We start from the raw sequence: 1,153,433 nt of genomic DNA, 5'->3' as shown, positions 1-1,153,433 counted from the left end.
GTTGTCAGTTGATTCATTCATTATAACTTCTCCAACTGCCCTTTATCTAATGGTTTTAGCAAACATTGATGATTAATGCCTAAATTCAAGATTTCATTAGGGTTTCAAAAAGGTTATACTCTAATTGTGATGCCGGGGTTCTTGTTATTGGAGTTGAAGAATGAACTTTGCAAACACTCAAAGTAGGAGAGCAAGGCAGAGGCTTTTATTTAGAGACAGAGCGAGAGGACAGAGCTCCTGGCTTAGACCAGGAGGGGACAAAAGAGCCCCAGGGGTGGTGTGTTGTCTAGGGGTTTTATAGGCAGTTGAGAGACCAAGGGCTAGGGATGTACACCTGCTAAGTGGTCACAAAATGTTTATCTTTGAAGAGACATTAAGTTTCTTATCAGTCTTCTGGGTTATTTACAAGAAATTTACTGCTCTGATTTCCTCCCAGCACCACTGGGAGCATATCACGTAAGACTGCCTGCTTTGCTCCCAAGGTGGGCTGAGTTATTGTCTGCTTGTTAAAGAGTATGTTGAGAAATGTACTTTTTAACTAATTGGGTTTTAAACTACAATCTTATTTTCAAGATGTAATTCTTCCTGTTTTTACTACATTGTTTTGGGCTTTGCTTGCTACATTGCCCAGGTTGCAAATCATTTATTTAGGGCTGGAGGAAGAAAAGCCACACCTGGGTGAAGTCAGAAAAATAAGCTGGACCCCCCAGCAGGCCAAAGCAAACCACCCCACAATGGATTATTTTGCTTTGTTTTTTCCAGAGGCCCTAGCCCTACTCTGTGTAAGCCCATGGTCCCTGTCTCAATTCTATTATTCCATCTGTATTTATTAGCTGAAATTTATCCACAAAAGAATAACATATTGTTGGTATTCACCATTAGATGAAATTCTATGAGAGCAGGACCCATTTCTGTTTTAGGTGGCATATCCGTAGAAGTTAGCACAGAAAATACCACAAGAAGAGCTAAGTAAGAACTCATGAGGACAAATGAATGTAAGAACATTCATGTTATTCTTATGATGTTATTAGTCATTCATTCTGACTATACATCATAAGAATTGAGATAGCGACCATGGGCTTAGACAGAGTAGGGCGAGGGCCTCTGGAAAAAACAAAGCAAGATAATACACTGTGGGATTTGCTTCGACCTGCTGGGGTTCCAGCTTATTTTTCTGACTTTACCCAGGTGCTGCTTTTCTTCCTATAAAAACTATAATAACATTCTTTTGTGGATAAATTTGAGAATCTGGAAAATGGTTTGTAAAGCAAAGGTAAGGCAACTATTTGCTTTTTTCTTTCTTTTTTCATTTATTGATTCATTATCATATTGAGGCAATTATTAGTCATTCATTCTAACTATACATCATAAGGTACACACAAACCACAGAAGTGGCATAATGCAATGGGAAAATTGGAGATCTAGACACATAACTAAGGGGCCTCATCTTGCCATTGTATGGTGTGCACATTTGGTATGTACGTATGACATTGATGATACAAGCAACTCCTTTGTAGGCTAAAGAAATGTCTTTAATTATAAAGTTAAAATTCTACAGAGAAATCTAATTTTCTTATTCCCATGATTTCTGGGATCATCAGGAACTTTGCTGCCATTATTCATACATACATTCTTAGTTCTGATAAATATATTTGTAATCCCACTTGCTGCTCATTCTAAATCCTGTCAGTTCTGTTGTTCATCATGGCAGAATTTACTGAGTATCTGGTTCCATTTTTTGTAAATAAATCTATTTTTTTTGTCTTTTATCTTGCTCTACAATTTAACCAACTAGTGAAACTATCGTCATTCAGTTTCCAAGCTTAGTCCTGGCAGAATAAATTATGTATTTATTAAGTTTTTCACTTTGATTCTGCTTCCTATTAATTATGAGAACTTGGGCAACTCATCTTATTCCACTAGCCTCAGTTCCCTCGTTAGTAAAATTGACATAAATAAATCTAACTCCCGGGGTGTTCTGTAGATTAACAAAGGTAATTTATGTGAAAGCATCACTCATAGACCCATTCTTACATTCATTTGTCCCCATGAGTACTTACTTAGCTCTTCTTGTGGTTTTTTTCTGTGCTAACTTCTAAGGATATGCCACCTAAAACAGAAATGGGTTTTGGTCTCATAGAGTTTCATCTAATGGTGAATACCAACATTCAGTGATAAAAACTATAATAGCATTTAGTCCATGGATGTTCTGCAAATGATTGCTAAATTTGACTATTTTGTTCAATTGTCAATTTATTTCTTATTTCCTCCAAGTTATTAGAAACTCTTTAGTTTTGGCTCACTGCTATTTTCACGGTACCTGTGTTATCTTGGTTTTCTTTACTGGGCTGGCTCCAAAAGATAGTGTAATACTGAGTCTTACTATAGACATTTCCAAGTATTAAATATATAAATGAAACCATTGTGGGAAGCATAGAATTTTCATTTCATTCATTCACTCACCCATTTATCAAACATTCAGTGAAACTAAAATATACAAGATAATTTCAGAAAATATAGAGATGCTCAGGCCAATTGTTTTTTAAGGCAACAGAGATGAGTTAATCAGATTTAGACAATGTCTCATCAGTGTTTGACCGGCCATTATTCACTGAAAATTGGATTAAATATTTGGGATGAAAGATTTGGATCAATATGCCTGATTTAATACACAAATAAGACAATAATAATTTGAGAAGACTGATCATACTTTTAAAAAGTAATTTTCTTGCAAAAATAGGCATGAGGTAAGGAAATGAATAGGGAATGTCACCTGCCAGAACTGAACCAAGACTTCCTGGTCTATGACTTGATGAGCAAAGTTGTGTAGTGTTTTTCTTTATCATTGTCCCAACCCTCACTATTCTATTTCTTTTTCTTTTCACTTCTATTAATTGGCAAGTATATCTTGGCTTTCTTGTTTTGTGCACTCAGTGATATATTCTGTGTTGACCTGAGTTATTCTGTAACCTATGGTTTAAAATACCTATGTGTGCTTTTGTCTAAGATACCCGTTGAGATGATTCAGAAATCTAACTTCTGTTCAAGTGTGCAAGTTGGATTTAGGTCATATCTTTTAGATTCTTAGTTTCATTACATTTTTTTTGCAGTGACCAAAGAAAGTGTATTATCTCATTGATATTTTGATTCTTTTTCTCTTTTTACAACTTGGTAACAATTTATTTTCTTTTAACTTTGTCATAACTTTCTCATAACACTTAACTTTCAGTTTTTAAGAATGAGGGTATGGTGGAATATATTCTTTTTCTCATTTACTTTTTCCCCTTTCTGTTTGAGTGTTATACTTCTTGACCTCATTGATACCATATTTGGGCAGTTTACTTGCTGAGGAATTGGACTGTGAGTGGAAGTAATAGTTAAGAGTCATCATGGAGTTCTATGATTATTCTTTTTCGTCTGCTGTGAGAGCGAAGTAAGAGCTGCCTCTTCAGCTTGGGTACAGGATGAAGGCACTCAGTGGTGACTGAGGCTAAGGCAGACAAAAATGACATCATTTTTGTAAAAAAGCTCAGGTTTGTTACTGTAGCATGTAACTCGGCTAATACATAGGAAAATAGTAATTTCATTAGTGTTAAGAGGCATGTAAATGGACTGTTAGTGTGACATAGAAGAAAGGGTATAAGTTTTGGAGTTAGATATGTTTGACCCAAGTTTGAGCTTTATTAGTTTTGAGTACTTGGACTAGTTATTTAACTATCTGAAACTTAATTCTTTCATCTATAAGATGGGTATAAATCTGTTTAAATTTACTAATTTTGCTGTGAAGATTAAATAACTATGTATTATTTAACTAAATGTTTCATTGAATGCCTAACTGAATAAATATGCCTCTCTTGATTTTATAAAATATTATGACTGAGTAAGTGCTGTACCCTTTTGTAAGGCATATGGTAAAATACGAGAAAGATTAACTACATTAATGTAATGCTTACTGCTGTAACCAATAATCAAAGGGAAACTGCATGAGGACTCAAAATTTATAGAGCTTATTTCTCACATAAACTGCAAAATGGATGATCCTGATTGTCAGATGTTCTTTCCCCAAGCGATGATGGTTCAGTGATCTAGTCTCCTTACTTCCATTTTGTAGCTCTGATATCTGCAATACATGGTGTCCAAGGCTGGCTAGGAACCATATCTATTCCAGTTATCAGAAGGGTAGAGGAACATGGAGGAATCTCATGGGCTAGGCAGGGAAGTGGTACATACTGCCTCTGCTCACGTCCCAATGGTTAGAGTCCAGTTGCATGCTCATACCCAAGTACATTGTAGGCTGGAAATGTGGTCCACTCTGCTTAAGAAAAGGAAATAGGTTTGAAGAACAGTTAGCAGTTGGAGAGTCAGTGACATACATGGGGGGCATAGACTACTAAGGAGAACCTGGCATATACTTAAACATTCTTTCCTGTTTGCTTCTCTAGGTTCCTTTAAGCCTTATGTAAATATTAAAAGGAGTTTTTTTCCTACTGGGGATCAGGTATATGACATTTAAAATGGAATATATAATCTTGCTACCACAAAAAACTTCTTAGTTCAGGGGTCTTTCTTGCCTGATAATCTTGATATTAACACAACTTGCTTTGCACAAAGATCCTGTTCACTGACTTTCAGAACTAAACGTAGTGTTAGAGACATTGACTAAATGTTTCATTGAATGCCTAACTGAATAAATATGCTTCTTGATTTTATAAAATATCATTACTGAGCAAGTGTTGTACCCTTTTGTAAGGCATATGGTAAAATATGAGGAATGAAATTTGCCTTCTAGACATTATTGCTTTGCCATGCAAGAACTGGTATTTCACTTTTATTTACAATGGAAAATGTTTGTTTTTCTACCATGAGCTTAAAAGAAGTCACACAGATTTTCAGTTTTATTTTAATTGTTATTGAATAATTTTTATGGATTTTCACTTTTTATGAGACTGGACACATGTAAAAGCTACTGATAATTTCTGTTGTTTGAATCAGGATTTTAAGAGTCTTGGCAAACATATTAAGATGGACTTGAATCTCAATCTTTTCTTTACCTCTTCTGAGATGGTTGACCTTGTCCAACTTAACATTACATATATATGCCTCAATTATTTGATCCATAACACAGAATGAGGGTAAACCTAGGTTATAGAGTCTTAAATGAGGTCCAATATGTAAAACAATGAATACGTTTTCTGGTATATAGTAAATGCTCAGTAAATGGCAACTTTTCTATTCATATTAATAATGATGATGATACTAGTAATAACAGGAATAATAATTGTAGTAGAATAATAAACTATTACCTTTGAAGGGTATATTTTTCTCAGAGGTACACCATACCTCTGTGAGGTAGGAATGATCTTTAAACATTTTTTCCCTTTAAAAGTCATCATCCCTAGAGAAAATGTAGAGTGAGTTTGCAATACATTTCCTGTAATGCCCAGAGGAAGCTTTTGTTCTCACCTGAGTTTTTGACATTGCGTAATTGCATAGTAAACAAATTATGTCACATGCTTGGCTTGTACTTCTTAATAATTTTGAAAAACCACTAGAGGGTGCTACTTTGTTAGGAAAAATAAAAGTACCTCCCAGCAGTAGCATTCAGTCGACAGCGGCGACGTCTGATGTTAGGGGCCAGAACTGAGCTCTCTGCTGTGAGTATCGGGATACAATTTATTCATTTGTTGTTTATGTGGGAAGTAAATAGCAATAGTTCAGGTAAGCCACAAAAGTTGACTCAAATAAAATCCTAGTCTTCTGTTTAAGCAAAGGTTTATACCAGTTTTGTTATGGAAAAGCTGTAATCCTTACCAAACAAAATTGTGAGGCTATTTGACTTTCTTAGGAGAGATAAGCTGGCTTTAATATGTGTGTTGTGTTTCAACCAGATATCTGTTGCTTTAAGTTTGATGTAGTGATTTCTGTCTTTGGTATTTTTACTGTAAAGATTGGAGGAAATGACGCTCTTCTTGTATTATTTTTGCCCTCTGAAAAAATAGCATTTCAGTGATCCAAAGGTCACAAATACATTCAGGTGGGTGAGGTGCAGATAAACTAAGTATGTGACCTTCATTTATGTTACTCTGGGTTTAAAGTTAATGTTACGTTGGTGAGAGGTTGTATGAAGTGTCAACCTCAATTATGAATAGCAGCCTTTAGTCTGTAGTTCATATTCAGTGGCAATTTTTGCATCTTTGTGGAGCCAATCATCTAAGGACAAAACACAGCATGAGGTTTGTCAAAAGATTTGTGTAGGTAACTATTGTCTTTTCAACCGACCATGGGCAATGATAGGGATAGAAGAAGACTGTCAGTAGTTGGATGAAAAGTAGAAATAAGTGGGGAGACCCAAAAGAATCCTTATTCTTTAGTAGATGTAAGCTACACAAAAATTGGGGGTTGCCAGTGGGTATATTTTTGATTCCGCGATAGAGCAGTTAGCTTCCTGAGGGAGTTTTTCCTACTATGTATTACTTCTGAAATATGAGTGGGGGAGAGGGTTTTTTATTTGACTTGGGTAAGTGAAAGAAACAACTGAAAAGTTTCAGACAAAATTATCTGGAGGAGTCTAGCTCCTTGAGTCTTCTGAGATCCCCATAGCCAGTGTAACTAATCAGTAGCCCAGGTTGAATTTGATGATTAAACACAGGGGACTGGCTCTGGTTCATGGGGTGTGTGTGTGTGTGTGTGTGTGTGTGTGTGTGTGTGTGTGCGCGCTTCACACAGTCACGTACTCTTGATTACAACCTTAAGAAGTCTTGTCAGTCAAGAGCTTAGTCTTACCCTGTTTGAATCTTTAGTGTTAATCCAGCTTCTTTAGCTTGTTTAGTTTTTGGAACAGTTTTCGGGAGTTGGGCAGTTATTGGTGGTAGGAGGGGCAGAAGAGTTAGGAGGCTCTGACTATTATCCACTGTTAAGATGTTTTCAATCCCCTACTTCAAATCCTGCACAGAGAGTTTGATGGAGACTGGCAGCAATTGGTAGTACTAAAATATGAAAAAAATTCTCTCTCTTTTTAACTAAAATATGAAAAAAAAATTTTCTCTCTCTTTTTAATTATAGATCATGTCTTTCTTTTTACTTAAGTTCATTTGAAGATAAGAATAAAATAGTGGGGTTATCTTACTGTCTACGTTAGGTGAATAAAGAAACTCTAATTTACCTTCTCTGGATGATCAGAAAGAGAATTCCCAAGTCTGAGATTTTACTGAGTAAAACATCTCAGTTTTAATTTGCCAGTTGTAGGAATGCATGGATTATAGAAAATAATAGTGAATTAGAAGGAAGCTGGGAGGGGTTTAAACCCTCTGGTTCTGATGAGGGAGGTAGAAAAGGGTAGTTTATCTTCTCATGTAATATACAGTGTCACTGCCAACACCCTACAGCTGGGCTTTTGTTCTTGTTTTCTTTGTAACTTTTGTATGACCCAACTTCTGCTTTAAGGCATTGTGTTCTCATCCTCTTACACTTAGATGCTCACACAATTCCATGGGATGCCCTTCATAGACTCAAAACGTGTGTGGATGTGAAATTGGAAATACTGCACTTGACAGACTTATTTTTTCCTCAGATTTTCTCATTTGGGAACTTGAGGGGAGCAAGGTTTTCAGTCGCTTCCTTTTGTACAGCTCCATGGCTTTCAAACGCTGGATGTAGGCTTCCCTTTATTACCTCACTGACTGAATGCTGTTAATGAGTCCTCTTATTTTGCTTTACACATCCTTAAACAAGCCCAGTGAGTGACAGTGGTGGTTTCCCTTAGTTAATAACATACACACACACACACACACACACACACACACACACACACACATTTGTGTACTTCAGTCTGACCCATATGTATGGGGTACGATAGATGGAGATCAAGGAGATAAAAATATCACTTTTATCCTTTCTAGTTGGTAAAATTAATACTAGAGCATGTAACTTGGAGAAGTAGAAACAATAAGATCTCATTACCAAACTCCAGACTCAGCCAGGGTCAGGCAGCTTGGGATACCCTGGGTGGAGGCCTGCCCCTGTTCCTAAGGGCAGTGTGGGGAGTGTGTACTCTCTCAGAGCATCTGGCTCTGCTGGGGGTGCTAGGAAAAGGGCTGAAGCCATGCCTTGCTTGTTCCTCTCCCAAACTCATTGATCAGCCAAGTGACTCTAACTTTTTGGGCTGAGAAACCTTGGAAAACCTCATTACAGAAGCATGAGGAGAGGAAAGAATGTCCCCACCCTTCACACCTCAGAATTCTCCAGGGTCTTGTTTTCTTACTTTTTGGAGCAAAGGATTACTGCTGTTGTCTTAGAGGAGAAAATCTGCAGTCTATCAAGACAGCCTGTTCCCATGATCATGAGAATTTTGTCCCGACACAGATCTCTGACTTTTTGTGGATCTTCCCAAGACAGTGGTGAGAGGGACATCTTATTCCTCCAGGATTCAAAAGGGTCAGTCTGTATTAAAGCTGAACATCCTTCCTCTTCTTTTCCCAACCCAAATTATTACCTAGCTACATTGTCCAAGCTTATTAAAGGTTTTGCAATGATATCAAATGGTCACATGGGAGTTATTCCAATAATAACATATCAAAAAACTAGATATCCTAAATTTAAATATGTCTGCCCATTATTAAAGTCAACAAAAATTAAAGTACAAATTTAAGCTCCCTTGAATGTTACAGTTCAAATGAATTAAAACTCAGAATCAAATTGTTTTACCTTTGTGACTTCAAAGAAATTAGTGCGAGAAATCATCCTTGCCAATTCCTTCTCTGATTAGCCTTACCAGAAGGTTCCTGATGGCTGGAGAGGCTGTTTCCTTCAACAGCTGCAGTATGGAGTCCTTCTCATGGAATGCATACAGTTCTTCACAACTTCAGAAGTTGCATTAATTCATTGCCAAGTTTCTGGTGTACCTAATTTTAAAAAAATGATTTTTTTATTACAGCATCAGCCCCATGCTCTCCAGATTTAGAAAAAAATTAATCCCCAGCCCCTAGAGCAGTTTTTCCAGGAACAACTGAATTCTCCAAGCTCAGTATTTAGTGATGTTAAGGATTCTAGAAGATACTCAGTGGGGTCTGAGAACAGGATAGACAGTCTTGATTTTAGTCTAATCAAGATGCCACTTCATCTATACCAGTTTTTCAGAATCTGTGACTTGGGTGTTGGGTCTGTGCAATTGACCTCCAAATAACCAGGAGATGCATGGATGCAAAAGCAAGAGCATTTATTGGGTAGCCAGCATGCTGGGGTCTCACACTCGCAGGTGGAGACCCCAAAGTACAAATTCATTCTCCTTTTATACACAGGAATGGGATCATGTGCAGAGCGGGCTGTGCGCAGAGTGGGCCTAGATATGACCTGACCTTTACTGAATCTTGACTGCCGGGTGGGCGAGTTGTCTTCTTTCTATTGGCTGGAAGCATCTGGCCAGTTTTAGGAACTGTGTTGGTTAAATTTTTGTAACTCTTGTAACTTCCTCTTGATGTGACCTCTCTTTTACAAAATGAAGTCACATAAAATGGAGTAGCTTATGTCAAGACTCTTTAGTCAGGACTCTTCATTGGGAATTTGCATTCAGTTGGGAGAAATCATCTATAAATATATACTACTTTTGGCCACAGAGAATTATCAGATCTTGAGAAAATCCATCTATGAATTGGTTTTTCTCTTAGAAAGGGATATTTGAGACATGCTGGCCAAGCTGAGGAGTTTTCAGGTTTCTACCTTCTAATTTGGCATGTCTTTTGTTTGGGGCATCCAGATGGTGGGTAATTTAGTGTGGATTCTATTTAGTGACAAGTCCCCCAGCTCCCTCGTGGGCCATGATGGGTGATTCCACTGCTCTGCTATGAAATGACGTAGCCCTGAGAACTCTTTCTCTTAAGAGAAAGTTTTTTCTCCTCTTCCTTATTCCAGCTGGAGAAACATCTTCGGTAGATTTCTGAACTCACACTGTCACTGATATTTCTTGAAGCTTGTAGCCTTAGGAGGGTTTAGTGAGAACAGGTATCTTCCTGTGTTAAGAAAATGTTTTCTGGCACAAAAAATTTAAAGCAAGGACCTCACACATGTGTGCTTCAAAGGCACTTAAAGAACTTAGACATTTGTGCACTTAAAGATAGTGCCTATGAGCATGGTTGAGAGACACAGTAAAATCAACAAAAATTGTTTCACCTGTTGTCCACACACAATAGGTAGTTCAAAGTCATGCTGTAGCAGCCAGCTTCTGAAGGTCTCTGTGGCCCACGCGACTTTATTCAAAGCATGGGAAGCCCTGCCTCTGTAAAAACAGCCATACACTTGTGGACAAGCCATCATAAGCAGCAATTCCCTACCAAATGCGAAGTTCCACAGTAACATATCCTTTTAAAGTCTAAGATTTAAAGCTCCTTAGACTGTGAAAACCAGTTGCAGGTGCAAAATAAGCCCTTGCAAACTACCAAACTCAACAACTGATGCAGGCTGACCTCATCCGGTGCCTCAAGATTCTACGTTGTTTTTGCACTCTGAATTACACTCCATGTCTATTTCTCAGTATTCCTGGCTCAAGACACCATATTCTAACAATCCCTTGAATTGAACTTCCGTATGGAGGGCAGAAGCAGTTTGCCCTCTAAACCACAGGATTTAGAATAAAGTGAATGCTTCTATACCCTATACTTAGCTGGAGCAATAGGCAGAAGCTGTGCTATTCATGTCCAGTTCTTTTCTGAAACTCACCATTCAGGTAGCTCACTCTGTCTTTGTGCACAGAAGCTGGAAGTATTTAGGACGAATCTCTCCTCAAGGAAAGCTGAGGAGTGGAGAAGTTCTATTCCCCCTTAACGGAACTTGATTGGATTTTCTCTCTGTGACTGCCTTTGATAGCCTGTTCTTGAAACCATTTCCACTCAAACCAAACCAAATCAACACAAGATTTATGTGTTCCAAGTAACTGAGAAACTCAAGAGTGGAATGGCTCAATGGCTGCATCATCAATTTCAAATCTGCTGCAGGAGGTTTCCCCAGGTGTTTTACATATGTTAGCTGTAACTGACCTCTTCAAACAGTAAACGTAACACATTTTTGCAAATGGTTGGTTAGGTCTCATTTTCCAAAAGTGGGTTTGGAAGGATTTCAAGTAATGTGAATCGGAAAAAAAAAAAACAAAAACGAATAGGAAAATGATTCACAGTGAGCATTGATACAGGGAGATGTAATTACTTTAAGTCAAATGAGGTAATAGTTATGAAAGCACTTGGCAACTATGTAAAGTACCATATGAAGGCAAAATTTTAGCTGTTCCATTCTGTGCAAATGAATTGGAATTTGAAGCCTACAGTTCTTTGCATAAGAATTTTGGTAGGAACTTTAAAGTCTAGTTCCATTATCTCTTAAAGAAACTGGGGACTTGAAGTGGGAAATAATTTATCTAAGCCTTACAGTCTGTGGTCACTCACTTGATAATTGACCAAGTGGAACCAGGGACAGTTTGGTTTTCTCCATGATTGGTGCCAGAAGCTGGTGCTCACCTCGGTCCATGTGAAATGCAAGCTGCCAGGGCATGAGGCCCTCACAAAGATGAAAACTTGATGAGAGACAACTGTTAGTGACACCAGCTCTAGATATGAAAGAAAAGAGACAGAAAGAAAAAAGAGGGGATAAATAAAAGAAAAAAGAGTGAATGTGAATTCAACAGTCCAAGCAGGTTTATTACTAAACCTGAGAGGGACCCCTCTGTTCTGGCCAGCAGAACAAAGGAAAAAAGGGGTCTCTAACAGGCCAAGAGGCTTTTTATGGCCAGGGTTTTTGGTGGGTTCTTTGAGGGGAGAGGTCAGGAAAAGGTGGGCTTGTGGCTTGCTGACATGTCCTCTGGAGGATGCTTGTAGCCCAGGTAAGATGACACCTAGGTCTCTATGAGATGGTGGGTGGGCTTATTCAAAAGGTGGTACTCAGGTCTGGATTCTATCATTCCTGGCTCTAAAAGGTATAGGAAGACCCATCGTCATTCTTTTCTTGGCTACTTCCTGCTGAGCAGGGGTGATGAAGGGGGTTTTCTGATATTTCGTAGTGGGAAGGCCATTTGGAGGTGTTCTTGAGTGGTTGCCCGGGAGATGGCTCCCGTTCGATCCTGTAAAAATCTTTGAAATAGGTTACTTAAGCAGGGAAGGAAAAGAAGGAGGAATTGTGATAAAGATGAATGGGGCTAGGAGAGGTAGAAGGTAACTGAGGGTTGTACTTGGGCCGGGGAGAGGAGGCTTAGAGCCCACTGGCTGGGAAGGTCGGAGAGGTTGTGTGAGGAGTGTGCCTATAGGGGCTGATGGAGGGCAATTTTTTTGGGCTTCAGGGATAAGGAGTGCAGCTGACGCCAGGACCTGTAAGCAGAGAGGCCAGGCTTTTATCGCAAGGTTGAGTTGTTTGGATAAATTAGGCAACAGGCGGGAGGGAGTCCCCAGATGATTGTGTTAGTAGTTGTACCACTTGTCCCTTATTGCTGGTTAAGAAAAGAAATGTTTGTTAGGGTTAGGTAGGGTCAAAGCAGGTACTTTGAGGCGTGCTCGCTTAATGGCCCAGAAAGAAGCAGGAATTAAATCTGTCTCTGGCACCCTTTCTTGGGGATTCCCAGGGGAGGCCTCATAAAGGGGTTTTGCAATGAGTGAAAAATTTTGGATCCAGAGTTTAAAATAGCTAAGAAATCCTAGGAAGGAAAGAAGATCTCACTTTGTGGTGGGGAAAGGGAGATTATTAATAGCTTGTTTTCAGAAGGTGGGTTTGCAGCGAGTGGTAGGGGTGAGGTCAAGACCAAGGTAAACGACCTTTTGCTGTATTGGTTGAGCTTAGTCTTCTGAGACATGGTATCCCTTTTCCCTCAGGAATCTAAGGAGGGAGATAGTGTGGGATATAGAGTCATTTTTTGAGGGGCTGCAAAGCAAGAGGTCATCGTCATACTGGAGCAGGCGGCTAGGGTGAGGTCGAGAGACTGGAGGTCCTTTTGCAGTGCTTGGCCCAAGAAGTGGGGACACAAGGGTTAAGACTGCCTGCCCTGCCTAAAGATAGGCTGTTGGGCTACTGTGTGATTACCAGAGAATATGCTAGGAATTTTACTTCTCAATTCTCTGCTTTTTAAAATGGAATCTTAGCCTTAGGATGGAGTCCCTCCTGTTCTTACTGTACTGTTTATATCTCAGCATTTTTCACCATAGACAGGAAAAGCTAATCATGATGCTTGTCCCATGTCTCTGTGTCACCTCCTTCACTGCTCAAGGAATGTGGACCCTTGAAATCTTTTAAGGAAAGTGGGTGTCAGTCACTCTTCTGTAACTGCTTCCTGCTGAGTAGGGGCCTTGGCCCTGCCTGGGTCCAGCAGTTCCTTTCTGTCTGTTCTGAATTTTTTGTTCTGGAGGAAACAAACTTGACAAGGAGATTAAGAATGAATGGTTGAATGTGAGGACTAGAAATAGTAAACCTCTAATTGAAATGATGGAAGAAAATTGATACATTTGGAGAGTCATAGCCAGATATTTTGAGGAAGCTGGAATCCAGGATCTAGTCTATTTTACCATGAATAGTATTAGAATCTAATAGTGATAAGGCTGAACTATTGAAACACAATTCTTTCTCTCTAAAATTACCCTCATTTTTATGAATATAAAATAAGTTTAGCTTTAAAATGGTTGGCTTGATTATTTACATAAGTGCAGCAAGAACAGCCATTGACGGCACAGGCTCTTTTAAATGTGCTTTGCTGGAACTTTTTATAAGGAACTTCAGATTGATCTTTTAAAGGCCTTTCAAGGCCAGAGAGCCAAGCCAGACTTGCCATCAGGTTTTGACTGCAGTACCTGTAGATTTGAGTAGTTCCTCTGTTCTTGAGGTCCCCACCTTTTGAGGTTCCTACACCTCAGGAAATGGCCTTCCTTACTCACCTGGTAAGGCTGCTGGGAACCCTGTAAGCAAGGTACCAGGCCAGGTCTTCCAAGGGGCTTTGTTGGCTCCATAAAGTCAACCTTAGTTCCTTAAAGCTGTCTGTTCATGTCTGAGTCTATGCATGTGTCTCAAATATGACATTCCAGTCAAAGCTTTGGTAACATAACCAGTGTTTTCAACTGGTCCTGTCACAAGGAGGGTAGATTCTTACTGAACTTATGCAAATAAAATTATTGCCATAAAATATGAAAATAGTCACTGAGAGTTTCTAAATTCTGGAGGGTTGGGGTAGAGAGAGGAAGATAAATGTTTCAATTATGCTTTAAAGGTATAATTTACTAAACTGTTGTAAGCTAGCTTAAGAGAAAAAGGTTAAAATAGACACTTGTTTTTTTGTTTAAGAGATTAGCAACATTCACATAAAAATTAAAATCATCTTCCTCAGTTAACTTAATTTTATGTAACTAATTTTTGCTCTGCTTGAATCTAGTTCTTTACTGGTTCCGGGAGTAAAATAGTAACTATAAATGACAAAAGACTTAGAAATGGCAATGGTTAAAGATTTGATATTATAAGACAGTTGATATAAAAGGATGTTTGGGTATTTCTATAACATATCAAGTTAGCTTTTAGCTCTCTTAATATTAAGATCTCATTTTCTTAAATACTTAGACAACTCATTGAGCCCTTAAGCATGAGAAATCATTTTGATAGAACAATTAGAAAAACCCTTTACAACTTTTCAATATTAAGAGCAGACTAATAGTTCAAGAAAACTTTGTCCTTTTAACAAACAGAAAACAAAATTCCAATTTTGTGGTGTACTTCATATCGAGACTCATTTGCTTTAATCTCACATAGCATGACCATGTCAAATTCTTCCACAAACTTTCTACAACTTTCTTTTTTACATTCAGTTCTCCCTCTATTTAAACAGCTGTACTTTAGAACAATTACCTTCTTTTACCCTCAATAAAATGAATTTCCATTCCTTACCCTTTCTCTTATCAAAACACACATCTTTTCTATCATGCAGAGATGTTTTCTTTATTACTTTAAGTAGTTTTAATTAGGACTTAAAACCATTAGGAACTTTAATTTTTAGTGAACACTGAGAAGTAAGCTATTGTAAACTGTCACACTAGCATTCTTAGGTTGGCAATCAGTAATTAATGTTTCATTATTTTATCTTACTTGGGAGTGACTTAATTCGTTAATTTGACTTATTACTTAACTTAGAAAAACTTTAAGGTTTCAGGTTACCACAAAGATTCTTAAGCTGTTTTTAGGAATAAATACTGTATTAAGAAGTTTACTTGCTACACTTATTTAGTTCACTTGTTCCTCCTAACAACCATGCTAGATTACTCACAAAACCTTTACAACTTTAGACAAAGTCAAGCCTCTCTTTAAGCATTTTTTTGAAAGATTTAAAAGATAACATCAACTTCAATGACTAGGTAAACCTAGGCAGCTGATAACCATATGTTTTTGTTAAATGTAAATTAACATTAATGCTGAGTAACTTTTATCAGAATTTCTGGAAGTTTTGGAATGCTCAATTTTTACAAGTGCTTGTCTTTGAATCAATTAATTTTTAGCAGTACAATCCAGATGTAGAAAAATATCTTCCATTTACACATTTAAACATACAAACATATAGATAGAGACACAATGACTACAGTTATTCTAGGCTGTAACGCCCATGATTGCTGGCAGCAGTTTGGTAGGACCCAGCTTGCAAGTGGAGGTTTAACTTACATTTCTCTCCAGCCATGTTTGGCCGCAAATGGAGTGTAACCCACATTTCTGGTCATAGGGTCTCCAGCCTGATGGTCATTAAGGCAAATTCACAGGACACAAAACAAGCTTAGGTTTTAGGCTACGCACTTAGAAAGTGCAGGCAACCTCAGAGAGAGAGATGCATGCTGAAAGATTGGGGTTCCCCCTGTTAAGGATTTTTCAGGTATGTGACAAAGGGCTAGGGATGCAGACTTGTTAAGAGGTCTCTCTTATCTTTCCAGAGACATTAAGTTTTTTTATTAGTCCTCTGGGTAATTCTGCAAAATTGACATAAGAAATTTACTGCTCTGGTCCCCTCCCAGGATAGCAGCTTTCTTCTGGGAGCATATCAGTCAAGACCGCCCACCCTGCCCCCATGCGGTGGAGGATGTCTCTTCCCAGAGGGGTGTGGGCAATGGAGGATCACCAGAGAGGAGTGAGGGAAAGTAATATGGCCTAAGGAACAGTATAAAGGAGGAGTTTGGGCTGGTGTTTCTATTAAGCCTTTCATTCCAACAACCGAGATAGAGGAAGGGAGCAAAGGTCCTGAATATTCAGTAAGCACACAGAGGCTGGCTCCTGTGTCCACCAGGAAAGAAACCTGACTTCCTGCCCCCGCAATTGTTACCCGGGGATCCGCTGCTGTCGTTGTGGAGGGGGCCTTGGGATCCAGGCCCTGTCATTCAGTCTCTGAAGACATGGCCATGAGGGCTGCCAGGTCCTCTCTAGATGTGTCTGGTTGCCTGGAGGGGAGAGAACTCTAGGGAGGGGCTGACTTCCCTAGAGGGCAAGGCATTTTCCAGTGGCCCCACTGTGTGCACTGCGGACACAGCTTTGTAGGAGGCTTGGAATTAGGGCAAGCTCTTGCCTAGTGGCCTGGACTGCCACAGCAGAAACAGTTGCTGGGCAGGTGTGGGGTGGACCTTTTTGCAGGGTTGTAAGCAGGAGGTTGAACTAGGGAGGCCAGAATCTGATATTTGGCTTTAGACTGTTTTTCTTTCTGAGTTTTTTGTTCCTTATTCTGGTTGTTGAAAACTTTAAAGGCAAGGTCTACAAGCTCTTTCTGGGGTGTTTGGGGTCCATTTTCTAATTTTTGGAGCTTTTTACGAATATCTGGGTAAGACTGGTAAATGAAGTGGAGGTGTAGGAGAATAAGGCCCTCAGGGGAGTTAGGGCTGGTGTTTGTGTATTTGATCAAGGCCTCTGAAAGGTGGTTCATAAAGAGGGCTGGGTTTTCATCTTCCCCCCTGGGTAATTTCCCTGAGGTGCTCGTAGCTGACCTGTTCGGTACAACCAATCAGCATGATTTTCAGCTGCATGCCAAATGCGTTCCCTCTCATCATCCATGAGAGCGGATGAGAGGATGAGGTAAATGTCCCCCAAGTGAGGTCGTGCATCTGAGTAATATGAGGAATTCTTTCCTGATGTTTTATCAGTACGCTCCATATCATTAATTGAAATGGAGACATGGACATGAACAGGCCCTTCAATGCCTGCTACCTCACGGAGGGGCAGGATAGGGCGAGAAGTGGTCTGGGGAGGTACTGGGTGGGAAGGAGAGTGCGAGAGCATGTTTGAGGCTGGGGCGGGGGAGGGGGTATTGGGTTAGAAGAGGCAGGCGTGCTGGCACTCATCAGAGAGGAGGAGGAGAAGGGTGTTCAGAGGAAAAGAGGCAGATGCTCAGGCAGAAAGGAGGAGGGGGAAGGGCGTTCAGGGGAGGCCGACTGTGGGGAGGGGTTTGGATTTTGCTGAGGCTGTTGGGGAGGAGGATGATAAAGTGGAGGGTTTCAGAGGAGGGAAGAGGGGGGTAAAGGCGCGATGTTGTCAGGGTAGGGGTAGGGGATTTTTGTTTGGCGAGGAGAACTTTAGAGGGTTTTTGTTCAGCTCTCACCTGGGCTCTTAGTCAGCAAAAGGCTTAGAGAGTGCAAAAGGCATAAAGGAGTGTTTTGGCCAGGCAAACCTCCCAGAGATCTGGGAGCCTTGTCCGGGGACACTGGGAAGTTAAGGTACCTGGGGAGACTACCAAACAAGTTAGGAAAGTTGCTTGGGCTGAGGCAGGCAGCTGTGGGAAAAAAGAAGAAAAAAAAAGTGCTGAGAAAGAGGTTTTGCCCTAGGCTATGTTTCTCCTGCAGGCTGCAGGGTAGGCCAGAGAGGTGGGTTCTCATTGGAAGGTCAGACTTAAATGGAGAACAAAGGGAGGTTGCTCAGGGAACCTCTGACCTGTTGCCAATCCTCTGCAGGAAGTTACTAAGATCTCGGAGAGTTTGGAAATAGAAATTGCTCTCAGCTGGCCACTGTGACCCATTGTCAGTGTATATTGAGGCTACATGGAAGTAGAGTAAAAGACCAATTTTTTTGGTTTAATGTCTCCTTTTAATCCTAACTGGGAGAGATTACATGGGAGACAGCTGAGGGAGAACTGCCCATCGTGGAAGGGTGAGAAAGGGTGGCCAGGGTTTGGGAATCAGGCCTCCAGGACGTCTCCCTGATATCGCTTTCCCACCCGGAGGCTTCTGGAGCCGAATTTTCCTGCACACCGAAAGGAAAGGTACCCCCAGTAAGAGTGTAGGAGGTTCCCTAATGGTGTTATCAACCAGAGAGCAGAGAGGAACGGGAAGGAAGGAAAAGGGGACCCGGACCAACTTTCTCTTGGCGCCCAGAGAAAGCTGATGAGAGGCCAAATTCTTACCCTTCTGGGAATTGTGGCCGGTGGTGGATTGAAGTCTGGCAAGATGGTCCCTGGATGTAGTTCGTGAGGAGGTGTTGGGTGAGCGAGGGAAGGGAAACGGGGCGAGACACAGGAGGCTCTCAGGATCTAGGATGAGCTGCCTCGTAGGCTGCAAAAGAGACCCTGCTCTTAGCTTCCCACTCCTGGGTTTCGGCACCAAGTCAAAGAAAAAAGAGGGGATAGATGAAAGGTAAAAAAAAGGGATGCAAACTCAACAGTCCAAGCATGTTTATCGCTAAACCTGAGAGGGACCGCCTCTGTCCTGGCCAGCAGAACAAAGGAAAAGGGGCCTCTAACACATCAAGAGGCTTTTTATGGCCAGGGTTTTCAGCAGGCTTTTTGAAGGGAGGGATCAGGGGAAAGGTAGACTTATGGCTTGCTGACGTGTCCTCTGGAGGATGCTTGTAGCCTAGGTAAGATGACACCTAGGTCTCTCTCAGATGGTGGGTGGGCTTATTCGAAAGGTGGTACTCAGGGCTGGATTCTATCAGAGATGTGTATATTTCAGAAGGTAAAATTAATTCCCCTTTTGTTTTCTTTAATTATGTCAGGAAATTTATCAGTAATATCTTAAAAAAAGAAATGATAAAACAGTATACTACAAATGGGCCCACTCTATGTCCTTCACTTCTCTATTAATTTAGCGTACATAAAGATTTTATCCAGAGGACTAGTTAGTAACTTCTTATTTTGCCATTTTGTTTAAATGCTTAGTTCAGTGATGCATTCTTTTATGTCTTAATGAGACATCCCCTTTCAATGGAAAAAAAGTTCCTTATGGGACTACAATGTATAGCAAGTTCTGCTACAGCAACAAGAAATTGTTCCAACACAATTTGTATTATAAGGGAACGTTGAGCATGACACTTTGAGCATGACACAAATGTTGTCTTTGCTTCTGCAGTTTTGTTTTTGAGAAACTCTAAGTGAACGCAGCAAACTGCAGCCAGCTGAACAGCTACATAGGAATCCACAAAACGCGTGCAAACATACCTCAAATATCTATCATCTAATTCACCGTGTGTAGTATCAGCCTCACCCACCTACATCCATTTTAGAGCTTTCAGTATCTATTTCAGGTAATCCTTGGCCACATTGCTCAGTAACTTACAAGTTGCAACCCTTCTGCAAACCTCAGGTCTTTTTCAAGATAAAGAGCTGTGTTTATGGTAATATTTATGTATTTTGTAATTATATGTATAAAACTGCTAACCAGTTTATTGGTCCTATCTTTAAAAAATGTGTCACTGTTGAAATTTCAGTGTTGCATCCTGTAACTCTGGGGGGTCGGGGGGAGGGGAAATTCTGAAGTAAAGTAACTTTGAAACTGGAATCAGTCAAAGGGAGAAATAAAGTGGGAGAAACTCATTTATTTCTTACAAGCAGTTGTCCCGTGTCTCTTGGGACTGGGCTCAGAAGAGGCTCCACCCAACCTCTCCCATCCAAATGCGCCCTTGCTTGCCCTTGTAATTACCTATAGATATGGAGATCACTACTTCTTTCCACCCCTTGGAAACACCTATTGATATGGAGATGCACTAAGGCCAGGTGAGAGATTCTGGAAATACTGCGATTTTACCCACCTGTTCCTAAACCCATTTTCTCTTAAGCCCTGTAGTTGATGTGTTTGATTTTGCACAGCAGGGTAATTTTAAGGAATGCGGATTCCATGTTCTAGCAGAGCTGATTGGGTTTGAAATCAGGTTTTCACTTTTATTTATCATTTGGACCAACTAGTAATACAATTCTCTCTTTCTCCTATCCCTTCCTCCTTTTTTGATAGTGCTGTTAGTTTATTTCAAGATCCCTGCAAAGTGTCTGCTAACTAGTTTCCATGGGAAGCAGGCCTGTCTGGTGTACATGGGCTGTGAACAATTTTTTGCAATTCTCATCTTTGAAATGAGGCAGAAACCTGCAGGAGTCTGTCTTTAGGCTCAGAGATATTTACAGCAGTCATGCATCCTTGTTTTTCCATGCTCTGAATTTGAGAGTTTTGACAATCAAAACTTCCATATGTGATATTTAATATACATAAGGAAAAAATATTTTCCCCAGGATTTTATTTTGATTTTGTGCATCTGTCTCAGGCCAGGTGAATAATATGACATATATAGTATATGCCTTTACTATGATATTTGTTATTGTATTGTCTTTAGAATCGCTTTTTTTCTAAACTTTATTGAGGTATAATTGACAAAATTGTAAAATATTTAGAGTGTACAGCATGGAGATTTGCTATATGTATACATTATAAAAGGATTCCTTCCATTTAGTTAATTAACACATCCATCATCTACATATTTATCCTTTTTTTTTAGAAACTGCTCTGCTTTTCTACATCCCTTATCCCATTCATCATGTGCTGTACCCTATGCACAGCCACAGTGCATAAAATATAAGTTATAGAAAAAAATATTCAATGATGTGAGGGAAATCCAATTGTTCATAAAACTGAAAAGAGCTATTAATATTTATTAACTTCTATGTTCTCAGAAGTTGGCTACTTGTTCACTGATAATATGTCTCATTCAATCTTCATGAGACCCCTTATAGTTTTTACTCTCTGGTTTAACAGATGAGAAAATGGAGCTCATGGAAGGTCATTTCTTAGCTGTCCCCAAATCAAGTGTTGTTAGGATCATGTGTCAATTTGGATCCTCTGATAAGTGAACACAAAGATGAAATGAGATTTGCAAGAGATTTATTGAAGGAAAAGCTGTGATCAAAGATGGATCAGGAGCATCTTCAGACCATGCTGCAGGTCTGGCAACCTGGGAAAGGAGAGACTAGGAAGGAGGTCTTGGTAGGCAAAACCTCAAACTGCAGGGAGTTCTGAGAAAGTCTAGGCCAGGCCAGTGCCTCAGGGAATCCCTGAGCAAAAAAAAAAAATTGTCCGTGAGAGGAGTCCTGCATTGAGTAGAGAAAGCCCAGTTCTCATACTCCTGCCCTACTTTTGTCATTGATTGGGAGCAGCCCACAGGAAGTGTGGTCCCTATGAGCTCCAAGTTGAATCCAAAGGTGTGGACAGCAGGAGGCTGTCAGTTAACTGTGAACCAATGAGCAGATTCCCCTGGAGGGAGATCTGAGCAGCATGCCTCTCTAGGCCCCCTCAGTCATATTACAAGACAAGATCTTCCCGAGCCCAAAGTTCCTCTCTATGTGGGTAATATCAAGATTAATGGCAGGGATCATTTCTCACCAACCAAAATAACACCCTTAGTCACCTCCAAATAATAAAAGCTTAGTAAAATTTGTGAGTTTGATATGTGGACACAACTTCAGGACATGTTCCTAAGTCTCCTAGCTTTCACCAGCTTGCTTCATCTAAGTCTGTCCTAAAGAGAAATTCTGTAGCTGCCACTTAAGAGCTATGGGCAGAGAAGCAATTTTCTAAAGCAGTGGTTTTTAATATTGGCAGCACATTAGAGTCAGGGCAAGGGGATGGTTAACATTCTAAGACACCTATGGCTGGTCTGCACCTCCAACCAATTAAATCAGAATCTCTTGACGTAGAGCTTAGCCATTAGTATTTTTTAAAGGTTGCCAGGTGATTTCAATGTTTCAATGTGCATCCAAAGTTGAGAGCTGCTGTTGTAAAGGATATCTGCCTGAAATAAAAGAACAGACATGTCTTTGGACATTCTTCTAAGTACCTAATCTCCCTACCAGTCCCACTCATCCACCCCAGGGAGTTACCTAATTAGTTAAGGAATATTCCCAGAAAACATCAAGCTTAAAATAATTTTTTTGGTCTTTGTGACAGGAATCCTTTACCAGACTTTCCTATACTGAATTTAAATTTGCATTCACATTTCTGTTTTCACCATACCTTAATTTGAGCACTTTTGTATATTTCCAGTGAAAGAAAGTTACGATATAAATTATAGCAGGAGTCCTGGTGTTCTGGCTCTAGTCAGCAATGTGGCTTTCTGAGGTGCTGCCTAGTGAATCCTAGGGAATCCTGGGGGCAGAGGCAGAGAGAAGCCTTCTATCTTTAAGTGGAAAGGATCAGTGCCATATTTTTCCAAAATGTGAAAGGAAAACGGAAAGAGAGATTGTGGACTGAACTGAATAGAGAGTTTGTACTGGGTCTGTTTTATTTATTGTGGAGAAGTTGGGGTTCCTATGGCTAGGATCCTCACTGAACTAAAACCACCTGATGATGTAACTGGCCTGTTGCTAGGCTACCACTTCCACACCTTTAGGCAATAACCTATTATTGTGTTACATAGAGAGCTCAGCCCAGTGTTCTGGGCGGAGGCAGAGACACTACTGCTTGACCTGCTGCTGGGAGAACAAGCCAGGTAATAAACTCTTTCACCCCAGAGAACATTTTGCTGTCAATTTCATTGGTCACATTGAATCCATAGCGAACTTGCCTGGGGCTGAAACCCATTGGTAAGACATTTATAATCTTATTTTTATCTTAAATAGCAATGGATATTTAAGTAATATTCATTGATACCAATGAAAGTGATATTTTCACCACAAAACTTTGGAAAAAGACGTAGTAGAAGGGTGAAAATAATATAATTAATATTGGTTATTTGCTCAGTGTCTTGCCAATGGGTTTCAGCCCTGGGCAAGTTTGCTATGGATTCACTGTGACCAAAGAAATCAACAGCAAAACATTCTTGGGATGAAAGAGTTTATTACCTCGCTTGTTCTCCGGCAGTAGGTCGAGCACTAGCGTCTCTGTCTCTGCACAGAGCACTGGGCTGAGCTCTGTATATAGCACAATAGCTTATTGCCTACAGGTGTGGAAGCGGCAGCCCAGCAACAGGCCAGTTACATCAGGCGGCTTAAGTTCTGTGAGGATCCTGGCCATAGGAACCCCAACTTCCCCACACTCCACCCCTCCAGGATTCTCGCCTTACAATCTACATGCTCTCAATCTTCCGCAATGGTCCCTGTGCGAGAAAGCTGGAGCACTGTAACCAGATTCCACAATAGCAACAGAGGATAACAACAACTTAGAGATAATAAAAATTAAGATAGAGCAAGATTTTGATACAAAAATTATAATAATCCTCAAGCCAGAGGAAGTTCCCAATCCATAAAGACCTTAGGGGCGATAAGACACATGTTTTAATGCCACCAACATAGGCAAATTTTGTCCATCAGGTGGGATGCATGCAAGAGAGTGGTCCTGTGATAGGACTGTAGCAGGAAGGGGGTCCCTTCCAGGTCTAGTATACCATACTTTTACTCCTTTCCCCATGGGGGTTACTGAGGGGTCTATATATTTTGCTACTGGAGGTGGATGCACTGGCCACAATGATAAAACTCCTCTATAAGATGCTCTTACCTTCTGGCCGTTCAGGATATACTACTGTGACCTTTGGCGGCCGCTCTACTGTTATTCCAGGAATACACAGGAGGCCAGCTTCCAGGCCTTGTCTCCACAGTGCCAAGAGAGCCAGTCATTGTTGGTCCATGTGTCAAAAGGTCCAAGGCCACGTCCACTCAATGGAGTCTCTGGGGTTCAGTGCCGTTGGTGCTGGCAGCAAGATGTTATTCTGGTGGCCAAACCTTGGCTTCAGTGATTCTTCCTTGGTTTTTACTTGCAGTTGTATAGGGGAGGCAGCCATATGTGTTAACATGTCTACGGGGCTCAAAGCTCCCTTTCGGGGTCTCACTTTCAAACGCCATAGTATGCTCCATAAGCAGACTGACCATCCCTGCAGACTATTGGTATCTGACTGTAGTCCTGATTTTAACAAACCATTGTGCCTCTCTATCATGCCTGCTATGGTAGGATTATATGGCACATGAAACGTCCACTTGATTCCCAGCTGTTGTACCCATTCTTGCAGTGTATGTCCAGTAAAATGGGTGCCCTGATCACTCTCAATCACCTGTGGTTGGCCATAGGCAGCAAAGAGATGCTCCAGGCCTCTTTTGGCCACCTGACAGTTTGCACACCAGGTAGGAAAAACAACCAGAAGTCCAGTAGCTGTGTCCACACAAGTCATCGCATACCGATATCCTTCTGACACAGGTAGAGGCCCAATATAGTCTATCTGCCACCTGATGAGGGTTATAGGTCCCTTAGCTATTGTTCCATGTTGCTGTGGAACTTGGTGTAAGTCCCATTTGGAGCACACGACACACTCCTGCCGGGCTCTACTAACTTCTTTGAAGGTCAAAGGCAAGCCCCACAGATGGACTACAGCCCACATTGTCTTTTGCCCTGCATGCAACAAACACTGATGTAGCCATTGGGCTACATTAGAGGCAGGCTTTCTTTCTAACCAACATATCTGGGCTAATTTATCTGCCTCATCATTTCCTGGAGATGCCAGTGGCAAATGACCTGTCATATGGTATACTGTAATTATTTTGGACTGACCACGGGCCCATAAGTCTTGCCATAATTCTTGCCCCCAAAGGGGTTGGTGACCAACTAGCCAGTTGGCATTGTACTAGGTTGGTAGCCACAGGGTCAAGCCCCGATAGACAGCCCAGCTGTCAGTGCAGACAGCTATAGGGGAGGGCTCCTGGCTGATCACAAGCCACACAGCCCACAGCTCTGCCCATTGACTGCTCTTCCCCTCACCATCTTCTATCCATATTGTCTCAGTCTTAGGATGGAAAGCTATGGCCCTCCATTTTGGGGACTGCCCATGGCTGGAGCTATTTGTATACCATGCATCTTCGAGTATAGGGGCTCTTCCCTCCCGATAGGGACTCTCTGCTACTAATGGTTCAAAAGCAAGTTCTTCCTACTTTTCACTAGTTATGTCACCAGCCCCAACAAGCATTGGAGTTCTTCACTCAAGGGGCTACTAGAGAGGGCACTATGCTTCTGTAGGTAAGCACCACACTTGGCTATTGTGGGTGTTTGTGCTACACTACTCCTTGGCTTTTGGGTGCAGTCTCCTACCAACCCCAGGATGGGATAGGTGGTTATTACCTTTATTGGGGCCATTCCAGTGATGGATTCTGTAGCCAACAAGGCATGATACATGGCAGCCAGTTGTTTTTCTATCAAAGTGTATCATACCTCTGCTCCCTTCCAGAGTTGTGACTAGAATCCAACAGGTTGGCAAGTTCATTCAAGCCACTGCCAGAGACCCCAGCCATAACCATCTTCAGTGGCATAAACATCCAACTCACAGGGCCTTGATGGGTCTATCACACTCAAGGCCTGCATAGTCTTGATTGCCCATTTTGCTGTAGTAAAAGCAGATGCACATGTCTCATCCCAGTCCCTCCTGATGCCCTTTCGTACCAACCGGTATAAGGGCGTCAGAATTTGCACCAAGTGCAGTATAAACACTCTCCAGTAGCCTAGAAGACCCAGAAATTCCTGTAGCAATGCTACAGTTGTGGGGGTAGGAAAGGCCTGGACTTTGTCTATAACTGCTTCTGGTATAACTCTGGTCTTACCCGACCAGACGACCCCCAAGAATTTAACAGACAATCCAGGTTCCTGAACCTTGGTGCTGTTCACAGCCCATCCTCTGCCTCCTCTGTAACTGTTGCAGCAGTGTAGGTGCTGCACATTCTAGATCTGAAACAGAATCGGACATGAGCATGACATCATCAATATAATGGTACAGCCACACCATTGGCAGTGTCTCCCATGTAGCTAAGTCCTGGGCTACAAGTCCATGGCAGATGGTGGGGCTGTGGAGGTGTCCCTGTGGGAGGATGGTGAAAGTGCATTGCTGTCCTTCTCACGTGAAGGCAAATTGTTCCTGACTTTCCTGCTCAATGTCAATGGAAAAGAAGGCATTAGCACGATCTACCACATAATGGTATGTTCCTAGTTCATGGCTGAGGGTATCCGTCAGGGCTGTAATAGAGGGGACAGCAGCATGCATGGGGGTATGACTTTATTCAGTTCTCTGTAATTCACAGTCATACTCCAGGAGCCATCTGGCTTTTTTACAGGCCACACTGGGTAATTGAAAGGACTATGGGTGGGCTTTACAATACCCACCTTTTCCAGCTCCTGGAGAGTTTCTCCAGTCTCTTTATGTCCTCCAGGCAGTTTGTATTGTTTGGTATTAGTCACCCACCGAGGCACAGGCAAAGGTATGTGTGGGTGCCTAACATGTCCCCTCAGAACTGCCTTCACCACATGTACTCTCAGTCTGAACTCACCTGCAGTGGTCTGCAACCATAGACCCTGCAGAATATCAATCCCTAAAATATACTCAGGAATAGGAGATATATACACAGTATACTCTTTTGGGGGAAGATGCCCTATTCCCAAAGGGATTTGGGCTTTTTTCACCCTGATAGCCTTCTCCCCCATATCCATCTATGATAGTGGGGTTCCTGGGGACCCACTCAGGGTTACCATGAATCAGTGAACATTCAGCCCCTGTATCCACCAGAGCCAGGACACGTTGTATGTTCACTGGGGACCAATGGATAGCTATTTCAACATGTGGCCTCTAGTCCCCCCCCTAGTCCCTCAGGGCAGATACCTTGACCTTCCCCTCAGTCAAACTGTATTCCCCAATCACCTTCCTTCGTGGCCTCAAGTGAGGTTGGCTTGTTCTCCAGCAGGAAGTCTTGCAAACACATAGGCTGGACTCGTGGCTCTGTCTCTGACCTCTGCCTCTTTGGCCTTAATGGCTGGAACTGCTGCTCTGGTTTCAGCTATTGCCATAGCTCTAGTAAGATCCTATTTGGCTTCCCATCTAATTTCCTTGCTTCTGCTCCTGCCCGTATTAAATCAACCCACATCTGGGTCCTTGTAACCTTCATAGGGCCCTGTAAATTCTTCTTGTGAGTAACAGGTCTTATTTCTTTCTGGATTCTTGTTGCTTCTGCCCCTCCTAAGTCTGCTACTGTAGTGTCACCTCGCTTATGGGCTGCCCTTAGTGAGGGGAAAGAATGGCCACTTGAGACCCAATGAGGGATGTGGGAGCCATTTGAAGTACAGTATTTTTCATTCCAGTAGTGAAAATCTCTTCATCTGTGTTAATGATTCTCTGGACTATAGATGGCATTTCTTATGCGTAGCTCTCAAAGCACCTGTTGGAGCTCAGCATATGTCTGCCATCTAACAGCAGAGGATGGCAGATCACCCGGATTGGGCCACACAGCACAAAGTGTAGCCATAAGCCAATCGAGGAGGGGGTGACTCCCTGGGGTCTGATGTGCATTTTTTTTTTTTTTTTTTTTTTTTTTTTTTTTTTGAGAGGGCATCTCTCATATTTATTGATCAAATGGTTGTTAACAACAATAAAATTCAGTATAGGGGGGTCAATGCTCAATGTACAATCATTAATCCATCTCAAGCCTAATTCTCGTCAGTCTCCAATCTTCTGAAGCATAACGAACAAGTTCTTACATGGTGAACGAATTCTTACAGAGTGAATAAATTCTTACATGGTGAACAGTACAAGGGCAGTCATCACAGAAACTTTCGGTTTTGATCATGCAATATGACCTATAAACCATCAGGTCAAATATGAATATTCATTTGATTTTTGTACTTGATTTATATGTTGATCCCCCATTTCTCCTATTATTATTATTATTTTTATTTTTAATAAAATGCTGAAGTGGTAGGTAGATGCAAGATAAAGGTAGAAAACATAGTTTAGTGCTGTAAGAAGGCAAATGTAGATGATCAGATGATCAGGTGTGTGCCTATGGACTAAGTATTAATCCAGGCTAGACAAGGGCAGCAAGACATCCACGGATGCAGAAGATTTCTCTCAAAGCAGGGGGGGTGAGGTTCTGAGCCTCACCTCTGTTGATCCCCAAATTCTCACCTGATGGCCCCCCTGCGACTGTGCCTGTCTTAGGTTGTTCCTCCCTTGAGGAATCTTACCCGTCTCTGGCTAACCAGTCATCTTCCGGGGCCATACAGGGAAATGTAAAGTTGGTAAGTGAGAGAGAAGCCATATTGTTTGCAAAGGTTAGCTTTTTACTTCTTTGCAGATTTATGCCCTGTGGCTTCTATGCCCAGCACTTGTCTCGAGGTATCTTTACCACCTGGAGGAATTATGATACTCGGTAAATTCGATATGAGGCACGAATTCTATTTAAAGTTTGTAATTAGGAAGGAAGAAGAAAAGCTATAGATGTAGCATATGAAGGAAACTTGGGAGGATTGATTATTTCTTTGACATATCTTCTTGTATAGTACCTTAAGTATGTATAGGTTTTAAACTACTAACTAATTTGCACACACATATTGACATAATAGGAATACGGTGACATAAACAAAGCAAATCTATAATTACCAGCCATCTCCAGTGAAGCCAAGAAAACCATTTAGGCACCCTAGGCATTTGTGAAAATTTATCTATGATATGATGGATATTTTCCAACTGTACTTGAACCATCAGACAAATTAAAGCAGCCCATTTCTGGGATCTGTTCACATCCCATATGTTCTTTTAACCATAGATAGTCTATAGTCATGAGATTTTGGGGTGCTACAACTTGCACCCCTCCCAACTCCTGGTTGAGTTCCAACAGTACAGATCCAGTCAAATTCGTTGTCTCACTGTATGCACATGCCAGCCTAGACATCTCCCTCCTCCTTCTTATGGCAAGTCCAGGAGATGGTGGGCTGGATGCAGCCACAACCGCAGCATCGTCCGGATCCCTGTGGAGGCTTTTTGATGATCATCCCCCGGCACGAGTCCTCCAGAGAGTGCTGATGCCGGAAGCTCCTCCTCATATCGTATCTTAGTTCATTTTCTGGGTATCCAAGCTAGGCCTTGATCTTCTGCGTAGAAACAAACAGACCCTTTGCCCACACTTTGACATGCCCTCTATACCACTGTGCAGAACTCATTGGAGGTCAGCACACAGTAACTGCTTTTTTTTTTTTTTTTTTTTAATTAAGAGAAAGGAATATTATCAGAAAAGAGTACCTCCATAGCTGATCATCTGACACCCTTTAAGTGATCAACATTAAGGATATTTAAAGCATGCGTTGATCTTTGATTTACCAATAGTTTTATCCTGTTAAGGAGTAATCCCCCTTTTCTTTCTTTCTTTCTTTTTTTTTTTTTAAATTTTTAATCTACACTTACCTGAAGAATACTATGTTTACTATGCTCTCCCCTATATCAGGTCCCCCCTAACAACCACATTACGGTTACTGTCCATCAGCTTAGCAAAATGTTGTAGAGTCACTACTTGTCCTCTCTGTGTTGTGCAGCCCACCCTCCCCTTTCTCCCTCCCCCCCATGCATGCTAATCTTAATACCCCCCTTCTTCTTCCCCCCCCTTATCCCTCCCTGCCCACCCATCCTCCCCAGTTCCTTTCCCTTTGGTACCTGTTAGTCCATTTTTGGGTTCTGTAATTCTGCTGCTGTTTTGTTCCTTCAGTTTTTCCTTTGTTCCTATACTCCTCAGATGAGTGAAATCATTTGGTATTTCTCTTTCTCCGCTTGGCTTATTTCACTGAGCATAATACTCTCCAGCTCCATCCATGTTGCTGCAAATGGTTGGATTTTTCCACTTCTTATGGCTGAGTAGTATTCCATTGTGTATATGTACCACATCTTCTTTATCCATTCATCTACAGATGGACATTTAGGTTGCTTCCAATTCTTGGCTATTGTAAATAGTGCTGCGATAAACATAGGAGTGCATCTGTCTTTCTCAAACTTGATTGCTGCGTTCTTAGGGTAAATTCCTATGAGTGGAATTCCTGGGTCAAATGGTAGGTCTGTTTTGAGCATTTTGATGCACCTCCATACTGCTTTCCACAATGGTTGAACTAATTTACATTCCCACCAGCAGTGTAGGAGGGTTCCCCTTTCTCCACAGCCTCGCCAACATTTGTTGTTGTTTGTCTTTTGGATGGCAGCTATCCTTACTGGTGTGAGGTGATACCTCATTGTAGTTTTAATTTGCATTTCTCTGATAATTAGCGATGTGGAGCATCTTTTCATGTGTCTCTTGGCCATCTGTATTTCTTTTTTGGAGAACTGTCTGTTCAGTTCCTCTGCCCATTTTTTAATTGGGTTATTTGTTTTTTGTTTGTTGAGGCGTGTGAGCTCTTTATATATTCTGGACGTCAAGCCTTTATCAGATCTGTCATTTTCAAATATATTCTCCCATACTGTAGGGTTCCTTTTTGTTCTATTGATGGTGTCTTTCGCTGTACAGAAGCTTTTCAGCTTAATGTAGTCCCACTTGCTCATTTTTGCTGTTGTTTTCCTTGCCCGGGGAGATATGTTCAAGAAGAGATCACTCATGTTTATGTCTAAGAGGTTTTTGCCTATGTTTTTTTCCAAGAGTTTAGTGGTTTCGTGACTTACATTCAGGTCTTTGATCCATTTTGAGTTTACCTTTGTATATGGGGTTAGACAATGGTCCAGTTTCATTCTCCTACATGTAGCTGTCCAGTTTTGCCAGCACCATCTGTTGAAGAGACTGTCATTTTGCCATTGTATGTCCATGGCTCCTTTATCAAATATTAATTGACCATATATGTTTGGGTTAATTTCTGGGGTCTCTAATCTGTTCCACTGGTCTGTGGCTCTGTTCTTGTGCCAGTACCAAATTGTCTTGATTACTATGGCTTTGTAGTAGAGCTTGAAGTTGGGGAGTGAGATCCCCCCTACTTTATTCTTCTTTTTCAGGATTGCTTTGGCTATTCGGGGTCTTTGGTGTTTCCATATGAATTTTTGAATTATTTGTTCCAATTCATTGAAGAATGTTGCTGGTAATTTGAGAGGGATTGCATCAAATTTGTATATTGCTTTCGGCAGGATGGCCATTTTGACGATATTAATTCTTCCTAGCCATGAGCATGGGATGAGTTTCCATTTATTAGTGTCCCCTTTAATTTCTCTTAAGAGTGACTTGTAGTTTTCAGAGTATAAGTCTTTCACTTCCTTGGTTAGGTTTATTCCTAGGTATTTTATTCTTTTTGATGCAATGGTGAATGGAATTGTTTTCCTGATTTCTCTTTCTATTGATTCGTTGTTAGTGTATAGGAAAGCTACAGATTTCTGTGTGTTGATTTTGTATCCTGCAACTTTGCTGTATTCCGATATCAGTTCTAGTAGTTTTGGAGTGGAGTCTTTAGGGTTTTTTATGTACAGTATCATATCATCTGCAAATAGTGACAGTTTAACTTCTTCTTTACCAATCTGGATTCCTTGTATTTCTTTGTTTTGTCTGATTGCCGTGGCTAGGACCTCCAGTACTATGTTAAATAACAGTGGGGAGAGTGGGCATCCCTGTCTGGTTCCCGATCTCAGTGGAAATGCTTTCAGCTTCTCGCTGTTCAGTATAATGCTGGCTGTGGGTTTATCATATATGGCCTTTATTATGTTGAGGTACTTGCCCTCTATTCCCATTTTGCTGAGAGTTTTTATCATGAATGGATGTTGAATTTTGTCAAATGCTTTTTCAGCATCTATGGAGATGATCATGTGGTTTTTGTCTTTCTTTTTGTTGATGTGGTGGATGATGTTGATGGATTTTCGAATGTTGTACCATCCTTGCATCCCTGGGATGAACCCCACTTGGTCATGGTGTATGATCCTTTTGATATACTGTTGAATTCTGTTTGCTAATATTTTATTGAGTATTTTTGCATCTACGTTCATCAGGGATATTGGTCTGTAATTTTCTTTTTTGGTGGGGTCTTTGCCTGGTTTTGGTATTAGGGTGATGTTGGCTTCATAGAATGAGTTTGGGAGTATTCCCTCTTCTTCTATTTTGTGGAACACTTTAAGGAGAATGGGTATTATGTCTTCTCTGTGTGTCTGATAAAATTCCGAGGTAAATCCGTCCGGCCCCGGGGTTTTGTTCTTGGGTAGTTTTTTGATTACTGTTTCAATTTCTTTGCTTGTAATTGGTTTGTTTAACTTTTGTGTTTCTTCCTTGGTCAGTCTTGGGAGGTTGTATTTTTCTAGGAAGTTGTCCATTTCTTCTAGGTTTTCCAGCTTGTTGGCATATAGGTTTTCATAGTAGTCTTTAATAATTCTTTGTATTTCTGTGGAGTCTGTCGTGATTTTTCCATTCTCATTTCTGATTATGTTGATTTGTGTTGACTCTCTTTTTCTCTTAATAAGTTGGGCTAGAGGCTTATCTATTTTGTTTATTTTCTCAAAGAACCAGCTCTTGGTTTCGTTGATTTTTGCTATTGTTTTATTCTTCTCAATTTTGTTTATTTCTTCTCTGATCTTTATTATGTCCCTCCTTCTGCTGACTTTAGGCCTCATTTGTTCTTCTTTTTCCAGTTTTAATAATTGTGATGTTAGACTATTCATTTGGGATTGTTCTTCCTTCTTCAAGTGTGCCTGGATTGCTATATACTTTCCTCTTAAGACTGCTTTCGCTGCATCCCACAGAAGTTGGGGCTTAGTGTTGTTGTTGTCATTTGTTTCTATATATTCCTTGATCTCTATTTTGATTTGTTCATTGATCCATTGATTATTTAGTAGCATGTTGTTAAGCCTCCATGTGTTTGTGAGCCTTTTTGTTTTCTTTGTAGAATTTATTTCTACTTTCATACCTTTGTGGTCTGAAAAATTGGTTGGTAGAATTTCAATATTGTGGAATTTACTGAGGCTCTTTTTGTGAGCTAGTATGTGGTCTATTCTGGAGAATGTTCCATGTGCACTTGAGAAGAATGTATATCCTGTTGCTTTTGGATGTAAAGTTCTATAGATGTCTATTAGGTCCATCTGTTCTAGTGTGTTGTTCAGTGCCTGTGTGTCTTTACTTATTTTCTGCCCGGTGGATCTATCCTTTGGGGTGAGTGGTGTGTTGAAGTCTCCTACAATGAATGCATTGCAGTCTATTTCCCTCTTTAGTTCTGTTAGTATTTGCTTCACATATGCTGGTGCTCCTGTATTGGGTGCATATATATTTAGAATGGTTATATCCTCTTGTTGGACTAAGCCCTTTATCATTATGTAGTGGCCTTCTTTATCTCTTGTTACTTTCTTTGTTTTGAAGTCTATTTTGTCTGATATTAGTACTGCAACCCCTGCTTTCTTCTCACTGTTGTTTGCCTGAAATATGTTTTTCCATCCCTTGACTTTTAGTCTATGCTTATCTTTGGGTTTAAGGTGAGTTTCTTGTAAGCAGCATATAGATGGGTCTTGCTTTTTTATCCATTCTATTACTCTATGTCTTTTGATTGGTGCATTAAGTCCATTTACATTTAGGGTGACTATTGAAAGATATGTACTTATTGCCATTGCAGGCTTTAGATTCGTGGTTACCAAAGGTTCAAGGTTAGCTTCTTTAGTATCTTACTGCCTAACTTAGCTCGCTTATTGAGCTGTTATATACACTGTCTGGAGAGTCTTTTCTTCTCTCCCTTCTTATTCCTCCTCCTCCCTTCTTCATATGTTGTGTGTTTTGTTCTGTGCTCTTTTTAGGGGTGCTCCCATCTAGAGCAGTCCCTGTAGGATGCCCTGTAGAGGTGGTTTGTGGGAAGCAAATTCCCTCAGCTTTTGCTTGTCTGGGAATTGTTTGATCCCACCATCATATTTAAATGATAGTCGTGCTGGATACAGTATCCTTGGTTCAAGGCCCTTCTGTTTCATTGCATTAAGTATATCATGCCATTCTCTTCTGGCCTGTAGGGTTTCTGTTGAGAAGTCTGATGTTAGCCTGATTGGTTTTCCTTTATAGGTGACCTTTTTCTCTCTAGCTGCCTTTAAAACTCTTTCCTTGTCCTTGATCCTTGCCATTTTAATTATTATGTGTCTTGGTGTTGTCCTCCTTGGATCCTTTCTGTTGGGGGTTCTGTATAATTCCATGGTCTGTTCGATTATTTCCTCCCCCAGTTTGGGGAAGTTTTCAGCAATTATTTCTTCAAAGACACTTTCTATCCCTTTTCCTCTTTCTTCCTCTTCTGGTATCCCTATAATACGAATGTTTTTCCTTTTGTATTGGTCACATATTTCTCTTAGTGTTGTTTCATTCCTGGAGATCCTTTTATCTCTCTCTATGTCAGCTTCTATACGTTCCTGTTCTCTGGCTTCTATTCCTTCAATGGCCTCTTGCATCTTATCCATTCTGCTTATAAATCCTTCCAGGGATTGTTTCACTTCTGTGATCTCTTTCCTGACATCTGTGATCTCCTTCCGGACTTCATCCCACTGCTCTTGCATTTTTCTCTGCATCTCATCCCACTGCTCTTGCATTTTTCTCTGCATCTCATCCCATTGCTCTTGCATTTTTTTCTGCATCTCTGTCAGCATGTTCATGATTTTTATTTTGAATTCTTTTTCAGGAGGACTAGTTAGGTCTGTCTCCTTCTCAGGTGTTGTCTCTGTGATCTTTGTCTGCCTGTAGTTTTGCCTTTTCATGGTGATAGAGATAGTCTGCAGAGCTGGTACAAGTGACCGCTGGAAGAGCTTCCCTTCTTGTTGGTTTGTAGCCTTTTCCTGGGAGAATAGCGACCTCTAGTGGCTTGTGCTGGGCAGCTGTGCGCAGACAGGGCTTCTGCTTCCTGCCCAGTTGCTTTGGGGTTTATCTCCACTGTTGCTGTGGGCTTGGCCTGGCTGGGGCTGTTCCTCCAAAATGGTGGAGCCCCGTTAGAGGGGGAGCAGCCAGGAGACTATTTATCTCCGTAAGGGGCCTCTGTGCTCCCTGCTGCCCAGGGGGTTAGAGTGCCCAGAGATCCCCAGATTCCCTGCTTCTGGTCTAAGTGACCTGTCCTGCCCCTTTAAGATTTCCAAAAAGCACTCTCCAAACCAAAACAACAACAGCAACAATGAGAGAGGGAACAGAAAGGAAAAAAAAAAGAAAAAACACGCGATTTTTTTTTTTTTTCCTCAGGTGCCGGTCCCAGGCACCCGCGCACTGGTCCTGCTGCCCTGTCTCCCTAGCACCAGGGTCCCTGTCCTTTCAAGGCTTCCAAAAAGCACCCACCCACCGGTCCCGCAGGGAAGGAACGCTCAATATTCTTGGTCCTCAGGCACTGGTCCCACGCACCCGCTCACCAGTCCCGCCGCCCTGCCTCCCTAGCACCGGGGTCCCTGTCCCTTCAAGGCTTCCAAAAAGCACTTGGCAAAAAGAGAGAAAAAAAAGGGGAAAAACGCGCAATTTCTTCCGTCCTCAGGTGCTGGTCTCAGGCACCCACCCACCGGTCCCACAGGGAAAAATGCGGGATATTCTTTGTCCTCAGGTGCCGGTCCCAGGCACCCGCTCACCAGTCCCGCCGCCCTGCCTCCCTAGCACCGGGGTCCCTGTCCCTTTTAGGCTTCCAAAAAGCACTCGCAGAAAAGAGAAAAAAAAAAGGGGAAAAACGCGCGATTTCCTCTGTCCTCAAGTGCCGGTCTCAGGCACCCGCCCACCGGTCCCGCAGGGAAAAACGGGGGATATTCTTTGTCCTCAGGCGCCGGTCCCAGCCACCCGCTCACCAGTCCCGCCACCGTGCCTCCCTAGCACTGGGGTCCCCGTCCCTTCAAGGCTTCCAAAAAGCGCTTGCCAAAAAGAGAAAAAAAAAAAGGGGAAAAACGCGCGACCTCCTCCGTCCTCAGGCACCGGTCTCAGGCACCCGCCCCCAGGTCTCGCAGGGAGAAACGCGGGATATTGTTTGTCCTCCGGCGCCGTTCCCAGGCACCTCCTCACCGGTACCGCCACCCTGCCTCCCCAGCAACGGGGGCCCGTCCCTCTAAGGCTTCCAAAAAGCGCTCGCCAAAAAAAAAAACTGCTCCGGTTTCTCTCCACCCGCCGGGAGCCGGGGGGAGGGGCGCTCGGGTCCCGCCGGGCTGGGGCTTGTATCTTACCCCCTTCACAAGGCGCTGGGTTCTTGCAGGTGTGGATGTGGTCTGGATGTTGTCCTGTGTCCTGTGGTCTCTATTTTAGGAAGATTTTTCTTTGTTATATTTTCATAGCTCTATGTGTTTTTGGGAGGAGATTTCCACTGCTCTACTCACGCCGCCATCTTGGCTCCCCTCTCTTGATGTGCATTTTGTAATCGCTGCCTCAAGGTGGGCTGCACTGTCAGGGAAGACAGCTTTCCCATCTCTGATCTCCACAAAACAATCCCATCCACCCCTAAGTCCCACAGATGCAGGAGCCAAGCTGTTATTGACTCTGAGGGATTCTGCCTAAACCAGGAGCCCAAATCCACTGGCTCAGCCTGAGTATAGGGGCAGAGCATAGAGCACTCCATGACCTGGAGAGGGGGCTGCTCCTCTCCTTGGGGAACTTTCAGCTACTGAGTCTTTATTTTCTTTACAACCACTTGGTGTGCTTTCAATACAGGAGGTGCCAGTGCCTCTGGCACCACCCCTTCATCCTTCCCCAGCTCCTCCATTTCTGGGGCTGGTGGCAACTTTCTCTCCTCTCCCCTGAGTGCCTCCTCTGCTACAGCCTTTACCTTTTCTACTGTGCCTCACAGCAATGCTAGCTCAGTCTTCAGAAGCTCACTTACCTTCAGCTCATTGCTTCGCACCTGATGTTCTCGTGCCATCTCTGCCTGTGCTTCCCTCAGGAGTTCATCCTTTTCCTTGATGACCTCTTCCTCCCTCCTTCAGAACAACTGGCAGCACTGCTGTCTCATCTCCAATGGCACCTTCTGCTGGTGCACTCATGCTGCCTCCTCCCACATCAAGGCCATCTCCTTCCTCAGGGAATCTACAGAGGTTTGCACCTCGTGCTCTCATGCTGCCTTCTCCTGCATCAATACCATTTCCCTCCTCAGGGCATCCACGAAGTCTGCAGCTCACGTTCTCATGCCACCATTTCTTGGGTCTCCTCTGTAGACCTTTTTAAGACTGTGAGAAGCAGCCAACCCGCAGTCCCCGCTGCCTCACGGGCACTCTGCTTCTCAAAGGATCTGCTTACTATATACCAAGAGCCACCCCTACTGCCTCAGGTGTCACCTCCACTTGCCTCCAGTCCTAGAGTGGGGCCCAGTCCTTTAGGAGGCAAGCCATCTCAGACCATATATCCATTGGGGGACAATCCACTGTTTCCCCATTCACAGGGGCAGCCCGCTGAAGCACCCCTCCCATAAGGGCAGCCTGTCTTTTCCCTTGGTCAACAGTGAATCCTGCTGACTATGCCAATTGTCTTGCCAATGGGTTTCAGCCCCAGGCATGTTTGCTGTGGATTCACTGTGACCAAAGAAATCGACAGCAAAATGTTCTTGGGGTGAAAGGGTTTATTACCTGGCTGTTCTCCGGCAGTAGGTCGAGCACTAGTGTCTCTCCTTCCCTGCAGAGCACTGGGCTGAGCTCTGTATATAGTGTAATAGCTTATTGCCTACAGGTGTGGATGTGGCAGCCCAGCAATAGGACAGTTACATCAGGTGGTTTAAGTTCAGTGAGGATCCTGGCCATAGGAACCCCAACTTCCTCACACTCAGAAATCTAAACTGGTCAATATGTTTGCCACCAGTGAACTTGAACCTTGTTAGATTAGGATGGATTGGTCAAGGTGCAGCCATTGGTATTTGATCTCCTTTGCAGTATTAAATTTTTTCTGTTATCAAGAAAAAACAAAACTAAAGCCCAAAAAACCCACCAGAATATCTACTCATCTGCAATGGCAGACCAAGAATGTAGGCAGAACAGTAGAAACTACTGGAAACAGACAATAAGGAGATGTATGGTCTGTAGAAAAGTTACACACAATAATAAAGTGAACTGAGAAATTGATTTTTAAAAATTATCACCATGCATTGGTAAATCTAAATGATATCAGTGATAAAAATGCTTCTCCATAAAAAAATACATTTTCTCAGTCTAAGTTCCAAATCTCAAATGATCACCTTTTAAAAACCTATCTTTTAATAAACATAGTAGTCTGCACTGTATTGTCCTTGGAATATTCCCATTTTTACAGTTAGCCTCTCATATATGTGACCTCTGCCATATACCCTGTCTCCAGAATTTGTTTGTAAAGGCTTGGCCTCCTTCCATCTTGGCTAGGGCATAACTTGTCTCTAACGGATAATACATATTCCTGAATTTAAAGAATAGATTAAATAGAGACAATGATGGTACAGCAGGGGTAAAGATGAACTAGCCCTAGAGTTACTTGAATTTTGTCATTCTCTGGGATGATTTGTAGTTTTCATTTGTATTTAAACAGTGAAATAGTGCCAGTGGAGAGATGTAAGTGCAAAGTTTAGTTCTTATATGAAATATTTTGAATTCAAATGTCTTTAAAGTTGAAACTTACTCTGCTTTTTATATTGTGAATTGCTTGAAAACTAAAGAACTAATCAAGGAAATAAAACATGGCAACAATGTGATTAAGTATATCTAGACATTTTGGTTTTATTAAAATTCATTTTATATAGGTAAAGGGGATTAAGAGGTACAAACATCCAGCTATACAGTAAAGAAGTCATGGGATGAGGAGTACAGCATAGGGAATGCCACCAATAATATTGTAATGACTTTGTGTGGTGACAGACAGATGGTAGCCACACTTACTGTGGTAGTTCATGCTACATACGAATGTTGAATCACTACATTGTACACTTAAAACAGAATATTGTATGCCAATTATATTTTAATTAAGTAAATAAGCAAGTCAGTACATACATAAATAGGCTCTCAATTTGGAGGAAAAACCTGGCATGATTATATTGCTAAAAAATTTTATAAAAGGAGAAGTTCACTGTCTTTGTATCTTTTTGGCTGTTACTTGTTCCATTTCATGATTATGACCAAAGAATAATATTGCTGTATGGGGTAGGGAGATGTTGAAAAATGCTCTCCTTTCAGTGCCCAATAGTCAAGGTATGATACTGCTTTAGCAAAGAGCTTGAAAATCACAGTAATGGGCCTCACACTTTTCCCTTTATTGTGTCAGTTTTCCCCTTTTCTCCATTTCTCCCTCCTCCTTAGCTTTCTCTTGGCATTGAGTCTCTGAGGGCAGAAAATGTCTCCCGGCAAATGTAGAAAGAAGTCACTAATTATATTTACAGTTCTGCTTTTCCTGTGTTGTCAAAGGGGCTTAAAGCAATTCTGTCTCAGACCTGGTCAAGGATTAGTTGACAGTCTGAAGAAATCAGTGAGATTTATTTGTCCAAGGGCAAGGGCAGTGTGATGAATATTGTACTGAGAACAATAATCTGATTTGGGCTGTCCAAGGGAGATTGATCAAATTAAATGGTCACTACATACTGTGAGTTCTGTTCAGCAGAAATGTTCAAACAATTAATTGCTCTTTGGTTTGTAAGCACAGCTGACAACTTCTTTTTGAAGTGCATGGTTGATAGTAGAAGGAAAAAAATGGGTCTTCATAGATTTAGGGAACTAAAGCCTGGAAGTGAAGAAGTATAAGATTGGAGGAATCATTTCACACCTGTACTCCTGCTTCCAGATAGAATATCATCAAAGCACTCTTGGAGAGATACGAAGGGAGAGTGTATTAATGAAAAGACTTAGGTTTGGTATTCCAGGTTTTCATTTCATTTCTGGACTAAGTAATTGCAGGAATAGGACAAACTACATACAATATAGGTAAAAATGGAGGGACTGGGTAATAGGATCTATACAAGCCACACTTTCAAACTACTTTTATTGGTGTCTTAAAAATTGACTTGACCTAGAAGTGTACTACCAAAAGATATTCTGTTTTCTTTGGTGTTTGTCAACAAGAAGTAATTCTTGAAATTGTACTTTTTTCACAAAAGTAAACTAGAGGGAAATACCTTTAACTAAAACATATGGCTTTACATTGCAATACTTATAACACATTCTAAATGCAAATAATTAGTACTGTTAAGATGTTCAGTATTACTTTACTTTTTAAGGTTTTTTTCAATTAAAGTATAGTTGATATACAGTATTATATTGGTTTCAAGTATACAGCGTAGTGATTTGACAGTTACCTACATTATTAGATGCTCACTGCAACTAGTGTAGTTACTGTCTGTCAACAAAGAAAAAAGTTATAGAATTACTGACTATATTCTCTGTGCTGTACTTTCATTTCATGTGACTAATTTATATTATGATTGAGATTTTGTGTCTCTTTCTCTCCTTCACCTATTTCACCCACTCACCACCGCAACCCCTTCCCATGGTAACCACCAGTCACTTCTCAGTGTCTACCAGTCTACTGCTGTTTAGTTCATTTCATTTTGTTTTTTGGTTCCACTTGTAAGTGAAACCGTGACCAATATTACTTTAATGATCATATATGTCTTAATCTCATGAATTTTATTTATTAAGCTATCCTTCAGACATGCAGAAAAGTTAAGAGAATATAGGAAGTAGCTGTGTAACCAACACTCAGTTTTACAAAGTTTATTATTTTACCATTTTCCTCTAAGAGCTTTTTTAAAGAAATAAAATATGATGATGACTGTTGAATCTCTTCCACCTTCTTCCTGATCCTGTTTCCTTTTCTCTCTTTTCCCTAGGGTGAAATGCCATCCTACATTTTGTGATTATCATTGTCATGTATGATGGAGGTCACTGTCTGCTTCCAGATCCAAACCTAGTAGATCATGGCTTTAGGTCTGCTTGCTATCTTGCATTTCAAGTCCATAGAAGTTATAATCAGACACCTGTTAGGCATTTCAGGGACTTCAGATTGTCTTGTCATATCTTGTCTTTGGGACCCTGGGTCACTTATTTTAGCCACAGACACTGCTGCATTGACCAGCTTTCTCTGGAGATACCAAACAACCTTCAACGCAGGTGCAACTAAATAGAATTCACTTTCTCACCTCCTGCCTCCTGGCTCCCTGTTAAAGATGGGCAGGTGATGCTATGGTCCCAAGCATGTACAACCTGCAAGTGTGTGTGTGAGAGCAGTGGGTGGGGAGAGTTAGAGACCTTGTTTAGTAAAGCTTTAGCCAATAGGAAATGGGCTTGAAAATAAATTCATCCTTTCTTTCATGGAGTAGGAAGTCATTCATATAGCCTCTCAGAATATAGTTTTAGTAGATTATCAATCAGTCATTCTTAATACCTTGAACCTTTTTTTTTTTTCCTTCCTTGTCTCATTCCTCTTTTCCTTCATTTCTGCTCCATGGAATTGTACTGCCTAATAAAGCAGTAAGCCTTTGCCCAAGGCTATGCATTCTGGGGAGGCCAGGTTAAAACAGATATTTACCTTCTTCTATCTCTGTCTTGTTGGCTTTATCTTTCCATAGTTCATATATTTATTGCTATGTGTTTGGAGCAGTGTAGTATATGTTACTATTTCATTTGACTAGAAGTCATTGATTCTCTCTCTGCAGTTTTTCTTGCTGAAAGGCATCAACATTGCTTTCATATTCACCAAGAAATCTTTAGCATTAGTTATTCATACATTTCCCATTATGTATAAACCAATACAAACCAATTTTTAGCAGAGAGTCCGACATAGAAGAGGAACATGATGAATATTAATTCCAATCCTGTATCTTTTTCTAAAATGTTATTCCTTAAGGGCCCAGAATTTGGACAGCCTTTCTTATGCTTTGTACCTATTTATGCCTTTATAGAAATCTAATGATGGATTTTTCTCCCCGACATTTGTTTTTCTCCCAAGACTGTGAACTTTAGGGCAAAGAACTTATTTTTGTAAAGAATGTAGTGCTTGGCCCAAATGGCTCTCAGTTAATGGATGTGGAATAGACCTGATGCTTGGTGTGTACATAAATAAACAGGCATAAACATTTTGGATATATATGCAATTCTCTTGATTTCTTCCTTGGACATAGGAAAAAGCTGTCAGTAGATTGTTGGCAGTTCATTGTTGTGATGGCACGTGTGTTTCTTGCTGCTAAGTGTAGCTGTTTGAACATGTGCACTCTCCGATATGATAGTTTGTGTGGTAAAAGGAATATTCTGCAAATAGTATACTTCCAGAAAGTCAAGACATAAGTCATAATGAGGATTCTATATTATGAGACAAGTGTCTCATTAGCAATAAAAGCTATTAATGTCACTGTTCTTAATGAAGGACTAAAATAGCACTCCTCCTTTAGGATAGAAAGGGCAAGAGTGAGGCAATCAGCCTTGTGGATGGAGAATTGATGGACAAACCATTGGATGGTGGGCATGTAAAAAAAGGCTGCAATCCAAAATGACTCCAAGGCTTAACATTTGGATAATATGAAAAAATAGTTATGCCATTTTAGGAAACATTGAAATAGGAAAAAGGATGTTTAAGGAGATGAGTTTGGTTTTTAACTGACTTTTACATTAAAGAATATCCATTCTTTCAAGAATTAATTCACTCACTTTGTTTTGAGTACCTGTTATTGCCAGATATTGTGTAGGCTCTGAGCACACAAATGATATAGTCTGTCATGTGGTCCCTTAAGAACTTTGTGTAAACAAATTTTCAGGTGACACAAGTGCAAGTGGAATAACAATTATATTAGTTGAAGTAATAGGAATTAAGAATTCATACTGTTCAATTGGCAGTGATGGTACAAATTTAAAGAGATTAAATTTAATCAAAATAAATTTATGTGAAAAAAACCTTGGTGTTTGTTAATAGTATGACATGGGAACCTCCTGGTATTAAGTACATTTTATGCTGTATTACTACAGATGTATAATACAATAAGGGATATAGTGCATGTTTATTAAATAGATGCATAAATGATAAAAAAAAATCATCTACTGTATGGTGTTTAATTCCATGTGCTGCATTTTAAGCACTAGTCAACCAGATGAACTCAATTTTATGTCATGTGAAGTGGTACAGAACGTAGGAGAAAAATTGCTTTGAAGTGTTTGGTCTACTACCTAATGCCAATGTCAAAACTGAGGCAGTTTATATAGAAATACTAGGGGTATACTAGGGAGGAAGACTTGACACAGTATAAATTTTAACAGTCTAGTAACTGGAGCTGCCTTCTGTGAGTGAGAGCTGTTTACACCAAGGCTGGTTGAAGGGCACGTGGCAGGAGGCACTCCTGTTAACAGCAGTGGCCTTTATTTCTTGCTTGCATAAGGTTTGTGGGTATGTATTAACTTTCTAGTAGCCAGTCATCTTTCATTCAAAATCAGAAGGATAAAGAAAGGAACATAGTGTTTAATATTTATAATTATATATTTTACCAACTTAATATATTTTTACCAACTTAAAGATTAAGACAGGAGGAAATAGATCCATAAAATGACTGTTTTCTAATGACTGGCATTTTTTTGTCAGTTATGCTGTGGGGTGACATTCTCATAGAAGAGAATATAAAGAGAATGTTCATTTACAAAGTTGTTTGGAGAGCAGGTTATTAAGGTTGCATACAGATTAAAAGGTCACATTTAGAGATTCTTCTATCCTGGGAATGTTAAAAAAATGTCTAATTCCTTTAATAAGAGAGAGAACACAGTATGCATATTTTAATTCCTTGTAGTCCAGTTGAATTGGCAAAATTAAATAAACATTTGTGGGTAGATACCGCTGATGTTGCAGTTGTTTATAATTATTCATTCACTTATTCATCTGCCAAAATTTATTTATGAAACATTTACTAAGGGGCTTCTAAATACCAGAAAATAAGGAAAAAAAGCAAATGGTTATGTCTGCAAAATAACTGAAATTGCAATATGGTAGACAGGAAGTAAGCAAATGATTGTTATGCAATGTGATAGGTCATATTAGAGTCAGTTGTAGACATGATGAGGATGATCAACTCTACATGTGTCTGAGGTTGATGTAGAATTACTCTTGAAGAATGACATTCAGATGGAGGATGGAGGAAAGGACGTTTCTGTATAAGAGATGTGTGCAAGATACAGTATATTACAATCTAAGTGATTTCATGGTTCTATATGTAATTCTGTATAACAATGATACCTAACAATTGTTTTGTGCTAGTATGTCTAAGGTACCAGGCTAAACATGTTGTATATATTAACTATTCAAAGCGTCATAGCAATCTGGAGTAGTCTGGCTCCAAAATCTTTACCTTTAACTCCCATGTCTACATACTTTCTTAAAGTGATGGCTTGAGTGTTGATTGACCATTGTTTTTAACAGTGTGAAAGCTTAGATACCTTAAAATGAAGTGAAAGTAGGAACCCAGGAGCATACCTGGAATATTTACATGCTGCTTCTGGGAGGTTACAAATACTTTGTAAAAGAGTTTGCTCTTATCTTGTAAAATTGCATTGGTTCAACCCTAGTTTAGACAACATTTCATTCCTGAATATATTCCCTACAGAAACTCCCAAACATGTGCTCCAGAAGACAAGTTCAAGGGTGTTCATGACAATATGTTTGTAATGGCACACACACAAATAGCAAACACCCAAATGTTATTATCAACATGTCAGCAATAACAGTAGGATAGCAACATTGTAAATGTACATAGAATACAGCAGTAAAAATGATTTAGTTATAGTGCCAACATGGATGACCTCAGGAGGATTATAATGAACAAAAAAGGAACATTTCATAATACTTAAAAAACATATTTGTGTAAAGTTCAAAATATGCTAAAATAAACAACATATTACTTAAAGATAAAAAACATATGTGGTAAAATGATAAAAGCAGGAGATGATTTTAAAAATTGAAAATAGTGTTCCCTCTGAAGGAAGGATAGGAGAATGAAATAGGTAGAAAAGTGCAGGTAGATGTCACAGTAAGGCCCAATTCACAATATTATTCCTCATATTTAACACATATTTTATGAATATTATTTTGTACCCACTCAACAATTACATTTCATTAATTTTTTGGCCATTATTTCATATTTTAGTATTTCTGAAACTAAGCTGTGTCTTAAAACTGATACTATTGTATAAGTATAATGGCCAGCATTTTCTTTTCTTAATTTTTATAGAAAATACTATGGTAATTGAGCGCATCTTAAATCTGAAGAAATACAGTAAGAAAAACAGTATTCTGGGAATAATTCTGATAAATGTCCTTGAGAATATATAGAGTATGTAGGAAAATGGCAGGATGTGGGACGCTGGTGGAATATAGAGCAGGACCCTATATATATCCCAATTTTATACACACACACACACACACACACACACACATACACACACACACACCACCACCACCACCACCACCACCACCATTCAAGAGGTTGTATGCCACAACTGAAGTTACACATCCTAAAAGAAATGGGAAGTTGTTACAGGTTTTTATAAAGGAAAATAACATGATAGATTTATGTGATTTTAAAACTTAATTATGACATTATCTTGAACTGACCTTTTCTTTCATGTTTCAGTTTTCTAACAATAAGTATTATCCTTATCTTATTAAGAAAAACCACTTAACTTGGGTGACAATGAATGTAACATATGGTTTTTAATCCATAGCATTATGGATCCTATGTGAGGAGGCTGAACTTTCACTGCCGTCTGACAACACATAGATGCCCCTTCCCTCCCCTCTGGGGTTATATCAGAGGAGGCTTAGTGAAGGATCAGGACTTGGATCATTGCCCAGTGGTAATGAGGCCACCACTATCACAGTGCCAATGTACACCACACGAGGTGCTTGAACTCCCTTTCTATTTAGCAGTAATGAGAAACCCTTCTCCTCCTACTTGATGTCAACAAAGGCTGAGTAAGGAACTTGGACTTTTGCTTCCACTTCGCAGTAAGGAGGCAATCTTTCCCCCATTCCTCCCATAGAATGGCATTATAGAAAACCACCTAAAATAGGCTTAAATAAGATTCAGTTTCATAACATGAAAGTATTCATATTTTCAATTTAAAAAATTCATCATATTGAGAACCAAGTAGATATCAAACCAAATCAAAGAAGATGCTAATTATAATACATACTAATACTGAAATGACAGGTTGTAGAATTCTCTGCCACAATAATAAGAAAGCTCCAACAAGCAATTACAAACATACTTGAAATAAACAAACAAAAAACCCAGAAAACCTAAGCAAAGAAATAGAAGATATAAAGAAGAAGCAAATGAAAACTTTAGAATTTTCTAGACACAGAATGAAAAACACAATAACTAAAAAAAAATACCCTCAATGGATGGGCTAACATCAGAAAGGAGGGGACAGATGAAAAATCAGTGAACTAGAAAATAGAAAAATAGAAGTAATCTAATCTGGAAGAAATAAAATAGACTGGGCAAAAAAGCAGTCAGTCAATCAATCAAACAAATAAACAGAGCCTTAGGTAGCTGCAGATTGCTAACAAGTTCTAACATTCATACCTCTGGGATCACAGGAAAGTAAAAAGAGGATGGGGTTGAAAAAGAAATGAAGTAAATAATGGCTGAAGCTTTTCAGATTTGGCAAGAGACATAAACCTACAGATTCAAGAAGCTGAGTGAATCCCTAACATCATAAAGTCAAATCCACTGAAAGACATCATAATCATTCTTTTGAAAATTAAAGATGATAAAATATCTTGAAAGTGGTCAAAGTAAAATGACACCTTATCTATAGGAAAAAAAGCAATTCAAATGATAGTGGATTTTTTGTCAAAACCAACTGAGGCCAAAAGGAAGAATTTTATACCCAGCAAAGATTGAAGAGGAAATCAAGACATTCTCAAATGAAGGAAAAATAACAGAACTGGTCACCAGAAGACTTACCTTAAAAGAATAACTTAATGAAGTTCTTTAAATAGAAAGGAAATGGTAAAAGAAGGAAATACGAAAAGTCATAAAGGAATAAAGAACATGATAAGCGAGAACATTGCTAACCACAATAGGCTTTCCTTCTCTTGTTTCCTAAATTATGTTTTATAATTGAAGAAAAAATATAACACTGTCTGACGTGATTTTACATCTATGTAGAAGAAATATTTAAAATAATTATAGGGAGGGAGAATAAGGAATGTAAACATAGATAAATTTTCTGTACTTAATTTGAACTGACAAAATGGCAACATCTGTAGACTGTGATAAGTAATGCACAAATAGCACAATTTTCTGGAGAATGAGTAAGAAAGCTACATAAAAATATATACTCAAAATTACTGTATAAATAAGAATAGGATTCTAAAAATTGTTGATCAACAGAAATCTATGAAAAAGGAAGCAAATGAAAAACAGGGAGAACAGTTAGCAAAAAATGGTAGACTTAATCCCTAAGATACTAATAATTACATTAAGTTTCAATAAACTAAATGTACTGATTAAAAGATAGAGGTTAGCAGAATGGGTTAAAAAATGACAAAACTATATGCTGTTTTATTTCAACTATGTATGATATAGGAAGGTTAAAAGTAAATGGATGGGAAAAGATATATCATAAAAGCATTGATCAAAGGAAAGCAGGAATGACTGCATTATATCAGTTAAAATAGACTTTAAAGCATAGAAAATAATTATAAACATAAGGCTGATTCACCAAAAGACATAAAAATGCTAAATGTGCATGTACCAAAATAAAGCTGCAAATTAGGGAGAGGAAGAACTGATAGACTAAAAGGAGAAATAGACAACTTCACTATTGCAGTAACTTCAAGACCCCTCTCCCTAATTGATAAACAAGATGATACAGAAAGTCAGTGAAAATATGAAAGAACCCACTACCACCATCATCTAATAGGATCTAATTAACATTTATAGAGCGCTCCGTCTAATATCAGAATATACGTTCTTTTCCATATATACCCATGGAATATATATTAAGGTGGACCATATCTTGGGCCATAAAACAGACTTCAACAAATTTTAAAGAATTGATATACTGATGCATGTGTTCCGTAACCACAATGAAACCAAATTAGAAATCAATAACAAAAAGATAACAGGAAAATCTCTAAACACTTGGAAACTAAATAGCACACTTCTAAATAACCCGTGGATCAAAAAGGACTCTTTCTATGTTGACAGATAGTAACTACACTTATTGGGGTGAGCATTTAATAATGTAGATAACTGTCCACTATGTTATGTACTTGAAACCCATATAATATTGTATATTAACTATACTTCAATTAAAAAAAGAAAAAAAGCAATTCTCAAGGAAAGTAAGAAATACACTGAAGTAAAAGAAAATGAAAATGGTGCATATCAAAATTTTTGGGACAGCTAAGACAGTGCTAAAAGAGAAATTTATAAGACAAATCTGTAGGGGAAAATTTTCAAATCAATAATTTAAGGTTTCCTCTTAAGAAGTTAGAAAGAGAAGACCAAAGTAAACCAAAGGCAAGCAGAAGCAGGGGGCAGAGGGGTCAGGATTTGAGCAAATATCTTTGAAATTAAAAATGGAAAAACTATAGAGAAAATCAATGAAAATTAAAGCTGATTCAATAAAAATGGTAACTATTTAGCAAAACTGACAAAGAAAAAGAAAAGCAACAAAATGACCATTATCAGGAATAGGAGGGGAAAAGCCAGGTTATGGTGGCATCTTTTTATGAACTCAGAGACACAAGAGAATACAAAGGAACTGCAGTCCATGTCCACTGACATCCAAATGCTGTAGCCCCATTTGTTAAAATGGCAGTATGTCCTCCACTGAATTTCTTTTGCATCTTTGTCAAAAATCAATTAGGTATGTTTGTATGCATCTACTTTTGGTTCTCTGTTCTTTGACCCTCAGTCCTCTTCTGATTGTCGCTTTATATTCACTATCCTGGAATTAAATTAACCTCTTACAGTTAGGAATGGTTATAAAGATAAACACACAGTATTGTAAAGGAAAATATCTACCTTTGGAAAAGATACGTGATTTATTTTTAATGCATTGTTTTCTGTTCCCCTTGCTAAGACTTACACAAAATGCTTTGTAGATGCAGAGGATCTTGCACTCCTTGTTTAAAACAGAACAGGAATTCTATGGTAAGTTTTGGATGTTGATCGTAGGGCCGTTACATATCAACGAACACATCATTCTTCCTTGAGAAGCATCTAATGGGTTAAAATAGTGAATCTTCAAGAGCCATAAATCAGATGACCTCTAAGGAACAGGAGAAGCAGAGATAATTTACCCTCCATCTGAAGTTGGGAGGCCTGAAACTTCTCTGGGACACTCAACTCACATCTTCAGTGGAGTGCTATTTGAACTATGTTCAATGAATGTGCAAAAATAATCTGTGTGTGAAGGCATTCTGGAGCCCTACATTCAACTCAGAATTTCTTCTCTCATTCATTCACGAAGAATGACTCTTTTCTCTTCCTGGATCTAAAAAACATCAGTATTTTTCTAAATCAGTTGTGTTGGAAAGCTATTTTCAAATATTTTTCTTGGTTCTAAGTCATTTTGTAAATAAGCAAGATAAAAAACATGTTCGGACTGGATTGATGGATGCATTAGATTTCCTGAGGGATTCATGTTTATCTTTGTCAGCTACCAGTTAAGTTACCTGAACCTTTCAGCCAAGGGATTTCATGCCCTGACTTTTATTGTTTTCTAGTGCATTATAGACCATGACCAGAGATTCCTTTGCTGTTTTCCCTCGTAGTAAGTGCCTACACAAGAAAGAGGAATCCTGTGGATTAACCCTTGTCTCTTTCTGGATAGACAAACAGATAGATGGCACTGTCATTTGTACTTAAGTTCCTTTTACTTGTCTACGTGACAAGGAGATACATATGACAGCTACCGTAGTAAAGAGAAACAAATCTAGTACAATCTGTTTTATGTCCTTTAATAAAAAACAATCTAGTTGAGCTGAAAAGGGGTCTTCAAAATGAACACATATCATTAATTCATCATCTCAATCTTCCTTTGTATGTTTAAGAGACTTTACTTCTTAGTCTTGTCCTGCTCTGATATCGGTATTGTTTCAACCATTGCCTTTTGAGAGGCCCACACAAATAGCCACAGCTTGTCTGAGTGCTGACAGACAGTAGTACACATATTAAATGGTATTGATTTTATGTCCCCAGGGTACATAATCACAGAGTGCTTTATCCTAAATTACATGGACAGTTGTAAATATAAACTATTGGCTAAAGGGGAGTCCAGCTGAGAGTGAATGGATAACTTTGCACAAATTTGTTACCACTGCCAGAAAAACAACTGAAGATATATACTTAATAGCCATATGGGGCAGTAGTGTCACTTATGTCATAAAACAAATGATTATCTTCTATGTTCCAAAAATCAGTGTTTAGTTTTTCTTCACCCAAAGTTAAAGACAAATGTGTCATTGAATTGTGGGTATGTATACTGCTTTTAGCATTTCAGAGTATAAAGTCATTTCTAACAAAAGAAGTAAAAAAACCTGAATTCTTAAAGATAAAGTTAATTTAGTTTTAAATTTCTTATATTAACATTTTGTTGTTGTTATTTTTGTTTCTCTGCTTAGCTTGGGCTTGAATAAAGACTGTTTGGGTTTTTATGGTGCAACATAAGTCAATCAATACAGTGATTTGTTTTGTTCCTTACGTATAGATCCTTTCATAAAACACTCACAAACTTTTATTGAGTTTCTACTTGAGTTAAAAACAGTGTTTATTGGTGGTGTGGGGAGGGGGAAGGATGTTAGAGCAGCCCTCCCTTGACAGTTATGTGCAGGAGTGGCAGAATTGTGAGGTTTTTAAGCTTTGTCCACGGTTCCTGTCATTCTGTTATCTCTTGGTCACCTGGGCACTGGGCCTCTTGGTGTGCCTAGACTCTAGGGGTTTCCGTTCACTTGCTCTCATTATCTTAGCCAGTGCCCCATGCCCTCTTTAACTGGGTGCTTGCCACACTATCCCAAATGGCAGTCTGCTGCTCTGATCAAAGATGGTGTGTACACAGGCCTTTCTATGCCTCTCCTGTGTGTCTGTATTTTACAAGTCACTTTTGGGGAGCAAAACAAACCCAGGGATTGATGGCCACATAGGAATTTCAGGTGTTATGGAAGACAAATAGGTTGGTGATTCCATGGGGCTCTCCTGGTGTCACACTGTATGGACAGCTGCCTGCATTTTCATAGGGTCTAGTTGATATATGATAAATAAATATATTTTTCCCACTAGGTTTTTATTGCAACAATTAAGGTCACAATCCTTGTTGAAAAATAATGAGAATTGTTAATTTTTTTTTTGTTCTAAGTGGGGTAAATATATTGTAGGAGAAGTGCATTTATGGTAAGATTGTGCTTTACAGTTAGGCCCTCAGTTTTGTGGAATATTCATTAGTACACTGACAATTCTTTCTTTTTTAAAAATTGGAATAGAAAAATTTGGAATAGTTCAGTTATTATTCCTAAATGTTCCCAAATGTTTTTGAGCATCTATTCATTTATAAATTCATGCATATTCCTTGAATTCTTATTGTGTTGCAAACTCTGAGTTAGTCCAGAGAGCATGAAAATTTTTACAGAAAGAAAGAAAAGCTAACTGATCATTTGGGATTTATGAGTGGTTAACTAGACCTTATACAAACCTCACCCCAATTTACATACTGTAGAAATGGAAACAGGGAAAAAACAAGCCCACACCCAAACAAACAACAACAAAACAAACATTATCAAAAATTTAACTCAGAATATAGTCATCAGCTTTCCAGACTCCCATTCCCGAGCTGATCCCTGTGCAGATGCCTGCCTTTGGTGCATTGCTTCCTCAGTTACAAGATCACCTCACGTGCCTTTTTGAACAAGGTTTTCTCAGTATGTTCAGCCTTACTGCTCACCAACTCTGAAGGCAGATGGCAAATTTGCATTTAAGCACAATATGGAAAGACTTTTTTTTTTTTGGTATCCAGTCAATGCTCTCATCTCATTAGTGAAACAGCAGGAAGTGCCTCTTAACTACAAGGAAGTGTTTACCCAGTTTTAATTATGTTACCAATTTAGAAAGTAGATTCTATAGTTTTAACCTGCAGCATTCTGAAGAGTTCGGTTTAGTGGATGTTTGCAACCCTAATATATAAATTCCTTATTTTCCAAGCCATGTTGTGTATAATGTAAGTCTCCAAGGAATCCCAAGCCTTTAATTGAATCATATTTGCTTCTCTGTCTGATTAAAATTAAAGCTAAATAGGGAAATTTGACCATGGAAATATACATGTCCAGGCAAAGATATTATACAATTTAGAATAAAATTAGACTAAGAAATATAAAAACCACCCCGTTTCTGCAGTTACCAACAGTTTTTTTTAAGCTTTTTTTCCTTGTGGTAATAAAGATATTACAATGATCCTTTTTATTTCTAGTCAGTTTAGAACTTTCATAGATACGAACTGAGCTGTGATCCAGAGCAGACTGTTTTCATTTCGCTCCCCATCAACACTGTTAATAGTGGCCCATAGTCATTTGAGTGTTGGCTATATATTGGTGGTTACTATGAGGCATTAGTCATACATTGGTAGCTTTTGGATTGCAAACTCTTATTTTGCCTACTGAGTGTTTTTATTTATTTTTTATTCAGTTTGTGTACTTTTAGGTGAATATGCACTTTTCAGTTTTGTTATACATCCCAGCAATCCCTTTTATATATATATCCTATTCATTTTAAATGATTATACCTGGCTGACATTTAATGACATTTAAGTTTGTCACATTGGCTGTGTAAGTGCTCATGAGAAGAGGGATAAATAGTACAAACAAAGTGGCAAAAAAAAAAAAAAAAGGCAAGTGTTGCATGTCAATATAGCATATAGGGTGAACCATTTCACAGTAGAAGCAATTAGAAACAGGAAGTGATCATCTATTCTTTGTGAAAAGTGCTGGGCCCATGCAATTGATGATAGGGAAAGTGATTGACAAAACAGAGAATCTTTGATTGTGAAGCTAGAGGATCAGCATCAGAGTTGAATGTTTATTAGCTTATAATACATTTAGAAGACAGCTAGGAGTTTGTTAATAGAACTAAAAGCCAAGCATAGTGACGACAAGATTGATGAGATTTTTGTTGCAAGTCCTACAGGTTACAGACCTATGAATCTGCACAACATTGACGTGAAGAGAGAGGCTCTAAGTGCTGATAATGTAATTTCTTAGAAGAAGGAGTGTTCTTTGCACAATAAAGATGAAACTTATGTTTTGGGGAAAGGATGACAAGAGTATGTATGTAGTGAGGTGATAAACAGTAAGTAAGTGTTTAAAAGTTTGAAGGACCAATACAAACTTCCACTGGGAAAATGCATCCTGAGATTGCAAATTTAAACATCTTTTATTTCAAACAGCTTTTCAGATTAGGAGTAATTCATAGTGTGCAGAGTTTATATACTAGAAGATAGAGGAATAAATTTGTCCATTGCTATAACCCTCCATATGTGAAAGCAAAAATGAACATTCATCACTTAAATCTTAAGAATGCTGCAGTTATGTTTTTGGTATGGTTTAAAAATTTATATTCACTTTTAAAGTTGTAGTTAGAGATATATAACATAAAATTTACCATTTTAACTGTGTTTAAGTGTACAATTTTGTGGCATGAAGTACATTCACACTGTCAAGCAACATTTACCACCACCCATTTCCATAACTTGTTCATCTTCTTCAGCTGAAAATGAACCTCTTATATACTAACTCCCCATTCTTCCCTCCCCCAAGTCCCTGACAACCTCCATTCTACCTCCTATCTCCATAAATTTGATTATTCCAGGTACCTCATGTAAATGGAATATTTGTTCTTTTATGACTGGTTTATTGCACATAGCATAACGTCTTCTAGGTGCATCCATGTTGTAGCATTTGTCAGAACTCCTTCCTTTTTAAGGCTGAATAATAATTCCATTGCATGTATGTAGCACATTTTGTTTATCCATCCATTTGCTGATGGACATTTGGGTTGCTCCCTCCTCTTGGCTATTGTTAATAGTTTACCATGAACATGGGTACAAATGTTTATTTGAGTCTCTGCTTTATTTTTTGTTTTCTTTTTTCATAATTTTAAAATTCAAGTATTGTTGATATACAATCTTATACTGGTTCCAAATAAACAACACAGTGGTTCAGCAGTTCCCTTTATTATTAAATCCTCACCCCAACTAGTGGAGTTACTATCTCCTATATAGGAAGCTGTTACAGAATCATTGTATTCTCCATGCTTTACTACCATCCCTATGACCAATTTATACTTTGATTGAGAATTTTTGTGCCCCTTTATCCTCCTCAACCTACTCACCCCAACCCCTCCCCCATGGTAACCAGCAGTCCCTCCTCAGTGTCTGAGTCTACCGCTGTTTTGTCCATTTTGTTTTGTTTTGTTTCTAGATTTCACAAATAAATGAAATCATATGCTATTTGTCTTTCTTTGGCTGGCTTATTTCACTTAGCATAATACCCTCTAGATCCATCCATGTCACAAATGGTAGGGTTTTTCTTTTTATGGCTGAATAATATTCCATTATGTATATGTGCCACATATTCTTTATCCATTCGTCTACTGATGGACACTTAGGTTGCTTCCATATCTTCGTTACTGTGTATAATGCAGCAATAAACATCGGGGTGTATATGTCTTTTTGAACCAGGGATTTTGTTTTCTTTGGGTAAATTCCTGTAAGTGGAATTACCAGGCTGAATGGTATTTATATTTTTAGTTTTTTGAGGAACCTCATACTGCTTTCCACAGCAGTTGTACCAATTTACATTCCCACCAACAGTGTAGCAGGGTTCTCATTTCTCCACATTCCCACCAACACTTGCTACTTCTTGTCTTTTGGATAGTGGCCATTCTAACTGGTATTAGGTGGTAACTCATTGTGGTTTTGACTTACATTTCCCTGATGATTAGCGATGTGGCGCATCTTTTCATGTGCCTGTTGGGCATCTGTATGTTTTCTTTGGAGAAATGTCTGTTCAGGTCCTCTGTCCATTTTCTAATTTGTTTTTAGTGTTGAGGCATATGAATTCTTTATATATTTTGGATGTTAACACCTTACTGGATGGATCATTTACAAATGTATTCTCCCTTACTCTGGGTTGCCTTTTTGTTTTGCTGATGGTGTCCTTTGCTGAATAGAAGCTTTTCAGTTTGATGCAGTCTGACTTGTTCATTTTTGATTTTTTTCCCTTGCCTGAGGAGATGTATTTAGGAAAAAATTGCTCATAATTATGTTCAAGAGATTTTTGCCCATATTTTCTTTTAAGAGTTTTATAGTTCCATGTGTCACATTCTGGTCCTTGATCATTTTGAGTTTACTTTTGTATATGGAGTTAGACAATAATCCAGTTTAATTCTCTTACATGTAGCTATCCAATTTTCCCAACACCAGTGGTTGAAGAGACTGTCTTTTCCTTATTTTATATTCATGGCTCCTTTATTGTATATTAATTGGCCATATATGTGTGGGTTTATATCTGGGTTCTCTATTCTGTTCCTTTGATCTATGGGTCTGATTTTGTGTCAGCACCAAACTGTTTTGATTGCCATAGCTTTGTAGTATAGCTTGAAGTCAGGGAATATAATCCCCCTAGCTTTGTTCTTCTTTCTCAGTATGGCTTAGGCTATTTGGGGTCTTTTGTGGTTCCATATGAAGTTTAGAATTATTTGTTCTAGTTCATTGAAAAATGACATTGGTATTTTGATAGGGATTGCATTAAAATCTATAAATTGCTTTTGGCAGGATGGTCACTTTGACAATATTAATTCTTCCTATCAAGAGCATGGGATAGATTTCCATTTATTCATGTCTTCTGTAATTTCTCTCATAAGTGTCTTATACTTTTCAGAGTATAGGTCTTTCACCTTGGTTCAGTTGCTTTTAAAAAGAATAATACTTTGTATTTGCCAAGTTTCAGTCATGTTTTTTTTATTATTTCTCAGTATATTCAACCATGTTTATTTAAGGTTTAGATATTTTTGTTCTTCCTACAACAAAGGTTGATTGAATATAAAAGTTTCTAATCAAAGTTTTAAGCTCATAAATAAATGCAGAAATGAAACTCTTCATTAAGTTATGAACCATCACTAAACTATGTCTAGCATATACAATTAAGTTGTGAAACACCTATATGATGGACATTGGTCCTTGGTATATCATAGTGAGAAACTTGGAATTTAAGAGATATAGAAAAGAAAACAGGTGATTCAAATATATTGTAGCATTTTATTAAAGTTTAAAAAAAGTTTTGGGGATGTCTCACAAATTTCTTAATGTTTGACCCAAATCATACCCTATTTTTACATGTACAGGATGGCAAAGAAAAATTTTTGACTCTAAAAAATTAAAGTCAAAGTTTGTAAGGGAAAATTTATTTAATTTTTAAATGGGATTGCATGTCTGTCCTTGATAAGTGATTTCTTCTAGAGCTGTGTTGGTCTATTTGTAAATAGGTCAGAATTAGGTTATTTATTTTGTACTGTGGTAGGCTTTTAAAAATTCTTTAGGACACAGTTTTAAAGTTTCTCTTGTGTACCTTTTAGGAGTATAAAGAAAAATAAAACAGAGTGCTGAAATTCCTTGAACATCCTGGTAATTACATATCCAATCTGGGTTCAGAATTTATGGAAAGAATTGAAGAATAAAAGAATAAATAAAGGGTCAACTTGTTCTATTTTCTTTAGAACATGGAAGTTTTTACTAGATTAACTATGAACTCCAGGATAACTCTAGTAAAACTAGAAAGTTTTACTAGATTAACTTCATGTAAAAAGTTAAACCCAGACATTACAACAAAACAAATATTTAACAAAAAACTTTTGGAATCCTAGAAGGAATCCAATTATTTGAAATAGAAAATATATTTTAAATTTAAGTATTCAGAGCAATGAAAGAATGAACCAGTGTTTTTAGATCTTATAATTGAGGCTGTACAACAAAGCAGAAATCTGGGTTATAAATTTATAGATTATGAAGTCTGACTTAGAGATTATGAAGTTTCTGGTGGTTATGCTACAGGAAAATGGTGTGATCTTGTTATATAACTCAGTTGAGTCATTTGTAAACTAAGGGTTACAATACCAGCAGTGGCTGTTAAGAAATGAAAGTAAATAGTACAGTCAGTTCTTGATCAGTAAGTCGTTACCTACTTTGGGGAATTTTCTTGTTCTTTTGTTTCATTTTCATTTAAGTTACATTATGTATCTTTTGAGTATTTTGCCATTTGTTTTTTTATTATATTAGGGTGGTCATTAATGAGGAGAAGTAGATTGTTAAAAAGATTTTTTCTCTTTTTTTAAAATCTCCTTTTGTATAGGTTTTCAAAAAGCTTTGAGCTTGTTGGTTGACTGCAGCAGTGTAGGGCTGCTGTCAAAGGCCATACAATGGGCAATGTCACAGGGGAGTGACCTAGGTTAGTGGCAGAACCCAGGTTAGATGCTGCCTGCATTTTCTGCAGGAGAAGCCTTTTTCCTGGCTTATTGGCTTGGAAATTTATACTTTCAGTTTATTTTATTTTAGTGATTATTCTTACTTTATGTCATATGCATTTAACAAATTAAAAAGTCAAGATCTCCACCCTTCTCCCAAACAATATGGAAATTAAATGTTTTAACTCTGACCTTCCATCTTTCAACTTCAGTGTTATTGTTGAATATTTAGTTCCATCCTGTTTTTTGACTCTCTTATAATCAGTGATAATTATTACTATTTTATTTATTTAAATTTCCATTATATTTAGCAATTTCTTTGTTTGCTTTTGGTTCTTGCATCCCAAGCCTGCCTTCATGGTTCAGTTTTCTTATTGTTGAGTTACATGCTTCATAGTTATTTCAGCAAAGGTCTGTGAGTGGTGAAATTTCAGGCTTATTGCAGGAAAATATTTTACACTCACTTCTATCTGTGAATAATAGTTTAGCTGAATACAGGTCAATAGTTATTTTTCCTCAGCACTTTGAAATTGTCTGCTGGCAAGTAGTATTGCTTAAGCTTTGCTGTGAATATAGCTGCTCCCTTGTAGATAATTTGCAATTTCTCTAAGGTATTTTTTAAGATGTTTATTTGTCTTTGATGTTCTACATTTCACTAGATGTAGATCTAGGTTTAGATATATCCTACTTGGGACTTGCAGTGCCCCTTCAGTTGGAGAATGAATCTTGTCTTTCTTTAACACAGGCAAAATTCAGTTTTTTCCCTGAATATATATATTTTTGCCATTTTTCACATTGCCTGCAGTGCGAACTCCTAAAATACATATCTTGGAGCTATTTGTTCTATCACCCATGCCACTCAGATCATCTTTCATATTTCCCATCTGTTTGTCTCTCAGTTTTGTATTCTGGGTCTTTACTTTAAATCCATCCCAGTTCACTTTTTTCCCCCACTTGTACCCAGTCAACTCTTCAACTTATCCATTGAATTATTTATTTCAATGACTCTAATTTTCACTTCTAGCATGAAATGTTTTTCAAACTTACTGTTTTCCCCACCCTTCTGTTCTCATCTCATGGCTTCTATCTGTTACAGACTGTTGCACTCTATTTTGCCATGGGGGAATGGGGACGATATAGTCATTCCCCCATTGCTTTAGGTGACCTTTCTGAATTTTATTTTCTTGTGTGGTTTATAATCTTGTGAGCTCGTCTTCATGAGTAGTTGTGTTTCATGGGAATCAAGAGCATTCTGCGCTGGGGAAGTGTGCCATCGGGTGTTTCAGTCTGGCCTCTGAAGGGGCCCCAATGCATGTGGACAAGCGCACCCTGATGTCTCACAGACACTTAAAAGTCTCTCCAAGAAGATGTCCCATCTCCTCCACTCCACACTTGCTGCCTCTCCTGTGTGTTCCTTTTCTCAATGAAGGCTACCATTTCTTTTACTAGGGTGCCCAAGACAAAGCATTGCAGACTGCGTTAATCACCAGGAATTTATTTTCTCCTAGATGGGAATGCTGGAAGTCTGAGAGCAAGGGGACAGAAAGGCTGGTGCTTCTGAGGTTCCTCTCATGCACTCGATGGCTGCCATCTCCCTTGTCTGCATGATCTTCCTTCTGTGGGTGTCTGTGCCCTCGGCTCTTTTTTTTCATGAGCACACTAGTCAGATTAGAGCACACACTAATGACCTCTTTTTTACTTAATTACCTCTGTGAAGACCCTATTTCCAAATACAATCACATTATGAGGTACTGGGGGTCAGCACTTCACATTTGAATTTTGGGAAGACATTATTCAGGCCATAATATGCCAGAGATCTGGACATTGTCCTTCACTCCTTTCTATTTGCCCTCTCAATTCAAGTGTCACCATGGATTCTATTTCCTAAATATCTCTCAAATTTTCACTTTCATGAATTTTCACAGCCACTTCCCACATTTTAGCCATCATTATTTTTTCACCTAGATCATAGCAATGATCTCCTTACTGGTTCCTTTCCCTCCAATATTGCATTCCACACGACAGCCAGAGTAATTTTTTAAAAAGAATAATTCTTATGTTTATGTCCTTGTCTGTCCCTGCTGAAAACCTTTCAGAAAGCCAAAATCCTGTCCATAGTTTCTGGGGCCTGCTTTTCTCTCCAATCTAACTTTTTGTTGGATTTTACTAAATCATTTTCAGTTCTCTGTACAGGATATAGTCTCTCTAGGCTCTGACCATTTGCATCTTGTTCTTTATATTTGGAATAGTCTCCTTTCTCCCTTTCACCTCACTTTGGATAACTTGTCCTTTAGATTTTGCCATAAAAGTTTTTCTAGGAGGAAGAATTTCATCATCCTTTAAGCCAGGTAAGTCGCTCCTTAACCAGTCCCCTCCCCCATAGCACGTGACACCCCACACTGCAGTTGCCTGTAGAGACCTCTGTCTGGAAGATCTACTGGAAGAGGATTATTTGCACATTGTTCACAGCTGGGTCAGTAGTGCTTAACCCACAGTATGTACTGAATTAACACTGACACTCAGCATACTCCATATCATTGTTATGGAGCAGTGGGTCAAATGGTACTTCATTTTCCTAATCATCGTGTTTAAAAGTTGCCCTACTCTCTTGCTTTCTTTATTTCTTTATAGAAATATCTTCACCTGATTTTATACCTATAGATTTGTTTATTTATTTATTATCTCTCTTCTTTCTCTCTACAAATGTAGAGCTTGTGCTCTAGACTAAGCACAGATGAGAACTGAAGGGTCTACTAAAGTTTTACATGTCTGATCATCAAAGAAATTTTATACAAACTAACTTCTGTTTGTGTAAATTTCAAACTTTGGTGCCTTCCATAGAACATATTCACATCGCTAGAGCATCTTTGGCCCTACACCTTTCTGTCATGATCCTGGGTGAGTTGGGGCAGTGAGTGAGGAGAGCATTCCTGGAAGCCATTCCTGCCCTGTGGTAGCGAGCAGCCCCTCAGCCGTACACAGGCATGGCTGTGAAGCTCAGACATACATCCTGATACACCTAAACAAAATGTGTTCCCAGATTCTTCCTTAACTTCATCCCCCCAAATGCCTGCAGCCACTCCAGTGCCACTTAATACCAGGGAAGAATGGAAGAAGACAGTGGCCTTAACTAATTGCGGTTAATTTTTTTTTATTCGCACAAATTTTGCAAAACATATGATCAAGTGAATGTATAGCTAGGAGTTTTGGAAGTATTTGTGCAAGTGAGGTTCCTTGATGCTTAGCTCTATTGATTTCAAGATAAATATGTGGCTGAAGGCAGAGCTGCTCTGGCTGAAGTGGGGATGTGGGCAGAGTTGGGGGCTGGAGCCAGGCCTAGTGAAATCCATTAGTCCCTCCCTTCACCTTCCTAGGAAGACCCCCAAGAAATCCCTAAAGTATCTCTGATCAGATGAAAACAACTACTCTATACCACCCTACTTTCCAGTATCCTTTCCTTTAATATATAGTTTAAGAACTAGATTTGTAGTAAGGAACATTAACTTTTCAAATATGGAGAGGAAGTACAATTCTTTTCCCCTGAAAAGCTCTTTCATATTTTTAAGACTGGTCCTGTCATTTATTATCAAAATGGTAACTCAAAACTCTATTCCTGATCTGGTGGAAAATAGCCAGACTTTCAAGATCCTATCAAAACAAAGCAGCTGAGACGGTCTTTTGAAAAGGAAATGATAAATTGGTGCAAAATGCTGCTGTGAATGCAGTAGGGTAGTGCGATCAGGCTGTGATTAGAGACCTATTACCTCTGTCTGCAGAGCCATCAGACCAGCAGTAATGATTAGGTTGCACAATATAAATGCCTGCCCATATGAACACAATTTGGTAAGTAGTGTGTGAAAGTTTCCAGCCATAACCAAGTAATATTATTCAAAAAGAGATGATTTTAAGACTCTCCATGCATGCTCTAGGACCCTTAACATGGAAACTGTTTTCAGATTCAGTGACAGCTGAATCTATCAGCCTTCTGCCATGACCTCGCAGGCACACGGGGAAAGGCTTCAGATACAGCTATCAGCCAAGAATGAAGGTTCTTTGGTAACCAAACTGTGGCAGATGGTATGTAGTTTGATCCCGGAAAGGAGAATCTCTGACTTTTAAAAAAATGGAATCTGTAGTCTAACATTTGTGAAGATTGATAGCAATAATGACAAAATAAACCCAAACCTCTGGTTACTTTATATGGTGTAAAGAGGTGAACTTTGTTCTTGGTGACAGAATATGGGGAACCCAATGAAGTATCTTCTAGGAACTTAGAATTTTAGATGGTCTTTTGAGTGTTAAACTAATCAAGTCTAAATATATATGTATGATTGTCTATAAGGGCAAATGTGTGACTGAATAGGGAACAACTAAAACACCAATAAAAGTGAACTGGATGGAGTCATTTACAGGAGAAAGGACAAGAACGGGATGGGAATGTAATTGGGGGAAGGAAAGGGCACAGTGACTTCATGCTCATTGTGGAGCACGAGTGGGAGAGGTGGGCATTAAATGCACCAAGGAAGGACATTCGGAAGAGCCAGTGTGATCCAGTGGGAGGAATGATTTGGCCAAGTAGATACGTGTCTTCCAAGATAGGCTTCATAGGTACAGAAAATCTGCATTTCTTGTTTACTGGCACATAGTGGACACCAAATACATACTGAATTAATTCATGAAGAAATAGTGGTGGTGAATCTATCCTACACTTAAAGAGAGCTGAATCTTACCAACTAATTCATCTGAGCCTGTGCTTACTAAGCAAATGTATGATCATTTTTATCGTTATGTAGCTTGTTTGTAGGGAAAAAGGTTCAGACTTGGTCAAATTGTCATTTTGGTATCTGAGATCTGAGTTAATTTGGTCTGCTCCTGAGAAATTACTATTCTCACTTGTGGTCACAAACTGAGGTATCTCTCTCCTGCTCAGTTGATGTGTGCAATGACTTTAGCATGGAAAACAACCAGCGTGGGATTCTCTTGTTGGCAGTTGCTCATCTTCTCAGGTGACATTCCACTTCATTAGGCACCTTCTCTGAGTGTACAATATTACTTATTAAAATTAGCTTTTTGGAGACCTTTTCTTATTTTTGAAGATGCAGGATTTAGAACAACAGAGAATAGTTTTGTTTTGTGTTCATTAGACATCAAGCATTTCCTAAGTAACGTCAATAATGTTATTGCAGCAGGACCATGGGGGAGGAGCTCGAGGAGCTGTGTTCTACAACACAGATAGCTTATGCATTTCAAAAGTTGTGGTAGAGCCTATTTGTTATTCCTCTGCTTATTAAAAAAATACATAATTCATCATTACTTTATGTTAAGGATGTGGTACAAGTTTTAGCAAACCAATAAAATACACAGCCTAGCAAAATGTCCAAGGTAGGAAAGTATTGCTGTTGGAAAGGAAACCACTACTTCTGATCATGATTTACAACGATAGACAGAGAGATTGTATTTCTGCTTCCACCAGTCACATTCAGCAAGATGCTCACGACAGAATTCCCGAGCCCTGTGGTGCTGGGAAAACTAGTAGTGGCACAAGAGGAGAATATTAATGCCTCTTGTAATTAGGGAATATGCAAGGTGACACATTGTCTTGGTAGACATCAAAGGTTATTGTATAATTGCTGTAGGGCAAAAACATTGTTAAGATTGCTGTCATGATTTTATTTTTTGTCATTGCATATTAAATAACCTGTGGCTAAGGGACAATTCATCTTCTAACATTATGGATATTTAGGACTGAGTATTATTTTATTTGTAGTGGGTTATAAGAGCCACTTTTCTAGTTTGTCTTCAGTCAATGTTCATATACATAGATTCTTATGCTATAGTTTACTGATGTGGCTAAAAATTGACTTGAGAATTTTGACTATGTTTGAATTTATTCATATAATTTAGAACAAAAGTAGCACTTAGTGATTTGGACTGGAAAAAGCAAATGTAGTTGAACTCTGGGATAGGTAAAATACCTCCAAATCAAAAAATTACATAATCACAGGCATTTAATAATCATTTGTTCCTGAGTTCAGCATGGCCCACTTAAACTTCTAAGTGGCAGTTATAAATGTACTAAACTTTTAAAGTTATTTTTATTATCAGTTATATTTTATTTTAAAAATGAGTTTACTTTCATTGAAATGCACATTATAAGTTCAATCAATTTGACAAATACAAACTCCATTGTAACTACATTCTTATCAAGATACAGAACATTTAAGGTTTGTACCAATATGAATAAAACCACTGAGAACAATCTTACACAAGTCTTTTTGCGGCCATATGTTTTTATTCTGTTGGTAGTACTTAGAAATAGAGGTACTGGATAGTAGGGTGGGAATATGCTTAATTTATCAAGAAATCACTAAACAGCTTTCCAAAATTATTGTCCATTTTATATTCCCGCCAGCAATGTGTGAGAGGTCTGGGTGCTCCACATGCTGGGCAATATTTATCACTGTAAATCTTTAATTTTTCTCTGTATTTTGGTGGGTGTGTAGGGACATCTCACTGTGCTTTCACTTTGCAGTTCCCCGAGTACTCATGCTGTTGAACATATTTTCATGTGCCTATTGTCTATTAATACTTCTTTTGTGGAGTATCTGAACAAATCTTTTGCCTGTCTTTCTTGGGATAAATGGTAATTTTTCATTGAAGTTTTATTTCACTTTACAGGAAGAGACATTAGGGTTGTGGTAAGGTAAAAATTAACATTGGAATTTTAAAGCAACCAACTAGTAGCAAAGAAGTAAAGCTAAAAAACCAATAGGAAATAGAATAATAAACTATACTTTCTTAGTCCAAAACAGGAAAAGAAGGAAAAAAAGGAACAAAAAACAGGGAAAAATGGAAAAAAAATAGCTAGATAATGGATTTCAGTCCATCCATATCAAACAATTGAATCACTCGTTATTTATTTTGTCCTATATTCTCTCTCTGAAAGTAAAATTACATGTATATTACTCAGCCTGATATTTTCCCACATGTTAGTCTATGTTTAATTTTTTAAATCCCTTTTTCTTGGTTTTCTAATACCTCCCACTTCCACGTGTCCTGCAGAATATCATTGGAGCTCAAAACATCCCACTAGCCTTTCTCCGCCAAACCTTACACTTCCCTGCCTACGCATAGCGTGAGCCACAGCTACAGACCCAAGATGGCCATGCCCTTGCCTGTATCTCCTTCCCATAGGCTTAACCACTTTCTTTTTAATATCTTTAAAAATATTATTTTGAGGGAAGGCAAGAAATAGAATAGGGAATCTTACATATATAAGGAGAAACAAAGCAGTCATGCAATCACCGAGATTGCTGCAGAAAACATTGCAGAGAAAAAGAAGCACTTCAATATTTGTTTGTTATAATTTAATTAATTAATTAATTTATTTATTTATTTTTATTTTATTTATTTTTTATTTTGTTATCATTAATCTACAATTACATGAAGAACATTATGTTTACTAGGCTCTCCCCTACCCCAAGTCCCCCCCACAAACCCCATTACAGTCACTGTCTATCAGCATAGTAAGATGTTGTAGAATCACTACTTGTCTTCTCTGTGTTGCAAAGCCCTCCCTTTTCCCCCACCCCCCACATTATACATGCTAATCATAATACCCCCTTTCTTCTTCCCCACCCTTATCCCTCCTTACCCTCCCATTCTCCCCTGTTATAATTTATTTTTGTTATCCAGCCTCAATTCTTACACAAGTGGAATTTACTAATCCTGCATACTGAAATTCACACACGGGTGCAGTGATAATGGTTGTTAAAACATTGAACACTTCCATGCAGGGTAGATACAGCCGCTGTCTCCCGACTCTCTGAGACCCTACCTGCTGCCCCAGCTGCCCTTGTCATCGAGACCCTCATCCGAGAGCTCTTTATACCTACCTATAATTGAAGGGGGCTTTGTAGGGGGCTACTGGGCCTTATTCCACACTGTGTTGGTATTTTATGCCATACCATTAGTTGGTTAATATTTCTAAGACCACCACAAATGTATTCGATTAAGCTTCACTGATCAACAGAATGAAGTTAAGCTTTCAGGAAAAATACTATAGCTGCAGTCTAGGTATTTGTCAGAGAGTACTACCTTGATTTTATCTCCATGTAATGCTTTTTGGAAGTTGAGGCTAGCCATCTTCCCAACCTCATGATTACATGAGTGATACGCAATGCATCCATTTCTCATTTTAGACATGAGAGTTTATTCCTGAATTTAGTGATTGTCAGAGAGAGGTGTATTTTAGGGTGAGTTGTTTTATCCCCTTCTTGAGTTGCTATTACTAAATTGTAGTTGGTTGTGTATTCTTAGTCTGCTCTGAAAGATGTTTTAAGAAATCACATTCAGAATTCACTTTCTACCAGGATGTGTTCTTTATCAGAACTCAGGGGAGAAGCTTTTCTCAGGGCTTACCCCCCTTTCCAGGGGATACATTTGCTTCTTGGCAGTAACTGTTTGGTTTTATATAAGGACAACAGGGTACTGAATAATGTGTTCCCCTTATTGGATCAACCTTTAATAATCTCACAGCCAAATATCTTTGCCATTTTAACAAGTCTTCATTTTATCTTTATCTTTCAATTTTTAAAAATTCTTATATGGTATATATATATATTTTTATAAACTCCCTGAGATCATTTTTAAACAAGGTGAGCACAATTAAATGAGTAAAATATACAAATGAAACATAATAGCCTTTCCATAAACATTTTTCTCCTTATGTCTTTGAAGCTAGACTCTTAACAGGTAGATTGCAAGAGCAGGGGGTGCCTGTGTTTCTGTGGCGTGTCATTGTTAACACATGCCTGCATGTTTTATGTCATTCATTCAAAGATGCACAGCTTTTCCACACCTTATAGTAAGAAATCTAGATGTACTTTATAATTGATAGGGTCTTAAATTAGAGGGAACATGGTATTATATGTGTTTGTAGATGGTAAGGAAAAGGGAGACATTGTCTTTATTTTCTCTGTTTAAACTAACTGAAGCCTTGCTTTTTCCACTGTGCATCACATGTGCCCCTCTTCCCTTGTGCTCTGTCTGGTATAGCTGATGCACTTTTCAAGGCAAAATGCAGCAGTCATGTTCTCCAGGAGGCCTTCCTTGATGCCTCCGTTCAGCTTAGGGTATATTTTTATGCTCTCAAGCATCCAATGCTGCTTCCATTTCACTTACCATACATACTCTTTTGTAATTATTTCTTCAGTGTTTGAGAAGCTGTACACAGAGAAACTGCTGGTTCAGCTCCAGACTACTGCATTGAAGTGAACATCACTATCAAGTCAGCAAAATGAAGTTTTTGGTTTCTCAGTGCATATAAAAGTTATATTTACACTACTTTGTAGTCTATTGACTAGGCAATAGCAGTAAATCAATGTAGTCTATTTGGGGTGCAATAACAATAAATATAAAATAAACAGATATACCTTAATTAAAAAATACATGATTGCTGAGAAATGCTAGTCATCATGTGAGTTTTCAATAAATCATGATCTTTTTGCTGGTGAGGGTCTGTGCTGATGGCTGCTGACAGATCAAGGTAGTGGTTGTTGAAGGTGGGGTGGCTGTGGCAAGTTCTTGAAGTAAGATGACAATGAAGTCTGCTGCATTGATTGAGTTTCCACCAAAGTTTCTCTGTAGCAAGTGATATTGTTTGATAGCATTTTACTCACAGTGAACAACTTTCAAAATTGGAGGTAATTCTCTCACACCCTGCTGCTGCTCTATCAACTAAGTTTACATAATACTTTAAATCCTTTGTTGTCCTTTCAACAGTCCTCACATCTTCATCAGTAGATTCCATTTCAAGATACCACTTTCTTTGCTCATCCCTAAGAAGCAACTCCTCATCCAATTGAGTTTCATCATGAGATTCAGTCCCATCTTCAGGCTCCACCTCTAACTCTAGTTCTTTTCTGATTTCACAATATCTACAGTTACTTCCTTCACTGAAGTGTTGAACTCCTCGAAGTCATCCACAAGGGTTGGAATCAACTTCTTCCAAACTCCCATTAATGTTGATATTTTGACCTCTTCCCATGAATTGTAAATATTCTTAATGACACTAAACTGATGAATCCTTCGCAGAAGCTTTTCAATTTACTTTGTCCAGATCCATCAGAGGAATCACTATCTATGGCAGCTATGATCTTACAAAACTTTTTTCTTAAATGAGACTTGGAAGTGAAAATGATTCATTGATCTTTGGGCTGCAAAATGCATACTGTCTTTGTAGGCATGAAAATCACATTAATCTCATTGTCCATCTCCATCAGAGCTCTTGGGTGACCAGGTGCAATGTCAGTGGGAAGTAATATTTTGAACAGAATCTTTATTTTTTAGCAGCAAGTTCTCAGCAGTGGGCTTACACTGTTCAGTAAAGCTTGTGGAAAACAGATGTATAGTCATCCAGTCTTTGCTTTTCCATTTATAGAGGATAGGCAGAGTAGATTTAGCATGATCCTTAAGGGCCTTAGGATTTGGGGAATGGTAATGGCTTCCACTGAAAGTCACCAGCTGCATTAGCCCCAGTGAGAGGGTCAGCCTGTCCTTTGGAGCTTTGAAGCCAGGCATTGACTTCTCCCTAGCTGTGAAAATCCTAGATGGCACCTTCCAGTAGAAGGCTGTTCGCCTACACTGGGATCTGCGAGTGCAGCCGCGTCCACTACCTCAGCTCCATCTTCTGGATCACTTGCTGCAGCTTCTCCATCAGCACTTGCTGCTTCACCTGCCCTTTTACAATACGGACATGGCTTCTTTCTTTAACCCTCATGAATCAGCCTCTGCTACCTTCAAGCTTCTCTTCCACAGCTTCCTCACCTCTCTCAGCCTTCAAAGAATTGAAGAAAGTTAGGGCCTTGCTCTGGATTAGGCTTTGGTTTACAGGAATGTTATAACTGGTTTAATAGTCTATCCAATATGCTAAATTTTTCTCCGTATCAGCAATAAGGTTTCACTTTCTCACCATTCATGTATTCACTGGAGTGAATAAAAAGTTTTATTTCTTTTCAAGAACTTTTCCTTTGAATTCACAACTTGACTAACTGTTTGGTGCAAGAGGCCTAGCTTTTGGCCTGTTTCAGCTTTTGACATGCTTTCCTCACTAAATTTAATTATTTGTAACTTTTTGTTTAAAGTGAGGGATGTGCGACTCTTCCTTCCACTTGAGCACCAAGAGGCCACTGAAGGGTCACTAACTGGCCTGATTTCAGTATTGTTGTGTCAGGGAATGAGAGGCCTGAGGAGAGGGAGGGGGAGGGGGAACAGCTGGCCAGTGGAGCAGTCAGATCTTAGTATTTGTCAATTAGGTGTGCTGTCTTATGTGGCTGTGGTTCATGGTGCCCCAAAACAATGACAACAGTGACATCAAAGACCACTGATCACATATCACCATAACCAATATAACAATAATGAAAAAAAGTTTAAAGTATTGTGAGAAATAGCGAAACATGACCCAGAGACACAAAGTGAATAAATGCTGTTGGAAAATGGCTCTGATATACTTGCTTGACACAAGTTTACCCGAACCTTCAATTTGTAAAAAAAATGCAATATCTGCAATGTGCAATAAAGTGAAGTCTAATGAATAGGTGTGTTCCTGTAGAGAAGTATGATTAAGCAGTTGGCCTCTGGAGGTAGACATCTTTGGATTTAGTTTTGTTATTACTACCTCTTGGCTGAACTGCTTCAGTGTGTCCCTCAGTTTGTTCACCTGTAAAATAGAATTATCATGGTAATCTGTCTCAGGGGAGTATTTCAAAGATTAAATGAGTTCACACATTGAAAACAGTGCTTGGAATAGGAAATGTTTTTCCTTCTTCTTGATATTACTGTTGTCTACTCTAGAAGGTGAGCTCTAGAAGCAGAACTGCCTAAATCCCATCTTATTCTTTCATTTCTAAATTCTTAGAACCTGCAAGAGGGCTTGACATAAGGAAGTCCTCATTAGATGTTTACAAAATGGAGTGCTGTATTAGATATGAATTTTGGGTGACATGTCATATTTTAGTGAAAATTGAACTCTGTTCTTGAAAATGCTTTATGAAATAGAGCTAGTGTGCTTTCATATATCTTTCTAGATGATATAAAATCAAATATTTATTAAACATTAATTGAATGGAGAGGTGAAAAGGAACCTCTGCCTGTAAAGAACTTATTTTGTACTATAAAGTCAGAGCTCATGGTTTTTTCAACTGGACATTTGGTTTGTTATAAAATTACCTAAATCTATTTGTGATAGTATATGTAAAAAAAAGAAAAAATTTATTATTACATAAATTTGTTATGTTTCTGAGTTTGTAGAGGATAATGAAAATATTAAGTTCTTCCAAAAAGCTTTACAAAATAATCTATATCCTTATCTATTCTCTGATACATTAAAAAATTGGAACTGAGTGATGAGCTGTTGATTGGCACTTTCTTAGATTGTCTGAAAACTGTACATGGTATTGCATATTGCCTTTGAAAAACCTCTTGTGTTTCTTGGCTTCTTTTAGTAAATTATGTTTGATTTTACTAGACCCTTTATAAGTTGTTACATTGAAATTTGGGTCCTCAGTCTCAGGTTTTTCCATTGGCATCCATTTAAATCAGTTGGCATATGTACAAAAAGGTAGTCCATTAAGATAAACCCAGGGATCTTATTGTCTGTGTTGTCCTTCCAAAACAGCAGTAGCTATGAATTCTTTTTTTTAAAGAAAAGTCCTTGACACCATCGACTTGTATAGAGGAAATGTTTTCTTGAGAGAAATTCTTACAGTTTTCCTTTCAGGAGGATTTCCTTTTTAAACTTACTTATTTCATTTGCTTTAGGGCTTGCTTCCAAGTTTTAGCTGATGTTATTTCTCCTATGATACATATCTTAGGAGACAATTCCTCCAAAATGTTATGAGTGCCCTATACCAGTCCTAATTCTGGGACAAGATTCTTTCTCTTGAGTACAATTATCATTTATGGTCTTGCCACTTTTGCTTCTTTCCACTTATTTATCCATCTGGTATTATACTACCAAGCCTTTACCATTTATGAATCACTGGCAATATTCATACCCAACTGCCTATGACTCACTAGGAATCTTTGCCAGATTTCTAAGCATTTAAAGGATATTCTCCTATTTTTATGTTCTTTCATTTTAACAAGGACAGTTAGCACATATGCTTCTATGTAATGTAATTTCAAAAATGGATGCCAGGTTAAAAGGGGTTCCCATATTTAAATCATTTACACATGTAGCCTCTTGAACTAAAAACTCACAAATTAAGACATTTTGGGGGGCTGCTTATAACAAGCATGGACATCAAATTTAAACAATGTGAACTTCTCTAGAGGAGACATTAGAGTGAATAACAAAGTTTTTCAGTTCTGTAGAAAGTTTGGGAATATTCACTCTCTTTAGGTAAGTATAATTTCTAAGGATTTCTTCCTTGTTTCCAATGGTAATATAAGTATAGCTCTGTTACTAATTAGCTATGTGATCTTAGAGAAGATATTAAAACTTTACACATTTCCTCTTTTGTAAATATTTATATCTATGCTATTCTGTCTTCAGTTCTATAAGGGATTCTTTACATGGAATTTGTTCTCTGGAAAATATATTTATTGATTAGAAGTAGCTTAGAAGATACTTACATAAAAGATGAACACATGGAACAAAGAATTGTGACTAACATTTTTTCAGATATAGGAATACTTGTATATAATCATCTCACATTGTTTTTTGGGGGTCATTGAACAAAGCGTAATTATTCTAAGTATGTGAAGAGAGCCTATAATTTAATAAAGAATAATACCCTAATAGTATCAAAATGCTAAAGATATGAATAAACAATTCATGCACACACAAACACATAAAAAATTACAAGTTGATTAAAAAGTTGGATAAAAATGTTCAATCTCCATAGTGATTGAAGAAACACAAAATAAACAATAAAATTTTATTTTATATCCATTAATTGATGAAGAAAATAATAATGGGTAGTGTGGCATGGTTTTAGAAAATGGACATTCTTATACATTGCTGGTAGATGTTTTGGAATTTTTCTAGAAGTCAGTTTGGAATCATGTTTCCAAAGCCTTAATATATTTCTAATACACTATAAGCCTACAATTGATTTATAAAAATTTATTCTTTGTAACCACAAAAACCCACATATATATATATATAATATATGTGCATATACATACTAATGAAATATTGTCATTAACAGTGGGAAATAAAAATAATATAAATCTCCATCAGTAACACCAATATATTTATCATATTACCAACAAAAGTACGCTCCCCCTGTGACTTCCCCCATCAGTTACAGGGAACTTACTCAGATAAAAAACTGGGGGTTATTTGCTGTTTCTCCTTCCCTCACCCTCCACACAGGGTAAATCCCCAAGTTCACCACTTGAGATCCCAGGCTGAGATCTGTTCTTTTATAACATGGTTTAGGGATACATTGTAATTTAATTAAGAGAACGCCATTAAATTTGTTGTGAGGTCAACTGAATTCACTAATTACTAGCTATCCATAGTTGAGCAAACTGCTAGAAGCCTTACTCTTTTCATGTGTAAAATGGGGATGTGATGTACAACCTAGTGACTTCGTAGGGCTGCTTTGCTGAAATAAGGTAATGACTATGCAAGTGGCTTATATGGTTGTGTGTGAGGGGCCCTTGCTTACCTCGCCTATGCTGCGCCCTCTGCACGCGAGAGGGGGCGGTGACGATCAGGGTGGGGGGCGGGTGTCCTGACACAACAGCTGACTGCTTTGTGCATCTGTGAGGACTGACGTTCACCCCCACAGTAGGAATTTTACAGGAGCAAGGAGGAAAGATTAAATAGAATAAACAAAGGGAGTAATGTATGACCTCATTTAAAACGCATCAGATCAGAAAAATTGAAGCAGCACGCACTTCTGTACACGCGTGAACGTGGGAGTCAGACATCGGCGTGGGAGAGAGACGGAGAGGCTGGGTAGAACAACTTACTTGATTTTGGATGTTCAGTATTGTATCAGAGACTTTTCTATAAAGGCCTATAAGAAAGATGGAACTTGATCTAGTATACTTAGTTACTGAAATAGTTACAATGATCACCTCCCATTGTTTTCATTATTTTGCTATTGTTATTGTATTTGGATTTGCACATGTTTTGAGCCATATAAGATCTGCTCTTTAAAAGCAATTGAAAGCCATGTGTCTCCTTTCTTTCTTTTGATATATGCTATTTTTATAAAGATTCCTTCCAGATGTTTTGGAATTTTTCTTAAGCAGAACTTTCAATTCTTGTGAAATATCTCATACTAGTGTTTCTTATCTGTATTTTTCAAACTGGGAAGATTGGTCCAATGTGGTTAAGTGAGTGGGTTGGCTAAGTCAATTTAGCAAGAGATATAAATAAAAATAGACCAGATCTACTGAATATATAGTGGTATTTGTCCACTGGTTTTCCCCTAACTCTGTATTCCTATTTTCACTGATCTCACACAGAATGGAGGCTTCAAGCAGAAAACACAGTGCTGTCTAAATGTAGCTGTCATTGCAGCCTAACAAGTTTGATTAGCTCCATTAGCAGGGATGCTCTGTGGGGAACTTTAGATAAAAAAACATTAAAAACTTGGATTATTAACAAACTCTTGGTCCTAGCTGGGCCTGGTAGCCAATGTAGAAATTGATTGTCTCATGTAATTGGATTTACTGGGGTTACTATATCAGTATCATATCAGAACTCTGCTTCTTTGTTTTTGGTACGTGTAATAGACTTCTACTGCCTATCACTGTCCCTTTTTGATGGAATAATCTGAATTCCCACTGAAAGCTTTGTTTGGCAATGTGAAAAAGCATTATGAGGCACTGGATATAGTCAATGGGATTCTTTTTAATTTTTGTTATTAGCTGAATTCATGAAAAGTTCACAGGAAAAGGGAGTATCTCTCTCATAGTTAGTGACATATTCTGATTCTTATATTGGTCATATTTTTAAAAAGCCAATGCTTTACAGGTTAATGTTCTTTATATAGAAGTCAAAAAGAAGCAGATGGAATTTGGAGATGTAACATTGCCTTCTATGTACCATTCTCTGGTAAAAACATTCCAGAGATTTTATAGGCCATAATTTCAGATCTACAAATGCTCATTAAAAATTACTTTCCTATAAAAGTTGTATTTGATGTATAAAGTTAATGTGATCCTCCCCAGATTCAATCAGAGGTTTTTCTCCTGGTCTTCAACATTCAGATTTTTCATCACACTCATGGCAAATAAAACATGTCTTCCATGGGGTTCTTGGGTGGAGTAAATTAAGTGAATGTAGATTGATTACCTGGAACAGAACAGGTGCCCAATACTTAAAAAAAAACACTATCCCTTTTCTCCTGACATCGAGCCAATTCTCCATTCATGACAAAATGTCTTTTGCACCACAAATCCATATTAGTTTAGATTTTGAAAGCATTCTTCATTAATTAATGCTGCCAAAGGCTTCTAAGTAATCCAAATAAATTAAACTACAGTTATTATTTTTTCCACATGTTTATTTATTCACTTGTTTGTTCCTCCTTCCCTCCCTCTTTCCCTTCCTCTCTCCTTTCCTTTCTGCCTTCCAAGAATAATGGCAGATTAGCTGGGTATGAGCATTTTTTAAAAGCCTTACCAGCTTTTCCTGTTAGTAGCTTGTTCTTGCTAAGTCTGCACTGATGTCCTTCCTTTAGTAGACATCATCAACTGCCTGAGAGGAAAGAGACTTGCCCTAATTTAAGGGGAGGGAGAGGCAAATTGTAGTCACCCTGCCATATGTATTCATGTAGCATGCCCTAATCCACAGGAAAGAAGTTGGGTTCCGTATTTCTTTTTGAGTGTTTTGTACATTCTGAATATGTCTGTTCCTGAAAGTCTGATTTTAGCTAATTTCCACTCTTTTTCTTAGTACCATAGTCTCCACCTTTTGTGTGATAGCAATTCCACAACATGTGGCTTCTCTGGCTTGTGTGACTTAGCTCATTTCATTCCCCTTCATTTAATGTTCTCAACCCTTCTGTCTATTGGCCTCTTCCCTGATTTTAGAGGTCCAAGACAAATCTCTGTTCCTTCCTAGGAAATGTCTGCCCACTGAAGACTCAAGGAATCTGCCTTCCCTCTGAACCTTTGTGGCACTGGGGACTGGGCCATTTCTTAGCCACATCATTTACTCCCACATACTGCCAGTGTTCTTCTCATAGTTTGAATTCATCATCTTTTATACCAGACTGGTTCTTCTTCCCGTGTTTCTATCATGGTCAATGATAGAACACCATCCAAATAAGTTCTCAAGCACACACTGGGCATCATCTGTGCTTCTCCCACCATCTGCCTCAACCTGTAAACATGAAGTTTCGTGCCATCTCAGTATCTTTGTCCTCATCCCTTAGCTCGAGGTATGATCATCTGTGGCCTGCATTACTGCAGTGGCTTTCTATAACTCATCAGATTCCAAATTATTCATTTACTCTGTTCTCCCTCCTGCAGCCAGAATGATATTTGCTAAAATGCAAATGTGACCTTTTCAATTCTCTGCTTAAACATTTTCAATGGTACTGAAATGCTTTTAAAATAAAGTCCAAATTTCCTAGCATGGGCATAGAAAACCCTTTACAAGCTAGCCCCTACTTAGCTATGCAGCTTTATATCTTTCCACTTTCTGCACTAAGCTTCTGCATACTGAGATGATTGCCCATGTTGGTGAATGTAGAATGGGGCATTTCCTGTTGTCTCAGAACTTCTACTAAAGCTTCAAAGTTGAGGGTAGTAGGCGGTAAGTATTCTATAATTTCTTAAGAGAACTACGAAGCATTTCTGTAGAGCTTTCTAAAAGATAAGAATGTGATTTTGTGGCTATCATTTTCCATAACCCACCTCCAGCCCATACAAGAGAAAATTAGAAGTTCAAAAGACAGTTCATTGGAAAGTAGGAGAATGACTAGTGGTAGACGGTGCTGTGCTATTTCCCTCATCTCTCCATGGAAGTCAGAGGAACTACATCCTCTTCCCCTGGATGCACAAGAAGTCATCACGACTATCACTGACAGAGGATGGAGGTGTCTGAAAGAGGGGGCCTGTGGGGAAGTTGGGGTTCCTATGGCCAGGATCCTCACTGAACTTAAACCACCTGATGATGTAACTGTCCTGTTGCTACGCTGTCGCTTCCACATCTTTAGGCAATAAGCTATTATTATGCTACATAGAGAGCTCAGCCCAGTGCTCTGAGCAGAGACAGAGACGCTAGTGCTTGACGACCATCGGAGAACGAGCTGGGTAATAAACCCTTTCACCGCAAAAAACGTTTTATGGTCAGTTTCTTTGGTCACTTTGAATCCATAGAGAACTTGCCTGGGGCTGAAACCCATTGGCAAGACAGGGCCTCACCTCCCACAACGTTGCTCTATGTGTACTGTTGCATAGCATCACTAGCTCGGGCTCCAGTATCTCCTGGAGCAGAGAGTTGAGGTAGCTCTTGGGTGAATCCTCCCATGGGGATTGGAAACAGGTGAATGTGGGGCCTGATAATTGCCTTCCCCTGGTGATCTGAAGGGCAGGTGGCTTATGGAAGTACCAACGTGAAGGACACCAGGCAGCATTTGGTAGAGGAAGCATTTCTCAGGGCAAGGAGAGGGGAGTTCCCCACGCACTCAGTGGATGTTGTTGCGGCAGCCGCCAAGTGCTGCAGGGGCGAGGAGAACCCGGCTGCACACCCTGCCTGAAAGTGCGTCTCCAGGGGCAGGAGCCCGACGACGTCTGCCCAAGATCAGAGAATGTTGGCTGTCTGGAACAAATGCAGTGTAGACATCCCTGCAGCAGCCAGGGACAGCCTTAGGGGACGCCCAAGCATCTCCTGAAACAACCAGTGAATGAAAACCCTCCAGAATGGAGGAGAGTGTAGGGGGGGCAAAGGGGAGAGAGGAGGGTGTTGGGGGAGAGGGTGTAGGGGCTGGTGATGGGGCGGAAGCGGTTAAAGAGTGGAAGAGATGAGACAGATTTGCCAGCCAATAAAGTCAATTGAATTTGCTGAGAGTTGGAGGAGGAGTGTGAAAGGGCAGACTAGCATGGTTTTTGGCCTGAGCAACTAGGTGAAACTCATTAACTGAGAAGGGCTTCTGGTAAGAGGAGCAGAGGGCAGGCTAATTTTGAGATGTCCATTAGACATCCAAGGGCAGAGGTCATGTAGGCAGCTGGAGTTCAAGGGAGAGATTGGTCTTATTAGGGCATCTGTCTTATTAACGCTTCTGTCTCCAGTTCTACTGCAGGACCCACGCAGGGTCGATGTCCAATGAGTCACTGGACTCACTAAATGCAAGCAAGCAGGTTAGGGGCAGAGGCTGTGCTCTAAATATTGTACTGTTTTCTATGGTGCAAGAGAAAGATATTGATGAGGTCAGTGTGTGGATGTTCTTTAATGCTATGAGACACAGGTTTTGATTTATATGGCTATGGAATTTTTATGAAAATGACTGAAAAGCTTTAGGACTGGCTGGGATGGCTCAGGATTAAGGGACTGGGTGCAGGAAGATCCAAAGAAACACTTTAAACCAGGTGATGGGGAACAATAATTCTTCCCATTTGCATCACATCAAATGCTGCTCATTCAGCAGACTAGCTGCATCTGGCTCTATCTTCCTGACTTTACACACAATTTTCCCTGCCTGTGTATTTGCTACACTACCTCTACTTATCTTTGCCTGGAAAGCTAATATGAATTTTTCTAATGTGCATTTTTCTAGTGCTTTATGAGTGGCATTTTCTTACTCTCTTGTGCTTGGATTTCCTTACTATGAGGCTAAGACCCTTCCCTTTCATGATGCTATTTGCGTGTTCTTTGTCCTTTTCTAAGTTGTAAGTTCCCTGAGGGTAGGGCATCTGTCTTATTAACGCTTCTGTCTCCAGTTCTAGTGTAGGACCCATGCAGGGTAGATGTCCAATGAGTCACTGGACTCACTAAATGCAAGCAAGCAGGTTAGGGGCAGAGGCCGTGCTCTAAATATTGTACTGTTTTCTGTGGTACTAGGGACTCGCATCACACTTAGGAGTAAGTCTGTAAATGTCAGCAGCATGGAAGGAGGGCTGCGGCCCTGTTTTCTCACTTTGGCTGCAGACGCTTGATAGTATCAGACAGAGTCCCTGTTCCTGTAAATACTGGTGAGTTTATCTCCAAATTTTATGAAGATGACGAGAAGGTCTTTTGAGAATAACTGAATTTATATTCTGAAATGAAAACTGTATACAATTTGCCATACATTTATTTGTGTATATGTGTACAATAGCTCTGCATGCTGTACTTGAATATTTCTCAGTAACAACAGTCCATACCCAAGTTAACATCTTTCTTTGTGGTCTATCCTCTTCTTTCCAATGATGCTGGTGTTCCCTTCTGGCATTACTCTCCTTCAGGCTCTAAGTGATAGAACCTATAGGTTCTGTGCTGGGATTGTTATCATTTAGGATTAGGTGTAGCTGACTATTATAGAACACCTAAAATAACAGTTTTTGACGTAATATAATTGCTTGTTTTTCTCTACTGCAAAATAAATCCATGGATAGATAGTACAGGGTGGATTTAATGTCCCCATAGTCACAAGAGACTCAGGCTTTTTCTCAATTTCTGCTCATCCATGTGCCTAGTATGTGCCTTCCACTTCAACGTCACCTCATAGGCTAAGAAGGTTTTTGATGCCCCAGCCATCATGTTCAAATTACAGACCGTGAGAAAGAAGGAAGAAAGGAATGATAGCAGGGATTTCTTTCCAACGGAGGAAGCTATCCATTTTCCTAGGAGTTCCACTCCACACCACTGTCTGCGTGTATTAGTCTCAGAATTAGTCACATGGCAATTGATAGGCAATGCTGTCTCTTACATGAAACTGGGGTTCTATTATTTACAAAAAAGGAAATTGGTAGCATGTGGAGCAACCAGTCTCCTGGGGATACGTGACTGCATTCTTGCTTCAGGGTTTACTATTTACCACTTTATCCCTTATTTGACTCATGTTCCCCTTACATACAAAATCTTTACTTATTGATTTCCACAAAATGCCCTGCTTCTCTCTAATCTGCTCTGAAAATCCTGGCTGACTGCTTTGTTCACAGAGGATATAGCTTGCCTGACCTTGCTGCTCTTTCTACCCTCTGCTCTGTCTGCATCTGTGTTCTCAGAGCCCACAGTGTTCTCCTTGGAGGGCAGGGCAAAGGGCATGATTTTATTTTGCTCCTTTACACTTATTATAGTCATGTTCTTGTCAGAACCTGAGCTGGAAATTGCACCATGGCTTTGCAGTATTTTGATACTTCCTGTGGCCAAAGGATGGGTGGGTGGAGGGTCGCATGTGTCCTGTAGCAGCAGACTTGCTCACTGGTTATCAAGTCCTCTTCCTTGCTGCTTCTGATTCCTAAGTGGGCTGCCTCTTCCTTCCCGGCTGGTCCCCTGCTGGTCCCCAGCTGGCATGTCTAGACACAGTTCTTTCAGTAGTTGCTGCTGACGCCCTGAAGGTTCCCTTAGGAAGATAAGCCCCTGATGCTGTACACCAATATCACAGAAAACTCCATGTGTTTATAAGACTTTACTTAAAGATTTGGGTAACAATATTGAATTCCAATGTTGATGGTAGAAAATGGAAACTCTGTTATAAACAGGACCTTTCCGTGGTCAAGGGAGGATCATCCAAGGCATTCGATCTTCAGAGTGCCCTTGTCTATGGTCTTTGGTATTAAGTACTTTCTGTGTGACAGTATCTTTTCTCTGAACACATTTGAAGAAACCTATTCTCCTCACTGTGGGGAATGGTTTCACTCCAGAACCTATTCCCATCCTGATTCCCCCCGCCAATCATTTCTCCTTGTCGATTTACTTGGAAAATAGTAACATCCAAGAGAGTTCATAGTCACCTATGCATTCCAAGTCCACAGAATGATCCAAGGTAGACATCTGAGGTTTTATGCTGATTATCTGGTAGATAACTGTACCCATTCTTACTTACACACACACACACACACACACACACACACACACACACCCTCTCTCTCTCTCTACCAAAGACAAACTGTATGAGGTTTTATGCTGATTATCTGGTAGATAACTGTACCCATTCTTACTTACACACACACACACACACACACACACACACACACCTCTCTACCAAAGACAAACTGTGTGAGTCCACCCATAAAATGGTAAGCCAATTACCTGAGATTTTCCTGCTCCAGCAAGATTTACTGATGAGGCCTTTGGGGAGCTTTACCACTGTGGGCACCTTCCCAGTTTTCATTTTGGTACAGGGTTGCCATATGTTCCAATAGTGAGCATCACTGGAAGATCTCTAGGTATGTATTGCCTCGGTGGCCCAGCCATTTGTTTCTTTTGTTGATTTTGAGGTGGGTGCTCTTGCTTGGTAACAAGGAGAACTGATCTAGAAATAGGAAAACTTGACTACTCTTGAAAGAGGCAGTTTTGGAAGCTTTTGTTTTTCTTGATAGCTTAGAAACAGAATGTAAGCATCTAAAGACCTCAAATGGGAAAGATAGCATTAAATTATTATAATTTAGGTATCCTATGGATTTATTTGCATTATTGGAGAACATTTTAGTCACTGCACAAAGTAACATCTTGATGAAGTAAAAACTTGTACATAGTTAACTTTTATTTTATTTTTAAAGAAAATAGACTTCAGTTTTAGAGCAGTTGTAGGTTCAAAGCAAAATTGAGCAGAAAGTACAAGGTTCTCATATGCCCCCTGCATGGTTAACTTTAAAGGTGAAATATTAGTTCCTGTGTCTGCCACCAAATTATAATGAAATTCCCTTCACTGTTGGACTGTAGTACTCCTTAATTTAACTTACTAGTACCCATTGGGGATAAGCTTTAACATCTGGGTCATAGAATGACTTCAATATAACAGTATTCACTTGCCCAACATGTGTATTATTTGGTAGCTCATGCTGCTGCTCTTGTATTGAAACAGTGCACTTGTAATTTATATGGAAATGCTTCTCTCAAATGCAATTTCTTTTTCTTGAGTAAATATTTTCAAGTAAAGTAATTTAGTTATCTATAAATTGTTACACCTCAATTAAAATAATTGGATATGCAATGAATGAATGGGAAACTTATGCTCTGATATTGTGGAAGACACCTGCTGCCTGGGTCACTACTGAAGTAGTAACTATAATCTGGGTACTTCCTTATCTACCTAAGTAAAGGCTAATGGAGGAACTAGCTCTGCTACTGCAAAAATCGCTTATGCTAATGATTTCTCAGGAGGTGTCGTAGGGGGACATTTATCCCTAGGAAGTTAGTGGTGTTAGTACCAGTGCTCCATAGTGAGTTCAAGGCTGTACCGAGAGCTCAGAAAACTTCCATTCCACCATGTTATCAGGCATGGGTTGATGAGTTCTCTTTAGGGATTGTTTTTTTTTAATCCAGTAATGTAGCGATTTACATTTTTCATACTTTTCCCCCTGAAGTTTCTAATTCTTTTAAGTCTTGTGTTTGTGTGACTGAGGAGAGAAATATACAAAAAGATTATTTTAAAACTATTCTGCCTTGTTATTTTTGTGTGTGTGTGCTCATTTTTTCCTTGTGAGCTATTATATTAATTTTCTGGACTTCATTTATGTAAGGAAATACTCTAATTTATTTCTCTACCTTTTCTAAAATCTTGATAAAGTTTCTTCCCACATACCTTAAATGTGTTATCTTTTTAAGAGAAAGGAAACCGGCCTAAACTGTCACATAAACTTTTCATAAATGTTTGCTTGGAGTGCAGAATGCTTTGCAAAATCTGATAATTTTGCTGAATGTGGCATATGCTTTGTATTTTTTCTTTGAATAATTCATTTATCAGTTCTGTGTTAAAGAATGAGCTTGCCAGGCACTGTTCTAGGCGCTGGTAAGATGAAATGAGACAGATATGGTTGAAGCCTGAAGGAGCTTATAGTCTAATGGGGGAGATAGATTAGTGAATCCACTGTTCTAGTCCTGTGGGATAGAGGCTATCAAAGAGGCAAGCTCAACAAGAAGACAGATCAGTTGGGAGCAAGAAGCATTCTGGACTGATTCCAGAAGTAGGATGACTTTGATTTGAGTTTTGTAAAGGTAAGTAAGAATTATGTTGAAAACAGGAAGTGAAAAGGCATTTGAGTGGAGGAGAGTCTGGAACAATGTATCTGTTTAAGAGATTATAAATTCATTGATATGAGCCTATGGAGAAGTCTGTGGGAGAATGATAGTAGAAGTTAGAGCAGGTAGGTGCCTTGTCATAAACAACTTTGGGTGTAAGTGAGGAATTTTGAACTCTAATGTGAAAATTACAGGGATTTATAAAAGGATTTTTAAGCAGAGGAGAGAACTGATATTTACATTTCAGGAACAACCTTCTGGCAGTGATTAGGAGAAGCAGTGGAAGCAATCCAGACTGAAGGAAGGCCATCTAATTATGATGCTACCACAATATTCAGGGAAAAAGAGATGAGGCCTTTAATTTAAGGCGGTGACTATGGGAGTAGAGAAGTAATTGATTAAAGAGACATTAATGAGATGTCTCTGGTATATCTTATCTTGTGGGTCCCTGGATGAACAAGTAGGTTGGTGATACTTGTCCACAAGATAGGAAATGCATAAAAGAACCCATGTGTTTCGGAGGAAAGATGATATTTTGTTTTGGACATGTTCAGGTAAAAGTGATAATGACATGCCCACAGTGGAGACATCTACTCTAAATTAAATATCTCTGTCTGAAGCTGGTAGAGGGTTCTGAGCTACAGATATGAATTTGGAAGCCATCAATCTATTTGTAGATACTAAAGCTTAGGTGTCAATGAGGAAACAAGACTTTTGGGAGATCCTGATAGATATTTATGAGAGCTGTGGAGATGATCTCTTGCAAGATATTGAAAACAAATGGCTCATAGCACATTTTCTTATATATCCACAGTATCTTTGTACTGTTATCTTATAAATGGTAACCTCTCAAGAGAGTTTTCAGGGAAAATGGGGAGGGGAGAGGAGGGAGAGTGGAAGGAAGAATGGTTGGGTTAAGAAAGGGATCTTTAGAATACTTTGCGAAGCTATGGCACCAAAGAGACAGCAGGATAACATTCTAGATCCTTCTGTAAACCTTAGGATCAAGTCTGGTTTACTTTAGGAATGTTCAAAGGTATTCAAATCATCTCTATTATATATTTTGAAGACAATTTTTTCTAGAGTTTCTATCAAAGTCTTTTTCAGGCCTCTGCAGGGGGAGACTTCTTTTTGTGGGCTACACCTGAATAGGTCCAGGTGCTCAGGGGCCTTTGGGAATCACTTTGAATTTTCAGAATTATTTGCCTCTATTAATTCTGTTGGGCATACACATGTATGCCCATGAGGAACTGAATCTGACCCTAAGAAGCAAAAGGAGAGGGTGGTAGTAGTGCCATAATGCTCGCATTGACCCTACCAGGCCTCTGGTGATTCATCTGGGGCTGTACACTCATTGAGGAAGAGTACATGGAAGAATCCAAGATGTGTGAGAATGTGAAGAACCTTATAGTTCCAGCCTCGGTATATACCACCTGACCCTCCCTTGGACAAGAGAAGCCATCTTCTTTTGGATTTCTGAGTTTAGCTCAAATAGCCCATTTGAGCTGGGCTCAAAGTCCATGGCCTCTCCCTAGCCCCTTTTAATTTGCATGGGTATATTCAGATCTCAGCCGACTCTCTTACTTTGCTTGTATGTCCCTCTTACTACTTTTCCTTATGTCTATAAAGATATGCAGTCTGTCTGTAATTAATACTTTCTTATGAATGGGAAATGCTTATCATGTTTATAAATTGGGCCATATTGGGCATAATCTAGAACCCTTCCAAATGCCATGTAGATCTAACTGTTGCCTTTACTCACTGGGTTTATTAATTTTTTTAGTTGTTGCTAACATTTATAAATAAACTTGTAAAACTTTCTAGCACTTTCTCTTAGCAAAATTATGAGAAGGGATGATTAATCTTGCGCCGCTAAGATAGGTTGTGTTAATAAGAAATAGAAAAAAAATGAGCTAATTAAAGCAATGGTTGTATCTTTAGATAAGACCATTGAGAGAAGACGTGCTGGAGGTGGAAATGGTTCAGTGAAGACAAAAGCTCAGGCTACTAATTAGAAAGTGGCATTTACTTTTGCTTCTGAATTTAATCCCATCTGACAGTCTCTTGTGCAGAACTGTCCAGTAAGCTGTCACCACCAACTTCATATTTTTTCTCTCACTAGGTTAGTCTTGCCTTCCTTTTTATGATCAGCAGATGGAATGGTCAATTAACAGAAGAGCTAATATTATGGGGAAAAAAAAGTCCAAAGGCTAGAGGACTCCCCTGAGCCCTCATAAAAAAGCAGTGGTGAATGAGTAGGCAAGAGACACATCTCAAATTCTTTGGCACAATGTTGATTGAAAGACAATCATTAAATAGGAGTAATAGTAGGGATATGCAAACCTGTTCCTGTTGCACTTTGGGGCAACAAACAGATCTAGCTGCACCAAACATCAGACTCCAGAAGAGGGAGCCTGGTTGTGAGTTTATAAACAGCTGGTTTAGAAAAAAATGAGTCCTTGCCCTTTTGTAATCAGGGGCACAATAAAGGATCACATGGTAGATTTCTGACCCCTGGCCCTGTTTTACCACCTCAATACCAGGTTGGGAGAGTGCCAGCCTTTCCTAGGGCTGATCAAGGGCTGGGACCCCAGTCTTGTGGTGGCAGCTCTGCAGTGTGGGGACTCATGTCCCTGATCCACCAAGTCAGCATTCTGTGGGGACTGCCTTTAGCACCTGGCTCTGGCTCTTTCCTTGGTGAGGAAAGAGGCTCTTTCCTCTTTACTCAAGGTAACATAGCTAGTATGCATGTCAAGTTGAGATGCAAGACCAAGTAGGTATTCCTGGATCCAAAGCTTACTAAACCCATGGCTTGTGAAAATACAAAGGCCTATACCTAAGTTTATGCTAATTTTCAGGAGTCTGACATTGCAATGGGTTTTTTTTAAACCTCCACTTAATTCCTAAAGCACTTTATCTCATGTTGACACATGAAATTTTCATCTCTTTGAATTAACCCCAACTCAGCCCCACAAACCATTAATTAGTTAACGGGATTTACTAAGGATTCCATGGAAGAATCAGAGAAGGGGTTTTCATTACTTTGACACAAATGACTTTAGTTGTCAATTTAGGTGTCTTCATTTAAAAAATATCTACCCTTTGCCTTGCCATTGCGGAGAACTTTTATTCATTCCAGCCTTTCTTGATCTACTGGCCTCTCCTTTCTGCAACTTCCTTTTAGGATTAAGCAAGCAAGCAATAAAAACAACTAATCCAAGAACATTTCTGTCTTAAAAAAAATTTTGTTTTTAAAGAAAATAACGGTCCTCTTCCTCTGAAGTTTTGGTGTCAGCAAAAGCCAAGACCCTCAGTGTATTACCTCTAACCCAAGTAATTATGGATGTACTCCCCTCTCCCTGAAGACATCCACACTGTAAGATAAATGCAGACTTTCTAGTTTCATCACCAGTAGATGGAACCTTCCCTGCACTGTAGAGTTTGAGTTCTTACAGCCTATACACCACGCCTCTCTGCTTGACCATCTACATTGCTGTGCCCATCTCAAAACCTTCTAGAGGAAAAAGTTCAGGAAGGAAAACAGAAAAAGGAAAGGGGAAGGAATGGAAGGTGGAATGGATGCAGAAAGGGTCTTTTTTTAAACGTATTTTGGAACACTGCCTGTGGACTTCTGAAGTACAAGTTAAAGGTTTCTTCCTAAAAATGCCTGTCCTCATTCACTACCTTTAAGCTCTTTATCTTTATATGTTTTTCTTTCACTTTAACTCAGTTAATGGCATTGTAAAATAAAAAAGCAAAGATATGGTGCAGAGGTAGGAGATTTTGGGGTAGGGGAGCAGCATTAAATGCTTTGCTTTAATACTTTCCTTATTTGCTTATATGCTACAAATTATAGAAGTAGAAAAGAACAGTTTTCTTCAATCTTTTTTGAGCAAAGAGGAGAAAGACATAGTTGAAACATCCGGCATTCACATGCTGCCAGTTTTTTTCCTTAAAAAGTGTTTTTTTTAAGTACTAGGAAAAACAATCTCAGATTATTAATCTATAAAACAAGGACATTATTTTGTAGGATTGTAGGGTAACTTTCTTGTTCATTACTGATTGTGGGCAATGATCCCACACTGTCACTATCTACAGATACACTGGGTGGTAATTGTGAAATTAGCCGTTTTCACTCTTTTCAGTAAGTTTATTTTACTTCATAAATGAATGAATTCTGGTTTGATTGTGTCTGTTCCATTTAGAGTGAATTATTAGTGAATATGCTAAAACTCTTTGAGCACCCTGTATCACTCTGTTATTCAGCATAATTAGGTAATGAGGAATTTGTAGCTCATCAAATATTTTAAGTAATTGTTGCCATATATAATACATAGTTTTATATATAAATCAGATTACTGATTTTCCAAGAAATTCAGTAAATGCTTTTAAAGCTAAATTACAACTAATTTAACTTCCATAATAACAAATTGAGCACTCATTATGCTATCTACTGTAGATTCTTAAATAAATGCAAAATGGATCAGATACAACTCTTGCTAGCAGACACTCACAGCTGGAGAGAAGAACACAGTGTATCTCATCTGTATGTACTGGTGCACAAAGATGTTCTTAGAGCCCTGAGGGCTCACGGGTTCATTTGGCTTGAATGAGTTTGAGGGGTGATGACTTTAACCTGGGAGGAAGAGTAAGGTCAGGTTGGCAGAGAGAACAAAACAGGCATAGCAGGTAGAATGGTGCAGTAGGCAGGTAGGAAAGTGGAGGCTGGAGTGTAGTTATACTTGAACTGGTGGTGGGAGGTAAGGCAGGATCTAAGCCCAGTTGCAAGGTGAGGCTCTGAATTCAATGCTAAATGGTGGGCACTTTATTGTAAGACTAGTGTTTTGCTAAATGCTAATGTTTGTTAAATGTTGAAGGTTTTCCTTAAAATAGCATGGACTAACAAGTTTGGGAAATGCTGCTTATATTTTTCCTCTCAGGCATTTACAATTCATAGTGGCACATTAATGGCTTAGAAAACTCCTGCACTAAAGACCTATTTTGTCTTGTTTAACATGTTTCCCAACTTACTTAACCACAGAAACTGCTTTCAGAATCTTTTTTAATACATGCAGAGATACCTTTATTTCATGGAACACAGTTCGGGGAAACTTCCGTCATTGTTATAAACAATGGATCAGAGAAAAAAAATGTGTGGTTAGGACAATAGCATGATCAGATCTATATTTTAGGAAGGAATAAAACATAACATTCCTTTGACTGAGATTATTCATGTATTTCAAGATATTATAGCACCTTGGAGCTGTTATTTTTACAATAATTATCAATGTTTTGGATATGTTCAGAAATATAAATTAATAAATCTTTCTGGTTAATAGTATGAAGGATATGGAATCAAGTATCCCAGTACTTGGGATTTCTCTGGAAATCCCACATTCTATGTGTGACAAAATTAAATTCCTATCTATCATTCCAAGCTGGTATTTAAAAAAACGCTGATCCTCAGGTACTCTGACACAACTATTAACCATAGACAAGGGAACTACAAAATTAGCTAAAGAAATGCAAATGGATCCCATGTTCTTAAGAGAGAAAACAAGACAGAAAAAGGAGGGCATTTTGGTACTTTTTAGACAGATGTTCCATTTTCTGTGCAGGAAAATATCTTTTTTCAGTAAATTGCACTGAGGTATCTATTTTGCTTAAGTCTTACTTTAGTGGTATATGTGGTTTAGTACTGATCAAAGTGAAGATACTTCTTAAAATCTTACTAGAAGTCTATACAAATCTTCTTTTTAAAAATAACCTTTTATAAAAAGGCAAATCAATGTAGTGTGATGCCTTGCATTCTAATAATTATTGTTTAAAGTAATTAAAGTAGGATACTCCTGCTAAGTAGTCCTTTGTTATTGTAAATCTTATTGAGAAGACAAGCATTAGTCAGGGAGCAGGGAGCACTGTGTACAGTTCTGTGTCTGTCAAGGGAAAACGGGGGAAAAATGATTTGAATTGTAGAAGGATCACTTATAGTGTGGAAGATTGATGATGGGGGAGGGTGAGTAAGACTGGAAGAAGGGGTGATTGTGAACAGACTATAGTGATGTTATGAAGAAGAGATTTTAGGGAACTACATCATGACAATGAAAGTGGAGAAAGTGCTGTGGGGTGACAGATGAAACAGGTACAAGTAATTTCACTGAGTTAAGTTGACAGGGGATGAAAATGAGTGTTAGTGGGAAAAAGTAGAAGGCAAAGAGACTCTTTTCTAGTGTTATTTCTGGTGTTATTTTTAGACTTTACTCATTGCAGATTTGCAATTTGTGGATTGTGGTGTAATTATTTTAACTGAGAACTGCTAGAGGGTTATAGAATTTTAGGGGGAGGATTTTCAATCAAGATATGCACAATGTGAGTTTGAGGTGCTATGAAAAATTGAGGCAGATCTGTGATTTTCAAAACATGGTCTATTGATGTCTAGAGTCTTTAACACCTTTTTAAAAGGTCAGTAGTCAAAATCATTTTTATAATAATACTAAGACATTATTGCCTTTTAAACTGTGTTGACATTTGTATTGGTAGAGGAAAAGTAATTGCGGGTAAAATTACTGGTGCCTTAGCATGAATAAGGCAGTGGTTCCAAATTATAGGACTGTTGCCATTTTCATCTTTACTGTCATGTGCTTGCATTTTTAAAAATGTCCATTTCACTTAAGAATGTCCTTGATGAAGCATTAAAATGATTAATTTTACTAATTTTGACCCTTTAGTACATGCCTTTTCTTCAGAGTAATGCATATTTTATTTATTTTCTTATAAAGTTCAACTGAATAACAATTAAGAAATAGTTCTATTGTGATAGAGATTATGGTCATAGAAAAATATAATGGCAGTACAATGGTGGGGAGTTTAGTTCAAATTACTCAATAGGGAAATAGCATGTATAAGTCTGTGCATTTCTAACTCTAGAAATTTTGTGTAAACCTAATTGCTAAAATATTTATTTTTCCTCAGAATGTTCTTTTTAGGAATATGTAAGGTATCCTTTATAGTCCAGTTGATGAAATGGGAAATATGCAGAGTTATGTGCTGAACTAGCCCACTTTTTATTTCATGGACCATCATTTTTACTAGAAAGTAAAACTGACCATAAAACTATGATTATTCAGAATTAAATCTTTGGCAGTTATCTTCTTGATAATGAATAAACTGAGCTGTCCCTTTGAGAAAAAAGACTGATATTATTCATTGCTAATGATAAAGTTTGAACTTTCAAGCAAAACTTGGAATTTTAGAAAACTTGTACTTATCACCATAAATTTGATGGCTTCCCAAAGCCACAGTAATCAAGTCAATTTGGTATTGGCACAAGAACAGAGCCACACACCAATGGAACAGAATAGAGACTCCAGACATTAACCCAAACATATATGGTCAATTAATATATGACAAAGGAGCCATGGACATACAATGGGGAAATGTCAGTCTCTTAACAGATGGTGCTGGCAAAACTGGACAGCTACATGTAAGAGAATGAAACTGGATCACTGTCTAACTCCATACACAAAAGTAAATTAGAAATGGATCAAAGACCTGAAGGTAAGTCATGAAACCATAAAACTCTTAGAAAAAACATAGGCAAAAATCTCTTGGACACAAACATGAGTGACTTCTTCATGAACATATCTCCCTGGGCAAGGGAAACAAAAGCAAAAATGAACAAGTGGGACTATATCAAGCCAAAAAGCTTCTGTACAGCAAAGGACACCATCAATAGAACAAAAAGGTACCCTACAGTATGGGAGAATATATTCATAAATGACAGATCTGATAAAGGGTTGACATCCAAAATATATAGAGAGCTCACACACCTCAACAAACAAAAAGCAAATAATCCAATTAAAAAATGGGCAGAGGAGGTGAACAGACAGTTCTCCAAAGAAGAAATTCAGATGGCCAACAGACACATGAAAAGATGCTCCACATCGCTTGTCATCAGAGAAATGCAAATTAAAACCACAATGAGATATCACCTCACACCAGTAAGGATGGCTACCATCCAAAAGACAAACAACAACAAATGTTGGCGAGGTTGTAGAGAAAGGGGAACCCTCCTACACTGCTGGTGGGAATGTAAATTAGTTCAACCATTGTGGAAAGCAGTATGGAGGTTCCTCAAAATGCTCAAAATAGAAATACCATTTGACCCAGGAATTCCACTTCTAGGAATTTACCCTAAAAATGCAGCACTCCAGTTTGAAAAAGACAGATGCACCCCTGTTTATCGCAGCACTATTACAATAGTCAAGAAATCAAAGCTTAAAGGCTTTTTAAATAAAATCGGTGCCAACTTTAAAAATGCTGTTTAAAAAACATTGTGTAATAAAATGTGCTAGTACTTGGAAGATCTGTATAACTAAGTGAACCAATATTTTTGAAAGACCAATCTATAATGCTACAAACCATACAAGATAGACTAATAGCTTTTTCAGTTCACCGATTATTTTATTAGCTCTGTCAAGTCTACTGATAAGAGTTTCTATGAAATTCTTTATCACTGTTATTGTGTTTTTTATAAATTCAAATTGCCATTTGATTCTCACCGTTTTCATCTCTATGCTTAAGTTCATGTATTCATGCTTTTTACTTGATCCTTTAAGATATTTGCCATAGTTATTTGAAGGTCTCTTGTCTGATAGTTCCAATACCTGGGTTAGGAGATTCTGGTTCTGTTAATTGTTTTAAACTTTCAAAAATGAATTATTTTTCTTCAATCTTTTGAAAATGAATTGCTTTATCTTTTTGTGTATCCTGTGATATTTTTGCTTTAAATGCTGGACATTAGATTTAGAATAGTAGAGACCAAGACAAATAGTATTTTTGACAGAAAATAAGCATGCAGTATGTTTTTTCCCCAGGACCCTTCATGTGGGGGCTAGAGACAATTTAGTAAGGAGTTGATCTGGGTTTGGTGTTTGGCATTGCTATTGTTATCTTACATGCAGCACCATCTTCAAACATGACTGGTGTGGAGTTGCTTTTATATATTCAGGGAAATGTGAGGGCTGGGGTGCCAACAGATTTTTCTGTTTGTACCCCGTCTTCAGCTTGAAGATGCTGCATGCTTGCACCTAGAAGGGATCTCTCCATGTTTTGCTGGTCACTCAGTTCTAGGCTGGTGGTGGTAAGGTTCTGTGCTGTCCTGGCCCAGCCTCAGTCTTATGAAAGGATTGTACACCTGGATCTCAGAGGTGAGGGTGTCTTAGCATTGCTGTCTGTCTTCTCTGTGGCAGCTAAACTCAGTCTTATATCTGTAGCTTGTTGCAGGGTAAATGGAAGTTTTCACTCAGAGTTTCCAGAATCTTTTGCCTGGCCTTAGTCCATTTACATACCAGTGGATGTTTATTGCAGTCCTGGGCAAGGGGTGGAGAGAAAACGGAGATTCTCTTCTCCCCTTCCTTCCTGGTACCTAGTTGGTCTGGTGCTGTCAGTCACCACAGACTAGCCCAGGGTTTTCCTGCTGGAAGAGGCAGGCAGGAAGGTGTGCACATGGCAGCCAGAGGAGATGGTTGGGAGCAAGCTGTGAGAAATAAAATCTCTTAACCCAACTGTCATTCCCCTTGTCTTACTCCAGTTTCACTGGATTCACAGGAACTTGTCCCAGGAGGGGAACCCTCTTACTGCCAGAGCTACACTCATCTTGGGTAGGAGTCTCTCCCCTGACCCTAGCAACGGTAGCCTTCCATATTCTGTATATGCATAGGTTCTTGGAACCAGGAACCCTGGGCAGAGAGCTTTTCCTTTTACCTACCTCCCAGATGCAATGGGTAATTGCCTATGTTCTGGGAGCTGCAATAATTGCTGCCCCATCCCTAGCAGCTTAAGGCTTTTGATTCTTAGGAAAAAACGTTCCTGGGAAACAAGCAGGAATTCATGTGTTTTCCCCCGACAGCTGCTGACCACTTTCTACAGTCCTGCACTATTGAGGCTGGTTTTTCCTGGTCCTGCCTTGCTCCATTCTTTGATGTGAGCAGTCAGAGGAAGTCCAAGAAAGAGAATTCGCAAGTGAGTGCAAACTGCCCTTATGTTGGAGGCCTACATATTATAGACTGACTGACTGACCCACACCTTTAACAATTAACTAAAATTTATTTGATTTCTTCTTATCCATTTGTTTAGTGGCTACCTCTTCTCATGATCTGCCACAGGCAAGACATTTTGTGTATTCCATCTTAGAGAAGCTAGTCTCAACTTAGAATTCAGGTTACTCAGTTGCCTTGTGAATCTAGCTATTTAATTGGATCAAAAAAGTTCTGATTTTCTACTTTACCTGATTTAGCACCTCATTGTCAAGATGGGGGTGACTTTTTCTCTAGCTTTTTATACTCTCAGGCCAGTAGATTTTAATGTATGTTAAAACTGAAAAGTTATGATATGATTTAAGATTTCACATCAGAGCTTACCTTTAAGAACCTACTATTTGTTGAGTTTTGGTGTAGTATAAAGAATATCCACAATTATTTAAAAGAACTGTTAAAATATTCCTCCCTTTTCGAACTAGTTGTCTGTGTGAAGCTAATTTTTTTCACATAGTTCAATCAAAACAATAAACACAGCAAATTGAGTGAAGCAAATATGAGAATCTAGCTGTCTTCTATTCAGACATATATTAAAGAAAGTACAAAAAGATTTTTTTTACTATTTTTATTCTGAAATATATAGTTCAAAAAAAGTAAAACCATTTATGCTAGCTTACAATGTATTTATTATTTTCATGAGTTGGTATTTTATTTAGCATTTAATAAAATAAACTGATCTTTAAAATAATAAATATTTCAGAAATTTTCTCATTTTTAACCTCTGCTATAGTAAATATCTATAGATATAACCCTCAGAAACAATATTTCTTTGGTATTCTTAATGATTTTTGAGAATGTAAAGGGTTTAGTTCCTACGATAAAAGCATCTGAGAGCCACAGGAATAGATAAATTTAATAGAAGCAGATATATGGGTCTGGAGTTAGGAGAATTCTGAGGCAGAAACACTGTGAGTCAGTAGTGCATGGTTTGTAGAGAAGACTATGGGAATGGATAATATTATCCACAGAGAGGGTATAGAGTGAGAAAAAAACAGAACAAAGAATAGGCCTGGGGAAACACCAATAATAATTATGGTGAAGGAAAGAGAATAACCATGGGGTACTGCGGAGGATTAATCAGGAGAATACAGTGTCACAGTGGTCAAAAGAGCAGAGTTTGAGAAGAAAGGGATGGCTTAACTGGGCTTATCAATGTCTTAGTGAACGAAATGTCCTTTTGGTTCTTACTGTGCCATATTTAGGGGGTGTGAGATCGTAAGTAATGAGTCCCCTCCAAGATCTGCTAAGCCATTGGATTCCTTCCTGAATACTATAGAAAGAAGTTCTAGCATCTTAATTTCATTTATTGTAGGCTAATTACCAGCAAACTAAGTGAGTTGGTGGAAACACTGCTAGCCACTAACGCTAAAACATTGACTCCAGAATTAGTATTTATTCAGGGTGCCCATATCAATATGTTTGTTTCCCTGAAACTTTGAGATTTTTAAGCACTTGATTCCAGGCAATGAGACTTGATATGCTCTGTAACCTTAGTTACTATGTGCCATGAATTATCATGATTCCATTTTTTACTGGCCATGAGCTCACTACTGCCTTCAAATCTAATCAGCCTGTGGGTTTGATTCTACATTCCTATCTTTTGAAGTTTTATTTTTGGGTATCAAATATGAAAGCCACTCTCTGTGGCACAGATTTGAAGTGCTTTGGCATAAGTAACTTGAAGCTCCTACAAGAGATTGAAAGCAAAATCCAAGAAGCTGTTACTAGCAGGAGGCATGGAAATCAATCCATCTCAAGAGCTTACCTGCCTATGAATCTCTCAGCATGTGGCTCAACCTGCCTTTGAGGAATGATGGCCTCCCCTTTCTCCAAGCCTCAATGAGTGACACAGGATAATTGGGAAACATGGAGGGAAGAAGCTTCTAGGAAATACAGTTTCCAGCTTTCCCTCTACTATCAAGAAAATTTTTAAAGAGAGAGGTGATGGTGCTGAGTGGACCACAAGTAATTTAGCACAAGGCATGAAATGATGGGTCATATGGGGCGATCTGATAAGATTCAGAGGCTGAGAAGATGCACTGGACTCAACAGAGTTTGAAAACAAGCAAAAAGACATGGTGGGGAATAGTATAGCCTAAAGACATGACTGCATGTTGAAGTTCAAGCCAGGAGGAAGGAAAAGAACAAGCAATTATTGGCCATGCCAGGGTCTCCATGATACATTCCAGAGCTACCTTTCCATTCTTAGCTCCATGACCTACCCTAGTACTCTCTGTTCAGTGCTTTCTTTTGTTCTTCCAAAAGTTATGCTTGATACTCCTTTTACATGGGACGCTTTCCCCTCATGTCTTCATAGTGTAGCTTGTAGTTTAGATCTTAGCTCAGAAGCCTTTCCCTCAGAGACATTCTCATACAGCTATAACTAAAGTGTCCCTATACCCTCTCACAACTCTTTGATTACTTCTTTCTGAACTTCTAGAACAATAAACAATTGCTTTGTTTCAGTGATTTCCTTACATGAGTTTGTCCTTAAACATAAGATGATCAAAAAGGCCCTCAAGGAAGAAATTTACTAGTGATTAGGGGGCCGGTAGGGGAGTTGTTTGAGTCATGAGACTTTCTAGGATCCAGCAAATCATAACATTTTGGTAGCTGCTATTCTGCTTATGAAACACAGATATCCATATGGATAAACATAATCTTCCAATCATTCATATGTATATTATTATTGTGTCCTTAGTTTGAAGTTTCAGTTAGTTGTCATAAAATTCGGTACATTTGGATATGTCAGTGAACATATGGTCAAATTCTTAAATTGCTGACTTGTTTATTAGTTCATATCTCAAATATTTTATGTATATCCAGCAGCTCTCCAAATTTTCAAGCTCTCAAGCCTCTTTGGTATTGAATTCACATGGCATTTAGATAATGGCTACCATCCCCCTTTGATACCCCTGCCCACCAGCCTACATTGGCTAAGATTATAGCTATGATAAGATTTCATTTTACTCACTCTCCATTTTAGGGAAACAAGCACTAATAAAACCACAGAAGAAAACTGTTAACCTATAGATTTCTTTAAGAAGCAGTTCCCTCTCTGTCAGCACATGTATCATTTAGGTTGGTGGGAACTTGGTTTACAATACTATTGATGAAGAGGGTAGAACTATCTATGTTACAGAGTAAGAGTGTAGCAGACCTTTATTATATGTATTTATTTCCAGAGATAATAAATACAGTAAAATAAATACAGCAAAACTGAATCCAGAGTAAAGATTCTTCTTCTGTAAAGACTAGGTTCCATTTCTTTCCTTATTAAATGACATTCTGTTGATATGTTTATGTACAGAATCATGTGTTTGTGTGAGTGTATAAGCACATGAATACACAGTACAGTATGATTTGATAATGTTGACCTTGTATGGTTATTATTTCTTCTTTGTTTCCCTTCTTAATTCCTTCATCTAACCAGTCACCAAGAACTATCCATTCTACCTCTCAACTCTCCCAGACAGACCTTCAGATTTGCATATCTACAATATTCATTTAAGCCCACTCCAGTAATCTCTCTCTTGGATGGTTGCAACAGATTTAAAACTCTTTTCCTTGATTTGTTTGTTTTCATGAATATGTTGTTGAGCTGAGTCCTTACTAGGTGGATTATTTGGGGCAAGTTACCTAGTCTCTGAGGTTAGGTTTGCACTTTGCAAAATGGGCACAATTGTACCAGCTTCTTTTGTTTGTTGTGAAGAGTAAATGAACTAATGTATGTAAGTGCTTAGCATTTAATAAGTTCTCATTAAGTAGAAGGGGAAGGGAATCTTCACCATAATGTGATCTATCTTTCCAACTTCATCTGATTCCACTTTCCCAAATATAGATTTCTTTAAGAAATGAATAAAATTGATTATGATTATGAGTCACTTTGAAGATCTTCATTGTGAATACAATGGGATTCTTTCCTTTGTTGCTGTTCTTTCATCTACTATTTTCCTGGTTAAAAGACACTTGATTTTGACCTAGAGATTTTCAGTATCCATACACACATTCTCAGAGCTGAGAGAAATTGCCATGTGCCTTGTTCTTCATGCATCAGATAGCAACCATCCATACCTGGAACAGTCCTTTCCCTTCTCCTCCCTTACATGCTAATACTGAGGCAGGTGGTGACAGGCTGCCCTGGAAAGGTCACTGGGGGCTACAAGACAGTGACATAGAGGAAATGTCAGGGGACTTACAGAGTAATCTTCAAAGGAATCCTTGCTGCTGGCCACACGCAGTGCAGATATTGCCTGTCCTTCCCCTTGCCCCAGTCAAGCTGTATGTACTCATTCTGGTAATTTTGAGTAGTTCTCTGGAGAGACTAACAATGGCAGTTTGTCAGGTTTCATAATAAAAATGCCTGAAACTCATGCTGATTTTAACCTGCTTTGTAGCTCAACAGTGATATCTATAAATTAAGTGGAGTAGTGGTAAATTAAGTGGAATAGAGAGGAGATTATAGCCAAAAGGTGGTAATAACAATAAAGAAAATAAAGTGACTAAGCAATTTAATGTTTACAAGTCCTTACATAAGGAAGGAAACAATTTTTTTATATTGTCAAATGTATAAGATGAAATTATGGGCTAGAGCATATTTGTTTTCATAATTTGGTTTTGTTTTCTTTTTCAAACTCCTTTACTTCTATGTGTGTGTGTGTGTGTGTGTGTGTGTGTGTGTGTGTGCACGCGCGCGCACATGTACTTATTGCTCTTGCTAAGAGCTTTTTGAGGAATTAGGGCTTAGATTCTTTTGAATCATATTATTGCATAAAAGTTAGGAATTGCATTCTTGGCAGATGTAAGTTAGTGCAAAACTAGATTATGTTCCTTTCAATATACTATTAAAGCCTTTTGTGTACTGTGTTCACAAGCCCCAGTTAGAATCTGTGGGTGTTGTGTGCATATATCCAAGTAAGGGGCAACCTAAAAACCTTTAAAAAAGAAAAGACTTAGTTGGAATCACAATAACATAAATACTCTAAATGAAGAGAAGGTTTTAAAATGCCAAAGTAGTACAATATATCATATGCTTTAGTTTGCAGAGTGTGCAGTTGAGAGGAGCATACAAAGGCTACCCAGAAAAGACTGCTTTCAAAAGAGACCGAGGTCTGTCTGGGGACGGCAGGGTTTCAAGTTTTGATGTTGCTTTCACCAGAGTAAAATCTTCATAATTTTCACATTTGGGGTAGCCCACATTAGTATGTCTCCTCACAAATCTTATATCATGAAGTGAATTTTCCAGTTGAATCTCACGAATTAGAGAATAAAGTCAACTTTCCATTTTATCAGGGAGCTATGTTTGAAAAAATAAATGTGCACCAAAGCAGAAGAAATTTACCTACCTCTATTAAGTAATATAGTCTTTTATTTTAAAAAGTGAACCCATACCTAAGAATCACTCAATATTCAATAAATGCAAAAACACAAAAGAGGATGACCAAGATGAAAAACAGAAAAATGAAGCCAGAAGGACACAGTGGTAATGCAGACCTAAGAACCAGCCAACCAACCAACGGAGCACCGTGAATGGTGATTTATATCAGAGAAATCTGTGAATCCAATATACCTGTAAGTAGAACCAGCTTTTATTAAAAGTGATCATTGGAGATTAACACAGTGTTCTCGGATACTTAAAAAATGTAATTATCAAAATAAGAGAAGTTAATAGAAAGTCTGGAAAATAAAATCGTTGAATTTTTCAGAAGGTGAATAATAGAAAATATGGTGGCACATTTAGAAACAAGAACTATTACTCTAAAAAGTCTAGTATGCATCTAAAAGGAGAAAGAGTAGAAGAAAAATAAATATGAGAACACATCTTTGATCTAAAGAAAGATATGTCTTCAGATTGAAAATGTCTGTTAGAGTTAATCAGACTGAATATGTTTTTAAGAAACACACTTAGGTAAAATATCTCAATAATAAGGATAAACAAAATTTCCTTATGATGTCCAGAAATGTTTAAAAAATATGTACAAAGGAACAATAATTGGACTAACACAAGATTTCTTGTTTTTGAGAGCATAATGTACTGAGAGCTCCTATAGAATGTAATTTTGCACATAGAATTTCATACCAAGCCAAACTACCGAAGATAAGGAAACAATAAAAATGTGCTGCAGCGTGCAAGAATTCAGAAACTCTATCACTATCACTAACTTTTCCTCAGGGGTGCAGAAAGCGAGAACTACTTGAGTGTGATTCCAGGAGGAGAATTTTTTTTTAAAGTTCCAGAAAAAAGAAGAGTATATGCCAGGAAACAAGAATTACTCAAGAGAATAATAAAAATAAATTCCAGGATGACAGATACACAGCAGTTCTAGAAAGTAATCTGTCCAAATTAGAACAGGAAGTCAGAAAGTTCCTTTAAAACTGTCTTTAAGAATAGGATATCGTTTGCTCAATGGAGTGTTTTAATGTATTTTAATGTGATTAAAAATTCATAGAAATATTAATTACAATAAGAGAAGAAGACCAAATTGAAATTAAAATAAAAGAAACAAATCCACAAAAATGTTGTGGTCCAAATATGTAGCAAGTAAGAACTGTGGGTGATTTTGAGAACTTGGAGGAGAAAAAGGAAAGAGAATACATTTGATCTTAATGTGTGTAAATTCAAATAGCAGCAAAGGTTTAGTGAGTTTTCCTTTTTCTATGGGTCTATTCAATTAATTAGTTTTAGAATTAATAGTAATTACATAATCATGTTATAAATTCTGTTACTTTAGGTTCTGATTTTATAAATGAACAACTGAGATTTTAATTATATTTACAGAATGGGATGCAAATGTAAACCTTGGCAATATGCATGTGATGATAAAGCTGACAGGAGGTGGAGAGAGTACTAGTGTAGAGCCCTGCTTAGTAAAACATTAAGAAACAGTAGCAAAGTTGAAAAAGCAAGAAATTTAAGTATTTAACTTTATAATGCTATTCAGTGGAAGAACTAAAAACTAGAAACATAACCAATACACCTAGATGGTGAGGAGTGGGTGCAGGAGGAGGAACAATGGATATGATTTTTGGAAACTAGTTCTTAGCAGAGTCAGTTGATACCATACCCAATCCATAGAGAAAGTGAATGGATAAACCAGGTGTGATGGGTAATTTTATGTGTCAACTTGACTGGCCACAAAGTTCCCACATACTTGGTCAAACATTATTCTGGGTGTTTCTGGATGACATTACCACGTAACTGGTAGATGGAGTAAAGCAGGCTGCCCTCTTTAGTGTGGTGGGCTTCATCCTACCTTTGAAGGCCTGATTAGAACAAAAAGGCTGACTCTTCTCAGAGTTAAGAGAATTCCTCCTGCTTGACTACTTTTGAAATGGGGCGTTGGCTTTTTCCTGCCTTTGGACTCACATGAAGACAGTTCGTCGTGGGTCTTGTGCCTGCTGGCATCAGACTGATGCTGAACCTCAGCTCTCCTGGGTCCCTTGACTGTTGCTGCAAATGTTGGGACCTGTCAGCTTCCATTATCATGGGAACTGATTTCTTATAGTAAACCTATCTGTCTATCTGTCTTTCTATCTGTCCATCCACCATCCATCCATCCATCCATCCAGCCTTTTGGTTCTGTTTCATTTGAGAACACCAGCATACCAAGAAATAGAGATTTATATACATCCTTTTGAATTATGGTGATACTACCAGAAGATCTAAAAACCAAAATGAGAACTTCTAAAGAATAAGACTCAGAGCAAGGCATCTGGATGGGGAGACAAGACTCTTGTGCCACTCTAATTTTACTTGCTTGTATGCATGCATTACTTTACAAAAAAGAAATAAAGAAATATTTACTTTGAAATTATGAATTTTATTCCCAACATTTTGAAACATTGTCTTTTGATATTTAATATTTATTTGATCTTTAGTATTTAATAAAAATATCATATGATATTCATGGTGTTTGAATTCCAAATTTGTCATTTTGTAAAAGCATATCCATTGCAAGACTAAGATAACATTACAATTCAAAGTGGTGGACTTGAATTGATAAGGCACTGCAAAAAGCCTAGGGAAGTAAGCACCTCTGAATGTGTTAATTGGTCATTTCTCCTAGGTACTGTTGCCTATTCTGCAGGTAGAGTCTGATATTGAATAAGTTGCTTTTCTTATTAAGCCACATTATATCTAAGTGCTTATTAAGCAATGATTATATGAGTCTGGAGTATGTATGGTAAGAGAGTTGAACTGAGAGAATCGATTTCAGGGTGTTTTTGCTGTGTCAGTAAGTGCCATACATCATATTTAGCATAGCAATAAGGCAGATTTGACTAAAAAGCTCAGTATGAAACTGTCAGGGAAAACATGAGTTAGCAATATATCAATAAGTGTTAGGCCAGGATGCATCAGTGGAAACTGAAATGCTATAAAAATGGGCAGTGGACTGTCAATACATGTATTTCTGATGTGTGCTTCTGTATTGAAGTGTAGAATGATTGCCCTCCCAAAGGTCATGGAAAAGCTGGGGCAACTAGCTCCCTTGCAAATCTGGAAATGTCAAAGTGAAGGATTCCTGGTACTACCTGTGTCAAACCTGAATATATGGAGAATATATAGAGAATATACCTGAATAGTGGAGATGTGGATATGCCAGGGGACCTCTTATCCATGTTAGGTACTGATGAAACACATGCTTTTAGTAAAACAAACACATTTTGTTAGACTGAATTACTGATTTCAGTAAAAACAAATAAACAAAGCCTCAGGGAAATCTCAGTGCTGCACCAGCCCTAGGAACTTGAATATATAAAGCATATACATGACCAGGTCTTCTAATGTGCCCGAAGAAGAAAACTCTGAAGGAATTACAGGTTCATTCCTCTTAATGAAATGGACTATTCCGTAGTTAGAGATAAGTTAGATCTGTAGTTAGAGTTTTGAATAAGTTGCTACTCCTGCTCAGTCATATTGTATCCAAGTGCTGTAAAGCAAAGGTTATATGGGGCTGGGGGAGGTGTGATAATAACTGTCATTGTGAGGAGATATCAGGAATGTCCCACCTTAACCCCAGAACTTGCTGGTCAGGAACATGCTAAGCTGCACATGGATTTATTATGACCTTATCTTGTACTCCTGATTCTACATGCCTCATTCTACAGCTCTGACAAATGTCTAGTTTTCTTGTATCCAACCACCATTCCATTAGCCACGATCCCAGAGATTCAGGCACTAGAAAATCCAAGTGAGTTTAAACCCTGAGATTTGGAGTGCAGAAATCATTACAAATATGGATAATAAAAACTGAATTTTTACTATAAAAGTAGAGTACTGAATAGCCTCCCTGGACACACACAACAGTTATGTGTGTAGATGTTACTGTTCATGGTGTTAATTCCTTAAGATACCAATTACTCTCCTCCTAAGTTTCTTCTGACAATGACTTCCACTCCCATAGCTAAATTTTTGTGCCCTTTCTTATTTTAGAGGAAGTCTTATTTTAAAAAGAAGTCTGTTTGAATAGGCAAGCATGGCAGCACTGATTTTGCTTCATGGTGATGTACCTGTTCTAGGTAGAATGGTCACATGATCTAGTAAAACTTTACGCTGCATGAAAGATCTTTGAGAATTCAAGAACTGTTGTAAAGGAAAATGTTGCTCTGCAAACATCAGTTGCCGTTCACTATTTCTTTCACATGTTGGAAAAAATGATATTTAAGAACTAGGGTGAATTAGTGTGAGATTTTGCCAAGTAAATCCTATTTGAACAGCTAAGGTCTTTTTCCTTTGGTACTAGAATGATTGTCTAAAATCCCTGCCCCCTCCTATTCACCTTGCCTTCTCATTTAGACACAGGACATCTATGACTGTTGTCTCCAGTGTAGGAGCCCAGTCTCTTTGATATATTCTGCATTTCTTCTTATTCACTAATCTTTCTTTTTCTTCACCATTTTATCCTCTTTTCCCCCATAAGCCTGTCTTACTTCATTCATCGTGATGATATCCAGACCTGAAGACAAAAATATTTAGTTGATATCAATTAATTAACAAACTTACATTAATTGAGTAAGTACTGGCAATCTGTTGGTGCCTGTCCCTAAAGCACTGATTCCCAAACTTGAGTCCTGGGTTTTAGGTAACTATACAAATAACATTGTGCACTGAGCAGCTGTTTATAATTTAGTGTTTATCTGAAACAGCACACTTTCCTATTATACACAGGCTAACTAAAGCATAATTTATTTTTGGCTGGAGATACATTATTTCCTTGTGGTAACACAAAGGATCTCATATGGATCACAAGCTCTAATTGTATGCATTTGGGAATGCCTTATTGCATATTTCACTGATTATGTAGCTGCATAATAAAAATGGGAGAATACATTAATTATTACTTAGTGTTTGATTTGGTACACGCTATGTTTTGATGATTATAGTTTGCTGTGGAAGGGATAATAAAAAATAAAAATGTGATTGAAATATTAGTACATATTAGTTTTCAGACTTTGTTCTTTGGAGACTGAAGTCGGGATATTGAGCACACGTCTGTAGGATCTCTTGTCCTTATTTCAAGCAAAGCAACTCCAAATTGATCATTCATACATACACAGAATATCCATATATGTTTGGAAACTTTTTTAAAACAAATTTGCGATGTCCTTGGTGACACTATATTCATCTCTGCTTCCAGACTTTATGAACACTTGTAGCATTAGGCTTCCGAGTAAGTGTGGACTAAAAAGCATTCCGAGGCCATGGAATGTTGGAATCTAGTGTCCTAGAGAGCTCTTATTTGCTTTAGGCTCCCAGAGGTGGAGCAGTGCCTTTTGATGTTGGCTGTACTGAGGGCACTGGTATTCTCCCACGGTACCTTACTCAGGTGGTTTTCCAAAATGTAGTTCTCAAAATCACTCTGGTATATCCTATTTTTCAAAATGTAAGGAAAAGGTGTAAGGACGATGTGACTTATTCTTTTGAAGAATGGCCATCTTTTCAAAGAGGCCTGCTTCCAAATAAAGTATGACTGTGGTTCATTAGACATTGACCGAGGGAACTGTTGCCACTTGTTGAGAGCTACCCAGGAAAGGATGGACAGCTCTGCTCCCATTTTGTTTGGAACATGGGCTGGGACATAAAAATATTAAAAAATTCCTTCCGTTCATTGAACTTATTGTACCTTCATGCAGTCTTACATGCTTGCTAAGACATTTCTATTGTGTCTTCTTTTCATTAATAAAGAGGGATCACCTATTAATATAAAAAATTTTGGAAAAATCACATTTCTTTATACATTGTAAGATACTGTGGTAAGAATTCCAAAGCTGAGTTTCCTTTTCTACCTGTTTTCCTTCAGCAGGGCTCTTTGAAACAGTAGCTGTCTTATTTAAATTTAACTCTTAAGTTTACCTAAAAATTAGGAAATACTGCTTAAAAAGAAAGTAATAATGGAAACAAAAAAGCCTTAAACTATATTAATTTAATTCCTAAACACATGATCATCACCCTATTTACCACCTAAGTTAAGATGTCAAAGTGTCCTTTGTCTCCTGTGTAAAAGTAAAATTGTCATGTAAGTTGGTCATGGGGATGGTAGTGTAGCATGGAGAACATAGCCAATGAGTCTGTGACATCTTTCTGTGTTGACAGATAGAAACTGCACTAGAGGGGGTGAGGATTTAATATTATGGGTAACTGTTGAACCACTGTGTTGTAAATTTGAAACCAATGTAAGATTTCATATCAATGATACTTCAAAAAAAATAAAAGAAATAAACTTGTTGATAGTTTTATGTTTTAGTTTATAAGCTTTTTATTTGTGGATAATTATATATTTACAGAGAATTTGCAAATATAGTAGTGAAACTTTCTGTATACCCTTTGCCCAACTTCCTCTAATGTTAATATTTTACAAAGCTATGGTACATTTGTCAAGACTGAGAGGTTAACATTGGTCCATTACTATTAGCTAAACTCCAGAGTTATTTGCATGTCTTGGTTTTTCCACTAATGTTTCTTTTTTCCCCAGGAGCCGCTCAGGGATGCCACACTGCGGTAGTCCTTATGTCTGTGACACTTTCATAGTCTTGTTTTCATAACCTTAAATCTGTAGTGAAATTTATCATATGCAATATTTAGTTGACCTACAAGCCTTTTATTTACCAAATATTCAAAGAAGATTTTTTTCATTTTCAGATCTTTCTTTCTCTCCCTGTATAGATCTAAATTCCTTTGTACTCACTCAGATAAATGTAGTTTTTTTTTTTTTTTTTGCTATGTTCATTATTTCATTCTCACCATGCTAATACCTCCCCAATCCCTGCCAGGAATGTTTAATTCTTTGCTCAACTAAGAAATAGTGGGAGAGTGTCATCTGCTTAAAGTTGTGGATGAAAAGAAATTCTCATAGAGAAAAAAGCCCTCTCCTGAAAAAATTTTAAAAATGTGATATTTGTTAGTCTAATCCAGAAAATAGTGAACAAAAAGTATTATAAAGGGCTGACAAAAAGAATTTGAGTGTGGAGATAAGTTACAATTCCCAATGAAAGGCTGGTGTTAATCAGTTTGAAATTATCCAGAGATCTACTCAGGCATTACCTGATTCCAGTTAGTACACCAATAAGGGAACATGCGGTGATATTTATACACAGAATGCTGGTATTTTTATAAATGGCTTTGACAGACTCCTTTGTGTTGGCTTGTATTTGGCATATTGTAAGCCAGTCATCACAGCCCACATGTGATATGAGCTTGAGCCAGTGGTTCTTTGTCTTTCATGAGTGTCTTTAAAGGGTTTTGAGACTATCACTCCCACTATTACTTCATCTGCAGTTTCCAAAATGTGTGATGTTTTGCATGAAGTTGAGCAGCAGTCAAGCAGTTCTCCTGCCTGATGCTGTGTCAGGTGGACAATATTTTTGTTGACATGAAAACCAGGCATTGATTCACCAACACTACACTGGTGATAATGTGGCATTTTCCCCCGTGCAAAGGCACCACTGATTTCCTTAACAGGACCGAGGACTGGATGAAATAGAGTCCTGGATCAGAATCAGTCAATATACCATGTTTTGTTCACAAGCAAGATTCAGTTAAGTTTAGCAATAACCAAGTAACAGAGTGTAAAGCTATCCAATATTTTATAAGAAGTGAATACCTATTTCCTTTGATTTTAATAATTGTTCTGTGATGAGTAAATCTAAACTTTACATTTACACACAAAAAATAAGAAGAAACCTAGGAAGTCCCATCTTTAAATATGGTATACTTCACAACCATTACATAATTTTGCTTTCAATTCAATGAGCATACATGTCCAATAACTGGTTTCTTCCTCATACCAGTTTCCTTCTAAGGAGGTATATTCATCTCCTCTGTGCTATTCATTGTTTATTTTTTTATGTGTTTTATATTCAGCCAATGAATATCTCATTTAAGAATTTTAACTCAAGACCTACTGTCATATCCTGGGATTTGGTAAGATAATGTGTGTAGAGCAGGATTTGGAACTACTAGATCTACTCACCGAGGTTGAACAAGCTCTGAGGTCATTGATAACCTACAGAGGGGATCAATCTGGTAATCAGGTAGAATATCCAAGTGTTTCTGCAACCTCTGGTCACAATCTGATTAGCATGGGGAAATTACACAGAGTAGTGTATTGTTGCAATAAGATGATCCAGTTCAACCAGAGGGAATTTTGTGGAAAGGGAGCTACACTTAGTTTGAAGATGAGTTCAGCAAACAGTTGTGACTGAAAAGTCTGTTCCTGGACATAAAAGCCTGGATATTATTGTCACACTGAGGAGTACATTATCACTGGGAACTCACAACAGCGGGCTAAGGCAGAACAAGTTCAAGAGTAAGAACTGAGGTTTGTGGGACTATGTACAAGAGGAAATTAGGACTTGAAGAAAGGTAGGAATCCGTTTATCACATCTATTGCACATGTGCTCGTTCAAGACTTATGAGGAAAATGTCAAGGCAGAATTAAAAATTTAAAAATTTTATTAGAAGAAATGGCTGTGTGAGGGAAAATGGGAGCAGCAAAAGTCTGGGACAACTGTGAGATCAGTGGCAGATCTGACCCTTAAGTGGAAAGGGAGAGAAGGTGGAGTGGGAGAGCCTCAGTCTGCCTTGCAGAGGCTCTTCAAGGTTGTTTGGGAGTCCTCAAGCTGGCGTATAGGGCCTTCTCTTCCTCACAAGAGGGCACTGCCCCAGGACGCCTGCAGTGCTCTGTCACTGGTTCACAGGAGCCTATGGGAAAGTGGGGCTTTGGTGCCACTGTGGCAGTGGCTTTTAGAGCAGGCAACTAAGGCTCTTGGTCTCTCTGCAGTTGGAGGGCTGAGGAATGTATCCTGAAGACCATCCCAGTGTATTTCTTCAAGAGCAATTAGATGCTCTTCTCAAAACAGAGAACTGTGACTCTGACTTGACTCAGTTTTAGACACTGGGGACAAAATTAATTCTATAAGGGAAAATTAAGACATCCTTATTGGGAAGAGGAGAATGGCTTTGGAGGTTAGGAATCAGTTTGAGTTTGGCAGCTACTTAGTGTTGCCGAGTTTCTTAGCTTTAGTGTTCTGTAGGTACTTAGGCAGTTCTTAAGTGGTTTCCATTTGCAACTCATTATCCAGTATTGTATAAGAAGTAATGAAACCTCCCCTCCTTCTTCTTTTCCAACAGTTTTCACCTCAATACCAAGATATTCTGCATAACATTTTTGTACACACCCACTTCTTTCCATGTAGCCCCCTCATAAGATGGATTTGCTGGGCTTACCTTTCCTGTAAAAGTTGACTCAGACTTATTAAAATACACAGTGAGGGGAGACCACTATTGTCTGCAACTGACTTTTATCACAAAGATTTCATGATCAATGTATAACTTGGTTGTGTCAATTAATTCTCACATATCATTTTTATGGCTGTTGTAATAAAATATTTATGGAAATAACTTAAATATGAATAAATAAAGCCACAATGTCAAAAGAGAAGGTTCCAATATGATTTACTTTAAAATTTATCAGCTTTCTTGGTCCATCTCCCTTTGTTACAATACGTAAGAAGAAAAATAGGAAAGTTCACTTTCTCAAATGTGAAGAAATAGTCAAACTGGCCCAGAAATACCCCAAATTACCTTGAGTGCTACTGAGAGCAAATGGGTGTCTACTGATGTTTTGTTTATAGACTCCAATGCTGTAATGTGAAAAGCCTGAAACTGTATACAGATAAAGACTTGTAAGGCTCTGAGGTCAGGAAGACATGTCATTCTTGTTTTCATGGTCCCCACCGACACTCATATTGCACAACTTTTTTTCTTAATGAATTTTTCTGTTTAAAACCTTCTCTTTGGTCCTTTCAGTTGGCGTAGATTATTCTGTAATTCTTTTTTAAACTAATATAATCCAGATTCAGTCAACCAGTAATGAAGTTTTAAAAAGACCTACTTTGTCCTCAGAATGCTTAAGATCAAGTTTTCTTGGTGAAGTAGCTTCAGAAAGAAAAGTTGGTGAGAGATGGCAGGAGCACTGGGGGTGGTAAATTTTGGTTAATGCAGACTCCTTCCTGAAGTTTCTTTCTAAGACAGAGGCCAACTATCCACATTCTTTTCTTTACTCATAGTTATGAAGCAGAAGAATGCTAAGAGGGAGGACCAGAGCAGAAGATGATGAATGAATCTAGTTATTTCTGGGTAGTGATCTCTTCTGCTACCTACACCTACTTGTCCTCACATAGAGATACACCAAAGATACACATCTATATTTATATATTTATTTTAATATTTAATATTTATATTTATATAGTATTAAATGCATTTTTATATATTATTTACTTATATTTTTGTGTTTCTATATTTTTTACTTTTAGTCAATTTGAAGAACAGGCAAAGTATGCCAAAATAGCATATATTGGAAGGTTTACATGTTTCAAAACCATGGAGAGTTCTATAAGTCATAGTTGGATTCTTTCTGATTTAGTATTCATTAGGCCTGGGGCTTTTGGCTCCTTTAGATTCTCTTCGGGGGGCAGCTGAGCAACCACCCACATTCTTTCTGACTGTGCCTGTAATAAAGACAGTATCTTTGTTAATACAAACCTATCCTGTGTTGGTGTTGCCTCCTAAGCTGAAAATACAGTCAGGCTTTTCCTAATATTTCATGCCAAATAATTGGTGTTGCTTTCACTTAAATGAAGTTTGCATTCCTAAGGACTTGTGAAGTGGCTGATCCTCAGTTCACTAGAGTTTGCTCAATTTGCTGAAACACTCCATGGTAGATTGTTACAGTAATGGCCACAATAAATAACAATTCTTAGAATCCAGGCACCTTTGCATTGTGACTTGGCTGTTTCTTTAAGCAAGAGAAGGAATCTATTTCTACACACTTTAAATCTGGGCTGGTCTGGTGGTTTACTTTGACTAATAGTGTGTGGCACAAGTGCCATTGTACAAGTTCTAGAGCTTAGGCCTCAAGGTGGCTTGTAGCTTTTATTCCTACCTTCTTGGAACCTTGAAACCACCATCCTGTGAAGATGCCAGACTGTAGCCTATTGAGGATGAGAAGTCAAATACAGAAGAACCAAGGCTTCCCAGTGGGTAGCCAGCACCAACACATGAGGGAGGCCAGGTTAGGCGCTCCGGCTCCAGGCAAGCTGTCCAATGCCTGCAGCTCTGTGGGTGAGCCCAGTGGGACTCAAAGAAGTGCTCAGATTGACAATGCATAGAATTTTGAGAAGTAATAAGTCATTATTGTTTTACACTGCTAAGTGTTGGAGTGGTTTTTATACAGCAGTAGATAACTGAAACAATCCAAGATGAAGAACTATAAGGATTATATTCCTCACCTCTAGGGAGTCTAGGACTGTGATATAATCACACTGCCCCTCCGTAATCGCAAAATTCCTTTGGCTCACTTCACCTTAAAAATTTGTATGATTTTGGATTCTGTTCAATGATATAGCTATGTTTATTTTGACCCAGAAATAAATTTAAGAATTTTCCTGACACTAAATATAATGGACACTTAAGAAAGATATGTTTTATTTATCCTGTGGAAATACAACCCCTGGCATGCCACTCTATATTCCACTTTGAGTAGCATAATATTTCTAACATATAGCTATGGAAATGCAGCATTTTAGAATAGAAGGTGATTTTAACTATCCATCCCTTGTAGTTTTTTTAATTATCAAATAAGATAAGTTTATTATTCTTCTGTAATGTAAGTTTCATTATCTTAAGCAATATTTTCTGCATTCAATTATTCATCCCATTTATAATCACATGTTGACCTCACATCAATTACACTTTTAAATTATATTCATTTGTTATATATAGATATTTTACACTGAACAGTATTTTTCACATACAGTATTTTTGGTATGCTAAATTTAATTTGAGGTATGACTTCAGAAAAAAATAAAATGAGATTGTGTTTCTGTACAATATGTTGGTTAAATATGTAATACAGAGATATAGCCAAAATTACATTGTGTCTGATTTTAGCATACAGTTACACCAGATACATGCTATCTATTTTTTTTCATATTGTTAATGGACAATTACTTGAACAACATTATGGTTACTAGACTCCCCCTATTACCAAGCCCCCGCCACATACCCCATTACAGTCACTGTCCATCAGCATAGTAAGATGCTATAGAATCATTACTTGTCTTCTCAGTATATACTGTCTTCCCCATGTCCCCACCTCCCTACATTATATGTGCTAATCTTAATGCCTGTTTTCCCCCTTATCCCTCCTTTCTCACCCATCCTCCCCAGTCCCTTTCCCTTTAGTAACTGTTAGTCCATTCATGGGTTCTGTGATTCTGCTACTGTTCTGTTCCTTCAGTTTTCCTTTGTTCTTATACTCCACATATGAGTGAAATCATTTGCTACTTGTCTTTCTCCGCCTGGTTTATTTCACTGAGCATGATACCCTTTAGCTCCATCCATGTTGTTGCAAATGGTAGGATTTGTTTCCTTCTTGTGGCTGAATAATATTCCATTGTGTATATGTACCACATCTTCTTTATCCATTCATCTACTGATGGACACTTAGGTTGCTTCCATTTCTTGGCTATTGTAAATAATGCTGCAATAAACATAGGGGTGCATATGTCTTTTTCAAACTGGGCTGCTGTATTCTTAGGATAAATTCCTAGGAGTGGAATTCCTGGGTCAAATGGTATTTCTATTTTGAGGAACCTCCATACTGCTTTCCACAATGGTTGAACTAATTTACATTCCCACCAGCAGTGTAGGAGGGTTGTCCTTTCTCCACATCCTCGCCAACATTTGTTTTTGTTTGTCTTTTGGATGTTGGCCATCCTAACTGGTATGAGGTGGTACCTCATTGTGTTTTTAATTTGCATTTCCCTGATGATTAGCGATGTGGAGCATCTTTTCATGTGCCTGTTGGCCATCTGAATTTCTCCTTTGCCATCCCTTATAGTTTTGCCTGAATGTTGTTTATCTCCTCAGTTTTGATGTGATAAGAGATCCTGGAGTTTCTCTTTTGCATCCTTGAATAAGAATGAGTCTTAGTTATTTAATTATGAGCAGTGTTCACAAGTGACCCCACTGAGAGCCTCCTATCTGGTTTGGTCAGTTCTCTACAGACTGAAGGCTTTGTTTTTTTGTTTGGGGGGGGGTGGGAGGTAAAAAAAAAGGTGACCTGTTCATTTTTGTTGTCACTAGAGTAAAGAAGTTGTTGCCTAGCAAAATCCTAGAGCAGCAGGAGTTGCTAGGTAAATTGCTTTACAGTTATTCAGAAGAGATTGAATTTATCCCAATATATTCTGGGGTTTGGAAAATTATCCTGGAAGCATCAGGGACACAAAGAAAAAGTTAGGGAAAGACCTGATCTTATATTAAACCAGTTTACCCTAGTTCTGCTATTATAATGTTGAAAACAAACAAACAAACAAGCTGGTTGGTAAATAGCTACTGCTCTATGTAGATGGTTTTCTCCACTCCCAGCTATCTCATTGCCTCCTCTGAGCTCACCACTACCCTCTATATCCAAAGGGTTAAGATCTGGAACCATAGGCTGTCCTCCAGAACCCTGCTCTAGCCATTCTTGTTGTTAGACATTTTTAGTATAATCTTGGAAATGATCAGGGTTCAACTGATATTTATCAGAGTACCTGGGAAAGCAGGCAAAAGAAAGTGTGAAATAATAAGAAGAGCATGAGACTATTAGTAAAGGAGCTTGTTGTGTTAGGATTTTAGGAATAACTAGCTGGATAACACTAACCTGGTCTCTTATGTCCACATCTGGATCATGAAGGAATTGATTTATATAATCTCTAAAGCTATAATCTGTACAAATATTTTATGATTCTATGTAACAGTCTCCATCTTTCATCAAAATGAATTCCACCCTAATTTAGAAAATAAATAGTATTTAATTAAAATAAAGTCCAACTTATAGCACTGGTGGGTGACATAAAAGGCAACCAAATAAAGAATTCTGCTAGAAGAGGCTAATTATAAACCTTTGAGAAAAAATCAGGAAGCTTCTATAGGCAGCAGAATAAAGGAAAAGGAGTAAGGGTGTTAGTTTTTGTACATTGGTTCTATTTTTTAGGCATATGACTTTGAAATCATTTTATACTTGAATTTATTAAGAATTATAAAATTATAAACCTTATTAATAAGCTTTTAATCTAGTGATAGTAAATGAGTCTCTTCCAGAACAATGAGATCATGTATTTAATAGCTACCATATCCTGGCAAAAGATTTAGAAACAAAACAGTATATCTTGCTTATTATGAATATTTAATTTAGAGAATATCTTTTGATTCGTCTGCATAAGGTAATAGTGATCACTAAATAAAGTTCTGTTGGAAAAATTTGAGACTGGATGTCAACAGAATGACAGGCAGGGAAATACCTGGGCCTTGTGTCCCATGGAAACATCAGTAAACAATTAGAAATTGGCTGAACTAACAGAAACTTGAAAAACAAAGCTCTACAGAAACCAAATGTCCACTCAAGAGAAAGCCACCTACAAAATGACAGGAAATTTGATGACATTTTTACTCAACCTTATCCCACCCCATTTCTGGAATGTATGGTTTTGGTTTGGAGGAGGTATCACCCTGCTTCCCAGTTCTCTGCTGCATTAATCTCCTCAGTTTGCTGTAACAAACTATCATATACCGAGTGTCTTAAACAACAGAAGCTTATTTTCTCAGAAAGCTAGAAGTCTGAGATCAGGGTGCCAGCAAGATCAAGTTCTGGCAATGACTCTTTCTAGTTTGCAGACAGCTGCTTTCTTCTCTCTGTCCTCACATGAAAGAGAGAAAGGGAGCAAGTTCTCTGGCATATTTCTTATAAGGCCACTAATCCCATTATGAGAGCCCTATCTCTATGATTTCATCTAACTCTAATTACTTCCTAAAGTCTCCCCTCCAAATACCATCACATGGGCTCCAACATATAAATTTTTGGGAAGACAAACATTTAATCCATAGAAGATGCCAACTCCTTGAAGGGAAAGACTGTTTTTAATTACATTGTTCTAGTTCTTAGCAGAGTGTCTTGTATGAAGTAGGCTTTAATCAGTGTTGGAATGAATGAATGAATAAACAAATGAACTAATTAACTCTTTCTGGAATCTTAGTCTATTGGTAATGTTAGGTCCTCTATTTTAAAAAGTATCCAGTTACCTCAATATTGTTGTTATTATAGTGAGAAAATATTTAAATAATTTTCAGCAAGGCATTTTGTTTATAGAGTTAAATACATTCTAAAGAAGCAAATTTAAAATACTCTAGAAATTATAAATATTCATAATTCTAAATCATAGTACTGTGTCTGTGTAAATCTTTGTAAACCATTATTTGATAAAATAGAGTACTCTTCTTACAATATATTTGTTATAAGCTTGACTATTTTTTTGGTTGGAGAGATAACTCTTAATTATATTTTTCTTTACAATGACATTTAATATTTTTGCCTACTGAATATGTATAATTGAGTAGTTTAGGGTTTTGTAAATCAATATACTTTGCATAAAATTATAAATCAAGATTGATAAAACAGTGAAATGTCTAGTTTTACACATTGTTTATGGATAATAAAGGAGAATTGGCTCATTTGTGTACATTCAGTTTGGAAAGTATCAGCCAAAATGTCACACAAGTTGTACCTCTGAACAGATACCAGGCTTCTGAGCTTTACTGAATTCCCTCACGGGAAGTTTTCATAGTATGCAAACACATGCCTAATTTGCTCTTCTATCACAAGAAAAAAGAAAACCATGTTTATGAGGTGGTGAATTTCCCTCTCCTGTTTTACTGTTTTTGAAATACTGAAAATAAATAAGAAAGAAGCAAAAACCTACTGTTTTGTGAAATTTTGAAGATATGAAGAATTTTGAAGAGAAATTTTAACAGTTATATTTCTTAAAATTTCTGTTTAAAAAATTATTTCCCGATCAAGGCCACAAAAGTTACAAAAATGGTAAATATCTTAATTTCTCCTGAGATTATTAGTCTTGTTACTTTTAATATATTTGTGTCTTTGTATGGACAGTGGTTTCTGTATTTTTCTTTGCAAGCGTGGTAGTTTTCATCTCTGGAAGTTTGATTTGAGAGTATTTTTATATCCTCCACACCTCTAAGTACAATGCTTAGTTCTTCTAACTTGTTGAGCATTTGGAATGTTTTATTGTCCTTGTCTGCTAATCCTATCATCTGTGTAATTTTTAGGTAAATCCCAACTAATTGATTTTATTCTACTTATATGGGTAAAATTTTCTTGTTTTTTTTAAACATGTTTTGCTAGTCAATTTTTTATTTGATGCCATACATTGTGAATTTTAGCTTGTTGGCTGCTGGATATTTTTGTATTCATCAAATTACTGGGATATTATTCTGGGACAGAGTTTAATTATTTGGAAACCATTTGACGTTGCAAGCTTTGTTAGGTAGAATTAGAGCTGCACTGAGTTCTCTGGCTGCTTTTCCTCTTATTGAGGCAAAAAAACCCTTTGAATTCTATAATCAGTGTCTGGCTGGTGGGACCAGGAACTGGTTCTGTCGCTGTCTGAACTCTGGCATTTCCTCTTCTAATCTCTTTGGATGTCTTTTCCCTTGGCCTTGGGTAGATTCCTCAGCCTTATGCTCCAGTCAGAACTCAGCTGGAGATGTGAGGGGGATGCCCCTCATACCTGAGTATTCTCTTTTTGCAACCCTCTCCTCTTCTCCTCGCTGTGAACCCTAGCTATCTTGGCTTCCCTTATCTGTCAGTGTCATTTATCTTATGACTCTATCAGGCTTAGGTTCTCCCTCCCTGAATCATTGATTGTCTGTAAAACTCTCTAGGTGCTCAGTTGAGGCAATTGTAGGGCTTACTTTGTTTCCTGTCCCTGAAGATCACTGGTGTTCATTGTCTCATGAGCAGTATCTTGAGGATTGTCATTTTGTATATTTTGTCCATTTAAAGTTATTTTCAGAGAAAAGATAAATCTATCCTCTGTTATTTCATCTTTCCTGGAAGAGGAAATTTCTCCTAATGTTATTGAAAATACTAGATTCATGTAATTTTGGGTAAAGCATCTTGAAGAAACCAAATAGTAAGAAGACCCCAATATTTGGAAGGAGAAGATATGGGCTTTGTGGATGAGGGTCTTGTCTCCCTAAAATCTTTGGCAAATGTGCTCATGGAACAATAAGACCACTGAAGAGAGGTATTGCATTAAACCTACTTTGAAACTAAGTATCCCTTATGAAACATAAATCTGTTCATGCTATTTCTCTCTTTAAACTTTTCAAATGACTCTACCCTATAAAGGAACTTAGACCTGAGAGGGTGGAGAAAGGTTGAAAGTCTCTAATTCATAACGTATGACTGAGAATAGGCTGTGTTGTATAATTGTGGGTGATGCTTAGAAAAGGGTGACAATAAATGAAGCAAGAGATACGTGTAAGGGATACTTCCTCAGACTTGTCTGAAATCCCAGATTACAAATATTTCTCAAGTTCAAGGATGACATGCTTCAAACAGCTACTATTCAGATCTCAGCAGTCAGAAAATCTGCCATAGTTTCAAAAATGTGTACTTTAGAAAAATGACCAATCAGTGTCTCATGGACCTTCAGGCTACCCACATAAGCCCTGGGTGAGAAGATTAAATCCATAAACGTCCACATTCTATTATTTACTTAACAGAGATATGAGTGTCAAGGTGAACTTCTGGAAGGGTGACTAGGGTAACTCTTAAATAACTCTTCTTGGAGCATGTTGGATCCCTGACAGGCATTTGACACTTCATGAGATTGATTATGGTTTTTAATTCTGTTAGAAAAATTTAGCCAACAAATGATTAATGATTATGGATCATTTGCTCTAATTGCCAAACATTGTACCTGGTGCTGTGGGGCATTACATAAAAAAGAAATCATGACATATTACTTGAAGATATAAGGCAGCAAAGTGAATACTCCTAAATAAGATGAATGGAAATATTTTATCTAGTTCTATCACAATCAGAAACACATTTTTCCTTCTCACATAAGGACTTTATCATGAACAGTTTTGTTCCTAGACATGAGGGCACAACATGATTTGTAGAGATCTTTGGATAGTAAATTCTGAGCTTCATAGAATGTCAGGCTATAAGGAACATACTTTTCCCTATTAAGCCTGTGGACAGCATTTAGCTCAAAGGTTAATTTTTTCACTATATGCCTAACCTTGCCACGAAAATTTTCTTTTGTTTATGACATATTCTTTAACACAGGCCATTGTGAACATAAATTATTTTTATAATGCTTTAGACAATTAATATGCAATCATTTGGGGGCAATAAAATTAAAACAATATTGTATTTTATGGTTAAAATTTTTCCTACATGGTGGCAAATAATGGTTGCTTTTATGCTGAAGAAAAATATACAAATTTGACATGGCAAGGCATGCTCAGAATATGCATTATAAAATACAATGAGGTGACTGCAGGATCTGTTCATCGATCTGGTTGTCTAAAAGAAAATGACCATTTTAAAGAGTCATTTTTAGGCAAAGAGGACTCCCCCAATATTTACTGATAATTGGGAGTACTGCACAACAATATATATTTCCCTTTGTGATTGAAATTTGTTAGTAAGTGCTAGTGATAATTTCTTGGGGATGTGGGAAAACCTGAGATTTTACCCTAACAACATGGTTCTTTAATAAGAATGATGTCTATGCCTATGGGATGTTAAAACATCTGGATTGATTTGGTCATTAATGAGGGTTGAGGCTCTGAGTATAAAACACATCCAGTACATAAAATATATAAGACCCGATTTAGGGAATGTAAAGAACAGTATTAACCTGGGCCTGCTTTAACTGGAAAACTTCCATTAGGGAAGTATTATTCTTTTAAATGAAGCCATACTGGCTGATGTGTTTTTGGAATGTTTTGAGGCAATATTCTTGTGCTTTTTACTGCTTGTCCAGCCTGCTTCTTTTGTGATTTACATTTCAATAGGCTCTTCATTTCTTAGTAGTAATCTAGCAGCTGCTGGGTTCTTGGTAATGAGTCCATTTGGATGCATACTCTCTGTCGTTAGCACACACCGAGCTTTCTGTTCGTGAAGTAAATCTTCTAATTCTGCTTGGCTATATTAGTTGTTGGTGGTTGCTGATACAACTTCTTGAAATATGCTACCTGACAATTTTGGACTAATAAAGATTGAACTGCATGTGGTGACATTTTCAATCAATGCTGCAGTGACTCATATTTACAATTTTAAGATGTTAAGGGAATAGCCTGTCTGACTCCAAAGAAATCATTTTAAGGCTTCCTTACTAATATCCACAAGGCAGATTTTCAAATAAATCATTAGCATTTCATCTAGAAGCCAGCTCTTAGCTTCCTAGGGGTATCTGCCTAGATGGCTGTTTTCTTGCGTCTGGTTTAGCCAACTTCTACTCATCCTTTAGGATGTGATCCAGGCACTATCACGTCCCTAAAGACTTCCTCGCGCCATGCTGAGGGCCAGGCGCCTCTCTTGTACCACCCTCCAGTTTTGTCTCCGCACGTTACGTGTTACCACGGTGACCTCTTGACAGGTCTGACAGCTTTAGCACTAGAAAATGGATTCTTTTGGGGACAACGGTGTGTCTCTAACCTGGGATTTTCAGAGCGTGGCACCTAGTAAACAAGGTTTGTTAAACGGAGAATGGTCGGTCTGATGACAGTTGTTTAAGACTGGTGAATATCCATGCTGTTTTTTGGTTTGTGGAGTATTTATGAAGCATGGTTTTGATTACTAGGTATGTTTTAGTAGAGTTGGTTGGAGAAAGTCTTTAAAAAGGAGTTTTTCTGGTTGTCGGTCAATTACTTTGGGTCTTTTCTCACCAAGATACTAAAATCTCTGGTGATCAGGCTGCCATTTCTTAGCCTGTATCTAAAAATACTCCTGTAGTGTTTCCATGTGCTCAAATGACTGTGAATGGTTTCCTGGGTCTTAAAAGTTTTATGATACTGAAGTGACAACTTATAACTTAAATAAGTTTTTGAACATATAAAAATCACATAATATAGCTAATATGGAACCACTCCTTCTCAGGAAGTTCTATATATTTATGCAATTGATGTTCTGAAACTATGTTTCCAGTGAAAGAATTTATAAGACCCAAGTTACTGAATGCATAAGACCAAAGTTACTGAATGCAAAAACTATGTAGTAAACACCAAACTCATTTGGTAAGATTGAACTGTTAACAGAAAGGGGGAAGTTTCAGTTCTTTCATTTCTGAAAGTTACTAGCTGAGCTGGCTGGGTCTCCTTCCAACTCTGAAGAGTAAGGTGAGAAAATGGGTTGGATATCTATCCTATTCCAAGTATCTTACATATATCATCCATAAAACCTGTGATGCATGGAGTACTGTCCTAATTTTATAGATGAGAAATTGAGCATCACAAAGATTATATTTCTTGTTCAAAGTGGCAGAGCTAGTCGGTGATAAAGTCTGGTTTTGAAACCAGATATGTCTGAGAATAATTGTCAATAGATTTAACATAATGATTGCTCTTGGAACTTTATCCATTGACCAGTTGAATTTGCATACCATGGCCCCTTTTGATAATCTTGTAAAGAAAATAATACATGGTTGTTAAAAAATACATTATTGTTAAAAAGAGTTCACAGGTACTGTGAAGGAGATTATACCATTATTGTGGATAACCTGGGTTTATGCAGATTTGTAAAGAATAAGTTAACATATTTCTTTTAAATTATTTTCATTTCTCTCCTTTTTTTTTAAAAGTAAATGAATAACTTAAGCATAGATGCTGTTTTTCCTGTGGGTACTTGTCGAAGAATAAACTAAAGCCTCTAATTAGGTTTTCTTGAATATAAGCTGTGTTTTTTTATTTTTTTATTTTTTTTATTTTTTTATTTTTATTTTTTTATTTATTTATTTTTTTATTTATTTATTTTTTTTTTTGTTTTTCTGCAGTAGAATTTATCAAGAGCTCATATACAAAGAACAATTCTTACATAGTGAATAAATTCTTACGAGGTATCTTTACCACCTAGAGGAATTATGATACTCGGTAAATTCGATCTGAGGCACGAATTCTATTTAAGGGTTGTAATTAGGAAGGAAGAAGAAAAGCTATAGATGTAGCATATGAAGGAAACTTGGGAGGATTGATTATTTCTTTGACATATCTTCTTGTATAATAGGAATACGGTGACATAGACAAAGCAAATCTATAATTACCAGCCATCTCCAGTGAAGCCAAGAAAACCATTTAGGCACCCTAGGCATTTGTGAAAATTTATCTATGATATGATGGATATTGTCCAACTGTACTTGAACCATCAGACAAATTAAAGCAGCCCATTTCTGGGATCTGTTCACATCCCATATGTTCTTTTAACCATAGATAGTCTATAGTCATGAGATTTTGGGGTGCTACAACTTGCACCCCTCCCAACTCCTGGTTGAGTTCCAACAGTACAGATCCAGTCAAATTCGTTGTCTCACTGTATGCACATGCCAGCCTAGACATCCATTCAGTTACATATGAAAAATTAAATGTAAGAAGTATCTGATCTGATAATGGATACTTGCTAACATTTTGGAAGCTTTTCTAATAGGATTCAAAGTCACTAAATGGTAGAGAAAAATATCTTTCAGTGACATGTCTGAGGACAGATGACAGTGCACATTTTGTTTCTCTGTGGAAAGCAGTGAGCATTAATGTTGAATATAGTGAATACTTTCAAAAGATGCCAAGTAAATGTAAGTCAGCCACAACTGCATAAAAGGTTAAAGAGAGCCCTCAAGTTGTAGATGAAAAAAGAATCTATTGGATTAACCTATGCTTCCACAACTATTATAGCCAGTGGGAGGGGGTCACACTAAGCATTAATAATTTACATCTCACCCTCGGTTGTAATCACAAGGGTAGCAGCCGCCACCCCCCAATTATCTCCTCCAATTTGTGCACCACGTTAGTATGTCAAACAGAATTGTAGAAGCAGTAGTAAATAAAAAGCAATAAAACTTTAGGTTTAAATTTAAATTTAAGAAAGAGAACAATTTGAACAGAAGAGGGGAGCCCTAGTAGCCTACCCACCCTCAGGACTGACGCAGGGGCAGCAGCTGCGGGGGCACAGCCATGCTACTTTGAAAATGTTCCTTACTGACTTTTATCTTGAAAATGTAAGCTACACACGTGACATGGACTTCCAAGCATTTACATGGAAAGCCATACCAATGAGTAAACCTGTCTTCTGTTCTCGTGTCTTTACTCCCCAGAGGCAGCACCATTACAGTTTTTCTGAGTGTCTTCGCAGATTATGTATTTATTTTAAACAAGGGACTGTCCGGGATGCTCTGTAAGGTGTATTTCCCCCTAGAATACATTAGCTGCACTTTCTTTTTCTGTCCTGCCCCTTTGGAGTACATGTGGAATGAAAAATTAAGTTGCCCAGCAATTCTGTCATCACATGCTTAATAAGATATTTAGATTGTTGGCACCTTTGCCCTGTGTGGCCTCAGCTGCCTGAGAACTCCCGTAAGAGCAGCAGAATGAGTGACAGGCCAGATCCAGGAGCGTGTTTTTAATTTTCAGTGAGTTAACGTGAGAAAAAAAGAATACATCTTTGCACTTAATGAAGGCTCAGTATACTTATCCCAGCATTATATTACCTTTCTGGCAGGTAGGTGATCCAAAAAGAAAACTTTATTTGTGTGTCTCCTCACCTAGTTGTCATGTATGCAGAATGACTGAGGGCCTCTGTCAGGAATGGGGCAAAATTCTTCTATTTAGGCTCCCTGGGAAGTGCAAGTCCGTCTCTCTTTGTGCCTTTCTAAGTCATCTTCATAGTACTCTAAATTCTTATTTCCTTAAACAGCTTTGTTGAGGTGACATTGACATGCAATAAACTCCACATAGGTAAAGTGTACCATCTGATAAGTTTTGACATGGGGAAAACAGTGAAACCATCACTACAATCAAGATAATGAACATGTCTGTCATCTCCCAAAGTTTTCTAATGCCTCTTTATAATCACTCCTTCCTGCCCTCCCCAGCCTGTACCCCATTGTTAGTCTGTTTTCTGGCACTATAAATTAGCTACCACTTTCAAGAATTATACATAAATGGAATTACACAGTATGTATTGTTTTTATCTGGTTTCTTTCTCTCAGCATAATTATTCTGAGATTCTTCCCTGTTTTTGCATGTATCTGTAGTTCATAGATGTACCACAGTTTATTTATCTGCTCACTTGTTAAGAGACATTTGAGTTGGTTCTAGTTTTTAGCTCCTACAGATAAAGCTTCTATGAATTTCATGTTCAACTCTTTATATGGATGTCTTCTTTCATTTCTCTTGGGTAAATACCAAGAAATAGGATGGGTGAGTCATATGCTAAGTGTATATTTAATTTAATTTTTTAGGAGACTGACAAACTGTTTCTCAAAACAATGGTACCATTTTACATTCCTGTCAACAGTGTATGAAAGTTCTAGTTGCTACCTTAAAAAAAAAATGTGTGTGTGTGTGTGTGTGTGTAAAGAATAGATCATAATTTGGCCATAAAAAGAGCCTCAGTAAATTCAAAAAGATTGAAATTGTACCAACCAGCTTCTCAGATCATAAAGGTATGAAACTAGAAATAAATTATGCAAAGAAAATGAAAAAGCCCACAAACATTAAAAAAAAAAAAAAAGTGAGCTTTCTCCCTCCTCCCTCTTAAAACCCAGAGGACCAGCTGAGACATTTTGAGGAAGGAGGAGGAACAAGCCTGGAAGAGGAGAAGCTTGGCGAGAGAAGAGAGGAGGCAATGAAGGCGGAAAGGGAGGATAAGCAAGGGGAGAAGGGGCGAGGGTATGGACGGCGGCCCCGAGGGCCTAGGCTCTCTGCCCTCTTCGGCAGGGGCTCAAAATGCCAGGCATGTGGTGTTCACATTCACAGGTCTCTGCAGAGTCACGTGCTGCCTCCTGTATGTACTTATTTCATGGTTTTAAAAGCTGACTCACTTTTAAGCTTCAATTACTCTTGAAAACAAAGTTCCTATCTTCTGTGTGCTTGTTTTTTTTTTTTCCAATACACATTAAAATAGAAAAAAAAAAAAGAAAATTCTAGTTGCACCACATCTTGCCAACCTTTGATATGGTCAGTATTTTAATTTCAATAATTTTAGTAATATTTCATTGTGTTTTCATTTGTACTTCTCCACTGACACATGATATTATTGAACATACTTTCATATACTTAAGTTCCACTTGTATCTCTTCCTTATTATTTTTGTTTTGTTTTGTATCTCTTTTACAGATTGATTTTGTACCTGTATGAAGTGTTGGTTCAAACTATTGCTTTAATTAATTAGTTAAGACTGTTTTCTTATTATTAGGTTTTGAGAAGTCTTTGTGCTAAATTACAAGTCTTTAATCAGACATATGATTAACAGATATTTTCTCAGTGCAAATATTTTCTCAGTTTGTAGGTGTGTTTTCATTGTCTTTATAGTATCTTTCCACAAGCAGACATTCTTAATTTTGATGAAGTCCAATTTATCAATGTTTTACAAACCTTATGGGTTGCGCTGCTGGTGTTAGAACTTAGAACTCCATGCCTAATCAAGGCCATAGTATTATCTCCTTTGTTTCCTGTCAGAGGTTTTATAATTTGAGGTTTTCCATTTAGGTCTATAAACCTTTTTGAGGTAATTTTTATTCATAGGGTGAGATTTTGAGCAAATTTCATTGTTTTGCCTTTAATACTACTCTACCTTGATTACTGTGGCTTTATAATAATTACTGAAATCCCCACATCTATGTCCCCTAACTTAGTTTTCTTTTTCAAAGTTGTTTTAGCTATTAAAGTCCTTTCCATTTGTGCATGAACTTTAGAATCAGTATATCAAGCTCTGTGCAAAGGTATGCTATGATTATGATTGGGATTACTTTGAAACTATAGAGTCAATTTGGAAAGACTTGACACCTTATCAATATTGAGTGTTTCATTCCATGAACATGGTAAATTCCCTCATTTGTATATGTGTTCTTTATTCTCTCAGCAATATTTTCTGATTTTCAATATGCAGTCTTATGCATCTTCTGACAGATTTATCCCTAATTATTTCTTATTTTTTAATGTTATTGTAAATGGCATTAAAATTTAATATCTGATTGCTCTTTGCTAGTATATAGAAATATAATTGACATTTGTATTTTTTCTTATATCATTCAACATTGTTAAACTCATCAGTTAGTTCTAGTAGTTTTCTTTAGATTCCATAGAATTTTCCATAGTTATTATATAATCTGCAAGTAAGGGCAGCTTGCTTCTCCCTTTTTAATCTGAATGCCTTTATTTGTTTTTCTTGCCCCACTACCCAGTCTGGCACACCTAATGGAAATTTCAACAGAAGTAGTGACAGTGATCATGCTTGCCTGTTCCTGATTTGAGGGAAAAAGCATGTGTTTTATTTTACCTTCAGTTTTAAAGACACTTTCATTCTAGTTTGACAGTCCTTCCTTTATGGATGTCATTCCACTGTCTTCTAATTTGTATTGTAACAAGAAACCTATCATCATTCTTAACTTCTTCCTTTGTACATATTGTGTCATTTGTCTCTGTTTTTAAGATTTTGTCTTTATCACTGTTTTAAGCAAGTTGATTTTGATGTGCTGCAGTAGCAGTTTTTTTGTTGCTGTTTCTTGTGTTGGGGGTTAATAGATCTCCTTGGATCTGGATTTTCATCAAATTTGGGCATTTCTCCAGTTATTATTGTTAAAACATTTTTTCTGTCTCCACTCTTCTCAAGGACTTTAATTACAATTACATACAGATACTTCATAAATTGCCTCTTAGCTCACCGATGCACTATTTGTTCTGAGTCTTTTTCTTCCTTATTCATTTTCGATGGTTTCTATTGCTATGTCTTCAAGTTCACTAATCTTTTCTTCTGTAATGTCCAGTTCATTGTTTATCCCAATCCACTGCATTTCTCCCTCAGACATAGAGTTTTTTTTTCATCACCAGAGGTTTGATTTGCATCTTTTAAATATTTTCCATGCCATTACATTTTACAGATGAGGAAACTGAGGCACACAGAAGAGAAGAAATTTGCCCACAACTTTAGAGCTGTAAGAAATGGATGCCAGAGTACAAATCCAGGCAGCCTGATCCTAGAGACTTCACTTTTAAATGATACTTGTATTCTCACTTTAAATGGTATCACTATCCCTTACTATTCTTTCCTAAGCATTTAGAACAATGCTTCTCCCAAAAATATGTGAAAATTTTTAGTCATTGTGATTGTTATAGTAATGAGCTGATAATCTGCAAAACCTCCTAAAAATTGAAAACTGAACTCAGATGACAATTCTTAAAAGTTTCCTTGATCCTTCATCACCAAGTAAAGTTTTAAGGCATAGACGGCCTGTTTGGTGGTCATGGGTGAGGTGTTGCTGGCAGTCATCAAGGGAAAACGTCACTAGACACCAGCAGGAAAGAGAGATAAAATGACTTCTCAGTGCAGGCCATGCGCCATGGATGAAGTCATCCCTGCTTTGACTCCATAAGGCTTCTAGGGTTGTCGCATATGATGACACAGTCCTGGGGGAGCAGTCATATCAGCATCTGTGTGCGTAGTAACCCTGTAGAACTGTAAGGCCCACAACCATTATAGTGGCATGCAGCTGCCCTGTGAGGCTACCAGGTAGATCACAGGAAAAGATGATTTAAATTGGAACTCAGCTGGAGACAGGGTGGCCTCCAAGTACTAATTCTTCTTGCAGGAGGGTCCTTTGAGGACTGGTTACACTATCCTAAGCTCTACTAATGTATCATCTTTTATAATCACGTCCTTCTTGTTTATTCAATTTCTCCTCCTTCCACCCTGGGGAATTTTCATTTTGTCTGGGAGGCAGGGAATTTAGCTTTAACTCATTGGGTTTCTTCTTTGCCCTGAGTTCTCTCAAAGACTAAGCTTTTAAAACTTAAAAATATTTATATATTTTTTGGCAACCAATCCTCTTGATCAAATTACAAGATCAGATTATTGCACAAATGGGAGAGTCAGAAATATTGGAAAAGGGGAAAAGTGTCAGTTGTTATTTTAAATATATTTGTCTCCTCAATTAGACTTGAACTTCTCAAGGAGTTTACTATCAAGGGTAAGGAAGATGTTTTCATAATCAAAGGGAATGGATTTGGGTGACATACAGGTTTGCTCAAACTAAATTGTTAGGTATTTACATTTCTCATTAGTTGCTACTACAGAGGAAATTTTGTTCAATTAGTACATCTGCACAATTTCACCCTTGAAAATGTGTTGTGTACTTGCCTAATTCACTTCTGTGTTATGTAGCACTTCTGTGCTATAAACTATTGGGGACAATGTTAGTTTCTCTAGTTTTGGTAACTGTGAGACTGATGTTTCCCTTTAGCCCTGATTATAGCTTATACCTATTTATATTGCGTTTCACCATGCAAACTTCTTAGAATCCTATCTCTGAATTCTGAAAATATGCCTCATTCTTTCTGATTAAACACCAAGATTTATGTGAAACTTAACACTTGGGTTAAAATGATCTACTCCATATTTTCAGAGATGTGTAGGCAATTGCATTTAAAACACTAAGGGAGAAGACTGAATGAGTAGGTATTTTATTTTGTATACTTGGGTTTACAGTTCATATAATTAGTAGCCATCACCTGCTGGTGTCAGATACAAATCAACACTAAAAAAAAAAAATCTCATTTGAGCTTATTTTTCAGTAGTACAAAGTGTGGATTCACATTCTGGAAACTTGCTTTCCAATTTCAGTTGTACAGGTACCTTCTGTGGCTTTGAGAAACATATAACTCCTGGTATCTGTGTTCTTGTCTTTATGATGGGGGCACTGGGTACAGTCAGTTGTAAGCTCACTACTCCGCATGAAGATCCATTCAGGAAAAGTTGTCCTCTGAAAAAAATGAACACAAATTTTCTTAATTATATATTTTAGCAGGAAATGAAATATTTGCAACTATACATAAAATTTCTTTTATTATTTCTCCATGAATAGAGAGTATCTTTTTGAATTAAATTTTGGGAAATACAATAAAACATCTGCCATGATGAAATGTTGAGACTGAATTAGAATTGTTTTTGAAATTGGTGTATTTTGCTTTCCTACTAGTCTTCTAGAACACTTAGTTGAAAATGTGGTTTATCACATATGGACTCTTGATACTGTATTCTTCAAAACAAGATTTTCCCATTGCAAAGCAAAAAATATCAGTAGTGTTTTTAATTTAAAAACTATTATTCCCCAGGTCCCTTGTGTTGCAACATATGATTTTCATTAGCCACTTTTCTCTTCTTGGCAGTGGCCATAGAAATATTTTATGTTTTATTTGGAAAACAGCCTGTCACACACATATTGCCACCTGCTGTTTTTTTCCTCCTGTATTCCACACTGAGCAGATCATTTCTTACATTACTTTCCCATAATTTCAATCAATTTATTCTTCCCTAATAGCCTGAACCCCAAGAGACAGAGACACAAAACGTTGATCAACAAGTGATTTTTAAGGGCTGGAATGTAGTAAGCTGCATTTGGCCCTCTGTAAGCCTCATTCCTAAGCCTCACCAAGGAGTCAGAAGGGCCAGATGTGGTCTGTGGATTCCAGAATGCATATCAGCACACTTTATCGTCTCTGGATTCCTTCCATCTTGAAAATATATTATTTCATTAAGGAAGGAATATTAAAAGCAGAGTTTTTATTGTTGTTGTTTTGTTTTTTAGATGTAGGCCCTTCATTTCCACCAGAATCCTGTGAAATAAACTCATGGGAATCATCTTGCTTTGAAATTCACTCTTGTTAGGCACCATCTTGGTTTTTCTGAAAAATTCTAAGTGATTTTTGATGAAATTGGGAAACAATATTTTGAGACCTCCAAGAAGTCTATTACTAGTTGACATGCTTACTAGCCCCAGAAATACAATATCAAACCAGACTCCCAATCCTAATTGAATTTGGAGGCCCACGTTGACCTAGAAAGGGTACAGATTCCTTGAACTTACATCTATGCTTATATAGGGCTATACATTTCAGTGCACTCATAAAGGAAAATCAACATAAATAGACATGAACACAAATATCATGTGCAAACACATAAAAAAACTGCAAATAATTTTCTAATAAAAACTTTTGGTTCAAATAATAATAGTATTTTCATAACTGTGGTCAGTCTTACATAGCTTTAGCAGTATTTAGAGGTGCTTGTCATTAACACCAAATTTAAAGTATTAATAAGTGGCTGGTGCTATAAGCTGATAATTATTCATTGGTCATAAATTAAGTTCAAAATGCATCACCATCTTACACTGCTTGAGGCTGATGCGGTAAAGATATGCTGTATAGTCCCCAAACCTCATTTCATTCTCTCTTAGGCACATAACCAATTGTACTTCCCAGCCTCCTTTGTGGTTGGGGAACATGGTCATATGATTCAATTCTGACCAGTGGAATGTGGGCAAAAATAAACCATGTCACTAATAGTCCTGACCCATAAAGTCCTCTTACCATCCGTCACACTGTTTATTCCCCACTCACATGGCTCCTGAAGGAGGATTCAGTGGAAGACTTCAAGGCTACAAGGAAGATAAAGCCAAACACTGTGCAGCCTGTTAGTAGATTTCCCATTCTTCCTAAATATGCCTGCCATTCAGAAATGACCTGTGGGTTTTGAAGTCCAGGCTCAATCAAAAATGGCAATAGGGTTCACCTCATTAGCCAATTATAGGACTGACTGGAAAGCTGAAGGGTTAACCTTAGCAGAATTTGGAGGCTATATTTAAATTTAGTGGAAAAAATTACCCAAATTCACTAGTGATTTTTGTCTTGGGCAACAGAGAGAAGAACAGTGGTACAGATATCAAATATTTGAAAGCAGACAAGCCCAGGTTGTAAAGGTACTTTTCTTATAATAATGACATAATTTATAACCACAACTGTTTAATTATAGCTTCAACTCTAAATCCCAGCATCGTGCTAGGATCTTTAAAGTTATTTGGTAAAATTTTGTAGATGAATTGGTGAATAAATAGAAATGAAAGGTATTTGCCTATTGAGAGAAAATTCTTTTAAAATAAGTTGTAAAGAAAGATTCCATATTCTTATATGGTGTCCACTTCCTGATTATCTTTTGTGCAATCAGTTATTAGAATGTGAGCTTTGTGAGGACAGCAGTACCGCTGACCCTGGAAGAGTACTTGATACTCTGGAGTTACTTGATTAAACAGTTGTTGAACAAATCAAATATGGTTTAGATGAATCTTACTCAGGCTTTGATTTATTTTCTAGAGGGAAAGTTTCCTCTGCTGTGCTTCTAGCTGGCAGTACTTCTATACTTGATGCCACAGGGCTTGTGAGCAGGCCATTTACTTTGCTCTTTATCCATGTCAGAGAAAGGTGGTATTCTTAATGGGGAATGTGTCCTGGAATCAGATTACAGAGGCTACCACTTGTGCTTCTTAATTGCTGAAGTATTCAGTTCTGTAAGCAGACCAATAAAGTATTTGAATAACAACATTATGAAAATATATTACTGGCCTGTCCTGGAACTTGTGCTTCTGAAGTCAATAAATAAAGAAATGTGTGAAAAAATACAAATATACATACTGCCAGTGAGGGGCTTGGTTGTTCCATCCTATTATTTTGTAGATTTTGAAGCATTCTAAATACACATTAATTGTGAATTTTTTTCACACGGGGAAGAGTAAAGAAGGCTCCATGTCATACTCACTCATGGACTGGCTTCGTGGGCGTGCAGTCTGTGCCGTTGCCTTCCCTGGTGATAGCTCCTAATTCTTGATACACTTTGTGTAAAGGACCTCACATTCTCAACTTGGGCTGCACCCACAAATTATGTACTCACCCTGATCACATGGCATCTTTTAAACTACACCTTGAAGATAGCAGGGCATTTCCTGTCACAGAACAGATGTCCCATAACACAAATGTTTTTCTGTTTTTTTGAAGGAATATAACTCTGGGGTGGAGGAGGGAGGTTGAGGGGGATCTGTCTCCCAGCCCGGGGCAAATTACCTTTGAAACCAAAATCAGCCAAAGGGAGAACTAAAGTGGGAAAAACCTGTTTATTGCTTATAGGCAGTTGTCTACTTCTGCTCATCCGTGTTTCTTGCCACCCAGCTGCCAAAAGGGGCCCTACCTAACCTCAGAGCTTCCCCTTGTAATCACCTATTGATATGGATGTGGACTACTTCTTTCCACCCCTTGGAAACACCTATTGATATGGAGATGCACTAAGGCCAGGTGAGAGATTCTGGAAATATTGTAGTTTTACCCACAGACACAGAGAATTAAAATTGGTGAATTAAAATGCTTCAGTAGAATTTAATAAAAATAAAACTACTAGCATTTCACACTTAAAATGAAAAGTTTCTTACTTGAACTAGGAAATGGAGGTGTAAAGAGTCAAGAGTGAGAAAAAGACAATCAGAAGTTCTTTTTTTTCCCAAATCCACAGAGTAAAAATGTCAGAGTACTGCCTCTGAAGCCAAGTAAAATAAAACAAATCATTACTTGTAAGAGTAGATTATTATCTTTTAACTTTTGGTATGTTTATGGAGTATTGATTGCAATATAGTCAGAAACATTCAAGGGTTTATTAGATAATCCATTGAAAACCATTTTCTGTTGTCAAATTTGGACAGGCTCCTTTTAATTTTAATGAAAATTATTTCTCTTGTGTTATGGTACATTATAAGTAGTAATACTGTTACTTGGAATTTGTATAGAACTTTTTCTTTACAAAGCACATGTTTGAAAAATATCTTCTTAACCTGCCCAAAATTTGGCAACGTGTCAGAAGAAAATAAACTTGAAACTCAGGGTAGTTGACGTTAGATCAATAACAAGAATGGAAAGAAACCTTAAGCTTTTCAGTTCAACCTCAGAAATTTAGATTAACCATGTAGTTGTGCTGTTTTCAACATAGTATCATACTTTGTTTTATGCAAATTATAGTTTATACCAAATAGGTTACAGATGGACAAAGTCATTATCAAACACTTTTTGCACAACAATTGAGTGTAGCATTGACTTAAAGATCATGGATTTGCTTAGCTTGAGATGTGTGTGGTCTATTTGATGCTTATCCAGTCCCGCTGAGAGACTGATGGTTCTGCCATTGCAGCTTTGCTGCTGCGGTCCTGGCCACCTGTTGAGGTGACTTAGGTAATGCTTTTGGTCACATTTCAGACCTATTGTTTCTGTCTAGCATAGAAACACATTTCTACAGAAGCAACAGTTGTGTGCTTTTGTTTAAACACTAAATTGAGGTTTTATATTTAACTTCTCAGTAATGTAAAGCCAAGAAGGATGTATCTGATTACTTTTGTTAGATGCTAGTTAATAAATATGTTTTCACTAGAGAGGTATAAATTCTTCTGGAAGAAATAAAAGATCTTCAATCTCTGACTTGATAACTGACCTAATATAAAGCTCCCAGTCCATTCTGCTGCTAGTGACAGACATTCTATTTATAGAAAGTAACACTTTCAGATTAAGTTGAAATAGTGGCAGGCTGGCTGACCCTTGCTACTAATTTCATTTTTAATGGTAAAAATTTAACTAAAATTGGATATTGATTTAATTTTGAAACTATCTCCTTAGAAGAGGTTTGTGTCATTTATTACAAATGAGAAGTTATTTGTTTGGCTGCTATACCTATCAATTTCCTCTCTAGTGTTTCAAAGGAATTAATGAAATAAATATGTATTGCAACTTTGTTATCCACTTTAATATAGTCATTAAATATAGGTCTTTTATTTTGGGTTTCACTATGGTAATAAATAAATAAAAATATAAAAACTCAGCTAAAAATTTTAACATGTTAATATAATACAATTTTTAATATTTTAAAATATGCATAAGTAGTCTTCCTTATTTTCCCCTTATTTATCATTTGTCCTAATACTCAATATTGCTTCAAAAATGTGAATTATGCAAAAAGAATTATGTAACTTTATTCTTACCTGAATCTACATTTATTGCTTTGTAGATATATTAGGACTTTTTTTCAAGAGGTAATAGGAGTCATGTTTTTATGTTACCAATTCTATAAAATAGGCAGAACAGGAAAAAAAAAAAAGACTAAGAATCAGAAAAGAGAGCAGTATGGTGTTATATGAGATTTTGGAAAACTCCCACCATGGATTGAACCTTCAGGCTCTGTGTGATGATGGAATGACATTTCTTTTATTGGAAGAAAGGATAATAATAAAATAGGACAATTATTCTTAAACATGGTAGGTCAATATAACTCCTCCCTTTCCTATATCTCCAAATATATTAAGGCTAACAAATAAAAAGTTAATCCTTTTATAAATCTCCTTTTTTAGGAATCCTACTGCCTTACTATTTTGATAAATATGCTCCTCCAATTTGTTAGGGAGAGATTAGGTCCTTTGCAAAAACATTTCAAAAGACATATGTAATGTTATCTTACCATGGGGTCAAGGTTTAGTAGGATTTTATCATGGTGGAGTACATAATACATTTTACCAAGGGCCAGAAATCATACACCAAATTATTTAACATGCTCTTTTGTTCCCAGGCAGGAACTCTGGATTAAACATTCCCCACAGTAGCTCAGTTATATTCAAGAAATTCCCTTTCTGTCATCTATTCCTTACTGAGCTAGAAGCATCAGCTTTGGAATCCAGGACCATTTACATCATTAACATTTCCCGTATATGTGCAGAAAGTTTAAGGGGTGTATATGGTAACTATTGTTTGAACTTTATGTTTCACAGGAAAGTCAGCATCTGTGAAACGCTTTACCAGTTCTGTCTCTTGATTAGCCTGAAATTTCCATCTAATTATTATTTTACAAATTGGAGTAGGAAATCTTCTTTCCCATACTGAGTTCAGGGGTGGAGGTAACCAGAGCTTGAGGCTGTAGGGCGGGAGATGGTGGAGGAGCCAGGGGCTGAGCAGCAGAGGCTGTGATTAGGTGGAGGGATGTGATGAACAAACAACATGAACCATGTCACAGCACTCATCAATCCGGTAGCTGGCACAGTGTGATCCCTCAGTGAAATGGTGGGCTTTTACTGGGATCTGTGCAAAGGTGTTCAGTAAATAGCACCCTTTACTCCCACCAGGATTCTGAAAGAGCTGAGAAATAAAAAGAAAGAAATGTAGCAAATGGAGACATAATATCTTTTTTTATGATAGAGGCTAGGTTGAGCAAGTGGCTTTAGGTTTGGTAGCCCAATAAGTTCAATAATTCTGAGCTCCTGATGGACTAGATTTCCTGGCTCAATCAGAAACGCAACAGTCGAGGAAAGACAGACTTAGTGGAGGAGCAGAAGTCACACTCCCCTTGAATAGTTCAAGTCCTAGAGGAAAAACGATGATGCTCACCATGAACATTTTATATTGTTCTTCTAAAATTTACCATCTAAAGGTAGAAATTGAGCAAAAGGTGGAGAAATGCCAGTGCTGTGTTTAAGAAAAAAAAAAATCCCTCCTCAGACCTAGCCATGGCAATCAGACAAGATAAAGAGATAAAAGGCATCCGGATTGGTTAAGGAAGAAGTGAAACTGTCAATATTTGTAGGAAACATGATATTATATATAGAAAACCCTAAAGAATTCACCAAAAACCTATTAGAACTAATAACTGGATTCAGCAAAGTTACAGGATACAAAATTAATGTGCAGAAATCTGTTGCATTCTTATACACTATCAATGAACTAGCAGAAAAGGAAATCAGGAAGACATTCCATTTACAATTGCATTAAAGGAATAAAATACCCAGGAATAAACGTAGCCAGGGAGTGAAAGATCTGTACTCTGAAAACTGTAAGATGCTTATGACAGAAATTAATGAAGATGCAAATAGGTGAAAATCTATCCCAAGCTCATAAATAGGAAGAATTAATATTGTTGAAATGGCCAGCCTGCCCAAAGCAATATACAGAGTCAATGAAATCCCTATCAAAATACCAATGACACATTTCAATGAACTAGAAAAAATAATCCCAAAATTCATATGCAACCACAATATTCATATGACCCTGAATAGCCAAAGCAATGCTGAGAAAGAAGAACAACATTGAAGAAAGTGTGCTCCCTGACTTCAAGCTATACTACAAAGCTACAGTAATCAAAACCATATGGTACTGGCACAAGAACAGATCCATAGATCAGTGGAACAGAATAGATAGCCCAGAAATAAACCCACACACATATGGTCAATTAATATATAATAAAGGAGCTGTGAATATAAAATGGGGAAAAGACAGTCTCTTCAATAAGTGGTGTCGGGAAAACTGAACAGCCATATGCAAGACAATGAAACCAGATTATTCCCTAACACTGTACACAAAATTATACATGAAATGGCTTAAAGACTTAAACATAAGACATGAAACCATAAAACTCTTAGAAGAAAAGAAGTCAAAAATCTCTTGAGCATAAGCATGATTTATTTATTTATTTATAATAATTTCTTTCTGGTCACATTTCCCCAGACAAGGGAAAGAAAAGCAAAAATAAACAAATGGGACTACATCAAAATAAAAAGCTTCTGTACAGCAAAGGGCACCATCAACAAAAGAAAAAGGCAGCCCACAGTATGGGAGAATATATTTGTAAATGATATATCTGATAAGGAGTTAACATCTAAAATATGTAAGAACTCCTGTGACTCAACACCGAGAACACAAATTACCCAACTAAAAAATGGGCAGAGCATCTAAGTAGCCAAAGAAGATATACAGACGGCCAACAGGCACATGAAAAGATGCTCCACATCACTAATCATCAGGGAAATGCAAATCAAAACCATTATGAATTACCACCTTACCCAAGTCAGAATGCCCACTATCCAAAAGATAAGAAATAACAAGTGTTGGAGAGGATGTGGAGAAAAGGGAACCCTCATACAATGTTATTGGTGCTGCCACTATGAAAAGCAGTATGGAGAGTCCTGAAAAATCTAAAAATAGAAATACCATATGGCCCAGTAACCGCACTTCTAGGAATTTACCTGAAGAAAACAAAATCCCTGATTCTAGAAGATATATGCACCCCTATGTTTACTGCTTTATTATTTGTAATAGCCAAGGTATGGAAGCAATCTAAGTGTCCATAAAGAGATAAATGGATAAAGAAGATGTGGTACATATATACAGTGGAATATTATTCAGCCATAAAAAGAAAAGAAACCCTGCTATTTACAACAACATGGATGGACCTTGAGGATCTTATGCTCAGTGAAATAAACCAGATGGAGAAAGACAAATACCATATGATTTTACTTACATGTGGAATCTAAAAATAAAACAAGATGAATAGAAGAGCTATAAACTCAGAGACACTGAGTAGTGACTGGTGGTTACCATGGGGGAGGGGTTGGTGTAGGTGGGTGGAGTGGGTAAAGTGGGTGAGGGAGAATAAAAGGCACAAAATCTCAGTCATAATATGAGTTGGTCATGGGGATGGACATTCTGCTTGCAGAATATAGTCAATATTTCTGTGACATCTTTCTTTGTTGACAGATAGTGACCACTGTTTGGAGTGAGGATTTACTGATACATGTAACTGTTGAGTCACTATGTTGTATACTTGAAACCAATATAATATTGTGTCTCAGTTATACTTCAATAAAAGAAAAAGAAAAAAAGTTACTCCTCTAGAAAACTTGGAGTGGGGAGACATTCTTCCCCTCTGAAACTTATTTATTAAGGGAGGCTTGAGTAAAGTAATATTGGACCTTCTGTGACATAATGGTTTGGAAATATGATGGGTATTTATTAAAGAACTTCAATAGTAGATGTAAGAGAAGCAGACTTGATTTTTAGAAAGATCATTCTGGAAGTGCAGATACAATAGAGGAGGAATGGGGACAGGGTTTGGGGAAAAGATCAGAGATTAAAGATAAGAAGTTCATTTTAGAAGGCTTTCCCCAATCTTAGCTAGAATTGTGAGGGTCTCAACTGAGAAAGTTACAAAAAGATTAAGAAAAGTATGCCTATTTGGGTATCTGCAATGTAATTATAAGATAACAGCATTCATCAAAAATAAACTCACATAATTAATTGTGATTTTTTACCCTATATTCTTGTTGGATTCTCCCAGAGGAGGATGCCGCCCCAAATCACTCACGAAAGGTGTCTCTTGATGCAACAAGCAAGAGGAATTTATTCAGGAACCAGCTAGCTGGGGTTCAAGCATCAGCCCGACACAGCGGGTCTCAACAAGGACCCTGAGCACACAAAGCCAGAAGGTTTTATAGCATTTTCAAAGGGGGCAACATTTTCCACAATCACAATACAGTGTTTTTTCATAGACACATAAATCTTTGGCTGGGGCCACATCCTGGGGTCTGGTTAGATAAGATTACCTTCGGAATGTTTAGGGTGGTTCTAGCAAGATAAGCTTGGTGTGTATGATTAACTGATTTGAGGTCAGCTAACTAAAGGTCACTACATTTAACACTGGCTGACTAACTTGTTTTTCAAGATTCTAATAATTTTCCTCCTTCTAGGTTAGGGGGTGGTATTTAAGCCTTTAAGATGGCTGTACTTATGCTAACTTTTGATTTTTCAGATCCTACATTTCCCCACTTCTCTTTAGGGGCATTCCAATCATGGAATGTTTGTGTCTCCTTGTTGGGTGAGTGAATGATATTGTTGCCTCAACATTAGTACATGAACAGCACTCACTCTTTCTCTAACAAAAGTTATCAGCCGATTTAATATGCAGGGTCCTAAAGTGAGGAGTAACACAAGGATGAGTAAGGGCCCAGCCAGCATGGATATCAGGGTTGTAAACCATGGGGATCTAGTGAACCAAGATTCAAATAGCCCATGGCCGGCTTCCCGTTCTTTCTTTCTCTGGTCTAGCCTTTCCCTAAGCTTTGACATTGAATCTCTTACTATTCCGGAATGGTCTGCATAAAAGCAGCATTCTTCTTTTAAAGCTGCACACAGTCCTCCTTCTTTTAGGAACAGCAGATCCAGCCCTCGTCTATTCTGCAAGACTACTTCAGAGAGGGAAGTCAGAGATTCTTCAAGTTTTGTAATGGATTGCTCTATGGTCTTTAAGTCTTCATCAATAGCTGCCCTTAGTCCCTCATAGTGTTGGTTTCCTTGAATAATGGCGGCTGTCCCTGTTCTTACTCTAGCTGCAACTCCTACTCCCAGCAACTCGGCCACGGTTAGCGAGACTGGCTCTCTTCTAAACCTCTGGTTGGACTCAAATGCTGTTATGAATGATGAATTATCATGGTACATCAGTCTAGGTACTAGTTGGACCATAATGCAGAAGTCACGGGAGGAGTTGAAGGCGGAAGTGGAGACACATGGGGTTAGTCCAGTATTACAAGCCCACCATCCCTTGGGAGGAGGGATTAAATACCTGTTTTTACCAGGGAAGGCTATGGGTATGGTCTCATTCTTTCTTCTACAGATAGAGACTCTAGCTGCTGCTAGGGAAAAGGGGCGATGACTGCTCTGGCTGCTTCGTGCTGAGAAGGGGGCGCAGTAAAGGGTGCAGCTAGGTCTCCATCACTGGTCAGTTGAGGGGGCCTCAGAAGGCTGGCGCTTCTATTCTGAGTTTCATTTCTATTACTATTTGCAGTTTCGTGGCTTCTAGGCAAGATAAAACAAATTGTGTTATTAGGTTATGTAGCAACATCTGGAGTTGGATTTTTTTATTCTGGAAGGAGGCTGCATTATTGAAACAATACTTCTCTCTAAAATCACTCTCATTTTTACTAGAAGTAACTAGGTTAAGAAAATAATTAACAGCTGGCTTGATTATTTGCACAGGTGCAGCAAGAAGAGCAATTGATTACACAGGCTCTTTTAAATATGCTTTGCTGGAACTTTTTGTAAGGAATTTCAGATTGAACTTTTAAAGGCCTCTTGAGGCCAGACAGCCAAGCCAGACTTGCCATCAGGCTTTGCCTGCAGTACCTGTAGATTTGGATGAATTCTTCTCTTCTCGAGGTCTCTGCACCTGCCAGGAAGTGACCTTCTTTACTCACCTGGTAAGGCTGCTGGGAACTCTGTAAGCAAGGTACCAGGCCAGTTCTTCCAAGGGGCTTTGTTGGCTTTATAAAGTCAATCTTAGTTCCTAAAAGTTGTTCACATCTGAGTCTATACACATGTCTCTCAGGTATGACATTCCAGTCAAAGCCCTGGTAGTATAACCAGTGTTCTTAAGTAGTCTTCTCACAAGGAAAGCAGATTCTTATTGAACTCGTGCAAATAAACATACTGCCATGGAATACAAAAACAGTCACTGAAAATTTTTAAACTCTGGAGGGATCAAGTAGAGAGAAGGACGTTTCAATTCTGCTCATAAAGATAGTCATTTACTAAACTATTGTCAGTTTAAGAGAACAAGGTTAAAACACTTTATCAGCAACATTTGAAACAAAAAGACACAAAATCATTTTCTTTAGTTTATGTAAACTTATGTAACTAATACCTGTTCTGCTCAAATCTAGTTCTTTATTAGTTTAGGAATAAAACTGACTATAAATGACAAAACACTTACAAATGACAATGGCTAAAGATCTGATGAGAGCTTACTGTATGACAGTTGACATAAGGAAATTCTGATATTTCTGTAATACAAAACATTTACTAACAAAATTTAGCATCATTCTCTTTGACAGTGCTTTTCTGGTATATATCAGATAAACAAGCCAAACCAGTCAAATACTTTCTCCAATGAGAAAAAATCTTCTGACATGTTCCAGGGGCCCTCTGGAAAATATCAGAGTTTACTAGAGGTAAAAGCACCTTTTTGCATTTAATTTTTTTAGAACTATCATTACACATTTATTGTCTATATACTCAGCACAGTAAACGAGATATCTTAAAAAGGTGGGGCAGCAGGGGAGACTGCTGCTGTCAATTTTTAAAGACAATATACAGAAAGTCAAAATAATTCTAGGTTACTAAGCATTCTTGAGAGAATGGTAGCAGATGGTAGATTCTTCTGCTTTCATCTTCAGGAGGGGAAAAAAGCTACAATAAGAATTCATATTTAGCTGAAAGAACTGTCTAAACTCAAGGCAGAGTATAATATCACCAGGCATACAAAAGACCTGTTAGAGATACATACAAAGAATGAATATGGCTATAGTCAAATTCAACTTAAAAGTTTAAGCAGAGTCTCAAATTTAAATGTCTCTTTCTTTCACACAGATATTCAGATCTGACCAGAAATATGCTTTGAGATGAAAGAGATCAGGCATTTTACCTCTTCATTTAGGGATTGAGAAATGATGACTTTTGGCTTTCTAACCAGCCATTTTATTCATGGCGTCAATAGTGGGTTGTGGTGACATGGAAATGTATGCTGGATATTTGGATGGTTTAAAGATTATATACAATCAATAGCTTACAAACAGTGAAAATAATAACATAACTCAGCATAAGTGTCCAAGACCAGATACAAAAAAGCAGAGAACATGCTTAAGTCTACAGGTCTTCCCTGAAAGCTTCAAGAATGTTTTACCCTTTAATAGTAGATATAAGCTGCTATGCAAATTCTATTAAAAGCTCTAAGATCATTTGCATTAAAAAATATGGAGAGTCCCCCATGTTTTTTTTTTAAAACATACAGCATATAAATTAAACAAGAAGACCTGGTGGTTGTCAAAAAAATCTATTACAACCTTTCTCAAAAGTGGTCACACGTTTGTCCATCTAAACTTTTACAGTGAAACCTGTTTTTCTGGGAGAAACATAATCTTGTCCAGATTCTACAGTTTAATTTTTAAGAATAAATTTTGGTTTGTTAACTAAGTGCATTTAATCAGCTGAAAAAAGCTTTGTTACCATTCTGCTTAGGATAAATTAAGAAAACAAATAATCAGTAACAACTTTAATCATTTGTTGGTTAGAGATTTTTCCACTTATAAAAATATATGGAATAAATAATTCAATTTCTCAGGCCATGCAATCATTTTCAATAACAAAATATTTCAAAGGCAAATAAAGGTTATACAGTTGTTAACAAACTTTAGCTTTTAGTCTTTTTAATATTACGATTTCATGGCAACTCACTGAGACTTTAAGCATGAGAAACTGCTTTGATCTTTCAACATTAAGAGCAGACTAACAGTTAAAGAAAACTGTTTAACTGGAAACGAGATTCTAATTTTGCTGTGCATTTGATATCAAGAGTCACTTGCTTTAATTTCACTAGGCACGACTATATCTGTAGGAATATAGTAATTTATTCTTCATTTGTCCCATGGTCCCAAGCACATAAGCCGGTGAGAATTATGCCTGGGCTTGCCTGAGGCTTGACTGGGTTTATCTCACCTTATCTCTGAACATCCTGACCCTCCCCCCAAAGCAACAGGCTGAGCGGATCTTCTACAACAAAAGGCACCACGCTGTTTTCTCTCTTTAAATGAATAGCTGTACTTTAGAACAAAGTTACTTTCTTTTATCACAAAACATTCTTTAGCATGCAGAAGAGTTTTCATTCTTTATACTTTTTCTTATTAAAACATACATCTTTTAGCATAGAGAAATGTTTTCTTTATTACTTTAAGTAGTTTTAATTAGAACTTAAAACCATTAGAAACTTTAACTTCTAGTGAACACTGAGAAGCAGGACACTGCAAACTGTCAAACTAACATTCTCTAGACCGACAAACTTACGAACACATTCTACAATTTCTGCAACCATGAGCTTCACAGCACAATCTCCCAGCAAACACAGAGCACATCTTTTCAACTTAACAAAACTCTAAGGCTTTAAGTTACTACAAAGATTCTCAGGCTGCAGGTAGGCATACACACTGCAACACACAATTAAAAAGGTGTTCACTTGCCACACTTATCCAGCTCACCTACCTGCAACAACTATGCTATCCTACTCACAAGCCCCCCACTGAACACTAGACAAAGCCAAGCTTCTAAGCATTCTATTCTTAAAAGATTTAGCAGATAACATGACTCTAATGACTCTAGGTAAACTCAGGCAGCCGACAACTACCAAGACATGCCCGCCTTAGGCAAACTCAAATTAGCATTAATGCTTAACACTTTTTTATCAGGTTTTCTGGAAGTTTTAGAATACTCAATTTTCACAAGCGCCTGTCTTTAAATCAGTTTCATTAATACCATCTGGAGGTAGAAAGATATATTCATTTACACACTTAGGGGGTTGTCTGAGTCTGTCTCATTGTCAGTATAACAATTATTAGGCACGTGAAAGACACAAAAAACAGAGACACACAGATTAGACACACGGCGGCCGCTTTTTGTTTTCTTCAGGTTTTTGACTAAAAACCGAAAAGAATCGGTGGGTTGATACTCTTGGTGCCCTAAAATCAACCCTATCTCATCAGATTCACCTTGCCGGAAAAACAGGTGAGAGGCCACCAGGCGTCCCTGGCCCTCCAATCTCCCCGAGGCGTCCCCCAGGGTTGCAGCCTGCGGTGCTCCAAGTACGTCTACCAACCGCGGTCTCGACCCCTTTACGGGATCGGGACGACTGCCAGACAGTGGGTACCCCCTTTCAGTATTCCGACCGGTCTCGCTGAAAAACAGAAGACAGAACACAGACAACTCAAGGCGCCACTAATCTTACCTCTTCCTCCAAGAGCGACTTCGGGAGTGAGGCGGGGTGAGCGCATGATCCCGGATGAGCCCCCAAATGTTGGATTCTCCCAGAGGAGGACGCTGCCCCAAATCACTCACGAAAGGCGTCTCTTGATGCAACAAGCAAGAGGAATTTATTCAGGAACCAGCTAGCTGGGGTCCAAGCATCAGCCCGACACAGCGGGTCTCAACAAGGACCCTGAGCACACAAAGCCAGAAGGTTTTATAGCATTTTCAAAGGGGGCAACATTTTCCACAATCACAATACAGTGTTTTTTCATAGACACATAAATCTTTGGCTGGGGCCACATCCTGGGGTCTGGTTAGATAAGATTACCTTTGGAATGTTTAGGGTGGTTCTAGTAAGATAAGCTTGGTGTGTATGATTAACTGATTTGAGGTCAGCTAACTAAAGGTCACTACATTTAACACTGGCTGACTAACTTGTTTTTCAAGATTCTAATAATTTTCCTCCTTCTAGGTTAGGGGGTGGTATTTAAGTCTTTAAGATGGCTGTACTTATGCTAACTTTTGATTTTTCAGATCCTACATTCTGAGTATTTTGTTATACATAAAGGTTAATGTCAAACTGTGACCATTTCTAGGGCAGCTTCAGTTCCCTGAATAAAAATGGCTAAAGAAAGAAAAGTCATTCGATGTACCTTAGAGTACTTATTAAAAAGGGTCAAAGTAAAAAGCACTGATGAAGCAAACATTTTTAATCTTGCTCTGACAGGTGTAGAGTGCTGATACCTGACTTTCCTGTGCTGTCTTTCATCTGATGTGACTCTCAGAGTGTTCTTTCTATAGTGCCCTCAGTTTAGTTATTGCCTCTGATCTTGACACCAATCAGCAGGCACTGATGGGGTTCTCATGCTGGACATATCACATACACACAAATTGTCCTAGAGAAAGCATTTCAAATTATTATTTGTTGATACATAATTGCTATCTTCTTAAAAATATTCTATTTAAAAATTAAAGCAGTATAGAAAAGTATAAACAAGAAAGTAAAAAAGTACTCAAATTTCACAACCAAAAACTAACAAAAATTTGATATCATTTCAAACTTCTTCCTAGCCATATGTATAGATAGATTTTTTTTTCCATTTGTATCAATTTATTTATTCTGGACATTTCCTATCAATAGAATCATACAATGTGTGGCCTTTTGTGTCTGGCTTCTTTCACTTGTTTTCTAAAAAAGCTTACTGTCACTTAGAAATGATCAGTATTAATGTTTGTCTTATTTCTACCTAAATAATTGCAAAAAAGTCAAGAAATAAGACTGTCTAATTTGGTTCATTGTCTTGCAGGAGAGTCTTACCATCGGTGTGTTGCCAAGGATTTTCTATTGGTGTCCTTCCTATTCGCTCTGTTCCTGAAGTACTTGTACTCCAGGATGTGCATATCTGGAATATAGACCATAGACTTTTTGTTCCCTGGTTCATTGTGGTAGGTGGTATCAAGTGGCTGACCCTTGAAATTAATATGATTTGCCCTGATTTACCAGACAGATCCAATGTCCCCCCAATTCTCCAGCCAAATAGAATGAATGGGCAAAATAAATGAAAACAGACTTGGAGTTAGGGAGATATTCCACCATGTTCTCCTGCTGTCTGTGAAAGTGTAGTGGGTCCATGATTCAAGTCAAGTAGCTTGGCCAAATAACTTGCTTTGTGTATCTCCATATGAATAGGTGTTTCAAATGGTGGAGAGAAGTAGCCATCTCCATATCAATAGGTAATTACAAGGGTGACCTGGGGCACAGCTGGAGACACTGGGAGGGGGCATTCTTTGCAGCCACATGTGAGACATGGGAGGACAGAGATGGATGACTGCTCTACAGATAGATTTTTAAAAGGTAATTTAGAAAAATAAATGGGATTATACTATACATTCAATTTTTATGTATTAAATTTAATTTAAGTTACATTTAACAAAAGTCCAATCCTCTGAACTAAAAAAAAAATTGCTGAATTATATGAAGCAAAAAGCTTCAGAAAAATGTTTCTTTACAAGAGAGAGATTGATTGGATCTTTAAGTATCTCCCAGAGGTAAAGATAAATAAAAGTTAAAGCACTCACTTTTTAAAAAATTTAATTATGTAATTCTACTTTAGATAGCAACATAAAAGTGGAGAAATTAATTGGCAAATTCACACTTTCTCCAGTTCCTTGCTTAGGCTTATATGTACCTTGCCTTTTCTTCCTGAATCACTTATGATTTGTTTTTTAATCCTCAGATTTTGTAATTTTCCCTTAATATATCTTGATGTTGCTCATTTTGCATCAAATTTCCTAGGGACCTATCCTAATTTTAATAACCGTCTACTTTCTCTTTCTTGGTACCTGGTGAGCCATTTCAATCTTCAGTGTCAATTTCAATTTCAAGGTTTTCTTCTATGATATTTTGCAATATTTTCCCTGTTCCACTTGTTTTGTTCTCTGAATTGTGAACACAGATTATATATCAGAACTCTTTATCTCTCTAGCAAATATTTTTCTTCTTATTTAATTACTATTTAATGACTATTTTATTTTATGCTTAGTTTTTTGTCCTTAGCCTTATTATTATTATTGTTTAATTTTTTTATTAAGGTATGATTGATGTACATTCCTATGAAGGTTTCACATGAAAAAACAATGTGGTTAGTACATTTACCCATATTATCAAGTCCCATACCCCAATGCAGTCACTGTTCATCAGTGCAGCAAGTTGCCAGAGATCCACTATGTCCCTTCTCTGTGATACACTGTTCTCCCCGCGATCCCCGACACCATGTGTACTAAACATAATACCCCTCAGTCCCCTTCTCCATCCCTCCCCACCCGTCCTCCCACACCCCTTCCCTTTGGTAACCACTAGTCCATTCTTGGAGTCTGCGCGTCTGCTGCCATTTTGTTCCTTCAGTTTTGCTTCATTGTTATGCTTCACAAATGAGGGAAATCATTTGGCATTTGTCTTTCTCTGCCTGGCTTATTTCACTGAGCATAATGTCCTCCAGCTCCATCCATGTTGTTGCAAATGGTAGGATTTGTTTTTTTCTTATGGCTGAATAGTATTCCATTGCATATATGTACCACATCTTCTTTATCCATTCATCTACTGATGGACACTTAGGTTGCTTCCATATCTTGGCTATTGTAAAAAGTGCTGTGATAAACATAGGGGTGCATATATCTTTTTGAATCTGAGAAGTTGTATTCTTTGGGTAAATTCCAAGGAGTGGGATTCCAGGGTCAAATGGTATTTCTATTTTTAGTTTTTTGAGGAACCTCCATATTGCTTTCCACAATTGTTGAAATAGCTTACATTCTCACCAGCAGTGCAGGAGGGTTCCCCTTTCTCCGCATCCCCACCAGCATTTGTTGTTATTCTTTTCGATGTGGGCCATCCTTACTGATGTGAGGTGGTATCTCATTGTGGTTTTAATTTGCATTTCCCTGATGATTAATGATGTGGAGCATCTTTTCATGTGTCTGTTGGCCATCTGAATTTCTTCTTTGGAGAACTCTCTTCACATTCTCTGCCCATTTGTTAATCAGGTTATTTGCTTTTTGGGTGTTGAGGTGTGTAAGTTCTTTATATATTTTGGATGTTAACCCCTTGTCAGATATGTCATTTACAAATATATTCTATACTGTAGGATGCTTTTTGTTTTGTTGATGATGTCCTTTGCCATAAAAAGCCTTTTTAGTTTGTTGTAGTCCCATGAGTTCATTTTTGCTTTTGTTTCCCTTGCTCGAGGAGACACTTTCAGGAAGAAGTTGCTCATGCTTATATTTAGGAGATGTTTGCCTGTGTTGTCTTCTAAGAGTTTTATGGTTTCATGACTTACACTCAAGTCTTTAATCCATTTTGAGTTTACTTTTGTGTATGGGGTTAAACAATAATCCAGTTTCATTCTGTTGCATGTATCTGTCCAGTATCGCCAACACTACTGTTGAAGATGCTGTCATTTCCCCATTGTATGTCCATGGCTCCTTTATCATATATTAATTGATCATATATGGTTGGGTTTATATCAGGGCTCTCTAGTCTGTTCCATTGGTCTATGGGTCTGTTCTTGTGCCAGTAGCAAATTGTCTTGATTACTGTGGCTTTGTACTAGGGCTTGAAGTTGGGGAGCATAACTCCCCCTGCTTTATTCTTCCTTCTCAGGATTACTTTAGCTATTAGAGGTTCTAGCTTTTTTCCCTTTTTTTTTTTTTTGAGCACTGTCAGCTCTGTATTTCATCTTGAGATATTATGCATTTTAAAATTCTGTTAAAAGTTATCTAAAAAATTACTGAATGATTTATCTAATCTCTTTATCCCTGTGTGGATTTTTCATGTCTCTCACCCTGAGTCATTTTTGAGACTTTTGTGTATATGTCCTACATGAATTCCTTTCTGTTTCTTATTCATTTTTGATGAGACCAGCTAAGTGCTGAAAAAATAATGAAAAAAGGTGTGGAAGAAGGAGCTGCTGGAGGAACATATGCCTTGAGAAATGAGAATTTTGTGCTGTTCTTTGATGACCAGAAGAGGAATTTGTTTCTCTCCCAAACTGTTGAGTGTGACCATGGTTCATATATTTCTTCTGTCTCCTGGGTTCCACCTAGTATGCAGTGTTGTCCACAAGTATTTTTTGAAATGAACATTTTTTTTGAAACTGGTGAAGCCATACAAGATAAGATTTTATATAAATTGTTTTTAACCCTTAATTTGAAACACACACACACTCACACAAATATATTGTAGTTCTGGGAAGGTTGGATGGAAGAAACAGTAATATTTGGGGGAGACCTCAACATATTTCCTAATTGTTGCACTACTTATATATGCATAATTATCCAAATTGCTGCATAGAAGCCTTTTTCCTTCCCCTCAGCTTTGGGGAAAAAATAACCTTTAATGCTAACTGAAGAGAAATTGTGATTTGGATGGCTATCATCTTTTCCAGGGCTTGATTTCTAGACTTGTGTAACTTATAGTTAATGAAGTCATACATCTGAGACTAGCAGTGCCTAGCAACCACATTGTTCTTAATTCCCAGAGAGCCTCACATTCCCAGAGCTGGCAAGACAAACTAATAATGGTCTGCTTTAGATTCAGTTCTATTAAGTTTATCAGACACTTGATTGACAACTGGAAGGAGGTGAGAGGAAGCCAGACATCCCAAGAGGTAAAGATTGGGATTGCCTTTCACTGCTCTGGGGGGCAAGTTTCTCCTCCTGAATGGCCAAGTTGTCATGACAATCAGAACTCCTGTGGAAGAAAGGTTTTGGAGAAGGTCACATTCTCCTGTTTAACTTTCTTCTTTCTCATTTCAGTGATTACCAACTAAATTTTGGGAAAATATCATTGCAGAAGCAACACTGTATAAAAAGCCTAGAAAGTGACTTCTCCAGGAAACAGTTATTGACAGTTTTATAAGGAAGAGAAATTTATTTTTGTTTCTTGCTAATAAAGTAATATGTGTCAATTTTGGGAAATCTTGTTGATACCAGAATGTATAAAGAAGAAAATAACATTCATGCATTATTCCATTCTTTAGAAATAAATACTTTAACATTTGGGTATGCTTTTGCTTAGCCTTTTTCTATCTGTGGGCATATATTGAGACTATGCTGTCTGTACAGTTTTGGATTCTGCTGGCTTTTTTACCAAACATTGTATCGTAAACATCTTCCCACATTATGTATTTTTAGGAAACAACATTTTTCATCATAAGTAATATTCTGAATAAATGGGTATATCCTGATTTATTTCATTCCCCTATTGTTGGATATTTATGTAGCTTCTAGCTGGTTTTTTTTTGAATTATAAATAATACTGCAGTAAAAAATTGGGAGGGAGCATAAATATTTGCCTGAATTTTGTAGGCAGATTTCTGACTTACTGGCTCAAGAAGTATGAATATTTTGTCATCTTGACAAATATTTATTATTCAGACTTGACATGTATTTATTCCAACTTTCTACCTTGTCTTTATGATTTAGCGTTTGTTACTAGAAGGATTTGTGTGCTCCTGAAATGTCATTAGACTCTCATATATTAGGCAGTTCCTTGGTATTATCTGGAGATGTGTGTATGTGTGTATGTGTGCATGCATGTAATGATTAAACCAGTTTTGTCAAACTGCTTTTCATGAGGCATAATTCTGTGAAGTATTAAAGCATGTGCTGAGGGACAGAAGTGGTTAATGTTCAACTAAATGTAGGAAACACTGGCCCAAGTGCTATTCATATTTATTGTTCCTAATTACTCATCCATGGCTAATAGCAGCCCCTAGTGAGTATTAGTGAGTTGTACAACTGAACAGCAAGGTTTAATACCTGCGAATGACTGTGCCTTAGGGCTGGTAATCTGAAATATCAGTTTTCCAAATAGAGAATCTTTTTCAGAGTCATTGCAAAGTCAGATGGCATGCAAAAATTTTGATGCTTTCTGACTCATAGTGTGTGGACGAGATATGGGCTAAAAGATTAATACATTTGAAGGCTACTGTAAGTCAGGTCAAAGAAGGGAAAGTGGCCAGTGAGATGAACTGTATCAATTCTCAGGGGCCTGGGGCTCATACTGAGACACACAGACTCAGTGTGTCTTCTCCATATTTCTTCTCATACATTGATTTGGAAAGAACTGCAGTTCCACCCAAAAATAGATGCTAATCAGTTTTTTCATTATGTTTTCCCATGTGGTAGAAAGGATTTGTGTCCTAAGCAGACAGGAGAGATGATCCAGGATGCTTTCTGTGGCTTGGAGAAGTTTTTTTTGTCATTTGGTAATATTTTTACTTCTTTTTGGTCTTCTGTAATGATGTTGTTATGTATATTTGTATGTAAGCATATCTATTTCTCTATCACAGTTCAGTGGTTAGAAAAGGTACCTGAGTTGGATGCCATGATATTCTTATTTTTTTCCTCAGGGGACCAGCTGGAGACATTATTATTGGTTATTTGCAAAAATCTTATATTGATGGTGGTTGCCAAAAACAAAAGGTATCATCATTTATCAAGAAAATCTATTAAGTGTTTGTGACACATATTGTTTTATACTTCCTCACAGGAAAAGATAGCTATTCATTAAATAATTTAATACCCATTATGAAAAAACACCATAAAAATCATTAGACCTTTGTTTTAACCAGTGACAGTTCTTACTTATTTATAGTACATTTACATTAGCTATAGAAACTGAGGAAAAAAATTTTTTTTGCTTTGCCAAATTAGTGTCTAGGAAGTTCAAGCATTAGGAAATAACAAAAATGTTAATAGATGTGCCATAAAAAGAACAAGTATAATAAAGATGATGGAAAGTTCTGGAAAGTTCTCAGAGATAACTTATATGAAAGGGAATTATGCTCAATATTTTAGAAGATTTTCTTCTCTTCACAAGAGTGAAATTTCTTTCCTTGTAATTCCCACTCTTTGATCTTAGCTCTGCTCTTGAAACTACATGGAATAAGTCCAATTCTTATCCCAATAATAGCCCTCCATCTATTTGAGAATAGCCATCATTATTTTTGAGTGTATCGTGTCACATTCACATTCACACATTTTTTTTCTAATATGTGCATAAAAATTTGTCATGTATATTTGTATTTATAAGACTTTTCAGCACTGCACTGCATGCTATTAGATAAATGATAACATTTTAGATAGTTATTCTTGGAAATAATTTTTATGCCTTGGTTAAGCCTTCCCTTTTCCCTTTCATCCCTTCTCAGTAATTAGAAGGTCATAGATGTACTTACACATTTCTACCCATTTCTGCAAGTCAGGATGCAATTATAAGAGTCAGGAATAGCAATTCTCTTAAAGGCCCTTCTTTCTCTGCTGGCTTCGCAGACCCCAAACTGTTAGCCCTCCTTCCCAGGTCTGAGTGTCAAACTTCTTGATTCATGACATCTTTTGGAATTTGAAGTCTAGTAGGACCCAACACCAATACTGCCTTACTTCAGTTTACCTATTTTCAGAAGTGTCTGACTACCCAGTTTAGAGATAAATTGCAAGGCAGGATTCTTTACAAATCCTCCTACAGATGCGGGTTGTTCAGGTCCTGGAGACTCAGACATAACTACTGATTATTTTGGGGAAGCCCAGCCCAATCAAACTGGTTCGACTCTTCTCTCATCCACCCACTGCTCTCATTCTGTTGTACTAAACCCATTAAAAAATTTCAGACATCTCTGGATTTTAGGACTGCAACTGGTATTTTTTAGGACAGGTAGTTATTAAATAAAATTTTAGTGCCTAATAACTCTTTGAAGTTAAATAATACATGTAAGGCACAGGGACTGTTTATGAATTATTTATGTGGTAATGTTCAAAAGAAGGAAGGTCATTTGCATCAGATGTAGAGGTCAGTGATAGTTCAAAACATCTGTGAATTTAAAAATTATTAAGAAATTGCTGAGGAAAGACACGTTTATGTTCTTAGAAAATGGACCTTAGAAAATCAGAGGTGTTTGAGTCTGTTGTGACTGTAATCTTACAAATTACTCTTGTGTACAAAAATTGAGAAGGCTGAATATGTGTCCTAATCTAGAAGAAAAAAGATCTTACATAAAGATACAGCAACCTTATCAGCATCAATGGTGACTTTTTACCAGCTCTTGGATAGATGGTCATTAGTAGTAAGCTAATTCTTCCTCATGGAAACGGATGGGACTTCTCAAGATATCTTAGCCTTCCCCCAAAGAGTCTGGGAACCTTGGAGAGGTAGCGTTGAAAGAGGTGAAGACTGTAGACTATAGATCCTGACTGCTTGGAATCAAATCCTGGTTCAATCACTTATGAGCTGCCAAGTGTTTGGCCAAGTGACGTAGCCTCACATTCACATGTGGCATAGCACTAAGAGAGTTCTGTTTCACAGGGTTGTTTGTGAGTAGATGAGTTAAAATTTATTACTTGAAGTTAGTGCTATATAAACATTTATTAAGTAAGATAAAATAAAAAATAAAAAAGACAATGATGAGAATCTTTTCTGTCTGAAAAAGACTGGAGTGTGGTGACCTGAAGCTTCCACTTGCTATAATAAACACTTTTTGTTTAGTTTTGTAAGTAAGTTGCCATATGTGTGTGTGGACGAGATACAGGCTGAATTTTTGTATTATAACTTAGCTCTCTCTCACAAGGTTATATCCCCTGGGATTAAGTTCTCTGGGTCTTGTTACATCTAGGAAGAAACTGATGCAGAAGGAAATTCAGTGGACAGTGCTCAAGCTTTCCATTTTTACAGTCTTGGAGAACTAAGGTTTGGCCTAGATACACTAGTATATGTGTTTGAGAATTAACAAATAATGTCTATTGAATGTCTTCAGCAGCAGAATACTTTACAGTGCTAATACCCAATGTGATTATTCTTTAAACTGATTATTTGATTACATTGAAGTAACTAAATTGACTTATTATTTGGGTACTATGTACACAACTAGTCTCAAAATGAGTTTTAATCAGTCCAATAACAGTGTTAGAAATAGATTTAAGAAATTCTGAAATCAAAACCTGTCCTGAGTTTCTAGAGGAGTGGTTTCCACTTCAGGGTTTTAGAAATTATCATTATTTAGATCTATAACAAAAACATAAGATAAACTTTCAGGAAGATACGGATAGAATCTGAGGAAATGTATGCTCTAAGTCTGAGGAAAAAGCTATTAGGAAAAGCTATTGGACCTACCAACAGGGTAGGAGGTTCCCTTTTCTTCACATCCTCTCCAACACTTGTTATTTCTTGTCCTTTAGACAGTGGCCATTCTGACTGGTGCAAGATGAGAGCTCATTGTGGTTCTGATTTGCATTTCCCTGATGATTAGCAATGTGGAGCATCTTTTCATGTGCCTTTTGGCCATCTCTATTTCTTCTTTGGAAAAAATGTCTGTTCAAGTCCTCCATCCATTTTTTAATGAGGTTGTTTGTTTTTCTTTTGGTGTTGAGTTGTATGAGTCCTTTATATATTTTGTATGATAACCCCTTATTGGATAAATTATTTACAAATATATTCCCGCATACTGTAGGCTGCCTTTTTGTTCTGTTGATGGTGTCCTTTGCTGTACAGAAGCATTTTAGTTTGATGTAGTTCCACTTGTTCAATTTTGATTTTGTCTCCCTTGCCTGAGGAGATGTGTCCAGGAAAAAGTTGCCCTATGTTTATTGCCACATTATTTACAGTAGCCAAGATATGGAAGCAACAAAAGTGTCCATCAATAGATGAATGCATAAAGAAGATGTGGTACATATACACAATGGAACATTATTCAACCATAAAAGAGAAAGAAATCCTGCCATTTGCAACAACATGGATGGACCTAGAGGGTATTATGCTCAGTGAAATAAGCCAGGTGGAGAAAGACAAACATCATATGATTTCACTTATTTTTAGAATCTAAAAACAAAACAAAACAAAATGATAAGAAGAGCAGTAGACTCAGAAACATTGAAAAGTAACTGGTGGTTATCATGGGGGAGGTGTCGGGGTGGGTGAATAAGGAGGGTGAGGGGCATAATGAGTCACAAAAATTCTCAGTCATAATATAAATTGGTCATGGGGATGGTAGTGCAGCATGGAGAATATAGCCAGTGATTCTGTAACATCTTCCTATGTTGACAGATAGAACTGCAGCAATAGGGGGTGAATATTTAATAATATGATTATATGTTGAACCATGTCGTATCCTTGAAACCAATATAATATTGTATATGAACTATACAAGAATAAATAAAGAAAAGCTATTAAAGATTTTGTATACTTACATATTCCAAATAATACATTGCCTTTAAATTATATTGACCTTCTCTCAAAAGGTACATGCACTTGAGAAGTTTCTATAGTAAGGATGATCTAAGGCTCTTTTACACTACTTTGCAAGTATCCTACAATTTTTTTCTTCCTCAGAAAGTCTAAATAGCCTCACCAAGAATCAAGCATATTTGATCAGCTTTGAAATACATCACACTGAAGAGAAATGAGTGACATAAGAGAGGACAAAGAAAAAAACCCCACAAAATAAGTTCACTTACATCAAAAATAAAACAAACACAAGTTAAACACCAATAAAATCCAGTTAATTGCACATTATTGTATTCACAATGATTATAGAAGGAATGGGATGTAATAAGAAACAAAGTAACTTAAATTAGACTGTTAGATAGTAAGGGAATTACCCTTGAAAATTTGGTAACCATGAATCTAAAGCCTGCAATGGCAATAAGCACATAACTATCGATACTCACCCTAAATGTAAATGGTCTGAATGTACCAATCAAAACACATAGAGTCACTGAATGGATAAAAAACAAGACCCATCTATATGCTGCCTACAAGAGACTCACTTCAAACCCAAAGACATACATAGACTGAATGTAAAGGGATGGAAAAAGATATTTCATACAAGTAATAGAAAAAAGCAGGAGTTGGCAGTACTTGTATAAGAAAAAATAGACTTCAAAACAAAGAAAGTAACAAGAGACAAAAAAGGACGTACATAATGATAAAAGGGTCAGTCCATCAAGAGAATATAACTATTATAAATATCTATGCACCCAACAGATGATCACCTCCATATGTGAAACAAATACTAACAGAATTAAAGGGGAAAATAGAATGCAATGCATTCATTTTAGGAGACTTCAACACACCACTCATTCCAAAGGACAGATCAACCAAACAGAAAGGAAGTAAAGAGACAGAGGCACTGAACAACATATTAGAACAGATGGACCTAATGGACATCTACAGAACACTCCATCCAAAAGCAACAGGGTAAACATTCTTCTCAAGTTCACATGGAACATTTTAAAGAATAGATCAAATACAAGGCCACAAAAAGAACCTCAGTATATTCAAAAAGATTGAAATGGCACCAACCAGTTTCTCAGATCACAAAGGTATGAAACTACAAATAAATTACACAAAGAAAATAAAAAATCACACAAACACGTGGAGGCTTAATAACATGCTCCTAAATAATCAATGGATCAATGAGCAAATGAAAACAGAGATCAAGCAATATATGGAGACAAATGACAACAATAACTCAACAACACAAAATCTGTGGGATACACTGAAGGCCATGCAAAGAGGGAAATATATTGCTATACAGGCCTACCTCAGGAAATGTAATAATTAAGGGAGTAAGAATAATTTGGGATTAAGAACAATCCCAAATGAACAGCCTAAACTCACAATTGATGAAACTAGAAAAGGAAGAACAAGCGAGGCCCAAGTCAGTAGGAGGGACATAATGAAGATTAAAACAGAAATAAATAAAATTGGAAAGAAAAAAAACAATAGAAAGATTCAATGAAAGCAGGAGCTGGTTTGTTGAGAAAATAAACAAAATAGATAACCCCCTAGCCAGACTTATCAAGAAAAAAGAGAGCCTACATACATAAACAGAATCAGAAATGAGAAAGGAAAAATCACTACAGATACCACAGAAATACAAATAATTATTAGAGAATACTATGAAAAATTCTATGGTAGAAACTGGATAACCTAGAAGAAATGGAAAACTTTCTAGAAAAATACAATCTTCCAAGGCTGACCAAGGAAGAAGCAGAAAATCTGAATAGACCAATTACCAGCAAAGAAATTGAACTGGTAAACAAAAAACTACCTAAAAACAAAACCCCTGGATTAGATGGTTTCACTGCTGTATTTTATCAAACATTTAGTGAAGACCTAATACCCATCCTCCTTTAAATTTTCCAAAAAGTAGAAGAGGAGGGAATACTTCCATACTCATTCTATGAGGTGAACATCACTCTAATACCAAAACCAGGCAAAGACACCACAAAAAAAGAAAATTACAGACCAATATCCCTGAACAACATAGATGCAAAAATACTGAGCAAAATATTATGGAACTGAATTCAAAAATATATCAAAAAGATCATCCATCATGATCAAGTGGGATTCATCCCAGGGATGCAAGGATAGTACAACATTCGAAAATCTATCAACATCATCCACCACATTAACAAAAAGAAGGACAAAAACCACATGATCATCTCCATAGATGCTGAAAAAGCATTTGACAAAATTCAACATCCATTCATGATAACAACTCTCAACAAAATGGGTATAGAGGGCAAGTACCTCAACATAATAAAGGCCATATATGACCAACCCACAGCCAACATCATACTTAACAGTGAGAAGGTGAAAGCTTTTACTCTAAGATTGGGAACAAGACAAGTATGTCCACTCTCCCCACTTCTATTGAACATAGTTCTGGAGGTCCTAGCCACAGCAATCAGACAACACAAAGAAATAAAAGTCATCCAGATTGGCAAGGAAGATGTCAAACTGTCCCTGTTAGCAGATGACATGATATTGTACACAAAAAACCCTAAAGAATCCACTCCAAAACTACTAGATCTAATACCTGAATTCAGCAATGTTGCGGGAAACAAAATTAACACACAGAAATCTGTTGCATTCCTATACACTAATGATGAACTAGCAGAAAGAGAAATCAGGAAAACAATTTGATTCACAGTTGGATCGAAAAGAATAAAATACCTAGGAATAAACCTAACCAAGTAACTGAAAGACCTATACTCTGAAAACTACAAGACACTCATGAGATAAGCTAAAGAAGAAACCAATAAATGGAAACACATCCCATACTCATGGATAGGAAGAATTAATATCATCAAAATGACCATCCTGCCTAAAGCAATCTACAGATTCAATGCAATCCCTATCAAAATACCAACAGCATTCTTCAATGAACTAGAGAAAATTGTTCTAAAATTCATATGGAGCCAAAAAAGACCTCGAATAGCCAAAGCAATCCTGAGAAGGAAGAATTAAGCAGGGGGAATTACACTCCCTGACTTCAAGCTCTACTACAAAGCCACAGTAATCAACACAATATGGTACTGGCAAAAGAACAGACCCATAGATCAGTGGAACAGAATAGAGGGCCCATATATAAACCCAAGCATATATGGTCAATTGATATACGATAAAGGAGCCATGGATATACAATGGGGAAATGACAGCCCCTTCAACAGCTGGTGTTGGTAAAAGTGGACAGCTACATGTAAGGAATGAAACTGGATCATTGTCTAACCCCATACACAAAAGTAAACTCAAAATGGATCAAAGACCTGAACGTAAGTCATGAAACCATAAAACTCTTAGGAAAAAACATAGGCAAAAATCTGTTGGACATAATCATGAGCGACTTCTTCATGAACATATCTCCTGGGTAAGAGAATCAAAAGCAAAAATGACAAGTGGGACTATATCAAACTACAAAGCTTCTGTACAGGAAAGGACACCATCAGTAGAACAAAAAGACATCTTGCAGTATGGGAGAATATATTCAGAAATGACATATCCGATAAGGGGTTGACATCCAAATTATATGAAGAGCTCATGCACCTCAACAAACAAAAAGCAAATAATCCAATTAAAAAATGGGCAGAGGAGCTGAACAGACACTTCTCCAAAGAAGAAATTCAGATGGCCAACAGGCACATGAAAAGATGCTCCACATCACTAATCATCAGAGAAATGCAAATTAAAACCACAATGAGATATCATCATCTCACATCAGTAAGGATGGCCACCATCCAAAAGACAAACAACAACAAATGTTGGTGAGGATGTGGAGAAAGGACAACCCTCCTACACTGCTGGTGGGAATGAAAATTAGTTTAACCATTGTGGAAAGCAGTATGGAGGTTCCTCAAAAAACTAAAAAAAGAAATACCGTTTGACCCAGGAATTCCACTCTTAGGAATTTACCCTAAGAATGCAGTAGACCAGTTTGAGAAAGACATTTGCACCCCTATGTTTATTGCAGAACTATTTACAATATCCAAGTAATGGAAGCAACCTAAGTGTCCACCAGTAGATGAATGGATAAAGAAGATGTGGTACATATACACAATGGAATATTATTCAGCCATAAGAAGAAACAAATCCTACCATTTGCAATAACATGGATGGAGTTAGAGGGTATTATGCTCAGGCAGAAAAGACAAGTATCAAATGATTTCACTCGTATGTGGTGTATAAGAACAAAGAAAAAAACTGAAGGAACAAAACAGCAGCAGACTCACAGAACCCAAGAATGGACTAACAGTTACCAAAGGGAAAGGGACTGGGGAGGATGGTTGGGAAGAGAGGGATAAGAGGGGGAAAGGGGCATTATGATTAGCACACATAATGTAGCAGTTGGGGACACAGGAAAGGCAGTAAATACAGAGAACACAAGTAATGATTTTATAGCATGTTACTGCACTGAAGGACAGTGACTGTAATGGGGGTATTTAGGGGGGACTTGATAATAGGGGGAGTTTTTAAGTAATTGTATATTAGTGATGCCAAAAAAAAAGAAGTATATTAGTTGTTTAAGTAATTGTATATTAGTGATGCCAAAAAAAAAAAAAAAGAAACCGTGTAACAAGAATAAATAGAATATCGTTCTGACCTTGGAAAAAATATTTTCTAATGCAATCAAGGGAGACTGGCAGAGAAAAGTAACAATGTTATGTCTTGTGGTACATGTTGTAATAGGACTACATGCCAGGGATCAGGAGAACAGGAAACTAAGCAAGGCTTTGCAGGAGACATCATATATAAAATTGGAACTTATAGAATGATGTACCTCAAGAATAGGTACTGAAAGGGAAGGTATATATATATATATAAAGGATAGAGATGAAAACAACACTGGATATTTGGGAAATGAGGATTGGCTCAGCTTTTAAGGTAGGGAATACTTGGGTGGGTTGACAAAGTACAATGGAATTAGATTATAAATGGCTATATATTGCCATACCAAGGAATTTGGAACTTACAGGCAGTGGGAAAGCTGCAGGTTTCTTACCACATAACAATTTATGTGTAGAAAGAAAACTATAGCTGTAGAGAAATAAATGGTATTTTCCCTATAATGTCTTTAAGTCATTTAGGCTATCTATGCTTGTTTTAGTAAATATTTTTCATGTTTATACTGCCAAGAGAATGGTAGGGTATTTTTTTGCAGGCTGAATTTTAAAAAGATCATTTAAGATTATTTTACACATTTGAAAATATTGATATTTTTCTCTTTGATATTAAGTAAAATATTGGTAGGTTTTTAATTTAATAAGGTATGTTAATTAAATGCAGGCATACCTCTCAGATATTGTGGGTTCAGTTCCATATTATCAATATAAAGTACATATTGCAATAAATTGAGTCAGTTGAGTTTTTTGATTTCCCACTGCATATAAAAATTATGCTTACACTATATAGACAGTGACTTACATTTATTGCTAAAAAATGCTAACTATCATCTGAGCTTCTAGCAAGTCACAGTCTTTTTGCTGATGGAGCGTCTTGCTTTGATGTTGATGGATGGTGATTGATCAGGACGGTGGTTGCTGAAGGTTGGGATGGCTGTGGCAATTTGTTAATATAAAACATTCTTAATGTAAGAAGTTTGCTGCACCAGTTAACTCTTCCTTTCACAATTTCAATGCAGCATGCAATTTTATTTATAGCATTTTAGCCACAGTAGAACTTCTTTCAAATTTGGAGTTAAGCCTTTCAAACCCTAATGCTGCTTTATAAACTAAGTTTATATAACACTCTAAATACTTTGTTGTCCTTTCAACAATCTTCATAGCATCTTCACCAGGAGTAGATTCCATTTCAAGATGCCACTTCTTTTGCTCATCCCTAAGAAGGAACTCCTTATCCTTTCAAGTTTCATGAGATTGCAGCAATTCAGTCACATCTTCAGGCTCCACATCTGACTCTAGTTCTCTTCCTATTGCCACCACTTCTACAGTTACTTCCACCACTGACGTCTTGAACCCCTCAAAGAAATCCATGAAGGTTGGAAACGACTTCTTCCAAACCCCTTAATAATGTTGGTATTTTGACCTCTTCCTCTGAATCACAAACATTCTTAATGAGATCCAGAATGGTGAATCGTTCCCAGAAGGTTTTCAACTTGCTTTTCCCAGACCCATCAGAGGAATTCACTATGTATGGTGGCTATAACATTTTGAATGAATTTCTTTTTTTTTATTAATTTTATTTTGGTATCATTAATCTACAATTAAATGAAGGACAATATGTTTACTAGGTTCCCCCCTTCACCAAGTCCCCCACACATACCCGTTCACAGCCACTGTCCATCAACATAGTAAGATGCTGTAAAATCACTACTTATCTTCTCTGTGTTGCACAGCCCTCCCCGTGCCCCCCTCCACACTATACATGTTAATTGTAATGCCCCCTTTCTTTTTTCCCGCCCTTATCCCTCCTTTCCCACCCATCCTCCCCAGTCCCTTTCCCTTTGGTAACTGTTAGTCCATTCTTGGGTTGTGATTCTGCTGCTGTTTTGTTCATTCAGTTTTCTTTTGTTCTTATACTCCACATATGAGTGAAATCATTTGGTACTTGTCTTTCTCTGCCTGGCTTATTTCACTGAGCATAATACCCCCTAGCTCCATCCATGTTGTTGCAAATGGCAGGATCTGTTTTTTTCTTAATGCTGAGTAATATTCCATTGTGTATATGTACCACATCTTCTTTATCCATTCATCTACTGATGGACATTTAGGTTGCTTCCATATCTTGGCTATTGTAAATAGTGCAGCGATAAAATAGGGGTGCATCTGTCTATTTCAAACTGGAGTGCTGCATTCTTAGGGTAAATTCCTAGAAGTGAAATTCCTGGGTCAAATGGTATTTCTATTTTGAGCATTTTGAGGAACCTCCATACTGCTTTCCACAATGGTTGAACTAATTTACATTCCCACCAGCAGTGTAGGAGGGTTCCCCTTTCTCCACAACCTCATCAACATTTGCTGTTTGTCTTTTGGATGGTAGCCATCCTTACTGGTGTGAGATCATATCTCATTGTGGTTTTAATTTGCATTTCGCTGATGACAAGCAATGTGGAGCATCTTTTCATGTGTCTGTTGGCCATCTGAATTTCTTCTTTAGAGAACTGTCTATTCAGCCTCTCTGCCCATTTTTTAATTGGATTATTTGCTTTTTGTTTGTTGAGGTGTGTGAGCTCTTTATATATTTTGGATGTCAACCCTTTATCGGATCTGTCATTTATGAATATATTCTCCCATACTGTAGGATACCTTTTTGTTCTATTGATGGTGTATTTTGCTGTACAGAAGCTTTTCAGCTTGATATAGTCCCACTTGTTCATTTTTGCTTTTGTTTCCCTTGCCCAGGGAGCTATGTCCAAGGAAAGGTCACTCATGTTTATGTCTAAGAGGTTTTTGCCTATGTTTTTTTCCAAGAGTTTAATAGTTTCATGACTTACATTCAGGTCTTTGATCCATTTTGAATTTACTTTTGTGTATGGGGTTAGACAGTGATCCAGTTTCATTCTCTTACATGTAGCTGTCCAGTTTTGCCAGCACCATCTGTTGAAGAGACTTTCTTTTCCCCATTGTATGTCCATGGCCCCTTTATCAAATCTTAGTTGACCATATATGTTTGGGATAATGTTTGGAGTCTCTATTCTGTTCCATTGGTCTGTGGCTCTGTTCTTGTGCCAGTACCAAATTGTCTTGATTACTGTGGCTTTGTAGTAGAGCTTGAAGTAGGGGAGTGAGATCCCCCCCCACGTTATTCTTCCTTCTCAGGATTGCTTTAGCTATTCGGGGTCTTTGGTGTTTCCATATGAATTTTTGAACTATTTGTTCCAGTTCATTGAAGAATGCTGTTGGTAATTTAATAGGGATTGCATCAAATCTTTATATTGCTTTGGGCACGATGGCCATTTTGACGATATTAATTCTTCCTAGCCAGGTGCATGGGATGAGTTTCCAGTTGTTAGTGACCTCTTTAATTTCTCTTAAGAGTGTCTTATAGTTTTCAGGGTATAGGTCTTTCACTTCCTTGGTTAGGTTTATTCCTAGGTATTTTATTCTTTTTGATGCTATTGTGAATGGAATTGTCTTCCTGATTTCTCTTTCTATTAATTTATTGTTAGTGTATAGGAAAGCCACAGATTTTTGTGTGTTAATTTTGTATCCTGCAACTTTGCTGAATTCTGATATTAGCTATAGTAGTTTTGGAGTGGAGTCTTTAGGGATTTTTATGTACAATATCATGTCATCTGCAAATAGTGACAGTTTAACTTCTTCTTTACCAATCTGGATTCCTTGTATTTCTTTGTTTTGTCTAATTGCCATGGCTAGGAACTCCAGTACTATGTTGAATAACAGTGGGGAGAGTGGGCATCCCTGTCTTGTTCCCAATCTCAGAGGAAATGCTTTCAGCTTCTCACTGTTCAGTATAATGCTGGCTGTGGGTTTATCATAAATGGCCTTTATTATGTTGAGGTACTTGCCCTCTATTCCCATTTTTCTGAGAGTTTTTATCATGAATGGATGTTGAATTTTGTCAAATGCTTTTTCAGCATCTATGGAGATGATCATGTGGTTTTTGTCTTTCTTTTTGTTGATGTGGTGGATGATGTTGATGGATTTTCGAATGTTGTACCATCCTTGCATCCCTGGGATGAATCCCACTTGGTCATGGTGTACGATCCTTTTGATGTATTTTTGAATTCAGTTTGCTAATATTTTGTTGAGTATTTTTGCATCTACATTCATCTGGGATATTGGTCTGTAGTTTTCTATTTTGGTGGGGTCTTTGCCTGGTTTTGGTATTAGGGTGATGTTGGCTTCATAGAATGAGTTTGGGAGTATTCCCTCTTCTTCTATTTTGTGGAACACTTTAAGGAGAATGGGTATTATGTCTTCTCTGTGTGTCTGATAAAATTCCGAGGTAAATCTATCCGGCCCCGGGGTTTTGTTCTTGGGTAGTTTTTTGATTACCGTTTCAATTTCTTTGCTCGTAATTGGTTTGTTTAACTTTTGTGTTTCTTCCTTGGTCAGTCTTGGGAGATTGTATTTTTCTAGGAAGTTGTCCATTTCTTCTAGGTTTTCCAGCTTGTTGGCATATAGGTTTTCATAGTAGTCTTTAATAATTCTTTGTATTTCTGTGGAGTCTGTCGTGATTTTTCCATTCTCATTTCTGATTATGTTGATTTGTATTGATTCTCTTTTTCTCTTAATAAGTTTGGCTAGAGGCTTATCTATTTTGTTTATTTTCTCAAAGAACCAGCTCTTGGTTTTGTTGATGTTTGCTATTGTTTTATTCTTCTCAATTTTGTTTATTTCTTCTCTGATCTTTATTATGTCCCTCCTTCTGCTGACTTTAGGCCTCATTTGTTCTTCTTTTTCCAGTTTCGATAATTGTGATGGTAGACTATTCATTTGGGATTGTTCTTCCTTCTTCAAGTGTGCCTGGATTGCTATATACTTTCCTCTTAAGACTGCTTTCTCTGTGTCCCACAGAAGTTGGTGCTTTGTGTTGTTGTTGTCATTTGTTTCTATATATTCCTTGATCTCTATTTTGATTTGTTCATTGATCCATTGATTAGTAGCATGTTGTTAAGCCTCCATTGTGTTTGTGAGCCTTTTTGTTTTCTTTGTAGAATTTATTTCTACTTTTATACCTTTGTGGTCTGAAAAATTGGTTGGTAGAATTTCAATATTTTGGAATTTACTGAGGCTCTTTTTGTGAGCTAGTATGTGGTCTATTCTGGAGAATGTTCCATGTGCACTTGAGAAGAATGTATATCCTGTTGCTTTTGGATGTAGAGTTCTATAGATGTATATTAGGTCCATCTGTTCTAGTGTGTTGTTCAATGCCTGTGTGTCCTTACTTATTTTCTGCCCAGTGGATCTATCCTTTGGGGTGAGTGGTGTGTTGAAATCTCCTAAAATGAATGCATTGCAGTCTATTTCCCTCTTTAGTTCTGTTAGTATTTGCTTCACATATGCTGGTGCTCCTGTATTGGGTGCATATATATTTAGAATGGTTATATCCTCTTGTTGGACTGAGCCCTTTATCATTATGTAGTGTCCTTCTTTATCTCTTGTTACTTTCTTTGTTTTGAAGTCTATTTTGTCTGATATTAGTACTGCAACCCCTGCTTTCTTCTCACTGTTGTTTGCCTGAAATGTGTTTTTCCATCCCTTGACTTTTAGTCTGTGCTTGTCTTTGGGTTTAAGGTGAGTTTCTTGTAAGCAGCATATAGATGGGTCTTGCTTTTTTATCCATTCTATTACTCTGTGTGTCTTTTGATTGGTGGATTAAGTCCGTTTATATTTAGGGTGACTATTGAGAGATATGTACTTATTGCCATTGCAGGCTTTAGATTCATGGTTACCAAAGGTTCAAGGTTAGCTTCTTTAGTACCTTACTGCCTAACTTAGCTCGCTTATTGAGCTGTTATATACACTGTCTGGAGATTCTTTTCTTCTCTCCCTTCTTATTTCTCCTCCTCCATTCTTCATATGTTGTGTGTTTTGTTCTGTGCTCTTTTTACGAGTGCTCCCATCTAGAGCAGTCCCTGTAGGATGCCCTGTAGAGGTGGTTTGTGGGAAGCAAAATCCCTCAGCTTTTGCTTGTCTGGGAATTGTTTAATCCCACCATCATATTTAAATGATAGTCGTGCTGGATACAGTATCCTTTGTTCAAGGCCCTTCTGTTTCATTGCATTAAGTATATCATGCCATTCTCTTCTGGCCTGTAGGGTTTCTGTCGAGAAGTCTGATGTTAGCCTGATGGGTTTTCCTTTAGAGGTGACCTTTTTCTCTCTAGCTGCCTTTAAAACTCTTTCCTTGTCCTTGATCTTTGCCATTTTAATTATTATGTGTCTTGGTGTTGTCCTCCTTGGATCCTTTCTGTTGGGGGTTCTGTGTAATTCCATGGTCTGTTTGATTATTTCCTCCCCCAGTTTGGGGAAGTTTTCAGCAATTATTTCTTCAAAGAGACTTTCTACCCCTTTTCCTCTTTCTTCTTCTTCTGGTACCCCTATAATATGAATATTATTCCTTTTGGCTTGGTCACATAGTTCTCTTAGTGTTGTTTCATTCCTGGAGATCCTTTTATCTCTCTCTATGTCATCTTCTATACGTTCCTGTTCTCTCTCTTCTCTTCCTTCAATGGCCTCTTGCATCTTATCCATTCTGCTTATAAATCCTTCCAGGGATTGTTTCACTTCTGTGATCTCCTTCCTGACATCTGTGATCTCCCTCCGGACTTCATCCCATTGCTCTTGCATTTTTCTGTGCATCTCTGTCAGCATGTTCATGATTTTTATTTTGAATTCTTTTTCAGGAGGACTGGTTAGGTCTGTCTCCTTCTCAGGTGTTGTCTCTGTGATCTTTGTCTGCCTGTAGTTTTGCCTTTTCATGGTGATAGAGATAGTTTGCAGAGCTGGTACGAGTGACCGCTGGAAGAGCTTCCCTTCTTGTTGGTTTGTGGCCTTCCTCTCCTGGGAGAATAGCGACCTCTAGTGCCTTATGCTTGTCAGCTGTGTGCAGACAGGGCTTCTGCTACCTTCCCATTTGCTGTGGAGTTTATCTCCGCTGTTGCTGTGGGCTTAGCCTGGCTGGGGTTGCTCCTCCAAAATGGTGGAGCCCCGTTGGAGGGGGAGCGGCCGGGAGGCTATTTATCTCCGTAAGGGGCCTCTGTGCTCCTTGCTGCCCCGGGGTTAGAGTGCCCAGTGATCCCCAGATTCCCTGACTCTTGTCTAAGTGTCCTGTCCTGCCCCTTTAAGACTTCCAAAAAGCACTCTCCAAACCAAAACAACAACGGCAACAATGAAAGAGGAAACAGAAAAAAAAAAAAAAAGGAGAAAACACGCGATTTTTTTGGTCCTCAGGCGCTGGTCCCAGGCACCCACCCACTGGTTCCGCCGCCCTGCCTCCCTAGTATTGGGAAAAATGCGCGATTTTCTTCGTCCCCAGACGCTGGTCTCAGGCACCCGCTCACCAGTCTTGCTGTCCTGTTTCGCTGGTATTGGGGTCCCTGTCCCTTTAAGACTTCCAAAAAGTACTCCCCAAAAAGAAAAAAAAAAGGGGGAAAACACCTGATTTCCTCCGTCCTCAGGCCGCTGGTCTCAGGCACCCACCCACCAGTCCCCCAGGGAAAAATGCGCGATATACTTTGTCCTCAGGCGCCGGTCCCAGGCTCCCGCTCACTGGTCCTGCTGCCCTGCCTCCCTAGTACCAGGGTCCCTGTCCCTTTAAGGCTTCCAAAAAGCACTCGCCAAAAAAAAAAACCGCTCCGGTTTCTTTCCACCTGCTGGGAGCCGGGGGGAGGGGCGCTTGGGTCCCACCGGGCCGGGGCTTGTATCTTACCCCCTTTGCAAGGCGCTGGGTTCTTGCAGATGTGGATGTTGTCTGGATGTTGTCCTGTGTCCTTTGGTCTCTATTTTAGAAAGAGTTTTCTTTGTTATATTTTCATACATCTATGTGTTTTTGGGAGGAGATTTCCACTGCTCTACTCACACCGCCATCCTGGCTCTGCCCCTGGATGTTGAATTTTATCGAATGCTTTTCAGCATCTATGGAGATGATCATGTGGTTTTTGTCTTTCTTTTTGTTGATGTGGTGGATGATGTTGATGGATTTTCGAATGTTGTACCATCCTTGCTTCCCTGGGATGAATCCCACTTGGTCATGGTGTACGATCCTTTTGATGTATTTTTGAATTTGGTTTGCTAATATTTTGTTGAGTATTTTTGCATCTACATTCATCTGGGATACTGTTCTGTAGTTTTCTTTTTTGGTGGGGTCTTTGCCTGGTTTTGGTATTAGGGTGATGTTGGCTTCATAGAATGAGTTTAGGAGTATTCCCTGCTCTTCTATTTTTTGGAAAACTTTAAGGAGAATGGGTATTATGTCTTCTTTGTATGTCTGATAAAATTCCGAGGTAAATCCATCTGGCCCGGGGGTTTTATTCTTTTGTAGTTTTTTGATTACCACTTCAATTTTGTTACTGGTAATTGGTCTGTTTAGATTTTCTGTTTCTTTCTGGGTTGGTCTTGGAAGGTTGTATTTTTCTAGGAAGTTGTCCATTTCTCCTAGGTTTTCTAGGTTGTTGGCATATAGGTTTTCATAGTGCTCTGTAATAATTCTTTGTATTTCTGTGGGGTCCATTGTGATTTTTCCTTTCTTGTTTCTTATTCTGTTGATGTGTGTTGACTCTCTTTTCCTCTTAATAAGTCTGTCTAGAGGCTTATCTATTCTGTTTATTTTCTCAAAGAACCAGCTCTTGGTTTCATTGATTTTTGCTATTGTTTTATTCTTCTCAATTTTATTTATTTCTTCTCTGATCTTTATTATGTCCTTCCTTCTGCTGACTTGAAGCCTCATTTGTTCTTCTTTTTCTAATTTCGATAATTGTGACATTCAACCATTCATTTGGGATTGTTCTTCCTTCTTTAAATATGCCTGGATTGCTATATACTTTCCTCTTAAGACTGCTTTTGCTGTATCCTACAGTAGTTGGGGCTTTGTGTTGTTGTTGTTGTTTGTTTCCATATATTGCTGGATCTCCATTCTAATTTGGTCATTGGTCCATTGATTATTTAGGAGCATGTTGTGAAGCCTCCATGTGTTTGTGAGCCTTCTTCCTTTCATTGTACAATTTATTTCTAGTTTTATGCCTTTGTGGTATGAAAAGTTGGTTGGTAGTATTGCAATGTTTTGGAATTTACTGAGGCTCTTTTTGTGGCCTAGTATGTGGTCTATTCTGGAGAATGTTCCATGTGCACTTGAGAAGAATATGTATCCTGTTGCTTTTGGATGTAGAGTTCTATAGATGTCTATTAGGTCCATCTGTTCTAGTGTGTTGTTCAGTGCCTCTGTGTCCTTACTTATTTTCTGTCTGGTGGATCTGTCCTTTGGAGTGAGTGGTGTGTTGAAGTCTCCCAAAATGAATGCATTGCATTCTATTTCCTCCTTAATTTTGTTAGTATTTGTTTCACATATGTTGGTGCTCCTGTATTGGGTGCATATATATTTATAATGGTTATATCCTCTTGTTGGACTGAGCCCTTCATTATTATGTAATGTCCTTCATAATCTTTTGTTACTTTCTTTATTTTGTAGTCTATTTTGTCTGACACTCATATTGCAACACCTGCTTTTTTCTCTCTGTTGTTTGCATGAAATATCTTTTTCCATCCCTTGACTTTAAGTCTGTGCATGTCTTTGGGTTTGAGGTGAGTCTCTTGTAAGCAGCATATGGATGGGTCTTGCTTTTTTATCCATTCTGTTACTCTGTGTCTTTTGATTGGTGCATTAAGTCCATTTACATTTAGGGTGACTATTGAAAGGTATGTACTTATTGCCAATTCAGGCTTTAAGTTTGTGGTTACCAAATGTTCTAGGTTAGCTTCTTTACTATCTTACTGTCTAACTCAACTCGCTAATTGAGCTATTATAAACACGGTCTGATGATTCTTTATTTCTCTCCCTTCTTATTCCTCCTCCTCCCTTCATATGTTGGGTGTTTTGTTCTGTGCTCTTTTTAGGAGTGTTCCCATCTGGAGCAATCCCTGTAAGATACCCTGTAGATGTGGTTTGTGGGAGGCAAATTCCCTCAACTTTGCTTGTCTGGGAATTGTTTAATCCCTCCTTCATATTTAAATGATAATCGTGCTGGATACAGTATTCTCGGTTTGAGGCCCTTCTGTTTCATTGCATTAAGTATATCATATCATTCTCTTCTGGCCTGTAAGGTTTCTGTTGAGAAGTCTGATGATAGCCTGATGGGTTTTCCTTTGTAGGTGACCGTTTTTTTTCTCCCTGGCTGCCTTTAATATTTTGTCGTCATCTTTGATCTTTGCCATTTTAATTATTATGTGTCTTGGTGTTGCCCTCCTTGGATCCCTTGTCATGGGAGTTCTGTGTACCTCTGTGGTCTGAGAGGCCATTTTCTCCCCTAGTTTGCAGAAGTTTTCAGCATTATTTCTTCAAAGACACTTTCTATCCCTTTTTTCTATCTCTTCTTCTTCTGGTACCCCTATAATGCGGATATTGTTCCATTTCAATTGGTCACACAGTTCTCTTAAAATTCTTTCATTCCTGAAGATCCTTTTATCTCTCTCTGCATTAGCTTTTCTGTGTTCCTGTTCTCTGTTTTGTAGTCCATTAGTGGTCTCTTGCATCTCGTTCATTCTGCTTTGACGTCCTTCCATAGATTGTTTTATTTCTGTATTCTCCCTCCTTAGTTTTTGCATTTTTCTCTGCAAGTCCATCAGCATGGTTATGACTTTTGTTTTGAATTCTTTTTCAGGAAGATTGGTTAAATCTATCTCCCCAGGTTCCTTCTCAGGGGAAGATGTAGAAGATGTCGAAGCTGTCTGGGTTAGTCTTGTCTGGATCAAATTTTTTTGCCTTTTCATGTTGATAGGTGCATTGGTATGCTATTGACTCATCTGTCAGCTGGGAGAGTCAAGACTCTTTCCACTTGCTCCTGTCCTTTCTTTACTGGGACAACTGCGACCCCTAGTGGTTTGTGTTGGGCAATTGCATGTAGATTGGGTCTCTATATCTTGCACAGCCAGTATTGAAGAAGCTCCCTTGCTGTGGGCGTGGCCAGCCTCAGGCTGATGCTCTGCTATGGCAGGGCCTCGGAGGGGTAATGGACGGGGGGCTGTTTGGCTGTTTACCTCTGTGAGGGGTCTCAGAGCTGTTGCCCAGTAGGGTAGTGTGCCCGGAGTTCCCTGGAATTTCCAGCTGCTGGACTGTGACCTGGGATGCTTCTGTCCAGCTGTGGGATCCCTGTCCCTTTAAGACTTTCAAAAAGTACTCACTTTTCTTTGTCCCAGGGGTGCCAGCTGCAGGACCCACTCACAGGTCTTACTGTCCTGCTTCCCTAGTTTTCAACACCCCACGCATGCACTGTGTGTCTGCGCTCTGGTTCGGATGGCTAGGGCTGGATGTTTAGCAGTCCTGGGCTCCTTCTCCTTCCCGGCTCTGACTCCTCTCCTCCCACAGGGGTCTTGGGTGAGAGGCCTCAGGTCCCGCCGGGCTGCAGCTTGTATCTTACCACTTTCACCAGGTGCTGGGTTCTCGCAGGTGTGGATGTAGTCTGGCTGTTGTCCTGTGTCTTCTGGTCTCTCTTTTAGAGATAGTTGTATTTGTTGTATTTTGAAAATTATATATGTTTTTGGGAGGAGATTCCCACTGTCCTACTCATGCTGCCATCTTGGCTCCACCTGTTGAAATGAATTTCTTAAATAAAAAGACTTGAAAGTCAAAATGACTCCTTGATCGATGGGCTACAACATGGATGTTGTGTTAGTAGGCATGAAAATCACATTAATCTCATTGTCCATATCCATCAGAGCTCTTGGGTGGCCAGGTGCAGTCAATGGGAAGTAGTATTTTGAAAGGAATCCTTTTACCTGAGCAGTAGGTATCATCAATGGCCTTAAAGTTTTCAGGAAACTTGGTTGCAAACAGCTGTGCTGTCCATCCAGGCTTTGTTGTTCCATTTACAGAGCACAGGTGGAGTAGATTTAGCATAAATCTTAAAAGCCCTAGGATTTTCAGAATGGTAAATGAGCATCAGCTTCAATGTAATCCATTGGCTCCATTAGCCACTAGCAAGAGTCAGCGTGTCCTTTGCACCTTTGAAACCAGGCTTTGACTTCTCTTTAGCTGTGAAAATCCTAGATGGAATTTTCTTCCAAAAGAAAGCTGCTTCATCCACACTGTAATCTGTTTAGTGGAGCCCCCTTCATGAGTGACCTGAGCTAGATTTTCTCACTGGATAATGCTGACACTTCTACACCTAGCTGCTTCACCTTGCACTTATCTGCTGTGGAGACGGCTTCCTTCCTTAAACCTCATGAACTAACTTTTGCTGGCTTCAAACTCTTCTTCTGCAGTTTCCTCAGCTCTCTCAGCCTTCACAGAGCTGAAGAGACTTAGGGCCTTGCTCTGGATTGAGCTTTGGTTTAAGGAAATGTTGAGGCTGGTTTGACCTTCTACCCAGACCACTAAAACTTTCTTCATACCACCAATAAAGCTGTTTTGAATTCTTATTATTCTCGTTATTCGCATGTTTACTGGAATACCACTTTTCATTTACTTCAAGAACTTTTCCTTTACATTCACAACTTGGCACAACATTCCTAGCTTTCTGCCTGTCTCAGCTTTCAAGATTCTATCCTCACTAAACTTAATCACTTCTAATTTTTGTTTTAAAGTTAGAGATGTGAGATTCTTCCTTTCATTTGAACACTTTAGAGGCTGCTGAAGGGTTATTAATTGGCCTAATTTCAGTATTGTTGTGTGCCAGGGAATGGGAGGCCTGAGGAGAGGGAGAGAGACGGGGGAACAGCTGGCCAGTGGAGTAGTCAGAACACACACATTTATCAATAAAGTTCACTGTCTTGTATCGGGGCAGTTCATGGCACCCCAAAACAATTACAATAATAACATCAAAGATCACTGATTACAGTCACCATAAAAAGTATAATGATAATGATAAAATTTGAAGTATTGGGATAATTAGCAAAATGTGATACAGAGGCAGAAAGTGAGCAAATGCTGTTGGAAAAATGTTACTGACAGACTTGTTGCATGCAAAGTTGACTCAGACCTTCAATTTGTACAAAGCACAGTATCTGTGAAGTGCAGTAAAGTGAAGCCCAATAAAACGAGGAATGTCTGTAAGTTCAGATACATTCAAAGGAAATTTTCTACTGTTTAACTTAAAAATACTGCTTTTTTTTCCCTTGAAGAAGAAAGTACTGTTTATCTACCTTGGCTGAATCTCTTAGAACTCTTAACACAAGAAAGATGATAAGACATCTCCTTCATCCTGACTGTTGTGCTAAAACCCCGACATTCCTGCTTCATCATTTGGTTCTAGCAACCCATGGTCAGTAAGAATCCTGCAAACTTCTTTACCGAGATGAAGCTGTCAGTTTTGGTCCATTTGATGAGTAAGCAGGTAGGAAGTTAGACTTATGTTTTTATCCTGTCTCTGCTTTTCTGAGTTTTATTTATGGCAAATCACTGTCCTTGTATTCTAAGTAACTCTATCTCCACAGCTATGCAAGAGAACTTACAGTTATAGTTCAGGTCTTTTTCTGATTTAACATTGTCTCTCATTCGATGCATATGTCATTATTTTAAGGCAGTTCCAGAGTAATCTAGAAGCTGGTAATCCTATTGGAAGAAATCACCTGAATACCTAGAGTTCACAGAGCAAAGACCTGAAAGAATAGTAGTGCCATGTGTAGACTTCTGTTAATTTTAGAATATTACAGTATCATATTCAAGGTTGAGCATATGTCTTATTATCTGAAGGCAGAATATAGCTCAGAAAAATGCAAAAGAGAAGGTAATTAGTGAATTACTTTTTCGTCCCAAATTTTGATCAACTTTTTCAAGATACAGTTTACATGTGTAATATAATCCACTAATTTTCAATTCATGGTTAGGTAAGTTGAAAAATGTAACCACCTATGTAACCACCACAAAAATCAGCCTAGAGAATGTTTCTAGCATTCTCTCATGCATCTTTTCAATCATCCTCCTACCTTCAGCTCTAGTCAACCACTGGTAAGTAAACACTACAGATTAGACTTGCCTTGTCTAGAAATCCCTTTAAATAGGATTTAAATATTATGCTTACTCTTTTGTGTCTAGCTTCACTTATTTAGCATGTTTTTGAGATTCATTTGTGTGTAAATCAGTAATCTGTTCCTATTTATTGTTGGGTAGTATTCAGTTTTAAAGATATACCAAATATGTTTACCCATTCACCTGTTGATGGATATTTAGGTTATTTCAAGCTTATTGTTACAAATAAACTTGCTATGAATAAGCATATGCAATTCTTCCTGTTGGGCACAAGGTTTCATTTCTCTTGGGCAAATACCTAGGAGTGGAGTTGCTGTTATCATCTGGTAGGTGTTTGTTCAATTTTGTAAGAAACTGCCAAGTTTGAAGTTTGTAAGAAAACTTTGTTTCTTAAAGTGGTTTCATGTCTAGAAATATGTGAGTTCTGGTTCCTCCACATCCTTCATAATATTTGCAATTGTCAAGGTTTCTAATGTTAGTCACTCTTATATGTAGTGGTATCTTATTGTGCTTTTAATTTGCATTTTTCTGATGGCAAACAATATTGAGCATATTTTCAGATGCTTATTGGTCATTTATATTTGCTTCTTAGCTAGGTTGTTTGTATCTCTCTCTCTCCATATATATATATATGTTACATGTAATACACATATATTACATATCTATATAGGTATTTTCTGCTAATATACTGAATTATACCAGTTGATTTTCTAATATTAACCTAAATTTACATTCCTAGGATTAACCCCATTTAGTCATGATTTTATCCTTTTTACTATTCTAATTGCATATATTTGTAAAAGAAATTTTCATCTGTGTTCATGTGAAGTAATCTTAAGTTTTCTTTCTCATGTCTTTTTCTGATATTGTAACTATTGTAACAATGGCGTTTGAATTTACTCTAGCTTCTAATATATGCCAGTTTAGACCTTTTGCTATAGCATTTTCCTTCTGGAGCTTCTCAGAATCTCCACATGTTCAAGAAGGACTCTACTTTTTGGCTAGTCAAAACTCAAATGTCTCCCAGTCCCATATGACCTCTTGTCCAGATCTCAGCTCCTGGTTGGTATGTGTCCTGGGAGCATTCTACCCTATGCATCATGGCTTTATATTCAGCCAAGGTTGGGGATGGGCATGTGTATTTCTGGAGCTCAAGCTCCCTAGTTCTTTATACTCTGGAACTCTGTCCTTCAATTTCCAGCCACCCAGCCTGCCTGCACTCAGAGCTCTGTCTTAACTCAGAGGCATCTATGCTTTGCTTGGAATCCCCCCTCCCTGTGCCAGGGGCCAGATAGTGTGCCGCAAGGTAGAAAGTTAGGAATACTGCAGGAACTACCTCATTTGTTTTCTTTTCTTCAAGCATCAGCATTTTATGCTGCTTATTTTTTAATATCTGAACATAGTTTATGAATGTATTTTGTCCAGTTTTCTAGATGTTTACTATAGAGGGGAGGCCCATTTCCTTTGCTCTATCATGGTCAGAGGCAGAATTCAGTGTGCCCTGCTCTTTGTTGTTTAAAATCATTTGGGTTAAGCAACAGTGTCTGATCCTGCACTCTTTGGATGGAGTGAATAAAACACTGGATGGAAGCCCTGGGTATTTTTTCTAATTAAGCAACAATATATGTTTTCTTATTTGAAATAGACCATAAATAGCCATCCATGCATTAACTGGACAGTCACTGAACCTAAAACCAGTTTGGCCAAATGACAGGGCTTAGAAACATGACTAAGATTCCTTAAGAGCTGGCTATTTGTTTACTTAAAAATCAAGTTATTGTTTAAAAAATGATAAAAGAATTTATGGCTCACCTTTAAAAATCTAGTTAGGTTTACTTGACCACCATTTTTCACATGTTCAGAAATAGTGTATGAACAAAAAGCCAGAAAAACTCTTAATTTATTTGGCTTATGCAACACAATTTTACATGGTTTTAACAGTACACCTAAGTTAGAAGTGGGGAAGAGAACTAAGTTCAATATGCTGTAAAAGAGAAATACTGCTATATTTATGGCTCAGAATATCAAAATTTAAATTGATTCAATAAAATATTACAAAGATGATACTAATGATCAACATTATGAGGGCATATATTTTACAATCGTGGTTTTGAATTATGATGAGAATTTGAATTACTTACCAATATGTCTATTCCCTTTCATGACTATTAATAAGCAATTATAGAATGATTGCTTGAAGGTAGACTTAGCTTGTACCCATAAACTACTGAAGCAAACTGGTCTCACAGGGAATCAGACTATTGAATTTGGCCTCTGATCAACAGAGTATACCAAACACTAGTTATTTTGTGTTTTACTAACATTGAGGCATAATGAGAATGCAATTTGAAAATTATTAATGTGCTTCTCTTTTTTTTTTTTTTTGAGAGGGCATCTCTCATATTTATTGATCAAATGGTTGTTAACAACAATAAAATTAAGTATAGGGGGGTCAATGCTCAATGTACAATCATTAATAGATCTCAAGCCTAATTCTCGTCAGTCTCCAATCTTCTGAAGCATAACGAACAAGTTCTTACATGGTGAACGAATTCTTACATAGTGAATAAATTCTTGCATGGTGAACAGTACAAGGGCATTCATCACAGAAACATTCGGTTTTGATCACGCATTATGAACTATAAACAATCAGGTCAAATATGAATATTCGTTTGATTTTTATACTTGATTTATATGTTGATCCCACATTTCTCCCTTTATTATTATTATTATTTTTATTTTTAATAAAATTCTGAAGTGGTAGGTAGATGCAAGATAAAGGTAGAAAACATAGTTTAGTGCTGTAAGAGGGCAAATGTAGATGATCAGGTGTGTGCCTATGGACTAAGTATTAATCCAAGCTAGACAAGGGCAGCAAAACATCCACGGATGCAGAAGATTTCTCTCAAAGCAGGGGGGATGAGGTTCTGAGCCTCACCTCTGTTGATCCCCAATTTCTCACCTGATGGCCCACCTGCGACTGTGCCTGTCTTAGGTTGTTCCTCCCTTGAGGAATCTTACCCATCTCTGGCTAACCAGTCATCTTCCGGGGCCATACAGGGAAATGTAAAGTTGGTAAGTGAGAGAGAAGCCATATTGTTTGAAAAGGTTAGCTTTTTACTTCTTTGCAGATTTATGCCCTGTGGCTTCTATGCCCAGCACTTGTCTTGAGGTATCTTTACCACCTGGAGGAATTATGATACTCGGTAAATTCGATATGAGGCACGAATTCTATTTAAGGGTTGTAATTAGGAAGGAAGAAGAAAAGCTATAGAGGTAGTATATGGAAGAAAACATGGGAGGATTGATTATTTCTTTGACATTTCTTCTTGTAGAGTACCTTAAGTATGTATAGGTTTTAAACTACTAACTAATTTGCACACACATATTAACATAATAGGAATACGGTGACATAAACAAAGCAAATCTATAATTACCATCCATCTCCAGTGAAGCCAAGAAAACCATTTAGGCACCCTAGGCATTTGTGAAAATTTGTCTATGATATGATGGATATTGTCCTACTGTACTTGAACAGTCTGAGAAAAATCAGACAAATTAAAGCAGCCCATTTCTGGGATCTGTTCACATCCCATATGTTCTTTTAACTGTAGATAGTCTATAGTCATAAGATTTTGGAGTGCTACAACTTGCACCTTTCCCAACTCCTGGTTGAGTTCCAAGAGTACAGATCTGGTCAAATTCATTGTCTCACTGTATGCACATGCCAGCCTAGACATCTCCCTCCTCATTCCAATGGCAAGTCCAGGAAACGGTGGGGTGGACGCAGCCACAACCGCAGCATCGCCCGGATCCCTGTGGAGGCTTTTTGATGATCATCCCCCGGCACGAGTCCTCCAGAGAGTGCTGATGCCGGAAGCTCCTCCTCATATCGTATCTTAGTTCATTTTCTGGGTATCCAAGCTAGGCCTTGATCTTCTGCATAGAAACAAACAGACTCTTTGCCCACACTTTGACATGCCCTCTATACCACTGTGCAGAACTCATTGGAGGTCAGCACACAGGGACTGCCTTTTTTTCTTCTTTTTATAAAGAGAAAGGAATATTATCAGAAAAGAGTACCTCCATAGCTGATCATCTGACACCCTTTAAGTGATCAACATTAAGGATATTTAAAGCATGCGTTGATCTTTGATTTACCAATAGTTTTATCCTATCAAGGAGTAATCCCACCTTTCTTTCTTTCTTTCTTTCTTTCTTTCTTTCTTTCTTTCTTTCTTTCTTTCTTTCTTTCTTTCTTTCTTTCTTTCTTTCTTTCTTTCTTTCTTTCTTCTTTCTTTCTTTCTTTCTTTCTTTCTTTCTTTTTTTCTTGTTTCTTTCTTTCTTTCTTTCTTTCTTTCTTCTTTCTTTTTCTTTCTTTTCTTTCTTTCTTTCTTTCTTTCATCTTTAATCTACACTTACATGAAGAGTACTATGTTTACTATGCTCTCCCCTATATCAGGTCCCCCCTAACAACCACATTACGGTTACTGTCCATCAGCTTAGCAAAATATTGTAGAATCCCTACTTGTCCTCTCTGTGTTGTGCAGCCCCCCCCCCCCTTTCTCCCTCCCCCCCATGCATGTTAATCTTAATACCCCCTTCTTCTTCCCCCCCCTTTATCCCTCCCTGCCCACCCATCTTCCCCAGTTCCTTTCCCTTTGGCACCTGTTAGTCCATTTTTGGGTTCTGTAATTCCGCTGCTGTTTTGTTCCTTCAGTTTTTCCTTTGTTCTTATACTCCTCAGATGAGTGAAATCATTTGGTATTTCTCTTTCTCCGCTTGGCTTATTTCACTGAGCATAATACTTTCCAGCTCCATCCATGTTGCTGCAAATAGTTGGATTTTTCCACTTCTTATGGCTGAATAGTATTCCATTGTGTATATGTACCACATATTCTTTATCCATTCATCTACCGATGGACATTTAGGTTGCTTCCAATTCTTGGCTATTGTAAATAGTGCTGCGATAAACATAGGGGTGCATCTGTCTTTCTCAAAATTGATTGCTGTGTTCTTAGGGTAAATTCCTAGGAGTGGAATTCCTGGGTCAAATGGTAGGTCTGTTTTGAGCATTTTGATGAACCTCCAAACTGCTTTCCACAATGGTTGAACTAATTTACATTCCCTCCAGCAGTGTAGGAGGGTTCCCCTTTCTCCACAGCCTTGCCAACATTTGTTGTTGTTTGTCTTTTGGATGGCAGCTATCCTTACTGGTGTGAGGTGATACCTCATTGTAGTTTTAATTTGCATTTCTCTGATAATTAGCGATGTGGAGCATCTTTTCATGTGTCTGTTGGCCATCTGTATTTCTTTTTTTAGAGAACTGCCTGTTCAGTTCCTCTGCCCATTTTTTAATTGGGTTATTTGTTTTTTGTTTGTTGAGGCATGTGAGCTCTTTATATATTCTGGATGTCAAGCCTTTATCGGATCTGTCATTTTCAAATATATTCTCCCATACTGTAGGGTTCCTTTTTGTTCTATTGATGGTGTCTTTCGGTGTACAGAAGCTTTTCAGCTTAATGTAGTCCCACTTGCTCATTTTTGCTGTTGTTTTCCTTGCCCAGGGAGATATGTTCAAGAAGAGGTCACTGATGTTTATGTCTAAGAGGTTTTTGCCTATGTTTTTTTCCAAGAGTTCAATGGTTTCATGACTTACATTCAGGTCTTTGATCCATTTTGAGTTTACCTTTGTATATGGGGTTAGACAATGGACCGGTTTCATTCTCCTACATGTAGCTGTCCAGTTTTGCCAGCACCATCTGTTGAAGAGACTGTCATTTTGCCATTGTATGTCCATGGCTCCTTTATCAAATATTAATTGACCATATATGTTTGGGTTAATTTCTGGAGTCTCTAATCTGTTCCACTGGTCTGTGGCTCTGTTCTTGTGCCAGTACCAAATTGTCTTGATTACTATGGCTTTGTAGTAGAGCTTGAAGTTGGGGAGTGAGATCCCCCCTACTTTATTCTTCTTTTTCAGGATTGCTTTGGCTATTCGGGGTCTTTGGTGTTTCCATATGAATTTTTGAATTATTTGTTCCAATTCATTGAAGAATGTTGCTGGTAATTTGAGAGGGATTGCATCAAATCTGTATATTGCTTTGGGCAGGATGGCCATTTTGACGATATTAATTCTTCCTAGCCATGAGCATGGGATGAGTTTCCATTTATTAGTGTCCCCTTTAATTTCTCTTAAGAGTGACTTGTAGTTTTCAGGGTATACGTCTTTCACTTCCTTGGTTAAGTTTATTCCTAGGTATTTTATTCTTTTTGATGCAATGGTAAATGGAATTGTTTTCCTGATTTCTCTTTCTATTGATTCATTGTTAGTGTATAGGAAAGCTACAGATTTCTGTGTGTTAATTTTGTATCCTGCAACTTTGCTGTATTCTGATATCAGTTCTAGTAGTTTTTGAGTGGAGTCTTTAGGGTTTTTTATGTATAGTATCATATCATCTGCAAATAGTGACAGTTTAACTTCTTCTTTACCAATCTGGATTTCTTGTATTTCTTTGTTTTGTCTGATTGCCGTGGCTAGGACCTCCAGTACTATGTTGAATAACAGTGGGGATAGAGGGCATCCCTGTCTTGTTCCCGATCTCAGAGGAAATGCTTTCAGCTTCTCGCTGTTCAGTATAATGCTGGCTGTGGGTTTATCATATATGGCCTTTATTATGTTGAGGTACTTGCCCTCTATTCCCATTTTTCTGAGAGTTTTTATCATGAATGGATGTTGAATTTTGTCAAATGCTTTTTCAGCATCTATGGAGATGATCATGTGGTTTTTGTCTTTCTTTTTGTTGATGTGGAGGATGATGTTGATAGATTTTCAAATGTTGTACCATCCCTGCATCCCTGGGATGAACCCCACTTGGTCATGGTGTATGACCCTTTTGATGGTGTTGAATTCTGTTTGCTAATATTTTATTGAGTATTTTTGCATCTACATTCATCAGGGATATTGGTCTGTAGTTTTCTTTTTTGGTGGGGTCTTTGCCTGGTTTTGGTATTAGGGTGATGTTGGCTTCATAGAATGAGTTTGGGAGTATTCCCTCTTCTTCTATTTTTTGGAACACTTTAAGGAGAATGGGTATTATGTCTTCTCTGTGTGTCTGATAAAATTCCGAGGTAAATCCGTCCAGCCCCAGGGTTTTGTTCTTGGGTAGTTTTTTGATTACCGTTTCAATTTCTTTGCTCGTAATTGGTTTGTTTAACTTTTGTGTTTCTTCCTTGGTCAGTCTTGGGAGGTTGTATTTTTCTAGGAAGTTGTCCATTTCTTCTAGGTTTTCCAGCTTGTTGGCATATAGGTTTTCATAGTAGTCTTTAATAATTCTTTGTATTTCTGTGGAGTCTGTCGTGATTTTTCCATTCTTATTTCTGATTATGTTGATTTGTGTTGATTCTCTTTTTCTCTTAATAAGTTTGGCTAGAGGCTTATCTATTTTGTTTATTTTCTCAAAGAACCAGCTCTTGGTTTCGTTGATGTTTGCTATTGTTTTATTCTTCTCAATTTTGTTTATTTCTTCTCTGATCTTTATTATGTCCCTCCTTCTGCTGACTTTAGGCCTCATTTGTTCTTCTTTTTCCAGTTTCGATAATTGTGATGTTAGACTATTCATTTGGGATTGTTCTTCCTTCTTCAAGTGTGCCTGGATTGCTATATACTTTCCTCTTAAGACTGCTTTCGCTGCGTCCCACAAAAGTTGGGGCTTAGTGTTGTTGTTGTCATTTGTTTCTATATATTCCTTGATCTCTATTTTGATTTGTTCATTGATCCATTGATTATTTCGTAGCGTGTTGTTAAGTCTCCATGTGTTTGTGAGCCTTTTTATTTTCTTTGTAGAATTTATTTCTACTTTTATACCTTTGTGGTCTGAAAAGTTGGTTGGTAGAATTTCAATATTTTGGAATTTACTGAGGCTCTTTTTGTGAGCTAGTATGTGGTCTATTCTGGAGAATGTTCCATGTGCACTTGAGAAGAATGTATATCCTGTTGCTTTTGGATGTAGAGTTCTATAGATGTCTATTAGGTCCATCTGTTCTAGTGTGTTGTTCAGTGCCTGTGTGTCCTTACTTATTTTCTGCCCAGTGGATCTATCCTTTGGGGTGAGTGGTGTGTTGAAGTCTCCTACAATGAATGCATTGCAGTCTATTTCCCTCTTTAGTTCTGTTAGTATTTGCTTCACATATGCTGGTGCTCCTGTATTGGGTGCATATATATTTAGAATGGTTATATCCTCTTGTTGGACTGAGCCCTTTATCATTATGTAGTATCCTTCTTTATCTCTTGTTACTTTCTTTGTTTTGAAGTCTATTTTGTCTGATATTAGTACTGCAACCCCTGCTTTCTTCTCACTGTTGTTTGCCTGAAATATGTTTTTCCATCGTTGACTTTTAGTCCATGCTTGTCTTTGGGTTTAAGGTGAGTTTCTTGTAAGCAGCATATTGATGGGTCTTGCTTTTTTATCTATTCTATTACTCTGTGTCTTTTGATTGGTGCATTAAGTCCATTTACATTTAGGGTGACTATTGAGAGATATGTACTTATCGCCATTGCAGGCTTTAGATTCGTGGTTACCAAAGGTTCAAGGTTAGCTTCTTTAGTATCTTACTGCCTAACTTAGCTTGCTTATTGAGCTGTTATATACACTGTCTGGAGATTCTTTTCTTCTCTCCCTTCTTATTCCTTCTCCTCCCTTCTTCATATGTTGTGTTTTGTTCTGTGCTCTTTTTAGCAGTGCTCCCATCTAGAGCAGTCCCTGTAGGATGCCCTGTAGGGGTGGTTTGTGGGAATCAAAATCCCTCAGCTTTTGCTTGTCTGCAATTGTTTAATCCCACCATCATATTTAAATGATAGTCGTGCTGGATACCGTATCCTTTGTTCAAGGCCCTTCTGTTTCATTGCATTAAGTATATCATGCCATTCTCTTCTGGCCTGTAGGGTTTCTGTCAAGAAGTCTGATGTTAGCCTGATGGGTTTTCCTTTAGAGGTGACCTTTTTCTCTCTAGGTGCCTTTAAAACTCTTTCCTTGTCCTTGATCCTTGCCATTTTAATTATTATGTATCTTGGTGTTGTCCTCCTTGGATCCTTTCTGTTGGGGGTTCTGTGTAATTCCATGGTCTGTTTGATTATTTCCTCCCCCAGTTTGGGGAAGTTTTCAGCAATTATTTCTTCAAAGAGACTTTCTACCCCTTTTCCTCTTTCTTCTTCTTCTGGTACCCCTATAATATGAATATTATTCCTTTTGGCTTGGTCACATAGTTCTCTTAGTGTTGTTTCATTCCTGGAGATCCTTTTATCTCTCTCTATGTCAGCTTCTTTATGTTCCTGTTCTCTCTCTTCTATTCCTTCAACGGCCTCTTGCATCTTATCCATTCTGCTTATAAATCCTTCCAGGGATTGTTTCACTTCTGTGATCTCCTTCCTGACATTTGTGATCTCCCTCCGAACTTCCTCCCATTGCTCTTGCATTTTTCTCTGCATCTCTGTCAGCATGTTCATGATTTTTATTTTGAATTCTTTTTCAGGAGGACTGGTTAGGTCTGTCTCCTTCTCAGGTGTTGTCTCTGTGATCTTTGTCTGCCTGTAGTTTTACCTTTTCATGGTGATAGAGATATTTTGCAGAGCTGGTACGAGTGACCGCTGGAAGAGCTTCCGTTCTTGTTGGTTTGTGGCCTTCCTCTCCTGGGAGAATAGCGACCTCTAGTGCCTTATGCTTGTCAGCTGTGTGCAGACAGGGCTTCTGCTACCTGCCCATTTGCTATGGAGTTTATCTCCGCTGTTGCTGTGGGCGTGGCCTGGCTGGGGCTGTTCCTCCAAAGTGGTGGAGCCCCGTTGGAGGGGGAGCGGCTTGGAGGCTATTTATCTCTGTAAGGGGCCTCTGTGCTCCCTGTTGCCCAGGGGGTTCGAGTGCCCAGAGATCCCCAGATTCCCTGCCTCTGGTCTAAGTGTCCTGTCCTGCCCCTTTAAGACTTCCAAAAAGCACTCTCCAAACCAAAACAACAACAGGAACAATGAGAAAGGGAAGAGAAAAAAAAAAAAAGGAAAAAATACGCGATATATTTTTTTTTTCTTCAGGTACCGGTCCCAGGCACTCGCCCACTGGTCCTGCTGCCCTGCCTCCCTAGTACTGGGGTCCCTGTCCCTTCAAGGCTTCCAAAAAGCACCCACCCACCGGTCCTGCAGGGAAAAACACACGATATTCCTTGTCTTCAGGCGCCGGTCCCAGGCACCTGCTCACCGGTCCCGCCACCCTGCCTCCCTAGCAACGGGGTCCCTGTCCCTTTAAGGCTTCCAAAAAGCACTCGCCAAAAAAAAAAACTGCTCCGGTTTCTATCCACCCGCTGGGAGCCGGGGGGAGGGGCACTTGGGTCCTGCTGGGCTGCGCCTTGTATCTTACCCCTTTTGCAAGGCGCTGGTTTCTTGCAGGTGTGGATGTGGTCTGGATGTTGTCCTGTGTCCTCTGGTCTCTATTTTAGGAAGAGTTTTCTTTGTTATATTTTCAAAGCTCTATATGTTTTTGGGAGGAGATTTCCACTGCTCTGCTCATGCCGCCATCCTGGCTCCACCTCTGCTTCTCTGTTTTTTGCCTTTTAGAATATAAGACCTTTGCCTTAGTTTCCCAGGGGTAGATTCTGCCTGGGACTATATTAGGAACTGACAGCATAGAATACAAAGAGAAAGACCACATCTACTCATGCAGATTCCTTAGAGAGGAAGTTGGAGGAGGAAGGAGGAGAATATTAGAGACACAAAGAAATTTTATCCAGAGAAATGAACCCTATATGGATTTAATCCTAAATTTGTAGCCTTAATCTGGATTGGAGAGTTAATTAGTTATTCCCCTTATTCACTAGGGATCAACCACAGGGATTATTTGTAGATAAGAGTTTGTTAGGACAAATGGAAAAAGCTTTATATTTCCTCAGTATGTTTAATTGGAATTTACAAATCACTTTAATTAGTGGCTTATCATTTTGATGTAAATTTTATACAAATTATTTTCATTTATTCCACTTATGTTCATTGAAAATAGAAATCTAAAATGAACCAAGTTCTATGCAAAGTACTATGGCAGGCACAGCAAACATATCTGAGTACCGTCATTTTCCACCCCTCCTCTACCTGCTGTCTTCCCGTTCCCCAGTCATACTCCTGACACCATCACTAATCAACAGATCTTTTTACTGAGACAGGAAACTGACTGTACAAGTTTTCAACATCACACAATGTGGCACTCTAAACAGACCACCAACTACTCAAAGTTGATAGGGGTGAAGAAATTTATTTTACATCCATGTACAATGAGGACCCAAGATCTTTAAAATATTGTCTTGACCTCAAGTGAGTAATTTAATCAAGATAAGTCATATGTAAAGGTTGACTAGTAAACCAGGTAGCATATGATGAAAGATGTGTAAGTGTTAGAGCAAATGAATGCTATAGGATTTCACCCAAGAAAGACAGAACTGGAGTCTAGAGCATCAGTGAAATGTTCATCAAAGATCTGGTCCCTTCTGTGCACCCATGAAAGCAATTTCAAGAGTTGGAGAGGACAGAGAAGGAAAGTCACTAATATTGTGAGTAGCCCTCAAATTCCTAAGTACACCGGAGTAAATCAAATATGCATTGTAAAAATGTGAATTTAAAACCCTACTCTACCACTTAACCAACCTTGTGAACTTGGACAAGTGACCTCGGTTCTTTGAGTCCATTTCCTTATCTGTGGCAATGTGGGTGATAATAGTGAAATTGTAGTATTTTTGAGGATTACATGAAATAGCTTAGACTGCATTGAGTTCAGTGCCTGTGCATAGCTCAACAATGTAATTTAACTCTATTTTTCTGTTCATCATTGCCTTTCATCTATTTTGACTGAGCAAGTTTCTCTTATAGAAAATTTTGTTCCATCTAGAGTCTTCCCTTTCCATTATTACTTTGTATGACACCCTTCCAATTCCTATTATGTTAAAAATTCAGAAATGGTCATTTAAAATAAATGCTTCTAAAAGACACCTCCAAACCAAAAATACTTAATTCAGCTGCCACATATTTAAATAAATGTAACATTTCACATTTTGCAAGGTCTCCCTTAAACCCCAAATACAATATGCTTTCTTCTGAGTAGAATAGTTAAAATGATTGCATATACTAGAGACTTCATGTCAAGGACATTGCATTTCTTATATATTGCAAATACGGTTATTTTATTATGTTGGCTATTTTCTGTTCAAACTGCATAGCATACAGGAGTTTAGATCCAAGGTAATTTAGTCTTATGGCTCTTGTCATTGCACTGTCAGGTTAGAGAGACCTGAGCTCAGCTATTCCAGTGTTTACTTTACTTCTCCCTAGCCCTCAGGTTGAAGTGAAAGTAAGGAGCTACACACATGTGGGGTTAATGAATTTGTTGAGATCAGATTTTAATTAATTGGATGATGTAATTCCACATTATTAAATTTGCTGCTGGAAATAAGAATCCACCTACATTCTGAACACCTGTGGGGTGATCTACAAATGGTAAAAATCCACATTTTCTCTGTGTTTTGGAGAATGGTCGCAGAACTTGGTGGCTTGCCAACAAGTGTAACAGTTTATAGCTAAATAGGTGCTATGTGCAGTGTAGCTGATTGGGTTATGGAGTGGCAAGGAGAGACCTCTCTCTCTCTCTCTAAACCCTGCCAAGGGTATAGAACCTAAAGGAGGTGAGATAGCTACACAGAACAGACACAAGTGGAGTATTCAGTAAAGTTTTTCTTTTGCCCCTAGATTCTTTATGCTTGTGAAATTCTTGGCTGTTAAGATCCTGCTAGAATTGGGAAAGAGGCTGAATTCTTGCTACTTCCCTGCTTTTTTCCACTACATTTACATCTCAGTATTGACACAGTAACCTATGTGATTCTGTTTGAGGGAATGTCTAAGTATTTCAGGTTCTCCTAGTTCATGAACCAGACTCAGAATTAGCAATGCAAACCGCGGTGGAAGATGGAGTCGGTGTCTGATTGTCTCTTGAAAATATCTCTGCATGTGGCTTTCAAATGTCCCAGAATATCTGTTTTCCAGACTATTATTGGATACTTATCTCCTTTATCAATATGTCTGGAGCTTCCTGGGAATGGAAAGATGAGAGCAGGCTGCTGAGAGGCAGGCATAAGTTGTGAGAACCACTGAGAATTTGCAGTTTGTCAATTGGTTAATGTTAGCTGTCTTTTGTGCTCAAGGGCTTAGCAAAGTACAGACTTCCTGGTCTCTAGGCTCACACAGTCTTGAATTTCTTCTCTTGGTATAAGTAAGACCAACACCTATTCCTGGAATGACATCCAGTTTATCAAATGCTCGGGACGGTTGTACTTTTAGAATCGATCCCTGGGACAGTGGGTCCCAAGTGCTAGTCTAAAGATCTGTGCCTCAGTAACAAGGGCCCCAGGGGTACAAGGTCAAATAAAAAAATGTTGGTTTCCCAAATTTATGGGAGGACATTTTAGTGGTCTCTGATATCTCAAAGTCAGTAACTTATTGTCCCATAGTGTACTAGGATAAATGAATACAAAGATAAAAAAAGATCCAACAATGTTTTAACTCACTTATTAGAGTAGCTGAAAAAAACAATTAGGGGAAATTCTAAAATCAGCAGCTACTCTGTTCTTTCCTCAGCACAGAGCAAGCAAGGTATTAAGTATTAGGATTTCAAATATTGACTAGTAACATTGGTCACCATCAGGTACAAAATATGGTGGAAGGTAAATTAGATCATATTTTATATTTTGCTTATATAAAAATAAAGAGGGTGACTATGCTAATTCTATTTAAAGAAATTGGATAATTTATCTAAGGGAGGTGAATGCTGGGGAAGATTTTACAAGAATACTTTTTTTACTTTGATATATTTACAAATTGTAATATGATCGCCAACAAAGCAGTATTTATCGCATTATGTGATCATAGTACAATATTATTGCCTATATTCGTTATACTGTTCACTAGGTCTCTATGGCTTATTTACTACACATTGCAAGTTTTTACTCTTAAATACCATCACCCTTATCTCTCCACTCTACCATTTTACTCTAATTTTTACAGGTTTAACTGTTTTAGATTCCTCATATAAGTGATATCACATAGTATTTGTCTTTCTCTGTCTGACTCATCTCACTTAGCATAATGTGCTCAAGTCCATCCATGTTGTTGCAAATGGGAGGATATCTTTTCTCATGGCTGAATAATATTCATTTGTTTATATGTACCACATCTTTTTTTATCCATTTATCCATTGATGGGTATTTGGGTTGTCTCCATATTTTGGATATTGTGAATAGTGCTCTAATAAATGTGGGAGTGCATAGATGTTGTTGAAATCCTGTTTTCATGTCCTTTGGGTATATATACCCAGAAGTGGAATTGCTGGATTGTATGGTAGATCTATTTTTTAAATTTGAGAAATCTCCATATTGTTTTCCATAGTAAGACCAATTTACATTCCCACCAAAAATGTGTAAGGGTTCCCTTTTCACCACATCCTTGTACCACCTGTTGTCTCTTGTCTTCATTATGATAGTCATTCTAACAGGTACGAAGTGATAGCTCATTGTGGTTTTGATTTGCTCATGATGATAAGTGATGTTGAGAATCTTTATGTATGTTGGCTACCCATCTTGATGTCTTCTTTGGAGAAATGTCTATTTAGTTCTGCTGATTTTTTAGTTTGATTTTGTTGTTGTTATTTAGTTGAATAAGTTCTTTATATATGTTGGATATTAACCCCTAATCTGATATATATGGTCTGCAAAAATTTTATCCCATTCTGTAGGTTTTCATTTTGTTAATTGCTTCTTTTGTTATTGGTCTAGTCTCATTTCTTGATTTTTTTCTTTCAATATTTGAGCCTTTGGCATCATGACCCTCAAAATATTGCCAAGATCAATATTGATGAACTTTTTCCCTGTGTTTTCTTCTAGGAGTTTTATGGTATTAGGCATATGTGTAAGTATAATCCATTTTGAGTTAATTTTTGTGAATTGTGTGAGATAGAGGTCCAATTTCATTGTTCTGTATGTATTTCTCCAGTTTTACCAGCACCATTTGTTGGAGAGACTATCCTTTCCCCTTTGGGTATCTGTAGCTTCATTTTTTAATATTAGTTGACCAGTATACTAGGGCCTAATTCTGGCTTTCTATTCTGTTCCATTGGTCATTGTGTCTATTTTTGTGCCATTATCATACTGTTTTTTATAATTGTGGCCTTGTAGTATAGTAAGAAATGTGGAAGCATGATTTCTTTGTCTTTGTTCTTTTTTTTCCCATGCTATTTGTGGTCTTTTATGGTTCCACACAAATTTTAGGACTGTTTCTTCTGTTTCTGTGAAGAATGTCTTTGATATTTTGGTGGGGACTGTATTGAATCTGTAGGTGGCTTTGGATGGTATGGTCATTTTAACAATACTAATTCATGTTGTGTACTTGAAACTAAAATAAGACTGTATATTAATTAAAAAACAATATTCTTATCTATGAACATAGGATGTCTTTACATTTGTTTATGTCTTTTTTGAGTTCTTTCAGCAAAGTTTTGTAATTTCTTACATTTTACATACATCTTTATAATATCTATAATATTTAATATCTAATGCATTTCTACAGTCTGTATAGATCCTTCAGTTCCTTGGTCAAAGTTATTCCTAAGTATTTTATTATTTTTGATACTATTGTGAATGGGATGGTTTTCTTTATTTCTTTTTCAGATGCTTCATTATTTTGTAAAGGAAAACAATTGATTTCTATGTGTTGGTTTTGTATCCTGCTACTTTACTGAAATTGTTGATTAATTTCAATAGTTTTGACCAATTCTTTGGGATTTTCTATATATAAAATACTATGGTCAGAAAATTATGATAATTTTACTTCTTCCTTTCTTTATCCAATTTGTATCTCTTTTATTTCTTTGTCTTGCCTAATTATTCTACTTAGGACTTCAAGGGGTAGTGAGAGTGGATATCCTTGCTTTGTTTCCATTCATAGAGGAAATATTTTCAATTTATTTCCATTGGGTGTAATGTTAGCTGTGGATTTGTTGTATATGGGCTTTGTTATGTTGAGTTATGTTCCTTCTTACCCAGTCTGTTTAGGGTCATTGTCATGAAAGGTTGTTATATTCTGTCAAATACTTTTTCTGTGTTGTTGAAATGGTCATGTGATTTTTATCTTTCATTTTTATTTATGTGATGTATTAGATTTATTGATTTGTACAAGTTGAGTCATCCTTGCTTACTAGGGATAAATCCCACTTTGTATGGTGTATTCTTAATGCATTCTTGAATTTGGCTTGTTAATATTTTGTTGAGAATTTTTGCAACTATATTCATCAGTGATATTGGTCTGTAATTTTCTTGTGGTATCTTTATCTGGTTTTGGTATCAAAATAATGCTGATCTTATAGAATAAATTTGAAAGCATTTCCTTCTTGTCATATTTGGAAGAGTTTGAGGAGGATTGGCGTTAATTCTTTAAGTGTTTAGTAGAATTCTCCAGTGAAGCCATCTTGTCCTGGATTGTCTGTGTTGGGAGTTTTTTAGGTTTCAGATTCTTGTTATTGGTCTGTTCAGATTCCCTATTTCTTCCATATTAAGTCTTGGTAGGTTGTATGTTTCTAGAAAAGTATCCATTTCTTCTAGGTTGTATAATTTGTTGGGCATATGATTGTTCATAGTAGTCTCTTATGATTCTATGTGTTTCTGTAGTTTTAGTTGTGATGTCTCCTCTTTCATTTCTAATTTTATTTATTTGAGTCTTCCCTTCTTAGTCCAGCTAAGGATTTGACAATTTCATTTATATTTTTGAAGAACCAATTCTTAGTTTTTGTTACCCTTTCTATAGTCTTTCTGATCTCCAATTTCATGTATTTCTGCTCTGATCCTTATTATTTGCTTCCTTCTGTTAACTCTGAACTTAATTTGTTCTTTTTCTAGTTTCTAGAGGTGTAAAATCAGGTTGTTTGAGATTTTTCCAATTTTTTAGTACATGTATTTATTGCTACAAACATTCATCTCAGAACTTCTTTTGTTACATCCATAATATTTGATATGTTGTGTTTTCATTTTGATTTGTTTTTGGAGATAATTTTGTATTTCCCATTTTAATTCTTTGACCCAATTGTTGTTTAGAAGCATTTTATTTAGTTATCATAGTTGTAGATTTCACTTTCCTCTTGCTTCAATTTCTAGTTTCATACCATTGTGATCAGAGAAGACAATTGGTATGATTTCAGTCTTCTTAAATTTGCTAAGATATGTTTGTGGTCTGACATATGATCTGTCCTATGTGCACTTGAGAAGAATGTGTGTATTCTGCTATTGGAGTGTTCTATATATGTCTACTAAGTCCATTTGTTCAAAGTGTGGTTCAATTCCAACATCTCCTTGTTGATTTTCTGTCTGGACAATCTATCCATTGCTGATAGTTGGGTAGTAAATTCTCCAACAATTATTATATTGTTGTTTATTTATCCCTTTGGATCTGTTATTAATTGTTTAATATTTTTTTGTATATAGGTGTTGGAAATGTATATATTTATGATTGTTATATCTTCTTGATATATTGAGCCCTTCATCATTATAGGGACCTTCTTTGTCTCTCACTGCCCTCTTTGGTTTGAAGTCTATTTTGTCTGATATAAGTATGGCTATGTCTGTCTTCTGTTTGTTTCTTGGAATATCATCTTCTGTCTTTTCATGTTGAGCCTATGTGTATCTTTAGGGCTGAAATGAGTCTCTTGTAGGCAGTATATAGTTGGGTCTTGTTTTTTATTCTATTTAGCCACTCTGTGCCTTTTGATTTGTGAGTTAATCGATTTATACTTAGAGTGATTATTGATATGTAAGGATTTGGTACTGCAATTTTATCTTTTGCCTTCTGATTACTTTGTTTCCCCATTGTTTCTTTTTCCTTTTGTTTTTGTCTGCCTTTGTAAGTTGGTGGTTCTCCATGGTGATTTACTAAGTCTCCTCATTTTTTGTTTTGTGTCTCTGCTCTAGATCTTTTCTCTGTGATTGCATGAGGTTGAGATAAAATATCTCATAGTTAAAATAGTAATTTTTCACTAAGAGTAATTTAACTTCATTTGCTTATAAAGATACCATCTTTTTACTCTTTGTCTTTTATGTTTTTAGATGTCACAAATTGTCTCTTTTTATGTGATTTTTGTTACCAAGTTGTAGTAGCTATGGATATTTTTAATGCTCTTTCAATTTATGGTACAATTAAGAATTTAATATACTGTTCTATGAAAGAGTTACAGTATTCTAATTCTGACTATCACCTTAGAGTTTTGTGTACTTTTGTCTTTTCATTTTAGCTTGAAGAGTTCCTTTCAATATTTCTTTTAAGACAAGTCTAGTGGTTATGAAATCTCTCAGCTTTTGTTTATTTGGGAAAGCCTTTACTTCTCCTTTATATCTGAAGGGTAACTTTGCTGGATAGAATATTCTTGTCTGGCAGTTTTAATCTTATTTTGAATATGTCATTCTACCATCTCCTGGCCTGTAAAGTTTCTGCTAAGGAATTTGCTGATGGCCTAATGGGGGTACCTTTGTAAATTACTGTCTTTTTTTCCCCTTGGCTGCCTTTAAAATTATTTATTTATTATTGACTTTTAACACTTTTAATATAATGTATCTTGGAGAAAGTCTTTTGTGTGTGTGTGTGCTGTGATAATACGGTGTTCTATTAGCTTTGTGGACTTGAATATACAGTTCCTTCCCAGTTTAGGAAGTTCCAAGCTACTATTTCTTTAAATATGCTCCCTGCTCCCTTCCCCATCCTTTCTCCGTCTGGGATGCCCATTATGTTTATGTTGGCTTTTGTAATGGGGTCAGTTCTCATGGGGTTTCTTCACTTTTTCAAAATCTTAGTTCTCTGTCCTCTTCCATCTGATTCATTTCTGTATTTTATCCTCACACCCACTAATTCTCTCTTCCATATGATCTGCTCTATTTCATCATCTCACTGAGTTTTTCAACTTCAAAATTTGTTTTTTTTTTTTAGAATTTTAATCTCTTTGGTAAGTTCCTCCTGTTCATTAATTTATTCTTGAGGTCATTGTATTGTCTAAGTCTTCTTGTGGCTCACTGAATTTCTTCGTAAAAGCTATATTAAATGCCTGATCAGTTAGATAGTAATATTCTTTGTCTTTAAATTTAGTTGCTGGAAAATTATCGTTTTCTTTTTTTATACCATATTACTGTGGTTTTTCATGGTGAGTGATGAGAAATGCTTCTATTGTGTCATTTGAAGTAGTGAACGCCTTCCCCATTTAGGCAAGGCTTTGTTTACATTGATTGTAACAGTTTAACAGGTCGGTAGTTAGGGGCCTTTCTTTTGTTTATCAGAAGGTGGCGCTATATCACAGGTTTTTGGTTTCTCTTAACAGAGTTGACTCCCTGCTAAGGTTGGGTGTGCTGGGAGGGAATTAAAAAAAAAATATGCAGAGAGTGGTGGCAGAGCAGGGGGAGGTATATACTTAGAACATGGTGCCCACTGCCTGATAGAGGGACCTTCAAGCTGGGTGGTGGGGTTCCTGATGTCTGTGGTCTAGCCTCTAGGGACGGACAGCAGGGAACCCTCTCCTTCAGTTCTGTCTGCTTACTTCCTTTTTCTTTTCCTCCCCCCACCCCCCCCTCCCGTCACTGTGGCTTCTTTCGGAGAAGCAACAGCTCCCTGCAGCTGCAGCTTGTGTGGTGGGGCAGATGTCCCCTTACTGCCTTTACCGTGCACCTCCCTGCACCTCCCTGCTAGGAAGGTCACACTGACTTGTTGCCAAAACCTGCTGCAGGCTTCCCTGCCACCATCTCTGCCACTTGCCTCCACCTCCTCCTCCTCCACCCAGTACCCAGCTTTGAGGGCATGGATGTATGGGCCTCTCAGGTGTCCTCTTATGCTGTGCAAAGGCGTTTTCTTTTTGGTTATGGATGTCTCATTAGTTGCAAGTCAAAGGGGAGAGAAAAAAATAAATGACTCAAGGCACCATAATGCTAGTGTCACATTCCTAATAGTAATTAATTGGTAGACTCAGTCAGTGTCTCTCACTCATTCGCCTATCAGCCATCATGTGCTGAGGTATAACATTTACTGAGAATTCTACTAGCTTTATATTGTTTGTGATTCATTGTCCCTGTTACACGTCATGCTGTGTGGCCAATAGTGTTTCTCCAGTGTGACAGATCTGGACATGCCCACTGGATACAACTAACAGAGAATCTATGGCTTTCTATTTGGCCAACGCTTTGAGTCTGAACTTCAGAGTTCCAAATTAAAGTTCTTTCACTTGTTTTGTTTGTTTATTTTTAGGCTATCTCATATATTCAGGCAACAATCATTCAGTACCTGGTTTCAACACCTTCCTAAGTAATGCAATTTGAGATTGATGAATTACTTATTAATATATTGTTCAGTTAAGTCTCCTTAGTTGGATGAGTTTAATACTGGTAACATTTTAGACCAAGTGGTTTCTCAGGCACGAAATACCCCTCAGAGCTAAGTAAGTATTATTTGATTTTTTATTTTATGTCCTTTTGATGACTAATACAAGGTACTACTTTTAGGTAGCTTGGTATTTATGAAGCACAGTACCCAATGTAAGAATAAGAGCAAATAATTTTATTGTGCTTACTCCGTACTACTCGATTTGCAGGGTACTAAGTGCATTATATGTTTTACCTCATGTAAGCCTTTTAAATACTCTATGAAGCAGTTACTACTATTATATTATCCTCATTTTACAGGTATAAATGGAGGCATAGAAGAGGTTAAGTAGTTGTCCAGAATGATAGTGAGGGGCCCAAGCCAAGTCGTTTGACTTCAGAGTGTAAATGTTGAGCCTGCTGACTTGGTGGTTGCTGGCAGTCATGAAACCATATCATAGAAAGCATATTTGTAGCTATTACTACCTTTCAAAGCTTTGATAAAACAAATTATAAAAAACTCTTACTTATTATTAATTTGTTTGCTGTCTTAATTATTCTTCATCTCTGCTTAAATCCCTGTATGAGCTGCAGGAGGACATTACATTAAATGTTGACTTTTATTGGGGGTTTTGGAAGGACCTAACTTGATAAGAGAATAATAGTAGACTTGAAGAAACAAAACTTCTGGCCCACAGAAGTGAGTTTCTGCCCAGGCACATGTGTCGTCCTTCCACTACTGCACCACGACCACCACCACCATCATCACCATCCCGTGGTTTTGATGACCAAACGGGGAATTTTCTCCCAGAATAAACATTGTTACTTATTAAAGACTATTTCCATCTTCCTACATATTTCATTCCATCAAATTTTCTTTTAAATGGAAATTTGTTACTTGACATTAGATGAAAAGGAGCATATAACTCTAAATTTCATTTCAATTTTTCTAAATTTAATTTCTAAATTTCTAAAACTTCTAATTTTATTGAAAAATGTCATGGAAAGTTATTGAAAATTTTGATGAAATTTCAATAAAATCACCAAAATCAAAACAAAAACCTTTTGGCTTCAAACACACAGCCTCTCATTTTATTTAAAAAATCCAAGTATCATTCTCTCTCCTTGGTATTGAGGCAAAGAGTTCTTTGGAGTCCAGCCATCTTAATTTTTCCTTAACTTACCTTTATTGGCCCCTGGCACAGTGTGCCTTGTGGTCTGAGGATTTTTTTTGACCCCTTGATTTTGGGAGAGTGGCCTTATTAATATGTGATTATTGAACTTTTTTAGATTGACCAGTAATTTCCGATGGATGTGGTAGCTAAATTTAATCCAAACAGAGAAAAAAAATCAAGTTTTATTTCCTCACATCAAATAGGGTTTGTTTTACTGTTAGAAAAATTTTCAAGTTGTTCAGTAATCCTTCCGTTGTCATCTGTGTTGGGTCGGTTCTAGCCTCCTGATGCCTGAGGAACACCTTAGGCAGAATGTCCCTGCCCAGGACGTGTTACTCCTGGCGAGCCCCACAGACCTTACCCACTAGGGCCAGTGTTGTGGCTGGGCTGGCCTTTGTGATTCTGATTATGGTAGCAGGACATAGTTCAGCAAAAAACCGTCAGGGAACTTTGAGGAGCAAGATATAATACTGAGGTACTGGATGGTACATGGTGTGTTAAGGGCCACGCGACCAGGTGGCAGGTACAGAGAGGGAAACAGAGAGAGAACTTTGGGCTCTGCCTGTATTAGGGTCCAAGGGTGGGTGTCTAGGGTTTTTGTAGGGTCATTCCTTAGTGACTGTTGGTGGGACAGTGGAGGCAGGGTCACTCAAGCACTCAGTTATCTAGGTGGCCAGGGTTTTCTGAAAGGAGAACTGCATCCGGTTGATGGCCTAGTTCACCTGGTTGTTTTGCTAATAGCTATGTCATCCCACTGGTGATGTGTTCATTCAAAATGGATGATTTTTGAAATGAATTCCTCAACAAACAAAGGCTTGGTGTTAAGCGCTAACACTATCGTACTCCACTTCTCACAACTTCATCTGCTTGAACAGCAAAATATTTTTGACTGTAAACCTAAAACTACCTTTTTCGCACTCCACCCCCATCAGGGTGAACATTCCTACCCAATTGGAAGAGAATAGCCACTTTCTGTGATTTAGTCATTGCAATGAACTGAAATTATTAAATTTACTTCAAAAGATAAATAATTGATTTCACTTCTATTAGTAGTATCAGGGTCAAGACAGAATTGTTCACTCCACTAACTCAAGATAAGACTCAGGATTTGTTTGATTTTATGCCATTTAATTGGCATGGCTTGTCCCAGCATGTAGTTTTCATGTAGTCGTCATGTGAATCTATAGCATCTAAATCCAGCTAATTCTTCTAACCTGAGTGAGTGTACAAACAAAACAAAACTCCAAACTCATTTCAGGGATGGTTAATCATCCTGCACGAAAGTCATACTCTTTCTTTTGCTGCAGTGGTCTGAGAGAAATGCCCAGCCAGGGCTGTCTTTCCCAGCTACTTGGTATCTAAGTGGGTCCAGGAGCATGGCTCTTGCCAGTGGAATGTGCGGGGGGAAGGAAGTCTGCCAGTTTCTATTTTGGCAGCTTTCTTCAGACAAGCATAACCAGATGTTCCAACATCTTGGAAGCCAGGTGTCAAAGATGGAAAAGCAGTGAGATAAAAAATATTGGAGTTCTTGAGCCAACACTTTGAAGAGAAAACCTGATCAGGAATACATAGTTTAGATTTTACATAAGAGAGAAATAAACTACTGTTGTATTTTAATATAACCTTAAACTTGATTTTAACTGTGGTTAGCACCTAAATTTGGAATGTGCTTCAGCTACAATATCTGATCTAACATCCTGTTACTTATTCAGTCATCAAATATTTACAAAGAACTTACCAGACACATACACACTTACACACACATATGTGCATAAATTTATATTATTTATAGAAAACATACTGAGCCAGGCACAAAGGATATTAAGAAAATAACACAGATGCTAGATACTTTTTGGCCTCAATGAAGTGAGGTCCCTTGTTCTCCAGAAATCTTCCTACGGTGAATTTCTCTTTTCCTGGGTTTTCATTCTTTTTTTTGTCAACACCAAGTTTTTCAAGTTCCTGTACTTTCACTCTTTTTAAACAATAAATTTGCTCAATTGTCACCTCTTTTATTGACCTCTAAATCCAGTTCTCTGATTAGCCTCTTAGCTATGTTCTAATTTTTCATTCCAAATATTTATAGGACATCTTCACTTGAATGCCCACCATCATCCCAAGCTCAACTAGGAGGCAATACAGAGTTATGATTAGTAGCATTTAACAAAGAAGTTAAAATTAAGACTAAAGTTGAATTTCCTACAGCAAGACAACTATTAATTGAACAACTACCAAATAGTCTTGCCATTAGCTTATGTTTTCTATAAATAACAGTTTTTTTCCTCAAAGGAAATGTAAAATAAATGCTGAGTTTTAGTTAAAATGAATTTGTGTGTCTCTTTCACATAAATAAACTAACAATGAACGGCACACTCTAAGAAAAGTTGTAGCTATAGCAGTTTGAAGACTTTTACCCTTTGCCCTTTATTCTGACATAAAATCTTCAAGCACCTCTTCACCAAGGAAACCTTCATAAAAGTGTTTGTCAGCTTCTACCTCTTTCCAACCTCTTTCTTTGTAGTGTGAGCACACAGGGCATGGATTTGAGCTTAAAAACACCCATGTCCTGCTTGCTGAAAGAGCTGGTGACCTAGTTCTATATGCACGTAAGTTCCAGGAGAAGCCTAGTGTGAGAGACAGCCTGGACACATTGGAGCCCGACAGTTGTTGCCTCTCCGGACCCTGTATCAACACTCCTTAGATATCAGTTCACAAGAGCCACCCTTTAATATCTCTAGCAGTGCCATGACTACATTAACAAAAGGGTCAAGTCACTCAAGCTTTTGAGGGTATTCTGGTTGAGGAGCAAGGAGGAGAGAAAATTTTAGACATAGAAATGTAGTGTCATTAAAATTAACCCATTTCTCATTTCCTCTTTCTTTATTCTTTGACCCTGTCCTGGCAGAACTACTATGCCAAATATACCTTCAAGTCACCTGGAAAATATATCCTTTTCTTGTGAGATGTACCACTGTGCCAGGTCTTGTCACAACGGGGAGGGAGGTGCTGTCCCCATCCAGTGGGTGGATGGGAGGGATGCTGCTCAACATGCTTGAGGGTCCTGGGCAGTGGCCCAGCACAAAGAATAATGCCATTCAAAATGTGAATTGCCATCAAAAAGACTAAGAACAACAAATGCTGGCGAGGATGTGGAGAAAGGAAACCCTCCTACACTGCTGGTGGGAATTTAAGCTAGTTCAACCATTGTGGAGAGCAGTATGGAGGTTCCTCAAAAAACTAAAAATACAAATACCATGTGACCCAGGAATCCCACTCCTCAGAATTTACCCAAAGAATACAACTTCTCAGATTCAAAAAGATATATGCACCCCTATGTTTATCACGGCACTTTTTACAATAGCCAAGATACGGAAGCAACCTAAGTGTCTATCCGTAGATGAATGGATAAAGAAGATGTGGTTCACATACCCAATGGAGTACTATTCAGCCATAAGAAAGAAAGAAATCCTACCATTTGCAACAACATGGATGGAGCTGGAGGACATTGTGCTCAGTGAAATAAGCCAGGTGGAGAAAGACAAGTGCCGAATGATTTCCCTCATTTGTGGAGTATAACAATGAAGCAAAACAGGGAACAAAATAGCAGCAGACTCAGACCACATTGTTTTGTCATGTGAAACCTTCATAAGAGTGTATATCAATCATACCTTAATAAAAAAAAATGTGAGTTGCTCCAAGAGCTTGGGTCAGCCTTCCCTGGAGCACGCCACACCCTGAGCACACTGCCCTTCCTTGCTAGGAGTCCACCAGTGACCTTACCCCACCTCTCACATCAAGCAACCAGGGGACTTAAGTTATCACTTTTGATTTTTCACTAAGCTCTGACTCTGAACAAACCTTATCCTCAATGTTTTCTATCAAATGTGATGAAAGTATTCTTATACTGACTCTAAAGGGGAGTGATGCAAATGAAATACTAGATGGAATGTCCTTTGAAAAAATTTCAAAATGCCACAAAACACATTATTTCTGCCACATTGAAGGATTTGCAGACACAAAAACATTGTCTATCACTGAATTACTCTCTGCTTTATGCCTTTGCTTAACTGTAACTTCAAACAATCCATTTTAGAAATATGCCACTTCTTTGAACATAGAATAAGTTATCTATGAGAGAATTTGCTTGAAGTGATTGGTATTCATCTTTTCTTATACTCTATTACTTCCCCTGTCATCACTATTTTTTTTTGTCCATATTGACATGAGTATGATCTACATCCCTGAAAAAAATCTATTTAAAATTGGGCTGGCTTATAAACACCATCTAAAATAATGATCATTTATGATCAGAATTTATATTATTTTTAAAATTTTTTATTAATGTATAATTGATATACACTCTTATGAAGATTTCACATGAAAAAACTATGTGGTTACTACATTTACCCATATTATCAAGTTCCCACCCATACTCCAATGCAGTCACTGTCCATCAGTGTAGTAAGATGCCACAGATCCACTATTTGCCTTCTCTGTGCTACACTGTTTTCCCCGTGTGTGCTAAACATAATACCCCTCAATCCCCTTCTGCTTCCTTCCCCACCTGCCCTCCCCCACCACTCCCCTTTGGTAACCACTAGTTCCTTCTTGGAGTCTCTGAGTCTGCTGCTATTTTGTTCCTTCAGTTCTGCTTGGTTGTTATACTCCACAAATGAGGGAAATCATTTGGCACTTGTCCTTCTCCACCTGGCTTATTTCACTGAGCACAATGTCCTCCAGCTCCATCCTTGTTGTTGCGAATGGTAGGATTTCTTTCTTTCTTTCTTATGGCTGAATAGTACTCCATTGGGTATGTGAACCACATCTTCTTTATCCATTCATCTACGGATGGACACTTAGGTTGCTTCCATGTCTTGGTTATTGTAAAAAGTGCCGTGATAAACATAGGGGTGCATATATCTTTTTGAATCTGAGAAGTTGTATTCTTTGGGTAAATTCTGAGGAGTGGGATTCCTGGGTCAGATGGTATTTGTGTTTTTAGTTTTTTGAGGAACCTCCATATTGCTTTCCACAATGGTTGAACTAGCTTACATTCCCACCAGCAGTGTAGGAGGGTTTCCCTTTCTCTGCATCCTCACCAGTATTTGTTGTTCTTAGTCTTTTCGATGCTGGCCATCCTTACTGGGGTGAGGTGATATCTCATTGTGGTTTTAATTTGCATTTCCCTGATGATTAGTGATGTGGAGCATATTCTCATGTGTCTGTTGGCCATCTGAATTTCTTCTTTGGAGAACTGTCTCTTCACATCCTCTGCCCATATTTGCTTTTTGGGTGTTGAGGCTTGTAAGTTCTTTATATATTTTGGATGTTAACCCCTTGTCAGATATGTCATTTACAAACATATTCTCCCATACTGTAGGATGCCTTTTTGTTCTGTTGATAGTGTCCTTTGCCGTACAGAAGCTTTTTAGTTTGATGTAGTCCCATGAGTTAATTTTTGCTTTTGTTTCTCTTGCTTGAGGAGATGCACTCAAGAAGAAGTTGCTCATGCTTATATTCAGGAGATTTTTGCCTGTGTTGTCTTCTAAGAGTTTTATGGTTTTATGACTTACATTCAGGTCTTTGATCCATTTCGAGTTTACTTTTGTGTATGGGGTTAAACAATCCAGTTTCCTCCTCTTGCATGTAGCTGTCCAGTTTTGCCAACACCAGCTGTTGAAGAGGCTGTGATTTCCCCATTGTATGTCCATGGGTCCTTTATTGTATATTAATTGACCACTGGGTTTATATTAGGGCTCTCTAGTCTGTTCCATTGGTCTATGGGTCTGTTCTTGTGTCAGTACCAATTTGTCTTGATTACTGTGACTTTGTAGTAGAGCTTGAAGTCAGGGAGCATAATTCCCCCTGCTTTATCCTCCCTTTTCAGGATTGCTTTGGCTATTCGGGGTCTTTTGTGGTTCCATATGAATTTTAGAACGATTTTCTCTAGTTCATTGAAGAATGCTGTCGGTATTTTGCTAGGAATTGCATTGAATCTGTAGATTGCTTTAGGCAGGATGGCCATTTTGGCAGTATTAATTCTTCCTATCCATGAGCACGGGATGTGTTTCCATTTATTGGTATCTTCCTTAATTTCTCTTATGAGTGTCTTGTAGTTTTCAGAGTATAGGTCTTTCAGTTCCTTGGTTAGGTTTATTCCTAGTTATTTTATTCTTTTTGATCCAACTGTGAATCGAATTGTTTTTCTGATTTCTATCTTTGCTAGTTCATTGTTAGTGTGTAGGAATGCCACAGATTTCTGTGTATTAATTTTGTATCCTGCAACTTTGCTGAATTCAGATGTTAAATCCAGTAGTTTCAGAGTGGATTCTTTAGGGTTTTTTATGTACAATATCATGTCATCTGCAAATAGTGATAGTTTTACTTCTTCTTTACCAATCTGGATGCTTTGTATTTCTTTGTTTTGTCTGATTGCCATGGCTAGGACCTCCAGAGCTATGTTGAATAGAAGTGGGGAGAGTGGGCATCCTTGTCTTGTTTCCAATCTTAAAGGAAAAGATTTCAGCTTCTTGCTGTTTAGCATAATGTTGGCTGTGGCTTTGTCATATATGGCCTTTACTATGTTGAGGTACTTGCCCTCTATACCCATTTTGTTGAGAGTTTTTATCATGCATGGATGTTGAATTTTGTCAAATGCTTTTTCAGCACCTATGGAGATGATCATGTAGTTTTTCTTTCTTTTTGTTGATGTGGTGGATGATGATGGATTTTCGAATGTTGTACCATCCTTGCATCCCTGGAATAAATCCTACTTGATCATGATAGATGATCTTTTTGATATATTTTTGAACTTGGTTTGCTAATATTTTGTTAAGTATTTTTGCATGTATGTTCATCAGGGATATTGGTCTGTAATGTTCTTTTTTTGTGGTGTCTTTGCCTGGTTTTGGTATTAGAGTGATACTGTCCTCACAGAATGAATGTGGAAGTATTTCCTCTTCTTCTACTATTTGGAAAACTTTAAGGAAGATAGGTATTAGGTTTTCACTAAATGTTTCGTAAAATTCAGCGGTGAAGCCATCTGGTCCAGTGGTTTTGTTCTTAGGTAGGGTTTTGATTAGCAGTTCCATATCGTTGCTGGTAATTGATCGATTCATATTTTCAGTTTCTTTCTGGGTCAGCCTTGGAAGGTTGCATTTTTCTAGAATGTTATTCATTTCTTCTATGTTATCCAGTTTGTTACCATATATTTTTTCATAGTATTCTCTAATAAATCTTTGTATTTCTGTGGTATCTGTAGTGATTTTCCCTTTCTCATTTCTGATTCTGTTTATATGTGTAGACTCTGTTTTTTTCTTGATAAGTCTGGCTAGGGGTTATCTATTTTATTTTCTTAAAGAACCAGTTCTTGCTTTTATTGATTCTTTCTATTGTTTTTTTCTTCTCAATTTTATTTATTTCTGCTCTAATCTTTATTATGTCCCTCCTTCTACTGACTTTGGGCCTCATTTGTTCTTCTTTTTATATTTTCATTAATTGTGAGTTTAGACTGCTCATATGGGATTGTTCTTCCTTCCTGAGGTAGGCCTGTATTGTAATATACTTTCCTCTTATCACCGCCTTTGCTGTGTACCCCCCGTTTTGCAGTGTTGAATCATTGTTGTCATTTGTCTCCATGTATTGCTTGATCTCTGTTTTTATTTGGTCATTGATCCATTGGTTATTTAGGATCATGTTGTGGAGCATCCATGTGTTTGTGGGGTTTTTCATTTTCTTTGCATAATTTACTTCTAGTTTCATAGCTTTGTGATCTCAGAAACTGGTTGGTACAATTTCAATCTTTTGAATTTACCGAGGCTCTTTTTGAGGCCTAGTATATGAACTGTTCTTGAAAATATTCCAGGTACACTTGAGAAGAATATATATTCTGCTGCTTTTGGGTGTAGAGTTCAGTAGATGTTTCTTAGGTCCATCTCTTCTATTGTGTTTTTCAGTGCCTCTGTCTCCTTCCTTATCTTCTGTCTGGTTGATCTGTCCTTCAGAGTGAGTGGAGTGTTGAAGTCTCCTAGAATGAATGCATTGCATTCTATTTCCCCTTTTAATTCTGTTAGTATTTGTTTCACATATGTAGGTGCTCCTGTGTTGTGCACATAGATATTTATAGTGGTTATATGTTCTTGTTGGATTGAGCCTTTTATCATTATGTAATGTCCTTCTTTGTCTCTTGTGACTTTCTTTGTTTCAAAGTCTATTTTGTCTGATACAAGGCCTGCAACTCCTGCTTTTTTTCTCCCTATTAGTTGCTTTGAATATGCTTTTCTATCCCTTTACTTTTAGTCTGTGTATGTCTTTGGGTTTGAAGTGAGTCTCTTATAAGCAACATATAGATGGGTCTTGTTTTTTGTCCATTCAGTGACTCTGTGTCTTTTGATTGGTGCATTCAGTCCATTTACATTTAGGGTGATTATCGATAGGTATATACTTACTGCCATAGCAGGCTTTAGATTTGTGGTTACCAAAGGTTCAAGGTTAACTTCCTTACTATCTAAGAGTCTAATTTAACTCACTTAATATGCTATTACAAATACAATCTAAAGGTTTTTTTTTTTCCTCCTCCTTTTTCTCCCTCCTCCATTCTTTATATATTAGGTATCATGTTCTGTACTCTTTGTCTATCCCTTGATTGACTTTGGGGATAGTTAATTTAATTTTGCATTTGCTTAGTAATTAGCTGTTCTCCTTTCTTTGTTGTGGTTTTATTACCTCTGGTAATAGCTATTAAACCAAAGGAAAAGTTCCATGTATAGCAGTCCCTCCAAAGTACACTGTAGACATGGTTTGTGGGAGGTAAATTCTCTCAGCTTTTGCTTATCTGGAAATTGTTTAATCCCTCCTTCAAATTTAAATGATAATCTTGCTGGATAAATTAATCTTGGTTCCAGGCCCTTCTGCTTAATTGTATTAAATACATCATGCCACTCCCTTTTGGCCTGTATGGTTTCTGCTCAGAAGTCTTATGATAGCCTGATAGGCTTTCCTTTGTATATGATCTTGTTTCTCTCTCTGGCTGCTTTTAATAGTCTATCCTTATCCTTCATCTTTGTCATTTTAGTTATTATATGTCTTCCTTGGTCCCTTGTGTTGGGAGGTCTATGTATCTCCATGGCCTGAGAGAATATCTCCTTCCTAGATTGGGGAAGTTTTCAGCAATTACCTCCTCAAAGACACTTTCTATCCCCTTTTCTCTGTCTTCTTTTTTCTGGTACCCCTATAATGTGAATATTGTTCCACAGTTCTCTCAATATTCATTCTTACTTAGAGATCATTTTTTCTCTCTGTGCCTCAGCTTCTTTGTATTCCTCTTCTCTAGTTTCTATTTCATTTATCATCTCCTCCACTGTATCTAATCTGGTTTTAATACCCTCCATTGTGCTCTTCAACATTTGGATCTCTGACCAGAATTCATTCCTGAGTTCTTGAATATCTTTCCATACCTCTGTGAGCATGTTAATGATTTTTATTCTGAACTCCCTTTGAAGAAGATTCATGAGGTTGATGTGATTTAAATCTTTCTTGGGAGTTGTATTAATAATTTTACTCTGAACCAGGTTCCTTTGGAGTTTCATATTTGTATATGGCACCCTCTAGTGTCCAGAAGCTCTGCTCTCTGCAGCTGCTCAGCCCCTGAAGCAATGTCGGGGGTCGCAGGGGAGTGGTATTGGTGCTTGGGGGGAGGAAAGAGCTGTTTCCTGCTTCCTGGCTGCTATGCCTGTCTCCACTGACTGAACCAGTAGGCCGAGCACACAGGTAGAAGCCTCTATGCTTTGCATTTGTAGTTGCTGCAGACAGGTCTTCCCTCTGGCTGGTCTAATGCCAGGGTAGGATTTGCCAGTTTGTGAGCTAGATGGGGCTGGCTGGGAGAAAGGCGCAGTAGGCTGCCTATCATGGAGGGGGATCCTTGGAGCTGTGTAGTCAGCCAGGGAGCTGGAGCACCTGAAGATTGTGAAAGCTCCCAACCTCCTGGGCAGAGTGCACCCAGACAATTTTGTCTACCTGTCCTTTTTCCTAAGCCATAAGCTCTGTGCAATCCTTGCCTCTTTAGCAGCCCTCTTGCTAAGCACTTACTTCTTAGGACGTCTCTCAGACTGTCCGCCTTTCTTTTGTCCCAGAGTATATGGATCCCTGCTTTCCACACGTGGCTGGAATTTGAATCTCTCCAGGAATTCTGCCTGGTTTGGCTTTCCAATCCCCTAATCATGAGAGTACCATGCAAGCACCATGAAATGTAGGTTTGTGCTCCCAGAGCAGATCTCTAGAGCTAGGTATTCAGCAGTCCCAGGTCTTCCACTCCTTCCCTGCTCCATTTCTCTTCCTCCCGCCGGTGAGCTGGGGTAGAGGAAGGTCTTGGGTCCTGCTGGGCCACAGCATTGGTATGTTACCCTGTTCCATGAGGTCTGCTCTTTTCTCCAGTTGTATGCAGTTTGGCACAGTCCTTTTTCCTATTGCTCTTTCAGGATTAGTTGTATTAATTATATTTTCGTATTACATGTGGTTTTAGGAGGAAGCCTTTGTCTCACCTCTCATGCCACCATCATTAATCCAATCTCCACTTTTACTTAATCTTTGATGACTTCTCAATATATTTCTGGAAAAGTAGTTGTCCACTTCTGCTCTCCCGCCACCTGGCTGCAAAAAGGGGAGAATTTATATATAATTTTAAACTTACAGCTCTAGATGGTCAAAGTCTCCAAACCAGATCTCTTCCCTGGCTCCTGAGAGCAGGGGAGTCATGTGACTTCTTTGATAGAATTACTGATGAAATCGACACAAGCGAAATAAAGTGACCTTAGACATGCACAGTCATTGTCATTGACACACACACTAAATGGGATGAAACATTGTAGAAAATCCATGTATATATGAAATTGGTTTCATAGTCTGACTCCTACCAAAGCAGGACTGAAAGTAATGTGAATGGGACTTAATATAAACTTATTATTTGGTAAGTGATCAGCCATTTAGCAAAACAGAATGGCACATTCTTAGAGTGAGTCTTTAGTCAGTAATCCAATGACAAAACTTCATCTTACCAGTTAAGAGGGATAAATTGGAAAATAAAATTAGAATTATGTATCAAAACAATATATTACAGACTGAGAAGATAATGGATGAAAGGTTTTTAGATTGCTCTGTTTGAAGCACTGTTTGAAATGGGCATGCCTGTCTATAGCATGTCAGGGTGTCATAGAGCTACATTTCAGATGAAAAATGCTAGTTCTAAGGAGAGAGATGGTACAAGTAAAAGAAAATTTCTCACCTCCTATTTGATGATTTCAAAATCATACAGAAAAGACACATCTGCCATTCTCTGTATTTCTCTGAAATTCTAGAAAGGAATCTTAAACATATATCTTTACTCTCTTTTTTGCAACTAGTTTTAATAAAAGAAGTGTATACACTCCTTCAAAATACTGCAGGTTAGGCAGCAAGGAAGAGGTGGTAAAATGGCTTGTATATTTATAAACTGTTACTTGAGCTTTTCTAGCTTCTTTCAATTCACAGAATGTAGGTATCATGAATCAAAGTGAACATATCCTTATTGGCACAAACCAATTAAGCAGTTGCTGAGTTGTTTTATGAGGTGGTATAGTTGCTGAAATAGTGTAGCAAAACCAAACAATGGCCAGAATTTGAATCGCCATTTAATGCGATTGGTAGATGGTAACATAAGGACTTGAGCTCACCACCGCAATTCACAGGACTGGATGGCATGCTACTGCCTTGTTCTAGACAATGCCCAGCCCATTTCTGGTGCTCAGTGAGCATTAAATAATACTGATACTGTCAAGTACTTCTTATTTTTCACCTGGGAACATTTATAATTCTTTACTCCATGTATTTTCTAATTCTTCATGCTCAACGATGGAGATGAAAATTAATTACTCTGGGAATGTGAATGTTGCCTTGACAAATCATTTCTTTTCTGCTAAATGATGTTTTCATTGGTGAAACTAACAAGTCCCTGGACTCAGATCTCTTGTCCTAGTCCCTTATTCCTCATTCTTTTGCCCTAAGATCTTTTTGGAGGTGCCAAAACTGAACAAGAGTCATTTCCCTTTAATTTAGGTCTGGGATTTGGATGTTACGACCTTCCTAAGTGTGACATTGAAGTCTACTTGAAATTCCCAATTCCCTATTCCTGTAGTTCAGCCACAGAAGTCATTTTAATTTCTGAGCTGCCCATTTCTTGGAACAGGGGTCTCATTTGTCTGAAAAAGAGAGATGTAAACTCATTTGAAGTTTCAGTTGACTTACAGTTCCTTTTTGACCTTTGTGACTAACAGCCGACAGAGAATAAAACTAGACATGTCAATCATTGTCTAGATTGTATAAACTATTGACTGTTTCTTGAAGATTGTAATGCTTATTTTATTGGCTTGTTGTACCATAGGAGGAGATTTATAGAGTGCCAAAAAAATGAAATCCATCCCTAGCTAGCATCATCCAGACCTGTTAGTAATAAAGTCATTGTGATTAATAACTATAAATAAATATAAGTGAGCAAAAATCACACCAAGGAAAGAATCAAAAGCATTTTACTCCCTACATCTCTTTTGGCACTCTCATATTTAAAGCTTTGGAGACAGTAAAATTTAACTAGTTTTCCTGATTTTTATTAAGCTAAACACTTCCTGTAAATTATTTTGTTCAAATTTTGTAACTTCCAAAGGAAGACTGTCGAAGTCGAAGTCACTACTTAAGTGTGCTGTCATCCAGGAAGGCTCACCCCTTTTCTCTTTACTCCCACTTAGAGATTTTGAGCCCTTGGCACCCTTCCACTCTCTCCAGCACAGTGGCTGCCATAACATGGGTGATTTTCAATACTCTGGCCTCTCAGTTTTTGAACTTCTCTCCAGTGATTTTTATCCTACGTCCTGCCATAGACATTCATTCCATTGTTCATATCCTAGATCGGCAGTCCTCAAAGGGTGACCCATGTACCCTGAAGTGCCCAAGACACTTTCTTGGGGTCCATCAGTTAAAAACTATTTTGTAATATTGTTATGATGTCACTTGCCTTTTCTGCTCCCATTCTTTAGTGAATATACAATGCTTTCCAGAGGCTACCTGCCATGCAGTATCACAATAGACTGAATTAGGAGCAGATATGAGAAAACATCTGTCTTCTATTGAGCCAGACAAGAAAGAGATTTGTAAAAATGTAAGACAATGCCACTCTTCTCACTAATTTTTTTGTTTTGGAACGCATAGTTATTTTTTATAAAAATATGCCATGTTACCATGTAATGGGTTTGTTTTTAAATCTATTTAAATGAACATTTAATCATTTCCTTTTCTAATTTCTAATACAGTAAATATAATAGATGTAATCCACATAAAAATATTTTCCATCAATAATTCTTAAGAGTATAAGGGTCTAGAAACCCAAAAATTGACAACTGTTGCCATTGACCAAATTTCTCAAACAGTCGAGGAAGATGAAACCACCTTCTTATATTGTTGCTGTTGTTTTTTATTACCTAATTCATCAAAGACTGATGCTTTTGGCAAATGCAGTACAAATAAAGTAGTAAAGGATGTAGATGCAAAACCTGCAAACCCATGATCCAAAGCTTGGATGTCATACCACTGCCAAACTGCTGTCAAATTTTCTAATTGTTTATTTCCAGTTTCTGCAATTATCTCACTGTGGATGCGTACGAAGTGCACAGACTGGCTCTGGTGCTGCTTTGAGCAGCATAGTTCTAGACCTTCCAGGAACAGCCCTTCTTCTGTCAAAACAACACTGGCCCACAACCTCCTTTTCTTTCATTTCACTCCCTTCAGTAATTCAACTCCAAAAATCCTTTGATTCCCACCAAGATCTTCAATCTTTTTTTCTAACCCTTTTTTACTCTTCCTCAGTGCCCTCAATTTCTTATTTGTCCCTTAAAATTCCTGATCAATTGTGACAATTACTTCTTTGTAACATTTTCAAATACCTGTACCTATTTCTTCCTTCTTTATACACAATGTAATGACTCACAACCGTATTGAAATCCAACTTTACACCTCTGCCATGCGTGCTTCCATGCGGTGAGTGTGGCTGGGAAAAATCCTACCATCATACAATTAGGTCTCACTGTATAATTATGATGGTAACTTTAAGTGGGTCCTTAGTGCTGCCTATAGTAGCCAATTTTGTCTAGTTATGCTGTTACTAAACAACCTCAAAGTCTCAGCAGGGACTATAAGAAAAGTTTATTTCTCATGTATTTTAAATGAACACTGTGGGTCAGCTTTGAACCTCTGGGAGCAAGGCAGGTGGAACAGCTCCTCTCTGGGGGTGCAGCTGTACTCATAGCAAAAGGAAAGGAGATGGTGGGACATAGGATGTTTCTTACAGCTTCTCTTCTGAAATGGAACCTGCCACTTTCACTTAGATTTCATTGGCCAAAGAAAGTCATTTGGTCAAGTTGAGCATCATGAGAAGGGAATTGTAATCCTCCTACAGGGACAAGCATGGTCAGGAGGAGCTAGTAGGAAAGGGCAATAAATGTTTCCACACTAATATAATCTAACCAGTAACTATCCAATGCTGCAATTTCTCATTTAATCACTCTTTGTCCTTACAAAATGAGTATTTAATGCTTTCTCCACTCCTGAAACTCCCCAAACCACCTCCCCCATCCTTACTCCCTATTGATGGCCTTGATTTTCATTTCATTGAAAAAATAAACAATCAGAAGAGAAATTCCACATATCTCACCTACCCACCTGCCTGCATTTGTAGCCATGTGTATCTTCTTCCCTTGAATTACCTTTTCACACTCAGGAATGACCCCTTCATTTGTCTACTGGATCATATTGCCTCCACCTGCTCAAATTCACTGCTCCACCAACTCTTTTCTCATTCCTACATTATCAGTATCTACTCTGTACTGGATTATTCCTGTCTGGATGCCAATATGTCCTTTTTTTTACAATCTTAAAAACAAAACAAAACAAAACCTTGACCTCATTCCCCCTCATGATACTTCTGTTTTTTCACTTCTCATCTTTGAAAGAGCTGTTTTGCATGCTGTCACTGTATTCTCTCCAGAACCCACTGCCCTTATCGATGTTTCAAAGTTCTCACCGGTGTGAAATCCAAGAGTAAGTTCTCAGTTCTCATCTTCATTGACCTATCAGCAGCCTGGAAATAATTTCTCCACTTGCCATCAGAAACACATATCTGATTTTAATTCTACCTTTTGACCACTGCTTATTAAAGTTTTTGCGGCTTCTTCCCCATTTCCCTTTAGGAAGCAATAATGGGTTTTCTTTTCTGTCTATGCTCTCTTCTTTGGTAATACTGGTATGTACTCTTTCATCCAGTCTTATGACTTTAAGCACATTCTACTTGTTCTAACTCTCATATTTATTACTTAAGCTTGGCCCCCTGCTATGTACTCCATACATGCAAATCCAATGCCTATTTTACATCACCAGTTGGATTTCTGATAGGCATTTCTAATCTAATGTCTTAAGATCATCTCAGATCTCCCCCAAACCTGCTACTTCCATAGACACGCTCCTCTTAGTAAATGATAATTCAATTCATCCATGAGTCCAGACAAAAAGCTTGTAGCTGTCTTTGATTCTTTTTCTTTGCTTCAGAATATATTACAGAATATATGTCCATCTGCACGTTCTGGTAGCTCCACCTTCAACAAATATAAGAAATATGATCACCCCCCACCCCAATTCCACTGCTAACCCTGAAATCCATTGTCTTCCATGGATTATTGCAGTCTCCTCCTACTTGGTCTTCCTGAGCCTGGACTTGCTCTCTTTCATCTATTTTCAGTAGGTAATAAAAATGTCTACACTTAGGAGTAAAAAAAAAAGTGATGGCAATGACTATAAACAGATGAACCATAACATTAATTTTCCACATTTGGATACTTCAAAAGTGAAAGAGGAATTAATAATAATTATGCATGGATAATGGGCACAATCGAGGATTGTACTGGGAAAACTGGGATGCATGGTCACTATAGTCACTGCCCCTCGTTTTTTCTCTACCTTTTCAGTTTCTTACTACATACCTTGTTTATTGCCTTTCTTACTTGAATATAAACTCCAAGAAGGCAGATTATTTTCTGTTTTGCTCTATCTGTAAATATTTCCAATAAACATTTGAGTAAGTTACTTATGAGGTACCTGTCTGTTAATGCAATTCAACAAATATTTATTGAGGATTTTTCAAGACACATGTTCCATGAAGGCCAAAAATAAGACCTGTGTCTTATTTATTTATAGGATAGTCAGAAGTTATTTTGCGATTTTTCAAACTACAAGTTTTGCCAAGACCTTTAAACACTGAAAGTGTAGGTCTGTCCATTCAAAAGCATGTATTGCACATCAGGCCTTGGGATGCTTTTAGGATACAGCAGGTAACAGGGCACACATGATCTCTCCCCTGTGGAGCTTCAGACACCCCTGGGAGAGGTGGGCACCTAGATGTGCTAACACCTTGCAGAGCTCAACACCCCTGCAACAGGCAAATGCCTTGAGACTGCGGTACTCACCCTGCCTTGGGTATGTGAGGGAGGGCCTGCACAGCTAGTCAAAGAATGGTCGCTGGGTTGGCCATTGTGTGTTTTGCCTGTATTGTCTTGAAGTCTTTATAAAATATCTACAAGATAAGAATTATTATCATCACTATTTTGCAGAACTGGGGCACAGAAGTTAACCAATTGGGTTAAAGGTCATACAGTTAGTTAAGGGTGGAGCTTGGATTTGAACCCTGGCAGGGCTGACCTCAGAGCCTTCCCATATGACCACTAAGCTATATTAGCTCATAAATAGGTTTGTCTGGGACAACCTGTTTATACCTGTTGTCTGGGTGTAATTATTAATACAGTCCACTTTGACTTTTCGTAGTGTCTCGGTTTGGGTGAAACACATGCGGCCATCCTTCTCATAGGTCACAGAGGAAGAGAGGGCTGTGGCTGTGTCCGGGGACCACTGAGGGAGGCTGGAGCACAGACAGAGTCCAGCACACACCCAACAACTGTTCATATCACATTCCGGAGTGGGTCCTTTTAGAATAAATTTGCCTTTTCACATGTGATTTGCCTTGCTTAAAATTAAATCATTTTAGTTTTTATTAAAACATCAATAATTAAGACAATATATAATCTGTGTACACAAATAAAATTTCTACTTTTTTAATGTGTACTTTTGGAGGAGCTCAGAGTGAATGAGTAGTCAGGATAAGGACTAGAAACAGACGTGGTACTGATGATGTAGGTGCTGCTGCAGCGAAGTGGGTGTTGTTACCTAGCAGGAGAACTCAGGTCCGACTCCTGTGGCTGCCTTCTCTATCTGTGAACATTTTGGGGCATGAGCCACCAACTTAGTCAAGTACTATATGTATTCTAAAATATATAAAGAGATAGAAGTGGAGATGGATGTGACAAAAATCAAACATAATGATTGCAAACCACCTTAATTTATAATTTATTAATGGGATAATTACAGAGAACCCTTTAGTCTCACTAATGGAATAGATTAATGAGGACAATGTGGTTGAATATTCCATTATTTTCAAACTCTTGGCTTACAGTTTTTCATACAGAAATTTGGAGATCTGGTTCACTTGACTTTTGGTTTTAATTTCTCTCATGGGTTTGAGATGCACACAGATCCAGCCAGATGCAGATGGAAGGAGGCCAGTGTCAGTTGTATTTATTAAATCATGACTTTGCTTTTAATCCTAGATTCTAACCATGCAAATGGATTTATTAAGGTTTGGCTAGTAAATTCCCTGGTGTTCATTATTAAACTCGTTCCAATTACCTGGAAGATGCCACATTTTTATATATTTAATGTATGAGTCCCAAACCCACTGCAGCCGTGTTTGAGGAGGATTTATCATCAGGTTAGAAAATTCTGATTGCCAGGGTTTTGTTTGTTTTCTTTAATAAGTTTAGTTTTAAAATAGTTTTGAATTATGGAAATGTTGCAGAGAGAGTGCATTGCGCTCCCATGTGGCCCAACACTAGATTTCATACAATCATCAACTTACACTAGTAAGGGACATTTATCACAACTAATAAGCCCATATTAATACATTATTATTAATCACAGTCCACATGGCTTTCAAATTTCCTTTATTTTTACCTAAGGTACCTTTTCTGCTCCAGGATAGGATATGACTCCTTAGGCTCTCCCAACTGTAACAGTTAACTTTCCTTGTTTTCTCAGACTTACCTTGTTTTGATGACCTTGGTAGATTTGAGGAGTACTGGTCAGGTATTTTACAGAATGTTCCCAAATTTGTCAAGTATGCAGGTATGAGATTTTATAGGTGGTATAAATTATTTTATATTGCTTTTTGGAACAAATGTTTACAGATGTAGAAACCTTTAAAAACCGTAATTTTAAACTACTTTCTCCTCATCACTCTTGAAGAACAACTTTTGTGCTGTTCATTATAAAACATATCACATTTACATTAAATGGACAGATTATACATAGTTATCATTACATTTTGAAATTTTTCTCCTCGGTGGTATAATACCAAGTGCTACACTGTCCATGGAACAAATCAGCAAATTTGGGACATATGTCTTTTTTTAACAGAAAATATACCATCCATCTTTGGTTCAACAACTCTTTTAAGACTTTGATGCAAGGTAACAGATACATCTCTGATCACGTAACAGATTCTCTTGCTCACTCCCCTTCTCATTACTGAGGTTTTGTGAGAACTCTATTGTATGTTAAAGGTCTTTTAAAGAATGAATTGCACTCAGTCAATTCCTTAGCATTCCCCATACTTCTAGCTTTTATTTTGCTGCAAGAGCTCTCCTGTGAACCATGAAGGGAATCTTTTCACTTCTTCGTGCTATAGCTGTAATTATTCCTCAAAATCATTTTTTTTATTACAGCCAAAATAGTTGATCCATTAATGGTATAATGTAAATTCTTTTTGGGAAAAAACACTACTGTAAAACACTAAAGAATTCATTCCATCAACAATATATCTTTTTTTTTTTTTTGAGAGGGCATCTCTCATATTTATTGATCAAATGGTTGTTAACAACAATAAAATTCTGTATAGGGGGTCAATGCTCAATGTACAACCATTAATCTATCTCAAGCCTAATTCTCATCAGTCTCCAATCTTCTGAAGCATAACAAACAAGTTCTTACATGGTGAACGAATTCTTACATAGTGAATAAGTTCTTACAAGGTGAACAGTACAAGGGCATTCATCACAGAAACTTTCGGTTTTGATCACGCATTATGAACTATAAACAATCAGGTCAAATATGAATATTCGTTTGATTTTTATACTTGATTTATATGTGGATCCCACATTTCTCCCTTTATTATTATTATTATTTTTATTTTTAATAAACTGCTGAGGTGGTAGGTAGATGCAAGATAAAGGTAGAAAACATAGTTTAGTGTTGTAAGAGAGCAATTGTAGATGATCAGGTGTGTGCCTGTAGACTATCTGCTAATCCGAGCTAGACAAGAGCAATAAAACATCCATGGATACAGAAGCTTTCTCTCAAAAAGGGGGGGGTTGGGAGGTTAGGTTCTAAGCTTCACCACTGTTGTTCCCCAATTTCTCACCTGATGGCCCCCCTGCGACTGTGCCTGACTTAGGTTGTTCCTCCCTAGAGGAATCTTACCCGTCTCTGGCTAACCAGTCATCTTCCGGGGCCATACAGGGAAATGTAAAGTTGGTAAGTGAGAGAGAAGCCATATTATTTGAAAAGGTTAGATTTTTACTTCTTTGCAGATTTATGCCCTGTGACTTCTATGCCCAGCACTTGTCTCGAGGTATCTTTACCACCTGGAGGAATTATGATACTCAGTAAATTCGATATGAGGCACGAATTCTATTTAAGGATTGTAATTAGGAAGGAAGAAGAAAAGCTACAGAGGAAGCATATGGAAGAAAACATGGGATGATTGATTATTTCTTTGACATATCTTCTTGTACAGTACCTTAAGTATGTATAGGTTTTAAACTACTAACTAACTTGCGCACACATATTAACATAATAGGAATACAGTGACATAAACAAAGCAAATCTATAATTACCAGCCATCTCCAGTGAAGCCAAGAAAACCATTTAGGCACCCTAGGCATTTGTGAAAATTAGTCTATGATATGATGGATATTGTCCAACTGTACTTGAACAGTCTGAGAGAAATCAGACAAATTAAAGCAACCCATTTCTGGGATCTGTTCACATCCCATATGTTCTTTTAACCATAGATAGTCTATAGTCATAAGATTTTGGAGCGCTACAACTTGCACCCCTCCCAACTCCTGCTTGAATTCCAACAGTACAGATCCGGTCAGATTCGTTGTCTCACTGTATGCACATGCCAGCCTAGACATCTCCCTCCTCATTCCAATGGCAAGTCCAGGAAACGGTGGGGTGGACGCTGCCACAACCGCAGCATCGCCCGGATCCCTGTGGAGGCTTTTTGATGATCATCGCCCGGCACGAGATCTCCAGAGAGTGCTGATGCCGGAAGCTCCTCCTCATATCGTATCTTAGTTCATTTTCTGGGTAGCCAAGCTAGGCCTTGAACTTCTGCATAGAAACAGACAGACCCTTTGTCCACACTTTGACATGCCCTCTATACCACTGTGTAGAACTCATTGGAGGTCAGCACACAGGAACTGCTTTGTTTTTTGTTTTTTTTGTTTTTTTTTATTAAGAGAAAGGAATATTATCAGAAAAGAGTACCTCCATACCTGATCATCTGACACCCTTTAAGTGATCAACATTAAGGTTATTTAAAGCATGCGTTGATATTTGATTTACCAATAGTTTTATCCTATCAAGGAGTAATCCCCCTTTTCTTTCTTTATTTCTTTTTTCTTTTCTCTCTTTTTTTTTTAATCTTATTCTACACTTACATGAAGAATACTATGTTTACTATGCTCTCCCCTATATCAGGTCCCCCCTAACAACCACATTACGGTTACTGTCCATCAGCTTAGCAAAATGTTGTAGAATCACTACTTGTCCTCTCTGTGTTGTTCAGCCCACCCTCCCCTTTCTCCCTCCCCCCCCATGCATGCGAATCTTAATACCCCGCTTCTTCTTCCCCCCCTTATCCCTCCCTGCCCACCCATCCTCCCCAGTTCCTTTCCCTTTGGCACCTGTTAGTCCATTTTTGGGTTCTGTAATTCCGCTGCTGTTCTTTTCCTTCAGGTTTTCCTTTGTTCTTATACTCCTCAGATGAGTGAAATCATTTGGTATTTCTCTTTCTCCACTTGGCTTATTTCACTGAGCATAATACTCTCCAGCTCCATCCATGTTGCTGCAAATGGTTGGATTTTTCCACTTCTTATGGCTGAGTAGTATTCCATTGTGTATATGTACCACATCTTCTTTATCCATTCATCTACCGATGGACATTTAGGTTGCTTCCAATTCTTGGCTATTGTAAATAGTGCTGCAATAAACATAGGGGTGCATCTGTCTTTCTCAAACTTGATTGCTGCGTTCTTAGGGTAAATTCCTAGGAGTGGAATTCCTGGGTCAAATGGTAGGTCTGTTTTGAGCATTTTGATGAACCTCCATACTGCTTTCCACAACGGTTGGACTAATTTACATTCCCACCAGCAGTGTAGGAGGGTTCCCCTTTCTCCACAGCCTCGCCAACATTTGTTGTTTGTCTTTTGGATGGCAGCCATCCTTACTTGTGTGAGGTGATACCTCATTGTAGTTTTAATTTGCATTTCTCTGATAATTAGCGATGTGGAGCATCTTTTCATGTGTCTCTTGGTCACCTGTATTTCTTTTTTAGAGAACTGTCTGTTCAGTTCCTATGCCCATTTTTTAACTGGGTTATTTGTTCTTTGTTTGTTGAGGCATGTGAGCTCTTTATATATTCTGGATGTCAAGCCTTTATTGGATCTGTCATTTTCAAATATATTCTCCCATACTGTAGGGTTCCTTTTTGTTCTATTGATGGTGTCTTTCACTGTACAGAAGCTTTTCAGCTTAATGTAGTCCCACTTGCTCATTTTTGCTGTTGTTTTCCTTGCCTGGGGAGGTATGTTCAAGAAGAGGTCGCTCATGTTTATGTCTAAGAGGTTTTTGCCTATGTTTTTTTCCAAGAGTTTAATGGTTTCATGACTTACATTCAGGTCTTTGATCCATTTTGAGTTTACCTTTGTATATGGGGTTAGACAATGGACCGGTTTCATTCTCCTACATGTAGCTGTCCAGTTTTGCCAGCACCATCTGTTGAAGAGACTGTCATTTTGCCATTGTATGTCCATGGCTCCTTTATCAAATATTAATTGACCATATATGTTTGGGTTAATTTCTGGAGTCTCTAATCTGTTCCACTGGTCTGTGGCTCTGTTTTTGTGCCAGTACCAAATTGTCTTGATTACTATGGCTTTGTAGTAGAGCTTGAAGTTGGGGAGTGAGATTCCCCCCTACTTTATTCTTCTTTTTCAGGATTGCTTTGGCTATTCGGGGTCTTTGGTGTTTCCATATGAATTTTTGAATTATTTGTTCCAATTCATTGAAGAATGTTGCTGGTAATTTGAGAGGGATTGCATCAAATCTGTATATTGCTTTGGGCAGGATGGCCATTTTGACGATATTAATTCTTCCTAGCCATGAGCAGGGGATGAGTTTCCATTTGTTAGTGTCCCCTTTAATTTCTCTTAAGAGTGACTTGTAGTTTTCAGAGTATAAGTCTTTCACTTCTTTGGTTAGGTTTATTCCTAGGTATTTTATTCTTTTTGATGCAATGGTGAATGGAATTGTTTTCCTGACTTCTCTTTCTATTGGTTCATTGTTAGTGTATAGGAAAGCTACAGATTTCTGTGTGTTAATTTTGTGTCCTGCAACTTTGCTGTATTCCGATATCAGTTCTAGTAGTTTTGGAGTGGAGTCTTTAGGGTTTTTTATGTACAGCATCATATCATCTGCAAATAGTGACAGTTTAACTTCTTCTTTACCAATGTGGATTCCTTGTATTTCTTTGTTTTGTCTGATTGCCGTGGCTAGGACCTCCAGTACTACGTTAAATAACAGTGGGGAGAGTGGGCATCCCTGTCTGGATCCTGATCTCAGAGGAAATGCATTCAGCTTCTCGCTGTTCATCATAATGCTGGCTGTGGGTTTATCATATATGGCCTTTATTATGTTGAGGTACTTTGCCTCTATTCCCATTTTGCTGAGAGTTTTTATCATGAATGGATGTTGAATTTTGTCAAATGCTTTTTCAGCATCTATGGAGTTGATCATGTGGTTTTTGTCTTTCTTTTTGTTGATGTGGTGGATGATGTTGATGGATTTTCGAATGTTGTACCATCCTTGCATCCCTGGGATGAATCCCACTTGGTCATGGTGTATGATCCTTTTGATATACTGTTGAATTCGGTTTGCTAATATTTTATTGAGTATTTTTGCATCTACATTCAAGAGGGATATTGGTCTGTAGTTTTCTTTTTTGGTGGGGTCTTTGCCTGGTTTTGGTATTAGGGTGACGTTGGCTTCATAGAATGAGTTTGGGAGTATTCCCTCCTCTTCTATTTTTTGGAACACTTTAAGGAGAATGGGTATTATGTCTTCTCTGTGTGTCTGATAAAATTCCGAGGTAAATGTGTCCAGCCCCAGGGTTTTGTTCTTGGGTATTTTTTTGATTACCATTTCAATTTCTTTGCTTGTAATTGGTTTGTTTAACTTTTGTGTTTCTTCCTTGGTCAGTCTTGGGAGGTTGTATTTTTCTAGGAAGTTGTCCATTTCTTCTAGGTTTTCCAGCTTGTTGGCATATAGGTTTTCATAGTAGTCTTTTATAATTCTTTGTATTTCTGTGGGGTCTGTCATGATTTTTCCATTCTCATTTCTAGTTATGTTGATTTGTGTTGATTCTCTTTTTCTCTTAATAAGTTTGGCTAGAGGCTTATCTATTTTTTTTATTTTCTCAAAGAACCAGCTCTTGGTTTCGTTGATTTTTGCTATTGTTTTATTCATCTCAATTTTGTTTATTTCTTCTCTGATCTTTATTATGTCCCTCCTTTTGCTGACTTTAGGCCTCATTTGTTCTTCTTTTTCCAGTTTCGATAGTTTTGATGTTAGACTATTCATTGGGATTGTTCTTCGTTCTTCAAGTGTGCCTGGATTGCTATATACTTTCCTCTTAAGACTGCTTTCGCTGCATCCCACAGAAGTTGGGGCTTTGTGTTGTTGTTGTCATTTGTTTCTATATATTCCTTGATCTCTATTTTGATTTGTTCATTGATCCATTGATTATTTAGAAGCATGTTGTTAAGCCTCCATGTGTTTGTGAGCCTTTTTGTTTTCTTTGTAGAATTTATATCTAGTTTTATACCTTTGTGGTCTGAAAAATTGGTTGGTAGAATTTCAATGTTTTGGAATTTACTGAGGCTCTTTTTATGAGCTAGTATGTGGTCTATTCTGGAGAATGTTCCATGTGCACTTGAGAAGAATGTATATCCTGTTGCTTTTGGATGTAGAGTTCTATAGATATCTGTTAGGTCCATCTGTTCTAGTGTGTTGTTCAATGCCTGTGTGTCCTTACTTATTTTCTGCCGGTGGATCTATCCTTTGGGGTGCTTGGTGTGTTGAAGTCTCCTAAGATGAATGCATTGCAGCCTATTTCCCTCTTTAGTTCTGTTAGTATTTGTTTCACAAATGCTGGTGCTCCTGTGTTGGGTGCATATATATTTAGAATGGTTATATCTTCTTGTTGGACTGAGCCCTTTATCATTATGTAGTGTCCTTCTTTATCTCTTGTTACTTTCTTTGTTTTGAAGTCTATTTTGTCTGATATTAGTACTGCAACCCCTGCTTTCTTCTCACTGTTGTTTGCCTGAAATATGTTTTTCCATCCTTTGACTTTTAGTCTGTGCATGTCTTTGGGTTTGAGGTGAGTTTCTTGTAAGCAGCATATAGACGGGTCTTGCTTTTTTTTATCCATTCTATTACTCTGCGTCTTTTGATTGGTGCATTAAGTCCATTTACATTTAGGGTGACTATTGAGAGATATGTACTTATTGCCATTGCAGGCTTTAGATTCGTGGTTACCAAAGGTTCAAGGTTAGCTTCTTTAGAATCTTACTGCCTAACTTAGCTCACTTATTGAGTTGTTATATACACTGTCTGGAGATTCTTTTCTTCTCTCCCTTCTTATTCCTCCTCCTCCATTCTTCATCTGTTGTGTGTTTTGTTCTGTGCTCTTTTTAGCGGTGCTCCCATCTAGAGCAGTCCCTCTAAGATGCCCTGTAGAGGTGGTTTGTGGGAAGCAAATTCCCTCAGCTTTTGCTTTTCTAGGAATTGTTTAATCCCGCCATCATATTTAAATGATAGTCGTGCTGAATACAGTATCCTTGGTTCAAGGCCCTTCTTTTTCATTGCATTAAATATATCATGCCATTCTCTTCTGGCCTGTAGGGTTTCTGTCGAGAAGTCTGATGTTAGCCTAATGGGTTTTCCTTATAGGTGACTTTTTTCTCTCTAGCTGCCTTTAAAACTCTTTCCTTGTCCTTGATCCTTGCCATTTTAATTATTATGTGTCTTGGTGTTGTCCTCCTTGGATCCTCTCTGTTGTGGGTTCTGTGTATTTTCGTGGTCTGTTCGATTATTTCTTCAAAGAGACTTTCTATCCTTTTTCCTCTTTCTTCTTCTTCTGGTACCCCTTCTTCTGGTACCCCTATAATATGAATATTATTCCTTTTGGATTGGTCACATAGTTCTCTTAGTGTTGTTTCGTTCCTGGAGATCATTTTATCTTTCTCTATGTCATCTTCTATACGTTCCTGCTCTCCGGTTTCTATTCCTTCAATGGCCTCTTGCATCTTATCCATTCTGCTTATAAATCCTTCCAGGGATTGTTTCACTTCTGTAATCTCCTTTCTGACATCTGTGATCTCCCTCCGGACTTCATCCCATTTCTCTTGCATTTTTCTCTGCATCTCTGTAAGCATGTTCATGATTTTTATTTTGAATTCTTTTTCAGGAGGACTGGTTAGGTCTGTCTCCTTCTCAGGTGTTGTCTCTGTGATCTTTGTCTGCCTGTGGTTTTGCCTTTTCATGGTGATAGAGATAGTTTGCAGAGCTGGTACAAGTGACAGCTGGAAGAGCTTTCCTTCTTGTTGGTTTGTGGCCTTCATCTCCTGGGAGAATAGCGACCTCTAGTGGCTTATGCCTGTCAGCTGTGCCCAGACAGGGCTTCTGATACCTGCCCGGTTGCTATGGAATTTATCTCCGCTGTTGCTATGGGAGTGGCCTGACTGGGTCTGCTCCTCCAAAATGGTGGATCCCCGTTGGAGGGGGAGCAGCCGGGAGGCTATTTATCTCTGTAATCGGCCTCTGTGCTCCCTGTTGCCCAGGGGGTTACAGTGCCCAGAGGTCCCCAGATTCCGTGCCTCTGGGCTCAGTGTCCTGTCCTGCCCCTTTAAGACTTCCAAAAAGCACTCTCCAAACCAAAACAACATCAGCAACAACTAATGGGAAAAAAAAAAAAGCAAAAAATGCGTGATTTGCTTTGTCCTCAGGCGCCGGTCTCAGGCACCCCCTCACCGGTCTTGCTGCCCTGTTTCCCTAGTATTTGAGTCCCTGTCCCTTTAAGGCTTCCAAAAAGCACTTGTCAATAAAAAAACGGAAAAAACGCGCGATATTCTTTGTCCTCAGGCGCCAGTCTCAGTAACCCGCTCACCGGTCTTGCTGCCCTGTTTCCCTAGTATTGGGGTCCCTGTCCCTTTAAGGCTTCCAAAAAGCACTCGCCAAAAAAAACATGAAAAAACACGTGATATTCTTTGTCCTCAGGCGCCGGTCTCTGGCACCCGCTCACCGGTCTTGCTGCCCTGTTTCCCTAGTATTGGGGTCCCTGTCCCTTTAAGTCTTCCAAAAAGCACTCGCCAAAAAAAAAAAAAAAAACCGCTCCGGTTTCTTTCCACCTGCCGGGAGCTGGGGGGAGAGGTGCTCGGGTCCCGCCAGGCCAGGGCTTGTATCTTACCCCCTTCACTAGGCACTGGGTTCTCGCAGGTGTGGATATGGTCTGGATGTTGTCCTGTGTCCTCTGGTCTCTATTTTAGGAAGAGTTGTCTTTGTTATATTTTCATAATTCTATGTGATTTTGGGAGGAGAGTTTCTCTGCTCTACTCACCTGCCATCCTGGCTCTGCCTCCAACAATATACCTTTTAAGGTACATCTCTAATTTTGCATTGCACAAGAAGTTTTGATGTATGTTATTTTTGAAACAGAATCTAGCAAGTACCACATACTAAGTCATATTAGAAATTCCTATACTTTCAACCAACTTTAGAGAAAACATATCCCCATCTGTAGAGTAGATTGTTCCACTTCTTTTTTTCCCCAATCTTCAGATGTGTGTTCTATACATTTTCCAAAACTGTATGCTCATGGGAGAAGCTATATTATTTTTTCTCAATATTGTGTGTTTGTCTTCAGCAATTTTTACCAAGGAAAGGAGAATAAATTTTTCCTAGATAATATGTGGCTTTAAATATTTTTTCTCATAATGAGGAACTTCACAAGACATTTTATGTCTATTATGAAATTTAGTAAATGTTGTAAAGTTAAGGTGACTTTTAAACATGACTGAAAAAATTATGGAGCTTTGTTTTCATGTTCTGGATATTTAATTTTAGTATGGCTTACTACATGTGATGATTTCATACCATCATTAAAGAAAATCTCAAAGAACACTGTTGATAGAGGATTTTATTGTTAATGGTAATAGATGTAAATCCATATTTCCAATAAACTTCTTGATAATTTAAAAGATTTTGATCTACTTCTTGTTAGATCTGATATGTCACTACAGTTTTCTATGGCCGATAAACAGCTCATACAAAGGATAGGAGAAAGGTCAGTCTTCCTGTTTTCCTGTTTTGCTCGTGGGATTCCATGATTCTCATTTTGTTCACTCCGTTTTTATTTTTGCCTGAAAATTCTTGATACACTTGCCAATTTGTGAAGACTAACTTGGTTAAAACCAGACACTATTATCTATAAGAATATCTAACCATGTACCTACATACTGAAAGGTGTTTCATTAATCTGAAAGCAAGATAACATTTTAATGCCATATTGTAGGGTTGAGGGGAGGCATCCCAAATATATGTCCACATGGAACCTCAGAAAAAGGGTCTTTAAAGTTGTAATTAAAATAAGGATCTACAGATGAGATCACCTTCGATTAGGTGGGGACTAAATCCAATTGCAGGGACTTTATATAAGAGAGAAAAGAAAAGAAGACACAGGGAAGGGGGCCATGGAAATCAGAAGCAGATTGGAACAACATAGCAACAAACTAAAGAATGTCAAGAATTTCCAGTCAACATTCCACCAGAAGGTGAAAGAAGCAAGGATACCCTTAAGTACCTCTCAACTGGCTTGGGAGGCAGGAGAACAACTCCCCCTGGCAGGTGGGGGTGCTTCACAGCACTCCCCAACTCCAGAGGAATTCCAGCCCTTCTGTAGTTAGAGATGAGTGATGTCTAATTCTTAAAGAATAAGTTTTACCATCTTAGCACCTTCGTATAAGTGACTTCACAGCTTTCTGTGCTATCTAAGGACAAGCTTCTCTTGATAGTCGTTCTCAACCTTTAGAACTGAGAGGTAATAAAGAAAATCACATTTATCATCCTGTTAAACCGAGAATTAAATTAGGATGTAAAAATATTTAATACATTAATGAAAACCCTAAACATATTTATGTAGCTATATCTATGTATTTTTTAGAAGCTGATCCTCAAAAAGGAGGCTTTATCAAGAATTGTCAGCAGGGCACTGGTATAAACAGCATTTTGGATCTGTGGTGGGACAGAATGTGGGAGACTATTCCACTGAGCAGGAGAGACATGTCGAGGACCCTAACCAAGGGAACGATAATGCCAGTGAAGAGGAAGGAACAGTGGACTGTCTAGACCTGGAGATTTAGAAAATGCTATTATGGACTGAGTTGTGTCCCCCACCTGCCAAACTCATGTGTTGGAGCACTAACTCCCAGGAACTCAGAATGTGACTTTATTTGGAGGCAGGGCCTTTAAGAGGTAATCAAGTTCAAATGAGGTCATTGTGGTGGCCCCTAATCCAACTGGACTGGTGGCTACATAAGAGGAAGAAGAGATAAGAACACCAGGGGTGTGTTTGCACAGAGCAAATGCCGCACAAGCATCCAGCGAGCCCGTGGCATCTAAAACCAAAGAGCAGCCTCAGGAGATACCCTCCCTGCTGACCCGCCAATCTTGCACTTTTCATCTCCAGAACTGTGAAAACATAAACTTCTGTTGTTTACACCCCCAGGCATTGGTATTTTGCTCTGGAAGCCCTAGCAAACTTGTACAGATGCCAAGTGTGAGATAATAGAGACGGGCTGGGACCTTGATTCACAAAGATAAAACTTGTGTGGTGGGGTCAGTTGTGGCACAGTCTTGGGAGGAAGATTTTTGCCTTTCCCCTTCTTTCTTTTCTTGTTTATCATTCACTTAACAATCAAGGGTTGGGACCTGAACTAGTACACCATTCGATGTTGCTGGAAGATAAAGTCAGAGGGATTGAACATAGTGGTCCAAAACAAGGGTTTTGAGTCAGAAAAATTTGCATTCAAATCCCAGCCAAGCCATTTTGAGCAAGGTACGTAACTAGTCTTGTGAATGGCCTAAGTCAATTTGGTCTTGTGCAATTCTTTGGTTAGTATCTTCCATTATGCTAATTAATGAATACCAGGGTTTGTTCAAAGATAAATGAAGAATGTAGAGTACCAGCCTCAGGAGTGTGGCTTCTGATCAGCCTTGGAGTGTTTTTTTTTTTTTTTTGAATCTCTCTTTTCTTAATTGTGGTAGAATACACAAAACATAAAAATTTCCACTTTAGTCTTCTTAAGTGTACATTTTGGTGGCACTAGGTACATTCAAAATGTTGTGCAATCATCACCACCATCCATTTCCAGAATTTTTCATTTTCCCGAATTGAAACTCTGTCCCATTAAACATGAACTCTCCATCTCCCTTCCCCCAGCCCCTGGTAACCTCCATTCTACTTCCTGTCTCTATTAACTTGCAAATTCTGTGTCCTTTTTTTTTCTTTTTCCTTTCTTTTTCTCAACCCTTATCCCTCCCCTCCCACTCATCCTCCCCAGTCCCTTTCCCTTTGGTAACCATTAGTCCATTCTTAGGCTCTGTGATTCTGCTGCTGTTTTGTTCCTTCAGTTTTCCTTTTTTCTTATACTCCACAGATGAGTGAAATCATTTGGTACTTGTCTTTCTCCACCTGGCTTATTTCACTGAGCATAATACCCTCTAGCTCCATCCATGTTGTTGCAAATGGTAGGACCTGTTTTCTTCTTATGGCTGAGTAATATTCCATTGTGTATATGTACCACCTCTTCTTTGTCCATTCATCTACTGATGGACATTTAGGTTGCTTCCATTTCTTGGCTATTGTAAATAGTGCAGCGATAAACATAGGGGTGCAGCTGTCTTTTTCAAACTGGGCTGCTGCATTCTTAGGGTAAATTCCTAGGAATGGAATTCCTGGGTCAAATGGTATTTCTATTTTGAGCATTTTGAGGAACCTCCATACTGCTTTCCACAATGGTTGAACTAATTTACATTCCCACCAACAGTGTAGGAGGGTTCCCCTTTCTCCACAACCTCGCCAACATTTGTTGTTGTTTGTCTTTTGGATGGTAGCCATCCTTACTGATGTGAGATGATGATATCTCATTGTGGTTTTAATTTGCATTTCTCTGATGATTAGTGATGTGGAGCATCTTTTCATGTGTCTGTTGGCCATCTGAATTTCTTCTTTAGAGAACTGTCTATTCAGCTCCTCTGCACATTTTTTAATTGGATTATTTGATTTTTGTTTGTTGAGGTTTGTGAGCTCTTTATATATTTTGGATATCAACCCTTTATTGGATCTGTCATTTATGAATATATTCTCTTTGGAGTGTTTTTTTAACAAGGTACTTCAGAAGTTACTAATCACTCTAGGGAGTAAAATACAACCATGTATCAAAGGTACATATCACACTGTCCATACCAAAGAATTTTAAGATAAATGAAGACATAACATAAAACTCTGTAAATTCCCTTGCCGATCTGTGAAATAGAGTTATTCTACCAGTTCCATATGCATAAATCAAAGATTAAATCATGTCTGTAAAGTATTGAGTTCCATTTCTAACATAATAGTAGGAGCTTAAAAGTTATCATCACTTCAAGTTGACATGAATTAAGCCTCTCAGCAAAGAAAGTAGCTTCCATTCTGTTGCTAAGTGAATAATTAGGAAATCTGATGTAAGAATTTACTGACCAGTAGCAAACATTTCAGTGCCCTATAGATCATATCAATTATGGCATGTTGTCTGGTCTTGCCAGAGACGGGACTTACCACATAGTTTCTTTATTCTTCAATCTTTAAATGTTTTCTTAATCAAATATTTGTAAGCTTTTATTATAATACACCACTCTTTTTAGATCTAGAGAAACAATTTTCCTTTCAATCTTTATTTATCTCTGCTAAGAAGTATATATTTCTACTCAGGAAAAGGTGGAGGGATACTTCCATAGGTTCCATTTTGGATTGTGGGCATTTTGTACACAAAAATGTGTTAACTTTGTGGGAATCTGAGCACTGACAAGAGAACATTCAAGGTTTGATATGGTCCTGTGTCCACTGGACCAAGAAAGCCTAGTCTGGGTATTTCATTCTAATGCCTACTGAATGCATTTATGACTTAGGATATTGTTGAAACTCTGAACATATTTTCTTTGATTTGTTACATTGCCTCTTTTTCCTTTCTCATTAACATTTCTTGATGTCTTGCATATAAAACTGGAAATAGTGGAAGAAAATTCAGTGCAGTATAGCAACTTTTAGACAAAGTGTGTCTCCTGTAAGACATCAACCATTCAAGTGTAAACTGAGAGAGTGGGTCAAAATGTGAACATTTAGGCTGTGTGATAATCCTCCCAATATTTGGAAACATTGTAAATGGGCTAAGTTGAAAAAGGGTACTGATATTACTACAACTCAAATTATAAACAACGATTGATTTTTCTCTTTTCCAAAACTGTAATTTAAGTGGGAAAACATGTTGCCTTAGTGTTGCATATCCTTCAGAAATCAGAACAGCTGTCTTGCCAGCAGTGTGGATTCCTTTTTCTATAATATAAGTCTGTTAGAAAGAAAAGTTTCTCTGATTTTGAAAGGACCAGCTGCTCTCATGTTTTGGGAATATTTCCATATGTTCTGAATGGGAAAAATTACATGAAGCCAAACCAAAGACTCTGGACTTCATAGAAGAGACTAAACTTACCAAGACTTTCTCAACCAGAAAGTTTATAATTAGAGTATTAATTTCCTGGAGGGAATTTTTGCTTCTTTGTGTAACTTAAAGGACAAAATTCTTTATCCATTCTCTCATAGGATTTTGTTTTGTACTTAGATTTAATAGTCCACTGATCCAAAAATAGTCCCCAATGCTTGGCTGAAAAGCTATTTCAAGAACCACTAGAAATGTATTAAAACTGAATTAATGCTCAAAATCAAGTCTTGCAGCCCATCAGAGAAATATGTGAATCTGCTTTACAAATGACTAATTTCATATTTGTGTTCAGACTAACTGGCATGGCTTGGAAGACATCTGTTTTATGAATACTAACATTTAAACTATATAGAGAAGAACAAACAGAAACTTCTCTCCCAAGAAGTCCCTTGCTGAGATACTAAATGGCCTACATCTTGTGAATCATCTGTGAGCGTCTGCCTTAGAAATTATCATCTCTCCCATTTACCATTTCTCCCATCTATAGCAATGGTCTTCCATTAACTTAGAGAGTCTCTCGAGGTTATTTGTGGCAAGAAACAAATTACAATCTTTTAGTCAGGCCTGGGCAATTTACATGAAGTAGGCTGGGAAATGAATCCGTATGGGAGAACATGAGCCACAATTTTCTAGGAGAGCTAGGCCTGGAAATTGTACATGATCTTGGACCTAATAAATGTGCATGTTTCTTTAAGTTTGATGAGGGGGTAACCTGAGTTAGTTGCTTATATTAAAAGAGGAAATTTAGCACAAAAAAATGAGGAAACCATATGTCATTATCAAGATAGCAGGAATGAGGGACTTTAGTTTCCTGTTCTAAGACCCATATGTGTTCTCTAAGCTCTTATTTTTAATCCAGGCTATTTATGCAGCCCCTTTATCTTCTTCAAACTATCAGCCTCCAAGATAATTTTGTAATACTTTAATTTCAATTGTTTATATTGTAAAAACAATAGGTATATTACACATGCTTTCTGCAAAGTACATACATATTTTCTCCTCTCCAGCATTTACATACACACTGAAGAATTCCCTTCATTATTGTTTTACTCTATTTGAGATTCAACATCCAAGTGTAAGGGATCTGTCTGTTTGAGTTAGGGAAACTGATATCTATTGATTGTTTTCTGGGCATATAGTGTAATGGTTAATGATAATAAAAATCAATAATAATCATATCAGATTATACTTAGAGAATGCTATGTTCTTGGTTATGATCTAGTCTATCATTTTATGTTTTCAGTTATCTTTTATAACAGGTATTTTTTTTTTAAACTATCTTTCTTTATGGATCACGAAACTAGAGCCCAGATAGGTTAAGTATGTTGCATAAGGTCACACAGCTAATAAGAAGGGAAGTAGGATTGGAAGCCTACATTGTCTAACTCCAGATCTGAAGCCTTTGTTGTTTTCATTACATCATGCTGCTTTCTTGACTAGAACTTTTCTATGTACAATGGGAGGATTGTACCATTTCAATTTCAAAGATGTTTAAAGTCTTCAGTACACTTTAAGTACAGTGGTTTCTTTTCCTCATTTATACATTCATACCTTTTTAATCTCTCCCTTCTATGATAGGAACCTAGTTCTCTCATGCTGCTACAGGCCCTGCCATGCATAAAGTTATTAGGCTATTTTTCTTGGAACTGGAAACATTTATGACAATTTTATAAAAAGCATATAGGCAGTAGGCAATGCTTGCTACAAATGAATGAATCATAAATTATAGGATTTCCAGTGTTGGTTTAGGTTTTGGGAGAATTGGGCATTTGCCTGAAACTATCTAAATCTTGTCTCTTGGCTAATTTCTCTCATACCAGGGTGGCTGGGGGAATGAGCTTACCTGGAAAGCTGAAGTTAAGCAGATCCCCTTTCTTACCACAGCCGCACTACCCTCTACTCCAAAATCAAGATGAACCTTTGCTGACTTTGAGTGGGTTCGAGATCCAGAAAGTCCTGTGCTTATAGATATGTCCTTAGAGGACAGAGCTTTGGTTTTACTTGCAAGTGCTTCCAAAATGGTGATGGGAGTTGGGCAAATAAAAGTGTGGTAGCAGAGTACGAATTAAGTTCTTTGGGACCAGTGACACCATTCTTTGCATGAAGATGACACTGGCAGCTCGTGTTTCCTATAAGGGCTTCTCCCAGATTCTGAAGTTTTGCTGAGATATTCCACAGCTGCTTCTACCCTGTGAGGCTGCTTTGCTTTTTAAAAGATTTTGTATCCTTTAATGACTACATCCAGAATATAATCTTGTCTCATAGATGTGTGTGTGTGTGTGTGTGTTTATGTGGTACATGTATGTGTATATGCATGCACATGCCTGTGTGTGTGTTTCAGGGAAGGGGTGACTCTTCCTTAGCTGCACAGAAATGCTGCAGTTTATAAAGCTGATGTATTATTTGCAGTGGTGAAACAACCTCTAGATTTTGTATGGGTGTCTTGACAGTAGGTTTCAGCCCTGGGCCAAGTTCACTTTTGATTCAGTGAGATGAAAATGACAATGGAACATTCTTGGGGTGAAAGGGTTTATACCCAACTTTATTCCCATGGTGGCAGGTCAAGTGCTAGAATCCCATCCATTCAGGGCAAGTCTGCATGCAGCAAGCTGGTGTCTGCCTCTGGGCCTCTCTCCCCCTGCAGCCGTCTGTCCCTGGTGCTGCCACCACTCCAGCCTCTGCTCTCCTGCAGCCTTGCAGCCTTGCCACCCAGAGCACTGGGCAGAGCTCTTTATATAGTCAATAACAATGTATTGCCCACATGTGTGCAGTGAGTAAGCCAACCAAGTCAGGTGAGAATCCTGACCATAGGAACTTCCATTTTCTCTACAATAGGCTTTTATACAATTTAAGTAAAACTATTTTGTATCTTTTTAAAATCTTGGATTCATGTCTTAGAGTAGGAACTGATAAAAAATATTGGGAATAGCCAACAAAATCTTTTAAAACAGACAAAGCCTCTGGTTGGTGTGGCTTCCACACCAATCATTATCTAAACAAATCTATATGGACAAATAGAAGTGGGTCAAGGTCTGTGAAGAGTTTGAGATTTTATGTTAGTTGCAACTTAACAAGTTAGCCTCCCAGTTTCATTCAGGTAGGGATACTAGTCTTCTGGGTCATAGACATACTACTGTGTATTACTCACAGCCAATACCTGCATTCTGATAATCAGCATTTTTATGCCATTCTCTGAGCTCCAATTCATACAGCATAAGGCAAAGGGTTCAGAGATATCCTCACACTGTGTATTTTAGGGCAAGAATGCTGACCTTTGGGAATGGGAATCTTTTATAATGGGCAGCAAGCAAACCTACCCTGTGCTTTGGAGGGAAACACTATCTCTATACCCCAAGGCTGCTTACTGTCCTTGAAAACATAGTCAACAACAAAGGACTTTTAAGCCATGCAGAAAAATAAGAGACTCGTAGAGAATTATCTCTTATCAGTTTATTTCTCTACTTTCCATTTCTTGGTATCTATTTTTTTCCCCTTTCTAATACCGTCTGCCACACAGTCACCTGGTACTTATGACCAGAACCAAGAGGAAGGAAAATGGTCAATATGTTAGCTCAATAGTCAGTTGGGATCAACTGCATAGCTGACCTGCTCATTTGTGCACAAACTGGTCATTAAGTCTGTCAGAAGTAACAGTCATGCCCTACTAGAAAATGTTTTCTTTCAGAACCAAGCTTGAGGATCAAGAGTAAAGCCTGACTAGGATAGTCAGGGTCTGGAGATCTTAGGGCCCAGTTCTAGAACAGGAAAAGACTCAAAAGAAGTAGCTAAGCATCACTAAGTATGGCTGCTACAACTCAAATGTAGGGAACTGGACTAGAAGATCATGCCTCAAGGACTGGCTTCCTGGTTATTTTCTGCTTGGCCTTACCCCTAGATCCATTTTCCACCTTTTGTGGCCTTGCTGTCTCCCACAAGAGGCCTACACTTTTGGACTTCACTACCCAGAATCTCTAGCTGGCTTCCCTTGGGAGACACCAGGAGTGACTGAAGGTGGGCAAGGGAGGAAGGCAGGGCATTCATTCCCATACCCTGCTTGGGCCACGTGTCTGGCAGGGACTCAGTCCTTCCTCATGCGCAGCTACAGCTCCTGTCAGTAGCCCCTCCTCCCAGCTTCGGCTCCGGTTCTGGTTCCCAGTGGATCCTGGTGTTTGAAGATGAGGTCTTCAGGTGCCTCCAAGTCCCTGGATGATTCCCTTAATCACCTCACGTCTCTATAAGTTGAACTTCATTAAAGTCTTTTGAATATTTTGAGTTGGATATGGTTCCTTACTGAGACTCTGACTGATATAATTAGAGAGAAAAGATGGGACTCTAGACTGAAAGGACCTGAGATAAATATAAATACTTACCGAGCCATAACTGTGTGTTAGTTTAAGCCTCATAGCAAACCTGTGAGGCAAAAACTATTAGTAGCTCCACTTGAGAATGAGGAAACAGGAACAGAAATCTAGTATTTGGTGGTGGTGGGGGGGTGCAGAGACTTAAAACCATGCAGTTGGACTCTAAAGCTCACTGTTATCACTACACATTACAAGACATGTCCCTGGGCCCGACACTGCAATGTGTTTCTCTGTGGGGCAGAGAATCAGTGTAGCCAGAGGAGGAGGCAGCCTCTCAGGAGGAATGAGACAAGAGTGAAATGATGGCCACTGATACTCAGGGTTGTTGTGGGATCACAACAGGGCCTGGCCTGTCTTGTTGCTGAATCATGGGTGTTTTAGTCTAGGACTGGTCCTACATCACTGGCCTAGATTGAATCCAGTGTTTTGAGATTAAGATTCCTTAGATATGGAAATTAAGAGCTATGGAAGCAAGAAGTCAGGGATGTTATTATTATATGCAGGTTTCAAGCTATAAAGTTTTATGCCCTATGTAAATACACATACCCATCTAAGAATGGTTAGATACCCCACTAAATGCAGAGAGTAGTTAGTGCTTTCTCAACCAATTAGAGTGTCAACATAGTTCAAAAGAGTGCTATATGATTAATAAAGTGAACTGAATTGAGTCAGAAAGTAAAAAGAGCATATACAGATGGCTGGTTATCTGACTTTCAGATGTCTGGCAATATTAGCTTTCCAAAGCAGCAATGAATCTAAAAATAAGCAAAAAGGCTAATAATCCAAAACAATAAAAATAGCCCATACATAACACATTTGAGAACACTTAATGGCTAAAAGGAAAAGCATTCTTTCTCTGGCTAATAATTACAATAAAACTCAGTTCTCATTCACACTAAAGCCCAGAAGTCCTGGAGGAATTACAGGGTAAACAGTGAGAAGATTGATGAAAGAATATTTGGAAATATGCACATTCCAGTACATCTCAGAAAGACAAAACTGGCTGGTCTCATTGCAAACACAATGTGGCCAGAAGAGAGAAGAAAGCAATGAATAGTTATAAGAGACTGATGAGAAGTGACAGCCAGTAACAGAAATCCTCACAAGGGAAAAGGCAGAAGAAATGCCAATTAGCTGAATATGGCAGCCAGAGATCATTTGCTGTGCTGGCAAGCATAGCTCAGCCTCCCCTGACACCTCCACTGTGTCCCGTTTGAGGCACTCCAAACAGCTCAGAGCAGGGGGCTGTGGTCACCTGACTGCTTCTAGTCCTGCCAAACACTTTTGCATCACCACCTTCTTTACCACTGCCTTGATTCTTAGATTCTTGAATCTTATAGTCTTAGAAGCTGCACGGGAGAGATAAACTGTAGTAAATGCTGCCCATATTGTCCCTCTCTTTGAGTTTCTCAGTGAACATTTACACTAAAATAAGAATCCCATTTAATTTTGCGTAACCCAGTCTGTCAAACTAACTTGAATCTGAACCTTCTCATTTCTGTCTTGAGAACATTGTTTGGGAAATGCTGCTGTAGTCATTCACACCAGATTGGAGTCTAGGTCATGGAGTATCACGGACTCACCTGTATCAGTCAGGGTTGGGTAATGTAAGGTAATAAAGGGACTGTTTGCAAAGGTGTGAGTTCAACTTGCATAAAGGAACAAGGGAGAGTGAGGAATCTGGGTGGTGACAACAGAGAGCCACTACTGCTCCCAGGCTACTGAAACTGCAGAGAGTTCAATGGTGAGAGGTAGCCTCCTGGAAGATGCAGCCCACCTGAGGTGACCCGGTGGGAAGGAGAGAAGGACACAGTGCCTGGCCCCCCTTTCCTTCCTGCTTTCGAGTCTGCTGTTGCCTCCTCTGTATGCCAGTGGCTGCTTTGCTATCAGCTGGCAGGCAAGGTACTCCCAGTAGCATCTTCCAAGGTCAGCATCCCAGGGCAGAGGAGGGCTGGGATGGCTGTTTGGGGCAAAGAGAAGATGCTCTGCACAGTACCCTGTACTTTCAAATCAAAACTTCCTAAGTTAAATTCATGCTATACTTAAAGAGACACACAAAGAACTCTATCTGGGTTTAAAGAAGAGAGTCACTGGGATGGGTCAGTATAGTGTTGCTTCTCCTTGCTATTTACTACAGCTTGGAAAGGACAGCTCCTGGTAGTGACTTTGAATCAAATAAAGCTGTTGACTAACTTGCTTCAGACATGCAGCTAAATTGGTCTCAAGCTGTGTTTTCATGTGAGTACTTAGCAAAAAGATCAGAAATGTGGCTATCTATGGTTCACTGATTGCTTAAAAGTATGCAAAAAATTGCTTGACTGGACTTTCAGAATAAACTATGGCACTTGAGGACAAAAATACAATGAACAAATCTGAAGCTATAGGCAAATATTTTGAAGAAGAATAATTCACTGATCTACTTAGAGAAATAATGCATAGCACTCCTGTTTTGAATTGTAAAGTACATATTATGTCATGCTAGGAGGCAGTATTTGAGAGTGAACACAAGACTTTAGAATCAGAGAGACTTGGGTTAGAGTCCTGGTTCCTTCAATTACGTGGCAGCATCTACCCGGCAAGCTCATCAGACTCTATAGGCATTGTTGTTTTGGTTAAATGATACACTAATGATGATAGGAGCTAATGTCTTACTTTATGCCAGGCACTTTATGTATGTTATCCCAGTAATCCTTACAACAGCCCTAGGGAAGTTATTCTAGTTTTGAAATAAGAAATTGAATCACTTCCAAAGGTCACACAGTTAACATGTGTAACCCTTGGTACCTTGCTTGGTAACGATTAGAACTTGATGAATGTTGGCTGCTGAAATTTATTATTATTACTATTATTGTTAACATTATTTGTCAAAATCTACCCCAGAAATAACAGGCAAATAAGGTCCTCTGGAATATAGCAAATGTGGGTTGCTCGATTTTATATATTTGATGATATTACAGAACCCTATTAAAAGAATACATAATGGTAATTGTTCTTTTAAAAATGAAACTGTTCTGAGGTTTTCCAAGGTGTCACCCATTTGCTTATTTAGAGCAATTTGGTACATGAAGGGATAAATTAGACATATTTTTCTGATTTGTTCCTTATATTTTGTATCCTTAAAAGAGGAATATTCAGAACCAACTAGGTTCCAGAGAAAAAGAAACACTTGGTAAAAGCATTGACCTTGAAGATGCAGATTTTAGAGTCTGGGAAAAACACTAAAAATCATTTATTCAGTTACTTAGCCATGCAAAGTTGTTAAGCTCCCATTATATTCCAGGTGTGCCAGAGATTATGAAAAGATATTACCAAAGACTGATCATTGATCTGTCATGTAGAAACTGTATTTCAAGACCTATGCAGGTGAGGCCCCTGAGAAGAGGGAACACACTGTATTCTTGAAGTTCTAGAATAGGTGAAAGCAACCTATGATGTAAGGGCAGGAGGGAACCTTTTGGGGTCATTAAAACATTCTCTCTCTAGATGGATGTGTGAATTTCACACTGGATTTGCCACATAATTGTCAGAACCTAGTGCAAGATGAAAACATGGGGATCCTTGTTCAAAAGTGATTAGTACTTTTGACAACTGAGCATTAAACCAAGCACAGAGATCTTCTAAGCTGGGTCTGGTTCTGTATGCATTTGTCAAGTCATTGAACTTAATTCTTAGGTTCCATTTATAAGTTATACCTCAATTTAAAAATGTAGGATTAAAATAGAGTAAAAAAATAAATCAAGTGAAAGGAGATTGGAGACTAATGCCTAGGTTCTCAAGTAAAGCATTGGTGCAAATCATTCATTCTTTGTCAGAGGCTGAAGAGACAAAACATTTGAAGAGAGTCTATAAAGACTTTGTTAGATGGGATTCAAGATGGCAGTGTGAGAGGTGAGACGGAGAATTCCTCCCCAAACCACAACTAGTATGAAAATGTAGTTAATTGATACAACTAACCCTAAAACAGCAACAAGAAAGAAGGCTGAACCAGACTGCATACACATATCACAAACAGAGCAGACCTCACGAAACAGGGTAAAGTATGAAAGTCTTGATTTGGTGGGACCCAAGCCCTTCCCCCACCCCAGCTCACCAGTGGGAGGAAGAGAAATGGAGCAGGGGAGGGGGTGGAAGCCTAGAGCTGCTGAACACCCAGCCCTGGAGGTCTGCTTGGGAGTAGAAACCTACACTGTGTGGTTCTCTGGATGTTGGGGAGCTCAGACAGGTGAAGTGCTTGAGAGACAGATTCTAGCCATTTGTGGAAGACAGGATCAACATCTGGCCACTCTGTGTCAGAGGTAAGGCAAGTGGTCTGGGAGGCTTCCTAGCAGCCAGAGGGCTGCTGAAGGGGTGGGGTTTGCACGGAGCTTGCTGCATGGGGGAGGGGAAAGCTGGACAATGTTGTCTGGGTGTGCCCTGCCCAGCTGGTTGGGAACCTTGAGGAGCTTCAGGTGCCCCATCCCCCTGGCTGCCTACTCAGCTCCAAGGCCCCCCACTGTGACATGCATCCTGCTGTGCCTTCCTCCTAGCCTGCCAGCACCGGTTCTCAAACCTGCAGTCAGGTGTCAGGACAGCCATAGGGAGGCCCCCTCTACAATAGCTAGAGATGCAAAGCACAGAGGCTTACACCTTTGTGCTTGGCCAACTGGCTCTGTCACCAGAGACAGGCACCACAGATGGGAATCAGGAAACAGATCTTTCCTCCCCACAGGCACCAGCCATGCTCCCCTACAACCCTCAACCTCACTCTAGGGGCTGAGAAGCTTCTGGGCACTAGTGGGCACCACACAGAAATATGAAATGTCAAAAGAACATGGTTCAGACCAAAATCTCACAAACCCCAGAAAAAAGGTCAAATGAAACTGAACTCACCAATCTGACTGAAAGAGAGTTCAAAATAAAAATAAAAAACAAGCTTATGGAAGTACAGAAAAATATTCAAGAACTCAGGAACAAATTTAAGTCAGAGATTCAATCATTAAGAAATTCCATATCTGAAATGAAACATACAATGGAGGGATTTAAAAGCAGATTAGAGGTAGTAGAAGAGACAGTAAATGGAATAGAAATTAGAGAAGAGGAATACAAAGAAGCTGAGGCACAGAGAGAAAAAAAAGAATCTCTGAGAATGAAAGAGTATTGAGAGAACAGTGTGACCAATCCAAATGGAACAATATTCATATTATAGGGGTACCAGAAGAAGAAGAGAGAGAAAAAGGGATAGAAAGTGTCATTGAGGAGGTAATTACTGAAAATTTCCCCAATCTAGGCAAGGAGATAGTCACTCAAGCCATGGAGGTGCACAGATCTCCCAACACAAAGGATCTAAGGAAGACAACATCAAGACATATAGTAATTAAAATAGCAAAGATTAAGGATAAAGACAGACTTTTAAAGGCAGCTAGAGAGAGAAAAAAGATAACATACAAAGGAAAACCCATCAGGCTATCATCAGACTTCTCAACAGAAACCTTACAGGCCAGAAGGGAGTGGCATGATATATTTAATGCAATAAAGCAGAAGGGTCTTGAACCAAGAATATTCTACCTGGCAAGAATATCATTTAAATTCGAAGGAGGGATCAAACAATTTTCAGATAAGAAAAAGTTGAGAGAATTTACCTCCCACAAGCCACCTCTACAGGGCATTTCAGAGGAGCTTTAATAGATGGAAGTATTCCTAAGGCTAAATAGATGTCACCTAAGGGATAGACAAAGAGTACAGAATATGATTCACAACATACAAAGAATGGAGGAGGAAGAAAAAGGAGGGAAAAAAAAAGAACCTTTAGGTTGTGTTTGTAATAGCACATGAAGTGAGTTAAATTAGACTATTAGATAGTAAGGGAATTACCCTTGAACCTTTGGTAACCACAAATCTAAAGCCTACAATGGCAATAAGTACATACCTATCGATAATCACCCTAAATGTAAATGGTCTGAATGCACCAATCAAAAGACATAGAGTCACTGAATGGATTAAAAAACAAGACCCATCTATATGCTGCATACAAAAGACTCATTTCAAACCCAAAGACATACACAGACTGAAAGAAAAGAGATGGAAAAAGATATTTCATGCAACTAAAAGTGAGAAAAAGCAGGAGTTGGCAGTAGTTGTATCAGACAAAATAGACTTCAAAACAAGGAAAGTCACAAGAGGAAAAGAAGGACATTACATAATGGTAAAGGGGTCAGTCCAACAAGAGGATGTAACTATTATAAATATCTATGCTCCCAACACAGGATCACCTACATATGTGAAACAAATACTAACAGAATTAAAGGGGAAAATAGAATGCAATGCATTCATTTTAGGAGACTTCAACAGAACACTCACTCCAAAGGACAGATCAACCAGACAGAAAATAAGTAAAGAGAGAGGCACTGAACAATGTACTAGAATAGATGGATCTAATGTACATCTACAGAACACTCCATCCAAAAGCAACAGAATACACATTCTTCTCAAGTTCACATGGAACATTTTCAAGAATAGATCATATATAAGGTGACAAAAAGAACCTCAGTAAATTCAACAAGATTGAAATTGTACCAACCAGCTACTCAGATCAAAAAGGTATGTAACTAGAAATATATTTCACAAAGAAAATGAAAAATCCCACAAACACATGGAGGCTTAATAACATTCTCCTAAATAATCAATGGATCAATGAGCAAATGAAAACAGAGATCAAGCAATATATGGAGACAAATGACAATAATAATTCAACAACACAAAATCTGTGGGATGCAGCGAAGGCCGTGCTAAGAGGGAAATATATTGCAATACAGGCCTACTTCAGGAAAGAAAAACAATCCCAAATGAGCAGTCTAAACTCACAATTAATGAAACTAGAAAAGTAAGAACAAATGAGGCCCAAAATCAGTTAGAAGGAGGGACATAATAAAGATTAAAGCAGATATAAATAAAATTGAGAAGAATAAAACAGTAGAAAGAATCAATGAAAGCAGATGGTTCTTTGTGAAAATAAACAAAATAGATAAACCCCTAGCCAGACTTATCACAATAAAAAGAGAGACTACGCATATAAACCGAATCAGAAATGAGAGAGGAAAAATCACTACAGACACCACAGAAATACAAAGAATTATGAGAGAATACTATGAAAAAATTACATGGTAACAAATTGGATAACCTAGAAGAAATGGACAACTTTCTAGAAAAATACAACCTTCCAGGGCTGACCCAGGAAGAAACAGAAAATTTGAACAGCCCAATTAATAGCAAAGAAATTGAATTGGTAATCAAAAAACTATCTAAGGACAAAACTCCTGGAAAAGATGGTTTCACTGCTGAATTTTATCAAACATTTAGTGAAGACCTAATACCCATCCTCCTTAAAGTTTTACAAAAAGTAGAAGAGGAGGGAATACTCCCAAACTCATTCTATGAGGCCAACATCACTCTAATACCAAAACCAGGCAAAGACACCACAAAAAAAGAACATTACAGACCAATATCCCTAATAAACATAGATGCAAAAATACTCAACAAAATATTAGCAAACCAAATTCGAAAATACATCAAAAAGATCATCCATCATGACCAAGTGGGATTCATCCCAGGGATGCAAGGATGGTACAACATTCAAAAATCCATCAGCATCATCCACTAATTCAACAAAAAGAAGGACAAAAACCACATGATCATCTCCATAGATGCTGAAAAATCACTTGACAAAATTCAATATCCATTCATGATAAAAACTCTGAACAAAATGGGTATAGAGGGCAAGTACCTCAACATAATAAAGACCAAATATGACAAACCCACAGCCAACATCACACTTAACAGCAAGAAGCTGAAAGCTTTTCCTTTAAGATTGGGAACAAGACAAGGGTGCCCACTCTCCCACTTTTATTCAACACAGTTCTGGAGTTCCTAGCCACAGCAATCAGACAACACAAAGAAATAAAAGACATCCAGATTGGCAAGGTAGATGTCAAACTGTCCCTGTTTGGAGATGACATGATATTGTACATAAAAAACCCTAAAGAATCCACTACAAAACTACTAGATCTAATATGTGTATTCAGCAAAGTTGGGGGATACAAAATTAATACACAGAAATCTGTGGCATTCCTATACACTAACAATGAACTAGCACAAAGAGAAATCAGGGAAACAATTCCATTCACAATTGCATCAAAAAGAATAAAACACCTAGGAATAAACCTAACGAAGGAAGTGAAAGACCTATACCCTGAAAACTACAAGACACCTTAGGAGAAATTAAAGAGGACACTAATAAATTGAAATACATCCCATGCTCTTGGCTATGAAGAATTAATATTGTCAAAATGGCCATCCTGCCTGAAGCAATCTACAGATTCAATGCAATCTCTATCAAAATACCTATAGAATTCTTCAGTGAACTAGAGCAAATAGTTCTAAAATTCATATGGAATGACAAAAGACCCCAAATAGCCAAAACAATCCTGAGAAGAATAAAGTGGAGGGAATTACACTCCCTGACTTCAAGGTCTACTACAAAGCCACAGTAATCAAGACAATTTTGTATTGGCGCAAGAACAGACCCATAGGCCATTGCAACAGAATAGAGTCCAGATATAAACCCAAGCATATATGGTCAATTGATATACGATAAAGGAGCCATGGATATACAGTGGGTAATGACATCCTCTCCAACAGCTGGTGTTGGCAAAAGTGGACAACTATGTGTAAGAGAATGAAACTGGATCATTGTCTAACCCCATACACAAAAGTAAACTCAAAATGAATCAAAGACCTGAATGTAAGTCATGAAACCATAAAATTCTTAGAAAAAAACACAAGCAGAAATCTCTTGCCCATATATATGAGCAACTTCTTCATGAACATATCTCCCCAGGCAAGGGAAACAAAAGCAAAAATGAACAAGTTGGACTATATCAAACTAAAGAGCTTCTGGACAGCAAAGGACACCATCAGTAGAACAAAAAGACATCCTACAGTATGGGAGAATATACTCATAAATGACATATCCAATAAGGGGTTAACATCCAAATTATATAAGGTGCTCATGCACCTCAACAAACCAAAAACAAGTAAGTCAATCAAAAAATGGGCAGAGGAGCTGAACAGACACTTCTCCAAAGAAGAAATTCAGATGGCCAACAGACACATGAAAAGATGCTCCACATTGCTAATCATCAGAGAAATGCAAATTAAAACCACATGAGATAACACCTCACACCAGTTAGGATAGGCAACATCCAAAAGATAAACAACAGCCAATGTTGGCAAGGATGTGGAGAAAGGGGAACCCTCTGCACTGCTGGTGGGAATATAAACCAGTTCAACCATTGTGAAAAGCAGTATTGAGGTTCCTAAAAAAACTAAAAATAGAAATACCATTTGACCCAGAAATTCCACTCCTAGGAATTTATCTTAATTATGCAGAGCTCAGTTTCACAAAGACATATGCACTCCTATGTTTATTGCAGCACTATTTACAATAGCCAAGAAGTGGAAGCAACCTAAGTGTCCATCAGTAGATGAATGGATAAAGAAGATGTGGTACATATACACAATGGAATATTATTCAGCCATAAGAAGAAAACAAATCCTACCATTTGCAACAACATGGATGGCGTGAGAGGGTATTATGCTCAATGAAATAATCCAGGTGGAGAAAGACAAGTACCAAATGATTTCACTCATCTGTGGAGTATAAGAACAAAGAAAAAACTGAAGGAGCAAAACAGCAGCAGACTCACAGAACCCCAGAATGGAGTAACAGTTACCAAAGGGAAAGGAACTGGGAAGGGAGGGATAAGGGGCATAAAGGGGCATTATGATTACCACACATAATGTAGTGGAGGGGGGCACGGGAAAGGCAGTATATACAGAGAAGACAAGTAATGATTCTATAGCATCTTACTACGCTGATGGACAGTGACTGTAATGGGGTATGTGGGGGGGGGGAGTCTAGTAACCGTAATATTTTTCAAGTAATTGTACATTAACGATATCAAAATTAAGAAAAAAGACTTTGTTAGATGGATGGTTAGAGACCTTGATATTTTTCTCCCAATTCAGAGATTCTATTTCTGATTTCTTGAGAAGGAAACAAGTTATTTTGGAAAAGGTTATTTTTTTAAATTTAACAACTGATTGTGTTTTATAATACCTTGCTTATAGCTATATATATATGTGACATTATTCACTAGTTCTTGGTTACCTAAGAGACAGCAGCCTTATTTGGGATTATTTTATTAAATATTGCTCCGTTTCCAACTTCTCTCTTTCTTTTTATGAATACATTTTACTATTTTAATTTTTTATGATATGTCATCTTCAACAAGATCATGGGCACATTATTGAATTTGAACTATAAAAATCAACAAACGTTGAAGTGTTTGTCCAAAGAAAAGTCTCCCTTCATCACAGACACTGTTTATATATGCCATCTACTCTCGTTTTAATGTTCCTGGGTATATAAAGTAATGCAAGAATGCTCATTCACATGATATTGTGTGAGAATGAAGTGTTTATGGTATTTCATAAATCTTCTACAGAAAGAGCAATGGATTATTCTGGAAATTATAGTCTTGATTTGCTCCATTTTGTGTAATTTACCTTCTCAGCCATACTTCAGATTCTCAAAGAACTAAATGGTGCCGTTTCAGCCTTGTTTTTATTCATAGGAATGCTCAATGTAATGCCCAAATGCCTGAAGCAATACCAGATTCAAACATTCTCATTAAATGAAAGACTAAATCTAGAGCTGATATTTTAAAGAAACTGGGAAATTAAATTCATTTTTATGTTCACAGGGTAAATGTGTTTCAAAATTAATCAAAGCTAATTTCCGTGAACTTTTTAAAGCTCCCCAAAAAACTTATTGAAGTAATTGATTATTTCCACCTCTCTTAAGTTTAAAATTCCAATTCTCACTGAATTCACTATAAACTGCTGTGTTTTTACTGTCAAAGGAATTTAAGTCAGATAGACCAGGAGATAATAGTGTGCATCTAAAGCCTCATGGATGAATTTCTGCTTCCCTCACCATACTTCTCATGGTGCAGTGTACCTTAATGTCACCTAACTGATGGGCCACTCAGTGTTATTGTTCTTAATAATTGTTCCTGTGACTGCATGTGACATTTCTTTGCAATCACTCTGCCTACAGATATGACCATGAATGTTTAAATGCTCTTGTTTCAGAAATGGCTTTAGTTATTTTTGTTGGTTGTTTAAAATGAAGTTTCTTTCTTTTGTATTCAATACAAACACCCAAAGCCCTCACCAGTTTGTGATAAGGTATTTATAGCAGTTGAATCCAAATTTACTGGCTGAACATTTGGGCTGTATACCAGGCAGATTGGGCCGGCAAAGCTCTTCTCAAATACATCTCAATTCTTCAAGGGCACTTTCCATGTACCGCCAAATGAATCCTGCTTGGGGCTGCTGCTGGAGCCCTTCCATTCCATGGCTGGTCTCTGCATGCAGAGACATACAGTCCATCACACTGATTTGGGATTCAATAAAACTGCTGCCCTTGCTTCCAATGCTAAGGCCAGTCACCTGGCACTCCTGGTGCCATCCAAGGGGAATGTGCACATCCGCTGCTATAACCCACCCCTCTGCAGAACAGACCTTCTGTCATTGTGGACAGCCAGGCTAATGGCTCAGGTTGCCTTTGCTTCATCCTCCACTGCAGAGAGGACATGGGAATGGCATCCTTCCTCTAGAATCTGATCCATTATGGCCATTCTTTAGCAAGGGAGCTTAGACTCAAGACATTAAGAGTTTAGTGAAATATTTCCTTCCATTAGCAAAATTGGCCCTTTCCTCTTTAGGGTGTGTAACAACCAATCCAGAGTCTGGGTGGGGAGAGCTGTGTGTCTGGAACCACATTTCCTCTCTGACCCTCAAATTCTGTGCAAGTTCTCTTCAGTCTTCTCATTATCTTTCCCTTGAAATAAAATCTCCCTCCAGCATCTGCTGACCCTGCTTGGAATTTGACTTCCTTGGTTTGTAGATGTTTAGATACAGTCATGGTTTGGGAGTTCCTCAACACCGTGGAAATCAGTGGACACAACTAGGTATGGGGCAGGGGAGGAGTGTGATGCAAAGGCACCGCATAACTAAAAAATTCCAGTTTACACAGCCATCTGTACTCTTCGATTCTTAGACTCTCTGGGTGGACAGGTGTAATTGACAAGTTCCCTCTGAAAGGAAAGGAGCGACACACAGCAGCAATTCACCAGAGAATTTCACTTTATTAGGGAAAGGTGCTGGGTTATATAGGAAGGGGCATGAGCTGATTGAGGCGTCACTTCTACGGGGCTGGTGGCTATTGGCTAGGTGCTGGGATTGGGAGGGGGGGCGAGGGGTGAGTTTGCCATCTTATGGGTGGGGGCCCTTCATTCCCCCCTTTCTCCTCTATGGGGTTGTGGACGTTACTTTCTCTCTGGCTGCTTCCTGCTGAACAGGGGCGGAGAAGGGAGTGAGGGCTTGAGGACTAGGAGGAAAGGGTTGATAGGACTCCCCACAGTAAGGACGAGTAGATGTGGACTTCTTCAGGTTGGAAATCAATGAAGGTTCCCTGTAACCATAGGTCGAGGACTTGTTGATTCTAATGGTGCCAAGAGGATATGGGTGCCAGAAGCCAGGCGTCTGCGGCCATTGTTTCCAGGAACAGTTTCCAGCAGAGAGAGGGGTCCATCTCAGCGTGTGGTGAGGAGGTTATGTGAGGGTGAGGGATCTTCTGTGGCTAAAAGCTGGTAGTACTTGAGTAAAAGCTTGTTGAAAGTTTGATTAGAGATTTTTCTGACTTGGGATTTGATGAACTTTATTATACAGGGTAAGAAGAGACAGGCGAGAAGAATGATTATTATGGGGCCTGCAATGGGCCAGAGCCAGGTAAGGAGGGGGTTTGTTAGTATTGACGAGAATGGGTTGCAATTGGAAGCAGAGTGGAGGCTGGAGGCAATGTCGGTGAGTTTGGTAATGTCAGTTTCTACAATGCCGGATTGGTTGAAGTAATAGCAGCACTCTTCTCAAAGTTAGATGCAGGTGCCACCCTTTTCAGCTGTAAGCAGATCTAAGGCCCGCTGGTTTTGAAGGGTGACCTTAGCTAGCGAAGTGACCTGTCTTTGGAGAGAGGCAGGGAATCGGCAGTGGATGTCAGGGCTCCCTCAAGTTTGGCGTTGAGATCTCTAATTGCCCATAAAGAGTGACCCAAGGCTCCTCCCAAAAACCCTGCCCCAATGGCTGAGGTGGCCAAAGAGATACCAACCATGATGGGAAGGAAAGCAGCCCTTTTTGTGCACGAGGGCAAGGGAGGTTGGAGCTCAAGAAATTCTGCCATGCTGTAAAGTGTAAGCTGTGGGATTAGGGTGACGAGAATGCAGGGTGTATCAGAGTTGAGAGGCAGTGAGTTGAAAAGACTGCCATTACACCAAAAGAAGTGTCCCGGTTGCATAAAAGTCTTAGAGCTGGAGGTAGGGGTGTAGAGAGGCAGTGAAGTGCGCTGGAGGGGGTGGAGCTGGGCCTACACAGCAGTGGATGGTGAGATTATCTGCATATTCTGGTTCCCACAGGGGTATGTCTGCCAGGGGGCAGAGGGGTTGTCCTTCTGCATGGAAGGAGTAGTTGGAAATATTAAGGGGCACGGCGGCCAGCAGTGGGCACTGTAGTGATGTGCACAAGAAACAATTGGCAGTGTTGAGGGTGTGGTTGAGAAAGATGGTGGTGTCTTGAATGAGTTGTAACCAAGAGTAGGAGGAATAAGAAGATGAAGAGGCGCCATCAAGAGTTTGGATAATGACTTTTTTGGAATGTCTGATATCTGATGCAACTTGAGAGATCTGGGAGTGAGAGGGAACATACTCTTGAGAGATATGAAGGGTACCATGGGGGGTCGAGGACCCCCCATAGTAAACTGAGGCTGTGACCCCGGTGGCCCATCCAGAGTCCCAGGGATCTGGGATTGATAAGGAGAATGAGCTGTTGGGATATTTTATGAAACAGTTGGAGAAGTAATACTGTGGGTACCGGGAGTTACCCATGTAGTGAATGGCACAAGACCAGTAGGGACATCCCCTGTAGGTGTCTGGCCATCGCCTGCAATAGGCTTGTTTTTGGTCATAGAGGAAGCATAGGTAGGGAGAATAAAGGTAGCTGCTAGTGAACACTTCGGTGGAAGGAGGAAAGTGGAGGTATAAAGGCTCAGAGCAGCCCTTCAGAGGGCAGTCTGGTGTGGCAATGAGGGCAGTAATTTTTATTTGATGCTGTATGTAAGTCTGTCTGACTTTGAATCGCCATACAAAGGAGGCTGGGTGGCAGGGAAGACAATAGGAATGAGGAAAAAAAGTGAGAGAGCAGTAAAGGAGGAAAAAGTCATGATTCGGGTATGGATGGCAAAGGGGGTGAACAGGAGATGCGGAGTTTCAAGGTATCAGAGGAATGAGGCGTGGTAGAGTAGACAGCGTCTTGGGCTGTATCTGAAGGACTCTGGATTGTGACTGATGGGTCTTGGGTGTCCAGAGAAGGTGGGTCCTGGGTATTTGGTTTCAACCTGGAGATATGAATCTAAGGGGTGACAGAGTTATCAGGCAGTAAGAGCTTGGCGGCCGAGGGGGTGCAGAGAATAACTGGGTGTGGACCTTCCCATTTCGGGGTGAGAGAGGGCCGATCCTCTGGCAGCATATAAAACACTAGTTGGCCAGGCTGTAAGACAGGAGGATTTTGGGAGGCAGATGGATCAGGAAGGAGCCAATCCTGATATTTCCACAATTCACTGCAGAGGAGAGAGAGTAGTGGAAGGGCCATATTGGGAGGAATTGGTCCTTTCTGGGAAGGGAGCCCCGCGGGTAGAATCGGGCGGCCGTATATGATCTCAAAGGGCGACAAGAAGGAAGGTTTCTTTGGGAGGGCCCGAATGTGGAGTAGAGCTAAGGGAAGTAAGCAAACCCAGTCAAGGTGTAGTTCTAGAGATAGTTTGGTCAGGATGTCCTTTAGAGTCCTATTGGCTCTTTCTACTTTTCCTGAAGCCTGTGGTCGATAAGGACAATGTAAATGCCAGGGGAGTGAGAGCAACTTGGGGAGGTTCTGGATAATTTGGGCAGTGAACTCGGGGCTGTTATCTGATTGGAGGGAAGTGGGCATCCCGAACCTAGGAAAGATCTGGGTGAGGAGGATAGAGGCAACCGTGGACGCTTGTTTGTTAGTGGTAGGGAAAGCTTCGACCCATCTTGAAAATGTATCTACTAACATGAGTAGGTATTTGGTACGCCATACAGGGGGCATGTTAGTGAAGTCTATTTGCCCCTTGCTTGATGAGCCGGGAAGGGTCGGGCCTTGAGGGGGATATTAGGGTTAGTGCGTTGGCAGATGGTGCACCTGCAGGTGATTTGATTAAGTAGGATTTTGTCTTCAGCAGAGAGAGAGAAAAAAAGGATTGTAAAAAATGGATCAAGGATTGTGGGCTGGGATGGAACAGATCATGTAAGAGGCAGAAGAGAGACTCTTTGTCCTGGGAACAGAGGGTGTCTTGTGATAAGGCTAAAACTGCAAGGGCAGACGGATTGTTGTCTGGTGTGTCTTCTGATAGGGCAAGTGACCAGGCTACTCTGTCGGCTTTGTTGTTACCTCTTGCAATGGGGGAGTCATACTTTTGATGTGATTTGCAGTGGACTATGCCTAGTCAGTGTGGGAGTTGTGATGCTTCTAGAAGTTTAGTAATTAAGGCTGAATTAGTTATGGAATTTCCTTTTGTGGTGAGGAGGCCTTGTTCTTTCCATACTGCCACGTGAGACAAGAGAATGTGGAATACATATGTGGAGTTGTTTAAGAGATCTTGAATGATGGGTTGGAGGCCTATGAGGGCTGAAGTGGTTAGGGGGTATTGGGCCTGACAGATATACTGAGAGGGGTCACATAATTTGATAGAGGCAGGGGGACATAGGGCCACAGAGGGGCTTGTAATGTCCCAAACTTTGGGATTTACAGGGTGTATGAGGGCAGAACTGGAGCTTTCATTGGGTAGAGGGGGGTCATCAGCTATGAGGGCCATCAGAAAGGGAGTACTGGGGGCTGTGGGAGTGGATATAGTTATGGAAACATGGAGGAGAGAAAGGATGTCCCGTCCTAGTAAAGGGATGGGACACTGGGGCATAACTAGGAAGGAGTGGGAGAAAGGTATGGGATTGTCTTGGATTGTGCATAAAAGGGGGGGGCGTTTAATGGGAAAATCTGTTTACCTCCTACCCCGACTATAGGAGTAATGGCTGGCGTGGTAGAGCCCTGGTATTCTCGCAAGACTGAGAAGGTGGCTCCTGTATCTAGGAGGAAGGAGATGGGGCGACCGTCTACTATTAAAGTAACCCTGGGCTCCTGTTTGGTGATGGAAATGGTTGGGTGAGAAGCCCCCAGGCCCTGTCAATCTTCTTCTGCCAGTCCCACTACAGCGGGCTTAGGATGGGGGTTGTTCGTCCATCCTCCCCTTTGGGTGGCTGGGCAATCAGACCCCCAGTGGCCCTTTTTGTGGCATCTGGGGCATGGGGTGGTAGGAGATCTGGGAGAGGGACATGCCCTTGACGAATGTCGTTCTTGTTTGCACTTGAAACAAGCTCCTGGGGGGGGGGGGCTTGTTTGTAGAAGGGCGCCCAGGTTGTGGTTTTATCAGCTGAGCCAACATTTGGAAATTGGCCTGATCAGCCTTTTGTTTACGGCGTTCTTTCTCCTCCTCCTGGTTATGGAAGACTTTAAAGGCCACTGTTAGGATCTCAGTCTGTGGGGTAGCGGGGCCCTGTTCTAACTTTTTGAGTTTAGCTTTAATGTCGAGGTAGCTTTGAGCTAGGAAGTATGTCATAAGGACATGTCTTCTGTCAGGTGTTTCTGGGTCCAGGCTGGTATACTGTAATAGGGCTTGAGTGAGTCTGTTTAAGAACTCGGAGGGAGTTTCCTCCTTCCTTTGAATTATGTCTTGGAGCTTTTGAAAATTGACTACTTTACGAGCTGCCTTTTTCAGACCTGCTATTAGGCAGGAGGTGAAAATATCTCGTGAGCAGAGACCCACAGCGGTGTTATAATCTCAGTGTGGGTCTTGTTTGGGGACAGCGGTGGGGCCAGGGGGTTAGGTGGGGTCAGTCCTGTAGGTTTCAGTAGCGTGCATTTAGGCGAAGTCCCAAACTCATCTACGCTCTTCAGGAAGAAGGGTATTGGCCAGGAGCATGAAAATGTCATGATGTGTGAGGCTGTATGACTGGAGGGTCAATTGAAACCCCCTGATATATGTCGTGGGATCAGTGGAAAAGGAACCTAGGCGTTTCTCAAGTTGGGCTAAATCTCCTAAGGAGAAAGGGACGTGAACGTGCACAATGCCTTTGGATTTTGCTACCTCCCGGAGGGGGGGTGATAATTTTGGGAGGCCCTCGGGACCGAGTCTGAGGGAGACTGAAGGGTTCTGGCTCAGTCTGTGGGGGAGAAACAGGTGGTGAGGGCAAAGATGGAGGAGGCCCCCGGGACCTAGTTAAAGGTGGGCTGAAAGGCTCAGGCTCAATCCACGGGGGAGGGGCAGGTGATGGGGAGGAAGGGGGAGGAGGTGAGGGGGGGGAGGAGATGGTGGGGGAGGAAGGGAGAAGGGCTGTTGTAGGAGAAGAAGGGGAAGGGAGTGAACGGGAGGCTTCTGCGGGGGCGGTGGTGGTGGTGGAGGAAGGGGGAGGGGCTGTTGTAGGAGAGGAGGGGGAAGGGGGTGGGCGGGAGGCTTCTGCGGGAGAGACGGCTTGCAGGCTAGGAGAACTTGGGGGGGTGGGGGGAGGAGGAGGCGGAAAGCTTTGATATAGGGAATCTCCTTCCATTTTTTCAGGTGCTGGCAGTAGTTAAAGAGATCACGAGTGATGCTAGGATCAAGAGATCCCCCTGTGGGCCATTGGTTGTTATTGTCTAGGGGGTTTGTTGGCCAATCCTGGGAGCAGTATTTACGGAGAAGTTTTGGTTTTATATCAGGTGTCAGGGAGAGGGTGGCTAGATACTTGAGCAGGCATTCAAGAGGTGAACTTTCAGGGAGGGATGAGGAGGCTCCTATGGCTAAAGGACCGAGAAGGAGACCAACAGGGGAAGACGAACAGAGATCCTCGGACTGGGAGCAGGCCGCAAGGAGACAAAGGGCGTCCCCGATGATCCTTGGTGGTCTGCGGAAACTCGTATACGAGTCGGAATTTCTTAGGAAGTGTGAGTCGTCACCCAGACTTCTCTAAGAAGGCAGAGTGCCGGAGTCACGAGGAACCTAGTACTAGGAATTTTTGGCGGATGGAACGGAAGGAGGGGTGGTGGGAAGGGGGAGCGTTCTCATCCGCAAAGGAGTCACCTCGTTTATGGCTGTTGGAGGAGGGGCCTGAGGGTCCACCGCAGCCGTGAAGGCCTGAGGCGGGGAGAGTTTCCTCCTTGTCCCCGAGCATCAGGGCCTTGCCGGACGATCACGGTCAATGGCACTGTGATAGCTTGGGGAAGAGTGGCCCGCTCTGGGGGAAAACTTACCCAAAGGCCAAAGAGGAGTGGTGAGTGTGAGGAGCCAGCGCCGGAAAAAGAGGACGAGGGCAAGCTGCTGCTGGTGTCGGGGGGGGGTGGGGGAAGACGGGGCCCAGTTGGGGTGTCCCGTCTCCTGGGTTTCGGCACCAATGAAAGGAAAGGAGCAACACACAGCAGCAATTCACCGGAGAATTCTGCTTTATTAGGGAAAGGTGCTGGGTTATATAGGAAGGGGCATGAGCTGATTGAGGTGTCACTTCTATGGGGCTGGTGGCTATTGGCTAGGTGCTAGGATTAGGGGGGCAAGGGGTGAGTTTGCCATCTTATGGGTGGGGGCCCTTCACCCTCATGCAATCCTGATACACTTTTCTGTGAGGATGGAGAATGGAAATGGAGGGGAAAAAGGGTGTTGGGAGAATGGTACCTCCCCCTATTCTGTACCAAAAAAAAAAATCACTGTCACTAAAATGATATATTATAAATCTCAAGTTATAAAATAGTGTATCTGACTTAATTACTCTTAGGTAGGGATTAAACAGAATTCATACAACAGAATTCTCAGAATGAGTGAGGGATTTGAGGAGTGAGAGCTGGGAAACCTCTGCTTTAATTTTTCCTGGGTTTTAGTTTATCCTAGTTTTATTGTATTCTCCATTCTGGCTCCTCCAAACATCATGGTTTAATTATGTACACGTCAATTTTCTGAGATCATGTCTCAGGTGGGCCTTTAATATTTTTCTCATTTTATAGAAGTGATCAGTGTGATGATTTTTGTTTGCCTCTTTAAAAATTCTTTTCTTAGAGACCATAGCTGTAGCTATGTATCCAGTGTTACCTTAGATCTATTGGTCAATGGAAATGTCAGAATCAGCTCACCAGAGAGGAGGCCACAGGAGATTGGGCAGTGACCTTCTGGAAGCATAAATGTTTTTCAGAATATGCTGGTGCTTGAAGTTGTAGCAAAATGAACAAGTCTGCATCATTTGATTTGCAAGGTCAATAACAAATGAGGTGAAATCACAGAATTAGAGAATTTTGGAGCTAGAAGGGATCTTCTAATTTAGTGGCTTTCCAACTCTGTTGACTAAAAAACTACAATAAGAAATACATTTTACATCATGATTCAGTATCTACATAGATATGTCTGAAACTAAAGTTCCACACACATATGCACAAAATAATATCCTTACAATAGGGAAACACTTCCATTCTTGACTCATTGAATTAATTTCATATTTCATATATGGTGTGAACAGAAATTGGAAAGTACTGTTATAGATCACCTTGGCCAGCCTTTCATTTTGCAGAATTGGATAGCCCCAGCAATTAAGAGACTTTCCCAAGCTCTATCTATGTCTAGTTAGGTCTAGAGCCCAGGTCTTCTGATTCTTCTGAATATGCTCTGTTCTCAATACCAGTGTATAAGTAGTAGTGTAAGACATTAATTTTTAATGTTTCTACTGTACACTAAACCTGTTGGGCTGCATAAAGATTATAATTGTAACTATGTAACAGCTTTGAATATGAATTATCCTAAAATTCTATTGCTTAGATAACGATATGTGCAAAATGTTAGGTAGTCATTCACTGATGGTATGCATGTAGAAGGGGGACAGGCAGAGGCTCAATAATGTGAGGAATGAAACTGGGAACTTCTCCTGAGAAGTTGAATTTTGGTGAGTCACTGCCCTGCTTGTCCTTGAGAGGAATTAACTAGGGGATACCTTTTATGTGAATAGAAAAGGACTTTCCATCTGGAAAAGGGGCTTTGAGCATTCTTGGCTCCTAACTAGTCTCTCATTAGTAATCAATGCCCATTAGGTACCTTCTTGCTTACTCTGCTGCTCTGACACTCTGCCCGCAATGAGTCAACTGTCTAGCACATGGTATGTATTTTGGATTGCCTCCCCAGTAGGTGGCACTGAGTTGTAATGAACTCATGTGGTCCTAATTCAACCCACATTATAAATTCAGTGGTTGACCAAGTATTCTGCAATGTGCTGTCATCAGGCCCTTAGTATCAGGTATTTGGTATGTTTACTAGAAATGCAGCATCCTGAGCCCCACTACAAATAAGCAAAACTGGACTCTGGGGGGTGAGCCTGGGCATCCACATCTTTGACAAGGTTTTCTTTTATGCACACAAAAGAAATTGTAATATTGTGAGTTTCATGTGGGCAGGCACTCATCATTTCATTGCTACATAGTAGATACTTAAATATTATTTTTTCACTGAATATGCTTCGTATCTTTGATGTCTGAGGTAACTGACTGACCAACACTTCAGAAAAGCTTAGTGAGAGTGTGTGGGTTCTGGACCTGGCTGTGTGCACCAGTTACCAGTTGTTCAACCTTAAGCAAGTTGCTTAACATTTTTAACCATTTTATCCTTCTCTGATAACATGGAGATGGCACTATGACCTACCCAGAATTTAATTGTGAGAATTAAGTGAGTTAATATATAAAAAGTGCTTACAACAATGCCAGACAAATAGTAAGAGCTCCTAAAACATAAACCATGTAGTTGTTAGTATGTGTTAGATGCACTCTTGGGCGTTATGGGTTTTAATCTTTTACCCTGTCAGATTGTTTTTGCAGATGAGGAAACTACCTGAGTGACATTTTCGTGACTTGCCCAGGTCACAAGGCCTTGTAAACATGAGTGTCTGGGTTCCGAGGAGTAGCCCAGTGCTCTCTTCCAGACATCAGAGCGGCTTGCTGCTCTTCCTGCTAGTCCTGGTGCCACCCCCAGTTTGTGGAGCCAGCCGCACTGTCTCCTGAACACCGGCAGTGGCTGGAGCTTGCCTTCCTGTGCCCTCAGGCCGCCCCGCTCCCGCCACTCCGTTTGCTCTCTGCTTGACACTGCAGTGGTAAGCAGGGAAAAAGAAATGACTCAGACTAGTTCTTCTAATCCCGGGTGTCTCAGTCTGGACAGTATTGGCATTTTGGACGGGATGATTCTTTGTTATGGGGACTGACTTGTGTATTGAGAATGTTTAACAGCCTCCTTGTCCTCTACCTACTAGATGCCAACAGCACCACCCATCCTGTGTGACAACCACAAATGTCACCGGACAGTGCCAAACGTCTCCTGGGGGGCAGAACTGCCTCTGGATGAAACCCTGCTTTAATTGGTTGTAGCTCCTTCTGCCTCCCCACTTTCAACCACCTGCATCCAACTTCCTCTCTATTGTTTATCTCTTAGCTAGCCTCCCTTGTAACCCCTAACACAGACAGCAGCAGTGGACCCTTCAAAACAGTCTTTCCTGGTGCTTGACATTCTATCATTAGAAGTTAGAGCAGAGCTTTGAACAACCTTAACACATGCAAATCTCTAAAAAAACTACATGTTGTCAATTCTTGAATATAATGATTTAATGTTAGTGTATAATTTTTAGTGGCAAATAGGGGGTGGGATAAACACAGAGCATAATTATTTCTGTAAATTTTCTCCAACAATTCTTAATGCAATGCTTTATATATAGATGCTTAATTAATTGTTGAATGAATGAATGGATGGATGAATGAATGAATGGATTAAGGAATGAATAGGAGAAGCGGAGACTCCAAGAACAAGACTGTTCTTCTAATAAGTATAAAAGAAAGTGTTGTTAAGTAAACCTATGAAGAGATCTGGATATGGTCAGATTAGTTGTGAAAACAGGAGCTAGAGGAGAGGTAGATATACAGGAGAAGGACTCCTTGGAGGAGTGGTCTCCGAAGGGAAGGAGGAGTAGGAATGGGATAGAGTTCTCAGCTGAGAGGGTTATCTTTGCAAAGACATTTTTTCTTTGAACTTTTCCTTTCCTTTTCAGAATAAAAATTATCAGTAGGAAAAACAAAAACCTTTTGCAAGTAAAAGTAGATTCTAGAAGAAATGTAGTACATAAATTCCTCCCTTTTATTTAGTGTTTTGAGCTTGAAATGGCTTGAGCCAAACTGATTTATTGTTCTTTTACCTGTGCCACTTGCAATTAAGGACTATTCAGCCTCAGCCATCAAGACCTGCTCTTTGTTTTAGATTTTTATCTGGCACTATTTTCAAAGGTTATATTTCTAAATTACAGATTTCCTTTTAGAAAGTACAAAGCCCTAATATTCAAAAGGAGATGCTGTGTGGTCTATAAAGCAAAAGCTGGCTTATGTATTTATGTTTTAGTTTCTGAATACTGTGTTTGAGAAACATTTATGAAAAGGCTCCCGGTTTCTGTATTAGATGAGGACATGTTGCATTGCCAAAACATTAGCTCTTTGTGGTTGTTGAAATTTGGAAATTCTGAAAGCAATTTATGCATTTGTCTGAGACCAGCTAAATTTAATCTGTTTGACAAGGATAAGTTACAAATGACTTGTTCAATAGATCAGCTGTGTGGGAGGGAATGCAAATGAGGAAATGATAAGGGCAGGGGGAAATTCTGTGTTTTTTGCCAATAGGAGAAATGGCTAAGCAGATTTTGAATACACGTGCTGGGCCAGTTTAGGGCCAGATTAATAATGCTAATGGCACAAAGGCTAATCCTTTTTTTGTTGCTGTCTTTAACTTACAAGGCATTGCTAGGGTTTAAGTGTAGCTTGGTAACAAGGTGCCAGTATGTCATAAAAGAGATCCACTGCTTCCCTGCAGCCCATGGAGTTAGACCCAAAGTGTTTAAAAAAATGAGCTCCCCATGCCAAAGGGTGAATTCATTTGGAAATGGCCTCAGTGGCTGAAAACACCCCCTTCTGGAAAGTCCCCTTCAAGACATTGGCTCTCAAGTCTACTGCTTAGGTTTCAATTCTGGTTACATCTAATTACTAACTGTTTGATCTGCAATGTATGGCTAATAATGGTACCTAATTTGTACCACTTCTGTGAGGATGGAATCAGGCAGTCCATGTGAAATAAAGAGTAAGCACAGTGCCACAGAAGAAACCCTCAGCAAATGTTAGTAATCATTATTTTTCCTCTGATTATTACAGGTAGAAAATATGGGAGTGCAATGCATGCAATGGAAGGAAACGCAGGAACTAGTTTTAGCTCTAATTTTATTTGAGAAACCTGCCCTGATCAACCTCTGAGATTAAGCAAGCAAGCAGCAGCAATGGCAGTTTACAAGCTTACAGGCCTGACAGACCACAGTCTGCCAGCTGCAAGCTAGGCTCTCAAATCAGGGAGGGCTGTGCCTACTGCAGGGCACCCTGGACTCCTGAATGTATGGCCCAGGGTCTGTCCCTACCTCTGTCCAGCCCACTTTCACACAGGGATACCATTCAGAGCATGCCAGGCAGGAGTGGTCCTGGCGCCCATATAGAGTTAGACAATGCTCTCAGAGCAGACACTGCAACAGAGGGGACTGGTGGGACAATTCCTCATCACTTGGGATGACTTGTTGGTGGCTTAAGATATTGTTTGATTCTGATTTGCAACTGGCAGAAATATCTGGACTTGCATCCTACTCAGAGCTGAGCAATACCACATCATGGGTTGCCAATAAATAGGTGCTGTCATGAGAATAACGGAAGAAAGCTGTCGCTCAGGTGCCAGTGATTCTGCTAGCCACTGTGGGAAGAGAATGAACTGCATGTCAGCAGTTCTGCCTTCGAGTCCTGAGTTCAGGCACAAGCCAGGTGACAGTGAGTCACAATCTTTCTGGACCTCAGCTTCCTCATGGGTAAAATGGATGTTTAGTTTCTGAATACCGGGTGGACTCTAAGATGCCTGCACAGCCTGAATTTGATGATTTGAATACAAGTAATCAGTATACAAGCATGAGGAAAGGCAGAGTGGAAATAAGGAGAGAAAGTGACTGAGAGAATCTGAAAGTGAGGGAAGATGCGGAGACAAGAGAGAAGAAGGAAGAAAGTGAAGGCAAAGCAGGGCAACAAGAGGAAAGAAAAACACAAAATGAAACAAGCAAACCGTGAAAAGAGGGGCTGAGCAGGCATGATAGCTCTCTTACTGGTCAACGTAAGAGTTGCTCTGAGAAGGAAAGACTTGTGGTTCGGATTCCTTCAGGTTGCAAAAATTTCAGTTAGCAAGTCAGATACTTGCTGTTGGAGGAAAAGGAAAAGAAATGAGATATTTAGGTAGGATAATTGGAGATTGTTAGTATATCTCGAACATTGTTTTCCTTTTTGAACTTAGTTTCCTGTGAGGTTTATAAATAATAATGGACACATCTAAAGATGTGGTGAGGTTACCTCTGCAAGATCTCAATAAACATCAAGGCTTCTGGAGGCAGGATTTGTGTTTCTCTTGGAAGTGCCCGTAAGTTGAGATGAACTTTAGAGAGAAAGCAGAGAAGCTTATTTGAACAATTCCTTCTTTGTCCGCACACACACGAATTTTTAATGGTATATTCAGTCCCAAGGTAGTGCCTGACATATGGATTTAGAAATATAGTCAGAGTTCTGTTACTTTAGATATCTCAGTTTTGGGAATACAAAAATGTGGAGTAACATTTTAAATCTTTTTTCAGGATGTAAAAGGGCAATTTGGAAAGTGTAATGCAATTTCTTATCCCAGAATGCCTTGCTGCTTCTATGCCATGTCTGCATCCCTCTAGAAGACATTGTTAGTCTTTTTAGCCAAGGATATTGACACCTGCTACCGCTGGTGGACCCAGCTCAATCCAGTTCCTGAGACAGGTATGGCAAATGCTGGAAATATGTTAACCCCTCCTGCTTCTGTCAGCAGGTGGAGCGATAGAGGTAGTCATGCACCAGCAGGGCCCATCAGCTCTCATTTGCCACCAAATGACTATCTTCACGTAGCCAGCTATATTTCAGCCTGCCCAACTCTGCAGGCCCAGCGATCAAACTGTTTGTGTGGCTGGCCCTTCTGGTTTTCATATGGGATTTGACTGCCTACTGCAACACTGGTCAGGTCAGTTTGGTTGGTACTCTGTTATCCTCCCTAGCTTTCAGATCCTCTTCTGCCCAGGAACTGGACTCTTCTCCATACTTACTGACAGACATAGTCCCCTCTGTACATTTGACATCATAACTAGGGCCCATCCACCTGTTCAGCATGGTCCCATGACAGTGCCTGTGCAAATGCTCAGGTTCCCTACATTTCAGCCTGGACCTCGTCCTCCTGCTGCCTAACATGGGTCTCTTGATCACGCATTAGAGATCCTATATACTGGGTTACTGATTGCTACTGTTGGATGTTAGTCCTTCAGTAGGATGGTTATTACCAGCACCACCCTGTCTCTCTCCTCCAGTTTAGGACTTCCTTCTCGCACTCACCAATCCAAACTGGAGACATTCCTCTTGTTTATAAAATATGACTTCTGTTTCTTTGATCGACTTTTAATAGAAAATCACCTCATGTATTACTTTGCCAGGGCTTCCATAACAAAATAACACAGACTGAGTGACTTAAACAACAGAAATTTATTTTCTCACAATTCTGGAAGCTTAAAGTCTAAGATCAAGGTGTTGGCAAAGTTGGTTTCTTCTGAGGCTTCTGTTCTTGCCATGTGAACAGAAATCCTTCTTTTCATAGGTGACAGAGGAGAAACCAAGAGTTAATTGAAAAAGTTATTTCGGTTTTTAGTCGATGAAGGTTACACATCAGCTTGTTGACAGAGTAATATTTGTTCATGCACCTGCTGTGTGTCAAATATATTTGGTACCTCCTACATATAAACACTCTCTTAGATTAAAAGAGAATTATGCAGCTTTGCCAGACACTAGCCCTGCCTTCAAAGGGCTGAAAGTGCCTTATATAAACATTTTTTTAATTGGAAATATATTAAATAGTTTTTTAAATGTTGCATCCAGAGGGGCATTCACTTATATAGATTTGAAGTGAAAAAATTTTTTGAGAAATTTATGAAAAATTGAGTGAGATGTGCAGAGTCCCCATAAACTCCCTCGCCTAGCTCCTCATTTCTTCTATTATTACATCTGGCATTAGTGTTGTACTTACTACAATTGATGAACATCTTGTGTCAGTATAGTTCATTTATTACAATTGATGAGAAAATATTGATACATTATTATGAACTAGAGCCCTTTGGGGTTCACTTTTTGTGTTATACATTCTGTGATGTTTGACAAATGAAAATGACAAGTGTCCAACATTGTAGTATCACACAGAGTAGTTTCCCCAAAAAGTCAGTCCTCTATGCCCTGCTTATTCATCCCTCCCTCTATGCACTGCTTATTCATCCCTCCCTCTCCTGAACCCCTGCCAATCACTCATCTTTTTACTATATAGTTCTGCCTTTTCTGCAATGTCATAAGTTGGAATCATACAGTATGTGATCTTTTCAGCCTGGCTTCTTTCACTTAATACTAATGTAAGGTTCCTCCATATTTTTTTGTGGTTTGATAGCTCATTTCTTTTGTTGAGTAATATTCTATTATGTGGATGTACCACAGATTGTTCATCCATTCACCTATTGAAAGACATCTTAGTTGCCTTGACAATAATTTTTTAATTTAGTCTTCTGTTCTATGGCTGAATCTTCCTTTTCTTCTTACTTAAATTTGGTCCTCCTATTTTTTTCACTGAAATATATTTGATATATAATATTATATTGGTTTCAGATGTACCACATCATGATTTGACAGTTTTACACATTACTAAACGATCATCACAGTAAGTGTAGCTATGAGTCATCTATGTTTTAATTGGAAAAGCACTGTATAGTATTGTACTAGAACTTGTTTGATTTGCAAGCAACAGAAACCTAAATTGAATCAATTTAAGCAAATAGCTTAATTTACCCAAAGGTTACAATATTAATACATGGAGCCTGAAGACAGGAACAAAGCTGAGGCTCCAGAACAAGTGGAATTTGTCTGAGGACCTCTCATCTTCATTATAAAGGCGGATTATCTATACATGTACCTATCAATCTATCTATATGTACATACAACATATGGATGTAACAAGTTCTTTTCAGATTGTTTTTTTAAACAATCTACAGTTTTAACCAATGGAATTAACCAATGGAATAAAACTATTCTAATTTTCTCTACTGGTACGAAATCCAGATTCCTATGAAGATCCCCATGGATATAGCTCTGGTGCCTTCCTCTGGATCAATCAGTCATGCCTTTAAAGAAGGGTCAAGAGAAGACCACTGTTTCTGCAGAAACCAAGTGGAACTGTTGATGGGGGTGGGATGGATGATATATTGTACACAGGCAGAAGAAATAGTCAATCTAAAGTAACTATGAAGTTGAAAAAGAGCATAATCTATACTTTAAATATAACTTGATTAAAATGATGCAAAATTTCTCAGAATATGGGGAAAAACAAAGATAAAAATAGAAAAACATTTTAGTGTTTACATTTTTACCCTTCTGGATTTTACAAAATTCTTTTCTTTATTTTCATCATGAAGTGATATGTTAAAAATTAAATCTGCATCCAGGTATAAGGATAGTATCTATTGCAGAAAATAGTGTGTTTTTGAGATCACTCTTTCAGAGTATATATTGACTGTTTCTTTGGCTTGCTGCTGGAAGCAGAAGGGTTAGAAACAGAATTCAATATTCTTTGGATAAATTTTACTGCCTTCAGTGTAAATACCTGCCTTGGTTTTCCTATACTTATTTTATCAACTTGTCATCTTGGAATGAATGAAACAACAAACTTATATTGCATAGTAAATCATTAGTAGCATTCAACTGATGAATTTAGCAGTTATGGCAAGAAGTATTAATGACAAAGAGCATAAACATGTTATTTTGTGTTTCGATATAGAAGGATAGATGTATTATTAGATAGGCACAAATGACAGTAGTCATCCATTGTCCATTTACCACTATTCATCTATTAATTTGGTCAATGTTTATAGAATGTTTACTGTGAAATGTCTGTGAATCTTGTACTATTTGACTCTGAGGCATGGCTCCTGTCTTTTGTTGTATATGTCTTTATATCTTTCATATATAATACTGCACTTGCCTTGGAGTATGAACACAATCAACATGCATTGGTTTGAACTGAGTTGGGTTGTCTGGGTGATTAAAAGGTCCTTGTGCTCATGGACCTTTGCCTAGGGGCACTGATGGCAAGTAAGCAACACATGGCAGCAATGTGGTCCCTTTAACTGAGCACCTAATACATGCTAACTATTTTCACATATAGCATCTTTGGACCTGATAACAACCCTGTGTGTGTGTGTGCATGCACATGAGCTGGTGTAGAGGTACTATATGGAGAAATTAAGACTGAAAACATTTTAAATACCTTGTCCAGTTATACCTAGCTAATAAATTTCATGACAGATTCAAAGCCACATTCTTTAAGAATTTTGTGTTTAATTACTGGCTTTTATGGTGAGCTTGGTTGATTTGATTTTCATTTAAAGCAGTTCCTCTTCCTTTGTATATGGTTAGAAAAATAATGCTATTGATTTTTAATAATGCACTTGAATTGTTTTTACAGAGGGATTATGAGACTCATTAAAATGTTTGTGCTATCTCATTTGTGACCAACAGCAGACATTTTAATATCAGGGCCAAGAGTTCCTTAATTAGCAACCTTTTCCTCTGTGTGACACTAAATGGCTCTCTGGGGGTGGGGTCAGTGACCTTGAGATCACTAGTGCCATGCTTTAGTCAGCTGTGTCCAGCACAGTATAAACTCATTATTCCCTACACCACTTCTTTGATTTGTATTGCTGTCAGCTTCCACATTCTAGTATTCCTTCCTCCTAAAAATTAGACTCTAAAAACTCAAATGCCAAAAAAATTCTTATATTAAATTAAAGATATATATTAAATATTTTTATGCATATGCTCCTGTATCCCCCTACCCGTACTCCTGTTGTGTGGCACTCTCCTTCAGCTGCCACTCTCTCAGGTGCAGGACAACACCTACCTCTTTGGCCCTTCCCCTCTTCTTCTTAGAAAAGAAGGGCTTGGACCACTTCATTCCTTAGGCAACAATAACCTGAGGCATCTGTGACTAGATTACCAGAATCTTTATCATTCTCCTTTGTCAAAATACCTCTTTATCACTCAATGATGTGAGCACTACCAGGACCTGCCATCCTGAGTAATCACTCCCTTTGTTCCCTCCAGTCACCACTACCACTGCCACACTACTTAGCAATGATAAATTTTTCTTAATAGAGAAGTCTGAAGCTAAATTTATTCCCAAACTATTGCCCAAAGTGTGTTGAAAATGAAGAACTAAAATGAGGTGGTATGAGTTAAGAGAAAAGAATGGCTATCCTTATAGTTTGGCATCTTGGATAATAAACATCTTTAGACATCAGCCAATTAAATGATATTGACACGAAGCACCACTAAGTCTGCTAAATAAAAGCCATGCTTCTGGAATCCATTATATAATTCATGATGTCACGAGATTGGGAATTATTTTCATTCTTTGAAAATTTGCACCTTAATTTTTATTTGCTTTGGTTAAGGATTTTGGACTGTTGTATCTTTAACCTGACAGAGGCATTGTAATCCTAATGTAATCTAAAATTGTAATGTGAAAATTCAAGTGCTGGGATAAGTGAATCTGGAAAATATTATGAATTTAAGATTTTTCTTATAATTAGCATATCTATGTTATTGTTTAAGAAAGTTTATATATTTTTTAATGGATAACAGAAAAATTATTATAAGTGAAGAATTTTTCTGTATCTAAAAGAATGGAGAAGAAGTTAAAGGAATAGCATTCTAAAAATAGACTAGGACTAAACTGAGGAAGTTACATAAAAGGGAACAATAACCTACTAAATACCTACTTTCCATTATAGTCATGTTTATATTATTCCAGTCTTTAAAATGAAAAGTAAATATATGAGAGGTTAGAGAAGACTAAAAATGTATTTCCCATGTGTGAAAACAACTGATTTTTATTCTTGAATATAATCTCATGGACAAACATTTATAGGAAGGAGCCCATTTTTGATCACCTCATGGGAGTTTTAAACTAAAAGACATCACGATCTTTGTTTCATCTCCTTCTTTTGCTAATGCCTTTTCCGTGCCTTCAGTCATGGTCCCCCACCCCCTCCTTCCACCAGGACTGTTTTTCAGTCCTTCTAGCTACCTAAATGTCCCTGGCACAAGGGTTGTGATATTATACAGGCCAGGCTGTAGACTTTCCCATGACATCAACTTAATATGCAGCATTTCCATTAATGTCTGGGTATTGCCACCCTGAGAGGGGTATGCACTAATTAACTGCTCAATAAATACTTGATTCAAATTGCTCTTACCTTACATGAATATGAAAAGCACTCTGTGCAGTCTCCACCCCCTGCCTCCCAAATTAAAGCCAAACGCCTCTGGGCAAGTGTCCCCTCACTTTCTTGGATAATCCTGCTAATTGTAGCAAGTGAGTATTTTCCTGTACATCCTCAGAGTAGAGGAAATACCTTTTTTTTTTTTCATATGAAGCCCCAATTTATAAACATTTTAAAACTGAAACACAAGTATATTCATTGTTTATTCCTTCATTCAACAATTAGACATCGAGTGCTCCAGGCACAAGTGCTGGGATCATGAAGACAAGTAGGGAATAAGATGTGGCATATTCCCTCTCGGAGCCATTATTCTAGAGAAATGTCAGACTTGAACAAGGAAAGAAATAGCATTTATCACAGCCATTTGGCATTAAACACCAAATTGCTCATAGCCTTTGTTATGGACTGAGTGTTGTTATTCCCCACAAACTTCACATTTTGAAGCCAAAATTGCCAAATGTATTTAGAGGTGGGCCCTTTAGGAGGTAATTAAGCCATGAGGGCAAAGCCCTCATGAATGGGATTAGTGCCCTTATATGAATATGCTGGTCTCTTTCTATTTTGTCTCTTCTTAATTAATGGCCATCTGCAAACCAGAAAGAGGGCTCTTACTTGACACAAGATCTGCTGGTATTTTGATCTTGGACTTTCTTGCCTCCAGAACTGTAAGAAATAAGTTTCTATTCTTTAAGCTACCCAATCTATGGTTTTCTTGTTATAACAGCCCTCCTTGAGTAAGATTGCCTTACTGCTAGGATTCTTGTTCCATTACACATGGCTAATCTATGGGCTTGGATGTATAAATGTGCAGGAACAAACAGAACCTGAGAGAATAAATAGTGAGAAGAGAAATTTCTGGGAATACACATTGTCAGAAGATCCTTCACTAGCAGATTCATGCACTTATTAATTCAATAAATACTTGTCAAACACATTATATGCCAGACACTATGTTGGATTTGCACAGTGATGAACTGTGTAGAAATGGTATCTCTCATGGGAGAGTGAAGCGAAAAAAAGAATACCCAAACAAAAACCCAAACAATATTACATTAAAAAAAGACCCTCACATTGTGATGAAAAACAAAACAAAAGAAACAAATACATTACACTGTAAGCAAAATGAGGGATGAGATTACTGCCTATTTTGCTCACTGGGTGTATCTACAAGAGCAAAAACAGCAGTGGACACACAGAAGCTGCAACAATAAAATATTAGTTGATTAAATCTGGCAATTATCAGGATGAAGGACTGTATCAGTGGGATGATCAGAGAAGGTGGACATGTCAGTTTCCTATTGCTGCTATAACAGATTACCACAGACTTAGTGGCTTAATTAAAACACCACAAATATATTATCTTACAGTTCAATTGCTCGAAAGTACCAAATGGGTGTCACTCAGCTGAAATCAAGATGTCAGCGGGCTGCATTCTTTCTGGAGGTGTTAAGGGAGAATCTGTTTCCTTGCTTTTTTTAGCTTCCAGGCAACCACATTCCTTGGCTCACAGCCCTTTTCTCCCGTCTCCAAAGGTGCTGAGTCTTTCTCACGTTGCCATCTCTCTGATTCTGTCTTCCAGTCACATCTCCCTCTTCCATTTTTAAGGACTGATTACACTGGGAATACCAGGACAATCCAGGATCATCTCCTTATTTTAAATCAACTGGTTAACAACCTCAATCTATCTGCTGTCATAAATCTCTTCTGCCATGTTATCTTACATATTCACAGACATCTTTAGAATGTCATTCTGAGTACATAGTTTTCTCTGAGTAATGATGTTGAGGAGCTAAGACCTGAAAGATGAATGAAGCCATCATGTAAGGGGTGAGTGTGTGTGTGTGTGTGTGTGTGTGTGTGTGTGTGTGTGTGTGTGTGTGTACCTGTGTGTGCGCACATAAGCAAGTAGGTTACCAGCAATTGGAGAGGGGAGGGAGCTTCCAGTATAGTCTGTGGGAAAGTTTAGAGTTTAATCCGGGTATATTTGGAAGCTACTGGTTTTAAGCGAAAGAATGATTGCTTTATATATTAGAAGGGTCAGTCTTGGGAGAGGTTGTAAGAAGGACAGATGTGATACAAAAAAGCATTTTTTTTTAATTGCAAGAAGCTAGAAGTGCCATGGCCGGGTCCGTGAGGGAGGAGAGCCGGGAGCAGCTCACGCGCTTGCGGGCGAAGGAGGCTGTGTGGGGTGGTCTGGGGCTCATTCCTCTCGTGGGTTGCAGATCTGGCCCGGAACAGTGCAGGTTTGGAGGGAGGAGGGTGGTGAGGGGATGGAAAGGGTCTGAGCAGAGGGCAAGTGTATTCTCTGAACGCATTCTTCACAGATGAGTCTTCTCCAGATTTTAGACAGGTGAGGAAGGCTTTATCGCAAGATCTGGCTCCATCTGCGTTTGGCTTCCAGATTCCAAAGGAGACAAATGAGGAAGTGAGTCATGAGCCTGAAGTAAGATTCCAGGATCTGAGCGGTTGATAAAGTTAGTTGTGGCCACCTAGAAGTAGCCAAACTCAGCAAGCACGTAATTCTTGGAATCTGTTACTCAGAGGTTTTATGGATTGGGAGAGTTTAAATGCTAAATGGGACATAGAATAGTCTACTTTAAAAGAACTCTCTTTTTTAACACAGAAAGGAAGAAACACATTTTCTTTTGTTTTGGCAACATATGCAAAACCCTGGCCCCGTGGAAACAGTGGAGAGGCACTCTGCCTGGTTTCCTCATTAGAGGGAGCAGTCTTATTAGGGGGCTGGGAGCAGTGTCCCCAGTGTGTTCCCAGGTGCCCAGGGTAGCCCCAGGCCAGTGGGGATGCTCAGCCGTGCTGCAGCTCTGGATGGCATCTGTGTTTGCTTAATACTTTTAAATCATCATCATCTTCATCCTGCATTATTTATTAAAATGCTTGTGGGTAAAGCAGTTTATCAGTGAGGGTGTACATATGGTACTCTGTGCTGTGTGGTGATATTATGGGGTTACTGTGGGGACTAAGAATAAACTAATGCTGCCAATACCTTCTGCTATAAAGATATCTGAACCTGTATGCCACGCCAAGCGTGGCCTGAAACAGGTGATTTTGTAGTCTTAGCTGTAAACAGATGCTCATTTGGATGCTAATTAAAATTTATAAACCATGTATCATTTATTTTGGTTGCACAGTTTGATAAGTTATTAAATATCCTGCAAGTGCATCCTTAATAACCAATTAAAATAATTTAGAAAGAATTTACTATTTTAAAAGGAATATATTGTTTTGAACGTGCCATGAAGGAAGGCAGAGTAGAAGGTAGTCTGCACTGAGATATTCAGCATGGGATCATTAAAAACAACACCAAACTCCAAGTGTGGGCATTTCAGATGTTTGGAGATAAGAGGTTCAAATGGCACGTCATGTGGGAACCTATGGTTCTAACACACTGTCTGTAGGTTTCTGTCTTCAGAAGGATTCTGCCTTCTGTCAACCAGGAGGACTCTGCTTGCTATGACAGAGGAGTTATGGGGTCCATTTTCCTAGTGTCCTTCCAGCTTCTCTCCAGTCACTCAGCAGTCTTGGAGGAAGCCCAGCTGCAGTTAGAGAAATAGCAGGACTGTCATGAGAAAGGGAACAAGCTGTTGGCAACAGCAGGCCATGCACGAAGCTGAGTGAGTGAGACTTGCTCTGGGAGAAACTGTTGAGAGCATTTATATAACACCCAGTTGGGACTGCAGATGGCGGGGAGAGAACTTTGAACAACTGGGGCCTCTCTACACTGCCCAGGTCTGTGGAGAGGAGAGCGTGCGAGTGGGGCTGGAAGGATCAAAGAAGCATTCACTTGTCTGGCTCAGCTGACACAGGGCTGGGCAGTAGATGAGCACATATTTTCCTTTTTTACTCTCCTTGATCCATTTCCTTTTCTTTCAGTATTATTCTGTAATCCTCATTTTTAAATAAGCAGGAAGTTACCATTTCAGTAGAGCTTTCAGGCAAAGATGGAAAGAGGCTATTCACTGTGGATAAAAACAATGAATTTCATTAGGATGTTCATATAATACAGGAAATAGATAAATAATAGAAGATTGGTGGTGCCTTCCAGAGAGAAAATTCTGCTTAGAAAGATTTATGGGATAGTAAAGACATGAAAATGATCATTTAGTAATTGTGCCCACTGTGAATTCTAGCCCCTTAAAACTTTCTCTCTTCAGTCTAGCTCCAAGGCATCTGGTAGGATTCTTTCATTTACTAAATCCACAAACATTTGAGTTTCAGGCACTGTGTTTTGGTGCTGTGTGTATATTGATCAAGAAATATATGGTCCCACCCATCACAGATGGCATTTCTTAACCCAAACTTGAGGAGAGGGTGTGACTCTGAACTTTATCCTAGGCAGAAGAGTTTTATCTTACCAAATTTGGGATCATACAGATTTTACTGACCCCAAGCAAAGGAATCATCCATGGAATCAAAATTATTATTAGAACTAGAAGTACCCTTTGTCCAGTGCAACCTCCCAAGAGATGTTAGAAGAACTTCCATGACAAGAGAGCAAATCTCAGAAGCTTGTAGATCATGATATAAAAATGTGTGTGTAAGAGTACTATGAAAGCAATTATATATTGGTGTATTTTTCATTTAAGAGAGCTATTTTTACTGTAAACTTATGTTCCAAAGCACTTTCAGAATACGTTTTTTTCACAAAGAGAGAAATCTCTTATGTTAGCATTTTATTGAGTATTCAAACAAAAAACTTCCTTTAAATATGTAAGAACACATCAAAGAAGCACAAAATGATCAAAGCAATTATAGGCAAGCTTTAAGATGATGAATGTATATGTGTTAACTGGTAAATTATATTTGCATTATGATTATACAAAAATTATATATCATTCATTCATTCATTCATTCATTCAATAACTCTGCATATTTACCATTTACTAGGAGGTGGGAGTCATGGAAAGACACGATCCTTGCCCTCAGGAAGGCAGATCCAAGTACAGGGGAACACGGGAACAATTGTAATATACTTGGACAAATATCACAATAGAGGTTTTATGGGATCTTCAAAGAGAGGATCTGTACCCTGCCTGAAAAAGTCAGTGAAGGCTTTGCAAAAAGGTAATGATAGATTTAAAACATTAAGAATGAATAGGCATTTGATTGCTTAATAGTTAGGGAGGAACTCTTGGGACAGAAGTAACAGACTGGAAAGATTATGGAATGTCAGGGAATCAAGGATGGCATGCCAAATAAGAAGAAGAATCCTGGGGAGAGTGGTGACCAATGTCTGGAGAGACAGGTAGGGGCCCAGATTGTGGAACTTTATTTAATGTGTCAGAATTTTTATTTAATCCTGGAGAAAAAGGATTTAAGCAAGTAATAATAAAATCCAATTTTCAAGTCAAAATTATCTTTCTGATGGCAGGGAGAAAATTTGGGGAGTGCAAATTAATTACCTACTGCCACAAGTACAGTAGTTTAAAACAACACAAACTTATCTCCATATGATTTTAGAGGTCAGAAGCCCTAAAACCAAAATGTTGTCAAGGACAGTGTTCCTTCTGGGAAGTCCAGGGGAGAACTGGTTTCCTTGTCTTTTCCAGCATCTAGAAGCTGCCTATATTCCTTAATTCATGGCCTTTTCCTCCACTTTCAGGCAATCAGTGTAGCATCTTTGTAGCATCTTCAATGCTCTCTTTCCCCTCTGCTTCCCTCTTTGAAGGACCCTTGTGATCATATTGGGTTGGCCTGGATAATCCAGGAGACCCTCCTCATCTCAAATTCCTTCACATCTGCCAAGTCCCTTTTGTCATGTAAAGCATTCACACGTTCCTTAGGCAAGAGCATGGGAATCTTTAGGAGCCTTTGTCTGCCACAGGTGGGAGGAGAATGAAATAGGTATCTCATTTAGGAGACTTTTCTTAATCCAAGTTAGTGGTGATGAGGGCTTAAAATGTGGTCATGACCAAGCACTTTAACTCCTAGATATTTATCACAAAGAAGAAAAAACCTATGTCCACAGAAATGCTCACAGCAGCTTATTTATTATAGTTCCAAACTAAAAACAATGGAAATGTCCATCAATAGGAGATTGGATCAGCAAATTGTGGTACATTCATACAATGTAACACTATTTTGCAATATAAAGGAACAAATTTCTAATACTAGCAGAACATGGATGAACCTCAAAAACATTAACCGAAATGAAGTCAGACAAAAGGAGAAAAACACTGTATGGTTCCATTGTTTAAGTTCTAGGATTGGTGAAGCTAGTATTTGGTGAGAAAAATCTGAATAGTGGTTGCCTAAAAAATGAGGCTGAGTATGAGGTTGCCTGGGAAGAGGCATGAAGGAGGTATGTGGGATGCTGGGAATACACTGTATCTTGATTGGGGTAGAGATTACTCAGGAGGTTACATCTATTAAATTCACCAAACTGTACACCTAGGATCTAAACATTTTCTTGTCTGTAAATCATACATAAGTTAAAATAAAAATATATTTAAAAATAAGGTAATAACAGTGGGGATTAAAAAAGGAGGAGAAAGTTCAAGAGCTATTTTGAATCTAAAATTGACAATAATTTGTAAGCCTTTGAATGCCAGTGGGGGAAGAAACGGAGAGAAATGTATAGGGATTTCCAAGCAGCATAAAGAAAAAAATCAACCAGTGTAGTTTTTGGACACAGATTTCCCTTTTATTCACACTATAAAAATAAGACACAAAGCATTGACTAATGATTTATAAAACAGTAAAAATAAAAAACATTGAAGAATTCATTTCTTGTTCTTCTATGCGTGTTCTACTTCTGAGGACTAAATGTCAGTTATGAACCTCAGATAGGAGCAGTCCCTGAGTTGGGATCTCTGGAGCGAAAACTGTATTTCAAGATAGAATTCAAGTTTACTTGCTAAATGGAAAAAGATGTATATAATTAACACTAACTCTGCTGTATTCCAGGACCAGTCTATGAGGCCAATAAATTCAGCGATTAGTGTTGTTTTTCAAAAACACAAACAGAATATATTTGTTGAACTTCCCAGAGCTTTTTCCTGCTGTGTGCACTATCATCAATACATTCAAACTGATTTAAAGAGTAGTTTAGATTCAGTTAAGCTGCACATAATTTTTAAAAGATACTGTTATACTCAGTACCATTATTTTGAAAATAAATAGGTTGCATTAGGAAATCTGAGTAATTATTTTGGGGGCTTTTTAATATGAACAGACACCACTGAATCTCTGCTGTAATTCCACTGCTTGTCAAACTCCGAGGTTCTTCCCTTTGCCCCGCCCTGTCCTCATCTACCCATACCTTTCCCTTCCCTCTCCTCCCCTCTGAGTTTCTTCTCTCCTCCACTAATTTAGTAGGTTTTATGCCATCTATATGTTGATAACTTTCAAATTTATGTCTCCAGTCCAGACCCTTCAACCAAGCCTGAGACTTAACATATCCCATATTATGTAGAGGTCATAGCAATTCAGGCATTTGCAGTTTCAAAGAAATGCTAACTGCATCTTTTGTCTATAGAGGCACATCAGGCTACAGATTTCACTCTGGAAATATCTTGAACTTCTGGTTCTATAATATAGTCCTATTTCTTCCTATCTTTTCATAACGTCCAAAATTTTCTTTTAGGAAGCTACAATAAAATAAAATATTTAAAAAATTTGTACTTCCCTCCTGGCCGGCTCAGCTTGGAGACCCTGATTTCTTAGCTGCGTATATTTAATGACCGTTGTAACTACCACATCTTTATTTACGACCTAGATAGTTTACTATTCTAATTAATGAAGTTTTATGTGTATCTGTGCCCTGAGGCAACTTAAAGCAAAAGGCATCGTGTCAGAGCCTTTGCAAAATAAATTCATAAATGCAAAAGTCGTTTTCAGCCAGACTAATAAAAACCCACTGATTTTAATTGACCATGAGCCACAGTTCAAGCTAAACACCTTCATCATATCGACCTTGTGGGGGTCTCAAGTAAAATACGTTAAACTAAGAGCCAAGCCAGGTTTTACACAATTCTGTTGAAAGTAAAAGTTTAGTTCATGTTTGTAAGAAAGCTGAGAAAAGAAAATGGATTTAGATGGAAGAAATGGAAGGCACGCCGCCTCCATCTGGAGAGTTCTTCTGGTGCTCTGACAAGGAGCCACGATTTCTGCCTTCGGGCTTTCACAAAACTGCTTGTGAAAGGAGTCACGGCTTTTATAAATTTTCCCTTATAAACCAGAAGAAACATCCTGTTTTTGGCATCAGCTGGAGAGCAAATGGTTTGGAGAAATCAAAGAGGAAAATTCCTTCATGTCATACACTGAATTTTTACTGCAGTGTCAGGGTGGAGTGGATGAAATTTGGGGATTTTTTTTCCTCCCCATGTTACTAAAATCTAAATGAAATGTAATGTTTTAGGAAGACAGCTAAGTTAAAATTTACTGTCTTGAATATCGTGTCACATGATCTAGAGGCATTATTAGGCTGAGGATAAACCAGAGACTGAGGAACTGGCAGCTGTCACTCAAGAGTAAACTCTTCTTTGAACTTGCAGAGAATTTCTGTTGGTCATCACTTATTTATTTACATATTCAACTGGGCAAGTTTCACCTCTCTTGGGCTTCTCACTTAGAAAATGAAATTAATAATGATAATAGGCAACTGCCTCATGAGATTTTGGGGAAGAGTAAACGAGATAAAATCTGTAAAAGAGTTGGAACTTAGTCTGACGTGTGTTCAGTGTCAAATTAATATTAATTAGTTTTATCCACATTATAAGTCACCTTCAGGTCCTACTTCAAAACTAAAGGTTCCTTAAAAGGATCTATTGCTTGGGGATATTGGCTTAGACTTTAATGTCATTATTCTGTCAGTCAGAGTTTTTGTGTCAGCAAATGAGAAAAACCCAATTCAAACTTCCTACACCATAAAAAGGAAATCTATTAACTGATGGCTGATAAATCCAGAGATAACTTCAGTGATGGCTTGATCCTGGAGCTTTAATGATGCCACCAGAACATGGGTGTTTCTCAGGAGTCTGACTCTGTGTCTGGCTTTGTAGGCTTAGACTTCAGCTGCCTGTGGGCTCCAGGCTCCTATTCCCAGTCCCCAGTTCAGCGACACTACAGCGCAAGTTCAGTCAGGATTGTTCCCTTTCCCCAACTCCTCTGTAAAACTTCTCACACCCCCTTGGGTCTGTGTCCTTTTGATGGTTTTGCTCTCAGCCTCTTCCATTCCAGAAATCACTTCATATTCTCTCTCTCTTTAGTTTTTCTGTCTGGCTTCCAGCAGGCTTTTCTTTCTAAGAAGACTGTCTAGCCCTCCCTAGTCTCGGCAGCTCCTACAGCACAGTTTACGGGCCCGCCCTCAACAGCTGGGCCCTTAGGCTCTGTACTCATGTTCTTTCCAGGAATGTAATGTATACTTTAACGTGTGTGCGACAATCACCATCAGATCATGAGGAGTCTCAGCTTTCATCTGTTATAGCCTTTAAAATGCTTAAAACTGATGTATTCTTTAATTATTAATAAAAAGTCATATTTCCAAAATTTTTTCTCCATGGGCAGTTTGAAAAAAAAACAAAAAAATGTAAATCAGAAAAACACAAAGAAGAAAATGAAAATGCCTACAGTCCCACTACCTACCTGTAACTACTGTTCCCTTCTTGGTTTATTTTATCCCTCCCTGCCTCTCCAGCAACCCCACCCCCGTTCCTTTTTACTTCCTTCCTCACTTTCACTTTCTGTCTCCTTATTTGAGCACATATACGCATCTAAGTGATATTATAAGGTTATCCTTCTACCCTCTGGTGCTCTCTTTTCAGTCTTCATTGGACTGTCCTCATCCTCTGACCCCTAATGTTGGTGTTCTCTTGGCTCAGTCACCTGGCGTCTTCTTTGTCTACAGTCACTCCCAAGGTGATTTCATCCAGTCCATGGCTTTAAACCCTGGTGATATGGTGATACCTAGCTGAGAACATCCCTTGAACTGCAGATTCATCTGTTCCCATACTGCTTGGCAGTCCTGCTTAGAGGTCAAGCAGGCGTGCCCAAAAGGAGTAATTTCTGTTTGCCCTTCTTGTGCCCATCCCATCACAGCAAGTGGCAGCTTTGTCCTTCCACTCACTCAGGCCAATCACTTTGGTGTCATTCTCTCTACCCTTGCTTTCTACTACACATCTAAGCCATCAGCAAATTACATTTTCTCTACCTTAAGGAGACTTCCAGAAGTCTCACTCTTTCTCATGCTGACTGCTACTGCACTAGTCAAAGAATATTGCTTGCCTAGATTACTGTGGGCTCTCTGTGTCACCTTGCCCTCCTTGGCAGTCTGAGTGAGTCTTTCAAAAGGTTAGTGATTCTTTTTAAATGTCACTCCTTTTGTTGAAACTCCCCAGAGGCTTCCCATTCACACAAAATAAAATTTCACATTTTACTGTGACCTTGCCGTGTGTGATCTGCATCGCCCAACCCGAACCTGTCTTAGAGCTCATCTACCATTTTCCTTACCAAATTCTGGCAGGACACTTCTCTTTGTGGTTTCTTAGTGGTCTCTGTGACAGCAGCCAAATTTTGCACTTGGGTGCCCTTCTGAGAATGTGTCGTGGATCCTACTGGGGCTGTGCAGTGCCTAACAGATGCTTAGCTATGGCTCCTTGTACTAATTTGCTGAAGGTTACCATCTTTCCTCTTCTCCTCAGTGTGTTGGGTTGTGCTACCTGCCCCCATAAAGGAAAATTGCTCCTCAGTCTCACTTGGTTCTCTTTCCTGCAGAGTAATTTCTGCCTACTGGGTCCTCAATATCTCCCTTCACCCCATTTAAAAATGTATTATAGTCATTGTGCTTTCAGGCAGTGGGTTGTAACAATAGAGCCACATAATAATTATAAAAAAGTAAAATAGCATTTCCATGACAGTGACCCACACTCATGAAGGGCCTTTATATTCTTTTGAATTCCTTCCAGACTGGTCTAAGATGGTCAGAGTGAGAGGTCTAGAGTCAATGCCTTTCATCTTCCATCTCATTTGCCCTGGCTCATCAGGGGGAATACCTGCTTACTACTGATGCTCAAAGGAGACAGACCTGGCACTGATGCTTCCTGGAGGTGTTCCTGTTCTCCTGGAGCTTTATGCCCTAGGCCGACAGGGCTAACTGTCTCCCCAAGCTCCCTGCTGTTTCATCCTGAGGGCACTCACATGCTTCCCTCACAGCCGAAGATCTTACCACTCACTGTTGCTGATGATAGTGATTTCAGTGTCCCAGAGGATTTATGGACCCTGCCTCTTTTTGGTATCTCTGCTTTGCTTTATCAACATACTCCCATGAAGCCTGAGTGTTGGATACCCATTTGTGTGGCAGACACTGTGCACACATCCCTGTGTGTATAATATATACATTCATTTATTCCCACCAGGGGTCTGTCATGCACCAAGCACCACTACAGGCTCTGGAAATACAGCAGTGAGCAAAGCAGATGAAGTCCTTGCCCTCATGGAGCTTTTCTTCTTTAAGGTGAGGTAGACAATAAAGCAAATGACTTCCTACTTGGCATAGTTTCAGGTGATAGGTGCTATGAAGGAAAATAAGGCAAACTAAGGAGGTAGTGCATTGATATTCTAAAACAATTATTTGGGCCTTCTCTTAACTCTCAAATCGATATTCATATCAAACTCCATGGTTTCGATTTAAAATGTTCCTTAGGCAGTTGCAATCTATGGGCATTAGACCCTGAGAAGTGCCTGAAAGCTTTAAAGTTTCTTCAGATTGACATTTGAGAAGTCATGGGGAGCATGCAGCCGCTTTGTCTGAGATACTGTTTTCTAAGTCCAAGTGACACAGAGGCCAACAATGTGTTAACATACAGGTGGAGTTTTTGATCTAATCTTCTCACTGTCTTTTACATGAAAGTGAAAATTACTTTGGGTGAAACATCTTGGGCACAGCTCAAAGTAGGGTTGTTTGTCTGGATTTAGGAGCTATGTAATAATTAATGTTTACTTCCTAAAACTGTCAGAATTCATAGGTTCCAAGTTGTTATGACAACTGGGAGACACCATTCTTTACAGTCGTCATTTGGTAATAGCAAAATAAAAATGAAGTTTTATTTTAACTTTGTTGCATCATAAAAATGGGAGAGGGAGAGTTACATGTATACAGACTTGTACATATGCAAGTTAGATTATTTTTGACATCTTAAAGAAGAACTTTGACATATTTAAAGAATAAACCAATTTGACTCTCCAGCAAAATAATTTTTGAAAAGAGTAGAGTGATATTAATTCTCTACTGGAAAGGAATGCTTTAAGAAGAATACTGGAAGCCTTTGAAGTCTTTTTCTCTTCAACAAGCAGGGAGAGAGAAGGGAGAGTCATGACAGTGTAGTAGTGCTAGACTGCAGGGTTTGAAATCTCACCCCACTTCTTGCCAACACTGGTGCCATGGACAAGTTTCTTAATCTTTATATGCTTCATTTTTTCCATATGCAAAATCGAGATAATAACAGTACCTGCCTAATAAGTTGTTCTACATTAGAAGAATTAATGGGCAGTGTACCTGGAAAGCTGTTAAGTGAACTATAGTTATTATTTTGACTACTAATGATAATTATTAGTTCTATCTCTCATGTTGTATGATATAAGAATGACTACTTTGAAATCCCAAGACTCAGGAAAATGAAGAAAATAAACTCAGAGACAAACAGAAAGAAGCCTAGTACATTAATAGCATTAATGAACAAGGACTTAGAGAGGGAATTCCATAAATCTTTGAATTTTATTGAATTTTATTGAGAAGAGAGGCCAAAAGGCCAGTTAGATGAGAAGGCAATGTTAGATGGCTCTTGGGGAGAGACAAGGACGCTTATTTGTCCCCAGTCCTCTGCTTGAGGTATGATAATTATATTGTGCACTTCCTAAATTATGTGAAAATTGCTTTCTTATATTTGACTTCAAATTGACTCCACCAGTACCCTTAAACTTTGTACATTAGCAGGATCCCAAGGCCTATCAGTTATTACTTTGGAGGGCTCTGTTTTCTTTTCTGTATTTCTGTTTCTACATGTGGATGCACAGGTTCTCTAAAGCCACAACTAGATTCAAATTCAGAGAGAAAGGGCTGAAAATTATCAAGTGAATACCTACTGTCCTCAAGTTCCTTGTATGCACACATAATTATTTAATCCCTACCACTGCACTCTGGGATGCCTATTATCATTTTTGGAGTATGGGGAGATTAAATACCTTGTTCAGGACCCCAAGTAGAGGATGATGCCTATTCTGCTGACTGAACAGGCTTCTTGATTGTAAACGCAGTACAACTTGAATTCAACTCCAATTCACTAATTCGAAGAGCACAGGTTTTTAGAATCAGAAACTCTCACTTTGTTGCTTACTGTATTTACTTGGCAAGTCATTTCACCTTTCTGTTTTTTTACTTTCTATTGTATTAAATGAGGCAGAGACCAGCTGCCTACTTCAAAGAATTGTTATGAAGATTAAGTGAGATGATGAATAGATAATGCTTCAGAATCAGACAGCTCTGGTTTCAAATCCCTACTTTACCACTTAGGAGCTTGGCCAAGTTACCTCAACTCTCTGCACCAGAGTGTTCTGATCTGCAAAGCTGATTAAATTATGCCTACTTTTTAAGGTATAATGTATATGTAATAAACATAACCTGTATACTAAAACATATAAACACTTTGTTGGTGGTTGTGGTTAATATATTTTTTATTATTTAAAATATTTTATATATGTAATTCCAGGGGCCCAACTGACTTATAACTTTGAGTTATGCATTAAAAATGTAAATTTAAAGATGTGGGGACATTTCTGAACATAAGGCAAAAAATCAAAGTCTAAAATTCTCCCTACATTTTGTATATAAATCGTCACAATAGATTTTTTTCAAAGGGTCTAAATACTAAAATACATAATTTACATACAATACCCCTTCACTTAAACCTTACAAAGGGTTCCACTTATTGTCAGGATGAGTTAACATATTTGATAAAGGCTAGTTGTGTGTCTTCTTATAAACTGAAAACAGAAATTTTACACAGAAATGCATATCCAGCTGGTGGTAGACTGACAGTTGTTTCTCACACCCATTCTCTTTGTTTTCCTTATTAACAGAGTTTTGGCTGTGTATAGCTGCCCAGCTAGGATTTACATTCCCCATCCTCCCTTGTATCTTGGCATGGCCACATGACGATGTACCAGTCAATGGGATAAGACCAAAAGTGAGTGTGTGCCATTCAGGCCTTGTCCTTAAAGCACTGTGCCTGCACTCCTTCTGGGTTCCTCCCCCTCCCCTTTGGCACATGGTGACCACCACCGTTCTTGGAAGCTACATGTTAGGAATAGTAGAGTTGCTTCTCCAGTCCGGGTTCTTGGAGAGCCTTCTGAAGTAGAGTTGTTCTACATTCCTGGACCAGATGGACCGTTCTGTGGGAGGCACTTAAACATCTCTCTTATTTAAGCCATAGCATTGCAGTCTCTTTGTTATAGGAGTTCAAACTTTGCCCTAATTAATACACAAAGTAGAATATGGGTTCCCAGCCTGGACAATTATTCCCTTTCTCTGAGAGGCATTACCCCTAGAAAAGAGAAACTTACAAAGCAGAAGCGATTGTAATAGTATGAAGTTTAATTTACAATTAACAAAGGTGAAAGGAGGCTGGTATTGAGTTATTCAACAGCCTAAAATTTCTTCCCATAACCATGAAGATAAAAAATGTACCAAAAACAATGAAGTGTGGTTCCAAAGCACAAATCATTTCCATTACTGAAAACATTACCTTTACCTTTTATCTTGTGGTCCATGGTGGGTTTTAGCAACATTAGTCTGGTAATTCTGGTCTAATGTTGATGAGAACGTACAAGAAGTGACTAATAGGCAAATAATTTAAGGAGTTGCTTCCTCAAAAATTTCAGACTTGAATCTACTCTTTCTAAAAAATTGTGGATTTTTCAGCCCTTGGCAAAAAAGATTTTGCCCAATAAGTGTTTTGAGAAAGAGTGTTGGAATAAATGATGTAGAAATGTTATCAATGCAACAGATTTTTAAATATTCAGTGAACTTCAGTGAGGGAATAAAATCATAATTTCTACTCAAAAATGCTTTTCTACTGAAAATGACTTCTTTTTTGCCAGTCTTTCCTGTAAGGCGTTTTAAGGACAAGCTCTGAAAGGGACACCCTCACTTTCAGGCAGTGATTGGCAGGTCCATCGTCATGTGGCCATGCCGAGTGACAGGGGAGGATGGGGAATGGAAGTTCTAGCTGGACAGCTGTGTACACAGCCAAGCTCTGTTAGTAAGGAAAACAGAGAGAATGGACTTGGAAAAGCAACTGTCAGTTTACCACCAGCTGGATGTGTATTTCTGTTTACAATTTATAAAAGGATGCACAACTAGCCTTTATCAAATATGTTAACTCATCCTGGCAATAAGTCAAACCCTTTGTAAGGTTTAAGGGAAGTGAGCATTATACATAAATTATATATTTTTAGTTTATAAGAGTAGTTGAAAGTAACTTCTGGGTAATGAAAAGGCAAATACATGGTCTATTAATAAAAATTCATGACAAGTAAGGATTTGTATCATGGAAGCCTAGCAGTCTAATCACAACTCTTTTGTTCTTGCCTAAATCAGTTTTGTAGTTTTTCTGACTGGTGATGTAAGGCATCAAGACAATGACAGCCATGTCCATAGGAGAAAAGAAATAAGAAGCATCAAGTTTTGTCTTAAATGTAATTTTTTAATATCAAAGAGTCTAGTCTTCCTCTTCATCACATAGGCAATATCACTGAAGTAAACACATCTCTAAGTTAATCAATTCTTTGCAGTACAAATCTCTGTACAACTCCACCCAGCCTCCGATGGCTAGCTGATTCATTAGCTGTGTGGCCTCTGCTGTGGGCATATGCTTAGAATCTGCACTTCCCTGGAAGCTGGAAGCAGGAAATATCTGAGCCAACCAGAAGGCTGCCTTCCATTTCTGAAGCTCCAGCTGTTCAAATTAAGAGCTCAAAGCATTATAAATCTAAGAAGGACTTCTAGACTGCAGTAGTTTTCAATGCCAAATGAACACCATGGTTATATTTTTATGTGTGATTTTTTCATGATGAGAACCTTGAATTTGGACAGTTTTTCAGTATAATTGGTTTCCTTTATAGTCCTGATGGCTCTGAGGAGTCCTCACGCTTTACCTGACTGCTAAAGAGTCCACAGCACAGAATGTTTAAGAAACCCAGCTCTGGAGTATTAGGTACTAGTAGGGACCGGTTGAGGCTCAGAACTCCATTCCACCAGGCTTGAGATGGAAGCAGGATTTTGCTTGTACAGGGAACCACCCAGTAAGAGTCAAATACGATGCTAGAGTTCAGTATTTGCTGAAGTCCCTGGAGTTCAGTTTAATACCCTTGCAGTGCCTCTCTTCCTGACCATCATGCTCACCCATCATGGTTAGAAAACTCTCAACTCTGCAAACATCCTTAAGAACCTCATTATACACACTGAATTTTTCACCATTGACTTTTAAGTAATCAAAATGTCTCTATAAACTAAGCTTGATAAAAATTCAAGAAAATATTATTTTACAGGAAAAAAGGTCAAATGTCTAATTGGTGATCTTACCAGTGAGATAACGCTTTTTGACGGTTACTAGACTTTCTTCTCGACTGTCCTACTGTCTTCTGAGAATTTAATGCTATCTGCCCAAGTTGTGTTAGTGGGGACATATTTTAGCCTAAATCAACTCAGTTCCTGTGTTTTATAAACACTGGGAGAACATCAAACTTTGTTTATGCTTTGTTGAGCAGTTTCTGTCATTTCTAAATCCATTTATGTTTGAAAAGGAAATTTCATTTACACATCCCTACATGGTTTACCCATACAAAACTGTTTTGAAAAAATCCACTCGAAAGCATAGCTGTTCTGATTTTTTTTCGTATCTTTTACCTTCTAGTAGAATAAAACAGTCCTACTTCATATACTTTCCTTTCAATTGCAGGTAAAATTTAGAACTTCCAGTGAAGTAAAATGGCTGGAAGGAAGTCTGATGGGGCTGGGGAAACCTGGGCTCTGATACGACCCTAGGACTTGGCAGCTGGAGAGATTTGCCCACATTATTTAATCTGGTGTTTCTCAACTTGGTGACACATTATAATCTCCAAGAGCTTTAAAAGATGATTACATTGCCCCCTTCATCACCCAGGTTTGGGTTTAAATAGTTTGGTATGAGGTCTAGGCTTTCATATTTTAAAAAATTCTACCCTTGGTGACTCCGATGGGCAATCAGAGTTGATAAATTAGTCAGGTTTCAATATTTCATATAATTTTTTAAAAGTACCTGAACACTGTAAAATTATATAATATCTAGCACTATAAAATCAGTGATGATGAGACAACATGGCAGAAGACTGCTGTATCCCTTGGTAAACATTGGTGAACATTGCCTATGTTTCAGTTTCAGTGTATAAAATGTGTGGGTAAAATTGTAATATTTCCAGAATATCTCGCCTGGCTTTAGTACATCTGCATATCAACAGACACTCAAGGGTGGAGAGAAGTATGGCTTTAGTGCATTTGCATCTTTCCTCAGGGGTGGAGAAGTTCATCTCCATATCAGTGGGTGATTACCTGGGCAACGGAGGGTTTATCTGTACCTGAGAGGTGAGGGGAGGGCCGGTTTTGTTTCTTCTGGAACAGGAAAGAGAGAAGGCTCCAAACTGTAGTTTGTAAGCAATAAAAAGATTTTAAACTTTATTTCTCCCTGTGACTGATTTTGGTTTTTAGAGGTGTTTTGCCCGCAATTTCCTCTCCCCAGACTTACAAACGAATAAAGCCATTTCAAAATATTGAACAACAATATTTGTTGTTTTTTGGGGGCAAAAAACGAACCCCCAAAAGTAGGGATCATATTTAGACTTAACAAAACACAGAAACCCATTAAAAAAAAAGGTGCTGGTGCTATACAAGGACAAGAGAGAAGGCTTATATTTACCACCATTATTGTTTTGTTATTTCACTTTCTTAACCAGGTCATAATAAAGTCCTGGTTTATTATTTCTCCTAGGATAAATATTGAATTATAATTTTATAATATTGGTGATATAAACAAGATTTATTTATTTATTCAGACATTAAAAATCAGAAATTGCATTAACCTTACTGTGAGGTTGACATGTGGTCACCATTTAAATATTTGTATAACACCATTTAAATATTTATATCTTGGATTTGTTAAGCAATTTGATAATCTTGTTCAAGATTTATGCACTATTATTTTTGTATATTCATTTTTGTTGATTTTAGAGCAAGAAGAACATGCCCTTTGGGTTACTGGCTACATAGGCTCATTTGACAAGGTGTCTTGGATCAGTTTCCCCAGAAGCAGAGCCTGCGATAGGGATTTGGATGCACACAATTTATTGAGGGAGCATTCATAGAAGAAAGGGGATGAGGGAAGCCAGCCTGGATGGGGAAGAAACTAAGCAATGACATGTCTTCAGGAGAACTTCAGCCCAGTCTGATCCCACAGGGGCTCAGAAGCATTAGTAGCACCACAGTTTGCCCCTGATAGCCTTTTGTGCTCAGTGACAGGCAGATTTTGGATAAAGGCAGTTCCCTGGAGAAGAGGGCCAGTGTGTGCCAGAGCAGGCAGACTCACACAGCTGGAGAGTGTACACTGGCTGGCAAAAGAGGGCTGGGAAAGAGACCCACAGCATTTAAGCCAGAATCTATTCTGCTGCCCCAATTATTACCCTCCTTATCTGCTATTTCATGTTAGTAGTTTCATTCCTTTGGGTATTTAAGGGTTTTTGGTAAGGTGAATATTTCCTTTGAATAGGTCACACTTTAGGTATCAAGGGAGAAGAGAGATATTTATTGAGCACCTACTAGGTTTTAGTCACTGAAATGCGCCATCATTATTCACAAATATTTTCTTATGTAATTCAGGGGTTGCTTTAGTGAGAGACATTGGTGGCCTGAGAGCAAATATATCTAAGTAGGATATTTGAAGAAGGGGAGTAATTTAAAAGGGGACAGGACTGTAAACTCTTTGAGGACATATATGAAATTGATATTTTTGGGTGTCCCCAGTGCAACATAAAAATTATGCAAGAAATCTATGCTAAATACAGGGATAAATGCCAGGAAATAGAATGATGACAAAGCAGAGTTGGCCCATTCACAATTTTCCCCAAAACTAGGAGCAAAAAACAAACCCCCAAAAGTAGGGATTATATTTAGACTTAATAAAACACAGAAACCCATTTAAAAAAAGGTGCTGGTGCTATACAAGGACAGTATTTCTCTTTCATGATAACTTTATTTTTAAAATTGAGAGTCTAGTGTTATTTTGAGGTATTTATCCTGAAAGATGATCGATTTAATACAATATCCTACAAATTACCAATTGTGTTAATATTCTGTAGATTTCTCCTCTGTGAACCAAAGTTAGAGCTTTATTGATTTAATAATCATAGTGGAAAACATTTGTTCATTTCCTTACAGTCTTCCAGGAAGAATGCCCATCAGATTTTCATCAGCCTTGCAAACACATTCTTCTAGCATGGAACATGATTTCATTAAATTGAGTTGGCTTCCGGGGTTACATGAAACAAGCTGCAGGTGTGAGTCAGGGTTTTATTGACACCCTACACTGCAGGCTTCATCCTTATAAACCCCAGTCTTTGCTGTCTAATCAAAGGAGGCTTCAGAAAATCCACCCTTTCTCTTGTCATCAACAAATTCCTTTAATAATAAAAATGATTGGTCTGCATCCTGGGAATACTCATATTTGATCATTTTTTTATCCTTAAACCTCAGTGCCAGAATAATCAGCAATTTGCAAACAAACACCCGCTTATTTCACTTCCTTCTGTCTTGCATCTTGCAGCTGTCTGAAAACCGTGATCTTCTTCTATGTGCCTCCTCAACCATTTGAAGTGTGCACTATTTTCCATTCAAAATGTTAATACATCAGCAAGTTTTTAAATTAAAATTTAGTAAAAATGACAACCAGCTAAAGATAGCATGGGTTCAGAAATGCAGATATCAATAAGCTGGCCTTCATCCAGGGACAAAGCATTATGATAAGCCATGGACTCCTTGGAATTTCTTTCATGGAGAACAGAATGACTCTGATCTGCTTAGAGTCTCTGCATAGTCATCTTGGCATTTTCCTGAGGAAGCTGGAACTGTTTGGACAGGCAAGGTCTCCAGTCATGGAGGAGAATAAAGCTTTTTGGTATTAAATACACTGTTTGCCTTAGCCCAGTGCTCTCACCAACCGCTTTCTACCTTTTCCCTCCCCGACCCATGTGTGTAGTGAATTTAACATGCTAAACACTGCCCCATGAGAAGCAGGATCTGGCAGAGCCCCTGTAACTCCAGCAGTTGTGCTTCGTCTCTTTCTCATGAAAGAAGCATGTCATGATCAAGTAGGAGATTGGGATCTTAACAAGAGGAGTATTCTTGAATGAGCTTTACTACTTTGTATGATTTACTTGAAAAGAAGTGTTGCTCCTTTCGGTATTATAGATCCCACGTGACGCCTGCTCCTTTGTGTCACAGCACTGCTGATGCTCAAACCAATACATCAACAGACTACTCACAGGGAGCGGCCAGGGTTTGCCACTGATTCCTGCACAGAGCCAGAGGGAGCATGACGTCAGTGTGGGCAGGATTACAGAGGGGTTAAGACCCTATTTTATGTGTGCATCTGTGGATAAATCTTCCCAAGTTTTATTTCAACATCATGAGATTGGATTAGATGATTGCTAAAGTCTCTCAACAGAAACTTAAAATCATGGAGTCTTAGGTCTTCAATAATCACGAATTAGTCCTTAGAGGTCAACTAATAAAACCCTCTTGCTGGCCTGGAGAGGTGAAGTCAGTGAAAACACAGTTACTGGTGAGGGTGGCTTGGTGACCTCAGGCTCTGTTTTGGGCACTCAGAAGGGATTATCTCTAATCCTTTCAATAACTGAGAAGAGGAAAGAATATTTTCCTTTTACAGAGGAAACAGATTTCCAATGGCTAAATGACTTGAACAAGGTACCACAAGCTCCACGGAGAAGCTTTCTGTCAGAGCCACCCATTTTCAAGTACTCTGCAGGTTTAGGGACTGTGGATCAGAACTAGGACTGAGCTCTTAGAATTCTAAGAGTGTCCTGCATGTCCAACAATAGGTTACCCTAAACACATCATAATATAGCTGGAGGATGTAACACCAGTAAGTGAAAGTGATGTGAACTCTTCAAATACACTGTTGACTGAAAGATAGTATATCAAGTTGATCCTATAAGGTATATTTACAGATACATAGATACATTGAAGTGTTCACAGCTATTGAGTCTGGGAGATAGGATTTGGGGTGAACTCCATTTTTCTTCTTTTTCCTTATGAGAGTCTCCAAATTCCCCACAGTAAACAACTGCGACCTTATTGCTTAAGCATGTTGAGCCTGTTTGCTCATCTATAAAATAGGGATAATGAAGGTACCTACTTCATAGAGTTGTTGTAAGGATTACATGACAAAATCTTATAAAATGCTCAACTTAGTGGCTGGCGCATTGTATACAACAAATAAATGTCAGTCACTGAGGAAAAGAAAAAAGTGATTTTAAAATGAATTCTAGTGCTGTCTAATATATATATATTTTATAAGTCAATTAAGTGAAAATTAATATTTAATTTCTTTGAGAGATTACCATCATTCTGGAAGATAATGGTAGTCACTGGGAGGTACAGCCCAAACTGGATGATAGCCTATTTTTACTGAGGCCAAGCCTTCAAGTAGTAATGTATTTGATACTATATAATTCATGCAGAAAAGTTACCAAAACACAAGTGCAGCAGAAGCTCCAGCTGGAGACTGAACTCTGCTGTTTACCCTGGGGTGTAGTTTGTGTCTCAGCATGCTCAGGAGACTGGTAAAGGCTACGTCTTGTATATCTATTTGCCCGAGGGACTGAGGATTCTTATGGGAAAAAACCTAGGGGAACACAGTGCAGACACTCTGATTTGAATAAAAAGCAATGGGCAGGAGAAGGTTGATTTTGAGGTGTGTTTACTATACTTTGGCCAAGTGAGTGGAATGTTCGACTGACCAAGATTCAAGGAAGTACGGTGCAGAGCTGTCCCTAGAGAAGGAAAGGAGGTCGATATTGGAAATGTAACAAGAATCTCAGGACTCTCCCGGGAGCAACAGCATTCATGGACTGATGATTCTATGGACCTGCTGGTCTAATCTAGTTTAGAAAAGAAAATCTGCTTTCTTGTTAGGTAAACTCCAAAACCAGCTAGTAAGGCGACTAGGTTCTGGAGGATATTGTTGGAATCCCAGAGAATACTAAATGAGCAAGGCTTTTCCCTTACTAATCTGCCTAAAAGAAAGTGCTGCACAAAATCCTCTATTGTGTTTTCATTTTTCTGAGAGTCTTTTCAGGATGAGCCCTGACAGATCATAGAACAACTGCCTTCTGGATGCTGAATGCAGATAGCTGAGCAAAGGTCCTAGGAATTCTGAAATATGAATCAGATGACATTCTTATAACTTGATTTTGTTGAGTTCCTTAACATTATTTTATCCGTCAATATTATCATATTAAAATTTTTTCATGCCTGAAATGTATATTCCTGCAGTCAAAATCACCCCAGGTTGCAATCTTCACCCTCCCAAATGTATTGCTGTTTTACTACATGGTTGTTTTTATTTCATCATCCATCATGATAAAAATGAACATAACCTTGAACTTGAATGTTTACTCTCATTGGATTACTGTTATGTTGACACACCTATCCCACTGAGTAAGATTCTAAACAGCAGCAGACTGGGGACTGTGACTATCAACATCCAAAAAGGGGAAAAACAAATGATTGTGAGACATTAACAGTCAGTTGTCAGGGTATTTCTGGTCTAAGCAGTAACAGACTTTGGCCATAACCATTACAGGGGTATGTGATCATAGTATTCTGAGCAAATTGCATACCTCCATGTGTGCCAGTCTTGTGATACACTGCTCGAGATCCATCACTGGAGAGACCCCAGCCTTCCTCTTCCACATGTTCCTGGAAGGACCTAATACCTTGCACAGTTGTACTCTGTCTCATTTCTATTCCTAAAGAGAGGAGATGGGTTAATAGTTGTATAGGCAGAAAATTGTTTTCAGGAGGAGTGGGGAACAGAGCTCTAAAACCATAATGTCTTCCAGACCAAATTTTGTCATTCAGGCAGTCCTAACAGTCAGTCAGTATTAGTCAGACAGAGGGCTTCTCCCTCCTTTCCCAATTCCCGGTTAGAGGCTGACTTTATTTAACAATATCTCTTCATACTTGGCTTCTCAAGCAAAAGACCCATCTTCAGACTTTTTACAGTGAGCTCCATCAATTGTCTTGATTCAGATTTTCCTATGTGGGCCCTTCTCTTCCATCTATGATAATTTTAGCTTTTCAGATCTCATTTTCTTTTCATGCCTCTTTGTCTCCATAGTCAGCTATCCAAAATATCTTTGATATTTGATACCTACATCAGCTCCAATGGTAGATTGGTTCTGGGTCTCCTCAGTTGTGTAATTTTCCTTCTGCCTTCTGGCCTGTCTACAGAACCTGATCATTTGACTCTGTTTAAAAATTCCTTGGCTTTGTGTCAGTTTTCCTTGTCAAATAAAGTTCCCTTTATTATACAAGTTCCAACTCTTCACTGACATTTGAGAGAAAATATGTGCTTGTTCGTGCAGCTTACATCGTTCATGTTTGTGAAGTTGTCCGTATTTTACTGAGTTAGTCTAGACCTCCTTATTTTTTCTTTTTGCTCACCTTATTTTTAAGTTCTCTACTGGCATATTTCTTGGGACAAGTTTTTTCCTCACTGTTTAAAGGTTTAAGCCCTTGTCTTCTAGATGCAGGCAAGCCCTTATTCTCAAGGAGAATATTCTGTAATATTTTGGGGTCATAGTTACACACCAGGGTAGCTGGTTCTGCCATAAAACTTCCTTGTTGCTAAGAACTACATATCTAACTGCGCCCAACTTCAGTTATCAAACACATCCTGTCCTTCTCCCTACCCCTGAGCAAAAAGAACCAGTGGGATCCCAAAGAATAACAACATGCTGATTATACCACTGAATTCCCAGACACATGGTCTTCAACTCTTTCTCTCTTGAAATGGCTTTTGCTTTCTGCTATCTGATCTTTGTTTTTTTTAGGCTTACATGAAAGTTGTCTTTTCATTTTTCCCTCTCCTTGATAATAGGTCTTTTTAGCTGTTTTGGGGGCTGTTTATATACATACTTCATGGCAGATTAGTAACTGTTTGACTGGAAATTTCAGTTGAAACAATTGGTCAGAACCCTTCCATAGAGCTAGAGCATTAGGCTAGGGCTCAGGTGGGTTTTGTCCCAGACTGTGTCTGATCTGATCCACTCAAAGTTGTGGTGCATTAAGAAGTAATTTTACAGTGAACTTGGCTGTCAGAAGTAAAAATCATGCCACTGAAAAGTTTAAGACCTAACAGGAACTTGAGTATTCTAGCTCCACAATTTTAGGATAAGGAAACCAAGGTGTTGAGAGGTTGCTTGTCCAGGTTTACAAAAAGCGTGCAGGGCATAACAGAGTGACTATCGCCCCATGAGAGTTAGTTGCATCCCATTTATTCAGTATTCATATGCTTAACATCGGATCATTTTCCAAATACTTGGGGTTTATTTCTCCCCCACTCCCTGCCCCTTGAATCCATAACACTATAAAAGTAAATTATTATCCAGTGCAGTAATACTATTTTGTATAAGTTTTATTTGTTCAGTCACAACAATAACATAAGAACTGGAGCTGTTGTTTCTACTGCTTTTTATCTTCCTCAAATAGCTTTACTCAAACTTTCCTGAATCACTTATTCCTCCTTCCTTAACCTTTGATCACACATTTAAGGTTTTCATTCTAATCTCCTGTGGGCTGAGAAATATTCAGGTAAATATTATATGTTAAATAATATTTTCTAAGGTTCTCAGTGAGTGATCAGGCACATAATATAGGCATTCATGCTGGTAGCCCCTTTGCTGTTTATTTTTGAAATCTGGGTGATAATCTTGAGATCTCCAAGGAAGTGGAGAAGAGGGCATGTTTCTCACCGAAACCAAATGAGAAGCCTTTAGTATTCATCCACAACACTTGGCTGAAGAGGGGTCCTATCCATGCATTTTGAATGAATCCACCAAATAAGAGTATTTCAATGTACAGGCCTGAGAGATAACTGAAGTTCTACTTTTCAAATGTATGTTAATTTATAATTTTGGATTGCCTCCTATGTTCTATGATTTTCCTTAGAACAATAAAATACTCCATTTACAAAGGAATAAACAGGGTTCACTCGTTTCAAAGCCATGGTTTCAAAGCCATGAGATGTGTTCAGCAGTTCTATGCCCTTGATCTAGGAGATGAAAGAGGCCCTTTTTTAGGGATCCTGGCTTCCCAGGCCCTCCTTTCACTGGGCAGGGAAGCTGAAATAGCAGAGAATGGCTGACAGACAGAAACACTGGTGAGCAGATCTTTCTTTGGGAGTAATGAAGCACTATTCTTCCTTAATGTCAGGGTCCTCCTAACAGAGGGAATGCTTTCCATGATCTTTCCACATATTGGGTCTCACCTTAGAAAGAAACATTGTTATACACAGACACACAGGCACACACACACACACACACACACACACAGACACACACACACACACACACACACACACACACACACACACACACACACACACACACACACACACACACACACACAACTTCCTGAGAGGGATTGTAAGCAAAGTCAAAAGGAGGAAGATGTGAACTTCATTGGATCCAGGTGTGACACTGACTACCAGTAGCAGAAATTTCAGAAGTTTAAAATAATTTGTTCTAATTAACAGGGGTGAGTGGGAGCCAACGACAGTAATAGTCAGTGAAGTTCAAAGTAAGAGCCTTCTAGCTTTGTGGATTCCAACCGTAAAAGAGAATTGATTCTAGGAAATAGATTTATTTTTCCTCTGATCTCTATGTGTCGGGGTGTACAAATATATCACTCCTCTGTTTACCCAGATATGAAAAGTTAGTATCAAAAAGAAGTGTCAAAATGTTTTGATACTAGTTTTTCTAAATCATTGCCTTTAGTAATCTATCTTAAAAACCAACTTTTATGTTGTAAACTGATACTGAATGTTATGAAGCACAGTGATTACCTACAATTCCTCATTTTATTAATTTCATGTGGCATTTTATCTGTTTGGCATTTAATGTATTAGAGCCTATATATCTGCTCTGGAGTATTTTGCCATTAATATATTTAGAGAGTTGGTTCTGTCTTGCGCTAATGGGATCAACTGCAGTCTTCGAAGCCCTGAACAATCACAAGCTGGGCTGAGAACCTGCATTTAGACACTACTCCTGACAGGCAGCGTTAGGTATAGTTGAAGCTTTACATGTTCATCAGTGTGATTGTTAGGGAAGAGAGTGAGTGCATGCCATGTCATCAGTCTGGATCACTTATAAATAATATCTGCTGCTTGGTTATTTAAAAATATAGTATAAACCATTGAACCTTTATCATTCTACTTTGGATGAGAGTACCATCTTAATACTATTTTTTGTATTCCCACAGATTTTGTTTTAGAATGAGAGTGACCTTATCTATTCAAATTTTTAAACATTTTAATAAAGGCTCTGCAGCTTTTTGTTTGCTTTTCCATCAGCATTTCTTGTTCAGAGTAATGCAAGTGAGTTGAGAGAGACTGTAGCATATGCATCTTGAAATAAAGGAAAAAATACTTGAATACAACACTGACATATAAAAAGAAGAAAAAGACAAAAGGAAAGTAAATATGATTGGAACCATACTAAGACATGGAACTTAAGTCTTATACTTTTCATGATAATCAAATATTTTATTAAAAAATTTAAAGGCATGCTATATATTTCAAGTAATGGTCTTTAAAACCATTCAGGGCATTCAGATGTTCTAGTCATGGGATAAGTTAATAACAAAATTTCAGAGCCATTTTAGGAAAAAATGATCATAGGATTTTCAAGCAATTATGGTTCTGTTTCTGACACCAAATCTAAAAGAATTATATGCTATACATACTCCTACTTACTCCTCTCCCCACTCCCCACCCCAGGTTGGGCTCACTGAGAGTAACCTAGTTAGGAGAAAGAACAGACACAGCAGGAATAAACTAAGGGATGTGGGGAGTCAACTATTCTATCTGTAGCTGGCAAAGTTCTTAGGGAACTGTCAAAGCCTGACCTGAGGCTAATCTCTGGGAAACAATGAGCATCTTAGAAAATAAGAGAATCTCTAGATTGTCATTTCAAGACGTATTAGTCACCAACAACTCTGTATTCATAAGCCAGAGGTTTTTTTTTTGTTAAGATCTCACAAAAATAATGACTTCACTCTGCCACATTGACGTTGTTTATTCCATGTTGGCTTCTGGTTTTATGCTTGCTTCCCATTGCACAACTTGGTGCTCTTGTTTTGCCAAATTCTCAACAGACTGATATACCCAGTGTGATGTCAAGTCAGCCCTGCCTCTCCTGTGTGATTCTGTCTTGTCAGTTCACCCATCGTTGGTTTTTCCCACTGTCTAAAATCTTGGCCCAGGACTCCTGACTTTGAAGCTTGTACTCTTCCGAATGGCCTCTTTGCCAAAGAAGAAAGAACTCCTTTAATTCCTGAAAGAAAATAACTGTTCAGCTCTGGTCCTTCCCTCCTGGTTTCTTTCCTCCTAAGGGTCACTAGCTAAAACAGTGACCTAGTCCTACATACATTTCTGTGCTGCCATGTTTTGGTCATACTGCCCACTTTGGTACATTAACTTTTAAAAAAGGTCCAATCTACTTCATGGAATATCACAAGAATTATGTATTCCTCTCTGTCATTTGAAGACTCTAGTACACTCATGCATGACTCAATCAGCCAACACTGTATTAAGAAACCAATTATGCACTCATGGTTGTGTGTTCTCATAACCAAGGTAGGCATTTGGGGACCTATGGAGCAAATCTGCGGATGCCGTTGGCTTTCAGGAGCTTATTTACTTTAGTCCTGTTGAGATAAAAGTTAAATTGTGTGAATGGGCTGGCCCTTTGCACAAAACACACACCGCTGCACTCCACCTACAAGCAGGGAAGAGCTCACAGCAGAAGCCCCGAGTGCACAGCAGTTCGGCCCAGCTGTGACATTTTCTTGTGCATGAACTTCAGTTGAAGTTGTCTTGTGTATTGCTTCTGCTGCTTCATTCTGAGTCATGTCCCTGCTTCTTCCAGGCCAACCATACAACAAAAATCCCTGCTCACAGTCACTTAAGCATATTAGAGATAGGTTTTCATTCTCATACTGTATTATTAAATAGGAGGTAAAAGTGTTAATAACAATACCAAATCCTAACGTCTTATTGCATGTTTGCAGTGGGGAGGTTTCTATGACAGGAGGAGAGGGCAGAGTAAGTACGTGTCAAGCGTTGCCAATCATGAGTGACACATCATAGTTCAAGGTCAATTCTTTCCTTTGCTTTTATGGACTCCAGCAGGAAAGTAGTTTCCTTAGTCTAAGAATACTAACAAAAGGAAGGAAAACATAATTGATGTGAAAATCTTCCACAACCTAGCTAACACTTAACACAAGAAGCTTCTTGAGGCTGGAACACATGTGCAGCTGCCTTTATTAGTCTCTCCTCACTCCCTGCTTGCCTTGGCTCTGAGGTCACTGGAGACCCTCTTGTTTTCCAGCATTCTCGAACCCATCAATGTGAACATAGCATTCTCCACTGAAGAACAGACAACTGATATAATCAAGCCTTGCCTTATATTAAGCCTTCCCAGCATGTCCCAGACACAAAGGGAAATTCATTTCAAATTTCTCTTTAGGAGTGTTTGCTTCCCAACTGATTTAAAGGCAATGACCATTAAATAATACTTTATCACTTCCTGAATTAGGTTTTCAGTCCTACCTCTCCAAATAACTTTAAAAAAAAGATTTTTGGATGGACCCAGAATTAATCACAAAAATGTGCAACGTGTAGTGTTATTGTCTGTTTACTGAAGTTTGCGTATGCTTCACTGACAGCCCTTCTGTTGGTTATTTGCAAGATCATTAGCTACTAAACCAAGTTTCCTGGTAGGCTGTGTGGTCATCGTCTCCTGATCAGAAATATCTCTGCCACAGTGGGTTCCTACCCTCAAGGACTCAGTCTCCAGGCAACTGTTTCTAGGCTCACAGAGAGAATTTCCGAGTAAAGGTGAGAAGGCCAGCTGGCCTTTACTCAGAGCATTTTCCCTATGGCAGAGGCTGGGCATCTGTTTGTCTGCCTGCATATTCCTCACCACTCTAATGCCATGTACCCTTTTTTGGTCCTTTGATCACATGCATGTAGCTGCTCAGGGAATGTGTAAAGATCTCCTGGGTGCTTATTGTTTGCAAGGACTTCGAGCCTCTTGCCACCTTGTACTCTTGGGTGTTTACTGTCTGAATTTGGACTCGTCTACTGCCTACCTTTCTTGTTCACATGGAGACTCCTTTCTGGTTTTGAAGCCCTAGTCCTTAATTTGCTGTCACTCATGAATATAGAGAGCAAGCAACTTTTCAGGTGATTAAACATCAGAATTATCTGTCTGCAATAATTGTGTCCTCTTCAAGAGTATCCTTATAAAACCCAGTCTCTCTCTGTGGTTGTAGCTGCCTTGCCTAGTTCTCTCTATGGTGTTAGCAGAGTCATGTGGATTTGGGTCCTCAGATACCTGTTTCAAAAATCTTGAAATAAGGTGTGCTTGATTTGGGTATCAGAGGCCTGATTCCCATTTAAGAATTCATTATTGATTGAATCATTATTGGTAATGAGGAATACTGCTTATAGGGTTTCTTTTGAATGGGAAAGTTTAGGATGGCTGGTGTCCATGACAGCCAAACTCCTGTTTGTGAAAAAGTTTTGATGTTAGTGCTGTTTGTAAATTAGGTTCGGTAAAGAGAACATAAACTAGAGGAAAAAGCACTGGGTGTCAGACAGACTTTGATTCTGTTCTCAGAATGTTTGCATACTCCCCAGGTAAATTTAGACACATCCTTTAACATTTCTGTTTCTTCCAGACTCTATATGGTTGGTTAATGAATCAAGTGAGGCAATATACACAAAGGGCCTATAATAATTATGAGACCAAAAGAGGCCCTTAATAAATGTTACTATTCTGTATTCTTTCTCATCAGACCCACCATTCTTTACACTGCCACTGCTCTACAGACAACTTTGATCACATCAATTCTTTCTTAAATCCTTCAGTAATCTTAAAATGAAGTAAATACTGAAGATAAAACTCCGAAGCATGGCCACAATATCTGATTTTATCCATTAAGGTACCTGAAGCGTAATGGCATACATGTTCAGGAGAGCACATACTCCCTCCTACCTACCACCCCCTTTAGTTTTCCAGAATAACACATGTTGCCTTTCAGTGTTGCCTCTATTACTTATTTACAAAGTTAGGGTTGAAAGGAGGTTGTCCATGTGGAAGGTAACATAAGAACTGAGCAAAGCCTTGAACAGATGGTTGGCTTTTCTGCTGAGTAGATAGAGGGTGATGGGATATCAAAGGGAGAGACTAGGATAGCTTCTCAGAGTGCATAAACACATTGTTTGCTGGAGTGGAAACTGGACCATTTGTGGCCTCAGTTCCCATGCACCTCTTGGGTGAGAGTAGCAGACATGCTCACTCGGGTGCACACTTGGAAATTTCAGAAGAATGACTTTACCCTAGTCTCTGTGTCCTTCTATGTCTAATTCTTTTGTCTCTTATCCCCTTTGACACCACATCTCCTTTACCTGCACTCTCTCTCCACCTTGGGGAATTCTTTCTAGACTAGCGTTAAGAAGCTATCTCCAGATCACAATGTGCTCTCCCAGGCCTATTGCCTACTTACACTAGTCTTACCATTACCCTGGTTCATAGGTTTTTGAACCTATTTTTTGGTTGTGCTGTGGTCATTGTTTTTCCTGTTCTCTTGCCTGAGGCAAATGAATGCATAGATTGAAGGCACAGGGGAGAAGGAAATGCTATAAGAGAAATACATTGGCTAAGTATTTCAAATACAGAGTCTCATAGCATTCCATCATACAGAAATGTTCTGGGACCTACCCACTATGTGAACAATAATTATGTGAGGAAATGTATTCATAATTTCAACCAAAGTTATTAGAAATGTATTACCTGCTGTGGTATGTGTGGCACCAAAGTAGATTGCTTCCCATCATCCCATTCACATGGCTGCTAAGGAGCTGGACCGAGGACTCATCCAGCTCTGAGCTGGGCAACTGATGTTCTGGAGCAACATGGAGCAATGTAAACTTTCAGGGATACTTGCTTCCTGACTCATTTTCCTCCTCTATTTTGAGCTTTTCATTTTCTTTGTAATCACTAGCAGCGTTTTCTTTCTTTTTTTAAAAATTTTTATTAAGGTATTATTGATATATATTCTTATGAAGGTTTCACATAAAAAAACAATGTGGTTACTACATTCACCTATCTTATCATGTCCCCCCACCACACCATTGCTGTCACTCTCCATCAGTGTAGTAAGATGCTACAGAGTCACTATTTGCCTTCTCTGTGCTACACTATCTTCCCCATTATTCCCCCCACACCATGTGTTCCAAACATAATACCCCTCAATTCCCTTCTCCCTCCCCCCAACACCCACCCTCCCCCACCCCTGCCTTTTGGTAACCACCAGTTCCTTCTTGGAGTCTGTGAGTTTGCTGCTGTTTTGTTCCTTCTGTTTTGCTTCTTTGTTATACTCCACAAATGACTCAAATCATTTGGTACTTGTCTTTCTCTGCCTGGCTTATTTCACTGAGCATAATACCCTCTAGCTCCATCCATGTTGTTGCAAATGGTAGGATTTGTTTCTTTCTTATGGCTGAATAGTATGCCATTGTGTATATGTACCACATCTTCTTTATCCATCCATCTACTGATGGACACTTAGGTTACTTCCATATCTTGGCTATTGTAAATAGTGCTGCAGTAAACAGTGGTATATATGTCTTTTTGAATCTGAGAAATTATATTCTTTGGGTAAATTCCAAGGAGTGGAATTCCCAGGTCAAATGGTATTTCTATTTTTAGTTTTTTGAGGAACCTCCATATTGCTTTCCACAATGGTGGAACTAGCTTACATTCCCACCAGCAGTGCAGGAGGGTTCCCCTTCTCCACATCCTCACCAGCATTTGTTGTTCTTAGTCTTTTCAATACTGGACATCCTAACTGGTGTGAGGTGATATCTCATTGTGGTTTTTATTTGCATTTCCCTGATAATTAGTGATGTGGAGCATCTTTTCAATGTGTCTATTGGCCATCTGAATTTCTTCTTTGCACAATTGTCTGTTTATACCCTCCGCCCATTTTTTAATTGGCTTATTTGCTTTTTGGGTGTTGAGGTGTGAGTTCTTAATATATTTTGGATGTTAACCACTTGTTGGATATGTTGTTCACAAATATATTCTTCCATACTGTAGGATACCTTTTTGTTTTGTTGATGGTGTCCTTTGCTGTACAGAAGCTTTTTTAGTTTGATGTAGTCCCATGTGTTCATATTTGCTTTTGTTTCCCTTGCCCAAGGAGATGCGTTCAGGAAAAAGTTGTTCATGTTTATATTCAGGAGATTTTTGCCTATGTTTTCTTCTAAGAGTTTTATGGTTTCATGACTTACATTCAGGTCTTTGATCCATTTCAAATTTATTTTTGTGTATGGGGATAGATTATAATCCAGTTTCATTCTCTTGCATGTAGCTGTCCAGTTTTGCCAACAACAGTTGTTGAATAGGCTGTCATTTTCCCATTGCATATCCATGGCTCCTTTATCGTATATTTATTGACCATACATGCTTGAGTTTATATCTTGGTTCCCTAGTCTGTTCCATTGGTCTGTGGGTCTGTTCTTGTGCGAGTACCAAATTGTCTTGATTACTGTGGTTTTGTAGTAGAGCTTGAAGTTAGGGAGAGACCATAGCCTTTTCTTTCAGCAAGGATTGCTCTTCTCCCCTGTAGAATATGACAATACAAAGTCTCTGCAATGCTGGCCTTTATTCTCTGTCTCTGAAGTTAGTAGAAGTGTTTTTGTTTTGTTTGCTTACCAAAAATTGGGAAACATGCAGGAAAACTCACCTTTCCAGTTCTGGTACTCTCACTGTTTGCTTTCATCAAAGAACTAATACTCTAGTCCAGCATCAGTGGCTCCTATGCCTGTAGTTAGACAGTTGGGTTGGGTATTATATCCTCTCCTAGCAGGTTGAATTAAGGCTTTATTTAGGAGAGAACATAGTCAGTTTTTATAAGGAAAGCTATTTTAGACATTCTGTCCCAGAAGTCAGAGCAGGCATTCCAGTGTGAAGCTGGGAAGCCTCTGGGTGAGGCTCAAGAAGGAGAAGAGAAAGTAGGAAGGACCTGTGAGAGACAGAACTGCCATTCTGATGCTTCTTTATCCTCAGCTATCTTTATTTAGCTCTGTAAATCTATCCTGGCTTATTTTTGGATTGTTGTGTAAAATAGAGATGAATGATAGAAAAAAGATAAAAAAGGAAAGTACAGGAACTCCAAGGATAAGATGGGAAATTCAATCAGCCATTTGGTTAGATAGCCATTTAAATTAAAACTTGTGCAGAAGTTGTATATATATTAGGAACTACCTAATCAGAAAGTTGAACAGTATCATGTTTTCTTTCATTAGATATAACTGATACTTGACTCAATTTGTCAGCTTCCCAAAGAGCATTTTTCTGATTTTTGTGTTTGAAATCTCTGTCCTTTCCAGCACTTTTTACATATGTTCATATTCAATGTATTGGTGAGCTTGATTCTGTAACATCCTATCTTGGGTACTCATGAAGTTCAAGGTCTCAAGAGAGAGCAATTTGGAGAATGAATGAGATTCATGTTTTCTGTGGGTTAAAGTAGCAGAGACTTGATGGAAGATGTCCAAGTTGAAACGATAGAAATAATAAGAGCCCCTATTCGTTAAATGCCTTCCCTGGGTCAGGCCTTGTGCCTTTTTGTTTCACATGCAATAATTTATTTTATGTTCAAAATGTTTTTGAATGGTACCATCAGGACACTACTGACTCCCAGCTGGAGAGGATACACCTATGGGAGAAATGGATAAACAGGGGCTGATAAAAAAAAATAAAATCTCTGGAACAGAGAATGCTGATTAATAAGGACCAAACAACTGAATCCATTATTAGAACATTATGTATACAATGGCAGGAGGTCAGCCAGTAAATGAGGAATAGACTATTGAAGAAACTGGTGCCAAAGACTAACAAATAATAAGATTCCCAGGAAAATCCATAGGTCTTACAGAATAGGTGGGTCAGCTTCCTGTTGGGAGTTTCTAGGAAGTCACTTAACATTGATGACACTTTTGTAGTATTTTATTCCAGCCTTTTGGCCACACCCTTCATAATTCCATTGTGTGAATCGGCTATGCAGATTCTGACATGTATAGCTTTCCAGATCTCATAAAATCTTAATACTAATAGTAATTCAGATTGCATTGAACATTGAAGTATGATAGTTGAGCACTTCTGTGTTTAAAAAACCTTCATTATCTCCAAAGGATTCAAATCCTTGATAGTCCATAAGTATGTTATAAAATGTTTGAATCTCTGTACTTGCAATATGCAAACAACAATATATGCACTGCTCATGCCAGAGACCTTGTGTGCTATGATAGGAAGCTACTGGTCAGGCAGGAGGGCAGTTGAAATTTCTTGGAATATAAATGTATTAAGCTGCTAATGAAACACTAATTGATGGTAACAAAAATTAGTTGATTTTAATAATATAATTTGTTCAGTGTCACTGTGGAATGAATAAAAAGGGAAAAAGCTTAAATCTCTGAATTCTATACTGAAAGATCCAAGGTCAAAGATGAGATAGTAGCATGGTTTGTTTATTAGTAATGTAAAAAATAAACATCAAGTAATTAAATTTGAATTATAGTGGAACCATCCAGACAGACTCATGACCACCATTTTAATGAATTATACTAACGATAGCAATAATAATTAAACTATTTTGAAACAAGCTTAATAATTTTTATAAGGAATCTATTGTGCACATTTCTCTCACATACCCGTTGGTAAAACTGTAGTGGCAAGATATTTAGACTTCGAGCCCTAGAAATAGCTGTGGCCCTGATTGTTCTCCAGTGAATTGTTTAATGAATTAATGCTGTGTATACTATTTGAGAAGAGTAGTTGCAGTCAATGTCTGTTATCCCTCCCCACACAACTCTTCCACCTTCAAAGAACGATGGTGACAATAAAGGAGAGGGGACAGTCTAAGGTTTCCAGTCTTTTCCCAACTACTGGGGAATTTTTTAACATCAAAATATTTAAGTTTCTTCACATACAAATAGTTGTATTGAATTATCCTATTGATCACTCAAACGTATAATGACACAAAAGCCCTATGATTCAATAGTAATTTGCATTTATTAGTCACAACATTTTATTAGTTCTAAATTCAGAAGGGAAATATTAGTGAATTTTTGTTTGAACCTATGATATTTTAGTTCTTAGATGCAGCTGCTGTATTTTTGTCCTCCCCTTTCTGCCTGTGCCTGCCTAGGATAGGGCCATTGGTATTGGAAATCTGGAGTGGAAACAGGTCCCTATGTTTCTGCAATTTCTCCTTGGGATGTTGATCTGAGCAGACAGTAGGGAAAAAGACTGGGTTACTATGGTGTAGAAATCAACAGATTGGGCATCTACTTGCTCTTTCCATGGGAATGTTTTCTAATAGCTTATCGCAAATTTCTATTTTATTAATTTGTACTTGTACTTGGAACAAAATACAGCTAAAGGAAGAATGAAGCTGGATATTTACTCTTTGTCCCCAATTCTGTGAATATTGAAGCTTTATGTAATGAATAATTAAAAGGCTCTTCATATAGTAAATAAATCTTGACTTTACTGAGCTCAGGAATGACCAATGATGTTAGTAAACATTATTCAGTGTAGATAATTTATTAATCTTATTTTGATCTGAAAGTAATTTTTTTTAAAAAAGTTTTAAAGCCTCCTGATTGCTCAAAAACCACACAAGGTTCTGAAAAATATCCATAGGTTGACTTAATAAGACTCATTAGTAAGAAGCCTAATAGGGAGTTATTACATAACTTCATCCTTGTGTTCTGTGTTGTTACAAAGCTGTATGTTCATGGACTATTAGTTTACAGTTGAGCACGGTGTGTTTCACAATGGGAAGGGCCATTTTCATGGGGGATTCCTTGCAGATATTAAATAAAAAATGCAGTCATAAAGTCACCAATCTTACCTCTGTAATTCAAATGAAAAATTTTTACTATTAATGAATTTATCCACTTATATTATACAAAATTATATATTTCAGAAACATAAACAGTAATCACAGAGTTAACATGGGTATGCCACAGGTCAACTAATAACATATTCACATTAGGAGTATTGAATTTTTGGGCTATTGGGCTAAATTTTGTCAAAAATGTTTAGAAATAATTTTGCTTGCAAAATAACCTCTGAGTACAATCTGTTAAAAGGAACTGTATGTAGAAAAGCCTAATGTAGACAAGATTTTAGTTCTAGAGATGACATTTTTCATTAAAAAAATTAAGGAAGAGCTTTGGTATAATTTTTTCTTAAAATATTAATATAAGTTGTCTCAAAAATTCTGAATTAGTATAATCTATGCATGTAAAAAGTACTTATTATTTTAAGTAACCATTTGATTCTTCTTTTTTTAAAAAAGATTTAGAGATATAAACCTTTATTTCACAACTTTTTCATAATTCCCTTTTCAGTAAGATGTGTACTGGGGATATACTTCAAAATCCTGGGAAAGCTAGATGCTGGGTATCTTCCAGACAGGAGCAAAGATGTGGTCGCTCCAGGGCCAATGCATTCCTGGGGCCTGAAGGCAGGGTGAACCAACACACCAGTATCATCCATCCCAGTTTTACTTAGAGCCCCTTTTTTGGGGGCGATTAGTCTTTCTTTCATGCCAAATTTTCACTAGAGGCTCCCTGTTCTTCCAAATGAATTCATGAACCATAAGTAATGTATCATATTCCAAAGAGAGCTCCCTAAGATGTGCTGCATGATCAAAACATCTCCATCCCAGGATCATTCCTGCTGTGTCTGTGACAATAATGGCTTTTGGGGCATTCGCTGCTGTGAACGTGAATGCTGGAAGGAAGATAATGGTGAGTCCTCCTTCTGGGACCTTAGGGCCGATGGCAACAAGGACGGTCATAATTGTGCCCGATGCACCAAGTGATGGTCCATATCTTCCTGTGGCAATTTTATACACATAACTTACAAAGTTGGAAATAATGCCTGGAGATAAGTATGCTTCCATGTACTGCTCTTTCTTGACCCAGAATGTTCATTATGCTGGAGGAAAAGTTCCACGAAACATAGTTCTTTGCTCCATGTGAAACAAGGAGAAATGCCTGGATGTTGACAACAACGTTGGAGAACAAAGGTCCTTTGAGGCTGGATTGGATGTGAAATGTCTAATCACATTGTCCTCTGTGGAGGAGATACTCTACGAAGAGAAGAAAAAAACCTTCTGCAGCTACGATATCTGCCACAGTCCTGGCTGTCACTGAGGTTATCCTCCACTTGTTAATCTCCTTTCTAAAGTTGTCTTCCTTTTGTAGTCTTATGCTTTCCAACCAATCAGCATTTGTACCATCTAAATAACCCTGGACCCTGTATTTCAGTGATGAAGTCGTGTATTGCCAAATTGCAGCTGACCCACATGTGCAGCCTGTAAACCCAACAGTAAAAAACAAAGCCTTTACAAAAGTTCTTATGGGATAGGGAGAAGGATTCCTCCCACAGGAGGAATCAAAGCACATCTCTTATATGCTTCACTGCTTGTTCCTGTGTCTGATCTTCAAGGTTCAACCTTTCTGGGTGCTTATCTGAATCTGCATTTTGCTAAATAAGAAATTAAACCTAGACCGTTAGTGATTACCAGGTTAAATGTCCCTTTGTGGTTGACAAAATGTTGTCAGGCAATCCAGTCTGAGGAGTTCTCCTGCATGGAGGTGAGACCTCTTCCCATGGGAGAGTTCTTGACTCTGATCGAGTAAGAATTCATGAGCAGGTTGAGCAGGTATGAGCAAAGAGCAGTTTAATAAAACACACTTGAGAAGGGAGTGTGGGTGTGCTCCAGGGATGAGCAGCCACCATTTGATCTAATTTTTAAAAAAAATACAGTGGAACACATCATGAAGAATTAATAAATCATTTTATTCACAGCAAATGGCTTAATCTTAAATATTTGTTTTATTAATTTTATAAAAGACCTAGGGAAATTGACATTTTTACAGTATACTCCAAAGGAGGAGAGAGATGGGAGGGGGGGAGGTAAATTACTTTTAAGCCTACAGATTACATTTCTCTAAATTTTGTTAAGTTTTGGCTTAAATAAGTAAGTATGGGGAGCTTTAATCCAAATGTATATGGTTTAGAATTTCATAAGCAAGTCAAGCTAGGGGTTAACATAAATGGATTTTATTGTTGTTTTAGGATGAGGTGGTTTTGCCTTCTGCACAGGCCTTGCATTTGGGTGGTGGCAAACACTTTTTCCATCTAGGTACATAGCAACTAGCTACATTCTTGAATTTACTCATTCTCCCAAGATATTTTTCTTCAATAGTATTACCAGTATTGGACTTAACTGCACTGTACTTCTAATTCCTTGTATAATACTTGAGTATCTACAACAGTTTAAAGGGACTGAGGCAGGGATTTGGCTAAAACTTATATTAAAAAATGAATGTTCATGTACTGGTTTAAGTCTAGGCTTTAGACTGTAGGCTGTGAATTACCACTCAGTAGGATCAATGAAATTCCCATCCCACTGAGCCTCCCACTGACCCCACAAAGGGTACAGAGCACCCTCTGTCCTCCCCGTGGGGGTCAGTGATATTTTCTTGTCACAGATCTCAGTGTTACTGTCCACTCGCTTACCTGGTGCTTCAGTCTGCTGCAGGTTGGGACCTGGGAGGCACAGCTGGGTTTGATCTTCCTGTTGCTGCTGATTGCTTCTATTGATGCTGAGCACCCTGTGTCCCCAACCTGGATAGGAGAGGTTTTCTCTAAGCTGATCTTAAAATTATTTTTGGGGGCCTCCCAAAGGATGGTCTCATTCTCTGACTTGTTTGTGTTTTTGAAATCCCCTTCCTGGAGAAACTAGGAATCATTTTCCCCAAGTTTGATTCAGAGTGGACTCATCTGATGTCCCAGCCAAAAACATCCTTCATTGAAAACTGGTGTCTCAGGCTGAAGTCTTGGGTCTTCAGTTTCCATCTCATGGGACTATTACTACTAACCATTTAGAAACTTCTTTTACTGGTCTCTCCATTCTCAACTAGAGGACACCGGGCAGAGAGTCCTCCACCCCAGGCCTCTAGCACAGACTGCTCGGCTTCTTGAAACTCCACATTTGTCCTCCTCTGCTTCCACCCCAGTAAGTCCCATCTTGGTCCCAGCCTAACCTCTCCACTCTTGTCAATGAAGCCTTCACAAAGTTTGGTTGTCATGTTTTCAAACTTTGAAAAAGTTGAGACATTTGAGACAAGAAAAGAAATGCAGAGGATAGTAACTCTGTGGTCCTTCCAGTTATTTTGTCTGCTTAATAGCCTACATCTTGACTGACCTTTGGTCATTGTCTTCTTGGAATACTCTTCTAGTTTATTTTGAAAATCTTTCACATTATTTTTATTGATATCCCAGGAAGTTTATATTTGACAATTTTTCAAATATCCAGGAATTAGTTCTCTTCAACTCTACTGCTTATGTAACCAGCCTCTGACTAGCTTTCCCATGTCTTAAAAAGCAAACATCTAATTCCAGTTTTTCTTCAGCTTCAATTCATTTCAATTTTATTCATTTCTCAGGAACTCATTTTCAACTTGGTGAATTATCTAAACCACTTGCTGTTCTTCTTGATATTTCTAGCTGCTTTTTGGCCAATTTACTGTTCATTAGCCCTTCCAACAGATGGTGAGCACCGAAAGAGCGGGAGAGCAGTTAATTTTGCTATTTGCTGGAAACTTGAATACAAGGTTTCATAGAATAGGACATTAAAATAAATACCTAAAATGGGATTTAAAGTTGGTCTGTAGGAGGATGACAATCCTCTTCCTCACAAAAGAATGTAATAATAACAATTATTGTCAAGCACTTGACCAGTATGAGTAATATGTGAAAGGGAAATTTTGCTGTCCTTTGCATAGGGGGAGGCTGCTGCTGACACATTAGGGAAGAGAAGCCAGAATTTGTACTGCAATGTCTTGAATTCAAGTCTTATCTTCATCCTGCATTAACTTATGTGATCCTGAGCAAGGTGTATATGATGGTTCTCTTTGTTCTCTCTTCTGAAGATGTTAGCAATAACTGATTTTTCATAGCACTGCTGCAATGAAAAGACATCACATACAAGAAGGTACTTTAAAAACTATAAGAAATATTCCTTTTATTTTAGTATTATTATTGTCATTATTAATGTGTTTGAATAAGTTATTTTGATTCATTTACACTTAGTTATATGTTTTTCATGCAAGACAGTTTACTAAGTTGATGGTTATATTTACATTCAGTAACAATAAAACATTTTATTCTTCTGAAGAATCTCATTGGTTTTAAGTGACTTAAGGTAATAACCTCAGCCCCAAGTCTCTAGTTAACTGAGATACAGCCCAGACTAGGAAAATAACACTTGTTCAAGGATGGAATCAATTGTGCCTAATATCAAGGCCGTTAGCAGCCTTAACAGCTCAACTTTGTATCTTTTTTTTTATTAAAGTATCATTGATACACAATTTTATAGGGCTTCACATGTGCAACATTGTGCTTACTATATTCACCCATATTATCAAGTCTCCCCCCCAGCAAAAACCCCATTGCAGTCACTGTCCATCAGCATAGTAAGATGCTATAGAGTCACTACTTGTCTTCTCCATGCTATACTGCCTTTCCCGTGCTCCTTCTACATTATGTGTGCTAATCAAAATGCCCCTTAATCCCCTTCTCCCTCCCTCCCCACCCCCTTTCACTTTGGTAACAACTAGTCCCTTCATGGAGTCTGTGAGTCTGCTGCTATTTTGTTCCTTCAGTTTTTGCTTTGTTGTTATACTCCGCAAATGAGGGAAATCATTTGATACTTGCCTTTCACCACCTGGCTTATTTCACTGAGCATAATACCCTCTAGCTCCATCCATGTTGATGCAAGTGATAGGATTTGTTTTCTTCTTATGGCTGAATAATATTCCATTGTGTATATGTACCACATCTTCTTCATCCATTCATCTACTGATGGACACTTGTATCCATATCTTGGCTATTGTAAACAGTGCCGTGATAAACATAGGGGTGTATATGTGTTTTTGAATCAGGGATCTTTTTTTCTTTGGGTAAATTCCTAGAAGTGGAATTACTGGGTCAAATTCTATTTCTATTTTTAGTTTTTTGAAGAACCTCCATATTGCTTTCCACAATGGTTGAACTAATTTACATTCCCACCAGCAGTGTTGAAGGGTTCCCCTTTCTCCACATCCTCGCCAGCATTTGTTGTTCCTTGTCTTCTGGATGGTGGCCATCCTAACTGGTGTGGGGTCATATCTCATTGTGGTTTTAATTTGCATTTCCCTGGTCATTAACGATGTGGAGCATCTTTTCATGTACCTGTTGGCCATCTGAATTTCTTCTTTGGAGAAGTGTCTGTTCAGATCCTCCACCCATTTTTTAATTGGGTTATTTGCTTTTTGTTTGTTGAGATGTTTGAGTTTTTCATATATTTTGGATGTTAACCCCTTATCGGATATGTCATTTATGAATATATTCTCCCATACTGTAGGATGCAATTTTACTGTAGGAGAAATTGTGAGTCAGCAAGCATAAGGCAACTCTAAAATTGTAAGTTAGAGATTTACAAATGTACACTGAAACTATAAATCAAGATCTTTACCTGGAAGTTGACTGAGGGGAGTCTGCATATCTTGGAAGGGAGAGTTTAGCTCTTTAGTAGAATCCAGGAAACTCTTGAGTCTAGGTCTAAACAATACTGAAGAAAACCATTTTTTCAACAACTGGTGTTGGCAAAACTGGATAACTACATGTAAGAGAATGAAACTGGATTGTCTAATTCCATATACAAAAGTAAACTAGAAATGGATCAAAGACCTGAATGTAAGTTATGAAACCATTAAACTCTTAGAAGAAAACATAGGCAAAAATCTCTTTAATATAAACATGAGCTATTTTTTCCTAGACACATGTCCACAGTCAAGGGAAACAAAATAAAAAATGAACAGTAGGACTACACAAAGCTAAAAAGCTTCTGTACGGCAAAGGACACAGTCAGTAGAACAATAAGAGATCCTACAGTATGGGAGAATATATTTGTAAATCACTCATCTGATAAGAGGTTAACATCCAAAATATATAAAGAACTCACATGCCTCAACACCCCAAAAGCAAATAACCCAATTAAAAAATGTGTGGAGAATCTGAACAGACATTTCTCCAAAGAAGAAATACAAATGGCCAACAGGCACATGAAAAGATGCTCCATATCACTAATCGTCAGGAAATGGAAATTAAAACCACAATGAGATATCACCTTACACCAGTTAGAATGGCCACTATCCAAAAGACAAGAAATAATAAATGCTGGTGAGGTTGTGGAGAAAGAGGAATCCTCCTACACTGTTGGTGGGACTGCAAATTGGTACAACTGCTGTGGAAAGCAGTATGGAGTTTCCTCAAAAAACTAAAAATAGAAATATCATTTGACCCAGGAATTTCACTAATAGGAATTTACCTAAAGAAAACAAAATCCATGATTCAAAAAGATATATGCACCCCTGTGTGTATTGTTGCACTGTTTACAATAGCCAAGATGTGAAAGCAACCTGAATGTCCATCAGTAGATGAATGGATGAAGAAGATGTGGTACATATACACAATGGAGTATTATTCAGCCGTAAAAGGAAAAGAAATCCTACCATTTGCAACAACATGGATAGAGCTAGAGGGTATTATACTCAGTGAAATTAGCCAGGAGGAGAAAGACAAATACCATATTACTTCATTTATTTGTGGAGTCTAACCAGAAGGCAAGTTGGAAGGCAGGAACTCCATTAGACTTACTGACACTTAGAAGTGACTAGTGGTCACCAAAGGGAGGGGGGGGGAGAATGGGGGCAGGGGGAGGGGGACCGCTGAACCACTGAGATGTTCATTTGATAAAATTTAAAAAAAAGATTATCAGAATTTTGCGGTAGTAGAAATATTAGATGTCCTCCAGTGCAATCTTCTATTTTTTAAGATGAGAAAATGAGCCTCCAGAGTCATTGATGGTTCACGATTTAAATGGCAGTTAGTTTCAAATCCAGGTCCTCTAATATGATTTCACTTATTGAGGAATAGAAAAACAAAGCAAAACAGAGGGAACAAAAGAGCAGCAGACTCATAGACGCTGAGATGGTGCTAGTGGTTACCAAGATGGAGGGGTTGGGGTGACTGGGGTGGGGGGAGGGGGAGGGGGTAAAGGGGCACAATAATTTGCAGTCACAATATAAGCTGGTCACGGGGACGTTAGTACAGCATGGAGAATATAGTCAGTGATTCTGTAACATTTTTCTGTGTTGATAGGTAGTAAGCACACTAGAGAGGGTGAGGATTTAGTAATATAGGTAACTGTTAAACCACTGTGTTGTATATTTGAAACCAACCAAAGATTGTATATTAATGATACTTTAATAAAAAAATTAAAAGAAAACCGTTTTAAATGGAAATTGATGTTTGAATATGAGGCCTACGCAAAAAGGATCTTGCTTTGGTTAGTAATAGGATCTAAACCCTTATATAAGATAGGCACACACACACACACAGAGGTGAAGAAACAATCAGGCATGTTCAAAATGTTAATACTTATCTCTGAATGGTGAGATTATGGCAATTTTTAATTTCCCCTTTTATGATTCTTTGTAACTTCCCAATCTTATGAGTTGAACATACATTAATTACGTAATTGAACAAAAAGCAGCAAACACTGCTTTGAAAATAAATTTAATCATGGATTGTGTTTTTGTACCATCTAATCTGGGGGTCTAGGGGTGATGGAGTGTGGGACTGCCACTGAAACTATGTCAGTTCAATAAGAATATGGTGATGGTTGATACTGTGCTCTACTCAGGTGCATAACATGCTTTAATTTTAAGGCCCATGACTGATTGCAGTGATGGAATTATAGAGATGGAAGGAACCCACTACGGTAGCGGCCCCTGTCTCCTTTGCACTTTCTCTCCTCTGTTACCTTTCTCATAGGGATTTGGCTGATTTATTGGGTCCACCATTTCAGTAGTAGTTGTGCTTCCCTCCTCCTTGAATGCTATGATCCAAAGGTATGGGGATGGTGGCCCTGAAACTCCCTCAAACTTTTTCCACCTTATTTAACTGAGACAAAACTGGACTTTCTCAAAAAGGACCATCCACCAGGAAATAAAGAGCAAAGGCATAAACAGACATTTGACACAGACATGCTTTAAAGCACAGCCTTTTATCTTAATCCTGAAATCAGATCTTGGCATATTCCAGTACCCACACAAATTCTGCATTGTTGGTGAGAGCCTGAAGGAAATGTTAGGATTTTGGCAATTGTTGACTACTCAGTTTTGTTACTATGTTTTTTGACCTCTTAGGAATTTATATTTTCCCCAAAGAAAACATAATTAAAGGGCCCCAGTATCTGATATTAATGGACAAGTGGGTAACATGACAATACATTACTCTATGCTAAGGTCTTCAAGTAATCTGGTGGAAAACTTTGTAATTTTTAAATTAGCGAAGTGCATTAAAGCACATTTTAAATCCATATGTGTTTAATAGTACCATCTGACCCATATACGATCTTAGTCAAAGTAACTGCACAATCTCTTACTGAGGTTCCTTTAAGTTCCAGTTGAAGTGGCCTGACAGAAAAGGCATCTGGGGGGCTTTGTCTGTGGTGCTTTTCTGTCCTTGACTCTGGCAATCCTGGTATTCAAACACTTTGTCGGAGTGTAGTGAGGCCATTAACTGCTTTCCCTCCCTTTCCCTCCCTTTCCCTCCCCTCTTCCTCCCCTCTTCTCCTGCCTCTTCCACCCCCAGCCCATTTCATTTCTAGGTCCCTGAAATCCCTCTGGTCTTGGAAGTGTTACACATCCTCCTTACAAACTGAGGACCTTCAAGACCTTCCTGCCTTTTATACTAACTTTTCATAGGCCCATCTTTGAGGGTGTCTATGACTTAGGAATTCTGGAAAGTTAGCCCTTACGCCTGAGGCGTTTGTAGGGTTTGTACAGTTTATCCAAAGCATGCCTTTAACTCAGAATCGAGTTGACTGGTAAAATTCAGCTTTAAGTGAATTCAGTTTAAATTGAATGACAGGTAACACCTTCCCTAGAGTCTGTGTCAGTAACATCAGCTTCCTCCTCTGGTTAGAATCTTTCAAGTCTGTGATTTAAGAGTTTATTTCTCCTTTAAAGTTGCTACAGTCTGTAAGAGGGATATCTCCCAGTACCAATTAATCCACAAATAAAAGAGCAATAACATTGAGTCCCATGAACAACCAAGCATTTTCTCTTTTCGGTTATACTCTCTTGTAACAAAGACCTTAGCTAGATCCCTAAGGGGCTTCAAGAGTAGGAATACAGTGGCCCTTCTCTTTCTGCAGAAAAGTGGAAAGGAAAGAGGGGGGCTTTGGTAGATACACTTCCCTCCTGCTATCCTCAAGTGGCAATCTTCTTATCCTTCAGTTCTACTGTCTGGTTTAAGATAATCACATACATCACTCATGTCAGTGAAATACTGTCAAATGGAAAGAGTGGAGGCAGAAGTTAGATGTGAAGGGAAAGGACTTGGGTGCAAGGGTGTGTCACAGAGGCATGTGTTGACCTTTTGGATTAGGGACTACCTGGTAATCACCCTGAGTTTTGTCTTGAGGCTAAATTGCTTGTGGTAGTAATTGTTAGATCCTGAAATAGGTTACTGACAGATAGCTTCCTTGTCTTTTTTAAATGTCACCATCTTGAATCATACTTATTTGACACTTGTCTTCCTGAGGCTTTGAGTCCACCAAGTGTGTGCAGATTTCATGCTGGTTAATTTCATTGTTTTCCAGCTTTCATCTAAAACTGTCCATTAGCATTTACCTGCCAGGGTGCAGCCAGAACACATAAAGTCGTATGAGCCAATGAAGGTCATTTATTACTACCACTTAGAAAATAAGCTACATTGCTTTTGGCTAGGAATTCCATACTCAGTTTTAAAAAGGAAATGCCCAAAGAGCTTTTCCCCCACAGAACTTAATTTGATTCATTAAAGGGCTGAGAATTCTCCCGCCAGAAAATCAATTTTCTAGTGGGACAGCAGGCTGGGATGGGGCAAGTTACCAGGAAGAAAGACTCCAAGAGGCCAGAGAGAGAGACTAAAAGAGAAAAAAACACGTCAGTGTCTGCACAGACTTTTATTTTGGGGGTTTCTAAATCTGAATGTGTGCTGTTCTTCCATATCAGTGGAGGTTCCTGATGAGAACACTCTTATTTTGTGTCTTAAGGAAATCTAGTGATGATTTTTAAGTACTCTAAAGCCGAGATCTTTATAAAGCGTTGAGTTAGCATTCCAGGTAACCAATACTGTAAGATCTAGACTTGAAACAGACTCTTTTTGGTGGTGGTGGTGGTGGTAAGAGAGGGGACTGTATCAGCAAAAACGTTTACTGATGCAGAGCGCTATGAGGGCAGGAGACATGTATTCTCCAACCTCCTCCGCACCCACAGCCTCAGGTCTGTGAAGGAGGTATCTCTGTACGCACGAAGTGACAGCGAATGATGCCAGCTGCGGAGGGACGGAGGCGGGGCGGGCCCTGGTCGTGGGGGAGCCGGGCTCCCGGCAGTGTCATTCGGGCTCCAGATAATCTAGTAGTGCGGCGATTCACGAGGGAGGGCAGGGCTGCTCCCGGCCTCCCCGGTAGTGCTGCTCAAATCTTGTGAAGCTACCAGTTGCCAAATGAAATCTGAAACCCCGGGCTGCGTCTGAGGGTTGGCCTGGCTCAGTTGTTCCAGCCTCTTGTACTGTGTATTTACACATTCACACACAATCACTCTTTCTAACTTCTGGGACTCTTCTTTGCGCAACTGCTAGGATTTCTCAAGTGCATGTGGCAACTCAGCCCAGCTCGGTCGGGGTGGAAACCGGCGGGGCTCCGGAGGGCCTGGCAGGCCAGGGGAGCTGTCAAGGCTGCGTCGGGGAAAGAAGAGGATCCAGGCGCAGCCGGTTGGGGGGAATCACCCACAACTTTCCACCCCAGCCGCAGCTCTTTTCGGCCGTCGCGCATTTCCTCCGAAACCACAGCTGCGGAGCCGCCAAGTGCATGGGGCGCAACACTTCCCCTTGTGGGAAGTAAAGTGGCCTTCCCTGCCCCCTTTTTTATTTTTCTTTTCTCGGCTTGTCCTGGGATCCTTTTCCTTCGCAGCAGCTGCCGTCCCGGGTCTCGCTGCGCCGCGAGCAGGGTAGGTGATGCCGCCGCGGGGGTGCGCGCCGGGGCCACCGCGGGAGGCTGGGGCGCTGGGGCTGCGGGCACAGTTGCCAGCGACCCGGGAACAGGCTGCGGGGGGCCACGCGGATCTCAGGAATTGCGAGCGGGTGCTGTGTGTGTGTGTGTGTGTGTGTGTGTGTGTGTGTGTGTGTGTGTGTGTGTGCGTGCGCGCGCGCGCGACGGGAAACAATGCTCTTATTTTAAAAGAATAAAAACGGCGCAAGCTGATTGTATGTGTTTCTGGGCTTAAAAATAGATGAAATTAATAAAACCTCTTCATGCAGTTCAGTTCGCTTATTGCCCATGACCCTTTCCCTTTGCTTATTTTCGCTGGTGTCTTCTGAGAGTTCCCTAGATCACAGAGGCGGGTTTTACTAATAAACACTTTTATCGCAAACATAAAGCCTTAGGGAATCTTTGGTGAATTTTAAGTTACCCAAAATATTTTGCTTAGATTTAAAAAAAATAACTTTTTGAGGAAGTATCCATTCTCTATCAGTCTGAGGATATGTAATATTCTCATTAAAAAATACTTTAGAGTGCATTTTTTTATAAGTCTACAAACAGAAGAGGAGATAACATTACCCTGGATTTCTTGGAGGTGTTAGATTTTTAATTCCTACCAGTAATAGGAAGCCCAGACTCCCTTGTATTCTGTGTCGATTTTAATTCATTTGAATTAAAAGATAATCACCAACCCATTTCTGTTTCCACCATAGTTTCTTTTATGTTACTCTTTTTTATAAACCTAGCACAGGCATCAGCATTTCATCTCTTTCTAAAAAGAGGAAATAAATCATGCTGGGTATTTGAAACATAAAAGTTGTAAAGGGTTTGCTTATCCATAAGTAAAACAATGTGTGTTGCTGTGTCTGCTAAGTAAGACAAATTAATTGAAATCCAGGGGTATTTACAATAGAGTTAAGAGCTTTATTCAGTTACTAAGAAGGAGATGGACAGATGGATTAAATACAAACAGTCTGTCCCCTGATTTTAATTAGAGTCAAAACCAACCCTTGAGGGCAAGATTGGATGTTGGTATTAAACTGGGCATCATAAAACATAAAAGACACAGAATTAATATATTAGAAAAAGCCAGAAAACAAGTATAAAGCCACATCAGACTTGTTAAGATCTTGCCCTCCCTTTAATGTTTCTTAATACTTCCTCTTCTCTGGGGATGTTTCAACTAACTGCCAGGAGAGCTCGATAATACCATTCCTCTTTTCTGTCTTCCTTGAGTACCTGACTTTCAGGTAGCAAGCTGAGAAATCTGTTCTCTTTACAACCATTATTGAGTTGTTGGAGAATTCACCTTTGCTATCTTGGAGGACCAAGATATTGACAAAACTTTAAAATATATATCCTCCTTCCACTCAGAGGAGAAATATTTTTGATGGAAGAACTTTAAGTGGGAATAATGGATAAAGTGTGAAATTTTCAGATCTGGAATTTAGTTTGAGGTATGTGTAAGGAATACATTACTAGAGTGATATAAGGAAAGAAAATCTGTAATCCTTTCTACATGTGGAAGGCTGTTAACACTTAGTCTGCCCTTGTCTTTCAACTGCATTATTTTGTTTCAGTATTTCATCTCAGAGGTTTGGATTTGAGAGGGGGATGGTTTCACAGCAATGTAGCAATGTTCTTTTGGGATATATAATGAGAATTTGAGCCGTTTTGACAATATAGCCTGATAATAAGTGGAGAAGAATAAAGTTCTCAAGAAAATAATAAGAAAACACTGCAGAACAAACAACAGTGCATCTTTCCAGACAGAGCATAGATTTAAGCTTAAAAGTAAAAAGTGTTCTGGGCTGAAATTCCCAGTGAAATCCTTTCAGGGTTTGCTTTGTACAGTAATGGCCAAAGCTCTGAGAGTTTTCATTGGCCATAGTTTTATTTACTGTGTGATCGTGGGCTCTGGGGGTTGGGGGGAGGGTGGTGAAGGAAATGGGCAGGCAGGGTGCGGAATGTGCAGCAGGTGGTAATGAGTGGTTTGAGTCTGATGACTTGGCTGTGTTGGCCAAAGCCTAGTTACTGTTTACCAGCAGCACCCTTGGTAGATTTGCTGTGACCTACTGGCCCATTGAGTGTAGTTTCTTTCTGGCTTTCATAGTGTCTGGGTGGTTTCTTGGGGCTGAGAGTAGGCGGTGTTGCTGTGAAGCTCGACGATGCAGTTGGCTCCTGTTCTTACTATTTGCTGTGCTATAGGACCATTTTAGTTACCTGTAGTTATTTTTCTGCTGTGTATTCCAGCCAGTGGTGAAGGGTTCTTTTTCTGAGTCGAGTTTATGTAGTGCTGATTCCTTCTTTCTGCCATGTTTCAATTTTTGGTAAAGGTGCTTCAGAAAAACAAGATGGAAGAGGTGGATAGAGCCTCAGCTTGGAGCCCATTAGGAGGGACAGCTACCCAATTGATCGATGTTGGAAGTTGGTGATAACAAGAAATGGACACATCCATTTTACACTGATCACATTTTACTGAGGAAAAAAAGCAGAAGAGATTTTAAATAAAACGATGCCTGTTTACTTTTAAATCCATGGTTAAAGGATTAAGATTTCTCCCAGATGGAGAATGGTATTTAAAACTAAAATTGTAAATAGTCAGCTTAGCCATGAAGTTAATGCTCTTCATGTGAAGAGTTGCAGGCTCAGAGTGAGTCTTGCAGTGGTAACCCATCTGTCTTTGCTCCACAAACTCAAACTTTACATGATTATGATGGCTTCAGTGGCTAAGTAAAAGCACATTTAGAAGTGGAAGAATTACTGTGATGAAGAGTCAAAGAATGTGTGCTTTCAGAGGTTATTGTGTACACGTGTGTTTTTAAGCAGCATCTATGCTCTCCTGTGGCAGTGCTACAATTAATCTTTATAAAGTGCAGACCTCATTGTGTAAATCCTTGTTCTAAAACCTCTGATGGATCCCAATGACCTACAACATAAACTGCAAACTCTTTAGGATAGTGACAAATGCTCTTCAAAGCCCTTTTGTTTTAGCTTTCTACACAAGGGACCCTAACTGTCACACTCTGACTTCTTGTTCCTGGATTTTCATTCTTCTGAAACTCCCTCTGCCTGGAAAGTCCCACTGGCTTCTTCTTGGTCCATTTCAAGTGGAACTTCCTTTGGGAGAACTTACCCAATTCCATGCAGGAAGAATTAATCATTTCATCTTGGCCGCTTCCATGGTGTCTGAATATACTTTGAATAACTAGTTTTAATAATTTTTATGAGTCTTCCCTGCAATCAATCACTGCATTCCTTAATGGACATACTGGTTGTGGGGGGCCCTCCTATATCCTAGTGCCCAATCCAGTGTCTGAATACATAGCAACAATGATAATGTTTCCTTAGTAAGTGAGCAGAGTCATGAATGAATAAAGTACTAGTGGACTCCAGTTTATGCAGATAGTTATTTCCCAAAAGTCTGTTTGAAAAATGTCTGTTTGGACTCAGTTCATTTTCTCAAAGTAGCAATGCTACAAAACATAATTCTCTTTCCAGACCAGCCCATACATGCCTACTTAATTCCTACAATGGGTGAAATAGTGTGCTTTTGCAATTATAAAGCAAAGGCAAAACAAAAAACTACTGTGGAATCATCTTTTTCTTTTTTAAATCACAAAATATACTTGAGCTTAAAGATAAAAGTAACAGTTATAATAGTTACACAATTTTCAACAATTGTTTTTTATATGATACTATAGAGTCTGTGTTCTATCAAGTCCCAGTGGGAGGTCCTGGATTTGGCTGTAAGGACTAATAATGGAGTTAGATTTGGAGATATTGTTGCCTGTGGAATGCCTATAATCTTAATTAATCAAACAAAATAGAAATACTAATTTTAGCTATTTAATAATTATCTTGAGTACCAGTGCTTGAGGGAAATTGGATTTAATTAAAGGAGAGGGTGGAAGTGGATGGAGAGGATGAATTCAGAGGGGTACCTGCTTTCCTGTTACTGATGATTTATTACATTGATTTCCTTTTTGTGTCATATGAGCACTCAGGCAAATCCAAAGTTTCTTTCTGAGAAAATATATCTCTGTCTACAGTTAGTTCTGCTGCCTAGCATTGAGAAGGGGGTCTTACTCCATTTGAGCCAAAATAAAAGTGGGCTCATTTTGGTTTCAGAGCAGGGGTACTTCTGCCACTGGCATACCTGCTTTTAGCACGTGAATGATTTTTCAATCAGAAATTCATAATACTTAAGTTTCGGGCACTAGCCAGGACCTGTAAGCTCAAATTGCTCTGTATATAGTATCTCTGAAAATACTGGAAGAGGTAACATTGATATTTAAAAGTAAAAGTCTATCCTGTGTTCTAAATCTTATGTGCTCTCTATTTTTATCATATTAGATGACCAGAAATGTACCTACCCTAATCACATTGCAACACCTTTTTGTTACTTTGTCTTCATTATTCCATGCTTTAATATAATCTTTAGTTTTTCCTGGGAGTCAATATCAAAAGGATATTCAATATTCTTTATGTAAGAATCTTTATAAATTCATCTTTGCTTTTACTGCTTTAAAAAGCTGGTCTCTTCTGATTAACTTGCATTGTTTCTTTTGTTAGGAGAGGCTAAGAAATCACTATGTTTCTTATTTTAGCTTGTCACCCAAGAAGCTCAGAACTAAATTTGATGCTTGACTATACCTTAGTTGAAGTTTTCTTATGGCATGATTTACATCCTTTCAGCTTTACTTTAATGCACCTATCATAGCCATCCATATATTTTACCTAAGTGAGCTCAAATCACTTTGAAAATAGGTTGAATTACCTTCATTTTGTATTTTGTTTAACTCTTTAGTTTAGACTTGCAGTTAAATATTTATAAATTTATTTGTAGCTTCAGTTTAGTATTCTAAAGCCAATTTTTTTTTTCAAGATTTTTTTTTGTGGTTCCTTGAAACATTCTAGGTACTGTTTTTATACTCTCTATGGATAAAATGGCCTTGCCCCAAATGTTGCATTTCTTGAAAACCTCAGAAGGAAAATAGTGTCTGAGTAATTTTGAAATTAGATATTTAAGACCAAACATGTGAACACTTTTCAATTTATGTATCACAAATGTTTAGAAGAGTACTCTTAAGGGTATTCCTTAGAAATAGGAGAGAAAATCTTTTTCTTACAAATAAAATTTATCAATAAACTGAAGTTAATGGAGCTGTAATTAGGGCTTTCTGCCAGTCAGACTGAGTCTTCAGAAAACAAAGTAATTTTTAAATTCAACAAGGGGAGAAAATAGCTCTTAATTTGGTCTGAAATTTTTCTATCTCTTTGAGCCTTACTCTCATAATGATAATCACTCTAATCAATTCAGTACCTATGAAGTACCAAGTACTCCATGAGATGTTTTTATGTGTATTACTCATAATTCTGGAAGTAGTTAGGATTAATTAGTAATTCTAGAAGTAAGCTATGTTATGTCTAATTCAGATATTATTATTCCCTTTGTAAGATAATAGTTAGGCTCAGAGAGTAAAGAAGCTTACCCAAGTAATATAGTTAGTAAGTGATACAGAGTAGCATCAAAACCAGGTCTATTTGAATACAAATAACCTGATATTTTTACTATGTTACCTTCCTCTCAGTGTTTTTCTCTTCAATTAGTAATTTTCAAATCATAGTCTGTGTGCTCCATTGGTTTTACATACAGTACTGACCCTGGTCTCAGCATGGTCTCTACAAACTGGCCTTGGACCTCCCTTGTGGTTCTTTCAGATGACAGCATTCTTGTGTTGATGAGTTGGGGACCTTAGGATGACACAGCAGGTAACTGAATCAATCTATAGTCATCAGCCTGACCAGACTTTATTTTCCCGTGAGAAGTAAACAGTAAAGGTATGGTCCATGGGGCTGCAGTGATCTATCCCCATTACTTAATTCTTAGACACGGGGATATGTACCCCAGAAACACTGGGAGCCACAGGTGGAGGTGGAGGTGGAAGACAGTAAGCAGTCCTTGGTCTAAGGATGAAGAGACCCAAGTTGGAGAGCTGACATACAGCAGGAAAGGATGCTTTTGTTGGAGGTAGCAACTTAGAAGGGGAGAAAAGTTGAGTTAGTAGTGGCAGTACTCATGGGGCACACAGTACTCAAATGGGCAACAGCAAAAGTGACTTCCAACTCAGTTTTTCTCAAAGATAGGGCATTCATAGCAGGAATTGCCAGAGTGCATCTCACTCTTGTTTGTACAGAGACCTAGAGGAAAGAATTCTCTGTCCTCCTTGAGGGATAATTTGGTTGTTTCATTGTGTTGGGAATACCTGGTTTTAAAATTTATCATATATAGGAACTTCTAGCAAGAAAAGATGAGCCAGGGGAGTCAAAAGAGCATGATGGTATCTGTTTATACTTAATTTCACAACCCTGGGATTAGCTACATAAGTACTACCTTCAGAATTCCATTTTTTTTTATCCCATTATGGTTTGTTAAGGTGAAATGGTCAAGTGTGATGTTGATTTTATATAAATGCCTATATGGGGTATACAGAAGGCCTGAGCCTTCTCACATTTGTGGTTTTCTGATTAGAGACCTCATTTTTGGTAACAAACCACACTTTCATCATGGCATAACTTTTCTCTACCTATGGGGTTAGGTTCAAGTTAGCAGATTCCATGAGGGAGCCTTGGTCTTCGGTGCCTAGGGACAGGTGGAGGCCACAAGGAATTGTCTGGGTAAGGAGTTCTGAGAATGCCTGCACCACAGATGGAGGAGGATGGAAGGGAGAAGGGCTAAAGCAAGGTCACAGGATAACAAGCATCAGAAGCTAAGGAATCAGGACACAAGGCAATTCCAGAGATGGCACTGGGAGCTAGAAGCCAAGGGAAGGGAGGCAGATGTGATGTGGCAATTAAGAATTCAGTCTCTGTCTAATAATAGATAACAATTATTGAAGCCCTAGTATGTGCAGTTATGCCAAGCACTTGTCCTGGGTTATCTCCTTTAACTCTCACAGCAATCACAGAAGTAGGCCCTATTAGCTTCAGTTTTCCGTAAAACTGAAACTTGGAAAGTAACTTACCAAAATCACACAGCCACTAAGTAGTAGGTCTGAGATTCAAAACTAAAATATCTCACCCCAGCAGAGCCATCTTTACCATTAGGCTCTAGATTAGGCCTGTGTTCCAGCCTGGCGTTGGTAACCATGAACCTTGTGACCTTGTGTGGGGAAGTTGGGGTTCCTATGGCCAAGATCCTCACTGAACTTAAACCACCAGATAACTGGCCTGTTGCTAGGCTACTGCTTCCATACTTTTAGGCAATAAGCTATTATTGACTCTATATAAAGGGCTCTGCCCAGTGCTCTGGGCACGACATGGTGGCATGGCTGCAAGGCTGCAGGAGAGCAGAGCAGAGGCTGGAGTGGTGGCAGTGCCAAGGACAGAGGTCCAGAGGACAGCTGTGTGGGATGACTGTGCAGAGAGGCCAGAGGATGGCTGTGTGGGATGGCTGTGTGGACAGAGGGGCCCAGAGGACGGCTGTGCAGACAGAGGGGCTCAGAGGCAGAGACTGGCTTGCTGCAGGCAGACTTGCTCCGAGTGAATGAGATTCTAGTAACTGATCTGCCACCTGGAAATAAAGTTGGGTATAACCCTCTCACCCCAAGAACGTTTTGCTATCAATTTCTTTGGTCATATTGAATTCATAGTGAACTTGCCCAAGGCTGAAACCCAATGGCAAGACAATTGGTGCAGTTGGCAGGGTTCATTGTTGACCAAGGAAAAAGACAGGCTGCCCTTATGGGAGGGGTGCTTCAGCGGGCTGCCCCTGTGAATGGGGAGACAGTGGATCATCCCCCAATGTTGTCTGAGGTGGCTTGCCTACTAGAGGACTGGGCCCCACCCCAGGACTGGAGTCAAGTGGAGGTGACACCTGAGGCAGTAGGGGTGGCCCTTGGTATAGTAAGTAGATCCTTTGAGAAGCAGAGTGCCCAGGAGGCAGCGGGGACTGTGGGTTGGCTGCTTCTCACAGTATTAAAAAGGTCTACAGAGGAGACCCAAGAAATGGCGGCATGAGAACGCAAGCTGCAAACTTCTGTGGATTCCCTGAGGAGGGAGATGGCATTGACACAAGAGGAGGCAGCATGAGAGCTCCGGCAGCAAGGTGCCATTGGAGGCGAGATGGCAGCGCTGCCAGGTGTTCTGAAGGAGGAAGAGCCCGTCAAGGAAAAAGAGGAATTCCTAAGGGAAGCACAGGCGGAGGTGGCACGAGAACATCAGCTGTGAAGCATTGAGCTGAAGGTAAGAGACCTTCTGAAGATTGAGCTGGCATTGCTGCAAGGCACTGTAGCAGAGGAGGCACCTGGGGGAGTGGAGAGAAAGGTGCCATCAGCCCCAGAAATGGAGGAACTGGGGAAGGATGAATGGATGGTGCTGGAGGCACTGGTACCTCCTGTATTGAAAGCACGCCCAGTGGTTGTAAAGAAAATAAAGACCCAGCAGCTGAAAGTTCCCCAAGGAGAGGAGCAGCCCCCTCTCCAAGTGGTGGAGCACTCTATGGTCTGCCCCTATACTCAGGCTGAGCCAGTGGCTGTGGGACTTAAGGGTAGATGGAATTGTTCTGTTGGGATCAGAGATGGGAAAGCTGTCTTCCCTGACAGTGCAGCCCGCCTTGAGGCAGTGATTACAAAATGCAAGTAGCTGTACAAAACCTACAGTAGCTGAAGCAACAAGAACCCAGAAAGAAATAAGATCTGTTATTTGCAGGAGGAATTTGAGGGGCCTTGTGAGGTTACGAGGACCCAGATGTGGGTTTATTTGATTCGGGCAGGAGTAGATGGAAGGAAATTAGACAGGAAGCTAAATAGGATCTTACTGGAGCTATGGCAACAGCTGAAACCAGAGCAGCAGTTCCAGCCATTACGACCAAAGAGGCAGAGGTCAGAGATAGAGCCGTGAGTCTGGCCTGTGTGTCTGCAAGACTTTTTGCTGGAGAGGCTGGAGAACAATGTTCAAGCTTCCTTGCACAGGGACCATTGCAGAGGATTCAGGGCACATAGATTGAGAGGAGAGAATCCTGGAGGGGTGGAGTGTGGACAAAATGAGAGTTCCTGTGGCCAGGATTCTCACCTGACCCTGGTTGACTAGCTCACTGCACACCTGTGGGCAATACATGGCTGTTGACTATATAAAGAGCTCCACCCAGTGCTCTGGACAGACACAGTGGTAGGGCTGCAAGGCTGCAGGAGAGTAGAGCAGAGGCTGGAATGATGGCAGCGCTGAGGACAGAGGCCCAGAGAATGGCTGTGTGGGACAGCTGTGTAGGCAGAGAGGCCCAGAGGATGGCTGTGTAGGACGACTGTGCAGAGAGGCCCAGAGGACGGCTGTGTGGGATGGCTGTGCAGAGAGGCCCAGAGGATGGCTGTGTGGGACGACTGTGCAGGCAGAGAGGCCCAGAGGATGGCTGTGTAGGACGACTGTGCAGAGAGGCCCAGAGGACAGCTGTGTGGGACGGCTGTGCAGAGAGGCCCAGAGGATGGCTGTGTGGGATGGCTGTGCAGACAGAGGGGCCCAGACGCAGAGAGTGGCTTGCTGCACACAGACTTCCTCTCAGTGAATGGGATTCTAGTGACTGACCTGTCACCTGGAAATAAAGTTTCACCCCAAGAATGTTTTGCTGTCATTTTCTTTGGTCACACTGAATCCATAGTGAACTTGCCTGGAGCTGAAACCCATTGGCAAGAAACCTTGGACAAGTTGCATTAAACTTCTTGAACCATAGATTTCCTCTCAGTGAATAAGGGCATTTAATAATACTTCATAGGGTTATTACGGGCTTTTAATTTATGAAGGGAGCAGTGCATCAGTGGGGAAAATGGAAGTTCCTATGGCAGGATCCTCACCTGACCCTAAACTACTTGATGATGTAATTGGCCTGCTGCTAGGCTACTGCTTCCACACCAGTAGGCAATGAAAAGAACTGCCTAGTGCTGTGAGCGGAGGCAGAGATGGAGGAGGATTACAGACCTGCAGACTGCTGGATGCAGATGTGATTCAAGTGCTCGACCTACTGGGAGAATAAAGCCAGGTATAAATCCTTTTACCCCAAGAACGTTCCATTATCATTTGTAAGCCTTACTGAATCCATACTGAACTTGTCCAGGGCTGAAACCCTCAGGAAAGATAGCATGTAAAGAGACTGGAAGGGTATCTGGCATCTGGTAAGTATCACTACATGTCAGCAGTTATTATTATTAAATTAAATGATGAACATGGGATTGCTGAGCAGTATTTTTCAAACCATGGGTCTTGATCTATTAGTGGTCATAAAATCAGATTAGTGGTTCATGACTAGTATTTCTTTTTAAATGAAAAAGAATTGTATAGAATGGAATCAAATAAGACTAAAATCAAAGATCATTATATATAATTAAAGTAAGAATTGTTTCATATGCTTTAATTTTTGTGTGTATATATCCCACATTTCACAGTGGGTAAAAATGAAAAATGTACTTCTGATGATTGATAACTATCAAAAAAAGTATTTAAACTAAAAAAAACACTTTTTCAAAGTAGCTATTTTCAAAGTGTGGTCCCAGAATCATCCAGCATCAGTTAGTTATACCTTGGAGCTTGTTAGAAATGCAAATTACTGAGCCCCACCCAGGACCCAGCCATTGTATTTTAACAACGTGCCTTTGGGTGTTCAAAACTGGCATTTGGAAATCATGAAAAAATTAGGTAAGGGTTTATGTAATTACTTAAGAGTGGGTAAAAGTCCAGGCTGCATGTATTGCCTAATGACTTGAATTCTCCACGGAATGCTGTGTAGTTACTCTTTATTTTTTCTAGGCTGCCTTCTCACGATACAGCGGGGTAAGTCTGCACATCAGTTTATGTGTATGTGGAAGGACATGTTCTGTCAGTTTATATGTGAAGGGTTTAACATGAGTAGTTAGATCCTGTACTTTCTTCCAGAACTACCAGATACAAATTTAGCATTCTTGGTGTGGAGCCAAGAGTGAAAAGAGAAAAGACCTAAGAGGCAGGCTCCAATCTGACCTGTGTTGTTAATTAGCATGTGTGAACTCAGGCAGATCACTTGGTTTTTCTGGACTTCAGTCTCTATCTGTAAAGTAAGGAGGTTGGGATAAATACTTCTTAAGATTGTTCTAGCCTTGAAAAAGTCTCTGTTGTTAAATGGTAGTATGTTCCTTTTGAGCAATTTTGATAAGAATGTGGCTCTCTATTTGCATTAGAAGGTCGAAAAATGAATGTCTGGTTTTATAGAAGAGTGAGGATCTGGAAACTATGTAGATTACATGATAACACTGAGCTTGACCTTTCCTTGTGAAATTTGATGTGCCAATGGGCTAGTTTTCATCAGCTGGGGGCTTGAGGGCATGGGTAAAAGGGTAAAAGCCCTCACTAAGAGGCATTTGAAATGTGTGAGGTGTCTTGGTCATCACAATGATTGGGTGAAGCTACTGGCAGAATGCCATACGTCTTGCAATGTATGTGGTAGTGCCTCACTATAAAGAATTTTCCCTCCCCAGATGCCAAGAACATCCCCATTGAGGAACAACTAATGATGTTAAAAGACTGAGTTTTAGCTATGTATTTTATAGTCATCTAGGAAATTGGATGTGAAGTTATTGTATACTTTCTGCTGTTTCAGTAACACAAATGCAAACAAAATCTATTCTTAGATGACAACTGGTGTTTATGATTCACTAGAGAGAACAGCCTCCAGCTCCCTGTGCTATATATTGACTCTGCAGTAAGAAAAGCAGTAAAAGTCTCAGCTCTATTAGTACACTGCAAATATAACTTGAAGACATACTAGGAATAGTTCCTTTGAGGATGAAGTTACTAGACAGCGGTATTTTGAATGAGATGGCTCACAGAAGTTTCCATTCATTGTAACTAGACATTTATTGTGTTCAGATTAATGCCCTGATTATGGCATTAAATGCATAGATTTGATTCTGTGTGATAAGAAGTACCATCTGCTTACCGGCTGTCTGCATGATGAGAAGTGACCTGAGCAGTTCCTGGTCCTCCTCCGTCCTCCTTCCACACTTGAGTCGGCCTCAGACTTTCTGGGTCAGGTGAAGGATAGAGCTCCCTCAGCGAGAGTGACCCATTCAGGGTCATGCCAAGACCCTTGGTAATGTTTTCAAATTTGAGATGAACCTTGCTTTGTAATCACTTAAATCATATGATCATTTATTATAATTCTTCTCTCCTGCGTTTGTCAAGTCCTTGGTTTGTTAATGTGTATATTTTTAAACTGTTGCTTATATTCAGCTCTCAGATACTGTGGGTATGAAAGGTGTTGTATGGATAAATTGCTGTCCAGCAAACAAAAGCCAATTTGATATTTTCCAGAAGTGAAAGGGAACCCCTACTTTTCCTTCCTTTGGTGAGTCTGGGCCTTAGAACCTCTGCAGGAGAAGGGGGAAAGGGAGGTGAAATTGCAATGTGTAAGTTTTCTTTTCCTATAAACTTGATAAAAATTTAGTTGTCAGGAAGGTTGAAATTACAGAATTCAAACAAAAATTCTTTTGGGTAGCCTTTCATGTTCATTATCTATGCTAGGCCTCCATAACTGACTTAAAGATGAAGAGTTACATGTTACATTCCCCTTAGAATGAATTTATTGGACATCAAAACTTAGAAAATGGCTCTAAGCATCCTATTTCAATCTTTTAATATGGAAAATGAGTCCAAAGTGACTTCAGTGATTTGCTCTAGAATATAGAATCAGTACTAGGCAGACCAGATTCTTGATTTTTGCTGACTGGTTTTTCTGCCCCACTGACCTGTTCCTGAGAGGCTTTCTCACCTGGAGGTCCCTGAAACAACAAAACCCAAATGCTGGCATAAAGGCATCCAGTGCATACAATGTATTATCTCCTCAGCTCTGCAGCAAGGGTACTAGTTAAGTACCATTTGGCAAAATTGAGAAAAGAGTCATTCATGATTTTCTGTGTTCAATTGTCTAGGTGAGGAATTATGGCTGAGAAAAGAACAAGTGACTCTTATAAAAGCATTTTTTACTGAGCTTAGATTAACCCTAAAGGCAGCTGAAAAATATACCATATTAAAATCGAGATGTAACTTTAATACTTTCTGTTTCTGGTTACATTTTTAAGTTAATTCCTTGTAGTGATATTATGTTGAACCCATTTTATATGAATGTTTTCAGTACACTGTAGGTTTTCATTCAGTTCAGACTTTAAGCCTCCTTACAATTGTACGTTGGTCTCTATGCTGTTCGTATTCCTGAAAAACAAAGAAACAAGCCTGCTGGTATTTAACTGTTAAGAGATTTCAGGCAGAAAACAAAAAGAAGAATTAAAAAAAAACTGGTTAATCTGTCTAAGCACTGCCTTGACAAGTCAAATACTCCTTGAAGGTGCGTGAGAGAATGGAGGGGGGTGGAAAGAGGCCTCAGCTCCTGGTGACGGCTGTGCCAAGCCGAGACGCAGGGAGAGCTCTTTCTGTGCAGTGCTTTTATTGTCTCTGTTTGCGGTCCCATCCTCTACTGTTTAATGTGTGGAACATTCCAGGGAGTATCCTTAGCTTTCCTGACGTGAGCCTGGGACTGGGGCCTGAAGAGCCTGAAGGACCCCTTTCTGAAATGGGGGGCGACAAGCAGAGCAGGTTGGCTGGGCGGCGCATGGCTCAGCTGGTTGAGACAGACTCTTCATCGGGAGCTCTGGGGTGTCAGAGCATGCTGCTCCGTGTATCTTTGTGGGCAGTTCTGGGAAGTGTAGGATTCAGTCTCAGAAGAATGGGGTTGCTTCTATCTCAAGAGATAGAAGCTAAACACTTAGACTACCTTCAGACATTTGCCTGTGGCTCCATGGTGTCCATGTGGAACTCTGCCTCTAGTATATTTATTTTCAAGAAAGAATAGGACTCTAGTGGCTTGTGAGGGTTAGTCCTTATTAGTTCAGCAAATAACCCTCTGACTAGATAAAGAGCAATGATAATAGTGGCATATTTTTTACTGCTGTTTTCTGTTTGTTTAATGCAGTGGAGATTTTCTTAAGGTTTTAGGAAGAGCCATTAGGTAAAATAAAATTATATTGACCTCTTTTGTGAAAATGCCAAGCAATTAGTGTATGATATCATTTATGAGCTGTATTATTAATAAGAAATATTAAAACAGTTCAGAAAGAGTAAATGATATGTAAAGGTCATATTATCATGAGCTTGGAGGGAGCAGGTCTGGGGGGGGTGTTTAAAGAGAGAATAAATGAATACATGTGTGATGTTAAGGTGGAATGCACTGAAGCTGCTGGTGACATTTCTGCATAGCCTGGGATGTGCTGTTACAGCCCGTGGTGCTGTTTGCCAGGGTTGTCAGGCAACAGGTCCTGTGACTGCTAAGAGGTTTGAGATTGATTCCTGATACCCATGTTGACCCATAAATTGTAACCAGAATAATTAGGATTGTGTTTACAGACATGGGGGCAGCAAAGAAGGCCTCTGGAAACTTGTTATTTCCAATGAACTGGCAAACTTTTTATCTTAAATCCGAGCTTTGATTTGAAATAAAGATACCAGCTGGTTTTTCTCTTTGGTTGGTTGTTCCTTTACCTTGCAACTTCCTGTTATTCTACTGTTAAGTTTCCAGAGAATTCTTTTTAGAATGCATTCACACAGAAACCAGTTTTCCTGTCTGCTTTCTGAGAGACTGAATCTGGTGCTATGATTGATTTCAATCAGAGGCAGGGAAGCACCGCAATTTTGTGACTGTTAAAGACTGTAATAAACAATTCAGCCATAAAGCATTTGATTGGCAGCTTTTGGAAAGTTATCCTCCTGGTAGCCCTAACTCCTAACAGAATGATGCATTTACCTCTGCAGGTCTGTGACAGTAGTACTTTTGTTTTGGTCAATAAGTGGTCACTAATTAGTATTTGATAGGATAGTTGAAAAAGCATTTTTTTTTTCAGAACAGAACTTCTATGGCATGATATCATAAAAGCCTGCATTATTGTGTAATTTATTAATGATTTTTTTCCCTATAGATACCATCAGATATGATTTTCAGTCTCAGATTTTTTAATTTTTACGTTCTACTTTCTGCAGACTCCAGTTTGACTTTATTAATAAGTTTGTTTAGTTTAACACTTGCTGATATTCAAGCATCATTGACATCTTTTTTTTAACCTGCGAGCAGTATTTATAAGTACAAAACTTGATATTCCAGGTTGAGAAATTATCCTATTATCTTTATTCTCTTCAAAGTTTTGACTAAATCAGCCATGATATTAAATGTCTTGCACTTGAGCCCATAAAAATAATGCTTTTTAGGCTAATTTTAAGTTGATAATGTTTTCATAGTTACTGACTGCTTTTAGATTATAATTGTTTTGTTTTTAGTTCATTGATAGCTATTACAGTACATTTCTTCCATTTAAAGCAAGTCTAAGAAAATAAGTTTCATTTTCATTTCTTCTGCTAACTTTTATGTTTAACTTTAAATATCAGATTCATAAATTAAGACTACTAAAATAAGTAATGGAAACTAGTCTCTTCTGCTATTAATTGCCACTTATTGTTGTGACTTTTTTATTCATTTATATTAATAAGTCAGGTAGGCTCTAATTCAGCTCAACTGTTATCTAGAAATCACCAGGACTCCTTGAGTCTGTTCATACCTGTATGGCTGTCTGGAAACCAGACTGAAATCAATGGTGCTGGGTAGGAGTCCTGAGAGGGATTTGGAATAGATTAGGTACTTAATGGGTGCTTGGACCCAGTGTTTTTCACCAGGATTTTGGCACTTACTTCTTGGTCCTAGGAAGGCCCTGTCCAGAGTAGTACATCATGAGCTGGTAGACCAAGGACGTTGGTATGTGGTGACAGCCTCCAGTGGCTTGGGTGTTGTAGTCATCTCAGAATTATGAACCTTAAGTTCCTTAGAAGTTTCAGCTGCTTCCAGTTCTCAATTCTAATGACTTTGGAACTGTATTGATCAGGTGACAGCTATGAATTAGCCATCAAATCAACAGCCCATTCACTTCTGTTCAAAGTTATAAGCTCTTAACTCTTTCAAGTTCAATGTCTTGCTTCCATCCTTTCTCTAATCAGTTTTTTCTTTCTTTCCTCTTTCTTCATTTTGATTTCATTTACTGTCTTTCTTTCTTTGCTTTATCCCCTTATTACCTAGAACCTTGGCATATTTATATTATTAACTATATTCCCTATGTTGTACTTTCATCCCAATAAACAACAGTTTATTTATAGTATTCCTTCAAGCCTCTTTCTTTAATTCTCACTCTCATTGTTCTGGTTCATGCACAATTTTCTCAATTCCACATTCCTTGATTTCTTTTCCTGAAAGTCTACACTGAAAATTGAATCAAACTTTGGGCTGTACAGGTGAGATGTGTGTAGTTTTATAGTCTCATTCCCCATTTTTAATATCACTAGAAGTACTATCTTTTCCTAACCAATCCTACATAAGAGATATTCAAGGAGAAAAGGGAAACTTCTGTCACATATGCCTCTTGTCATTCCAGGTGTGTGTCACAGCTTTCTTTTGAGAGAAGAGCAAAAAGCAACAAAACAAAACCTCAAACCAAAGCCAGAAGTCCAGAGTATTTGTTCATTTGTTAGTTAGCCAAACCTTAAATGGTAGAATTACTAATGAATCCCAGTTAATACTTGATATTCAGGCTTCTCCCCCTCATCCCCGTCCCTTTAAAAACTCATTTAACTTCAAGTATGGTTGACAATATAAATAATGTTCTTTTTATGACTGCTCATAGAAACGTTTATCCATTTTCTTTGTAAGTATTTCTCTTCTACATTTCCTCCATACAGAGTAGAATTTTCATCATCTGCATTTTGAACTCTCTCCCTTCTTTGGGAAACTGCATATTACAGAAGCTCAGAGTACGTAGGCTCTGCTCGGGCTCTCATCCTTGCTCTACCAGCTGTGTGGTTCTTGGTCAAGCTGCTGAATCTCTATTTGCCTTAGTTTCTTCTGGAAAATGAGAACATAATTAGAATTCTACTTGGTTGTTACAAAGTTTAAGTGAGCTAATAGATGTAGGGTGCTTAAGAGCACTCACTGAATGTTACTGCTTTGTAGTTGTTATTTGCATGCCACGGCCCTCTTTGGTCTCCTCATTATAACTGCATTTTCTAGACCACTAAATACATGGGCATGTTGTATGTATATGCATGAGAAGAAACTGGAATAGTTATTGTTGCACTGTAAAGAGTTAAGGCTGGACATCTTCAATCCCTTAGGTGAGGATGACATGAAAGAGGAGATAACTTAAAGAGTAAATGGCACAACATTACTATGTGCTTTTGGCTATCTTAATATCTTTTATATTGATGTAAGTCTCTCACCTATGAACTAAAATAACTGGAAACAGCCCTGTTTAAAAAATTTCTATAACTGAGTATAGTACAATAATTCATGAAAAGCCCCAAGATAAAGAGCAACCTAAGCCAAAAATAGACACTCCAACCTGACAAGACATTTTGTCTTTTGGAAAGACGAGACCAGGAAACTATGGAGCGTGCAGTCTCTTCCCCTTTTGGGTTTTGGTGGACTGGGAAGGGACCTGGAAGGGAGGGTGGGAGGGGAGGAAATACTGAAAAAGAGGAGGAGTAGGCCAAATTAAATAACAGTTAAATACAGAAAAAGTTTTTTGTTATTAATCAGGAAGTATCAGATGTGAGGGCAAATTGATTTCTATTAGGATGTCTATTTTTAATAGTGTGTCAGAATTTAGTACCTATAACATGATAGGTGTTGCAAGCATTTCTGATGCCTAGATAGAGGTGCAATAGTGATTCAGCGCTTGGGTTTCACTCCTTAGCTGTAATTTATAACTTTGAGCATTATTTCTCTTGGAAAGAGAAAGGAAATTTAGTCTTTCAATAGTCCCACTGACTGTATATACGTTTGTGTCTCATTTTGATTTGGTAGCTTCCAAACCCTGGTGAATGTACAAAGTAGTTAGACTACTGTTGTTTTTGTCAGATTTCAATTTCTCGTCTTTAAGTAGCAGAGTGAACTCTTTCTTTTAGAGAATGCATTTTCCACTATTAGTCACACTCAGTGATTACAAAGTTCTGTTTTCTTTCATACAAATGCTAACCTTTTTGTAACTTCTTGGCTTATGAAGGATGCATGTTTAGAGGTAATAGGAACCATGGAAAGGAAGATACCACAGGTATTTATTAAGAGAGTCACTGGTTTGAAATTGTTATTCTTTGAAGAAATCTAGGAAAGCTTTTAGTTGCAGGTACCTGTCTGACTTAGCAGCTGGGAAACAGGAACTGCTTGTGTCACCATGTGACAGGGCCATCAGCAGCAGAAATGGGTCCACCACAGTCACTGCTGATTTGTGCACTGGAATTCTTGGTATGGTAGGAATGTTTATTTGCTTACTTTTCATAACCTAAAGTATAGAATTCCTTCCTTAAAGAAGTCTATTTCCCCTGTGGCTTTTGAGAAGATTATAATCTCTTGCATGATTTATTGGTCACCTTCAGACCACAAGCATATGTCATGACATATGGGCAGGTTTTAATCACAAGGATAAAGTTCAATAACATATAAATAAAAATGGTCAGGCAACAATGTGAAGGCAAACATACTTAAGCTCTAGGGTGTATTCACTTGTAATAATGAGTAAAGCACACTAAAGCACACCCTTAGGAGCTCCACGGTTCAGGGTTTGTGCCGCGCTTTTGTGTTAGTTTTTCAGATTTCCCAGCTGTAGACATTAGCATCCGTATTTTGGCCACAAGTTGAAAACCTCTGGGGAAACTGATATTAGCCAAGTGTCTTTTGGTGAAAATCTGTCCTTCTTGGTGAAGACCTTACCAACAGTATATTGAGTGCTGAATAAGATTTATGGATAGACAAAGAAAGAAGGAAGTCATTTCAGTCAGAGAGAAATCCATGTGCAAAGAAACAATGTTGTGATGAGAACAAGATGTTCTGTAAATGTCCAGAAGTTTAGGATGAATTTGGACATTGCTGATGCAGAGGAAGGAAAGGAGTAAAAAATTATGAGAGAGTTAAAATGACTAAAGTTGGTGACTAATTAACAGAAGGAGGCTAGAGAGAAAGGGATTGGAAAGACCCTAGCCTACTGAGCTCATTAGTCACAGACCTTAGTGACTCAATCTCACCCTGCCCCATCCATTTTTGAAGAGCCCAGTCAGGGTATTAAATCACATGTTCTTGTGAAGCCTCAAAATATGGTTTCATTTCTGAACTCTGTCAGTTACATGTACAGCTTGGGGAAGTATCTTCTGTGTGTATTAAATTTTGGAGAGGAATACTTTTCAGAGGTTTTATAAAGAATAATTGGAGGAAAGAAGTCATTTTGTAGTAACTATATAAATGCAAAATATATTTTTATCCTGTTGTCCACTGCTACTAATTATCAACATTAAAAATGTCTCTGTAAAATCTTTTCCCCTATGCTAAATTAAAAAAAAAAACAGCACTGTGTCTCTAATTTTTGAATTACACTGTTGTAGCAGCCTCTGGACACACCCCACTTTCATCATACACTTGGGTCTGCAATCAAGTCCCTTCTCCGTCTTTTCAATTTTTAATCTAAATGAAACAAGAGATAGCTACGGTTGAGTTCCCTTTTCTCTTAGGTTGGTTAATGAAAAGTGTGCAATCCTTTTATCCAAGTAAAATAATTGCACAAGCCATGAGACAGACTAATAGCTTATTTTCTTTTTTTGGTGACAGTAACAAGGAGATTTTGTGAGGAAACAAAATACTTGTTTGCAAAGAATCAGTGTTAATATGTCAAAGGTGACTAACATCTTGAATCTCATCCAGACACTTACTGCAGTGGAACTAAGGACACCATCAAATAATGGCCATCTTTAATACGTGGCTTGGCTTTCAGTACCAAATTTCCATGTGGCATGTGCCCATGTGAGCTGGTCCAGGCCTGACTCAAGTTTTTCAGACCAACCTTGCTCCTTTAACTTAACACTAGATAGAAAGCAGCCAAATGGCTTGTGTTGTTATTTTCTCTGTGACCTGCTTACTTGAATATTCTGCATTTTTCAGTTTTATTGTTGGGAAAAGGAAGAAAGCCCTAGAACAAAGTGACTCTGTGCCTCATTTCTGGGTTGAGGCTCATGCTGAACTGCCTTTAGAAGGTGAGAACCTTCTTTCCCAAGTTAGGAAATCCACAGGCCTGATGTACTATCCTAGCCACAAGAGAACAAAGAGAGTAAAAGGAGTCTTTCTTCTCTAAAGCCTAGGGAAATATTAGAGTCTTTAGAAATAGGGCACTGGAATCTACATTCTAAAAAAATTCCTCAAATGAGTCTTCTGTACACTAAACTTTTAGAATATTTACTAAAGCCTACCCCCTACTAAGGTCCTTTCATAAAAAAAAAAAGCAGCTATGTGTAACTAATAAGCACTTATCCACATTTCTAAGAAAATGAAAAGGTACCTTGAAGAGCAAAGGAATAGCTTATTAAGAACTTACTCTTTTCAAATGTTGTGACACATTTATTTTCTCTTTCATTTGCTTCATACAATTTACAGTTTCACTGGATTAACTAGTGTCATACATGAGGTCAGAAGAAACTTACAGATAAATTTCTCCTGTTTATTCTATAGCTATTCTTATTTATGATCAGCCTGTTGTTTGTTTAGTTCTTACTATACTACCGTGTTGTTACTTACTTACTAGTAAAAACATTAGAAAGTGTTCAGAATGACTTCTGACAAATCAAACCTATTGTTTTAGAGGAAGAATGAATATTTGAAAGTATCAACATGTGTTTTGGAGATGGCGGCATTGTTACAATGAATGGCTAGCCTTCCAAGATGACTAGTTTAAAAAGGACATCAATGATGGGTTGGAGATGTACATTAAATTCAGGATACCTAATTAGAATTTCAAGTCTATAGTTTTATAATCAAGCTCATATTCAAATTTAATATTAATGAAATTCTTTGCTTTAGAATCATTCAGAAAACAGCAAATACTATTATTAACATGCACTCACATGGCTTTAAGTGGGAGAGAAATATCTGGAAGACTGGAAAATCTTTATCGCTTTCCTTCCCTCTTTTCCTCCTGAATATGGTGATGATTCAAGGTCTAACTGTTTGAATCCATGAAAAATTAAGAAGCATTCTGTAGGGGTCCAAATGAAGACAGCTCCTGCTTAGCTTAACAGGACCCAGGATCAGCCCTTCCACTGTGTTAGCTACTATGGCTGTCTCCTATTATAACCTCTTAAAGGAAGAGTCCAATTAAAGAAAAAGGTACAAACCAATCTAAGACAAAGGGACATACAGCTTAAATATTACTGCTGAAGAAGAAATGTGGATAGACTAATCTAGGTCTGTGCTGTTCATTTGGGTGGCCACAGCTATTCAGCCTTGTAATGTGGCTAGTATGACTGAGGATCTGAATTTTTAATTTGTTTCTAATTTCATTTTACTTGTATTTAATTTTAAAACTTTTTTTTTTTCAATTATTGAAACAAGTATTTTTGGAAGAACTTGGTTCCGAAACCTACTTTTTAAACTGTAGGTTTCATGAAATCTAACACCAATCAAGTATTTCTGATAAAAATTTAGCCTCCAAGTTGAGATGTGCTGTTATTACAAAATGTACACTGGATTTTAAAGACTTAGTAAAAAGAATGTGAGGTATCTCACTAGTATTTTTGATATTGTTTAAATGTTGAAATGATATACTTTTGGATATATTGGGTCTAAATATATTAAATTTCCCCTGTTTCTTTTTACTATTTTAGTGAGATAGTAGGAAATTTTATATGTGGCTCCCATTATATTTCTGTGGGACAGCACTGACTGAGATGTTCATGACAGCTGCACATTTCTATAGTATTGGCACTGAGAAGTCTAGTGTTTCAGGATGTTCATTTTAATACACGGCTCCAATAGGGACTAAATATATATTATTGGGTGATAACAATGAACAATTTTATGACTTTAGAAAATAATCTGACTACTTCATGACTAAGAACATAGATTGTTAACCAAATGGAGATAATGGGTATCAACTCATTAAGACAACTAGGAATATTTAGAATGAGGACTGAATCAATGTTTACCAAATCTTTTTCTTATTCCAGATTTCCTTCCCACAACTTTTAAAGAAATTTATCTCAATTGTGATTAGCTAAGCAAAGTATGTTGTTCCAATTGTATCACATAATACATATAAATCAAGCAATAAATATTTATGAATGGTCGGCTCAGGTGTAGTGCTCATGGCCACAGAGTGGAATGCATGGGTCCGTAAGACCTCATCATTGCCATGTGGAACTTAGAAATATGGTGAAGTAGGTAAGAAACACATTGAAAACTTGACAATATTTTATATACTATATAAATACATATGTATTTATTTATAATAAAGTGATAAGTTTGGTAGATTCTAATTGTTTGGGAATTTAGGGGAAAGCCAAACACATATGAACTGAGGTTGTATAAAGGCTGTACAGCGAAGGCAGGTCTGGAGCTTCAGTGGTCGTATTAGCATGGACTTTGTTGGGGTTCCCCGAGATCTGCACACTAACACACTGGGCTTTCTTTTGGGTCATTGATCACTTTTCTGTAACTGTTTACTTGCCTTTTTTACTCACTGGGATGTGAACTCCTTGAAGACAATGATTCTGTTTATTTCTGTTCCTCCATTCCAAAGCCTATGGTGCCTGATACTTGGTGGGTATTCATTTATGCTTATGAATGTCTGAATGAATAAGTAAGACCATTCTCTTCAGAAGAAAAAGAATAATCAAAGGAACAGTGATGGGTATGAGCATTAGGGGAAGTAGGAAACAACAGACTTTCTATGATTCCACTTTCTGATCACCTAAAAAAGTAAAAATGGTTCCTAACTTCTTTGGAGGGTTGTTGATGTTCACACTTTAAGTGAAAGGAATTGATAAACTATAATGTGCCCTTAAATTCAAGATTTCACTGTTATTCAGTGAAACAGGTTCTTCTTCATGTTTGTAGTCATCACATTGCAGAGAATTCGATATGCAATAAGTAGTGGTTTAATAAATTAATCAAAGAATAGATGGGAAGTCCCTAGTCTTGCAACTTACTGTATTTCTATTTTCCATTTGCCTGAAATGCAGATAGTGCTCTTATTAAAGTGTTTGCATTCTGACTGAACTTTGAGGGAGAAGCTGGAACTCTTTGCCTATGAATAAAATTCATGTGTATAAGTCCATGAATATTCTCATATCTCTTTTGCCTTTTTAGCACTATTAAAACTTTTTTTTTTGCTTATTCTTAGGTAATTAGAATAGATTCAGATTTTTGAAGTTTCCAGATATATAGCTTCTGGATTGAGTTTTCCCACTGTATAGGAAGCATAATTCAAAATATACTTTTATATTGCTCATGTGGTTCCTCCTATATAAAGCAGATGGGTGAAACAAAAATCTTTTCTGAAATCCTGATTAAAATATACCCAAAGAAAATTAATTTGCAGGAGACAAGGACAAGGTTATTATTAAAGAAAGTAATGCATTAAAAATGCTAATTTTCAAAAGGAGAGATTCCATCCATCTTAAGATAAATATTTGCAGAATTGTGGGGTTTATTTTGAAGAGTATGGGCATGACCTACCATTTTTAAATTATCACTTTAAAAGATTATTTCTTTATGATGTACATTTTCACTTATCTTACAATTTTATTTATCAATTATACCTCAAATAAAGCTGAAAAAAAAGGGGGGGATATTTCTGTGACTGACTTCTAAGTTTTTAACCTAAGGCTAAAGAGTCAGAAAACCTTTGTCACCAGCCAAAAGAGAAAAAGAGAAACACAACACAGATCTTAAAGATAAACCTCCAGCACCTTGTCTCCAAGCTCTGGTAATTCAACTTGTGTAATATTTTTTCCTTTCATTCCCACTGCTGTCACCTTCCCTAGGCCTTTCCACTATTTGATGCCTGGATTATTGCTGGTTTTTTTTTATTAAGGTATCATCAATGTATAATCTTATGAAGGTTTCACATGAGCAACATTATGGTTATAACATTCATCCATATTATCAAGTCCCCCCCACATTGCAGTTACTGTCCATCAGCGTAGTAAGATGCTACAGAGGCACTACTTGTTTTCTCTGTGCTGTACTTCCTTCCCCGTGTCACCCCCCTACATTATGTGTGCTAATCGTAATGCCCCTTATTTCCCTTATCCTTCCCTTCCCACCTCCCCCAGCCCTAGTCTCTTTCCTTTGGTAACCGTTAGTCCATTCTTGGGTTCTGTCAGTCTGCTGCAGTTTTTTCTTTGTTCTTATATTCCACAGATGTGAGAAATCATATAATACTTGTTTTTCTCCACCTGGCTTATTTCACTGAGCATAATACCCTCCAGCTCCATCCATGTTGTTGCAAATGGTAGGATTTGTTTTCTTCTTATGGCTGAATAATTGTATATGTACCACATCTTCTTTATCCATTCATCTACTGATGAACACTTAGGTTGCTTTCATTTCTTGTCTATTGTAAATAGTGTTGTGATAAACATAGGGGTACATATATCTTTTTGAATTTGGGATCTTGTTTTCTTTGTGTAAATTCCTAGGAGTGGAATTACTGGGTCAAATGGTATTCCTACTTTTCGTTTTTTGAGGAACCTCCGTATTGCTTTCCACAATGGTTGAACTAATTTACATTCCCACCAGCAATGTAGGAGGGTTCCCCTTTCTCCGCATCCTTGCCAGTATTTGTTGTTCCTTGTCTTTTGGATGTTGGCCATCCTAACTAGTGTGAGGTGATAACTCATTGTGGTTTTAATTTGCATTTCCTTGATAATTAGCAATGTGGAGCATCTTTTCATGTGCCTGTTGGCCATCTGAATTTCTTCTTTGAAGAAGTGTCTGTTCATATCCTCCACCCATTTCTTAATGGGGTTATTTGCTTTTTGGGTGTTGAGGCTTGTGAGTTCTTTATATATTTTGGATGTTAACCCCTTATCAGATGTGTCATTTATTAATATATTCTCCCATACTTTAGGATGCCTTTTTGTTCTACTGATGGTGTCTTTTGCTATACAGAAGCTTTTTAGTTTGATGTAGTCCCATTTATTCATTTTTTCTTTTGTTTCCCTTGCCCAGGGAGATGTGTCCAGGAAGAAGTCAGGACTATCACTGTTTTATGCAGCAGTCTGACCTGTCTGCCTCTGGCCTTTGTTGCAATTAAACTCGCCTTTCATCTTGATGCCAGTTCCAATGCACAAACCACTTCATTCATGTCCCTCCTCTCTCTGTGAATCCACATTGGCCTCCCCTTACTGGAACCTTCCAGTCATAGTTATCCAGTCTACCTGGTAGTATTTCTCTGTATATTCTCCACCAGCTGGTCTTCTCACTGACCTCCTCCTCCATTCCAATATTCTGCCCTTCGTTAGGCCTTTCCCTGCCTGGAATTTCCTCCTCTCTCCTCATCTGAGCCTTGTCTGGCCTGGTTCCAGTCCTATCCTTCTGTAAAGCCTTCTTCCTATAATGAGTGATCACTTCATTTTGTGATGGTTTAGAGAACTTTAGCTATACCATTGATTTTATGACTTATAAAATTCTACTTTCTAGTGTTATCTTTTGTCTGTACATCCTAACTAGAAATTAATTTTTATTTTTTATTTTGGTATCATTAATCTACAATTACATGAGGAACATTATATTTACTAGACTCCCCCTATTATCAAGTTCCCCCCACATACCTCATTACAGTCACTGTCCATCAGTGTAGTAAGATGCTATAGAACCATTACTTGTCTTCTCTGTATATATTGTCTTTCCCACGCCCCCCCCCCCACTACATTATATGTGCTAATCGTAATGCCCCTTTTCCCCCTTATCCCTCCCTTCCCACCCATCCTCCCCAGTCCCTTTCCCTTTGGTAACTGTTAGTCCATTCTTGGGTTCTGTGAGTCTGCTGCTGTTTTGTTCCTTCAGTTTTACCTTTGTTCTTATACTCCACAGATGAGTGAAATCATTTGATACTTGTCTTTCTCCACCTGGCTTATTTCACTGAGCATATTACCCTCTAGCTCCATCCATGTTGTTGCAAATGGTAGGATTTGTTTTCTTCTTATGGCTGAATAATATTCCCTTGTGTATATGTACCACATCTTCTTTATCCATTCATCTACTGATGGACATTTAGGTTGCTTCCATTTCTTGGTTATTGTAAATAGTGCTGCGATAAACATAGGGGTGCATCTGTCTTTTTCAAACTGGGCTGCTGCATTCTTAGGGTAAATTCCTAGAAATGGAATTCCTGGGTCAAATGGTATTTCTATTTTGAGCTTTTTGAGGAACCTCCATACTGCTTTCCACAATGGTTGAACTAATTTATATTCCCACCAGCAATGTAGGAGGGTTTCCCTTTCTCCACATCTTCACCAACATTTGTTGTTTGTCTTGGATGGTGGAATTTCTTAATTGAACTAAAAAACAAAACAAAATCCTAAAGCGCAAGAAAACAGATGTCTCAAAAGACTAATATGTTAAAAAATGCTACTTGTAACGCCCTGTAATGTAAAGCCCTGCTCCTAATAAATATCATATTCCAACAGCATAAAGACAGAATGGTGACAAGATGAGCCTCCATGTTTACGACCCTTGATATTTAGTATCCAGAAATATTTCTCAAAGACCCGACCACAGTACACTTGGCTCTTGTCACTAGGAAACCAGGGCTTTGATGGCGGTCAAGCACTGCACGTGATGAAGCAGTTCTTAAAAGGGACTTTCCAAAATAAGGTGATAGGAGTGTGTACTGCACTTTGTGTCAGAGAAGACTTTGCCAAAATTGAGGAAAAAAAGACAGTTTATAAGAGTATTTTCCCCCTTTGGGGTTTTGACAGGATACTTGCCATTATGACAAAGTGCATCTCATTTCATTCTAAACGGGTACTTGGACCCCGAAGAAAACCCCTGGCACGTACATCAGCAGAAAGAGTTTCACACCTTCACGCACATTCAGCACATTTTCCCTCTTCTACTTTCCCTCCCACCCCATCTTTCTCTTCTCTCTCTCTCTTTCCCCTACTCCCCCTGTCCCCCAACTCGCCTGCCAGGTTCTCCACATGCCTCCCCTCCTATCTTCAGGCTCATTTTCTTCCCCTGCTGGACTCACCCTGCTTTTCCTCTGTGTCCATTTCTTTGTGTGTCACTTCCATGATGTGATATCCTTCCTCTCTCTCCTCTGAGTCTTTATTCTCTCTACCATTTCTTTCATTTGCAAGGAAAAATTCCATGTCTCTCTTCTGGTGACTTGTTGGCTGCGTGGGATCTGTATACCATGTAGACGGCTCTTGTCTGTCCTCCTAGTGGCAGCCTGCTTCTTCTAGATGAGGGCTTAGTGTGGTGATTCAAATAAAACAGTCTAACAGCCACCCAGAAAATACAGAGAATCCTTTTTTGAAGATGCAAATTGCTTCAGGATAGACGTTGGCCATTCCAGTAATTTTAAGGGACATAATTAAGTTATTTTGTATAACATTTGAAATAACTACAAAAATTATGTTTGCCCCAGCTAAGGCAGAGAATAGAAATTCTGACTTTAAAAAAATCCATCTTATGTGGATCTTCATGTAATTCGAATTTAATAAAATTTAAAAATTACATCTATTTTGTATATTAAATATTTCTTTTATCATCCAGGAAAGACTTCAAGCTGATACGATAATAAAACATGGCACTTTGAAGGCATTGAAGTTAGGTATTATATTAGCTTTTAGGGCTGCTGTTACAAAGTACAACAAACTGGGTATTTAAGACAATAAAAACTTCTCGCATAGTTCCAGAGGCTAGAAATATAAAATCAAGGTGTGAGCAGGGCCACGTTCCCTCTGAAGCCTTTAGAGGAACCTAACTTTGCCTCTTTTCTAGTTTTTGGTGGTTTGCCTGCAATCTCTGGTATCCTTCTCTCTCCAATTTTTGTCTTTATCATCACTTGCATTCCCCAAGAGTTGTGTCTGTCTATTCACAGCCTCCTTCTTATAAAGACACAGTAATACCAGTGTATGGAACACCCTACCCCAGTATAAACTTACTTTCACTTCACCAGTTATATCTGCAACAACCATATTTCCCAGTAAGTTTATAGTCTAAGGTAATGGGGTTAGAACTTCAGTGTATCTTTTTTGGGGGAGCACAATGTAACCCATAACAGGCAGTGTGCATTCCAGTCTCATTCCTCCACCAGTTAACCATGTGACTTGGCAAACTACTTAACCTCACTGAGCCTCCGTTGTAACGTGCAGAAAGTTATGTTTCCTGCCTCCACTTAAATGAGATAGCACTTAGCAAAATGTCCAGTCATAGTAAGTACAAGTAAATATTAGCCATTTTAAAGTTATTGCTTAGGTTCATATATTTATTGCTGTTGTAGTTGTTATAGAGACACCATAACTTAGTGTGTAGCCTGTGGCAGTAACTCATTAGATGTTAAATTTCTATACATCAGGGCCATTATAATTTGTGTACTGGAGATGTTGAAAATGCTGTTAGAGAACGTTCAACTGTGGAGTGGTTGAGGTCACTATATTTCACTACAGTTTTACCAGCTGGATGCAAAGGAGCAGCTAGTTTACGATGTCTTCTGGGGTTTGGAAATTTAGGGGATCCCTAAGATAACTTTGCCCTGTGAGTCATGACTAATGAAGTTTGAGGAGCCTGAATCTTCGTAAGATTTCTCTATAATTTGTCACAAGTTTTTTCTTTTAAAGCTCTTATTTAATTTTATGTAGCAAATACAAAAGTAAGAATATTAGGTATTGTATGATAATAAGCCGTTCTTTGATACAAAAGAAACATGTTGAGAGAGGTGAAGTCGCAAAGAGGGTGCAAATGAATTAGAGGCTAATCAAAGTCAGCATTCCATCAAAGGTCACACTCCAGAGGACAGAGCACCCAAAAAGGATTTGCGTGTGTTCTCCATGTTAAGTGTGTGGACCAGCTTGACAAACAGTCGGCATGGGATACATTTCCTGCTTCTTAGGCTACTTTCAATTTGTCTTTGCTTTGTGGATGGTGGATAATTTTTTTGTGACACTCCTGTCATTTCACCTTCTGTTGTACATACAAGGACAGCAATAGTACCTACATTTATTCATAGGAATATCTCAATCAAGAGGTGAATCCACAGGGAATTTGCCATCTGACTACAAAAGGGGGTTGGGAAAGAAGTTAATTTGCTGGTCAGATCGGAAGTGGCTGCCCAACTCCAAGGGAGAGCTTGAGTGAAGAGGAAGCAGGAATTCTTGAGCACAATCAGCCAGTGCAGGAAGCATGAATCTTTTCCTTCTTTGTATTATGATCTCCGACGTGGGGATTCCTACTTGAGTGTGCACTTTGGCCCCCAGGGACCACTAATATGCCCTTACCTGTCTGATAGCCATAACTTTTATCCCACTTACAAAAGCAGTGGGGAATCATAGCACACCACATCTAGGGAGAAGCATTTTCTTTTATTCAATCCCAGTTCTAATGTCCAGCTGCCTAAACACTCTCCATTAAGAATTTTTTCTTTTTCTTTTCTCAGGTATCTTGTATTTTTAAAAGTAAGTTGGTTGTACGTGTCTAACTAGTCTCTTCGTCATGAGTCTTTGTCTACTAAAGACAGGAAACCAATTTAAAATAGTTTAAACAAAGAGGAATTTATTGTCTCACATAAGCGAACTATAGGGAGGATGGTGTATAGTGTGTGGCTGACTTTTGGGCTCACTAGAACTGGGGATTGACCACTGTCAGGATTCCCTATTTTTTTTCCCCTCAGCATTATAGCTTTGTTCCTCTGAGACTTCATTCTCCCCCAGCAAAGGTACCTTCTGTGGGAAGACCTTATTCAAATTCCTATGGTCTGATAATGAGACAAGAACTCTCCTAGCACACGTTTGATCAGTGTCTTCAGTAGGCTGTGATTAGCTCAGCTCAGTGGAATTCGTGCATTCTAGCCGGCCGGGTGGGACTCAGTCACAGTTAGCTCACACCAGAGCCACGTGTCTAAAAGAGAATTTCTCAACAGAATAGTTGCTGCTTAGGTACTAACATGATAAGTGCCCAGTGTATTTGATATTGTGAATTGTTCTCTTATCAACTGCTTTAGGTTTTTCCCCATGAATTTTTCTCCCTTTGTGATGGATGGATTCTCTTCTCCACTCTTCAGACTGCCTGATTCTGGTCTGTGTGTGATGTTGGTGTTTGTCCTGGAGTTTTGAGCTGTCACGGTTTCAATGTCTCCACTTGCTCTGCTTGAAAGCTGTCATGACAGGGACCCTATAATGTGTATGTTGCCTTTACCTGCAACTTGTTCACTTATAAGAGATCTACATTCCTCTTTTTCTGTCTCTGGAAATTAGTTCCTCTTCAGTCTTCTGAAAAGTCTTCATGGAATAGTTCATTTTAATATTATTCCTGCAACCTTTATGCTTGGCACAAATTCCTCTCTTTGAGAATAATACTGTACACATAGTATATATTTTTCCTTTTCTAGTGTTATTTAGTTCCTTGTCACATTGCTCACCTTTTGCACATTCGGTAATCACATCCCCAGCAGTTCTATTATAGGCAATCCATTTATTTCTTAATTAGTTTAAGAATGAGACATTTGGATTGCTTTTTGCAGCAATACAGTAAAAAAATATTGTCTATAATATTATCTATTGCTTTGCTTATGAAAACTGTCAGTCACATGTGAGTCTCAGAATTATAAGTAGATCTACATTTTCTCAATTCTCATGTCAGTAACACTTTTTAAAACATGTATGAGAGTCTGAAAATACAAGATAAGTTATGTGTTACACAGATAACAAAGGTATTTTTTCCATTCATAGGGGCTAATTTATAGAGGGCTGTTCCAATAGCCTGTCCTGCAGATATTTATTCATATCAGTAAATTCTTTTCTCTTTTCTAAGTTCTTTCACATCTTCTGTTTCTACCAAGGCATGCAGCCTCATTCAGGTGTTTTGATGGTTTACTCCTTTCTCAAATGCCTTTTCATCTCCTTTTCCACAGGAGGATTTTTCCATTGCATAAAACCATCTGCAGGCAACTGCAGCAGAAATTGCCATCTAGAGATGTGATAAAAAAAAAAAGGAGATTGCACAAATCAACAACTTTGGGAGTGAAAATGTATTAAAACTAAGTATATCTAAGGGAATTTAAAGTTTATAAGGAAAATTGACAATATTGTAGCAATAAACTTGATATTTTAGATGAAATGGCTAATTTTCTAGGCAAATATAAATTACTAACCTAGCCAAGAACAAAATAGAAATCATGAATAAATCAGAAACACAAAAGAAATAAAATTAAAGATAAAATGCCTTGCCTTCCCATCTTGAAAAAACACCAAGCCCAGTATTTATAGCCATAGCTTAAAAATCCTATAAAAGCAGAAATTCCTGAGGCAAACTAGATCAGAGACTTATAGGAAATTTAACCTGATCCCTTAATGCAGTTAGTATAATTTTGATGTTAAGAATGGACATAAAGATAGAATAAAAATCATAGTTTATTCTTACTTATGAATATAAAGGAAAACCTTAATGTAATATTAGCAAAATATTTTCAGCAGTTTATAAAAAACTACATGACAGCCAAGAGATGATTGTCCAAAAGTGCAAGGATAGTTCAATATCCACACATCTATAACATTTAGAAGAATTTTGTTTACAGTTAGAGAAAAAGCACCCAGTAAAATTCAACACTTAACTGTGATATAAACTCTTAGTAAACTAAATGTAGATAAATATTTCCATTATTTTCAAGAAAGACATCTATTAAACACCTTCCCCATACTTCATAGTTTTTAAAAATACATGTATATATTTCTATTTGAGTTAATCATGTTCTATTCTAGGATAAGATTTCCCATGATTATTCCCCTTATTCAGCATTAAACTGGACATCCTAGCCAACTTAAAAGAAAAGAAAAATAAGAGATGTAAGAACTTCAAAGGAAAATTTTAAAAATTTACAAATAATAAAACTGACTTAACAGTAAATCTGAGAGGCAGTAAATATAATCATTGGAGTAATTTAGAAATGACTTTGGCATATTCACTAGATTGAAGTTTAATATACATAAAATTGTATAATTCCTGGAAATTGGCAACTGATGAACTAGAAAATGTCATAGTAAAAATATATGCCATTTAGTGGTAGGCAGAAGAGTAACCCCCCTAACGTTCGCCCTGAAACCTGTGAATTAGGTTAGTTGGCAAAGAGGAATTAAATTTGCAGATTGAATTAGGTTTAAGATAAAGGGATTATCCTGGATATCTAGATGGTTCCAATGTCAACCCAAGTATCCTTTAAATATCGAAGTGAGAGGGGGAAGAGTCATTGTCAGAGTGGTGAGTGGTGTGACATGAGAGAGATTATCTGCCATTGCCAGCTTTCAGGATAGAAAAGGGCCATGAGCCAAGGAGTGCAGGCAGCCTTTAGAAGCTAGAAAAGGCAAAGTGGATTCCTACCTAGAGGCTTTCAGTGTGGAGAAAAGACAATTGATCTTTATTCTTCTGCTACATGCCTGGAAGAAGCTTCCCTGCTCTTTATTTTTAGTCTCCCACACTCAAGGGCCTGAAGAGCTCGGACTGCCTAGCCTTTTCCCTCTTCAGGTCCTTGGAGTTCTGGGAGTCCAGGCTTACACACAGGGCACACTTAGCCCACAGGGGAGGAGGCCACGCTGGGATTTCTTCTCAGGTTCCAGCCATTTGCAGACCCAGAAAAGTGTTAGTGGTGGAAGGTGAAGGAAACTACTTTTTTTCTCAGCTTTCCAGAAAGCCCTTAATTAAACTTGTCCAAAGTTCATGTCCAGTGACCTATTGGCCACAAACTTACACTGGTTCAAATGGACCATGTGTTGTCATTGAATTAATAAAATATATGGAAATTATTTTAAATTTGTAAGTAAAGTGAAACAACCTGCCCTAGTTTGGGTACTCCCAAGATCAGACCCTGAATTAAGAATCTGAGTGAAAGTCATTTTGGGAGAGGTGATCCAAGGAAGCACAGTGCATGAGTGAGCAGCCAGACAGGGAGATAGACAAGTCAGTGAAGGCCACAGCTCAGTGAGGGCGGCTGGGGTGAAGTCCTGCTAGGTATCCTCTGAGAGATCATGTAGAACATTCTTCAGAATAAACTCATCAAGAAGCTGGAGTCTGAGGCTTTATCGTTTGGAATTTTCAGCCTGCTCTGCATGCATGAGCCAAGTGTGCTGTTAAGATCCAAGAACAATTCTAAGAAGATGGGCATGTTTTTTTTAAAAAGTTCTATTGGATTTAATTTTATTTTCCAAATGGTAAATCTTTGTGTAGTTTGAAAGTCAAAATTCATGTAAAAGAGATGAATAAACTACGATATATATATATATGTGTGTGTGTGTGTGTGTGTGTGTGTGTGTGTTGTGGTTTCAGAAGTTTTCAGTAGCATTTAGCTGATTTCTGTGTTTTATGTTACAAAATTGTTATTCAAAATTATTACTGCGGCTACAAAATTATTATCCTTTCTAAGTAAACCATGCATTTGTTGTTTCATAATTTTAGAGGTGAATCATTAAGGCCAAATTCAAGAGGTAGTATTGCTTGGTCAAAGGGCAAGTGCCTATCATTTTCTTTAGATATTGCCATATTATTATCCACAGGGTTATACAACATTGGGTCCCCCCATGCGTATGTCATAATGTCTGCTATGGCTCTCCCTTGCCAACAGAGTATTGCTGTCAAACGTTAACATTTTTGTCAACCCAGTAGGTATAGTTATAATTTGAATTTACTTTTTGGAATTCTATCTTTATTTTCATGGGCAAAGAAATTTGTATATCTTTTTTTGGGTAAACATCATATTTTTGTACTTTTTTTTCTATTGGGATTTTGGTTTTTGCATTCCTCAGTTTCTGAGAGCTTTTATATGTTGAAGTGATAAAATAAAGACTTAGTATACATTGCAAATATTTTCTCAGTCATTAGACTTTTGACTTCATTTATTAAATCATGCAGGAGTTTCTTTCCTTAATTTTATATTATTTAATTTATCAAACTTTTACTGGCTCTGGATTTGAAATCATAATTACAAAGGCTTTCACTGTGCCTGTTTGTTTCTAGTACCTGTATGGTTTCTTTTGTTGCTGTTGTTTGCTTTACATTTAGATAACTGATTCATTTGGAGTTTATTCTGGTCTATGGTGTGAGACAGGATCCACTTTTATGTTTCTCCAAATGGAAATCCAGTTATCCCAACCTCAGTTCTTAAGAAGTCCATATCCTTCCCTACAGTGATTTGAGATGACATTTTTATCACGTAATAAGTTCCCATGGAACCTGGGTCCATTTCTGAATTTTCCTTTCTGATCTGTTAGTTTGTCTATGCATGAGCCAATATTTCACTATTATAAACATAGAAGCTTCATAATATATTTAAACCTGTATATTTAGCAAGTTTAACTCACCCACCACCATATAATTGTATTTGAATTAATAAAATGTAATTTCTTTCACCTATCCCTCAATTTTGGACATCTAAGATTTTCTTTCCAACTTTAACAATAAGTATCATTTTCATGTTATTCTTTATTCATATAGCTTTAACAAATATTATATAACCATGGATATTTTTATGACTGTGTACAGATTTCCAAATTGCTGTAAAAAATGAAATCACTGATACACAGCTGTCACAAAATTGAAAACATTTTTTAATTAAAAAAAATTTTTTTTAAGTCATTACGTGACTAACCAAAAGGCTAATTTTCCTTAGGCTATTGAAGAGGTTAAACGTTTTCTCACATGTGCATTCACTAATTATCATTTCTCTTTTGTGACTTGCTTTTCATGTTGCCTTTAATTTTAATGTTTTCTTATTGATTTATATGAACTTGCATATAAAGGTATTAATCCTTTATCAATCATGCTTTCTGCAATGCTTACCTAGTGTGTGTGTGTTGTTATATAAAATATGTATTTATATATAAAATATATATAATAGAATAAAAAATGCATAAAATATATGACTACATATTCTATATACTGTTCCCTCTTTTGCTTACTACCTCCATCACTCATACCCACTCTCATGCACTACCACCTCTATTTCATGTCCTCCTTTTATCCTCATTCTCAAGGCCCCACAGTTAAGACCTTGAACTGGAAGCCTTGCCGTAGCACACCTCATATGCTTGCCACCCATCAGCCTCAGATTGCATGCTCTTCTCTGTGACATGTCCAACCTTGGGTCACCCTTTTTCCCCTATTAGCATCTCTACCTGTCTCCCTTCAGCTGATCCTAATGTGCTATCTATCTGTTTAACAAAACTGCATTTGTTCACTTTAATTTTCACCTTTAAAAAGGTCTTAGAATCTTAGTATATGTTTTTCATGAGTCTCATGGGAAACTATAGAAACTATCTCACTGTAACTCATTTAAGAGGCTGAAACCATTATCATTTATTAGTGATAGTCAAGGATGCTAACCAAAGTTAATGGTAAGCTGTTATGTTACCAGAAATGGTTTGTATCATAGTGTCAGTGGGAAGTTAAAGCCATCAAGTTATTAAGCTCTCATTCCCTAAATCATTGAAATGCTTGATGCCTGTCTTGTAGAAATTTCTGACAACTTTAAAGAAAAGAAATGATCTGTATTTTTATGTGCAACAATGCTGGTTTTCAATTCAGTTTGTGTTTAGATTCTAGAAAAGTACTCGAGGTGAATAGTTCTGTCAAGTATTAAATTTCATAAAATTTCAATTAAAACCTCATAAAATGAATAAAAAAATGGTATGGTATCTGTTTTATTAGTATTTGCACATAGGCTAAGCCTGGAAAAGAAAATTAAGATACTTTATTGGCCTTTGATTTATTCAGAACCATTGTGAAGATTAATGCACTTTAAATGACACATTAATAAAATGAACAAGACCCATACATTTAGGTCCACCTTAATCACACATCTCAGAGTGTTTAGTTTAGTTTAATTTTTTTGTTTTTGTTTTTTGCTTCACTCAGCTGAGGAAACATTAAAATAGCAAATACCTAGTTTTTTTCAAATCATTTTTTTCACAAGACACTGTGCATAACATTGTATGATTTTAAGTATTGCTGTCAGTCATAGCAGCCGCAGCAATGGAAATGAAGGTCAGGGTGATGAGAGATAGGCAGTGTGTTATTGTTACTATCTGTGCTACTCTTTTTCCTCTGCCCTCCCCCCTGCTTTACTCAGCTTCTTGTTTGCCCAGGTATTGTTCTTGGTATTTTATAAGGATTATCAGTAAACACCATGCAATCCCAGCTTTTCAGAAGTGGAGACTGCAGCACCAATTGCTTAAGTAACATACCTAAGGTCTTACTACACATTACTTAGTAAGAGATCAGGATTTGAACTCAGATCCCTGGTTCCAAAGCTCTTGCCTATTTTGGTACACTGTGTTGTCAGGTTATTATGTTTCCATTTATCTATATGATACAAAGTAAGGGAATTGTACAATTATTTGAGTTTTCTTTTTCCTTTGGGGCCAGTTTAGAGGTAGTAGAGGTATGTTTCCCTGCTTATTCATATAATTAGCTGCTTTTCTCTATTTCTGTCTGATGTGTGTATGTAAATAGACCCAGTAGTCACATGACCACATACCAGATGGGCTTGTCATTTGGCCTTTTGGTGGCTGATGCACATCCAGGTGGTTCTGCCAGTCTCTGACGTGGTAGAATGGTATCCGATGTATTCAGATAATGTTAGCTATTCAGTACCGAGAACAGAGTCCCACACATAAAGGAGACCATGTTCTTTTCTCAGACAGTAAGGAAGGCCTCTACTATTTAAGGATGCTTATTACATGTCTGACGCTTCCCAAGGGGCATCTAATTTCACCACTGACTCTAAGATGAAAACAATGTTTTAAGTCACATTTTCTTTTGAGGAGAGCTAAAGCACTTAATCGAGTGTTGTATATGATCCAGATTTCCCATTTGAAAAAATAACAGGTATAGCTTACAGCCACACATATGGCCTGGGACATTTCCTCACTGGAGTCCATTGCTATGTCTCAAGTAACATATATCAGTTTTAGACATGACTTAATCAAAATATGATCAGGGCAGCCACTCTGGAGGAGAGAAGCATGAGCACTCCTTAAACTAACATAAATGTTTGTTATTTGTGTCATTGACAGCCTCATTAACATAAATGAGACTTGTCCTGATGATGCTAGACATCAGGGCTTTCCTTAATTCATAATGCAAATAGGGCCCAAACCACTAGTTGAGTCACTGCTCTGTAGCTGTTGTGTGAGGGTACTGAGGGTCTCTCCGGGTCAGGGGCACTGTGGGAATCAGGGATCTGTGCTTCTCTCTGTGTCAGATGCTGGTGCTTAAGTTCTCAGTAAATGCCCTTTGTAGGATTCATTGAGCTCGTGTATGCAATGGTCTTATGATACAATATAGTAATAAAGTGAAGATTGGGAATAAAGACTTTATCTCCTAAGGCCCATTATCTTGACTACTGTCATAATAATATTCAGTTTTAGAACTAACATGAGTTCTGTGGGTAAATGTCGCTGGCAAGATTTGCCTTCTGAGGTGGTGACATTTTCAAGTGAAGCCAAAACTGAATTACTATTTCCTATCTATCTGGTCTATGAGACTGTACTCCCTCTTAATATTTCAGGATTCCAAAGTGGCTTTACAAAAACAAAATACAAAACAATTCAGAAATAGTTTTCACCTTACATTAAGAGTAAATCATGGGAAGATGTCATAATTACCAAAATTTTACATTAGCTAAAGAGCATTGTGTAATTTGGGATGATTTGAAGGCATGAAGTTGAAAATGTTATTTTAGAGATTTTTAGCATGTTTAAAGGAGTGTATTAGATTTCTAAGTGGAATTATTATGTATAATGATATAAATACAGTTAGCAACTAGGGACACTTAGGTTACAAATAAATAAATGCCTTACATATGAGTTAGTAGGAAAAAATGGTTATTTTTCTCCTCTGTGGAGGAGTGTTTCCTAGTATGAAAATGAAAGTATTTAAATAATTTAATTCCATTGACTTCCTTAGATCAAAGTTAAATTTTATGGGAAACAGGAATATCAGTAAAAACATTTCTGTTGACCCTAAAATCTGTACACTTGACATGAATGCACTGTGATTGGGTTGATCCTCATCAATCAATAGGTTGGTCATATTCTTACAGAAGTTGTGGTGAACAACCCAGTTCTGTGTCCATGGTTTTTATCTGTATTTTGAGCCAATCCTTTGAAGATTGGATAGTTTATCAGTTATTGCTCACAGGCTCATTTGAAGATAACAATATTCTCTACATGTAGTGAAGTTTTGCAAAGGGTTCACCTTTCTCAGGATTACATAGAGACTTTTGCCATGGAATCCCAATTCTCCATTCTGGACCCTTGAATCAGAATCTTGGGATGTGGCTACATTTTTACCAAATTCCTGGGTGATCTTAAGCACTCAATATTTGATAACCATATTCTTGGCATATTTATATTCTTAATGTTGCTTCTACTATTTGCTACAATTAGTAAATATTGAATACATGCTGTATAAGACTTCAACCATTTAATGGATAGGAATTGAATTTAGTTAGTTTCTATCACAGAACTACAGAGTTAATAATACTACTACTAACACATTTTGAACATCTGAACATAAAATGATGTCCAATGGCATTTAAAGTCTACAATTCTTTTTTTTTTTTTGAGAGGGCATCTTTCATACTTATTGAACAAATGGTTGTTAACAACAATAAAATTCTGTATAGGAGACTCAATGCTCAATGTACAATCATTAATCCACCCCAAGCCTAATTCTCATGAGTCTCCAAACTTCTGAAGCATAACGAACAAGTTCTTACATGGTGAACAAGTTCTTACATAGTGAGTAAGTTCTTACATGGTGAACAGTACAAGGGCATTCATCACAGAAACTTTCAGTTTTGATCACACATTATGAACTATAAACAATCAGGTCAAATATGAATATTCGTTTTTTATACTTGATTTATATGTGAATCCCACATTTCTCCCTTATTATTATTATTATTATTATTATTATTATTTTTATTTTTAATAAAATGCTGAAGTGGTAGGTAGATGCAAGATAAAGGTAGAAAACATAGTTTAGTGCTGTAAGAGAGCAAATTTAGATGATCAGGTGTGTGCCTGTAGACTAAGTGTTAATCCAAGCTAGACAAGGGCAATAAAGCAACCACAGATGCAGAAGATTTCTCTTGAGACAGGGGGTGTGAGGTTCTAAGCCTCACCTCTGTTGATCCCCAATTTCTCACCTGATGGCCCCCTGTGACTGTGCCTGTCTTAGGTTGTTCCTCCCTTGAGGAATCTTACCTGTCTCTGGCTAACCAGTCATCTTCCGGGGCCAGACAGGGAAATGTAAAGTTGGTAAGTGAAGGAGAGGCAATATTGTTTGAAAAGGTTAGCTTTTTACTTCTTTGCATATTTATGCCCTGTGGCTTCTATGCCCAGCATTTGTCTTGAGGTATCTTTACCACTTGGAGGAATTATGATACTTGGTAAATTCGATATGAGGCACGAATTCTATTTAAGGGTTGTAATTAGAAAGGAAGAAGAGAAGCTATAGAGGTAGCAGACGGAAGAAAACATGGGAGGATTGATTATTTCTTTGACATATCTTCTTGTAGAGTAACTTCAGCATGTATAGGTTTTAAACTACTAATTAAATTGTGCACACACATTAACATAATAGGAATACAGTTACATAACCAAAACAGATCTATAATTACCAGCCATCTCCAGTGAAGTCAAGAAAATCAGTTAGGCACCCTAGACATTTGTGAAAATTTGTCTATGATATGATGGATATTTTCCAACTGTACTTGAACAGTGTGAGAGAAATCAGACAAATTAAAACAACCCATTCCTGGGAAGAGTTCACATCCCATATGTTCTTTTAACAGTAGATAGTCTGTAGTTGTAAGATTTTGGAGTGCTACAACTTGCACTTTTCCTAATTCTTGGTTGAGTTCCAACAGTATAGATCCAGTCAAATTTGTTGTTTTATTGAAAGCACAGGCCAGCTTAGATATCTCCTTCTTCATTCCAATGGCAAGTCCAGGAACTGGTGGGATGGATGCAGCTACAACTGCAGTATCGCCTGGATCTTTGTTGAGGTTTTTTGATGATCATCTTCTGGTATGACTTTTCCAGGGAGTGCTGATGTTGGAAGATCTTCTTCATATCATATCTTAGTTCATTTTCTGGGTAGCCAAATTAGGCTTTGATCCTCTGTATAAACACAGACAGACCCTTTGCCCATACTTTGATATGCCCTTTATACCATTGTGTAGAACTCATTGGAGGTCACCACACAGGAACTGCATTGTTTTTTTTTTTTTTTAAGAGAAAGGAATATTATTAGAAAAATGTACCTCCATAGTCAGTCATCTGACACCCTTTAAGTGATCAAAATTAAGGATATTTAAAACATGCATTAATCGTTGATTTACAGTTAGTTTTATCCTATCAGGGAGTAATCCCCCTTTTATTTCTTACTTTTTTTTTTGTTATCATTAATCTACACTTACATGAAGAATATTATGTTTACTAGGCTCTCCCCTATACCAGGTCCCCCCTATAAACCACTTTACAGTCACTGTCCATCAGCATAGCAAAATGTTGTAGAATCACTACTTGTCTTCTCTGTGTTGTACAGCCCTCCCCTTTCTCCCTCCCCTCTCTATGCATGCTAATCTTAATACCCCCTTCTTATTCCCCACCCTTATCCCTCCCTACCCACCCATCCTCCCCAGTCCCTTTCCCTTTGGTACCTGTTAGTCCATTCTTGGGTTCTGTGATTCCGCTGCTGTTTTGTTTCTTCAGTTTTTCCTTTGTTCTTATACTCCACAGATGAGTGAAATCATTTGTTATTTCTCTTTCTCCACTTGGCTTATTTCACTGAGCATAATACCCTCCAGCTCCATCCATGTAGCTGCAAATGGTAGGATTTGCCCTCTTCTTATGGCTGAGTAGTATTCCATTGTGTATATGTACCACATATTCTTTATCCATTCATCTACCGATGGACATTTAGGTTGCTTCCAACTCTTGGCTATTGTAAATAGTGCTGCGATAAACATAGGGGTGCATCTGTCTTTCTCAAACTTGATTGCTGCATTCTTAGGGTATATTCCTAGGAGTGGAATTCCTGGGTCAAATGGTAAGTCTGTTTTGAGCATTTTGATGAACCTCCATACTGCTTTCCACAATGGTTGAACTAATGTACATTCCCACCAGCAGTGTAGGAGGGTTCCCCTTTCTCCACAGCCTTGCCAACATTTGTTGTTGTTTGTCTTTTGGATGGCAGCCATCCTTACTGGTGTGATGTGATACCTCATTGTAGTTTTAATTTGCATTTCTCTGATAATTAGCGATGTGGAGCATCTTTTCATGTGTCTGTTGGCCATCTGTATTTCTTTTTTGGAGAACTGTCTGTTCAGTTCCTCTGCCCATTTTTTAATTGGATTATTTGTTTTTTGTTTGTTGAGGCATGTGAGCTCTTTATATATTTTGGATGTCAAGCCTTTATTGCATCTGTCATTTACAAATATATTCTCCCGTACTGTAGGGTTCCTCTTTGTTCTATTGATGGTGTATTCTGCTGTACAGAAGCTTTTCAGCTTAATATAGTCCCACTTGTTCATTTTTGCTTTTGTTCTCCTTGCCCGGGGAGATATGTTCAAGAAGAGGTCACTCATGTTTATGTCTAAAAGGTTTTTGCCTATGATTTTTTCTAAGAGTTTTATGGTTTCATGACTTACATTCAGGTATTTGATCCATTTTGGATTTACTTTTGTGTGTGGGGTTAGATAGTGGTCCAGTTTCATTCTCCTACATGTAGCTGTCCAGTTTTGCCAGCACCATCTGTTGAAGAGACTGTCATTTTGCCATTATATGTCCATGGCTCCTTTATCAAATATTAACTGACCATGTATGTTTGGGTTAATGTCTGGAGTCTCTAATCTGTTCCACTGGTCTGTGGCTCTGTTCTTGTGCCAGTACCAAATTGTCTTGATTACTATGGCTTTGTAGTAGAGCTTGAAGTTGGGGAGTGAGATCCCCCCTACTTTATTCTTCTTTCTCAGGATTGCTCTCGCTATTCAGAGTCTCTGGTGTTTCCATATGAATTTTTGAATTTGTTCCAGTTCATTGAAGAATGTTGCTGGTAATTTGATAGGGGTTGCATCAAATCTGTATATTGCTTTGGGCAGGATGGCCATTTTGACGATATTAATTCTTCCTAGCCATGAGCATGGGATAAGCTTCCATTTGTTAGTGTCCCCTTTAATTTCTCTTGAGAGTGACTTGTAGTTTTCAGGGTATAGGTCTTTCACTTCTTTGGTTAGGTTTATTCCTAGGTATTTTATTCTTTTTGATGCAATTGTGAATGGAATTGTTTTCCTGATTTCTCTTTCTATTGGTTCATTGTTAGTGTATAGGAAAGCTACAGATTTCTGTGTGTTACTTTATATCCTGCAACTTTGCTGTATTCTGATAATCAGTTCTAGTAGTTTTGGATGGAGTCTTTAGGGTTTTTTGTGTACAATATCATATCATCTGCAAATACTGACAGTTTGACTTCTTCTTTACCAATGTGGATTCCTTGTATTTCTTTGTTTTTGTCTGATTGCCATGGCTAGGACCTCCAGTACTATGTTAAATAACAGTGGGGAGAGTGGGCATCCCTGTCTAGATCCCAATTTCAGAGGAGAACCTTTCAGCTTCTCACTGTTCAGTATATTGTTGGCTGTGGGTTTGTCATATATGGCCTTTATTATGTTGAGGTACTTGCCCTCTATTCCCATTTTGCTGAGAGTTTTTATCATGAATGGATGTTGAATTTTGTCAAATGCTTTTTCAGCATTTGACATGGAGATGATCATGTGGTTTTTGTCTTTCTTTTTGTTGATGTGGTGGATGATGTTGATGGATTTTCGAATGTTGTACCATCCTTGCATCCCTGGGATGAATCCCACTTGGTCATGGTGTACGATCCTTTTGATGTATTTTTGAATTCAGTTTGCTAATATTTTGTTGAGTATTTTTGCATCTACATTCATCAGGGATATTGGTCTGTAATTTTCTTTTTTGGTGGGGTCTTTGCCTGGTTTTGGTATTAGGGTGATTTTTGGCTTCATAGAATGAGTTTGGGAGTATTCCCTCCTCTTCTATTTTTTGGAACACATTAAGAATAATCAGTATTAAGTCTTCTCTGTGTGTCTGATAAAATTCTGAGGTAAATCCGTCTGGCCCCAGGGTTTTGTTCATGGGTAGTTTTTTGATTACCGTTTCAATTTCTTTGCTTGTAATTGGTTTGTTTAACTTTTGTGTTTCTTCCTTGGTCAGTCTTGGGAGGTTGTATTTTTCTAGGAAGTTGTCCATTTCTTCTAGGTTTTCCAGCTTGTTGGCATATAGGTTTTCATAGTAGTCTTTAATAATTCTTTGTATTTCTGTGGAGTCTGTCGTGATTATTCCGTTCTCATTTCTGATTATGTTGATTTGTATTGATTCTCTTTTTCTCTTAATAAGTTTGGCTAGAGGCTTATCTATTTTGTTTATTTTCTCAAAGAACCAGCTCTTGGTTTTGTTGATTTTTGCTTTTGTTTTATTCTTCTCAATTTTGTTTATTTCTTCTCTGATCTTTATAATGTCCCTCCTTCTTCTGACTTTAGGCCTCATTTGTTCTTCTTTTTCCAGTTTCGATAATTGTGATGTTAGACTATTCACTTGGGATTGTTCTTCCTTCTTCAAGTGTACGTGGATCACTATATACTTTCCTCTTAAGACTGCTTTCGCTGCGTCCCAGAGAAGTTGGGGCTTTGTGTTATTGTTGTCATTTGTTTCTATATATTCCTTGATCTCTATTTTGATTTGTTCGTTGATCCATTGATTATTTAGAAGCATATTGTTAAGTGTCCATTTGTTTGTGAGCTTTTTTGTTTTCTTTGTAGAATTTATTTCTAGTTTTATACCTTTGTGGTCTGAAAAATTGGTTGGTAGAATTTCAAGCTTTTGGAATTTACTGAGCCTCTTTTTGTGGGCTAGTATGTGGTCTATTTTGGAGAATGTTCCTTGTGCACTTGAGAAGAATGTATATCCTGTTGCTTTTGGATGTAGAGTTCTATAGGTGTCTATTAGGTTCATCTGTTCTAATGTGTTGTTCAGTGCCTCCATGTCCTTACTTATTTTCTGCCAGGTGGATCTAACCTTTGGGGATGAGTGGTGTGTTGAAGTCTCCTAAAATGAATGCATTGCAGTCTATTTCCCCCTTTAGTTCTGTTAGTATTTGTTTCACATAAGCTGGTGCTCCTGTGTTTGGTTCATATATATTTAGAATGGTTATATCCTCTTTAGGACTGATCCCTTTATCATTATGTAGTGTCCTTCTTTATCTCTTGTTACTTTCTTTGTTTTGAAGTCTATTTTGTCGATATTAGTACTGCAACCCCTGTTTTTTTCTCACTGTTGTTTGCCTGAAATATGTTTTTCCATCCCTTGACTTTTAGTCTGTGCATGTCTTTGGGTTTGAGGTGAGTTTCTTGTAAGCAGCATATAGATGGGTCTTGCTTTATTATCCATTCTTTTACTCTGTGTCTTTTGATTGGTGCATTAAGTCCATTTACATTTAGGGTGACTATTGAGAGATATGTACTTATTGCCATTGTAGGCTTTAAATTCGTGGTTACCAAAGGTTCAAGGTTAGCCTCTTTAGTATCTTCTTGCCTAACTTAGCTTGCTTATTGAGCTGTTATATACACTATCTGGAGATTCTTTTCTTCTCTCCCTTCTTATTCCTCCTCCTCCATTCTTCATATGTTGGGTGTTTTGTTCTGTGCTCTTTTAAGGAGTGCTTCCATCTAGAGCAGTTCATGTAAGGTGCCCTGTAGAGGTGGTTTGTGGGAAGCAAATTCCCTCAGCTTTTGCTTGTCTGGGAATTGTTTAATCCTGCCATCATATTTAAATGATACTCGTGCTGGATACAGTATCCTTGGTTCCAGGCCCTTCTGTTTCATTGTATTAAATATATCATACCATTCTCTTTTGGTCTGTAGGGTTTCTGTCGAGAAGTCTGATGATAGCCTGATGGGTTTTCCTTTATAGGTGACCTTTTTCTCTCTAGCTGCCTTTAAAACTCTTTCCTTGTCTTTGATCCTTGCCATTTTAATTATTATGTGTCTTGGTGTTGTCATCCTTGGATCCTTTCTGTTGCGGGTTCTGTGTATTTCCATGGTCTGTTCGATTATTTCCTCCCCCAGTTTCGGGTAGTTTTCAGCAATTATTTCTTCAAAGACACTTTCTATCCCTTTTCCTCTCTCTTCTTCTTCTGGTACCCCTATAATATGGATATTGTTCCTTTTGGATTGGTCACACAGTTCTCTTAGTATTGTTTTGTTCCTGGAGATCGTTTTATCTCTCTCTATGTCAGCTTCTATACGTTCCTGTTCTCTGGTTTCTATTCCTTCCTTGGCCTCTGTGTCTTATCCATTCTGCTTATAAATTCTTCCAGGGTTTGTTTCACTTCTGTGATCACCTTCCTGACATCTGTGATCTCCCTCTGGACTTTATCCCATCGCTCTTGCATTTTTCTCTGCATCTCTGTCAGCATGTTCATGATTTTTATTTTGAATTCTTTTTCAGGAAGTCTGGTTAGGTCTGTCTCCTCAGGTGTTGACTCTGTGATCTTTGTGTGTCTGTAGTTTTGCCTTTTCATGGTGATGGAGATAGTTTGCAGAGCTGGTACAAGTGACAGCTGGAAGAGCTTTCCTTCTTGTTGGTTTGTGGCCTTCCTCTCCTAGGAGAACAATGACCTCTAGTGGCTTGTGCTGGGTAGCTGCGCGCAGACAGGGGTGCGCAGACAATGCTTCTGCTTCCTGCCCGGCTGCTATGGAGTTTATCTCCGCTGTTGCTGTGTGTGTGACCTGGCTTGGGCTGCTGCTCCAAAATTGTGGAGCCCCGTTGGAGGGGGAGTGGCCGGGAGGGTATTTATCTCTGTAATGGTCCGCCATGCTCCCTGCTGCCCAGGGGATTAGAGTGTCCAGAGATCCCCAGATTCCCTGCCTCTGGACTAAGTGTCCTGCACTGCCCCTTTAAGACCTCCAAAAAGCAGTTGCCAAACCAAAAGAACAACAACAACAAAACAAAAAACAAACAAACAAAAAGTTAAATAAATAATTATAAATAAAAAGAAAAATGCACTATTTTCTTTGTCTTCAGGCGCCGGCCTCAGGCACCTGCTCACTGGTCTTGCTGCCTTGTTTTCCTAGTATTGGGGTCCCTGTCCCTTTAAGACTTCCAAAAAGCACTCGCCAAAAAAGAAGAGGAAAAAAAAAGGCCACTCCCGTTTCTTTGTTCTCTGGCATCGGCCTCAGGCACCCACTCACTGGTCTTGCTGCTCTGTTTCCCTAGTATCCAGGACCCCACACGTGCACTGTTTCTGTGCTCTGGTGTGGAAGGCTGGGGCTGGGTGTTCAGTAGTCCTGGGCTCCGTCTTCCTCCCTGCTCTGACTCCTCTCCTCCTGCCGGGACCTGGGAGGGGCGCTCAGGTCCCATGGGGCTGGGGCTTGTATCTTACCCCCTTCGCGTGGCCCTGGCTTCTCGCAGGTGTGGATGTGGTCTGGATGTTGTCCTGTGTCCTCTGGTCTCTATTTTAGGAAGAGTTGTCTTTGTTATATTTTTATAGATATATGTGGTTTTGGGAGGAGATTTCTGCTGCTCTACTCACGCCACCATCTTGGCTCCGCCCTCCTAAAGTCTACAATTCTTACAACAGCACTGCGTGGTGGATTATATGATCCCTATTTTACATATAGAGGATAAGTTGGAGAGGTTAAGTAACTTAGATAAGGCCACACTTTTAGTAAGAGATAGCATTAGATTTGACATCTAAATATGGCTTAGTCCAAAGCCTGTAATGCATTTACCATGGCAGAGTGTCTGTTTGCAAATCGTAGCAATGCACCGAGCTGCCATTAGTTCATACAGCATTTTTATATGAAATAGGACAACTCTCTTCATCTTTCAGAAAGATGCAGCCCACGTTGGGATGCACGAGCAGAAGATGAGGAAGATTTCACCTCTCCCTCTCTCCCCCTCAGGTGCTCCTGTGCAGTGAGCAACCTGAATTTCTGTAGGTGGTGGCCTAGAAGATGATTTTAGTGAGAAAATTCGAAGGCTGTCTGGTGTAGACCTAATATCTTATAAACACAAGAAAATGTGTCAACAGACTAATCCAATAAATGCGGCAGGAATGAAGAGAAGGGAAAGCTATGATATGTCTTACTGATTGTGCAAACTCTGTCAATTTATTTTGATTGCCTTTGGGGTTCTTGTGAAATAGAGTGGCTTTACATTACTATTTTGTGATGGAGGATACCAAGTGATCTCTTAACTTTTAGTAAGAGCCTAGTGTAGTTTGATTTGGTTTCATCTATATCTGTACTGTATCCACCATTTTATTAATATCCAAATTGTGATGTCTTTGATACCAAACTACAGTAATATTTACAAAATATTCAAGATCTAATTGGACTTTTCCTATATATTTTTGGCATTTAAAAAATATATAGCTCACATTTGTGGCTCATGCTGTACATTTACATCCTTTTCACACCTCTTCCAGGCCACTTTGTAGATATCTTACTATATTCTGTTCAAGATTTCTTTATTCTCATCACCACAATTCATCTCAGAAAACTAGGAGAGGTTTTAACTATTCCATTAAAAAACAAAACAAAAGTGTATATAACAGCTCAATAAGCGAGCTAAGTTAGGCAGTAAGATACTAAAGAAGCTAACCTTGAACCTTTGGTAACCACGAATCTAAAGCCTGCAATGGCAATAAGTACATATCTTTCAATAGTCACCCTAAATGTAAATGGACTTAATGCACCAATCAAAAGACATAGAGTAATAGAATGGATAAAAAAGCAAGACCCATCTATATGCTGCTTACAAGAAACTCACCTTAAACCCAAAGATAAGCATAGACTAAAAGTCAAGGGATGGAAAAACATATTTCAGGCAAACAACAGTGAGAAGAAAGCAGGGGTTGCAGTACTAATATCAGACAAAATAGACTTCAAAACAAAGAAAGTAACAAGAGATAAAGAAGGCCACTACATAATGATAAAGGGCTTAGTCCAACAAGAGGATATAACCATTCTAAATATATACGCACCCAATACAGGAGCACCAGCATATGTGAAGCAAATACTAACAGAACTAAAGAGGGAAATAGACTGCAATGCATTCATTGTAGGAGACTTCAACACACCACTCACCCCGAAGGATAGATCCACCGGGCAGAAAATAAGTAAAGACACACAGGCACTGAACAACACACTAGAACAGATGGACCTAATAGACATCTATAGAACTTTACATCCAAAAGCAACAGGATATACATTCTTCTCAAGTGCACATGGAACATTCTCCAGAATAGACCACATACTAGCTCACAAAAAGAGCCTCAGTAAATTCCACAATATTGAAATTCTACCAACCAATTTTTCAGACCACAAAGGTATGAAAGTAGAAATAAATTCTACAAAGAAAACAAAAAGGCTCACAAACACATGGAGGCTTAACAACATGCTACTAAATAATCAATGGATCAATGAACAAATCAAAATAGAGATCAAGGAATATATAGAAACAAATGACAACAACAACACTAAGCCCCAACTTCTGTGGGATGCAGCGAAAGCAGTCTTAAGAGGAAAGTATATAGCAATCCAGGCACACTTGAAGAAGGAAGAACAATCCCAAATGAATAGTCTAACATCACAATTATTAAAACTGGAAAAAGAAGAACAAATGAGGCCTAAAGTCAGCAGAAGGAGGGACATAATAAAGATCAGAGAAGAAATAAACAAAATTGAGAAGAATAAAACAATAGCAAACATCAACGAAACCAAGAGCTGGTTCTTTGAGAAAATAAACAAAATAGATAAGCCTCTAGCCCAACTTATTAAGAGAAAAAGAGAGTCAACACAAATCAACATAATCAGAAATGAGAATGGAAAAAACATGACAGACTCCACAGAAATACAAAGAATTATTAAAGACTACTATGAAAACCTATATGCCAACAAGCTGGAAAACCTAGAAGAAATGGACAACTTCCTAGAAAAATACAACCTCCCAAGACTGACCAAGGAAGAAACACAAAAGTTAAACAAACCAATTACAAGCAAAGAAATTGAAACAGTAATCAAAAAACTACCCAAGAACAAAACCCCGGGGCCGGACGGATTTACCTCGGAATTTTATCAGACACACAGAGAAGACATAATACCCATTCTCCTTAAAGTGTTCCACAAAATAGAAGAAGAGGGAATACTCCCAAACTCATTCTATGTAGCCAACATCACCCTAATACCAAAACCAGGCAAAGACCCCACCAAAAAAGAAAATTACAGACCAATATCCCTGATGAATGTAGATGCAAAAATACTCAATAAAATATTAGCAAACAGAATTCAACAGTATATCAAAAGGATCATACACCATGACCAAGTGGGGTTCATCCCAGGGATGCAAGGATGGTACAACATTCGAAAATCCATCAACATCATCCACCACATCAACAAAAAGAAAGACAAAAACCACATGATCATCTCCATAGATGCTGAAAAAGCATTTGACAAAATTCAACATCCATTCATGATAAAAACTCTCAGCAAAATGGGAATAGAGGGCAAGTACCTCAACATAATAAAGGCCATATATGATAAACCCACAGCCAGCATTATACTGAACAGCGAGAAGCTGAAAGCATTTCCACTGAGATCGGGAACCAGACAGGGATGCCCACTCTCCCCACTCTTATTCAACATAGTACTGGAGGTCCTAGCCACGGCAATCAGACAAAACAAAGAAATACAAGGAATCCAGATTGGTAAAGAAGAAGTTAAACTGTCACTATTTGCAGATGATATGATACTGTACATAAAAAACCCTAAAGACTCCACTCCAAAACTACTAGAACTGATATCGGAATACAGCAAAGTTGCAGGATACAAAATCAACACACAGAAATCTGTAGCTTTCCTATACACTAACAACGAATCAATAGAAAGAGAAATCAGGAAAACAATTCCATTCACCATTGCATCAAAAAGAATAAAATACCTAGGAATAAACCTAACCAAGGAAGTGAAAGACTTATACTCTGAAAACTACAAGTCACTCTTAAGAGAAATTAAAGGGGACACTAATAAATGGAAACTCATCCCATGCTCATGGCTAGGAAGAATTAATATCGTCAAAATGGCCATCCTGCCGAAAGCAATATACAAATTTGATGCAATCCCTCTCAAATTACCAGCAACATTCTTCAATGAATTCGAACAAATAATTCAAAAATTCATATGGAAACACCAAAGACCCCGAATAGCCAAAGCAATCCTGAAAAAGAAGAATAAAGTAGGGGGGATCTCACTCCCCAACTTCAAACTCTACTACAAAGCCATAGTAATCAAGACAATTTGGTACTGGCACAAGAACAGAGCCACAGACCAGTGGAACAGATTAGAGACCCCAGAAATTAACCCAAACATATATGGTCAATTAATATTTGATAAAGGAGCCATGGACATACAATGGCAAAATGACAGTCTCTTCAACAGATGGTGCTGGCAAAACTGGACAGCTACATGTAGGAGAATGAAACTGGACCATTGTCTAACCCCATATACAAAGGTAAACTCAAAATGGATCAAAGACCTGAATGTACGTCACGAAACCGTTAAACTCTTGGAAAAAAACATAGGCAAAAACCTCTTAGACATAAACATGAGTGATCTCTTCTTGAACATATCTCCCCGGGCAAGGAAAACAACAGCAAAAATGAGCAAGTGGGACTACATTAAGCTGAAAAGCTTCTGTACAGCGAAAGACACCATCAATAGAACAAAAAGGAACCCTACAGTATGGGAGAATATATTTGAAAATGACAGATCTGATAAAGGCTTGATGTCCAGAATATATAAAGAGCTCACACGCCTCAACAAACAAAAAACAAATAACCCAATTAAAAAATGGGCAGAGGAACTGAACAGACAGTTCTCCAAAAAAGAAATACAGATGGCCAAGAGGCACATGAAAAGATGCTCCACATCGCTAATTATCAGAGAAATGCAAATTAAAACTACAATGAGGTATCACCTCACACCAGTAAGGATAGCTGCCATCCAAAAGACAAACAACAACAAATGTTGGCGAGGCTGTGGAGAAAGGGGAACCCTCCTACACTGCTGGTGGGAATGTAAATTAGTTCAACCATTGTGGAAAGCAGTATGGAGGTGCGTCAAAATGCTCAAAACAGACCTACCATTTGACCCAGGAATTCCACTCCTAGGAATTTACCCTAAGAACGCAGCAATCAAGTTTGAGAAAGACAGATGCACTCCTATGTTTATCGCAGCACTATTTACAATAGCCAAGAATTGGAAGCAACCTAAATGTCCATCTGTAGATGAATGGATAAAGAAGATGTGGTACATATACACAATGGAATACTACTCAGCCATAAGAAGTGGAAAAATCCAACCATTTGCAGCAACATGGATGGAGCTGGAGAGTATTATGCTCAGTGAAATAAGCCAAGCGGAGAAAGAGAAATACCAAATGATTTCACTCATCTGAGGAGTATAGGAACAAAGGAAAAACTGAAGGAACAAAACAGCAGCAGAATTACAGAACCCAAAAATGGACTAACAGGTACCAAAGGGAAAGGAACTGGGGAGGATGGGTGGGCAGGGAGGGATAAGGGGGGGGAAGAAGAAGGGGGGTATTAAGATTAGCATGCATGGGGGGGAGGGAGAAAGGGGAGGGTGGGCTGCACAACACAGAGAGGACAAGTAGTGACTCTACCACATTTTGCTAAGCTGATGGACAGTAACCGTAATGTGGTTGTTAGGGGGGACCTGATATAGGGGAGAGCATAGTAAACATAGTATTCTTCAGGTAAGTGTAGATTAAAAATTTAAAAAAAAAAAAGAAAGAAAGAAAGAAAAGGGGGATTACTCCTTAACAGGATAAAACTATTGGTAAATCAAAGATCAACGCATGCTTTAAATATCCTTAATGTTGATCACTTAAAGGGTGTCAGATGATCAGCTATGGAGGTACTCTTTTCTGATAATATTCCTTTCTCTTAATTAAAAAAAAAAAAAAAAAAAGCAGTTACTGTGTGCTGACCTCCAATGAGTTCTGCACAGTGGTATAGAGGGCATGTCAAAGTGTGGGCAAAGGGTCTGTCTGTTTCTATGCAGAAGATCAAGGCCTAGCTTGGATACCCAGAAAATGAACTAAGATACGATATGAGGAGGAGCTTCCAGCATCAGCACTCTCTGGAGGACTCGTGCCGGGGGATGATCATCAAAAAGCCTCCACAGGGATCCGGACGATGCTGCGGTTGTGGCTGCATCCAGCCCACCGTCTCCTGGACTTGCCATAAGAAGGAGGAGGGAGATGTCTAGGCTGGCATGTGCATACAGTGAGACAACGAATTTGACTGGATCTGTACTGTTGGAACTCAACCAGGAGTTGGGAGGGGTGCAAGTTGTAGCACCCCAAAATCTCATGACTATAGACTATCTATGGTTAAAAGAACATATGGGATGTGAACAGATCCCAGAAATGGGCTGCTTTAATTTGTCTGATGGTTCAAGTACAGTTGGAAAATATCCATCATATCATAGATAAATTTTCACAAATGCCTAGGGTGCCTAAATGGTTTTCTTGGCTTCACTGGAGATGGCTGGTAATTATAGATTTGCTTTGTTTATGTCACCGTATTCCTATTATGTTAATATGTGTGTGCAAATTAGTTAGTAGTTTAAAACCTATACATACTTAAGGTACTATACAAGAAGATATGTCAAAGAAATAATCAATCCTCCCAAGTTTCCTTCATATGCTACATCTATAGCTTTTCTTCTTCCTTCCTAATTACAAACCTTAAATAGAATTCGTGCCTCATATCGAATTTACCGAGTATCATAATTCCTCCAGGTGGTAAAGATACCTCGAGACAAGTGCTGGGCATAGAAGCCACAGGGCATAAATCTGCAAAGAAGTAAAAAGCTAACCTTTGCAAACAATATGGCTTCTCTCTCACTTACCAACTTTACATTTCCCTGTATGGCCCCGGAAGATGACTGGTTAGCCAGAGACGGGTAAGATTCCTCAAGGGAGGAACAACCTAAGACAGGCACAGTCGCAGGGGGGCCATCAGGTGAGAATTTGGGGATCAACAGAGGTGAGGCTCAGAACCTCACCCCCCCTGCTTTGAGAGAAATCTTCTGCATCCGTGGATGTCTTGCTGCCCTTGTCTAGCCTGGATTAATACTTAGTCCATAGGCACACACCTGATCATCTGATCATCTACATTTGCCTTCTTACAGCACTAAACTATGTTTTCTACCTTTATCTTGCATCTACCTACCACTTCAGCATTTTATTAAAAATAAAAATAATAATAATAATAGGAGAAATGTGGGATCAACATATAAATCAAGTACAAAAATCAAATGAATATTCATATTTGACCTGATGGTTTATAGGTCATAATGCATGATCAAAACCGAAAGTTTCTGTGATGAATGCCCTTGTACTGTTCACCATGTAAGAATTTATTCACTCTGTAAGAATTCGTTCACCATGTAAGAACTTGTTCGTTATGCTTCAGAAGATTGGAGACTGACGAGAACTAGGCTTGAGATGGATTAATGATTGTACATTGAGCATTGACCCCCCTATACTGAATTTTATTGTTGTTAACAACCATTTGATCAATAAATATGAGAGATGCCCTCTCAAAAAAAAAAAAAAAAAAACAAAACAAAACAAAACAAAACAAAACAAAATAGGTTACACAATTCTATGAATTTTCTCGAAAAAAGAAATTAAGCATGGAAAGTATCAATTTCTTAGACAAAAACCATAACTAAATCTTGAGAACACACTGCTTTTTGAGCCAGGGGTGTCTCATAAATAAGCCGTGCTAATTATTGAGCGCCTACTGTGTGTCACGTCCTGGCCTATGTTCTCAGCATGTTTTTAGCTCATTAAATTCAATGACCACAGTCAGTGTTTTGCAGATTTTGCATTGTGGCTGTTTCAGTACATACCTGCCACCATTCCTAGAAAAAAAAAAATCCCAGCAAATATTTTACTGTTAGTGCACCAGCCACGGATGTCACGTACCCACTGAGCCACAACCTGGAGTTCCTGGAGAGTTGTAGTGGATGTTCCCTGTAATGCTATTTTCTCAGTAGGTCACCCTTTCATTTTGTCTTATCCTTTATGTTAGACAAATAGAATCAGATTTTGTAGGGACCTTTATATTCCTACAGGGTTCCTGATCTCAGAGGTACATGCTTTTAATCTTTCTGTTCCATTTCTTTCATTTGAAATAGAGATTTTTGTCCTAATGAATCAGAGTTTGTCTTGATGAGCACTAACTTGACTGGGCAGAACATGCAGTATGTTTTGAAGAGTTTTTTTCCCCCCTTACACATTAAAATAGCTCTCTTAAAATCAGATTATGAGATAAAATGTAGTTGCCTGGGTAAACCTTAGTGATTTTAAATGTTAGATTTTAATGGTATAGAGTCTACCTTGAAGATCACAGGGGTTCTGCCTGTGTGAAGAGAGAAGACAACTCATAGGATCATTTTTCCTGATTGTTACTACCTAATGAGCTCACTTTGACCTCTTAGGATTCTACTGGAGATTGCTTTAAATAGCTACTGCAATTTTGAAAACAAATACCACTTTAATTGCTCCTGTTGAACAACTGAGTATCAGTAATAAGTTTATGAATCTCTTATGAGAATATATACATGAGTAAAAAGATCTTCATATCCTCTTTAAAGACAAATAATGCTCAACTTATTTATATTAGATACATACTTATGGGGCAATTCTGTTATGTTGTGTTACTATTTTACATGATGTGTGTATTTGTTATGTAAATTATTTCATAGGATTTCAAAGAGTAATTTTATTCTTGGATCTTAATTAAAGTTTACTTGCTACTTTATCTGTTACAGGTCGCAATGGCTTGCACATCTGATTCTCTCAAGAGAAGTGGGATAGATCATTGGAATCTCTCTAGCACTCTGAGCTCCAGAGAAACGTGTGACAGATATATTGAAGTACATTATTGTAGGGAAAGCTAAAGGGGGAATAACTTCAGGGTACATACCTGCCTTTCCTGGGCCTGTATCTTATTATTAACAAATCATCACACTTTAGAATACAAAACTATTGAGTATTTCTTATATTCGATATAGCCCCAGCATATTTACACTACCTCTTCGTGAACTTCATTTGTGATTTTTATTCAATTAATAAACCCATTTGGGGCATTGATTATGTAGCTAACACTGCACTGGGTAGAGGGCATAGTATTGTGATGAACAGGGCATATTTCCTGTTTGGGGACATATTAAAAATTAAAAGGCAAATTAAAATTTTTGAGCCCTAAGGTTTACATGGAAGTGTTGTGAGAGAAGTTATGAAAGAAGTTCAGGTACGGTAAGGTCACTTCCAACTTGAGGAATACACTCTTCTCCTGAATGTCTCCCCATTGCCCATCTCACCAGAGATCTTTATTTTGCATATGGAAAATTTCACCTGTGTGGGTTGAACTGTTTCATCTCTTCTTTTATACCTTCATTCTTTTTTTGTTTAAGGAAAGACAATGTAATGCTTGCTTTTCTGTACTCATACTCCTTCCCAAGCATCACTTTGAAAACAGATATTCTCTCTCAAACCTGCCAAGTATTTTTTCTTCCATCTTTTAGATGACTCCTGAAATTTTACCTCACTCACAAAACCTTTTGATTTGATCAAAGCGTGGATATGGATTTTCCTGCTGCTCAACACTGACAACAAAGACCCAATTTCTTTCTCTGATCTCCTGAGACATACATTCAATAAGCTTGTTTTGTACCTTTGATGTGCCAGGAACATAAATGAATCTGGAATGAGTTCCTCAAACACTGATAAAACAAGTGTATGAACAATAGATTATGATATGTCATGGTCATTGCTATACTTGCAGTGTGTATTTGAGCTGCATTATGAGCACAAAGAATAGAAAACCTCGCTCTGGGGGAGCTAATAGGTATCAAGGAACCAGAAAGAGTAGAGAGAGCAAGTCACTAACAGAAGGAACCACTGCATAAAACGGCACAGAAGCATGGAAAAAGGTATAGATATGGGTCAGATTGTGGTGAACCCTGCATTCTATATGACGGTTGCTGGGTTTAAGCAAGATAATATGTGTAAAATGCTTAATGCAGGGCTTTATGTGCAGAAAGCAAGAAAAAATAGCTAGGATTGCTAAAAATACTATTGCTTTTTAATCATAGTAATCCTGTAAGAAATCAGGAACCACTGGGGATTTCTAAGCAGAGAAATTGAGTTGATGCATTATAAAAAAAAAACTGGCTCTGGCATCAGGATAAAACCTAGATTGGGGGAGAAAAATTGTGGATGGAAGGTCAGTTGGCAATTGTAACAATGATGTAGGCGAGATGTAATTAGGTTCTAAGGGCATAAATGTGAGAATTAACCTCTTTGTATTTTAGTTTCCTCATCTGTGAATGTTGGAATTATAATAGCATCTAACTCACAGGACTGAAACAAGGATTAAGTGAATTAATATTTTTAAAGCTCTTATGACAGTGCCTTGCAAGGACTGTGTGTTAGTTGGATCAACAAAATTCAAACAGATGAACATTGCTTATATGTCTTTTGCACATACGAGTCTTAGATTATTGTAATTGGGCATGGATTATATCTATGTCATATCCTTTTTATAGGTGATAATAAAGAACTGTTCGTTTCAGTTGACTATAATATTCAATTGACGCTTTTATCAATACTATCGAAGACAGAGACAAGTCTTGGTCTTCCGAATCAAATACAAAATAATACCTTGACTGCTTTTCATCTGACTATCATCATTAATGGCAAAATCTTTCTTGTGCATTTCATGCAGTAGTTATTACAGTCCATCAGCAGTACAAATATTTTAAAGGTCATGTGCACATAAATACAAATTATTTTGTCATTGTCATCGTGGGTTCTAATGGAACTCAAATGTGTTCCCAAGAAGGGACTGTGAGCTACGGTGTTCTAGATGCACCAGTCATAAAGTACATTAGAGACTTTGGCAAATGCATCGTGGTGCATAATTTGGTAGCAGCCTGCTCCTCATGCTGATTAAATAAAGCACCTATTTCTTTATAATTAACTTTTGTTTAATTTCAGACTATGAAAAGACTTGCTTGACCTGGTCTATGTGTAGATTTTTAGTGTAAGATTATTGCTGATGGAGAATAAAATACTGGTTAAACCTGTCCAAGGACTTAATCAAGTTCAGTTGGCCTAAAATTCATTGCATCACTCTTTTTTTTGGCTTTTCATCACCATTTAGATATTCTAAATCAAGACTTTTCAACCTTAGGATTATTGACATTTTTGGTCTGAAAACTCTTTGTGGTTGGGGCTGACCTGTACACTCTAGGATGTTTACTAGCATCCTTGGCTTCTACCCCCTCAACACCAGTGGAGCCCCTTTCCTCAGTTGTCACAACCAGAGCCTTCCCTGGATGTTGCCAAATATCCCCTGTGGAATGGTGGGCAGGTCACCTCTGAGTGAGAGCAACTGTTTTAAATGATGATTAGAGAACACTAAAAAGTTGTGATTTTCATGAGTCATGCAAAATATCAATATCAATTTACTCAGGGTTCATGTCAACAATTTCAGTTTAATATTAGCTTTCTCAGGTGATAAACTTGTCTCTTGGGGATATTATGTTAGAATTGTTTTTTTTCCAAATTGTTTTACTGGCTTATTCATATTTTAAGTATTCCATTTGGAAGGCTGAGCCAAGCTAAACCTGATGCACCATTTGGTTGACTATGAAGCTAATTTCTTCATTTGCTGTATTAGCACTATTTTTTTAAAAATCTCTTTCCACTTTATTTTGAGAATTGGTTAACCTAAGTTTGTTCCTATAATATTTATAATAGCAAGAACTAGAGTGGCATTCAGTTAATATATGTTGAATGTATGAAAACAATGGACTTCACTCTCCTGTGTATCTAAGTTAAAAGAATTTACCTTTCAATTCCTTTACATAAGTGTTCTGCTTCTTAGTTAAAAAAGAAAATGAAGTACCATGTACTCCTCCAAATTTAGTTAATAAGTGAACTTTTCAAGGTACTTTTCATTTTTATTTAAAATGTCAGAGTCTAGTGGGTTTAAAAATAGTAACAAAGCATTAGATATGAATTCTGTGATGTTCTAATAAATGTATACTTCATTTTCCAAATGAAGGAGAATCATAAGTCCTGTGTTTTCACAGTGTAGTATCCAGATGAATGAGAATCACATAAATCCCACATTTTCACAATGTAGTGCTACCTTACTATCAGACCTTTGCCATGTGGATATTTGGTCTGGACTGTTTCACAGTGATATTTAACTTCCAAAAGAATATCTTCTTTACCTTCTGCACTGGTCCAATGGGCTTATCACATTGGAAATCTCCAAGAACACATTCATTGGCTCTCTCCAGTACATTTTTAACACCTTCTCTTTGTAGGACAGAAAGTACTTGGAATACATTATCTGGACTGTGATTTTCGAATAAGCACCCAAATAATGCTTTATTGAGAAAATAACACACTGATATATTTAATTCCAGCTTTGCTAATTGCTCCAAATAGACTGTAACCTCTCTATAATGAGCAATTACGTCTCACATTCTCTAACATTCTCTAGTATAAGAACAGATCAAAATAAAGTCACTCTGCAAACCTTTTATTCCCTCCCTGAGCAGAATTGTTTATGGATATAATTATGCAGCTTTCCTTAGGAAGCTCATTTGAAAGATTGAGACAGAGAGTAAACACTTAGCAATTTTTGTACAAAGAAATAATTAATGAGTAAATGAATGTTAGGCCTCATGTTCTTCATTTGCATAATATGCAGGGATGATTTTCCATAATCAAAGTGATAGGAGGTTTTAAGAATAGCTTTTATGCAGCTTGGTAGTATTCTATGATTTTCCATTACCACAAATTGCATGGGCCAGATGGATGGTTTCAATTTCTGTGTAAAACTCTGTCTTTCCTTTCTTATGGTACATATGTTAAGCATCTCAATGGGACCTTGTGTGCCAACTCTTTGAGCAAGGCCCACAGTCCAGCAGCTGGCCTAGCGGTTAAAAAAATAGGGTCAAGAGAGGAAGATAAAATGATTTCAGTGGAAGAAATGTACACCAACTTCTGGGAGATGACATTATTGTTGCCGTTGTATGTTGATGGCCTATTTTGTTCACTGTTTTGTTTCCAAGGCTTAGAATAGTGACAGAAACTGTCAATAAATACTTGTTTGGTGAATGAATATGTGAGTGATACAAAAGAACGTGAGTTCTCTGACTTTGACTGACTTGGGTGAGTGTGCTGGGGAATGAGTGTATTCCTAGTCACAAGTGACCTTGCAGGGGTAACTAAATTGCTTCTCCAAATTGTTTGGATTTTAGGCTGATCATTGTAGGAAAACAGAAGCAACTCAATATCTAGCATTTTATTACTTGCCTTGTAACTGATTTATGTTGTGTTAAGTCCTTAATATAGGCACTTCAACTCTCTTTGCTTTAAATATAAGATAATAACTGTGCTGAGTATATTACTTTGCTTTTTCATAAAATACTCATATTCATGGTCTGGTTTTGTTCTCACAACATTCCTATAAAATGAGCTTCTATATACTCCATTTAAAAAGTGAAGAAACAAAAGCTGAGTAAACTGATTTGTATGAGATTTCTTGTACAAGCTAAGTACTAGTCTTGGGACTTCATGCATAGGCTTCTTATTTCAAAGTCCATCCCCTTTCCACTTCATGCTATATCAGAGACCAGTTCCTATGGTTCCTTTTGTAATTAGCACTATTAACCATAGTGTCCTAAGTCTTGCAGAGCTCATTCGGATATACTGTCTGTAGAGTAAAATTGCAAGGCAGAAATGTCTAAGTTATAGTAGCAATTCAGCCAGGAAGTGAAAATGGAGATGATGGATACCACTGTTTTTAGGAATCAATTTTAAAGTCATAATGTGAAATGATTTGTGATCCAAAAGTTTAGAGGCATGTGGTGGAATATTTCATTAGTCCCTATTTTGCCTCTTTGTGAATGAGTCTTTCACCTAGGGCCCTGTGGAAAAATAAAATTTACTCTATGTAGTTAGAATGAAGAGACTTTTAAGGAATGAATTCCTTATCAGGAAAGAGAAAAACAGAGTGATCCTATGGGAGGGAGGGCTGTGGATGGCAAATGGAGAACAATTGAAACAAGTACTTATACTGAGGATTATATGATTAATTCTTGAGGATTTTCTCTATTTGTATCTGTAATCATGTCTGTCTAGATAGTTTTTTACTAGACAGTACATGGTGCAATTAGATAATATACTTGGAATTATAAAAGCATTATTCTTTATCTATAATTTGACCCTGCAGAATTTAGTCTCTCCATAAAAGACTATGTAATATTTAATATCAAATATAATATTTTGTGATCTTTGAAAGAAAAAAAATACCAATGCTGTGATCATACCATGAACATTTGTACATTAGTTAGCATCTGACAACAGTTATTCCTTGTGGCTTGTTTTCCATGAGTGTTCTGCCATTTCATGATCTTTCTGCATGAAAACAAACCTTGTGCAATGACCATTTTAATCCTGTTACTGCTAGAAAGCCTCAATAAATCCTCAGTGTATAGGAATGCTATTTTTACATTGTCCACTGCTTTCTGTCAGTGATAGAAAGCTGAGATCCTGAGCTCATTCTAGTCACTGATCAGTGACATCTCTCAATAGACAAATGTCAATTCTGTCAACTAAAGACATTGACTTGGGGGAGGAAACCTCTCTGCCTAGACCATGGGGTGACACCTGGAACAAAGTCACCTTCAAGGACATAGCTGCGTGTTTCTCTTTCTCTGTGTTAGAGGTTACAAAAGCCTAAATAAAATGCTCTAGTAGATAGTCTGGGATGAGATATACAGTGAGAGTGTTTAGTGAACAGTGGAAAAAAAGAAGCTTCTAGTTATGTTTGTATTTGAGTTTATAGTATTAATTCTCAAGTGAAATGTTTTCTATTAACCAAAAAAAGCCCATATAAATGACTCAAATTTAGACACTGATATATTTTACATGTGATGTTTAGAGTCATAAAGATGCATTATTTGTATAGCTCCATTTATTTCACTATAGCTTTTAATAGCTTTTAATAAATTATACCTTTTTTGTTAAAGAGAAGGAACTTTAAAAAAAAGCAAGGCTGAAGTAAAAAATTCATTGTGTCCAGAATTACTCCTCACTATTGCAATCAGGCACAAAGTAGTATCCTTATGCATGAAGAACACATATTCAATTTGATAGATATGGCACTACTAAGTAAAGTGGGTATCAGAAAAAATGGTAAATACTTAAGAATGCAGAATTACCAATTACCATGTTATTGGTAGCACACAAATTGAATGAAAGTTAGGAAGGGCTCAGAGGAGATTTAGAGATGGAAACAAATCCCCTTATATTTCATTTGACAATCCTAATGATGATGAAAACAAGGAACCCATAAAAACTCAGAAGAAGGGATATGATTTGGTGGTGGTGAATAACAATTTCCAAAGCAAAATGTCAGGTCAGAATCACAGAACTTTTTCTATTATCCATCAACTTCTTCAACACCTCCCTTCTCTCCCCACTCCACCTCGTACCAAAAAGAGATGAAGACGAGCTTGCACAAAGCTTCAATGACATGGTTTGGTATATGTATGTCTATGAATATGTCTTCTAGTCCGTTATGCTGTTTAAAGATCCTATATTCCTAAGTTATGGCTTTATTTCTCTATTTTATTCTCTACTGATTTTCCTGGAAGGCTAAACTTCCTAGTCCGCACTCACTATCCCCATTTCCCTTTCAAGTCCATTTCTATCACTCAAACTATTTCTACTTAACCCCCCTGGTCATTTCCAATCTCTGTACTTGGTGGTCCCTCGTCAGTTTGCCACCTACGCAGCCACAGAGCTTCTCTCTGTACATCACTCACGCATCGGTATTTTTCTCTTTGACTTCCTTCATACCCTTTCCTAAAAGCTGACTGTTCTACGGTTCCTTAGCCATCTCTTCTGCTCATTCTTCCACTGTCTACCTTCTAAACATTGAAAACATGAAGGGCTCTATTTTCAGTTTTCCCAGTTGGTGATCATTTGTGCCTCATGAGGTAAATTTTAACATGAAGGCCCAGACTTAGTTCATGTTTCTAGTGTTCAGAGTTCACCTGTATCCCATTCATTCAGCAAATTTACAACAATTTTTATTGACTGTCTCTTATGTGCCAGGCACTGTTTATACTAAAGTGGTACAGTCACGACCCTTACTCCACACAAAAAAGCACATGGTGATTACTCTCAGAGAGCTTAAGGTCTACTCGGCTGCCCAGACATTAATAAAAGACCACACAAATTGTGTCAAGTGCCACAGAGGAGAGGTATATAGTGTTAATAAACACTAAAAACTTTTTTTATCAGGGGCAGCAGTAAATGCTTCCCTGGGGAAATGAATGTTTCAGCCTTTAGTTTTTTTGAGTAAATACTTAAGGACCACTGCATTACCTATAAATTACTTTATTTCTAGATGGCCTGTGCCCTGTTTGGGGGGTACAGTTGCCATGTCTTGACAGCTGAGGTGCCCAGAAGTCTTACCTTTAGGTGGGTGGGATTTCAGTATTTCCCTCCCTGGTACAGGTTCTCTATTCTCTGTAACCCTGCCAGGGGACATGAGACTACATCAGGTAATAGGCTGCATTTTATTATTGTTTAGCACTCTCAACATATATACCATACAGGCTATGCCCACATTCTAAGTATAGATGGCATATATGTTATTGAAGGACATTTTTTCCTCTAGATGATATATAATTACATATCACTAAAAATATACTGGTATTGTGATACAGTGATGATCTTGAACAGTCCCTCATATTTTGTTTTTAAGCCTCTTGCAAATACTTTTTCATTATTCATTCAAACTCTGATCTACCTATTTATGACAAATTGCTATTTTATGAATTAACTGGCACACAAAAGGTGTGCAGACTTTGGTCAGAAGGAAATTTGGTGTTCAGCTGCCAAAAATTACAGCTGTTTTGCTAAATAAGTAATAGCATCTAAGAAGACAACTGTGACAAACAATATTTATGATGGAAGAGTTGGGATAAATTTTGTGAACTTAAATTAACTATAGATCTTGAAGAAAGATGAGGAAGAGTGAGAAAGAATTGCTTTTTGATAAAACTGTCAATGATAAATTACCACTAATGTGTTAACTTGGCTGATGGGATTTAAGAATAGTGCCTTTTTATAACTTAAATATATATATATATATATATACATACCCACAGAGGGTGTTCATGTGTGTGTGAATATTTATAAGTTTGCAGTAAGAAATATATATCTTCTGAATGTTTCAGGGCATCAGTAGTTTTATACAGTGTTTTATCAAAAATCAATACTCCAAAGGCCACAAAAATTTACTGCATTCCTACTGCAGGCCATCTGGGAGGCCATGCTAATCCAAGCACGTTTCGTGAGAAAGACCATCATTTTTCCCAAATCACTCAAGGAAAGAATAATTCAGAGAAGGAAAAACATCTTTACTGAGTAATATGCTACGGTAAATATTCTATATTCTACTGTTATTTTTATAATCTCCATATCATTTAGATTTCAGGCTTTGAACAAGAACATGAACAAGTACCTACTTCATGTTCAGTTCTGGGGTAGGCATGAATGGATTGTAAAACACAATCCTTGACCTTGAGAAGTTTTCCATCTGGCTGGTAAGATAAGGATCAGGCTAAGACACAATTAGAGAAAACCACATTGGGTATTGATGCAAGTCTTCCTTCTGTGCTCTCATTGTGTCATTCATACTCCAACATTCTTTTTTTTTTAAATTTTTTATTAAGGTATCATTGATATACACTCTTATGAAGGTTTCACATGAAAAACATTGTGGTTACTACATTCACCCATATTATCGAGTCCCCCTCATATCCCATTGCAGTCACTGTCCATCAGTGCAGTAAGATGCCACAGAGTCACTAATAGTCTTCTTTGTGCTACACTGTCTTCCCCATGACCGCCTATACCATATGTACCAATCATAATACCCCTCAATCCCTTCTCCCTCCCTCTCCACCCACTCTCCCATACCCCTGCCCTTTGGTAACCGCTAGTCCCTTCTTGAAGTCTGTGAGTCTGCTGTTGTTGTGTTCCTTCAGTTTGCTTCTCCAACATTCTTTCTTTTCTTCTTTTGATTATTGACTCCAGTTCAAGGCAGAGGGTGTCTGTTTTGAGCACTGGAAATATAGGACTTTAGTGTGAAAGAATGTGAGCAAAAAACAATTCAACTGTAAAAGTCCACATAAAGCTGAGAGACTCCTGTAGGGAAAAATAATTCTTTTCTTGATAAATTTTGAAAGTATCTTTGGGGTAACCTGAAAAAATATCTAGAAAAAGTATTGCTTTTTGAGTTTTTTGACCCTTCCTTTGCCCATGGTTACCGGTGGTATCTACAATTGCAAAAAACTTTGATTTGAATTATGACTTTACTATTTACTAACTTTGTGACCTTACACATGAGTTACTTGACTGCTTTGTACCCACTGTAAAATGAGGATGATAATAATAGCATCCATTTCACAAAGTTATCGTGAGGGTTACGTGAGTTAATAGGACAATGCCTGATGCATAGTAAGTAATATATGTGTCTGCCATTGATGCTGATGATGACAATCATTATTTTAGTCATAGTGAGTTCCAAGCCAAAAGAGCTAAGAATAGCACTGCATGTTGGGGTTAAACTGAGTACAGAGTTTTGGTTGACTGCTTCATAGGACACTTGTTAGGGGAGTAATGAACAATAGATTGGAAAGGTACATTGGGTCAGAGTATGACCCCTTGAAAATGAGGCTAAGTTTTTTTTTAATAGTACCTACACTAGTTGGGGTGAGGATTTAATTATATATAACTGTTGAATCACAATGTTATGTATTTGAAACCAATATAATATTGTATCTCAGCAATACTTAAATAAAAAATTTTTTCAGAAGAAAAATTTTTTAGAGATCTGTCTCACAAATAGATACTCCTATGAACTATGCAATTAGAAATATTTAAGATGGCAAAAAAAGTGAGGCTAAGTTTAAATACAGTGTGCATGCAGTCAGCAGCTACTGAAGGTTCCGGATTACGTGAAATACATGCTTGAGAATTATCAGTCTCATAGCACTGAGAGAGGGGCCCTACAATCATGATATAGGGGGTAGGAATGAAGTCATCATCTAGATGTGAGGCAAAATCTAGATGTGAGAGTAGAATGCAGCTAATTAGGGTAGAGGGAATGGGGCGGATAGCACAAAAGAGTATTATAGTTGTGGGAGCAGAAGGAATGACGCCAACTGTTAGTATATAATGGTATAGCTGGGAAAGAGAAAATGATAATTGAACCTGGGTGTTTTAGCTTTCTGTGAGTGATAAAAATACTGATAACTGACCTTACAAGATTCTGAATGGTTTCTAAATTTCAAAGCAAGCCTGATGTGTTTGCTATAGTTTGATGATATGTATGATTATTTTCCTAGTCAACTGGAAATTGGTCATCTATTCATTATAAAAGACAATGTTACTAGACTTCATATTTGATTAACCTGAGTGTGAAATTTCATAACTATGTCGGAAAGCAGAATTTTTCTACATTCCTTAAAATGTTTTTTCTTTTCACTCTGTAATTTAAGTTTGTGCTAATACTTGAATTTTTTAAGGGACCCTTCATGTAAAGTCCCCATTTTATGTTTAAACTCTTGAAATTCTAAAGCAGCTCTATGACAAGTAAATACCATGAAGAGTATTTCCTCAGTGGTCTGTTAATTTTGTCTTACACATTTTTATAACAGTATTAAGCTCTGATATAATAAACATTTAAGTATCTACTCTGTCTTCTGGTTTCCTTGTTCCTTTGCCTTTTGGAAATGCTAGTAAGTATAAGGTAGTGGTCTATGTGAGGTGATGCTGTAAGTATGAGGCAGTGTAGTTCAGTGGGAAAAAAAGAGGCAAAAACCACTTCAGGATCCAGAGTAAAAAAATACCTGCTCAGGTATTAGCTAGGTTTATGGCTTGAGCAAGTTACCTTAGCCTCTTGGATCCAATATATAGCAGGGGCATCAGCCCTACATTTTAAAGGTTTTGTCAGGATTACATAGAATTATATGGATTCTATGGAATTTATATTATTTATCTTAGATGAGAATCTATGAGAAGTCCTATGTATAAATATTGGTGATTTTTTATTATTTTTTGCAAGGTAATGCGTTTGGCATGTTAAAATATGATGGATTCCAATTCTTATTGTTGTCATAACTCCCTTTTATCCCTACAGATAATTCCATTGCCATTTAAAAGCACCCTTGCTTAGCAGTTGTTCAGCTTTATTTTTTCTCTCACTGTAGGTCTCTTGGAAGGTGAGCTTGCAATTTTGCGTGAGTAATTTTCCAGTATGTAGGAAGCCTGACTGAGCTAAGCATGTGCCTACAGATATTGCCACCTGGAGTGAGGGAACATGTGTTAGTCATGCTGTAATAAAATGCTTAGGACTTATGACTTTGTACTTCTCCAACTAAAATGACACACAATGCTCTAGCATTTCTTTCTTTAAAGGCAAAAAGGAATTTTTCATTTTCACTGCTAAGTTTCTCTTCATAAAGGACCAAGCACATAAGCCTTACTCCTTCTTCCCCTGGGTTGAGAATATCAAATGTGCTGCAGCGCAGCCGGGCTTCATTTGCTGGCCTCTGCAGAAGTGGACAAGCAGCAGTTCGATTCCTTTCACCTGATTGCTTTCAAGCTGCTGAAGGGGAAAGGGCAGCAAGTCACAGTGGCAAGTTTCATGTGGAGGGGTCTGCCGAGGATTAAAATGTACAAGTAAAACCTCAAAATGAAATATATGTATACAGATATCAAGAAAAGAATATATTAGTGATAGAGCTGGAAAATGAGGCTATGTATACTCAACATATATATATATAGATATAGATATACACACACGTATGTATTAGATTTTTGCATAAAAAATAAAGTTTTATGACTCATCACTTTTTCTTATGGAATTCTTGAATTCATGGGCCTATGCTAGTTTATATCTATGTAGTATTTGAAGGGCAATGTAAAGTAATTGTTAGGGACACAGACTGTGTAGGCACACTGCCTAGGTTCAAATGCATACTTGTTTTTAAACAGCCACTTATTATCAGTAGTATGTAGGTATCTTTCTCTTCCTTGGTTTCCCCATCTGTAAAGTGAAAATAATAATGGAACTTAGTTTAGAGTTGTGAGGATTAAATATTGTGAAGACATGCACACACACACACACACATCTACATGTGTATATATATAACAGAATACTGAATCTGTAGTAAAACTATATATTATTTATTAAACAAGTAAAAATCATATTTCTATCTAAAATATTTCCAGTGGTAGTTAATTGTTTTATAGTTTTCTAAATTAAGGCATGACATTTTCAAAAAATAAAACAGTAAGGTGCTAAAATGGCACAACAAATCAATAAAAAGGGCCAGGAATAGAAAAAGATTTCTATGCTATTGTCCTTTTAGTTTTAGAATTCTTAACCATAAATGAGCTAGACAGTTTTTTCCTACTAATCATTTACCTTTAAAAGTATAATACTGTTAAAAAATTTTCTTAGTATCACATCATTTTAGAATTAACAGAAATTTTAGGTATCAAATATGGTGGTCATTTATTTTGTGACTCAGAGGACGGAGACAAAGAAAACCCAATGAGTTTCTCAAGTTCAGGTGACTACTTTATTCTACAGCCATGTCCACTGACTTGTAGAGGAATCCCCTTTCAATTACAATAGCATACTGGCAGGTAGGTCCAATGAAGAGCAGAATTTGCCTCTCTCTTTTGTGTCACCATACAGTAAGCCATATGTGTTGTGTAACTTTTTATTTTGATGTGTTTTCACATTTATAGAAAAGTTACAAGAATAGTAACAGGAACTTCTAAATACCCATTACCCAGATTCAACAATTGTTTGTCTTCTGTTCCATTTGCTTTATTATTCTTTCTGATTCTTCCTGTATTTCTATTTATGATACTTTAGTGAATTGTTTAAAAATAAATTGGAGACATCTTGTCTTTTTATAAATGCTTGAGTGTGTGTTTCCTAAGAACAAGTACACTGTCACATAACTGCAATTATCAGTGATCTAAATGAGACAATTTGACATTGATACAACATGATCTAGTCCACAGTTTATATTTAAGTTATATGAATTTTCCCAAGAATTCCCCTCTCCCTATTTTCTTCCTGGCTCAGGATCTGTGCCAGGGTTATGCAGTGGGTTTAGTTGTCATAACACCTTGTGTACATTCATTAGGAAAAGCCCCTTATCTTTTCTTGTCTTTTTGTTGACTGTGAGATTTTTGAAGAATATAGACCAATTATTCTGTGGAGTGTCCCACAATTTGGGTTTTATAATGTTTCCTCATGACTAGGTTCAGGTGATGCGTTTTTGACAGGACTACCGCAGAAGTGATAGTGTGTCCTTCTCAGAGCATCACATCAGGAGGCACTTGATGTCGTTCAGTCCAACACTGATGATGTAAACTTTGATCGCATTGGGTCTGCCAGGGTTTCTACACAGTTAAGTTACTGTATTACCCTTTCTAAATAATGGGTAATTTGTGGGAGATATTTTGAGATATTTGATTATATAAATACCTTTTCCTCACCATACTTAACCTGCTAATTTTTGTGTCCATTGATAATTTGTAACTGCATTATTGCTTCCATTTGTATTAGTTTACATTCTACTGAAAAAAGGAGCTTCTCACTTCTTCTATTTGCTTTTGAATTTATTTTATCAATAGAACTTATTCTTATTTATTCTATGGATTCTATTATGTTTATTCAAATTGTCCCATATTTGGACAGTTGAAACCACTTCAGACTAGCTTCTGTGTCCTTTTGTTATTTTCCCATCATTCTTGAGTATTTCCTTATTTATTGGCACATTTTATTCTAGGATCATTGTATACTTTTCTTAACCAAGCTCTGGAATCAACCTTTTATCCAAGTAGCCATGATTCCATTTCGAAGTAAATGGCATTCAGAAGTCAAGATCTAGACACTAGATATACACATTCATTCATTCATGTACTCATGGATCACATGAATGAATGGTGGATCATTACTTCTAGGCCCTCTCAGTGGACAGCATTAATAAATGCATATCTATGTTTATTTCTACATCTATGTATCTGTAAAACCATGAGATGTTGGTCAAAGGATACAGAGTTATATAGGTTGAAGAAGTTTAGAGATCTCATATACAGCGTGATGACTATAGTTAATACTTATCAAATACTGGAAATTTACTAAGAGTGGATTTCAGGTGCTCTCATCAAACACAAAAAAATGTAACTATGTGAAATGATATATTAGTTAGCCACAGTTTCACTATGTATTTCACTATGTGTATGTATGCCAAATCATCATGTTGAATACATTAAATATATACAGTTTTTATTAAAAAAGAATATAAAAACCATGGCTTCATACTGATATCTCTAATTTTATTCTCCAACCATAGGATACATTCTTGTCTTCCCATTTCCATATTTGTAACTTCCTTTTCAACCCTGAAAAACCCTGACTAACCATTATGCTTAACATACGTATTTGTTTGTTCAGCTTGGAAGACACAGAAGGAAATTTTAGAATTGCTAACCCATATCACAACAAAAAGCAAATCTATTAACTAGAATTCAATATTTTTCACAGCTTTGGGGGAATAAAATTTATTAGAAGACCAGAATTTGTGCACAGATCTCGTGTACAGTTTATGAGATTAGACAAGTGTCTCACCCATGTAGCTCATGTCCCATCGAGATCTGTAAGGCATCTCCATGGTCTTAGGAAGTCCTCTGAGCCCCTTTCCAGTCAGTATCTTCTACCCCCTCAAGAGTAGCCATTTTTCTGATTTCTATCACCATAGATTGATTCGGCCTATTCTAGAACTTCATATGAATGGAATCATGAAATGCCTATTTTTGTATCTGGCTTCCTTTTACACATGACTATGGAAATCATCTATGTTGTTATGTATATATATGGTTTGTTTCTTCTTATTGTTGAGAAGTATTTCACTGTATGGTTATGTAACAATTTGTTTATCCACTCACCTATTGATGGGCATCATTTAGGTTATTTCTAATTGGGGCTCCTATAAGTAAAACTACTATGAATATTATACAAATATTTTTGTATAATTTCTCTTAGCCAAAGTTTCACTATGTATTTCTCTTGGTTGACTATTTAAGATTGGAATTGCTAAGTCTTAGGCTGGGGTATGTTTAATTTTATAAGAAACTGACAAATAGTTTATCAAAGTGGTTGTACTGTTTATACTCTTGCCAGCAGTGTATGAAAATTCTGATTGCTCCATGTCCTTACCAACATTTGGTAGTGTTAGTCTGTTTTTAACTTTGACCATTCAAAAATTTATGAAATTTACCTCATTGTGATATACATTCACTGATATGTAATGGTACTGTTTTTTTTCATGAGATTATTAGACACTTTTATATCTTCCCTTATAAACTGTCTAATTTTTGTCCATTTCCTAAGTTGGGCTTTTTTTTTGTCTTTTTACTATTGAGTTGTAGGAATTTTTTGCATATTGGCAGATAAATGTTTTGCAAATATTCTTAGGTAGTGCCTGGTTTGCCTATTCATTTTAAATGATGTCTTTTGATAAGCAGAAGTTTTTACTTTATTATTAATAATGTCTAAATTATAAATTTTTATGGTTATTACTTCATGTATTATAAAAAATTACTTTCTTCTTCAAGGCTATAAATTTGTTCTCTTATGTTTTATTCTAGAAGTTTGAGCTTTTAAACTTAGGTCTGATATCCATACTGAATTACTTTTGTGTATGATACAAGGTAGGGGAAGCTCTATTAGTTGTAAACCTAGATTTCTATTATTTTAAAGGAAATTTTTCCCAGAAATATTTTCATTAAGTGTTTTTCATTGGTATTAACAGTACTCTTTTGGAAAGCAAGTAATTAAAAGGAACTCATCTAGATTAAGCAAACAGGAATTTATTTGCTCACCTTGCTTGGAAGAGTAAGACACACCTAATAGAACCAAAGATACACAAAGGCCAGGACTTCACGAACTAGAACTAAGATGGATATTCCCAGGATCTCTTTATTCTTCTCTCACATCTGCTTGTCTCTGCACAGTTTCATTTTGCAAACAGCTCTTCTCTATGAGGTATGAGGGAGGAATGACGTCAGCTTCAGGCGCTCATCCTTGCAGCATCTGTTTAGCTGTGCCCAGGGAGGACTCCACCTGGCACTGCTTCAGTCACATTCCTGGGCCAGTGCTGTAGCCAGGGAGCTCAGGACCTATGCGTGATCAATTCCAGACCCACCTGTGGTGGTGGGCTGGTGCTACCAGCTGAAATGACATGGCATGAGGGACTGAGGGTTCCCCAGAAATGGGCTTCTGGACTTCCCATATAACATATGTCCCACCTATTTTCTTAAATGACTTTTATGTAGAATTTATTTATTTTTCACTGGACTGCTAATTAAACATTCAGGTGCTGTGAAACTGGGTTTCTATTCAGCTTATCTAAAACTAATGTGTGAATTAATTAGGTATTTTCGAGAACTGAAGTATGTTCAGATTATGTGGGAATTATAGTACCTCATCAAAGGTCTAAATTTAACAACAAAGTGCATCATAATGTAAATAATGCTGAATAAAGTAGAAGAGAAATCAGATATTTTTTCATTTTGTCATTTCTCTGCTTCCCTCAAATTCTAAGGAAAAAGTTGTATTGTCTGTACCTCAATATAATAAAACATTGAAAGAGCAACTGTGGTTCCGTGATTAAGACAAGATTTATCTACTTAGCATGCCCAGCCATTTTCCAGAGCTTATAAAGCAAGGCTGATGTTGTTCAACCCACAGGATTAGTTGCCAAAGAAGAAGCGGTCCTTATTGGAAATCATTAAATACTTCAAAGCTTACTTTTGAAAGAGAAAACCTGAAAGTTCATTGTAAACAAATGACTGTCTCAGCCAAAGTTACCTACTTGTAAAGTATTTTCTTTGAAGTGTGCTTAATGAAGTGCTGGCCCCATAGAGAGCCTTGAAATGGTAATCCAGTCGACAACATACCTGATTTTCCTGGGTTTAATTCATTAAAAGTAATCTTTCAGACAAGCTTTTATCTAAGCTTAAAAATGTGGCCATCAGGGGACAGAGATGGAGGAGCTCCATAAATGACAGAACCACCCTATTGTGAGTCTAGCACCCAGCTGAGAAGTTCTCTCCACCTGAGTCTGACTTTCTCAGCATTCCACTCGCTACAGCCTCGTTCTCCCCACTCTTCCCACCATTTGCTAAAGCTCTCCTTCATTGCTGCCATTGCTTCCCCATCCTTTGGGTATAATGAACCTAATATTTTTCAGATTTAGTTGTGCACAAACTCTTTGTTCCTGGAGACAGCTTCTCAAAACAAAGTTTCACTAATGAACTAGGAGTGAAGGAGGGGAGAGACACACAAAAGCTTACAGACTGAGATGTTTAAATCAGCTTTCAGATACTATTTTTAAGGGTCTAGTCATAGATAGTATTAATTCATATAAAATAAGGGACAAACAATTTCCTTTTCCCTGTTTCAGATCTGGGTTTGTTTGTTATTTGTTGTTGTGGCCATGTGATGCAATGGTCGTCACCAGCTTGGAACTCTCAGCAAGCTCTTAGTTCTTTCCATTAAAAAAGTAGCCTTCTGAGTTTGCTGCAGCAGCACGTGTTCTAAAATTGGAATGTTACAGATAGTAGAATAGGAAGCAAGGATGACACACAGATTCCTGAAGCATTCTATACTTTTGTGTAATGTGCAGCATGGTGACTGTAGTCAATAATACTATATTTGAAAGTAGCTAGGAAAGTGGATCATGATAGTTCTCAGCACAAAGACACAATTTTGTAACTATATATGGTGACAGATATTAACTGGACTTATTGTGGTGATCATTTTTTAGTATATCATTACATCGTACATCTGAAACTAACATAATGTTGCGTCAATTATACAAAAAAATATGGGGGCAAAAGTTGGCTTTCTCTTTTTTCCTGTTTCAAATGCCATTCTCTCTTAAGGAGTGACTGGATTTCCATTTTATATGGGAGGGCTACCTTCAGTTCTTGGTTTATTTGTAGAATCCAAGTAACAAAGAGTCTCCCTCTCCTTTTCATATATGACTGATTGGTTGTGGTGGTCTTGAGTATTGTATTGAGAAGGCATCTGGGGGTGCATCTAGGTTCCACAGGGAAGAGGACAGGACTTCTGTTTGCCATGAGCTTGAAGAGCAGCAGTACAATTGTCATGCATCTGTCATTTCTTTCTTGATCCCATTGATGGTATAGTATTTGTTTTGATTTGATTTTTGTTTCTTCTCAGGTTATCAGCCCTGGGAATTCCAGTGTTTCTCAGTTTTACTTATCCCTTAGATAGTGATATCCTGGTGGGGAACACATCTAAGTATATATTAAATTATTTTCTCCCTATTCTTTAAGAGGAAGCAGATTTTTCTCTACAAAGTATGAGGCATTAAACATATATAAAAAAACAAAGTAAATCTTTAAAAGAGGTATTCTTTATTTATTTTTAGTGGTTCATCCCACTGGGTCATTTTGATTTTTTACCAAATGAATATAGAAATACTGAGGGTTAAAATGTAAAATGTAGATTGACATTCCTGATCCATCTCAACATATACATAATTTTCTATTACTGTCTCTTCTCTTATGTTTGGGAAAGTTTAATTTCGAATGACTCAAGCAACAAGATATTTAGTGCTTCCTCAGGAAAATAATCATACATTTACAAAATTATTCCTGTTAAAATTCCCCCAGGTGTGCTCTGCTGGTGACTATTTTAAACTTTGTATCAGTGACTTTTATACTTTATTCAATTCTCCTGTTTTCACACTCAAAGTCTTCATTTTTAAGAACAAATATTTATTTTTAACTCAAATTGTGATTAAGGGTGGCATCCCATGAGGCAAATGGGAGTTTTCTTTTTTCAATAGGTTCTAATGTTTGTTTTATGCTCTAAGTCACTGAATGCTCCAAGAACTAGGTTTAGATGGCAAAATGTGGACTGAAGTACTTGCATTGATGTCTAGTAACATAAAATATTTTAGGATTTTTGCACTGTCTTTTGGGGAGTCTTGAGGCCTCTTGGGTCAATTCTGGTAGGCCCCAAAGACTAACTGATGCATTTGTTCATTTATTCCTTTATTTATTTACATGTATTCAACAAACCTTTGAGTGTTCAGTGTCTGCTGTTTAGTCTGGGGGTGCCAGGGAGTGCATATCCTCACTGAGTCATGGTGTGGAAGACTGGAAAGTCCTAAGTATATGGCCTACACGTGATGAAGTTATGGCCAGTGATATGCAGCTGGTGGAAGGGAACATCCAGACTGGGGATGGCGGTGGCACCAGGGAGGCTTTGTAGAGCAGCTGAAGGATGACCAGAAATTAACCAGGAAGTCCCTGCAGTGGGAACGACCATGTGTGAAAGCCAAGGCCCTTTCAGGTACTTTAAGGTATTGGATCGCCTCCTACACACAGAGTTAGTGAAATTTAGCTTGAGCTAAAACAGTCTTCTCTAAAGCCTCTGCAGTATTGGACCTGGAGTGCTGATTTCCCTGTAGGCACTACAGTTTGATTTGTTCTTCAGGTGAAGAGATGGTGTGGTAGGGAATGAAGGACAGAGTGACGGGTTCCACTCTTCAGTTTTTAGTTAGCAGTCATCTTACAACTAGCTGCTAAGATTTAATTCTTTAAATTTTTTCTTATAAATTTTTTTTTTGTAAATGTACACGGTCTTAGTCTGCTCTGACTGCCATACAAATGCCACAGACTGGGTGGCTTGAAGAACAAACATTTCGTTCCCAGAGTCCTAGAGGATGGAAGCCTGAGACCAAAGCTCAGGTTCTGGTGAGAGTCTCTTCCCGGCTTTAAGACCGTCTTGCTGTCTGCTCACATGGCCTTCTTTGGTGCCTGCTCAGAGAGACAGAGAGGGGGAGAGAGAGAGAGAGAGATACCAAGTCTGAAATCCTTTAAATATTAGGATATTAACAGAGTTCTAAGTTCTAAATCATGTAAACAATTGCACTTATTGAAGAAATGTTCTGGAAAATAATAAAAATAAAAATCAATTGACTTTAATTGTTCAGTGAACATTGTATGGCAAAAGCCTTTTATGTTGTTTCCTTCATCAAAGAATGTCAGATCTACAGGACTATACTCACATGTCCTCCAATGGCATGAGACTTAGTATTTAAGAAAGAAGAAAAGAACCTCACAAAATATTTTGCCTTTAAGTATTTTCTTCTCTAGGGAAAATCCACACACAGTGTATATATACCCACACCCACAGTACATGCACACATATGCATGCACATGTGTGCACAGATGACACACATGCATTAAGGCATACAATTATGTGCATACATTATATACTGTGCTCACTGAAGTCACATTTGTTTTACAAAAAAGTTCTAATGTCAACACAAAAGGTGAAAATTGAATGTGAACAAAATTAGTCTTGAAAGTCTCATAACTCTCTCACAAATTGTACTCTTTAACCACTCTGTCATTTTCATTTTTGTTTTTCTTCCCTAGCAATAAAACAGATCACTGTTCCTTGACTGAACAACTGGAGTAGCTGTTTGTGTTGAGGGGTCCTGAGCTGTGAAATTATTTGTATTCTGAAAGTCAGGGACCACATTTATACAGATACTCACCCCACCAGATACAGATGGAATGACATTGACTCTAAGAATGCACTTCCCATTTGTCTCAGGGGCATATGTGCATTGAGTTTACAGAGGCAGTGTGGTGGAATTGCCTGTGCAATTTGAATTGTTCTGTTTAGTTCCCTTCTCTTTCTCTCTAGCTCCCTCCTTTGTCATTTTTTTTGTTTTAGCTGATCACACATAGTCATGTAGGTAAAGTCAAACACATTGCAACTCTGTGCCATACAGCGTTCTTTTTAAATACATCTTTGTTTATATACATGTTTATGTATTCTTTGTTGAAACAAAGTCACCGATATAAATGCCTATGTGTTTGGCTGTTTTTGACTTATAGAAAATTCTGTTAGGAGCATATATTTCATTTCTGATTGCAACATGTGATACTATTGTTTCCCTAGCCTATCTGGTGGCAAGTTAAAAACATGGGAGTAGATGTAGGAGCCATTTTCCACGCTTGGAAAATAATAAGCTATCAGCCTGTCAAATGATGGGAATTTTGTAAACCTTGGCATGGTACAGTAGCCATCAATAAGGCTCCTAACATCGATGTGAAGACACAAGTTAATTTCTCAATTCTGTTTTTGTTTTAGTTTAGAATAACCACATTTTTATATTATTGTTATGTTGGCATTGTTATGTTGATTTGCTAAACACTTAGGGTGATAGTTCTATTTTGAAATCTCGTGTACCACTCCACTGCCATGGCCTAACTATAGTGAAAGGACTTTTCCAGTGGAGATTCAGTTAAGTCATTCTTTGAGAGTTTGAGTGAGTCAACTGTATTTTTCTTCATGCTAAACCACAACGTACATATATTTCCTATCAAAGCCAAAATGTGTAAGTTTTGAACGGTCCATTTCTTCATAAGGGGCAGTTTCAGGTTCATTTAAGTTTGATGATTTTGACACTGGGTAAGAAAAATTTTCATGCTAATGGCAGTCTCCTATGTCAAAGGGAAAAAGAACAATTCTTAAGGTATAAAATCATTTTAAGGCATTAAATGCAATTAAAAAATCTCTAAAGTATTCTATACTCATTCTATTATTGTTACATAACTTCATTTATTGTTTCAACAATTGCTTACTGAATGCTAAGTAAGCACCCTTAAAGGCCCTGGGTTTATGCATCAGAGAAAAGCAAGTCCTTGACCTCCTGAAGCTTATGGTCTCCTGTAGGGGTGATCAGCAATAAACAGCCAAAGAAAGAGCCATTTAGAGAAGTGTCAGGAAGACGGAGGACAGAGTTCAGGGATAGAAAATAACAAGAAGAAACCAGTTCATTTGGTGATTAGTAAAGGCCTGTTGGGAGAAAGAGATTTTAGGCTGAGACTTAAAGGATGAGAAGGGGTTGGCTGTGTAAAGAGCATGAGGCAAAGAAGCCTAGCAGAGATCAGTTAAGTATCAACACTCTCGCATAAAGCAGCTTGGGGGTTTCCAGAACTGAAAATAAACTGGTATGGTTGTTTGCATCACAGTTTTAAATGTGTGTTGTACTTGTGTGTGGGGCGTGTGTGTGTGTGTGTTGAAGTCAGGAAAATGAGGAAGTTGCATGAGATGAAAAATCAGTAAACAGGTGCCAGATGATTGAGAGCCTTACAGGCCATGGTAAGGCTGTAGATTTTAAAGTAAATGTAAATGGGAACCAAGCAACATTTTAAGAGCAATGAATTGTTAGCTCATTTAAATTTTTAAAAGCTCCCTTTGGCTGCTTTATGGAGAATGAAATACATGTGGGCATGTGCACATGTGTCTGTGTGAGTGTTTAGAAATGGAAACAATGAGACTAGTGGGAGGGCTCTTAGAGTTGCCTGATGAAAGGTAATGGTGGCTTGGACATTAGGGTGGCAATGGAGATGGAGTCAATTGGATGGATTTGCGTTTTTTTGGAGGCATGATCTTCAGAGTACTGATGGATTTGCTATTTAGGGTGAGGCGGAGTCCATAATGAAAAATTATCACTTTTTCTTTGTTTTTTTTTCAACTGGTGTATCACAGTGCCATTTACTAAGATTGGGTTTGGGGCATGATCAGCCTTCAGAGGGAGATCACATTCACTTTTACATATCTAGCATGAACCCTATTGCAAAATTTATTACTTCATTAAACATTGCTTAAGCTTCACCATATGTCAGACATTGTTCTAAGTACTGAGGATATCTGGTGTCCTTATGCTTATGAAATTACAGAGGTGGTAGATTTCAGAATGCTAGAAGGGATTATAGTTAGAAATGATCTAGCCCAGTATCCTCTTTTTAAAGACGGAAGGTAGAATTTAAACCATTTAATTTCTGCAGAAATACCAAGATTCCTGTATAAAAAATCATGCTTATTTTAGTAAAACTTGATTTTATTCAGCCCATAATCATTGTGGTATTATTTTCCTTTCAGAATATAATATGACCTGTTTTCCTAAATTGTTGCTATTAGTACTGTTAAAATACTTTGGAGGAAGTCTGTAGTCATGAAATATAGGCATTATAGCTAGAAGTTTGGTGAGCAAAGCTGACATTGTTTTCACCAGACTTATAAATGACATGTGCAAAAAGAATTATAAACCATGTTCTAATGTACACCTGTTTTTTTACTAGGACATTCTTGGTAGACAAAAGCAGAATTGGGCACTTAAATTTTTAATATTATTGATGGTAGGTTGCTAATTACCTTGAGCATCTTGGAAGGGATTTTTCAAACTCAATAGCATGAATATGAGAGGGAAGAAAAAAACAAGGCCCAAAATAAAAACTTCGTTGTTGTGCAATGAATTCTAGATTTGTGTGTGCGTGTGTGTGTGTGTGTGTGTGTGTGTGTGTGTGTTCATGTGTGTATGTATATGTTGGAATGTTTAAGGTATTTGGTTGAAGGATAAATAGTTGATGATGCAAGTTGTATTGATTTGAACAATTTAAATATCAGGAGACCAAAAGCGATTATTTAGAGTAGTCTAAATAAGCATACTTACTATCTAACTTGGGTTATAGGGTTTATTGTTCATTTAAAGTGAGATTTACTTGGCTTTTTCTACTAGGTCAAGTACTGTGAAGGAAAAGAGATGAAAGCTCCTGACCTAGGGCACAACAAACGAAGCACCAGGCATGCTTCATGCACAAACAGACATGCACACACACACACATGCATGCACACACACGCACACATGCACAATGGGGGCATGTTTTCTTCAGTAAGTGGTTATGCCTTGGGAATGCCCTGTGGAGCAAAGGAATTTTCAAGATATTTTGTAGAGATGAGAGCTTGTTAATTAGAAGGATGTTTCAGTATGAAAAAGGAAGAAGTGGATTTTGAATGAGACAGAGGGTAGTCAAATGACCTACTTGAAACTTTGAAGTAGTTTAAAGAGATGAAAAAAGCAAGGATGGAGATGGGTTGGAATGTATGCCTTGGGAGAGGCGGAACCGCTGAGAAGATGGCTGAAATGAAAATAAGGAGTAATTAGAACCAAAGTTCTGCTTCTTTCCTGCAACTGGAAAGGCAGGACTGAATTCAAAGACACTAGAGGCCCAGTAATGGAAAGTTTAACCCTGGACTTTCAAGAAAGAAATGTAAATAACTAAGAGCTGACAATTGAAACTTCATGCATTTTATAATTAGGATTGTATACCTACAAATCCAGTGAAAAATCAGTGGTGAAATAAAGGACAGACAGAAAGAGACTTTGTTTTGTGGAATCAAGTAGAAAACAAAGGAGTTTTGTGCATGAATGTGCCAGAACAAGAATGTTCTATGTATTATTAGTATTATTAATTCATCTGTATCCTTGTATCTTCATCAAAGACACAAGGGTAAGAGTGGACTTTTCACTTCTTGAAAAAGGGCTTAGAAATCTACATTAGCAAGTATTTGCAGGAAGCCTCTGGGATAGCAAAATGTCTTTTATGCTTAACCACCTGTCCCTGGCTCTCCTAGAAAGCCACCGTCTCTGTTCTTGCTATGGTAGTTTGGCTTCTCACCTGTTGATTAATATTTCCTTTCTTACAAACTTGTATTCCTGTTATATATAGTGTGTATGGCCTTATACACCTTTATCCATAGCCTTGAAGCGTTCTTCATGATGCAGTCAATGACTCACGCTGCTGTAGCACAATACTCACTTCCGAGTTTGAAGGAAACTCAGCTGGCTAAGCAGGGTTTTGTTGTGTTTTGTTTTATTTCCTGAACTTTTTCAGCTGTACTAATTTTGACCAGCCAAAGAAACTCTCAAGGGGATACTTTAGGTGAATGGGGAGCAGGTACAACTTGAGAAATTTTCACATATGTAAAACAAATGTCTTCCATTGAGGTTTTTAAAATAGTCCTTTTCAACTTTAACATGTGTCCAGCTAGTGTTTGCTCAGATAAATCACAGGCCTGCATAAGCAGGTTTGCATACACAGAGGCCCACTATCATGAAAATTATGTTTTTGTTGGTAGTTTTAGTTTGTTTTCAAAAATTGCTTCTTAACACATTACCTTTAGAACTTTCCCATTCTCTCATTCTACTCAGGAGAAAAGAGATGTTATCACCCAGCTGACTAGCTCATTTAAGGAAGATACAGCAAACTCTCTTCAAATTTCTTCCAGGCATATTGTTGTCAGGTCTGTAGTTGGCTCCTAGAAATTTGGCAAGTAAGTTAATATGCATTTTTCACTCCTGCTCCTTTTAAAGGACAGAGGTAATTTAAGAGGGAATTGAATATATCAGAACACCTTACTTATCCTTTCCTTTTCTTTTGTTTTGTCTGTTTGTTAAATAGAAAAGTCCATCAGCTTGACAATGGAAGAGAACAGTGACTCTACGGAGAACCCCCAACAAGGCCAGGGGCGGATCAGCGCCTTGAAGTGTGGGTGGCTAAGGAAGCAGGGAGGCTTTGTCAAGACCTGGCATACCCGCTGGTTTGTGCTCAAGGGAGATCAGCTCTATTATTTCAAAGACGAAGATGAAACCAAACCATTGGTGAGTAGGAGAAAATAAAACCCTTGGTGGTCCAAGCAGTCCCAGAAGTGGAGGGATTTGCTAGAACCTGATAGAAACTGAAGCCACGGCCACTTACCTGGTCTCCCTCAAGTCGTTGGCAGTGTTCACACTTTCTCTCATTGTTTACTTTGGTTCAAAATGATGAACTTGCTAATTGAGGCCAAGAAGCAAATTACATTTGTCTAATATTAATTTTGACTTTTGCTAAGCTGGAACAGAATGTCTGAGTCCCTCAGGCAAACTTAACTGCATGAGAAAAATTTTACTGGACATCTGCTAGAAATATACATTGTAGCCAAAACAGCTTTCCTTTACTCAAAAATAAGTAGAAAGAACAGATTTAAAGGAAAAGAACTTCCAGTAATTCCTGAGACACCTTCAATATAAATTGTCTGGGGGCTTCCCACCACCTTAACTCACATCAGATATGGATGTGGTGCTAAATGGAGCAATGTCCATGCCTCCAACTGGCATACACAATATTCCCTCCTAGGAATAGCTTCGATGTAGCTTTGTGGTTCCTGTAAGATAAATTCTAGCCAGAATAAGCAGGCAAAGAGAGGCAACAAAGGGCCAGGTAATTTATTTAAATACCCCTGGGTGAGGTTCTGTGGCCTTCTTGTCACAGGCCAGAGAAGTCACACCCGGTTAGGGAGGTGGGGCACTTATAAGGGATTAGGAGGGGGAGGAGTGGGCAAGCTATCCTAGAGGGTGTGGAGAGGTATGATTGGCTAAAGGTGACATAATAGACAACTAAAAACTTTTTTTCCTTACAAGAGGGAGGAGGCTGACATCCGGATCTTAGTTGGCACATCAGGATGGAATTCAGGGAGAGTTGTCCCCTTTCCATATACGGCACAGACTTTGGGGTCTGGTCTGTTCTCCCCCTATGGCATCTCTCTGTTCTGTTTGCATGTCCTTGTTTTTCCTTTCTTCAGCCTAACAGTTCCTTAGCAGTCTTTTATTTGCTTATTAACTTATTTTCTCAGCTGCAAATCTCTAGGCTGCAATAAGTGGAGGAAAAGTCTCCATCTCTCCCTGTAGCTACAACATGCTTTCTTAGCTGTGATCACTGTATATGAATCAATGAACAGAGCTGCAAACTAAAGTAACACCTCTGTGTTTTCCCTTCATCTATATCCATGGAATATATAAATGAGAGAAGACACATTTTAGATTAGTTTACATAAACATGCCCATGTTTTTGAGGCTACTTCCCTTGTGTTAGAGTTCAAGAACTCAATTAGACCTTTAGATCAGGGTTCAGCTTTAGTGTTTTAAATTCCTCAGATATTAAAATTGTACAAAGTTCTCAATTGTCTAATTGAATTACATAAAAATAGCAATGAAAGTACAAACTATAAACCCCAGTAATTTTCTTAAATTGCTGTTTTTTGAGCACTCACCAAAGCCAGACATCAAACTAAGAATTTATATATATTATTGTGTGAAATGCTTAAAATAATGCTATGAGGTATGATTATCACCATTTATGCATAAAGAAACCAAGGTATAGGTGTAATACACATTACCTAGTTAGTGGTGCCATGATTTGCCTCTAGGTGTTTGACTTCATATGGCTTCAGCTAACGACCTCATAAATAAATTTGTAAGACTGTCCCATGTTGGTATCATGACAATTACAGTGCATCTCTGTCTGTTACTACATTTGGCATAGCAACCCACTGGGGAATATGGGCCTTAGCATTACCGATGAAGAAATCAGGGCTTAGTGATATGAAGCAGCACAACCGAGAGCATGTGGACATCAGAGGCAAAGCAGAGGAGTCTTTTGATTCTTATCTTTTAATCCAGGGTTCTTTTCTCATTGCTCCTTGTAATAGTCACATTAAGGCATTACCTTGAACATAAAATTATTTTTACCAAACTCGGAAAAAGGGATCAGGTTAATGTGAGAAAACAGAATACGGGGAATCCAATATGGGTCTTTGATATGGAGTATCACACTAAGTAAAATAGGAGAAGTATGTGTAAGATTCAGTGTTACTTCCCATGGACTCTTATTCTGGCATAGCTCAGGTGGACTGGGTTGATAACCATAATGGGTCAAATTAAATGATTAAGTAGGTATGATCCAGGACCTAAACAGAGGATTAGGGTAGTAGAGGATTCAGGAACTGAGTGAGTGGAGAATTGAAAGAGCAAACAAATGTTCTGACCCTGTAGTGCTTAGTTACCTTCTAGTAATGAAGATGGGATACCATGGATCAAGCCTGAGCTCAATTTCCAAATTTGAGAACCTGCAGATGTAGAGAATATGCCCTTGACCCACAGTCCGAGGACCTCTCGCCTAAGCTGCTCGAAGAGGGTGCTATCACCTTGCTTAGCTCTACTCCTCTGTGTATAATTTCTCAGGTCTGCAGAGTCACATATAGTATTCAGTGCAGTATAGTCATTTTTATAAGAATTGGAATATAAATAAAAAAATGCAAAAACTTCTGATTAAATCAAATAAAAACCTGCCTCAAAATAAAAATTACTTCAGTTCATAATATTTCTAAGTAGTTTTTTTTATATCAGTAACTACTAGTATTTGTAGACATTTGATGACTAAAATTAACAAAATAGAGTTGTTTTGACAAGAAAGTACTAACTCTTATACAAACAAAACATAGACAACCATTGTTCTATCAGGAAAGTTTTCTTAATTTTTCTTTCTAAATATTATTGTTAAAATTTGCTAGAACAAAGCAGTCAAAATTTGAGCTACATAACTTTGAATTACTATTGTTATTATTATATGTATTATTGTTACTATTTCAGATTATCTTTTATGGTAGTCCAAGCACTGGGAATTTTGACATTGTGCCATTTAATTTTAGTCTTTTATGTACACTGATGTTTTAACAGGTGCACACAGAGTCAGATTAAAAACTGGCAACTTCTATACCAAGGGTATTTAGTAATTTTAAAAGATTTTATATTTGCCTATAAATGTACTAATTCCATATTTGAAATTAGTTTCTTTCAGTAAGGGTAGATGCCTGACATATTTAAGTGCTAAAGCATATTTTTGAATGAGCTAGTGAGTTGAGTCAATATAGCCAGGTGGGTTAGTACCCCAGGAGAGAAATATTGACTATTCTCAACTTAATATATCAAATCATAAACATAACTTCATAACAATATAGGCTAATTTCATTACATAAATCCTTTTAAAGAATCACTTTAATAAAGAACAGTTGAGCATCTTGGAAAATGTTAAAACTGGAAAAAATTTAGTTGTCATAAAACTTTTCATTTTGCAGGCTAGTAGAGTATGTGTTTCTGTGTGTGTGTTTCTGTGTATACATGTGTTTTTTAGCCAAGGGATATTGTTAATGAGTGGGAGAGGAAGAACTAGAAGTAAGATTTCCTTGCTCTTGATCTAAAGGTTTTTCAGCTTTGCCTCTTCCTGCTCCCAAATCCTCAATTTTTCTTTAGATTTGCTTTCAGTCAGAGATACTTCTTGGTTGTTTATTTTCAATATTGCATCCAAGCATAAGAGTGCCCTTAGCCTTCATATATTTTGATGAGGGCTATTTCAATAATGCTGGAGGGAATGTCACTAATGAAATGAAAAATTCATGCTTTTAAGTATTCCTAACTGGTTAAAAATGTTCAGTAAACAATCTGGATTTGTCTTCCCCTCTCTTAAAAGGCATTTCTAAAATAAGAGTACTAAAACCTGTGAAATTTGTGTCCCTCCTGTCCTAGAAAAAGGTTCTAAATTTATTTCAGCAAAACTTTTATTGAGTTTCTCCTCAGTTCAATAAAGAGAGTCAAACTCTATCACTATCCTTGTTATTAAAACTGCATATCTGTTGGGGGAAACATATGTACAAAATTACAACTTGGACAGGTTACCATGTCAGCAGTGAGTGCCCTGAAAACACAGATATAATTGGTGTCAAGGAGTGAGTGATGATTCTGTTTACAGGGGCTGAGGAAGGCTGCATATTGTAAGAGGTGATCCTTCCTTGGGGTATTAAAGGTTGGTAGGAGTTTTCCAGGTGGATACACTGGGGAAAGGAATTCAGAGCTGAGGAAAGACATGGAGCTGTAAAATAGCCATCCATAGATAGTTCTTTATTGTAAGGGTGATGAAATGCCAAGCTGAGGTGTTAGAGAGACAGGTGAGGCCACAAAGGAAAGAGAGGTGTGTGTTGCACAAAGAGAGTGGAATCTCTGGTAGGCAATGGGAAGCTATTCCAGAAAACCTATGCTACTGAGGCTGCAAAACTGCATTAATCTGTTAGAAAGGAATAATGGCAGTCATTCTCTAATTAATTAGTCTGCTCAGGTAGCCATAACAAAACACTGTGGACTGGGTAGCTTAAACAACAGACATTTATTTTCTCACAGTTTAGGAGGCTGAAGTGCGAGATCAAGATGCCTGCAGGGTTGGTTCCTGGGGAAGCCTCTCTTCCTGGCTTGCAGACAGCACCTTCCTTCTGTGTCCACACATGGCTTTTTCTTCCAGCACAGGAAAATGAGAGAGCTCTCCTATCTCTTCCTCCTTACAAGGACAAGCATCCTATTGGATTAGGGTCCTGCCCTTATGACCTCATTTACCTTTAATTTTTTCCAAGTACAGTCACATTGAGGGTTAGTGCTTCAGCATGAGAATTTGGGGAGGCACAGTTCAGTCCATAATACCTAATATGTTGAACAACTATGTTAATGAATGTAGTTTTCTCAATTAAGTTTTTCTTCCATCTGTACCATCAACTCTCATTTCTACTAGAACCTCCTACTATATCTGATTTAGTGCAATGTATACTTAATTATCTAAACCTCATATTGTGTTTCATGTTCTTATTCATATTGTATTTTGCCTTCCAAATATGCCACAGCCTGCCCAAGTTCAAGAGTTTAGCATCTCACTGCTGCTTTTCATGTATTTTCTTTTTGAGCAAAAGGCAAAAATGCTTCTAGGTTCTTATTTCTCCAGGGACAGTACCTGAGGTGAAAACAAGATTTTCCAGCCCTTAGCAAGGATTCCCCTAGCAATATATTAGAGGCCTGTCTCAAAATATAACTATTCTATATTTAAAATCAATAAAACTGAAATCTTTAGTGTCATATAATTTTTTAAATGGGAGGAACTTTAGTTCATCTAGGTCAAAACTTTCTCCAGAAACCATTTTCTACAGTGTTTGCATTGATACATATACAGATTTTATTCAGAACAGATTTAAAAAACAAAGTTGATTCCAGTTGTTTCTGAAAACAAAAACAGAAAAATGATCTATGTAGCCAATTGTTAAAACTACATTAACACATGTGTAATTTCTGTCACTCATAGACCACTGCTATAAACCTTTTATGATTCATAATTTTCTGGTTTCTAGGTAGTGTGTTTTCTCTTTTTTTAATCTTTAAAATGGACTCCTACTTATATATGGGAAAAAAGTCTAAAATCATACTGTGCAGAAGAATCTACAAAGAAAAATACAGAGCTCCCATTTACACTGTACATCCCTAGGACTTTTGGATAGCTATTTAAAAAAAGTTTTAAAACAGATTGAAACTGAGTTTGTGACATATCCATTTGGCCATCTTTCATTAATAATCATGACAAATGACTGTGGCCTTAATTATAGTAACATGGGAAAGCAGCTGAGTCAGAGATAAAGTATGATTATTATAGTTTCCTGAAAATAAGGCAGTTATGTAGACCTTTTTAAGTGAATCCAGTGATAAATTCCTAATGCTTTTTTGGAGCCATCTATTTTACTACTGCCATGAAGTATATTATTACTTAAGTGGTAGGTAAATCTCAAGTATGGCCATGCTAGTGAATGTGTCTAACATACTCTGCATACTAGAATTTGACACTGAAAAAATCTATTTTTTGAAGCCAGTTCTGACACTTTTGATAAAATGACTAAAATCCAAACAGGCACCAACCCAATTAATCTAGTCTAGACTGTCTACAACAGGTATTGATCCAGTTGTGTGAGGAGGGTTTTTCTGGACATAGTGAAGATGACACTATATTAGATCACAGTGGATTTTCTTAACTTAGAAAATAAAGTGATTTGAGTGAATTATAACCTAAGGGCTGACCTCTAAATGTGCAAGAATTGATTACTGATTTAAAAGTAAGCTCTAATTTTATATATTTCATGAAACTTTTGAATTAATGAAATCTAGATATCTCTAGGGTAATTGCTGTGCTCTGTTAAAATATATCAACTAGAAGACTACAAAAGCCTGATTAAGCATTGAGGATAAGACTAGAAGCCTTGAAACTTGCATTTCATCCTTAAATCTAAAACTGACTTTCTATCTAGCCTCTAAGTCTCTTGGTATTTAAAAAAGCACACAGATGGTATCATGTGTCATCATATTTTTAGGAGCTCTTAGCTCCGTCCTAGAAATGATTATATCAAGAGATAATGATCAATATAAAATATTTTATTCTGCTATTAGCTAAATACTTTTTTTTTAATTGATTACCTCTATACGGCCATGAAGGTGAGGCATTTATTTACTTCAGAGTAGTTAAAAACAGGCTTTTGAGTCAGATTGTTTAGGTTGAATCCTGACTCAGCTACATCTAATTATGATACACTGGGTGGTAAGTTGGTTTAAACTTAAATGTACTAATCTGTGCAATTAGAAAGCAGTGGCACATTACTACTCATTCATTCGAATTTTTAAAATTCAATTGCACCGTATTTACAGGTTTCTAATATTCTACAGTTGTTATTGCTAGATTCCAGGAAATATAAATTGGTGATATACCAATGCTGTAACAAATAGCACCACTCCCACAAGGATGTAAAAAGAAGCAGCTGATTTCTTTCTCATGTGAAAGTTCGAAGAGATTCTAAGTAAGGGCAGTTTGTTTCCAGCAACTGTTTAGAAACCCAGGCTGCCTGAGACTTTGCAATTTTAATTTTTGGTTTCCAAATTCATCACGGGGCCATTTCCTTCCCAGTCAAACAGAGGGGGATATAAAATGGAATATTGCATAGGTGGTTTAGATGGACAAGGTGTGCGAGTGGCTCTTATCGCTTCTGTTCACATATCACAAGACAGGACTGAGTCACATGACCTCACCTAACTGCAAAGGGGCTGGTCACGTAGCCCAGCTTTATCCTGGGAGTAGAGCAGAACATAGGTATTGAAAAAGAGCAGTCGCCACCATGGGTGACAAAATAATACTAAACATCTGTGAGTGTGGTCTTAAATTCCAGTGGTTTTGGAGACAATTATAGTTACTGTACAATGTAAAAATTATTTTGAAAAGGAAAATAGGGAACCATTGGAGGCCATGTGGGGTGGGAGGGTGCCCAACACTACTTCAAAGTTCAGGGAGAGTTTTTCAAAATAATATATATTTAAACTGAAAACTGGAGGATTGTAGCTTTATTACAAGCTGTTGGGGTAGTTTATGTGGCAGAATAAGAAGTGCAGGCCATGGCATTTTAGAAGATTGCTGGGGAACTCATAGTGATCAGGTGTTTCCACACTGGGCAGAGAAGACAAGCAGTGATGGACCGTATTTAGAGGAGTCAGCACAAACAAGCACTCTAAGAGTCCATTAAGTGACGTTAAGGACTGTAGATTTTATCCTAAGACCCTGCATTCCCTCTGCTTTTATGGGCCTGTTTTCCTTGGTTTCTTGGATTTAGAGCTGAACAGTGAAAAGAGGGCTCAATCTAGGTGTAGCTCATTGTGAAGGAATTCCAAATGCCCACCTAACCAAAAAGGCCTCCTCTGATGGTCCTGCACTCTGCTTGTTGGTCCTATAATTGCCTGTATTTTGTATTATGACATAATCTCTGAAAAAAATCATTGAAAAGCAACTATGCTACATACACTTGATCTTCTTTCATCCCTTATTACTTAAGTGTGTGTTATGGGAATGACTGCCAGGTCACCTTTGTCTGTAGGAGGAAGAACTGAGAAAATACACTGCTGCTGGGGAGGGTACCTGGGGTAAAGAGCTGCAGAGGATGTCTTAGAGATAGAAATTGATGGGTGGGCTGTGGAGGCTAGAGGGATCACAATGTGTGAGAAGATTCATCTTCATAATTTTCTCTAAAACCTACTTTGTGCAATGTGGGCATTTCCCTGGAAAGCAGCTAAGGCCAGTTGTTTTGCATACAGGTTTTAGAGTCAGTCTGCCTGGGTTCCGTCTAGACTACATCACTAGCTATAGGCCTTCAGTAAGGTACTTGTTTGTTAGCAATAATAATGCCTATCTCACAGATAGTTGTTAGCATGCATGAAAAGATGTATCCAGAATACTTACACAGTACCTGGCTACATATTAAATATTCAGTAAATATTAACTGTTGTTATTATTATTATTATCATCATCACCATCACCATCTTCCCCATCTTTGACCATCAGGATACACTGCTCCAGCAGTTTAGCAGTCAGGATCTATAATATACATATACCTTATTACTTAAATAATGAAGGAAATAATAAATGATCAGTCAATGTAAGTAATGCTAAATTAGAAGTATTTATTTAGAAGATGACTTGTTTTGACTTGTAAACTCTGCTGTCAAAACACTGAACTCACTTGGAAAGATTCTCAAAAAAAAAATGCTCACTTTTGTAGTATGTCTTTTCTCCTTGTTTAAATTACTTTTGGGACTCCTTGAGAGTGAATTGAAGTAATTCTGATGACAGCCAAGAATATTTGAAGGATTTTCTTTGCAAAACTGGACTACCCCCAGAGAGTAGCAGCCCACATTTTCTTATCTCATGGACACATTATTCCTCAGCACCAAACTGGAAAGAGAATTGTTAGAGTTGAATCCCTTGAGTTCTGCTTCTAACATTTACTCATATTGACTGAAGGCTTTTGTATTCAAGATGCAATTCAATATTTAATATATGGGACCAGATAGTCCATATGGACTACCTTAATAGCATAAATTTACACATATTTCCATTATCTCAATTAGTGGAGAAGAGAATTTAGGGAAAAAAGTTAATGGGTGAAAAAGTGTGATTTGAACATTTACATTTTCACTGTTTATAATAATGTACTTTAAAAGGCTATTTTTCTTCCTCTGATATATGAAATACTTCCTAGTCATTTGCTACTGATGCTCTTTTAAGTTTCTTTTAGGCAGTTCATCTTCCTGTCCTTTCTTCTTTAGCTTTATTCTGCCAAAATTCATCTGCTCTCTGTTTTTCCAGCACTATTACCATGTGTTTGCTTGTTCAATGATTATTTATCAATTGTACATTATATAAATTATAATTTACAAAATGTTTTGATGAATTCTGATGTACAAAGAAGCAACCCCTGGCACATGAATTATTATTCTCACTTTCTGAGCTGTTGAGGTACTTGTCGTCTATACCCATTTTGTTGAGAATTTTTATCATGAATGGATGTTGAATTTTGTCAAATGCTTTTTCAGCATCTATGGAGATGATCATGTGATTTTGGCTTCTTCTTTTTGATGTAGTTGATGATGTTGATGGATTTTAGAATATTGTAGCATCCTTGCATCCCTGGAATAAATACCACTTGATCAAGATGGATGATCCTTTTGATGTATTTTTGAATTTGGTTTGCTAATATTTTGTTGAGTATTTTGCATCTATGTTCATCAGGGATATTGGTTTGTAATTTTCTTTTTTGGTGGGGTCTTTGCCTGGTTTTGGTATTGGAGTGAAGCTGGCTTCATAGAATGAGTTTGGGAGTATTCCCTCCTCTTCTACTTTTTGGAAAACTTTAAGGAGGATGTGTATTAGGTCTTCTCTAAATGTCTGATAAAATTCAGTGGTGAAGCCATCTGGTCTGGGAATTTTATTCTTGGGTAGTTTTTTGATTACTGTTTCAATTTCATTGCTGGTAATTGGTCTGTTCAGATTTTCTATTTCTTCCTGGGTTAGTCTTGGAAGGTTGTGTTTTTCTAGAAAGTTGTCCATTTCTTCTAGATTACCCAATTTGTTAGCATATAATTTTTCATAGTATTCTCTAATAATTCTTTGTATTTTGGTGGTGTCCATCATGACTTTTCCTTTCTCATTTCTGATTCTGTTTATGTGTGTATCCTCTTTTTTTCTTGATAAGTCTGGCTAGGGATTTATCTATTTTGTTTATTTTCTCAAAGAACTAGCTCCTACTTTCATTGATTCTTTCTATTGTTTTATTCTTCTCAATGTTATTTATTCTCTGATTTTTATTATGTCCCTCCTTCTGCTGACTTTGGGCCTCATTTGTTCTTCTTTTTCCATCTTCATTAATTGTGAATTTAGACTGTTCATTTGGAATTGTTCTTTCTTCATTAAATAGGCCTGAATTGCTATATGCTTTCTTCTTAGAATTGTCTTCTCTGTGTTCCACAGAAGTTGTAGCACTGAGCTGTTGTTTTCATTTGTCTCCATATATTGCTTCATTTCTGTTTTAATTTGGCCATTGATCCTTTGGTAATTCAGGGGCAAGTTGTGAAGCCTCCATGTGTTTGTGGGCCTTTTTATTTTCTTTTCACAATTTATTTCTAGTTTCATACCTTTGTGATCTGAGAAGTTGGTTGGTACAATTTCAGTCTTTTTTTAATTTACTGAGGCTCTTTTTATGGTCTAGTATGTGACCTATTCTGGAAAATGTTCCATGTGCATTTGAGAAGAATGGGTATCCTGTTGCTTTTGGGTGGAGTGTTCTATAGATGTCTGTTAGGTCCATCTGTTCTAATATGTTGTTCAGTGCCTCTGTGCCCTTATTTATTTTCTATCTCATTGATTTGTCCTTTGGAGTGAGTGGTGTGTTGAATTCCCCTCAGATGAATGCATTGCTTTCTAGTTCCCCCTTTAATTCTGTTAGTATTTGCTGTACATATTTGGGTGCTCCTATGTTGGGTGCATAGATATTTGTAATGGTTATATCCTCTTGTTGGACTGACCCCTTTATCATTATGTAATGCACTTCTTTGTTTCTTGTTACTTTCTTTGTTTTATCTGATACAAGTATTGCAACTCCTGCTTTTTTCTCCCTGTTGTTTGCAGGAATATCTTTTTCCATTCCTTCACTTTTAGTCTGTGTATGTCTTTAGGTTTGAAGTGGGTCTCTTGTAGGGAGCATATGGATGGGTCTTGCTATTTTATCTATTCTGTAACTCTATGTCTTTTGATTGGTGCATTCAGACCATTTACATTTATGGTGATTATCAATAGGTATGTACTTATTGCCATTGCAGGCTTTGGATTTGTGGTTACCAAAATTTCAAGGGCAGCTTCTTTACTACCTAACTGTCTAACTTAAGTCACTTATTACACTATTATAAACACAATCTGAACATTCTTTTTCTTCCTCCCCCACTCTTTATATGTTAGTTATTATATTCTGTACTCTTTGTGTATCCCTTTACTGACTTTTTGGTTAGCTGATTAAATTTTGCATTTGGTTAGTAATTAATTGGTTTAATCCTTTCCTGTGGTTTTATTTTCTCTTGTGACAGCTATTTAGCCTTAGGATCACTTCCATCTAGAACAATCCCTTTAAAATGCACTGTAGAGATGGTTTCTGGGAGGTAAATTCCCTCAACTTTTGCTTATCTGGAAATCGTTTAATCCCTCATTCAAATTTAAATGATAATTTTTCCAGGTAGAGTATTCTTGGTTTGAGGCCCTTCTGTTTCATTGCTCATGTCACTCCCTTCTGGCCTGTAAGGTTTCTGCTAAGAAGTCTGGTGATAGCCTGATGGGTTTTTCTTTGTAGGTGATCTTTTTTCTGTCTCTGGCTGCTTTTAATACCCTGTCCTTTTCCTTAATCTTTGCCATTTTATTATATGTCTTGGTGTTGTCTTCCTTCGGTGCCTTTTGTTGGGAGATCTGTGCATTTCCATAGCCTGAGAGATTATTTCTCTCCCCTGATTGGAGAAGTTTTCAGCAATTATTTCTTCAAAGACACTTTCTATCCCTTTTTCTCTCTCTTCTTCCTCTGGTACCCCTATAATGTGAATATTGTTCCATTTGGATCAGTCACACGGTTCTCTTAATAGTCTTTCATTCCTAGAGATCCTTTTTTGTCTCTCTGCCTCAGCTTCTTTGAATTCCTATTCTGTAATTTCTGTTCCATCTAACCGTTTCCTCTATCTCATCTAATCTACTTTTAAATCTCTCCATTTTTTGTTTCATTTCAGCTACTGTATTTTTCAAGGTATCTATCTCCCTCTTGAATCATCCCTTAGATCTTGAATATTTTTCTGTAGCTCCATTTGCATGCTTATGAATTTTATTTTCAATTCTTTTTCAGGAAGATTGGTGATTTCAGTTTCACTGAGCCCTCTTTCTGGTGTTTGAGGGGGTTTGGATTGAACAAGGCTCTTTTTCCTTTGCATAATCCTAATGGCTAATGAGAAATATTAGGTTTGTGTTTACGGCACTGTCTAGTGCCCAGAATCCCTGCTCTTTGGAGCTGCCCAGCACCTGGTGTGAAAGTAGTGGTCACAGGTGAGCAGTGCCAGTGCCTACCCTTAAGAGCGAGGTCTTTCCTCCTTCCCTGCCATAGAGGCAGCCTCTGCTGTCAGGGCCAGTGAGCCCCATGCAGGGAGTAGCCTCTGCGTTAAGGCCCTAAGCTGCTGAAGCCAGGGATGCCCTCCTGCTGGCCTGGAGTGATGGTGGGTGCTGCAGTAGAGCAGTGCTGGTGCCTGCCAGGGGTACAGAGCCCTTTCCTGCTTCCCAGAATGAGTGCCTCCCTCTGCTGTCAGGCCCAGTTTGCTGTGTGCGCAAAGAGCAGCCTGTGCATTAAGCCATATAGTTGCTGTAGGTGGGGCTGCCTTCCACCTGGCCTGGTGCAACGGTGGGGCTTCAAGTTTGCTTTCAGGTTCTGGAAGGGAGGAGGGAGTGTCAGGCTGCTTTTTGTGGTGGGGTGCATTGGGGCTGCATTGCCAGCTACAGGGATGGAGAGCCTGAAACTCCTGAAAGTTCCCAACCTGCTGGGCTGAGTGTGTCAAGATGATTTTTTCTACCTGTTCCTTCTCCAGAGCAGCCAGCTCTGTGTAATCCTTGCCCCTTAGCAGCCCTCTCAAAGTGCCTGCCTTTCTTTTGTCCCAGAACATCTGGTTTTGGGGACCTATTTGCCACAATCAGGTAAACCTCTGTCTCTGACTGTTTTTCAACCCATATAATTCTAGGGCTGGGTATTTAGCAGTCCTGGGCTTCTGCTCCCTCCCCGCTCTGTTTCTCTCTCTCCCACTGTTGAGCTGAGGTGGATGGAGTGCTTGTGTCCTGCAATGTCGTGGCTTTGTTACTTTACCCTTTTCCATGATGTAGATTTTCTGTTTCTCTTTTCCCAGATGTAGACTGGCTGATGCAATCTTTATTACTGGTCACTCTCTTAGGAATAGTTGTGTTTGCTGTATTTTCTTATTATATGTGGTTTTGGGAGGAGATTTCTGCCTCACTTCTCATGCCACCATCTTTTTTCAGTACCACTTCTTGGCTATTATGAATAATGCTTCTATGAATATTTATGTGCAAACTGTTGTGTGGATGTTTTTTTTTTCATTTTCTTGGTTATGTATTTAGGAGTGGAATTAATGGGTATATGATAACTACATTAACCTTTTAAGGAACTATACTAGTCATTTTAATTATTAAATTTCAATCTAATTGAAAAATCAAGTGTCCTCCACACTCCATCCCAGCACTTGCCAGTCATGATGGGGCACTTTGAGTAGGGAGGCAGTGTGGTGCACTTGTCCTCCCTCTCCCACACTGTGTGTGTGTGTGTGTGTGTGTGTGTGTGTGTGTGTGTGTGTGTGTCTGTGTATTTGAGAGGACCATGGGCTGGGTGCTCTTTCCTTCTCTTTGAGACTTCTGTGAGGTCTGTGGTACTCAGGAGTGGCAGAAGGGAAGATGAGAGCTAGGAAAAATGCATCTCTGCCTAAAAGCCTTTCTCATAGGAGAGCTACAAGTCCACCTCGGTTGCTCCTGTTTCTCTGGCTAGTTCGCAGTTGTTTATGACACTCTTGCCTGCCCAGGATGTTGGAGATGTGGCTGTATCTTGTCCTTTCTTTCTACCCTCCAGCTCTCAGAATGGGCAGGGCACTCAACAGCTTCTTGCTGCTAGATCTCAATACCACGTGACCCCCCTTCCTGATTAAACTTTAACTCCTGGAAATCCATCCATGGTTGCTATGATGAATGTGGTGTTGCAGGCTCCTCCACACAGCCACAGAATTTTCTCTGCCCTATGATTCTTTGTCCACTATTCAGGGATAGTTTCAGAGCAGCCTAAGCATATACAAACTGAGGAGCCAGCTGCCAGTCTCCCCAGTTGCTAGGGATTCTCCTGGAATTCCCTCTCCTTTGACTTGAGGGGGTTATCACTCCCCCCCCGACTTCCTTCTCTAGGTAGGAAGGAGAATACAGGTGGTGGTGCTGGCACAGTTGTAGTATCAGAGTGGTTTGAAATTTATTATGTTATCTCTTAGAACAGTAAAGCAATAGTAGAGGTCTTTCACCATCTCTGTTATATTTATTCCTAAATATTTTATTCTTTTTGATGCAATTGTAAATGGGATTTTTTGATCAAAATTATTCTTTCTGATAGTTTGTCATTAGTGGTATAACACAACCAATTTTTGTATGTTGTCTTTGTATCCTGCAACTCTACTGAATTCATTTATTAGTTCTAAGAGTTTTTTGGTGGAGCCTTCAGCATTCAGAACCTTCTCCAGGGAAGGGAACATCAGCAATAAGACACTAATACATTTTGAGATGGCCTTGTGATGCCAAACTCTTGTATCTATTCTGAATCTCTTTCTTAGCTTTTTAAAAAATGCCTAGACCTAATTCTTATATTCTCTCTACATTTCAAAGGAGGCTTTCTACATCCTGTCAATTTGTGTTTTCATAAAATCCAAGGGCTCTCCTGGTTATGACTTTTTTCTTCTATTAATGAGGCACATCACCTTGTTTTAGCCACTTCTCCCCATACCTTCTCTGTTAAATGAAGAGATGAAGCTAGTGGTTTCAAAGTTGCTTCTCAATCTCAGGTTTCTAGAAGTTTTGTTTAGCCCCACAAATGCTCCTGCTTTCTAAAAATTAATCTCTCATGACTCTTTCAGTGGGCTAATATTTTTAATTATTTCCCAAGTAATTACATTTACCTATAAAATATGCATTGTAATACTCAGAGATATTTTGGAAATGGGTAATTTACCTTTAAAGTATCCTAGAGGAAAATGAGCAGTAATTCCATTTTCAATCTATACAAATATTTAATAAATGTTCTAAGTGTTTTATGTTAGTCTGCATTTTGAATATTTAAGCAAAAATCCTTGGTAAAGGAAGTTTTAGTTATCACATATAGTGACATAATTGGTTATCTAAAATATTCAGTGTTTTGAATACTAGCTCTTTAAAGTGTCATCATTTCACATGCAGTCATGATATAAAGGCAGTGTTTGTTTAAAATGTTTCTCTTTTTGGCTTTAAAAAATGTATTTTAAGAATACAAACAAATTTGTCCCCTCTGAAGCCATTTCCTTACAGTATTATGAGATGCAAAACTTATGAGATAGAAAACTTGGCTAGATTTTTAAAAACACACGTAAATCATCCATCATACTGCTGTTTACTGCTTGAAATTTTGTCAATGAATGCATTTTTCAAGGCAGAGACTGCAGCATTCTTTGTGGTCACTATCTAAGACCTTAACAACAGTGGGGTCAACAAATATCAGGCATTATTTTTTCAATTCTTGTAACACATCTTGGTATTACCAGGGGGAAAAAAAACCCCCCAAAATACTTAAGGATCTCAGGATGAGTTGAATAATATAGTCTGAATTGAACATTTTAACACATTAATTTTAATTAAGATATTTTGCGTCACATAATTTGTTTTGATCATAGAAATAATTTTTAGAAGTAATATTTGTTATTTCCATGTTTACATGTCTTTGATCAGCTGCTTCAGCAGAAGCTGCATTTCTGTTTCTGACCTGTTTTCTTCTCCTACATTCTAGATTGGCAAGTAGGAGTTGTGTGGTGCTATCCCTGAAGACTTTCATTATGTGACATTCCACACAGTTGATTCTTTCTAACTTCTTGTTTTGATGTCTCTGAAAATTTCTGATTTTCTCTTGTGAAATATATTAGTAATTTTACTGAATCCAAGAAACTAATATGGTAAAAAGCTTTCTTATTTTAGAATGCAATCAACTCATGACATTCCTCAATTTCAATTTTTTTATTATAGTGGCAATTAAAAATAGTTCGAGTTAATAAAAACAGAAAATACATTTCAAGAGGTAACCTCACACTCTGCTGTGGTTTTCCAGGAAGACCAAAAGGGGAAAACATTTATTATGAACTGTTATTTGTTAGGTTCTGTGCTCAGTACTCTGTTGTTATTATCTCATTAATTTTCACAACAATACTATATGCATAGTTTTTTTATAAATGGGGAGACTGAGCTTCATTACAGCTATAAAAATCTATGTCCCAAGGCTACAACTGACAAAACCAGGCAGAACAGCAAAGAAAAATACAAGAAGGCCAGGAAGGAAAAAATTAATGTTCTGAGAAGGTGAGCAGGATCCAAGCTAGTAACAAGAGGTTTTTGAGTACATATAATTATCAAATAAGAGAGAAAAAAAATAAGAAAAGTATACTTCCTTTAACAAATAGGAATATTCCTTCAAAGAGCTTTGCTGAAGAACCCTATCCATTTTGAAATAATGATGACGATTTAGAGGTATCCTCGGGGTGCTAGGAATTATGTGAATAACATGTCATTTTTGCTGAGATTACCTAGGAGATGGGATGCTGGCTTTTGTAGGTGCTACTTGGCTGTTTGAGAGGTATGTTCAAAGAGTGTATATCTGAGACGGGATGTGGAGCCTGCTAAAACCCAAGTAGCAACATCTAATACTCAGTTTTTGCAGTCGTTCATGAAATGAACCTTGATGAGCTCTGTAGGCACTTTGCAGGCAGTTTCCACTTTCAGTTGTTTCCACGGTAAACTACTCCTGGTCCATCAGCACCACCTAATGTAAACCTGAGTTTAAGTTCTGGTTCTCTTTACAAATTCATACAAAGGATTTCATGGACGAAATCAGATGTGATGCGTTCTGTTTATAACACCAGACACGAGTGATACGGAGCAGTGGCTGATGACTGTCTACTAAGTTACCACACAAAACAGGGAAATAGCTGATCAGGACATGTACCAGGGCTGTCTTTTGGACATGTGACCGGGAACTGAGCAGAGCATGTATTGGCCAATCAGACCCATCTTGTGCCACTCATTTTTGTGGATTCTTATGAAAGGAAATCTGGTGGATGAAGTCTTAGAAAGACCTGAAGAGATCCACAGTAAAGGTCCTCTTTTAAACTCTGTTTTAGGCTTATGACTTTGGAAGACAAGAAAGGCTATAAGATCTGAATACCTGCCGAGAGAACAATGTTGGAGAATGGATTTGGGCATTTCTGGCAAGGAATGAAATTAATTTTTATAATTTCACAGAACTGAATCTATGAAAGATGTTCAGATTCCCTTCCATTCTCCTTACTCCATCCTCAAGGAAAAGAAGTTCTGCTTTTTTAGCTCACACTTGAAGGCTTTTCACTGGCCACTGTGTGAGTGATGGCTCACAGTCGTGCCTTAAAAAAAGGTCCATCTGGGGCATGCACACACACTCCTCCCCATGCCCTTTAGTTCCCTAGGGACTGCTATCCAGAAGGAAAATTTCCAATTATCTCTTTATCTTTGCATCTAATTTGTTCTTGGCCCAATATATAAAAGACTTGAACCTAATCCTTCATTGGAAGAATAATTTTGACTCCTTGAATTATTCAGATTTTCTGGGCCTCTTTTTGTGCTTCTGCATCTCTCTTCCTTGCTTTTACTCTTTTTCTCCATTCCATCTCTCAGCAAATGTTCTAGGGGCTCTTGATCCTCTCTAGGTTGGTCACAGAAAAAGCTCTTTACTTTGGGGAATTCTAATGTTCTCTCTGTTGCTCTCTGCCTCTCTCAGTCTCTCTGCATCCCTTTCTCTCTCTCTTTATTTTGTTATCATTAATGTACAAATACATGAACAACATTATGGTTACTAGACTTCCCCCTGTTATCAAGTCCCCACCACATACCACATTAAAGTCACTGTCCATCAGTGTAGTAAGATGCTATAGAATCACTACTTGTCTTCTCTGAGCTATACTGCCTTCCCCATGTATTCCCTGCCCCACATAATGTGTTCTAATCATAATGCCCTTTTTCCCCCTTATCCCTCCCTTCCCACCCATCCTCCCCAGTCCCTTTCCCTTTGGTAACTGTTAGTCCATTCTTGGGTTCTGTGAGTCTGCTGCTGTTTTGTTCCTTCAGTTTTACCTTTGTTCTTATACTCCACAGATGAGTGAAATCATTTGATACTTGTCTTTCTCCACCTGGCTTATTTCACTGAGCATAATACCTTCTGGCTCTATCCATGTTGTTGCAAATGGTAGGATTTGTTTTCTTTTTATGGCTGAATAATATTTCACTGTGTATATGTACCACATCTTCTTTGTCCATTCATCTACTGATGGACACTTAGGTTGCTTCCATTTCTTGGCTATTCTAAATAGTGCTGCGATAAACAGAGGGGTGCATATGTCTTCTCAAACTGGGCTGCTTCATTCTTAGGGTAAATTCCTAGGAGTGAAATTCCTGGGTCAAATGGTATTTCTATTTTGAGCATTCTGAGAAACCTCCATACTGCTTTCCACAATGGTTGAACTAATTTACATTCCCACCAGCAGTGTAGGAGGATTCCCCTTCCTCCACATCCTCACCAACATTTGTTGTTGTTTGTCTTGAATGGTGGCCATCCTAACTGGTGTGAGGTGATATCTCATCGTGGTTTTAATTCTCATTTCTCTGATGACAAGCGATGTGGAGCATCTTTTCATGTGCCTGTTGGCCATCTGAATTTCTTCTTTAAAGAAGTGTCTGTTGCAGCTCCTCTGCCCATTTTTTAATTGGCTTATTTCTTTTTGTCTGTTGAGGTGTGTGAGTTCTTTATATAATTTGGATGTCAACCCCTTATCGGATGTGTCATTTATGAATACATTCTCCCATACTGTAGGATGCCTTTTTGTTCTACTGATGGTCCTTTGCTGTATAGAAGCTTTTTTTTTTTTATATAGTCCCACTTGTTCATTTTTCTTTTATTTCTCTTGCCTGGGGAGATATGTTCATGAAGAAGTTGCTCATGTTTATGTCCAACAGATTTTTGCCTATGTTTTTTTCTAAGAGTTTTATGGTTTCATGACTTACATTCAGGTCTTTGATCCATTTCAAATTTACTTTTGTGTATGGGATTAGATGGTGATCCAGTTTCATTCTCTTACATGTAGCTGTCCAGTTTTGCCAACATCAGCTGTTGAAGAGGCTGTCATTTCCTCATTGTATATCCATGGCTCCTTTATCATATATTAATTGGCCATATATGTTTGGGTCAATGTCTGAAGTCTCTATTCTGTTCCACTGGTCTGTGGCTCTGTTCTTGTGCCAGTACCAAATTATCTTGATTACTGTGGCTTTGCAGTAGAGCTTGAAGTTGGGAAGTGAGATCCCCCCCACTTTATTCTTCCTTCTCAGGATTGCTTTGGCTCTTTGGGGTCTTTGGTGGTTCCATATGAATTTTTGAACTATTTGTTCCAGTTCATTGAAGAATGCTGTTGGTATTTTGATAGGGATTGCATTGAATCTGTAGATTGCTTTAGGCAGGATGGCCATTTTGACAATATTAATTCTTCCTATCCATGAGCATGGGATGTGTTCCCTTTATTGGTATCTTCTTTAATTTCTCTTATGAGTGTCTTGTAGTTTTCAGAGTATAGGTCTTTCACTTTCTTGGTTAGGTTGATTCCTAGGTATTTTATTCTTTTTTATGCAATTGTGAATGGAATTGTTTTCCTGATTTCTCTTTCTGCTAGTTCATCATTAGTGTATAGGAATGCAATAGATTTATGTCTATTAATTTTGTATCCCACAACTTTGCTGTGTTCATATATTAGACCTAGTAGTTTTGGACTATAGTCTTTAGGGTTTTTTATGTACAATATCATGTCATCTGCAAACAGGGACAGATTGACTTCTTCCTTACCAATATGGTTGCCTTTTATTTCTTCGTGTTGTCTGATTGCCATAGCTAGAACCTCCAGAACTATGTTGAAAAAAAGTGGGGAGAGTGGGCATCCTTGTCTTATTCCTGGTTTAAAAGGAAAAGCTTTCAGCTTCTCACTATTAAATATACTGTTGGCTGTGGGTTTGTCATATATGGCCTTTATTATGTTGAGGTATTTTGCTGAGAGTTTTTATCATGAATAGATGTTGAATTTTGTCGAGTGCTTTTTCAGCATCTATGAAAACGATCATGTGGTTTTTGTCCTTCTTTTTGTTGATGTGATCGATGATGTTGATGGATTTTTGGATGTCGTACCATCCTTGCATCCCTGCAAAGAATCCCACTTGATCATGATGGATTATCTTTTTGATGTATTTTTGAATTTGGTTTGCTAATATTTTGTTGAGTATTTTTGCATCTATGTTGATCAGGGATATTGGTCTGTAATTTTCTTTTTTTGTGGTGTCTTTGCTTGTTTTGATATTAGAGTGATGTTGACCTTGTAGAATGAGTTTGGGAGTGTTTCAGCCTCTTCTACTTTTTGGAAAACTTTAAGGAGGATGGGTATTAGGTCTTCACTAAATGTTCGACAAAATTCAGCAGTGAAACTATCTGGTATGGGGAATTTGTTCTTAGGTAGTTTTTTGATTACCAATTCAATTTCCTTGCTGGTAATTGGTGTGTTCAGATTTTCTGTTTCTTCCTGGGTCTGCCTTGGAAGGTTGTATTTTTCTAGAAAGTTATCTATTTCTTCTAGGCTATCCAATTTGTTACCATATAATTTTTCCTAGTATTCTCTCATAATTCTTTGTATTTCTGTGGTGTCTGTAGTGATCTTTCCTTTCTCATTTCTGATTCTGTTTATGTGTGTAGACTTTCTTTTTTTCTTGATAAGTCTGGCTAAGGGTCTATCTATTTTGTTTATTTTCTTGAAGAACCAGCTCCTGCTTTCATTGATTCTTTCTATTGTTTTATTCTTCTCAATTTTATTTATTTATTGTCTGATCTTTATTATGTCCCTCCTTCTACTGACTTTGGGCTTTGCTTGTTTTTCCTTTTCTAGTTTCATTAATTGTGAGTTTAGACTGTTCATTTGGTATTGTTCTTTTTTACTGAGGTAGGCCTGTATTGCAATATACTTCTCTCTTGGCATGGCCTTCACTGTGTTCCACAGACACTGCAGTATTGAATTATTGTTTTCATTTGTCTCCTTATATTTCTTGATGTGTGTTTTATTTGGTCATTGATCCATTGATTATTTAAGAGCATGTTATTAAACCTGTGTGTGTTTGTGGGATTTTTCATTTCCTTTGTGTAATTCATTTCTAGTTTAATACCTTTGTGATCTGAGAAGCTGCTTGATACAATTTCAAACTTTTTGAATTTACTGAGGTTCTTTTTGTGGCCTAATATATAATCTATACTTGAAAATGTTCCATATGCACTTGAGAAGAATGTGTATCCTGTTGCTTTTGGATGGATTGTTCTGTAGATGTCCATTAGGTCCATCTGTTCTAATATGTTGTTGAGTGCCTCTGTCTTTTTGCTTATTTTCTGTCTGGTTGATCCGTCTTTTGCAGTGAGTGGTGTGTTGCAGTCTCCTAAAATGAATGCTTGCACTCTGTTTCCCCTTTATTTCTGTTAGTGTTTGTTTCACATATGTAGGTGATCCTATGTTTGTTGCATAGATATGTATAATAGTTATATCCTCTTGTTGTACTGACCCCTTTATCATTATGTAATGCCCTTCTTTGTCTCCTGTTACTTTCTTTATTTTGAAGTCTATTTTATCTGATGTAAGTACTGCAACTCCTGCTTTTTTCTCCCTAGTAGTTGTATGAAATATCTTTCTCCATCCCTTTACTTTCAGTCTGTGTTTGTTTTTGGGTTTGAAGTGAGTCTCTTGTAGGCAGCATATAGATGGGTCTTGTTTTTTTAAGTATCTAGTGACTCTATGTCTTTTGATTGGTACATTCAGACCATTTACATTTAGGGTGATTATTGATAGCTATGTACTTATTACCATTGCAGGCTTTAGATTTGTGGCTACCAAAGGTTCAAAGGTTCACAGGTAATTCCCTTATTATATATCAGTCTAATTTAACTCACTTCATGTGGTATTACAAACACAATCTAAGGGTTCTTTTTTTTTTTTCCTCCTTTTTCTTCCTCCTCCATTCTTTATATGTTAGGTATATTCTGTACCCTTTGTCTATCCCTTGACTGACTTTGGGGGTCATTGATTTGATTTTGCATTTATTTAGTAATTAATTGTTTTACTTTGCTGTAGTTTTATTTGCCCTGGTGACATCTATTTAGCCTTAGGATACTTCTATCCAAACTGCAGGGTAGAGATCATTTGTGAGAGTTAAATTCTCTCAGCTTTTGCTTATCTGAAAATTGTTTAATCCCTCCTTCAAATTTAAATGATAACCTTGCCGGGGTATTCTTGGTTCGACACCCTTGTGCTTCATTGCATTAAATATATCATGCCACTCCCTGCTGGCCTTGTAAGGTTTCTGTTGAGAAATCTAATGTTAGCCTGATGGATTTCGTTTTTCTCTCTCTAGCTATTTTTTAAAGTCTGTCTTTATCCTTGATCTTTGCCATTTTAATTATTATATGTCTTTATATTATCTTCCTTGGGTCCCTTGTGTTGGGAGATCTGTGTACCTCCATGCCTCCCTTTCTTTTATTCTCACTTTCTTTTAGCTCTGTTGCTAGGATGAGTCATTATATCCCAGTGGAGTGGTTAAGAACTAAAACTTGGATTTGGGTATTAGGGTGGGAAGAGAGGAAATAAAACTGTGATTCAAGGCCACTTATACTCACCTTGCACTGGTAAAAGGAATCCTCCCTTGTCTGCACTATATCAGATATCTATGCAGGAGCTTTGGGCCAAGGCCTAAGCCAGTAATAGAGAATTTTGGGCTTTGCTTTAGTGCCTTTATTTATAGTCTCATGGTGACAGGTGATTGGTTGAATGAAAGTCTCAGATATTCCTATATTCTCTGACAAATGCCATCATAACACCACTTTAAATGGCATGCTGGTCCATATATCTGAAACAAAATGGAGCTTGAATATCAATTGTTCCAAGTCTATTATTTTATAGAAGATGAAACTGAGGGTGAGAGATTATAATCTTATAGTAAGTGTTTCTCATGCTTAGTAAGGTAGAGAATTGCTTATGTTCCCACAGCTCATGTTTTTCAGCAGAGTTTAAAATCTAGGTATTCTGCTATAAGCACTGAAGCCAGAAACTAGGCCCTAACAGAGGATGTGCCTGTTCCTCAAAATGGGAAATTGATCATTTTTCTCTCAGAATTTTAAATGCATTCTTAATAATAAAAAAAATCCCATGTATTTATTATATAATCAAGACCTGCCTCATGTTTTCAATAGTTGTGTGTTTTGTTTATAACCACATTGGCCTCAACAAGTCTTCCTTAATTGGTTCAGTGAAAGAACAGAGGTATATTTAATACAGAAAACGTTCCATTCCCTTAAATTGAAGTCATAAGACATCAGTGATCAGACAGAGATAAATGGTAGGCAAATTGAGGCATCACATCCTCCCCATGCTAGAGTAATAAATATCTAATTCCTGATGTGAGTGATAATTAATTTTGAAAAATAACGCCATCTAGCAGATCACTGTAATGTTTTTAATTAAGTTATATTAGTTTAGTTTGTTCAGCATAGATTTATAAATTTCTTTGAGTTTTATGTTCATGTATTATTTAAATATTTGTGAAGAGTCAGTGAGAAAATGTTTCCTTTAGAAATACATATATTAGTCAAATCTGACAATGGTGATCTAGGGAAGAGCCAGAAGATGAAATAAAAACAGTTGCATCCACCCCAGACTTGATGTAATTGGACTCTTGGTTTCTTTTCCCATTCGATCCTTCTTTCTCTCTCTGAATTCATGAATAGATTTATGCATGTTGACATATGCCAGGTATAGTACTTGATATAAAACAAGTCAATGCTCTTGTGAAGCTAAGTTATAATGAAGGTAACAGCATTTAACACATAGCAGTAAGGTAATAAAGTGCTGTGAAGGAAATGAATACATACCTAGACAGACAATAATGACACAGTGGTGGGGATGAGGCCTTTTGTAGGATGAAGAGCATTTTTGTCTCAGAGAATTGCATGCACGGGGAACACAGTCCTGTGTGCTGGTGACTTCATAGCAAGCAGTTTCTGATCATCCTTGCCTTTATCTCACAAGTGATTTCAGCTCAACCAACAGGCTCCACCAGGCAGTCATTTAATGCTAAGCATATGGATAATCGGACTCTCCACAAAAGCCTCCTGTAGCTTTGCCTTTTAATCCAACATTGACTATGCTTCCTAATTGCTAAATGCCTTGTGCTGCCCTTAAATATAATATTCTTTGTTTGTTTGCTTAAGAAAAAATTAAAGTATGTTTTGTGTCCCCCTTCCCTTCCATGATTCTTTTCATTCTCTGCCCAGCCTAAAGGGTAAGAGTTGAAGTAAATAGCTTCCTCTTGTGAATTCCATAGAATCCTGTGGATATCCTTTTGATGGCACTTGTCACATAGGATTGCTATTATGTCCTCTAACTGTGAACCATTGAGTTCAGAGATCTCACATAGCGAGTGTCTGACACACAGTATGTACCCAATTTACATCTATTGGCTGAAGGAGTATCATAAACTCATGTTCAGTATGAACATCTGATTCTTTGAAGTGTATGGTTATAAAAAATCATGGAGGAATACCCATACCTATTTTTTCAAAGTGATGACTCTCTACTTTTGGACTCGGGATTGTTTTACATCAGTAATTAGGGTTAAAATAAATATTTTCTTTCTAAGCTTTCAAAACCATTAACCTTGTATTTTAATTGTCAATACAGAGCTTCTAACATGCACAGGAGGGAGTATAAAGGCAGTGATTTCTAAAGTCTTTGTACCCTGAATACTTAACCTCTCTTTCTGACCCATAAGGTTTCTAATTTAATGAAATGGAGAAGCAGGAGAAGTTGTCTCCTCTCTAAAGGCCATTAGGTGATATTTTTAGAGGTAAATTGCCTGCAAGGTGAAGCTTTCAGGGGAAAACAATTTTTTGAAAGAAATTGCATTGGGCCTCAGAGACACTGGCATGTGATGGATAGAGGTTCCATAAACTCAGTCTCTTCCTTTGAGCTCTGCAGAGTGAAGCTTCTGTGGGCATTTTTATGGAGGTGAATTACGTTTGATAACAAATGGAATCGGAATCTAACAGGGACAGGAGAACCTGGATTTTAGTCCTAACTCTGACACTTAAACCTGAACAATTAATAACTCTAAAGGCTCAGTGTCTCATCTTAAAAAGTAGAAGATTGCATTGGAGGACATCTAATACTTCTAGTAGCTTGAAATCCTCATAACTTAAAACAATTTTTTATCAAATGTACATTGCAGTGGTTCAACAGCCCCCCTCTCTTTCCCTTTCCCGACTTTCTTCCCTCCCCCTTGGTAACCACTAGTCACTTCTCAGTGTCTGTGTGTGCTGCTGTTTTGTTCTTTCTGTTTTGGTTTGTTTTTATATTCCACAAATAAGTGAAATCATATGGTATTTGTCTTTCTCTGCCTACTTATTTCACTGAGTATAATACCCTCTAGATCTATACATGTTGTTGCATATGGCAGGATTTCTTTTCTTTTTATGGCTGAATAGTATTTCATTGTGTATATATACCACATCTTCTTTATTCAGTCATCTATTGATGGACACTTAAGTTGCCTCCATATCTTGGCTACTATAAACAGTGCAACTATAAACATAGTGCATGTCTTTTTTAATCAAGCATTTTGTCTAGGAGTGGAATTACTGGGTCAAATGGTATTTCTACTTTTAGTATTTTGCTTTCCACAGTGATTGAATTGATTTATAGTCCCACCAACAGTGTAGGAGGGTTCCTCTTTCTCTACACTCTCACCAGCATTTGCTTTTTCTTCTGTTTTGGATAATGGCCATTCTAACTGGTGTGAGGTGATATCTTGTTGTGGTCTTAATTTCCATTTCCTGATGATTAGTGATGTGGAGCATCTTTTCATGTGCCTGCTGGCTATTTGTATTTACTCTTTGGAGAAGTGCTGTTCAGGTCCTCCACCCATTTTTTGATTGGGTTATTTGCTTTTTGGGTGTTGAAGTGTATGAGGTCTTTATATATTTTGGATGTGAACCCCTTATCAGATATGTCGTTAATGAATATATTCTCCCATACTGTAGGACGCCTTTTTGTTCTGCTGATGGTGTCCTTTGCTGTACAGAAGCTTTTGGTTTGATGTAGTCCCATTTGTTCATTTTTGCTTTTGTTTCCCTTGCTCGGAGATGTGTTCAGGAAAAAGTTGCTCATGTTTGTTTATATTCAAGAGATTTTTCCCTATGTTTTTTTCTAAGAGTTTTATGGTTTCATGGCTTACATTCAGGTCTTTGATCCATTTCAAGTTTACTTTTGTGTATAGAGTTAGACAATAATGCAGTTTCATTCTCTTACATGTAGCTGTCCAGTTTTGCCAACACCAGTTGTTGAAGAGGCTGTCATTTCCCCATTGTATGTCCATGGCTCCTTTATCTTACATTAATGGCCATAGATGCGTGGGTATATATTTGGGCTCTCTATTCTGTTCCACTGTTCTATGTGTCTGTTCTTGTGCCAGTACCAAATTGTTTTGATTACTGTGGCTTTATAGTAGAGCTTGAAGTCTGGGAGCGTAATCCCTCCATCTTGTTCTTAGAATTGCTTTGAATATCAGGGTCTTTTGTGGTTCTATATGAATTTTATAACTATTTGTTCTAGTTCATTAAAGAATGCTGTTGGTATTTTGATGGAGATTGCATTGAATCTGTAAATTGCTTTGGGCAGGGTGACCATTTTGACAATATTAATTCTTCCTGACCATGAGCACAGGATATATTTCCATTTATTGGTCTTCTTAAATTTCTCTCATGAGTGTCTTGTAGTTTTCAGAGTATAGGTCTTTCACCTCCTTGGTTAGGTTTATTCCTAAGTATTTTATATTTTTTGATACAATTGTAAATGGAGTTGTTTTCCTGATTTCTCTTTCTGCTAGTTCATTGTTAGTATATAGGAATGCAACAGATTTCTATGTATTAATTTTGCATTATGCAACTTTGCTGAATTCAATTATTATTAGTTCCAGTAGTTTTTTTAGTGGATTCTTTAGGGTTTTCTATGAATAATATATTGTCTGCAAATAGTGGCAATTTAACTTCTTCCTTACCAATTTGGATGCCTTTTATCTCTTTGTTTTGACTGATTGCTGTGGCTAGGACCTACAGTACTACAATGAATGAAAGAAGGAAGAGTAGGGATCCTTATCTTGTTTCTGATCTTAGAGGAAAGGCTTTCAGATTTTCACTGTTAAGAATGATGGTGGCTGTGGTTATGTCATATATGGCCTTTATTATGTTGAGGTACATACCCTATATACTCATTTTGTTGAGAGTTTTTAACATAAATGGATGTTGAGTTTTGTCAAATGCTTTTTCAGCACCTGTTGAGAAGATCATGTGGTTTTTGTCCTTCTTTTTGTTGATGTGGTGTATGATGTTTATGGATTTTCTAATATTGCACCATCCTTGCATCCCTGGGATGATCTTTTTGATGTATTTTTGGATTTGATTTGCCAATATTTTGTTGAGTATTTTTGCATCTATTTCTATCAGTGACATTGGTCTGTAATTTTCTTTTGTTGTCGTATCTTTGGCTGGTTTTGGTATTAGAGGGATGCTGGCTTCATAGAATGAATTTGGAAGTAGACCATCCTTTTCTACTTTTTGGAATTATTTTAGGTACTAGCTCTTCTTTACATGTTTGGTAGACTTTGGCTGTGAAGGTGTCAGGGCCTAGAGTTTTGTTTTTGGGGAGTTTTTTGACTACCAATTTGATTTCATTGCTAGTAATTGGTCTGTTCAGATTTTCTATTTCTTCCTGGGTCTTTCTTGGAAGGTTGTATTTTTCTAGGAATTTGCCCATTTCTTCTAAGTTGTCAATTTTTTTGCATATGATTATTCATAGTATTTTATAATGATTCTTTGTATTTCTGCAGTATCCATGTGATTATTCCTTCTTCATTTCTGATTCTGTTTTTGTGTGTACTCTCTTTTTTTCTTCATAAGTCTGGCTAGGGGTTTATCTATTTTTTTTTTCTCAAAGAATGAGCTCCTGGTTTCATTGATTTTTTCTATTGTTTTATTCTTCTCTATTTTGTTTATTTTTGCTCTGATCTTTTTTATGTTCCTCTTTCTACCAACTTTGGGTTTCATTTGTTCTACTTTTTTCAGTTTCTTTCATTGTGATTTTAGTCTGTTTATTTTGGGATTGTTCTCATTTCTTGAAGTAAGCCTGCATTTTTATGTACTTCACTGCTTCCCACAAATTTTGGGTTGTTGTGTTTTTGTTTTCATTATCTCCATGTATTGCTTGATTTCTGTTTTAATTTGTTCATTGATCCATTGATTATTTAAAAGTATGTTCTTTAGCCTCCATGTATTTGTAAGTCTTTTTGCTTTCTTTCTGTACTTTATTTCCAGTTGTACCATTGTGGTCTGAAAAGCTGCCTGATGCAATTTCAATCTTTTTGAATTTATTGAGGCCCTTCTTGTGGCCTACTATGTGATCTGTTCTGGAGAATGTTCCATGTATACTTGAGAAAAATGTGTATCCTGCTGCTTTTCGGTGGAGTATTCTGTATGTATCTGTTAAGTCCATTTGATCTAATGCATTGTTTGGTGCCACTGTTTCCTTAGTTATTTTCTGTCTGGTTGATCTTTCTATTGATGTGAATGATGTGTTAATATCTTCTAAAATGAATGTGATGCAATCTGTTTCCTCCTTTAATTCTGTTAGTATCTGTTTCATATATGTAGGTGCTCCTATATTGGGAGCATAGATAATTATAATGGTTATATTCTCTTGTTGGACTAATCTCTTTATCATTATGTAATGTCCTTCTTTGTCTCTTATTACTTTCCTTGTTTTGATATCTATTTTGTCTGATATAAGTACTGCTACTCCTGCTTTTTTCTCACCATTATTTATATGAAATATCTTCTTCCATCCCTTCACTTTTAGTCTGTGTAAGTCTTTGGGTCTGAAATGAGTCTCTTGTAGGGATCATATAGATGGGTCTTGTTTCCTTATCTCTTCTGCCAGTCTGTATGTCTTGACTGGTGCATTCAGTCCATTTATATTTAGGGTGATTATTGATAGATATGTACTTATTGCCATTTTATTAATTGTTTTCTGATTTTTTTTATATCTCTGTTGCTTTCTTCTTCTCTTATATTCTTCTCTTGTTATTGATGGTTTTCTTTATTGTTGTAGTTGGATTTCTCTCTCTTTTTTAAAATTCATTTTTATGTGTGTATATTTATTGTAGGCTTTAGTTTTGTGGTAACTAAAGGTTCAAGGATAGCTTCTTTGCTATATAATAGTCTGTCTTAAATTGCTGATTACTCTATTTCAAACACAATCTAAAGGTACTTTATTTTCCCTCTTCTTCCTCTTCCACATTTTTCATATTAGATGTCATAATCTGCACTTTCTGTGTATCTTGACTGATTTTGTGTATAATTGATTTTTCTTGTTTTGTTTTGTTTTAATTTCATGCTTATTTGGTAGTTAGTTGGTCTACTACCATTACAGTGGGTTTATTTTTACTGGTGAAAGCTGTTTGGCCTTAGGGTCATTTCCATTTACAGCAATCCCTTTAACATATCATGTAAGACTGGCTTAGTGGTGGCAAATTCCTTCAACTTTTGCTTATCTGGAAATTGTTTAATCCCTGCTTCAAATTTAAATGATAATCTTGCTAGGTAGAGTATAAGTGTTTTTGGTTGGAAGTTCTGTTTCAGTACATTAAAAATATCATGCCACTCCCTTTTGGCCTGAAGAGTTTCTGTTGAGAAGTCTGCTGATAGCCTGATGGGATTTCCTTTATAAGTAATCTTTCTTCTCTCTCTAGCTGCTTTCAATGCTCTCTCCTTATCCTTGATCCTTGCTATTTTAATTATTTTATATCTTGGGGTTGTCTTGCTGGGGTTCCTTTTGTTAGGGGATCTCTGGTTTCCATGACCTGAGTGTCTATTTCCTTCCCCAGATTGAGAAAGTTTTCAACAATTATTTCCTTAAAGAGTCTTTTTATCACTTTGTCTTTCTCTTCTCCTTCTGGCACCTCTATTATGCGAATATTGTTTCATTTGGATTGGTCACAGCTCTCTTATCATTCTTTCATTCCTAGAGATCCCTTTTTCTCTCTGTTCCTCACTTCTTTGTTTTCCTGTTCTCTAATTTCTATTTCTTTTACCATCTCCTAAATGATCTAATCTACTTTAAAATACCTCCTTTGTATGTTTCATTTCAGATACTTGTAGTTTTCAACTCCAAGTGACTCTTTTATAAGAGCCACCTTTTTTCCCAGGTTTTCTATACTTTGTTGAAGTTCTTGAGATCTTGAATACTTTTCTGTAAATCCTTGAGTATGTGTATGACTTTTATTTTGAAATCTTTATCAAAGAGATTGCTGGTCTCTGTTTCATTTAGCAGTCTTTCTGGGGTTCTGTCTTACAGTTTGGATTGGGTCAAATTCCTCTGCCTGCTCATTTTGTCAGGGATTCTCTGTTTCTTCCTGTGTATTAGATATCTCTGCTATGCTTTCTGGTCTAAAGAGTAATAGCTGTGTGAAGAAGGTGTGCTGTGGTGCCCACAAGCTGAAAATTATTTACTCTCTGCTTCTATTTTGTGAGGTTCCCAGCTGTTGGCATGCCATAGGTGGGCGACCTTTCTGTCTGGCATTTGTAGTGGTCTAAGTCTGGGTGGGAAGTTGCTTGAACTGCTGCCTTTGCGACCAGCTCAGGAATCTCTGCTGGAATCACTGTGGGCAGGGCCACCCTCTGCCTGGCCTGCAGCAATTGTGGGGCTGCAGCGTAATGGGGTGGGTGGACCAATGTGCCCCAGCCAGATGCACAGCACCAGTTTTGGACATCTAAAGGGAGGAAGGACTTCTTGGGGTTGGATCCTTCAGGCACCTCTCTGTTTGTGCTGAAAATGAGTTCAGCAAGCTGGGAGAGTCTCCCACCACCTACCAGGCAGCAAAGCCTGATGCTGATGGGCCAAGTAGGTTGGTTCCTGGCAGCATGCACAGGGAGGTGCCTCAGGGCTGCTTCCAGCAATGGGGATGGAGTGTCTGGAGCTCCCAAGAGTTCCCAATCTGTTGGACTGAGCAAGGGCTGGGGAGATATCCTCCACCTTCCCTGTCCTTTCTCCTAAGGAGAAAGTTCCTTCCAACCCTCCTCACCTCTGGCACCCCTCCCACTGCTGGTAAGTCTTTCAGACTGCCTCCTCTGCTTTGGGTCTCAGGACTGGTGGAGTGTGCCTGTCCTCCACACTGGCTAGAGTCTCAGGCTCCCAGTGTTCTGCTTGCCCTTTATGTCCAGCCCTAATAATCTCCAGAACCCAGTGTAATGTGGGCTTGTGCTCCTGGAGCAGAACTCCAGGGCTAGATATGCAGTGCTCCTGGACTCCTGCCCCCTCCCTGCTCCATTTCTGTTTCTCCTGCATGTAGGTTGGTGTGAGGGGAGGGCCTGGGTCCTACTCTGTCTTGGCTTTGCTGCCTCACCCTTTTCTGTGTGTTCCTCTCTTCTTCCTCAGGTGCAGAGTGTTTGTTCTGCAGTCTTTAAGTTGTTTTCAGGTCGAGTTGCATTTGCTATATTTCCCTCTTTTATGTGTTTTTGGGAGGAGGTTTCCATCTTGCCTTCCTATTCTGCCATCTTTAATCCAGTAATCAAATTCTGGTAACTTCTGAAATATACTTTTATTAATATTCTATGAATTTTTTAACCTTGTAATAAAAAGAAAAGCCAGAGGACAGGACACTGTAGCACTGGTAAGCTTGATTAGGGGAAAGAGTTTTTATTTTTTACATTTAATATTTGAACAAGTTATTTTTATTTTTATCACATAATCATGATAATGACCAGTTTAGGGTCAAGTCTGAAAACTTACTAGGTAATGAATCTGATTCCTGTTACCACTGTCTATGCCATTAGCCAGAATATATAAACCTTTAATTTCCTTTTGTCCTGATATCAGGCTATTCTTGTTCTTTGTTCCTCTTTTTTGAGATTAGTAATTCCTCTTTGGATAGAGCTAGACACAGATCCTTGGCTGGAGCATTGCGTTGGCTAGTGTGGAGGCTGGGTGTGCTTCAGGAAAGCTAACTCAACAGGTTTTCTTTGTTAAGCTTACCACAAAGGAACTCCATCCTTTACAGTAAAAGTAAAGGACACTGTGAATTTTGAGTTGAAATTTTGCATTTTGTGTTTTTTTGTGCCTTTTCTTTTGAGGACTTTATTTTGAGACATCCACTGTCAAAATGCTATGATAAACATACACAGTGCATGCTAATCCTGTATGCCAAAGAATGCTTTCAATGTAGAGTCAAGAGTTAAAAAGAATAGAATGTGTGGTTATGAGGAAGGTGGATTTTCATTTTGCAAATGTTTCCCTTTTAATTTTAAGTGCAGAAGTTAAATCTGAAATTTTTCAAAACCACTGATGCAAATTTCTACATCAAGCCATATTTTTGTACCAATTAATAGAATGTGTACTTTGCATGTTGATTTAGACTATCTCCTTTCTTAAGAAGAGAAGGAGAATTCCCTCTTAAAGCCATGCTTAATATGTGATTGCAAGAGAGTGAATTGGTAGAACAAAGAGGTTAATGTTTAGAAAATGACTATTAAGGTAAATGAGATTTTAAGTTGATTGGAATGGAGAAACTTCCTTCCTCCCTTTCTTCCTTTCTCTCTTCATTTCTTCTTTTCTTCTTTCTTTAATTAAAGTAAACACTCAATGTGCATCTGCAGTTTGCCATGCTTGCTCCCACAGGAGAACATATTTTATAGGTGATCCAACTTTACTGCTGGAAATCCCATACAACTTTATCAAAATTATTAATGCACTTTTAAGTAGTCCTAAAGATATGTTTACATAAGATTTAACATAAAATACTTTCAGTTTTTCAACAAATTTGCCATGATTTTTATAAATGTGTATGGGGAAAAGAGTAGCCAAATATAAGTGAAAACCGTTGGTTTTAGTTTTCACAGTTTCAAAATGGAAAGTTTGGAAAAAATGGTTGATAATGCCCTTCCCTTGCAGCTCCATGATAACTACCTTGGTCTAGGCAGAATGGGATATGACAAGTAGAAACAAAATAATGCCTGGAAATGCGCTTACATTTTCTCTGAAGAAAACTGTGGTGCATGTTTACGAGCTCAATTTTATCACAAGGATTCTAATTCTTACATGCCTTGCAGTCTTTTGTGCTTTTTGGAATGGAGACAGAACTGTGTGTCAGCATTGAAGGTCAAATATCAAGTGGAGAGTAGGCAGCCAAAAAGATCACTGTCAAGTCCTGAGCCTCATAATATAGCTACTTAAAAGCAATTTATGCTTGGGCATTTCCCAGTTTTTGCTTTGTCTTCCACAGAAAATATTGTTGTCCTAGTGGAGTTTAGGTAAGTTAGGGTGAGGTAAGAGAAGGGAGATGGAGACTTGGCAAGGGTTTAAGGACTTATTTTCTGATTTAGCTAGAGATGCCTGTGGTTATGAGAAAGGCGATTAAAAATCCCTGCATGCATTTTATTCCCATGATTTTAGTTGTCTCTCAATTTTAAGACCAGCTTTTCTAAAATGGAAAATGGCAAATCCAAGCAAGGGTCTGAAGTCCTGAATATTCTTCTGAAATAGAAATGGAAGGAAAATTGTACATTAAGCAGTCCAACATAATATCTAGCATTTACCCGAGGTGTTCTAAAGATGGGTGGTATATGTCTTAACAGCTAATTTTCTTTCACTAAATCGGGAGTATGGAATCCAGTTTTGAGTTTACCCTTATGGTTTTTTCAACAATATTCAAAATGTCCATCTTTTGACTCTTCCTTAACTAGGTGTTATGATATCTTAAGCTCAAGGACCTTTTTAAATAAAATAACTTTTAAAATATATAAAACCATCATTTATAAAAAGAAATGACATTCACATTAAAGGAACAATAACTGGCAGGCTCATGCTGTGTACTCAGTTGGTCACTGCAAGATGCTGTGTTTTTTCTTCTTTAAACAAGGATTTTACTTTACAATGAAAAGCATATGAGCATATATTTCCTGTAGATTAGTGTAATTTCATAAATAAATCATGAGCTTAGGAAATACTCTTTCATTCTCTCTTAAGATGTAAAATTTTATTGCTATAAACTGGTAATCAGACCAAAATACTAAGTTGTTGATTTTCCCTTCTTTATTTAAATGGAAGTGAACAAATTCTCCTTTCAGTCAGGTATCACCGAACACCTTTCTATGGTGCCTAAAAGCCCACAAATCAATACTTTTCTGATGTTTAAGAGTTCCTTGTTTTAAATGTAGTTAATAGAGTATGAACTTTGTGAAAGAAGCACAAAGTCATATGATCCCATTGCCTAGCAAATGGTTCACACTTAATATTGGTTGACAATAATGTGAGTTAAGAAATTAAGGAGAAATTTCTTGAGAAAACCAAGCTTTTATTGGAGGGGAACAAAGTGGTGCCTCGAGGAAGTAAGAGGGGGTAGAAGTTAGGGATTGCCTAAAAAGATGATCAAGTGCAGAAGAAATATTACCTATTCCCCAATTTGTCTGTGTTTTGGTTCTTTATCCTCAGTCACATGACTACCACAAAGCTCTCATAAGGTATTTTACATGGAATCTCTTTGAAAATATGAACTTTGCACTCCTTTTGGGCAGTGTCAGAGGTGGAATTTTTATTATAACTGTTTTCATAAATGCCTTGTTAGCTTCTATGTGAAATGGTTGCCACAACAGACTGAAAAATAGAGAATCTTAATAAGTGAAATAAACATTCAGACTATTCTATCAGTTGAGCCTACAATAAGTTGAATGTGACATGAAATTAAACAAAATTCCCAATGAAAATATCAATGACAATATCTATAGACATGTGAATCCATAATTATGAGAGATAACAGTGTTGTGACAACTGAGATGACACTTGGGAAATTATCAAATGCATCTTTCATCCTTCATTTTAACTTGGAGAATGATTTCAAGCTGATGCAAGGGATGGATATGTTCAAGTTTAATATATCACAAGAATCTGTATTCATTTCGTAGTCACATTATAAAAAAGTAAGGGCTTCCTGACTTCTCAAAAGATGAATTTAATATGAATTCATCTTTTTATTTTAGGAACTCATTCCTTTTCTTTTTTAAATGAGATAAAATTTTAGCTATCTTCTGTCCAGTTAATAAGTGTATACATAGTCTGGAGGTGTTGAATAAGTCTGAATTCATTAAGTCCATATGGGATTATTCTCACATTCTACAATTATATCCCATTCTAATTATTCATATTATATGTTGACATAACAGAATTATAGTGGCTAACTTTTACTCCTTCCTAATACCCCCTCCATCCTTTCATTTATAAGGAAAATGAGGCTTTTCTTGTTCCAAATCACACACTATTTAGTGGCAGAGGTGTGTATGTGTATTTAATGTCCTGGCCAAACTATAATTTGGTATTTCTCAGTAGCTCATCATTATACTAATATATGATGATTCTTTGAGATTTTTAGGTACTTGAAAGTATTATTTGAAAAGAAAAAGATGAATGGTATCAACCAAAGAGTTGAATTTTAGTGCTGGATATCATGTAGTATTATGGTGACTTATAATATCACCCCATTTGGTTATACGATCATAGATTTATAAGAAAATGGATATTCAAGTTTGGAGGAATTTTAGTCATAATTTTTATAATATTTCCCAATGCAAATAGTTAATTACAGATTGAAGAAATTCTCAGGCTATTCAATAGAAATGTGATTCAGGTCACAAATGAAAATCACACAGTAATTTAAAATTTTCCAGGAGCCTAATTTAAAAGACTAAAATGAACAGGCAAAATTAATTTCATTAATGCATTTTGCTTGACCCAACATATCTAAAATATTGTAATTTCTACATGTAAAGACTATAGAAACTATTGAGACATTTTCATTTTCTTTTTCTACTGTCTTCAAAATCTATGTGTTATTTTATGGACAGCACACTTTAATTCAACTAACCACATTTCAAGTTTTTAATAGCGATGTGTGGCTAATGGCTACCTTACTGGATAGCCATTCTAAATGGTCTGCTATACCTCTAGCAGTGAGGGAGGTGAGGAGGTCAAAGAAGAGGTGATTAGCTATCTTGCTTTGGAGAGATGTTTAGAAGAGGGAGCTCACATGGGGAAAACATATGAAGGCAAACATCCCATTTTACAAATGAGGATATTGGGGTCTAATGGTGTTGAGAAGCTCACCAAGAGCCTGGACCTGTAGAAGTGGTAGAACTGGAAAGAGAGCTCAGCCCCTCTTGAACTTTTCATCCTTTCCCCCACTACACCATATGTCTTCTCTGGAAAATAGAAATCAGTAAGTAATTCCAGGAAAATCATCTCTGTACCTAAAGGTCTATAGAGCAGTAGCCTCCTTACCCAAGAGAAAATCCATGGTTATTGGATGGAAAACTTCCAATGGATTTGTTTACCCAGGTGACCCTCTCATAATGGATGTAACGGATGTGCTTTATTAATCCCCACGCTTGGCTGATGTTAATGTAATAACATTGCACTTCATAATTTTGTTGAAAGGGAACTTTTTTCTCTAAGAGGTACATGTGAATTGCTATTGGCATATTAAGTTTTGGTTTTATATTATATGTATCACAATTCCTAACTGTAAAATTCAAGTATAAGGAAAAGTGTCTCTACTCTTTCTATTTAGTATTTTATAATAATCTCTTAAACTCTGTAATTATAGTAATTGTAGATGTTTTGCAAATTGTGGTCTGCAAAGGTAACACTGTCTTTTAAGCAAAATGAATTCACTTTACATTATTTATTTGTTCATTCATTGAATGTATATCTAACCCTTATTGAATATCTGACAACCTGTTAGATGCTTGCACTCATGTTGAGGATGAGGTAGCATGGTTTTGGCTTCATGTTGCTATAATTTTATTTGAGAATACAAACAACAAATATGTAACTAAAAATAAATATGCAATTATAAACCATGCTAAGTGTTGTAAAGATAAAAAATAAGCCAATGCAAAGAAATAGAAAATTAAGGGATAGAGTGGAAGATTTCTTTGAGATGAAAAGGTCCAGAATGGGAGAAGGAACAGCAGGTACAAAGGTCCTGGGTCAGAAAAGAGGTTGGTCTGTTATAACATGGAATAGAAATCATTGTGACAGAAGCAGAGTCATACAGTGAGAGGAGACAGAAGACTCTGGAACTAAAGGCAGGGGCCAGATAATATAGGCCTTTAACAACAATAAGAATATTTATTTTCCTGGCATGTGATGGAAAAATGTACTGAAAAGTTTTAAGAGGGGGAGTGATATAGTCTGATTTTTGCTAAAAGAATTCACTGTGGGAACTATGTGGAGAATAGGTTTCAAAAGAGCAAGAAAGGGACAGGGATAATATTTAGGAAGGCATCCGTGTACTCCAGGTAAGGAGAACGGAGACGGGGCCTTTATCTACCACAGAAAAAGAAGGTACAGCACATTGAAATTTCAGTAGTGAGTAAGCTTTGCCCATAAGTGCCTTAGAGAAATCATTTACCTTCTTTTGAAAGACTAAAACTCGACAGGATATTTTAGATCATACGGGGTGAAGTATATTCACGATTCAGGTGTTCCTTCAGTTAGTCACTCGAGACACTTGTGCTACTTCTCTTTTAGGATGTAGTTTCCATCAATATGCCTTTCATGCAAGGCACATGTAAGATGCTCTACTTAACTGTTAGTAACTCCCACAAAAAACTTCTATTTTTTTTAAAACATTCCTAGGGCAATATATTCAAATTGATGCATGCCTTAAGAAGCCTTTTTAGTTTTGTGTTCTGGTCATCTTTTACAAAAGAATGTTAGGAAGCGAATGCTCAAAATCAGACTTTCTCTCTCAGCAATATCATTGGTAAGTGATGGATAAAATTTTGCATATACTTTTAGGGTGGCTTTTACAGCACAAAAGAATGTGTTCACTTTGTCCAAACACTGGAGTAGTATTATGACATGTTGAACATTTTTATTTTTTTCATTTTTAATTAATTCTTTTCAGCAAACTGTAAGAGCCCCTTTTGTTTCTTTCCTTTATGCCATCCATCACAGTGTATAGTTTTAATTTATTGGTGCATTTTCTATTTCTCAACTGAAATGTAGCTTCTGTGGAAGTGAAATTGTACTCTGTTATGTTCTTTTCAAAGTTGTATCCCTAGAAACTCTTATAGTTCTTGGTGTATAATAGATATTTGGTGCTCAATAAATATCTGTTAGCTAAATGAATGACTGAATGGGCAGTTGGCAATAAACTTTGGGATTTCTATTATAACAAATCCCATTTTGTCGATAACCACTTGCCCAGTGGTATATGCAAAAACCTCTTCTCTCTGAACCTCCCCTTTGGCTCACTTCATATTAAAGCAGGGCTTTTCAGCCTCAGCACCTGTTGGGATGAGAGGGTGGACGATTCTTCGTTCAGTGCTTTGGGGAAATTTGATGTCCTGTGCAGCATATTAGCAGCATTCCTAATCTCTGCCCACAAGATGCCAGTAACACCTCCCCAGTTTTAACAACCAAAAATGTCCCCAGTCATTGCCGACTGTCCCCAGTTCAAAACCACTGAAGAACTGTTTGCATGGTATACAAATAAACAGTGTCAAAAACACCTAGATTTTGAGGCATCAAATACTTAATTCAGCATGTGGGATATTTTCTATGTGGAATGTTTTATTTAAAATTTCATGGACTATTTTATCAAGAAGGTAAACTGAAATGGAAATAATCATTTCCTTGTGTCCATTTGGAAAAGTTATGTCAAAGGTTCACAAGTCATTTAAAACTGTTAATTCATAGAAATCAACAAAGAACAAACCCTTTAAGTAAGACTTTCTTTTTCTGGCAACACAGTATTGACATATGAATCTGGTTTCCCAACATGAGTACATAGAATGTCCCTAAGAGGCAAAATTAACTCAATTGCAGTAATTAAGACAGAACTACTGCTTGCATAAGAAGAAGGGGAAAGACCAGAGTTCAGTTAGCAACCCACAAAGGCCCAGGACTTTTCTTCATTAAAAAAAAATTGTTTAAAGTAGTTTTAGATTTACAACAAAATTGAGAGAGGTACAGAGATTTCGCAAATACTCCCTGCCCTACCAAATGCATAGCCTTCCCCATTATCAATATCACTGGTAGAATTGTAGTTTGTTTCCAAAGATGAACTTACACTGACACGTCTTTCTTACCCAAGTCCGTAGTTTACCTTAGGGTCCACTCTTGGTGTTGTACATTATATGGGTTTGGACAAATAGTTAATAACATGTATACATTATTTAAATGTCGTGTGGAGTATTTTCACTGTTCTAAAGATCCCTTTGTGCTCTGACTATTTATCACTCCTCCCTCCCAATTCAGGCAACCACTGATCATTTTACTGTCTCTATAGTTTTGCCTTTTCCAGAATGTCATATAGCTGGAATCATACAGTATGTAATCTTTTCAAATTGGGTTCTTTCACTTAGTAATGCACATTTAAGTTTTCTCCATGTCTTCTCATAGTTTATCAGCCAATTTCTTCTTAGTGCTGAGTAACATTCCGTTATCTGTATGTGTCAGAGTTTGTTTATCCAGTCACCTACTGGTTGCTTCCAAGTTTTGGCAGTTATGAGTAAGGATGCTATTAGCTTCTGTGTGCAGGTTTTTGTGTAGACATTAAGTTTTCAACCCCTTTAGGTAAGTGAGCTTAGTTGCTGGGTCATTTAGAAAGAGTGTGTTTAGTTTTGTAAGAAACTGCCAAATTGCCTTCCAAAGAGGCTGCACCTTGCATTCCCGCCAGCGATGAATGAGAGCTCTTGCTGTTCCGCATCCTTGTCAGTGTTTGGTGTTGTCAATGTTCAGGGTTCCATCCATTCTAACAGGTGTGTAATGGTATCTCATTGTCTTAATTTGCATTTCCCTGATAACAGATGACAACGAGCATCTTTTCATGTGCTTATTTGCCATTTGTATATCTTCTTTAGTGAGGTGTGTGTTAAGGTCTTTGGCCCAATTTTTAATCGATTATTTTCTTACTGTTGACTTTAAGAGTTATTTGTGTATTTTGGATAATAGTCCTTTATCAGATGTGTTCTGTAAGTATTTTTTACCAGTCTGTGGCTTGTCATCTCATTTTCTTGGCATTCTCTTTCACAAAGCAGAAGTTTTTAATTTTAATGAAGTCTAGCTTATTGATATTTTTTCCTTCATGGAATGTGTTTTGAGGTTGTTTATACCTAAAAATGTATCACCAAACCCAGAGTCATCTAGGTTTTCTCCTGGGAGTTTTATAATTTTTGTATTTTATGTTTAGGTCTATGATTCATTTTGAGTAACTTCTATGAAGGTTGTTAGATCTGTTTCTAGGTTTATATTTTTTGCATGTGGAGGCCCAGTTGTTCCAGCACTACTTTCTGAAGAGGTTATCTTTGCTCCATTATAGTGCCTTTCCTCCTTAGTCAAAGAACAGCTGATGATATTCATGAAGGTCAATTTCTGGACTCTGTTCTGCTCCATTGATATATTTGTCTATTCTTTCACCAATACTATATTGTCTTGATTACTGTAGCTTGATAGTAAGTCTTAAAGTTGATTAGTATCAATCCTCCAACTCTGTCCCTTCCTTCAATATTGTGTTAGATATTCTGGGTCTTTTGCCTCTCCATACAAAGTTTAGAGTCAGTTTGTAGATATAAACAAAACCACTTGCTCGGATTTTGATTGGGATTGCACTGAATCGATGGATCAAGTTGGCAAGCAGTGCTTTTCTAGGGAAGAGCGTGGGAAGACAGCCAGAGTCTCCTGGTGTGATAGGGCTTTCAGTGGGATATATGCATCACTGTTTCTGGAATTTTGTCTTTTTTATTGATCATAGTAAACCATGGTATAGATAAAACTCTTTATTGAAAGTGAAAAAGGAAGTAGTATTTGAAGGGAAAAAGCATGTCATATATCACATAATTTCCACAGAAAATGTGATAATCAAGAGAATGACCACACAGGTCATGTTCTGAAGAAAGACAAAAGTTCAAGGGAAGATTTGGGTGGCAGTAGGGAAAAAGTGACCTCAAAGCTCACGGTATAATTAATCACTACTCCACTATTTTACTCAGACAAGTTTGCTAATTAGATAAAATAAGAAAGCCTAGTATTACTCTGGAAGGAAGTGGTGGATGTGTCCCTAGTGCCTAGCAGACTTGTTTTCACACAAAAATGTAATGATGTTGCTCCTCTCATAACAATAATATATTTTAACTAATGTAATTCACAAATTAGTCTATATTAAAATTATTTTATTAATTGATTCCAAATTAAGACATTCTGAATAAAAGTGAATAAAACAATGATACACACATAAATCCAAAATTATGTAATATATTTTCTTATTATACATTTTTAAATCAACTGATTTCAGGGATCAACAGTGGCCTCTCTCTTATTTCCATGCCAAGTTCTGAATGTTTTTCTTTTGATGTCCGATCCTAAATGCCTAGTCCTTGATAAAAGAACTTTTATCTTAGTTCCCACAATATTAGATTTTAGAGAGAAATCTTTCAGTGTGTGTTTTGTGATGATATTGAAAAATTATTTTTGATTAATCATTATTACCTCACTACATCAAGCTGCCCTATTTTAATCTCCAGTATGTTAGGAATTGTTTCATATTTTAAGCTCAGAAAACCCCACCTTTGGTGAAATTTGTGAGCAAAGATGCTCTTTCTTAAATGCACCAGCCCATTTTTTTTTTTAACATCTCATGACACTATGTGGAAATAAACTGCTTAATCATTGTAAGCAAACTAATATTTTCCATTTTCATTTAGAAACTAATGTTAAAATTTTACTTGATTAACATGGGCTTTTGTCTTCAATTTGGGGGATAAGAAAATGCGCATAATAAACTGTCCTTGACAAGGTCATTTATTTGAAGTGCTCAGTGTTTAAGACCACCTTGGAAATGCATCTGTGTGTGGACTGCTCCTCTTCTGGGGTCCTGTCTGCTGCTGGCCCCTGAAGCTTAGGTACATCTCACTTATCATCCTTGACACCTTCCTCCATAGCATAGCTTATTAACTTTATCCTTTAATAACATATAATAATGTTCCTTATGTTTTTCAAAGAACTCAAAAATAATTTTAATACTGAATATCTTTATTTTTAATACATGGATATGTGTTATTGAATCAAAAAAAGGAAATCAGTTAAGGTTTTTAAGATCATCAGGCTATCATTTTTCTCGTTTCATAGCTGGTGATAAAATTTAAACCAAAATAGTCACCACTAGTACAATATGGGCTACATATATTAGAAAACTGTGTAAGCAAAGGAAGGCGTAGACATGTTCACTCATTCATTCTTTCATTGAATGTTTAAATTTTGACTTCCTCATGTGTTTCTGGCACTGGGCTAGATGCTGGTGATATGTTTATGAGATTACACTAATGTTTCATTAATATTGGGCCTTATGATTTGATGTTGGAGACACATATACATAAATGCATGTAAAACTGTATCTGTTGTAGGAAAAGAAGTTCTTGAGGTTAGAAGACCACTTAATAGGGGAATCTGACCTAAACTGGGAAGTCAGGATGTGTTGTTTACTGAGGAAATAATATTTGAGTTCAGGTCTTAATGACTTGGTTGTAACCTGTGAAGATAGGAAGCTGGAAACAGGGGTGATAGGAGTGAACTGTTCAAGCAGAGGGAACAGTATATGAAAAAGCCCTATGGTGGAAGTCACTAAAAGCAGGCCTATATTCCAGGGACAGGATGAGGGGAAAATATGTGTGATAAATTGGTAACTATAATAATGAGAAGCTCTCATGACAAACTGTAGGATTTTTTTCCATATTTAAAGTTCACATGGTCTGTAGATGGAGAAGGACTACAAGGAGGCTAGAGAAGATCAGGAAGATCTTAGAAGCCTGGAGATATGCAAGGTGGGTTAAACCAAAGACGCAACAGCTGAGATTGAAAGAAGTTGATTGATTCCATATCAGGCAAAGAATGAAAGTCAACAGATTAGATGCAGATTATAGAAGTGAAGTTTGTAGCCGGGTGTGGTCAGGTGCCTCATGGTCCTGTTCTCTGAGAAGTAGAACATTCCAGGAGGACCAGTTTTTTTGTTTTGCAAAGTCAGGCAATGAGTTACGTTACCAGAAGGTGATGGGCTAGACTCTCTAAATCAGTTAGGTATCCATATAATTCTCATCTTCAAAGTTGAAGCTTTCATTAGCAGCATCTCCTATTATTGTTGAAATTGCTGCCTGGTAATACACTGAGCAGAAAGGAGATTCATTCGCCACTCCCAGTATTTTGAGAGCTGCTAAAAAGGTGGTATGCATCTTTGCAAATCCTGGTAAGGCAGCTCAGTAAATATCATGTCCTTAGGCAGAATGCAGTCTGTACAATATGTTGCCTTACACTACAAAGCAGATGATATCAAAACTGGACTAGACTTTGAGATATCCTGTTTTCCAGTAATAGGCTTAGATGACTCATTAGGCTTGAATGAGATGCTTTGAACCAGGGTCACTACAAAGATGTTTGCATGTTAAAATGAGAGATGTCTCCTTTGCCCATTGCCTATCCTGCCTGTCACAGAAATCTACAGCTGTCCAATACCTGAAAGCAAACTATGGCTATATCTTTTGAAAAAAATAGAGATGAGATAAATCACTAATAAATTATCCATGGTTAATAAACATATGAAAAATCCTTTTATTAGTATTAAATACACTTGAAATGACATGATTGGAATTAATCTTCATAACCAACGATAGGGGACTTGGTGAGATAAATTCTATTTATATGTTGCAATATTAGCAGCCATTAAAATGTTCTTATGGATGAATTACTATTAAGAAGGAAAAATGTTTATGACAGTTGTAGTTAAAAAGACATCTGTTTCATCCCACTTTAAAAATTTGATATTATTTAGGTTATGCTATGGCCATTCATACATACACATAAAGAAACAAAGCTGAAAGTATTCATACCAAATGTTATTAAAATGTGTATTAAAATACGGGTGGTTTTAAAACAAAACAAAGTGAACAAGATAGCAGTAGACTCATAGACACTGAAAAGTGACTGGTGGTTACTGTGAGGGAGGGTTGAGGGGTGAGTGGGTGAAGTGGATGAGAGAGATTAAAAGACACAAAAATCTCAATCATAATATAAATTGGCTATAGGGGTGGAAGTACAGCATGCAGAATATAACCAATGGTTCTGTAACATCTTCCTATGTTGCCAGATAGCAACTGCACTAGTGGGAGTGAGGATTTCTTAATATGGGTAGCTGTTGAAACACTGTGTTCTGTACTTGAAACCAGTAAAAGACTGTATATCAACTATACTTCAGTAAAAAAAGGGTAGTTTATTTTATTGTTTTTCATATCTTAATTTTTCATATTTTCTGTAATGAACATATTTTCATCATGAAATAAAGTTATAGAAAATGAGAGATTATTTTTTATCTGTCAAATTGGAAAATTTATTTTTAATCATAAAATATTGGCAAAACTTCAGAGAAATATATTGTTAAAGAGCATTTAATCAACTGTAACCTTCCCAGATGTAAGGTCCACAACATACCTCAAAACTTTAAAGTGTCATACTCTTTGGCTAGCAATTCCACCAAACCAGACTTATTCTAAGAAAATAATCAGAGAAGTTTATTTATTTGATACTTTCATGGCTTTGTTTAACAGTAAACAATAAAGAACAATATAAAATATCTACAAATATGGGAAAGGTTAAATGAATTATATTCCAGTCATACAAAAAGCTGTCTGTAGTCATTTAAATTCATGTAAGAACACTCAATGAAATGGAAATGCTTATGCTTCGTTGTTAAATTTTTAAAAAGCAGGTATGAAGTAGTATATGCAGTAAAATATAAACAATTTAAAATATGTTATATACATGCATATGGTAGAAATGAAAAGATATACAGAGACATGTGTGTCTCTCAAGAGTGAATTTATATATAGGGAATGTACATTAACTTCAGTGTTTTTCTTTGCATTTCTAAATTTCTACAAAGAGCATACACCAAGTTCAACAACAACTAAAGCACATTTATATTTCACCCTGGAAAGATTAGTAGGAAAATAGGGATGGTTATGTGTTTTGTAACCAAAGTGTTTATGGAGATCATAGTGGACTCCTTTAAGAATAATTGTTTCTACAGTGCTGACCTCCTTTTCTTATTGTCCCTGGAAACTCTTCAGGCAGTCTGCATTTCTACTCCTCCTTGCAGGCACGTGGAACATCATAACATTTATGTGGTGGATAGTATTCTCAGTTACTTAGATTCAGATGCAAAAAAAATTGGTGGGAACGTACTTTGTGTTAAACAGCTCTTTGTGACATTAGGCCACAAAGGGGCATTTAGGATTTCTATAGAAAGAGCATAAGATATATGGATTTCTAAGATTGAAGGTTGAGTCCAGTATCTACCACTAATTATCTTTTTAACTGAGCAAGTTACGTTTTTCTGAACCCTTATATTCACTAACTTATTAATTGTTCAGTTATCCAACCCATATTGATGAAATCTCACAGGCATTCTTCCAGGCCCGAAGGATACATCAGGGAACAAAACAAAGCTGTTCTTCTCCTTCTTCTGAATTGAGACTGACAATGTGTAAATACATAAGGAGTAATAAGTCTCTCTTTTATTTTAATCACAAAGATTATCCATAAAGTAGATTTACCACTGAATTTTATCAGGCATATAGAGAAGACATAATACCCATTCTCTTTAAAGTTTTCCAAAAAATAGAAGAGGAGGGAATACTTCCAAACTCATTCTATGAAGCCAGCATCACTCTAATACTAAAACCAGGCAAAGACACCACAAATAAAGAAAATTACAGACTAATATCCCTGATTGACATAGATGCAAAAGTACTCAACAAAATATTAGCAAAACAAATTCAAAAATACATCAAGAGGATCACCCATCATGATCAAGTAAGATTTATTCCAGGGATGCAAGGATGGTACAACATTTGAAAATCCATCAACATCATCCACCACATCAACAAAAAGAAGGACAAAAACCACATGATCATCTCCATAGATGCTGAAAAAGCATTCAACAAAATTCAACATCCATTCATGATAAAAACTCTCAACAAAATGGGTATAGAGGGCAAGTACCTCAACATAATAAAGGCCGTGTATGACAAACCCACAGCCAACATCATACTTAACAGCGAAAAGAAGAAAGCTTTTCACCTAAGATCAAGAATAAGACAAGGATGCCCATTCTCCCTGCTTTTATTCAGCATAGTACTGAAGGTCCTAGCCATGGCAATCAGACAAAACAAAGAAATACAAGACATCTAGATTGGTAAAGAAGAAGTCAAACTGTCATTATTTGCAGATGACATGATATTGTACACAAAAAGCCCTAAAGACTCCACTCCAAATGACTAGAATTAATACCTGAATTCAGTAAAGTTGCAGGATACAAAATTAATGCACAGAAATATGTTGCTTTCCTATACATTAATGATGAACTAGCAGAAAGAGAAATCAGGAAAACAATTCCATTCACAATTGCATAAAAAAGAATAAAATACCTAGGAATCAACCTAACCAAGAAAGTGAAAGACCTATACCCTAAAAACTACAAGACACTCTTAAGAGAAATGAAAGAGGACACTAACAAATGGAAACTCATCCAATGGTCTTGGCTAGGAAGAATTCATATTGTCAAAATGACCATCCTGCCTAAAGCAATCTACAGATTCAATGCAATCCCTATCAAAATACCAACAGCATTCTTCAACAAACTGGAACAAATAGTTCTAAAATTCATATGGAACCACCAAAGACCCCAAATAGCCAAAGCAATCCTGAGAAGGAAGAATAAAGCAGGGGGGACTTTGCTTTCCAATTTCAAGCTCTACTACAAAGCCACAGTAATCAAGACAACTTGGTACTGGCACAAGAACAGATCCACAGACCAGTGGAACAGAATAGAGAGTCCAGATATTAACCCAAATATATACAGTCAATTAATATATGATAAAGGAGCCATGGATATACTGTGGGGAAATGAAAGCCTCTTCAACAGCTGGTGTTGGCAAAACTGGACAGCTACATGCAAGAGAATGAAACTGGATTATTGTCTAACTCCATACTCAAAAGTAAATTCGAAATAAATGAAAGACCTGAGTGTAAGTCATGAAACCATAAAACTCTTAGGAAAAAACATAGACAAAAATCTCTTGGACATAAACATGAGCAACTTCATGAACATATCTCCCAGGGCAAGGGAAACAAAAGCAAAAATGAATAAGTGGGACAATATCAAGCTGAAAAGCTTCTGTACAGCAAAGGATACCATCAATAGAACAAAATGTTATCCTACAATATGAGAGAATATATTAAAAAATGACATATCCATTAAAGGGTTGACATCCAAAATATATAAAGAGCTCATGTACCTCAACAAACAAAAAGCAAACAATCCAATTAAAAAATAGGAAGAAGATCTGAACAGACAGTTCTCCAAAGAAGAAATTCAGAAGGCCAAAAGACATGAAAAGATCCTCCACATCACTAATCATCAGAGAGATGCAAATTAAAACAACAATGAGATGTCACCTCACACCAGTAAGGATGGCTGCCATCCAAAAGACAAACAACAAGAAATGTTGGTGAGGATGTGGAGAAAGGGGAACCCTCCTACACTGTTGGTGGGAATCTAAATTAGCTCAACCACTGCGGAAAGCTGTATGGAGGTTCCTCAAAAAACTAAAAATAGAAATACCATTTGACCCAGGAATTCCATTTCTAGGAATTTACCCTAAGAATGCAGCAGCCCAGTTTGAAAAAGACAGATGCACCCCTATGTTTATCGCAGCACTATTTACAATAGCCAAGAAATAGGAGCAACCTAAGTGTCCATCAGTAGATGAATGGATAAAGAAGATGTGGTACATATACACAATGGAATATTATTCAGCCATAAGAAGAAAACAAATCCTACCATTTGCAACAACATGGATGGAGCTAGAGGGTAATATGCTCAGTGAAATAAGCCAGGTCGAGAAAGACAAGTACCAAATGATTTCACTCATCTGTGGAGTATAAGAACAAAGGAAAAACTGAAGGAACAAAACAGCAGCAGAATCACAGAACACAAGAATGGACTAATAGTTACCAAAAGGAAAGGGACTGGGGAGGATGGGTGGGTAGGGAAGGACAGGGGGGAAAAAGGGGCATTACGATTAGCAGACATAATGTTGAGGGGGGGCATGGGGAGGTCTGTACAACACAGAGAAGACAAGTTGTGATTCTATTAGCATCTTACTATGCTGATGGACAGTGACTGTAATGGGGTATGTGGTGGGGACTTGATAATAGGGGGAGACTAGTAACCATAGTGTTGCTTATGTAATTATAGATTAATGATACCATAAAAAAATCCATAAAGTAAAAATTGGAAAAAACAAACAATATTCCTCAAGGAAAAACCTTGCATAACCTGTCTAACAGTTCACTGGTTTCAGATCATCGTTGTCACTAAAAATGTCACACATCTATCCTCTCTGTACCCTTCCCTAGTATCTTAAATAAATTCGGTTCATTTTAATCCCTCCTTGATATTTCTCTGTAGATTTTTCTGTATTCACATTTAATGCAGCCACCCTGAGGTGAATTTTAAATCATAAGGAAGGAAAGGAAAGAAAGCTTCTGAAAACCGTTGGACACTAATTTTGATACTTCCTCATTAAGCCTGGGTGTTGAAGCCGAGGCCACTCTGTGCCGGATTTCTCAGGGTTCAGTCCTTGGTCACATGCTTTCCCTCAGGTGTTGATGGGGCTCAAGCGAGACAGAATATGAGTGCACGGTGCCTGGGACTGGCAGCAGACCAGCCCAAAGCTCTGGGGCTTGGTGTTTATGCACGTGTGCTCTCCCAGTCAGTGGGTCTGCCAGTTACACAAAGGAAGCTATAAAAGGTGTCAGAGGGGGAAGCTAAGAATGAAATGAAAATTTCTGAACTCTTTATTTAAACGAGTTTTCCATATAAGATCCTATTTTTGTCTTTAGCAGATTCTACCTAATTGTTTATAATGAGTGGACAGAAACTATACTGTTCTAGTGTATGCTCAGAAACTGAATTGAATTTAAGCAGGAAGGCTGGCAGGAAGTAGAAAGGGAGGGAGAGAGAACAAATGAGGGAGGGAAGGAGGCTGCTGTACTATGTAGCACTTTAGGACATAAATTAGATGTGTGAATATGGAATGTTTTAAAGGATGCTATTTGCTTAATGCTTCCCTATTGTTGTCAATAGAGGCAACAAGTTGAGTGCTACAGTTCAGGCAGATAGCCAAACACGTTATCATATGCTGACTACTTCTCTGGATCTTGCACTGATAGACACCACATATTTAGTCTTTGTGAGATATTTTGTTTATTATTTCCATATAAATATGTACACAGTATTCATCTCTGAGAATGCTCAGTACAGTACCTGGTTGGCAGTACTCCATAAATATTCTTTACTATGAAGTAATGATAATCAGACCTTCCTTTAGAGAGGCAGCACAGGGCAAAAACGTGGATTCTGGGGCCAGACTGCTTAGTTCGAACCATGCTTCCTCCACTTAGTGTGGGACCCTCAACTGGCTGTGTAATCATTCTGTAGCTCAGGCTTCCCATCTGTAAACTGAGAATATTACCTGCAGCAAAGGATTGTTGTGCTAAATAAATTATGTACATAAAATGCTTAGAAAAATGTTTAGTATACATCAAGTACTAGGATACTATTTGCTATTACATAACTAGAAATTGGATAAGTCCACACCCTGTGATGAAACCCTAGGCAATCACCTGTTTTGTTAAACGTAGACTTGGTGATAATACTAATGTATCCTGGGTGCTATCAGCTGAATTTTCTCTTCATTGAGAAATCAGTGGCAACTTTAAGCCAGCAGGGACAATGACATTATTTCTGTTCTCATCTAGGATATTTTCATTGTTCTAGTCCAGTTGATCCCCCTTTATGAGCCCCACACTCTTCCAGGATGAGTTACTTTGTTTCAGGACTGAGTTTTTGTGACTGTTTCTGCGAATGCTGCAAGTTCACAGTCAGTCCAATATTCATCAATTTCTAAGGCAAGTTTATTTTCCCTTTAACAGATCCCGCAAAATACATGCCCTTACTTAAAAAAAAAAATTAACCTGAGGATATTTCACTCCTTTTTTCACACCAGTGCTTCGTGTGTGTGTGTGTGTGTGTGTGTGTGTGTGTATGTGTGTGTGTGTGTGCCCTCTCTGTTGTTCCCATTAGAACAGTGGGGAAGGTGGCCCAACACATTCCCCTTTTGCAGGATGATGGTTTTTATTTGAGTTATGAACTGGAAAAGAGACCCTTCATTGCTTAACACTATGGCACTTTTAGTGCAAATGCCATCAAGCTGCACCTTATCTTCAGTAGCTTTATTTTTAGCCATTTCACAACAGATATTTCTAGGCTGCATAGTGATTGGAGCCTAAGACATTTCAGTGAACATTGTTTATCTGTGTGTGTACTTTGAGGGCATGAACCAAATCTGGATCAACTTATTATTGCTCAGGGTTAGCAGAATGTTTGCATTGGTGCACTGAATGGGTAACAGAATGCTCTGCTCTTAGGCATCTATTGCTTAGAAAGCATGCATGGGTTACTGAGCCACACACAGCTATGTTTTAGGGAATTCAGCTCAGTATCATTAACAGAAATAGATCAGATGCAAAGTCTCTGAGATGCATGAAGCTGAATTGGAACAATATCAGAAATAAATCTCTCAAATTGGTTTCCAGCTTCTTGGGAAAGAAGTGGCACGCTTGTTTCTCATGCGTAGATTTGTGCTGCCCTCCTGAGCAGGTGTTCCCAGTTTCCAAGTTCTTGTATATGTTTGTTGCTCCCAGGGTCTCCATTCACATTCACCAAGTCTTTGACAGTTTCTTTCACTGTCTCTCCAGGACCCCCATAGCAGTGCCTCCAGTGTGGTGTTCCTGTTTTCTATTGGAGAGTTAGACAGCAGAGTGAGTGAAAATAAGAACTGTGAAGTCAGTTAGACCTGAATTTGTCCAGAGAAATTGAGAAAGACTGCCTTTGTCATCATTTTTTCCATCTAAAAATTATGATAATACTAGAATAGAGGAGGCTCATTATTAAAGAAAATTGATGTAACTCCAGGGGGGAAATGTGTTCCTAGCCCAGGGAAAATAAACCTTTGGAAATCAGTCAAAAGGAGAAATAAAGTGGGAGAAACCCATTTATTGCTCACAACACTTGCCCACTTCTGCTCGTCCTTGTCTCTCTCTACCAGGCTGAAAAAAGGGACCCCACCCAACCTCTCCAGTCCAGATATGCCTTCGCTCCCCCTTGTAGTTACTTATTGATATGGAGATATACTACTTCTTTCCACCCCTTGGAAACACCTTTTGATATGGAGATGCACTAAGGCCAACTGAGAGATTTTGGAAATACTGCAGTTTTACCCACAACTGGAAATAGAAAAAAGTGTATCTGTTTAAAAGACCCACTTTCATAATGAATATTAAACAAAAAAGTTATATTAGGAATTTATCTTGAAAACACAGTTATACAAATTAAGGGAATTTCATCTTATATAAAACAAATCATAATTTGTTTAGCACATAATTCAACTATGTGGTACTGCTGTGTGGTTAGCAGGGAAGAATATTTCAATGGGGACCCTTATAGGTCAGTGCATAAGTGAGTATTTTGTATTATCAAAGCCTTTGCTGTCCAATATGACCTTGTAAATGTAGGGGTTTGAACAATAAATTTCCAAATAAAAAGACTCACGCAAAGTTATTGTGTGCAAAATATGCATGGAACACACTTGCCATGGTGCTGGATAAATAGTCATTGTGTAATAATAGAATGCACTGTGCTGGATCCTAAGATAATTACCACCTAAGGAAAAAAATAGCTTTACAAATTGCATTTTTTAGGCCTTTAGAAATTATGTTTTGCTCTTCCTCTAAAAAAAAAAAATCCCCAAAACAAAAAAGTTCAGTTTATGGAAATGTTTGGATTTATTCTTTGGTACTACAAAAATCAGTAACTCATTATCTGAGCTGTTTATTGGTAGTCCCCACCAGTGCCACCTGCCCCTCCTCCCGTCTCCTGATCGCTTCCTCTCCCGATATTCTCTCCTAAGGAAAATAGTTTTCTCTTCCTAAGGAAAAACCTAAGAGGTACCTAAGTCTCCCTCAGAAAATGCCGAGTACGATTGGAAATTAAGATTATTCTTTTAGTGGCAAACATCTGATGAAAATATGTACTGCTTACTCGTTGGAACCTGATGGGGTAAGCAGGAAAAATGCGAACACAACTTGCTTGTTTTCAAACTCTCACCTGGCTCTATGCACTAGACACATCCTTTCTTCTTTCAGATATTTAACTATAATCCCCTACCTGACCTGTACTTTTCTCCAAGTTCTGGTTTAGTACTGGTGGGTATGTTGTAATTGATTGCATGCACTGGCAAGGAACTCTGAAAAAATAACTGTTGCAAGTAATTAGGGTTATATTTCTTCTTTGGTGCTTAGTCAGGCCAATATACAGAGGGGTTCTTTTCCATTACATTCACACACACACACACACACACACACATGATGCAAAACATAATATGCTAATTTCTAGACTCTCTTCTCAAGCTGTAAAGTTGTATTTTAAGACCATTGTACAGTAAGATGATCCAAGTAGCAAAGTGCATAATTTAATATTTAAATATTCTCTTATTATTTTTGTCTAGGAAGAACTCATCTGAAGAAGGGTACTAAAAGGAATGCTTTTTATTACTTTTCAATTTAATATCTTTAGTTTTAATCATGCAGTATTTCAAGAACTCAAAAATGTAAAACCATTTTAAAAGATAACCATGTATGCACCACACACATCTAACTTGGGAAAGCCTTTTGCCATATTTTGTTCAAGGAGCATTTTCGTAAAGGAATAAAATATTACAACAGCCAGAGCCCTATACTTTTCTTCTTTTTCTTGTTAGAGTTGACTTCTCTCCTCAAGTCAAGTTTAATGTCCATACATGCTTTTGCATATTTTTACATATGTGTATGCATAAACAATATATGCTGTTTACATTTTAAAAGTTTAAAAAATTTCATCATAATCTATAATTCCTTTCATAGTTTGTTTTTATCACTCATCCTTCTATTTTAAATTTTTATTCATGTTGAAATGATACATTTAGTATCTAGTTCATTATTTTTAACTGTTTTTATGATATTCCATTGCATGGAACCAGTTCTAAGAGGTCTTAAATTTATGGAATGCTTTCTAGTTTCAGGCAATATGGTATAATATTTACATCTCTCTATATATGGTTTGTTTTTTACTCCCAGGTTGTAACTTAGTTTGATGATGCTTTACTGACTGACAAGGCTAGGAATGAGAATGTTTTATTTTCCTGCCTAAAAAAACCAGCATTTCTGTGCTTACTTCTGGCTTACTACATGTCCTCTCAATTCTGTTTGCAAACCTATCAGTTCTCTGACTAGCTTGTCTATTTCTTGTAGCACCTTGGCAAATATGTGTACCAGAAGCCTGCTCCATCTTTTAATATTCTAGCTAGAAACCTATTTGCCTAAGTTCATGAGTTTGTTAGGTATATTTCCTGTCTCTAAGTTATACAGGCAAGATTTTTACCAAATATTTTATCATTATGTGAAACTGTTCCCTATTTTCCTAGACTTCTATAATAGTTTGTTTTCACTTACTATCTGATCTGAAATCCAGTGTTATATGTATTAGGTTTTTGGCACAACTGTACCTTAATTCTAACTACCAATTTCTGTATCACTTACATATTTCTTCAACAATTCATAACAAACCATCATGATACTCAGTGTCTTACAACAATCATCAGTCATTCTTGCTTCCACATCTGATTTTCACAGCTGCAGACTAGTTGCTCTAAACTGGGCTTGGCAAGGCTCGATTGTAAGCTGCAGGTTGAATCCAGATTTGTTCCATATTCCTTTACTCTTCCTTGGACCGTGGGTTGGGCTTGACCTTCTCTTGGTAATCACAGAAGCCCAAAGGGAAAATTCAGTATTACAAGCATGTCAAGCCTCTGTTTGCATCAAGTCTGCTAAAATCCCACTAGTTAAAGCCTACATACAAGAGGCAGGAAAGGGTACTCACAATCATATGACAAAGAATATACAGAGAGAGGAATAGAGAATTAAGTAAAGTAATGCAAGAAATATGAATATCTCATTTTTATTGATTGCCTCCTATGTGCCAGACATGTGATAGGTGCTTCATGTATATAATCTCACATAATTATCATATTTCCATCTTGAGATATGTATTGTTACCTCCATTTTACAAATGAGAAAGCTATGGCTCAGAAGAGCTACTAACTAGCTTTGGTATGTAGCAAAGCCAGTAACTGAATCCAAATCTTTAGGTCTCCAGATATATGCTCTTTCTTCCAAAAACCATATGGCTTCAATTATAATATCCCCAAATTTTTATTTAAAGTAAATACACATGTGTAGCCATAGAACTTTAAATAAGTAATAATATTAATCTTATGTCTTCTATGTGTCATTCAGAGCCAATTTATCCTTGCTGTTTTTCTTGTGAGAAACAGAGGAGGTAAGCATCATTATCCATTTGGGACAAAAGAAAATGAAGACAGGAAAGACAAATGGACCAAACTTACAGCCAGAATAAGAAGTCTGAATTTAAATTTTCATGTTATGCTTTTAAGCATACAACCCTTTCCTTCAGAAAACTTAAGTGACAGAACATGTAATCAGATTTTAGTGATGAAACTGAGGTGAAACTAAATGAAGAACTCTGTCATCTTTGTTCACAACACAGTCTTCCAGAAGAAAACAGAAATTAATCTTAGGCCTCCAAATGTTTTCTTTATTTCACTGAAGTAAAGTGATGCAACCTAGGGAGGTGGCACCTGACTTCTACCACTTGCTAGCTGTGTGACTTTGGGCATCTATGTAACTTCTTTGGGTTAATTTCCTTATCTGTACAATGGGGGAAACAATACCTACCTCCTAAATCTGTTGTGAGAATTAAATTGTAGCAAATATTTATAAATATTCAGTGCTTATCAAGGGAAGCAATCTGGGATAACAACTAGAGGAAATAAACTCCTTAGGTATACATGTATCTTCCTAATGGATGGTAAAGTGATTTTCCTATGTAATGGCTAGTTTAAACTTACATTGTTGGCTTAAGTTTTATGAGTATATTTCATATAATAGTTACATGCTTAATAATAAAGTTTAAATTTTATGAGTCCTAAAGGAAGTGAAGCTATTGAGAAAACAGTATTTTAAAATCATTAACCATGTTTCCTATCATTGATTAGTTTATATCTAAATGGTGAACACAACCCAGTGATTTTAGCCATTTAATTAATGATTTATTGGAATTATTACCTGATTTATGTGGACACTGGAGATCTTTAGTCATTCACTAATAGTTGAGCTACTTGATATAAAGGCTTGGTGTTAAGCATTCTTCTGGGATACAGAAATTGATAATGTATGGCCCCTCCCTCAAAAGGATTGCAATCTGATAACAGAAATAAGAATGAGTATAATCAATGTTGAAAAAGAATGGAAGGCCATATGTGATTTCTCATAAAAAAATTACTAATAAAATTGTATAGTTCCAGAGTGCCATTACTCCAAATATTTTAGTCAGAAAATTTCAAGAAAAGGAGACAGTAGAATTTTGATAGGAAAGGCAAATTTTAGTAATTTCAGGGAGAACAATTTATGTTATAAATAAGAAAGCACTAGACATGGAACTGGAACATTTATTATTTATAGACAGTTAGTCAGAGGTATCTGATTAGATTAAATAAGTACTGTTGCCTGCATATCATTTCACTTGTTCTGAGGGAGGACATTATTTAATATACCATATGTAGAAGTCTTTAAGATTAATTTCATGGGCAGCAGAACATCTGAGCACTATGAATCCTTGTAATCTAGTAGATTGCCAAATAAATACCTAAATACCTATCCTTTTCTTGAAAAAATGAGACCCAAACTCAGGTGGCCTGAGCTGTACTGACTTTGGATTAACTCCCATGATAACCATGAATATAAGAATATAAGAATGTTAGAATCAACATTAAAGTTATGACTTTTGAGAAAGTGATAGAACTACTGGGAATAAGAACTGTGGGGAAATTTTAAAAAAAGTTTTACTGTGTATTTTGAAAGCAATATATATATATATATGTATGTGTATATATATATATATATATATATATATATATATATACATACATAACAACACAACAATGTGAATTTTGAAAACTGTGTATATGCCCAGTGAAATATTTTCCTTTTATGAGAAGTCATAAAAATGCACAGGAAAATCACAGAAACATCAGAAAAATGAGGGTTATTTGTCTACTTTGTCTTAATAAACAGAAAAAAAAGGAGACAAAAAAGAGAAAATTCAATGCAAGCTACTCGTAACTGAACTAGAGAAAAAGAAACTAGAGGGAAGGTTAAAATCTTGTTTGGGGGAGATGGAGGAAAAATGAGATAAGGTAGGAAATTAGGAAAAATTCTGCTTTTGTCTTTGGTTCATCAATTTAATTTGCAAAGGCAAACATATGTTATTGCCTGAGATATGAAACAGATGAACACTCTTCATTCTCTCTCTTAAAAGTGGGGCAGGCAACCTTATATAAGAAGACAAATAACCATATGACACTACCCTGGAGAACTATTAGGGTAATGTTCCAAAGTCAAACCAACTAGAGCCGTCCTCCCCACATCTTGGCTCAATGTTGATCAACTTTATTCTGATCAACCCTAGGAGGTTGCACGGTTGCTACCAGAATAGCCCAAATTTTCTCAGGGCCATACTTTCTGGGTCAGCCAGGAGCCAGAGTACAGGTGGACTGATTCTAAGCCTAGGCCCCAAACACAGAGCAAATTATTCACATTTGATCCATTATTCTCCATTATATAATGCTGCTGGGTGAATCTTCCATGTCTCTTTAAAGCACTTAAATGTCACATTAACTCCTTTTGATAATATTATATATCAGATCAATAATCCTATGTAATCCTGTCATTATTAAAAATTGCTCATAGACTTGCCATTAAACTAGGCCATCCAAGAGCCACATAGGTATTTATTAATAGATTGTCCTTCTTCCCTATCACAGTATTGCTTTTAGTGAAATGTAACTTGACTTGATATTGCATGCCTATATCTAGAAACATTATTAAAAAAAGACTTGTGAAAACTAACTTGTCACTATAAGGATGTCTTACTGTACTTCAGTTTTATTTCTCTTCCAAATATGTGTTTTTCCTTTATACAAAGTGTATATTTACTTTATAAACACTGTCAATTTTCTAAAACATTTATTCCTTGGTTTCAGTTGAGTGCAGAGGTTTCAGAGTTTATATACTCACTGCAGTTATTATATAATCCTGGTAATTCATATACTAACCCTGTGGTTTATGCAGTTCATATACTAACCTCCTTCCATATTGCATTTTGTTTTTTCCTTCCCTCATTTTCCTTTTCCCTTAGTTTTATTACTTTTATTTTCCTTATTTTACTTTTCTATATTTTTATCTGTAAAACATATCTTAGTTTAAACCCTTCTTAAAACAAAGATAAAAATTAATGTTATGAGTGATTACTGCAAGAAATAATAGTCACTAAGAGATTTCCTTGATGTTCAGCAGTAATAAATGTAATTTAATATGCAGCTCACCTGAGCAGAAGTGAATAGATTAACCCCAGGCACCTTTTTGATAGGACTGCTGCTTGCCTGATTAGCGTATCTTGGGTGCCAGAATCTAGTCTACAGTTCACAGTTGATCTGAGACATGTATCATTGCTCATATATATCTTTAAAATTGCTAAATGTTATTTTGATAAGAAAAATAATAATTGAAAATATATAAATCCATGGTGTAGAGTTAGTACATTCTAATTATGAAAAATTTAAGCAAACAAATTCACAGAGCAGACTGTGATTACATGGCTTATAGTATTAATTAATAAGGAATGTGGAAATACTTCTCATAAGGAATCGGTGAAATTATTAGTTGAAGGGACCTGTTTTATTAGTAAATAAGTTTATTAAATTAAACATGCAGAAATATGTGGTTATTGAGAGTACTGTTTATATTATTTATCCTGGGTAATAGAGCATATATTCCAAGACTGTCTTTGTCTGGCATACGGACAAAATCTAGTTTGTGTATTTGTGTTTCTCTGATGCTGGAAGGATGCTTATTTTAATTATGTGCCTCAGATCAGACTCATGGAGAACTCAAGAATTTAATAACCACAAACTGGTAACTGTAAAGAAAGAGAAGTTTTTATGCCTTTTTTTCATCATTAAATTCTTTGTCTCATTTTCCAGTCAGCAAAGGCACAAAACTCTATTAATCCTGCAGCTGAGAGGCATATTTCAAGTAAAGGATTTGAATTTATCTTAACAACAGCTTTCCTGAAATTTCCAAGTAGTTAATATTGTGATGAGAATGGCTGATGGGCAGTTACGTAAAGCCTAGTGTATGTGTTGCAAAGTATTTGTGGATTTTAGCTTCACTGAAATTTTTTGGTTTTGCAATGTCTGACTTGTGAAAGAAAACATTAATTTTAATTTTGATGACTTCTTATTATGACTTATTAATATTATTTTAGACACTTCTAATGTTTGATCCCTCTAAATATCATTACTTCCAATTCTCTTGTTGGCCATGACTTTATGTACAATATAAGGCCTAGAAAAATAAATACAGAAGACACTAAGTTACCTTTTTGGGTATTGTTGTCTTTTATTACCAGTTTTGCAAAGGCTGTCTCCTTTGCCTTTGCGTATCTTTACTCCCTTTAAGAAATAAATTAACGTTTTTTTCTCTAAATCTCAGACTATATGAAACAAAACTTTGTATTTATTTACATACCAATGAGTCATAGGAAAGTAACAGTTTTTAATGTATTTATATACCTATGGTAAATATATCAAGTTAAATATATCTAATTTTAAATGTATTATTTGTATAGTTAGGTGCTAAATATACCCAAATGTTAAATATATCTATACATCTATATAAATATTTATGTGTATATAAATCTATGTTTGGATAAATTGGATAAATTTACATTTTTAAAGTAAAATTTTAAGTGTTCAAAAGAGCATATAGTGAAGTATCTCCTTTCTTCTACTGTTCGTTAGCTACCCAGAAACCTTCTCAGACAACCCCAGAATTACTACTTCCTTTTGTATTTTTCCAGAGATATTCAATGCACATGGGCATATATTTTTCCTCTTTTTTTATAAAGATTCAGCAGACTATGAGTTTTATTCTTTACCTTTTTTTATTTCACATGAAAATATGTCTTTAGTTTGTGTGCATGTGTAGATAATGTATAGATATATACATAATATATATCCTCACACATAAAACCTTATTCATCCTTTTTATAATTGCTACAGAGTATTCTATTATATAGATATACCCAGTTTATTTAATTTGCCCTCTATTGATGGATATTATGATTGTTTCCAATCTTCTGCTGTCACAAATGATACTTATGCAACATTATGTACATGTACAACATATCAGTAAGATAAATTCCTAAAGGGGGAAAGCAATTTTTAGTTATGGTAGATACTTGCAAATTGTCACCTATGGAGATTTTTTTTACCTCTTTACACTACCACTAGCAATATATAAGCATATTTTTTTTGTTAATGACCTCTCCAACACTGTATGTTGTTAAAGTTTTTTATTTTTTGGCAATCTTATTGGTGAAAAATATTTTTAGGTTATTTCTTCACATTTAACAGTGAGTGCTTATATTATGTGTGTGTGTATGTGTGTGTGTGTGATTATCTATACATATATATATGAGACAGGAGACAGATATTGGTGGAATTTATAGAGTTGAAATTTTCAATCTTTTCTTTTTTTGAAATGGATTGAGTTTTGAATCCTGCTTGGGAAGGTCTTCCACACTCTGAGATTATTAAAGCCAGGTTCCCATTGTTTCTTCTAGTACTTTATGTCTTTATTTTTTCACTTTAACGTCATCAATCCATCTGGCATTTATTTTGGTGTTAAGTCTCATGTATGCATCCTAGTTACTTTTACATGGGATCTTTCTGTGTAAAGTAAGAATAAATGTGTCTAACTGCATTTAAAAAAGCCGTGATTCTATTGGAAAGAAGTTAAAATTTTGTATTAACTTAGTGGAAATTGACATCTTTATAGTATTTTAATCAAGATATGATATGTCCTAGTTTCTTTTGCTATCTCCAAGTAATGTTTTAAAGCTTTATTTAAATAGCTCTTTTACATTTCAGCTTAAATTTAATGTAGGTTTTTCTTATTTTTGTTGCAGTTTTATATAGAGGAGGGTCTTTTTCTTTAACCATTACTGGGGATTGTTTATATATATGGATGGTATTGATTTCTTTTATTAAATTTTGTACCCATCTGTCTTCATATAAACCCTTCCTTCTCATTCACAAATTTTCAATTGGCTCCTGTGGATATTGTAGATGACCAATCATATCTGTTCATTATTTTACCTTCCCAATGTACACAGAACTAGCCAGCTTTTGAAATAAACACTACATCGCAGTGGCTCAGCAAAATAGTTTTATTTTACAATATATCCAGTGTAATATGTCAGGGTGGGGTGGGTCTGCTCAGGGAGTATTACAGGGAGATAGGCTACTTCTGGCTTCTATTTCCATCATCTTAGGGTGGGGTTGTCAATTATTTTTCTGTACTGGGACAGACAGTAAGTATTTTAAGCTGACCATACAGTTTGTCTTGGCAAGTACTCAACTGCTGTAACTTGAAAGCAGACATAGACAATACGTAACGCATGGCTGTTCAGTAAACTTAATTTATGACAGCAGGGGGCCAAGTTTGGCCCATGAGCCATAGTTTGCCCACCCCTATTCTTAGGCCTCAGAATTATGCATTAGATTCTCCATATCCAGTTGGCAGATGTGGGAAAAAAGAATCAGTTTCATTTGGAATGTTTTTTTATTAGACAGTCTTGAAATTAGTACACCTCACTTCTGTCTGTATTCTACCTGTGGGACTCAATTACATGGCTTTGCTTACTGGGAAGTTTAGTTTATGTATGTGCCTAAGAAAAGTAAAAATAGAGGGGATGATCATCCAGCTAATTTCTACTATACTTTTTTCTGACAATCTTTAGAAGAATAATTTATTTATTTTGTATAGTTATATTGGCTGTCATCATTAGACAGTGTGAAACAATAGTGGTGATAGTGAAGATCTTTTTATTGTCCCTGATGTTAATGACCTGCTAGAATTTGTCATTAATCTTGATGAATTTACTTCTAATCATTTTGCTCTAGTTTTCTCACTCTTTCCTATTTGACAAAATTATTACTCATGTCACTTCAAGATGAGCTCAGAACAGTATTCTTGTTTGAAAATATGATTGGAAAATTATTGGAATATATTTTATGTTTTTGTGGCCTTTATAATCATTTTTCCCCTACTATTTTCCAATGCTGAATATTATGGTAGAGAAAACTGAGATCAGACTGAATTTTAGTTGCTTAAAAATGATTTGGTCATCTCACCTGGCCACTCAAAGAATTTTTTCTTTAACAAATAGAATAAATGCAACAAGGATGCATCTCACTATGAAATGATCCTGATGCATAGTATATCTTCCGTGTCCACAGATCCAAATCTTCCTTTATTTCTGGAAAAATTAATTTATATTTTAATATTTTGTGTGCTACTTTGTCTAACTCCCATATCTGTCATTTTATAAAACCCACTTAATTCTTTAAGTATTTTTCTTTTATCTTTTCCAGTGCTTCTGTGTCTTGTAATTTAGTCTGATATAATTTCGTCTTCATGTCTCCAGAGTTTGTTTATTTTTTTCTACCTCTTCCATGAACTCTATCATCCTGTGATTCATCTATCTGTGATTTCCTACCATCTGTTCTCTGATCTCTTACATAATCATGTAGCCATATAAAAATTTGGCTTATATTACTATTTAAGAGACTAAGCAAACATATATTGAGAGACAATTAGCAATTTCCACCACAAGTAAAGGCTGACCTTTGAGGGAGAATATTTTTTTTGTCCTAAGCCATGTGTCACATAACTGGGGAACTGGAAACGTGTGTTTCCTGATGAACTACCATTCTTTTATTGTTGAAAGAAATAAAGGAGACGCTTGGGGCAGGAGGCATTTTTTTTGCATTCTCCTGGTACAAGGCCTCAGAACTCCATCTTGCTGGATTTTACGTAGTAACAGAACCTAAGGTAGGTTATAAGCTGGTAAAGGAAATACAAAATGAGGCGTTCCTGCGGTCTCACTGTTTCACATCACTTACGTGTGGTGGGGATTTAGTATTTCATTTTCTGTTAAACGGTATGCCACCTCGCTGCCACGTCTGCCTTGATTAGTAGCAAGGCAGTGTCTAACAGCAATGTCCGACAACACGCTTGCCTCTGCCGGCTCCATTTAGCTTCGTAATTGCAGCTACCGTGTGCTGCGTATTTCCTTACAGCATGAGGGTGTCATCTGCAGGTTCAGAAATGTTTTTGAATTATCAGGAAATAAAATTAGATTTTGTTTTCCCTGGTAAGATAACAGATGTTCTAGGATGCTAATTACCCTAGAACAATATCATTTACTTAGAATATATTAGGCTCATTAAAAATTTTTCCTTTTGGTTTTGTTTCAATGGACAGCTTTTTTTTTTTTCGGTATATGTGTTTGGCTCAAGGGATATACAATAATGGACAGACTGCTGCCTAGCACTTAACTGTTTAGAGCTCCTAGTGGAACCTGGCTGTTAAAATGCTTAGTGTACATGCACATACAGTGTTATCACAGTGCCCGTATGGAAGTCTAGGCATCCCTCTGATTAACAGCTCATCTGAATGGCTGACTGTATTTCCCTTTGCTTCTCTTGCTGGCTGTCATTTCTTTGGCTGCCTCCCCGAGTCTCTTTTCCTCTTGATGCTTATCTTTTTGCTTATCTGTCAATCTTATTGAAATAACACACATAGGGAAGGCATATGCTTTGTTTGACAGTTTACTCTTTCTTGGATTATATTGGAAGGTTTAGAAAGTTACCCAGTATAGAGTGATTTTGACAAATTAGCATGTACTTTAATCTTTTCTTGACAAATATTTAGTATCTTCTCTTAGGATAGAACTCTGCTACCATGTGTCTAAACTGGGAATTTCTATATCTCTAGGCATCTGCAAGTTCCTAAAATTTTAATGCAGAGTGCTCCCTGAAATAACCTCACAATTTATTTTGCCTTATGGAAAATACAGAATTTCTTACCAAGAAGTACTAGTGGAGTGTTAACAAACCATTGGCTATCTTATCTTTTTACCTTATGCCCCTTCACTCACCAAGACCCAAGAAATTAGAATGCAATTTTAGATTAAGTCCTGAGTTTATATTATTCTCTTTTAATTAACAATTGTAAATCAATAGTTCTAAAGAGGTACTTTCAGAATAGGTGTAATTATTATGTGCTTCCTAAAATAATCTGGGGCTTGTTTCCTCCTCTCTAAAGTTAAGTTCTGAGTTTTGGATTGGCTCAGCAACCACATGCCTCTGTATGTGGCCCGTATGGCTCAACACAATTTTCTTTTCACATGTAAATATTTCTTTGACTTTTATCAAAGAATATTTTATTAAAGATATGTCCTTGTTTCATCATCTACATTCTGCAGGAACATGCCTCCTTCTGAAGACACTGTTTTCTTCTATTTAAATGACTTGACATTACACTTGAATATAATTATGCAACTGATATTTTGCAGAAAGGTATTAGCAAACTGATTTAACTAAGGAATGAAAAAAAACTTACAAATGATTTGGTCCCCTTTCCATCAGTGAGTTAGCATTATGTATTGATATATTTAATATGTCATGGAGAAATAAAAAGATACCTTATCTCAGTATTAGCAATATTGTTTCAAGAATGTTTGAGCTTTTGGGAGAACAGTGTAGCACAGAGAAGGCACATAGTCGATCTCTGGCAACTTGCTGCACTGATGGACAGTGACTGCATTGGGGTATGGGTGGGGACTTGATAATATGGGTAAATGTAGTAACTACATTGTTTTTTCATGTGAAACCTTAATAAGAGTGTATATCAATCATAACTTAATAAAAAAATTTAAAAAATAACTATAGTTAAAAAAAAGAATGTATGAGCTTTATAAGCTAGATATTCTATAGTTAGTTCAATAAATTTGTTCTGCCACTAATTATCACTAAAATTCCTCAACTACTCCATTTTTAATTTCAGCCTGGAGGCCAATTAAGATCACGATAATTGTTAAATATAGGATTTCTCTGCCTCAACTTTCTGTCAATTTTCAGGAAATTAATATCTTCAAATATGTCCCAAGGCTGATGGCTGTCTTCAGATGCCCACTGTGTACTCCATGAGGTATTCCCTTTGGCTTCCAAATCAATTTCTTCCTCTCCCACATTCCTCATTGCTTCACGTCTTACATTTAATTCTTTCAGACGCCCACAAAGGATGCTGTTCATACTTGCTTCAACTTCAGTATCACTACTGATCTTCAGTGGTGTTGGACTTGGCCTGTGTTCCTAAGATACTCCCATCCTCATTGAAACTTTCACTGACACCAACTCCTTCAAGTTTTACCCTTTGATTATATGCCAGATCTTGAATACATAGGGCCAAAAGACCTTTTCAGTGAGAGACCCTTGAGATACTCACAATTATTACTACCCCTTGACTCTTGTCTACTTTCCTTGAAAAAGATACTCTTGTGATTCAAATAAACATGACCCATACTTTATTCATCCTTAAGGCCTAATGAGACATGCCTGAATCTTTTGATGAATATACCTTCTGATGAGGTAGAGAATCTCATCTGTAGTTTTTAGAAATAGTATTTTAAAACATCTGTGGTTGTCAGCTATTTATTTCTGTTACCTAGAACAGCATATGAGTTGTTCCTGACTTTTTGTCATAGTGAGTACATGCACTACATTTTTTTCTTTTAAATTAAGGTCACTGACTTTACTGATTTAAAAAACTTTACAAGGACGGTGACTGTTCTATCGAAAAAGAAACCAGATGGCATCAAACAGATCAGAGGTGAGGGAAGAAGCCAGGAATCCTCTCAGAAAAGCTGGTAATGGTCAACATGGAACTGGCAGGGGAAGGTGAAGGTAGCTGCATGCAAGAGAGAGAAGTCCCAAAAAAGGTGAAATGGTGAGGGGAGAGAACCCCCAAGAGACACTGGCATTGTCAGAGGTGAGGAGGACAACAGCAGTCTTTTCCTTTGTAGAGGACGCGGGTAGAGTCTGCACGGGGCTGAGAACTCCAGAGACTGAGTGGTGGGGCTTGGGATCGGAGGCTTCCCAGAGGGCATCACAAGCAGGCGTCGCCCCTCTCAGAGGCCCCTGAGGAGGTCCCAGGACTGCCTGGCGTTAGCGCCACATGTGTCCTTCAGCCATTCCAGGAAAGATCTTCATCTGTCTTTAGCACCAGGAACTGGGCAACGACCACTCAGGCCTTGTCAAAGCCCCTTTTCTCCAGCTTCTTGCCCAGGACCTTACCAGTCCCAGCCAGGCTCCCTGGGCTTGGCATGAAATCTTGGTGCTCTGGGGAGACTGTCACCTTGATCGGGCTTACTCGACAGCTCGGGTTCCCGCAACCGATCCTCCCCACTAGAACTTTCCTACATGCACTGCTTTTTAACTAATTGCCACTTTCTCCTTCCATTTCTACCTCCCTGGATTCAAAATTCTGCTGAGGAAAATGGAGAATGATGAGGATTTTGCTTACTAAAAACCACAGTGTCACCTGAAGACTAAACCTTTCCCAATATTCAACAATAATTTTATTGTTCATTTATTACCTGTCACCTTTTTCAAGTATTTTTCACCTTTTCCAATTTCCCACACCCATTTACTGGTTCTGCACCCTGGCAAGAGGACCATGTCAGTGTACCAAGCACACCTGCTCCACAGGCTACAAGGACTTCCCTCTTTCCATGGCTTTCCCTGAGTCCTGCCTTCACGCCTTCTCATCCACCTGTCTATGCTTAAGGAGGTAGTTCCGAAGACCTAGTTAACACATTCGTCTCCAACCACTCAACCCTCTGGTGATCTAGGTTGTGAATGAATACTTTCATAGATGGTAATGTGCCTTGAGCTTCTGTTACACTTCTCTCCTTTATTGCACCACACCAAAACTTCTCAGACTAAGGGCTTATTCACAGTGCCTCCTTTACTTACAACCTACTTTCTCCTTATTTCACAGAGACCTGCCTTCACATTTTATTGAATTCCTCTTTCCTTCTCAGTGGATTCCATGTTTTTTTCTGACTTATTCCTCTTGATCATTTGATGTGATTGCCCATCCCCCTTCCTTCCATGGCCCCAACATCTTCTCCCACTTGCCGTATCTTACTGGGGCTCCTCTCTCCTGGCTCCTCAAATGCCTTGTCCAGCACTGAATATTTCCCAGGGCATAGGCCTTGGCCTTCATTATTCTTATTTTTAGATGCTTTCTGACAGTAAATTAACAATATAAACTTCATTCCCAAGGTAATATCTGGAGTCTCAACCTTATATGGCTGTTCTAATCCCATAGTCCTGACACTTGAATGTTCAACTATTAGTGTGAGCTCAAAGTGCCCAACCTGAATTCATCATGTATCTTCCAGCTCTATAGACCTTAGCTACTTGACCCTCTGTGCTTCAGATTTCTCATCTATAAAATGGGCATGTTAATAGTACCCATCTCATAGGCTTTTGTGAATGTGACATATAAATTGTCATGTGTCATATTTGCATATACACGTATTTTATATATACATATATATAAAATCAGTATTAGCCATCATTACTATTCCTTCACAAAATTGCCAATTATATTAGACTGTTTTTATCCCCACTCACTGAAAATTCAGTGGAAAAGCTCAATTTCATTTCCTCTGTTGAAACTCTTTCCCCAAGATGGAATTGTCAGTCCAAACCCAATCATCCTTGTGACCCATTGCAAGTTTAAATTTTTCCATGAAGTCTCTCCTGACAAATCCAAGACCTATTAGTTTCTCCATTTTTTAAATTGTCACTTTTTACACTAATCATATATACTAATTTGCTATATATCTTCATGCAAACCAAACTGTAAGCTCTTTGTGGCCTGAATTCATACTTCTGTCACCTTCCCCTCAATGCTTTGCCAACTATGGACATGGTAAGCACTTCGTAAATAATATTTTGAAGGAAGGAATGAGTGAATATCTTTCAAAGGCCCCCAAAGTGTCATATTCATGCACACATATGATTTTCCTACATTAACATGTTAAGTAAATATAAACAATATTGAATCTAGAGCCAAGTTCAATTAGAAAATGTGCAAGCTGCATTAGTTGAATACTTGAGTTGCATAGATAGCCAGTGTTACCTATGTTTTGTTTAGTTCTGAGGGTATAATTGTGGATCTCTGCATACTCATAAGGTGTCTGAAACTTGGGTAAGTTTCCTTGGATTATCTGTGTGGATAATTGCAATCATAATTCAGAACCACTGACAAAGAAACTGATTTGACCCAAGATTAGAACCACAATTATAGTACAAAGATCTTCCACATCAAGTTTCTAGTTTCTAGAACCTCAAGTTTTAACAACAAATAAGTGATGGTTCTTGAAGAGTAGAAGTTGTACTCTAATTGATATACCACTAGGTATTCATTTAGCTTCATTGATTTTTCCTTTTTAAACATACATTTGCTTTCTAAGTATTCCTCAATAATAGATTCCAACACTTAGGTAACTACTAACCATATGTGGTTATGGAGGACTTGAAGTGTGACTAATATGAACTGAGATGTGCTCTAAATTTAAAATACACTCAATCTCAAAATCTCCATATTGAAAAAAAATGTAAAATATCTCATTAGTATTTTCAACATGTAATCATGTTGAAATGAGAATGTCTTGAATTTTTGGATTAAATAAAATGTGTAATTAAAATTAATTTCACCTGTTTCTTTTTTTAATTGATGTAGCTACTAGATAATGTTAAATTAACTATTTGGCTTACATCATATTTCTACTGAACAGTGCTGATCTAGATCAAAGAGATATTTGATGTGGTTCTTGAAAATAGGAACATTTATTAGCATAGAAAGTCACTGCTAAGAACTAAGACTGTGGTTTGCATTCTTTTGAGGCTTTGTCCAAAATCTACACTCCCTTTGCCTCATCCCCTGAGCAGAAGCTTCATCTGCACCACACACCATCTCAGTCACACCACACTCTTGTCTGAGTCCGCATCCTGAGTGGTCAGCACCAGGGCAGGCCGGGACTGTGGTATAGCTTGTTACAACTTGTCTCATCTACTCTCCCTTCTCCCCAGTCATGATTGTCTTACATAACTCTAGCTTAGTCCTGGTTTAAGGAGCACTGCAGCAGTGATTTAACTGGAGAGATAATTTTGTACTAGTTTCCTGGTACTTTTTTCTTAGATTTAAATACCACATTTAATGATGCTTATTTGACTTGTACATGTTATATGATACAACTTCTTCTGAGTAACATTCTGCTTGACTTAGTGATATAGTTCAGCTGTTCCAATGAAGTTAGAGAAGAGCCTGTTGCAATTTAATATTCTTCTTTCTTAACACCCTTTGGCATCATCACTTGAAAAATGAAAGAGATGCATTCTTCAACTGACATGTGACTTCTCCAAAACCCTCTAATGGTTTTGGGGTGAGAAATGCTATAAGTCATAGCAGCTTATTTTAAACTGAAATAAACACCACAACAGTCTATTTAACAATACAGGGCTATGATCTTGCTCTTTTTTCTTCTTTTCTAGTATTGACATCAATTTTAATTGTGTGTATGTGTGTGTGTGTGTGTGTGTGTGTGTGTGTGTGTGTGTGTGTGTGTGGTACCTTGTTAAACTGGATTATGGAGAATAAGGAGCTGTAGATACTTTTTTAATACTTAAATTACAACTTGTGTTTAATACCTAGAGTATATTGTCATGGACAGATCCTCTGACCATTTGGTATTTAATACTGAAAACCCTTTACTTTAAATAAAATTGTGAAGATAAAAATTCCCTTAAGGAAAGACTAGTGATAAAAAACACTTATGAATTAAAGTTAAGAGCCTAGTGCTGTTGGTTGACTTCAGTAGGCACTGACTTGAGTCTCTGACATAGTCATGATGCTAATTTCAGGATTGCCTTACCACTTCTTATTCAGGCCTTCCATTATTCTACATGGAGATAAAGCTGAAGAAGGAAGGTAGAATAATGTTTAGGTAGTTGCTTCTATTATAGAAACTAATGAAATGGTGATCTATTTTATGATTAAGTACTATAAATTTCTATTATTGATTATTTTTCTGAACTTGTCATAGGGTTACCTAGGGAAGGGGAATACAGTCCATGAAACTGAGAAACAGACATGATCACATGACCATTGTCTTTAATCAGTCTTGGATATACCCTATTTCTAACTCAGAAGCTTTAGGACAAAAGCTTGCCTGAGAAGATGTGTCCAGGAAAATATTGCTCATATTTATGTTCAAGAGATTTTTGCCTATGTTTTCATTTATGAATTTTATGGTTTTATGTCTCACATTCAGGTCTTTGATCCATTTCAAGTTTACTTTTGTGTATGGGGTTAGACAGTGATCCAGTCTCATTCTCTTGCATGTAGCTGTTCAGTTTTCCCAATACCAGTATTGAAGAGACAGTCTTCCTTATTGTATATTCATGGCTCATTTATCATATATTAAGTGACCATATATGTGTGGCTTTATTTCTGGGCTCTCTATTCTATTCTAGTCTTTTCTTGTGCCAATACCATGCTGTTTGGTTACCATAGCTTTGTAGTATAGCTTGAAGTCAGGGAGCTTTATTCCCACCAGCTTTACTCTTCTTTCTCAAGATTGCTTTGACAATTTGGGATCTTTTGTGGTTCCATATGAATTTGGGGGTTATTTGTTATAGTTCATTGAAAAAAATGCTGTTGGTAATTTGAGAGGGATTGCACTGAATCTGTAAATTGTTTTGGGCAGGATGGCCATTTTGACAATATTAATTCTTCCTATCCATGATCATGGGATAGATTTCGATTTATTTGTGTCTTCTTTATTTCTCTCATGAGTGTCTTATTGTTTTCAAGGTACAGGTCTTCCATCTCCTTGGTAAGGTTTATCCCTTTTATTTTAAGGTTTACCCCTATTTTATTCTTCTTGATGCAATTGTAAATGGAATTGTTTTCCTGATTTATCTTTTTTTCCTCAGGAATACAACAGATTTCTGTGTATTAATTTTGTATCCTGCAACTTTGCTGAATCCAGCTATTAATTCTAATAGTGTTTTGGTCAAATTTTTAGGGTTTTCTATGTATAATATTATGTCATCTGGAAATAGTGACAGTTTAACTTCTTCCTTACTAATTTGGATGCCTTTTATCTCTCTGTGTTTTCTGATTGCTGTGGTTAGGACCTCCAGAACTATGTTGAATAAAAGTGGCGAGAGTGGACATCCTTTTCTTGTTATTGATCTTAGAAGAAAAATTTTCAGCTTTTTGCCACTAAGTATGGTATTAGCTACATGTTTGTCATATATGGCATTTATTATGTTGAGGTATGTAGCTTCTATACCCATTTTGTTGAGAGTTTTCATCACGAATGGATGTTGAATTTTGTCAAATGCTTTTTCAGGATCTATTGAGATGATCATGTGTTTTTTTTCCTTCTTTTTGGTAATGTGGTTTATCACATTGACTTATTTATGAATATTGTACCATCCTTGCAACCCTGGAATAAATCCCACTTGGTTGTGGTAGATGATCCTTTTGCTGTATTTCTGAATTCAGTTTGCTAATATTTTGTGGGGGATTTATGAATCTATGTTCATCAGGTATATCAATCTATAATTTAATTTTTTTGTAGTGTCTTTGTCTGGTTTTCACATTAGAGAGATTCTGACCTCATAGAATAAGTTTGGAAGTATTCCCTCTTCTACTTTTGAAATACTTTAAGAAGGATGGGTATTAGCTCTTCTTTGAATATTTGGTAGAATTCAGCTGTGAAGCTATCTGTTCGTAGACTTATTTGTTGGAAGGTTTTTATTACCAATTCAATTTTGTTACTAGTAATTGGTCTGTTCAGATTTTCTGCTTCTTCCTTGGTCAGTCTTAGAAGGTTATTTTTTCTAGGAATTTTTCCATTTCTTCAAGGTTGTCCAATTTATTGGCATATAATTTTTAATAGAATTCTCTAATAATGTTTGTATTTCTATGATATTCATTGTGACTTCCATTTTCATTCCTGATTCTGTTTTTTTGTGTACTCTTCCTTTTTTTTTTCTTGACAGGTCTGGCTGGGGTATATCCATTTTGTTTATTTTCTCAAAGAACCAGCTTTTGGTTTCATTGATTTTTTTTTTTCTCTATTTTACTTACTTCTGCTCTGATCCTTATCATGTACCTCCTTCTACTAACTTTGGGTTTCATTTGTTCTTTTTCTAGTGCCTTTAATTGTGAATTTAGACTGTTTATTTGGGATTGTTCTGGTTTCCTGAGGTAGGCTTGTATTGCTACATACTTCCCTCTTAGAACTGCTTTTGTGGTATCTCACAAATTTTAGACTGTTGAATTTTTGTTTTCATTTGTCTCCATTTATTGCTTGATTTCTGTTTTAATTTGTTCATTTGATCTATTGATTATTTAGAACCATGTTGTTTAATCTCCATGTGTTTTAGGCTTTCTTTTGTTTTCTTGTGTAATTTATTTCTAGTTTCATACCATTGTAGTATGAAAAGTGGCTTGATACCATTTCAATCATTTTGAATTTATTGAGGCCCTTTTAATGGCCTAGTATTTGATCTATTCTGAAGAACATTCCATGTACACCTAAGAAAAATGTGTATCCTGCTGCTTTTGGGTGGAATATTCTGTAGATATGTGTTAAGTGCATCTAATGTATTGTTCAATGCCTCTGTTTCCTTATAGTTTCTTTCTTATTGATCTATTGATGTAGGTGGTGTGTTAAAGTCTCCTAAAATGAATATGTTGCAATCTATTTCCTCCTTTAATTCTGTTAGTATTTGTTTTACATATTTAGGTTCTCCCATGTTGGGTGCATAGATATCTATAATGGTTATATCCTCTTGTTAGACTGACCCCATTATCATTATGTAGTATTCTTTGTTTCCTGTTACTTTGTTCTGAAATCTCTTTTTTCTGATATAAATACTTCTACTCCTGCTTTTTTTCTATTATTTGCATGAAACATCTTTTTCCATACTTTCACTTTTAATTGGTGTTTGTCTTTGGATCTGAAATGGGACTCCTGTAGGCAGCATATAGATTGGTCATGTTTCTTTATTGATACCACTCTATGTCTTTTGATTGTTACATTCAGTCCATTTACATTTAAAGCATAATTATTGGTAAGTATCTACTTATTGCCATTTTATTAATTGTTTTCTGATTGTTTTTTATAGCTCCTCTCTGTTCCTGTCTTCCTCTCTTACACTCTCTTCTTGTCTTTTTGATGTTTTCTTTTGCATTGTGATTGGATTTCTCTTAAAAAAATTTTTTTGTGTGTACCTTTTATAGTCTTTAGGTTTGTGGTTACCTTAAGGTTCAAGGCTAGCTTCCTGACTATATAATAGTCTATAGTAAGATGACAATTGCTCTGTTTCAAATACAATCTAAAAGTACATATTTTTTTGTTCTTCCTTTTCTATACTTTGTGTATTAGAGGTCATAATCTGCACTTTTTTGTGAGTCCCTTGACTAATTTTGTATATAGTTGGTTTTACTACTTTTATTTTAATTTTATACTTGTTTGGTAATTAATTAGTCTACTATCTTTACTGTGGTGAAACTATTTAGGCTTAGGAACATTTCCAACTACAGCATCCCCTTTAACATATCCTGTAATGCTGGTTTAGTGGTTATAAATTCCTTCCTTCAGCTTTCATTTATCTGGGAAATGTTTAATCTGTCCTTCAAATCTGAATGATAATCTTGCTGGATAGAGAATTCTTGGTTGAAGGCCCTTCTCTTTCAATACCTTAAATTTTTTATACCACTCCTTTCTGGCCTATGAAGTTTCTGCTGAGAAGTCTGCTGATGGCCTGATGGGGTTTCCCTTATAAGTAATAACTTTTTCTCTCTGGCTGCTTTCAGTGCCCTCTCCTTATCCTTAATCTTTATCACTTTAATTATTATGTCTTGGTGTTGTCTTCCTGAGGTTCCTTTTTTAGGGGCTCTTTGTGGTTCCATGACCTGAGTGTCTATTTCCTTTCCCAGACTGGGGAACTTTTCAACAATTATTTCCTCGAAGAGGTTTTCTATTCCTTTACCTCTCTCTTCTCTTTCTGGTGCCCATAATATGCAAATACTGTTTCATTTGGATTGGTTACAGAGCTCTTTTATCATTCTTTCATTTCTAGAGATTCTTTTTTTCTCTCTGTTCCTCAGCTTCATTGTTTTCCTGTTCTCTATTTTCCATCTCATGGTCTCCTCTACCTATAGCAATCTATTATTCATTTCCTCCATTGTATATTTCATTTCAGTTACGGTATTCTTCAGCTCTGAGTTTCTGTTTTTCAGCTCTTGTATCTGTTTGTTGAAGTCCTCCCTAAAATCATCAATACTTTTCTGCAGATCAGTGATCATATTTATGACTGTTAGTTTGAGATTTTTATCAAGAAGATTGGTGATGTCTGTTTCATTTAGTCTTTCTGGTGTTTTATCCTGTATTTTACTTGTAACATATTCCTCTGTCTCCTCATTTTGTCAGGGTTTGTGTGTTTTTTCCTTTGTATTATGTGGATCTGCTCTTCTTTCTGGTCTAGAAAGTAATGGTTTTATGAAGAAGGCATCCTGTTATGCCAAGAAGCTCAAGACCCTTTCCTCCCCAGTGCCTGATTGTCCTTTGTCGTGGAGCCCCAGTTGTTGTTGGTGGGCATTGGGTGGGGCCACCTTTCTGTCTGTCTGCTGGTGATGGTCTATCTCAGTCCACTGTGGTGGGCAGTTTGCCTCAGCTGGCCCTTTGTGATCAGAGCAGTGGCTTCTGCTGGGATTGTTGTGGGTAGGGCTGCCTTCTTCCTACCTTGCAGTGATGGCAGGGCTGCTGGGTATACAGGGTGGGCAGGGAGGATATAGAGCTCTTGGGCAGTTGTGTGGTGCAACAAGTCACTTAGTGGCCGAGGCACAAGCTTGTGGTGGAGGTGAGTCACATGGTTGTGAGATAGTGAGTTGCTGGGCAGGAGCAGCAGGGCACATGGCACTAGGTTTGGCCACCCATGGGGAGGAAGGAGCTCTAGGAGCTGGCTTCTGCAGATGACTCTCTAATTGTGCTGAGACAGGACCCAGAAAGCTGGAAGAGCCTTCCTCTGCTTACCAGGCATCAAAATCTGATGCTTCTGGGCTCAGTGGGCTAGCCGCTGGTGGTGCACAGGGAAGTGCCTTGGGGCTGAGTCACCAGCAAGGAGGATGGTGCATCCAAGAGTGCCCAAACTATTGGGTGAAGGGAGGGTTGGGGACGTATCATCCACCTGCTCTTTCTCCAGCAGAGAAAGCTCTGTCCAACCCTCACCCTTCTAGCACCCCTCCTGCTGCTGACAAATCTTTCAAACTGTCACTTCAATGTTGGTTCTTAGTGAGACTGGCAGAGTGTGCCAGTTTTCCACAAATGGCTGGAGTTTCATCCTCCTAGAGTAGTCCATCTGTTCCTCATGTCAGCCCCGCTGATTACCAGATCAGTGCAATGTGGACTCATGCTCGCAGAGCAGATCTCCAGGGCCAGGTGTGCAGAGTTACTGGGTACCTACCCCCTTGCCACTCCATTTCTCTTCCTCCCACCTGTGGGTTGAGATAGGGTAAGGACTTGGGTTTGCTTAATCATGGTTTTGCCTCTTTAACATTTTTGTATGGTCTTCTCTTCTACACTAGGTGTAGGTGGTCTGTTCTGCAGTCTTCAGGCTGTTTTCAGGGTTAGTTGTATTTGCTGTAGTTGTTTCCTTGGTGTATGTGGAGGAGAAGGTTTCTACCTTGCCTTCCTACTCTGTCATCTTTTTTCCTCTCCTAAGATTCATACAGCTTTAAGTGCCACTGTGTGTCAGCATCAATGCTAAAGGTAAGACTGAGTTAATGTATTATGTGAGAGGCTGAAAAAAGTTAGAAATATTGCTCAGTTGTTAATTATTAAAATGACAAATTAGTAGGAAATGTAGTAACCATGCCTTTTTGTTTTTCTTTATAGCAGTGCTTTGACATAAGGGTCAGCCCCTCCTAGGATTAATCAATATCTAAAATTAGTAGAGGACTTAGCTTTTCAAATGCAAACAAATCAATACAAAACTCACAGGCCCAACCCTCAGTTGGTCTTACACTCTTACCCTCTGGGGCCACTGTCAATTGTGCTAATCACCCCAGTCCCAGTACCAGACAACTACTGATAGCCCTTATACACCAGAGACTGCTGAAATTATTCAAATTAAGCCTGCTTATTCTGCCTCTCCCTTTTTTCCCCACAGAAGTCACAATAAAGGCTCTTGCCCACATTTCTCACTATTCCTCCCATCCCATTCACTCTCGGCCTTCTTACCCACATGCCCCAATCCCCACCCCTGCCCCCACAGGCTGTGTGATGTAATGTGCCCCCTCCTCTTGGGATCTTTGAGTATAGCACACAATCTTTTCAAAGGCAGTTGTCTCCTGATCCATTAGCTTTGCCATACCTAACTAATAATAAAACCTATATTTTAAAACATCCCATCTCAAGGTTTTAATGCTAACTGTGAGATTTTCATGATATACTTTTACATTTATTTAACAAACATTTATTGACTCTCTACTAAGTCAAAGACTATCTTAGGTTTCATACTGCTTTTCAAGATCAGTAACGCAGTCCTTGCCTTCAGAGAATTTATGACCTAGTTGTCACTAATTTTTTCTTCAATTTAATGAAAAAGTAATGGTTACTTAAATTGTAATTTTTTAAATATTCACTACCTCTTTAATGCATTTTTCTCTTTGTATTTTAATAAATGTAGATAGGATTTGATTACTTGGCAAAAAGGGTCATATAGTAGCTTATATCAATTGAGGCATAATTCAAAAATTATTTATATTGATTGAACCACAGAAACAATTTTTGTTTCTATAGGTAAATATAAGGCAAATCAAGAATGTAGCATTCAGGTAAATAGAGAAGTTAATTCCAACTAAAAAGAAATTGAGTAACTTTCTAGTTTACCTTCTGTGCTCTTGAGGAAATATTCCTTTCTATTATTATGGCATTCTTTTACAGATGAATGCAAAAGGTGTTCCATTTTAGCTTTATATCCTGTATTAGTTTTCTAGGGCTGTCATAACAGAGGACCACAGACTGTTCAGTTTAAACAATGAGTATTTATTTTCTCACAGTTCTGAAGCCTGGAAGTCCAAGATCAAAGTGTCAGCAAGGTTGGTTCCTTCTGAGGTTTTCAAGGGAGAATCTGTTCCAAATCTCTCCTTGGCTTGTGGATGGCCATCTTCTCCCTGTGTCTTTATCTGGTCTTCCCTCTGTGTATTTCTGTGTCCTAATTTCTTCTTTTCTTCTTCCTGTAAGTATACCAGTCATATTAGATTAAAGTCACCCTAGTGGCCCTCTAAGTCATATTAGATTAAAGCCACCCTAATGGCCCTCTTTTAACTTGAAGATCTCATATCCTGCTGCAGTCACTTTATGAAGTATTGGGTCTTAGTACTCCAACATGAATTGTTTTTGGGTGGAGAACATATTTCATCCCATAATGTATTCAAAACTGGTTGTTGAACTAAAAAAAGCAAACCTCAGTTTCTAATTATATTTTTGATTTCTCTTCAACCCTGATTGTATTGCAATTGAGTTTTTAAAAAATCAAAATTTTAGCAAAATAAGCTGGTAGTTATCAATTTCTCCTCCTCCTCTGGACCCTCCTTTTTCTTCTGGAAAGGCATTTATTGTCATAAAAGATGGTCTTTGAGAGTAACCAGAGCTTGTGTGCACATTGACACACTTCTCTGAAGTTCAACTGAAGTCCTACTACTCCTTCGGTTGGCTCTCTAGCCCTCGGGGAGCACACTTTCCTCTGAACAGCTATCACAGTTTTGGTCTTATTCATACCTTTTTTCTCTAACTATGTAGTTAAGTTTTGCCAAAGATAAAATTCTGTGTTACATGTTAATGTTTTCATTAATACAATGAACAGAAAAAAAATCTTAAATACTTGATATTCATCAGAAACTAATTATCAAGCCTGAAAAAAAATATCAAGCTTCATAAATTATGACCTCTTCATCTATAATCTCCAAAACTGATAAGGAGAACTGTAAATTAAATTAATATGAGAATTGTTAGAATGAAATACTTAGTTTGAACCACCTTTTCTCACCTCCACCTGTTGCCAGTCCACCAATGGTCAAGGTGAACAGTATTCCATGATGTTAAGTGCAATGGTCAATGTCTTCCTCATCTTGTTAGGACTATAAGCAGAAGTTGACACAATTGATAAATTTTCTCCACTTCAGGTCACACAATCTCTTGGTTTTTCCTCTACCTTACTGTTCACTTCTCAATCTCCTTTGCTAATTCTCTTTTTATCCTCACTTGACCATTTAGCTGTATAATGTTTGAGGGCCTTGCAAATCAGTTTTTGGGACTTTTTCATTCTTTATTTACTGTGATCCAGACTCATGGTTTTAATTCCATATATATGCTAGTGACTCCCAAATATATATTTACAGTCCATTCCTTTCTCCTGGACTTCTAGACTTATTTCTTCAAATATTTCCAACAATGCAATCAATGACTAATAGTTATTCCAAACTCAACATGCCCCAAACTGAGCTAGTGCTCTTGCCCCAAACCAGTTTCATCCACAACCTTTGTCATTCCTGTTGATGACAGTTCCTTCTGTCTTAGTTATTCAGACCCAAGGCTTTGGAATCATGCTTGTCTGCTTTCTTTATCTCTCATCTCATATATTTTACATCTAATCCATTTTTAGAAATCTTGTGGGCTCCACCTTCAAAATATATCCAAAGCTTTAAGCACCTTTTACCTCTGTCCTGCTGCTACCCTGGCCTCAGCCATCATTTCTTAACTGAATTAGTCCAAAACTCCATTGCTCATCTCCATGCTTCCCTTCTCATCTCCCAACAGGCCACTTTTAGCATATGAGTCAGATTTTCTAAAACTTAGCAAGTCAGGTTATGCTACTCCTTCACTTAAAATCTTACATTTCTCTCAGTACTTAGAACGGAAGCCAGAGTCCTTCAACACCCTTCAGCATCTGGCCCCTAGACATCTCTCCATATGTTTCTTTCTTGTTCAGTCTCCCAAGCCCGGGATCAAAACCCAGTCATAATCACATCCATGTCCTTTGCAGTACTTTCTTCTTCCTCAAATGCTGTCCTCCAGGGAGCCTCAGGTTAACTCTTTGCTCACATGCCACTTTCTCAAGGAGGCTTATATGCATCACACCACTTCCCGTTGGAAACTGCCCTCTCCTCCACACTTCAGCCTGGTTCTACTTTTTTCTTTTCTTTTTGTTGTTCTTGTTCATGGTGTTTATCATTTCCTAATATGCTGCAAAATTTACTTGTGTTATGCTTCTTTGTGGTCTGTTTCCCCTACCAGAGGGCAAGTTTATGAGAGCAGAGATCTTTGTTTTCTTCTCTAGAAGAATGGTTGATAGTACGCTCTCAGTAAATACTTGTGGAAGGAATGGACATGTGGATGAATTAACCAGTGTGAACTCACTCACGTTGTCTGTAGGGGTAGGTGCACAGTGTCACTGACAGTGTGGAACTGAATCTTCCAAGTAAGCCCCATAAAGATGGCTTAAGACTGCTTCACTTCAAAATTAAAGTTGTCTTTAATTATGTTATTATATCTAGATTGGAAGTTAGTCTGAATCAAAGATGATACCTATTGACTTCACTCTTGGTGTGGCCCATGAGGGCAAATGTGTGTATTGTAAAGAACTTGCAATTGTATATCTTGGCTGAGAGCAGGGCTCTGGGGCAGTCATTCCTCCAAAACAGTTCACTGTCTCATTAGTTATGTGAAGGACAGTGACTTAAACTTTGCTGTCTCAGTTTCCAAATCTATAAAATGATATATAAGAAGGTAAGAGTATTTGCCTGATAGGTTGTTGTGAATAGTAAATGAGTAAAGAGCTTAGACTAGGGCTTGGCATATATGAATCAATTAATAATCATGAGATATTAGTATAATTATTACCTTGGAGAGGTAGCTTTATTTAATGAAAGGAATGTCATATTAGGTTTAAGACTAAGCTCTAAGTCTGACTTCATCACTAATCACATGGGGTAAACAGTCTTTTAATTATTCTGCTTATATTTGAAAATAAATGAATAGTACCAGATTACACTAAGACTTCTTCTGGCTCTAAAAGCCTGTAATTCTCTGATAATGATGATGGAAATAATTCCTTAAAGACGTTTATCAAATGCATGGCTCATTTCTGTAGGAAATTTATTCTCCAGATTAATTGGAAATGACTAAATTGGTATAATTCATTCTTATGTTAATTCTTATTTGACATTAAAATATTTGGGAGATTGTAAGGACACTATGGGGTTTCAAGATAGACTAATTAAGATGATGACACGTGTATGGCATCTTGCAGATAAACATTGTAAGCTTTTAAATAACATATATAAGCATCTACCCTTACTCTTTTGTAGTTAACTGTTCTTTGAAGGAATACCACAGGCTATGTGTAGCACTTATTTTAGTCTATATGACAATTATATATGGACCTTGCAGGATCTAGCAAAATCTCATTAAATTGTCACAGTTCAGTTTGATAAATAGGAACTTGTGTGCTTCCAAACCATAGATGATGGCAACAGGAAGGAGCAACTAATTTCCTACACCTTTTATGAAGATCAGGTCTTATAACGATGCTCATGAAAATGCTGTTACTTAAAAAAAAAGTGACCATTAGCAATAAGAGTAGCCTAGATAATAAAATTTAAGTAGATTTCCCTTGAATAAATTCTGATTATGATCAGTAGATAACTGCTTATTTGTTTTCTTTCAGTTTGTAGCTTAAGATAAAAATTCCAGACAGTTTAATAACAAAGAGTAAGTCCATAATTTAAAAAAATGTCTTTATCAAAATTTCCATACAACATGATTATTTTCATGCTCTGGTCATTGGCACATTTAATTCAAACACTATTTCATATAGTAAATTTCCAGGAAAAATAGGTTAGAATCATGGTGGTTTTGGTAATAGAATTTGGTCTTTAATCATTTTTCTTTCCTTTAGCTCTGACATAAAAAAAAATCTTAATTGCAGGCAACATTTATATTATTGTTTTATGGTCAAGAATGGGAGTCTACAGGATAATAAAGAGGATGAGCAGATAAAAAATATGAAGATTTACTTTAATACTAGACAAATCTCCTCTGAGTAAAATTGTACTATTTCTGTAATGTAAAACTGACTTTTAAAAAGCAGTTGCCTATCCTTCTTGGCACTGGGTCATGTTCATCAAATGTGTGTGCTGTCTTGTGCTAAATGTCCTTGCTTAGTAAATTTCATTTTAACCCTGAGAAGAAGGGCATGCTGAAGGGAAAATTTGACTCCCAATAGATATTTCTCAATCAAATTTTTTTTTATAATGTGATTTTTGAGGTTACAGGAAGAAATTGATAATTCAGCTGGGAGCTTATTGAAGAGCCTATATCAGATTTTTAAGTGGCTTTGAAAGTATCAGTCTGATTGCATGGAGATTTTAAAATATATTATGAATCTGCATTTTAGAAAAATGTATTAATGTTTGATTGTTTATTTAGTTTATATAAAACCATAGATGTTAGTTGTATCTCATTGAACAAATATTTTCAAAGGCTTCCATTTAGTTTATTCAAAGTCATTAAGGGGTGGAAAAATTATATACTGTGAATACCTATCATTATGTTGGTTTTCATTCTTCTTGATAATAAGAATTTGAAAGAAATCAGTACCATTTTTCTTACACTAATTCAACTTAGAGTCACAGTCTATATTTTTCTTTACTTCAAAAGTCCTTTTTCAAAGATGCACCATTTCAGGATTAAATAACTATATATTCATAGAGTTTAATTGTATAAACTGTATGCATATATCACTATTTGAAGAATTTATAAATTAGGAATATCATGAATTTTTTGTAATCTCTGGTTTATTTGTCTTCTCTGTACCCTAGTTTCTGCAGAAATAAAAGGGAACCAAGTATACAGTTATCTGGCCAGACTGTACTACAATTTAGAGTCGAGTTGGGGAAATCAGGCTGTTTGCTATATTTATGATTTGATTTCAATTTAACCAATATTTGTTAAAAATATGCCACTAATAAAGATTTATACTCAGATTTATGTATCATACAAGGATGAAAAAGCCATTGAACCTGCCATATAAATTCATAAATTAGTGAAACAGATAGACATATATAAAATCTGACACACCAACCAATTGGGTTCTGCATATAAAGCTGTCAGAGATGAATACTAACTAGATTGAGGAAACAGGAAGAAATTGTGTGATAGGAGGACTAGAGCCAGAGGTTGACATTTGCAGGACATTTCTCTAGTAAAATAAAGTATGGAAGACAGGTGATCCATTCAGGTCCAAGGGCCCAAATATGGGTATGCAGGGTAAGCAATAACAGCAAAATTGGGATGAATTTTTAACATTTTATAAAGTGTGTTTACTTTGCATAATGCTCTACTTAATTATTGCAATACAATTGTAAAGCCATATATGACTAAATTGTAGCAAAATAGCAAATTGGACACAATTATTCAGTATTTCTCTGCCTTTTGTGTTGGTGTCCCTCAACTGAGTTTGGCACCTAACATCCTCATGTCCTGAGACATTCGGCTGTGGAGACCCACCCCCATGGTCACATGGTCTAGTAGTTAGTGCACATGTTTGAAAGTCAAATGACCTGGAGTTGATGTGCAGTTCTAACTCTGTCTCTTACCAGTGAGTGATGATATGATGAACTGGTTATTTGAGCACTCATCACTTTATTATTTCAACATATAAAACTAATAGGAAAGAATTATTCACCTCAAAACATAAAATACAAAGATGGGTATAAACACTAGTTTCTATCACAAAGACTATACAGAAGTTGATGATGAGGGTGCTGCCTACTATGGCAGTGGACGTGGTTCCGTGGCGATGCACTGAATACTCCTCGCTGGATACTCAGATGTCAGGTGCTCATGATCTCTGCTCAGATGTCATCTCCTCAGGGAGCCCGGTCAGACCAACCCTTCAAACATGGTGGTCCTCTCCTACAACCACACTCTGTCTTTATTTCTGCTTTATTTTTGTCCATGGAACTTACCACCATCTGTTATACTATACATTTTACTATTTACTTCATATCTGTTTTCTCTAGTTAAAATATATGCTCTACAAGGGAAGGGGTTTTCTTCTACTTTGTTCACTGCTGTATCACCAATGCTTACAAAGGTGACTGTCATGGAATATTTTTTCATTGAGTGCATAAATGCCCTTAGGTAAGTTACCTAATGCAGTCAGCTAAATATGCTTTTTGCTGACTTGTTCATACCTAATCTAAGAAATATGCATGCATTTACAGATTATCTCCAAAAACAGAACCTTAACCTAGTTATTGTAAAGGTAGAAACTCCTGATCCATGCCACGTGGGAGGGGTAGTAGATGACATTTCATACGTCATCTTACAGAGGTCCTGACAAGAAGTTCTGAGATGAGTTAACTTTCTACTTGCTACTCTGGCATCTTGCTGTATAGTACATACTATTCTTAGATATTAAATCATGAAAGTTATAGTAAATTATATAAAATTACAATTATTTTCATTAGTTACATAAATTATATAAAATTGTTACATAAAATTATGTTACATAACATATAGTATAACTTGTATAAAAGTTTATAATAAAGTTAATTTAATATATTTTGCCCTGAGTTTCAGGTACATGGGCACATCAGTCACTAAAACCAGTTTAGGAACAAATGAAAAGATTCATGCAGATGAAAAGAACTGCAGTGTGTCTTCTTGAGACCACAGATGACAGGGACACCTAAACATATATTATACATGGAGGTTTTGGAAACAAATACAGATTCATTCCACCCAGAGCTGCTGACAGAACAGACAACTTTTAAGCAATCAAAGCCAAAGATATACCACTGCCTTTTATTAGCATGAATCCTAAGACCAAACACTTGATGCAGGTGAAACTTGCTATTTCTGTTTTCTGAGTTTCTTCAATAGAAGATTTTCAGTCAGGATATAGCTTGTGACTTATGAACTAGAAAATAAAAAAGTTATGTCTCAGCTTGTGAAATTCCTACTGGTCTGATATATTTTCATTATTTCCTCCAATTTTTTTCTTTCTGGAAATGTAATTACTCTTGCCTCCTAGAACTTAATTATAGTGTCCTTGAGGGGTTTCCCAATGTTTGCTACTCAATTTCTTTGTATAAAGCATGTTGGTATTTTAATAATAGAACATATTAAAATTTTGCATTTACATTTCCATTTAGAGATTAAACTTCCTAAAATGATTTTATAACTATATCACATATGTGTATTCAGAAATCTGGATTACAAAAAATATGTTTATATTCTACTATTAAAAGTAAAATCCTAAAAATGGCTTCAAATGAACTCAGTGATTGTTTGGAAGGTATCATGGGAAGCGCTTTCTGGGTGATGCACTTTAATTGGACAGGATTTACTTAATATCTAACCCATGACTGGCAGTCTACATTTTATGAGAGCAATCCAAATCCTTAGTCACAGAATGGCTTCAATTCAGCAGCCAATTCCCCTAATCTTGGCTGTCCCATTTAACACATTAACCAAGCATTATGTTTTTAAATACACTATCATATTTAATATTCATAACAGTCCTGTGGGATATAGATGACCATTTTAGAGCTAAGGAAACAGTCTCAGAAGTGTTCAATTTTTAGATGACGTTATCACATCTATAAATGACACAACTAGAATTCCAACCCAGATACTCCAATTTTAAGTCTAGAGCTTATTTCACTATACCACAGCCCCCTTTCTTAATGACTTGGTAGTCTTCCTGGCATGTAATGCAATGTAAAGTATTTTTTTGTCACATGGTATCCAGATTGTTTTAACTCACAATTAGAAAGTCATTGACTCTTATAATATTCTGTCACAGACATTTCTCATCCACAGAACTGGCTATTGAGACTTATTCTCAAAATCCAGTGTACTCTACTTGTGAAACAAGGCCAGGCAAGATCAGAACAAGTTTCCCTACAGAGTGTATTCATTTTTCTTACTTTGTCGTTCACTGGAACAAGCAATAAAATACATGTGGACTGGCTTCTGGCCTTGTGCGATGTTGCATATATTTTCAGCAGCCTTGATGTTGTTCCTTAATCAATAATTTCCTTGTATTTCTTTGATATCCATAAGACTTCATAATGCCTTTAGTATTAGGCATTGTTTCCCTCTTTTTATAGATGAGAAAACTGAGGCTTAACGATAACAAAGCAGTCATTGAAGGTCATATGGCTGGCAATGGAGAAAAAGGACAAAAATCGAGACTTTTGGCTCCAAATCTTTATAGTCTTTCCATGTTTCACTAACTTTCATGTTTCTTACACAATATTACGCAATATTATATGATGCAGATATATAGTTTACATATTAGAAGTATATGGTCTTTCCGTAATGATATACAGTAGTGATTTGGGGCAGAAGAATCCACATTTTACCGCAAAAGTGTAGTGCCGTAAGAGATGCTGTTTCCAATGAAGCAAAAGATGATGGATCTTAGAAATGAAACATTTAGCAGATTAATAAGCAATGCTTACAGGTTATTTAGTGTCATTGAGGTAAGCTAGGGTGGATTTAGGCAGACTTAGAAAAATCAGTTCAATAATTTTTATGCAAAATATTTAGAAGACAAAAATATTGCCTCAAAGAAATGATCAATTATTTCATTCCTTTGTTCTTTCAACATTAAATATGTATTTAGCATTGTTGTTAACAGCAGAATACTTAGGTTTGAGACTTAGCTTCACTACTAGCTGAATGAAAACTTGACAAACAGTCCCTGAGCTTCTAGTTTTCTCATCTGCAAAATGGAGATATTAAGAGTGCTTATCTTACTGAGTTGATATGGCTAATCCTCACATCAGTCACTGAGTTAATATATGTCAGGTACTTAGAACAGTGCCTGGCACCTGTAGTAAGCCCTGTAATATGTGCTTAGAGTATTGAAATGTAATAATCATTATTGTTAATACTATATACAATGCATTATAGAAATTTAACAGAGTAAGAAATATCCCTACACTCTATCTGTTTATAGTCAAGTGAAGGAGATAAGTTCTGTGCCAGAGGAGACGGCATCAAAGAGGTAGTGTTGTGACTGAGAAGGTGAATCCTGGAAACAATAGAAAATCTGTGAAAATGTTGATCCTTAAAGACATATTTTCCTAGATCAAGCTCTTCTGTCAAGTACAAAGTGAGCACTAACAATTAGTTTTAAAATTATGAATCCCCTCAGAGAACTCAAATAAGAAATAGAAGATCCTAGAATAACATGGTTCTTTGGATTGGCTTTAGATAGAGTGACCATTAATTACTTAAAGTTTAAGCAGACACCTTGTAGGAGCATCTATGTGGGGAGAATGTTCTAGATGAAGGGAAGAGTATATGCAAAGGCCCTTAAGTTAAAAAAATTCAATGAAGTTGGAGCTTAGTGAGCAAGTGGGAGAGTGGAAGGAATAAAACTGAGAGTGAGATAGGCCTGGGACCATACAGGTTCTTGGGTGTTTCTAGAAAGACTTTGGGTCTTTTCTCAGTATAATAAAAAGATATTAAAAGGTATTAAGCAAAAGGGTGGCCTGCTATTGAGTAGAGAAGACTTGAGGAATAGGGAAGGCTAAGGGTTCAGAGGTGTAGGTGTAAAGGTGCCCCCCCTCCAATAGCCATACTCTCTAATTTGAACAACTAATTGACCATAAAGAGTGACAATTAAAAAACAACTCACTATTTAAACTTTACTCTAGGAAAATGGTCTCTGAGACTGCATATGTGATTTCAAAATAGGCACTGTAGCACAAAGAAAGCAAACCTATTTGGAGCTACATGAGAATCTTGGACTGTGTGTTACTGTTCTAAGTGACAGATTAAGCTGATGATCCTAGCAGACTGGGTTACAGCAACTAAAAGGGTCAGGAGCAGATGTAGTGTCTTCCTCCTTGTCATGAATCGGACAGGAAAAGCAGGAAGGGCACTCTCTTTTGTTTACAAATTTACAAACAGTACAAAAAATAAATAATATTCTAAGACAGTACAAATGCAAATAGTGTTCCCTTTTGTCAATTACATTCAGCATGCCTACGTAGAGAATGGCAATTCTTCATTCACAGACAGGTTATTCGGCATTGCATTACTCAAAATGCTTTGATCATCCTAGGTTTTGTTTTTGGTGCTAACTGCATTTGCAACTTATTAAAGACTCCCAACAACAAATAGTTCACTTTGTTTGGACTTGCAGTTCTGAGTAATTAATCATCCACCACGTAAGGTCTGGTCAGGAGATACCCATTGGTGAAGCTTGCATTGTGGGTGTTCTGCCTTGGAAGTTCTGAGTCCTTCTATGAGCTCAGCTCAGTATCACCTTGGAGGGAGACCAGTAAGGAGATTAATTCTTCTGTCCATGGGTATAAAATGTGGATGGATTTGTGAAAAGTTTTTGTAGCAGAAATGACAGAACTTGCTGATGGATTGAACTGTGTATGAGACTTGAGGACCTCAAGGAATCAGGAAAACTGAGGTTTTTCCCAAATTTTTCTTTTGATGTACTCACCTACATGAAAAAGGCATGTAATATGTGATTGTTTACTTTTTAATAGCTATAAAATAATATTTAAAGATTTAAAATGTAACTTTAAAAATTTCTCATGATTAGTAAATATTCCTTTCTAGCCTTTATCCAATATAGTTTTTATAGCTGTGAACATGGTATAAATGTAATTGAATTTTTTCTGTTTTTACTTAATAATGGGTCATAATTTTGCATCTTCATATAATTTAATAATTTTGATGACTGCATGCATACTTATTTCCCCAAAGTCATATCTTTCACTAAATTAAACATCTTTAATTATTAGTTATTTCATTAAGATTAATGAAAAATATTGACTAAACCAGATCTTATTTTTAAAAAGATGTTTTTTATCTTTCAAAGTTAAATACAATATTATCAAGTTGACTTAGAGATATGAAAATCATTCAGAAACTTTAGTGACCAGTTTAATGTCTTTCTCAGAAAACTTATTTCTTAGCATAGCTTACAGTCTGAGACTTAAAATGCTGATGAAACTGGTCTATTGTTTTGCTTGTTCACCTCAACAATGTATTTTAGCATTAGAGCAAAATCTGACTTTGTGCTGTGTGCTATAGAACAATGAAAATATTAATTCTAAGTGTTCATATTTGAGATTTTAAATGTTCTACACCTATTTGTTATTTGATAATGAGATAGTGAGTGATTAAATGACTTCAACTCACTTTTTTTGGGATACCATTAGTGAAATGTCACTTAAAGAAAAGTGATAATGATAGTACTCCACATACAGAAACAGAGCTACCAATTAGCAATAGTTACTAATTAGCAATAGAGTTTCTAATTAGGAATAAGTCTTATTGTCTCATAATACTACTTCACTGACTCAGCCTATGAAATGGGATATAAGTCAAAACATGAAATTGTATTTATTGAAGAAATCCATAGGAAGTTGACCCTAATATAAATTAGGGTTTTCAAGATCTTTGTTAGCATTCCCATTTTATGTGTTTCTTGTGCTTAGAATTTTTATCAAAGCAAACATTTTTTAAAGCATAACAAAAACTCTCCCATCTGCAGAAATATTTAATGACCATGAAAATGAAGGAGAAATGCTAAGATTTGTGGTAAGAACTTCCTAAGTCATTCTAACACAAATTTGTGTGGACATGAGGGATAATTCTCTTTGCCTCCAATCAATAATGTAATACAAGTGAGAGAAGATACACTACTGAGGGATGCAGAAACTAGATTTTGGGAAGGCCAAGTGGCGGTAGTGTGTTTAACGTACTTCCATTACCGAGGGCAAAACTGTTGCACAGTTGGTCTGTTTTGATTGGCTGGATAAGAAGGAACTTTGAAAGAGCCAGTGCATTTATGTGATGATTGTAACCAAAAATTTTTGTTTGTTTGTTTTTTGTTTCAGAGTTGGGCATAAGTTTGTTTTCATTTGTATTTTTTGTTTTCATGTTGATTTTCTTTGAATTTAAATTTCTCTTCAAGAAACCACATCATAAGCATGTGATAGTGAAATGTCTTTTTACCTAAAATTATGTTCATAATGATGAACCCATGGCTTCAAAAACAGGCTGAATTAACTCCAAAAGGCAAGGAAGATTCTGAAACAGTTTCCAACCAAAACTAATAATATGCAATGAAAAATTACTATGTTTAAATGTGTAACCTTTGATTACACAGGACTGGATAAAACAAGAACATATTACTGTTGTAAGTAAAGAAGTCATTTTTTATTTTCTGCATGTGAATAATGGTAGAGTCATTGGAGGATTTTCTATATTAATTATGGTAATTTGGTACAGGGGCCTAGAGAAGTCTTTCTATGTATTGTGTAGTAGAAAAACTTAGAAAAAACTATACAAGGTGAAAGTTGGTTGAGTAGATGCAGACACTCTAGATTTGCACTGTCCAATACAGTAACCATTAGCCATGTCTAGTTATTTAAATGGAAGTTAATTTAAATTAAATAAAATTAAGAATTTAATTCCCCAGTTACACTATTTACATTTCAAATGCTTGTACATGTCCCCTCATCTCTTATTATTAAAAATGATTATAAGCATAATAGCAGTATAGCTAACATATTGGTACTAGAGTATATATCAGAAAAATGCATATTTTAACACATGTTATTTTATGGATGGTTAAAATAATCCTACAATATGTGTTATTAATCTTTACCATATAAGGAAGTCATGACCATGATGGAAAAGTTAGTAGTTGATAGAGGTAGGATTCCCATCTAGGCCTCTCTCATACTGTATACCATGATCTTTCTTCTACAAACTCTTTTATTATGAATGGATTCACAAATAAAAATAAATATTATCTACATTTTGCAAATAGAAAATCTGAGGCTATTTATGTAACTGGGATAAATCTACATCCTACAGAATGGAAGCAGGAGGATTGGGAGGCACTGGGAGATAGATGATAGATGTTTATCCTAGCTATTGATACTTTAAAAATGTTATATAATATCTATTGTCATGAATCTGAGTTACAACTTTTTTTGCAGATGTTTTTAGGCCTGTTGGGTGTATGAACAGTCTTGACTACAACACAGTATTTGAAGTAGGCTACTTACAGTCAGATTGCAAGAGCTATCTACGTTCAGGAGCATAGGGTGATAAATATACTCACAATTAGGTAACTTTTCAATGAAAGTACTCTTGTATCTCATGGACATTTTACCAGGTTTATTATATAATCATAACATTTTAGTATTGCTATTGAACAAAGTCCTTTAGGGACTGGCTATTGCAAAATAACCTAAAATTTTGAAATGAGCTTAATAGGAAATTTTAATTCATATTCATTTTTAGTAACTTATTCAGTCTAATAACTGCCAGAGAAAATTCTTATGCATAACTCTTGATCATTAACATTGAAGCTTTAAAATGGAAGTTTGGTTAGACCATGCCTTGAGAGAATAACCATACCATACACTTGAACAAATATTTGACATTTTTATCGAGATAAAATAAAGCAGTTTCACTTTGCATCTGAAGAAGTTACCTTTTATTGGGTTGCTTCCCAATAGAGGAAATATGCTGCTTCCTTAACTGCTGGATAAATTCAAGTTGCAAATTGTAGTTTTAGAATTTGCCTATGGTTATTGAAACTGGCATGAACACTTAAAATCCTATATTCTTGGGTCAAGGCATATTTTGTGAATTATTTGCTTTTAGTAAGAGAAGGTGGTAACAATAAAATAAAAACTACCTAATATGCTGAAAAGTATTAAAAAACAATGTTTTAAAATGAGAACAAGAAACTGTTTGTGCAACTGCTGAATTTTAAATTACAATTAAAATTTTAAATGACATTTTAAGAAAGTGATAATTTTTAATTTTCCATGATATGTCACGGCAAAAAAAAAAAAATACTTCAACACATAGAAGACCAGATAGACAATATTTTAGAATCAGTTAGTTTATGTAATCTAAATAATTTAATAAAAGTTATTTTTAAGTAATCAGTTCTTTTAAAAAAATGTAGGCATGAGATTTGTGGCCTGTGTCCATAACATAGATGTTATGTGAGTTTCACACAATAGTGATCTAGCTAACGGTACTAGTGCTTAACAAACCTTGCTCCTTTCATAGTTCATTCAGATTTATTCTTGGCCAAAGTACAAATTGGTGAAAAAACTTATAGCATCTCATATAAAACAATGCAAATTAGGGTCAAATAGAAAAGGTTGTAATATGAATCTAAACATTTCAATGGTATTTTGGGAACCATTTTCTATTGAATAAAACAGGAATTTTGTCTTGTGTTGATTCTATCATCCTTTAGATATGAATAATGCTGGATTTTGTTTTCTCCTTACCCTTTTCATCTTTTTTCTGGGCGATGGCTAAATGTCCCCATCTTTCTAAGGCCCAAATTATAATATAACTACAATCAGCAGAAGAATTTCTTGGAACTGCTACACACACTGAAACCTTTGGAGGGAAGGGAGTGCATTCCAAGTGGTTTACTTTGTTCTGCCTTTTGAGTTCCATAAGATGTAAGAGGGATTTCTCCAAGGAAAGAAAAAATGCCTCTTTGCCCTCGTTCTCAGAACTTGTGTGCTAAAAATTAACAGAGAATCTTTAACATCTAGCCAACAGTGAAACTTTCAGTAGGTCTCTGAAGAAATCCGGGAGGGAAAATGGTCAAAGCAGAGTCATCTTCAGAATACTCGGAGTATTAGGCAAATTTTTCCTCCAGGCAGTTCTGCAGGAGTTACTTTCTCATTTGGTTGGCAAAGTGCACATACTTCAGGGACAGATGAGTTTTACAAAATGTCACAGCTGCAGTTATTCTTCATTTACAATAGCATTCTCATTGGTCAATTTGTCAAAACTTTCTTTTTGTCACTGATGGAAGAAGAAATAAACTCTTTACCTCTCCACTGGCTTGGCATAAATTATTTATAGAATGCATTTTCAATTATTAAAACAGTGCAAGTCATCACTATTGAGATTCTAAAATTCACTACCCTCCTTGTTAAGTCACTAAGCAAAGCAAAATTATTACATTTGAAGGAACATATAACTGATCTTTCTTTGAAATGTATTAGCGGAGATCCTGAGACAAAGTTCAACACTCAAAGGGTTCTTGCTATACACACCAGTTAAAAGAGCTTCTCAGGAAGCTTTTTAAAATTTTCTCTAGAAAATTGTTCTAGTGAAAACCACTATTACCAACATTTGTTTGTGAGACAAAGTAAAAAACCTTTTTATAAATATCATTTGAACCCCAAGTTATTGTAGTGAAATGCTTCTGCATTATAGAATTAAGCACATAGTAAGGCACTCAGTAAGTACTTTCTTTGCATTGATTATACGAATGTAAATGCATCTCATTATGTGAGATTTAATTTGGTTCAGCACCACAAGTAGATGAATTTTCCCGGGAAATTCATAGTAATATTAGTATGTCCTCGCACAGTCCTAAATATGGGCTGTGGGGAATCTTGGAAGCCATTTTTTTCTCTGTGGCTGGCCAAGTCTTGGAGCTCCTTGAACAGGCTCTGTGAGTACAGTGTTGGCAAACGCCCATGGGGAGGACAGGCTCACCCTGCTAGCGAGGTAAGCAGAGCAGTTCAAGCCGGCCAGCCTCTCATATCTAACGCTCACAAGGGGAAATGAAGAGTAAAACTAATTAAAGATAACACATTCCCTCATAAATAGACTGCATGAAAAACTGAACTGTTCTTTTTGACAGGTTATTTTGATTTAGAAAAAAACAGGAGAAGAGCGGTCCCAAGGTAGATAACTGGGAGTAACATTACCATCAGCCGAGGTCATCTAAGACAAAACAAGGGAAAAGGCTTCCTAGAAGAAAATGAAGTTGGATTTTCTGGAATTATAAATTATATTATGTTCTTTTCTCAAAATCAAGAATTATATTTTGCCCATTGTTGAGGTTTAAAAATTGATGTAGATTGAATGAAGTAATGAAGGAATTTCATGGTTCTAACTTAGGTTCAAAAATATTAAAATTCATATTTACCAAGTTATTTTTGCTGAAGATTTGTTTAGATTAAATGACAAGTGTGAGAAAATATGAAAAGAAAACTTCTGTAAGCCTGAGAGCAATAATTCATATCACTTTGCTTGTCAAATTAAGAAATACTGAGAGAAAAGTTATTGAGACTTCAGAATAGCTTAAAAATTTTGAAAATACTAATCCAAAACAAAATATTTATCTTTTAGTTCTCAAAATTGAATGGCCATATATAAATAAATGGTTTTGAAAATCTCAAACATTCCCCTTGAGAGTCTTGAGTAGTAATCCTAGAGAGGCTGTTCATTCAATACATTTTGATTGGTAGCCTCTCAATAACACGCCAAGAATTATTCTTGACCTTGAGGATAAATTAGTGAAAAAAAGCAGAAAGTGAAATAAGTGCTATCATTGTGGAGCATAAAACCTAGTCGAGAAGAACCAGACAGTAAACAAAATAAATAAGTAAATGATGCACTAAGATGATAAATCAGTGAAAGAGGTAGAGAGTGGGGATGGAACAAAGTTCTACTTTAAATCCAGCTGTCAGGGATGGCCTCACTGACAGGTGACATTTGAGCAAAAACTTGAGGAAATAAGCCTGACAAGCAGAGGAAACAGCAGGTACAAAGGCCCTGAGGCAGCATCCTGCCTGAAGTAAACCAGAAAGAGCAAGAAGGCCAGTGTGACTGTAGTAGTATAAGATGTCATCAGAAAACCCATTTAAAGAATCTTTGCTTTTACTGTTCGTGAGATGGAAAATTATTAGGAAATTTTGTGCAGAGAAGTCTGTAACATTTTAATAACATTTGGCTGGTGTATTGGGAATAGGATATAAACGGCCAAAAGTGAAAGCAAGAAGACAGGTTAGGAGGCCCTTGGAGTAACCCAGGATTTGGATGATGGCAGCTTGGATCAAGGCAGGAACAGTGGAGGTGTGAGAAGCACTGGAATATTTGGTATGTTTTGAAGCAGAGCCAGTAGAATTTCCCAAGAGCTTATGTGGAATGTGAGAGAGAGCCAAGTCAATCATGATTCAGAGGCAGTAGTTCTTCACTGATTTTGCCCCCCAGGGAACATTTGGCAAAGTTTAGAGACGATATTGTGTTGTCATGGGGAGGGTGTTGTCTATGTCTGGTGGTGAGATGCCAGAGGTGCTGCTAAACATCTATGATGCACAGAACAGCTCTCTCCAACAAAGAGTTATTTGGCCCCAAAGGTCAACAACAGTGAAGCTGAGAAACTCTGGACTCAGTTTTTGGCCTGAGCAACTGGAAAGATGGATTTGCCAGTAAGAGAATGAGGAGGTTGCTAGTAGAGTAGTTTGGGGAAAGGAAATCAGGAATTCTATCTCTTCAAGGTGCCTAAGATTTTCAAGAGCCCAATTTCAAATACTACAGTGTCATGAAGTAAAAATGAGATCAGAGTTTGTCTGTCTTTAAATTCTTTTTTAAATGGTTCCTTTAGAAATTAAATTCCTATAGAATAGAAATAGCATCTCAAACCTTCTCTATGTCTTCAGCGGTGCTTAACATAGGTTCCAGTGTTCAGAAGTATAAGAAAAACATGAATATAGTGGCCATATTAACTTTCTCCCTGCAAATTCTAGTATGCTATTTGAAATGATATTTCTAGTCTTAGAAAATTCTGTCTCATCATTTTGACAAACATGTTTTATAGCCAAAATACAAGGACTATTATGAATGTGTTTCCTAATACATTACAGTTTTTCTATCCTCTCACTCTGGCTAATTTTTACAAAGAGGAAATTTTCATGCGAGAAGGACTCTGAAAACAGATTATCTTAGGGATCTTTCTCCTTTAGCTTCCTTCCCTATTTTGCATCCAGGGCTAGTACCACATGCATCTCCAAGCAACATTTCTGATAGCTTAGAAGATATCCTTTTAAAACCATCCCTAGAAATAATCGGTTTCTTTTCACCTATTTGTCCCTGAAAATAGCTCCCTTTCCCTATTAGGCCCAGAATGCTTGCAGCTGAACAAGTTCCAAGAGTGGTATGACTTGCTGGTAGACCAAGCTGGCCTTCTTGCTTCTCAGCCCAACTTGGTGGGTTATGTGGAAAAAACGGCATGTGCTTAACATGAGATTTGGAAGTCTATTAACTTTGCAGTAGAGTGCCTAAAACTGAATTTCTTAGTTAACTCCTAAGTTGTGACTGTCCCTCTCCTTTTCTCCCTGCACACATTCCTCTCTGCAGGGGAAGAAACCAGTCAGTAAATACCTTAGACCCACCCACCAGCCACGAAGCAAGGAAAATGTAGAAGCCAGTGATGAAATTCTCACACTTCAGTTAACACTGTTCAACATGTCCTGTTTTTTTATTTTCAAAATAAAGTCAGAGTTTTCTTTTTAAATACTGTGTTCAAGAAGAATGCTTTAAAATGCATAGTCCATGCAAATATAACAAAACAGTGAGAATAATTAATTCACAGCAACTGTCTTCAATAACCCAGATGTCCAGGGCTACAAGTACTGAAGTAATGAGAATCAGCAAAGGGAGGGGACTTGTCTGAATTAATTTAAAAGAATCTGTACATGAGGATTCTTTAGAAAGATGTTGGTAGACATAATCTATGTTATTTTTAGAGTTTCAATTTCTACTCCACTTGCTATTTTGAATTTCAATTCATGATCACTTACACCACTTTTATCAAGACTTCAGAAATAACAGTTGTAGATAAATGTTATGATGCATGTGGCTTCTATTTTCTTATTTCTCACTAAGTTACTTATATTCAGATATTACAAGGGTGATGGATGCATCTTACAAACCTAGAAAAACCATTAGGAATATGCATGGATTTTGCTGTAAACATATTTTATAACAAAATTGATATGTGGGCACATATTCCTGAATTGAATATAGTAAATAATGTCAGAAATGCAAAATACAGATTGTGTATGGTTAATAATCAGCAAAGAAGGAAAGTAACATGGTTAACTAAAATTGAGTAATTAGAAAATGATTCTTTTTAAAGAAACAGGGAAAGACAGGGCAACACAATTTCAAGACTCTTCTAAAAACTTTTTCTCTGGTGGTCAAACGGAAATACACCACAGACTCCACTTAATCTATTACAGCTTGCTTATTAAATCTACATATGGTTCTCTTTTATTGTGTTACTCTTGATTTACAAATTTTCAAAACTACAAGATACACAGAAGTTTGACTTAATTTATCAAATATATAGGTTCTACATAACTTTGCCATCTATCTTCTTCCCCTGACATCCATAAATTATCTTACTAAATCCGCTTGTGGTCTGCTTTTCTTGAGATTTACAACAATTGTTAACTACTATTTTTTCTCACCTGTCTAGAAACAAAGAAGAGAAAATACACTTAAACTAAAGTTAAAGGTTTGGTAGCACCTAAAAATTATCTGTAATAAGGGTAAATAAATACAAAAGTTTACTTAAATGGTTGAATAATACAAATCCTCAAGATCTTTTAAATATGGAAAAGTTACACATATCAAGGCTTATTTAAATACTTTTTGGAATGATCTTTTGAGATGCCTTTCCTTTTTGTGGCATTCCTTGAAAGCCTGATAACAAAAAGAAAAAAGAGTCAAAGTATAATAAATTCCTTATTAAAGTACACTTGACCCATTTTTCCTCAGTGCATTAGTTGAACCTAACCTTCAGTTGATAGACTTTTACCACACTTGTAATTAGTGATTTTCTCTGTCATTGGACCATTAAAACAAAACAAAATTATTCACAATTTTACTTCAATAATTCATTTATGCATTCATTCATTCATCTGTTCCATAACTAGTACCTGAGAATTTACTCTGTGCAGGCACTGAGCTAGCTACAGGGGCTACTAGGGAAATAAAATAGACTGTGTGCACAAGATGCTGATGAGGAAAATGAAATAGAATAAGGAAGTTGATAGACAATCCTGGTACATTTGCAAAGTGCTGTATAAATAAAGGCAAGTACAGGCTACCATAGGAGCACATAGAAGGGGCTAGTTTCCTCCTAGAACGAATGACCTCTACTCTGAGATCAAAAGATGAGTGCATGTTAGCTAGAAAGAGAAAATAGATGACTTCCCTTTCAAAGAGGCTAGAATTTTGAGTATCTTGCTTTGTCTGAGGTTGTGAGTGGAAGCCTTGGGAATTCAAGCTATGGGTACAGAGAAAAGCGTTCCCTTTCAATGGATCTTGAGAATCAATCCATGGAAGGGTTTTAAGCTGTAAATTAAAGTGTTGAATATACATTTCAGAAGGATGACTCTGGCTCTAGTTTTGGAGAAAAGAAGGGAGGGGAGATCAAAGTGAAGATGATCAGATAGGAGGCTGGTGACATAATCAAGGAGAGAGATGTCAGCGGTCTGAACCAAGGTCTGAACCAATATTGAAAGTGATAAGACGTTAGGCATTAGAATTTCTAACATTCCCCCTTTTTATGTATTTCCTGATTGTCTTACTTGCCTTACCATCACTAAGTGACAGGATTTGCCCTGGAATGCCAGGTGGTCAGAGCTTCTGGCTCAGTGACCATGCTCCCTCTTCATGTCTGGGAAACAGAATTTAGGAACGCTAAACCTTCAAACTCCTCCTGTTATACTGGTGCCCAGGGAGATATTGCCTTAAAATTCAATCTTCACTTCTAAGGCAAGTTATGTAGAGCAACAACATGATTTTATTTAATTGAGGAAGTCTGATGTTAATTTGATGTTTCACTACCCTGTAAGCCTGATTTAGGTTTCAGGGCCATGTTGTTAACATATTGAGGCAACACGTCCAGTTAAAATTCATAGCACATTATTTAGAGAATGGGGGATGACAGCAGGTGAAAGGGCCCATCTAATCTGTCTGGGGAAGTCACACTGTACATTTTGCTGGATATCATATGAGACAAGGAAGTTGGGAAGAGAGATACAGAGATAGTGTTGATAGGAGGAAGTGTTGTTAAAAAAAGGAAGAAGAAATGACCACCAATACATTTGTACATGTATGTCACATATATAAAATATACATACACTTATATTATTTTATGTTATGTTAATTTACACATCAATTATTAGAATTGCAACTTGCCCATGCTGTTTGGAATTGTGAAATGTTAAGTGCTAACATAGCTAATTCAAATAAAACCCCTTCCAAATCACCAACAGTGCAAACATATAAATATATAATCTGGATTTAAAGATAAAAAGGTGTAGACTGCATTGGCCTTGTACTTTCAAAAATAGGTTTCTATGAAATGTATGGGAAGTTTTAATCTAGTCATATACATTAGTGGATTGAACTCTCCACAGAAGATAGTGATAGTAAAACATTCTAATGCATCTATTCCTACACACAGAGATATCATAATGAAAAACACAAGCAAGTATGTAGTATTTTCAATAATTCAGGAAAAGAAACCCAGGATATTGGTGAGCTATATTCTTTACCTGTATAGGAAAATACATCAGTATCCTTTACCAGGGCTGCAGTAGAGATCCCTAGAACACTGACCCTTGGAAGGGGTCCCGGAAAGTTACAGGAAGGAGGGAAGGGATGCGAGGCTGTGGAAAGTAATTTTTGTTTAGGTTGGGATGAGGTGGTTGTCAACTCTGATTCTGTCCCAAGAACAATTTATCCTACTTGAATATTATGTAACATATCCAATAAACTGCTAAGTTTGTTTGGCTGCATAAAAAGTAGCACATGGACCACAGTGCTGAGTGGTTCCAGGAGAAGAGATAAGATTAGGAGGTAAGGAAAATTCTCTGAGGTTGCCTACTTAGTGCCCTCCCAATATTTAGAGGAGGGTGGAGTGATTCTACTGGACATTTACTTGACACAAATTGTTAGAATTGCAACTTGCTTGTGGTGTTTGGAATTGTGAAATCTTGATAAGTTTTATGTTGGCCATTTCAAAGAAAACTAATCCCAAATTACCAAAAGAGCAAACAGAGGAGAAAGAACTAGGGTGTAGTAAATTAATACTTTCTCAGTCTTCTATGTAAACATTCTGAACCCAGTCAACTAAGCAATGAGAACTTGAACTCACTTCCTTCTCTCCTTGACCCCATGTCTTCTTTCTTGGGGAATGAAGTCACCAAAACAGAAAGTAAGGGGAGAATGCAATTTTAGGTCACCAAAATCTAATTCCTATAATTTCTTTGATATCTACTTGCCTTGCCTCTTGCCACATCCTAACTCAAGACTTGGTTCATTTTTACCTGAAAGTTTGTATTGCCTCACAATCCAGTTCTTGCCTAGAATCTCTTTTATCATTTGCAAAATATCTTTCACATTCTACACAAACGGTCCTATCAACACTTAGCTGACCATGGCTTTCCCATACTCATAATCCTTCAGTAGTTCCTAGAAGCCTAAAGCAGTTCTAAAAACAGGGAAATGCAGCATGATCTATGGATGCTTAAGAAAGCATAGATGAAAAGCTTCACCCAAGACCTATGAAACTGGAAGCTCTTGGGTTGGTGCCTAACTGTACATTTGGAAAAGAACCGCTAGGCCATACCTAGTTAAGAATTGTTCTACAAGATAAAGTCTAAATTACTTTGTGTGGCAAACAGAGCCCTTCATTATTTGTCCCCTGCTGTGGACATTCTCAGATGACACCTTATATTTTTGCTTCATCAGTACTTAACACCTTTTAGTTTGGCGAACACATTTTTCTTTTATGCCCCAGTGCCTTCTCACTTGATGCTAACTCTGACTAGACTGCCATTTCCTTGCATCATCCTATCAAATCTTCCTAGCTTTGCTTTCCTAACTCTTCCTGCCTTTCTCAGAAAAATTAAATGGTCTGTTTTCCTTCTGTATTTTGCCCATAGGTCCATTAAAAAAATGTCATACTCTGTTTGCATCTTTCCTTCCAAGAAATAAAAATGATATTTAAACTTCTATATTCCAATAATGTGGCTTCAAGTAAGCAGTGAAATAAATATTTGTCAAATGAAAATATGAACAAACGAATGAATGAGTAGAAGTGATCCAACAAAACTTGAAGACACCCTGCTGTAGACCTGTACTTGTGCTGGCCTTTGGGACTGGTCTTCATCCCCTTTCATAATGGTACAGAAAGCCCTTGAGACATCCCTATTCACTCATTTGCTGGTTCCTTTTACAGGATTAACACCATTTGTTGCACAATTGTTAAAATTTGGTGCTATTTCATATTAATTTTATGGTTGAATTTTAGTTACTTTTTATAATTTTATATCAATTACTTCCTGGTGTGGGAAATAAAATGTCTCTGTGTAAATTCTTTTCTTCCTCAGCCAGTGTTTCTCTGGTCCTACCTTTATGCCTTCTGTTCTATTATAAGAAAGCAGTTCTCAAGATGTGAATGAAAGAGAAGGAGAGAAGAAAGAAGGCTTCTGTTTAGACAGAGAAAGCTGGAAAAGTGCTTACAGAACATTTTAGTACAACCATTTCAGCTTACCAGTTAGGACATCGAAGCATTGAGAAGCTGACTTGCCATGAGTCACTCAGAGAACTGATGGCTAAACCTGATCTAGTGCGCTTAGTCACTTAAAGTAGAGCCTCTTTCCTTGTAACTGCAGGAATGATATTTCTTGAACCAACTCTGGTTCCCTGGTCTGGCAGTGCACTTAAAAAAATAATGTGCATTTACTTATTAAAGAAGGTCTAACAAAGGTTTACACAATCACCTTTTGTTGCATAGCTTTTATTTAATGGAAATAATAACATCATGAGAAATCTGCACTGACTGAAAATCTGAGATAATTTGTTGTTGTTAATGCACAAAATCTCATGTCTTATCCTAGCCTGAGCTCCAAGCTTACCCAACAAGTGAGTGGCATCTGGACTATAACCTCAGTCTACTGATGAAGACAGTGGTTCTCTATCTCAGTGTTTAGCTTTGTCAGAACCATCTGAAAAGCTGATTCAGTAGGTCTGGGGTAGAGCCTAGAAATTGGCATTTCTAAAACTGTTCCTAGATGCTGGTGACACTGTGGGCCCAGTGAACCACTTTATGAACCACTGCTTTCGTGGAAGTAGTAGGTTTCATTTCTCTTACTGCCAGCCTAATTAAAAGGGATTAAGCAGCAACTTCAATTAGTCTTGCTGAACAACTTCTCTTAACACTAAAGTCAGGCTATATATCTTCCACTGTCAAAGGTGTACTCATCTTTTTAAGAAGATTATATGAATTATGTCACTTTACATAAAATCTCTTTAACTGATATATGGTTGTAACAATAATATTATATTTCCCTTTATTCTTAAATAAATGCCTATATACCTTATCTAAGTCAATCCCCCTTCAATGTTGCTACAGCAAAGGTTATTTTGCACACTTTTAGATAAAAAGGCAGAGCTTCATCTAAGACCACACATGACTTACAATAGCACCACCAGTAAGTGCAGAGATGACAAGGATTAGAAGTTAGTCTTTCTGATTCCAAATCCTGTGTTCTTTTGACAGCCTGGTAATGAATATCGATAAGCTAATGGCACCTTTCATTGTCAGATGAGATGTGTCAGTCTGCATGATATTGACTATGCAGGATATATGAAAAGTAACCCTGTAAGCCATGAACTATTTATTCACATTCCAAGACTCTTATAACTGTCTTGAATTGACCTGAAGGATCTGCCTTGAGATAGGCTTTTTTTTAACTGTTTGCTGGAATTTCAAGTGGTTGATGGCAGAAAAAAAAACAAATAAAAAAGTAGCTGCAAATAGATGTACGTCTAGCCAATTAGAGTTGTATAGGTCTATTCACAGGTGCTAAGAAGGCAGCCATAACATTTGTAATCAGAGAGTTAGGCTGAAAAATCTTCATGGAGGTTATTCATGAGCAGTTTTATGGAAAAAAATGTGATCTTTATGATACAGGAGGAAAGTGCACTTCTGCTCAGAGAAAAAGGAAGTGAAGTTTGGTAAGCCTTTCTCCTCAGCAGGAGTGAAGACTGAACAGCTGCATGTAGCAGAAAGTTGAGGGCAATTATGTGTTAGAAGCCTGTGGAAAAACCAAGATATACATGCCCCTAAAATACTCAGCTAAGACAGTAGTTCACATAATCAGTTTTCCCTAATGGAAGTGAGACAAGAGTCCAAATAAGAAATGCAAGATGTATCATCTTCCCTTACTAGTCCTCTCTGAATGTTTTCTATAGGTAAAGTGTGTTTATAGCAAACTTGGCATGCATCCTGCAGTTGTAGGAAGTGTCATTGCAGGTCAGGATGAATGAAGTAACTGGCCAAATGTTGCACTGGTTAATGTGTGCGAAACTCCAGACTCTGCCCTGGCCAAAAGAACCTGGGAAGTTCAGTGAGAGACTGGGTTGTAGGGGGAATCCATTTCTGGATATTCTTCTAGCAGAAAATTTGGTATAATGTTTAAAGTTGATGAGACCAACCTTCCCCAAATGATGAGTCCCACCCATAGAAAATTCCACCTTCTGGAAGATGACAACAGGGAGCCTATGGAGTTATTGCAATTATTTAAGGGCACGATAATGTCTGTGAAGTGTGTACTTTGCTTCACTTAACATTATGTTGAGATTCAGTTGGCTTGTGGCTCACCTCATTTGATGAAGCAAAGCTGCCTCAGTGTTGGAATACGCCCCTGATGTTTACGTGAGCCTCTCTGCCCACAGTCATCACAGGATGTTAGAGCCAGTGTTACTCACACGTAATTATGTTTGCTTTGAAATGCATACATGGCTCCCACTCTGAACCTCAGCAACTGGAGAGATGTCCTGCATACAGTCTCTATTTTGTTTGGTAAGAACTGCTCAGGAGATTCCAAAATTAAGGTGGAGAAGTAAAGAAAAGAGTTTTCTAAGTTACAGATAATTGATGATGATTATAAAATTGATGGTAAGTTTTCATTGCATAATTTGATTGATATGGCAGTTATCATAGCATCCTTGAACAGAATGCTCTTATGAACAAGATAATTTATCTCACTGAGTCTGTTTCTGCATAAATATTTTAAAAAGAAAGGCATAATAAATCTGTCCATAGTGTACACACAGTGGGCTGCCAATCCTGCCACCTGTTTACGGTTTTAATGAACCATTTTGCAGTCAACCAAAAGCCATATCAGATTAATGCCGACATTTTGCTTTGCTGCAGCCATTCATATTCCAGGAACTCTGAGAGCTCATTTTGTAAAATCCTCTAAGTGGGGCAACACTGAACTTTTCATTAGAATTCAGCAACAACTTAAGAAACTCCCCCAGAATTCATATTTACAGCTGCAGCTGAGCCCAAATTCATATTTGGGTGCTGGGGGCAGAGTTGGGAGTGCTGGGTGAAAGGAGGGTTGGAACTCCAGAGACAGGAGCAAAGAGCCCCTGTCAGGAAACCTCAGTGTTTGTCTTGGTTCTCCTACTGTTATCTGGGGGCCTTTTGGCTCCTGAGGCCACTTTTGGAATGCACAGTGTATGTTCTACATCAGGAAGCAGGGCGAGCAATGCGGTACTATAACCATTGGACAGTACAGTGCCAGCTGGCACCATGCATGCCCCCTCCTTTTGTAAAAGTCTTACTGAGGCAAATAGAGCAATATCATTCTCTAAGTGTACTGCCCTCTATTCTGTCAAAACAAGTAGTTGTTTTGAAGTACCACAGCATGCTAAGGAAAAGATTCCGGTATTTCCTACTCTAGTGTCATTAAGACACAGGGGCCATCAGAACTCGGTGGTGGCAGCGCCTGAAAAAAGGAAACAGCTGTGGCCTCCGCAAGACTGAAAAAAGGGAGGCTTCAGCCTACCAGGGCGAGAAGACCCTTGCTGGAGCTTGGCAGGGCACTTCTGTGGGCACAAAATGGTGATTTTGTGCTGGTTTTTTACAACAAGCTGCTTTGCTCCTGAGCAGTGTGGATATCTCCAGAATCAAGAAGCTTTGATTAAATAAAGAGCGCTAGCCGAGTCCTGAGTTTCGCACACATTAACGAGTGCACACACCCGTGCAGGTCATTGCTCTTCTGCTCTGGTCTTCTCCGTCCTCCTCCCAACATCCTAATGAGCCCTTAATCCTCCATTTTTATGTTAGCATTATTATACACAGAGATTTATCGTGCACTCCTGCCCTTGGCAGACAACCCACATTTTATATGCACCTTTGGGGCAGGGAGGAGATTCAAGTTTGCCCCCGGCCTATTTAGGCACATTGCCTCTTCTCCCCGCTGTCCCTCAGGGCAGCAGCCAGGGAGCAGTGGGCTTCATTAGACTGTTTCACATTCAGGATGATTTTCCAGCCAGCCTTTGGACCTGGCCGGATGCTGAGCGTTTATCCGTTCTTGCTGCTGCTGCTGATGGTGAAGTGAGTTGCTAACCATGAACTGTTGTGAATCCTCTGATAACATTGAATAGTAAAAATCCCTTTGATCTTTTCATTTCTTTTAATAGTGATCCCTCAAAAAGAATAAAGTCGAGGCTTGCTAGCCAAAAAATGATGCCATGGGTACACATAGTATGTTTAAGTCAAATTATATGCTTTTTATCAAATGTTAGGAAAACAAACATGAGTTAACCGTGTATTGGTATTATGTTATTTTTCAATTTTGTAGGCTATTTTTTACTAAATTGTTTTGAAGGGGTTATTTTTGTGTGAACATCAGTTTCAAACCTCAACGTAATCAGCATGAGATCTGGGCCCAGTGCCCCAATTTGTTTTTATTTATAATACTTAAAAAAAAATTTCAAAGACGTATATAATAAAAGGCACAAACCCAACATTAAAACAAGAGCCAAATAATCAAGGCAGCTGGAGAAGTACAATTAATACCAGAAAGCTTAGGCTCATTTAGATTGTAATTCTAGGTATTAGGGGTTGAAAAGAACTGTAAAATTAGATAGTATCAGTTTCTCAGACTACAAACTCAGTATAAAATAAAATGTAACTACATTTTTATATAATCAGATTAACCTAAGTGTCAAGTTCTTACTCCATCTGATAGTCAAAGCATGATTCACACAATTCTTAGCCATTTTCATATTTACAGTCAGTTGAAACAGGATCTTCCTTTCCCTTCCTTGTCTCCAGAATAAGCGCTATATTTTAGGGGGTACATGGAACCAGAGCATCAGAGAAATGTCTAGACCCTGTTGACATCCACTACAATGGAAATCAGTCCTTCAAAGAAATTGCCTTTGCATACTTGTATCTGTTAAGATAATGTCCTGGGCCTCTGGCCCTCAATCCATGAATTTTCTATCTTACTCACCCATATGTCAAATCTTCTCCACTCTCAGCCAACTCCAGTACACTCCATTGAGACACAAGATTTAACTGCTCCTCCATGGTCCCTGGAATCTTACACTCTATGAGTCCTGCACCTGCTGGAATGGGGTGAGAAACCCTACCATTTCCCTTCTGGAAAAACTGACTTTGACCATTACGTCAAGGATGTCAGGACATAGGGTCCTTTCTCTGAGAGTCTCTTCACTGTCTGTCTTTCTTGCTTCTCCTTCTGTTCTTCTCTCCCATTGCAGGTCCCAAGTTTACATTCTTTTTCAATCTAGTTGAAGGTGGGAATGGGAGTAGATAAGAGGAAATGTATTGGTTTTGCCTAGTTGGAATTTCTGTCATATTCTTGGTCTGAAGCTTTTTAACTTTGATACTCATTTGAACTTTTCCTGATTCTACTTCCCTCCACGGAGGGGAGGTCCTTCCAGTAGCCCAAATGTGGCATGGTCATGAGGCAATGAGGAAGCTCAGGGAAAGTGTGTTATCAACACCTATATCATCCAGGCATAATTATCTCCACTGCTAAGAATCTGGTTGAGCAGTACCAGATGGCTGTCTGGCCTCTGTGTAAATAGTCGCATTGACAAGAAACTACTGGCTCCCAATAGTTTCCCTTTCTGCTCTTGAACAACTCTCATTAAAAAAATTAATAAATTCTTTATTTTATTGATGAAATATATCTCCCTATGGCTGTTCCTTTTTTAACTCCATGCCTATCCATGGCCCAACATCTAATCCCCTGAAGCAAAATGGCAGTAAGAAAGGTTTCTAAAAAGCCCTGCCTTCCACCAGGTGTATAATCAATCTTTCATTGAATGCCATACTGCCAATGTAACTGCTTTGGAAAGATAATACTAAGCTGGAATGAATTAATGCTGAGAGCCAAAAAGTTACCAAATAGATTTCATGTATCTTCTCTCATTCAATTTTTGATGCCATCAGACTGTGAGCTCTTGGGGCCAGGGGCTGTGGCCTCCTCACCCTAATGCATAGTCACCTGCTTCTAGTAGGCACTCCCACAGTATTTGAAATTTGTGAAATAAGTGTTGTTTTTACATGCTTCAGAGTCATTTGAGATTCAGAGGGGTTAAGTGACTAGCTCAGAGCCATACAGGTAGTAAGTGGCAGAGGTGAATAAAAATCAAAGTATTCTGAAGTTAAACCCAAGTGCTTGGATATCTTTCCATTCCCTGTTTTGATGGATGTAAACAACACTGTGTGTATCATGAATTAGGACGGGTATTTTGAGTATCACAAGTTTCTCAAAGCTTAACAGTCATTTCTAACAAGAATGGCAAAAAAACCTCTCAGTGATAAGCCTTCCTCTTAATATTTTCCTGTTGATTTCCTAAAGAGAAAGTGACAAGTACTATAGGGAGGACTCTTAGAACACATCTTGTTTAAAGGATAGTCATGGCATCTAAGAGTGTCTTGCATGACCACACCAGAGCTTTTATATAAGAACTACTGTAGATTTTTCTCTAAACTCAACAGACAACCATCAAATATACAGTAAAACTCCTAGTATAATTTTAAGACTTGAAACTAAAATGATATCCTAACTCTTCCAAAATCTTGTTGAGAAGGCCTTTCACTAGTTTTTTTTCCATGAGACTGAATAAGAATGTGTCTATTGTGCTAAAAGAAGTCGATGGGCTCAGCTGACTCCAGCATGAGCAATTTGACAGTCCTGTGACTCAAGTTTAATTTGAGGCCCCCAATGATCGGAGATTTATGGTTTCATTACAGATGCTAATAATTTTTCTCCTTGTTCTTCTTCCAAGAAGCACCACAAACCTAACCACATAATGAACAGCATTTGATACAATTAAAACATGATGTAACTTCAAGAAAGCCTTTGCGAACTCATGACATCCACCAATCTACTTCCCTCCCAGGGCTCCTTCCTGTTGAGAGCATTGGAGCCAGTGCTGGCTGGCTCGTCAGGAGGAGAGAACAGCTGCATCAAACTCTTTGAATGAATCTGGAAATCATAAGTTTGCCCCAGAGAATGCCCAATTTTTCTAGGAGAGAGTCCAGAGAATTTATATGTATGAAATTTAAATGAAGTGATTCAGAAAAATCCATGTATTCAGATCCCATATGCAAAATAACAACAGGTAATGGTTGTTTGGTGATCTTCATGGAGGAAATTGAGCCATCCAAGTTGGGAAGTTGTAGATCAGCCTTGTTAACATGCATATATTATTCATGCTTTTATTTCTATCTCTATGGTACTTTCAATTTAATAGCAAAATGCTTTTTGTGTGTGTGTGGGAGTGGAATTAAATATTGTAGCTAAGATTTATTGAACACTTGGCTATGTGTAGAAAAATTATTTATATGGAGTATATTTTTTAATCCTTAAAAATACACCCAGAATATAAATGCTACTATTATCCTCATTTTAGAGATGGAAAAACTGGGGCAAAGTTAAGAGACTTGGCCAAGTTCAACAATTAGTGTGCAGCCTACTTCAAATCAGTCTGTTTGACTCAATTCTGGGCTCTAACCAGCATATTACACTCTGCACTAAAAGGGGATCTATTTCAAGAAGCATTCACCCAGCTCAGCTCCACAGTGTCCTCTAAGTACCAGTACCAGCAGTCCACTGCCACTACATTAAAAAAAAATGTGCAGCAATATAACAGACACAGGCACACAGGTATTCCTGATTATTTATGTTGTATGACCTTATAATTATGTCAACTGAGTGCTCTGATTTGAAAATATTATGTGAATTCACCATATTACCAGGAAGCCTTAGTATCTTACTTGAAAGAACAGCTGTGGTTTGTGTTGATACTTTTGCGTCGTCTCAGATTTGTGCATTTTAATGAAGCAGGGGCAACAAGTCTTCATTCTGTGAGCCCTGTAGAATACACCAAAGGAAATTAAGGCAGCCATCCTGACTTTTCCAGCTCCAGTGGGCTTCCCACTTGGCCCCAATGCAGCCTAACCTGTTTGTTTTGGGAACCAGCAACAAGAGGGATACTAGAGATGTTACAGAAGTGCAGAATCATTAGTTTAGCCTCCAGAAACATAGTTCAAGCAGTTGCCTTCAAGGACTGCAGAAGTTCAGGGTTGGAGTTGAGTAATTAAGAGAAAAATATTCCTGTTAATTTATATGATTGTTTTTGTCTTTTTTGGCACATTTATCTCTCCTTGATAGACCTACAATCAGGAACATGAAAACCACATTGAGTATCTTAACATTACTGAACTTCCAACAAAGGAGGTAGGATAGAGGGAACTTTCTCCTCCAAGAGCTACTCCCTCAAGAAGTAACATTATTCCAGTTTCTCACCAACATAGCCAAAGCATCTTATGCTTATCCAAAATATTGAGTGCTTTTAAAGATACATATTATGTATTTGCTTATGAATCTCCCATTGCCAGAAATGATTTCTCTCCTTATTCTGCCTGTGACATTCTAAGAAATAAGAGAAAAATTTTAGGTTTCTGTACCTGCGTTGATACTTAGATTAGGATTCAAACTTGGATGAAACAAACCCTTACCACTTCTCCCTTGACTTCATTACCAATTCTTACCTCCCTCAGTTTTGTGTGTGTTTTGGGTGGGGAAGAGAAGGAGAGAGAGAGAGATTGGGATAAATAGGAAACAGTGAGTCTTGGTAATAAAAAAACAGTTCTTACGGATGCAAGGAATATGATTTGGATTATATTGAGAAAGACTGCAGGGAAGGGAACCTACATTATTTCTGTTAGAAAACTTTCTAGCATGTGCTTAGATAAATTCTCTCACACACTGTAATGAGGTAGAATGCTGAAATTCTATCCTTATCTACGAAGGTAAGCACAGCTAGTGATAGAGAGAAAGCTGCTCTAAAAACACTCATTTTAGAGATGGATCTATACAAAAACCTAGAACATGGTATTTTAATTGTTTGATTGCTAATTTAACTCGTAACTCACATACTTATTAAAACAGTGTTTGGGCTAACATGATGAAAACATGACCTCTGTTAAATTATGTAGCCTGGATTTAGATATTTTGAAGTTGTCACACTTTGTAATTTTAAAATCGATTATCTTTTAAGATGTGTTTTACTGTGATAAAAAAACATGAGATCTACTCTCAACAAATTTTGAAGTATACAATGCGATATTGTTGACTATATGCAAAATGTTTTAGAATAAGTCTCTAGAACTTTCTCATCTTGTACAACTGAAACTCTATACACATTAAACACAGCTCCTCATTTCCCCCTCCCCCAAGCCCTGGAAATCACCATGCTACTTTCTGCTTCCATGAGTCTGACTCCTTTAGATTCCTTATATAAATGGAATCATTCAGTATTTGTCCTTTTGTGACTGGCTTATTTCCTTTAGCATAATGTCCCCAAGATTCATCCATGTCATAGCATAGGACAGTACTTTTTTCTTTTTTAAGGCTGAATGATATTCCGCTGTATGTATATATGACATTTTCTTTATCCATTCATCCACTGATGGACATTTAGGTTGTTTCTACCTCTTGGCTATGTAAGTAATGCTGCAGTGTAAGTAATGGCTGCAAATACTTCTTTGAATCCCGTTTTCAATTATTTTGAATAGATACCCAGAAGGAGGATTGCTGGATGATTAGGTAGTTCTGTTCATTTTTTGAAGAACTTCTGTACTGTTTTCCATTGTAACTATACTATTTTCCATTTCTACCAACAGTGCATAAGGGTTCCAATTTCTCCACATTCTCAACAAGCTTGTTATTTTATGTGTTTTTTTGTTGTTATTGTTATTTATAATGACCATCCTAACAGGTGAAAGGTGATAGCTCATTGTGATGATTTGCATTTCTCTGATGATCAGTGATATTACTGATATTACATATTATATTTTAATTGTTTTTAAGTGTTGGTTACATCCATAATACATTCTGCATCATTCATTCTTTGACATGAAAAATGGCTTGTGCTTGAAACTGAATGACCTTTTCAGCCTGTTTCCCATGCTGTAGAAGGTTGAGAATAATACTTTCCATTTCATCTTCAGCTGTAGCTATACCTGTCTGTCCAAACTGATATAATTTCTTTTAAAACCTTGTGGTAGTCCAGTGTATCATATTGTAGTCTGTTCTATTATACAAAAACCATGCCCACACTTCTTTCTGATATAGACCCTACTGCATCTTGGACTGAGAGTCAGAGGGCTGTGGGGCAATACTCTCAGCTTCCTACAAGCCTTCTCATCTAGTTGATATGGTCTCCAAGGTAACTGTAAGATGCTTAGAGTCTCACTTAACTGGAAGAGAAGGTCTGAGAGTTGTCTTTAGTATTTTTAGACACCCTACGAGGCATGCCTTTGAAGTTTTCTGAGGCCTCAATGAAATAGTTCTTATTTTGTGATATTTTGATGCCTGCAGAAACTGGGGACTAAAAAACACAAACCAATTTTATTATGAGACCCAGTAAGTTTTACCTCTTTATGTTTTCTCTGAAGTCTCTTTTCTTCAGTTCTTTTTAACTCATCTTTTTCTATCCACACATTATCATATGCAGATAAAAGATGGCACAGTTGGCATTTTCAGCTTTCTGCCTGGAAAGTTTCATGAACTCCCCCAGGTTGTTAGGTCTATTTATGTTGTACCTTACCCATGGCACAGTGTTGTCAAATATGAGACCATTACATAACTGGGGTTATCTTTTCTCCAGCCTCCAGCTTCCTCACTGGCCTTCATGTTCCCAGTCCCAAACCAAAGTCTCTTTGAGGCCCTTCTGACCTCTGCATATTTCCTGGTCCCAAAGTCAATCCTACATGTCCTAGGTTTTTGTTACAATAGCACTGATTCCAGGTACTGCATTATGTTTCAATTACATAGCACTGCTTAGCAAACTATCCCAAAAGTTGGAGGCTTGAAACAACAACCATTTTACTGTATCTCATGATTTTGCGAGTCAGATTTTTGAGCTGACTTTGGCTGAATGATTCTTTTGCTCCAGCTAGCAGCAACTGAACTTGCTCGGTGATATTCATTGGTACATGGGCTGGTCTGAGGGCTGGAGAAGCTTCACTCATGTGTGTGGCACCTGGGCTCAGTCATGGCTAGTGACTGAAGCACCTATCTGTGAGCTTTCTAGCTCGGTTGTTTCAGAACAGACCGATAGATTTTCATAGAGGATCCAGGCTTGCAGAGTGTTGCAATAGCCAGTCCTATGCATAGGAATTGGCACAGATTCAAAGCAGTCATAGAGCCCATCTATATTTAAGGGAAAGGCCAAGCATTTCATCTCTTGAAGATGTCAAAAAAGTTGTACCCATATTTAGTATGCTACATGATGGTATAAGGAATATTAATGAATCAGTAAGGAATAAAGGAGATTAGATGAATAACTTAAAATACTTACTAGAGAAAAAGACACTATTAGATTTTAACCTAAAACCTTATGCAATTCAGAGTGTACAGTGAACATGCTCTATTACCAAATCTCTTTGAGATAAAAAACATACATAAACTTAGGAACTTTACCTTTGTTTTTCCAGAACTAGTCATGACAAAGAGGTGTTTATCAGGAAAACTGAGCCCCTGGTGACTGCTTATACTGATGTGACTTCTAATGAAAGCTCCAAAATTGACTTCCAGAGGGGTGCAATATTGGAAAGGTTACTCAGAAATCTTGCAACAATATTTATGGGCTATAAAGCTACGTGTGTGAGGGAGAGATGGTCTCTCGCACCCTTCTTCTTAAAGTATGCCCTACATACATTAAACAGGTCTCAAAGCCTGGTTGCTTATTGAAAAAGAAAGCTGAAATTGTGAAATCCAAATATACTTGTGAAACTGGAACATGCTTCTATTTCCTAGCATCCTAAGGAATAAGGCTTCACTCAGCAGGGGTGGGGAGGGGACTTTGAAAGAAGAGGATAAGATTTTTACCAAAATTATTGTATTCTATCAGTCAGTTAGTCTTCTCTGCTACAGACATTTGGCCAAAGATGGGCATTGCAAGTATTTTCAGAGAGATTTCCACTACAAAATAGGTAAAAGAGCCCTTGCCCAATGTAGAAGTCTTCTCATTAACCTCTTAGCATCCCTATTGGGTGTTGCCCCTTGTTAGTGTAGAAATGGGCTTTGGGGAAAAGACCGTACATTTATTAACTGTCATAAAATTGCCCAACCTCTAATTAAATAGATAGATGATAGATAATTCTAATTAATATTTTTGTTAAGCAAGAAATCAGTAGGAAGAAGTTTTGAAATTGTGCAGAGGGTACTTGGCTTGGGAAACAGATTAGACCTGTACAGTACTTGATTTATCTGTTTGTTTATATATAGATTTTGTCTTTCTTTAAATTCTGGAAAGTGGGGGATTGCTCAAATAGGAGAGAATGGTTGGATATTAATGCAGGAGGGGCTTGGGGATCAACTAGGTGGTGTAAGAACAGGGGGTTTGGAATGAGGGTGGCAGTGGCACAGGTCCTCACCTCACCGACTCTGTCATCAGCCAAACATGAGCTCCAGTGGGACAGGAGCTTCATCTGCCTTTTCTACCATGTGATGTCCAGTGCCTGGAGCACTACAACTGCTTTGTGAGTGAACACTGTAGTATTGGTGTTGAAGATTATACTACTATTGGCATTAATTTTTTGTATCTGTAAAGGCCTAGGAAATGATCATACTGTTTGTATACATGGTGAGAATGGCTTCTTGACCTTAAAGAAATTGTATCATCTGTCTCTGACTTTCTTCCTCACTGTGTGTGTTTTTTACATAACAAAAATACATATGCATAAACACATGTTCATATACATAACTATGCATTCTTCCGTTCAGCGTTCAGACTCCAAAGAGAAAGTATGTTAAACAAGTACATGTAAACATTAGAGCATTTTCCTCCCTTTCCTAATTATATAGATGGATCTTCATTTCAATATTGTTATTCAGTTATGATTCTTGTCCTATAAATCTTCTCAAGTAATGAATTATACACCCAGTGGTCTGGATTTCTAAAAAAATATTAAAGGTAGGTTACTAAATACAGATTCAATATTTAGCTCACTTAAGAAAACAACGAGTGTGAAGGTAAAATGTTATGCCTCGTACACCAAGGCATATTTTAAACCAATCCTACAGGTTTTTATTTGGGATTTTAGTAGGAGAATTCAATCCCCCAGATATCATCTCCACTGTAAGCTCTTAGTATCTTCCCATTGTGAAAAATTAAGCAAAAGCATAGTTTGGTTCCTGTATTTATCCATCTCTACATAAAAGATTAAATGATGCTTATGCAAGACTGCTAGTTCTCCGCTACCTTCAAAAGACACAGCTCTTTTTCTCTTGGGGGGTATGCACAAGAAAGGGTTTGTTTTCACCTAAGATGTTGGTCCATAATAGGGGCATGAAAAGAGTTGAGCTACTGCCTGGCTCATTAACTGCTTGAAAATGTTAAAAACTGAAACTTGCCTTAGCATAATCAGAATGCCCAATCATACCATAGGTGGAAAAAAAAAATCAAATTCTTGTCTGAATATCTCTTTATAAACCGGCAACCTATTTTGAGCTAAAACCCCACTGTCATTCTAAGTGTGGTTATTAGTGAGAGATTTGTGTTCTATTTGATTGTCACTGACCCTGAGATACTGAAAATAATAAGCTAAAATTCGCAAGCTGAGTAAATCACACATAAGTCATTTGATGAGCTATCACAGCAGGAAGTCAAGTAAATTAGAGAAGAATGTTTTCAAATGAACTACTTTAGTTAATATTCATTAGAATAAGCCCATCTAATTTCCTCCTAATCAGTTTTATTTGCAAGGGAGCCTATTAATTGTTATAATACACTATGCATTGTGCACTCCTCCCTACCTCCTCTCCCCTACACAGGCACTGTTCAAAAGCAAATACAGTTCCATAGGGGAAATAGACGAATAAAGTACAACTTGAGTTCATTTTTCTGAAGGAAATGTATTGAAAAAGTCACAAATAGTTTAAGGAACTAGAAGAATGGACAGTTTGCTTTTTATCTATGCTTAGCTATCTACAGATAAAAGATGGTGCAGCATTTTGGAAATAGGCTAACATACCCAAATAATAAGATGATTGTAATTTTTCAGAATGTATGAATTAGGTTTGCAGGGATGGGTCTCATTTAGCAACCAAAAGCTTTTCATTTTTATGGAAAATAAGTCCTAACATCCCTTATTTTTAAATTCCTACCATAAAATATATATTGAATGTATTTATTCTTCCTGCTCCATCATCAGCTTTTACTGGAATCTAACATTCAGATGGATAACTTAATATGATAGGAAGGAAATATATTCACATGCTGTTTTTACTGTCAGAACAAGGAAAAGGTGAATATATACATTCAACAAATATCATCCCTATTTAGAAGCCAATGCACAGAATGATTTATCTGAATCATTTCAGGTTCATGGCTTGTTTCCTTCCCTTTACTAACACATTTCCATTTCTGCTTTTAGTACTTGTAATGGTTTTGTGTTATTTTAAGTTGGGTATGCTTTTATATACTTTAAATTTTACAGTAAATAGAAATTTAGTTTGCTGAAAAGGATTCACTGACATCACATGTGCAGTCACTGTATTTCTCAAGCAAATTCTTTCAACTTAACTCACAACTGGACTGTGTTTGTTGTGAATAGAAGTACCCCACAAATCATCCTCATGGCTGAGGTGGGGCTACTCTTTCAGTCCGGCAGAAGCTGGGGTTGGTAGAATCCTTGTTGACTCATGTGAAAAGACACCATGCAGAAACGATGAGACAAACAGAACGTACATTGCATTGTTGAGGATCCCCGTGTCCTGCCAATGGAAAAAGAAGCAGTTCAAGGGAATGACAGAAGGGTTTTCCTAGTAGGAGGGATTTGGAGTGCAGTTTGGATTTATGTAGTTGAGAATGATAATGTAAACGAATAATGAATGTACTACAATTGAAAACAAGAAATATCCCCCTTGAGTTGTGGAAGATGATTGCAAGATAAATTAAGATCAGCTAGTGAGGAAAAGGTCTTAGAGTTTTAGCTTGTTTTCCAACTCAGTTAATGAACTGGCATGCATTTCTGCTATTATGCTATTAATGCACATTTATTATTATGTATAGAGAGAACTTTGTCCTTAGCATTGGACTATACTCTGAAGAGGTTATGAAGAATGATGTAACCCTTTTTCTGTATTCAAGGAGCTCAAATAGTGAGTATATGCAGGAAAAGGACATGCATGAAACCAATGAACATTACTTAGAACAACATAGCACACTGCTATGACAATAGGCTCAGTTGTATAATTGATAGGAAATAGGATAATAAAAACATGTTAGACATGAAGGTGCTCTGGGTGAGGGTGGAAGAGGTGGAGGGAAGCAGAAAAAGGAAGGGTGCCTTGGCCAGAGGTGATAGTAGATGAAGGGTAATCAAGATTAAATTTGGATAAAGCTACAAAACTTGACAGAAATGCTAAGGCCTCTATACTTTTTTAGTCAAACACATATGATTATTTACAAATCAACATTAAGCAGGAGAAGTGGGTTTGTGGGGCCTGTGGGTGAAGGGCAGAGAAGTGGGAAGGGAGACTAGCCAGCAGTGTCTGTGTTACAAAGGACTTGCTGAAACTTTGTATGTCTCTGTCTATTGTGGCAATTTTAAATGGGACTCAGTTATTTTAGGTATACAGATATTTCAATATCTTTATCAGGGTGGAACTTTGATTCTTACCAGAGAAGTCTTCATATTTAACCATTTGCTGACTTGATGGGCACACAGAGGCTAGTAGGGTTTCTGTGACTGGGGCTGCCTTTGAAGGCAAGAGGGGCAGCCAGGAGACCACACAGGAGACTATGATGGAGGTATGTCTGTAGAAACAGAGAATAAGGCAGATCCCAGACATTTTTCTATGTGTGAGAATTAACAAAATTTTGTGGGATTAATTGAATGTTAAACATCTTATCATTTGTGAGGGGCTATAAATTGTACCTGGATGTGACACTTCTCTATGTAATATACTTCTTGCTTCCCGGGTTCACATTTTTGATGTTTCAACACTGAATAGTGTAGAGATATCTTAGTCTGCTTAGGATGCCAGGAAGGATAACAAACCAGGAAGGATAACAAAATACCATCAACTGGGGGGCTTAAACAATATTTATTTTCTCGCAGTTCTGGAGGCTGGAAATCTGAGATCGGGTGCCAGCATGCTCAGGTTCCGGTGAGAGCTCTCTGGCTTGCAGATGGCTGCCTTCTTGCTGTGTCCTCACAGGGCCTTTCCAAAAAGAGAGAAAGAGAGAGAGAGAGAGAGAGGTCAACTCCCTGGAGTCTCTTCTTTCAAAGGAACCACAGACCAGGGCCCTGTCTTCATGACTAATTAATTATTTTGCAAAGACCCCATCTCCAAATATCTTCCCTCTGGGGTTTAGGGTTTCAACATGTGAATTTTGGGAAGACACAAATATTCAGTCCATAACTGACTCAGTAGATATTTTTTGGTTGCTTCTCCCATTCCTTTCCCCATCCATTCCTTGCTCTCTCCTTTTCGAACTGGTCCTTTAGTTGGAGAAAGGTTTGAATCAGAAACGAGGGCATGGTATGCCATTTCATTCTGGACATTTTCTTGTTCCCTTTTCGAGATATGCAGGAGGGAATCAATCTGACAAGTTTCCATTAAAAAATTTACTCTTCTAAGAGCCACCCTATTCAGTACTGTAAACTAACATCTCCTACCTCCCAATAACTCTGGATTTCACTTACTCTATTCTTTTTCTTTACTTCATAGTCATTATCATCTTCCAACATATTACATAATATACTTATTTTATGTTTTGTTTATTATCTGTCTCCCATCATTAAATGTAAGATTCACTAGGACAGGGGCCTTCCTTTTGTTCACTGATATATCTAGAGTACCTATGGCAGTGCCTCGCCTATAGTAGGTTCTCAGTATATATTTTATTGAAAGAATAAATGCACAACTACAAAGTTAGACAGGTGAAAGGAAATATTTATCTATTGACCTTTGATAATTTTAAGAAAACACTATATTGTACAAACTGAATTAAAAGTTCAAAACTCAGATGTGGCAATGATTTTTACTTTCCTAAAGAAATTATGCAGTAGAAGTAATAAGAAATGGGCTGACAGTGGATATATTTTGAAGATAGAGCCAACAGGAGTTGCTTATGCCCTTGATGTGGGTGTAAAAAAGGGAAATTAAGGGCAATGCTAAGATGTGTGGCTGAGTAAACTGAAGGACAATGTTGACATCAACTGAACCAGGAAGGATTACAGGAGAGAGCAGGCTTGTTGGTGATGGTGATGGCTGTTGGGGTATAAGATGAGGACCTTAGTTCTGGTCGTGTTGAATTTAAGATATTTCTTAGACATCCAGGGGGAGATAGAATAAGTACTTGAATATGTAAATATCAAATTAAGGATACAAGTCTGAGCTTCTATCTTTAATATAGATGCAAATTTACATTGATTGCATTTAAAAAACCACTTCTATTATAGTGAATTTGGCAGGAGGTAAACTATGCATGTGTGCTAATTTTAAGATATCACAGAGGGGAAAAATGGAGAATCCCTTTCATTGTTTTTGACATGTATCCTATGTGACCATGTCCCTGTGTAGTCTCTCTTACAACAGGCAAAAGAAAAATAAAATATTTCTCTCTGATTATTCCAAACTGTTGTATTTTTATTCAGATATCATTTGCAATATTTATTCCTTAAGAGTTTTTTTTCCTGAAAATTATTTAAGTTGAATTTGAATAGGAAAAAATATTTCTTTGGAAGAATTAAAGTGAATAACTTTTGGGTGTTTTATTAGTCTGTCGCTATAATTACAGGAGTTTTAAAGAAAAGTTTTATAGAAAGAGAAGCTTAGACAATAACCACTTCTGTTATCTCTGCTTGCATCAACTACTTTTATTTCTTCTTGCATATGACCACTGTAGACTTGAGAGCCCTTTTATTTTCATGACCACATTATCTATCTGTTGCATTCAAAGCTACTCGTAGCCACTTGCTACTTTATTGTTGTGTTTGTTGTTTGATTCTTTCAAAAGACTGTACCTTATGCCTAGCTGCTTCCTACAAATAAAAAAATATGAAGAATCAATAAATCAAGAATTTGGAAAAGCTATTTAAAAGGAAAAGTCTGTCCTTGCATTTCACATCTTATCTGGTCAGATTTTAGTTAATATACTTTTCTGTTTTTAAGATTGAGAATTTCTTGGGTGGTCCTGACAGATGTTCAGAAGCCTTGTAAACTTTCACATTAGCACAAACTATAGTAAGTGACATCAACATCCATTTAAAGACATGTACACACATGTGTGTGTTTTGTATATTTGTATAATAAATACACACAGGGCTCTGGCTGACTGAAAACATGTGGCAAGTGGATTTAATAAAATTATTTTTTGAAAGGTGATCATGCTAACCATTTGCAGTGTGACTGGATCACACTTCTTCATGTATCTTCTGAGAGGACAAAATAACCAGAGATGTGGACCCAATTCCTCAGTCTAAAGAGGTTTATTCAAAAGCCTATCTGCCCTGTGGTACATATTTCTCCTTCTAACAAGTCATTTAATCTCCAGTGCACACCAGGGGCCCCCTTTTCTCTTTCTCTCTCTCTCTGGTTAAAACATGTATGTGTATAAAATGCACACACCATATGTAATATAGCTTCTCTCTTTATAACTCTATTAAATAGCATATATGTAGATAAGATGAAAGGAGAGAAAGAAGTTAAAAAGGGAAGTATATTCTGTTCTGTTTTGGTGAAAAAGGAATGCAAGAGAGAAGTGAAACTAATTTTTAAAAAGCATCTACCTTTTTTTTGGCTGAGAGAAACAGATATATATTTAGACAGATGTAGTTTTCTTAAAATTAGAATACTGCATACATTAAAATTATTGTACCATCTTACTTCTTAGCACCATAGTAAATAGATGTCAACCTTATTAATAATCAATGATTTATTGATACTTGTTTTTATGAGGTATGCTTCTTAAATGTATTTTAACTGAAATGTTAATACCATTAGCATTTTAGTGTTTTTATAGATTTGAATTTATTATAAGAAAATATGTACTTTTGAGACACAAAAATAATTAGTACCTTTACAACTTGGTAAGTTTTTTCTTACACATGTTGTCAATGAGTTACTCAGTGTCATAATAATGTTTATGTTTCGTTTCACTTGCCTTAGGGTTTGTGAGTTTTGATGTACTGAAATTGTAATTGTTTTCAGAATACATGACTAAATTGTCAAGATATATTCATGTTTAATTTACAGTATCCTTTGTACTCAGTTTGGGACATTTAACCTCAGCTGACATTATTTTGAAAATGTAGATGATGCTTACTTTAATGTTTTGTTTTTGTGTTTGTGTGTTGAAGTTCTAATATATCTAATCCCATATCCACCCAGCTTCATATGTGGTGTGTGCATAAGCATAAGCAAAATTTATACTTCTTATCATGACCCTTGAAGGCCACTCTCTAGGCCTGAAAAGTATAAGATGTGTTTAGTTATTGAGAAGACTCTGCATGGCTCTGTGTAAAGTCATTTGTGGATTGGCAGAGAGGTAAGTCAAAGCACCAGTGAGAGCATAGCAGAGACCCATGTGAGAGGAAAAGTCACATGTAGGAAAGAATAGAAAAGAGATTCCTGCAAATTGACAGGATGGAGGAGAAACATGAATAAAAAATAAACTAAAGATCCAACCAAGATTATGACTGAGACAGCTGGATCTCTGCTGGAAAAAAGGAAGCTAGAAAGAAGGAAATTTTATCTTTATGTTATAGACAGATCCTATTAAGTTGGTAAAAATAGAATAATTCAAATAAAAGTTGCCTCATCACCAAGAGTCATAGTTACATAAGAAATTCATTCATCTGGTTTTTTTCTAAATTCATTCATCAGTTCATTCACTCATTTTACAAATATTTTTGAGTACCATCTGAAAGACACTACCATTTTCTCTTCATGGAGTGTGATGGAGATTATGGAGAAGCTTGGAAAAATGCATGATGCTCATAACTCCCGTCTTTGAGCATATAACTTGAGAATAAGGAGTAAAACAGGAACTGGGCATTCCTGTTAAAGGAAATTCACAAAATTGGTTTTAGAGACATGGGGTGCTCAGTCTGGCTAGAGTACTGTGTAAAAAGGCTACCACAAGACAAGGTGTTCAGGTTTGGTGGTGTGAGACTGCAGATGGGTAAGGATGAAGTACTGTTTTGGGTTGACAGTGGGAAGCTTTTCAACTCCCCAGAACATCAATGATACTGCATTTTTTAAAGTCAGGTTTATTGAGGTATAATTTACACATAGTTATTTACACCACTAAAATCAAGATACTGAATAGTTATTTCACCCTACAAAAGTTCCCCTATTCCCCTTCATGTATTTCCCTCCCTCACCCTCAGCTTCCAGTAACAAATGATATGCTCTAGGTCCCTACAGTTTTGACTTTTCCAAATGTCATTTAAATGCAGTCTACAGCATGTAACCTTTGAGCCTGGCTTCTTTCACTAAATACAATGCATTTAAAATTCATCCATGCTGTTCTATGTTTTCAGTAGCTCCTCCCTTTATGTTGCTGAGTAATATTCAATTGTATGGATGAACCATAGTTTGTTTATCTATTTACCTGCTATAAAGGACACTTGGATTATTTCCAGTTTTGGGTGATTATGAATTAATCCACTGTATACATTTGCATATGGTTTTTTTTAATACTGCCCTTTTATATATCTTCTTTCCAGCACTGTAGCTTCCTGCCTTGACTCAATAAAACCATTTCTTCTTTAAGGTCAGGTTTTAAAGATTGCACATGAAAATGTGTTAAATTTTTAGTATTAAACCCCTTGCTTATGACTAAAAATCTATTGATGGCTATAAGAAAATTTTTTTTACAAGATGCCTATGGAATGCAGGCCATAAAAAAAAAAGGAAAAGAAAAGAAGGCAATGATAGTAGAGGTTGGACAGTCTTTAAAAATGACTCTTGTCAAATGCTCCATCACAAAGTGCTGAATGTATTGTCTACTTATTGTGTATGCGATATGGCCCAAAGGGAGACTGAAAAGTATGATAGCCATTTATACTCAATTATTTTTAAATATTTTAAAAACTTTAATGTCTGACATTATGTTACACATATATTTATGTCTCTCCCTCATTACAAACTAAACTCCACAGACAAGATGTGATTTTTGGTTTTGCTACTTTATATTTTGTTTTTTTGTTTGTTTTTAAGCACTGCATCTTCAACACCTAGAAAAGTATGTGGCATATAGTAGTGCCTCATAAATACTTTTGAACATATAAACAAAGACATAAAACATTTTTTAAAAAATGAAAAGTAAGCAAGCATTATAAGGTAATTCGATTAACAAAGGGCTGTATACATGCTAAAATTTGAAGTATAAAGGTAGATTTAAACACTAGTCACTTAGAAAAGTGGAGGAGTTTACTTAAAGAGTTTGCTTTAAACTGTGTTGCTTCTTATAATGAATGTACCTATTCTTCACATTTAAACTATATTTCAGTTAATATAAGACTATATAAAATGTAAAACACATTATTAGTTCGTGTATCACTAAGATAAATAAAACTGTAATTTAAACTATGGTTTTCTATTATCTATAAGATGTATCCCAATTAAAAAAAAGTGCAAATTCTAAATTAATGAAATATGGGATTTTTACCAAGTTTAAATAGGTTTGTTTAGAAATCCTTTGTTACCTATAAAAATTTACATAAATGATAGATACTATACTTTCACTCAAAATTTAGTTTCTTGTCCCAAATTAGCAAGAAAATTTAACAAAGAGAATATATATGAATATACATATAATATTTTTTAAAAGACATGTGTACATTTAGGTTAAATCATTACTCAAATGAATATAAATTTATTACTTACATGCATATAGAAGTTCATGTGAAAACTGACCACATACTCACTGTACTACAACAATATAATCAGAATACCTACAGTCTTAGCAAAATTTTAGACCCTTTTGGTTGAGTTTCATTGTCCAGATATAGAAGGTTAAGTCCAGCATTTAAAAAAATAAGCACTTTTTCTGTGTACTTACCATGTATAAGTATTGCATTAAGCTGTCAACAGCTCTATGAGTCAGTTGTTAGTATTATCTCTGTCTTATAGATGTAGAGACTGAGGAAAAGAGAGGTTTAGGACTTCCCCAAGATTGTGCTAAGAAGAGGCAGAGCTTACATGCAAACAAAGTCGTGTGACTCCATAATTCATGCTCTTAACTTCTACACGGTGGCTTGTGGTGTGGGAGACTGGGTTCAGGACACCATGCTTTAAGAGCTAGAGTGACAAGCTCAGATTCAGAGCAGGTCATCTGGATGTGAAGTGTTTGGATGCTATTTTTTCTGACCAGATGAGCAAAATATAAACAGGGGAAGGGGAGACATCATGTGGGGATGGTAGCTGCCTCTGGAGATGTGAGAGCCGGAGGGCATTACCAGGCAGTGGTTTGGGAGGGGCTGGTGGTGCAGAAATTCTCAAGAGTCAGATTGCAGCTGGGTATGAAGCAGAACTTGGAAAGGACCAGAAGCAACTGTTATAGAGTGAACTTCCCCAAGAGGTAGTAATTGCCTTTTCACTGGAGGGCTCAGCAGATGATGAAGGCAGAATCAAGGTATTTTGTAGGAGATCAAACTGAGTAACTTAAACGTAACTTCCAGCTCTAAGATTATGTGATTTGTAGATATAAAATTAGTTTAGGGGACAGATGACTTCACAGAATTGCATCAAAAAATTATTTCTTTGAAAAAGTACAAAAAAGATGTAGTTTTGAAATTTATTACGAGCACCTCCTTTTGTTTACATGTTTTAAATGCAAATTTCTTTCCTAACACAACTGCTATACATCATGCAAAGAAATATTATTTTTTTTTTTGAGAGGGCATCTCTCATATTTATTGATCAAATGGTTGTTAACAACAATAAAATTCAGTATAGGAGGGTCAATGCTCAATGTACAATCATTAATCCATCTCAAGTCTAATTCTCGTCAGTCTCCAATTTTCTTAAGCATAACGAACAAGTTCTTACATGGTGAACGAATTCTTACATAGTGAATAAATTCTTACATGGTGAACAGTACAAGGGCAGAAACTTTCGGTTTTGATCACGCATTATGACCTATAAACAATCAGGTCAAATATGAATATTCGTTTGATTTTTATACTTGATTTATATGTTGATCCCACATTTCTCCCTTTATTATCATTATTATTTTTATTTTTAAAAAAATGCTGAAGTGGTAGGTAGATGCAAGATAAAGGTAGAAAACATAGTTTAGTGCTGTAAGAGGGCAAATGTAGATGATCAGATGATCAGGTGTGTGCCTATGGACTAAGTATTAATCCAGGCTAGACAAGGGCAGCAAAACATCCACGGATGCAGAAGATTTCTCTCAAAGCAGGGGCGGTGAGGTTCTGAGCCTCACCTCTGTTGATCCCCAAATTCTCACCTGATGGCCCCCCTGCGACTGTGCCTGTCTTAGGTTGTTCCTCCCTTGAGGAATCTTACCCGTCTCTGGCTAACCAGTCATCTTCTGGGGCCATACAGGGAAATGTAAAGTTGGTAAGTGAGAGAGAAGCCATATTGTTTGAAAAGGTTTGCTTTTCACTTCTTTGCAGATTTATGTCCTGTGGCTTCTATGCCCAGCACTTGCCTCGAGGTATCTTTACCACCTGAAGGAATTATGATACTCGCTAAATTCGATATAAGGCACGAATTCTATTTAAGGGTTGTAATTAGGAAGAAAGAAGAAAAGCTACAGATGTAGCATATGGAAGGAAACATGGGAGGATTGATTATTTCTTTGACATATCTTCTTGTAGAGTACCTTAAGTATGTATAGGTTTTAAACTACTAACTAATTTGCACACACATATTAACATAATAGGAATACGGTGACATAAACAAAGCAAATCTATAATTACCATCCATCTCCAGTGAAGCCAAGAAAACCATTTAGGCACCCTAGGCATTTGTGAAAATTTGTCTATGATATGATGGATATTGTTCAACTGTACTTGAACAGTCTGAGAGAAATCAGACAAATTAAAGCAGCCCATTTCTGGGATCTGTTCACATCCCATATGTTCTTTTAACCGTAGATAGTCTATAGTCATAAGATTTTGGAGCGCTACAACTTGCACCCCTCCCAACTCCTGGTTGAGTTCCAACAGTACAGATCCGGTCAAATTCGTTGTCTCACTGTATGCACATGCCAGCCTAGACATCTCCCTCCTCATTCCTATGGCAAGTCCAGGAGACGGTGGGCTGGATGCAGCCACAACCGCAGCATCATCCGGATCCCTGTGGAGGCTTTTTGATGATCATCCCCCGGAACAAATCCTCCACAGAGTGCTGATGCTGGAAGCTCCTCCTCATATTGCATCTTAGTTCATTTTCTGGGTATCCAAGCTAGGCCTTGATCTTCTGCATAGAAACAAAAAGACCCTTTGCCCACACTTTGACATGCCCTCTATACCATTGTGCAGAACTCATTGGAGGTCAGCACACAGTAACTCCTTTTTTTTTTTTTTTTTTTTATTAAGAGAAAGGAATATTATCAGAAAAGAGTACCTCCATGGCTGATCATCTGACACCCTTTAAGTGATCAACATTAAGGATATTTAAAGCATGCGTTGATCTTTGATTTACCAATAGTTTTATCCTGTTAAGGAGTAATCCCCCTTTTCTTTCTTTCTTTCTTTCTTTTTTTTTTTTAAATTTTTAATTTATACTTACATGAAGAATACTATGTTTACTATGCTCTCCCTTATATCAGGTCCCCCCTAACAACCACATTACGGTTACTGTCCATCAGCTTAGCAAAATATTGTAGAGTCACTACTTGTCCTCTCTGTATTGTGCAGCCTACCCTCCCCTTTCTCCCTCCCCCCCATGCATGCTAATCTTAATACCCCCCTTTTTCTTCCCCCCCCCTTATCCCTCCCTGCCCACCCATCCTCCCCAGTTCCTTTCCCTTTGGTACCTGTTAGTCCATTTTTGGGTTCTGTAATTTCGCTGCTGTTTTGTTCCTTCAGTTTTTCCTTTGTTCCTATACTCCTCAGATGAGTGAAATCATTTGGTATTTCTCTTTCTCCACTTGGCTTATTTCACTGAGCGTAATACTCTCCAGCTCCATCCTTGTTGCTGCAAATGGTTGGATTTTTCCACTTCTTATGGCTGAGTAGTATTCCATTGTGTATATGTACCACATCTTCTTTATCCATTCATCTACCGATGGACATTTAGGTTGCTTCCAATTCTTGGCTATTGTAAATAGTGCTGCGATAAACATAGGGGTGCATCTGTCTTTCTCAAACTTGATTGCTGCGTTCTTAGGGTAAATTCCTAGGAGTGGAATTCCTGGGTCAAATGGTAGGTCTGTTTTGAGCATTTTGATGAACCTCCATACTGCTTTCCACAATGGTTGAACTAATTTACATTCCCACCAGCAGTGTAGGAGGGTTCCCCTTTCTCCACAGCCTCACCAACATTTGTTGTTTGTCTTTTGGATGGCAGCCATCCTTACTTGTGTGAGGTGATACCTCATTGTAGTTTTAATTTGCATTTCTCTGATAATTAGCGATGTGGAGCATCTTTTCATGTGTCTCTTGGTCACCTGTATTTCTTTTTTAGAGAACTGTTCAGTTCCTCTGCCCATTTTTTAACTGGGTTATTTGTTCTTTGTTTGTTGAGGCATGTGAGCTCTTATATATTCTGGATGTCAAGCCTTTATTGGATCTGTCATTTTCAAATATATTCTCCCATACTGTAGGGTTCCTTTTTGTTCTATTGATGGTGTCTTTCACTGTACAGAAGCTTTTCAGCTTAATGTAGTATCACTTGCTCATTTTTGCTGTTGTTTTCCTTGCCTGGGGAGATATGTTCAAGAAGAGGTCGCTCATGTTTATGTCTAAGAGGTTTTTGCCTATGTTTTTTTCCAAGAGTTTAATGGTTTCATGACTTACATTCAGGTCTTTGATCCATTTTGAGTTTACCTTTGTATATGGGGTTAGACAATGGACCAGTTTCATTCTCCTACATGTAGCTGTCCAGTTTTGCCAGCACCATCTGTTGAAGAGACTGTCATTTTGCCATTGTATGTCCATGGCTCCTTTATCAAATATTAACTGACCATATATGTTTGGGTTAATGTCTGGTGTCTCTAGTCTGTTCCACTGGTCTGTGGCTCTGTTCTTGTGCCAGTACCAAATTGTCTTGATTACTATGGCTTTGTAGTAGAGCTTGAAGTTGGGGAGTGAGATCCCCCCTACTTTATTCTTCTTTTTCAGGATTGCTTTGGCTATTTGGGGTCTTTGGTGTTTCCATATGAATTTTTGAATTATTTGTTCCAATTCATTGAAGAATGTTGCTGGTAATTTGAGGGGGATTGCATCAAATCTGTATATTGCTTTGGGCAGGATGGCCATTTTGACGATATTAATTCTTCCTAGCCGTGAGCAGGGGATGAGTTTCCATTTATTAGTGTCCCCTTTAATTTCTCTTAAGAGTGAGTTGTAGTTTTCAGAGTATAAGTCTTTCACTTCTTTGGTTAGGTTTATTCCTAGGTATTTTATTCTTTTTGATGCAATGGTGAATGGAATTGTTTTCCTGATTTCTCTTTCTATTGGTTCATTGTTAGTGTATAGGAAAGCTACAGATTTCTGTGTGTTAATTTTGTATCCTCCAACTTTGCTGTATTCCGATATCAGTTCTAGTGGTTTGGGAGAGGAGTCTTTAGGGTTTTTTATGTACAGTATCATATCATCTGCAAATAGTGACAGGTTAACTTCTTCTTTACCAATCTGGATTCCTTGTATTTCTTTGTTTTGTCTGATTGCTGTGGCTAGGACCTCCAGTACTATTTTAAATAACAGTGGGGAAAGTGGGCATCCCTGTCTGGTTCCCGATCTCAGAGAAAATGCTTTCAGCTTCTCGCTGTTCAGTATAATGCTGGCTGTGGGTTTATCATATATGGCCTTTATTATGTTGAGGTACTTGCCCTCTATTCCCATTTTGATGAGAGTTTGTATAATGAATGGATGTTGAATTTTGTCAAATGCTTTTTCGGCATCTATGGAGATGATCATGTGGTTTTTGTCTTTCTTTTTGTTGATGTGGTGGATGATGTTGATGGATTTTCGAATGTTGTACCATCCTTGCATCCGTGGGATGAATCCCACTTGGTCATGGTGTATGATCCTTTTGATATACTGTTGAATTCTGTTTGTTAATATTTTATTGAGTATTTTTGCATCTACATTCATGAGGGATATTGGTCTGTAATTTTCTTTTTTGGTGGGGTCTTTGCCTGGTTTTTGTATTAAGGTGATGTTGGCTTCATAGAATGAGTTTGGGAGTATTCCCTCTTCTTCTATTTTTTGGAACACTTTAAGGAGAATGGGTATTATGTCTTCTCTGTGTGTCTGATAAAATTCCAAGGTAAATCCGTCCGGCCCCGGCGTTTTGTTCTTGGGTAGTTTTTTGATTACCGTTTCAATTTCTTTGCTCGTAATTGGTTTGTTTAACTTTTGTGTTTCTTCCTTGGTCAGTCTTGGGAGGTTGTATTTTTCTAGGAAGTTGTCCATTTCTTCTAGGTTTTCCAGCTTGTTGGCATATAAGTTTTCATAGTAGTCTTTAATAATTCTTTGTATTTCTGTGGAGTCTGTCATGATTTTTCCATTCTCATTTCTGATTATGTTGATTTGTGTTGATTCTCTTTTTCTCTTAATATGTTGGGCTAGAGGCTTATCTATTTTGTTTATTTTCTTAAAGAACCAGCTCTTGGTTTCGTTGATTTTTGCTATTGTTTTATTCTTCTCAATTTTGTTTATTTCTTCTCTGATCTTTATTATGTCCCTCCTTCTTCTGACTTTAGGCCTCATTTGTTCTTCTTTTTCCAGTTTTGATAATTGTGATGTTAGACTATTCATTTGGGATTGTTCTTCCTTCTTCAAGTGTGCCTGGATTGCTATATACTTTCCTCTTAAGACTGCTTTCGATGCGTTCCACAGAAGTTGGGGCTTAGTATTGTTGTTGTCATTTGTTTCCATATATTCCTTGATCTCCATTTTTATTTGTTCGTTTATCCATTGATTGTTTAGGAGCATGTTGTTAAGCCTCCATGTGTTTGTGAGCCTTTTTGTTTTCTTTGTAGAATTTATTTCTAGTTTTATACCTTTGTGGTCTGAAAAATTGGTTGGTAGAATTTCAATATTTTGGAGTTTACTGAGGCTCTTTTTGTGAGCTAGTATGTGGTCTATTCTGGAGAATGTTCCATGTGCACTTGAGAAGAAAATATAACTGTTGCTTTTGCATGTAGAGGTCTATAGATGTCTATTAGGTCCATCTGTTCTAGGTTGTTGTTCAGTGCCTCTGTGTCCTTACTTATTTTCTGCCCTGTGGATCTATCCTTCGGGGTGAGTGGTGTGTTGAAGTCTCCTAAAGTGAATGCATTGCAGTCTATTTCCCTCTTTAGTTCTGTTAGTATTTGCTTCACATATGCTGGTGCTCTTGTATTGGGTGCATATATATTTAGAATGGTTATATCCTCTTGTTGGACTGAGCCCTTTATCATTATGTAGTGTCCTTCTTTATCTCTTGTTACTTTCTTTGTTTTGAAGTCTATTTTGTCTGATATTAGTACTGCAACCCCAGCTTTCTTCTCACTGTTGTTTGCCTGAAATATGTTTTTCCATCCCTTGACTTTTAGTCTATGCTTATCTTTGGGTTTAAGGTGAGTTTCTTGTAAGCAGCATATTGATGGGTCTTGCTTTTTTATCCATTCTAGTACTCTGTGTCATTTGATTGGTGCATTAAGTCCATTTACATTTAGGGTGACTATTGAGAGATATGTACTTATTGCCATTGCAGGCTTTAGATTCGTGGTTACCAAAGGTTCAAGGTTAGCTTCTTTAGTATCTTACTGCGTAACTTAGCTCGCTTATTGAGCTGTTATATACACTGTCTGGAGATTCTTTTTTTCTCTCCCTTCTTATTCCTCCTCCTCCATTCTTCATATGTTGTGTGTTTTGTTCTGTGCTCTTTTTAGGGGTGCTCCCATCTAGAGCAGTCCCTGTAGGATGCCCTGTAGAGGTGGTTTGTGGGAAGCAAATTCCCTCAGCTTTTGCTTGTCTGGGAATTGTTTAATCCCGCCATCATATTTAAATGATAGTCGTGCTGGATACAGTATCCTTGGTTCAAGGCCCTTCTGTTTCATTGCATTAAGTATATCATGCCATTCTCTTCTGGCCTGTAGTGTTTCTGTCGAGAAGTCTGATGTTAGCCTGATGGGTTTTCCTTTATAGGTGACCTTTTTCTCTCTAGCTGCCTTTAAAACTCTTTCCTTGTCCTTGATCCTTGCCATTTTAATTACTATGTGTCTTGGTGTTGTTCTCCTTGGATCCTTTCTGTTGGGGGTTCTGTGTAATTCCATGGTCTGTTCGATTATTTCCTCCCCCAGTTTGGGGAAGTTTTCAGCAATTATTTCTTCAAAGAGACTTTCTATCCCTTTTCCTCTTTCTTCTTCTGGTATCCCTATAATACGAATATTATTCCTTTTGGCTTGGTCACATAGTTCTCTTAGTGTTGTTTCATTCTTGGAGATCCTTTTATCTCTCTCTATATCAGCTTCTATACGTTCCTGTTCTCCGGCTTCTATTCCTTCAATGGCCTCTTGCATCTTATCCATTCTACTTATAAACCCTTCCTGGGATTGTTTCACTTCTGTGATCTCCTTCCTGACATCTGTGATCTCCTTCTGGACTTCATCCCACTGCTCTTGCATTTTTCTCTGCATCTCATCCCATTGCTCTTGCATTTTTCTCTGCATCTCTGTCAGCATGTTCATGATTTTTATTTTGAATTCTTTTTCAGGAGGACTGGTTAGGTCTGTCTCCTTCTCAGGTGTTGTCTCTGTGATCTTTGTCTGTCTGTAGTTTTGTCTTTTCATGGTGATAGAGATAGTGTGCAGAGCTGGTACAAGTGACTGCTGGAAGTGCTTCCCTTCTTGTTGGTTTGTGGCCTTCCTCACCTGGGAGAATAGCGACCTCTAGTGGCTTGTGCTGGTCAGGTGTGTGCAGACAGGGCTTCTGCTTCCTGCCCAGTTGCTATGGGGTTTATCTCCGCTGTTGCTGTGGGCGTGGCCTGGCTGGGGCTGCTCCTCCAAAATGGTGGAGCCCCGTTGGAGGGGGAGCGGCTGGGAGGCTATTTATCTCCGTAAGGGGCCTCTGTGCTCCCTGCTGCCCAGTTGATCCCCAGATTCCCTGCCTCTGGTCTAAGTGACCTGTCCTGCCCCTGTAAGACTTCCAAAAAGCACTCTCCAAACCAAAACAACAACAGCAACAATGAGAGAGGGAAGAGGAAAAAAAAAAAAAAAAAGGAAAAAACACGTGATTTTTTTTTTGTCCTCAGGCGCCGGTCCGAGGCACCCGCTCACTGGTCCTGCTGCCCTGTCTCCCTAGCACCAGGGTCCCTGTCCCTTCACGGCTTCCAAAAAGCACCCGCCCACTGGTCCCGCAGGGAAAAACGCGCGATATTCTTTGTCCTCAGGCGTCAGACCCAGGCACCCGCTCACCAGTTCCGCCGCCCTGCCTCCCTAGCACCAGGGTCCCTGTCCCTTTAAGGCTTCCAAAAAGCACTCGCCAAAAAGAGAAAAAAAAAAAAGGGGGGAAACGCACGATTTCCTCCGTCCTCAGGTGCCGGTCTCAGGCACCCGCCCACCGGTCCCGCAGGGAAAAACGCGGGATATTCTTTGTCCTCAGGCGCCGGTCCCAGGCACCCTCTCACCAGTCCCACCGCCCTGCCTCCCTAGAACCGGGGTCCCTGTCCCTTTAAGGCTGCCAAAAAGCACTCGCCAAAAAGAGGGGAAAAAAAAGGGGAAAAACGCGCGATTTCCTCCGTCCTCAAGTGCCGGTCCCAGGCACCTGCTCACCTGTCCCGCCACCCTGCCTCCCTAGCAACGGGGTCCCTGTCACTTTAAGGCTTCCAAAAAGCACTCACCAAAAAAAAAAAAAACTGCTCCGGTTTCTTTCCACCCGCTGGGAGCCGGGGGGAGGGGCACTCGGGTCCCGCTGGGCCGGGGCTTGTATCTTACCCCCTTCGCAAGGTGCTGGGTTCTTGCAGGTGTGGATGTGGTCTGGATGTTATCCTGTGTCCTGTGGTCTCTATTTTAGGAAGATATTTCTTTGTTATATTTTCATAGCTCTATGTGTTTTTGGGAGGAGATTTCCACTGCTCTACTCACGCCGCCATCTTGGCTCCACCTCCAGGAAAAATGTTTTTTAACCAGTGTTTGTGAGTGAAGAGAATGCAGAAATATAGATAATCTGTTGGTGCTTTGTTATTTCCCTCACCAGAGAAATTTGCAACACTTCTTTGTGCTTCATGAATTACTATTTTATTTTGACTTCCTAAGAGATACTGTTATCTATTTAACTTTTGCTTTCAGTATGTCTAGAGATATATTTCCAATAAGGTTAATTAATTCAATTGTTCTAATAGTCATAAAATACAACTAGATTTTAAATTCAGATTTTAGATCTTCAGAAAGTACAGTGTGAACATATAGGTAATAAGAAACAGTGATCCCCTACAGGATTTTATTTTTCATTAAAAATAGAAATAATTGAAAATAGTCTCTACCCTTTAGCTATATGTGTAGGACACAAGCTATATCTTCTTGAAAAAAAGAAAATCTAATGAATCTTATAGAAGTTGGACAGTTTATTGTTCCGTCCAGAAATTGGGTCACCAATGTCTCTGGTACAAAAAAGAAAGTTAATGATCTCAACCTAGAATGAAAAAGAGACCAACATGATTACTGCACCCAGAGTTCTGAGGATTCACAAAGCATCTGATTTATGCCATAAATTACTTGTTAACTTTATATTTCCTTTTAGAGAGGAAAGGCTTGTTTTCTGGTCTCACCTGCCTACTGTTAGTAGGTGGCATAATGGTCTGAGTGAGCTGAGGAAATTGTTATTAGAACTCTGACTGGTTCTAGGTCAGAAGGCTTGCTGGTTTTCATTTCCTAATTTGCCAAAGAAAAACTCCCCACAAGATGAGCCTGAAAACTCACAGATATCAAACAGTATCTTGCTCAGGCCTCATTTATTCTTCAACATGTTATTTTGAGTTACATTATATATGTATATGTGTGATCACTTTTCAACACTTATTACTCTTTTAGGCTATAAATATAAACAATAATAACAGATAAAATTAACTGTGTGCTAAAACTATCTTGTACACAATGAATTACCAAACTAGACTTGTATGAAAAACAATCTTAATAATGGCTATTTGTTGATCCCAAACCATATATCAGGTACTATGCTAAACACTTCACATCTAATATTTCATTTAAGCCTTTAACAGCCCTCTGTGGAAAGCTCTTTTTTTAGGTCCATTTTACTGTTGAGGAAATGGAGGCGCAAATATTTATAATAGTTTTCTCCCAGTCACATATCTAGGATGTGGAAGTCAGAATTTAACACCAGTTCATCAGACTCTCAAGCCTGTGCTTATTTTACTGTCTTCGTCTACTTAAAGTCATCCTAATGGGTGCGTATTTTCCTCACCTTCCTTCCCCCGCATATCGTGGTGCCTTTATGCTGGAAAAGAGGCTAAAAAGCTCTTTCTTTTTAAGAAAGTGGTAGGCTGGAAAAGGTCAGGAGTCAAAGGGTACAGTGTTGGAATCCTCTTCCTAACAATCCTACCAAGTGATTTCTCAGACATGTTTTGAATTCCTCAGATGAAAAGGAGCTCAATTCACCTTAGAAAACCAATTTTATCCTCTAGTATTTTTATTATTTTTATTTTTTTTTCATCTCTGAAATAAATAGCTTTATTGAACCTTTACAGATGCAGACAGATAAGGACTGAATTCTGGGACAGGAAATTTCTGTTTCATCATTGGCAAGGCCAGTTAATAGACACAATTTGTCCACTACACTCAAGAAATGGCATATTGCTGAGGGGTCTCAAGGAAAGAAAGTTATTTAAATTCACACTGGCTATAGATAAGGAATGCTAGGCTAATGTGAAGTGGGCAAGGTCCTGGGATAGGTGGTTAGTCCTCAGAGAAGGCTCGTGGATTGGCTGTTTGATGATGGTCAGACCCTGTTCATGTGCAAGCGGCATGTAGTGGTCCTGGGGACCTTCTAGGTGCTTGTTGAAATGACCTCATCCAAAAACATGGAGTTTCTGGTTAGATGCAGACTTCTTCTGTTGCCTGATGACTTCCATTGTCTGTCTCCCTCATTCTCTGACCCTTATGTCACTTAATTTAGGACATTTCAGAATTTTTGCCTTGTTATGTCCAGTCATTCCAGGAGGAAAGACCTTTCCTATGCTGTGCTGCTCATTCTGCCATCTGGGCCAATCCTAGCCCACTCTGGAGGCAATGTGCCCCTCCCTCTCCACCCATTGGTCAGACTGATTCAGCAGATGAAGGGCAGCTTGGAGAGGCTGAGTCAGCCTCAGCGAGCACAACAGGCTGATACTGGGAATGGCTCAAATTCTGTCCTTGGGTTTTGGCAGTGACTCTGCCTTGAATTCTTTTTTTTTTTTTTTTTTGAGAGGGCATCTCTCATATTTATTGATCATATGGTTGTTAACAACAATAAAATTCTGTATAGGGGACTCAATGCACAGTCATTAATCAACCCCAAGCCTATATTTCAACAGTCTGCAATCTTCTGAAGCATAACAAACAAGTTCTTACATGGTGAACAAGTTCTTACATGGTGAACAGTGCAAGGGCAGTAATATCACAGAAACTTTCGGTTTTGATCACGCATCATGAACTATAAACAATCAAGTCAGATATGATTATTCATTTGATTATTGATTTATATGTGAGTCCCACATTTCTCCCTTATTATTATTATTATTTTAAATAAAATGCTGAAGTGGTAGGTAGATGCAAGATAAAGGTAGAAAACATAATTTAGTGCTGTAAGAGGGCAAATGTAGATGATCAGGTGTGTGCCTGTAGACTAAGTATTAATCCAAGCTAGACAAGGGCAACAAAACATCCACGGATGCAGAAGATTTCTCTCAAAACAGAGGGGGTGAGGTTCTAAGCCTCTGCTCTGTTGGTCCCCTATTTCTCTCCTGATGGCCCCCCTACGACTGTGCCTTAGGTTGTTCCTCCCTTGAGGAATCTTACCCATCTCTGGCTAACCAGTCATCTTCCAGGGCCATACAGGGAAATGTAAAGTTGGTAAGTGAGAGAGAAGCAATATTCTTTGAAAAGGTTAGCTTTTTACTTCTTTGCAGATTTATGCCCTGTGGCTTCTATGCTCAGCATTTGTCTTGAGGTATCTTTACCACTTGGAAGAATTGTGATACTCAGTACTTTTTTATATGAGGCACTAATTCTTCTAAAGGGTTCTAATTAGGAAGGAAGAAGAAAAGCTATAGAGGTAGCAGATGGAAGAAAACATGGGAAGATTGATTATTTCTTTGACATCTTTTTGTAGAGTGACATAAGCATGTATAGGTTTTAAACTACTAATTAAATTGCGCACATACATTAACATAATAGGAATACAGCTACATAACAAAAGCAGACCTACAATTACCAGCCATATCCAGTGAAACCAAGAAAACCAGTTAGGTACCCTAGGTATTTGTGAAAACTTATCAATGATATGATGGATATTGTCTAACTGAATTTGAATAGTTTGAGAAAAATCAGACAAATTAAAACAACACATTCCTGGGAACTGTTCACATCCATGTGTTCTTTTAACAGTAGATAGTCTATAGTTGCATGATTTTGGAGCACTGCAACTTGCACTTCTCCTAATTCTTGGTTGAGTTCCGACAGTATAGATCCAGTCAAATTTGTTGTTTTACTGTATGCACAGGCCAGCTTAAATATCTCCTTCTTCATTCCAATGGCAAGTCCAGGAACCGGTGGGATGGATGCAGCTACAACTGCAGCAGCGCCAGGATCTTTGTTGAAGTTTTTTGATGTTCATGTTCTGGAATAACTCTTCCAGTGGATGTTGATGTTGGAAGTTCTTCTTCATATCGTATCTTAATTTGTTTTCTGTGTAGCCAAATTAGGCTTTGATCCTCTGCATAAACATAAACAAACCCTTTGCCCACACTTTGATATGACCTTTATACCATTGTGAAGAACCTATTGGAGATCACCACACAGGAACTGCTTTTTTTTTTTAAGAGAAAGGAATATTATCAGAAAAATGTACTTCCATAGCTGATCATCTGACACCCTTTAAAAGATCAAAATTAAGGATATGTAAAGCATGCATTAAACGTTGATTTGCAGTTAGTTTTATCCTATCAGGGAGTAATCCCCCTCTTTCTCTTTTTTTTGTTATCATTAATCTACAAGAATATTATGTTTACTCAGCTCTTCCCTATACCAAGTCTCCCCTACAAACCCCATTACAGTCACTGTCCATCAGCATAGCAAAATGTTGTAGAATCACTAGTTGTTTTCTCTCTGTTGCACAGCCCTCCCCTTTCTCCCAACCCCCACATTATGCATGCTAATCATAATACCCCCTTATCTCTCCCTACCCATGCATCCTCCCAGTCCCTTTCCCTTTGGTACCTGGTAGTCCATTCTTGGGTTCTGTGATTCTGCTGCTGTTTTGTTCCTTCAGTTTTTCCTTTCTTCTTATACTCCACAGACGAGTGAAATCATTTGGTATTTCTCTTTCTCCACTTGGCTTATTTCACTCAGCATAATACCCTCTAGCTCCATCCATGTTGTTGCAAATGGAAGAATTTGTTTTCTTCTTATGGATGAATAATATTCCATTATGTATATGTACCACCTCTTCTTTATCCATTCATCTACTGATGAACACGTAGGTTGCTTCCATTCACTGCCTATTGCAAACAGTGCTGCGATAAACATAGGGGTGCATCTGTCTTTTTCAAACTGGGCTGCTGTATTCTTAGGGTAAATTACTAGAAGTGGAATTCCTGGGTCAAATGGTATTTCTATTTTGAGATTTTGAGGAACCTCCATATTGCTTTCCACAATGGTTGAACTAATTTACATTCACACCAACAGTGTAGGAGGGTTCCCCTTTTCTTCACAACCTCACCAACATTTGTTGTTGTTTGTCTTTTGGATGGTGGCCATCCTTACTGGTGTGAGATGATATCTCATTGCGGTTGTAGTTTGCATTTCTCTGATAATTAGCAATGTGGAGCATCTTTTCATGTGTCTGTTGGCCATCTGAATTTCTTTTTTGGAGAACTGTCTGTTCAGTTCCTCTGCCCATTTTTTAATTGGATTATTTGTTTTTTCTTTGTTGAGGTGGGTGATCTCTTTATATATTTTGTATGTCAACCCTTTATTGGATCTGTCTTTTACAAATATATTCTCACATAGTGTAGGGTACCTTTTTGTTCTATTGATGGTGTCTTTTGCTGTACAGAAGCTTTTCAGCTTAATATAGTCCCACTTGTTCATTTTTGCTTTTGTTTTCCTTGCTCGGGGAGATATGTTCAAGAAGAGGTCACTCATGTTTATGTCAAAAAGATTTTTACCTATGTTTTTTTCTAAGAGTTTTATGGTTTCATGACTTACATTCAGGTCTTTGATCCATTTTGAATTTACTTTTGTATATGGGGTTAGACAGTGTTCCAGTTTCATTCTCCTACATGTAGCTGTCCAGTTTTGCCAGCACCATCTGTTGAATAGACTATCATTTCCCCATTGTATGTCCATGGCTCCTTTATCAAATATTAACTGACCATATATGTTTGGGTTAATGTCTGGAGTCTCTAGTCTGTTCCACTGGTCTGTGGCTCTGTTCTTGTGCCAGTACCAAATTGTCTTGATTACTATGGCTTTGTAGTAGAGCTTGAAGTTGGGGAGTGAGATCGCCCACACTTTATACTTCCTTCTCAGTATTGCTTTGGCTATTCGGGGTCTTTGGTGTTTCCATATGAATTTTTGAATTGTTTGTTCCAGTTTGTTGAAGAATGTTGCTGGTAATTTGATAGGGATTGCATCAAATCTGTATATTGCTTTGGGCAGGATGGCCATTTTGACGATATTAATTCTTCTTAGCTAAGAGCATGGGATGAGTTTCCATTTGTTAGTGTCCTCTTTAATTTCTCTTAAGTGTGTCTTGTAGTTTTCAGGGTATAGGTTTTTCACTTCTTTGGTTAGGTTTATTCCTAGGTATTTTATTCTTTTTGATGCAGTTGTGAATGGAGTGATTTCCCTGATTTCTCTTTCTATTGGTTCATTGTTAGTGTATAGGAAAGCCACAGATTTCTGTGTGTTGATTTTGTATCCTGCAATTTTGCTGTATTCTGATATCAGTTCTAGTTGTTTTGGAGTGGAGTCTTTAGGGTTTTTTATGTACAATATCATATCATCTGCAAATAGTGACAGGTTAACTTCTTCTTTACCAATCTGGATTGGTTGTATTTCTTTGTTTTGTCTGATTGCCTTGTCTAGGACCTCCAGTACTATGTTAAATAGCAGTGGGGAGAGTGGGCATCCCTGTCTGGTTCCCGATCTCAGAGGAAAAGCTTTCAGCTTCTCGCTGTTTAGTATAATGTTGGCTGTGGGTTTATCATATATGGCCTTTATTATGTTGAGGTACTTGCCCTCTATTCCCATTATGCTGAGAGTTTTTATCATGAATGGACGTTGAATTTTGTCAAATGCTTTTTCAGCATCTGTGCAGATGATCATGTGGTTTTTGTCTTTCTTTTTGTTGATGTGGTGGATGATGTTGATGGATTTTCGGATGTTGTACCATCCTTGCATCCCTGGAATGAATCCCACTTGGTTATGGTGTATGATCCTTTTCATATATTTTTGAATTCTGTTTGCTAATATTTTATTGAGTATTTTTGCATCTACATTCATGAGGGATATTGGTCTGTAATTTTCTTTTTTGGTGGGGTCTTTGCCTGGTTTTTGTATTAAGGTGATGTTGGCTTCATAGAATGAGTTTGGGAGTATTCCCTCCTCTTCTATTTTTTGGAATACTTTAAGGAGAATAGGTATTATGTCTTCTCTGTGTGTCTGATAAAATTCTGTGGTAAATCCGTCTGGCCCAGGGGTTTTGTTCCTGGGTAGTTTTTTGATTACCGTTTCAATTTCTTTGCTTATAATTGGTTTGTTTAACTTTTGTGTTTCTTCCTTGGTCAGTCTTGGAAGGTTGTATTTTCCTAGGAAGTCCATTTCTTCTAGGTTTTCCAGCTTGTTAGTATATAGATTTTCATAGCAGCCTTTAATAATTCTTTGTATTTCTGTGGAGTCTGTCGTGAATTTTCCATTCCCATTTCTGATTCTGTTGATGTGTGTTGATTCTCTTTTTTCTCTTAATAAGTTTGGCTAGAGGCTTATCTATTTTGTTTATTTTTTTGAAGAACCAGCTCTTGGTTTCATTGATTTTTGCTATTGTTTTATTCTTCTCAATTTTATTTATTTCTTCTCTGATCTTTATTATGTCCCTCCTTCTGCTGACCTTAGGCCTCATTTGTTCTTCTTTTTCCAATTTCGATAATTGTGACATTAGACCATTCATTTGGGATTGTTCTTCCTTCTTTAAATATGCCTGGATCGCTATATACTTTCCTCTTAAGACTGCTTTCGCTGCGTCCCACAGAAGTTGGGGCTTTGTTTTGTTGTTTTCATTTGTTTCCATATATTCCTTGATCTCCATTTTTATTTGTTCGTTGATCCATTGATTGTTTAGGAGCATGTTGTTAAGCCTCCATGTGTTTGTGAGCCTTTTTGTTTTCTTTGTAGAATTTATTTCTTGTTTTATACCTTTGTGGTCTCAAAAATTGGTTGGTAGAATTTCAAGCTTTTGGAATACTGAGGCTCTTTTTGTGAGCTAGTATGTGGTCTATTCTGGAGAATGTTCCATGTGCACTTGAGAAGAATGTGTATCCTGTTTCTTTTGGATGTAGAATTCTATAGATGTCTATTAGGTCCATCTGTTCTAGTGTGTTGTTCAGTGCCTCCATGTCCTTACTTATTTTCTGCCCAGTGGATCTATCCTTTGGGGTGAGTGGCATGTTGAAGTCTCCTAAAATGAATGCATTGCATTCTGTTTCCTCTTTTAGTTCTGTTAGTATTTGTTTCACATATGCTGGTGCTCCTGTGTTGGGTGCATATATATTTAGAATGGTTATATCCTCTTGTTGGACTGAGCCCTTTATCATTATGTAATGTTTTTCTTTATCTCTTGTTACTTTCTTTGTTTTGAAGTCCATTTTTTTCTGATACTAGTACTGCAACCCCTGCTCTCTTCTCTCTGTTGTTTGCCTGAAATATGTTTTTCCATCCCTTGACTTTTAGTCTGTGCATGTCTTTGGGTTTGAAGGGAGTTTCTTGTAAGCACCATATAGTTGGGTCTTGCTTTTTATCCATTCTGTTACTCTGTGTCTTTTGATTGGTGCATTCAGTACATTTACATTTAGGTGGCTATTGACAGATATGTACTTTAGATTTGTGGTTTCCAAAGGTTCAAGGTTAGCTTCTTTAGTATCTTACTGCCTAACTTAGCTCAATTATTGCACTGTTATATACACTGTCTGGAGATTCTTTTTTTCTCTCCCTTCTTATTCCTCCTCCTCCATTCTTTATATGTTGGTTGTTTTATTCTGTGCTCTTTCATGTTTCCTTTAACTGCTTTTAGTGGGTACTTGATTTAATATTTTGTGTTTAGTTAGTATTTGGTTGGTCTGCTTTCTTTGCTGTGATTTTATTTTCTCTGATGACATCTGTTTAGTCTTAGGAGTGCTCTCGTCTAGAACAGTCCCTCTAGAATGCCCTGTAGAGGTGGTTTGTGGGAAGCAAATTCCCTCACCTTTTGCTTGTCTGGGAATTATTTAATCCCTCCTTTATATTTAAATGATAATCGTGCTGGATACAGTATCCTTGGGTCAAGGCCCTTCTGTTTCATTGCATTAAATATATCATGCCATTCTCTTCTGGCCTGTAAGGTTTCTGTTGAGAAGTCTGATGATAGCCTGATGGGTTTTCCTTTATAGGTGACCTTTTTCTCTCTAGCTGCCTTTAAAACTCTTTCCTTGTCCTTGATCTTTGCCATTTTAATTATTATATGTCTTGGTGTTGTCCTCCTTGGGTCCTTTCTGTTGGGAGTTCTGTGTATTTCCATGGTCTGTTCGATTATTTCCTCCCCCAGTTTGTGGAAGTTTTCAGCAATTATTTCTTCTAAGACACTTTCTATCCCTTTTTCTCTCTCTTCTTCTTCTGGTACCCCACTAATATGGATATTGTTCCTTTTGGATTGGTCACACAGTTCTCTTAATATTGTTTCATTCCTGGAGATCCTTTTATCTCTCTCTGTGTCAGCTTCTATGCGTTCCTGTTCTCTGGTTTCTATTCCATCAATGGCCTTTTGCATCTTATCCATTCTGCTCATAAATCCTTCCATAATTTTTTTCACTTCTGTAATCTCCTTCCTGGCATCTGTGATTTCCCTCCAGACTTCATCCGTTAGCTCTTGCATATTTCTCTGCATTCCTGTCAGCATGTTTATGATTTTTATTTTGAATTCTTTTTCAGGAAGACTGTTTAGGTCTGTCTCCTTCTCTAGTGTTGTCTCTGTGATCTTGGTTTGCCTGTAATTTTGCCTTTTCATGGTGATAGAGATAGTTTGCAGAGCTGGGACGAGTGATGGCTGGAAGAACTTCCTTCTTGTTTGGTTTGTGGCCTTCCTCTCCTGGGAGAACAGCGACCTCTAGTGGCTTGTGCTGGGCAGCTGTGCTCAGAAAGGGCTCTGATTCTTGCCTGGCTGTTATGGAGTTTATCTCCGCTGTTGCTGTGGGTGTGGCCTGGCTTGGGCTGTTGCTCCAAAATGGTGGAGCCATGTTGGAGGGGGAACGGCCAGGAGGCTTTTTATGTCTGTGAAGGGCCTCCGTGCTCCCTGCTGCCTAGGGCGTTAGAGTGCCCAGAGATCCCCAGATTCCCTGCTGCTTAACTAAGTGTCCCTGTACACTTCCTTCAGGTGGTGAGGTCCCTGTCCCTTTAAGACTTCCAAAAACCACTCACTTTTCTTTGTCCTGGGTGCATTGTCTGCAGGACCCGCTCACAGGTCTTACTATCCTGTTTACCTAGTTTCCAGCACCTCACGCATGCACTGTGTCTGCGCTCTGGTGCGGATGGCTGGGGCTGGGTGTTCAGCAGTCCTGGGCTCCCTCTCCCTCCCTGCTCCAACTCTTCTCCTCCTGCTGGGAGCTGGGGGTAGGGACACTTGGGTCCCGTGCGGCTGGGGCTTGTATCTTACCCCCTTCATGAGGCGCTGGGTTCTCGCAGGTGTGGATGTCGTCTGGCTGTTGTCCTGTGTCTTCTGGTCTCTCTTTTAGAAAGTTTTCTTTGTTGTATTTTCAAAAATATATGTGGTTTTGGGAGGAGATTTCCGCTGCTCTACTCAAGCTCCCATCTTGGCTCCACCACCATCCTCTAGTATTTTTAGACAAAATAAATTATCCTGGGAGAAGAAAGGAAAAATATCTTTTCTATAGTATTTCACACTTTACAAATTCCACATGTTTATTAAATTTTAATCATAAAATCATCCTCTGTGTTAGTTCAATTTTCTACTTTATTATAGTTATCCCTATTTTATAAGTGATGAAATTCACCAAAACATTAGGCAGCTTCATTCTATTCAGGTATTCAATCAACCTTTATCTTTACCTTTTATATGCCTGGTACCTTATAAGCTATTAGGGGTAGAGAAATAAATAATCTTGAGGTCTTTAGAGATCATGGCATCCTAGGGGCTCAAACTCTTTCGTGGCACTACTCTGCTTCCTTTCTTAGTAATAAATTGTCATCATCAGAAAAATTCAAGTATTACCCATTATGATACAGTTTCCTCAAGATTTCAAAGTTCTCACATTATGGTGGTATTCTCCAAGCCTGGAGCATGACACCCACACATACATATAAATACATACATATGTGTGTGCGCATACACACTATACAAATTATGTCTGCAATTAGGCACTTAATCAGTTTGTAGCTTTACAATTTAAAGATACCTTTACTCAGCCACAAAAATGGGAACAGACAGAGGTGAAGATCCTACAGACTGTTTTATAGCCACGTTTGGAAGAACATCACTTTTGCCTACATGCTTTGGTCAGAGCTCAGTCACATCATTTCACCTAGATACAAGAGTAACAGAGAAATGAAATCTTGCAATATGCTTAGGAGGAAGATGAAATGGGTGTGTAAATATAGTATTGGCTCTGCTTCATTTAAGATTTGAGAATTAATTATTAATATAAGAACTGGCTACAGGAGAAAAATCATCTGCATATTTCCATAGACACAAAAAATGATGTTTAATAAAGTTTAACATCCATTCATGGTATTAAAAAGCAAAACAATTCTTTGCAAACTAAAAATAAGAGGGAACTTATTTCTATTTCTAGGAATCCTTATATCCTGAAGAAGGATAGATAATGTGTATTAAAGACCTCTAGTTATCATCACAGTAATTGATGTCCCTTTAATACCAGGACTAAGTTAAGGATATTTGCTAACATCCCTTAAGTTCACTATTTTATTAATGGGTTCTTGCCAGCAGATGGTAGGATAAAAGAAAGAAAATGTTTAAGAATTGGCAAAGAAGATACATAACTACTATTATTTACTGACAATATGCCTGTCTAGAAAACCTTCAAGTATCTTACAGATAATAGAGTTCACCAAGATTGATGTACACAAAATCAGTATATATTTTCATATGCTAGCAATAAACAGTTCAAAACAGATTTCTAAATGCCACTTTAAGAGCATCAAATATGAAGATATATCAAAATATATGCTAATATAAGTATATATGTTACACATATATGATATACCATATATAAACACAATTTATATATATAAATATATAGTTCATAATCATTTGTGTAAGGACATTAAAAAATCTGTATTAATGGAGAGATACAGCATGTTTATGGATCGCAAGTCTGAACCCTGTAAAGATTCTATTCATATTATAGAAGGCTTAATACTGTAGGAAGGCAACTGATCTATGGATGCAATTCAGTCCCAATAAACATCCCAACAGGGCATTTTGGAGGGAATTTTGGGTATTTTGACAAGCAGGTTCTAACTTTATATAGAAGTGCAAAGGACCAAGAATAATTGTGACATTTCTGTGAAGGAGAACAAATTTACCTCACCAAATATGAAGATGTAATAATTACTATAGAGGAGTATTTATGCATTGATGGACAAACTGGACAATAGAACAGAATAAGGAGCTTAGAAGTGATCCTAACTTATATGAAAAGTAATATAATAACACAACTGCCTTAGGAAGATTAGTTGGGAGGGAATAGACTTCTCAATAAATGGTTCTGAGATTATTGGTCCCCCTTTCTACTGAATCATTGCTCGCAGCAAATAAATTTTTACAAATAAAATTTTAAAAGTATGATTTTTCTTCTGTAACCTGTTACAATATTAAGCAAGTACATCCTCTCCTAAAGTGAAGTAAAACAAAACACAGGCACGTTGGCACCTACATCCTTCTTTAGTGATGGATCCATTTGCCTCATCCCTTTCACATCAAAACTTTCTGAATAGCTATCTGTAATAGCTGTTCTTCACTTCTCATCTCAGATTCTTTCTTACCCACTGGAATTAGATTTGCTTTCCCACCAGTGTGGTGAGACTTCCCTTACCGAGTGTACCAGCAGCCTCTCTGACCAAATCCATTTGTCAGTTGTGGTTATGCTCTCACTAGGCTATTCAGCAGCAGTTGACAGGGATGACCGTCGCCTGTAATGCTTTCCTGGGGCTTTCAGGGTCCTGTGCCTGCCCCTCCCGCTTCTCTTTCCTCTTCTCAGCCTTCTTTCTGGTTCCCACCCTGCTGTCCTGTAGAGGTGTGTGTGCCCTGAGGTCTTCCCTTGGCCTCCTACCTTAACCAGTCTACACATTCTCCCTAGAACCTAATTCTGTGATTTTAAATGCAATGTATAGTCTGATGATTCTCAAAACTAAATCTCCAGGTTGAATCTGTCTCTGGAACTTGAAATTCATATATCCAACTTCCTGCTTGTCAGTTTCTTCTTATGTCCAATGGGCATTTCGAACTGCATGTGGCCTAAACTCAACTCTTAATTGTCCCCTAAATCCTTTTCTCCCTCTTCTGTCTTCCCCATCATAATGTATGAGAATACCCAACCCTCTGATGCTCAAATGCAATTCTAGGCATTATCCTTTATCCTTTCTTTCCAGAAGCCCCATGACCTGCCAGTTAACAAGTCTTCTTTACCTCCAAACCACAACCCAAATAATAAGAACTTTTCTTCATCTAAGTGACTACTCACCTTCTCTATCCTGAGCTATCTGGACTCCTGCTTCCACTCTCCTCCCTCTACAACCCACTTTCTAGTCAATCAATGGTCAGCATGTTCTTTTACAAATTCACATCAGATGATACCATGTTCAAGACCCTTCAGTGGCTTCTCATTGCACTTAGAATGAAAATCCAAATTCATAACCTTATCTTATAAACCGGGACCTGATCACCCCTACCTCCCTCTTTAATATCACCATTTTCCCCTTCAGCTTCACATGGATGAACTTTTCTTATATTTCAATCTCAGCGAAAATGTCATCTGCTCAGAGAGGTCCTCCTTGAATAACTCATTCCAAAGTAGCCAGCCAGGAACTTTCAAACATATAACCCTGTTTTAATTAACTATACTGCACTGTACATTATCTAATAATTCCATTATGTTTTAAAATTTATTTATGGATGACGGATATATGTATGTCTTCCTTCATTAAAATGTAGCTTCATAGGAACAAGGGCATTGTCTACTTTCTATGCTGCTATATCTTTCCTCAAAACACTATCTGACCTAGAAAAGAAATGCAATAAAAATTTATGCTGCATTATGATTTTATCATTGTCATGATATCAAGGTGCTGGGTGCTTGCATTTTGTTACAGTACCTCCTTTATCTAGGAAATCAATGCATGTTAAAACAGTTTAAAAAAATTCTACTTAATGTATTTTAGAAGTGAGGTTTTTATATTAGTTTTAACTATTGAAAATTAAACTAGATTTTAATGTGATTGCTGCATTAATTATCATTGATTGGGAGCAGGGTGAAAATGTACATTTGGAACTTAGAATTGAATGGTTCTTTCATTTTGCTTCTTAATCATAGACAAATCAATATTTTTAAGTTAGATGGAAAAATCAATGTCATTTGGGTTGCTTGGGGCAAAAGCCAAGAACAAACATATTGTGTGATATTGTGTAAAAGCAACTACAAAATCAATAGAATTTCCAAGATTAAAAAATATGAGACATTGTGAATCTGAAACTCCAGTCACTGATATTTTCCCTGAGATTATTTTGCTGAGCAAGAAGAGTATCTGTTTGCCAACGAAAGCCAAACTTAAATTAAAAATAAAAATATTTGCATATACACCCACATTGTCAAAGAAACTTGGATATGAAATAAAGTTTTTTAAAAAGTTGTGCCTCGGCTCATACTCCCTACAGATTCTCAGTTCCAACTTGCCTTAGTATATCTAGAATAATACAGAGCCCACTAGCTGTATCTTTAACATGATGAATGAGTTAACTCAAAACAGCTTTTCATACAAAAAGAGTTACTATTTTATATTAAGTAATATTCTTGCAATGTAGATGTTCTGGAGGAAAAGTGTGAAGGATATTAAAAATTCAACTATATGGAGAAAAGTGTTAATTTTTTGTTTTAATTTATTTTTTCTTTACATATCATTTTTATTTTAAATTTCATTTGTGAATAGATAAAATATTCAAGCAATTTTAAACTAAAACTGTAATAAATGTTTACATTGAAAAGTCTTACTTCCCATTCATCTTTACTCCTACCTGCTCAAACTCCCTACAGATAACTACTTTCATTAGTTTCATGTATATTCTTCCTATGATCTTTTATGTGAATAAAAGTAAATACAAATACATGTTCTTAGTATCCTTTCTTTCTTAAAGTATAGCACACTGAGTGCTTATTTCTAAATCATCCAAGTCATCTTTCTTTGTCTTTATAACATATCCAGTAGAGAGTTATATAAATATTCTTAATAGATATAATTTATTTTATTTTTATGACTGCATAATATTCCATTATGGAGATGTACCATTGTTTATTTAACCAGATTTTCATTGATGGGTGTCTGAGTTGTTTCTAATCCTTTTATTATGAACAATGCTGTTTGTAATGCAAATAGCCCTGCAAATACATTTCTTATGTCTGGGTGTGATAAATATCACCAAAGTGCTCTCTGCAAGAATTTTACCATTCTGCCCTCCTTTTGCCTCCCACTGTGAGTGCTGTTTTCCTTGTCATAAAACTTGCAATTTTGCAAAAGCATATTATCTTAACACAAGTAAATATTGTACTGCATATGCAATTTCAGCACCAGATTTTAAGGATTATATTGAACCATAATTAACTGTAGGCCAGAGAAGTAGGTGTAGCATCAGCTAAAGAGGATTAAAAAAAAAAAAGATTCAAAGTGTCAAAAGCAGCTGTGTGATTAAGTCCCAAGTCTTCATGCCAGAGACATTTTTCTCCCAGTTGAATTTCCCAATTTTAAGATTTAAATATATGGCAAGTTATTTAACTATAAAACTGTTTTACTTCGTTGTTTAAAGAAATTAGCAAGATCATTGTATACAGCATCCCAGTTTACTTGGTGCTTTAGGTTTTACAATTACAATTTCTTCCAGGGTTGAGCATTGGTCCTTTTTACTTTACTTTTTAAACACACAGAGTTTGCTAATTAAGGTAAATGATTAAGTGGGGCTATTTTAATTATAATCAATCTTTCTGGTCCACTGAAAATGGCTTATTGGACCCTACTTTTTAGTTTCCCAGATTTTACCATAATAATTATCAAATGGCTATGACTGTTTTGCTTTTCATATTTCTTTTTCATAATGAAACAAACTCAAAAATACTTTTTTTTCCTTTCTCTCCTACTGCTATAGACTTCATTTCAACCTTTGGCATCGACCACCCCTTAAACAGCTGACTTTCTTTTTCTAGTTGAGAAATAAGAAACATTGCAATATTGCATATATTTTTGGCCACATAATACAAAGTCAGGTTCCCAGTAATTAATTGAGAAGGGTTAGCAATTGAACTCAGTCCTCTCCAGCTAAGGACTCCTAGCCTTGCCACAGATTCTGTCATGGGGTTTCAAGGACGTGAGTGTGACATTGGTTTAATCAGTTCCTCTTACTGAGAGTAGAGGGTTGGATGAAGAGTTTTAAAATGATAATCTAATTTTCCCGCATTTCCAGTCATTTTTTTCCCTTATAGTCAAGGAATTTCTCCATTCTCCAATGAGTTGAAAACATATAGACAAATAGGAGTGACCTCAATGTAACTTTAATGGTAATGACAATGTTTCTGGGGAGATGTTCCATTAGACAAGAAATTCATGTACTTCTTCTGTCCAGATGGGGAGTTCACATGGGACTCAGGGTCCTTGCGCCTAAGAAGAAAGGGTTAAAAATATTTAAATGCATTATGTCAAAGCACCAGACATATTTTTCTCTATCACAGTTAATGCTATCCTGTTAGCCCTCTAGGATCTGAACATATGTAATAATATTATGAAAATGCTATTTTAAATTAAAATGAACCCAGAATGACAATGCTGCTCAAGTGCTAAATCTGTAGCTTATAATAGAAAGCAGCAAGATGAAACATTCTATATAGAGAACTTGTTTATTCAGTAATTATAAAAGAACTTCATGTTATTATGTTTGTCATCGTTAATTTAAATGTTTTGAAAAGATTATCTGTATTATTTGCTTTTGTGTTTTTTATTAGTTGAGAAAATGTAGTACATTCTGAAATGTAAACAATTTTGTTAATATTATGCTATTTCCTTTATAAGGCAATTTATAACAATGCTTAGGTCAGTGTTCCCCAAATAGTTTGCAGAGAATTACTTCTGTAGATTCTAAAACTACCAATTTGCAAGTCTCCCTTTCTGTTCTCTCTCTGGCAGTGCCCCAGGAATCAGTGTAACTAATTTCAGAGGCTAAGAAGAAACTTGATAACTACTTATAAAACTTCTCCAAACTGCTTTAATTAGAAATAGGACCATAAACTGGGTTAATAGTTAAAGATAAAATTCTCTTTCTTAGAGCAGCTTATATTCATTTATATATATTGGGTTAATATATATAATCTTATATATTATATATACTTATATATAATATCTTGTATAAATTGGGTTATATATATATTGGGTTAATATATATAATATTATATATTATGTATATAATATCTTATATAAATTGGGTTAATAATTAAAGATAAAATCCTTAGAACAGCTTATATTCATTTATTCATTCAGTTTTTATTATTCAAACAAGTATGTATTAGGAATGTACTATGCAAGGCTCTCTGCTAGGTGCTCTCTGAGCTTCATGTTCCTCATCCATGAAATGAGAAATACCTAAGCCAACTGAGTTGTTAAGCAAATTAATGATATAAATAGCATACATATTTGTTTAGCAAAGTAATAGGCAAGAAATGTTACAAATCATCATTATCAACATTGTTGTTACTATTATGATAGTTCATTGGAGGTTTACTTGTTTTGGTTAGTCTTGCTATAAGATATACATGAACACTTATGAGGATCTCATTATTTGGAGATTAGTAAAACACAGACTCAAAATATCTTTGAGTCTTCTGGAATGTAAGAAAGGTTTTTAAAAAATACTAAAAGCAAGTAAAACATACTACATACCAGCATTTTTCTATAAAACTACATACATTAGCGCACAGTGATTTTGTGAAATAGGTTCTATTTTTATCCCACTTTAAGCAGGTAGAACCTGAGGAAAGAGAGGCTGACTATCTTGTCTGAGTCACATGGCAAATTGATGACAAAGTGGGAATCTGAACCTAGGCAGTTTTGACTGCAGAACCGATTTGCTTAACCACAGACTTCTTCTCCATTGGTAGATTGTTATATATCCAGAGCCCTTCCAGATACAATTTTATATTTTTCATACAATTATAGTATTCTGTTTCCTTTTCGTAACAGGGGCTTGTCTGTGATAGTTTTTTTCCCCCCAGTTTTCTGCCTTTTCTGAATGATTCTAAGATCCAGGAGTACAAAGACATCATTGGACTTTCTCACCATTCTATTCTCTGGGCCTAAGATAGGGGCTGGCCCATGCTAGGTGTTGTTAAATGAGTATTTGTTGAATGAGTTAATGAAATTCCTTGCTACAAAACAAAAAATCAAACCAACCTATATTATTGTAATAAAAACTGTTGAATAAAATTTATTTCATCTTGATATTATTTTCAAACTATTTTACTATTATATTCTGTCAAGTCCTATTAAAAATACATACTGATTGTTATGCTGAGTTCCTTGTGATGCTCATCACTGTTCATGCTGGGAAAAAAAACAAAACCCTCATTATTGTTCTTATGGAAACTAACGAAGCTACTGTATATGCATATAGTTTTCCAATCCAAATTCCAGAAAGTAAAATCATGATGCTTATTTTCAAGAGCATCTACCTTACCCAGTATCTTATGGACTCCATTCAGTAATCTGATACTAACTGGAGTTGAGCTTTTCTAGTAGCAATTTTAGCTAAAAACAAAATATTAGTGTGGTTCTGAATTATGTTTCTTTTGCCAACTCTTACCTGTCAAAATATAAAATATTTTAAGATTATCCCATTTGAAGTTTTAAAGATTATTTATAGAAAAGCTATTCCCTAAAAGAGATAAAAAAACATATAATTCTGTTCTGATATGCTGATTGATTATTGACATGAAATTATTGCCTTATGTACTAAACTTCTATTAAAAAGAATGCATCTGCTTCTTATACTTGGGCCTCTTTTCTCTGATAAGATGAAATTTTCAGAGAGGTATATTCAATATCATGGGGTAATATACCCTTTTGTAGAAAACTCAGAGCACTTGCACCATAGTTATTTTGTCACATAAGACTCCAGCAAGAAATAGATGGCTCCACCTCAAAAGAGGTCACTGGAATGGATCAAAGACCTGAATTCAAGTCATGAAACCATAAAACTCTTAGAAAAAAACATAGGCAAAAATCTGTTGGACATAAACATGAGCAACTTCTTCATGAACATATCTCCCCAGGCAAGGGAAACAAAAGCAAGAATGAAGAAGTGGGACTATATCAAACTAAAAAGCTTCTGTACAGCAAAGGATACCATCAGTAGAAAAAAAAAATCCTACAGTATGGGAGAATATATTCATAAATGACATATCTGATAAGGGGTTGACATCTAAAATATATAAAGAGCTCACGTACCTCAACAAACAAAAACCAAATAATCCAATTAAAAAATGGGCAGAGGATCTGAACAGATACTTCTCCAAAGAAGAAATTCAGATGGCCAACAGACACATGAAAAGATGCTCCACGTCAATAGTTATCAGAGAAATGCAAATTAAAACCACAATGAGATATCACCTCACACCAGTAAGGCTTGCCACCATCCAAAAGACAAACAACAACAAATATTGGTGAGGTTGTGGAGAAAGGGGAACCCTCCTACACTGCTGGTGGGAATGTAAATTAGTTCAACCATTGTGGAAAGCAATATGGAGGTTCCTCAAAATGCTCAAAATAGAATTACCATTTGACCCAGGAATTGCACTTCTAGGAATTTACCCTAAGAATGCAGGAGTGCAGTTTCAAAAAGACATATGCACCCCTATGTTTATCTCAGCACTATTTACAATAGCCAGTAAATGGAAACAACCTAAGTGTCCATCAGTAGATGAATGGATAAAGAAGAGGTGGTACATATACACAATGGAATATTATTCAGCCATAAGAAGAAAACAAATCCTACCATTTGCAACAACATGGATGGAGCTAGAGGGTATTATGCTCAGTGAAATAAGCCAGGCAGAGAAAGATAAGTATCAAGTGATTTCACTCATCTGTGGAGTATAAGAACAAAGAAAAAACTGAAGGAACAAAGCAGCAGCAGAATCACAGAACCCAAGAATGGACTAACAGTTACCAAAGGGAAAGGGACTGGGGAGGATGGGTGGAAAGGGAGGGATAAGGGGGAAAAGGGGCATTACGATTAGCACATATAATGTAGTGGGGGGGTCATGGAGAAGGCAGTATAGCACAGAGAAGACAAGTAGTGATTCTATAGTATCTTACTACATTGATGAACAGTGACTGTAATGGAGTATATGGTGGGGACTTGATAATGGGGGAGTCTAGTAGCCATAATATTGCTCATGTAATTGTACATTAATGATGGCAAAATAGAAAAAAAAGGGGGGGTCACTGGAGAGTGTGTGATAAAGAAACCATTTACAGGATGTTGGAAAGGTTAATAGAAACCAACAGATAGTGAAAACACTTGGTAACATATTACCACTATTAGCTTTACTGGAACCTGGGAAAACCTGCAAGTTTAGATTATATAGACTAAGGCAGCCAGTGCGACTAGGGCCAAACTGCAGTAGCATGGAGGCAGATAGGTCAATAAATATCTTGGTCTGTCTATCTTGTGACCTGCTGACCTCCTGCTCTGACCTGTAAAACCCAACCTGAAGCCAGAGGTCAAGAGAGCCTGCTTTATGCAATTTTTAGAGACTAGTCTCCTAGGGTACAGAGTGGAGTGATGGGTGGAGAGAAGATCTCGAAGGGCAAATAGAGACTATCCAGCATAGCTACTAACAGAAAACTAAGCAAAGTTAAAAATTAAATTAACATAGGTTTGGCCCATAGTGCATGGGCTTTGCCTCATGGAGCTTGAATCTTCCTAATTCCCCAGTTCTAACAAGAGGCACCACCTCTCTTCTAAATGTATAGAAGAGAGAAATTGCACCATCCCTAACTCTTCCTTATTTATTGCCTTCATTCCCATGACCAGTTTCTTTCCTATTTCTTAGAAGTATATCTCCAATAATACATCTCTGCAAATTTATGCCACTTCTACTGCCAACATCGTTTGTAGACCTTGACTTTGACATCTTATGGAATATTAATTGCTTTATGGTAACAAACTCCTAAGAGGCTGGTATTCTTAAATCTCCATCTGCTTTGCTGAAGAATCTACTCTGGTTCTCAGTTGTTATGGATGTCCAGTGCAGCATCTGCTGCTCAGGGCTAGATGTTTCATAGCATGTCCTCAACAATGTCCATCATCTTTACTTCCTCATTATCCCTCCATGTGAAGCTTCTCCGTATTCAGTGTGCTCCGTGCATATGGCTCTAATTACTGCTTTCCTTGATGCTACTTCCTCTGTTTTTGAAGATTACTAAATCACTAACTCTTATAACCTTATCTTCCTTTAAAAACTATTTCCTTCATATTATCTTTCCTGACTAAGCAGACTGTTCTAATGACACTCTCAAACCTTTATTATATTTGTTTGTTTTTCCACATACTTTGGCATTTATTTGTTTTATAGTTACATATTGTATTATTCTTGTACTGAGAGTAAAGAGTATTTCTTTCACATACTACAAATCATTTGAAATGATTCTACAAATATCTGACATCTGGTAGTGACTTTTGAAACAAATTGAGTACTTGAACTATACTTGCTTATTAGTGGTTTATTTGTTTGGTCAGCTAATTTAGAGCAACTCTGGAAGAATTAGCCAAACCCACACAAACAATATATACTGTTTTACTAGTAATTTCTGTCTTAGGTATTTGTCTTAGGAATAAGTTAAGGAGGAGCTCAAAGATTTAGTTTTATGGATGATTATGAAAATGTTCTTTATAATAATACTTACAAAAAACTGTAACCACTTTACAATAATAGAGGGTGTAAAAGTATACATATTCAAGCAGGTGTTACACTATTCAGCTTTTTAAAATGGTATAGATTATTAAATCACCATAGGAATATATGATTTTTGAGTTTTGGATCAGATAATAAATAAGTCTTTATTTTGATTACTGTTCTTGTAAAATGTATGTGTTAATACATATATTTACACTAATATATACAAATATAGGAAGAGGTGTATGGTGTAAATATTGGCTATCTTGTGGTTAGATTATAGATATTTTTCTTTATTTGTATTTTTTGACAATATAGATATTGCAGAATACTTCAAAAATACCTATTAAGACTCTTAGTTATAGACTCTATATGGTCTCTATACCAGGCGATAGGGTTAGCTGTTTCAGTTAAATGACTTTATTTTACTTACTAAATGACTTAATGAATTAACTAGCAAATTTTTGTCAATTATGGTATCTCTCCTGTCCTAAACATTGTCAATTAACATTTAGACTATTACATTTACATCATAATTGCTTGGAAAACTGTCAAAATATAAAATCTGTAAGATGTCAAATTAAAAATGAAAATAAAAATTTCAGTTGAAAGTAGCTATTTCACACATATATAAAAGACACTAAAGCGTAGCATTACTCTGCCTTCTAATTACCAAGCGAGGTACTTGGGACTTAATGGAGGAGTATGACTTATGCAGGACAGTGGCCTGAATTCACCTTACAGAATACATGGACAGATTTTAAGATCCTAAGTAGAGCCTGAAGACATAGAATTAAACAGGTACCATACATACAATAAATCATCAAAACATGCATGCATAAATGAATATTGTATCTATCTGGTAGGTTAGATGCTACATTCTCAAACTAAGCTAAATCACAGATTTAATTACTCTATAAAATCATTCCAGTAAGTAAAATAAACTTGTAATTGAAACAATTAATTATATCACTTTGTATAGAAACCACACAGATTAAACCTATATATTAAATATGATGAATATTTTCAAAGTATTTAGTATTTTTTAAGTATTATTGAAAAATACCAGTAAACAAAATGGGATGCTTAGGCCAGAGACTCTAGCTATGAGAAATAGGAAAATTTATTTCCTAGAGGAAGCAGGCAAAGACAGCTCACCGTGTGAACATGCAGGCAGAGGCGAACTGCTAACCTACAATCCCTGGGTCTTAGTTAGGGAGTGCTATACTCTATCATTCTAAGCCCAGAAAGTAGGCATAGAGTTGAGGACAATAATTTTCTTTGTCAACCAGACAATCCTAAACTGAGTAAAATATTACTTGATCTAAATATTGTTTTGTGTTGGGAAAATGGGCAATATAATATAGTGGATAAGTGCATAGACTTTTTAGTCCAGTATGCTTAGATTTGAATGCTGGCTTTACTACACTAGCAGCATTTATTCATTCAACTACATTTATTTTTTAGCATTAACCCTGTGCTAGGCAAAATGCTAGGCACTGGTGGTAAATTGGACAGTAAAACACATATTATCCTTTCTCCCTTACATTTTAATGATTGAGATAGACATTAATTAAATAATCTTAGAAATAACATAATTACATACAGTGGTAAATCAGTCCAGGAAAAATTTTGGAAGATATGCAAGCGTATTTTGGATGTAGTCAATCTGAAAAAATGGGTATAAAATAACCCAGAAATTAATATAGTCCTAAGGTAGATTGGAGTATGATGCTCTTTATAGAAAGACAGTTGGCTTGATCAAAGAAAACCACAGAAAGCATCAAAAGCATGTGGAAAAATTAGCATAGAGGTGTGGGTAGAACCAGACTACTCAGAGCTTTATCCTAAGGCAAATGAAAGCCATTGAAGATTTTTAAGCAGGAATGTTGCAAGATCAAATTTCTATTTCTAATGATGATTCTGGCTGCACTAAGAAAAAAATTGGGTTGAAATATGTTAAATATTATAGAAAATTCAGTGAAAGGTGTTTGAAATATTCCAGACAAGAGACAATAGTCACTTGAATGAGGGAGTGGTGGTAGTAGAAACGTAGTAGAGATAATGACTTATACATTTCTGGCATTTGCAGATTAGACAATGATGCCAGTAACTGAGCTAGGAAATACATATATGAGACCAGAATTAATTGCAATTTAATTTGACTAAGTTTAGTTGAAACATGCTTTTGAGATATCTAAATGGAAATAATAAGTTCTTAGATATAAAGGTCAGAAGCTCAGGGAATCCTAGGTTAGAAAACTTAATCTAATATCATTGGTTAATAGTTGGTTATTGAAATCATAGGTGTGGATAGATAACTTGGAGAGAGTAAAGAGTTAGAGGAGAAGAAATCATTGTATAAATCATTGAAACACTAATATGTAAAGACCTATTAGAGTCAACAAAAGAGACTCAGTCAACAGAAAATTTAAGAGAAAAACTTGGAGAAAATCAAGAAACCAAGGAAAGAAGGAGCTTAATGGTAAACAGTGCTGAATGATTGTGGGAAGTCAAGTTTATCAAGGATAGAAAATCGTCAAGCAAGCAGCTTGTAAGCCTCATGAAAATGAAATTATGGGTGCAGGGACCAGGCTGCAGTGGATACGTATAAGGAAATAGATTTGGTGTAGACTACTCTTTGCTAGATGAAAAAATATAAAAAGATAATAGCTAGAGAGGGAGGTGAAGTCAAACTAAATTTTTTAATAGGATAGATTTTAAACATGTCAGTACAGAAGAAAATGATCCACTGAAGAGGAAGAAAAGAGAAGGGATAATCTAGAGAAGACTATGGCAACACTGGCTAAGTTATTTGTCTCTGTCTTAGTTTTTGCAGCTATAAAATGGAGAAAATAATACTTGTCTTATAAGACTTTCTGACAATTAAATAATATGATGATGGTAGAATGCTTAGTAAAATTTTTGGCAGAATGCATTTAGTAAACTGGTCCTTAAAATGAATTCAGCACATAACACAGTGTCTTATACATGTTAGATGGTTAGCAAATATTTGTTAAATGTTGAATGGATATGATTCTGTTACATGATTTTTGATTAACTGGGTCTATAAATGAGCCTGATGCAAATTACTATTTACTGGGTCACAGATGCACTTGGATATTCACTGATGATGGTGATGATGTTTATTTTCAGTATTTGGTTGTTGATGTTTTGGGCATTTGTCTTCACAGGGTACTATTTTTCTGCCTGGAAATAAAGTCCTTGAACATCCCTGCAATGAAGAGAGCCCAGGGAAATTCCTTTTTGAAGTAGTTCCAGGTAAGCTATTTTTTTGGTTTTATTAAATTACTGCCATCCCACATCAGTAAAGGTGTCAAATTTGGCTAGTGTTTACACAGATCATGATTCCAGGTAGGTACACTGGTAAAAATGAACACACACATACACACATATGATCACATGACTGTTGGATAACCATTTGTCCTTGAGACTTTAGAGATGACTGGAAGTTATGACAGTATTTGTAAGTGACTTTTGGAGACAAAATTGATTTTACAGTGCTTCTGTGATATGAAATTTGGCAAGAGGTTACAGATAGAATGTATTGCCCTGCTGATTCACTGTCCAGTTTCCTCACAAAACTGCATCTTAAAAAGCCTGTGCTATAAAAACAAAACAAAACAACACCCCCAGTCCCCGGCCTTAATGACTGACCAAGTACTGCAGTTCCGTACCTCAGTTTTGCTCTCAACCAACCACTTCCACATGTTTGGCTTGTAGAGTTGAGGACATCTCTGCCAAGTCGTCAGATCTTGCAGTTAAATTTCTTCAACATCTGTTCATTTTTTTCTAGTCATCTGCATCCACCCCTCTTAAAGTACCTGCTCTCCACTTAAATTTTTGACTCAGCCAGCAACAATTTCTTCAAGGACAGGATCTCCTTCTTTGATCAGTTCTTTAACCCTTCCTTAACTCTTGAAGTAAGAAAATGGGCATTAGGAATTTGGTTTTTATAGCATTGGTTCTGGCTGACCCAGTTTATATGATATTGGTATTGATTTCATCATTCTAGGGTATGTTAATTTATTTGGGTGATGAATATGTTATGCATATCAATAGTGCTGACAGAAACTCAGTCAATAAAACATTTTGTCCCAGATTAATAAATGCTTAGAGTCAAAAATGTGAAAGCATATTTTTCCATCTCAATGAAAACAGCTGTAGCACTGAGTTCATCTGGCTCACGATGGAATCCATGACTAAATGTTAATTAATACAGCTGAAGTGCAGAAAGGTTAGTTAGATGCACTGTGTATTTGTTTCCCCCCAGGGAGAACATATTGTAAAAAACCTGAATCTTGTTTGCCCTATTAAAATCTTTTTATACTTACTTCTTAGTGGAATACCCTGTATGAAACTGAATTCCAGATGTTGCAAAGTCTTTGAAGTATCACTGGAGGAAATCTCTTTCCCTAATTATTCTCAAACATAAGTGCTTCTTGGCTTTTAAATGAGCATGGTATTAAGCCAGCAGCTTTGAGTCTTTATCTCCAGTAATGCTAAAGGTCTACTTTCCCATTCTATCTACTAAATATGTAGAGATTTGGTGAACATATTCTGATATAACATAGATGGATATTTTCAAAAATTTTCTAGAGAGAACTGTGTCTTCAAGCTCAGGAAGTCACAAAACCTCTCCTCAGAGGGCTGCTCTAGGCATATGTCTCAGGTACAGTACATATGACATAATGGCTTTTGATGAGAAAAGCTTAAGAAGTTTAAGACTGTGATGTGGAATCTGTAAGTTGTCCTTTCAAGGAAAAAAAATTCTTAAGTAAATTCAGGTTTGCTGCAGTAATTATGGAAATAAACACACTGTACACATGGCTCTTCTGAAAAGATGATTCTGAGAAGTGACTGGTAGTTACCATAGGGGATTGGTTGTGGTGGGTGAATGAAATAGGTGGAGCGAATAAAGAGAAACAAAATCTCAATCATAATATAAATGAGTCATGAGGATGAAAGTACAGAATAGAGAATATAGTCAGTAGTTCTGAAACATCTATGTTGACAGATAGTAACTGCACTATTCAGAGTGAGGATTTTAATGTATACAACTATTAAATCACTGTTATATACTTGAAACCAATATGATATTGTACATCAACTGTACTTCAATTAAAAAAATGAATACTTCCTGAATCATTAATACAGTATGTAGTAGCTTCTGCATAGGTTTTCTAATTCTGAACCTTCTTACAGAATGATAATAGAATTGTGCAAAATACTTCTGTGGAGAGAATGGAAGTTTCTATGTCCAGTATCCTTACCTGATCCTGAACTACTTGATGATGTAACTGGCCTACTGCTAGGCTACTGCTTCCATACCTATAGGCAATAATCTATTATTGACTGAGTCACTATATATAGAGCTCTGACCAGTGCTCTGGGTGGAGGCAGAGATGGAGGTGGATTATGTACCTGCGGACTGCTGGATGCAGACGTGATTCTAGTGCTCAGCCTACCGCCATGAGAATAGTGCTGGGTATAAACACTTTTACCCAAGAAAGTTCCACTGTCATTTCTCTGTCTCACTGAATCCATAGTGAACTTGCCTGGGGCTGAAACCTATTGGCAAGACAGCTACTCATAGAGGGAGTTGGAAAAATACTATGGCTACATTGAGAATCATGTTTCTGTCATTAGTCCTGGTCACTGGAGCTTTATTGATGCGCCCCTCATTTTGGGACAGAGTTTCCAGGCAAATGCTTCTGTATTTGTATGGGAATGTATATCACATGATTTTAATCAGTTTTTGTAGAATCAAGATTGCTTAGAGGGACTTAATACATCTTTGCAAATGGCAATGACAAGGTAATATTCTAATCATTCCAATTATGTGATAGTTTGACATGGTGAATCTGGGAAGTTGTGAGAGTGTTTCATTTATCATAAAGTGTAAGAGACAGGAAGGATTGCAAAAATGTGGTCATACCTTGTACAGAAACTTTCGCAGACCTACCTGGCAACAGATCCTCATAACACATACTTTTCCTGTGGAATTCTCTCCATCACCACTTCTGAAAATGCATCCTACAAACGGTGATTAGAGAGCCAACATGATTTTGTGTTTATGGAAAAATACCTCAAGCCTACCTACCCTAGGTGTATCAGTGGATAGAATTAAATCATTTAATCCTACCTGCCTATAATGATTCCTGAAAAAGCTGGCAAAAGCCTCCAGGAAGCTCATCACCAAATATTCTAGCACTGTTTACATACATACACATTTCTGTATTTTTACATATTTGTGGTATGTGTCTTTGTGATTTATCCATATATGCTATGTTGCTAGTTTCTGTTTTCTTTCATTTTTTTGTTTTTGCTTTAGTCTGAAATGTCCTATGAAATTAAGTTATAATCATATGTAAATAATTAAAAAAACCAATATCTTTCAATAGAATTGAGGATCTTTGTATATTACTTAATTGCATTTGCATATTATATTTCTATGCAGGTTTTAGGCTTTATAAAAATCTGAAAACAACTACTATAATTTAGTCTTAATTTCTTAGTCCTACTATCCCATGAAATGAATTGTTTCTCTGAGTAATGCCATTATTTATAGCATTGCACTCCAATTTTTTCCTATTTCTCTACTTGGTATTCAAAAGGAGATGTTAGCTGACTTGGCAAATTTGGAGACTTTGCTGTCAGATATCCCAACTTTTAGACTGGAGTGAACTTTTATGGCCGAATGCTAAGCTTTTGGGAAATGTGGTTGAGAAAGGAATGTTGGCACACCTTTAGTGTTACAGTTTTTGAAGAAAGAAAGTGCAGTTGGTTAAAATATGTTCTGGACAGGTTTTCCTTGTGACTTTTAAATATATATATAAACAACACTTAATGGAATGATGATGTATTTACTTTCTTAGAAGAATAAGCCGTCAGAGAGAGAGAGAGAGAGAAACAGCGATTCAGAGACAGAGACAGGCAGAAAGAGATAAGGAAGTATGTAGTCCACATAGCTGGAAGCCACATCTTTCTTCTCATTACTATATACTTAACACCTAGTGCAGTTGAATGCATGGTGCTGAATAAATATGTCCTGAAGTCTGAGGAATTCCAGTCATATGCCATGGTTTTATTGTTGGCGATAACTGCTCCCAACTCGGCTATGCTGTACTCTCATTTCCTGCTGTGTAGGCTCTGTCTATCCCCTGGCACAGCAAAGACCCTTTTGTGATCCAGACCCAAAAACCCCTCAAGTGGAAGGAAACCCCTCCTATTCTCTTTACTATTTCTGCCTTCCTCTCTGATAGTGATGCCAAGAGAAAGATGGATGAAAGTAGACATCTTCCTACACAGAAGCTACTTCTGGGGTATAGGCCCTTCACACTACCTGGTTATTACATTCCTCTGGAAGCATTGACTCCATCCTGGGGTACATTTGTGGATTCTTCAGCATCCCTTGAGTTGGAAATCCACTCCACATGGTAGGCTTCTCCACTGCGGGCCTGGGCCTGTTGGATGGGATGCCATCAAAGGGCTGAAAGGTCAGCTGCTTTCTTTCTGCTGCTTCAGCTAACAGGAGACACATTTTACCTTGTCCTGCCAAGAAAGGAAAAGGCTACTGTTTCACCGAGGTTGCCCCCCTCAGCCCTGCTGTCTTGCTCCTTTTTTGCGTGAAGCATGAGCTTCAAACTCCGCAGATGCAGTGGCTTTCCAAGCTTCCTTTGACTCCTCAGTTTGGGGAAAGGGTGGGTGACAGTTCTAGCACCCTTTAAAATTTACGAGCAACTCTTTTGGGCTTCCCAGACTTGTTCTCATGGTTGGGAGACATTCTTTTCTTCCTGCTCAAAAAATAGTGCTTTTCTTGAAAACTGTTTTCTCTAAGCAGTACTTCCTCTTTTCTAGTCTTCCTTTTGTACTAACTTGGGCCAGGGAAATGTGTTCTCTCTGTAAGCTCTGTAGGGAAGTGGCTAGGCACCACTGTTTTTCTGAACTAAGAATGTGAGTATTTTGCACTTTTTTTCTTCAGATTTGGACCTTAATAGCAATTCCAGGATAATGGAAAAACAACTATTTATCTATACGTGTACTCTTAGATTGGATTCGGGTGAAACACTGTGTGGCGGGGAGGTATGATCGCACATCTCCTGGGGAGTGCTGTCTGGAGATGCCTCATCTGTCAGGAGGTGGGGAGAGCAGGATCAGGCAGAGGGGGAAGCTGACCCACAACACTGTTGCAGCTGAGTTCTCAGATGATGCTGTGGGGAGCTGTGGAGTGGGGATGCCCTTCAGTGTACTGTAAACTGAGGAGGCAGGCCATTGCTTCCTGTCATCAAGTAGTCTAATTTTTCACTAGGGAGTTAGGAAACAGATAAACTCAGGTTGAATCAATTCTGTGTTGCAATGCGGAATACGTTCCATGAGGGTCTCTGTGAGCCATGAGCAATGAGCAATACAGTATCAATTATAATATCTATAGCTTTATCTGTATGTAACTGTCTGTATCCCAGACAATGTTCCAAACTTTTACATGTATCACTTAATTTAATCCTCATCACAACCCTATGAGGCAGGCTCTGTTTTTATTTCCATTTCCAGATCAAGAAACTGAGGCACAGAGAAGTAATTTGATCAAGGTCAAATAGCTAACACTAGCTTGTGAATATGTGTGTGTGTCACTGATTTATCTTTATAAAAATAAAGTTTCAGAAATCAAAGTAAAGTTTTATACATTCTTGCTTAAAAATATGAGGTATTAGAGGCTGGAGCTTAGTTTCTGAAATGTGAATGTGTGGATTTTTTTAATTGTTATTAACTGCAGTGTATATACTGGAATCTCTTCTTAGCACATCTACTAAGAATGAGAGTTTGGGCACTTAAGTGAGAGTAGGCATTTTCATTTATTTACAACTATTTATATGTTTAAGCCTATCATAAAAATAGGCACCTAATACAGATGCTTATTTACAGCTCTTCTGAATGTTTTTCTAACACCACAACTATACTGTCATGAAAAAGTGGGGAGAAAAGCACACTTCCCTGTAGTGGCCTTACTTTTATATAAACAACTGTTACAAAGGCATCTGTAGTTTTTTCCAATGGAAAATGCCTGACATGGCAGGGTTCAGTTTTTTTCATTACAGAACTAATTTTGCTGAAATTGTTTCAGCTTCTTCACAGGGTCCTTCCACACACTGGCCACGTTATCACTAACTGTTTAGCCCCAACAGCATGCCTGATATTACTCACATGCTGGGAATCAGTACGCTGACCTGCAAACGCATCCCCAAAGCAGAGGCTCGTTTTGGGTTTCAGGAGTAATTACCAATATGCCAGGCTCTCAAAGCGCTATCTCAGGCCTGTGCCCAAATTCAGTAATAACCAGAACTGGGAGGTGTTCTGCCTCCAGGGAAAGAAAAGAGAAAGAGGGAAGTATGGAAGAACAGGATGAGAGCTAAAGAGGCAGCTATGGAAACAAAGAAAAAGAGACATTTTGAAGGGTACTCTAAAACAATCTTCATCTTCCTGGAAATGAATTTAAGCCCTTTGAAATAGGAGAGGGTACCATTTATCCCACCTTTAGCTGTGTCTGTGTTTATTATTTCCAATACCCTTTGACATTTATATTTTATTTCTGTACATTTCAATAAAAAATGTTTCTGTTCTAATTATTTTCCAGAAGCATTATAGAAGCTAAGTGAAAAGTTAGAGAATGTGGGGGCTTAGACAATCCAATAAATGCATTACGGAACTTTTTGTCAGAATTGCAAACACTCCTGGAGGCCTCAGAGATTCCTTGAAACTCAATTATGGACTCGAGGTTAAGAACCATAGGTTAAATTTGGGGACCAGAGACTTTATTAATCACTATCTTTTTCTCTATATTGAGCCATTTACCTCTATGTTCCTATGTATCTATCTCTTTCATCTACATACAGGTATGCATAGATGTGACAAGTTTTTCTATTGCTTGTAATTACGTGGTATCAGTTTTTGTTTTTTCAGGGTTTGTTTTCTCCTGGTTATATGACTGTGTAACTCTGACAGACCTATGTCATGTGTTCACAGGAGAACTTCTGGATAGAACATTTTATAGGTCTAGAGACAATAAAATTTTTGATTTACCAAAACTTGAGCCTACTTTGTTGTGCAGCTGCCTTCTAGAATAGACCATCTGAGAAACAGCTAGTTCTGAGAGAGTCATGGCTGTCTTTAAGGAAGAAAAAAAGGTTGGCCAATTTTTTGAGTTTTTGAGGTAATTATCAGCGATGAAAACTTGTCATCCATGCCTGTATTTGCAACTCTTTGTAGGATGAATAGGGTCATCATTGGATATATTAATTTGCTGTCATTTAGAAGTATGAACCAGTTATTTGGTACCTATTTTATATGAAAATGTAGGGATATTTTAATAGTATTTTAGCATTGAAGTTGCTAATTTTCTCAGTCATTAGTTAAATATGCTGCTGAGGCATTTAATTTGTACAATGCTCACTTTATCGTAACTTTTCCCCTTTTGTGTTAGTATTGTAAGTTAACATCCATGCAATTATACTTGTTACCCAAAGGCAACTGTAACAGTCTTTTTTTGTCTGCCTAAGTCTGTAGGCAGCGCTGAATCTTGTACTTTTTTCCTTTGCTTAGTTAATGTGTGGGAATCATTTAGAGAATGTGAGTAGGAGTTATTTATGGTATGAAAACATAATTCTATATACACAAGTAATTCTGAGCATGAATTAAAGAAATGCATTGAAAATCAGCATGTTTAACTATGTATTCTTTTATTTTCAAAAAAGTGGGATTTTTGCTTCAAAATTCCCTTCCTACATAAAATGCCTTAAAATATACATTTGAAAGAGGCTATTAAAATGGTACAAAGGGCATTTAAAAATGTTCATAATCCCTTGAAATTCTAGGTAATGTCATTTCAACCAAAAGGTATTTGGGGTATTTATGAGCCAATTTAGAGTGTGATCATATGATCAGACTGATGAGAAGTGTCCGTGTGAGTAGTGTTTCTCTTACAGTACGTGTACACACGTTGATCCATTCCTACTTAATTTTAGCACTAACTCCATAGGCTAGATCAGGGGTCAGCAAACATTTTGTGGAAAGCAAAAGACCAGAGAGCAAACATTTGCAACTTTGCAGGCCATAATGTCTCTGCCATGGTAGCATAAACAAATGGGTATTGGCTGTGGTCTATTAAAACTCTGTTAATGGACACCAAAATTTGGATTTATATAATTTTCAAATATTAAAAAACCTCCTTTTGATTTTTTTTCTTCCCAACCACTCAAAATTGTAAAAAATACACAGTGGGCCAGATTTGGCCCATGAGCCATAGCTTGTCCACCCCTGTAGCTAGATTTAAGAAGGCAACACTATGAAAAGGAGGCTGAAGATACTAATATTAATCACTAATCCCCACTGGTGCCACCAGAGCCATAATTAGAACTCTGAGACAACCTGTCTCCCCAGGCCATGGCCTCACCCAGTGCCTCAAAATCATGGTTCAGGAGCTGTTTGCCAACATTTTTATTTAGAAGCTCCATCTTTGAATCTCTTTTTTATTTTTATTTTAATCACAATGGACCTAAAAATTTGTAGTGACCAAACTGAAATTCTTTATTTAAGCCCCATCTCTGCTCATTTCAAGTTCTAGCTTCTGATCAGAGCTGAAATCTATTATGCTACATTTTAAGAAAAAAATACCATTAATAGGAGATTGGGTGTGCCTAGCATGAAATACATTTCCCATACTTTGTTCAGTCTACACAAATTAAGGAAATATGGGTAAGTGTTTTGAGGTGGAAGCATCCCTTATAAGATCAAACAAGCTTGCAGTTCTCTTGAACTATCCTTTGTACCATGTAGATTAACATCTTAAAAAGCTAAGTATCTCACAGAAAATGACAATTCTTTGTTGACTAGTCAAACTAAACTAACAGACTCATTTTCTTAGGGAGGTAGTTTCTTTGCCCCATCATCCATTTATTGACATCTCTTTCCCCTAACTCACCAGTTCTGCTTTAATACTAATATGAGAAACACTCCCATAATATTTATAGCTAATGCTTACTGAAATATGTGTTGGAGCCTACTAATGAATGCTGGTCTTTATCTACTATGGCTCATTTATTACGACTACACTTGTGATAGATACCATTCTCCTTATTGGTAAACAGTGGTACAAACTCACATTTCTAACAAATGCTAAAAACAGGGTTTACACTTATCTGAATCCACAAAATCACATGCTACAGTCTTCATATGCCAGCAAGAATATGAGTAAGTTTATTATCTAGATCCCACAGAATCCAAATATCCAAGAGTTAGGAGAAATAAGGGCAAATGAAGGGAAGAGGGTAAGAGTTTAAAAGTTTGTGTATGCTGCATTTCCTTCTTCTCTCCTTGGGACTCATATTTCATATATGATCTGTATTTTCTTTCTTCCTATTCAGTTTGAAGCTCTTGAGAATAGAAATGCTGCCTTTGTCCCTAGTGCCTGGCCAGGTGGCTATCATGCACTATATACTCAGTGAATGTTTGTTGAATTAATGAATAAACTAGACCTCAGTTTTATTATCTATGGAATGATTGCATTGGGCTAATCAAAATTTAAAAAGCCTCACAGGTTTGAATTATTTAACTTGATCATAGATCTTTTTCTCAATACCTTAGGAGACTCTACCCTCTTTAAAAAGTAGCCCACATTGCCTCATCCTTCTGTTACCTGGTGGTGGATTGTGTAATTCCTTGGTTCTTGTCTTCTGGAAGGAAAGAATTCAGTCACGAGAGACCCGATAGAGAGTTAAAGCCACAGGAGGCCTTTATTTAACACACCTTAACAGCAGGAATAGCAATCCCAGTCATAGCACCAAATATGTTACTGGGCTGAGTATTTTCTCTTTTGTTCTTGTGCCCACTGCAACAAAGAATTGAAAGGCAGAGACACAGTAGCAAAGCAGAGTGAAAATGTTATTTGAATATGCTCCAAGGGAAAAGTGGGCCAGAGTCAAGGCAGACAAAGGCCTTGATGTGTTAGGCGGGAGGCCTCTATATTGCATTCTGGCTGCAAGGTGCCTCTGTGCCTGGCAAGGTGGGGTTATTTGATTTCAGGTCCATCTATAGAGCCATCCCTCTCAGTGAGCATGTGCTTTCCCATGATGAGGTGTGATTTGGGCAGTTTTTAGTTCCCTTCAGCTGTGCCCACATTGGGATCTGGTTGGAAAGTAAGTTATCTTGCTGTGAAGCCTTTGTTGTCTTCACTTGGAACCCCCTACCTGGGCAGAGTTTGGGCAGCTTTTTCTTTAAACCTTATCTGGGCAGTTTTTGATTTGAACCTTATCTTTCCCTTCCCAGCTGCTCCTGTCTGTCTTTCTATTAACATTCCTAATACTTCAGTCCTTCATTAATACTAAAATCCATAGTGTCTTTTAGTTCTTCAATAATAGAAGCTGTTTATTAACAAGTTATTTGCTTGAATAAATGTGATTTCTCTCCTCCCCCATTGTTCTTTGTGGAATAGTTTTAATTATGCATTTGCAGGCTGTTTGTGTTTACTTGTCTTCTTTATCCAGTTATTGGAAAGGGCTTTGCAATCCAATCAAGCTAAGAAAACAGACAGTGAAGTGCTAAACAAATGTCGGTGTTAGTTATTATGAAAAATAAGAGCCTCACTAGGCAGCTCTTTTTGGTGGTAGGGCTTTTTGGAGCTGTATCTTAGCTAGGGAAAAAATGTGTTCAAATGAGCCAATGGCCAGTGGAGAGAACAACCAATAGGTTAGAAATAACATGGGACGAGAAAGAGAAATCATACTTCACAGAAGAAGAAACATATCAGAAGGAGGGAAATGAGCGTGCAGTGGAACAGCTGCTGATAATTAGGTGTGGGATATAAGCTTGCAGGGAGAATAAAACTGGCATATCACTAAGTCCTGTGCCAGCTCTCATGGAACCCAGGGAGGCTTTTTCATTTTTCTCTTACTTTTTAATAGAAAATTAAGCTGAAGTGGCCCTGAATGTCTCAAAAAGAGAAACTTCAAGGACCGTCTGCAGCCCAGTGTTCCACCCTTAGGCCTGTTGGGCTCACTGGCTTCAAAACAGATGTCTTCTTTATTTGTCTGTTAGTCTGGGTTCATTTGCCCTGTCCATTTTGCAAATGCTGCCTATCTTGAAAACCATCCATCATCATGGCCTCATTACATCAGGCCTAGAAAGGCCCAGATGGAAGTCGGGAGAGGTCTGAATCCCACAGAAATATATGGTCCAACCTGTTGAAATCCCTGCATGCTAAATAAGAAAACTGGCGATTTATGCTAAAGCCACCTAGGAGTATTAAGCCCTAATTTATTGCAGGTGCTTTGCTAAATACCAAACTATTGGCTTTAGGTCTGTGAGAGTAGAGGCCTCATAAAAACTGTCCTGTTTCTAGTGACCTAGGAGGAGAGGTGCCTAAGGGAAGAAGATGTAGTTAATGGTGAAAAGGGAAGCCATGAAGTTTGCCCTGGAAGCCAGTGCAAGGAGAGGAGACAAATGTGAGACTTCTCTGCTGCACAGGACTAGAATCAGATCGCAGCTCTGCCGCTCGAGCTAGCTGCGTAGGTTCTCTAAGCCAGTTTCCTCTTAGTAAATGTGAAGTAAGACTCCCTCCCAGGTTGTGGCAAGGATGAAAGGAAATAAGAGTATGGGGAGCACTCAGCTCTCTGCCTGGCCTAGGGTAAGGGTTAGTTAGAAGTAGCAGTTTTGGAGCAATTGTCTGTAAAGTGTTGTATATAAGAAAGTGCTGGCCTGGATACTGAATTTTCTTAGATGGGATTATAAATGCAGCAGAAATTTAGGAAGCAAGAGGTCAATATGGACTAGAGTAATCAAAGAAGTCTTCCCAGAGGCAGTGAGGGAAGCTGGAACTGGAATTTTAAGAAACTACAGGATTTTGATTAGATGATTGTAGGGTTAAGAATTCAAGTTGAAAAAAACACAAAGGAAGATCTGAGGCCAGAAAAGGGCACTAATGTGGTAAGAAAGGGGAGTGTACCAGGGCCATGCACTGTGGTTCCCACGTGTGTCCTGCTGATCCAGGCTGCCCTGGGTAGCTGGCCAACTGGCTTTCCCTTTTATGGGCCCAAACTGGAGGAGCCCTGATTCTTAGGGGACTTTGCGGCATTCACATACCAGGCTATCCTCGCATATGCAATCAGCTAATTTTGTGAAAATACACAGGTAAATGCTAATCAAATGCTAATCAATTAATTTCAGATTGAAAGTGATTTCTTTAAAAGCCAACTCATATTGAGCATAGAATGATGGAGACAATAATAGCTAATCACAGAAACACTAGTGGACATATCTTTTAATAGATCTAAATCTATAATCTTGGGAATGTAAAAAGAGCCACAACTACCCATCTCTTGGTTATAAAAAAAAACAGCAACTTTAAAACAATCTGGAGTCTGCATGAATGAGTAAAACTTGTAAAGCCTTAAAAAGCAAAAGATTTTATGTGACCCAAATTCCAGATTTCTCAAAAATAGAAATAATATGCTAGTTCTCGTATGCCAATTTCAAACATCAGAGTAACAAAAGCAAAGTCAAGCTTCTATATTACATTCAAATTGCATGAACCAGCTATGGGTCTAATAGACCTCACCAACTCTAGAGGATAGTCACTGGATGGTTACAAAGTGGCACTGATTAAGGATTCTCTGGTGTCATACAGCAGGTTTTCAAATAAACTCTTACTTGATCAGCACTATTTTTAAAATAACATTTTGGGTGTTTATGACCAGAAAGAGGGGTGGGTAAAAAGAATATTTATTAGCCTTCCAGGACTACCTAACAAAGCACCACAGACTGGGTGGCTTAAGAGCAGAAATTTCATTTCTTGCCATCTGGAGGCCAGAAGTCCAAGATCAAGGTGTCAGCAGGACTGGTCTCTGCTGAGGCCTCTCTCCTTGCTTGTGTCCTCGCTGTGTTCTCGCACGGTCTGCCCCTCTGCCCACAGATGTCCCAATTTCCTCTTCCCATAAGGACCCTAGTAAGATTGGATTAGGGCCCACCCTAATGGCCTCATTTTAACTTAATTAACTCTGCAAAGACTTGTCTCCAAGTAGAGCCAGATTCTGAGGCACTAGCAATTAGGACTTCAACATCTGATAATTTAAGGGAATACAACTCAGCCCATGACAGAGTCAAAAAGGAAATGAGACATCATTGTTCTTCCAGAGGCTTCTCTTTTTATGGGACAAAGTCTTCCTCATGTTTATTAATGACTGTTTGAGTCCCATCCTGTTCTTCAAGGAAAAAAGCAGAAACTCAGACCTCTCTGTATACACATCAAGCCAAAATCCAGAATTTTACTTAATCCCTTCAGAAATATTAGAAAACATGAATGATTAAGCAAGTAAAGCATTAACTAGAACATAGAAATAGAGATGGAGGCTGTCCAGAGAAAGAACAAATAATTTCTATCTACCTACTCTTTGCTGCAAAGTGTCCTTGGATTTAACATTCCCCTTGATTTTGCTCCTAGGCTTGATTTTGTTGTTATCCTTTTGTTTTTAAGACTTCGCCTAAAGTAAGTAAAATAGACACCTACCCTTGTGTTGTTGTTACTATCTTTTTTTTCTTTCAAGTCAGGCTAATTTTTATTTGGGAACAAACTCCTTTCTACAAATGGTTACTAATGCACTAAATACTGCTGTGACGTGTCTGGTCAGTGGGAGAAAGTCCAAGGGAGCACTTGATAGATCTCACCCCGTTGCCCACGCCTTCAGTAGTGGGTTACCAACTTGTCATCCAGGGTGCAGAGGAGCAAGGAGTGCTCGAACAGGCACATAGGCTTGGGAAGGAGTTCGTGCAGGGGCACCACATGATGCCGGGCTCATGGCTTCAGCACCCATCACATTCTCTTTCTCTCTCGTGACTCACTGTTTCTGATGTGTCACTTGCTTACAGGAATCACAGAGGAGATAATGGCAGGATTGTGCTTGGGGGTTGTTTGACTCCAGTCTAGGGGCTGTGATTCGTCATAATGTGTTCTTTCATTGAGACACAACCCATCCCGATGTGGATATAACTGATGCAAATCAATAATCATTTGAATAGTTGATTTACTTTGTATTTGAGTTTTGATCAGCCTCTCTCTCTCCACAGAAAACCTTACTACCAACTCCTTACTTCTGCCATGTGGTCCTCTTTGCTGCTTTTCAGCAGAAGAACTGTCCCCTTTCCTTCCTAAAGCCTGCCCTTCATCTGCCTTAGAACTCCATCCAGTGTCACCTTTCAGAAGCCATTGTAACCTATTTGATTGTTCTGTTTCCATCTTGGTATGTGGTTTTGTTTCTATATTATGTTATTTCCACAGGCTTACAGGGGTAGTCTGGGAACTGGCATTTTTATTTGATCTCATACATACTAAAGTTTAAAAGATATGAGCATACAATCATACCGTTATTCCTCTGATTTAAAAAAATCATTTGAACCTCACTTCTCCCATTATTCATCATCTTGTATGTTTTACTCCTTTTGCCCCTGATTTATATTATGCTCTTTCCAATTCCTGTGTTTGCCTCAATGTACTTTTGCCACCACCACCTCAACTCTACCAGACTTTTTCTTACTCATGTCATCCATAGCTTCACATTTTCCTGAATGCGGTGATTAAGTTTCAGTCCCACAGTAATTGCCCAGTCAGACCATTTGACCCAGTTAGTCACCCCTTTCTTCATACACAGTCTGCCTTTGGTTCTGGGAATACTACCCTTCCCTGGTTTTCTTCCTCCTTCCTCCCCTGCCGGTGCCCTCTTGGTCACCACTGCTGTTTCTCCTGGCCTCCTTACCCTCTTCCTGGGGCTCAGCTCCTGTCCCCGTTGTCCTGGAGAACCACAGTTTTCTCTTGGCTTGTCCTTGTCCTCAGACTCTACTCTGCCCCTCACTCTGTCCTACACATGCCCTATAGTCAGACTGATATTTTTTAATGGACTTTATTTTTTAGAAAAATTTTAGGTTTATAGAAAAACTGTAGAAAGTACAGAGAGTTCCCATATAGAAAGTGATATTTCTGATATTCAAAACCAGTGAAGTTGCCTCCTATTAAAGAAAAAAAACCATTGAGCCCACAGGGCCCCCCATAGACTATTAAGTGTGTTTCATTCTGCCCCCTTGCTCTCTGAACCCAGAGCCACACTGGCTTTCTTCCCATCTTTCAAATGTGCCCTGCTTCTCTCCAGCTACAGAATCTTTGCATGTGCTTTTCTTTCTCTTTGAGGTAATTCCTTCCCATCTTTCCAGGATTCACAAGATAATCCTACTCATCCCTCAGATAGTACCTCAGTGGTACTTTAGAGAACCTGCATTTGATCCTCCCTCCCAGTCCATGTCTGAATCCATTATCGAAGGCCCATTACCTATATTTCTTAATATTTTTCTTTTACAAATGATGTCTGTTTCCCTCACAAATTCCGTAAGTAAGTTCTGTAATAGCTTGAACTCTGCTTTTAGTGTAAGTTCTGCAAGAGTTAAAAATCTGCTTTTGCTCATCACATTGTTTCTAGCACACAGAAAACTGCATGACATGTCATAGCCACTTAGTATTTGTGGAAGGAAGAAAGGAAGGAAGAAACTAAGGTAGGGAGGGAGGAAAGGAAGGAAGGAGGGAGGGAGACAGGGAGGAAGAAGAGTGAAAAATAAGGGGGAGGGAGTCATAGGAAATCAGTGAAACATAGAAACGGTTAGCTTCTGGACTTGATAATAGGTGCCTTGAATGTTATGCTAATTTTACAACTCAGTGCAAACTCAAGGTTTGGTTTAATTCATCAAATGTTTAGTAAGAGTCAGCTATAAGCCAGATAATATGTGCAAAGTTCTTAACCTTAAGAATCTATGATTTATCATCCCAGTGAATGTGCCCTACAAGCAGAGTTCCCCTAAACGCTTGGAAAACACTGGTCAAGTCCACTTATGAAGCAGTCCAGCACTTACAGAACTAATGGGTAGGGGAGATAGGACTGCTACCATTATATCTCTTAGGCAAGTCCCCTAATCCCTGTGGCATCCATTTCCACATCAATAAAATGAACACGACACCATGGAATTACCAGATGAAAGTGTATTATGAGTGTGTGCAAGCTAGTGTCACCCAAATTAGCATAGTGACCTGTATAAATTAGTCCCATTTGTCTGCCATCATATATGTATCTAATGTGTCCTCAACTGACCTCTCTTTACAGGGCACTTCATTATTTCTAATGTGTTATAATACAGTAGTAAGTCTTAGTAACATAGTTCTCCATCCTTTTCTCCCCTAGCTGATGTGATATGTGAAAATCAAACTGTGTGAAAGGACTCAATGCAAAAATGATGTGATAATCTGTGTGCTAGTGTAAAAAATGGATTTCTTTTATGCAGTTGTGATCCCTTCCCTCTCTGAATTCTGGAAGTCCAGATCTGAGCCATAAATTCCCCTTGTCCTCAGTCAATATGAACTGGTGCCCTAATGTTCGATCCAGCCATTCTGCTCAGCCCATTGTTGTTAACCTGTGAACCCCAGTGGACTGGATTGCTGCTTCCTTTGAGATAAATGTCTCTCCTGAACTTCCTGGCAGCCAGAAGTGCCTCCTCATTAGTTGTCTGGAACATAAAGCCTCCAGGGCATAAATGATCCTACTGAGGGGATTGCTCATGATGGGGCTAATCACACATGGGAAACTGCACGTGGCAAACTGGTCTGTGCTCCATCTATATGTCACTGATTTAATTACACAGAAAGAGTCGATAACAATGGCTATGTTGAGAGTAGCTGAAAACACCATTTTCTTCCAAGTGCAATACCACCATCTCCTTGCTCCTCAAAATAATAGGGAGGTTTCTTTTTCAAATATTTGAATTTGGCGTTTTTATATGCTCTCACATCCATGCCACTTGCAAATTCATACTCTGCTTCAGGTTACTTAATTGAAAATATGAAAGACTGTAGATCCTTGAGAGCCATCAGCCGCATAAAGGAATTGCACTGAAGGGGTCAGAATAAAAGGTCTACAGTGGAAAGAAGGATGGCTAGCCCTTAACAGCTTGGCTTCCATTATGTCAGACATGGGGTCCTGCGTGATACTGTCTACCAGCTTGGGCTGGGTCTCTAGCAAGCACAATAAATCTGTGGGACAAGTGACAGTTAGAGTCATAGCCTTTCATCAAGATTTGAGTCTGTAGGATTCCTTGGACAAATAAATGCTGAAAATTACTTTTAAATAGGACCCTAAGATTTGCCTAATAAAATTAGATTTTCATCTGAAACAGCAATGTCAAAATCAAATGGGGAAATATAATTTTCTTCTTGGACTCTCAAGATTTAAAATAAATATCCTTTACAATATGAATTATATAATTTATATTGGAAAGGATTATTTGAACTCAAAATGTGTTCCAAATTTGAGATGGCATTTTCGGTTTTATAAAAATAGCAGTAAAGAAGTAAATTCTTGCTACTTCTTAATAACCTGCCACAGATACTATATGGAAATTATCTCACATAGCAGAAATTATAAACACCAAAATTCTCAATGGGAGATGACTATCCGTATTTCTAGCTGTGGTTAAAATTGGCATATGAGAACTAGCATATTATTTCCATTTTTGAGAAATCTGGAATCTGGGTTACATAAAATCTTTTGCTTTTTAAGGCTTTACAAGTTTTACTCATTCATGCAGACTCCAGATTGTTTTAAAGTTGCTGTTTTTTTTTATAACCAAGAGATGGGTAGTTGTGGCTCTTTTTATATTCCCAAGATTATAGATTTAGATTAAAAGATATGTTCACTAGTGTTTATGTGATTAGCTATTATTGTGTCCATCACTCTATGCTCAACATGAGTTGGCTTTTAAAGAAATCACTTTGAATCTGAAATTAAGGTGAAGAGAACATTCCAAAGAACAGTATAAGGAAAATAAAAGTTAATACATCCCTTTTCCTTAGTTTAAGACATTGTAAGAAACCTTGAATATAATTTTGTTCACTTTACAGATGAGGAATATGGGTCCTAGAGAGGTTATTGTGGCCAACTTTATATAAATTCCCATATTCCAGTTGAGTGGTCTTTCCACTCCCCAATATCCTCTTTGGTTACATTAATATGCAATTCCCTTGATCTCTCAAATTTAAGTAACAGAATCTCTAATAATAGTCCACTCGATTTGGTAGTATAGCAATGATAATTTAATAACCATAATAATAGCAACTATTTGATGTACTCTATATGCTAACTATAATATTAAGTCCTTTATGGAACTTAATATTCAATTATTAATATTCAATCCAATAATATTGAGTCCAGTTTAAAGGTCTTAATCCAATATAGAACCTAATATTCAATTATTTTATTGAATTTTTGTCACTCTTTTGAGCTACATACTGTTTTTTCACACAATGAAGTTAGGTTTAAAATTTAAGGAACTTCCCAAGGTCTCAAAACCAGTGAGTGAGTGGCACAGAATTCAGATCTGAGTTTTCTTTTCTAAGTTAGTTTGCTTAGGATGAGAATTAGAAAATGATCCAAGAAATGAAAATTGTGTCCTCTTAGTAAACTATTTGTGGCATCTTAATCTTATTAGATCTCTGCACATGGTATCTGTTGTTAATTAAAATTATATTGTCATGATGAACATTTTTCTGCTCATCATGTGTAGAGAATTATTTCCAATTTTGACATAAGCATTTTTTCTTGCTAAATTAATATTTGATGTTTGTGCTACATTTTGAAGAGATCCTTCCTCTAAACAGCAGTTTTGGGCTAGTTCATCTATTGTTCGTATCTCTTATCCATCTACTGCAGAGGCCATGAGCCTCACCCCTGCACACCTGCTGAGTGGCCCATACTAGAGAGATATCTGTGTCCTGAGGCAGGTAGAATGTTAGGAAGCCTTACTCTCCCTAAGCTGCCCTCCATGCATATGTTGTCATAGTGCTGTTCTGTGTCCAAGTGGAGGCAGGGTATGCAGGGATAGGAAAAACTTTGTAGTCTTCAATAATTTGTTAAGGCTGTGCACATAAACGTATTAAACATAAGCTGGCAAATAATTTAATGGAATGTTACTGCAAGAAGCTGACCAAAAGCAGTTAGAACACCATATGGGAGGAGGGAAGATGAGATTGTGTTTACTCAACAGTGTACTATTAAGGAATCTCAGTATTCCAACCATTTATTGTTGGAAAAATTTCAGTAGAGAGGACAATATTTTTTGAACATCTACCTTGATGGTGGGCAAACTGAAGCAAAGGGACAAAACTGAGGGCTTGTATAAAAGGTGATATATTATTTTCTAATAACTTCAGGGTTAATTAATTAACTTCTGGTTTCCTGACAGTTCTATCAGAAAAAGCTTGTGATTTTATTTTTTTAACAACTTTTTGCAGATACAACTTACATACCATATAACTCACCCATTTAAAGTGTACAATTCAATGTTTTTAGTACATTGACAGATTTGTGCAACCATCCCCACAATCAATTTTAGAACATGTCCATTCCCCCACAAAAGAAAACTCAGAACCATTAGAAGTCACTTCCCATTTCTTCCAAGTCCCAAACATTAGAAAACCATTAATCTATTTTCTATTGGTTCAGATTTGCCTATTCTGGACATTTCATGTAAGTGGAATTACATAGTATGTGGTTTACAATACACTGGCTTCTTTCCCTTAGCACATTTTCAAGGTTTATCCATGTTGTGGCATGTATTGTGCATTCATTCCTTTTAATTGAATAATATCCCATTGTAGGGTTGTACCATTTTTATTTATTCCTTCATCCATTGGTGGAGATCACTTTCTGGCTATTATGAACAATGCTGCTATGGGCATTCATGTAGAAGTTGTTATGTGGACATTTTTTGGGTGTAGATCTCAAAGTGGAATTGCTAGGTCATATTGTAACTCTGTGCTTAACATTTTGACTGAATACCAAACTGTTTTCCAAAGTGACTGCAGATTTCACATCCCCAGCACCAGCATTTGAGGGTTTCATGTCCTTTGTATCCTCACCATTGCTTGTTGCGATCTCTCATTTCAGTTGCAGCCAACCTAGTGGGTGTGAAGTGCTATCTCACTGTGGTGGGTCTGCATTTCATGAATGGCTAATGATATGGAGTATTTTTTCACTTATAGAAATGAAAATTAAAAATTCATTTGCAATTTATGTTTCTTTTGGACAAATATCTGTTCAAAACTTCAGCCAAATTTTCAATGGAGTTTTTAAATTATGGAATTGTAAGATTTCTTTTTGTGGTCTGGATATAAGTTTCTTATGAAATGTATAACTTGCAAATATTTTCTTCCATTCTATGGGTTGTCATTTTGCTTTCTTGACAGTGTCCTTGAAGCACAAAAGTTTTTAATTTTGATGAGGTACAGTTTCTTTTTTTTTCTTTGATCACTTTGTATCATGTCTGAGAAGACTTTGCTGAAATCAATGTCATTAAGTTTTATTCTCATGTTTTCTTCTAAGGGTTTTATAGTTAAGCTCTTACATTCAGGTATGTAATTTTTATTTTAAGTTGATATTTTGTGTGTGGTACAAGTAAGAAATCCAACTTTTTTCATGTGGATATCCAGTTCCAGTCTCATGTGTTAGAAGGAGTAACTTTTTCCCCCATTGGATTGTCTTGGCCCTGCTTTTTTTTTAAAGCTATGAGGGTTTCTCCCTCTGGTTGAATCAGCTGAAGATAGCACAAGACCAAGCATGTTTCTAAAAAAGCGTCATTCTTTAATTTTCAATAATTCTCTTGTCTGTGCCTGCTGTCTATTTTAGCCCTGGGGAGGATGCCCAGCCCTAGCCTGGGATCACCATGGATCCCCTTTTGATGTTATTAAAGCTTTGAAAATGAAAGGAGCATTTAGAGACTATGCTGCACCTGGCTCACCCTGCTGCCTGCTTCTCTCACCATGGCCACTACCCCCTTCTTGCTTCAGGCCAGGAGAACCACATGGGCTGCCCGCTGGGCTCGCCTCTTGCCTGGCTCCTTCCCTCCTGCCTCCTCCCCGGTTCCCTGAGCCTTGAAAATTTGAGTCTGCTCAGATCTCTTCTAATATTTCCTTCTCTAGGTTGCTAATATGCACTTAATTGGATGAAAAGCCCCAACACTTGCCATACCTCCGGGTGTGACCCCTGAGTCCTCACTGTTCTCATCTTTGACCTTCAATCCATCAGCCAGTGGCACTGCTTAAACTTCCCAAATGTATCTCCACTCTATCCTCAGCTCTCTATCACCTTAACTCACTCATGCCTAGGCCCTATCACCTCCCTATTGGATTTCCAGACTCTATTTTCTTCTAAAATTCCAGAAAGATGATTTTAAAATAAGCTAAATGAAGTCACTGGCTGTGTGAGGCCTTCAACAGCTTCCCACGGCACCCAGCATGTCACAGCTCCATGCACTGCCTCACAGCCCCACGGGATCGCTTTCCCACCTGGCGCTTTAAATACCTAGACATTTCAAATATCTACATGTATATTAGATTTGGGTTGGTTCACTTAGGCTTCTGCATGGCTTCTGGGTGCAGGCAGAAATGCCAACTAGCCAGCATGTGGTTGCCAGCATTATGGCAAAGAACTGCCTCAGTTACCCAGATGTGGGCCATTGTCCTCCCTTGGAACTGAAGGAAGGACAATGATGCTGAATATTACTGGAAGTGGAGAGGGAAACTGAATTTGTTTCAGTGCCTAGTGACATTTTAGGGCATACTTTTACAAAATTAAAGCACCATTTCATGAGTGTGGGAGAGGAAAGAGGTGTTCCCAGGAGATAACTTATTTTGCAGGCCCTGGTGCCTTTCCATTGTGTTTTATGTGGTAGTTCAATGTTACAATGGTGGCAGACACAACTTCAGATGGTATAATTATGCGGTTTAAAGAGCAAAACCAAATAAAAAGATCTGCTCTTTAAAAAAGTCTCTTTTCCATTGAGGGAAATATGGAAAAAATGTCAAGTGTTTAAAAGTCTGTGTTCTATTTGCCAAAGCTGGGAAGGGAGTGGGAAAGTTTAGTGAAGTGGAAGCCCATGGAAGCACCGGGAAATTCACCCAGGTCAGTTGCTATGTGCCTCTTAGAGGGTCCGAGGGAAGATGCCATCTGCCACGTTTGGCAGGACTTGGCCACAGGGCACAGAGTGGGCGACCATCCTCGGCTTTAGGGGCAGAAGCTGGCAACTGACCCAAAAGTCTATTTTTTCGAGAAGAGACAGGTAGTCTCTTCTGCCTGAGATAATGATGGTGTCTTCTTATATCATGTAACGTGCAAACTGGGAGAAAATGAGGGAGGGCCTGAGAGAGTGGAGAGAAGAAAATAAGATAAGGACTACTGATCGGCTCAACCTGTTTCTCTAACTTTGAGATTGGTTTTTCTCCCATCTGGATTTCTGAATTGAATAAATAACAGAATTACCAAGTTACTGCAAGTGTAGGAGAAAAGAAGAGAATGAAAAGTGTGTGCCTGGGTGTATGTACACATAACTGTATGTAGCTGCAGACAGAAATGTGTATTGAATTAATTTATGTCCACTCTATACCAGGCAAAGAAATATTGGGGAACTTCACAATAATGCCATTAGGGTTGGTTCTTTGACTAGGTCCAAGTTACAGATATGGAAACTGAGGTTTATAATAATTTTCAGTCTCTTGTTTGTACAACTCTAAAGCATGATAGTGTTTATACGTTCTGTACATCATTAAATGTTTTCAAGTTGTTTTTTATATCACTAGCAAAATTATACCTCCCTTAAAGGGTGAGAACAATATTTTAATGCTTATTATAGCTTAGTGCCATTTTGCACATAGTTCATAGACAATAAATAATCATTTCTGTGACCCTCACATACTATTTAAACTTGTTAGAATATAGATATTTTATGGTAAAGCATATTTGAAATTTCATATGGGGCACCTAAATTACTTTAAGTGTTAGAGCACTAAAGGTTTGCCTGAAACCTAGAGACTGAAGCCTTGAATAATTGTGGCTTGTGTAAAGTCTCAGTGCCTCATCAGGGCTCCTGAATCTCAGTTAAAGTGAGCAAATCTAAATCTCTGAGCAATCATGGGTGTTTTTGAAATTGAGATTCACTGGAAAGAAACTGAAAGCAAAAGGAAGAGCATGTTAAATGACTGTATGATTGCCTGGCTGGGAAAAAAAATCACGAATGTAATGTAAGCTAGAATTCATCACTGTCATTAAGATATTTAGGAGGTGAAATTGAGAGGGGACATCAAGTGAAGTGCTTGAAAGGGTCAAAGAAAGCAAACACACACAGAGGAGAAACATTAGTGTCACACTGGAGAGCAGGGCCCAATCCTTTCTCCTTTTGCACCTAAACACAGAGGCTCGCTGGGATTGTCTGCAATTTAACACAAGACTGCAATGACTGGTAATTCCACCCCTCACTCTCCCATTCAAGGAAGCACCCCAGAGCTTGAGTGAAGTAACCTTAAATTAACTTTAATTATATAAGCAAATCTCTTACAAACACCACTAGTCAGCTAGTACTGGGTTGCCATACAGCTCATAACACAGAAATATGACATAGAGGCCGAATGCTACTCAACTAACTTCTAGAGTCTTTCCTACTCTTGATTCCCAAGATTTACCAATGACTGGTCCTTTGAAGTACTGAATTGTCCAGTGGATGATTTCATCTTCAATATCTTTACAAAAGTCTCTGAATCAATCCATCCATTTGTAATTGCATCTTTTACCAGTGGTTCTGTTGTATTTGTTTGGATTATCATATATGAATTCAGCTTTTTCCACACATTCGTAGAAAAAAATGGAAGCTATTTTCCCCTTGAAAAATGCTTTTCATTTTGTAAGACTCCAGAGTACTTTACTGGTAGCATCACAATTCAAACATGTTTGGCATTAAGCGTCAACCCTAGCGAGGCAGGGGGCCTGGCTTGCATTCCCTGGAATGGTTATTTGCTTGATTTCAAATCCCATGGCCCCTGAATCTATGAATTTTTAGAATTCTGTTTTTAATCTCAGTCACTTTCTTACTTTATATGTGAGAAAGATATAAGGCCCAAATCACATGTAGCGGAATGTAATTTCCTATATGGGAGCAAAAAATTAGTACTCTGTATGAAAATGTAATGAGAATAGTGATTATTGAATGCAGTGTTTAAGTGGAGGGAGAGGGAGAGAGAGGGAGATTGCTTGAGGCTGAGAAGCAGGCTGACCAAGGTCTCTAAGAAATCCTCCACATGTAGTCAGAGGAAACCCCTGCAGATGCTGGTAGTCAAGCTGTAGCTACGACATTCCTGACTGACAGGACTCCAGAACAACTTTGTAACATAAAGGACCCAGGCGTGTGTTTAATTATCTTTCACATTGGTTCCGGGATATTTTTCCATTATGTAGTACTATTTTTTAAATGGTTCTTGAGTCTTTTAAAAATATACCTATCCCAATAAGTACCCTTTGTAAAGTCCTTATTTCAGAGAATTCTTAATAGGTATTACAATCATTAGAGGGAATTAACCAGGTGGTACAAAATATCATATGCAAGGCTCCATTACACAGCCAGACAAGTCTAAATATGCCCTCCATTTTCAGAAGTGTCCTGGTCCTTAATCTAGTCTCAATACTTTCCATTATTAATTCTAAACTATGTTTAAATATGGATGTGAGGCTAAAGCTAGATGCTTTAATCCTCAAAGTGCCTGTCATGTCAGATATGGATAACTTGGTGCCTGGGAAAGGTGAAAAGAGGAGAAACTTATGAATTCAACAAGCATTTTTCATGTACCTACTTGCACACTGCATAGTGCAGAAGACATAAAAAATGGATAAAACACTTAATGACATAAACTCAAGACATTTGTGCTCTCATTGACTGCAGAGTACCAAACTAAGTGTATGACAGGGAAGAATGCTGGAGAGTGCTAGAGTCCATTGAAGGGAGAGTGCCCATAGGTTAGCTAGGATCTGAGGCTGGGGTCTGTATGCCCTCTGACGGCTTGCCTGGCCCCACTACAATTCCACATCCCAGTCCCTTCCCTTGAAGACTAACAATTCAGTAGAATAACAGAACAGTTGTGTTAGGAAATTACCACAATTCCACATTCAAGGCACTTTTTGATTTAACTTAAAATCAAGGGTAGTTCTCTTCTTGTTTTGTTCTCACGCAGCGATGGTGATTTCCTAGGGGGAGGTACTGAGAAGCCTAAGGTAGGTGATGTTATTTCACTGTTTTTCTTAGGTGGGAAAGAGAGGATATGCTAAGGAATCATGAGCTATTTCCCTTCCTGGTGCCATTATGGCCTGATTTCCAGGAGTGGAGAACTTAGGCTGGAAATACACTATTTTGTCAAGAAATTTAGGCACTCATGTATTGCAACTGTGGTATACTGTCCTCCCACTTTTGAGAGCATGGTTGATTCTCCACGAAGTGTTGCTCTACTCATATTTTGTTTCTCTACAAACTTATCTGTTTTTTGGGCCAGCTTCTTCTCCAGTAAATTTCACAATAACCAATCCCTGACCCACTAAATCACACATATACACACACACCCACACACACACACACACCACATTGGCTTCTTGCATCTGATTGCAATTTTGCTTTTTTATAATTTCTTTTTAAAAAAACTTTCATCTCATACCCTGACATCTCAAACAGAAAGTACACTCCTTGGAGGCAGGGATTAGATTTTCTGTCTGTGTCTATCCCTCACCAGCTTGCCTGGGTAGGAGAGGGACTAAGGTTATTTGATTGGCTTGAGTATAAGACATCAGAGTCCTTTAGATGGAACCCCATTGCAAATCAGTACTAACGAATATTGAGAATAACTGCTTCTTCCTTTCATTTAAAATCATTCTGAACAGCATTAGAAAGAACTTTTTCCCCACTTTTAAGGAAATGCCTAGAGCAACATGAGCAAGTATCTCTTTTAATGTAAGCTCTTTCATTTTTTTCTTATCTCTTTGCATCAGTTTGGGTTTTAGTTATGTTTTAAAATATGGAAATATTAAAATATTTCCAAAGTATGAAAGATCTGGTGTGGCTTTTTAAAAATTCTTCTTTCAGAGGCAGGCAGACTTGGAGGATGTTATTTGAACTTCTTTTGAGCGAAAAGAAGTACCAAGCACAAAACAAATGAACAAAACAAAACCGACTACAACATGACATTAAAATAGCCAAAAACTGGAACATCATTTATATTTGGAGTCTGAGGCAGAATAATTTTTATGATTTTTTTTAGAAAATAATCAATAGGACAGAATAGTTAATAAAAGTGGTATGAATAAATTAAGAGGATTTTGGAGGTAGGTGGGTAGATAAACTTCTAACATTTTAGAATTTTGTGAGTAACTTAAAATAAAAGTAATAAACCAGATATCCTTAAAAAACTGGTCTAAGACTCAACCTAGGACAACTGTTTTTGTTGATGCCTGGGTTATTTGGCTGTGTGCATAAAGTATGCATAAAATACACAGCAATACTGCCCTCTACAGTTTTCCTGTAAGACAGTTATTTGTTTTCAAGTATGTAAATAGCTGGTTAGTTGTAAAGGAACCCTAACTTAGATGGAAGAGCTCAAATGTGTTTGGCTTTGACGTGTGTCATGACAGTAAGCAACCAGGGTCATCCCACTACCTTTATGTGTGGTGGCTCCCTATAGAGGTCAAATACTCAAGAAGTTATGTGATCCTTGTTTCTGTAAGTATGTGATATCAATAATTCTTTAGAGATTTTCATTCTGCTGTCCCATTAGCAATACATACCTCCTTTTCTCATACCTGTCATGCCTGAGTTAAGAAAATAGTCTCACATGTCATGAAGACAGTGGATTGGATACACAAAGTCTGGGGAAAATGCTTAAGATTGAAAACAATAATACTGCTTTATAGTTATACTTTTTATTTGTAGTAGAGGAAGTATTTATAGATTCAACTCAGTTATCCCTGATAATGAAAACCAGAAAGTTTCATTATGATCCAGATGAGCTTCAAGGCTAAATACTTAGGTGTTCAAATAAGATGTGGGTATTTTTAAACTATAGATGCATATGAGAGACAATAAGAAACTAATAGTCATACAATATAATGTATGAAAGCTCTGCAAAAAGACTGACATGAAAATAAAAATGTGTAGAGGAAGAAATATGTTTTTTGATGCAGAAAGACAGTATTTCCTGATTCACGAGAGCAAAATCAGAATGGGTTTCAATCTGTGTTGTCACCTACTATGTGAACTTTGGCAGGTTACTCTGTGCCTCAGTCATGAAATGAAATGGTAACTCTTAGTACTGTCTTTGCTGTTATTATATTACTGTTTCAGAGTAAAATAAATCTGTATAAACTTGCTTATGAGTGTGTGTAAATTGTGGGAAGACTGAGGACTCAGTAGCTGCGTTCTCATTAGGATGTTAGTTATAAGCAGCAATGCAACTCATTAGTTTAAAGAAAAAGGAAGGGGTAACATTCTAAGAATTTAGGGGTGGTTTACCAGATCCCAAGGAAAATTAGCCACTAAGTGGAAGTCCTGCAGGCAGTTTGTTTCTCTGCTCTTCTCCTCATATATTCTGGTATATCTGCATCGTTCCTCTTTCTTGTCAGGCCACTGTCTCTCTTTCAACATGGAAGAATAGAGCCACCATATGTTGTTACACTTCTAGTAACACAGAGATACCGAATGCCTTTTTCTTAGCAACTACCCAAAATTCCCAGGAATGGGACTCTAGCACAACATGGGTGAGATGCTCAGTGGTGGCTAACAAGCTGTGGCCATCAGGAGAGAGACTTGCAGCAGAAATATAGACCTAACATGCTATCCTCATGTCATTTTCTAAATGAAGAATTCAGGTATTTCTTTAATTCTTGCTCTATAAACAATCTCATTTACCAAAGTTTACATTCACATAGTTGCCTGTTAGTTGTTTGGAATTTAGAAAACATTTCCTGAGCCAACTTTGTTATACAGCATTGTTATGGCCTTTGCAGAATCTCACTCTCTCCCGCCTTCCAAAGAAAAAATGTTGCAAACAAACAACTGATTAACCCACTATGTGTCTGAAAAAATATTACTAATTGCTATAGAAGTTGTGGGAACCACACGCCAAAGGTTTTCCAGGACTGTTCTATTTTCATATTATCTTGTCAGATTGTCACACTATGTATTCTTTTTCATCATTTGAAAACTGTGATCCCCCATGAATCTAGTTTTAATCATAGTGAATAGTGTTTGTTTTAAGGAAAAGTGAGCTCAGGGCGCCCTCTCAAGGGTCATGGCCGCAGAAGCTAGACCTCCCCTCCTTGCGGCGCACCCACGCATGCGCACACACAGCCGCGTAGCCAGCTCCCTACCCCTTCGGGTGCTGTGCCCGGTGTTTTTAGACTCTAGGGAGGCAGTATTAAACAAGACAAAGTGTCAACTCTTCCAGAACTTGATTTTTGGTAGGAGAAAACGATGGGGAAAAAAAGCAATCTATAAACAATAAAGTGTTAGTTAATGTATGAGTATCAGGTAATGGTAAGTGCTGTTTTGTGGCGGCGGAGGACGGGAGGTTAAGTAAAATAAATCAGAAAATTATGATATGGCGTGACTGGGAGCTCTCTTTAATTGGACAATGAAATCAGATTCCTAAATTTCAATTCCACAGCTGTGATTTTAGGGACCTGGGAGATGGAGAGGCTCCCGATGGCCTTGTTATCTTGCCCCATCAGAGATACTTAGGCCCCAAATGGCTCTTGCTCGCCCTCTTTCTAAAGCCCAAATTTATTTGGCTTCTTTTGTTCCTTTCTATCTCCAACCTTGTTTCTTCCACTCAGAGGTGTTCTCCTTTGCTGGTCCACTGCAGGGCAGAAGACTCAGAGACCTCCCCTCCCTTCTACACAGTTTTGTTGTGGTTTTTAAAGCATTTTTCCTTTATCTTTTATAATCATTTTTAGCATACTACACAAACAGTAAAAAATTCAAATGCTGCAAAAGAATACACATAAAAATAAATGTTTTACTGAGTTACTGACTTCATCACTCTCCCAGCCTGGATTTATAAATATATAAATATACTTAATACATTTATAAATAAATATATATATAAATACATATAAACATAAATATAAATATATATGTGTATGTGTGTATGCAAATCATATATTTATGTGTTTATTTATAATTAAATATCATATGTATATATACATTCACCCATAAATTTATTGGATATATTGTTCTTGTTCTGTACCTTGTTTTTTCACTTAATTTATTTCAGGTATCCTTTTATGTCAGCACACATAGATGTACTTAATTATTTTTAGTAGCTGTATAGTATTTCATTATATGGATGCAAAATTATTACTTTTTCATCTAGCTTTTAGTAGATACTTAGATTGTTTGCAGTGTTTACTATTGCAAACAAAACATATATTTTGACATACTTGCTGGCTCAGATATGTGTGAGTGTATATGTATTAAATTTGTATATTAGGTTGCCCATAAGAAACTCTGGGGCTTAAAAGTCAAAATCTGTCAAATATTGGTAACTGTATATGATTCAACCTAATGGATATTGTCAAATTCCTCTCCAAGGCTCTCAGCCCAACTTGGTTTGTTTTTAATCTCTACCAGCTGTTGAAACAGAAAGGGAATATCTCAGATACTAAGCTCTGCTGGATAATGTCAAAAAACTAAATGGATTTTTATCACTTCAAAATCATTGTTTCCTAATAACTAGACCCATATTTCCATTCAGAAATGTTCCCGGGATACTGCCTTTCCATTCCCTCCAGAGCCAAAGTCCGAGTCCTTTACAATTGTAGGAATTAGATAGTTGAATAGAGGAGAGGAGTAAATATGGATGTGGACCCTAGGCTGGCACTAAGATAACACTGGATAAATCATTTAACCTTTCTAGCTTGATTAATGAAAACAGATAATATCTACCTAAAAACTAAATGAAATAGGTCCTGCTACACTGCCTAGCTTGATAAACCACATCTCCCTTTCTTCCTCCCTCCTTCACTTCAAAGCTCTGAATCCAGCCTAGAGCCAGGATATAGCAAGACCGAGAGCGCCTCCCTGGGCCCCCCAGCCCTGCAAGCACCAGCCTGCATGTGGGAAGCCTCTGCTGCAGAAGCAGACATCGACACTCATCCATAGATGCTCACCTCTGCCTCCTAGGTCAGTGGCATGAACAGTGCCTTCAAAGTCTGGCACAATGGTGTCTGGATAAGTCAGGCCCAGTCTGTGTGTGCAATTGCCAGGGAGCTCAGGGGATCCTCACAACTTTCCCAATATTACTCTCCACCACTCAAAAAACACTGTGCCCACCAGGAAGCCTCTCATCTGCTCTCTGAGTGTGTTCCCCAGAGCAGCCCCACCCCTGTGAGGCATGTCTTTTCTCCGGTGTTATTTGTGTTGTTTTGCCTCCATGGTTATTCTCTTTGTTAACTCAGGAAACAAATATTGTTGCAGATTCTGATTTAGCTCTCACTGAGTGTTAATCAACTGTCATTAAATACTAAGGGCCATCACTTTTTTACAGGTGAGAAAAGAGACTGTTCTTCCATGCTTTGAAATAGTGGAGGGGGCACCAGAGGCATTGGAAAGATAGGCCTGAGTTTAAACCTGACATTGGCACTTAGTATCTTTATTCTGTGAGCAAACTGGTCATATCTCTGGCTTCAGTTTCATTTGCCACAAAATGGAGTTAATAACCCTCACTGAAACAACTAGGTTGTGGTCCTTGGGTGTTAGTTGAGAAAATATAGGCAATGTGCCTGACACCTTGCATGACACAAAGAAGCCCTAAATAATCATTAACTTCGATTCATTATTCTCTGTATGATCTGCCACTGGAGATACTTGCCACTAAACACTGCCAGAATTTTGGAATTACAGAAGATTGTTGTAAGGGATAAGAGTTTAAATTTTGGCAGCATGGACTAAATATTATTCTCTTCAGGTACTGTATCTGAAGTTTTTCAGTTTTCTGTTAAGTGTTTAATTTGGGAAAAGTTTTTAAATGGGTATAAGAGGATGAGAGGATGACCAGATAAGGTGTCTTCTGAACCTCTTTGTCCCTGGTGTAGAAGAGAAAGATGGTGTCTTTGTGAAGCTGTTAATGCTCGTTAGAAAGCCCTTCACAGAATGAAAGCACAGATTTGAGTTTATAGAGATGTTCTAGTTGTAGGAACATGTTCTGATAATTATAGGACATGTTGTTGTTTTCTATATTTCTTCTTATTCCGGCTTGTGGGCATAGTGGACTTGGCACCATTAGAAATGTTATGACTACTTTCCATAGGACTTAAACCTAGGAAGAGGTGGGAACTCAAGTGCACAGAGTTCTCAAGTAGTAAGGTAATTGTTTTATGGGACCTTCATTTCAAAGCGTCATGTACACATCAAACCTGACTTTGCTTCAACAGCTAAGAAAAGTTTCTCTTAATGCCAGGGTGACATTCTAGCCTTTGAATTGGCATGTGTTTCAGAAGAGTATTTAAAAGCCAACGTTTCAGTAGAGCAATTTGTGGGCCCCACACATACGCCTTTATGTACTAGCTGATGGTTTCCTCAAATACTTGTCCATAAAGTTGGTTTTAAAAAGAGGAATGTCTCTGGCTTATTTTTATATCAGCAATCATCCTTGTGAATAAGTAATAGTTTTCCTTAAAAATGCACTTATTTAGCAATATCTTTCTTATTAGGCAATATCTTTCACTTAATTTTAACTTTCAAATGAGCACTTCCATTGATAGTACATAGCAGATGTTTCTCACATATTATCCTTATTAGAATAACTTCAGTGATATTTTGGTTCTCATCATATTCCCTAGAAAGGCCCAGATAGAGATAGTCCTATGAGGAGAGAGAGAAATAAATAGTGGGGAATATAATTAAAAGATCCTCCTCAAAATTCAATTAGCTCATGAAGAATTTAACATAGTTTGGTAGACATTGAATTTTAAGTTCTATGAGTAAGTAATGCCTAGGTTTGTCTCTTGAGAATTTATAAAGATAAGGTAAGCAATTGGTATGAGGCTTTAAAGTCTGGTAAATACTGAAAGCAGCCAGAAATACTAGAAAGAGCACTGAACTTAGAAAAACTGCATTTAGTCTTGGCACAAACATATGTGAATCAGGTAATGCTGAGCAAGCCTCCTAAATCTTGGGTCCTCTGTTTAGGAGTCTGTAAAACTGGGGTGATTATTTCTGTCCTGTCTGCCTCTCATGGTAGTTATAATCAGATTATGTGATGCATGTGAAGGAGTTTTGTAGCTATTTAGATGTAAGACCTTGGTATGAATCACCTCTATTTTAAGTTCTGTAAGCTTTTTGAGGACAAAGATTGTGTTTTTGAGTCATGAACACTATATAGATCCTGAGCAAATGAATGAAGGAATGTGGTACATTAATTCAGGTAGAAAAACTCTGGGAGGTGATTCTTCCACTGTAATTTTCTGTGAGATTGTTTATTTTGCATTTTTCCTAGACTTATAAAAGATAGCTCTTTTCCTGGTTTACCATCTCAACATATGTATGGGGACAATTCTCCCTTTTATGCCAACTTGCTTGCCTAGTAAGAGCCTTTAAACTTAGTAGGTGATTGTTTATTACAAAGGAGAAGTTTATTCCTTATCAATCCAGTGTATTTCTAAATGTATCTTACATCAGACATCAGAATGTAGACATGTCAAAGCTTATATTGCATTGAGTGTTACAACACATGAAATAATATCACCAACACATTGGTTTTACAACCCTGAATTCTTCAGCAATTGAATAGCAAGTTTTTTTGCTTAATTTTATTGGAAAGCGAACATATTCCTTCATGTGTCACTGACTTGTAAGAGAAAAACTCAGTACTCTGGGAAGCTTGCATTATTTTATAGCAGCTATATATGGCAACACTTAGTTGCATATTGTTCACAGCCCCTTCAAGATAAGACACTAAGAAATGTAATAATGTTTGAGATTACAAGAGCCAATAGATGATACAATATGTCCATTCCCCTTAAATTATTTCTTACTAGTTAATAACTGAACTGATAAAACTAAAACAATTACAAGTTTTTAAGTTACTCCATACATTTAATCTAAAAAGATGCATTTTTAGGAATTGGACATTATGATCCACACCTAACTTACCTTCTGAAAATTAAAGCTTTAGTATTTTATACCTGATGTCAAAATTTAGAAATTCCAATCTCAAAACTTCTTCATTATAATTTTAAGGTGTCAGTAACTAATATTCATTTCTATTTATCAGAAAATAAAGAGTTTAGTTCCTCATCTTCAAAAATTATAAGAATCAGAGTTTAACAGTAAGAAAGAGGGTGGGGTAACTTGTACAAATATTTCTAGGTGCTGGACGAGCTCTTTCCTTCGTACCCTTTCTTTTTTCAATGACTTGGAACTTTTCAATGACTTCAATAACTTGTGAGTCCAGAATATCTTCATATTGTTTAGAGAAAACAAATCTCATAAATCACACCTAAGAGAGTGCCAACGCTTTGCCAACCTTTGTTCATTTGTTTGCTTGCACAGGCATTTATTTCCTGCAGTTGGCTGTGTTTTGCTATCCTCCAGGACTCACAGCCTATTTGCTGAACTGCAGTGTAATTCCAAAGCCCCTTGTTGACCCGGGGAGCTTGAACTAAGGTTGGAATAGGAAGAGGCCCTCACCAGCTGAACTGGCTCTAGTTCTATAGCAGTGATGCAAGGATAAATTCATTTCAGGGTATTACTGGGGCTCTCAATAATCTTAACTATGCTCCTTTAAAAAAATTTTTTTTATTTTTGTGTGTTTTGTTTGTCTGTCTTCTGACCAGAATAGCTCAGCTGTCCAAAGGTTCCTGGAATCCAGTTCTTCCCTGGAGGCCAGATGACCTTTGTGAGCCTGGCTGGAATGAATCAGTTATAGCATACTTGAGTTAGACTACCAATCTCTGTTGCTCAGGTTTGCTTTATTCCTTATTGAAACCCTAGGGGGATATACCAAACACTCACTAGAGGGCAGCAAGGGATCGGTGCAACCAATTGTTCTGTCACTTGTTAGGCTGTATTCTGTGCCTTGAAAAACAGCCTCACCATTTAAAAAAGTTCATTCACTACTACTTCTGCTGAAAAACTATGACACCAGTAATCTATTCATATGAGCGTATTTGTTTCATAAAAAACGTGAATAAAAGACAAATGTAACCTGGATTTAATAGTGAAGAAATTTGTTAACTCCAGGGCATGCATCAGCGACCCTTTCTGGAGACAGCCGTGCACCTCCAAGAGTGCAGTTCCCAGTCTTGGGAGCCAAGCTAGGAATCAAGCCACAGGTGAGTGGGTGTTGAGGCAGGAGGCCTCAAGCCCAAAGGTGAGAAATGAAGGGCAATGACAAAAGGCCTCCCTAAGCAGCTGGGGTGATGGGGACGAGGGATGGCCTGTGAGGAGGTTCTCTTCTCCAACAGATAGAGAGCCCAAGTCCCCTGCTCCATCCAGGTAGTGTGTTTGCAGGAAGGAAAATCATTCACTTGATCTTCCAATACAGTTCCCTAAGGAAATCTGGGCAAGGGTTGTGAGCATCTTGTTCTGCAGTTTTGTGCTGTGAGTGGGGAGCCCAGAATCTCAGTGTACCTGACACATGGGAGGAAGAGAAGTGAGCAGGCTGACAAAGGGCATGGCTTTGTAGGACATCTTGAGGAGGCACAAATATGGAAGGTGGCAAGGATGGGGGGAGACTAAATAGAGGGGTGACTGAAGTCATCATGTGCCACAGTGAGCAGGAAGCACAGAGACCACAGTCTGCAAAGGAAAGAACATTAAGGGCCGTCAGGGAGAATGATGCATGAGCCACCCCAGGATCCATTTAAGGAAAGGAGAGGATTAGGGTACAGAAATTGTTATAATTTTGATGGCAAGACTTGAATATAGAAATTATTAAAAGGAACAGAATTAGCTAATACCTGCTAAGCTAGCAAAGATACACTGCTGGCTGTAATATTGGCATAGAGGTTGAATCCAGCTTGAAGAAGTCTTCATATAAAGTATTAAGAAGTTTCAAGATTTATTCTGTGGCCACTTTGGCAGGTATCTGCACAGAGCTACATGATCAGAATTGCACTGAAGACAATTTTTCTGTCTGTAGGCCTGGGGCAAAGACTGAAGGCAAAGATATGTTAGGAAATAGGTGAAATTGTCCTGAGCAGAGGAAATGAGTACGTGGGTAGCAAGGCAGTGGCAATGGGAATGGATGGAGAGGATAAATGAGACAAACACTAAAGAAGGAAAAAGTTGGTTTGCAACTTGAGACTCTTAAAACGTACTGTATCAATTTTTGGAATGAAGAATGAGCTTTGTCTTCAAAAAATCTGTGTGTTGCAATCATGGATCAGTTGGGATGTGTCCAAAGATAATTCAACTCTACTTTCAAGGTTCAGCAGTTGACTCAGAGATGGAGGCAATGAAGAGAAAATGTGACTTGTTAACCAAGGTTCCCAAAGTGTTATACAGATAGCTGTGCTGTGAATTTGGGGCTTCAAAAAATATAAATAATGTTTGCTTCCTTATTTCTTCTGGAAAAGTTTGGATTTACTGACTTACATGTTAACATGTTTAATTCAATTTGTGTTAAATAACACAAGTTTATTAGTTTATTTCAAAGAGGAGACATCTCATTTTAATCCCAAATAATAATAAACAAAACTGAAATCTTAGGGTAACTGAAGTCAGATTAAATTTAAGTAGTTCACAATTGCATTATTTTAATATTAGTAATACTGCTAAAATAATATTAGGCAGTTATGATGAGCTCTTAAACCTGAGATCTTTGTTGTATTACATATCAAAGTTTTGAAAATATATTATGACTAACCAAATTACGAATTGTGCTTTTGTACCTCTTATTAGTAAATGCTTCAATCATATGAAATGCCTTTCTTACATGCAGTCTAAGAAACTTAGAATTTTCTGTTTGTTTGAGCTTTTCTTTCACTGTAGCATTGAGCTTCCCATATGGCAACAGAAATGACATTTTCTTTCTGCTATTTGAGTAATCTGCTCCAAATAGGAAAAGCAGGGACTAGGGCCAAACCGCCTGTGACACTTACCTTTGGAGCAAGATTTGAAGCCAATTAAATCATTGCCATATGATGTTGTTTGGACTATAATTGCTCTCATAATGAGATGCAGGATGAACAGAAGGCCTCAGAGCCAAGAAGGACAGAACTTGGAAGAATTCAACGCCTATCACATTAGCAGTTTTTGCAAACTGTACTCAGAAGAGATCTGACTTGCCCCAAGTAGTTCACAAATTAAATAGCCCAACTGTGTCTTATGTAGTTTCTGCTTTGCAATTTTGACAGATGCATGTCTGTTATGATCCAGTTGCTCTCTGAAAAGTATTTCTTAGCTTCCTGCCTCAGCCAGTTTTCAGTCATGGATCAGTATTACTACAGCTTATCAATAATTTAAAATAAAAATGTGGAAAACAACAATAACGGGATCTCTGTAGGCATGGCACTGTCAACAGGAAAAATGAAGATGCGGTAATGAGGCAAACATTAATCTGATTAGGAGGGAGAGCTTCTCATTCTTTTTGTGGTGGCACAGAAGCAGCAATTACCTCCCCAAATAGTGCTTGCAATCATGAATGGCTTGGAGATACCTAGAGTTCTTTCTAGTTTATTCTTTCTTGTTGTTCTATGCTTCATGAAAGTGAAAGAAATATGCACCTAGATCTTATCAGGGCAGCCAAGGTAGTTCTGGAGCTATTTCCCCAAGCCTTGTGATGATTTCTCCTCCCTCTCCCTGTGTGCTGACACTTCTGAAGAGCTGAGAACGCTCTTCTGTTCCAATCTCCTGTCCCCAGAGCTCCTCAGCACTCACCTGCAGCCTGCCTGAAAGTGCCCTGCTGGGAGCTTACAGATTTTATTGGCTTTTGGTTTATATGAGTGAATTATTTTTTTTGTTCCTCTAAGCTGGAAGTTGCAATCAACTGCACTAGAGGGGGTGAGGATTTAATAATACTGGTAACTTGAACCACTGCATTGTATACTTGTAACCAATATAAGATTGTATAGCAATGATACTTCAATGATAAAAAAGAGAAAGAGAAAGAGAAAGAGAAAACTGAAAGGAAGGAGTTTAAAAGGGAAACCAGTAGAACTTATATTTGGAAACCTAAGAAGACTGAGAAAGGACAGTTTTAAAAGAAGAGAAAATAGTGTGGTCCTGATTCATGGGTCAAATGAAGAATGAATATGGTATGAGAAAGGGGTGGGGTTTCAGATTAAGCAAAAAAAAAAAAAGGAAGAAGAAAATATCTATCTATCTATCTATCTATCTATCTATCTATCTATCTATCTATCTATCTATCTATCATCTATTTATCTAGATCTCCCTGCAATCTGTGTCATGCATTCTTTCTGTGAGAAGTCATGAAGGTGAGTTGCAGAGGCAGAAAACACCTGAGGACCTCTTTTTCCCTCGGTATTGCAGAGGTTTTAACCTGGTTTTCCAGCTCTCCTCTTCTCGGGGAGCCTAACTTTCAGTGAACCATCAGATGGATTTAAGGTGTTTGTAGAAAGGGGAAAGGCTGATGCTATGGTAACAGCTGTATTTTGATCAACAGTGCTGTTTTCTTTCTTCCCCAGAGTTCCTGTTTATGTCTTGCAGCCTTTATATTGTCTTTTTAAGAACTGAGCCAGTTGGCCGGTGGCCATGGTAAAACTGCATTGCTGTTGAGTATAAATACATCCCATCAGTGGACACATCTTTCAATATTCTGCTTAAGTTTGTTTTTCTATTCGAAATGTCATGTGGCTATAGGTGAACAGAGAACACTATTTAAGAAAGGACGATTTGCTCCAAAGAGTGTCCAAATCCTAAGCCACGGTATTGAATAATTTGGATGTCACTAAGAAATTCGATTCTATTTCTACATAAAAACTATATATTACACTTATGCATTAATATTTGCATTTACATTTATGTAAAATAATTGTAGTATTTGTAAAATATGTGCATCGCATTTATGCATTAATATTTGTTTGAGCATTTGTCTCATGTCCAGAAAATCATATGGTACCTTTTCTATGAGAAAGTGAAGAAAGAAAGGTGCTCTGAAAGAGAAAATATGATACCCCACTGTCAGCCTTTCACTTTCTCAACTGTCTATGTACCAAACCTCATTAACCTAAATTAACAAATATTATTATTAATGAAACTAGTTTCTTGAAAGGTGACTGTGCTTACTTTGCTGAAATATTTCTTCACACAAATCTGAGAAGTAGATTATTACCTCTAATTTATAAATTAGGAAAGTGAAGGGGACCAAAAAGTGTAATAGAAAAAATGCCCAATGTTATGCAGCACATGAGTGACTGAGCTGGGACTGGTTCAGTTCCATTGACTCCAGAGCCCATGTTTTAACCTTTAGGTTCAACTGCCTTCCTTTACGGCCAGAAGCTCCTCCAACAGCAAGCCCACCAAAAGAGAGGGAAGCAATTTTCTATTACACGTAAGCCAAGAATTCCTATGTGCCTAAAATAAAGAGATTTATTCCATACCATTGGTTTAGAGACCTTAAAGATTAACTAGTTCAGAAAGCTTTTTGTTTTTTAAACTTGGAAGGCCTATAATTTTTTCTGAAGATCATGTTTAAAATTCAATGACATAATAGCTTAAATCTTCTTTCAGATGACTAATTTTCCTAAATATCTAATATAAAATATTTTTTAAAGTGTCACTTTTGGATCTTACAAACATTATATCAGTATTTTAAATACATATCCATTGCCAGATTCTGGTACTTCATAGTTGCAAGAAGTCAATATTCCAAGTGGAATGATTTGACGTAGTCATTTAGCACTGCAAACGCATGCAAGACAGCACTCATTTGTGGTAAATCACTGACATTCTGCTGTGGTAGCCAGTCCTATTTTACTGTATTAGGAAAAACACTGCAGAAAAATAGAATTATATCTCATGTAATATTATTTGCAGGAATGATTAACTAGAGTGTCTAGGACACTTACATAAATAGCTGTTTCTAGTATTTTCCAGGTGATTAAAACCTATTAGTTTGGCAATTTACAGAAAAGCCATTAGATCCATCCCAGTGCTACTGGCATAACCGAGGCCTCTGGGGCAGGATGCACCTGCCAAGAAGAGGCATGGGGTGGGGACCTCACGCAGGGCTGGATCAGCAGGTCCCTATCTCACCACCCACCAACCTGGAACTGCAGTGAGGACCCCAGAGCCTTTAAGTGGCAGAGGTAGAGATCTGGGATTACTTGGTTGGTTGATTGGTTTATAACTTATAGGGAAAAGCATGTGTCAAATACCTCCTTTTTACCTTCCTGAAATAGTACTACTGATAGGGTGACAGTCTTTAAATTTTCAGAAGCTAATGACATATTTAATAGAGAACCATTCAAACAATCACATTCTTTCTTATCAGACTTGAGAAAGCCACAGTCTTCCACACTAAAGGCCTTTACAAGATGCAAAAGCAGCAAAAAGAAGAATTAATATTCGCATTAACATTAACATATATAAAATCCAAAAGTCATCATCCTATATTTTTCATATCAGAATAATCAGAATATATATCACACTTTATATGTTTTTAATACTCATTTTTTATCTCTCCTAATAAATTTTAAGATCTGTGAGAAAATAGACTTGCAGATTATAAAAAAGAAAGTTTAGAACTCAGCATCATATGTCATGCTGAATACCGTGGAGGTTACTAACAACACTGAGAGTTTCTTGTAGCATTTATTAACGGTTCTTTTGTTTTTTACCACCAAGAAAAGTCTAAGTTAAATTTTCTTTCCTCCAGCTTTTAAAAACTTTGTGCTTCCTCATAGTTTATTTAGATGCATTGTTGTAAAGAGGTCTGCTGTTCTATTTCCTATACGGTGAGGGCTCTCAAGGCATCATTTTATTATTGTTCTCCCCTGCAATGATTGGTGCATGAAAAAGGAGGAGGTTCTATGTAGGGATGCTTAAAAAAATCAATGAAACACGTTCCCAAGCAATAATAATGTGACAGAGTCACTGAAGTTTGATTGGTGACCTTTTCACTCTGTGTAGAGATAACCTTTATTGATATCATTAACCAGATGAAACGCTGGCTTGATGCAGCTCTTTTAACGAGGGAGCTTGGTATTGATTGAGAAGCAAGATCTGAGATTTTGTTAGTGTCGAGCTGTTTACAGAAACAAGAGGTACATTCCTCTCCTGTTCTCCAGCTGCTGAAGTAATTATTTCTTACCAGTAGCTAAAAGAAAGGAGAAACCAAGGACATTTTCTTACTTTGGTTCTGTTTACATGAGCAAAAAGCTGTTTAAGTGAGAAAGCACTTTCTGAATGCTCATCAGGGTGGAGGCATTTCATATGCATTAGCAATCTTGGGGTGGCCCAAGTACATCCCCTTTTCTGTTGTTATTCTCAAGGCTCTTTCTTTATCTAGCTGCTCATGACTACTCCCAATGCAGAAAGCTTGCATACTTTTATGTGAGTTTACAGTTAAGCCAACCAGGTAGTATACTTATTTGTTGCCCTGTGAAAGGCATATGTTATCCTAGGAAACACCTATGGCCCAAATATCTGATTATCTTTGAAAGGTTTAACTATATATCCTTCCCTACAATAGAAATGGAATGTTTGTTTATCCCTTTAATGAATGACTTAACATAGGTGTCAAACTTTAAGTTTTAATTAGAGAACTAATGTTTAAATGGAAGCCAACTCTTAAGTTGAATACACTATCCATTCTAGAAAAAGAATTTAGTGAAAGGTAGCTATTGCGTAAAGCTGTGGTTTTCAACTTAATTTGGTGAGACTGACTTAAGAATAATTCTGTTTATGATATATGGATTAATTGTGCAGTAAGCAGAATATTAGAACATGCTTCTAAGTAGAATTATGAAGTTTTTGTTTGGATTGCTTTGGGGACTAAGTACAGAGTGTGTATGTGCTATTTGTGGATTCAGTATGAATAAATTAATATTTAGCAAATAAGCAATAGAAAAAAATGGGTGGAAAGATTTACTAAGGTACATAAATAAAAATATTTTGTGGGGAGGAATAGAAAAACTATTAAGGGTGAAAGTATTTTCATGTTTAAATAAAGAACTATAGTGTAACTCTGGGGAAAGGAAATCACAGGGCAAAATACCTCTAAAACCAAAATCAGTTAAAGGGAGAAATAAAGTTTAAAACCTGTTTTTTGCTTACAAACTGTGGAACAGGGCCATTCCTCTTTCCTGCTCTACCAGAAGCAAACCAGCATTCTCCCTAATTTCTTAGGCTCAGATAAGCCCTCCTTTGCCCACTGATATGGAAATGGACTAATTTCACCACCCCTAAGGAGTGCCTATTGATATGCAGATGCACTAAAGCCAGAAGAGATATTCTGGAAATATTACAATTTTACCTACATATAGACATCACTACATTTTATTAGCAAACTTCTGATATATTAAGAAAATATAATTTAGTAAAAAAAATTCTATGTATTTGCAGTTTTAGAGGAAAAATAGCAAAATAACTATGGAAGATAGTAGGGATAGGTAGTAAGAATGATATGGTTGTTTATTATGAAAATGGAAAATTCATTTATGAAAACCTATCTAATTCTAGAATTCAAAGATCAACTTTTTACAGATGAAAAGTATATTTTTAAAATATCAGTGGCCACTCTCTTTTGAAACAGGAAAGCTCATGTAAAGCATAGTACTTTGGTAATGAAAAGTCAAGAACAGAGCAGAAATAAATTTATACTCAATGACATGGAATAATTTTTTCTGTTTTGTTTTGTTTTGTTTTTTTGCCTGAATCTGTTTTTTCCCCCAAAAAATACAGATTACAGTTTGTGCAAACATTAAATATGTCGATTTGTTGCACTTTCTTAACAAGTCAGATTCCTTTAATTTGCAGTGTTTTCAGCATAAAATAATGCCAACAATGGTAATACCAAAATCAAAATACTTAAATCCCAGGAAGGACAATTCATCAACAAAATAATGTCCTGATTTCCTAATCCTGAATATTCTGAGTCTTCCATCCTTGTATATATAGAAGAAGGACATGGAGAAGGGGGCAGGGGTTGGGAGTCAGAGAAGTGGAGACAATAAAGAAAGAGAGCGAGAAGGAAAGAATAATAAGAAAATTGGAAATGCTGGAATTTATTATACTTGCATGAAGGTCTGGGGTGCAATTTAACACAGCAAAAGACCTCCTTGCTCTCTGGCCACTGCACTACCTCTGGGTCCTTGAAATGGAACCACTGTTTTTAAATCAGTAGTGTGCAGATCCTTGACAATCAAAGCATAACCATTGGGCCAGCAATATCAACAGGGAACTTGTTAGAAAATCAAATTCTCCAGTGTCCACCCCAACCCCCGGCCAAAATCAGAATCAGAAATAGGTCCCCAGGTGATCATATGCTTATCAAAGACTGGGAGGTACAGCCACATATGGCCCTGTGTCTACTGACAGAGTATGAACTTGTTGCTTCATGACCAAGGACCGCAAAAAGAAACACAGTGTATGAAAAAGAAGATGAAAAAAATCTCCTAGGATGAAACCATCAATAAAAGGAAATAGAAAATCCCCCACTTATGTTAAATGCTTCCCACAAGACAAGACATCATTAAGGTCATTCATTAGCTCTAACTTGAGAAAAGCAAACTACCCTGGGTCCACTTGCATTTTTCTGCTTCTCAAAGTCAAACAAAAACTTTCTCACAAATTTAATGTTTAGCAAATAGTTTTAAATGGTCCATTTATCTGTACTAGCTCCAGTCTTCAGGAAATAATATTTTAATAGTTTGATTTTGAGTGAATTCAAATGTTTTTCCAGCTTGCATTGCTTCTTGACTGTCCATTTCCATATAGGTAGGTAGTTTTTTGTGTGCGTGTTTATGTTTGCATTACATGACCATCATACACACACACTCCATTAACACATCAATGCTCCATCACCTTTATTATGGACTCTGAGACCACAGAACAGTTTATGGCATTCCTGTGAAAGAGGAGGAAGGCTTGTCTGTTAATATCAAAAACCCTGGGGACTTAGACAGAGCATCTCAACAACAAAACCAACCTGAATACTGGGTAGATGGAAAGAAAAATGACATCTGTTCTTCGGTGTATAGATGGTCATAGAGTGGTTAGTTATTTAAGAAAAGAGAAAAAAATGTTTTCAAGTTTCAGAATTATATTTTAGTCAAGGCAGTAGTAAATTATTTCTAGCTGATGTTAGCAAATGTCAAATATGATTGTAGAGAAAAAGGCTCTTCCAGAATTATGACATTCTTGGTAGGAGTTAAACTCTATATCCTTGCCTTTGTCTGGCAAAAAATCCTCTGATGTGTGAACTGGAGAATACAGTACATGTTTGTATATATAATGCTATAATGCTTACATTACCAACTTTTGTTTATAATTTGGCCCTTGCAAGTGGCTGTTGAGGAAAGGAATTGCTTTATACTTGAAAATCCTAAGATATCCTGAGGGTATAGCCAAAAAAATGTACCAACTCCTGAAAAGTCATCTTTGCTCTGGGAGAAAGATAAACAATGTTCTTACAAGGTGGGAAGGATGTCAAAGATTTAGCTTGTTGGTCTCAGGGAAAGGAGACTGTTAAGATTTGGCTACTGTGTTAAGCATGAGCAAAGTGAAATGAACTGGCATGACAGCCTGTGGACATTCTACAGTGAAATATAACAATAAAAAATATGTTAATTAAGAACAAAGAAAAAAATGAGAAATGAGAACAGCATAACAAAAACAGATTGAAAAATATCTAAGAATAGGATAAAAACAAGTTAGAATGCTAAAGCCCTCTGCAAGTACCCAGTGCTATGCCCTATAAAAGAAAATGCATTACCTAAGGAAACCATGAAATCCACATGAAACTTGTGAGCTCTAAGACAGTGATAGAACAGGAAAAAAAGGTTTTTGAGGGGCAAGGCACACTGAGAACATAGGAAGACCTTTATGAACCTAACAAATAATTAGAATCAAAAGAGGGACTGTGGATAGTATTACCGGCATGAGGGAAACACTGGCAACAAGCATGGTGAAAACAGAGGGGGCCCCCAGAAACTAGGATAGCTGCCAAAAAGATCACAGACAAGAAGGAAGTAATTGGTATCCCTGGAGTACAGAAACCAGTAAATGAACTAGGAGAAATATTTAGACATAATGAAAGAAAAAAAGTAAAATAAAAGGAGAACCTGTATCTGCAGACTAAACAGCACATCAAACTGCCAGGAAACATAGGTTGTCTGCACGTACCCTTGTTATCTAGCAACAGGGGGAAAGGAAAATCCTCCTGGCACCAAGGTGATAAAATCAAGTTACGTAGAAAGGGAAAAAGACAAAACAAAACACGCTTACCTCACATTTCCTCATAGCAATTTTCAGTACCAGAAAACACTGAAGTTCTGAGTATAATAAAGTGATACCAGGGAAAATGTGTCAGTAGGAGGAGCTGAAGTTCATTGCAAGACGGAGGGGCAGCCAAATGTAGCTTGCCGGATGAAAAAACATAAGGAATGTTTAAAACTTCTAAGAAAAATAAAATTATTCTCTGGATGGACTAAAACTGCCAGTAATTATCTTACCAGTTCAGTAACTGCTGGCCAAAGGCCGGCCTGTGGCAATGGTTTTTATTGGCTTTTGTTTTTGTTTTCCTAGAAAGGCTGTGGGAAATATGCATTGGAATCTCTTAGTTTCAGACACTGTACATTCAACAGTGTTGATCAAGGTGAAGGAGAGGCTAAAGAAACCAATTTATGTTGAAGGAGAGGAATCAATTCAAGTTAGACCTTTTATTGCTCAGTGGTGATATACTGATAATGAAAAATACAGTTTGAGGTGGACATATTCTTCACACAAAAGCGAGGATTAAGAAAGATTCAAAGTAGCTCTTCTCAAGCACTTGATAGAAGGAGGAATGGATGCTAGGGATGTTGAATCACCTGGGATTATTCCTAGCAGCTTCTCCCACACTGATGAGATAAGGGTCCTCGTTCTGGTTCATCCATTCAGTCAAATCAGTAAACAATTATTAGGTACTCATCTTGCTAAGCATCTTAACTGTCAATAAGACATCATTTCACTTATTTTTTTAGTCACCTGATAAATTGTACAGGTAAATCCAAGGGTGTAAGGCTGCAGGAGAGAGTTTTATGATGGGAAAAGAAAACACATTTATTATTATGCTTGCTTGCTTGTCCCTAAAGATCAACAAATTTAATAACTGTGCCAAATATTGGAATAAAGGAAGATAATGTTTCACTTTTAAAAAATAAGATTTGTGGCTATGTATATATAGTGTGTATGTGCGTGCAAATACATATGTATGTGGAGAGAGAGAATCTAGATGCATGTACAGCAAACAGTTGATGGTGGTTAATCCTTAAGAGTTATATTGGTGAAGGTTAAGAGGGTAGGAACCTTAAATTTTACATTATATGTTTCTTTACTGTTTGTATATTTTTAAAGAAATATGTTACTTCTGTATTGAAATAATATAAAATTCTGTATGGACATGATACAGTAATATAAGGAAAAGGTCTGGCTTCCTTGGTTGCACTGAAGCTTGAAACCCAATCCACAGGATTGATAGGCAATTTGTTTTCATTATTTTCTGAAGCACACTTGTGTGTCTAGGAATTTGTCAAAGATTACAGACCAGGAAGTTGCCTCCTCTCTTCATTTCCAACATTCTGTCTTGTGAATGTGAATTCATTCTTTCTTTGTGAAAAAATGAGAGCGTAGGAAAGCAAGTTTATATTTCTGGGAGAAATCTTTTTTCTGTATAAACTCAGGAAGCTTGATCCTCAGTATGTTTTGGGAGCCCAACTAAGCTCAATATTTTAAAATTATAAAGCACAATGTGGTGAATCATTTTATATCTGATGACTTTCCCCTAAGAACATCTTAATAGTGCTCCTATTATAAACTAAAAAATGAAATGTCTTTCCACTGCCTATGTTTGTATTCCTGGGAGTCTTGAAAAATCATTATTGTTACCATTACAATTGTTTTGTCAATAACTGGCTGTTTTAGTTTCTTTGTGATGCAACAGATATCCTCCCAGTCCTCACAGATAAATAAACCTTAAGCAAATTTAAAACATATGGGAGATAATTATCTCAGAGAATAGTTCAATTTCATATCTGAAAGACCCTCCAAGCTAATCTTCCTAAATCCTCTCATTTTATGTAGGAGAAAACTAAGCCCCAGTGAAGTATTTTGTCCAAGGTCACACAGCTAGTTGCTGACAGAACCAAGGTTGGAAACCTAATTAACTTTGATTGATATGTCCTATCTGTACCTGGCAATGTTTGCTTTCCCTTCTATGTCTCCCCTTCCCTTTGTCTAACCTTGTAAGGACATTTGCCATGTAAGGAAGAATGTCCTCATTTCTTGAAAGAATTTAGGAGTGGGCAAGGAGAGTGGATTAAGATTTCATACAGTTTGATGTTTATTAATATTGACTCACTGATGGTTAAAACATAGAAAAAAAACCTTGTGCTTATTTTTAAATAATCGAAATACCTAGGGACACCCATCCTTCTAGCAGCTTCTCCCACACTGATGAGATAAGGGTCCTCGTTCTGGTTCATCCATTCAGTCAAATCAGTAAACAATTATTAGGTACTCATCTTGCTAAGCATCTTAACTGTCAATAAGACATCATTTCACTTATTTTTTTAGTCACCTGATAAATTGTACAGGTAAATCCAAGGGTGTAAGGCTGCAGGAGAGAGTTTTATGATGGGAATACCTAGGATATTTACCAATATCCTTATATTTTATAGCCAATGTTTATATGAATACATTAGTTTATATAGAAGACTAGACACTGGACACCTGTTTACTATGACTCTTATAGAGGCATACCTTGAGATATTTTGGATTTACTTCCAGGACACTGCAGTAAAGTGAATATTGCAATAAAGCAAGTCAAATGAACTTTTTTGTTTCCCCGTGTATATAAAAGTAATGTTTCTACTACACTGTAGTCTATTAACTATGTGATCGTCTATTAAGTGTGCAATTAAGTCTATTATGTCTTAAAAATGTATATACTTTAATTAAAAAGTACTTTATTGCTAAAAAATGCTATCTGAGCTTTCAGGAAGTCATCATCTTTTTGCTGGTAGAAGGTCTTACTTCAATGTTGATGGCTGCTGACTGATCAGGGTATTGGTTGCTGAAGGTCAGGGTGGCTGTGGCAATCTCTTAAAACAAGACACCAATGAAGATGGCTGCATCAGTTGACTCTGCCTTTTACAGATGATTTCTCTGTAGCATGTGGTGCTGCTGGATAGCATTTTACCCACAGTAGAACTTCTTTCAAAATTGGAATCAATTCTCTCAAACCCTGCCACTGCTTTATCTACTAACTTTATATAATATTCTAAATCCTTTGTTTTCATTTCAACAATCTTCACAGCATCTTCACCAGGAGTAGATTCCAATCTCATGAAACCAGTTTCTTTGCTCAGCCATAGGAAGCAACTCCCCATCCATTCAAGTTTCATCTTGAGATTGCAGCAATTCAGTCACATCCTCAGGCTCCACTGATAACTCTAGTTCTCTTGCTATTTCCACCACACCTGTGGTTCCTTCCTCCACTGAAGTCTTGAACTCCTTAGTCATCTATGAGGGTTGGAATCAATTCCTTGCCAAACTCCTATTAATGTTGATAATTTGATCTTTTCTCATGAATCATAAAATGGCATCTAGAATGGTGAATCCTTTCTAGAAGTTTTTAAATTTTATCTTGCCTACATTCATCAGAGGAATCATATCTATGGTTGCTATAGCCTTACAAAATATATTTCTTAAATAATGAGACTTGTAGGTTGAAATTGCTCCTTGATTCATGGGTTTCAGAATGGATGTTGTATTAGAAACATTATTGTACATCATCAGAGCTGTTGGGAGACCAGGTGCATTGTCAATGAGCAGTAATGTTTTGAAATGAATCTTTTTTTTTTTGAGAAGTACATCTCAACAGTGGGCTTAAAATTCAGTGAACAGATGTGCTGTCGTCTAGGCTTAGTTGTTCCACTATTAGAGCACAGGCAGGCAGAATAGATTAGACATAATTCTTAAAGGCTCTAGGATATTCAGAATGGTAAATGAGCACTGGCTTCCACTTAAAAGTCAGCAGCTGTATCAGCCCCTAACAAGAGAGCCAGCTTGTCCTTTGAAGCTCTGAAGCAAGCCTTGACTTCTCTTCTCCAGCTATGAAATTCATAAGTGGCATCTTCTTCCACTACAAGGCTGTTTCATCTACACTGAAAATCTGTTTGGTTGCTTTCTTTAAACCTTACAAACCAACTTCTGCAAACTTTATAGAATTGAAAAATTAGGGCCTTACTTTGGTTTAGGCTTTGGCTTAAGGGAGTGTTGGCTTAAGGGGTGGCTGGTTTGGTCTATTCAGATCACAAAACTTTCTCCACATCAGCATTAAGGCTGTTTCACTTTATTATTCATGTGTGTACTTGAATATCACTTTTAGTTTCCCTCAAGAACTTTTCCTTTGCATTCACAGCTTGGCTAGCTGTGTGGCACAAGAGGCCTATCTCAACTAATGACATGCCTTGCTCACTAAGCTGATCATTTCCAGCTTTTGATTTAAAGTGAGAGATGTGCTACTCTTCCATTCACTAGAACATTTAGAGGCCATTGTAAAGTTACTAACTGTCCTAATTTCAATATTATTGTGTCTCAAAGAATAGGGAGGCCTGAGGAAAGGCAGAGAGATAGGAGAATGGCAGGTTGGTGGAGCAGTCAGAACACATGTAACATTGATCAATTCAGTTGTCTTACAAGGGCGTGCTTTTAGCAGCACCCCAAAACAATCACAGTAGTAACCTCAGAGATACTGATCACAGATCACCATGACAAACATAATAATAATGAAAAAGCTTGAAATATTCTGAGAAATATCAAAATGTGACACAGAGACACAAAGTAAGCAAATTCCATTGGAAAAGTGGCATTGCCAGACTTGCACGACACAGGATGGCCACAAACCAACAATTTGTAAAAAACGCTGTTATCTGTGAAACACAATAAAATAAGTATGCTTGTAAATGAGGTGTCATTTTTCATCATTCTGTATCTTTTTCTTTTATAAAATGAACTATGGAACTAAAAAAGTTAATATATCCTAAATGGCTCAGTTGATCTGGTCTTTGTATGTGTGTTGGTCACTTTATCCAAGTCATGTAAGAATTCTTGACTTGTCTCACTTTAAGAACCAGTTACTCTAAAACCTATGACCTCATTCTTGATATCATCATTATGAAAAGGTCAGTTTTAAGGCTGACCTCTAAGTAGCATAGAGTATATCCAGGTTTTCCTGTAAGAGTTTTCCTATAAAAAAACTGGACATGTCATTGTAATTAATAATAGTGCATCCCTTTACTCTTAAAGTGTCAAGATTTGGATAGTAAAGTAAAAGGTTATCCTTCTCATAGTGGATATAAAATATGCTACAGAAAGGATTTTCTTACTCTAACTTTCAGGAAAATCTCAGCATTTCTTCCTGTTTGAGCTATGTTTCCCCCTTTCTGTTTTCAATGTCTTAGGAGTTTTACTTCTTTCTTTCCCAGATTCATTGAAACTGATTTATCTTTCACACTCCATTCTACTCAAAACTCAGTATTTGACTTGATTGAAGTGGGGCATATGCCAAGTCCACTTTTGTTTTTATTTTAACTGACTGTCCTAGTATAGAGTGTGAGTAAATTTTCCAGGCTTAGAAATGATTTGATCATCAAGAGAAATTTAATGAAGGATATGTGCTTTGCAGATATGTGCTTTCTATGTAGTTCCATAGAAATAATGCAAATACAATTTTTTGTGTGTTGGGTCTTAAAACTGGACTTGATCATGCCAGAAAGCCTTATCAGTTCTGCCTAAGGAACCTCCTAAAATACTGCCAAATTATGTTCCAAACAATGTCTTCAAGTCTAGTCACTTGTTTACAAAGGTATCCAAAATTTATGGTCTCTTCAAAAAGACAGGCAGTTTATGAATACGGGCTTTGTAATCACATGGGCATGAGTTCAAATTCTGATATCACTCTTTGAAGTTGTGTTCAACTTCATCTGTAAATGGAAAAAAATTATGGATAATGTCTTACATACTGAGGACTTAGGATATTTTCATGCAATTCTAATAATGGATTTTTTTCTGTAACAATTTTATATGGAATTTGGAAGTAAGTTTACTTTCTCTGCATCTTTCTACCTGTAGATAAATTTAAAAATCGTTTGAGGCCATCTTTTCCTCTGTCTCTGCTTCCTAATTTCAGACCATCACAATATTTTAATTAATAAGAAAACAACCCCTAAAGTAGTCCTTTAGATCACCTATCTCTACATTATTTGCCCACTTAGCATTCTAAAACAAAATGTTCCCTGTTTAAAAATCTTTCAGTAGCCACCTGTTACCTCCAGGATAAAAATAAATTCCTGAGCCAGGCTTTTGCCTGTATTTCCTTCTGCATATTCTATTAGCCTATGTCTTTCCTTCTACATTCCAGCTCTACAGGACTACTTGAAGTGATCCAAGTGTGCCCTCTCTTCTGCCTGAAATATTAATCTCTCTCTCTTACTGCATTTAGAATGTGCTTTGGTTTCATTTCCCCAAGGAAGCCTACTCTGGACGCTTCCCATCTTGACCCTATGTTACTTTGACAAGCTCCCCTATAGCCCTAAGCCATCTCTCCAGTAGTTAAATTTCTCCTGTCTCCAGAGGGAATCCTTATGTAGGTCTTTTTCTTTATACCCAGGCACTGCACATTATATGGGCACAGTAAGTATGGGCTTCAATAAATTGAAGAAAGGAAAGAAGGAAAGAAAGGAAAAAATGAGGAGAGGAAAAAATAAACTTTCACCTTATTTTCATCTGAATAAAGAAATAACCTGTGAGATTACAAGGAATAATTATACAAATCTTATTACTAGTATGAGGCCTTGTCCATGGAAGACAATATATATTTGTAGCTTTGAATCTTTCCCTAAATAACTACCACTTAAGTACTTAGATTAATACGAAGAGTCAGCACCATAGAAAAAAGGTACTTTTTTCAAAACTGACTTTAAATGATGTACTTTGTCTCTGAGCAACAACAGTGTTCAAGCAAGAAATTTTCTACCTGGGTGTCCTGGGGAACAACTGCTGTGGCACTTGGGGAAAGTCATTTTCTTCCAAACAAAGTATCACTCTCTCTCTCTGTCTGTCGTCATACAGCCACGTTTCTGCTGTGGCTGGACCTGGACCGTGTTGAGCCAGTCACATTATCCCACAATGTGTTTGAGCCCCAGGATGCAGAGAGACTGACTCACTGGAACAGGTAATTAGGAAGCCGGAGGACATGAGACAGGAGAGGAAATCTAAGTTATGGCTCCCTGGAGAGCTCTGAGTCAGTGGGGAAGAGAACTAAGATGGGAAATTAGATTATCTGTATGTTCATCTCCTAAAATTATTTAGTCTGCCCCCTTTTCACTTAGAAAACATATGCTGTGAATGCAACAATTTTGCTTCTGCTCCTGAAGAGTTGGCAGCTGAGAGCAATTTCTTGAAACACCTGGAAAGGATAGAACTAGCTTTAGGATATCTGCTATTCCACTAAGAACAACTACTATGGAGTCCAGGAAGGGAAGGCGATGTCGGGAAGCTCTTAGTACCTTCTGGCAAACATAATCACATATCTAGTTAGGTGCATATAGCCATAGAGGATATTCTCACAAGTCAAGGACGTATTCTGACCTTTGTGTTAACAAAATTCAAGGGCTTAAAAACATCTTATGTAGATACAACTACTTTCTGGACTTTTCACTTACATCCTGCTGAGCCAACAGGGAGATTTATGGAGTTAAATCCATTGCAGAAGCAGATTAAGCTTTGCCTTCATGCTTATGGATTCGTGTTGGATGTTTGTTAACTAAAGAGTAGTGACCCAGGCAGGAAATACAATTAATTTATTCAAGAAATATTTGACGGATGCCTGTTTTATTACAGACATTGTTCTGAACACTTGAGAATAATGTGGTTTAAAAGCCTGTATCTTACATTTCTGATCTTATTTATAATTTCTGACACATTTCTGGTCTTAAAAAAATTATTCTAGAGGTGGTACAGTAAGTATATTTAAACTTACTAAGTAAATGGGTGAAGAAGTAAAATAAGGACCAAAGATAATTTCAGATAGTGGTACCATGAAGAAAAAACAAACTAGGGAAATGGGGTAAAGAGTGTATGTATGTGTGTGGCCGGGGATGGTTAGCAGAGTGCTTGAGATATTTTTCTGGTAAGGTAATATTTGAGATGAGTCTTGAGTTTTGAGAAGGAGGTAGTCCTATGAAGATATGAGGGAGGAACCTTCTAGACAGATGGAACAGGAGATTAGAAAAGGAGTAGGAAATATTAACAGGGGCAAAATTATGTATGGCCTAGGAGACCATGGTTAGGCATTTGGATTTATACTGCAGGCCATGGAGTGAAGCAGGAGAATAATGGGAAATCATTGACCAATATAAGCAGGGAATGATGGGAAATCACTGGACAGTATGAAGCAGAGGAATGGTGGGAAACCATCAGAAGGTATGAAGAGTGGAATAATTACTCTGCTATGAGGAAAATGGATTGTGAGAGGAGATGGGCAACACAGTAAGCATGAGCTTGAATTGGTGTAAGAGTTGCTTGAGAATTTTATGTGCATCAATTCCCTGGGACTGTTAAAAACTTCCATGTATGAAATCACTTCCTAAGCATAGCATATTATAATTCAGTAGCTGTTCCTGCAGTCCCTTCCCTTCACTGCTATCGCAAAGCTCTCTGTGGCTCCTCAGCAAAAGCCTTCTTCTAGTGTTACTGTGAACCTGAAAATTGAGAAGAGGTGAGATCAAGAGTTAGGGAATTCTGACTGCCTTGCCTGTGATAATGTAGTCTGCCCCAGAGTTCACCTCTGCTCTAAGTGCTTCTCTCATCAGTGAAATTCAAGGCCACAGGTCCAGCCTTCATAAGACGATAACTATTCCCCTCTAAACTACCCTAGGGCTCTGAAATCCAGAGCATGCCCAGAGGAGGGCAACCTGGAGTATGTCCAAGAGATCTAAATAGAAGGGGACAATTTTTTTTTAGTGGTTGTACACCATTGTGCTGTTTTAGATTGTGTCACATCACATATTGACAGCACATGCTACCTTCCAATGGGGAGAAACAAACCATGTGATGGATTACAAAGTAAGTCTGAGGGCCAATTTCCTGTTGCTTACACTGGTCACCAAAATTGCTAGTTCTCTCTTGGTTAACCTATTCTGAGAGATTTGGTTCTTGAATTTAAAACCTATAATCTATAGTCTGTAGTTCAGCCCACTTCTGTTCTAAACAACCTGCTTGTATGTGACTTCTCTTTACACCTTCCTTCCTAAGGCCAATCAACAACTCTGAATCATGCTGACTCATTCCATCTATATCCTGTGTATCCCATCACAGCCTACCTCTCTTTCAAGGTTTTACTCATATTTCCTTTCTCCCCCTTGTAGCAGACAAAAGGCAAAATGTTCAAATCAAAAGTAAAGTTTTACAAGTGAAAGAAAAATATGGAGTACTTTCAGTAAACCCAAATAATATGTGTCAGTGTGTCAAACTCTTGTCAGTCTAATATATTAGTGTTATGTCTAAATGTGGGTGTTAATGTCTTTGGGATTTACCTTTGCATAGGGCTCAGTTAGACAAAATTAATTGAGAATGAAAGAACAGGATCCTGCCGTTATGTCAAAAAGCACAAAGTACGGTTTTATAAGATTTCCTTCTGAACATTTATGTGTTTAGAATTTCAGTGGCTTATTTCTCAGGGTTGGAAAATTGATATAGTACCCAATAATTACTCAACATTTTGTAAAATATGTCTCAAAAAGTTTAATTGTCATTTTTAAACGTATACTTTTATAATTATTTGGTCACAGCTATATTGTTTTCTGCCAAAGACCAGGGCAAGAGTAGATATGTAGTCTCAGCAGTAGATGAGAAATATCAAAGTCAAGAAGTGAGTTTCTAAGCTAAAGAATGCATAACAGTTTGAAAATGGGTCTTGGATGATCTGAACCTTTGCTAATTCCATCTTTGTATTGTATAGCATGGAAAGTAGATTTGGCTTTAATAGTTTAAGGAGCCAGATCAAATAGAAAGGCTGATAGTGACCAGAGCGCTTTCAGTCTGGGCCATTTCATCTATTACTTATCTGACCCTAGGTTGACAGTGGGCAACTCAGTGGATAGGATGTAAATAAACTCGGAGCACATGCATGAAATGTTACAATGAAGAAAAAGGGAATTATAGAAAATTGGCCTATTTCCCATTTAAGCTCTTTGATTTTATTTGAATATTATGCACTTCTCTAAAAAAGCTATTGCTAGTCAGTTAACTGTATTCCACAATGAAAGGATGAGGTGAGTTTATACATGTTCAATTAATATTTGCTAAATAAGTGAATGATGAATGAATACAATTCAGAAAGCAAACTTTTGTAAAAAGTTATTAAAATAAGGATATCATTTCTTCAGTTAGAGGAAAATAATTTCTTCATGTATAAGTAGGAACTGTTATGTGAAAGACACCAAATAATTATTATGCTGCTCTTCTCTCATTTAAAAAAATTGTAATTAATAATAATCAAGAATAAATTTCTATGTGTGGCAAAAACATCTTGATAAACTGGAATTGGGGATTTGTAGTAATACCAGTGTGTCTGTAGTTCAAGAGCCGTGTAACGATATCACTGATACCAGGTAGAAATATTAAAGACTTACTGTAACACCTGTCACAACGCCAAAGGGATGTTAACATCCCATGAAAAATGGCAATTCCTGAGGCATCAAAATATTCTGGAAAATTAGCAAAGGAAAAGATTGTTCCCTGAGTATACAGAGAAATTGGGTGTTATGGAGTATTGAGGATTTTAAAGTGAAGAGAAATGGTCTCTCTGGGAATAGACAGTTCCCATGTCGTGACTACTGTCACTGCTCCCTGCCAACCCATCTGGGTATCACATGAAAGGTAAACCATTCCCTTTCAGGTGCATTACAACAGGAAAGAGCACTGAATTGGGAGTCATGAAACCTGGTAACTGTTTCAGGCTGTGGCGATAATTAGTTATGTAACTGAGCTTGTACGAATCCTATTTGCTCTGGGCTTAATTTCAGTAACTCTAAAATGAGGGCATTAGGCTGAACTGTATGTAAGACCCCAATGTGTCTTCTGCGGTTCTCATTGCTTCAGCTACTTCTGCTGCTGAGGCTGCTGCTTCTTTTTTCTAAATGCTCAACTACTACATTATTTAAGGTATATTTCCCAGTGGTTTTCTTCCTCCCCTTTCTGTCTCTTCAGTATGTGGGATAGGAGGACACTGACTAAGTCTGAGGGGAGGAGGAGGAAGAAAATTAGCTACAGGAAGGGTTTATTTCCCCCTGTCCAAGAAAACTTAAATATAGCTACTATTGCCTTGAAAGGAATGGTTTATGTCCCAACAGCATTTTCCAGACAAGCTCAGTGCTTTTTTGCCAGCAGAATTCACTTTAAACTGAAGACAGTAGACAGTTAAACAAGAGTCGGCACTGGAAACAGCTGTGAGTAGACAAGACCAGTTACTTATAAGGTACTGTTTCTTCCTCACTGAAATCTCCCTCAGAGCTTAATTGTTTTGGGCACAAGTATTCTGTGCTCTTTTGACTGTTTTCCCCCACCTCGCTTCTTTTCTGAGAGAAAACACGTTCTTTAAAGTATCTTCGCTCCTAGCTGTATTGTTTTGTGGCTGTTGATATTTGAAGCTACTAGGATTTTGTTTTGTTTTGTTTTTGTTTTCAGGAATCTAATGATTGTTGTTATTTAATTTATAAACTTAGTTGTCTGCTTTGTTGCATCTTCTCATGGGTGGTTTTATGTTTTATTGTTCATATTAGATAAAGAGGGATATGTTTTAACATTACAGAACATACAGAATGCTCTTGACTGAGGGGAAGCCATAGACTAGTGCATCTTCAACTCGAAGTACAGAACCAATAGAGAGCCAATCAGATGAGCAGACCAGGACAGGGCAGCTCCAGGCACTTTAACTGACTCGGTCAAGGTTCACTGACGCGGTCAAGCTTCACTGACTTCATCACAGCTTGGTGGATCTGACCTGGAAAACATACATTTCTGAGTGGGGAATTTTACCTCTAGTTACTTCTATATTTGTTCATTTTAACGCTTCTTTCCCTTATCCCATTCATTTTTTAAAATTCTGGTGTATCTTTTTTTTTTTGATAAAGTTTATCTTGTTTAAACTCATTCACGTTTAAAGAACACCATTTCCTAGAGTGACTATCTGCAGTAAGATTTCAAATCACTGAGCTATAGAAGGGCTCCCAGAGTAGAAGGACGATAACCCAAAGTGGCAGTGGAGTGGACAGGAAGGACCCTTTGTACTGCTATCCTCTGAGGTGTCACTCTTACCCAGAGAACTGGCTAGCTAATATGTAAATTTGCAGCAGTTCAATAAAGAAATAGTAGAGACAATTAATGGGTTCTGCATATGTGGACTTTCCAAAAAGTGAAGTTTGCAAGTTTGCCACTGAAAACTCCAGAAGTTTTAGAAAAAAATTTTGCCATTTTTGGATAGTTATCTTTCTGGGATCCACTATAGGTTTTGATCTCTCTCTGGAAGGGACTAACTTCGGTTTAACATTTTATGAATTACTCAGCATTCTCATCATGGATACACATTATAGAATTATTCTGTAATGTAATGACACTTTGGGGGCCTATTCTATGGTATGTAAAGCTATTCCTTCTTATGTTAAAAGGCCAAGTAATCACTATGCTTCTTTAAATTGCTGTATTATTTTTATAGGACATTTTTTCTTCTGTGTCCATTGTTCATATGAAAGTGTGACTGACTATTTATTGGTGTGGAGAGTTTGCATTCCTCTAATCACTCCTCAACCTCAGCTACCCCTTTATAAATATTATTTCTTTTGTGTTCTGCACAAGAAAACCAGAACAAAACAAGTTTAAAGAAATTATCACAGGAATAAGAAGCAACAACTTTATCCAAGGGCCCAAGAGATTCTCTTACAAGGAAAGTGCATGTGCCAAAGTGCAAAGACACAGTGACATCTATTTTAGGTGCTCCAGACCTTTTTAGTTTGTGTCCAAGTTCTTAGTTGTGTTCTGTAGTAGAAGTTGCCATGGAAGTGGCTCTGGGATAAGTAAAGCATTATTGCATCTGATACATAAAGTGCTGTTTGTTCTCCTTCTTATAAAGTTGCTGGAGTGTGTGTCAAGGAACGAGTGACTAACCAAATCCCACTGGGCAGATTTGATCAAGTACTAAGTATTTTATTTTAGTTCCATTCACACATATGCTGTTCATATGCACACATGGCTGAGAAATAGCATAATAATGCTTTATAGGAAAAAGGTATGTGAAAAGAAAAAAATATATTCATCTAGTTAATACATTTCTTTTTTGTGGATTTATATCTTCATTAACTGCATCCTTACTTGCAACTTCTTTTGAGCTGAAAATTCTTTAAATCATTGAATTTATTAGCCGAATATGTGTTTTCTTATCTTGCAATATTTATGTTGTGCATTTCAGAGTAAAATTAAACACTGGTTTCTCAACAATCTTGGAAAATAATCCCACACTACCCAAGAAATATTTAAAACTAGTTGTATTGTATACGTGAAGCTACAAACCAAGTCCAGGGAAATTCTAAATTCTGACTTTAATTAGAGTCCATTGTAACCAGTTGATTGTACAGGTTTATTTAGAATTATGTTGTGAAGTCTTTTGTGTAAGAGGGCCTTTTTTGATTAAGCTATTTTTTAAATACAAGTTTCACATAGGCACTATATAGAAATTGTTCCTGGGTTTTAAAGCATCTTGCGGTGCATAACACAAACTCTTTCTGTTTGAAACAATAAGTTAGGGATTGCCTTCTGCCTGCAACAGTGAATTTAGGATTCACGTAAGTTTAGAAGCATTGTCTGAAAGCTAGAGGTTTTGCTTATTTTTGCTCTGTACTTCTTTCAGTTAAATGGCATGAGCTATTTTAAAGTAAAATGTTATTCCAGTTGAAGTACAACTCTTTGAAATTGAAAATATATTATTTTAAGTCATTGTAATACAGCTTTTCTTTACCTGACTGAGTCTTCCAGTTTAATCAAATTTGATTCTCACAGTCATAGCTAATTAGGAAATTTGCCATATGAAAAAATATGTATTACAATGATAACTATACTATTAGTAGTCCTAAACTGAAAATTCCTTAAAACTCAATGCCGTTATGAATACACACATAGGAAGGCTTCTATTTAGAAAAATGCTTTTTGAAACTAGGAAAGGAAGACTACTGAAATAAATCAAAGCATGTTAGTGTTCACTGATAATGCCTTCTATGGGCCCTTAACACAACCTCATGAGAATTCTTCAGAAACCTCAGAACCCAGACCCTCATGATCTAGAATTCGGTGAGCAAGATGTATGGTTTCCAAGATGCTGTTAAGTTCTATGCTGGAGGTCGTGGACAAGGGAGAGTAACTATCGATATTTCCTAACTGTTGAATAGATTGCTTTTTCTCATAAAAACCCACATTTAGTTAATTTTCAGTTTCAACCTCTCAGTAAAGATGCTCAAATAGACTCAAGTATGTTCTTATATGTTGGCCTGCTTAATGTACCAAATTGATAATTCTGGATAATTTAAAAGGTGATGCAGTCAAAGACCAAGGTTCTTTTCATACATCTTAGTAGTGCAGTAAATGTTTGTTGAATGACTATAACTTCCAATCCTTAAATTAAAAGGGCATTAACAAATAAAATGATATTAAAACCATTAAGCTTTACTTCATATTTTATTATCAGAGTGTTTTTATTTAGTTTGCTGCTGTGTCATGCTAAAACATGAAAACTCCATTAAGCAATGCCATTTAATAAATGACTAAATTGCTATTAGCACATAGTAATTTGGAATTGTAAATTGCTATGAAGAGAAAGCATCAGGTGCCTACCATCAATAGTAATTTGAAAAGTGGAGCTGGAGGGCATGAAGGTGTTGGCCTTTTTCCTACATCCTTTGCTTTGTTTATTTTACTGATGGTATTGCGGAATGTATAATACATTTACTACAAGCAGATGCTGCTATTATTTTATTAATATTACTTATTTTATTGTTTATTGGGGAAAACAGCAAGAAATTAGAAGAACAAATAAATGTGGCTGAGTCTAAGACAGTTTTACAGGCCAAATATTATTCTGGTGATCTTAAAATTTTAAAAACTAAGTATTAAAGATGATATAAGTTACAGAGCTCTAAGCAAAAACTGACATCTTTCCAAACTAGCAAAAAAATAATAATAATAACCCTAAGGAACAATTTCCATTTTGCTTTAGCCTCTCTCTCCAATCCACTTGCTTTTGGATATGTTCAGTACCAAGGGTGTCTCTTCTGAGGTCCTTCGCCACAGCACCGTGCTAGTCCAGCAGGGAAGGTGGCATCTGAATGTCCTCCGTCTCCACACTTGAAAATGTTGTGAGTAGAACTGAATACAATGGAAATGAAAATAGCCTTCCTGCAAAATCAGGTATAAAATGCCCTACATAACTCACAAGGGAGTTAACAATTACAGTGATCATGAAAAGAATAACAGCATAAGGGAAAATAAATTATCGTCACCAATTCCACTCCCTAGTGGATACACTCCTACTGTCAGATTTCTTTCTGTATCTGTGTATATAATATGGTATCAATATTTTGTTTTGTTTTATATTCACAAAAATGGCTTAATACTGCAAATTTAGATTCCACCTTTTTTCATTTAACATTTTGTTGGAAACTTTCCTATAACATCACAACACTTTGGAAAATAATTTGTGACTGTATAATATTCTATTCTGAACATAATAGAATTCAATCACATGAATACACAGGAGACCTATGTTGTTTCAGGGTGTTCCATCATAAGAAAGAAAAGATAAGCACTTGTTTATATATGATTTTTGCTCATTTGATTATTTTAGGGCTGTAAAGACTTAGAAATGGCCAAATCCCTGTTTGTCAGAGTAGGAGAACTAAGTCCAGAAATACTCCTCATCTAGAACCCAGGCTTCCAGCTCTCAGTCTAATTTCTTTATTCATCCAAAAGTAATGACTGTCTGATAAATTATTTGGAGTCAAGAGGGGAAAGCATAATTTCCTTCTGTCTGAGTAAGAGGTCAATCATGTACCCTATTCTCTGAAAATCCCAAGGGAATGGAAGGTTTCTCATACTAAAGAAAGAACTCAAGATTCCATGCCAGAAGTCTTTATTACACAAGGGGTGATAAACACATAATAGCTATGGGAACATTTTTAAATAGCTGTCACTTGGCTAATGAGCATTTGCTAAAGCATTTCCTGGGCCACTAGTGTTTATGGAACTTTTAAACAAAATATTTATGGAGATGAAACTGGGACTTGCTCCATGAATTATGCCATCGTACTTGCACCTTTGCTTTCCCTCAGTGCCTGGCAGTGGTCAGGCCTCTGCCACACTGAACAAACACTTAATTTTCTCAACCAAGCTCTCTCCTCCTGGTGCCAAGAAAAATGCCCATTTCCTGTTTCTGCTTCCTCACCTCCCTCTAACTCGCTCTTTGCAGTTTGGCATTTATTTCTACCACAATACTGAAATTACCTCTCAGAGGTTGCTAATGATGGCTGAATTGCTGTTAAATCCAATAGCTTTTATGCCTTGCTCACTTCTGCCAGTTTGCTGGCATACTCTTCCAAAACATTTCTGCCTTTTGATGTTAGGAATCTTGTACAAGCTGAGGGCTCCACAGCTTTTTCTTCATTTTACTTTTGACAGCTCCTGTCTTCCCACCTCCTGGCTCTGGATGTCTGTATTTTTTCATTTTCTCACCTAATACTTTTTTCCTTAGCAGATAGCATCCAGTCCCATGGCTTCTCTCTAAAGCTCAGTCTAGAGATCTGGTCAGCAAGACCTCTTCTAACCCATACTTTGTATGAGTTATAAAAAAGGACCCCTTCCTCTGGGTGCACAATGCTCATATTAGGATCTTCAGCTTGACAGGGAATAAGGCTGGATCTCAACCCCACCCTGACTGCACAGCTTTAAGCAAGCGCCCTGCTGGTCAGAGTCCCTGGTGGCAATGCAGTCTCAGGTATTCGGGACTTCAGACTCTATATTGTTCCATCACTCAAACCAGCCCTTTATCTTTTGCCACCTTCCTCATTTCCTGTCACCCAGGTGACAGTTATCATAGAATTTAAAAAATATGTATTCCTGGCATTTTTTTCTCTTCATCCCCATGGTCACCACCTTGCTCAGAATTTAGTTATCTTGTCAACCCACTGTCTCCTCACTGGTCGCCTTCTCTACAATCCTTTGCCTCTCCTATCCATCATCTACACTGCTGGCAATTTATAGGATATATTCTCTTTCTTCCTAAAAGTTTTCAGTGAATCTTTAAGTAGATGGTTAAGAACAGGGGCTATGGAGTTGAATGACAGAATTTGAGGCCCAGCTCTGGCATATTTTACATGTACCATCCTATGCAAGTTATGAATTATTTCTAAGCCTCCATTTCTTCACATAAAATAAGGGTACCAATATCATGAACCCTAATGTACCAACCACTGTGCTGTCCATGTCCAAACATCCCTTCACTCAGTACTCAAAATAGCACATTTTATTAGATTTATACTAACCATTCTTTAAAGTGAAATCCACTTTATCTTATAGAGACCGATTTATTCTTTGTGAGCTCAGTTTGTTTCTTGAAGAAGTCTATGCTGAAGTTTAACTCAGATGATACCAATGGCCTTGGCCCAATTGCACGTAATGGTAAAATCCTGACAAGTGGATGTTTTTTTAATTTCATTTTGAGACCAAGGTATGTCTTATCCCATTTTTTCCTTTAAGAAAGGGAAGCAAGGAAAATAAAATCAAGGTTTTTTATCTCTTTTTAAATAACTACAAACCACATGATGGAAATAAACACATTTATTTATTCAGTGTTTCTGTATAGTTTATTTATTCTTTAAATCTAACCCATATAGTCACAAAGCAAATAAGTGGAACAGCTGGGAATTGATTCCAGGATTCTGACAATCTCTCTGCCTCATTTGCAATTGGTTCACTTACTTTGACTTTAAGAATCCATGTAGTTTCTCAAATTTATGTCGAAATACTCCAAAGTCATGACTAAGGGCTTTCAGATGTGTGCCAGCAATATTATTTCACTATGCTTTTACCTTAGAATAATAGATTAATTTCATCTTTCCAAATCGACACATGGCTATCATTTGGGTAGATAAACTGACCATTTGCCCTTGTATCCAGTCTGGGTTTTCAGAAGCTCTCGTCAGGGTCTCCCTTAGTGAGTACTTTCCACCAGAGGCTGAGTTTTTTCAGTCAGAGGATTTTGGTTCTCTCTTGCATCAAAGGGTTCTGTGGTTTTATTTCATTTCCTTAATCAACTGATTCTTACTTATAAATGGAAGTTGCATAAACCATGCAATAGGGAAGTTGGATGGCTCTTGTAATTAAGCCCCACATATTTCAAATGACCAGAACAGTCCAAACTGGGTGAAATGATTTATCAATGATCATAGAGCACATCTAAAACATGTTTCCTCTTTAAAAACGTCCACCTTGCAGTTAGCTGGCAACTTCTTAGAATATTCAGTGAATTGAAAGGTCTCAGAATAAATATAGTAATAGAAATAAACCTAAATTCTCTCTTTCCTTCTCCCTCTGTCTTTGAGTGTCAGCGGGGATACTTGAGATCCAGTGTGCATATTAGAAACCCATCTTCTTTTTCAGTCATGGGAGCTACTCTGTGGTGGAGAAAACCATCCAAACAATGTTTGCTTGATGTTTAGCTTCTTCAGCTCCTGAAATGAAAATTAGTGGCATGTGTAACAAATAAAATAATGAGATAATATGAATCATCCCCAAAGTGCAACTCCCAGTGTTCCCCACTGTTCTCCAAAGTAAAATGAATCTCAGTGTCAGAGGTAAACTTGTGCATTCCCACAAGTATTAATGTTATGTTATGGCAGTTTTATGAAATTAAGTGCTGTATTTCTTATGAACACACACACACACACACACACACACACACACACACACACACACATGTTGGGGAAAATAGTTTGAGATAACTAACTGATAAGAGGAAGTCTTTCCCTTCCTCCCCTCAGGTTTGTTACCATCTCTGCCACTTTCTCATATAAACACCTGGCTTCAGCGTTTCTCGACAGGCGCTCCCTTTGTGTTATTACGTAGGTGGGCTTTCAGCCTAGACTACTGTCCCTCAGTCTTGTCTTCTAGAAACGATAACCCCCTCTGAGATGCTGGCTCTGTCTCCCTCCTGCCCTTTGTTCCTGTGGCCCCCTTCAGTGGCTTCCACCACTTTGCATCTACCTGCTTACTTTCTGGCCTGCTTTTCTAGCTCAGCTACACTGTAAGCTCCCGGAGACAGGAGTTTTGTCTTACAGGTTTGTAGGACCAATGTTCAGCACAGTTCCTACATGTGGATGCCAAATGTAGGGGCCCAAGATAGCGTTTGTCTTATTGTTACAATGGGGCCTACATCCTGGGTGAGGTTCTCTCACACAAGAGTCCGTTAAAGGGTCAGCCTGTCACACCGGACATGTGGTCCATCAGCTGGAAGGACAAAAACAGACAAGAGAACACAAGCTTGCTTCCTTTTCCCTCTGGGTAAAATATTCTAGGTTTTTGCTCTACATATATTTTATTTCATGTTTACTCAGGTTTTATAACAGAGCAGATGACCATTCAGGTGTTTTTGTTTTTCATTTATTTTTGGACCACCTTCACTTTCTTTGCCTTTCAAGTGTTGTATTAAACTTTATCTTAGCTTCTTCATCATTTGTCAGAGTGTCAGTAGTTCCTTTATATGATGGTCGCTGGGACTCAGTGCAAACATTCAGTAAATACTTTGAGATTTTCACTCATAGTCTATCTCCCTACTTTGCTCAAATTTCATTCATTTTATGACAAATGGCCTCAGAAAAGGGACAATTCAGTAAAAAGAAGTTTGGAAAATTTTTTGTTTGCAACAGCTTTTGAATTTCAAAAAGCTAACTCTATGAATCCTTAGGGTACAAAGTTTAAATCACAGCAACAGCAAAGTCAGATCCCTGTATTGCATCCCTAAGGGTAGATAATGAATCTTATGGTAGTGGCGCCAAAGGGAGGGATCAGAAGGAAGCAAAGGGACCTTGGGGGCTTGGAGGATGGTGGGATTCTGAGACAGGGCTCTATGTTGTGCCATCCTCTGTCCCACTCCCTGAGCGGGCAACCTGGGAGACAGAACTGAAAACCTGGGTCAGATTGGGGAATCTAGGAGCAGAGGCATCTCTGAGTCACTTCCTGTGTGAGTACATTCACAGAAGGTGCATCATTTTTAAGTGCCGCTGTACATGGTGCCGGCCATCAGAGGTGGGTGCCTAGGCACACAGTTCCAGAACAGCCTCCAAGCTTATCCCTGTACCTTAAGGGCAACCAAGAGGGGAAGAAAGTCAAGAGCAGTGACAGTCAAACCTGGAAGGGCCACAAGTCATACAAGGAAGACTTAATTCCGGGAACAGACAAGGGGAGGAAATCAGCATCCCAGAGATGCCCTCGTGTGCACGGGTGATCGCAGACCACATTCCATCTCTTGCTCATCCAGGCCGTGGTCTGCTAGATGTCCCTGACATCAGGCAGCCCCCCAAAAAATAGGGGTCCTACATTAACCAACATTAAGTTTCAACTACCTGGCAGTATAAAAGAATAAGTATAAATAGTATAAAAGAGTTACATTTCATATACCTGACTTTGTAGACCAACAACCATTCTTTCCTTCTACATAAATCGTTTTAAACTTAAACCAATTACTTTGAGCTGTGTGTTTTACTATGGAAAATGCTAGTATGTAAATAATGGTTTATACACTTACCAGAAGTCTAAATTATACTTGTTTTTCTTTGAAGTCAGAGGAATATCAAGGGAAGAAAGACAACGTGTAGGATTTGACGTGTTTCGATCTTCAGCATAGAGGTGAGAGGATTTAGGGAAGGAAAGAATAACCTTTCAGGAGAATCTGCACTCTAGACAGCTTAAAAGAGCTTTATGTCTTAGTTTCTATTTCATCCAAATGTTGATCTCTAAGGACCAGAAACATCTGTTATCTTTCTCTTCCTTCCTGATGTTATCTAAATGACACAAAGCAAATGCTGAAATTTTAGTAAATTGTTTAGAAGGATTGTTGCCTGTCTAAAAGTGCCTTATAAAGTGAACCCACACTGGTAATGAGTGATCTTTTCCCAATATCTTAAAGCACAGCTAAGCTGTCCAAGAAGTAAAATCTGCCCTTAGTCTATGTGCTCTATATCCATCAAGAACAGAAAGAAAAAAGAAAAAAATCACTTACTGGCTCTCTGAGAGGTTTGAAGTTTACTCAGGCTAAAGGCTAAATCTGGACTTGCCGAGAACTTCCCTGTGAAGATCTAAGTCCTAGGGAGTTCTTAACTTATTGATGTGAGAATTTTCCAAACTCATGGCCTATTTAGGGTTCCACTGGTCCTCAGGGACATCTACGGAATTGCTTGGCCAAAATTTGGTAACTGCCTGTGTCTGACCCAGTTTTGTACTACCCAGTGCACAGACAGAAAGGGGGCAGTATACAGATGTAAACTCTCATACACGGTGTGTGTGTTGTGGGAAGGGTTGGGGGACAAGAGATTGTCACCCCATGCAAGTGCAAATGTAGTCTGTGAACAGAAGTCTTTACTGAAAGGCCAGGCTTAGCACAGGTTTAACAACATCGAGGTATAATTTGAGGAAGCAAGGCTTCCACTATGTGACAAATGAGATCTAGCCCGTCAGAGAGCGCAGGATGGCAGGAAACCAAAGAACAATACACAAACGGGTCAAGCAGGCTTTCCTTTTCAGGGAAGTCAGCTAGCAGATTGGCTGGAGTTCAGGGATAGGACTTTTCTTAAGGGAGAAATGGAAGGCAAGATGCAGGCTCATGAGCAACTGGGTGTTAGACACTAGATAGGAACTAAGACACTGAAAAGCAAAAATAAGATCATAGTAGGAGATCCTGAAATATGATCCTTGCAAATGTGAGGCAGAGCTGAGCTAGCATTGAGAGTCAAATGATAGTACAAAGAAGCAAATTACAGGTATTGGTAATCAGAGAAAGCCAGGTATTCTGCAGAGCTCTGCCTGTTCTGGACTTCTGATACTCATGGTAGACCACCAGGGGTCTCCAAAGATGGGCAGGTTAGGGCTGCTGGGAATTATGATTTGCCCTCTCCCTGAGATGCAGTGTTAAGGATTCTCCAAAATCCCCTTGAGAAATTCTATTAAACCTTCAGACATTTTCTCTTCTAAGGCTTCTGGATTCTCATATCTCCATACTTTAAGATCTAAGAATGTTGAATTGTCTGAGTTTCTGGCTTGTCTTCCAATGCCCTGATTTTAAATATTCTTTTCTCTGTCTTCTCTCAATAAGTCTGTGAATATCAGATACTTTTAGCAGGAGCAAAAATCATCTAAAGAACTGTAAAAAATGCAGATTTCTGAGTCTGTGCCCAAATAGTCTGATTCAGTTAACCTGGTATGAGGCCCTGGAATATGTATGTATGTATGTATTTATTTATTTATTTATCTATCTATTTTTTATTAAGATATCATTGATATATACTCTTATGAAGGTTTTGCAAGAAATACAATGTGGCATTTTAACAAAAATCCCAGGTGAATATGATGCAGGTTGTCCATGGACCACATCTGGAGAAACACTGCTTTAAGTTATCTACATGCCTTGAAAATTTGACAATTCTTTGACCATATTACATCTTTTAGACTGCCTCTTGCTCCCCTTGTAGCAACACAAATCATTCCTTACCATACCACATATCTTGATTTTGGGTTATGAAATGGCCCCCATTTACAATACCCTAGGCAAAACATTAAGAGATTTAGGATACAATTCAGAATTTAAGATAGATTGTGTTTTGGCTGTCTTTAATTTTATTGCATCTGCACTTTAAAAGGCAATTTGTTTTTATTGAAATTTAGATCTATTCTGGGATATGAAAATGGTTTCAATTTATACCTGAAATATAAGACTGCATCTTTTTGTTCTTCCCAGGGCAAAATATCTCTCTTTCTGGTTTATTAGAGAATTGTTCTTTCCACTGCAAGGATAAAGACAGCTTCAGACTCTTGGTAAAAGTTAAAAAGGAGTATTTGGGATACTTACAATGTCTTTTAGAATTGGAAGCTGGGCAACAAGCAGTCATTACATATGGGAAAGATTTACATTGCCTGAGTGGGCTCAAGTTTGATGTAGCATAAATGGTATTTTCAAGAGCTGCAGTTCCCCAGATTTTCCATGGTTACAGTATATGCTCTTGTCTGTTCTGAGAAATATGCTAGTCTAGGGAATAATGAATAAGCGTTCTTCCAGGCAGCAGTGTAGTCAAAGCCTTTGTTTTCTGCCAAGGTTTGTGTGACTGTTGCACATATGATTTTGCTCTTCATGAATTGCATTGGAAAAAATGAAAATATGGTCTAAAAATAAATATATGAGGCATTTAACCACTAACCAGTAAACATTCATTATTACTAAGGTCTGTAAGAACTGTATAGTAGGCTTGTAATGCACATTGAAAGTCCAGTGCTGGTCAAAAATCTGTTGTGTGTTTACCCTTTTTAACCCCACAAAGAAAGAAGGAATCATGGAGGAGAAGAAGCTCCATGAAATAATGTATAATGCATATTATTATTATTTTTTTAAGCAGGTAGAATCAGAACTAAATGTTCACATTTTGGGGAACAAGTGCAGTCTTCTTAAAATTTTTTTGACAATAGCCTTATCAGTATTTTCAGTGTTATAAATTCTTCTGCTGTAGTGTATTGATGTAGAGCATAAAGGCATAAAGGAGGGTAAAGATAAGATGCAACAATGTAGACTATTGCTGTCTACCACAAGTAGGATTTGAGAAGTGATCCTGGAAAAGAAATTATATGTGTTAAATAGTGAGTCATGTATTGTGGCCATCAAGTGTTTTCAGCTCTCTGTTCTCCTACCACTTAACATAATTATATTTTCCCTTTTTTTGGAGTTAGTCATGATCACATGACTTGTTTTGGCCAGAGAAAAATGAACAGAAGGGATGTGTCTTACTCCTTGGTAGAAGTTTTAGATGCCACTGTGCAGATCGTCATATGCCCGTCTGACTGCTCTGGGATTGTGGGTCCTTGAATGACTATGATAAGTTGAAGCCCTTGTTGACCCAAGATGGACGGACAATAGTGTAAGTCACAAAAAACTTTCATTATGGAATTGATTGTTAGTACAGCCTCATTTAGCTTATCCTGACTAGTACAAATATGCACATGGAGACAAAAAAAAAGACTTCAAGTGTTTTGAAAGAAAATGGGGATTTCCCAGGTAAATATGTAGGTTGTCAATAATATGTGATTGTGCATCGTATATCCTTTAAAGGAGCACTAAAGCCAGCTTGATGGAAAGAATTGCACTAGTTCAATTGTGAAGTCAGCCTGAGTTTAATATGTAAAACTAATATTGAAAAATTTATGTTTATGCATATATGTAGTAAAGAGCAGCAACATATAACAAAACTGTCAGTGATAATGACCTCTGAAAACAGAATGGGAGCGAATAGAATAAAGATTCTATTTTTTCCTTTTAATAATTCAAACCTTTTTTAAAAAAATGAGCTTGAAGCAATTTTACATTTAAAGATACAAATATGGGAAAATTGGATACCATAACCCAATACAAATCTGAAGTTTAAACATTTTTTATAAACTGTATTTTAGAATAACCATGGTGATCAGGATAAAAAGAATTCAGAATATGTCAGTCCTGAAGGAATATCCTAAAATCAAGGACTTAGAAGGAAAATGGAGTATCATAAGTTATTTATATAAAAGCCAAGTCACATGTGGTCTACTCACAGCATAGATTGCTTTTAAGAAACATTGCACACTAATTACAATTTTTTTTTTAATCCAGTGAAGTCTAAGTAAGTTTAAGTGTGGTTGAATTCTTGATTCATTGAATTACCTCTAAAAATTCTCTCATGTCTTGCAGCTGTCCCCAAAGGCTGTCTGAATTCTCAAAAACACACTTTTGTTCCTGAAATACAGCCCATGGCCTCTCTTTTCCTTTTCCTCATTCAAAAAATCTTTTCTTCCTACTTCAAGAATTTCTGTCCTTGATTTTCTCAGCTCTCTCTACTCATTACCCAGAGTCTGTAAAAACAAAGCCAAAAATGGAGCAGAGATTATTCTGAATATTCTTTGGATTGAGACAAGCTAAGAGTTAAAGACAAAATGCTATGTAGCAATCAAGAGGAGATAAGATGTGAAAAAACTATGCATTTCTTTCTTTTTTTCTCTCTATGTTATGAGCAATGAGCTTTCAAGGAACTAGCCTTTGCATATCTGTAGGAATAACCCATTGAATACATCTTTTGTACAGATAGGCCTCTTCTTGAAAGTAAATATTGGTGTTCCCCCTTGAATATGTCTAGAATTAGCTACAAGCCTAGCCCTCTATGGAGTATACACCTTACTCGTATTTTGAGAGGCATTATGGCCATTTATGGATAATGTTCCAAATGCTATTCACTTAGGAATCTTCTGATATGTCTTTCTTCCCAATATCATCCCTGTTTGGCTTTATTTTCCCAGGAAATACCTGCTCTCAAAGAGCTACTACGTTTCCTGTTTCAGAAATCCAATTTCATCAAGTTGATTTAATAGTATAATATGAAGCTCTCTCAGACCTCATTGTCATGCACCACTGAAGTGCATCAACAAATTGCACCCATTAACTAATATTTGGACTTGTTTAACTCTGTCATTATTTAATTAGGCTCAAAAATGAAACAGTAGTCAGAAAAGTCACTGTTTTTCTCTATGGAAGAAATTCTTTCTGAAATAGAGGGATGTTTTTTCTGGCCCCATAAACTAGAGACAGTAAGATAAAGAGAGTTGACAGATATGAGAGAAACAAAGTTAGCTTCCAGTTATATAACACCAATAAATTTTTAAAGAATGAAATTTTGTGTTAGCAGGAGGTCATAAATATTATAGCATACACCATTCACTTCCCTCTACTTGTAAGAACATGAAGTAGTACAGATATATATGCTTTAACTTTATCTAGATAAGTTTGATGTACTTATCTGAGTATGAAATATCTCTAAAATCTATTTCAGGAAACTGCCAGCAATAATTCTAATTGCTCACTTATAGCAAGTTCTGTGATGAGGAATTATTAAGGAAACAAAGTTGAACATGTGTTATGTTTCTAGATCTTAAGAGGATTGCTTCTTGGCGATGGATGTCTTTGTGGACATAGTTTTAAAATGCTAGCTCTGGGAAAAAACTAAGCATATAAAACATAGCCCAGATAAATGAAAATATGTAGTAGAAATTGTAAAACCTTATTCCCTACAGGATAATCAAAAGATAGGATAGTCCCTCCTCTTTTAGTTCTGTTTATGGCACCTGGAAAACTCTTCTCCATCACATTCTCTTTTTAAACAAGACTTCAGTTTTAAAATTATGACTCTCAGTTTGTATATGCTCTCTTGTTTTAATCTCAGAAAAAATATGTGATGGAATGAGATGAGGCTATTTCCTGTCACAAAAATAGAATGCACTTGTGGCTACTTTGAAAAGAAGAAATGAATAGTCCCTAAGTGTTTTCTTCAGTATGAATCTGCTCTCGGTGGTGCACTGAGTATTGCCCAAGATACACACAGAGGAACCAGCGCCTTACTTTTGGGGATGTCAGATTCATTGTAAGCATGTATAATGTGAGAAAAGGAAAAGCAAAGGCATAGGGATATAAATATGAGGATTTCAAAGGAAATGTATTGAGGCTTCACCTGAGAAGAAAACATGATTTGTCTAACAGTGAGGCAGTGACTAAGAAGAGTTACCATACAGCTCTTGGCATTTTATTTAGGAAACGGTATTCCTCATGCTGATGGGGAGAGCTTACTGGAGCAATCTAAATATGTATCATAGAGAGGGGATAAAAGCAGACATTCTGGAATTTGAAAGAAAAAAAATCATCTTTATCTTTATTTTCAACAGAAGTGTCTATTTTCTATTATTATTTCTGCTGTTTTTAGAGTTGCTTGAATCTACTGAAAATAGCTGTGTAAGTCATTTATAATGCAATTTACATCTGTCAATATCTGAAATCTTGAAATAATAAAGTGGTGGAATGAAAAAGGGACCCCCATATGCCACTGAAGAGTATTTTGCTGATGTTTTCAATGCTCTTTTTGTAACATTATGAAGTTAAGCCAGTGGCATAATAAATAAAGTACAAAGGAGGAAAAGATAATTCTCAAATATAATTGTAGTATATGAGGCTTTTAAAATGTGCTATCTTTAAAGTATTGTGAATTCTCTTACTTAAACATTATCTTCACCATCTTAGAAAATTCTGATTATGTGATTTTTCAAATTAGTAGCACTGAGCCCGTAACTGTGTTTGAGTTTCTGTTTCATCTCATGGATTGTTTAGTGTAATGTTGTGCAGCGAATAAAATAAAGGTCTGCCCTTGTACTTCCCGGGTCATGCCCCTCAAAGAGCAGCCTGAGGTGTAAGGACTGGGGGAAGGAACATTGCCTAACTAGCCAAAGACCCTTTTCATGCTAGTGGACAACATCCAATCGCAAGAAGTCCCACCAAGTGAACAGAAGGATGTCATCTCTTACTATCATAATTCCTCCGTTCCACATTACGTTTCTTCACCTTAACATTTTTTACATTAGCATCTGTCTCAGAACTGAAGTGTACCTTGATACATAAATTCATACAAAGGAATCAATGTTATTCAGAGGCAAGAAAATATGGTAATAACCTAAGGACCTTTTCTTCATCATTCTCTATCTTTCTATTCCCTTCCTCTTTCTAAAGGCAATGTGGTTTAGTAGAGAGACTATACATTGTGGATTCCAACAAATTAGGATTTGAATTTGAGTCCTAATTGTGGATTATTTTGCCCCTCAGTTTTTTTTCCACAGAAGAATAATAATGCCATTGTTTTAAGGTTGCTGTGAAGTCTGATGAAATACCACAGGTAAAATTTTCAGTGGAAGGATAAGCTCAATAAATGATAACTGGGCCCCTTTCCCAGTGTTCTGGGTGCTTACCAGGCTCCAGTTCTCCTTCTGGAGCTCCTATTTTCCCATCTCCCTTCTGATATTTTTGCCAGATTAAGTGGACTTCAGTGAAAAAACAGACATTACAACAACAGAAACAGAATCAAAAGATTCTTCTTCCATGCATAGTAACATGAGTCCAAGTTAATATATTCTCAGTGGAATGGAAAGGAAAACTATATCCAATTCCTTTGTTTCTCACTAATAAAAGCCAAGTATCCAAAATCTCAGTTTAAATATCAGTTTAACCTTTCACTGAAATATCAGAAAGAATGTGTGAGTAAGAACGTGTGGTTTATTTCTAAGTATCTACAAAATTGAGAGATACTAATGGCAGAACCCAGTCAAGTCACTTCTTAAAAATTGCATATTATCTGAGAAGGCAGCAAATCTCTGTCATATTTCAACCTCTACCCTACCCCAAATTTTAGTGGCAAGACTTCTAATCCAAATAATTTAGAATGTCTTGGATCCTTATCCATTTCTGAGGGAGATGACTGGTTATTGATTCTTGGTCATGTAGTTGTCCTTGTCCCTTTTATACTAATCTTAGAAACACAGGGTTGGACTGAGACCCCCAGAATCTGGTAATTCCTCCCACCCACCTTTCGTTAACAGTGGACACCATACAGCCTTGTAAACAGGAGACTGGCACTCTGCTCTCTGGGTTTTGGTCGATATTTCTGTAAGCTTTAAAATATTTATTGATCTGATTTTAGTGGCAAATTCTATCTAGACTATTTCTGCTTGTTGTCATCTTAGTTAATTGGAAATTTGTAGATAGGCAACAATTATTAAATATTCATATCTCAATCACTGTGGTCTTTCCTGTTTTTTGGCAGACAGAATCTGAAACAAGGCTATTTATTTACATGCTATTTTCTCACTCAGAGATTATCTTTTAGGGACTGTCCAGATTTTGTTATTTTTGCATTTGTAATTTGACTACACAATTTGTATCTATTCTAAAAATAGAAATGTTTTCGATTAATACAGCATGGTGGAACAAAAATTAGCTAAGAGCCAACTTCTGTATACACATAAGATAGTAATAAAAGCATAAAATCAAAACTAAAACTAAAAAGAATTTGTTGTATTTCTTTGCTTAAGGACACTCAGCTTACTGTATCTTTATCTTACATTAAATCTGCTTTCACCCTTTCATGCTTGTTCCTCTTGGATAGTCTGAGGATCAATACAAGAGCACTACTGCTTAATATTTACTTGGTTACATTGATTCACCACCAGAAAGTAATTAGTGTCCATTCCCTGACAGCAGTGTTCTACACCGCATACAGTGAGATATGTTGCATGAAACTGGTCCCTCATTCTAAAGCCCTGAATCGAAGTTGTGAAATTTACTCATAAGTTCTCTTTCTAAAAATAATTTAGAGCATATTCCAAAGTATCACTCTAATATCTTTCCTATTAGCTAAGAAAAAGTTTGCTAGAATTAGAATCTGTGTGGTTTGAATATGAAATCTACTTTTTAAACATATATTTATAGGTCTCTCTAAGACCATTTTCTCTATAATAACCTTCTTACTAATTTCATGGATCTTATTTGTATCAGAACTTTTCCCATTCCAGTTATAAAAACCCAAGCATAGTCAATATCAGCAAAAAGCAGAATTTAATAGGTCACAAAATTGGGAAGTCCTAGGGTAGCTCAGCCTTCAAGCATGCTGCAGCAGCCTTGGTCCAGTCAGGAGAGAGAAACTACATAGCGATTTGAACAGGGAAGGTTTAATATAATGAATTATTTACTATAACAGAGGATTAGCATATCAAGTAATTGACGAGTAAGAAGTAAAAATAACTGTCAAAAACATAGGCAGAGAATATATAAGGAACAGCCAGAACCCTCAGGGGTGAAAATGAGCACCCCCCAGGCTGAGATCTAGACCTTGTTAGAGAGGCCATGACCTTGGTTCATTGGACGGCTGAGTAGTCACTGTGGTGCTCTGCTGGCAGAACTTTCTGGAAGTCTTCCTTTTGGAACTTGCTTGAAGTGTGCCCTCTAGGGTGACAAAAATTTATGGAGCAGTGTCCCACTGGAGGCACTCCAGTACAAAAGGGCCTGAGGAAGTACTGGGGAAGCAGCTGGCTACTGCACATTAATGTCAGTGCACGCTGCCAATGCTCCACGGGGAAGACACTGCAAGTGCTGCTGAGCACTGAGGAAGCCGCGTGTCCCTGGAGGCGCGGCCTGCTAGGGACACTGCCTGTGCCCCAAGAGCCTGCAGAAGCGTCCCCCAAGCACCAGGAAGCAAAACCCGTTTTCTTCTGCAGTGTCCCTATGGTGCCCTCTCCTTACAGCATTTAACATGATGCCTGCTGGCAAAGGAAAAATGTTTAAGGGACCATATCCGTTTTCACAGAGCAGGCAAAAAGGATGAATTTAGAGCAAATGTGGCTAGATCCAAAGATTCAAATGACATCAGCAAGGTTTGCTCTTCCTCCACTTCTGAGTTTTAATTTCCTCTTAGGGTGGCTTTCTTTCTTCTAGGCTGGCTGCATCTGTATTGTGTACAATTAATTCAGCAACACAAGAGGTTTGAGTATTGTAGCAAAAAACCCTTTATTGAGTATAATTGCCTTGACTCTGATTAGTCTAACTTGACTTTTGCCACATGCCTTCCCAAAATCAGTGTAGCTGGGAAACATGACTTTTTGTTAAAATTTCATCTGGCATTATGCTTCACTATCCCCACCTTGTCATAGTGCTATTAGCAGGCTAAGGTGGGTTGTGCTGGATAGAACAAAACAACTTTGGTCACCAAAAATAGGGGCGCTATATCTGAGGAATAAAACTGCCGAATGTATCGCATACCTTCAGAAAGTTGCCAAATGTGCCTTACATCCTTTCGAGCATCTTTATTTCTTAAAATCATTTATACAAGTTTCTAGAGTTCAAATGGAATATAGACCATCTAGTTTAGTCATATCCTTTGAGTTTACTACTAAGAAAAAAAAGTGTTGCCATTAAGTTTTGAACCCAGAATTTCTGTGAAAACAGAAGAAAAAAGTTATAAAATGTAACTTTTTTCAAAGTTGAGATGCTATATCTATTTAACTAAACATTCTATAAGCAATAGTGGTATATATGTACTATCTGACAAAATTCAACAATACAAAGGAATGAACTACTGATAAACACAAAAGTTTGGGTCAGTCCTAAAGGCATCATGCTGAGTGGAAAAAACAATCTCCATAGGCCACTATAGCATGATTCTATTTTAAACATCATTCTTGAAGTGACAAAATTACTGTGACGGAGAACTGAGCTTTCATTGCTAAGAGTTGAAATCCCTTGAAAACTATGTAATTGTTCCCTGTAGATCAAACCATGTGCTTGCATAAGGTAGCAGCTAGAAATGAGCCAGCCATCTCAAGGAGGCATTCCTTACCTTAGCAGCACATAGCCAGATACTGTGAAACCAGTCTTAGTGTATCCATGTATTCTAGGTGTATTCCAATTATCCAAACCCAGGAAAATGATGGAGAAGGCCAGAAGTGTAACACCACTTTTACTTAAGCTGAATTACTTTCATCAGTAAAAGCATTGTCTTTTCTCTGTGAATTGAAGATAATGAAAGCCAAATGATATTTGGAAGGTGACTTGGTAAACCTGAAATCTGTAGAATGGGCATATGATGTAGCACATGTCTCATATCTGACTAAGTCGTTTAGGGGTAAAGTTGGCGGTATATTGAAATAGATGAAGTGCATTAACTAGGGCCTCTTTGAGAACAATGTTTGGATGAGAACTGATAGCACTGGCTTTTTGGTTTCCAAGGGTTTCCACCAATTTTAATATATATCTAATGTCTAACCAAACTACTTGACCTCTCAGAACCTCACAATAACTTCTCTTAAAGATTTTTGTAAACATTTTTATGTTTGACAACATTTATATGTACTGCCTAAAAAAAAGTTTCTTAAAGAAGATTGTTCCCTTCCCATCCACCTTCTATATCAGTTTTAAACCTAGGAAGAGTTTTGAGTTTCTTAACTCATCCCCAAGGAACAGAAAAGAGTACAACTCAAGAGTTCAACTTAAGAGTTGAACAGACACATATACAGGGAAATAGTCAAATTTCATGATTGTTGACTCAATCATAAATGGCAAATACAGAATAACAGTTCTTTAGTTTTAAATGGAAGAAATCAAGGCAATCAAATTTAAAGTAGTTAATGCTCAGTTTGAAAAATAATTAAAAATAATTTTTTTATTTTGATATCTTTAATATACACTTACATGAACAATATTGTGGTTACTAGATTCCCTCCATTATCAAGTCCCTACCACAAACCCCATTACAGTCATTGTCCACCAGCATAGTAAGATGCTATAGAATCACTACTTGTCTTCTCTGTGCTATACTGCCTTCCCCGTGCCCCCCAAGTACATTATGTGTGCTAATCATAATGCCTGTTTTTCTTCTTATCCCTCCCTTCCCACATATCCTCCCGAGTCCCTTTCCCTTGGGTAACTGTTAGTCTATTCTTGGGTTCTGTGCGTCTGCTGCTGTTTTGTTCCTTCAATTTATGCTTTATTCTTACACTCCACAGATGAGTGAAATCATTTGATACTTGTCTTTCTGCACCTGGCTTATTTCACTGAGCATAACACCCTCTACCTCCATCCATGTTGTTGCAAATGGTAGGATTTGTTTTCTTCTTATGGCTGAATAATACTCCATTGTGTATATGTACCACATCTTCTTTATCAATTCATGTACTAATGGACACTTAGGTTGTTTCCATTTCTTGGCTGTTGTAAATAGTCCTGCAATAAACATAGGGGTGCATATGTATTTTTCAAACTGGGCTCCTGCATTCTTAGGGTAAACTCCTAGGAGTGGAATTCCTGAGTCAAGTGGTATTTCTATTTTGAGTTTTTTCCACAATGGTTGAACTAATTTACAATCCCACTAGCAGTGTAGTAGGGTTCTGCTTTCTCCACATCCTCGCCAACATTTGTTGTTGTTTGTCTTTTGGATGTTGGCCATCGTAACTGGTGTGATGTGCCATCTCATTGTGGTTTTATTTTGCATTTTTCTAATAATTAGTAATCTGGAGCATCTTTTCATGTGTCTGCTGGCCATCTGAATTTCTTCTTTGGAGAACTATCTGTTCAGCTCCATGGCCCATTTCTTAATTGGATTATTTGCTTTTTGTTTGTTGAGGTGCATGAGCTCTTTGTATATTTTAGATGTCAACCCCTCATCAGATAAGTCTTTTATGAATATATTATCCCATACTGTAGGATATATTTTTTGTTCTATTGATGGTGTCCTTTGCTGTACAGAAGCTTTTTAGTTTGATATAGTCCCACTTGTTCATTTTTGCTTTTGTTTCCCTTGCCCAGGGAGATATGTTCATGAAGAAGTTGCTCATGTTTATGTCCAAGAGAGTTTTACCTATATTTTCTTCTAAGAGTTTTATGGTTTCATGACTTACATTCAGGTCTTTGATCCATTTCAAATTTACTTTTGTGTATGGAGTTAGACAGTAATCCAGTTTCGTTCTCTTACATGCAGCTGTCCAGTTTTGCCAACACCAGCTGTTGAAGAGGCTGTTATTTCCCCATTGTATATCCATAGCTCCTTTATCATATATTAATTGACTGTATATATGCTTGGGTTAATATCTGGACTCTCTATTGTGTTCCACCTGTCTGTGGGTCTGTTCTTGTGCCAGTACCAAATTGTCCTGATTACTGTGGCTTTGTAGTAAAGCTTGAAGTTGGGGAGTGAGATCCCCCCTACTTTATTCTTCCTTCTCAGGATTGCTTTGACTCTTCGGGGTCTTTGGTGGTTCCATATGAATTTTAGAACTATTGTTCCAGTTCATTGAAGAATGCTGTTGCTATTTTGATAGGGATTGCATTGAATCTGTAGAATGCTTTAAGCAGGATAGCCATTTTGACAATATTGATTCTTCCTAGCCAAGAATGTGGGATGAATTTCCATTTATTAGTATCCTCTTTAATTTCTCTTACGAGTGTCTTGTAGTTTTCAGGGTATAGTTCTTTCACTTCCTTGGTTAGGTTTATTCCTAGATATTTTATTCTTTTTGATACAACTGTGGATGGAATTGTTTTCCTGATTTCTCTTTCTGCTAGTTCATTGTTAGTGTATAGGAAAATAACAGATTTCTGTGTATTAATTTTGTATCCTGCAATTTGCTGAATTCAGATATTAGTTCTAGTAGTTTTGGAGTGGATTCTTTAGGGTTTGTTATGTACAATATCATGTCATCTGCAAACAGTGACAGTTTGACTTCCTCCTTACCAATCTGGATGCCTTTTATTTTTTTGTGTTTTCTGATTGCCATGGTGAGGACCTCTACTACTACGTTGAATAAAAGTGGGGATAGTGACATCCTTGTCTTGTTTCCGATCTTAGAGGAAGAGCTTTTAGCTTCTCACTGTTAAGTATGGTATTGGCTGTGGGTTTGTCATATATGTCCTTTATTATGTTGAGGTACTTGCCCTCTATACCCATTTTGTTGAGAGTCTTTATCATGAATGGATGTTGAATTTTATTGAATGCTTTTTCAGCATCTATGGAAATGATCATGTGGTTTTTGTCCTTTTTGTTGACGTGGTGGATGATGTTGATGGATTTTCAAATGTTGTACCATCCTTGCATCCCTGGGATGAATCCTACTTGATCGTGGTATATGATCCTCTTGATGTATTTTTGAATTCAGTTTGCTAATATTTTGTTGAGTATTTTTACATCTATGTTCATCAGGAATATTGGTCTGTAGTTTTCTTTTTTTGTGGTGTCTTTGCCTGGTTTTGGTGTTAGAGTGATGCTGGCTTCATAGAATGAGTTTGGAAGTATTCCCCCCTCTTCTATTTTTTGGAAAAATTTAAGGAGAATGGGTATTATGTCTTCTCTTAATGTCTAATAAAATTCAGCAGTGAATCCATCTGGGACAAGAGTTTTGTTCTTGGATAGTTTTTTGATTACTGATTCAATTTCACTGCTGGTAATTGGTCTGTTTAGATTTTCTGTTTCTTCCTGGGTCAGTCTTGGAATGTTGTATTTTTCTAGAAAGTTGTCCATTTCTTCTAGGTTATCCTGTTTGTTAGCATATAGATTTTCATAGTATTCTCTAATAATTCTTTATATTTCTGTGGGATCCATCATGATTTTTCCTTTCTCATTTCTGATTCTGTTTATGTGTGTAGATTCTCTCTCTCTTTTTTTTAAATAAGTCTGGCTAGGGGTCTATCTATTTTGTTTATTTTCTCAGAGAACCAGCTCTTGGTTTCATCAATTTTTTCTATTGTTTTTATTCTTAATTTTATTTCTTCTCTGATCTTTATTATGTCCCTCCTTCTACTGACTTTGGGCCTCATTTGTTCTTTTTCCAGTTTCAATAATTATGACTTTAGACTATTCATTTGGGATTGTTCTTCCTTCTTTAAATAGGCCTGGATTGCTATATACTTCCCTCTTAGAACTGCCTTCGCTGAGTCCCACAGAAGTTGGGGTGTTGTGCTGTTGTTTTCATTTGTCTCCATATATTGCTTGATCTCTGTTTTAATTTGGTCATTGATCCATTGATTATTTAGAAGCGTGTTGTTAAGCCTCCATGTGTTTGTGAGCCTTTTGTTTTCTTTGTACAATTTATTTCTAGTTTTATACCTTTGTGATCTGAGAAGTTGGTAAAATTTCAATCTTTTGAATTTACTCAGGCTCTTTCTGTGGCCTAGTATGTGGTCTAATCTGAAAAATGTTCTGTGTGCACTTGGGAGGAATGTACATTGTGCTGCTTTTGGGTGGAGAGTTCTGTAGATGTCTTTTAGGTCCATCTGTTCTAATGTGTTGTTGAATGCCTCTGTCTCCTTACTTATTTTCTGTCTGGTTGATCTGTCCTTTGGTGTGAGTGGTGTGTTGAAGTCTCCTAGAATGACTGCATTACATTCTATTTCCCCTTTTAATTCTGTTAGTATTTGTTTCACATATGTTGGTGCTCCTGTGTTGGATGCATAGATATTTATAATGGTTATATTCTCTTGTTGGATTGACCACTTTATCATTATTTAATGTCCTTCTTTGTCTCTTGTGACTTTCTTTGTTTTGAAGTCTATTTTGTCTGATACAAGTACTACAACACCTGCTTTTTTCTCCCTATTGGTTGCATGAAGTATCTTTTTCCATCCCTTCACTTTGCCATTTTGATTATTATATGTCTTGGTGTGGTCCTCCTTGGGTCTCTTGTGTTGAGAGATCTGTGCACCTCCATGGCCTGAGGGACTATCTCCTTCCCCAGATTGGGGATGTTCTCAGCAATTACTTCCTCAAAGACACTTTCTATCTCTTTTTCTCTCTCTTCCTCCTCTGTTACCCCTATAATAATATAAGTATTGTTCCGTTTGTATTGGTCACACAGTTCTCTCAATATCCTTTCATTCTTAGAGATTGTTTTTTCTCTCTGTGCCTCAGCTTATTTGTATTCCTCTTCCCTAATTTCTGTTTCATTTATTGTCTCCTCCACCATATCTAATCTGCTTTTAATACCCTCCATTGTGTTCTTCAGTGATTGGATCTCTGTCCTAATTTCGTTCCTGAGTTCTTGAATATTTTTCTATATGTCCATGAGCATGTTAATGATTTTTATTTTGAAATCTCTTTCAGGAAGGTTGATTCATTTGAATTTTTCTCAGGTATATTCATAATTTTGCTTTGAAGCAGGTTCCTTCGATGTTTCATATTTGTCTGTGGTGCCCTCTAGTGCCCAGAAACTCTACTCTCTGGAGCTGCTCATCCCCTGGAGCAATGGCAGGGATCACAGGGGGAGCAGTGTTGGTGCCTGGGGGGAGGAAAGAGCTGTTTCCTGCTTCCCTGCTGCTATTCCTTTTTCCACTGCCAGAACCAGTGGGCTGAACACACAGGTATAGGCCTCTATGCTTTGTGTTTGTAGCTGCCATAGGCAGGGCTTCCCTCTTGCTGGCCTGATGCCAGGATTTTCAAACCAGGTGCAGGCTATCCAGGAGGAAGACACAGCAGGCTGTGTATCATGGTGGGGGACCTTAGAGATGCATAGCCAGCCAGGGGGATGAAGTGCCTGAAGATACTTTAAGCTCCCAACCTGCTGGGCAGAATTCACCTGGACAATTTTGTCTACCTGTCCTTTGTCCTGAGTGTAAGCTCTGTGCACCCTTGCCCCTTTAGCAGCCCTTTAACTTTTAGGAAGTCTCTCAGACTGCCCACTAAGATCAGCCTGATATGAATCCCTGTTTCCACAAGCAGCTAAAATCTCCATCTCTCCATGTGTTCTGCCTTTCTTAACTTTACAAACCCACTAAATCACCAGAGCACCATGCAATGTAGGTTTGTGCTCCCAGAGCAGATATCCAGGGCTGGGTGTTCAGCAGTCCCAGGACTCCACTCCCTCCCCTCTCAGTGAGCTGGTGTTGGGGAAGGGCTTGGGCCCCACCAGGTCACAGCTTTGTTACATTACCCTGTTCCATGAGGTCTGTGCCTTTCTCTAGGTGTTTGCAGTCTGGTGCAGACTTCTTTCCTGTTGCTCTTTCAGGATTAGTTGTATTAATTATATTTTTTGTATCATATGTAGTTTTAGGAGGAGGTCTCTGTCTCACCTCTCATGCTTCCATCTCTAATCCCTGAAAAATAATTTTTAAAGCAAATCAGGGTAGTTTCAATAAGCAGTGTGTTGAAGTGAAAAAGATCAGAGAGTTTAGAGTGAACTAACTTGCCCTGGAGCTCCAGACTCTAGCAAAGCTCGTGGAAGTTAAGTAACACTTGTGAACTTCTGTTTCCACACTGTCAAAACAATAATAATTATTTAAGAAAATACTTGGTGAAGGTAAAAACAAATGACATATTAAGGTGTGTCAACTATCTGACATACAGTGAGACATGTAATTTTAGCATTGTGCTTTATAAATGTATTTATGTGGGCTTCTGAATACCAAGTTTATGCCTCTGGGTCTGTCTTCTGTGCTTGATGGAGGCTTTTATGTGAGTACATGAATAGGTGGAGTTACTTCTGCTACTGGTTGAGCATTGTATGACTAGTCTTCTAAATAGTAGAAAATATTATATCTGTAGAAAGTGTACTTATCTGGTAGTAATGTTTTCCTTAACTAAAATTTTTAAAAAGCCCCTTCCAGGGCTTCCTCCCCATTGTTCAAGTGAAGAAGTGGAAGGGCAGGAAACACTTTCACCAGACTACCAAGGAACTAGGATAGCATTTTCACATATCCACCTCAGAACAATTTATTTTTATCTTTATGATGCTCATTGTTCTATTTCTCCTTCCATGTTTTAAAACTCCTTATGTTTGCACATATTTCCTTATGTTTCATGTGCTTAAAGCTGTGTTTGTCACAAAACCTTTTAAAATGTTAAGTTTCTTCTGTTTCTAAAATTTATATCTGCAATAAATAGCCTTCTGCCATTTGCCAGATTAGGATATTTAAAAGGCAGCTCACACCCCTTGTTTGTGTGATTTACTGGGCACCCTACTGTGAGGGGTCACATACAGTGATTTTGAAATAGTGGGCTGTGGCTCTTTGCATATTCTTATTGGGTTAGAGGCTCCTAATGGTTCAGAGACATTTTCATTCATAATAAATATAAGCTCTCCATTTCTAATTCTAGGAAGAAACTATTTTTATAAGTAGGCAAATTCTTTAAATAGGATTTTGTAGAATAAGACTATATAATATTAGATGTAAGGAAATATTTAAGGTTTTGTAGAGTTTATCATGCTAAGCATGATAATAAAAAAGCTTGGTAAAGTAGTAACTCAAAGGCTAGCTGTTGTTTGGCCACAGTAACTTTCACAAATAATTTAGCATTTCTTTGGAGTGGCTCTTCCTCATCTTTACAACAGGTCTTATATAACATCTAAAGGCTAGTTGTTTGGCTCCAATAACTTCCACAAATAATTTAGCACTTCTTTGGAGTGGCTCTTCCTCATGTTTACAACAGGTCTTATATAGCATCCTGGTCTTCTATTAATAGTTGCAATAAATATATACTGAAATATATTCTATGCAAAGTTGATATGTAAAATTCTATGTAAGCAAGATTTTTATGAATCACTGAAAAAGTCATTATAATTTAAATGAAAGAAGATACATCATCTGCTCTTTAAGAAAGCTAGGTAATACTACCAAGTATTATTTAAGTGAATTTGACTTATTTAAAACACTTGTACGTACACATACACCTACACATGCATTTAGAGTAGGCAGCCAGAAGTACAAATTAAATTATTAGTCCAAGTAAAGGCTTTTTCATTGTTATATATCGCACCACAAATTGATGGATTGCTGAGCCACCTCAGAAATCAATTTTTGAAAAAGTTGTGGTATCTATACCTTATGTTTTTCAAACCATTTTATTTTATTTCACTCTAATGAAAGCTGTATATTCTAATCCTTTCTTGGATTTTCTCCTAAAAAGCAGTAGTTGTGCATAGTGTTCTAAAATTGCCAAAGGACAGACAATATTGAAAACCCCCACTCTGCAACTAAATTCTAAGATTCATAGTGCTTTGGATGTGAGACAAAGAACCTGCCATTGCTTTGGTTGTTTTTTTTGTGTTAATTGATGGCTTTTCACCATTTCTTTCTCCTTCCATCTCTGGTTATAATAGGCTGCCATCTTAGTTGCAGATATATGCTGACAAAACAAGAACAAAAATCTGAATAAAAATTTATTTGAGCTTCAATTTTATAGCGAATGTGAATGCAAGTTGATGAGGGAGTCTGTGGCATGACTGACAGGTAGAGTCTCATAAAAATATATCTTCTTGATCCTTTTGCATTTGACGCTGTCTCCTGGCATGCTGTCATGGCTGGTGTTCCCTGCAAAATGGATGACTTAGACCAAGTATCTTGCTGTTCTTCCCCCTCCCATTCCTTCTAAAAGCAGTAAAGGCAAAGGTGATATGTCAGTCCTGCGAGAGTTCAGTGTGGTGAAGTGGAATAGTCCTTTGGAGCAGTCAGGATGATTATTCAGCCAATTGGACAAATTTGCCGACAGCTGTTGCAATCACTTTTGCTGCACACATCTACCATTAACAAACAGTAAGGGCTTTAATTAACTGAGCATACTGAAGAGTGAAGCTCTGATAAAATGGTACCATCTGGAATAAAAGAATGTAAAATTCTCTCCTCAGTTGTGTTGATAAGGAATATTAAAGTTTGTCTTAATCACAAATGATTCCTCTGCTATGCAGGGTTAGTCGCAAAGGCTTTATGTTTTGAAATATTTTGCTCAGGTGTTCTACAGCATTAAAATATAAATTTTCTGAGCTTCAGCTTTTTCCTTTGGCTTTTTGTTAACACCCCATAAGTACTCATTAACTTTGCATGCTCTGCACATAGTCATGTTGATCAACTATGAGCTTTAGGAAGAGGTCAGCCAGAACCGAACAGTGTCAAAACTCTTAAAAATTGTTCTTCACACACCTATTTGGAAATCTGATGTAAATTCAGTATAATCTAGAAAAATTCATTTGTACACATTATGAGGGAAATGTGGATATCATTTCAGTGAAGGCTTCATAGACTTTCTGTGAGAAATACTCTCACTGGTCCAAACACAATAAGTGGACACAGAGACAAACAGAACACCGGAGCAAAGTTTTAATAGCAGTGTGACTCCAGGAAGAAAATATCTTTCCAGCTCAGGACAAATAACTTTTGAAACCTAAATCAGTCAAAGGCAGAAATAAAGTGGGAGAAACTTGTTTATTGCCTACAAGCAGTCATCCACTTCTGCCCTCCCATGTCCCTCATGATCTGGGTACAAAAAGAGACCCCACCAAACCTCTTAGGTCCAGATATGCCCTTGCTCCCCCTTACCCTTATAATCAATTACTGATATGGAGATGGAATATTTCTCTCCACCCCTTGGAAACACCTATTGATATGTGAATGCATTAAGACCAGGTAAGAGATCCTGGAAATATTGCAATTTTACCCATAGCCCACCACCCCTCCAGAAATCTCACCATTGCTCCCCATCTTCCACAACGGCCCCTGTGAAAGAAAACAGGAGCACTGTAACTGGACTAATAACATACAATAATAACAGCAATAAAATCATGGTAATTGTCAAGCTGGAGGATTCAGCTGGGTTCAAAGCACTACACAGATTAAGTCCATAGCTCACCCATTCCACAGGCAGGCAGTAGCTGAATGGATAGGGAGTTCAGAGCAATCATCACATGGCAGTTGCAGCCAGTGGGTGGGTCCAGGCCACAAGGACTGTAGAAGAAAATAACCTTGGGGCAATAAGATACATGTGCTAATGACACCAGCATAGGCAAATCTTTTCCATCAGGTAGGATTCATGCAAGAGAGTGGTCCTGTGATAGGGCAGTGGCAGGAATGGGGTCTTATCCTGGTCTAATATGCCAGACCTTTACCCTACTCTCTGTGGTAGTTACAGATGGGTCAATAGGTGGGACTACAGGTGGTACATGCACTGGCTATAAAGATAAAACAAAACTTACCCATAAGATGCTCTTACCTCCCAGGCATTTTGGGTACACTACCATGGTCTTTGGGGGCCATGCTGCTGTTACTCCAGGAATACATATGAGGCCAGCTTCCAGGCCTTTTCCCCAAGGTTCCAGAAGGGCCATCCACCACTGGTCCATGTGTCAAAATGTCCAGAGCCACTTCCACTCAACAGAGTCTCCAGCAGCAACCTAGGTGTCCATCAGTAGATGAATGGATAAAGAAGATGTGGTACATATACACAATGGAATATTATTCAGCCATAAGAAAAAAACAGATCCTACCATTCACAACAACATGGATGGAGCTCGAGGGTATTATGCTCAGTGAAATAAGCCAGGTGGAGAAAGACAGGTACCAAATGATTTCACTCATATGTGGAGTATAAGAACAAAGGAAAACTGAAGGAACAAAACAGCAGCAGAATCACAGAACCCAAGAATGGACTAACAGTTACCAAAGGGAAAGGGACTGGGGACGATTGGTGGGAAGGGAGGGATAAGGATGGGGAAAAAGAAAGAGGGCATTATGATTAGCATGTATAGTACGTGGGGGGCACGGGAAGGGCTGTGCAACACAGAGAGGAAAAATAGTGATTTTATAGCATCTTACTATGCAGATGGACAGTGACGGTGAAGGGGTATGTGGAGGGGACTTGGTGAAGGGGGGAGCCTAGTAAACATAATGTTCTACTTGTAATTGTAGATTAATGATACCAAAATAAAAAAATAAAAAAAAACAGAGTCTCCAGGGTTTAATGCAGTTGGAGCTGGCAACAACATGTTGCTTTGCTAGCCATATCCTGGCATCAACAACTCCTTTAGTTTGCACATACAGTTGTACAGTAGAGGCAACAACAGTGTGTGTTAGCATGTCCACAGGGCTCAAGGCTCCTTTTCAGGGCTTCTCATTCAAATGCCATAGCACTGTCCATAAACTAACTGACCAGCCCCATAGACTATTAATATCCGACTTCAGGCCAGATTTCAACAAACCATTGTACCTCTCTATTATGCCTGCCCTGGTAGGGGTATATGGTACATGAAACTTCCACTTTATTCCTAATTGCTGCACCCATTCTTGTAATGCATGCCCAGTAAAGTGGGTGTCTTGATCACTCTCATTTACCTGCGGCCAGCCATAGGCTGCAAAGAGATGCTCTAGGCCCCTTTTAGTAATTTTCTGATCTGCACCACATGCAGAAAAAGCAACCTACAGTCTAGTATCTGTGTCTGCACAAATCATGGCATACCGATATCCTTCTGATATGGGCAGAGGCCCAATATAGTCTGCCACCTGACAAGGGCTATCAGCCCCTTTACTATTGTCCCATCTTGCTGTGGGACTCAGTGTAAGTCCCTCTTAGAGCACAAAAAACACTCATTCTGGGCTCGCTGATTTCTTCAAAGGTCAACGGCAAGCCCCACCGATGGGCTACAGCCCACATTGTCTTTTGCCCCGCGTGCAACAAATATTGATGTAACCATTGGGCTACATAGGAGGCAGGCTTTCCTTCTAGCCAACCCACCTGAGCCAGGGTGTCTGCCTCATCATTCCCTAGGGATACAAAAGGCAAATGACCAGTCACATGATATATGGTAACTGTCTTAGTTTGACCAGAGGCCCATAGGTCTTGCCACAACTCTTGCCCCCAAAGGTGCTGGTAATTAACCATCCAGTTGTCATGGTGCCATGTCAGTAGCCATAGGGTCAAGCCCCAATAGATGGCCTAGCCGTTAGTGCAAACAAATATAGGGGAGCACTCCTGGGTGATCATGAGCCATACTGACCATAACTCAGTCCATTGACCACACTTTCCCTCTCTGCCCTCTATCCATATTGTCTCAGTCTTAGGAAGGAAAGCCACAGCCCTCCACTTTGGTGGCTGCGCACAACTGAAGCTGTCTGTATACCAAGCATCTTCAGGTATAGGGACTTTTCTCTCCAGATAAGGACTCTCACTACCAATGGCTCAAAAGCAAGTTCTTCCTGCTTTCCACTGGTGTATGTCACTGGCCCCAATAAGCACTGGAGTTCTCCACTTAAGGGGCTAGTGGAGAGAGTGCTGCACTGCTGTAAATATGTGCCCCATTTGGCCAGTATAGATCTGTGCCACGCCACTCCATGGCTTTTAGGTCCAGTCTCACACCTACCCTGCAATGGGATAGGTAGCTGTTCCAGTTGATGGACTCTGTAGGCAGCAAGGCGTGGTACACAGTAGCCAGTTGCTTTTTTATGAAGGTGTGCTGGACCTCTGCTCCTTTCAATAGCTGTGACCAGAACCCAGTAGGTTGGTGTGTCCATGCAAGCTGCTGCTAAAGGCCCCATCCATAATCATCTTCTATTACATAAACATCCAGCTCACAGGGCCTTGATGAGTCCATTACACTCAAGGCTTGTACGGCCTTGACTGCTTGCTTAGCAGCAGTTAAAGCAGTTAGACATATTTCATCCCATTCCGACCTGATGTCCTTTTGTACCAACCACTATAAGGGCTTTAGAATTTGTGCCAGGTGTGAGATAAGCACACTCCAGTAGCCCAAAAGACCCAAAAACTCGTGTAATACTGTCACAGTAGTAGGGGTAGGGAAAGCCTGGATCTTATGTATGACTGCTTCTGGAATATCTTCAGTTTTACCCAACCAGACAACACCCAAGAACTTTACTGACAAACCAGGCCCCTGACCCTTGGTGCTTTTTACAGCCCATCCTTTTTCTTGTAGATGTTGCAGCAGTCTAGGTACTGTCCCTTCTAAATTTGCAAGAGAATCAGATGTAAGCATGTCATTAATGTAGCGATACAACCACACCTTTGCAGTTTCTTCCATGTGGCCAAGTCCTGGGCTACAAGCCCATGGCAGATGGTGGGACTGTGGAGGGGTCCCTGTGGAAGGACAGTGAATGTCCATTGCTGGCCTTCCCATGTGAAAGCAAACTGTCCCTGACTTTCCTGTGCTATGTCAATAGAGAAGAAAGCATTAGAAAGATCTGCAACATAATGATACATCCCTATTTCATGACTGAGGGTGTCCATAAGGGCTGCTATAGAGGGGACAGCAGCATGCAAAGGGGGTGTGAGTTTACTCAATTTCCTATAGTCCACCATCAAACACCAGGAGCCATCTGGCTTTTCAGTGGCCACACTGGGGAATTAAAAGGACTGTGAGTGGGCTTTATGATGCCCACATTCTCCAACTCCTGTAGAGTTTCACCAATTTCTTGTGCCCCTCCACCACCAGGTAATTTATACTGCTTAGTATTTGTCACCTGCTGAGGGACAGGCAGAACTGCAGGTGGGAGCTTAGCATGTCCCCTCAGTACTGCCTTTACCACACATACCCTCAGTCTGAACTCACCTGCAGTGGTCTATAACGCCAGGCCCTGATGGTATCTACTTCCAAAATATATTCAGGATGGGAGAAATGTTCACAGTATACCCCTTTGGAGTTAAATTCCCTGTCCTCAGTGGGATTTGGGTTTCTTCATTCTAATTGCCTTACCCTCATAGCCATCTATCACAGCAGGGGTCCTGGGAAAATGCTCAGGGTTGCCATAAATCAGAGAATACTCAGCTCCTGTGTCCATCAACACCAGGACATGCTGTACATTCACAGGGAACCAATGAATTGCTAATTCTACATGTGGCCTCTGGTCCCCACCACATCCCCCAAGGTGGGGGCCTTGATCCTCCCCACCCCTCAGTCAAACTACAATGCCCAATTGTCCTCCTGTTGGGGTGAGGGCCCAGGCGTAACCTGAGTACTGTTCCACAGGAAGTCTTGCAGGGACACAGGCTGGACATGGGGCTTTTTCTCCGGCTTCTGTGTCCTGGCCTCAGTGGCTGGAACTGCTACTCTGGCTTTAATTGATTCTAAGAAGATTCTATTGGGCTGTGCATCAAGTTTGTCTTTCACTACCTCCAACTTTATCAAATCAACCCACATGTGGGTCATTGGGATTTTCACGGGGTCCTTTGCATGTCTCCTTTCAGTCATAGCCCATACTTCCTTCCATGCTCTTATTGTTTCAACCTCCCCTTGATCTGCTAAAGTATGAGTAGCCTCACTTACAGGTTGCCCTATGTGTGTGGGGGACCAAGAATAGTCACTAGGGACCCAAAGAGAGATCGGGGAGCTGTATGGAGCACCAGATTTCTTGTCCCTACTGTAAGCAGCTCCTCATTGGGGCCCTGGGGGTCCATATTATAGATGACATTTTTTATGTCCAGCTCCTGTAACACCTGCTGGAGCTCTGCATGTGTTTTCCAGCTAGTGGGTAAGTATGGTAAATCACCCTGGTTAGGCCAGTCCAGAAGCACCTGATTCCCTGAGGTGTGACGGGCACTTTGAAAGCACTGCCAGAGGGAAGGATCAGTTGTCAGCAAAGCCAGTCTACACATTTCAGAACATGAAATAACAATGTTTTACACCCTATATCCCCAAGACACAAAAATATATAGGCAGAGGTTCCGACGGCTTCTGCCAAAACCAGATGCTCATGCCCACCAACACATCCTGGGTATAGGGGTGGAAAATGGAGTGCTCCACAACCTGTTAAGGCAGCTGCTCCTTCCCCTATGGAGCCCACAGTTGTTGGGTTTTTATTTTCTTAATTACACCTGTGTGGGCCTTTAATACAGGAGGTGCTAGTGCCTGGGGCAGTGACCTCGGCAATAGTTCGGCCCTCAGCCCCATCCCCTCATCCTCTCCCAACATCTCCTCTAACATCTCTGGGGCTGAAGGCACCACTCTTTTCCTCCCCCACCTCCATGACCTCCTTTAACATGGATTCTCCTGATGCCTCCTCCCTCACTGCTGCTGAGGAATCTTCTGGGAGCATGACCCATCTTCTCAATAACTGCCTCTCTTTCTTAAGGGCATCCCATAGGTCATTGTCCATCTCCTCCAAGCAATGCTGAAGTGTGTCTCTCTCTCCTCGATAACCCTTTCTGCAATCTTGAGAAACAAACATCTCACAATCCTGGCTGCTACACACACTCAGGGCCTCTAAGCAGTCTTCTATCTCACAGAAGGCTAATTCAACAGATTCTGGTGTCTCCACCTTTCCCCAATTCTGGAGAAGGGCCCACCTACATAGGAGGTGCTTTATCCTAGACTGATTCCCCACTAGGGAAGACACTAGGGCTTCCCTAAGCGGAAGCCCCATGGATAGGGGGCTCCCAGGAGAAGCTGCACCCTCTACTGTTTCCAGAGGTAAGGGTGAGTCTTCACCCTCCCACTGCAGCAGCCACCAGGGCCTTCCCACCATCCACAGGTGGTTTCTGGATATCTCCCCACAATCTCTAGGGGTAGCCTGCCCAAGTGTCACACCCATGAAACAGATTTTGGGTTCAGAGATCCTGCCAACTACTGCCACATGTAACTCCAGGGGGAAAATATGTTCCCAGCTTAGGGCAAATAACCTTTAAAGCTGAAATCAGACAAAGGGGGAAATAAAGTGGGAGAAACTTGTTTATTGCTTACAAACAATTGTCCACTTCTGCTTGCCCATGTCTCTCATGACCTGGCTGTAAAAAGGGACCCCTCCAAACCTCTCTGGTCCAAATATGCCCTCACTCCTGCTTGTAATCACCTATTGACATGGAGATGGACTACGTCTCTCCACCCCTTGGAAACACCTATTGATACAGAGATGTGCTAAGGCCCGGTGAGAGATTCTGGAAATACTGCAATTTTACCCACAGGCAGTCTTGCAAGATTGGGTGTCTGGTAAGCAGAAAACTCAGGGTAGTTACAACAAGCAATTTATTCCTTAGCATATGAGTCCCTCCCCTGGTTCCTCACTGGCTGAGTACTATAGCATTCACATTCTTTCTTAGATATCACCTAAGCAAGTTATATCCATATTATGCTTTCTTTACATTTGTCTTAATTTTTTTTTAATTTTTTAAAATTTTTCTATTTATTTTTATTTATGTTTACTAGGCTTCCCCTACTCCAAGTCCCACCCCACAAACTCCATTACAGTCACTGTCCATCACCATAGTAAGATGCTGTAGAATCACTAGTTGTCTTCTCTGTGTTGCAAAGCCCTCCCCTTCCCCCACCTCCCACATTATACATTCTACTCTTAATACCCTCTTTCTTCTTCCCCACCCTTATTCCTCCCTACCCTCCCATTCTCCCCAGTCTTTTTCCCTTTGGTAACTGTTAGTCCATTCTTGGGTCCTGTGATACTGCTGCTGTTTTGTTCCTTCAGTTTCTCTTTTGTTCTTATACTCCACAGATGAGTGAAATCATTTGGTACTTGTCTTTCTCTGCCTGGCTTATTTCACTGAGCATAATGCCCTCTCGCTCTATCCATGTTGTTGCAAATGTAGGATTTGTTTTCTTCTTATGGCTGAATAATATTCCATTGTGTATATGTACCACCTCTTCTTTATCCATTCATCTACTGATGGACACTTAGGTTGCTTCCATTTCTTGGCTATTGTAAATAGTGCTGCAATAAACATAGGGGTGCATCTGTCTTTTTCAAACTGGAGTGCTGCATCCTTAGGGTAAATTCCTAGAAGTGAAATTCCTGGGTCAAATGGTAAGTCTATTTTGAGCATTTTGAGGAACCTCCATATTGCTGTCCACAATGGTTGAACTAATTTACATTCCCACCAGCAGTGTAGGAGGGTTCCCCTTTCTCCACATCCTCACCAACATTTGTTGTTGTTTGTCTTTTGGATGGTGGCAAGCCTTACTGGTGTGAGGTGATAGCTCATTGTGGCTTTTAATTTGCATTTCTCTGATGACTAGAGATGTTGAGCATCTTTTCATGTGTCTGTTGGCCATCTGAATTTTGTCTTTGGAGAACTGTCTGTTCAGTTCCTCTGACCATTTTTGATTGGATTATTTGCTTTTTGTTTGTTGAGGTGCATGAGCTCTTTATATATTTTGGATGTCAACCCTTTAATGGATCTGTCATTTATGAATATATTCTCCCATACTATAGGATGCTTTTTTGTTCTATTGGTGGTGTCCTTTGCTGTACTGAAGCTTTTAGGTTTGATGTAGTCCCACTACTTCATTTTTGCTTTTGTTTCCCTTGTCCTGGGAGATATGTTCATGAAGAAGTCGCTCATGTTTATGTCTAAGAGATTTTTGCCTATGTTTTTTACTAAGAGTTTTATGGTTTCATGACTTACATTCAGGTCTTTGATTCATTTCGAATTTACTTTTGTGTATGGGGTTAGACAGTGATCCAGTTTCATTCTCTTACATGTAGCTGTCCAGTTTTGCCAGCACCATCTGTTGAAGAAACTGTCATTTCCTCATTGTATGTCCATGGCTCCTTTATCGAATATTAGTTGACCATATATGTTTGGGTTAATGTCTGGAGTCTCTAATCTGTTCCACTGGTCTGTGGCTCTGTTCTTGTGCCAGTACCAAATTGTCTTGATTACTATGGCTTTGTAGTAGAGCTTGAAGTTGGGGAGTGAGATCCCCGCCACTTTATTCTTCTTCCTCAGGATTGCTTTGGCTATTCGGGGTCTTTGATGTTTCCATATGAATTTTTGAATTATTTGTTCCAGTTTATTGAAGAATGTTGCTGGTAATTTGATAGGGATTGCATCAAATCTATATATTGCTTTGGGCAGGATGGCCATTTTGACAATATTAATTCTTCCTAGCCAAGAGCATGGGATGAGTTTCCATTTGTTAGTGTCCTCTTTAACTTCTCTTAAGAGTGTCTTATAGTTTTCAGGGTATAGGTCTTTCACTTCTTTGGTTAGGTTTATTCCTAGGTATTTTATTCTTTTTGATGCAATTGTGAATGGAATTGTTTTCCTGATTTCTCTTTCTATTGGCTCATTGTTCGTGTATAGGAAAGCCACAGATTTCTGTGTGTTAATTTTGTATCCTGCAACTTTGCTGTATTCCTATATCAGTTCTAGTAGTTTTGGAGTGGAGTCTTTAGGGTTTTTTATGTACAATATCATGTCATCTGCAAATAGTGACAGTTTAACTTCTTCTTTACCAATCTGGATTCCTTGTATTTCTTTGTTTTGTCTAATTGCCATGGCTAGGACCTCCAGTACTATGTTAAATAACAGTGGGGAGAGTGGGCATCCCTGTCTGGTTCCCGATCTCAGAGGAAAAGCTTTCAGCTTTTCGCTGTTCAGTATGATGTTGGCTGTGGGTTTATCGTATATGGCCTTTATTATGTTGAGTTACTTGCCCTCTATTCCCATTTTGCTGAGAGTTTTTATCACAAATGGATGTTTAATTTTGTCGAATGCTTTTTCAGCATCTATGGAGATGATCATGTGGTTTTTGTCTTTCTTTTTGTTGATGTGATGGATGATGTTGATGGATTTTTGAATGTAGTACCATCCTTGCATCCCTAGGAGGAATCCTACTTGGTCGTGGTGTATGATCCTTTTGATATATTTTTGAATTCTGTTTGCTAATATTTTATTGAGTATTTTTGCATCTACTTTCATCAGGGATATTGTTCTGTAATTTTCTTTTTGGTGGGGTCTTTGCCTGGTTTTGGTATTAGGGGATGTTGGCTTCATAGAATGAGTGTGGAAGTATTCCCTCCTCTTCTATTTTTTGGGAAAACTTTAAGGAGAATGGTATTATATCTTCTCTGTATGTCTGATAAAATTCTGAGATAAATCCATCTGGCCCAGGGGTTTTTTTCTTGGGTGGTTTTTTGATTACCGCTTCAATTTCTTTGCTGGTAATTGGTTTGTTTAGATTTTGTGTTTCTTCCTTGTTCAGTCTTGAAAGGTTGTATTTTTCTAGGAAGTTGTCCATTTCTTCTAGGTTTTCCAGCTTCTTAGCATATAGGTTTTCATAGCAGTCTCTAATAATTCTTTGTATTTCTGTTGGGTCCGTTGTGATGTTTCCTTTCTCATTTCTGATTCTGTTGATGTGTGTTGATTCTCTTTTTCTCCTAATAAGTCTGCCTAGAGGCTTATCTATTTTGTTTATTTTCTCAAAGAACCAGCTATTGGTTTCATTGATTTTTTTTGTTGTTTTATTCTTCTCAGTTTTGTTTATTTCTTCTCTGATCTTTATTATGTCCCTCCTTCTGCTGACTTTAGGTCTCATTTTTTCTTCTTTTTCCAATTTTGATAACTGTGACGTTAGACTATTCATTTGGGATTGTTCTTCCTTCTTTAAATATGCCTGGATTGCTATATACTTTCCTCTTAAGACTGCTTTCACTGCATCCCACAGAAGTTGAGGCTTTGTGTTGTTGTTGTCATTTATTTCCATGTATTGCTGGATCTCCATTTTAATTTGATCGTTCATCCTTTGACTATTTAGAAGCGTGTTGTAAGCCTCCATGTGTTTGTGAGCCTTTTTGCTTTCTTTGTCCAATTTATTTCTAGTTTTGTACCTTGTGGTCTGATAAGTTGGTTGGTAGGATTTCAATCTTTTTGAATTTACTGAGGCTCTCTTTGTGGCCTAGTATGTGGTCTATTCTGGAGAATGTTCCATGTGCACTTGAGAAGAATGTGTATCCTGTTGCTTTTGGGTGTAGAGTTCTATAGATGTCTATAAGGTCCATCTGTTCTAGTGTGTTGTTCAGTGCCTCTGTGTCCTTACTTATTTTCTGTCTGGTGGATCTGTCCTTGGGAGTGAATGGTGTGTTGAAGTCTCCTAAAATGAATGCATTGCAGTCTGTTTCCTTCTTTAGTTCTCTTAGTATTTGTTTCACATATGCTGGTGCTCCTGTGTTGGGTGCATATATATTTATAATGGTTATATCCTCCTGTTGGACTGAGCCCTTATCCTTATGTAATGTCCTTCTTTATCTCTTGTTACTTTCTTTGTTTTGAAGTCTGTTTTGTCTGATACTAGTACTGCAACTCCTGCTTTTTTCTCCCTATTGTTTGCATGAAATATCTTTTTCCATCCCTTGGCTTTTAGTCTGTCCATGTCTTTGGATTTAAGGTGAGTCTCTTGTAAGCAGCATGTAGATGGGTCTTGTTTTTTTATCCATTCAGTGACTCTATGTGTTTTGATTGGTGCATTTGGACCATTTACATTTAGGGTGATTATCGATAGGTATGTATTTATTGCCATTTCAAGCTTTAGATTCATGGTTACCAAAGGTTCCAGGTTACTTTCCTTACTATCTACGAGTCTAACTTAACTCACTTAGTATGCTGTTACAAACACAATCTAAAGGTTCTATCCCTTGATTGGCTTTGGCGATAGTCAATTTTATTTTGCATATGCCTCGCAATCAGCTGCTCCCCCCTCCCTACCATGATTTCACTACCTCTGGTGACAGCTATCCAACCCTAGGAACACTTCCATCTATAGTAGTCCCTCCAAAATAGACTGCAGAGATGGTTTGTGGGAGGTAAACTCTCTCAGCTTTTGCTTATCTGGAAATTGTTTAATCCCTCCTTCAAATTTAAATAATAATCTCACCGGATAAAATAATCTTGGTTCTAGGCCCTTCTACTTCATGGCATTAAATACATCATGCCACTCCCTTCTGGCCTGTAAGGTTTCTGCTGAGAAGTCTGTTGTTAGTCTTATGGACTTTCCTTTGTATGTGATCTTATTTCTGCCTCTGGCTGCTTTTAACAGTCTGTCCTTATCCTTGATCTTTCCTATTTTAATTACTATGTGTCTTGGTGTTGTCTTCCTTGGGTCCCTTGTGTAGGGGGATCTGTGGATCTCCATGGCCTGAGAGACTATCTCCTTCCCCAGATTGGGGACGTTTTCAGCAACTACCTCCTCAAAGACACTTTTTATCCCTTTTTCTCTCTCTTCTTCTTCTGGTTTCCCTATAATGCACATATTGTTCCACTTGGATTGGTCACACAGTTCTCTCAATATTCTTTCATTTCTAGAGATCCTTTTTTCTCTCTGTGCCTCAGCTTCTTTGTATTCCTCTTCTCTAGTTTCTATTTCATTTGTTGTCTCCTCCACCATATCCAACCTGCTTTTAATACCCTCCATCGTGTTCTTCAACAATTGGATCTCTGACCTGAATTCATTCCTGAGTTCTTGGATGTCTCTCCTTACCTCCATTAGGATGTTGATTATTTTTATTTTTAACTCCTTTTCAGGAAGAGTCACGAGATCCATATCATTTAAATCTTTCTCGGGAGTTGTATTAACAGTTTTACTCTGGAAAAGGTTCCTTTGGTGTTTCATGTTTGTATATGGCGCCCTCTAGTGTCCAGAAGCTGTAGTCTCGACCTGCTGAGCCCCTGAAGCAATGTCAGGGGTCACAGGGGAGCGGTACTGGGGAGAGGAAAGAGCTGTTCCCCACCTCCCGGCTCCTGTGCCTGTCTCCACTGCCTGAGCCAGTGGGCTGGGCACACAGGTATAAGTTTTTGGCCCAGAGCAGCCAGATATGGATCCCTGCTTTCCACAAGCAGCCAGAATCCATGTCTCCCCAGGAACTCTGCCTGTATTAACTTTTCAACCCGGTAGTCATGCGAGTCTCATGAAAGCACCATGAAATATAGGTTTGTGCTCCCAGCGCAGTTCTCCGGAGCTAGGTATTCAGCAGTCCCAAGCCTTCCACTCCCTCCCTGCTCTGTTTCTCTTCCTCCCGCTGGTGAGCTGGGGTGGGGAAGGGGCTCGGGTCCCATGGAGCCACAGCTCTGGTACGTTACCCCGTTCGCTGAGGTCTGCTCTTTTCTCCAGGTGTGTGCAGTCTGATGCATCCTCTTTCCTGTTGCTCTTTCAGGATTAGTTGCACCAATTAAATTTTCTAATTGTATCCAGTTTTAGGAGGAAGCCTCTGTCTCTCCTCTCACGCCTCCATCTTTAATCCATTTGTCTTAATTTTAAAACTATTTCTGCATTTTTCTGGACAGCCCACTCTTTCTCAATCTCCCTCCCCATCACAGTCAGAATGACCCTCTGGTACATGTTCTGACATTTAGGCTTCTTGTTGATACCCTTTTGTTTAAATTTTAATTCCTCTGAGAATAAATCACATATAGTTTTATGCTATTTTTAGTATCTCTGAAGGCCATTCATACTAAATCTGTGGATTACAGATTGAATATCTCTTCTTCAGACACACTCCTATTGTCTCTTATACCTGCAGCCTTGAACCCATTTCATTCCAGCAACCTACCTCATTTAACTGCTTCATTTGACTCGATTTCTCAGTAATCCTGAACTTTGGCTTTAGAAACTAAATTTATTCCAATTTTTTTTCATTCTAATGGCTCCCAATTAACTAAATTTCACTACTGACCAGAAGGACTAATGAATGGATTGCAAGTCATCAGTCTCGCCTTCCACTGATCTATCTAAGGTCAGGAATGGGGGAGATCTTGAAGTAGATCCTAAGAGTGGGGACTCTGTCACATGCTTCTTAGCAAGGAAGCAATGCTTTCTCCAATAAAGTTGAAGTTCATTGCAACTAAATTTGTATAACAGGATTATTCTTGAAAACATTTTATATTTGGCAATAGTGTTTGACAGTCATGAATTACATGGTCTAAAATTATATATTTTACTTCTCAGGGCAGTTGAGAAAAGGTTTAGGTAACAGTCCTAGTATGCCTAAGGCAATGATATACTCAATTATATAACAATCTTTCCCCATGGAAGTGACTTTTATTTCTAATTGAGGGCTGGATTAGGAATTCAAGAGAATTTTGCTACATAAGCTCTCTATATCTGACAAGCACAAACCTGGGAGTTAAACAGTAAAGATTCTCCACCATCTCTCTCATTAAACTGTCATTATTTTCTTAAATTCATTTATTGGGATAATCTCTAGTTCTAATTTTCCAATGGTAAAATGGGAATACAATATAACTCAAGAATTAGGTATTTAATAAAAAGCTAATGACTGTCTCAAAATAGGTAGTTTTGCTACCTATGGGTTTTTTCTTTATCCTAATCATCTTTACATCAATCTAAATAAAGCTTTGCATTTTTCCAGAAAAACATATGCGATATACCTGTTTTAACTTAACAGAAGGCCTATACCTGTTCTACTATAGAACTTCTAGAACTATATTTGCCTATATATATATATTACCAAGGGAAAGGCATCCAGCATCAGAAAGATATTTAGAACTAATGCTAGTGTCTTCAAGCTAGAGAGCCTTTTGTATTTTGTAAACTTGTATAAGTATTTCTAACAGTATCATCTTTACCCCACTACTGTTCAGTGCCAAGAAGTTCCATTGCTTTTCTAATTATCTTAAACCCTGAAATTCAAGTCACCAGTATATTGAAGAAATGAAATTTCAGTCTTAGCCATCAGTGTTGCTCCTCATCTCCTCTTTCCCAGCCCCCAAACTGAAGCTGTGTTGAAATGTCATAGAGAGGACTTTGAGGTCTTTAAGTCACACCTGGCTGAAATGATCAGTGACAAGCCACATAGTGTCCTGACGATGGATGGGTCTGCAGCTTCTGTGCCAAGGTCAGTGAGGCCTCTATCCAGCCTTGAAGCCCAGAGGGCCGGGGGCTGTGTCTGCCACCATTCTCCTCCAGGTCCTCTTAGCTCCCTCTGGTGTGTCAAGCCCCACTATTGCAGTGACTCCTACTCTGAGGTCAGCAGCTTTGGTCTCTGGCCTTTTAGAACTTTTCTCTATCTGTTTCTCCCACTGCACACACCACATGCCCCAAACAATTCGTAAATACGATATTGAGCTGTCTTTTTTGGGCATAGAAAAGTTTTTCTTACAAACTAATCTTATTACATATTTTTATTTACTTGTTGACAGTTTTAGATAGTTTGTTTCTTCTTTTAATGAGACAGGAAGTTCCAGCATTCTTGTATTTCTCTCCCAATTTCCTAGAATACACTATTTATCTCTATGTGATCCTTTTGAAAAAATTATATAGCAGCAATCAATAAAAAGCAAGGTTCTCAATGTTAAGAGTCCAAAGGGTGATAAATGGGCCTTTTCATTCATTCATAGACCTTGCCATTCTAACTCAGTTTCTGGGCCGGCGGTGACTCCCTGCCTCTGAGCAACCCTGCTCTAAGTTACTCCCTTTCAACTGCTTCAACTGCTCTGCCACGTGAACCTTTTCTGGTTCAGTGTGACTCCTACAGTCCCTTACATCTTATTCTCTCTGATTCTTCTTCAGTTGCCTTAGGCAGAAATATTTTGTTTGAGTTTCTTCAGGTAAAAAAGAAGGAAGGATGCTGTTGGTTGTCAGGGTTTCTTAGTCTTTCCCAGGGACAGGTGGTCTGAAACTTAGATTCTTAGATACTCTGAGAGAGTCTTTCTCCTCCATCTCCCCTCCACCTCTGTTCACAATATATTATTCCTAAATGTCATCAAAGAAAAGGAAGATCAAGAGAAATCATCCACAAAGTGTAACCTATGAGTCTAGAAGTGAAGAAAGTTGGCCCTGATGAGGCAGATCTTTCTGTCTTGTTTTGAGATTTTGAATGATAGTTTTCTGCATTCTTGTTCTGAAGTCTAAATGTCCATAAGGTAGCAATTATCCACTTTTATCATGAAAGAAAAGGACCCAAAAGGAATAGTGATTAAGTAAAGCAAAGAAAAAAGAAAGGGGGTGGTGCTGTTCTTTAATGAGTGAAGGTAGGTGAGTTGGAAGATTAATCTTTGGACAGAAAACAAGCTCTTTGTTACATATGAAATTGAGACTGTGCCTTCCTGGAAGTCATGGAAAGGGTTATTGCAAAATCATTCACACAGTTCCTCCTACCTTTCATCAGATTTGAGCTGACTAGCTGTCATAAGCTTTGGGTTGAAAATCATTACTGACACTGTGGTAAAATTTTGGGTAAACAAAGGGAAATGTCAGTCCCTTAACTGTTTTAGGACAAAAGGATATTCTGTTAATACCATTACAAACAGGATCAAAGAGAGTTCATTTACTCATCACTATAAGCACTTATTGATATATGTCTAGCCACCATTGTCAACATTATTAACATTTCTGGGGTTTCTGTATTAGGTACTGAAAAAGGAGGAGTTTAAATTCAAAAATAGTGAGTTCTTTCATTTAAATATAATTGAGAATAAAGATATTACTATGTAAAATTAAGAAAAAGAATAGTATCGAGATATATAGAGATTTATACATCAAGGTGTTCATGATACAGCCAGTAAATAAGTTATTCTTATGATTCTTTAAATAAGTATTCCAGGCAGAATAGAGAATTACTTTATTCCATTCAAGGCTTAATCACTTAGACAATGTTATGATGCAACTGAATATATTTATACATATAAAAGTTTATTTAAAATTCTTTAGCACACATCCTCACCCTTTTTTTTTCAGGTATAGAATCAACTGCAGGAACCACAGTGCTTAGGGGTAGTATCCTTTACTATTGTGTGAAGTTTCTGGCTCACAGAGTATTCTGGAAAGGCAACCTCGCAAGATAAAAGAAGTTTTTAGTAGAATAGCTAACAAGGATGGGCCTTTCCAGACTAGAGGAGTGATAAGTGGTAGATGTTGATCAGTGCTGGGGCAGGGAACACTTGGCAAAGACAGAGTGCAAATAGCTTGTGTCCCAACTATGGGATTTCTCTTTCGCTCATTTCCCTGTAGTCAACGCCTGACACTGAGAAGGGCTCCCAAAAGTATATTTGAAAATATGTGGTCTTTGGAGTTACACCCTGATTCATCACCTGCTAGGTGTGTAATTTGGGGCAAGCCACCTAAAATTTTGAGACTCAAGTTTCCTCATCTGTAACATGAGGATTATAAAATGAGATAAAATGAAAGTCTACCTTTCAGGGCTGTTGGGAGGATAATAAAAATGCATGTAAAGCCCTTGGAACATAACCAATGCTCAATAAATGAAACATTATTGCAGAAACTTCCTTTGTAAAAATTTCAGTCTTGACTTTCATATAAATGAATTGCCAACTTTGTTAGACGATATCTTCTTCATCTTTAATTTTCAGCACAAAATGGCTCTGTGACTGTGAGAAATGCTCTTAACCTTTATATGATTCAGTTTCTTCACACATGAAATAACAGGAGTAATATCTTGAGTACTGCTAGAGCTCCATAAGCTGATGGTGCTAATAGCAGGCTATCCATTGTTTTTGATCATAATTAAAGCAAACTAGAGGCATATGTGCCAGTGCTTCACAGTGCAGCATAAAAGCAGGCATCAGTAGCATGGCCTGGGGCTACATGAGCTACATTTCTACATGGTGTTTCCACTTAGCATGGCTGAGTGATCCTGGGCAAGTCACTTAGCTCTTTTGAGCCTTAGTTTCTTCATTTTCTGGATTTCCTTTGCACAGTTTAATTTTCCTGTGGTATTATAGAGAAAATCTTTTGTCTTCAAACCCCTTTTACATCATCTGTCCTAGTGGTGTTCTACCTTCCAAATGCAATAAATAGTTCCAATGAAAATATTTAATTGTTTTACCAAACCTGGCAGAACATCAGTACTTCATTTTCTCTTCTCAGTCAAACAGAAAAACATTTCTAGAGTGTCATTTCTTTTTTAGTTCTAGCCCTATAAAATAATTATGATAAATCTTCAGTAGAAATTTGAGATATTACAGAAAATTAAATGTTATTAAATTACTAAAACAGAGAAGAGAGTATGAAGGCATATACTCATCAATCAGCACTTCCTCAGTATTTACTTTGTAGCTTTCGCTTTTCCTGAGTGAACCTGAAGGTTCATGACATGTAGTACCTGTACAAACACATCTGCATTCAGGAAAGGTTTAGAATATTTCTCTTCCAGTATTAATGGTCTACTATAGTGAACAGTAAAAAATATTGTGGAATCAGTATTTTTAACTTAATAAGAAGATAGGATTTGAGCTACGTATCCCCTCATCTTTTCTAATGCTGAGATCCTGTGATTTTTATATGTTCCTTAAGGAGTTTATTGGCTATTAAAAATGGCAATATTTGAAATGATCTCCAGAGATGTAACTAGTGTGGGTCAAAACGGCTTTGTCTCAAGATGCTGAATTGTAAATGCTATAAAAATTTTTAATACAACTTTTTTAATCATGTAAAGTTTAACACTTTCCTTCCCTTTCGCAAATGTTTTCCCATCAGTCCTCATCCTAGAGTGAGTTCTCCCCAGACCCTGAGGTTCAGCAGCTGGTGCATATTGATGGAGACTGAGTCCTAGTCCAGGGCAATGAACTGCCTAGCCCAGACAGACATGGTATGCAAAGAGGGCATCCTATTACCCACCATTTCCACTGACCTTTATATTCGTGCTACTTGATCTTCATGACAAAATTGCTGCATTGGTTCTACTCTAAAATTTCATTTTTCTGATGCTGTTACTTAAACATTTATAATTTTATCCCACTGTTAATGTAGTAAAATAGAAAATCTTAATGATGAAAATGCAACCCCAATAATGAGCAACTATATATAGGTTGAAGAAAATCTTCATGTTTTATTATCATGTGGATAAATTCAAAGTCATCAGAAAGATCTAGAGAAAAATCAATACATCTATTACATACAAAATTGATTTTAGTATCTTTTTCAAATATCCTCAAATCATTCTTCTGTGCAAAATATATATATGTAGAGAAATAAGAGCTGATGACATAATTAGTACTTTATAACTTTATAATAAATGAATTTTCTAATAACAAGTATCAAAATGAGGATTTTTTACCTTACCAAAAAAATCATTTTCATATATTCTTCAAAACATGATTGTTGAATAATAATGGGTGATTTAAAAAGTCTGGTAGTTTCTTAGGTGCATTTCAAACATAGGTTTATGGGATTTTAATAACTATGAAAGCAATACCTTGAACTTAAGATTATGTTTTATAAAATGCATTAAGTTCTGAGGAAACTAATTCATACTCTCTTCAGAATCTAGGTAAATCTAACACAACATTTGGAACTCCAAACTGGATTTTTCTCCCCAATCAAAAAAGATCTTTGCTGTAAGGAAACTACTCCCAGCCTTAACAATAAAATGGTATTATCCAAGTGGCCAATAAAGAGTGTCTCACCTGGGGATACTAAGCCCCAGTCCTCCTTCCCTAAGTTCCTTGAGGATATTTTTTCCATTCAGGAGATGTATTTCCATCAGCTATTTGCTGTCATCCCATGACTTCATAGGGCGTTTTGTTTTCATAATTTACCATACAGCCTTCCTTATAATAGCTGGCAGAACACCTGCTACCAAGCTGGGTTCTTACAGAAGGCCCAGGGAAAACCCAAGGAAAATAAGCAAGTGAATCATCATTCCAAGAAATGCCTCCTGCTCTCCAGTGTGACCTGTCTCAGGTACATCGTGGCCCCCTTCTCTGCCTCAGTGTAGTCGGTGCCACCTTAGGACCTGTCACTTAGAAGACTTTCTGGACATCCATGTTCCTCAAACATGACAGTCTGGTAGCTAGAAAATAGTTTCTTCCTCTAACCTTGAGGGCCTTGGTCTAGGTGTATTTTCTTTTTAAAGAATCTACCTCATTCCAGGATGAACAAAATCAGAAATAACTGAAGTCCACGACGGAATAGTCATCACCTCGGTACAACTCGATTGGCCCAGCATTCACATGGGCTGTAAGCACAGGAGCAACAGGAAGGTGGTTCACTTGGATTTCTCCACAAGTTCCCTTGCTTTGACTAACTGGAGCAGTGCAATCGGGAAAAAGACCTACTGCCTGAAAAGGAATCATAAAATAAAACATAGTAGTAAAGTAGAAATAACCAAATAGGGAATCTCATTGTGTTTTCTAGATCCGACCAATCAAATGCTCAAGATCTATGTGACTTTGGGCAAAAGAGTTTTTTACATGACGGTGTTACTGTCCTCACTTGTAAGATTCCTACACTCTTTTTCATATCCATGAGTTATAGTCTAATTATTCAAAGTGAAAGTTGTCTAAATAGTTAAAGTTTTGTTTGGTAGACATTCCACCATAACCTTAAATGAGAAGTAAGTCCTAGACTCAGAGTAGAGATAAGACATTATAAATATAGGTTTGGAAATCTTATTGAATTGTCTATTTAATGAATAATAAGTGAAAAGTGGTAGTTTTCCCACATAATTCATTTTACTAGGGTTAAGTTTTTTACATCTGATTTCATTATTAAAGCCATGTTCAGTGAAAGTGATCTTTTAATGTAAAGACTTTTTCTGAGGTGTTTAATACAGAATCATGACCCTGTACCCAGATCCTAAGATTTGAATTGTGATCTGTCCCATTTGGCTAATTGTTATGTTTTAATAAAATTCTTAACATAATCTATATTTGATATTTCTATAACCTTAGCTATTAAAATCCATCTCTACTCTTCTTTGGACTTGATCTAAGAAAATGTTGTGTCATTTGTCACTTACTACAAGATGTTGGTATTATGATACATGATACTGAATGTCCGCAACCTCAGTTCCCTTACCTGTAAAATGAAAATAATCGTACTCAGTTACTGCTCTGTAATTACTTTCCTATTCCTTAGGCAAGTCATGAGGAAGGCAAAGCAAAAACTTCCAGTATCGAATGGGCTATTTTCATTCTCTTGTCTATTTTAGCATAATTTAGGACCATGTAAGTCAGGACAGAAACATTCAAGACCGTGGCAGAGGGTGATTGGTTTATTCTTAATTGGGTGTCAGCAGATCCCTTAAATGCCTTATATTATTATTGCCTGTAATAATTACATTATTCTTATCCATAACATTTAGAATTTTGGTGAGAAAGTAAAAACCAGTGTTAGGTAATATATCATTTCGTTTGAGAGAAATAGGGCTCCACCTCTAGCTTTCTTCCCTACGCAGGGTCCTCTTTCTCACCAGGGAAATCTTTCTTCTGGTGTTTTCCTCTCCACAGTCAGTTAACAGTTATTGATCCACATTGTGAATAGAGAGGTTTATTACCTCTGCTCATGCCTACGCCCACTGGCTCATTCCTAGTTTCTCCCCCTTTCTCAGCATGTCACAACAGCCCTCTGCACAACAGATTGTTTGCCATGATATGGATTCCTTTGTGTTGTTTTGATGGAAAATGTCATGGGACTTGTGGAGGGAAGTGGTTATCAGGAGAAATATTTTAAGAACCATTATTTAGCCCATTTAAAAAGTTCTGCAACTGCATAAACAGTGTGGAAATGCTTATGAATTCAGTTTTTCTAAAACATTTCTTTTTCTTTCACTTTATGAATAAATACTGGTATGAGCTGATGGTAATATGCCTTTATATTGCATTATGATTTATACTTGCCTAGCAGTAAAAGCCATGGAGTTCATATTAAAATTAAAGAAAATCAATGTAACACCAAATTCATAAAACATAGCACAGATTTATTATAATGACAACTCCTTATATTTGTCATGTACACAGTGTACATGGGATTTCAAAATCCAGTATCTGATTGGAATCTTATTTGACAGGTAAGGGAACTGAGACCTCAGGAGGGGAAGTGATATGCCCAAAGGTTGCTCTGTTAAGTGGCAGAGTCCACCTGACTCCCATTCCAGTTCTCTTTCCACCAAACAAGGACACCTCTCTATTTGCTGCCACTCTTCATGGTACTTAGGTTTTCCTTATTTCTCTAATTCTCCTTCAAAATTTGCAATGGTAGAAAAAAGAAATTTAAATAATAAAAAATATATTAGAAAAACTATACTGTTGCTAAGAAAGTTATTCTGCAAATGCAGACTTTATATCCTTATGATGTGTTTTATTATAGCCTTATAGAATGAAAATACTGCCTGTTTTTGAGTACAATTCCTTAAAAGTACTCTGTTGATAGAGAAGATAAGTAGTGACTCTGTGGCATCTTACTACGATGGACAGTGACTGCAATGGGATATGGGGGGAACTAGATAATATAGGTAAATGTAGTAACCACATTGTTTTTCATGTGAAACATTCATAAGAGTGTATATCAATAACACCTTAATTTAAAAATTGTATGAAAAAATATTCTGTTGATATAATTGAAGTAAGTACAGTTTAGGAAAGCAATCCTACATATGGCTACAAATTTATTTTTACTGTTAAATTATACTCCATATTTTTATAGTTTAAATAATATGAAAATTACATGAACAAAATAAGTATCAAAATACCGATTTTAAAGTAACTATTAAAACTATAAAATATAAATAACTGTAAACATTCCTGTTATAGTGAATAAGTGATTTATGAATTATAACATGGAAACAATGACTATTGCATCATTAATTTTAATGATTTTTAAAAATATTACTAGATGAACTTTGAAACCTTCAAACGATCCACACATATGGAATTTATCAAATAGAAATTATAATGGGTTCTTTAGGTGACATATATTATTTATAAATACTTAGAATGTGTCAGTAGAATTTGTCGTCTTGGATGAAATGAAATGGCATTTATGAGATCAGCATCAACTTGAATATAAATATTTTATTGGGATAAATATTGGTCCTTGTTCTAGGGATAAAAAATAAGCAGGTCACAAAATTTACACAAAGAACTTGCACCAACAGAACACAGACAATTGGTATTGGACTAAAATATCCAACACAAGTTATAACAAAAATTGTAAGTGTGCTAATTTTACCCTCTATTCTAAAAAGAAATGCTTTAAAACTAATGTGTGTTAATTTTTTTTTGCCTCCTACAAAAGAAGTTCCCAATTAGAACAGACTTCTTTGATCCAGTGATCCTTTTTTTTCTAGAAATATGTTCTGAAAAAAGATTTCATAAAGAGAAATATACAGAAAACAAAAATATTCTTAGTATAATAGTTTAATTTTAGTCAAAAAATTAGAAACATTCAAAATCTGTGCCCCCAAATGGAGGAATGTATAAATAAGCTATATAACATTAATTCAAAAGAATATTATTCAAGCATTGAAAGTAACAAATATAATAATGGTTTATTCATGTATTTTATAGTTCATAAGGTTTGTTTTTTACATCTCACTTAATGATTGTGGATATAAGAAAAAAATGCCAACAAAATATCCAAACTAAAATAGTAAATCAGAAATGTATATATGACCTATGACTATAGCCACATAAAACTACACATGGGTAAAGATTGAAATACATATATATACACATATACATAAATGTGTGGATGTATGCATTTAAATAAATAGAACACAGAGACACTATGCAGGTCAGGGGGTTGTAGGTGTCATTGTCTTTCATATTAAGATACTTAAATTAAACAGAAACTTATCTTAATAGTAAATCCTATATTTTGAACAGATGTGGTATGGTTATTTCACCTGAATAGATTAAACTAAAAATATTGTCTTTTTTCATGATAGAATGGAATTCATAATATAAATCTTTTACTATTATTTCTATAAGAATGACTAAATTACAAGCTTTTCAAATTTTTTAATCAACCAAGATGAAATTTAGTATAATATTAACTTGATCTGTAAAAATAAATTTAAGTATATTCAAATGTTATCCAGCTTCCCAAAATAACTTTGGAATTCTAACAGTAGCCCAACTGAAGAATAGAAATAATGTAAATACATACATTTGTTTAGTTATAATACAAAAGAAACTACAACAAGTATTTACTATTTTCCTTAAGAGAGTCTATTGGAGATTGTTGTTTTAAAAATATCACACTTTTATATTTTTGGACCTTTAGCTCAATAATATCTGAGGAGCATGGTGAACTCTCAGTTTCATTTTTGTTGACCGTTTAAAGTGCAAAAGTCATCCTCTTGAAATACAGCTCTGTTCAACTAATGAAACTTTTTCTCCGTACGAGCATGTTAGAAAAGTTTATTTCAATTTAAAAAGGAAAACATATGAATACGACTTAACTATTGTAAAATGCTCAGTTTATGTGGATTAGGTCTTGCTATTTCTCCAATTCCTATAATGTTACTTTAGCAAACAAACAAAGTAGTCGCAGGTGAATGTATTTTAGGCAGTGTCCAAATATTCTTGACTAGCTTGAACACTTCTGTGCTCAATATTTCGGTTCTCAGGAAATGTAGACATTGAGGACCCTAATCTACCATTTAATTAACAAGCTGATGTTTGTTTATCTTCCTTTAAATCCTGAGTTCTCTACCAGCTGGCTCCTAGTTAGGGCAGAAAGACGCACGAAACAGAAACAGAGGAGCAAGTCAGGCCCAAGAGAGGCCAGCAATGCAGTGTCTCTGGTGTGCCCCGCTCACTTCCAAACAAATTTGTATCAGCATTACAGAAGAGATCTCTCTGAAATACGTGCTGAAGCCAGATCATTTTTTAGAAGACAATAGATTTTCTTGGTCATATATATACTTCAGTTCACCATTCTGCTTCCTGAAAAAGAAGTTACCCTAAAACTATGACTCTATAGTCATGCATGTGACCATGCTGTTTACATTTGTACCATATCCATCATTCTCTCTGTATTTGAGTTTACACACACACACACTTGTAATTTCTTCTATCCCCTTTTTTGATATTATAAAAATTGGTGAGACCAACTACTCCATGTTTTCCTTGTATTAAATACTCCAAAATATTTTTCTTCTTCAAAAATGCTTTGAATGTATTTAAGGAAACTGTTTTTGTAAAACCAGGACTGTGGGTCTTCACATCTTAGAGTAGAAAAGGCAATAATAGGTACATCTTTTTGCATCCAGCCAAAATTAACCATCCACTAAAAAAAAAAAAAAAAAAAAATTGTTAAAAAATACAGTAAATCATGACTGTGCAGGAAGTGTTCAATTTTATAATTTTAACTATATATAGATGAAGAGACTTCATATATACATATCTTTAAGCATTCACACAAAATGATTGAAATTCTAAAAGCTTATACATTTCAGGTTATTCTAAATTCTCCCTGAATGTCCTTCAGTGTTTTAATGGTTCTTCATCTCCATGATCAATAGGTACTACCATGTGGAGTTGTTTCTAATGCCTAAGAAAAGGAGTCAGATTGAAGGGAGTGGTTTGGAAAAATGTGTTAAGAGTAGTACTTTTTTCTCATTAAATTACAAATTAGAAACAGCTACTACTCATCCATGAACCCAGTTCCACCCTCAATGCAAAGATGCTAAGGCTTTGAGGCCAGACCTCCTTGGGTACCTGTGTGAAGTTGAACACGGCCACTGGGACACCTCAAGATGCTACTGTTGGGCAGGGTAGCAAGGATCAGATAGAAAACCAGAACACCTTATTTCCTTTATTCCCCAGTTACTAATGTTGACCCATGCTTCCATGTGCTTTCTTCTTCATACATTAAAACTACAGTGCTGGTTTTTATTCAATACATGTTTCTGAAATGAGGATCTCAAAATCTGAGAGAGGAAATGAAGGCTCTGAGACAAAGAAAGGGAGGAGGCATGTGCTCTTATGTTCTGCTGTGGAATTGCACTCAGGCAAACACTAGCTGAAGTGTTTAAAGACAAAATACCTTAATGGGACAGTTTAATAATGTGAACAAAGGGCCAAAATTATGCTTCTTTTTCAGCTTTATGATTTCTGACGTGAGAGATAATTGAAATCTTACTGCAATAATTTCTATTTTTTTCTTTTTGATTTTGACTATGGTTGTTTTTTCATCCTTTCTTCATTCAGAAATAAAAGGGCTTTTTTACTTTGCTGTAAGTTATCTGTGTCATTACTGGCTTAACGATAGATTAATTCGTTGAATTTTTCTTGCTTTTTAGTTAAATACGATGCCACTTGAACAAATAGATTATAATGTGCATCAAAATGCATATTCTAAGCAAAAGTAGCCATGAAATGAATACCAAATAGCTGAAGGTCCCTCAGATTCTTTTATGTGGGTTGATTGGTTGTTTAGGATGCTGTTAGTGTTTTGTTTTTTACATTCAGAATTTAACTTGAAAAACTGTGATTAAAATACCTGTATTTTTTTTCTCCATGATTTATTTTGATTTACTACTCACTTAGTGACCCAGTCACTTTCTTTAACTTAAAAAATCTCAAGCAAAGCAATTCTATCTGCAAGACTTTCAAGTTTATAGTTTTATTTCTAAGGCTAGATTTCGGGAGCATGAGAAGGCTGGTTTTATGGAAGGATTTCGAATGGCACACTTTGCAGATGGGAATGTTAAAAGCAGAGGTAATGTATAATTAGACAGTGACACTCTCAGAAAACACTGCAAAAATGTGGAAAAGGGAGACTGAAGGCAGGAATAGAGGATTTAGTATGAATCGGACTGCTGGCTTGCAGATATAATTACAGGGTTTCTCTTCCAACTGAGAATGCCACTTAAAAGGGGGAGACCTGAAATATACACCGTATCAGGCTGCGGTTCAGGCTCTGCCTCTAGCTTTCTAATAAATTGGTGGAAAGAACCTGGTATTTTATTAACATCCTCAGACCAAGAGGACTGAAAATTGTGGCTTCTCTACTGTTCTCTACGCTACAGTTGAGAAAAATGTCTTTTCTGCTATATTTAAGGGTAAGAGATCAACTTGCTTCTTTGTGAGCATTCCTAAGGACCTGGCAGTTTTAGCAAATTGGTCGTATGTTGAAAAACAGAGGGATTCTGCTACAGACAAAGACCTCTGAACTCACCTCCTCACTTTGGATATAGGTAGAACCAAATTTTAAAAAAGGATTATTGACACATATTAGCAAAAAGAAATTTTTCTGTACCTGCAATGACTTCATTTAAAAAAAAATCAAAATGTGTTTTCCTAAGCATGTCTGTGCTCTTTATAAAAGTCAATTTGCCTAGTGAGTAGTACCGTCAAGCAGTTTTCTTGGTAATTTACATTCTTGTTTTCCCTACCCCCGCTGTTTAAAAACCAAACTTTATTTCCTTTCTTTTTCTGAGAAAGTTATAAGTTACTGAATTTACTCTAAATCTGGGACTCTAGGCCATGCTGACCTCGATTGTAATTTGATCTCCACCATCACCAGTGACAGTGTGCAGGCTAATTATTCTCATCTATGAAATGGGAATAATAACAACTACTTTGTAAAATTACTATGAGGATTAACTGAGAGAATATTCATGACGCTCCCAGCCCCGCCTTCTCCTAAGGCAGTTGCTCACATTGTTAGCTCCTTCCTTGTTCCCCACTGACGTCTTGTCCCTGGTGCCCTCATTCCCCAACAACTGATCTCTAAATAATGCACATGTAATTGTAGGAACCTTAGCATGAAGGCCCAGAAGCATTTGTTACTGAATTAACTCGGCAGTGAATTTGGCATTCCTTCCCCAACCCTTCCTCTTCATTAATCCCCTTGGGCAACCCACTCCAGCACATGAGTGTAGCAGGATACCAGACGAACTGTGAAACCAGCCAGGCACGTGAGCATTTTCTCCCAGGGTTTCAGCTGGTCTGGTTCCGCCTCAAAGACCAGAGCCAGCTCATGTTGCTCACAATGAACTGACTGGCCATGTGGTCACTGCCATCAAGATGCACCACAAGGACAGCAGTTCCATAAAATCTTGAACTCTATTTATAGCCCACTTGAAACAAACACTTCGCTGCGAAGCCCAAGGAGCCCTCCTTGAACATAGAAAGTAATTCACTAGTTCCAGGACCATTTAGGGCAATCAAAGGGGGAAAAATGCAGTAAGTCCATTTTTTTCCACCACTCTGCCTTTACAAAGCATTTGCTCCTACAATTGTCCCATTTCACCCTCACAGCAGGAGGCAGACAAAGCAGCAGCTAGTAACAAATCCTCAGTTTATAGATTCAAGAGGATGCCTAGGAAGTTAGAGAACTTGCTCAAGTTTACATGGCTGGTGAGCAGCGGTGGGTGGAGGAGGGGAGAGGAAACTGGCTGAAGAGTGAGAATAATTTCATGTTAATGCAATCAATCTAAACCTCAGTTAATAATTATTTACTGATAAGAAAAAAATACACAACCAAGAGAAATAATGTTTTGAAATGAACTTGCAAGCTTAAAAATTGTTCATCTCCACTTCAGATAGGAAAAACCAAAGTCTGAGAAATAAAAACCTATAGAGGTTCCACAAGAAAGCATTTATAAACATGCTTGTTTTTGTCTATAACATAAACATGCTGAATGATTATATTTTAGGCAAGAAATACTTTCTTGAAACCTTTCCAAATTAAAATGTGCATAAGTCAAGACAAATCCTGAAAAAGATGGTAAGAATTTTTATATGCAATTTTAATTGACCCTGCCAGTCAGCTCTGAAATACATTTTTACTTTCTTTTTAACAGGGGGTGGAGGTGTTAGCATAATTCCAGTATGTGCATAAAAAAACAAGACTTCATTAATATGAATTAGTTTATGGACCAGAAATAATTTTGTTCTAGAAGAATTATTTTATTTTTATTTTGGCTGATACTTTAATTTCTAAGACTTTTCTTTAAGGCTTGTTACCGGCAAAAGGTATGCAAATACTTCTTTTTGTCTTGAGAAGGCTGTCTGGACGATTAGAATAGCTACACTGATGTCTCTGTGTGTGTGTGTGTGTGTGTGTGTGTGTGTGTGTGTGTGTGTGTGTGTGTGTGTGTGTGTTTGAGAAGAAGAGAGAAATTGTCGCTTAAAGAGTGCCCCTGGGTTAGCAGATTGGCTTGGTGCCATGTTGAGATTCTCAGATTTACTGCTTCTTTGACTAGTGTTGTAGCTCTGATTTATGGAGTTCAGCATCTCTTGAAAGACAAGATGTTTGGAGTTTAGGGTCTTCCTTTGATGGCCTTCCCTCTTCCCCTTTTCCCGTGCACTCTCTTTGCCTGTTTCATCTTGTGGCGACCTTGCAGGACTCAGCGTTTTTACCTGAGCTCAGTAGCTGGGGAGCCCACTAGCGCTGGGGAGAAGGCAGTGGTTTCCATTCCTGGGTGATGGAGTCATGGGAGAAACTGCGCGAACCAGCAGAGTAGGACCCGAGCCGACTGTGCTTTAAGCAGCTCAGGACAGAGCAGCTGCTGTGTCTCCCAGCCTGCAAGTGCAGCCTGCCTTTGCCACTGACCACTGAAGTGTGTATCTGTACACAGTGAGAGCTGAGTGCTGCTTCGTTAATTGGGAGACAAAAGGCCAGGTATTGTTGTTTATTGTGTTTGATATTTTGGGGATATTTATATCACCACCCACACAGGACCTAGGCAAGTGTGTGGTTTTATTTATACCGGTGTTTTCTGTCAGGATCCATTCAGCCCTCCAAAGTATCCAAATTGTGGCAGCCGATTGGCCCTAGGGCTGCTCTTACCCGGAAATATGATCAGCTCAGTGTTATTTTCTTGGATTCTTTCATTAACTGCTGTTGCCAAATGATATAGCTGTTTATGTACAGAGTTCAAGTGCCGATTTGAAAGTATATGAAACCTGTCTCAGATAAAAATCTGAGTTGCTAGTTTTTGGAGTACTTGCTGTGGTTTAATCTTTGCTTTACCCACATTTTAGTGGTTGAAACTTTGGAGAGAGTAAAGTGCTTTAGTCACTGATCTGGTGGTAGAAGTAACATGGTTATTTTCTGTGTTTTTGCTTGTCAAAATAGAGACTTCTGGTTGGCTATTTTATTAGAGTGTGTGTGTGATTTTTTATTTCTAAAAAAACTTATTGAGAACAAAAGAAAACAAATAATGTTTTGCTTTACTTTAATGTACATATATTAGCTCAATCAGGTTATAAAGCTTTTGTTAACAGCATCTTTGAATTTTGGAACTTCACCCTTTGTATACACAAGGACAATACAACTCCAATGTGCATGTGTGCAGGTATGTAGGTACCTATATTTACTATGAGTACAATAGGAATCCAAAAGGTGCTCCCAACTGACCAACCTTAATCCTGTACTAGTTTTGTATGTTAGCTATTTAACTGAACCTATGTAAGATATAAAGGAGATATATTGTATTGTTGTATTTAAACAAATATGCAGGAGATTTGTATTCATGAAACACATGCTCTAGAAAAGGGAAATGCATGAGAATTTGGTGTTATATTAATGGGATAAAAAATATCAAATTTAAAAAGATAATCATTAAGATGAGGAATAATTTGATGGAATACCAAAAAGTGCATCAACTGCTCAAATTTTTACATCTAGTGAAAGAACAATGGCACACTTCAGGAAATCCAGTCAGCAGAAATGAAGCCAAGAACACAAACTCTTAATAAAACATGTTGTCAACCTGTGGAATGTGCATGTCTGTCTTAACGAAGTTGAATTCTGCTGTTAAGATTGATAAAATTAGAATAAAAGGTGTAAATTTTTTAATTTTATTTAAAATTGGTCTTTGGCTGAAAACTAATTATGTAAAATAAGACATTAAAATGCAATGAACATGAAAATTGTTCAAAGCACTTAACAACTAGCATACAATATCAAAACCATCTGTCCTATCGTTGAATTGTGTCCGTTTAGAAAGAAGAGTGATATTCTAAACTAGAATGTCACCTGTTGCTACATACACAGGGACTGCTAAGTTCCTTGGATACTCTCTTTATGGTTTCTTGCTTTCAGACTGTGCTAGAGCACTGGGATGGTGAGCAGAGCACACCCACCTCTAACATTGCCATGCTTTCTATTAAAGTTAACAGCAGCAATAGTTTCATTTGACAAGAATGAAACTTGAGTTGTACAAAGATTTGATGATTGGCCTTTCCATATTGGAACCTGTAGTACCTTGGCTTTTCTGCTTCTATGATCTAAAGTTTGGCTACATCTTTAAGAGGCTTTGACATGATTTTATCTCCATGACTGAAAGTTTGTGATGAAAGGCATGTATTACTGCCTTATAAACATGAGGGTCCACGTCTCTAAGGATTGCAGTCCAATATGCTCAAATGCGGTGTCCATCTGTACCCACGGTCACCTTCCATGCCAAAAAGACTAGAAACTTAATCATCTCTTGATGAACCGTAATCAGTGTAAACAGCCAAGAAAACCTTGAATAGTATCTACATTTATTCTTTAGATAAACTAATTTATCTAAACTAGCTTACTGGGACATGCAAAGAGGCTTAAAAAGGTTTAGAGATTATAGGTACTGACCTCAAAGCACTTGCCGGTCTGTTTAAACACATTTACTTCAATGCAACTAAGCTCTCCTTGTTAAAGGGAAAGATTAGCTTTTATTTATATATTTGATAAGTATCTCTAATTTTTAAAAAAGCTCACCCTTAATACATTGTTTCTAACTCTCTGTGTTCCTTCATTCAGCTTTATACTTTATTCTAGACTTCATACTAGGTCCTGAATTACTGCACCTGTTTTCTTTAGACCTACACTCAATCTCTTCACCCCCGGCAAGAAAGCTATTTATTTCCTGGGACTGGGGAAAGACCCACCTCTCCTGAGCAAGAGATCACAGTTCATTCTGTGATCAAGAAAAGGGAGTGATTAGTGGGAAAAAATGGGGTAAGTGGCTACCAGGCAGGGCATGGCCATGTCTGTAGTGCCTAGCATTCCTGCTATTCATGCTTTCTTATCCATCTAATGGGTAATTAGGCTTGGAAACCTTTATCAACAATTGTGTACCCATACCAACATAGCTGCACTTCCATAAAGACTTTTGGTAAATTGAGATTAAATCTGATTGGCAGTATACAGGACTGGCTTAAAGTGGTAGCAGTAATTTTTATGTGTCTTTACCTTAGCATTAAGGTAATTAAGTTCCATTCTGCCCATTAACTCTTCCCCAAATAGTGCAGACACAGATGAGGTAACAACGCTCACACAGCTTTGATCTGTCACTTACAGATCCCTTAAAGTAGGCCTGGGTTATCTGGGGACAAGAACCATGGAAGGCAGGGCATGCAAAATGACGATTCTTCTGGTAAAATGTCCCTGAGACCACAGTGTCCTGGTAGTCACTGGGCTCTTCTGTGGACCACTAAGCTTTGAGAATTTGACAGCTGGAGGAAGAGCAGATGGCAGCAGGGGATTCTCTACTGGAGACAGAGACTAGAAAGATTTCCTGCAAGTCTGTTCAAGAGTTCTGCCTCATTTCTTGAAACCAGTGTGTGTGCTAAGGGAATGGAATGGGTGGAGTCTGGAAGCTGGAAGACGGGCCCAGACTAACACCACCTGTCACCCTTACCCACCAAAGTAACTTATGTCGAATACATATTTTTACAACAAATACAGTTCCTGTTTTTTAACCCTTTAAATTATTTCTACCTGGGCAGACTTCAAATTTGATTCCATTCTCCACCCAGGCTCCACCTAATAGCCACTCCTTACCACACACAATTTCTTAAAACCTGATAAACGATCAAACTCCTAACATCTTAATAGCCAAATGACATGTAATTCAAATAATTACTTCAAGACAATGTAACGACAACTTCCAAATATTTCTAATGGCCAAGAAACCATCAGCAGGAAATTATTGCAAAGTTTCCTATTATGTGTATATTGAATCTTAAGGGAATGTTCAAGAGTTCTACTCCAATGCATCAAAATTTTTTAAAGGGACACTTTTATATGCTCTTTTCTGATAAAATACTTTCAAGATTAGCATGCTTTGCATATTTTTATGATAAAGTATAAAACAAACTTCAGGTTGTCCCCTCTCTAACTCTTATTCTCTTGTAGAATGGGGTTTCACTTGACTGATCACTCTTAAAAGAACACGTCAGTGCATTATGAGGGATCATTTTGTAGCTATAAGAAATATCTACTTTTCTGAAAATACTGATCACAAATCCGATCACATACCCAAGTGAACAAGTTGCTATGGGAAACACTAAAAAAACCAAAGGGAAGACCCAGACACACCATATGAGACATGAGGGTTTATTGGGACTTACATACTGGCAGCCCAGGAGTGGCCAGCTGGACAACGTTGTGCCCCACTCTCGGGAGGGAACTGCTTATGTGGGGTGAGGAGACAGGCTAAGTGTGAGCTAGGGGACAAAGACTATGTGCTCTGCTAGAAGAGATCATTCTTATGCTACCAGTGCCCCAAGGGACAAAACCTTGGTCAGAGGGTCTGTCTCCCAACAAGGTGTTTCAATCAATAAGGGGGGCCTGGATTTGATCAGCTTCAAGCCATCAACATACCACAGACTTAGCATACAGCCCAAGAGGAGGGGTCGTGTAGACACAGGGTTATTTGGGAATTAAATGTTATAAGTAGACAGTGCTTGTTCTCACAATAGGTTTGTATAAGAACTATTTTATTTTTTTAATGTAGGTTTTATTATTATTCACATGTAGTAAGACCAACAGATCAGAAGGTATTTGCCATTGAAAAGATAGTTTGGGACTCACAATCCCCAGGAAGAGAGGGCATGTCTAGCCACAGGTGTAGAGGGGACCACAGAGGAAAGCACCAAACATGAGAGGCAGAGGGAGAGATGGGAAAAGGAGGCAAGAGCCTTTATTATGGTTTCCTTGGGACGTAATGGGCAAGGCAGGGTAAGCAGGTTTAGGATCCGCTAGTTTGAGTATTTTCAACAGTTTCTGGGACATTAGGGGCTGTCACTAGTAGTCTGGCCCTGAGGTATTTAAGGCAGATGGATATTGGCCCAGAGTGTGAGAGCCAGATAAAGGAAGGCGTTGGGACAAGGGCTCCAAACAGCATATTTGCATATGAAAGGCATGCTACCCAGGAGTCTACTGTTTTTAGGAATTGGCTAGCCCTGGGCGGGCAGTCTTCCCAGGGTCAGCAAGACCCCTGATGTCAAAGCATCAGAAATATAGAAAATGAAAAGGCATGATTAATACAAATTAACACACCCAAACAGAAATAGACTACCTTGTGTTATTTTGTCAAGTGCGGTGTTCACCTAGGTAGTCCACTCTGGACAACAATCTCTTGACACCAAATGTACCTCCTCAATTCAGATACCCTTCCTAGTAAACTCCAGAAAGGTTTTTGTTTCATTGGTGTTTTTTTTTTTTATTTAAAACAACAAAAGCGTTGAAAATACTGAACTTCTTTGCTAAATAATTAGGTACACTTTACTTGTTCTACACACCATTATTATTTGATTTAGAGACAAACAGCAAACACTTCCACATTAGGTTTTGGTAAAACCCTTAATTAGACTGGAATTATTAAAGGACTTTTTTCACATTCACTATTTATTTTTGGTGGGAATCATCTTCTGGCACACAATAACTAATAAATAATTGTTAAATGAACAAGTAAATGATTAAATCAACCAAATTCACTGGCAGGATTTTCTTCATCATTGTTTCCTGTCTGATTTTCACAATAAAGAAATTCAGAAAAAAAGAGTGGAATACATTAATTATTTTGTTCAAACAAAAGCTGAATCTCCTATTATTGAAAAACATCCATAATCACATGTGCCCTTATAAGCAAGCATAAAAATATGGCAAGGGAAAGGCATAAATTGATTAGCAATTGAGTTTCAGCTGAATTGGCAAAACTGTCATTCATAATGTCCCTACTCCTCAAGTCAGCAGCAATATACAGAGGGGTTGAGAACTTTTAATAGTTGAGTAAGATAATTAGCTTACAGAATTAGAATAGATCAACATGTGCTGAAAATAGCAGGTAGTCAAGAAAGGACTCAAATATGATGTTTTTCCTTGTATTATTTTTTCTTTCCATTTTTAAACATTTAGGAAAGAACACATAATATATATGTTATTTCAGTGGAAATGGAATTTTTTTGCTCTAATTTCTCCATTCCAGTTATTGGAATTTCCTACAGGAATTTAGTGACTAATAAATACAGAACTTCAAAAGAGCAAAGGATGATTGGGTTGGCAATAGGTATTGGTACAAGTAGACAGCCATTTGGGAAAAAAAAAAGGGGAGGGCTAATCCTTTACACCAAAATAAATTCTACTGTAGTCAAAGATTTAGATGTAAATTATGAAACTATATGCCTGCTAGAAGGAGGCTTTGGCGTCCTGACTTAGAGAGTAGATGCTATGCCAGCCATGTCCCTGAGCAGCCACGAGCAGGGGTGAAAATGGCATCCAGCTGTTTGAGAGGTGCCTGGGCTTGGTGACAACCACAGAGGGGATCAGAGCAGCAAGGAGGGTGTCAGAAGTGATTCTTTCTCTGTACTAGCTGCCCCATCAGCCTCTGTCTCTCTCAGGCACCTAAGCTCCAGAGATGAAGGAAAGCAAAGATGGTATAAATGAAACCTACTTTCTTTTTTAATTCCCAATCATATATTTTATGTTTTATCCTGGGGCCAGACAAGTGTTAGGAAAAAACTGTAGAATGATATCTTGCCCTTAACACTCCTGATTCTTAATTCTGCACTTGATTGAGGCCTCAAACTGGCATCACTGTTTTTAGAACCTGCAGGTCTCTGAGCTCTGTTTTCCGTTGGTGTGATAGGGAATGAGACACTGTCAGCTGTGCACTGGCCCTTCTGAGTTTCAGACTGGACTGAACCAATTCCAGAAGCTCTCAAAGCCTGGTGGGGAGCAGGGGGGCTTCAGCTGGAAAGCTTTTTCCTTAAGGTTGTGGATTCTTTCTTTTTCACTTCCTTTCCTCTAGTTAATTTCTTTATCCTAGAATTCCTTCCCTCCCATGACCTCTCGTACTACCACACACCATCCTCTGACCCGGATAAAAGAAACACTTATGTCATTCGCGCTGCGTTTCTCAGACTGGCAGGCTGTTGGGAGCAATGTGCAGTGTTCTAGCAACAGATTAAGGCGAATCCACAGCACTTCAAAAGCTCGCAGGCATTGAAGAATCACAGAGGACTGCCTGGTTATATTTGGAACTTCTGCTTGGTGGATTTGTATTCACTAAGAAGCCCAGAAAAGGTTTTAAGCAATATTTTTTTTTGGTTTATTTTTAATAGAATCTTGTAAGAACCATCTTTCTGAAACAGTCATGATGAATTTAGTCAGGACTCTGTGAATAAAGGCCAAATGTGTCTAAGCTAAAATTTAAAAGTAGGGCATATAAAGTTCACTGGCAGCCACAGTAAGGTGACATTATCAGGAATATTTTATATTTGTTAAGAACACAGGTGCTATGGTCAGCTAGACCTATTTTGAAATTCATGAACAAGTTATTTGACTATGGGAAAGATATTTAACCTTTTAAGCCTCAGTTTTTACATCTGCAGTATTAGCATAAATCACATATTTTGAAGCTAAAAAATATATATGGACTAGTCTATAGTAGAAGAAATCATAAAGCTAATCAGCATAGATTGTGAATGGAGATATTTCAGCAAATAGGATTGCCATGATTTTATGGAGGAGTGAGCTTTCTCTAGATCAGACAGTTGGATAAAGTTGGGGAAAGTTACCAGGGAGAATAAGGAAAAAACAATGACATAAAACAGGATAAATCTTACTTTCACAGAAGGTAGATCTGATTATCATAGTATGCAACCTTCCTCCATGAGGCCTAACATGATACCTTACTCATAGCACATGCTTATTTGTGTTTGCAGAATGCGTGGATAAAGGAAAGAAGGAGACGGTAACAGTAATGGTGAAGGAGCTGGAAGGGAGTAGAAAAGAATATGAAACAACACCTCCAAGATGTCTATGGGAAGCACACTGTGTTAGTCAGATTTATCTATAATATTAAACAAAAGAGAGACAACAAACCAAGAGGAATAAATATGTTAGTTCCACTGTATGTTCTTTATCACAGCCCAGAAAGTGAAGTGAGAAACCAGTGTTCTTTGAACATGCAAAGGGGTGACACACCTGTCAAATCAGAAAGAAAGAAACGTGTGAAGTCAGCATGGTTCCTGGCAGAAGTCAAAAGGTGAACCCAGAGCTCAAACGGGAAAGACTATTAATCTTAAAGAAATGTCAAACTGGGACGAGGGCCTCAACATAGAAGAGCCTTTGGCATTTGAAGAGGCGCAGAGCGTCATCATCCCTTGCTTTGCTTTATTTAGTTTTCCCTGGCTTTGCCCATTAAATGCCAATGACGCCATCCATTTATTGTAAGAACTCAGTAACCCCTATGCTTTTCCAAACACCCCTTAAGGGAGTGGTACCACACCCAGTACCAACCATGGAAAGTATAAAAAAATATTATATTCAGAAAAATTGTAAGACCAAGCATCAGAATCCATAACATCACGCCCTTGACTTTCATGGTGTTGGAAGTGTGTTTTTTATTCTTTTAAAATGAAAGCAAAGCCTCTAATTCCTTGTAAATAATTTGTCACTTTGTTCAGGATTGCATTTGAATCGTGCTTGGTGTGAGATTGATTTATATGGACCCATTATTTAGTTAGGAGATGAAAATAGCTTAAATCATACTTGCCTACACCTTCACATATAAATCTGTACAGGTTTTTTTTTCTTCCTACATGTATTCATTGCAAACTTAGTAACTCTTGTAATGTTATTTTCAAAAAATAAAAAATGACTTTATTTCATTGTAGAAAATTGGCCTTGAAAAGAGAAGCCATCAGTTGGGTTGCTAATGAAGCCCGAAGGACGGGAAGAGGTAGAACTGAATGGGACTTCATAGACGAGAGCAGTTTTGCACAAAGGATGGGACTTGGTGGTCTTGGTCCTGTATGTCAGAGGGAGTCCACCAGATGTGCTCTAAACAAGAGCAGCAACAGCAAAAAAGTGATACATAAAATTGTTTTAATGCCTTTACAATTTACTTTAGTTCTATATTTACAAAACTGCTAGGAGCCACCTCAAGTTTATGGTTATGGTTCATTTTCTGAAGGAATTTTGAGCTACAGAAGTATTTGAGAATTTAGAGATTAACAAAAATCTCAGGATATTTTCCTTGAGAGTGTTAAGAGTCATTTGTTCATTTCTAAGGGGAAGTAACAGATACCAAAAACAGTAGATTTAACTAGTTTCATGGTTAACTCCGGCAATTACTCTAGGACCAACCCAAGCTGTCATCTTGGGCAAACCTGAGAAACAAGACCCACCCCTTTGAGTTACCTTATCTGTGTGCGGGATGTTATCCTTACATTCCTTACATTGTACTGAATTGAGTGGTGCACTGGCATTTTCCGTATGTGTCAGAGAGCAGAAAACGGAAGAGGTGTCAGGGAAAAGTTGTTAATACAGTGGCTGTATTACCTTCCTAATGTTGCTGTACCCAGTAAGGTTGCCAGTCATAGTAGGTGAGGGCCTGTCCTGCTGACCTCAGTTTAACTTAATTATCTCTGTAAAGACCTTGCTATTCCCAAATGATTTCACATTGTGAGGTCCTGGGCGCTAGGACTTTAGCATATCTTTATGAGGGGACACAGTTCCACCCATAACATTGGCTCAGAAGAGGTGATAAAGAGAGAGTGGGGGGAAATTCAGAGCTCAGGCCTGGCCTCCTTGTCACCTCCATGCTGTTCTGGGTGTGGCCAGAGCATCAGCATTGTCATTCTCACCTCAGAACTGGGTAGGAAGGTAGAGTCCCAGCCCCAGCTGAGCCCTCACGAAGCCCAAGCTGCCTCTTTGCCTAGATCCCCAGGTGTTTCCTTTGCACATTAGAGTTCAAGAAGAGCTGTTCTAGCTCCTAGAATAAAAGCCCCATTCTCAAACCAAGAAGGACAGCGAAAAAAGGCCATTTTTTTTGTGCACAGGACTCATTAATATGCACCTAGCAAATATAGGCCGTTACTCCAGCACAGCTGTGGAACAGTTATTTGGAAGGGGAGTATTAATCTCAGGATAGTTTTAAGAGTTAAATTTCTATTACCATTCACTGCTGTCACTGTAGAATTTCCCTTAGGCTGAACTCAGAAAGTAATCCTGTACAGAGAGAACTCAAATTATTTTTCCTACAACTTACTTTGCATATAAGTTGCTTCTTTTCAGTCAACCTGGTCTACAATTTGAGCTGACCCAGTTAGCGGAGTCAGACATCTTAATCCTGAAATAAGGCCCACTGAGGGTAAAAACAATGCCCCCAGTATTTGGGAAAAGGTGTGTGAGTTTACAGCATCATCTTCTAAGTGATTAAAAACATGGGAACTTTTGCTTCACCTATTTCTGCCTTTCCATCCCTTCATCTTTGTGCTTCTCTAGGACTGTAATTCAGCCAAAAGCCATTGTTGTGATGTCTATGTTACATGAGGACAAATGGAAAGATAAAACTTTAAATAAAAGAGGCAAAATTAAATTTTGTCCTGCAGTCAGCTTTGACAAGTGCTTATAATAGCAGGGGAACAAATAGAACTTCCCCAGATGAACTCTGAGGGCATGGTTCTCATGGGGGGTGGGGATTTTAAGTGACACAAGATTGTCCACAGAATTAAAATGTGCTCAGGTGGAATCTGTTCCCCTAAAATCCATGATATCAGCAAGTATGCAACATGAGCCATATTCTGATTCCATTAAAACTGCTGCCCTATGGATAATATTGTAGATAAATTTCTCTACATGGGAACACGTCTTTGAAACTGAAAATTAGAGAACTCTTGATAATGTTTATACCATCTCCTCATGAGATTTATATTTGATTCCTAGATAAATACTGGTATTTCTGATCTGTTAGCTTTATCTATATCTTCAGTAGTGAAACTGTACTTTGAAAATGTTGTCATTTAATTGTCTTGATCATCCTTTCTGCTAACATTCTTTATTGAATTTGAAAAATGTCAAGACAGAATAGTGAACATGTACGGTTACTATGTGCCAGCCACTTCCCTAAGTGCTTTACCTACTTAACCACCTCTAGTTCTCACAACAATGTGATAAATTACAGATGAGGAAAATGTGCAGATGAGGAAATTGAGGCAGAGGTTAAATGAGCTGCAGTATCCATTAGTATCAAAGTCAGAATTCCAGATCTGTTTCCAGAGCCCATACTGCCTCTCAAGAAACACAAATGATCATTCTGAATATCTGATTAAAAGGCCAAAATAACCACTTTAAATGTGTTTTTGAAATCTTTTATCACACAACTATTACTGCAGGAGTACCCCCTATTTGTTTTTATTTGTTTGTTTTTTTTGGAGGGTGGAACTGTGTCCTTCCTCAAGTGATATATTTTAGGCACATTTCCTTTCAGACATAAACCAAATTAAGTGTTCTCTGTACCCTCTGTTCCTCCCTAATTCCCTCCCCTCGCCATTTAGCTCTGCCATTCCCCTGCTGTCTTCTTTATTCCCCAGAGGACAGTCCCCCAACCCCCGGGCTGATTCTGCTCTTTCTTTCCTTGCATCTGTTCCTCCTTTTTGTTTCATGTTGTTGCTCTGGTATATGCAATTCTAATAAAAATCATAGGTCCCTTCACCACAAACTCTTCATTGCCTGCAGCATTCTCATGAACAACTAATTACCTTAGATGAGATTTAGTAAATGTTTGATGCCTGCCTGATTCCAGAAGAAGGAGAAACAACAATGACAGCAAATGGTGGCTACTCACATTGCTTTGGGAAAATATAATGAAACAGAATAGACTTAAAAATTATCTTAAATTTGCACAAATTACACAAATTATCTTAAACATGAAAAATACCACTTTGTAAATATATATTGCTTAACATAGTCCTTGCTTCCAAGTACCTTTCTCAAAGGGGAAAGTATATATATATTGATTAGAATTTGAATATCAAAGGATAGAAACTTTCTAGTGGTCCATACCATTAATCAATGTCATTTATCCAAACTTGAATCCTGGATAACAGTATTCATGTTCACACAGAACTTCTTTACCTCTGCTAATAAAGCACTAAACCTGCATTTGTCAGATTAAAATTCCAGCGTTTTTGAGAATGAGTTAATTTCACTCTGTTGACCAAGCATATGGAAAATAAACTATTTTAACTGGGATTAACTTAAAAGCTTTAAAGTGATTTTCTTAGGAAACTCAGTGGTGTATACTGATTGGGGGAAACAGAACAAAACAAAAACAAAAAAGCCATGACAGAATAAACTTAAGTAAACTTCGATATAATTTACTTAAGAACACTACTGCCAAGTCCACAATTACTCAAGGAACATGAGGAATCGTTTCTGAAATGCATTCTAAATCTTGACATTGAGCGGTGATTTCGTGTAACAAAGCCATGAAGAGATAAGCTTTAGAGTGGACCCTGGGCCCAGCTGCCATGCAAGGTGTGATGAACCCAGGGCCGCTGTAGACATCACATTGCACTTGGCCAGTCCCATCCCGCAGGTTCCCAGTCTCATTCTGTATTATTTGCTGCAGATGACTTGTTTCTCACTCATAACTGCTGTGGATACATGGCTTGCAGTTTAGCAGGGTTGGCCCTGATGACTATGACTTTGGCTCTGAAAACTGAAAGGAAGCCCACAGAAGGTGAAATTTTTTAGAGATAAACACACTTCCTGTAATGGACCAATGTTATTGAAATACAGCTTCTATAAATCCAAATTCAAATAAATTTCATTTTGTCTTGTGACATAGCTTGTTGGTAATGGCTATTAAGTTGTCTTAAAACCACTATGTTACCTGATGAAAAAGAAGTTATCCATGTTATGAAGTCCCATAGATGAAGGGCAGAAATAGATAGAAAGATACATTAATTGTGGAATAAGACAGCATTTATCAAATCATCAAACATGAAACTGCTGATCACTTTGGTTACCTTATTTGATTTTAGTCTCTTCTTTTTGGATTTGGTCACTTAAGTGTTACAAAGACCATAAAAATGGACACATTCAAATAGTTACCTTAATATTGAATACAGAAACCACAAAGGATGTTGTTTTATTTACCTCCATTGCACTTTAGACCTACCTATTGTTAGTTTTCAAATGAAATCAGAATTCAGTAGAATATTTTTTAGTAGCACCTATTCTTGAATGTTCAGTAGAATAAAGATTTCAGCATCTCATCAAAACACCCTCATGAAGTTGTGATTATAGAAGTAAGAATAGGGGAGTTGTCTATCAATTCATTTGAATGTCTAGGTATTTTAACATTTTTTAGTGGGCAACCTGATAATCCAGATAAAAGAGGAAACTTCTCCCATTGTTGATGCTCCTATGATTGCCCAGAGAGACCGAGTACACTGTTGTCTCCTGCAACTTATAAATCCCAGCTCTTTAAACGCATTAGGTTGAGTCCCTACTATTGCAGCTTCTAGGAGAGAGGGTGGATCTTTTGCCAGTACTTTTGTTGTTGCTGTTCCTGTAGTTTGTTTGTTTTAATGGTGTGGGAGGATTCATTGAACTAAATGGGCTGAGCTACATAACATGGCACAGTTCTTTGCATTGGCCACATTTATATTTTTTCTGAGTCTCTTTTATACTTATATTTTGTATACCTATTGGACATACTTTCAGATCATATTGTTAGGCAAGAGAGCTAAAACTCATTCTAATTCAAGTTTATATCTCAGGGATAGGGATGAAAAATTGTGTGAAATGTGTGAAGAGTAACTATTCCTTTTGATTTATAAACATTACTTTAAAAAAGATTTCAAATGTGAAAGGGAGTAGAGATCTTTTGTAATTAATTTCATGACAGCATTAGGACAATTGATACTTGGTTCATAAACAGTTTTAAATATTCAAAGCTGTCATTTTAAGCTCTGTTGAAATAAGTACACATGTTTCAACATTGATATAAATTTGGTGAAAATATGTATTTTTCAAAATACACGCCTATGTGCTTTTCAGTATACATTTTTACATACCAAATTATGTTATTTACTTAAAATGGGAAATATGAATAGATTTTTAATCTCTGAAATCAACTGCTGATGCCTTCTAATTTAGTAAATATAGTACATTACAAAATTTCCTATTTCTATCAGATGGATAAAAGTAGAGCATACTCTTTTTATCTTTAATCATCATTTTATATAATTTCACATTTTTCAAGACAAGTTTTTCAAGGAGGAAGTACTGATGAAAGAATTCTCTTTTTATAGTCTTTGGATACTAATACTTTGGGGCTTATATATGATTGAGATGATTAAAAATAATTACACTAGATATTTATTTACCCAAATATAACCATATGAAATGGTCATTGTATCATTTCCATTTTAGCAAAGGAATCAACTGAGTTTTACAGAAATGGACTTACTTGCCCTACTATCAGATAGCAGAGTCTGGGTCAAATTCACTTGGCCTTGAGACCAAAGAGGCCAGGAGCTCTTAAATTCTTGCTTAATCAACCCTCTTAAGTTCAATTTTATAGCCTGCCAAGGAACATTCTGCTGATGTCTAGGTCTGCGGAACACTGCAGAATGAAATGTGTTCCCGACTTTTTATGTACAGGTATGCACAGGTGAGGTGAGAGGAAGAAGTTCTCACCACTGTTTCAACTAAACAAAATTGACTTTATGTATATTGCCATAAATACAAAATCTGCTATATGTGTGTTGGATTTCTGTGTCCAATTTCCTTTGAAGAAGAAATTCTACTAAAAACAAACAAAAACAAATGTACAAACAAAGCTACTGCTGAAAGTGTAACATGGTTAATGATGATAATAATACTATCTAATACATGTATGGGGCTTAGTTAAGGCAGGAACTATTCCAAGTAATTACTGTTGTTATCCAATGAGATAAGTCATTTTTGTATAGATGAGAAACTGAAGAGGTTAAATGACTTATCCAAGGTCTCAAGCTAATAGAAAGTACAGTTGAAATTAGAGTTCAAGCAGTCTGGCTCCAGAATCCGGGTTCTTAAATACTACGCTATGCAGCCTCTGGAGTGTAAATAAGAATACTAGCATTAAATTATTAACAAAAAAAGTAAGTAGTATAGGTCTCACTGTGTACCCAGCGCTGTTCTAAACATTTACATGTGAGCCTGCTTATGTGACCCTTTCCTCTTAGGTAAAAGAGACCAAAAAGAACAGAACATGTCTCTGAAACTGTTGAATATTTTAGATACAATAAAAAAAGTATTCTCTGTGGAACATACATTTTTTAGGTACTGTACTTAAATGATATAAAGGAAGATGCATATGAACCCCTCACAAGGAAATTTCAGGATTTCTCTTCTGAAATAAATAGATATTTAATATAATTTATATCATTCAGGTGTTCAGTGATCTGTCCCCGACTCTGTCCCCTCAGCTGAGTACAGTGGAAGGTAGATGGGAATTCCAGGCCTGTGCTCACTTAGTGCACAAATCCAGCTCTCTCTTTCATTTTTATGAGTTTAAAGTGCCTGCCTGGATTCAGGACATCTTGTTTCAAATCTTGACTGTCTCTTACTCCCCAGTAGATGCTGCACAAATTACTTAATTTGTATTTCTTAGTGGCTGCATCCACAAATTGGAAGGAGTGATATTATATACATCATTGGGCTGTGATGAGAACCAAACAACATAAAACATTTTTGTTGTTATTACAAGACAATAAAGTCTTCCAGGTCTGTGAAATGTACAAAACATTTCAAAACTGCCACTTTCCCTCAATCTAGTCCCATAAAGTGAGGAACAATAAAGAAAAACAAGTCCTTTATTCCATGGTCATGAATTTAACCCATGAGAAGAACCAGCCAGGCGCATTACACACACATCAGCTGTGGCAAAAATAAATCAACATTGTTTGTAGAAGGCCTGTGATGTCTGGATTACCAGCTGTCTGGAAAAAAGAGAACATAGCTTCCTTTTTTGTTTCATGTGGTCTGCCAGCCAGCTGGCATTAGGGAAAGAGGACCGGAGCTCCTGTTGATTGCACATCCATCTATGCTGAGTGCATTGTGTGTAACTCATCATTTGGGCCCCCAGCTTGGTAGTGGATGACATCAGTACCCCCAGTGCACACACAGGAGGCAGAGACATAGGGAGTAAATACCCCAGTCAAGAGCCCACAGTAGTAAATGGGATTCTGACTCCAAATGCAGTCAGGTCACTCACTGCTGCTCTTGGTAATGCTAAATATACTCACCATTGACTAGTTGAAGTTAGAAATAAAAATAAAAAATTTCACATTAAGAAATATCACATTTCACATTAAAACATAAAAATTGTGTAATTAACAAATGCTTGTTGATAAATGGCCTCTAGTTTTTTTCCCATAAAACTTATTCAAAAGCTTCATGTGTCTTTCATTTACATTTTTGTTCTTTCCCTTTCTAATTTTTCATGTTTCTTCTTTATAACTAAGGTAATTATGGAGAGGAAAGCTGTGGAATAATGCATACCTAAGTAAGAAATTTTAAAAGTATGAAATAAATTTTGCATGCATAGGGTTAGAAGTATACTAGACTTTCTTATGAAGATCCATAGGAGACTAACTAAGGGAATGTGATACATTTATCATTGTGTCAAATATGCAAGTTACCATTAGAATTTTTATGACTGCTTTTACACTTTTAAAAGATTAGATTAATGGTACAGTAAGATTTTCTAATTAGGTTAATACTTCCATTAAAGTGCTATACTAGTCAGACAGTTCTTTTATTTTCTCCATATGTCTAATAACATAAAAATAGATTAACAGAATTGAAACCAGGCCATTTGTCAGTAAACCTGCATTCTAGCTTTATGTTCTATTGTTATCTATGATTTACAGGTAAGAAAAAGTTGAGCAGCTAGCAAGTAGCAGAGCTAATATTCAAATTCAAAATGCAAGTAACAAGAGAGGCAAAGGGGACTCATGATAAGAAAAAATTTGGAAGTAGATTCATAATTTTGTACTATAAGTGTTATGACCCATCCATTGTAGATCAGAAGGCAGATTATAGTTTTTAATCATTCTCTGAATAATGTTCACTTTCCTTAGCTAATAAGATAATAAAATTTAACCAAATAATACCAATACTGCTTTACTATTAATTCCAACTGATGAAATAGATCTGAATTTAGAAATTAGTGTTTAATAAAAATAAGAAAAGAAATAATGACTCTTTACAAGTAGCTATATATTTTAAAATAAGTTTCTCACAAATATAAATTTATATCTATTAATGGATAGATATTTTGTGGAAAGTATGTAATTCAAAGCTCAACCTTTTTCATGAATCAACATTTTTCATGTGATTTTCATTAATGTTTGGAGGGAAATTTCTTTAACATGTCTTGTTCTGTAGAATTAATAGTGTAACATTATATATGACATGGAAGATATTACAGTGTTATTAAATTGAAAAAATATGCAACTGTAATTTGAGCAAAATTCAATTGTTTTCAAGATAAAAATTTTTCTACATTATTCTGTGTTCCTAGAATGGAAATAAGATGTGTGTGTGTGTGTGTGTGCAAGCATATGTGTGTGGCATGCACATATGTGTGTATGTGCAAATGTGTATGTGTGTTGTGAGTGGGCAGAGTGGAGCAGAGCGATGTGGGTATTGATAGTGCTTTTTAAAAAAGGGCAAAACATTCCATTTAATTAGATTACATATGTATTAAACTTAATACATTAAAGTATACTATAGAGATCTGAGATTAATTTCTGTTAAAGATATATGGATCCATTATAGATTGGGTCTTCAAACTACTTCCACTTATACTCAAGTCTAATGAGCAGGGCTTCATGTCTAAGAAGTGTGTGAGAAAGTACATTGCTGTATGAAGTTAAAAGGATTGCATAAGTCAATAAAATCAACTTACAATAAAATTATATTTTATCATGGGAGAAATATAATTCTGTCAAAATAAAGAATGCCATGAAATAGCAGAGAATCACATTTACTTACTGCAAACTAACATTAGAAAATTTTTTGAAAATTTGAACCATTGACTATGTAATACAATATTCTAAAACCATTGACTATACGTCATTGATTCCTTTCATAATATATTTAAAAAGGTGGAATTAATGCAAAAATATACATTGAATTATACCTTTTTTTCAGCTTAATATATAAAATTTTATCACTGAGAACTATTTTTCCTCAAGTACAGAATAACTAGAATGTGTATATAAAGAGCTCTAAAACATAGTAACCTCATGTTTTCAAATTTTTCATTGTTTATGAAAATGTAACAATGAATTCTAATTGCTTACTTCTTATGTAAGGAATAAATGAGATAACATACATATACAAAAGCTTCTCCCTAGACTATTGCAGATTATATACCATCTTTATTGATATTGTTATTATGATTTGTGTTAGTATTATGAATAATTTTTTATGCATAATTATATAATAGGGAAATTTTATAAAATAGATTTAGGAATTTATAAGGGAAAAAAGTAATGGTTGAAGACTGACACAAAATCCTGAAATAGCCAACAGCTCTGTACTCAGCATACTATAAGTCATTAATAAATATTTATTGAATGAATGTATAAAATTTCTTCCCTAAATTGCAAAGTGTTAATTTAGGCTGCTTTGTGGTAATATTCTGAGGTTAGGGGATTAAATGAAAACATATCTAATCTTCTTTCTATTCCAGGATGTTAGCATTTGTTAGTAGCAATTCTCACACATACACACACATCACAAACACAATTTTTAGTAGCAAAAAAAAGTACTTATGCCTTGTGTTTTCTAAAGGATTAGATAAAAGGACAGTTTATACCTTCCCTAAATAATGGTTTGAAGTTTTCCATATAAATTGCAGTGGCGGTTATACTTCATTTTAGGTAATTTACTTGGTGGTCTAGGAAATTTTTATCAGCATGAGATTGTTGGTGTACCTTGAAATTCTTTTTTTTTTTTTAATTTCAGTTTTTGCTCAATTGTAGTATGTGGAAATGATGGTAGCCCTGGTGAATCTCAGAGGAGATGGGGCATTGCAAGTGTATGTGTGAGGGATGGGTGAGTGGTGATTGGAGTGAGATAAATGGACTCAATCAATGGCCAATTTATCCCTTCAAATGTCCCATTGCATGGCAACAGTTTGACAGATGTATCATTGAGCAAGAGGTTGGAAAATACTAGTCTGAATTAGTTCCACCTGGATTGTTTTATGCTTTGTAGGATTTATCACTTCCAACTTCACCCTTGCATCAAGAAATAAATACATGTGTCTATGGACAATTTTTTTTTTCCTTTTGCAAGTCAAACTTATTGAACAGTATCTGGGCAATAAAGGATGTTTCTAACTATCCTAACTTTCCTAGAGAAATTATCTTATCTTATCACTCATGATAATTTTCAATCATAATTATGGCTCTAAATATAATTTAAATTATATGTAATTTATGTAGCTTGTGTAAAAATTTTAGTATATATGCAAGAACTCTGTTGTATGCTCAAATATGAACACCAACTTTCATTATGTCTTCACTTTACAGAATTTTATTCACAGTGATCTGAGATGTTATTGCTATTATCTTTATTTTAAAGATTAAAAAACTAAGACCAATGAAGATTAAACAGCTTGCTAAAATCACATAACTAGGAAGTGGCAAAACCCATTCTAACTCAAGTCTGTCTTACCTTCAAACTATGGAAACATTAAGGTATACATTAATGTAACACAAATATAAATACAATATTTGTATTTGTTTCCCCATGATTTTTTTCTACTTTTAATAATCCTCTCCTTTCAATACAAGTTTTGCTTCCACACACTTAGGACATAGCAGTGTTTCTCAAGCACACCCACCTGACTCAGGGAGAAGTAGCAACACAGCCTCCTAAATTAAAGAAATACTAAATGTTGTACTGTGGGTTGGAAGCTCGCACCTATGTTAACAGAGTTAAGAAAAGTTGAGTAAATGAGTGATGGTTTCCATTGGCAGGTACTGGGTGGGTACTCTGGGACTCATTGTTTTCTAAATAGCAAAAATGTTAGTCTTTAGAACAACTAGTTTGGCTACTATGAGGGTGTTAAGATTTATTGGTGATTATATTTTTTAAAGGAAAAAATATCTTTTTATTTTTCTGTTTATCATTTCATTTTTTTATGGAACTGTCGACATTTTTGGAAAGCAAAAAACAAAACAAAAAAGCTGCCATCCCACATTACCTCATCTTCACGCTCTGCTCTCCCTTCCATTAGGTAAGAAAATGGAGAGCTCAGTGTCTCACAGGCATACATTAGGATTTTTGATTCATGACACTTATTGTTGGGAGATACTACTTTAATATCTTACCTTTTGCTACTGTTATACAATGAGTCAGGCAATGCAGCATAAATCACCTACTATTGATCATTGGGCTAGGGAACTGCTTTTCTGAAATCAACACTTTATTTCCTATTGTAATAACTATAAAACAATCAATTAATTCCCACCTAAAGTAACAGGGTTATTCTCACACATCACAGTGTGATTACTAACCAATTCTCTCTCTCTCCCTGTTATCTTGGATGAAAATAGTTGGTCAGAATTCCCATCTGCTTTCTTCACCATGCTGTGGGTATCAGAAAACTTGATTTCTGCCTTTTAATTAGGAAAAACAATAAGGAAACAGATTTGTATGGTTTGGTTTCTGAACTACAGTGAATAGAATGTTACCTTTCAGTCAAAGGACCACCTTGAGAACTACTATTTCATTATTTATGTTCCAGGATAATGTATCAGAGCAAGACTTACAATAATTTTACCACAGTTTATAGCTCAGCTCTTGCAAAGCTAGAATGTAATTGAGCTAAAGAAAATTTAAGTTCAGACGTTCTTCTGAAAGATCTAGGATGCCAGTGGGTTCTAGGAGCAAAAGGGGGAGTTTTGAGGGCCCATCCAATTATGAACTATTTGGGGAATTTCTGGATATCAGATTTCTACCAAAACTTTCTGGAGCACATTTAAAAATTCTAAGCAGTGAATTTTTATAATCTTACAATATTTCAATATCCAGATTTTACTATTCACTTGATCTGCAATGAATTTCTAATAGAAGAATTAAGATACCACCTGATTTTTTTTAACCCTTAGAAAATTTGCTTGTTCTGTTTTTTCATTCATTTACTAAATATTTGTTCATTTGTTTTATGTGTGAAGTATGATTCTGAGTCCTGGGAATATAGCTGTGAATTAAACTGACAAACTCCCTGCTCTCAATTATTTTACATTCCAGACACTAAAGATGTATAATTACAGTGTATTTTATGTATAATCAATGCTTAAAAAAATAAATGTCAAGTATGCCAGGCACTGAGGGCTGTTAAAGATACAGTAGAGTAAGGGAGATAGCAAAGAGAGCAGGGTACTTTTATGTAGGATGAACAACGACACCTCTCTGACGTGAACTGTAAACAAAAGTCTAAGGAGGTTTGCTGTGTAATGAGCTGTCCAGGGAGGAAACTGCACATGGATAGGTTCAGATGTGGGAGTTAGGTTCTGGCCAGCTGGAGGAACTGCAAGTCTGGGGAGCAGGTGAGTTCAAAGATTAGGGCACACATACAGTCCTTCCTGCTGACTATGGAATTACCTGTTTATTCACAGCATTAGAGACTAGGGGTCAGGATGTGGTAGTATTTTCCGGGGTAGTAGTTCAATGCATCCCAAAGCTACAGAGGAAATTATGGTTCCTTATCAGATGAAGGCATCTCACAATAAGGATGTCTAGGTGTGTCATACATGATTGCACAGTTAGTAAATGGCAAAGCTCAGAGGCCAGTGTGTGCTCTGTAACTTTCCCCCCAGGTCGCCACCCCATCTCCACAGTGAAGCAGATCTGCCATGTCCATTTCTCTACCCAAACAAGAAACACCTAAGCTAGCAGATGAAATGTCTCCCATTTTTAAGTTTGTTCCTATTAGATACAAAATAGCCAAATTATGTATTTACATTTTTGTTTTTAAATAGTATTGAAAGGAAGATAATTATGAAATGATGGCTGCCCCAGAAATCAGGTCATGGAGTAACGCCTTGTAAACACTCTTTAGGCTCAAGGGCCTTTTTAGATGGAGTGCATTGGTGTGTTGTTAGCCACTGTAAATTCACCAAAAACAAAACAAAACAAAACAAAATATAAGGAACAAAGTTCTAAGAGTAGCAAATCGGTAAGCCTTGTTTTAGGAAAATTGTAATTTCTTCTGTTTCCTCAACTTGCGCTTTCCCTTCCTTTCCCACTTTACTTACAAACTGTAGGTGACATAAGACATTATCTCTAAGTCTTTGTGACTCTTTCTGAAAAATCCCCAAATTCCATTAAGTCCATCCCTTTTTTGCTCCTTTTATTTCTGTTTTCCTTTAGCCTAGAAAGCCTGGAGACCTCATAATTTGGTGGCTGTTTCTTGCATCAGGACAGGTCTAAAGAGAAACTGGTGTTCTTGCTGAGTGAGTTTAGACACCTTGTGTGCACTTGATTCCAGGAGTCTGGCCACTTGAAATGGTATTTTCAGGGATGACTTCACAGTGTAGAAAATAGATACTTAACCATGCTTGTCATTTGTTCCAACACCAAACAGGCAGCATTTCTAAGAAAAAAACAAATAACACTTGTTGACTTTACAGTTCTGAAGTTGTCCTTAGAACAAGGGACTGTGTACAGGACTTTGATGCATTTCAAGGTCCTGCTTTATGTTAACTTTGTTTTGTTCTTGCAGAAGTGGTGTCAGGTGACCAGGTGTTAATGTACTTTGAGTGACTTGCCATGAAGCCTACCACCATCACTCCTTTAGACTGCAGCTAAGACCTCATGTTGGTGGCGCTCTTTCCATTTTGAAAGACAATTTTCTATACATTATCTCATTAATAGTCACAATAGGTCTGGGGGTTAGTTAGTGTTAAATTACTAGCCTAATATGGTCAGATATCTTTGTGTGTATAGATAGGTATCATAAGAAATGGAGAGATCCTGAGCCAAAAGACAAAGTTCTTCAGACTCTAAGTCCACTCTTTTCTTCCCTAAACCACATAAACCTGAATCTAAATGTTGCAACTCAAGAAGATTGGGGTACGTAGGAAAAAGACTCTCCGTCACATTAAGCCTGGACATTCTGCTCCTCAATTTGAGTGAATGATCAAGCTCAGGATCAGCATATCAGGCTTGATTTCACTGAATCTACTAGTCTCTGTGAAGAACCTGAGCCTCCTATGAGTGTTACCTTCTATTTAGAAAAGTACGTTGCTCAGAAGTTCCTCATTCCATCAGCCTGGCTTTGGAGTTGGCCTCTGGAAATGAGATGCCCGTATAAAATAACTTTTTAATACTCTTGATCAAGTTTTGAGTTTTTAATACTGTTGAGTATGTTAGGAGCTCTTATGAACAAAGCTGCTCTTATGAACATTGATTATTATTTTTGTGGACTTTTTAAAAAAATTTTTATGGATATGTGTTTAGATTTCTCTTGAGTGAAACTTAGGAGTGGATTGGCTGAGTAATTTCCTAAGTGTATTTTTAACTTTATGAGAAACTGGCTGACTGTTTTCCGTTTTATAGTCTCACTAGCATATGTGAGAGTTCCTGTTGCTTCACATCTTTACCACCACTTGGAAATGGCACTCATTTTTAACAAAATTTTGGTTATCCTAATGGGTGCTTAGTGGTATTTTAGTGTGGTTTTAATTTGCATTTCTCTGATGACTAATGACATTGAATATCTATTTATATACTTATGGCCATTCATGTATCTAATTTTGTCAACTGTTCAGATATTTCACTCACTTATTTTAAGGGGCTACTTATAATCTTATTAATGTGTTGTAAGAGTTCTTTATGTATTATGGATTGAGGTCTTTTGTCCAACAGAGTATATGTGTTGTGAATATTTTCTCTCAATCTGAAACTTTCCTTTTTGTTTGCTTAACTGTATATTTCTAAGAACAAATGTTTAATTTTGATGGGTTCTAATTTCCAATATGTCTATCTATTAGAAAAGGTGAAAATTTACTGAATTTTTACTGGATGAAACTAATAGGTATTATTCACTAGAAAATCTGGATGCACAGAATGATCTCATTTAGGTGAAGAAAATACCTTAATGTACAGACATACAGAGATAAAGATCTGAAAGGACAAACACTAATGATGAAAGTTTGATGTTTTAACTCTTTAAGTTTTGTTTGTCAGCACTCCTTTTTACAATGCTCATATCATGTTTTTATAGTGGTAAAAGGGGTTTTAAAAAAGAAATGACAATAAGAAGTCCAAGTAATTTTTTTGTCCTTCTCTTCCAAAACTACCTTTGGTGGTAAGCTCTGTTAGCAATTTACTACATCTTCCTATGGCTACTTTTATGTGTACACATAATATTTCAACAAAAGTATGATTATTTTATACTGCTTTTAGGTAATTCACTTTTTAAAAACTTTTGCATACCATACAAATCTCATAAATTTAGATACACAAAAAAATACTTGTCATTTCTCCTTTGCTAGATACACTGATTACTCCCACTTTTATTGTGCTATCTTAGTCAATGGCTCGATAAGCATCTTAGAATGCATACTTTAAAGAAATCAACATTTGATATTTATTGAGCATTTGTGTCAGGCTCTGTTCTAGACATTGAGAATAAGGCAAAGTTCCTGCTCTTCAGGAATTTACTGATACAGGGCTAAGAGCAGAACTATTAGCAAGAACAAACTTCGTTGGCATTTCAAGACTATGAGGAAAGCAGAACAAAGGTGCTTTGGTAAATATTTATTTTTGTTACATAAAGTAGCAGCAAAAGCTAGTGAATGTAAAAACAAATGTATTATGTGGCAAGTAAGATTACTAGAATAAAAGTATCTGAATAGGATGTTCTCTCTGAAAACATAAGAATGCATTGCATATACTCTATCCATTTCTACCATCTATTTATTTAAGAATAAGAAATCATGGGTTATGAATTCAAATAAATCATCAAAATCAGTTCTTTTATATATATTTACATGTTTTATATATATATATATATATATATATATATATATATATATATATATATATAGGTTTCCTAGAATACATTTACTCTTCCTCATAATGCTTTCATTTCCTATTCAGAAATTCTGTGTGTGCAGTTTTAGTGGTAGGAAATTCTAAGTTTATGCCTTTCCTTAAAGAAGCAAAAGACATTAGATCCTTATTCCCTCAGGCCAATAGAATTGAAGAATAGCACATGGATTTATTTTGAGCACTTTGGTGCTCTTTCTGTCAGCTGTTAGATACAAGGATAGGGAGAAGTGGCTGGAAGCCACACATATGAACAGTAATTGCAGAAGTGATAGAAGCAGCTAAGCTGCTGTGGTTGGCTGGTTGCTGTACCTCAGGATCCCTGCCTTTTATTTCTATTTAATTTCTTTGCTGGTCATCTGGGGCTCTGAAGCCTGAGTCTTAGCCTCCCACTGATTCTGAGCTCATAACATATTCTAATAATTCTCCTTTTGCTTAAGTTGGCCATTTTTAAAATCTCTTGCTTGCAATTAAGAACTTTAAGTAGAACAAATACTACTTTTAACTTTTTCTTCAGTGCCTCTCACAAACTCCTTATAACAAGAGCTGTGAGAAATATGTAATAAACAGAACAGATATGTGGACTGATGCCTTTTTTCAATTAACCATTCATTCACGTAACCTTCAAGAAATACTATTAAATGCCTACTGTACCAAGCACTGCACTAGGCTTTGAGGAGTGAGGGGCCAACCCTAACATTTGTAAGACAGGAGTGAGCTTAGCTGGTTATCAGATCTCTGAACTTATGTGAGATGACAGGGCATGCACTTGGTGTTTTACTCAATTGATCCTCTTTCTCACCATTTTATTATACATAATAATGCTTTGTATCATTTCATTTGAAGATTCCTCACTTTTTCAATAACAGGATACTATTGAATGGTACCTGGAAGATATGTGATGTATATTCTTCTCACCCGCCACTACAGTAGCATTTGCCTGAACATGAATAAACACTTTGTGCAACTAAGCTGTGTTTACACAGAGGTAGTCCAATAAATTCAGAGAATGATTCATGCAAACACTCAAGTAAAACATTATCTGGTCTGTTATGGCTCCCCAAATTGACTTTGCCTCTGTGGGCAGGATGACTCTAAGAAGCAATATCATGGAAAAGAAGGAATTAACCAGAAATGGGAAGGGCTGGCATTCCAGACAGAAGGAAGACCATGTGCAGAAACAGAAGCAGCATGATGCCTCGAGGGCCTGGAAGGACCTGGAAGAGTTTACTCTACCCAGAGTGTGTCAAAGGAATGCATCTGGTGACAACAAAAGTAAATGAATCTATAGAGATGCACAGATGCCAGATATTGAAGAACTTTTCACACCAAAAAGACTGAGCCAGATACATATAAACAATCCATTCAATTCATATCCTCCTGCCATTACTTGTTCGGAGCTCTTAGGGAAAGCTCTTTCCTTCTTTCTCACGTTACTGCAGGCCTTTTATGGTCATTAGAACATGGTTTGGCTACCAGGGGAAAAGATGGAGCAGTAGAGATCTGACACACATACCCACACATGCGCACGTGGGCACACACACGCACATGCACACACACAATGCACTTGTGCTTGTTGCCTTAATTGAGAACAGCTTGGTCTTCATGCGCCATACAGTGAATTCCTCAACCAGAGCTACTAAGGATTAGATAGTCTTAGGATATCCTTTTGGAGTCTTTTTCATAAACTTTTGACATCAGAACCTTAAGGAGACTTACTTAAAGAACATTCACTTATGGAGCAAAGATAGAAAATGATGATAGAGTGACAAATAATTTTGGCAGGTAAAAATAAAAATCCTTGATAAATGCCAGTGTATTATAGTAATAAAGTCAATTGCTCAAATACATGAACTTTGCAGGCTAACTGTTGAAATATTACTCTTTATAACTAAGAAGTACTGTTCCATACTTGTTTTTCTCCTCAAAATCCCCACTCCTTTAGCGTGGGATTTCAGTCTCAGCATCTACACACACCAGTGCTAATAGGCAGGGCTGGGGGGACAAGTGAAATGTCAGGGCCAGCAGTATACACTCCTGAACTTTTCAGAACATAGGTTCATTTATTTCAGTGCATGGACTATTTTCACTGACAGATTTTCCAGCTTACTGTACCCTGGAGTCTTAGCTTCCTATGTCATTCAAAGACCTAAACCGACTAATGAGGCAGTTTTTGCAGCAGACAGGAAGAGAGAGAAATGGACGACTCCCTTCATTTTGAACTCCCCTAGCTATCTCTTAGTCTCCAGTGTAGAGCTTATTCCTCACCACCATATCAAAGCAGCAAACCCAAGTTTGAGAACTTGCAGTTTTAAAAAATGCAAGCATTCTCCCAGCTGGGAGAGGGTCATTCTTCCTGATATTAACAGGGCAAAGCTTGCTGATAAGATACTGCCTCTAAGCAACCTTTAATATTTAATGATGGTATCACAGAGGCATTGACTTAACAGTGAGCAATAAATTATAAAAACACCCAGAAGCTCATGTCAGATGAATCAGAACAATTGATTTTCTTTTTAAGCATGAGCTTGCCATGGTAAGCTCATTTTAATATAGCAGAAACAGGGCCAGAAGCTTAGGTTTAGAATGAATGAGGCATGGCAGATGAATCACAGGACAATGTGCTATTTATGGAGAAGATAAAAAGCAAATGTGTAGAGAGGTGGGGGGAGCAGGGTGGTTTGTTGAAGTATAGTGGTCAATGAGGGCTCATTGATAGATGATCCCAAAAAACACAGACAATGCCAAGAATGAACTGCGATTGACAGAGACAGGCTCTCAAAAGACCAAATATTAAGCACACATGATATTTTTATGACATCTCTTCATTACAGTTTAATATTAAATCTGCCAGCCCTCTTAGCCAGGGACAGCTCTTCAGCCATTTATTGTGGGATCCATTCTGGTAGAATCACCAGCATAATAGTCTGGAAGGAATGGAGGCTTTTACTGCATGTGTGTTTGTAAAACCCAAGATTGACTTGGAATAGATGACTTCACTTTGAAAGACGCACCAATTACCAAAAGAAAGTAGGCATCAAATATAACTGAAGGTCTTGAGGACAGGACAGCCATAAAGTGATGAATAATTAGGAGTGGATTTAATACTGAACTGTAGGTGCAGTGCAAAATAATTTGTCAATCATCAGTAGAATGAAGGTGGACATTGTGGAAGACAGTTGTCAGCATCCATCTCTTCATTTGTTATTCAAATGAATCATGAGAGCCATGCACACATCATATTTGGGGAACAATTTACTTACTAAAATTATTAAATCTTACTGGTTTTTTTAATAAAATGCTTTAGAAGGAGTGCATTATGTTTGATACTGTTTTACTCAGACCCATTTTATCAGCATTTAATGTCAATGTTATCCCTTTATGTTTTCTTAGTTTCTTAACAAGAATATGTAATATTCTGCATCCACACACTGAAACACAACCCTCTCGCACTTCACTAGATTACATGATTTCCTTTTTTTAACTGGTAACACCGAGGCACAAAATGGGAAAGAACTGCCTAAGGCCAGACACTGTTTTAACAACAGAACAAGAACAAGAATGCCAAAATTAAACACAAAGCTGACTATTAATCCTCCTTGTGGTTCAGCTAGCTCTTGCTGCTGACAGTGACAGTATTTTTCCCATTTTTATTTTGTTTGCTTTTGCAATATTTACATTTTGTTGATCATCTCCTTCCCATATAAGAAAAGATCTCATATGAAGTAGAAAAGGACAAGATTAAATGCTACGCTGGGAGGGCTGTGTAACACATTTCACTGTACATGTTTTCTTGCTCCAAGTATAGTTTTGCAGATATTAATCTTATCCTTAAGCTACCCTTATTTTTATGCTTGAACTTCTCTGGCCCAACAGTCACCAGGTTTGCCTGCTATCTACAAGCATCGCTTTGTAGACTGTGCCTGAAATTCCAGAGGAAACCAGACATGAAGCAAGGTATATGTGGTATGCGCTGCTTAGGCACACTGCCAGTGTATACTGGATAGTTAAAAAAGAAAAAGGTATGAATGGTATTTACCAAATTATTTCCTCTTATCTCCTCCCCTCTCCTGATGTCTCAGACACCAAATATATTGACATTTTCTTTTCATATTATTTTATCTTCTCTTCCTTTCTGTGTCTGTGCCCATCTTAGCCCAGACAGTCATCCACTCATACCACAGCTACTGCAACGATGTTCTGGGAGAGCCCCACCTCAGCTGAAGGTTTTGCCTACCTCCAAAAATTAGACATGAATAGCCATAGTTGTTTGAATTATTTGTTTGAATAATACACTTCTCTCCCACAACACCTCCAACTCCACATCTCTACTTAGTTATCCTCCCTAAAATTAAACAAACAACAACAAAAAATCATAAATTTGAATTTAAAAGTCCTCAATCTGGGCTTTATTTACTTCTCCAACGTTTTTCTTTCAGTGCATCCCTACTAGAAATCTCTATGCAGCTAAGCTTATCATTTACTGTTCCACATTTAGTTCAGCCAGTAATTTGAAGTATGTTGGGTGGCTTCCTGCTTTCCTCTAAGCCCTAGTCTTCCTGGAATTCCCAAGTAGAGTTTCAGCTCTTCCTTCAGGGCTCACGTCCTCTTCTGAATTCCTGCCTCAGCCCTCTTCCTTGATAAACACTCAGATGGCCAACTCATGGCTAGTGTACATCTCCAGGTTCAGCTGCCCAAAATGCAACTCCCTATGCACTCCCCTACTAGCACCAGATCCTCTTCTATCCATTCCTAGCTCAGTAAGTAGCAACACCATCCATGTAATAATTGACAGGGTTCCATTTTTCCTTCTTTCTCACATTTAATTCATTTACAGTCCTTTGAGTTCTACTCCTGAAATGAGTTTCACATCTTTCAACTTCATTTTGTTTATTGTTATCATGATGGCACAAGCCACCATCACTTGGAGCATTGCAAGAGTCTCCTAAAATGTCTCTCTCCCACTCTCTCTCTCCCCAGAACAGCCTTCAAACCAAACATCAGACCCTGTCCCTCACCACCTTGGAATGGTCCACATTCCTTAACTTGACCTTTAGATGCAGCATGACAACGGCCCATCTCTATCTCATCTTGGGCAACTCTTCATGACACATGTTCTAGCGACACTGGCCTTCTGGTGAGTCCCAGATATACCACTAGGACTTTTTCAATTTAGGCTTTTATGCTTGGAGCCCTTCTCCTCCCCAAAGACCTATTTTTTCTTGACTGGCTGGCTCCTTCTTTTTCATCTCAGCTTGAACTTCAGAGAGGGCTTTATTCATCACCCTAAATAATGCAGGTTACCACCTCATTGTTTTCTTTCATAAAGCCTTACTTCCTTCATAGCACTTACTACAATCTCTACTCATTTTTTGGACATCTATTTGTTTTCTTGATATTGTAGTGTTCTTTTTAAATCATCTGGCACCCACACTGGAATGTAAGCTCAGTGAGGTCAAGGACGAGGTCTGCCTGTTTATCTTTGTATTTCTGGCACTTGACTCTGTGCCTAGCAGTAAGATCTTCAGTGTCAGTTAAATGAATGAATACTACTTTTGGGGCACAGGTTATTATCCATCCTTTCGTGCTATTGCTTAATGTTGATATAGAATTCATCTTATAACATTTCATTCCCCAGTGTTTAGGAAAGCACCCTACATATACTTGGACCTCAGTACATTTTTTTTTTATTGTCAGTGTAATTGAAATAGGAAGTTGGAAATGTCAAGTTACGTGTGTGGAGTGCGACTGGGGGGGGGTACATACTTTAGGAAACAGCTTATTACTCCTTGAATGCAAATCTGAATGGTGTTAAGGAACTTGGAACAAGACTTTTTTAGTATAGCCCTGCCAAAGAAAAGAGCCTAGTCATGTAAGGGGATTGAATTAACCATGTAAAATTTGGTACAGATTTATGTTGAATCCAATATAGTATAAGAAGAACAGAATCATTCTCCTCTGGCTTGGCAAAGACATCTGTACAAAAACCTTGAAGCCAAACTTAACAGTGGATTGTGAAATGGAAAAAAATTAGATTTTGGGGGGGATGAACAGATAAAAAAAATATGAGCTCAGGTGGAGGGGGTCAGGAAATGTAAATGACAGGATGAGAAGGAAGAAATAGTCCTTCAGAGGTGTCTCCAGGAGGCAGGCTCATTTGCAATGAACAAGAGAAGTTAGGGGTGCAGAGAAATGTAAGCCAGTTAGGTAGGGTGAATTTGCAATTTTCTTCTTTATTTGGTTTTCCTTTTTATATTTTAGAGGAATAGAGGAGCTCTGGCTGAAGTTCTTTGCTAAAATGTCTTCAAAATGAATAGTTTTTAATAACATCTTGAGAATGTGCATACGTTTGAAATGAATAGACTTCGGTCCTCTCAGAGAGTAAGTTCCACAAATCCTTTGCATCGTCCTCCTCCTTGCAGCATTGGCCTGTGAGCAATGAGCCCAATTTCCATCCCACAGTCACTAGGAGGCACTTCAGATTCCCTGTGATGTATGTAGATGGAGAAGTGATTCCATATAGTTTGCTGGTTCTTGGAGAACATTTTTCCTTGTCGGCTTTCTTGTTGGAATGATTTTCAGAATGCTTATTTACCTCTTTGCAGTATTAGTCAACCTCACTGTATCAATAAAAAGCTTTTTTAGCTAACTCTTGATTTTTTAGGTTTGTAATTATTGTGGCCAAAGTAAATCCTAAGATTTCATGAGTTGCCAGATGAGGGGAAATCACATTTAGTAAGTCACTAACTATGATCAGGGTAGTATACTTTATATATGTTTTTTCAGAATTAGTTTTATAATTTGCTTTAGAAATAAGTCAGAAATATTGAAATCTGCATTGCATTCAAAAAGTTACTCAATTATTGAAGTTTAAAAGTTCGCTTAACTCTTTATTATTTGTATTTATTGATGACCCAGTCTCTGTATATTTCTAAACAATTTAGATAACTTGTATTGGAAAACAAAACAATAAAAAGAAAAACAGAACAAAGGTCAGTTAAAATGACCAGAGAGGTGGATTTAGTTCCTGGAAACACCTATTTGCAATGTGCTTAACTCTACATTGATCAGATGCAATATTAATTTGATAAACAAATACATGTATAACATTAAGCATCAGGTATTGTAGTAGAGATAGAAAAAAATAACTGAGGTACAAAACTGTTAAATCATTTTCTAAAACACATTTCAGCACTCAATTAAAAAAGCCAGAGCTGCAGTTCCTCCGGAATAACTTCTGGAGTAATTTTTCATGATTGGAAGTGCTTCAGTGAACAATAAGTTACCCTCTCCAGGTACTTCTGACTTGGAAAAAAAGAAAAAAAAGTCCCAAAGGCTACAGGGCATTGCTTGGGCTTGTCAACAGGCAAAGGCTGTCCTTGGGCCTTTGGCACTGGTTTTTTTTTTTATATGGTTTGTCTTTCTTCTTTTCCACATGAACGAATTCACCTTTGGTTCTCACACACTTAGAAATTCAGGGCAGAGGTCTTTTGCTACTGGTTTTCAAGTTCATTTTCAAGAGAATAAATACTTTGCACATTTAAATGACTGTGAATCCTATGTTGTTTCTACACGAAACCAGTAGTGGCAGAAACGCAAGCATTCGCGGAGCTCTTCGGTTTGCCTTTCCAGGCGCGCGGCCCCCCACCCTGAGCCCCTGCGCTGCGGCCGGCGGGACTCTGGGCACCGCCGTACACCCGCCTCGCCCCGTGCCTTCGGGCGGGCTGAGCTTCAGCAGGGCGGAGGGCGGAGGGAAGGGAACGAGGGCAGAGAGCATCGCCCCGACTCTCTCACGTGGTTGGAGGGGCCGTGGGTCGCCTCCGGCTGGCTGCGTCCTGCGGGACGACCGGCTCTCCAGGGCCCAGCCCGGAGTAGTGCGCTCCTGGTGTCCTCACTGCCTGCCCTGGCCTGTGGGACCTCTCCGTGGACTGCCGTGTGTGCATGTGCTGGGTGCTGCCTGGATCCTGATCCCACACGGCCTGGAGTGCTTCTGTCCTCCGTGGATTTTAGTCAGAAAAAAGACTTTAACTGGATTTTCAGCAGGCTTCATGGGTATTTAGACAAATCACTTAACCTTTATTTTTTAAATGGAGTTTAAAGCATTTGATTCAGGAGAACTAAAGAAGAGGATTAAATGAAATAATTTGTTTATATAAAGCACCTGGCAGATAGCAGTCATTTTTTTTCACTTAAAAAAAAATTCTTAATGCTGACTGAAGAGCTCTATTTTCTTCTAAAATGTCGTTATATGCTGTGTGCTTCGTCTTTAACACGGGTAAGGGTGATGTGGGCCTCATTGTCATGGATTCTCCTGAATCTGCAACCAGTGTCAGAATTACGAGAGCATCAGACCTATGTTCCTTAGCCAAATAGCCAGTGTCGGAAATATTTAGGTTTCAGTCAGCCAGTGGTGTGAGATGGTGATAGGCCTATAGCTGATCTGGGAGTAAGCAAAAGTAAATATATAATTTCCTTTTCTAATTTTTATTTGTTTATGGGACATTCTGTTTTCCTCAAAATAGCACAGACCATTTAGCTTACTCAGCAAATGACTGATTTTTTTTTTTTAGAGGAAAAAAAATGGAAACATAACAGTGCCTCCCCTTCTTTTTTAGAATCGTATTTGTATATATCCATTCTCAATCCTCAGTGCTATGATTATCAGGCAATAATGGTCTAGGTGATCTAAAAGATCTAAAGGTCTAGGTGATATAAAAAATATATATTATGTATTGTGTAATTCTATACTATAATTTTATATTATAATAAAAAGATCTATATATTTTTAGAATTCCTTAAGAGGGTTTATATATTGATATATATAATTATAACATATATTATATTATTATAACCTGATATTTTGATATGTAGCAGCAAAAGATAACCTCTCCCCAGAGGTCATATTCAACATCAAGCAGACAGCCTGGCACTAGCATAGATATAGTGATTAAAATTCAGATGGGTAAGATGAAGCTGGTTCTTTATGTTATGATTTTGGTTTAACCTCCTAGCCATGTAATTGGGAAACCTGAACTGCAGGGCCTCTACATTCCCACCCAACTCCCCTTGATTATGGTAAAAGGAGATACAGTGATCAATTGGGAATATCGTGAAACTGAGATGGATATTAAGGGGGAAGGAAAGGAAGTAGGTTATGGGGAAAGATTCAAGCTGTGCAAGACTGAAGTAGCATTCACATTTTTAAGAAACTTAATGAAAGATTATAAAGAACTTTTTTAAAAACATTAACCATACACTGAGCACTCACATCTTGGTTTCTAATACTATTGTCTAACAAGGAACTAGGGCTTTTTGGAGAAATGTCTGATTCCAGGACAGTGGCAGGAAATAATACAAGATGAGCCTAGAGCACTTTGTAGGCCAGATAAGGTAAGGAAGTCTTATTAAAAAAAACAAAAACAAAATTACGGGGATATGTCAAAGGGACAAGTGCCTTAAACAGCTCCCATTGGACAAAGCTGAAACAATTTTAGCATCGAAGTAATTGAAACAGTATTGGATTTTACTCCAAGTTATAAAATAAAAATCTATGAGTTATTACTGATTAAAGAAATGATTGAACTTACAACTTGGAGAGGTACATGTCTGTAAAGAAGAATTCCAAATAATTTTTGTGGATACTTTACTTTCAAGGAGATGGAACATAACTCCCCATTCCTAAAATTTGTACTATGCATAGTAACTCCTTACAAGCAGTACAGAAGGAAAGGTAGAAAAAAAAAGAGTATATTTAGAAGGGACAAACCTGACAAACATTACCTTCATCGAGCCATCAAGATAAACATAAACAGTGATAAGTCATGTAACAGTGTAAACCTTTGAAGTGATAGGATGAGATGGGCATTTCATCTCTGGTCTTTCTCCCAAAAGCCTATAATCCCAGAAGAATCATGGGACAAACATCAGAGAAATCCTAATTGAGAGGCATTCTATATCTCAGAACTGTCAGGGTCCTCAAAAACAAGAAAAGGCTAAGAAACCATTCTGGCCGTGAGAAGCCCAAGGAGACACAATGGCGAAATGCAATGTGGTGTCCTGGATGGGACCCCAGAATAGAAAAACATACAAACTAAGGACATCTGAGTAAAATATGAGTTTAAGTAATAATAATCAATCGATTTTGGTTCATTTGTTATAACAAATGTACTATATGTGTAAAGTACTAATCATAGGGAAACGGTGTAGTTATATGGAAACTGTGCTATTTTTGTAATTTATCTGTAAAGCTGTTCTAAAATTAAAAGTGTTTTTTTAATCATTTATAATCTGATTACTGTAAAAGAGATTGCAACTTCTCATTTTAAATCATCTTCCAAATATTGCCAGGGTATTTTTTCTAAAAACAAGTATTGATAAATGCCCACATTTCAAAATCAACCACTACCTACTGCCCATGGGCCATCTTTTACCAATCCAGTCAACCCCTACAGATCTCTCCTTTCCCTGTGGCCTATCAGTTAGCATTGCATTTGTCAGCAAATGAGAGAACACTTGGCCACGCAGCTGAAATGATAGGGGTTTATATTTCCGACCAAACTTCTGAGAGGTGGATGATTATTAATGGTTCTTCAATGGCCCTTCATGTTCAGGCTGATGCCTCTGAGATTCTTCTAGCCTTTACCTGGCAGTGCAAAAGGGCGGACACAGCTTCAAAGTAGGGGAATGGGACGATAAGAGAGCAGTGGAGCAATGGCCACATCTGCTCTTTTTACTCCACTGCTTTCCCCCTTGCAGCTGTCTGCTGAAGTCTGATTGTCCAGAACCCTGTCACACGGCAGCAGAGGCTCTGCTTTTTCAGTCTCTAGAAAAACTCATCAAGGATCCGTCATTCCAAGAATATCATGCACTGTGCCATTTCTATCATTATGTGCAGGGGACTCTGGTATTCCACTAGCATGAGCTCTCACTCCCAGGCGTTGTTAGGCAGTAATGCTTCCAGCTGCATTTGACTGGTGTCTACTATGAGCCCCTAACTATAAATTACTATAGTTCCATTCTGGGGAAAAAACAAAAACAGAGACAAAAAATACATGAAGCCAAGAAACTTCCAGCTCACCAACCTCACACCTACTTCAACAAAATAAGGGAGAATATTTTTTTCACATCAAGTTGGGGAAAAAGAAAATCTTTCATTTTTCCCATGAAATTCCATAATTTTGTTTTTCATTCATAGATTAACAGAATCATCTTGTTAAAGGAGCCAATTATTTTGGAGTTGTGGGAACTCTTGTTTTCTGAAGCTGGAGTTGAGGCATATAGCAGAGAACAGAAAGATTGTATTTAGGATTCAGGTTATAATATTTGAAATTAGAATTCTTTAGAACAGTACCAGATAATGGCTCATACACATACGGTATAAAAATGAAGAGTTTGGTCTATGCATCCACATTTTCTGGACTTGAATCTCTGCACTGTCGGCACTGTGGCTTTGTACCTTTGACCAGTATTTCTGTGTCTTAATGTCATCATCTGAAAAATGGGGAAGGTAATAATAGTAGCTATCTAAGATGGATGAATGAATTGAGTTAAGGTGTGTAGAGCTCTTATAACAGCACCTGATGCATAGGAAGCATTTAATAACTGTGAGCTGTTACTAGTATCATTAGCATAATGTCAGTATTACAAGAGAGCAAAAAAAATGCCCTTGTTATTTCTATTATCATGTACTATATAGAATTTATCTTTTTTCCTCTTTCCTAACCTTAATGTTGCCAACCAATTGTGTTTAAAAAGATGAAACTACTTCCTGCCTATATTGTTAAAGCTTTTTATGTGCATATGTCTACACTTTGTTTCAAAGATGAAATTTAAGTGGTAGAATTCATTCATTAGCTATGGCTATGAAGCAGATTGATCTCAATTGTTGACTTTGCTTTCCAGGAAGAAATGTAAGCTCAGTGTATACTCTGCTGACCTTTATCACTTATCTGTGGAAGTTCTCCTTCACATGTCTGTCTGTGTATTGGTGTATGGCAGTTCATTGTCTGTATTGCCTCAACAATAGTGAGTTAACTTTTTCAGAATTAAATTCACTAATTAGATTAGACTTTCCTTTTCCATGAGCTCACCTTTTTAAGGGTGATATGAACATATGAGTGCTCGGAGATACCAGGTGTTTTGTACACTGGGATAGATGTCTACAAGTGTTACCTAGTTCTCTGAGCACATTTAAAACCCACTCACATTGTATACTAATATTTATTTAATGAGAGTTATGGATTTCTTTCCTTGGTATTAAGTTGTATACAGAGGAAATGTTTTTCAGACGTATCAAGGAGGAGAGATCGGGAGAGGTAAAGAAGGAATAATGCCTCCTTTGTTTTAAAGGTAGCAGTATACTCTGTTTTATTGTTTACTGTTTCATGAGTTTACTCCATTTCCTTGTTCTGAATAGTACCTAAATGGTGCAATTGTACTTCCATTTGCTGACCAGGGTAGTGTTGAAATAATAGGAGAAATTATCAAGTAGATATGAGATTATTAGAGTATTCTTGTTTCTTCTCTCCTTTGAATAAAAATATCATAGGTAACTCCTGTTTGGGAGAAAGGGTATGGATTTTCTAATCTATTTTAAGGAATGTGTATAAATCTACTGCACAGCCTTAGTATTTTAACTTCTACAAATGTTGTAGGTTACTGCCTAGGGGTAGGAACTCGCCAGGTTTTGAAGACTCTAAAGCTTATCCTGCATGGGAGTTGTATTTAAGAGAAAGAAATTATTGCTTTAGAATGAAAAAGAATTCACAACAAATTACAAATTCATGACAAGTGACAAATACCTACAAGTGTCACAAATCCAGCACTAAAGCAGGATCATTAATTATAAAATGCCCAACACCTGTTCTTTCCTACCTTAATTGAGTACTCTTTGCTCACCCCTTTATTTGAGAACTATTTTGTAATATCACTTTCTACTGAAAGAATGAAAAGACAATTCAGCCTTTCCTTAAACCACATGTGTGTGTTTGTGTGTGTGTGTGTGCATGTACACACACACATAAGCTACTAAACCCAAGTTATACTAAAAATGCTATCAGCCCCTCTAGCGTTAGCTCACCCAAGGGACTGTGTGATGTTAGGTAAATGGATATGCAAAGAGGGGACTTGATAGACTGTGGCTAAAATATCTTAATTTTGTGAATTTTACAAAACTATGTGAACACATTGATACAGCCCCTCCAGGACCTTCGAAGAAGCCCATGCAGTGGAAGTCTTGAAGCTTAAGCTTCATTTGTTTTATAATTAATTCCCCTCTGCTTGAGATTCAAACAGCTGACAGCACATGGACCCCTCCTTTCACCCTCAGAGACACGTTATATTATCCACGGATTTACACTGTTTAAGACTCCTAACTATTGGATGACATTATTGTGTGAAGATAAGGGTAGGAAGAAATTGTTTTCCTTAAAAAATCATAACCATAGACAATATTTGTAAAAGTTTACTTACTCTTTAAACTAGACATTTAAACCAGGTCCAGTGTGCACCATATATTAAGTCTAAATTGCTAATATACCTACAGGAAGAACTGTAAAAATATTCATGAATTATTCACTCACATACTTAAAACGGGCTGAATGAGTATTTGTAATAGGTTATCTTTTGATTATAGATTAGTGACCTTGAATTTATGAAACATTGTATCTTTTAGATTTGAATTCCCTAAGTCTTTTATTTTATATTAGGGAGGCAGAATCAATCAACACATTAATATGTAAACCACTCTAAGTCTTAAAGCATATCTTAAACCAACTTGAATGAATCCACTGTAAGTGAACTACGCCACCTGCCAGAGCTTTGTGGTTTGGCCTTCCAAGGTTTCACTTACCTGAGGTCAAACGTGGCCTGTAAGCACATGATCCTCCCGACGAATCATCAAGACAACAGTATCCTAATACTATGGCACAGTGCCTACATCACCCACCGCACTTCATCTTCTCATGTAGGCATTTGATCATCTCATATCTTCACAACAAGAAGGGTGAGTCAATTACAGTAAAATCTTTTCAGAGAGAGAGTACATTCATGTAGTTTTTATTATAGTATATTGTTATAATTGTTCTATTTTGTTATTAGTTGTTTTTAATCACTTACTGTGTCTAATTTATAAATTAAACTTTATGATAGGTATGTGTATATAGGAAAAAACAATATACACAGGGTTTGGTACTATCTGTGGTTTCAGGTATTCACTGGGAGTCTTGGAACATATCCCTGACAGATAAGGGGAACTACTGTATTAAGAAAGAAGTGAATTATTAATGGCTGATTTTAATTCCCTGCTTGGGGAGTCATAGTTAGCCATAATATTGCTGAAGCTCTGGACTTCAAAGAATTTGTGGCTGGCATAAATATTATGCATGAAAAGGCAGTGGTTTATGATTGTAACTACCCTCAGCAGAGCTCCTGCCTCTTACTGGCAGCATGAAGGAGCCGAGAGTAAGAATTCCCATGTCAGATCATATTGCATACTCTGGCCCTGCTACTTACTAGATGTGTCAACTTAAGGCGAACAAATTAACTTCTGAGCTTCAGCTTCCTCTCTGTAAAAGGGAATGTATACCTCATGGGAGAACTGTAGAGTTAAATAAAGTAACTGGCTCTCCATTTGACACATTATGGCCACTTGATAAATGTTCTCTTCTTTTCTTCTTCTTTACCCTATTTCCTTTCCAACTGAGCACACATCTTTATTTATAAATCACTTGATTAGCTCAGCATATATTTGGGATCATCTACTATGTACTAGGGCTTTTGACAAGTGCAGAGGATTTACAAAGCTGAGACATGGTGCCCTGTCCCAGGGACTCAGAGGGGAGTGGAGGGCAGAAGAAACTAACCAGAGTGGAATGTGATAAATGTTGCCACAATGTGTTCAGAATGGGTGATTCCATTCTTGTCTGCCACATGACCCAGGTCTGTCTTGCATTTATGTCCAAGCATCCATTTCATGGGACATCATTTCATGCATTTCTAATTCAGTATCTCAGTCTTATGTTTCTGTTACCTGACCTGTTGTTTGTCGAGAGTTCCTCACTTCCATTCTCCACACTGAAGGTGATTATCTGCTTTTATTCACTCCTTTCCACCCAGGGTGGTATAAATTGGACCAGTGGCCTCAGAACATTTTTAACTGAGCTCTCTCACAATTAAAAAAGTAAAATACATAGATCATGCAGTCCAGTGTAAATATATGTATTTGCTTATGTTTTATGTTTTATTATTATAAAATAATTTTTTATAAATGTATTTTCATATTTAAAAATATAAAATTTTAGGTATTTTTGTTATTTTATTTTTTACTGTAAAACATGCAAAAAATTAATTTTAAGATTGTGTGATTAAATTAGACACTTCTGCTGTTATGCTCCATGTGAGTTTCTAAAAATTCTGTGGCTTGAAAAATTGCTTAATAAAAAGCTTGACTTCTCCCATAGAATTAGGAAATGATCACTCAAAACCTAGAACAATTTGGGAACAGTGCAAATGAGAATGATAAACAATCTTCATACAAATTTTAGCATCATTAAATCTCCATGGGCATTAGTACCGAGCATCATTGTCAGTCAATCTGCCCTTTGCAGCCTTGAATCCCGGGCTTGTACTTCTTCCTTTCAGATGTAGCTCTGGAAAGATATTTGCTTCTAACTGAGACCATTTTCCATTCTCCTGAAAATTAAAAATCCTATCCCAGGTGTAGACTTTCTCATTAATCTATTGTTTTAAGTGCAGGAACATGTCATATGCATTTTTTCAACTACACTTTCAGCTTAACCTATTGGCAAGCTGAGCAATTCTTAAAATTCCTAAATAAGCCACTATATGTAAATGATTCCAGGAAGGCACTTCTATAGATTTTTATCCATTCTTAAGGTTTTCAAATATTGCTAGGGCTTTCTTTTTGTGAGAAAGCCTCTCCCTAATTCCTTCATTACATTGACATTCTGGGAAAAGTCATGCATGGATCAAAACAACTATTACTATCTTACTGATATTATTCCCTTATTTAATAATCACATGTAAGTTAATATCAAAGAAACATGTAACAAAAGAAATCATATTTTTAAAATTATCACTTTATCTGTAAATGATATGAATTTATCTGTGAATGATATGAATTTAAATGAAAGAGATAACATATGGCATTATTTTTCAAAATCTTTAACACTTTACAAAAGTGATTATTTTGTTGACCATTATAACTGAGATAAGTTGTCTCTCAAAGGCAGAATATACATGCTGTACAATCAACATACACCCAGGGCGAAGTCTATCAACAACTATATATACATACATATATATGTATATATATATATATATATATATATATATATATATATATATATATTTCAAATAATCTTCTTATATTTTTAGTTTTTAGCCTACTTCTCATCAGATCCAATTAGATTGTTTCATTTTTTAGCTTACCTGATAGAATTGGCTTGTGCTTAAATTATCAGCATTGTCTTTAATCCTTGGCTTCTTGGAAAGAATCTTTTTAAGCCATCTGTCCATTTTGTGTGGACCAGTTTCTCAAAATTGATGCTATAACCCATTGCTTCATTGAACCACATGCCCATAAGCTATAATATATCAATAAGCTCAAAACTGCAATACAGTTGTAAGATCTCTGCTCTCATTTCCTTTGCCTTGTGAAATTTCTCCTCTTCCTTCAAGAGTCTTCATCTTCAGGAAGCAAAACTGACCACCTGACATATGCACTGAGTGAAAATGCCAAGGCCAATCACATTTTAAACACTACTAATATCGGCTATCTTTATTCTTTGCAAAGAATATGAAACCAAGTTGTAATATTTTCTTCCAGCACCCAGTGGATTTTCATGTGCAGTCCCTCTGACCATTGGCTCTAAATGTGATGGAGCACATATAATTAAGTGTACTTTATCATCCTGTAGGGCCTCCCATTTAGTGATCCTGTTTTACTGTTGCATAATAAGTATCATTTATAGAAGTTTTTCTGGTACTACCTAAGACAAGAGCTGTGTGTTTCTCATTTTAAAAAATTTTTCATGATACCTGTTAAAGAATAGTAAAGGCAGATTTTAGTAGGGGAGTACTGTATCTATAGATATAAGGACCACTGCAATGGGATTCTACAGTAGGGGAAAGAGATTGGGTTCCATTCTGAATGCAACAAGGAAAAGTGAGATTTTAATAACCAAGAAACAGGGTTGAGAGGGAAGTCAGTGGGTAGAAAATTGCTAAGAGGAAACATTAAGAATCAGGGGGGATTCTGAATAAATTACCCTCACAGGATTCTTATTGAAAGTAGACCAGGGTGATCAGTCATCACCTGAGGGTTGGTGGGGGGTGAGAAGCCCCATCACATATCAAGGGCAGGGCTTTTTGACTAAACTGATTTAGCAGGATTCTTGCTAAATCAGACAATGTAGAGATAAACACAGAAGCTCAAAAGTCAGGACCTGCTTGTAACAAGAGTTCATAGGAGGCTGACTAAAGTTTGTTCGATGAGAGATTCTTTGTCAGTTTGCAGACAGTCTATTATCCCATTCTTCATTGGACATTTCCTCTCACCTCTAAGACAATAGCAAACTAAAGCTGACCTGTTTTGAGGTTTGATCTACTTTGTCAATTCCTGCATTATTATTAGATTCTGTTTACATGGAAATCTCCAGTTATAGATGTTATTTCTCTATTCTATCTCTCTCTCTCTCACTCTATGTTGGTCTATCATCTATCTTTTTGTTTTCTCATGACTGTCACAAAACATGGTAACAAATAATTTAAATATTTTGAGTCTGCTAGCCTGAGGTAGATTTTTTTGTTGCTTGTATTTTTCATTCTTTTCCCAATTTATATTTATTATTTAATGCAGGGTGGTATAGAAAAAGCAAAAATGAGTAGTGGGTATAGGTATTTATTTTTAAACAAAATTTAAGAGCATAATGACTGAAAATTTCATCCTGTTTAAAATATAATAAAGTAGGGGCAAACTTTCAAGAAGTTTTATGTTTAATAAAGACTTATGTTAGGTGTTTTATAAATTGTCTAGTAAAACTAATTAAATGTGTTCAAACAATAGGGAGTTTATTGCATTTATGTTTATTAATAGAAGTTTTGCCCATGATTGTGAAAACAAGAAAATAGATAAAATATATGTCTAAGAATTTATAATTACTTAAATATTAACTTAATGCATACCTCAGAGTTTTATACTCTTTAACTGATGTTAAAATGATTAAGAAGTAGCCAATATTTTTTGTAGCTAGTTAAAATAGAAGATAGAATACTTTCATAAGGAAAGAAAAAATACCTTCATCTAGCTTAATTATTTCTATAACTAGCAAATCTGCCATTTCAAATGATTGCTAATACTCAAAAAAGTTCATTGTATCCCTTTGATTTTCAAGTATGCATATATATAAACAAATGTGTATATATGTTTTTGATATATTCTGTAACATTCTTTTAAAAGACAAACTTGCATATTTTTTAGTTGAAAATGGAAAACAATGTGCAATGCAATGGGGTAAATACTCCTTGATAAAGATTTCAGCAAGACTGTATGTCTAGTTATTTTTAAAAAGCTAGCCACAATTGCACAGCCCACATTTATATATGCTATGAAAGAGACAGCTGTCTGTTAGAGTTACAATTAGTATCAACTGCTAGTAGTTCTATCATATTTTGAGATTGAGGAGATAAATTCTACATAGTGTTCATAGGAAGAAAGTTAAATCAGGCTTAGATAATACTGTCAGCCAATTTTGAAGTAGCACTAAGAAATATATATGTGTGTATGTGTGTATATATATATATATATGATCCTATATTCACGTCTTTTACAAATTATCTTGGAATAAAATGTATAAGTTCTGTCACTTCTGACCTTGCATAACCCATTTGTTTCATTGTAAAAGTCCAAAGTATTTGTTATCACAGAGTATCTTACTCTCTGAAGCCTCCCCAGTTATATCCCTTAAGATATTAATAAAAAAGCTATTTTTAAGTTTCCCCATCTCCAATATAACATTACCATTTTCTCTACAACCTTGAATTTTTCTCCTTTGGCCAAGACTTATGACATAAGATGTCACCTTTGTGAAAGCATTGAGGAAACTGTGCAAAAATATGGAATGAAAAAATGTCATGGCATTCAATCTCTGCTGAGCAATACAACAGAGTACAGCACCAAACATTTTGAGGCTTGTCTAAACATTGCAAAGGCTGGCTGCTGAATAAGGGCACTGAAATCTTCTTATCTTGAGAAAAAAATGTTAAAAAATAGAATATTTGTCTATGTTTTATAATAACACAATAGTATGTCTAGTAATGAAGAAAGTATTTTATTTGGCTTTCTTTGCATTTTCAACATCATGATCTTGGTCTATGCATTTTCTCCAAGACAACATAACCAGTAAAGTTGTGTTAGATGTACACATCAGTTGTATTATGTTATTCTAAAAATTACTCTTTGGAGATTTTTTTTGTTTTGGCATTAAATGCAATGAGATACAATTTGTCTTTTCCTACCTTTATGTGTCCTGGAGACTTGCTATGATCACTATCTAGATGTTATATATTTATATAATTGCAACAAGGGATATTGCCAAGACCAGTATAACTTTACAGATCAAATTAGGGAAATTAACATCTGGTTCCAATAGTAAAAATAAAATATAGACTTCCAATACAATAATTATTTGGTTTGCTTTTATTCTCTATAAGTTCCTTGGATTAAATTATGTTTTCCATGTTGTGAAACTATGAGCAGTTGAAAATAAAAATAATATAGTTTTCAAATATAAATATGAAATACAATTGTATTAGCAATTGAAAAACATAACAAAATACTATTTGTGCTAAGGATAATGATTAAAATAGCAAAAGAACATGGTAAAATTAAATGAGTTCTTGGCGCAGCAGGTTTGTATGTGTTTTATTTTATGATTGTTAACCTCACCACACTGTTTATTCATTAAAAAAAAAACTAAACAGTGAAGGAAGAACATATTGTTCAGGGTTTTTTTTACATGATTTATGTTAATCTCTGGGGCAAGTTTTCCTTCATCTTCACAAGTCTACATTATTTCATAGCCACATTGTGATTCCAAAGAATTGTCAGTTTGGTCAGATCTAACTGTGCAAATCTAACTATGCTTGTTGTGCAGTCACATCACTAAGTATATGTTTACTACCTGGGGAAGCAAACCCTCACTCCTTAATGTCCTTAGCACCCTTGGGTTCTTGGCAGCTCTGGATTCCAGTTCTCTCCTAGAAGTACTGCCCTCAGGTTTGTATTGTAGATAACACAATCATGCCAACACTCTATTTGCAGCCTCTTTGCTCCACATTTGGAACGCAGCATGAGGCTCACTGCAAAACACAGTGTATGACAAGCTGGAATAGAAGCTTCATTTCTTCATTTTACTTTCACTGTGTGTACCAACTCCTGGCAGTTTCTTTTTTTGTACATGTTATATCTATCTATCTATCTATCTATCTATCTATCTATCTATCTATCTATCTATCTATATATATATATATAGTTTGTTTTTTAAAGCAGCTTTAGATTTGCAAAAAAAATTGAGATGAAGATAAAGATTTTCCAAAGCCCCTATCCCTGCACATGCATAACCTACTCCATTATCAACATCATTCACCAGAATAATACATTTTTTACCAAGAGTAAACCTACATTGAAAAATAGTTTATTTTTAATCATTTGTGACCATGTACAACACATTCTGCTAAGCTGAAATCTCTTTTATGTAACAGATTCACTGAGCAGTTTTAATTCTGTGTAAACCAGACTTGGCTGATGGGAAACAGGCACACAACACATAAATGGGGCATCTTCGGCAACAGTGATCACCTCTCCCCAAAACACACAGAGATGTCAGTCATGCGTGGGGGATTAAGTCATCATTCTGCTAAATATAATCAGCATTTGGTGACTTTTCAGACTTAGAAAACATATAAGATTGTAGACTTAGATGAAAAAACAGGTTTTGTATTTTAAGGCCTACAATAACATGTTGCAAAATTTAGTGCTCACTTCTTCCCTCTTAAACGTAACTCAGGATGGTTAATTTTGGACATTTCAATGGAGTTTCAGGCCCAAATTAAAGGCATTATACAATAATTTTTATGTAAAAACTTTAAGCCCTTCAAAATATCTTATATCTACTGAATAGTATATAAATAATTATTTAAATGTTTTGTAGATGATGATTTACTTTGCTAATTCCCTAAAGACATATAAATGTTTGATGAAACCTGAAACTGGCGATTCCCAGTCAGCACTTCCTAATGCTGTCTGACTGCTCCTGGAAGATTCCCTCGCATGCTGAAGTCACCAGTGGGTACTGTGAATGAGGGAAGGGCATGAGTTTGAACTTAGCCGAAATGAGAACTACAAAAGAAGGAAAATAAGTGACTCAAAATGAAGGACCTAGGTTAATAAAAGTGAAGGTAAGGCATCTTTGGAAGATAATAAAACACAGAAAATATGGATGACTAAATAAGGATGGAAAGAGGAGTCAAAATCTAATCATGTGCCACATGAATTTGATGAAGATGTAGATATTCATTTTCAGAAATACTGCCAAAACCCTTGTGGCAATTAATAAATTGACTTATTCACTTATTCAACAAATATTTGCTAAGCAAATACTCTGAGTTCTAGAATTATGGTCAGAAAAACAACAACAAAAACTTGGTGCCTGCTCTGGTGGAATTTAGATTCTAGTATGAGAAAGAGAAAATTAATTGCTAATGCTTAAATAACAAAGTATGGACTGTGCTAGGAATAAAATAAGTTGGATGGTACTCACAAGGAATAATAAACATAGACAATGGCTCTTGGGGACTCACCTAGTGATATTACTTATATTTGTTATATTTCTTTATATTCCTTCATCATTTTGATCCCTCAGTAAAAGAAAATGTCCTAAAAATACTTTTTATATTGGAGTTTGGAGTTTGTGGGATTTAAAAATCAGAAGATTCCATTTGAGAGATTTTATTCAGTGAATTTCTTAATTAAATCAAGAATTTAAGCTAAATTGTCTTTCCAACCCTCTGGTCAAGCTAACAATGGACGAGCCATAGGCTTTGGATCTGGGCAGAGCCGGGTTCCAAATCTGTGCCTAGCATTTGTTAGTTGTGTGAGTTTAGGAAAAACATTTAAGTTTGTTGAACCTCTGTTTCCTCTTCTTTAAAGTATGCAAATATTATCAATACCATAGGGTTATTGTGAGAATTAAGTGAAAAAATGTATACAAAGCTTTTAGTCTCTACCAGACACTTAATGAATAGTCTTTCCCTCCACTGTCCATTCTGTGATTCTGTGCTCATCATTAGACTTCCTGATAATTAAGATGACATCATTCAAAGATCCAACTTCCAGCTGTACTAACTAGTTGCAGACCTTGGCCAGTTCAGTAAAGTCTTTTGGTCCCTAGTTTCTGATATGCAAAGTGAGGAATATGAACACAATAAATTTTGTGGTTCTTCTGTACTCTGATTTTAAAATTGTGAATATTAAAATATTTGAGTGACATGAGGAAGGATAGAAACTTCAAATAAGGAAGATTTAATATAAAAAAATTTTGAGCTGTGTATTTTAAACTTAAATGAAAAGTTCAAAACCATTTGAGAACTTAGTGTGTGCCAGGCACGTTGTGAAATGTTATAGCAAAGATAAAATGCAGTTCTTATCTACACCAGGGCTCAAGTTTAACGCCTAACAGTTTCTAAGAGTCAAAAACATTTCAGGTAGGTGAGGACAGATATGGAACCTGGCATAATTCCCACAATTGGAGCCACACAAGAGCCAAGAAGCATGTCTAGCTGACCACCAACTTAGAGAGTTCATCAAGGTATAGTGTCTACATGGCACAGGGATTTGGGAAACATCTCACAAATATTTTCTAAGAGAATGTAGAGTGTTCCTAACAGTTAACTAGAATGTAGCAACAGAGACTATAAAGGGATAATGCCAGTGTCAAATGGCATGCCAGAATCAGCATGTGATTATGCAAACCCCAGTGACTGGAAGAGGATTTTCCCAGAGCAGACTGGAGACCAGAGTGTTAGCAAGACACAACTTGGGCATGCACAGCATGCAATGCCCAGCACCAGGGCCACTATCTGGGAGAGTCAGCATGGCATGCCTGGGCTGGCCCCGACTGAGGAGGAAAGGCACGGGAGACATGCAACTCCTAGCCCTGTGTTAGAACCGTCTAGGTCAAGGAAGTCAGGAGGAATCGCTGGAGGGAACAAAAAGGTGAAAGGGTGAGCAGGACCATCACCTGGCATTTTCTAAGCTTATTACTGAGTTGGAGGGCTCAGAAAATTTTCATACAAAGAAGAGTTTGGAAAGGATCATTGAAAATTTGCAAGAGGAGGAAAAAACAGAAGGGAGGCCTATGGCTGAAAGGGTTTATGAACAGAATTTGAAGCGATGAGGAGAATTTTGACAGGCTTTTGTGATTTTCATTTGTGGCTGAATATTGCAGTCAATTGGATCGCCTGAATTGCTTCTAAGATATGTTAGGGGATGGTTCCTCTCTCTAGGTGATTCTAACATGCAACTGAGGTTAAAGAAACACTGGGATAGGAGCTCATTCCGACTAGTGGGAATGCCATGAGCAAAGACCCCAGGACAAAGAGCAGGCCTAGTCAGAGCCGGGCCTCCACCTCAGCGGGTGCAGGGACGGGAGGACGCTTAGTTGGATGTTACACTGGGGGAAGGAAAATAACGCATCATTACACAGAGGTCCAATGACAGAGCCTTGAGAAACTAGCTAAACTAGGAGAAATGAAACCAAGATGGTCCAAGATCTGGGAGCCAAAGATGGTGAGAGTCCCTGGAGAAATGATATGGCCAACAAGTGGAAAGTCCAAACAGACAGAGACAGAAGTCAGAAAAAGTGTATCCCAAATTGAGAAGCCATGTGATTTCTTTCTACAGCATTTGGTGTCATATGATAACTAAGTCTACTGAAATTGTTTGTTCTTGTCTTATTGTTGACCTATAGTTTTTTGTGCATGTTAAGTGAAAAACACCCTATGTCTCAATTTCTTTATTTGCAAAATAGAGATTTAAACAACCAAAAATCCTTGCCCACTTAAATCTCCTGTGGTTATTTTGAGGGCTAGTGTGTGAAAGCTGTTTAAAACATCTGTTTTCACAAAAAGTAAAAAGTAGTTAAATCTTAACGTGTAGTTTGAGTCAGAACACACAAAACTTAGTATTCATTTCATCAGCACCCTCAATGTCTCTAATCATCATTACTCAGTGAACTGGCAATTGAATTTATTTTCTATAACCTGTTTTTCAAAGAAGTTTTGCTCAGACTTTCTCAGACAAATCCCTTTTAGGCCCTATCTGATCATAGAAGATTCCAGTCCATTCAAACAAAAGATGTTGAAAAGTTAATGAGGGAAAAAACTTGGTGCCTATTTTGACTTTAAAGACCACTGGGACAGTAAGCCACTTCAAAGCCTGTCTTTCAATCTTCTCATTGTTGAGCCCTTTGTTGTGAAGGGACAAGGGGGTGTGATTTTTATCCCTGTAATCAGTTTCTGTCAAGACAAGCTTTCTAAACATTTGTTAGGGGGGAGTTACAGAAGTATTATGTGTGGTCACTGGTCTCTCACCTTTAGCTGATAAAAGGAGAGATGCGGGTCAAGTCAGCAAACCCCCAGACTGTAAGCTTTCCTCTGGAGGTCTAGAAATGAACCCACTTTCCGCAAACACACCTATAATGAAGGGAGATTGAATTTGACACTGTCAAGTTGTGGCATATTTGACTTTCCTCTTGAAAAAATGGAAGGTAAAATCATTGATTTATTTTCTTATTAGAAATATTTGGAAGCTTGGAGAAAGAAATCAGTCTTAGGGTTGAAGGTGGGCTTTTTGAATTTAGAGGGACATTGTTGCATCAACTAAAATTGTTACTTAAAAGTATTATTTCAGTTTGCTGTCTGCCGCCTCTATAAATAAAGTGTGTGTACAAATATAACCTCTAGAATTTGCTACTTTCTACACAGCTCTTTATGGTGAAAATGGGTTTGGAAGTACTTTAAAAATATGTAGGCTTTTTATGTCTGTCAGGAAATACAGAGAAACTTGAAGAGTGGCCTGAAATCACCATGTAGAAGGATCAGGGGAAAAAGTAAGGCTTGCGGGTCCTTTCCCATTTAAGGCAAATAGTGTTTTTTCAGTGTTCAGATATATTCACATTAGCTAACACATTTTAAGAAGACATTTTAGGATTTGGTTGCTTTGTGGTACATACTGGATTTATTGTGGTTCCTTTTGGAGAGCTTAATGTGGATGTGGTGTTGATTATAGTGTTCAAGTAAAGTGCTGTGTAACTCCCCTAGCCTTTTAGTTTTGTAATCTATATGCACAGCCTAATTTAGGTTTATATTTGCTTCTGGCAACTTGGTGCTTATTTATAGATTTTTGAATACATGTTTTGATCTGTACTTCTTCCTAATCGTGCTCTTCAAGTAAGGACCATGTTTACAAATTCTAATTCACAGTGTATTTTCTAAAAAAACCTATAATTAACTATTAACTCTTCCACAGTTTGTGATTTTTATTGTTTCTCAGAGAGTACAGCCACACATTTTTGGAATTTTCAAGATGATCTTTTTGGAAGCTTATTCACTGTCTCTGAAATAAAAGAATTTGAAATAAAACTAAAGCATTGTTTGATCATACATTGTATGGCTTAAATTGTATAGTAATAGACAACACTGTAAATTTTTAACAACTATGTATATCTTTTTGAATTATCTGTAGTCAATTGGGGAAACAGTACATCTTCTTCAGTCTTCCATATGTTTCCAAGTATTTGATATTCTCTAGTGTATGGAACCATATGGAAAACTAAAATGGTGTGTTCTTATGGTTAACAGAGAAGTCATTGCTCTTAACATCTGGGCTCTTTGATTGTCTCAAGCTGGAGTTAGAAAGGATAAATTATGTTGGTTGATAATGTGTTGATTCCCTTTTATGCCTAAGAGAGCAAAATTCTAGATAATTAAAGCACTGCCTAGAAAGAGAATTCTTCACTTAGAGAAATTTGAAATGGAGCGTCATAATCAATTGCATCATTGTGCTTGTCCAATACATTAAAGATAAATATTAATCAAAGTCACAAATCACTATTCTAGGCTGTAGAGAACTTTGAATCATCTTTAGCTATTTTAAAACACCTTCAGGAGGTTGTGTTCAGATTTATCTTTAATTTAGCAGTAGTTGAACTCAGAAGTAATTAATTGTTTAAGGGCCCAATATATTCTTTAGAAAACTATATTTATAACAGAAGTTTAATGATTGTCAGTGCCTATTATCTGACAACATAATTTATTTACTGTATTATGGTAAACTTCACAGAATAATCATATAACATTTTTAATAAATGAAATAGAAATTACAGCATAGGGTAACATACAGCAGTGAGCTGCACCATGAATATAGTATAGTTTTCATTTTTAGTTTTCATTCTTCTCCACATTAACATTCCATTGATATGTAAAGATGAGCACTTTATAAATGAATATCATTGCCAGAAGATGGGCCTGCAAGCATTAAGCCTTAACATCACAGACTGAGACTATGTGTCTCTTCTGAAGTCACTGCTGAAATACAGTCTGGAGTTTATGCACCTAAAACTGATTGAGAAAGAGGGGATGATAAGCAGTAATTTGATGTTTATTTTCTGAATGTCACTTTAGAATTGATATACATTCTGAAAGCTTCACAAGTATTAATTGAATAGCTTCTTTACTTCCAAATAGGTGAATACATTGTGATTTGAAATCATGCCATAAAGCAGCAAAAATACTGAAGCAGACCATATCCACTTATTCCTAAGAGATACAAATAAAACAATTGAAATTAAACCCATACATTTACATGGATATGAAGACTATGTTTTGATTCAAGGTAATGTTTAAATATGGGTGACTCATGAGTAGTATATTATTGTATGCATAAAGTTTATTATTGGTATACACGCAGTTAGGTTTTATCATATAAGCTGTTCATATTTTCTCTTGCATGTAGAGAATATCCTGGGTCACATATGAATTATAATTTTCCCTAAGTTACATAATACATATTTGTAAGTCTGCATGGTGCTTTATAATAGACATATTCCCTTTTTCTATAGTCTTTTTCTACAGTTTTCTCTGGGGTCCAGAATAAGCACATTCCCCCATCCCACCCAAACTTTTTCACATAAACCAACTGCTTCTGTTCTCTACTCTCTACCTTCTTTCACCTTCCCTTTATTTATATAGGCTATGTTTTACAATTCTATATATTTTTTGAACAGCTATGTATTCCATTCTTAATTTAAAAATTGACATGTAAAGTTTTTTTTAAATTATTCTCACTTTAAAATAAATCTTACTTTTTGTGTATTTTTACCTCTTAGGCCTTCATTTGATTTGGTTTTTTGTTATGTGAAGTTTTTTTTAAAATTATTCTCACTAAATAAAATAAATCTTACTTTTTTGTGTATTTTTAATTCTTAGACTTTTATTTGATTCTTTTTTTTTTTTTTTGGTGTGTTTCAGTGAATCTGTATCTAAGAAAGTTCTATATTTACTCTTTACAAGTGATGTTTATAGCTTCAGATGTACTTTTATTACATTGAGGTCATTGCTCTAAACAGCAATTGTTACAGCATTAAAAAAAATTGAAGTTCAACTGCTTCAAGAGGATAGACTTCCTATACAATTCATCCAGAAAAAAATCCAGAGATTTTAATTATACAAGATGAAAGTTCTGCTGGACATAACGTAGTAGTGTTTACAGGAACTGAGTTTCTCATTCCTACTGAGAAAGTGTTTGCATTGGTAGTAACCTGCAAGATAAGGAAAGGCAGAATTCTCTATTCAATGTGTCATTTGTTTACGCTAACTGCAAATAAATTCCAAATTTGTAAGTCTTCCTAATTGGAAAATTATAATTAACATTATTATTTCTGGATGAAATAATGTACTTCAGGAGACATCTCAGTTAATACCAGGGATCACTGTTTCCTTTTTAATACAAGGCCTCATGAAATTAAAAATAAAACACCTTTCATTATGTTGTCTGCTAGGCTGAACTGCATTTAATAGTATGGAAGATTGTTCTATGGTGGAAAAGTCAGAGAACTTTGATAACTCACATCTTCTTTCAATGGCTGGTTAGCTGCTTGTCTACTGATGTTTACAGCACAATGGATGTAATACCAAGAGAAAACTCAAAGTATCTGCTTGGTTAAAGTACTGTACATTCATTCTCTTGAAGTTTACACAGCTATAAAAGTGACCTCTTGTGTAAATAATGCCACACATCTGATATTTCTATCATTTACAGTTTATAGTGGCCACAGCAGCCTCAGCACAATATTTCTTAATCCCCCCAAATGCCTCATCCATACATAAATCATCTGTATCCTGGCGGAATCTTGGACTAACCCTCTAAGACTTTCATTACCATTTCATTCATTTTTTATTGCCACTTTTTTCCTCTTCTTCTTCTTTTTTAATTTCCTGAATCCAGGAGCTGATAAAGGGGTTACAGGTTTCATTTTCTTGTGAATGATGTTTCTTCCCCATCATGCTGTCAGGGTTGTATGGCAGCACTGCTTCCGTGTTATGAAAAGCCAACCTGAGCAAATGAATCATTAGCTTGATGAAAGGTCTGTGGGGGACAATCCCTCTTTCCTGTTAACCGTCAGTTAACAATGACACCTAATCCTTCGCCTTTACTGAGTGCAAAGGAAAGGTAGTTAACCATTTTATTACCAGTACTTTCATCCCTGAAGATTTTACCCCCCCTGACGCTTTCATCACTCTTCCTCTGTCTTTTCCCTTTCTTCCTTTTGTTTTTGTTTACGTTGTTGTCTTTGGTCATTAAACAAACCCTTACTGAGTTCTTACTGTGGCAGAAGTTTTGCTAGTGGCTCAAGATACAAAGATGACTATCAGTTTTCCTGCAGTTCAGGACCTCACATCTTGGTGGGGGAGACAGATATGCAAGCAAAGAATTATAATATTCTGTGAATATGGGCAGTGATAGAGGCATGAACAAACATAGCCACAAAGGAGGTGTCTGTCAGTCAAGTCTGGCTAGGAGATTGAGGAAAACCTCACTGAATGAAAATTTCTAGCTAGGTCTTAAAGCTTTAATACAAAGAGGAATAGGAAGAAATAAAGAGAACACAAACAAAAGCATGTTCAGGCAATGGCAGCTGGAATAGTCCGCCTAGAAAAACAGAGCGAGATGAGGGAAGTTGGGACTGAAAAGAGGACTGAAAATGTGTTTGAAGCCAGATGTTCAGGGCTTTGCTTCCTCCTGAACTGGGATCTTATCCTCTGATGATGGATGGTTATCAATGCTTTTTAATCAGAGGAATTGCCAACTTAAATCTATGACAGTAGCACATAAAATTCATTAGGGCAAGAACTTTGTTTCATTCACTTCTAAGTCTCTGGAACAGAGCAGGTGGGCACCAGTAAGTACCCAGCTAACACATGTCTCTCTCTACAGATTGTCTGGGGTCAGTGTGGTGGTGGGATTGCTGATAAAAGATATCAGAGATAGGGGCACCAGGAGGAGACACTCGCAGTAATCTAGGTGAGAGAGAGTGACCACTGCAACTAGGATAGTGGGCATCAGTGGGCATCACTATGGTGAGAGGGGCAAACCAGAGGGAGATTTTGGAGGCAGGATTGACAAGGGTGAGTGACTGTCTAGGTTTGGGACCTCAGTGGGGTGATGAAAGACTTGTACAAAGGGACTAGACTAACTTTCAAATGTGTTAAGAAAGGCAAGAGAAAATGCAGGTTTGGGGGTGAAATTGATGATTCTTACTTGGAGATTTTATACGTTCGAGGTCAGTACATCTCTCATTCAAATAAGGGTTGGAGATGTAAAATTAAAACCCATCACACCAGGATTAATAGCCGAGTTTGCTGGAGCAAATGAGATTCCTCAGAAAGAGGCCACGGAAGAAGAGGGTCACTACAGCGAAGATAGAGAACGATGTGCCCAAAGGAAAGGATGAGGGAAAAACAGCCCGAAAACAGGGCTCCAGGGGAATGCATACAGTCCACTCTCTCTCCCGCCTTCTCTCTGACTAGCATTCTTCTGTTGGTCTTTGAAATCATAATGGCCTCATCCACATCAGACAGCATGATTGACAGTGGAAATTTTATTTATCTCCTTTGTGAACTCCAGGTAAGGTTGAATCACACAGGAATTTAGTAACAGCTGATTACCAAACCCGACATTATTCATTAAAATATTTACAGGCAGGAGACAAAACAGAATTGGTGAAGGAATCAAAACATAGGACATAATTTACTTATTTATTGCTGCCAGATTCTGTCACTTGCCACGGAGAACTTTCTACTGGTGAGTTTAGAACCAGAACTAGCATAGCCTGTGGAGATAAATCTATGCTATGACTAGTTTCTCTGCAAAGGCGTTTATACAAAAGATCACCTGGGCTTCTGCCAGCAGAATATTGATGAAAGACACACATATAAGTGATCATGGAATTCATATCATGCACTCTGAGCAGTTGGGTTTTCCATCTTTTGTGTCTTTGTTTTCCTGAGTAAAACTCTTTGTGGTGGAGACCTCTACTTCTATTTTTGTTTTTTGTGACTATTGATACAGGCTCGTCTGCATCAATGTTTTATGGCAGATATCATATTACTAATTTCTAATTCCTTAATATTTACCCAGCCTGCCTACTAGCTGAGCCATTTTTGGAATCAGGCTTGATTCTAGACACAAGTGGTACAATGTATGGGTGAAGGGTATTGTTTAGGAGTTTTGCCTAATATGGAAGGCTAATGATCAACAAACCAACTTCATAAAGCTTAATAATGCTGGGCCATTCACATCTTATTTCTTAGTATTTTGTTAATTGTTTCTAGACTGTTGCCCTTGATAATATGGAAATTTAATGCCACTTCCCAAAACCTGTCTGAAAGATTTATGGGTCATTTCTCTCTTCCAGGGGTTATATATAGACCTCACAGCCTCTAGTGATCAATTACCTTAATTCCATGGTAAGGAGTTCTTCAGTGTAAAGTTAATGGCTTCTGTGACTAAATCTGTAAGAATAATTACTTTGTTGAAACAAAAATACAAGAACAGAAAGAGCCTCTACTCCTAAGTAAGCACATATTTCTTGATAGCAGATATATTTAAATAAATAGAATATTTGGTGGGATACTTAAACCAAATTTCTAAATTTTGAAGTGATACAAGTGTAACAAGAATTTTTTGCAGCTTACTTTGTTGACATTTGGTTATCAATATCATTTTGTCATTGTCGGGTTAATATTACTTTTTTTAGGTTTATTATGTTCTGATTATTGTCCATTTTAGAAGAATTTTCTCTCTCAGTCTTGAAGAAACTGGCATTTATTTCCCTTGTAGCTATCTCTTACCAAAAATAATATTTCTCTTGTTTTGAACCCTTCTCCCCCAACCCCATGGGAATTCTAGCCTCCTCAAGTCTTCAGTAACAGTGTTGTTGTGTAATTTTTTTGCAGCAGTGGTTCATAGTGGAATGCATTTCGAAGGGGGTTCCAGATCCCTCTTCATGAAGTGTCATTGCAGAGTGCATTCATTTGCTCATGCTGGGAGATATAAGACAACCTAATAAGATAAGACAATCATGGGAGATACGAGCTACAGCACCTCAATGCCCAGCCATTTTGCCCCTTTATTACCTCCTCTTCTCCTGATGCCGAGATGCCCCAGCAGTATTACAAGCTTGCTCTTCAAGTGTCTTCTCAGATCCCAATATCGCAGTTGTCACTGTCTGCTTCTGCTCTGAGGATCCCTTTTGAATGGCACTTAAATGCTATGTACTATCTCATTTCACTACTCAAATATAGATTGGTCTGGAGTGCTGCTCAAGATGTTATGCTCTTTTCATGACCTATCATGCTCCAACAGCAGCAGAATGCTTTATACCCCACGGCTATAAAGTGTGCTTCCTTGAACTCTCAGAATCTTTCATTAGAGTTCTGTTTTAAAAAATCTCTTTTAGATTTTATTCTGTCTTTATGTAAATGCTTTCACCTTGTGAACTGCATATGTACCATCCGGAGGACAATGTGAATCAAAGGCACTGTGCACTATACGCATGTTCCTTTTCTCCTCTTCAGCAGTTACCATCCCCATGGGACAGACTTGGAAATCTCAATCTCTCTTCTCACAGGATGAGTTCTCTCTTGAAAGATGTAATATGACACATCAAATCAATCCCAGTTTCACCTTGCTCCCAGTCTGAATTCCAGTGTGCACACTGATTAGTTTTCAAGCAGAAGCACCACCCTTCATGTAAAATTAACAAAAATTCAAAAGGTAAATGTAAGGAAAAATCACTCCATATACTGCATCCAAATAGATTTTTTTTTCTGCTTGTTCAGGTTTTTTTTTAATATGCTTCATGTAAGGAATATGTCTGTACTAGTTTTCCTTCACCCACATAGTAGTTATTGATCATAGTGGTAAATGTGACCCCAAGATAGTATCAGGTTTAGTCATCAGTCTATAGGCCAATGTTAAGGAAGTATATATTATTATTATTATTATTCCTAACTTTTAAGGCAGAAGTAATTGGTTTCATGATAAAGTTCAGAATTTACCAGTGTTCAAAAATCTAAAGAAATATTTATATAAAAAATACATGAAGAAATGGGCAAAAAATTTCACAGGGAATTAAATGGGTGATTAACCAATGTCAAATGACAAAACTAAATTCTGTAACAACAAGCAGTGGAGCACTCTTCCCAAGGGACTTGGTGCGAAAGCAAGCTTTTGTAGAGTGATAGAAACTGCAGCACACACATGGCACGATTGGCTGGGAGGCCAGGGAATTCCTCGGAAGGCTGGCAGGTCCTGTTTTCCATAGTAAAGTGGCTCCTATAGCTGAGCTGGAAGACTGATTGGCGTTGGGTTTCCTTGCCAGTGAGGCATTCCCATAATCTTTTTAATGCAGGATTCAACGTGCGACGGGGTCCAGGCCTCTGCAGAGGCCTCCACTTAGTGGGTCCCCATCTACACATTCGTGTTGTCACCTTTCTTAACACTGAAGCCAGCAGCTTTCCACTTCCCCTCTTCTCCTGTGGCTGTCCTCTTAATGCCCTTCTTACCCCGCTGTCTCCCTCCCCACCACATTCTTATGTCTGTTCTCATTCATCCTCCTCACTCTTTATTTATGGTATTTTCTCATCACTATTCTTCCAATGTCTTCACAATTTTTCTCCTTTCTTTTTTAAATGTGATGAGCAAACTGATAGGCAGAGTGAGACAAGTGATCAAAGGAAAGAAATGCTGAAGAGGGGAAGATAAAGGTTTATGTGTGTGTTTGTGTGTCCGTGGAGGGGTGGGGGGTAAAGGTGGGGGCAGGCAGACAGAATGTTCCCTGTACAGCAAGTTACTGCGCACATTTTTTTTTTTTTTGGTTAGATTTTTGTTTGTTCTTTGGAGATTTTTTTGGTGATTTTTGTTTTGTTATGTTTGGGGAAAGGTCTCTAAATGAAATTATGTCCAAAAACATAAAGTTACTACTATCTCCTTTAAAATGCCTTCTTCAATATTATTATTGTTATTAAGCCAGTTATTATAGTCCACTTGAAGAACAGTCAACAGAAAAAAAATCTCCATCTTATACATGGAGAAGTTAGGCCCAAGGAGTTTTCACTGTTTCCCAGTGGCATATGACTACTGGACAAAGGACTATGTGATAAAATTTCCACATTATTTGCTTGAATCGACAACACTATGTTCTTAGTCGGACCTTTGCACAGATCACTAGCAGCTCCATGCCTAAAAATGGGTTCACATACCCTCTTAGATATTATTTATATGCACATGACTGCTTGTTCTTCATTGATTAAAGAACAAAAGAACCACCTCGGGCTGGAACTGATGAAAGGCCCGTAGTGAGCAGAGTTAGTCTAGGATACATATAAGATCAAAAAATGCATTTGGTAAATCACTTTAAAAAAATGTCAAGTTGTGAATATGAATAAAGATTGACATACGTACTGGGATAGTTTAATAGCTGGCAGAGTTGGGATCTTCTGGGAAAACACAGAAGTCCAGAAAGATGTAAAAGATTTATTCCAATCAGACTTGTAGGGATTTAATATGTACATAAGCTTTTTAGTAACTTACAGTATAACTGTGTTGAATCCTGCATTAAAAAGATTTATCAGGTAACTTTGCTGGCAATTTTAAAGCACAACCTATTAGTAAATATATTGAAGGCCAAAAATACTCTTTGCTTCATTTTGGGAAGTCCCTATTTTGTGAAATAGGGCAAAAATCTTCAAAGGGAATAAAAGTTTCTATACTACATAGATAACTTGAAATACATTTATAGACTGCAAATAAGAGAACAAAACATATTGGGTACTAAAATAGAATTTTACCTCCTGTGCATTTGGGACAAGGTCAGTTAATCAGTAAATGACTTTGGCTGTGTTACAAGCACTGTTCACTGGAACTTTTCAGTTCCTATCATTGCTTCATCTGCACAGTTCCAGACGTCATTATTTCTTTTCTTTATTTGTTATATAACTATTTCCATTATGTAGACATAGAATCAACAAGGAAAAAGAAGATAATGAGAAACAACTTTTTTTAAAGGTGAAGGGATATTAAGAAATATCCAGTGATAAGGAAATGAGACTGATTTTGTATGACAAATATAATATGTTCTAGAGACAAAATATACTTTGAGATACCATCTGGTCAACTTCCAGGTAAAACTGAATTCAAACCAAACAGCAAATTAAAAGTGTAGCTTCTTTCCAATGCTTCCCCAAATCCCAAAATATCCTTGAACTTCAGAATCTTCATTTGTAATACATACTATTTAAGTAGTCCATGTCCATCAAGATGATATTTTTAAAATGTGATGAACCTCAGATAATAAAGCTATTCACAGAATAATTAAGATTATAAAGATATTAACATAGGAAGATCTACTACATTCTATAACATTAAAATAGCTAACAAAACAAAGAAACTAGAAGAATCAAAAGAATGTGTACATTAACATGCTTATGCTGTCAATCTGTGTTACAAAGCAAAAGTGGAGTAATCACAGAAATTATTGAATAGAAACCTTAATATAATGGTCTATATGACTGACAATGTCTACCTGCTAATCTGTATATTTGTGTATTCTTAATATCAAATATTCCCTTCCTTTATATCAGTATATTTTCTTCTCTTAACTATACAGGATATATCAGGCAGCATTGGTTGATAATTTTAACTAAGCTGGGAAGGAATAAAGTGTGCAGTAAGCACAATTAACACACATATAATACAAAAGTAAATAATGTGAGAAATGTAAAGTTAGCTTATCCTGCGGATCATTTTTAACACCAATACTTTCTTCATATAGAAAAAAGCATGTTCCCTGTACCACAAGGTCATAAGATTCTCCTGTTGGGCCCAGAAATGCTGAGGCTGGGCTTTCATTTTATTGAACAAAATCAATCTTTCAAATCCCACACAGATTGGAGCTCCACACTGTTTATTTGTTCTCTTGCAGAAAAGGACATCTTTCTTTAGATAGAAGAGCAGGCACCCATATAACAAATTTCTATAACCTCATAGCCGTGCCCTTGAAGACATCTGCACCACATTTGGACTGGTAGATGTTAAATTAATCAGTCTACTTAAAAATTTGGTTAAAGTGCGAAACTGTGAATTAATACGTATGAAACAGAGATATTTTATATCAATTTCAAACACTTACGCATGTATACATTTTCAATTTTGATGTAAGACCAAACTTTTTTCTTTGACCAGCAATCAAATGATTGGTATTCTCCTTGTCTTTTTGTATAAATTGCTTCATAACTTATCACTTGTAGTTTCCAAATTCAATTTACAATTAAATTTGTAAAGCAATGTGAGCTCAGAATCCTTCCAAATTTCTATGATTCATTTTTAAAGTCAGGTATATTAAAGTATGATTATTTTATGCAAATAATTATTATTGGTTTGCCCACATCTTAATAGTAATTTTATGTCAATCCTGTATAGCAAGGCTACTTTTCATAGAAATGCCTGTCTTTGTTTCTGCATCCATATCCGAATACTTTATACTGTATCCACTACCAAACATATTTCATAAACCAAAAATATTTGTGAAGCCAAGTTCCTTGGATCATTTGTCTGTAAGTACTAGAGGGCAATAAATGTGTTCAGATCAAATAGGCTTCGGAAATGCTAGTATATAGCACGTTATGCAAGTCTCTTGACTAAATAACTCTTCAGTGGCACTTGCAACAAATCTGACTTTCGTAAAGGTTTGGCAATAAACACAATTTACCCAGCTGGTGGGAGTAGAAGTGAACAGATATACAAGAAAGGATTAGGCACAAAAACCAAGGTGTTATGAGTAACAATAAATCTGTTTTATAGATGGAAGTGGAGAACATTTGTTATCCAATATATTAATGAGATTAAAAACTAATTAGAAAATCTTTTGTAAAATTTATTTTCATGATTACAACTATTGGCTCCATAGATATTGTTTATCATCTTGGGAAAACTCAGAGTAAAGATGTTTCTGATCCCCTATGAAAAGTACAGTAAATCTTGCTCCTAAAAGGAACAAAGGTATTCCTGTGTGGCTTTAAACTTTCTACACAACTGCATGTTTGGCTGATACAGAAATATGATGAATGAATTACTTAAATACACATGCCCCTACCATGTCGCCTAAGAATAGTTTTGGTGATGACATTCAAACAAGTGTATATTTTGGTCTTACTGATATGTAAGTCTATTTTGTGTCAGCAGATAAGAAACCTTCGAATGTGTATAATACTAAATATTAGTACATGTGAAACTGAGCTTCTCATATCATTTGTCCATAATTAAAGGGGAGTAAATGTTTTCAGATCAGTTGAGAAAATTGTATACCAGCTTATGCAAGTGTATACGTATACCAGCTTATGCAAGTGTATGTCAAATTATGCAAGTTGCTTGACTGAGTAATTTTTCAGAGTTTTTAAATTGCAAATGCACTTACGCATTTCTCAAGGGCAGTACAGTATTACAGACTTCCCCACACTTACTTCATCGGCAGCTCTTCTTCCTGGATTACCTATTACATTATAGGAACAAGCTAAAATTAAAGCGTGCAAGCAATTGCTAAGGAAGAAGGGGTTATGAGTGGAAATATCTTAGCTGGTAGTCCATTATCCTTTGTGATTGCGAAGGAAGAAGGCAAGAGCAAGAATGAGGCAAGAGCTGTAGGCTTTGTGGACTTCAGAGTGGTGGAGAAGCCAGAGTAAGATTCGGTCTAACAAACTCAAGTTGCTGCTACCTTCCTTCTTCTTTGAAATGTGTTCTTATTAATTATTACCGTTACCATGAACAAATGCAAGAGTATGTAGACCTCTTCATAAAAGCTGCCACTTACCTAAAACAACGTAGGCTTAAAGAAGAACACTGTAGTCCTCAGGTATGCAGAAAACTGAGCCAGAGAGTATCAATGCCTTGCCCAGAGACAAGTGACTCTTGGATGTCAGTGAAGTACTCAATATTTTTAAACCTCAGCTATCTCGTATGTCCAGAAGATATTTGTAACTCTGGGGAAAACACATGTTCCCAGCCCAGGGCAAATTACCTTTGAAACCCAAAATCAGTCCAAAGGGAGAAGTGAAGTGGGAAAAACCCACTTATTGCTTACAAGCAGTCATCCACTTCTATTGCCCGTGTCTCTCACCACAGCTGCAAAAAGAGACCCCATCCAACCTCTCTGGTCCAGATATGCCCTGCTCCCCACTGTAATCACCTTTTGATATGGAGATAGCTACTTCTCTCCACCCCTTGGAAACACCTATTGATATGGTGATGCACTAAGGCCAGGCAAGAGATTCTGGAAATATTATAATTTTACCCACAACATTATAAAGCTTACCTTGCAGGATTATTGTGATAAGTAATAAAATGTGTTAAAATGCCAAGTATACTGCTTGGCATACAGTGGGCATACAATAAATACTACTTGTTTGTTTCTACTCACAGTACACCCTCTCAGTTGCAGCCATGGCCTACATTCTTAAAGCCAAAGTTAACCTTTCCCTATTTATGCAGACTTTAATTTGCTATGTCTCATCATCTTCTTTTCTCTTGGGTAAAAGGACTCATTTCAGGGCCAATTACTTGACTCTTGGGGAGGTCATACTTTCTAATTTGTTTTTGTTATCAGAAATACATTAGAAAAAATAAGAAAATAAATGATTTACCAATCCAAGGTGCATACAACAACATTGCAAAGGTAATATTTTATGTCACAGAGAATTGCCTTCGTTTTTAACTTGCTGTTACTCCTTGATGTTGAAACAGGAGATGTACTAAGAAACTTACAGTGATTTGTTTCTTGTCAGGATCCATTATGAAAACCCAAGAGGCCAAAGGCAACTGACAAGACCCTGGAAACCATAGAAATCTCCTTTCTCTTGGTCCAATTACCAATCACACACAGTAGTAGACATGGTAGAACATTTGATGGGCAGCCAGATTTTTACATGGTGTTTTAGAATCCTAAACGTAATAATGTATTTGAAAACTTGAGTCAGATCAATAACGTTTAAGTGATAGTATGTCTTCTTGAAAGGCAAATTTTATTTATTCAGAAAGGAGCTTGAGAACATACATGGGAAGGCAATTACGCTGAATATTTACCAGTTGCTTTAACACTATTGTAGCACTGCTTCTTTAAGAATGGTCAGTTTGCACCCAAGGAGTGATTTGTTTGCCAAACAGAAAGTAAATATTGAATGTAACCTTACTAAGCAGAAGAGGTGGTTCATTCTATAGGCAATCTATTTACCAAACTATAAACGACATTTGTGCTATACTGATTGAACCCTATTCTTCAGAAAGTATTTTGTATGTAACATTTCCATTGTGGTAAAGGTGCCTAAAGATATTTAAAACCTCTGTAAACTCAAGACAGTGCACAGGTAAACAACTGAAGCCTATTGGTCTGTCTAATTTAGAGATTATGAAATTTTCTTTCTCAGAAAGTTTGGTTTCCACATAGTCACATTGAATGGGTCTAGTGCCTTCACACTTCTACATTCCAATGCGGGCTGGTACAACACCATAGTTCCCTGTCTCAAATAACCTTCCAGCTCTTAGGGGGCCACTCATTTTTAAGGTTGGATGAGAGAAGAAAATAAAACCTCCATGGTCTGGTAACCATGGTCTAGTGATAACGGATTGTCCTTATTTGTAACATGTTCCCCCTTGGGCTAGGTCACAGATCGGTTTTTAAAAAGCCCATCAGTATTGTCTGGAACAGAATGCAAGCAAAGCCAGTCAAATGTGACAAGAGTTTTGAAATTTGATGAAAACTTAAACTTTCTAAGTGAAAATGATCAGGGCTTTGGTGAAGGGTTTAATTTCTCTGTCCTATATCCCAGTTTAGTTTTATTTTTCTCCAGTACACAGGTTATGTTTATGTATGCTTTACAATAATCAACTGAGGGTGTAATTGAGGGTTTATTGAAAAATATTTCTCCTCTGATTTATTTATTTATTGAAAAGAAAAAAAACATTGTGTTTAATTTTTTTCTTAAATAATAAACTTTGCATACGTCTAAACTCTGTGAGAGAGGGGAGCAGGGTCAAAGAATTTTTCTAATTAACTGAACCCTTTGCTCTTTGGTCAGAAGCATCTAAAATCTAAAATCTTCTGATAGGTGCTGGATCTGTGGCAATGCTAAGAGCACTGGCATGTATTAGATTTGATTTTACTGTCGCTGGGCTATTACAAATTAAAACTGAGCTTTTAATTTTTTTTTCTTTTGCAATACTGGAAACACCTTTATGTTGATTCTAATATTCTTTTGTGATTTTTATATTCATAATTTTATTTCAAAACCTACTTAATATGATGTCAGTTTTTTGGATGTACTCTTTTTATTGAAGCATAGTCAATATACAGTATTATATTGGTTTCAAGTATACAAATTAGTGATTCCACAGTTAACTGCACTATTAAATGCTCATCCCAGGTAGTGTAATTACTATCTGTCAACACAGAAAGATGTTACAAAATTATTGACTTTATTCTCTGTGCTGTACTTTCATCCCCATGACTAATTTGTACTATGATTGAGATTTTAAGCCTCTTTATCCCCATCACCTACTTCACCCATCTACCCCAACCGCTCCCCCACAGGAAACCACCAGTCTTCTCAGTGTCTATGAATCTATCGCTGTTTTGTCCATTTTGTTTTGTTTTGTTTTTAGATTCCACATTTAAGTGAAATCATACAGTATTTGTCTTTCTCCCCTGACTTACTGCAACTGCAATGTGCAACTGCAAGACTTACAGTTGCTTATAGTTTGGAACATTCTTTAAACACACACACACACACATAAAAATTACCTTACAAGCTTTTTAAAAACTATGAATTTCTAGGCTATTTCCTCAGAGATTCTGATTCACTTGATCTTAATTGGGCCCAGACACACCAGTTGTTCAAAACTCTCTCCCAGATGATTTTTATGTACACTGTAGGCATTAGTGTGTATAGTGACTGGCATAAAAGAGCAGTATTTCTCAAGATACATTTCATTAAACACAAATCCCTTGAAATGATTTGCAAAGAAAAGTTTCCATAGTCAAGCTTGTGAGAGATCCTCTGCATATTATCCTTTCTTGGAGTTTGTTGGAACACTTCTAAATATTAAGACTCTAAGAAGTCCTGCAGAAAAGAAACTTGCTTTATTTGGTTTAACATGTAGTTTCTCAGATATTTCTGATCCTGGATAACATTTTAATCACATGGTATCTCTTATCAGACCATGAAACCTATTTTCTCCAGAATGTCCTTTGAGAAATGCTACTAAATGAAACTTGGCAAGATCCAAACCATTATTTACATCAGTACTGCTTTTAAGTGCAATATGATTGTGACATCTTTGAGAATGTGCAACTTTCAAAGTGACAGAATTATTTTATCTTTGTTTAGACATACAAATGGAATACTTCCATTGCCTAACATGATATCTAAAAATTATGCTAAAAATTCACACTATTTTTTGTATGATTTGTTTCCTTATTGTATGAAACGATCAGGAAGAAAGCAAATAGATGATAGATATAGATAGATAGATAGATAGATAGATAGATAGATAGATAGATAGATAGATAGATAGATAGATAGATAGATAGATATAGATGATAGATAGATAAATAGATAGATAGATAGATAGATAGATAGATAGATAGATAGATAGATAGATAGATAGATAGATAGATAGATAAAGTGATTCATTGCAGTGGTTTAGGTGGCAGCTTCTCTGAAAGGATGAATGGTTCTTTGAAGCTAAACTACTCAAAGTGCTCTTGTCACCTTATTATTAATTATCTATTAAATTGAAGTTTGCAAGCAAATACATTTTGTTGGTGAGTGATCTTTTCACTTCACAAAGCTTTATGAACAAACTGGTAAAAAAAACAAAAACAAATTATAAATGCTTAATTATTGCCTTTAATTGCAGAACCAGATGTAAAATTATGCTCAGGAGTCAGGGGATGAGGAATTTGTCAAATTAGTTACTTGATTTTTTCAGTTACAGTAATATGCTGAAAGAAGTTCGAATTATATTAAATTTGCATTTTCCTCCATTAAGAAAAATATTAGAAGATTACTGAGTCTGTAGACAGAGTTACAGTCACAAGGCTAAGAAAGGAAGCATTTCTAAAGCATTGCAAAATGTTATCAAATCAGGAAGGCAAAGAATTGTTAGTTTTACCTTCCAGAAAAAAGGAGAAAAGAGGGTGATTTGTTAACCAGCATCTTTTCAGGTCATGTGAGCCAGTGACTAAGTCAGGCACATTATATATATGACCTCACTTGAGCAGGAGAAATTTTCTTCAGATCCTCTTATACTTAAGAAAAGATTACCTATTGTTTGGGGTAATTAAAAAAAAAGTTGTGATAATGAACTTGTACCTGCTGCATCTTTAGTCATACTATATGCTCCCTTTCCCCAATCTTCTTCCTTCACCTGCCCCATCCTTTCTTATTCTAATTCTTTCTTCATTTTGAGAAATTGCTTCTGTGCTCTTCACCCTGCGAGTTTCATTGAAAACACTAAGTGAATGAAAAACCACGCTTCCACGTAGTGTGTGTGCAAAGATGCTCTTGTGTTTGCTTTCCACTGAACATCAGTCTTCTTCCTGAGCTTATGGTGCACATGACTCATCATTGCACCTAATTCACAAATACATACCCAGAGCATTTTACCTTAATTACAGTGATAGGACGGCCACCCGAAGCTATTAATTTTCACCTCATACTTCCTGTAGCAAACAAAATAAAACTTCATATGCTTGGTTTCAAGTATGTAGATTTGAAATTGTGTACTTGGGTTACTTTTCACATTTGATTCACCTTGCTTGACTTCATGACACTGTCCCCCGGGTGCCAATTATTACACTGAACATCTGCCAGGGAGGAGCCAGAATAAGGCCATCAGCTCATTTGGCACCAAGGTCTCTGCTAAGCTGTATTTAACCTGGTGCTAGAGGCCAAAGACATTGTTTAGTCTGGGAACTGTATTATATGCAGGAGCCTTAAAGAGAAAACGTGCAGGGTTTTTTTCTTTCTCATTCTTCTCACAATAGAAAGATAATGGAAACCTATCACAATTATTTCAGAATTATGGCAACCACTACTAGCGTACCAAATGCACATTCATGGGTTTTCCCAGCATATGAAAACCCATCGTTCAGATAAGGGAGCTGTTTATATCACTCTTGTTTCTCAGAGTCAAATAAATGATGACAACTATGTTATCTGGGAAGCAGGGGGTGTGCTCACTTGGTAGAAGGGGAGGTTTAGAAAGAAGGTACTAGTTGGGGTTGATAATACTCAAACTAACAAGGTCAAGATCAGTAACAGTGATACTGGGACCTAAGACAAAGGGGAAAAAATCAGTAATTGAGATTCTGTCTTTATTTTGACATTTTGTTCACTGTGAAATTTTGTTAATTAAAAAATGTTATTAATATATCATTTATCTTGATTACTACTTCATATAAGAAAATAATAGATCTCCAAGTTTCAGCATTAGTAGTATTTGAGAATTTTTAGTGCATAATATTGGGCATTAAAATTATCAGCATCATTGGAAGTCAATAATAGAGTGATCCCCAATGAAAATTTCATGAAGAGAGGGGTAAGAGGTGTGTGACTGAGCTAATAAAATCTGTTATCACCTATGTTTAAACAGGAGCTGGTATCCAAGGCAGATTTTCCTCACCCACTAGCACAGTCTAATCTTTAAGAATCAGAGAGACATTTTTATTATTTCTATTTTAAATAAGGGAGAAGGTTTAAGTTCTGACTGGAGGGCACACATTGGTGAAAAAGGAGACTGAATATGCAAAGAACTGACTGCCTTTTATTCATATTCATTATAGAAACAAAATGAATAGAAAAAAAGTATATCTGATTTGAAAGAAATCCTGCTTGCTCAGATATCTTGCTATGAAATAAGGACTCAGCCTTGGCCTAATGCTGAGCTCCTATATTGGATTTTCAAATTACCACTTTGCTCCTCTGTAGCTGTTAATATATTCTTAGTGCTAATATATTTCTAGGTTCTAAGAAAAAGGGAGAGTTCCTTTCTGTCCAGCTTATCATTTGGCATTCCAATAACTGCCAGTGTAAAATTGGAGAGCAAAACAAATCTAGTTTATTTTAACATTTACTGTATTTAAATGTTCAATGTAGTTTTCTCACTTGAATCACTTTATGAAACCCATGTAGACAGATACAGATTAATTTTGTTAAATCAAGTGTTATCTTGATATTTATCATTTATCAAGGACCCTGTGCTTTATGCTCTTTTTGAAATTGCTCTCCTGAATGATTTCAACACTATATATTTTCTCTTCTCTATTAGCTCATATGCAAATGAGTTCCTGTCTGACACATTATTACTAGCAAAGGTGTACATGCATGTGAGCATGTGTATGTATGAGTGTATGTATGTGTTTGTATGTAGATATATGTGTGTATAAGTATGTTTGTGTGTGTATACGCCAAAATGCTCCTACTCTTATTGGGATTAGAAACTTGAGATTCGTATACTTGTTAATTTCCCTTCCTAAAGAGCACACTACTTTTGAACAAGAACTGTAACTTAGCCATCTTTGCTCTTAACTAGTTTAGTACCTGCCAAGTAGTGTTGCTCAAGATGAACTCATCCACAAAGTGATATCTTATTGCTATTCTTTCTGTGCCGTGGATTGTCTAAAAATGGAGCATTTATTTACAAAGAATGAGCCTAGAAAAAAATGGCAATATACAGGAAGAGATAAAGAAGGCTCAGGAAAATGGGAGGAAAGAAAACTTTCTTATGCGGCCTGGAGGACTTCTCAGACCTTAGACATAAGCTGGAGGAAGTCCAGAGCATATGGGTGCCTATTCCATCTGAGCTTAACATCACCAGAGACATCTGAGCCAGGTCTTCAAGCACACTGAACCTCACATGGACTTAAATTCCTCCCCACTTGCAGTACCACTTCAAGTTTAAGACTTTATCAGAAGACTTTTCGAGTTCCCCTGCCTTCAGAACACTCTTCCTGTTAATGTAAATTAAAATTTATTCTTACTTTCTTAATAAATGACATACCTTATTCTTTGTATCATAAATGGTGGCACTGACTGTTTAGTTCATGCTTTCTTTATAACTGTCTTCATTTCATGTTTTGTCTTTAACAAGTTCATGAAGTCCTAGAGGAGAGAGCACATCATAAATCCTTTTTGTACTCCTCACAGTGTTGTTGGCAGTCCTGAAAGCATATAAAATTTAAGTAAAGGTGGCGTAAACTAATTGTAGGTTTATTATGTTTTTCCTGTGCCCTGAAATTACTACATATCTAGACTTTTAGAAATGAGGGGAATGTTGTGATTTAAAGGGTAACAAAATGCATTACCTAAATCATAACTCTATTCATCAGAGTCCCAACTAAAAAAGGTGACATACTCAAATCAGGATAATTTGAAGAAGTTTCTGTACAAAGGTATGATTTACAAAAATGAGGTGGTTATAGGGGGTTACAAACAATAGTGAAATAGCCTGGGTCTAATAATAATCAAGGAGCTTTTCCCATCTGAAGTCTAGGGGACAATGGCAGAGAAGGCTTACTAGAACTTGGAGAAAGAGTGCCATGTAGAAAAGTATCCCAGAGAGTCGTGATTTTTGGTCCAGTACAGAGCCAACCCGGTGGGGGAATCAGGAAGTAAGCAAGCTGTTGTCATGCCTCGCCCTCCTTCCTATCTCCTACCATGGCTGCCTACCGACCACACCGGGGGGAACTGGGAAGGATGGGCACGCTCTGCTAGCATCAGCACGAGTTTGTCTTCTTGGGCAGCGAGCTGGGTGGAAAGTTGCAGCATGTATCTGAAGGGGCACCTGGAAGCTACCTGGCACATTATCTCTTATACAACCTGCCCTGATACTTGAAAATTTATACTACTAAGGACACTATTTTCTTAAAACACACATATATTTGAATTCAGTAAGTCAAGTGCCTATACAATGCTGCTATACTATAATTACAAAATGATGTTATATGTGCTGTACCAGAGATAGGTACAAATTGTCAGAAGAGTCAGGGGCAGGGGCCAATTTTACTTGAATCAGCATGGCTTCTCATTTGGGTAAGGTCCTTAAAGATCCCGGTGAAGAAATGAAGAAGGAAGTGCTAAGCAGGGAGTACAAGGGGAGTCATGAAAAAGCATAGGGTAACTTTGAAGAGACAAAGAATAATGGGGAAAGAAATTTGGCTTTTGGAGTTAAACTGAAACCTGTTCAAACTCCAAATGTCATTGATCAGCTATGTGATACTGGGAAATGAACAGAACCTCTCTGTTACTCAATTTTATCATCTGTAAAACAGGCACAGTAATTCTACCTCACAGGTTACTTGCACTGATTAAATGAGGTAATATATCAAAAGTACCAAAAATTATGTCCAGTTCTTAGGACCATTATCTTTAGACTCAGAAACTGTTACTTCCAAATACTCATTCTAGGCTACAAAGTAGTAATTTGTCATTAGACTAAGAAACTTTAGATAAAAAGGCAAACAAACAACAAAGTAACTTTCTAAATTGGAGTCATGAAAATTTTTGTCCTGGGTGGTGGATCACTTCTAATAGTCAATCAGCAATCCCACCATCTTCCTTTTATGGTCCTTCTTCACTGGCATCTCATATTGATACTGAATAATTTCCCCCATCTTTGCTCATGTGTTACTTTGCAATATGGTGTAAGCTATCAGAAGGTCTTCCCTGCATGGACTGCCATATGTTACAGGTCCATATAAAAGATAAATAAGTAATGACTTTGAATGAATGGAGCAACATAATTCTCCAGTTCTCTGTTCATTTATTCAAGAAATACCTTTGACCAACTATTTGAGTTATTTCCTTAGTCTTGCTTTCTTCACATCTCCTGAGTAGGGCCTGGTTTTCCATTAACTAAATTACTGAATTTGCAAACTTTGAGATGTTCATTGTATCTATTGAAGTAACCTTGATTTAATCTTTCTTTTGACTACAAAATATTCTTCTTCCATAATAAAAGAAAAGATCAGAATAGAAACATGCTATTACATCTTTGATGGCCTTCTTATATTGTATTTGGAAGAATATTTTGTTATTTCTCATTGGTTGATTTTTAGGAATCTTGACTTTAGTTCAGCCAGATTTAGGTTGATAACTGTGTGTGAATCAGTGTGTGCTCCCAAACAGCAACTGATTTACTGACTTTGAATACCACTGCATACGTCTGTGGGTACTCATTAAATGTTAATTAATGATAATACACTGAGTTGAATTGACTTGTAGATTCTGACTGATTACTCTAAAATTTTAGATTATGAGATGCACAGCATCAATCTATCAGCCAGGAAAATCAAATTTTAATTCATTGCATGTGTCTAGACAATTTTAGAAATTTTCTAAGATTCAGGAGCTTTAGGAATTCAAAGAAGTAGATTTTTGTACAGCAACGAAAAATAATATTTAATGAAAAAGTAAATACAATATAATAAGTTCTAACAGCTTTTTCTAGGAACTTTACCTGGCCTTTCTCTTTAATTTTAAAAAGTTTTCATTTGGACTCACTTATCCAAGTTCATGTAAAGGCTAGGTGATTTTTTATTTTTTTATGTCTAGTGTATTTGCTAATAAGTGGATAACTATGAGAACTTGGAACATCTTGTTGCCCAAAGTGGATGCTATACTTCTCTTTGCTAAGGACAGTCACCATTTTTTTAAGATTTTGGAAGTAGTTGCAGATTATTTTGAGAAGTAGGAAGGAATTACTGAACTATTTTAAGTGCTTTTCAACTTTGATAGTTTTCATTTGCTACAAGCAATTTTAAACATATGGCTCCATAATTACTTTTTTAACTGCCTGAAAATGTTGTTAGGAGTGATAGTTTTAAGGGAGAATTTCAGATTTTCATCTATATGCTTACTTAATATTTTCTAAAATTTTTAAATTAACTTTTTTAAAAGCCCAAGAAAACCCCTCCATAATAACTCTGATATAATTAGCCAGATTGACTCTAATTTGGAGCAAAAAAGAAAGGGGGTTAATATTTCAGTAAGATGAATTTGATATGTTTTGAAGCATTAAAATTAATTTGTGTCCATTATGGTTCTTGTTTTTAATTATCTAAAGGGGGCTTTTTGTTAGGCAAACACTCCTAAATACTACTTGCATTTAAATTAGTACTCCATTAATTAAAGATACAGAATCCTAGAATTTTCTGAGCCTTAAATTCCATTTTCAGTTTTCTTTGTTTTATTTGTAAATTTAGTAAATTTTCTGTTATGATTACAACATAACGTATTTGCTTTGGGTTAGAGCTCACTTAACCTATGACTATGACAATTTAGACTTCCCTAAATATTTAAACAGTTTTTGCACTAATTGAAATCCCTCAGTCATTTTACACCATAATAACATATTTAATTCTCCTAAGCACTTTTGTCACCTTCCAAGGCAGATGCAGAGACCTACCAAAATCCTTCCAAGCATGTACTGAGTACTTACCAACCTCTTCTGTCCAAACATTTAGTTGTCATAACTATTTTTAAAAATTCAAAAAGTCACTTACATTAGTTGAATTCTGCACACACACACACCCTACTTGGTTTTATACCACTGGTAAATGTATAACCATTTACACTGAAGCAATTTTACAACCCCTTTTAATAATAATTTTTCCTATCCAGCTTAGTAACCCTGATTGTATGTATGGTTGTGTCTTGCCAATGAGTTTCAGCCCTTTGCAAGTTCGCTATGGATTCAGTGTGACCAAAGAAAATGACATCAAAACGTTCTTGGGGTGAAAAGGTTATACCCAACTTTATTCCAGGTGGCAGGTCAAGTCACTAAAATCCCATTCACTCAGAGTGAGTCTGCATGCAGCAAGCCGGTTTCTGCCTCTGGGCCCCACTGTCTGCACAGCCGTCCTCTGGGCCTCTGTCCTTGGCATTGCCACCACTCCAGCCTCTGCTCTGCTCTCCTGCAGCTTTACAGCCCTGCCACCATTTTGCACCCAGAGCACTGGGCAGAGCTCTTTTTATAGAGTCAACAGTCATGTATTGCCCACAGGTGTGCAGTGAGCTAGTCAACCACAGCCAGGTGAGAATCCTGACCACAGGAACTCGCATTTTATCCGCAGTTATTATATTGATGATACTGAAAATTGATGGACTAACTCATCAGAAGTAGTGAAAAATTTGAATTCTAGAAATTTTGAAAAGAAATTCAGCATTTTAAATTGTTTAAGAAATGTCTAAGACTGAATTAGGAAGTCTTGCCTACAAGGAGTCATGTTTCAAGAAACAGGTCAAATAATCTGTAAGCAGCCTCAATGAAATTAAGTTCGTGTATTCATAAGTGATTATTTTTAAAGAAATACCCCTAAAATGATTCATATAATCAGTAGAATTAAAAAGAGAGAGTCTGTTAGCCCTCCTGACAATGTTAATCATTCTAAATCAGAACTGCAGAGTTTTAGATTAAGAAGCACATATACAGCAGCACTCTTTATTAGAACTTCTATATCTGTCAACAATTGGGGGGGAAAATGTGACTTTCTGACCCCCTACTCCTTCTTTTGGGTCTTGGAATTATTTATAATTAGAATGAGACTGTTGGGTGAGACTCCTAACTCCAGACATAGGTTGAAGAATTAACAGAGTGAACATACAATCTTTCAACATTTATTGAGGATACAACTTGCACTGGAGGAAATCATAGTGTGTAATGTGTTTATTTCCAGCAAGATATTCACAAGTATCCCTGTGGAAGGATTCCATTACTAGTGGAAGTGATCATAGTCATGAAACACAAATGTTCTTGTTAGTGTTAGATTTTGGACACTTTATACAAATGTGTGCTCTGTGAAGCAGTGTGCCTTTACATAAAAGGCAGGGTTCAAATTCTAGACCCCAAGATGAATTTTACATCTCTCCTTCCAAACATATACATTAGAGCTCATGGAACCCAGCAAATCCAGACATAAACTGTGGGAGACAAAGCGCAATGGGAAAAACAAAGCTGTTTTGATTACAGAGTTAACTTCAATTGCTTGAGAGAACGAAATTTAAACTGAAACCAAGAGGTTTTTCTTAATTTTACACTATTAAAATGATGACTAGTTATCATTTGTTGAATGGAATAATTTAATTTTGAGCTATGTAGCATAGTATTTTATTTTAAAATATCAGTTCTTTTGTATATACTAAAATACATTCTGTAACACAGCTGTAAAATTGGATAATTAGTATCTGTGGCAATTAAAGTTAATGGATTATGCTATAAAGAAACTTGTTCCAGTTAAATTAAGTAACCAGAAATCTCCTATTGAGCAAATAATAAAAACTGCATTCAAATATATAAAATTTAACTTTAAAAAATGACTTATGAACTTAACCCCATTCCTACCTATTTTGCCCCCAGCAGAGCTATGAAGAAAAGCTGTTCCTTTTCTTTCAATGATCCTCTTGTGGATGTTTTGAATATTTTTAAAGTAACAGACTTTGGGGAGATATCAGTTATATTAATTGTCAGACCTTAATAAAGATTCTGAGAAGAGTGAAAAATTTGAGCAAAGCTTTAAAGCAATGTGGATGAGTCTTTGTGGATAAAGTGAAGGTTCCTGTGGCCAGGATTCTCACCTGGCCCTGGTCGGCTAGCTCACTACACACATGTGGGCAATACATTGTATTGAGTCTATACAAAGAGCTCTGCCCAGAGCTCTGGGTGACACGGTGGCACTGCTGCAAGGCTGCAGGAGAGCAGAGATGAGACTGGAGTGGTGGCAGCACCGAGGACTGAAACCGAGATGGCTGTGGGGGTTAAGAGGCTGAGTCAGAGACCATCTTGCTGCATGCAGCCTCTGAGTGGATGGGATTCTAGTGATTGACTTGCCACCATGGGAATAAAGCCAGGTATAAACCCTTTCACCCAAGAGGGTGAGGCAGACAAAGAAATGTTTCTTTGGTTTCATTGAATCCATAGTGAACTTGCCCAGGGCTGAAACCATTGAAAAAACAGTTTTTAAGGCTACTCTCTCCTGCATCATCAATTTTGCTCTGTCCAGTGAATAATTCCCATAAGCATATAACATTCTGTAATATTTCTCATCTTAACTCCCCTTGTCCCACAAATCCCCTACCAACCTGTTACTTCCCCATTTCTCTGCTCCCCTATATAGGGTAAAATGCCAAGAAGAACTCTCTATACTGGCTGTTACTGTTTTCTCTCTTTCATAATCGTATGAACACATTCTGATGATAATTCGATTTGTTGCTGATCCAGTAGATTTTCCAAGGTCACCAGCAACCTTCATGTTGCCTAATCCGATGCCCTTCATTTTCTCTAATCTAGTGGTCTGTACTCACTTAGTCCTTATTTTATTTATTTAACCTCTCAACAGCACTTGACTCACCTGATCACCTTCTTCACTCAGCCTGTCTTGTTTCTCTCCCTACCTTACTTGGCGACTCCTTCTCAATCTACTTTGTTGATTCTTCTTCCTTTTCTTAATCTCTCAATAGTGGAGCTCACTTGAACTTCATTTTCTCTATTCTGGCTATTCCCTGGGGTCCTCATCCAGTTCCATGTTTTTAAATACTGTCATTTCATTGACTTTCAAATATATCTTCAGTTCAGACTTTGCTCCTGAGCTACAGACTTTGTTTTGGTCACTGCTATATTCTCAGAACCTAGAAGAGTGCCTGGCACAGTACAGGTGCTCAATAAAAATGGGTTGGGCACATGAGCGAATGCCCTGCTTTACCTCCTAGAGTAATTGTAAAAATCAAATGAATCAAGGGATATAAAAGTAATTTGTAAACTATTAATCAGCTACAATTATTATTCATGAAGATTTCTATTATTAAAGAATGACAAAATGAGTGGGGGTGAGGGAATTTTACATGTAGATTCCAACATTCTAATCTAGATCTTCAAAAGTGGCATGCCTCTCCAAATTCAGTGTTCTATTTCACTCATCAAACTCTGGGGATCAGGAAAAGAGGCATAATGAATCTGTATTCAAATGCAAAAAGTAGTTCTAATGTTTGCTGTGATAAAGGTGTGGTTTCATTACTGCATGAGTCCAACAAAGGTACTAGATTCAGTAATCCCAACTAGAATGACATAATCTTTGCAAAACTAGTTGCAGAGTGTTAACCATTTACAAAGTGAAAAAGCAATTAGGTAAGTTATAGGATCCATAGCTTTAAAGCTTAGTACTTTATGGCTCAATGGCTGTCACTGAAAGAATCAGATACGGATACGAGCTAATAGGATGGATGTGGCTGAAGTACATGAACTCTAAAATGTATAGCCTCTGCCTGTTAGACAAATTCTCTAAGAGTAGTAGTTCTCAAACTTCAGAAGTCTTCAGAATTTTCTGACAGGCATCTTAAAACACAGAGTGCTGGGTCCCACCACCACAGTTCTGATTCAGGTGGTTTGAGCTTGGGCCCAAGAATTTACAATTCTAACAAGTTCCCAGCTCTTCTTACCCTCCTGGATAGATACACTGTGTTTTCATCTCACTTTGAGAAACACTACAATAGAGGGTTTATAGCCATGTTCATGGGGAGCATAAACTTCAAAATTAATTCCAAAACATTTCTCCCAAATTTTCCTCAATATTCTACTCATCATTTGTGCCATTAAGGAATCTCCTAACAGAAAAATGAATTAGTTTTAGATTTATGCAAAAATAAAGTCTCTGCCTTGCCTCTTTGACTATGAACAGTATTCCATTTGCTACAAGTTGTAGATCGTTGCATCAAGACTTTCTTTCCCTTGTGAATTTGGTCTGTATCATTGCCAGAGGAACACTGATCTGAATATACATCTCATCTGTTCCCCTTGCCTGCCTTCTATATCAATCAGATAAAACTTTGAATCCTTTGAACACCCCCAAACTAAGCCAGGACAAGTTAGAAAAGGACATAAATTCTAGATACCCTGCCTCTGCCAAGGAAATGTTCCAGCATTATTTCTCAGAAATTTCAATCAGAAGAATTTAGTTAGATGTAGAGAAGGAAATAACTAGATTCTGAGCCTCTGACATAAATGAAAATCAAAATATGTTGTTGAACTTAAAATAAGATCCTATTTCAGATTCAGTATGATCTGGAAAACAGATACTCAAAATACAATAAATTATATCATTTTTATAGTTAATACACTCTGCACAAATAGTAGGTTTTTTAAAAGAATGAGTCCAAAAAATGTGAAAGATCAGTGGAAATATAAACTATGCCTACTTGAGGTTTAAAACATTTTCTTAGTCATTTAAAAGAGAATGAATCACAACTGGACTTTAAAAAACATGACCAATATGAAAATCAATATTTACTGGAAAAAATAAATTAATAGCTACTTTCTTACAAAAGGTTTTTGTTTATAAATATATTCAGAATATTTGTCCAAAGGTAAGCTACTGTCCTTCATTTTAAAGGCTTCAAATTATAAATATTCAATTTATTAAAAACTTTAGGAATAAAAGTTATTATTCATGGCAATAACAATATCAACAAACTATACTATGTGCCAAGCACTATTCCAAGTATTTTATGGCGTTATTTATGCAATGAATTCACGATAACGCTGTGGGGTAGGTGCTCTTCACATCCACAGTTAGAGATGAGGGATGTCACAGCTAGTCAACACCTAATTTGAAACTTGAGAAGTCTGGCTTCACTGTCTGGACTCTTAACCATTTTTCGGCACTTTATAAGCACATATTTGTTTCTATAATTCGATGCAGGCAGCACTTTTGCTACCATATTCACATTTTTAGACATTTTTTGTAGTAAAGTTTGAGGAAAAATAAGTCAGAAGTAACTTGTATGGAATTTTTAGGTCAATGTTTTCTGTGACTGTAGCCAAGGAGACAGACTCCCAACAAATCATTTCTAAATGTAATTGTCAGAAATCTACCATAATCATAAATACCGATCAATCTACAATTGTTTAAGAAGTGTGCCTTTATAGCTGCTTTCATCTTAAATATGTAAAACAGTATTGCAAAGCACTCATGAAGTTAAAATCTAGCATTAATTTTACTACGATGCAAGATAACACTTAGTGATGTATTTGTTTGTGTGGTACTGACTACAGACTACAGCCAGAAAATAATGGTTACTGCTATTAGGACATTAATTCTCATTTTCTGAGTAGGGGTTTTAAACTATTCAAATCTCATTATAGAATCGTGCAACCATTCTCTTGACAAAATGCACTGAGATTTTGCCCTTTTTATATTTTTGAAATTAACCTTTAAGAAAGAAATACTTGGAAAAAATTTGATTAGCAAAGCATACCACGACTTAATTTTCAGATAACAAGGTCTCCATAGTACACAAAACAATCTGAAAAAATTAAATGTGATATTGAATGTGAGGCCATTTTGCTCTCTGGCCTTATGCTGTAAATTACATTCTGTTTTTTTATTTTGTTGCTGCATACTAAGAGGTGATAGTATCCAAGGAAGCCTATAATTTGTAGCTAGTACTTAACATAAACTCTGGTTGTTTTCCAAGTATCAGTCTCAATAAAAAGGAAGAAATGTTCTTCCATCTCAGTAATTATCCACTGATAAGCTTCAGAATTTACTTTGTATCTTGTAATTTTCATTAGAGTTCTATTACCAAGAAAGATCCAGACGAAATTTTGAGGAAAGTAATGCTTAAAACAAAGAGACTTTTAGTTGTATGAGTGAAAGTTAATAACCCTACTTAGAACATTAAAATATTTTTCTATAAGCTATAATAAAATGAATAGTACAATGGGTCTGATCTAGTTTTGACCTGATTGATAATTGGGAATGAGGAAATAGTTTGCCCTTGGAATTATGAACAGTATCAGAGGCACTCACTGAGATGCCCTCAGGCCTGTACCATGAACTCTGCTTGGAAAAGAACCCAAATATCTGCGACCGGAGTTTCCCTTCAGCAGTTTGTTTTAAAATACAAATGGAAACAAATAACTCTCTTTAATCTTTAAAAGTTCGTTTATTTGAGATGACACACATATAAATACTTCGCTTGTGAATGAATAGTCGTTTTGTTTTTCAGTTCGTAACTTTGACAATTTACAATTAGTTTTCTCCAAGGGAAAAAAATAACAAAAATCTACTTTGGTGACTACTTTTGGAAATTTCCACACAATGAATTCAGTAAAATACTTATTTAAATATATGTATATTGTAAAAGGTAATGCACCTAATAGTAGCGGTCTCTTTAAACCCTGGCAAAGTCCTAGTTAAGTCATGTAGTCTGCAGTTTGAGCAACACTGATCTCCTATGCCAAATCTTCCTTTGAGGATGTACTTGGGGATCAGTAACTTGGGAAAGAGGGAGACGAGGTTAGAGGTAAGCTGATGAGCTTTCAGAGTGAACAATTTAAGCAGCACTGAGTGAGATAATTACCTTGCAGTTCACCTTGGCTTTTTATTGATCAGTGCTTTCAGGACCATACAATGCCTATCATTTGTTCTTTTCAATAATGTTTTTTTCCTCTCCCTATAAAATGATGCATGATACAGCATTTATAATAATGCCTGTGTTTTGTAACAATGTGATTGAGCATCTGGAAAATACAGAAAAGTACAAAAATATAGGAAAACATTTTCCCACTCTTGGCATCCAAAGTACAACCACTGTTAAAATTATTATGTACTTCTCTCTAGTGTCTTTTTTGTCTGATTTCTACCTGTGTGAAAATTGAGATAATAGCATATATCAAATTTGTATATTTCCTTTTATGTAATACAAATTCATGTTAATAAATATTCTTTGAAATCCTTTTTTAGTGACTGCCTCATAAGGAATATTAGCCATATTTCCATAAGCAATGAGCATGTACATCCTGGAATACCATTTCCAATATTTTTTAAAGATTTTTAAATATTCTTTGCAGTTATTCATGGAAAATATTATCCTTTAAATTGTTATTTTGTAATTATTAAAGGAGTAGAACTTTTCATATGGTCAGCAGAAATTTGCATTTCTTCTTTTAAGTTAACTGCATTTACTTGAATGTAGATTTCATTAATGTACTTTATTTTCAGACTTAGATTTTTCTTATTCTGCCAAATCCATTGTTTTTCTTCATCTACTTTTTAGTTTTTGCAAAAGTTAATTATGTCAAGAATTAATTTTATTTCAATGAATCTATTTTATTTCTGGAAAAGAAAAATTTTAATCAAATGCAAATAAACAAAACCCCAATGAAAGGTACACATACTTTCAATTATATATAAACAAATAAAACTGAATAATATGACCAACTCAGTTAGTTAACTTAAAATCACAAATGCTTAAAGTGTTAACACTACCACTAGAGCATTGTGACCAACCGGAGTTAATATCTAGGTTTATATAATTTACTGATGCAATGTGTCCTTTAAAATGTGTGCAAATCCACCATCATCTAAAGTAATATTGAAAAATAAAGATAAAACCATATAGGTATTTATGTTGAGGAAGAACTTATGCATGGAGAATGTAAACTAGCTTCAATACATCATCATATCATACACACACATATACATTCTTTTATGAGGATTGAAGATAACTATGACCCTCACTCCATGATAATTAGGTCTTAAGGCAACTTCTGAAGATTTTATTTTTTGAAAGAATTTTAGATTCACAAATAGTTAAATAGAGCATTAAGCCCCATTAAGGATTAACAAAGAGAGTGACATTTGATCTGCGTGGTTGGAAGTCAAGACTGAGTTTATTTATTTATCAAATCATACATTTAATAAATTGTTTTTGAGCCCCTTCAATTGCAAGATGTAGTAGCAGGCTCTTAGAACTGAAGGGTGATGAATCGGAACAGATGGTGTGTCCAGTGAGCAATCACATATGTTTAGTATAGAGTGTCTATTTCATATAGTGTCTATATAAGTGTCTCCAATTGTTTTAATGACATTCCTAGCAATGAGTCTATATTTCTACCGAGACTTGTAGAAAGTTTTTCTTAAATTTTACCCCCTTTCTTGCAAATGCATGGAGGAATCAAGATCTGTATCCATGGGTGAAATTCACAGATGGAATTTCATATCTGTGATTGGCAGCCTAAATGAGATTCAGGGTCAGACATACGGCACCACCGGCAGAGACGGAGAATCAAATGAAAAGTCAGGGGATAATGGCCAGCTGTGCTTATCATTCTCTGTTTTTTCCCTGCCTTCATACAGAAACACACAGCAGCTGTCACTCATTCTCATTACTAGGGCTGTTTCTGCCTGGGCTGGGAGTGACACAGCAGGATATTGCTGTCTGAATTGCTAAGCATCCTTCAGGCAAATACAATAATTAAAATATTCTGATTTCAAAATGGTAAAATTTTTTGGCCCAGTACTGTGTTATAAGTGGATCAGAATACAGAATAAATTTTTAGAGCCATGCCATACCAAAGGAAGCATCTTTTTCTTTGTCATTTAGTTATTTCTGCCACTTATATGCTATATAGCTATGCATATGCATTAACAATATGTGGCATATATTTACATACATGTATAGCATGCAATTTTAATGTGCATTGATTATGTATCAAAGAAAAATCTCCCTTTAAAAAATATTTGTGTATATGTACCATTGACTAAATGTTTCCATGCACTTACTAGACATAGTATCTCTAAGGTCAAATTAAATGTAATACATCCTTTTTGCATTTGTATGTTTGGGAGGCAGTTAAATGAGACTGAATATTTATAGAATTTCTCTGTAAGCCTAACTTTATTTCAACTAATTATCACAAAAATGTACAATAGAGGTGGTTTTAGTGTATCTAAAGCATGGTTAGAGACACTGAGTTTCCAGAACTTATGTAATTTCCCAGAAGTTAAACAGCCAAAAAAGAGCTCCAATTACAGTTTCACTGGGCTTTTTCTGGTTCCTGAATCTCTACTTTATCAGATAACAAAGTTGCATAAAGTAATGATTGACCTAGGATAGACCTAGAGGTGTAAGAGGGTCATTTTTCCCCAAATAGTGAGATGTTCTTTGTAAGGTGAGAAGGCTAGTCTTGTTTATTCAAGAAATTTGTAAACATTAAGAAACTTTATGATTTGATGTGCTCTCTCAGCCCCTCCCCTGCTCCCATCCAGTTATATTAAAATGTACACCAATTCTAGTTGTTAATCTGGTTGGTTTAAAGTTATTTTACTCTCAACTTTCATGTGGTCTACAAATTTACACCAATGGTAGAATAGTTGTATTGCTCAACCTAGGGCATTTATATAGAACTCAGAGGTCACAGACCCAAATGCCTGTAGATTTCAGAGCTATGTGCAAATTCGGTTGGATGTGAAAGATAGGGAATGGTGGAGTTTGGTGTGAATTGGAGCCTGCAAGCTCCTCAGAAAGGCATTCAGATCCACTTACAAACAACAACCTCTTAACCAAACACAACACTTGGATATGAATTAACTCAGCCCAAGACTGCAAGTTCACAACACATAGTGAAAATTAAATTTGATAGATGATTTGAGCACCTCAGAAGTTAGTGTAATACTAACATAGTTTCAGAATTTAGTTAAATATTCCATTTCCTTAATTATTCCTTCTGTGAACATCATTCTAATTGTTTTCCTAGAGAGTGAAGCAATGCAGTCACTGATACTTGTCTTTAGAAATACTTCTTTAAACATAAAATAAGGAGTAAGGAGAACCTTGCCCTAACACCTATTTCAAGGTCACGTATGTTTTGTAAATGAGAAAACTCCATCACCAGGGAATTGTAAAATTGCTATAAAAGATTTCTAAGAACTTAAATCATATGCAACAGAAGCATAACCCTTTGAAATTGATATTAGAGATTATAAAGGTTTTAAAGTGTGTGGGGTGCTCTTTGGGGGGGAAGATAAGGAACCCCCAAGCTTCTGCATGGAGGCACTGCCAGGTCTTCCTCAAGTCACCCTTTGGTGAGGAGCCACGTCAGGGGTTGATTTGGCTTGGGTCTTCTTTCCTTCTGTTCATTTGCCCCCCTGAAGGTGTGATCTTGGGGAAGAGGCTTTGGCTCCCAGGGCAGAGCAGTGGCAGACCTATTGGTCACAAGGTTTATATGCAGCTCTTTTCCCTTTCCTGGAATTGCCCTGTTCACCCACTATGTCCTGGTGGCCTCACCGCCTGTGCACGAAGCACTACCAGGCATTCAGTATTCACTTCAGATGAAAATCCAGGCCCTGCAGATCACTTCTCCATCTTTCGTTTTGCTTTGCTAGTTCTCCCTGTTCAGCAATGTGGTGTGAATAGATTGGATTATGGGTTAATGCAGGCCTATTGGTCGTTGCTGGGACCGAAAGGCAGGCTTTGTTTGGAGAATAGCGTGTGTTTAGCTTCCTCCTGGAAACATAAGAGCCTTTCCTTTTTAAGCAGGTTTTTTTTCATGTGAAATGATGATCAATATTTCCAATTGTTTGGGTGGAGCCCAATACTGTTGCATTCGGCCCGGTGTGTGCTTCAGGAGGCCCCGAGGCGGCGGCTGATGGGCATTCTTGGGCTGAGTGCACATTCAGGCATTACTGTCTTCTTACAGGAGGCGATCGGGATCGCATGACAGCAAATCATGAGAGCTACCTCCTTATGGCGAGCACCCAGAATGATATGGAGGACTGGGTGAAGTCCATCCGCCGAGTCATATGGGGACCTTTTGGAGGAGGTAAGTATATTTAAAATCACAGAAAAACAGAAAGCCAAACCTGTTTATCTTTCCCCACCAGCTGATGTTCCTACCAGCTCCTATTTCCAAATGGATGACTGTTAAAACAAATAGTAAACTATTCCGCATATTGATAGACACATAGCTAACTCCTAAAAGTTTAATTTAAACCAGGTATCATTAATAAACAGCTGTCTACCATGAATGTCTTGAATTATGAAAAGAAATGATATTTTTCTTTTATTTTGCATTTTTCCGTTTCACTAACAATAAACAATTATGGGGACAATACTATAAATTTAGATTAGTTAAGAACATGCAGATATGGGGCAATAAGAAATGTTTGAGTAATTTTGTAAGGGATTATAGCCCCCAGATGTTCAATGGTATCAAAGAGGAATGGCAAAGCTTTGGATGAGATTCTGATGATTATTAAAACTTAAAAAAAAATTGTTTGTGATAGACAAGTGTTTGTGTACTTGATAATAAGTTTTTTAAAAATCTGAGTGAATACGGTATTGAAAATAGACTATATGAAGAATCAATTAAGTGGTGCTGTGAATAGAACTAAAAGGAGGAAGAAAAGGTAGAAGATGTGATCTTTATCTATCAAGGAATATAAAACAGAATGATATAATTATTTGAAGCAAAAATTCAGTCAATGGAACCAAAAAATAAGGACTCAAAAATATTTGTCTATAACCAACATGTAATCCAAAAATGTAAAAGCCTACTTATTTTATGTTTGGATTGATGATGTAAAGTAAATGTATTAAATCAAATTCATATTGAGTAAGCCAATTAAAATTCCTATATTTATTATATATTCTATTTTGTGTATTGTTAGTACCCTGAATTCAGAAATGAATTTTTCTTTCATTAACATATCAGATGCTTCTTAGGCTGACTCAGCTCTGTACATTTTAGAACAGCTTCAAAAATTTTAGTTTACAAAGTTGAGAAGTTAGATTTAAGTTAAAAGAGTAACCATTCATTAAAGACATGGTGATATTTTACCAGATGAATGATATAGTCTGCACATTGTGTTTTAGCACTATCTTCTGTTAGGGAAGGGGGAGCTTCCTAACCAGGGTGACCATTCATCCAGATTTACCTGGTAACCACCTGGTTTATGACTGCTGTCCCAGGTTATTGATAGTGCTACCTTTCACTTTCACTGTGTCCTAGTTTGGGTGACAACTTACATGATCACCCTATTCATAGAAAACACTTGAAAAGGCCTGTGGACTGAGATCCCTACCCACAGCCTTAGCAGGGGATTCCTCTTGATTGTTCATGAGAGACACAAATGCAACTGTTAGAGATTTCCTGGTGCCTCCTGGTGCCTCCAGGGCCAAGGGTTTGTGGGGGTCCTGAGGATGTATCTTTAAAAAGTTCCTGTCATTTCTAAAGACCCCCTTTTCCCCTTTGTTATCAAATTTCTGGGGCTTCTCAGTTTAGGAAGATCCTTAGTATCTGCTGAAGAAGGTATTTTTACTGAAGGATTATTTCCATCAATTGTGCTGTTTTCTCCCTTTCCTGCTCTTCCATCAGGTCTTTTCTCAAGAAACCTGAATGAGATACAATTAGCTTTACCAAATCAGTGGCCACAGGAGGTTCTGCCAGCACAGGAGTCTCAGATGTTATCCCAGTGCAACTAGGCAAGAGCTGTATATGAATCTTCAAATTTATGAACCTGGAAGAGATATTGTAGTAATTGACTGGCTTATATACACTAGTCCCCCCTTATCCATGGTTTCACTCTCCTTGGATTCAGTTACCTGCAGTGAACCGCAGTTCAGAAGCAAATGATCCTCCTTTTGACTTATTCTCAGAAAGCCAGTAGAAGTCTAGCTCTACATCACACGTACATCACTCACCTCACTTCATCCCATCACGTAGGCATTTTACCATCTGATGTCATCACAAGAAGGGTGAGTACAGTACAAAAAGGTATTTTGAAGAGAGGCCACATTCAGATAGCTTTTATTACAGACTGTTGTTTTAATTGTTCTATTTTATTACTAGTTAATGTTGTTAATCTCTTATGCTTAATTTGTGAGTTGAACCTTATCATAGGTATATATGTATAGCAAAAGACATAGTACATATATATGTACATATGTGTGTGTGTGTGTATATATATAGTTCTGTTCTATCCATGGTTTCAGGTTTCCACTGAGGGTCTTGGATAAGGGGACTATTGTATTTTGGGTACTTCATGTTCTCACATTCACTAAAAACATGATTGTAAAGGCTACATAGTACTCTTACTATATGTATGTGAGAAAACATACATAAATACTGTCTTACATTGTTAATGTTGGGAAAATTAACAGGAATGTTATTATTGTGTTGAAAGATATGAACATTTATAAGACGCATGACATATTGTCAAATGTCCAACAGAGAGTTTGTTGGCTCACATTCCCACTAGTAGTATCAAACAGGTTCTCTTCCAGTGCACCCTCTTGTGCCACTATCATTAACTGTGTCACTTTAGACATACCATTAACATTCTCTGAAATTTCTATTGTTTGTGAAATGAAATATATACCACTTACCACCATGCAGTCATTATGAGCATGAAATAATGTAGTATAGTAATAGGTCATAACCCTCAGCCCTTTCTACTCTATGTCCCTTCTGCTTCAGAGACCTGATCTATTTCAATGGTTTCACACACCACCTTTTGCACTCTGCTGATGACTCCCAAGTCTCTCATTGGAATTCTTCTCTGATAACTTGAAATAGCTCTCTGGGTATGTTTTCTCTTATGTCTCATGGTCACATGTAACTCTAACACCCAACCGCTTCATCAGGTCTTCATTCCATTTTTGCTTTTTTTTTCCTTCTTTAATCTAGATACTTAATGGTTTGTATTATCTACTCAAAATCACCCATAAACAGTTGCTTCCTCATTAACAATGCTAACTGAGAGGCACATAGTTGCTGCTTTAAAGTCAAATCCAAAAGTAGAGATGTCAAAACATTAATTTAGTTTTGGAAAGTTCAGGGATTTTGTTTTGTTTGTTTGTTTGTTTATCTTTGTTTTTTCACACTGGGTTTCTTTTCAATTGTTTTTGAAGCAATTGTTTTCAAACTGTTTTTGAATAACAGTTAAATTCCCAGTAGGTAATGCAAACTATAAAGCCATCTTTAATGCATTGTCAGAATATACCTAATTCATATTCCTTTACATACTCTATTTCTGATTTATCTGTCAAAATGTCTCATATATTCTTGTAGAATCCCTTTGTCACTGTGTTGTCCAGGGCTTCACAACTCTTGTTTGGATGTGGCTGCACTTTCCTAGCAAGCAATCATAATTCATTCCATTACCATTTATTTTTCACTTCCACTTACTTATTCATTGCTATAAAAAAATAGAATATATTATTTCATCCTTCTGATAAAATAAAACTGCAAGACATAAGTAAGATTAAGTAGAATAATTTGGGATTATATATAGAGATTTTTTTTCCAGAAAAATCTAAGATATGTGTAACTTTTAGATCTAAGAATATTTCTCCTTTCTATTTTAGTTAAGGAATCCAAACTCTGTTAACCCTAAATAAAGGCCTCTTGCCATCCAGTCATTTCCCCACTGCTCAAATATTATAGTCATTGATTAAATATGGCATCTGTAAAGACATTTGGAAGGTGACCTATCACCCCACCTTATCAATTTCTCTATACCACCCTTGGATAAATTTAGAATGTGTTTATTTCATTGTCTGTATTGCTGTTTCACACCTTGTGTTTTTAAAAAGTTAACATTTTCATGAGATATCTATGCTTATCTTTAAGTTGCATATACATGTAAAATATTGTCTCTTTACCATTATGGAAATAGATATTTGATTAAAATACAGAAGACCCTTGAGGAGTTTGCCTAGCTTTTTCAATCCCTTAGATGAAAGATTGTTAAGTGAAAAATCATAAAATGTAGAGCTTTGGAAATATAAGACTTTTTTATTATGAAATAAAGTAAACTTACAACAAACATTTAGATGGGGGAAGGAAACCTATGGAAATGGAACAAGTAGACATCCTCGTAACAACCCAGCTTGATAACAAAGTTCAGTATTTAATCTAGATACTTAATGGTTCGTATTATCTGCTCAAAATCACCCATAAACAGTTGCTTCCTCATTAATAATGCTAACTGTGAGGCACATAGTTGCTGCTTAAAAGTCAAATCCAAAAGTTGAGATGTCAAAACATTTACTTAGTTTTGGGAAGTTCAGGGATTTTGTTTGTTTATCTTTGTTTTTTCACACTGGGTTTCTTTTCAATTGTTTTTGAAGCAGTGTGTTTGGAAGTACCTCACCCAGAATCTGGGGAGAATGAGAATCCATTAATTGTAGAGCTGAATGTTTAGCCTAACTTTAGCTACTAACAAAATCAGGTTCTTCCTCTATATTTCTGTCTCCTAATGAAAGCAATTCAGTCGGAGATTCAACAAGGCAATAAAAATACTGAATGTGAATAATCCTCATGGTGAATAACTGGTGTGTGGTGAATTAACAAGCAGCAGTTAATTAAGAGGCTACTTGCTCTTGCCTTGAACAAGGACCCCTCTGATCTTGGCTAAGTGGTAATTCTCCCCTTTAGTTTCTGTGTTTGTGAAATAAGAAAACTGGACAGAACTCTTTCATCCGGATTCATTCCAGCTCTGGTGCTCTGATGACACGTGTTCCCTCCAACCTGGGGCTCAGGTCAGGGAAGCTTTCAGTGGGCCGAGGTGCCTCCCGGACCAGCATGGCCACTGTCTTGTTAGTACTTTGAGTTAAACTTGGAGGTTCTTTATTTTCCTAGCCGCATGCTATGACACACAAGTTAAAAACAGTGTTTGAACCATAGAGCAGCAATAACTAAACGGCTCCTTCAGTGACAAAATATTACCTATGTGGGCATGCTGGTCAAAGGAACGGTATTTGTAAAGGGAGCATCTTTTGAGTGCTCCTCACAGTTATGTAGCGTTCCTGTTGAATAGCTAGGAAGGAACACAGAGCCTGGGGTCAGCTGGGGTTAAAGCACTAGCATTCTGGATCTGCTCATGGAACAGCCAGGTGGATGAATGATTAACCCACTGAGTAAACTGTTCAGCAAGTGGGACTGAGAGGCTTGGTGATGTGGGGCTGGGTGCAGCAGGTATGTGCAAGCAGAGGGAAATGCTGAAAACAGGGCTGGTTTTCAAGCCATAACCAGAGAAATATATATGTATAAATATGTCTGAACACACACACACATGAGTTGAGTTGACTTGTTTTGTGGTTATACCTGCAAATTTTTTGCTATTTGATTTAGACTATTATTCTATTTCAAAGACATGCATATATATATACAAATACAAATATGTTTTAATGATATGCACATTTAAATCAACACTAACAAATGGATTCAGTTGAAAAATCTCTGAAAGAAAAACCTTGTCTAAGAAGAGAATAAATGCAGGAAGGATGCGAGCCAAAAGTCTATCTCCTTGGTGTTTGATTTCTGGAGGGACTGAGGAAGCTGGCTGTACTGGAGCTGCAAAGACTAGACTGGGGAAGTCAGCACAGAGTTAGACGAATGAGAAAGGGGTTCATACCGCCCTGCGGCGTTCTCCCTCCCCCCCTCCAACTGTTGTGACCGCACCTGGGGCATGTGACCGGCGGCGGGCACTGAAGGCAGCCGCAGCCACAGCGCGGTGACGAGGCAGCTGCAGCTCTGCCAGCTCCCGCCCAGCTCTCATTGAGAAAAGGGGACACGCAGCAGGACGCGGGGGAGGAGAGTGCCCTGCAGACTGCCTCCTCCACCGATCCCAGATCCCAGGATGGCCACTCGACTCTTCTGACGTGGCAATTACCTCGGGAGTTTGGAGACAGAAGGGAAAAGGGAGAAGCCTGCAGAGAGCATCAAAGGATGGGGGTGCTATAAAAGGAACAGGGGAGTCCTTTGAAAAGACTATCATGCACTGAAATGCTTTTCTGGAGAAGGTGCCATTCTTTGCCTCCCCTTTTGCTCAGATGAAAGGAGCCGGCAAGGTCGGTCCTGAAGTATTCCCAGGGGGCCTTCCTGTGATTGTTCCTCTGTCCCCTTGCACACCGCTATTTGCTGACCTTTCCAGAGGAATCTCAGCCTCCCCAGTTCCAGCTGAGAAGACAGTTCTTAATAAAAAAAAACAATTTCTGCTGTTTGAATGGGAAGTGCAGCTTGCTTGCTGCGGTTCTTTTTTGCTGTGACATTTCGGAATGTCTGCAGAAACTTAAAAACAAAAACAAAAACCTTAAAAACTCCCCGGATTAGGCAACAGAAAAGGAACTTTTGCCAAAAAGAAGCAAATGAGAGGTGGTAACTTATCTTTGACCCAGGACCTGGATGATAAAAACCTTCAAGTTATAGGAATCAGCACTTCAAACCTAACAATTAAGCAAACATGAGGAGTGTCTGTGGGGTTTTGAGCAAAGGCAGGTTTTAAAGGAAGCCTGGAACTGGTTCAGAACTTCCGGCCTTTATGATGCCTGAAGATCGACATGCTGGGGGCCGCCCCTCAGGTGCCTTAGCAGCAACTCCTTTCATTCCCAAAACTACATACAGAAGAATCAAACGCTGTTTTAGTTTTCGGAAAGGTAGGTAGATGATACATTAATGTCCTTTTAAAAAATACTATCTGATGCTTTAAGGTCAGTCTGTGTTCAGACAAAATGGGATTCTGGAAACCCAGAGCTTAGAACTGGGCAAGAGTGGTGCACATGTGTCTTTGCTTGTCTCTGCTTATTTTTCAAGGTTCATATTGGTTTGTTTATGACTGTCTGTGAATGGGCTGGGTAGGTGGGGCTCAAAGGATGGCAGTCCCCTATGGATCCCCTTGACTGATGCAGAACTGAGCAGGCTGGCCTCTACATCCTGGGAGGAGGGGCTGAGACTACCTGGGCCCTCCCAGACCCAACTCAAGCAGCCATGTTGCTGTCTCTTGAAATGTGTCCCTCTCCATCCTTGCTCTGCGCTGCCGTCAAATTGGTTTGGTTCTGACTGCCTGCACTTGTTTCACCAACCTGTTGAGAAGATTTGAATAATATGGTTTCTGTAGTGCCCCCTTTTCAGGAGGTTTTCAACCATACTGGTTAACACTGATTAAGAATTGCCCTCCTTAATACATCATAAGGTGACATTGGGAGAGTCCAAAAATGAGAACCTTCAGAAACAAGAGGTGGGAAAAAAATAATTCATGATCAGTAAAAGAAATGAAGTATTTTGGAAGTTGATTTCATGGAGAGTGCATCAAAGGGTAGAGCAAGGGTAAAATAAAATATTTTTAGAAAACATTTATGTATCAAAGTATTTGAAAATGTCCTTTTGCTTTAAAATGGGGATAATTAAGTGGACTGATTATTTAAATTGAAACTAGGAAAGTGTAATTTTAATGACATGTACAGTCCGCTAATAATCTAATCGGGAGTTGATTTGAGTAACACTCAAGGTCATTCCTTCTCCCTTTTTTCTTTGATCTGCCACCTTCTCAGCTTTGTAACCAACAACAACAAAAAAGTAGAAGAAAACAAACCAAGAAAAACCACATATATAAAGCAAAATACAGTGGGAACTTTTTAAAAGTAAACCTTGTTCCTTCTTTGCCTTTCTCTTTGAACAGTTAAGATTCTTTGCCTTTTTCTTTGAACAGTAAAGATGTATGATCATTATCCTACATTATGAGCAAGGAATTCAGGTGTTAATTTATATTCCTCTCTCATCCACAAAGATAATTAAATGAGAGATGCATGTCTCATATTCTATAGATCCATAGAGATTTCATGGTGACTGCACCAGTGCGTCATTGATAGGGAAATTAACAATGGTAGAAATTTAAAAAGGCCTGGGACTACCTACTTACAGGACGCTTCCTCTGCCACTTCTCCTACCCCTCAGCAACCAAATTGGGTTTATCCAAATATATAGAAGACTTCTTCGGGGAGTTAGTGCTGTTTATTTGTAACAGGAGATGTCCTGGGGACAGTTAATGTGTCTTTGAAACACACAGTAAGGCATATTTCGCCTTCTCAGTCAGTAGTGCTCCAGCACTGGAGTGCAGCATGTCTGCAAAAATCCTGGCTCACACTGCTGTTCGGTACTCCTTCCTCCTTAAATACCAAGGACAGGAGCCAGTGCCAGCGAAGAAAACCCCCATGGGCAGGCAAATAGCAACCTCAGGAGTGGGAACGGCTTCTAGCTATCATCTCCTGTTGGCTATTTTTAAGCTATTGTCCTTTTACTATGCAAAGTCTTAGGAATCTGAGGAGTGTTCAGCATTTGAGTACAGTCAAGAATTAACCGATTTTTACTTTACGAAGCTGTATTCTGGTCTCTGTCAGAATCAGAAGGGAGAGAGGGTACAGCAAGCATTAAGCCGCGTTAAGTTTCCTCTCGCGTCCTCCAGAGCCAGCCGCACACCAGCTCCCTCCGCTCCCGGCTGCATCCGCAGGGTCACCGGCTCGCCTCCGGGCTCTGGGAAACAGGGTGCGCCGCTTCTCCCCAGCTGTTTCTGCGCAGCACTAGCCATTCTTGCCAGCGGTAGAGTGAACCTCAGGAGGTTGGCATCTTTATTTAAGCTCCTGCACTGAAAAGGATAAACTTTCTTTTAAGTGTAAGCGTTCCCAACCATGCTCCCTTAAAAAGAGTGCTTTTGGTGCTTTGTTTAATCTCCTGGGTGCTCCAGTAGTTGAAGAAGTAGCCCCGGGTTTCTGGGTTTCTCTCCCAAGGTTGTTGGGAGAACATCAGCTGAAGCCATTTCAATTAAAGCAAAAGGGAGGGCTGTGGATCATGGAAAAGTGCCCAGAAGTTAAAAAGGTTGACGTGTCTGCTTTTCCTGATTCACACTGAAAACATATTTTTTACTGTTGCCAAGGATAAGCCCACAGAAGAGGAGACTCACTGCTTTAGTAACGCCCCCAGAACCAAGCCTGGAGTTGAGTTAGAGTTTCCAGAGGCCTGGTGGTATTGGCACTTGGGGCTATGCAACCCTTAACTAGCTCGGCCAGTCCTTCCAGATTCACGCTGTCCTTTACAGCCCTTTTCATCTCACAATTTCTTTAAGTACTAATAAAGGTCATTGAAAATGTTTTCCCAGTGGTTTTAAAAATCTAGGAACTAGGAGACCCCTATTAGGCAGGAAGCTGAGAATAGCAGTGTTGTGATTTATGTTCTACTGAGATACAGATTACAATGTGTTTTTTATGCTGTTGATTTTGGAACTGTAGTTGTTTTTACCTCTATAAGATTAATATCTAATATACAAGCACAACCAATCTTGTGATTACTTGGGGGTGCATAATACTTTGGGTCCTGGATATTAATGTTCACTTCTGGTCATCACAAGCTAGCTGATTTAAAGTGGTTGTGATCACAGGACATCCTAAAGTGAATTTTTAAACCCTATGTTTTTTTCCTGAGTTGCCCTCTTCCTTGGGGATAAGTCATCATTAATTTCCCTGTGATTTTTTTCCCCCTACTCTGTCACACACCATTGCTTCTTCCTACTTTATATACTTTCAGCTCCATTTCTGTTTCCATCACCTTAGTTCTCAGTGCCTTTGTATCTTCATGCACACAACTTACTTCAAAGTAAGACAGCATCCATCCTCACCACTTTGCCACCCACACTGTTCTTCACAAATTCTTACAACACACACTCCATTTGTGAAGTATTGCTCAATTGGTATTCCTGAAATGGTATGGTCAAGCACAGCCCAAAAAATTTTTACGAGTCCCTGATACACCCAGGAGAAAGTCCTAACTGTTCCATGTAATTATCAAGGCCTTCTAATCAATTCCAACTATTCCCCAGAGAATTAACTCCCAATTCCCTCAACTGGTCAACTCTATCTCCCTAAACACACCTCCTACACCACCTCTTTGCTTTTGTTCTCTGGGTCTCCTTTGCTATAATGCTCTGTCTCTTCTGGTGTCTGTCCAGACTTTACAGTTTCTTCAAAGCGTCATCTCTCATTTCATTGTCAAGCCTTCTCTGTTCACTGCTGTGCTCTTTACTTAATAACCTTTAAATTTCTTACATGCTGCCACCTTATACCTGGTCATCTTATCTTCATAGCCATCTTAAAGTGCTTTACGTGCATTTGTGGTAAAAACAAACAATAACAACTATGTATTTGTTTATTTCTTCCCAAAGTGAAGAATGGCAATAGACCTATTCAATCAAGGATTCAAGGTTTATTGCAAGCTAGTATAGTATCTTTTCCTGCTGGTCCATAGCATAGCCTTATAGCTGTGATGGATAAAACCAACATTTTCTTTAAAGTTTATTGCATGCTGTATGCATTGTAATCACATGTGGAAAACGATTTGTCTAACAGAATGCTGCTATCCAAATCCATACAATTTTAAATGGTGCTATAAAAGAATAGTTCATTAACTCATATACCTAAGTTCTACAGAGCAACTATCAAGTAGTTCTGGGAATGAAAAAGTATCCAAAACAGGTTGCCTCCAATATGTGAGTTTGCAGACTTCATGAAGATAAGAAAACATCGATGAATACTTACTTGCACTGGTAAGTATGAAGTCTGAGAAGCTCATCAACAAAAGACTGGCCAGGGCTCATCTGGAAAGGCAGAGATTTATCGGAACTAGATGAAATCAGACTTACCCTTTGGAAGTTATGAAAAGGCTTTTTCTCCTACATGATATTAAAAGAGTGCTCAGTGTGCCTATGAAACAATATGTCTAAATTGAATTAACAACATAGTGTAAAATGAAGACTTTTTTGAATCATGTAGATCAGTGTTTGTATCCCCAATCTTCTGCTATGTAGACATGTGACCTCGGGTCACCTAGCATCCCTGAATCTGAGTGGAAGAGCTACCTCCTTGCAGAGTATCTGCGAGTGTTAAATAATAAACACATGCAAATTGCATGGCTTGGTACCTGTATGTAAGTGGTGCCTGTAATTACTCTGCTGATCTAAGGTGTAGGCCACTGGGGTCACTATGTTCATATTATTACAGTTCCTTAATTTTTCCAGGCCTTTATTTTTGTCCTTTCTTCCCCACTCTGATTACAAGAGTCAGGATTCTACCGGTCAGTGGTTATTATAGATTCTGAGCTCCTTTAATTAAGTTTTCTATCCATATAAGATTTGGTGGCTACTCAGAAAGTGTGTATGACAGACTGAAGTAAGCTTTCTTGTTTCTTAGTTCTGCACTAAATTTTTTGTCTTTTTTTGGATTTGCCCATTTGCCATGGATGATTGTTCATTATTAATTGAAAATTATTATAATCCTGGTGATACCAAAACATTCTGCTAGCAGGGTTTCAGTAAGCAGGGTAGGTAAAAGCAAATTCTCAGAATGGCTTAGCATGTGATTTATAAGAAGAAGAGAAAGGCATTCTGAAAACTGACAGCAGAGACTTTGACTAAAAATCAAGAAGTTGTTTAACTTCTGGCTTCTCATCACAAATCAACGACTTTTTTGTTATCAAGTTTTTTGTTTTTTTTTTAGTATATTTATGCCAAATTGCTTTATAGAAAATTTTGTTGTATAGCTATTGAAAAGAGAAATTATTAATTTCACTATACAACATGAGACATAAAAGTGAGCTCCTAGATTTTTACAGTTACTTACTAACACCATTTATATAATGTATTTCTTGCTTGCTAATTCTGTTTACTGTGAATAAATTTTTATCCATATTTTAGCCAGTCCAGAAATATGATTAACAGTAGTTATCATCAGTTTATGTTTCTTTTTCAGGAATGCCTAGAACTTACATTCCCTTATACTATCCATATTACAGTATGCAAAACAGCATTCATATTTCTGTAGGCAAATACAAAAGTATTTAACTGGGTTATGGTAAATTGGAAGAGTCCAGCATTCTCTTAATGTGTTTTACTGAAATCTTTTATTCACAAAGAACATCATGCTCAATGTTCCATAGTGAGGTATAGAATCTACCATCTGATGAACATCAGTATGAGGGATTTAATTCTGCCAAAGAGCGATTTTAGACATGATTGAAACATAGCTACATATTCTTCATTTCAAGATTTGCCTTAACCAAAATGACATTCTTTATATATAAATACATGGTAGTTTATACAGATATCTCTGATTCATACCCATCACAAGTTCATTGTAGCTTCTCCTCTCTTTGCCCCCTTGCCTTTTTGTAACATCTTTGTCTGACATTGAGAAACCTGTTATTCATCACCTTTGTTTTTACAAGATATTTTCACCAGGTGTACAATTTTAGGCTGAGAATTTTAATCTTTCAGTACACCTAAAAATGATGCTCAGTTGTCTTCTTGCTGGCATTGTTTCTCAAGAAGAATCTGCTATCTTTCTAGTCTTTGTTCCTCTGCATTTACTGTACTTTTTCCCCCATCTGTCTGTAAGATAGTGTAAGATAGTCTCTTTGTCACCAGTTCTGAGCAATTCAGTTTTGACGTTCGTTAGTGTAATTTTCTTCATGTCTCTTTTTTGGGGCATTTGGATTTGGGGCATTTTGAACTTCTTGGATCTGTAGGTTTGTTTCCTAAAATTTGGGAGGTTTTTTACCCATTATTTCTTCAAATAGCTTATGTCTTCTTTCTCCTCTCTTTTGAGGACTCTGATTACTTATACATTAGGCCACATGAATTGTCTTAACAGGTCATTCATGTTCTTTCAACTTTTTAGGTTCTTCTTTCTCTCTTGGTTTCATTTAGCATAGTTTCTATTCCTATGTCTTGAAATTTACTCATCTTTTTTTTCTGCCATGTCTCACTATCCACTAATTCCATCCTGTGTATTTTTCTTAATCTTAGATATCATAGTTTTTACCTAAAAGATTGATGGGGATCGTGTTTTGAATCATTTTGTTTTTTAGTATTTTCCATGCCTGGGCTTAACTTTTTCTTTTTTTTTTTTTTGAGAGGGCATCTCTTATATTTATTAATCAAATGGTAGTTAACAACAATAAAATTCTGTATAGGGGAGTCAATGCTCAATGCACAATTATTAATCCCAGACTAATTCTCATCAGTCTCCAATCTTCTGAAGCATAAGGAACAAGTTCTTACATGAACAAATTCTTACATAGTGAATAAGTTCTTACATGGTGAACAGTACAAGGGCAGTCATCACAAAAACTTTTGGTTTTGATCACTCATTATGAACTATAAACAATCAGGTCAAATATGAATATTCATTTGATTTTTATACTTATATATGAATCCCACATTTCTCCCTTTATTATTATTGTTATTATTTTTTTAATAAAATGCTGAAGTGGTAGGTAGATGCAAGATAAAGGTAGAAAACATAGTTTAGTGTTTTAAGAGAGCAAATGTAGATGATCAGGTGTGTGCCTGTAGACTATGTGTTAATCCGAGCTAGACAAGGGCAATAATATATCCACGGATGCAGAAGATTTCTCTCAAAACAGGGGGGCTGAGGTTCAAAGCCTCACCTCTGTTGATCCCCGATTTCTCACCTGATGGCCCCCCTGCAACTGTGCCTGTCTTAGGTTGTTCCTCCCTTGAGGAATCTTACACATCTCTGGCTAACCAGTCATCTTCTGGGGCCATACAGGGAAACGTAAAGTTGGTAAGTGAGAGAGAAGTCATATTGTTTGAAAAGGTTAGCTTTTTACTTCTTTGCAGATTTATGCCCTGTGGCTTCTATGCCCAGCACTTGTCTTGAGGTATCTTTACCACCTGGAGGAATTATGATACTCAGTAAATTCAATATGAGGCACGAATTCTATTTAAGGGTTGTAATTAGGAAGGAAGAAGAAAAGCTATAGAGGTAGCAGATGGAAGAAAACATGGGAAGATTGATTATTTCTTTAACATATCTTCTTGTAGAGTAACTTAAGCATGTATAGGTTTTAAACTACTAATTAAATTGCGCACACACATTAACATAATAGGAATACAGTTACATAACCAAAGCAGATCTATAATTACCAGTAATCTCCAGTGAAGCCAAGAAAACCAGTTAGGCACCCTAGGCATTTGTGAAAATTTGTCTATGATATAATGGATGTTGTCCAACTGTACTTGAACACTCTGAGAGAAATCAGACAAATTAAAACAACCCATTTCTGGGAACTGTTCACATCCCATATGTTCTTTTAACCGTAGATAGTCTGTAGTTGTAAGATTTTGGAGCGCTACAACTTGCACTTCTCCTAATTCTTGGTTGAGTTCCAACAGTACAGATCCAGTCAAATTTGTTGTTTTACTGTATAAACAGGCCAGCTTAGATATCTCCTTCTTCATTCCAATGGCAAGTCCAGGAACTGGTGGGATGAATGCAGCTACGACTACAGCATTGCCTGGATCTTTGTTGAGGTTTTTTGATGATCATCTTCTGGTATGACTCTTCCAGAGAGTGCTGATGTTGGAAGTTCTTCACATCGTATCTTAGTTCATTTTCTGGGTAGTCCAATTAGGCTTTGATCCTCTGTATAAACACAAACAGACCCTTTGCCCACACTTTGATATGTCCTTTATACCATTGTGTAGAACTCATTGGAGGTCACCACACAGGAACTGTTTTTTTTTTTTTAAGAGAAAGGAATATTATCAGAAAAGTGTACATCCATAGCCGATCATCAGACACCCTTTAAGGGATCAAAATTAAGGATATTTAAAGCATGCATTAATTGTTGATTTACAGTTACTTTTATCCTATCAGGGAGTAATCCCCCTTCTCTTTCCTTTTTTTTTTTTGTTATCTTTAATCTACACTTACATGAAGAATATTATGTTTACTAGGCTCTCCCCTATACCAGGTCCCCCCTATAAACCCCTTTACAGTCACTGTCTATCAGCATAGCAAAATGTTGTAGAATCACTACTTGTCTTCTCTGTGTTGCACAGCCCTCCCCTTTCTCCCACCCCCTCTATGCATGCTAATCTTAATACCCCTCTTCTTCTTCCCCCCCTTATCCCTCCCTACCCACCCACCCTCCCCAATCCCTTTCCCTTTGGTATCTGTAAGTCCATTCTTGGGTTCTGTAATTCCACTGCTGTTTTGTTCCTTCAGTTTTCCCTTTGTTCCTATACTCCACAGATGAGTGAAATCATTTGGTATTTCTCTTACTCTGCTTGGCTTATTTCACTGAGCATAATACCCTCCAGGTCCATCCATGTTGCTATAAATGGTAGGATTTGCCCTCTTCTTATGGCTGAGTAGTATTCCATTGTATATATGTACCACATCTTCTTTATCCATTCATCTACCGATGGACATTTAGGTTGCTTCCAATTCTTGGCTATTGTAAATAGTGCTGCGATAAACATAGGGATGCATCTGTCTTTCTCAAACTGGATTGCTGCGTTCTTAGGGTAAATTCCTAGGAGTGGAATTCCTGGGTCAAATGGTAAGTCTGTTTTGAGCATTTTGATGAACCTCCATACTGCTTTCCACAATGGTTGAACTAATTTACATTCCCACCAGCAGTGTAGGAGGGCTCCCCTTTCTCCACAGCCTAACCAACATTTGTTGTTGTTTGTCTTTTGGATGGCAGCCATCCTTACTGGTGTGAGGTGATACCTCATTGTAGTTTTAATTTGCATTTCTCTGATAATTAGTGATGTGGAGCATCTTTTAATGTGTCTGTTGGCCATCTGTATTTCTTTTTTGGAGAACTGTCTGTTCAGTTCCTCTGCGCATTTTTTAATTGGATTATTTGATTTTTCTTTGTTGAGGCATGTGAGCTCTTTATATATTTTGGATGTCAAGCCTTTATCAGATCTGTCATTTACAAATATATTCTCCCATACTGTAGGGTTCCTTTTTGTTCTATTGATGGTGTCTTTTGCTGTACAGAAGCTTTTCAGCTTAATATAGTCCCACTTGTTCATTTTTGCTGTTGTTTTCCTGGCCCCGGGAGATATGGTCAAGAAGAGGTCACTCATGTTTATGTCTAAGAGATTTTTGCCTATGTTCTTTTCTAAGAGTTTTATGGTTTCATGACTTACATTCAGGTCTTTGATCCATTTTGAATTTACTTTTGTATATGGGGTTAGACAATGGTCCAGTTTCATTCTCCTACATGTAGCTGTCTAGTTTTGCCAGCACCATCTGTTGATTAGGCTTTGATCCTCTGTATAAACACAAACAGACCCTTTGCCCACACTTTGATATGTCCTTTATACCATTGTGTAGAACTCATTGGAGGTCACCACACAGGAACTGTTTTTTTTTTTTTAAGAGAAAGGAATATTATCAGAAAAGTGTACATCCATAGCCGATCATCAGACACCCTTTAAGGGATCAAAATTAAGGATATTTAAAGCATGCATTAATTGTTGATTTACAGTTACTTTTATCCTATCAGGGAGTAATCCCCCTTCTCTTTCCTTTTTTTTTTTTTGTTATCTTTAATCTACACTTACATGAAGAATATTATGTTTACTAGGCTCTCCCCTATACCAGGTCCCCCCTATAAACTGTCATTTTGCCATTGTATGTCCATGGCTCCTTTATCAAATATTAACTGACCATTTATGTTTGGGTTAATGTCTGGTGTCTCTAGTCTGTTCCACTGGTCTGTGACTCTGTTCTTGTGCCAGTACCAAATTGTCTTGATTTCTATGGCTTTATAGTAGAGCTTGAAGTTGGGGAGTGAGATCCCCCCTACTTTACTCTTCTTTCTCAGGAATTGCTTTGGCTATTCGGGGTCTTTGGTGTTTCCATATGAATTTTTTAATTATTTGTTCCAGTTCATTGAAGAATGTTGCTGGTAATTTGATTGGGATTGCATCAAATCTGTATATTGCTGTGGGCAGGATGGCCATTTTGACGATATTGATTCTTCCTAGCCACAAGCATGGGATGAGTTTAAATTTGTTAGTGTCCCCTTTAATTTCTCTTAAGAGTGACTTGTAGTTTTCAGAGTATAGGTCATTCACTTCTTTGGTTAGATTTATTCCTAGGTATTTTATTCTTTTTGATGCAATTGCGAATGGAATTGTTTTCCTAATTTCTCTTTTTATTGGTTCATTGATAGTGTATAGGAAAGCCACAGATTTCTGTGTGTTAATTTTGTATCCTGCAACTTTGCTGTATTCCGATATCAGTTCTAGTAGTTTTGGAGTGGAGTCTTTAGGGTTTTTTATGTACAATATCATATCATCTGCAAATAGTGACAGTTTAACTTCTTCTTTACCAATCTGGATTCCTTGTATTTCTTTGTTTTGTCTGATAGCTGTGGCTAGGACCTCCAGTACTGGGATAAATAACAGTGGGGAGAGTGGGCATCCCTGTCTTGTTCCTGATCTCAGAGGATAAGCTTTCAGCTTCTCGCTGTTCAGTATAATGTTGGGTGGGGGTTTATGATATATGGCCTTTATTATGTTGAGGAACTTGCCCTCTATTCCCATTTTGCTGAGAGTTTTTATCCTGAATGGAAGTTGAATTTTGTCAAATGCTTTTTCAGCATCTGTGGAGATGATCATGTGGTTTTTGTCTTTCTTTTTGTTGATGTGGTGGATGATGTTGATGGATTTTTTAATGTTGTACCATCCTTGCATCCCTGGAATGAATCCCACTTGGTCATGGTGTATGATCCTTTTGATATACTTTTGAATTTGGTTTGCTAATATTTTATTGAGTATTTTTGCATCTACATTCATCAGGGATATTGGTCAGTAATTTTCTTTTTTGGTGGGGTCTTTGCCTGGTTTTGGTATTAGGGTGATGTTGGCTTCATAGAATGAGTTTGGGAGTATTCCCTTCTCCTCTATTTTTTGGAAAACATTAAGGAGAATGGGTATTATGTCTTCTCTGTGTGTCTGATAAAATTCTGAGGTAAATATATCTGGCCCTGGGATTTTGTTTTTGGTAGTTTTTTGATTACCGCTTCAATTTCGTTGCTGGCTATTGGTCTGTGTAGATTTTCTGTTTCTTTCTGGGTCAGTCTTGGAAGGTTGTATTTTTCTAGGAAGTTGTCCATTTCTCCTAGGTTTCCCAGCTTGTTAGCATATAGGTTTTCATAGTACTCTGTAATAATTCTTTGTATTTCTGTGAGGTCCGTCGTGATTTTTCCTTTCTCATTTCTGATTCTGTTGATTTGTGTTGACTCTCTTTTCCTTTTAATAAGTCTGGCTAGAGGTGTATCTATTTTGTTTATTTTCTCGAAGAACCAGCTCTTGGTTTCATTGATTTTTGCTATTGTTTTATTTTTCTCAATTTTATTTATTTCTTCTCTGATCTTTATTATTTCCCTCCTTCTGCTAACTTTAGGCCTCATTTGTTCCTCTTTTTCCAGTTTCGATAATTGTGATGTTAGACTATTCATTTGGGATTGTTCTTCCTTCTTCAAGTGTGCCTGGATCGCTATATACTTTCCTCTTAAGACTGCTTTTGCTGCATCTCACAGAAGTTGGGGCTTTGTGTTGTTGTTGTCATTTGTTTATATATATTCCTTGATCTCTATTTTAATTTGTTCATTGATCCATTGATTATTTAGGAGCATGTGGTTAAGCCTCCATGTTTTTGTGAGCCTTTTTGTTTTCTTTGTAGAATTTATTTATAGTTTTATACTTTTGTGGTCTGAAAAGTTGGTTGGTAGGATTTCAATATTTTGGAATTTACTTAGGCTCTTTTTGTGGGCTAGTATGTGTTCATTGATAGTGTATAGGAAAGCTACAGATTTCTGTGTGTTACTTTATATCCTGTAGCTTTGCTGTATTCCGATATCAGTTCTAGTAGTTTTGGGGTGGAGTCTTTAGGGTTTTTTATGTACAATATCATGTCATCTGCAAATAGTGACAGTTTAACTTCTTCTTTACCAATCTGGATTCCTTGTATTTCTTTGTTTTGTCTGATTGCTGTGGATAGGACCTCCAGTACTATGTTAAATAGCAGTGGGGAGAGAGCGCATCCCTGTCTAGTTCCCGATCTCAGAGGAAAAGCTTTCAGCTTCTCGCTGTCCAGTATAATGTTGGCTCTGGGTTTATTATATATGGCCTTTATTATGTTGAGGAACTTGCCCTCTATTCCCATTTTGCTGAGAGTTTTTATCATGAATGGATGTTGAAAGTTTGTCAAATGCTTTTTCAGCATCTATGGAGATGATCGTGTGGTTTTTGTCTTTCTTTTTGTTGATGTGGTGGATGATGTTGATGGATTTTCGAATGTTGTACCATTCTTGCATCCCTGGGATGAATTCCCACTTGGTCATGGTGTATGATCCTTTTGATATATTTTTGAATTCAGTTTGCTAATATTTTATTAATTATTTTTGCATCTACATTCATCAGGGATATTGGTCAGTAATTTTCTTTTTTGGTGGGGTCTTTTCCTGGTTTTGGTATTAGGGTGATGTTGGCTTCATAGAATGAGTTTGGGAGTATTCCCTCCTCTTCTATTTTTTGGAAAACTTTAAGGAGAATGGGTATTATGTCTTCTCTGTGTGTCTGATAAAATTCCGAGGTAAATCCATCCGGCCCGGCTGCTTTGTTCTTGGGTAGTTTTTTGATTACCATTAAAATTTCTTTGCTCATAATTAGTTTGTTTAACCTTTGTGTTTCTACCTTGGTCAGTCTTGGAAGCTTGTATTTTTCTAGGAAGTTGTCCATTTCTTCTAGGTTTTTCAGCTTGTTGGCATATAGGTTTTCATAATAGTCTTTAATAATTCTTTGTATTTCTGTGGAGTCTGTCGTGATTTTTCCATTCTCATTTCTGATCCTGTTGATTTGTGTTGATTATCTTTTTCTCTTAATAAGTTTGGCTAGAGGCTTATCTATTTTGTTTATTTTCTCAAAGAACCAGCTCTTGGTTTCATTGATTTTTGTTATTGTTTTATTCTTCTCAATTTTGTTTATTTCTTCTCTGATCTTTATTATGTCCCTCCTTCTGCTGACTTTAGGCCTCATTTGTTCTTCTTTTTCCAATTTCAATAATTGTTATGTTAGACTATTCATTTGGAATTGTTCTTCCTTCTTCAAGTGTGCCTGGATCGCTATATACTTTCCTCTTAGGACTGCTTTCGCTGCGTCCCACAGAAGTTGGGGCTTTGTGTTGTTGCTTTCATTTGTTTCTATATATTCCTTGATGTGTATTTTAATTTGTTCATTCATCCATTGGTTATTTAGTAGCATGTTTTTAAGCCTCCATGTGTTTGTGAGCCTTTTTGTTTTCTTTGTAGAATTTATTTCTACTTTTATACCTTTGTGGTCTGAAAAATAGGTTGGTAGAATTTCAATATTTTGAATTTGCTGAGGCTCTTTTTGTGGGCTAGTATGTGGTCTATTCTGGAGAATGTTCCATGTGCACTTGAGAAGAATGTATATCCTGTTGCTTTTGGATGTAGAGCTAGTTCTATAGATGTCTATTAGGTCCATCTGCTCTACTGTTTTGTTCAGTGCTTCCGTGTCCTTACTTATTTTCTGCCCGGTGGATCTATCTTTTGGGGTGAGTGGTGTGTTGAAGTCTCCTAAAATGAATGCATTGCCGTCTAGTTCTCCCTTTAGTTCTGTTAGTATTTGTTTCACATATGCTGGTGCTCCTGTGTTGGGTGCATATATATTTAGAATGGTTATATGCTCTTGTTGGACTGAGCCCTTTATCATTATGTAGTGGCCTTCTTTATCTCTTGTTACTTTCTTTGTTTTGAAGTCTATTTTGTCTGATATTAGTACTGCAACCCCTGCTTTCTTCTCGCTGTTGTTTGCCTGAAATATGTTTTTCCATCCCTTGACTTTTAGTCTATGCTTGTCTTTGGGTCTGATGTGAGTTTCTTGTAAGCAGCATATAGATGGGTCTTGCTTTTTTATCCATTCTGTTACACTGTGTCTTTTGATTGGTGCATTCAGTCCATTTACATTTAGGGTGACTATTGAAAGATATGTACTTATTGCCATTGCAGGCTTTAAATTCGTGGTTACCAAAGGTTCAAGGTTAGCCTCTTTTGTATCTTACCGCCTAATGTAGCTTGCTTATTGAGCTGTTATATACACTGTCTGGAGATTCTTTTCTTCTCTCCCTTCTTATTCCTCCTCCTCCATTCTTCATATATTGGTTGTTTTGTTCTGTGCTCTTTCTAGGATTGCTCCCATCTAGAGCAGTCTCTGTAAGATGAACTGTAGAGGTGGTTTGTGGGAAGCAAATTCCCTCAGCTTTTGCTTGTCTGGTAATTGTTTAATCCCACCATCATATTTAAATCATAGTCGTGCTGGATACAGTATCCTTGGTTCAAGGCCCTTCTGTTTCATTGCATTAAATATATTATGCCATTCTCTTCTGGCCTGTAGGGTTTCTGTGGAGAAGTCTGATGTTAGCCTGATGGGTTTTCTTTTATAGGTGACCTTTTTCTCTCTAGCTGCCTTTAAAACTCTTTCCTTGTCCTTGATCTTTGCCATTTTAATTATTATGTGTCTTGGTGTTGTCCTCCTTGTATCCTTTCTGTTGGGGGTTCTGTGTATTTCTGTGGTCTGCTTGATTATTTCCTCTCCAGGTTGGGGAAGTTTTCAGCAAATATTTCTTCCAGGATACTTTCCATCCCTTTTCCTCTCTCTTCTTCTTCTGGTACCCCTATAATATGGATATTGTTCCTTTTGGATTGGTCACACAGTTCTCTTAATATTTTTTTATTCCTGGAGATCCTTTTATCTCTCTCTATGTCAGCTTCTGTGCGTTCCTGTTCTCTGGTTTCTATTCCATCAATGGCCTCTTGCATCTTATCCATTCTGTTTATAAATCCTTCCAGAGTTTGTTTCATTTCTGTGATCTCCTTTCTGGCATCTGTGATCTCCCTCCGGACTTCATCCCATTTTTTCTCTTGCGTATTTCTTTGCATCTCTGTCAGCATGTTTATGATTTTTATTTTGAATTCTTTGTCAGGAAGACTGGTTAGGTCTGTCTCCTTCTCTGGCATTTCTGTGATCTTGGTTTGCCTGTAATTTTGTCTTTTCATGGTGATAGGAATAGTTTGCAGAGCTGGGACTAGTGACGGCTGGAAGAACTTCCCTTCTTGTTGGTTTGTGGCCTTCCTCTCCTGGGAGAATAGCAACCTCTAGTGGCTTGTGCTGGGTAGCTGCACACAGACAGGGCTTCTGCTTCCTGCCCAGCTGCTATGGAGTTTATCTCTGTTGCTGTGGGCGTGTCCTGGCTTGGGCTGCTGCTCCAAAGTGGTGGAGTTGCATTGGAGGGGGAGCGGCTGGGAGGCTATTTATCTCCGTTAGGGGCCTCCGTGCTTCCTGCAGCCCAGGGGATTAGAGTGTCCAGAGATCCCCGGATTCCCTACCTCTGCACTAAGTGTCCCACCCTGCCCCTTTAAAACTTCCAAAAAGCACCCGCCAAAACAAAACAATGACCACAAAAACAAAAAAATAATAAAATATAAAAAAATTTTAAAAAATTTAAAAAAAATGGCTGCTTGTTTTTCTTTATTCTCTGGCGCCAGCCTCGAGCACCCACTCACTGGACTTGCTGCCCTGTTTCCCTAGTATTGGAGTCCCTATCTCTTTAAGACTTCCAAAAAGCGCTTGCCAAAACAAAACTACAACAACAAAAAATTGCCGCTCGCTTTTCTTTTGTTCTCCAGCTCCAGCCTCCGATACCCGCTCGCCAGTCTTGCTGCCCTGTTTCCCTAGTATTGGGGTCCCTGTCCCTTTAAGACTTCCAAAAAGCACTCGCCACAGCAAAATAACAACAACAAGAAAAAAAAAATAAAGAAAGAAAAAATGGTGGCCATTCGCATTTGTTTTGTTCTCTGGTGCCAGTCTCTGATACCCGCTCGCCAGTCTTGCTGCCCTGTTTCCCTAGTATTGGGGTCCCTGTCCCTTTAATACTTTCAAAAAGCACTCACCACAACCAAACAACAACAACAACGAAAAGATGGCCGCTCGCTTTTCTTTTGTCCTCCAGCACCGGCCTCTGGTACCAGCTCACCGTTCTTGCTGCCCTGTTTCCCTAGTATCCAGGGCCCCGCACATGCACTCTGTCTTCTGCGCTCTGGTCCGGATGGCTGGGGCTGGGTGTTTGGCAGTCCTGGGCTCCTTCTCCGTCCCGCTCTGACTCCTCTCCTCCCACTGGGAGCTGGGGGGAGGGGTGCTTGGGACTTGCCAGGCCGGGGTTTGTATCTTACCCTGTTCGCGAGGCACTGGGTTCTCGCAGGTGTGGATGTGCTCTGGATGTTGTCCTGTGTCCTCTCGTCTTTATTCTAGGAAGAGTTGTCTTTGTTATATTTTCATAGATATATGTGGTTTTGGGAGGAGATTTCCACTGCTCTACTCACGCCGCCATCCTGGCTCTGCCCCTGTTTTCAAGTTTTCATAGAAATTAATACCACAACCTGGGAACTATTGATGAGTTTCCTTTTGCATTAGAGTTATTCGTTTCTTTCCTATAACTGAGAGGTGAAGCATTTTGTTTTGATGCAGGCATTTATTCCATAAATGTTTAGAGAACACTTAATCCTTTCCCGCTTTGATTGTAAGTTCCAGGGATGTAAACAAGAGAGTTTGCCTATGTGTCTTCGTCCATTCAGGCTTCTATAACAAAAGGGCACAGAGGGAATTTTTTCTCACAGTTCTGGAGGTTGGAAGTCTGACATCATACCTGCATGACTGGACTCTGGTGAGAGACCTCTTCCAGATTTCAGACAGTCAACTTCTTGTATTCTTACATGGCAGAAAAGGAAGAGTGAGAGAGCCTGTTGGGGTCCTTTTAATAGTAATTAGTCCCCTTTATGAGGGCTCCACTCTCATGAACTAGTCACCTCCCAGAGGGCTCACCTCCTAATACCATCACCCCATGCTTAGGTTTCCAATACAGGAATTTGGAGGGGACACGTACTCAGACCATAGCACTACAGCAAAATGGAGTATGAGCTTGAGAGTCATTCAGATCAGGAAACAATCCCAGTCTAGACCTTGTGTCTGTGGCACCTTGGGAAATGTACCTAAACCTCTCTAAAGTTCATAGAATAGATATGTAGTACATAGCTGTTTCCCAATATTATTTATAACAATAACAATAATAAATGTAAAAAATTATTTCATTATAGTAATTGTGAAAGTACAGTCCTCTTTTGATTAGACAGCCAAATAAGTAATTACAAAGCAGTGTGTTAAGAAATCAAAGAAGAAACATATCAAGCTTTGCATTGTGGGCAGGAGTGAAGGGATGTTAATAAAGACTTACTACAGAAGGTGATATGAATTGAATCTTGCAGGATAAGTTTTCTTAGACTGATTCATGATGGCAGGACCTACCTTCCAAAAGGAGGCCTGAAGATATGAGAAGTTATGTTACATTTAGAAAACAACAAATGTTTCAGTATAGTTAGCATGGGTGTTTTTTGAGGAAGCAGCAGAAATGAGGGTGAATATGGCACTTTGACTGGCACACAATGGATGCTACTTAAGCATCTGTTGATTGAATGGTGGATGAAGAAGCAGAGATCAGATTGTAGAGACTTGGTATTTCATGAAAAGGAGTTTGGTTAGACAGCGGGTGCCAATAAAAGAAATAAACAAAAGAGGGGCATGATAGAGTTCAAATGTTATCAAGAGTGCTAGGTCAGCATTTCCCTGAATTAGAGACACTGCTCTTCAAAAAGTCACTTAGGAAACATCAATGATTGAGCCTAATATAGTGGCAATGAGTGTAAAGGGGATGGACATGGTGACTAAATGCGGGTCATGAAGGAGCGAGGAATCTAGGTTGACTCTCAGAATGCGCTTCAAATATATTGGGGCATAACTGGTACTGTAAACAAAAATCAAGATTACAGCAAGTAGAACAGGTTTCAAAGTAAAGATGGTTTAGCCAGTTTTAGAAATTTTCAGTCTGAGAATGTTTTGAGATGTCCGTGTTGAGGAAGGGTCTAATGGGCACTTGGAAATCCCATGCTAAAGATCACAATATGGCCCAAATTGAGGTGCAAAACTGGAGTCCAGCAAAATAATTGTGTCAAATAAAGTGAAAATGGGGCTGAGGACAGAACCCAGAGCACCAGTAAATTTATGAAATGGTATGGTAAGTAGTATAGTCAAGAAGGAGATTAAGAAGAGTATTCTAGAAGGCAAGAATTATGAGAAATGTCAGAAAGAAGAGTGAGATTGATAGTTTTAAAGGGCTTGAGGCAAAAATAATAATAAAAAAAATTTGGCTGTCAGTGTTTTGACAACTAGGAATTGGGTGACTTTAGGAAAGGCTCCTTTAGTGGATGATGATGTCAGAGGACAAATTGCAATAGGTGGACAAGAGGTAGAAAGTGACAATATGGAACCAGAGTTATGCTTAACTGGGAATCAAGGAGCAAAAAGAATAAATAATAGCAAGGCACAGAGAGTCCATGAAGGCTTAGTTTTATATTTGTTTATTCATATGTAGGATGGGTAAAATTTGAATATATTTATCTGATCATGCTCAATAATAACAGGCTGCCTTTAGCTATTGGGTGTATAAATCACATGCAAAGGAGGAACCTTACATATCCGGAAGGATATCAGGTGCTGAAGCTATAATAAAATCATGTTTGAATTACTTTCTCAGTTCAGTGAAAAATCATGTCCTCAGTAACACTTTATGACACCATCAATGTACTTCCAGGGGAAATATGCATGACATGCCACCATCACCCAGGAATTCCAAGGGCAGTTTTGTCAGGGAGTGAGAAGCTTCCCTGGAAATTTAAATTAGCATAGCTGGACCTGTGTGCATGACTCACACCACAGGGAATATTCTGGTTAATGATCTACTAATTAATGTGTCCTTTTCCTCTTGCTCTTAGTTGGGGATGGATCATGACCTTTCTGGGCTTTTTGTTAATTTTAAAATTTGAAGTTTCATTGTTTGCTTAAAGAAATTCTAAATAAATCAGCTTTAAAAAGAATTTTCCCATAACTTTCTGCACAAAAACACATTCATCCAGGAAGTTAACTCACATCTGTCATCATAAGTCAGAAATATTTGGGACTTTCTATTTCCAGTGCTACAAAATGGGAAGCATATGTCTATTATGAACATTTCATATCATTTTTGCAAGACCAAATCTATAGCAGAAAACTTATTTTTCCACAATAATTTCTAAGCATAGGTATATATTGTCTACATGCTTTAACTCTCTTATATATTATATTGTTAAATAGGCATAGCACTTCATATAAAGGAAATAATTTCCTTAGGCAGGATGCTCCCTAAATGTTCATATTTTCCCCTTCTCCTTTTTTAATTTTCTGACCCTTTCCCAAATTTGCATTTTTTCTCAACAGAAAGCACCCCTCCTAGTGTGATGACAGCAACTGAGCTCAGAAAGCTAGTAAGTGGCAGGTTTTTTGCCTCCATAACTCAGATTTCAGCCAATATGCACACTTCACAGTACTGTGTAATAGATGCCAAGTGGCTCTGAAACTCTGCAGCCTTGGACAAATCCTGGCTCCACCATTTGCTAGCTGTGTGACATTCAGCAGGTTACTGAACCTTCCCATGCTTCAGTCTTCTGAAGTGGAGCTTACCGCATGGAGTGCTGTGACTTTTTAAATGAGAGAAATGCACATAAACTGCTTGTATCTATACTTGGAATATGTAAGTACAGCTTAGCTTTTATCACTTTTTAGAGCCAATTTAGCTATTTTTAGAAAATGAGGGCACTTAGTCAAATAAATATGGAAGAGGACTAGTATTCAGGATTGAGCAAAGGTTTTAAGGTTGAATAAATCTGGATATGGATTCCATTCTTCCACTTGGTGCTGCATCACTAACGTTGGGAGATTCAGTAAATCTCCCCAGGCCCCAATTTCCTCATGTATACAATAACTACCTTATATGTTTATTTTGAAAATAAGAGAATACATGTCAAGGTCCTAGTATGTAATATGTATTTAATACATGGAAAGATGTTAGGGCCTTTTAGTTTCTTGTTACACCTCTTAAGTAAATTCTTATCATTAGGAAAAAAAAAGGAAACCAGAGTATTCTTCAGAAGCAAAACTTACCATTACCTTTATCACCTCCCTGAGCTGTTGGGACAAAAGAAATTCTCCAAATTTAAAATAAAGAATGTTTAATGGATTTTCGTTACTGCGTAAATCCAGATCTTAGAAGTTTGGTTCTCATTGATAGTTCACGTAAAGAATGAACTGGATACAAGAGACTCACCTCAAACCCAAAGACATACACAAACTAAAAGTCAAGGGATGGAAAAAGTTATTTTATGAAAACAACGGGGAGAAAAAAGCAGGTGATGCAGTACTTGTATCAGACAAAATAGACTTCAAAATAAAGAAAGTAACAAGAGATAAAGAAAAACATTATATAATGATAAAGGGTTCAGTCCAACAAGAGGATATAACTATTATGAATATATATGCACCCAGTACAGGAGCACCAACATATGTGAAACAAATACTAACAGAATTAAGGAGGAAATAGAATGCAATGCTTTTGTTCTAGGAGATTTCAACACACCACTCACTCCAAAGGACAGATCCACCAGAGAGAAAATCAGTAAGAACACAGAGGCACTGAAGAACACACTAGAACAGATGGACTTAACAGACATCTACAGAACTCTACACCAAAAAGCAGCAGGATACACATTCTTCTCAAGTGCACATGGAACATTCTCCAGAATAGACCACATACTAGGCCACAAAAAGAGCCTCAGTAAATTCAAAAAGATTGAAATTCTACCAACCAACTTCTCAGACCACAAAGGCATAAAACTAGAAATAAATTGTACAAAGAAAACAAAAAGGCTCAAACACACATGGAGACTTAACACCATGCTCCTAAATAATCGATGGATTAATGACCAAATTAAAACAGAAATCAAGCAATATATGGAGATAAATGACAATGACAGCATAAAGCCTCAACTTCTGTGAGATGCAGCTAAGGCAGTACCAAGAGGAAAGTATATAGCAATCCATGTCTATTTAAAGAAGGAAGAACAATTCCAAATGAATAGTTTAAAGTTACAGTTTTTGAAACTGGAAAAAGAAGAACAATTGAGGCTAAAGTCAGCAGAAAGAGGGACATAATAAAGATCAGAGAAGAAGTAAATAAAATTGAGAATAAAACAATAGAAAAAAAGTCAATGAAATCAAGAGCTGGTTCTTTGAAAAAGTAATCAAAATAGAGAAGCCCCTAGCCAGACTTACTAAGAGAAAAAGAGAATAAACACACATCAATAGAGTCAGAAGCAAGAAAGGAAATATCACAATGGACCCCACAGAAATACAAGCTTCTGTACAGCAAAGGACATCACCAATAGAACAAAAAAGCATCCTATAGTATGGGAGAATATATTCATAAATGACAGATCCATTAAAGGGTTGACATCCAAAATATATAAAAAGCTCATGCACCTCAACAAACAAAAAACAAATAATCCAATCAAAAAATGGTCAGAGGAACTGAACAGACAGTTCTCCAAAGAAGAAATTCAGATGGCCAACAGACACATGAAAAGATGCTCCACATCTCTCTAGTCATCAGAGAAATGCAAATTAAAAACCACAATGAGCTATCACCTCACACCAGTAAGGCTTGCCACCATCCAAAAGACAAACAACAGCAAATGTTGGTGAGGATGTGGAGAAAGGGAGAAAGGGGAACCCTCCTACACTGCTGGTGGGAATGTGAATTAGTTCAGACATTGTGGAAAGCAGTATGGAGATTCCTCAAAAAACTCAAAAATACTATGAAAATCTATACGCAAACAAGCTGGAAAACCTAGAGGAAATGGACAACTTCCTAGAAAAATACAACCTTCCAAGACTGACCAAGGAAGAAATACAAAATCTAAGCAGATCAATTACCAGCAAAGAAATTGAATCAGAAAAAAAAACTACCCAAGAACAAAACCCCCAGGCCAGATGGATTAACTGCTGGATGGATTAATTTTATCAGACATACAGAGAAGACATAATACCCATTCTCCTTAAAGTTTTCCAAAAAATAGAAGAGGAGGGAATACTTCCAAACTCATTCTATCACTCTAATACCAAAACCAGGCAAAGATCTCACCAAAAAAGATAATTAAGGACCCATATCCCTGATAAACAAAGAATGCAAAAATACTCAACAAAATATTAGCAAACTGAATGCAAAAATACATCAAGAAGATCATACACCATGATCAAGTGGGATCCATCTCAGGGATGCAAGGATGGTACAACATTTGAAAATCCAAGAACATCATCCACCACATCAACAAAAAGAAAGACAAAAACCACATGATCATTTCCATACACGCTGAAAAAGCATTCAACGAAATTCAACATCCATTCATGATAAAAACTCTCAACAAAATGGGTATAGAGGGCAAGTACCTCAACATAATAAGGGCCATATATGATAAACCCACAGTCAACATCATACATAACAGTGAGAAGCTGAAAGCTTTTCCTCTAAGACTGGGAACAAAACAGGGATGCCTACTCTCCCCACTGTTATTTAACATAGTACTGGAGGTCCTAGCCACGGCAATCAGACGAAAGAAAGAAATACAAGGCATCCAGATTAGTAAAGAAGAAAAGGGCCATATACGACAAGCCCACAGCCAACATCATACGTAACAGTGAGAAGCTGAAAGCTTTTCCTCTAAGACTGGGAACAAAACAGGGATGCCTACTCTCCCTACTGTTATTTAACATAGTACTGGAGGTCCTAGCCATGGCAATCAGACGAAAGAAAGAAATACAAGGCATCCAGATTAGTACAGAAGAAGTCAAACTGTCACTATTTGCAGATGACATGATATTGTACATAAAAAACCCTGAAGACTCCACTCCAAAACTACTAGAATATTGGAATTCAGCAAAGTAGCAGCATACAAAATTAATACACAGAAATCTGAGGCTTTCCTATACACTAACGATGAACTAACAGAAAGAGAAATTAGGAAAACAATTCCATTCACAATTGCATCAAAAAGCATAAAATACCTAGGAATAAACCTAACCAAGAAAGTGAAAGACCTATACCATGAAAACTACAAGACACTCTTAAGAGAAATTAAAGAGGACACTAACAAATCGAAACTCATCCCATGTTCTTCACTAGCAAGAATTAATATTCTCAAAATGGCCATCTTGCTTAAAGCAATATACAGATTCAATGCACTGCCTATCAAAATACTAACAGCATTCTTCAACGAACTGGAACAAATAGTTTTAAAATTCATATGGAACCACCAAAGACCCCGAAAAGCCAAAGAAATCCTGAGAAGGAAGAATAAAGCAGGGGGGATCTAACTTCCCAACTTCAAGCTCTACTACAAAGCCACAGTAATCAAGACAATTTGGTACTGGCACAAGAACAGACCCACAGACAAGTGGAACAGGATAGAGAGTCAGATATTAACTTAAACATATATGGTCAATTAATATACAATAAAAGAGTCATAGACATACAATGAGGAAATGACACCCTCTTCAACAGTTGGTGTTGGCAAAACTGGACAGCTACATACAAGAGAATGAAACTGGATCATTGTCTAACCCCATACACAAAAGTAAATTCGAAATGAATCAAAGACCTGAATGTAAGTCATGAAACCATAAAACTCTTAGAAAAGAACATAGGCAAAAATCTCTTAGACATAAACATGAGTGACTTCTTCATGAACATATCTCCCTGGGCAAGGGAAACAAAAGCAAAAATGAAGTAGTGGGACTACATCAAACCTAAAAGCTTCAGTACAGCAAAGGACACCACCAATAGAACAAAAAAGCATCCTATAGTATGGGAGAATATATTCATAAATGACAGATCCATTAAAGGGTTGACATCCAAAATATATAAAGAGCTCATGCACCTCAACAAACAAAAAGCAAATAATCCAATCAAAAAATGGTCAGAGGAACTGAACAGACAGTTCTCCAAAGAAGAAATTCAGATGGCCAACAGACACATGAAAAGATGCTCCACATCTCTAGTCATCAGAGAAATGCAAATTAAAAACCACAATGAGCTATCACCTCACATCAGTAAGGCTTGCCACCATCCAAAATACAAACAACAGCAAATGTTGGTGAGGATGTGGAGAAAGGGGAACCCTCCTACACTGCTGGTGGGAATGTAAATTAGTTCAACCATTGTGGAAAGCAGTATGGAGATTCCTCAAAAACTCAAAATAGAAATACCATTTGACCCAGGAATTCCACTTCTAGGAATTTACCCTAAGAATACAGCAGCCCAGTTTGAAAAAGACAGATGCACCCCTATGTTTATCGCAGCACTATTTACAATAGCCAAGAACTGGAAGCAACCTAAGTGTTCATCAGTAGATGAATGGATAAAGAAGAGGTGGTACATATACACAATGGAATATTATTCAGCCATAAGAAGAAAACAAATGCTTCCATTTGCAACAACATGGATGGAGCTAGAGGGTATTATGCTCAGTGAAATTAGCCAGGTGGAGAAAGACAAGTACCAAATGATTTCATTCATATGTGAAGTATAAGAACAAAGAAAAAGCTGAAGGAGCAAAACAGCAGGAGACTGACAGAATCCAAGAATGGACTAACAGTTACCAAAGGGAAAGGGACTGGGGAGGATGGGTGGGAAGGGAGGGATAAGGTGGGAGGGGTGAAAGAAAAGGGGCATTATGATTAGAAAGCAGTGTGGGGTGGGGTCACAGGGAAGGGTGTACAACAACACAGAGGAGACAAGTAATGATTGTACAGCATCTTACTACACTGATGGACAATCACTGTAATGGGGTATGTGGGGGGAACTTGGTGATGGGGGGAGTCTACTAAACATAATGTTCATCATGTAATTGTAGATTAATGATACAAAAAAAAAATGAATTGGAACATACTTAGTAGATTTTCTGCTGGGTTTGGAGGGAAACCTTACATATTTATCAATCCAAAACAGTAAGTGAAAAGTTACAGGTACATAAGATTTATTCCCAAATGTGAGCATTATTTTTAAAAGATATCCTATAAGTACCTTTGAAAGGCTATTACCTTCATTTTAGCAGGAGAGAATCCAAACATCCCCACCCAAACAAGCATCAAAGAACTCCCGAGAAAGAGTCAATATTCTCCATTCATAACCCATTTTCAAGCTTTGTTACTAAACTACTAGAATATCTTCAAACTCATTATCACCACTCTGTGGGTCAGAATTCTGCATTGCTGCACATAATGGAAAACAGTGGCTTACACACACAGGGGCTTCTTTTTCTCATGTTTAAGGAAAATATGGAAGAAGGTGCTGTTGGCACTGGGTCTGTGCTTCCATAGTTTCAGCTCCCTTGTCTCTGGATCATTCAGCTTTACCATCAGGGCTGTTACCTAGTAGTCAGAAGGTGACCCTTAGGTGGACAGATGTCAAAGTTCCAGATAGGAAAAAGGAGTGGCTGGCAATTCCACCTATGCTTTCTCTTTCACCAAGAAAACAATTTTTCCTAGATACTTCAGAAAACCTATTGAAGTAGGGGATATATTTAATTTTCCAGCTTCTAAAATGAAGATAAGAGAAAATAAGAGTGTGACTGTGTATGGAGTCAGCAATGTCCGACACATTGTCACTGAGAAACGACTTGTTCTAAAGTCCTCAAACTAAGCTAAACAGGCCTATTACCTGCATTAATCTTCCTGCCCTTAGAAAATTCCATTTCTAATTCTGTTTTATACACACTTCTCACTCAAACTTTTTTCCTTAAAGGAATTCCATTAGTGCTGGATTTAATGTCAGGTCTGGAATAATTTGGTTTGTTTTTTTCATTATTGTTTCTACCTGGGCTAAGAATATTGTCTTTGGTAGTAGGTGTTTATTTTTTAGAATATGACGGTTTTTTCATTACTGAATCCATACATCATATATTCTTTACAGATAGATAAAGCATATGTTCTTTTTGTGAAATCCTTAACATAATGGTTTTGAAATAATTCCCCAAACATTCTTACATAATTTCAACATGCAACACTATTTTTTCGTCCCCTTTTAGGAAATTCATTAGATCATCTAAAGGATTTAGTGACATTCATCCCAACTGAGAACATCGGAGTCACATTTGCTTTGGATTTTCCCCCTCTCTTTTCTCATAGGTTGATCATTTTTGTCAAGCTACCACCTGATGTTAATATATTTTAGAGGCATTGTTTCTTAATCAGTGAGGTACAAAGGATAAATAGTGGGGATATTCATCCCCAAACAGAAGCACCAAGGAATTCATTGTAGATATTTTTAAATCATTAATAAAACTAATCGAAATTGGCCTGCTTTTCACTAGCACCATGTACTGGCAATTCTAGGCAATGGGTGGTACAATAAACCTCCTGTCAGGGCCAACCACCATGACCCTGCCTCCTCACTTTGGGTGTGCCCTGCTTCACGATTCAGAAGATTTCCCTTCAAATAAATTAATAGATCAAGGTTTTCAAGAGTAAACACTGTCTGAAATATTTCATATGGATGAAAATTCTGGGTTTCTTTTCCTGATTTCATCAATTGTGTAATCATTGCATCATCACTTGACTGGAAACAAAAGGTGAGCAGAGAAATGACCAATATTAAACTTAATGAAAACTGAACATGTAAGAAAAGTAGAGTTTGACTATTGTCTACAGAATATTTCTGCTTTTAAGCTTTTGAATACAATTCCATTTCCAGAAGAAAAAAAAAGAAAGAAAATCCAAAACGAAAATTATATTTATTGCAGTGTTTCTTATTTCCAAGTGGATATATTAAACTCTGTATTTCTATTTCAGTTATGGACTAAATATGAAATACAGGGGGAAAGGGCAGCATAAGATAAAGCCTTTTCGTTTGAAGAATTGTACGTACTGAATTTGATTCTGTAAGACTGTGGAGTACGAAATGTTAAATGCTTGCAAGCATTCCAGCCTTTGTTTTACCTTCACACCGAGTTTTAAAAGAAAGCAACATAGTAAGAAGAGATGCAGTTCTCAGATTCATTGGGATCCTTTATTTCTCCAGGCATTTTTGGGCAGAAACTGGAAGATACTGTCCGTTACGAGAAGAGGTATGGGAACCGGCTGGCTCCCATGCTGGTGGAGCAGTGTGTGGACTTCATCCGACAAAGGGGGCTGAAGGAGGAGGGGCTCTTCCGACTGCCGGGCCAGGCTAATCTTGTCAAGGAGCTCCAGGACGCTTTCGACTGCGGAGAGAAACCATCATTTGACAGGTAGACTCCAGGATTTTACTCGCCATCCTTCACTGAGATATTCAGACTGAACTGAAAGGATGCATTGAGCTGAGATAGCATAACCTTAATTGATGTTGTAACAGTTGAAAAGAGAGATTATATGACCACAGAAGGATAGTTTGTTTTTTTAGTGACTGAGTCAAAAATTTGATGCTTTAGATATCTTTCTCTTCCATACTTTTTTCTCCTTCAAATATTTTTTTTCCTTTGGTTCTAAAAAAAAAAAAACTGTATTGAACTTTTTAATTTCAAGAGTGAACTTTTAAAATAGGAGTCTTGTTAGGTGTTTTTAAAAAATTCTTTCAGCTAAGATATATCAAAAGTATTGATAAGCAGCGATTGGGATATTGGCAATGTGATTAAAATAACTTTTTAATAATAACAATGAAAGTATTATATCCTTAAATATATAGCTATATAGCTTCTTCCTTAATCTAGAATAAATTTACAACGTAACAAAGAGAAAGTATAGTGTGGTGAAATTCAGAAAATGGAAGTTCCAGAGAAGAATGTTGAAGTATCCACAGCTCTACTAATACACTAAACAGTGATAACATAATGTGAATTACCTCCTTTTCTTCACCTTTTTACATTTTAGTAGAAAAAAATCATCTTTTAACCTAATATTATTAATTTAACATTGTGTAGCAGAATGTTTCCATATTAGAAGTTTAAAAATGCCCTTTTTTTCCAATATATTTTAACTTAACATCTGATCATTGGCAACCTCTGTGAGAATAATTTTTAATATTTAATATTTCACCCTACAAGTAAATTATTCATACCATTTCAATAATGTTGAGCATTATGTCGTGACCCTTTTCACTACTGTAATAATGCCATAGTGGATATGCATTCACGTAAATATCTTCTGTTTTTGCATTATTTCCTTAAGTGAGATTCTCAGTATTGGACTTTGTCTTGATACTTGAAATTAAAAATTGTCTGCTAAGTATTATTTCTCTTTGAAAGTATAGAATTAGCACATGGGTGGGAATACATTTGAATACATGACATGAGATAAAGGAAGCATCATTGAAAATATGGGTTCTTGCTAAAAATCCAAAAAAAATAAAGAACATTAACTGATTTAATACCCTTTTACTGTTCATATTAACAAAATCCCAAACAATGATAATACTCAGTGCTGGTAAAGTATAGGTATTCTGATTGAGAAAGTGCAAATTATGTTAGCCTTTCTTAAGAAATGTGGTCATGTTTTTAAAGACCTGTTAAGCAAGAAATTCTAGTCTTAGAAGATAGATAGAAAAAACTTAAGTGCAAAGTTACTTAGTTTTTATAATAGTAAAAAATGAACATCAATCTATTATCTCCAGCAGTTGAGTATGGTTAATTAAATAATAGTGCATTAATATACAAAATGTTACACAGGTACATTAAAATTTTGGAAAAATACTAATTATATAACAATAAATGGAAATGATAAATGGAAAAACAGGACAGGATCAGTCAACTGATTAAAATCCTACCGTTTTATAAAAAGTATTATAGATAGTTTATAAAGATTCATAATTCTCTCTGAGAGAGAAAAATTAAATGTAGATTTAAAGAAATAAATTAAAAACCCAGGTCCGAGAACAAATTTCAATAATGCAAATATGCTTTTGGCAGGAGAGCCCCATGTTTTATTCTACACTCTGAAAAAGAAAAACAGTTCAGTACTTCATAGTTCGGGCCTGTCTACAAGATATAAACAAGTTTATATCCAAGTTTATCTGGGAGAAATGTAATTTTTTGGTTCCAAAATTAGAAAGAAATTTGTCAGTTGGATCCTCATAGTAAAATTTCATGTAATGGGATAAACAACATCTACAATGAACTTCATGTGACATGACCTTTTCTTATGTTTATACAGATATTATACTAAATACATATAGATGACATATGGCAAAATATATTTATTAAAATTATTTTTCTTCAGGCATTTATGATTTGTTTCTTATAACAGATTTTTGCTAAAATGGGAGAACAGACGACTGTTTTATATATTTTAAGATACATGTAAGAAGAGATATGCCCTTAAGCGATTATCTCCAAATCAGTTTCTTGATAACTATGGGCTGACAATAAAATACTGTACAGTCTTTATATAAAGTGTGATCCCAGTTATGAAAAATGCATTTTTTTGTATAAAATGCGTCAATACACAAACAGACTAAAGAATATGTAACAAAAGATAAACATTGATTTTTGTGGTATAATGAGTGATGTCTCTCCTTTTTGTATTGTAATTTATCCATTATTTTATTATCAGAATTTAATCAGAAAAATCTTTTAATTACCTGCTGATTTCATGCTGCAGAAAAATGTCCTTATCTTTTAATTTACAGAAGCTTCTTATTATCTAGAAAGCCTATAGCAAAGAGTATTTCCACATCAGACACAATACGGGAATGGTGCTGACATACTTTAGGCAAAGGAGAGTGATATTCCTTGTTTCAGGTTTCTACGCTTGGTTAGCAAACCACCGCAAAACTTTGTCACTAAAATAATAACAACCAATTATTTGTTCATGATTCTACAAGTTGAGCGGGGCTTGGGCAAGATGTACTCATTTCTAATTCACATGATGGGTGATTCTTTTGAAATATTTTTTAATTCAGTTTGCTAATATTTTGTTAAGGAATTTTTGCATCTATGTTCATCAGGGATATTAGTCTCTCTCAATGTATCTTTGAATAAATTGGAGCTCACTTCCACTGAAACCTGATTGAGTTATGAATAAAGATAGTTAATTAGCCAAGAATTTTCCCAATGTTTGGGATATCTAACACTTAGTGTTTTTGTACTTATTCAAAAGGAAGCAGTGTATGAATAGGAGTTCAGGCTTTGACGGCAGGCAGCCAACTGTTTGCTATCTATGTTAACAACCTGGGACTAATACTTAACTTATCAAAACTCCTAGTTTTCTCACGTGTAAAATGAAAATTATAATTCTTAACCCCACAGGGTTCTTATACTTACACATTAAAAAATAAAATAAAATAGAATGAAAACACATGAGTAAGTGATATAATGTAAATATGACACTTAGCATATTTATTGTCATTGTAAACCTTATGATGTTGATAAGGATAATTCTAACATTTTATATTTAAGCAAAAGCAATATGCTTGAATCTATGTAATACAGAAATTAATGCTTAACCATAAATTCATCAGTGTTTTTAATCTGGTATATCTTCATTTATGTTTTGAAATTTCTTTGCAATTCTTATAGAAAGAAATACAAATACCTGTAAGGTTTTCTCTTCTGAAAGTGTGTGTTTTGTATGTCTTATAAATCAGGTTGTTAATATTCTTGCATGGTGATAGTACATCCCTCAAAGTAGTGTATTTTCTGTAACAAATTTGTTGAGTCATAGTTTACATACCATGTAATTCACCCATTGCAAGGGTAAAATTCAATGATTTTTCTAAATTTACCAAGTTATGCAACCATTACTATATATCAGTTTTAGAACATTATTGTCACCCAAGTAACACACTTCAGGCTGTCTACTGTTATTCCCAGCTTCCTTTCCTCCCCTGGCAATCACCAATCTGCTTTCTGTCTTCACAGATTTTTTCCCTTTTCTGGACATGTCATATAGGTGGAATTATCAACATACAGTCTCTTGCATCCAGGTTCTTTCACTTAGCATAATGAAGCTTGTCCATGTTACAGCATATATCTGTAGTTGCCTTTTATTGATAAGTAGAATTGTTTTTTGTGAATAAACTGCATTGTGTTTATCCATTCAGTAGATGGTAAATATTTCAGTTGTTTCTACATTGTGACTTTTATGAATAATGCTACTGCAAACATGTGTGTGCATGTTTTCATTCCTTTGGATATATAACTAGAAGTGGAATTGCTGCTTTAACATTTGAGAAACTGCCAAACGATTTTCCATAGTGGCTGTATACTATTTTCTTTTCCACCAGCAACGTATTTGTGTTCCAGTTTTTTTATTTTAGCCATTCTAGTGATTGTGAAATGGTATTTCATTGTTGTTTCAGTATGCATTTCCTTAATGACTGCTGGTGTTGTATGTCTTTTTATGTGCTTATGAGTCATTCATTATGTACATTTTAGAAGGCATATGTTGTAAAATGATTTTTCTGATGATCTTGGTAATTTATTATACGAAATGATTAAAAAATCACAAACAAATCAGTATTGCTCTGGGAATATCTATTTAGGATTGACATAAACATCTGATGTCACAGGAGTGTACTTATATATATACCAATGAGGGTATCTCTGTGGATATTGATTTACAACTCTGTATTTATAAAGTAAAATTCTATACATATACCTAGAATATGAACTCAAAGAGAGTAGACAATTTTGTGAATCTTGATCAAATTTATTTATCCCTAACACCTAGGACAATGTCATACATAATGTAGGTACTCAGTAAATCTGTGTTGAATAAATGGATATGAGGAGTGTGTTTTGAATATATTTGTTGATGAAAGAATGCCAGTATTTCTGACATCTCAATAAGTAGGCAGCTCATGTATTCATTTGTAGATATTAAAATTAAGGAAACTTGAAAATCATCATGTTTCAAAACAACTTCTAAAATTCTGTTAGAATATTTTTGTCAATAAAGCAAAATATCAGCCTAGGTTAATGTAGATACATAATCCTATGAATGGGCTACAATTTCATAAAAGCCACAGCTCTAAATAAGACCAGTACCTTTATTTGTTCTGTACTCCAGAAATTGCTCTCATAAATATGGACAAATTATACTCCAAAAGTGAACTAGGTTTTGATTTATAACAAAATAATTACAAAAACAATAAAACCCCTTACTTCTTCATTTAATTTTGTCTCTTTCTTCCCACTTACACTAACCTCTCTTAAGAATGGTCCAAGTAGAAACACCACTAAGATAATAAATATCTGTATTTGTGGTAGCAAAGTACCCTTTCCAACAAACAGCATGACAGTATTTGAGAATAAAAATAAATATATAGTTGCATTCTTTTAAAGCTTTTATCCTTTCTGTGTGTGTGTGTGTGTGTGTGTGTGTGTGTGTGTGTGTGTGTGTGTATGAATAAACTGGAATGGTATAATTGATCCCCTATATTTTTGGAATAGGAGACTGTTCAAGTGTCCAGCTTGAATAGTTTGGGGTGGACTTACCTGGATCTATCAGAAAATCTTTTAAGTTCCCTCTAACACTAAAAGTTAGAGATTGACAATGTAAAACTAGGCCTCTATTTATTCATTTCTTTTATGAGGCACAAAGGTTTTGTTTTATAAAGCACAGTTATTGACTTTATTGGAAGAAAATAAGTTTTCTAGAAAAGAATGTTTGCATCTTTTATTATTCATCCCAGAATCAGATAATCAAAATTCTCCAAACTTGTGACAGTTGTGGCAGGAAATGGCAACATGCAGTGCAGCAAGGTCATTGTAGGGACACAGCAATAAGGAAACTTTGGTTATTATTTAGTCTTCATTACTAGAAAAATTATTTGTGATATTTGGCTCTGTTTTATTTTTATTTTAAAATTGAAGTATTAAAGTATGTATATGGGATTTAAATGCTGTTAAGAAAAATTTTAAAGTATCTATTTTAATATAAATACAGCCCCTCAGTATCTGAGCATCCATAACACTTCTCTGGAAAATCCTTGGTTGCATAATCTGAAATCTGTCAGAAAGAAATAAATTGCTGAATGTATTATGGGATTGTATTTCCTTTGTTTGTCCTGAAACTCCATCCACAGTGTTTAGTAAAGGGAAACATATGTAGTCAGATAACAGAATTATAAAGAAATATAACTTCTCTGTTTTAGATTAGCCAAATTCATTAGCTGTTTGCCAAAGCTTTCAAGACCATATGAAACTGAAATTACAACCCATGGGTACAATTGGAGCAAGAAAGATACATACATCACTAAGGTAAAGACATGAAAACTAGTAAGTCATGTAAACTCTTTGACAGAATACCCTCTGTGTCTATATAGAATCAAATGTTAGGAAGGACAGCATACACAATTTAAGCAAGTGAATTTACGCTTTGTGAATTTAGGAAATTATGTCTGCAGAACAGCTGGAGAAAGTGTTTGTGCTACTATGATACTACTCCATCATAACTCCCAATCTAGATTAGGAATGCCTATGTTTATTAAAAAAACTGACCAAAGTAACTAGTTTGTCCGTTGGCAACTATAGATACTCTGTGGGATCTCACAGCCTTGAGCTTTCCACTGAGACAATTGTGAATAAATAGAGCAAAGATCTGCTGGCCCTGAGAACAAAGCCCAACATTTACAATCAATCAAGGAGATCAACTTAATTTTCTTCATATCACAAAACCAACTGAATATGTTTTTTAAAATTCTACAAAGAGCAAAATATATGTATGTATGTATGTATGTAGTACATGCATATGTGTAATATGCATTTACATGTATATGTGGTATGTGGATATGCACACACAGCAGAATCTCTGTGGTGTGCAAACAGGCTATAATCTCTTTATCACTGGTGATTTTGCAAGTAATCCGTAGGTCAATAGTTTTTCTAAGCAATTATATACATTATTGATATGAACAGGTTCTTAGTTTAGTAAGAAAATCTTTGTGGCTTCATTGACTTCAGATTCAATTCCTGTGGGAAAAGTTTATGGGAAATTTTTTTTTATATCTTGGTTCTTAAGACTTTGGACAATATTGTAATTTAGAGTATAAGACTGTATCAAGTGCATATCAATGTTAGTTCTAAGTTAAATTTGGATGTAACATTGAACTTTGGGACCCAGATCACCAGACTTGAAGGGACATGTTAACTTATTTTAATAGCCATGTTAATTAATTTTGTAACTAACAGCACTTACAGTTTTTAAAAATTATTTTTCTTGAGATATAATTGACATAAAACATTGTGGAAGTTTAAGGTGTACAATGTGTTGGTTTGATCCACTTATGTATTGCAAAATGATTACCACTGTAGTGCTAGCTAACACCTCTGTTAGGTCATATAATTATAAGTTCTTTTTTTGTGGTGAGGGCAATTAAGATCTAGTCTCTTAGGACCTTGAGTTTATAACACAGTATTGTTGACTATATTCCCAATGCTGTGTATTAGATCTCCAAAACTTGCTTATCTACTAGTTTCAATTTAAAGCTTTAATTAGGTTTTCTTTTGTTGTTGGAATTAAATGCATATTATGTACAAGGTAACCCATTAGAGTTATCCTGATGTAATATTACTTTAAAGAAACTTCTGAATAGTCTATCTACATCAAGCTTCATAAGCCTCCATCCACTCAGCTTTCTTCTTCAATGAAAGCACCTGAGTATTATAATGGAAAAAGAAGGATTTTACTTTTAATCTTTAGTCTAAATTTTTAATTTACTTAGACAAATTAGAGTGTGGCTATTTATAAAGTGAATCAGTACTTTCCATACTAACCCAAACTAACTAAATAATGACAAATCTAGTGACTAGTCTATGAGATATGTATATATATATGTTTATCTATATATATACATATATAGGTCTGTTTAACTGTGTGGGGTTTATTTACATATATTTAAACATTTGCACTTTGTATTTAAATGTAGTATTCAAAGGCTATGCAAGGCATTTTACTTGTCATTTTTATTTGTTACTAATGATTACCACTTATATGTGTATGTTTGGGGAGCTCAGGTGGGAAGACAGGTTTGTAGCAGAAAGACCAGCTAATATGCTCTTATATTAATGGAGCTGAGTGATACAAACTTGAACAGTGTCAATGACTCTGCTGAAGAAGGAATGGAATGGATTCCTAAGATTTCACATCAGAATATATAGAATTCAGTCATTAGAATTTTTTTTTAAGTTTTCTGGGTGATCCCAATGTCCACTTTATTCTGAGAATCACTAACCACTGTTAGATTTAAGGTCTCAGAAAGAGCAACCTTAGGTTGACTGGTAGGTTTCCTTCTTATTTGTGTGAATGGTGATGCCATCAATGATTGAGGAAATGGTAAAGAAGGGATGATTTCATTGTACTGTTTTTGTTGTTCTTCAGCTTTATATTGAGTTCAGAGTGTGTAAGGAACATGGAAGAATTCAGTGGAAAGGTCTGGTGTAGAGCTGTATACTTCGTAGTCATTTTGCAAAGGTGATAGTTAAATTCATGGATTTATGCAGGGAGTATGAATGGAGTTGAACATAATAACACTTAGAGGCCAGCAGCGGGAGAAAAGTGTGGGAGCTTACTAGTAAGGAATGATGGCCAGAGAAGGAGAATGCAAGGTGCCAAAAAAAAATGTAAGGAGAGACTTATTCATGGGAAATATTTGTCAGAAACAGCAAACGGTCAAATATCTGTGGGATTTTTTTTTTTTTTATAATTTGGGATGTTACCATTTTCTATTTGAGGGGTCTATTATTTGGAATCACCAAACTCATATTGCTCAAAGGAATCTCTTCTTACAGCTACACAACAGGACGTTTTATTACCTTGAGTGTTTTATACACACAGGTGTGTCTGTGTGTGTGCACACATGTGAGTAGGCATGCATGTGCTCATGGTATATTGGTATATTGGACTGCATATCAAACTGTCAAGTATTACTTTTGTATGATTAACTAACAGTGTAAGGGAGAAATCTACAAACACATCTATCTATACACATAAGTAATTCTAGAAGTACGGAAAAAAAAGGTCAATGTGATAGTTTGACTTAAGCATGAATAACATCTCCTTACCAACATTCCTCCCACCTCTTTACCAAATATGCAACTAATAGGCTGCAATGGATACAAAAGTGGCCAGATTTAAGCTTCTGATCATTACACATCAGAACTTCCTCCTTTCCCTGGAAGTTTCCCACCTCAGATGGGAAACAGTTTCCCACCTGTCCTACAGCAATGCTTCTCAACCTTGTCAGCTCATGAGAATCATTTGAGAAGCTTTTTAAAAATCTCAGTACCCATGTTTCAGCCCAGACCAATTATATCAGAATATATAGGACCCAATAATCAGGATTTTAAAAAACTTTCCTGGTGACTCCATTGTGCAACCAAGGTTGAGAATCACTTTTTTCTAAATCACACTACTTTATCTTACGATATTTCCTTATGTCCACACTATGTGAAAGCAGGTTTCTATCTTTCTGATAACATTTCATTACCTAGTACTAGTAATAGTTTTATAGCTAAGCTCATCAGATGCAGATTTGGGGGCTATATTAGTCAGCTCAGGCTGCCATAACAAAATACCACAGACTGGGTGGCTTACATAACAAATTTATTTTCTCACACTGTAGAGGCTGAAAGTCTGCGATCAGAGGGCCAGCACAGTCGGCTTCTGTTGAGGGCTCTCTTCCTGACTGGTAGACGGCTGCCTTCTCATCCTGTGCTCACACGGCCTCCCTCATTGCACGTACACGGGAGCAAGGGGGTGGGGAGAAAGCTCCCTGGTGTCTTTGCCTGTAAGAGCCCTAATCCCCTCAAACCAGGGCTCCACCCTTGTGACCTCATCTAACCCTAAATACCTCCCAAAGGCCCTTTCTCCCAATACTGTCACTTCAGAGGTTAAGATTTCAACATGTGAATTCTTGAGCTACACAGATCAGCCCATAGCAGAAAGCCTCATGCAGTTCTGCTATGAGTCGTTTATCGTCACGACTTTTAAACGAAGAGACCTGTTTGGGATCATCACCAATTCAACGTAGTCCCGACACATAAAACTCTTTTGCTGTTGTATATAATTCAGTGGTGACACTTAACATAACTACAGTGAGCCATGGCAGTTTAACCAAATTCAAGTCATGCTGCCAGCAAGTGAACCAGTTTTGACAGGTACAAAAAAAGAGTTAAGTTTAAACAGAACCAGACTTTTCTTGTAAATGTGTAGTTTAGTTTGGAACATATTACCACCTTTGGATTCACTTTGGTAAATTTTGGTGAATTCAGTGGCCAGAGCAGCGTGTGGATTAAGACAGTTTGGTGGTAGTCTCCATCTTGGTAGTGCGGTTAGACAGTTCCAGCCTCATATATGTTCTCCCTTGAGTTTGATGGATATGACATTATTTTTTTCTTAATTCCAAATGAATTTTAGGTCGTTTCATGTGTGTGTGTTTCAGATAAGTTCACTATATCTTTAATAACCTCCTGTGTGGGTGCACTGGAAATTCATTCTATTCAGTTAAATTAATGGATATATTGTGTTCTGTGCATAGTATTCAGAGTGAAAAATTCTCATTTCTAATTTTGAGGCTTAGAAGTTTCAAGGTTTTGTCTGTGTGATATTATACTTGTAATGACTGTGGCATTTAGATTCATCTGTGTATGTGACTGTTTGTCAGGGAGGGAGCGAGTGGGGATAGAATGTGAGAAAGGAAGGAATCTTTGTCACACTCCTTTATCCATGTTCAGATTAGTAAGAGGCCTTTCTTACACATAGATGATAAATAAAGCAGGTCATTTCCGGAAAGTATAAAGAATATTCTTGAGATCACACACCTGAAAAAGACTTAGCAGCTAGAATACACAGGAGGTCTTAAGAAGTAGAACAAATGAGGCATGGTGTGTAAAGTATTGATGGTGATCAATGAGAGATACAGCCCAAAGGGGACAAAAATGATCTATATTGCTCGCTCTGTCTCACCTAACATGTAGCATGAGGCCCTGCACACCGTAAGAGTTCAGCAACTATTTGGTGAGTGAATCATTGATAGAACAATTCCAGAGTGACCAAGAAACACCTACAAGAATATAAATTAGGTCAATCATAGAGTATCTCAAGGAATCCTCCCTTTAAGCTTCATAAAAGGATGGTAACAAGATTCATAAGTAAAGTCCAAGTATACTATAAGGTGAAAATGAAACCCATATGTTGATCAATTAAGGGACATATGCTCAGCACATCTCCTGGTGTGACAGCTCTTTTGCTCAGGATCCCTGGCCTGTCCATACACTTCTGCTGGAACGAATGTGTATGATTATTCATTCTGATTTCTGAAAACAGTGTCTACCATGAGGTGACTGGAAGAGACCTGAGGTCTGGATAATGGTTTTACAGTAATAAATAGTTTTGAATTTCTATTAAAAGAGCATAACTTTAAAACCCTCATATCTCAGTGATTAGCGAAAAAGAATTTCGTACCAGTGGAGTTTCCTGATCAAGTGCACCAAACAGGGTTAATCCCAGGACCTAGGCACCGGACTGCTGTGTGGGCCGGATGAAGAGATGGGAATGGGTGTGCACTCTGCTGCTGGTGGCGGTGGTGGTGTCGTGATTATTACTAACCAGGTGGGGATTTTAAATCTCCATCATACTGTGACTTTTGTCACAATATGACTGTGTTTCTATGAGGCAAAGATGGCACATTCCTCTAGGTACACTGGGCAACTAACACAATATTTTCAATTACTTAATTGGCTGTACATATTAAACAAATATTAATTCAGCAAAGTAGTGGGTTTTCAGTAAGCAACATCAGGCTGCTGGAGAGTTAGATGCAGATGGCTGCTATTTTGTAGAGTAGATACACAAAGAGATTTTTCAGAGCAACTCCAGATTTCTAGGCAAGCATACTGATAATTGGGGCAGATGCACTGAGCTTCGTGAGGTGAACAAGGACTGGCGAAATGTTGGAGTCTTCCCAGAAGTGACTGTTTTATTCCATTCAGTAGGAAAGGACAAAGCTAAACATGAGAAAGCTAGGAAAATACAGAAGTCTCTGTTTCTACAAAATAACTTAGGTTTAATAAGGCCCAAAAGGAGCCATAAATTTTTAAGTTTTAGCCTTTAAGCAAAAATATAATAACCATAACCTTTGCTAATTGAATAAGAAAGAAAATATATTTGGTCATTTTTCCTTTATTGTTTCTACATGGCTGACAGTGTGGATATATTACATTAGAAAGCTAGTGTAACATATCAGTTTAGGGAAAGAATGAAATAATCATCCAGTCCACATCTCTTACCTTGATTCATAGCTCAAATATTTTTATTCTTGGAACATTACTGCAGCTTTGGTGCTAAGAAAATTGCTGGGGGATGAAGAATGATTCTACAGACTTTAATTCTTCACAGTTTTCACACCGTCCTGATTAGTCTCACTTTGCAATCATGCCATCTAGTGTTCCCACATCCTCAGTTCTATAGTGTAACTTCATTAGAAACAAAATAATATGGGAAGTAACAAGAGAGTTACTTCGCAGTGTTTGTAAAGAGTCAGTGTAATGAATAGTACGTCATTGAAACACTAAAGCAAATTTCTTGTTAACATGTATTTCTTATTGATCATTATTGTCTCAATTATTGAATTTATTTCATAAATATTTTTATATATTCTATTTGTACAGTTGGCAAATCAAAAACTCTAGAGACTAAGAGATCTCTGAAACAAAAGGGTTTATTTAGTCTTTAAGATGCTAGCTGGGTAAGGACTGAGTCCCAGGACAGGAAATCTCTGCTTCACCAACAGCAAGGCCAGTTCACAGAAACAACTTGTCTGCCAGACTCAAGAAATAGGACACAATTACAAGAGGTCTCAAGGAAAGAAAGCTCTTTAAATTCACATTGACTATAGGTAAGGCTGGTGGGCTAGCACGAAGCGGGGAAAGCCCTGGGGTAGGTGGTTAGTCCAGAGAGAAGGCTCAGGGATTGGGTGTTGATGATGGTCCGACACTAGTCACGTGCAAGGGGGCTGCTGTGGTCCTGGGGCCCTTCTAGGTGCTTGTTGAAATGACTTCCTCCAGGAACACGGAGTTTTTGGTCAGCTGCAGCCGTCCCTTCTCTCTCTCCCTCATTCTCTGGCCCTTATATCACTTAATTTTGGACATTTCAGAATTTTTACCTTGTCAGAGGCAACACAAGCCAACCCAATCATGGATTGTGTTGGATTAGGGGATTGGATTAGAGTCAAAAGCTGGAAATGGTTTTATTGTAATATTTGATTCTCTTGCGTAGAGTCCTGTTACAGGGAGGGGTCTCTCTCACCCCTCCTTCAGAGCACATGGACAAGGAAGAGAGGCAAGATAAGCAGCTAGAAGACAATTCTATTTAGCAAGGAGAAAGTAAACTCTTGAACAGAGAGCAGGTGGCCTGAGAGGGCAGTACTAGCCCTGCTTATCTGAATATTTGCTGGTTTTATAGGAAAGTGTGAGGGTTGGGTTAACAGCCTCAGATTATATAACTGCTCTGGCTCTGCACATGCTCTTACTTGTAATGCAGACCGAAAATCCTATGGCGGGGGGGGTGATTCTAATGGTCATAGGAATGGGCCAAAGCCCTTCTCAGATATATATGGGTGTCTTTTGCACAGGCATCAACCTTGAGGATTTCCCAGCAATGCCCTCCTTTTGTTTTAGGCAAAGAGTCGGTGAAAACCCACCGACTCCCACCTCTCCCGCTCATATCTTCCCAGCTGCCTGCTCTAACGCTGCCCCCCATTATGGTTTTGTGCCTGAGCATCACTGTACCTTCAAGGGTCAGGTGATTTATGACACAATAAGAGAAACACAGAAGGGCTTTGGTAGGTGTGAAATAGAGTGGTTTGCCAGAAAACAAAACACTAGTGTCTTCCTTGGCTTACCATTGAGACTATTTTAGGTGTATCTTTTCAAACACATTTTTGGAAAAGTATTTCTAGGAATTAATCGGCTTGAGCACAGTTTCAACATGCCCCAGTGACATGATTTTCATTTTCTTTACTGCCAGCCTTTAAGATGATTTCTATGTTGTCTCTCAGTTCAGAATTTTAAGAGAAAAAAATTCATTTATTTAATTATGAAAAGAATAAAATTAATAAAATAAGACAGGTCCTATCAGACCACCTCTGTTGAGGAGGAAAAATTCTCTTTCAGCTCATTCTAGCTGGTCTTAAGAATCAAACTGACATGAGACAGACTGACAGGAGAAAAATCAAGCAAGAATTTAATAACATGTATACACAAGAGAGATCCAGGAAATGAGCAACTTCCCAAAAGCTATCACCTGATGTAAGGTCTTCAACCAAAGACAAAAGAAAATGTTGAACGTAGGGAGGAAGGTTGTAGATGTAAGTTCTTGTTCTCCTTCAATAAGGGTTTTCAGAGACTGTGTTCCCCGGCTCCACCTGGGAACAGAAAGGAGACACTCTTACATGTGGATATTTCCCTTTTAAATGTAAATATCTCTGACAAAAGGGTACTTCTACCAGGTTTTCAGAGCTTCTCCATCCTGTCTTTGAAATACCAGCTTAAAGTAATTCATATGCCAAAGAGGCTTATCTTGGGGTGGCAAGATTTGCCCCCTTTCCCCTCCATCATTTTAACAGCGCAGAATGGTTGATCATATGCTTGCTCTGACTGAAGTGAAATGGGAAACCTCAGACCTTGCCCTGTCTGATTCTGAGGCAGGTGAAGTGCCGAGCTCCTTGAGGTGCTGCCTGCTGCCTGAATGTCACCCAGCCCCCTTCTGAGCTTTGGTCCCCCTTAGCCTTTTGTCAGCTTCAGGACAGGACGCTTCCTCACACTTTGGGCTGTTTACCTGTCTTGCTTTAATCAGGAATGCCTTCATTTGCCCTTCTGCTCTCAGTTGATTCTTAATGCAGCTTCCGATCTTGGCCCAGGCATCACCTCCTCAGAGAAGCCCTCCCACACTTGCTAGACAGCATCCAATCCTCTTCCTCATGATCACTCGCCATACTTTGTAATTATATACTTTACCTGCTGAGTATCTCCTGCCCCCCTGGATTACAAATTACAAGCAAACTAAAATAATATTTTTTTAACCCCTTGGGGTCCTGGCCACTGTGTTTTCTACAATGCCCAGTGCATTGTAGGTATGTGGGAAATAGCTGATCAATCAACCTGAATCCAAACTTGAGAACTGAGCTGCCCACTGTCCCAGCCCATGTAGTTTTGTGAAGTCAACTCTGCTTTCGTGTCATCCTCAGGGAAAGAGCCTATTCACTGACACACCAGCGCCTATATTCCAGCTTCTCAAGGTGAACGGCTCTGGGCACTGATCACTTTGGCTATAGCCTGGGAGTGGGGTGTTTGTTCTCACTATGGACAAAATCCCTGACCTTGTTCACTACACTCTCTGCTTCTTGGAAATCCATTGACCTTTTACTTCCTGCCCACTGTTAAAGTACTGAATTTCAGCTGGTAAATTCGAAGATTTAATTGGCTTTATTAAGCAATTCATGACTAGGGAAGCATCCCATATAGCAAGGAGAGATGCTCCAGAGAGTTGTACAAAATTATAGGAAGGAGAGTGGAGCAATGGAGTTATTTTCAAAAGAAAAGAAAGGATTGTTTCAGGCCAGGTCATCTTCCCTTAGGAGGAGTTCAGGGTATCTTACCAGACATTTGGGAGAGATGAAGAGGCCCATGTGACAGATGGCCTTATTGGTGCTCACCAGAAAATCCCTGACTGACTGTCAAGACTGTGTTTCTGGGGAAAGCCCCGGTTTTGTGACCTGGCCTGGCATCAGTGACTCCATATGGGGCTTCTGGTTTTCTTATCAACACCGTGGATCTCTCCTTCCCATGCTCCTGTCCCCATACCTCAAAATAAAAGCAAAATGAAACAAAATAAAATAAAAAATCCAAAGGCCTAGTTCTTCCTGTTGTTACTGCCAGGAATTTAATCTCCTCTTCATGGAACAATAGGGAGGTACAGAGAACAAAATACAAATTACTATTTCAGTAAAATATTTTGTCACTCTGGTATTCAGTAGAGAATAAAAATAAATTTTGCATGACATGCAAGCACATGTTGGACTTTTATCTGTTATTTTTGTAGCACCTTCCTTCTCTTTCTGGGAGACTCTGGATTCCACCTCTCTTAGAATATTAGACAAGCAATCATGCTAAGCATCAATCATCTTCAAAATGAATTCTGCTTAAAAAGTTGTATCATGTCATACTAGGCTTTAGGTATCTACAACCAATCACCAATGTCTTCTAAAGAATAAAAAATGAATTCAGGATTCAGAAGTAATTAATTTTGGCATAAGTATCATACAAACATACATACATATATAGATTTGGTATTTTTTTATTAATTGTAGTAAGTTTTTCTTTAAGTCTAGTATGTTCTCATTGTTTTAGAAAGCTAACACTGTTGCTTAACATCACATACACACACACACAAAATGCTTGAACCTATGAATATTTTCAAACCATACTGAGGATTCCTGGCAGGGACCTCCCTTTCTTACCTGTGTGGCACTGAATAGGCATTACATACGTGTGTGCTTCTTAAACGCTGGAATGACTAATTCAATTGCCAGAATTAATAGATGTGTATTTTATGACCAAGTGAATCAGACAGTATGAAATTTACCCCAAGGAATATCTTCGCACTTGTCTCTCCACAGCAACACGGACGTACACACGGTGGCGTCACTTCTTAAACTGTACCTCCGAGAACTTCCAGAGCCAGTTATTCCTTACGCAAAGTACGAAGATTTTTTATCATGTGCCAAACTGCTCAGCAAGGAAGAGGAAGCTGTGAGTTGATGTATTTATTTCTAAAAACAGCTTTGGTTTGGGAGTTGGATCAGCATTCCAGGTCTTTAGTCTATATACTTCCCTGTGCCTCCCCTAGGTTTTGTTTCTCACTATTCTAGGTACTGACATCACACGCATTCAGATTTTACACACACAACTCAGGTCCCATTTTTAATCTCCTCTCTCATCAAAAAGATAAATGCAACTGAATGAACGGACTCAGTACCCCTTGCCACTGTGTTCCTCTGAACGGTCAGGTGTGCCACATCAGGCCCAACCCTCCATGAACAGAGGGGATGCTGTATTTCTTGCTCCCCTTTTAGCTGCATGCTCCTACCAAATCCTACCTACTGCCTATGTTTTTAAAAACAGCTTTATTGAGGTATAATTCACATACTATACAATCACCTATTTAACATGTACGTTCAGTGTGTTTTAGTATATTCTCAGAGTTATACAACCAGCACCAAAGTCTAATTTTAGAACATTTAGCACATTTTCAGCATCCCACAGCAAACTCCATTCCTGTTCCCCAAGTCCTTCCTTTCCCAGATCTTGGCAACTACTAACCTGCTTTCTGTCTCTGTAGATCTACCTATTCCAGATGTGTCAATATAAATGGAGTTAGTCAACGTGTTGTCTTTTATGACTGGCTTGTTGAAAAGGCCATTGTTTCCCCTGTTGTACTTTCTTGGCAGTCTTGCTGAAATTGCTGCCTGCTTTTTGTAAATGAAGGTTTCTTCAGTTATATAATATTATCTGTGGCTGTTTTTGTGCTACAACAGAAGAGTTAACTATTTGAGACAGAGACTATCTGTCCCAGAAAATCTAAAATATTTACTGTCTGGCCCTTTACAGGGAGAAGAACAGATCAGATTACATTAACCATTAGCTTTTCTGGAACCATTTACATTTTAGAAATTCTACAATGAGAAGAACCAAAGCAATTAATCCTTTTTTGAAATTTCCAGAAAGATTATCCTTACTGCCCCACCATCCCACCCCGAACAATGTATTCTAGACATGACTGGTTTTTAGTGACTTATTTGTTTATGGACATGTATTTGTCTATGTTTTGGACATGCTAAAAATGGGAAGGAATCTCTCTATATCCAAGCAACTTTTTCCCCATATAATCCTACTATAAATGAGTCTATTTTCCCTCTTCAGTCAATTGTGGACAAATGTTAAAAATGTTAAAAGGGCTTTGCTTAGATCTGTTTTCCCACAAATATTACATATGGAGATATTTGAAATGCTTTCACTTCTTTAAAAATATTTCTGAAATGCCTTATGTGATATTGGCATGTTTTCAGGACAGGATCCTTCACTGGAAGTATGTGAAACCAATTTTTTTAAAAAGTGTGCCCATTTTCCATTTGCATTAATTTTTGGCCAAGGCTTAGGTAACATTTATTCTCTTCTTCATACACAGGGTATTAAGGAATTAGCAAAGCAAGTGAAGAGTTTACCTGTGGTCAATTACAACCTCCTCAAGTATATTTGCAGGTAAGATTTGTCCTAAAGACAAAACTAAACAGAACATGACTCTATTTAGCCAGACACTAATTTGCTTTTGACAATGAATAAAATCACTTAACTGCTCTGAATTCCAGTGTTGGCTTCTATAGAACTAAAAGGTTTGACAAAGTGATCTCAAACGTTTCTTTGAGCACTAAAATTGCTTGATTTTGTAATCTGTTGTTTCTGAAGTCTCTCTTGCCTCTACCCATGAAAGATACATTGCTTTGAACTTCCATCAGAGGCATCTGTACATTTGCCATGTGCCATTGTTTAAGGAAGAAGCATGGACCTTGGCATGAAAGATTTGCCCAGGGGTTCAGATTCTACCACTGAATAATGTGTCTTTATGCAATTTTCTTATCATCTCTAAGTCTGAGGGTTGTAATAGGTAAATGTAGTGAAAACACATTTCACATAGTTGTTCTAGAAATAAAGTTATATTTTCAAATGATTAATATATATTGTAAGTATTCAATAAATATAATTTTCTTTCCAATTCTCTCCACTCATTGAAAAGACATTGCAATTTAATTCTGGTAGAGCAATAATCATGCCTGGTAAAGCTCTCTCCCTCAATGATCAGGTATGACTTAAGGTCTGGTATAGTATGTGCCATGTCTGTGCCCCTATTTAAGAAAAAAAATATGTGAAATTGAAACATTAATTTAGCATATTTATGATTGGTACAACAAGTCACTATAAGGTATCTTAAAATGATAGCTTCCCTGTTCATTTTATAATAAAATTCAAATTTTTAATTCAGGGCAGTACATTATTTCCATAAGCTTTTTGTGTCATGATTAGGTAAATATTCAGCAGACTGATAACTGTGGGGTTTAAGACTAATGCCAGACCATTGCCAACTCTGAGAAGGAATTCCAAAACCTCTTTTCATTACTTTGTTTGGGGATGGTTATGTTCAGGAACAAACAAGACCTTAGGTTTCAGAATTTGAAAAATCTGAAATAGTTTCACAGATAGCACTGACTATTAACATGTAATGGTTCTGTCCCAAGATTCTGAACTCATCCAATCTATTCTTAATGGATAAGAAAAGGGTTACATTTTCCTTAAGAAAAAGGGAAAAAGTCTTTTTTAAGAAACATATTGCAAGTATTTATATCCACAAAAGAAAAACTTAACTTCCCTTGAAATATTTAAGCAGACCTGATTTTAGCTTTTTCAATAAGAAACAGTAGTTTCACTTTCTTTGCCTTCAGTTTTAGTGTAATTTAGGGTATATAACAGTAATGAAAATGTGGCAATAGGTACCTTTTCAAAAAATCATGGGGTAGTAGCCGAGACCACAGACTCTAGCGTCAGACCACCTGGGTTCAAATCTCAGCTCTGCCACTTATTAACTCTGTGACCTTGGAGAAGATTTTTAACCTCTCTGGTGCCCCATTTGTCCCACCTATAAAATGGAGATACTAATGGTATTTATTTCATAGAGATGCTTTGAGAATTTAATAAGTTAGCAGAAGGACTGACACATAATAAGATATATTATTTTAAAGAACATTTTAAAAAGTTATTTTTAAAATTTATCACTTCTTCCTTGACTCTCAGTACAGTTAGTAAGCCATGAAGTAAAAGCTCTTGTAAGGAAGAGGAGATGGGGAATGAAAAAAGGCTGAAAGATAACAAAAACAGTCCCTTCTACTAAAATCATTAAAGGAAAGGGTTGGTTATTTCATGCCTCTTATTCTTTAGCACCTAATACATGAGAGAATTTTTGCTTGCATTTTTTCATATCATTAAAACTGGGGGTTTAATTTAAACCACGTTTGATCTCATTTTTTAATGGCCTGTAAATTTGAAGCTCACACATGTCTTCATAAAGAGGGTTGAATCCTTCTCTCTGAAATAAATGGTTGTACCAGATGATTTTATTCATAGTTCTCAACTTGAATATGTACATAAGTTTAATACTTTATTTAAGGATTGGAAGGAAATCCATGTGCTTAAATCTCAAGTGCACATTAGCATTATACAAACACACTTGTTTCTGTGACTAACAGAAGAAAATGAATCAAGCCAGGCCAGAGCTGATATCTGATATGATCCCTCAAGTTTGATCCTTAACAATTTGCCCTGTATTTTCTCCATATTTGACTGAGAAATGTTTGAATTTCTAAACAATTTTGACTCCATAATCATCTTTGAACATACTCCAGTTCATTTATTTCCCAAAACCCCATTTTCTTCCACTGACAAATATGATCTCATGGTGTTTTGTTCATCTTCTTACACCCAATAGGTTCTTGGATGAGGTACAGTCCTATTCAGGAGTTAACAAAATGAGTGTGCAGAACTTGGCCACTGTCTTCGGCCCTAACATCCTACGCCCTAAAGTGGAAGATCCTTTGACCATCATGGAGGGTGAGTAAATGATTACCTTACACCCTCATCAAAAGAGCAATCAACTGTCTTTTTGTTGGTCTGCACCTCTTCTCCTCTGAGGAAACTAGGGAGTAAGTGAATTCCTGGTACCTCCATTTATTGACTCAAGTTCTTCAAATGCAAAATCATGTCTCTGGGAATCAGGCATTTTTTAGAGTTTTCTAAACATACTAATTTACTGAAAGATTCCTCAATTGCCTTACAAGAATAAATTGATTTCCATAAACCATGTGCAAACTATTATGCAAGAACTGGAATAATCTAGTTCACTTTTTGAGTTCAATGCCATTTTCAGAAAATTCAAAATATTACTATTTTAAGTTGATACATTATTGTTAATTTTAGTTTTGTTAGACTGATTTCAGGAGGTAGAAAAAATATTGTCCTCTATAAGATAGTGCTTCTTATTTATCTGCGAGTTGAAACATGAGGGAATTCTTGTTATCTAAATTACAGAATGCTTCAAATTCTTTTTCACAATGAACTGCTGCTTCCACTTATTTCCAGCAGGGCTCACTGCTTAGCATACTTCTGGCACCCATGGCCACTAAGAGGAACTGTTTTCTGCAAACTGGCCTGAAGGAACATTGGAGAATTTAATAGGGAAGAAAGGAGAAAGAATAATTATTTTTAGTTTTACTCTGAGTTATGTAGTCTAGAACAAAATATCCCCCTGATACTGCTCCTTTCTTGAAACTTCTAAGATTTTCATTCCTTTCTATCTTATGAAAGAGAAAGCAGGCTTCTAAGCATTTGCCTACATCAACTCAGTGTACTTTCCTTTGTCAAATATTGAGGGAATATAAATTGAACATCAGACTTTGGGCAATAAGAATGAATACTTTGTAATTTCTGTGTGAGGAATTTAGCAAACATTAGAAAATATAAACTTTGATCCTACGAGAAGCTTAAAGATACTTTAGTCTATTGTTTTCTAAAAATCTTTTGCTTAATATAAAATAAATATATATGATACAGATAACCAGTACCCCCACCACTTACACACACACATGTACATCTTAATGAATTTGTCCAAGATAAAAATTCTAGAAATCACCCCCAGGTCAAGAAATATAACTTTTATAGGCATCCCAAATGCCTGTCCTTGTGCTCTGTCCCCCCATCTGTTCATCCTCCTTAATTAACATCCTCTATCGTACTACCCAGATATTTATAGAAATTACTTCCTTGACTTTCTATATAGTTTTATTGACCAAATGGACTTCCTGAGACATTATATTTAATCTTTGCTATTGCTATTTTTGATATCTTTTAAAGACTCTCTTAATATACAGGATCCCTTATAATTTATCTGATGAAAAATTAGGTTATCCGACCTGTAGAATTTCCTGTGGTCTGGCTTTTGTTGATTGCATATTAGTGGTGCAGTTTAACATATTCCTCTGCCCTGTTTTCTACAAATTAGGACCTGGGTCAAACTCACATTTGCTGTTCTTGGCAAGGCTATCAATTGTGTTGTATAATGTCTGATTATCTCTCTTTTTGTTATCTTAGTACAATTCTTAAAACCATTAATTCCCTAAAGTTGAAAATGGGATATTTTAATTCTACATTTTTTTCCTTTTCTTTTGTTGTGGTAAAATACATATAACATGAAATTTACCATCTAAATTATTTGTATGTGTACAGTTCAGTGATACTGAGTGCATTCATATATTGTGCAACCATCACCGCCATCCAGCTCCAGAACTGTTTATCTTGCAAAACTCAAACTTCATAGTTGTTCACAACTCCCTTGCTCCCCTCGTTCCACCTCCTGGCAATCCATTCTGCTTCCTGTCTCTAAGAATTGTGCTAGGTACCTCATATAAGTGGAATCCTGCAGTAATTGTTTTTTTTTTGTGACTAGCTAATTTCACTTAGCATAATGTCTTCAAGGTTCATCGATGTTTTTTTTAAAAAAACTATTCCCCTCTTCTACTACTTAATAACCCAGTGGTAACTTTCATAAATTAAAGGTTGCTTGAGTCTTTCCCTTTATTTACCAGTTTTTAAAACAATGGAATATAGATTCTTGACACACCCTAAAACTGAGGCCCCCTCCTCCTCTTCCTTCTTCTCATTAATATTTTTAATTTTATTTTTAACATATCATAATGAACTCATGAATTTCAATCTATTTAATAGGTCAATCTTTGTAATTATTGTTCTTTATAATTATTTGTCATGATTGTTTCCCATCTTTGGCCAGTGGAAGTTTTTTAAGTTGTCTTCTAAGTCCTTTTGGCATGCTTTTTTTTTTTATATGACATGATTCCCCACACTCATATTATGTTCCCTATACCAAATCTGGAATCAGCAAATTTCCAACCATCCAATTTCTAAAAAGTTCTTTTAGTGGGAAATGATATTTCAAGATCAAAATCTAGATACCCGTGATGCTCACTGCTACTGGCTTGGTCACTGTTTAGGCTTTTAGGGGGACAGAGCTGGTAGATCTAAATGCATACATGCAGACATACATATGACATGCACAATATACATAGATGCACACTTACTTATCAAAGAAAAGTTTTCTCACAAGTTTAAATTACACTTCAAAAAAGTGACTCTAGGGCTTTTATTCATTCTTTTCTCTAGTCTAGTTTTATCTTTTTTCTTACAAATGAGAATCCTGGTTCTCAAAAACATTGACGATGACGGAATTAAAATACCTCATAATTAATCATCAGACACATAATAGTCTCAGAATACCAATGTTATAATGGCCAACACTGGTTCATTAAGCAGCTACTTTGTGCAACACTCTTCGTTAAGACTACATATTTAAAGAAAATGCTTGGCCCTCAACAAAGTTATAGTTGACTTGGAGATTTTAACATGCAAACATTTAATTGTAAATAGTATAAGAAATATTATGTTATATATGTGAAATGTCAAAGAATTCTGAGAGTACAAAGTAGGGAATGACACACTTTCTCTTGGAGGTCAGGAAAGCTTCATAGATGAAGAGGCATTTAAATAGTCATCCCACCAGAGGAAGAAACCTAGTCATAGGTAGGCAGGTAAGTCAGTCCACAGTGTGTCTGAATGAAGAATTTGGTAAGGTCAGTGATATCGGGCATGTGGGGAATCTCGGTGGAAGAATGACTAGAAAGACCTCACAGTGGTCTCAAGCCTTATTAACCAATCTGCATTCAGAAGTCTTGTCATTTTTGAGCAAAAGGAGGTTGAGATTGGATTTTTATCTCAGGAAATTGACTCAACAGCTGTGGGAATTGGCAATGGGAGGTTAGATAGAAACCAGACTGAAGCTAGGCATTGACTTTCTCTGGGTTTGAGTTCCAAGACCAAATTTGTATTTGTGCTCATGGCCTCCTAATCATTTGTCCACATTTTATATACAAAATATTACAATTGAATCAAATATACTCAGGCTGAAGTAGTCCATAAGATACAATAGCTCGATACAACATGAGCTTGCTCTTAAGTGTGAGTTTAATCCGTGTGTATTAGTTTTGTCCTTCAGCATTTCCTCTCACTGTAAACAACAGGTCTGAGTAAAAATTGCACAGGTTGGCAAATGAGCCTTAAATGTTTACTGACCCATAATATCATTCTTTGCCTTCTTTTCTCATTTTGATAGATATTTTGAATGAATTAAACTCATTCTTGGCTACTTACATAATATTTGCAGTCAACTAATGTGAATTATATTGAAAAACATGGATAATTTGGATTATTCTTTTAAAACTCTTCTTTTAAAATTCTCTCTTACATTAAATATTGTCTATACATTCCTCACCATTGTGCTCCTCTTACTACTGTTCTATTCCAATATTGATGTAGCCATTAATGATAACCTTGTTAATAGGCATATCCATATCTGTATAATTGATAGGTGTTTTAAAGGAAACCCTTTGAAGACTGTTTTTAGCATTATTTAAAATTACTGCCCAACAATATTGCATTCTGCTTCTAGCCATGAGAAAGGAACAGGGGATGCATTTACTCTCCCAAATTACACAACTAGAAAATATGGGGGAAAATATATGAAATAGCTTTTAAACACTAGGTAGTGGGCAGTATGCCCATTATTCTTAAGAGAAGGCAAACAAGTGAGGGGAATTCTGCTATTGCCCTAGATTACTGCTAGGGGACAATTTCTACATTGCTTCACATAATAAGACTGAACCCAGTGAAAAACTGGGTGAAAGATTTGAATCTGACATTTCATCAAAGAAGACAAATAGCAAATAATTTGTGGAAAAATGCTCAACATCTTTAGCCACTAAGGAAATGAAAATTTAAACTACAAAGAGCTATGCCTGCACATCCCCTACAAAGTATAAAATTAAGGCTGAAAATACCAAGTTTGGCTGGTAGAAACAGAAAATGCTAGGATTATTTTGCAAGAGTTAGAGAGGGTCTCATAAACTTAGTTTTTTACTAACCATAGACCCAGCAGAGCAATGTGTTAAGTATTTTCCCAAGAAGAAAGAAAATAAATTTCACCCAAGATTTATAGCCAAATGTTCATATTAACTTTATTGATAGTAACTCAGATCTGGAAACAGACCAATTGTCCATCAATCAGTGAACAGATAAATTTCTGTACATCCATAAAATAGAATACTACTCAGTAATAAAAAGAATGAACTACTGATACATGCAGCAGTATGGATAAATGTCAGAAGTCTTATGCTAAATGAATAATGCCTAGACACAAAGAGTTCATACTGTGTACTTCCATTTATATGAGATTCTAGAAAAGGGAAAAAAAGCAGTGATAAGTTGTTGCTTTGGATGGGAGGCAGGATAGGAGATTGGCTACAAAGCATCACAAGGGGACTTTCTATATCTTAATTAGTGTCAATTTGTCACCTGATCTGTCATTTGACTTTCATTTGTCAAAGTTCCATGATATATCTTACAAATATCTATACATTTGCAGAATGACACATGTACACGGTTATTCATCGTAAAAAGTACAAATTGAAACTTTTTCATACAATACTGCTGTACATGTATAATAAATATGTGTATGTGAGTGTAGTTTAAAGGCCTAGGTACCTTTTATTAAAGAAAACTGAATTCTTATCTAATTCTTACAAAGAAAAGTACCTATAATACGATATTTAAGTTTGACCTGTGCAGAGCTATGAGCCAGAGGGCACAGTTGGATCGCGGAGCACAGTGTGACCCTCGCAGTGGCCTGCACCCTCCGGACCGGGCCACTGAGGATGCCCACTCTGGCCTCATTCCCTGGGCTCCATCCCTCTCATCAGCATTCTGGGGAAGAGAATGACAGAGAGGAAGGAAGGAAAAGGGGAGAAGATAACGCAGATAGCCAAACACACTTCATCATTACTACCCAGCCAGTCTGTCCTAAGTTGCTATAAAAATTGAAAGAAAGTCCCGTAGTAAGGAGCTATTGCCATTTATTTTCCTGGAGACTGGATGAAAGCAAAGCCTCCCGAGACGGCAGAGAGAGATTTCCCGCTCCCCGGGGCCCTGACACTCACTCTGTGATTGAGCAGGTCCTCTTTGGCATGGCAGTTCACAGACGCATCCTGAGACCTTGGGGATGTTGCTCACCTAATCAAATGTCCCACACAGTTCACAGCCATGACTGGAAGCAGTGATGCTTCAAATGTTAATATTCCAGTAATGGGGGAAAAAAGCTCCATTTTCCCAAAGTACTAGGCAGAGTCATATATACGAGAGGCTGCTAACATTTGAGAGTGTGTCTGCCACATGGGCAAATAGTAAAATAGAATTAAGTGCACATGCCTTCAAACATAGTACAGTATGGGACAGTGTTGACGGCATTTTAACTTCACAAGAATCTTTCCCTCAGACTCACTGCCACATTCATTGGAAACATATGACAAATTCAGAGGTTACTAAAAGAGAAAGGATGGGTATATAATACCATTAATTTAATTGCCTTTTTTCGTCCACAACTTTGTAATAATTGATGATGATTCAATAAATAGTTGTCTTTTATTCAGTTTTTAATTCAGAACCCCAAGTTTGCCTGTTTGTCTGTTACTGCTGCAGTTCAAATCCCAACAGCTGAAACAGAATAGGACAAAATACATGATCTGGAGTAAGATGACTGTATTGCATTTCCCCTTGGTCACTTATCCTCTATGTGGCCTTGAGCAAACAGCTTAACCTCTCTGAACCTCATTTTTCTCATCTGAAAAATTTTAACTCCTATCTCACAGCTTTTTAAGAAACTTAATTTAGAAGATGTAAGTGAGACATTTCCACCTAATACAGTGTTTCTCAGCATCTGACATGCATAAGGAATCCCCTGGCGATATAGTTAAAATGCAGATTGTGATTCTGAAGGTCTTTGATGAGTCCTGAACTTTTGAAGCTTCAGGGTGATGTCAGTGCTATTATTCCATTATTGTTGGTATCATCCAGGAGCTGGTTAGACATGTAAAGTCTCATGCTCGACCCAATACCTATATTTTAACAGACTCTACAGGTAATGTGTTATAAACATTAATGTATGAGCAGCACTGATTCAGCATCAGACCTGCCACATTGCAGATGCTTGATCTAAATATAATTTTGGAATCATCACAGAGGAAGTGTGCAGGAAATAGATGGCTATAACATATTTTTCTTATTCAGATTTTAATTTTGAATTACATTCAGGTCAAATCTTGCCCAGGTATTGCTTTAAGCTAGAGTGGTCTCACCCCAGGTCAGTCTTCTGCTCTCTGACAGCTGCTCAATTCGTAGCTGTTTCAGTAGAAATCTGCATTGTCAAAAGCCCCTGTTGTTATTTTCCTCATCAAATCTCATTTTAGGTACTTTATATAGAAGCTACACTTAATAATAAAATTTAAGTTGCTTCCCTGTATTTATGAGAGACTACTCTATGGGCTTTTATCAATATGATATAAACCCAGTAAACACACCAAATTAATATAGTTCAAACCAAAACAAAGATGACTAATGTTTGCATTAGCCTATACTATTTACTGTGGGTACATGAATAAAATTAATCCTTAAGAAGATTCTTAGGGGACTAGGAGGCCCTCAGTTAGGAAACTAACCCAGAAGCCTAATTAATCATGGCAGCCAGTTTTAAGGCCTGGGAACTCAGCTTATAAATCAGTGAGGAATATGTAAAAAATACATTTTAAGATCTCAGTTAGTATGCCATAAAACCTGATAAATCTATCGACTTTTAAGTATATTACTGCTTTTAACAATAGATTAACCTTTGTAGCCACCATTGTCTAAGTTATTTTTACTATCCTAAATGTGTACGGTATGGGTTTCTAATTCATACTTTACAGTGACAACACACCCTAGGTGGGGCTGGATCCATGTTCTGAGCTTCTCCCTCTATCATATTATCAAAAATGTCCAGTTTTCAACACAAAATTATGAAACATGTGAAGAACAGAGGAAGAATGGCCCATGTTCAGGAAAAACAAAAACAAAACAACGGACTCTGAGAAAGTCCAGACGTGCTCCTCACTAGACAAAGACTTTCATCAAATCAGCTATGGGAAATGTGTTTCTAGTCACTAAAGGAAACCATGTGTAAAGAAACCAAAGGAAAGTGAGAACAATGTCTCACCTAAGGGACAGAAAGTACAAAAAAACAAGGGAATAGGGTGTGTTGTCCCAATATGAGGATCAAATGGGAATCATAATATTTTTATCTCTGAGAGAAATGTTTTCTTTCTTGAGGGTCTACTCTTTAAAGTGCCCTGGATCTTCAGTGTTTTCTGCAGTGACAAATTCTCTCAGTTTTTGTTTATCTAGGATGTCTTTATTTCTCCTCCATTTTTGAAGCATAGATTTGCTGTATATAGAATTCTTACTTGACAGTGTTTCTTTTAATATTTTTCATCCCATTGCCTTCAGGCAATGAAAAATTATGAGAAATTGGCTGTTAATCTTACAGAGCATCCCTTACACATGAATTGCTTCTCTCTTGTTACTTTTTGAGGTTCTCTCCTTGTTTCTGGTTAAAACAGCTTGACTAAGATGGGTCTCGATGTAGTACTTCTGCATTTACTTTGCCTGAAACTTGCTGAGCTTATTGGTTGTATAGATTCATGTCATTCATCAAATGGGATATTTCCAGCAACTATTTCTTTAAAGATTCTTTCTGCTCATTTTCCTTCATACTCTCCCTCTGGGATGGCCACTGTGCAGATGCTGGCATGCTCGAGGGTGTCTCGCAGGTCTCTGAGCTCTATTCAGTTTCCTTCATCCCTGCTCCTCTCTGTCTCTCAGACTGGATACCCTCAGCTGAACCATCCTGCTCAAGCCTGCTGCTGATCACCTCCACTGGTTTTTCTTCATTGTAGTTAGCACACCTTTCAACTCCAGAAATCTATTCCCTTGTTTTTTTGTACTTTCTGTCCCTTAGGTGAGACATTGTTCTCACTTTCCTTTGGTTTCTTTACACATGGTTTCCTTTAGTGACTAGAAACACATTTCCCATAGCTGATTTGATGAAAGTCTTTGTCTAGTGAGGAGCACGTCTGGACTTTCTCAGAGTCCGTTGTTTTGTTTTTGTTTTTCCTGAACATGGGCCATTCTTCCTCTGTTCTTCACATGTTTCATAATTTTGTGTTGAAAACTGGACATTTTTGATAATATGATAGAGGGAGAAGCTCAGAACATGGATCCAGCCCCACCTAGGGTGTGTTGTCACTATTGTTGTTATTTGATTGTTTAGTGACTTTTCTGGACCAATTTTATAAAGTCTATGTATATTGCCATATGTGACCACTGGAGTCTCTGCTTGGTTCATTTAGTTGTCAGCTAACTAGACAAAGATTTCCCTAAATGTCTATAGCCAGTAAGTCCACCATTCCTTACCAAGGCAGTCTGCATCACGTGAGGGCGAAGCTTTGGCAGGCAGCCTATGGCTCTGCCCTCCTTTAGTTCCTGCTCGTGCAGAACCTGAAGATCAGCCAGATGTGACACAGGCACTTCTCAGATTGTTTCTATGCACACACACAGCCCTGGGCATGTATGCAGGCTTCTGGGTTTCCAGGAATACATCAGAGCTTTTCACGGCCTCCTAGAGAAATCTCTTTCCTCAGATTCTCCTTTTAAGCTTTTTGGTTAGCCTACTGTTATCCACTACGACAAGCAGCCATGATGTTAAACAAAGTAGCCCGTCATTATTTTTGACAAATGCCCGGAGGAACATGCTGTTCATACTGACTAAATTCCCCATCAGATCAGATTAAGGCATGCATCACAAGTAGGGTCTTCTGGGGAACCAGCAGACAGGTCAATGATAATTCTTTGGGAATGGAGCTCTAAGGAGTTCTGACATTGTTTGGCCCATTCCAGGGTCTGCCAGGTTGCTGATTCCAACTGTGATTGTGGGCTGTTGGTTTTCAAGGCTACTGCAAAACTAGGGAGAGGAGGATGGGAACAGTGAAAGTTAAAACACCATAGAGCTTGCTGTTCTTACTGGTAGTCAACAATTTTTCTTGAGAAACACTTTCCATATTGCAACAAACTGATGCAGAAAATTTTGTCAATTGCTTTTATGGAGGAGAGGACTTTTTAGAAGTCCTTATTACATCATTCTGGCTGATGTCACTTAAAATGCCCTGAAATTTTTGAATAGTGAACAAAAATCATATGAAACTACTTAGAAAGACAGACCATTTATCTACTAGAGATTGTATGGGGTTTCACCAAAAGATGCCACTAAAATGCCTTGATGGTGTGAGGCAATTATCAGATAAGACACCACAGTGAATCTCCTCTTAGAAAGAATTTCTCATAATTAAATGTCAATGTGCAAGAAATGTTGTGTAATAATTAAGATCCCAGTCTTTGGAACTAGCCAACGCTGGGTTCAAGCCCTGAGTCTGTCTCCTCCTTAGTAGCTTTAACTTGAGCTTTGAATAAGTTACTGCACGTTTGCAATACACTGATAAGAACTACTGATTCATAGATTTGTATTAAAATCAAACTAAACTAACAACAGTAAAGTGCTTGGTACAGTTCATGGCCCATAGCAAATGCTAAAGAAATTTTAGCTTCTCTTGCTATTATCATCATTAAGAATATAGTTTGACATTGCTAACAATAATGCTGAACGTTTGCCTGAATGTGATTCTTTAAGAGTTACTTTCAAAATGGGAAATTAATAAAAACTACTTGACTCACACTACTTTGATTTCTATGCAATTCCAGGCACTGTGGTGGTCCAGCAGTTGATGTCAATGATGATTAGCAAACATGATCACCTCTTCCCCAAAGACGCAGAACTGCAAAACAAGCCGCAAGATGGAATAAGCAACAACAATGAAATTCAGAAGAAAGCCATGGTGGGTCAGCTGCAGAATAAGGAGAACAATAACACCAAGGACAGTCCTAGCAGGCAGTGCTCTTGGGACAAGTCCGAGTCTCCCCAGAGAAGCAGCATGGATAACGGATCCCCCACATCTCTATCGGGCAGCAAAACTAACAGCCCCAGGGGCAGCATTCACAAGCTGGACGTCTCTAGGAGCCCCCCGCTCACGGTCAAAAAGAATCCCGCCTTCAATAAAGGCAGTGGGATAGTCACCAATGGGTCCTTCAGCAGCAGTAATGCAGAAGGTCTTGAGAAAACCCAGACCACCCCCAATGGGAGTTTACAGGCTAGAAGGACCTCTTCCCTGAAAGGGTCTGGCACCAAAATGGGTACCCACAGTGTACAGAACGGAACGGTGCGGATGGGTATTTTGAACACAGACACCCTTGCGAACCCCATGAACGGTCGCAGCATGAGCTGGCTGCCCAATGGCTATGTGACCCTGAGGGATAACAAGCAGAAAGAACAAGCGGGAGAGTCAGGCCAGCACAACAGGCTGTCCACCTACGACAACGTGCACCAGCAGTTCCCCATGGTGAACCTTGATGACAAGCAGAGTGTGGACAGCGCCACCTGGTCCACGTCCTCTTGTGAAATCTCCCTCCCTGAGAACTCCAACTCCTGTCGCTCCTCCACTACCACCTGCCCGGAGCAAGACTTTTATGGTGGGAACTTTGAGGACCCTGTCCTGGATGGGCCCCCACAGGATGACCTTTCCCACCCTGGGGACTATGAAAACAAAAGTGACCGGAGGAGTGTGGGAGGCCGCAGCAGCCGAGCCGCCAGCAGCAGCGACAACAGTGAGACATTCGTGGGCACCGCCAGCAGCCACAGCGCCCTGCACAGCTTGGTTTCCAGCCTGAAGCAGGAAATGACCAAGCAGAAGATAGAGTACGAGTCCAGGATAAAAAGGTGAGGAAAATCGGGGGCTCATAACTGCCAGAGGGGGTGCGATAGCCTCCTCCGGCAGATAGGCGTACACAGAGGTTTTAGGATGCTGGTTCCAGGGCTACAGACCCGCATTCATGTGCTGGCTTCCCGTTTGGTACTTGTGGGGCTTTGGGAAAGTGCGCTTCATCTCCATGAGCCTGTTTCTTAGCATGGAAACTTAACTACTAGTAGTGTTTACCTCAAAGGCACATAATAAATCACTGAGCATCACCCCTGACACAGAATAGTGCTCAATAATGCTCTCTCTTGTTATGATTAAATGTTAGAAGGCTGGAAAGAGGGGAGTTGGGACCAATGGAGAATAAGGAGCTTGTTTAAACTGACAGGATGAGGATGAAATGAGGGTTTTTAAAAAGTTGCAGAAGTAAGCAGGTCTTCATTTTTCATTCTTTTGATCATTGAATGTTGAGAGAGTGCCTGCTATCTGCCAGGCTCAGTTCCAGGCCCTGAGGGTCAGCAGTGAATAAAACAGATAAAAACTCAGCTCTCAGAAACATGCTTCCATTCTCCTTGAGGAGTCAGATAAACAAGCAAAATGATCCAATGCTAAATAGAAGGCTAAAGCAGGGAAGAGGGGTATGAAGTGTTGGTGAGGGGCAACTTTAAGTATAGAGCCTTTTAGGAAGTTCTAGAGAAAGCTGTGCAGATGCCTGGGGGGAAAGGCCAAGGCTGACGCCGTGTGATGGGCTGGGTGAGGCACTCAGAGCCCCAACAGCCCAGGTGTGCTCAGGATCATGTTCAGTCTTTGGCTTTTACTCTGAGGTTGAAATCTATGGAGGTTGTTGAGGAAAGTGATGACATGAAGTGTATTCAAATGGACAAGGGCAATTGTTACCTCAATGGGGAGCAAAAACTCTGATTTATAAGAAAGCAACTATGCTAACACCTAATTTATATCAGTTTCCATCTTCTCACTCAATGACCAAGGTAAAGTTTGCTCAACAACTCCTCTAGGGAAGTAACTCAGGCAAGACATAGGGCATTAGCTGAGGGACCTGTGTTCGAAGTGCCTCTGAATTTCAAATGTCCCATGGACTGGACAGGCAGGAATACAGAGGATGGAGTCCGGGACCCACAAATAGAACCTTGTACAGGAAAACTGAAGGTCACCACCCTTGCATTTTCACTGTGGTTATAGAGATTACAAAACTGATTATTTTTATGTTCTCCTTTCAGCATAGTGTAGGGAAAAGAACACTGTACTCCAAAGTCAGGAGACCCCAAGGCTTGGCTCAGTGTGCCATGGTCCCTCTGGTGGTCTCAGTGCCAGTCTCTGTCCATGTGGCTGGGTGACTGTCCTCTTGCACCGCGTCCTCAGAGCCTCACAGTGTGAACATCAGCCTTTACTTCATGCTGCTTCCATGGTCCAAATCTCACATGGTTTCTTTTTAATATATAAGACTTTATTTTAAAATGTGTCCCATCTATATATCAATTATCAGGCCAGAAAATATGTATTTTCAAGAGCTGTGGTTAATTTAAACTAAAATGCTACTTAAATGTTATATTGAAAACTTGGCTGAACAGAAACTTGAATTTTTCTATATAATGCTGACTAACAGAAGCTTTAAATAAGAAAAACAGCATTATTATCATATAAAGTTACTCTTATTTCTGGATGCAGTTTTTGGAATCATTGGCTATCAGAACTCTGATTTTCTGCCAATGCCTGATGATAAATTAGCACTTAGCACTGGGAAGCAAGAGTTAATGCTTTAAACCTGCATTAGGAGAGGAAAAAGTTATCCTGTATGGCTACAGATGTAGCCATTTATGAGAACACTGGTGATATGTTTATGTTCTGCGATCTATGGTGCCTTTCAGAGACCTTGATAAAAATAAGAGACCTTTCCACTAGAGCACCATCTCAGTGGATGCTTTCTCTGTAGCGTTCCCACCATCTGACAGGTAGAGGGACAGGGTGGCAGTAAGGGAGGGCAGAGGTCCTGCTATGTGCCCAAGCCACAGAAATACAAGGGTAATTGTTTTAGGTAATTTTTGATCATTCCTATTAAAGTTACATTTCTCTTTCAATTCCTTTTTAACTCCACCCCACAAATATTGAGGTTAGATAGATACATAGATGACAGATGATGCAGATGATAGAAAAGATTTTACTTTAATATCTATCACTGACATATATGTTTTTTAGTTTTTAAACATGAGAGTTTGGTGTACTTTCTTCCTCTAAATAGTTTCTAACTTTATTATAGTGTGGTCAGAAAAATCCAGTTGTATGATATCAATTAATTGGTCTAGTAAAAATTAATTATGCTCTTATTGGTTTGGGATTCTATATATAACTAATAGATCAAATCTGTTAATAAAGTTGTCCAAATCTTTTACATTTTTCCTAATTTTTATCAGATCTACAATTTCTGAGAAAGAAAATCTAATATATCATGGATTTATCCATTTCTCCTTATAATTCTATTATATTTTTACCTTGTATAATTTCCAGCTTTTCCACTAGGTGCATGAAAGTTCAAAATTGTTTATATCTCCCTGATGAATTGGTCCTTTCATCATTAAGGAATAGTCATCTTTAATTGTAAAAATACTTTTTTGCTAAATGTCTTTTTTTCAGAGATCAGTAACATTATAGCATTTAAATTTTAATTAGTAACTTCCTGGTATGAGACTTACACTATCTAACAACGATATTTTCACTATCATTATTTTTCCTTTGATAGAAAGAAAATGTAATTGCCCTCTTTTCCTTTTGACGTTATCACACTTTTTCCGTTCTTTTAGTACATCTCACTTCACGTTTAATGACCCCAGGAAGCCGTGCAGCCTGGCCTGCCTCCGGCATCTGCCATCTGTGATACCTGACATCGGCCTCCAGGTCTCTGTGCTGACATTCATTCAATCACTCTCAAATGATAACTAAGTTTTCCCAAAGGAGGTGCTGGGGTCTTCTGGTTAAAATGATACTATACTGTTTTAACAAATAGTAAACAAAACAAAACAACAAAAAGCACCTTTTCAATCACTGAACCTTGCTTCACCAATCTAAAAGGGCTCATCCCAATTTCCTAAGCATTGCAGCGACAGCCTTCACAAAATATTTGAGTTCCTCTCACATTTCAAGTGAATAAAATCACTTTATCTCTTTCTCCTCCCTCACCCTTTGTAGCTTAGAACAGCGAAACTTGACTTTGGAAACAGAGATGATGAGCCTCCACGATGAACTAGATCAGGAAAGGAAGAAGTTCACGATGATAGAAATCAAGATGCGAAATGCCGAGCGAGCAAAAGAAGATGCAGAGAAAAGGAATGACATGCTTCAGAAAGAAATGGAGCAGTTTTTTTCTACGTTTGGGGAGCTGACAGTGGAACCCCGAAGAACCGAGAGGGGAAACACGATATGGATCCAGTGAGCCTGCTTCAGCCCGCGGTCTCCCATGGATCTGGGAAGGGCTCGGGGGGTTCTGGTGGAAATATTAAATGGGACCAGGTGGCTGGTCACCTGGCCGTACAGTGCTCTCCCTGTGAAGGAATATCATTTACAGACATTAACCATCCATTTCTGCAGTGTGTACCAAAGTTATATTCTCATGCCCATGATGCTACTGTCAAGTGTTACAACTGGATATGTGTATATAGAGTAGTTTTTAAAAAAGTAAACTAAAAATTAGCATATCTCAAGAATTATTTTATTGCAAGCCTTGTATTTAAAATGTTAAATCAATATGTTGTTGCAATTTAGCTTGCTTTCAAGCTTCACCCCTTGCACTTAACATAAGCTATTTTTGGCATTGTGTTATCTATCATCAGCTTATTTTATAGATCAATATTTTTATTTCCCCTTTTGCTGAGGAAATGAAGATAAGCAGATATATAAATATATATAAATATATATAAGATGAGTTATTAAAATCAAAAGAATACTTTGTGGCTGTGCTGTTTGTGCCAATAGTCCTTTACCATGACCAAAAAGAGAAATGTCAAGAATTTTATAAAATACAGTAGAATCACCAGGTCTCTTTGAACTGCTTCTCAAATTCTTCCCTCGACACTGCTCAGTGTTCCTTGTGAGAAGACCTGAGACAGGAAATTTTGGACCCTGTAAAAAAGTCCCCTTCTCGAGCCCCATTGTCTGCCTTGCCAGTTCCACCTATGCATGTCTGTCTGCTCAGCAGGATGCACCTCAGGAGGGAAAGACGGTAAAGAAAAGCATCTAACTAGTCATGCCTTGAATTATTCGGACCTTCTCGACTGACTGTAACTGTTAGATAGTTACAAAAGAAATTCTTCCTGCTATTTGGAAGGTGAGAAACACTGCTTGCTAAATTGTGCCTGCATGAACACCCGTTCTCCACCCGGCACCCCACCCCACCCCCAACAGCCACATGGCAGTGACGGCACCGCTGTGTCCCTCAGTTAAGCTGCTAGAGGGTTGCCGTAGGGCAGTATTTCTCCTCTCTCAGGCTGACTGTTCTGCTGTTACTTGGGACTCTCTCTAGGAGGCAGCTGGCAAGGGCAATTTGCAGCAAGAGGGAGGTGCTGGAGGGCACCAGAGGAGGTAACAAGTTTACAAGAAACAAATCACTTTACTTCCAGTTTTTACAATATTGCCCTCTTCTCTGTTGAAAACATACCCATTCACAATTAATTTTAAAACATGAATGCTTAAAGATCCAATTTTAACATATTTGTGAACATCAGTAATGGGAACTTTCTAGAAATGCCCAGGGCTCTCTGGAGCTAGAGTTTGGGAAGAACAATTCTTCATATTTCAATCAGGCAATGATTTTTGAGAAGCCAGGCAAATACATCTTTCTCACATGAGAACTAAAAGACATATCCGGAAATAAAGGCTACTTGAATTATAGGATTGTGTTGGTTGCAGGTTCTCTGTGTATATTTATTTATTTTCAAGGGAGAGAGTGGTCCATACAGCAGTCATCCTTGTCCCTGCCCTGTTTTTGTTCATATCCTTCCACTGAACTAGTTTCCGTGGTCCTTTGAGCTCAGCCATGACCTATACAGCAACACCTTCTTTATTTGCAGCTCTCTTTTCTCTTTCCAGTTTTTTAACCACACTCTTTTACCGGATATACTATAGGAAACTCAAACCAGTGGGCAAGTTTGATCTCAGTATGTCTTTCCCTAGTTTTCTTTCTTTTAATATTTATCATTTATTTTATATGCCTCAGTCCAAGTATGTTTCTTTTTCTTTTTTTAAATTAAGTTATCATTGATATACACTCTCATGAAGGTTTCACAAGAAAAACAATGTGGTTACTACATTCACCCTTATTATTGAGTTCCCCCCCCCACCCGTATCCCATTGCAGTCACTGTCCATCAGTGCAGTAAGACGCCACAGAGTCCCTGTTGTCTTCTCTGAGCTACACTGTCTTCCCTGTGACCCCACACACACCATGTGCACCAATCATGATACCCCACAATCCCCTTCTCCCTCCCTCCTCACCTGCCCTCCCCCATCTCTCCCCTTTGGTAACCACTAGTCCCTTCTTGGAGTCTGCTGGTTTCCCCAAGTGTAGACAGTCTGCTGCAGCCTGTTGCTCTTTCAGAATTTGGTGTATTTGTTATATTTTCATATTATGTGTGGTTTTGAGACAAGTTCTCTGTCTCACCTCCATGCTGCCATCTTTAATCCTCTCCCCTGCAACCACCATTTTTTAAGAGCCAAATCAAAAGTCATCTCCGCTGTGCATATCTCAATGCACAATCACCTTTTCTGATCCCAGTTTGCATGTATCTTTTTTAGCCTTTCCCACATCTTATTATTTTCTTCAGCAGATAATAATTGTTGTAGGAGGCAGCACAGTAGAATGGAAATAGCAAGAAACTAAGAGCCAAACAGAGCTGGATATGCATCTCAACATGCCTCAGCCAAGATGTGTAGCAATGAGACATCACTTAGCCTCTCTGATCTCAGTTTCATCATCTGTAAAGTGGAGCCAATAATGCCCACAAAGTAGGGATGTTGTACTACTGAAAAATGGTATTTAATGTGACTACCCCAGTGTGGCACTTAGCTCCACTGATAGCTCTACTGATAAATGGAGCTTCTTAAGGTACCAGAATTGTCTCATACTTATCTTAAATCCCTCCCTCTCCACCATACATGTGGCATATTATGCCATAGAATGCTAGTCCAGAGATTTAGCAATACATTTTGCCTTTGAATTAGGAGGGATGCTTTTATTAATTTTAATTATTGATTTCAGTGATCTTGACCTCCAATCCATGAGCAGTTTGTCCATCTGAATTTCTTTTCTTTTATTAATTCAGTTAAGGTCCTAAAAATATCCATTGCAAATCAACATAATGATAAATTAGAAAAAGGTAGGTGGTATCAAGAGTCCTTTGCTACATCCTATACACACGTCTTTAAAACTATTTAGGTAACTATAATGATTCTTAAATTATGAGTTCAGGAAAAGAGGATTTGCTTTCAAGTGTTGAGCCTACAAGACTGGTTTCACTAGTCACAGTATTTGGGTAGGGGTCTATTAGAGAACACCTGAAGTGGAATTGACTGTGATGTTAGGTCAGCTGAAGTCCATATTTTTTAATGTAATTTTCATATGTAATTTTATTATGAAATGATGAAAAAGCCCAAGTGGAATTTAAATAATGTCATTCCCATCTATTTTTATTTATTCACAAGCAGAGCCCACCTTTTAAAAAATTAGATCATTCCCAAGTAGGGTGGATTAAATCACTACATATTTATCTCACCTTGCAAATTTAAGAGCCTATTTAAGACTGTGATGCTGGCCACAAACCACCCAGTGTCCCTTACATTGCAGAGCTATACTTGCTTAGAGTAACATCATTGAAAGGATATGCGTGAGCTTTTGGAATCAGAGACGTGGATTCAAGTCACAGCTGTGTCACTTTGTAGCTATAAGAACTTGAGTTACATAATGTTTGTAAGGCTTAATCTGTTTTTTCTATAAAATAGTATAATGTCGTCTCTTACCATTAGGTTTTTTAATAAGAATAAGATGAGTGAAGCAAATAGCACATTCGTATAGTAAGGCTAGAGCAATAAATGGTAGCCATCAGCCCCAAATTTACTTATATTGAAGCATGTTCCAGCTTCTAGAAAACATAATACAGTTTTGGCGTCAAGAATTTGGCCAATAATGAAAGAGTAACATGCTCACCAGCAGAGGGTACATTATGTTCCTTTCCCAGAGACTCTCAAGAGCCTGATGGCAAGGCGGCAGCACCTCAAAGCCGTTCTGCTCTGAGATGGCACAGCTCCACCTGTGGCCTGAGAATAAGGCCCACAGAAGTACCTGTAGCAGCCCCACATCCACTCTGTCACGTGGACACTGCAGGTGTTGGGTATGAAAGGTATTGAGTAAAATCTATGGAAAGTGTCTGAGGGAATGACCAGTGAACACATGTGGACTCGCGTTCCCCGGTAGTGAATGTTTACTGAAGGCCAGCACTAGGCAAGGTGCCCTGGGGTTCCTAGTTTACAATGACTACCACATTAGCTGATGTTCTATGAAAGGAACTAAGGGATCCAAAAGGCCGGGAAAGGCTGCAGAGCCGTGACTATGACAGAATCCTGAAGGATGAACAGGAAGTTATCAGACAGGTGGCAGTTTGGGGCAGGGGCCTCCTACATATGCAGGAATAGTATGTGCAAAGTTGCCTTTAGCACAGACTTTAGGGAGCTTTGCAGTTAAATAAAAATGACTTACCACACATGCGCCATTAAGGTGGTGCTGTGTATCAGCTCCACTGATAGCTCTACTGATAAATGGAGCTTCTTAAGGTACCAGAATTGTCTCATACTTATCTTAAATCCCTCCCTCTCCACCATACATGTGGCATATTATGCCATAGAATGCTAGTCCAGAGATTTAGCAATACATTTTGCCTTTGAATTAGGAGGGATGCTTTTATTAATTTTAATTATTGATTTCAGTGATCTTGACCTCCAATCCATGAGCAGTTTGTCCATCTGAATTTCTTTTCTTTTATTAATTCAGTTAAGGTCCTAAAAATATCCTGAAAAATATCTCATGCACGCCATGAGACCTGAAAGGACCTGGGAGGCTTCCACTCTTTCCTTCAAAGAAACAAGCCAGAACTTAATACATCCTGCCTTGTGTGGATTCACAAACCACAGAAAAAAAGCAGCTCCCAAAGGTCTCCTGAATTATTCTCTTTCTGGTCTTCTTAATTGAGCAAGTGGGGAATGAATTGACTACCCAGCTTAAGGGCCTTTTACTGCAAAGTGACTTGGAAAACAGTTCCCTAGGCATCCAAAACCTACTGAACTTACAGTAGATATTTAACTAGAAAGCCTAACTGATGAAAAGTCTTTTTAATGCACCATTTGTGGCTCAGGTCCATGGCTAAATGACATTATTTATGGATTCCATGTGGCTGCAACCATTATGGCCCCTGGAGGGCCAAACCCATTGAGACCACCCATATAACAGGGAGGGTTACCTGTCAGTGGAGAGTACAGGTAACAGGATAATACTGAATTGTTTGACTAAGGAGTCAAAGTGGCACTATTTGCTGTGAGGACAATTGTCTCTTAGCTCTGGGGTCATCCATCCCAGTTCCCTCAACATGCTCACTCCCAGCCTCCTCAGGATTGATTAGAACTCATGATATACCACCCCAAAGTAAGCCCCAGGGTTTTGCCACATGCCCTCGTCCTTCATTACCTTTTGACAAAATAGCCCTAACTCCTGTGTCACTGCCTTCTCTAGTATGCTTATCCCCATAACTGCTGAGCATATTACTTCATTTACTTCACACTGATCTCCTCTCCACTCCTCCACCTGTTCCATTATAACATCTAGATTTTACAGTTCCATCATCCTCCCCTAAACTTTCTTCTCTGACACATGCTCACCTCCCTGCAGCCCTCTCAAGGGTGGTGATTTTTCCTTCCCACAACCTGCGTGTCATTAGCCTGAAGGAGAGGCAGTGCTGCCTTTGCTCTTGACTGCTACATCCACACCTTTGGTATTCCTTTCTCCCTAATAACTTCCTTGGAAGTATATGTCATATGACTGGGTATTTCAGCCACTAAACAACTGTTTTTCCCCCACCAGGATTCATACGCCATCCACCAACTTGGCTGCTCAACAACCTGACCCATTCATTTCTTGAAAACCTTGATCTCCTTCTGCTAGAATGTCAGACACTTGCACCTTACCTCATGTCACACCAATAATTGCACCAAAATGTCCACTTCAATCTCTCATCACCACCTATGCACCAAAATGTCCACTTCAATCTCTCATCACCACCTATTTCTCTTTTAGGTCACTCCTTTTAGCAACATCACCCCAACCGTCCTTGGATACACCCAAAGTACCTCCAATTCCCTCCTTAACTAGTGTGGCTTCTGCAGTTCTTCATCATAATTATTCTCTTGTCCCCATTCTCTCATCCTTCATATTCTCTTTCACCACTGTACTCATCTGAGAAGAAAACAAAACAAACAAAAAAGCCCACTCTGGCTAGATCCAATTTCTGCTTACTCCTAACCTGTACCTAAGAAACTAAGTACGACTGGAAAGCCAAAGACCGTCACGCTGATCGTCTCGCTCCTGTGTAAGTGTGGCCCACACGGCTCTCCTCCCTGTGCAGTAACTTAACCTCCACACTTTCCAAAGTCAAATCACACTTCTCACACCTCCGTAAGTCCTTCCACTCCTCATTCTCAACTGATAACCTTGTTTATATGTATTCAGTTACTGATAGCCTGTCTTTACTGAGAAAAAAGACAGTAGCAGAAGATCACATCCTTACATTCCGTCATCATGTCTACCAGACTACCTACGTCTGTCCCATACAGGCCACCTCACCTCCTGCTACAATGATTGTGCCTCCTGCACCAACCAGGCCAACTGCTCTTCTCATATCCTACAGCCCATTATGAATTTTTCTCTTTATAAATTAGTCCCATCAACACATACCCATGCTGTAATAGATTTTTAAAAACGCTTTATTCACCTCACATTTGTGTCTAATTTCAACATCATTTTTCTGCTTCACTTTTTAGAAAAAACTCATGAATTTTATGTACCAGTTTCTAAATCCTCACCTCCCATATTCTCTTCAACACACTGGAGCCATGTTTTTCTGCTCAGACCTAGAGTTACTGCTCTAGTCAAGGTCAGAAATGACCTTCACAAAATCAAGTTCAATTGTCAATCTTCAGTCCTCTTCTTTTAGTCACATCATCCCAGTTGCTGATTCCCACATTTTCTGAAACATGTTTACTTGGCTTCCAGGAGAGCACACTCTCCTGGGTTTTCCTCTACCTCACTGGACATTCCTTAGAATACCCTCATGTTTTTGCAAAAAGTACCTCTCTCTTTGGACTTCTTTATCTACACTGAGTCACTTGGTGGTCTCATACGGTCTCATGGTCCTAAATAACACTTGGAGCTGATTACTCTCGGATTTATGTTACAGCTCAACTTGTTCCCTTTATCCCAGCCTTGTACATACTCCTGCTACTTCACTTGGATATCTAATGAACATCCCTAACTGACATGCCCCAGATCAAATATGATTTTCTTCCCAAATATGCTCCTAACCCATTGTTCACCATCTCACTCAAGTGTGCCATTATTTACCCCACGGTTTAGGTTTTTTAAAAATCTGGAGTCATGCCCGATCTCTTTCATATTGCTTACCAATACATCTACAAATCTTGTCAACTCTGTATTCACAATACATCCTTTTAAGTGAACCCAGCCACTTCCCAGCACCTCCACTTTCTCATCCAAGCCCCATTATATCTTTCTGTGCTACTGTTAAACCCTACAACAGAAACTTCATTTCCATTCTTTTCTTTCTTCTAACCTCCTCTCTCCACTCAGCAGCCAGAGGGATCCTTCCAAAAAGAAAATTTAGATTATATCATTTCCCTTATCAAATCTGTTCATCATTCTCCCATATTTAGAGTAAAATCCCAAGATCTTGCCATGCTCTGACCCCTGCCTACCTCTTCCATTTCATTCACTATCACGCTTCTCCATTCTTTGTTCACAACCCTGCCATTCCTTATATACACAAATAAGCTCTTACTCCCAGGCCTTTGCATTTGCTTTTCCCTCAGATACTGATACGGCCTATTCCTGCACTGTACTGGGGTCTCTGCCCAAACACCACCTCTTCTGAGAGGCCTGCCCTGACCACCTGGCCTAAATAGCACCTCCCATCATGTTGATCCTTCTAACATGCTTTGTTTGTTCTGTTAGTGCCTTCCACTTCCTCATTTCCCCATTAGATGTAGATTATATAAAGGTGCGAAGGTCTTCTGAATTCACCGCAAGTGTGTATGCCTGTAACAGCCCATGAAAGATTCAGGTGCTCATTCAGTATTTGTAGCATGAAACAGTGAGTGAATATTCAGAACTCATTGTCAAATTTCTGGTTCAGATATTCAGGATGTTCTTAGTTGGACTTATTTATAGAAAATAATGGATGACTAAATTCTACCTTAAGTTGTTTTAGGGCCCAATTCTCACCCACAGACTGAACAAATTTTGGAGATTTGCTTCATATCCAAATATCACTGCAGAGACCCCAGTATCCATCGTGATGTCATTTGCTGATTTGGAAATTTTGAAGACAGAAAATATGAACCACAAGCTCAGCATCTGGGCCAATGGCTCTCAAAAGAAATATGTATCAGAATAAACTTTATGTAATGTAGAAAAGAAACATCCATGCTATTTTTGTTACTTTCAGCCTGTGAATGTTTTATCTATTTTTTCTAGAACACAGATATCATAAAAGTCATTAATAAAGTCTAAATATGTCATTACATTTCTCCCTTTGTCCAGAGATTGCCACTTAATTAAAACATACTGTCTTGCTTGAGGAGGAATGCCCCTGGGTGAGTTCACTCTGGATTCAGTGATACCGAATAACAACAATGGAATGTTAGGCATAAAAGGGTTTATACCAAGCTTTATTCTCATGGTGGCAGGTAGAGTGCTGTTAGCACATCTGCCTTCTGAGGTGCTGGCAATCTGTCTTTGTCTCTGCCTCAGGGCAGAGGACTGGGGAGAGCTCTTTATATAGTGACTCGGTCAATAATAGCTATTGCCTGTGAGTGTGGAAGCAGACAACAGAGTAGACCAATTATATCAGCGAGTAGATTGGGGTCAGGTGAGGATCATGGCTATAGGAACTTTCATTTTCCCTCCACATATCAAAAGGTAGTCTACCTTTCAATTAAAAAAGCAAGAGTGAGTATACATATATTTCCTCATTAAGTTAATGCAGGCCTTACTAATACTTTTCATCTCCATGCTATTTTAACAAATAAATTATAAAAATGGTTACATTTCTAATGTCATGGGAGATACCCAAAATTTTCTTATACTCATTAAGTGTACTTACATAAAAGTAGACAAAATAACACTAAAAGGAGATTTTTTTTTAGTTTCATTGCTTTAAGGGAATAATAAAAATGGACTCATTCAAGTCACACCACTAATTTGAACACATTGTTACTTTAAAATAAAGTAAATAAATGAGATAAAGATATTTTGCTTTAACCACTCTTTTTTTTTTAAAAAACTGATTTTAAAACCTTTTTCTGAGAAAAAGGACTATGCTGTATTTGTCTCCTACCTAGGACACATTGATAGATGTTCAATAAATGTTTTTGGAGTGAATAAATGCACTACTTAAGAGTGTAGCTCAGAAATTAAGTTAGAAATTTAGAGTGATCCTCTTTGAGCTTGATTTGCACCAAATCCAGTATTTTGCAATATATTAACATTAAGGAAGAAACAACCGCTTTTTGCAAGTCTTCCTTTTATAAAAGAAATACTTTAATATTACTACTTCCCTTAGTCTGTGTAAAATACCATTTGAGTTATAAAAGCTGATTTTGTGTATAATTGCTCATAGACAATATTTTTACCCAAGTGGATGTAAAAGTGTTAATGGAAAGCAAAAAATGAATGAGGTATTTTCTAAGCAGAGTGTGAAGCGTTTGTAAGATAAACAACATTGTGCACCTGCTTTTGAGTTGCAAACAATCTGGACTATTGGGTAAACAGGAAGATTCCAGACAAGATCAGGGAAGGACAGTACCAGAAGTTCAGTGAGAAGGAAGTGAAGCCACCACTCCATAGAGTGAAACTTGACTGCTCTAAATTGTCTTTCAGATGTATTACATTGGGTTTTATACCATGATAAGCATGAAAGAAAGAAATAGGTGACATAGAAACGGTGGGAAATTCCAAAGGGATATGTGACTCTCATTTTTTTATGTATCATCACATTTCATGTATTTGAGAAATATACATTTCTAAAGATTATTTTCAGGAACTAAAATAGAACACACTGGTCTAAAAGGTTAAGCAGATGGGAATGGGTCAGGAGCTAAGAGAGATGACTTGCCCACACAGTGATTCCCTACATGAAGTGATCTGAGATGCTGAGATTTTCAGTGTGTTTCACTACTTGCAATTATCTTCCAGGCCTACCTGGAGAAAAGGAATAGTCCAAGTACAAAAACATCTTCTGATGACTTGGTAATGTCAAAAATTTTTACCTTGGGTACAACCCACTATAGTTGCTGAACAAACAGAATCATCCTTCTAGGTTGGTGGTTACTTAATTAGATGAGAGAGAGTTTTCAAGACCCTTCTATGGTACCTAGTAGGCCCCAATAACTCCTTCTGACACTTTTACTCCATAGGCAATTTTGTGGAATGCAATTTCTTGTTTTAATATTGTGGGTATTTTCAGGTACCTATACTTGGCCATTTTAAAACATTTTATTAAGAGAGAGAAGATCTGTGGTTTAAATTAAAATAGAAGCTATGCCACAGATAACAAAAGGGTTTTGGTTTCTAATCTCCTTATAAATAAAAGGATAAATTATGTTAACTCAAAAGAATAGTTGTGTTTATATTCTAGATTTTCTATAGCTAACAGGTTTAAAAAACGTTTTATTTACAGAAATAGAAGGGCCACTCCTCAAAAATGTTCAGACACTTCCAGCTACATTAACACTGGTTCACTGGTGTCCTAACAAGCCACAAAATCATATATTTTTTAAAATGCACCAAGGAGTTTGAGATATTAAGGTTGGCTACCATGTAAACCAAAACCAAAACCAAAAATGAAAAACAAAAACATTTTACCTTTTCTCTTGGGTAATATTCAAACTGATTAGGAATTCTGATAAATTAACCTAGAATATTTAACCCTGTGCTACTCACCTAACACTCCCAGAAAATGATTTTTTCCTCTTCACTGATTGTATGCCTTAAAGGAGACTTACTGAACTGCGGATATACAACTAGCATCCCCTGAGGGAAATGAAGGTCATTTTTAGAAGAAACCAGTATCAAATGAAAACACAGCCTATACATGGTCACATACATATCACACACTCTTTACCCATAGTGAGAAAGTAGGTCACTCTTCATGTCTTATTTATTCCTGGCACAGTCAGATCCCACCACGGACTCATGGACTCATGCAAGATGCTTCAGAGCCGCTGTCGGGACGTGAGACCCAAGACAAGGAGCCACACACCAACCGGTGTCAATAGGCAAAGTCCAACAAAGACTGGATTGCATTTGGTTTTATGATAAGGGAAGCAATTTGCTCTGGTTTGTAATAACTCATTAAGAAACAGAAATCACATTGTATTGACCCAGTACCCATCTACAGAGCCCAAAAAAGCCAAAGTTCTCCACCATTGCCCCCTCAGTCCGTCGACATATTGAAAAACAAACAGAATATAAATGAAAAAGCAAGTGCGAAAGAACACCAAAATGTTTTAAATAATGTCACATCCTTATTAAACGTCACCAAGATTGCGTTTATTCCATCTAGCTGACTTTTTGCTCTTACCACTAAAACCTTGCAGAGCTCCTGGATGTGCACAGTTGTGCCTTCCAGGGTTAGCCTAGAGCTGTAAGGGCGAGGTGTGTGTGAATGTGCGTGTGCTTTAAATCCATTTAATAAACACTGACACAGGACAATTCTCTTAGTTGGTGATAGTCTCCAGGGTCTGATCATGCACAATAACAGGCAGGTGCACGTCAGTTCTCCTGGCAAGATAGACATGGTGTGGTGAACAGTTTGATGATAAATAAGGGTTGGGAGACTTGTTTCCTCTAGAATATACTGGCCATTGGTCCCACATATAAGTTAGATACACAGCAGTCCACATATAAACAGAGGCCTTCTATTTCAGCTTGAGTGACCAAGTAAATGGGTCAAAATGAACCATTTCAGACAGTGAAAGAACTAAGTGACAGAAGAAGTAACAAAATCTTAAATTACAGTCACATGGAAAATAACAAATACAACTATTTACATTGTCACTATTTGTTGTTTTTACAGAAAGGAGTTTACCTGCTTGCTTTAATGATATCTGTGGGAAAATGTTGGACTTTCACAATCAAAATGCACAGGGAGTTGTGAGTGGGGAAGGGGATTCCTCTTCGTACCCAAAATGGTTGGTATCAAAGGTTCCTGGGACAATGTTATTCCTTTCTCTGAGCTATAGAAGACAAATTTTTCAGCAAATCTGCTGACATTATTTACAGAGTGCAATGATTTCAATACTTAGATTTTCAAATGTTGAGAGTTGAATAGATTTTGTATCATTTGGATTTTGCAGTGAACATTTAAAATTTAAGTCAGTTTTGCTTATTGCTTTTTTTACTCCAGTAGGTCATGAACAGATTTATGTATTCTCATCTATTTCACTTATTCATCAAGGCCTCATTTCTGATTTAACATGCAGCTGCTATCACAGGATCCTTAGGTAATATTTCCTGATAGTGATAACAGATTGAGAAAAGCTCTCCAGCTCCTTGGCCCTCAATTAAACAGTTTACCGCAATTAGAGGGCATTGGCAGGGCCCTGGTGCACCTGTGGTATACATTCCTACAAAACTCAGTCATCAGATTCCTTAAGATACAAGGTTATTATCAGTTCTTAGTCCACCAGAAGAAGTTTGCCTATAAGGCCAACGTATGTCTTTAAAAATGAACACACTGACCCACAAAATACAAATACAAATAATAAAGTGGTGGTGGTTTTGCCAAACTCTCCTAACTATTTAGGTCCTTCTGCACATGGGCATACAGCCATGTCTTCTACAAAATACTACAAAAATCTCACTGAGAATCACTGCAAAACCAATGGCCATAGGAAGTGATTCTGGACCATAGGAAGGAGGTGAGGCCTCGCCAAGTGCCGATTTCACACTTCGCAATGAACCCACGCGGGCAGGACCTTTACTTTTCCCAAGGATATAATCCACATAACTTGACACTTCCTTGTCTGAAATGCAAGGGAGTCCTTTAGATGTAACAGTGACTACATAGGAAATGTTTGTTTTGTTTTGTTTAAGAAAAGAAGACTCAATGCAGAACATAATATATTCTGTGATTTTGATAACAACAGAATCACCTCCTGAAGATACTAAAATAAAGTGGACCCAAGATCATGAAGGTACAGGTGGGCTTTTAAAAATGATGGTTCTCTTTGTTTTCCCATCACCTGTCTTGCTTTAACAATCTAGTGAAATTAATCCTGTAGGCAGTAAAGAAGCCAAACCTTTAGCTCTATTTGCACATGATACTTCAGTCTGAAGGATTTGTTCCATTTTCTCTTGTCCACAAGAGAGTTTAGGCTAAAGGTCATCAGCTCCATTCGACAGGAGAGCTCAGATTAGCAGAGTCTGGGGAGGGTAGAAGAGCAGGAGAGCGCTGCCAGTTCCTACCTGCTTTCATCTGAGTGGGAAAAACCAGCGCTTCTGCACCCATGAGAGACAGTCTAACTGTTAAGAGCTTCTTAGGTGCTGGCTGCAGATTTCCTTCTTTCTTTTGACATTTTGTGGTTGATGAAATATCCCTTGTGACTCACTTTCTTTCAAACAGCTGCCTGCTCTCTGCATGTAAATTACACATGCTGGAAAACTGGGAGTTGAGAGGCCACACGTGTAGCAAGAGAATAGAGAGAAAGGAGTTAAGGAAAGAAAAGGGATAAAGAGAATCTTTAAAAAAAGTGGTGGGGAGAAGTTTGACAGAAAGAAAAGTAAGAGCTCAGGTGAATGTGGAGGCATTTTTCAAATCAGGTTGTCTGCAATATTAACCAAAAAGGATGGCAGCCAGACAGAGAAACAGGGCCACTTTTATTCCACGAACAAGCTGCATAGTCTAGTGGGCTTATTTTCTCCCCATTTTAAACAAATGACCTCTTGTCATGAATCCTACTGTTTGAAGCAATCCTATAAACAGCAGCATTGCTCGCATGGGGATAGTGGGGGGTGATTCTATTGCTTATAAAGGGACACAGCTTCCCCCTTGTTGTATTTAAGGCAGTTTTCAGAGCACTGGCATTCTTGTTTGCTCTATTTTTTAAGGGATTCTGTTTGCCAGTCATGGCACATTCAACAACCATCCATGGCATGTGTTTCATCTCTTCTTCTGGTGAAATATCGCCACAGTGGTGAGCATCACAGCAGCCACAGTGCAAAGAGCTGTGCCGGGTACCCCACCAGAGAGAAGGGGTGAAGGTGAGCTTCCACCCGGCCCGTTATTGCTCAGAAGTCACCCTGGTGTTACCTTATATATAACCAAGATGTTCCACAGTGCCTTCCTAAGTGCTTGGGAAAGCACTTTCATTTAATTTGAGCTAAATTCAGGTGATTTTGCTAAACACGGACATAAATGCTTCATGGCTTTTAAAACAGACTTACATTGCTAAAGCTATTTAGCAGCAGTAACCTGTGGGCAGTTAATGCTGTCACATCGACTGAGTTACAAAACCCAGATTATCAGCCCTTCTTGAATTGTTCGAATTTAGGAAAATAAGTAAATAAACATGAAACATTAGCCATATTGAGGAGTCAGGGGAATCACTGAGGAATAATAATGTCTGTAGAAATGTTTTCATATGCTAACCTGAGGATAACCCTGTGCTTTGTTTTTTCGTTTTTTAAGTAATTAATTTTTTTATTCCAGAAGAGGAAAATAATATTCCTTCTCAAAATAAAACTATGGCAGGCAGGGTATAAACCTGGGAAGTAGCAGTCATGGAAAATGTAATGCACAATCTGAAAATAGTCTAGGCAGGCTCATTTTCTGTTAAAGACGTGCAGAGGCAATTCTGCTGTTCCAGGAAGGGATTCTTACCATCAAATACATACACAATTATCCTGCCTCACCACCTGCCACTCTCTGTCCAGTCGTGACACATAATTTGTAAATGACAAATGGGGTCTACTCTCTAAAACAGGGATGTCAGGTCTCTACTGTCTGGGCAATGACCTTGGTAGGTCCCCCTCCACACTGTAACACTATCCCCTAAGTTTCTCCTGCTCACTGTCAGAGAAAAGACCCTCAGCTTCTATTCCTATCTTCCTTCTAAAGGTTAAACCATTTAGTACCTGGAAACTGCTAACCCCTCCCGCCCCCACACTGTACATAAGCATCACATATGTTCTGTCTACAAATTGGTATACAGGTGCCATTTAATCAGTTCAAATTTGGACACTACATCTTCAAGGGTCCGAGAGAGCTCATTCCCCCCATATTTCCCCCTTTACATGTTTTTCTTGTAAGACATACAGCTTAATTAATTAACAAACTAAAGAGCTTATATACTGGCAATATATTACAGATGGATTTATGTCAGAGTAATAGATCACATGAAATGGACCACATGGTGCCCCAGTGGGTGATGTCTTGGTCGGGCCCTGAGGACACTGACAGCAGCATCTCTAAGGAAATAGTGCCGTCTGAATACAGACACATGCAGATCTGTATCTACATCCATCTGACTGGGCCAAAAGGAGCAGGTAGATGCAAGATAGAGACACACACATGCTGGATGGGGCCACTGCACACTGTGTCATGCCATTTGAAAGGGCAGTTACAGGTCTGGTTTTGCACAAGCCATTGAAAATTACACTTTATGGAAAGGCTTTTCTAATTGTGTTTGGTTTGCTTTCTGTGGTAAGCACTGTGGGAGGAAGGCCAAAGCAAGAGCAGCTAGAAGGTAAGTGTGCATTTGGCTTAGCTGCAGTGCACACTCTGGAGAAGCGGCAGGCTGAAAGATTCATTTCGATTTTAGGCTTGGATTTTCTCCCTTGCATTTTCTTGTCATTGTGTATCTACGTTTGTGTGTGTGCGTGTGTGTGTGTGTATGTGTGTGCATGTGTGTGTGTGTTCCATCGCATCATCTCCTGAAGAATGCTGGGTTTCGCAGGCAGGCGGCTAGTCACCTGCAACAACCCAGGGGTCCTGCCGAAGCTTCCAGGCTGCTGTCGGTGTCAGATGCCAGGGTCTGGTCGGTGGACATGGAGGAGATGTCATTGACAGACGAGGATGGAGGGAGACTCTCACTGCTGTTCACTGCTGCACCTGTGCTAAGAAAATGAAGACCAACATGACTAAATCTGCAACTCAGCGTCACCCGGCATGCAGGCACTGGCAGATACAGCAAGGCACGCCTAGCCCTTCATTCATCTACCAAGCCTTTGTATAGGACACTGTAGTAGATGGTGAAAATCAAGCCATAGCCCTTGTCCACAAGTTACAGGCTAGTGCAATAGTTACCAAATCTCATTCTGCCTTAAAAGTCATCTGTAATGCTCTTTTAAAAACTCTACGCAAAATCTCAGGCATCTTCTACACCTCTGATATTATAATATAATTGGCCTTGGGTGGAACCAAGCCATTTGCATTTTTTAAAATTCCCTAGAACTGTGTAGTCAAGGGGTGAAGACCACTGTTCTATGGAGAAAACCCTTTAATGTAATGATCTGTACTTGGATGCTTTTAATGCAGGGAGCTTTTAAAACATAAACATGTAAGGATACTATCCCAGAAATATGGGTTGAGGTGAAGCCTAGAAATCTTAATTACTTGGAGACTATGGCTTTAGAGAAAGGAAGATGGATTAAGTAAATATTACTACATACTCATTAATATGACACCAAGCTTAAAATCCATATAGAACTTTTGATGAAAGTTACCATAAACAAACAACAACAACAAAAATAGTAGGAGAAGCCAGTGCACACCTTTTGATTGTGTGTTGACTTTCTAGCAGTCTTGCTTACTGGGAACCTACAAATATGAACTCTGAGTTGTTAGATTAATTTGCAAAAATTCTTTTATTTATTTGCTATGTGGGTACAAAGATTTTGAACCTCTGAGAAGAAGCTTGCTCACGGTAATCACACCGTAAATACTTGCCAAGTTACAATAGCTTTGAGAACTACAAAGGAAAGATGAGCTAGAGGCATTGGAAAATATAATTAAACTCTAGCACTCCAGAAACAGACAATTTACTTTTTTTTCTTCATATATTCTTTACAGTTAAGTTATACAGGTGGTAAAATGCATGCTTCGTGAACTACTTCGCTATTAAAATTTTATAGTATAATCATTTAATAAAATAAAAGATGAAGAAATTTCACTAAAATTGTATCTTATTCTAGCAAATATAATTCATAAGATATACTTGTTGAGAATTAATAAATCCAAATAATTAAAGTAGTGCTACTACATAGATCTAATAAATCAGGAAAAAAGTCTAATGAAGTGGAAAGGTTAAGACAATCTCTTTGTTCCTGAGGTAGACATTTCTTGCCTGTGAAAGAAATGTGATTAAAATATGACAGTATCTGGAGAGGACCTATACACTTAAACTGGAACAGATTATATGTATCCTATATGTATTTAAAACTTTTATTTGTTGACCACATGAGTTACAGGAAATGTGAAAAAACACAGGTTAAAAAAATAATAGTATGTATCAATCCTCAAAATAATAACTCAAATTTTGGTATATTTCTTCCTAGTGTTTTTGCTTGAAAGTTTCTCTTATTGTGATCTTTTAATATAGTCTTTTGTATCCTATTATTTTCATATACAAAAAAAGCTTATACAGTTCTCCTGTTCTTTAACTCAAAAGTACCAATACCTCCTAATCTTAAATGGCTCTACAATTTGTAAAGCTCTCTTGTTAACCTCTTCCTATAAATAATTACTCTTCTTATCAGAACAATGTGCAATGTAAACTTATCTGACTTAAATTTATTCCAACTTAATTATATATCCTTTATAGATATTGTGCAAGCTAGTTCATTTCCCCTCATGACATATACTACTAGATTGTAGATATCAGCAGACAACCCCTGATTGATTCCCTTACACAGCCCAAATGCACAGCTTTGGTTTTCCTCTTGATTCTGGATTAAATTATACTAGTATCCTCATGTTTTTTCATGAGCTTTAGTCTCTAATAATTTAGTGTCACTGTAATGCACTTCTCAGAATCTTTTTCAGAATTCCACAACCTTAGGTAGAGTTTAAAAGTAGACACAGGACTTGAATAAAAGCTCAACCAGTTGTGGGCCAACAGAGTGAGACTGCTTTGTTCTTACTGTCCATGCATCTCCTGGATGATAAATCTCTATACTGTGGAGGACTTTCAATTCATGATATAACAGTTTAGTTTTGACTTGAAATATGAAATGTTGCCCATATACTTTTTGTAGGATTTTATTGAGATAAAATTTACAAATATAATTTGTAAAACTCATTGTTTTTTAGGATATTCACAAAATTGTGTAACCATCACCACAATCAGCATTGCAGTGCTTTCATCAACCCAAAAGGAAATCCTGCACTGTTTCTTGTCCCCAGCCCTAGGCAATGACTAGGCTACTTTCTGTCTATAAAATTGCCCATTCTGGACATATATAAATGGAATCATACTATATGTGGTCCTTGTGGCTTTTCTCACATAACAATGTTTTCAAGGTTCATTCAAGCTGAAGGATGTAGCAATATTTTATTCCTTTTAATGACTGAATAATATTCCATTGTATGGATACATCACTTTCATCTATTTATTAGTTAATAGGCATTTGATGTGGTTATTTCTATTTGTTGGTTATTATGAATAATATTGTTATTAACATTTATGTACACTTATTTCTCTTGGGTAAATACTTAATATCAGAATTATTTAACTCTATGTATAACATTTGAGGAACTGCCAAACTGTTTTTCAAAGTTTACACCATTTTACATTCCCATCAGCAGTGTGTGAGGGCTCCAATTTCCCTCCTGTCTTCTCCAACATTTATTATCTGTCTTTTTTATTATAGCTACCTTCTGTATGTGAAATGGTTATTTCATTGTGGTTTTGTGGTTTCATTTGCCTAATGGCTAATGATGTTGAATATCTTTCATGTGTTTATTAGGCATTTGCATATCTTCTTTGAGGAAACATTTTCAGATCCTTTGGCCATTTAAAAATTTTGTTATTTCCTTTTCATTATTGAGTTGTAAGAGTCCTTTATATATTCTGGATATAATTCTTTTATCATATAAGATTTGCAAATGTTTTTCTCCTATGGATTGTCTTTTCACTTTCCTGATGGTATCTTCGGAAGAATAAATATTTGTAGTTCTGATGAAGTTAGATTTTTCTGTTTTTTTTTTCCTTTTGTCACTTATGTCACAGGTAAGAAACCATTTCCTAACCCAAGATCATGAAAATTTATTGCTGTGTTTTCTTATAAGAGTTTTATTGTTTTAGCTCTTACACTTAAGTCTATAATGCATTTAAGTTCATTTTCATATATATTCATAGATATAAGGTAGGGGTCCACCTTCATATTTTTACATGTGGATATCTAGTTGTTCCAGCACCATTTATCGAAAACACTATTCTTTACCCATGGAATTGTCTTGAAATCATTGTTAAAAATAAGTTGGCCCTTGAAGACCATGTATGAGGAGGTGCTGGGGAAGCCTATGGTGGGACCCGGGTCTCTGGGGCCCTTCCTGCAGCTCTGGGGAAGAGGGAGCCTGGGGCTGGAGGCCATCTGTCTAGGCCTGATATTTTCCACGTCCATAGGCCCGCTGACTAATTTAGGCCTCAGGCTAAAATGAACTAGACCCTGACAGGATTTCACAGGAAGCAGCCAGGGCTGGCAAGGAAGAGTCCTGACAAAGATCACTGGGTAAGGAGGCAGGTGTATGCATGGGTAAAGCTGCAGAAGGCCCAGGCTAGTCTCATGGAGCCTGGGGGCCAGCCAGCTTGGAGCCTCCCCCTGCAGGCAATTTGGTAGGGAAGCAACAAGGTCACACTGGTGTTTCAAAAGAGTTCTCTGCCTCAGAGTGGAGACTCACAGAGGGAGGCCAGAGACGAGAATGTCATGGTAGCCCTGAGTAAGACCCAGTGCCTGGCCCCGGGCTGACGCCATGGGGCAGAGAGGGCCACCAGTGGACCCAGAGGGAGTAAGGAGGGCTCTCAGGGGTCTGCCCCAGGAGAACCGGTGGCAAATGGTCTCATTCCTGAGATGGAGACTCTGGGAGGAGGTGGTAAAAAAAAAAAAAAGTTGGCCTTTATTTTTGTGTATGGTGTAAGACTGTGGTGCAGTTTTATCCTTTTGCATGTAGCTGTCCAGTTTTCCCAACAGCATTTACTGAAGAGAACATCTTTTCCCTGTTACATATTCTTTTGCCTCTGTCATATATTAACTGATCACATAAGCATGTGTTTATTTCTGGTTTCTGTTCTGTTCTGTGGATTCATGTGTCTATTTTTGTGCTACCACAAGGCTGTTTTGATTGCATACACAAAAATAAACTCAAAATGGATTAAAGGCCTAAATATAAAACCTGACACCAGAAAACTCCTAAAAGATAACATAGGCAGTAAGCTCTTGAACACTGGCATTAACAATTTTGTTTCTGCCTATATCTCCCCAGGCAAGGGAAACAAAAGCAAAAATGAACAAGTAGAATACCAAAACCAGGAAAAGACCCCATCAAAAAAGAAAATTACAGAACAATATCCCTGATGAATGTAGATGCAAAAATACACAACAAAATATTAGCAAACCAAATTCAAAATAAATCAAAAGGATCATATACCATGACCAAGTAGGATTCATCCCAGGGTTGCAAGGATGGTACAACATTGGAAAATCCATCAACATCATCCACCACAACAAAAAGGACAAAAACCACATGATCATCTCCATAGATGCTGAAAAAGTATTCAACAAAATTCAACATCCATTCATGATAAAAACTCTCAGTAAAATGGGTATTGAGGGCAAGTACCTCAACATAATAAAGACCATATATGATAAACTCACAGCTAACATCATACTGAACAGCAAGAAGCTGAAAGCTTTTCCTCTGAGATCGGGAACAAGACTGGGATGCCCACTCTCCCCACTGTTATTTAACATAGTACTGGAGGTCCTAGCCAGAGCAATCAGACAAAACAAAGAAATACAAGGAATCCAGATTGGTAAAGAAGAAGTTAAACTGTCACTATTTGCAGATGACATGATATTGTACATAAAAAATCCTAAAGACTCCAATTCCAAAACTACTAGAACTAATATAGGAATTCAGCAAAGTTGCAGGATACAAAATTAACACACAGAAATCTGTGGCTTTCCTATATACTAACAGTGAACCAATAGAAAGAGAAATCAGGAAAACAATTCCATTCACAATTGTATCAAAAATAATAAAATACCTAGGAATAAACCTAACCAAAGAAGTGAAAGACCTATACCCTGAAAACTATAAAACACTCTTAAGAGAAATTAAAGAGGTCACTAACAAATGGAAGCTCATCCCATGCTCCTGGCTAGGAGGAATTAATATCGTCAAAATGGCCATCCTGCCCAAAGCAATATATAGATTTGATGCAATCCCTATCAAATTACCAACAACATTCTTCAACAAACTGGAACAAATAGTTCAAAAATTCATCTGGAAACACCAAAGACCCCGAATAGCCAAAGCAATCCTGAGAAGGAAGAATAAAGTGGGGGGGTATCTCACTCCCCAATTTCAAGCTCTACTACAAATTCACAGTAATCAAGACAATTTGGTACTGGCACAAGAAAAGAGCCACAGACCAGTGGAACAGAATAGAGACTCCAGACATTAACCCAAACATATATGGTCAATTAATATTCGATAAAGGAGCCATGGGCATACAATGGGGAAATGACAGTCTCTTCAACGGATGGTGCTGGCAGAACTGGACAGCTACATGTAAGACAATGAAACTGGATCACTGTCTAACCCCATACACAAAAGTAAATTCAAAATGGATCAAAGACCTGAATGTAAGTTATGAAACCATAAAACTCTGAGAAAAAAACACAGGCAAAAATCTCTTGGACATAAACATGAGCAACATCTTCGTGAACATATCTCCCCAGGCAAGGAAAACAAAAGCAAAAATGAATAAGTGGGACTACATCAAGCTAAAAAGCTTCTGTACAACAAAGGACACTATCCATAGAACAAAAAGGTACCCTACAGTATGGGAGAATATATTCGTAAATGACAGATCCGATAAAGGCTTGACATCCAAAATATATAAAGAGCTCACACACCTCAACAAACAAAAAGCAAATAATCCAATTAAAAAATGGGCAGAGGAGCTGAACAGACAGTTCTCCAAAGAAGAAATTCAGATGGCCAACAGACACATGAAAAGATGCTACACATCGCTAGTCATCAGAGAAATGCAAATTAAAACCACAATGAGGTATCACCTCACACCAGGAAGGATGGTTACCATTCAAAATACAAACAACAACAAATGTTGGTGAGGTTGTGGAGAAAGGGGAACCCTCCTACACTGCTGGTGGGAATGTAAATTAGTTCAACCATTGTGGAAAGCAGTATGGAGGTTCCTCATAAAGCTCAAAATAAAAATACCATTTGACCCAGGAATTCCACTTCCAAGAATTTACCCTAAGAATGCAGCACTCCAGTTTGAAAAAGACAGATGCACCCCTATGTTTATTGCAGCACTATTTACAATAGCCAAGAAATGGAAGCAACCTAAGTGTCTATCAGTAGATGAATGGATAAAGAAGAGGTGGTACATATACACAATGGAATATTATTCAGCCATAAGAAGAAAACAAATCCTACTATTTGCAACAACATGGATGGAGCTAGAGGGTATTATGCTCAGTGAAATAAGCCAAGTGGAGAAAGACAAATACCAAATGATTTCACTCATCTGTGGAGTATAAGAACAAAGAAAAACTGAAGGAACAAAACAGCAGCAGAATCACAGAACCCAAGAATGGACTAACAGTTACCAAAGGGAACGGGACTGGGGAGAATGGGAGGGAAGGGAGGGATAAGGGTGGGGAAGAAGAAAGGGGGTATTACGATTAGCATGTATAATGTGAGGGGGCACGGGGAGGGCTGTGCAACACAGAGAAGACAAGTAGTGATTCTACAACATCTTACTACACTGATGGACAGTGACTGTAATGGGGTTTGTGGGGGGGACTTTGTGAAGGGGGGACCCTAGTAAACATAATGTTCTTCATGTAATTGTAGATTAATGATAACAAAAAAAAACCTATGTTCACACAAAAATCTGCACCCAAATGTTAAAAAAAAAAAAAAATGAACAAGTAGGACTATATCAAACTAAAGAGTTTCTGCACAGCAAAGGAAACTAGCAACAAAACAAAAGGCAACCCGATGAATGGGAGAACTATTTGCAAATGATATATCTGATAAGGGATGAATATCCAAAATATATAAAGAATTCATGCAAAACTTAACACCAAAAAAACAAGTAATCTGATTTTAAAAGGGCAGAGGACCTGAATAGACAGTTTTCCAAAGAAGACATATGGATGCCAACAGACATGTGAAAGATGCTTAACATCATTAATTACCAGGGAAATGCAAATCAAAACCACTATGAGATATCACCTCAACACTAGTCAGAATGTCTAGTATTAAAAGGACAAAAAATAAATGTTGCTGCAGATGAGGAGAAAAGGGGCCCCCCATGCACTGTTGGTGGGAATGTAAATTGATTCAGCCATTATGAAAAACAGTATGGAGGTTTCTCAAAAAATTTAATAGAAATACCACATAACCCAGTAATTCCACTTCTAGGTATCTACCTGAAAAAAAGAAAATCCCTAATTCATAGATATATACACCCCTATGTTTACTACAGCATTATTTACAATAGACAAGATATGGAAGCAACTGAAGTATCCGTAAATGGGTGAATGGATGAAGATGTGGTACATACACACAGGGAATACTATTCAGCCATAAAAAAGGAATGAAATCTTGACATTCTGCAACCACATGGGTAGACCAAGAGGGTATTATGCTAAAGAGTAAGTCAGAGAAAGGCAAATATTGTGTAATTTCACTTAGAGGTGGGACCTAAAAAAAAAAATGAAACAAATGAACAAACAAACAAGACAGTAATAGACTCACAAATACAGAGAATAAACTGGTGGTTGCCAAAGGGAAGGAGGGTGATGTGATGAGTGAAATAAATGAAGGGTACAGAGAGGCAGAGACTTGCAATGTTATTCCAATTATAAAGTAAGTAAGTCACAGATACGAAAAGTACATCATTAGTATCTTTGTATGGTCTAGTATCTTTGTACGGTGACAGATGGTAACTTCACTTACTGTGATGAGTATTTTGTAATGAATATAATTGTCAAATTACTATGTTGTAGACCTGAAACCAATATAATAATGTATATCAGCTATGCTTTAATTTAATAAAATCAATTGGCCATAAATATAAGGGTTTATTTCTGGACCCTCAATTCTATTTCATTGATCTATTAATGTATCTTTGTGCAAATACCACACTGTCTTGAATATTGCAGCTTTGTGGTAAGTTTAGAAATCAAAAAATGTGAACCCATCAACTATGTTCTTTGTCAAGATTGTTTTGTTTATTCTGTATCCCTTGCATTTCCATGTGAATTTTTAGAACAGCTTATCAAGTTCAGCAAAAAAGGCAGCTGTGATTTTGACAAGTATTCTCTTAAACTGTCAATCAATTTGGAGAGTTTTATCATCTTAGCAGCTTTAAATTTTCTAATCAGTGAACAGTGGAATGTCTTTCCATTTACTTAATCTCTTTTAAGAATGCTTTTGTAGTTTTCTGAATAAAAAGTTGGCACTTCTTGTTAAATTTATTTGTAAGTACTTTCTATTCATTGCTAAGTTCTAGAAATACAACTGATTTAATGAATAGAAAGTCTCAGTGTCAGTGGATTTGAAACTGAATAGATCAAATAATGACATACATCTTATGAGTATTGTAATTAATCAAAATGCCTGTTTAACCAGGAAGATATTTACCAACATGTTTTATTTAAATTATGACAAAATATTTTTAAAAACACGGAGCAGAATTGACATTCTAAGTTGACTCGAAGATGATGAAATAAAGACTTGAAGGGCTATCAATTCAAAACCTTGTATTTTTGTTTTTCTGAAGCATTCATTTCCCTGTAGTCCAGTCATAAAGCAAAAAAGCTAGTTTTTAGAACAGATCCAGAGATGGGTGTTGGTTGGTTGAGAGTGACAGAAAAAAATAGGGGTTGAGGGAGTGGAGTGAGTAGAATGCATCTATGGAGAGAATACGTACTTCAGTCAAAGGCTTAGAGAAAAGGAAGAAGGGTCTAATGAACTGTGAGAATGTGGAATAGGCATTGCTGACATACGCGAAGGACTTGCAGTATCAATGCTGAAGCCCACAAGAAGATATAGCTAGGATATAGGAGAGAGACCTTTAATTTAAAAAGTAGTGTTCAGCATGCAACCTTTTTTAAATACATGGGAAAAAATGTAATTATCTAGAGTGTGTAAGAAAAAAATATATGCAACACATAATAAGATATATTCACTATGTTGTAATAGTGCATATGCATACATCTAGAAGTTTGGTGAATCAAGAAGGAAAGACTCTGTTTATCATAGTTTCAAGATGATTAGTAATCCCTGGAGAAATAAAATAATGGGAAAACTGGCTTACAGAAATAGTTTTCCCAATCTATGTGGGACTTATGCTAGTTTTACCTCCTGAAATTATACAGTTTAGTTCAATTTGGCACAAATATCATGAGATTTTTCCTAAATATTCTAGAAATAATTATGGATGATCCTGACAATATGAGTCATGTTTTTTTGTTGTATACTCTTTAAATTCAACATTCTTTTAATCTACCTCAGGAAAAAACAAAATTTTTTAATGACGAATGTCTGAAAGATGAGAGTACATAATTAAAATGGAATGAGGTGGATAACATGGCTCTCCTTCAGAATTTTACTAGAAACATACCCCAAAGCACTTGGTCTTAGGCCTTAAAAAGTATAGAAATGGAGAGCAAGGTTCTTTGCAGCAAAATTACTTTGCAAAATACTGAAGTAAGTCAGAGGTGGCTACTGCTCAGGGAAAATAAATTAGTACACAGAGGAATGAAGACTAAGTAAAAGAGTGAATATCAAATGTGTGTGACCATACATACCTAAAAAAAAGACTAATAAATTATATTTTTCACACAAATACATTTGTTACTGAAAATTCAGTTCTGCATATTGGTTTGCATGAGTTTTAAAGGGAGTCTGACATCTAGGTTAAAAATAAATGGAATCCTAAATGGTGTTATATAGTAGATCCTTCCCTCTGGCAAGAGAATTTTCATAAAGAAATAGTATTTTCTCTTATTTCCAAAAAGAATGTAGCTCTAGTAAGGTATATGGTAGCAACTGTTGGTTTACATTATTAATTGCAAGTAAAAAATAAGCTACCTTGTTAAACATTGAATTCAACATTGAAGATAGTATATATCTGAATATGTTTTATACTCAGTTGAAATCTGTAATAGTCTGATCAGATGGTTTTATTAATGTGTGAGTGGTTGATTATACCACAACTGAATACCTACTCCTTCTGTGGTTAAAAAGATGATTACTTTTTATATTGTATGTATTATCTGAGGTGTGAGGCTCTCTCATTTAGTTATAAATTTTTAAAAGAAAAATATGTAGTAATTCCTGACTTGATAAATATGACTTTATTTTTAAGCTAATGATTCCAAATTTTTATTATTTAGGAGATAACCTGTTGAAAATACCATACTAATGAATATAAAACTTGCACACAGTTAGGATCTTTCTCTGTAGGAGTCAAGATGAAAGTGGCTTATGTAAAAGCAAAGCTATGGTCCAGTGGTTGAAAAGAAAAAATAAAAGGAAGTGACCTTCCTTTCAAAGTATTAGGTGACTATTGATAGCACTGAAACAACTGTCTGAGGTGCCAGATATGTGCAGAGATGTATTTATAATTTTACCACTTCAAAACTGCTTTTTGATCACTAGAGATTAATGAAAACATTGAACATTTATGAGAAAAATTAAATTGCTTTACAAGAAAACAAATAAATAAATAATGACCAAATAACCAGTTGGAAAGTTTTAAAATAAAGTTTTGGCATAATGCAAAGCTAAAAGTATTTAAAAGTAACTCGAGACAATAGTCCTGGCTTCTCTTGGGGTGGGATCTTTCTTCTTTCCTGCTGGGACTTGATTATATGGATCATGGTGAAAGCTGAGTAGTGATTCAAACAAGGGAGAGATAGGACTTAGCAGAGATAAAGCTTCCTTACAGGAACAAAATTTGATGTTTACAAATAAACACAAATTCACAATGATGGCAGCTAGGGCAATTATACCAAGAACACGGAGAAAATTTCCCCAGAAAGACAGAAATTTACATCTACAAATAATATTGGAGGAAGGTAGCAAAAGCTGGCATAGCTTTTAACAAACTCATCACATACAGGGGCTCATGATGCAGGTTATGCTTATGAAATACCCAGCACACCTACTGCACCTGTTTTAATGACCAGCATATTTTCAACACACTTTTGGAACAGTCAAAGTGTTATGCCATAGGAGTCAGCCTGTTACAATATATAGTTTTGCTACATGATTATCTCGTGCTTTTGTTCCCCTTGCTTCTTTTTACTTCTTTTTGCACTTGTTCATTTCTCCTATCTTCCTCAGTCTCTCCTGCCCAGCCCAGGGTAAGTACTCCATTCAGCCAACAGTAAGTATCTTTTGTGTATTCTTCCTGGTGGTTCTGTGAAGGAAAGTGAATTCCTCTCTGCTGTAACACTGGTGAGACTGTCACTGTTTTGGCTCAGGGAAATCGCTGTGTCTCAGTTGTCTTTGCCCTCTTTTGTCCCCCAGCTGGCTCTCTGGGATCCTCACCTACTTTGTTCCTTATTTTTTTTATAGCACAAATTCATGAAGAGAGAATGAATGCTTCTCTTCTAATGCTGCCTCTATAAAATTCCCATTACCTCTGCTTCTTGTATGGGAAGGGGTCCTCTCTAGATAGTACTGAGGTGGGAGAATCATGTATACTGTCTAGTAAATTGCTGGAGTGGCTGGTTTTTAGTGGCTTCTGAGAGCCAATTATTAGCATCTCTTTCCAAATCTGCCTCCATTCATGTCACATCAGTATCTTGAGATTGGTCACAGTGAGAATATTTACAACACAGAAATTGGTAAATGCTATAATCAGTCCTTTTCTAAAAAAGAGGTGGTTATTAAATATTAACCAGTCCCCAGTTATACGGGAAAAATCTTTGTTTCTGTTGCACTATAATGAATGCCTTCTTGACTGTAGCCACTTCTGACTTTACTGGATGTTCTCTTCAAGTCTGTTTTCATATAAGTAATAAATAAACTCTGTGAACCATGAAACTAAACAGAAATAAAATGATTAGGACATTGGCCTTTGCTTCAAGTTGTTAATTTGATGCCAAACAGTTTGTGAAAATGTCTTAAACAGAATTAAACTGAAGCGAACTGGTTATAATTTGCCCAGGATATTGCAATATCATAAATATACCTTCTTTCTTTATTGTTTTCAGAGAAAGTAGTAGAGATATCCATTAAAAATGGTTTGTGTGGAATCTAAAAAATAAAATAAGTAAACTAACCAGCAAACTAGAAATAAACTCATAAATACAAAGAACAAGCTGGTGGTTGCTAGAGGAGAAGGATAGCAGGATGGGCAAAACAGGTGAAGGGAACAAAGCGGTAAAACTTCCATTTACAAAATAAACATGTGGCAGGAATGGCTGGTCCAGCATAGGGAATGTAGTCAGTAATGTAATGGCTTTGTATGATGACAGATGCTAACTCCATGTCATGGCGAACTTTTGTAATAATTGTATTCTAATTGCTTAATCACTATCTTGTGCACTGAAACTAATCTTGTATGTCAACTACAATTAAAAAAATAATAATAAAAAAGAATGTGTTGTCATCAATAATTACAAATTTTTGTCAAAATATTAAAAGTAACTGAAAATGCTAATAGGATTGCAAACTAGCTACTTTCAATTTTACTCAAAAAAAGAGAAATTTAGGTTTCATGGAAAGAACAAATTTGTGCTAATGAAAATTTATCAGCTAGAAGTTATGTAGCTAAAAGGAACTCTTTACTTCAAGGAAAATGTTGCTCTGCTTTTTAAAAGGAATTCTCTTCCTGACTCATCCAAATACAAAAAAGCAAACAGAGAATTAGAATAAATACCAGAATGAAGCAAAGAAACAAAAATCACTGATGTTTTCCCTTCTCTTTCCCAAGATCTTGAGGCTTAACTTGCTTGGGGCTGAGTTTTTTAAATAAAAAAGTAAAGTTATTGTACTAGATCAGTGACTTTAATTAGGAAAGATATTCTGGTGGTGAACATGGATGGTATGGGGGGAAGGCTGTACATTAAAATCCCCTGTGGAGCTTTATCCTCCATTTAGAACCTCTGCCTTTCCTGATGCTAAGCATCCTTATCTTGGTGAGTCACTATTATTTATGGGAGGTTTACTTCTCAGGTGGAATGGGAATGGTGGACAGACTGAGAATATTTGGATTACATGATCTCCTTTACTTGTTCTAGCTCTGACATTCAATAACAAACGCTTTCAGAAGAAAATTACTTTCTATTCATGGACTGCTATTCACTCAGCAGCCTTTATGAATCAATTCAGAAAGCAAGCAACCATGATATTCTTGAAAATAAATCACTGTGCAAGTGAAATCAGATAGCAGAAAAGAGCAGAATTATTTCTTTAGAGATGAATCTAAAGTTTAGATTTATTTCTTATTGATATATAACAATTCCATCAATAAATTTCAAACCTATGTACTATTCTACATAGGAATATTTAACTTCCTATTTACATTTTAAAAGCATCACTAAAACATGGCTTTGGGTATTAGAACAATTTTGTCACTGAGAAGAAACTGCTTTCACCTATTTCCTTGCTGCTGTATTCCCAGTGTTGCCATGACTGAAAAATAAAGGATGTTGTAATATTACTTCATCCTAGCTACTTATAGAATAAAATATGATATACAAACATTAATGAGAAAAGATGAATATAATAAAGATGCAAAAAAGCTGAATTTTCAAAGGTTTTTTTTAGTAATGCTTTTTCTTTCCAACATAGTTTAATGCATATATATCACACACATAACAAACACAGACACTTATACACACACACACACACACAGAGGTATGCTAAAAATTCAACAATTGGCTCTCCAGGGGAAAAAAGTACCCTGATTTGTATTTAGTCAATTTCCATTTCTTAAATCCTGCATGGTGCACTTCAAGCTATCAGCATGAGGGCAACAGACTCATACTTGGGAGAGATGTGCACAACTGGCTCTCGTGAGCTGGTACTCAGCTCCAGCTGCATCCAGCCTATGCTTCTACCTGAAGCATACAAAGATATCATGCATAACTATGCTATATAATATATAGTATACATATGACTTCTTGAAATTAAGCCATGAATATTTTTCTTTAAAGTCATATAATGATGATTGAATCCACAGTCATTTAACTCTCAATTGGTTAAACCAGTCAACAATAATTTAGGTCATGTGTATAAGGCAGATAACTCATGACTGTTACAGGTAGTTCTAATGGTTAAAAAATGGTTTGGCCTTCTCACGTACAGGCAAGCCTATGCAGCATATTTCAGAATTAATCATTAACACACTAAAATAAACTGACCTGCAAAAAAATTTAGGGACATACATTCCCCAAAATGAATAAATCAAATAACCACGTGGAAGCAGCAAAGTCATCTGAAGCATGAGCGAATGCCCACAGCAGCGAATCGCATACTTGACTCTTGGCTCATTTACCTTCATGGTGATTGATAGGGTGACTCAATATTTACTGGCCTATGAATGCACTGAACTGTGTACTGTATTAAAGCTATGATCCTGTCTTGAATTATGTCTTTGGAATAGCCTCATGCTGAATGAGGACCTGAGCAGCAATTTTCAAATTAATAAATATTTATCAAGCTACTATTATGAGGAGCAAGGCACAGCACTTAGACGCTATATGGTCCACAAAGATGAATACATAGTCTTTCTTCTCAATGAATTTAAAATCAATAAGGAGTAATATTTTAAATGCAGGGACTAGTAGGACCTATAGAAAGGAAAGATCCTATTCATTGGGAAGATATGAAAAGTCTTCTGGGACAATGTGAAAATAATTTGGGACAAGATAAGAGAACACTTGAGAATAATTTGATAAGAAAACACTTTAGAATGGAATGCTCCAAGAGGTCAAGGAAGAGAGTGGTAATGTAGGACCCTAGAGGGGTTTAACATGAGAGGTAGAAAAACTTGTGATGTGTCATTACAGAGGGCCTTCAGTGTCAGGAAGAAGTTAGGCTTACAGTGTAAGTGATGCAAAGCCATCGGAGAGTGCTGGTCAGTAGAATTCTTGAACAAACCTATACTTTTGAAAGATCAATTTGGCAGAGACTGAGGTCAGGAAATCAGAAAAATTTCAATCATAGTGGTGTTAATGGGAAGGAAACAGATGTATGACTTGTAGCTAGCAAAACTTTTAGGAGGAAAAGTGACCATCAGTGATAATCTAAATATGGAGTAAAAGATCAGTTGGGGATTTCAGGCTCGGAGGCTGGGAAAAAAGAGCTGGCAGTAACAGGAATAGGAAAGTAGAGGGAAAAATTTACTGTTGGAGTGGATCTAAATAGAGTGGTATGTTTGATTTTAAACAAATTGAATCCAAATTGGCAGCTATCTCATACATCCTGGCCCAATATTCTGATTTCTCTAAGGCTAAGTCATATTCATCATTAAATAATTCAGTGGAATGCATTTATTTTTTAGTCCTTCCAAAAATAACAAACTGCTATATAAACTAGTCTTTGGCTTTATTCCCCTTAAATGTACTTGCAAACATAGAAGGATTTACTTGGTCTAGACCTTAGTCCACCCATGCATAGCATGCAGAAATTGTATATGTCAGGAAAACTATCCAACACTTGGGATTAGGGCAAAAAAAAAAAAAAATGACTATGCAACCTTTTAATATCAAGCTTCAGCATTTTCTACCAAGTCCACCTGAGAGTCATCAGGCTGTTTTATAGAACATAACTTTGACTTAATATTCTCAACTGATTAGGATCCAGATGTTTTACAACACTATAAACTAGAAGAAAACTGATAAAGTAAAACCATGTTTTATTCTGCCTTTTGAAAAGGTAACCACAAAGTTAGGTTGAGCTGCCCTGTAGGACATTTACAAGTTTTTATTTACCTTAGTGACTTTATTTCAGCATTCTTTCTTCCACAGATTACAGAAACCCTAATTTCTCATATCTTCACTGAACTACCTTTGCCATTCTGCCAATTTCCTCATTTATGTGTTAAAAGAAACTTCTATAGGTACTCACTTTGTTTTTGCATAGGAATTATGCCTTAATTGTATACAAACTTTGTTCCTTTACCAAATATTTAAACTTTTCTTCATATGGCAGACCACTCCCTTTAATGGCTAGTTGATCTCATGTACACCATCCCCAGCCCCATTTTGCCTTCCCTGAGCTGTACAGGTTTTCATAAAATGAATCATGGGAACAAGATTTTTGTAGAAGTTTCGTGAGAAGTACTGAAAAGAGAATAGTGGATTTTATATCATCGCAGATTAGCTGTTGTGGAGACCTGGTTGGGTTGAGGGAAAATGGAGGTGAAAAAAGAGCATGATGGGGAGTCCTAAGGTAGGCGGCATGTTTCTGAGCTCTTTGAAAAAAGAAAAGGGTGTGAATTAATGATAATTTGAGCTAAAGATGACTAGAAGAGACTCTGCTAAAACTTGTCCAGCCAAATATGATACCAGGCCACCCTTCACTGTAATCTGATATTTCAGCTTCTAAATTATTACAGGAAAATATGTTCTGGCCATTACGGGAACTCTTACGATGAGGAGTATTTCTGCCTGGGCAGATGGCATCCTGAGGCTGCTGGGTGCGGTCTGGGGGCTCTCTGACCAGCAGCAGACAGAGCATGCCGCTAAGTCAGAAGCAGCTTCTGCAGACTTGAGTGGGTCTGTATGCCGGGATGAATAAGAAGGGCAGGCAGACAATCCCAATGATTCCCCTAAGCCTCTTTAAGGAAAGAAAAAACTTGGGATAGAATTGAACATTTCTCCGAGTCTAGAGGTGAGAAAACATGTCATAACTGAACTGTGTCTGTTTGGGGGCCATGGCGGTTGTGGGTGCAAACAAATTATTCAAAAAGCACTATCGTATGAAGAACTGGTTTATGTATCCTACATCTTTTCCCCTGCAACTGTTTAAAGTGCATGGGAAAAAACTGTTAATCAGATGCAGGACACCACATTCATTTTCCTCCTAACTAATCATGTGTAGCCTACATTCTTGCCAGCATAAGTTCAGTATAGTTTAAAGCTGAAGATAAGCCATGACATTTTCTAAAACTCTTTATACATTCTATTTATATTCAGAATGTAGGTCTTAATAAAAACATATAAGCATTAATAAGCATAAGTAAGTTATCTCAAATAATCCTAAAGCACATTACTAGGATTAGCAAGATATATACATGTATGTACAAATGTGTGTTAGATTCTGTAGATCACAGACTGAAAGATTTTCCATGCTGATTTTAAAGCCCTTCTTGATTGATGCTTCAACTACTGTCACACCAACCTTGGAAAGAGTTCAGTGGAGTGAGTGAGCTCAGAGATTTTGGCTGGAGGGATTCCTTACCTCTACGTTGACTTGCTGGTTGAGAGGGCATTCTGACTCCTCATTTTGATGAGGATAAGTTACCCTTTAACCAGCCCATGTTAACATTTCCTCAAGATTCACCATTATCTTAAACTAGTTGTGAAAGAACTGAAGTGCTAGGTCATCACAATTAGAATAATCAGAATGAATGCCACACTGAATATCAAAAGGAATAAAACTAAAATCATTAGATCTAGTTATGTGATATTTGTTCATATGCTTTATAAGCAGTATTATTGGCCACAATCCCTCTTCCAGGCCTAGAAGAATACACAAGTACTGGTTCATAGGTTATTCACTGAGAGTGAGTACCTGAAGGAGAAGGTTGTCCTTTTACAACACCATTTTTAGTCTTTTCTTCTGAATTCATAACTTCCTTGTAGATAAGTTCTGTAAGAAACAGTTATCAGTGCTATAAAAACAAATTTCTCCTTAATCCATACAGAAAATTTATTAATGACAAATAATAACATTTTGATGGGGTTGAGTAAATTTTAAACTCATAGGGATTCCTTTACTTCTGTATTTCTACATTTCTTGCACAATCACAGAGCCTGGCAAAACTAGGTGCTTAATAACACATTTGACCAAATAAATTTATGGAGAATATAATTCTTTTGGAGATCTGATGCATTCTAACTTTATCTCTTAAGGATCTTTTGTTCTTTTTTATTCATTCATTAAGAGATGTGCATATTCTCATGACTTTAAACTATTATTTTCCAAATCTCACTTCTTTTTTCCAGACTCAAATCTTAGGTTAAAGCTAACCTTGCCTAAAACCATACATTAAAAACTATTATATTTATTCCCAAACTAACATCCATTTTTGCTTTTTTTTTTTAACTAGAATTGAACTTGTATATCTTCATTTCTTTCTACTTTACCCCCTTTAGATAAAAATAATTCAATAATACACATTCTTGCTTAGCAATGCCTTGCAATTTATATAATCATCATCTTTTATGTATATTTCTTTCTCCAGTTTCTCACAATTTAGTCGATGTCTGTCTTCCTCAAGTGATTTGTTTCTTTACACTCACCTACTCAAACAATACCCTAAGAATGCCTCCTTGTCCTTATTTAGGTCGAGTGTTTTCTCTCTACTATTTAGCATCATTTTTTACTATTTATATGTGTTCATTTTCAATATTCTCCAAAGGGCCCCTTGATCAGTGGAACCCTTTACTAACTGTATAACACATTTTGTTCATTCCTACCTTTCACCTCCCCCATATGTCCCCATTCTGGTATTTTTCTCTGCTTTTTGTTTTCCCAGTTTACAATCACTAATTCACTCAAGGTAGCTCCAACATTTCTACCCTCCAGATCATCCCTTTATGTTCCCCCTCATTTTGTCATGATGTTATGATAACAAACTAATCACTTGTTGTGATGTGCATTTGGCTTTCTCATATTTATTCTCTTCTGTAGTTATAATAGTTTAACAATTTAGTTTCTGCTTTGTTTTACCGTGAGTATAATCTTGAACATGCAGTTTGTGTTTGGGAAAGTTTTGCTGGAAAAAAAAGAATTAATATATTGATTCATTCTTTTTTTACTTTAAAGGAGAAATAAGTCTGTCACTTAGATATACATATTTTCTAATTTAATTCTAAAGTTCTATAAATCAAGTGAATGAATTCAAACACTAGCTATATTTTATAATGTCTAAAATCATCTCAATTTTATCCATTTTATATGATCATTTTATGTACAAACATGGAATATTTAACTGTGAAATTTCAAATTGAAGCCTGCCCTCCATCATGACAAATACTTTGATAAGCAATACTATTTAAAAGTAATTAACTCATTTCATTACTGAGGAAATATAATATTGTCATTAGTATGAGAAATAGATGAAGTTTTAGGAGTTTCAAAAATAGTCTGAGGATAGCAATTCTAAAATCATCTGTTGCTAAATTGTTTTAAAAGGAATATCTTTGACAATACTTCCTGAGTTTCAATAAAGCCATAAGTATATTTTATTTAACTAGCAGAGTCACCTTTCCATTCTTCAATGGTGTGTTCTCTCTCGTCCAACTGTTTGTCATAAATCTGAGGTGGAGGCTACAGAAGAAAAAAAACAGTAAGTTTTGTGTAATAACCCAAACATAACCCAGTCTTACAGCAGATGGTGGTGCCGGGCTGTTCATTAAATGCTATTCGGTGGTGGCGACCATGATACCATATAAATCATGGAGTCATTACAGTGGCACAGAGGTTAAACTTTCCCCACAAACTTATGGAGGATTCATTTATATGCCAGAGTTTGCTGCTGACCAAATAAAGCAGCAGACTCCAAATCCTGAGAGTTCGCATCCCCAAACCTTCTGATTCAAAACCCAAGTGGAAGCAAGTAACAGCCAGTTTTTAAAAAGCAAATGAGACACTTGATTAAAAGGGCCTATATCTGCTTCTTCCATTCATTTGCACTATAGCAGAACCCTACTAAGATTTTGTTCTGTTTTTAGACCGTCTTGAAGAATTGTCTTTAATACCCTCAAAAGACCATAGCACTTGTTCTCAGTATAAAGGAATACATAGATCTAATCAACCTTGTACTTTTTTCTGAAGCATAAAACCTTTACATACAGCTGTGTGTCCTATATTGAAATGATTTAAGATATTTTTTCTCCTCAAGCAGAAGATGCTACCAGTTGCCTAAAGAGGTGGACCCCCTTGCACCCAAGTGGCCCCTTGGTTAGCCTTCTCTGGGAGATACGATATGACAGAACCTTCAGTCTGACTATGGTATCAGCATTCTTCTTGCTATGAGGAGCTCAGAACCACAGAAACACTGATGCTGCCCAGCAAGGGGACTGGGATGACCAGGCACTGCCCTCAGGACCCGACTGAGGCAGGACCTTCCACCCCAAAGTATAAATGACTCCTAAATTATAGGAATAGTGTGATTTGATGAGTGAATGAGTAAAACGAGATTATTTTTGCAAATGTGTGAACCTGTCATCTAAATCCGCTATGCAAAGCCAAACTCTGTTTATGTAAAGACGCCCTGCCAAGTGGCAGGTTTCCTGCTTTGCCTCTTCCTGAGCAAGCGTAATGCTGACATGAGGTCACCTGCCAGACACCGTGGGCACAATCTCTCAGAGGCCCCCAGAGCTCTGCACACTTTCTTCTTCTAACAATGTACTCAGCTAGGATTCTCTGTGGCTGACTTCTCCAGGCAGTGGATTTTTCCATTCAAGTTTGAAAACTGAACATGGCTCAAGAGTACATCTATAAACTATGCCAAAGTTTGCAAATGCCATTTTCTCTTTGCAACAAAACTATTTTAAGAGAGGTTTTCCTTGGAGCTTTAGCATACAGCTATTGCTGATGCATAAAGCACAAAGTACATAGATTCTAACCACAAACAAACAACAAAGAAAGAAAGCATTGAACACAAGACTTTTCCTTTCAATAAACCAAGAGGGCTGCTTTAAACACACTTGCATTATAGTTATGGTCAAAAGGGCTACAGGTTCAGGGGTTTTCTGTTTGTTTTTAAGAGGAAGTTCAATCTCCTGCTGTGGAAGACTACACTGACATAAAGATGTCTTCTATATAACAATATAACAGAGTAATTCACTAATAATCCAAAGAGAGTAATGTCATATGTATCTATGTGCCTGGGCAGCAATCCTTAGCATGTGATGGTCCCTAACACTCCTTGACTCTACCTGTTAAAGACAAGCTAGTGTTCTATCACTCAGTTGTTTCATTTCCCTACCTATTAAACAGAAAATGATTCTCTCTTTTCAGGTAACAATCTAATTTAAAAAAGATACTGGGAGTGGAGATAAAGAGGAGTACTCCAGAGAGTATTTTAAGAGAGTTTAGTAGATTAGAACATTTTTTGATGTGAGAAAATTAAGGATGAGAAGAAATTAAGGATAATATAAGAAGAGTTGTTAGGGCTTGTGACTTGCATGCTTTTGAATATTCTTCAAGGGACTGAAGATTTCCTCTTTTATTTCTGGAGATTTTGACTTCTACTTCCTTGACTGAAACTCTTGCAGAAATTGAACCACAATTCATATGAAGTGCATATGAATTCACATGAATTACTTAATATGGATTAAATATACTTTATTATTTATCATATATTAATTAGTATATATTCATGTGCAAATTGTTTTTGTTAAATGAGAAACACATGGACAAATAGTCATTTTAGTAAATATTATAATTAATTTATTCATTTGTAAAACTCATTCATTCAGTAAAAGTCTTGAGTACCTAATATGTGCCAGATATATGAGAAATGAAGATTATAAAACTGTATAATGTGACTGCTGACTTCAAGGAGCTTGAAATTTAGTGGGGTAAGACTGATGCAAAACAGATAATGTGCAGTATGACACAATCTGAAGGAAATACATACATGGCATATGGGGGCAGAGTAAAGAAACCTTAACAAAACTCTAGCAAAACCTTTTCTGCTCAGAGCAGATGACATCTGCACTAGTTTAGGGAGCAAAACATGTGTAAGAGTTTGTCAAGATGAAAGGAGAAGGGGAAAGGATGACTCCAGGCCAAAGGCACAGAATCTGTAAAACACAGTGGTGGCGGCCGTGGCTCATGTTGATCTGTTTGGGTACATGCGCATGCACATGCAAAGAGAACTGGAAGCAGCTCTGAGATAATAAAATATAACATACGTGGTCAGAAATGGCAAAAAGGCTGTGCCTAGAGAAGCAGATGAGTCAGGCAAAGGCTCGATCAACGATAAGGGTCTGGTTACCATGATGTGGAAAAAAGACTTCTTCCTGCAGCGGAAGAGAAACCACCGAGGAACATAAGAGAACAGCATGGCCAAATCTATGGCTGGGTTGAAGAAAGACGAAACTGAAAGCAGAAAGAAGAGTTAGGAAGACTGCATGATCTAGAAAAAATGTTTAAAGGTCTGTCTGGAGTAAGGAATGTAAGAATGGATAGAAAATATAGATTCAAGGATAATTAATAAATATTAATAAATCAAATCGGTAGAATTTTGTTTGATTGAAGGTGTTCAATGGGAAAGAAGAATGACTTGCAGATTTCTAAGCTGAGTAGCTGGGCAATTTCATTGGAGGAGCCGTCTCAAGAAATAGAGAAGGAAAAGTGGGAGTGACATTGGTAAGGAGGTGAGCCTTAGTGCCACGTGGGCAAAAATGTCTGTTTGAGAATTAAATATACAATCTAATGTTCACAGAAATGCTGTTGGCTAGAGATGTAAAGATTTGAAACTATTAGCAAGAGGTGTTTGGTAAACTTAAGATAATAGAAGAGGTCACTCATGGAAGGTGTGCAGAAAAGAGTAAAGGGCCAGAGTGGACCATGAGGCACCAAGGTTTCAAGGTTGACCAGAGGAAGTTCAAGTCTACAAAGAAGATGATGACAAAGAAGGAGGAGGAGAAGGGGAGGCGATGGGGAAGAACGAGGAAGAGAGGGACTTAGAGAAATTCGTGGAGAATGAGGATAGTGCAATGTTACAGAACTCCAGTGATCGAAGAGTCCAAAAAGAGGAAGTAAACTGGCATTTCCTTGTGAATGAAATAAATGAAGACTTGGGCTTTCACACACCAGAAAGGCATGGCATGCCTTTGAGCCCATAAAGATTTCCACACTTCAAAATTGCCATCACACCCAGAAATATTCAGATAGATCCTTCGCTCAGGATTAACTAACATTAATATGAGAGCGCACCTTAAAAATTGGAACAAGACTAGAAGACATATCCTCCATACCAATACAGATATTGTCCATAAATAAAACAAAAAGGACCTGCCGAGCAGAACTGAGGAGAGAGAAGACAGCTCTTATGCTCTCAGATCCGCTCTCCCAGTCATCTTAGAGGACTTGTAAGTGAAAAACATTGGTCTGTACTAATTAAAGGAAGTCCCTTTATTTTTTCTAAGAAGATACCATATGTTAGGCTCTTTCTAAGAAGATACCATATGCCCTAATAATGCTCTTATCTGGAAAGTAAAATTCAAAGAATTTTCTTCCAAATTTCTTGAAGTCACATAGCTAATTAATGATGGAACTTGATAAAATCCCAGTTTAAGAATAATTCAGAGCAAATAGTAATTGAGATTAATTTTAAAAATAAGGGACAATGAAACAATATTTAAAGCAAAGATCTTTATAACAAAAAATAGAAACACAAGCAAATAGAGTGACTGTGTGTCTTCATTTGCCCAAAACACTCCCAGTTTGTGCTGGTTGTCCTTGCAGTTGTTAATAATAACCCTCAGCCCCTTCACCCTCATAAAAATTAGGTGGATGATTATGTGAGCACCCTACATAGCCATATGTAACATGGCATATTAGAGATCTCAGCATACTGTAATTAGAGGATGGAGAAAACAACTGAATTGCAACATTGCTTTTTGACCTCTAGGGTCTCAGTAACTGCAGCTGTGCCCTTTGCTGCTCTAAAACATCATGTCAGCATTTCCTCCCGTCTTCTCCATTTTTAGGAATGTAAAATTCAGCTATAAAATACAGTTCTTGCCAAAAAGTACATAAAATGGTCCAATTCTACATAATAAAACTGGAATTGGGGAACATGAATTCTGTTGGTCTTCTCTTGAGTTCTTGCTGCTGGGCATGATTTCTTGCTGAAGAGATCTCTTTAGTCAGTACCTACTCAATCCCTAATGACTTCTTTTATATCATAGATTTAAATAGCACTTTCTCACTGAGTAAAATGTCTGAATGTATTCTTTCCTTAATCTTCAAGATAATCCTATTTTCACAGCATTATAGAATGTTAGTGATGGGAAAAAGTTTAGAGATTATCTAATGCCGCCCTTGTTCAATTTGCAAATCAGTATAAGTGATTGGTCCATGGTCATAGAGTTAATTCGTGGCAGAGTTATGGATAAAATGCATTTTCTCTTCTGGGAAAAGAAGGAATGAAGGAATTCTTATGGGTTGAAGAAATGTTAAATTGAATAACACCACTTACAAAAGATTTTCATTAGTAACAAATTTGAGCCTGCCACTCTGATTTCTGTACCAATTTTCTGTCACTCTACACATGTAGCTCTATCTGGCAAATATTACCCCAGTGGTCAACACTTATATTCCTGAATGCTTTCTGTCAAAATATCTTGGACAACATCAGGACCTCGACACGTTAATCTCAAAAGTGATGAGAATCAGATATGAGAAATCTAAATTGTACAAAGTTGCTCCTTCTAATCCATCTTTGAGCATTGAATTAACATTTTTTCCGTATCGGTCATGTTCTGAACCATATGACAACCATCAAGTCTTTTGTTTTCTGTTCCTTTTGCCCTAATTAAATATTTAGTATGGTTTTGTTCCACTTTTTCTGCCTGTGTTCTGCTGCCTTGTTGAAAAATGCTCACAAACGTTTTCAATAGCATTATTTTTCAGTGTGTTTTTCACGTTCTCCACTAATTCAGCAGCTAGATCAAAGAAAATGATATCATGTCCTATTGAAACATGCTTTGTGTTTTCTTCTTAACCTTTAAAGTTTGATGATTGCCAAAAGATGCATGATTTTTTATAAAGCTTCAAACAAGAAGGGTCAGTGTTAGTATAAAATTAAATCGGAAATCATTTAAGAAAAATTTGTTCTTAGATTTCCTTGAATCTATACATATAGAAGAAGTTTTCCAAACGTATTTAAAATTTTTGATGTATAGAACTTCTTAAAATTTTAACCTCCTGACTGGAAAATAAACATTTAGATAGAATAATGTTTATATAGCACTAAATAATAGGTACTTTTATTTTTATTTATTTTTTTCTTGGCTAATGACACTGTTTAGTATGCTCCATTTTTTTCTAAACTTTATATGCACCAGAGCACCAATAACAGTTCATTATATGAACCCCATTGTGATGGAGTTCAGTATTTGTTTAACAGTCTTACCAATAATCTGCCAAATTACTAAAGGTATAGTAGTAATATGTGCAATTTTCAAGAAACTGATGAAATATGGTTATTTTTCAGAGTTAAATAATTTGTCTATATTAGAACCATATTATGCACTGAACAATGAGTGGTTTCCAATTATCAGAAATTTCATTACTTTCTGAAAGCAGACAAATGGCAGTTTATAATGCACTATCAATTGTTTTTTTTTTAATTGCTCAGGCAAGTTTTCAAAAACAGTGTCTGTGCTCTTGAATAGAAATTAAACAAACCAATACTACAGATGAACTAAATGCTCTTAAGTCTGAGTAGTTGAAAGTACCCTGCAATGGGGAATAAAAGGTTAATAAAATCTGTCTCTCAAAGCTAATCTGATTAATTCTTCTTTCCTAAATTGCCTTGAGTTGGGTCCCCAACCAGGGCTGGAGAAGGAGATTCATGTGCAAGTGATCCTTTGAAGAGGTGCCCTCAGGGGCCTCCTGCCAGGGAGGGAAGGAGAATGGGTAGGAAGCGTGAATGGCACAACAGAGTCAGTGACCTTAACAAGAACTGTTTTGGTGCAGAGGCCAGACTGGGCAATGTCAGAGTAAGTGTGAGGTGAGAAATGAAGATTTAGGAGATTGAATAACTCTGAGAGGTTTTTTACAGGGAGTGATGAGGAGCTGATCAGCTTCAACAATCTGGTTAAAGGAGGCTGAGGGAGAAATATAGACTGTCTCCTAAGGATTTGGTTCAATTGTCTAGATGGAAAGTAGTGGCATGGATTGAAAGGTGCAATAAGGAAGAGTAGGTTTGTGTGAATAGGGGGTGTGTCCAGTTCAATATTCAACTTGTTAATTTTGAGATGCCGATTAAAATGCTAGTGATTGTCAGATTGATAGAAAAGGAAATCAGGACTATATGGGACAATGTCTAGATCTGAGAGTCATTTATGGCAATTAAAATTAAGTTTGTGGTCAAAGATAAGATTCCCAGGGAGAAAAGAAATTAGAGCAATAGGAGAGAACTCCTGGGATCCACAATTCTAAGAGACAAGAACACAACTCAGACAGCAGTGGAGCCTGGAGAACCGGAGAGGTATCACCACAGCAGGAAGGGGGAGATGTGCCAGAAAGGAGGCTGTTGTCAGCTTATTTAAGTAGCAAAGCACCTAGAAGGCCACCATCTTAGAGAAAGTGGTTTCAAGGTTTCAGAAGTACACTATAGTAATTAGGAAAAAACAGAAACTTGGCTATAATAGTGGAAGTTACTTCCATTGATAATGGCAGCTCCCATTGCTAAAGGTTTAGTAAAATAGTATGTATCTACAGGCTTTCTTTATTCTTTAAAATGAAGGCAGCTAGAGCATGTTTATGTGTATAATCACCAGTGAACACTGAAAGCTAGGATGCACACAGGGAAAGAGAGGCCCACATGCAGAAAAGAAAGACCATACACAAAGAAATACTGTATCCTGGAGAGTGTCAGTGACTCTATCACAACACTGTCACTTCCCTCCTCGACATCTGCGTCATCCTGATACCATTCATACAAAGTTGATTTTCATATATTACCTCATGTAGTCCTATAACAACCCTCATCTTCTAGGCATACAACTGAAGCACATAAGCACAGATTAATTAACCTTTTGGTAAGTGGTAGAGACAGTTTTTAAATCCAAATTTCTCCAAATACAAAATCCATGTTCTTTTCAGTTCCCTGCCCAACTATACCTCAAAATATACTAATTTAGTCTGTTAAAATAAATACATTTAAAAGTTTTCTTAGTCAAAAAGGGCAATATGGAACAACAGGATAAAAAATGGTCGGTGCTGTCTCTAGCTGGAGGAGCCCTGAAAATGCTATTAAGCAGTATTCCAGACGGCCTCTTCCTGTCCGCTCAACAGAGGAGCTGTTAGCAGGAGCACTGTATTGTGACGCTGCCACCTTGTGGTTAGAAGAAAAAGCAAACATTAAGTAAAGTGCTGGAGTGTGAGTTCATTTTCATCAAATTGCTCTGCCCCAGGGATTCTCAAGTGTAGCTGCACACTGAAATCATCTGGAAGTTTTAAAAATGCTGATATTTGAATATCACCCCTCAGAGATTTAGATCTAATTGGTCTGGAGTGACATCTGGGCATAGGATATTTAAAACTTCTCAGGTAATTCTAATGTACAGCTAAGAATAAGACCTCTGTTCTAACTACTGAGGCAGTAATCAGAGCAAGTTTTATCATTTGCTCAAGTATGTGTCATTTGTATAAATACAAGAGAAAATACAAAAGAAAAGGTAAGTAATTTTCTCTCATTTTTCAATTTCTTGGTAGAATAAAGTGATTTGTGAACAACAGCAGCAGATGCACAGACTCCAAGAAGGGACTAGTGGTTACCAAAGGGAAGAGGGTGGGGACGGCAGATGGGAAGGGAGGGAGAAGGGGATTAAGGGTCATCATGATTAGTACACATGATGTAGGGGGTCACGGGGAAGGCAGTATAGCACAGAGAAGACAAGTAGGGACTCTATAGCATCTTACTATGCTGATGGACAGTGACTGCAATGGTGTGTGTGGTGGGGGGGGACTTGATAATATGGGTGAATGTTGTAAGCACAATGTTGCTCATGTGAGACCTTCATAAGATTGTAAACCAATTATATTTTAATAAATAAATAAATAAATAATCTTAAAAAATGATTTGTGAACAGTAATCATCACTTGCTATGGTTTTAAAGAACAGGAGCAGAGAGATTTCTGAATTGAGAGCAAAGTAGACATGAGATTTGTATCTCTAATCAAAGTGAGTGAGAAGAATCTCTGAGCCTTTTGAGTAAGTCACAGATTTCCTGACAGGACAACAGAAAGAACGAACACTAGACTCAGAGCACCCTAGACTCTGACACTAGTAAGATGAGTGACCTTGGGCAAGTCACCTAGTTTGCAATAACTCTGTCTTAATTATCAGGGAAGAATGTCACATACTGCTTTAGTCAAGAGGACACTCATTCCAAATGTTTAACAAGTATTATTCCAGATAATTTGACATACATCTCTCGAACCTACAATGTGTAAAGCATTGTATTATCATTTGTTATACATGGAAATCACTAAGGTTGCTTGGCAACAACACAGCACTAGGTGACCAGAGGTACCTTTGAAAGCTAGTAATGCAAGTTTTAATTATAATGTGAACTGAGTGTAATTAGAAAACCTAAGTAAATAATGCTGTAGTGGCTCAACAAGGAAGTTAAAGTCAGTTTTCTCCATTTTTTCATGCTGTTCTATAGCTTTTTCAGATGTTAGGCCACAAATTTATTATCTTTATACCATCGAAAAATTTAATCATGTCTTGAAAATGGATTTTTCTTTACTGTTCTTTGGAAATTAAGTTTCTCTATGGCTCTTTAATCAAAAAGACTGAGTAACTATACCACCAATCACGGAGTGTCCAAGTCATAAATCTTTCTTTCTTCATTCATTTACTTAGCAAGTATTTGTTAACCAATACTATGCTATGCCATCCTCAAATTCTACCTCTCTAAACCCAAAATCTAAACGTTATGTTGTTAGCTTTTAAACATCTCTTTAATCTTCTGCCCATGTCTGCTCTCAGGCCATCATCAGTTTTAACCTATGTTACTATGGATTTATCCTGCTGCCTTCCATCTTCCTTTCTCTACTCCAGTCCCACTTTGCAGACAGTGACCTTCAGAAGTTCAAATCCAGTAATGTTATTCTTCGGTTTGCTAGTTTTGAATGGCTTCCCTTCACCTTGAGGGTAGAGTGAACGCTCCATCACAATGTTCAGACACTCCTTCTGTACATGGTCCCTGCCCACCAGCCCAAATGGTTTCTTACCCTCCTTCATTGATCACCCTAAAGATGTGCAGTTCTCCAATTCAATCTTGACCGTGGGATTTTTGCACAACACAGTCTCCTGTCTTTCTTCACCTGGTTAATCCCTGCTTCAATTTAGATATTAGTTCCTCCAAGGAGCCTTCTCTAACCCACATTACTGAGTTGAGTTTTTCTATGTGCTTTGGTAAGCTTAAAATGTGGACTACTTATCACTGAATTTTTACTTGTTTTATTTCTCTCTAGACTGTGGGGACAAAGTCTTGAGTACACAGATTGCATCTTTGTTCAAGAGAGTCTAACACTGTGTATAGTACATATAACATTATATAGACATTCAAACATACTGAATGAAGTAATGGAGGGAGCCATGTGGATAATCTGCAGGAAGGGTGTTCCAGGCAGAAGGACCTGCATGCAAAGATCCTGAAGGGGGAGCTTGCTTGGCATGGTGAGTGAGCACCAAGGAGGCCAACTCACAGGAACAGAGTGGAAAGGGGAGAATGTAGAAAATGCAACCTGAAAAGTAGGCAGGGGCCAGATCACATAGAACAATGTTATTCAAACTGCAGTCATGAAACAAATTAATGAGTCATTACTAGCACCTATAAGTAACCAAGAAGAGTGCACTGAGATAGACAAAGACAGAATCTGAAGAATTTCCTTTTGGGTTTTTTTTTTTGGTGTGTGTGTGTGTGTGTGTGTGTGTTGGGTCATTACGTAAAACACCTTTCTTACTTTGGGTTATAATAACAAAATCTGGAATAACACTGAAGTAAAGTTCTGTAAGCCATGAGTACTTTGAGTTTTACTATAAACAGGATCAGAAGCCACTGGAGAATATTAGCTAAGGGATTATGTAACCTGTTTCACATTTTAAAGGAAAACTCTAGGCTCTTGAGACTAGACCACAGGGGACAAGAGTGGAGCTGGGAGACAAGTTTGAAGACTATTACAAGGTCCAGGGTAGAGATGATGTTTGTTGGGGGCAATGGATGAGGAGCCAACCAAGTCAGAATCTATTTAGAAGGTAAGGTCAATATGATTGGTTGAAGATAATCATCATTTTCTACAGTTATTCTGAGGCTTAAATAAGACTGGATATGAGAAAGGACTTTATCAATACTAGAGAAATGCTCAGCATATTACAGCTGAATTTGATTCAAATTAAACTTATTGATCATACAACATGCATCAGCCACTAATCTCACTGTTCTCCGCATTTGGTACGTAAAGCTGAATTTCTCTCCCAAGGAACTTTAGAGCAGTGGAGTTTGGGGAGGTAGACACAAAAATGGATCATTCCAGCATAATGTGTGATTATGGGGAAGGTTCTAATGAAAAAATGTTAACTTAAAATTCTGAGAAGCCACAGCTTTTATTGCAAGACTTTCCACAGGCAAAAGAACACATTAGCCTCAGTAATATATTATAGGACAAAAATGAGCTCTAAGGAGCTAGAATAAAATTCTGGATGAAAATCAGCACATTGAGCATAAATACTGTTGAGTCAGCCTATTAAGGCCACATGTCATTTACACCTCTGCCCTACAGTCACAAAACAGAAGCAAAATGAGCAAAATGAGCAGGAGGAAAAAAGATCTTCAGCACTCATGGACTGGTAACATGACTCAATAACAATTCATCCTAGAGCCACTGACCAAGAAAACTATACTCCTCTAGTCATCGTAAATGGCTGGCCCTCGGATACAAAGCCACAGATAACACAGAAACATAGTTACAGAGTTAGTAACTTTATTAAGGAAAATGGATTTGCCTACACTTTATTGCTCTTACAGGGACATGGTTGTATTTTAACTTAAAATTTAGTATTTTTGCAATTACAAAGTATTTTTATTCATTTAAAAATATACAATCTTTCTCATTGCAAATCTTTTTTTTCCTTCTTCTTGCACTTACCTCTCTGAAAAATAACAGAACATGACTTAAAGGCTCTGGATTAATGATATTTTTCAATCAGGAGTAGAGAGTTTTGCTAATCTAGTAATTACTGCCCTTTCTACCTACATGAATTCCACAGACATTTGGCACATTATATAAGAAAATGCCCTTGTATCACTTCTACATGAAAGATGTTATCAGAACAAAGTGGGAAACACTATTATTATAAATACATTTTTATTCTAAATTTCATCAGTACATAAATTATTAAAAGACCTCCCTTGTGAAGAAAAATTAGATGTTTTTAAAGGATATTGTGACATAATGAAATGAGCCTGGCTTAGAATCTTGGAGTTTAGCTGTGGGCCTATATAAAAGTCATTTAAAAATTCTGCAGAATGGGAATGGTACCCAGAAGCAGTGATAGTTCTTTTAGTTGGGGCATTGCAGAATAGGAACATGATGGGAAGGTTAAATAAAAGTCAATACAAAAGTGATAAAAACATTTCATCAATTCAATTACTGATTCTGAGACCCCACAGTGTACTAGGAACATGTAGTTACACGGATGATGCAAATGAATGAGACAAACTCTTATCCTCAAGTTGCTCCTAGAGAAATAATTCCTAAGGTGTGTGTGGGGGGGCATAGGTTGCTTTGGGGTGGGGTGGCATGACTGGGTGGAAAAGAGAGTCGCTTGAGCTTGAGGGATTATTTCCAATTAATAATTCGCCCATAAGAAGCTTACATATCCCACACATCCCAATAAGAATTGTTGCTTTAATGTGTTGATGAGTGATGGCCATAGGAATTGATGACTGTTTCGTAGACGTATTTTGGAAGACAAAGGATGAGAATCACAAGTTTTCCTCTTTATAATCACAGAGAACTATGTAAGACATTAACATTGCCTTTATTTTTCCATTTAATTAATACATTTCATATAGTGAATTTCCTTAAAACAGAGCATGCCTTTTCATTCAGTAGTGAAATATTCCAAGACTAACTTAAAAAGAAAATAATTCTAAATGAGCTTTTTAGTAATGATAAAAATTAATTTCATTTTGATTTTCTTTAATGTCATATAGGTTAAAACTGCTAGGTTTGACCTTTTTTAGTCATATGAGAAGCTATAAAGTCTCTCTTTAATAATGTCATGTGTTTCCAAATTTGACTGAGCACTTTTACATATAATATCTTATCTGTTAAAACATTGTTAGATAGGGCATTTCATAGGTGATGATTAGTTGTGACAGTTACACAAAAACACCTCTGAATCTGCCATTCTTTTTTCACCCCACTGCCACTGAAGTTCATTTTGTTATCGTATCTTACCTCAACTACTTCACTAGCTCCCTAACTGGTCTTGCTGCTAATATTCATCATCCCACCTGTCACTGAAAGAATGGTCTGACTAACACATCTCCATGATTACCATTCCTATGGTCAGTCCCTGCGCCTTTGGCATGGGACTCCCTGGAGTGACCTAAGTGCCTCCTGACCTGCTTTCTGCTCACATTTCTCACCACTCTCATCCCTGGCCTCACTGCATCACTTCACAATTCCTCAGGTGAACTGCAAGAAGGTCCCTCTTCTCTCCTTGCCTTTGGACAGGCCGCTTCCTTTGTCTAGAAGACCCTGCACTTCCACCTCCTTTCCATTTGGCTAACTCCTGCCCACCCTTTTGGTCCCACTTATGACTTTTATTCCTCTTGAAAGCCTCTTCTGTGTACTAAAATATGTATAACAAATTATTCCTTTGGTTTCTGTAGTACCATGTGCTTCCCTTTATACAGAATTTACCAGGGTGGTTATAATTTCTAGTTTACTTGTCAATCAAGCTCCTATACTATAAGCTACTAAATAACAAAAACCAGGTCTTTTTATTATTATAATTAATGAATTCTCAGTAGCCATCCTGTATTGCAGCTCAATAAAAATTTAGGGAATGAATGAAGTGGACCTATTCATGGTAGAATGAGGTCTTGAGTCTGGGTCTTCTTATTGTGGCCCCTGAGTGGTTTCCACGTGCTCCATCTCCTTGTGTCAAGGCCTTCATCCCCACACTCTGTAGCTCTTTATCTACTGCCATTACCTAGAAACCCTTGGTTTGAGGAAGCTAGATTATAAGCCACAATATTATAAATTAACTCATTGCAAGACAAATTTTTTGCTTAGATTGTTGTGAAGCTTTCCATTTGTGGGGGAGCTATCATCACTTAAGAACTTCTCTGTGAGTGTATGTGCAAGAATTCTGGGTAGAAATAAACTTTTCTTTGTGATTAAACAGGAGTCACAAGGCAATGGAGCAGGGAACATGAGCAAACCTGCTTCAGAAAAAGAGGTGTTGACAGATTACTGAAAACAGCATTCTGTTGCATATGTCATGAAACAAAGTCACTGAAAGTGCTTTCTGCTGAACTTAGTCCAAAGTAACACACATCTTAGATAAGAAATTTTCAGAAAAAGTGCCTGAGGCATAGCTATTTTATCCTTCAATTCTTTCAAAGGACCATAAGAGGAGTTCAACTTTCAAAAGGCACATAAACATGGAAATCAGATTCCCTCTCCAATTAGGGACTGTGGGGGATTTCTTTTGGTTTTCAATTAAAAGAATTTTTCATAAACAAGGTACTGTGGGCCAGTATTCCACAAATGACCCTGTGAGTTTCATACTAAACCTGCAGCAAGTTATGGAAGTGTTTTTTATCATTCTTATGACTGTCTTGCCATTAGAAAGGGACATAATAATTTTATTATAGCACATACTCTTTGAAAGACCATAAACTTTTAATAGACTTATAAAAAGGGAGTGTAACCTTTTCAATATTCTGTCTCATCGCTGGATGAATCCATTTTACCTTCTCCTCACATATAATAGATGCCCTAGGGCCTAAGCAATGGTTCTACACTTGGGAAGAATATATTCAGATTCAGCCTGAATCTGAAGGTTACTGTGATTTAACACTCGAGCATGCTTCCTGACTGACTACCATTTTTCTTATTCTGCAGCTCCTTAAACTTTCAGCCTATAGACTTTTGGTTTTAGTAGAGGTTGGATGACATGCTGACTTCATCTCTACAGTTTTTATTTGGGGCTAAAAAAAGTTAAACATCCTACAGGTTTAGTAACTGTTGTTTTTCACATGATCACACATATTCATTTTCAACATCATTAAGAATTGTATTTTCTAATTATTTTCCCCTCTCTTAGAAGTGGAACTTCTCAGTTTACCTCCTAACCTTGATAGCATAACCAATCCTAAGCATGATTTCTGATACAAAATACTTGATTAATTTAATCATATGCTTCCCTCCTGCATAGTGTAGAAATTAGGCTTTTAATGTGTTTTTTGCTGGTTTTGTTTGTTTAACTTTTATGTTGAAATATACAACATAACCTTCTTCTTAAGAGGCAAAGAAACAAAAATCTTTGGAGACATATGGGGAAGAGAAAAATAGTGCAAAGGAAGAAAGTCCTTAATTAGAAGAAACAAAGTGGAAGCAAGATATGAGGAAAGTTGGACCTGTTATTCTCATGTAATCAGTTATTCCCTGTGGAACAATGTCAATAAACCAATTATAAATCCACCTTCCAACTGAACCCTTGAAGGCTTCAGAGCATAGGAAAAGAGCTAGCTACTTGAAAAGTAGACACTGGCTGTTAATTTCTGTTTCTTGATGAAACACCATTTTTAGGTTGCCTATGACTTCAGGAAACGTTTTCATATTGTCAATAAATTTTTTAAATCCTGATAAGGAAAATTGAAAGCATAGTGCTTTATTTTTATCTGTTACTCCTCTTCCTGCTACATCCCCTTCCAAAAAAAAAGTAGGACCTTTATGGGTTGTGTGTTTCTATATGATAATTAACACGTGGGCCTTGCAGGAAACACACAACCTCTGTAGAGCAGTATCAGTTTCTTCATCAATAAAGACTCTATGCTGAGACGCTCACAATGACAGGAGGATGGGCAGGAGTGCCTGGAGCTGCCTCGTACTTCTATACGCAACAGTTTAGAGGATTCTTGTTTGACAGACAGAAAGCTGTGGGGAGGCAACAGTCTAGTTTGATCTTTTATTTTAGCAACATTGCAGATAGGCAAACAAGGCAGGAATGCAAGTTACCAAATCAGTTATGTTTCCAAAGGTTAGTCATTTTATGACTTACCTCAAGGCAAAGCTGTCTGACACAGATTCTCTCTTCTGACTTACTCTTATTCTTTTCCTCTTGTTTTATTCTTCCTCTCACTATTAAATTTGGTAAGTTTTCATTAACAGAACACTTTACACACTGACACAGATGTCTTTACTTATCTCTTTGGAGCAGCTCTAAAAGGAGAAAGCATCACTTGTTTTTCTCTCCCACGCTCTGTGGATTACATTACTTTGCAGATCCTAGACAGATGCCACAATTGGATAATCTCTTTCAGAGATTGAAATGAAAATTTTAAGAAAATATACTTGGTCAAATTCCTACTCCCTTGAGTTAAATAGGTGGTTCTCACAAGACCTAAGAAGTCAACTAGGATAGAAGAAAAAAAAAATCACATTTGGAAGAATCTGACAGGACGTTATAACAGCCTTTCAGAGATCACCAGATATAGGACATTCTAGAAAACTAACTTTTGTTCCTCCCCATCTTTGTAAAAGAATTCTCCTTCAAGTGGTCTATTCAAGAGGTTAACTGTTAATTAACCTGTTATTAACAGGTTAATATTCACTGTCTAAATGGCTCACGGTAATATGTGAAAGAAAACCGCAGGACAGATCATCAGTCAGTGAGACATGTTCCCCTAAGAATGAATGATGCAACTCCTCCAACTTTGACACCTGAGAACTACGTATGTTCAGGGGATTCTAAATACCCCAATGATTTGAAATCAAGAAGAATGTTTTTCCTCAGTAGAACAATTTGCTAAAGTTAGAGACAAATTTATTTGTGTTTGAGGGAAGTACATATTCTTTTGTAAGTCATGTAGTGACAGGGGCCACTAAAAGCAGGTGCCTAATCTATCACAACATTTTGACAAGCTCCCACCAACATAATACCTAGCATTAAAACAATCCCAATGTGATTCAAAAGACATCTTCACTTCAACAGCTGAGGCACTGGGTATATGAAATGTAATGTAGTTATATTTTCTCTGGAAGGTAATTAGTAAACTGCTCACATTTTGCTGCTGAAAGAATACATCAGCATGAACAGATGGAAATTTAGAATTCCACAAATGGCAGATATTAGGAATTAGAGATATTGATTTAACTTTCACCAAGCAAATGAGAATCACAAAACAAGAACTGCTCTTCCTATAATTAAACACGTAATTAGAGTGCATCAAATTCATATCCATTCTAGCTCATGTTTTTTCCTACTGATTTCTAAATTTATATACATTCTGAGTATAATGACCTACTTAGAGTTCAACTCCACTCCAAAAGGGTCTTCCATGACACATAGATGGCACTTAACTATTTCTCAAGTAAGCCTGCAAAGGGCATCACACTAGCTTTTTCACAGCATGATGCATGCTGCAATAATAAGAAATCATAAGACTCAAAGAGGTAGTCCTGTGTCGGGACAGATGGAGAGAACAGCTGAGCGAGGGATTCAGCCAGTTTATGAACTCTGTGTGAGTACACAAATCATATTTAAAAGAATTCCTAGGAACATTTTGTTTGAAAAACAGAACTTAAATTATGGCAATTTTAGAATGGAGAGAAGAATGGTGATGTTTCACCTTACAGCCTCACTCAGTAATCTCTTCGTCTTCCCAATTCCTGACAACAAAAAGTCACTTGTGACCTGCACACAGATTATAGACTAGTGACAAGCACTTGGGAAATATTTAGATTGACTGACAGATTTAAAACACTTAATGACTGCTATAACATAGTGTAGAAATGAAATCCCTAACATTAAGTATCTCAGGTACCATTGTTAACTATCCTCTTCATTGCTCTGAAATGATGTAGTTTGTCCTACTTGTGAAAATACTTAAGATAACTTGGATATAATTTTTGTGTGTGACATTCCTAAAATGCTAGAAACAACCTGAGGAACCTATTTGAGGATAATTTCCTTCATGAAAGCTCCATAGAGAACTTTCCTGATTAAACTCAACTGATGTGCTCTATCATATATAGTGATTTATCTGATTACAAATATGAAAGAAAAAACTCTTTATAAATCTTCCAAATTTAAATCTGAGGTGGGGGAAACACCCATGATTGAAAGGATCTAAAGAAAAATAAAGGGGATTTTTTTTTTTTTACTTAGTAAAATTTTCTTCTTCTGCATCAAGAAGCAAGCTAGTAATAATATCAACAGTAAAATCCCAGGTCATACTCAGAGACATAGCACCATGTAGTCTGTTTTCTTTTAATGAAAAGCAATGGAGGTTTTTTACTCATTAAATGTTGAGAAACAGGTTTTCTTACTATTTTGTGAAATAAAATCCTTCTTCCTTCAGATTACTATAAAAATTTCTTAAAAAGCTCAAATGATGCAGATTATGTTTACTTTAATTTTTAAAAGGTATTTTCTACACATTGAGAGTTACTATTAAATTTTATATAATAAACTTCATATCCAAACTGGACACTAAGGGCAAACAAAAATAACATCTATTAATTGTTTTAAGTATGTGTCTGCATCTCATGACGGACATCAGATAACAAAGTCAATAGTTTTCGAATTTCAGATTGACTTTTTCAGAAGTTGTTTTGAGGACATGCTCTAACCTTTTGATACTGCTACTTACAGGGCAAAGTCAATTACAAAGACTTTAATTCCCTTTCCTCTCAATGGAAGAGATACAGCCCATAAAGAGAGCTGTTTTCATTTATAACTTGTTTAAATCATCTCTTCTAGGTGCTTTATATTTAACACAACAGTGTTAGACTCAACAATTTGATGAAGAGATTATAAAATATTTGAAGCAAGCACATACACATTGTGTTCAGTGGTTTACTCTCAAAAAATAGATAACTACTGATAATGGGTTTGAACATAAGATTCATTAATTTCATATTCATGGTAGCTCATATTTTTTTCTTATCCTAAACTTATATACAATCTGAGTCTAGTGAAATATATTTAATAAATTTATAATTGAATATATTTATAAGTCTATTCTTTTTTTTGTTGTTATCATTAATCTACAATTACATGAAGAACATTATGTTTACTAGGCTCCCCCCTTCACCAAGTCCCACACACACAGCCCATTACAGTCACTGTCCATAGTAAGATGCTGTAGAATCACTACTTGTCTTCACTGTGTTGCACAGCCCGCCCCATGCCCCCCCCACATGCTAATTATACATGTTAATGGTAATACCCCCTTTCTTTTTCCCTGCCCTTATGGTCTCAACAGAATTAGAGGACATTGGCTAAGCCATAGTTAATGAAGATAAAGATAGCACAAATAATAACTCATTCATGAAATAGGTTTAATAGAGCAAGTTAATTCATAATCAGATATTAGCTTTTTCTTATAAAAAATGTATTAAAGGGAATTAGCAACAGAGAATGAAATTATTTCCCCACCATCATCTTCAATCACTTGAGCTCTGTTTGAAGGCCCCAAATAGCCACTGTATTTATAGATATATCTTTAAACTATAAATGAAGTCTCTCCATTACTTAGTATACCAACTTCAGGATTCTTTAATCATTCAATAATAATCTATACATTTCAGTTACTAAAAACCTGGTCAGAACATTGATTTATAGTCAAACCCAATTTAAAATAAAATCATACTAGAGATAGATGATCACAATTTGTTAAAAATTTTTGAAAGCAATTGATTCACATTTGGTTAAAGATTAGACGATAATCACTGAAATTTAGTTATTACTGATTACATTGAAAGGGACAAGGTATTAAACATTCTTCTTACATTCAGAAAATTATACACTAAATAAGTTAAGTAGTCAAATAAGATAGATGACCCACATTTGGAGGAATTTATGCCCAGAGATGATAAGTTATAAGATTTCCAATCAATAAAAATTTCCACTAGCTATTAAGTGAACAAAAACCCACCAACATCAATGAAAGCAAGGACCTAATTTCTTGTTTTTAAATTTACTGCTGAGTTACCAACACTAAGGTCAATGTGAACACACAGTTTGCATTCAATAAATATTTATATAATTAATGAACATTGAACCGTTAACAAATAATGAGAGTCTATGTGAACAGCTCTGTGGGAGCTGGAGAAAAAAGAGAAAAGGATGGAACTGAACAGACAGTTCTCCAAAGATGAAATTCAGATGGCCAGTAGACACTTGAAAAGATGCTCCACATCACTAGTCATCAGAGAAATGCAAATTAAAACTACAATGAGATATCGCCTCACACCAGTAAGGATTGCCACCATCCAAAAGACAAACAACAACAAATGTTGGTAAGGTTGTGGAGAAAGGGTAACCCTCCTACACTGCTGATGGGAATGTAAATTAATTCAAGCATTGTGGAAAGCATTATGGAGGTTCCTCAAAATGCTCAGAATAGAAATACCATTTGATCCAGGAATCCCACTTCTAGGAATTTACCCTAAGAGTCCAGCAGCCCAACCTGAAAAAGACAAATGCACCCCTATGTTTATCGCAGCACTATTTACAATAGCCAAGAAATGGAAGCAACCTAAGTGTCCATCAGTAGATGAATGAAAAAAGATGTGGTACGTATACACAATGGAATATTATTCAGCTATAAGAAGAAAACAAATCCTGCCATTTGCAACAACATGGATGGAGCTAGAAGGTATTATGCTCAATGAAATAAGCCAGGCAGAGAAAGACAAGTACCAAATGATTTCACTCATCTGTGGAGTATAAGAACAAAGGAAAAACTGAAGGAATGAAACAGCAGCACAATCACAGAACCCAAGAAAGGACTAACAGTTGCCAAAGAAAGGGACTGGGGAGGATGGGTGGGAAGGGAGGGAGAAGCAGGGGGAAGAAGAAAGGGGGCCTTACGATTGGCATGTATAATGTGGGGGGGGGCACGGGGAGGGCTGTGCAACACAGAGAAGACAAGTGGTGATTTTATAGCATCTCACTACACTGATGTACAGTGACTAATGGGCTATTGTGGAGGGGACTTGGTGAAGGGGGGAGTCTAGTAAATATAATGTTCCTCATGTAATTGTAGATTAATGATACCAAAAAAAAAACTTATGTATAATACTTGTATTTTAGGTAGAGTTGGCAAATCAAAATTTTAATTCTATATTTATGGTTGCATATACAATAATGAAACTGAAAGAAACCTTTAGAATTTATACTCAACACTTGAACTGTATCTAAAGCTCTTAAAATACAAATTTAATTTAAATTTGTTTTAACTTATGTTGATTAGGAACAAGGAATAGTGATTTTCTGAATTATTGAAAATTACATATATATTTTTAAACTTTTATACTGTAACATTTTAAAATACTTAAAACATTTGTCAAAGATTGAAGATTTAATAAAAACTAATATTGTTATGAAGAAAAAAAAGAGAAAAGGATAAGAAGAGAAAGAAAAAGAAGGAATTAACAAAGAGGTAAGTGAGAAAAAAGAATGATAAAGGTCTTTTTTAGTGTGTTTTACCTACTTGGCAGGAGAAAAATAGAATTAAAGCAACCTAAAGGAAAACAGATGGCTGAATCCTTCATTTGCTCTATGCATGTTGTCCAGTACGCTCAGCAAGCTGTAGGCTCCTCATTAACCATCTAACAACATAACAAACAATTGAAAAAGTGACACCAACTTATAAAAGGGAGGAAGCACACACATTCAGTTGAAAAACCCAACAAGAAATATTCATGCCAAGACTATCAGGTTGGCATAGGAAATAGAGTTAAAGAAATAAAATAGTTACCAGGGGTTTCAGGGGAAATGTTTACTTCACTTTTACCCAGGGAACTAAATCATACAGCCTTCAAAATCTTCTCCTCTCCAGATTAAGTGTGCCTACTCACTTGATTACTTAAATTTTACTTAGGGACTTTAGAACTATGAATGAGGAAAGACTGAACAGGTGAGTACCAACCCTGGGCCTATTTGCCCACAGATATAATCCTCAGCCCCCCTCTATCTGCTCTATGTTTCAGGCCACATTTCTCAGGCTCACCTATCAGCTGGCTGAGGACTGGACTCAGACAATAGGACATTGCCTACTAGGATATGGGGAAAGTGGGGAGAATCAGGCCATTTCTCCCCCATTCCTCTGTTCAGAAACAACTGTATCTCCTCTGAGTCTAACCCAGCTCCCATTGGACAGGTCATCATTAACCATCCCTGGGCTCCCTCTGGCTTACAGCCCCAAGTAAACCACCTCCTTGTGCTATTGTTGGTAGTGGCTTCCTATTGTTGCTGATCTCTGGATTGCTCCAAGAGTACCTGCTCTTGACTTTCACACCAGAGTCAGAAAATATCCTTAAGTTTGCCACTGTTTAAATGCCTTTTAGGGTGGTATCTGCTCAGACCTCTGACCTTAGCCCACATGTCTCTCCTGGACTTGTCTCTTCTGCCTGCCCTATCTGATTTGTCCATATATCTGCACCAACTCTCTCTGGATTGCTCAGACCAATCTCTGGAACTATGCTATTTTGACCACAGGCTTCTGATTCTCTTCTTAAGGCTTTCTGACCCTATATCTAACTATTCTACTCTTCTCATCATGCTTTCTGGTCCTGTGTCTCTGAAACTGCTCACAATTATAAAACTGGTATTCTGAATGCTGATATTTGCTGAAGTACAGCACAAAACCATTTTACGATGATCTCTAAATTCTCATTTAAGATTTACCTTGAACAGACTTCCAGACATATGCAACATTAGACTTTACATATCTGTGTCACAGGAAGATTGAAAATAATGTGTATTTCCTACATGATTGGTCATCCCTTCCAATGTGCACTCTTTGGTATCATGATAATAAGATACAATGGCAGACAAGAAAATGGCTAAAATAATGTCAGATAGTAACTCTGCTCAAAAAGGCATGAAATCTATGATGGCCTTGCAATAGAAGACCTTAATATAGGTAGGTTAGCTTGTTCCTATAAATCCTTTCACTGTGGGCAAAAAAATAATAAAATCTTTAAGTAATAAAATAGTAAATAATCATATCAATGAAACATTTAAGACCAGTCATTACCTTATGTTATAAATAAACAGTAAATAAGCAGTAACATACTGACTCATATGGATTTACATTTTCTAAGTACTTATTTTAATTGATCTTCAGTCCTAGTCCATGTAACTGTTACTGTTTCTCAAGTTATAGAATCTCAAGTTGAGGATCTGTGTATTAAATGCCCACCCAGCCCTGTCCCAATTCCCAAATCAATCTTGAACTAGGTAAGAAATGATAAACAAGCTCATCATTGCCTTGCTTCCCTAATCATATCCCACCCAAAGTGGTCAGACTACTAATCCCATTTCCCTTTCTCCCTCCAAAGATGGCATGTGTACTTCTAACCAAAACATACCCAACCTCTCTTCTCAGTCTACTCCTGACCTGTGGGCTCACGCTCCAAGCCTCTGCTTGAGCATTCTCTCCTGTACCTTTGACTCAGTCACCATGCAGAAGGTCCTGCGTTGGCTGCCGCCCTCTTCTGGGTTCTCACGTACCCAGAGCTCACCCACTGGAGAACAGAATTCTTAAATACCAGCTACCTACCTATCTTGTTCAACCTGCCCCTCTGTCCAGATGCCCAGAGTAATGTTTGGACCATTATGATTTGACTGTATCTGGGCCTCTCTGAGACACAGCCCTCGATACAACTGCGCATCTGCTTGAGCGCTGCTGGCCGTGAGCCTGGCCCCCGACACCAGCCCCACCTTAGATGATGATTCTAGAGTCAGGTCCTGATCCTTCCTTTTCATGATAACTGAAGAATAAAGAAATGTCTTTCTCTGATCCCAGGAGTTTTTCACTGGCTTCCGTATGATGATTACCCAGGTTTTGCTATGTGTGGTCAGGAGGCTGGTCACCCCGCCTCTGCCTCTCCTCCTTCTCCCTCTCCCACACCTAGCAATGCAGAACGACGACGGAGGCCATTACTAAGATGCCTGCCCTCAGCAGCTTTCCAGGGCCTTCTGAGAAAAATAAAATTGTATTTTAAAAAAAGGTCACATTTCAGTACTTCTTGAGTTCCCTTTTGATATGTTCTAAGGCACAGGAAACTAGCTCCTCCTTAGCTTGTAATGCATGAAAATGCTCCTAAAGTGACTGCAGACCCCCACTCTCAGGGCCTGCAGGGTGAAAGCCACCCTGTGCCATGGCAGGGGCTCTAAATTCAAGAACGGTAAGAAACAAGGCCACCGACCGATGATCCTCACTGTTTTTCGTCTTTTCCTCTAACAGAGCACACAGAAAACATTCAAACTAAACAGCTATGAATATCACCTAGTTTCATATAGTTAAGATGAGGATTTATGAATTATATAATTTGCTCTTATTTTGATATAAATTAATGTCACTGGACTCTTACATTTGGCAAGGTAGAAATGAGTATACACCAGCAAAAAAAAAAGGGCCAACACTTAAAAATCTTGTAGGAACTAGATAGTTTTAAATGATTTTTAAAAAATGTTGTAGAATATTTCTGCAGTTTCTTGACCACCTGGTTTTTTTTTAACCAAATGTTTCTATCTTTCCTACTATCAAAAGGTAGTACACATTTACATGTAAAAGTCGTAATCATAACAGTAATAATAATGAGAATAACAATAATTTATATGATCCTTATTGGCTGCCTTGTACTCTACTCAGCACTTTATGTGCATTAACTCTTCAAATTCCCGGAAGAACACTGAACAGTCAGTATGATCTGTCCCTATCTTAGTTAAGAAAATTCAGTTGCAGAAAGGTTAAGAAAGTTGACCGAGGTCAGCTAGTAAGTGTCAGAACAAAAATTTAAATCTAACCTATATTTTATACCTGTGAAGATGCATACAACTCACTAAATTGCACTTGTGAATGGTATCTTTGCCCTGTTGAACACTGAAATAGAGTCAGAATGCCCTTCAATTGTTTATGAAAAACACTGACATTCAATGTGGCACTTGCACTGTATTTGGACTACATAATTTTGTTGCTCTGAACATTATTTGGATAAGAACTTGCTAATAATTTGAGCAACTATAACTTCAAAATCTTTATGTACTATTAAACAGAGAGGTCACTATTGACTTTGACACTCATTTTTTAAAAATTTCAACTGCATGGTTACATGAATGGTTTTCTCTCTTGGAGTTATGATAGCATTCATATGTTCTTCTCTTTTCAGTTTGGTACTTTGGCACTTTTGGAAATGAGATAAAATTGCTTGCAGTGTGGCTAACGGATTAGCATACATAGTGTTTCCCTACTCTCCTGCTCCTTTTCCTGAAGTCATCACATTCTTTTGCAGTTTCTCCTTTATTCCCCTCCATTTGCCTCTATTTTTTTTTCAATGAAAATTTATTTTCCTTTCCCCTTATCTTTGAATTTCCTTCCCCCTGTAATATCATGTGAGTTACTAGAAAGCTGCATGCACTAGGATCTCCTGGATGACTTCTAATCATGAAAATTCTGATTATTTGATCCTTTCATTTATTTGGATTATAGAGACACACCAGAGTTTATTTTGCAATAGTGTTGTCAGTCCTGGCAGAAATACCACTCCATTATAGCTTTGTCATATGTTTATAAAGAAAGGTCATTTTACTTAAATATATGTTTGCATGCTAACAAAAGTATGATTCAAAGGTATTGCTGAAAACGTAGCTGGCCACTGCTTATAGCATCTTCAGATCTGTCTCTCCCTCATTGTGACCTCTGTAATACATTTCATAGAGTGATAACCTCTCCTTGCCCTAGGGCCAGGACTCCAGCCTACTTACTGCAATATGTCTACATTTAAAACACATTTAACCTCATATAACCAATGGTCCAGCCTAGATGTTAAATCCTTGCTTGTTCTGCATATTAACTGATCCCTTTTCCTAGACCTTTAGGCTCTATCACACCCTTCCCCCAAAATCATGTGATGCATTGTTGCTATCCACAGCCAGCATGACAATATTGAAAATGTTGAGAGAAGGGTCCTAGCTATTTTAGTATCCTGGATTTTATTTTCTTATCCTTCAAAGGAATTTTCCATAAACAGTAAAAATAAATTTAAAAATTCATTGATACTATTCATTAATATGTTGTTATGGATTCTAAGCAACTGTCTCTTTTATAGGCAACATAATTATAAGTGAAGTACAAATGTAGACTTTATGACTCCAATTAAACTTTAGGCCACAATCCATTAAAAACATATTACATATATTATATTACATGTAAGGAAAGATAATTATGCCAAATTATTTGAACTATCAAAATAAAACAAGGAGCAATAATTTCAAATGGTTTACATTTGTCTAACATTTTTGTCAACATAACTCAAGGTATTTCTTTAAAAATCATCAGAGAAAAAATTCTTACACTGAATTTTCACACACGTGTACATCATACTTTTTCGTACTTCTTTCTTTATTTCATTCCACATCAAGAACATCTTTGAAAGTATTTCCCAAGAATGAGAAACTGTAAAGGATTCTATTTTTTAGTTGTATGAACATTAGTTTTTTAGTTTTAAGAGCATTATGCTTAAACATGGAAATTTCTAATTTCAGGGGTTTTATTTTGTAAGAATCAAGTCAAATCAAGTGACTAAAAGTTAATTTGAAGCAAAATGAAATTTCATCATCATTATAAAACTGGCTAAGAGTGCTGATCTAAAGTAAATGTCATCAGGCACCATTATCCTCCAGTTTCCACACTTGGCAGACTGTTATAAGTGAAGTGTTCCTCTGAAATTTTTGAGTGTCTAAGGACTGGGTTACCATTAAAAGCAGCTTTTTGAATATTATGTATATAAAGGTTGTTTCTACACAATCCTCACTCCTGTTTGTGAGATCTCATTTCTCCAGTGAGGAATGAAGGAATAAGAATTATGTGAGTTTAAGTGCAGCATTTCTGACATGGGAGGCATACATTGAGACAGGAAAGGAAGCTAAATCTGGGCAAAACTATGATCAAGCAAGAGTATCTTGGGATACAGAAGACACAAGGCAACAAACAAAAACAGTATTTCAAATGGACATTAAGAACAAATTTGAAGTAATTTGAAGGTATCATGCAAAAGGAAATGAGATCATTTAGCACAGGTATTTTAGCAATTTGAGATTGTGATGTTTTGAGGAGAAGGTAACATTGCCAATAGTAATATCTGAAAGAGGGACAAAAGAACATTCTCATCAGGAGGCCTACAAAACATGCATGGACAACAATAATTCTCCTTTGTCCTCTGCAGCCCTGGCTCCACACAGAGAAAAGGAGAAAGGCAAAGAGATAAGAAAGAGGTTGGAGAGATGATATTAAATGGTTGAAAAATAATTTAAAAAATAAAAAAAGAATAATCCTTCTGAGAAGATTCTCAAACTATGTATGGATTTAAAATAAAGAGATACATCTTTCTGTGGTAGTCAATTTAGAATCAACCTGAAATAATGTCCTTATTGGAATACCCAATTTTCCTCATTTAATTCACACAAGGTTTCACAAGTCACCAATGGCCTGGTAAAAGCTCTATAATCGCATTGTTCTTAGCACCACACTTTACTAATGGCAGGCATCTTATCAAAGGAAAAGAGGTGAATCACCTTATCCTCTATTATGTTTTCTGCTACTGAATTTGCATCAGGAGGCTGATAATTAAACATAAAGCAGGAGATACTGGTGGTGTTAACAGTTCAACAAAAACAAACGGAAGTGCTTTGTGACAATTAAGGTTTGTTGGGTTAAATCACAATTTCTCTTAGGAAAACCTGGAAAAGAAATACATTTAAAACATAGGTAGAAGAAAATAACTTCCAGAGGGGAATGCAATAACAATAACTTTGTAACTTAAGAATTTTCTGAAGGCCTTTTGTGATTTCCTTTGAGTTCTAATTGTCTTTTAGTTTTCACCACTGAGCACCCATTTACAACGATTTGTTTGTGGAAGGAAAATAAAATAGGCCCATGTCTTACCGCCTCCACTTCGGCAGGGTCATACCAGACATTGATGTATGGGTGCTGTAAGGCATCATCCACTGATATCCTTTTTGCTGGGTCAATCACTAGCATCTTTGACAACAAATCCCTGGCTTGGCTGGCTGAAAGGATGAATGAAGAAAACAATTAGTAAAATTCTAATTTTGGCAGGGAAAATGTTGGAAGAAGAAGAAAATTAAAAAAACTAAGATCAACTAGCACCTTCCTTCTAAACATTTGGTACTTTCACCAAATGATAAGGGAGATGCAAAATGAAATAATGAAACACTTTTTATCCATCAGTTATAAAAATAAGATGATGTAATATCCACTCACACCAGCTAATTCCATTCATGTTGGTGAGTGTGTAAATTGATACTTTGTGGAGGGCAATTTGGTAATACCTACTAAAGTTTAAAATGTGTAAACTTTATGACCCAGCAGTTCCACTTGTAGGTCTACAGCCTAGTTCATGAAAGGATGTTTGTTCACTGCAGCATTGGTTTGGAATAAAAAACTTCTAAACAGTCTAAATTTCCATCTACAGGCAACTAAATGAACTATGATTCAATTGTACCATGGTATTATATTTGGCAATTTAAAAGAATGAGGTAAATCTTTATGCACGTACATGGACATGTTATTAAGTGACCAAAAAACTGCAGAATGATCCATAGATCATAATGCATTTGTGCAAATCTGCTGCTTCCCCAATCAACAAACATTTCCTTCTCTATTTAAATATATAATGCATTAAAAGGTCTGCAAAGATGACAAACTGAAAATAGTAGTTACCTCTGAGGAGGGAGAATGTGTGCATGTATTGCTCACATAATTACAAAAAAATTTAAAAGACTGACATTTTTAAAAGGAAGCAATTGCTAATTATCAGGGAAATGCAAATAAAAACCACAATGAGATAACATCTCACACCATCTAGAATTGCCACCATCCAAAAGACAAGATTTGGAGAGGATAAGAAGTGTTGGAGAGGATATGGAGAAAAGGGAATGCTTCTACACTGTTAGTGAGAATGTAAATTGGTGCAGCTACTGTGGAAAGCAGTGTGGAGGTTCTTCAAAAAACTAAATATAGGAATACCATAAGACTCAGTAATTCCACTTCTAGGAATTTACCTGAAGAAAACAAAATCCCCAATTTGAAAAAACATATGTACCCTTATGTTTATTGATGCATTGTTTACAATAGCCAAGATATGGAAGCAACCTAAGTGTCCATCAGCAGATGAATCGATATAAAGAAGTGGCACATATGCATAATGGAATATTATTCAGTCACAAAAAAAAGAAGTCCTGCCATTTGGGACAACATGGATGGACCTACAGGGTATTATGCTAAGTGAAATAAGCCAGGTGAAGAGAGACAAATGCCATATGATTTCATTTATTTGTGGAATCTAAAAACAAAACAAAACAAAATAAAAAAATGAACCAAGTAGCAGTAGACTCATAGTCACTTTGAGAAGTAACTGGTGGTTACCATGGGAGTGGGGTGGCAGTGGGTGGGTGCAGAGGATGAAGGGGATAAAGGGGCACAAAAATCTCAATCATAAATTGGTCACAAGGATAGAAATGCAGCATGGAGAATATAGCCAATGGTTCTGTAACATCCTCCTATGTTGATAGATAGTAACTGTCCTAGTCAGGGTGAGGATTTAATATAGTAAATGTTGAACCACTGTGCTGTATACCTGAAACCAATGTAATACTGTGTATCAACTATACTTCAATAAAAAATAATAAAAATAAAAAATGAAAAACAACATGAAAGAGGCAAATAAAGTGTGAAGACCGCTCATTTTAGCAGCTTTTCTGAGCTGGGAAAAAAAGAAGTAGCTAGAGGGAGTCAAGGAAGTCAGGGGTAACTTTCTGAGGATTGGAGAGGTGATGAGGGCTTTAGTTTCAGGAGCAGTTCTTCAAGGATAGAAAAAAGGACAGATTTGAGAGAAATAATTCACAAGATTTAGTAACCTGACCAAAGTGGGGGATCCAGTTCAGCTTATAAAATACTAAATGCCTACTGTGTGTCAAGTGCACTGTGAGGTGCCAGGATACAAAAAAAATACATGGTGATAGTAAGTATATTTCTTTGATAAATTGTTAAAGGACACTTAGTTTTTAATCTCTAAAAAATATCTAGAATCATCCAAAAATATCATTAAAAAATCTTTAAAATGTTACAGGAAATATAGTTCCAAATTGATCTGAAAGTTTCATGGTTAAAACATTCAATTTGCTTTAAATATATGGTAAAACTCCAAATTAAAGAGAATAAAATCTAAATTGGTTTGCTAATTTAGGAAAAAGGCAATGGGTTGGAATTCCTGAATATGTAGCAATTTTTATCTACTAATTTTTCTGATTATTAAGGAAATATGACTACAGAAAAATTTTGAAATTGCATAAAATATAAAATCCAGAAAAACCAACCTTTCCAACCTTCCCATGTAGAGGCAGTCATTCTTAATATTGGTTAGTCATTTTTAATGTATTTTTTCATTTTGACTATACTACAACTAAAATGCAGCACTCTATTTTCTCACATGTTCTATGACAGTATTTTCCTGTGTTGTTAAACTTATAATATATTTATCTATATACTTATTTATATGTCTATAAAAATGAGTAGTTAGATTAGAAGACTTTTTATTTATTTCTGTTCATCATTTTTCTGGGGATCTCAAGTCTAGAGATTTGATTTCTACTACTTCCAAACTGACACTCTGAACCTCACAGAATAAGAAAAGTCAGAAATACTTACATATCAATTTTCAGTATTTACTCTTTCTTATTGTCAACAATTCTTTCCTAATGGTCCAATAGGGCTATATTTATTTATTTCATTGGTTCAAAGATCTCTTTGATTTGTAGCTGATTTTATACTCAGATTCACATACCTACTTCTAACAGATTCTCCCATCAAACTCACCCATGTTCTTGTTCTTAGAAAGGGTAGATTTGGGGTGGGCTCCTCATTAATAGAGCATGAACTACAGTGACACTAAATCTTCTCACTAGAAATAATGATCAATACTATTTGTAGGAAACAAAATGAGTAAGAGGAAGAGAAAGAAGTTTCAATTCTTATCTTTCATTCTTTCATGTGCAAGCAAATGAGCAAATCTGTTAATGCAGTTTTTAAATAATAGCAGAATAAATTCTTCACTTATATTATTTGTACAATTTTTATTTTTATGTTAAAATAATTAATTATAAATATATAAATCAATTTATCATTTACAAAAATAATATAATCATAGAAATTCAATTAAATAAGAAATGAAAACATAAACTCAAGAAGGTTGAAATTATATTATAAAGCATGGTATTTAATTTAGTAGTTTTTCTAAAAATGCTTTCATTATCTCAAATAATTTAATCAGGACTTGTCTCCATATTGTTACACTACACAATATGGAAGGATTACTTTGCCTGACATTTCAATTAGCATCATAAAGATAAATTCTTTAAAATTTTTACTTGGAGTATTAGCTCTTCTTCAATCTGCCTATAGGCAGTGTTGATCTTAAAAGCAGTAGATTGAGTAATAATTGCGTCTGTTGCCACATGGAGAGTCAACAGAGACAACTGAAGAAATCCAGATGTTTGATAAAAGTCACAAATGCAGAGACAATGCTGTACATTTAAAACCCACCAGATGAAAGTTTGGAGGAGATGCTAAGACCCTGGGAAATAATAGCACCACATCTTAGTTTCTATGTCTTAATTAAGTCTACATTAGCTACAATTAAGTCTATAAATTAAGTCTGTAGCTAATTAATGTCCCACTAAACATTTAAGACAAAATTTCAAAAGCATTTTTCATTTTTGATAATATATAGATACATTTCCAATAATAATTATTACATTTATTATTATTTTTATATCTAACAGTTATTGAGCATTTACTGTGAACTAGGAATGTCCTAAGTGCTTGACAAATTATTTAGTCAATTAATCCTCTCAATGACTTAAAAGGTAGATACTTTCTTCATCTACCAATGGTAGTAAAGAAAGATTAGATAACTTGCCCAATTTCACACAGGTTTTAAGGGACAGGATCTGAACCCAGGCAGGGGAAAAAAATCAAATTAGTTCCAAAATCAGTTTCTCTGGAATGTCCTAAATTAAAATAATAATAGAATATTATTTACATTATACTTTACATATTGCCCAATTTATTCCTTGTCTCCATTACTATGGCTCAAGCATTATTATCCCAGTTTTGTGGGTGAAGAAACTAAGATTTGTTACTAAAGTTCATAACTACAGAGAGAGTAATAGACTTACTTATTAATATGTGTTTATATTGCACATAAAATGTGTAGGTAAAATCTCATCTATCATTCTAAAATGTAAAAATGGGGTTTAAGCATTCCATAAAATACAAATTAAATGCAAATACCCACATCTCCAAGATTTCACAACTAAAAACTTGTATTGAGAATATTCTCCAGGTAATAAAAAGGATTGGAACAATGATTTCAATATATATTTCATAGTCTTTTAGAGTTATACCATGAAATAGTTAACCCATACTACTGTCACATACTTTATTATCATCCTTCCATCTGAATATCTAGACAATTCTAAAATCCTCAGTTACTCCCCCTTAGTACAAAAGATTGTTTAAAAATATCTCTCCTTAAATTAGGGTGGTTCAAATTAAAGAGAGGTATCACTATCCGTTGCTTGTTAAGCATTATCACTCACCCAGTGATTCCAAAGTTGTCCCTAACGGGCATACCTTTGAGTTTATTGTGCTCAGAGTCCGCTGGGAAGAGGGAATCTGGAAAGAGCTTGGGGAAGGTGAGTCCTGCATACTTGGGCCGATTCTCCACATAGTTTCTTACTGTGGGTTGCAATTTCTTCATGAATTCTGGACATGGTGTTCCTAGTTGCTCAATTACCTTGTTCCACTGGTCAATATCTGAGAATTGAATAGTTAAGGCAAAAAAAAGTGCAGGCCACTAGCTCTTGCCTTTCACTAGTTGGGAGAATTACTGCTTCTCAGAATCCTGAGCAGACAACACAACTGGAGTTTTAATAAGTAACAGAAGACAAAAATATAAAATCAGAATTATCAGGGAATGCAACCTTTTGAAATTTTAAATTTACTTTTAGAGTACACACACTTAGGGAGAACTAGCATTACTTAACAAAATAAGATACTATGAAATAGTTTCAGGATTGTAAAAATGAAAACATTTAAATAACACAATAAGAGTTTCTTATTTTGAGATAAGCCTCTATATAACCACATGATTTAGAAGAGAAAAATATGATGGCACATAATATTTTTATCATGAAATTACCTCAATCATTTATTTTCTAAAAATGACATATTATACACATTTTAGAAGATTCATTTACATTTTTTCTTAAGTTCCCTTTTAAGATTTTTTTCTTTCTCTACAAAATAGAGAAATTTCATCATCTTCATATGCATTACATATGGGATCAATATAATATTTGCTAATAAAATAATTCATTAATTCTTCACCAGTCTTAATTTTTTCTATTTATCAAAGGAGTCACAGTTTTGTATCTATTGTTCTTACTGTACAGTAGTGTCGTGCATCCCTGAACATTTTTTTCAACAAGACATTAGAGTAAACATAGGCTGCTCAATTTAAGACAACAGATTTCCATCCAAGTGCATGTGTTTCAAAAGTACATTTAAGTAGAGGAATTCTACAGGAATATTACCTGTCTATGAAAATTAATACCCTCCAAATTGGGGGGGGTCTTTGATAGACATATCCATCAATTGAGATTTTCTTGTTCATCTGTCATTAGTATTTGATTTATCAGAGGCTTGAGAATGATAAATACCACTCATGAAAATTCTGAAAAGCCAAATGGCAGAAGTTGATTTCAAATAGATTTCCTTACCATTGGCCAATAAATGATAGAGACCTTAGAAATTCTTCTTAAATCCAATACCACATGCAGTGTTCTCTCCTATGCTGTTTATTCTTCCACAACTCTATCCTATATTATTAATTAATTCATTTCTGCTAATATAAATTGTGACAGTTCTGGGTCATTACTATGATATTACTAATTGAGATTACTAAAATCTTTACCCCTAGTTATTCAGAAGGGTTGGACTAAAAGATCAGCAATCCTGGCAAAAAACAAAATTAAAAACAAAAAAAAATGTATACAATGCAAACAAAGGAGATAGAACACTGAACAAAGATAAAATCAAGTTAATTTGTAAATCTTCTCTAGCCTCCCTTATAATCTTACTGAATAAAATTTAAATTATCGTATATCCTCTCATATATTGGGATTAAAAAGTATTTGATGTAATATCAAGAAATCAAGTGAGGGTGGGAAAAACCAAAGATTATTTCTTTACAAAACTGTAGGAATAATTAAACAAGAACATATTTCAGTAAAAGTTTATCTAAGTACTACATGCATGAGAATATAGTGCTAAATCAGAATCATTAGAAATAAAGAAACTACAAAATTACAAAAGATTAGAGTTAAAAATTAAGTTACTCTTAGACAAAAACTTATGTTAATACTGTAACTACTTAGATGTATTTGAATAGAAACATTATAGTTAAATAAATCTCAGTGCTTACTTACATTGTAAATTATGAATAGAGGTCTATTTTCTAATATTGTTAGGTTATCATGCCTTACCAACTCATCATTTAATCATTGGTCAAACGTCCTGAGAATTCTAAAAACTTGATGTCAAACTAAAAATAAAGGCAAAGAAGCTGTCAGAGTTTTCTGAAAGGAGTCATTTAACAAAATATTCCCAAAAAAACTATATTCTAGTTACATTTAGCTAGTTATAAAATTATTCAATAAAAAATTGTTTATAAAGTAGCATCCCCAAAACAATCCCACAGTACTTTTAAAGTAAAATTTAAGGAAAGTCAGTCTGGAATTTGTTAAACAACTGTTAAAATATTTCTTTTTTACCAGTTATAATTAAAGTTTATAGACATGCTTGATATATTTTTCTACCTTAGATTGCTTTTTAGATAAAAGATTATTATGACCCTTGATGTAATGGTTTACAAAAAGAAGGGAGGCAAGAATGTTTTAACTTTTAAATATACTCATCTTTAAAAGTGTGTGACCTCAATTTAACCAATCCTTTTCAAGTTCTTTCTTCCCATAAACATAAACAGTTATAGTTAAGTGGTATTTATTTTCCATATGTTCACAGGATTGCAACATGAACAACTATGTTTAACTATCTTTAGTTAACCACATGATATTTCTTCTTAATCATAACTGACTAAACAGAAGCCAGGACTGGAAGTCATAGCTCTTTCCAAGTCCAGTGCTTGTTTCAAGGGTTTCAGTAATAAAAAGAGCAAATTTGGAATTAATGTGGTAGAAATTGCTCTATTTGGCCTTAAAATTGATAGTATATTTGTCATAGGCAATTTCCCTTTAAACAATGTCTCTGAAACTGCTTCCCTAGCATATTCACAGAACACAATTAATTTTAATATTCTAAATAGAATATAAAGTGATTATATATTTTTAAAAGAAAAAAATTTTGAATGACCAGATTTCCACAATGATTATATTTTAAATAATATATAAAATATTAAAAAGATTTCTGTGATTATGTATAAGTGTTAACATGGTAAATATTTTTTAAAGATGATCAAAATTACTTTTGTGAAAGGATTTATTTGCCTTGGAAACTCGTAAGTCAACATTTTACACTATATAAAAAAGGATCTGAATATTCACAGATTCCACCCTGTGTGGTTAACAAAAAAGCAATGAATATATTTTAAAATATTTTTGATCTACTAGTTCAGAAATTATCACACTTCTAATTATCAAAGGCATTTAATAAAAATGGAAAAATATCATCTAATAGGAATTATTTGACTGTTTCCTCATCTAATTCTAAGTTCACTACATAAAAAGCCATATTACAAAAGTTTAATTTTATAGAGTATGATGACAAGATAATGTGCAAATATTTACAATTGCTAATGTCTTCAATAAATAACATTGATATAAATGAATAAAACAAAGTAAGTACGGATTATAAAAATGAGTTATCTGAAATCCTAAAACTGAAAATTATCCCAGTTAATTTTATCAATTAGATAAGAGCTGACATTTCATTCACTTATTTTAACCTCCTTGGTTGAGAAACTTTCTAAAATATATCACAAACTGCCTTGAACATAATGTATGAAAAAATGTCTTATCCTTGTCTGAGTATTTTGGATCCTAATTATGAAAATAATTTATACTATGCACATTTAAGCTTTCAGAAGCTACAAAGTGGAATCATGAGTAGTGGTTTAATGGCCTTATTCTATTACACCCTTTGAATTACTGTATCTTCTTTTTTATGTTTTTTTCCATCATTACTTTTTGCTATTATGAATATGCCAGAGATGACACCTTTGTGAATTCAGACTTGTTTTCTAATTTGCTCTAAGCCTTTCAATATTTCATGCAAAAATGTTCTGACATCTATTTGCAAGTTAAAGAGTATCAGTGTTTGTCTCTGAATTCTTAACTATGTTTTTTAAAGATAATACTCCCTAACAGTACTGTCTGTATGGAGAAATTCCAGGACAAGCTAACCATCTGCCTTGGTACTATATTGAGTGTTACTGTGTGGCTTTATGTTAGCCCTATAGAAAATAATACTGTAATCAATTAATAATGTCTCCAGTTAATGCTCAATAAGGAAGTGGAGGCATACACACGATGTGTTAGACATCATGATATAAAACTGTGGTTCCAAACTTTAATACTCATAACATAAGGAACTTAGAAAAATGCAGATCCTTCCCTTCTCCCCACTGACCTGTAAAACTCTGAATCCATAGGTCTAGGATGATATCATGAAAAACCACCAACAGTAATTGCAATCCAGATGGTCCCTGGACTACATTTTGAAAAATTCTAATATAGAATAACAGTCTCTTGTGAACTCCTAAGTACAGATTTAAGATTAAGTACCAACATGTTTCAGTTTTATGATGCCAATTAGAATAGGGTCAAGGTCATCAAAAGATTATTTCACACCTATTTGCTTTAGAAAACTTAGAGGTCATTCATCGTAGACACCTATTTGCTTTAGAAAACTTAGAGGTCATTCAACTTAGAGGTCAAAATCATCAAAATATTTCAGGGAAAGAAAAAAATCCCAATATTTATTCCTTCTCCCCATGTCACTTTCCTGAAAAGACGGTGGGAAATTATAGCAAGCGACATGTGTAGACTCCCAGCAGGAGAGAGACTCTGCCACTTAGGGAAGGTTCAAAATTACATATTGCTATCACCTGTAGGGTGTTACTCATGGAAAGTACAAAAGCTATTCAATATAAAGTTCAAAATATTTGGCACTTTTTTTTCAGTAATTACTTTATTTTGAGGACAATTGTAAATATCAGGATAGAAATAGATACATACTCAAGACAGAGTTCTGGATTCAGATTTTCAGTTATGTCTTGAGCTATTTTGTTACTTTAAAAATATTTTTACTCTTCTTTTATTTGAAATTGTCCTTTTCCACTCAAAAGTCCTCTTCAAATTTTGGTAACATGAAATATGAATAAGTGACCTAATGCAGAATTCTAACTAACATCTGTTTTCATTATAAATAAGCATATAGGAAGAAGAAATATTATAAGCCGAACACATTTTTTAAAAAAGCATAGCTGACAATTGAGTAAAAGGCTATATGCCCACTGGCAGCAGATTGCTAATAAAATACTATAGGACACAGCATATCCAAAGGCTGATATTTGAAGTGTCATTAATTAGATCTCAGTATAATCTATTTATTATTGTAATCTATATTTACTGACAAAGCAAAAAATGGGAAGACATTTCACATATAAGCAAATCTAATGCATATCAATATGTGTCAAAATGGTAGAACTGTCTTTAAGTTATTGGAAGTTTATCTTCTATTTATAATATTAATTATTGTCTGTACATAGCACACTCCACCACTGGTATGATATTCTAGCCTCACAAAGGCTGGATCTGATTCTATCTGCATACTGAAACTGGGTAGAGGCCTTGGAGATCATTAAATTTGACATCTGTATTTTATGGTTGAAAAAGATCAATTCCTTTTATAATTAGTAAATAAAATGACTTTAGACAAAGAGGCTAACACAAACAGATCCTAACATTATCAGAAATATAGAATTCTGTTAAAGGGGAATTTTGGTGACCCCATACTCTTCTGTGAGACCGTCTCTGGAAGATTATGTCCATTTCCAGGCAAAGCACTATATAAAAAAGATGTTTAGAAGGGACTGTCAATTTTATGTGAGGTCAAGAAAACATGCCATATGAGGCATACTTGGCAAAACTTTTTGTCTTTAATCTTAGAAAAGAAAGAAACAATCTCTGTTCCCCATCCTAGCATTTTGATCCTCCTAGCCATTATCACATTTTAATATACTGTGCCTTTTATTATAAGTTTCATAATGACAGGAGTTTAGTCAGTTTTGTTTACTGATATATCCCTGGAGAAAAAAATTGCCCAGCATGTAGTAGGTGCTCAAAAAATGTTGAATAAATGTATGTCTACTTTATGTCAAGTCAGAGTTTTTTCATGGAGATAATGTAAAGAATACGGGAAAGAAAATATTCAAAGAAACAAAAACTGAGAAATTCCAGGAATTGGAGATAAGTTGGAATTCAAGAAACACAGTGAATCCAAAGGAGGATAATTTAAAAAAATCCATACTAGTCATATGGTAGAGAAACAGCAGATAACCAAAGACCAAGAAAATAAACCCTAAGTGAAAGCAAAGAAAAGGGACAGACGATATTTAAAGATGACTATTACACTAACAGCTAATTATTCACCAGCAATATTAGAAACAAAATGTCAGTGGAATACCACCTTTAAAATTCTGGAAGAAAATAGCATAACTCTAAAATTATATGTTCAACAAAATCAAGTAATGGAATGCTAATCAAAAACAGAATTTAATCATCAAAGTCTTCCACTAAAGAACTTCTAAGGATGTGCTTTAGGAAGAAAGAAAATATTCTCAAATAAGGGACCAAATTTCAAGAAGGAGTGGTAAGCCAAGAAAATAATAATCATAATGGTGAATCTAAATAAACTCTACATCTATGCAATAAAATTATAATGTTGTCAATTTATGAGGCTAAAAACCAGAGAACAAAATGCTGGGCATAAATAGCAAATTTTAGTTGGTATAGGTAGAAATGATCTAAATTAGTGTGTGCTAAGATCCTTGGGTGTTCAGGAAAAATAAAAAAGCAATTCTCCACTATAGATTCAATACAATTCCAATATAAATCCCAATAGGGAGCTTTTTATAGAAGTTAGCAATCCAATTCTAAATGTTTATGGAAGAACAATGGTTCATTAACAGCTAAGGTACTTCTGAAGAAGACAAAAAAGGCAGATTATTTACCCTACTTGACGTAAGTGCATAGCACGCATTTGTATTCATTAAGAGTGGTAGTGGTATAGAAACAGACATACAGACAAGTGGAACAGAATATAGAGCCCAGAGTCTAATACACCTTCCTCTAATATGTGGAAACTTACTTATGACAGGGACAGCATTATAGATCAGTGAAGAAATAATAAGCCATTCAATAATCAAACTGTAAAGTAAATTGGATCCCTCTTTCACACTGCACACAAAAGTCAATTCCAAGTAAACTAAAGGCTTAAATTAAATGTAAAAGATTAAACTTTAAAACATCCACAATAAACTTACAAGGGAATATAAAGGCATAAGGGATTCTTAAATAATAAATAAAAATACAAGAACCATTAAAGAAATACAGATTGCAAAATTCAAATAACACTATAAAATAAAATGTTAAAATAATCTAAATATGGAGAGAAGATATTTGCAACACAAGACTGACAAAGATTAGGTGTCAGTGTATATAAAGAACTCCTACTCATCAATTTTTAGAAATACAATAGAAAAAAGTTGTTTTAGGAAACAAAAGACATTTTACCAAGGAAAAAAATAGTAATGGCCAATAAATACAGGAAAAGAGAGGCCTTAGCCTCTCTTATGGTTAAGAAAATATAATTAAAGCTCAAATGAAAAAAGTATTTTGTATTCGAGAGACTGGTAACAATTTTTAAAACAAATCTGATAATACCAAGAGTTGCTGAGGATGTGGAATAGACAATTACATTTATATACTGCTACTCTAGCAATCGAGCTGATACTACATAACCAAATTTAAAGTGTAGTGTATGCTGCTAAGAGCTCAGGCATTTATCAAAAAGAAAATCCTGCCCATGTGTTTTTGGGGACATAAATTCAAATCATCACTGTTTATAAAGAAAAAGCAAAAACAAAAGGTGAATATATTACAATAGGAGAATGGATTCATTGCAGTGTATTCATAGAATGGAATACTATACAGCAATGAAAATGAATGGCCATTTCTAATGCATAAACATGGATAAATCTAAAAAATTTAACATTTATTTTTAAAAAAGTAAGTCAAAATAATGATAGTACAACATAAAACACAGAAAACTAAACCACAGGTTTCATTGGGAGTAAGTATGCATATGGTAAAAATGTAAAGAAAGTCAGGAAGATTATAAAAACCTGTATTTAGGACTATGAGGACCTCTAGGGAGAAGGGAGGATAAACTGGGTAGGAACACAGAATATTTAAAGATAAGGTAACATCCTATTTTCTAACCTGAATGGTAGTATAGATGTGTTCATTTTATTGGTCTTCTCCAAAAGCTATATATTTAATATTAATTTACTTTTACAATATAAAATATTCTATAACTTTTAAAGTAAAAATATCTGCTATGATGAAATTTATAAGGATCTCTCACAAAAAAAGTATCTCAATAGCTGAATTCTGATTCTTCTGTAGAGAGTTTAAAACATTTGATTTGAATAAAATTTATTTAATATGTACTTGAACATATATCTACTAATAAAGTAGCAAATAAATATGTAATTAAGAACTTTTTTGGCTATCTAAATCTCTCAATGCTAAAACTAATATGTTGAAGTTCTTCAGGCATAAAAGATAAAGGAACAAGACTTTATTAATATATTAAGATTTACTGTTGAGTTGATTTATATATTAAGAAGATATGCATAGCACATATTGCAAGGACTTTTATCAATCATTTATTTTGACAATGTCTTCATTTATATGAGACTATCTGATTAAAAATAATATAACTCCTTATGATGTATTATATGATGTGTAGTATATACATTGTATTTCTCCACCTCTATTTTAAAGGTTCTATTTACATATAATTTTGATATGATTTTAATATATTTATATACAATTTTATTGCCTCTTCAGATTAGTCATTTCTAATAATAGGGAATTTTTAAAATAAATAATCTGTTTTACATTTTTAGAGTTTAACATTGTGATACTCAGTGTTCATAATTTGTTTGCATAAAAAAGATTTAAACTTGAACCAACATGTTTGAAATCATTAAAAGACCACATCCTATACTCAAAGAAGACACTTTAGAAAATAATCCTATTTCCCTTCAGGAAATTTGAAAGTATATCCCTATCTGAGAGCTCCAGAAATAGTTTGCTATAAAAACATCATGCTCAGGCACTAAAAGGGCATCTAAACATTAATAGCAGCCTAAAGCTTTACTTGTAAGGGATTTTGATACTCAAGTTAGGAGATGATACCCAATCAACTTCTTCCAATAAATGGACTCTAAGAAATGTTAATCTGTATTTAATAACTCAGTTGTGGAAATCTAATTTGATTTTCTTTAACAGAAAGTCTAAGCAAAGTAATAAAAATCAATCATTTTAATTTACAGGTGGTTCAAATACTCTTTGCAGTCACCAATTATTCAACCACAATGAACTTCTGAAAAGAACAAAGTGTACAAAGTTAACAGATTGAGTCTATTTTCATCAAATGTCTAAAATTAGCCAAAACTTAAGAATTGTTTCATGTTCATGTCCAAAGGCCAACTCAACTTTATAATTCATTGGGAATCAAAGAAATACTGTTTTTATAAAAATCTGAAGGGATTAAGATTTTACCAAGCCAACATACTTGTGAATAGCATCAACATAAACATGAATGTGGTAAATTTATAGATGTTATTTAATAAGATGTATGCATACAAGACAAACTGCAATGGAGACAGAAAATTTTTTAAAATAAATATGTATCATTTTTAAAACTAAACTAAAATAAGATAAAAAACATTTTAATAAGAATAGAAATAAAATCAGTGTAGCTCTATTTTTAACTAAATAAAACATTTTAGGCTAAGTTCTTTCATTCAACAAAAATTAATTGAGTGCCTACTCAATCATTTCCTAAACTGGCTCTTATTATCATCTATTACCATATATGTATATATGAATCCCCAAAGCAAATAGCTAATCATAATATGTTAGAAATTAGGTATTAGAAATTAGGTTTACTTATACCCACATTCTAACCACACACTATCAATATCTATTTAACACTACAGAGTCTCTGAATATCTTTACTTGCTAATGATTAGTGGCCTAAGAGAGAATCACCGTTACTTACCCAAGTGATAAAATTTGTTTTTTCAGGTATTTTTATAATCATCAGTAACTAATGAGATTTTACTTATTGCACTTGTTAACAATATGGAGAAAATAACAGCAGGAATTAAAATTACTATTCTTAGAAATGAAATGAATGAGAAAAAAGAATTTTAGAAGGTTATCAATTTTAGAATGAAATTTATATGCATGCTGTGTATTAAAATAAACCTATTTTACTTGTGACTGAACATAAATCTAACTAATTAAAGATTTCCATGCCAAATGAATACTTCTTATGATATAAAAGCATAAATTTTCAGTCTTTAGACTTATTTTGTCATTTATTATCTATCTATGAATCTAACTCAATTTTAAAACATCTGTAACAAAAACAATAAAGAGTATATCACTGTTACTAGTTTCACAGAACTGAATTATGGCAGACCTTCTGACATCTTGCTGAATGTTTGATATTTGATACAGTATTATCCATGTAAGATCTTGCTAAAAGGCACAGTTACTCTACCATGATGCCCGCTGGTAAACATCGGACACTGGAGTCTCACAGAACTCCTCCAAGCACAGTGAATATATACCCTAAGCAGTATTGCACCCAAGACCAAAGCGAATTGACTGAGAATGACACCCACAGAGACCACTGGCTGCTAAGAAGGATACGATCAGTGCCAGGAAAGAGCACTGCACCTTTTATCATTTCTCCCATGATGCACCCTACTGACCACATGTCAACTGAAAACAAAATGAAATGAAAATAAACAAGAAGACAGGAATAGAAGAGCAAACAAATGAAAACACTTGGCTACCCATGCCATAGAGCAATGGTCTGACCCTTAGCCAACTGGATAAGAAGCCCGTGTTACGGTTGATTAGGTGGGACAACACAAGAAAGTCAAGGCCCTTTCTGCTGTGCAACTGAACCAACAATGCCACTCAATGCTATCTAATGTATGATAATATTACTTTGCATTTATAATTCAGTGATTAGTTTCTGATTTAAAAGGTCTAATTTACATTCATCTAGTAGACTCCTGATTTGTATTGTAAATTATTCTATATTGTGTTAATATGGGAAACATGCAAATTGGTCTCTTTTTTATTCTTTTATATACCATATTTGGAATAAAAAAGAAAGAAAGAAAGAAAGAAAAGCTGAACTGCCAGCAACCTCAAATGAAAGGGTTTCTTTGACAAAACACATTTACTCTTACTTATAAATATGAATAAATTGCCAGAAGTGGAATGCCAGTTCATGAATGAATGTTTTGGGATATGCTGGCTCAATTTCATTGACTCCCATCAGAGGAGCATGTTTCTGAATAGGAAGCCTTGTCTTATTCTTATGAACATGGCTACTTTATAATGGTAAGAAGTGCTCTTTCAAAACAGGATGTCTTAACATAAAATGAACAAGCAGCATGACTTAGAAGAGCTTACGTTTCTTCTGAGACTGTAAACCAAAAGAAACCTGGAATTCAAGGTGAAATTACAGTGCTCTCTCTGCTGTTGCCAGCTATCATTCCAAAACTCAAAACCAGGAAGCTGGGGGCGGAGGGAACACCGGGAAGGACAAAATGGAGAAAAGCAAAGCAAGAAAGTAAACCTCTCCCTTTGGTTGGTTACTCACGTGTTTGTATTGAAAAGTCAGAAAGAGAGATATGTCATTCTTATGGGGAGACAGCCTAGAATAATAAGGGATATTGAGGGGGCACATACGAGGAAAGGCATTAAAATAGCAGCACACTATAATTTTGCTCCACTTACTCCTCAAATTACATCTTCTAATTTGGCTGTAACCTTTAAGAATTCCTCATGAGATTCTTTCCAATGTGAAAATTTCACTCAGGTTAAACTGACAGTTTCCACAGTTGGACTTACCACCTAATAGAGTTATCACTGCAAAGAAATGGTTACAGCTTTGAAGGTGATAAGCATAACCAGAGAAGCAAATTTGTTTTGCTTCCATTTTAGGAAAGCAAGTGACATGCAAAAATATCAGGGAAAGATAGAGCAAACAGTTGTGCATCCTTTTATTAGTAATGCATTTGTAATTACAGATAATATGTGTTTCAAAAGAGGTTGATATTGTGAGAATCTTTGATTAAAGGAAAAAAGAAAAGATCCCCCCAAATCTATTTGTTTTTTTGTTTTGAATTGCAATATCATACTGTCCATGTGACCAGCCTAAGTTGCTACTTACAGTGTACCTATTTTTTATAGATACTGTGGAAGAGATAGACAAAAAACATAGAAAGCTAAAAACTCAGTAAGAAGGGTTTTTCTTTTGCTGTATCCAAATATTTGGAAAAAGGCTGTGTCTGCTATAAACATATCTGGGAGTTAGAAAACATCTATTTCTATTTACTATTTAATGCAAGAAAATATATAGGAATTATATATTGGGAATAAATATATATGCTAAAGGTTTATCTGCTTTTTATTTACGTAATATTACATCATATATTATATTTATGTATACAACAAATAAATCTTTCCAATGAGGGAAACTCAGCATTCACTGAGTGATCCTTTTCACTGCTGAAACCATTTAGGAAATCATTCCACACACTGAACCACAGTTGACTCTATAGAACTTCTCTCCATTATCCTGTTCCCTTGGCCAAATAATTATCTTTAAGTATGTGAATATAATCTACGATCTCTGACCACTTCTCTTCTCAAACACAGAAATTTTCAGCTTTCACACTAAAATCCCTCCATCTGCCTTTAAACAACAGCAACAATAGCCACAGATGACCTAAAAGGAATCTTCGTCCCTATGCTGCTTCAGTCACAATTGGCTCTAGCAGTTGTTGCTTAATAACTGGTATTAATAACTGATATATTTTGTAGTTCTCCTTTGTGTGACTCTGCTGGACACAGATACTAAAAGTAAAAGGAGAACATTTTTGGAAATTTATCTTCATGTCAGAATCCAAAATAAATTTAATATATCACAAAGCTCTTGCATAAAAATAATGCAGAGATATAAACTCTGGATTTACATTACTGATAAATACATTGAACTCCATTTTCTTTATTTTAATGTATCTTTTCTGGTAATAATGTCCTAGAAACCTTCCAATTTCCAATTCCCATTTAACTTTACTCACTGGTCACTATTCCTACAGACTATCCATGTTTAGGCCACCAAAGTGCTAAGCCTTGTGCCTAGAAATGATAAGCTGTATTATTATGAATTACAAAAGTAAAATATATATGGATTTTTATATACCTAAGAGAGGATTGTTTCTCAAGATAAAGCCATTGCACCAAATTTTATGAATTAGTTATTTTAACTAAAACAGGAAATAAGTAGTGAAAAAATTTGAATCTCCATCTTATTGAGACAGGGAGGTGGGGTGGTAAACCGGCTCTCAACTTCTGTGTATGTCTGTTTATCAAGGGGAGGCTGGATTACTTTATGAACTTTTTTAGCATATTCCAATGAATAATGACTGTGCATGGACCTTCGAGGAAAAAGCAAATTCAGTCACTGTTAGAAACTGGATTTTCATGCTATCAGAGACAGTCACATTGGGTATTTGGGTCTCCATATAAGTTTTGTATACTAATGCTGATTGCTCTTATGATTCTAATTCATTACATTTCTTCCCCCATCATCAGTATTCCCATAGACAGAAAGCAAGTTCATTAGCAACTGTGACACTAAGAAACTGACTCACTTTCCTGAGAAGGGATGTTAAGTAAATTTTGGTGTTACTAAAATATGGGTATTTATTTTCGAAGTGAGAAAAAAAAAATCTCAAATGTCCTATCATTTGTCAAGCATTATATTATACTACTCTAGCTAAGAGAGAGGAGTGATGAAATGTAGGCCCTGGCAGTATAAATCTAAATAAAGCAAGCACTCTAATGCTACTTCCACACTCTATCTAATGGCTTGTACTGTAATCCATAATAAAGTATCTTTTGGACTATGTGAGCTTCAATCTAGCAATCTGGCAAATTTTTTTTTCCTATCTAGGAGATTATGTAACTCTGGTAACACAGTTTTGAGACCACATGCTTTTCTCCTTAATCTAATTATATCCTCATTTAGCACAGGTTTCAGACAACGTATTTTGATAAATTTTTTCTTAATGAACAACTCAAAGTACAATAGCAAGAAGATTTAATATGAATTTTTTAAAATCAGACATCATTTCTCTGAAAAGTTTGTTTCAAGAATTATAAATTTAGTTAGGTGTTTAATAAAAGTGGATTGTTTTAAATTTCAGTGCAAATATGGAATGGTAAGAGACTATTGATACCATAAATAAACTATTTTGCACATGTAAATCTACATAAGAAAAATAAACATTCATGGAACACAATGATAAATATTGCACTGCCAGGAAATTAGGGGATGATTTTCTCAAGCTACCTACTCAACTTGCTTTGTAAGTTAAAAGACTTTACATTCTCAATTTGTTTTTTACAAAACAGAAAAAAAATTCACTGAAACTTATAAAAGATAAAACTTTTAGCTTTATATTTAATTATAATTAAAATGATAGACTATTGAATTTATAAGGTATTTTGCCATAAAACACTTAAATGCCTTTTTACTGCTCCAAAATATTTTAAACTGTCATTTTTCAAAATCCATGTAATTCTGTATTACACATAAATAACTAATTTAAAGAAACCCTGATGTTGAAAAAATTTTCACATTCTTTAAACTTTCCATATTCTAATTGACAAACAGTAAATGTTGGCTCTGAATGTCTCACATTATCACCAACATACAGCTCCCTAAAGATCCATGTAAGTGTCCTAAATTCTCTCTACATTAACTGGCAGAAGTGCTGCAGTAAGTGGGTAACTAGCTATTTTTCTTTCTTCTTACTGTTGAATTATCACAGATAATTTTTGGTTCTTGTCATTCTTGTCAAATGTGGGCTTTAGTTATTTCCATTTTTTATAATTTATTTAACTCAATTTGAAGGTTATTTGAGTTGGAGTGTTCCTAATTAACTTCATAACATAAAAACCAGAGTTCCTTATCTTGGAAGGTATTTATTGGTATTTTTATGTTTATAAACATCTAATGTTGAATGTATCAAATGGCTGTCATCACAGCAATCCTGTAAGAGGCAAAGGAGGTATTTTATAAGTTAAATGGACGTTTAGGAGAGGTCACATGACTAAAGTGAATAGGACCAGAAGTCAGTTCCAATGTGAGTGCAGGACTTTTTGCTCAAGGGACAGAGTCCACACTAGGTATCACCATTCATGAGCTCTGTCCTAAGAGCCAACAAGGCCAAGGGTAGTTTGAATGGAATTATCACAATAATGACTATGGAATGTGTTTATTGTTGGTGATTTTCTTCCCTCAATATTTCACTCTGAAAAATCGCTCAGTACTCTGTCTATAGAACTGTAGAGGAGTGGAGGAAAACAGCATGCTTTTAAACTTTCCATCTACATTTCCAGGAGACAGGGAATTTACGGGCAGCCGGGAAGTCCGAGAGGAGCTCTGGGTATGGCCGTGCTCGGTAGCTCCTCTCTGAGGCATCCGGGGGCGGAGGTGCGGGCCTCGAGTTCCCGCCTCACGCTTCCACCGCCCGCCGAAGGCCGTTCCCTGCGTGCTCACTCAGTTTCTGCCCTCTTGCTGTGTATCCCTCTGAACTCCTCTGTGCCCATCACGCCTCCCCTTCCCCTTGGCGTGCTCCGGCCTGCTCTAAAACTCTTGGGAGAGGGATTTTCCTCTTATAACTACATCCTTCTTCCGACTTTTCAGATCCCCTCAGAATTTTCAGCTCCCATTCTAGTGATTCCTGTCTTACTCAGGTTTCCTCAAAGTAATAATGAAGAGAAGAGTAGTATGCAAATGAATGGTGAAAACATATTCTTTAAACAAAAACAAAGAAATAAAAATGAATAGTCTTTTTCTTTTTAATGTTCATGATTTTCTGCAATTTGCTATGGGTGTGGAAGAACTGTCACTGAATTTTTGCATCCCAATTTTATTAAAAGTTACAAATTATATATGTTTTGAGATAATGCTGTAATACCTTAATATTAGATAAAAGACTCAAACTATACTAGTTGCAAACATGTACTAGTTGCAACAAGTTTATTAGAAAGTAACTTTATTAGGAAGTAAGCACAGTTATTTCAAAGAGGTAAGAATGATTAACAATGTCTGTGCTAGATAGATATAATAATCCACAATCCCCTATGTTTACTTTATTTTCATTGTTCCTAATTTTCATGGTCCAGTTTAGAAAAGAAATGACATTCAGTTCGTTTGAGGGTGTTTTCTTAATTTTTTCAAATACATTTTCAGCAAACCTTTTACCGATTCCTTAATAACTCGGCTTCTTGGCAAGATTATATGCACATACTTTTGTAAGAATACAGTAATTTATCCTCCATTTACCCCATGGTCCCAAGCACATAAACCGGTGAGAATTATGCCTGTGCTTGCCTGGGCTTACCCCGCCTTATCTCTGAACATCCCGACCCTCCCCCAAAGCAACAGGCCGAAAGGATCCGCCACAATAAAAGGCACCACGCTGCTGCCCGCTCTCTCTCTGTCTCTGTGTGTCTGTCTGTCTCGCTGCTCTCTTGGTCTCTGTCTCTCTGTCCCCCTGCTCTCTCTCCCTCTCTCTCTCTCTCTCTCTACTCTCTGCTCTCTGTTCCGCTGCTCTTTCTGCTGCTCCCTCTCCCTCTCCCTCTCTCTCTCCCTCTCTCTCTCTCTCTCTCCCTCTCTCTCTCTCTCCCTCTCTCTCTCTCTCTCTCTCTCTCCCCACCCCCCTCTAGGGCAGCCACTTTCTCCTGAGTCGTTCTGGGTAAGGAGGGTCACGGCGAGATACCCTTTCACCTTTTAACTGCAATTTCTCATAACTTGAGAGGAAAAGGCAAGAGGGGGTGTTTTATCAGTCCAACTGTCAGCTTTAACTAGAGATTAAAATACTTAAAGTCTACAAGTTTCAAATGTATACAGTGTGCTTGTCTTTAACATCACCCAGGTCCAGGGAACTGTGGCCAGGAACTCTAGATAAAGGAACATCACAGGCCTTGCTCAAAGAAAGTGCTGCCATTGAAATAGAATGGAAAAAGGTAGAAAGAATTTATCTAAAAGAGGCAGGCTTAAGGAAAGAACTGACATTATATGAGACTATACTGGTATTACACGAGGCTTTGATAATCAAGAACATGGTATGCCCTTGTTGGGATTTGGGGTGGGTGGAGGGCCATCAGTGACTAAATAGTCTTTTAAAAAAAATTCTAAGAAAGCATCTTAAAACTTTTGAACTGTAAGTTATTATTAAAAGAAACAAAATTTGAATGAAATGTATAGTCACTGATATCTCATATGATTATTTGACTATATAAGGAAAATAATGGGCTTAGCATATTTATAGCTCTTTAACTTAACATTCATTAGTAACACAATATATTATGTCAACATATGTGCTATGAAATATATTTTAATCATAACACTATAATGAAAATTGAGAGTGTAATAGTGTATGTGTAATTAAGAAGCTATCACAATAAAAACAAATTTTATAAATGCTCCTTTGGATATTAAAAAATTTGCAAACTAATGAACAGAAAAGCAAATATGTATGTATGTATATATATATTTAATTTATTGATTTTGCCAAATTTTAATAAGAAACTACCCTGTAATATCATCTGGATCATATCAATAGCCAAGAAACTCATACGGTGTTTCTGAAAATACAGACAGTTTTAATGTAGAAAATAGCTAAAACTTCAGTTTTCAATGATAATTTCACCAATTTGTCAAGGTGCTTTACTGTTTTTACATAAGGTTCAGATTAAGAAAGGAAACGTTAAAAAGTTCCATGGAAAGAAATAATTTCAGCTATCATGGGAGAGTATTGTCATCTTTCAGCCTCAGAGAAATTCAACAGAAATCACTCTGAATAATCCTAAGTAAAAAACAAAAGAATCTATGATTGTTTTTTGTCTGTGAAGAATCTTGGAAGTAGTCAAGATAATTACCATCTGCTAAGCTTTGATACTACTTCCAATAAATGCTGGAATCACATCAATATGCTAAAATATTAGTTATGATTCTTCTCCCCATGGACAGCCTCCATCAGTGTCCAAACTTGTGTTTGATCACATGGTTTAGTGATGTTAGTTTAATGATCTGACCTCTCTATTTTTTGTAGGAAACTCTAATCATAAAATGGTAATAACTGCATGTAAAGATTAGTGAAACAATTCAACTAAAAAATATAGAGTATATGTAATCCATTGTTTAGTAGGGATTTCTATGATTTAGTTTAATTTTTAAATGTGGTTATGACTTAAGAAATTAAATCATAATTTTTTAATTATAGGTAAAATGAATAAAGATTTAAACTCAAATGGAAACATTTTCAATGAGATGATAGTTCTTCTAACACATTTCATCTGGAAATTATTTACTCATTAAAATTTAACTTAAGCAATGTGTTTTCCACACTATAAATGTCTTTATGGAACTTCCCCACTGTAGCTCTGCATGCAAGCTCATTATTATATATGGCACAAGGCTATCAAAGACCAATATTACATAGAATCATCAGATGGGATAAAGGAATACAGAATGCAAACCCTTATTACAATCTACATTTTGTGTATTATGGTTTTTATTCGATTTTTAGGATCACATTTATCAAGGATATATATCTTATGTATTGATTTTTGAACAATTTTCCTTTAGTTTCAAACATTTTTCTAAAAGATAAACTGGAAGAGAAGGAAAAAAAACCCTCCAAGATAATTAATTTTGGAAGATTATAGAATTATCAATATGGTTGTATTATCTTTGCTTGTTTTTCTGAAGAGTATTTTGGGTTAAAAAATGTTTTAATTTTTCCTAATTTTTTTGGCTTTTAAATTTAATACTTCTAACATAGGAGAAAAGTAACCCTGATCAATGCCTGAAGGGCTAATTAGCTCTCAGAGAACCATCCTACATGGATATTAGGTGACTTGTAACAACATCATATGAGTATGAAATATTTTGTGACATTTTGTCTTCCACCAATTAGTGCATTATATAGAGGTGCAGCTGTGCAACTTCACTTTGAGTATTGATTGAAAGTTTCCTTTTTTTTGTCCCAAGTAGATTATACTCCAGAGGCAAAATCACATACTAAAAAATCTTACTTTTGTATGAAATCAGTACATCTAAATATGAATGTGAATCATCATATTGTTCAAATCAACTACATTAAGTATATAATTGATCTTCAAAATATAAATAATTCACTTAAAGTAAAATGAAATATAATTTTAATATGTAAATACAAAAATTATTAACAGGCTATTTTATATGCTTTCTTTTTATATCTTCAAAATGTAGTCTGCATTTTGCATATTTAACACATATCAATTCTGGCTAGCTATAATTTCAAGTGCTGAATACTCACATGTCTTGTGGCTACCTGTTGGGCAGTATAGCTCTAGAATATGTCATTTACTCTTACATTACAATTGCAATTTAAAGAATATCTTAATTCCAGGAGAATAAATAAATGCCTACCTAAGTGCATGCTCATTGTGGTATCAACTGATTATTGAGTGTACTAAATAATAATCATAATCTTTCTTACATAATAAAATTTCCTTAAGAGAGCTTTCCTAGTACCCAAATACAGTATTTAATAGAGTTATAGACCACATGTTTAATGCCAACTTCAAAAAAAATTCATATGTAATAAACATGTGGAACTCAATCTTGCATTATTAGTATTGTTAAAGTTGTCAATTGTCGCTATACTTAGACTTGCACAATTGTGTGTGAGCAGGGTATTTCTGTATTTATAAAAACATATTTGCTATTAATATGTAAACTGTATATGACAAACACAAAAATGTATCTTTGTTAGAGAGTGAACTTTGGGTCATCTCAGAAATATACCAAATTTAATAATTTAATAATTCCAAATCATAGATGTCTCTCCAAGAAATTTCTAATGGATTCTGGTACAGGACTCAGTGGTAGAACTCAAATCAACACTGCTTTTTAAAACTCTAAATTTCATTGGAAAAACAATTATCTATGTCTAAGTCACATCTCCAAGTAAAATAAGGGAAGCCTATTTTAAATCTAACTGACCTCCAACAATTTGAATAATAATTATGATTTTTAAATTTGGAAGTTCATGTTTTAAGGAGGATATGCTATAGTGACCTATTTATGATTGGATATAGCATCAAGATTAATTCAAATAGATGAAACTGTAGACAGAAGTTTAGGATGTCAGCAAGGAGAGAAATTATTCCTAAGTGGTGTGGAAGCATTAAAATGGTTTTTAAAAAGAGCTGAAAAACCTTGCAAATGGTGACTTCTTTTTCTAGTTATAAGGATAAATATATTTTAATCATTTGGGATTCTGTGGTCTCTCATATTTAAGAAAAAAATAGTCTTGCTATTTTAAGTTAGAGACAAGAAAATAATTTAAGAAGAAAAAAGCCCATTGAAAATTTAATTAAAACAAATCATTGGAGTAGGCAGTCTTCAGTACTGGTCAGATTATAGAAATCATTACTTTTAAAAAATTATAATTATACCACTTACCCAACTTTTTGCTTCTATCTTTACTCTCCTGGTAAAATCATTATGTGTTTAAAGGGAGAGAGAACAAAATAGGTAAAGCTGCAGCAAAAGGTACAAGGATACAGTCCCTTCCTGGAAAGAGGATTTTGTGGCGAACCATTTCTCCCATAATGCATCCCACAGACCATATATCCACTAGAACAGGAGAGAGGGAAGTGAAGAAAAGGGAGGAAAGTAAAGTTAACTAAGAAAATTATTCTCTGAAGGAGTAGGAAAAAGAATAGTTTGGTTAGAAGATACAATTTTCATCTCCCACCAAAAGTTGGCCAAAAAGGTGAATTAAAATGAGCAATATAATATTACATAAACAATACCCAGTATGAGAAGTCTAATTTTTAAAAATCACTGTATGTGTGACTTAGATTGCTTCTTTTGTGCTATAAAGAGGTGACATGGAGAAGAAGCCACTAAACCAAAAGTTCTCCATGGCAGGTGACCACTAAAAGCCATGAAGGGGTTGTTAATATCATTGGCTGGATGTAGAGAAAATAATCTTTATCAGCCTGTAGGGATGGCGGATTTCATTTTCTATTCCATTCAGTTGTGTGGAATATGACAAGAAACCAGTTTTTTGAGGCAGTGCTCCAAAGTGGGGTACATACAACCAAATCCAAGAAACTAGGAAATGGCTGGGACCTCCTGGAAGCCCTGGTATCTAGGACTTACTTTCTCCTTCAGAAGTTATCCTTATAAACAGACATCAGTCATAGTTTTTATTTGAAATATTTCAAGAAACAAGACATATGATTAATGAGCACATGTATAAAAGAGTTATCTAAAAATAAAGTGAAAAAAGTATTAAAGGTGTTAAAAAAATTCTTACATACATGTATTTATTTCTCAATTCTTAAACTTTGAACCAAACATGCTTCACCTTCTCTGACCAGTCTTTGCCCTCTTCCAGCTAGCTTCTTTAGTAAGGACAAAGGGAACTTCAGGGGAAAATGTTACGCTGAAATGCCCCTTGGGGAAGGAAGGCAGGGTTAGGTGCACAGGATAGCTGGGCATGCCTGATATGGGAACAAGCAGGTTTTTCTGCGTGACTACCTTCCTCCCTCATGTAGGTAGGAGGGCAGTACAACAGTGCTAGGCATGCCTTCTCCATGGGTCTAGCAAAGCCAAAAACCAAGGCAGTACTTGCAACCCTTTCTAGTGAAGGAAGGAAAAGGGATGAGATTACATACCATTTGTGCAGTAAAAATCTGAAAGCCATGATAGCCAAATTCAGACCCTCTAGACCCTTGTAGATCCTTGATTTCTTGAATTTTTTAATTGGTTCCCCTTTGACTTTTGAAAAATAATTTGTGAGGAATGTATACAAATATCTTCTTTTCCAGATAAGTTAGATGTGCTGTTGTCTTGGGAAGAGGACCAGATTTGCCTCTTCCAAGATAAAAGATTACAGAATTCTGTTATCGTCCACCAAAGTAACGTGACCTTCCTACAAGTGGACTTTTTCCCTTCCTTTGCATGAATGCACAAATGTATTGACTTTCTTCTAATATTTTTAAGCTTTGGTGGCCATGGAATTATCATAGAAGTACCCTGTAGCACCTGCACATAAAAATACAAATGATAATTTTTCTTATAGACTTCAGAAAAATACACTGCTAGGAACTAAATAGAATAGAACATAAAGATAAGTATGAAAGGTACATTAAATACATCTATACAATCCTAACTGAACAGAGTTATAATTCCTAATTATATTGAATTTGTTTTTTAATATGCTGTATTACTTGTTAGAGATATTCGTTTCAAAATAGCATATTGCAATGTTTTCTAATAGGTATTTTATAAATACTTCATTTTAATAAAATAAAATCCGAACATATTTTGAAGAGTCTTTCTACCTTTTCTTTTAACATGTTCATGAACACTAGATTTTCTTTATGAAAACTGTATTATAAAATTTAATCTTTTTGTAATTTAGGAAAATTTACTAGACAGTTGCTACTCTAAATATTATTTACAGTTTAAAGTAGTAAGAAATGCTTATCCAACTTGAACAATTTGGATTATTCTAAATTGACTATTCATGGAGAATTTGTGGAAATTCTTGTTCCAGGGATTTGTGGTATCTTTTTGTTTATCTTTTTCTAGGACTAGATACATCAATTTAAGATAGGACATAAAGTCAGACTGTTAAGTGCAATAGACAGATTCCTTCCTGTTCTCATACTCGTTTTGAGCTGAGATGCAACCCAAACAGCAGTTCTTTTCAGTACCTATAGCATGTGTGCTGGTCAGCATCCACAAAACTGTCTGATCAGACTACAGTCACACTTCATTTTAACTCTAACTTTAGTGTTCTTCTAGCAAAGTTTACTGCTCAGAAACACCCATCACATTTTTAATGAGTGATTCTTCCTAGTAGCATTTTAAAAAAACCTCTGAATATGAAGTCTGGTAGCCCTATTTAAAAAAAAAATTCATAAACATGAAAGAGAACATTACTCTTGGCTATCCAAGTGTATACTCATATTCTTCTCAACTTGTGTGGATGCTGTCTCTGAAGCCTCCTTACCATTCTCCTTGTAGCCCATCCCCAGGATGACCTCGGGGGCTCTGTAATAACGCGTCACCACATAAGGAGTCATCATGAAGCTTGTGCCTGCTGTCCTGGCCAGTCCGAAGTCAAGGATTTTCAATGTGCAATCAGACTTGACTACAATGTTACTCGGTTTTAAATCCTGACCATGGGGATAAGAGAAGAAATTAAAAGCCAGCATCAAATGGGAACATGTGATTTCCATCTGTGTAGTTAACATGGCAGTCTTGCAATAGCCCTGATGGGGTCCTCCTCAACTGCACAGCCCTATGTAAAGCAAATGATTCCTACCCCAAAAGTTAACAGTTAGTGTTTTTTTTTTAATATCCTCAGAAACTTTTCTAAACTCAGAAGAGAATTACACTATCATTTTTACAATGTAGGTTCATCTAGGGAAAAAAATGTACCATTTACTGTCACCTGTTTAGTTTACCGTTTATGGAAACATAAATCTTTAATTTATACTTCAGTTCTAGGCCTGGCAGAAGAGCAAATCAGGACAGCTGTATTTATGCTTCCAGAAGCAAACTGGAAATGAACTGCCTTATTTCAGCTGCACATATAACCTCTGCCAATCAAGAGGCAAGCATGAGGCTTCTCAGAAGCTGACTCTAAATGAAACAAAACATTAAACAAAATCAGCTATAGTATAGCTAAAGTTTTTTACTATATATTAGTGAACTATGTGCTAATTCTACTGTAAAATAAATGAAGAAGTATATTGTATTTAAACAAGCCCCCTTACATAAAGAAAATAATCTGCAGTTGCTCTTTTTCTCTTCCAAAAGGCATTTTAACTGTAACTCTGGAGTGTTCTTACCCTGTGAATAATTCCAGCAGAGTGAAGGTGCTTGATACCACACAACATTTGGTATAGCAGGTAAGACATTCGCTCATGGTCTAATTCCATCTGAATCACCTGACACAAATTGGCATCCATCAATTCCATTACTAAGTAACTGGAAGGTAAATCCACAATGTTAGTTCCAGGTCACAAGACATGTAAAGTCCTTCAAACAAGTCACTACCCTCTCTTAAATCTGTAGTATTCCAATCTTCCCAGCTGTACCTTTTACTGAATTAAGAATATGAAAAACTTTTAAGTATAGTATGCATGCTAGCCATGGTAACTACCACAAAGCTGCTAATAAAAGCAGCATTTATTAGTGTGTGGTTCCTACCTGTATATTTTCTACCTTCATTTTGTTTTCATGTTTTCCCTCCTGAATTTCCTGAACTCTTTTCTAAGTATTATAATTACAAATAGAAAACAAATTCAGAATAACATCTTATGAAATACAATGCATCTGTGTTTAAACAAGACAATTTGCTAGGATTCACTTCCTTTTCTCTGCTTTTTGTCACTATACTTCCAGGTAGATTCTTTTTACACAAAATCAAAGGCACCACAAAGATAGGAATAAAGATTGAAGGTGATTTTTATCATCTCTCTTATTAATATTTCTCAAAGTGAACTGACTTATTCTATAAAGCTCACAGAATTAATAGTAATAATAAATACATAATAAATAATAAGCTTTCCTTGACTGGACCAAGAACATAGGACAATGAAGCACAAAGAGCCAGAGCCCAGAAAGAAACAGAAGTATCTCCAGGAAGTAACACCAGACACAGAACCTTCTGTCCTATCACTGGATCGCTTTCATTTGCAGCCAGCTCTTACTTCCTTTTGATCTCTACAAGGCATTTTATCTGTTTGATCTTTTGTCAGTTTCCCCTGTGTTATTTGTTATAGTCTCCTTTCTTTCATGAGTTTTGTTACTTACACATCCTGGAACTCCTCCAGTGTTTTCTGGGGTGTGAAGACATTTAATAAACTAATAATCTAGAAAAGAGACAGTAGAAGGTACAGAGGAAGGAGAGAAAGAAAAAGGGAGAGAATGAATTATTTAGAAAGCATATTTAAATAATTATTTATTCCAACTCAAAGCTACACACTAATGCTACGGCAGAAATAGAAATGCAATATAGAGTAGACTACAGGGTTGTGATGTACTCAAACAGAAAAGGAGGAAGAGCCATGGCAGAAAACCAGGGCAGCACAGAAAGACCCAGGCAGGCTCAGCAAGGCCACGGCTCTCCCCAAACCAACCAGACGGTGTTGGGAATCCAGGCAGTGCTCTGACTCAACATTTTTTGTGTATTGTTACTTCAGTTTCTTTTGCTTCTATCTCACACTCAAATAGTATTTTAACTAATATTCCAATGGTATGTATGTGTGGGGAAAGGTCTATGACATCACTGATGAATTTAGTGGAAATGAATTAAAAAGTTACCAAAATTCTGTTTCTTAATTGTTTCCTGCTTTGCTTATTTTATATATTAGGTAGTAAAATGGTTTACTTTCTGGCATAAGTGAATTTAAAACAAAAATAAAAAACTGTCAAATTTCCAAAATAGATTGTGTACTTAAATAATTCAAAATGTTCTTTAAGTTAAATATTCTGCACTAATGTGCCAGTGAGAAATAAAAATAAAAATATACATAACAACCTTCCACTTAGAGGATACATCCAACCATTTCACAAAAGCTGGGTAAGTACAAGCTTAAGACTCAGACATCTTTAAAATATGAATTAATGAATTTCATTAAAGTTCATTAAGTGATACAGAAACATATAAAATAATAAAAATAAAATAAAATGGTTTTAAACATCTGAGAAATGCAATCAATTCTAGGGAATGCTTTAGGCTTTGAGTAGTTTTCATTTGTTGAGGAATTATTGAGGAAAAAAAACCACAATACCATCCAGTATTCTCATACATATACAGAAATAGCTATAACACATCAAAAACCCAAATCACTTACTCTAAAGCAACCTTGCAGTATGGAATATGAGTATAGAAATAAAAATATTTCAAAATATCTTTAAAACTTGTGATTAAAGTGCCTTGTTATTCTGTGTACCTTGCTTTAGTGTGTGTTGAAAAAATCTGTGTGGCATATCTCCCATTGGAACATATATGGTGGGCCTGTTTTCTAGTACTTTATCAATCTTGGCAGGTAATTCATTTTAATATTTGTTCAACCAGAAACATCAGGGACTGTGCATAGGACATACACACACAAACAGCACACACATACACATACACACCACAAATAACCCTTAAAGATGGGAAAATGCTAACCCATATCACCCAGTGAATAATCAATCAAGTAATTAAATTTATCTAGAAAATAGTATTACAATTTTAAATAAATATTTATTATTTTACATGGTAAATACCCCACTGTATATTCCTATTTTCCTTTTTCCTATACCCTTGTTTTATCACCTTCACCTTTTCTTATTTCCCTTTGAGGACATCCCCTCTATTCTCTCTTTGCTCCCTTGTAAATTCTAATTCCTACTGAGAACCAAATAAAAATCATGTTTGTACAAACACATCATCCCAGGTGTCTCCATTTAAGTTCACGAGTTTCCAGGCAGGAGTCTGATTCAGTCCCTTTATTCCAGCACTTTAAAATGCACAGATATGAATCAATGTTTATCATGGCCCTGCTATCACACTAGCTATCACTTCCTAGAATTAAGTATTCATTTTCTAAATGGATTTTCTTCTCTATTATTAAAGATTTAATCAGGATTACTGCACTGCTTTACTTGACTTTCCACACCAATAACAGAGTTTTGCACTCTGTCGGCTTTTACTCAGTATTGCAAGTGCTAATAAGAATTTACATTTGGCTATAAGTGAACTTTCTGTTAAAAAGTTCCAGAAATGTATTTATACACATACACGCACATGCATACATATATACCTACATGCACACACAAAGGGGGTGGTTAGCAGATAGGATGCCATTTATAAATTATCATTTGAATTTGGAACTTTTTTTTAGGGGTCATAATCGTGAACACCCATATTTCAGCAAGAACAGGGGGTATGTATGATTCCATCAAATCAGCCAAGTAAGTGGGAATTTCTGCACAAATCTATTTATTGCATTATAGGAGCTGGAAGGAGGATTAGGGAAATCTAAATATATGAAAACACAGACTGCAAAATTTTCCATACAGTTGCTTCACTGCTTGTATCCATCCATCTTCCACTGCCTATGGTATTTCTCATCCTTTTCGCTATCATAAAAATAGATTTCATTGGTCATGTGGTTAATCTTGCTCCTGCCTTTATTTAACACACTGAAATACCAAATTGCTTTAATAGAATGGCTTTTCTTAGGAATCATCCTTCCCATTTTTCCAAATTCCTTTCTAGAGGTATCATGTTCCCTGCATGGCCAAATTAGAAAGGAGTACTTACTTCATAAAATTTCCCTTTCTTAGCAAGGCCTTTCCTGTTCAACCTATTTGAAAGTATAACCACACCCACCCCTCACTGTCTAGAATTTTTTTTATCTCCCTTCATTGCTGTCTTAGTTAATAGTGCGTATCACTATCTGACATTCTACACATCTACCCATCTCACCATGGGCTGCCTTTCTCTGGCCATGAGGAGAACATGAGCTCCTCATGGGCAGGGATTGTCTTCTTATCATCATTGCTGTAGTCTTAGCATCTAGAGCACCTAGATCTACACTTGGCACATTTATTCATTTAACAAGCATTTGTCAAATGGCTAAACTAAAAAGTTGCTGGAATTTAGAGTAATAGAAGAAAAGAGAAACACTGTCATTGGGCCTGAATTCACATATTTTTGTTTCAAAAAATCTTTCAACTACATACTCACACATTTGCTTCTTTCTAGTGCCATTGATAAATTGTTAATCTTATGGCAAATTCACTTGTTTATAAACCACACTGATAATTTCATTTATTCTGTGTGATTTTTATTCCTAAGAACAACTTTGTGGGAGTTATGATAGTTATTTTTATCATAGTTTTATTGTAATAATTTATAAAATATATATATGTATGTATTAAGTTATATGTACTATTTTATTATGATTTATATGTTCATAGTATTTAGTAAAATAATGAATTATTTCCCATTTATCCTTACTAAGAATAGGAGCATGGATAGAATTCTAGAGGCTTGAAGAGGCTTATACTCTGAAGTGGAAAAGTCCTGTAATGGTGTTTGTGCCCTATTGCGTTTCAGTGAAAAATGCTCTTAATGAACCTGTTCTGAAATGCTTTGCAGATATGCCCCACATTTTCCCAACCCTACAAAGAACAAGATGTCAGAACACAGTGTGTACACTGAACAGTTGAAGGTTATTGCCAGGCTACAACTAAAAGAAAAAAGAGATAGATATATTTACCTGTTAAATATTAAATTCAAATTATAAAAAATAACATTATTCTGTAGGAAATCTTGGTTTTGGTTTTGGTTTGTTTTTACTTTGGAAAAGCATGGAACTCTCCAGTTGATCTGGAGCAAGAAAACTAAATATGTTTAATTTCATAGCAAGGAAACATCTATCAAATTCATCCCCTCTATGCCATATGGTTTTTAGATCATTTTTAAGCAGAAAACTACCATGAGGACAATGAAATCAAATGTAGCATATGGGCAGGATAAACAATCTTAAGAGGCAGAAAATGTAAAGTAAAGAAAGCCTTTCCTACTCAGATTGACATACTGATTTTTTCTTTCCCTAATCTCACAACCTCCCCATGCCAGGGGTTTAAAAATAACTCACATTTTTATGGTTCACACACTTCATGAGGACCAGCTCCCGGTAAGCTCTCTTGGCATGTGTTTGGTTTTGAAAGGGTCTGCTGAGCTTCTTAATGGCCACATTTCTGTCAAGGACAGCATCGTACGCAGCACTGCAGAGACACAGAGCAATCCAAAATTAAGAACAAACAACCTTTAGCATTCCTGTCTACCAAACCAAGGATGAGTAAAGAAAATTCTATTTTGGAATCCTACTCAGATACCTTCTACTCAGGAAAAATGTCAATCAGCCTATAAAAAAAGATGTGAGAGAGTAGTATAAAAACATTCTACTTACTAGGAAAATAAAAAAGAAGATTATCTTGCCAAGAAACAGCATATAATTACATCAATGAGTGGAGGACAAAAGAGACAAGTGCTCACCTTTCCCACTAACCATGTGACTATGGCAAGCCATCTACTCTCTCTGAGCTGGCATTTCTCAGCTATCAGTATGTGATACTTTGGTTTTTCTGTAGCTATAAAACTCCATCCCTTTTTGGTTATTTAAGTAGACATTCATTCTTTCCCCATTCACAGGAACCAGTTTTTAAGGTGTGACATGAATTGCCATGAATGTACAGACTGGTGGATGGTCAAAGCGCACTCATTAACAATAGCAAAGTTCGAAATAAGGAATGCAATCAGGGAGATATTTCAAAAGCATAAATAACTGCATTTAAATACAAAGACAGAAATGAGTGCCACCAACATTGAAGACTTTAAACTATTGGAGAATGGTAATTTACCATACTTTGCAAAAGCAATCAATACACCATACTGTTTCTCCCATACCCAGAATATGTGAGTCTGGGGATCAAATAAGAAAGTGAGTCTCTTCTTGTTATTATACATAATGACCCACTAACAAAATTTTTTTCCCCTCCCTGCAACTTTGGGTATGCTGTATTTTGTCTTAGTTGCCAGGAAGGAAGGCAGCAACCAGTGTTCCCTATAATAGATTTTATCTATTGAATTGGAAGTGACATTAACTATTTAGGACTCAGGCCACTAAACTAAAAAATAAAGAGATTACTATATTGTAAGATAATTATAGACTCATAGGATAAAGTTGGACAAAGTCTTAGAGTTCGTCTGGTCCATGCCTCCATTTAATACGTGTTGCTCTCCAAAATATTTCCATCAAAAGTTTGACCAGTCTCTGCTTGAGCCATCTCCAAAAACACAGATCCTTTTAACATCAAGGCTGCTCATTCTGTTGTTGAACGGCTATGACAGAAATATTATTCTAATGAGCATCCTTGTCTCTGTGGTTTCTTTAGACAACTGTCAGCCCTGCCTTCCAGGGCAGCTCAAAATGAAGTACTTTCATTTTCATTATTTATGATGACCCATACTGTTTGAAATTCATGAAAGGACTGAGTGCAATGCCTGGCATACTTTATAAGCACTCAATAACTCCTAGCTTTTCTTATTTTTCCCTTAAGTTTTTTTCTTTCTTAAGCTAAATATCACTAGTGTCCTACCACCATTTGTCAGAATGTGATTTCAAGTCATAGCACCATCTGGTCAGTTCCTCTGAATAAGTCCCAGTCTGTCAATATCCTCTAAAAATGCAGACCCTAACTGAATGAACATTGCTACTCTGGGTATGGAATATAAGTGAAGATTAAAGTAGGGCTGTAAACGTCTTCACTCATTCACTCACTAATTCATTCTGTTGACACATTAATACAACTAAGTCTGTCCAGGCTTCTTTAAGAACTACATCACATACTATTAACTCGCCATGAGCCTATGTTAATGAAAAATACTGTCTTTTTAAAAATTAAACTCTGTATGTCAGCAGTGGTACTTCTGTTCTTGTCTCTGTTCTTGTTAACCTACAAGTGGTAATACAAGTAAAGGGAAGAGTCAAATGGACCTACATCTCATAGGTCATGCACAAGAGCAACTGATAATTTGGAAATACAGGAACTAAACTTGCCTAACTTGCCTTCTGAAGTTAAGAAATTTATTAGCAGAACAGTCACCTTAAAAAGAAAGACTAAATTTTAAGCCAAACCAACTTAGCTGAAGTTGCTAAAATAGCTAAAGAAAGAATAGCAATTGGTCATATGGGCCTACCAAAAGTCAGGGAGGAAATTCTGGCACTGCCTGGGCCAAAAAAGAAAGGGGCCTCCCAAAGAAGCCCAGGTATCCAGCCAGCTGGGCAGATGTCTGCATCTCTATTGGGATTGCAGAGACTGCAGGCAGCAGCAGTCTTCTGGGTGTCTCCTCAGCCTGATTCTACCCTTTGCAGTCAACAGTCTGCTCATCAGGCTCTCTTCTGGAATTTTGCATGCAAGAATCTTGCCCATATTTGTGAGATTGACTATTATATTTCTCATAATTTAATAAATCCACATCTGGTTTTACGTCTGAGCCTTTAGTGAGGCCAATGTAGGTCTGCCTTCCTGAGATACTGACCAGACACTGCAAGACAGTAAGGCAGCTCCAACTTCATATGGAATGACAGAAAATGCTGCCCTCTGGGATTCTTGGCAGGTTCTGACCAGTTTCTTCTAGAAATGTTGTGGCATTCTCCCTTCCTCCTGTACCTCTTCCTTAAAGCAATTTTCGGTATGAATCTCAGGTAAATGTGGAGTTATGGGCAAGCCACTTACATTTCTGAAATCTGCTTCCTCATATTTAAAATGGAGATAATTACAACTTGACAAGATTGTTGTAGGGAGTAAATGAGGTAATAATGGATATACAGTGCCTCACTTAGAGTAAGCAGTCAGTAGATACTATTGCTATTTTTAAATAGAAAATCCTTTCAGGAGTCATTGTGTAATGCAGGGCAGGATAAAATGGCATGTGCTATAATTAGACATGTATCTACTAATCAGCAGTTTCTAATCTTTCTGCTAATTACAAATACATTCAACTATACCACTATCTTGACCACATTTCACAAGCTTGTCCCACGATATAAAAGTTTGGAGCAAAAGTCTTGTTAAATCTAGATATATTACAATCATACAGTTACCACTTTAATATGCTATCCAGTATGATTTGTTTTTAATGAACCCACATTCCCAATGACTGCTACATCCTTTAATGGCTTAATAGGTATCTTTTCTAACCAACACTAGAATCAATGTCAAGTTCAGCAGGTGTCTTCTATGACCTCTTTATTCCCTCTGAAGAAATAAGAATGTTTGTACAGTTGGATGAAATACAGTGGTTTGGCTCACTGGTCTTCCATTTACCCCCTTGTATCATGCCTTCCTGTATTGAAGAGACTTGAGAGTAAGATGTACAATTCCCAGATGCCTTTGTAGCTAGCTCGCTGATTCCAGGAAGGACCTGCCACACAGATGTACTATGGGAGATTTGTAAGGCACGGTGAAGGTGAGCATCTCCTCACATTTCTTGGTTGGCAGACAAGAAGGTGTCATGGATTCCTGTCACTCTCCAGAATCCTGAGTGAGAAGGGGTGAAGCAGTTGTGGCAGAGGACACCAGGTTCCAGGACCCAGGCTCCAGCAGTGATGACAGCAGTAACGAGTAGGCAGTTCCAGCTCAGTGATGTCCAAATCTCAGTTACTGTCATGCATTCTGGAAGCTCAGTGGTTCTACATGCTCTCAGAGGTGCAAGCTCGCCTGGTGATTCAGCTCTCTACTGTCTGGGAATCATTCCAGGAAGGCCAGACCAGCGCACACTTCTTCAGGCCTTCCAATGATTTGGCAAGCATCCCATTGACAATATTAAATCTTTGCCTACTTAAAATGGTTCTGTTTCCTGCCATGAACCCTGGATGGCACTACAATCTTCCCCATTTTCTGTAATTACTCAGTGATTACTGGCAGCAGTTTAGCAAATACATCTGCAAATTGACATCAGTGGTGCTGTACAGTCACAAATTAATGTCTGAAAGTTTTGCATTACTCTGGAGTCATTTATTAAATCATCTTGTTCTGTGGAATCTTACTTTTTTCTTTCAATTGTTTCTCTTTATTTTATCTTAATTAAAAATAAATTTTTATGAAAATTCTCCTGCAATATCTTGATGCACAGTAGTAACTCACCTCCACTTATACCACATTTGTTCATATAAGAAAGATATAGCCTTGTGTTATTATGCTTCTGTCATTTAGCCCAGTTTTAGATGCTGTAAAGTTATGTTTACTTCCTTGGATGTATTTATATAAATGCACACACATATATACAAACATACATCCCTGCAGGCAAATCTTTCTCTCAGCATCTTTATCAGTTGTTTTTTCTTCTTCTAGCAGTTACAGACAATCTCTTACACAAATATCCTAAGTCATAATCAATTAGTTGAAAATTTCCTTGTTTGCCTTCCCTTTCACACCTAAAATATTATTGATCATATAAACACGTCGGTGGGCAAAAAAAAAGTAAATAAAAAACAAACAAAAATCCCTAGGCATTATGGAAAAAACACTATGTCTTCAAAAATAATAATTAAAAAAATCCTTCTTCATTGAAGCATCTTTAACATCTTAAACCACAGCCCAGCAAGCCAAATGCCATCCTGAGATATACATTGTACCCTTCCTTGCTGTTTTCCCATTTCCCACATTCTCACTTTGACCTGTTCCAAGGGTTTTGGATTTAGTTGAAACCTATCAAAAATCTCTACCCAGTGCCCACTAATATCTCACTTTCATGCCCAAACATTAGAGTCCCTAGAGATGCTATCAAGACTCTGACGCCACCATTGAGAGCCATGTTGCTGAACAGCCAAACTCAACCTCTGCCTGGGCTTTTCAAATTGTTCCTCCTTCTGCTATACAATTACATGAGGAACATTATGTTTACTAGGCTCCCCACTTCACCAAGTCCCCCCCACAAACCCCATTGGTCACTGTCCATCAGCGTAGCAAGATGCTGTAAAATCACTACTTGTCTTCTCTGTGTTGCACAGCCCTCCCTGTGCCCCCCCACATTATATATGCTAATCGTAAGGCCCCCTTTCTTCTCCCCCCCACCTTATCCCTCCCTTCCCACCCATCCTCCCCAGTCCCTTTCCCTTTGGTTAACAGTTGTTTTTTCTGATTGGTTATTTTTGTGATTGAATTGCTTGACTGTATCAGTTTGGTTATATTTTCTCAGGGATGCTTTTGATTACAAGCAATAGAATTCTGATTAATGGTGACTTAAGTAATAAAGATATTAATTACATTACATAACAGAAAATCTAGAAGAAGGCATATCGAGGTTTCACAGATACATTATAAATTTGTGGGCCCTAGGCACTTTTTGGCTTCTGATTTTCTGAGAATTGGTGCTCAGCATGTTGAAAAAAAGCTAATAATAGAACTTCATTAGTGCATCAAAGGGAAGTGTAGGTGCTGTGATGCACTACTAAAATTCCCCTTCAGGAATAAAGGACTTATTATCCCAGCTGCTGGGAGGGCTGCTGGCAGATTGCCCTTCAGCTCTTAGCTCTCTCTGGGTATAACTCAAGCTGAAAAGAGCTGCCTACCCACAGGTCACACTCTCTTCATGTGCAGCCTTCACTCAAAGATTGATGAACCCAGGATTACAAAAGCTGGCCACCTCACCCCAACTTAGGACCTCTGTCAGGCTCGTTCACCTTCAGAACCCTCAGTAGGGTCAGCTAAGGCTTCCACTGAGATTGCCCTGCAGCTGAACTTCTGCCTCTGCTTCCCTCCCTTCCTTTCCAAAGGTGTTAACACACTCCCTAATAAATCTCCTGCATGCAGTCACCATCTCAAAGTGTATTTTCTGGGGAATGCAGTATTTGACAAGCAGTGACTCTTAGCTAAATACAGCAATAAATTGTGTAGTTCACTTGGATCTTCCTCCAAGCAAAAGGTGGGTCCAACTGTGGAAGAAGGAGGTTGGACTCAGAGCTAAACACCAAGAAAAGCCATTTTACCTATGCAAACTAACCTAGATGACCAATCCTAGTTATTCAGGTTTTAATCAAGACTACTTTGCACTCGGACTACATAGTTGAAGCCGGGACAGCAAAGAGCCCAGAAGCTGATCCTTCAAAGACAAAAGCAGCTATTCTAAGCACTAGATACTGAACTCGTAATTTACAGCCCTTCAGCAAACCAGTGAGATGGGAGATCACACAAAGAATTACCACTTTGAAGAATACAGACCAGTTAATCTCATCATCACAGAATATAGATGAATGTAGAGAGATTTTAAGTGGCTGCCTTAGGCACAAGGCACAATATTCTTGGAAATCAGGATAATAGCACTGGAGAAGAAACTGCTCTCAGAACTGCTTCATCTCAGTGAGATGAGGGGATAAGGTGCATGCCTGTGCTGCCTCACTTGCTCTGCTTTTACCTTTGTGACAAGTTGTCTCATGCCCACCATGCTGCCCTTAATGACCATTCAGTGCACTGCCCGTGTATGATCTTACCCATGTTTTAACCTCCAAAATCTATAATGCTGCCAGACTTCTATTTGTTAGGGTAAGTTGGAAACTCGGGAAATTACAGTTTGGCTTGATATGAAGTAAGTGAGGGTACAGAGGCTGGTCAGCCTGCTTTAAAGCATATAGAGAACATGTAGAGAGGTCAGAACATCCATGTGACACTGATTTCACCATTTTTGGGACATAAATTTATAATTATTTACCTTGTTAGTGTTTAATAAAGCTTTTTAAACTTGGAAATAAAACCCTACAGACAAAAATAAATAAAACTGAGACTGTATCTTTAATTAAAATACCGTACACTGAATTTCCATTTCTGTGTTTTCCTGGGCACAACGAAATGAAAACCAGAAAATAATTCTCCTAAATGAACATCAGTAGTTATTTCAAATTTAATAATTATTTTTAAAAGATTGTGCCCACAGACGATTTAACACATGCACCTGCAAAAGATGCTTCTACAGACTACTCCTGAACCACAGTTTTTCATTTGGATCAAAGAACTGGTCCTCTAACTTAATTTTGCTCAAGTTCAATCCAAGTTTCTTTTGAACATGTACAAAAAGTTATGCAATAGCTATTATTGTGTTGCCTCTATTAGCAGAAAAAAAGAATTTTGTAAGCTTTTAAGTTATACTTGTTTTATATCATTTACCAAAGGCTTCAAATGTAAAAACCAGTACTTTTTAATAATAGCTTGATTTTCTATACAGTTCAATTACTCAAAGCTTATAGAAGATCATTCTATCAAAGGTGAAACATCTAACAATAGTATGAAAACTATTGTAATTTTAGTTTAAAAATATCAACACTAAAGACATTATTTTTTCAGTGATAACACAAATTCAAATTTTTGGAGAACATCATCATACTAAAAACAATGTTCTTACCAAATTAAGAAATATATGGAGTAGAAATGGACTTTTAATTGGTTGTGATGCAAATATAATTTGCATTGGGTCCAAACAAATTGCAATATTCTGCAAATCAAACAGAACTTGCATACATCTAAATCTAAAATAATGTTACATGGCAATTCTATCTCAATTAGAAAATAGAATAAGAAAAGAATTACAAGATCTTGTAAATATTTTTATACACAAACACTTAGGATCACTTTATTACAAAATTTTGGAGACAAACCTAATGTTGAATAAAAAAATAAAGATGTTTCAGCAAGGCAATTGGCATTTTCTTGGCAACTTTCATAATTCTGATTGAAGAACAACTTTTTGATTAAAAGTCTTAAATTGTGGGTGCAGGTTTTTTTGAAAAGTCACTTGGAAATCTTTAGTTACATTATTCAATAAATAAAGCATCTCAATATTTCAGCTCTTGAAACTTTTAGAGAATAGCTCTTATGATAGATAAAATTTGCAAGTAAAAGCACACTGAAGTGTGCTGAAAGTAACTGAAGCAAGAAAGGAACTAAACAAATCAAATAAAGAAATAAGTTCCCAAAGAGAGGGTAATATTTAATTTTGAAATTACATAAATATGACTTAGAATGTCTTAATTTGTGAGAATAATCTTCTGATAGAATTCTTAAATTTGGGTATATTTATATTATGGATAGGATTTGATAGAGTTCCTAATTTCAGAATACTTATATGACATATATGACAGAAATGACTGTAAAAACCTATCATTTTTAGCATCTAAAATTGACAAACTATTAAAAAGACCATAAATATAGGTAATGTAATTGACAAGTTCTATCTTGCAGAATTATTACTGGATGAAGGAACTCTAGATGAAAGGGAGAAAAAGAGAGAGCTTCTGTGGGAAAAACTTGGGCTGAAACATATTAAAGTACAAAAATAAATTCGAATTGAGAATATTTTCAACTCAGCAGAATTTCTTCTTACTAGGTACCTAAGCACTTTAAAAACATTCTACAAATAAAAATATTATGATCTATATTGAAGGTGTCAACATTTCAAATTTAGTGACCATAATATGCAATACTGAAGATTTCCAGAAATTTCATAAAAAGTTAAGAATAATAAAATCACAAAAAATTTTTCTTCAGAACAATACCAATGAATCAATACAGTTGATTAAAATACATGAGGATATATCAAAAATAATTATTGTTGTTTTTTAATATTTGGTTATTAATATAGATACATTTTTACATTTTATTTGTGTTTATTTTTTTAGGAATAAGTTAATTTAAAGTTTAAAAATTTTTAAGTTTAAGTTTCAATAACACTATTTTTACATCCATCAATGTAGTTTAGTGTGCCCTTTCACAGTCAAAGTCTTCCCAATTGAGAGATAAATGATACAGTCCCTTGCTGCCAGTGGCCACAGTGCTTCAGATAGAAGAAGTCTTTGCACCTCACTTCCACAAGATGGAAGAGGCACATGCAAAGAACTGCTCTTCCCAGGTAACTGGTATAATCCCACCTTTGAGCATTTCCTGGGAATAAAATTCAAAGTATGATTTATATTTAGTAGTTTTATGTTAGCAAGATTTTCCTTATAAAACTACATAGCAACTCAGGTGAATACCCGAACTTGAAAAATATCAGAGTTAGCTAAGGAGTGGAAGCTTATTGAGCACATCATCTACTTGTGCAAGTAACTCAGCTCTGAAACAGTGACTCTAAAGCTGACCTTGTAGTAAGAACATGTGATGCCTAAAATCACTAAGATGTCCTTTGGCTCACAGCTTGGTACTGCTTCTTGGTACCTGTAAAATTGATGAGATCCTTCTTGATTGTAAGAAATGACAAATGGTTCCTATACACAGGACATGTAATTATGATAGGAATAAACTTCACTGCCAGCTGCTGGGCCTGCTCTCTCTACTCCAATCCTGCCCCAGCACAGTGTTGCTGGCTTTATGACGTCCTGCACTAGTCTGACAACTGGAGCAGTGCTGCTAGCTATGAATAATCCTCAACACCTCCCAACATACACATCTAAAAATGTGTATTTGCTATTATTTATTCCCAGGACTTCTTCCCTGTCCCTTTTTGTGTACTACTTTTCTTTATTCACTTCTCCTATGCTGATACATGGACTGATATTTATGAAATTGAATCCATCTCTGCAGCATTTTATTTGTACCATCATTATGAAATGTGTACCTATCATATACTACCTTTTATTGCACTTTTTTCTATCCTCAAAGTTGTACTCCTTAATGGCCAAAATCCTGAAGGATTTTGCTATGTAATCCCTCCATGTTTTTTTGCATGAAATCGTATTTGCTATTGCTAAATGTTTATTTCCAGAGCTTTAAACATGTTAGGAAAAGGGCATTATATAAGCTAAAGGACAAAAGTTTAAATAAACTAAGCAGCATATTTTAAAACAATGTTGTTAAACAAGATGCCAAGACATTACATCTAGTTAAGGTGTCTTCCTCAAGTTCCTGTACACATACAGCTGTCTACTGAACACCTCTAACTGGATATCTCAAAAACATCTGAAACTCAGTATGTCCCAAACAGAACAAAACTTTGATCTCTCTTAACCTTAAATTGCCCTCCCTTGATCTTTCCTTTAAACATCTATTTGTTAAAGTGTAGAAGTCATTTCAAATTTTCTCTTCTCATCTCCTCCCCTTATCCATTCCATGAAGGCCTGAATTACTTCCAGTGTATACTTTCATATTGATCCACTTAACTCTAACCATTTCCATTACCATGTTACATGGAGTACATGGTCTCCTTGTTAACTCTTGCTTCTATACTATGTATCCCCTCACCATCCTCTTAGAGTTTCATATCTAAATTGATATTCTTAACACAGTATATTTGTGTCTGAGAATCCTGCTTATTTTTAGCACTTGTCAGGAAAGTGTCCAGGGTAACACAGCATTAATAAAATAACTAATAGAACATCATATAGTTATGAAAAGTAAGTTAGCTTAACTTTAAAAAAAAAACCTGCCCCACTGCTTGATTGTAAGTCCCCTGAGGGCAGAAGCCAGGTGAATCTTGAAACCTCCCCTGCTTCCAGTTTTTTTGAAATATAATTGACATAACATTGAATCGGTTTAAAGTATACAATATAATTTGATGTATGCATATAATGCAAAATGATTGTCAAGATAAAGTTATCTATCACCTCAAATAATTACCTTTTTTTCTTGTGACAAGAACTTTTAATATCTACTTTCTTAAAAGAACTTCCAAACACACAATATACCATTGTTAATTATAATCACCATGCTGTGCATTATATCCCCAGAACTTCGGTATCCTGTAACTGGAAGTTTGTACCTTTTGATCTCTTTAGCCACCCCACTCTATCTCTGGCAACCACCAGTCTGTTTCCTTTTCTGTATCAATGAGTTCAGTTTTCTTAGACTCCACATGTAATTGTGATCATACAGAATTTGTCTGATTTATTTCACATATCATAATACCCTCAAGGTCCATCCATGTTGTCACAGTGGCAGAATTTCCTTCTTTTTATTGCTGAATAAATTATATATATCATATTTTCTTCATCCATTCAGCAACTGATGGCCACTGAAATGGTGTCTATGTCTTGGCTACTGTAAATAATGCAACAATGAGAGTCTTACTCACCTTTGCATCAAGAGTATAGTCCAATGTCTTGCATATAGTTGACCCTAAATAAGCTTTTGTTAAACAAGTAAACTGATAATTAAATTATTCCTAATAGTAGAGTAGAGTGAATTTACAGGTCTCAATTTTTACAAACATGAGTTAAATAGCTTTTTAAATATTTTTGAAGTCATACGCTTTACCTTTAAATTCATGTAGAATCTGTATTTTAATACTGTACATATCTATCTTTCTTTTAATATAAAATTTCATTTCCTCACTGACGCTTCAGTTGTCACACAAAATTTGAGTTTCAGGAAGACCTGCCATGATTGTCAGTGGGCTCTGAGTACTCCTGGCCCAGTGTGCCTGCACCCCCACCCACCCAGACCCCTGCCCTGAAGCACAAAGACTCCAGTGTGAAAAATGGGAGATAAACAAATAGGCTGTTTTCTTTTTACCAAAGTATTATTAGCATTTTCTACATAATAGTAATGTGTCTATATTTTCTTCCATCAGTAAATGTTTCCCTAATGTCAAATATTCATCAGATTTGCTTCAGCAAAGATTGACTACATTCATCTTAACATTGATAGCTATCTATGTAAAGCCTAGATAAACCCAAAATGGGAGGACTTGATGTAATTTTTGACTGTAGATCAAAAAAGAATTATGCACAGGCCACTTCTGATTTTATCATAGTGTCATTAAAGTAATCCCAGAAACCAGACTGGGTTTCTTCCAGGGAAAAAATATTACTTTGTTGAGGCCATGCACAGTGTTTTATGTACATAAAATATGCCAAGCACATAAGTTTAGTTATGTAGCACAGGCTGTCATTAACCTAAGCTGGAAAAACATGAGGTCTCTAAGTTTTATGCATGCAAAACCCTCACAAGATAGACATTCTTATTATCCCCATTGTTCAAGTAACAAAACTGAAACTTAATAAAATTAACCAGTATTGAATAATTCTAAGCACTTTTTTCCCACTCATTTACTTCTGAAGTTCTTAATACTTTATACATACTCACTCCTTTGATCCTCATGACATAGGTATTATTATAATCTTGTTATAGTTATTTTTACTATTCTTGCAACTTTTTTGCAGGTTTGAAATTACTTTAGAATAAATGGTTAAATATTTTTATTACAAATATACAGGAGTACCACACATTTTGAAATATTAAGATATAACTGATATCCTTTGATTGACACTGTGAGATCTCTTTCAGTTTTTCTAGAACTTAGAACCTAGAAATAGAGTTTTCTACATTTTATTTGTTATTCCCTATTATTGAACTAAAAACTACACATTTTTGCAAGCCATTCAACTAAGATTACAGCATTTCTGACTCTAACTTTACATGTAATTATTCTTTCATTCAGTATACATTTGATCAACAAATAGCCAAATAATAATATATTTAGATTTGATAATTGAAAAACCACTTCATGATAATAACTAGAATTTACATTTGCTTTCTGGGCAGGATTTTTAATAGAAATTTGCAAACCAGTAGAGCTTAGGAAACTAAAGCACAGAATGGATAAATAACTTGCTCACAAAACAATTAGTACATGAGTGATCTGGGGTTACAATGGTCTCCTGTTGAAGCCGCATGCTTTGCATTCATAAAAGAAACAAAAATTGAGCCTCCAGGAGATACTAAAAAGGAAAATTAAAGAAAACTCATAAAACTATTTTTGATAAGACCAATTTCTTTAAGAAACATGTGCTAAAACCAGATAAATGTCTAGAAAATTTTTCAGGTGTTAATTGTTCTTTATTTTAAACATGCATGAAGATTATTCATACAGGCTTTGGAATATATAGAATTTGTCTCAGATAACCTATATCCCTAAGAATTTTAAACAGTGATGGAAAATTGGCCCTTTGAGACTGCACATGGGATTTCTTTACACAAGTAGCAAAAAGTACCACACCAATGAAATACGAACATTGATTCTTCTAAATGCACGCCTGCCTCTTGCACTTTCCACATTCTTCCTGTGGGTGGTGTCATTAGCAACCTGTTTGCTGAGCCCAGATGAATTTCCTGACCAGCTGGTTTTAACACTCTTTCAACTGCATCCTGCTTTTGTGGCTTTATGTGTGCTCAGTTTAGGAACACAAGCCATCCAACATTCATAAAAAACAAAATGGAAATGAAATCTATGTATATACTCTTTTGTGACGCAGACCAAGTTTAGAGAAAAGTCCAAATGTACAAGATTCACTTTTAACAATAAAAATTATTTTCTCACAAGAGTTCTTTCTGTGTTTTCATGAAAATGAAAGGATTGTGTATTGTGGATTCATGTGCATGTATAAGTAACCATATACACATGCAAATGCATTGTTATTAATCATTTTATTCCAGGACACTACAGTTAATATACAGATGAGACTATTTGGACACTAAATTTTATGCCATCTGGGATTATAAAAAAATTAATTTTTGTCTTTTAGCTAAGCACTATAGGGAAATGAAATTCTATTGTAGTATTTATTTTTAATTTGAACTAATACTCATTTTTGAAAATCAAGTTTAAGACTATTGTATAGTTTTGTCTTCATTCACACATTTACTGATTTTCTATCACAAATCTATTTTTAATTGGGTATTTTTATTCAGATAAAATAGAAGTTGGTTAAATTTAAATGTTAATAGATCATTTCATGTTACACAATTAAAAACTTGCTAATATTTATTATGATAGAGACAAAAAAGTACAAGTTAAGTTTCTTATGCTCAAGGAACTGTAACATATTGAGAATACAGGATAGAAGAATAAAGTATGATCTAAATGTATTAGGTCAAAAATGAGAGGAGAAAATACTAGATGTTAGTGGAAAGGTCTAATTTTAAAGCTATATGGGGGGTGGCAAAGAGGTTAATTGCTGGCACTGATAAAATGGAGTGGGATGTAATTTCAAGTGTAGGGGTTAGTTTATACAGGATGAAATACTGTGCATGGCCTCAGCAGGTAAAGAAAATTAAATGGGTTAAGATGCCAGTATGAAGGAAGACATGGGGAGCAGAGGCTTTTGGATGTTAATTTCTGTTGCCTTTTAGCTTTCCAGTTAAATAGAAAGCTGAGAGAGAGAATGGGGAGAAGATGTTAAGAGTTTTGAGGGTAGAGTGAAGAGAAAATTGTCACCTAGGAGAGTAGAAATGTAAGTGGATTGGAGACCGTGGGCTGTACAAAGGCCCACTTAATCTTGTTGGTCTTGAACTGAGGCTGTAACAGTCAACACAACTGAATGTTTTACTCCAGCCACATTCATCTATCTTAATATCAAGGAATTAGACGTTAGACTGAACCAGCATTTGAGTTTTGCCAGGAAGGAAGAGAGAAGATAGCTAGGAGTTTAGATAGAGGATAGATTACAATATGAGGCACAACATCTAAGCTGAGTAAGGAGGAAAAGGAGTACCTGACAGTGGTCAGGGATGGAGAACTGACAGCAAAATTTAGAATGTAGGCCCTTGTGGCTGAAGAAATATTGAAAATAAGGTACTAATATCAATCAAATACATTGTTCCATTACAATGGAAATACATTGGACAAAAAATACAATAAGCTTCATGTTTTTTTATTCATTTAGATATCATTAATCTACAATTACATGAAGAACATTATGTTTACTAGACTCCCCCCTTCACCAAGTCCCCCCAACAAACCCCAGTACAGTCACTGTCCATCAGCGTAGTAAGATGCTATAGAATCACTACTTGTCTTCTCTGTGTTGCATATCCCTCCCTATGCCCCCCCACCCACATTATACATGCTAATCATAATGTACCCTTTCTTTTTCCCCCACACTTGTCCCTCCCTTCCCACCCATCCTCCTTAGTCCCTTTCCCTTTGGTAACTGTTAGTCCATTCTTGGATTCTGTGATTCTGCTGCTGTTTTGTTCCTTCAGTTTTTCTTTGTTCTTATACTCCACATATGAGTTAAATCATTTGGTACTTGTCTTTCTCTGTCTGGCTTATTTCACTGAGCATAATACCCTCTACCTCCATCCATGTTGTTGCAAATTGAAGGATTTGTTTTCTTCCTATATAATATTCCATTGTGTATATGTACCACAAGTTCTTTATCCATTCATCTACTGAAGGACACTTAGGTTGCTTCCATTTCTAGGCTATTGTACATAGTGGTGCAATAAACATAGGGGTGCATCTGTCTTTTTCAAACTGGAGTGCTGCATCCTTAGGGTAAATTCCTAGAAGTGAAATTCCTGGGTCAAATGGTATGTCTATTTCGAGCTTTTTGAGGAACCTCCATACTGCTTTCCACAATGGCTGAACTAATTTACATTCCCACCAGCAGTGTAGGAGGGTTCCCCTTTCTCCACAACCTCGCCAACATTTGTTGTTGTTTGTCTTTTGGATGGTGGCAATCCTTACTGGTGTGAGGTGACATCACATTGTGATTTTAATTTGCATTTCTATGATGACTAGTGATGTGGAGCATCTTTTCATGTGTTTGTTGGCCATGTGAATTTCTTCTTTGGAGAACTGTCTGTTCAGCTCCTCTGCCCATTTTTTAATTGGATTATTTGCTTTTTGTTTGTTGAGGTACGTGAGCTCTTTATATATTTTGGATGACAACCCTTTATAGGATCTGTCATTTATGAATATATTCTCCCATACTGTAGGGTACCTTTTTGTTCTATTAATGGTGTCCTTTGCTGTACAGGAGTTTTTCAGCTTCATGTAGTCCCACTTATTCATTTTTGCTTTTGTTTCCCTTGCCTGGGTAGATACATTCATGAAGAAGTCACTGATGTATATGTCCAAGAGATTTTTGCCTGTGTTTTTTCTAGGAGTTTTATGGTTTCATGACTTACATTCAGGTCTTTGATCCATTTTGAATTTACTTCTGTGTATGGGGTTAGACAGTGATTCAGTTTCATTCTCTTACATGTAGCTGTCCAGTTTTGCCAACACCATCTGTTGAAGAGGCTGTCATTTCCCCATTGTATGTCCATGGCTCCTTTATCAAATATTAATTGACCATATATGTTTGGGTTAATGTCTGGAGTCTCTAGTCTGTTCCACTGGTCTGTGGCTCTGTTCTTGTGCCAGTATCAAACTGTCTTGATTATTGTGGCTTTGTAGTAGAGCTTGAAGTTGGGGAGCAAGATCTTCCCCACTTTATTCTTCCTTCTCAGGATTGCTTTGGCTATTCGGGGTCTTTGGTGGTTCCATATGAATTTTTGAACTATAAGTTCCAGTTCGTTGAAGAATGCTGTTGGTAATTTGATAGGGATTGCATCAAATCTGTATATTGCTTTGGGCAGGTTGGCCATTTTGACAATATTAATTCTTTCTACCCAAGAGCATGGGATGAGTTTCCATTTGTTAGTGTCCTCTTTAATTTCTCTTAAGAGTGTCTTATAATTTTCAGGGTATAGGTCTTTCACTTCCTTGGTTAGCTTTATTCCTAAGTATTTAATTCTTTTAATGCAATTGTGAATGGAATTGTTTTCCTGATTTCTCTTTCTATTGGTTCACTGTTAGTATATAGGAAAGCCACAGATTTCTGTGTGTCAATTTTGTATCCTGCAACTTTGCTGTATTCCGATGTCAGTTCTGGTAGTTTTGGAGTAGAGTCTATAGGATTTTTTATGTGCAATATCAGGACATCTGCAAATAGTGACAGTTAAATAGAGGAGTATTCCATCCTCTTCTATTTTTTGGAAAACTTTAAGGATAATGGGTATTATATCTTCTCTGTATGTCTGATAAAATTCCGAGGCAAATCCATCTGGCCCAGGGTTTTTGTTCTTCAGTAGTTTTTTGATTACGGCTTCAATTTCTTTGCTGGTAATTGGTTTGTTTAGATTTTGTGTTTCTTCCTTGGTCAGTCTTGGAAAGTTGTATTTTTCTAGGAAGTTGTCCATTTCTTCTAGGTTTACCAGCTTGTTAGCATATAGGTTTTCATAGTTGTCTCCAATAATTCTTTGTATTTCTGTGGGGTCCGTTGTGATGTTTCCTTTCTTGTTTCTGATTCTGTTGATGTGTGTTGATTCTCTTTTTCTCTTACTAAGTCTGGCTAGGGGTTTATCTATTTTATTTATTTTCTCAAAGGACCAGCTCTTGGTTTTATTGAATTTTTTCTATTGTTTTATTCTTCTCAATTTTATTTATTTCTTCTCTGATCTTTATTATGTGCCTCCTTCTGCTGACTTTAGGCCTCATTTTTTCTTCTTTTTCCAATCTCAATGATTGTGATGTTAGACTATTCATTTGGTTTTGTTCTTCCTTCTTTAAATATGCTTGGATTGCTATATACTTTCCTCTTAAGACTGCTTTCGCTGCACCCCACAGAAGTTAGGGCTTTGTGTTGTTGTTGCCATTTGTTTCCATATATTGCTTGATCTCTTTTTTTATTTGGTCATTGATCCATTGATTATTTAGGAGCATGTTGTTAGGCCTCCATGTGTTTGTGGACCTTTTTGCTTTCTTTGTAGAATTTATTTCTACTTTTATACCTTTGTGGTCTGAAAAGTTGGTTGGTAGGATTTCAATCTTTTGGAATTTACTGAGGCTCTTTTTGTGGCCTAGTATGTGTTCTATTCTGGAGAATGTTCCATGTGCACTTGAGAAGAATGTGTATCCTGCCGCTTTTGGATGTAGAGTTCTATAGATGTCTATTAGGTCCATCTGTTCTAGTGTGTTGTTCAGTGCCTCTGTGTCCTTACTTATTTTCTGTCTGGTGGATCTGTCCTTTGGAGTGAGTGGTGTGTTGAAGTCTCCTAGAATGAAGGCATTCCATTCTATTTCCTCCTTTAGTTCTGTTAGTATTTGTTTCACATATGCTGGTGCTCCTGTGTTGGGTGCATATATATTTACAATGGTTATATCTTCTTGTTGGATTGACCCCTTTATCATTATGTAATCTCCTTATTTATCTTTTGTTACTTTCTTTATTTTGAAGTGTATTTTGGCTGATACTAGTACTGCAACATCTGCTTTTTTCTCCCTATTGTTTGCATGAAATATCTTTCTCCAACCCTTGACTTTTAATCTGTGCATGTCTTTGGGTTTGAGGTGAGACTCTTGTAATCAGCATATAGATGGGTCTTTTTTTTTATCCACTCAGTGATTCTATGTATTTTGATTCATGCATTCAGTCCATTTACATTTAGGGTGATTATCAATGGGTATGTACTTATTACCATTGCAGGCTTTAGATTCATGGTTACCAAAGATTCAAGGTTAATTTCCTTACTATCTAAGAGTCTAACTTAACTCACTTAGTATGCTTTTACAGATACAATCTAGAAGTTCTTTTCTATTTCTCCTCCTTTTTCTTCTTCCTTCTTTCTTTATATGTGAGGTATCGTATTCTGTACTTTTTGTCTATCCCTTGATTGACTTTGGGGATAGTTAACTTAATTTTGCATTTGCTTCATAATTAGCTGTTCTATTTTCTTTGCTGTGGTTTTATTACCACTGGTGACAGCTATTCTACCTTAGGAACACTTCCATCCATAGCAGTCCCTCCAAAATAGACTGCAGAGATGGTTTGTGGAAGGCAAATTCTCTCAGCTTTTGCTTATCTGGAAATTGTTTAATACCTTCTTCAAATTTAAATGATAATCTTGCTGGACAAAGTAATCTTGGTTCCTGGCCCTTCTGCTTCATTGCATTAAATACATCATACCACTCCCTCTGGTCTGTAAGGTTTCTGCTGAGAAGTCTGATGTTAGTCTGATGGGCTTTCCTTTGTATGTGATCTTATTTCTCTCTCTGACTGCTTTTAATAGTCTGTCCTTATCCTTGATCTTTGCCAATATTATTACTATTTGTCTTGGTGTTATCTTCCTTGGGTTCCTTTTGTTGAGAGATCTATGGATCTCCATGGCCTGAGAGACTATGTGCTTCCCCAGATTGGGGAAGTTTTCAGCAATTACCTCCTCAAAGACACTTTCTATCCCTTTCTCTCTCTCTTCTTCTTCTGGTATCCCTATAATGCAAATATTGTTCCTTTTGGATTGGTCACACAGTTCTCTCAATATTCTTTCATTCTTAGAGATCCTTTTTTCTCTCTGTGCCTCAGCTTCTTTGTATTCCTCTTTTCTAGTTTCTATTTCATTTATTGTCTCCTCCACCGTATCCAACCTGCTTTTAATACCCTCCATCATGCTCTTCAATGATTGGATCTCCAACCTGAATTCATTCCTGAGGTATTGAATGTCTTTCCGTACCTCCATTAGAAAGTTGATGATTTTTATTTTGAACTCCCTTTCAGGAAAAGTCATGAGGTCCACATCATTTAAATCTTTCTCAAGAGTTGTATTAATAATTTTACTCTGGACCAGGTTACTTTGGCGTTTCATATTTGTATATGGTGCCATCTAGTGTCCAGAATCTCTATTCTGGTGCTGCTCAGCTCCTGAAGCAATGTCGGGGGTCCCAGGGGAGCAGTATTGGTGCCTGGCGGGAGGAAAGAGCTGTTTCCTGCTTCCCGGCTGCTGTGCCTGTCTCCACTGACTGATCCAGTGGGCCGAGCACACAGATATATGCTTTTGTTCCAGAGCAGCTGGATATGGATTCCTGCTTTTCACAAGTGGCTGGAATCCCAGTCTCCCCAGGAACTCTGCCTGTCCCAGCTTTCCAACCCCATAATCAGAAGAGTATGATGAAAGCACCACGAAATGTAGCTTTGTGCTCCCAGCACAGATCTCCCGAGCTAGGTATTCAGCAGTCCCAAGCCTTCCACTCCCTCTCTGCTCTGTTTCTCTTCCTCCCACAGGTGAGCTGGGGTGGGTGAAGGGCTCGGGTCCCGCCGAGCCACAGTTCTGGTACATTACCCCATTCGGTGAGGTCTGCTCTTTTCTCCAGGTGTATGCAGTCTGGCACCATCCTCTTTCCTGTTGCTCTCTCAGGATTCGTTGCTCCAAGTATATTTTCTAATTGTGTCCAGTTTTAGGAGGAAGCCTCTGTCTCTCCTCTCACACCACCATCTTTAATCCATCCTACAATGAGTTTCATTTTGATGATTGAAAACATATACAGACAATATCTGCTGGGTACTTTTGCTTATTTTGTTTTTATTACCTAGCTACAGTCATACAGGAAGTGTAAGAGTCAAGGAAAAACATGGAAATTAATGAATACAAAGAATTATCACTTCAGAATGTGGCAATGAATCCAAAAACTTAAAAAATCCCAAAACTGCATGTCAAGACTAATATATCAGTTTTTAAAAGCTCAGTTGGGGAAATACCTACTTAAATGGGAATTTATTTTAGCATCTGTACTAGTCACTGTACAAGAACTATAATTCTCCTCCAGTTTATATCATAAGCTGTAGCTTTACTGCAGTTGCAAGATAGAAAATGAGGAGGAAAAAAAAATCCCACAAGTTTATGATCAAATTACTGCCAATGTGTTGTGCCAAAAACGTAATTAGTCAATTGTTTGAGCATAAATCCTTCTATAGGTCAGTAACAATGTAAAATGCTAATGTTAAAAAGCATTCTACTTACCATTAAATGTTTTTAAATCATGTTATTTATGAGACAGGGAAAGTAATAGCATTTTACATGAATGCTAACATTGACTCTCAACACATTTAGATTATGAAATAAGACTTTGAAGTACTAACTTGGAAGACACAGCCAACAATATTTGAAAAGGGTAGTGAAATAAATCTGTACCAGATCAGAAAGCCATCATCAAATATAAACTCAATGGAATGCCAACCTAGAACTTGACTCAATATTACCTCACTGTTGGTCTGCCTCTAGTCAGCAGATATTATTCTTACCTATAAAATACTTGGACAGTGAGTTAATAAGCAACTTATGTAATCCTTCATACTTAGATAGTACTTGGATATAATTCTTCTGTTAAGTGTATTGTTGATGCAAGTTAACTTAAGTTGTTGGATAGTATGGCAGTTATTCTTGTAATCCTTTTATAAATTGCCTTGTATTGATGATTGAAAGGAAATCCAAACACAAGACATTTTTTTTGTATTGGGAAATGAATCCAACCAAATATATTTGTCTTATTGCAGATTCATAGCTAATATGACTTTTGAAACTACAGATAGACTACAATAGTCATCAAAAATGTATTTTCAAGACTATCAAGTCAAATCGACTTTGTTTTGTAGTTTAACAAAAATTTGCCTCTAATATTTCTGATTTTAATATAAATTCCAATTTCTTTAACTTATAAATAACAAAGCTTAAAAGAGCATGTCATGCTATTTATAATTACATTTTCTAAAGTTAAGATCACTCTCTTTATAATTCAGTCTCCATTTCATCAACTTCTCCTTATATGAGGTAGAATTAGAACAGCTACAGACATTTTGGGGATCTAAGAGTAAATTAAGTTAGGAATGCATTTATTTTGGTTCAGTGAGTTATTATTTGCTTTACAATCATTTACATATTTAAAATATTGCAACTTTTCTTGGTGAAGGTATGATTTCTAGGAATATTGCTATCACTGGCCCTACTCACCTGGTACCCAATCTTGTGACAGGAAGTGGCAGGGTCAGAAGTTATATCACAATATGCCCATTGCCTGACACTGGAAGTATGTAAGGTATGTAGGTGGTAGTGGAGAGGCAAGGTTTGAAATCTATAAAGCCAGATGGTAGTCTGTGGGCAACTTTTTCAAATATTACAGCCCATATATAAAAGAATCTAGAAAGAGTTTTTCCCAAACTTGACAGTTCTAAACATGTATATGACATTATCAACAAAGAATTGTGAGGCTGGAAACTATTTTCTAAACTATCAATAATAAAAGATAAATTTTAACCAACCATTGCAGAGGACTGGATTTTCTGTGTGTTTTCTCTATAGGTAATTATATTACGAATTCATTGTCATTTTGTCATTACAAAATCAAAAAGTATGCAGCCAAAAATATAATAAAAGGAATATAAGTTAATAAAAATATTATTTTCCTGGATTTTATGGTTCTGTGGTACTGGTCGGTCAGCTTTTTCAAACTTATAATTCATTGTAATTTTTTCCAAAGAATTGTCTAATTTATTTTTCAGAGCTTTTTAGAGCATTTTTATGTTCACAGCAAAATTGAGGGGAAGTTAGATTTCTCCTATACTCCCAACCACTACACATGCACAGTTTCCCACATTATCATCAGTCTCTACCAGATGGGCACATTTGTTACAATTGATGAACTTACACTGACACATCAGTATCTCCTCAAATCCATACTTTATATGATGGCTCACTTTGGTATTATACATCCTATGGGTTTGGACAAATGCATAATGACATGTTACCCATCATTTTAAGAGTATTTTCACCACCCTAAAAGTCTTCTGTGCTCTGTACATTTATCCTTACACCCCCCTCATATAATTTGTTTTTATTCTAAATAAATAATTTGCTTCTATTCTTAATTTTATATTTGTGATTTTTCTAAAAGAATTGACCCCCCACATTATATAAGCTTAGGCCCACCACATCCTAGATGTGCCCTGTCCATAGCATAAAATTTCACATGTCCATAGATGAAACAGTCTAGAGGGATAAGCATTAGCTAGAACAAATTATTTGACCTTTCTCAAAGAAATGTGCTGCTGTGATCTGAATGTGTGTGTCCCCCTCCAAAAAAAAACCAAGTTCATATGTAGAAATCCTAATGCCCAATGGGAGGTAGAGGACTTCGGGAAATGATTAGGTCATGAAGGCAGAGCCCTCATAAATTGTATTAGTGCTCTTATAAAAGAGACCCCAGATATACCTCTCCCTTCCTGCCATGTGAGGTTATACTTGGCAGGTACTATGTCTATGTCTGTGATTCCGAAAGCAGACCCTTGCCGACACCAGTCTGATGATGCCTTGATCTCGAACTTCCCAGCCTCCAGAACTATGAGAAATAAATTTCTGTTGTTTATGTGTAAGCCACCCAGTCTGTGGAATTTCATGATAGCAGCTTGAACAGACTAATACATGTGCCTACAGTTTTGTGTTTAAAGAAGAGTTTGAACTTTAAGAAATTCTTTTTTGTGGGTGTTAACATATGAATTCAGCATACCAAGCCAGAATTTTAGGTTCTGACTTTAGATGTCCAGCCAGATATCTTCATGGCTGCTTCATCTGGGACTCAGTCCTCACTGGTGACGTGGTGAGTGAGCTGAGGAGTTATTCCATTCCAAATAAAAACATGAGTCTTACCACCTTCTAGCAGTAGAGTCTCTGCCTAAAAGCTTTGATAACTTATAAATAATTTCTCTAAGGTAACACAAACTACACACTTAGAATGGGAAGAAAACTTGAGTTCATTAAAGATTCCACCAAATGAAGAAATTCCATGTAAAATACATCTGTAAGAGATATTGTCCAGCTAGCTTTTGCTTAAAAACTCTCAGTTACCAATTGTTAACAACTCCACGAGGAGGAGAACCCACTGACGAATGGCTCTAACTCCAATGAAGTTCTTTCTTAAACTGAACTGAAATCTAACTCCCGTTAAACCTATGTTTGTTTAATGGAACCAAACTGAGTAGGTTTACCCATTTATTGACACAAATGTCCTCAAATATTTGAAGATAACTTCCATCTCCCTGAAAAGTCAACCTCTCTCCAAATTAAGTTTCCCTAGTTTTAATTCAAAAACGATTTTTCTTATGCATATTATCAAGTATAATTACAAATGCATAGACCACTAATTTATCCAGCCACAGAGACATATCCATGCTACTGAATGGAAAAATCTTTTGTTAGATAAATTTTAAATTTTAGATTGTAAATGCCTAACTGAAACTTCAGTTAATGGCAGTTAAGCATTCAAATCTTGCAAAACCACATTAGTCCCCACCCTGTTCCCGCTATCCCATTGCCATAACAAACACACATACCACACTTTTACCAGTCTATTTTTTCTCTTTGATTTGTAACCTGGTAGTGACATTCAGGTGTTTCAGATTTTCAAAGAAACAGAAGCCAGGAAAATGGAAAAATATTACCTTTGGCAATAATAATTATATATCCTCCTTATCATTCAAATGAAAGGAAATTTGTGTATGCATTCAGATTCCACCTGGCTGCAATTTACATACACACATGAGGGCATGGGTGTGTGCACACATTTATGCACACACACACGTAAACTACTGTCTGCTAAAGACTTGAGACTTGGTAATTACTTCCCAGGCTCCCAAGCTCTGCTTCCTACCAGATGCACAATACTTTACAAAGTTCTAAAAGCATTGTGTTTGTCAGCAGCATTTTTCAAAAGGGGAGAAAAAGCATATTGTGCACTTTCATAAATAGCAACTGGTCCACATTTCAAGAGTCTGAATTTTTAGCTAGAAGGACTTTTGAACATTGAACCAATATCCTCATTTTATTTAGAAATGAGGAAATTATGGCCTAAGGAAGATAATTAACTTTATCCAAAGTCACACAGGTTTGTGACCCAGGTTCTATAAGACTTGTGGCTAAACTCAAGAGTTAACTCAAGTTCAGCCACACTGAAACATACAAATCAACTTCAGCATAGTTGATCGCCGAGATTTACTTGAAGGAATCATGAAACTATCTTGCAAAAAGGATATCGTTTACAAAAAATATGCTAGTTTCTTACAAAAAATTTATAAAAGTTAGAGTTCCATGGTGACCATGAGATACTTGACCACTGAAAAACACACGTAGGAGGTACAGCACATGCCTCAGGTGTAGTGACACAAGATAACCAATCCCCAGAATTGTAACGTGAGGAATCCATATCCTTGTTAAGGGGTGGGTCTAGGGAAGGGGATTCTGTGTTTAATTTAAAGACCAATCTTTCTGGCCAAAAGAAGTTTAAAAACACCATTCTCTTCTTATGAAAGGAAACAATACCAGCCACAGCATGCAAGACAGAGAAATTAACATTGAGCTCTGTCATCTCACAAACAGAAACGGAAGCTATTCCTAGGGTAAAAAGCTTATACTCCCAGATATTATATAGAGATAATGGGAGAAAACAAAACTCTGTAGAATTTACTCAATCTTTGATAAAGCACTGATGTATTATAAAAACAGATAAGCATAAGTCATATTTAGAAAAAGAAATATCAAGACCAGACCAGAATAGACAATAACCTTTTATCTAAGAAGTTTCACTAATTCTTTTATGTGTCTATGGCTGTGGGTGTGCACATGTTTCTGAGTTAGTGTGAATGTGTGCGTGTGTATTGTTTTGAACATAAAAAGGAAGAAAACCAGAATTTATTATCTAATATGTGTTAGATAGTACATTTTTCATTTTACTTATAAAATTTAATCCTCACACAACCTCACATAATCTTAAAACACAAGTATTAGGATAGTCATTATGCAAATAAAGAAGTGAAGCTCTGAGGACTTCAGGTTACACCACTAATAAGTGGCAGAGGCTAGACTGAATCTATCCATATTGAATGTTAAAGTCCATGATCATTCAATTAATAAAGAAAAACAGAATGTTTGACCAAAACTTCTTTGTATATTCATCATGATTTGTTACTCATATTAATTATACTAAAGTATTTATCTTTTTATTTTTCATAGTATAGATTCAATCATTCTCATTTAATTATTTACAATCATCAGAGTACCCTACATCAAAATGTCCAGATACTATAATATCTAAACAACTTCACTGAGAACAACCCATTGTTAGAGGAAGGACAATACCAGGTACACAGCATCAGTTTTGGAAAACTCATCGAAACAAGTCTTATTTCTGCCTCAGTGTGTTCTATGTTAGGAAGTAGCACCCAACCAATAGGTTGCATATTTAAGTAAAAAAAGCGTTGAATTTCCTGATAGCAGTGGAATTTAATGATGCAAAACACACTTCTAGTCCTAACAAGTTAATGACTCAGTAGCCATTACACATAAACTCGTCTAAAATCTTCCAGAAGTGGGAAAAGTAGTATGTTTGACACATTTCCACAACATCATCTTTTCAAGAATTTCATCCACTTAAAATAACTGAGGAAACCTGAGGAGGGCAAATGAGAGGACCTTGTATTAGTTTTCCAGGCTGCTGAGTAAATTATCCCAAACTTAATGTCTTAAAATGACAAACATTTGTTATCTCAGAGGTTTTGTGGACCAGAAGCCCATGTGTATGGAAGATGAGTCTTTTGTTCAGGGTCTTACAAGGCTGCAATGAAGGTGCTGGCAGGCCGAAGGAACTTTCTGGAGTTTAAGGCTCTCTTCTGAATTCACATGGTTGTTAGAAGAATTTAGTCCCTTACGGTTACAGGATGGAATAGCCCACTTATAATATGGTAGCTTACTCCTCCAAAGCCAGCAGGAGAATCTCTCACTCAGTCTCACAGGATAGTCTTATGACCTAATCAAGGAAGTCACTATCCCATCACCTAGCCATACTTCATTGACTAAAAGTAAGTCATAGCTTCCATCTGCACCCAAGAAGATGGGGGTTATACAAGGGTTTGTTTGACTCACTGAGGGTTACCTAAGGGTGTGTTGACCATAGACCTTGTTTTGGACTGAATGTTTGTGTTGTTCCCCAAAATTTACATGTTGAAGTCTTGTCCCCTAATGTGTCAGAGTGGGGTCTTTGCGAGGTAATTAGCATTATATGGGATCATAAGGGTGAATGGGACTAGTGACCTTATAAGAGAGCTTGCTTCCTCTTTTGCCATGCGATGACAGAGTGACAAGACAGTCACTGTGAACTAAGCAGCAGCCTCTCCCCAGACACAGAACCTGACCATAAAGGCAACCCGATCACAGATTTCCAGCCTCCAAAACAATGAGAAATAAATTTTTGTTGTTTATAAGCCACCCAGTTTAAGGTATTTTGTCATAGCAGCCGAGGTTGACCAAGGCAGACCTTAAATCAAAAAAGTTTTAGTAGTGAAACCAGGTCTCCTTGCTCCTCAGTGAGCTTCCACTTCATTCTGATCAATTACAATTTCTGACATGAAACAAGAATAAAGCTATCCATCTGTATTTCAATTATTCCATGGAAAACAAAGGAAAATTCAATTATTAAGCTACTACAAATAACCACCAAGAACATAATACAAATTTCACCCTTTTGATGATCCAGATGGTCCAGCTAGAATATCTGCTTTGCTCCTTTGTTTTAGGACTCCTAATTAAGTCAGTATCTTGAAATATCAACAGATAGACCCACATATGGATACAAAACTGCCAGAGTTGGCCATTCAACTGCTTCTAGAGAGTCAGTATAAAATCCTGCCCTTTGGAGCCCAAGGATATGTCAGTCCTAAAATAGTACTGCTGGAAGTTTTTTTTCTCCTTCCATTCTAGCTAACAAAAATGTAAAAGATTGCAACAACAAAAAATCAACTAACATAATAAATGACACACTTGTCATTATTTTGTAGTTATTTCACTGAACAAACAACATTGTTTCCTCAAAATATGTGTAGGACTGATGGACAGTGACTGCCGTGGGGTATGGAGGGGACTTGATAATATGGGTGAATGTAATAACCACATGTTTTTCATGTGAAATCTTCATAAGAGTGTATATCAATGACACCTTAATAAAATAAAATAAAAATATGAGTAGGAATTTATTTTCTGGGGGGTAAAAAAAGAAAAATATTGTGTGTGTGTGTGTGTGTGTATCTTATATTTATATATATAACATACTTACTTCTCTAAAAAATCTGAAGATCTAACAAGTTTGCAGAGTTTTCTCCTAGCAATAAACCGAGCTACCCACATTAGAAAAATTATTAAGGGGCAGTGTTTTTTCAGGACTCCCTCTCTCCACAGGTAAAAACAAATAAAAGTTGAAGTAAGAAATTGTATTAAGGTTTCACCATCTACACTACCCACCCAGGTGTCCTTATGTATCAGTAACTCTTTGAAGTGAGAGAAGTCAACTGGTCCCTGAGTGACCTGGGAATAATTAACTAAAGGGTACAGAGTATGTAATTCATCTCCAGTCAATCTCCCCTAATTTGGAGAGAGTGGGATATTTCTGGCTATGTAGACTTTCAGGTACATTCAGGCTGAATTGAAGCCCATCCCTCAAGGGCCATGTGGCATTTCTCAGGCAGGGCCTTCTGGGAGGAACACCAACACCTGTGTCTACCGGAATGCTTTCCAAGTTTTACAAGCAGCAAAAACAGAGGAGAAAAATTACTCAAAGAAAGCTGACAATTTTTTTTCCTGCTAAAATACTGTTTTGCATATACCAGAAATACCAAAAGAAGGCTGTTAAAATTCAAAGCAGCATTTTAACAAACTATCATAACTAGAGGAAATCTGAAAGCAGTTCATAGCCCTTAAAACTGTGTGTTTCAAATATCAAATACTCTTATTTTCTACACCTCTCAATGGGTAAATTATAATACAGTATTTTTAAAAAATCAATGCTTTAGAAAACACATGATCATTGGAATTACACAATATGAGTTAAAAATCTCATCCTTGCCAATATCTAATTATATAATCTTGGTGGGTGTGTGGGTGGGGGGCAGTTTAACCTCTCTAAGCCTTAGTTTCCTCATTTATAAACTACAGATAATAATTACAGTTTTGCCAGACTACTGTCATGATTAAATGAACTAGGTACATCTAGTATCTAGCATAGAGAATGGCACATTGTAGCCACTCAATAATTAGGCTTTGGTTTTAAGTGTCTGTACAAGACAATGTCTTAATAAATGCTGTTTTCTGTCCTTGCAGTGTAGGACAGGACAGTGGCTCTGAAACTTGAGTCAGCATCAGAGTCACCTGGAGGTCCTCCATAAAACCCACTCTGGGTTTGGGCTCCAGGGTTTCTGAATTTCTGGGTCTGGGGTGAGACAAATAAGTTTCCAGGAGAGTCAGAATGCTGACGCTGCAGGCCAAGGAGCCACACACTCTGAGAACTGGTAAAGAAGGTATGTACTTGATTGAGAGGCAGCTAATCTGAGTGTGAGCCTCAGATCTACCAGTTACCAGGCATCAAAAAGTTCAGAATCAATGGATCTATGTGATATTAAAAAGAACAACAGATTGAAAGTCAAAGGCTCTAATATGAATAACTTATATGAGAACTGGCAAACATTCCTCTATCTGGGCCCCAGGTTTCCATTTGTAGAAGAGGCATTTAGGTGATATTTGTGTTCTTTTCTATAATTTCACGTATTTTAATTATATAATTGTGCTAAAATATGTTGGATAGTTATTATGAAACAGAAGGTAAGACAAATGCCAGTAACTCTTATCCTGAAAACACTCATGTCCAGGAATTTCATGTTTGCTTTCAGGACAAAATAAATGAAAGTAGGTATAAAAACTTACAGTGGCTATAAAAGAAGTAAAGATCTGTGTACACCATGAGATAAGTCGTCCACTACAGACATGGTAGCTGAGTGTATGTTTCTGTTCCCTACCTGTTACCATATTTACCAAAAGAAAAGGCACCAATGATAAAGACACTTCAACCAATGACTTTGATCCTCCTCGAAGTGCAAGGAAACAGAGAAGTGGCAATTTTACAAGAATTCCTCTGTGACTTATTCTTCTCTAATACTGATCCTACTTTTCCTTTCAATTGTCTTTTCAGGTGTAGCTGACTGGTCAAAAGACTTCTTTGTCCATTCAGATTTTCACCTTTATTTGAGAGTAAAGCAGTGTTACTCAAGAAATGTCACACAACATATCAAATATGGTTCATTGTGAACAAAAATAAAAACAAGCGTTCTTCTCAATTTTGCTCTTTCATGAACAATTACTGTCTCTTTTCAAAGCTAATCCCATTAGTGTCTTCCGGCTTCCTCAGAAATTGTGTTCCTACAGATATGCTCTCCCTTTCTGGTATCTTCCATCTCTGTCTTTCTCTGCTTTCTCTGGGTGTCTCTCAGCAGCCTGCTTTGTGTCCCAAGTCTGTTTCCTCTATTCCTTTACTTCTTGTGGATCTGTCATCAGTGTCTCTCTCACTAATTTTATCTCTGTTTCTATCCTCCTCTCTTACTCTCTCTTGGCCTGTCTCTCTCTCTCACTCTTGCTCTTTCTCTCCACACACCCGACCTCCAGCATTTCCTCTCTGATGGGTACACAGATGCCTTGTCTTTTAAAAATATATTCCTTCCTTTATCTATGTTGCAAGCACTTAACGCCCAAGAGCTCTCCTTTGCAAGCCAACTTTACAGAGAAAGAGTGCACATAGGAATTGAGGAAGTTGGAAAACTCCAAAGTACGCCCTAAAGAGGGGAATATCACCACAAAGTGGCAAGTGCCAAATCAAATAAGACAGAGACCACAGAGTCTTTTCCATCTTTGCCATTTGGTAACTAGTAACTTAGAGCAGTTCCTGAAGAGTGGTGTGCACAGAAGTGGATTCCAGTGAGTTCGGGAGGGAATAGATGACAAAAAACAGGGAGTTCAACAGCAATAAATATTTATTAAGTCCCTACTCTGTGCTGAGAGCTGTGCTAAGCTTTAGAAACACAATTGGGAGCGAGCCTGACAGTCTCTGCCTATAAAAGGCTTATAGTCTAATGGGAGATGAGACAATGTAAAAAGAGTGTGACAGTGATTGACAAAGAAAACACAGGGCAATGTGGAAACACGTTAGAGGGCCCCTGACACTGGATGAAGGGGACTGCTAGATATTTAAATAGGGCAATTCCTAGTCTGCCTCCTCCTCCTGGGCACGCAGCTAAGTGTCATTTTCAGCCTCTGTACATTTAGGGGTGGCCATGTCACTGAGTTCTAGCCAGTGGAATGTGAGCAGAAGGGAAACACACAAATTCCAGGCCTGCTCAATAAAAGTTTCTCCATACTTTTATCCCCATATGCTGTTTGGAGATCTTAGATGCCACAAGGTAAATAAGGCAGCACCTTCATCAGCCAGGCGCCTCAGACCACTGAATATAGCAGTGACTTTCCCCTTACCCACTTACGCACTCCACTACTCCCTGATAAACAAATAAACTTGTATTGTATTTGAGCCTTCACTAGGTTTTTTGGTCAATTTGTTACAACAGCCACAATTATCCTAACTAATATATATGAATTGAAGGATGTGAAGGAGTTAGCCCATGAAAAGCAATGGCATTTGTGTGTTTATATGTCCATCTCTCGGCTAGACAGATGAGAGGATCCTTGACTCTGTCTATTCAATTTTGCATTCCTATGACATAGCACAGTGTCTGATATGAATCAGTCACTCAGTAAATATTCACTGAATGAAAATGAAGTAAAGAACTACCTCAGAGGTGAGATAACATTTTTTCTTTTGTTTTCTTTTGGTTTTTATTTCAGGTTTACAATGAATCTAGACAACCACCCTCATTAGCTTCATTTTAGTAAGCCTAGTCATTCTTCTTTAACGTAATGTTAAAGTTTCTTACATGTAAAACACTGATATATACATCGCTGATGTTGACTTTAGTTGTATCACTGGTATCCAGACCTGATTTTCTGAACTTATGACCCTAATTCATTCTTTGTGGAGGCAATAAATATTAATTTATGCTGGCTATGTTATCTCTCTTACATTTAGACACAAAAATATGGAAGACTATATAATTTGTATCAAGTCCTTGGATTACAATTTTTAATGATTCTTTCAGAACTTGTCATTTGCCTATGCTATTTAATATCATCAGATCAAATTTAAATTGATATAACATTTAATAAATTATTTAAAAAAATCAATTGTATTGCTAGCTCATTTTTTAGGTCAGGTAAAATCATAATTATAAAGAAAGTTAAAATTATTCTAATTATTTCATTAATACATACACTTGTGGTTATTTCATAGAGCTGATGCTAGTCTCCATTTTAAGTATTTTTTTATTTACTGTATACTACTGAACTTAGGGAGTCTTAGTATTTAATATACTGTATTTAATACAGTATATGTATATTTAATACATACATAGATATATGCATTATAGTATTGATGAATTAAATATGAAATAACTCAACATTTAACATATGTTACTGTGTCCAACACTTTTGAAGTCTTAGGACTGTAAGGATGGGTAAATCAGGATTCTTGCCCTAAGGGGATCATCACCTAGCAGCAGACACAGACTTAAATAGCAATAAAAATATGAAGAGTGCCAAAAGAGGTGTAAGTATAACATGTATGTCAATACAGATGACTGAACAACTACTTTTGTTAAACAAAAAAGAAGGGGAGTTAAGGTTTTACAACTATGGCGACTCTACAGTTGAAACTTGAAATGAGCAGCAATTTCCTAGTAGGACGGCAGATGCATCAAGAGCATTCTAGGGTAGGGGAAGCAGCTTCACACAAATACCAGAAGCATCAAAGTGACCAGCACATTTGGGAACAAAAAATAGTATGTTATTCTAAAATATTTGAATTATATTCTGTAAGCAACATTTTTCTGTAGGCAAGGTGAAGGACAGATTAGGGGAGGAAAGCTAGCGGGGAGGAGGACATTGGTTCTCTACCCTTAATGATGGCCCAGATGAGGTCTGATGAGCATTTGGAAAAGGTCAGTGGGAATGGAAAGGGGATATTTCAGAAATACAAGTAATTGGACTTGAACCTAAAAGAAGAAGGCGATTATGACCCCACAATTTCTAAGTAAAGAAACTGAGGAAATAATGATTCCAAAAATAAGAAATATATTTGAAGAGTGACTTTTCATAGAAGATCATAAAATTATATTGGGCATAATGAATATGAGATCTCTGTGGAGGCTATAATAGTACATAAATGAGTAAATGGACCAAGAGCTTAGAAGTAAGGTAAAAATCTTCCAACTATAAAATAAATAAGTCCTGGGGATATAATGTAAAGCATAGTGACTGTAGTTAATCATACTGTATTGCACATTTGAAAGTTGCTAAGAAAGTTGATCTCAAAAGTTCTCATTACAGGAAAAAAATTTTTTTGTAACTGGATGGTGATGGACATTAACTAGATTTATTATAGTGACCATTTTGCAATATATAAAAATATCCAATCATTGTGTTGTACACCTTAAACTAATATAACATTATGTGTCAATTATACCTCAATAAAAAAATAAATTTTTAAATAGATCATTGAAATATAACTAAACATCAATAAAGAAAAAAAAAGTGATGCATAGCCAGAATGACATAGATATGGAGACCTTAGACATTGAACTGTGAAAGGCCAGAGGAAGAATATTTTTAAAATACAAATATTTGAAGGACAGAGAAAAATGACCAATAAAAGAGACAAATAATGCTTAGTCATAAAAGTGGGAGAGAACCAGGGAACAGCTGGCTTCAACCCAGTCTAATATCACTACCACTTACACACTCACCAGCCAATAATATTCATGACACTTGTCCTAGATTCATTCCATTATTCCCAGATTTCTCACACTTCGATCCAGTTCTCTGTTGTTCTTGGCATTTGCCACCATCTCTCATTTTAAATCTCCCCCTTGTTAGGGTTTAGAATTAGTACCTGCTTTTCTGGCTCCTTTTTCATTCCAATCTTGTCTTCTGGAGCTTTGCATTTGGATTATTCTACCATCTTTCTGTACATTAAGCTATAAAAGACAGTTCTCCATCTAGTCAATCTCTCAGATACTGGCCATGATGAAGGCCAGTTAACACTAATGAAAACTAAGATGTCTTGACTATTTACTAAAGCCATGCACTAGTAACTAATTCAGTTTGCTTTAACAACAACTCTGTACATACACATTTCTACTAGCTGCCCCTTCAGATGAAATAACTGAGGTCACACAAGCAAGAATGAGGTCAGTATTGCAGCCAGGAAGTCAGGCTCAAGAGTTTGCATTCTCTACCACTATGTTAGGCTTCATGGGCTGGCCAGTTGATTCAATTCTAAACAATGGGCATATTTTGAAAATTTCCATCTTGAAAATCAAGGGAAGACAGACATTCAATAATTTGATAAATACGAACATTTCCAAACCTTACCTAGAAATACAAATGGTGTCTGAAAAAGAATCCAGTGGACTAATCATTTTAGGGAGTCAGTAATAGCCTTCTCCACAGCATCTTACTCCATCAAAGGGTAATGGTCATAGAATTGGGCCTATCTATGAAATGAGAATTTAAATAGTATATGGAGGCCCTAAAGTCAGATTACACTATCCAGAAATTTGAAGATGAAGGTGTGGGGAAGTTGGGGTTCCTATGGCCAGGATCCTCACTGAACTTAAACCACCTGATTGTAACTGGCCTGTTGCTAGGCTACCACTTCCACCCCTTTAGGCAATAAACTATTATTGTGCTACATAGAGAGCTCGACCCAGTGCTCTGAGCGGAGGCAGAGATGCTAGTGCTCGACCTACTGCTGGAAGGACAAGCTGGGTAATAAACCCTTTCACCCCAAAGAAGGTTTTGTCATCAGTTTCTTTGGTCACATTGAATCCATCCATAGTGAACTTCCCCAGGGCTGAAACCCATTGGCAAGACAGAAGGAAAGAGAGTCAGAAAGGTTGTCTGAGGGACAGTCATATTCTAAATAACTTTTTTTTTTTATAGGAGAATTTTGTGGGAGGTCTTCCACAAGCAGGGGCGAAGAACCTACTGGAGGAGAAGAGGCGATTGATGCAGGACAGGGAGCTCATAGGCGCCAGGAGAAGGGGATGGAATCAAGAACACAGGTGTGTGGCTAGCCTCAGGGGACACCTCTTGGAGGAACTAACTGCGCAGAGTTAGAAAACGGAAGGGGAAACTGAGAGCTCACATGCATGAGGCCTTCTGTTCTCCCCAGGAAGTAGGAGATAAGGCCTTCTGCAAAAAACAGAGCAGGTGAAGTGGAACTGGAAACACGCAGTGAATGTTGTAAAAGGATTGTAACAGCTACCACGGGAAATGGGTTGGGTAACGGGTGAGACACGTAAGTAAAAGGATTGCTAAGCGGCAACAAGGGCCCAGTTGAGGATAAAGCTCATTAACTTGTAATGGAGGAAATCATGATTATGTGATTTCTCCAGCTGGGCTGAGCCTTCCATCAGCAGCAGAGAAAACAGCCAGTTGGGCTGATCTGTTTGAGGTTTGGAAAACAGGGAGTTACAGGGGATAAAGAGGTAAGAAAATCGAGTATCTGAGACTGTCTGAAATCATTTTCATGGTTCCAGGTGCAGTAGAAATAAAGTTAATCAGGATAACGACAGGCTCACTGAACAGGGAGGCCTTGAAAGACTCATGTCCATAGGAGGTACAGGGAGAGAAAAGAGGTGGGAGAAGGGACAATGTTAATGTGACAACGCTTTGGCTTATAATTTTCCTTTGCTTCCTGATTCTTTCCATTTTCTTAGGCACCTTAAACCTCCATACAAGTGAATTCTCCAACATGCTAAATTTATCAGTGTGCTGGGGGGAGGGGCAGGGGTAGAGAGGGGATAGAAATTCCTTTGATCAGGATCCTCACCTGACCCTAAACTACTTGATGATGTAATTGGCCTACTGCTAGGCCCCTGCTTCCATACCCTAGTCAATAAGCTATTACTGACTGAGTTACCATATAAAGAGTTCTGCCCAGTGCTCAGGGCAGAGGCAAGAATGGAGGTGCATTACAGACCAGCAGACTGCTGGATGCAGACATGATTCTAGTGTTTGACCTACTGCCATGAGAATAAGTGATGTATTAAACCTTTTACCCCAAAAACGTTCCATTGTCATTTCTTGGTCTCACTGAATCCATTGTGAACTTGCTCAGGGCTGAAACCCTCAGGCAAGACAACTAGATTTTCCCTATACTAGTTACTTTCCAACTTATATTTTGCTAGTTACACTGAATTTCTCTTATTGGGCAACTGAAAAGTTCATTCATTCATTATTAGCCACTAGCCCCTGTGGATGTGTGAATTAGGAAAAGGCAGTTCCTCTGGATAAAGGGAGTTCCCAAAAACACATTGCTGGGCAGGGAAAGGGCAGGCTAGAGCTCAGTTTTCCCATGTGCTCCCTCATCTGTGTGTCCTTATGCAGGACACACATGCTCTAACCATATTTCCCAGTCATGGGGGAGCCCAAAGGAAAAAAATTAATAAATATATTTGGTATTGTATCTCCCTGGATTGGTGACAAATTCTTGACTTTAAGAATGGACATATTACAATCTTCTCTGGGAAACATTTTCAGTAATAAAAAAATATTGATGAGAAAGGGGATAGCTAAGAGAACTCTAAAAGTGCATGTCTTTAAATGAAGGAAACCCTGATCAAATGCAGTGGCTAAATTTCCTCTCTGATGGTAATTTAGACTCCACATCATTCAGGGAAGCTTAAAATGCCATGGCTCAATACTGGATTCATAACTGGGCAGGCAAAGTGAAACTCAGTTGACAAGGTCAAGTATTTTAAATGAATCTAGTGAATCCGGGTGTAGAGAGCAAACAAAGGAATGATAGGGCTGTCACTCTCACTTCTAAACTAAAAGATATCTTCCTTTGTCCTCAGCTTCCACATTGAAATCCATGATTAGCAAGACAGCTCAGATTCTATAAACAGAATGTGATGCTGTAATGGGCCAGAAGCATGACTCTGTAGACAGAGGGGCCAAATACCTTCCTCTAGGCTCCTCTAAGCCTTGATATTTTTAGTTACAATATTTATAACACCTACCTGCTCTCCTTTTTTGTTTGTTTTGCTTCAGATGGAATGGACAAGTTTCCTAGAGCAGTAAATGAGAATGATTTCTGTAATCTGAAGAACAGCAATTACCATCTGTTATTTAGCATAATTTAATTTAAGTGAAGACATTGCCTTCTTTCAGCAGGAGTGCTGGCTTTTCCAAGATGCACTGGATAGTGCAGTATTAAGCCTTTAGATATTTATACTTGGATTACAGGTTATTTTAAAAATATAATCATGGATGCATTTTAGTCCTAACAATTAATCAGGATTTATGCATCTAGCAAAATGGTCATGGACCATAAACTAACTTTATTTTTGCAGTAAAACTATCTATTGATGCTATAGAAGACAGGTCCTCAAAGAAATAAGAAGCAGTGTTATTTAACCATTTAACATTGGGATTGAAGTAGAAACTGAAAACACAAACAATGTGTTTACTAATTGTTTCTCCTGATAAGGACATTAACATTTATATCAATAAATAGTTTACAGAGAAGACAATCATCTGTAAGTGAATAATTATCTATGAAAATTTAAATGACTATTTTCCCCCTCTTCCAGGAAAAATGCCTCTGGACTACAAACTCATGCTGTCAATTTTCACTAAAGGGATATAAATTAATTACAAATTTACTGAAAAATTACAGAATTCAGAATAAATGTTCATAATACAATCCAAACAAAATATAATTTATAAAATTATATACTACCAGCCCCTTCAACAGCAGTTATTACACTGGCAATTATATGCATACTTTATGTTTAACACACAGAAATATGTATTTAATGTAATTTTTTTCCCTATAAGCATACTATCATTAAACATTTACCCATTGTTTCTCAAAGTACCACATTTTCTCTATGAAGTTAAAAAGGTGTTATTTACGAGTTATTCAAGAAACATGCAAATAATATTTGTAGCTTGTGCTATGCAAAGAGACCAAGAAAAACAGCAAAATGTGGAAGAATATAGTATCTTTTTCTGTCCTACAGAACTGGACCATTACACATCAAACTTCTTACCAATATAAAAGGTAGTATTTGAAGCACAATGCTCTTTTATAAAGAAGGTTTCAATTTAGTCTAAATTCTAAATTTAATGGAAAGTAACAGAGATACAAAATATGCCAGTATTCCAGATGTGGGTCAGAGGGTTACTCATTTCCACTGGTCAGGGACTACATGGAAATGTGTGATTAAAGCTGCATCATTTAGCATAATGGCTCATTAGTAACTCTAATAAAACAAATGTGCCACAGGATCATGAATAAATAAAACGAAACCAAACAGAAACAAAATAAAATCATCATTCAGGACCCATTGGTCAAGTCTCTTTTGTGTTATTCAGAAAGTATGGTATGGTTATATATTTATAACCAAGATAATAAGTAATCGCAGTTAACTGAAACTCAGATTTAAACATAGGAATGAAAAGATTCCGATGCTTCCTTGTCAGATTCATTTATAGAGTACTAGTTAAGTCATTTTTAAATCTCATGTCCGCAGCTATGATAAACATATTATATCCACATTCTGATTAACAACTGTTACAATCAGGCATCTTCCTGGGTTTCATACATTGACTTTTGACAATTTCCCATTGGCAGAAAAAAGTACCATTAAGTCTATCTTCCATGAATCTACTAAAAGTCATGACAATATCAGATTTATAAGACAATTTGTGCATCTGGTTTGTTTCATACTTTGAGTCCTGTGAGATACTGATATTATCCCCATATGATAGATAAATAAACTGAGGTTCTGAGAGACTGAAAGTTAATTAGCAATGATAAAGCACAGTAGGAAGTTCAACTATTTTGAGATGATTCAACATCTTAAAGTATTAGTAATTAAATCAGTAATATTTAAATGTGCAAATATTTTACAGAATTCAGATAGTTTAGCTCATTAGTTTCCCTCCTAATCTTAATCAATGATAAGATATATATAGATATTTTATATATCTATATGCAGAATACCTTTCTATCAGATATAGACTACTTTTCCATTACACATCCTTATATGGTCAAGTTTCCACCTCTTTTGTTCTGGTATATAGTTACAGATGTTACCTAACCTTTGCCAGCCACTTTGTAAATGTGTGCTATTAGTTCAAGGTTGATTAAATCAGAATGCAGATAGAGCAGTTCCATTTCAACATCAAGATAAGAAAAGCTGCTAAAAGCATCAATGAGGCAATAGTAACTCTTTTTTTTTTAATAAAAATGAGCACACTAAAAAGGATGGGCTCTCAATAAACCGTTTTTTTTTAAATTACGTAGAGGCAACTTTATTTGAAAAAGATTCCAGATAGTGATTTTTCTAAAAATGTGACTTGACTTGGCATCATTGACAGTAATTTTTTCAAACATTTGGACAAATTGAGAATTTTTTTTGTTTAGTTTTTGGTTCTGTTGGTTTGTTATGTCTGGTTTAGTTTTCGTTGAGAGTTCTGGCCTACCCATAGTAATTCTAGCTACTAGTACCATTTGGAACAGGAAATCAAACATTCAAATTGTGTTCTACAATTAAAAAAAACAAAAACAAAACAAACCACAGAGAAACCCCTCTATCCTCTTCCCTCCCACTGTCGAAGGCATGGGGGAGCTCTTCGGTGAACGACTTAGACTCCTTTGGGAGTGGTTTTGACTGTATGCCTTACACATTATCAGTACCCTTAAAAAGACCCTACCCTGAGGAATATGGCATCCATTACTGCCCCAAATCCCTTACATGTTAGGTAGAAACTAAGTCACATCTGTTTTTTCATCACTTTAAATCCTACTTGGGATTAAACAAGGTTGAAACACATGTGCTATCTGTACATATGTACTAAGATAATACAGCTGCATTATCAGATGCTGGGCCAAGGAAATGCTCACTGGATAAGAGGCTGTAACAGCATCACAGTGTTAGTTATGGAATGTTTTCTGTTCCTGTCCTTGCTCAGTGTAGATCACACACATTTTTTTTTTAAGCCACAAGTACAGAAATTCTAGACTTTCCGTCAGTCTAACACTTAACTTGGCCAAGCTGAGAGGACATTGCTAGGCAGGCTCAATACACTAACCAACATCCTTTTATCAAAGAAAAGTGATGAAATAAGAATATGTGAACACACAAGGTTCTTCTGAACATGGCTGACAGTTTAAATCTTAGATTGTTTATCTGCACAGAATCTTGCTGCTAGAGAGCACCAATTGAAGGATATTCATCACAAATGATTTTTCAAATTTTTGTGAAAAACAAAACAATACATATATAGTATATAAAAGTGTATGTGTGTATATATGTATAAAATATAATATATATAATATATGAACTAGTCCACTTAATTAGTATGTATATATTATATATGTTATAAATTTATATTGTTATATATTCATTATGTATATATATACATAAAGATATATACCCAATTTAAGTAGATTAATCAACTAGATTATTTCCATGGAATCTTATCATTACAATTATTTCAACTGGATTAAATGACATCCTCTAGCTCTAACTGGATTTTAGAAAAGTCTACTTAACAAAGTACATCATCTTATTTCTAAATATTTAATTTTCTAGGCACAAATTTTTTACAAAAAGCTACCTTAAATCTATGTTTTTGTCAGTATTCAGCTTGTATCTTTGATATAAATATCCTGTAAAAGATGACCTTACAAAATTGGATTGGGACTCCTTACAGCTGGTAATATGTTGATGCCCAAGAAGAAAAGAATATGGTTTTACTTTCTGTTATTTAAAACTGTACAATCAGCTCTTTTCAGTTGAGTGAACCAAACATGGCAAGTTTTCTCTGAAGAATTTGGGGGTTCACTTGCCAACACATTCACTGTCAGTTTGAATATTTTTGGAGAAAGAAATAAGAAAATAGAAATGACTAAAGATGGCAGCATGAGAGGTGAGACAGAGGCCTCCTCCTAAAACCACATATAATATGAAAATATAATTAATATAACTAATCCTGAAAGAGCAACAGGAAAGAGGGCTGCACCAGACTGCGTACACCTGGAGAAATGAATGGAACTCACACAACAGGGTAACAAAAGCAAAGACCTGGCGGGACCCAAGCCCTTTCCCCACACCATCTCACTGGTGGGAGGAAGAGAAATGGAGTGGGGAGGGAGTGGAGGCCTGGAACTGCTGAACACCTGGCTCTGCGGATCTGCTCTGAGAGCACAAACCTACACTGCCTGGTGCTCTAGTGACTAGAGGATTTGGAAAGCTAAGACAGGCAGAATACCTGGAGAGATTGAGATTCTAGCCACTTATGGAAAACAGGGATCCATATCTGGCTGCTCTGGTACAAAAGAAAGGCAGGCAGTCTGAGAGACTTTCTAAAAGTGAGAGGGCTGCTAAAGGGGCAAGAATTGCACAGAGTTTAATGCTCAGAAGAAAGGACAGGTAGACAAAATTGTCTGGGTATACTCAACCCAGCAGGTTAGGAACTTTCATGATCTTCAGGTGCTCCAGCCCCCTGGATGGCTACACAGCTCCAAGGACCCCTCCATGATATGCAGCCTGCTGTGCCTTCCCCCTGGCCAGCCTGCACCTGGCTCGCAAACCAGCAAATCCTGCCCTGGTGTTAGGCCAGCCAGAAGGAGGCCCCGCTTACTCAGCTACAAATGCAAAGCATAGAGGCTATACCTGTGTGCTTAGCCCACTTGTTCTGGCCATGGAGACAGGCATAGGAGCTGGGAAGAAGGAAACAACTCTTTCCTGCCCCAGGGACCAAGAGCACTCCCCTGTGACCCACAACATTTATTCAGGGACTGAGCAGCTCCAGAGAGAGTAGAGCTTCTGGACACTAGAGGGCACCAACAACAAATATGAAACATCAAAGGAACCTGCTTCAAAGTAAAATCATAAATACACCAAAGAAAGAGTCAAGTGAAATCAACCTCATGAATCTCAATAAAAGAGATTTAAAAATAAAAATCATAAACACATTCATGGAGATACAGAAAAATATTCAAGAACTAAGGAATGATTTCCGGTCGGAGATACAATCATTACAGAACACAGTGACAGAAACGAAACATACAATAGAAGTTTTAAAAACCAGATTAGATATGGTGGAGGAGATGATAAATGAAATAGAAATTAGAGAAGAGTAATACAAAGAAGCTGAGGCACAGAGAGAAAAAAAGGGATCTCTAAGAATGAAAGATTATTGAGAAAACTATATGACCAATCCAAATGGAACAATATTCGTATTATAATTCGTATTATAGGGGTACCAGAAGAAGAAGAGAGAGAAAAAGGGATGGAAAGTGTCTTTGAGGAGGTAATTTCTGAGAACTTCCCAATCTAGGGAAGGAGATAGTCACTAAGGCAATGGAGGTACACAGATCTCCCAACAAAAGGGACACAAGGAAGACAACACCAAGAGATATAATAGTTAAAATGGCAAAGATAAAGGATAAGAACAGACTATTAAAAGTAACGAGAGAGAGAAATAAGGCCACATACAAAGGAAAGCCCATCAAGCTATTATCAGACTTCTTAGCAGAAACATTACAGGCCAGAGAGAGTGGCATGATGTATTTAATGCAATGAAGCAGAAGGGCCTCGAATCAAGAATACTTTATCCGGCAAGATTATCATTTAAATTTGAAGGAAGGATTAAACAATTTCCAGATAAGCAAAAGCTGAGAGAATTTGCATCCCACAAACCATCTCTACAGTGTACTTCGGAGGGACTATTATAGATGGCAGTGTTCCTAAGGTTTAATAGCTGTCACCACAGGTAATAAAACCACGGTAAAGAAAGTAGAACAGTTAATTACTAAGTAAATGCAAAATTAAATTAACTACCCCCAAAGTCAATCAAGTGATAGACACAGAGTACAGAATATGACACCTAATATGTAAAGAATGGAGGAGGAAGAAAAATGAGAAAAAAAGAAACTTTAGATTCTGTTTGTAATAGCATACTGACTTAAGTTAGACTCTTGGATAGTAAGGAAGTTAACCTTGAACCATTGGTAACAATGAATCTAAAGCCTGCAATGGCAATAAGTACATACCTATTGATAATCACCTAAATGTAAATGGTCTGTATGCACCAATCAAAACACATAGTCACTGAATGGATAAAAAAACAAGACCCATCTATATGCTGCCTATAAGAAACTCACTTCAAACCCAAAGACATACACAGACTAAAAGTGAAGGGATGGAAAAAGATGTTTCATGCAACCAATAAGGAGAAAAAAAGCTGGAGTTGCAGTACTTGTATCAGACAAAATAGACTTCAAAACAAAGAAAGTCACAAGAGACAAAGAAGGACATTACATAATGATTAAGGGGTCAATACAACAAGAAGATATAACCATTGCAAATATCTATGCACCCTACACAGGAGCACCCACATATGTGAAACAAATACTAACAGAATTTAAAGGAGAAATAGAATGCAATGCATTCATTCTAGGAGACTTCAACACTCCACTCACTCTGAAGAACAGATCAACCAGACAGAAGATAAGTAAGGACACAGAGACACTAAACAACACAATAGAACAGATGGACCTAACAGACATCTACAGAACTCCATACCCAAAAGCAACAGAATACACATTCTTCTCAAGTGCAATTGGAACATTTTCAAGAATAGATCATATGGTAGGCCACAAAATGAGCCTCAGTAAATTAAAAAAGATTGAAATTCTACCAACTAGTTTCTCAGATCACAAAGGTATGAAACTAGAAATAAATTACGCAAAGAAAATGAAAAAGCCCACAAATACATGGACGCTTCAAAACATGCTCCGAAATAACCAATGGATCAATGGCCAAATAAAAACAGAGATCAAGCAATATATGGAGACAAATGACAACAATAATTCAACACCACAAAATCTGTGGGATGCAGCCAAGACTGTGCTAAGAGGAAAGTATATTGCAATACAGGCCTACCTCAAGAAAGAAGAACAGCACCATATAAGCAGTCTAAATTCAGAATTAACGAAACTAGAAAAAGAAGAACAAATGAGGCCCAAAGTCAGTAGAAGGAGAGATATAATAAAGATTAAAGCAGAAATAAATAAAATTGAGAAGAATAAAACAATGAAAAGAATCAATGGAAGCAAGAGCTGGTTCTTTGAGAAAATAAACAAAATAGATAAACCCCTAGCCAGACTTATCAAGAAAAAAGGGAATCTACTCACATAAACAGAATCAGAAATGAGAAAGGAAAAATCACTATGGACAACACAGAAATACAAAGAATTATTAGAGAATACTATGAAAAATTATATGCTAACAAATTGGATAACCTAGAAGAAATGGACAACTTTCTAGAAAACTAGAACCTTCCAAGGCTTTCCAAGGAAGAAACAGAAAATCTGGACAAACCAATTACCAGCAACGAAATCGAACTGGTAATCAAAAAACTACCTAAGAGCAAAACTCCTGGACCAGATGTCATTACTGCTGTATTTTTTTTTTAAGAAAAGCAAAAGCTTTATTGGGATATAATTTATATGCCATAAAATACAAGCATTTAAAGCATAAAAATCATATTTTTTTAGTATATTCACAGAGTGGTACAACCATCACCATAATCTAATTTTAGAACATTTTAACTCCCAAAAGAAGCCTTCTGCCCATTAGCAGGCTCTCCCCATCCTCTCTGCTCCCTTCCCACCCTCTGGTCCCAGGCAACCTCTAATCTACGTTCTGTCTCTGTAGAACAGCCTGTTCTGGACATTTCATATAAATGGAGTCATACAGTGTGTGGTCTTTGCTTCTGGCTTCTCCCATTCAGTAGGATGCTTGGAGGTCTGTCCATGCCGTAGCAGGTAGCTATTACTGCTCTATTTTATCAAACATTTAGTGAAGACCTAATACCCATTATCCTTAAAATTTTCCAAAAAATAGAAGAGGAGGGAATATTTCCAAACTCATTCTATGAAGCCAGCATCACTCTAATACCAAAACCAGGCAAAGACATCACTAAAAAAGAAAATTACAGACCAATATCCCTGATGAATATAGATGCAAAAATACCCAACAAAACATTAGCAAACCAAATTCAAAAATACATCAAAAAGATCATGCATCATAATCAAGTTGGATTTATGCCAGGGATGCAAGGATGGTACAACATTTGAAAATCCATCAACATCATCCAACACATAAACAAAAAGAAGGACAAAAACCACTTGACAAAATTCACCATCCATTCATGATAAAAACTCTCAACAAAATGGGCATAGAGGGCAAGTACCTCAACATAATAAAGACCATATATGACAAACCCATAGCCAACATCATATTTAACAGTGAGAAGCTGAAAGCTTATGCTTTAAGATCAGAAAGAAGACAAGGATGCCCACTCTCTCCACTTCTATTCAACATAGTTCTGAAGGTTCTTGCCACAGCAATTTGTCAACACAAAAAAATAAAGAGCATCCAGTTTGGTAAGGAAGAAGTTAAACTGTCACTGTTTGCAGATGACATGGTATTGTACATTAAGAAAACCCTAAAGAATCCACTCCAAAACTGCTAGAACTAATATCTGAAGTCAGCAAACTTGCAGGATACAAAATTAATACACAGAAATCTGTGGCATTCCTATACACTAATGATGAACTAGCAGAAAGAGAAATCAGGAAAACAATTCCATTCCCAATTGCATCAAAAATAATAATATACCTAGGAATAAACCTAACCAAAAAAGTAAAAGACCTATACCCTGAAAACTACAAGACACTCATGAGAGAAATTAAAGATGATACCAATAAATGGAAACACATCCCGTGCTCATGGATAGGAATAATTCATATTGTTAAAATGGCCATCCTTACTAAAGCATTCTATAGGTTGAATGCAATTCCTATCAAAATACCAACAACATTCTTCAGTGAACTAGAACAAATCATTCTAAAATTCATATGGAACCACAAAAGACCCCGAATAGCCAAAACAATCCTGAGAAGTAGAATAAAGCTGGGGGAATTACGCTCCCTGACTACAAGCTTTACTACAAAGCCACAGTAATCAAGACAATTTGATACTGGCACAAGAACAGAACAATTGACCAATGGAACAGATTAGAAAACCCAGATATAAACCCAACCATATACAGTCTATTAATATATGATAAAGGAGCCATGGGTGCGATGGGGGAAATGACAGCCTCTTCAACAACTGTTGTTGGCAAAACTGGACAGCTACATGTAAGAGAATGAAAGTGGATTATTGTCTATCCCCATACACAAAAGTAAACTCGAAATGTATCAAAGACCTGAATGTAAGTCATGAAACCATAAAACTCTTAGAAGACAACATAGGCAAAAATCTCCTGAATATAAATGTGAGCAACTTCTTCCTGAATGCATCTCCTCAAGCAAGGGAAACAAAAGCAAAAATGAACACATGGGACTACATCAAACTAAAAACTCCTGTATGGCAAAGGAAAACATCAACAGAACGAAAAGACATCCTACAGTATGGGAGAATATATTTGTAAATGACATATCCAACAAGGTTTTAACATCCAAAATATATAAAGAAAGCCATGCCTTAACACCCAAAAAGCACATAACCCAATTAAAAAATGGGTGGAGTATATGAAGAGACAATTTTCCAAAGAAGAAATTCAGATGGACAACAGGCACATGAAAAGATGCTCTACATCACTAATCATCAGGGCAATGCAAATTAAAACCACAATGAGATATCACCTCACACCAGTAAGGATGGTTAGCATCGAAAAGACTAAGAACAAGTGCTGGCAAGAATGTGGAGAAAGGGGAACCCTCCTACACTGCTGGTGGGAATGTAAGCTAGTTCAACCATTGTGGAAAGCCATATGGAGGTTCCTCAAAAAACTAAAAATAGAAATACCATTTGACCCCGGAATCCCACTCCTTGGAATTTATCCAAAGAATACAAGTTCTCAGATTCAAAAAGATATATGCACCCCTATGTTTATCGCAGCACTATTTACAATAACCAAAATATTAAAAGCAACCTAAGTGTCCATCAGTAAATGAATGGATAAAGAAGATGTGGTACATATACACAATGGTATACTATTCAACCATATGAAAGAAACAAATCCTACCATTTGCAACAACATAGATGGAGCTGGAGGATATTATGCTCAGTGAAATAAGCCAGGCAGAGAAAGACAAGTGCCAAATGATTTCCCTCATTTGTGGGACATAACAACAAAGCAAAACTGCAGGAACAAAACAGCAGCAGACTTATAGACTCCAAGTTCGTTCAGACTAGCGGTTACCAAAGGTGAGGGATGTAGGAGGGCGGGTAGTGAGAGAGGGAGAAGGGGATTGAGGGGTATTATGTTTAGTACACATGGTGTTGACAGGTCATGGGGAAGACAGGTAGCACAGAGATGGCAAATAGTGAATCTGTGGCATCTTAGTACACTAATGGACAGTGACTGCAGTGGGGTATGGATGGGGACTTGATAATATGGGTTAATATAGTAACCACATTCTTTTTTCATGTGGAACCTTCATAAGAGTATATATCAATAATACCTTTATAAAGAAAAAAAGAAAATAGAAATGTTTCTTTGCTTGACAAGCAATAGCAGGATGGATATGAGTGAAGACAAGAACTCCTTGCTGTTGATTTCTTCCATTTTTGTTGTAATTCTGGAGCTGGCAGTAGAAACAGTGCTAATGAGATTTTCTGAAGATTGGAAAATGTTCTAAAATAATTTGTTCATCTGCCTTCTGACTATTGTTGCTGAAAATGCATTTTATATATTACTTCACAGTTCTCCACTTAGCTACAGAGGTCTTTGTAGATAAGCAGAGTTTCATTGCATCTTTTTTCATTAAAAAAATATATTGAGGTATAACTAACATACAATATTATATTAGTTTTAGGTGTACAATACAGAGGTTTGATATTTTTATGAATTGCAAAATGGTCAACACAATAAATCTAGTTACCATAAGTCACCTTACAAATCTAATATGAAGTTATTGAGCATAATCACTATGCTATACATGACATCCCCAAGCCTTATTTATTTTATAATTGGACATTTGTTGTTCTTAATCCCCTCCAACCATTTCACTCCCATCCCTCCATCCCACCTGTCTGGTAACAACCAGTCTATTCTCTGTTATCTATGAATTTGGGTTTTTGTTTTATTAGTTTGTTTGCTTTGTTTTTTACATTCCACATACAAGTGAAATCATGAAGTATCTGTCTTTCGCTGTCTGACTTATCTCACTTAGCATAGTACCTGTAAGGTCTGTCCATGTAGTCACAAATGATAAGATTTCATTCTTTTTTATAGCTGAGTAGCATTCCATTGTGTATGTATACATAGATAGCTAGGTGATAGCTAGCTAGCTAGATAGATTAGAGATCACATTTTCTTTATCCATTCACCCACTGATGAACATTAGTTTGTTTCCATATCTTGAGTATTATAAATAATGCTGCAATGAACATCAGGATACATATATCTTTTTTAATTAGTGATTCTGTTTTCTTTCGGTAGATACTTAGAAGTGAAATTGACCATATATGTGTGGATTTATTTCTGGGCTCTCTATGCGGTTCTATTGATCAAAGTATCTGTTTTCAAACTAATACTATATTGTTTTCATTAGAGCTTTGTAGTACAGTTTGAAACTAGGGATTGTAATTCCTCTAGGTTTGTTCTTTCTCAAGATTGTCTTGGCTATCAAGGTCTTTTGTGATTCCACGTAATTTTAGAATTATTTGTTCTAGTTCTGTGAAAAATGCCATTGGTATTTTTATTGGATTGCACTGAACCTGTAGGTTGTTTTGGATAATATGGACATTTTAACAATACTAATTCTCTTAATCCATTATCATGGTATTTCTCTCCATTCATTTATGTCAACTTTAATTCCTTTCATCCATGTCCTATAGTTTTCAGAATATATGTCTTTCCCCTCTTTGGTGTAATTTTTCCTAGGTACTTTTTTCTTTTTGATGCAATTGTAAATGGAATTGTTTTCTTGATTTCTCTAATTGTTATTAGAAAACAACAGATTTTTATATATTAATAATCTATCCTGCCACTTTACTGAATTCATTTATTAGATCTAACAGTTTTTGGTGGACCTTTAGGTTTTTCTAAATATAGTATTATGTAGTCTGCAAATACTGACAGTTTTACTTCTTCCTTTCCAATCTGCATGCCTTTTATTTATTTTCTTGCCTAATTTCTTGCCTAATAAAAGTGGAATAGTGGACATCCTTGTCTTGTTCCTGATCTTAAGGGAAAAGCTCTCAACTTTTCATTGAGTATGATATTAGCTGTGGGCTTGTCATTTATGGCCTTTATTATGTTGAGGCATGTTCCCTCAATACTCACTTTTTTGAGAAATTTTAATCATAAATCCATGTTAAATTTTGTCAAATGCTTTTTCTGCATCTATTGAAATGATCATATAATTTTTATCTTTCATTGTTAACGTGGTGTATCACATTGATTGCCTTGCAAATGTTGAACCATCCTTGCATCCCTAGAATAAATACCACTTGATCATGGTGTATGATCCTTTTAATGTTGTTGAGTTCAGTTTGTTAATATTTTATTGAGGATTTTTGCATCTATGTTCATCGGGGATACTGGCCTGTAATTTTCTTTTTTGTGTGCTGTCCTTGTACAGTTTTGGTATCAGGATAATGCTGACCTCTTCAAGTAAGTTTGGAAGATTTCCCTCCTCTTCAAATTTTTGGGAGAGTTTGAGAAGAACAGGTATTAAATCTTGTTTGAATGTTTGGTACAACTCAAGCATGAAGCCATCCAGTCCTGGATTTTCATTTGTTGGAAGGTTTTTGATTACTGATTCAATCTCCTTACTAGTAATCAGTCTATTCAGATTTTCTATTTCTTCACAATTCAGTCATGGAAAGCATAAATTTCTAAGAATTGGTCCATTTCTTGTAGGTTGTCCAATTTGTTTGTATTTCCATAGTGTCATTTTTAAATTCTTTCATTTCTGATTTCATTTACAGGAGCCTTCTCTTTCTTTCTTCGTGAGTCTAGCTAAAGACTTGTTGATTTTGTGTATCTTTTCAAAGAACTAGGTCATAATGTCATTGATCTTTTCTATTGTCTTTTTAGTCTCTAATTTATTTCCTCTCTGATCTTTATTATTTCTTTCAAGTAACTTTGGGCTTCATGTGTTCTTCTTTTTCTAGTTCTTTTAGGTGCAAAGTTAAATTGTTTGAGATTTCTCTTGTTTCTTAAGGTAGGCTTGTATTGCTATGAACTTCACACTTAGAACCACTTTTGCTTCATCCCATAAATCTTGGTATGTTGTATTTCAGTTTCTTATTTGTCTATAGGTGTTTCTTTATTTCTCCTTTAGTTTCTTCTGTGACCAAGTAGTTGTTCAGTAACATGTTGGTTAATCTCCATGTATATATAGTTTTTCCAGTTTTCTTCTTGTAATGAATTTCTAGTTTTATACCATTGTGGTCTGAAAATATGCTTGATACAATTTCAATCTTCTTGAATTTACTGATTTTTTTTGTGATCTAATGTGTGATTTATCCTGGAGAATGCTCCATGCACTGAAGAAGAATGTGCATTCTGCTGCTTTTGGGTGAAATGTTTGTATATATATCTGTTAATTCTGTCTGGTCTGTGTCATTCAAAGCCACTGTTTCCTTATTAATTTTCCATCTGGATTATCTGTCATTGATGTAACTGAGGTGTTAAAATCATCTACTATTATTGTATTGCTGTTAAATTCTCTCTTTAGGTCTGTTAATATTTGCTTTATATATTTTGATACTCCCTATGTTGGATGTATATCTATTTATAAATGCTGTATCTTCTTGGTAGAATGACCCATTTATCATTATGTAGTGCCCTCTTTGTTTTTTATTACAGTCTCTGTTGTAAAGTCTGTCTCTTAAAGTCTGATATGACTATACCTACACAACCTTTCTTTTCATTTCTATTTCCAGGGAATATCTTTTTCCATTCCTTCACTTTCAGTCTGTGTGTGTCCTTAATTCTGAAGGGAATCTTTTGTACACACTGTATAGATGTGCCTTTTAAAAAAATTCATTCAGCCACTCTATGACTTTGATTGAAGAACTTAGTACATTTACATTTAAAGCAATTATTCATAGTATGTTCTATTTGCCATTTTGTTAATTGATTCCTGACTGTTTTTTGTAGTCCCTCTCTGTTCCTTCTCTCTTTCTCCCTTTCCTTGTGGTTTGATTATTTTCTTTGGTGCTATGTTTATTTCCTTTTACATTTTCTTCTGTGTATTTATAAGCACTTGCTTTGTGGTTACTATGAGGTGCACATATATCATATATCACTCTGTGTATATAACTGTCTGTTTAAATTGATAGCAACTTAAATTTGAACACTTTCACAAACTCTACGTTTTTACTTTCCTTCCCATTTTATGTTTTTGATGTCACTTTTTATACCTTTTTATTTTATGAATCCCTTTACTAATTATTTTAATTTTAATTTTAACCCTTTACTTTTATCTTTTAACCTTCTTAATACTTTTATAACTTATTAATCTACTACCTATACTATATATTCACCTTTTCCAGTGAGATGTTTACTTTTACATGTTTTCTTGTTATTAATTGTGACATTTCTTTTCAGCTTAGAGAAGTCCATAAGACCAACTTAGTAGTGATGAACTTCTTTAGCTTTTGCTTATCTAGAAAAATCTTTATCTCTACTTCAAATCTGAATGATAACCTTGTTAGATACAGTATTATTGGATGGAAGTTTTTTCCTTTCAGCACACTGAATATATCATGCCACACCCTTCTGGCTTACACCATTTCTGCTGAGATATCTGCTGATAGCCCTATGTGGTTTCCCTTGTATGTAAAAATTTGTTTTTCTCTTGCTGCTTTTCAGACCCTCTCTTTATCTTTAACTTTTGACATTTTAGTTATAATGTGTCTTGGTAGGGGTCTTTTTGGGTTCATTTTATTTGGAACTTTCTGGGATTCCTGGAGCTGCATGTTTGTATACTTCCCCATTTAGAAAAGTTTTCAGCCATTATTTCTTCAAATAAGGTTTTCTGTCCTTTTTCTCTCTCTTCTTCTGGGTCCCCTATAGTGTGGCTATTATTCTGCTTGATGTTGTCCCAGAAGTTCCTCAGGTTATATTCTTTTTTTAATTTTTTTCTTTTTTCTTTTTTGCTGCGCTGTTTGGGTGATATCCATTGCTTTATGATCCAGCTCACAGTTTCATATTTCTACTTCATTCAGTCTGCTATTGAACCCCTTCCCTCTAGTGTGTTTTTCAGTTCAGCTGTATTCTTCAGCTATGTGACTTCTGTTTGATGCTTTCTTATATTTTCTTTCTCTCTGTTGAAGTTCTCACTGTGTTCATCCATTCTTCTCCCAAGTTAAATGAGAATTTTTATGACCATTTCTTTAAGTTCTTTATCAGATAGATTACTTATCTGTTTAATTAAGATATTTTCCAGAAGTTTTGTCTTGTTCTTTCATTTAGAACATATTTCTCTGTTTCCTCATTTTTCTTGACTCTCTGTGTTTATTTTTATGTATTAGGTGAAACAACTACCTCTCTATTTTGAAGGAGTGGACTTCTGTAGATGACGATCCTGTTTAAATTTGCCCTAAACTCTTGGTTGTCTCTAGAACCTTTGTGATCGTCTAAACTGCCTAATATATACTTAATATGCCCCCATTGTTGCAGGTGTGCCAAGACATGTCAGCGATCCAAGAGGACTCATTTAGCACCTAGTTTCAGGCTGACTGGAAGCCAGACCCGCAGACAGCAGCTTTTAAAGTATACAGATATATATAGTCCTGTGGGGCCACAATCATAATTCCTGTTAGCCTCCCAACCAGGAGATCTGGAGGTGTCACCTGGGCAACAGTTGCAAAAATTAGGTCTTCAGACAAACATATAAGCTCCTTTCTGAGAAGTCTTGTAGAGCTAATGCAATGCCAACAAGATGTACAAGAATGGTGTCTCCCTGCTTATGTTCCCTGGCTTTACCTCCTTAGCCTCTACATATGTTTGAAACTTGAAGCCTGTTAGGCTAAAGCTCCATACTAAGTAAACAGGCCTTTTATGCAAGAAGACAGGTTGTATTTCAGTCTGCTTTCTGTATTTGTAGTGCTCTGGGGGTGGTAGCCTGGGAAAAGCTGTCTCTCTGATTGTTACAGTCCCATGGAGCTCTGGAATGTCAGCCCTCTAGGCCACCAGAGCCAGGTGATCAAGGGGTATCCCCCTGCATGGATTGTGTGTACCCACTGGTTTCAGAAAGGTAGCTGGAAGGTACTGTGGGTGAGGCATGTTTTCTAACTTCAGAAAGGCAGCAAGAAAATGTCCCATGCATGCCTGCAGCTTCAGCAATGCAGTAAGAGACAGCCTTGTCTGTGCATACATACCAGCTTTAGGTTAGAAGCAGAAGGATGCTATGACCAACCACTCACACCCACCAGCCCCAGTCAAGGAGTGGGAGGGTGTCACAACCACCACACTCATAGTCTTTAGCTAGGGAACTCTGTGATCATTCGTACTTGCCAGTCCCAGTCAGGGAACAAGAGAGAACTTCAAACTCCTGTACTCTCCAGTCTTAGCAAGTGCCACAACCGCTCATCCCTGCCTGTCTCAGCAAGACAGGGGGAGTGTGCCACACAGGTGCTCACCTGCCTGTGCTATCAGGCTACATGGGGAACGCAACAATGGCATCTGCCAGCAACTCTGCCTCCAGAGAGCATTTCAACCATTCCCTGCCCCTCCAGCCCATGACTCCAGATCAGCAAACGAATCTACCTATACAAAATCTAGGTACTTTTCAAACTGCTATTTTTCTCACTGGGTTTCAAGGCCAGTGAGACCATACATAAGCCCTCTGAGAGGGGAATCTATTTCCTATAGCAATTTTGGGACCCCCAGTCGTCAGCCTCATTGGCTTTCCAAGCCAGATGTTTTGGGAGCTCACCTTTCCAGTGCAGATCCCAGTGGGTAGGGTGCCTGATGTGGGATGCCAACCCCTTGCTCCCACAGGGAAAACACCTGTTTTTCAAGACCCTCTCCCTCCTGTGTGTTGCCATAGCAGGGATGGACTTTTTTGTGAGACTATGTATGTCTCTGTGTCTCCTAGCCATCTCAAGGGGACCTCTTATCCTTTGTTGTGGAGAGCAGTTCATCCAGTTTTCAGATCTTTTTCAGAGGGAAATGACACATATGTAGCTGTAGATTTGTTATGTCCATAGGAAGTGAGTTCAGGATCTTCCTTCTTTCATCATCTTGGGCACCACTCAATCACTTTTCTTTCTGTCAACAGGTAATCTTATATTTTTGCCTCATTTTTCATTATTTTGAGAAGATTCATATTAGATTTTATTTAATGGCACTCAATGGTTGATCTATCATTCATGGTGAATGAAAATATAGCATAGTACTGGTGAATTCCTTCAGAATATACTTTAGTATTGCCTTTTTGTTCCCCTGATAATAAGTAAATAATGAAGCAGTCCAAGGGGGCAAAGAAAGTGAAAGAATCCAATATTACGTTAAGGCAACTGGAATTTTAGAAATGATAATGAGAATCCATTTCAAACAAGTTTGGAGGATGGAGACTGTGGCATAAGTACCAACATGCCAATATTCTGACTTGAAAAGCAAAATCCTTCTTAAACACACACACATTTTATAGCGACACATGCCAAAAAAAAATGATGATGAACACCTCTTTTGGAACTGCTTTCTCTGTTTTAGTCCTGCTTTAAATGAAATATAATAAATAAAATAATTGTGTGTTTCATATTGTCTGCTCTTGCCAAATCCCAGGAAACCCAGATACTGCCAGATTCCAAATTTCTTCAAGTCACTATACTCAGGGTTGTTTAGGGCATTAAAAATATGCAAATTTGAGTTTTTATAAACAGAAAAAAAGTATGTGGACTTTAGAAGCTTCTGGAAATGGATGTGTGTTTGATATGCGACAGTGTGTTTGGAGTGGTGGATGAATTTACCACTGACAAAAGGAAATTAAATTAAAAGCAGGTGGATAGAGAGGACATGAGAATAGATCTTCAAGAGAAATAGTACATTACAGACCCAAATTATAATAAGTAAACAAAGTTATCTCAAAGCCAGGTTGAGGAGGAGGGACAAGGAAAGGAAAACTATACTCCTCTCCAGAAAGGAAAGTGCTGGAACTGTGGTCCCCATGCACACAATGGAGCACGGATTGTAAGATGAAGGAAAATAATATGCCATCCCTTTTCTGCCCCTTCATCTTGGTCTTCGCTAGCTTTACTTCCCTCAACTGTAGACCCCAAACTAGTAATAATTCTGGGAAACTCCAAGGCTAAATTTTTGGAATTCAGGTATCTTTTGGCTGATAAATTTGCAGATACATTTGTTTTACTCAGGCACATCTTATGTTTTGAAATCTATTTCAGTTAGTATACTTGGACTTAGGATGATTCTCTTCTACAAGGAGGAATAGAGGCCCAAAATGTCCTATTAAAAAATATTACAAAATTCTTAGTAGATATTCAAATCTTTCTGGGACAATCTGGCAACTTCTTGAGCAAAAGGCTACTTTGGGTTTATTTTTAAATCATTAAAGTTCTGTCAGCTTTCTTTCACTAGCAGGCTTCATTTCCTATGGTAGTGAAATGAAGGAAAATGAAACATTTTCTGTAAAGGAAAATGAAACAATCCAAATTAGTATTTGAGCATCTGAACTGAAAAATATAGGGAAACTTTCTCATGGTTTAGAATTTTCCATTAAAGAAAGGTAACCAGGAATCACTCTTCTACCCATCTCTCTTTCTTATTAAGAGTTTTTGTTTTATTTTCTATTTTATTTTGAAAGTTCTTCATGAATGCAGTGATCTCCTAAATAGGGTTCCTACTCTCCAAGTGGTATACAAGGCAGCCAGTAGAAAGCAGAAGAAAATAGAAATACATATTGTACTCTAGAAAAGAAATTAAGCCTTACTAATATTTAATATAAAGTACTTTTCCCCCAAACACACTTTATCTTCCTAGCAGTTAGTCACATATTACCTTGGGTAAAAGATGTAACTTAAAAGTACAATTGGAATTTCACAGTTTAGGAGGGTTGATAGGGGTACCCCAAGCTCCTTCCTTTGAAAACATAGTTCAATATGCCTACTTTTAGGAGAAATACAGCAATTATCTTAGTAGTAGAATCTTTATTATATCATGTCTTTTAGTATTGCTGTCACAACAAGCCACCACAAACTTACTTGCTTAAACAACAAAAATTTATTATCTTACAGTTCTGTAGGTCAGAAGTCCTACATAGGGCTCACCAGGCTAAAGAAGTTGGCAAACAGAGTTCCTTTCTGTAGGTGCTAGAGAAGAATCTGTTTCTTTCCTCATTTGGGTAGATTTGAATTTCATGTGGTTGTATTACTATGGTCTCCATTTTCATGCTGATTGTCAGATGAGGACCATTCCCAGCTACTTGAAGCCACCTCATTCCTTGGCTCATGACCCTCTTCCTCTGTCTTCACAGCAAGCAACAATAAGGCAACTCTCATATTTCAAATCTCTTTCTCTCTTCTCCCATCATATCTCTCTGACCCACTCCTCTGTCTTCCTTTTCCACTTCTTAAAATTTTTATTATGATATCATTAATATACAATCACATGAGCAACACTGTGGTTACTAGATTCCCCCCATTATCAAGTCCCCACCACAAACCCCATTTCACTCACTGTCCATCAGCATAGTAAGATGCTATAGAGTCACTACTTGTCTTTTCTGTGTTATATTGCCTTCCCATGTCCCCCACTTAATTATGTGTGCTAATCATAATGCGCCTTTATCCCCCTTATCCCTCCCTTCCCACCCACCTTCCCCAGTCCCTTTCCCTTTGGTAACTGTTAGTCCATTCTTGGGTTCTGAGAGTCTGCTGCTGTTTTGTTCCTTTAGTTTTTGCTTTGTTGTTAAACTCCACGGATGAGTGAAATCATTTGGTACTTGTCTTTCTCCACCTGGCTTATATCACTGAGCATAATACCCTCTTGCTCCAACCATGTTGTTGCAAATGGTAGGATTTGTTTTCTTCTTATGGCTGAATAATATTCCATTGTGTATATGTACTACATCTTCTTTATCCATTAATCTACTGATGGACACTTAGGTTGCTTCCATTTATTGGCTATTGTAAATAGTGCTGCAATAAACATAGGAGTGCATCTGTCTTTTTGAATCTGGGATCCTGTATTCTTAGGGTAAATTCCTAGGAGTGGAATTCCTGGGTTAAATGGTATTTCTATTTTTAGTTTTTTGAGGAACCTCTATACTGCTTTCCACAATGGTCGAACTAGCTTACATTCCCACCAGCAGCATAGGAGGGTTCCCCTTTCTCCACATTCTCACCAGTATTTGTTATTGTTTGTCTTTTGGATGGTGGCCATCCTAACTGGTATGAGGTGATACCTCACTGTGGTTTTAATTTGCATTTCTCTGATGATTAGTGATGTGGAGCATCTTTTCATGTGCCTGTTGGCCATCTGAATTTCTTCTTTGGAGAAGTGTCTGTTCAGATCCTCTGCCCATTTTTTAATTGGATTATTTGCTTTTTGGTTGTTGAGGAGCATGAACTCTCTGTATATTTTGGATGTCAACCCTTATCAGATATGTCATTTACAAATATATTCTCCCATATGTAGGATGCTTTTTTGTTCTGCTGATGTTGTCCTTTGCTATACAGAAGCTTTTCAGCTTGATAAGGTCCAGCTTGTCCATTTTTGCTTTTGTTTCCCTTGCCTGGGGAGATATGTTCATGAAAAAGTTGCTCATGTTTATATTGAAGAGAGTTTTGCCTATGTTTTCTTCTAAGAGTTTTATGGTTTCATGACTTACATTCAGGTCTTTGATCCATTTTGAGTTTACTTTTGTGTGTGGAGTTAGACAGTAATGTAGTTTCATTCTCTTACATGTAGCTGTCCAGTTTTGCCAACATCAGTTGTTAAAGAGGCTGTCATTTCCCCATTGTATATCCATGGCTCCTTTATCATATATTAATTGACCATATGTGCTTGGGTTAATATCTGAACTCTCTATTCTGTTCCATTGGTCTACAGGTCTGTTCTTGTGCCAGTATCAAATTGTGTTGATTCTTTTTCCACTTTGAAGAACTCATGCGATCAGGTTGGTCCTACCGGGATATTCCAGGATAATCTTCCCATTTTAGGGTCCTTAACCTTAAACACATTTGCAAAGTTCTTTTTGCCATGTAAGAAAGCATTGTCAAAGATTATGGGGATTAGGGTCTGGGCATCTTTGGGGGACCATTATTCTGCCTACCACAACATGAAATTATTTTGTGCCACAAAGAGGTTCACCTCATACCTGTACCATGATAAATAAATAAATAAATGCTGAAAATAAAAATTTATTTACCTGTTTAAATATCTTCAAAATGCCCATTGTTAAAAATATTAAAATGTTACATCTTTCAAATTCCAAAAATGATTACTGATTGACATTAGGAAAGACTGAAATTTACTAGATGAATTTCAATAAAAGCTGTGATGTATTTGATAAATGAGGTTTGAATGCTAGTAACTGACTTAGTCAGTTTGCCAAACATGCACTTCTACCATTTGCATTGACTAAGCATTGAAAGTGAACTTAAAACTGGTTGCCAAAATGAACACTTAAAATATGTCCACACAAAAATCTGCACATGGATGTTTAAGGCAGCTTTATTTATAACTGCTTATAACTGCCAAAATTTGGAAGCAACCAAGATGTCCTAAAACAGGTGAATGTATAAACTGTGGTACATCCAGACAATGGACTATTAGTCAGTGCTAAAATAAAATGAGCTATCAGTCCTTGAAAGGACATGGAGAAATCACAAATGCATATTATTGAGTGAAAGAGGCCATTATGAAAGGGTTGCATTCTGTTTGATTCCAGTTGAATGACATTCTGGGAAAGCAAAATTATAGAAAAAGCAAAAAGATCAAGAGTCACCAGGGGTTTGGAGTACTAATAGCAATAAATAGGTGTAGGACAGAGAATTTGGGGGACAGAGGAAACACTCTATATGACCATAATAATAGATATATGTCATTTTACAACTGTCCAAACCTACAGAATATATACCACCAAGAGTGAACCCTAAGGTAAACTATGGGCTTTAATGTCTTTGTAGGTTCATCAATTGTAATAAAAATACCACTCTTGTGGGGAAAGTTGGTAATGGGGGAGGCTATGCATGTGTCGGTATAGGGAATATAGGGGAAGATTCTAAAACTGTGAACCTAAAACTGCTCTAAAAAAATCGTTGCCAAAAAAAACAAAAAATCATACAAGAAATGAGGTGAACCAGATTTTAAAATCATTTTAGGAAATAGAAACAGTTTGAAAAATCATTAATACTATCACATTGCTTTCACCAAAATAACATTACATCAAATGAGCGAAAAAAAGTTTTAAAATAAGATCTATTTTAAAATAATGCTATTTCATCTTCATCTCATCCCTTTAAAAGTACTGTTTTTAAGTGGGCATGACTAATATAGCCCTAATTTATAAAACAAATAATATATTGGTATAAGTAAATATCCTTTATAAATGAATAAATGTAAATATACATATTTGTAGTGCATATCTTAAAATTTTACGTATAGGTATGAGCCATCAAATTAAAAACTATTATACCAGTAAGTTCACACTAAATACATTTGGTTGCTACATTACAAATAAAACTACCTAAACAAAATGCTAATCAATCTGATATATCATCACTTCGCAAGAATTTTATAACAGGTAAATCAGATCTTGACTTTCATCATTTCAATTTGCCACTCAAAAATGGAGACACTCAATAACATTTTTAAAATACCACTTTCCCTACTAGCTAACTAAATTTAAAACATTGAACCTTAAAAGTCCCAGGTACATGTGAGATGCCATTTTTACTTCTTTAATGTATAGGGGAATTTATTTGCTAGTGATATTAACATATATCCCTTCATTTCTTGCATGAAAACATCTAAATACATTAGAAACAGCTAGAAAACCTCCGGTTCTCCTGGTTTCTCTATGGTTGTTATGTAGTGGATATATTTTGTGACTAGAAAAATTATACATAATTTTAGCAAATGGATAATGAATTAGAAATAATGCTCATAATGTTATTTTTCTTTGGTAGGATGCATCCTTCCCCTCTCAATTCATGTTTGTTTGTTTGTGTGTTGTTGGCTAATCAACACACACAGCATATTCTCTTTAAAAAACATATGTTCAATCCATTGCACTTACCAAACTATTCCCTGAGCCCCAGAGCCAATAGGCTTTAGATTCTGGTAGCGCTTGAGAACTGTGAAGGTTGAGTCTCCCACTTCCACACTGTAGAACTGGTTGTCAACTTTGCTTTTGCTCATGTTGTAATGTTTGGCAATATATGACACATCCACTTGTTTATCAAATCCCTGTGAAAAAGAACAACAAAAACATGAGACCAGCAAACAACCAGAATGACAATGAGATAGAGGCCTGTTCTTTAATGATTACTAACACTTAGTCATCTATTGTCATATAATCCTGTATTTCACATAGGAAAATTATATATTAGTCCATTTGTAAGGTAACTTGAAGTAAAAGAGCTTCTTAGAAAAAATGCAGAGAAAAATTTTTCAATATTAAAGCTATTTTTAATAAAATAATCTTAGGTTAGATTTGCATAATCTCTTCTGAAATGTTTCATTAAAACCATTTAGTTATTTATGGTGCAAACATCTACTGAATATGTACTGGTCCCAGAAACTATGCTAGAGACTTCAGAGGTGATCTCTGATCATCCATTATAACAGCCATATGAGAAGGAATAAAATATTATATGTATATCCCCTTCTCAGAAAAAAACTGAGATACAAAATAATGTATAGTTTTAAATTTTTAGTAAGGTAAATTTCATTAAATAGTGTTCCCTTCATTTGTTTTCAACACCAAGAATGCTATTATTCTGCATTGAAAACATTGAACAATTTTAGTCAAAATTAACATTATTCTAAAATGCCACATGACATCTTTTAACTCTTTATAAGCTAAAATTTTAAATATCTCAATTTTTTGTATCTTTTGTTTATCTTTAAAGGAATTTCTTCTCTCTTTAATTATATTAAGCAATCAAGGGCTCTGTCCTTGAAATTTTGAGTCATGATTTATGAATATATAATGTAACATCCATAAACCATAATTATTTTTTACCCATAAATGACCTTACATGGCATTTTATGACATTAAATAGTTTGTCTTCTATAGCTAGGAGGGACCTCATAGAATATTATCTAGCTTGTTCTTTGCAGCAAACACAGGAAAATGCATACCCAACAGTCATCCTATCTCCTTGCTGACTTTATTCAGGTTTTGAGTTCTCACATGAACTGTGAGGTCCTTCCCAATCCCAGAAATTGAAAAATTGAATAGTCTAGACCAGTGATTCCTCTGAGAGGTGACTTTACCCCTCAGTAGGCATTTAGGAGATTTGTGGCATGTTTTGGCATGCCCCAATGACAGGAGATGCAGCTTATATTTAGTTGGTTTATCAAACAAGGCTTGTTGCCCTGCAATGAGTGGGACATTGCCACATGATGAGTAATTTCCTACATGCTTTACAAGTTTTGGGGTATGCAAAGCTTTAACTAGTAGGAAAAAGAGAAAGAAAAAAAAGAGATAAAAAAAGACTGCTTTTACTGTTCTGAGCCCAGAATCTAAACCAAAGGATCTTTGTGTAGTTTTATCATACACTGACTTCTGAAAATCTAATTCTCATGTAATCTGAAAGAAGATTACACCTCCCTTGGCTCTGAACCTCTGGTTGGCTATAAAACCTTTCCTTAGAAATTTGGGCACTTCATTTCTAAACAAAGAAATAGAACCTCATTTGCCCCTGGATGCTCTTCAAAGGGAGCCAGGCAACATCAGTAATGTATATGAGATGGGGACTTACGGACACAGGTGGTAGCACCTGTGAATCTAGGGCAAGATCCTTCTGCCCCAGACTTAAGAACAGAATCCATGTGACAGGCACCAGCCTGTGACTGGGAGAGATATGGTGGCAGTAATCTGATACAAATACACACTGAGCTCAGAAAGCACAGAAAGGATGATAGATTAGGAAACTAGGTTGCAGGTAATTTATAAATACAATAACAAGATGTCTGAAATCCTGGAAGCAGTCTTTGAAAGATGAAACTAGAAATTAAACAAGAGTATTGAGAATCAGGGTATTGTAAGCCTGTTAAAGAGACTACAACAGGGTTTAGAATTTAAACAGACATGGACAACAGCTGAAACCAGAACATTAGTTTAAGCAGTCCTTGACTTCAACCACACTATCAGGAACTGCTCTCTACACCACAGACCATTTTTTCTCTAGACTTTTGGTAGATCTGTAGACTAAACCCTACTGAAGTCTTTTTTTTTTTCCTGGCAGAAAATGTGAAAAGCAACTGAAACTAGACTAAGAAATGAATCCATCTCCAAGGTTAGTTTAGGATGAATGAAGTGACTGGCTTGCCATTTCTTATGTTCCAACCCTTCTTTACACCCTTTAATATTCTGGTTTCTGACCACTCACAAAATCCTTAGCACTCACTAGCCCCATCAAACCTAGATAATCCACTTCTCTTTCCCCCACTTATTCTCTTCACCTCTGAACTGTTGCTCAGTCCAATTGTGCTGCAGGCATATACTAATCATATACAGTGACCTTTGTGTTCCAGACCCCTGACATAATGCTGTGTCTTGGCACCGCCCTACCCCTTCAGACCTGGCTGTGGCTTTTCTCGCTATGGTCTCAGTCTTCATCCACTTGAATCCCCTATGCTGGCCCTCCTTTTCCAACATTTCAATATATATTCAAAGAAATCAAGGGAGTCCAACAATTCATGGAACTTCTCTTTCAGACTAAGATATTCTATTCTTTACAAACATATAATTGAGCAAAAACACAGATGATACACATATTATGAGCCCAGTATTACATTTGACACTGGAGATAAAACAAAAAGAGCCTTGTCTAGATGGAGACAGTCAAGTAAGCAAGTACTTAGAATATGGAAAATATATTCTATAGCAGAATAAAGAACTGGTACAGGGAGTAACAACTACATGCTTGCATTCATTCATTATCATTAATTCATTTATTTCATACAAAATAACTTCTAGATGCCAAGTCATGGATATAAAATTGGTAATATTTGAGAGGAGACTTGATCTGTGTTTCCTCCAACTAACGATATCTCCAGACCTCTTCTCTAACTGGTTCTCAGATGTGAATGTACATCTGGACCCCTGAGGAACTTGATAAAATACATCATTGGCACAATGCCCTGGAGATTTGGATTCGGGCCATTAGAGTAGATCCTGAGAATGTGAAGATGACTAAGGCAGTCCAAGTGATTCTGACTCAAGAATCTAAGGATCTGACTTTGAGAAAGATATCATGAGAACTATTGTTCTCACAGTGTGCTCCTTGGAGCATCAGTATGAGGATCACCTGGAAACTTGTTAGAAATGCAAATGCTCACCCCCACACCAAACCCACTGAATCAGGAGCTCAGGGTCAGGGCCCAGCAATCTGTTTTAAAAAGCCCTCAAGTGGCTAACTAAGCATCCTGATGCATATTGAGAAGCATACACTGATGTAGAGGTATCACCTGAAGACTGAAACAGATCATAGAGCTCTACCTGAGACACTCTGAAAGTAAAAGACTTATTTTGCAGCATAATATTACTGCATCAGGGAAGACACATTGTGTCTCTATGGACCACCAAGTTACAGTGCTCATGGCACACTTAAACTGGAAACCAGAATCCTAGTAAGGACAAAGATTATTAACCCATACCTCAGATTCAGTATTTGAAAGAGCCCCACAGTCTAACTGGAGGACTGACAAGGTCAGACAGGTCAACAGTGAGCCATTGCTATAAGAAGTCTGTCATTTCATCCCAGCACTTGTTCAGGCTACTGAGAAGTACCCTATATTTTTCCCCAGTGAATACCTAGAACAGGACTTCTCATATGATAGTAAAGTTTCATATATATGAACTTGGTCATAGTTTGGTAAAATGCTTGAGACAATTCTAAAGCTGATATTAGTAGCAAAAGTTTAGCAACAGAACTCCCAATCAAAACAAAACAAAAGCTATAAAAATGAAATACCGAATGCCGACACATTTTCTAGAATAAAAATTATTAGTGATCTTTTATCTCCATTTCAGGGTGTAACTCCAGAGGGAAAATATTTTCCCAGCCCTGGGAAAATTACTTGTGAAACCAAAACCTGTCAAAGGGAGGAATAGGTGGGAGAAACCCATTTATTCCTTACAAACAGTGGTCCACTTCTGCTCGCCTGTGTCTCTCATGACCCAGCTGCAAAAAGGGATCCCACCCAAACTCTCCAAGTCCAGATATGCCCTCTCTCCCCACTGTAATCACCTATTGATATGGAGATGGACTACTTCTCTCCACTCCTTGGAAACACCTATTGATATTGGAGACACATTAGGGCCAGGAGATAGATTCTGGGAATATTACTATTTTACACACACAGGGCATATATACTTCACATAATAACATTGAAAATCATCATTATAAACTTTGTGAATTCACACACACACACACACAGTTTCCTTTTAAGTATCCTTTTTTACCTAGTTTTTAATGAAACTTCAGGTAAAATCTAAAAGTTAGAAAATACATTCTTTTAAAGTACCTCACATAATTGGGAAAAGACTATTTTAATTATTAAACAGTAAGACACAGGACAACAACATTGGAAATTTTCTTGGACTGATACTGTAACCAAAAAAATTTTTTTTATTTTGGTATCATTAATCTACAATTACATGAGGAACATTATGTTTACTAGACTCCCCCCTTCACCAAGTCCCCCCCACAAACCCCATTACAGTCACTATCTATCAGCGTAGTAAGATGCTGTAGAATCACTACTTGTCTTCTCTGTTGTAACCAAAAATTTACAACAGAGTATAATTGTAGGGCAAGTATATTGTAGTGAAGAGGTTCCCCCAGATAGCATCTGTGCCCCAAGTTTACAAATCCAAATTGGGTTTCAAAAATCTCAGAACATATATAACACACAAGTATTATATTTTATCCTCAATTTCCATGCACTCTTTCTTGTCATGACTATAAAGTTCAAATATAAACTTTCCTCTATAAATTGTTCCTATGAAATTATGCCATTAAGCACACTATGAAATACGGAAAAATATTATCAATGCTAAAACGATTTTTCTCCAGTTATACATTTTGGTATATCCTAGTTCAGGTCACAGACTGATGATTTGAACCTAGAAGGGAAGAACCAAAAACTCATATTGTGAAGGCAAGAGGGGCAAGTAGTTTAAGGCAGAGATTCTGAAGTTGTAACACGGATCAGAACTACCTGAGGAGCCTGCAGCGCACAGACTGCTGAGTTCACTGGAAAGTTTCTGATTCAATGGTAAGATCAAGAGTTTGCATTTCTAACAAGTTCCACACTTTGAGGACGACTATTTTAGAGAATAGTAGATGTAAGAGATGTCATCATTCAAAGAGGGCGTGCTGGAGAGGCAAAACTGGAAGTAAAGCAGGTCAAACCAAGCAAACCAAGGATGTGGAAGTTAAAAATAATGTCATGATGACTCTCCTTGGGATCAACACCTCTTAAGCAGACCCAGATGTCATCTTCCCAGAAATGTGTTCTTCCTGTCTCATAGGTACACTGTAGTGCCAGACAGTGTTCTCTCAATTAGCTCATGAAAATAAACATTCTATCATCTATTTATATTAAATTTATACTAAAACACTTGGGAGGAATATATGAAACTCACCGGGATTCATAAATGTTCATCAAAACGGAAAGTCTTCCAGAGAAAAAGTTAATATGTTGATTAATTATATAAGTAAAGAATATTATATTTAAAGAATAAGTAGAGAATATTATATTTAAAAAATTATAAATCACCACAAAAAGGTGGTAACTTTTGAAGTTGAATATGGCTCAAAATAACTATAGGTTTAGGGTAGTCCATTCTACTATTGGTTCAAATTATTTTTAAAAATAACTCATTCCTCTTCTAATATTAATCTTAGATTTAAATGACTCAACAACTATTTCTATGTGGTTATGACAGAATTTTCTTTGCAAAATTTCAAGGCAAACGCATTCCCTCCCTCTTCCCCACCTGACAGAAAATTTTACAGCTAAATTAAAAGACTTTATTGCCACTGGAAGTTCGGTAGACAGAGAGGAAATATGAATACAATCTGTTTGTAAAAAAAGAATGCATTTTATGCAGAAAGGGCCTGTGCAATGAGTCCCCATCTTCGGTTCAGTTGCTAGCCTCTAGCTATGGAGTTGTGCAAGGAAAAATGCCCCACTTTACTGATCTTATCCTGCAGGTGTCCAAGACTTGATGAATCTTTCTCATATTTAATAACCTATATTCCACAGTACGCCCTCCCGATTTTCATTTGTGCATGACTACCTTGTTACTCCTAGTCAATTACTGAGCAGGAAACATTAAGGTTTAAGAATTTTTAGAGGTTAAGCCTCCTTAGTTTCTTTTGAATGATATAGCTGAAAATAGTACCAAGCCTTGATTAGTTCCGCACTTAATAGCTGTGAAACCTTGAGCAAGTCATTTTATTTTTTCATTAATTTATTATTTATATTCTGTGTGGTTCCAAAAAGGATTTATTTATACAGCTCATCCTGAAAGATAAAGAAACAATAAAACCATTAAATCTGGTTTTAAAAACAAATGTCAAATAAAATAGGCTGGGAGATGACAGTTTTACCAGAAGACTTACGTTGTGAATATTTACTACCTAATCATCCACCCCGCCTCAGATAATACCTGTGCAGAAAATCTTAATATATTTTCTAAAGCTCACATCAGAAGGATAGTTGAATTAAAATAACACATTTAAGGGATTAGTGGATTACTTAAGAACAATATATATCAAAATGGACATCACAAGTGGTTCTTTTTTTATAGAGCATGATTAACCATACACAGAAAACCACAGATAATTCTGGGGTATTTTACAGAACAACTATTTTGAAAGATGTAAGCAAAACTTCATTTAATCTAATTAATAGCTCTATCATAATTAAACTCATAATATTAAGCTGCATTTACATCCAGGTTAAGATCATTCAACAGGAAGTCAAATCTGACTTTTTTGTGCTTTAAGCAAACCACACACACACTCACAATCAACCAACACAGAAAAGCTCATCATTATACAACTGAATCTTAGGACCTTTACATTTTTTATTAGTTAATCTTTGGTAGCATAAATGAATCTATTCATTAACTGAAATAATTACTGAATAAATCTTTAGAAAAAACTGCCCAAGGTATAAGAGATAAAGGTAACAGTAAATTTATTCCTCTGAAATTTGCAACAGCCATCTTCCCATATGGGCATATGAAAAAAAAATATTGTCAAGCAGCATGAAACATTCATTCATAGAAATAGGTAGATTTGCTTTACTATATTGATACTATAGATATATTGGTGATTTATTTCATGATTCAAGATGTACGTGTTTTTACAACAATATTTGGTATGTCTTTAAAAACTTACAGTCCATGCACTAAAGCAAATATATTGGGATTTTAGAAAATGAATGCAATATTAAATGCAATGTATCAAAGCAGATGTAGAATAAAATCAGAATTCCATAAACCCCTTAAAATGAGAAGCTAAAGTAAAAATTTTACTTTCCCCTTTACATGAAAAACTAATAGTAAAGATTTATAGTTACATCTCAAACCATAGCCATTCATTTACAAAACACAATGACCTTCAAATATATCCTTGTCAATCTACTGATTCCCTTAAACCATGTTTATATGATGTCAGTACTAAGTTTAGTGTTTTGGGGTAGCAGACAATCTTTCCAAATATCTAAAATATACAAAGACCACCAAAAATGATTTTTAGTTTCCCTGTTAGATAAGACAGGTTCATTTTTGTCCTGCCCTGTTGAAAAAGAACTGTATTTTAAAACCCTGTATGTCTGGAGTTAGGTTGACTATTTTTAAAGTGCTCTTCATACGAGTAACCTGAACATTTCACTGCAACCTGGACATTCTATGGGCATTCTAGAATACCTATTTTTATGAGTGAGTTCCCTGGTTTACTAGTTTCCAGGTTTACAAAAGGCTCTAAAAAGTTAATGCAGCTCACAAGATACTTGCAAATACCCTCCCTGGAACTTACAAAGATTGAAAAAGGAACACATTGTACTAAAAAATAATAAATCAGAAGAAATCAGTAATTTTGCTAAAGAATAACATTTCCTTTATTTAGAACAGCCATCATCTGTGGCTAGGAAAATTATTACATATGCAAATATAGTACTTTTATTATTCAAACATTAGCGTAATAAAATAAAATGTAATTAACTAGTAAAGTCATCTAGTAATATTTTATGTATATTAAGAAAAACATTGTTTTAACAAAAAAATTCAACATGCTCTGTCTTGGCTATCATATCTAACAAGGTTAGATATCAAAAAACAGTAAGAACTCAAAAAAATTGAACAATAATTTGCATTTAATTATAGTATTTTGGTTCTTAGCTATACTTAGTTGCTACTCACTTCAATCAAAACACTGTACACTATGAGGATATTTCAAGAATTCATAATGGGACTAGAGAAAGACCTTCTCATGTGATGGTTGGGATTTCCCTCTCCAGAGTAAGACATAATTGAATTCTGCTTTTTGATAATTAATACTGTTGTGAAGCTTAAGTAAGGTAAAATCTTAAAGAAGTCTTCACACATAGTAAGTATTCAGTAAGTATTGGGGGTTTTGAATTTTTTCTGGCTCATTACTGTTTAGCTTATAGTTATCACTAAGGTCTTTAACTCAAAGAAGAAAAAGTTCATTTTTATAAGTCTAGTCATTCTACATTGTGTGTGAGACAAGACAGTGTGTTTTTTGAGGGGACTAACCATATCATCTATCCTCTATCCCTAATTTCTACAATTTACAGGTACATATTATAGGTACTCGGGAAAGATGTGTTGAATAAATGAATGGTGGAACAAATCAATAATCAGTCAATGCATAGGTATCTCCTTGCATTGAAAAATGTAAGGAGGCACTAAGAGTTTCTGTGTCATATCCAAAAAGAAGCCCACTGCGCTCCATCCCTTTATTTCTAGTGCCACTTGAAGTTAAATTGTGAATTAATTTTAGCCCTTTGTGCCTCAGACTTTCTGAAAATCAAGAAATCCTTTTAAATGATTCATAACCAATGCAAGTATCAGTAAACATTTAGAGAGGACAATAAGTGAATATCTTTCAAATAAATGTTAGATTAACATTGATTTATGATTAGCAAAATAACTAAAACTCAAATAAATCTTTTATTATACACTTATGTTAAATGCCGAGAAATTAATTTTCACAGGCAAGCAAACAAATTTCTATTCAGGAAGTGCTATTTTTCTATAGTTTTTATTTACCCTCTATTATTGTACATTTACTGAATTAAGAGATTTCTGGGCTTGGAACTCACAGGGGAAAATGCCCTGCTCTTGCTCCCGAGGCAGTCACCATGGAGAAAGGAAAACATAACCCTGGACAGGCAATGGTAATGCCGTTAGAATGTGGAAAGTGCTGTAGACACCAATGGGTACATAGATGTTTCCAATACACATTAGCTCTCTGTGTCTATTTCCTTGGTTAAAATCCTGACTCATCTATTCAGTACAACAAAGTATTCCAAAATAGCACATTTCACAGAATCTTTTAATTCAGAGTGAAATTTAACAGCTCTATACTTTTGTGTTCAATAGAAAAAAGAGGGCTAAGAAGACTTACCTATTTCTCAGGAGAATCAAGAGTTTTTGCACTTTCAATTCCCTGTAGGTCTATATGTTTGCAAAAGATTCATGCCAGTGCAAAGTAAAGATTATTATTTTATTGTCTGACATTACAAAGACAAATTTATCCCCAGAATGTAACAAAAAATGTTTTGCCTATAAAAGCTGCTTGATGAGTTTTTAGAAACAACAAAATTAATAAGAGTAGCTAAAAAAATCAATGAACCTCATATACTTCAAATAATTCAACTAAGAAATAAGTTAACACTGCTACAGATAATGTACACATTTTATGTTGATAAATAACTATCTGGGCTCTTTTATTTTCTATATTTTCTGTGATTGCTAGCTGATAACAGTGAAAAAACTGGAAATATGACATACTAAAAAAGCCACACAGTAAGACTAGAGGCCTGGATGCCACATATACTTGATCACTAATTGTTGACAGGTAATCTAAGGTCTTTGTGTATTTTCTATATGGCAAGAAGTTATGAGCAACCTAACCTTGCTGGTGATTATATCGAACACCACAGCATACCAAAGATCCATCAGATGTCTCATGAAATGAGAAGGTTCCAAAGAACATATGTTGAATGTAAACCTCAGTCAATAATTCTGCCTCTAAAAATAAATACACTATTTTATTTAAGTTGCTAAAGTAGGAAATGAGGCACAGAGCTACAGGAAAGAAAAAAATATATATTATGAAATAAAAATACTTCATGGAAAGTAAAATGCTGAGTCACAACTAGAAATGTTCTGCTTGTTATGATATTTCTAGATTTTTTTTTAGTTAGAGAACATGCATGTATATTTTCCAGATACCAGAATCTCATAGTAAGCAAAAAAAATTCAGTTATTAAGAAACTTCATGCTTCACTTCTCTTTATTCCTTTGCTTCAAAAGAGCTCCTACTAGAAATAGACATTCTCCATCTGGATCCAAATGATGGGAACTGGTTTTAAAAATAACTGACTTACACAAAGTCTATTAAAAAAATAGCTGAAGTTTTAAGATTTTTTTATTGATAACTTTTGAAGTTCAGATTTAGTCTTGAAATGTATAAAACATGAACTTAGTTTTCTGTTTGTTGGTGGGTTTTTTTTTCAAGTGTTAATGCCTATAATAAATGGTTAGGATTATGAAGGCTAAGGAAATAGTTTACAAGTGGTAGGGCCGAGATAGTCTATCCAGAAATTCAGGCCTGCTCATTTTCCCCCAAAGCACTATCACAGTTACAACTGATTACATAAACCAAACATGCATTAATCATTCATTCATTAATTAAACAAAAATTTGGTAAAAGCCCAACATATGCCAGATACTGCTGTTAGTGCTACAGTACAGCAGTGTACAAAGGTGACAAAATTCTAACTGTAGGCTGTCAATGTCCAACAACGGGCTGGGGGAGGAGAGAAGGCTTATTGTAGCAATTGTTACATACATAATGTACACACTCCTGTCATGACAGATTTCAAACTACCAACCTGACATCACTGAACTTAAGAGTTGAAAAGAGATGTACACAATCAACTTTTGTGAGCCTGTGTGAGCTCCAACACCCCACTGAAAAAATTCCTGCACAAGTGAAAAACACATTCTAGTAGAGAAAGAAAGAAGTAAGCAACATTTTAGTCATATATATGGCATATCAAATACCAAAAAGTGTTATAGAGGAAAAAGAAGAAAGGCAGGGAAGTTGGGTAGGCAGTGTTGGGTAGGAAGGAGCAAAACCCTTAAGGTGGTTAAGGAGTAGTCCAAATGGTTAATAAAGGAAGAGCATTTTAGTGAGGGGTCTCTAGATGACAACAGAGTAAAGTCTTGGCTATGTATTTTATGGATTTTGGTTCTCATCATAAGTGAGATAGGAAGACATTGAAAGGTTTTTCTGTTTTTGTTTTGTCTTTAGTCAAGAAGTGACAAGATCTCATATTTTTCAAATATTTCTCTTGCTGATATTTTGAGAGTAAACCATTGGGAGATAGGCAAATGTGGAAGCTAATGCAATAATCCAGGCAAGAGGCCATGGTTGCTTGGGTTAGGGTGGTAGTGGACAGAATGGTGAGAGGTGGTGAGATTCCTGATATATTCTGAAGGTAGAGCCAACAGAATTTGCTCACAGATTGAATGTGAAGTGTTGCCCAGAAGATGATTCCAACGATTTTGTTCTAAGCAACTGGAAAGATGGATTTAGCACTGCAGAATTAGAGAAGAGCAATTTTGGAGAAAAGACCAGGGATTTGGTTTGGTATATGTATCGTTTGACATGCCTATTAGATATCTAAGTGGAGATACAGAACAGGTAGTTGGGTCAATCAGTCTGGTTTGAGGACAGGTTGGGCTGGAGATTTAACCGTGGGAGTAGTCAAGACACTGATAATATTTAAATGCTGGGACTCAATGAGAACACCAGAAGAGTGAATATAAATTTATTTAAAACTTAGCTGTTTAACAAACACATATTCCAACTCTGTTCTCAGTGTCCTGCAAATATTAACTGATTTAATTCTCCAAACACAAAAAGGTAGGTTCTACTGTTTTCCCCTTTTTACAAATAAGGAAACTGAAGCACAGAGAAGTTAAGTAACTTGCCAAAAGTCACAGGTAAATAGCTAATAAGTGATAAATACAGAATTTCCAACCAAGGCTGTTCAGATCCAGAGTTCTTGTTAGAGAAGAGAAGTTATGTACAAGGCTGTAACTTCCAGCACTACAAAATTTATAAGTCAAGGAGGTGAGGGAGATCAGTAAATCCTATTCACAGCAGGTAGCATATTTTAGATTCCCACAGAAACTTTAAACATGTTCGAGGGACTAGAGTTACCAATTGTTTGTTTCTTTTTATACTTCTCTATATATTCTACAATCACATATTCTTTTTTACTGAAGTATAGTTGATATACAATATTCTATTGGTCTCAGATGCACAATATAGTGATTCAACAGTTATTGATACTATTAAATGCTCACCCCTTAACTGTAGCTACTGTCAATATACAAAGGTATTTCAGTATTATTGACTATATTCCCTATACTTCATTTTCATCCCCATGACTAATTTATATTATAATTGAGATTTTTCTGCCTTTTTATCCCTTTCATCTATTTCACCCATCCATCTCCATTGTCTCCCTGATGCCAACCACGAGTCTGTTCTCTGCATCTGTGAGTTTATTTCTATTTTGTTCATTTGTTTTGCTTTTTAGATTCCACATATAAGTGAAATCATACAAAATTTCACTTAGTTCTAGAATCAGGAAGAAAATAACAGAAGTTGAATTATTTTTTAAACCTTGTTTCAATGGATGCATGTTATTCCCTATTTGCAACACAGCTCATTGAGAAGATAAAATGGAAATCACTACAGAAAATTTGATTGTTCTCTGTTTAGAGGATGAATAGTTAGTTACCCTATAATTTATTGGCCAAACAATTCCTTAGAGTAAAAGGGAACACTGTTAATTATACTATAACAACAGGCTTAAGTTACGACTACCACAAACATAACTGTAGTAGGTATAGGCACTCCAGGTAGCCTCTTTCTTAAGAAGAGAGCTTGTATGAACAAGAGAGCACCCTCTTACCGAGTCCATGAATACTACCTTCTTATTAGTGTTTACTATAGATTAAATATACCTTTATTTGTTGTTATTGTTCTTCAGCCTTTTTACTAACTACTGGTTAGCACTGGGTATCAGAAAACAAACTGAGCACCACCTGCATATTATTATATGTGGGCATTGGAGATATGCTGTACCTGTCCTTAAGGTGAAAAACAATAATAAAGAGTTCAGCTATTTTGATGATTAAGCCACATTTCAAGGATTTGGAAAGACATAACAATGATGTTAAGTAAATGAAATCAAGTAAACTGTTATTAAACTGTGATCAAACACTAGACTAAGACTCAATAAAAATAATTCTCTGTGTTTCTACTCTAACTTAAAATATGGGGAAGAAAAAAATCTACATATCCACTTCTACTTCCTAAGCTTCTCTTAATATTGCATAAGTACTAACTTTGTGTGAAATATATGTAAGATGAAATGCAAAATGGAAATATAAGGGAATATACTGTACCTTGTTTTACCTGTAAGGAACACACACCTGACAAAAGGCAATTTTCACATCCAAGGTTGGTTCACTGCAGTAGTACAATAAATGGAGGCTCATAAATACCTATAAAGAAAGGCGGGGCATGAATCTCCAAATCAACTAATTTTTCATTATTTAACGGTGTAAACTGTTAATAGAATTCAAACTAATACAAAGTGTTATGCACAAAATATATTCAACATAATCCATACTCTGACCATACTAGGTACTTTTCACAAATTGCAAATAGTAAATAAGAAAATAAGATAAAAAATCCTATCTTCTATATAATCAATATTATTACAATCATGAAGATGTAACTGGGTAGCGTATCCTATTACATAGCACTTTCAGTTCTAGGCATCTAATTTTAAACATGTCAAACATATGCTTAGAAGGATATACATAAGGGTGTTTATTGTAGAATACAGGGACTCCTAAATAAAATGTAACAGAATAGAATTATATATAGGACTTGGAATATTTGAATTAAAGCTTAGGGTATCAGTGCAGATAAATTTTTTGAAATGTGATATTGAGTAGGGAAAAAGCAAGTTTCAAAAGGGTGTGAAGATCACTATATTAATATAAAATTTTAAACTATACAAAATGATATATATCCCTTTTTATGTAACTGTAGAACCAAGAGTAAAGAAAATTGGGTACCTTATTAATGTTGGTTTAATCTTGGTGGTAAATACAAAGATTTCAATTATATTATTTTACATATGTTTAAGATGTTTTATAATTTTGCAAAGTTCTAAAGACTGGATAAAAGTCATCTAATAGTGGTAACACCAAATTAGATACTGGGTTATTGGGAACGACGAGATAGCAACAGAGAAACCCAAGTGAATCTTATTCAGTTCAATGAAGCACAGTTTACTGAATCTTTATTGTGTACTAGCCACAAATCTGTGAGATTAAACAATTTAAAAACTACTGTCATGCAAGACTTCTGTTTCTGACAATATGAATGATTAGCTATCCTGAAAACTATTCTCACTGTACAACTCCTAAAAAGGTTAGATGAAATATACAAAACATCTTTTAAAATGGATAGTGAGCTGCCAAAAAAAGGCATGAGAAGTTCTGAAAGACTGACAACTACTTGAAAGGATCCATGCGGAGAAGTAAGTGAGCTGAGGCTGCCACTCGTCCCCAGGCCATCTGCTGATGTCTCAACACTAGAACTTATTTCTAAAGGGTAACATGTAAAGTACAAGAAGCAAACCTTAGAACCTACTGCGGGAAGTCACATGAGAAACACCTGCACATTAATCTTACTAGAGGAAGTTTTAAACAAAATTCAGGAGCTAGCAAAACAATTCCAGAAGGAAGGTCTGAATGTCAAGAAAAAAGTTTTACATGGAAACTTGTGCATATTTTTTAAATTTAAGGAAAAATGGAAGGACAAGAATATATAGGACATTCCTGAAGAAGAAGAAAGTAGGTATCTGTTTGTGGGGTTTGGGGACGGAATTGCTCTATCAGAGATCAAGATTTATAATAAAGCCATAGTAAGTAAAGGTATGTGGGATGGATGCATTAATAGACTTACCAATTAACAGAATACAGAACCAGAAAAAGACATATACATGTTTGTAAACCAGATTTTTAAAAAATCTGTGTTGCAGAAATTTGGGGAAAGAAAAAACGATGCATTAAATCATGCTGAGACACAAGTCATGAATATACCTGGGGTGGTGTAGGAGTAGGGGAGAGGGTTGGAAGAAGCACATTACAGTGGGGAGACAATTCTCTATAGGCTCCTCACATTTTTCATGGTTTGCAAACAGAAGCACTGTCTTTATTCAAGATTTGATTACTTTTCAGTATAATGAAGATAAAATATTCCTTTGGTGCAAGAGATGCCTACTTCCCATTATAAAAGATTTGGGCTCCATAAGCTTGAAGTTCTCCTCTTATAACATACACTATACAGGCAGTAGTCATCAGACTTCTTTGAGACACCCTGTGGGAATGGAGCTGAGAGGAACTGGCATGAATGGTAACATTCTTGCTACTGTTATGATGCAAGTGATAAAGATCTTTGTTAGTTGCATTTACTTTTTCAAGCTGGGTGGTAAAATCATGCACGTTTGCTTCATTATTATTCTTTAAACCATACATATATGAAATATCTACCATTTGGTGTCTGAAATATTTTATAACAGAACAAAAATTCAACTGACACAAGGAACTAGTAGTCCTGCATTCTCTTGCTGGGCATTGTTGTGTAGGCCCAAATGCCTGGAACCAGAACACTTATAATAGCCATTAATAAGAAACAATCTTGAGGAAAAATTCTGAGTAGTGTAAAGCAAGAAGACAGAAGGAACTGTGTACTTGATGATAACATTAAACACTCAAGAAATTTTGGAACTTTTCTACTTCTGGACCTTCTGTTATATGAGAAAGTATATCCCCCATAGGAAAAAAATTTTACTAAAATATAGCCACTAATTAAAAAACAAAATAAAGGAACAATAAAAGAAACAATTGACTCCTTAAGTTTTAATCTATGATAATAACTTACTGAATTTCCATGAAGTATATGCATAATTTTTGCCAGTTTCCTCTACTTCTTTTTTTAAATTTTTCAGCTTAGTTTTGATTCAGGGATAATTTGCACACAGCAAAATGAACAGTTCTTAAGAGTACAGATTGAAGAGTTTGACAGATAACACGTGTCCAGGCAACTCACATTACAGTGAAGATAAGGAATAGTCTGAAAACTTCTAATTCCCCTTCCTGAGCAATACTCCTTCCCCCGAAAATGTTCTAACCTCTTTCACAACAGACCAGTTTTTCTTGCCCTAGAGTTCACATAAATGAAATCATAACAGTATGCACCCTTTTGTTGGCCTTCTTTTGCTCAGCAGCATGCTTTTAGTATTCATCCATTTTGTCATAAATATCAGGAGTTGTTCCTTTTTATTGCTGACTATAATGCATCACAGTGTACTTAACCATTTTGCTTTAGGACATTTGAAGTGTTTCTGTTTCTTTTAGTGTTATTAGAAATGCTGCTGTGAATACTTATGTATTTTCCAAAAATTTGTTTTAATTTCTCTTGGGAAAAATGCCGAGAGAAAAAATGTTGGATCATAGGATTTAGAAACATGTTAAATTTATAAAGAACTGCTATTGTCAACCCCCTGAAGCAAGGTATGAAAATTCTTCCTTGCCAACATTTAGTACTACCAGTTTTCTAAAATTTTGGGGGTATCATTAATAAAAAATCACATGAGCAACATTGTGGTAATAGATTCCCACCATTGTCAAGTCCCCACCACATACCCCATTAAAATCAAAGTCCATCATCATAGTAAGATGCTATAGAGTCACTACTTGTCTTCTCTGTGCTATACTGCCTTCCCTGTGCCCCCAACCCCACATTATGTGTGCTAATCGTAATGCCCCTTACTCCCCTTATACCTTCCTTCCCACCCACCATCCCCAGACCCATTCCCTTTGGTAACTGTTAGTCCATTCTTGGGTTGTGTGAGTCTGCTGCTGTTTTGTTCCTTCAGTTTTTGCTTTATTCTTATACTCCACAGATGAGTGAAATCATTTGATACTTGTCTTTCTTCACCTGGCTTATTTCACTGAGCCTAATACCCTCTAGTTCCATGCATGTTGTTGCAAATGGTGGGATTTGTTTTCTTCTTATGGCTGAATAATATTCCATTGTGTATATGTACCACATCTTCTTTACCAATTCATCTACTAATGAACACTTAGGTTGCTTCCATTTCTTGGTTATTATAAATAGTGCTGTGATAAACATAGGCGTGCATGTGTCTTTTTGAAACTGGGATCCTACACTCCTAGGGTAAATTCCTAGGAGTGGAATTCCTGGGTCAAATGGTATTTCTATTTTGAGTTTTTTGAGGAACCTCCATATTTCTTTCCACAATAGTTGAACTAATTTACATTCCAATGAGCAGTGTAGGAGGGTACCCCTTTCTCTGCATCCTCACCAGCATTTGTTGTTTCTAGTCTTTTCTATGTTGGCCATCCTAACTGGTGTGAGGTGATACCTCATTGTGGTTTTAATTTGCATTTCCCTGATAATTAGCGATTTGGAGCATTTTTTCATATGTCTGTTGGCCATCTGAATTTCTTCTTTGGATAAGTGTCTGTTCAGATCCTCCACCCATTTTTTAATAGCTTTAGTTGCTTTTTGGGTGTTCAGGCATGTGAGTTCTTTATATATTTTGGATGTTAACCCTCTTGTCAGATATGTAATTTACAAATATATTCTCCCATACTGTAGGATGCCTTTTTGTTCTGCTGTTGGTTTTCTTTGTTGTACAGAAGCTTTTTAGTTTGATGTACTCCCATTTGTTCATTTTTTATTTTATTTCCCTTGTCCGAGGAGATGCATTCAGAAAAAGTTGCTCATGTTTATATTCAAGAGATGTTTGCCTATGTTTTCTTCTAAGAGTTTTATGGTTTCATGACTTACATTCAGGTCTTTCATCCATTTTGAGTTCAATTTTGTATATGGGGTTAAACAATAATCCAGTTTCATTCCATTGCACGTAGCTGTCCAGTTTTGCCAACACCAGCTGTTGAAGAGGCTGTCATTTCCCCATTGTATATCCATGGTTCTTTTATCATATATTAATTGACCATATATGTTTGGGTTTATATCTGGGCTCTCTAGTCTGTTCTATTGGCCTATGGGTCTATTCTTGTGCCAGTACCAAATTTTCTTGATTACAGTGGCTTTGTAGAAGAGCTTGAAGTCAGGGAGCATAATCCCCCCAGCTTTATTCTTCCTTCCCAGGATTGCTTTGGCTATTCAGGGTCTTTTGTGGTTCCATATGAATTTTAGAACTATTTGCTCTACTTCATTGAAGAATGCCGTTGGTATTTTGATAGGGATTGCACTAAATCAGTAGATTGCTTCAGGCAGGGTGGCCATTTTGACAATATTAATTCTTCCTATCCATGAGCGAGGGATATGTTTCCATTTATGGATATCTTCTTTAATTTCTCTCATGAGTGTCTTGCAGTTTTCAGAGTATAGGTCTTTCACTTCCTTTGTTAGGTTTATTCCTAGGTATTTTATTCTTTTTGATGCAATTGTGAATGGAACTGTTTTCCTGATTTCTCTTTCTGCTAGTTTATCATTAGTGTATAGGAATGCCACAGATTTCTGTGTATTAATTTTGTATGCTGCAACTTTGCTGAATTCAGATTCTGCTTTCATTGATTCTTTCTATTCTTTTATTTTTCTCAGTTTTATTTATTTCTTCTCTAATCTTTATTATGTCCCTCCTTCTACTGACTGTCTTCTACTATACCTAATCTACTTTAAAATTCCTCTATTGTATGCCTCATTTGTTCTTCTTTTTCTAGTTTCATATGGGAATTTTCTCCTTTCCTGAGGTAGGCCTGTATTGCAATATACTTCCCTCTTAACACAGAAAATGCTGCATCCCACAAATTTTATGGTGTTGAATTATTGTTGTCATTTGTCTCCATGTATTGCTTGATATCCCTTTTTATTTGGTCATTGATCCATTGATTATTTAGGAGCATGTAATTAATCCTCTATGTGTTTGTTGGATTTTTCATTTTATTTGTGTCATTTATTTCTAGTTTCATACCTTTGTGGTCTAAGAAATTGGTTGGCAAAATTCAATCTTTTTTAATTTATTGAGGCTCTTTTTGTGACCTAGTATATATCTATTCTTGAAAATGTTCCATGTGCACTTGAGAAGAATGGGTGTTCTGTTGCTTTTGGATGGAGTGTTCTGTAGATCTCCATTAGGTCCATCTGTTCTAATGTTTTGTTCAGTGCCTCTGTGCCCTTACTTATTTTCTGTCTCGCTGATCTGTCCTTTGGAGTGAGTTATGTGTTGAAGTCTCCTAAAATGAATGCATTTCATTCTTTACTTCTGTTTGTATTTGTTTCACATATGTAGGTGATCCTGTGTTGGGTGCATAGATATTTATAATAGCTATATCCTCTTGTTGGACTGACCCCTCTATCATTGTGTAATGTCTTTCTTGGTGTCTTGCTACTTTCTTTGTTTTGAAATATTTTTTATCTGATACAAGTACTGCAACTCCTGTTTTTTTCTCCCTATTAGTTGCATGCAATAACTTTTTCCATCCCTTTACTTTCAGTCTGTGTATGTCTTTGGGTTTGAAGTGAGTCTTGTAGTCAGTATGTAGATGGGTCTTGGTTTTTTATCCATTCAGTGACTTCATGTCTTTTGATTGATGCATTCAGACCAGTTATATTTATGGTGATTATCAATAGGTATGTACTTATTGCCACTGCAGGCTTTAGATTCATGGTTACCAAAGGTTCAAGGGTAATTCCCTTACTATCTAACAGTCTAATTTAACTCACTTAGTATGCTATTATAAACACAACCTAAAGGTTCTTTTTTTATCCTCCTTTTTGTTCTTCTTCCATTCTTTATATGTTAGGTATCATACTCTATACTCTTTGTCTGTCCCTTGATTGATATTGGGGGTAGTTGATTTGATTTTGCATCTGCTTAGTAATTAATTGTTCTTCTTTCTGTGCTGTGGTTTTATTTCCCCTTGTGACAGCCATTTTGCCTTAGGATACTTCCATCTATAGCAGTCCCTCCAAAATGCACTGTAGAGGTGGTTTGTGGGAGTTAAATTCTCTCAACTTTTGCTTCTCTTACAATTATTTAATCCCTCCTTTAAATGTAAATGATAATATTTCCAGGTAGAGTATTTCTGGTTCAAGGCCCTTCTGCTTCATTGCATTAAATATATCATGCCAGTCCCTTCTGGGCTGTAAGGTTTCTGTTGAGAAGTCTGATGATAGTCTGATGGGTTTTCCTTTGGATGTTATCTTTTTTCTCTCTCTAGCTGCTTTTAAAAGTCTGTTCTAATCCTTGATCTTTGCCATTTTAACTATTATATGACTTGGTGTTGTCTTCCTTGAGTCCCTTGTGTTGGGAGATCTCTGCACCTCCATGGCCTAAGTGACTATCTCCTTCCTCAGATGGGGGAAGTTTTTAGCAATTACCTCCTCAAAGACACTTTCTATCCCTTTTCCTCTCTATTCTTCTTCTGGTACCCCTATAGTGGGAGTATTGTTCCATTTGATTTGGTCATACAGGTCTCTCAATGTTCTTTCATTCTTAGAGATCCTTTTTTCTCCCTGTGCCTCAGCTTCTTTGTATTCCTGTTCTCTAATTTCTAATCCATTTACTATCTCTTCTACTATACCTAATCTACTTTAAAATTCCTCTGTTGTATGTCTCATTTCAGGTATGATATTTCTAATGGTTGAATCTCTGTCCGGAATTCATCCATGAGTTTTTGAATATTTTTCTGTACCTCCATGAGCATGTTTATGATTTTTATTTTGAACTGTCAGGAAGACTGGTGAGTTTAGTTTCATTTGACACTTTTTCTTGTGTTTATGAGATTTTCATTTGAATCATGTTCCTTTTACATTTCATATTTGTATGTGTCACCCTCTAGTGCTCAGAAGCTCTAGTCTCTGGAGGTGCTCAGCCCTTGGAGTGATATCAGGCATTGCAAGGGAGGGGCGCTGGTGCCTGGGTGGAGGAAAGAGATGTTTCCTGCTTCCCAGCTGCAGTGCCTGTCTCCACTGTCAGAACAAGTGGGCCGAGCACACAGGTGTCAGTCTCTGCACTTTGTGTCTGTAGTTGCCATAGTGGCAGCCTCCATCTGGCCAGCCTGGTGCCAGAGCAGGGCCTGATGGTTTGGGAGCCAGTGCCGGCAGGTCAGAAGGAGGCACAGCAGGTTGTGTATCACAGTGGGGGTCCTTGGAGCTGAGTAGCCAGCCAGGTGGATGGAGTGCCTGCAGTTCCTGAAAGTTCCCAACATGCTGAGCAGAGCATGCCTAGACAACCTTGTCCACCTATCCCTTCTACTGCACAGCAAGCTCTGTGCAAACCCTGTCCCTTCGGCAGCCCTCTCACTGCTAGGAGGCCTCTCAGACCACCTGCCTTTCCTTTTTCCCAGAATTGCCAGATGTGGATCCCTGTCCTCCACAAACAGCTGAAATCCCTGTCTCTCTAACCCCACTAATCTCCAGAGTACCATGCAATCTAGGTTTGTGCTCCCAAAGCAGATCTCCAGGGCTGGGTGTTCAGCAGTCCTAGACTTCCACCCCATCCCTCCTCCATTTCTCTTCCTCCCACCAGTGAGCTGGGGTGGGAGAAGGGCTTGGGTTCTGCCGGATCAAGGCTTTGGTACATTACCCTGTTTCGTGAGGGCTGCTCTTTTCTCCAGGTGTATGCAGTCTGGTGCAGCCTTCTTTCCTGTTGCTCTTTTAAGATTAGTTGAATTAACTGTATTTTCATATTTTATGTGCTTTTGGGAGGAATTCTCTACCTCACCTCTCTTGCCACCATCTTGAATCTCTCCCCAGTTTTTAAAATTTTAATCATCATAATGGGTGTTTAATAATATCTCATTATGGGCTTACTTTTTATTTTCCTGATAATTAATGATATTGAGAAGTTCTTGCAGGTGTTTATTGGCCATTTATTTTTCTTCTTTTGTGAAGTGCCTTTTCAAGTTTTTTGCCCATTTGGTGATGGACTGTGGATAGAGGCAGGAGGTTGTCTTTTTATTACAAGTTATAGAAATTATCTCTATCAGATAAAAGTTTTCTGTCAGACACATGTATTATGAATGTTTTCTTTCCATTTGTACCTTGCATTGTTAGCTTAGTAATGCTGTCTTTTAGTTAGTAATACTTAATTTTTATGAAATTTATTTTACTATTTAATTTTATTTTATTATTAGCGTTTTCTTGGTTCTGTCAGAAGATCTTTGCCCACACCAAGTTCATGAATATATCCTTCTACATCTTCTTCTTGAAGCTTTACATTGTTAACATGACTTTTAGGTCTATGGTCCATCTCCAATTAACTTTAATCCATGGTGTAATGTATATGTTGAGATTCATTTTTTCCTTATGAAAACCAGTTTTTCAAGCATCCTTGGTGAACAGACTTTCCTTTTGAGTTGCCTTGTTACCCTGGTCAAAAAATCAATTGACTATACAAGTGTGGGCCTATTTCAGAACTCTATTCTGTTCCCTTGATCTATTGTCTCTCTTTACCCCAACACCATCTGTTTTGATTACTGTAGTTTTGCAGTAAGTCTTGAAATTAGGTAAGTCTTCCAATTTTTTTCTTCTTTTTATTTTGGGGACTATTCTAAGTCTTTTCATTTCCACATGAATTTTAAAACCAGCTTGATATTTAAGAAAAAAAATGGGAATTTTCATTGAGATTGCATTGGAGCTTAGATCACACTGGGAAAAATAAATATCTTAAAAATAGTGTATGTTTTTATCTATGATCATTGTCTATTTGCCCACTTTAGTTCTAATTTATTTCAGGAATATATTTTTCCTGTTTATACTGTGTAATTTATATGTTTTTCTTTGTTTATTCTTCAGCATTTATATTTTTTGATGTCAATGTAAATGGTATATTTTTAATTTCTAGTTCCCAAAATGCTCATTTCTAAAAATAAAGCTGAAATTTGTAAATGATATTGTATTCTATGACACTGATAAGTTCACTTACTAAATCTAGTAAATATTTTGTGGATTGTTTAGGATTCTTCTTATACACAGAAAAGTTGTCTGCAAGTAAACTTTCTACTTTTTCCTTTCCAATCTGCTTTTTCTTACCTAATTGCCCTGCTCCAGTACAATGTTGAATAGAAGTTATGAGATGCTGAAGATCTCTGCCTCTTAACACTTATTTTCTTCCTTTTAATTTTTAATGACTGTTTTAGAGTTTATAATATCATTTATCATTTTTTTTATCTAGGTTCAAATATTACTCCACTTCACATACAGTGTAAGAAACTTACAATAGCACAAGTTTTCCCCTCTAGTCCTTTGGTAAGAAACTTACAATAGCATACGTTTTCCCATCTAGTCCTTTGAGGTATTGTTGCCATATATTTTACTTACATATTATTTTATAAACTCTATAACTCTTGAATCTTTCCTTCTCTCTTCTCATAGCATTTTGTTCATACTTTTATTATGAATATCTTTTAATATTGTAATTGTATGTTCATACATAGCTTCCATACTACATTATGACCTCAGGAAGAGTATGTTTTATTCACATTCACAACCTCAGGGCCCAGCACTACTCCTAGTGTATAGCTAATGTAGAATAAATATTTACTGAATAATCGGTGAATCAAATGAAAAATAGCTTATTTCCTTATCTTAGCACAAATCTAAATATTTTCATTATCTCCTTGTATGAGACTTGAGAATTTTCAATAAACTTGCTACTAACAAATTAGTAATGAAAAATGTGCAGTAGTGGAAATATGGAAGACTCATAAATGCTACGCAACAGCACTATTTTATTTCTACACTGATGAACTGTACATGTGGGAAATAATAATATCCAGCCTACCACCTGAAATGAACAACATATTTTAATTTTTAATGAATTAATAATCTTGCTATGTAAAACAAGCATCCTGACCTTTTTTGCATTATAAAGACTCCAAATGTAGCACCATGACTAAGTCACCAAGTCACTGTGGAAACTTCTTGTTCCATAAAGGGACATTAAAAGAAAAGAATGTTCAGTATGATAATCCCATGGAATTACAGAAATTTAGTTTGGTAATTATATTTCCTGACAGCATGGCAGAGAATATTTGGCACCATTGCATAGAAACAACATAAATGGTCAGGACATTATCTCAATATTAGTCTAATGTAGAACTAGTGACAATATCTTGGTGCAATATAGGATCCGTGCACGGCTTGTAAAAGGAGGAGATGATAATTTGGGAAGTTTGATACTTTCAATTATTGGTTGTTCTTCTGGGAAAAGGCCACATGTGAATTCCTTGCTATGTACTATACTGAGTTTCTCCTTATTACATGATTACATGAGTTAATGGTTACTCTGCGCAAAGCAGTAGAACAAGTTGGATCAACAAGATATATTTAGGAATTTTTTTTCGTTTGAACTGGTGCATAGCAGTACTTACAAAAGAATGTAACTATGATGTGTTTTAATAGCTTTGATCAATACTTAAATTCTTTTGTATGTGAGATGTGCCAACTAAACCACAGGAGGTTTGAGACACTTCACAGATGCAAAAACTGAAATTGTTCTGGGCAGCTCCAGGCTTTAACGGTTTGTCACTGAAATACAATATATGCAAAGGAAAACCAAATGAACAACTGATTACAAAAAAATTTTTAAGGTTCAGCAGTTTCCAAGTTGAATAGATATACAACACTTATTATTTATAAATAATATTTGTATTTATCATACATCAGATTTATTATAAATGATTCTTAACAGTCTGCAAGCATATGTATACAATTAGAATACAAAGTCATTGCTAATTACAAAAGAACACTGTCTCTTCTATGCCCAAAAGGATTCTCCCAACTACATGCAAAAAGAACAAAAAGTAAATATACCTTGAAACTAGTAATTGTCTATTCAAGTGCTAATATGGAAAATAGAATTTTATTTTATTTTCTATTAAGAATTGTGCATATGCTTACTTTAAGATATGCACATAAATCCTTAGGTCCATGGACTATCATTTAGACCAGGTATTAGCAAACTGTGGCCCATGGACCAAATTCAACTCACCACATGTTTTTGCAGATTAAATTTTATTGGAACATCACCTTCCATAGTTCACATATTGTATATGACTGCTTTCATACTATAATGGCACAACTGAGTAATTATAACAGGGACAATATGGCCTGCAAACCCAAAAATATTAACTATCTGATCTTTCATAGAAAAAGGTTGACAACCTCTGATTTAGAACATTCTACCCATGAACAACTAGGAGTACATCATTAACTTCAGTATAAAGGCAAAAATAACTTGAAATGTCTCTAAACATAAGTATGTAAATATATAAAATGATTTCTAATAAATACTATCTCCTTTCAAGGAATCTGCTTATCTACATCTAAAAGTTAAGTATCTCTTAAAATGTTGTCCATATAACAAGATAATTGCGACCACAGAAATCCTTTTACGAGCTTACATAGCAGGAGTAAAGCAATAGATAGAGACCAGAATGTAAGAGATGGGAATGAGGCAAATGCATAAGAAGCAGGGTGGAGTTTTAAGAGAGAGAACATATAAAATAAGAGATGTACAAAAGGTGATATTCACCACTTTAAGAATTATAATACATACAAACATTTTTAAGCTTATTAAATTTTGGACATACAGCACTGTTTCTGGTCCTCGAAATCTGGTAGAGTTAGCTAACATGGAAATTCTTGTATCACAAAATTCTAGATGAGCTGGGTAAACTGTACAAAAAATTGTTAATGAGCAGCTAGATTTACATTTTGAAAATGATGTTCTGAACTGGCTTCTCTAATCAGTTTGTAAAGCAGATTAGGTACATCTCCTCCCAACTCCATGCTTCATGACACCACTGCAGTAATTTAAAATTGGCTGTGGTGGGAATATTTACACCATGGAAATTGGCAAATTCTACAAGCCAGAGAACTATTTTTCAGAGAACTGATGATTAAACATTTATCAGCACACCATGAAGTTACCAGGTACCAGAAATGAAAGATGAGAGAGAAAGATGAATCACACATTTCCATACATATCACAAGGAAAGGAAACACCACAGATGAGAATCATCAGATACTATAAAAATATGTATTAACAGTATAGTAAGAACTATACTGATGAAAATAACTGGAAAGACCGTAAGTAGGAATAAGTAAAATAATTAAAGAATCAGTAAATAAGGAATAAGTGTAATAAGAAAGAAGCCAGCACTATGATAAGAAAATGGATAGATTTGAAAATGAACTAAATAGAAGTTATGGGAAAGTAGCTTTTAAATTAAAAGCTGGTTAAGTAGAAACACTTGGGATAATGAACTGGAAGGAAATTCACAGGAATTTTTTACAGAATCATAAAGAGATGGAAAATACAAAAGACTGAGAGATATTGACAATGGACAAAGAAGGTCAAAAATAAATACAACAGGAGTTCCAGAAGGAATGACAAGGGGAAATATTTGAAGTGATAATGATAGTTAATTTTCCTAAACAGCGAAAAAACATAATGAAGTCCTCAGTAGGATAGATAAGAATAAACCCATGCCTAGAAACACTGTGTACTGTAGAACAGCCAACACAGTGATAAAATCTTAGAAGCAACTAGAGAAGAATGAGAATTTCCATTAAAGAATAATTGCACTGAGCAAAGATTTATGAGTATAAAATAAAGTATTAAAGTAGAAAATGGTACTAAAATATAAAACAGAACCTACATGATGAGAATAATAAAATATGCAAACAAAAAAAGATCACCTTATTATCAACACATAATGGAAAGTAAAATTTTCTAATTTTGAGGACATAAACATAGTATGATTTGCAACCAGTTGGGAGAAAACTAACATTAGAGGTCACCTTTTTCCTTTCATCAAGTGAATAATCAGTACAGCAAAATAGTTACAATACAAAACAAAAAAGGTTTTCAGAATAACATCAGATAAATGATAATATGTGTATTGTTTTACATATCAGGTTGTTGAATTTTTTTGATGATTAATACTCAGGGCAGAGAAATAGACCTACCCTATTTTCTCCCCAGACATTAATTTCTCCCAATATCTCACATCATTCATGTCTGCACAATATGAAGTAAGCACAAAAATAAATATTTGTTGAATGAATTATTAGATGTTTCAAATAAAAATTGGTACAAAGTTTTGGGGGTAGCTTCACAACAGGATATCAAATGCCTAAAAAATGCCTTTTAAATAATTCCATACCTAAGAATTTATGCTAAAGAATATAACCAAGTATCTGTACAAAGATCAATCTACATGAATGTTCACCACAGTAAAATAATTGGAAAACTATATTTTCAATAAAATGGATTAATAAAATAATTATTGCAAAAACATAATTTCATTTAGCCACTATAAATTATAATGTGGATAAATGTTCACAATATATTGTAAAGTAGAAAAACATATCAATATATATTACAATATTTCTAGTATTTTAGAAACTAAATAGATATGAATACAGTTTTATAGAGATAGAAAAGTACACATATTTATTACTTTGTATTTTCCAGTTTTATAATGAACACTACATCTTTTTAATATGGAAAAATGCTATCACAGTAAATGGTAAAATCATAGAGACAAAGTTTTGAACTGAAAGCCTGGAAAGCATCTAAACAAATTATTTTCATAGGTGAGAAACTTGAGGTCTAATGGTAAGTGGTTAGGAAATCTCCCAAATTTATATATTTATTACTGAGGCAATAAGGACTCAGATCCAAATGTTTCAAATGCTATGTAGTAAACACAAATTAAATTTCTCAAAATGTTGGAAAGCAATCATTTTAATTATATTAGAAATGGCCTCTCAGAAATTGACTTTTTCTAATTGTTCCTAAAATTCATGTGTATGCTGCCTGAACCTAAACACAGTATTTTACTTATTTTTCTAAAATACCCTGTACAGAATTATATTGGATAGAGAAACAGAAGTTTCTCCATTATCCAAATGCATAAAATACTTCTTAAATTGGTTCTAATGAGTTTAACAGACAGCACCAGTTCAAATCTCATTGTCAGTCACAAAAGGAATTTTGCCCAGATGCAGTATCTAAACCACTATTATTTGCCTTAATTATGCCTTTTTCTTCAATATTTCTCAATACGTTTTGCCATTTTTATATCAAGAGATATAAAACTCAGCTCCTCAGTTACTGCATGAAACCCTGTGTGGGTACCACCACCATAGCCATCCTTCTACACATAGAAAACTCAGTACCTAGCATCCTCATGCTTCGCACATTTGTAATCATTGCTAGGTTGGTGTGTGTATGTGTGTGAATTACATGTGGTATTTTTTTCTAAACAGTTACTGGAGAAAAAGATGGTATTTTTTTTCTTAGTGATTCTACATTAATAAGATAATATTTGTAAAGCATGGAGTGTAGTACATTTTACATAGTAAGTGGTATATATGTGTTTTTATATATCAATTTGATAGATAAGTAAATAATATTTCCCATCACAGAAGATAAATACAAATAGACTGCAAGTCCCCAAGAGTAAAAATAGCAATAGGGTTGCATGCAAAAGCATTTTGATTTTTAGTCAGAAATACTTATAATATATATGTATAACTGTTTTTAATGTTAACCTCATTTTAAAAAGAAAATTCAAACTCCATCACATAGATTCAATGAAAAATATATATGTATTCAGTATACACTCTATCTCTTTATCAGGTGCTATACTAAACACTCTATGTTTGAAAGTGAACAACTGAACGATAAAAGGCCAAATAAGTGCCTTTAAGGACTTCTCATTAAATAAAAATATTGTACATACACGTGTCTATTTTTAAATCCTCAAAGTTCAAGTTTTTCTATTAGAGTAACTTTTTAATTTTTTAAGAATGGACTTTTAAAACTGTTTATTTTGACACAGATGGACATGACATACCTTAAGCAAGAAAAATAATAGATCTTTGGGCAATTAATTTAAAAGGCAAAATGAAATCCTAATTCCACTGAACAAACAGCATTGTTGATTTAATTATGCATCCCCTGAATAACTAGGCCAATAGGGACGGACTATTAATTAGGTGAAATGTCAATTTGAATCCTGGAGAGGCGTTGAACTTACATGAACACATCCGTCTCTCAAGCAATGTTGAAAAATCTAACCAATATAATGAGAAGAATAAATTCAGAGGTCATTCTACCTTTCAGTCACTTAGCAATTGAATGGGAGTGAAGAAGGCAAGAGGGAAATGATTTATAAAAATAATTAACCATAAACTCTGAGTAGAGATAAGTAAAAAAGGAGGATGGAAATGGAAGCAGGTTTTTCCAGGGTCAACCTGAAAACATGTTAGTTTTCCTGAAGGCCAACCTTTTTTATAGGAACATATTTATCACCACCCAAAGCCACAGATAACAAGGTTTATCACCCTTCCTTTTATCTGTACATCTCTGTCCCCTCCACTGTCCTGTCCCTACTGCTGCTCTTCACAAACACACATGCTATCCTAGAATCTTTGTCACTGTCTCCTTCATGTTTTCTTTCCATCTCCTGGTTTGGGGGACAGATTTCTCTGACGAGCTCCTTTCTGCAGAAATAATTAGCACCCATCTTATCTTGCACAGCCAAATCTCTGTAAATTCTAAAGTAAAGCTCAAACATGAGGAGTCACAAATGCAAACAATTAATCACATTAATTGCTTTTTCTTTAGTAGCATAAAGTTGTCTTTATGTTAGACAACACTTTATTGAATAAAGAAAGAAAAGGAGGATATTTAGAATGTTGCCAATGAAAGTTCATATCACAGCCCAACTCTTCAAGCAGAAAAAATCATAAGTTCATATGTCAAATATCCCCTTAATTTATTCTTTCTGACTAGTTGAGGTTGATATTTTAAAAGAAAATTTCTTATAATATTCTCTTCAGGAAACAGAAATAATAAAATTACTTTTTTGTGGTTGTTAAAAAGATTATAGAAAATTTAATCAAGTAAACCTTAGTTTTTAGAAGAAGGTCATTTCTTTAATAACTGAATTAATAGATAATTTTAAGATTTTTTATTTTATAGAAAAAATATTTTATATTCTTCAACCAGAATATGAATGCTTTTTCACTCAAATTGTTTTAATTACCTGCTAGTGTAAACCAAAGCTAATAATAGATTATGAGATGGAGAAAGGAGAAACAAACATCTTTTGAAAACCATCTACAAACAAAGCTGTTAAGTGCTTTTTATAATAAATTAATTGCTTTAGTATTTTATTTCCCAGACATATGTATATGAATTACAAAATATACCTAATCTTATAATGTAAAGCTGCATACACTTCAGCAAAGCTTATGTTTAGAAATTTCTCCACATCCAACTAAGTTATGATATACTTGAATTGAATTTAAAAAACTATTTTGATGTGCCCTACATAAATGTCAATAATAAAACTACTTGTAAAAAATTGTGTAAACAAATCAAAAGGTATTTTGATATGGCCGACAAAATTTTATGCCGTATAAATTTGGTTTGGTTTCATTTCATGTACCACATTGCATGTTTAGCTGAAATGTCACAACAAAAAATGAAGTTTAAATACAGCCATTAGAAGGCTGACCTGTTTTTAGCCATCACTTAGAAGAGCTACCTACCAAATGCTTCATACACAATGAAAAAGATAAAAAACAAAAAACCCAAGGTTGACAATATACTAAAATATAGTAAAATTTTGACCTCTGCGTTTTTTAACTGAACAATTGATAATGTGGAAAAATACAAGACCATTACAGCAATAATATAATTTCAAAAGAATGTAAGAATCATGAATCAGATTTAGGAATTAATCAGAGGAGAAGTCCAGTTGCCCAGCACAGATAAATTTCAATAATTGTTATGCTGAACTCTTCTGATTCTTTTTGAGATATAAAACTGCTCTAGAGAAAGATGACATTTTCTCTAGGAAAACAGTATATTGCTTAAGATGCAGACTGATACTTTAGAAAAAGCTGCAGGAGAGTTTATATTACATATTTAGTAATAATTGACGATGTAGACATTGATGACAGTTTACTGCCCTTAATTTGCTGTTTGTGCATTATGAGACATTAATGTTTCTCAAAAAGGATTCACATTTATTTCATATAAGTTTAAAGAACTTGTAGGTATTAATTTACCCAAACTATCACCATGAGCAAATTTGAAATTAAAAGGTAGAAGATTAATAGAGGATTTAAACAAAATGATTCACCAAGTTTCTTACAGCTTAATGTATCACCCTAAATTCAACATGAATCAGTCCATGTAACTCAATGGAAGATACTTCAAAGCTTATAGTAATTAACCAAGTCATTCAGATAAATTGGGTAAATTTTTACAAATAAGAATTTGATACAGATGTTGCTCTGTATACTTTTGCTTATCTACCAATGTTAGCACAAGAGTTATACTCTGCAGAACTAATGCCTTCCTAATAGTATCTGTTATGAAAAGGGGTCCTAATGTCCAAAATATCCAGATAAGAATGAAGCTGACATAATACACTATGTTAGTCAATTACAAAGAACTTCCTTCGAGTGACCTCACAAGATATGCACCTTTAGAACAATTTCCCCTGTCATTTAGCTTTTCGTACTTGCTCTTTCCGTTTCCTGGAACTCACTCCCTATATATTTTTATGACTCCCTCTTTCTCATTATTCAGATCTTTGATTCAAGAAGGTCCAACCTCACTCCCCAAAACTCAGTTCCACCTTACCTTTATTTACTTTCTTCCTTGTGCTAATAACTAAATGAAATTACATTATTAATGTTTAACTACTCATTGCCTCACTACCAGGAAGTATTCCCAGCATCTAGAAGTATAGTTAATACATCATATGTACTTAAATATCTTTGAATGAATGAATTTGATTGGTTAAATTTCCTGAGAACCCATTAGAAGAATAAGAGGAAATAATTTTTCCTCTCTGGTCACATCCTCTAAGATTAAGACATTTCCCATTTTTACAATCACTGGTAAAGCAGAGATAGCCACAAAAGTGAGAAACTTCTTGGAGTTTAAGGACAATGTAAGTCAAAAGAATGAGGGTTGTTGCCCAAGTCTCAAATGTTGGAAACATCTTAATATACTTGCTTGTCTGAATTTTTACATATTGCAACTTTCTTGTAACAAGGCAGAGTATTAGCCCAGTAATTTTTGCCTCATTGAAAGCTTTTATAAAAGCCTGATCATTTCTCTATTTACTTTACTGACATCTGAATAGAATGCAAGAGTATTAAAGAATGAAGGATGTACTATATTAGGAAGAAAATTTCAGAAGGAAACTTTTATCCATAACTTTTCTTCACTAAGAGAAGACTTTCAGGTTACAAAGATATATATAATGTGCAAACCTCTAGACATTCAGAGATCCCAGTATGAGAAATACAGGGCTAACTGATTCTATTTACATTCCACAAACACAATTTAGAATGCTTTTTCTAATGACCAGTATACAAATGAAATAAAGAAAGTTGTATTCCATCCCTTGCTTTTTCCAGCTTTATTAAGATTTAACTTCCATATATATACATGTACATTAAGATGTACAATTTAATGATTTATATACATATATAGTGCCACAGTAAAGTAACACATCCATCACCTCATATAGTTACCTTTTTCTGTGTGTATGCTCATGAACTCTTGAGTACACAACATAGCATTGTTAACTGTAGTCACCATGTTGTATATTAGGCCCAGAACTGATTCATCTTATAACAGGAAGTATGTTCACTTTAACCACCATCATCTATTTCCCTCACACCCAGCCACTGACAACCATCATTCTACTCAGCTTCTATCTGCTTAGTTTTCTTTGACAACCACACATTAGTGAGTCATAAGGTACTTGTCTTTCTCTGCCTGATTTATTTCACAATAAATATTTCTATTTAGTTGTGGCTTAATAATATTCCATTGTGTATCTACATACAATAAAATATTACATAATAGAATATTATTATAGGTATATACCATCTTTATCTATTCATCTGTCGATGGACAAGTAGGCTGTTTCCATATCTTGGCTATTTTAAATAATGCTGCAATGAACATGGGGATGGAGGTATCTCTTTGAGATAGCAATTTCATTTCCTTTAGATATATATCCAGAGTGGGACTGCTGGATCAAATCGGTAGCTCAATTTTTAATTTTTTGAGGAACACCCATACTGCTTTCCATAGTGAATGCACCAATTAACATTCCCACTAACAGTGTACAAGGGTTCCCGTTTCTCCATAGCCTCATCAGCACTTAATCTCTTATCCTTTGAAACAGCCATTGTAACAAGTGTGAGGTGAAATCTCTTTATGTTTTAATTTGCATTTTCCTGATAATTAATGATTTTGAGTACCTTTTCATGTACGTGTTGGCCATTTGTATATCTTTGAAACAGGTTTATTCAGGTGCTTTGCCCATTTTTAATTGGATTATTTGGGGTTTTTTTTGCTATTGAGCAAACCCTACACATATAGTTTGTAGATATTTTCTCTGTTCAGCAGAGAGCTTTTGCATTTTGTTGATCATTTATTTTGCTGTGCAGAAGCTTTCAGTTTGATATAATCCCAGTTGTTTATTTTTGCTTTTGTTGTTTGTCATATCCAAAAAAATCATTGCCAAGGCCAATGTCAAGGAGAGCTTGCCCTGTTTTCTGCTAGGAGTTTTATAGTTACAGTTTAAGTCTTTAATCCATTTTGAATTATTTTTTGTGATTGGTGTAGAATGGGGGTCCAATTTCATTCTTTTGAATATGAATATTCAGTTTTCTCAGCACTATTTATTGAAGAGATTGTTTTTTCCACATTGAGTATTCTTGTCTCCTTTGTTAAAAATAGTTGACAGTATATACATGGGCTTATTTCTGAGTTCTCAGTTCTGTTCCAATTAGTTTAAGATCAGGAAGTATGATGCCTCCAGCTTTGTTCTTTTATCAAAATTGCTTTGACCATCTGGGTCTTCATGGTTCCATACAAATGTTAGTATTGTTTTTTCTAGAAAGAGGTATTTCAATACATCAAATTCAATATTACTATGGCAATTTTTATGTTGATAATTTTTCATTCACTATTCAATCAACAAATACCTATTTTACGATCAACAAATATTATATGCCAATTCTTGTGCTGGATGCTGAGGATGAACAGTTGATCAAGTCTAACATGATTATGTACTTTATGGAGCTTTAGGTCAATACAAGCCAATCCTAACAAGCTGTATGATTAATGGAACTGCTTTTGAGGACAAATATATAATGATTTTCTTATTGTAAACCCACTTAAAAGTATTTTAACTCAACTTCTTAACAGTTTTTAGTTGCTAAATTTTGTAAGTTGAAGAGTAGGTCTACTTTACTAGATTTAACTTGACACTGATTCCTCATGACAAGAAAAATAAAGTCATGGAGTATATAAAATAACTAGGTTACTTTTACTCTATTTAAAATTAGTTTGCATATTTTTTATATGTCTATCCAAGAAAAAAGAATGTCATTCTAACCAATGACATTCTTTGTCACTGTTCTGGGAAGACAAAATACAACTTCCAGGTTTAATAGGCTTATCTACAACATTAGGAGACCATTAGAAGGGTGGATCAACAAAGATAATACAGCATTCAAAAACCATACTTGAATCAAGCAATGTGCCTTTGCTTAGTGCCTAAGCAAAGAAAAAGACTTCATAATATGGTACAGTTTATTTTTGTAGCTTTGGCAGACTAGTAAGAAAAAGAATTCATTTTATGAGGAATCCCAAAATAAGCAGGAATCAGGGTCCAGCCTTTTCCTACTGAAATGACAAGGAGAAAAGGTATTTCCTTTCCCCGACCCCTGTCAGATGGAATGTGGCCAATGACCTAAGCACAGCCAGCCAGTCAGATGTGACTGTCCAAAATTTCTTCATCTTGAAGGAAGTAATTCAAAGGTCTTGGTCAGTTAAAGATTATTGATTGACAGCAATGGGTAATGGGTATGGGCAATGGTAGCAGGTGCCCAGAATCACCACAGTCCAGGATGACTCCTTTCCTTAGGCTCTTGCCCATCTCCCTTGGTTCTTGACTGGTCATCTAGCTCTACAAAAGATAAATAAACCACTTAATTGCCTTTTACTAAATTCCTTTTTGCCTAACTTAACAAGAGCAATAAAGAGAGATGTTTGCACAGTAAAGATTGTACAGAACAAAAACCATGTGGTGCCCAGAGATGATCCATTTGAAGCAATACAGAAACTTTCCTCACTCAATGGTTAAAGATTATCACTAGTTTCTTACTGAGGATAAACTGGAGAGTATTACTGAAAACTATTATTCCTTTATTATTCAACTGCATAATTATCTCATTAGGGAAACTGGTTTGATATTTTCAACAAATTCTGGCATCATCTTCATAAGATCTTGAGTTAAGGAAGACTTCAAGTTGGTTTTTTTAAACATGGATATCTAGACTGGGTAATTCAAATCAATATTACCTTATCCATATACATAAAATGAGAAAAGTATAAGAGAGGATATTCTTCTCCTGCCCTGGAAGATTATGTAAAGTAGAAGATTATATAAAGACAGTAATATAAACTAGATGGTTTGGACTAAGGTCTATTAAACTAAGTCAAAAATATATGAAAATGTTCAGCTGCAAAGTGCAAACAGTAAAATTGCCCTAGAAGTGCATTTCATCACCCAATAGTTAAAAGGAAACATTAGCCTGACTTATGAAAGCACATCTAACAAATTCTCCACTTCTTTATTGTAAGCCACATTTAATCTCTTTTCAATTTTGCTTTTCATTTGTTAAATTTGTATGTCAGTGAACTACTTTTGTATAATAAAACATATTTCTAATTAAGTTTCAAATAACCTCTACTAGTATAAATATTATTTCAATTTTGAAATACTTCAAAATCATATTAAGTATTCCCAAATGTGGGAAAAAAACACATAGGCAAACACAATTTTTTAAGCAAACCAATCATATAAATAGATTTTACATCATTGGCTGATCATAAAATAATTTCCATTAATAGAATGGCTTAATTTATATTACATGTAATTTGACTGAGGATACAGGTAATTATTTAAAAACAAGCCATACAAATACATGAGGATTTTCAGCTATGTGCAATTGTATGTTAATTAACTAGAGATGTTGCCGTTGGGCGCACAGCCCTTACTGTCTAAGCAGCCATGTTTTGTACCTCTTGAGTAACATCCCACCTCATCATAAGTGACTGAACTGGGCTAACCTAGGAGAAAGAATAACAGTCTCTGTAATAAAACTCAAAATTGTCATCTGGGTCAACCATATACTTGTCTTGGACATTTGGAATTGGAAAGTTAAAAGATTGTATAAGTTAAATGAAGGAATAAGTTGTGTTTTAAATAAGTCAATGTAAGGGCAAGATATAATACATGATGAGCCATATGCTACTACAACATTTCAGTCATCACAAGAATTTAATAATCACTAAAATTTACTAAGCACTTTTGTGCCCCAAACTATGTTAATGTTTTTTACTCTATTATCTCACTTAATCTTCACAATAACCCTATAAAATAGATACTCTTATCAGTTACATTTACAGATAAGAAAACTGAATCACCATATGGAAAAATAAATTGCCCTAAGTCACCTATTTGCATAAAACCAGGATTTAACGTCTGGCAAACTGAATCCATATTCCTTATTCTCATCCAGTAGACAAAAATTTCAGTAATACAGTAAAATGGAAACTAAAAGAAACCATAAGAAATGATCATGAGGCACTCAAGATGGCAGCATCAGTAGGGTGGCAGAAATCTACTCCCAAAACCATATATATTTTGAAAATACAGCAAATACAACTATTCCTAAAAGAGAGACCAGAAGACACAGTACAACAGACAGGCTACATCTACATCTGCAAGAACTCAGTGTCTCATGAAAGGGGATAACCTGGCAGGACCCGAGCACTCCCCCAACCTCAGTTCACCAGCAGGAGGAAAAGAATCAGAGCGGGGAGGGAGTGGAAGCACAGGACTGCTGAATAACCAGCCTTAGTAATCTGCACCGGGAGTGCAGACACACATTGCATAGTGTACTGGATATTAGAGAAATGGAAAAGTAAAATCCAAGACAGAGACTGTGAGTGGGTCCCCACAGCCGGATCCCCAGTGACAAAAGAAAAGCAGGTGCTTCCCCTGCGACCCCCGACATTGCTCCAGGGGCTGAGCAGCTACAGAATAGAGCTTCTGGACACTAGAGGGCACCATATACAAACATGAAACGCCAAAGGAACCTTGTCCAGAGTAAAATTATTAATACAATTTCTGAGAAAGATTTAAATGATATGGACCTTGTGACTCTTCCTGAAAGGGAGTTCAAAATAAAAATCATCAACATGCTAATGGAGGTACAGAAAGACATCCAAGAACTCAGGAATGAATCAGGTCGGAGATCCAATAGTTGAAAAACACAATGGAGGGTATTAAAAGCAGGTTGGATACAGTGGAGGAGACAAAAAATGAAATAGAAACTAGAGAAGAGGAATACAAAGAAGCTGAGGCACAGAGAGAAAAAAGGATTTCTAAGAATGAAAGAATATTGAGAGAACTATGTGACCAATCCAAACGGAACATAATTCTCATTATAGGGATACCAGAAGAAGAAGAGAGAGAGAAAGGGATAGAAAGTGCCTTTGAGGAGGTAGTTGCTGAAAACTTCCCCAATCTGGGGAAGCACATACTCTCTCAGGCCATGGAGATCCACAGATCCCCCTACACAAGGGACCCAAGGAAGACAACACCAAGACACATAATAATTAAAATGGGAAAGATCAAGGATAAGGACTGACTGTTAAAAGCAGCCAGAGTGAGAAATAAGATCACATACAAAGGGAAGTCCATCAGGCTAACATCAGACTTCTTAGCAGAAACCTTACAGGCCAGAAGGAAGTGGCATGATGTATTTAATGCCATGAAGCAGAAGGGCTGGAACCAAGGTTACTTTATCCTGAAAGATTATCATTTAAATTTGAAGGAGGGATTAAACAATTTCCAGATAAGCAAAAGCTGAGAGAATTTACCTCCCACAAACCATCTCTACAGTCTATCTTGGACGGACTAATATACATGGAAGTGTTCCTAAGGTTGAATAGCTGTCACCAGAGGTAATTAAACCACAGTAAAGAAAGTAGAATAGCTAATTACTAAGCAAATGCAAAATTAAATTAACTATCCCCAAAGTCAATCAAGGGATAGACAAAAAGTACAGAATTTGATACCTAATATATACAGAAAGAAGGAGGAAAAAAAGGAGGAGCAATAGAAAAGAACTTAGATTGTGCTTGTAACAGCATACTAAGTGCATTAGTAAGACTCTTAGATAGTAAGGAAAGCAACCTGGAACCTTTGGTAACCACAAATCTAAAGCCTGCAATGGCAATAAGTACATACCTATCAATAATCACCCTAAATGTAAATGGACTGAATACACCAAGAAAAAGACATAGAATCACTGAATGGATAAAAAAACAAGACCCATCTATATACTGCTTACAAGAGACTCACCTAAAACCCAAAGACATGCACAGACTAAAAGTCAAGGGATGGAAAAAGATATTTCATTCAAAAAATAGGGAAAAAATAGCAGGTGTTGCAGTACTAGTATCAGACAAAATAGACTTCAAAACAAAGAAAGTAATGAGAGATAAAGAAGGACATTCCAAAATGATAAAGGGCTCAGTCCAACAAGAGGATATAACCATTATAAATATATATTTACCCAACACAGGAGCACCAGCATATGTGAAACAAATACTAACAGAACTAAAGGAGGAAATAGAATGCAATGCATTCATTCTAGGAGACTTCAACACACTACTCACTCCAAAGGACAGATCCACCAGACAGAAAATAAGTAAGGACACAGAGGCACTGAACAACACACTAGAACAGATGGACCTAATAGACATCTATAGAACTCTACATCCAAAAGCAGCAGGATACACATTCTTCTCAAGTGCACATGGAACATTCTCCAGAATGGACCACATACTAGGCCACAAAAAGAGCCTCAGTAAATTCAGAAAGATTGAAATCCTACCAACCAACTTTTCAGACCACAAAGGTATAAAACTACAAATAAATTGTACAAAGAAAGCAAAAAGGCTCACAATCACATGGAGGCTTAACCACGCGTTCCTAAATAGTCAATGGATCAACGACCAATTAAAATGGAGATCCAGCAATATATGGAAATAAATGACAACAACAGCACAAAGATCCAACTTCTGTGGGATGCAGCGAAAGCAGTCTTAAGAGGAATGTATATAGCAATCCAGGCATATTTAAAGAAGGAAGAACAAACCCAAATGAATAGTCTAACATCACAATTATCAAAATTGGAAAAAGAAGAACAAATGAGACCTAAAGTCAGCAGAAGGAGAGACATGATAAAGATCAGAGAATAAATAAATAATATTGAGAAGAATAAAACAACAGAAAAAATCAATGAAACCAAGAGCTGATTCTTTGAGAAAATAAACAAAATAGATAAGCCTCTAGCCAGACTTATTACCAGAAAAAGAGAATCAAGCACATCAACAGAATCAGAAACGAGAAAGGAAACATCACGAAGGACCAAACAGAAGTACAAAGAATTATTAGAGACTACTATGAAAACCTATATGCTAACAAGCTGGAAAACCTACAAAAAATGGACAACTTCCTAGAAAAATACAACCTTCCAAAACTGACCAAGAAAGAAACACAAAGTCTAAACAAACCAATTACCAGCAAAGAAATTGAAGCAGTAATCAAAAAACTACCGAAGAAAAAAAACCCTGGGCCAGATGCATTTACCTCAGAATTTTATCAGACATACAGAGAAGATATAATACCCATTATCCTTAAAGTTTTCCAAAAAATAGAAGAGGAGGGAATACTCCCAAACTCATTCTATGAAGCCAACATCACCCTAATACCAAAACCAGGCAAAGACACCACCAAAAAAGGAAACAGACCAATATCCCTGATGAACATAGATGCAAAAATACTCAACAAAATATTAGCAAACTGAATTCAGAAATACATCAAAAGGATCATACAACATGACCAAGTGGGATTCATCCTAGGAATGCAAGGATGGCACAACATCCGAAAATCCATCAACACCATCCACCACATCAACAAAAAGGACAAAAAACCACATGATCATCTCCATAGTTGCTGAAAAAGCATTCGACAAAATTCAACATCCATTCATGATAAAAACTCTTAACAAAATGGGTATAGAGGGCAGGTACTTCAACATAATAAAGGCCATATATGATAAACTCACAGCCAACATCATACAGAACAGTGAAAAACTGAAAGCCTTTCCTCTGAGATCAGGAACAAGACAGGGATTCCCACTCTCCCTACTGTTATTCAACATAGTACTGGAGGTCTTAGCCACGGCAATTAGACAAAACAAAGAAATACAAGGAATTCAAATAGGTAAAGAAGAAGTTTAACTGTCACTATTTGCAGATGTCATGATATTGCACATAAAAAATCCTATAGACTCTACTCCAAAACTACCAGAACTGACATCGGAATACAGCAAAGTTGCAGGATACAAAATTGACACACAGAAATCTGTGACTTTCCTATATACTAACAATGAAGTAATAGAAAGAGAAATCAGGACAACAATTCCATTCACAATTGCATCAAAAAGAATAAAATACTCAGGAATACACCTTACCAAGAAGTGAAAGACCCATGCCCTGAAAATTATAAGAAACTCTTAAGAGAAATTAAAGAGGACACTAACAAATGGAAACTCATCCCATGCTCTTGGTTAGGAAGAATTAATATCATCAAAATGGCCATCCTGCCCAAAGCCATATACATATTTGATGCAATACCTATCAAATTACCAACAACATTCTTCAACGAACTGGAACAAATATTTCAAAAATTCATATGGAGACACCAAAGACCCCGAATAGCCAAAGCAATCCTGAGAAGGAAGAATAAAGTGGGGGGAATCTCACTCACCAACTTCAAGCTCTACTACAAAGCCACAGTAATCAAAACAATTTGGTACTGGCACAAGAACAGAGCCACAGACTCTGGAACAGAATAGAGACCCCAGATATTAACCCAAACATATATGGTCAATTAATATATGATAAAGGAGCCATGGACATGGGGAAATGACAGTCTCTTAAACAGACGGTGCTGGCAAAACTGGACAGCTACATGTAAGAGAATGAAACTGGATCACTCTCTAACCCCATACACAAAAGTAAATTCAAAATGGATCAATGACTTGAATATAAGTCATGAAACCATAAAACTCTTAGAAAAAAACATAGGCAAAAATCTCATGGACATAAACATGAGTGACTTCTTCATGAACATATCTCCCTGGGCAAGGGAAACAAAAGCAAAAATGAACAAGTGGAAGTATATCAAGCTGAAAAGCTTCTGTACAGCAAAGGACACCATCAATAAAACAAGAAGTTACCCTACAGTATGGGAGAATATATTCATAAATGACAGATCCAATAAAGGGTTGACATCCAAAATGCATAAAAAGCTCATGCACCTCAACAAACAAAAAGCAAGTAATCCAATTAAAAAATGGGCAGAGGAGCTGAACAGACAGTTCTCCAAAGAAGAAATTCAAATGGCCAACAGACACATGAAAAGATGCTCCACATCACTAAACATCAGAGAAATTCAAATTAAAACCACAATGAGGTATCACCTCACACCAGTTAGGATGGCCACCATCCAAAAGACAAATAAATGTTGGCAAGGTTGTGGAGAAAGGGGAACCCTCCTACAGTGCTGGTGGGAATGTAAATTAGTTCAACCATTGTGGAAAGCAGTGTGGAGGTTCCTCAAAAAACTAAAAATAGAAATATCATTTAACCCAGGAATTCCACTCCTAGGAATTTACCCTAAGAATGTAGGATCCCAGATTCAAGAAGACATATGCACCCCTATTTTTATCACAGCACTATTTACAATAGCCAAGAAATGGAAGCAACCTAAGTGTTCGTCAGTAGATGAATGGGTAAAGAAGATGTGGTACATATACACAATGAAATATTATTCAGCCATAAGAAGAAAACAAATCCTACCATTTGCAACATGGTTGGAGCTAGAGGGTATTATGCTCAGTGAAATAAGCCAGGTGGAGAAAGACAAGTACCAAATGATTTCACTCATATGTAGAGTACAAGAACAAAGAAAAACTGAAGGAATAAAACAGCAGCAGAATCACAGAACAGTTACCAAAGGGAAAGGGACTGGGGAGGATGGGTGGGAAGGGAGGGATAAGGGGCATAAAGGGGCATTACGATTAGCATACATAATGTTGAGGCGGGAGGCATGGGGAAGGCAGTACAACACAGAAGACAAGTAGTGATTCTACAGCATCTTACTATGCCGATGGACAGTGACTGTAATGGGGTATGAAGTGGGGACTTGATAATGTGGGGAGTCTATTAACCATAATATTGCTCATGTATTTGTACATTAATGATACCAAAATAAAAAAAAAAAGATCATAAGAAAATATGATATAGTTCCCTGAAAAGGAAGGAGAATTTGAAATAAGAATCTCACATATCTAGTTCCCTTGAAGACTTACTATAATATATATCCTGTCATTGGACTCATATGAAATTTCTATATCCTTAAAAATCAGAAGTGCCAAATAAGTATAATTAATATTTGTACTTCTATGAACTTAACAAATTGCTTTACCTATGCTACCTTCTAATGTTTCTAGTGGATGGCTGTAAACTTAAACAATCATCATGGTACTCTGTGTTTGAGAGACCCTACAGTCTGAAATTGAAATTAGGCTTACAATTACTAAAATTATAATTAAGTATTTTTAAGTATCAAAGAGGTAAACATAACTTCTTGTCAAGGAACTAAAATATTTATTTAGTGGCTGTTATTGCATTGTTGTAAGCACTGAGGATATAGATAAAACAAAAAGTGAATTCCTGCATTCACTGAACTTAGTTTCTATTCATACCAGACAATTTAAAAAGCAAATCAAATGTGGTGAAATAAGCAATTCATGCCAGTAGGTAATGCCTAGGAGAATGACCAAATCACAATTTTTAACTGTAAGTCTGGAGATGATCAAGCTCACTCACATAACTGCAAGAGAACCCTCAGGAGAATTCTCACTGAAAGGGTCTTCTGGTCGAGTTTTACCTTTTTAAGAACTACTTACTTATTGTGGTCATAGATAAGTCATAAACCATAGTGAAATCTGAAATGAGAAGCTTATTTGTTCATGCCCATTCTGTTTGACTGACTCCCTAGATGAATTCTGTATAAAACACAATAAAATTTAGGTGGAATTCATGATTTTGAATAAGAGTCATAGAATAATAAAGTTCACAATGCTAATAATGTACTTTATAAATTAGTATTATAGTAAATCTTGTATCAGATAATATAAAATTTGAGGATTAAGAAAGGTAAAGAAAAAAAATCTCAAGCATGAGATTATTTTAACACAAGTAAAAAGATCAATTACATGAAAATGGGATGCCCAACATTTCTCATGAACACACATAGCTCAAACACCAGAGCAGGCCGCTTAGAAATATACACATGGCTCTTCTCCACTCTCTTGTAATACAGAGTCTGATTCCATTTTGATGTTTGATTGCTGACAGCTTTTGAGGTTTCCTTTTCCCTTGTCCTTCCTTTCCCACATCTGGTGAAGATAGCTCAGATGCTCCTTTTTCTGTTGACATCAGGAAGTTCAAAACACTCAAGTCCCAATCCAGGCACACAGGAATCCGCATCTCAGCCCCACTCCTAACCACAGTAAATCCCCACCCAGTCTCCTTTTGCTGCTTTCTCAACCCATTTTTTTTTTGTTCATGAACCTGTCTTCTCTCCCTAGAAAGCCTCATTATTTAAATAATAAGGTTTTTCATATTCTTTTGGTGTACATATGGTATCATCAGTCTTGACATCTGAAGCAAATTTTGGGAGGGAGATCCATCTCTCTTCTATAGGGTGAACATAATTGGTGCAGCAAGCTTCTCTACACAACCACAACCACGGGGGGTCTCTATTCTCTTGCTTCGGCGTGCTAACCGGCTCTGGTGCCTGCCAGAGAACACGCACCTGTGAGCTGCTGCCTGCTGGCTAGCTTGTGCTTTGGGCTACATTTGCTATGTCCTCCCAAGCTTGTTACAGATTTAACTGACTATGTCAGAAGTATCACTATTCGGCATTTAGGGACAGGAGTATGGGAGGGGCCCTTCCTTAAAGTGTTTCCGTGTCACGTGCCTTGGCCTAGACCTATCTCTGTCTCAGATTAAATCATGTGTCTTGATTCCAACACACTAGACTCAGGGTGTGTGTTTCAACCAGAAACTGACACTTTTTTAGAGCTCTCAGGAGAAAGACCGATATCCTGTGAAACATGCAGGTCCATTGGGTAGTCTTGTGTGCATTAAAAGCAGATACCACATGGCATGCTGGAGTCACATCTCTAAAAGCTAATGCTCACTAGGACACTGTAAAATGGCTGCAGATACTGCTGCCTGTATCTCTCACCAACAAAGAGGACAACCTTCAGGACTAAAGAGAAAAAACACCCATGCCCCCCTGCCACACCAAGTGGTTAATTCAAACCCAACCATAATTTGGTTTCCAAACTCTATATAGCAACCATTGACACAGAAGAGAACACTAATCTGTAAGATACTGATTCAAGACTCTGAAAGAAGAAACTTATAAATTAGAAGTGTAAAGAGGACCTCCTTCTCTCTGAGGTCTATCCAACAGAAATAAAAATAACAAATAAAAACTGATACAAGGGTAGAAACAAACAAACAAAGCAGAGATCTACACTTTGACTCATTTCAAAATCCAAGTTTTACTTAAAAATGTATACAACAAAAAAAGTAAAAGGAAACCAACTGGCTTTTGCATGTCTGCAATATAGGTTTTGAATTAAACATCTGTTGAAATACACCAATTGCCAAACTATCATGACCTCAGTCAATACTGGGACTCAAATTACAGCTAAACTAGAGGATCCCACTAAATTTAAACAAAATACTTTCTGTACTCAGGCAAGTGACAAAATATGTAATAGAGACAAATAGACATGCCTCACCTTAGCCAACAGAACTATTTATTGTCTTGAAAAAATTTCCCATAGTCATGGTGTCCATTGCCCTAAAATATTCTATAGAGGGCATGGACACTCTGACCAAAGAGTAGTACATTAAAAGTAAAATAGTCTTTGGCACTTGGAATTCGCTTGGAGAAGTGGGACTCCAAGAAACTTCACCTTTGAGGATTGATATAAGACCTAGTTAGGGAAAGACTGATAATGGCCATTATTCCAACATTAACTGCCAAATTTGGCCTTTTCTTAAGCCTTGAAGAATGAATAGTACCTTGTGGTAGTTTACTGTAACCTTTACATCATGATCCTACCCATTAAGTCCCCTTCGCCCAATATTATTGAAATTATTGTCTCCATCAAATCAGCAATTGGCATAAATTTTGCTATTATAGATTTGATTAATATATTCTCTTTCATCTCTATTTCGACAGTCTCTCACCCATAGCTTATAGTTTGCCTTCATGAAGAGTTATAATATACTTTTACCTGGCTACGCATGGTTGGATACCTCCAGAGACTCGCCATAATACATCTTTGCTGGCAAGTTTTAAACTTCATCCACCTTCCTCCAGGAGCATGTAGTGTATCACACTGATGACATCCTACTCCAAGGAGATTCAGTCAACACACTGAGTCAAGACATACAAACATTCAGAAACAAGCTCACATAAAAGGGATAGGACACTGCCCCACATAGAGTATAAGGCCCTACCACCTCAGATAAATTCCTGAAAATTATTTGGTCAGCCAAGGGTCATGCTATCCCTGACAAGAAACAGTTGTTAACCCTCAGAATCCATGGTGTTAAAACAAATCCACAATCTTTTAGGCCTTTCTGGATGCAGGAGGCAGAATATTCCTCACTTAAAAGCTTTACTTAAACCTATTTATGCCATTACTTACAATTCAGCCCACCATGAATGGTTACCTCATAAAGAAGCCTCAGAATAGAGGCTCTAGCATCTCCCCAACTGTTATACAACGGGCATTCCCGCTAGCAACCCTGCCCCCCTGAGACTTCTTTACTGTAAAGGCTTAGAAAATTTCTCTCAGGTTTCCTGGAATCTCTGGACTACCTGTAACAGCCATAAATCACCCATCGACTGTGGTGCAAGACCTTCTCAGGCACCGTGCCACATACTATTTGAATGGCACTTGTTGAAAACATTCTGTGCTCTCCTGGACAGAGAAGTTCTCAAAGGCCTGAGCCCATAGTCTCCATTCTCCACTGCACGTTCTGCCTCAGGTCATGGGAGCGACTCTGCAAGATCAGCGCTGCCCCTGAGACCTCCTTGGTTCAGAGAGAGTCAAACCTAGGTCCTTGGCAAATCTCACTGTCAGGAGGAAGTAGCCTCCCCTATTCCAACATCACCTCTCCCCTTTTTACTTCTGCCCCACATTTGGGCAAGCTGATAAGAAAGGCCTGGATGCTCCCTGCTTTGGCGCCAGCAGGATGTTCAAATCACACAAGCTTTGGAGCTGCATAAAGAAACTTCCACACCGACCCCACCCACCCACCATAACATAATCTCAGGTCATTCTCTTTTCCCTACTCTATCATGCCGTTTTTGGACCTGCTTAAGAACATGCCCTGCTCTCCCCAGAAAGCCTTATTATGTGAAGAATAAACCTTTTTATGCTCTCTAGGTGCATGTATACTATCATTAGCCTCAACATCCAAACCAAATTTTGGGTGGTGGTTCATTCCTCCTCTGCAGAGTGAGCATAACACCCCTCCACATTAATGACTTAAACATGTCACAAGGTTTATTTTAAATATTTTTTGAGCTAAAGAATGGCTTAGTTATCATTCTATGATACCCACAATTCCATATGCAGGAGTTAGATCCCTACATGAATTCTGATTATCTCAGAGCATGAATAAATGAAACTTGCCCAAAGTTCTCATGTAACAAACATTCATTGAATACATACTGCAGGCCTGGGATTATGCTACAGTAAGGATGCAATGGGGCTTTCAGTCTAGTGGGAAAGACAGGCATCAAACTAAACCATTTCAAAAAATGTCAACTTTCTACTGTGACAAGTCCCAGGGAAGAAAAATATATTATGCTATATGGACCTAGCTTTCATAATAGAATCAATCTTAGACAGCCAGGAATATTAACGAACTGACATATGGTTTGAAAGCTTAAGAATTAGAAGAAGTGAACTAGATAGAAAGGGAATTGAAGGAAATATCAGGAAGATAGAGTAACATGCAAAAACACAGTGACAGAGGGAGCATATAGAGAAATGAGAGGGATTGAAAGTCAGAGCAACAATAAATACTATTGAAGGGTTTCAGGATAAGGACAACATTATCAGATTTGTGTTTTAAAATAATCACTCTGGGTCAGTATGAAAAATGAATTGATTAGAGTATTGAAGATAATATATTAATAACCCAATATCAGTATTATTGATTTCAATTATGAACTTATATATTTCTTCCCTTTATCTCCCAAATTTAGGAGAATACAATCACTTCATAGGACTGTGTATTATCTCAGTTTATGTTTTCTTCCAAGTACAGAAAATACAGTCAGAGAACCTCATCTTCTGAAATAGAAATTTTAAAAATTACTCAAAATGCATAAGATTTATCATTTACTGATATGACATCTTAAATACAGTTTCTATTGCCACAAACGTTAAGACTCATTTATCTTGCAGTAATCTAAAATATATGGACAGTAAATGTTTAGTTGGCCTGAAGAAACCTTGAAATTAGCTGCTCCCAAGTGTGTAAATTCAACTGATAAAATACATTAACACCCTAGAGGAAAAATGTTTTAATACCCTCGCAAGAATCTGAATAGTTTAATGTATTTGAACAGAAAAGAGTTAACAGTGGGCCTGAGACTGCTGCCCTTAGATAGTCCTCCTGAAGTTTGGCCGTAAGCCGGAGTATGCGAACTTGGATTTAAGGACTGTTCCCACCATTGGCCAACTGTGCATACAAGGTGGTTTATGCTGAACACCTACTTTTTTTCTGAGACTCTCAAATTTTGATATGTCCAAGACAGAGGGGACTATATGACTGACCCCCAGCCCCCACAAACATCTCAGGCGCTGAATCTTGGTACCATGGCTTCCCTGGTAGCCATGCTGTCACAATTTGTTGCTGGAGGAATTAGGCATGTCCTATGAGACTCTACATGGGAGGAGAACTCTCAGAAGCTTGTATCTGCTTTCCTTTAGGTTTCATACCATGTGTGCCTGTTCTTTTGCTGATGGTACTTTTCATTATTTCACTTTAATAAATCCTAGATGTCAGCATGACTATATTCTGAGATCTGGGAGTTCTCCTAGTGAATCTCCAAACCTGGCAGTGGTTTTGGGGACCCTGATACAGTTTCCATATTTTATCAATAAGTAATAGGAAAGAGTGAATATGTCATGTGTAACTATTTTAAAATTTTCATGCTTATCAATAAAATAGTAACATACATTACTGACCCAGTCATATTTAAAAGTAATAGGTAATATTTCCAGAAGACACTGGATTCTTGGCACCCACTGATACAAGTTTCATTATTAAATTTCTCTCCTTTATATTCTCTGTAAATCTTTCCATGGATATATACCCTGATATATAGATATAAATATAGATATAGACATATGCATATGCAGTTCAAAAGAGAAAGGGTTGAGACTGAGACTTCTAACAGTAAATTTCTCTAAGAGTAGATCAAAATAAAACTTTTGATTCGACAGCATATCACAAATATTCCTTGCAACATACTAATTAAACATGGAATTTCATTTTTAGGAAGTTAAAATATTTGGGGGATTTCTAGCTTTCAGCATGTGTTCACATACCTGATTCTCAGTGAGATAAGCTTGGCAGCAATGATTCTGTAAAAAAGGAATCTAGGTCTATGAAGGGTTCACATGATAATTAAGAGGCAAGCTTCTTACCTATATCTCTTGGGTGTGTAAATATCCAATGCTTACTCTCATTAAAGCCAGACTATACCAGACTTCAGTGGACAGTTATATTTCAAGATCAAATTTCATTTTAGAATCCTTTGATGTTGCCAAATATCATGAAGAGAAACATAATTAAATATAAAATCATAGAAGAAAAACTTAGCATATTATTAGTGCAAATTTAAAAGATCATTGTGCTGTGGCCATCATTATAGTACATTATGCCAGAGCTTAAAGATTATTTTGAAATTCCTTTGTAGGATACAAGCTAGTATAGTAAAGAGCATCTAAGATTTAATTCAACACTGAGTTGCATCCTGTGTTAATCTATTTCTGAATGAGCTACCCAAAAGAATCTAAGAGGAAGCCACCATTTTAATTTCTCCTCAAGAGTTTCAAAGATAGTTCCAGAAAATAAGAAATGGCAGATGTGCCTCAAATTCAATTTTCTATTCCATGTTTGGATGACATACTGAAGAATTCTGTGTTCTATGTTACAAGTATGACTGAGACCATTTCTATAGTGAGAACAATTCCTTAAGAGTCTGATATGGATATCCCTAAAACATTTGCTAATATTGTTTCAAATGATTATAGGTCCTGCATGTAAGAAATGTGTACTCCCAAGGCATTATAAATCTAATTTACCGGCTTCACTTGGTAACATTTTCAGTGGCTTTGGTGGATTACTCTCCCTGATTTTTTTTTTTTTTGAGAGGGCATCTCTCATATTTATTGATCAAATGGTTGTTAACAACAATAAAATTCAGTATAGGGGGGTCAATGCTCAATGTACAATCATTAATCCATCTCAAGCCTAATTCTCGTCAGTCTCCAATCTTCTGAAGCATAACAAACAAGTTCTTACATGGTGAACGAATTCTTGCACAGTGAATAAATTCTTACATGGTGAACAGTACAAGGGCATTCATCACAGAAACTTTGGGTTTTGATCATGCATTATGACCTATAAACAATCAGGTCAAATATGAATATTCATTTGATTTTTGTACTTGATTTATATGTTGATCCCACATTTCTCCTATTATTATTATTATTTTTATTTTTAATAAAATGCTGAAGTGGTAGGTAGATGCAAGATAAAGGTAGAAAACATAGTTTAGTGCTGTAAGAGGGCAAATGTAGATGATCAGATGATCAGGTGTGTGCCTATGGACCAAGTATTAATCCAGGCTAGACAAGGGCAGCAAGACATCCACGGATGCAGAAGATTTCTCTCAAAGCAGGGGGGATGAGGTTCTGAGCCTCACCTCTGTTGATCCCCAAATTCTCACCTGATGGCCCCCCTGCGACTGTGCCTGTCTTAGGTACTCTCCCTGATTTTTGAAAAAAAAAAGAACAAAAACATTTTGTGTGCAGTGACAATGCATTGTGATTGTCACAATTTATCTTATCAGTCATGATAACATAAAACCCCCTGATGAACCAGAAATGAGAAAGAGGCCCTTTCATACGGCTTCCCACACATTTGTTCTCCTGGGAAAGGCAAACCATGTATCTACTTTGCAGAATGTAACAACTAATTGAAAAAGACATATAGATAAGTAGAATTCTCAGGTCTCTAAGAATATTTTCTCATATGTCAGCAAAATCAATTATGACCTACAATATGGGAGAATATATTCATAAATGACAGATCCGATAAAGGCTTGGCATCCAAAATATATAAAGAGCTTATACACCTCAACAAACAAAAAGCAAATAATCCAGTTAAAAAATGGGCAGAGGAGCTGAACAGACAGTTCTCCAAAGAAGAAATTCACATGGCCAACAGACACATGAAAAGATGCTCCACATCACTAGTTATCAGAGAAATGCAAATTAAAACCACAATGAGATATCACCTCACACCAGGAAGGATGGCTACCATCCAAAAGACAAACAAAAACAAATGTTGGCGAGGTTGTGAAGAAAGGAGAACCCTCCTACACTGCTGGTGGGAATGTAAATTAGTTCAACCACTATGGAAAACAGTATGGAGGTTCCTCAAAAAGCTCAAAATAGAAATACCATTTGTTCCAGGAATTCCACTTTTAGGAATTTACCCTAAGAATGCAGCAGCCCAGTTTGAAAAAGACAGATGCACCCCTATGTTTATTGCAGCACTATTTACAATAGCCAAGAAATGGAAGCAACCTAAGTGTCCATCAGTAGATGAATGGATAAAGAGGATGTGGTACATATACACAATGGGATATTATTCAGCCATAAGAAGAAAACAAATCCTACTATTTGCAACATCATGGATGGAGCTAGAGGGTATTATACTCAGTGAAATAAGCTAGGCGGAAAAAGACAAATACCAAATGATTTCACTCATATGTGGAGTATAAGAACAAAGAAAAACTGAAGGAATAAAACAGCAGCAGAATCACAGAACCCAAGAATGGACTAGTGGTTACCAAAGGGAAAGGGACTGGGGAGAATGGGAGGGGAGGGAGGGAAAAGGGTGGGGAAAAAGAAAGGGGGTATTATGATTAGCATGTATAATGTGTGTGAGGGGGCATGGGGAGGGCTGTGAAGACAAGTAGTGATTCTACAACATCTTACTATGCTGATGGACAGTGACTGTAATGGGGTTTGTGGGGGGGGACTTGATGAAGGGGGGCCATAGGAAACATAATGTTCTTCATGTAATTGTAGATTAATGATAAAAAATAAAAAGAAAAAAAAACACTTAGGCTAGCTTGGGAATTGTGTATGGCCAACTAAAAATCCTAAAAATCTTCAGAGTCTCAAAAAATGGCATTCTCAGGGAAAAACAAATCATAAAATAATATTGATATGGACCTGCCTGCCTTATATAAGATGAAGTTTCTCCATCCCACCAAAAGTGACCCTTGCCTGCTTCTCTAGCCTCACCTCTTTTCTATTCTATGCTCCTTCCCATCCTTACCTCACACTTTAACAACATAAATTGCTAGTGTCCTGCAATACCATGCTCTCTTACCCTTTCCTCAAGCAGTTTCATCTACCCAAAATCCATCTCCCATATACTTGAGATTTTTTATTTATTTTTATATTTTAATATTCAGTTCAGATATAAATTCATCTTAGAATTCTTGTCAGATCACTCCTGCCAAATCCAGAGTGGGAAAACTGGTGCTACAGGGTTCACCCAAGACACTATAGGCAATCATTCTCTTTACCTTACAATTATAAATGTCTGTTACCCAATGTACAGTAAGTTCTTGAGGAAAGGAATACCTCTTGTTTATGTTTGTATCCCCAGCACTTTATACAGCATTAGACACATGATGCACATTCAATAAATACTGGTTGAATGAATGAAGACAGACTCTCAGAAAAGGTATGCTTTCAGTCAACATAACTCTGTGTCTTATTTTGAGTCCTTCATGAGCAATAATGACTAAAGTATCAGTTTAAGTTCATGTTTCAACTATACTCATTTTATTAAGAAATAAGACTGCATAGTCCAAAACAGCAACATTCAACTATAGATTCACAAGGCCTCTAAATTCACTCTCAGAGAAAGCAAGAATCAGAAATTTAAACAAATACTTCACATATTGAAAATTTTCAACTTCATTATGTGTTTACAAAGCAATTATAGTTGCCCATCAACAATGCATTGAAGGTTTGGTAAATTTAAACATAAAGATTCTAAGTTAATCCCAATGGGAAGAGCTAACTTCTTCATATTTGTAATCCACACTCCTAAATATATCAACTATGCACCACCAAAATACTTTCAATGAGCTGAAATTTGGTTGTAATAAAATAACCAGTATGAGAAGACTACATAGCAGCAATATGCATGTAGTACCATCAAGATATAGCTACATTATGCCCACACCTGAAAAAGGAAACCTTAGTACATTATTCAATGTTTATAAAACTTTATCAATGTTTATCAAGAAATAACTGACAAAACTCTGTAAAATTCTAAATTCTTTTCTCTAGCATCTATCTCTGCATACAAAAACTATCCATTTTATAGTACAATAAACAGATACATTCTGTGTTATAAAGGAAATTACTGACATTTTTATGCCTCAGTAAATATGAAGGTAACAACTGGCACTTAATAGTGGGTATAATTTAAAATATTAAATATATAGGAGTTCTCTTATTTTATTTTTGTAAAAATGAGATATGCAACTATTTCAGATTTTATTTTATGAGAAATCACACGTATAATATACTTTTCCAATTGAAATTAAAATGATATGCTTATAGAATAATTATGAGTTGTCAGCCTGAAAATAAGCAATCATGGCTTGGAAAGAAAGCATATCCAAGTTTTGATCTTTAAGTGATTATAGAAAAGATAAATTCATGCAGTTTGGTTTTTTACAAAATGTATTTCCCATTGAGTATTGTGTTTCCTTGTGAAGGTTATTAATTTCATTTTTAAATGGGCGATTAAGCATGTGAGTGGTTAATGTATGAATTACCATATGACTTTAAAATGTACCACTTTTAGAAAATAGCACATAATATATAAAGAGAGATTTATAATATCCTTTTCCAAGAGTATGTTCAAAAAGAATGTGAGATACTAATAGACTGATAACCTACTGTTTGCTAATTTTTTTTATTTTTATTGAAGATATGCAATATTATATTGGGTGCAAGTATACAATACAGTGAATACACTTTTAAACCTCACCTCAACTAGTGTAGTTACTATCTGTCAACATAGAAAGATGTTACAGAACTATTGACTATATTCTCTATGCTGTACTTTCATCACTGTGACTAATTTATACAATTGAGATTTTATGCCTATTTTTCCCTTTCATCTATTTTACTCGCCCACCCCAACACCTCCCCCATGGTAACCACCAGTCATTTCTCAGTATCTATGAGTCTACTGCTCTTTTGTTCTTTCTGTTTTGTTTTGTTTTAAGATTTCACATATAAATGAAACCATATGGTATTTGTCTTTCTCCACCTGGCTTATTTCAGTGAGGATAATACTCTCTAGGCCCATCCATGTTGTTACAAATAGCAAGATTTCTTTCTTTTTATGATTGAATAATATTCCACTGTGTATATATATATGTACCACATCTTCTTTATCCATTCATCTAATTTTTATTTGATCAAGGCAAATTTTTTTTAACTTTTTATTGAAGTATCATTGATATACAATCTTATATTGGTTTCAAGTACATAACACAGTGGTTCAACAGTTACCCCTATAATTAAATCTTCACAAACCCCCCCACCAGTGCAGTTACTATTTGTCAACAAAAGATGCTATAGAATCATTGACTATATTCTCCATGCTGTACTATCATCCCTGTGACTAACTGATATTGTGATTAAGAATTTATTGTGCCCTTTTATCCCCCTCACCTTTCCCACCCACCCACTGCAACCCCACCCCCATAGTAACCACTGGTCACTTCTCAGTGTCTATGAGTCTACCGCTCTTTAGTTCATTTTGTTTTGTTTTGTTTTTATATTCTACATATAATTGAAATCATATGGTATTTGAATTTCTCTGCTAGCTTATTTCATTTAGCATTAATAACCTCTAGGACCATCCATGTTGTTGCAAAAGGCAGGATTTCTTTTTTTATGGCTGGATAATATTTCATTGTGTATATGTACCACATCTTCTTTATCCATTCATCTACTGATGGATATATTTTGATGGCTTCCATATCTTGGCTATTTTAAATAATGCAGCACTAAACATAGGGATGCATATATCTTTTTGAATCAGAGATTTTATTTTTTTGGATAAATTCTTACATCTACTAATTTTATTTCAGTAACATGTTTTTGTGAATATTCTTCTTGCTTGTAACAGATTAATACTACATAAATACATCAATATTAACATTAGCCCTGTACTAAGGAAACTGTCCTTGTACAAGACCACCTTACTATAGCACTAATTTATAAATTATTTTTAAGACCATTCTTGATTTATTCACCTTTATTTTTATGGAATTTAAATTTCAGCAAAATACTATGAATTCAATTATTTTAATCCCAAAATATTATATACCTAGTCAACATTTTATCACCAATTATATTGTCAATTATAAAGTCTTTGCACTTTACTTAGTTTACTTTCTTGTTTTATTAATGAATGACCTTTTTTATCTGCTCAGATAGGAGTGGCACTTTAACAAACCCTAAAAAAAGTGGTCCAAAATTCTGGAGTTGAGATAAATAGAAAAGGCACACTGGAGGAATTTCAAAATTTTAGTACCACTTAAACATTTCATCAAAAAATACAAATTGATCAGTTTTAGAATCTTCTCCCAAGATGAATTTTAGCAGGAAAGTCAAAATGCAAGGAGGGAATTAATACCTTAATGAGTTATTGTTATTAAAATTATTTCTATAGTATGTTTTATAATTACACTGCAGATCTTTAAGATGCACACTTTCTTGTCACCCCTAAGAACTTGTTACAGTAGAGTTACCAGTCAAAATAAGGCAATATTTGGGACGTACTTACTCTAAAAAGTTATTTGTTGTTTATTTGAAATGTACATTTAACTGAGCATCCTGTGTTTTTATCTGCAAATCTGGTAACTTAGGTAGAAGCGTAATTACACAGACACTAATTCATTTTCCCCCACATTTGGATTGAAGAAATTTGATATCTAAATGTTGAAATATGTGTTCTCTGATAAGGCTAACTACATAATGTGCAGGACCCTCCAAGCAAAACAAAAACACAGGGCCTCTTTTTCAACAATTATTATTTCAAAATGGCAATAGTCGAGCCTTAAGCCATGGGATATACATATGAATCAAGTGTCCTCACATTACAAAGAAACACGGATTGGTTCATTTTAACCAGGGGTCACCCTGATATAGACCAGTCCCATGTAGTAAATATTGCAGGCTTTGAGGGCCACACATTTTCTGTCACAACTATTAATCTTGCCACACATAAACAAATGAGCATGGACTGTGTTTCAATAAAACAACTTATGTTACAAAAACAGCTGGTGGACCAAAGTTGACCCATGATGTAGTTTGCTGACCCTCTGGACTATACTACAAGCATGAGCAAAATTGCCTGTTAGATTTGTTTAGATTCTATAGAGTTACAGCCATTAAGGTAGAAATTTAACTAGGGAAATATAGTCATTTCCCTAAGACATTAAACATTTTTTGTGAAAATACATAAAAGAATTTATTTTTTTACATTTGTATCTTTAAATTAAATTCAACCATTTAGCTCAATCAAACCACTGCCCCAATCTTCTAGGTCTTTAAAAATATATACCAGGGAATGACTAATGAGAAATTTAATAACTGTTCCCTTTCTCCTCCTCTTCCATTTCATTTTTATTTACTTTTGTAAGCTTTTTTGTTGGTGATCAAACTTTAGAGTCAAAAGAAAGAGCACGAAGAAAGGCAAGGAAATGCAACTAGTTTGTTTTTACTGGAATGAAGGAGGCATAACAGACCGCACAGGGCTGAGGGTGAGATCATTCACGTGTACTAGCCTCAGAGACCTTCTTGGTGCTCAAAGAGTTTGCAAGCCCTCTGATAGTAAATAGGTGTAACAGTTGTTATTATTTCCATTTTAAAGATAAGGAAACTGAGACCCACAGAGGTTAAATGTCTTGCCAGAGTCAAATGTCAGAAATAGAAAAGCTTATATTCCAATATTCTGAGTTGTTGGTATCAAAGAAAGAGCAAAATAAGAAGCATGGCCTCTGCCTTTAGGAACCAATAGTCAAATATGGAGAAAGAACCAAACACAAAGACCCAAGGGAATAAAAACATATTTTAACTAATTGGGCTATTCAGAAATCCATATACATAATCTAACCACTCAGTGAAATCAGGATGAATGACGGTTCCGTAAGGCCTAGTCACAGGAATAATTAGAAGTTACAGTACAGGGAAGAACTAGTTTTAAAACATTCTAGTGAGAAATACACATTTTCTGAATGACTTCCACAAAGATGTGACTGAATGAGGTCTCAGACATTTTGACAGAGGGTTTGCAAGGTAATCCTTACCTTTGAGTCTGAGCCTGAAAAGAAGTAGAAAATTACCATTTATAGAGACTGGCAAGACCTGTTTCTCACCCATTTGGCTTAGCACCTATCTGTACTAGTCTCCTTCCAGAGCAACAACAGACTGTTCCAAGCATTTCACTTTAATCTGACTTTTTTAACCCAGCTATCTTTGTGGTATTTGTTGCAGGAATCAAAAAGAGATGCTTAGAGCCCCGGGATATGGTATTGTGTCTCAGAAGGTGTGTGCTTTCTTTCTGGATTGTGCACTCTAAGTTGATGCTGATTTTAGGTATGATTTCTAGTGAAAGAAAAAAAAATAAAGAATTATTGGCCAGGCTCTATCTTTTAAAATAAAAAGGAATGTGTAAAATAACAATCTTTACAATCATTATGTGTCTCAGAGTGAAGCCACCCAGTATTATGAAAGAAAATGAAACTTTAGAGTCAGAGTATCTGGCCTCAAATTCAGGCTCCACATGTACTAGCTATGTGACCTTGAACTTGATCTTTCTGTGGTTCCATTTTCAAATAACAACTCTATTGTTGTCATAAAGAAATGAATGTAAATATTCTAATATGTATTTTTATCATCTTTTGAGTAATAAACAATACTACTTCTACAAAAATATATTCCAAAATTCAGAATAAGTTATATTCAAAATTCTGAATTGAATTTGACATGTATTGTTACTTACAAAGGATGAACAGTTTCTGTTTTATGTCCTTATCAGATATTTTCACATTGATTTCATTTATTATAGTATCTTAGGTACTTTAATCCAATCCATGAATATCTAGCCCAAATTCTTTAATAATAGATCTCTGCCCCCAAGCATCTCACAATGTATAGTGACAGAGACAGAGCAAAGAGTTGCAATGCCAGCAGATGAATGGAAAGGGAGTTCTGAAGACCCAGCACCTGAATCGGCTGGGGTGGAGATGGAAAGTATGTTAAGGAAAAGCTTCAAAAGAAGAAAATATTTAATTTGTCCTCTATTAATTTCCCACTGCTACTGTAACAAATTATCACAAACTTGGTGCCTCAAAACATCATAAATTTATTATCTTACAGTTCCTGGGGTCAGATGTCCACAATTCGTTTCAATGGGCTAAAGTCAAGCTGTTGGCAGAGATGGCTCCTCCTGGCCTTCCTCCTCCAGGTTAGGTTCGAGAGGCCTTCTGTATTCCTTAGATACTGGCCCATCCTCCATCTTCAAAACCACCAGTGCAGCATCTTCAAATCTCACTCTGACCTCTGCTTCAATTATCACATCTCCTTCCGCTGACTCTGACCCTTCTGCCTTCCTTTTACACTCGGACCACCTGAATTATATATGGAATAATAATAACACATCTCGATTCTTGATATAATCACATCTACAAAGTCTCTTTTACAATGTAAGGTAATGTAGCCACAGGTCCTGGGAATTAGGATGTGGGTATTGGGGCGGGAGTGGGGCATTAGTCAGTCTACCATATGTCCTGGAAGATAAATAGATACCAGCCAATCAAACAGAAGAGAAAAGGATATGACTGGAAGAGGAAATTAGACCCTGAGTCCTACACTATCATAAGGCTGACTAGAAATGTAGGTAAGATAATGAAGTGATTAATTATACCAAACTAAGAAGCTCATGTTCCAAAATTAAATAGAGAATAATTTCAAGCAGAAGAGTGGTATTGTCTGATGTGTACATTAAAAATTATATTCTAACAGCATTGCATAAGCTAGGATTGGAGGAATTCAGAAGACTAAAAAGGGAAGAAAGCAGAGGTGCTCCTGTGATTGTTGGAGCAGAGGTGTGCACTAGATAAATCACGGGAAGATGGAGAGGTAGGCCCAGGTGGACATTCAGGGAGCAAAATTACTCCCAGAACTTAGCAAAATAAGGGTGTAAGAGAAAGTGGAAGAAATGGTAGTGCCATTAACTAAAATTGGGACTCCAGAGAAAGGAGGGGATTAGGGAGAGATGATAGGTTCACTATTGAGGTTGAGGTGCCTGAAAACCTTTACTGTGAAGATATGAAGCTGCTGATAGTATGTATTATATTGGTCTCTCATACATGTATCCACCAGAGGTACCTTGCTAAAATATTAGTCAGAGCATGTCTGTTTACTGATCAAACCCCAAATGGCTCCAACCTCATTCAGTGTAAAATCCAAAGTCCTCACAATGGTCTATTTAAGTTGGGCAACCTAGAACCACCACCATCTCTGAACTTGTTCTCTACTTTTCCTTGCCTCATTCATCCCATTCCAGCCACCCTGGCATGAAGTTCATGAGATACCTCAGGCACACTCCCACCTCAGGGCCTGTAGACATGCTCCTCCTTTGGTCTGAAATTCTCTTCTCCCAGACACCCAAGTATCTCCTGCTATGGGCTGCTCCAGGTCTAAATTCAAACATCACATTTCCAGTAAGGTCTTCCCTGGCCATCCTAGTTAAAATTGCTACCTCCCACCATCCCAGTGCTTTGACTCGTCATTTCTTGCTTTACTTGGTCTATAGCACTATTCTCTGAAAATTTACAATTGATTTTATTTGTTTGTTTATTGCCTGAGCTCTTCTACAACCCCAACCTTCTCCCTGACCCATTAGAATGTAAGCCCCACAATGGTAGGGACTGTTGACTTTTGATTCATTGCCACATGGGGAACACTAGAACATTACCTAGAACATAGCAGCAACTCAATAAATACTTGTTTCATGATTAATATGGGAGTGCAGGAAAGAAGTCTAAATGGAAGCATTGGTTTAAGAGTCTCATTAAGTCGCATAAGGCTGACTTTAGAACATGCATAGTGCCACACGATTCATACACTTCCCTAGATGTTTTCATAATTTTTAGGTTACAACTAAAGAAGCATAAAACTTGGGGAGAAAAATCTTTATGGAAGTGAAAAGCAAAGTGTTTAGGTACTTTTTAAAAAAACATAAAAAAACAAAATCAGCCATTTTGCATTTCTTAATAATTTGCAAAATTATTACACATTCACACAAAATCATTTTTAATGAATAGTAATATGAAAGCAAAGACTGTATTGAATTGTACAACACCTATGCAAACCGGGGAATATGTGAAAAGTAAAGTTTCTTGCATTTGATTTGCCTGCAATTCCTAAATAGATTTTGAAATATATCACTGCTTATCAACATTTACTTGATCTTATGCCTCTAATTATGCATCAAATGAAGGGCTAGTTCTCGTGTTTGAATTCACAGTAGCATCCTTCAGCACAAATAAGTGAACTGCCAGCTGAGAAGCAATCCTAATAAAAAAAATGTCCCATAGGGATTGTAAAGTGGCTTACGATGCTTCCAGTGAACACCAGAGAGAGACTATAAAGTACCACACAGAGTGTGTATATGCATTTTGTGATTCCTGGAAGACGCAATGATAAGACAATAAAATGCCAGCAACCAATTTTTAAGGCAGCTTTAGGAGAGATAATCAAAAGTTTGAGCTTCTTATGAAGTGACCCTGTGTTTTTTATTTTGAATTGCATCGAGATCTCTTTGAGCCAAGAAATTTTCTTTTTAAAATTGTGCTGTGAAATTTAGAAAGCTGTAGATTACTCTGCCATACTTGAACATTGACAATATTATATATGTATATAAATTCCAATATATAATATTTAGGAATTATATCCAATATGCGATATAGATGTGCATTTTTCTTTCTCTTTATAAAAATTACTATAGCTTTCTCCAGGAAATCTGATATTCTAAGTCTTTACACACATCTAAAAATTTGAGCTAGTATTTGCAACTAAGTTCCCCCCAAAATATGACCTAAATAAATCATACGTAGTAGCCTTGGTTGCTTGTCTCTTTCAATCCTGTGTATGTGTCATGATACTAACTATAAGAGCGCTTCATTCAGTTTATATTCAAGTTGCTTTGAAGACACTGGTTTGCCGAATTCCACTGTGTACCTGGTTCTCTACCACAAATTACAGACACATACTAACATAAGTGCTAATTCTTAATAAGGGGACACATTTCTGTATTTAATTATTTAGGTGTGTGGGTCTAGCACCCAAGAGGTATGTCATATAGATCAGTAAAAGAATACATGAATGAAGTTTAAAACCTTTGACTTTAAAAACCAATCCTGCTGCAAACTGCTTAATCTTGAGCAAGTTTGCTTAATTTCTTGTGGTCTAAATTTTATTTTCAAGATGACAGGGTAAGATAGAAGATTTTTAAAAATCTAATTAAACACTGAAAAAAAAGTCTAAACTATTTTTAGGTATTTCATCTGTAATTGGTTTATATGATCATGAGATTGGCAGAATATACACTATTGGAAAAAACAAGCTGATATTCTTTCTTACTTCTCAGACATGATTAACAGACGTTAAGCACATGCTTTTCCACGTGATTGCCCTTCCATTTAACTTGAAACTCATCATCACATTGATAGACATTCAAATATAAACTGGATAATCCTAAAGTGAAATTATTAAAGAAGACAAAAACTTAATGTAATGAACATGGTTGCTTGCCTACATAGACCTATTCCCTGTTTCTACCTTTTTAACTTAACATCAATTTTTATTAAATAATTAAAAGGGAGATATCACACTTTGACAGTGCTTACCCTGTATTCTTGGTAGTTTACATCTAATAATTCAAACTTCACCACCCCTACTTACCACCCCTACTATAAATGAGGAAGCTGACTTAAAGTTAGCTTAGCTAACTTCACAGAGCAGGTAAGCAGAAGACCTGGAATTCGAATGCAGGCAGTGGGGATACATGTGCTCTTAACCATTATACCCTGCCTACCTCCATACTTGGCCTGTTTGGTTGGGGGAAGTTAATTCCCTACAATTCTAAGAGGATCTTCTGATTAGTAAGCCAGTCACAATCATCTCAACCACTTTGCCAATCATTAAATGACATTCCTTGATAATTATAATGGCCCAGGAAAGTGTACAACCTAAGCTGGACCAATCAGCCTACAGAGAAGTTTACTCCATGTAGAAAGGAAGCACTTTCTTCCATGCAGGACAGCAAATTCCCCGATGGTTTAAATCAACTTGAACGGGGTGTCTTTTTCTTATACCTGAAGGCATCCTGATATAATTACACATATTATTTAAAACTCTAAATAGTTGACATTCGTTGTTTAATTTAACCTGTGTTTCCCTCTTCCCTAATCCTGAGACCTGCTGTCATGCATTTGTGTTAACTCTCACTGAATCTTAATGCTGAGTCATTCCTTTTCCAGGACATTCATTCATTTGACACAGACTTATTGAGCACTTCCTCTGTCTCAGGAGTTGTGAGGCCCTGGTTTAGTGAGATAAATGAGTCACAACCCCCCACCCTCACAAAATTACTGTCTAGGAAGGAAGGCATATAAATCAACAAATTACCCTAATATGCAATGGTGCCTATAGCATATAAACACTGTGAGTGTGTGTGTGTGTGTGTGTGTGTGTGTGTGTGTGTGTGTGTGCACATGCACGTGCTGTATGTGCTCTGAGAGCACTGAGAACTGGATCTCTAAAATGCTTTGGAGGACTTCATGAATGCTTCATAGAAGAGATAACATTTTATTTGGCTCTTGAAGGATGACTAGGAGTTTTACAGTAAAGAATGGGCATGCTAGGCAGTGAGAAAAACATGATCAGTAGCACATAAATATAAGTGTTGGTAATGTTTGAGAATGGTGGACAGTTCCAAGTGACAATGAGCTTCAAAAATATAAGAAGAGACAAGTCCTAGGACTCCAGGCCTGGTCAGTCTCAAAAGTCCTCATACTTCACGGAGTTTAACATTCTTTTTCACCTCAGCCACCATTATCCTATGTTGGACTAATATTTTTAAGAGCTAAATAAAGGGTCAAAGCTGTGTTTCTTTGGTTTTTCTAATTCTCCATCTAAGATCAGAAGAAAAAAGTTTAAGAGATGGAATTAATCACCATTACGGTGTTTGTGAGTCCCTGATATTTGTGAAATCCTGTGGTTACTTTCTTGACAATGATCACTTCTCATTATGATTTCTCAAATGATGGCTTTACTAATTTTTCTAAGATTTCTTTCAGTTTTTCAATTAGTATTGTAGTTACTGGAAATATGAGTGCTATTTAAATTAAAATATTAATGTAATTTATTAACTTCTCATAATCTTATATTAGATACAAACAGTATTCCAACCCAGATAGTCAAGAGAACTTAACAAGAAAACTCAATGAATCTTTTAAAATTATCAATTTGTCATTTAACATATAAGTAATACGCTTTTACCAAGCCCCTACTGTATACACATTTTAAGAACTAGGAATTTAATGAAAATGTAGCCCAGAACTAAGTGATATGAAATGATTAAATAATAAAATCTCAAATGACTATAGCCAGAAAAGGTTTCTGATGATAACACAGAGGAAGTTTTGTGGAGTCCATGACTATTAAATAAGATACTTTCTTAGATCAGATTCTACCAAACAACTCTTATGTCCCACCTAAATTGAGAATTGAAACACAAGACCTCCTTCTATCATAATGCAGGGCCAACCAGATTCATCCCCATAGTAAGAGGTAATAGACAAGCTGACTGGAGGTCCCCAAAGGGCACTGATGCTATTATTTCTAAAATAAAGAGAAGCTGGTGAAGGGATACACAAAAAATGAAGATTATGATATCTAATACATAAAGTGTGGAGGAGGAAGAAGAAGGAAAAAAAACACAAATACCTTGAGACTGTGTTTAAACAGCAACTTAATAGACTGTTACATAGTAAGGAAGCTATCCTTGAACATTTGATAACCACATAACTAAAGCCTATAATAGATACACAAAAAAATTTAAAAGAGAAACCTAATCACAACACTAAAGAAAACCACAAAACAAGAGAGGAAGAAAGGAACAGAGAGAAACTACAAAAACAACCAGAAAACAATTAATAAAATGTCAATAAGGACATACCTATCAATAATTACCTTAAATGTAAATGGACTGAACACACCAATAAAAAAGACACACAGTGGCAGAATGGAAAAAGAAACAAGACCCATCAATATGCTACCTGAAGAGACTCATTTCAGACCCAAGGACATACACACACTAAAAGTGAAAGAATGGAAAAGACATTTCATGCAAAAAATAGAGGAAAAAAGGCAGAAGTAGCAGTACTTGCATCAGACAAAACAGATTTCAAAACATAGAAAATAACAGGAGACAAAGAAGGATGTTATCTTAGGATAAAGGGATCAGTCCAACAAGGGGATATAACCATTATAAACATCTGTGCACCCGACATAGGTGCACCTAAATATGTAAAATAAATACTAACAGAATTAAAGACGGAAATAAATTGCAAGTCATTCATTTTCAAAGACTTTAACACATGACTCACATCAAAAGATCAACCAGAAAGACAATAAACAGAATACCTGAACAATACATTAGATCAGATGGACTTAACAGATACCTACAGAATGTTCCACCCAAAAGCAGTAGGATATACCTTTTTCTCAAATGTACATGGACATTCTCTAGAATAGATCACACTCCAGGCCACAAAAAGAACCTCAACAAATTTAAAAAGCTTAAAAATTGTATAAAAGTGGTTTCTCAGAACACAATGGTATGAAGGTAGAATAGAAAAGCCTACCAATAGAAGGAGGCTCAACAACATGCTTCTAAATAATCAATGGATCAATAAGCAAATTATACCAAAAATCAAGCATTATATGGAAACAAATAAAAAAAAATTCAACCCCAAAATGTTGGGACTAAGATTTAGATTTCTAAGAGGGAAATATATAGCAGTACAGGTCTAACTCAAGAAACAAGAACAAACCCAAATAAACAGTCTAACTCACAAGTAAAGAAACTCAAAAAGTAGAACAAATGAAGCCCAAAGTTAGCAGAAGAAGGGACATAATAAAGATCAGAGCAGAAATAAATAAAATAGGGAAGAGTCAAACAGAAGAAAAAAAATTAATGAAAACAGGAGCTGGTTCTTTGAGAAAATAAACAAAATAGACAAACTCCTAGCCAGACTTCTCAAGTAAAAAGGAGAGTACAAACATAAACAGAATTAGAAACGAAGAAAGAATAATCACAACAGACACCACAGAAATACAAAGAATTATTATAGAATACTATGAAAAATTATACACCAATAAACTGGACAACCTAGAAGAAATGGACCACTTTCTAGAAAAATACAACCTTCCAAGACTGACCCAGGAAGAAACAGAAAATCTGAACAGACAAATTACCAGAAATGAAATAGAACTGGTAATCAAAAAACTCCCAACAAACAAAATTCCATGTTCAAATGGCTTCACACCTGAATTCTACCAAAAATTTAAAGAAAAGCTAATAACCATCTTCCTTAAAATATTCCAAAAAGTAGAAGAGGAGGGATTACTTCCAAACTCATTTTATGAGGCCAGCATCACTCTGATACCAAAACCAGACAGACACCACAAAAAAAGAAAATTATAGACCAATATCCCTGATGAAAATAGATGCAAAAATCCTCAACAAAATATTAACAAACTGAATTCAAAAATACATCAAAAAAATCATCCATCATGACTAAGTGGGATTTATTCCAGGGATGCAAGGATGGTACAATATTCATAAATCCATAAATATCATACACCACATTAACAAAAAGAAAGATAAAAACCAAATGATCATCTCAATAGATGCTGAAAAAGCAACAAAACTCAACATCCACTCATGATAAAATTTCTCAACAAAATGGGTTTAGAGAGTACACAGCTCAACATAATAAAAACCATATAAAACAAACCAACAGCCAACATTCTTAGTAGTAAAAAGTTGAAAGTTTTTTCTTTAAGATCAGGAACAAGACAAAGATGTCTACTCGCACTACTTTTATTCAACATAGTACTGGAGGTCCTAGCCACAGCAATTAGACAAAACAAAGAGATGAAAGGCAGTCAAATTGGTAAGGAAGAAATTAAACTATCACTATTTGCAGATGACATGATATAATATACAGAAGACCCCAAAGACTTCACCAAAAAGCTATTAGAACTAATAACTGAATTTAGTAAAGTTGCAGGAAACAAAATGCACAAAAACCTGTTGCATTTCTCTATAATAACAGTGAACTTACAGAAAGAGAAACTCCATTTACAATTGCATCAAAAAGAATAAAATACCTAGGAGTAAACCTAACCAAGGAGGTGAAAGACCTATATCCTGAAAACTATACAACACTCATGAGAGACATTAAAGAAGACACCAATAAGTGGAAAGCTTTCCCGTTCTCACAGATAGGAAGAATTAATATTGTCAAAATGGCCATCCTGCTTAAAGCAATTACAGATCCAGTACAATCTCTATCAAAATACCAACAGCATTTTTCAATGAACTAGAACAAACAGTTCTAAAATTCATATGGAACCATGAAAGACCCCAACTAGCCAAAGCAATCCTGAGAAAGAAGAACAAAGCTGGGGGAATTATGATCCCTGACTTCAAGTTCTACTACAAAGCTACAGTAATCAAAACAGTTTGGTACTGACACAAGAACAGACCCATAGATCAAAGTAACAGAACAGAGAGCCCAAATATAAACCCACACATATATGGTCAAATAATATACAATAATGGAGCCATGAATATACACTAGAGATAAGAAACTGGACAGCTACATGTAAGAGAATGAAACTGGATTACTGTCTAACTTCACATACAAAGTAAACTTGAAATAGATCAATAACCTGAATTTAAGTCGTGAAACCATAAAACTCTTAGAAGAATACATAGGCAAAAATTTCTTGAACATAAACATGAGCTATTTTTTCCTGGATAACTCTCCTCGTGCAAGGGAAACAAAATAAAAAAATGAACAAATGGGACTACATCAAACTAAAAAGCTTCTATAGAGCAAAGGACACCACCAGCAGAACAAAAAGGCAACCTACTGTATGGGAAAATATATTCATAAATGACTCATCTGATAAGGATTAACATCCAAAATATATAAAGAACTCATATGCCTCAAAGCCCAAAAAACAAATAACCTGATTAAGAAATGGGCAGAGGACCTAAACAGACATTTCTCAAAGAAGAAATTCAGATGGCCATCAGGCACATGAAAAGATGCTCCACATCACTAATGTGGGAATAAGGGAAGTGCATATTAAAACCACAATAAGATATCAACTCTCACCAGTTATAATGGTCACTATTCAAGAGACAAGAAATAACAAATGTTGGTGAGGATGCAGAGAAATGGGAACCCTCCTACACTGTTGGTGGGGATGTAAATTAATACAACTGCTATGGAAAGCAATATGGAGGTCCCTCAAAAAACTAAAAATAGAAATACAGTTGAACCCCTAATTCTACTTCTAGGAATATATCTGAAGAAAACAAAATCCCTGACTCAAAAAGATATATGTATCCCTATGTTTTTCACCACACTGTTTGCAATAGCCAAGATATGGAAGTAACCTAATTGTCCATCACTAGATGAATGGATAAAGAAAATGTGGTAGATATACACTATGGAATATTATTCAGCCATAAAAGGAAAAGAAATCCTGCCATTTGCAACAACATGGATGGATCTAGAGGGTATTATGCTCAGTGAAATAAGTCTTGTGGAGAAAGACAAATACCATTCGATTTCACTTATTTGTGAATCGAAAGAGAAGGAACAAAACAGCAGTAGACTTATAGACACTGAGAAATGACTAGTGGTTAGCAAAGGGGAGGGGTTGGGGCAAGTCAAGAGGAGGGTGAAGGGGATAAAGGAGCACAATAATTTGTAATCACAATATAAGTTGGTAACAGGGACAGTGACACATGAAGAATGTGGTACTGTAACATCTTTCTATGTTGATAGACAGTAACCACACTAGACAGGGTGAGGATTTAATAATATGGGTAATTGTTGAACCACTCTGTTGTACATCTCAAACCAACATAATATTGTATATCAACGAGACTTCAATAAGTAAAGAGCAGCTGGTTTGGCAACCTTGTTAAATTTAAATATTTCAAAGGAGAAAAACATCATAAATTTCAGCATTTGATGGTGAGAAGATAGAGATACTATTGGAAATCTACATTTTGTACAAATTTGAGAAAGACTTAGAAGGCTTTGAAATTGGGTTTTTTTGCTTTAATACATATTGTTTTGTTTTATTTTATTTTATTTTTGCTTATTTTTATTAAGGTATGATTGATATACACTCTTATGAAGGTTTCACATGAAAAACAATTTGGTTACTACATTTACCCATATTATCAAGTCCCCACCCATACCCCATTGCAGTCACTGTCCATCAGTGTAGTAAGATGCCACAGATCCACTATGTGCCTTCTCTGTGCTACACTGTTCTCCCTGTGATCCCCCACACCATGTGAACTAAACATACTACCCCTCAATCCCCTTCTTCCTCCCTCCCAACCCATCCTCCCACACCCCTCCCCTTTGGTAACCACTAGTTCATTCTTGGAGTCTCCGAGTCTGCTGCTATTTTGTTCCTTCAGTTTTGCTTCATTGTTATACTCCACAAATGAGGGAAATCATTTGGCATTTGTCTTTCTTCGCCTGGCTTATTTCACTGAGCATAATGTCCTTGAAATTGTTTTAAAGAGTGTAATTTAGCACAGGCAAATGGAAACTAATATGAATTAGCAAACCAAAATAACAAAGGAGAAGAAATCCGAATAGGCCCAAGAAAATTCTCTTGGCCATTTCAACCTCTAGCTTCTATCAATACCCTAGTAAGGAGATAGTTAAAATCAGAACGTCATTTTGTGTGTGTGTGTGTGTGTGTGTGTGTACATATATATATATATATATATATATATATATATATATATATATGTAAAATATTATATGCTTTCAGATACATATAATGAAACTTAACATTGGCTAAAATAAATAGAAGTTTATTTTTGTTACTAAGACATCTGGAGGTGGGTGGATTCTGGTATTGATTTGGTGGCTCAGTTATGTAAGGCCGATGTCTCTGATTCTCACGTGCAGTGTCCTTCAGTAGGACAAGATGGCTGCTGTCACTCTAGGTATCACATCCTCATTAGCTGCTAAAAGAAGTAGGGATGGATCAGTGTCCACCAAACTGGTCCCTATTAATTTAGAAAATAAAACTTTTTCAGACACTGATTCAGTAAACTTCCATTTCAGCAGAATATGTCACATGGCAACTTCTCTCAGTAAAAAAGGCTGTAAAGAGAATTTTTAAAAACCTTCTCCAGCCTCTGTAGGAGTGGAAGAAGAAAGAGAGAAGAAGGGTTGGAAATGACTTGAGGTCAATTAAAACTGGATCTGCCTGCATATGCAGGTTGCAGTAACTGATTGGTACATGGGATATAATTTTTTGGTTCATATAATGGACTTGGCCTACAAATCTTTTCAATGCCTTGAGTCCCATATTGAACAGTGTTTTCAAATACTTTAAAGATAAATTTCTCAGCTGGGTGGGCACTCTAACGACAACAGTTTAGATGCTTCTACCTGAGGATCAAAGAAAAACTCGTGATTACAGAAGGAGGTTTTACAGGCTCATTCCTGACTGTGTAGCCTACACATGACTGAACCATAATAAGAATGTTAAGTAAAGATGTTTAAGTGATTATACTACAAAAGCCTCATGTCTCCAAGGAGGGTATCACATAAAATGTGAATGGTCATAACTACACAAAAATAGGGCATCTAGAAATAATATCTATGACTATTTCTCATAATTTATCTTTGTCCAAAATCAGGAAGATACACTAAATGACCTTTTAAGGTTTTTCCATACTAAGTTATCCAACTAGATTAACAGGAATACTCATCTTTAGACATGATCATTAATTAGATAAATCTGTTTGTTGGCCTACAAAGAGTTTTGAAGCAAACATTTCTTTCCAGTAGTTATAGAGGCAAGCAGCTGATTTCAGTGATCCTTGTACTATACTTGTGGTCATTTTAAGTACCCACATCAGAGGTCTTAAAACATCCCAGTCAGATGAACTTTACTCTATTTTAAACAACATTAACAGAAGGAAATTCTACTTCTACAGCCTCAAGTACAGTATATCATAAAAATAGTTCTTATTCCCATTGGACTATGCTTCTTTCATTAAGACTGACTGAAAGTTTTAGAGTTTTGAAGGAAAAAAAAAATAGAAGCAAGACTTTTCCAACTTTGAAGTGAAGAATCAAGTTAGTGCTGAAATTTTTAATTAAATTATATCTAAATTTCATAGAGGAGTCACCTACAATTCCCTGACAGTCTTTAAATTTCTTCATTATGGAATAGAGAAAGTAGCCAAGAAAAATAAATAAATAAATCACACAATTTCTGTGAACTTGACCATTCCTGTAAACAAGCCATGGACAATGCTTCCTGGGGCCTTAACAATGTATAAATGTCAAGGAAACATGTTCTCAAAGAGCCAAGCTGATGAATTTCACCAATGGTCATGAGCCACAACACAGCCAGGGGACATGACAGATTGACTGTAGGAGAAAACTGTTATTTTTCTTCTGTGGCTAATGCTGTAACTGTTGAAATCATAGCTGGGAAGAACTAAGCTCAATCATGTAGTTTAAGTGTTGTTTTGAACCGACTGGCCAATAATTTTCGTATGGAAATAAAACTCCAGGGAGCAATCCCTAGAAGTGAAGGAACTGCCCAACACAACAGATAGTTGCTGCCACATTAGGAGTCTAAAACAGATTCTGATTCTTCAAATCATTGAGGAAATATAGTCAGCTACATTCTCAATGTTAAACAAATGCTTCTTTTTAGAGGCTTAAAATAAATGTGTTCCTGTAAATATTCGCAAAAAGTACCAAAACACTTGCTATGATCATATTTATTTTCAACAGAAAAAACTAACATCCCAACGTAATTCCCTTGCAAAGATGTAATATGAGTAATATCACCTAGGTGACCAATCTCCTTAATCAGAGTAGCATATTCTTAGAATTCTATTTTATGAAGAAAAACAATAATAAAGAGATTCTCATTTGAAAGGGAAAAAGAAAATATCAAAAGGGAGGCCTGGGTGGGATAGAGTTTGAAGTGGGTGAAGAGTAAGTGGAGAAAGGCCTTCTGGTTCAGGTTTTCCTAGGATTATTGCTACTCTCCAATTTACTGATAGAAACTCACCATGGATTCAAAATTAAGGTAATTTCTAATGTTCAGAATTTAAAAAAATTTATTTCTGAGTGTCAGTGAATGAAGAGCATGAGTGGAATCTGACATGGAGGATATCTGTCTGCGACATCTCTCACTCTTGCTAATTTCTTCTTCAATGTATATGACTTTTTAAAATAAGGTGCTGAGGCATTGGGAGAGATTCTCAAGAGGAAGAACTTCATTTCTTTCTCAATGCATATATGTTGTCCTGACATTTTCCATCCCATCTGCTTTGATGCAGTGACAGGCAGGGGACTTTGGAGACCTCACTTACATACATAATTCAAACTACAATCTTATCCTGAAGGACAAATTTTAAACCTATATGGACTATTATAAAAATCAAAATTCTAATTTTTCTTAATGGCAAATTTTAGAAAAGCTTATCAAAACCAAGATTCCTTTTTCTGGGGGAAGAGATGTGGGATTGCCTCTTTTTCACTAAGTCCCCAAACATAAACTAAAAACTGCCTCTTGGGAAATCCAGCATTGCCTTAAGATTTAGAAATTGTGTTTGTCTCATCTTAGATATCTCTTCGTCTTAATTTTCTCCTCAATGGAATGTAAGTTAAAAATAAATAATACATTTCTCTGTGTGTTCACAGCATCAAACAGTACCTGCATGTACTTTTATACTTAATGTATAATTACTCAATGAAAGGTGTCAGAGGATGCAAAGAAAGAGAATGGAGAAAACAAGTGGTAAAGAAGAAGGGCAAGCCATCAGACAGGCACAGTATCATGTAATTAAACATTTATAGGCAAATTTACAGGGACAAAAGTTTCTAAATTTAGGAACCCTAAGTATAGCAACACTAGAGTCAAAATATTTTTCTCATTTGTCCCCCCCAAAAAATAGTTTTTATAATATCTTATATAACAACATTATCAATGGTTTTTGCCACTACAACCAATGAATCTCTTTGTATTAAAGATAAACTGAACCAGTGCTTTTACTACAGTGGCTTAACCACATGAATGTGTCAATAGTTTGCACATCTTTGGAGAAGAACAGAAATGGATCTTCAAAATCAGCCTATGTATTTTAATTGTCCCCAGTCAAACACTCACAGTTAGCTACAATGAGAAAGTTAAAGCTGTGAAGTCATATTATAAAAGTTTCCATTCCTTAAATGCCCATTTTGAAATCAGCCAAAATTACCAACATAATGTGAGAAAAAAAATTGTCTTTTTCAGTCTTTTACAGAAATAGGGTATATATTGTAAAAAAAGACAAATATTTCAATTTTTTATGTAAGTACATAGAGTTTTTTTCTGAGCAAATAAATACATGATAGGCAAACTAAAATCATTCTTTTCAAATACGCTACTGGGTATCTGAAACTTTGTGTATTACATTCCATTTTTAATGGCTGCACTAGGTTCTTTTGGAACAGGTGACTGACTGGCCATGCTCTCATTTCTCATCCTTTATTCCAAATGTCATTTCTCACTATACAGTTTCAAAGAGGTAAATATAGAAAATACAATATACTGATGTGAATATATATTCCACCATACATGAGCAAGTAATTGGTATTTTTATTAATCCCTAAAAATAACTTATTTTCTTGTAACTTGCTTTCATCTAAAAAGTATAGTTGAAAGAAGCAAAGACCAGTTAGTTAAGGAGTCAATTTAAGTTGGGTTGAGTTATGATAAGTTGATGAATATGATAAAATGAAGCTTAATTTGCCATGAAGAAGGACAAATACTGAATCTATAATACATATCCACTGACAGTGAATTTTCTAAGCAGTCTTCTAGAATCTCACAGAACATCTTAAACATTATGAAATCTTTTTGGGCTCATGTGATCCATTTATCACCTCCCTCTTTCATTCTTCATTTTAATCTTGCACTGATTCAGCAATAACTTCATACCTGGTTCACAGTCTCCCTCTTACTCCCTGCCATCTTGCAGGGTGATTCAGTCCCCTTGTGGGTGACCAGTCTGATAGTCTTGCCTCACAGGTTTTCATCCTTCTCAGTTCCATTTTTATGCACCTCCACTTTACTCCAAGCACCCACATCTTAGGTTTCATATTGCCCGAACTGCTCCACTTTTGAAGTATTAAACTCCAATGTCAGATTCATTGAATCACATCCTTTCCTACCTTCAGTTCCTTCATACCCATTCCATCTTCTCTGCCCTCTAATCTCTCCTCTTGGTCCCAATTCATCAGCTCACTTCTATTTATTCTCTATTTCTTCTATGATTAACCTAAGTATTATTTCAAATACACTCTTACCAAACTCCTGTTCTCCTAGTCAATTCATCACATGCACCAGGAAAAATGTCAGGCCTGGATCAATTCAGTTGTCTATTCACTCCTTTTCTGTGCCTCGACTGATAAGACCTACTAGATAAAAGACAGAATGCATAATCATGAAGATGAATCGTATGAAAAATTCATGGATTTCAGCTTCAAAATCATCCTGCAGTCCTAAAAATATGTTTTTTTTGTCCCACAGTAACTATGTGAAATCATCCCAGGCCTTCTACCCTCACTATCTACTTTATCGTTTTAAACAAATAAACTTAATTCCTTACTTCACAGAGAAAACAAGTCATCATTTACCTCTTCCCAACACTAATTTATTTGTAAGAAACTCATATGCTATTATTCATTTTTGTACCAGCAGAAGAGCTCTTTCTCCATGTATATCCCATTCTCTCTCTCCTACCAGCCTTGTCCATATGTACCTCCTCCTATAAATTAACATCTTCCTGCCCAACTGGGTCTTTAACTACTTCTGCATTGGCTTTCCCCTTCTCCATCTATAATTATGTTCAAGTCTCTCCTATCTGATAATAAAGCGGCACAAAATCTTCATTAAACAAAATCTTTATCAAACTATGGATAACACATTGTTTTTCCTTTTCTATTCATAATTATACTGGTAGAAAGAGAAGTGTATGTTTGCTGTTTTTCCTTCCCCACCTTACATTTATTCATCTACCCAATGCAATTTGCCTTGTACTTCTCCATGCCACCAGATCTTTTTTTGCACAGGACAACATTGACTCTGAATTTCAAAAATCAAATAGAAACTTTTCAATCAGTACCTTACCTGACACTTCTGAAAAAAAGGACCACTGCATCCTTTTTGAAATTACTGTTATCTCTCTCACTTTACTTTCAAGTCTTTGCTCAACTGCCACCTTCTTGTCTACCTAACCAGACTACCCAATTTAAAATTGCCACACTGACCTTTGCACTCTCAGTCTCTCTTACACTGCTTTATTAGACTTTATTGCATTTATCATTTTTAACAAAATGTAGAATTCACTTATTTGTGTTATTTTTGTCTATCTCTCACCAGTAGCAAATGTATTTATCTCCTATGTTCACTGATTTATCACAACATCTCACACAAAGTAATAGCTTGAAAAATGTTTGTCAAAAGAATGGATTTCTTGGCTTCCAGGATAACAGCCTCTCTTGACTCTTCTCTTCACTCTTGGCTTTTTCTTTTACCATTTCCTTTGCAAATCCTCCTCTACACATCCCTTAATTTTCGGTCTTCCCCAAGTTTCCCTCCATAGGCTCTCCTACATATTCTCCCTGAAAAACCTCAGCCAATATCGTGGTTTGAACTACTTCCTTCATGCTAATTACTAAATGTCCGTACTTCCAGTACAATTTCTCAATGAAAACTACAATTAATTCTGGGGAAGTCAAGTTTTAATGCCATTTAACAAATTCACAGTCCCATAAGAAAAATTTTTTCCAAAATTTGAATCCACTATAGTTTGCATTGTCATTACCTTCTTTCACTTACTCATTCTCCCACTCAGCAAAATTTATTGAGTGTTTACTATGCAGAACACTATAAGATGTTGCAGATGTAATGATGATACAGACATGATTATTATCCTCATAGGGTTTACTGTCCAGTATGGAGGATTTTTTAACAAAAAATTAAATACAATGTGATAAAAGAAGCATTGTTTGCTATGGGAAGACACAAAAGAGGAAATGATGTCTCAAGTAATATATATATACATATATATATATATATATATATATATGAATGGCCATGCTGATATATTTTTCATGACACAGAAAACACATCATCTTTTTAATGTTTTTGTGCATTACAAACTAAATATTAAGAAATCAGCTAATTCTAAGGACTACCTGAATACAGAACTAGATTTAGCTCATTGTCCTTCATATGATAATAGTTTCAACAACAATTCATCACATTATTACAGACCATTTCTTTAGAAGATCCTGTTGGGTCACTGACTATTTAAAATCATTCACTGATGCAAAATGGAAGGTTGGCTATCTTTTTTTAACAGGAGCTGAATTTGTCTTTTGCTCTGTTAAATCCTAGATGTTAGGAACTTTAACTGTCCCATGCCCTTTTCATGCCTTTCTCTGGTTCTATTTGATCCAACAAATACTAGAGTGGTATATATGTGGGCAAAGGGTTAACAAAATCTTTTCCCTTCCTCCCTTAGAATTTCACATTCAATTCATTTTAGGTAGGTTCCCTTGGCAACCAGATAAAGGAGGTAAATCAACTATGTTACATGAAGCATTGCTTGGAGTACAATCTCTGCTCAGTTAATTGCAGCTGGAGTGGGAAAACTACAAATGAATGATAAATAGCTGATGGGGATACCACAGCTTTAGACTCTTCTGACTTGGCATGCCTTTTGTAGAAGCCTGCCTATGAACTTGTTACAAGAGATACTTGCTCCTGTGGGATACGAGACTTTTAAGCTGGGGGAACTTACCTATCTGCTCCATCTGAGAATCATTCTTTCAAAGCTCAGATGTCACCTGGGGAACAAAGAGTAAAGCTCTTGGACTGCTGTATGGACTTCTTCATGGACTGCTGAGAGGACTAGTCCCATGGGAGAGCAATACCTGACACAGTCATGGCCAACTGGGGTTCCTCTTGTCATTCTAAGCAGATTTTGATGCCATATGTGAGTTATGATAATCTTATGAGTCTGATTATTTCATAGAACCTAAAAAGACCCCCTGACACTGCCTTGCTACATTTTCCCTGGGCTGAACTAACTGCTCATGCCATTATAGACACTGCCACTTATATACTGACGTGACAAGTAATCAGGATCAACTTTTGTTTTGGAGACAGCAGGATATATTTGAAAGAGCAAAATCTTTAGATCTGGATACATCAGAGTTTGAATTTCAGTTCTTATACTTCACTGTTGTCTGAGCAAGTCAACAGAACTACCTGAACTTTCACCTCTTCAACAAATTAGGAAGAACAAGGCCTATCCTGCAAGGTTTTAATAAAAAATAAAAATGATGTATATTGATGTTTGGAAGATGATATGTGCTAGAAAGAAAAACTGGTAGGTTATATTATTGAGTAACATAGCTATAACCTAAGAGCTGTTATAAAGCACATTCCAACTAAGCAATCATTTCCAAAGATCTGTTAAGCTTAACATTAAGAGATTTTGAAATTCTGTTTAGCTGCAAAAATCTTTCACTGCTTATTGTCCATATGAACTCACAATATCAAATGATCACAATTACTGATTATTATTACTCAAATATAAAAGTAAATATATTATTGCTTCTAGTTGCTGCAGATAAAAGCAGAAAATTTATGTGTTTATGAGTTTTATTTCTTGCTTGTAAAAAATGTTTTTTTAATTTTGAAATTTGAAGTTAACAAGAAAATGCCCTATTAATTCCATCTTTCCCCTATCAGTACAACATCTGATAGCCTTCACTGTAAATGATTCTCCTTTAGCATTAAAGCTATTTTTTTTGTAAAGTTGCCAAGATATTTGGCACAGTTACCAGTCCAAATTAAGAATATGGCCTTTCACAGTGCAAACATTTACATAGTAAGAAACTTTCCAAGGCAAATAAGTTGCACACCATACAAAAACAAGAAGAGATAAGATACTTCTGTTTTGCTTCTCAGCACCCACCAGAAAAATCTTTCAATAGTCCTTCTAACTGAATCAGCCTTCAAGTCAGAAAAGCTGCTGGGTTGTGAGTTGTGATTTTTAAGGCTATCAGAAAGGACTTTTTAAACCCTCTGCCCTTCTTTCTAATCCCTTTCAATGATATCTGAAACTCCTTTGGTAATAAAGAAGTCTTTCATCTCATAATTAGAAATAAGTGTAAAATGCAAAAAGTTATTAAATTTAAATTTATTATTATATTTGATTTTTATTTTTACTGATTCTGATAAGAAGTTACAGCAGGGAAGGAACTGAGTGGTTGAAAAGGAGGAGGCTGGGAACACTGCAAACATCATGTAATTCACATTTGTGCCAAAGGCGGGCCCTGTGCTAGTGCTTCAAGATTTTAATAGAATCAGTTTTTGTTGTTTCCCCAGCATCTAGAACAGTGGCTGGAACATAGGATGTGCTCAAGAAATATTCATTGAAATTTATTAATCGAACCAACCACATGGTCAAAATAGAACTATTCACACATAAAAATTACTCCTTTCTCCAAGTTTTTGCTTTCTCTCTAAATAGCTCCATTCCACAGCTCAAGTGGAGAACCTATGTGTCATCCTTGGTCCTGTGTCTTCCTCACATTTTTACTACTACAGATCTATTCCTAACCCAGGATCTTTCACCTGAACTATTGCAACAGCCTCCTTGTTGCTTTCTGCCCCCAGGCTTGATATCCACACAGCAGCCAAAGTGATCATTCTAAAGCATAAATCAAAGCACACCCCTTCTTACTCCCTGGCTCCTCATTACAAGTGGAAAAAATCTGAAGTCCTTACCACATCCCACAGGCTCTGCATTAATGGCCTCTGGCTGCCTCTCAAGTCTCATGTCCCTCTGTCCACCACTTTTTACTACACTCCAGTCATGTTATCCTTCTCTTTTTCCTGAGCATACAAATCTCATCTTCACCTTTGTTTATTTGCTTCTGATGCTTTTTGTCCTTGAAATACTCTTTCCCCAGATCTTCTTAAGGTTGCCTTCATCATTCACATCTTAAAAGTATCATATCTTCTGAGAGGGCTTCCTTGACAGTTCTAGCTAAAGTTACTGTCCCATCCCTCCCATTTTATAAATACTACCACATTTTATAATGCTTTATAAACCTTGTCAGTATATGAATGAATGAATAAATGATGATAGAATGATCTCCTCTACTCTCTCATTCCCAGCAGAATGTAAATTCTCAGACGGTCATGATTATTTCTATGTTGTTCTCCATTATATTCCCAGTGTCTAGAAAAGTGCGTGGTACATGGAATTATATGTACAGTAATGATTTGATTACTGATTTCATAATGTCCACCAACATGTTATCAAATGACCATTCTCTGTTCATAATATGGAGGCTAGATAAAAGTGAAAGTAAGAAATACTCATACTATGAGATAAAAAGATAAGTAAACAAATTATTGCAATGCAATGTGATATTCTCTCGTGTTCCTATCCATGCTTCTTGAACATAAACTACATAAATTATGAGAAACCACTAGTCTGTTAGAGTGAGCTATTAGTCTATATAGTGAGTACATTGCCCTGTCATTATAACGTATGCCTGAACGCCTTAATATTTTTGGATCTTGTCATTTTGACAAATTTAAATTTCTCTCTGCTACCCTCACTGCTTCAAATCTCTTCTTCCAGTTAATTCAAATTGCATCTTCTACAAATCTTCCCTTTTTATCACCATGACTACCTCACTGCACTCCCTTAAGTTCTTTCTCTAACTGCCCATGTCTTAATAATTCAATTCAGAAAGTGCTTGAGTGCCTACAAGCACACTGAGCCTGTACATCTTGTCTCAGCACCCAAGGCCTTGCCTCTCTGCCTACTCTTTCATCTCTAGCAGACCACTTCATTTATTAACTCATATTCTTTTTTCTTCCTTTTGCCTACTCCCATTTGAAGAGCATTTCCACTTTAAATCCTGCATCCCTTGTTCCCAGCTGCTCAGCCAAATCCAGCCTCATTTGTATTAACAATGAATTCCTATTAACAAAATACAGATTGTAAGAAAGCAAGTAAACTTCATCTTAAAACACGCTCCTATAGCATGAAATTCAAAATTTGTCATTAGTCCTCAAGATCATATAATATCAAGGTTCTTGTATAGTAGTAGTAAAAATATTTACTAAGTAAGTTCAGATTAAAATATATTTCTACAGTGAGCTGGCTTAAATTTAAAGATTTCAGAAGTCATTTATTTTTTAAAGTATGGTATGTTATCCTGAGACTATTTTCTGAATAATTCCATATTATAATTCAATGACTATGAAGAGCATTTTGAAAATATTATATCAGTTTATAAAAGAAAGTTTTCAGAAAAATGTTTATAAGAAAAAGATGCAGATATTATAAGATACATTAATCTTTTCAAAAAAATACAAAGTATTGTATAATCAACTTATTATAGCATCCATACACAATAGTTAACTCTTCTTGTTAATGGGTATTATTCCTTTGAATGAATACACTACAGTTTGTGTATCCGTTCACCTACTGTTGAATTTGTGGATTGTTTCCAGTTTGGGGCAATTATAAATAAAGCTGCTACCAACATTCAAGTATGTGTCTTCTTGTGGAAATATGCTTTTGCATCTCTTGGGTAAATAAATATCTAGAAGTAGAATTACTAGGTCAGAGGTAGGTATATGTTAACTTTTTGAGAAACTGCCTAACTTCTTTCTGAAGTGGTTGTGCCATTTTGTCTTCCCATCGGCAACAGACTAGGGTGCATCACCGTTAGGTGCAGTCAGCTGTTCAACTGCAGACATTCTAGTAGGTATAATACGGCATTTCATTGTGGTTTTAATTTGCATTTCCCTGATGACCAATAATGTTGATTCCTTTTCAACTGATTTTTGGCCCTTGTATATCTCTTTCTGTGAAGTATCTGTTCAATGTTTTTCCACATTTTCTTCAACTGACTTGTCATTTTATTATTGATTCATAGGAATTTTAAAAAATATATTCTGAGACTAAGTTATTTGTCCGACTGCACAGCAGATATTTTCTCCGAGAAAGTGGCTTACCTTTTCATTCTCCTCACACTGTTTTAGGACAAGTAGATTTTTTCCCTCTGTTCTTATCATATCTTTTATTTTATAATAAATGCTTTCTGTTTCTTATCTAAGAAGTTTTGCCTACCCTGAAGTATAAAATATATACTTTTATTTTTTTCCAGAAATGCTATGGCATTTTATAGCTTATATGTTTAAGTCTATAATCCATCTCAAAATAATTCATGTATGGTGTGGAAAAGATCCTAAGGTTAATTTTTTCCATAGATTTATATTAATTATTAAATATTAAATTAAAGATCTTGGGTGAGAAAAACAAAAACACAATATACCTGACATGAGCATCTAAAATTATTTCTTGGATATTTTGCCATCCTTCTTTTTATTATTAATGATGTTTCTAATGTAGTTCATGTCTAAACAAGAGTAGGCCAAACAGAAGTGGGCTAAAATGTTTCACCAGTCTAGGAAGGTAAACCACTACTGCCATTTGCTTCTGATCAAATTCCACCTTTTATGAGGATATTTGCTGAATGGTCAAGATTAGAAAGGTTCATAGTATTCTTACACAACCAGGGGTTAACACATACATTCAGCAAATTGCAACATCTGCTGCTCTTATAAAATATACTAACATTAGGAAATGATTTGATCTTTTACCCAAAAATCCACTTCAGCAGCCATCTACAAAACGTGCAGTTGCCCTTCTTGATAGTGGGTCAATGGCACGGCTGCCAGACCTCTTTCTAATAAAGATACCATAATTTTATTTTGCAGCCCTCATTTTAATAAATATATCACATGTTATTTTGAAGGGCTTTCCAAAATTCCACAAATAAAATAACCAAGTAAAAACTAACACTTTAACATATCTAACTTAGAATCTCATTATTTTACTTAAATGTTTTTAAATCACAATTTCTATCTAATATAAGGTAAACACCAGCATTCTCACTTTAAGGAAACCACAAACTTTACTGACTTACAGAGAAAATAAAAGCTCTGTGAGTGCAGAATTTTATCTTGCCCAAGGCCTAATAAAAGAAAGACAAAATAAAGAAATAACAGTTCACATTTCATCATTTTCTAAAATCCTGCCAGTAAAAGCAAGCAAAGAAAAATAGTAAACACATTTCATTTGTACTTTAATAGCATAGATAATAACTAGTTCATGGTTATGAGGTCGATAAAATATTTTAAGAGAAACCAATACACTTCTGTAGTAGTGTCAGTGATATCCACAGAATTTCACATAAGTCTGACTCTCTGAGCAATCAGATATTAATATTGTATGAAAGTATTGGCCTTACTCATATTTGATTTTGATATAGCATTAATCTAAAGTGTTTCACAATCGATGGCTAATTTTATAATTTTTTGTGATTTTTACATAAAACTCAAATACCTGGTGCAAAGTGTTACAGTTAAAGAAAAAAAATGCAGGAACCAAAAGTAATGAAAACTAATTCTAATTTAAATAAGAAGACATCAGTAAATGTAAATCTATTGTGTGCTTATGGACAGGAAAAAATAATATTGTCAAAATATTGCCCAGAGCAATTTACAGATTCGAGGCAATCCTTATCAATATGCCAACTGCATTTTTCAATGAACTAGAGAAAATATCCCTAAAATTAATATGGAACTACAAAAGACCCCAACTAGCCAAAGCAATCCTGAGAAAGAAGAACAAAGCTGGGAGATTACACTCTCTAACTTCAAACTCTACTACAAAGCTATGGTAGTCAAAACAGTATGGTACTGGCACAAGAATAAACTGATAGATCAATGAAACAGACTAAAAAGCCCAGATATAAACCCATGCATATACGATCAATTAGGATACAATAAAAGAGCATTGAATATACACACAATAGAGAAAAGACAGCCTCTTCAACAACTGGTGTTGGAAAAACTGGACAGCTGTGTGTAAGAGAATGAAACCAGGTTACTGTCTATCTCCATACACAAAAGGTAAACTCAAAATGGATCAAAGACCAAAATGTAAGCCATGAAACCATAAAACTCTTCAAAAAAAACATAGGCAAAAATCTCTTGAACATAAGCATGAGTAAGTTTTTCCTGGATTGAATCTTCTTGGGCAATGGAAACAAAACCAAAAATGAACAAGTGGGACTAAATTGAACTAAAAAGCTTCTGTACAGCAAAAGATACTATCAGCAGAACAAAACAGCAACCTACAGTATGAGAGAATATATACTTAAGTGATTTATCCAATAAGGGGTTAACGTCTAAAATATATAAAGAATTCATATATCTCAACACCAAAAACACAAATAACACAATTAAAAATGGGCAGAGGACCTGAATAGACATTTCTCCAAAGAAGAAATACAGATGGACAACAGGCACATGAAAAGATGCTCCACATCACTAATATCATGGAAATGCAAATCCAAACCACAATGAGATATCACCTCACACCAGTTGGAATGACCACTATCCAAAGGACAAGAAATAACAAGTGTTGGCAAGGATGTGGCGAAAAGGGAACTCTCCTACACTGTTCGTGGAAATGTAAGTTAGTGCAGCCACTGTGGAAAGCAATATGGAGGTTCTTCAAAAAGCTAAAAATAGGAATACCATACAACCCAGTAATTCCATTTGTAAGAATTTACCTGAAGAAAACAAAATGCATTATTTGAAAAAATATATGCACCCCTGTGTTTATCACTGCATTATTTACAATAGCCAAGATATGGAAGCAACCTAAGTGTCCATCAGCAGATGAATGGATATAAAGAAGAAGTGGTACATATACATAATGGAATATTACTCAGCTATAAAAAAAGAAAGAAAGAAAGACATCATGTCATTTGCAACAACATGGATGGGCCTAGAGGGTATTTTGCTAAGTGAAATAAGCCAAGCAGAGAAAGACAAATACCATATGATTTCACTTATTTGTGGAACATAAAAACAAAACAAAACAAAATGAACAAAAGAGCAGTAGACTCATAGATACTGAGAAGTGATTGTTGGTTTCCATGGTGGTGGGGGAGGTGAGGCAGAGAAAGGGCACAAAATTTCTCAGTCATAATATAAGTTCACAGGGATAGTAGTACAGCATGGAGAATATAGTCAATGATTCTGTAACATCTTCCTATGTTGATAGACAGTAACTGCACTAGTGGGGGTGAGGATTTAATAATAGGGGTAACCACTGTGTTTTATACTTGAAACCACTGTAAGATTGTATGTAAAAGATACTTAAAAAAGATTAATTCTAATTCCTAGTTCTACCTGTTGAAAAATATTATAGGTCTAATTTATAACCACTTCTTCTAAATGTCTTTTTCCTCATTTCTGCTGATTTCCCATTTTCTTACTCCTTACCTCTCCCCACTCTTACCTCCAAATCTATTCCCTACATGGATATCCTTGTAGAACTTTCTCTTTCCTCTCCCTCTTCCTCTTAATGCCCTCCTGTTCTCTTTTCTCTCAAGACAATGTCTTCACACAAGTATCCTTCTCTGATTCTATCATTCAATTTTGAAAGTTTATGCAGTCTGCACAGTAAATTGGTTAGGCAGGGGAACAGAGAAAAACGTGTCTCCTCACACACTAATATTTTCTGTCCTGTTACATATACATCACCTCTCTTCTAGAAGTCTCAAAATATTTAAAGGTGCCCAGCATTCCAGTGAACCTCCCACTAGTAGTTATTTGTCAATCAAACTTGACAGGGAGACTGAGCTTAAGCAATTTTCTCAACTAAACTGAGGATAATAAGGACTTTGGCTTAGGGCTCTGTCTAACAACTTAAAACATTTTTGCCAGTGAACACCAAGCCTCTTTAAATCTTTGCATGTACAAACCACCTCTCTTGTCTTCAAAATTGCTTTCACTGGCATTATAAACTTTTCCCATTTTACCAAAACAAAGGATATTGATTAGAACAAAGAAAATTAAGCCTATGATACTAATTGTGTGCAGTCACTGGTAAACATGCACCAGTCTTTCACAGGATAAATATACAAGTCTGATCATGATGGATTCTTAAAGAATCACTCCCAATTATACTGCCTGATATATAAGTGGAAATATAAAAACTCTCATCTCCACATCTACGTAGGGAATAAGATTTAGTGAATTTTGTGTAAAACATAGGACCACTAGGTATTCTTGCTAAAATAAAAGAAAGGTCACAGCTTAAACTATATAATTATTCATATATGACAAAAGTGAAATCTATGACAAGGAAATGATATAGTCTACTTCTAAGGGGTGATGCCAAGTATTTAATTCTACATGATCCAGACTGGGATGATTCCACTTAAAATGACATTTTATCAAATGTGGAAGACCCAAAGGACAGTAAATACAAGAGGAAATTGCACCATCTTATGATGCAGTGCTACATCTGTCCAGGCCTAAAAGATCCTAAAATCAAATATGATTCTACTACCTCTAGAAATGATATATTAGAATAGAAGTGCAGAATCAATAATATGTGCTCTAGTTTTCAAGCTGTAAAGATATATGAATCTTGAGTTTTAATTAAAAGCCATCTCCTTCAGGAGGCTTCCCATGATAAAGTTAAAGCATATTCCATCTTATTTTATTTCAATGATCTTAGTATTTCATTCATTATATTTGATTTGGCAATTAAATACAGGTGGTACTCAGTGCCTATTTGATTTCTTCATTGTCAAACAAGTCTATAAGCTATATATGTATAGATTGTCAATAAGTAATGTAACCTTGAAAGTATACTTTTGATTTTTACTGTATGAAATGTTTTTTAACTATAAGTTTAAGAAGTGTAAATATATCTGGTAGAAATTTTGTGGCCTATATTAAAACTGTCAGACTTTTTCCCTATTTTATTGAATTTAGTTAATTCACATTTATATTTTTTTCTTTATCTCTGATCAATGGTCTTCTAGTTCCTTGAGATTACCAAGCAATTTTCTATATTTTCCTAGTACCTATCTTTAGTATCCTATTCCCCATCCACTAGCTATTTCAAACTAATTTCAAACTATTTTCAAACCCTATGCTCTTTCCCACCAACTCTTAATTATAAGAAAGTAACTTCAGCTCCTCTTTTATAAAGATATAGACTACAGCTGTACTGGGAAGGGTTGTCTGAACTGCTATAACAAACAGGCCCTAAAACCCAGTATTTAAATAAGATAAATGCTTATGTGCTTCTGACATAAAAGGCAAAGATAGACAGGCAAGCAGTCTAAGTTCTGCTCAGGAGGACAATTAATAGTTTGGCTTATGCCCTCACATGATGAAAACCTGGGTTTTATCTCTGGGTCAAAGGCTGGCTGCTACTGTAGTTACTTCCCAGACAGGTGGAAGGAGAAAGAGGAATCCAGGGAAAGCCACTCTGTTTTTCCTGGAAGAGGTACACATCATTCTATTCACATCCCGTTGGCCTAAACATAGTAACATAACCATACTTAGCTGCAAGGGAGTCTTGTGCCTAGCTAAAATTGAAGGGGTTCTATTACTAATAAGAATAAAAGGAAATTTATTACAGAAGACAATTCAGCAATCTTCACCAAACCAATAGATAAAACTTTTTCAAATTACTTCCACAAATCATAACTCTAACCCTAACTATAAACCACAAAAAATGTATCTGGATCCACCCCATTTCTTCTTATTACCTTCAGGTAGTGCAGGATCTATTCATCTTCTTTTCATCTTATCTTTCTTATCCTCCTTATAATATCTTATCTTATTTTCAAAGAGCCTTCCTCTATTATTTATTCTCTTTTTCCAGTAATTTCAAGTACTTCATGTCTGCTGGCTTCTTCCCATCAGAATTTACTCATGTTTAGATCTCTTCCATTTCTATTCTTCAATTCCCTCTGGCCATGTTCTTTTGTAACCACTTCCAAACTTAAATTCTTGAAAGATTCCTCAAAAGTGGACAGACATGCTATTTTGTGAACTGACTTAATCAGAATCATGCTGGGAACATTCTAAAAGTTCTGATACCAGACATCCTGGGAGTTGATTCAGTAAACCTATCATAACCTAGAATTTATATTTTTAAAGATCCTGATGTTCTTAAATGCACCCAGGTTTGGAAACCCGTAATATGCTCTCCATCTGTACCTGCTCAGCTCTTATTCACACACCCAATTCTATTTCCATCCTTAATAGTCTACTGGGAAGAGTAGGAAAGTCACATCTCTACCTGTTTGGACAAGCTAGAAAACTACAAGTCAATCTTTGAGTTCTCTTTATCCTTCCTTGCCCACCACCATTACACTAATCAATAATCACCAATATCTCTTCTGTATTTTTTTTCCTTTTCTTTCTTTCTTTCTTTTTTTTATTATTAAGGTATCATTGATATACACTCTCATGAAGGTTTCACAAGAAAAACAATGTGGTTACTACATTCACCCATATTATCGAGTCTCCCCGCCATACCCCATTGCAGTCACTCTCCATAGTAAGATGCCACAGAGTCATTACTTGTCTTCTCTGTGCTACACTGTCTTCCCCATGACCTCCCCCACACCATGTGTACCAATCATAATACCCTTCAATCCCCTTCTCCCTCCCTCCCCACCTGCCTTCCCCCACCCCTCTCCCTTGGTAACTGCTCGTCTCTTCTTAGAGTCTGTGAGTCTGTTGCTGTTTTGTTCTTTCAGTTTTGCTTCATTGTTATACTCCACAAATAAAGGAAATCACTTGGTCTTTCTCTGCCCTCTTCTGTATTGCTAAAGATAACATTTATTGATTGAAGATAACATTTACTGGTTGAAGCACTTTATGTGTATTGACTACTTAGTTCCTCTTAACAGCCCTAAGTATCTGGCACTCCAGTATTACCAATTTATAAATGAGACCCTAACTTCAGACAGGCTCAAATATAGCCCTGCATCACAGTGCTAATTAAGTGACAGCTCCAGGATTTGGGCTCAAAGCCTGACTCTGAATTTAAAACTCAACTCTAAACCACTACTCCAGACAGTTTCTTTATCCCTTAAGTCTCTTCAAATTGCTCATATCTAACCAACATAGTTTGCACCACACCATCTCTTCCCTGGTTTAGGAGTGCAGCCTCTAACTAGTCTCTAAGCCTCCACTCTGGCCTCTCCAACCAGAAATGTGCTCCTATCACCTCCCTAAAGCAAACTATATCCATTTCATCTCCTCTTCACATTTAGTGATATCATATCTTAGTAGCTTTAAAATTAGCATTGTGGAATATTTATACCAAAGAAATGGGCCAAAACACAAATCAGGGTTCTTTGTTCCACTGAAAAGCCAGTTTTTAAACAGTTGTTAGCACATCATTGTCTTAAATTCATTCTTTGCATATAAGCCAGACTTTTTAATCCACAAGGCTAATCATGATCATGTGATCAATTATTCAAACTTCATAAATCTGGGTTACTTGTTTCTTTTATGTGCTTTTAGAGGTTTTGAATTTCCTCATCCTACCACTTATCAGTGTGTGGTGCAATAACTTGTTCACTTGTTTTTATTTCCCCATTAAATTGAGAATAGAAAGTATTTTTCTTTGTATCCTAGTACCTAAAATAATGCCTGACACATAATTAGTCCTTAAAAACTATTTGTGGGATAAATCAATGGAATAACAACTAAAAGTGTTCTCCCCAAATATTTCCCAATACTCACATTACTCCACCTAAGCAATACTCTTGTTACACTTTACTCATTAGTTTATGAACCATACATTCCATTACTTTATGGATCACAGATAATTTATCCATCCCCAGATCACATTTTCAAAAGGCAACAATAACTTAACTAGGATCTTAAATATTAGAAATAGCTACCCTCATCGAAGTCACTGAAAATGCTCCTTTGCATTTTATTTGCTCAGACTGTACAAAGTTCGGCTTGGAATAGAATTGCAGCCTCAGTTTCAACTTTACAAATATCTTTTGGAAAGAAAGCAGTTCTTGACAGCTAGCTTCAGAAGCTGGAGAAATGCCACCAAAAAAATCTGCTGTTCTTTAAAATAAAACCTTCTCCTTCATTCACGTAATTAATGTCACTTTATAAGTAGTATTCCCACAGATGAGTACAAAAATAATTAATGCTATGTACCCATCTTATCTCCAACTAGAATTTTAGCATAATCTACTCCCAAATTTCATCTCTCAAGAAACTTAATAAAAATTCAATAACTTTTTATTTATATAAGTGACAACCCCATCCTCAAAATGTGTTCTGTTTACAATAGCTTAACTCAGCATCTTAGATCCTCTTTTTTTTTAAAGTGGTAGTACTTTAACTTCATTTTATCTCATATTCAAATATCACATCATTTCAAATATTCAAATATTACATCATTTTTTAACAAAAATATACTGTTTTTTTTTTACTGTGTGCCTGGCCCTATGTTAGGCACTGAAAACCAAATTAAAAATATACTAGAAAATTCCTCCCCTCAAGGAGCTTCTGTTATAGTAAAAGAGGAAAACAGTAAACACATAAACACATAAACTACATACTTTCAGTGAGTAGTAAGTGCTATGATGAAAGTACCTACCAAGTGATGGAATGACGAACATGCCCAGGTCAAGGAGTGGACAGGACAGGGTGGGCTATTTTAGACAGGATAATTGGACAAGATAAAGGGATGAGATATACATTCTAATGGTAAAAGAGATATCCAAGTGTATATTGGAAGGAAAGGGTTCTAGGCAGAGGGCATGCAACAGCAAATGCAAGTACCCTGAGGTAGGAATTAGGAGAATATCTTTGACAGAAAGAAAGTCAGTAATGATTGCAGAGCAGTGATTTTAAATCACATGGTCTCCCATCATATTTAATTTTATTTTCTTTAAGAAAATACATACTCCTAATGTTAATCAAAAGCTTATCAAGCTACCAATATGAGTCTCTATCCACAGAATTGGGAAGAGGTATGCAGTGACACAGCATCAAAGAGTATTTCAAAGATACAGATACAAATAACCTCAAGAGCATACAAAAAATTATCTAAGAAAGTATAATTTTAGAAATTGGGAAATGATGAATCTTGAGTTTTTATGATCTTTGTTTTGAATAGTATGTATTTAATTGTGAGTTTATACAATTTAATTTTAATGTCTGTTTAATACTGGGTGTCAAAACTCCTTAGAATTTAACAACTGGTTTTTGCAAGCTGTTACAATCAGCTCCAGCACACCACTATTGTGTGCTCTTTTGAAGTGAGGGCTCTTTAATGTGAGCAAAACCCAAAAAGGATCTAAAGAAATATTTAACTGTGTCTTGCTCCCTGATGCCAAATGATTTCTCTCACTTCCCCACAGTTGCCTGAAAACAAACAAACAAAAAAAGAAAAAGAAAAAGAGAAGAAAAGAAAAAAGTGGGGGAGATGATTGGTAGGCATATGTAAGTTATGGCATTTGTAAGTAAAGTGAGCTATTTCTTATTTTTATGATTTCTCATATATTAATGTTAAGATTAAAAGTCACAGTTCCAGTATTTCATGCTAGCTCTTACTAGTAACAAACTAATATATTGTTTAAAGGCAATCATATAACAAACTCAAATTTAATGCTAAGATTACTAAGATGCTTTTTGAAGTGCCTAAACATTGAGATAAAAACTAATGATAAGTTCTTTTTTGAAAAAGCAAAGTACTCAAGAATGGGAAGCTAAGTAAAGGGTCTTACAATGTTCCAAGTTGATAAATCTAAGAACATTGCTGGAACTGTAGCACACTAAGCCCTGGCTTATTATGAGTATGTAACTGTACTGTCCTACCTTAGCTGTACCTTCACTAGCACCCATCTAAATGTAATTTGTTAACACAATGGTTTAGCAAATATTAAACACTTTTCACTGTCTGTTGAGAGGCCTGAAGCAGATGTTACATTTATTTTGAAGTGGAAACAAACACATACAACATGTAATCACACAACATGTAATCTTACTCCTAAAGCTGTAAAACATTAGAAGAGTTTACAGATTGGTTCTCTAATACAAGGGAGGAAGGGTCAAAATAATAATAATGTTATATTAAATACATAATATATAAAATTATATATATATTCACATATATATATATAAAACTCAAAGGAAAAAATCATGATGGTTTTTAAGTATGCACTTCAGTTACAAGAAAAACATAAATTACAAAAGATCATGGACTTACACAAGGGCAATTGCAGAACAGTTTTCTTTAATGATAATTTGGCTACATCACTGTTTTGGCACATGTTTTACTCATATGAAAAGAAAGATGTACAATTTTATGTATGTAAGATTGTTTTAAATGAGCTGTACATAGTGTCAAAAAACCTAAGCTAATAGCCAAATAGGCCTGAAGGCCTTACTAACAAATATAGCTTTCAAAAGCAGCAAAAAGAATGGCCTGGATACTCATTACATAGACAGAACTGACTATAATTTGTTAACTCCCTAGTATGGCACTATATTTTATATCAGAATAAAGACTGCCTTTGGCTACAGAGTCTATTCCAAAATACGGACATAGTGGACTGCTCATGTTAGCTTATTACATATCAGATGGAACATTTAGTTTTATGTGGTTTAAGGAACAGATTATATTCTAAATCATAGAGACTTAGTCACTAAAAGACAAGAATGAGTTATGTGTGGTCTAGGAATCCATATGAGTTACAGATCTCGCAATATAACAAAACCTGTAAATAAAAAGTACATAAAATTCATTAAATATTGGAAATATTCACTTAGCACTCTTTTTAAAAGTAAAGAAAAATTCTGAATAACAAGTAAAGGCCATAATAATCAAGCGGTCAATGTTAACATCACTAATAATATGACATACTGATATTATACACTCTCTGACAGAATGCACTAAAATAGGGCATTCTTTCTCCAAATTCATAACCTCAATCTAATCATAAGACAAGTTCACGCTGAAGAATGTTCTACAACATACTTGACCATTAATCATTCAAAGTTTCAAAGTCACAGGAGACAAAGAAGGAAACTGGCACAGACGAGGTGATTAAAGAGACATGGGATATAAATGCAACGTCGGATCCTGAACTTGACCTTGGAACAGAGAAAGGATGTTATCAGAAAAACAGGAAATGTGATTAAGGTCTATAGTTTGTTAACAGTGATGTATCATTGTCATTTCTTTCTTTTCCTCATTGTACCATGGTTATGTAAAATATTAACCTTAGGGAATCTGAGTAAATATGATAATGAGAACTGTTCTGCACTATCTTTGGAAATCTCCTATAAATCTAACATTACATCAAAGTTATATTTAAGAAACACATTAATTTAAAAATATAAAATGTAGAGAAAAATAGAAATTATATATTTTATCACCAAACTGAAAGTATTTGTCGATTAGTTATTTGTTGAATGATTCGTCACTTTCTTTTTCTTTCTTTTTTTATGCTAAACTTCTAAACACTCAATAAGGCTGAGCAATACAGAGAAGGGCACACATTCTGCAACCTGAGGGCTAGATTCCGACACTATCTCTACCATTTACTGTGTGATATGGGGCAAATAAATAAACTTCTTATGCCCAGTTTCTTTTTTGTACAAAAATGGGAAGAGTAATATCTGCCACATAGAATTCTTGTAAGAACAAATGAATTAATATATGCAATGCGCTTAAAACAATGTGTGCATAAAGTGAGCCCAATTTGACAGAAATATCAAAATAGTTTGGAGGCAGAGTGACATCTCCTACTCTAGAAAGCAAAATGGGGTAACTCCTTCCCTTTCCTTCCCTTACTCTCTTGCTGCAATGAAGCTGGTATTACTTGAGAGTAGCTCATCTTATCAGATACTTCTGAGTAGAATTCTAACTCCACAAAGGTTAATGTGTGAAGGGGGAGTATTGCCATAATTAAGCAAGGAGAAAGTACCTGGTCACAGCATTCTAGCCAAACTGTCCCCAGGCGGAAATCAGTGTGTGCTCTCAAGTACTTACCTTTCTTTACTTGCCATCTTCCCACCTGAATCTCCAGCGCTCCTGCTGCTGTGTGAAACATCATCTGCCCTTCCAACAAATCTTTTTGCTGCTCAAGTTAATAAAGGTTGGGCTCTATTATTTGCAGCCAACCACAGCCATGCTGTGGGTGTGCTCTGTTACTGTTATCCATTGACCCCGTTTCTAAAGTCTGGAAGGAGAGTTGTCCCTGACTCGTGCTTCTGAAAACACTGTCCTCAGATCACACTTAGACTGAAAATGAATGAAGTTGGTTAACTGTGTTGGAGACAAGAAGTTAAAGGAAAGGAAGTCCTACTGGAACGTAGGATCCTTAGTGTACACATTCTTTCAGTTGTGACCCAGTTGCCCATCATGGAAGTTCTCTCCAGTTCAAGTGTAGATAATAAACAAAAGTGGATGCCTATTCTTCATGCGGATTTAATTATAACAATACATCTATTGACTGGACCAATGTAAAATAATTGCCAATAGTTTGGGTTTGTTCTCAATACAACTCATTATTCATAAAACACTGAAAGTGCAACCTCTACCCTTCAATGAATGCCTCATAATAAGACTTTGATACTAGAAATGACCTTGGGTATCCTGGTGTTTTGCTTGTGGGAAAAATTATTTGGGAAGATGGAATAATTACTGAAAGACCTAGGTTACCATGTAAAGGTAATATTACTTATGCAATTGATGAGAACTCAGGAGAAATTTATTGGGCCTTATAAGAAAAACTCAAATAAAGAAGTTAGATTATCAGATTACAGACTTAACTACTTCTTAGACTCAGACTGGGTAAAATCTCATTGAAGACTATAAAATACTACTACAAATTAATAATTTGAAAACAAGCAACAGTCTCTATGAGGGCTTGTGAATTAATGTATAATAAGAAAAATTATGCATTGTTAATCAAGAATTTAATCAAGAATCATACCTTTAAGGTAAATATTATATTCATTTTTAAAATTCATCCTATTGTAATTCTGATAATTGCTTTTTATTTTACTATGGACTTCCTAGATTTGAACAACTGGAAAACTTCTCAGGAAAAGTAGAAAAGGCAATGGAGATAATTAAAAAACTGTAGCACCAATATAAAATAGTAACAACAGTGGGAAATTGTAAGGGTAAATAGAAATCTAAAAAAACCACTTTATTTTAAATTTTCCCTAGTACCAAAAGGAAAGAACACTCCTCCCCATCTTAAGTATCTCCCTTTAGAAAGCTTTTAAATGCTTTCTGTCTTTCTAAGATGGCTATAAATCTTTATAAAAGCTTACTAAGCCTTTTGCAAGGCCTGCATGCCAGAAGTGTATTTCTTAGAGCCACAGAGCCATTCCTCTAAAATGTGAACTTCTAGAAGGAGGGATGGCACTCTGTCTCCCTGTCTCTGTGGGAATTTAAACTTAGGTGTTGGCTTCACAGTGTTACTTCCTGCTTGTCATAAAGATAAAAGAAGTTAAGGCACAAATTTCCAGTTACAAAATAAAGAAGGAATGGGGTTGTGATGTACAGCATGGTGATCACAGTCAATAATAATATATTGCATATTTAAAAGTTGCTAAGAGAGTAGATCTTCAAAAAACATAAGAACAGAAGGTGCTGGACTTCTTGTGGTGATCATTTCAAAATGTATACAAATACCAAATCATTATGTTGTTACACCTGAAACTAATATAATGCTATATGTCAATTATACTTTCATTTTTTTAAAAGACATGTTTTATTTTTTCTTTTGATAGAGATAATTAAAATGTATGCAGTGGAATGTATTTGCTTACCTAGCTACATTATAGGATGAGATTTCTTTCACCCTTTCCCATCTTAGCAGATTGCCTGTGATGTGCATCTCAGCCTAATTTAATACTTCCTCAATAATTAAACTGTTTCATTCTTTTCTACATAAAGAAGACACACTGGGATGGTGGAAGATTATATTTCTAATTATATTTCCACAACCTAGCTTAGTAGCAATGGGTTATAGTGGGAATAGTTCCTATAGAAACTAGTTAACTTCTCTCTAAATAAACTTATGCTCAGATCTGGAAAGCCATGTAGGGTATGTCACCAGACACAGAGTCATTAAATAAAACAAAAACTGATCAATATACTCTACCAGCGGTGCTGGGGAAAAATATAAAACAAACTTCTGAGTAATATGTTTTTCTATATTAAATCAATATTACTTTGATACCGAAATAGGGCACACTAGAGAAATATAATTCCAACCACAAGAGAATAGTGTCCTTGTGACATGGTAATAGACAAACCACAAACACTTTGAAGAAATTATAGTATGGTAAAATAAATCTCCCAGAAAGCTGGAGCTATACCAATTTTAACTCATTTTTTTTTACAACATTCTGTAAAAGTGCTAAGAAAACTTTCATTGTTAAAGGTGATGACATTGACAAGAGCGCAGTCATAAGGTTTGAGTGCCTAGATATATGGTTTTTACAATAGAGAAAGAAGTGCATTCATAATGTTTTGTAAAGCTGAAAAGCCCTATGACGGCTAGTTTTTTGCAGTGCAGGTCATCAATGGAAGTCATTTTCATTTCAGTTTTTCTATTCTTTTCTACAATGTATGTAAAATAAAGAACACTTCCTAGTCTGTGGTCTATAGAACACTAATGTCCCACAAGACATTATGTATAATCCATGAGAAAAAAAAAGTGGGGGAGGAGGTTCTGTGGTCAAATAAATCTGTTAATTACTCTCTTGAGGTTTTATAATCTAGGAAAGTATATTAAAGGCTATGAGGAGACATGCAGTAAACAAAATCCAATTAATAGAGCCTCCCCAACTATCTGACCATGAATTCTCTTCCCTTTTTTTTCACCCATTTAATAATAATAATAATAATAATAATGGTAAGAATAAATAGCTATGACTTGATTGGGCACTTACTTTGTGTCACACTTTATGTACTACTTTATATGTGAGACTCACTTAACCCCCATAAAAGCCATATGAGGAACATACTATCATTATCATCTCCATTTTACAAATGAAGAAACTGAGGTTTAGAAACTTTAATAACTCGCCCAAGGTCATCCAACCAGTGATAGACAGAGGCAGAATCTGGAAAGCCTGCCTCTAAGGATTTCACTCAGTTGCTCACCTTCCTGGTAGGGAGCTATGCATGCTCAGTCTGTCTATTACCTCAGGAAGGCTATTATTTTCACTTCAGTTGTTCTCATTTATTCCTCCAAATGATTTCCATTCCATGGTTGGTTGGAGTTATGTTTCCCTGGTTTCCATAACTAACAGCTACACTGTCATCTCATTGTCCTTTCCCTCAGCATTTTGGCAACACTGCTCAAGTTAGTCTTCCATAATGCTCTGTACCTGTTTCCTCATCTAGATAACAGGAACAATAATACCTGGCTTATAGGTTATTTGGAGACTTAAACAAGCTAAGACTTAGAGCAAAAAGTCCTTTGAACAGCAGACTGCCTAGAGCAGGAGCTTAGTGAATACTGATATTAATATTTGTCATCACTTCATTATCTGTATTATTGTTGCTGACTCAGTCTCAGCAGTCACCTCTGTGTGGTATAGAAACAATATACTGATAAGAGATGGGCAACAGCATTTGACTCCCTAAAAATGTAGTGTGTATAGAGTAGGAGGATATTTACACAGTATACAGTTCACCTGTTGGTAAATCTTTATTTTTGCCAAGAGGCTGAAGTAACAAAGAAACAAAAGATCTTCATACCTACTTTCAGAAAAGCCAAGTACTTTGCTTTCTTCCTTGCCATGCAGACTATACATTGCTTTTTTCAGTCTAGTTTTCACATTCTTACAATAAGTCCCTTTTAACCCAGCAAAAGTAAATTACCAGTTCATGTTTCTGTTCCTGTTGTGACTTTTTGCATTTTCCTCATTTCTGTAGACATTTACATTGGAAAGTGGAATTGAATGAATGAGAGGAAGCCAGTAATATGCTGTTTTTAACTAAAATCATGGAATCTTCTTTTAAAGACTATTCTTCAACAAAATTTAAGTCTTCTAAAAACACTTTTGAGATTTCTTTTCAGTCCCTTACTTAAAACTCAAGATTTACTTATTTGCAGTTATATAAGCTCAGTGTCATTTCATTTGTGAATTTCAAAGAAGGCTAACATCTATTAGTTATATCTACTTCTCAAGGATTTTATGCCAACAGATCAAATCACTGACAGCTGTCAGTTTGCATCCCTTGATTTATGTAGTAGTTGATTATAACTGGATTGCTTCCTGCTCTTTGGAACTGAAGCTGACTTGCTCAGTGCCTGGGGCAACACTGGCTTTCAAGCCTAGAGCAGTGGCTCTCAGGGCTTTCCGGAGGTAGTCTTACCACCTTATCCCCACAGAGATTCTGTTATTGTTCTCTTCTGTCACTACCTAGAGAGGCAGAGTTTCTGAATGGTAATAAATAATAATTACAACAACTAACACTTGTAGTTCTTATTCTGTACCAGGCACTACTCTAAGCACTTTCTATATATTAATTTCATTCTCACAGCAACCATATAAAGTAGGTTCTATTATCACCTCCATTTTACAGATGAGGAAACTGAGGCAGAAAGAAGTGAAGAAACTTGCCTATGGTCACTCAGCTAATAAGCGGCAGGGTTAGTAAATGGCACAGCAAAGATTCTCATCCAGGCAGCCTGGCTCTAGAGTTCTTGCTCTTAATCTCAAAGCTGTACTTAATGACTGTGGTGTGGAATTCCTCAGGTACATTAAGGATGGGGTGGGGAAAAAGGTCATAATCTCTGGAGCCTGCTCCCACTTCTAACTCCCCACCTAAGAGTAGCCTCAGGTAGAATAAGCCTGTTGGTTTATTGGTGATAATTTCAGTATCAGTAAAGACTAATGGGAGAGAAACTTACAGGCTGAACCAAGAGGATTTGGAAACTGATGGACAGAGAGCAAGTTAGAGCCTGTTTGGTAGAATGCACTGTTAACAAAAATTGAGAATCAGATCTGCTTTAAGTTGCATTCATGAAAGATCAGGGTCTAAACATACCACTTGAATTCAATGAGGAAAGTAGTTATGATTTGCTGTAAGTGCTATAGAAGGACAAAGGAGGATCACTTACCCAATTGGACAAAAAGAGATCATCAAAGAAAGCTTAAAATAGCAAAATCCACTTCTAGGATCATAAACCAATAAACCCATCATTTCCCTTTTATATTCAACCAACAAAAACTTTTTTAAAGTGTTGTCTCTGCTTGCCATAATCAAATGGAAACACTGCAATTGTATTACAGGTGATTCCAGTTCTCACTTTTCTAACTATCTATTATGAACTATTTCTATCAAAATGTCTTATCCATAAACTCTTTGGTTCTTGGTTTTTGTTGTTCTGTTTTGCTTAGTTTTGTTAACAAAACTGGGCCATGTAAACTCTAGATTCAATCTAAATATATTCTTGCTCTTCTCTGCATGATAATCTTGAGAATGTTCATCACCAGATAGAAGACAGCTGCCATCCTCCTAGAAAAGAGTCATGAGTAATGGTTTATTCTACATTTCTAAACATCAGATTGTCTAAAAGCTCAAGAGAGTGAAGCTATTTTTATTGTCCTTAAATGTTCTAGGCATAATTCAATTTTCATTGTTTAAATGTTTACATTAAATTATTCCCACTAATCCATAAATTACACACTACTGCATAAATCTGCCTAACCCATTTTAAAACAAAATCACTATTACAAATAACTGAAGTTGATAGTTTTCAATAATGTTGGTGTTGTCTAAGAATCAGATCTAATGTGTCTGCACATTACAGTTGACCCTTAAACAACACTGGGGATAGAGATACTAATCCCAGCAACTCAAAAATGGAGTATAACTTTTGACACCCAATAAACCTAGCTACCAATGGACAACTATTGATTTTATGGTAGTAAATGATAAAAATAGAATAGGATATTTATATATTTTATGCATTCATGACATACCTAACTTTTTCTTGAATTATTTTGATATTTCTAGGCTATGTAATTCATCTTTGCGTTTTTTTCAAATTGTTGCAAACCTCCAAAAAACTTTCCAATGTGTTTATTGAAAAAAATTCACAGACAAGTGGCTCTGTGCAGTTCAAACACATATTGGTCAAGGACCAACTGTATGTAAATGTGGAATCACTATGTTATATTCTGGAAACTAATATAATATTGTATATCAACTGCATTTCAATAAAAAGAAGAAAAGAAAAAATACATTGTTCTCTTTGAGCATGGTGGTAAACTGAGCTATACACATTTTTCTTTAAAGAAATGCATTAAGCTTTGGAATTTCAAACTGAAACATGGCAATGAGAGGCTAGAGGCTAGATGAAAAAATATGCAAATCATAACGTTTCAGATTATTTAGTTTTTCAGATTATTCATTTCTAAGTACTGGCTCTCTCCTCGATGATGTTACATTGCACTTCTGTTTGCCAGTTTCAAAATGAAAGGGCCCAGGAAACTAAATACCCTTGAGTTAAAGCAGGAGAAGGAAAAACAAATTCATTTTTTAAGAGCTAATGGTACAAATTCCTATAAACTAAAATATTTGGGAGAGAAATGTAAATAAATATATGGAAAGTCATATAACTGCTCTAATAATTTTATAAAATTTTATACCTATAGTGAAAGAAAGTTTCAGACAATCATGCTTCCTGCAGGAAAAACAGCCATGACATCAGACTTTTCCTTAAATCTTCCTGAGCCATACTTATCTCACTTATTGAGCACAGAGATATTACTTCTCAGACTTTAGTGTTGTTAATTCTGAAGAGCATTCATAAGGAAGTTAGCCAATTAATCAGGAACCTTGCAAGGTTTTCAATATTTGTCTAATTATTAATGTTATAATTATTGACTTAAAGTGTCCAGTATTCAATATTATAATAAAAAGTTAAATAGAAAATGCAGAAATGTGTGCAACTCAGTGGTGTTCAAGAAAGTGTAATATGATAATGACCCCAATGTCTATTAAGAAAACATAATCCTCCACTCCACATCTCTAGCACAAAACCATAAAATGTTGAAGCATAATCCTCAATTTATTCTGTCAACAATACATGGAAGGAAAAAGCATTTAAGTAAGCTAATGAGGAGATTCCTGGGATCAACTGCATTTGTGTTACAGTAATAATAGATGTGCTTGAACAGTGCCAACAAGTCAAAGGGTGGAAACAGCTTAAGCAAACTTGATGATTTTGGGGGTGGGAGAGATAATGAAACCACTTCAGAGAAGGCTGTGGTAGTCTGTGATCTCCTATTTTTGCATAACTCACTATTGTTTCCCTGCCCAGGCTACCACACTACATCAGTCTTTTTATGAGAAAGGTAAAAATGTGTAAAAGTAAGTCATCATGAGATGTTTTGTCAAAAGAGCCACTAAAAGGTACCCATCTATCCTAAATTTTCCCTCTCTCCATATTTATAAATGCAACTATGTCTATGATTTCAGTACACTACATTAAATGAAATTACTGAGTTATCAACAAAATCTAAAATCTATTTCAGGGAGATCTGGAAGATGGTGGAATAGAAGGCCATTGCAAAAACCTCCTCCCACATATGCACAGAGGATCTAACTACAGAAAATACAACCAACCCTGAAAACCACCTGAAGACTGCAGAACAGACAATCTACAACTGATAAAATAGGAAAGACCACATTGAAAAGGTTAAAAGGGCAGAGCCATGATGAATAAGAACTGAAGCCTTTCCCCCATCTCAAACAACAAACAGATTGGAGAGGAATGGAGTGGGGAGGGGGTTAGGTCTCAAGAATCTGGCACACCTGACCCTGGAGATTAGCTCTAGGAAGACAAGTAAATATTGCCCTGAGCTCTAATAATTAACAGAGCTGGACACCAGGGCAAATCTGAGCACTGTAGTGAGACTGAGACTCCTGTCACTTGTGAGTGTCTGGCATGCTCTGTTAGTCTCACTGAGACCCAACACAGAGTTTGAAAAATTTGCCACAGCAGAAAGTGTGCCAGATGGTGGAGGTCTGAGGGAGCACTTTCTGGAGGAGAAAGGGCTAGCAGACAAATTTTTTTTGGCCCTCCATCAGCCCAACTGAATGAATGGGTGCTTGTGGGAGCCAGCTCTGAAACTCTTCATCTGCCCTGCTGGCTCAGCCCACCCATTCCACTGTGTACCCACCCAACCCAGGAGGCTTGGTACTGCAGCAATCCCCTTTAATGACTGAGAGGGCAGCCTCTACGACAATGAATCCCAGTAGAAGCACCTCACATCACACAGAGAGCATGGAGAGGCTAGCTATGGGTATCTCTCATTACTGGAAAATAGGCAGAAAGGTGGGCCCCATCAACAGCTCCCCAACAGCAAACAGAGTTCAGCTGCAACTAGCTCAGGCTCTGATGAGCAGAGGGTCTTGAGCTTCTGGACACCACAGGATCTATACTACATAAAATCATTACTTACAAGACCAAAAGGAACAGTTGATCTAATACAAAGGAAGAAACACAGAGACCCAGACAAAAAGAGGAGGCAGAAGAATATGTTCCAAAAAAAAGAACAAGATAAAACACCAGAAAAAAGGGCTAAATGAAACAAAGATAAGCAATTTTCCTGATAAAGAATTCAAAGTAGGTGGAGACAAGATGGTGGTGTGAGTAGAGCAGTGGAAATCTCCTCCCAAAACCACATATATTTATGAAAATATAACAAAGACAACTCTTCCTAAAATAGAGACCAGAGGACACAGGACAACATCCAGACCACATCCACACCTGTGAGAACCCAGTGCCTCATGAAGGGAGTAAGATACAAGTCCCAGCCTGGCGGGACATGAGCACCCCTCCCCCCAGCTCCCGGCGGGAAGAGAGGAGTCAGAGAGGGGAGGGAGAGGGAGCCCAGGACTGCTAAATACCCAGCCCCAGCCATCCAGACCAGAGAGCAGACACAGTGCATGCATGGGGTCCTGGATACTAGGAAAACAGGACAGCAAGACCTATGAGCGGGTCCCTGAGGCTGGCACCTGGGGACAAAGAAAAGCGAGCGGCTTTTTTTTTAAATTATTTATTTAATTTTTTTTTTTTTTTTTTTTTTTTTTTTTTGCGAGAGCTTTTTGGAAGTCTTAAAGGAACAAAGACCCCAAAACCGGACAGAAGCATCCCGGGACACTTAGTCCGACAGCAGGGAATCTGGGGACCTCTGGGCACTCTAACCCCCTGGGCAGCAGGGAGCACGGAGGCCCCTCACAGAGATAAATAGCCTCCCGGCCGCTCCCCCTCCAATGGGGCTCCACCATATCGGAGCAGCAGCCGGAGGCAAGGCACACCCAAAGCAACAGCAGAGATAAACTCCATAGCAGCCGGGCAGGAAACAGAAGCCCTGTCTGCGTGCAGTTGCCCAGCACAAGCCACTAGAGGTCACTGTTCTCCCAGGAGAGGAAGGCCACAAACCAACAAGAAGGAAAGTTCTTCCAGCCGTCACTCATGCCAGCTCTGCAAACTGTCTCTATCACCATGAAAAGGCAAAATTACAGGCACACAAAGATCACAGAGTCAACACCTGAGGAGAAAGACCTAAACAGTATTCCTGAAAAAGAATTCAAAATAAAAATCATAAACATGCTGACGGAGATGAACAGAAATATACAAGAGCTAAGGGATGAAGTCTGGAGGGAGATTACAGACACCCGGAAAGAGATTACAGAAGTGAAACAAACTCTGGAAGGATTTATGAGCAGAGTGGATAAGATACAAGAGGCCATTGATGAAATAGAAACCAGAGAACAGGAACGCATAGAAGCTGACATAGAGAGAGAGAAAAGGAACTACAGGAATGAAACAATATTAAGAGAACTGTGTGACCAGTCCAAAAGGAACAATATCCATATTACAGGGGTACCAGAAGAAGAAGAGAGAGGAAAAAGGGATAGAAAGTATCTTTGAAGAAATAACTGCTGAAAACTTCCCCAAACTGGGGGAGGAAATAATTGAACAGACCACGGAAATACAAAGAACTCCCAACAGAAAGAACCCAAAGAGGACAACACCAAGACACATAATAATTTAAATGGGACAAGGAAAGAGTTTTAAAGGCACCTAGAGAGAAAAGGTCACCTATAAAGGAAAACCCATCAGGCTATCATCAGACTTCTCAACAGAAACGTTACAGGAGAGAAGAGAATGGCATGATATATTTAATGCAATGAAACAGAAGGGCCTTGAACCAAGGATACTGTATCCAGCACGATTATCATTTAAATATGATGGAGGGATTAAACAATTCCCAGACAAGCAAAAGTTGAGGGAATTTGCCTCCCACAAATCACCTCTACAGGGCATCTTACAGTGACTGCTCTAGATGGGAGCACTCCTAAAAAGAGCACAGAACAAAACACCCAACATATGAAGAATGGAGGAGGAGGAATAAGAAGGGGGAGAAGAAAAGAATCTCCAGACAGTGTATATAACAGCCCAATAAGCGAGCTAAGTTAGGCAGTAAGATACAAAAGAAGCTAGCCTTGAACCTTTGGTAACCACGAATCTAAAGCCTGCAATGGCAATAAGTATATATCTTTCAATAGTCATCCTAAATGTAAATAGGCTGAATGCAGCAATCAAAAGACACAGAGTAATAGAATGGATAAAAAAGCAAGACCCATCTATATGCTGCTTACAAGAAACTCACCTCAAACCCAAAGACATGCACAGACTAAAAGTCAAGGGATGGAAAAACATATTTCAGGCAAACAACAGTGAGAAGAAAGCAGGGGTTGCAGTACTAATATCAGATGAAATAGACTTCAAAACAAAGAAGGTAACAAGAGATAAAGAAGGACACTACATAATGATAAAGGGCTAAGTCCAACAAGAGGATATAACCATTCTAAATATATATGCACCCAACACAGGAGCACCAGCATATGTGAAACAAATACTAACAGAACTAAAGGAGGAAATAGACTGCAATGCATTCATTTTAGGAGACTTAAACACACCACTCACCCCAAAAGACAGATACACTGGGCAGAAAATAACTAAGGACACGGAGGCACTGAACAACACAGTAGAACAGATGGACCTAATAGACATCTATAGAACTCTACATCCAAAAGCAACAGGATATACATTCTTCTCAAGTGCACATGGAACATTCTTTAGAATAGACCACACACTAGCCCACAAAAAGAGCCTAAGTAAATTCCAAAATATTGAAATCCTACCAACCAACTTTTCAGACCACAAAAGTATAAAACTATAAATAAATTCTACAAAGAAAACAAAAAGGCTCACAAAAACATGGAGGCTTAACCACATGCTCCTAAATAATCAATGGATCAATGAACAAATTAAAATAGAGATCAAGGAATATACGGAAACAAATAACAACAACAACACAAAGCCCCACCTTCTGTGGGATGCAGCAAAAGCAGTCTTAAGAGGAAAGTATATAGCGATCCAGGCACACTTAAAGAAGGAAGAACAATCCCAAATGAATAGTCTAACATCACAATTATCGAAACTGGAAAAAGAGGAACAAATGAGGCCTAAAGTCAGCAGAAGGAGGGAAATAATAAAGATCAGAGAAGAAATAAATAAAATTGAGAAAAATAAAACAATAGCAAAAATCAATGAAACCAAGAGCTTCTTCGAGAAAATAAACAAAATAGATACACCTCTAGCCAGACTTATTAAAAGGAAAAGAGAGTCAACACAAATCAACAGAATCAGAAATGAGAAAGGAAAAATCACGACGGACCCCACAGAAATACAAAGAATTATTACAGAGTACTATGAAAACCTGTATGCTAACAAGCTGGGAAACCCAGGAGAAATGGACAACTTCCTAGAAAAATACAACCTTCCAAGACTGACCCAGAAAGAAACAGAAAATCTAAACAGACCAATAACCAGCAACGAAATTGAAGCAGTAATCAAAAAACTACCAAAAACAAAATCCCAGGGCCAGATATATTTACCTCAGAATTTTATCAGACACACAGAGAAGACATAATACCCATTCTCCTTAATGTTTTCCAAAAAATAGAGGAGAAGGGAATACTCCCAAACTCATTCTATGAAGCCAACATCACCCTAATACCAAAACCAGGCAAAGACCCCACCAAAAAAGAAAATTACTGACCAATATCCCTGATGAATGTAGATGCAAAAATACTCAATAAAATATTAGCAAACCAAATTCAAAAGTATATCAAAAGGATCATACACCATGACCAAGTGGGATTCATCCCAGGGATGCAAGGATGGTACAACATTTGAAAATCCATCAACATCATCCACCACATTAGTAAAAAGAAAGACAAAAACCACATGATCATCTCCATATATGCTGAAAAAGCATTTGACAAAATTCAACTTCCATTCAGGATAAAAACTCTCATCAAAATGGGAATAGAGGGCAAGTTCCTCAACATAATATAGGCCATATATCATAAACCCCCACCCAACAGTATACTGAACAGCGAGAAGCTGAAAGCTTTTCCTCTGAGATCAGGAACAAGACAGGGATGCCCACTCTCCCCACTGTTATTTATCCCAGTACTGGAGGTCCTAGCCACGGCTATCAGACAAAACAAAGAAATACAAGTAATCCAGATTGGTAAAGAAGAAGTTAAACTGTCGCTATTTGCAGATGATATGATATTGTACATAAAAAACCCTAAAGACTCCACTCCAAAACTACTAGAACTGATATCAGAATACAGCAAAGTTGCAGGATACAAAATTAACACACAGAAATCTGTGGCTCTCCTATACACTAACAATGAACCAATAGAAAGAGAAATAAGGAAAACAACTCCATTCACAATTGCATCAAAAAGAATAAAATAGATCAACAGAGGTGAGGCTTAGAACCTCACCCCCCTTCCCCTCTTTTGAGAGAAATCTTCTGCATCCGGGATGTTTTGTTGCCCTTGTCTAGCTTGGATTAATACTTAGTCTATAGGAGCACAGCTGATCATCTACATTTGCCCTCTTACAGCACTAAACTATGTTTTCTACCTTTATCTTGCATCTATGTACCACTTCAGCATTTTATTTTAAAAAAATAATAAATAATAATAATAATAATAATAATAATAAGGGAGAAATGTGGGATTCACATATAAATCAAGCATAAAAATCAAACGAATAATCAATATTGACCTGATTGTTTATAGTTCATGATGCGTGATCAAAACTGAAAGTTTCTGTGATGAGTGCCCTTGCACTGTTCACCATGTAAGAACTTGTTTGCCATGTAAAAACTTGTTCATTATGCTTCAGAAGATTAGAGACTGTTGAGAATTAGGCTTGGGGTTGATTAATGATTGTGCATTGAGTCCCCTATACAGAATTTTATTGTTGTTAACAACCATATGATCCAAAAATATGAGAGACGCCCTCTCAAAAAAAAAAAAGAATAAAATACCTAGGAATAAACCTAACCGAAGAAGTGAATGACCTATACCCTGAAAACTACAAGTCACTCTTATGGGAAATTAAAGGGGACACTAACAATTGGAAACTCAAATTACCAGCATCATTCTTCAATGAACTGGAACAAATAATTCAAAAATTCATATGGAAACACCAAAGACCCCGAATAGCCAAAGCAATCATGAGAAAGAAGAATAAAGTAGGGGGGATCTCACTCCCCAACTTTAAGCTCTACTACAAAGCCATAGTAATCAAGACAATTTGGTACTGGCATAAGAACAGAGCCACAGACCAGTGGAACAGACTAGAGACTCCAGACATTAACCCAAACATATATGGTCAATTAATATTTGATAAAGGAACCATGGACATACAATGTGGAAATGACAGTCTCTTCAACAGATGATGCTGGCAAAACTGGACAGCTACATGTAGAAGAATGAAACTGGACCATTGTCTAACCGCATACACAACAGTAAATTCAAAATGTATCAAAGACCTGAATGTAAGTCATGAAACCATAAAACTCTTAGAAAAAAACACAGACAAAAACCTTTTAGACATAAACATGAGTGACCTCTTCTTGAACATATCTCCCCTGGCAAGGAAAACAATAGCAAAAATGAACAAATGGGAATATATTAAGCTGAAAAGCTTCTGTACAGCAAAAGACACCATCAATAGAACAAAAAGGTACCCTACAGTATGGGAGAATATATTTGTAAATGACAGATACGATAAAGGCTTGACATACAAAATATATAAAGAGCTCACCCACCTCAACAAACAAAAAACGAATAACCCAATTTAAAAAAAAGATGGGCAGAGAAACTGAACAGACAGTTCTCCAAAAAAGAAATACAGATGGCCAACAGACACATGAAAAGATGCTCCACATAGCTAATTATCAGAGAAATGCAAATTAAAACCACAATGAGGTATCACCTCACACCAGTAAGGATGGCTACCATCCAAAAGACAAACAACAACAAATGTTGGCGAAAGGGGGAGAAAGGGGAACCCTCCTCCACTGCTGGTGGGAATGTAAATTAGTCCAACCATTGTGGAAAGCAGTATGGAGGTTCATCAAAATGCTCAAAACAGACTTACCATTTGACTCAGGAATTCCACTCCTAGGAATTTACCCTAAGAATGCAGCACTCAAGTTTGAAAAAGACAGATGTACCTCTGTGTTTATCACAGCACTATTTACAATAGCCAAGAATTGGAAGCAACCTAAGTGTCCATCAGTAGATGAATGGATAAAGAAGATGTGGTACATATACACAATGGAATATTATTCATCCATAAGAAGAAAACAAATCCTACCATTTGCAACAACATGGATGGAGCTAGAGGGTATTATGCTCAGTGAAATAAGCCAAGCGGAGAAAGAGAAAAACCAAATGATTTCACTCATTTGTGGAGTATAAGAACAAAGGAAAAACTGAAGGAACAAAACAGCAGCAGAATCACAGAACCCAGGAATGGACTAACAGGTACCAAAGGGAATGGGACTGGGGAGGATGGGTGGGTAGGGATGGATAAGGGGATGAAGAAGAAAGGGGGTATTATGATTAGCATGCATAATGGGGGGGTGGGAGAAAGGGGAGGGCTGTACAACACAGAGAAGAGAAGACAAGTAGTGATTATACATTTTGCTATGCTGATGGACAGTGACTGTAAGGGGGTTTGTTGGGGGGACCTGGCATAGGGGAGAGCCTAGTAAACATAATATTCTTCATGTAATTGTAGATTAATGATAAAAAAAAAGAAAGAATGAAAAGGGGGATTACTCCCTGATAGGATAAAACTAACTGAAAATCACCGATTAATGCATGCTTTAAATATCCTTAATTTTGATCTTTTAAAGGGTGTCAGATGATCAGCTATGGAAGTACATTTTCTGATAATATTCCTTTCTCTTAAAAAAAAAAAAAGCAGTTCCTGTGTGGTGATCTCCAATAGGTTCTTCACAATGGTATAAAGGTCATACCAAAGTGTGGGCAAAGGGTTTGTTTGTGTTTATACAGAGGATCAAACCCTAATTTGGCTACCTAGAAAACGAATTAAGATACGATATGAAGAACTTCCAACATCAACATTCTCTGGAACAGTCATTCCAGAAGATGGTCATTAAAAAACATCAACAAAGATCCTGGTGCTGTTGCAGTTGTAGCTGCAGTCATCCCACCGGTTCCTGGATTTGCCATTGGAATGAAGAAGGAGATATCTACAGTAAAACAACAAATTTGACTGGATCTATACTGTCGGAACTCAACCAAGAATTTGGAGAAGTGCAAGTTGCAGCGCTCCAAAATCTTGTGACTATAGACTATCTACTATTAAAAGAACATATGGGATGTGAACAGTTCCCAGGACTGTGGTGTTTTAATTTGTCTGATTTTTCTCAAACTATTCAAATTCAGTTAGACAAAATCCATCATATCATTGATAAGTTTTCACAAATGCCTAGGGTGCCTAACTGGTTTTCTTGGTTTCACTGGATATGGCTGGTAATTGCAGGTCTGCTTTTGTTATGTAGCTGTATTCCTACTATGTTCATGTGTGTATGCAATTTAATTAGTAGTTTAAAACCTGTACATGCTTATGTTATTCTACAAGAAGATATGTCAAAGAAATAATCAATCTTCCCATGTTTTCTTCCATCTGCTACTTCTATAGCTTTTCCTCTTCCTTCCTAATTACAACCCTTTAGTAGAATTCGTGCCTCATATCGAAAATTACTGAGTATCATAATTCTTCCAAGTGGTAAAGATACCTCAAGACAAATGTTGGGCATAGAAGCCACAGGGCATAAATCTGCAAAGAAGTAAAAAGCTAACCTTTTCAAACAATATTGCTTCTCTCTCACTTACCAACTTTATATTTCCCTGTATGGCCCCAGAAGATGACTGGTTAGCCAGAGACGGGTAAGATTCCTCAAGAGAGGAACAACCTAAGACAGGCACAGTTACAGGGGAGTCATCAGGTGAGAAATTGGGGATCAACAGAGGTGAGCCTTAGAACCTCACCCCTCCCTCTGTTTTGAGAGAAATCTTCTGCATCCATGGATGTTTTGTTGCCCTTGTCTAGCTTGGATTAATACTTAGTCTATAGGCACACACCTGATTATCTATATTAGCCCTCTTACAGCACTAAACTATGTTTTCTACCTTTATCTTGCATCTATGTACCACTTCAGCATTTTATTAAAAATAATAATAATAATAATAATAATAATAGTAATAATAATAAGGGAGAAATGTGGGATTCACATATAAATCAAGCATAAAAATCAAACAAATAGTCATATTTGACCTGATTGTTTATAGTTCATGATGCGTGATCAAAACCGAAAGTTTCTGTGATAACTGCCCTTGCACTGTTCACCATGTAAGAACTTATTCACTATGTAAGAACTTGTTCACCATGTAAGAACTTGTTCGTTATGCTTCAGAAGTTTGGAGACTGTTGAGAATTAGGCTTGGGGTTGATTAATGATTATGCATTGCAGAATTTTATTAGCATGCATAATGGGGGGGTGGGAGAAAGGGGAGGGCTGTACAACACAGAGAAGAGAAGACAAGTAGTGATTATACATTTTGCTATGCTGATGGACAGTGACTGTAAGGGGGTTTGTTGGGGGGACCTGGCATAGGGGAGAGCCTAGTAAACATAATATTCTTCATGTAATTGTAGATTAATGATAAAAAAAAAGAAAGAATTTTATTGTTGTTAACAAACATATGATTAATAAATATGAGATGCCCTCTCAAAAAAAAAAAAGGAATTCAAAGTAATATCATAAAGATGCTCAATGAAATGGATAAAACAATTCATGAAATCAAAGATGTATTCAACAGAAATAGAAAACATAAAAAAGAACCATTCAAAGCTGAAGAATACAATAACTGAAATGAAAAATACAATACAGGGAATGAATAGTAAGCTGCAGGAGTCAGAGGAATGGATCAGTGTGATGGAAGATACAGAAATACAGAGTAACCAAGCTAAGGAACAAACAGAGAAAATAATTTCTAAAAAAAATGATAAGATTCTAAGAGAGCTGTGTGACAACTCCAAATGAAAAAATAGTCACGTAATAAGGGACCCAGAGGAGAAGGCGTAGAAAGCCTATTTGAAGAAATAATAGCTGAAAGTGTCCCTAATCTGGGTGGAGGGAGGATAGACATCCAGATCCTGAAAGCACAGAGAACCTTAACAACATGAACCCAAGGAGAACAATGCAAAGACATGTAGTAATTAAAATTGCAGATTAGAGATAAAGAAAGAGTCTTAAAAGCAGCCAGAGAAAGGCAGTTACCTATAAGGGAAACTGCATAAGGTTATGAGCAGATTTCTCAGCAGAACCCTACAGTCCAGAAGGGAGTGGCATGAAATAATCAAGCACTGAGAGGGAAAAAAAACCTAAAACCAAGAATACCCTACCCAGCAAGGTCATCATTCAGAATTGAAGGAAAGAATAGAAGTTTTCCAGATAAATGAAGGCTAAAAAAATTCATCACTACTAAGTGGGCCTATAGGATATGGTAAAGGAACTTTTTGGACAGAAATGCTCTTAAGTCCAAATATTTTTCATCAGTAAAAATAAACCTATAGGAAGGGTAGTAGATCAAGTACTTATAAAAGCACTATGAAGTTAAAAAAAGGTAGTAAAATCAACTATACACAAAATTAGTCAAGGGATACAGAAAAAGATGTAGATTATGGCATCTTTTATATATACAAAAAATATGGAGGCAAAAAAAGAATAAAAATGTAGTACTTTTAAAATGTGTTCAAAACCTAGTGACCATCTAATATAGATTGGTATATATTAGGAAGCAATATATGTACCTTATGATAACCCTAAAACTAAATCATATAATAGATACACTAAAAATAAAGAGAAAAGAATCCAAGAATAACACTAAAGAAAAACATCAAATCACAAGAGAAGAATAAGAGAGGAAGAAAGAAGCAGAGAGGAAATACAAAAACAACCAAAAAATAAACAATTATCAAAATGGAAATAAGTACATACCTATCAAAAATCACTTCAAATGCAAATGGATTAAATGCACCAATCAAAAGGCACAGAGTGGCTGACTGGATGAAGAAACAACATCCATCTACATGCTGTCTACAAGAGACTCATTTCAGCCCTAAAGATATACATATACTGAAAGTGAAGGGATAGAAATAAAATAAATAAAAGAGAGAAAAAAGCAGGAGTAACAATACTTATATCAGACAAAATAGATATCAAAACAAAGAAAGTAACAAGAGACAAAGAAGAATATTACATAATGATAAAGGGATCAGACCAGCAAGAGGCTATAACAACTATAAATAGTAGGAGAACTTACATATATAAAGCCAATACTAACAGGCCTAAAGGGAGAACTAGACAGCAAAATAATAGTATTAGGAGAATTTAACATCTCACTTACATCAATGGATAGATATCCAGACAGAAATAAGGATAAGGAATAAGGAAACAGTGTCACTGAACACCACACTTGATCAGATGGGCTTAACAGATATATACAGAACATTCTAACCAAAAGTAGCAGAATACACATTCTTTTCTAGTGCACATGAAATATTCTCCAGAATAGGTAATATATTTGGACACAAAAAAATGTCTCAATAAATTTAGGAAGACTGAAATTGTATCAAGCAATTTTTCAGACTATAGCGGTATGAAACTAGAAATCAATTACGTGGAAGCTAAGCAACATGCTTCTAAATAATCAATGGATCAATAAACAAATTAAAAAGGAAATCAAGCAGTACATGAAAACAAATGAAAACAGAAACACAAGAGTTCAAAGTATGTGGGATGCAGCAAAAGCAATTCTAAGAAGGAAGTACACAGCAATACAGGCCAACCTCAAGAAAGAAGAACAATTCCAAATAAACAGTCTAACTCACAATTAAAGAAAATAAAAAACGAAGAACAAATAAAACCCAAAGTTGGTATAAGAAGGAACATACTAAAGATCAGAGCATTAATAAGTAAAATAGAGAGGAATCAAACAATAGAAAAAAATCAATGAAACCAGGAGTTGGTTCTTTGAGAAAATAAACAAAATAGATAAATGCTCAGCCAGACTTATCAAAAAAAGAGAGAGAGAGAGAGAGAGAGAAAGAGGACACAAAAAGCAAAATCTGAAATGAAAAAGGAATAGTTACCACTGACAACACAGAAATACAATCAACATGATACACCACATTAACAAAAAGGATAAAAACTATGATCATGTCAATACATGCTGAAGAAGCATTTGAAAAAATGCAACATTGATTCATGATAAAAACTCTCAACAAAGTGGGCATAGGGGGAACATATACCTTAAAATAATAAAGGCCATACAGGACCATTCCACAGCTAACATCACATGCAATGGTGAAAAGTTGAAAGCTTTTCCTCTAAGAGTAAGAAGACAAGGATGCTCACTTTCACCACTTTTATTCAACAGAGTACTAGAAGTCCTAGCCACAGCAATCAGACAAGAAAACGAAATAAACAGCATCCAAATTGGAAAGGAAGAAATAAAACTCTTCACAGATGACATATACTATATATTGTAAACCCTAAGACTCCATCAAAAAACTATTAGAACTAATAAATTCAGTAAAGTTGCAGGATACAATATCAATGAACAGAAACCTGTTGCATTCCTATCCTATATACTAATAACAAACTAGCAGAAAGAGATATCAAGAGAACAATCCCCATTTACAATTGCATCAAAAAGAGTAAAATACCTAGGAACAAACTTGATGAAATAGGTGAAAGACCAGTACTCTGAAAACTGCAAGACACAGATGAATAAAATTGAAGAAGACACAAATAAATGGAAATACATGCTATGCTCATGAATAGGAAGGATTAATGTCAAAATGGTCATCCTGCCCAAAGCAATTTACAGATTTCACACACCTCCATCAAAATACCAACAGCATTTTTCAATGAACTAGAGTAAATAATCCTATAGTTCATATGGAACCACAAAAGACCTCAAATAGACAAAAGCAATCTAGAGAAAGAAAGACAAAGCTGGGGGTATCACCCTCCCTGACTTCAAGCTATACTACAAAGCTACACTGATAAAAGCAGTATGGTACCAGCATAATAGATAGGTGGGTTAATGTAACAGAATAGAGAGCCCAGAAATAAGTTGACACATATATGCTCAATGAATATATGACAGAGGAGGCAAGAACATACAATGAGGAAAAGACAATCTCTTCAGTAAATGGTGTTGGGAAAATTGGACAGGTACATACAAGAGAATGAAACTGGATCACTGTCTAACATTGCACATAAAAATAAACTTGAAATGGATAAAAGACCTAAATACAAGACATAAAACCATAAAACTCTTAGAAAATATGCTCAACATCACAAAAGATGTTAATCATTAGGGAAATGCAAATCAAAACCACAATGAGGTATCATTCACACCTGTTAGAAGGACTGCTATCTGAAAGACAATAAATAAGTGCTAGTGAGAATGTGGAGAAAAGGGAACCCTCCTACACTGTTGGTGGGAATGTAAATTGGTATAGCCACCATGGAAATTAGTATGAAGGTTCCTCAAAAAACTAAAAATAGAAATACCATACAAAAAAGCAATTCCCCTTCTAAAAATTTACCCAAAGAAAATAAAATCACTGATTTGAAAAGATATATACCCCACTATGTTTATTGCTGCATTATTTATAATAGCCAAGATATGAAAGCACCCAAACTGTCCCTCAATAGATGAATGAATATAGAAGAGGTGGTATGTATACACAGTGGAATATTATTCAGACCTGAAAAGGCAAGAAATCCTGCCATTTGCAACAACATGGATGGGCCTAGAGAGTATTATGCTAAGTGAAATAATCTAGGTAGAGAAAGACAAATACCAAATGATTTCACTTATTTGTGAAATCTAAACAAGACAAAACAAATAAATAAAACAGAAATAAACACATAGACACCAGAAGTGACTGGTGGCTACCAGTAGAGAAGGAATGTGTAGATAGTTGAAATAGATGAAGGGCATAAAGAGGCACAAAATCTCAGTCATAAATTAGTCATATGGATGAAATTACAGCATAGTGAATAATGTCACTAATTCTGTAACATCTTTCTATGTTGACAGTAACTACACAGTAGGGTAAGCATTTAATAATGTAGATGGATAACTGTTGAATCACTATATTTTATACTTAAAACAAATAGAATATTGTATGTCAACTATACTTCAATAAAAAAGTAATAATAAAGTAAAATAAAATCTGTTTCACATCCTCTATTTAAGAAGGCAATGAAGTGTGGATATATTTTTATTAAAAAATTAATGCACTAATATGTCATTCCCTAGACAATCAAACTTTCAGGTACATGGAAATATTGAATATACAGAATTATTCATTCTTTGTCAGGTTTTCATTCATTTTCACTCAACCTTTTGAGAAACAGGTTAAGTGTTCATAGTACTTTTGAGAAATAAAAACAGGAAATATCCTCTAATTACTATGAAAGGAAGAGATGATTCACATAAACATGTATCTATTACATCAGGTCTATTTAGTCTGTTGGTTAAAAGACAAGAGCATGTAGCACTTCTGCTCTAGAATAAGTAATTTACATACTCTGTCTGGAGCTATTGTAACATTACTGGTATCCTAGTATATTCCCTTGATTTTCGCCTCTTTATGAAGGCTGCTTACTGTGAACACCTGAAACTCTTGACTGACCGGCTTTTCTCTGGCCACAGGGAATGTGCTCAACATACATGCAGGATAAACCAAAAGTGCAGAGTCAACACTCACAGAAGCAGCTTTCAAAAATGGTGGATGGGAGTCTGGAGATTCATCCCTAGCTTCCTCACTCTTCAAAGTAACAGCCTTGAGGTATGCTCAATCTATTCTTCCTCCCCTTGCTCCTCTGCAACACTGAGCCTCTGGTATATCTCAAATAAGTGATAACACAACATTTAGTGTCTTCTTTCCCTTTCCCTCTTACTTTTCCCACTCTTCCAATTGTATTGCCTAAGATCACCTCCCAAATGAATTACTCTGCATGTAAATCCTTGCCTCCAGGTTTACTTTGAGATAACCCAATACCAAACACATGGTCAGAATTTACACTTCCATTGTATATAGGTTTTTAAGTATAGGCCAGAGTTCACATATAAATACAAATGGGTTAGGTTCTAAAAGGCTTTCAATTAGTACATGTGTTAAACGATAAGAAATTATACTAGGACTTCTGTTTTTCCCTAGGAGGGACTAACAAACAAGAGAATTTCCCTCTTGCTATTAAAAAAAAAAAACTAGATTTACATGTAAAAGTAAGTATTTTCGGACATTGAACAACAGCCAGAGAAAGATGATAACTCATGAAAGGAGAAAAACAAATGAAGTGATCTTTATACTTGCTCCCAATTACTGCCTGGAGGCAACATTAAAGCCACAGAAGGAGAAGCCTAAAAAAGCTCAGCAGTCTCACAGTGTCAGGCAGGTGAGGGGAAGAGAGTTTAGGGAGGCTAAGGCAGCTTGAATTTCTTGGGCAGAGTACCATAAAGGGGAGACTTTCAGAGAAAGAGCTCATGAAATCTGAAATGAAAGCCATTTGAGGCTTCAACAAGTGTTCATCCACACATATCTGGGTTAACACCCCAGCCACTGGAAAAAGAACCTGCTGAAGCAATTCTCAGAGCTCAAGCCAGGCTGGGAAGAGTCTATCTTCTTATTGCCCAGAGTGGAAAAAATTGCTAATCCATAGAACTTGGGTGGAGTTCTCAAAAAGGTACTGCATGAGTAGTGCACCTAAATTAGTCTTATATTAAAAGCCACTATGGACCCATCAAATAAAGCACAAAGTAAGATTTGAAAAGGTCAATGTGATCCAAAGTAACTTAATTAGATGCTAGAACAAAGCCCAACACTCATATCACCTCACTTTCACTTTACATTGTTAAAGAATAAAAATTTCATAATATTCAAAATATCCTGTATCTACTAAAAAATTACCAGGCATGCAAAGTAGCAGAAAAGCATAGCTCCAAACACGAGAGATAAAAAAGAGTCAATAGGAACAGACTCAGGAATGGTAGAAAGGCTAGAATTAGCAAAAGAGGACTTTAAAGCAGACTTTATGTATTTTATAAACATACTCAAATATGGAGAAAAGTGCTCTTTCTCTGAAAGTCTCCCCTTTCTGTTACCCTGCCCAATATGTACATAATGGGAAGGGAAATGGAAGATATAAAAAAGATCAAAATGGAACTTCGAATTATGAAAAATACATTATCTAAACTGAGAACTGCTAAAGATGAAAGTCAAAGCCATCACCGGCTCAAGCGATCCACCAGATCTCACCTACCACTTCCCCTCTTTTGCCCAGGGCCTTTGCAATGGCTCCTTCCTCTGCCTGGAGCACACTTCCCCAGACATCTCTTTGACTTGTTCCACCACCTCCTCAGACCTGTGCCCCAATACCCCCTTCTCAGTGAGGCCCTCCCTGACTACCCACTGAAACCTTTATTCTCCTTCCTACTCCTTAACTTCCTTCACTGCTTTATTTTTTCCTATAGAATTTTTCACCATCTAGTTTGCTCTACACTTTACTTATGTATTTGGGTTTTTTTTGTCACTTTTCTTGACTACACTATAGCCTTCATGAAGACAGAGATTTTTTTTCCTGTGTTCACTGCTATCTCCCTAACACCTACAACAGTCCCTGGCACATAGTAAGTGCACAAAGAATATTTGTCAAATGAGTATTTTAGGAAAATAACTGGCCCCAATGTATATTAATTGTTTACTATGATACAAAAGAAATAGAAAATATGGTTTTATGGAAATATGACATAACATCCTTTAATATTATATCTTCTGGCATCCATATATATCTTCATATAAGTAAGTATATGTTCTCAGCATTTCCTTCCTCCTTTCCTTTCTCACTAATAACTCAAAAGCTATTTTTTCTCTCCCCTGCTCAACACAGAAACTGAAATAAAGACTCAAAATAATCTAGCAGAAATGCAAAGCAAAAAAGATTTGTTTGCATATAAACACTTTTTTCCTGCTACTAAAGACTAGTTAAGACCAGATGTGGGAAGGAGAGGATAAAGTGCAGAGTGACTAATAGAAAAGGAGGAAAGGCTGAAACCTGGGAAGTGGGAGGGAGGACTATCTTTATGAGCACCAAGTAGCTAAAAGGAGTAGCCCTAGGTGCCTACACTGGACACTTACTTAGCCCTGAATGGACTAAGGTGGTTGGGACATGAAGGAAAGCTTCGTCCCTCTGAGAAAATGGAACCAAATAGACCAGGCAGGAACTTCACTGCTAAAGGTTAAAAAAGAAAACTTATAAAGTAATATTGATTGATGAACACAGAACTGGAATGCAAATATAATTTCCTTTGCCTATAAACTATTTAAATGGCACAAGAAATCTCATACCACAGATCTAATCCAGTCTAAGAAAGAAGAAACATACAAATTATCATTAAAGTTATAATTTTAGTAGTTTCTGCTATCATTTCCTCTTTAATGTAGGGCCTGAGAAGTTACAGTCCTAATGAACTCCTACGTGGTGATGCTGTACTGATCACAGTACCACATTTTAAGAACCACTGAGTAAAATGTGGTATTTAACTTTTAAAATGTCATAAGCATCACTGGCTTCCATTGACTGCTTTGTCTTTCTTGTGCAACTTGTATCTCTAGGCCCTGGCACAGGATGGGCTCTCAATATATATTTGTTGAATGAATGAGTTAGATTTGTTTCTAAAATCATAGTAAAGCATTATACCCATATTGATGTTGGTGTCATTATCTTCTTATCAAATATTTTTTAACAGTTATAAAGATAATACATCCATATATATGAACTGACTCTGTAAAAGAAAGAGACATTTATAGAATAAGGCTTCAGTTCTTTGTTATTTAATAAGTTGAGACTGATTTCACACCATAAAAAAGTGTTAAATACTGTTCTATAATTATCCAGAACTAATGGGAAAGCTGAACTGATATACAAATGATTAATTTAAGTCAACAAAAGGCTAACTGATACCACTGTTTGTAGTAGTAACCCAAGTTGCATAGTAGTTCAAATGAAAAAAAAAAAGTAATGGAAATACTGGAGACCTCACATCACCTCCAGCAATATAGTAAATACTGAACACAAAAGAACATGGGCTGGGTCATCACCACATATTTTTTATAAGCTGCTGTTTTGCAGAAACACCTTATTTGTATCAACTTGCTATAGCTTGTTAATGGTAAGCATATGCAGTGGAGGATAGTATTTTATCAAATAATATTTTATTTTAGTATTATATTTTATAATGCATTATTACATTTTGGGTTATCAACATAAGAGTTTGGTCATTTAAAATTAATTTGCTTCTAAAAGAGGAAATGGAAACCAGTAACTTTCATGATGGTACATCATACAAAGAATCAAATAAACAAGTGAAAATAAATTTTTTTTAATCTTCCTATTCTAAAACTTAACATAAAGGATTTATTTTCAGCAAAACCATACCATCTCTGATATTAAATTAATGTTGTTCATTTGTATTTTATTTTTTTAATTTGATTGTCATTTAATTTGTAAATCTTCTGGTTTTATAGTTGTATAAAAGCGATAAGTATAAAGATGTTCCAGAGCATTTTATGTTAGTACACACTTGAGTGATCACTTCCTGTTTTCTTGTTTATGTTCCCCAAGAGTCTGTGGACAGTTGTAGAACAGGGCCTGTGTCAATATTTATTATTGAATTCCTTGCCAAATTTTGGCACACAGAAGACACTGAGCAAACTTTCCAAATATGAGAATGAATCTCAATGATAAAGCAAATAGTTCTGAATGTTCTATAATTTTTAAACAAGCCAAACCATTGTCCGACTAACCACCACTGAGACCTTCCTCTAGCCATTAGGAAGACTGGAGTACTGAGCTGTAGTAAATACCTGAAGCCCTTCCCCAATGATGCCCTCACTCTTTGCAGACACCAAATACCATAAGCGTTTGGATGAAGAACTGCTTTACTGTCTCCTGCAGTGGAAGCTCCACAAGGGCAGAGATTGTGTCCACTGTGTGGGAGGCAAGGCACATAATATATGCTTCATAAATATTGGCTTTCTATTGTAACCTAGTCATGGTTACTGACAAGCCTTTTTTCTGGTCATCAGAACTAATTCAGACAGCTAACTGAATATGCATTCCTACATGTGACAGTGACTTGCCCAAATATAACTTTAATCTTTTATCTTTTATTTTTTATCTTTTAACTTTTATCACCTTTATCTTTTATTTTTGTTTTCCTTCTCCCTTATACTCAACTTCTAAAAACTTAAAGCTGATGATGGGCAGAATGGTTTTGATTTCATTCTCTGCTTTTCTTAATGGAGGTAGGAAAGAGGAGAACTGGACCTGAGAAATGAGGATAGAAGTAGAAAGAAATTATTCTGCTTTTTTTCCCTCCATGAAGCCAATATTAATAGTTGGTGCTAATATAATCTCTAAATTTCTATATGTAAGGAAAGAAACCTAAAGAGCCTACCAATTATTTGAATACTTGTGAGATACAATCTTCTTGTTATGTGTCTATAATTTGAATCAATGTGGTTGTGCAATAAATAAGAATTAGACTAAAATAAGGAAATTCACTTTTCAGGATAGAAGTAGTAGTAATAATAATAATACCTTGTTCACTTTGCAAACTTCAAATATGTGAATAGTCTTGAAAGGGAACTTTAAAAACACTTTAGGTTAAAAACTAAAAACAAAAGAGATTACAGACTTGACTTTGGCAACACACATATATTAATTAATATAATATTAATAATTAATTTATTTTAGTACTTTGTAAATTTACTAAACAGCTCTCCTTTTTCTTAAACTATCAAGACTAGTCTCCTAAAGGCAAAGACTAAAAATTACTATGTTATGCTACTTACAAAGAAAGCATCTAGGAAAGGGATTTAATTATAGTATTTGAGAGCTGAAACACTCCCCTTAATCACTGTTCATGAATTTGCTAAACTGGAATATTATATGGTTAACTGTATTCAAATCTTGTAAGAGACATAATAATATACTTCTTATTATAAGAGGGTTATGGGTATTAATTAGTTAATATTTGTAAAGAATTTTTAAGATGAAATGTTTTCCTCCCTTCTTTAAGCGTCACTGAAATCATTAAAGTGACAATCAATATTCCCTTCTTAAAGTTTTGAAAAAGGTCTGCCAGTGCTCTGCAATTATCTAACTTTTTCATGTCAGAATCCAAAATTTGAGTCCCATAACCATGCATAAAAACATTCAGTTCTTTTTTTAAAAATACCTGTCATATTATTCAAACTAATTTGGAGTTTTCAGAAACAAAAATAAGTCCATTTAGGGTTTATAATATTGATTGTTGAACCATATGTGCCTTCCAGAATTTTATGTAATACACAAATACCCAATTTGAAATTCTTCTATAATGAGAAAATGGGTAGAACAATGCAAAATAGTTATAATTTATAGGACAGGTTCAAAACTCCATATGGTATATTTGCAGAGTTTTCTTTACATGCCTCTCTTAAATGTAATGCAATATTCAGGACTGATTATTCCTAGAGCTCAATTTGCATATTTGCCTCTTTGCCCTCTGGAATTTGGGGCTACTAGCAATAACTGTACCAGAGCTCATACACTGGTAGCAAATACTGAATCTCTTCTCTCTCTCCATGGCAATATCCTGAGGTAAAGAAAGCAAATTTTAGAGGTATAAGAAAACAAACCAAGCCTAAAGAAAAAAAGTAAATAAATAAGGAAATGAAGAGGGCATACAGTATAATCCGAACGGTTTTGAGCAAGTTCCATGAAAGAACTTGAAACACCAGAGCAGCGTTTCTCAACCTTGGCAATACCGACATTTTGTGCCAAATAAATCTTTGTTGTAAGGGCTCTCTTGTGCATTGTAGGGTGTATAGCAAGCATCCCTGACCTCAACTTACTAGATGTCAGTAGCTCTTCCCACCCACCCCACCCCTTGCCAGGTCGCGACACCCGAAGATGACTACAGATACTGCCAAAGGTCCCTCAGGGTTGCAGGGAGACAGACAAATTCACCCCCAGTGGGAACCAGAGACAGGATCTGGCACAAGGGGAGGAGAAACATTAGAAGTTCCTGCTTGAAACAACCACTGGGAACTTTGGTTGTGATGAGGTCGAGAGAGTGGACAATCTCAGGTAGAAATGGCAATGATCAACCAGCAGGGGGAAAGATGCTGCTGAGAAGCACTACCTTTGGGGGGGTGTCTGCTGGGAACAGACACTTGGAGTAGCCATACTTAACTGCCAAAGAAGCTTCACATCAGATACTTAGCAGCCAGGTTCATGGCAGTGGGCTATTGTGCCCTTAATGACAAGAAGATTCTAATAGCATCTTTCAGGAAATTTGATGGGCTAAATACCAGAAACTTCTGGCAGGGGATTCACTGAATTTCATTTGATTCATTAAATGAATTTTGAACACTCAGTGTGTATCAGGCCCTGTGCTGGCTTTCAGGAATGCAGTGATGAAAACAGTCTATCCTCAAGGAACTTATGCTCTAGAGAAAACATAATTATGACAAGTCTGGTTTTCAGATGACCCAGGTAAATAGGGTTTCAATTCTCTACACTGATAACCAGCATATACCTAGAACTTCAAAATCATAGTATTATTAATTTGGAAAGAGCAAAAATTGCTTAGTTTTAAGCTCTATTCAAATACCCTTGTTTTTTTCCACTCTCATTTTAAATTTCTCAGCCATTTCCCTGGCATTTCAGGCAGCTGCTTTTTCTCCATTTCAGAGCAATCAATATATGAACATTTTAAACAGCAAAAACACTTCAATTGCAAATTTATTTTTCTGCTGGCATACATGTGCACCATTATTTGGATTTGCATGATGCTGTTAGTCAGCCAAAGTCAGCAAGCTTTCCTGAAAAAGCATTTGACTCAGTGATGATGGATGTGCTGTCATTTCTCATTCAGGCCCAACTGCCTAATAATAGCAAGGTAACATTGTTAATAAATTACTGGCATAGCTAGTTAGCAAATGTACAATCCAATTACATATAGGTTTTAATTCACTATAGGACAAACACTCACTACTTTTCCACATATGATTCCCAGGCCCATTTTCAGTAGAATTGAACCACAGCCTTTGTAGACTAGTCATTAGTATTCAGAATAAGAAACAATTGCTTGGAATGGGAAACACAGAAGCCAGACATTTGGCAGCATCACACAGAGTTCACTGCTGAAGTCAACCATCAAAGCAACTCTAGGCTGACAGTAACTGGCCTTTGTTGCCATGGAAACAGCAGTGAGCTGTGTTAGTAAATAGTATGGGTTCTCTCACTTGCCAGAATGTAAATTTGGAATTTACTGCTGATTTTTAAGTCTGCTGTTTGTTAGTGACCTATTTATGCAGTAAATACCTGAAATCACTGTTTGCTTCAGAAAAAAATATTTGTAAAAATTATCTGAATCTTAAGGCATCCAAACACAATTAAATTTAATTGTGCAAAACATCTGACCCAAAAAAAAAGGATCTAGCTCTTCATTCGAATGGTTGCTTATTTTGCTAAAAACTAGCTCCTAAAAATACACAAATAAATAAGATTTTAAATGGTAAGAATGTGAGGGTAATGCTAATCACCAAGAAAAAGACCCTTCCAAACTCAGGGTAAGGAGTCAAGCCAATTTTTAACTTTATTCCAAGCACAGTTGTATATTTCAAGTTGTTAAAAAAGCACACTTATTTTAAATTTCTCTCATCCTCATGCAGAGCCAAATGAACTAAGTAAGGCTACCACTTGCTCACTTTTGACTCAAACATCCAATTTTGGGAATTTGATATTTACAATAATTATTATCCATAATTCACAGATATAAAAAGTATGACAAGAAAAATGGCTTGACTACTGCAATTCAGGAAAAAGCTATAATGGAAGGCTCTAAGTCTCAGCTCTCTTAATCCATATCTGTTCTAGGTCATTCTGGCTTCATTAAGATGCTTCTTTCAACTTTTTTTCAATTTCATGCTAAATTGTATTTTCTCATGAAGTCTACAAGTGAAAAAATCATTTTGTTTTTTGCAACTTTGATGATTGCAATTGCAAGATTTTGCAATTTTTTGTTTTTTGAGCTGCCAATTCCCCCTCATCAATAAACACTAAAACATGCCCATTACCCTCTTCTGTGCCTTCTGCTTCCATTCATCAATATGCATTTACCAAGCAAATGTCTACAAGCCATGTGCTATATGCTTGGCAAGTAGATGATACAACAATGAATAAAACATGTCTTCTGCTTTTGAAGACCTAGTCTAGTGGGAAATATAGAAATATGGGTAGATATACCACAATTGGGTAATAGTAGAAGTAGATTGAAAGTTCAATGGGCACATTATAAGGTAAAAACCTAATTTTGCTTAGGGAAATAGAAAAGGTCCCATTGAGAAGATATTTTTGCTACAGTTTAAAGAGTAAATATGTTTTACACATGGTAGTTGAGAAAGGCAGGTACTAAAATGCAATTTTCAAAAAGTTAATAACATTACTCTCAGTCATATAAAAATGAATGTGTCAAATAATTTATGTGACTTATGGAAATTTATATCCTCTGCTGGACAAAATTCATTTGCATTGCTATAAACAGGATTCGTTTGTATTGTTATGGTTAAGAATCATTTGCATTACTTTGTTTCCTATAACCTAATCTCTACCACTACAAAGCTGTAAAATAGTCTAGTCAACAGAAAATCAATCAACTCTGCACACCTCTACAGAGAATGCCAGAGGATGAACAATCCCCAGAGGATCTGCTAAATAATTCCCAGTAATCCGTTTAGTCCATTTCCAAGTCTCAAACAATTTTTCCAGACAGAGAAAAATGTATTTCAGATTTGGGGGAAAATACATTAAAAACAAAGAGATATGGAAAAGTAAGTACTTGGATATGACTAAAGATGAGGCTACGGGAGGAGAGAGGTCTCAATGAAGTCATGGAAAGAAGTTAAGATTACACTGGACTGGGGGCTTGTGGTCAAAATGTGTAGGTCTCATATGCCATGCAGAAGAGTTTAGATTTTGTCCAGAACAATGGGAAGCCATAGAAGCATTTTAAACCTTGAAGTGTCAAGCTAAAAGATATTTTCTGTTTCCTGATTCCTAATTCTTAATTTTTTCAAATCCACATCTTCTATATTTATGGCTTCTTTTGAAATCCAATATTTAATTTCTCCTGTTAGTTTTCTAAACTTTAAAAATGCCTCTATTTCTATCTGTATTTATATTCATAAATGCTAACCCAGAAAAAATTCATCTAGACTCTGGAAAACTCAAGCAATTATCACTGGATTGTTTTAAAATAACTCACCTGAGAAAGCTTATGTTTCCACTATGTAAGAATATTAAAATCATCTTCAGTAACTAAATGATAGTTAGTCATATATTGTAGTTAAAATTATTAAGAATTAAAGAAAGGTAATTCTGAATTATGATGGTAAAGCAAGAGAACAGATATATGATTTTACTGTTATTTCAAGTTTCAATAAAATTGAAATTAAATCAAAATGCACACAGTCATATTTTTTTAAGACAAGCAGGAGTCCCTGCTAATACTCATTTTTAAAAAAATCAAGGAAATGGAATCAATTTTCATGTCTAATATCACAACTGAAAATAATACAACTATCACACACAACCAGAAAACCTGGTAATACTGGGACTTCATTTTATATATACTAATGCAACAATTATCAAACTTTTTCTCCAGATCATCTTAAAATTATGGACTCCAAAGAATTCCTATTTATTATATCTATCTGATTTACCATTATAGAAAATTTATCTAAGAAATTTTTTAAATATTCATTTAAGTAAACGTAATAAACCCATCAAGTGTTAACAAAAATAGTGTATTTTCATAAAAAATAACTATATTTTCAAAAAAATTAGTGAGAAAAATGGCAGTTTTACATTTTTGTAAATCTAATACCTGGCTTAGTAGATGGCAGCTAGATTCTCTTATTTGTTTTTGCATTCAGTCTATGGTGATGTCATATATCACGTAGCCTCTGAAAAACTTCACTGTACATTCCTGAATGGATTATTGTTAAAAAAAAAATCAAATGTATCTTGGTATAGTTATGAAAAGATTTTTGGCCTGTATAGTTTCTGCAAGGATCTTTGGGGACTTCAGGAATCCCCAAACCACACCACATTAATGTATTCACTACAAACTAGTTTCCAACCAGGCCATAATCAAACTAGTTGCATCAATTTAAGAATCCCAAAGATACAATTTTATTTGCTCTTAATATTGTAAATATGATGCAGTATGCCCAGAACCATTATGGAAAACAAAGTATGCACTGAAAGAGATTGGAATTTTCTCCTTCAGTATTTCAAGTTAAAAAAATTTATTTCCTTAGGGGAAGAATCAAAGAGAAATAGTGGCATGTCTTTGCTGTTTACTCTTGGAAAAACTTCAACAATTAAAAAAAACTAACTCAAACATTTTCTGAGATAACTTTTAAACACTGAATGAAAATCTTACCATGAGGGCCATGAGCTAATAACATTAATCACCCTCTATGTTTTTAATAATCACTCTCTATGTCTGCCCTCATATAATATATATAGCCTTCATGGGAGGAAAAGCCTTGAATTCTAGGTATTTCTAACCGGCTAAAGTGAGCTTAGAGTCTTTAATTCAAGCCCCAGTCTAATGACCTTCCAAGTCTGTGCAGTGATGCCAATTGTAAACCATGCATCACAAGGAAGACCAAAAGAGAAAATGAAGCATAACTAGTGTTCATAACTAGGGGGAAAAAAATTCTTCAGCTAACTCACAATAGTACAAATGAGAGATAAATTTCCAGAAAAGGCCCATTCAGGTCCATTAATTGGAAAATAAACATATCCTAACAGAGTCTATCTTGTGACAGAGTGAGTCCATGGTTTGCATAACACAAAGTTTCTGACTATGTTTTTAATATGCTAAGGGCAGATCTTTGAACCTTTCTGATATGTAACTGAGAGCTACCTAAGGTGAGGGAACCCTAATTCTATTTAACTGGCCTAACATTTTTTACAAGGAACTTATACATGTGTGCATGAACGTGGAGATTAGGTAGGGAATTGGAGGAGTGTTAGAAAATTTAACATTGACTATAGGACAAGGGGCTTTAAAAGAAGTATGAAGAGCTGTAGAGATTCATAGAGAGAAGCAAGTACTTTAGGTTAGGATAAGGAGAAAGAGTTGGTGGTGATAAACAGAGATACACCCAGGCAAATATGATTTCAAAGGGTAGAGATGGAAAGTTATAGCTTTAAAAAAGTGCAAACACAGGATATAAAACAGTAATGGTGAAGAGTCTAGTTTTGTTGGAACATAAACCTGTTGGAGAAATAGATGAACTTAAATAGAAATACTAAAATGGAGCCACATTATAAAGGTCTTTGAATCCTGGCTGAGAAGTTTGTAGTTAATTCTGGGGCAAGAGGGAATAATTAATGATTTTTAAGTAGAAGTCCAAGAGTCTTGCATCACATGGATTAGAAAAGAGAGGTAGAACACCAAAAAGTAGCCCTTATCCCAGACAAGGCAAGAAGCAATGAATGGAGTCCTGAACTGGAGCTCTAACCATGGAATTATAGAGGCAAGGAATTTTCCAAAGAGAATCTATAAACTGAACCAACAGGTGAATATAATGATCAAGAAAGAGCTATCGAAAGGGACTCTGATTCTGACCTTAGTCCTTTAAGAAAATGATGGTACCATTAATAGAAAACTACAAAAAAAGAAATGAATGTATTTGGGGAAAGAAATGGTTGTTGAAAATGGTAAATTTCAGATTGGGGGGTAAGTAGGCATTTGGAAAAGAGAACAGGGTCTGAGGCTCATCTATTTGTGATCTTCAGACATCTTTTTTAATATCTCAAACTTCCAGAGGAAAGAAAAAGATAAGAATGAGATTCTTATCTAATAAAAAAATAGATTGATTGATTTTTATCATTACATTTTCTTCCAAAAAGATGAAACATCTGACATTATTATGCATAAAGCTTAAAATGAGGACAGTCCTCTTTCTTTGCTGAATTACTGTCTTAACTTGAAGATTATAAAGAGAAAGGGGAAAAAATAAATGTGTAGAGGCCATGGTGATGTACAACCTCTACTCTACTCTTACACAAATTCCTGCTTTGCAAGTAAGGTCCTGTCTCATGACCTTATAAATAATTTATTTAGCTGCATTTATCCAAGAACAGCTACTTACCTGATGAGCTGTCAGGCTTTTAGCTTAGTTTAGAATAGACTGTGGGAATAATGCACCTGCTCTGCTGACCAAAGAGAAAAATTTTCAAAGCTAACTGGTATTAGGAAGAAAGATATCAATTAAAAATTTGGAAACTATCTACTTTTCTCTGAGAATTTTGCTAATTGGTATTCTATTGAAGGAGTTATTAAAGCTATAACTTCAGATATTTACATTTTATTCAGTGGAGTTCATTTCATAATGCTAAAAAACTCAGTATGGTGATAAAGAGTTAGTTATATAAAGTTCTTAGAACAGGGCCTGGCACATAGTCAGGTGTTATTTAATTCTGCCATCATATCATCATCACATGAGTTCACCCATAGCTGAAAACGTTGGACACTGAAATTTATCATCCCATTTATAAAGCTGAAAAAAATTTCTACAAACTCTGAAAAATGGAATTCTTTCAAATTCAAAGTCTTACAGGAGAGAATACTTTGTTGGCACTGGGATTTGGCCTCTATTTTAGCCTTTTGTTATTTATTTTGTAACTTTCTTCTTTATGTAAAACCTCTACTCATACTCTGTAACTAAAATTAAAAATGATTGAAGCTCAAATGCAGTCCCACATTTCCCAGTGATGATATTCAATGCCAAAATCTTCCCCATTGCCACAGGCAAATCCTGGTAAGGTACAGAAAGAACAGATGAACTCTGTCACTCAGATCTCTTGACACCTCTTTGCACACATATTGCACATCAATGTAATAAGTGAAGGAGCTTATGCTCAGGAAGAAGTGAAATAAGTCATACAGAGAAAGACAAATACCATATGATTTCACTTATATATGGAATTTAAAAAACAAAGCAGAAATAGATTCACAGACAGAGAACAGGATTGTATTTGCCATAGGGGAAGGGATTGAGGGATGGATGACATAGGTAATGGGGAAAAAAAACAGTGAGTGTTGATATCTCGATCTTGGTGATTGTTACATGAGTGTATTATACACATGTCAAAATAAATTGGACTGTATAGTAAGACTTGTGTGTTTTTTGTACATACCTCAATAAAATAAAAGACATGTGAAGAGATGACAGTAGTGCCTGTCACATAGTAAGTGCTTAATAAATATAACCAAAGCTAGCAATGATGTATTCCAGACCATGGGCAAATCTGAGGATTAAGTGCTGTACCACTCTCCTTTGAACTGTTAGAGTGTTAGTAACATTGTCAGCAAATTCATAATACCATCCATTTTGATTTTTATTTGAAAGTGTTGAGAATATATTTCCTAAATATGGGCCATCCATTTACATACCAAGTGATACATGACCAAGTGACTTGAAAAAGCGTGAAGGTTTCTGATAAGTGGGGGTAGTGTTTTGGCTCCTCCATTAGTAACTTTCTTACAAGCAACATAAATATGATACAAATATTTCTAAAAATATCAATATATAATGTCAAGGAAGAAGTTGATTCTAAAATTGCTGGCAGCCTGTAAATCCACTAAAATGTTTTCACTTTCTTAGACTTCAGTATTGTTTTCAAAATATTGTTCACTTCCTTAAGGTACTATTTATGATGGCTTGTTCTCAGTTGTTATTTTTTCTAATTTCTTACTGTGTGACTTAGTGGTTTTTCTTCTCAAGGAAGATTATTTATTCCTTTCCTGTTGTGGAATGCTTTCCATGAAGGAAACTTTAATTATTTATTCCATATCTCCTACTGTGGCACAGGCCAGAACATTACTTTTAAGATAGGCTATTACACAGGTTTCCGGTAAGAGCCCAAGGTCAGAAACAGGCCCAGAAACAAAGAATGAGGAAGCCAAATTCTCCATATGTGATTACACAGTTTTATGTTAAACACACGCATACATAAAATTGTGAGGATGTATTTAACATTTCTGAATTGCATGAAAGAGAATAACAATACCTAAAGATAAACCTAACCAAGGAAGTAAAAGACCTATACTCTGAAAACTGTAAGATACTCATGAAAGAAATTGAAGCACAAATAAGTGGAAATCTATCCCATGCTCATAGATAGTAAGAATTAATATTGTCAAAATGACCATCTTACCCAGAGCGATTTACAGATTCAATGCAATCTCTATCAAAATACACAGCTAAGTTAGAAAGTGTCTCAGAAGTTAAATAGTAGAAGAGACCATCAACATGGTTCAGTTCAAGTTTCAAAAAGCTAGAATGCTAGATGTATTTCAACAGATCATTTCAACTGAAACAGCAGGAATAAAACTTGGGTTAGAGAATGGGAAGTTGATTGTTAGAAGAAGCCAGGTGAGACGGCCCTGCAAGAGAGGATTAGGCAACAAAAGAGGCAGATGAAAGTAAGTGTGGGCTGTGGGGACTGGAGGATGGAGGTAAGCAGGAAACAGCCAATGCAAATCAACTGAAATGGGTAAAAGGAAGAGGCAGGGCAAGGGCCAGAAGTGAAAAGAAACAAAATGGAAATTATGGAGAGAAAATACTGAAAAATAATTTCACAGTTCAGACAGTTGAAGAACTCCTCACCTGGCAAGAATGAAGGCACATTTACATGAGTCCTCCATTTTGAGAGACTCATGCAAAATAACAAAATTAATACTCTTGACTAGAGGATGGATTGTCCTGAATCATCCCATGGCAAAAATTTGAAGCAGTGCAATGAGACACTCTTGTAAGAAACTCCAATTCTGCTGTAGCAGACCCCCCTGATGCCCTGCGCCACTTGCCCTGCGCTCATCTCTGATTTCTCAACCACAGCTACAGTGGACAGTTCCAAATAAGCTCAGACTCGACTTAGTTTGGCAGCATCCTAACTCAAGCAGGCACCAGAGCTCTTTCTCCTTTATGGTCCAGGGTCTTCTTCAACTCCAAGAAAGCATCCTCAGCCCCTGAGCAAGCTCCTCCTGAAGGTTCTGGAGGAGGTTATGCTCCCAGGAGCAACCTTTAACCAGTAAGGGACTGCTCCCAAATGCTTCTGCCTCAGATCCTCGGGCAGACAACTCTGGAATACCTAGTACTGGCCTTTCAGGAAGTGTTGGCCAAATGCACCCAGACTGCCCATGGGAGAGAGCTCTTCCCCTATGTCATTCTCCTTCTCCCTCACTTCCACCCTCTGGAATGACCTCTGATACACATATACTACCTGCACCCAAGCTCTTCTCAGTCTCAGCTGTAGACTTGCATTTTTTGAAAATTTGTCTTTTTAGAGGAAACTCTTGAAATTAATGTGGGGTAATCAAATATAAAGAGCTGTAGTGGTTTGGGGAGGCATGGAGTCTAGCTCTGTTACCAAATGGTTGTACAGCCTTGGACAAGTCAGTTAACATGCCCAATCTGTGGTTTCAACATGTGTGAAGTGCAAATGTCAGACTCCATACCTTATGTTCTTCCAATTAACATAGCCTTTAATTTGAAAATATATCTCACAATCCATAGTTCAGATATAAGACCAAATACATACACCTTGCTTGTTGGAAGGTAATTCCAACAACAATCTACTATATTTCCAAACTATAATGAGAGATTGCAGTGATTTAACTTGATGTACATTTTCAAGAGGGATGCTGATTTCTATCCCTCAAGTAGAATATCTACATTTGTTGTCATTAAGAATATCAGTGATGGAGAGCTTTAGATAACAATCTATATGAGTTGATCTGTTAAACATCCTAGATGAATGATAAATCTGCTTTGTAACTCTAAAACATGTATGTACTGCTCTCATTTATAATAAATCTTTTTAAATGGAGCTCTGTAAAGAATTATAAGATAAATTTTAAATGCTACTATAAATCAAGTGTTCCATCTCCATAAAATCATCTGTCTTGATTTTCAGTAACTAAAATATAGCCCCAAATTAGTGCATATATTTAAACAGTACTATAGCATGTTTTGAATTATAAGAAACTATTTAAGAACAGCCTCTGACAATTTTGTTTACAGATCAGAAAAATAACCAAAAAATTTGCATTTGTTTTTCCTCAGAATTTCTTTTCTGCATCAGCTTCTCACTTCTCAGGAGACTGCATCCCTTATATGTGAAATATTTTAGAACATAATCTAGTCAGCTAGCACACATTTAGCAGAGATTCTATTTATAGAACTCAGGAATAAGACAGCACAGAAGAGATGTGAAGGTATGAAATTCTAACTTAAATTAATTGGCAAGGAGCAGCAAACCAACCTGAGTGATCCCTGTACAGAAGTCTAACAGCCTTCTACTTAGGTCTGACCTCCTTGCAAAGCTTAAAAAGGAAGAAGAGTCACTAACTGGGAGGCACTCTTGCAGCAGAACTCAAGTCCACACTTGTTCATATAACTGACTACTTTGTTCTGAGAAGTCAGCAGCAACAGCTGAGGTTTGTTGTTTGTTTCAGATAAGGATTAGCCCCTATGCTACTTCAGCATCATATTACTGACCCACCCATACACCCAGGGATGCCTTATTCTTTCTTGGGGTTTTAAAGTCAATAATTTTGGCTTAGATGCTCACCAAGGTCATTCTAAATTTGAAATATTTAGGCCAGGAAAGAGAGAAATATTACTTTTCAGATCTCCAAGAAGAAAGGAGTTCATTTCAAAAAATAGCATTTATCATAGCAGGACATAACAGCAGAAATCTACCACACATGCTGGAAAGGAAATGCTGGTAATGAAGGTGCACTTTCTCTCTGCACTCTTCCTTATCGCCCTGAGGAGCAAGATATGTGTAATCGCTAAATCTCTCAATGTTGCCTCACATTTCATTTCCATTATCAATTCAGGGCAGACCACATAACATACAAATATGAAATCCATTAGAAATACTGTTTGCCAGCTCTGTGCCAGAAACTGAGCTAAGTGTTTTATGGTGTTGTGGAGAACTAACTTGTCCAAGGTCATATAATAGCAAGTGTCAGAATCAAACTTTAAACCAGGTCTATCATATTTTCCAATAATAATTTTTCCTATGACAGTCTAAACAAAAACTTAAAATTCCAGAGAGAATAATCATGATTTGGAAAGAATCCTACTAATGATATACAAAGTTCCCTGTTACAGTCTCTGTTGCATCAGTGCCAGGACAGAAGATTCTACACAATAATAGACTATCAAATATTATTTTACTATTACATCCAATTGAATATTGTTCATTTTGTTTAGAACTCATAAACTGATTTGGGGATAATTAAGAGACTTGAACTACCAAAGAAAATACACTTTGAAAAACTCTATGTGCAAATAATGCCTATTTTAATAAAGAAAAATAACCTTCCTCCTAAAATATTTGAGTGATATTCTTTGCCATCACTGGAATATAGAATTGAACCAACATTTAGTCTGTTATTGACCAATTCTAAGTGGTAAATTTGAAAATATTATACAGCTTCTCTTAGAGGTGGAAAGTTCTCAAAAGGTTTTAGGGGGACAATATAAATATCAGAGTCTAAAGAAGGGCCATATTATGCATTATAGAGGCTGGTTAAATGGCAGAATTGACAAGACATAAAGATAATAACCAATATTTATTGATCATTTATTGGATGCAGACATAAGACCCACACATTTATTATCTCAGTCTACACAACAACACTATCTCTTAAGTATTATTATTATCCCAAATCTACTTAGGAAACAGGCTCAATGTGTTAAAAAAAAAAAAAAAAGCCCAAATCACAAAACCTATGTACAGCAGCATCAAGATTTGAATCCAAGTAGTAGTCTGTTTTCAGGTCCCTTACACATCACCTTCATAATATTTGGACAGTTACATAATATTTGGACATAATCTGACAGTTACTAGAAGGAGGTATCTGGGCAAGAATGCAACATGTGGGCAGAGATATGATTAGAGCTGAGAAGATATTAATAATGTAATTGTTCAGACTCATCTCTCCTTTTCTCAGAAATTATCTTCCATTAATTCATTTTGCTCATAATATAGATAGAAGCATATATTCCATCTCTATAAACATAAACTCCCACTATCCATGAAATCTATTGTACAAATTCTATCATAAAGATCATCATTAATGAACTTGTTTCCCCCTATTTCTTAGTCCTCTTTTCAGTAACTCTTATCCATGAATTCCTTCCACCTACTTTTAAATATGAGCACCCTCTAAAACATGTATCTTTACACATGCACACACACACACACACACACACACACACACACAGAGGAGTCTCTATAAAGTTTGCTCTTCATAGCAAAACCTGCCCACTTTGAGATTGTTTTTTAGTTTATAGTCCGCACAAGCTCTTCTATTTTAATCATTGTACTCTGTGCGTATTGACTTCTAAACTGCATACTGTTTTGGACAAGGACATTTACACAAAGAAAATAGAAAGTTGAATTTAGTTTCTCATTTCCAACTCTCCCTTCACTGTAATTTTAATTCAACCTTCTTCTGTAACTCTGAGCTTCCAAATAAAGTAGCAGTTTGAACGGGAAAATACTCCTAGAAAGGATTTAGCATCCTACACCAATAATTAAATAAGCAAGGTTTCACAGAGCACATAAGGAGAGGAGAGAGTGAAGCAATTTAGGAATAATAATAATAATAATAGCTAACACATTGATCTTACTGAGTTCCCAGGCACTTGTACATGAAATAAGTCATTTAATTCACAAAACAGTCTCATGAAGAAGGCTACCACTATTTCTCCATTTAAAAGAAAAAGAAACTGACACACAGTAACTTTTCAAAATTATTCAAGTAGTAATTAAACTCAATATTTAAACCCAGACAGTTTAGTTCTAAAATCAGTTTGCTTAAGCATATACATTGCCTCTCATATTTCATTTATTGAATTAACACCATCAGCAAATATAATTTCTAAACAATCTTGTAGATGAGTGTGGTGTTAGAAATTTTTCAAATTTAATCAAAACAGCCCTAAGTGTTTATGTGCATTTATTATGAAAAAAATGCATGTGCTTAGACCTAGAATTCAAATAGATCTCAAAAATGTTTGACTATATCTGAATTTTTAGATAAATTTGTATTAGAACATTGTTATTTTTGTTATATTTTAATGTAAAGTTTTTAAGTTAAATAAATAATTTAGTGTTAAATGTTTCACTTGAATTCATTTCACCTTGTTTCCTTAAACAATGATACAATGATTTAATTACTGATATATATGTAACCAGTATCAAAAGGGTAAACTACATGAAAAGGAAAGAATACAAAAAGAATTTATAAAGCAAAACTTATGCATAATTTATTTGTCAGCCAATATTAACTGAGCACTTAGTAGGTTCATAAAGCATGACAGAGGACTAGTAAGAAGAAAATAACCTTATCTGTAAGCATTTCTCAGGCAAAAGAACTATGGGAACCAAGAAAAGGGGCATCCTTTTTGCTGAGTGTGAAAATGTCCTAAAGGCCTTCATGGAGTCATTAACACTGCAAAATGAATGTGATTTATCTAGTCAGAGACAGGAATTAGCAAGCACAGCATATTAAGGAAGTGATGGAAGGAAATGCATGAAAGATCATGGGCTGTTCGGGGAATAACCAGAGTTCACATTCAAAGGGGCAGAAAATGAGGCTGACAAGACTATAACATGACTTGGATACCATGGTAAGCAATTGGCTTTTATGCGAGAACCCACTAAATGCATATAGGCAGGGAGGAGACATGTCCAATCTATCTTAGAAAATTCACTTTGACATCAGTGTGTCTGATGGATTCAAATGGAGAGAGAGCTGACCCCAAGACAAGAAAGGAAGTGGCTGCACTGTTTAGCTGAGAGAAGGTAAGGACCTGAGCCTAGACAGCTGTGGTCCAGAGAGATTTAATAGTAAGATGGCTTGCCAAACTTCTCCCTTCCTCTTGCAACACCCCCTGAACGTTGCAAAAGAATGATCACTGGATAATAGCCACACTCCCTTTACAGCCTGGAGTCATCTGTGGACAGTTTATACTAGATTTTTAAGATAAAATAACTGAAAATCTACCAGGTATAAGTCCCATAGCTCTTTCCCCTATTGGGAAATAAACAATAACAAATAACAGAACTAAAAGTCAACTACATTCAGAGGGGAGATAAAATTGCTAATGAAAAACTAAATAAACCATTTATGTTAACAATTATATAAGTATGCCTAGTAGCATAGGAAATATATGTACTTGCTTGATTTTCAATCTATACTGTATAAATATTTAGCAATCCTGTTCCTTGTTATTTTAGTTACAGCATATTTAAATCTAATTTAAGAACCTTTTTATAATGGTGGAGTGGGAGTACATGTAATGAACAAGGACTCAAACTCTTTTTATTTCACATAGTATGTAATCCAACTGACTTAAAGTCAAATTCTTCATTAAATTTTACAAATCCTGGAAAACTTGGATATTCCAAGTGAAGTTTACCAAATACAGAATACCTTGATTTTTTTCTTTTTAGCACAGATTACCTTACCTTTACATTTAAAAAATTATCTCGGGAGCCAGGATGGTGGCGCGAGTAGAGCAGCAGATATCTCCTCCCCAAACCACATATATCTATGAAAATATAACAAAGACAACTCTTCCTAAAATAGAGACCAGAGGACACAGGACAACATCTAGACCATATCCACACCTGTGAGAACCCAGTGCCTTGCAAAGGGGGTAAGATACAAGCCCCGGAATGGCGGGTCCTGAGTGCCCCCTCCCCCCAGCTCCCAGATGGAGTAGAGAGGTCTGAGCAGGAGGGAGAAGGAGCCCAGGACTGCTGAACACCCAGCCCCAGCCATCCGGACCAGAGCGCAGACACAGTGCATGCGCAGGGCCCTGGATACTAGGGAAACAGGGCAGCAAGAACAGTGAGCGGGTACTGGAGGCCGGCGCTGGAGGACAAAAGAAAAGTGAGTGGCCATCTTCTTTTTTTGTTGTTTTTGTTGTTGTTTTGTTGTGGTAAGTGCTTTTTGGAAGTCTGAAAGGGACAGGGTCCCCAATACTAGGGAAACAGGGCAGCAAGACCAGCAAACGGGTATCAGAGACTAGCGCCAGAGAACAAAAGAAACTCGAGTGGCCACCTTTTTCTCTTTTTTTCTTTTTTTTGTTGTTTTGTTTTGGCGAGGGCTTTTTGGAAGTCTTAAAGGGATAGGGACCCCAATACTAGGGAAACAGGGCAGCAAGTGCAGTGAGCAGGTGCCCGAGGCTGGCGCTAAAGAATAAAGAAAAACGAGCAGCCATTTTTTGTGTGTGTGTGGTCGTTGTTTTGATTTGGCGGGTGCTTTTTGGAAGTTTTAAAGGGGCAGGGTGGGACACTTAGTCCAGAGGTAGGGAATCCCGGGATCTCTGGGCACTCTAATCCTATGGGCTGCAGGGAGCATGGAGGCTATTAATGGAGACAAATAGCCTCCCGGCCGCTCCCCCTCCAACACAACTCCACCACTTTGGAGCAGCAGCCAGAGCCAGGCTACGCCCACAGCAACAGCAGAAGATAAACTCCACAGCAGTCAGGCAGGAAACAGAAGCCCTGTCTGCGCACATCTACCCAGCACAAGCTACTAGAGGTCGCTATTCTCCCAGGAGAAGAATGCCACAAACCAACAGGAAGGGAAGTTCTTCCAGCCGTCACTAGTCCCAGCTCTGCAAACTATCTCTATCACCATGAAAAGGCAAAATTACAGGCAAACCAAGATCACAGAGACATCAGAGAAGGAGACAGACCTAACCAGTCTTCCTGACAAAGAATTCAAAATAAAAATCATAAACATGGTGACAGAGATGCAGAGAAATACACAAGAGAAATCGGATGAAGTCCAGAGGGAGATCACAGATACCAGAAAGGAGATCACAGAAATGAAACAAACTCTCGAAGGATTCATAAGCAGAATGGATAAGACGCAAGAGGCCATTGATGGAATTGAAACCAGAGAACAGGAACGCATAGAAGCTGACATAGAGAGAGATAAAAGGATCTCCAGGAATGAAACAATATTAAGAGAACTGTGTGACCAATCCAAAAGGAACAATATCCGTATTATAGGGTTACGAGAAGAAGAAGAGAGAGGAAAAGGGATGGAAAGTATATTGGAAGAAATAATTGCTGAAAACTACGATAAACTGGGGGAGGAAATAATCTAACAGACCACGGAAATACACAGAACCCCCAACAGAAAGGATCCAAGGAGGACAACACCAAGACACATAACAATTAAAATGGCAAAGATCAAGGACAAGGAAAGAGTTTTAAAAGCAGCTAGAGAGAAAAAGGTCACCTATAAAGGAAAACCCATCAGGCTAACATCAGACTTCTCGACAGAAATGCTACAGGCCAGAAGAGAATGGCATGATATATTTAATGCAATGAAACAGAAGGGCCTTGAACCAAGGATACTGTATCCAGCACGACTACCATTTAAATATGATGGCGGGATTAAACAATTCCCAGACAAGCAAAAGCTGAGGGAATTTGCTTCCCACAAACCACCTCTACAGGGCATCCTACAGGGACTGCTCTAGATGGGAGCACTCCTAGAAAGAGCACAGAACAAAACATCCAATATATGAAGAATGGAGGAGGAGGAATAAGAAGGGAGAGAAGAAAAGAATCTCCAGACAGTATATATAACAGCTCAATAAGCAAGCTACATTAGGCGATAAGATAATAAAGAGGCAAACCTTGAACCTTTGGTAACCACGAATTTAAAGCCTGCAATGGCAATAAGTACATATCTTTCAATAGTCACTCTAAATGTAAATGGACTGAATGCACCAATCAAAAGACCCAGAGTAAAAGAATGGATAAAAAAGCAAGACCCATCTATATGCTGCTTACAAGAAACTCATCTCAGACCCAAAGACATGTACAGACTAAAAGTCAAGGGATGGAAAAACATATTTCAGGCAAACAACAGTGAGAAGAAAGCAGGGGTTGCAGTACAAATATCAGACAAAATAGACTTCAAAACAAACAAAGTAATTTGAGATAAAGAAGGACACTACATAATGATAAAGTGCTCAGTCCAACAAGAGCATATAACAATTCAAAATATATATCCACCCAACACAGGAGCACCAGCATATGTGAAACAAATACTAACAGAACTAAAGGGAGAAATAGACTGCAATGCATTCATTTTAGGAGACTTCAGCACAACACTTACCCAAAAGGATAGATCCACAGGGCAGAAAATAAGTAAGGACATGGAGGCAATGAAAAACACACTAGAACAGATGGACCTAATAGACATCTATAGAACTCTACATCCAAAAGCAACAGGATATACATTCTTCTCAAGTGAACATGGAACATTCTCCAGAATAGACCACATACTAGCCCACAAAAAGAGCCTTGGCAAAATCCAAAATATTGAAATTCTACCAACCAATTTTTCAGAGCACAAAGGTATAAAAGTAGAAATAAATTCTACAAAGAAAACAAAAGGGCTCACAAACACATGGAGGCTTAACAACATACTCCTAAATAATCAATGGATCAATGAACAAATTAAAATAGAGATCAAGGAATATATAGAAACAAATGAAAACAACAACACAAAGCCCCAACTTCTGTGGGACACAGCGAAAGCAGTCCTAAGAGGAAAGTATATAGCGATCCAGGCACACTTGAAGAAAGAACAACAATCCCAAATGAATAGTCTAACATCACAATTATCGAAATTGGAAAAAGAAGAACAAATGAAGCCTAAAGTCAGCAGAAGGAGGGACATAATAAAGATCAGAGAAAAAATAAACAAAATTGAGAAGAATAAAACAATAGCAAAAATCAATGAAACCAAGAGCTGGTTCTTTGAGAAAATAAACAAAATATATAGGTCTCTAGCCAAACTTACTAAGAGAAAAAGAATCAACACATATTAACAGAATCAGAAATGAGAATGGAAAAATCACGATACAGTCCACAGAAATACAAAGAATTATTAAAGACTACTATGAAAACCTATATGCCAACAAGCTGGAAAACCTAGAAGAAATGGACAACGTCATAGAAACATACAACCTTCCAAGACTGACCAAAGAAGAAACACAAAAGTTAAACAAACCAATTACGAGCAAAGAAATTGAAATGGTAATCAAAAAACTACGCAAGAACAAAGCACCTGGGCCGGACGGATTTACCTCGGAATTTTATCAGACACACAGAGAAGACATAATACCCATTCTCCTTAAAGTTTCCCAAAAAACAGAAGAGGAGGGAATACTCCCAATCTCATTCAATGAACCCAACATCACCCTAATACCAAAACCAGGCAAAGACCCCACCAAAAAAGAAAATTACTGACCAATATCCCTGATGAATGTAGATGCAAAAGTACTTAATAAAATATTAGCAAACCGAATTCAAAAGTATATCAAAAGGATCATACACCATGACCAAGTGAGATTCATCCCAGGGATGCAAGGATGGTACAACATTTGAAAATCCATCAACATCATCCACCTCATCAACAAAAAGAAAGACAAAAACCACATGATCATCTCCATAGATGCTGAAAAAGCATTTGACAAAATTCAACTTCCATTCATGATAAAAACTCTCAGCAAAATGGGAATAGAGGGCAAGTTCCTCAACATAATAAAGGCCATACATCATAAAACCACAGCCAACATTATACTGAACAGTGAGAAGCTGAAAGCTTTTCCTCTGAGATTGGGAACAAGACAGGGATGCCCACTCTACCCACTGCTACTTAACATAGTACTGGAGGTCCTAGCCATGGCAAACAGACAAAACAAAGAAATACAAGGAATCCAGATTGGTAAAGAAAAAGTTAAACTGTCACTATTTGCAGATGACATGATATTGTACATAAAAAACCCTAAAGACTCCACCCCAAAACTACTAGAACTGATATCAGAATACAGCAAAGTTGCAGGATACAAATTAACACACAGAAATCTGTGGCTTTCCTATACACTAACAATGAACCAATAGAAAGAGAAATTAGGAAAACAACTACATTCACAATTGTATCAAAAAGAATAAAATACATAGGAATACATCTAACCAAAGAAGTGAATGACCTATACTCTGAAAACTACAAGTCACTCTTAAGAGAAATTAAAGGGGACACTAATAAATGGAAACTCATCCCATGCTCGTGGCTAGGAAGAATTAATATCGTCAAAATGGGCATCCTGCCCAAAGCAATATACAGATTTGATGCAAACTCTATGAAACTACCAGCAACATTCTTCAAGGAACTGGAACAAATAATTCAAAAATTCATATGGAAACACCAAAGACCCCAAATAGCCAAAGCAATCCTGAGAAAGAAGAATAAAGTAGGGGGGAATCTCACTCCCCAACTTCAAGCTCTACTATAAAGCCATAGTAATCATGACAATTTGGTACTGGCACAAGAACAGAGCCACAGACCAGTGGAACAGACTAGAGACTCCAGACATTAACCCAAACATAAATGGTCAATTAATATTTGATAAAGGAGCCATGGGCATACAATGGCAAAATGACAATCTCTTCAACAGATGGTGCTGGTAAAACTGGACAGCTACATGTAGGAGAATGAAACTGGACCTTTGTCTAACCCCATATACAAAAGTAAATTCAAAATGGATCAAAGACCTGAATGTAAGTCATGAAACCATTAAACTCTTGGAATAAAACAGAGGCAAAAACCTCTTAGACATAAACATGAGTGACCTCTTCTTGAACATATCTCCCCGGGCAAGGAAAACAACAGCAAAAATGAACAAGTGTGACTATATTAAGCTGAAAAGCTTCTGTACAGCAAAAGACACCATCAATAGAACAAAAAGGAACCCTACAGTATGGGAGAATATATTTGTAAATGACAAATCTGATAAAGGCTTGATGTCTAAAATATATAAAGAGCTCACACGCCTCAACAAACAAAAATCAAATAATCCAATTAAAAAATGAGCAGAGGAACTGAACAGACAGTTCTCCAAAAAAGAAATACAGATGGCCAAGAGACACATGAAAAGATGCTCCACATCACTAATTATCAGAGAAATGCAAATTAAAACTACAATGAGGTATCACCGCACACCAGTAAGGATAGCTGCCATCCAAAAGACAAACAACAACAAATGTTGGCGAGGCTGTGGAGAAAGGGGAACCCTCCTACACTGCTGGTGGGAATGTAAATTAGTTCAACCATTGTGGAAAGCAGTATGGAGGTTCATCAAAATGCTCAAAACAGACTTACCATTTGACCCATGAATTCCACTCCTAGGAATTTACCCTAAGAACGCAGCAATCAAGTTTGAGAAAGACAGATGCACCCCTATGTTTATCGCAGCACTATTTACAATAGCCAAGAATTGGAAGCAACCTAAATGTCCATCGGTAGATGAATGGATAAAGAAGATGTGGTGCATATACACAATGGAATACTACTCAGCCATAAGAAGAGGGCAAATCCCACCATTTATAACAACATGGATGGACCTGGAGGGTATTATACTCAGTGAAATAAGCCAAGCGGAGAAAGAAAAATACCAAATGATTTCACTCATCTATGGAGTATAAGAACAAAGGAAAAACTGAAGGAACAAAACAGCAGCAGAATCACAGAACCCAAGAATGGACTAACAGGTACCAAAGGGAACGGGACTGGGGAGGATGGGTGGGTAGGGAGGGATAAGGGGGGGGAAGAAGAAGTGGGGTATTAAGATTAGCATGCATAGTGGGGTGGGAGAAAGGGGAAGGCTGTACAACACAGAGAAGACAAGCAGTGATTCTACAACACTTTGCTATGCTGATGGACAGTGACTGTAAAGGGGTGTATAGGGGGGACCTGGTATAGGGGAGAGCCTAGTAAACATAATATTCTTCATGTAAGTGCAGATTAAAGATAACAAAAAAAAGAAAGAAAGAAAAAAAGAAGAAAGAAAAAGAAAGAAGAAGAAAGAAAGAAAGAAAGAAAGAAAGAGAGAGAGAGAGAGAGAGAGAGAGAGAGAGAGAGAGAGAGAGAGAGAGAGAGAAAGAAAGAAAGAAAGAAAGAAAGAAAGAAAGAAAGAAAAAAAGAAAAAAAAAAAGAAAAAAAGAAAGAAAGAAAGAAAGAAAGAAAGAAAGAGAGAGAAGGGAGATTACTCCCTGAAAGAAAGAAAGAAAGAAAGAAAGAAAGAAAGAAAGAAAGAAAGAAAGAAAGAAAGAAAGAAAGAAAGAAAGAAAGAAAGAGAGAGAGAGAAGGGAGATTACTCCCTGATAGGATAAAACTAACTGTAAATCAACGATTAATGCATGCTTTAAATATCCTTAATTTTGACCACTTAATGGGTGTCAGATGATTGGCTATGGATGTACACTTTTCTGATAATATTCCTTTCTTTTTAAAAAAAAAAAAAAGCAGTTCCTGTGTGGTGACCTCCAATGAGTCCTACACAATGGTATAAAGGGCATATCAAAGTGTGGGCAAAGGGTCTGTTTGTGTTTATACAGAGGAACAAAGCCTAATTTGGCTACCCAGAAAATGAACTAAGATACGATATGAAGAACTTCCAACATCAGCACTCTCTGGAGGAGACATACCAGAAGATGATCATCAAAAAACCTCAACAAAGATCCAGGCGATGCTGCAGTTGTAGCTGCATTCATCACACCAGTTCCTGGATTTGCCATTGGAATGAAGAAGGAGATATCTAAGCTGGCCTGTGCATACAGTAAAACAACAAATCTGACTGGATCTATACTGTTGGAACTCAACCAAGAATTAGGAGAAGTGCAAGTTGTAGCGCTCCAAAGTCTTGGAACTTTGGATACAGACTATCTACTGTTAAAAGAACATGTGGGATGTGAACAGTGCCCAGGAATGAGTTGTTTTGATTTGTCTGATTTTTCTCAGACTGTTCAAGTACAGTTGGACAATATCCAGTATATCATAGACAAATTTTCACAAATGCCTAGGTTGCCTAACTGGTTTTCTTGGCTTCACTGGAGATGGCTGGTAATTATAGATATGCATTGGTTATGTAACTGTATTCCTATTATGTTAATATGTGTGCGCAATTTAGTTGGTAGTTTAAAACCTATACATGCTTAAGTTACTCTACAAGAAGATATGTCAAAGAAATAATCAATCTTCCCATGTTTTCTTCCATCTGCTACCTCTATAGCTTTTCTTCTTCCTTCCTAATTACAACCCTTAAATAGAATTCATGCCTCATATCGAATTCACTGAGTATCATAACTCCTCCAAGTGGTAAAGATACCTCAAGACAAATGCTGGGCATAGAAGCCACAGGGCATAAACCTGCAAAGAAGTAAAAAGCTAACCTTTTCAAACAGTATGGCTTCTCTCTCACTTACCAACTTTACATTTCCCTGTATGGCCCCGGAAGATGACTGGTTAGCCAGAGACAGGTAAGATTTCTCAAGGGAGGGACAACCTAAGACAGGCACAGTCGCAGGGGGGCCATCAGGTGAGAAATTGGGGATCAACAGAGGTGAGGCTTAGAACCTCATCCCCCCTGTTTTGAGAGAAATATTCTGCATCCATGGATGTATTATTGCCCTTGTCAAGCTTGGATTAACACATAGTCTACAGGCACACACCTGATCATCTACATTTGCTCTCTGACAACACTAAACTATGTTTTCTACCTTTATCTTGCATCTACCTACCACTTCAGCATTTTATTAAAAATAATATTAATAATAATAATAAAGGGAGAAATGTGGGATTCACATATAAATCAAGTATAAAAATCAAACGAATATTCATATTTGACCTGATTGTTTATAGTTCAAAATGCGTGATCAAAACCGAAAGTTTTTGTGATGACTGCCCTTGTACTGTTCACCATGTAAGAACTTATTCACTATGTAAGAATTTGTTTACCATGTAAGAACTTGTTCGTTATGCTTCAGAAGATTGGAGACTGATGAGAATTAGGCTGGGGGTGGATTAATGATTGTGCATTGAGCATTGACTCCCCTATACAGAATTTTATTGTTAACAACCATTTCATCAATAAATATGAGAGATGCCCTCTCAAAAAAAAAATTATGTCACCCTGAGGTTTGAATATATGTATAAATCTTAAATATAATTTTGTAATTTTTTTCTTCCATCAGAGCCAACATGCTGCTCTAACCAACAAAAAAAACTCATGAAATTCTATCTTGTGGGATCTGACACTTTTCCCTCAATTACTTACAACAATAATTTCTTTTACAAATGTTTAAGCATATACAGGTTTCACTTTTGCATTGAATACAGTTCTTTGAAAGACTACATGATCTCAGTATCTTACATCATGCTTCATTAATTAAGTGGCATTATATTACACATTTTAAATACTCTTTTTTCCTAAAATCTCAATATTTATTTACAGTTTATAAAATACTATGAACTGTTTGTAATAAAACATGCTCCACAAATATAAGCATATGTTAACAAATCTTAGCAGGACAAATGCATGTTAGGTTTTTTTACTCACTGATCTCCTAGTTCTACTCTTTTTCATATTATTATTATCACAGAGATTTAAAAACACATTTGATCCAGACACTAAATTTTGATGTATGTTACAATTTATATAACTAGGAAAGCAGCACTAATTAAAAGAGGAAGATGCTTTGTACTACCTGCAGGCTGTTACCATGGGCAAGGACAAGGTGCTGAGCTTGGTCCAGGACAGCAGCAATAAGAGATCTCAGTCTGAGGCTTACAGCATTGGGACTTCTCCTGTCTGTCTGTTCCTATCAGCTGGTTCTCCACTGTGCCATCTGCCATGCCCCTATGCAGAGATCCTGAGTCAGAAATATGCCTTTTCTTGCCTTTGCTAAATAACCTTATTTTCTGATCTTTACAGGTCACCTCATTTCTATCTTCCCAAAATAAAAATAAATAAGTAAATCACCCTTTTGGGAGAACCCATCATATTTTATAAATTTCTTATTGCTTATCTCAAATTTTTAAATGCACTATACCCAAAGCTATAAATATCATGAGCAACAAAGTAAGTTAAACAATTAAATCCTAATTGGATAGGGACTAACACAGGCATCTCTTGTCCAGACTCTTAATTTAGTAGAATTTTACATCCCTAGTTCAGCAAAGTTCAGTTCTGGGCTACCAGAGAGAACACACAGTAACAGATGTGTACATGGCTGTGTGTGCGTGTGTGTGTGTGTGTGTGTGTGTGTGTGTGTGTGTGTACATATCTCTATCCTTTAAAATGAACATCAGCATGTATGAGAGCTCACATAGAGGTGTACTGCATTTGGTGTTCAGAATAATCAGTGTCTTTCTATTGGAATTAATACAATCATAACATGGCAGTTATTTTCAGTTTCTTTGTGTTCAAGTAGAAGTTCATTAGAAGCTCAGGAACCTACTAGCTTTATGAACTCTTCATCCTTATAGGACTTACAAACTACCCAGAAATGAATCAAAAGTGGATGCAAGCAGCAGATCTTTCAAGAGAAACTTCATTTGTGTCAGTACTTTTCCCATACCTGAGGGAAGCTCTTATACAGATTAAGAAAAGCTATAGGGAACACTGCTAAGTAGTTTGGTTTCATTTCTATATGTTAATTTGACATAGTCATAATGTTGGGTTAGTATTTGGAATTTATTGTCAGAATCTTAAGCTAATTAAAATATGTGAAACATATTTGCTGGTATTCATTCTGGGTACCAATAGATGATTTTTAGAAAATGTATCCTATTCATCTTCATCCAAGAATTATATATAGCAAAATGCCTACATGTAACAGATATTCAATACATACTTATTGAACGAATAATGGTTTGAAAAAAATTACCAAAGAGAAAACATAAATATTGACAGGCAGCTTATAAATTTTATGAATGACCTATAATAAATCTATAAACTCAAAGATAGAATGCAGGTCACTATATATGCTTTAAACACCAGAAACAATGACTAAGCTTTATGGGGAAGTTAGAAAGGGAGGTGAGAAGTAAGAACAATGCCTTCCTCTCTCAAGGTTGACTTAGACCACCACCAGGAAAGGTTTTAAAATCAGACATTCTGTATAGCCTTTCTCAGGCTTTCACCAAAGCATAAAGGAGAAAACAAGCTTTTCCAAAGTGATAGATAATTCCATACAAAGCAGACAGCAGCCAAAGCAGTGAAGGAACATCCATTCCCTCACTTAGTGGCACACAGAACACAGGGCAGACTTGATTTTCTATAAATAAAAGAAATTTCTCAAACATGATCCATAGCCATGTACAAGTCTGAATATGGTTACAGGGTCACCTCTGCACCCTTATATCAACCTGTAAGTTCAAGGGTAGAGTCTCATCAGAACAAGCCAGGCTGGTGCGCATGCACACACACACACACACACACACCTCTGCTTATCATTCTCAGAAAAGGACACTAAGAGGTGCACTATGCAAGCACAGGTGTTTGTTCGTTCACTCCCGATCAGCCCTGAACAGACAAGAAAGATGTTCACTATTGGCTTCGTTGCCCTGTTTTTCATCAGCAAAGAACAGGCACTGAGGATTTCCTCAAGCAAGTAGTCACTGAATGCTTTTAACAGGGGATGGCTCATGCACTTTTTATTGAGCAACAAATCAATCATGAAATGAACCTGATGAAATATGCTTCATATTTAATGTAAGGAAATGTATAGTGTGACAAATAATTCACTAAGCAAATTATCTACAAAGACTACTTAGAAGATGTACCAGAATGATTCTTTAGGTTTGTAACTAAAATTCTCTTAATTGTTAGCTATATCTTTCTCTCATAATCTTGATTCCTCTTCCCTTTTCCTTTATTGGTGACTGATAAACTTACACTTTCCCTAAAATTGTATGCTTAGCCCAAATTGCAAAACTCTACTTATGGCATATTTTTTTTCCTTCAAACAACATTCATACTATGAATGTTTCAAAAACACAAACTAGAGTACAACAAAATTAAGGTATTAAAACAATAACTTTACATTTAAATAAATTTAATAAAAGTTCAGCTTTCTTTTAAATAAAATCTTACATTAAATGCAACTTTACATTTAAATCCATTATTTTATAAATCATCCTCTCTCATTAGAAAGATTTTTTTAATTTTTCTAAAAAATGTCAAAACTCATCAAGCTCATGCTGCAGATTTTAAGATGGGGAAAGAAAAAATTTGTGAACAAACACACCTCTCTGATTCAATTTTTAAAAAAGTATTCTCGGTAACCTCAGCTCTCTATAGTGAAAAAAGGAAAGACTGCCACGCGTCTAATCCTAGAGAATTTTAGAGAATTCATTCAAATCCACCTTTGTATGTAAGTACAGCATAGTAACAGTGTGGCATTTGTGACATTTTCCTGTGCCCTTCCTTCCCACAGAGAAATAGGCCAGTTCACCCAGTAATTTTCCACAAAATCTTTCAGAAGAGCTCCTTAATAATCTGGAGGTTATAACAAGGATGGTGGCCCAATTGACCTTCCAGACGAAAGCCTAGGGTCAAAATCAAACCTGATTTGAAGTTACAAAGAAAAGTAATATTTAGGGAAACTTCCCCAAGGCAGTCCTTGCCATCTGTAACTTTAGAGTAATAACTGGAAGGAGGTGAGCAAATGGAGTGAAATGTACTAAAAAATGGTCGTCGTTAGCCCTGGGTGAAGGCACTCTGTTTATGTCCAGTTAAAATTTATAATGTATTTGTTCCCAAGGTTTTCAAGAGAGAAGTCACCAGTCAGTATGCTGCTGGCCATAGGTTTTTCATTGAAATTTAATGCTGCTAACTGATGGATAATGGTCATCACCTAATCACAGTATGGTTGTAGAGATTTTAAGAAAACAACAAATTCTACAGTTTACCATCAAGAATTGTTTTATGATTATGTTAGGTCACACCTGCCTTCTTCTAAGAAAAAACAGTGTTTCTCAAATGTGTTCCTCTCATAAAGAGCTCTTCTCTGTACTACCTCCATACCAAGTTGTTTCCATAACTTGATTCCTCTTTCAAGTCTGTCTTCTGAATTCTCCAATTCCTCTCTCCTCACATTCCCAGCCAAACTGCTGGAAAGCATCAACTACACTGTCTTCACTTCCTCATCTCTCCATAGCTCCTCAGCCTACTGAGATCTGTCTTCTTGGGCCACAATAGCAAACAAGTTCTTCTTATTAGTAAATGTCATTAAACCTAAAGGACACTTCTGGTCCTGATCTTCCTTGGCCTATAGCAAGCAACAGTGCTGGTGACTCCCTCTCTTCCCAGTGCTTCTGGATGGCACAGCCCTATGGTTCCGTAAGAGTATAGAGAACGAGCCCACAAACTCTGAAGCCAGAATGCTGAATCAGAATTTAAATCAGCTCTGTCATATACTGGTTGTGTGATGGTCTGAAAGCCACTTAACCTCTCTGAAACTCACAAATTTTTCATCTGTAAAATGAACAATAACAGTGACAGGGAGTAATTATCTCTTGAGATGATTAAGTCAATGTTTGTAAATGCACATAAAACAGTGTTATGCACTTAGTAAGTGTCATATACATTTTAGGTTTTATCATTTTTATTATTATTTTCTCCTACTTCTGTGGTCACTCCTTCTTCAGTGGTGTTCATCAAGGCTTGTTCCGAGAGTTTTTCTTCCCCCAAGCTACAGTGCTCCACTTGTTGATGAGGATTAAACATAATCTCCAGCCCACACCTATTGCTTAAACTTTAAGTGTACATACGCAGCTTCTTCCTGGATATCTCAAATTCCACATGCCCATTGCTGAATTTATCCTCCTTCCAAGCCTGTTCCTCCTCCAGTGTTCCCTTCCTCTATAATTCCACCAGCCTCCCTCCTGCATCCAAATCCCCCACACAGTCACCCAAGCCAGAAATCAGGAATCATGTCTGACTCTCATTCCCTCATCTTCCCAATGCAGACAAGCCCTACAGATTCTACATACCTCCTAAATACCCCTTGAGTCCTTTCTGGCTAGTCCAGGCCACCACCATCTCATCGGGACCACTGCAACAGCCCCCGTTGTCTTTTCACCATCAGTTGCATCCTCCTAACACACAAAGCTGATCATATCTCCAACTCTTTGCTTTAAACTCTTCCATATCATAATGAGTATGGCATACAAAGGCTTTCATAATGTAATTGCCCTGACATACTTCTTAAGCCTCATTTATGAACCTTCTCTCTCTTGCACAGCTTGCAGCTCTTGAAATCTCTGTCACCTCTGGACTGCTTGGCCTGGAACTTCCTCCCACTCCACCAGCCTCCCTCCTGCATTTGGCTAATTCCTACCCAAACATCTTTACTCAAGGATACTTTTTCTCACACCTAAACCATGTTCAGCATCCTTGTCACATGTTCACAAAAGACATTATAGCCCAGCTGATAATATTTCTCATATTTTATTAAAGTATTTAAAGTCAACATAAAAAGAAATTATATAATTACAAACTGTGATAAATGCTATGAAGGAAAACATGTTTCCTTTACTAGACTATATATGTATGTGCGTATATCCATGGATATATATATATATATATATCCATAGAAAAGGAAGACAATCATCAATGCCAACAGGAAGAAACAGGAGGGAAGAGGAAGTGAAAAAGCTTAATTTCTTATCTGCACTTACCTGTTACATTCTCTAAGGGACTTGCCTATAAGCACCCATCTCCATGCGTGAACCCTACATCTCCTATGTCATCTCTGTAGCTTTGAGGAAGTGAAAGGTAATTCATGAAGTGCCTGGGATAGCCCCTAATATATATTTTGATTTGGTCAACAAACATAATTTGTTGTATATGTTACATTTGCTGAGCTCCATTAACTCTACTCAAATTAAAAGACCACAAAGCTCTTAGAAGCTACAGGTAAATGCCACTGATATCAAACATGTCCAAGACATGAAAAATTGATTTTAAAATTTAAAATCTCTGCATCGTGATCCTGCCTTAGAGTGTTTTCTTTCTCTCTCTCTCTCTCTCTCTCTCTCTCTCTCCTCCTACTCATAATGTCAGAGATGCCACCCTGAATTGGAAATCATTCAAAAGAAATCAAACTAGAATGAAAAGATTTTCTAACATAAAAAGAAAAATGTAATTCATGTTGAAATCAGTGTAAGATCAAATAATAAATGAATGAAGAAGGAAATGTCATACAATAAATAACATTTAGCAAACAACTAGAACAAGAAATTACTTCTATAAAATTAATGCCAGATAATTTCTATGTAAGGGCAGAATTAACTTCATGGAAAAGAGAGATCGCAAACAAAATGTAAATTGTTTTCCTTTAAATTAGTGATATATGTATTTTAGAAAAGTTAAACCACTGTGACTAACTCTAAAGGTTTATCTAACTGTTTTAAAACTGGTCTAAAAGAAGAATTAAATGTTTTAACTTAAGTTTGACAATTCTTCTTCTCCTATAAGTGATTCTTAAGATTTGTTTAGCGGTTCCATCTAGCAACTGGAGCTGCCCATGGACCCATGTAGAGGCTATTATCCAGGGAGATATGATTAAGAGCACTTATCCAGGAAGTGCTTTCTTATATCAAGTGTACAGCTTTGGAGAGGACAAACATGGAATTGTGAAGAAGGAGAAACACAAACCTTTGCGTATGTATCAAATAAGGTTCTTTGCTCAATGGTTCTCCAGGGAGACCTATCTAAACTTGTAACCCTCCTCCATACTCCCTAATCCATTTAATACTCTTTTTGACCATTTCTACCATCTAATAAGCAACATATTTTATTTATTCATCAAATTTATTTTCTCCTTCAACCAGAACATAAACTCATGAAGGTAGAAGTGATTTTTTACTCTATTGTATTAATTACTGTATTCCCACAGCTAGAACAGGACCTGGCACAGAGTAGTATTCAATAAATATTTATTGAATGAATAAATAAAATAAAATCTATCATTGAAATCAATATGGAACTGCTGGTACTTAACCTCCATGTTGTGAGTTTAATGTAGCTAGAAGTCTTACCACAGATTAAATATAGAAACAGTGTTCAGAACAAGTGAAGAAGTTGATAATCACTTTGATCATCTAAGGACAAATCACATCTGAATCAATTCAGATGGACTCCTCAAAAACTGCTCAAGGACTCTATCCACACTTACATGAATGGATGTCCAGAAGAAGGTATGTAATAAGCTCCTTTGTGTCTCATACTAAAAGAAGAAACTACCTCACATCAGAGAAAGACTGGGGAAGTGGGAAATGGTGAGAATTCTGGATCCTTAAGATGGTGGACATCTGCAGCCAATATGAGCTCAATAATTCAAACCAAGCTTGCAACCCAGGAACAAGGATTACTAAAAATAGTCATTGTATCAGTGCCTGGATCAATAGCTGAAGGACAGCACTCAATTAATCTTCCATTGCCACTTTGCACATAATGAAAGAAATGTTGCTTTCTAATTCTCTGTGTCACTATGTGAATCAGTGTATAAGATCCAGGCAGTGATGCTGGAGATGGGCTGAAGCCTAAATATCCTCTAGAATCTTCTACCTGACACGCAGGCCCCCATTGATTTGGCCTTATATTCCATTACTATCAGACTAGTCATTTTATCCATATCATATATGCTTTTCCAAAATCTATTTGCTTTTTCCAGCAGTCCAATTGCTCAAATTCCATTTTCCTCCACTCCAATGCATATTTCCCTTAACATATAATACAAGACCTCTTCTCCTTGCTTTCCTTGACTAATTCCATACTTCTCTTCTTAGAATGCCTGTGAAAATTATTTTTTAATCTTATATTTACAAGGAAATTGAGAATCTTCAAAGCATATTCACATACATTATCTCACATAAATAAACAGTATAGTAGAATTTTATAGACCCATTTTCTACCTCACACATCCCTGCCCTATACATTTTCCACCACTTTCTTTTTGCAATTCTGGTAGGGGTCCCCCAGGAGTATACCTGCTAATGAAGACAAAAACAAAACTAATTTATTTTATTTTATTGAAAAATACCCTCAGGCATTTCCCTAACAGCTAAGTTTCTCTTGCTAGTTCAATAATGAAACTGTATGGTAATGATCAAAGCAAACAGATCTTTTTCAAAGATTTTAGTGTTATAATAACAAAACAAAATTTAATTTTCTGCTCTGGCCAGACACTGTATTACAATGTTTTACATTCAAATCTCTCAGAAACAATGGGGTCATACTACATGCCCATTTTATAGCTAAAGAAACCACGTCTTAAGAGCCTTAACTAAGTGCCCAATGTCAGTGGATCCGATCTCTATAACTTGAAAGCCAGACGAAGGCCCTGAGCACCGCACTCTACTTCTGGGCACTGTTATCTTGCATGGAGTAGAACAGCAGGGCTGCCGTCCAGGGTGAAGTCACCTCAGCTATCAACAGGGACATACCGAGCATAAAGCACAATAAAATAACATTTTTTAAAATTGAAAATAAATAAATAGCTAATGCATGCAATCGTTTGGGGCTCAGACATAACTGTGCAGTGACTGAGGCAAGAAGCAGGAAGGGGGAGAAGAAACTGCAGCTAAAGAAGACCAGAAGTCTTCCTGTAACCCTACTCTCCCTCATCCTCAAAACAGTCAGATCTTATCTTGCCCAAGACTGGAAGCTTCACTTCCATACACAACCACAGAGACTTGAGGTTTCCCTTTACAACACTACCACTAATTTTCATTTTAACCAGGCTTATCTGACCTTATGAAAAGATTTAGGGTTTTAAAGAGGGTAGGACACTGTGAGAATCTTAATCAGTAGTCTCATAGTCTAATTTCATTCTCCAGACTTTATATATTCCACTTTTTTCTTTATTTTCATCAGTAAAGAGGCAGTAGAGTGAATGCCTAAGTGCACAGATTCTGCCCAGTCACTTACTAACTGTGGGACCTCGAACATGTTGCTTAACCCCTCTGTGCCTCAATCTACTCATCTGTAAAATTGGTATAATAATAGTCCCTACCTCACTGTGAGGTATTGTGAACAATACAGGAGATAATATACATAATGTACTTGGGATACTGCCTGACTTGAAATAAGTTCTCTGTTAAGTATTTACTATCATAATTATTATATACTGCAAAGGATTACAAAATTAATAGCTAATAATCACAAATTAGTCGTGGGGATGAAAGTACAACATAGAGAATATAATCAATGGTTCTGTAACATTTTTCTATGTTGGCAGATAGTAACTACACTAGTTGGGGTGAGGATTTAATAATGTATATAACTGTTGAATCACTATGTTGTATACTTGAAAGTAATATAACATTGTATATTGACTATAGTCAATAAAAAAATTTAAAAAGTAATAACAGCTAACATTCAATGAAAATTATGCCAAGTGGTTTCAATTTCTTCCTCACATAAACCCTGTGAAGTAGATAATATCACTGTTCCAATTAAAAAATGAAACCAGCTCAGAGAGTTATGAAGGAATCCAAAATTACCCAAGCAGTAAATGATAGAGCTAAGACCCAAGCCCAGCAATCTGACTTCAAGCTCTTAACCACCGGGCAGGTAATAACACTTGCTAATAGGTAATGAAGTTTTGTTCTATGCCAGGCACTATCTAATAACTTTACATCACTTATGTGTTATATCTCTTATGAAAATTAACTGAAATTCTCACAACTACCTTATGAGACATATGCTTTTATTTTTCCCATTTGACAGATGAGAAAACTGAGAGTCCAGGCATTAGGTAATATGGCCAAGATAACACAATCACTAGAAGGCTAAAGTTATTGTACCCCTTACTGAAAGGAAGGTAAAGTTGAAATACTAAATTTAAATTTCAGTGACCTAATATCAGATTGAATACCACAATTTTCAAAAAGGAAACTCCCTCTTGGTATATTCATCTAAACAATTTCTAAGCCAGAATGATTAAGACAGATACTCAACACCAGAATCATAAAAGAAGGAACTGATTAAATGTTAATATATTCTGATTTGCCTTACTACTCAGTCATTTTCCCACCTCTAATAGCAGCTATTTTCAGTAGTCATTTTTATTCTGTCTTCTACAATTTGAATAAGTTCACTATTAATAAATATGGATCAACTTTTCTAAGAAGCAAGACTGCTGCCTTCTTTTGGTTCCTATCCCCTAGAAATTAGAGACAATGTAGTAGAGAGACAGTGGATGAACATGCAGTCTATGCAACTATGACAAGAGGAAAATATGCCAAAGATGTATTTGGCCCCAAAACTCACGGGAATTTGTAAGCATGACTTATGAAGAGTAATGGATAACAACTGATCAGGTGTTGAGGAGGACCACAGTAGTCCAATACTTCTTGAATACTAATGCAGTTTAGAAAAATGAACCTAGATTTGGTGAGCAGAGCACAGGTTTGGGTACAGTGCCAACTGCCCACTGAGCCTCTACACTATATAACCAAGGTTTGGTGTACATTCCAAAAAGATCTCAATGGATCTGAGCTAATATGGGAAAGTGTCTCTAGAACTCCAGAGAGGCATTATCGATAGTGAGGACAGAAACATACTGTTAACATCTTGAGAACAGACTGAGTAAAATACAAGGATCAACAAGGAAAATGGCAAGCAAATTTTCCTTATAGGAAGATTGTATAGTAGAATAGCAATGTGTCTGTGTCATGGGAAATAACACTGGTCAGATAGTTACAACACATTACTAGATCCCTTATAGTCACAGCAGAATTAAATACATGATGTGCTAGGCAAAAGAAAGCCCAATAGGAATATACATATATAAAGGATGTGGGTAAAATTGCAGTATTTCCAGAATCTGTCTCCTGGCTTTAGTACATCCCCATATCAACAGGTGTTTCCAAGGGGTAGAGAGAAGTAGTCCATCTCTGTATCAATGGGTAATTACATGGCCGAACGAGGGCTTATCTGCACCAGAGAGGATTCACTCACTTCTGCCACAGCAGGAGAGAGATGTGGGACGACTGCTTGTAAGTAATAAACAGGTTTTAAACTTTATTTCTCCCTTTGATTTCAGTTTCAAAGGTATTTGTCCTGGAATTTCCCCTCCCTGTAGTTACTAAGGGATAATGAATAAAATTTTAAATTTGGAGGATTCTTCAGAGCGTTATTCTAGGTAAAGAAAAGGCTGATGATCAATTGTGTGGTCATACATCAACAACTGGTAGACCAATAATGAATTAACAAGGTATGGAATGGGATCCTGATTAGGAAAGAAGACATGATGATAATGGTAATAAATTTGACCAAAAACAAATGACAACCTGGCCGTTACTAAGCAGGTAATGCTATGTGCTTTGCATTTATTACCTTCACAGTAGCCTTATAAGACGAGCTCTGTTATTAATACCATTTTACAGATGAGGAAACTGTAGCTGAAGAGACTGATGTAACCAGGATCTCAGATGAAGTAATAGAATTTGGGTTTAAACCAGGCAGTCTAACTGGAGTTTACGTGTTTAACCCTCATACTACACAACCATGTGTGAAATTAACGGAAGTTGCTATAATTATCAAGAATACATATGCAAGCATTAGACACATGAAATGTTGTCCCACCTCCATTTGCACAGAGAAAAGTCAGGATAATGTGGTCTCTGACATTGATGGTAAACCTAAACAGAATAGAGTGATGGAAATAATGAGATACAATGAAATTCAAATGCTCAAAATGACTTCTCTACTCCCCAGGAAAATCATTTACAATAAGCAAGATTCATAATAAACAAAATAGAATGGCCTTCCATGCCTGGCTTCATCTTCCTACTTTGCAACTGACAGGGAACAAGTTTGCTGTGTAGGCATTTTATGGTAAAGATTTCACTATTATTAACAGTGATAATAGTCTGGGTAGTATTTCATATTTACACAGGAGCCTTCAAAAAGGAGCAAAGACACCTGGCAAACATTATTGACAGCTTAGACTAATAGAGCACCTTTATGTCAAAGAGTTCATTAATCATCACACAGACTCTTGTGACAAATAGGCAAGCAATATATTTCTACATTTACATTTGGAAAAACCAAAGCCCTAGAACCTGTGTATAATTGCTTAGTAATGCCACGGATGGGCCTACAATGATATCATAAAGAACCTAGTATCTGCTTTCCTTACTCACTGAGGCCCTATCTCTTTCACAGCTTCTTACTCCAAATTACTTGAAACCTTGGGGCCTTCTCTATCTACGGGACACCTCTCCACCAATTCTTACTGCCTCTTCCTAAAGCTGGAATCCCATTCTCTCCCTCCGTCTAACTGCTCACCCTGCCTCCATTCTCCCTCTTCCTCAAGCCACTCTCAACATTGTGGCCAGAATCACATTCTTACACCTGCTCAAAAAACAGCAATAGCTCCCCATTGTCTACTGAAAGACACCCAGGTTGCCTCATAGATCACTCACGACCTCCCTCAGTCTGAAACCAATCTATTTTCCCCACTATATCTCTGTCATCTCCTCCGTTCCTAGGTCACAAAAGCCTAAATTTCTGAACCCTAAGTCCACTCTGTTCTTTTCTCATTCTGTACCCTCTTCTGGAAGTAATCCTTCAGCCCCAGGCAAATCCACTATGGATTCAATGTGACCAAAGAAATTGACAGCAAAACATTCTTGGGGTGAAAGGGTTACACCCAACTTTATTTCCAGATGGCAGGTCAGTCACTAGAATCCCATTCACTCAGAGCGAGTCTGCATGCAGCAAGCCAGTCTCTGCCTCTGGGCCTCTCGGCCTGCACAGCTGTCCTCTGGGCCTCTGTCCTCGGCGCTGCCACCACTCCAGCATCTGCTCTGCTCTCCAGCAGCTGTGCCACTGTGTCACACCCAGAGCACTGGGCGACGCTCTTTAAATAGAGTCAACAGCCATGTATTGCCCACAGGTGTGCAGTGAGCTAGTCAACCAGGGCCACGTGAGAATCCTGGTCACAGGAACTCTCATTTCATCACACTACCAAACTTATCTTCACAATTCTACTCCGATGCTTCCTCTTCCATTAATCCCTTCTAATACCTCTGTTGAAAATTCCTGCCCCCTCCAACTCCACAGCACACATTTAACCTCTATTTGTAGCACTCACCATATTCTACCACGGACTACAGTGATGTATGAAAGTAAATCTGTCTTACTAGAATGTTCTATCATGGAGATTCACAGTCACATGTGTCAGGCCATATGATAGCTAGGGTAAAAAAGAAAGATTTCTGCTTTCATGGAAATTACAGTCTTACAGCCTTTCTCATCTAGAGTTTATCCTCTTAATGACCAAACACATTATTTTCTTAGTTTTTCCAAGGGTAGTACATAATTAGTACCATCCTAGATGCATAAGAGATATTAATTCATTACATACCACAGATGCTTTTTAGAAGTGGTTCCCAAAGTACAGAGATCCCCTTAAGATCTCCATAACACTTTCAGAGGGTCCCTAAGGTCAAAGCTAATTCCAAATAACATTAAGACATGGTTTGCCATTTTCACACTCAATTTCTCCAAATACACAACACAGTCTTCCAGAGGCTGCATGATGTATGACATTACAACAGATTGAAGGCATAAGTGGTTAAGAAAACTCAGCTGTCTCCTACTAAATCAGTCATTAAACAGATTTGCAAATGTAAAACAATGCCATTTTGTCACTAAATTATTTTTATTTTGTAAAAAGTGGTTTTCATTAGAAGATACATTATTGTATGTTAACATGTAGTCAATTTACTGTTGTTAATCCTTAAATGAATTACATAAATATTTTTAATTCATTTCTTAATTCCTAATGTGGTAAATAGTAATGGATATAACCCACATAAACAAAAATTCTTGGGGTTTTCCAATAATTTTCTAGAGTGTAAAGGGAACATGAGACCACGAAGTCTGAGAAATGCTGGCTTAGAGCACTGGAGAGCGTCCCGGTTGAGAATGCCTTGGTGGTAGTGAGTTGTTTGTAATTAGTGCTCCCTGAACTTGACCTCTGTTACAGCAACTATCCTATGTGTGAAATTCATCTATTTAGGAGTTTTCCCCCTTTCCCTCCCCACCCTAATGCCCCTGGTTTGGTACTGAGCTGCTTCAGGACAGAGGCTCAATAAAATTTATCTTTGTTGCTTCAGTGCCCAGCACACAGGGGTCGATCAGTAAATATTTGAGGGAGGGAGGGAATGAGGGAGGGAAAAGTAAGAAAGTGAAGAATTATGTGTTATTCATTCTTCAAAAATTCCACCGTTGTAATTTGCCCATTGCAAATATCATTTAACTTTCAAGTAAATGTTTTTTATTAATATGGTATCTAAAGCAATTGAGACACCAATAGTTTGATCTGGTATGTTGGTAAATCCCAGTACATAGAAACCATGGTTTTTAAAGGCAAATTTTAAAAGATTCCTCTCATAAGTCAATCAATGGACAAACATTTGTGCACACTAATACTTCAAAAAGCAGATGATAATTTTAAGATTAAAAAAATACACATATTTGGGAAATAGGTGCAGTTAATTTAGTTGCCTATGCATAAACAATCTTCCTTATGGATGACAAAGCCTCAATAATTAGAAGTGACCTCCTATAACTAAAATATCTCATGATTTAGGGAGAGAATGGGTAGAGTTAAGCTAAAAATAACAAAGGAGGAGGGTTAAAGCAAAGTTGGGCATTGACAAGTCTGTCTTCAAAACCTTTTTAAGCTTCCATCTGGCCTATTCTTCCCTTTTAACTGTCCGTGAAGCTATTCTGCATCCTCATGAAGTCCCTTCACTGGCCAAGCTACCTTCTTCACGGTATTCCACTTGTGCCTGGCCTTTTGAGTATCATCCCATTCTTTAATTCCATCTGTAGAATTTAATTCACATACTTTTCACAGTTAAAAACAATTTTAAATATCATCTATCACAATCCCCTTATATACAGTTGAAGCTCAGCTAGCTTAAGAGTTAGACCCAACAGACTACTAATTCATGGCAGAACAAGAAGAGAATTTAACATTAAGTGTCTTCCCTTTTCAGAGATGATACAACGGAAGTTTTTTAATAATCTGCTAAACCCCTAACAAAAACTCTTTTTCAAACCAATTTTGATTCCCTCCCCATATAAAAATCTTTCAAATATAGTCCATTCCTGTAGTCTCCCATGTGAATGTATTAAGACATTTATCCAAGTGTGCATATTATCTAAGATTCAAAATCCATTATCACCAGTTCACACTTTAACTCAAATTAGTTTATCAGTTTAGCTAGCTAGCTAGCCAATCAATTTAACTCATAACATTTCTATTTAATAGGAATAGTCTTCAACCAGAGGAATAAGTGGGAATTTCACTCATTATATCAGATTCAAAAGCAGAGAGAGTTGAGAACCAGAAGGTGCTTTGGCTCTTTAAATTACAACACAGACAGACAACTATACTCAAGACTAAAAAGATATTTAACATATGACATGATGTGATTGCCTACCATGTTCCACATTGCTGACCTGAACCCTGGTTGACAAGAGGATAATCAACAGACATACAACATGATATATTTGTCTGACACTTATAAAAGATGAAAAATAGCTTAATTTAATTGCTTCCTATCCACTATTTCACATAGTTTTTACCTAACATATTTTAATCAGTCTTCTTTTGGGTGGTGGGGGTGGATACAATATATCTAAATCTTAATAAATTAAATCCCAAAGCAGAATTATATTGATTCTTAAGATACATAAATGACTTTCTAAAGACAATACTGTCAAGGTTATTCACTCTCAAATTAACAAAGCTTGAAAGTGGGCCTTAAGGATATAGAAAGAAAACTTCAAAACATCTGGTATATATAATATCTGGTATCTACACTGTAAGTAATAGGTTATCACATGTAATGAATGCTGCTAAAATGTGACATTTGCCAACAAGCCCTAATCTGAAAAGGTTTCTTATGTTAACCAAGTTTTTTTAAGATCTCACACTTTTATTTTAATAGTAGTTCCTTTGATACTGGTTATTGAAACACAGAGAATTCTTTACGAAGAATCTAAGCATTAAGATTTATGCTGACTCACTCTTCCAAAAAGCTCCAAAAAAACACCAACTTCTAAAGGAAAACATTATTATCTTCCTGATCTGACATCAAATTACTTGGGGCCTCTCAAATAACTCACAGTTCCAAATCTACTATCCTAGGAGATAGAGCCTGATATTCTACCAACCAATGAAAAGCCTTTACAACTTTTATACAATACAAGGGCTACTTATGTTGGTTTTACTAGGGTTAAATAAAACTAAGGATTTAGTTTCCTAATCTCAGTAATGTGCAGACATTGAGAAGTAAGAGGGCCACTATAATGACAAATCTCTGAATATTCTCTTCTTCACTTCATTTGTAAACCATTTTGTTCCACAAAACTATTAGTGCTCATTCCTCTTTTTACATTGATTTCATTATTATCATTTCTTGGAATTCCTGTTCTTACCCTTATGTGGAATTCAAACCATATCAATGTTTTAAAGTACCATTCAAGTCCAACTTTCAACTCTAATACTGAAAAGGTTACAAAACAGTGATAAAAACAGAACTGCTCCTTAGTTGAACTCCCTGGGCTCTACTACCACTAGTTGCATGACCTCAGGCAAGTTACTAAACCTGCTAGGCTTCAGTTTCATGTTTGTAAAATAGAAATGCTCAGTAAGAGACCTGTGAGAATTAAATGAAATAGTGCACGCAAAGTGCTTTCAACAGTGCATTTCACTAAGTAATCATTCAATAAATGTTATCCACTATTATAATCTTTATTATATCCCTAATTTTTCCTGCACTTCTCTGAACAACTATAGACTCATAACTCAAAAAGATTTTAGACCTTAAAGATCATTTAGTTCAATCTCCCACATAAAGCTGTATCATCTCTAAGAAGTTCTTAATATTTGGTCAACCATGAAGATGATTAAATACTTGCAATGCTGCAACATTTGCTACTTTTCCAAAAGCACAGACTTACAAACAGTTCTAATAATAAAAAAAGATTTTTTTAATGTATGGTATCTTCTCTGTAGTCAAAGGTCTCTTGTTTTCTGTCTCCTGTGCTATTTCAAATCAAACCTGAATCCTCCTTCCTATTTCACACAATATTCCAAACAGTCTCTGACTAGTTAAAAGGAGAAAAGGACACTTTGTTTAGAAAAATAAAAAAAATTTTGGCAAAATTTACTCAACAACAATAACAAACTGTTGTTATATGAGAAATAAAGGTAATCTTTGCTTCTGAGGGATCTGGCAAATAGTATTCACATTTATCACCCAATCTATTTAAATAAGATGGTAGACTCTCCGTCAGGTTGCTTTCCAGATTATATCCAGAGGTACAATTTTTGGTGCCTTGTTTGTAATCTAGTTATTTCTCTATGAAGTCCCTTTGGCTATGTTTTTTTCTTCTTGTGATTTTCTTTTTCCTGCCTCTGTCTATCTTTCTAGATATCTATCTCTTGCACTTCTTTTTTCCTCAATCACTCAACAAACATTTATGCAGCACTACTAATTATCAGGTACTGTGATAGGCATGGGAAAGTTAAAGATACTCAGATCTGTCTCAAATTACTCACAGGCTAACGGGGAGAGGCAGGCACACAAACAGTTAATAAAACATTGTGGTAATGCAGTGAGATAGAAATGCATGAGCTGCATTGAGAACACCAACAAGGAATGCCTAACGGAAGGAGTCAGAAAATGTTTCTAGAAGGAGGTAACGCCTGATGAAGTCTAAAGTGACTCTAAGCAGTACCTCTCAAACTTTAAATCACCTGATAATCTCATTTGAAAGATTCTGAGTCACTAGATCTGAGTGGGGCTTGAAAGGCTGCATTCCTATCAAGCTCCCAGATGATGCCCATGCTGTTGGCCCCAGACCATTCTTTGAATTGCAAAGGTCTTAAAAGATGACTAATGACTTACTAAGTAAAGGGTGGGTGGGGTGATTACACACAGAATAGACAGTGTGAAGTAAATGACTAGAGATAAGAAACACTTGAGTGTGTGTGATGAGACGGAAGCACATTGGTACCCCCAGGCAATTCCAGAGAACATCAGTTCCTAAATTGTGGGTGGATGGGAATATGGTATATTTTAAGGATAAGGGACTATATTTCACAGGCAATGGAGTATGTCAAAGTAAGCAGTGCAGTTACAAATGCACAGCAACAACTTCAAATCAGATCTGGTGGCTTATTGGTAGAATCAAGGGCAAGATGATAGCCTAGAAATAAACCTGATAAGAGCTTAATTTATGGCAGTAACAATAGATTTATTTCAAAGGGAACTGACTTGAAAAATATGTAGGAGATTAAGTAGACTGATTGTATTTTCACTTATTAATTTAAAAATCAGGGAAATATTTATTTGCATTCTTTGCAGACCTAGTTATCTATTCTTAATCTGATTTAGCAATGTGACCTTGAACAAGCTGCTCAACCTCTTTGGTCACCAGCCCCATTTTAAAATAGTGAAGAATTGACCCAAATAAACACTGGTCTCTTTAAACCCTAAACTTTATTAATCTATGAACTAAATTCAATCGCTTATTTAATCATGGAATCATAAAATGTGTTCTTAAACTTAAAAACTACCACAATACCTAGAATATAAATATATACTGTATGACTAATTTTTAATCGACCTAGCCAACAGATATTAAGCTTGAGACTTTTTAAATCCTTCATCTTATTCACCCATAGCATCCATTACTGAGTTTAGTTGCTTTGTGCTTATGTCCTTTGGTGGTTCTTTGTTTAATGCCCTTCTTTTTTATTAACTGGATTGGTGCAATAGCACCTTAAGTGTCCTCTCAGACTCCAATCTAATCCCCTTCCAAACACTATCCAAGAAATTGAAGAATTCTGTAGTCAGAAAGACCTGGGCTTGAATGCTAAGCCCACTGTTTCTTAGCAGTGTGATTGTTAGCAAGATATTTAACCACTCCAAACTTGAATTTTCTTATGAGTAAGTCAGAGGGATGATAAAAAGATTAAATGTTTGTAAAGTCCTTAGTACAGTACCTATTACACAGTAAGAACTCAATAAATGATATTATTTTGAAAGACAAATCTCATAAAGATTTGAGCAGGCACTTCACAAAAGAGGAAAATAAAGTAGCCAATGAGAAATGAAAATATGTTCTTCATTAGTAATCAGCAAAATACAAATTTATACCTCCATGAGTACAATTACATACCCACCTGATTAGAAAACTTTAAGAACTTATAAATCAAGTGTTGATGGGGATATAGAGCATCTCATATATGCTAATCGGAGTATAAATTGATGTAACCAATTGGGAAAAATATTTTGGGATTATTTAGGAAAGCATAATGTGCACATACCCTAAAATTCACTAGTTCTTTTTCTTGATATTTATCCCAAAGAAGCTCTTATACATGTATACTAGAATCTATGAGCAATTATATATATATATATATTTATATTTATACACACACACAGTATTATATGTTAATAACTTTATTATAAATGTGTATGTATAAATAACTCAGGTTACATATATAAATGTACATGTAAGTTTGTGTGTATATATATATATCATATTTGTATATATGCATATGTAATACAGAAACAATCCAAATGTCCATCAAAAGTAGAATATATAAATAAATTTGGTAGATTCATGGAGTAAAATGCCATACAACAATTTACATTAATAAACTATATACATTAACCTGGAAGAATCTTACAATGTTTAGCAAAGTCTAACGACTAAGAATATATTTTTAGGATTACAAAATGCAAAACCTACAGAGAAAAGCAAGGCATGACTATGAGAAAGGCAGGGTAGTGGTTAGTGGTTACCTGTAGTAAAGAAGAAAAAGCACAAGACCTCAAAGGAGCATACAGGAACTTCCTAGGAGTCTAGTCCTTAAAATGAATGGTGGGTATGTGAGGTCTGCTTTCTAATTATTTCTTAAACTGTATTTGTTTTATAGACTCTTGTATGTGTATGATATATTTCACATACACACAAAATAAATCTGATATCATTCTCCTACTTAAAATCTTTTAAAAGTTCTTCATTTGGGAATAAAATACAAATTCCTTAGCTTTGCCTAAGAGATCTTTCATGACAGAGTTTTTGTACCCCTCTTCAGTTTCATCCCCTACTGCTCCACGCCACAGCACAGTGAGTGACACAGAGCACTCCCGAGCAGTCATGTGCTCTCAAGCTCTGGACTCTTGAAAAATGTTCCTACTACTTGCTGTCCTCAGGCTAACCTCCTATTGTCCTTAACCTTCAGCTACAATGTCACTCTCTTTAGGAAGCCATCCCCATCCCATCTGTAGTGGACTGTCTTGTGCACCTTATGTTTACCCATTGAACAGCACTGGGTTACAGAGTTAAGTACCACACTCTAGGATAGCTCTCCCCTTTGTAATGGCATATTTTATTATAAGTGACACACCCTTTAGACTGAAAACTCCTTTAAGGTAGGTACTGTCTCATCTATCCCAAGAGTTAAGGATAATATGTACATCACAAATTTACAATAAATGTTTACTTAATGATTAATTGTTTAAGATAGGGCAATATACTATATGTCTTCTATATCACTGGGAGTGACACATAATATAGAATATTAAGTTCAGCCATATAAGATTAGTACTCTTAATTTAGATCAAAATTATTGACTATTGGCAATTACATATGATTTCCCTTTATAACAAAGACTCATTTAATGTAAGTTAACTAAGCACAGCATAGTGATGACAATTTTTTCTGCTTTTTCAATATAACTGCAACCAAACTGTAACAAAAATCATGACATGAAATACGTGTAATTTCATCAGTCTTCTGCAGTTACCAATTATGCATTAGTTAACAAGGCAGCCCACCTACTGAGTTATATAAGCCACTAAGCAAATGAAAGAGAGATATTATCACTAGTTTAAAACAGCTTCTTTTGGACTCTTACAAGTACTACTGTCATACTCTATTTTTCAAAGATGTTATTTCACAGGTTATAATGGGCTCATCTCTACTGGAGTCTATTGATTATTGACCTCAGTGACTGTGAAGCATCAAGTCTTTGATTAAAAAAGATATTCTGCCTGTGTGTGCTGATATTTTTATAAAATATTAAAAAGTCTTTAGTATTATTTCACCTAGCAGAGAACTGGATCTATTTTAAATTTGGTTTTATTACAAAAGAAATTGTAGGGTAAAATGTCTATAAGTTGAGCTTTATAAAATCATGACATGATTTCTTTTCCCGTATTCTAAAGATCTAAGATCTAAGTACTATATATATATATATATACACACATATATATATATACATATATATATTCCTATATATACTCCTATATATTTATATTGAATATACATAAGTGTGTATGTGTATGTTCCTGAAGGAATTGAGCATTATAATTTAGCTAAGAACCAATTCTTCTGCTAAATGGGATGAATTGGTAAAATACAGGATTATGTTTGCAAATAATAAAAGCCACTGAAAAACACTGCTACTAAACTATTGCTCAACTATATAGAATTCTTTGTTGCAGTCATCGTACACAGGCTAGTATCCAGGGTGGTAGCATCTTGGTGTTGTATGATGCCCCTCTGCACCTCAAGATCTCATACTACTATATGTAATATTAATAGTACTACACCATCAGTTAAAACATTCTGTCCTACTGATTTTCACTTCTTTAGCTGACATTATTTGAAACAGCATTTCTTCAGATCCACACACTAAATTATATGCAATATTTAAATTGGTTATATAGAACACATGTTCTCTGCTAAGGAACATATTCAAATTTGCAACTTACCACTGCTTGTATGGTTTCTCATCTATAGGAAATATGCCTAATTCAACAGCTTTTTGCATGAATTACCATAACGAAGATCTGAGATGGTCCTGCCGTTGGTGTTTCTCACACTAGCCTAAAATCAAAGCAAAAACAGAGAATGAGTTTAATTTTAACATTTAAATGGGAATTTTACCTGCATTTAGAAAACAAAAAGATTGAAAAAGACAATTAGTGATGAGAGATGGGACTCAGGGGGAAAGAATAAAACTTCTCAAAGTGATTCATTCTGTTCAAATTATTGCAAACAAAAGAACTTTGGTGTTAACCAACACCAGAGTAGATAGATGTTTTTAAAATCTGAGCATAAGTCCAACTAGCAATTGTTACTTTGGTTGTTATGATATTTAGTTTTGTGATTGGATTCGGTTTTGTGATACTCAGCTGTTACATGTTTGGATATTCTTCCTTTATATAAGATTTCATTGGAACAATGGTTACAAGAGAAGTTTGGAAAATTCTGAGGTATGTGAAATTAAAACTAAAATGAAATTGGTCTATGCTGGAGAGACTTGTATGTACATTTTTCCATAATCTGCTCTGGCTGCAAAGTAGGTCTGTAACTTCAGTCTGTTACCATCACTGTTCAATATTACATTGTACCAAATTCTCCAGGGCGATGTAGGTTTCCATGGTTCTGTTATTATCAAACTGTAAATCTTGGTTTCTAGTTTGGAAAATATGCCCACCATACAAAACAAACCTCCTCTCTGCCCCAAATAAGAGACCTTTTCAAATAACTACTGCTAGGAATTCCTCCTCCATTCCCTCCTGTTTCCCAGCCTTCCCAATGTGGCCTACAGTGTTACCTACCACCATTACAGAAGAGGTGAATTTCTTTCTTTTCTGAATTCCTATTACATTTATTGTCAAATCCCTAACATGGTGCTTTGATCAAATACCATCTTTAAGCTCCCAAATGGCAGAAACTTTGTGTTACAGTTTCCCAAACTCTTCCAAACCACAGCACTTAGCAGAGAACTCTGTACCTGGGGGACATTCATCCAAGGAATATTTATGTGTTCTTACTATGTGCCAACAGACACAGTCCCTGGCAGAGATTATAATTTAGTAGATAGCATAGAAAACACAGGAATAGGCAATTGGGACTGTGTAATAAATGCTAGGACAGAGGAAATAGAGACACTGAATAAACATTACCAAATAAACAGGCCTAGGATTTTTACTTCACTAAATGCTTTCAGATCCTATTTCCAATGTATAAAAGAGAATAATTACTTTAAGAAACTCATTTTTAGGATGCATATGGAGCATTCAGGCCAGTTAACATCTACAAACTGGGAGGCAGTTTTACTTCTATGGAGGCAAGTCACCAGGAGGAATTTCTAATACTTTTAAGTCATTGCTGGGTTGTGTGGTTTTCTTTTTTTCCTACTTTCTAACACACACAATGTAACAAAATTCCTGTTTATTCTTGTGTAGACCACTCTGCAAATGCCTGATTGTTCTATAGGGGAATTTCATTTTATACCTGCACAACATATAGCTTTTAGAATAACTATGGGTTAAAAATGCTTCTAGGTGACCTTCAGTCATTTCTTTTTCTTTTCAAAATCTTAATTTTCATTCCTAGGAGCACTAGTTCTATAAGACTATGGGTTTTACATCTCAGGGATAAGAACAGCAAAAAAAAGGCCATAATGTTTTGTTATGGATCCAAAATGTCAATTCAACTAGAAAATGCTTTACCAAAAAAGAAAAAGTATAAATTTGAGGTCCACTTTTCAAACCAAAAATATTTACTTTGATTTAAAGATTTTCACTCAATTACATGTCCACTTTTCAAACCAGAAATGTTTATTTTGATTTAAAGATTTTCAGTATCACCTAAGGCCTCCATTTAGAGTCCTACCAAGATTCACAATAAGAAATTAAACTCCCTTCCATTAAATTGGGAGGCCGGGGACCATAGTACCTAAAACATACAGATTTTTCACTCTCTCTCCTTTGCCTTGATTTTTCCTTGAGGATAAAATGTACTCAAACTGAAGAATCTGTAGCCAAAATCTTACTTTGCCCTGAAAATAAGTACAGATGAGTAAGTTTCTGAAAACCCAAGGTCCTATTCTAAATTACATTTTTCTCTTTCAAATGATCAATATACAGCATGATGTTCTATCTGATTCAGCAGCAGTATTTCATCTCAGACTTATGTAATACAATAAATATAACAAATGTGCTAAAGAAACAAATAGGTTCTCTTCTTTACTGAAGTAGTCTATGGGCCCAAGTTTTTCCACAAGTCTTTGATCCTCAGAAGAAGATGTAAGAGATGAATATATAATAGGAACTGCAGCAAATACAGCACTGTACTTCTTTCATGTCATTACTAGGCACTCTATGACTCTTTTTGCATAAGTGTTGCATTGTCCAACAAAAATCTTAAAAGACACTGCAAGAGGAAATAGTAGCAATGGAGAAAGAATTTAATGTCAATTTGTTTACTTCTTATACTAATTGAAAGAAGTCTCTCTTGCTTTGAGTACATTATTCTTATAGGCAACTAACTAAACGATCATAACACAACAATTCCATTCAAAGTCTTTTAGCTACAAATGTAACCTGAAGCAAGAACTAGAGCAGGGAGAGAAGTTGCCCCCCATATTTAACAAATAAGAAAACCCTCAATTTGTCTCTATCAACGGTGTTAAAAGACTTTCTCATTAAAATTACATCCAAAAAAAAAAGATCACTTAGATAAAGCCACAATAAAGTTTTAAAAAAATATTAAATATGGGAGGCTTTTTCATATTACTTAGGTTGGGCAGACACCTTTTGCTTAAGATATTCCTATAGGATACACTTACAAGGGAAAGCCTATGAATTTGCCTGTAATTTAAAAATATACACATATTTTATAGCATCCACAACCAATTCTCAGTTCATTCTAACCTTGAAAAATACTGACCACGTACCATGAAACCATTAAATACTAGTAGCTGCAGACGTACCAGACAATGACAGCAAAAACACATGCGGTCCCCCTGGGATCTGTTCATAAACATCCTCTTCCAGCACAGCAAACACACTCCTCCCAACAGCAGATGCTGTTCTGGGGCGAGCGAGCAGGAAGCTGGAGGCAGCTGATTTTTCCACTCTACATTTAATTTCTTACCGCCTCATCATCAAGAACCTTTGTACTGAAACTGCAGAGATTCTGTAACACCAGGAGCCCATCAAATTAAAGAGACTTTGCAACAACAGGAGGGAGTGAATTGCAAATGAGGAAACATGAAGATTTTAAACATCTAAGGTCATACCACCTTGGTCATCTAATTTTCTAGTTCCATTGTGGGGAAGAGAAACCCCAGTTCACTCTGTGTGATAAAATAACCTAATTTTGTCAATTTCAAGAAAGAGATTTCAAGATAGAGGAGGGAATACATACCAGAGGCAGCAAAACTGCTACAGCCAAACTGCCTAGCCCCTAAAATCCAATGGTCCAAAGTGGAGTCAGAAGCCTGTGAGCCCATTCATGAGCATCGCTATCTATACTTAAAATACATATGCTCACCTAAGGTAGAAAATTTACAGAAGCCTCTCTGAGAGAAATGGCCATTCCTGCAACCATTCATAATATGCTGATTAGCATTCTGTGTGATCTTTCAGGGTCCAACAACTAGCAGAGTAGAGACAGAAGGAGAAATTGGACCTTGGGGCTGGCAATGCCTGGTGCACTTATATCCATTTTATTTCAGTCTGAACTGCAGCCTGTCCCATATGACTTAGCTTGCCTCTTTCAGGTTTGTTCATAAAAGTTATCATCAACACACCAGACGCAAGCAGGGCTGCTGTACAGACTCTGTCAGACTCTGCAGCAAAGACAGCCCATGTGAACAACCTTGTGATTATTTCAGAGCTGACTGCCATGGGATAAGCCATTCTTTTTCTGCGGCTAAACTGCAATACCCTGGGAAGTTATGTCTTTAATGGGGTAAAAACAGAGACTGTCTCTAGATTTAAATGTAGAGGAGAATAAAAATATATATATATAATTTTCTTGAAATGTCTCTAACCTTGATTTACTTGAAGAGTTTCCAATAAATCACATTTATTTTGCTGCAGGCACAAATGCATAAATTCTGATAAATATATTGCCATGCTCAATTCTGATGATACATATTTTTTTCTCAAAAGAGCTCTGACATTTCTAGGGGACACAGTATCCCAATACAGAATACCTGGGAACCATGCCATAAATTTAAAAAAAAAATTGCTGCTTGCTGTGACTAGGAGATCACTTTCTTAAAGGGACCCCTTACCTATGTGACTGCAGTGCTAATGTCTGTCTTACCTCTAACCTGATCCCTGTTCGGTGTTCCTCTCCACATCCCAAATTTAGCCCAGAGTGTTTCCACAAGACTAATACCATTAGTTTTGCATATATACCATATATATTGCAAAATATATAAATATCAATCCCTCCTAAAATATTTAAATATATCCTAAATTATTTATTTAAGTTACACCTCTCAGGAAGTAAACATAGATGCATACTTAAAGACCTGATTTTTTTTAATGTTTTATAGAACCCATAGCATTTCTTAGATACAGGACTGAGGCCAGCGCTTCCAACAAGAACGGCCGTTCTCTTCCCCTCTCTGTTTTTCCTCCCCTTCTGTAGCTCTGCATTGGTCTAAAAACCCCTGGTCACAATAAGAACACTCCCTCCCACCCTCTGCCAGCCCTCATTCCAAACAGAAAGGTTTTAACACGCCCAAGTCTGGGGAGAGATGCTTTGCACGGGAGGAAAGGCTGGTGGCTTCTTGCCTCAGACGTAGTTCACTTCATTAACCTGCTTTCCATCCCCTCTCTCCCCCTCTCTCCCAAGCTTGCTCTCCCGCCGCACCAGAAGCAATCAATAGACATTATTACCCCACCCTCCAAAAAAACAGGTTAGAACCAGAATGAGCAAAGAGCTACCTACCATTCCGTGCTTGAGAACTACGATCCTGATCCAGCAGTGTTTGCCCCAGAAATCCTCCCTACTTGTTTCTCATTAACCACATTCCAAACTCTAATAAGTAGATTCTTTGGAGGTGGGCAAATTGTCTGCAATGACTGATTGGCAGATGTTTCCCAAGAAAACCCAATCTTAAAGTCACTCAAACCCCTAGGAATTGAGGGGTGAGGAGAAAAAAGGAAAATTGTAAAAATGAAAAAAGAAAAAAAAAAGGTAAGCAAATAACAAGCACCATCCAACCCCATAAAAATAAAAAAGAGAAGGGGAGGTTTTTTAAAAACGAAAAAAAGAAGAAGAAGAAGAAGAGTGGCTGCTGAATCACCCTCTTTCACTGCCTGGAAACCATTGTGCAGCGCGATGCTGCCTGTACCATTGTGGAACCTACCAGAGGAGACGGACAGAGGGCTTGGGGAATGGGGTTGCTATGGCAACCGAAAGGAGCACACATGACGTCAAAGCCCAGCGAGGTCTAGGGAGGGGGAAGAGGGGGAGAGGGAAAGAGGAAAAAGTCTATATGCGGCGACTGCTACTGCGTTTTCCGGTGAAATGAGGACCAGACACAACGGAAAGGAACAGACAGGGGCTGCGGGCAGCCACCGGGGGCCGCCCCCGCATTAGTGCGCTCCCGGAGAAGCAGCCGCCCCGCGCAGCCCCGGCCCTGCTCTCGGAGGAGCAGCAAATGCCACAGACCAAAACGCCGTTGGAAAGACAGTCAGTCAGTCTCTGCTTCCTCAACCAGCTCAGCTTTTTGCAGGCAGCGGGGAGACAAGTGGTGCGACTGAGTGACAAAACAAACAAGGATGGTAATAACCTCAGAGGAGGAGCGAGCGTCTGAGTCCCGCCGGGACCCCGGAGGTCATTGACACAGCACTGTCCCTCTACTCTGTTTTCCTGTTCTTTATAAAAATCCTAATAAATAAAATCAAATTTAACAAACTTATTCTTAGACTGTAATTCGAATGTGGAGACAATATACTGACAATCCGAGTTTACAAATCCAGGTTCTTTTCTTTTTTAATTGCAGACAATTCTCTGAAAAACTGATGCAAACTTTGTTATTACTGTGGGGCAAATATCTTAATTTTATTTAAGTAATTTGCCCTGCCCTTGACTGACAGCATGTATTTTCAAGTCTCCATATAGTATTAACATTTACAAATAGTTTAGAATGAGAGCAGTTGACCACTTCCACTGTTAAAAAAAATTACCAGAATTTTTTACCTTCCTTAAAAATTTTTTTACATAAGGAAAAATTTCAATACACATTTTGCTTAACCAGACTCAGCCCTTCGACTTCTCCCCATAATCTAAACCTAATTCCTTTTTTTTTGCTTAACCAGTTTTGACTGTGTTTCTATTGCAAACAAATAGTGATGAGTTCTATAGCATTCTACTTTACGTTTTGGAACTCACATACTTACATGAATAAGGAGCTGCTTCTACATGTTAATAGAAAAGATGTACTAGGCAGCAGATATAAACTGAGCAGCTAAAGACATCGTGAAACTGCACAGGATCCCATCGGATTTTGTTGCTGTTCCTTTACTCAGAAGGGATATGGAAAAAGAATGTCTTGCATGAGTTTTCTGTCTTTTTAGTCTACTGGACAAGTTCTTTAGCAGCCGTTTTACTCATTAACTTCAACAAGAATCAGTGGATTTTTAACTTTTAGTCTTGGCAATGGGCTTACCAACAAGATAACTATGTCTCAAGCAAAAATACGTATTGACTAGTCAAACAACTTTATAGCACAATGTAACTATCGAACAGAGTTTTAGGTTATTGGATTCTAGGTTTTGGTATCAAAAGTCAATTCCCAATAACTAGATATCAATGAGGAAGAAACAAACTTCAACTCTTACCTCACACTGCAAACACAAAAATTAATTCAAGTTACACTGAAACATAAAAGCTATAAACTTTAAAGCTATTAGAATAAAATGTATCATTTAGAAGAAAAAACAGCTCTCTGATCTTGGAGTAGGCAAAGATTTCTTAGGACACAAAAAAACACTCTTATAATAGAAAAAAAAATTGACTTTACCAAAATTAAAATCTTCCACTTAGCCAAAGAAAAATATATTAGGAAATGTAGAGACAAATCACAGACTAGAAGAAAATACTATTAATAAACATATCTGAAAATATTGTTGACATATACAAATATTAGATTATATAAAAATATCCTACGACTCTATGATAAAAACAATTTTGTTTAATGGGTAAAAATTTTGAGTAGACACTTGAAAAGAAAGACATATAAATGGTCAATGACTACATAAAAAAGTATTCAGCATCATTGGTCATCAGCGAAATGCAAGTTAAAACAATAAGTGCCATTTTACACCCACAAACACGGCTAAAATTAAAAATACTAACAGGACCTTATATTGGCTAGGCTATAAAGAGAACAGAACTCTCCTACATTACTGGTGGGAGTATAAAATGGCAAAACTACTTTGGGAAATGGTTTAGCAGTTTCTTTATGTTAATTATATAGTTACAGTATGATTCAACAATTCTATTCATAGATAGTCACCAAGAGAATAGAAACATAGATGCACAAAAAAAATGCTATACATAAATGTTTATGCCAGCTTTATTTACAATTGGTAAAAACTGAAAACAACTCAAAGTATGTCAACAGGGGAATGGATAAGAAAATTATGGGATAGTCATAGAATTTATGATGTGGTAAAAAATAGAATTCATCAATAAAAAAGAATAGCAGCTTTGAATAGATTAAACCCAATCATTTTCTTCCATTAGGTGTTAATTCTTGATGGCAGAAGTTACAAAGAATGATAAATGCCAACAATGTTCATAGATTTTGGGGAGGATGTTACTATTTAGGGCTTTAATTCTCAACCTGCTCATATCCGCGATATTTGGAAATTTAAACGGCCTTTAATGTCTATTCTATACACTATAGAAAAACTGATTTCCTAAAATTAGATCACTTAATACAAGTTAGCTAAAAAAGCAAATAAAAGACAAGTAGTGATTCTACAACATCTTACTATGCTGATGGACAGTGACTGTAATGGGGTTTGTGGGGGGGACTTGGGGTAGAGGAGAGCCTAGTAAACATAAATATAAATAGATAGATAGATAGATAGATAGATAGATAGATAGATAAGCAAATCAACACCTAAATAGATCCCACTCCTTAACAGATAAAACAAAAATTATTTAAAGCCCTCAATAGGATGACACTAACTGTAAGTCTACTGCCATTTCTTAATCCACCAAAATATGTTTTAAGGCCTCCCTTGCTCCCACAAGATATTTTTTTAACCAAAAGAGAAAAAGGAAAAGAACAGATACCTATTGGCATCATTGTGTTTGCCAGGCGCTGTGCTTATGCATAGTTGCACCCACCATATAAACTCCCACAAAATTATCCCTTTCCTTTCATTTGGTATTTACCATACTGTATTTTGTATTACTCTAATTTTATGAATATGTAGTTATCGTAAACTTGACTATGACTTAATCCTCTTTATTTCTCATTGTGTTCCCAGAAAGTTCCTTTTTCCAGGGACCTGGAATATCTTCTTATACATGGCAGGAGATTAATAAACATGTATGTTTAATTATAATTATATGTGGTTAAATAATTCTTTTTACCAGTTATCAAACTAATTATCTCAAATGTTATTATGAAGTGTTAAGTTTTGATATATCCAGTGTTAAAACAGTTAGCCTCTGTTACAATATTACATATTTGAACTTCAACTTGTTTCAAACTCTTCAAAATGCTTTCAAATGAAACTATATTTTATCTAGAAGGCTGGCCTGAATTCTGTCAGTACTATCAGTTATAAGAGTTTTTGAAAGAAGATTTTTATGAATAAATAAATGTAAGTTCTTATTTTCAAAAGCACAGAGTTGTATTTTGCATCCTTCATATAAAAAAGAGACAAAAGAGTATTTATTGTATAAATCCCCTTATATAAAGTTCTAGAACAGACAAAACCATTTTTGTCTGTTTACTTCAACTCTTACCTCATACTGCAAACACAAAAATTAATTCAAGTTACACTGAAACATAAAAGCTATAAACTTTAAAGCTATTAGAATAAATGTATCATTTAGAAGAAAAAATAGCTCTCTGATCTTGGAGTAGGCAAAGATTTCTTAGGGCACAAAAAAACACTCTTATAATAGAAAAAATTTGACTTTACCAAAATTAAAATCTTCCACTTAGCCAAAGAAAAATATATTAGGAAAATGTAGAGACAAATCACAGACTAGAAGAAAATAGAGGAAATCTAACTATGATTGCCTGGGGGAGCCACACAGTTGAGAATTATGCTGAGGGCTAGAGGGAAATACCTGTAGGACATTGTTCTACATCTTGATAGAGGTGTGAGTTACTACACAGGTGTAAGCATTTGCCAAAACTTCTAAAAGTCTAACTTTTAAGATTGGTACATTTCACTCCATGTAAATTAAATCACTGTTTAAAAAATAAAGTCAAGTGCTCGCTTCGGCAGCACATATACTAAAATTGGAGCGATACAGAGAAGATTAGTATGGCCCCTGCACAAGGATGACACGCAAATTCGTGAAGCGTTCCATATTTTTAAAAAATAAAATAAAATAAAAACAAAGTCAATTTCCAAGAAGAAAATTGCTGAGTGAATGATAAATCAGAATTCCTTAACCTACAAATCTGGTTCAGATCTTCAATTTTGCAGACCCACGTAAACCCAGAAATAGGAAAGGCCAGACTCAAGGTGACCAGGATTTTAAGAGATTTAGCAAACCCTCTGAAGTAAGGTAGACAATCACTGGAGGTTTACCTAACAAACAGTGAGAATTCAGATACTAAAAAACAAATTGTTCAGAGAAGGCAGGCAAGAAGCAGATTCCTAGGTTGCCTTCTAGGGAGTACCATTCAGTGTCAGGACTCAAAACTCTGAAGGAAATGAAGGTGTTTAATAACTGGCTTTCCAAATGGCAAAGGACTTGGGAATAGGGGAACTTAAAGGAACGAAGTCAGTGAAATTGGAGTGCCAAGTAAGAATTATACTTTTGAATCCAAGTCTCAAATATACTTACAGTGAGTTAGCAGTAAAATCAACTACTGGACTAGGTCTCTTAATAAAAAAAGATGTGAGATAGTTGGTTATAACAGTGATGTTGGCAGAATGGAGTGTTGCCTAGCTACACTTCCAACAATTAGATTATTATGCCATGAATTATGATGGTGGCAAGAGGATGCAAATAATTTGATTAACACAAGCAAAATTAGGAAAGATAAATCAATAGATCTGTGAGTAAATGAGTATGAAGAGAATGCAGAGGGTCACTGTTGACTCAAATTCACTTTCATTTCAGAATACGTAATAATATGTTTTTTCAGTTAGTCATGTGTCTTTAATGATGCTTCCACTTGCAGAAAACTTATCCTTTTCAAAACTATTCTATCGTTTAAAAGTTCATAAATATAATTAAAATTCATATATCAAAGTAATTTCTCAAGTACAGTTTTTAAATGAGTGTCTTTCATCATTCTGTTTGGATAGGAAACAGGGCCATTTAGAGAGTGTCAATAGCTCACCATGTCCATAATGATCTTCAGTGGAGTGAACCTCAAACACTAATGGTTTCTCATATGATTCAATAATTCTATGTGTGGGTATTTACGTGAAACAAACAAAAACACTAACTTGAAAAAGATATATTCACCCCCATGTTTTCGGCAGCATTACTTATAAGAGCCAAGATAAACTACCTTAGTGTCCATCGACAAATGAGTGGATAAAGAAAATGTAGCATGCATACACACACACACACACACACACACACACACACACACACACACACCACAATGGAATATTACCCAGTCATTAAAAAGGAATGAAATATTACCATTTGCAACAACATATATGGACTTAGAGGGCATTATGCTAAATAAAAACAAGTACTTTATGATCTCTCTTACATGTGGAATTAAAAAAAAGAAAGCTCATAGGTACAGAGAACAGATTGGCAGTTGTCAAAGATGGGGTGTGGGGGGTGGGTGAAATGGGTTTTAAGGTAATCAAGAGATACAAACTTCCAGTTATAAAATAAACAAATCATGCGGATGTAATGTAGAGCATGGTCACTACACTTAATAGCACTGAATTGCATATTTGAGAGTTGCTGAGAGATCTTCAAAGTTTTCATCATAAGAAAAAAAATTCTATAAATTTGTACAGTAACAAATGTTGGCTGGACTTATTGTAGTGATCCTTTTGCAATATTTACAGGTGTTGAATTACTGCTGTACACCTAAAATTAATGTAATGTCATATGTCAATTAAATAAAGTTGACATATAAAAATAAAAAATAAAATAAGATATAATTTTTCCTAATAAAACTTTGTGACCTTTCAACATAATAGAAAGAGAAGGAATTTACCTCTACACTCACTTTTTCTTTTTAATTAGTAATTATTTTAGGTTTAGAGGAAAATTGAGCAAAAAGGTACAGAAGATTCTCATACTTTGCATACTTTTCCACACAGTTTCCCCTGTTATTAACATCTTGCATTAGTGTGGTAAATTTGTTACAATTGGTGAACCAATATTGGGGCATTATCATTAACTCAGGTCCATAGTTTATACAGGGTTCATCTTTGTGCTATACAGTTTATGGGTTTTGACAAATGTAGAATGTCATGTTGCACTCACTTTTAATTTTTTTCTTGCTCAAAAGTCAATTTTACATTCAGGAAACAACTATATTCACATCAAAAGAAAATAGATAAAATTGGTCTACTTAAAGTTTTTCCTAGTGAATGATCAGTACTGTTAGAATTCAATGGCAGAAAATGTACTTTAAACCAGCTTTCATTAAGCTGATAAAAGCATTGATTTTTTCCACTGGGAACACCCAAATTATGTCCCTTTATGATTAAATATACTTTGATTGTAAATGCAGAAATACCTGCTGCAATGAAAATACACAGCTTTTCAGCATCCTGGTTAGACTTTTCAAAAAGTATGCATTTAGTTCATTATAATAATAAAGGAAAAAGGGCTCCATTTAAAAATAATATCAAAGAAGCTTAAGCATCCTCAGGCAGCAACAACTTAAAAAATCTAATTAAAGTATGTGTCTTTTGAACAATGATGTTAATAGAAAATTGCCTTTTCTTAGATACCAGTAGAGCTCGTTTCTTAGATACCAGCAGAGATAAAGAAACAGTTATTCTTGCCAGACATCCTCAGGTTTATCCATACTTCAGTCCATTATATCTGTAGCAATTCCAATTTTCCTTAATCTTGGTTTATTGCAGTGCCCCAAAAGCATGACAAAAGCATGGAAACACCATAGATTATATTTGAGTTTGGCCAAAAATTCAACTTCTTACCACTCGGCAGCAAGTTGTATCTTCATTAAAAGAGTTGCTTTTTATTCTAGCTTTACTGAGGTATATAGGGTAAATAAAAGCATAAGATATTTAAGGTGCACACATATACATTGGAAAAGGATTCCCTTGATTATCACATCCATAACCTCACATATCATTTTACTTATTGTGTGTGTGAGAATATTTAAGATCTATTCTTACAGCAAATCTCAACTGTATAATACAGTGTTATCAACTGTAGTCAGCATATTATACATTAGATCCTCAGACTTTATTCATCTTATAACCAAAAATGTGTACTCTTTTACCAACCTCTCTCCCTAATTCCCCCATGAATTCTTTTTTTTAGACTCCACTTTTAAGTAGTATCTTGCAGTATTCATCTTTCTCTGTCTGGCTTATTTCACATAGCAGAATGCCCCCAAGGTCCATCCATGTTGTCTGTCTCAATGGAAGGATTTCTAAAATCCTGCTTTTCACCTCTGACTCTGATTTGCCAGCATAATGCTTAACAGGCAGTCACTGATGCAGGCCAAGAGACAAAATACAAGCCAAAACTTCTGTACTTAAAATTAAAACAAAAGGTTAATAATATTCTTTTTGTAAATATAGATCCTCTATCACCCCTTAAAAATTTTCCTAATATTAGAGATCCTATTTTTTAACATTGATATGAGAAGATTTTTGCAGTTGCCTAATTAATTGAATTCTGGGTCTGTGCAACAGAACAATAGGATTAAAATATTAATACATGGTAATTGTATCCAAAGGATCAAAAGAGTAGTAATCAGAATTAATAAAATATAGGATATTGTGTATTTGCTCCTATATTTTTAAACCAAATAATCATCAACAAAAACTTGTAATCATAGCCTAGGTCTGCTAAATTTTCAAACTATTAAAAAAGATCTTTTGGAGCATCCTAAACATGCTACTTAACCTTCACTGGAATGTTATATTCAAGAAGGAAACAGGGAAATAGGAATCCAATTTTGAAAATTGTCTAAACTCATGAAGATAGAGCAATAATGATTGTATAAATTCAATATGTTTTATGCATACTTTTTAAAGATATTTTTAAATTGTAAAATGATGTATAAATATTTTTAAAGCTTATTTGGAATATTTATAGATACCAGAAAATGTATTGGACTCACCAATAGATTTTATTTATTCATAGCTATGCTGTTTCCTGTCCATGTGACTTGAACAGATCACACAGCCTATTTCCCAATTTAGACATTGACACAATGGGTATAATAACATTCACTTCACAGAATTTTTGTAAATTAATACAAGTTAAACAATGTAAATGGCAGTGCCTCTCAAACACTTGACATTTGATAGTCACTCAATAAATACTGAACATTCAATTGAATCTATTTGGAATAAGAAATCTGTAACCTTCACTTAAATTTAAATTTCCTGATATACTTTTAAAACTATGAACATTGTCCAGTACCCCAGAAGCATTCATCTTCTGTTGCTTGATAATGTTCTTAATGTATATAAACAAGAGGAGATGCAGCAGATCACATGGTACTTGGCAGGACTGAAGTAGCACTATGGAATTAATAATAAACTTGAAGAAATTTGAGCCTATCTGCCAGTCTACACTTGAGAAACTATTCACGACATCAGCAATTCTCACTGGCAATTTCCCAGATAAAACTCAGCTATGTGGTCAGCAGATATTCAAAGATAAACGCTTTCATAAGAAACAGAGAACCAAATCAAGAAAAGTAGAAAAAAGTGGTGCAGCTGTTGAAGCTGTGTGACCTTCTTGTAATTTAATTAAAATCAATTCAACCAGCAAATCACTGAGTAGCATGTAAGTACAAAACACACTGCTGGAGATTTAGAAAAGAAGTCCAAGTCATGCTCTTATTAGAAAGATGCTCATGATCTTATTGCAGAATAAAAGCTGGCCCACTTGAAGAAATATATACATAAATAAGTCCCCACATATAGGATAAAAACAATGAAGTTTTGGTTCAGAGAGGGACAACCTCACCATAGGCAAGCATACTGAAAACATGGACCTCAAATACTATATATGTCAAGAAGCAGCATTGTCTAAAAAAAATGGATATCTAAGTTCTAATTCCACTATGACTAACTGTGCATGAGATGTTGGGCGGGTAGTAAGTTTCTAGATTTCAGTTTCTTCATCTATGAAGTATTGGATCTAGATTACATTATAATTATTATTCTGCAACAAAATGGAAGAGTCTTAAGCTAATTCTTGAACAATGAATAGAATTTGGACAGTTGGGGATTTAAGGAGAACAGACTTAAGATTGAGGAAAAACATCATATTTGGGTGAAAGTAAAGAGATAACACTTCCCAGTTGAAGAGGGTAGGAAAGTAGTGGTAGAAATGGAAAACTTTCAATCAGATTGTCTTATGAGGAAGATACAAATAAAACATTTATATTATAGATGAAAATGTAAGGCAGTGAGAACAGGAGCCATTGCTGAAGTCAGTTCTGGCTCTTTGAATCACTTAATAAATATTACTATTTAATAATAAAGTCATAGTTGCTCTCATTTTTATCATTGTTATCCCCAATATCATCATCAAACTCATTATTATTATTTTAGCTACTATCTATTGAAAGCATACTTTGTGCCAGGCAGTAAGCTAGATTTATAGGCAGTAGCTCTAATCTCATAGCATTTCTTGATCATTATCTCACTTTTATTGATGATCCACTGTGTGCTTGGGCTCATGCTACATGACAATAGTCCTCACTACCATCCCATCAGACAGGTAGGACTACTATCTCTAATTGATAGACAAGAAAACTAAGACTGATTGAGAGTTTAAATCATTTATCCAGGATCACACAGCTAATAACTAGATGAATCAGGATTTAAATCCATGCATAGCTGACTGAAGTTCTTACATTGACAGGTTAAGGGAAAATCGTGCTGATCAGCTTACAGTATAAAAGGAGTATCCTCTAATTAGAAGGTTTTTGCATACACTTGGAATGGGAGCATGAATCATGTCCTATCATCATTGTTTCCTTGCATAGTACATATGGAGAATTGGCAGTCGGGGCAATACAACTTGTGAGAGGAAGCAGAGAAACCCCCAAATAGGAAAGCAGAAGAACCCTTTAAGGATGTAGTAGCTTTTAAAAAATAGGATATGGCTGTGAACTGTTGAGAAATAGCTGCAAGTAACAGATCACCTGGTGTTCATCTATATGGAATGTGGCTGCTCCTTTTTCAGCAAATGTTTTAGGCCAACTGTGAATGTATGAGACAAAGTTTCAGACTCTTCAAATAGGTACAGTCCCTAAACTGAAAACCCATTTCCTATATGCAATGTAGAAAAGATATTGGTAGTTGTCTTTAAAACACAGGTGTACACTTTGGAGACATCATCTAAAGACATGAATTGCAATGGTATTATGAATGCATGTATACATACACACAAATATAAACAAGTGTTCAGTCAACAAATACTCATTGAATATTTGGTACCAAATGAAGACAAAACTTATTCAGATAACGCTCCTGCTATTTCATGAAACTCAATGTTTCACTAGACATGGATATGCATAATCATAAAGCAAGGTTTTTGAAGCTGCTAAATCAGTAGAGCAGTGGGAATAAAGCAATGAAAGTTTGGAAAAAAAGATTCTTTCTAGCTGGGTGATCAGGGAAACTTTAGAAATGCACAGTGAAATAACAGAAAATATGTATCATGGTCCCTGCCTCACCATTCCCTTTCCCCCCATTCCTGGCACAGAATACTTGTAATGTCCTAGGTGATAGGAGGAAGAATCCTGTGTTCTAATGAGGGGACTCTTGGTGGGCTCCTGGATAGTTTCAGGATGGGGGTTGGTCACCAGAAAGATGAGAAGCTTGGAATTTTCAACCCCAACTTCCATATTCTTGGAAGGGAAGGAGGGTTGGAGATTAAGTTAATGATTAATTATGCCTACATAATGAAGCCTCCATAAAAATCCCACAAAAAATGGAACTCAGAGAGCTTCCAGTTATTGATAAATGTGTTTCCCTGAGTTTTGTGAGCTGTTCTAGCAAATAAGGGAATCCAGAGAGGACTACAGAAAAGCAATTTGTAGCCAACTCAGACAGAAGTTGTGGATAACCTGGGAACCTATTGCTTATGATTGGTATCGGAAGTAGGCGACAGTCCTATGGGATAAGCTGTTAACCAGTGGGGTCTGACCTAACTCCAGTTAGTAGTCAGCATTGAATTGGATTGCAGACTGGTGTTAGAGAATTGCTTGTGCAAGGGAAAAATCCACACATCTGGTATTAAAAGTGACAAGAGTGTCGCACTGGTCAAACTCACACCAAGTTACACCGGTGATGCATGAAATGTTGTGATAAGAGGAAAATGCATGAGTTTTTCCTTTACACACACACACACACACAGCATAGCCAATGATGTATTTTGTTAAAAATTTCTAGCAATGTAGAGAAGGAACCAGCCTAGGGTAATGAAGAGACCACTGACAAAAGATCAAAAACACAAATAGGAAAACTTTAAGCACAGAAATAGTTCCATTTACTATCATAAATAACACTGAAAAATTGCAACAGCTTCCAGTGATGAACTTGGGATATACCAATCAGAAATTAAATTCAACTCACAAAACATGCAAAAATTCAACGGAAAGATTCAAATTGAGGGCAATATAACAGTCCAATAGAAAACACTCTCTCAGTACATAAGTGCCCCCTTAACTTATTGTGAACCTCACACAATTTTCTGTAATGAACTCTGTGAACTTGTTATCATTCCAATACAGTGGATATAAGTACAAATTAATTATCTCAGTTCCACAACAGTTTAACACAAAATAGTGTCTACTATGCACCAAGCATTGTGCTCTGGTCTTTAATATTTATTCTTCTACTCTAGGCATTATACCACTCAACTGATGAAATAAAATTCACACTCATTTGGTAGGAAGAATTGAGATCTGGCAACTCAAAACTCCACTAATCTTTCAAGATAAAGGAAAATGAAAATTATTTCCTTTTTTTCTCTCCTTGGATAGTCTCAAGAATTATCTTTGGATTTAGTCAGTAAAATGAAGTAATAAATTGAACTTTTTTAGTTCCAACCTAAAATCTGGTCTAAATATATTTGGGATGTATGTTTTAAAAAACACATAGCAGGGGGCGGAGCCAAGATGGCGGCGTGAGTAGAGCAGTGGAAATCTCCTCCCAAAAACACATAGAGCTATGAAAATATAACAAAGAAAAATCTTCCTAAAATAGAGACCACAGGACACAGGACAACATCCAGACCACATCCACACCTGCAAGAACCCAGCGCCTTGTGAAGGGGGTAAGATACAAGTCCCAGCCCGGCGGGACCCGAGCGCCCCTCCCCCCGGCTCCCGGCGGGTGGAGAGAAACCGGAGCGGTTTTTTTTTTTTTTTTTTTTTGGCGAGCGCTTTTTGGAAGCCTTAGAGGGACGGGCCCCCGTTGCTGGGGAGGCAGGGTGGCGGGACCGGTGAGGAGGTGCCTGGGAACGGCGCCGGAGGACAAAGAATATCCCGCGTTTCTCCCTGCGAGACCTGGGGGCAGGTGCCTGAGACCGGTGCCTGAGGACGGAGGAGGTCGCGCGTTTTTCCCCTTTTTTTTTTTTTTTCTCTTTTTGGCGAGCGCTTTTTGGAAGCCTTGAAGGGACGGGGACCCCAGTGCTAGGGAGGCACGGTGGCAGGACTGGTGAGCGGGTGGCTGGGACCGGCGCCTGAGGACAAAGAATATCCCCCGTTTTTCCCTGCGGGACCGGTGGGCGGGTGCCTGAGACCGGCACTTGAGGACAGGACAGAGGAAATCGCGCGTTTTTCCCCTTTTTTTTTTCTCTTTTCTGCAAGTGCTTTTTGGAAGCCTAAAAGGGACAGGGACCCCGGTGCTAGGGAGGCAGGGCGGCGGGACTGGTGAGCGGGTGCCTGGGACCGGCACCTGAGGACAAAGAATATCCCGCATTTTTCCCTGTGGGACCGGTGGGTGGGTGCCTGAGACCAGCACCTGAGGACGGAAGAAATCGCGCGTTTTTCCCCTTTTTTTTCTCTCTTTTTGCCGAGTGCTTTTTGGAAGCCTTGAAGGGACAGGGACCCCGGTGCTAGGGAGGCAGGGCGGCGGGACTGGTGAGCGGGTGCGTGGTACCAGTGCCTGAGGACAAAGAATATTGAGCGTTCCTTCCCTGCGGGACCGGTGGGTGGGTGCTTTTTGGAAGCCTTGAAAGGACAGGGACCCTGGTGCTAGGGAGACAGGGCAGCAGGACCAGTGAGCGGGTGCCTGGGACCGGCACCTGAAGACAAAAAAAAAAAAAAAATCGCTTTTTTCATTTTTTTTTCCTTTTTTTTTTCTCTTTCTTTCTGTTCCCTCTCTCATTGATGCTGTTGTTGTTTTGGTTTGGAGAGTGCTTTTTGGAAATCTTAAAGGGGCAGGACAGGTCACTTAGACCAGAAGCAGGGAATCTGGGGATCTCTGGGCACTCTAACCCCCTGGGCAGCAGGGAGCACAGAGGCCCCTTACGGAGATAAATAGTCTCCTGGCTCCTCCCCCTCCAACGGGGCTCCACCATTTTGGAGGAACAGCCCCAGCTAGGCCAAGCCCACAGCAACAGCGGAGATAAACCCCAAAGCAACTGGGCAGGAAGCAGAAGCCCTGTCTGCGCACAGCTGCCCAGCACAAGCCACTAGAGGTCGCTATTCTCCCAGGAAAAGGCTACAAACCAACAAGAAGGGAAGCTCTTCCAGCGGTCACTTGTACCAGCTCTGCAAACTATCTCTATCACCATGAAAAGGCAAAACTACAGGCAGACAAAGATCACAGAGACAACACCTGAGAAGGAGACAGACCTAACTAGTCCTCCTGAAAAAGAATTCAAAATAAAAATCATGAACATGCTGACAGAGATGCAGAAAAAAATGCAAGAGCAATGGGATGAGATGCAGAGAAAAATGCAAGAGCAGTGGGATGAAGTCCGGAAGGAGATCACAGATGTCAGGAAAGAGATCACAGAAGTGAAACTATCCCTGGAAGGATTTATAAGCAGAATGGGTAAGATGCAAGAGGCCATTGAAGGAATAGAAGCCAGAGAACAGGAACGTATAGAAGCTGACATAGAGAGAGATAAAAGGATCTCCAGGAATGAAACAACACTAAGAGAAATATGTGACCAATACAAAAGGAAAAACATTCGTATTATAGGGATACCAGAAGAGGAAGAAAGAGGAAAAGGGATAGAAAGTGTCTTTGAAGAAATAATTGCTGAAAACTTCCCCAAACTGGGGGAGGAAATAATCGAACAGACCATGGAATTATACAGAACCCCCAACAGAAAGGATCCAAGGAGGACAACACCAAGACACATAATAATTAAAATGGCAAGGATCAAGGACAAGGAAAGAGTTTTAAAGGCAGCTAGAGAGAAAAAGGTCACCTATAAAGGAAAACCAATCAGGCTAACATCAGACTTCTCAACAGAAACCCTACAGGCCAGAAGAGAATGGCATGATATACTTAATGCAATGAAACAGAAGGGCCTTGAAACAAGGATACTGTATCCAGCACGACTATCATTTAAATATGATGGTGGGATCAAACAATTCCCAGACAAGCAAAAGCTGAGGGAATTTGCTTCCCACAAACCACCTCTACAGGGCATCCTACAGGGACTGCTCTAGATGGGAGCACCCCTAAAAAGAGCACAGAACAAAACACACAACATATGAAGAATGGAGGAGGAGGAATAAGAAGGGAGAGAAGAAAAGACTCTCCAGACAGTGTATATAACAGCTCAATAAGCGAGCTAAGTTAGGCAGTAAGATACTAAAGAAGCTAACCTTGAACCTTTGGTAACCACGAATCTAAAGCCTGCAATGGCAATAAGTACATATCTTTCAATAGTCACCCTAAATGTAAATGGACTTAATGCACCAATCAAAAGACATAGAGTAATAGAATGGATAAAAAAGCAAGACCCATCTATATGCTGCTTACAAGAAACTCACCTTAAACCCAAAGATAAGCATAGACTAAAAGTCAAGGGATGGAAAAACATATTTCAGGCAAACAACAGTGAGAAGAAAGCAGGGGTTGCAGTACTAATATCAGACAAAATAGACTTCAAAACAAAGAAAGTAACAAGAGATAAAGAAGGCCACTACATAATGATAAAGGGCTTAGTCCAACAAGAGGATATAACCATTCTAAATATATATGCACCCAATACAGGAGCACCAGCATATGTGAAGCAAATACTAACAGAACTAAAGAGGGAAATAGACTGCAATGCATTCATTGTAGGAGACTTCAACACACCACTCACCCCAAAGGATAGATCCACTGGGCAGAAAATAAGTAAAGACACACAGGCACTGAACAACACACTAGAACAGATGGACCTAATAGACATCTATAGAACTTTACATCCAAAAGCAACAGGATAAACATTCTTCTCAAGTGCACATGGAACATTCTCCAGAATAGACCACATACTAGCTCACAAAAAGAGCCTCAGTAAATTCCACAATATTGAAATTCTACCAACCAATTTTTCAGACCACAAAGGTATGAAAGTAGAAATAAATTCTACAAAGAAAACAAAAAGGCTCACAAACACATGGAGGCTTAACAACATGCTACTAAATAATCAATGGATCAATGAACAAATCAAAATAGAGATCAAGGAATATATAGAAACAAATGACAACAACAACACTAAGCCCCAACTTCTGTGGGATGCAGCGAAAGCAGTCTTAAGAGGAAAGTATATAGCAATCCAGGCACACTTGAAGAAGGAAGAACAATCCCAAATGAATAGTCTAACATCACAATTATTAAAACTGGAAAAAGAAGAACAAATGAGGCCTAAAGTCAGCAGAAGGAGGGACATAATAAAGATCAGAGAAGAAATAAACAAAATTGAGAAGAATAAAACAATAGCAAAAATCAACGAAAGAACCAAGAGCTGGTTCTTTGAGAAAATAAACAAAATAGATAAGCCTCTAGCCCAACTTATTAAGAGAAAAAGAGAGTCAACACAAATCAACATAATCAGAAATGAGAATGGAAAAATCATGACAGACTCCACAGAAATACAAAGAATTATTAAAGACTACTATGAAAACCTATATGCCAACAAGCTGGAAAACCTAGAAGAAATGGACAACTTCCTAGAAAAATACAACCTCCCAAGACTGACCAAGGAAGAAACACAAAAGTTAAACAAACCAATTACAAGCAAAGAAATTGAAACAGTAATCAAAA

At 37.0% G+C, this 1,153,433-nt stretch overlaps 2 protein-coding genes, 1 long non-coding RNA gene, 1 other non-coding gene and 1 pseudogene across 27 annotated transcripts; 2 read left to right on the top strand and 3 right to left on the bottom strand.

The window, feature by feature from the left end:
- Positions 1-295,149: 295,149 nt before the first annotated feature.
- On the bottom strand, positions 295,150-297,748 carry LOC108399186 (presenilin-associated rhomboid-like protein, mitochondrial pseudogene; annotated as a pseudogene).
- Positions 297,749-305,351: 7,603 nt separating this feature from the next.
- ARHGAP24 (Rho GTPase activating protein 24) lies at positions 305,352-809,971 on the top strand. Of its 15 annotated transcripts, none has more exons than XM_073237336.1 (11): positions 305,656-305,761; positions 386,361-386,452; positions 386,611-386,810; positions 542,909-542,996; positions 740,131-740,253; positions 774,162-774,369; positions 790,731-790,863; positions 792,299-792,372; positions 794,648-794,769; positions 804,961-806,032; positions 809,211-809,971. In XM_073237336.1, exons 3-11 carry the CDS (start codon positions 386,631-386,633, stop codon positions 809,452-809,454), a joined length of 2,244 nt encoding a protein of 747 aa, XP_073093437.1. In that variant the 5' UTR covers positions 305,656-305,761; positions 386,361-386,452; positions 386,611-386,630; the 3' UTR covers positions 809,455-809,971. The 15 variants fall into 15 exon arrangements, with proteins under 15 accessions (XP_036877057.2, XP_036877058.2, XP_073093437.1 ...); XM_073237335.1 differs by having other exon boundaries at positions 386,361-386,482; XM_037021163.2 differs by lacking the exon at positions 386,361-386,452 and having other exon boundaries at positions 305,625-305,761.
- Positions 532,780-597,972, bottom strand: LOC108400448 (uncharacterized). 3 transcript variants are annotated; one of them, XR_012131682.1, is made up of 4 exons: positions 587,082-597,972; positions 547,081-547,289; positions 536,315-536,358; positions 532,780-534,426 (listed from the first exon to the last, which is right to left on the bottom strand). It is a non-coding gene; the product is annotated as an uncharacterized lncRNA (long non-coding RNA). The 3 variants fall into 3 exon arrangements; XR_012131681.1 differs by lacking the exon at positions 587,082-597,972 and adding an exon at positions 545,701-545,771 and having other exon boundaries at positions 547,081-571,714; XR_012131680.1 differs by lacking the exon at positions 587,082-597,972 and having other exon boundaries at positions 547,081-571,714.
- A 5,646-nt stretch (positions 809,972-815,617) lies between the features above and the next one.
- MAPK10 (mitogen-activated protein kinase 10) lies at positions 815,618-1,137,192 on the bottom strand. Of its 8 annotated transcripts, XM_073237345.1 has the most exons (15): positions 1,136,752-1,137,187; positions 1,131,765-1,131,879; positions 1,110,641-1,110,792; positions 979,597-979,668; positions 965,884-966,053; positions 906,107-906,236; positions 902,265-902,323; positions 901,298-901,436; positions 900,454-900,619; positions 897,990-898,061; positions 877,530-877,712; positions 872,760-872,884; positions 845,067-845,130; positions 843,370-843,447; positions 815,619-825,462 (listed from the first exon to the last, which is right to left on the bottom strand). In XM_073237345.1, the coding sequence occupies exons 4-15, from the start codon at positions 979,660-979,662 to the stop codon at positions 825,320-825,322; spliced, it is 1,395 nt and encodes a 464-aa protein (XP_073093446.1). In that variant the 5' UTR covers positions 979,663-979,668; positions 1,110,641-1,110,792; positions 1,131,765-1,131,879; positions 1,136,752-1,137,187; the 3' UTR covers positions 815,619-825,319. The 8 variants fall into 8 exon arrangements, with proteins under 8 accessions (XP_036877081.1, XP_073093446.1, XP_036877079.1 ...); XM_037021186.2 differs by lacking the exons at positions 897,990-898,061; positions 1,110,641-1,110,792 and adding an exon at positions 887,990-888,061 and having other exon boundaries at positions 815,618-825,462; positions 1,136,752-1,137,192; XM_073237344.1 differs by lacking the exon at positions 1,110,641-1,110,792 and having other exon boundaries at positions 815,620-825,462; positions 1,136,752-1,137,186.
- Positions 1,137,193-1,141,270: 4,078 nt separating this feature from the next.
- Positions 1,141,271-1,141,377, top strand: LOC118972941 (U6 spliceosomal RNA). Its single transcript, XR_005062097.1, has one exon. It is a non-coding gene; the product is annotated as a U6 spliceosomal RNA (small nuclear RNA).
- The last annotated feature ends 12,056 nt before the right edge of the window (positions 1,141,378-1,153,433 follow it).

The sequence above is a fragment of the Manis javanica genome, chromosome 5, assembly GCF_040802235.1.
Source record: "Manis javanica isolate MJ-LG chromosome 5, MJ_LKY, whole genome shotgun sequence".
NCBI classification, from domain to species: Eukaryota; Metazoa; Chordata; class Mammalia; order Pholidota; family Manidae; genus Manis; species Manis javanica.
Note: the sequence above shows the minus strand (reverse complement) of the source record. Positions and strands in the feature narration are given on the sequence as shown.

Bases quoted from the DNA above. Each gene is read 5' to 3' on its own strand.
- ARHGAP24 (XM_037021162.2), top strand. From the start codon at position 305,408: ATGTGGCAACTCAGCCCAGCTCGGTCGGGGTGGAAACCGGCGGGGCTC. The intron at 305,762-542,908 runs GTAGGTGATGCC...TTGTCTTCACAG, and splicing joins CTCGCTGCGCCGCGAGCAGG to GGTACTATTTTTCTGCCTGG. The intron at 806,033-809,210 runs GTGAGGAAAATC...CACCCTTTGTAG, and splicing joins TACGAGTCCAGGATAAAAAG to CTTAGAACAGCGAAACTTGA.
- MAPK10 (XM_037021186.2), bottom strand. From the start codon at position 979,662: ATGAGCCTCCATTTATTGTACTACTGCAGTGAACCAACCTTGGATGTG. The intron at 966,054-979,596 runs GTGTGTGTTCCT...TCTTTTTCACAG, and splicing joins TGAAAATTGCCTTTTGTCAG to GGATTTGATAAACAAGTGGA. The intron at 872,885-877,529 runs GTATGCCCGTTA...TCATCCTTTCAG, and splicing joins TGAGCACAATAAACTCAAAG to CCAGCCAAGCCAGGGATTTG.